At 36.8% G+C, this 1,153,433-nt stretch overlaps 2 protein-coding genes and 3 non-coding genes across 5 annotated transcripts; 1 reads left to right on the top strand and 4 right to left on the bottom strand.

Moving 5' to 3' along the window:
• Nucleotides 1-74,448: 74,448 nt before the first annotated feature.
• On the bottom strand, nt 74,449-74,610 carry LOC130027912 (U1 spliceosomal RNA). Its single transcript, XR_008793117.1, has one exon. It is a non-coding gene; the product is annotated as a U1 spliceosomal RNA (small nuclear RNA).
• A 431,572-nt stretch (nt 74,611-506,182) lies between these two features.
• ZNF804B (zinc finger protein 804B) lies at nt 506,183-1,084,803 on the bottom strand. Its single transcript, XM_056118379.1, has 4 exons — nt 1,084,696-1,084,803; nt 605,639-605,782; nt 517,451-517,581; nt 506,183-510,108 (listed from the first exon to the last, which is right to left on the bottom strand). The coding sequence occupies exons 1-4, from the start codon at nt 1,084,801-1,084,803 to the stop codon at nt 506,469-506,471; spliced, it is 4,023 nt and encodes a 1,340-aa protein (XP_055974354.1). The 3' UTR covers nt 506,183-506,468.
• Nucleotides 793,865-793,968, bottom strand: LOC130027907 (small nucleolar RNA U13). The gene has a single exon (XR_008793113.1). It is a non-coding gene; the product is annotated as a small nucleolar RNA U13 (small nucleolar RNA).
• LOC130027830 (U6 spliceosomal RNA) lies at nt 962,835-962,941 on the bottom strand. Its single transcript, XR_008793057.1, has one exon. It is a non-coding gene; the product is annotated as a U6 spliceosomal RNA (small nuclear RNA).
• Nucleotides 1,050,419-1,051,174, top strand: TEX47 (testis expressed 47). The gene has a single exon (XM_056118380.1). It carries the CDS (start codon nt 1,050,419-1,050,421, stop codon nt 1,051,172-1,051,174), a length of 756 nt encoding a protein of 251 aa, XP_055974355.1.
• Nucleotides 1,084,804-1,153,433: the final 68,630 nt, after the last annotated feature.

Genomic DNA, 1,153,433 nt, shown 5'->3' with positions numbered 1-1,153,433 from the left:
GCATCAATTAAAACATCATTTCTTTGTTGATTTGATGTTTTATATTAATTGATTTACACATGCTTAACCATCCTTGCACTCTGGGGATGAATTCCACTGGAATATGGTTTATGACATATAGTTGTATTTGGTTTACTAAAATTTTATTGAAGATCTTTTCACCTATGTTCACTAGGGATCTTAACCTGAATTTTTAAAAAAGTAATATCTCTATTTGCTTTTGCTTTTAATATGATGTTGTCTTCTTAGAAGACATTAGGAAGGATTCATATTTCTTTAATATTCTGGAAGATCTTGAGCAGTTTAGTAAGTATTCTTTAAATTTTTTTCTTTAAAGTCTTCTTTAGCGTCTTCTTTAGTCTTCTTTAAATTTTAGGTAGAACTCACTAGTGAACGTATCTGTACCAAAGCTTTTAGGGGTGGGGGTTTGGATGACTTTTAATTACTGTTTCAATTTTCTTCCTATTTAGGTTTTCTACTTTCTCCTGTTTCAATCTTGTAGAACTATATAGTTCTAAAAATGTGTTCATTTTTTCTAGGGTCCCTGGCCTCGCTGCATAAAGTTGTTCATAATAACCTCTTAGAATCTTTTGTATTTATAAGGTATCTGTTTTAGCTTATTCCTTTTCCTCTGTAAAGCTATTTATTTGGATTTTCTTTTTTTTTTCCCCCCTCATGAGTCTAGATAAGGGTTTGTCAATCCTTAAATTGTTTTCTGGATTTATATTTCATTGAATTTTTCTCTGACTTATATTATTTCCTCCAGGCTGTTGTTCAGTTACAAGTATAACTTTCCCAGCCTTTTATATTCCACCATTGACCTGTTTGATTGTTTTCCAGCCTTTCACTCTGTGCCTTTTTTGGTTTGTTTTGGATGCAGCAAATTAGGTTTTATTGAAACTTATTCAGGAAGATGTGAGAGGAAAGAAAGGGAGAATTACATGTTGGAGAGAAAACACAGGCTTCTCTTGAGTGGAAACAGGTGAGCAAAACACACACGAAGACACTTTCAAGGGAGTAAAACCTGCTAAACCACCATGAGAGCAAGCCTCTGAGCCTGTTTTTATTGTGAAACTGTCATTTGTAATCAACAGAAGGTTGGATTTTGCTTCCTGATCCTTATAGCCACTCTGTATCGTTTTATGGGAGGGATTAGTCCATTGACCTTTAGAGAAAGTATTGATATAAAGGAATTTGTGGCCATTCTTCTATGAGGAATCTTGCTGCTAATACTATTTGAGCTTTGCTTTTTGTATGACAGGGTGCAGTATCCGTAGTAGAGATGTTTTGATGCCACAAAAGTCCTCAGCTGCTGTTTGTCTGTTTTTATTATTTTTTCAAATGTGGGATAATCTTGCAGTACAGAGTATTCTTGGTTGAAGGTTCATTTTATTTGATACTTTGTGGATATCATTCCATTCTCTGTCTTTATCTCTATTTCTCCCTCCTTCCCCTCCCTCAGCCCCCCAGCAAGTGCTCAGATATTATTTCTGGCTCTCTTCCTAGGGAGCACTCCTCGCAGGGCTCAGGAGACCATGTTCAGCTCTGGGGATCAAACCTGAGTCTACTACATGCAAAGCAGTGGACTATTTTTTTCAACTCCTCTTTTCTCTTTTCTCTTGTAAGATTTCATTAGAGAAACGTTATGCGAATATTGTGTTATTTCCCTTGGATAAAAGGATTAGCTTCTCTCTTGCTGCTTTCAGGCATTTATCTAGGTCTTTGATTCTTACCTTTCTGAGTAGGACGTGTCCTGGTGGTCTGTTTGGGCTTGCTTCGTTTCACACTTTGAGTCTCCTGTGTCAGTGCACTGATCTCACGCTTCAGGTTAGGGACTTTTCTCACCTATTATTTCTTCAACTAGTTTATCTTCCTCTCTCTGTCTCTCTCTTTTTTTTCTCCATCTGGGATTCTCCTTCTGGGATTCTACAGAATCTAAGATTGTTCCTTCTAGCATTGTCAATAATAATTCTTATATTCTCTGTTTTAATTTTTCTGATGCTCTTATGTATTACATGTTCCTTATGAATGGTATTATGTACTTACTGAATCTTTGAGCTTGCTGATATGGTGTTCAGCATCATACAATCTGCTGGCATAATTTGGCTCTGTGTAGTTACTTTTATTTATACTTGAATAAGTTCTTTTATTCTTTTCATCAGACTGTCTTTAATTTTCTCCACCAAGCTGTATTGATTCTCAGTTCAATTTTTTTTCAAATCATTTAACATTGATAATATTGTTGTTCTCAAGTTGTCCTCGGGCATTTTAAAAAGGTTTGATGTGCTTAGGATTTTCCTGAACTTTTGCCACTCTTGATTGACATATTTGAATGCCTTCATTTCTGCATTGTCCCTGGTGCTCCATTGTGTGAGGGACAGGATTTGGGCAACTCATGACTGCAGGGTTTCTGTTTACAGTGGGTGTGGTTCAGCTCCCAGATCAGTGTAGCTGGAACTCCCTGAGGCTTACCTATATTGTCTGCACTGAGCATCTACAGCTCTTGTTCTCACTTGGGGCATCTCTCACACACCATGTTATCATTTACATACCCACCTGGGGAGTCTCTCACTTGTACCTTACTGTTTCTTATAACCCCAAGTGGTTTTGGAACTTTTTGTGGGCTACTTCTGACCTTGGTGAAAGTTGGCAAAGGGGCAAGATTCAATTGCCTGATCTGTAAATTTTATAAAATCTTCACTTTTACTGTTTCTTAAGCTAGATCCACACTTAGACCATAAATGGGTAACACATGCACTGAAATAGTGATCACTCCATCTGGGTGGGCTGACCATTAGGACCTGGGGCAGTCAGTACCATAACACTAAACTCCTGTGTTACCTCAGATATAGGTCTGATATTTTAAACATCATGATCTGACACAGGGAATCATTTAGAAAATATAATCCTTTTTTTCCATTTTTTTGCAATATTAGATGATGAAAATATAATGCCTCCTCCAATAAATTAATTGTATTTGTCTGTTGGCAAATACTCTTCAGAAAAATCTTTGATATTCTAGATCTTCTTCTTTGTATATGTATATATTTATTGCTGAAATGTTTAAATTGTTTTTTTCATTCTTGGTATTGCTAAAAATATATACATACAACATGTATTTGTGATGTCTTTTGTTTAACCAAGTCAGGATTCAATTTTATAACTGTAACATATTAAATTATGATGTTATTGTCCGTTGACAAGTAGTAATAGAACTATCCAAAGTACAGTACTTTTCCATGCATGACATTTTTTTGTGCACTGGAAAATGTCTTATTGCATTGCAGGGAAGAAATGATTGCCTTTAGAAAATATAATTTGGTAGATAATCACAATTTTTATTAAACAAATGTTCAGACAGTCCTGCATTCATCACCTTAATTTTATTTTAAAAGGTTTCTACAATTCCAGAATGCATGTATAACTTTTATGTTTAATATAGAAACTAATGTTGATGTCTCCCCTGATATCAAAATGAGAAGTCTAACTTTAACTTATAATTCTGTCAGTGTTATAAAATGACTTAAAAAGATCTAGTGCTGCTAGTTTATAATGAGTGTGTTACTCAGGGCTACTTTGGAGTGGAAAAGTGATAATTAGAGTAAGGAATCTTTTCTTCGTAACTTAAATGTTAATGTCATCATTTTTCCCCTAAATTTTCCAGTGAAGCTTTATATCAAAGAACAGCAAGCCAATTTTAGGTGGTTTATGTTTCAGAGCTAAAGGAGTCTAATACACTAGAAACTTGTTACAAGTATTAGGTAAAATATTTTATTGACAACTAAGTAACTTTGTATGATCATTGCTGGTAACTGACATGATCATAGTGACTGGTAACTGACAATGAGTCACTTTAATTTTAATGTTGCTAAAAATATGTAAGTTTTCTTTCCGAGACAATAAGAAAAATAGTGTTTCAACTTATATTCATATAGAAAAATATATGTCCAAAGGTAATAATGCTTCAAAATAATAATTGTGGAAAAGTTATCAAATAATGTAAGCAAATGAAGACTATGGAAGGACACCTTATACATTATATTTAAGAATGTGCCATTTTTGAGTTTTCTTCCTCTATAAAGATGATCACTGTCACCATGTAAAAAATTATCTGATTCACTCATGAAATATTTCCTAGCCCCAACTATGCATCATGAGAATAATATAAGAAGTAATTATAAAGAGGTCACCTAGAGTCCTTATGCTCAGAAATGCTTAGATAACCTACAGATTTGTGGAAGATAGAGACATTATTAGGCAATGAATGCAGAGGGATAAACGCTATGCCAAGAGGGGCACAGGGAGCCTGGGGAGCAACTTTATAGAAGTATTAAATGCTGACTGGTAGCATTACAAAAGTCTGGTTAAGAGGTCACAGAAATCTTTCCTGGGAAAGTGATGGCTAAGCTTAGTTCTTCTGTATAAATAGGAATTAATCAGGTGTATAAAGGAAGTCTCATATGTGGTAGCCTAAAGGCAAGAAAGCACACAGTTGTATTTTGGAAGCAAAATAGATTCACTGACGGTATTTTCCATTTCCAGAACACTGACAATGACTTTCATTTTATTTATATTTTTTTACTTTATTTTTTTAAATTTCATTGAATCACCGTGAGAAAGTTACAAGCTTTCATGTTTGGGTTACAATCATACAATGATCAAACACCCATACCTCCACCAGTGCACATTCCCCACTACCAATCTCCCCAGTATACCCCCCCCCTTCCCCACTCTCCCCTTGCCTCCATGGCAGACAATATTCCCTATACTTTCTCTCTACTTTTGGGCATTATGGTTTGCAATACAGACACTGAGAGGTCATCATGTTTGGTCCATTATTTGTTTTTGGCACAATACAAGGGCCAGGAGGATTGCCCCATAGCTGGAAGCCTGCCTCATGAGTGGATGGGAGAAGGTAGATGGAATAGAGAAGGGATCACCAAGAAAATGATGGCTGGAGGAATCAATTGGGATAGGAGATGTGTGCCGAAAGTAAATAATGGAGCAAACATGATGACCTCTCAGTGTCTGTATTGCAGACCATAATGGCTTTCATTTTTATCATGAATATATTTTCTCTTTGAACTTATACTGTCTTAAATATTTTTCTTTTCAGAAAAGATTCTGGGAAAGATTTTGCAGTTCTTAATTGTAGCTCTGGAGCTAAGAAATCAAGTATAGCTTTAGAGGGATTTTAAAGTTTTTGATTTTCCAAACTTATTTGGATGCTTGGAAATCTGCATAAAATATACAAATTACCTTTATTCTGGGAGAGAGACTTGGTCACCCAATGCATACTCCCTCCTCCTCTCTTCCTAACATTGTCTTGCTTTTTCAGATGTGTTCTCAGAATGATGGCTAAACTGAAAGAAGCACAGGAAAGAGATTTTAGTCTGAAACAATATAGGCATTAAAAAATTTACTATTGTGGTATTAGTTATTAAACCCATAGCCTTACATTCCCAGAACCTGAAGGTTCTCTTCCAACTTAATTATTTGACTTGAGCTTGAAATGAGATGTTGTCTTTTTTGTATGTTTGGGGGTCACACCCTGTGATACTCCTGATTCTGTGCTCAGGAATTACTCCTAGCCTGGTACAGGGGCCAGGGATGTCAGGCATGGAACCTGGGCCAGCTGTGTGCAGGTAAAATCTTACTTACTGTACTATCTTACCCTTGAGATAGTCTTTCTCAGAAGTGGTGAGTCAGACTGATTTCCAACACAGGAACTCAAGAGACAATCTAGGAGTCTGTAAAGAAGGAGCTCACTTCTTCAGGGTTTTGATTTCTTTCTTTCTTTCTTTCTTTCTTTCTTTCTTTCTTTCTTTCTTCCTTTCTTCCTTCCTTCCTTCCTTCCTTCCTTTCTTTCTCTCTTTCTCTCTTTCTCCCTCCCTCCCTCCCTTCCTCCCTCCCTCCTTCCTTCCTTCCTTCCTTCCTTCCTTCCTTCCTTCCTTCCTTCCTTCCTCCCTCCCTCCCTCCCTCCCTCCCTCCCTCCCTCCCTCCCTTCCTTCCTTCCTTCCTTCCTTCCTTCCTTCCTTCCGTATTCTTTTTTAAAAAATTTAACTTTATTAAGTCATCAGTTAAATTACAGACATTCAATATTCCAACACGAATCCCAACACCATTATTTTCAGTTTTCCCAACTACCCTTTAAGGCTGCCCCCATAGCAGACCCTCATCCATTTTGATTGATACCTCCCTGTAGTTGTTATAATCTAAACATTCTTGCTTCCATTGTCCATTGAACATTTGTGCTGAAGCTGTCTGTGCCCAGCTATGCTGTTTCTTACTGTGGCCAAAGTGACAGAAATATTGAGTTGTTATTTATAAAGGAGATATTACTTTATTATTCTTGAAGTGACATTAGGTGGTTTGATTACCCACTTAATTTAAAATTGGCATTTGTTGATTTAAGTCTTCCTTTAACATCCTCTTAGTGCTGTTACTAGTCCTAGCCTCACTGACATTTTGTGGGGATATTATTTCCCCAACAGATGTAGAGACTGCTTTTGAATCTTCATTTGATCTTGTTACATTTGGTTCAACATTCCAAGCCATTCACATATTTTTGAATTCTAAAATTAAATCAGTATCGGTGATAACCTTCAATTTTGTATCACATAAAAATTTCAAAATACGTTTTTTTGTTTTTATCCAGTTTATTTTTTAGCAGTATTGGTTCATAAACATAATAAATTTGGCAGTTTCAGTCCATAGATGAAACCCTGGACATGGTACCAGCTCATTCTTAATGGTCTGGTTTGGCTGGAAGCCAAGGCCATTTGTATCAAGTAAAACAGATAAGAAACGAAATGTAGATGAAACAGTTATTGGCTTTCACTAGTGCTCAGTAAGTGACAATTTGTTCTGTATCCACCACTTTGAAGACTTCAAAACACTCTTTACTCTAGTCTTTGCCTTGATTTTTTTCTTTATAACTTATAGCAAAAAGATATAATCTACTATAAGTCTTTACCTGGAAAAAGAAAGGACAAATCAACTTATTTTATAATCTTTTAATGATAGCTATACTCAGTGGTGCTAAGATGCTTTATGTCCCTAAAATGTATCAAGGTGAGTTATTTGTTCATTTTCTACAGCTGAGTGCAATGTGACCTCTGATTGAACTAGGGGAAATATATTCATAGATTTAATGTCTCATGGTCTGTTTTTCTGCGAGGTCTGACTTTTTCTTGCTTCATTGAGTATTTCTGATTTACTGTGGATTCTCTCATATGACATTTACTTAAATTGTACCTGGCATCATATTGGATTTTGGATGGAACATGGTTCTGAGATCCCCTATTTAATCCTCAAATGCCCTCTTCTGAGAATAGACTAAGAAACAATAGGAAGATGTTCAAATAAACTGTAACCAGGACTCTTTTTTTTTTCACTCATATCCCTAAAGTAGATAAAGCAGCTCACCTGGTATTCTCTCCATTTAGAAGGACTTTCCTCCACTTATAAGGCCTTCTCTAGAAGATATTACAGGATCCATGGGTACCCAGTGAAATGGTTTTTATTTACACAGTATAAATGTCTTTGGTTCTCATAGTTTAAAATGCTAATTCTAAAAATTTGAGATGAGAAGCTTGAGTTTTTTTTTAATTTTTATAATTTATTTATTTATTGAATCACTGTGGGAAAAGTTACAAAGCTTTCAGGTTTAGATCTCAGTCATGCAAATATCAAGCACCTTTCCCTTTACCATTACTTATTTTTTACCACGAAGAACCCCAATAAAACCCCACCCCCACCCCTCCCAATGCCTGCGAGGCAGATGAATTCTAGTTGACACTCTATCTGCTTTGATTAGATTCATTGTTGCAATAAAAGATGCACCACTATTATTTAGAGTTTACCCCCCCTCCTCCCCGAATCAGACATGCTGAGAAAGCATTGTGAAGTGATTCGCTTTCTACAGCTGGGTTCAAGAATTAAATGTTGGTTTTGGATTTCTCCTATTTTACTTATTAACCCTGGAAGTATTTCTACTGAAAGTCAGATAATTAAGAGATTGGTTTCTGTGCTCTGGAGTTGTGGCCGTGCCGGAGAGCCGCTCATGGGGGCAACTGGTGACCTCGTTAGGGCGTGAAGGACGGACCGGAACGCCCCGCTTCCCATGAGGTTTTAGTCGCCCCCACACCCCCGGCTCATACCTGCTGTCCACAAGGTTCCCATGCGGCCGCCATCTTTCTTTCCAGAGAGGAGAGGGCGAATGGGGCAACACCCTTTCCCCTCCGGGCAGACATGATGGCCTAGATTAACGCATAGTCCGTTCACTTTTCTGCTCCAAGCTGCTGGGTTCTGCATTAAGTCCTTGTGCTTCTAGGGCTGTGGCCGTGCTCCAAACTTAACTCTGATTTTCAGGGAGAAACGTTGGGTGATTTACTTCCCATTGATCATTGATCACTTTGCGGCCGTGCAGTTTGGAGGAAAAGTCCTAGTTCCCGCATACTTGAGCTATGCTTGTGGAGGCTTCTGGTCACCGGGGTTCCATCTGGGGGAGGTGGGATGCGGCACCTACCCCATCTGGGACTTCCCGGTGATCTCGGCTCTTTTTGGAAGCTGGTGCCTTCTCCGGGAGCTGTGGAGCCAGCCCTCCATGTGGCCCTTCTCTGCGGCTGTATCGAAGCTTGAATTTTTTTTTTTAAAGAAAAAAGGGAAAAAAAGCTTTCTTCTTGTCTGCATAATCAATCAACAGTTTGTCCCCAGTAGGTTATTTTTACATATCTTAGAGGTTCACACTGCAGATTACAATGCATTTCAGTGGCTCCTCTGCCACAATGAAAATTATTTATTTGTTCTCAAATTCAGTTACCCATCTAATTTCCAATCTCCAAACTCTGCTAATGTAACCCCACCTAGTACTGGGAATGGAAACTGAAACATCTTTAGGATATCCTTTCCAACTTGGGCTTTTTTTTATGGGGGTTTGGGAGTGTTGTGCTCTGGCAGTCTCAAGGCCCACCAGGGCTATACCATGTGGTGATGGGGATCAAATTTGATGACTCACATGACAGGCAAATGCTAAAGCTCTTTGAAATATTTTCCAGGGTATGGCTGTTTTCTTTTCTTCCACCCCCCACTTTATTTAAACATTGTGGTTTACAACATTGTTCATGATCATTTGTTATAGGCATTCAATATTTCAACACTAATCCCACTACCACTGTTAACTTCCTGCTACCATTGTTTCCATTTTCACTACCACCCCTCAAGCCTGCCCTCAAAGGAGGCCAATAATTCATTTTATTTCGCTTGTTACCACTAAGTGGCTAATGGAATTATCAAAAAATGCTTCAGTAAACAAAAATTTGTGCAGGCTTAATCTGTAACAACATAGTAGTAATCTCTTCTTTAAGGGCTTAATGGTTCCTTGGTGAGATAAAAACAATATCCACACACTTTCTTCTAAGGTAATATTTTTTGATTGTTTTTAGTAAATTATAACAAGCAATATAAAATAAACTATTCAGGACCTGCTATAAGGGCAGGCTTAAGGGGTAATTAGGATAGTTGGAAATAATGGTCGTGGGAAGGTGCAATGGTGGAGGGATTGGTGTTGGAATACTAAATGCAATAAATCATGTCATGGTCACGGTCCTCCCATTTTCATCGTTTTGCTTGAGTGGGTTCAGTAACGTCTCCATCATGAGACTTGTTGTTACTGTGTTTGGCATATCGAAAACGTCATGGCTAGCTTGCGAGGCTTTGCTGTGAGGGCGAGATACTCTCGGTAGCTTGCTGGGCTCGCTGAGAGAGAAAGAGGAATTGAACTGGCTCAGCCGGGCCAGCTGCATGCAAGGCAAACACCCTACTGCTGTGCTGTCGCTCCAGCCCTAATAAATCAGGAACAACTATAAAATAAATTTTCTTAAAAAAAGAAAATTTGTGGAAATTGTTGTAATAAGCATGGTGACAATAAGTCCTTGTCTGAGGACTTCACTACGCTGTTGTTGCAAGTTAAGTCTTCTGTGTTAATGTTTGTATTAGTCGAGATTAGTTGGCTTCTGCATTATATCCAACCAATCTGGTGTGCTACTATGTAATATCAGTATTACAGAGTTTGGAGATTTGGCTCCAGAAAATCTATAATACTTAGTTGGGCAAGCTGGCCGAGGCTTGGCTATGGCTGCCAGGACTTTGTTAGGGTAAAAGCTGACCTGCTCCCCTTTAAGATCATCTTGGAGATCTCTGGCTTTTTTCTTAAAAGGAGTTTTATCCTTCTTTCTACACGGGTTTATCTTTATGTCTTATAGTTCTTCATAAAACTATTGTGCAATTTTGTACTTAGTAATAGTTTAATAAATAACATTGAAGGTGTGCTGTTAAATAAGAAATTTTCTTTTTTGTTCCCTGTGCCTAAATATTATTATTCTAAATGTGTTTCAATGAAAAATCTTCATCCTCTATCATTTGATGTTTTAAATGTTGACTCTTACACAATGCTATCTTACATTTTTGCCTTTTCTTTTCTATTGCTTTTTTTTATTATTGTAGAGTAAATAGCATGTTTACAATTGTGTTAATGGTTTTGATGTTGGTGTATCCACACCTTACCAACAACAAAATGTCTAACAGACTCCACCACGTATGTTGCTTTTAGTCCACTTCTTCATTCCCTTCTATCATTCCCCCTATTTAGTAATCTCAATTTGGTAGTCTAACGCCAAGAGTTTTTCAGCATTCAATACAGTCTACTACATTGTTCTATTTCTCTAAATATCATAGATCAGTGATATCATTCAGTATTTGTCCTCTCTCAGAATAATTTTGCTTTACGTGAAATCTTCCAGTTCCATCCAAGTGGAGGAACTCTAATATTTCATTTTTTCTTATAATTGCATTGCATTTCATTGTGTATATATGCCAGTTTCTTTTCCCATCTATCTGGCATTGAATATTCAATTGATTGGCAATTCAAATTGTTTCCATACCCTGGCCATTATACTGTTTCAATGAACATAGGTTTGCATACTATTTATTTTACAAAGTTTTTCATGATAATTTATTACATTCAGTATTCTAACAGCAGTCCCATCACCATTACACATTCCCACCACCATTATTTCCTGTTTTCTCAACCACAACCCAACCCTGTCCCAATAGCAGGTCCTAAATAATTTATTTTGTATTCCTTGTCATGAATAATTTGCTAATAATCATAAAAAATGACTTTCTTAGAAGAAAGTGTGTGAAAATTGTTGTATCTCACCCTGGAGCAATTAAGTTCTTGTATAAGAGATTACTAACAAGTTGTTACAGGTTGATCCTTGTGTGTTAATATTTTCTTAGTTGAGATTAGTTGCCTTCTACTTTATAACCCATCCAATGTGGTATATCAGTGATGTAGAGTGTGAGATGTCACTCTAAGAATTCTAAAATTTTGGGTGGACAATACAGCTAAAGTTAAGAATTTAACTAGATGGTGACTTTGGGGTCTGGAAGTATCTCTAGAGCTTATTTACCTCGTTTTACATTTTTTTATGAATCTCTGGGTCATGGACTGTTAATAAGCTTATATGGTTCATGGGCATGACTGCCAGGCTCATGGAAGAATTGGGGTTCGGGAGGAGGTCATCCACCTCTGACTCCGTGATAGCCTGGAGATTTTGGTTACAAAACCCATGTACCTGAGTTTTTCAGCAGATTCATTCCTAGATGAGTCTCGTCCCCAGCCTGTGGAGTTCAGCCTTGAGCATAACTGCCATTGGGTTGTAGATGTTTTTGGCTGCTGGGAATCTGGGTGGGTGTTGGGCTTACCACCTACCTTCCAGGGTGCCCTGGATGATGAGACTTAGTCTTACCTGGGGTCTGGCAACATCTCTTCATGTATACTACTTTTTGAATGAAGGGTTTTGTATCTTGGGCTATCTATCAAGAAGTGGGATTGCTGAGTCATATGGAAGTTCTACTATTACTATTCTACTATTACCCATTGACAATGGGGTATGTTCTTTTTTTTCTATGTCCCTGCCAAGACTCTTTATAGTCTTTTTGTTATATACCTTTCTAACTGTAGTTTTGTCTTTCATTTTTATCATTTTAAGTGACAATGAAAACTTTTTCATATGTCAATTGACCATTTTAATTTTATTTTGGAAAAGTTTTAATTAGTCTTCCTTATTTATTGATGGGATAATTGTTTTGCTCTTGAACTTTGTTCATCCTTTATCTTAGTCTCTTAGATATTAAATCCTTATCTGATTGATTGCATTGTAAAGATTGTGTCCCACTCAGTAGGATGTCTTTTCAGCCTGAGTTTCTTTTGCTGTATTAAATTTTTTTAATTTGATGTAGACCCATTCATTTATTTTTTATTATCTTTGTTGTGAGAGTCAAATCACTAAAAGCACCTCTGAGGTCCATATTCTGACTTCTGCTCTTGTTTTCCTTAATATATTTTATGGATTCTGGTTCAATCTCAAGATCTGTTGTGTACTTTGCACTAACAAATTAACTTTGTATGGTGTGAGATAAGGATCTATTTTTATATTTCTGGATATCCAGTTTTCTAATACCATTTGTTAAGGAGACTTTTCTTACTCTACTTCATGCACCTATCTCCATTGTCATAAATTAACAGTAGTCCTTTTCCTTCTTTTGAGGTTAAATAAATAAGGGGACTCTTATGAGAAAAAATAGCATTCATAAAACTTATTTTTACTTTCTATTTGAACCAATTTATAGATAAGAATCTCAGAACCAGGGAGATAGTTCAGATACATTGAGTTAGATTCCCAACATCACAGTTGACACTTACCCCCTACCCGTATACCCCTGCCGAGTGCTGCCAAGATAGCAGTTATTAAAGAAATGAATAAATTAATAAAGATGTCTACTGGCGAAAGAATGAGTTTTTTTTCTTTTTTGGTCACACCTGGTGATGCACAGGAGTTACTCCTGGTTCATGCACTCAGGAATTACTCCTTGTCCTGCTCAGGGGACCATATTTGGTGCTGAGAATCGAACCTGGGTCAGGCCACATGCAAGGCAAATGCCCTACCTGCTGTGCTATCGCTCCAGCTCCAAAAGAATGAGTTTTGTGAGTTATCAAGTCCCTTTTTATTCCAATTGATAAAAATCAATTTAGTTTCATTCTGAGTTTATAATTTTAGATACATATCTTAAATAGAAACTTTCTTTAGCACTTATCATTTGGAATCCAAGAGAATTCCTAGAGACCACATGATAGAACACTGGATTTATCAATAACTCTGTTGCTTATATATTTTATATTTTCCATTAGAAAATCACGTAAAATAATATGATTTCACATCATAAGCTCTAAAATCACCTTGAAGAACATCAGATTTGCTATTTTTTTGTTTTAGTTTATTTTGAGCTACACATGGCAGTGCTTAGGGGTTACTCTTGACTCTGTGCAGAGGGAGCACACCTGCCAGTATTCAGGGGACCATATGGGAGCCTCAGGATGAACTCAGGTCAGCTGTATGCAAGGCAAATGCCTTACATGCCGTACTATAGCTTGGACCCAGTCTTCATTTTTAAACACAGTTAGTGGAATGCTAGCATATTTTAATCTGCTCAGTATTTCTTATGAATAAAATATTTGATGTGATTAGAATATTTTCTCTTTCTTTTACTTTTCTTTTATTTTTGAGAGTGGTAGAACACCAAGAGGCAGAAGTAATCACTCAAGGATCAGTCTTAGGGAAGAATATGTGATACTCAGGATCAAACCTGGTTGCTTACAAAGCAAATACGCTACCCACTGTACTGCTACTATTACTCAAGCCCAAGTATTTAACTCCTTTTGATATCTTTAATGAAATCTATTCTACATAAAAAACATTTTTTATCTCTTAGTTGATTGTTATAATACAAGATACTCTATTTGGTTCACTTTACAATAGAGAAATCACAAATTAGTCTCAGCTAGTAACTTCAAGAGCAGATAATTAGCATATAGAAGTAACAAAATACAGTGCTGGCTTCTCTATACTAGAAGGTAATACCAAAATTTATATGGTATATATTATACAGTAACATTCAGTCAATATTTGTGTCATATCAGCTCTGTGACTAAGAATATTAAAATTATCTGTGGAATAGTTTTATAACAGTTTTGAAAAATAATACATAATTTTCCCCAAATATTTTTTTTAATGTAGGAGTATTACTATTTATTCAGCCATTGATTAGGCTGATTAAATTGGGCATGAACTCCACCTTATTTTTTTCCCTTTTTTATAATTTTATTTATAAAATGAAAGCAGTTACCATGAAAGCAGTTACAAAACTTTCGGGTTTAAGTCTTTTTCATACAATAAAACACCCGTCTCTTCACCAATGCCCATTTTCCACCACGAAAAACCCCCATATATGCCCCATTCCACACTCTCCCCCTACCTGTGAGGCAGATAATTTCCACATTACTCTCTCTCTCTCTCTCTCTCTCTCTACTTTTCATTGCATTCAATATTTAGACACCAGACCCACCATTATTACTTGGGATTTTACCCCAATACTCAGATCTGCTGAAAAGTCAACAGTAGACAATTTTTTTTCTATTACTGTTATGAATAACATATGATGTTACTGTTATGAATAACATATGATGGTGGCAGTAGTGGCCGCACAATTTTGGAATTCCAAAATTTTAACACTTAAATCTGGAGGGATTTCTTCCAAAACCTGCTGGGTTCCGAGATTTGTTCCTGAGTCTCTTGGATGATGACCGTTAAGCAGCTTGATCAGGAGCTAGAGAGGCCATTCATGGGCAGCCACTCGGGATCTCATTGGGGAGGGGAGGAAAGGACAGGTTTCACCGCCATCCAGTGAGGCCCCACATGTCTCATCACTGCGGGTCCAAGACTGACTATCCAACGGCCTCTGAAATATGGCGGTCACTGTGCCACCAAGGGGGAGCAGGTTGAGGGACAATACCCTTTCCCCCCTGGGGTGGTTTGACACCAGAAACCCATTGCAGGGACCGGACACATCTCTGCCAAAAGCTGCTGGGTTCCGAGATTTGTTTCTGAGTCTCTGGGATCATGGCCATTAAGCAGTTCAATCAGGAATCAGAGAGACCTTGTCTCTAATTATATAGCTGAGACAGAGGTGGTTTGTGGGTGTGTTTCCCACATACCTAACTTTTGGCTGTTTATTTTCTTGGTAAACTTTGCCCCAAGTTTTTGGGGTCTGGTCAAAGGCAAAGCAGCAATTTTGGGGGTATCTGGAAGTCTGAAGGCTCCATCAGGCTGCTGATACACTCGCCTTACAAGTACAGATTGACCTGCTGGCGGCACCATATCCCTCCCCCCCCAAATAATTTTATCAAATACATTCTACGCATGAAGACATTTAGTATATTCTGAATTGGCCTCATGAGATCAACATAAACTATCTATACAGTAATGTTCTTTCATTATCATTTTAATACTCTAGAGGCAAATATAGTGCCATTCCTGTGTGAAATAGCAGATTATATTTAAGTATTAAGTATTAAGAAATAATCTCTTCCTATTTCTGCCCTTGAAATCAGTCTATGGGAATACCCTTTTAAATGGCCCTGGAAAATATTATTTGAATTTAAATTATGAATATTTTTAATTTACATTAATATAATACATTGAGAACAAAGTGAACTATAAGACAGATTTATAATGGAGACCCAGAGAGGAGAGGCAGAAAACAATGAAAAAATACAGGAAGGCATACACACCCTATAATATCAATTAAGTGACATTATAAACCTCAACATACATAATACACCTCCATTATATCTAGTCAGATAGTTTAATACAGTAACCTATGCTGAATAGATCTTAAACTTTTTTGATCAGCATAAAAACGAACAAATTCAAATAGATATGTTTGTATTTATTTCGTTTCTTTGTTCTTTGACACATCAAAAGCACTAAAATACTCTTGTACCACATTAACTTAAAAATGACAAAATTGACTCTAATCATCTTTGCTTCTGTGAACTAGATGATAATAATAAGTAAATTCTCTATCGTTATTTACACTGCATTGACTTCCAAATTAGAATGGAAGGGATGAAAAATACTATTATCCAAGTGGAAAAAGAGACCTAGTTGCATAATGTAATTTTCTGTTAAAAATTATAATCTTTGCATCTTCATGAAAATCTATTTCAGAGGTGTCATTACCTTTGAATCACCTGCCCTGTACCATCAGAGATGACAAGAACAGAGTCAGCTTAATTGTCACTTTTCTGCACAATGTGTTTATAAAACAGTAGAACATAGTTTTTTCCATTTCTTCTGCTACAGGAAGCTTTGGCATTTGGCAGAAAAGGCTGCGTGCTAAGGGGGCTGGGAACTTGATGTACTGCTTCCACCAGATGTGATGCTTGTTTGTGCTTGACTTTTCAGCCAAATCTGGAAGATTATTTGTAGGAAATTAGATTGTAAATGCAGATAGGATTTTTAATATTCCTGCTGTCTACATTTTTCCAATTGCATAATGGGATGATAACTAAGCTTGGGAAGGCTCAATCCTCACTCATCATCATATAGGCAATCTTGAAAATAAGAGGGGAAGAAATCAGTTCTGTCCTCTGTGCTTCCCTGAGGAGAGCAAGGTGGGTGCAAATGGATTTGCAAAATGGCTACCACTACCCCACACTGACAGCATAATTGCTTTGGTCTTGCAGAATTGTCTGTCTGCTGTAAGAGTGATATCTAGGAATCACATCCTTTCTTCTCAGTTTTTAAGTGTATTTTTTAGCTGTGTTACAATCTGGTAAGAAGTAATGCAGAAGTATGATGGTGACTACAGGATTGACTTCTATCTTGGTTTCTAGCCTGCCTACTTTTTCCTATCTCAGTCCTTCATTTTGGGCAAACATTTTTTTTTAATATCCAATTGGACTATATGTTAATTAAATAGTCTATCCTTGTTACCTGTGCTAATTTTTTTTGAAGAGATGTTACTTTTTAATTTCTGCTATCTTTGTTATAGAGTGGTATTGAATTACAATACTTTTGGTGTTGGGTTCAGTCTTGTGAGTTAAAGTGTGGGTATGTTCCGTGACCAAAACCATTTCCCCAGACCGGTTGACAGTAATGAGGAATGAAGGAAGAAAGGAATGGGGCCACTGGCTAGTTGGTAACCAATTACCCCTTATTCCAGTCTCATGTTAGGTATATCGCAATCTTGAAGGGTGGGAGTACACATAGGTGTGGTTGAACATTAACATAACAATAAACAGATATAAAGCCCTTCCTTGAGGGGAACTTCTTCTAGATTATCTCAAGGACAAAATCTCATCTGGTGGTCCAGCATTGTAGATTGATTACTAGGAGATCCACTCAAGGGTAGGACTCCATCTAAGGGCATATTGCTTTCTCCTTTCCTTAACTAGAAATCCACTTAAGTAATCATATAAATTTACTTCTTACTAATATTTCTAGTCATTTTTATATGAACACAGTATGAGATATATTAAGCTAAAAGGGTGGCTCTTTCTGGGGGACATCTCACTATATATTCTAGTAAATAACCCCCACATGTCCTTATTCAGTTACTTCTTTTAGGGTCATGACAGAGTTTATTCCATGATCATGCTCTTACTATTTTCTTATGGAGCTTAGCCTGCCCCTTTTCAATGCCAGGGTAACTTATAGCTTGCTCTGGTTCCATGGGGGTATTAGGAAGTAAGGGCAACTGATGCTTAAGTCAAATAAATATAATGGTTGCCCAGGAGTAAATATTATTTGGAGTCAATTAGTTTTCCTGTTACCAAAGAATATCATCAGCTGCCTTCCTTTATCTATACATAAAGGAAATTGCTAAACCATACAAAGGACATAAAGGAAAGGGAAAAGCAATATAGGATTAAGAGACTCTGATGGAATTGAGTGTGCTTTGAGAGGACTGTGATGGGTACAACTCAATAAACTTAAGCTCCCTATGGGATAAGAAAGGACAATCAAATGTTATCCAATAAGTCAACATTATATTACATTTTATAAACATCAAACTATTGTGATTGTGTGATGATTGTGACACTGTTTTTGGACTAGAAATATCTCTATAGTCAATATATCACACCATATAGAATTTCATTACTGAAATTTATTGTTATATTTTATATTTGTTTTTTCTATTTTTGGTTATTCTCAAAGTCTATTATTTTTTCTTCCGTATATTTAAAGGTTTAGAAATGTAATCTAGAGGTCATAGAAATAGTACAATGGGTAGTGCGCTTGCCTGACATGCCACTGACCTGAGCTCAGTCCCTGACATTGCATACAAACTCCCACTGCATACCAGGAGTAGGCCCTTTGCACCAGTGGGTGTGACCCATCTGAAAAGGAAGGAAAGAAAATGTTACCTATATCTGTTCTATGGCAAGAGTGCTAGTTGGTCCCGTACTGAATGCTGTTTCCAATTTAATAGATACCCTTATATTTAGATAGCTATATAATTGGAATAATTGGAATAAAGACTGTATTTACCATTCTAATTTTTATCTAGGTGTGAGCATGTAACTTAATTCTTATCAAGAAAGTGTAAGTAAAAGTGTCTAGTTGGGTTCCTTTTGCATTAGTTCTCCTTGATATTATGTAGTAATTTTCAATAGAAAAATCCATGTTACTTTTTACCTCTGAGAAATTCCCTTTTTATTTCCCCTATAATCGCACCAATTTTCTCTATTTCTTTTAAATATTCCTTTGGAATAGGAATTCCTTTTAAATTGTGCTCTTGTTATAGCAGTTAGTTAACTGAATTGATCTCATAAAAATGTGTGCCATTTTTATTCTCTTTTTTCTCATTTTACTGTTTGGTCTGAGACGTTCCTGAAATTATATTATCTAGTTCCATATGTTTTCAACAATAATTATATATGCTTATAGGCTTTTATTTGAAAGCTATTTTTATACTAAATTTATGTTTCCCCTAGTGTGGGATATTTTATTCTCTATTTATCATAGATTTGTCTCTATCATGGTGCTTTTATTCTTCATTATGTCATCACATACTATTTTTCTGTATAAGTGCATTTATTAGTCCATGTAGGAAGTGAGGTGCTATGTTTACTGGCAAGCTTCTTTTATTGGTGAGTATTAAGGTACTCGGTGCAATTAATCTGGGAAATCTCAAAAATATCTAAACAATGATGCCTTTTTTTCTATGTACTAAGGAAGAAACCTGCCTAGTTCTATCTAGGCAGTTAATTCAGTTTTTTTTGAAAATGAGCCCAAGGGCTGGAGAGTTAGTGGGTTGCTTGCCACCCATGCATCCTACTCTGGTTTAATTCCCTGCATCACATAAGGTTACCCAAGTCCAACTAGTAGTGATCCTGTAGCACAAAACTAGGAGAAGTCTCTAGCACTACTGGGTGCGGTTCAAAAATTTTTTAAAAAAATGAGTACAGCTTCATAAACACACACACTTTGTAGAATTCCTTTAAAAAGCTTTTTAAATAAACTACTAAAATTTGTTGAGATACTATGATTTAGAATATTGTTAATGTTGGTTTACCATGTATATAATTCCAACACCACATCAATCACCAGTGTACCCACCTCTCTTCCTCAAATTCTCAAATGTCCCTACCTGTTAGTCCCACCCCCAAATTTAATTATGTGAATTAGCTTTCTCATTGTGTTTATTGTAATCATTTACTGCTACTTTTACATACATCTTTAAGTCTCATATATGAGAAAGATCACTCTGTATCTCTCCCTTTCTTTCTGACTGATTCACTCAGCAAGAGATCTTCCAGTCCATTCCATGTTGTGGAAAATTGCATGATTTTATTCTTAGAGATGCATATTGTATTCTATTGTGTGTGTATATAGACACATAAACACAACATATATGTTTTATTCATGCATCACTGTATCACTGTATCACTGTCATCCTGTTGTTCATAGATTTCCTCAAGAAGGCACCAGTAACGTCTCCTTCGTCCTAGCCCTGAGATTTTAGAAAGTGCTACATCCAAGGCTCTTTCAGGGTCAGGAGAATGAGACCCATCATTGTTACTGGTTGTTGGCATATTGAATACACCACGGGGAGTTTGCCAGACTCTGCCGGGCGGGCAGGATAGTTTTAGTAGCCTGCCAGGTTCTCCAGAGTAAGAACTACTAAGAACTAGATTCATGGCCACGCACTTCTGGGACTGGATTTTATAGTCTCTGGGTCTTGGCCATTGATGGGATTACACATGCCAGGGGCAATTGGTGGGTTTCAGACTACATACTGGAAGATGGGGAATCTGGGTGGAGGAGGCCCAGTTCCTATCTGAGCAGGCTTGGAGATCTAAGTCCCGGGTCCCACACACCTGGGTTCCTCTGCTGGTTCCTTCATGCGTGATGCATGTTGGAACATGTGGGGAGTGGTTTTAAGCATGGCTGTGGCTGGAACTAGAGGTTTTCAGCTGCCTGGGCTCTTCTCGTGGCGGGGAGGGAGACTCAACCTGCCCTCTCCTCCAAGGGGCCCTGGTGAGGACAGCCAGGCACGGAGGCAGGAGACTCTGCGCTGTTCTCTTCCGGGAGCTAGGTTAATATATATATATATATATATATATATATATATATATATATACATATATATATATATATACACATACCACAAGTTATTGATTCATCTGTATTTGAGCATTTGTATTGTTTCTATATTTTGGCTGTTGTACAAAGTGCTGCATTGAACATAAGTAGAATATGTTTCTTTGAATTAATTTTTTGGGGATAGATGCCAACCAGTGGTGTCTCTGGGTCATATGGGAGACTATTCCCGTATCTTTGAAAGGTCTCCATATTGCTCTCCATGTAGCCTTAACAGACAACATTCCATCAACATTGACGAAGGGTTCCTTTATCACCACAACCCCGCTAAAAGTGAATCTTTCCATCATTTCTGATATGTGCCATTCTCATCTGTGTTGTTTTGATTTTCATTTCTCTAAATATGAGTGATTATGAGCACTTTTTTATCAGCCTGTTCACCATACATATATCTTCTCAGGGAAAGTGTTTGTTCATGTACTATCCCCATTTTGGATGAGGTCACTGAAATAAAAAAAAATTATTAAATGACCATGAGATAAACAGTTACAAAATTGTTCATGATTGGGTTTCAGTCATGCACTGTTCCAACACCCATCCCTTGACCATTTCCGGCAATAGCGATCCCAATTTACCTCCTTTCACTTCCTCTCCAAAACCCCAGTCTGCTTCTACAGCAGATCATCTTCTTCTTCTTCTTCTTCTTCTTCTCCTCCTCCTCCTCCTCCTCCTCCTCCTCCTCCTCCTCCTCCTCCTCCTCCTCCTCCTCCTCCTCCTCCTCCTCCTTCTTCTTCTTCTTCTTCTTCTTCTTCTTCTTCTTCTTCTTCTTCTTCTTCTTCTTCTTCTTCTTCTTCTTCTTCTTCTTCTTCTTCTCCTCCTTCTCCTCCTTCTCCTCCTTCTTCTCCTTCTTCTCCTTCTTCTCCTTCTTCTTCCTCTTCTTCCTCTTCTTCTTCTTCTTCTTCTTCTTCTTCTTCTTCTTCTTCTTCTTCTTCTTCTTCTTCTTCTTCTTCTTCTTCCTTCTCCTTCTTCTCCTCCTTCTCCTTCTCCTTCTCCTCCTCCTCCTCCTCCTCCTCCTTTCCTCCTCCTCCTTCCTTCTTCTTTTCTCTCTCTCTTATTGGATGTTTTTTATTGCTGAGTTTTGTAAGTGCTTTATAAACCTTGAATATTAGCACTTTATCTGATATATTATATGTAAATATTTTCTCCTCTAAGTAAAGTGTTCTTTTATTATAGACTGAGTATCTTTTGCTATACAAAAGTATTTTTTTTATTGTTTTTTTACTGGGCATCATGACACCTGGCGATTCCCAGAAGTTACTACTGACTCTGCACTGAGGGATTCTTCTGGTGGTACTCAGAGGACCATATGGAATACCAGGAATCAAAAACAGGTTGGCCACGTGCAAGGCAAATGCCCTAAACACTTACTATTGCTCCAGCTCTTGCAGGATTTTTCTGACAACTGTATTCTGTAGGTATCTCATTATTATTTTGCCTTTATTTGGTTTCCTTTGCCAAATCGTTTGACAATAAAATAAAAAATACTTTCTTACCCAGGTAGCAGTCCATTTGCAACAATTATTTTTCTCCAATAAACTTTCTTCTTTAAAACACAAAAGTTATTAACAATATACAAATTCTGTACAGAGTTTGACGATATTAAAGTGTTTTATTTAATTTATTTTTTAAATTTTTTTACAAAGTTGTTCATGATGATTTGCTATAGATATTCAATATATCAACACCAATTCCACCACCATTGGACCTTCCCACTACCATTATCTACAATTTTCCAAATCACCCTTTAATCCTGACCCCAAAGCAGGCCCTCAATAATTTATTTTATATTTATTGTTATAAAATATTTGCTAAAAGAATGATCAAAACATGTTTTCTTAGAAAAAAAGTTACTGAAGAATGTTGTATATCACCATGGAGACATTAAGCCCTTGTATAAGAGATAACTAAAATGTTATTACAGGTTTAGCCTTCTGGGTTGACTTTCTATTAATCAATTTTGGTTACCTTCTATATTACATCCCATCCAATCTGGGATGCTACTCGTGGTTTTTTGGTGTTGTAGAGTTTGGGGTATCACGTGGTCGTGCAGCTGTATTCTTCAGGAAGTTCAAAATTTGTAATGGGTAAAATAGCTGGAGTTAAATTTTTAACTGGGTGGTGGCTTTGGGGCATGTGCATGACTGTAGTAGCTTCCAGAAGTACAAGGGAGATAGGGGGGAGGTAGCCCATCCCCAGCTCCATGAAAGCCTGGAGATTTCTGTCACAAAACCCACATATCCGAGATTTTCAACAGATTAATTTCTGGGTGAGATTTGTATGAGCAGTGGAGTCTGGCAGGGATAATGGTGATGATTGTGGAGTGTGGAGGCTTTTGGCTGCCCAGATTTTGTTGCTGGGCACTGGGCTCACCCACCCTCATTTAGAGTGCCCCAGATAACTCAGCTTTTCATAGGGTCCAGAAGAATCTCTGCAACTTGTTTTTCTCTTTTGAGATTTATTTGAGTTTCTGGATCATGGCCTGTGAATAAGCTTTTTTTGAGAAAAAGTGACTTTTAATGGATGAATTAATCACCAATGAGTTAAACTAACATCCTGTACTTCCTCATAAAGTGCAATGAACGAGATGACCACACCATTGTTTTTGTATTATTTCCATAAAAATGTAATTTGAGTAATTCCTAACACACATGCTATGCAATTCGTGCAGTTTATTATTATAAATCTTTGTTCAGTAGCTTAATGCTTTTCTTATCATTAAAGGACATGGTCGAATGGGAAGCCTACTAGCATGAAGTGGAGAGTCAGCAGTTTTGGTATTGGTAAGTCAAGGCTGTGTTTGAGGGCTATAAGAGATGAAATATTTTATTCACAGTATAATTCAGCGTGTGTCTGAAGATTTCTTCTAAGAGTATGACTATCAGAAAAATGCTGAATGTATAGTATTAGCTAAAGGGAAGCAATTTTAGCTGCATGTATTTCTGCCAAAGTGAATTGGCTAGCATCCTGTAAAATATACTTTAAGCACATAGAAAACTTTTTTTTAAAAAAGAACAATAGAAATCTTCACCCGAAGTTAAAAGCTAAAGACTGAATTCTATACTTTGGAGTACCCAATTTTTACCCAAATTATAGGGTAGGGAATGTTTAGCCATCAGGTGATCTGATAGACTAGCTGCCTAAAATAATATTAAGTGCTTTGCAATAGCTCTGGCTTCAGTGTAAATCATATTCATTTTGAAGTCTAAAATATCTTTTCTTTCCACTTACATGAAAACTTTGGCTTGAACATTTCAATACTGTTATCTCTGTTATCAACTAAACTAGGGAATAATTTGCCCATATGGTTTTAAAGTGTATAAAATAAGAAAATAATTATTCTTTTTTGCCCTCAAGTACTGTTTACATAAGGACTCAAATATCAAGTTGTTTACAATGTATGGAATAGAGAAAGACATTTAAAATCTTATAAATAAATATAACCTCTGGGTTAGGAGTGTTTTCTTTGCACAGGGCTGACCAGGTTTCAAACCCTGACATCCATATGGTCCACTGAGTACCACCAGGGTGATTATTGATCATAGAGCCAACATTAAGCCCTGAGTACCACCAGGTGTGGTCTAAAACCAACAAATAATATTAAAAAATAAATGGTACTTCCTAGGGAACTAATTTTCTTCCTTAGGTTTATGCCTAAGGATTGAAACCTAGACTTAGTCTTTGCTGCACTTCGGCATCACTGAGCCCTAGAATATTCTGTGATATGGATCTTAGACTCATAATATCTGGATTTAATGTTCTGAGGTATGTCCTGAATATCTCTTGAATTATTATAAAAGGAAACCAAGACTCAGTTCTTGGTAACCTCTACAACTCTACAATTATGATTTTACTGCTTGTCATGACATATATGACACCCTGATTTTAAGGGTCAAGAAATGAAAATAATTACAGTAGTGATATAAATTGTTACTAATATCAACTTTTTATATAATTGTTTTAATTTTAATACTGGTTTACTAAGTTGTTAATAATACAGTTGTTTTAAGTCTTAAATATTCCAACACCAATCTCATGACCATTCACAACACCAATATCATCACCAGTGTGACCTTCCCTCCACAATATCCCTAGTTTCCCACCCACCACTCTAGCCTGCTCCCTTGCAGGCACAAGTGAATTTTCTTCATATTGCTTGTTACAACACAAAGACAAATGGAATTTCAAACCTTAGATCAATAAGAGGCAATTTGTGAGAATTGTTATATCTCACAATAATGTTACTAAAGTCACTGAAGATCTACAGTATTGGTTAGTGCTAGTTGAGCCCTTTTGTTATTGTTTAAGCTTATGGACTTGGTGGTCTTCTATGCAATGTTTCAGTCAGATTTGCTGTGATCCTACTAGGCTGATAGTACTATGAAATCCTGAGGTGTCACATATGTTGCTGCGTGTTCCAGGAGCAATAGATCTGAAACAATTTGGTGGCTTGCCAGTTTGATGAAGTTCAGTGGTGAAGTTGGTTGGGCTGTTTCTATGTCAGAGTGTTTGGGGTGTGGCTGTGGACAGCTATGCCTTCTGGCAGAAAGTGGAAGCTACCTGTTCCTATCCTAAGAAGACCCCAGAGTTCTCAGCCTACACCAGCCTATCTGGTAAGAAATGGCAGTATCATATTCTTTTGGAGATGGCATACAACTGTTTCTCTCTTGTCAAGGTGGAGGTTGTGGGTAGGGACTACTGGGTTTTCTGATGGCAGGGAGAGATTTGAAACTCCCCCATTACCTGCTCCTCATTCTTTTTGAGATTAGATGTGAAAGTGGGCCATTTCCAAGTCGGAGAGTGTAAGTTGTGGCTGTGGGTTGCTGGGCCTTCCGGGAGAAACAGGAATCTTCACATCCCTGTTTCAAGGAGATCCCAGAGTTCTCAGCCCAGACTAGTCTACATGGGAAGAATCTTTTTTTTTTTCCTTTTTAAGTCTTATTTAAACCATGCTACAGAAGCATAGTTTTATATCCATGGTTAATAATAGTTTTACATCCCAAGATAACAGTAAAATCTTTGAGAATCCTATATGCGAACAAAATTTATCTAGCAGTAAAATTCTTGGAGACATTTTTTCTATGCTTCTCTTATGTGCCTATACATCTCTAAAGGGTTCTTTATCTACACTATTTTTTTCTGAAATGTTTACATAATGAATAATCTTGCAAGACATAAATAGTAGATCACTCTTGAGGCTCCCTAAGATGAGGATTTCTCTCCTGCCATATCGTTTCAATTAGATTATTTCCATATTGTGACTATATCTTCATATTATTAACACAAATATCCAGAAGTGGAATTGTGCTACTGTAGTTTGTAATTGTAGTTTAATTTTTAATACTGTTATAAACATCTATAATTTTCCCATTGTGGATGATCCAATTAATATTCCCAATGCCCGGTGAATATTCCTTTTCTCCACATCCTCACCAATAGTTACTGTCTCTTGACTTTTTTTGTTTTTGTTTTGTTTTTCGGACCACACCAATTGATGCTCCGGGGATACTCCTGGCTCTGCACTCATGAATCACTTTTGTCAGATTGGGGAACCACATGGGATTCTGGGGATTGAACCTGGGTCAGCCATGTACAAGGCAAGTGCCTTATGTGCCATACTGTTGCTCCAGCCCAAGTATCTTGACTTTTCGATACATGTTTTAACTGTTTTCAGATGATAATTCATTGTGGTTTTGATTTGCTTTACCCTAATAGTGGTAAATATAAAAATCTTTGTATGTCTCTGTTGACCATCTGTATATTTCTGTATGTTTTCTGTGGTGATTTTCCCTTTTAAATCCTTTGCTCATTTTAGTTTCTATGTTTTCAGTGGTTAAATTATATGAATCTTTTACATTATTTAGAATTTTAACCTCTTGTCTGACATTGTCAAGTCTCTTCCCCATTATAAGTTTAACCATTCTTTCTTTTTCTCTGAAAAAGCTTTTAGTTTAATTAAGTCTAGTTTATGTTTTCTTTTATTTCTCTATCATTGGAGAGGAATACAAATAGACATCACTGAGGGTGTTTTTTCAGTGGCAGATGTCCCATGACATGGCAAGCCTATAAAACAAAACTGGATAGCCACATGTAAGAAAATTCAGCTGAATCCATATCTCACACCGTACAGGAAGGTAAATCAAAAGTGGATCAAAGACCTTCAGATTAGGCCAGAATCCATAAACTGCATTGAGGAAAATGTAGGCAGGATGCTCCAAGACTTGAGCCTCGCAGGTTATTTTAATGATATAACTCTACCAGAAAAGACAGTAGACATATAGGATATAATCATCAAACCATTTCCACACAACTAAGGAAACATGGGCTAAAATGAAAACTATTTACATTAAAACAAAATTAAGCTATGTACACTCAGCACATCAGATAAATGATTAATGTCCAAGACATATACAGTTACAAACAGCAACAACAACAACAAAATCCACAAACCCTATCAAAAATGGGAAGAGGAACTAAACAGATACTTCTCTGAAGAAGACAAATAGACACATGGAAAAAGTATTTATTAGCACTTATTATGAGGGAAATTCAAATGAAGACAACAATGAGACATTGTCTGACACCAGTAAAAATGGCACAAATAAAAAACTCTCGGTGTAATCCATGTTATCTGGATATGGTAAAAAAGCAACTCTCATTTACTTCTGGACTATTATCTGGTTCAACATCTATGGAATACTGTGTGGAGCTTTCTCAGAGAAGTGAAAATAGAGTTACCACACAATCTAGCAATCTACCCTTGGTATCTACCCTAATGACACAGAAACATTCATTCAAAAAGACAAATGCATACTAGCATCCATTGCAACATGGTCACGGTTCTCCCATTGTCCATCGATTTGCTCGAGTGGGCCCAGTAACGTCTCCATCATGAGACTTGTTGTTACTGTGTTTGGCATATTGAATACATCATGGGGAGCTTGCCAGGCTCTGCCGTGCGGGTGAGATACTCTCGGTAGCTTGCCGGGCTCTCCGAGAGGGGTGGAGGAATCGAAGTTGGGTCAGTCATGTTGGCCGCTTGTAAGGCAAACGCCCTACCGCTGTGCTATCGCTCCAGCCCCTATTGCAACAATTCATCACAATAGCTAGGATGTGAAATCAACTTAGGTGCACAACAACAGAAGATTAGGTAATCAAAGTATGGTGCATATACACAACAAAATTCTATGAAGCTGCAAAGAAGTATGAAATCATGTATTCTGCCACAGGGGTGGAGGGTTGGTATGGGGGGAGGAAAATAATTGAGAAGGAAACACTATAACAATGATAGAGTGAAGTGTTCACTGGGAAAAAGGAGTTGCTGAAAGGTAGAAAAGTGTTATGCATGAAACCCTCTCAGTTACAGTACTGTAAACCACAGTGCTAAAGGTTATTTAAGAAGTACCTCTTGGGCTAGAATGATAGCAAAGCGGATAGGCGCCTTGTACAAGGCCACCCTGGATTCAGTGCCCGGTAACACATATGGTCCCCCAAGCACTGCCAGGAGTGCTTGTGTCCTGAGCACTGAGCAAGGACTTCTTGGTGTGGCCCCAAAAGCAAAACCCACCCAACCTTCACTCTCCCCTAAAACAAACAAAAAAACCAAAAAATATCCTTGTAAAAAAATAGTTGATACTAGACAATTTTGATATTTCCAACTTTAAATTCCTTTCCCTCTCTTCCACTCTTCCCTCCTAGTCTTCCCTCTGCCTTTTCCTCTTAACCTCTTTGTTCTGTGAAAGCCAAGAGAACTTGAAGTTTGGAAGCTCCCAAATTAAAAGATAAGTGAATAGATTTATAACTTCAGATTTTTTATAACTTAGAGCCAAGTAAATTTTTCATTATAAATATTTTTACACATCTGTTTTTTTAACAAAACTATTGTTATATAAGTAAAGAGTACATTGTTACTTATAGAAACAGCATTTATTTGATGGAACCTCTGTGTATATCACAATCCAATTAAAAAAGTACAGGCAATAGACTATAGTTTACAACCTAAACTCTGTTTTACACAGTATGGCTCACTTGGAGAGCCAAAAAAATACATCTTTGTGCTCTAAACACTTTGAGTGCCACGTTTCAAATTTGTTTGCTTTAGCATGCTTAAAAAATGACTTTTGTTTCTGGTCACCCTATGGCACATCTATATTGAGTTTCAAATTGCATAGTCTACTAACATTGCATTCATATTAAACTGGGGTTTTAGAAAAGGCTAAAAATGGAGATTTGTTCTGTTGTAACAATCTTCCCACACTAGACTAATGAAAATAATTATGTCCCATGGCATGTTTTACATTCTATTACAAGTAGTGAAAATAGCTTATAATTGAAATCATGAAGATTTAATTTTTTGTAAGTTTTCTTTTTTTCCCTTTTATTCCATGGGCCATGTTCAAAATATACTATTCCAAATTGAATGGTCTAATAGGGGAATGAAGGAATTTTTTTATATTGTGATTTTTACTGTACTAAAGTATGTTTTAAATGTATGTAGAGTTTTATTAAAAACTGAAAAAACTTGTGTTTTTTTAACAAAGAAGGATCAGAGTCAGAGCCTTTGAATATATGTATACCATGCCACTGAAAAACTTCTGTTTATGTAATTGCTTTGTTCCTTTATTTGTGTGGTGTATTTTAGCCTTGTTATAGTTTATTTACCGCTAATAAATTATTTGACTTAAATTCCACTTATGTGTAATAAATTGTTAAATTTTCTTGTCCTATATGCTCTCGTGTATCTCTGATTTCTCTGCTAAACTAATGATTCTGTATGTGATTCTTTGTCTAACACACATTTGAATCATTTAAATAACATCGTAAGTTCTCTAGGAATGATTAGCTTTTGTTGAATGTGTTCATTCATGCTATATAATGAAGAGCATGTTATGAATGGCATCACTGAACTATGAGCAAAATTTCTTAATCCTGTAGAGAAATTTAGTGATTATAGTCTACCTGTGACATATTCAATATGCCAAATACAGTAACAACAAGTCTCACAATGGAGACGTTACTGGGCCTGCTCAAGCAAATTGATGAACAATGGGAGGACAGAGACAGTGACAGTGATAGTCTTATTAACGAAGTACCATATAGTAATTTCTGAGAAATTTAATTTTTGCTAAATTAATTTTTATATGTCATGCTACAGTTGAAAATGGCACTCAAACTTAACAAAGAAGGATCAGAACCAGAGGCCTTGAATTAGTGTATATCATGCCACTGAAAACCTGCTACTTATGGAATTGCTTCATTCCTTTACTTATTTATGCAGTATGTTTTAGCCATAAAGTAGTTTATTGACTCCTAATAAATTATTTGACTTAAATTTTATATATGTATAACAAATTGTTAAATTTTCTGTTCTATATGCTCTCACTATTTCTCTATTTTCTCTGTTAGACTGATGCTTCTTACTTAAAATGGGGTGGAATTGTGTATATTTTATCTATTCATAATATTTCAATGTAGAAATTGGAAAGTTTATCATTTAAAACTTCTGAGTAGAATACTTCTACATGCCTTTCTACCATGACTTCAAGAATATTTTAATTGGGAACAAAAGTAGTATGTAGGTAAGAAGCTTGCCTTGCATATGGCCAACTCTGGTTTAATCTCTAACACTGCATACGGCACACTGAGTACAGGTCTGGAAGTAAGCCCTGAGCACTTCCATATGTGGCACAGACTTCCCCTGCCTGCCACTCAAAATCTATGTAAGTACCTTTGGGGGGATATTTAGAGAAATATATAAAAGACAGCTATAAGAATTTTAGCACTGTCCTCCCATTGTTCATCGATTTGCTTGAGCAGGCACCAGTAACGTCTCCACTGTGAGTCTTGTTATTGTGTTTGGCATATTGAATATGTCACAGGTAGCTTGCCAGGCCTTTCTGTGTGGGCAAGATACTCTCGGTAGCTTGCCGGGCTCCCCGAGTGGGGCGGAGGAATCAAACTTGTGTCGGCCCGTTCTACTGCATTCAAGGCAAAAGTCCTAACTGCTGTGCTACTTGTGCGAGGCCCCAAACCTGATATTTCTATTTAATTCTTGCCTTATAAGCAGCTTTTGATAAGAAATGTTTATAAATAAGTGTTTTGATCTTCTGCTTCATTTCAAAATATATGTAGGCCAATGTATGGACTTGACTTAGGAGTTGATTAGGACATAGAGAAATTTTAATTTTATAAAACTATATAAAATATTTCAATAAGTCTTTTTGAAGTAAACACCCCAAATGTAAGGCAGAATATCTGATTTCATTTAACTTCACAGCCTAAAGCAAGCAACATTATTTATAAACTTGTAAAGCCTGGGCTGTTTAACTGCGATTTGATCCACTTAACTATCAAGGGAAATGTTAACAGCTTTTTAATGACTCTGCTAGCTGGGCAAATCATACATATTTAAGGTAAATAAAAAAATTTTCCTATCAATTATGTATTCTTTAAGAAACTTCTTTCACAGATAATTTGTATATTTGTATTTACAAATTCAAATAGAAGTTGAAAATTAATTTTGTTCTTAAGAAATTACCTAAAAATATTTTGCTTTCAATGTGGCAAACTGAGTAGCTAAAGAATGAGAATAAAAATTTTTTTCATTGTGTTCCATTTTTCATCCTTTTATATAATGTTCTATAAATGAAAACGTGTGTATATATGCAAACTAATAATGAACGTGTGAATAATTAGATTATGGTGACTCACCTACTAAAGGTTTATTAAGCCATGTAGTTCTTTTGGGAAATTATGTTATGAGTCCTTTTTTACAATCACGACCATCCTGTTATTCGTTGATTGCCTTGAGCAGGCCCCAGTAACGTCTCCTTCGTCCTAGCCCTGAGATTTTTTTTAAAAGTGCCATATTCAAGGCTATTTCAGGGTTAGGAGAATGAGACCCATCTTTGTTACTGGTATTTGGCATATTGGGTATACCACGGGGAGTTTGCCAGACTCTGTTGTGTGGGCAGGTTACATTCGGTAGCCTGCCAGTTTGTCCAAAGTAGGAACGAGATAATAAGATGCCACGCGGCTGCAAATGGGTTTTATAGTCTCTGAGTCTTGGCCATTGATGGGATTACACGGCGCCAGGGGGCCAGTTGGTGGGTGTGAGCCCTGCCTACTGGTGTGACCCCTCCTTTTTAAGTGTGATTTTTTTCTCTTCGCATAACATTTAAAATAATTTAAAAATATAATACCATAATTCACCAACATGTTCATAATACAGTTGTTTCAGGCTTTATATATATATGTGTGTATATATATATGTATATATATATATTTTTTTTTTTTTTGTGGGAGTGTTCAAGATTTACTTCTGGCTCCATGATCATGGATCACTCCTGGCAGTATTTGAGTTCATATGTAGTGCTAAGGATACAAATGGATTGAGCCACATGCACATAGTTCTGTGCTATCTTTTTAGCTCCTACAATTGAGTTATTAATTTGTGTCATCAAATTTTAAATTTACTTGGACTTCATAGTTTTTATGGCAATCTGAGGCTTGAATATGACCCTCCTCCCTATTTCTGCTGTTTGTGTGTGTGTGTAAATTCAGTCTGTGAAAATATTAGGCTGAATAGCATGTTTAATTGATATTCTACTCTCCTACTGATAACATTTTCATAGATAAGAGCAATGATTTTCTATTGCATCCACTTTCAGGAACTGCTGGTAACATTAGGGGACCCGAAGAGAGGGTAGAGGGTGGTGGTTTTCAACTTTAATTATAAAATGTGGAGTCAGAAAGAAGTTTCCAGGTAGCATATTTATTTTCAAGTTAGTCTTAACTAAGAGGGTCAAATTATTTATCTCAATATTACAGCACTTTTGCTAATAAAATCACTAAAGATTATTGGGGTGGAGTGATAGAACAGCAGGTAGGGTATTTGCCTTGTACGTGGTCAACCCGGGTTCAATCCCTCTGTCCTTCTCGGAGAGCCCAGAGATACCGAGAGTATCCCACCCGCATGGTAGAGCCTGGCAAGCTCCCTGTGGCGGATTTGATATGCAAAAAACAGTAACAAGTCTCACAATGGAGACATTACTGGTGCCTGCTTGAGCAAATCGATTAATAATGGGAGGACAGTGCTACAGTGCCACTACAGCACTTTTGAGATTTAATAGTCATGAGGGTAGCAAATGATACTGCTTACCTTACTAAAATGTATTTTGGGGTATACTAATGAAAATGCACTTTTTATTATCAATATCTTTAACAATAAGAGGTTGGAACGCTTTCCTGGAATAATCGATTGTTTATGATTATCTATATAGCAATTTTTATAATTGGATAAATTTGGTAATGTAAAAGATCAAGTCAAGGACAAGAAGGCACGGCTCTGGAATGTGCTTCTGGGTTTAGTGTTAGGAACAAATGTTAGAAAAGTTAGATTAGAAAAACTGGCTTTCACTGTTACTCTGGTTAAGAATACAGATTGTGAAGCCAGATTGCTTAAGTTTGAAATCTTTCCCTTGTAACCTTTTGATCATGTGAGTTTGAGTACATTGCTTAGCATCTCAGTGTTAGTTTATACAACTAAAAGTGGGCTTACTACGTCATTTAAACATTTAAACTCATAGTTTAACAATTTTATAGATTTATTATTACAATATCATATGAATTAATATAGAAAAGATTTAAAACAGTTCTCAACATGTCACATGTATTTTGTAAATATTTCCCATTACTAGTAACCTGATATTGGTAGTAATAATTTAGTGCTTTGATTAGAGGGTGTGATCTTTATGACTAAGCAGTCTAGGAAGCCACTGGTGTCACTTTGAGAAGTCTGTGTTGTTTATTGTACTATGAAGGAAAAGGAGTAGATTTCTTTTTTTTTTCATAATTTTATTTTTTCTTCTTCTTATATTTATCTATTGAATAACTGTGGGAAAAGTTACAAAGCTTTCAGGTTTAAGTCTCAGTCATACAATGATCAAACACCTTTCCCTTCACCAGTACTCATTTTTCACCACCAAGAACATCAGTATACCCCCCTCCCACCCCTCCCAATGCCTGTGAGGCAGATAATTTCCACTTAACTCTTCTCTATATTGATAACATCCATTATTTCGACAAAAGATGCACCATTATTGTTGAGAACCCCCCCCCAACAATCAGAATTGCTCAAAAGGGATTGTAAAATACTTTGTTTTCTATAGTTGGTTATGAGAATCATATAATGATTTTAGATTTCTGCGAAGAGCCAGATAATTATGAGATTGGTTTCTGTGCATCTGGTGTTATGGCTGTTCCGGAGAGCAGCTCGTGGGGGGCAACTCGTGACCTTGCTAGGGCGTGAAGGACGAGCTGGTACCGCCCCACTTCCCATGACTGCAGTTGCTCCATCACTGCCATACCTGGCTTTCCATACCGGTAAGCTCATACCTGGCTTTCCAATAGGCTCTGAGGCTGCCGGGGGCAGAGGGTGAAAGGCAGAAGGGAGAAACACCTTTTCCCTCCCGGAGAGGCATGGTGCCGTAGTTTAACACATGGTCCATTCACTTTTCTGCTGCAAGCTGCCGGGCTCTGGACTAAGTTCTTTTGCCTCTGGAGCCATGGCCATGCCAGAGAGCCGCTCGTGGGGGCAACTTGTGACCTCGGTAGGGCATGAAGGACAAGCTGGTACCACCCCACTTCCCATGAGACTGAAGTTGCTCCGTCACCGCTGGCTCATACCTGGCTTTTCAACAAGCTCTGAGGCTGTGGCCACCTTGCTGCCGGGGGAGAAAAAGATGGAAGGGAGCAACACCCTTTCCATCCGGGGAGGCATGGAGCTGTAGTTTAACGTATGGTCCATTCACTTTTATGCTGCAAGTTGACGGGCTTTGGATTAAGTTCTTTTGCCTCTGGAGCCATGGCCATGCTGGAGAGCTGCTCATGGGGGGAAACTTGTGACCTAGTAGAGCAAGAAGGATGAGCCGGTACCACCCCACTTCCCATGAAACTGCAGTTGCCCCGTCACTGCCAGCCATACCTGGCTTTCCAATAAGCTCTGAGGTGGTGGCCACCTTGTATGAGGTCCAGATGCATTTCTGCCAAAAGCTGCTGGGTTTCGAGATTTGTTTCTGAGTCTCTGGGATTATGGCTGTTAAGCAGCTTGATCAGGAGCCAGAGAGGCCGTTTGTAGGTGGCAAATCGGGGTCTCGTTAGGATGGGGAGAAAAGGGTCAGTTCCACCCCCATCTGGTGAGGCCCCACCTGTCTAATCACTGCAGGCCCAAACCTGACTGTACAGTGGTCTCTGGAGGATGGCAGTTACCGGACCACCATGGGTAACAGGCCAAGTCACGAAATCTATTCCCACCTGGAGTGGCCTAGCGCCAGTAACCTATTGCAGGAACAGGACGCATTTCTGCCAAAAGCCTTTGGGTTCTGAGATTCGTTTCTGAGTCTCTGGGATCATAGCCATTAAGCAGTTTGATCAGGAACCAGAGAGGCTATACCTCCAATTATATAGCTGGGCAAGAGGTGATTTGTGGGTGTGTCTCCCACATACCTAACTTTTGTCCATTTACTTTTTCGGTAAACTTTGCCCCAAGTGTTTGAGGTCTGGCCAAAGGCACACCACTCAAATTTAGGGGTATCTAAAAGTCTGCCAGTGCCATCAGGCTGCTGATGCATTTGCCTCACAGGTACAGATTGACCTGCTGGCGGCACCGTACCCCCCAGAAGAGGAGTAGATTTCTATTACCTGTCTCTATCACTGGCCTACAATGAGATTCTGTATATTTTAAATTTTTTTAGAAGTTTTCCCCTATTTTATTTTCAAAATAAGTCCTGGAAGAAAGAGTCTAAAAACTGTAGAAGGAACATTAAATTGGTAGGATTCCACATGAAATTTCTACTATGAAATTAACAGTATTTAAATTGAATCCCATAAAGTAAGAAATTAATTGATATTTTGAAGTCTAATTTCAAAGTATTAAAGTCTGAAGAACACTGAGTATACATATACATATACATATATATATTTTATTATTATTATTTCTTTTTAGTAGCATGCAGCTGAAACATTGTGAGATTATTGTGGCAAGCTATACAGGTAGGATAGCTCTAGATAATTTTCTGAAAAGGTCAAATGAGTTTTCTCCCTCTATAAGCATGTGCTGCTCTTTCCTATAGAAGAACTAGAAATTTTAGCTGTTTAAATAATATACCCATTTTGGGGAATATTTAGAAAGTGCACTAATAGTTATACCTAGGGGATAGAAGTTTATTATAATTTTTCCCTTAAAATGTTGAAGGTGTTAATGATAAGGAAAACCTATAAAATGTATTTTTGGGTATACTAATGAAAATAAACTTTTTTATTATCAATTTCTTTAACAATAAGAAGTTGGAACTCTTAGTTCTTTTTAGACATAGTGTTAAATGAGCCCACATCTAATTAGGCATTTGAGTGGGTATGGATTCAAATTTCAGTGTGAGATTTTTGTCACACTTCAGTAAGTGGCATATCTGAATTTAAAAGACTTGGATATTGAGCTGGGAATGTGACTTGAATTCTTTATGAGTGTTCTTTATTTGATAGGCAGTAAGTATATAATTGATAGTATTTTATGTTTAGCCTTTTAAGATTTTTGCTTGTTAGATGACTAGTGATGAACCTTGTCTTATAATTTTTAGAAGAATACTCAAATTTTAATGGGAGCCTGGAGAGATGCCAGTGGTAAAACACCTGCCTTGTAAGCATGAGACCCTTGTCTAGGCCAACAGTTCAATTCCTCACCACAGTCCCACGTGCCCAAGTACAATTACACAGCTCTGTTGTTTGGTATCTTCAAATCCATGGCAGAGTATGTGATATCTGGTACACCACATCTAAGTGTATGCAGCACCACACCTTTGGCAACTTCATCACCAGGTGTGCCACCAGTGCAAGCACCACAATAGATGTGCAAACTCTAGTCAAGTTTGTGCAACTCTTGTCATTGCAGAAACAACAAAAGGGCATTTCATTTTTATTAAGTATAAAAATGAGTAGGTAATATTTTTTATTTAATGAGTCTTCTTTTTTCTTCTCTTTCTTCTTTTTTAGCAAAGAAATCATCATTGGTTTCTTGATTTGTATTGTTGTTTGCTTGCTTGTTTTTGGGCCAACCCTTGATGTTCCTGGATATTACTCCTGACTCTGTGCTTGGGGCTCATCAGGGTTCATACTCAGTGGTGCTCAAAGACCCTGTGGTACTAGGGACTAAACCCAGGCCTCCTGCATGCAAAGTGTATACTCAGCCTGTGAGCTGTCTCTCCAGAACCTGTGATTTTTCATTTGTTTTTAAATTTTAAATGTAACAGTTTAGAGGGCAGAGAGACATCACAGCAGGTAAGGTGCTTGATCCAGGTTTGATGCCTGAAACCTCATATGGTCTCCTCCAGGAGTGAGCCCTGAATGCAAAGCCAGAAGTAAGCCCTGAGTATACCCAAATGTGGCCTACAAACCAGAATAAATAGTTTATTGCCACTTATGCTTTATAATGTCTGTGATCAGTCAGTAGTCTTCTAGTGTGATTTTCTGGGTGAAAAGGTTTTCAGTGTGTTGTATTTGACTGTGCCATCTATATTTGGTATAGGGACAAAGAAGAAAATTATGTTTTATCGTGTGAATATCTTATGAGTTTGATAAATTCTCCTTATGCAGAAGACTATGAAAAGGAAACTCAAATAAAACAATCTGAGAATCTTTTAAAACAAAACAAAAATATCCCAACTCTTTCCCTGGGTTGTGTGGTTAGGCAGATCATCTCCTGCGTAACTAGCATTTATCATAGACCTTGGCATTTGAAAAGTGATAAGTTCAGAGAAACAAAATTTCTTTTAAGGAAAAGATACCTATGTTGGCAACTGATTAGCACAACAATTCACTGAGAGACTGATCGAATTTACTGTTCAGATTTACTCATAAAATTTACAGTTAGCCTTTAAAAATAGCTACATTCTGGGAGCCAGGAATGTACCACAGTGTTAGAGTACTTGCTTTTCCTTAGGTTTGGTCTCTAGGAGCCCAATCCCAAAATTTAGATTACAGTGATAAATATTTTATGTAAATTTTAGGTGACCAAAGAGCTTTATTTCCTTTGCTTAAAATAATCGAATTAATATACAAGCATATATTATATACTAAAAATTTTGTTTCATTTTTGCAAACTAATAATGGCACATTGTAGAATTAGACTACTAGATACTATTGAGATGAAAACTCCTTTGTGATAACAAGTTGTAGTTGATTGTGAAAGCTTGAACTAAGAAGTTGGCAAATGTCACTTCAACTGTACTTTTTTGCCTCTCTGAGATATATTCCCAGGAGTGGTATTGCTGGGTCAACACAGAGGCAGGGTGGGCTGGGGGTAATGGGGGGTGGGAGGGATACTCGGACCCGTGGTAGTGGAGGATGGGCACTGGTGGAGGGATGGGTACTTGATCATTGTATAACTGAAACCTAAGCACAAAAATTTGTAAGTCTACAGCTGTACCTCATGGTGTTTCACTAATAAAAATTAAAAAAAAAAGTTGGCAGAGATTCTCTACTTAGTCAAACTTTAGTTTCCTTTGAGTCCTCTTTCTAACCACACCTTCTGTGTTATCTATGCATTGCCCATTTCTGCCACAAATCTTGCTGGCTAAGTTTTTCCAAACTCTTCTCTCACTCTCCTTCCACATCAGTAACTGACTGACTTCAAATTCTTCATGCTCCTTTCTTTTTAGCTGAATACTGTAAGCTGTTCTCTGCAAGAATTCTGTCAGATTGGCTGATCACAGTCCCACTGACCCTATTGTTTCCCCCATGCACTCACCCCTCCCACTTTTTTCCCTATACCTATAAATCTTGGCTTATTCATATTCTTGTATGTGGCATTAACCCAAGTTCCATGCTCAGATCTTTTCACCAATATTATAACAATAATGCCTGAATAAAAGCTGTTTCTAAATCTTTTAACTCCCACCCAACTCCGGTTTTATTTTTTTGTAAGAAATTTCAAGAATGACTCAAAAAATACTTGTCAGATATCATTCAGAGTGTCTTTAATCCTTGGAATTATAGACAATTAGTTAATAAGCTGACTCCTGCCATTGTTAACATCATAGTGTCATTACTCTCTTTTTTTTTTTTTGATACCCTTGGTACTAGGGAAGTATTAGGGAAGAAAGGAGATAATCTAGTTCCTTGATAAACACCATTTGGTACTTGGTAATGAGCCCCAACTGTTATTGCTTAAATTGGCAGGTATTAACACATGAGTCAGGAGGTATGTGTTTCCTATTTTTCTACTTCTGTCACCAGGGCTGGATTTAGACTGAGGGCTTGGCTAGCTTCATATTTGCCTCCAACTTTGTGGAGAACCAAAAACTACATGAGTTCAGAAAATGTCCCAGTTTAAGGTCTTGATAAAGAGATGGTCACATGTTTTCTTGACTGAATACACATGAGGGCTCACATTAAAAAAGCAATGGAAAATCTCAGTACAATGAAGGAAAAGACAGTAAAGCTGAAAATCCAATTGTGGAAATTCTAGCCAACCCATCTTTCCCCACCTTGTCACCATTATACCTGTTTATAATGTCTGGTAGTCAAAAAAGCAAAGATATGCGCTACCTACTCTGCTGCCTACCATCAATATAATGCACATATGTGTTTCTCTGCAACTCAGTTTTCACATATACAGACAGTAGCCTTATTCTTTAATAGCATGATTAAACACCTACAGTGTACCCACATAAGGCTAAGTTTGAAGTCCAGCTGAAAACAGAAAAAACAAATAACTAACATTAGCATATAGTATTTTTATAGCTATGAAGATTCAACAATGAATGCTGTTGATATTGACAGTAACTATGTTATCTCATAGAATAAGGCATTATGAGGTGGACCCACTTGTAAATTAAAAAAGAACGGTTAGAAATGACTTCTCACCCTTAAAGTCTTATCCTCTACCCTTTAGCATAAGGGAGTCTTTGACTACATAAATAATATCTTCAAGTTTGAGGACATTCAATAAAATGACAATGTCAGGGTCGGATTAGACAGGACCTTGTAGGTTAAGAAAGGGCATTTTAGATAAACTGAGTTAAGATTGCAGTGGCACTTGGTTAATATCAAACCTGCAGTAAAAGTGGTAATGATGATTATAATTTCACACTGACTTTTTTACAGAGTCACTTTACTTTTAAGAAGTAAAAGGTGGACTGGAGAGATAGTACAGTCACTCAGGCACTTTTCCTATATAAAATGGACCAGGGTTTGATCCCGAGCACTAAGCATTGTCTTTGGAGCTTCTCCCTGAGCATAGAGACAGGAGAAAGTTCTGAGCACCACTGGGTGTGGCCCTCCCCCCCCCCAAAAAAAAAGGAAAAGGAAAAAACAATCAATTTAAAAAAATTCCTGAATGAAATTTCACCAAATAACAATAGACCTATTAGCATTTTTGGCAACAATTTAGTTTGTCAGCTGTTTTCTTCAATTAAAATATAAAGTGGTATTTAACAAAACAGTGCCTCCACAGAGGTTATTTAAATTTTATTACCAACTGTTAATCTATTTCTTTAAGACAAAGGGGACCCTTTAAAATGTTGCTTATAACTACTTGGGGAAATGTGATGGTTATTGGAGTTGAAGTACAATTAGGTTAATCTCTCTTTAGATAATACACACACACACACACACACACACACAAATTTCCAGGCCTAAGGCAACCACCCCCTCTTATATCTACAATGAAATAAATGTCAAAATCACTTCTAAAGCTTATGAGAAAGAAAACTTAAGAAGAAAGATGTGTACACCTACATGGAGTATAGCATAGAAGAGTTGTAAAGCCCGAATTTTTCAAATTCAATTTTTTTTTATTGGTTTCCTATACATTTGTGACTCAACTCTCAGTATAAAAGTATAAGAAACATCTATGGTTCAAAGATTTAAAGGTAGGTCTATTCCTTTCTTTTATCTCAGTTAGCTTATTTGAAGTAGAATTTGACAGAAATACTTGATTTCAAACTCTTATGGATCCCTCCGCCCCTCTTGGACAGCTCGGCAAGCTACTGAGAGTATCGCGCCCGCACGGCAAAGTGGCAAGCTACCCATGACGTATTCGATATGCCAAAAAAAACCAGTTACAACAAGTCTCACAATGGAGACATTACTAGTGCCTGCTTGAGCAAATCAATGAACAACAGGAGGACAGTACTACAGTGCTATGGTTTCTCTATAGTAGTGCATTTTTTCCCTTTGTGTGTTTGTGTGTGTATGTGTGTGTGTGTGTGTGTGTGTGTGTGTGAGAGAGAGAGAGAGAGAGAGACAGAGAGAGACAGAGACAGAGACAGAGACAGAGAGACAGATACTGCTGAATAATATTTGAGGAAGAGAATGGCAATGTACAGTAGCAAGTCTCATTCATGTCCTTATACCGCCAATATATACAGGTCTTTAAGTATAAAGACCATCATATAACATTATACAGGAGATCCTGTAGGTAATTAAAAGCTCTGGATAATTTAGAAAAATTTCAGCAAGTAGTTTTGTCTTTGCCAAAACCATTTCCACATTTCAAACAATATATTTTTTTAAAAAGCATAACATTGATTACACAAATGAAACAGCAGAGAGTGATAAACAAAGATATCTACCAATATCCCATGATTAGAAAATTTCCTGAAGGACTCAACTGGAAAGAAAGGGCATTGTTGATTTTATTATTTTAAGGTTCCGTTAAGGTAGAAATACTGAATGCTGTCTTTTCTCTATAGTTTAATTTTCAAGGACCCAACTTTGATATCAGGGTCATATAATAGAAATTTGCAAAACTTGGCATCACACTGCTGTGAGAATGTGAAGGAGAAAAAGTTTTATTGTAGCAATCTGCCAGGAAAATTTATTCACATTTGACCCTTCATAGTGTGTAGGAACCTTGGAATTTAATTGTGACTCTTTTTTTAATAGCTAGTGTCTCCTTCACTTTGTTCCTTTATTCCTCAACAACATTCTTTTAGGGTTGGTGAGTAGTTTCTAAAATGCACAGTGAGCTAGAATGAGCTTCTGACATGCAGAGCTTTCAAAAAAAAAAAGGCATTACTTCAACAAATAAGACTGCTGTGATGAAGCTGTAGACAGTCACCTTTTAAAACCCCAAATCTGATTGTGTTACTTCCTTTTTAAAAACACCACAGAGAGCTTGCTATTAGTCTTTGAATGACAGCCACACTCAACACAATTTACTAGACACCACTCATCTCTTACTTATTTTCCCACATCATCTTTCTCCACTTAGCCTAGAGTTCTTCCTGCAAGAAACATAGCCTCCCTTCCTTTCTAGTATAATTTGGCCCTGTCCCTCTATCACTGTCACTGTCCTCCCATTGTTCATCGATTTGTTCGAGCAGGCCCAATAACATTGTGAGACTTGTTATTGTGTTTGGCATATCAAATACGTGACGGGTAGCTTGCCAGGCTTTGCCATGCAGGCAAGATACTTGCGGTAGCTTGCCGGGCTCTCCAAGAAGGGCAGAGGAATCAAACTCAGGTTGGCCATGTTGGCTGCGTGCAAGGCAAACTCCCTATCCTCTGAGCTATCGCTCCAGCTCCTCTCCCTCTATGTGACTGCAAATATGTGATTGGACTCCTCTTTTCCCTGTCTCTATTCCTGGATCTCACCTACTTTTGCTCAGGTTATAGATTGCATGCACCAGTTGTTTTCCTTGAACCCACTCCCATCCAAGAGGATGATATAGAAGCATTTCTTTTGTACCTAAAGGCTTGTATTTCCAATTTTACAGCACATTTCATACAGCTTTGTAATACCACTTTATCATCCTTGTGGCCTGTTAACTCTGAAATTGAGTGTATTTTTGTTTTGTCTTTCATTTATTCTGGCATCATTGTACCTACTTTAGTACTTAAAACAAATTAACACTCTTTGGCCATTGTTTCAGTGAGTATATACATAACTTACAAGTATACATTTCATCTATTCCAAAATACCCAGTAAGAAATTTAGTCCTGACTGAAGAGATAGTCAGGGGTTAAGGTACTTGCCTGTATCCCACTGATCCTGATTGCGATTCCCAGTACCATATATGGCCTCCTGAGTTCTGTCAGGGCTTACAGCTGAGCACAGAGCCAGGAACAGTCCTAGCTGAGCATCACCAGGTAAAATCTCAAAACAGAATGAAAAGAAATAAATGTATTCCTGTCAGAAATTTCTGCCTTTTAGGGGTAAATTATATAGACCAGAAAGATAGTACAGAGTGTCAGATGCTTTCTTTGTACTAGCTGACCTGGGTTTAGTCCCTGGCACCGAATTGGTCCATTGAACCCCACAAGGAGTAATCCTTGAGTAAAGAGATAGTAGTAAACCCTAAGTACCATTAAGTATGCCTCCTACCATCCAAATGCATAGTTTGCATGTGTAAGGCCCTGATTTTCATCGTAGCACTGAAAAATTTTTAGAAATGTTCTTGATTTCAAACATTCCTAATATCACTTAAATTTTTAATTTATAGGATTAAACAGATAAAAACACTATGATGTTTTATTGGTCCAATATCTGTGTTGCCAATAATAACCTGTCTTGATTTGTTAATTAACCAGCCAGGGCACATGGGATTGCGTAGAATGGTCAGGTTTTGAATCTGGCAGAGAGGGGGATCTTTATTAACTAAATAAATGTCATTCTTATAAAGTAACTTATTGACTGCATATTGGGGCAAGATCCTGGGCAGGGACTGAAATATAAAGTATCTTTCAGCATGAATCAAATGTCTCAGTAGATGTCTTTGAGAAGACCCAAATCACTGTCACTGTCACTGTCCTCCCATTGTTCATCGATTTACTCGAGCGCGCCCAGTAACGTCTCCATTGTGACAATTGTTATTGTGTTTGGCATATCTTGGCATATCAAATACGTCACGGGTAGCTTGCCAGGCTCGGCCATGTGGGCAAGATACTCTTGGTAGCTTGCCAGGCACTCCGAGAGGGTTGGAGGAATCAAACTAGGGTTGGCCATGTTGGCCGCTTGCAAGGCAAATGCCCTCCCCGCTGTGCTAACGCTCCAGCTCAAGACCCAAATAAATCAGGATATATTGGGTTAGAGTATTTGCCTCTGGAGATATTCTGAACGGGGTCAGATGTTGTGGAAGACACTTGAGAGACACTCGTAGGTCATTCTAATTTTCATTTGTAAGTTTTCTTTCTCAGAGTGTGAATTTCTGTCAACCAATTGATATCCTTTTTTGACTTTGCCAAATTTCTTAATAATTTCTCAGCAATTTGGCTTTTTTTACTGCCTGATCTAATAATCTATTAATAAGACACCCTTAATATTTAAGAAGTGATATTGTCTTTGAAGAAAAATAAAAGGCCTGCTCTCAATCTTAATTCATCTTCATCACGCAATAGGGGCAGCCTCCTTGTGTATTGTGAATTCAGCAGCTGCTTATTACTTGAAGGACAAAAATTGATAGTAGTACAAACTCTCAAGGCCTGAATGTCAGAAAGTCAACTTCAAAGTATTTATAATTAGTTACCTCCCATGATGATCTGTCTAGGGATGAGTTCAGGAAACTAAAATTTAAAACTTTTCCACCTACTTGCTCTTCCCTTCCTGTTCCATAGTCATCAAAGTGAATTCATTCTACACAGGGGGAAAAAAAGCAAAACAAACAAAAAATGCAAGGGGCATAAAAAGTCTGGTTATGCATGTGGGTGTTTGTTTTTGGGTTAGGGAGGTGGAGGGGAGAGAAAAATAGCCTTGAGGACAAGCTGCTGATCCCAAACATCCAGGCCCCAGAGTGTAGGAACACAAGTGAGTTCTAGCAGGAGTGGTGATTTGAGGAACAGCCTTCTTTGTATTTATGATCTAGCAAAATGTCTCTGGAAATGCACTCACTGCCTCCTATAATTACTTTTTTTGCTTATGTATTATGCACAATCCTTCCCCCAGATCACAGTTATCCTCTTTCCCCAAAGCTTCCCTTGGATGCTTATAGAGTTAAACCTGCTGCCTACTCATAAACAATGTTATATATCCATTTATATATCCATTGATCCTCTATCTACTGTCCTTTCTGATTTCCCTATTTTTTCTTTTTCTTCTCAAGGGGCATAAAAAGTCTAGTTTTGCATGTGGGTGTAAATAGCCATGTGTGGGGGAGGGAGGGAGGGGGAGAGAAGGAGAGGAGAGGAGAGGAGAGGAGAGGAGAGGAGAGGAGAGGAGAGGAGAGGAGAGGAGAGGAGAGGAGAGGAGAGGAGAGGAGAAGAGGGGAGAGGAGGGGAGGGAAGGGGAAGGGAGGGGAGGGGAGGGAAGGGGAGGGGCGGGGAGGGGCGGGGAGGGGAGGAGAGGGTATAAACTATATTTGTTGAAACAATATCTGGATCAGAACACTGTGTTGAACTGCACCTGTTGAATATTAACAGAAGTCTTGAAACTGAAGTGCAGTTACATAGGGCATAATTTTTTTAATTATATGCAGTTGATTGCTTTTTTATTAATATTTTAAAATTTGATAATTTATCCTCTTTTATCACTTTTTCACTCACTGCAATATCTTTATAACAGACATTGTGCTTTAAGGGTTATTTTTATATGTGAACAGAGCGATTAAAAATATGAGCATTCTAGGGGGTATGGTGCCACCAGCAGGTCAATCTGTACCTGTTAGGTGAGTGCATCAGCAGCCTGATGGTGCCTTCAGACTTCCAGATACCCCAAAATTGCTGCTGTGCCTTTGGCCAGACCCCCAAAATTTGGGGCAATGTTACCAAGAAAGTAAACAGCCAAAAGTTAGGTATGTGGGAAACACATCAACAAACCACCTCTGGCTCAGCTATATAACTGGAGGCATGGCCTCTCTGATTCCTGATTTAACTGCTTAATGGCCATGATCCCAGAGACTCAGAAACAAATCTCGAAAACCAGAGGCTTTTGGCAGAAATGTGTCCGGTCCCTGCAGTAGATTACCAACTCAAGTGGGAATAGGTTTCGTTCCTTGGCCTGTTCCCCCTGGCGGCCCAGTGGCCACCATCCTTCAGAGGCCACTGGACAGTCAGGTTTGGGCCCCCAGTGATGAGACACGCAGGGCCTCACGGGATGGGGGTGGAGCTGGTTCTATCCTCCCCACCCCAACGAGACCCCATGTCATTGCCCACGTACAGCCTCTCTGGCTCCTGATCAAGCTGCTTAATGGCCATGATCCCAGAGACTCAGAAACAAACCTCGAAACCCAGAGGCTTTTGGCAGAAATCCCTCCAGATTTAAGTGTTGTTATTTTGGAATTTCAAAATCACATGGCCCTACTGCAGCCACACGACATCATATGTTATTCATAACCAGCAATAGAACACAAATTGTCTACTGTTGCCTTTTCAGCAGATTTGAGTGTTGGGGTAAAAATCTCAATAATGATGTGTCTGGTGTCGAAATATTGAATGTGATCAAAGTAGAGAGAGTAATGTGGAAATCATCTGTAGGGGGAAGGTTTGTGATGGGGGATATACTGGGGTCGTTAGGGGTGGAGAATGGGCACTGGTGAAGGTACGGGTGTTTCATTGTATGACCGAGACTTAGACCCGAAAGCTTTGTAACTGCTCTCACAGTGATTCAATAAATAAAATTATAAAAAATGAAAAAAAATATGAGTGTCCTAACACAAGTGTTTCTACATAAAGTCAAACGTGACAGACTTTCTTCATGTTCCAGCTCATCCTTAAACAAGTAGTAGGTATGTAGAACATGGGCAGTGTTCCACTTCATGTCATTTTCATGCTTTTGTTGGTGAACTCATATTTAAATCTCCCCTAAGCCTAGTGATAAAATACCATCTTATGTTTCTGAGCACAAGAAGTCCTCAATGTACCTTTTGGAGAAAGTGCAAATGTTAGATGAGCTTTATTTAGGTCAGAGTTATGGTGCTGTTGGTTGGCATGTCCAATATTAATGAGTCAACAGTATTTATTAAATGGCTCTTTAATAATAAACATATTAAACAAGGTTATGTATTGATTGGTTGATAAAAAATGTGATCAGAACCTTGCAGAAATCAAACCCTGTTTTTTCCCTATTTAGCAATGACGCTACAATTGCTAATTTAGTATTCATGACTTTTTAGGACACACTACTGCCAATTTTGGGAACTGATCATATGTGTATTTTAAAATGACATCAATACTGAAATATGTACCTAAGAGACCATTTTCTTTGGTTTTATGCTTAAGAGTTAGTAGTTGTCAGTGATGCATGTGTTTACACAGTTTACATTTGGTTGAAGTTTATATGTATCTTGTTAAATGGCTTCATTTATCATTTCATATACCTTTAACTAAATTAGTGCTTGTGGATATGGGAAGGTAGTTTAAAAATATTTGCATACTTATAATCTATGTAAGTGAGCCAAACTAATTTAAAAAAGTGGCAGACCTTACAAACTGTTTTAGCATGAACCCTTAGTTACCTCCTTGTTAAGTTGTTGATGCATAGAAATCTTATGAGATTGGATATATTTGTTTTTCCTTTAACATTTTTCAGAATTATTACACAGCATTAAATAGGTTACATATGCATATATATTATGGCTTGGACTAAATTGACATTTTTGCCTTTCAACATTGGCTAATGATTGCTTGTGCATGTTAATCATCAACAAATTTGTAAAGAATTCATTAAGCAAGAACTTTAAGCTGATAAGTTAGTGACCATTTGAATACGATAATAGGAAGAGAAATATATAGTTGTTATATAATAACCAATACATGTAAATAATAACATACATTATCTTAGATTATTGAATGTATTTGAGTATAATATTTGAAAAAGGCCACAATATGAATGCCTTTTAACTATATAAGCATTGTTTGTAGTTTGCATTAAGTATATTTAGATGTGGAACTTATACCCATTTAAAAACTTTTATTCTTAAATTCTGGAAAATTTAATCCTCTTTTAGTGGCAGATCTTGGAAACATTTTTCTCTTATACTTGCTCATAATTTAGGTCCACTTCTTCAGTCCAAAATTCCGATTAGACCATAACTTTTTGTATCTGCCTGTATTTCTAAAGAAATAGAGGGGAAGCTTACCAAATTCCTTGAATTGAGTTCGATGCCTTTTAAAGTATTGGTCAGAACCAATCAATCAGGATAGGGGGAGATGGCTCAACCAAGAGAATTACTGATGTTAGGTATTTGCTTGACTATGCTGTATTGTGGATTTTATATTTTAAAGACAAAGGTAAAGTTGTAAGGATTGTGTGCTGTGTGATTATTTTGTTACATTACTTTTGACCACATGTTCTTTCTTGACTCATCTGAAAATTCAGCTGTTAACCATTCTGCTGATCTAACCTTCTACAAATTTTCCTTTACATGGCATTTTAACAAATAGAGAAAGACTGCTTTATCTTATTCTCCCTCTTATGTGGATAGAAGCTTAATTTATATCTCAACCCCAAACTAGATGAATTCAAATTGAAAAGTTCATTATCACAAAAGAATAGATTTTTCTGTTCTTACATTCTTGGTTTCCTATGAAAATTTAAAAAATTAATTTTGTTTAAGGAATTATTGGGCTGGAGCAATAGCACAGTGGGTAGGGCATTTGCTTTGTACACAGTCAACCCCGGTTCGATTCCTCTGCCCCTCTCGGAGAGCCCAGCAAGCTACTGAGAGTATCTCTCCCGTATGGCAAAGCCTGGCAAGCTATCCGTGATGTATTCAATATGCCAAAAGCAGTAACACATCTCACAATTTATTGTGAGATATTACTGGTGTCCGTTCGAGCAAATTGATGAACAATGGGAAGACAGTGCTACAGTGCTACAGTACTAAGGAATTATCAAGTAAAAAACCATCAGGGAGATAGAGGTTTTTAAGGGAGAGGCTAACTTTGTCTTGTAACAAGAAGTGTGAAATTTTCAGCCTGCAGTTATGATCACAGAGAATGACTTCGATTTCTCTGATACTGGTAGCACAGGATTAATTGGAGGTTTACCAGCAACCAAATCCTTTGGAAACGTTTTAAGAATGGTAGTATTTCAAAAGATAGCCTGCTGGTTACCAGCTGTCCTCATTATACATGCTGTGTTTTGCAAAGGTTCGGCTGCCATCTGGCCTCTAATTTAACTAATGAGAGGCCAGGTAGATGAGAGGATTGAAAGAGAAGTCAAAGTTTATTTCTCTGCCTCCCTCCTTTTCTAGACTTGTGTCCATGGCTGTGTCTGTGCTCTTCTACCACTGAAGCCCCATCTCAGACTTGGCTGTCATGTGATTCTCTCCCATACCACTTCATGCCCAGAATGGTATTGACTCCTTTCCTACTAGCCACTGGAAGCTTCGGCTTATTTTATAGCTTCCTTTAACCTTGGACATAAGTCTTTAAAAATTTCTTTAATTGAACAGTTTTTAAATTGAAGTATTTACCTGGGATTTTGTCTCCTTGGAGCTCTGTATGATTCTGGGTTGAGGTGATGAATCTTGATTCTTGAGTATGAGGCCCTGGAAACTGGATTGCTCCTTTGCAGACACTTGCCAATTATCTCAAGACAGCTATCTAATCCATGCATAAAAACATACCTGATATCATTAGATTTATTGTCCACATATCAAGAGTCCTTGGAAAACCTTGCAATTACAAAGAATAAAAAAGCTATAAAAATGACCAAGATTGAATTTATCACTTAACCCTAACTTGTGACATATTTTGCTACTCAAGTGTGAAGGAGCACTTTTAGCTCTGGTGTAGATGTAGTAATTTTAATGATATGACTCCTTTCCTATGGATAATTGAAGCTTTGTCATTTGAATTTTATGTATCTCATTATTCTTGGCTAATCTTGAGTTTTAATCTGGTCTGATTTTTAGAATCAGATTGGTCTCTGTTTCCATGGATCTTTCAAAGGAGAAAAAAAATATAAAACTTGTTGATTTGTTTTATTTACAGTTCTCCATAGGCATTCGAAATGTCACTTCTCTTTCTGTTGACTGATATATGTCTTTTGTATTGCAACAGGAGTCATAAAAAGGAATTGTAGTCTGTAGCTAGAAGGGAGGGATTATAATCCCTGGGGATTTGAGGTTAATGCACTCATTTGCCAGCTGGTTTAAACCCAGCTTCTACTCATACTGACAAAGTGATACTACATAAGCAATATTTCTGCACCTTGAAAACATTAATGCATATTGAGACTTAGAAAACTGCCTGAATTAGTAGATGCTCAAAAATGTTAACCCTGGTTATTATTTCACATTGGTAATAGCTTTGCTAGTTGTACTATTTAAGATAGTGTTCACCAGTCTTTCTACATCCATGGTCCTACTTTGGTAAGTGGACCAGTGGCTGAAAACTACTGATTTAAGAAATATGCCATGTCACATAGTAACTTTTAGAACTGTGTTTTTGGTGGAGAAACAATGAACACATGTCTTCTCTGGAGATTCCATTTGAATTTTCTGAGACCTGCTTTATGAATATGCAGGTACTTTGTATCACTCAATGGACTCATATTTACTTTAATGAGCATGGCTATTTGCTGACTTCAGAATGTTCATGTTTAAATACAAAGTGTGAAGTACTAGAACATAAAGGGAAATCAAAGTGATAGGTTTTAATAAAGTGAAATAAATAAATAGATAAAAGCTCTCTGAAAACTCTCCCTGCCCAACATTCTAACAAGCTATACAATGAACAATGAACAAATTACTTTACTATTGCAAAGTAATATTTTGCTCAGAACTTCAATTTATTTTAAATTTTCACAAATTATATTCATATATATATGGATATGAACATATTTTGAGTCTATGGCTATACCACCCTGAATTCATCCCATCTTGACTGATCTCAGAAGATAAGCAGGATCAGACCTGGTTAGTACTTGAATATATTTCTTGTAAATACCACCCCCCCACAAAAAGAGAATGCTTCTTAAACTCCAGTTTTACTCTTGAATATGAGTTACCAATTTTAATTAAAAAAAATAAAAACAACCTCATATCCTAATCCTCATATCCTCTGCATGCTAGCAGAGAGTCAGGAAACAACATAACCACTACTCCATTAATTGTGGAAATACCCCTTACCTTTTTTTCCAAATCTACCAGTATAATTTTTCTACTAATAAATATATACTTGTGACAAGTCACATTCATTGTTTGGGGCCAATCAAAGATTTATATTGAGTTTCTTCAACCAGTCATCTGTTCTCGGGCACTCAAGTTTTTTCCAGATTCTGGCTATTGTAAAGAGTGCTGCAATAAACAGACAATTGCAGATGTCACTTCGGCTATACTTTTTTGCCTCTCTGGGATATATTCCCAGGAGTGGTATTGCTGGGTCAAATGGGAGCTCAATTTCTAGTTTTTTGAGAATCATCCATACTGTTTTCCAGAAGGGCTGAACCAGTCGGCATTCCCACCAACAGTGAAGGAGTGTCCCTTTCTCACCACATCCGCGCCAGCACCGGTTGCTTTTGTTCTTGTGGATATAAACTCTGGCACATTTACACAATGGAGTACTATGTAGCTGTTAGAAAAGACAAAGTCATGAAGTTTACATACAAGTGGTACTACGTGGAAAGTATCATGTTAAGCGAAATGACTCAGAAAGAAAGGGATAGACATAGAAAGATTGCATTCATCTGGGGAACATAAAATAACAAAATAGGAAACTAACACCCAAGTATGGCAGAGATTAGTACCAGGAATTTTACTCAATGACCCGGAGAACATCCACACATGTTAGGGGACGGGGGAGCTCAGAAAGAGAAGGGAACACCAAATAAAGGGTGTTGAAAGGATCTGCCCATGATGGGAGAGCATGCTGAGGGTAGACTGTCGACCAAGCATGATTGCCACTCAACGCCTCTTTTGCCGACCATGGCACTCAAAAGGAGAGAGAGGGAAATGCCCTGCCACAGAGGCAGGGTGGGATAGGGGCTGGGGGGGGAGGGGATGCTGGGATCCGAGGTGGTGGGAAATGCGCACTGGTGGAGGGATGGGTGTTTGATCATTGTATAATCGAAACCCAAGCACAAAAATGTGTAAGTCTACAACTGTACCTCATGGTGCCTCACTATTAAAAAATTTTTTTAAATAAATAAATAAATAAATAAAAGATTTGGAAAAAAAAGATTTATATTGATTTTTGAAAAGTTGTTACTACTTGTTGGCTAGATAAGTACTCTTGTAAGAGTAAGATAAGGCAGACATTAACATTACTTTACAGAAAATGAAATGGAGATCTAAAAAAATAACCAGACCTGCCAGAGGATATAAAGCAATTGGCAAAGGGCGTGAGAACTTAAATTTTATGAACTCACTTGATTTTCTCTTTCATACACGGTTGCCTTATTCTTGCATTTGTGTGAGTTTTTGGATCTCTGTGTTTTTTTTGCTCAACAGTGAGTTGTATCCTTAGTCATAGAAGTTAAAAATAAGAAAACCATATGCAAATCAAACATTTATTTGTTGAATATTGCACACTAATGATTTATTGTGTTAGGTTTTGAGCAATAGAAAAGTAAGATAGATACCCAAGTGTTCTCAGTGTATGTACACAGTTATTAAAAAAGGAGAGTATTAAACTATATAGACTTGATATGAGACTGAGAACATTTATTTGTTATTTTCTTTTCTCCCTTCTGACTCTATCAATGTGGAGTTATTTTTAATAACACAAATTGAGCTTTAATATCATTTACAATATCTTACATAAGGACAAGGAATAAAATTTATATCAAATTACAATTAGGTGATTAATTAAACAGTTTCAGGATTTTTCTATTATAAAATCATTTGCTCTAATCATATTTAATATAGTGTGATTAATTAAATATTGGATACCTAGGAATTAATTTTTATCTACTATTTTATTAGGAAATCTTTAAAAAAACTATAAACCCTGAAGATTGTGTGTTTGTGGGCTCTCTGGACTGATGGCTCTATCTCACTGCTCCAGTTCCGTGCCCTAGAGCCACTGTGTGTGGCCTGGATCAGGATGACTGTTGGCCAAGGGAGACAAAGGAAGAGACGAGGGCCAGGCTTGTTGATCTTAGTAGCAGTTCATTACAAGGAAGTTTATCCCAAAGAATAAATTTATGTTATGGAGGGCCTAGGTTCTCTCAAGCACGTGTTCCCCTTGGTAGTTTCTCCTTGGTTCATCTTGCAGCCCTGCTCTATCCCTCTCCCTTGTCTCTCCAACTCCCTTGCAGTCTGGGCTGACACTCCACCCAGTCAGGTAGCCAAATCAACATAAGAAAGCCCTTCCTGAGGGCCCACCTAAAAGGTATTCTAAAGCCCTGCCTGACTGTTCCAGGCAAAATATCTCCTTAAGGTGTTTTTTCTCTTTTCCTCAGTCCAATAAACTATCAATAAACTATCAACTATTCCTGAGGCTATGCAGGAAAGACAGAACAGTGTTATCCTACAGAAATCTATATAAAATTTTAACACTGGAAAAGGAAAACAGAAGGCATTTAAAAATATAATATCAAGTCAAAAGAGGTATCAAGGCAGAAAAAGTGCAATTTTATTGACTAGGAATGTAGCACAATATTTGAGTATGTGCCCCACTTGTTTGAGGTTCTGGGTTTTATCTCTGACACTTAAAACATATTTATGTGTGTGTATGCACATATATATGTATATATATACACATCTATATTCTGTTTCTAATATCACCAAAAGAGATATAATGAAAATATGAGAAATCTTTTAACCATTTAATATTTTGAGGGAGAATTACTGTTGACTTGTAGAATAAAGAACATAAGACCAGCACAACTTTGGGGATATCTTCCTTTTCTGCTTCTACATTGTAATATCTCTGAAAAGAAATAGTAGCTCTCCACTTATAAAAATGTTTCAGACAATGTTGTGCTCCTCACATACATGAAGTAGTTGGTGTGCTATTTTCATACACATACTTTCTCAATGTGATTTACTCAGCAACCTTATAAATTAGAGTATTATTACCCCATTTTACAGAGAAGCAAATTGAGGCTCTCAGAGTTTTAATTATTTACGGTCACAGAACTTATAAACACATAAACAAGTTTCTATTTTCAAAGCTAGTTTTATTCACCACACCTTACAACTTTCTTGTGTAATGTTTTGTTATTTATACATTTTGTATTAATTTTTGACTAATACTTCTTATGCAGCGATCTGTTTAGCTCTTGATGTGATAATACCAAAAATTAAAGCAGATCATACTTGGAAATTATTGAAATTTCATAATCTTAGAATGTAGCAAGTGTGCTAGAAATTTTTACACATGTCTTAATCTAGGGAGCCAATCAGAGCTGAATATTTTAATGGACATGCTCTATTGAAATATATATTTAGATACTAGAGAGTGTGTTGAAAATAATACAAATATTACCTGAGTTATGATAGGATTAAAACAAATTAGGTTTAAGATGCATTTATTTCCCTAATTTACCAAACACCTTAGGTATATCAAATGCATCCAAACACATTAGTTCAGAGTTGGGAAGAATCATCTAGCAAAAGCAACAATAAGGTGTTGGATATCTTATATAATTTTTTGAAAACTGTACTGAAAGTGAAAGCTAGAATGATTATATTGTAAGGTCCCTAGGACCCGGAGAAAAATTCAAGAGCTAAACACTGCTAATTAGTAACTCTTCCTTACCTGTCCCCTCCCTGGTAAAGCCTTGAGATGTAAATTCTGTCTCCATTTGTTGACTCTTCATAATTGGGATGTACATTCTGTCTCCATTTGTTGACCCTTCTTTATTGGGATGTACATTCTGAAACCATTTGTTGGCCCTTCCTTATCTGTTACCTCTGTTAGGAACTTTACCCTTATCCCCTCCACCAGAATGCAGGAGCCATGAGTTGAGAATCAAAGGGAGCCAGGTGATAACCAAATGTCTGAGTTACCAGATACCCACTAGCCACAATGCCTATGTACGTAAATGCTGATCTTTGAATCTATAGGCTAAGGAGTAATGTGCTTTTAAATGGATTGGTTAAGAAAGTATATGTTGTTACAAATCTATTGGCTATGAAATGCGCGGGCTTTGCTGTAAAGGCCAGCGAAGGCCTATATAAGATCCCCTTTGAAGAAGTTTGGGGTCTTGCCTGATGGCTTGAACCTTGCTAGCCAGCTCAATAAACTACCTGCTTGCTGATTGCATTCCTGCGTGGTCCTTGCTTGTGGTCGGAGATCCAGAGTCATGCCCTAACAGTATGAATTTCCAACATTAGGGTACAGAGTTGAAAATAAACAGGACTTGCTAGTGGTTTATCATTTATACAACATGGAAAGTAAAATATTTTCAGTTCAAGCTATCATGACTGTCACCATCATAAAGAAGATTTGTATCATTAAGAATACAAATATTCTCATGATACAAATATCAGCACAATACAAAAACTAGAAAATTGAGTAATCTGTAACATATGACATTCCTTAGGAATTAATTTTCTGGTTTGTTTTTGTTTTGGGGACACACCCAGCTGTGCTCAGGGCTTTTCCCTGGTTCTGCACTCAAGGATCATTCCTGGTAGGCTCAGGGGATCAAATGATGTGCCGGGGATTGAAACTGGGTCAGTTGTGCACAAGACAAGCACCCTACTCACTGTACTATTATTGCTCTGGTCCTCCAAAAGATATTTAAAACAATAAATATATAGAGCATTCCTTAATTTCTTCATCTAGAGTTATCTATATGTAAGAGATCAAGACTTAGGAGACATAGCAGTGGGAATGAATATATGTATATATGTATAAATATATATATATACACACATATTTATAAGGCCCATGGCCTGGAGCGATAGCACAGTGGTAGAACGTTTGGCTTGCACACAGCCAACATGGCCGACCCGAGTTCAATTTCTCCGCCCCACTCAGAGAGCCCGGCAAGCTACCAAGAGTATCTCGCCTGCACAGCAGAGCCTGGCAAGCTACCCGTGGCATATTCAATATGCCAAACACAGTAACAACAAAATCTCACAATGGAGACGTTACTGGGCCCGCTGGAGAAAATCGATGAACAACGGGAGGACAGTGCCATAAGGCCCATGGTGATTAAATATAAATGTATTTTATTTTTCATATTTTCATATTTAGAATATTTTATATATTTAAATAATATTAAATTGAGAATATATTTAAAAATAGAATAAAGTAATGAAATAGAGAAGTATGATTAATTTAATAAAAGTTGTATAAATTTTTTTTTCACATATTTAGTGGCTTTGATGTTATTTATCTGGTCTAAATCAGTTATTCTGACAGCTTTATGAATCCATCCATTTCTTTCTATTTGGTAGTAATATGTACCATATTTTTCTTTCTATGTGGCTACTCTTATTATTCCAGTAGTAGATCAGTGTGTATTTTGCCCTGAGACTGAATTTGCTCAAGAAATCTATTTTTAGCCCCGGGTATAGTGTCTTTAATATCAACTAAAAAACAAACTCATCATACTAACACAATGTCTATTAAATGGATCATTAGGCATAAAAATTTTATATTGTGATTTCTATAAGGTGCTTTCTTTACATGCAGCTGGCCCAGATTCAGTCCTAGGTGCCATGTACGGTCCCCTGAGCACCACCTGAAGTGATCCCTAAGCACAGATTCAGGGGTAAGACCTGAGCACTCACTTCCTGGTGTGGCCCAAACCATGCCCTACAAGAAAACACCTTTACATTGTGGCTTTGAACAGACTATTGCACTGGTAGTTATGCAGTTCTATTTTAAGTGATTAAAAACATTGATAAGGTATATTGCCACATTTTAAAATGTAATGAAAATTTAACATAAGCTATATTTTTATGTAGTGTATTTCTTTTTATGGAGGAGGGACCTCCCAAGTCCCATGATGATTCCTGAAAATAACAACCTGTAGTTCAATACAGGGTACTAGGAGTTGATCCTCAGGGGACTATGTGGTGCCAGGGATCTAATTAGGTTGACTTCATGATGGGGTCAACCTTTATCCACTGCACTATCTCTCCAACCCCAAGCAGTGTATTTCTAAGCCAAACTACAGCCCTGTATTTAGCCTTTGTATTTTAAAAAAACCCAATTCTGAATTTATGCTGGAGCTGGAGGAGGATTGTATTGCATTGGCTTATCAGTACTAAGTTACTTATTATTATGGATAAGAAAATGTGTTCAGTGGAGCAGGAAAACAACACACATATCAGGACATATTATGCTTGTTAAATCAAAGATCTATGCCAGTAATTTTATTCTATTTCAAAATGCTAATTCCTTAGCAGTACAAGTTGACCCTGGAGTAGTTTTTTTTCCCTTACACTGTCATTCACTATCATTTATTACCTTATGAATCTAGAGTAGCTTTTCTGAAATAAATTGCCCTTTATTGTCTTTTTATTTATTTATTTTCTTTTTTTATTAGTGAAACACCATGAGGTACAGTTATAGGCTTACAAATTTTGTGCTTGGGTATCATTTATACAATGATCAAGTGCCCATCCCTCCACCAGTGCCCGTCATCCATCACCACGGGTCCCAGCATCCCCCCCCACCCCCCATCCCCCCGTCCCATCCTGCCTCTGTGGCAGGGTATTCCCCCTTGTTCTCTCTCTCTTCTTTTGGGTACTGTTTTTTGCAAGAGAGGCATTGAGTGGCAATCATGTTTGGTCTATAGACTACTTTTAGCATGCTTCTCCCACCCTGGGAGGGTCCTTACAACACCCTTCATTTGGTGCTCTCTTCTCTATCTGAGCTTCCTTTTCACCTAGAGCCTGTGGCTGGCCTTCCATTCATGGAGCAAAATTCCTGGTACTAATCTCAGCCATTCCTGGGTGTTACTCTCCCTTTTTATTGCTTTATGTTCCCCAGATGAATGCAATCTTTCTGTGTCTATCCCGCTCTTTCTGATTCATTTCGCTTAACATGATACTTTCCATGTAGTACCACTTGTATGTAAATTTCATAACTTCATCTTTTCTAACAGCTACATAGTACTCCATTGTGTCTTTTTAAAATGAAATAGTTTCTCTAAAGAAATATTTCCGTATACAAAAAAGGTAAATGATAGAAGATGGAGATTTATAGTAACAACCTCTGTACTATTCTCTCCAAAGTAACACCAAGATTTCACCCGCAGCCAGAGGCCTGGGCCAGAGAGAAGAAAAAGGAGATGTGTCCATGTAAAACTTGTGTTTTGTGGCTATGACTTATTAATCAAGTAATAAGGCATATATAGTACTTAAAATGAACAAGACTTTATTCTGTGCCTTGTGTATACACACTAATTTGTAGACTCCTCAAGAAAACTCTGTAAGAAAAATACAGTTTTTATCTCATTGTATAGAAGTTCAGAAACTTGTCCAGTTTCATAGGTTTCGTAGGCAGCTGCACTAACATTTAAATCCAAACTTTTGGGCTTTAGATTCTATACTTTCAATCACTATGCTCTTTGATCTACAGAAATCTGATTCTAATAATCTCTGGGAAAACAATGTTTATTGTACTACTGCTCTCTATTCCTTACCAAAGTTGTTTTTAAATTTTGGTTTTTGGAAATCCTTGTATGAGGTACTCTGAAACTCTCAAGTTTCATTTCCAAGTGAAGTGAAAAGTTCAGTTTGTGTCAAAAAATGGTTTTAAAATAGAGATGTCTGAAATTTTAGCATTTTTGAAAGCCATCAAAGTATTAGCCAGTTTTGTCAGATTCTCTTGTCACTATCCAAATCTTGGAATGATATTTCTCCTGCCATTTCTGTGCATCTAATTGAACTTCTTGTAAATGTGACATGAATGATCAGGGTTGTCACTTTACCTTGGTATTTTAAAGACATATGGTGTGTATATTTGGTTATGTTAGTATATGTCTATAACATTCAATGCAAGATAATGTTCAAGCACATTTACATCTGTTTTGTATCTATTAGAAATGAATAACGATTTTATTTCTTTTCTTCTTTTACTTGGCTTGGGGGCAACACTTAATGGTGCTCAGGGCTTACTCCTGGCTCTGTACTCAGGGGGTCATATGGGGTGCCGGGTCAGCCACATGCAAGACAAACACCTTACTCATTGTACTACTGCTCCGGTCCTATTTAATCATTTTTAAAAATGATTTAAAATAAAGCAAAGCTTTCCTTAAGATACATAAAACTCAGAAGGCGATATGTCCTTCATTCCATATTTTGGGATGCCAAAGAACATAGGTGAGCAGTGTAGACTTTCTTTTTTTTTTTTTTTTTTTTTTTTTTTTTTTGTTTATTCCATTTATTTATATCTTTACTTTTCTTTTTTTTTTATGTTATCTTCCTTCTTCTTTTTTTTTTTTTCCCCCTTTATTTTATTTTATTTTTTTTTAAAGTTGTAGATTTACAATTTTTTTGTGCTTTGGTTTCAATTATACAATGATCAGATACCCATCCCTCCACCAGTGCCCATTTTCCACCACCATGGATAATATCCCTCCCACCCCCATCCCCCCATCCCCCCGTCTCTGTGGCAGGGCAATCCCCTGTGTTCTCTCTCTCCTTTTGGGTGTTGTGGTCAAGCAGTGTAGACTTTCCTGATGATATGGAAAAGAAAGAAAAGGCTTAGGCCTTATGCCCACAGAAAATAGCTTGAAATCTTCGTTCAAACTTTTTTTGTTGCAAAATGCATTTTAACTCTTGCTCTATTCACTATAATCTAGCATATGTGGATGGAGGTAGCCCCAGTGTTTAGCTTTCAGTTCATTACTGCTGATTTTCATTGGGCCTTGGAACATGCTCTCTCAGTATAAAGAAAAATTTGGTTCCTCACTGACTTCTCCTCCAAAAATTTAGACCCAACCATACATTCAACAAATAAACTTTCAGTTATTAAGTTCCATTCTTCCTAAAGCTCTATAGGTTTATAAGAAATGTTTTCTCTTCATATTTCTCTCTTATTCTGTATTCTGTGCTTTTCACATATAACCAAAGTACCTGGTTATGATTATGCCTTAAATTTCTGATGTTTTTACCAAAATATATATACTATGTAATATAACCTAAAAATGTAAAATAACCCACATCCTTAAAAATAAACATTAGGGGATGGAGTGATAGTACAGCGGATATGGTGTCTGCCTTGCATGCTGCTGACCTGGGTTCGATTTCCAGCATCCCATATGGTCCCCTGAGCACCGTCAGGAGTAATTCCTGAATGCAAAGCCAGGAGTAACCCCTGAGCATCACCGGGTGTGACCCAAAAAGCAAAAAAAAAAAAATCATTAAATTGATTTTATTAAAATGCTTTGGACCCGTGTCAGTCATGTGCAGGCAAGTGTCTTCCCTGCGTAGTTCTCACCCCCTTCCAAGGTTTTAGAATTATCTGTTGAACCAGATGTTAGTAGGTTAGTAGTAGTGGTGAGAGAACAGGATTTTGTACAGCTGGAAGGTATTGTATTGTTCCCATTCGCAGATTATCCTCAAAGATTGAGCCACTTGTCATAAATTAGCTGGACAGATTAGAATCCTGAAGATACATTTCTCAGGACCACCCAGTGTTCACGTATGCCAGTACTTGACCACCATTGTGTTAATCCTCTCTCCAATTTGAACTCACTTGGATTCTGGTGCTCATAAATACCCAATCACTCTGCACCTCCAGCTGCCTTGGTATTCACCAAAATTCCTGTGTTTGTTGACATCTGTCTCTCAGGAATGATTTAACCTGGATAGACCTATGGCGCATTGTTTCCATATCTGATCAGGCCTGATCTCTGGCTCAACATTCAGCTGCTCAACTAGGATCAAAATGTGGGGGCACCACAGGCAGATTTGAGGGAGGACTGAGAATTATTGCACTCTCATCTTCCTCCCTGGAGTGTGCGTCTCAACTGGGTCCTTGGGGCATTAAGCCTAGATTCCATAACTAGAGATAATCACTGGTCTCTCTGGTTTATCTTCTCAGTGGGGTCCCATCCAAAATTCAGGGTCCAATTCTATCTTTTTTTCTTGCAATTCGGGGACATGGGGCCTCTCTTCCTTATCCATGCCTTTTAAATTGAGGATGATTTTCTTCCAGTTATCTTTGAAAATGTCCTTACTTTTTAGTCTTGCTCATTAATTTCTGTCTATTCCATTTCCCTTAAGTTGTCATCTCTTACTACAATGTGCATGCTTGTGTATACATGTGTGTATAGAAACCTAAAATGTACTCTGTAGCACTGCACTGCACTGTCCTGCCATTGTTTATCAAATTGCTCAAGCAGGCCCAGTAATGTCTCCATTGTGAGACTTATTGTTACTGTGTTTGGCATATTGAATATGTCACAGGTAGCTTGCCAGGCTTTGCCACGCAGGCTCTAAGGGAAATAAATTATAAGACTCAACAGAAGAATTTAAAGTACAGTTTTATGGTCAAAGTAGTGGGGCGAAAATGCATACTAAACTTATTTTAATATGAATCCACCCAGAGGCCTAGGATTGATGAATGCTTCCAAGGAATTAAAACAAACCACAAACAAACAAACAAAAAGGTTTATTTTGTTGCATTCCTATTATGTATATGCTCTCATTTCCAGTTTTTTTCTCTTTGGTATATGACTGAACTTAAAGTGAGTGATGATTCATAAAGTAATAAAAATCAGAAATTAGAATACATATCCTGTTTACTTCCCAATATTCTCAAACATATTATAAGCCAAACTAAAAATTTGTTCCTAATTTTAAAAATTTTATATTACTGTAATATGTTACTTTCCTCATTGTAATTTATTCAGTATTTTATGTATCTACTCATGTTTTAAATAATTACTGAGAATCATTTGGTAGAAAGTTCTTTAGATGGATGAATAAAATATAGCCTAACTCCTAAGGAAAGCTGAGTCTAGTTGGAAAACTGACAGTTTGTCTTTTTACAGGATCAGTCAGTACAACTGTTGGTTTGAAAATACTTAAAAAATGACATAATCTTAGTAAGCAGTGTTGAAAGTGACCACCAGCTTGTATGCATATTTGTTAATTTTTCATCAGAAGAATTTTTCAGGTTAAAAATAAAAATATTTTACACACAATTTATTTCTGATTTGGATTAAAATCTGGGACATCTATATATATCAGAAGTCAGATAATCACTAATTCCGGATCCTTTCCCATTTTGCTTCCTATTACAGCAAAAGTCAGTTTGTAGGCTGATCAGAGAGCTTTGGGAGAGGTTTGTGCTAAGATGCTTGTGTTGCATTGCGCTTAAAAGTTGGGTCAGAGTGTTCAATAAATTGATTTTTCTGTCTTTCCTATTACTCATTCTAGAACTCTGCCATAACCAGATATATGCAGCTTCCGTTCTGTAGTGGGGGAAAGCCTGGACCTTGAATGACAGCAGTAGACTTTTGAAGTTTTATGAAATGGTTGTGTTGATTTCTTCTTTGTTCTGTCTAGAGGGTAGGATGTGTCTGGCTCATCTAATTTAGACACTTAAAAGTCAGATCCCAGTTCTACTTTTCAAAACCATCTGGGCTGCTTTTTTGTTCTTCTGACCCAGAAGACCTAAGTAAAATCAATGGGGTTGGCAAAAAACATCTGAGGAGATAAGGTTAGCTTGTTGTTTCTAAGACATTTTTCTGAAAACTGAGCAAGTGAAAAGCATTTTCCTCAGGTGATACAAAGAAGGACATTTTGAGGGCTTTTGTGGTTGGTTAGAATCTTTTAGAAAGTACAGTATGTTACATAACCTCAAAAATTATATAAGATGTATATTAAAAACTTTCCCCTTATATTTTCTAGAATTAGGAACAATAATTTAAGACACAATTTCTGTTTTCTTTCAATACAAGAGAAATTGGGAGCAAATGTTCAGAGATAACTTTTCATTGTTTTCCAGTCTCAGAAAATAGGGATATATCAGAGCCTCATAGGGATAACACTGCAAAATCAGATATGCTATTGTTCTAAGATAGAATTTGAGTCTGTTTATAGTGAAAAAAATATAACTTCATGTATGGTCAATATACTGGGCATGGTGATAATATGAACATGGATCAATTGCTCTTCAAAGAGCCACAGCTGATTACACACACACACAAACACACACACACACACACACACACACACACACATATATATAGGTGTAATAGTTTTCCAGTCAATAATATATAAATGTATCTAGACACTGCACTGTACTGCACTATCAGGTAAATACTATTGCTCAGAATAAAATATCTCTTTGTAAGTGGTCTACTAAAGATCAAGATAATTTTCATTATTTCTTTATTTATCCTGGTAGTTATTTTATTATTATTTTACATTTATGATGTCAAACTGAATTTTAGGATTACCTATACAGTCAATAAAAAGCAAAGAACCCTATCTCTCTTCTTTGATAACTGTTGGAGGATTTATTGTGACACAAAAAGAGACTTTTATGTGTTGTTAAAATTTTGTCTTGTACATTTATTGTCATTGAAATAACATGATTTTTAAAAAATAACTTATTGAATCACCATGAGATACAGTTACAAAGTTTTCATGATTGAGTTTCAGTCATATAATGTTCGAACACCCATCCCTCCACCAGTGTACATTTCTTACCACCAATGTCCCCATTATTCCTTCCACCACCCCAACTCCACTCCACCCCTCATCTCTATGGAAGGCACTTTCCTTCTTACTCTCTCTCTCTCTTTGGGGGCATTATTGTTTAGAATACAGGTTCTGAGAGACCATCATGTTTGGTCTTCAGTCTACTTTCAGCACACATCTCCCATTCTGAGTGATCCCTCCAACCGTCATTGACCTAGTGGTTCATTCTCTATCCCAACTTATCCCCCAGCAGTTTAGGCAGGCTTACATCTGTTAACCAATACTCCTGACCCTTGTCTCTACTGTCCTTGGGTGTTAGTGTCATGTTATTTTATCTTCCACAAATGAGTGAAGTCATTCTATGTCTCTTCCTCTCAGAACTCATTTCACTTGGCATGATACTCTCCTATGTCCATCCAATTGAAAGCAAATTTCATGACTTCATTTTTTCTAACAGCTGCATAGTATTCCTTTGTGTAGATGTACCATAGTTTCTTTAACCAGTTGTCTGCTCTTGGGCACTCAGGTTGGAAATAGCATGGTTTTAATAGTGTTTGCATTCAGGTTTGTGGTGTACAACATCACTGCTATTCCACTATCAATCAAAGTGGCCAATATCATAAACCACTGGCATTAGGACAGTGGTGGACTGTCTTAATTTTAATGTCTCATCCTCTGCAAAACTTAAAACCACATGAGCTCAGCTGGTCTTTGACCAGCTGCACAAGCCTGATCCAAGAACAGTTAGATATACAAATTTGAGGCTTGACTTCTAACTGACTGAATTATAGACTATAATAAGGGGACTACTAGCACACTTAAATTTTAATAGTCCTCATTTTGAGGACTGTGAGGAAGGGAAAATGCAGGGTAAAGGAACCTTGGCAGGATTTCTTTTCTGCAAATCATCCTAGCCTTCCAGACATGGACATTTACATAATATAAAGAGAGGGAGCAAATTGCTTCTTCCAGAAATATTTCACTCTTCACATGCAATGAGAATTAGATCTATAAACATCTGCCTAGTTAATTGTTTGGTTCTCAAAAAGAATGATAACTTTTTTCCTATCATCCCAAGGAATAAATGGTAACAGCCTGAAGCATCTTTCTAATTTAAGCTCTATAACAGGGTGTGTGTGTGTGTGTGGGGGGGTGTTTTCTCTCTGTATATCCTTATGTGTGTGCATTTAAAGGGGATGAAGGTTTAGACCTTAGAATCATTTTGAGGGTTCAAAACCCAATTCACATGTGACTATTTGACTCCTGGAGACATCATGGGGTTAGTTAAGCATTCTCATTTTTGTCTCCCAAAAGCCCCATTTTGGTGGGAAAGGAGAAAACCTTCTCCTCTTTTAAATGCAGAGAAAAGAATTGCTTTCTTATCCCTCATGTCTGAAGTGCCTGTGTGCCCCATTAAGAGAACAAATCTGACTTTTGTGGTCCTATGTTAGGCATTTATTATTATTTACTGTGAGGTATTTTATACATCAGTATATAATCTATAATATTTATCATTATATGTGTAATAAAATTGATAGTAATGAAAACCCAACAATAACCCATGATTGAGTCACTTAAAAACATTCTAGAATTCTTCACCTTCACCTCATTTTTATGACTGAAAAAATTCTTGCCCTCTCTTATTTTCAAGTAAATTTCATTGTGATTTCAAGTAACATTAAGTATAGGTTGCTAGTTTTAAGCCACGACTTGGAAAAATTTCAGAAAATTTACTGTATGTAACTTATAAGCGAGGATATTTTAAAATCTACAAATGGGGCCATAAATAGAAGTGCATATCATGATACAGTAACGTTTTTGATTCACCAAATTCCTTAACTAAAACATATTACCAAATATTTTCTGGATGTTTCTGGAAACACTTAAAATATCTTAACCATAGTACATTATGTAGTTAGTTTATCTTCTATTTGCCCCTAGTGTTTAACAAATATTACTGCAATTTTAGAATATGAAAAGATACTTAACCTCTGGCTTGATGACATGTTGTAGGATTGCTCTATCATTCCCAGGATTAGGAACCCTCAGTATTGACATCTTTCTCCTAAGTAGCTAACCTCAGCTATCTTTGGTAGATAGCGTGGGTAGATAGATTGCTCCTTGCTTGAGATCCCTCAATATTCAGATTTAGTAAATCTTATAAAAATATATTTATTTTAAAATAGTAAATATTTGAAAATTAATACATAATTGGCACACAGTGGATATATTAATTTTAGGTATACAGCATAATAATGGGCTGGAGTGATAGCACAGCAGGTAGGTTGTTTGCCTTGCATGCAGCCAACATGGCCAACCCGAGTTCGATTCCTCCATCCCTCTCAGAGAGCCCGGTAAGCTACCAAGAGTACCTTGTCCTCATGGCAAAGCCTGGTAAGCTACCTGTGACGTATTAGATATACCAAACACAGTAACAACAAAGTCTCACACTGGAGACGTTACTGGGCCCGCTTGAGAATATTAATGAACAATGGGAGGACAGTGACATGTCAGTGACAATACAGCATAAATAAAAGTTTTCAGTGATCACAAAAAAATCTAGTTAATATTCATCATGTAGTTACTGATAATTTTAATTTTTAGTTTGGGGCCACACTCAGCAGAGCTCAGGGTTTACTCATGACTATGCTCAGGAATCATTTCTGGTGAGACTCAGGAAAGTGTCCTACCCACAGTGCATTCCGTCTGACCCCTAAAAGCATTTTTTTAAATTTTATTTTTATAAAGTTGTTCACAACAATTTATTCCATTCAATATTTCAACAGTAATCCAATGCTAACATTACACCTCCCACAACCATTATTTTGAATTTTTCAACACAACCCATGCCTGCCCTCAAAGCAGATCCTAAATAATTTAGTTTGTATTGTTTTTATGAATAAACCACTAAAATTGATCCAAAAAGTTTCCTTAGAGGAATGTGTGCAAAGATTGTTGTATCTAACTATTGAGCCTTTATGCTCTTGTATCAAAGATTACTAATGTTTTGTTACAGGTTAAACCTTGTGTGCTAATATACATATATATATATATATATATATTTGATCGAGATGAGATCCGTTGCCTTCTATTTTATACTCCATCAAAATGGTGTGCTACTCTTAGTACATCAGTGGTGTGGGATATGAGATGTTGTGTGGCTGCAAATGTGGCTGCATGCTACAGGAATTCTAAAATTTAAAATAAGGTAATATAGTTGGAGTTAAATTTTTAACTAGATGGTGACTTCGGGTTCTCAAGGCATCTCTGCAACTTGTTGTTCTCTTCTGAGATTTATATGAGTCTCTAGATAATGGCCATTAATGAGCTTATATGATGCCAGAGGCAGTTCATGGGCATCACTGCCAGGCTCCTAGAAGAACAGCGAGATGGGGAAAGGTCGCCCATTCCCAACTCCATGGGATCCTGGAGATTTTGGTCACAAAACCCTTATACCCCTAAAAGTATTTTTAAAGACAACTCTCTTTGCAGCTTTCAAATCTGTAATAAGGTAGTATTAACTGTAGTCACCATGTTTTACATTTTTAACCCAGAATTGTTTATCTAACAACTGGAAGTTTGTAAATTTTGACAACACTCTGACATTTCATCCACCCCCATGTATTACCTTTCTCAATCACCAATAAATTTTCAGTAGTTTGTATTTATGAATTAAGTTATTTTTAACAAATATTTGATGTGTTATTAATACAGCATTTTTCTTTATCTAATCTTTCACTTAACATTAAGTCCCTTAAATTCCATTCATGTTGTTACAAGTGGCAGGATTTCTTTTGAATAACTGGGTAGTATTTCAGAGTATGTGTGCCAATTTACCTTATCCACTCATCTGTAATGAACACTAGAGAGGTTATTTCTATAAGTTAGTCAATATAAATTATGCTATAATAAATACAGAATGCAGATATCTTTTAAAATTAGTGTTTATGATATTTTTAAAGATAATTATATAGAAATGGAATTGATGTGTATTGTGGCATTTCTCTCTATTTTTGCTATATCTGATGTTTGTCAGGGCTTATTGGTTCCTCTTAGTTTGGTATTCAGGATTCACTCCATGTGGTGCTCATGGGATTATATGCAGTGCCAGAAATCCAACTTGTGTCAGTCACATGCAAAAATGTACCTTAACCCTTATATTATCTCCTTGGCTCCTGTATATCAATTTCTTAAAATTATTTGAAGCATCTTCATGCTGGTTTTCCATATTAACTTCATCAATATATATTTCCATGAAAAGTATACAAGCCCTTTCTTTCTTCCACAATTTCACCATTTGTCAGTACTTGTCTCTTCATAATAGCCAAGCTAAAAGTCTTTCTTCTTATAATACATTCACAGATTTCAGGACAGGCTATAGATTTTCAGATGCTGTACCCTTTTCATAAAAAGAAAAAAATTTAGTATCTCTAGAAGTCTGTCTTCACTAAATAAACAAAAGGTCCCCCCAGTTGCATTTGGATGGTTACATTGCTACCACAGTAGTGGTATTACCCACTGGTAATACCATGGAAAGACTGCTATGTATGTCTCTCAGAAGAGACATTTATTTTCCTCTTTTATCATTGGAGTATTAGGGATATTGAATTATTTTCTTCAGTTACTAGGGCTTTACAAAAGCTTTAGCTGCTCACCTATGTCTTGTAAACATAGTACATTAACTTCACCTTTTGCTCCTGCTTTTATGTGAAGACTAAAAGAAGCATTAAAATTCTCTAGGCTCTCTTAATTCATGACTATTGGAAAACCAATATATTCACAGCAGTCATAGTCTGTTACTAGGTGCATATTGTATTTTTAGATATAATTCTATTTAAATTCATATACATAAAACAGAATTTTCATGTATGTAACTTACATTACTACACAGAACAGACTTAAAATCTCATTATGACTTAAAAATCTTTTCTCTAGTTAGCTACTACACTGGTTTAAATTTCCTAAAAAAATGGATAAGAAATTCCCTATAAATTATAGGCTTGATGAAAATTATGCAATTATTGATCTTCAGAGAAAGGGCAGGGAGAAGACAGATACCCCAGAGATTTAGTTTTACTCCAGGATGTGGGGATGGTGTTGAATCATTCCCCTTTGTAGGGCGTTCGCCTTACAAGCGGCCAACATGGCTGACCTGAGTTCGATTCCTCCTCCCCTCTCGGAGAGCCCGGCAAGCTACCGAGAGTATTCTATATGCCAGACACAGTAACAACAAAGTCTCCAATGGAGACGTTACTGGGCCCGCTCGAGCAAATCGACGATCAACGGGAGGGCCTTTACCTTACCTTATACTATTAAAATTTTATGAAAATGTCTCTCTCTTACATTAGAAAAACATAATGAGAGGTCTTACTTTTGCAAAAAGTAAGTATGATTAATACTCTCTAGAATATGTCCCTTTTGGTAGACATATAATCCAGAATTTTATAATCACATAGAGAATTTGAGAGCTGAAAAGACTTTAAAGGATGAATAATTCAGTACCATCCTTTTTACAGATGAAGGCTCCAAGACCCAAGGTAGCAAGTGAGTTTTCAAAGTTGTTGTGAGAAGTAACTACAAAGTTAATGATAGTCCCAGTTTTCTTGACTGTGCGTGGTGCTTTTCAATAAAGTAAATTGCCTGTATAAATGGAAAATCTCTTGTGAATTCCATTTATTCTACCTATTTATGTTTTCTGAACTAGGACTGTTGAACAAGGGCTCAGATCTTTCTTCCTAAAAAGTGATTTGGACTAACAGTCTCAGAAGGAACTTGTGGTGGTTGAATCCCCCTGCATATTTGTGTCTTTAAGACATATCTTTCAAGGGTTTGTTGTAGAATTTCTAATTACAGGTGTAGCTTCTATTTAAGAGGTTGTTGTCCTAAATATCTTTATTTTAAAAATAGGGACATATTTCTTAAGGTTTGATAAGTATTCATGAGACAGTACATCTAAGATCAAAAGAGTTCAATAAATTAGAATTCTACGGGTGTTCTAAGAATTTTTAGTGTTCTGAACAAATATTGTGTACTGAAAAACAGAGCAAATAAGTATATTTAATTTCCTTAAATTTGATATGACATTTTGGGTTCTACAAAGTACATACAGGTCAAAAGAAAAAAGATAAAATGAATAAAATATATAAAAGATTGAATAAAAATGTTAAGAAAGATTTTTTTGGAAGACAGACTTTTGGATCCATTTCTGTCATTTCATGGATTATAAACTTTTCTGATGATTTTCCATATTTAAAAATAATGTTAATTCTCAGTGTATCAGTAATATAAATGAAAAAGGAAAATACAAAGGTCCAAGAGTCACAAATAGCTCAAATAAAAATAAAATATTAAAAGATGAGAAAGTTGCAGAGTCAGGATCTCATGAAAAGGAAGTATTATTCCCTTTGCTGTAGCGTTTAAAAAAGTAAACAGTGACAGGCTTTTAAACCAAGTAGTATAACTTTAAGATGATTCAAGAACTATACTGTACATGAAACCAAAGATAAAGGCAGTAGAAGGAGCCACTCATTTTTCTCTATTCTAATTATCTTCGTTTCAGTGGATTAGAAAATGGTAAATGTAGAAGTCAAGTTGGAGATGGTCCTGAGCTCAATCGCCTGCCAAGTTAAGTCTGATAAATGGCAAGTGTGTATAATTAATACTGTCATTTTCCCCTAGACCAAAGGGCGACTGCAGTAACTATAGATTGTAATTGTCATCGTTGTCACATAAAATGTGCTATTATTAAGTTCAGGCTGAATTTTATTGCTGGGAATGCTCATAAATTGAGCGGTCAGTCATTTAAATTACCAAGTAGAGAGCTTTGTGGCTTGCTCTAAAACTACTTTCTAAGACAATGTATTTGACTTTGGACCTCCAGAAACTAATTGCATTTTTTGAACAGACATTAGACAGGCTGTAACCTATAAGTGAGCATATCCTGACAGATATGCCATGTACACTTATGAATGTTCACAGAAATCTTACATTTTTATTTCCAATATTTTGGGTTGTAGTGGCAAGAGAGGAATGAGGAATAGATGGGAAATGACATATGAGTGGGAGAGATCATTTTGAAAGCATATTCATTGCACTCTTGCAAGATGCCTATATTCCAGAAGGTGATGTTGATGAAAAATTAAAGAGTGGAGGATGAAAATTATGATGGATTTGTTGTTAGTGTCTTAGAAGATGATTGTGGGAGAGAAATTGAATAGAGTAGCAAGAAAATGGAATAAGCTAGAAATATATAAAATGATTGATAATGATGAATATAGTATTGATTAATAGTATTGATGAATCTATTATTGCTACAGTTTCTTTGCATATTTAAAATTGCTAATTAAAAATGTATTAAATGTTTGCCTAAATAGGTCAGATTATACCTAAAGCACTGGTTACACATTACATTGTGTTAGTTATGTTTTATACATAAATGACAAATCAATATTTTTTAATTAAAGCTCTAAACTTTAAATATACATAGGTAAGAACAGGTACACTTCACTTATATCAGTATCACTACTGCTGCCATTGAATATATTTCTTTTACAGATATAAGGTTGAATTTTTATAGTTGTAATAATGACTTATGCAAATTTATTTTGTCTTTTTTTTCTGTGAATTCTTCCTATAGTTTTCTTTGCATGGTATTCTGTAGACTATCATAGAGCTGTCTGCTCTTATCAAATTTTGAGGGGGTGAGTCACACATGGGGTTTCTCTGGGTTTATTCCTGGATCTGAAACGAGAAATTACTCTTGGCAGTGCTCAAGAGACTATGTGGATTCAGGGGATTTAACCCTTGTCAGCTTTCTGCAAGATAGGCACTCTACTCACTATAATATCACTCTAGACCCTATTCTTAACAAATTTTAAATAAAACATACCCCCATTACCAATTTTTTCAACATTCTAGCATACCATCCTTCACATTACTATATTCACAGTAACTCTTCTTACAGTGAATTACTGATTGGTCGACCCAGTTTTGATTCCTCTGCCCGTCTCGGAGAGCCAGGTAAGTTACCGAGAGAAATTATTTGACCATCACAGTTGCATAGTGAATCCCAACCAGAACTGTATGTCTAGATACCCAAATAAAAGTTTAATAAGTTTTACTATCTTCTAATTGTCTGAATTCCTACTAACTTCTCATTGAATTTGCTTTTCTATATATTAATAATAATAATAATAATAATTATATTCCCCTTAAACTTGTTTGCATTTGAAATTTACCAGATGCTACTTACTAACTCTAGTTATAGGAAACAGAAGTAAGTAAGAGCTAATAAAGTGTTAAGAACCAAACAAAACTGAATCCAACTGTATTCATTTGTTGGTTCATGTTTGGGCTCCAGTATTTTGGAGAAATAAACCTATGAGAAGTCGCATGTAGTTAATGGACTTGTTGTGTTTTTTTTGCTATCTTTTAATGTGTAGGTGGTGACACCTATACACATATGAATGAGTGAAGCTAAACTCTTGAAATTCCACTTGATCACTTGACATCCTCTTACTCATCGATTTGCTCAAGTGGGTGCCCGTAACATCTCCAGCCATCCCTTTCATGTGCTGGTGTAGCCCAATGCCATATGCTCGCTCCAGGAACACAAAGAGCATCAAACCTTTTGTTTGGGGTCTTGACGAATAAGTCTTAGGTGGGCGACCACGTGATCTTTTGATATCCTGTGGAATCCAATCGGTACTTGCTCTAGTTCAGCGGTCAGCTCCAAATCGCATTAAGTTTCAAGCCCATATGATTTTTGACACCTTGGCAAATGAGACAGTGTCCCTGAATCTCCATCTTTGATGGAGGTCGGAACTGTAGATTCTTTCTCTCACTTGAGTGAAGCGTGATATTCCAAGCATAGCTCTTTCAATTCCTCTTTGGGAGATACAAAGAGCATTCTCATCCTATTTTCATGGGACACAGATTTCTGAGGCATATGTTAATGCAGGAAGAACAGTGGAATCAAAGAGATGTGCCCAGAGCCAGAGGTTTTTTGTCCTCTTAGATATTTCTTCAACACTCTTGAAGGCGGTACAAGCTGCTCTCTTCCTCCTCCACAACGGCAGGTGCCAGGTTGAGTTCTCAACTTAGATACACATAACTGTTGCATTCGGAGATGTTTGTTCTGTTGAGAGCAAATGAAATGTCAGGAACAAGTCTTTTTGTCATAAACATTGTCTTCGTGATATTCAGCCGGAGTCCAACCTTTCCACACTCAAATGAATCAATGCATTCAAGTGAATCAATGCTCATGACCAATTTCATGTTGACAAGGACACCAACACCACCGACACCTCTTTTGTTGCATGTTCCGAGGAACTGGTCTTCTTCAGTGTCGAAAATGGTGTGATGTGGTTGATGCCTTCTCGTCTCGGTCATATCAATGATGTTGTATTTGATCTTTCATGCTTGCACCATCAGGTTCTCAGTGGATGCATCCGATGCCAGCATACGTGCCTTGAAAGTACAGTCAGTCATTTTTATCCTTCTTCATTTTGACAGCCTTGTTTGGTCTTGAGACTTTATCAACCTCTCCTTCCTCATCTCTCTTAACGCTGCCGTATTGGTAGCTCTTTCAGGGTCAGGGGATTGAGACCCATAGTATTTACTGTTTTTGGCATATCAAGTAAGCTGTGGATAGCTTGTGAGGCTCTGCTATGCGGGCAGGATACTCTTGGTAGCTTGCCAGGCTCTCTGGTTGGTACTGGTAGGGCTGTCCATGTTATTTGTGTTATTATTTTCACTCATTGAGCTCAGTGGGCTCCTGCCTGTCTTCCCCATTGTGTTTTCTGTGCAACTTCTGTGCTAAGGATGATCTCTGTAGTTAGCCCCCTTGGAGTTTCTGATGGATCATGGTGAGTATTTGTATATTTGGAAATAGCAGCCTTGAAGTCACTTTTAATAAAAAAGAAAAAGTAGAACGAGGCAAATCCCCAAGGGTCATCTTCAATTCTGCATAGATTATATAAGATATGTTCATAAAGATAAGGGAACTGAAAAGTTATTATCTGCAGAGTTGCAGGTTTAATTTATTTTGTTGAATAGAGCATTTATAATCAGTGAGTTATCAATATATAAAATGAAGTGTTATTGTAACTTCTGAAAACATGTCAAATATCAGTTTGAAAAGTTATTTCACTTTCCTGAAACAAGACTAAGTTGGTGTATAAACTTGAGCATTTGTCAAGGCTGAATCATGTCTGAAAGAGACGTCTCAAAATAATAATTTGCTTTATCTACAATGTCCTGAGTGCTCTACTGATAGTTTATGTTTATGATTCTTTTGCCATAGTGACTATACCCCAATTATTAAAATATTTTATTATATGCAATACAAAGCCATACAGAATTAAAATATTAGTATTTATTGATGAATATTAATTTCTCTTTCTAGAACAGTCATAATGTATTTTTGTTGTTGTTTTGGGGACATACTTGGTGATGCTCAAGGTTTATTCCTAGCCCTGTGCTCAGGGCTCTCTCCTGGTGGGCTTGCGTGACCATTTGGTGTTCTGGGGAGTGAATCTAGGTCAGAGCATGTAGGACAAGCAAGTTACTCATTGTACCATTGTTCTGGCCAGGTCATATAATATTTTGATAAAAATATTATTATAATAGGAATAGTTTATGTAAACGATTTGGCCTGTGAAATTTACATATAGAAAAAAGAGGAGGAAAATATTATTTATAAAAATATTAAATACTGAGATACCCAAAATAATCATGAGATTTTTAAGGAGTTGAAAACTTCCCTATATAATCAGTTCTCAGTTAATATAAATAAAACTTTACAAAATCAATTCTCAATTCAGACATCTCTTGTTTTAAAAAAAATCAGAAATTTGTATTATTTGCTAAAGTAAGAAGAATATTGAACTGAAACCCAGGTCATCTGAGTTCTAATGTTGTATGTTTGTCCTTGGGCAAATTTCATTCCATCCCGTGCTATCAATGCACTTTGTAACGAGGAAACAAAAAACCAATAAAGGAAAGCCTGTGGTATATTTGAGGAACTTGGAAGAGAGATGCAATAGATATTAGAAAACCTTCTACAGGCATGAAAATAAGCACTTTTATTATGCCTCCAAGAAATTTAATGATCTTACATCTTAGACCCCCATTATTATCTTTGTAATAATAAGAAATGTGAATTTAAGAAAACTGAGCAAAATATTGGCATAATCTGAATTGTAGGTTATCCAGAATTTTTATCTAGCTTGCTCATCAGATCCAAACATTCTGATTTGATTAGAAAAACAAACAAGCAAATAAACAAATGTAGTTCAAACAAATCATGAATTAGTCAAATATTTTTTACAGGTCTGAATGAACTAGATACATTTATTTAGTTAACAAATTATTTATTTCAGGAGAGAGCGTGAACGCAGTTCCCCCACTACCACAAATTATGCAGTTGAGTTTCATGTATTTTGGGAAATCGCAGGGGTCAGCACATCCGAAGTGCTATAGAAATGCCTTGTCCTGGGAAAACCACTTCCATGACATGGTATCTCCCTGCCAGGTAATATACAAATTGATTTTTAAACCTCAGTTATATACAAATTATGTGCCATGTGCACAAAATGAAACACATACTTTTTGCTTCAGGATTTCATGGATTATGTTGGTTCAATTAAAACTCAAGGTCACACCACACACAAACACCCTCCCGTTGATCGTCGATTTGCTCGAGCGGGCCCAGTAACGTCTCCATTGGAGACTTTGTTGTTACTGTGTTTGGCATATCGAATACTCTCGGTAGCTTGCCGGGCTCTCCAAGAGGGGTGGAGGAATCGAACTCGGGTTGGCCATGTTGGCCGCTTGTAAGGCGAATGCCCTACCCGCTCTGCTATCGCTCACACCCAGCAATGCTCAGGGCTTCCTCCTGGCTCTGCACTCAGGAATTACTCCTGGCGGTGCTTGGAGAACCACGTGGGATGTCGGGGATTGAACCCAGGTTGGCTGCGTGCAAGGCAAACATCCTATGCACTGTGCTCTCGCTCTGTCCCCCTTTCTGTTAATTGACTTGCTTTTAGAAAGACCTATCAGGACCCCTCAGCCTGTAAGTTCTGTGAGAGTAGGAATAACGATGTATATCGGTCACCATGAACATCCCCGATGGCTAACACCGTTCCTGGCATTGAAGTACCCTGTAAAACAGAGGGCTAGAGAGATACTACAGTGGGGAAGGTGCTTGTCCTTGCATGCAGCTGACCCAGGCTCTATCCCAAGCACCCTCTCCTCCAAGAATGACCGCTAAGTAGTGCATGGCTCAAGGTATTGAGTTAAATACTCAAGGTATTGAGTTAAATGCGATCCACATTGAATCTCTGGTAGGCAGATGCATAGTTCAGAAGGACGAATTGAGGAGTAGCAAGTTTGTGTCTAGAGCATAAGAAAAGAATGTATAGAAGATTATTCTTAGATAAGTGGTTAGGAAAAGATAATAAAGAATCACATTTCATATATTAGGATGAGGTGCTTAGTCAAGTTCTCATTTTCTGTCTTAGAATGTCAGTAATAACATTTAAAGTAGAACTTCTCTGTCTAGTCAAATATAAACTCCAAAGAAGAGATGGAACAGAAATTTGAATTTAGGGCTTGAGACTTTTCCTGTGATTCTTTATCTACCATAGGAAAGATTTTTAAATACCTTTATATTGCAATTTTGATATCCCCTCTATTATATTTTATATAAATAAGGATATATTTGAATGTATATATAATGCTACACTGAAATCTTATTATTCAATATGATTATCATTTTTCTACAATATGATTATAGAAGCGATTAAATTAAGACTATGTCTAAAGAGAGAGGCAGAGGCCATGTTCAAACTTCTCTGCAATTCCAGATTCTCTAATTCCAAGCTTCTCTAATTCACAGGTGTAATATCACCTTTATTCTGATCTTTGGATGGTGGTACCATTGGGAATTTGCAGGGTCAGCACTTAATCAAATGGCAAACTAATGGATTGTAATGGACCTAGTGAAATGAACAGAAAATACTCCCAGAAAGGCAAGGATACTCTAGTTTTGATTGTGGCAAAGTGAAAAATTTGCCTGGCCTCTAAAACAAGAAGAAATGGGACTGTGCAGTAATTTTAAAGCTGGTAGGGTACTTCCTTGTATGCAGCAGACCTGGGTTTGATCCCTGGCACTATCTCTGGTTTCCTGAACACTGCCAGGAGTGATACCTGAATGATGAGTCAGAAGTAACTTCTCCAATTATTTCTAAAAAGGACAAATGTAAATCTACAACTGTACCTCATGGTGTCTCACTAATAAAATTTTTTTTAAAAAGTACATGAAGACCAAAGTATATTGTACTGTTTTACAGTGTCACGTTTATATTATTTTACTTGAAAAGCTAGAGGAAATTACATTATTTATTATATTTTATTATTTTGTTTTAAATGCTTTCTAATTTAAAAATACATTTATTACAAATAAAATTCTGCATCTTCCACAAAAAATAAAAAAAAAAAGGACAAATGCTAATATTCAATTTTTTAATTCTCTCACTAGAATTTTTTAAAAAATTCTATTAAATTTTACTTGTTTTGCTTTGCTGGATTTTTTTTCTAACAAGATATTTATTATAATCTTTTATTAGCTCATATTCAAGTGTCTAAATTTACCTGCATTCAATATAACTTAGCTATTACTTGATATTGATATGATATCAATACCATAATCATCTGGATAGTCAAATGTATATAATTATGAATAAATGGTGGCATGGTAACTATCAAATTAATGTACAATAGTACATTATGTGTACATACGTTTGTACATATCCTAATGTGGGTTATAAAGGAGAATTGAATTGACAAAAAATGTTTCTTTTTTTTTCCTTTATTTAAGCACCATGATTTTCAAAGCCATTCATAATACATTTGTTTTGGACATTCATTGTTCCAATTCCTGTGTGGCCTTCCCTGCATCTCATCTTTAATTTCTGTTTATTAAGCTGTTTGTTGCTAGTTGAATCTTCTATGTTACTGCTTTGTTTATTGAGCTTGGTTGGCTTCTATGCTACTTTCTCATCTAATTTGGTGTGCCCCTACTGGGATGTCAGTATTGTGGAATTTGCCATGTGACCATGTACAAGGTTGTGCAGTCTAGGAGCTCCAGGATCTAAAGAACTAGGAGATGAGTTTTCGCAGTAGCTGTAGAATGTAGATGTGGCTGCTGGAGTTTCTGGAAGTACAGGGGTGGGAGATTTCCTGCCCTCACTCTGAGAAAACCCTGAAATTTTCAGTATGAAAACCAGTGTACCTGGAATTTTTGTCATTTTCGTATCTCTGCAGAGATTAGTTGTGAAGCAGTGAAGTTGGGCCCTTAGCAAGGCAGTAGCTGTGGGGGGTGGGTGCAGCTGCCCAGGCTTCAGTAGGGTAAGGACTAAGCCAAAGGTTCCCAGGAGTTTTCAGCTGGAAGACCATTGTTCCTGTGAATTTTAGTTTCTTGGCTTGCACCTCTTCCAAGAGTAGTAGAAGATGGGTCGATTAGTTTATGTGGGATGTCAGTTTATTTTCTCATTATGACTTTACCAATGGATGGCACTTGCTGATTCTGCTTTTACTATTTTAATTAGAATTTAATGAAAGAATTTCTAAAAGGGTTGAAGTTGTGTAGTCAATGTTTTATTTCTGAATGGGCTATCTACTTAATTTCTGTACTGTTTTTTGTTTGTTTTTGTTTTGGCACCACAGCTGCTGTGCTGGGCTTACTCCTGACTCTCTATTCAAGGGTCACTTCTGGGGGAATTCTGGTACCATGAGGTATGTAAGGGATTGAACCTGGGTCTGCTACGTGCGAGGCAAGTGCCCTCCCAGATGTATTAACTCTTCAGCCTCTGAACTTAATTTCTAATTGAATGTTTTTTAAAAAGACATTTTAAGTTAATTGAAAGAGCAAGATAGGAAAGAGATAGTGAATGACAAAGTTACACATATCATCATGATACTAATCATCTTGGCATTAGATCTGAATTTCAGTATTCCAGGAAAAGAGACTGATGGAGGTAGGAAAATAACAGGATAAATATGAGAAGAGGGGACTAAGGAAATAAAGGTTCTGATATCCTATAAATGGCTTCAAAGGAACAAATCCAAAGAAATTTAAGGATTCATTGTACTTAATTTCTTCTTAACTAAGCATTAAGATATTAAAAAGAAAATTATGTTGTATTAACTGATTAAATACTTAGTATAATTTACCTTTAAGGTTTACTCAGGCAGTGGTAGGTTATCAGAAGCTTTGAAAATTGATAGGTAAAGTTATAGATCAATATTTTGTACTAAATGGGGGCTAAGGAAGATTTTTATTCTTTTAAGGGTAAAGAAATAAGAGAGGGACTAGAGAAATGGAACAGGTTGTAAAATACTTGCCTTACACACAGCCTACCTTGGTTCAATCTCTGTTTCCTGTATATGGTTTTATGAGTACTGCCAGGGGTGATCCCGAAGTAAAATTCAGAAGTAAGCCCTAAGCATAGCTTGATGTAGCCTAAATACCAACCTATTCCCCCAAAGGAGAAAGATTTATTTTCATGTAGTAATAAAATGAAAATCAAAAGTCAGTGTCCTTATTGGAATACTATTTTTCTCTTAGTGAGTTTCTCTTCATTTTAAACATTTTGTCAGTGGCTGCTGTCCTGCTACTAATACTGAGTATAGTAATCAAGACAGTGTAATCTGCAGAATCTAACATGTTTCACTCTCAGAACCTTGTTAGAAAAAGTTTTTGAACCGTGGGACAAAATAAACACTTGTATCACTCTTCCTAAGTGTGGAATTTTAGGATCTCTCAGATTTTTATTTGATGACTACTGTGTATTTGGCTTTTGTCTTAAAACTTTACTTATCTCACTTAACCTTCCCAACATATTCATGAAACAGCCATCACTTTTAGTTCCTGTTTTCAAAAAAGAAATGAGGACAGAAATGTTTTTAAAAATTTCCCCTAAATCACATAGACGTTAGGTAATTGTATTGAGATTGAAACTTGGCCATCTGACTCCAAAAACTATGGTGTACATTTTACAGTTTATAATTTGTATCTGTAAATATATATGTACATAAACTAATGAATGTGAAACCTTTAGAAATGGCTGTTATTAATAATGAACTTACTCTATTATGTAAATCTTTAGAAAACAATTGAGAATTAATGATTAGTTTCACATTTCTGTCTATAATGTAGGCCATTTTTTCTAAGACTCTCTAATTTCACATACAGATTTGAGACTCTGGACTCAGACTCTGGGACAGAAACTGAAAATACACTTTATAAAAAAATATTCCTAATATATGTATTATGCCAATGCATGTGGTCACTGTCACATGTTGGGTAGTACTAGGTTATTAAGGATATGCACTGTAGCACTGTCCTGTTGTTCATCGATTTGCTTGAGTGGGCACCAGTAACATCTCCATTGTTAGAATTGTTGTTACTGTTTTTGGCATATCAAATACGCCATAGGGAGCTTGCCAGGCTCTATCATGTGGGTGGGATACTCTCGGTAGCTTGCCAGGCTCTACGAGAAGGACGAGGGAATCCAACCCGGGTCAGCTACATGCAAGGCAAACGTCCTACCTGCTATTAAAGATCTATAAAAGGAAAAAAATATGATTCTGTTGTTTGGAAATTCTGCTGTTTTGTGTGCTAGATATATAAGAATCATTATGGACAAAACCAGGGTTATAAGGTTTCAAAACCAAAACAAAGGTTATGAACAAACCTATGGAAATTCAGAAAAGGGAGAGTTTATTTGAAGAAACTAGAGTTAAAATCATGATTGAGTAATAGTAATAAACCATTGGGATAAGCAAGCAAGGGGTTTATTTTTCTTGTTTGGTTTATTTGTTTGTTTTTTTGTTTGCTTTTTTAGGCCCTAGCCTTACTGGTGGGAAAGGAAGATGAAACATAAAGGACATGAGATGCATGAATGATAAAGCATCATTAATGGAAAAGTTCATGGTGACATAAAAAAGCAATACATTTCTACTCAAAAATAACCTAATAGCTGAAAGGTTAGGCAATTGCTATGAAATATAACTACTTTGGTTTTTATTCTAATGGGTAATGTTACCTTGTAAGATACTATAATCTTGCTCATATTAGCAAACAGAGATTGTTCATAGTTATCAAATTCATTGTTTTTAGGGAACTTGTTGGTATGAATTAGAAGAATTCCAGAATGTTCCATTCTCAGCATTTGTTCAAAGATTTCTTATGATTCTCCATTCAAAATGAACTCAAAATCACATGTGATTCTTTTTTCAAATTGACACACTGTGATTTACCAAGTTATTCACGATTGAGTTTCGGGCATACATTATTTCAGCACCAATCCCTTTATAGTGTTCATTTTTCTTCACCAAAGTCCCTCATTTCTCTCCCATCTCTCAGTTGGCCTCTATGGCAGGCGACCTTTGTTTTCTTTTAGGCACGGTGGTTTATAATATGGTTACCAATGTGGTTTCAGGCATAATGCTTTGCCTAGGTCCAGCTCTCCCTCTTTCAGAGTGATTATTTCCTTTTCCCCTCACTCCACTGTATCCTATCCCTCCTTCTTAATATGATACTTTCTACTGAAGACCAGTTCTCGTTTTCTTTGTTTATATTGCCTTTAGACATTTGTTTCTCTCCTATTATTTCTTTATATCCTGCATATGATAGAGATTATTTTGTTTATATTCCTGAATTGTATCTAACTTCACTGAGTATGGCATTCTACACCATCTATATAGCAGAATATTAAATGATGCCATCTTTTCTATGGCCTTTTAGTATTCCATTTTGTATATATATTTTAGTTTCTTTGCCCAGTCATCTGTTCTAGGAGACTTCTAGATTTTTGTCTATGGTAAAAATGCTGCAATATACATAGAGTGCAAGTGTCTTTTTTGAATTTTGTTTTGGGGGCCTTGGGATGAATTCCAAGAAGTGGAATTGCTTGATCATATGGAAGTTAAATTCCTAGATTTATGAGGAGTATTGATTTCCAAAATGACTGGATTTGACATTCCCACCAACAGTGAATGAGGGTCCTTCCCACCACACACATCTATACCAGTACTGGTTTGCTTTTGTCCTACTTTTATTACATTAGTGTGGAATACACAATAACAAATAAATTATATATAAAAGTAACACAATTATTCACTTCAGTCAAATTACAGTTTCAAATTCATTTTTGCAAGTTTTATCCCTTCTGTTTTTTATTTTATATAATTCAAAGATACAGTAGAACTAAACACCTTCTTTATATGCCTCTCTAATCTTTTCCTCTTTATTCTTCCTTTATTATTCCTTTAGAACTAATCACCACTGTACCATACAATCTTGTAGTTTATCATTCTTCCAGGACAAACACTTAGTATACATTAACCAGCTTTAAATAGCATATTGTTGGTTATATATTTTAAGTGTTTCAATATTACCACATTTTCAATTCCAAATTATGCATTTTTACTTGGAACCAGTTTATCTTATTCATGCTAAATTATTTAACAATAGCTTGATAATTTTAACTGTTTTAATGTTTAACTGTATGATGTTTTCCTATTGTCAAAGTTGATTAATAAAGAACATTTGACTGTTTTTTTGTTTGCTTACTATGACAGATTATATTGTAATAATTTCCTATGATAACTAACAAATATCTCCTATGGTACCTTAATGGAATCTTTGATGGGACAATGATCTCAATAATGGATAGAGATAGCAATAACCCTTTTTTTGTATGAGTTTTCCCCCATAGAGAGTCATTCATTTGTCTTGAGACAGGGGCTAGGTACTAGTACTAAAAATAAAACAACACAGTACACAAACTTGGAAATAAGCAGAATATGAAACAGAATATTAGTTCAGTCTTTGAATTTGACAGTCAGTGAAGATATTGTGAAACACGATATTTGAGGAATATAATAGTTACGAATTTACACTTAGGTATTAAGTGTAAGGGAGTATGAAACGGTAAGCAAAAAGATACAATTGCACAATAAGTTAGGTGAATAAAAGTAGAGAAGGAGCAGAAGATTTTGGAAGATAGAACTCTTTGGTGTAAGGAAAATGAAGAAAAAGAAAGTGTTTAATTATAGATATCTCCATTTTAGGGGACTAGATATAAAACCTGTTACAAAATCCAGGGCCTGCATTTCATTTATGTTGTCATCTTGTTAGATGGCTCACTTAAAATGATGTGACAACAGTATGAAATAAAAGTCTGATCTTATTTTGGAAGCTATTGAGGGGTAATTTCTCACTGAAGATTGCTTTCACTAAATAGCAGATTACTTGCAGAGAGAGCTTATGTTCCTGTGGTGTCTTGGTTGTGTTGATTATCATCAAATGGATAAGTCATCTCACCAATCCTGCCAAAATAGTTTATGGTGGGGAACAGCAAATATATTCATGAGCCAAACATGGCCTATTTCCTCTGTATGTAAATAAAGTTTTATTGGAACATAGCCACTCTTATTTGTTTATGTACCACCCGTGGCATTCCTACTACATTGGCAGAGCCAAATGGTTGAGACAAAAAGTATGCTGTCCTCAGTGTCTAACACATATATTATCTGATTCTTTTCTGAAGTTTGACAACACTTGGTCCATAATATTGAGAACTTTTTTCTAAAGTTTTGTCATCTAGTTGGTAGAAAAGATGGATTAGGAGAAAGCCTTGGTAATTGCCAAGCTACTTCTGAAGGTCATGGAGAAATTGCAGGAGAAGTAACATTATTCATAAAAGTCAGGCTAAGTGACAGTCCTCATCTGTGTTTCCAGATTCAATAAATAAATTTAAATATAACATTGTTACATTTGAATAGTAGCTTAAAATATATTTTTACTGTGTGTGTTTATGTCCCATGAAATATCAAGAACATATTTATAAAATCCTGATTATTTTCCTTATACTAAACATTATATATTTTCTCTGACTTCTCAGTCTTGACACAGTAGAGTGATCATTTTGTGTGGAATATCTGGAGAAGAAGAGATAATTCAGTGGGTAAGGCACTTACTTGCACGTGACTGACTTAGTTTCTATTTCTGGTAACTCATATGGTCTCCAGAGCATAGGCAGAAGTAAACCCTGAACACAACTGGGTGTTCCCCCACAAAAACTGGTTTATCTAAACACGGAACACTTTATTCTTAAAATATGCATTTAAATCATCAAGCAGAAGCTATAAAGTTGTTATATAACAAGAAAATGAATAGAACATTTTATCTTAGTCAAGAAATTTTAGGCAGCTTACTTTTTCTTATTGGAATGATTCCAAATATTTATAATCATGAACCTTATTCAAAAGAGACTATTTATTGCATTTTTTTCAAAATATAATATGCTTTAGAAAAACAAAAAAACTATAATTCAAATAATATCTCCTACCTAATAAAATTTCTTATAATTTCAAAAAAATAGCTTCTATTTTATTTTTATGATTGCTTTTCCTCAAAGGCTTAAAAATAGGTCACAATGGGATCATTCAAAAAGTGACAGCAACATGGAAACAGAGGTCAGAGGTGTACTTGACCAAAATAATGAAAGTCATTTTGGAGCTTGATAAAATTCTTACATAAGTTAACAACAAAAGATAAAATAAGTTTTTAAAACTTTGGCCTCACCTTGTTAAGGTATTTTAAAAACAATATATCAAAAGATGTTTTGCATATACTTTTCTTCTCCTGTTACTCTAGTATATAATCTCTTATAAGTCAAGGATATTATTTTAAATTAGTTTTAAGATTTTTTTGTTTATAATTTTTTTACCTTAAACTCCAGTCATCTTTTACATAATCAATTATTTAATCCCAAGATGTACACACACAAAATTGATCTCATTTATTGTGAAATATACTATCCATCAATGTTATTTCAACTTTATACTTAATATTTTGGATTGAAATATTTTAGACTCAAATATTTCAATTTTAGACCTAAATATTGCTTTCTGGTGACAATATACTTGGGTCAGAGGCATCAACTTTCTCTTGGCATGTATTTCTTATACTTATGTCAACATAAAGCTCTGACTTGTGCCCTGACAATAATAGCCGGTGAATTTGGGTAAATACTAAGAAGTTGAGAAATAGATTCTACGAATGAATAATCCCCAAATAATACAACATACTTTAAATTGCAAAGCAATTCAAAAATCATCATGATGAGAAAAAATATTTTACAATTTTTAAGGATCAGTTTCTGTAGTCAAGAATTAGACTTTAGGGCTAGTGAGTTAATACCAACACATAATCTGTCTGTCTATCTATCATCTATCTAAGGAGATTTGTTATAGAAGGAATAAAGTAAATGAATAAATATAAAAAATACTTTAGGGAATAAAAGACTGTGAAAAGCTATAATATGTTTCTGCACCAACACACAATGTGGTTTGATACATGATCCTTTTATTTTACAGTTTTAAAATGCATCTCACAGACAAAACCATTCTTTACTCTCCTCCTTGGGGAAATAATGCAAAGGCATGCCGTTCCACACAGGTCTGCCCCACTGGAAGGTTTTTATTTCAATGTTATCAACTTCTATTCTCTCCAATCATTTTTCTTTTATTCTCAGTATCCATTGTTTCCAGTAATTCACTTGAGCGATCTGGGTACCATTGAGAAAAACGGTGAGAAATCTTCCTTCCTGCTGACTCTGTTGAGAAAGCCTTTTTGTGAGGCAGGTTACTTTTCAGTCTATAGACAATTAATAAATAGACTGAAATGAAATGATTAGTATCTAGCACAATCAAATGGTAAGAAGATACAAGTATCATTGTTGTTGTAAAGAAATGTCTTTAAAATATATGTGGTAACCTTGATTCCCAGTAGTCTGTGTATAATGGTATTTACTGATTTCCAGTGTGGAGAAGAGGAGAGGCATAAAGCAAGCCCTCATCTTCCTGGTTCACAGTCCCACATCTCTTTGCTCAGCAATCCTTCGATGGCCTCATTTTTAGTTGCTTTTTCAGAGGCTATTTCATTGTACAGAGCAATGCGTTCAATACAGTGTGTGAAGAACTTAATAGGAAAAAATGTTTCCTCAAGTTTTAAGGTTAATTTTGTTGTGCTAGCAGTGTCAAGTATACTAATGACACCTCTCAAATTGTCACTGTCATCATCACGAACATTAGTACCATAAACCACATCATTATTATGATGGTCAAATTTTATTATTTCTCTAAGCCCAGTTCCACAGTTATAGATCTAGTTAATCCAGTAATCCTAAATAAGTAATATAAACATTTTAAAATAATGTACCCTGTTCACAAGTACCTCATCATACATATGAGGGTACTCTTAAATTTCCTAATCACCTGCATTTTGGTTTTTCATGAAGTTATGTGGTTAAATGGTCATGTAACAAATATTATGTCTCTGACTTTGTGAAATGGAAAAGGATACATGTATTATGTAATCTAGCATGTAATAGTTTAGTGAGCATGATTTTGTATCATAATTAGTACCGTATCTCCTGGTCTAGGTTTATTTATGTATTTATTGAGGAATAGAATATTCAGAAACAAATGTTCCATTTTGCAAGGTCTTTTACTTCAATAATTTCAAAATAAGCTAGCATAGCCATTGATTTCCAATATGACTTATTATTCAATAGTGCAAATAAGGAAATGGTGCATGATTAAATACCTATAATTTAAAGAAATCATATTTTTCTGTGATAAGTATTAAGTTATTCTTGTGTTCTTATTAATGTTTTGCAGCTATATTTTATTATTTTACTTTTATAATTTACAAAAGAGTTTGCTTTGAGACAGAACCCAAGATAGGAGCTAAACGTACTGAAACCAAAATTTGAACACAACTGGTCTTGCTCCAAAGTTTAGGTCCATACCATTACACTATGTATGCATCTAACTTTCCCTTCTTTGAGAGTCTGCTCAAATGCAATGTGAGTTATTTTTATTGCTGTGGGAATAAATTTACATTTGTATCTTTCTTATAACTGCAGTATTGAAAAGTTGTGTGATTTGCATGGGGTGAATGATGTAAAGGGAAATTTAGCATGGGAGAATTTTTTGTTTTTGTTTTGGGGCCAGACCCAACAGTGCTCAGAGCTTATCCCTGTCTCTACACTCAGGGATCAATCCTGGAAGGGTAGGGGGTTTCTATAGGGTGCCAGAGATGAAATCTGTCTAACATATGCAAAGCAAATGACCTACCCACTGTACTATCTCTCTGGACCAAACATGATAGATGTTCTAATTTACAGCTTCCTTTTTATCATATAAAATATATTCGCTGGAGAATTGTCAGGTTAGAAAGCAATTATCCAGGAACTTTATTTTGGTGGAATTTCCTTTTAGATTATAATTATTTTATTTTTTACTATTGTAGTTAAGGTAACATATTTACACAAATATTAGCATTTATGGTCTTAATGTACAATTACTGCACCTCACCCTCATCAATGTGTCCAATACACTCCCACAATATCTTTACATACTTCTTATCTACCTTTTTACTTCAACCACCCCCTCCCTGGCCCTCCATCCAATTTGATAATTTCAATATTGAGGTTGTTATTGTTGATTACTGTCTATTTTTTTGCTTTGTATATCTATATACCGTAGATGAGTAAAATATCCTGGCACTTCTTCCCTTGACTTGTTTTTCATGGCAAGATATCCTCTCATTCTATCCACATTGATACACACTGCAAGATTTTACATTTTCTTATAGGTACATAATATTCCATTGTGTGTATACACACACACACACAGCCACACACCTTTATTCAAAGTCTGTCATTTGACATTTGGATTGCTTCCATATCCTAGCTATTATAATAAGCACCAAAATGAACATAAGTGTAAATACATCTTTTTGAATTACTAATTTTGTGTTCTTGAAATGGATGCAAAAGTGGAATCTCAGGGTCATATGGAACTCCAGTCTTGGTTTTGAAGAAGTCTATATTTTTTTTACACTCTGAATCATATGACATTCCTATTAATGTTTGAAGATTACATGATTTTATATGCAGACAATCGTAAAGACTGCTATAAAACTCTTAAAAACAATAACCCAATATAGTAAAGTAGTAGTCTACAAAATTAATACCAAAAAATTTGCATTTTTCTTGTTTGGTTTGGTTTTGATCACACATGGTGGTGCTCAGGCTTACTTCTAGTTCTGTACTAAGGAATTACTTCTGGCAGTCTTGGGGAACAGGTGAGGTACTGAAATTGAACCTGGGTTGGCCTCGTGCAAGGGAAGTGCCCTCCCTCTTGTACTATGGCCCCTAAACCTTTGCAAATATTAAACAAGAGGAGAAATTAAAAATTCAACCCCATTAAACAGGGTTCCTAAAATATCTAACATGGGGATTCTATTTAAGAAAATACATGAAATACACACCAAAAGGAATAGAAGCACAATTTAAATGGATTTCTGTTTTAATAGAGTACTATGGAAAGAAATAGAAAAGAGAATTAGGGAATGGAAAAACATTCCATGCTCATAGGTTAGAAGAACTGACCAAAATGCTCACTCTACCTACCAAAGCATTGTACAGATAAAATGCAGTTTCCATCAAAATCCCAAAGACTTTATTCAACTACCTTTAGTTTTTATGAAACCATCAAATTCCTGACATGAAGATATCCTTTTTTTGTACTTGGTGAAAGGGCACACTTGGCTGTATTCATGCTCACTCTGGCTCTTCTTTCAGGCCCCACTCCTGGTGAGACTCAGGAGACCATATATGATGCTGAGGATTGAACCAGGGTCGTCTCTTTACAAAGCAGTTGCTCACCTACTATCATATCAATCTGACCTAAATAGTTAAAGCTATTTTGAGAAAAAAAATAGGAGGGATTGCATTTCTTCATTATAGATTTACCATAATGCTATGGCAATCAAAACTATATGGTACTGGACTAAAGAGAGACTCTCAGATCAATAGAACAGAATTGAGAGTCAAGAGATAAACTTTCATATATATAGACAGATAATCCATGATAAAGGAGCTAGGCACATGAAATGAAACACCCCATAATCTCTTCAACAAAAGGTATTAGAAAATTAAATAAGGTAAAGGTAAAGGCCCTCCCGTTGATCGTCGATTTGCTCGAGCGGGCCCAGTAACGTCTCCATTGGAGACTTTGTTGTTACTGTGTCTGGCATATCGAATACTCTCGGTAGCTTGCCGGGCTCTCCGAGAGGGGTGGAGGAATCGAACTCGGGTCGGCCATGTTGGCCGCTTGTAAGGCGAACGCCCTACCCGCTGTGCTATCGCTCCAGCAACTGATATTTTTTGGCTTTTATTCTGAGGCAGAATAAAAATTAACTCCTTTTTAATTTCATATAAGGCATATTTATTTGGATATAATTGACCATAAAGTTATAAAAATAAACGTCTATTTGCAGTAATAGTATTGTTTGGTGGACCACCCACTTCTTACCTTTGGAAAAGCTCATGGTATGTTTGAAGAATTCATAATTTTTCTTTTGGGGACCAGTACCTTACTTCTGAATACTCAGGAGGTTAGAAAACCAAATAAAGAAAAAAGTGTACATGGGGGCCAGGAGACTTGAGTAAGAAAAGCTTTAGCCCTCTCATGGTAATTGGGGTGTGAATTGAAAGGCTCACTTGATGATGGGGCAATGGGATGGAGGTTGGGTCTTAGTGACTTTTACTTGATGGGTAAGGAAACTTAGGCTTGATTCAGCTAGTAGATTGGTAGATATTACCACAGGCAGGGTCTGATCTCCAGTCACCAAAAATTGAAAACAAGAGACAAACAAAAATGATTGAACTTAAGTAGATTTATTGAAAGGAAAGAAAAGCTCTTAAATAGGAGGGGCCCCAGAATCAGTTTACAGTGAGGAGAGGCTTTTTTCTACCTTTGTAATAAGGGAAGCAAGAAGGAATTACACACACACACACACACACACACACACACACACACCACATACACATAAATATGTATATGTATGTATTTATGTATCTCTATTTTGAGGGCAAGTTGGGATACACCCAGCAATGCTCTGGAGGGGAGCCAGGAGATCATAAAAGGTTCTGGGAATCAAATCCCTGGGCAACCTGCAAGGCAAACACTTTACCCACTGTAGTACCATTTTGTCTCCGAGAGGAAATTTTTTATCTTGTTGTTGAGTCTGAGGTGTGCAGGATATTAAAACAGAGACAGATAGGATATTTAAGAAGGCTACTGTTGTTGGTTGTTTATTAGGTCTGGTCCTATGACATTCCTATTCTCAGGGTACGTTTCTTCTTTTTCTATACTTCCTGTTTATTTTTTCTTATCTCTGATTAGTCCTTATATCATTGTGTCTGCAAAATCACACTGTTTTAGAGTGTAGTTTAGCTTATACTTTAGTATGCATTAATTTAGTCCTCATAGAAATTCTGTCTTATTAGTATTATGTCATTTCACCATTGTCCTTTGGTGAATCACCCACTATTTACTATCTATTTACTATAGTTCCAACAATCACTTTAAAAGGTAACTATTTTCAATCTTTACACCAAGGGCTGGAGCGATAGCACAGCGGTAGGGCGTTTGCCTTGCACGCAGCCAACATGGCTGACCCGAGTTCGATTCCTCCGCCCCTCTCGGAGAGCCCGGCAAGCTACCGAGAGTATCTCGCCCTCACGGCAGAGCCTGGCAAGCCACCTGTGATGTATTTGATATGCCAACACAGTAACAACAAAGTCTCCAATGGAGACGTTACTGGGCCTGCTCAAGCAAATCGATGATTGATGGGAGGACCTTTACCTTTACCTTTTTACACCAAGGAGCAATAGTACAGTGGTAGGGCATTTGCCTTGTGCGCAGCCAGCCCAGCAGAGCCAGGTTTGATTCCTTCGCCCCTCTCAGAGAAACCGGCAAGCTACTGAGAGTATCTCGCTCGCACGGAAAAGCCTGGCAAGCTACCCATGACGTATTCGATATGCCAAACACAGTGACAACAAGTCTCACAATGGAGACATTACCAGGCCCGCTCAAGAAAATAGATGAACAACGGGAGGACAGTGACAGCGATGCCAAGGAGAAGAGCACTGCAGACATGTTGAGTTGGGATAACAGCAGATTATAAAAGGCATGTTCCACATGAAGTCAGATGAGCTGAAGCAATTTGAAGCAGTGCCTTGTTAACATTTTGCTAAGAACCTAAACCCTGACATCTAATGGGATATAAAGCTGTCTTTAAAATTGATCCTAGGGCCAGAGTGATAATATAGTGGGTAGGACACTTGCCTTGTACTTGACAGACTCAGGTTTAATCACAGCAAGCCATATGGTCTCCCAAACCCACCCAGAGTGATCCTTGAGCACAGATCCAGGGGTAATCCCTGAGCATTACCGGATGTGGCCCCAAAATCAAAATAAATAAATTTGATCCTGATAGTCTGACATGGGTGAAATTTTAGTTAATATATATAAAATGATGGTTAGTACTAAAAGAGCCATACTTGTGCCAGAGAGATAGTATAGCATGAAGGACATTTGCCTCAAACAAAGCTGATGTGGGTTTGATTCCCAGCACACAATAAGGTGCTTGAGTACACAGCCAGGAGGAGAAATCCCTGAACACAGCAGGATGTCACCCCACAAAACAAAAAAGATCAAAAAATCACACTTACATGGTACTTTTTGGGGGGACTTTGGGGGGGTTACACACAGCAGTTTTCAGGGCTTACTCCTGACTCTGTGCTTAGGTATCACTCCTGGTGGATTTGGGAATGCTATGTGGAGTGCTGAGATTGAACCCAGGTTGATTGTCTGCTAGGTGAGCACACTACCCACTGTACTATAGCTATAGCTCCACACTCGAGTGATATTTTATTAGTGACAATAATGCACCTGAAGAAAGAATAATTCTGATGGAGAAAAGTAAAAAATCTAGAAAATTAAGATTAAGAACGTCATTAGGCAAATCTATCTTGTATGTTTGATAGGGGAGAATCGAGATTTGGTAAATAAAAGGCAAATGAATTCATTTAGTTGTATTAAGAATGAAATATAATATCACAACTGCCTTTTTCCCATTGCCCTGTGTTTTCTATATCATACCATAACTCTTGTGTTTAAAAAAAATGAGGGTTCTTAATAATCTTGCTAAATAGAAGCTTTAAGTCATTGACTATTACTATGTGCCAACATTCTGAGTGTTATATATGTGTTAGCTAATTTATTTATTACAAAGCTACTCTAAAGTGGAAGCTGATATAATCTCATTGTACAGAAGAAATACCTTGACTCCACAAAGAATACAAAACTTGCTCAATACAAAATTTAATAAGTGGCGGAACATAAATTAACACTTGAGTAATGACAACTCCACATCTGAGGTTTTTGCCTTGTTGAATGTGGAACAGGGTAAAAGCCTTGGAAGGACTGCAGGTACTTAGTTAACAGAACAATGTGACTGCTTTTAGAAATGAATGAATGTTCATCAAAGTATTATGGTCAGATGTACTAGAACAACCTATGTAGACTGGAAGAACTTTATCACAGAATAATCTGTCTAGATTATTAGTAAGAAATGGCTTTAGGATTTGAAAGACTAAGGATAGGAAGAGTAGGGATTATTCGTGGATGGTTTTTAGAATTCCCAACTGGATGAAGTCAATGTCTGAATTATTCCATCAACGGTACAACCTCCACTCTAGGGAACATCATTATAACTGTTGGCAAAATATGTTGTACAAATGTGATTTATACAGCGGATGATTTGTCATTTTCCAGATTTGAATATGTAAACTTCCTTTAAGTGAATTCATTGCTCATTTTGATTTCTGGATACCTTATTTGTTGAAATGCAAGGTTAATTCTTAATCAAGTTATTTTTAGAGTACTGTTGCAAAGAATCATTTCAGAGTGTTGTACAGTCATTTTTAGGACTCAAAACTATTTTTAAAAGTAAAATTGATATTTTGATAAACTTACTGTTGTGCCAGGCCAATTCTTCTCCCTGGGAAATCACTCCTGAGAATTAGCTTATATCAATTCCTACAGGCAGAAACAGCTGTTAAACTCTTTTCTTCTTGGTATTTACAAATATAAGTATCAAATTGCTGTCCTAGTCATTTTCAAAGTGGCATATTTTTTCTCTAGTCTCTTCTCTTTCTGAAGCGTTTCTCAGGTAGTCCTAGCACCATGGGACATGAGAATGTTTTCTTGGAGCCTTTCAAGTTCCTTGTGCTGCAGTGTCCTGTCTGTAGCACTGTCCTCCCATTGTTCATCGATTTGCTGAGTGCGCACCAATAATGTCGCTATTGTGAGACTTGTTGTTACTGTTTTTGACATGTCAAATATGTCACGTGTAGCTTGCCAGGCTCTGCCATGAGGGCACAATACTCTTGGTAGCTTGCTGGGCTCTCCAAGAGGGGCAGAGGAATTGAACCTGCAAAGCAGGTGCCCTACCCTCTCTACTATCGCTCCAGATCCCATAAATTCTTCAACCTCAACCAATCAGGTTGAAATCTCACTGGTTTCCCTCATTCTTTCATCTAGAGCTCCAACTGTCTCACAATCAAATATAGAAAGTTCTCACATTGAACAGAGCACTGTCCAAGAGATTTCCTTGATAATATTTTTCATCTAGCCATTTTAAATAAGTTGTTGAATACTTGCGTAATTGACATTTGCATTTTTGTGTTGCTTTTTCTAATCATTCGGATCAAACTGATCTCCTAGTTCTGGCTACTTCAACTTATTCCCATATGGGCAGCAAAATGACTACTTCTTTCTATCTTGTAGGTTAGGATTGGTAAGAATGGGCATCCTTGTCTTGTTGCTAATATTAGGAGGAAGGCTTTTAGTTTTTCCCCAATGAGAATAATACTTCCTGTGGGTTGTGGTAGTTGGCTTTGACTATGTTGAGGAATTTCCCTCAACTCCAATTTTGTTGAGAGATTTTTATCATGAATTGATGCTGGATCTTGTTGAATACTCTCTCTACATCTATCGATATGAGCATTGGTTTTTATTTTTTTTATTGATATGGTGTATTGATCGAATTGCTGGTGTTAAATTATCCTTGCACTCCCAAGATGAATCCTACTTAACCATTATGTATTTGTTGGATTTTATTTGCTAGAATTTGTTGAGGGTCTTTTATCTATGTTCATCAGGGATATTGCCCTATAATTCTCTTTTTATGTGTTGCTTCTGTCTGCTTTAGGTATCACGGTGATATTTGCCTCGTAGAAACTGTTTGGGTATGTTTATATTTATTCAATTTCCTGGAAAAAGCATGAAAATGACTGACAGTAGGTCCTCATTAAATGTTTGAAAAAGTTCACTAGTGAATCCATCTAGGCCTGGGATTTGGGTTTTAGGAAAGAATTGGATTTCCGTTTAAATTTCCTTGAAAGTAATAGGTCTTTCAGGTATTCCAAATCTACTTGGTTCAGCTTTGGGAAATTATATGAATTCAGGAATTTATCCATTTCTTCTAGGTTCACCTGTTTCATGGCATAAAAATTCTCAAAGTAATGTGTAATGGTCCTTTGAATTTCTGTGGTTTCTGTTGTGGTCCTCCTCTTTCATTTCTGATTGGGTTTGTTAGTGTTATTTTTCTCTCTTTGTGAGTCTTGTTAGTGGTTTATGAATATTATTTATTTTCTCAAAGAACCAGATCTTGATTTAATTGATCATTTGGATTGATTTTTTGGGATTCCAGTTCATTAATTTCTTCTCTAAATTTTAATATTTCCTTCCCCCTTCCTGCTCTGGGATCCTTTTATTGGTTATTTTCCAAGATATTAAGCTGAGAAGACAGATTATTTGTGTGGGTCCTTTCTGTCTTCCTGATGTATGCTTGCAAAACTACATAGTTTCCTCTTAACACTGCTATTGCTATGTCCCACAAGTTCTGGTGGCTCATATCCTCACTCTCATTTGTTTCCAGGAATCTTTTAATTTCCTCTTTGATTTTCTCTCTAATCCATTCACTGTTCAGTAGCAAGCTGAATTTCCAATTTTTTCATTTGATTCTTAATTTCTGTGTGTAATTCACTTCTATCTTCAGTGCCTCATGATCTGAAAAGATAGTTGATACAATTTCTAAATTCTTAATTTTATGTATGTATGTTTCATGGTCCAGCATTTAGTATCTTGGGGAATGTCCCATGTACACTGGAGAAGAATGTATATTCAGCATTTTGGGGGATAAAAAAAAACCCTGTATGTATCTCTCTTCCATTTTATCCTTCAAAGCCAGTATTTCTTTGCTGAATTTTATTCACATTGATCTATTGAGGGGTGACAAGACAGTATTGAAGTCTCCAACTACTATTGTGGTGCTACCAATGTCCTCATTGAAGTCTATTATCAGTTATATTATCAGTTAAGTATTTTGTTGGTTCCTCATTGATTGCATATACACTTAGAGTGTAATTTCTTCCTGATGTATATATCTCTTGATTATTAACAATTAAAGGTAAAGGTAAGGTAAAGGCCCTCCCGTTGATCGTCGAATCTTTGCTGTCTCTTGTAACATTTTTCAGCCTGAAATCTATGTTGGCCAATATTAGAATGGTCACCCCGGCCTTTTTGAAGGAGCTATTTGCTTGAAGAATTGTATTCCAACTTTACTATACTCAGTAAATAGGGAAGGATAAGAAAGGCAATGTAAGACTGACATCTATCAATTATTACCTTATCAAAAAATCAGCTGCTCTTTTAGGGGCCAGAGCAATAGTATAGTGGGTGAGCATTTGCCTTGCATGAATCCAACCTGGATTAGATCCCTGGCATTCCACCAGATCCCTGAGCACCACCAGAAGTGATCATTGAGTGCAAAGCCAGGAGTAAGTCCTGGGCATGGCCAGGTGTGACTCCCAATACAAACCCCTAAATTAACTGCTTTTCAAATCTTTCTTCTGTTTCAATACAGAAATAAAAGGCTACCTACTAATGCATACCACAGAAAATACCAATAATTTAATGAGCAATATTTTGTTCACTAATTTATTATTATTATATTTTATACTTTTGTTATCAGTTTACATTGTCTCTGAACAATTACCATCAACAAAGGAAATAAAATTATAGAACTTAAACATTTATATATAGATAGTGGAGTATTTAATTAATGATATTACCTTAATAAATATAAATGACTTTTATATTTAGTATTGAGTCAATGATAGTTCTTTTTGGTTCCTTCAGCTAGGTTATGATCAATGGTAATAGGTAGAAGTAAAGATAGAACAATAAAGTCTAGCAACATAATCTTCAGAAATTTAAAACTATTTAAAGGTAATATAAATTTTGTCTCCTGCCCCCGCGCCAGGCTGTCCTTGCCGGGACCCCTTGGAGGGGAGCAGTTTGTGCTTTCCTCCCCACCCCAACCAGGGCTCCGGCAGCCAAAGACCTCCAGAACCAGCTACCACCATGCTAAGACCACTCTCTGCACACATGAAGGTACTGGCAGAGGGACAAAGCCATGCGGGTTCCGGGGCCAAGATCTCCAAGCCTACTCGGATTGAGGCCGAGCATCCTCCACCCAGATCCTCCAAATTCCAGTAGGCGGGGGTCACACGCACCAACTGGCCCCCTGGCGCCATGTAATCCCATCAGCGGCCAAGACTCAGAGACATCTTATTATGACATCTTATTCCTACTTTGGACAAACTGGCAGGCTACTGAGTGTAGCCTGCCCACACAGCAGAGTCTGGCAAACTCCCCGTGGCGTACACAATATGCCAAATACCAGTAACAATGATGGGTCTCATTCTCCCAAAGAGCCTTGAATATAATCTCAGGGCTAGGATGAAGGAGACATTATGGGGCCTGCTCGAGGCAATCGAAGAATAACAGGATGATTTGTGATTTGTGATAAATTTTGTTATTTTACCACCTATACAAGAATAGGTATGACTAATTCTATTGTTTAATTTTAGAAATGGAATTTAAAAATCCTACTCTATAAATTAAAAAGTTTGAAAATCACTGTTAGAATTTGCTCTTCTATAAATATATGTTTCATCATTAATAGTTGCCATGCTTTGAAAGTTGAAATCTCGCAAGAAGTAATATTTTTGATTAAAGTTATTTTATCAAGGTATAAATGATTGCTAATATTATCCAAACTGATTGCCAGACTTTAAACTGTGGCCATCTGGGACCAGACTCCAGCTGACCTGCCAAGTGACTATAATTGCATAAGTAAGTCAGATCAACAGATCATAGAGCAAAGTTTCTCCAGTTGAGATCTGCCTTAATTGCCACTCCTTCAATTTATAAGTAGATGGATCGTTGTTATTTAAGTCACTAAGTTTGGATTGATTTGTTTCTCAGCACTAAATAACCAAGAAATGTTGAAAGTACATTTGTGCCAAGAATATAGTTCAACCAGCTGGAGTGCAGACTTTTCATGCAGGAGGCTTGGGATCAATCCCCAGCACTGCATGGTCTCCTGAGCACTTCCTGGGGCAAACCCTGAGTGTTACTCTTGGAGTATCTCTTAATCATACCAAGGTGTAGCCTCCTTCCAAAAAAGAAAAAAAAGAGAATATTTTTAAATTTTCCAGAACTGAGTTCATTTTGTTATATCTACAAAATAATGTTATGTGAGCAACAGTCTCTAATTAGCTAATGAACAACATATAAAGAGTATTCCAGCCCTGAGGTGTGAAAAGGTCCACACATGGTGGAAGGACAGTCAAGAAATGCTTCTTCCTAGAATTAGACAATTACATCTCCCCCCCTCACCACCACTAATTCTTGGAATCAGTATACTCATAATATGTGCATTGTGGTTAATCTGTGTGTTTAGTCTCAGGAGTTCTAGGAAACTGATGACTGGAGACTCAGCCCTTGTAAAACATGAAGCAGTAGATAATCAGCTGGGTCAGTACAGACAGTTATGAATGACTTACAGAAATGTGAACTAACAGATATACAGAAACCTCAAATGTAATAAGCAATTTGAATGCAAAAGATAAAGTAGAAACAGGAAGAGCCCTACATGGGCCCCGAGTTAGGAGAAGTATACTGTACCCACCATGATGACTAAAAATGGCCCTGTTTACATGATTAATGACAAAATATGGTATCTACCTCAGTGAATAGTACAAACAGTCCCTGATGAGCCTCTACCCTTAACCAGAGCACACAGCCTGGGACGTGTGTGTATGTGTGTGTGTGTGTGGGGGGGAAGGGCTTGCAGGGAGGAATTGGTATGTAGAAATAAATGGAAAGCATATAAAATATGACACATTGAAACTTTGGCAAAGAATAAGGTGCATGTGCCGTTGTGGTGTTTGTTAAATATAAAACAAAAGGTTGATCTTATGAGGCAGATTGGAACCTGGAATCCTTGGTGGGGAAAGAGCTGGTTCCAGTTTAATGAGGAAGAACAAAGGGACACAGATATCCTAATAGCCCTAATTGACCTAACAAAAGGCCCTAGGATTTGGAATGAAAGAGTTATTGAAGCAATGATTAGATATGAATTAATGTTTTACAAAAGTATTGTACTGCTCTGAAGCTGTTATGTTTTGAACCTTGCAGATTTGGTTTGTGCAATTTATATTTTTAAATACTGGATAATCACAACTGTCTGGGCCAAATCCAGGATGATGACCAAGCAAGACAGAAAGCTTCTTGCTTAATTTCCTGCTGTAATTAAATCTTAAGTTATATACATATCAAGAAAATAAATATATAAATATAGGCACAAAAATTGAATAAAGATGACCTCCTTCAGCATCTGAGAGAGTTTGTTCATGTCCTTCCACTGACTTAACCAGTCCACCTTCAGCGTCCTGAACCTTTGCCACAGCTGGACTGCAGCACCATTTTGTGTATATTTATTTATTTATTTAATTTCTAAGGTGTTTAGTTTATTTTCACACTTTAGATACAGATTATGTGGTTAAAACAGTTTAGTTTTAAATGCTATGGAATGGGATAAGAGGAGTATCATTCACAACACACCCCTAAGAATAAGAATTGACAATAAATTGTAGATATTAGTGAAAGGATTTATCAGAGGATAAAATGGAAGACTGAGAGGCTGGCCTGGTTCCAGGAAAACATGCTATTGCTAAAACTCCAATTAAGTCCAAATTCATACATTTAATTGCAATCAGCACTCTATTCTCTTGTTCAGAACTTGAGGAACTGACATCATTTGAAAGATGTATGCTCTTTAATAACCAAAAATAGTAGCTAGAAGACAGAAAACTGTAGGAAAGATAATAACATAAGAAAAATGCACTGTGGAGCTATTATAAGCAAAATAGTATGGGTCCATTATCCTTACTTGTAGTATCCTTCCTAGGTTAAAAAAAATAGTAGTAACTAGGGAAAAAAATCCCAATATACTCTTACCATTACATACTTGAACCTGTCTATAATGGTATGTAGATATTTTGTCTCCTGTCCTGTACTGTTATAAAGTTCCAAATTGTTACCCTTTTACTTTATAATGACTATTCTTTCCTTTTTCTTGTTTAAAGATTTTTGCTTTAACAACTGCTTTTTTTCTTTCATGACATCATTTTTTTCTTCTCCTCTGGCAAAGCCTGGCAAGCTACCTGTGACGTATTCGATATGCAAACACAGTAACAATTGTCACAATGGAGACATTACTGGGCCCGCTCGAGCAAATCAGTGAGCAACAGGAGGACAGTGACAGTGACAGTGAAGGGTCATCTGATACTTTCAATACTGATTTCTAGCAGAGCTTCCACAATTTTCCATAGTGACTACCAGTTTACATTTCCACACAACTCCCTTTTCTCTGCATTTCTTTCCAGTCTTTGTTACTTCTAGTCTTCTTGATAATAGACATCTTAGAAGGTGTGGGTGGTGATAAAACTTAATGTGATAATATATTGATTCCCTTTATATTAATGATGTCAAATACTTTGCAGGTAATTGTTCGCACTTTGAATGACTTACTGGCAAAGATATCTATTCCAGTCACTTGTACCTTTTATTTATTTATATATATATTTTTGCTATTGAATTTTGAGTTCCTAGTATATTTTGTAATAGCTTAGCACATACATGATTTGCAAGTATTTTCTCCCATTCTATAGATTGCCATTTGTTTTGTTGATGGTTCCTATATTCATATCTATATATTTAAATATATATATATATATATATTTTCTTTTTTGGTCACACTGGCAATGCTCAGGAGTTATTCCTGACTCTGCACTCAGGAATTGCTCCTGGTGGTGCTCAAGGGCCATATGGGATGCCAGGGATTGAACCCGGTTAGGGTGCATGCAAGGCAGACACCTCACCCACTGTACTATTGCTCTGGCCCCTTTTGTTTGTATTTTTTTTAGTTTGATTTAGTCTTCTTTTTGCCTTTTTAGCTTTGCTTTTTGTAATCCAGAAATTGCTGCCAAAGTTAAGGAACTATCCCTATTTCAGTTATGTATGGTAAAGATAAGGATGCAGTTTCATTTTACTTTGCAGTTGATGTACAGTTGCCTTACCTCTTCTCTTAAAAAGATTATTCTTTCTTATTTTATATCCTAAGCTCCCTTGTCAAAAATTAGTTGATCACATGTTCTTGGTTTTATTTTTACATTCTCTAGCTTTATTGATCTATATATCTATTTTTATGTCAGAACCTTAATGCTCAGAAGGGCTGGGGCTACTTCAGTAATACTAGCCACCCAGTCTAGTCGTCATTGTGATGGCCTGAGATGTGCTGCTTGGACCTTGCAGTACGGGAAAGGGGACGCTAGGGCCACATTAGTGATGCTAGAGGTGGGGAGATCATGCAGTGCCAGTGATCAAACTAGGGTCAGAACGTGGGTTACTGCCTCAGTCCCAAACCCATACTTCACAAGTAATTTGACTGCTGTAGCCTTGTGAAAAACAGTTTAGAATCAAAAAGACATACCACCAGCTTTGTTCTTTCTACTCAAGATTGCTTTGGTCAATCAGGATACTTTTTGTGGCCATATGGATTTCAGGGTTGTTTTTTCTGTTTCTGTAAAAAATAGAAAAACTTCTATTCTGTAATTTAAATTTTGATAAATATCATAGATTATATTTGGTTCATTTTAATGATACTTGTTGTTGAGTACTTACAGTGTATGAGAAGGAGAAATCTTCCACTACCTTGGTTAAATGTATTAGCAAGTATTTTTGATGCTTTTGTGAATGGAATTATTATCTTAGTTTCTCTTTCCAGTAGTTCTTTGTCAGTGTGTAGAACTTCATCAATTAAAATTGTATATTATGGCTGGAGCAATAGCACAGCAGTAGAGGGTTTGCCTGCGTGCAGCTGGCTAGGCCAAGCCAGGTTTGATTCCTCCACCCCTCTCAGAGAGCCTGACAAGCTACCAAGTGTATCTTGCCCACGTGGCTGAGCCTGGCAAGCTCCCCATGATGTATTCAATATGCCAAACACAGTAACAACCAGTCTCACAACGTATACATTACTGGGCCCTCTCGAGCAATTTGATGAACAATGGGAGAACAGTGCTACAGTGCTGGATTATATGTCAGAATATAATTATACTGCTATATTTATTGAAGATAAAAATAAAACTAAGTCCATCTCACTATTTTCTATCAATTTTATTTCATTTTTTATACAAAATACCTTCAAAGAAATTCTTGTAATAATTTAGTTCTCATTCTGTCTAGAGAGCATTTTCATCATTGGCACCTACTGCTCCATCAAAATAGTTTTGTGATAGGAAGGACTTCTTGATTGGGAAAAACAATGTTTTACTCCATGCCATTTAGTTACTCAATGAATCTTTAATACAGAGTATCACCCCCACATTTCTTTAAACATTTTATTTTGATTGAATTTTGAGAAATCACATTATTTTCATGATCTTCACCTGGTCTCCTAGCTTTAAACAACATATGCACATTTATGAACCTTAAGATATCTAGCTCAGACTTTTCATACAGACTTCAAACTTATGTATCATCCATTTATTCAAGACACTTGGTTTGATATGTAACAGACAACTCAAATTTAAAAAGCCATATCTAAGCTCCTGAATCATGGTATTCTAACATTGCTCTTACTCAACATTGCTTCACCAGCTAAACAAATGATAACTGATTTATTCTAATTTCTTAGTCCTAATTTTAAAGTATCATTTTCTCTCCTTTTTTCATTTTATCAACAGATTCTGTTATATTAATTTTTTCAAATATTTATAAAAACTCCTTTGTCACTATCAATCTCATCCAATTCATCTGTATTTCTCTCCTAGGTAAACTCTTAGCTATACTCTTAGCTAATCTTTTTAAGCTTTTCATTCAGGTAAACCTTGCCAAAGTAAAATTAAGCTACACTAAAAGAACCATAATTAAGATAGCTAATGTCACTTTGCTTGAGAAATAAAAAGAGGTATGACTCTGGAATCATTAGAAGGAGGTTGGATTCAGATTCCACCCTTTATTATTACTATGACTAGGTAAGTCATGAACAATTTAAATCACTGTTCTTGCTTTTATGAAACATATATACCATTTTCTCTCTACTATTAGAGGCTTCAGAAGATTAAACAAAATCATACCTATGCATGTGCTATATGTAAATTGCTACCCAAATATAAAAAAAGAATTGAAACTTATAATCACTATGTTACCTAGATAAATTAATGCATACTACATCATATTTCTTTAAGTGTTATGAAATGTGAACAATAATTTTAGATTAATAGAAAGCATAACATAATAACCACCTCATAGAATCTGTTGCACAAAATGTGTGGGGGAGTAGGAACAGAAGTGTATGTAGCACAGCCACTTTATATGGGTTTGTAAAGATTTATTGAGCCAAGGGAGCAATCTGCAGTCTAGTAAATTGGCATTTGAGGGGTGTCACAAATAATAATGTACAACATCTTGTACTATAATGCACAGGTGTCCAAAGGCTATTACGATCCCAGCATTCTCTAAAATTGTATGACGGTAATAGCATGGCTACTATGAGAAGATGCTCAGAAAAGAGCTTTTTAAAAAATCTATTTAGTACAATCACTCTACCTTTAGTCCAATAAAACCAAGAAATGAAATCAAGAAATTTAATTCTCTGCTTCCAATTCAGCCACTACTTCTTTAAGTAATAGCAGCAGGATAAAATAATTGAGTATCAGAAGGGTGTCTGAAACTTGAGGCCTATTAGATTTAACCCCCATGTGTGAGAGATGTTGAAATCTGACTAAGAATCTAGAGCAGCATTTCTTTTTCATTCTTCTTTTTTAAGCAAGAATGATTTATTTACTTGTAAATGTTTGTTTTATTTCAGTTTTACAAATTTAATGTAAAAAAAAGTCAAAACTGTCGATACAATTCTAGAATTAAAATTAATTAAATAACAAAGCTCCAATGTTAAAATCAGTAAGTATAAAAAAACTGATTTAGGTCAAAATTGTTATATCTTGAACTCACAGTTGTTAAGATCTTCTCTAAGAATTAAGTCATTTGTTGTTGCAGGACGTGTCACATGGCCATAGCTTAGCAGTCCAGAGACTTCAGAGTCTATGGTGTGGGCATGAGTGAACATGGTGGTGGCTGTGGCAGATTGGAGAGGCTGCAGGGGCTTCTGAAATTTTGGGGTTTGGGGGCAGTGTTCTCACTCAGAGTATGAGAAACATCAGAGTTCTCCGCCTGGGCACCAGGTAGCTGAAATTACTAGAAGACTGGAGTTTCTGCAGAGAATATTTGTGCAGCAGTGGGGTTGAACCCTTGGCATGGCTGTAGCGTGGGGTGTGGGCGAAGCTGACAGAACTTCATCTGAGCAGGTATTTGGCCGAACTGCCTACCGAGGGTACCCCAGAATTTTCATCTGTGGGGACCAGTGATTCCATAAATTTTAGTTGCTTGGTGTGTATTTTCTGGTAGATTTAACAGAAATTGTTAGTGTAGAGCCAGTCACTGTGTGTCAACACGGAGGTAGACGTGTGTGAGGTGGGCCTCTGGCAGGATTTCTTAGCCCCTAGCCCGTGGTCCTCTTGTGGGCTCCAGCGTATTCCATGCAGGCCACAAGTAAAAATCGCATAACTGGGGAGGAACGGCACCAATTACGAACTGTTTTGACTGGGGGCGGGATCACAGGAAGGAAACAAGTTTGGAAGGAGGCCAAGGTCAGTAAAGGGATGAGAAACACTTAACTATAGTATGGATCTTTTCCCTGTCAGGATGCTCTGAGAATTTTGGCAGGCAGTTTGCGTTTTGTTTTGCATACCTTTTAGGTCTAAAAGCAAAGGCTTGGGATATTTGATGCATCTCTTCTGTAAAATATGCCTCGTGTCAGTTCTAGAATGAAATTTCTCTCATGTTCAACTGATTAACTATTTAGCTGAAATTTCCCTCAAACATCAAACGAAGGTTGAGTTCTGAATACAAAGGAAATAATAAAGCTGTAATGCTTTTTTTAAAACCTCTATTCAATTAAATCTACCATCATACTTTAGACCTTATGAAAAATAGATTTTCTGAGTTTAAAAATCTTATTCAGATATTGAAATAGATTTGTGGGAGTGGGGGCAGAAGTTTAGGTAGCCAAAATATATTAATGATGATGGAAGGTCATCGAAATTGTAATTCTTATAAAGCATTTTAGTTTTTATCACAAATCAAATCACAAATCATTCTGTTATTCGTCAATTGCCTCGAGCAGGCCCCAGTAACGTCTCCTTCATCCTAGCCCTGAGATTATATTCAAGACTCTTTAGGAAAATGAGACCCATCGTTGTTACTGGTATTTGGCATATTGGGTGCGCCACGGGGAGTTTGCCAGACTCTGCCGTGTGGGCAGGCTACATTCAGAAACCTGCTAGTTTGTCCAAAGTAGGAATGAGATAATAAGATATTATAATAAGTTGTCGCGCGGCCGCATTTGTGGCCACGCGGTTCCGGGAGCTGGTTTTTATAGTCTCTGAGTCTTGGCCATTGATGGGATTACATGGCGCCAGGGGGCCAGTGGGTGGGTGTGACCCCCGCCTACTGGGTATAAAAATAAGTTTTTATACTTATTTTATATTTTCCTTTTTCTGATTTTTAATACTTATTTTAATATTTGCTAAAAATTATGTTAGGTTTTGGATACATTAGGATAAGCAGAAAGTAGTTCCCTATTACAGATTGATTGATTTTGTATAATATATGTGTAGCACTGTAGTACTGTCCTCACGATGTTCATCGATTTGCTCGAGCACGCACCAGTAACGTCTCACAACAAACTGTGATACTTGTTGTTACTGTTTTTGGAATATTGACTATGTCATAGGTAGTTTCCTAGGCTTTGACTTGAGGGCGAGATACTCTCCATAGCTTGCAGGGCTCTCTAAGAGGGGCAGAGGAATGGAACCCAAATTGGCCATGTTGGCCATGTGCAAGGAAATGCTTTACCCACTGTGATATGGCTCCAGTGATATATATGTTTAAATATATTATATATAATATACTAAATATTATATGTATATTATAATAGATAGCATATTATATTATATTATATAATAACCTCCAAATTTTTTTTAGATCTCTAGACTCTCTCTCCCACTTCTATATTTTTGGTCTTTATCTTTGCTTTTGAGGTCATGCTCAGTTTGGATTCTATTCCAAGCAGACTGTAGTATAGGAATTTAGTTTTGAGAGGACTTTTTACATTGTCACTATTGAAAACTAAGGGCAACCTGATGACTCCAAATCCACTGGACATTTCAATGAATATTTTGCAATTAATTTTGAACTTGTTTCAGTGGAGGTTCTGACATATCTTCAGTGTTCCCTTGTCTGATAGTTGAGGACCTCTTGCATCATCCCTTTGGTTCTTCTGGCACAACTACTGATTAATATCATAAGTCTTTTAGTTGATAGGCTTCAGTGATTCCTACTCATACTTGGGACTATATAAAGATACATTTTCCATCTCTCTCTCTTTTTGTGATATTGCCTGTAGCAATATTTTTAAATGCTAAATGCTAGATGCCTGCCGGCCCTTCCTCCCCCCACCTTCCTTGTGGCTATAGGTTAAGGTCTGTTCTCCGTATAGCACTTGATTTTGTTATACAGCACATGACTTCCTTCTTTCCTTCCTTCCTTCTTTCCTTCCTTCCTTCCTTCCTTCCTTCCTTCCTTCCTTCCTTCCTTCTTTCCTTCCTTTCTCTCTTTCTATGGTTCATGCAAGAATCAGACATTCAGCCACTATTTCCATCATCCCAGAATTTAAAACATATATCCTTGAACTTGTTTGGACAAGTAGAAAATTTCTGGAAGCTAAGATTTATATACAAGGCAGAGTTGTGACTAACAGCACAGCTGGTCTACACACAAACTAGAAACTGTGAATAGGCAGTTGTTTATCAATATCAGAATGTTCTTATTCTTGGAAAGTTTTCTTTCAGGCTGTTAAAACTATACTCACTAGTATTCTTTGAATATGTATATACAGACATAGGCTGCAGACAAACACATGCAATATTTTGGAATAAAGAACCAAAAAGTGAAGCTACATCACCACCTGGGTCGAATGAAATATTTGTGATAATTTAATGTAATTTAAAAATTAAACAACCATTTGGCACAGGTAAATATATCCTATTTCTACATCTGGTATCTACTTTATGTTCTCTGGTTGATTGTTTTAACTTGCTTTTGACGTTTACAGCTTCTGCTATGGTTTGTTTTAGCTTGTTAAATTTTATATTTAATGCTCCCTCTACTTGTATCTCTTTCCTTTACTCTTCATCCAGTTAGATTTTTTTCTTTCTAAGAACTTTGCTTGAAATTTTCTCAAAATTGTTTTTCCTAATCTAAATTCCATATATCCTAACCCCTATTAAGATCTGGTCTTTTTTAATTCCTTTTAATGATTAAGTAGGTTTAAAAAAAATTATAGTACCTAGGGTGGACTCAAATAAACAAACAGCAAAGCAATCTTCTCTTTAACATTTAATTATGTGATTTTTAAAAGTAAAACAGAATCAAAACCATTTTCCTTCCTTCCTTCCTTCTCCTTCCTTTCTCCTTCCTTCCTTCCTTCCTTCCTTCCTTCCTTCCTTCCTTCCTCTCTTCAAACAACCATTTCAGAGCAATGTCATATAATTTCTGGTATAATAATAACAATAATGATCATACTAAATGTTACTTGCCTATTTTAATGTGTTAAAATAACAATAATAGGGCCACACAGTTACTACAAGAGTCAAAGCGCTTGCTTTGCACGTGACTGACTCAGTTTGATCCCTGAAACTGGATGGTCTCCTGAGCACAACTTAGAGTGACTCCCAAAACATAGCCAAGAGTAGTGTCCAGCCCCACTGGATATGACCCCAACACCTCCAACAAATACATTAACAGCAATAATCACTTACTAACAATAAGCAGTCTGCACAATTGTTCTATTACTATACCTGGAACTATTGTTTCCAAATAGTAATGTTAAAATAACTTGACTCCAAGTAGGCTTAGAGCTGAGAAACTAAACTAGTTGGCTCTAATCAGAAATTCTCTGCAGGAATAGGAAGTCAGAATTACGTATAATTAGTCATTTCAACAGGGAATCTATAACATAACCCAGGAGATCATCAGCTCTGTTCTACAATGTGAATTTGCTATAAGGAAACGTGGCTAGGATTCTGACTAGAATCAAGAGCAGTTTGGCAGAGGAGAGATGTAGGTTGTATGATATTTGTATGTTTGGTTACAGTTTATTTCTGAGACTGAGTCTGGACACAAAGACATTTTTGGATTCCGAAAATACTTTATCTTCTAATATTTTTATGTGGCTTTTCTAGTTGCACTCTGTAGAAACTTAATAAAATATTAATTATTACCTATTGAGTAAGCAAATGATATAACATTTAAGTTATAAACTCATATAGTCTTTAGTTGATGAAATCAGCAGTCACTGTGGCTATAGATTAAGGTCTGTTCTCCGTATAGCACTTGATTTTGTTATACAGCATATGACTAACCAGAATTTTCTGCTCACTTGACAGTTAATATCGTAAGTGAACATGGGGTTCATTTAAGCCATTTAACCATGACTTGTCAACATCTTGCAGATGTATCATCCTTCCTGAATAAAGCCGAGATAAGTTCCTCAGTAATAGCTGAAAAGCTCATCTGAGAAGTGGCACTAATATGACCCAGACTCCAGGGCCCATCGTTAAATAATTAATGCAGCTGTTTAACTTCCTCTTGGCCTATCATGATTCCACTGAGAGAGGGGGTATGAAGAAAGAATTGGGTATAAATATCAAATAGTTATCTCTGCCTCTGGCATAGCAACCAGCTGGAGTGAAAGATAAACCTAACTGTATGCAGCTTCAAGGAATTCTTTTGCTCACAGTGTTATCACAGAAAATCCCTGTGGATGCTTTCTCAAGCCAAAGCTGCTGATGAAATATTTGAACCTGACTCTGTTATTGATTCTGTGATCTAATCCAAAGATTGCTTTCTATGCTATTTGCCTGTAACATACTGAATCTGAGTCAAAGACAGGAGAATTTTTAAAAAAAGTATTATTGAATTACAGTGAGATATACAATTACAAAGTTGTTCATGCTTGGGTTTCAGTCATATAATATTCCAACATCCATTGGCAGGAGAATTTTTAAACAAATATTTTATTTAAGTAAAATGACTTTCTTTACAATTCTTTTTTGTGGGGGCCAGAAAGCACAAAGGGTAATGCAGCTAATCTGGGTTCAATTTCTGGCATTCCTAAGCAGCGCAAGGAGTAATTCCTGAGTTCAGGGTGAGGTGTGGCCCACAAACCCACAAAAATAAATAAGATCTCTCCTTTTTTTCTGATCCTGGTGCACATGAGCCAGGAAGCAAATCCAGGCTTCATACATGCATGATATGTATTTGTTCTACCTATTCAGCTGCCACTCAGGAAGGATCCAGGAATAACTGTCAGTTCTAGGTAGATGAGAGGTATACATGAAGACTGTGGCCTTGGTAAGTAAGAATTATGCACATAAATCACAGCAAGTAAATAATGTGATAGACTTCCCCTTTACTCCCCAAAGTAAAAAGACTAAAGAGCAGATGTCAAATGAATAGATGTTTTCAATGTAAACCACACCTGTCTCTGCTGATTCAGAACAATTCAATTCTCAGGGTTATAGGATTGAATCACTCCTTTTTGTTTGAATTGTTTGATACTATAAGCAATATGTTCCTTTACTGTTTTTGCATGTTCACGTTAAAACATCAATACTAAATAAAAATAAGGAAGTGCCCATGTTTATAAGCTCATTTGTGGGCTAATTGCAACCAACTGATTAACATTTAAATCAGGATCTTGAGGAGCATGCCATAGCAATCTGCATCAGAACATTTGAAGTTAAGTGACTAAAAACTTCCAAATTAACCTGTTCCAAACAACAATTCCTTATATTTTCTGTCTTTGTGCGTACATCTGCATAGGCATTCAAATGTCTTTATCTCATTTTTTAGGCTACTGTTTAGTTTTCTTCTTATATTTTATATTGCATGCTTTCTTTGTGCTTGGTCATAAAACACGAAGCCCACATGGTTAAAATTGGAATTGCTATGATTTTTCAAGAGTTGTCCCTAATTGCTATTACTGTGGCTAATGACATCAAAGAAATAAGGATAATCACACACAGAAAAATAGCAAATTGGATATTCTCACCAGAATAGTGTAGATTAAAACAGAACTAACAAGCTTCCTATGAAGAGCCTATATTTAAATAAGAAATGTTTCCTTCTTTTGGAAATGAGATTTCCCTTTAAAGACATTGTTTGTGACTTTCTATAAGCATTCAATATCTATAGATCATAGCACTCAGCGTTCTGTTGGAACATAGGGCAACTTTGTCATAATGAAATGTCATTTCTCCCTAAAAGTCTTCCACATTTAAATCTTTGGAAGTAATGAAGCTGATATCATCAAAATATCTCTACTCTTGAAAATTAAATGTTTTATTGATTTTTATAAGTATGCTAAAGTCAGCATTTTATCATAATTTTGTATAGATTTTCCTCGACCCTTGACAATAAGACCTTTAACTCTATAAATTTGAGCTTTAGCTTTATTTCTTTTTTTTCAATTTGCTAAAATTTGTTTTATGTTGTTAGGATTTTTTGCCAGTTAGTAATTTTAAGCCCCTTTAAACACTTTATTGACCTATTTATCTTAGGTGCCGTATATAAAAACAAGATGGTAATCATAAAGGAATCTGCAGAATTAGAAATTTTTACTTTTAGGGATCTGTGTTTTCGCATATGAGGGAGGTAGGAATAAACTTAGTAAGCATGTTATTGAGCATACTGTGGACAGTTTCTTAATTTCTAATCAGTTACATCAGCTCTAGGTCCTGACCTATGTAGCTATGACAAAGTAAATCTCCTGAGCTTCTATTTGTCTATGTAGGAAATGTGGAGCAATAAAGAGCTCTACAAATCAATTCATCATGCAGAATTTAGAGGAAAAATAATAATTCACGTAAAGGAGTTTGGAAAATAATATAGCTAAACAAAGGTCAGGAGCTATTGTCATTTCCAACCAGAAAAAATTTCTATAGAATTTAACTTCATAGTCATTATACTAAATGCTTGATTTCATATGGCGTGCTTGGCTTCTGAGAATATATTCTTAGGTATCTAAGAACAAAAATATATTTGTAGAACTATGAGCCCTTTATACCATTTATTATACCATTTATACCATTTATACCCTCTAAATGGTTTGCCATTTAAAGCAGTATTCTTTAGCCTTTTACATATATGGGCCAGTCCCTGTCCTGGCCAGCAATCCACAGCTATAACCAAATGGTATAGTGGTTTTTAATCAGTTTTCACTTGCTTATCAATGGTAGAAATGTTTTTAACCTTTCTACATATTCAATTCATGTGTGTTTATAGACTACTACTTTAAATTAATATGATTTTATAACTAAGACACTTATAGATTAATTTTGTCTAATTATAGACAATAGTGATCAGGAGACAGAATATTACATTTGTATCGGAATAAATATATGAAAGCACACTTCATAGATTTTTTTATATTTGAATTATTTTTGAGATAAGTGAAATTTTAGTACTCATTTTTTGTGCTCTGGGTACTTTGGATGAAACCATAGATAATTCAATAGAATCTACTCATGAAAAGTAGAAAATTTGATGTTATTCTAGAGATGTTATTTGAGTAGCAGACCTATTGCTGTGGAAGAAAAGGTTTAAGTTTTTTTCTTCTTCATTTTTTTGTGGTGATATTTCTATACATTTCTTTGGATTTGTATATGTGTGTGTGTGTGTGTGAGAGAGAGAGAGACAGAAAGAGAGACAGAGAGTGAGAGAAAGAAAAAGAGTGGTGGAGGTAGAATCATAGGTAGGTGCTAGAGATCAAACCAAGAAACCTGTATACGTGAAATATGTGGTCTATTCTTGAGCTATAGTGTCTTCCTTATAATTGTAAGATATTTAACTTGTTCTTTCATTGGAGTCCAATTATTTTTTATAACTTTCAACAATCTAGAGTTACAATTAAATCAATCTCAGTCCGGTTATTGGCACTACTCTTGATCCCCTGAGCATTGATAAGAGTTATCCCTGAACACAGAACTAGGACTAATACATGAGTACCACCAGATATGGCCCCCATCTACCCCTTTCCCCAAGAGCTAAGAGGTAAAATGTTCATTGATTATTATAGAGTTGAATATTTTATATTATAGCATAGTATAATTTATTTTTTTTTTTCTCGAGTGGGCCCAGTAACGTCTCCATTGGAGACTTTGTTGTTACTGTGTTTGGCATATCGAATACTCTCGGTAGCTTGCCGGGCTCTCCGAGAGGGGCGGAGGAATCGAACTCGGTTCGGCCATGTTGGCCACTTGTAAGGCAAACGCCCTACCCGCTGTGCTATCGCTCCAGCCTAGCACAGCGAGTAGGGCGTCTGCCTTGCACGCGGCCAACATGGCCGACCCGAGTTCGATTCCTCCGCCCCTCTCGGAGAGCCCGGCAAGTTACCGAGAGTATCTGGCCCGCACGGCAGAGCCTGGCAAGCTCCCCGTGACGTATTCGATATGCCAAACACAGTAACAACAAAGTCTCCAATGGAGACGTTACTGGGCCCGCTCGAGCAAATCGACGATCAACGGGAGGGCCTTTATTTATTTTATAATTTATTACCATATTCATTAATAATGCTAAGAGCAGTTTTTAGCTTTTTATGTCTTAGAATACATAGGGGAAAGGCTGTCATCATGGCAACTCTTCTTTCATGCACATCTCCTGTCTTCTAATTATATATTTGTATGATGCACATAATTTGAGACTGTTCTCCTCTCAACACTAACTTCTACTTGTATCTTTATGTAAACCCTACAGGGCAGAGATGAAGATGAGAAATAGTCTGAACCAATTTTAGAGAGTAGCTTCAATGTCACTGTCCTCCCGTTGTTCATCGATTTGCTCGAGCGGGTCCAGTAACGACTCCATTGTGAGACTTCTTGTTACTGGGTTTGGAATTTTGAACACGTCACGGGGACCTTGCCAGGCTTTGCTGTGCGGGCGAGATACGCTCAGTAGCTTGCCGGGCTCTCTGAGAGAGGGCCCACCAGGTTGGCTGCTTGCAAGGCAAACACCCTACTGCTCTGCTATCGCTCCAGCCCAGAGAGTAGCTTATTCAACCTGTTTTTGCTTAATGGCTCATTTTAGCTTTGCTAAATGATGATATAAAAAGATATTAAAGGATACTCTATCATGTTTCGTTGGCAAATTTAAGATTGAATCTGATTGTTTACAGTTAATTGCAGAACTCTCTTGATTCTGGCTACTTTTCGTCTATGAGATAGGGACAGTATAATCTCATACTCACAAGCACTGATAATAAATGTTAATTTAGTATAAACTATATAAGTGATTCTTAGGAATGTCTAAACTGATAGAGTTAAGCAGAACTTACAGATAAGTGCTAAAAAACAAACAAACAAAAAGCCAGTTACTTCTAGCAGGGAAACAATGTAGTGAGAGATCTAATAAATAATAGAACTCTTAGTTTTTCTGTAGAACTTAGACTTTTAAAATAGATTTGATTATTACAGAAAATGTATTAAAAGAAAAATGGCTTAGGATAAGATATATAAATATTTTTGTGTTATAACATAAATATCTTATAAAATAAATGAGTAGAATAACCAAATTGTATGTCAACTTATTGTATTGAGTCTTGTTCTTCAAGTGTTTACTTACATGCTACATAAGGATTTATAATCCTAGAATGATTCATATCTAGACACAGTTTGAAATCAGCATTTTAAATATATTTATGAGCATGGAACCACCTTATATTTATGGAAATGAGGTTCTACTATCTCTATCCTCAGCATTCATGTTTTAATGCTAGTCTGGCTTTTCCTCTACACATCTATTGCACATAAGGGTTGCTATTTTCTTTTTGAGTCCTTCTATTCTTGTCATGAGAGCAGATTCATGCCTTAGCCAGCATTAAGGAGATATCAACATTTCCACCAGGCTTCAAACCAGAAAAATAGCAAATTCCATAGAGTTTTAAACATAAACTTTAGACTTTGCTATGTTTCAAAATCATCTTTAAAAGCACACCCAGGAGATGCTTCCTGAATATTCTATAGTGCTTGCTTCTTAGGTAGCATCTTTTAGGAGGGAGAGTGAGTAAGGAGCATCATTTTGGGAGTAAAAAGGAACAATACAGCAAAAAAAATTATTTTTGCTTACTTTTTTTCTGCTTAAATAATAAAATAATTATAACTTAAACCTAACCTAAAAATCAGTTTCTCACCATCAAAAGGCTTATATTTATGATCCAAATCAAAGCATTAAAAGAATTTATGTGTGTATTTTGTAAAACTATAAATGAGTAGCTCTCCTTTATATATCTAATAGAAGCAATTCAAGTCCTTTAGAATACAGGACATTTGTTCTCCTGCTACTCCACCCAGTTTTAAATAAATCACCAGGAGATTTGGGAGTTCCTTTGCATACTTTTCTATTGCATACTCTTTTACAGTGTAACTGCACAATTATTCAAGAAAATTTAGTGCAAAATAATTCACACTTTAGATGCAGATTAGCAAAAGTGTTGCCTGTTGCATGCTATCTTCCACACAGTTCACAGGTGTATGTATTTTAAATAAATTGTCCAATCAATCGAAGAAGAAGGTGCAAGCAGAGAAAAAACCATTATTAGTGATATGCTGATAGGTTAGAAGGTGGTGGATTAGTGTCTTGGAGGACACTATTGCCTGCATTGTTATAAGAAACAGTGAAATTTTAATTAAAGTCTCAACCTACATCTTTCTTAAATAGGTTTCAGGGGAAAGGGAAGAGAAAGGAGAGACTGTTTACCTTCTTAACAGCCCAAGTCCAGAGAATTTCCTGGTTTTAATTGAGTCCAGCTCTTGATTTCTTTAAGATGTTTCAATAAGATGTATATTAAGTCATTGTTTTGACATATTTTACATTGCAATGATCTATTCTAGTATTAGGAAGTGCTTCATACCCAGTGTCACAGAGCACAGTGACTTAAGGACATGAAACCACAGCATGAAGCAATTTTATACTTCATGTCCAAAGTGTAAAATTTTTGTAAAATATTTATGTTTACAGATTCGATGGTCAGACATTTCAACAAGACACTGTGGCACTAGAGTCATGTTTTGGGTCCCCACTGGGAAAATTGTAATAACTGGATTTACTGGTGGTTTGAATTATCTGAACGTTTAGTTAGAGATGTGAATCTCTGACTCCTAACTGGGATAATTCAAAGATTGGGTTCAGCTCAGACTCTTTACCAAAGTGCTTGTGGATAGCTTTTCTTCCTGACTTGAACTCACAATGGCAGCTGGGTTCTGAAAGGGAGTAACTTAAAGGAAACAGCTGCCAAATGAGTGTTCTGGGTGTCCTAGCTCACAAAAATGATATATAAATGACTAAATCATATTGGGTTCTGTTGAAGGCACTCGTTGGACCTAATTTTAGAAATCATTGGAATTGCTTCACTTTCATCCTGTTGGCTACTAGTAAATCAATACAGTTGGTTGAGATGCAGGGAAATTAAACTTCACCTATTAATAAGATAGTGCCAAGGTCATATTGCAGAAAAAGTGGGTAAAGTGTAAAATATTTTTGTAATGTTTTTTGTCACATAGAATATATTTTGTCACATAGAATATATTTCTGGTAGGACAAGATTAGAAATTTATAGATTAATTGCTTAGTTGAGCTGTGGAAATAAAGCTCCATTTGAGCCAGAGTGTTTCTACTCTTTAAAAATAAAATTCAGAAGTTAGAGGTCTAATTGACTTTATCAAAAAACTTAAAAATCATGGAGCATTCAGCATTCAGTAAACTAGGACTTACATTATGAGAATTTTTAGGCATAGAAACATGTTGAGATGGGCTTGTTAGCAAAAACCAGGAAAAATTATTTCTACTAAAGTCATATTCCCTTCTGGAAAGGCATGAGATATCTGCATGTGTTGGATGGGGGAATAGTGGGTTGGGGGATGCTGTTATGTAGATAACCTCACTGATACTAATAGATTGGAAGGGAAAAATTCCAGATAGGCTGCTTTATGCTTTTGGGAGAGGGTGATAATACAATTATATTATATAGTAATTCTAGTGACCCTGTATGTATTAGTCTGTGCTGTGTAATTTTTTTCCCTTTTTTTTTTTAGATGTATAAGACATTTTCCCCAGACCAAAGAGATAATAGGAGTTTAACTAGGTTCAGTGATCCGTCAGCAGGATGCAGATTATTTCTTTAGCTTTTTCACTCAAAACCTAGTAATTTTTGAGCAGTACCTTAGTGTTTGCTTTCCTTGTTTTGACTTGAGCCAGATCCCTTTTTAATGCTCAAATCTTTTTCCCAATTGTGAATATAAACATGTCCTGAAATCTATGCTTATAATCTCCCATATGCAACCTGCTGGCTAGAATTATGAAAAGTAGCTGATTTAATTGATTAAGTAAGCCATTTGGTTTTTCTTTTCTGAGTGAATATATGGATACATTCATCATTCCTTTAATAAATGCTTTCCAGTAGAGTTTATTGTTGATTTTTCTCTAAGTTCTTTATGAATAAAGGTATCACCCATGGTTTTAATGGATTTTAGGGAAAAGTGAGAAGACATTAAAATGCATTATCATAGTATATATAAAATAGCATTTATAAGGTGTTAGAAAAATGTGTTAAGAATGATTGCTTGAGGAAGGAGAAATAATCCATCTGACAAAAAATCATAAAAGTAAAGAATTTGAGATAGAATACAACCTCTAGGAAAAAGCTGTAATCAAGTACTGGAGAGAAAGGTTAGTTTAGTTTGACTGGAATTGAGAGTGACGAAAACATTGTGTAAGAGCTCAGTGGCATGAATTGTCAGGTCTCATAGGAGCCTGCTGGTAAATTATTTTAGCATAAAGTAAAATCATCAAGTGGTCTTAAGATGATGTGATTTGGTTATTTCTTTAAGAATTCTCAGAAAGAGCAGTAGGCATCAATTCAGCAATTTAGTTGAGAGATAATTATAGGGACAAAGCAGATGGGAAGAATTGGGAAACTTGAAGATGTTTCTTGAAGTTTTTGTAAGAGTATACGTAACTGAGTTGTGTGATTCCTTTCATGTACCTGTCATCTGTAGAGATAGACAAAGTCATAGAATGATCTATTACACTGTACCAGGCTAATGAGTGGTGGCAGGTCAGTGACTAGAGACGGCAGCTCGAGCATAGGAAAGAAGATTCCCCACTGCCAAAGATTAAATAGTACCAACTCCTTAAATGCTCCCAAAGGCTTTTGTGGCTTGATAAATGAAATCTAGGTGAGGAGTAGAAAGTGAGGTCAGAGAGGTAATAGGGGGCCACTTTGTGTCTGACTTGATAAGCCACAAAAAGGATTTTGGATTTCAGAAGTAAGATGGGAAGCTATTGGAAGGTTTTGTTCAGAAAATAGATTTGGCCTTAAAATCTTTCAAAAGAATTGCTCTGTGTTAAAGCCAAATTGCAGAAGAGCAGCAATTTAAGGGCATATGAGGAGTAAATGCAATAATTATAGAAAGAGATGTGGGTAATTTGTACCAAAATGTCGGTTTTGGTGGTGGAAAGCAGTAATAGAATACTAGAAAAAAATTGCAACTCATTTGCTTCACAAATAAAAGATAGTCTGATAGTCATAACTTTTGGTATTCCTTCAATAGACTGTTCTGAATTCTACTGAAACAAATGTACCTATCTGGAAAAGAGTTAGCATATTTTGTGTTAACCTGTCAAAGTCATATCAGTGGGAGATGTGGGAAGCAGGGAGGTATTAGCTCATTTGTGTTTTCGTAGTTTAAGCCTATTTTAGTTTATATTATAATTCATAATTGCCTTATCTTCTAGTTAATTTTTCTATTTGTAGCTGTAAATGGTGTGATACAATCACATTATTTTACTTTTTGTTTGCTTTGATTTGTGGACCACCCTGAAGGTGTTCAGCATCCCTTCCTGCTTCTGTTCTCAAGGATCACTCCTGGCAGTGCTTGGGGGAGGGTGATTGGGGAACCATAATTTAGTAGTGGGATGGAACCCAGGTCTACTTTGTGCAAGGCAAATGCTCTACCTGCTGTACTATTGCTCTAGCCCTGTATTTTACTGTATTGATATAATTCTTTTCTGTCCATTAATATGTGCCTAATGTTTTTGATGCTTTTTAATTTGGCACATACACATTAATAAGTGTAATATCTTCTTATTATGTTGAGACTTAATACTGCTCAAACACTGCTCATCCCTATCTCATTTTTAGGTAGATACCTATATTCTCTCATGGTCACAGTCCTCCCGTTATTCATTGATTTGCTCAAGCGGGCCCAGTAACATTGTGAGACTTGTTACTGTGTTTGGCAATATAGAATATGCTATGGGGAGCTTGCCAGGCTTTGCCGTGCGGGTGAGATACTCTCCGTAGCTTGCCGGGCTCTCCGAGAGGGCCAGAGGAATCGAACTCTGGTCGGCCAAATTGGCTGTGTGCAAGGCAAATGCCCTATCCGCTGTGCTATTGCTCCAGCCCACCTATATTCTCTACCTAAATATAAATATAGTTGTACATACCCTTTTAAAGTTACCATTTGCTTGTGGAATTATTTTCCAACTTTTAATTTTGAGCTCATGAAAGATTAAATGTTTTTTCTGTTGTTTTGTTTAGTTTGGTTTTATTTTTGAGGTCACGCTATTTATGTCTTTGTGCTCAGGAATCACTCCTCTGCTTAGGGTACCTACCATATGACGTGCCAAGGATCAAATCCAGTTTTGACACATGGAAGGCAAGTGCCCTCCTGTGTGACTTTAGGCAGATAAAAATCTGACTTTTGCTAGTTGATCCGCCTGAAACTCATTTTGACTGTTTATACTTCTTTAGCTCTTACGCATACTGCTTCTTTGAACATATTTACGTGCATTTGTCTAATACTTGTTTTCAGTTATTTTGGGCAAGTGGCTGAGAATAAAATTTATAGGTTATTCAGTAATTCTGTATTTAAATTTTTGAAAAATAAGAGTGACTTATTTTTATGCAGTTTTATAATATGCTTTATTAATTCAATATACATTAACTGCTTCTGGATAGTATACTAATGATAGCACAGAGGTAGGGCATTCGCCTTACAAGCGGCCAACATGGCTGACCCGAGTTCGATTCCTCTGCCCCTCTCGGAGAGTCCGGCAAGCTACTGAGAGTATCTCGCCCGCACGGCAGAGCCTGGCAAGCTCCCCATGACGTATTCGATATGCCAAACACAGAAACAACAAAGTCTCCAATGGAGACGTTACTGGGCCCGCTCGAGCAAATCGACGATCATCGGGAGGGCCTTTACCTTTACCTTTACTTTTAAGAAAAGTTCCTCAAATTTGATATATAGGTTCTTTTAATATCCATTTTTTTCTGTTTTGTTTTTGGGTCACATGCAGTATAGGAGATCAAACTCAGGTCAGCCACATGTAAGGCAAGACCCTATTTGCTGTATTGTTTGTCCATTCTCTGACATATAATTTTAATATGAAGATCTTTATAACAAAACTGGTATATAATTTATATCAATTATAATGAGGACATAATTTGTTCTATAGACTTTTTTTGTAAAGTTCTGTAGCAGAGTAAATAATTTGGAACTTAATTAAATTTTTTAAAACAAGCATTCAAAGAACTATGACTGTTAACTATATGATCAGATGAGAAAATAGTTATTGGGACCACTTTATGAATTTTCATCAATTTTAAGTGTTAAATGGAAAAATGCATAACAATTTTTTAATAGAGCAACTATTTTTCTCTGCTTCAACAAAAAGAATGGGTCAATGATTTTAATACTGCATCTTCAGATGTGTAATTAAAAAAACTCATCTGTTTCTTCAATTACCATGTTCAAGCATAACTATAAATTCAAACTCTAGAGAATTACAATTTGTATAGTTGTTTTTAAGAAAGTGCTTATGAATTTCATTTATTTAAACTGTTCTGGAATTAATAAATAGCCAACTTTGCTAGATACTTTTGATTTTATCAAGGTACAATTAGTGTCTAAAAGTAACAAACACAGTCTCTCAGTTTATTTAACACTTCTAGTTTTGTAATATATAGGCCATTACAACTATGAATATTTTTATATTCTAAACATATGAAGTTCAATTTTTTTAGAAAATTTATTTTCTTATCTAATGCAAATATTTGACTAGCAAAAATTTGACCTGAAAGTTAACAAATATTTGCTACATTTAAAATATCAGTAAAAATTTTAAATAATGTATCTAAAGGAAAAAAGGACAATTATATGATACAATTACCATGTTTATTTCAATTTTTTATTAAGTATTTTCATCTCTGAATTGGAAGGTATTGTGCAAAGTGAAGTGGACCAGGTAGTAAAAGATACATACCAGATGACTTTGCTCATATGTATAGTATAAAAAAAACAAAGGGACTAGACAGTCTCTAAGGAAAGCAAATCCTAAGATATGATCAATACAACTGAGAAGTGAGGGGGTGAAAGAAGGTGGAAGGAATCACAGGATAATAGTGGAATCATCTGGAATCACTTGTATAAGAGTTTATATAATACTATAAAATGTACTATAAAATAACATTTTAATATTATTATAAACTATTAATAACCTAATAGAAAACAAATTTAAAAATAAAAGAGGATGCTATAAACTTCAGAAAGTAAAAACACAAGCAAAAATCTTCTTATTGTTGTTTTCTTACATCAAAGAATGTCTGATTGTTCCTTATCATTTTTACTCTTAATCGACACACTCCTGAATTACACTTGTCTGCCTCCCTTGAAGTTACATTTGGCCATGAAATTGAGTGAACTATGTTTGATCAATTCAGTTCAAGTTCGTGTAGATACTTAGTGTAAAACCTTTATGATCTCTCCCATAATGTTGGATTGATATAAATGTACAAAGTAACTTTGAAGCCACATATTGAATATAGTGAAATCAAAATAGGAATGAAGCATGGGTGTTAATTTTCCATTTGGAGGCAATCTACCTGCTAATTAGATAAACCTGTTGTGGAATTTTTTGGAGACATTGTTTTCCTTTCAGTGTCTAGTCACTTTAACATGTAACACTTGTTAAGCATAGTAATGGTATGCACATGTGTAAATGATTAGGAAGAAAATATCAGTTTACATTATCCATAAAGAAAAAAGTTAGTTCCTCTAAATATCACTTTCATGGTCACGGTCCTCCCGTTGCTCATTGATTTGCTCGAGTGGGCCCAGTAACATTGTGAGACTTGTTACTGTGTTTGGCATCTAGAATATATTATGGGGAGCTTGCCAGGCTTTGCCGTGCAAGTGAGATACTCTCGGTAGCTTGCTGGGCTCTCCGAGAGGGGTGGAGGAATCGAATTCAGGTCAGCCATGTTGACTGCGTGTAAGGCAAATGCCCTACCCGCTGTGCTATCGCTCATTTACCAAAAATGGAAGAATCTCATTTTAGAATGAAAACTTAAAGTAGATGAATTTAGAAATTTCCCTTCTAAGTTTTACTTAAATTGAAAAACAAAATCTAAGCAGCCAATGATGAGAGGAGACATTGAGCAGAAAATGAAATAAGAATACTGGGGCCAGAGAAATAGTACAGATGGTAGGGAATATGCCTTGCATAAAGTAACCTGCGTTAGGTCCCTGGCATCCCATATGGTTCCTGAGTACCACCAAGGGTGATTCCTACGTATAGAGCAAGGAGTAACTCCTAAGCACTGCTGGATGTGGTCCCCAAACAGACAGATAAACAAGAATATTTTGTTTTATTTGTATGAAACTCAGAAATATTGAAAAAAATGTTTATAGTCAGTGTAATCAAGAATTAGACTATAATTTGTACCCAGGGCAGGCAGATATGGGTAGATCTTAAAATGAATTTTATATTAATAGGAAAACCAGTTGAGTGATAAATTATATATATATATATATTAACTTTTAGTATTAGGCTATGTGAGCCACTACAAAGGTAAGAACTAAGTGCAAATTGAATGAATACTATTTTTCAGCACTATGTAATATCCAGAAAAAATAATCTTGTATTTAGTTTTTGAGTCTTTGATTCTGTAAAATAGTAATTAATAAACATAGATAAAAGTGAAATTTCTAAACAAAATATATTCAGGGACATTCATCACTGTTATTTTTTTGTTCTAGGTAAAATGGGCATTTGATTTGGTATTTGAAATAACTAAAATGTGATAGAATCATAGAGATAAACAAATATAAGATTTTACTTATAGATGTAATCAAGTTTTAAGAGTTGAGTGATAAAGATTTCAGCATTGATTTATATTAAAACCTTAGAACAAATTGCTAAGTGAAGAGTTTAGTTAGAAGCAATTAATACTAGCTGTTCAATTAAGTTTGAGTTTTGCCAAATTAACCAGGCACTAGTGTTTTTTAAGGGGTAATTGAATTGACACATGAGGTAATTGAAAATCTTTTTATATCATAATGCAAGCATTTTCCAAAGATTGCTTATGCAAAAGAAATATAATCATTAGCTCCACAATATTATACTTAACATATTGACACTAGTGCATACCACCAATAGCTTGCACTTAAATGTGATATAGTTAACATAAACTGCAGCACCAAAGTTAAAGTGCTAAGTTGAATTGTTTGGTTTTTACGTGGAAGTGAAGGCAACTATACATATATATATATTTTTTTTTTCTTTTTAAATTTAGGTTTAGTCAGAGGGAAAAAATCTCACATCTCATCTTCAGTAGAAAATTAATTTTGTGTGTAAGATAAAAACACAATTCATGATTTAATATTACAAGATAATATTTAATTGGAAACTTACAGGATAAAAAAATATCTGAAAGATTTTACTTTGTAAGAAAACCAAATAATTCCAACCATGTAATCAAATAATAACAAAGCAAAATTATCACTAGTTTAAAATAAAAACTAACAGATGAAAATACTTACTACTAATACTTCCAGACAACACAACATTAATGCATAGTTAATGGATTATTTGTTTTGGTTTTCTTTGGTTTGGGTACTGTACTGGCAGTGCTTATGGAACCATGCAGTACTAGCAATGGAACTCTGTGTCCCACATGTAAAGCATTTCGCTCAATCTTCTTAACACTCTCAAGTCCTGGAATTTCCTCTTTTGGGCATTTGAGAATTTTCTATGTTCCTATACTTGAAATACTTTGATATCTATTACTGTCTGACAAATCACCTATATACTCATTTCCATTAAAAGAGTCATTTTATTACTTAGGCAGACTATCAAATTTGATCAGTCCTGTATTAGTGTCTTCATGCAACCATAACCAATTACCCAAAACATACTCAAGTAAGACTAATTCTCTACGTTTTGCTTTTGTTTGGAGTTCACATAAAATAAGTGTGCAGGGCTTATTCCCAAATTTACACTGAGAAATCACTCCTGGTGGCCTTGGGATACCAACTGGGGTTCCTGGGATCAAACCCCAGTTGGCCATGCACAAGACAAGCACTCTACCTACTATATTATTACTCCAATTCCTAGAAAGAGTGATTCTTAAAAGTTTGTGCCCAGTTATAATATTCTGCAATTCTCAAAATAGAATATAACACCAATACAGTGAACCCTTACCGAGCTGTAGCTATGAGCAAGATTTTTTTTTGTTGTTGAACAGATTAATTGAATGTAACCGTTAGTCAACCTAACTTACCGCTAACATTAGTAAAGCTAGTGATGAACCAGTTTTGCTAATGTTACTAAGTTACTAAGAGGAACTTTTCATTTTGGTGGGGCACACACCGTGGTGCTGAGGGCTACTCTTGTCTAGTACTTAGGGATCATTCCTAGGAATGCGTGTAGGATCATGTGTGGTCCCAGGAATTCAACTGGGTTCAGCTACACCCAAGACCAAGTACCTTACTCCCTGTATATATCTGAAACAGGAGGAACACGTCTTTATATAGGTCGGGGGAGTTTGATTTGCCCTTGAGTAAACAGGCATTTTTAGACCGTTTGTATATGTCTTATACTTCTAACCTCCTGCAAAGCAAAGATTGTGCAATATATGTATTTTTAATAAGCAAAAACATCCTTACACAAGTATATTCAATAACCCTGAATTTTATGATGTCAGTTCTACCCTGTTATATAGGTGGATTATGTAGATCATCAGTAACAATTGAGTAACATCAGATAGAGAAACCACTACTCTATGGGTAATTTACCCACAAGAAGCAGGAAGATTTAGTATCAGTGTGCTTCCCCATCTCCACTTCTATTTTTCTAAACAAATTAGACCATTAATAAATAGAGTAATTGTGATACTAGAAATGTTGGCAAAATAATACTCTATGGAAAAGAAATTTAACCCATAAATCAGTATTCTCTTCTTTTGCTAGTTTCAAACTAGTTTCAAGTCCAAATTTCAAGCATAGGCTTTGGACTCCAACATGACCTTAATGTCTATTTTATTTAAGCCATTGATACTGTGACCACTTATAAGACATGCAATTTATCTGTCTCAGTTTTCTCATTGATAAAAGGGAAACAGTAGTTCTTAAATATAAGGTAATGAAGATTAAATGATGTTGTCTCAGGTATTATAGATATAATAGATTGCATTGAGCAGACTCTCAGTACATGTAAATTCTATTGTTTCCTTAATACTAACTGATAATGGAAAATTTACTTGGTTTTGATTCACTGTACACCCAATGTTTATTGTATTTGTTTTTAAATTTCTACCATATTTTAACTTCTCAAATTGTACTGCTTATTTTAGTTTTATTTCATTACTATTTTTCTTTGAGCTCTCTGCTTTACAGTTATCTTTTTGCTTACAACTTTGCTTAATTCAATTCTCAAAAACACATAAAGAATACATAAAGGAAGCATTGATACAAAATATGCATTGATAAAATAAGCATTGATAAAAATATGATCTAATTTCTCTATAGGAAATTATTTTCATAATTTTAATAATGGAATAAATCTGCCTTCTGTACACATAATACTTTTAAAAGACTACTATAACTTCTTAAAAGTTCTAAGATTTATTTTGCAAGAATGTTTTGCTGATAAGGGAATAGTACTAGCTGAATACGTAGCAATATCTTTACATTTATTATTTTTAAAAGTCTACAATAACTTTTTAAAAGTTTTAAGACTTATTTTGCAAGAATGTTTTGCTGATCAGGGAATAGTACTAGCTGAGCATGTATCAATACCTTTACAGTTTTGCCATTTTTTCTGCATTTTTGTTTCAAAATCAGTAAAGAGTTATCCAGGTAAAACTTAATAAGTAAATCACTTAATCACTTAACTTACCATTAGTCGTCGATTTGCTCGAGCGGGCGCCAGTAACGTCTCCACTTATCCCTGTCGCGTGCTAGTGTAGCCCAATGGCATCTGTTCGCTCCGGGAACATGAAGGGCCTCAAACCGATCGTTCATGATCTTCACGAAGAAGTCTGACCATCTGGAAGGTGGGCGGCCACGCTGTCTTTTGACATCCCATGGAATCCAGTCGGTAACAGCTCTAGTCCAGCAGTCGTCTTTAAATCTCATTACGTGACCAGCCCATCTGATTTTCGACACCTTAGCAAATGAGACAGCATCCCTGATTCTTGATCGTCGACGGATGTCAGAACTCCGGATTTTTTTCTCTCATTTGAGTGAAACGTGATATTCCAAGCATAGCTCTTTCTATTCTTCTTTGGGAGACCTGAATAGCGTTCTCACCTTGTTTGCGTAGGGCCCAGGTCTCTGAGGCATATGTTAATGCAGGAAGAACAGTGGAATCAAAGAGATGTGCCCGGAGCTGGAGGTTCTTCGTCCTCTTAGCTATTTCTTTGACGTTCTTGAAGGCGTTCCAAGCCACTCTCTTCCTCCTGCGCAGCTCGGGTGCCAGGTCATTTGTCATGTTGACTTCTCGACCTAGGTACACATAGCTGTTGCATTCGGAGATGGTCGTTCCATTGAGAGCGATTGGGGCGTCAGGAACAAGGCTGTTTCTCATAACCATTGTCTTCGTAAGATTCAGCTGTAGTCCTACGTTTCCACACTCACGGTCAAAGTTGGCCAGCATTTGTGCCGCTTGGCTGATGTTTGGTGTTATTAAAACAATGAAAACAATGTCATCAGCAAAGCGGAGGTGGTGTAGTTGCCGACCATCTATCTTCACTCCCATTCCTTCCCATTCCAGTCGTCGCATGATGTTCTCGAGGGTGGCACTGAAGAGTTTTGGTGAAATGGTATCACCCTGCCGCACCCCTCTCTTGACATCAATGATCACTTCTTTATAGAATGGTGAGATCCTGGTAGTGAATCCGCAATACAGCTCACGGAGGATCCTGATGTATTGAGTTTGAAAGCCCTGATTGGCTAGGGCTTCAATGACCGCTTCCGTCTCAACAGAATCAAAGGCCTTCTTTAAATCAATGAACGTTAAACAGAGCGGCATCTTGAACTCCCGAGAAACCTCAATGAGCTTGGTTATTGTGTGGATATGGTCGATGGTGCTGAATCCTTTGCGGAACCCTGCTTGCTCGCATGGTTGTCCTTCATCTAGTGTTCTGCCAATCCTATTTAGGATGACTCGAGTGAACAACTTGTAGATGATAGACAATAGGCAGATCGGGCGATAATTGCCAATGTCATGGATGTCTCCCTTCTTGAACAGTAGTACGGTCCTGCTGGTTTTCCATTGGGATGGAAACTTGCATTCAGACAGGTAGCGAGTGAAGAGCCGAGCCAGTGTATTGATGAGTACTGATGGCAGGTTCTTCAGGTGTTCAGGTCTGACCTTGTCTGGACCGGGTGCTGTTTGTTTCTTTACCGACGAAATGGTGTGTCGGATTTCGGAAGGGAGAACATTGGGAACGACATATCCATCCTGTGGAATTTGGTATGTCAGCAAGTGGACATGGCTATCGAAAAGATTTGAGTAGAAGTCATGGATAATCTCCTCCATTACCGTTCTGGAGGATGTGATGGATCCATCAGGACGTCGGAGGACAGTCATCTTGGTCTTATAGTTGGTGAAAGACAGGCGGGCGTTACGAATACTTTTCCCGGCTTCTGCCGCATCTACCAGTACTTCTGCTCTTCTCTCTTTGAGGTCTTCCTTGATCGCATCTCTGCACTGCTTTGCGAGCTCCGATGTTAGCTTGCGGTTGCCTGAGGCATGCACCAAACCATGCTGGTGAATTAGCTCAAGAGTTTTCGAAGATAGGTGATTTTTTGTGGCTATCTCTCTCTTGGGGTTCCTCGCACACTCATGGAGGTGCTGAACCAGTCGATCGTATTCCTCGTCAATGTTGTCAACAATGGCATCTTCCCATGTTGCCGCCATAGTATCAAAGAGTTCCCAGTTGGTGGTCATTCTGGGAGATCTCTTTTTGAACTTTGCAGCTCTTTCTCCCCGCTCTGTGAAGTAGAATTTTGCACGAAGGAGACGGTGGTCCGATCCTGTTCGAAATTTTGGGACAACAGCGACATCAGTCAGGCAAAACCGTCGATTGAATATGATGTGGTCTATTTCGTTGTGGAATCATCCACCAGGAGACTCCCATGTCCAACGTTTAGATTCTGCCTTCTGGAACTGTGAGTTACCATGAATGGTCTTGGTCGACATGATGAACTCAGACAGTCTCTCACCCTGTTCGTTCCATTCTAGGCCATGGGTCCCGATGTGAAGTTCTTCACCTGATCTTCTCGGTCCTATCTTGGCATTAAAATCACCCACAATGATCTTGTAGAAGGTGTGGTCTTCTTTATAGAACTTCTCTAGCTCCATGTAGAACTTCTCGATTTCTCTTTCATCATAATGAGATGTTGGTGCGTAGACAACGAAGATAGAAACTGCAGGCAGTGAGCCACATCTATTCAAATGTAAACGTCCGATTTGGGTTGTTAGGCATTTGAATGAATCAATGCTCTTGGCCAAGTTTGTGTTGACAAGGACACCAACGCCTCCAACACCTCTTTTATCGCATGTTCCGAGGAACAATTCTTCTCCAGTGTCGAAAACGGCATGGTGAGATTCGTCCCTTCTTGTCTCGGTCAGACCAATGATGTCGTACTTGATCATTCACACTTGTACCATCAGGTCCTCGATGGATACATCTGATGCTAGCGTACGTGCATTGAAAGTACAGACGATCATTTTTGTCTTCCTTCGTTGTGGCAGCCTAGGTCGACCTTGAGATTTTGTCGGCCTCTCCTTTCTCATCCTTCTCAGTGCTGCCATGTCGGTGAAGCCTTCAGGGTGAGGTGAATGAGATCAGTTGTAATTACTGGTTTTGGCATATCGAATACACAGCGGATAGCTTGCCAGGCTCTTCCGTGCGGGCGGAATACTCTCGGTAGCTTTCCAGTCTTTCCGAGAGGGATAGAGGCTTTTGGAGTGACCTCTAATCACCCTTGTAGGTGTTACCATATTTGAACCCTATCAAATACGGTATGACAATTCGGGAAGATGGGTATTTAGTGCCTTATGATGTGTCGCGCGGCCACTTGCGGAAAGCATCCTGGAGTGTGGCGATGGCTGGGTAGTGGAAGTAGTGTCAGGTAAAACTTATATAAGTTTATACAAACTATATAAACTTTAGCATTAATATAAATAAATGTCTTGATTTATGTAGCTATTTAATCATTGTAGCTTATTATTTTGTAGAATTTACTCCTATTTTATATAAACAGATTATTTTATATATGAATAAATGTATAACACATTCAATAAAGTGCCAAATTAAGCTGAATATTGAATAGGTTTATATACAGGTAGAATCTTTAAAATATAAAAATTAGCTACGTAGGTCCATAAACTATTATTTTTATTGATTTAACACATATCCACTAATAATCTGAATTGAGAAATTGAAATTTTTGTTAGATATTAATATGTTTATTCTTACCATAAATATCACCAATATTCTCAAATACTCAAAAATATTACAACTCTAAAATGTAGTAAGTGTTTACAATGGAATAATTTTAAAATGTGATGAATTAAATTCTTGGTGCTTCATTTCTAAACATTAAATATAGTAATGAATGAAATATATGGCATATATTTTTAAAGAAATACCAAAGTGCATCATATGAGAAATACTTTAGATTTAAGAACTTATGTTACTTATAAGTTCAACATTATTCAAAAATCTTCAGGATAAAACCAATATATTGTAAGTACTTGTACTTCAGCAAATTTAACCCTTCACTGCTTGACTTAAGTATTTAGTCTATTACTACCAAATTTTATATTTATCACAAGTGCATTTGAACAGTTCATTTGTCTCTGATGAGGTCCTGTTATTATTCAAAAATGATATCTAAAAATATCAGAGCATCAGACCAGAAAAACAGTTGATCAATTAGAAATGTTAAATGTGTTTAGCTGAGTAACTACAGTAATGTCTGGGCTTCCTTATGCATCTTCATCCAACTGCATCCAACTGGCTGGAGTAAAATGGCTTTAATCCATTGGTTAACTCCTATACATTAATCCAATCTGATTTACACAGTCTCACTACAGTTGCATCAATTATGCAATTTACAAGGTGTTGGTTCTTTTCAAATCTCCACTGGCATCGTGATTTTTTGCTATATTCCATTGGCCAAAGCAAGTCATGTGACATACTCTGTTAGTCATTGTAAGATATCAAACTATGGCAAGGATATAGGATGGCATGAACAGCTTAGGGACCATACTGCAAAATTCTACTACAATAAGTTTCTATGAGGTGATTTACTCTATTTTGCTTTACAACAAAGTAGTTAAAACATAAAATAGCTCTTCCCCTTCGTCCCCAAGCTCAGCTGGTCTTCTCCCCCAGCCAGGTCAGTTTATCCACCACTTCTTGAACCCGGGACTTGGATTTCTCCCTGAAAGCCCGCCAGGAGTCCTATCGGACCTTGGGAGACAAAGCAGCCCTGAGCCTCTGCTTCTTCCTCTTCGTCCCCCAAGCTGAGCTGGTCTTCTCCCAGACCCAGGTCAGTTAATTTGCCACTTCTCAAACCCGGGACTTAGATTTCTCCCTTCAAGCCCCCTAGGCATCCTCTCAGATCTTAGGAGACAAAGCAGCCCTGGGCCTCTGCCTCTTCCTCTTCATCCCGTAAACTGAGCTGATCTTCTTCCCCACCCAGTCTTTACTTCCCCCACACACACCAGGTTCCCGTGGGGGGGGTGGGGTGGCCGCTTTAGAAGTGGGCGTGGCTTCTGTAAAAGTGGGCGTGGCTTAATTTTCAACTGATTAAGTCAGTTATTATTTTAGTCATACCAAGAAATCTAGTCCCCACAGCTTCACACCAACATGAAGAAACAACATAAATCCCCATCACAAGGGGATGTCGATGAAAACAGTCCAGAAGCCTCTGTAGGTGCTACTCACCTAAGGGAACTCTCTGACAAAGAATTCAGATATGAAGTCATAAAGATGTTCAATGAACTCAATGAAACAGACAGATATCCAGTAACATGACAGAAAAAATTGACAAATTATGGGAAGAAATGAAAGCAGAAATTGGAAACCTACATACAGAAACGTCACGAATTAAAGATTCTGTAGATTAACTAAAAAACTCAGTATGGGCCCTCAAAAGTAGAATGACCACAGCTGAGGAAAGAATCAGTGAGTTGGAAGATCAGCTGCACCAAGCCAACAGACAACAACAAACAATGGCAAAGGATGTCAAAATAGCTCTAGCGTGAATCAGAGTCCTAGGAGACGATTCCAAGAGGAACAACATTGGAATCATTGGACTACCAGAAGCTCAGGGAAACAATCCCAATGAAACAGCCACGGTTAAACAAATCATTGCTGAAAAATTCCCAGACCTTGACAATGCAGCCATTCAGATTCAAGGAGCCTGAAGGGTGCCAGCTGAAAGAGACCCTAACAAAAACATTCCAACATATCATAGTTAGAATGATGGATGCTTTCGTTAGAGACACAATACTGCAAGCAGCAAGGTCAAAGAATGAAATCACATACAAAGGAGCAACCCTTAGATTCACAGCAGACCTATCAGAGGAAACCCTCCAAGCCCGAAGACAGTGACAAGATATAGTGAAAAAACTCACTGAAATGAATGCTTCATCAAGAATACTCTATCCAGCTAAACTCTCACTCAAACTTGGAGGAATGGTACACTATTATCTAGATAAACAGCAGCTCAGGAACTTCATAGACTCAAAACCAAACCTGAAAGAAGGGCTAAAGGGGCTACTATAAGACAAGACAAACCCTACAACCACAGCAGACCCTTACAAAAAGATGACACAAAACCCCATAACAGTAATCTCTCTCAATGTCAGTGGTCTAAATTCATTTTAGAGACACAGAGTGGCAAAATGGATTCAGAGACAGAACCCAACATTCTGCTGCCTACAAGAAACTCATCTCAACAGTCAGAGAAAACACAGACTCAAAGTCAAAGGATGGAAAACAATCCTGCAAGCAAACAGCTCCCTCAAAAATTCTGGGGTGGCCATACTAGTATCCGACAACATTAATTTCAGGTTGAAAAAGATTAGAAGGGACAGCGAAGGCTATTTTCTCTTCATCAAGGAATACGTACAACAGGAAGAAATCACACTCTTAAATGTATACGCACCTAGTGAGGGAATAGCTAAATATATAAAACAACTGCTAACAGATTTTAAGGAGGACATTGCTAGCAACACAATAGTAGTTGGAGATTTCAACAGTGCCTTGTCACCTCTGGATAGATGTCAACAAGAACAAAACTCAGCAAGGAAACATTGACTTTGAAAGAAGAAATAGAAGAGAAAAGGCTTATAGACCAATACAGGGATTTACACCCCTCCCCAAAAAAAAGAATACACATTCTTCTCCAGTGTGCACAGAAAATTTTCCAAAATAGACCATGTGCTAGGCCACAAAACATACCTGAATAGAATCAGGAAGATAGAAATAGTATCATCAACCATCTTTTCAGACCACGATGCACTGAGAATAGAAGTGAATCACACACAGACACGGAAAACCAAATCAAACACTTGGAAATTAAACAACTCAATGCTGAACAATGAGTGGGTCAGAAATAAAGTCAAGAATGAAATCAAAAGATACCTGGAAACAAATGAGAATGAAGACACGAGCTACCAGAACTTATGGGATGCAGTGAAATCCGTATTAAGGGAAAATTTTATAGCTCTGAAAGCATTTCTCAGGACAGAAGAAAGGATGCACATAAACAACTTGACTTCACAGTCAAGACCTTAGAAAAGTATCAATAGAAAGAGCCCAAATCGGCCAGAAAGAAAGAGATCATATAAGTTAGAGCAGAAATCAATGACATGGAAACCAAAGAAACAATCTGAAAGATCAATGAAACCAAGAGCTGGTTCTTTGAGAAAATAAACAAGATAGATAAAACACTAGTAACACTCACAAAGAAACAGAGAGAGAGAGAGAGAACCCTAATAACCCGAATCAGAAATGAGAAGGGGGATATCACAACAGAAACCAAAGAAATTCAAAAGATCATCATAGACTACTTTGAAAGCCTTTATGCCATGAAACAAGAGAACCTAGAAGAAATGGATAAATTCCTGGATTCCTATCATCTCTTAAAGCTGAATTAAGAAGATCTAGAGTACCAGAATAGACCTATTAATATCAAGGAAATTGAAACTGTAATCAAAAGTCTTCCCAGAAACAAAAGTCCAGGTCCAGATGGATTCACTAGCGACTTTTTCCAAACATTTAAAGAGGACATATTAAAGTAACAAAATATGAGATTAATACCCAAGAATAGCTGAGATCAGCACCAGGAGAATTACTCCATAACTTAGAGGCCAGCCGGGTATTCTAGGGGAAAGGACAATTCAGATAGAAAGGGCAACACCAAGTGGAGGGTGTTTGGAGGATCCTCCCAGGAGGGGAGATGCAGGTTGAAAGTAGACTGGACTGAACATGTTCACCGCTCAATGCCTCTTTTGCTGATCACAACACCCAAAAGGAGAGAGAGAACAAGGGGGAGTGCCCTGCCACAGTGGCAGGGGGGGATGGGGGGATGGGCGGGGGGAGGGATGTTGTCCTGGTGGTGGAAAGTGGACACTGGTGGAGGGATGGGTATTTGATCGTGGTATGACCGAGATCCAAGCACAAAAATTTGTAAATCTACAACTGTACCTCATGGTGTTTCACTAATAAAATAAAAAAAAAAATAAATAAATAAAGAGGACATATTGCCAGTTTTTCTCAAGATTTTCCAGGAAATTGAAAAAACATAAACTCTCCCAAGCAGTTTCCATGAAGCCCATATCTCTCTAATATCAAAAGGAAACAAAGACTCCACAAGAAAAAAAAACCCAGTCCATTATCCCTGATGAACACGGATACGAAGATTCTCAACAAAATACTAGCAAATAGAATTCAACTACTCATCAAGAAAATCATACATCATGACCAAGTGGGATTCATCCCAGGGATGCAAGGATGGTTTAACACTCATAAATCAATCAACATAATCCATCATATCAACAAAAGAAAAGATAAAAATCATATGATTATATCAATAGATGTAGAGAAAGCATGTGACAAGATCCAGCACCCGTTTATGATGAAAACCTTTGCCAAAATGGGGATAGAGGGGACTTTCCTCAATATAGTTAAGCCATCTACCACAAGCACACAGCAAGCATTATACTCAATGGGGAAAAACTGAGAACCTTCCCCCTAAGATCAGGGATGAGACAAGGATGTCCACTCTCGCCACTGCTGTTCAATATGGTACTAGAAGTACTTGCAATAATGATTAGGCAAGAAAAAGATATTAAGTGCATCCAGGCAGGAAAGGAAGAAAACAAGCTCTCACTATTCGCAGTTGATATGATACTATACTTAAAGAACCCTAAAACCTCTATTAAGAAACTCCTAGAAGCAATGAACTTGTATAGTAAAGTGGCAGGCTATAAAATCAACACCCAAAAGTCCATGGCTTTCCTATCTGCAAATAGTGAAAGAGAAGAAAGAGACATGAAGAAAACAACCCCAGTCACAATTGTGCCCCAGAAAATCAAGTAACTAGGAATTAGCTTAACTAAGGAAGTAAAAGATCTGTACAAAGAAAACTACAAAACGCTACTTCGGGAAATAAAACAGGACATGAGGAAATGTAAAAATGTCCCTGTTCATGGATCAGGAGAATTAACATTGTCAAAATAGCAATAATTCCCAAAAGCATTGTACAAATTTAACATGATCCCTATTAGGATACCCATGACATTTTTCAAAGAAATGGAGCAAACACTCCTGAAATTTATATGGAACAATAAGCCCCCACGAATAGCTAAAGCAATTCTTGGGAAAATGAAAATGGGAGGAATCGACCTCCCTAACTTCAAACTCTACTAAAAAGCAGTAATAATTAAAACAGTATGGTACTGGAACCAAAGCAGAGCTGTAGAAGAATGGAAAAGGGTTGAATATACTGACATCTCCCCCCAAGCATATGATCATCTAATCTTTGATAAGGGGGCAAGAAAACTGAAGTGGAGCAAGGAAAGCCTCTTTAACAAATTGCGCTGGCAAAACTGGACAGCTACATGCAAAAAAGTGGGCTCAGATCTCTGCCTAACGCCATGTACAAAAGTAATATCAAAGTGGATTAAAGACCTCAACATCAGACAGGAATCCATAAGGTACATAGAAGACATAGTTGGCAAAACCCTCCGTGACATTGAAGTTAATGGTATCTTTGAAGATGTCACACCACTGGCCAAGCAAGTGAAAACAGAGATAGACAAATGGGACTATCTTAAACTAAGAAGCTTCTGCACCTCCAAAGAAACAGTGACCAAAATACAAAGACAGTCTACAGAATGGGAAAGGATATTCGCCGAATACACATCTGACAAGGGGTTGATATAAAGGATATACAAAGTACTGGTTGAACTCCACAAGAAGAAAACATTCAACCCCATCAAAAAATGGGGCAATGAAATGAATAGAAACTTTCTCAAAGAAGAAATCAGAATGGCTAAAAGGCACATGAGAAAATGTTCCACATTATTAATCATCAGGGAGATACAGATCAAAACAACAATGAGATATCATTTTACACCACAGAGACTGGCCCACATCCACAAGAATGAAAGCAACCAGTGCTGGTGTGGATGTAGCGAGAAAGGGACCCTCCTTCACTGCTGGTGGGAATGCCGACTGGTTCATCCCTTTTGGAAAACAGTATGGACGATTCTCAAAAAATCAGAAATTGAGCTCCCATTTGACCCAGCAAAACCACTCCTGGAAATATATCCCAGTCAGGCAAAAATGTATATTCAAAGTGACATCTGCACTTGTTTGTTCATTGCAGCACTCTTTACAATAGCCAGAATCTGGAAAAAAACTGAGTGCCCAAGAACAGATGACTGGTTAAAGAAACTTTGGTACATTTACACAGTGGAGTACTATATAGTGGTTAGAAAAGATGAAGTGATGAAATTTACGTACAAGTGGTACTACATGGAAAGTATCCTGTTAAGGGAAATGAGTCAGAAAGAGAGGGATAGACATAGAAAGATTGAATTCATCTGGGGAACATAAAGTAACAAAATAGGAGACTAACACCCAAGAATGGCTGAGATTAGTACCAGGAATTTTGCTCCATGGCTCAGAGGGCAGCCACACATGCTAGGGTAAAAGGCAGCTCAGATAGAGAAGGGAGCACCAAATAAAGGGTGTTGGGAGGATCCCCCCAAGATGGGAGAAACATACTGAAAGTAGACTATAGACCAAACATTTTTGCCACTCATTGCCTCTTTTGCAAACCACAACACCCAAAAGGAGAAAGAGAACAAAGGGGAATGCCCTGCCACAGAGGCAGGGTGGGATGGGGGTGATGTGAGGATGGGAGGGATACTGGGATCCGTGGTGGTGGGAAGTGGGCACTGGTGGAGTGATGGGTATTTGATCATTGTATAATTGAAACACAAGCACAAAAGTTGTAAGTCTACAACTGTACCTCATGGTGTTTCATAATAAAAATTAAAAAAGAATTAGTAAATGAAACAAAAAAAACACAAAATAAAAATACAGACTACTTCAAGTTGAATTTTATTAAATTGTTGGTTCAAGAGACTCTCTTGATAACTGCAAAGAAATAATAGATATCTCAAGATTTTCAGACTAAGTAAACTTACATGTGTTTTTAAGCAAAAGAAATGAGTCTCAAAATCTTTTGCATTAAAAGGTGTAATCATGGAAGGAGTTTACAGGGAGCATAGGTTTTATTGTTTTGGAAAATATAATAGTTATTTTCCTTTATAAAGGAGTGAAAGAGGCCATGAAAATATAGATACTTAAATGGGATTTTACAAGAGAGAAGATAGCAATTCAAAGAGATATGTAATATAAAAAGGAAAGGTATTTTTGTTTTTATTTTTAACATGATTAGATGTAGTATCATTTTCTTTAGATTTAAAGTCTAGCTCATTTCAGTTCATCTCATAGTATTTGAGCTTGTCTTATGTGATAAGATATTTGATAGGTATCAGTAATCCTGTGTTTGGCATATCGAATACGTCACGGGGAGCTTGCCAGGCTCTGCTGTGGGGGCAAGATACTCTCGGTAGCTTGCTGGGCTCTCTGAGAGGGACGGAGGAATCGAACTTGGGTCAGCCATGTTGGCTGCGTGCAAGGCAAACGCCCTACCACTGTGCTATCGCTCCAAGATGATTACTCTGTATTGAAGTGTTATACAATCAATTGAGAGACAGTCACATAAGTCCATCTAATATGACCAGAGGAGAAGAGAATACTGAAGCTCAGTTTTAAGGATTTACAGACATTTATGATAAAAAGAGAACAAACGGCAAATAGAAGGTGTAGTAATTACCCAAGTCAACCAAAATTGGATGACGAAAATATGCAATTATTTTCAATTTTTAAAGCCTTATTCCTTTGATGAATATGAAAAAAAAATTCCTGTCTTTTTTTTTTTTCAGAAATGCTGAGTTACCTCCACTAATGTCAAGCTAGTTTGCCTGTAAGAAATCTGGTATTCCTTGTGACTGCTTGAATAGATTGATCTGACATTGGGAATTATGTGCTGCTGTGTTCATTAGCAATTCTACAGGAGGTATGTACTAAAGACTGAGAGGTGATAGAATATAAATAGAAAGGGAGTAAAAGCTAAACTTAGCATGGTTCCTGCTTTTTACCTAGAGAACCATAGATGACTAGAAATGGTTCTGAGATAGTAAAACAAGGTTTCACAATTTTTCAACCAATTGAATTCAGATATAATTGCTAATGTGATACTAATTAGAATAAACAAACTCTTAAGGACCATATTCCCCAATTCCATAAAATGATTTATACTGATATTATTTTAATTTGCACTTAAGTGAAGTCCAGTAATTGCATTGGCATGATACTTTGTCATCCAAAACCAAAAAACCCAAGCCCATTTAGAAATTCATGGTAATTAAACAATCTTAGAATCTATTTGGATAATTCTTCAAGATTTCTCTAAAAGCTAACCTTTTAATGACACTCTGAATAGGGGAATAACCTAGCTTTGCTTAAAAACATTTATTAACAACATCAAATATTTAAGGTATTCCTTAATTATGAGTCTAAATGATATTTAGTTTTTTTTTTATTTGTGAAAAACCATGAGGTACAGTTATAGGCTTACAAATTTTGTGCTTGGGTTTCAGTTATACAATGATCAAGTCCCCATACCTCCACCAGTGCCCGTCATCCATCCCCATGGGTCCCAGCATCCCTCCCACCCTCATCCCCCCCCCCCCCCCCCCGTCCCATCCTGCCTCTGTGGCAGGGTATTCCCCCTTGTTCTCTCTCTCTTCTTTTGGGTACTGTGTTTTGCAAGAGAGGCTTTGAGTGGCAATCATGTTTGGTCTATCGACTACTTTTAGCATGCTTCTCCCACCCTGGGAGGGCCCTCACAACACCCTTCATTTGGTACTCTCTTCTCTATCTGAGCTTCCTTTTCACCTAGAGCCTGTGGCTGGCCTTCCATTCATGGAGCAAAATTCCTGGTACTAATCTCAGCCATTCCTGTGTGTCACTCTCCCTTTTTGTTGCTTTATGTTCCCCAGATGAATGCAATCTTTCTGTGTCTATCCCGCTCTTTCTGACTCATTTCGCTTAACATGATACTTTCCATGTAGTACCACTTGTATGTAAATTTCATAACTTCATCTTTTCTAACAGCTACATAGTACTCCATTGTGTAAATGTACCAAAGTTTCTTTAATCAGTCATCTGTTCTTGGGCACTCAGGTTTTTTCCAGATTCTGGCTATTGTAAAGAGTGCTGCAATGAACAAACAATTGCAGATGTCACTTCGACTATACCTTTTTGCCTCTCTGGGATATATTCCCAGGAGTGCTATAGCTGGGTCAAATGGCAGATCAAATTCTAATTTTTTGAGAGTCGTCCATACTGTTTTCCAAAAGGGTTAGACCAGCCGGCATTCCCACCAGCAGTGAAGGAGGGTCCCTTTCTCGCCACATCCACGCCAGCACCGGTTGCTTTTGTTCTTGTGGATGTGGGCCAGTCTCTGTGGTGTGAAATGATATCTCATTGTGGTTTTGATCTGCATCTCTCTGATGATTAGTGATGTAGAGCATTTTCTCATGTGCCTTTTTGCCATTCGAATTTCTTCTTTGCGAAAGTTTCTGTTCATTTCCTCACCCCATTTTTTGATGGGGTTGGGTGATTTCTTCTTGTGGAGTTTAACCAGTACCTTGTATATCCTTGATATCAACCCCTTGTCGGATGTGTACTTGGTGAATATCCTTTCCCATTCTGTAGGCTGTCTTTGTATTTTGGTCACTGTTTCTTTGGAGGTGCAGAAGCTTCTTAGTTTAAGATAGTCCCATTTGTCTATCTCTGTTTTCACTTGCTCGGCCATTGGCATGACATCTTTGAAGATACCATTAGCTTCAATATCATGGAGAGTTTTGCCGACTTTGTCTTCAATAAACATTATGGATTCTGGTCTGATGTTGAGGTCATAAATCCATTTTGATCTTACTTTTGTGCATGGTGTTAGGCAGAGATCTGAGCCCACTTTTTTGCATGTAGCCGTCCAATTTTGCCAGCACAGTTTGTTGAAGAGGCTTTCCTTGCTCCATTTCACTTTTCTTGCCCCCTTATCAAAAATTAGATGATTATATGTTTGGGAGGAAATGTCAGTATATTCAACTCTGTTCCATTGGTCTGCAGCTCTGCTTTTGTTCCAGTACCATGCTGTTTTAATTATTACTGCCTTGTAGTAGAGTTTGAAGTTAGGGAGGTTGATTCCTCCCATTTTATTTTTCCCAAGAATTGCTTTAGCTATTCGTGGGGGCTTATTGTTCCATATAAATTTCAGGAGTGTTTGCTCCATTTCTTTGAAGAATGTCATGGGTATCCTTATAGGGTTTGCATTGAATTTGTACAGTGCTTTGGGAAGTATTGCCATTTTGATGATGTTGATTCTCCCCATCCATGAACAGGGGATAATTTTCCATTTCCTCGTGTCCTCTTTTATTTCCTGAAGTAGCGTTTTGTAGTTTTCCTTGTACAGGTCCTTTACTTCCTTAGTTAAGCTGATTCCTAGATACTTGATTTTCTGGGGCACCATTGTGAATGGGATTGTTTTCTTGATGTCACTTGCTTCTCTTTCACTATTTACGTATAGGAATGCCATGGATTTTTGGGTATTGATTTTATAGCCTGCCACTTTACTATACAAGCCTATTGTTTCTAGGAGTTTCTTGGTAGAGGTTTTAGGGTTCTCTAAGTATAGTATCATGTCATCTGCGAATAGTGAGAGCTTAATTTCTTCTTTCCCTATCTGGATGCCCTTAATATCTTTTTCTTGCCTAATCGCTATTGCAAGTACTTCCAGTACTATATTGAACAGTAGTGGAGAGAGTGGGCATCCTTGTCTCGTCCCTGACCTTAGGGGGAAGGGTCTCAGTTTTTCCCCATTGAGGATGATGTTTGCTGTAGGTTTGTGGTAGATGGCTTTAACTATATTGAGGAAAGTCCCCTCTATCCCCATTTTGGCAAGGGTTTTCATCATGAATGGGTGCTGGATCTTGTCAAAAGCTTTCTCTGCGTCTATTGATATGATCATATGATTTTTATCTTTTCTTTTGTTGATATGATGGATTATGTTGATTGATTTCCGAATGTTGAACCATCCTTGCATCCCTGGGATGAATCCCACTTGGTCATGATGGTCATCTTTTTGATGAGTTGTTGTATTCTATTGGCTAGTATTTTGTTGAGAATCTTCGCATCCGTGTTCATCAGGGATATTGGCCTGTAGTTTTCTTTTCTTGTGGTGTCTTTGTTTCCTTTTGGTATTAGAGAGATATGGGCTTCATAGAAGCTGTTTGGGAGAGTTTCTGATTTTTCAATTTCCTGGAAAAGCTTGAGAAGAATTGGCAATAGGTCCTCTTTAAATGTTTGGAAAAATTCGCTAGTAAATCCGTCTGGGCCTGGGCTTTTGTTTTTGGGAAGACTTTTGATTACAGTTTCAATTTCCTTGATGTGAATGGGTCTATTCAGGTACTCTATATCTTCTTGATTCAGCTTTGGGAGATGGTAGAGATCCAGGAATTTATCCATTTCTTCTAGGTTCTCGTGTTTCGTGGCATAGAGACTTTCAAAGTAGTCTCTGATGATCTCTTGAATTTCTTTAGTTTCTGTTGTGATATCCCCATTCTTATTTCTGATTCGATTTATTAGGGTTCTCTCTCTCTGTTTCTTTGTGAGTGTTGCTAGTGGTTTATCTATCTTATTTATTTTCTCGAAGAACCAGCTCTTGGTTTCATTGATCTTTCGGATTGTTTCTTTGTTTTCCATGTCGTTGATTTCTGCTCTAAGTTTTATGATCTCTTTCCTTCTGCCTGATTTAGGCTCTTTCTGTTGATCCTTTTCTAAGGTCTTGAGCTGTGAGGTCAAATTGTTTATGTGCATCGTTTCTATCGACTTAAGATAGGCTTGCAGAGCTATAAATTTTCCCCTTAATACAGCTTTCGCTGCATCCCATAAGTTCTGGTAGTTTGTGTCTTCATTCTCATTTGTTTCCAGGTATCTTTTGATTTCATCCTTGACTTCGTTCCTGACCCACTCATTGTTCAGCATCGAGTTGTTTAATTTCCAGGTGTTTGATTTGGTTCTCTGTGTCTGTGTGTGATTCACTTCTATCCTCAGTGCATCATGGTCTGAAAAGATGGCTGATACTATTTCTATCTTCTTGATTCTGTTGAGGTATGTTTTGTGTCCTAGCACATGGTCTATTTTGGAAAATGTTCCGTGCGCACTGGAGAAGAATGTGTATTCTTTCTTTTTGGGGTGTAAAGCCCTGTATAAGTCCATAAGCCCTTTCTCTTCTATTACTTCTTTCAAAGCCAATAATTCCTTGCTGGGTTTTGTTCGTGTTGATCTATCCAGAGGTGATAAGGCGATGTTGAAGTCTCCAAGTACTATTGTGTTGGTAGTGATGTCCTCCTTAAAATCTGTTAGCAGTTGTTTTAAATATTTAGCTGTTCCCTCATTAGGTGCATATACATTTAAGAGTGTGATTTCTTCCTGTTGTACGTATCCCTTGATGAAGAGAAAATAGCCTTCACTGTCCCTTCTAATCTTTTTCAAGGTGAAATTAATGTTGTCAGATACTAGTATGGCCACCCCAGCTTTTTTGAGGGAGTTGTTTGCTTGCAGGATTGTATTCCATCCTTTGACTTTGAGTCTGTGTTTGCTCTGGCTGTTGAGGTGAGTTTCTTGTAGGCAGCAGAATGTTGGGTTCTGTCTCTGTATCCATTTTGCCACTCTGTGTCTCTTAACTGGTGAATTTAGACCGTTGACATTGAGAGAGAGAATGGTTATGGGGTTTTGTGTCATGTTTCTGTGCGGGTGTGTTGTGGTTGTAGGGTTTGTCTTTTCTTATAGTAGCCCCTTTAGGCCTTGCTTTAGGTTTGGTTTTGAGTCTATGAAGTTCCTGAGCTGCTGTTTATCTATAAAATAATGTACTGTTCCTTCGATTTTGAGGGAGAGTTTAGCCGGGTAGAGTATTCTTGGGGAAGCATTCATTTCCATGAGTTTTTTGACTATATCTCGCCACTGCCTTCGGGCTTGTAGGGTTTCCTCTGATAGGTCTGCTGTGAATCTAAGGGATGCTCCTTTGTATGTGATTTCCTTCTTTGCTCTTGCTGCTTGCAGTATTGTGTCTCTATCGGCAGTATCGATCATTCTAAGTATGATATGTCTTGGAGTGTTTTTGTTGGGGTCTCTTTTAGCTGGCACCCTTCGGGCTCCTTGAACCTGAATGGCTGCATTGTGCAGCTCTGGGAAGTTTTCAGCAATGATTTGTTTGACGGTGTTTTTTTCGTTGGGATTGTTTCCCTGAGGTTCAGGTAGTCCCATGATTCTAATATTGTTCCTCTTGGAGTCATCTGCTAGGACTCTGATTCTCTGTAGAGCCATTTTGAGGTCCCTTGCCAGTGTTTGTTGTTGCGTGTTGGCTTGTTGCAGCTGATCTTCCAGGTCACTGATTCTCTCTTCAGCTGCGGTCATTCTATTTTTAAGGGAAGAAACTGAATTTCTCATTTCATCTATGGAATCTTTTAATCGTGACATTTCTGCCCTCATTTCTTCTCGTAATTTGTCGATTTTTTCTGTGGTGTTACTGGCTGTCTGTCTTACTGTTTCATTGAGTTGATTGAACATCTTGATGACTTCGTACCTGAATTCTATGTCAGAGAGGTCCCTTAGGTGAGCTGTATTGACAGAATGGACTAGATTGTTTTCGTTGTTCTCCCCTTGTGTTGGAGATTTTCTTTGTTTCTTCATATTGCTGAGTAGGTTGGGTTACTAGATTCCTTGGGTACTAGGTTCCTTAGTGTGGGAAAACAACCTGCGGCCGCGTGAGCGTTGGCCCGCTGGAAATTAAGCCACGCCCACTTTTGAGGCCACGCCCACTTCGAGGAGGCCACGCCTCTACAGAACCCTGGGTTTGGGATGAGATGGGCGCCGCCTCAGGTCAGGAGTGAAGAGGGCAGGGCAGACGCTCAAAACTCGATATTTAGTTTTTTTATTTTTACATTTACAAATCTATTCTTAGTGCCTTTCAGCATATTTTATAGGAGTGCAAAACTGCACCAAATAACTCATGAAGCCACGTACAAATATCTCAAACTGAGAGATTTCAAAATGAAAACTAGCAAAATGGTTAGGCTAAGAAATTTTCTTTGGGGCTAGAACAATAGTACAATGAATAGGACTCTTGCTTTAGTACTTGAACTTTAAATTTAAATTCAGAAAAATCTAGATTTTTAGCTGAACTGTGGCAAATTTTCACTGTCTTATGCTTGCTTTCCTCCATGTTTTCCTTCACTCCATCTCTCCTTTCCTCCAACCATCAACTCCTTCACCTTCATCCCTTTTCCTTGCTTAGGTGCAAAATGGACTTTTTTTGTGGAGAAATAATAGACATTTGATCTGACTTTTAAGAATTAAAAACAGATAAACCACTTGAGGGAGTCACTTCTTTAGTACATTCTGACCATACTATGCCGTTTTCCAACTCCTTGTTTATAATTGCTTATATTGTCATCTATTACATGAGATTCAGCCAAAACTCTACCCATACCTTGAAATTTTTTCCACCAATGCAGAATACATTGTTCTTTGAATATATATCTAAATTTTCTGTACATCCTTTGTTTCTTAATTGAACTCACGGGCCACTATTGTTTGTTAATTTGTTTGTACATAAAATCTTTTTCCAATGAGATGCTAAGTTCCTAGCTAGATTATAAATTATATTAACAAAAGAAACACACACACACAAACACCATATACAAAATAAACTAGTTGACAACAAAGCAAAGATATTATCCATCAAAACAAATATCCCACCAAAATAATTTCAGAATGTATTTTTAGCTTTCAGATTGTTACAAAATGAATATTTAAATGACTCAAATTTATAGGAACATTGACTATATCTAAAATTAGTTTTTTTAAAAAGTTTTAAGCCAAAGCTTTGATTGGTGTAAAATTATGGGCAGCAGATCACAGTATGAAGGCAATTTTAACTTCCACCAAGTTTGGCGCTATATTTCGACCTTCTTAAAAAATTGTGGTGGAATCAGGATTGATATTATAGATAAGCTGAGACTGGTTTCTTTTGCTGGCTTGCCTCAGACCTCCTTTTATTATCTTTGGTTACCTAGCAACAGAAAATGTTGAGCAAAGGCCAGATGATACCATTTAGACTCCTGTTTTGTGATTTTCATTTACCATATTTCTTTGATGTTCACATAATGGCCCATATTAATGTTAAAAATAAGAAATGAAAAATTTGGCTAATGAAACAGCCATTTAGATAAAATAGAACGTGTTTGTTCTTAAAATATGCTATATAAACTTCTTTGATAATTACAAAAAATAGTGGTAATGTAATTTAAAAAGACCTGGGAGTGATTTATCTAGAGGTGACTTTTTTCAAATTGCAGGTTTATAGGTGACTGATCACAGTAAGAAGCTAATTGCCTATTCTTAACTAGGAACATTGCTATAAGTGATCTTGGAAATATTTTTCCTCCCAATGTTTATATCACCTTGAGATTCCTTTTAATGATGCTTTGCTCTTTTTAGTATTGAGTTTTAGTTCAACAGAAAATGAGAACTACTTTTTATTGTTTTTGTCAAAAAATTGTATACAAAATTTAAAGCTTCTAAAAAGAGATTATTATGATTTTAAAATTCTACAGAGGTAGAAGTTATTGCTTTCTGGTATAGTTAAACAATACTTTTTGACACTAATCAAGCTATGTAGTATTCTATAATATTTGTTTGTCCAAAAAAATTACCAGTGAAGTTAGAGTATTTTCATGTGATTGTATTTATGGAGAATCATGAGAATATAATGGAAAAATTCTTAAATTGTTTGTTAAATATATAATTTTATGATTATATGCATTTATAATTACATGAGGTTAGTTTTATAACTACATAAGATTTACATTTATAATTAATGTTTGAAATGTTTAATATTTTTAAAACAAAATGCTTCTAATAGTTTCTAACAACTCCTATAGTATTTGTGTCATGTTTATATGACTCAATAAGATATTTTAGGACTTGCAAATATAAAAAAGAACCTTTGTTTTCAAATAACTTATGATTTATGAAGAACACAATAAGCATGTAAGTAAATATAAAGTTGGGCAAAATGTAGTGGCAGACAAAAACCTATGCGGATGTAAATACATCTACTGAATCTGTTCATGAGACAATGAGTGAAAGTTTGTCTAACAAAATCATTCACAAATTTGCACACCAGAATAACACGTAGCTTCAATATCATCTGATAAATTTTTACAAATGCAGGTTCTGAGGCCTCATCTCAGAATATGACTCAGTAGCTCTGTAATGGAAATCATACGTCTGCTTCCATCTCCCAGATTACTTTGATGCATGACCTCCTGTCCAAAGTAATAAGCATTAGCCATATATTGAAACAATTTAAATTCAATTAAATCAGCATATATATTCCAGAAAATAGCTCCAAAGTTTGTTAATTACTATTTCAACAGTTTGTTGCTATTCTCCTTATCTACTATGTCTTAGAAAATCACTCTTAAAAAAGAAAGTTAACATTTCTCCTGATTATTATACTTTTTCAAAGATAAAGGCAAGATGAAAGAAATATTTTCTATTAATGCATCTGTCATACCAGTGCATTTGACCTGTCAAATGAATTGGTATGATAGATACATTAACAGAAAATTATGTTTTAAAAATTTTGTTTTCACTAGACAGAACTTTTAATGGGTGAAAGGGTTACAAAGAAATAAAGCTGGTTAGACATTCTATAAAACTTCAGTTTATTCAGATACCATCTAAACAGTATAGTTTCTTCTGTGACAAAATTGAAATAATAGAATTTTTTTAAAATAAGCACTTTTTTACTAGTACTCAGTGTATTGTGCGATAAAAATTTATATCAGTTTATATTTTTACACAGCAATGTACTTATATTGCATTATTATGAATTTTTATTTTTGTTTGGAAGTTTTTTTTTAAATCAAATAGGCTGCCACCATGTCAGAATGACTATATTTATTTTAGACTAATTCTTTATGGAGACAGCTTAGTTGGTATGATTTGAGAACTCATAGGTAAGGAACAGGGGGATATGCTTTTCTTTTTTTCTTTTTTTTAAATTAAATCACTCTGAAATACAGTTATAAAGCTTTCGTGTTTGAGTTTCAATGATACAATGATCAAACACTCATCCCTCCACCAGTACAGCTTCTCCACCACCAATGTCCTCAGTATATAACCTCTTTCCAACCCACAGGGGGAAATTCTTAAGCTATCTGAAACCCTGAGTTGTAGCTTTATTTTTAGGTTGCTGGATTACTGTCACTGCACTGTCCTCCCATTGTTTATCAAATTGCTCGAGAGGGCCCAGTAATGTATCCATTGTGAGACTTTGTTGTTACTGTGTTTGTCATATCGAATACATCACAGGTAGCTTGCCAGGCTTTGCCATGTGGGTGAGATACTCTTGGTAGCTTGCCGGGCTCTCCGAGAGGGGTGGAGGAATGGAACTCAGGTTGGCCATGTTGTCTGTGTGCAAGGCAAACGCCCTACCTGCTGTGCTATGGCTCCAGCCCAGGTTGCTGGATAAAGAGTGAAATTCTAAAGTTTTCTTATTTATGTAATGAGGAGCTTGGACAAAGCATGAAAACAAATAGTTGTTGGCAAATTGCTCATTATCTGCTGTTTTTCAGAGAACATGAATAGATGAATAGGAATTAGGTGCAGAGCCTGAAAGATAAGAAGAAGTCAAGAAAAACAAAATTTAGGATGATGTTGATCATATCAGAGTGAACAGTAAATGGAAGCAGAGACACATTGGGTACTTACTCTAGCCCCTATGGTAATGTCCACGAAAAAGGGATTAAGAGGCTGGAGAGATAATACAGGGATTCAAGTGCTGCTTTTTAAATTTTATTTATTTATTTTTTTATTCACACTTACTCTACTTTGATCCCTACTACCATAGATGGTCCTCCAATACAGCCAGGAGGTGCAGCCCTGATCATAAGGTGAGTGTGGCGCAGTGAACAAAAAATAGGAGAATAGCCTAAATAAATGTCATTTCTAATTAGAAAGGCCCTCCCGTTGATCATCGATTTGCTCGAGCGGGTCCAGTAACGTCTCCATTGGAGACTTTGTTGTTACTGTGTTTGGCATATCGAATACGTCATGGGGAGCTTGCCAGGCTCTGCCGTGCGGGCGAGATACTCTCGGTAGCTTGCCGGGCTCTCCGAGAGGGGCGGAGGAATCGAATTCGGGTAGGCCATTCTGGCTGCCTGCAAGGCAAACGCCCTACCGCTGTGCTATCACTCTAGCCTTTGTGTCGTAATAGAAAATGAAAGGTAATGTTATTTAGGTGTGGAAATAAAGTGAGACAAATGTTTTAGCAGATGAGCTTTTTTCTTTTTTTCTGTTTTGAGGCCATACTTGGCAGTGCTTAGTGTTTTGTCCTGGTTCTGTGCTCAAGAATTTTTCCTGTTGGTTCTCGTTGGGCCTTGTGTGATATCAGAAATCATATTCAGATTGACCGCATGCAAGACTAGCTAAGGCAAGCTGCACTATCTCTCTGTCCTATTATAAACTTTTCACAGAAGTGTGGTACTGTGCCATAAAACTACTTCTACCTTTTGCTTAAACTGTTAGCTATTCGTATTTGGCATTTATACACAAAGAAATAAATTTTTCACATGTAATTGCATATGTATATATGATGGAATAGAAAGGACACTGTAGGAGATCATAAGGCCACACTTGGGTGCTTGTTCTTCAACAAGATAATGGCATGTTATTGTACAAGTTTTTTTTTTTTTTTTGTATTGACAGCAATTCTATTTCAGCTACCCTCTAAAAAAACTTGATACTAAGGAATATCCAAACATCAGAGAGAGCAATCTAAGTAATTTAAATGTTCTAATTTCAGCCTATCTACCTCTTTGTTTTTGTTTGTTCTATTTTTTAAATTTTATTTTATTTTTATAAAGTAGTTCACAATATTTGATTACATTTGATATTTGAACACCAATACCACCACCATTACACCCTCCCATATTTTAGATGCTTTCATTCCAAACTCCAAGCCCTGCCCCAAAGCAGAACCGAAATAGTTTATTTTGTGTTGTTTGTTATGAAAAAACTGCTGAAAATCCCCCAAAAAAGTTTCCTTTGAAGGAAAGTGTGTGAAGATTGTTGTCTTTCACCCAGGGGCCATTAAGCCCTTCTATAAGAGATTATTAACATGCGGTTAAAGGTTGAGACTTGTGTGCTTATGTTTTATATATATATATATATATATATAATCTGTATTTTATATATACATATATATAAAATCTGTAAAAATATATTTCTCTCTAAGATCCCTCTACTTTAAACCTCATCAAATGTGATGGGCTTCTCTTGGAATATGAGTGGTGTGAGGTATGAGATGTCCATGGCCGCGGGGTCCAGGAATAGGTCAGCTCTTGGGTGAGGCTCGGCCTAGAGAGTGGAGAGCAGCCATGAACACGAGGGCAGTTGAGTTCTGGAGGTTTTTGGCTTCCAGGGCTGGGTTCCTTGGGGTGCAGAGAAGCCTCACCTACCCTCTTCAGTTTGCCCTGAATGAAACAACCTGGCACAACATTTATTGCAGTGCTTAGTACAATACCCAGGATATGAAAGCATCATAACTGCACAGTGACAAATGAATGGATAAAATGTCATGGTATATATGCACAACAGAATTTTATAGTTACAAAAATAATATGCAGTTATGCAATTTGCTGCACTGTGGGTTGAGTTGGAGAGAATCATACTATGCAAAGTCAATCAGAGAAAGAAGGACAAATACTGTATAATTTCAGTCATCTGCAGAGTATTGTGCCGTAGACAAAAGACAAAACAATATTGAACAATAACAACCCTTGACGTTGGATTACAATACTGATTACCAGTGGGCAATCAGTGGGGAAAAATTACTTGGAAATAATGATTATAATGACATTATGGAGAGTTTTTGGTTGTGATGGAGTACAATGTTTCTAATAATTTTTGTCCAGTATCACCATTTATAAATTTATATCTAGATATTTCCAAATGGAGCCATCTAATTGCAGTTCTCACTCCCAGAGTCTATTGAGTTAATTTATTGACCCAGGAGGGATATCTGTAATCATAGAACCAATTGAGTCTATGCTTTCATTGGTTAGACTTTATATTCTTTGCTTTATTCACTCCTTTGACTGAAAATTTTATAGTGACAACTTACTATTATCCTTTGTATTTTATGGACTGGAAAATTATTAGAGACAGTGAGAAAGTTTTATTTTTATTTCCTCAACAAAAAAATTAAAAATTTTCAAAATCCCTTACAAGATTTTCTATGACATTTGGTATTTTATAATTCTTAAAATTAATTATTATACTGATATACTTTCCTTAATATAACCATTATTCTCATTTTAATATAATGAAAATCCTTGCTTAATCATCTGTTCTCCCTGAAGCTTAATCTCTGGATTGTTTTTTTTTTTTTTTTTTGCATATAAAGGGATTTGGATTCAATGATCTTTAAAGTTCTTTCAAGCTCTTAAACTGTCTGAAAGCTAAAGAGGATAATAAGAGGATATTTCTAGTTTCTAAAGATTGAAGTCATAAAACGTATCTACTACTCTGCTTTCTGAAACATCCCTTAGATTCACTGAAGTGAATAGACCATTGCAATAGTCTGACACTGAATGCTACTTATCTTCTGATATTCCTCAAGTGGTTGCCTCTCGCTCTTCCATGCCATGATTTTGTTGGCATTCAGTATTTGAAGCAAGTGACATTTTTCTAATTTTAACTTAGGTCAATCAGTTGGGTATTGATAAACAAGTAATTGTTAAACTATGTCTCAAATAATATCAACCTGTATTGAATACGTGTTATGCCTAAGAGATTTCTTCATTAACCTATTGACACGTTCAATGGGAGTTCAATGTGTTTCATGACAGTTTCATAAACATGTGCCCCTTTGCTATTTTTACTACTTTCTTGCTGTTTCATTAATATTGTCTTTTTTATTATTAAAGCTAAATATAGAGATCATTTAAATGCATTATTTCAATTCTTTAAGATGCTGGTGACTCTGTGATGTATGATTACAGAGCTACAATGCCTTGAAATATAGGAATATCTTGGTCACAAAATAGGACCCAATAGCCATTTCTTTGAGTTTCCAGTTAGGTAAGATCTATTTGTTTTAGACATCTAAAAGTTGTTTATAGAATTTTGTTTTGAAGACGCCTAAAAGGTTTTGCCTAGCATTGCTACTATGGCTTTTACTCTGGGAGATTTGTGTGCACATTTAATTTTCTGCCAAATTTTGTTTGGATTTGTTTTTTTAAACACTAGGAAAAAGAAATATTTCACCAAAATAATTCTCTTTTATTGTGGATTAATTGGTTCATTAATTCAACAGAATCTTTAAAAACTGAATAATTTAAACATGTAAAGCATTTAAAATTCCCTAAAGTACCTTAATATTAAAGGCATAGCTTGATTTTTACATATTTCTAAAAACATTTGAAGATACACAAAATAATTAAGCTCCTTATGTTTTTCTCATGCTCCTATTGAAGCTTCTAATCCCCTCACATCTGTTGAGGTAACCACAGTTCTGATTTTTGAGATGGCATTTTGCAAGAATTTCTATTCAGATACAAAGCAGCCGAAGATAGTAGCTCTCTGCTTCAATAGCTCACAATATAATTGAAAGGGGAGGGAGAGATGAGTGATGGGAAGAAGTTACCAGAGTACGAAAGTTATTTCAGTGTCATGTGGTTATAAGACTAATAATGTCATCTCTGTTTTTGTGTTATTAAGTATATATAAATATGTATGCGCTTACAATCATGATTGGCCTTTACAATACTTCTGTATAATGAATGCCATTATATTTGTTTTAGAATTTATATAACCTAAGGTCATAAAGATTACCTAGCATGCCTAGATCAGTTTACCACGATTCAAATTTCCTTCCTTCCTTCCTTCCTTCTTTCCTTCCTTCCTTCCTTCCTTCCTTCCTTCCTTCCTTCCTTCCTTCCTTCCTCCCTCCCTCCCTCCCTCCCTCCCTGTGCAGAGAAATCAAGGGCTTCACACACATGCAAGGCAAGTGTTATATTACTGAGCTACATCCCTGATCCAAGTCACAGATTTACATCCATTTTATAGATATAGGAGTAAATACTTAGAAATTTTATATAAATGGTTTAAGATTACTAAACTTGAACATGAAAAAATCAGAATTTGAACTATTTCTTCCTAACTTTACATGTTTTTCCCACTGTGTTATAGGTCTGAAGAGAATATTTGAATTTTATTTTGAAAAATATTTGTGTTTTAAGAGTTTAAAAGATAATCACAAATTGCCAGTAACAAAAACATCAGTAAAAACAGAGACAGAGTTGGAAAAAGTGTGATAGTTTTTGCTTGAAATTTGGTATGATTCATGAATGTTAACAGCAATACTAAATTTTTTTTACCTTCCCTTAAAATACCAGAAGTTTCCCTTCACTTAGAGTAGCATTTTATTGGTTCATATTCAATTTTGTTACAATATACCAGTACAGCGATGATTGCTACACATGAAGCATCACACCACTCATATTTTTAAAAATGTAAACTTTATTGGAAAATATTGCTATAGTACTCTCTACTCTCTTGCCAATAATATATAGGATTTTAAAAAATAATGCTAACCTCTTCGAAAGAATTTATAGCTCTTGGTGTAAAAAGTATCTAAAGTAAAAAAAAAGCAAAGGAACTAGATTGAAAAATCTAGAATTCCATAAAAAAATGTTAGAATCCAGGAAGAAAGTTGGATAAAAGTGTACCAGCTAAAAGAAATACAAATGAAAGTACTCCAAGACACACCCTAATAAGAATGACAAAAAACATAGATAGAGACAGAATACTGAAAGGAAGATCTATGACAATAACTCTTTAAAAACCTAGGATTTTAAATTATCATTGATTTCTGGAAGCAGTCTTTTAAACATGCCTTATAATCATGTGAGTTTGAGAAGTGCTTTGTAATTTGGAAGAAGCAACCAAATATTTTTTCTAAATATTTTAATTGTATTGATAACTTTAAACTGTCCAAAAGATACTTATCATGATTTTTTAGAATTTTGTCATTATTGCCATAATCTTAGCTTTAATATAAATTTCTTAGAAGTAATTACAATCTCAGATCCATGACTGCTAGACCAGTTAATTAGTAATTTTGAAATTAAATGAAATTACTGATTAGTAATTTTAAAATTAAAAAAAAGAAAATTATGGGGGTATGTGCTGCCAGCAGGTCAATCTGTACTGTGAGGCGAGTGCATTGGCAGCCTGATGGTGACTTTAGACTTCTAGATACCCCCAAATTGCTGCTGTGCCTTTGGCCAGACCCCAGCAACTTGGGGCCAAGTTTACCAAGAAAGTAAACTGTCAAAAGTTAGGTGTGGGAGACACACCCACAAACCTTTTCCGGCTCAGCTATATAATTGGAGGCAAGGCCTCTCTGATTCCTGATCAAACTGCTTAATGGCCCTTTCTTCCCTGTTTCAAGGAGACCCTGAGACACAAACAGCCTCTCTGGCTCCTGATCAAGCTGCTTAATGGCCATGATCTCAGAGACTCAGAAACAAATCTTGAAACCCAGCGGTTCTTGGGAGAAATGTGTCTGGTCCCCACAGTAAGTTACCAGTGACAGGCAACCCCAGGGGGAAAATGGTGCTATCCCTCCACCTGCTCCCCCTTGGTGGCTCAGTGGCTGGTATCCTCGAGAGGCCATTGAACAGTCAGGTTTGGGCCCTCAGTGATGAGACATGTGGGGCATCATGGGAAGGGGGTGGAGCCAGCCCTTTCTTCCCCACCCTGAGTCACGGTCCATGAATGGCCTCTCTGGCTCCTGATCAAGCTGCTTTACCGCCATGATCCCAGAGACTCAGGAATGATTCTTGGAACCCAGCAAGTTTTGGTAGAAATCCCTCCAAATTTAATTGCTAAAATTTTGGCATTCCAAAATCATGCAGCCACTACTGCAGCTGCCCAACATCATATGTTATTTATAACCAGCAATAAATAGAAAACAGATTGTCTATGGTTGCCTTTTCAGCATATCTGAGTGTTGGGGTAAAATCACAAATAATAATGGTAGGTCTGGTGTTGAAATATTGGATGTATTCAAAGTAGATAGAAATTTGGAAATCATCTGCCGCCCCATGTATGGAGAGGGTGTGGGAGGGGGCCTATATTGGGGTTTTTGGTGGTGGAAAATGGGCACTGGTGAAGGGACAAGTGTTTAATCAGTGTATGATGGAGACTTAAACCCAAAAGCTTTGTAATTCAATAAATAAATTGAATTCAATAAATAAATTTATGAAAAGGAAAAAAGAAGTAAGGTAGAGTTTATGCCCAATTCAATCAGCCTAATAAATGGCTGAATAATTAGCAATACTTCTACCTTTAAAAAAAAAGAAAATGAAATAAGATAAAAGAAAAGCTGAAAAATAAAATATTTTAAAGTTATTTTTCATATGTTAAAAATGTTTTTTAGTCTGCTTAATCATAATATCTAAATGCAATCAATAGCCCTTAGTGAAATAATAATCTTTATATCAGCTATTCTCATTACAAAGAATTACTTCCTATCAACATGTGTATTTTCTTTTAAAGAATAGTCAGTTATTGTGATATTTTGAAGTTTTAATAGTTCTCTTCAAAACAAATATAACAATGAATGAATGTCAATTTTAGGGACTTACAGAAATCAAATTGAAAATGATAATATATTTTCAGTGACAAAATACTAGAATAAATGCTATGAAAGATAAGTGTATAGACTATGTTAACCTAGATAAAGCAAATAATTTGTTAGATAAGCTCTAATTGAAAAATTATGGTTCAAGACCAAGCAAAAGGAAGTTCATTAAAGAAAAAATATAGCCCATCAAAGGAAGAATTTAAGAATCAGTCCGATGGTAGCATTTTGATAATTTATTATTTATTTTAAGTCAATAATAAAAATTTCCATGCCACTTTCCGGACCACTTGGGCTGAGCCTCATACATGAGAGAAGCCCAACAAAACCAGGTAAAGTGGAACTTTGTGACCTTGGTCTCCAGACTCAATGGGAACAACTGGAAACAAATATCCTCTGCCTGCTTCCACCAATCTCCAGCAACCCAGGGATCAAACTGAGAAGACCCACCCTGCCGGAGCTAGATAAATAACTTGTCAGCTGAGCTCCACTACCTCACCTACCATGCCGCCACCATCTCTGGGCTGCTTTCTGGACTGGCCGGCCGTGGACACATCATAAGACACTTAATACCCATTTTTCATTAACACAGCACCATATTTGATGGGGTTCAAATATGGTTTGAACCATGGGAACACATGTAAGGGCGATTAGAGGCTATCCTAAAAGTTTCTATCCCTCTCAGAGAGCCCAACAAGCTATTGAGAGTGTCCAGCCTGCACAACAGAGCCTGGCAAGCTATCCACGGCGTATTTGATATGCCAAAACCAGTAAATGCAATGGGTCTCATTCTCCTGACCTTGAAAGGGCTCCTAATATTGCAGTGTTAAAAAGGATGAGCAAGGAGGGGCTGATAAAAATCTCATGGCTGGACTAGGCTGCTAAAACAAAGGAGGACAAAAATGACTGTCTGTACATTCAATGCACATACTCTGGCATCAGAAGTATCCATCAAGGACCTGATGGTGCAAGTGTGGAAGATCAAGTCAACATCATTGGTCTGACTGAGACGAGAAGGCATAAATCACATCACACTGTTTTTGACACTGGAGAAGAACTGTTCCTTGGAACATGCTACAAAAGAGGCATTTGTGGTATCAGTGTCCTTGTCAACACTAACTTGACCATGAGCATTGACTCATTTGAATGACTAACAACCCGAATTGTATGATTACACTTGAATAGATGTGGCTCACTGATGACAGTTTCTATCTTTGTTGTCTATGCACCAACATCTAATTATGATGAAGAAGAAATTGAGAAGTTCTACTTGGAGCTTGAGAAGTTCTATAAAGAAGACCACACCTTCTAGAAGATAATTGTCAGTGATTTTAATGCCAAGATAGGACCAAAAAGATCTGCCAAAGAACTGCACATTGGGATCCATGGCCTAGAATGGAACGAACAGGGTGAGAGACTGTCCGAGTTCATTATGTCGACCAAGACATCCATGACAAAGCACAGTTCCAGAAGGCTGAATCTAAACATTGGACATGGGAGTCTCGTGGTGAACAATTTCACAATGAAATTGACCACATCATATTCAATCAAAGATTTTGCCTGACAGATGTCATTGTTGTCCCAATATTCCAAACAGGATTGGAGCACTATCTTCTTTGTGGAAAAATTCTGCTACACAGAGTGAGGAGAAAGGTCTGCCAAGTTTAAGAAGAGAACTCCCAGAATGGCCACCAACTGGGAGCTCTTTGGCACTATTGTGGCAACATGGGAAGATGCTCTCTTTGAGGATATTGATGGAGAATACAATCGACTGGTTCAGCAACTCCATGATTGTGCAAGGAATGCCTAGAGAGAGAAAGCCACAAAAGATGACTGTCTTCAAAACATCTTGAGCTCATTCGCCAATGAGGATGGGCGCGAGCCTCAGGCAACCACAAGCTAACGGGAGATCTTGCAAAGCAGTGCAGAGAAGCAATAAAGAAAGACCTCAAAGAGAGAAGAGCAGCAGTGCTGGCAGATGTGTCAGAAGCTGGGAAAAGCATTTGAAATGCTCACCTGTCCTTTGCTAACTACAAGACCAAGATGACTACCCTCCAACATCCTGATGAATCTATCACATGTTCCAGAAGGGCAATGGAGAAGATTAACCATGTCTTCTACTCAGATCTCTTCGATAGCCAAGTCCACCTGCCCACATACCAAATTCCGCAGGATGGATATGTTGTTCCCAACATTCTCCCTTCTATAATCTGACACACCATTTCATCACTAAAGAAACAAATAGTACTCGGACCAGACAAGGTCAGACCCGAACACCTGAAGAACCTGCTGTCAGTTCTCATCAATACACTGGCTTGGCTCTTCACACGCTACCTGTCTGAATGCAAGGTTCCATCCCAGTGGAAAACCACCAGGAATGTTGAACTGTACAAGAAGGGAGACAACCATGACATTGACAACTATCACCCGATTTGCCTGTTGTCTGTGTCTACAGGGTGTTCACTCGAGTCATCCTGACTAGGATTGGCAGAACACTAGATGAAGACAACCATACAAGCAAACCGGGTTCCAAAAAGTATTCAGCATGATTGACCATATCCACATGGTAACCAAGCTCATTGAGGTTACTCAGGAGTTCAAGATGCCACTCTGTCTAACATTCATTGATTTAAAGAAGGCCTTTGATTCTGTTGAGACTGAAGCAGTCATCGAAGCCCTAGGCAAACAGGGCGTTCAAACTCAATACATCAGGATCCTCTGTGACCTGTATTACAGATTCACCACCAGGATCTCACCATTTTACAAGGAATTGATTATCAACGTCAAGAGAGGGGTTCAGCAGGGTAATACCATTTCACTGAAACTCTTCAGTGCCACCCACGAAAAGGTTATGAGACAACTGGAATGGGAAGAAATGGGAGTGAAGATAGGTGGTCGTCAACTACTCCACTTCGCTTTGCTGATGACATTGTTCTAATAACACCAAACATTAGCCATGCGACACATATGCTGGCTGACTTCGACTGCGAGTGTGGAAAGGTCGGACTACAGCTGAATCTCACTAAACAATGTTTATAAGAAACAGACTAGTTGCTGACGTTTCATTCACTCTCAACAGAACAAATATCTCCAAATGCAGCAGTTATGTGTACCTAAGTTGAGAACTCAACATGATGAAGGACCTGGCACCTGAGTTGCACAGGAGGAAGAGAGCGGCATGGAACACCTTCAAGAGCGTTGAAGAAATAGTTAAGAGGATGATGAACCTCTGGCTCTAGGCACATCCCTTCAACTCCACAGTTCTTCCTGCATTAACATACGCCTCAGAGACTGTTGGAGTACAAGGAGCTTAGGTTTATCAGGTCGCACCCATCACAGTGCTCCCGAGTCACTCCCATTACTTTATTTGTCTGTAACTACTTCTTTGTGCTCTTTTCCCCAACCAATTTGTAAGGTCTCATCCTTCTAGGACACTGAACTTGTACTGCAAGTTAATATTGCCTTTCTCCTCTCCTTATGTCTTTTGAATAGTTTAATGCAATGTCCTTTTTGTATGGATACAGGAAGACAATTAATATTAATATGCTTTATAACTTAGGAGTTAATTGGCTTTGAATATTATTCACTCCTGGACATCTGTTTTCTCAACTTAAGCCTCAGTTGCCCTCACTTCCTAGCACCCCAAGGGCAGGGTCCCGATGTGGGACTGGATGGAACCAGGGCAAGCCGGTAAGTTATGTGCTACCCTGGCATCGAGATGGGCCAGGCCAAGGTGCCATGATTCTTAACTATAGGTTAAGAGTTTGATCATAGGCAAATGCTGTGATGATCCAAAAGTACTAATGAGACCAGGACCCTGATGCTAGGAATAGGAAAGGTATCTGGCCTGAGCACTGCAGTCTGAGATCAAGATGGCCCTAGGAGAGCAATTCTATAAGCTTAAAGTATTTCTTACTGTGTCCATACAAAATGATTTATATTATGTATGCTTATATGTTGGTCGGACAAGGAGAGGAGAAACACATCCAGGGAAATCTGTTCTAGGGTAGGTTGATCTGCTAAATGAGAATCTGTCCTAGAAGCAGTTTTCCTGTGTGTCCTGACTAGCTTGGATGAGACTGAACTTTCTTCCCTTCAAACTGCCTTCAGAAAATGATTTCAGTATATTGAGGCAGTTTCCCTTTTCTCACAGAAACCTAGCTCATCTTAGATATGCAGATCTCAGGTGCTAGCCAGGCCAGATCTTTGGGATGTAGATTCCCAGCTTTAGCCAGGCTGGTCTTTGGGATGCAAATCCAAGTGTTTATAGCTTGTAAAAGGTGAGACCAGGATTACTGGCCTGTGGATGTAAGGAAACAATGTGGATGTAAAGAAACAATGTATGATTTGCTGCCTCAATGTTCTTTCTGTAACTCCTTTTGATGACATCACTATGTTGTGCCCTTCAGAGGTACTATGATCTATATAAGGGAGATTTCAAGGCTCTCTGGGGACACATGCATCAGAGAACCTGGGAAGTTGGGGCTGAGGACAGAAGCTGAGAGAACAAAGGCGCACGTGCTTGAGAGATCCTGGGGCCTCCATGACATACATCTCTTCCATGTAATAAACTGCTGCTAAAACCAACCAGCTTGGCCCTCGTTTCCTTCCTTCACCTGACCATCGCCATCAACCTCCCTGGAGTGGGGAAACGGCCTGACCGCCAGCCTTTTTATTTTTTGTGTGTTTACACAGAGACCTGGGCCCTACGGAAACAGGATGAAAATGCTATTATTCGGGTTGCCCAAAGAGGAATCAATAGAGCTATACTTGGAATATCACGCTTCACTCAAGTGAGAGAAAGAATCTGGAGTTCCATCCTTCCTCGACAATTGAGAATCAGGGATGCTGTCTCATTTGCCAAGGCATCAGAAATCAGATGGGTTGGGCACATAATGTGATTTGGAGATGACTGCTGGACTAGACCTGTTACTGATGTAGGCAGGTAGATAGGGAAAGGCTCTCTGCAATGAAACAAAGTCTCATAGAAGAATTCTAGGACCGACCCACCCTGTGGACACAGAGAATAAAGACTTGATAAGACCATCCCCAGACCCTGAAAATATGGGCCTCCTCCCCATGAAATTCCTCCTTTCCGAGAACCCCCCTTTCAATCCGGTTGACTCCAGCGACCCAGCCCCAAGGAGATTCCAGGACATTCCAAGTCAGATGATTCTCGAACCCCCTTTCAGTCTGGTTGACTCCAGCGACCCAGCCCCAAGGAGATTCCAGGACATTCCAAGTCAGATGATTCTCGAACCCCCTTTCAGTCCGGTTGACTCCAGTGACCCAGCCCCAAGGAGATTCCAGGACATTCCAAGTCAGATGATTCTCGAACCCCCTTTCAATCCGGTTGACTCCAGCAACCCAGCCCCAAGGAGACCCCAGGACATTCCAAGTCAGATGACTCTCGAACCCGCTTTCAATCCGGTTGACTCCAGTGACCCAGCCCCAAGGAGATTCCAGAACATTCTGAGTCGGAAGGATCTATAAGAGCCAGCTCAAGAGCCCAGTTGGGGCTCTCTCCACCCTCGGAGAAGCCCGCGTTCCCTCTGGACGTGTTACTCTCTCTCTCTCTCTCTCTCTCTCTCTCTCTCTGCTTATCCTTTTCTCTCCCTCTCCAAAAGCCTCCAAATAAAACCTGTTACTTCACTGCTCGTCTACTCCTGAAATTCTTTTCTGCGAGCGAGACAAGAACCCCAGAAACCTCGGGTACGGCTTGGGACTGGTCTCTCCTTTCCTGCGAAGAGCAAATTCTCGCCCCAGCTTGAGTCCGTGGCTCCCCGAGCAATCGGGTGGCGGGGATTAACTCCCGTGCCGAGAAGATCAAGCGGACTTCAGGTGTGGCTTGACGGCCACCTCGTGGGGCTGGCGGGGCTCAGGCCCGTGCTGAGCAGGTGCTCACTGCAGACTTTACCGGTCCTAGCCTACCCAGGGTTCCGGGTGGCAGAGGCGGGTGAGGAGAAAGTGGCTGTCTTTCTCCTCCCCACTTCACATAAGTCACCCGTGGAGCCCACCGACATCATTACTGACTAGATTCTGCGGGACATCAAAAGATCGTGTGGCCGCCCACCTATGAGATTGTCAGATTTCTTTGTCAAGATCCTATATGAACGGTTTCAGGCTCTTTGTGTTCCTGGAGAGAACAGACTCAATTGGGCCACACTATCACGAGACAGGGACGAATAGAGACGTTACTGGTGCCCACTCGAGCAAATTGATGAGTAAAGGGATTTCAAATGGTCAAGTAATCAAGTGATTATTTATTTTGGGACTGGGTTATCCATACCCAGTGGTGCACAGGGATTACTCCTGTCTTTATTCTCAGGATCACTCCTGGTAGGGTCAGGGGGGCATATGCACTGTTGCGGAGTAAACCTGGATCAGTCGCAGGCAAGGCAAGCACTTTAACCCCTTTACTATATCTCTAGCCCAGTGATAACAATAGTTCAGCTTTTTCAGTATATGCAATACATAACTATAGCATTCAGATTTAGATTAGATTTAGATTTAGATTCTAATTTAGATTAGAAATTAGTATAAAGGTCATTGAAGGTCTGGAGATATAGTAAGAAAGGATAAGCCTCTTGCCTGGCATGTGGCCAACCCAGATTCAATTCCTGAAACCACATATGATCCTCTGAGCACCACCAGGAGTGATCCCTGAGCACAGAGCCAGCGAATTCCCTTAGAACAGCAGGGTGTAGCCCCAAAAATAAAGAAGGAGGGTAAAACTCATTAATCATTGCAATATGCCTCCTCACTCTGATGCCATCGAGAAATGACTGCTTTAGAATCACTAATTTTGAGATTTTTAAGTGACCTCAATGTTTATTTTTATATTTTAAGTGATTTTCAATATGCTCAAAGGAAGAGATAAAGTGAATATAGTTCATAAAAATAATTTCATAATTTACTTTCTTTCCAATTGATTTAAGCTACAAAGTACAACTTAGAAATATTAGAAAACCTAATGATATCAACAAAGAATTATTTATCTCTAAATTAGTAGAAAAATCATTATATTCTTTTCAAATTATAGATTTCTGTTCAAGCTATTTAAATTAAAAAAACTATGGCTATGAATATATGTTAGGTATATGTAATAACCTATTTATCACTTGACACTTGACTTCCCATTACTCATCATTTTGCTCGAGCGGGCGCCAGTGAAGTCTCCATTCATCCCTGTCGTGTGCCAGTGTAGCCCAATGGTGTCTGTTTGTTCTAGGACCATGAAGAGCCTCACCAATAGTTCAGGGTCTTCACAAAGAAGTCTGACCATCTTGTAGGTGGGTGCGCACACAGTCTTTTGAACCTATACAAGGAAAATTACAAAACACTACTTCAAGAAATAAAAGATGACACTAGGAAATGGAGACACATCCCCTGCTCATGGATAGGGAAGATTAACATGATCAAAATGGTAATTCTCCCCATAGCACCATACAGATTTAATGCGGTCCTGATCAGGATACCCATGATATTTTTCAAAGAAATAGACAAAACACTTCTGAAATTCATATGGAACAATAACCCCCCATGAATGGCTAAAGCAATCCTTGGGAAAAAGAAGATGGGGTGGGGCATCACCTTTTCCAACTTCAAACTGTGCTACAAAACAGTAGTAATTAAAACAACATGGTATTGGGCTAGAAATAGACCTGCAGTCCAATGGAACAGAGTTGAATATTCTGTCACAGACTCTCAACTATATTATCACTTAATCTTTCACAAAGGAGCAAGAAATGTGAAGTGGAACAAGAAAAGCACAAACGGTGCTGGGAAAACTGGATAGCTACCTTCAAAAAAATGAACTGTGACCTCTGTCTAATGCCAGGCACAAAAAGTCAGATCAAAGTGGATTAAAGAAATCAATATCAGACATGAATCTATAAGGTATATAGAGGAAAATGTAGTTAGAACTCTCCACAACATTGAAGCTAAAAGCATCTTTAAGAATGAAACAGCACTGACCATGCAAGTGGAAGCAAACATAAACAAATGGGACTGCATCAAACTAAGAATTTTCTGCACTTCAACAGAAACAGTGACCAGCATACAGAAAGAGCCCACAGAATGGGAAAGAATATTTACCCAAATACCTATTTGATAAGGGATTAATATTCAGGATATACAAGAATTCTACAAGAAAAAACCTCCAACCCCATCAAAAAATGGGGAGAAGAAATGAACAGAAGTTTCCTCAAAAAAGAAATACAAATGGCCAAAAGGCACGTGAAAAACTGCTCCACATCGCTAGCCATCAGGGAGATGCAAATCAAAACAACAATGAGATATCACCTCATAGCACAGAGACTGGCACTCATTCAAAAGAACAAAATCAACCAGTGCTGGCGTGGATGTGGGGAAAAAGGGACACTCTTTCACTGTTGGTAGGAATACACACTAGTTCAGCCTTTCTGGAAAATGATATGGATATTTTTTCAAAAACTAGAAATTGAGCTTCCATATGACCCTGCAATACCACTTCTGGGAATATATCCTGAGGATGCAAAGAATCACAGTAGAAATGACATCTGTACCTATCTGTTCATTTCAGCACTGTTCACAATAGCCAAAATCTGGAAACGACCCAAGTGCCCTAGAACAGGTGACTGGTTAAAAAAACTTTGGTACATCTGAACAATGGAATACTATGCAGCTATCAGGAGAGATGAAGTCATGAGCTTTGCTTATAAATGGATAGACATGGAGAGTATTATGCTAAGTGAAATGAGTCAGAAAGAAAGGGACAGACATAGTAGGACTTCACTCATTTGTGGAGTATAAAACAACATAACCATAAGGTTGACCCCAAAGGATAGTAGATACACAGGACAGATAGATTGCTCCATAGTTGAAAGCCTGCCTCATGAGCAAAGGGGAGAAGGCAGCTGGAATAGAGATGGGATCACTAAGATAAAGATGGCTGGAGGAATCGGTCAGGACGGGAGGTATGTGAAGAAAGTAGATAAAGGACTAAACATGATAACCTCTCAGGGTCTGCATTGCAAACCATAATGCCCAAAATTAGACAGAGATTATGGGGAATCATATCTCCTATGAAGGCAGGGGGAAGGAGGGAAAGGGAAGGGGTATTCCAGGGATATTGGTGGTGGGGAATGTGCACTGGTGGAGGGATGGGTGTTTGATCATTGTGTGATTGTGACCCAAACATGAAAGCTTGTAACTATCTCATGGTGATTCAATACAATCTATATATATATATATATATATATATATATATATATATATATTTAAATAGTGTTTTTAATGGTCGTTTTAAATAATCATTAAAATGGCTTCATATTAACAGTGATATATAATAAAAGGAAAGGAAATAGGAAATATAGAAACTAGAGAGATAGAACAGCAGGTAGGATGCTTGCTTCTCATGCAGCTTATCTGGATTCCAACTTTGGCACTATGCATGGTCCCTCAAACCCATGAAAGGTAATCCCTGAGTGCAGGGTATATCAAGCATGCCCCCTCAAAACAAGCCATTCATCAAGAATAATAGTTTTCACAGGACACATGTCCAAAGTATAGATATCATCAATACTATTGGGATCAAGAAAATAAAACATGCTAAACTGATAAAATATTAGAATTCACTTGAATTAATAATATTTAGTCTGGGTTTGATTTTTCAGCCACACCCAGCTTTGTTCAGCACTTACTCCTGGCTCTGTACTCAGTAATTACCCTTGCAAGGCTTGAAGGACCTTATGTTGCGCCAAGATCAAACCAAGACCTGCTGTGTGCAAAGCAAGTACCCTACCTGCAGTACTTTCTCTGCCCCTCCCCCCCATGCCCCATGAACTAGTAATAATTGTATTAAATAAGGGTTGTGTGAAATATATTTAATTGAGATGGATAAAAACTTTAAGTAAAATTAGGTATTACTTCAAATGTCAATAGAATATTTGGAGCTGTTTATTTGGAAACAATTCAAGTTATCTCAATTTTTTGAAGCTATCATGCAATTATATAGATCATTTTCATCTTGTATATCTAGAATGAATAAAATATACCATCTTTTCAATTTTTTACTCTAAGATTTCATCATAAATGCTATGCAGGTAATTGTCCTCTTGTACCTCTGCCTATCTTGTGTCCCTTTTCTTAACTGGGATTTGTGTATTACACATAATAAAACTCTGTTGTCATGGATGGGATGAGTGAACTGGTTCACCAAACATTGATAAGAATCAAGCGGAGCAATACTATTCAGTTTTCATACTTAACTGTGCTTGGTTTTAGGCTATCATGGTTTTAGACTATAAAATCCAGCTCCCAGAAGTGCGTGGCCGCATTCGTGGCCCTGCGACATCTTATCATCTCATTCTTACTTTGGACATTCTGGCAGGCTATCAAATGTAACCTACCCAGATAGCAAAGTTTGGTAAACTCCCCGTGGCATATCCAATATACCAAATGCTAGTAACAATGATGGATCTCATTCTCCTATCCCTGAAAGAGCCTTGAATATGGCACTTTTTAAAATCTCAGGGCTAGGATGAAGGAGACATTACTGGTGCCTGCTCAAGGCAATCGACAAACAACAGGATGATTGTGATCCTGATCATGATCATGGCTTTAAAAGTATCAGCATTCAGACCTCGGGGATTTCCTAGTCCATTAGAAGAGTCAGGCTTGAAAAAAAATTCACAACAGTATATTATGATGATTAAAGTTTTTACAAAGTAATAAATGAGTATAGAATATCCAGATCTTGCCTTAATCGGTTGAGAAAGAGTTCCCAAGAAGGCAATTCTCTGTTTTCTCTTTCTGATTACCAGGGCCTGGTCTATGGAGGAAACAGTAGCACTGTAGCACTGTCCTTCTATTGTTCATTGATTTGCACAAGTGGGCATCAGTAATGTCTTCATTGTGAGACTTGTTGTTACTATTTTTGGCATACCGAATATGCCACAGGGAGCTTGCCAGGCTCTGCTGTGCGGGTAGGATACTCTCGTAGCTTGCTGGGGTCTCTGAGTGGGATGGAGGAATCGAACCTGGGTCAGCCATGTACAAAGGCAAACACCCACCTGCTGTGCTATGGCTCCAGCCTGGAGGAAATAGTTTTTTAATTTTGTTTTATGAGAGGCTCAGGTCTTCACACATGTGAGTCATGCAGTCCCCACTAAACAACATCCACAATCCTGGAGAAGGTTAATAAATTTCTGTTTTCTTGATGAAAGTTAGCTTGCAGTATCTGTTGGGTATTAATTTTATTTGACAAAATAGAACTCAAGTTGGCTAAAGCCTACCCCTTAACTACCTAAACTATTTATTCATCTTCCAACTATTTTCAACTACCTGTAGATGCTTGAGATATAGAAACAGATAAGACAACTTTCCTAAAATTTTTATGTATGTAAAAATATGCTTTAAATGTTCTCTATAAAGTATCTCAAGTGAAAGATAAGGCATATCTCAAAATCATAAGACATTTGAGATATGAACAAGTTTCCATCAAGGAGTTAATCTACTTTTGGAGAAAGTAATATAGGTTGGTTACAAAAGGATTATTAGATGAAATAACAACTGAAATAGACTAGAAGAATGAGTAAGAGTTTAGTAAATAGGTGAAATATGGAGAATAATCAAAGACAATTTCCTGAGAAGTGGGTTACTTAAAAGAGTAGGCATTAAAGCTCTCTGAATTCACAGAGCCCTGGTATATCGACATATTTGGATGGCAAATTGAGTTAATCTGTTTTTCCTTCTAATTCTGAAAGTGTTCAATTAATGAAGATTTTAAGTAAATCAAATCTTCATATTAAGGGGAGGACAATAAAAGGAAAATGTTTGGGTATACATCTATTTTCTTTAATAGGGGCTTTGAGAATTGCTTGAAGGAAGTTAGTGGTGATGTCACTTAAAAGAAATTACAAGTGTCTAAATCAGTGTAGTGTCAGTATGAATGAGAACATGGATAATTTGTAACTATTAGAAAAGAAAAAATCAGCAATTTATTTTGTTTTTTTTCTATGCTGCTTTTTTGTTTACAACATTTGAAATTTTATTTTATATTTTTTTTTGGTGCTCATATATCTTATTTTTAACTTCATTTAAACTCTTTGGTTTAAAAAGTAGTTCACAATACAGCTGTTATGGTGTTTTGATGTTCCAACACCAATGAAAAGCCTGAGTAACCTTCTCTCTACCCTTGTCCCTATTTTTCCAACTGCCTCACCGCCCCCACCCAACACACACATACACCTGCCCTTTTAGCAGGCTCATTGATAATTTGTTTTATATTACTTCTTACAACCAAAAGGCTAAAAGAATAATCAAAAATACTTTAGTAAAAGAAAATTTGTGAAAATTGTTATATCTCATCATGGGGTAATTAAGTCTGAGTATTTACTAAGATATAAAATTGTTATATCTCATCATGGGGTAATTGTCTGAGGATTTACTAAGATATTTGTCACTAGTTGAGCTTTTTGTGTTATTGTTTTTGTTTGTTGAGTTATTTGACATTTACATACTTTCTCATATAATTTGGTGTGCTTCTACTGGAATTTCCGAACAGTGGAAATTGGATGTGTCCCAAAACTTTAAGATCTGTAGAATTGGATGAATCTGTAGAGATTCTTAGTGAAACTGCAAAGTTAGATCACAGGCCATTGTCCTGGTGGCAGGAGGGGCATGTGGGTGTGGCCACTGGAGTTGCATCAGGGTGGGGATATGGTCTATTCACCTCCCAAGGGTGCCCCAGAGTTTTCAGCCAAGGGAACTGGTGTGTTTGTGAATTTAAGCTGCTTGGCTTGTATCTTCTCAAAGATTTAGGTCAGAAATCTGAAGGGTAACGTCAGTGGGTGAGTCAACATGGCTATGGGAGGTATATTCTGATTTTTGGACTAAAATATAAGGTATTTAAAAAGTATATATACATGCAACAGAAAAACATATTTGCTCATAGGATTACTTTATGACAGGGATTAGTGTTAAGTAAGCAACTAGGCTGAGAAGAGAGCTAAAAAGATAATGCATTGACTCATTTGTTGTATTATTATTTTTTATTTCATTTTGTTGGTCAGAGAACACAGGTTATGTGCTTTGGGATATTCCTGACTTGGTGCTTAGAGGTCACAAATATTCAGGGTCCAAGCAGTGGTGGGGATTAAACCTGGCTCTCCCACATGAGAAGCATGCACTTTAGTTCTTTGATTTAAATTCTTCATCCTGCCTTGGCTTTTTTGCTTCAAAATTAAATGCAATTCTTCAGACTGAAATAGGAAACAGCATAAGAACATTACTTTACTGTAGGATAACACTGTTCTGTTCTTCCTGCATAGCCTCAGGTAGTTTAGGTTTATTGGATTGCTCCCATTACAGTGCTCCCATTCCTCTGTGTTTATTTGTAACTTCTTTCTTTGTGCTCTGTTGACTTGAAAATATTGTTTTTCTCTTCTCCCTAAATCCTTTGCATGGTTTATTCAGAGCAATGTCCTTTTTGTATGGACACAAGAAGATATGCTTTTGTAGTGTGACTCTCAGTGATATTTCATTCCTGGGCATCTGCTTTCTCAACTTAAGCCTCAGTTGCCCTCACTTCCTAGCGCCCCTAAAAGCAGGGTCCCGATGAGGGACTGGATGGAAACAGGGCAAACCATAAGCTATGTGCTACCCTGGCATCGAGAAGTGCCATAATGCTTAACTATAAGTTAAGAGCTTGGTCATGGACAAATGCTGTCATGATCCAAAAAGTAATAACTAGATTTGGACCCTGCTAGGTTTAGGAAAGATTAATCTGGCCTGAGCAATGTAGTCTGAGTCTGTGGCAAGATGTTCCCAGGAGAGCTGCCCTACAAATCTCAATGTTATCTCTTACTGTGTCCATACAAAAACAGCTAGTAATTTTTCCTCTCTTTCAAATTTTGTGTTTTTTGTAAAAAGAAAAAGGGGAAGATGTAGGATAACACTGCTCTGTCCCTTCTGCAAAGCCTCAAGAATTGTTGATAGTTGATATTTTATTGATAGTTTATTGGACTGAGGAAAAGAGAAAAACACCTTAAGGAGATATTTTGCCTGGGGCAGTTAGGAAGGGCTTTAGAATACCTTTTAGGTGGGCCCTCAGGAAGGGCTTATGTTGATTTGGCTACCTGACTGGGTGGAGTGTCAGCCCAGACTGCAAGGGAGTTGGAGAGACAAGGGAGCTGGAGAGAGAGAGAGCAGGGCTGCAAGGTGAACCACGGAGTGACTAGCAAAGGGAACATGTGCTTGAGAAAAGCTAGGCCCTCCATAAATTTCTTCTATGGGATACACTTCCTTGTAATAAACTGCTACTAAGAGCAACCGGCCTGGCTCTCGTCTCTTCCTTCGTCTGCCCTTGGCCAACAACTGTCCCAATTCAGGCCACACACAGCGGCTCTAGGGCAACAAACGCAGGTGGTGAAATAGAGACCTCTGGAGAGCCCGCGAACACACAACCTTCAGCGTGCATAGTTTTTTAGAGTTTACCAGGCAAATGTAAGTTCATTTTGTGTATATTGAATTGAAGTGCTTATGACTCAAGCAGTTGGGATCACTAAAATAAGATTTGAATATTTCTGTTTAAAGTTCAGGATAGTCATTTGAGAGATGCAAACAGGTGGTAAAATATCAAATATTTGCTTCAGAACTCTGTTGGAAAACTATGCAAAATCTTGGATTTGTTTACAACCTTCAAATGCTTACTTTTTTGCTCCTTGATCTCTGATTGGATAAGGCTCTGCTGGACTAGGTGATACTCTTCAGACTGTACCTTGTCTCAGTCCTGTTTATGTATCCCCCTTGTCCTAAGACATGACAGTTCCCAGAGGTGTTTTTATGGTGAATGAGAAAGATGCAAGAGTTGCTAGCGAAAATTCATGAGGTCTCTGGACATCTCTGTGAAATGTAGCAAATTGGTCCCATGCTCTTATCATTGACCAAAATAGTCTACTTGGCCAATTTCCCTGTTAAAGAGAGTAGGAATTATGTTTCCAGAGGAAACTATAGAGAAAAGGCAGGGTGCATTATCAACACAATATATAATAGCCCACATGTAGTGTTTGTATTAATAGAGTTGGATGACATCTGGTAGTTGAAATAAATCAGTGGGAAAAATGAAAGAACTACGAGAAACCCAAATAATGGGAATAATGGAAATAATGTAATAACATCAGAGAAATAAAGTGTCCCCAAAGTTAAGAAAAGGGAATTTTATTAATTTGAATACAGGAGAGTTTATCTATCCTGCACATATCTTAAATCAGGTTTGAAAGTATCTTTTTCATAGTATTTTGGAAATCATTAATAATTTCTGGGAAATGTTGATGGCATAAATATTTTTAATAAATTGAGGGTTGATAAAAAGTAAGTATAGTCGAAGCAACATCTGTACTTGTTTGTTCATTGAAGCACTGTTTACAATAACTAGAATATAGAAAAAAAACCTGAGTGCCCGAGAATAGATGACTGGTTAAAGAAACCTTGGTACATCTACACAATGGAGTACTATGTAGCTGTTAGAAAGGATGAAGCCATGAAATTTACATACAAGTGGTACCACCTGGAGAGTATCACTGTCACTGTCACTGTCCTCCTGTTGTTCATCAATTTGCTCGAGCGGGCCCAGTTTCATCTCCATTGTGAGAAATGTTACTGTGTTTGGCATATCAAATACATCATGGGTAGCTTCCCAGGCTTTGCTGTGTGGGCGAGATATTCTCGGTAGCTTGCAAGGCTCTCCAAGAGGGGTGGAGGATTCGAACTCAGGTCAGCCATGTTGGCTGCTTGCAAGGCAAATGCCCTACCCTCTGTGCTATCGCTCCAGCCCATGGAAAGTATCATGCTAAGCAAAATGAGTCAGTAAGAGAGGGATACACATAGAAAGATTGCATTCATCTGGGGAACATAAAGTAACAAAATAGGAGACTGACATCCAAGAATAGTAAAGTAAGTAAAGTAAAGGCCCTCCCGTTGATCATCGATTTGCTCGAGTGGGCCCAGTAACGTCTCCATTGGAGACTTTGTTGTTACTGTGTTTGGCATAGTGAATACGTCATGGGGAGCTTGCCAGGCTCTGCTGTGCAGGCGAGATACTCTTGGTAGCTTGCTGGGCTCTCCAAGAGGGGCGGAGGAATCGGACTCGGGTTGGCCATTCTGGCTGCCTGCAAGGCAAATGCCCTACCGCTGTGCTATCGCTCCAGCCCGAGATAAATACCAGGAGGTTTACTCCATGGCTTGGAGGCCAGCTGCACACTCTAGAGGTAAAGGCAGCTCAGAGAGAGAAGGGAGCACCACATGAAGGTTTTGGGAGGATCCTCTCAAGATGGGAGATGCATGCTGAAAGTAGACTATAGACAAAACATGATTGCCACTCAATGCCTCTTTTGCAAACCACAGCACTCAAAAGGAGAGAGAGAACAAAAGGGAGTGCCCTACCACAGAGGCAGGGTGGGATGGGGGGATGGGGGATGTGGTAGGGATACTGGGATTAGTGGTGGTAGAGAATGGGCACTGGTGGAGGGATGGGTACTTGATCATTGTATAACTGAAATCCAAGCACAAAAAATTTGTAAGTCTACAACTGTACCTCATGGTGTTTAACTAATAAAAATTAAAAAAAATAATTGCAAAAATTGGAAAAAAGTAAGAATTGCCATAAATAATCACTCAAAAATTTGTAAGTTAAGATAAAAAATGAAGATGTAAAGTTGGTAGGCTATGTTTGAAAAAGTGATACTATAGCTCATAAAACAGCTCATAAAACAGCTCATACTACAGCTCATAAAACAACTCATAAAATTAGAACAATTGAAAGTTTTTTTTCTTATTAGAAAATGACAGTAAGTAAAACTATGGTTTAATGACTCTGCCTTGAAATATATTTTGAAAAGTTATGGTAAACTAAACTAATTTATAGTTATTACAAAAAATTAGTGAACTATATATATATACATATATATGCATACATATATGTATGTGTGTAGTATAAGTATATATTATGTGAATAAAACCTAGTTCTAAAATTTAAAGAACTTCCCACATGAAAAACTTACATACCCAACATACCCAAAAACTTATAAAAACCCAACAATTCCATAAAAAATTCTTCAAATATATGTGAACAAGGCTTAAAAATAAAGTGATTTTTTCCAAATATTCATTCCAGATTTATCCTAGGGCATGAAAATATGAATGGACCAATTTTGAGTATTTTCATCTCACATCTGATGTTTGCAACTATAAATATCAACACAGATTTTGTTTTTATTGGGACAGAAAACAAAAATAAGCAGCGTACTGTGTATGAAAAAAAGATTTTATTTTCAAATAAGATCTGAAGGAATGAATTGAAGATAATTATGTATAAAATGCTTAAAGGTATTTAGAATCATTAGTTAAAAAAATAGTAGGTAAATGTCTTTAGAGAAATTACTCATGCTTTAAATTTCATGCATTACTATTCATTATTCCTCAGAAGCATTTAACTAGGTTTTATGAAAAAACAAAACTTTCTCCCATACAACTGATTCTTGCAGAGAAAGAAGTAGATGTAGCTTAAATATATTTTAGCAGCTTATGCTCAATTTTCAACTGTTCCTATTTTTATCAGGTGTATTAAATAATTGGCAAACAAATTTTGGCATTTATTTATTTATTTATTCTTTTTGAGATATTTTATTTTATTATTAAAATTTTATTTAGTGAAACACCATGAGGTACAGTTGTATATTTACAAATTTTTGTGCTTGGGTTTCAGTTATACAGTGATCAAGTACCCATCCCTCCACCAGTACCCAATCTCCACCACCATTATCCCAGTAACCTTACAACCAACAGCCATCCCCCCCATCTCACCCCGCCTCTGTGGCAGGGCATTCCCTTTTGTTCTCTCTCTCCTTTTGAGTGCTGTGGTTTGCAAAAGAGGCATTGAGTGGCAATCATGTTTGGTCCATAGTCTACTTTCAGCATGCATCTCCCATATTGGGAGGATCCTCCCAACACTCTTTATTTGGTACTCCCATCTCTATCTGAGCTGCCTTTTGCCCTAGCATGTGCGGCTGGCCACCAAGCCATGGTTAAAACTCCTGGTACTTATCTCAGCTATTCTTGGGTAGTAGTCTTCTATTTTGTTACTTTGTATTTCCCAGATGAATGCGATCTTCCTATGTCTGTCCCTCTCTTTCTGACTCCTTTCGCTTAGCATGATACTTTCCAGGTAGAACCACTTGTATGTAAATTTCATGAATTCATCTTTTCTAACAGCTGCATAGTACTCCATTGTGTAGATGTACCAAAGTTTTTTTAACCAGTCATCTGTTCTTGAGCACTCAGGTTTTATCCAGATTCTGGCTATTGTAAACAGTGCTGCAATGAACAAACAAGTGTAGATGTCACTTCGACGGAACTTTTTTGCCTCCCTGGGATGTTTTCCCAGGAGTGCTATTGCTGGGTGAAATGGGAGCTCAATTTCTTATTTTTTGAGAATCTTCCATACTGTTTTCCCAAAGGGCTGAATCCATCAGCATTCCCAAGAGCAGTGAAGGAGGGTCCCTTTCTTGCCACATCCACGCCACACCAGTTGTTTTTTTTTTCTTTCAGATGTGCGCCAGTCTCTGTGGTGTGAGATGTTATCTCATTGTTGTTTTGATCAGCATCTCCATGATGATTAATTATGTAGAGCATTTTCTCATGTGCCTTTTTAAAATTTTTTTAATTTTTATTAGTGGAATATCATGAGGTACAGTTGTAGATTTACAAAGTTTTGTGCTTGGGTTTCAATTATACAATGATCAAGTACCCATCCCTCCAACAGTGCCCATTTTCCACCAATATGAATCCCAGTATCCCTCCAACACCCATCCCCCCATCCCACCCTTCCTCTGGGGCAGGCATTCCCTTTTGTTCTCTCTCTCCTTTTAGGTGTTGTGGTCTGCAAAAAGGCATTGAGTGGCAATCATGTTCAGTCCATAGTCTACTTTCATCATATATCTCCCCTTCTGGGCGGATCCTCCAAACACCCTTTATTTGGTGCTTCCTTCTCTATCTGAGCTGCCCTTTCCCCTAGAGTGCCCAGCTGACCTCGAAGCCATGGAGTAATCCTCCTGGTACTGATCGTGGCTATTCTTGGGTATTAATCTCCTATTTTGTTACTTTATGTCCCTCAGATGGATGCAATATTTTTATGTCTATCCCTCTATTTCTGACTCATTTCACTTAGCATGATACATGTGGTACATGGTACATGTGGTACCACTTGTATGTAAAATTCATGACTTCATCTTTTCTAACAGCTACATAGTACTTCATTGTGTAGATGTACCAAAGTTTCTTTAACCAGTCATCTGTTCTCGGGCACTCAGGTTTTTTCCAGATTCTGGCTATTGTAAACAGTGCTGCAATGAACAAACAATTGCAGATGTCACTTTGACCATACATTTTTGCCTCCCTGGGATATATTCCCAGGAGTGGTATTGCTGGGTCAAATGGGAGCTCAATTTCTAATTCCTTGAGAATGGTCCATACTGTTTTCCAAAAGGGCTGAACCAGTCGGCATTCCCACCAACAGTGAAGGAGTGTCCCTTTCTCACCACATCCTCAGAAGCATCAGTTGCTTTTGTTCTTTTGGATGTGGGCCAGTCTCTGAGGTGTGAGATGGTATCTCATTGTGGTTTTGATCTGCATCTCCCTGATAATTAATGATGTAGAGCATTTTCTCATGTGCTTTTTTGCCATTCGGATTTCTTCTTTGAGAAAGTTTCTGTTCATTTCATTGCCCCATTTTTGGATGGGGTTGGATGTTTTCTTCTTGTGGAGTTCAACCAGTACTTTATATATCCTTGATATCAACCCCTTGTCAGATGTGTATTCGGCAAATATTCTTTCACATTCTGTAGACTGTCTTTGTATTTTTGTCATTGTTTCTTTGTAGGTGCAGAAGCTTCTTAGTTTAAGATAGTCCCATTTATCTATCTCTGTTTTCACTTGCTCAGCCAGTGGTGTGACATCTTTGAAGATACCATTAGCTTCAACGTCATGGAGGGTTTTGCCAACTTTGTCTTCAATGTACCTTATGGTTTCTGGTCTGATGTTGAGGTTTTTAATCCATTTTGATCTTACTTTTGTACATGGTGTTAGGTAGAGTTCTGAGCCCATTTTTTTGCATGTAGCCATCCAGTTTTGCCAGCACCATTTGTTAAAGAGGCTTTTCTTACTCCACTTCACATTTCTTGCAACTTTATAAAAGATTAGATGATCAAATGATTGAGGGGAGATGTCAGTGTATTCAACCCTGTTCCATTGGTCTGCAACTCTGCCTTTGCTCCAGTTCCATGCTGTTTTAATTATTACTGTTTTGTAGTAGAGTTTGAAGTTAGGGAGGTTGATTCCTCCCATTTTCTTTTTCCCAAGAATTGCTTTAGGTATTCGTGGGGGCTTGTTGTGCCATATGAATTTCAGGAGTGTTTGCTCCCTTTCTTTGAAGAATATCATGGGTATCCTTATAGGGATTGCATTGAATTTGTACAATGCTTTGGGAAGTATTGCCATTTTGACAATGTTAAGTCTCCCGACCCATGAGCAGGGTATATCTTTCCATTTTCATCATGTCTTCTTTTATTTCCTGAAGTAGCGTTTTGTAGTTTTCTTTGTATAGGTCCTTTACTTCCTTAGTTAAGCTGATTCCTAGGTACTTGATTTTCTGGGGAACAATTGTGAACAAGATATTTTTATGTCATTTTCTTCTCTCTCACTGTTTGCGTATAGAAAAAGCCATGGACTTTTGGGTATTTATTTTATAGTCAGCAACTTTACTATACAAGTCTATTGTTTCTAGGAGTTTTTTGGTGGAGGTTATAGGGTTCTCTAAGTATGGTATCATATCTTCTGCGAATCGTGAGAGCTTGATTTATTCCTTTCCTACCTGAATGCCCTTAATATCTTTTTCTTGCCTAATTGCTATTGCATGTACTTCCAATACTATATTGAACAGCAGTGGAGAGAGTGGGCATCCTTGTCTCGTCCCTGATCTTAGAGGGAAGGCTCTCAGTTTTTCCCATTGAGGATGATGCTTGCTGTAGGCCTGTGGTAGATGGCTTTAACTATATTCAGGAAAGTGCCCTCTATCCCCATTTTGGCGAGGGTTTTAATCATAAATGTGTACTGGATGTTTTCAAATGCTTTCTCTGCATCTATTGATATGATCATATGTTTTTTATCTTTTCTTTTGTTGATATGATGGATTATATCGGTTGATTTCCGAATGTTAAACCATCCTTGCTTTCCCGGTATGACTCCCACTTGGCCATGGTGTATGATCTTTTTGATGAGTTGTTGAATTCTATTTTCTAGTATTTTGTTGAGGATCTTCACATCCATGCTCATCAGGGATATCAGACTGTACTTTTATTTCTGTGTGCAGTCTTTGTTTCCTTTTGGTATTAGAGAGATATGGGCTTCATAGGAACTGTTTGGTAGAGTTTTTGTTTGTTTAATTTCCTGGAAAAACTTGAGAAGAACTGGAAATAGGTTCTCTTTAAATGTTTGGAAAAATTCGCTAGTGAATCCATCTGGACCTGGGCTTTTGTTTTTGGGAAGAATTTTGATTAAAGTTTTAATTATTTTAATGTTAATAGGTCCATGACTTCTACTCAAATCTCTTCGATAGCCATGTCCACTTGCCGACATACCAAATTCCACAGGATGGATATGTCGTTCCCAAAATTCTCCCTTCCGAAATCCGACAGGCCATTTCGTCGGTAAAGAAACAAACAGCACCCGGCCCAGACAAGGTCAGACCTGAACACCTGAAGAACCTGCCGTCAGTACTCATCAATACACTGGCTCGGCTCTTCACTCGCTACCTGTCTGAATGCAAGTTTCCGTCCCAATGGAAAACCAGCAGGACTGTACTACTGTTCAAGAAGGGAGACATCCATGACATTGGCAACTATCGCCCGATCTGCCTATTGTCTGTCATCTACAAGTTGTTCACTCGAGTCATCCTAAATAGGATTGGCAGAACACTAGATGAAGGAAAACCATGCGAGCAAGCAGGGTTCCGCAAAGGATTCAGCACCATCGACCATATCCACATGATAACCAAGCTCATTGAGGTTTCTCAGGAGTTCAAGATGCCGCTCTGTTTAACGTTCATTGATTTAAAGAAGGCCCTTGATTCTGTTGAGATGGTAGCGGTCATTGAAGCCCTAGCCAATCAGGGTATTCAAGCCCAATACATCAGGTTCCTCCGTGAGCTGTATTGCGGATTCACTACCAGGATCTCACCATTCTACAAAGAAGTGATCGTTGATGTCAAAAGAGGGGTGCGGCAGGGTGATACCATTTCACCGAAACTCTTCAGTGCCACTCTCGAGAACATCATGCGATGACTGGAATTGGAAGGAATGGGAGTGAAGATAGATGGTTGGCAACTACACCACCTCCGCTTTGCTGATGACATTGTTTTAATAACACCAAACATCAGCCAAGCGGCACAAATGCTGGCCAACTTTGACCATGAGTGTGGAAAGGTAGGACTACAGCTGAATCTTACGAAGACAATATTTATGAGAAACAGCCTTGTTCCTGACGCCCCATTTGCTCTCAATAGAACGACCATCTCCGAATGTAACAGCTATGTGTACCTAGGTCGAGAGGTCAACATGACAAATGACCTGGCACCCGAGCTGCGCAGGAGGAAGAGAGCGGCTTGGAATGCCTTCAAGAACGTCGAAGAAATAGCTAAGAGGATGAAGAACCTCCGGCTCCAGGCACATCTCTTTGATTCCACTGTTCTTCCTGCATTAACTTATGCCTCAGAGACCTGGTCCCTAGGCAAACAGGATGAGAACGCTATTCAGGTCTCCCAAAGAAGAATAGAAAGAGCTATGCTTGGAATATCACGTTTCACTCAAATGAGAGAAAGAATCCGGAGTTCTGACATCCGTCGACGATCAAGAATCAGGGACGCTGTCTCATTTGCCAAGATGTCGAAAATCAGATGGGCTGGTCACGTAATGAGATTTAAAGACGACTGCTGGACTAGAGCTGTTACCGACTGGATTCCATGGGATGTCCAAGGACCGCCTGGCCGCCCACCTACCAGATGGTCAGACTTCGTCGTCAAGATCATGAACGATCAGTTTGAGGCCCTTCATGTTCTCGGAGCGAAGAGATGCCATTGGGCTACACTAGCACGTGACAGGGACAAATGGAGATGTTACTGGTGCCCGCTCGAGCAAATCGACGACTAACGGGAAGTTAAGTGAATAAGTGATTAAGTTAATAGGTCTATTCAGGTACTCTACATCTTATTGATTCAGCCTTGGGATATTATAGGAATCCAGGAATTTATCCATTTCTTCTAGGTTCTCTTGTTTTGTGCCATACAGTCTTTCAAAGTAGTCTCTGATATTTTGAGTTTCTTTGGTTTCTGTTGTGATATAGCCCTTCTCATTTTTGATTCGGTTTATTAGGGTTCTCTCTGTCTTTCTTTGTGAGTGTTGCTAGTGGTTTATCTATCTTGTTTATTTTCTCGAAGAACTAGCTCTTGGTTTCATTGATCTTTCGGATTTTTTTTTTGTTTTGTTTTCCATGTCATTGATTTCTGCTCTAAGTTTTATGATCTATTTCCTTCTGCCTTATTTGGGCTCCTTTTGTTGATCCTTTTCTAAGATCTTGAGCTGTGAATTCAAGTTGTTTATGTGGGCCCATTCTGCCTTCCTGAGAAATGCTTGCATAGCTATAAATTTTCCCCTTTACATGGCTTTAGCTGCATACCATAGGTTATGGTAGCTCATGTCTTCATTTTCATTTGTTTTCAGGTATCTTTTTTTTTAGTACTTGACTTCCTTCTGGACCCACTCTTTGTTCAATATTGAGTTGTTAAATTTCCAGGTGTTTGATTTGGTTCTCTGTGTCTGTGTATGATTCACTGTATGATTCACTTCTATTCTCAATGCATCGTGGTCTGAAAAGATTGTTAATAATATTTCTATCTTCCTGATTCTATTGAGGAATGTTTTGTGTCCTAATGCATGGTCTATTTTGGAAAATGTTCTGTGTGCACTGGAGAAGAATGTGTATTCTTTCTTTTTTGCAGTGTAAAATCCTGTGTAGGTCTACAAGCCCTCTCTCTTCTATTTCTTCCTTCAAAGTCAATGTTTCCTTGCGGAGTTTTGTTCTTGTTGATATACAGAGGTGATAAGGTGATGTTGAAGTCTTCCTCTACCATTGTGTTGATAGCAATGTCCTCCTTAAAATCTGTTAGCAATTGTTTTAAGTATTTAGCTGTTCCTTCATTAGGTGCATATACAATTAAGAGTGTGATTTCTTCCCGTTGTACATATCCCTTTATGAAGAGAAAATGGTCTTTGCTGTCCCTTCTAATTTTTTTCAACCTGAAATTTATGTTTTGACATGCTAGTATGGCCACTCCAGCTTTTTTGAGGGAGCTGTTTGCTTGCAGGATTGTTTTCCATCCTTTCACTTTGAGTCAGTGTTTGCTCTAACTGTTGAGATGAGTTTCTTGTAGGCAGCAGAATGTTGGGTTCTGTCTCTAAATCCATTTTTCTACTCTATGTCTCTTAATTGATGAATTTAGACTGTCAACATTGAGAGAGATTATTGTTATGGGGTTTTGTGTCATCTTTCTGTAAGGGTCTGTTGTGCTTGTAGGGTTTGTCTTGTCTTATAGTAATCCCTTTAGCCCTTCTTTTACGTTTGGTTTTGAGTCTATGAAGTTCCTGAGATGCTCTTTATCTAGAAAATAGTGTACCATTCCTTCAAGTTTGAGTGAGAGTTTAGCAGGTTAAAGTATTCTTGGTGAAGCTTTCATTTCAGTGAGTTTTTTACTATATCTTGCCACTGGCTTCGGGCTTGGAGGGTTTCCTCTAGGTCTGCTGTGACTCTAAGGTGTGCTCCTTTGTATGTGATTTCCTTCTTTGGCCTTGCTTCTTGCAGTATAGTGTCTCTGTGGGCAGCATTCATTATAGTAACTTTGATATATCTAGGAGTGTTTCTGTCAGTGCCATTCGTTTTAGAGGGCACACTTCAGGCTCCTTGAATCTGAATGGCTGCATTGTCGAGTTCTGGTACTTTTCAGCAATGATTTGTTTAACCGTGGCTTTTTCATTGGGATTGTTTCTTTGACCTTCTGGTACTCCGATGATTCTAATGTTGTTCCTCTTGGAATCATCTCCTAGGACTCTGATTTGCTCTATAGCTATTTTGAGGTCTCTTGCCATTGTTTGTAGTTGCCTGTTGGCTTGGTGCAGCTGATCTTCCAGCTCACTGAAGAAAACTGGCACATTGTTGGGGATGAATAGGAAGAGGCTAAGGGATGCTGGGTGGCCCAGGGTCCTAGAGGACGCCTGGGGTGCGTGCTTGGAGAAAGCCAAATTTTGACATTTAAATAACAAATAATTTGTCCTTACTTTTAATGCTGTATCTGTATAATATATTTTCAAGTCAACAAAATAATATAGGTATAAAGGTTCTTATTTAGGTTCACTTATCACTTATCACTCAATCCCCGTTATTCATCGATTTATTCGAGCGGGTGCCAGTAACGTCTCCATTCATCCCAGTTGCGTGCTAGCGTAGCCCAATGGTATCTGTTCATTTTAGGAACATGTAGAGCCTCAAACTGATCATTTAGGGTCTTGACGAAGAAGTCTGACCATCTTATAGGTGGGCGTCCACGTGATCTTTTGATGTCTCGTGGAATCCAATCAGTAATGGCTCTAGTCCAGCGGTTGTCTGTAAACCTCATTACGTGTCCAGCTCATCTGATTTTTGATGTCTTAGCAAATGAGACAGCGTCCCTGATTCTTGAGCGTTGACGAAGGTCAGAACTCCGGATTCTATCTCTCATTTGAGTGAATCGTGATATTCCAAGCATAGTTCTTTCGATTCCTCTTTGAGAGACCCGAATAGTGTTCTCATCCTGTTTTCGTAGGGTCCAGGTCTCTGAGGCATATGTTAATGCAAGAAGAATAGTGGAATCAAAGAGATGTGCTCGTAGCTGGAGGTTCTTTGTCCTTTTAGTTATTTCTTCAATGCTCTTGAAGGCATTCCAAGCCGCTCTCTTCCTCCTGCGCAACTCAGGTGCCAGGTCATTCATCATGTTGATTTCTCGACCTAGGTATATATAACTGTTGCATTCGGAGATGGTGGTTCCATTGAGAGCGAATGGAGCGTCAGGAACAAGGCTGTTTCTCATAAACATTGTCTTCGTAAGATTCAGCTGTAGTCCGACCTTTCCACATTCACGGTCAAAGTCGTTCAGCATTTGTGCCGCTTGGTTGATGTTTGGTGTTATTAGAATGATGTCATCAGCAAAGCGGAGGTGTTGTAGTTGCCGACCATCTATCTTCACTCCCATGTTTTCCCATTCCAGTCGTTGCATGATGTTCTCGAGGGTTTTGGTGAAATGGTATCACCCTGCCGAACCCCTCTCTTGATATGGATGATTACTTCTTTGTAGAATGGTGAGATCTTGGTAGTGAATCCACAATAGAACTCATGAAGGATCCTGATGTATTGAGTTTGTACGCCCTGATTGGCTAGGGCTTCCATGACCTTTTCCGTCTCAACAGAATCAAAGGCCTTCTTTAAATCAATGAACGTTAGACAGAGCGGCATCTTGAACTCCCGAGATACCACAATGAGTTTGGTTATTGTGTGGATATGGTCGATGGTACTGAATCCTTTTCGGAATCCAGCTTCTTCACATGGTTGTCCTTCATCTAGTGTTCTGCTAATCCTATTCAGGATGACTCGAGTGAATAGTTTGTAGATGACAGACAATAGGCAGATTGGGCGATAGTTGCCAATGTCGTGGATGTCTCCTTTCTTGTATAGTAGTACAGTCTTGCTGGTTTTCCATTGGGATGGAACCTTGCATTCAGACAGGTAGCGTGTGAAGAGTCGAGCCAATGTATTGATGAGTACTGATGGTAAGTTCTTCAGGTGTTCAGGTCTGATCTTGTCTGGGCCAGGTGCTCTTTGTTTCTTTACCGACGAGATGGCATGTTGGATTTCGGAAGGGAGAACATTGGGAACGACATATCCATAATGTGGTATGTGGTATGTGGGCAAGTGGATGTGGCTATTAAAGAGATCTGAGTAGAAGTCATGAATAATCTTCTCCATTGCCCTTCTGGAAGATGTGATAGATCCATCATGATGTCGGAGTGCAGTCATCTTGGTTTTGTAGTTGGTGAAGGACAGGCGGGCATTACGAATGTTTTTCCCAGCTTCTGCTGCATCTACCAGTACTGCTGCTCTCCTGTTTTTGAGGTCATCCTTGATGGCTTCTCTGCACTGTTTTGCCAGTTCGGACGTTCGCTTGTGTTGCCTGAGTCACGTGCCAAGCCACGTTGGCGAATAAGTTCAAGAGTGTTCGAAGAAAGATGATTTTTTGTGGTTATCTCTCTCTTGGCATTCCTTGCACAATCATGGAGGTGCTGAATCATTCGATCGTATTCCTCATCAATGTTGTCAATGACGGCATCTTCCCATGTTGCCGCAATAGAGCCAAAGAGCTCCCAGTTGGTGGTTGTTCTGGGAGTCCTCTTCTTAAACCTTGCATTCTTTTCTCCTCGTTCTGTGAGGTAGAATTTTGCACGAAGAAGATGGTGGTCTGATCCCATTTGGAAATTTGGGACAACAGCAACATCGGTTAGGCAAAACCACTGATTGAATATGATGTGGTCTATTTCATTGTGGAACCGTCCATCGGGAGACTCCCATGTCCAACGTTTAGATTCAGCCTTTTGGAATTGTGAGTTACCATCGAAGGTTTTGGTTGACATGATGAACTCAGACAGTCTGTCACCCTGTTCGTTCCATTCCAGGCCATGGGTTCCGATGTGGAGTTCATCGACTGATCTTCTTGGTCCTATCTTGGCATTAAAATCACCTACTATGATCTTGTAGAAGGTGTGATCTTCTTTATAGAACTTCTCAAGCTGCATGTAGAATTTCTCAGTTTCTCTTTCACCATAACTGGATGTTGGTACATAGACAACAAAGATAGAAACTGCCGGTAGTGAGCCACATTTATTCAAGTGTAATCGTCCGATTCGGGTTGTTAGGCATTCAAATGAATCAATGCTCGTGACTAAGTTTCTGTTGACAAGGATACCGACACCACCGACGCCTCTTTTATCACATGTTCCAAGGAACAGTTCTTCTCCAGTGTCAAAAACAGCTTGATGGGATTGATGTCTTCTCGTTTCGGTCAGACCAATGATGTCGTACTTGATCTTTCGTGCTTGTACCATAAGGTCTTCAATGGATGCAGCAGATGCCAGCGAACGAGCATTAAAAGTACAGACAATCATTTTTGTTTTTCTGCGTTTTGGCAGCCTATGTCTGCCTTGGTGTTTTATCAGCCTCTCCTTCCATATCCTTCTTGACTCTGCATATTCAGGGTTAGGGAAATGAGATCCATTTATTACTGGATTTGGCATATCAATTTGGTCTATTTGGCATAGACTACGGATAGCTTGCCAGGCTCTTCCGTGCGGGTTGGATATTTAAGGATATTTAAGGTACCCTGAAAACTTAGAGAAAAGTAAATAAATGGTTGCGCGGCCGCAAATGCGGCCGCGCGCTCCCGGGAGCTTGTTGTGATAATCTCTGGATCCTATTTAGGTTATTTATTTAACCTTATTTAGGTTATCTCATTAAAATATATGTATATATAGAGATAGAGAGACAGATATCACATATATACCTATTTTAACTCTGAATAAATTACAGTTGTTATTAATGTCTTTGGGGGGATACTTAGATTGAATATAGAGACAGATCTCAAGTATTTTTGGTTATTATTGTTCTAAGAGGTGATTGGGTTATTTGTCCATGACACTGATAATAGAGAAAATAGAAATATATATGAACATAATACCAGAAAGCTCCTAGTCAATTATTTTCCTGGTTTCTCTCATTTATTCTCTTACCTTTCTCTTCTCTGTGTCGTAGAAATGATACCTTGGTAACTATGTTTTATTTGGTGATAAATTTATTGCCTGGCTAGTGCCATTGTCATATGCCCAATCAGCCGGTAGCAGAATTCCAAACTAACTCACAAAGCGATGTTATTTTAAGAGGTGAAAAATTATAGTCTTTTAACCTGTGGATGATGGATGATTGGATATTTCCAATTTGTTCTTCAGTGAGGGTTATTCTCCTTGGAACATGCATATTGGTGTTCTAAGCCTCATTAACATCTATAAATCATGCATGATTTATAAAATATCTTATAAACTATTAGTATCCCACTTTATTTTGCTCATCACTAGTCTTATCACAGGTTTTAAAATCTAGAAGTATCTGCCTTTTAGAAATACAGAATAGTTCACGTATGAAGTATGGAGTATGGTTTGGAAGAAAATATCTTGAAGAGCTAAATATATTCTCATAGCTGTGATAATATGTTGATCAACACATCAGTCTATTATAGAATACAGAAAATTTTCAAGAATTGAGAGGGTAGAAGTAGTTGTGGCCTTTTCTTATTAGTGTCATTTAATAGAAATTTTGTCTTCTACCCTTATTAAAGTTTGTTCAGCAATCTTGATTTCCAAAAAAGAATGTTTGTCTGAGAGAACATATCAATACCAATGGTTTAATTGAGTTTGGACATTTAAAATAACATTTGAACTGTATATTGACCTCAGAAGGGAACCACATGGATTTTACATATAGGAGAATTCAACAGACTTAATAAAGGAGGGCCACATAGGAATCAGATAACTCACAAAAAGTTCTCAGAAGAAAAACTATTATCAATAATCAAAATGCTCTGAAATCATAGGAGACAATAATATGTATAACAGTATAACATAGGAAGTTGACAGTTTCTTTATTAGGAACTCTGAAATGCTATTACAAATACAAAAGGGGGTTTTCTTTTTATTTGTTTTATTTTGGGGCTGCATGCAGTGGTGCTCAGGGATTAGTCTCTACACTCAAGAATTACTCCTGGCAGTGCACAGGGAATATATGGGATGCCAGGAATTGAACCCATGGTAGCCTCATGCAAGTTAAATGCCCTATCTACTATACTATTGCTCCTGCCTCCCCCCAAAACTTTAAATAATAAACAAAAAATCCATACAAATTTTCATAATAGGGATGGAGTGATAACACAATGGGGAGGACACTTGCTTTGCATGCCAGAGAGTTCTGTCAGCCTACTCTCAGTTTCTATTGCTATAGTACCTTGAGCACTGCAAGGAGTGATCCATGAGCACAGAGCCAGGGGTTCACTTTGAGCACTGCTGGGTGTTGCCTCCCCCACCAAAAAAAAGAAAAGAAAAGAAAAGAAAAAGAATCAAAATAATAAATACTCTCTAAATGCAGGAATTCCCCAAATCTCAATATCCTAATAAATTTGAATTCATCATTTCAGATTTTTTGAAACTCTAGAGAAACTGGATATAAATTCTATAATTTAATGAATAAAAAGAAGTGATGAACTACTTTATTCAGAATACCCATTAAAATGAAAAAGAAAGCCAGAATCATTAAATAGAAGAAAAATAATGAGAAATATGATCACATACATATAAAACCCTAGTGTGCTGCAAAGTCACATTTTAATGAAGAAAAATACTTCTGTTTAAATGGATATAATATATGATTAAAAATCTATGATTAAATTTTCTCATGTTAAAAGAATAAATTAGAAAAATCAGGAAAAATGTACAGATCTCACCTTTTACTACTTCTAGTCAACATTACACCTATAGTACTACTTAGTAAATATGTTATGCGAGAAAGTAAAAGTTATATTTTGGAAATATGAAAGTAACATATTTATTTACAGACTGAACTATATATGGGCCATGAGTAGCATCCACTGAGACTTTTGAGAATAAAGTGCTAAAAATTTTAGTAAATACGTATTTTATATTTATTGATTGCTAACTACAATATTGCTGCGATATTCTCAAATCTACAGAGTCACTGAAATTAATTTATAATATTTTCAGGGAATTCCAAAATATTTTATATTATATTAGAATAATATATTTGAACCATGTGAACACTGGCAAGGGCGATTAGAGTCCACCTCAAAAGCATCTATCCTTCTCGGAGAGCCTGGCAAGCTACCAAGAGTATCCCACCCGCATGGCAGAACCTGGCAAGCTATCCGTGGTGTATTCAATATGCCAAAAACAATAAATACCAGGGGTCTCATTCCTCTGACCCTGAAAGAGCCACCAATATGGCAGCATTAAGAAGGTGAGAAAGGAGAGGCTGATAAAATCTCAAGGCCAAACTGGGCTGCCAAAATGAAGAAAGACAAAAATGACTGTCTGCACTTTCAATGCACGTACGCTGGCATCAGATGCATACATTGAGGACCTGATGGTACAAGTGCAAAAGATCAAGTACGACATCATAATTCTGACCCAGATGAGAAGGCATCAATTACATAACGCTGTTTTCGACCCTGGAGAAGAACTGTTCCTTGGAACATGCGACAAAAGATGCATCGGTTGTGTCGTTGTCCTTGTCAATATGAACTTGGCCATAGGCATTGATTCATTCGAATGACTAACAACCTGAATCAAATGATTACACTTGAATAGACGTGGCTAACTGACAGCAGTTTCTATCTTTGTTGTCTATGCACCAACATCCAATTATGATGAAGAAGAAATTGAGAAGTTTTACATGGAGCTGGAAAAGTTCTATAAAGAAGACCACACTTTCTACAAGATTCACTTGATCACGTGATACTTGATATCCCGTTATTCATCAATTTGCTCGAGCGGGCACCAGTAACATCCCCATTAGTTCCTGTGGCATGCTAGTGTAGCCCAGTGGCGTCTGCTCATTCTAGTAGCAAGAAGAGCCTAAAATCAATCATTCAGGGTCTTAACAAAGAAGTCTGACCTTCTTGTAGGTGGGCGGCCATGCAGTCTTTTGACGTCCCATGGAATCCAGTCTGTAACGGCTCTAGTCCAGTGGTCATCTCCAAACCTCATTATGTGTACAGCCCACCTGATATTTGACACCTTGGAATACGAGACAGTGTCCCTGATTCTTGACCATCAGCAGAGAACTCTGGAACTCAGAACTCTGGATTCTTTCATTTGAGTGAAAAGTGCTACTGTAAGCATAGCTCTTTTGATTCCTCTTTGGGAGACCCAAATAGTGTTCTCATCCTGCTTCATAGGGCTCAGGTCTCTGACACATATGTTAATGTAGGAAGAACAGTGGAATCAAAGAGATGTGCCTGGAGCCAGAGGTTCTTCGTCCTCTTAGCTATTTCTTCAAGGCTCTTGAAGGTGTTCCAAGCTGCTCTCTTCCTCCTGCGCAACTCCGGTGCCAGGTCATTTATCATGTGACTTCTTGACCTAGGTACACATAACTGTTACATTTGGAGATGTTCGATCTGTTGAGAGTGAATGGAACATCAGGAATGAGACTTTCTCATAAACATTGTCTTTGTGAGATTCAGCTGTAGTCCTACCTTTCCACACTCATGATTGAAGTCAGCCAGCATTTGTGCCACTTGGCTAATGTTTGGTGTTAGTAGAACAATGTCATCAGCAAAGCAGAGGTGGTGCAGTTGCCAACCATCTATCTTCACTCCCATTCCTTCCCATTCCAATTTTTGCATGATGTTCTCGAGGGTGGCACTGAAGAGTTTCCGTGAAATGGTATCAATCTGCTGAACCCCTCTCTTGACATCAATGATCACTTCTTTGTAGAATGGTGAGATCCTGGTAGTGAATCTATAATAGAGCTCATGGAGGATCCTGGTGTATTGATTTGAATGCCCTAATTGACTAGAACTTTGATGACTGCTTCCATCTCCACAGATCAAAGGCCTTCCTTAAATCAAAGAGTGGGATCTTGGACTCTTGAGATACTTCAATGAGATTGGTTATCATGTGAATATGGTTGATCATGCTGAATCCTTTGTGAAACGCTGCTTGCTCGCATGATTGTCCTTCATCTAGTGTTCTGCCAATCCTATTCAGGATGACTCGAGTGAACACCTTGTAGATGACAGACAATAGGCAGATCGGGCGACAGTTGCCAATGTCGTGGATGTCTCCCTACTTGTACAGTAGTACAGTTCTGCTGGTTTTCCAGTGGGATGGAACCTTGCATTCAGACAGGTAGCGTGTGAAGAGCCGAGCCAGTTTATTGATGAGTACTGATGGCAGGTTCTTCAGGTGTTCAGGTCTGACCTTGTCTGGGCCAGGTGCTGTTTATTTCTTCACCGATGAAATGGCTTGTTGGATTTTGGAAGGGAGAACATTGGGTATGACATATTCATCCTATGGAATTTGGTATGTGGGCAGGTGTACGTGGCTATCAAAGGTAAAAGTCATGGGTAATCTCCATTGCTCTTCTGGAAGATTTGATAGATCCATCAGGATGTTGGAGGGCAGTCATCTTGGTCTTGTAGTTGGTGAAGGACAGGCGGGATTGCGAATGCTTTTCCCGGAATCTGCTGCATCTACCAGCACTGCCACTCTTCTCTCTTTTAGGTCGTCCTTTGTCTCTTCTCTGCACTGCTTTGCTAGCTCGGACGTTCGATTGCGGTTGCCTGAGACATGTGCCAAGCCATGTTGGTGAATAATCTCAAGAGTTTTCGAAGACAGCCGTGTTTTTGTGGCTATCTCTCTGTTGACGTTTCCTCACACAATCATATTCTTTGTCAATGTTGTCAACAACAGCATCTTCCCATGTTGCCACAATATTGCCAAAGAGCTCCCATTTGGTGGTCATTCTGGGAGTTCTCTTCTTAAACTTTTCAGCCCTTTCTCCCTGCTCTGTGAAGTAGAATTTTGCACAAAGGAGATGGTGGTACAATCTCCTTTGGAGTTTTGGAACAATAGCGACATTGGTCAAGCAAAATAGTTGATTGAATATGACGTGGTCAGTTTTGTTGTGGAACTGTCCACCAGGAGACTCCCGTGTCCAATGTTTAGATTCGTCCTTGTGGAACTGTGAGTTACCATGGATGGTTTGGGTCGACATGATGAACTCAGACAGTCTCTCACCCTGTTCGTGTCATTCTAGTCCACGGGTCCCAATGTGGAGTTCTTCGGCTGATCCTAATGTTCTCCCTTCCAAAATCCTACACCCCATTTTGTCATTAAAGAAGCAAACAGAACCCAGCCCAGACAAGGTCAGACACAAACACCTGAAGAACCTGCAGTCAGTACTCCTCAATACACAGGCTTGGCTCTTCACACGCTACCTGTCGTCTACAAGCTGTTCACTCAAGGCATCCTGAATAGGATCAGCAAAACACTAGATAAAGGACAACCATGTGAGCAAGCCAGGTTCTGAAAAGGAATCAGCACGATTGGACCATATCTACATGGTAACCAAGCTCAGTGAGGTTTCTCAGGAGTTCAAGATGACGTGCTGTCTAGTGTTCCTTGATTTAAAGAAGGTCTTTGATTCTGTTGAGACTGAAGCAGTCATCAAAGCCCTAGCCTAACAGGATGTTCAAACTCAATACATCAGGATCTTCTGTGAGCTGTATTATGGATTCACTACTAGGATCTCACTATTCTACAAGGAAGTGATATCCATGTCAAGAGAGGGTTTTGGTAGGGTGATACCATTTCACCAAAACTCTCAGTGCCACCACAGAGAACATCATGTGACAAATGGGATGAGAAGGAATGGGAGTGAAGATAGATGGTCGGCAACTACACCACCTCCACTTTGCTGATATGTTTTGGTATTATTTGTTCTAATAACACCGAACTTTAGGCAAGAGGCACAAATGCTGGCCAACTTCAACCGTGAGTGTGGAAAAGTCAGACTCCAGCTAAATCTCACAAAGACAATATTAATGAGAAACGGACTAGTTCCAGATGTTCCATTTATTTTCAATGGAATGAGCATCACCAAATGCAACAGTTATGTGTACCTAGGTTGAGAAGTCAACATGATAAATGACCTGGCACCTCAGTTGTGCAGGAGGAAGAGAGCCGCTTGGAATGCTTCAAGATCTTTGAAGTAATAGCTAATAGGACAATGAACCTCCAGCTCCGGGTACATCTCTTCAATTCCACTGTTCTTCCTGCATTAGCATATGCCTCAGAGACCTGGGCCCTATGAAAACAGGATGAGAATGCTATTTTGCTCTCTCATAGAGGAATTAAAAGAGCTATGCTTGGGGTATCACGCTTCACTCTAGTAAGAGAAAGATTCCAGAGTTCCGATCTCCATTGACATTCAAGAATTGGGGGTCTGGAGAGAGCACAGCGGGTACAGTGCTTGCCTTGCATGAAGACTGACCCAGGTTTGATTCCCAGCATCCTATATGGTCCCCTGAGCACCGCAAAGAGTAACTCCTGAGTGCAGAGCCAGGAGTAACCCCTGTGCATTGCCAGGTGTGACTGAAAAAAAAAGAATCAGGGATGCTGCCTTGTTTGCTAGTGTCAAAAATAAGATGGGCTGGAGATATAATGAGATTTGGAGATGACCACTGGACTAGAGCCATTACAGACTGGATTCCATGGGATGTCAAAAGATTGTGTGGCCGCCCACCTACGAGATGGTCAGACTTCTTCATCAAGACCCTGAACGATTGATTTGAGTCTCTTCCTGTTCCTAGAATGGCAGAAGCCATTTGGCTACAGTATCACACGACAGGAAATAATGGAGATATTACTGATGCCTGGGGCTGGAGCGATAGCACAGCGGGTAGGGCGTTCGCCTTACAAGCGGCCAACATGGCCGACCCGAGTTCGATTCCTCCGCCCCTCTCGGAGAGCCCGGCAAGCTACCGAGAGTATTCAATATGCCAGACACAGTAACAACAAAGTCTCCAATGGAGACGTTACTGGGCCCGCTCGAGCAAATCGATGATCAACGGGAGGGACTTTACCTTTACCTTTATTACTGATGCCTGATCGAGCAAATCGATGAGTAACGTGATGTCATGGTATCAAGTGATTAGAATAAAAGAACATTTTTGATAAACTCAAGACTTTACTATTTCAAAACTGTATATACCTCAAGTAATTAAAATAGATTTTCTTATTTATTTAAGAACTGATAAAAAGATCAATGGAATTGAATAGTGGATCTAAAAGTTTATCCATAGGTACAAAATTATTGACAACATGTCAGACAGCTGAAACAATGATGTTTCTGGTAAAATTTTTCATCTACTGTGGGAATGGGATGAATCTGGGGTGAGTGGCCTAGCTACCCCAGCATTGAAATGGGACAGTCTAGAAAGCATCAAAGCAGGGTCTTGATGCAAGCCTTATGATTAAGAGACAGGATCCCCATACATTTTTTTTTTAATTTTTGTTAGTGAGACACCATGAGGTACAGTTGTAGACTTACAAATTTTTGTGCCTTGGTTTTAATTATACAATGATCAAATACCCATCCCTCCACCACTGCCCATTTCCCACCACCATGGATCCTAGTATCCCTCCATCCCCCATACCCCCATTCCACTCTGCCTCTGTGGCAGGGCATTCCCTTTTGTTCTCTCTCTCCTATTGGGTGTTGCGGTTAGAAAAAAAAGAGGCAATGAGTGGCAATCATGTTTGGTCTATAGTCTACTTTCAACATGCTTCTCCCATCCAGGGAGGATCCTCCCAACACCCTTTATTTGGTACTACATTCTCTATCTGAGCTGCCTTTTCCCCTTTTTCATCCTTTTCACAGATGTTCTCTGTGGCTGGCCTCCAATCCATGGAGCAAAATTCCTGGTACTAATCTCAGCCATTCTTGGGTGTTAGTCTCCTATTTTGTTACTTTATGTTCCCCAGATAAATGCAATCTTTCTATATCTGTCCCTCTCTTTCTGACTCATTTCACTTAGCATAATACTTTCCATGTAGTACCACTTGTATGTAAATTTCATGACTTCATCTTTTCTAACTGCTACATAGTACTCCATTGCGTAGATGTACCAGGGTTTCTTTAACCAGTCCTCTGATCTCAGGCACTCACGTTTTTTCCAGATTCTGGCTATTGTAAACAGTGCTGCAATGAACAAACAAGTGCAGATGTCACTTCGAATATACCTTTCTGCCTCTCTGGGATATATTCTTAGGAGTGGCATTGCTGGGTCAAATGGGAGCTTAATTTCTAATTTTTTGAGAATTGTCCATACTGTTTTCCACCCATACATTTTTAAGGACAAACTAAACTGTCAGTAGGACCTACTCTGGAATTTATAGTAGAAGCTCAGCAGCCTTGCCCTCAGAGTTCAAAATTTAGATAACTACGTTTTGGAATCTATATTTCTTTCTCTGTTTATCTAAATAACTGTAAGTATTATATGAAGTAAACCTAGTTGTTTAATATGTACAACTAAAGGCAAAGAGAAATGCAATATAGATGTTCCTAGGAGACCGAGTGTCTCCTTCAGTTAATTCCTCCAAGAGAATTGCCTCCACTGAAAATGATCAATCACACCTACATGCCGTCCTATACCTCAAACCCCTTCAGATGTTCTTTAAGTAAGCTAATAGCTTCGCATTAATTGGGCCATTTTGACCATCAGTTTGTAGTCCCCTGTCTCTTAGTTCCTCTGCTGAAGAGGCCTAGTGGGGCAGCTCTCAACCATCAAATGAATGAGTTGTACACCCCCACATCTACCAAAATGGCAAGTAATCTAAATGTCCATAACATAATAATTTGATGAATATACTTTGTGTATTGCATAGTGTGACACTACTTAGGAATACAAAAAATTCACAGGTATATAAACAAATTCATGAGTTAAGCAAAAGAAGCTAGGCATAAAAGAATAAAAAGAATATGTGTCATGAATTTAAATCAAGGTTTAAGAAGAAAACTAACCCATAATTACAGAAATTAGACAGGGAGTGCTTGAGAGATGAATGAGTTAAATAGTGCGAAAAGGACACTAAAAACACATGCTGAAATATTCTGTGTCACAGGGTTGGACACATGCAGTCCAGAGGTGCTCTAAAGCACTTGCCTTGCACATGGCTATCCTGAGTTCAGTCCCTGGCATCACACATGGTCCCTGGAGCACCACCAGGAATTATTACTGAGTGTGGAGCCAGGAATAACCCCTGACTATCTATGTGTGTGTGTCCCCAAAACCAAAAAAAGAAAAGAAAAGAAATATTCTGTTGCTTAGTCAGCTCTTCAACCATGCACTTAAACCAAACACTCCAATTGGGTGCATTTGACTAAATCATGTTATGAAATAAACATAATAGATTCAAGAGATAATCTACAATATAGTAAATTTGCGCTTCATGACTCAGGCAAATGCTTATTCATTTTATTTTTGTGTTCATTTTTAAATAATTTTTTAAATTATTCAATTTTTACGTAGGGACCATGGTTTACAATATTGTTCAGATAGTTTCATGAACAGAATATTTCATCACCAAACCTACCACCAGACAAAATGTAAGCCTCCATATACCTCTACTCCAAGGTCCCCATCCAAATTCCCAATCTTTGCCTTTCTAAACTCTGTTCTGTAGACTCTCAGATTCTATTGCCGTTATCCATTTGTTATTCCCTTACTATGTTTCTTTATATACTACATGTGACAGAAATCATTCTTAAATTCTTCTGTAATTGTCCCTCTCTTTCCCACTTACTTCACTCAGTATTATACCCAATAGTTACATCCATTTAGCAGCAAATTGGATGATTTTTGGATGATTAGTAGTAATATTAAATTGTGTATATATAATGATATATATTCTGTTGTATATGTATATAATATGTTATATGTTATTACATTGTATATATTATTATATAATAATATATTTTATATATCACTATTTTTTCACTCATTTTTGTTTGGAGGCACTTAGGTTGTTTCTAGATTTTCCTGTTCTATTAGTGCTGCAATGAATATAGAACCTTACCTCAATACTTCAAAAGTGTAGTCCGCTTTGTTCTCCCTGTATTTTGATAGTGTTATTTTACTTTTTGTTGTTAAAGTTTACAAGTGAATTCTGTATCTCTGATAAGAATTCTTTGAAAAATCAATGGTGAACAAATATATTCTCCAAGTCTCTTTGGTGTATTTTTATTCTAGTAATTGTTTTAGTGGGTAGAAGTTTCACTTTTGACATAACCCCTTTTGTTTACATTTGCTATAGTTTTGTCAGTCCTATTAAGTCATTGAAGATAACTCTAGAGTCAATATCATAAAGAGTTTTATCTATTTATGATAATTCATGATTATCACAATTTATGATTTATGATTCCAGTCTTATGGGTTTTTCATCAATTAGGAATTGACTTTGTTAATGATGGGATATAAGGTTCTGAGTCTTTTTATTTTTTTGATATATGGTCAACCATTTTTTTTCCATTATCTGTTGTTGAAAAAGCTTTTCTTGCTCTTCTTCATACACTTAGATCCTTTATCAAACTTTATCTGTTCATATATCTGAGGGTCTGTCTCATGACTCTGGAAGAATTCTATTGATGTAAGGATATGTCTTTATTCCAGTACCACATAGTCTTGATTACTATAATCTTATAGTATAATTTAAAGTTGGAGCAAAAAAAGCATCCCATCTTCTTTTTACCCAGGATTGCTTTGGCTATTTTATGGTTTTTATTACTCTATGTAATTTTTGTTTTTACTCCACCGAAATGTTAACAGGGAAATGCTTGTGTTCAATAATATGAAAAGTAAGAAAAAATGGTTTGTGACTAGGGATATTGATTAGTAATAGAACCATTGTCTTGCATTTGTGAGACCCTGGATTCAATCCCTGGTATCTTAAATAAAATCACTGTATCACTGTATCACTGTTCTCCCATTGTTCATTGATTTGCTCGAGCTGGCACCAGTGATGTCTCCATTGTGAGACTTGTTACTGTTTTTGGCATATCAAATATACCACAGGGAGCTTGCCAGGATACTCTCAGTAGCTGGGATGCAAGAATCGAACCCAGACCAGCTGCATGCAAGGCAAATGCCCTACCCTCTGTGTTATCACACCAGCAAAAAAAATGATCAAACTCAAGTTTCCTCAGCTATCATTAATAAAGATTAAAAATAACAGGGAAGCACCATTTCACAAAGCAAAATGGCAAGAATTGGGAGTTTTTAAGAACAATCTGATGTAGAGTGTTAACCTGTAAAATCTTTTGAAAGTGATAAAAATAGAAATATCTTACATTTTTCTACAACACAGAAAATTTTTGTTCTACAAAATAATCCTAAACATTGCTACATACCTTCAGGAATAATTATATAAGAATTATCATGACACTTCCCATAACTCAAAGTATTGGATGCAACCTAAATGTTAGTAATAAAACAGTGTTTAATAAACTATGATATGTGCTGGGAATATGTTCAATTGGTAGAGCACATTTCTGGCTTGTGTGAGGCCCTAAATATGAGCCCTATGTGGCATGGACCTTTAGCACCACCTGTGGCCCCTGAGGCCCCACAGCGCATGTCCTGGGGAGTGGCCCTCCCCACTCCCATAAGAACTACTATTGAGAAATACTTTATTTAAAACTGATAGTTTCAAATGTACTGTAAAGAATTGGTAATCTAGGATAAAACAGGTGAAAACATGTATAACAGAACGATATGTATATAATCCCACACTTTAAATATATTATTATAAACAAAAGCAAAAGTAACTTAAACAGCATAGCATTGGAATAAAGACAGACCATAAGATTAATGGAATCGGCTTGAATATCCTGAGACAGATTCTTATGTATATGATCAATTACTCTTTGGCAAAGGAGCAAAAAGTATGAAGTGGAGAAAGGAAAGTCTCTTCAAAAAGTGGTGCTGAGAACACTGGTCAGTTATACATACAAAATAAATACTTTATTTCAATCAAATAAGACATATATATATTTTTAATTTTTGGACCACACCTGGTGTGGATTTTTATTATCAATTAAATACAGTCAGGTGAAAAATGTACATTTAGTACTTTCTTAAAAACTTGTAAAAAGTTTCAGTTATATTATAGGCACATGCAGAACTAGAGTTCTTCTCAGGGGTCACTTTCAGTGGTGCTTGGGAGACCTGATGCAGTACCAGGGATTGAACCAGAATCTGGTAATGCAAGGAAAGTGTCTTTATCCCATGTTATCAACCTTGTCCAGAAGAAAAAATGTGTTGGGGCTGGAGGGACAGCACAGCAGGTATGGCATTTGCCTTGCATACAGCCGACCCAGATTTGATCCACAGCATCCCATATGGTCCCCCCAAGCACTGCTAGGAATAATTCCTGAGTGCAGAGCCAGGAGTAACCCCTGAACAAGGCTAGGTGTGACCCAAACAGCAAAAAAATACAAATAAATAAAAATAAAACACAAAAAAATTTTACAAAAAAGAATAAAAAACATTTTAAGAGTGACAGACAGGGAAGGGGTTAAAGCATTTTCTTTTCTTGCACATGACTGACTGCAGTTAGTATTCCCTGAGCACCATGGGAATAACCCTTAGCTACAAGGAGTAATCCCCAATACTGCTGGGTATGCCCCTGTTATTCTTAAGCTCTAATATTTAAACTATTAAAAACATATACTAAGGTAGGAAAATATATAAAATAATATATAAGTATGTTCAACTAATTTTTTCACTTGATCACTTGACTTCCCATTAATCGTCAATTTGCTCGAGCGGGAACCAGTAATGTCTCCATTTGTCCCTGTTGCGTGCTAGTGTAGCCCAATGGCGTCTGTTCGTTCTAGGAACACGAAGAGCCTGAAAACGATCATTCATGATCTTGATGAAGAAGTCTGACCATCTGGTAGGTGGGGGGCCACGTGGTCTTTTGACATCCCATGGAATCTAGTCGGTAACAGCTCTAGCATAGCGGTCATCTCTAAATCTCATTACGTGACCAGCCCATCTGATTTTTGACACCTTGGCAAATGAGACAGAGTCCCTGATTCTTGATCGTCCACAGAGGTCAGAACTCTTGATTCTTTCTCTCATTTGAGTGAAATGTGAAACTCCAAGCATAGCTCTTTCAATTCCTAATAGCATTCTCATCCTGTTTGCATAGGGCATAGGTCTCTGAGGCATATGTTAATGCAGAAAGAACAGTGGAATCAAAGAGATGTGCCCAAAGCCAGAGGTTCTTTGTTCTCTTAGCTATTTCTTTGATGCTCTTGAAGGCATTGCAAGCCGCTCTCTTCCTCCTGCACAGCTCAGGTGCCAGGTCATTTGTCATGTTGACTTCTCGACCTAGGTACACATAACTGTTGCATTCGGAGATGGTTGTTCCGTTGAGAGCGAATGGAGTGTCAGGGATGAGGCTGTTTTACATAAACATTGTCTTCGTAAGATTCAGCTGTAGTCCGACCTTTTCACACTCATGGTTGAAGTCGGCCAGCATTTGTGCTGCTTGACTAATATTTGGTGTTATTAAAACAATGTCATCAGCAAAGCAGAGGTGGTGTAGTTGCTGACCATCTATCTTCACTCCCATTCCTTCCCATTCCAGTCATGGCATGATGTTCTCGAGGGTGGCACTGAAGAGTTTCGGTGAAATGGTATCACCCTGCCGAACTGCTCTGTTGACATCCATGAACAGTTCTTTGTAGAATGGTGAGATACTGGTAGTGAATCCGTAATATAGCTCATGGAGGATCCTGATGTATTGAGTTTGGATGCCCTGATTGTCTAGGGCTTCAATGACCGCTTCCGTCTCAACAGAATCAAAGGCCTTCTTTAAATCAATGAACGTTAGACAGAACGGCATCTTGAACTCCCAAGAAACCTCAATGAGCTTGGTTATCATGTGGATATGGTCGATCATGCTGAATCCTTTGCGGAACCTGGCTTGCTCGCATGGTTGTCCTTCATCTAGTGTTCTGCCAATCCTATTCAGGATGACTCGAGTGAACAACTTGTAGATGACAGACAATAAGCAGATTGGGCGATAGTTGCCAATGTTGTGGATGTCTCCCTTCTTGTACAGTAGTACAGTCCTGCTGGTTTTTCATTGTGACGGAACCTTGCATTCAGACAGGTAGTGTGTGAAGAGCCGAGCCAGTTTATTGATGAGTACTGATGGCAGGTTCTTCAGGTTTTCAGGTCTGACCTTGTCTGGGCCGGGTGCTGTTCATTTCTTTACTGACAAAATGGCGTGTCGGATTTCGGAAGGGAGAACATTGGGAATGACATATCCATCCTGTGGAATTTGGTATCTCGGCAGGTGGACATGGTTATTGAATAGATTTGAGTAGAAGACATGGATAATCTTCTCCATTGCTCTTCTGGAAGATGTGATAGATCCATCAGGACGTTGGAGGGCAGTCATCTTGGTCTTGAAGTTGGCGAAGGATGGGTGGGTGTTAGGAATACTTTTCCCGGCTTCTGCCGCATCTACCAGCACTTCTGTTCTTCTCTCTTTGAGGTCTTCCTTGAGTGGAACAAACAGGGTGAGAGACCGCTGAGTTCATCATGTCGACCAAGACCATTCATGGTAACTCAAGGTTCCAGAAGGTCGAATCTAAATGTTGGACATGGGAGTCTCCCGGTGGATGGTTCCACAATGAAATAGACCACATCATATTCAATCAACGGTTTTGCCTGACCGATGTCGCTGTTGTCCCAAAATTTCAAATGGGATCGGACCACTGTCTCCTTCATGCAAAATTCTACTTCACAGAGCGGGGAGAAAGGGCAGCAAAGTTTAAGAAGAGAACTTGCAGAACGACCACCAACTGGGAGCTCTTGACACTATTACTGCAACATGGGAAGATGCCATTGTTGACAACATTGATGAGGAATATGATCGACTGGTTCAGCTCCTCCATGATTGTGTGAGGAACGCCAAGAGAGAGATAAAGGCAAAAGGTAAAGGCCCTCCCATTGATCGTCGATTTGCTCGAGTGGGCCCAGTAATGTCTCCATTGGAGACTTTGTTGTTACTGTGTCTGGCATATCGAATACTCTCGGTAGTTTGCTGGGCTCTCCGAGAGGGGCAGAGGAATCGAACTCGGGTCGGCCATGTTGGCCGCTTGTAAGGCGAACGCCCTACCCGCTGTGCTATCGCTTCAGCCCTCTAAAGGTAAAGGCCCTCCCGTTGATCGTCGATTTGCTCGAGCGGGCCCAGTAACGTCTCCATTGGAGACTTTGTTGTTACTGTGTTTGGCATATTGAATACTCTCGGCAGCTTGTCGGGCTCTCCGAGAGGGGCAGAGGAATCGAACTTGGGTCAGCCATGTTGGCCGCTTGTAAGGCGAACGCCCTACTGCTGTGCTATAAAATGCCTGTCTTCGAAAACTCTTGAGCTTATTCTCCAACGTGGTTTGGCACATTTCTCAGGCAACCACAAGTGAATGTCGGAGCTCGCAAAGCAACGCAGAGATGCGATCAAGGAAGACCTCAACTCATTTTATGGAAAATGTAAATTGCAAGAAAACGTTTTTCCTTAGACACTTTTTACACATCAAGTTAATTGAACTGTTGGTAACTAGAGAAAGGTATTTTTACATAATTTGTTTCATGACACTTTTAGTAAATTCTTTAAAAAGAGTCATAACTTGTTTGGGGAGATAGTAAGGAGGAATAAGTTATCCACTTTGCATGTAGCTGGTCCTGATTCAATCCCAGGACTTACAGGAGTTACCTTTAAGCACAGAGATCTGAGTAGCACCTGAGCAATGGATAGTGTGCCACCGTGCCACCCAAGAAAAAAACCTAGATGAATCATAATCTCTGATTTGGACATTATACATTTAATAACTTGTTCCCAATCAATTTACAATTGTCTGAGTTGAATCAACACACATATATTTAAGTTCATTTATGTAAAAGAATATTTATAGAGGTAAGGTAAAGGTAAAGGCCCTCCCGTTGTTCGTCGATTTGCTCGAGCGGGCCCAGTAACGTCTCCATTGGAGACTTTGTTGTTACTGTGTTTGGCATATCGAATACAACACGGGGAGCTTGCCAGGCTCTGCCGTGCGGGCGAGATACTCTCAGTAGTTGCCGGGCTCTCCGAGAGGGGCAGAGGAATCGAACTCGGGTCGGCCATGTTGGCCGCTTGTAAGGCAAACGCCCTACCGCTGTGCTATCGCTCCAGCCCATTTATAGAGGAGTCTATGTAAATATTCTTGTGAAGGTATTTTAAATTACATAAAACACATGTAGGCTAAATTATGTAAAATACACTTAAAAACCACAGAGACATTACAAGTAATAAAATCTTTTCTTTATGAAATAATAATTACTATATCCAGATATAAATGGCTCAGGGACAGGGTGTGGGACTACATAAGGACCATGCACAAATAAACTTAACTGTATGCTAAAAACAGTTAGTTTAGAGAGAAGATCTGTTTGCTGAATTTAAGTTATTGTTGTTTTGTTGTTGTTGCTTGGATCATAATGGCTATGCAGCTTTTTTTCAAGTGGTTTGAGATTAGGAAAAGCTTATTTCCAGAAAAATTTGTACTTTCATTCTTAAATTTTAGCACTCAATAATTTTTCCTGTTAATCCTGAGTATATGCACACCTGTCACTGTCCTCCCCTTGTTCATCGATTTATTTGAGTGGGCCCAGTAATGTCTCCACTGTGACAATTGTTACTGTGTTTGGCATATCAAATACGTCACGGGTAGCTTGCCAGGTTTTGCTTTGCGGTGGAGATACTCTCGGTAGCTTGCAGGGCATGCCAAGAGGGGCGGAGGAATCGAACTTGGGTCGGCCATGTTGGCTGCTTGCAAGGTAAACACCCTACCCGCTGTGCTATCACCCTAACCCATATGCACACTTATCAAAACTATATGATATAAATAAATATTATATAAGCTATCTCACATCACCACTATACAACATTTAGGGCATTTTCCCCAGATTTGCGTCCCTTTTAGTCTGTTTAGAGTCCAAAAGTCCAATGTTAAATCTCTACTTCAATTTGATTAAGTTTCAGATACTAAGAACAGAAGGCTGTTGTGTAAAAGTAGCATTGAGCATCTAATATATTTTGCATCTGAAAGATCTTCTGATCTTGCCAAATGAATAAATATTCTGCAAGTTACTGACTTTTAGAATAATATTTTAATATTAAGTGATATTTTAATTTTAAGTAGTGGGGTTTCTATAATGTCTGATAGTACAACATGCAAAATTCAAGAATACCTTTCTGATGTTTGTAGTTATATATTTGTACTAAGAACAAAAGGAAAGAACTAGTTAGAAAAACCTGAGAGTTTTAAGACATTATCAATTATATGTTTTCTATCTAATTTTTTTCTCCAGTTTGGATCAGATTTTTATAGATGAGTTACCTACAATAGTATGTAGAATAGATAAGGATTCTAGGTCCTCATTCTTGCCATAAAAAACTTGATTATGCAAAACTACATTTTGTTAAGTATCAAAGTAGGAAAGCTATTTTTTTCCTTTTTTTTGAGGCATAGGGGTATGGTGCTCATGAAGCAGGACAAAGGAAATTTGGAGATAAATTAACTATTAGAAGCCAGTAAATATTGATCAGAGATAGTTGAAAGAGTCAACAATGTCCCATTACATTTTACTAAAGAATCAGAGGACAGAAAGCTTTGAAAAATTTATATGCAGTTGCATCAGACATTTGCCTAAGGGATCAGCTCCTGAGTGAATTTATTGATCACTCTGAATTTAATGCCCAGAAGCCTGTAACCCAAACTTCATAAAAACCCCTGTAAGAGGGTTTTTTCTTTATAAAAAATTGCTTCTTGTGACTATTGAAGACAGGATGGTTGCTTTAAGGTCATGAGTCTGCCATCTCTGAACCTGCCTGTATGTTGCCAATAAAGCTCATCACAAATCACAAATCACAAATCATCCTGTTATTCGTCGACTGCCTCGAGCAGGCCCCAGTAATGTCTCCTTCATACTAGCCCTGAGATTATATTCAAGGCTCTTTAGGAGAATGAGATTCATCATTGTTACTGGTATTTGGCATATTGGGGAGTTTCCTAGACTCTGCCGTGTGGGCAGGCTACATTCGGTAGACTGCCAGTTTGTCCAAAGTAGGAATGAGATAATAAGATGTCATAATAAGATGTCTGGGTTCTGGGAGCTGGTTTTTATAGTCTCTGAGTCTTGGCCATTGATGGGATTACACGGCGCCAGGGGGCCAGTTGGTGGGTGTGACCCCCGCCTACTGGAATTTGGAGGATCTGGGTGGAGGATGCTCAGTCCCTATCCAAGTAGGCTTGAAGATCTCGGCCCTGGAACCCGCGTGACTTTGTCCCTCTGCCAGTACCTTCATGTGTGTGGAGAGTGGTCTCAGCATGGTGATGGCTGGTCCTGGAGGTCTTTGGCTGCTGGAGCCCTGGTCGGGGCGGGGAGGAAAGCTCAACCCGATAAAGCTCATAAAGCTCATATGTCTTTCTTTTGACCCTCCATTGGCAGTGGAATCAAACTTCTTCATTACACTCAAGAGAGGTCTGGGGTCAGAGGCAATTCTTGGAGAACCAGCTCAACACTACCCTAACAGTACTGGGGGCCTTGACACGTCTATACTTGGTGTCCATTGTGCTCTGGAACTGGAACTAGAATCAGAATAACTATGTATTATTTCCTGGCTCCCTAGGGAAATTTTTTCTTGGAATGACTATGAGATGATAGTCAAATGAAAAAGAAAAGTCATTTAATTTGGAAATTCTAAAAGAAAGCGTAATTAATGTATTTATCTAAAATTTATGATTGAAAGTGGAGCATTGGTCTAATAAGTACAATCAATATACATTATTTTCTTTGACTTTTATCATATAATTCCTTGAAGAGAGCATTATAGGCACAAATGAGGTAAAAAGCAAAGAAAATGTAACTTGGCATTAATGTGGGTGTTGGTAAAATTGCAGTAGACACTGACAAAAATTCTGTGAACAAAATTTAGAAGCTCACTCCTGAAATTAAAGAGGATGAATGGAGAGGGCTGGGTCTAAGGCGGAAAAAATTGGTGGAACAGTAATTATTACAAAAAAAGTGTTAGGCAAATTATTCTTGTCAACTATTTCCCTGAGGCTGTGACTTGAGGGTTTCTTTTCTACTTCTTATCTCTATTACTATTAAATACTTTCAGATTCCATTAACTCTTTAGCTCTAGTAGTTCTACAAGTGAAAGGGTTTTTTCTCTCTCTTTTTCTTTTTTTCTCTGACCTCTGGGCCTATGACTACATTAAATCTGACATAATGACTCCTGTATTTTACCTCCAGTTTAGAAACTCTTGTACTGCTCTCATTTACTATTTTTTAACATAAATTTAAGAATTTTTTTCTTTTTATATTATAAAGAACTTTCATTTAAGAAATATAATAGATTTGGAAAGGAAACTTACTTATATAAGGTCTTTGATATGTAATGGAAAGTATAATGAATGGATATATATGTATACATATACATATATATGAATCTTTAAAAAATTTAAATCACATTATTGGGTTAGAAAAGTAAGTTGGAGGGGGCTGGAGTAATAATACAGTGGGTAGGGCATTTGCCTCGGAGGCGGCGAACCCAGGTTCTGTTCTCAGCATCTCATATGGTCCCCCAAGCACCATCAGGAGTTATTCCTGATTGCACAGCCAGGAGTAACCCCTGAGTATCGCCAGGTGTGACCGCCCCTCTCCCCCCACAAAAGTAAATTGGGCTAAAAATGTTTTAGCAAAAATCAGCAGTCGTATTTTATCTTTTCTTAAATATCTTATAGGTGAATAGTATTCCATAATGTATACATTTGCACTAGTACATAGTGTTGTAGTAAAAATAGATGTGCATGTCTCTTCAAATGACTTTTTTCTATTCTTTGAATAAAAAACAGGGAGGGGAATTGATAAAACGTATGGTAGTTCTACTTTAGATTTTTTTTTTTTTTAGAATTCGCCATACTTTTTTCCCATAGAGACTGGTTTAGACCAGTTTATAATCCCTCCGACAGTGAGTGAGGGTTTATTTTTAGTCCATGCTCCAGCTAGCACTGCTGGCTCTGTCCTTTTTGATAAAGGTTATTCTCGTAGTATTGTCTGTTTTGTCTCTTTGGCCCCATTCAATAGGATGACTTTTTTGTTTAATTTTTCACAGTGTGGAAACTTTTTGGCTTGATAAAGCTCTGTTTATTTTTGCTTTTTTTACTTTGCTGCTAGAGTCAAACCATGGACAAATATCATGTGATGTTTTGTCTTTGTTTTCTTTGATGTATTTTGTGGATTATCATATGATATCTATGTCTTTAATACATTTTTACTTTACCTTTGTGCATGGTAGAAAATAGTAGTTCTGTTCTTTTGCTTGTAGCTATCCATTTCTCCAAGCATCATCGTAACCATTGTTTGAAGAGACTTTCTCCCTTCATTTTATCCTCTTGGCTCCTTTGCTGTAAATTAACTGTCCAAATATATATATAATATAATATATTATATATTATATATATTATATATATGAAGGCTTGTCAGAGATATTTGTCTATAGTTTCTTATGCTGTCCTTGTCTGGGTTTGGAACAAGAGTAACACTGCCTTTATAAAATATCTTTACAATAATTTCTTCTTCTTTTATTTTTGGAGGGATTAAATTGAGAAGTATAGGTATTATATCTTCTTTTAAAGTTTGACAAAATTTGCTATTGAAGCAATTGGTTCCTGGGTTTTTAATTTTATAGAGTTTTGTTTTGTTTTGCTTTTAATTGAACTGCAGTGAGATATATGGTTACAACATTGTTCATGATTGTGTTTCAGTCATATAATACTCTAACACCCATCCTTTAACAGTATACATTCCCCACAACCAATGCTTCCAGTTCCCTTCAACTCCCCCCCACACACCCCATTTTAGAGAATTTTAACATTTTGGTTTTTCTGATTGTGATATTTTCAAGTTTTCTCCTTCTCCTGGTTAAGTCCTGGGAAAATATGTGATCATAAGAATTTGAGGGGCAGGGAAAGGAAAAAAAGAATTTGAGAATTATTTTATTCTGTGCAATTCTTTGGAATATGGATGTTCAGAGAGACTCATTGCATTTCTGCAGTATCTTCTAATATTTCTTTTATTCTGAATATTTCACTAGGTCTTTCTCTCTTTTTTGGTTAATGATTGGAAAAGAGTTTAACAATTTTATTTATATTTTCAAAGAACAATTTCTTGAACTTATCTTTTGTAGTATCTTTTCAATTTATAATTCATTTATTTCCACTTAATATATTTGGGTTTTTTTTGCTGACTTTTTATTTCATTTTTTTATAGCTCATGCAAGATGGAGAATTTAATTTTTAATAATTTTCTTTACCTAAAATAGTAGATAATAGTAGAAAATTAATGGTCTTCAAATATAAAATCACAATAGAAAACAAGATGTATTTTGATCTGCCTTGCCTTTTACTTAGAAACATCATAATAGGTTCCTGTATCTATTTTTTGTATTTACAGTAATGAAGAACACTGACAACTTTAATGTTTATTGAACTTAGTTACAGTGGGAGAGAACAAAATTTAATAAGTCAACAGAAAGGCATTAAATTATAAATTATGATATATGGTTAAATTATTTGAGCTACAAGAGTAAAATAAATGTGTAAAATTGTTGGTTGCAGAGGACTTTATGAGAGATCTCTTGAGTAAAAAAAGGAGCTAGTGAAAGATATACAAGAAGGTAAAAGTGAATTTAAAAGGGCCTGAGAGATATTCCAAGGGACTGGATCATATGTTTCGCATGTGAAAGACCTGGTTCTATCTACTCTTACTGCATTGTTCCCTGAATATTGCCAGGAATAACCACAGCCTGGGATTATCCCTGAGAACTACTAGATGCAAATTCCACCAAAAAAATAGGAAAAAAAATATTTAGTTAATATAGGTTGTATCAAGGGCAAGCTAAGGCATTTGCAAATTTTCAAAGACAAAAAGAAATAATTGTTATTTTCAGTAATTGAAAGATGTATCAGGGAGAAAGGGAAATGCAGAAGTGACTGGAGTCAATTCTCTACCAGGCCCCTTAGTCATTGTCTGAGTCACTACCTCATGGTGGATAGAGCTCCCTGGTAGATAGAGCCAATGATTGTCCCCCAAGTCTATGGATGAAGGAACTGGTCCACAGGTTGGTAACTAGTGGCACTTTATTCAAATCTATCAATATTATTATAGAGAAATTGTGGTGGGTTGGGGAGCAGCAGTTACACATAGGTATGGTTGAACATTAACATAAACAATGAGCAGATATAAATCTCCTCCTTCAGGGTAAATTCCTCTAGAAGATCCAGCCAGTGAAAAAATTTCGTCTAGGGGCTCCAGCACTCTAGATTTCTTCTAGGTGATCCGCCCAATGGCGGAATTCCATTTAGGGGCATATTGCTTTCTACTTTCCTCTACTGGTAATCTATTTAAACAGTCATATTAAATTTATGATTGAATTTCAGCCATGTAGTATTCTAATACCCATTCCTTCCACCAGCCTATATTTCCCAGCACCAGTGTCCCGAGGCTCCCTCCCATCACTTCCCCTCCCCCCAAACACTGCCTGTCTTCTTGGCAGGCACTTTTCTTCTCTACCTCTCTTCCCCCCCCTCCCAACTCTCTCTTTCACTCTCCCTTTCTCTCTCCCTCTCCGCTTTTGGGCATTGTAGTTTGCAAGATTGATACTGAAAGGTTATCAAGAATATTCCTTACCTACTTTTATCCCTCAGATCTTGTCCAGCATTATCATTGCCAGCTATTATTATTATAGCAGTCTCTTCTCTCTTACCTACCTTCAGCACCCCCCGACACACACTTGTTGTTAGTTGTAGTTGTTAGTTTCAACGATTGACCAGTCCTCCTAACTCCTACTTATCCTGGCCATGGATATTATACTCTTTCACTCTCTCTCTCTCTTTCTCTCTCTCTCTGTCTCTCTCTCTCTCAGGTAGGTTCTATAGTACAGCCTGGGTAATGCTTGGGGGCCTCTGGGGATCATGAGATTCTAGGGATTGAACCAGGGTTGGCCACATGCAAAGAGTGTGCTTTAATCTTTACTATTTCACTGGCTATTGTTATATTCTTATCTATCTAAAGATTTTAATGCTGTTCTTTGTCTTTGATACCTCTCATCATGGGATTACTAAATAGTCATACACCTAAATTTATTATAGGTGCTTGATGTATGTTTATTTGTTCTTGTCTTTGTTTCTTGTGGCTATTTTAAAAAATTACAACAAACTCAGTAGCACAAAACAACACAGACTACAAGATAATGGTTCTAAAATTCATAAGTTTGAAATTAAGAATTTGGTAGAATTGCTTTCTTTCTTGATGCCTCAATGAGACTCAGTTTTCTTGTATTTTCCCATTAATAGAGATTACCTGCAGACATATATTTGTTTATGGCCCTTGATCATTGAAGCTCATTTGTTCCAGCAAACTATGGTCTTGCTTTCTGTGAGACTCATCTTCTCAAGGGTGTCAGGAAATCTTTGATGACCAGAGGAAGCCTCTTCTATTTTATTGGGTTTATTTATTTTTTCTAAGTTTGGGAGCAAAATTCAACAATTCTCCAGGATTTCTCCTGGTTCTGGGCTCAGTGAACACTTTTGGCAGGACTTCAGGACCATATGTGGTATCAGGGATCAAATTCAGGTCCACTGCATGCAGAATAAGCCTTATTCTCAGTACTTTCCTCTCTGGCCCAGCAGGTTTCATATAATAAGTGTTTTCTGTAATGGATGTAGGTCTCTGTGGGCCTTGGAAGAAACTTGTATATGCCAGTTATTCTTTTAATGAAATACTATGATTGGCAACAGTATTTATACTAATGCTTTAGGTACTGCGCCATCACCAGACTCTTACTATCCAACAACCTCCATCCCTATGTCCCTTCGCTTCTTTCCTCTTTCTTGGCTAACTCAATTCTTTTGGAATGCCATTTATTTCAAGTTAAAGGCAATGAAGGCTCTAGAGAATAAGAATAAAACACTGCTCTGTTTTATGTCATAAGAATGTAGTTGGGGAAGGGGCTATTATCCAGGTGTGGTAAATCAGTGACAAGGTCTCCTTTATCTGTGAAACCCATCTGTTTACTCTCAGAGTAACAGATGAGACTATCTCATGGAAATATTCCCTCTCTTTGATGCCCAGGTCACTTAATATACTATAAATATCTCATATTAACTCTATCACACATACCCCCAAAACAACTCCCCACCTTTAAATAAAAAGAATTTTCAACCATCTAAGTTTTCCATATGTATGTCATTAAATAGACATTTACTTTGCTTGACTGTGTGATGCTATTTTTATTGTTTGTTTTGTTGGAGAAAAAACGAAGAGGGATAGGAAATTTCTCTCTATGCTCTGACATTCATTTTTTTTCACAGTTTATCACTTCAACCTCATGTTCATGAACATATTCCATTTTCTTATTTTCAATTGGCCCTACCTACAAAATATGGAATAATCTTCCTACTCAAGCTCCATATCTTAAATCCTTAATGTGCCATTACTGCATAGTCACAGAATCCAGGGATTTGGACATGAACGTCTTTAATGTCTTTAACATCTTTTCATTTGGACGTGAAAGTCTTTAATTCAACCACTACAGTTCTGTAGATATTGTCAATACATGAGTTTTGAACTCTAGGTCCCCCAAAACAAATGGAGCATTTTAATCCCCTGCAAATGGGGGGGGGTAAAAGAAATTTTGAGTAGGAGACAAAATGGTACATGCTTTCTCTTTGTGTTTTCTAAGTAGTTGCAATTTGCTAAAGGTGAAGTTGTCCCACTGAAGGGAATAAGTGAGACTTTGAAAATCTGCCATCTGCAGGACCCTGTTACGCTGAGCTCCAGAGGAGCTTTCATTTCTGTCTTTCTTCTCCAGAAGGGAGTCTGTCTCTAGGCAGGGGGCCTCTTTAAAGCTGTCACAGCTTTGGGGTTGCTGAGTGCAGGGACTACTCAAAAAAACACTTCTCTTTTCGTTCCTTGTCAAGGAGAAGTTCAAGTTCCAAAGAATGTTCTGTGGATTTTTTTTTAAATATGTCTATTAATAGGGTAGTACTAAGGTTCTGACCAGTAGTTTATAGTGATTCATAAAACTAATGAGAATTAGATTACTATTTTTTCTTTTGTTTTGTGTTATAAAGTCACAATACGGATGTAGAATGGATGTAGAATGACCCTATACATTTTAGTAAAATCTTACTCTTGAGGGTACCAGAAAAAATTTAGGAGAAGTAAGCCACATACTTTAATTGCTAATAACTTCAGAAAATTGTTATTCATTTCAAACAATGAAGACAGCATCTATATATGTGACGAAATAAATGAATGTAAATATTTATTCCTTTTAAAAAAATGTTAGTATGAGTGAATATTTACTATCATCTCTGAAATACTTTTAAGCGAAGAGTGAGTCATTTAACTAGTTTAACCTGAGTTAACAAGTAATTGTGGTATAATTTATGGGAACCAGTCAGTATATCTGGTATCAATGAGAGCTGCCACTCTTGCAGAATGTGACAAAAGTTCAGGTTCAGAACAATTAGCAAATAGAAATACTCATATATTGTAAATATTGACTAAATAGAAAATATTTGGGACAAGTTTTGTGCCTAGATTTTAGAGTATAAATAATTTAGAGTAAATTACTTCTTTGTAATTCCTCGTAAAATTTGTTGGATTTTTTTCCTCTTTAGTATGGAGATTTTTGGGGAAAAATAAAACAGGTGGTTCTGTACTTGATCTATTTCAAAAGGCCAAATACCAGCTGTATTTATTAAGAGAAAAGGTCAGTTCAAAGTATATCTTAGGCCTATAGGAAAGTTAGTAAATTGATTTTCATATTTACTACTCATTAGTGATAATATGATTCACTTTATCTACAAATGCAAGTCAGCGAACTATCACATTAAAACCTATTGATTGATTTAGACCTGATCCGTGTCATAACCTCTGTCTTCCATATTAATGATCAGAGGAGTAAACCAAATGTCCCTCAATACTCAGATTCTAGTCATGTTCCTCCCCAGGAAAATTAAAACATATCTAGTGAATGCTATTAGTGAAAAAAGTTTCCCCTTTTTTCTTTTAATTATCTGTAAGATATTTGGAAACCAGAACACTTTTTACCCAGAAACATAATACATAAAGACTAAGGTAACTGAAACGATTTTTTTAAATAACACTTTGGTTCAACAGCAAGTCTTCTGAGTTCCTTGAGGCTTTTAGTTAGTGAAGTGTGTGAAACTGAAGTGTGAAGAGGGTTCTGGTGGAACTGGAGAGGGCACTAGAGTATAAAGGGTTTGGAAGTCAAGACGAACCTAGAAATAATATCTCATTCAATACTACTTTTATTTCTCTGGGAAATAAACTCAGAGATTCTATCATAAGTTGTGATAAATGAGTTTGCTCACCTTTTGATCGATGTTTTATAGGCCACAAGTATGCTGTTGGGTAACTCTACTATGTGTTGTGGGATTACTTTATATTTTGTAAATCATTCTTCTAAAGGAATACACCTTAGGTATTATACAGTTTTTCTAAAGAAAATATGTTTTCATTACATTCATTCTGGAAGATACTTTGGCAAAATATGTCAAAAGTGATAAAAAATGCACATAGTTTTTAAACTAGCAATTTATTGTCTAAGAATTTTTTCTTATTTTATTTTTATAAAGTTCACAATATTTGAGTACATTTAATATTTGAACACCATTATGCTTTCCCACCACCATATTCCCATCCTGAACCCTAAACCCTGACCACAAAGCAGAAGAAAATAATTTATTTTGTATTGCTTGTTACGAATAATCCACTAAAAATGAGACAAAAAATGTTTCTTAGAGGTAAGTGTGTGAAGACTGTTGTATTTCGCCCAGGAGCCGTTAAGTCCTTTTATAAGAGATTAGTAACATGTTGTTAAAGGTTGAGCCTTATATGCTTATATCTATAATTGCATAAATATACTTCCCCCTAAGATTGGTTGCCTTATACTTTTAACCCAATCAAATATTGTATCCTATTCTCAGTATATTGGTGATGTAAAGAATGAGATACCCAGGAATAGGTTTACTCCTGGGTGAGGGTCATGTGAACAGGTGGAGAGCGGCCCTGAGTGTGGAAGCAGTTCTGGAGGTTTTCGGCTGCTGGGGCTGTGTCCCTTGGGATAGGGAGGGGCCTCACCCACCCCCACCCCCTTCCAGATAGCCCCAGATGAAACAGCCTGGCGCAGGGTCTGGCAGTGATGGCATATCTCTAAGTATCTTTTCAAGAGAAATGCAAAGGTTTATAACAAAGATGCTTTTGTTTTTGAAATAATGGAAAAACATATATAAATTGGTTAAATACATTGTATCTCTCTGAATCCAATCAGTATAATAGGAAAGTTTTAACAGATTTACTGTAAAGACCTATTAAACTATATTAAAAATTAACATATAAAGTACATGTGCTTCTATGTATCACTTAATCACTTAATCACTTAATCCCCGTTATTCATCGATTTATTCGAGCGGGTGCCAGTAACGTCTCCATTCATCCCGGTTGCGTGCTAGCGTAGCCCAATGGTATCTGTTCGTTTTAGGAACATGTAGAGCCTCAAACCGATCATTTAGGGTCTTGACGAAGAAGTCTGACCATCTTATAGGTGGGCGTCCACGTGATCTTTTGATGTCTCGTGGAATCCAATCAGTAATGGCTCTAGTCCAGCGGTTGTCTGTAAACCTCATTACATGTCCAGCCCATCTGATTTTTGATGTCTTGGCAAATGAGACAGCGTCTCTGATTCTTGAGCGTTGACGAAGATCAGAACTCCGGATTCTATCTCTCATTTGAGTGAATCGTGATATTCCAAGCATAGTTCTTTCGATTCCTCTTTGAGAGACCCGAATAGTGTTCTCATCCTGTTTTCGTAGGGTCCAGGTCTCTGAGGCATATGTTAATGCAGGAAGAATAGTGGAATCAAAGAGATGTGCTCGTAGTTGGAGGTTCTTTGTCCTTTTAGTTATTTCTTCAATGCTCTTGAAGGCATTCCAAGCCGCTCTCTTCCTCCTGCGTAACTCAGGTGCCAGGTCATTCATCATGTTGATTTCTCGACCTAAGTATATATAACTGTTGCATTCGGAGATGGTGGTTCCGTTGAGAGCGAATGGAGCGTCAGGAACAAGGCTGTTTCTCATAAACATTGTCTTCGTAAGATTCAGCTGTAGTCCAACCTTTCCACACTCACGGTCAAATTCATGAATTCTACGCTTCTATGTATATTTCTAAAAAAGATTTTTTAAAAAAATTCGAGCTCGAGCAGGCCCAGTAACGGGTAGGGCGTTCGCCTTACAAGCGGCCAACATGGCCGACCCGAGTTCGATTCCTCCACCCCTCTCGGAGAGCCCGGCAAGCTACCGAGAGTATTCGATATGCCAGACACAGTAACAACAAAGTCTCCAATGGAGACGTTACTGGGCCCGCTCGAGCAAATCGACGATCAACGGGAGGGCCTTTACCTTTACCTTAAAAAATTCATTCGCAGTGAGATAAGAGTTACAAAGTTGTTCATGGTTGGGTTTCTCTCACATAATGTTTCAATACTCTTCCCTTCACCAGTGTATATTTTATACCACCAATGTTCCTAGTTTCCCAACATCCAGTCTGACCCCTCTCACAAACTCTTGTCTGCCTCTATGGAGACATTATCTTCTCTGAGAGAGATTATTGTTATGGCTTTTTCTGCTGCTGGAAAGATCCTTCTTTATGCAGAAGTTTTGCATGTTTGTAGGGCTTGTCTTGTCTTAAAATAACCCACTTCTTGCAACAATGATTTTGAGTCTACGAAGTTCCTGAGTTGTTTCTCTGTGAAGTTTTGTATTGTTCCTTCAAATATGAATGAAGTCTATGTATATATTCTAACTCACTGGCTAGCAATGATGGAGATAGATTGGAGCAAACAGGAAGCATTCTTCTAGAATGCAAGGCAGCAATTAGTGCAGGAAGTCATATAGGAAGGCATGGAAGAATCTGAGTATGTACAGAGTGTATAAACACCCACAGATAATTCTCTGGGACACTGGCATGCCATACAAGAGACTTGAGGAACAACAGAAACTGTGATATCATTCCTGGCTGTAGGCATATCATTCAGACACTTGGCATTCAGTGGGAGTCAGAGAGATGTGGGTGAGAGACATTTGGTAGCATAGTTTTCAGGGTGAGGTGAATCACTGACAGTTTATCTTCAGATCAAAACTGTAAGGTTCCCAAAGCTTCTCATGTTCCAGACCCTTAACAAATCCCAGATGAATCAATGTTTTCTCATTCATGTTGCTAAAACTCCCGCTTGGTGCCGCAGGTGGAATATGCAAGGCAGCAACTTTTTTTTTTTTTACCACTTCTTTCCTTTCCTCTCTACTGAGAAAACTTAAGATTATGCTCACAAGAAACGAAAAGTATTTAAAGAAATTATATTACCAAAGAATATACATTAGAAGGTGGATTTAGGGGCAAAAGGAGACAAATTAACAAACAGAAAATATATGATGGATGAACATTGGTAAAATTACATATAAAGTATGCAACTTTGGAATATATATATACACATATATATGCAAAAGTATATGTAATATATGTTTCAGGTGACTTAATGATCTTGAACTGTGGGAGTCTCAATAAAAGAATGCTATCGCCTCCCTGATCATCTTGCTTTGATCACCCAGGGAAGTGCCATGAGGTTAGCACTGGGAAAGTCTACCATAGTAACTGTGTGGCTGGATGCTAGAGCCTCCCAGATCTAAAGGCAACTGTTAGGCTTAAACTGTGATCCACTACATCTACCCAACAGTTCACAAGAACTATGGATTCAGGTTGGAGAAAGGAATTGCTTTTTGCAAGAAAAAAGGAGTCAGTTCCATCCTTTGCCCAGGTTTCCTGGGATCATCACCTTCCCTTGCAGAAAAGAATTTTAGGAGATAAATAGTAAAGAAAAATAATTTTATTTATGAAAATATAAAGGGGGGAGAAATATTGACTTAAATTCAAGAGAGAATCTAGGGTGTTCTGGGGTGAGGTGTGAGTGTGGTGGGTGGACCTGAGACTACACATCTCAGATTGAAATGCGGGAAACTCCTAAGATGAAGATTAGGCCTTAAAGTAAAAAATAAATTAGACTATATACTTCTTAGGTTGAAGCTTCTGCAAATCCCTGAGATGGAAAATACGAGCTGTTTGACTTTGTAAAGATAAATTTACAGAAGAACTTTCCCTAACCGGCCCTCTATTGTTTATCTTTAGGGTTTTGTCAAGAAAGAGAGTCTTGAACTCTTGAGGCTCCTTTTCACATTTTTACCAAGACCTTTAGTTTATTTTAAAGTTCCTTATTTTCTGATGGAGTCCACTCTTCCTGTTGTGCTTCTCAAAGCTTTTACATGTAGATGATGCATGATTTTTTTTTCCATTTAAATGATGCATGATTTTCTCCATCTCTAAACTCTTAGTATTTGCTTTTAGCTTTCCTGCTTCTGGGAAGATACATGTCAGATGACTAGGAAATTTCTTGGTTTTATTATTAAAGGAATAATGAATTATCAAAATACCCCCCCACTCCTGCAACATAATATTAAATACATATATACATACATATATACATATATACAGTAACATACAGTATCTTCTTTTGTAGTCAAGAGAAAATTTGCTTGATGTCTGTTATAATAGTTTCAAGTTTCCTAAGCTCAGGATTGTCCTCCTATAACAATTCAGCCTGTGATCAGGTTTTTTTTCCATTATGCTGTTTATGGGCCACATCCAGCAATGCTCAAGACTTCTCTTGACAGTGGTTGGGGAAAAATGCAGTTCTGGGGACAATTCTATGTCTGCAACATACAGGATACACTTCATTCTATTGTGCTTTCCTCAAGTTCTGTGCTTGTTTTTAATAACCCTCTTTGAATTACCCAAAATTGACTTGAGTACTAATGTACTTTAAAAAAAACATCTCTTGTCTTCTATGAGCAACTATATAGATATGTCAGGACAAATGTTCAGCTATAAATAAGGTTAAAAAAATCTCAGGTTTTTCTCTTTTCTTTAAACATATTAACTTACTAGCTATTAACTGAATAAAATAGAAAAAATTTTAAGATGAGAAGGTGCTATGACAAAGATAAGGTGGGAGCATAGCACAGAATGACTATATATTGATTTTATGATTTTATGAGACAGATAAATAAATCTGCATTAAAGAGCCAACTCAAAGAAGAAACATGAATAATGAGAAGAAAAAAATATTATGTCATATCTCAATGAAAAGAATGATGTAATATCCTTGGGGAACAGTGGCCTGAGAAAGGAATGAGGGATTTTTCTTTGAGAAAAGGCAAGTAGATACAGAATCCACCCAGGCTTTGTTGTCTACCAGGCAGAAAAGGATTTCATAGGGAGACAATTAGTGATATTAAATTGTTTTATTCAGGGAATATGTAGGGTGTCTATGGGTGTGAGAGATGAGTAACACACTTACAAATAAATAAGGGCCTTTTCATACTAGAGAGAGCTAAACATATCCCATAAAAGAAAGGAATTACACATCCCAGGTTGAGAAATGGGTGAAGCCAGAATGGGGATATGACCCTTGCTTTTACAAAGTTGTTTTTATGGGCGGTTCCCCCTAAATTACTGTCCTCATTGTTGCTTTCTTTATAGATAAGAGCCTGTTGCTAGGGCTATGTCAAGAGGAAGAACTTTGAACTTTTGGTGGTCTTCTTTCAAACTCATCATAGCCTTTTATTGCTCTTGAAGCTTTATCCTCTCTTCAGGGCATCCATCCAATGCCAATCCAGTTAGAGTTTATATATATGCCTGCACCAGTATTTGCTCGAGCGGGCCCAGTAACGTCTCCATTGGAGACTTTGTTGTTACTGTCTGGCATATCGAATATTGGCCCAAGAAAATTAAAATCTGGTAGTAAAAATCAGTTTTAAAAATGTGGCAAACTGAAAATGAGTAACTTTGTGACATTAACTCTGAAAAGTAAAAGCCAAGAAGAACAAGATTTTATCATGATTTTTCTGTGTTTAAAGGTGTTTCTTTCCCTCTCACTCCCCCCCCCCTTCTTTTCTTCCTGCCTTCCTGCCTTCCTGCAGGTAGGGAGCCCCATACTGCTACAGTCTTCCCTCTTAACCCACTACAGCCTCACCCTGCTGAGGCATTCTCCAGCAATAGGCTATGGGTGACACAGGCAGGATGGGGAGTACATATTTCTTGGGATATTTTCAAGCTACCCAGCAGTGGGGTCCATTGCTAGGGTGTTGTTAAAGAAAGATTGCTTAAAACTTAAAAGGCCCCGGATGGACTGACTTTTCAAAGCTCAGTGTGCCAGCTTCATTTTTATCCTATTATTATCTAGTCACATATACATGCATTCACTGAAATATTGTTTAGTTTTAGAAATAACCATGCTTGACAATATAAATAAATCGGTGGGACACTAGGTTAAATGCAATCAGCCAGACAGAGACAAATAATGCATCTGCTTATCAATATAAAAAAATCACACACAAAAGCCAAAATCATAACAGAGAATAGAATAATGAGTTACCAGAGGCTGGGGACAGGGTCAGAGTAAAGTAGATAAGTAATAAAAGGTACAAACATTCAGTTATAAGATGAATTAGTTCTAAAGGTTTAATGTAAAATATAGTGACTATAGTAAATTATACTATCTTGTATCCTGAGATTTGCTAGTAGAGAATAGATGTCAGATGTGTCATCTCACACACACACAAGATTACAATGTGATATAATATTTAGGTTGATTATGGTAATAACATTTTGCAAATACATTTGCGAAGCACTGCATATATGACCATTTTTCTTTGTCAGTAATACCTGCATAAGTGTTAAAAAAAAAGGTGCACTATCTGTAGCATTAACTTTCTCTAAGTTATAATTTTATAATCTGTACCTCTAGCAGTTACAAAAAGTTAAGTATTCTGCAGTGCTTTTCTTCTAAAATAAGACAAAGAATTGGACTATCTTACTAGCTCTTTTTATTTTCATTTCATTTTCCAATTTAGTTACAGAATGGATACTATGGAACAACTTTGAGTTATGTAGCCATGTGGGGACAACTCTAAAGGAAGGTACATTATTTTCTAGTTTCTTTGCTCTGTTCTCCAAAGGATGGGGTGAAATATTAAATCTTCTATAAAAGACAGTAAGATGACTTGTGCTCTCCCAGAGATTCATTACAATGATATGAATGCATTTTTAATTTGTAGTTGCCCTTATCACAAATATTCTCATAGCAGAATTAATCACTCTGACCTATGAAGAAATGGTCAGAGAAATAAGACTTTGGCATTTTATACTTATTATATGAAGCATTATATAGTTTTGGAAGATTAAAGCAGAGTAAGTTTATTTGTTAAAAAAATCTGATAAGTAATGAAAAAATAAAATTTTACAATTAATTGGATATTTGCAATTATATTTTCAAAACTTAGTATCTTGCCATCATATTTTAGTTTTTCGCAAGTTTCCATCTAAATATGTTTTACTGCTTGATTTATAAACTTTATAGAAGATTGTAAATCAGTATAGGGTCAAATCACAAGGGCTGTAGAGGGAGGAACAAATCCTAAATATATTCATGAATACTTCTTTAAAAAAGTTAAAAACAAGTTTGTAATTTACAGCTGCCCTGAGGCAGCAATAACTAATACACCAAAAATTTACCCATTTTATGCATCTATTTTGCTTGTTTTAGTACTGTGCTTTTCATAAGAAACACATCCATTTCAGCAACTGTCACTTCTTTTGACATTTATGTGATCTCTGAGCTCTGTGTGAAAATACACATATTTCTCCTTTCCAATTTTTATTGAAAAATTACTTCTTTTACAAATTTATATCAATATTTTTCTTCTATGCTAGAATTGTTCCCATTGTTCTTTTTTTATGTCACTTCAGAAAAAAATAAGTCTTATAGCTTATTTAGTTTTGTTAGGTCCCTAGGGACCCTAAGTGAGATTCCAGAGTTAAAACTCTATAAATTTTAACTCTCCCTTTCCTGCCCTCCTTATCTGTTACCTCCCTTAAGAACTATTCCCTTATCCACCTCCGGAATGTAGGGCTGAGAATCAGAGGAAGCAAGGTGATAACCAAATGTCCAAGTTACCTGATGCCCACTAGTCACAATGCCTATGTACGTAAATGCTGATCTTTGAATCTATAGGCTAAGGAGTGATGTACCCTTAATTGGATTGGTTAGGAAAGCATATGTTGTTACAAATCTATTGGCTATGAAATGCGTGGGCTTTGCTGTAACGGCCAGTGAAGGCCTATATAAGATCCCCTTTGAAGAGGTTCGGGGTCTTGCCTCACCTAACTGACCTGCGTGTCTGTGTAGGCGGCTTGACCCTGGCTAGCCAGTCTTACAATAAACCTTGCTTGCTGTTTGCAGTCTCTGGAGTTTCTTTGTCGTTAAAGGGAGATCACGATCCGTGCCCTAACATTTGGAGGCCCCAGTGAGATCTCCCGACGGCAAACGGGCCCAGAGAGCGGGTTTTGAAAAGGCCTTAAAAAAAAAAAAAAATTTCTGGGGAATATTCCGTCTGTTCTGTGGGGGGACAGTGTCCCCTTCTGGACCGCGGCAGGGAAGTAGCTAACCCTGTGAGGACTTGGGGGGACATAGGGTTTCCTCGGGTCCTCGTCTGTCTGTTCTGGAGGCCTCGTCTGTTCTGGACCGCGGCAGGGAAGTGGCCAACCCTGACTGGGAGGACTTGGGGGGACATAGGGTTTCCTCGGGTCCTCGTCTGTCTGTTCTGGAGGCCTCATCTGTTCTGGAAAATCCGGCGCCGGGAGAAGACCTGGAAGAGCTGAACCCTCCGGAGGTGAAAATCACGTGCACGCCCTTTGGGCATATTCGGGAGTCCCAGGGTGACTGGTGAGTGTGGTGCGCACCCGTGTGAGAGAGTGGACCGGTCCGAGCGAGTGCAGGAGTGTGATCTGTGCGTGTGTCCTTAATGTGTGTATTTGTCTTATTATCCTTCTCTTAGTTCTGTTTATTGAGATTGTTTCATATGGGTCAGAATCAATCGACCCCCAAAGCTTTAATTCTTGATCACTTCTCTGAGATCCACAGGAAAGCTCAGAATCTGGGCTTGATGATCAAGAAAGGTAAGTTTGCCAATTATTGTTCATCAGAATGGCCTTCCTTTGGTGTGGATTGGCCCCCAGGAGGTTCCTTCTCTCCAAACCTTGTGGCTCGGATAAAGGAGGCAATCTGTGGAAGATCTGCTGTGAAGGTATGCTCCCTTGGAAATCTCTAGGGGGACTGGGGGAGGAATGTGATAACCTCTGTGTGAATGTGTGTGTGTCTGAGCACCCTGATAGGTCCTCCTATCGGGCGTGATTTTGTAGCTCCACGACCTGGCACTCTTAAAGTCCCTCTAAAGTCACGGAGCTCGAGTGGGCTGCCTGCGACTCCACGGAGAACATACGGTCAATGGTGGCACTGGTATAGCTACCGGTCGCAAGTCACAACGCTGAACCACTAAGGCTAAGTTCTCCTCCGGCCAGGCAAGCATCTGAATGGTCTCTGCAAAGAGGCACCCCTCCTTTGTCTGTCTCGCATCACCGTCCACTATGGGAGGAGAGCCCACTAGTGAGAAGATCCTGGTAAACTAAGGCAGATCAATTTCTAGTTAGAAATCCCTTTCTTAAGCATTCTAACCAGCAGAATCAGCTAGAGGTCAATTCAAATGCTAATGGAGGCAGTCAGCAGGTTTAGCCCTAGGCAAAGTGAAGCAGAGAAAAAAAAAAGGTAAAAAGACAGACAAGAAGTTTGTGGAAGAAAGTGTCAGCAGGGAACATTGGAATATGTGGCAAGCTAAGAAAGGCAGAACTTTTCTCTTCTCCCCTTAATAGGCTTATTGGAAACCCATGGCACTCTAGGTATGGCTCCACACGTGTAAGCCATGGTTGTGTGGACGCTCGGGAGGCAGGACCCAGGGATTCCTAGGGTGACTCAGAAATCTCTAAAGGAGACATCCTTTAAAGAGAGATTTTTCTGATGGGCTGGCATGCAGTTGTGGTCGTGTCCGTGCTCTCTCTAGAACCACAACACTAGAAACTATTAGGAGGAGAGCATGCTAAGGACTTATCCTACCCTAGATTTTTCTTTTCCCTCCCTTTCATAGGTTATTGCTGACACTTAGGAGATATGGGAAATTCTACATCAGTACCTAAATATTCTCCTTTGGGTTGCTCTTAAAACACCGGAAGAGCTTCCAAGTAGATAGTTTAGATAAGGAATATCTTGTTGACCTCTGTAACACCACGTGGCCTGAGTATAAGTTAGAATATTGGGAAGGATATACAGTGAATGGCAGTTTGCATTACCAGATCATTCTGCAGTCAGATCTTCATAGGTAACAAAGAAATAGGATTATCAAAGCAGAGGAGGCAGGAAAATGCAAGATCATGATACTAGCTCCCTGCCTCAGATTTAGCCTTGGCCAAAATATGGTAACATCTTTGTCATAGTTTATTTTGCCGGCTTATATCAACAAAAGCGCTTTTTTGACCCATTTTTAACAAGCGGGAGACTGGGAAATGGGGAGCAGAGTTCCCAATCAGCGATAAGGTTTCTTCGCCCTGGGGACAGTCCCTTCCTTTCTCAGTCCATCAGTTTCTCCCTGCCATTTTTTTGAAGGGTCAGATTGATCGATCAACTACAGATATGTGCACATGTATGTGTGGTGTTTTAGTCAGTTCATTGTCTTGTTTGTCTGTCTGTCTGTCTGTGTCTGTCTATCTGTCTCTCTATGTGAAACGCTAGAGTGTTGGGACCAGGCTGAAATCAGAAGTAGAAATTCTAGAGAAGTCAGTGATATGCAACTCAGTGATTTAAGGAATGCAGTTGTTTTTGGAACTTGCTAGACAAGGTTTAAACGAAGATTTCTTATCAGAAGTTTGAGCCTACAGAGAAAGCAGAATTCTCAATCTTGATTTCTTATTAGAAGAACGTTAATGATTATGTGATTAACAGTTGAAATCCTTTTGAACTTAAGAATCTTGTACTATCTAGAAGAGCTATGGAACTAGAGCCTGAAACTTAAGTGAAATAAGAGTTCAGAGAAAGCAAGACCTTATCTTATAAGCCTCAGCTAACTTTAATGAAAAATTAGGCCGCTTTTACAAACTACAGAGGTACAGAAGCCATTAAAATGAAGTTTCCTTATTTTCCTAAACAGTGGCAATTTATAGGATAACAATTGGATCTGTCCATTCTCCCTTGACACAAGGAGCTAAGGATTATCATGTTACACCCATCACAGTGCTCCTGAGTCACTTCCATTCCTTTGTTTTTCTGTAACCACTTCTCTATGCTCTGCTCCCTAGCCAGTTAATCAGCTTTCTCCCTAGTCAGAATCTGTTAATTTGTGAGATCAGATCCTTCCAGGACACTGAACTTGTATTGTAAATTGTGAGTTGATCTGCTAAGTGAGAATCTGTCCTAGAAGAGTGTCCTGACTAATTTGGATGAGGTTAAACAATTTTCCCTTTCAATCTGCCTTCAGTAAATAATTTCAGTATACTGCAAGAGGCAGCTTCCCTTATCTCACAGAGCAGATCTCAGGTGCTAGCCAGGCCTGATTTTTGGGACATAGATTCCCAGCTCTAGCCAGGCTAGTCTTTGGTACTGGCCTGCAGATGTAAAGGAGCAATGTATGTTTTGCTGCCTCAATGTTCTTTCTCCTTTTTGCCCCTTTAGAAGTACCATGAGATTTTAGGGCTCTCTACTAGGTCTGAGAGAACAGGGGAAAACATGCTTGAGAGAACCTGAGTTTCTTTTATGGGATATAATGAGACTGTAAGAATGGGCGGCTAGGAGAGGCAGAAGAGATACGAGAGTGAATGGAGAGAGGATTGGAATAAACTGCAACTAAGATCAAGCAGCCTGGCCATAAGATTTCCTTCCTTTTCTTGCCCATCTCCATCTACCTCCCTGGAGTGGGGGAAACTACCGAACGCGGGCGGTGGGAAAGATAGATTGTCGCCATCCTTTTTGTGCTCACACAGCAATTCAAATATTTTCTTATGCTGATATCAAAGTTTGGTAAAAAAAAAAAATCCAAAGGGCTTTTTCTGTGTCTGAAAGCATGTTTGTATTTTTGTGGAATTGTTAAAAATGTCTGGTATAGAAAGCTCATGATTTTAAATAATTAAGGTACAAGAACTATTGAAATTAAGCCAAAGAAGGTTTTATCATGTTTTATAAAAATTGATTGTTTATAGGTCTTATGCTGTTATGTTAATGTACATATTTGTATCTGCATTGGATTAGAATATTTGACCTAGAAGGAGTTAAAATAACTATGACACATGAAAACAGGTTCAAAAAGTAATGGTTTAGTTTAAACTTGAGTTTCTAGAGTTATAAAATTGATTGCAAAGTTTGTCCTACCAGTGTTCTATATGATCTCTGAGACTCTTGGTAACTAAAATTTCTAGAACTACTAAGAGTTATAAAATGGGTTCACTTCAGATGTCAGCCTTCTGTAATAGTTTCTGAAAATGGAGAATTGCATGGAAAATGTGGGAAATTTTACTAACTATGCTGTTAATCAGCCTGTCTATTGCTTAAAAGTGCATGCTATTATTTTGATAATTTTATTTCATGCCAAGCTTTGTCTCCAGGTATCAACCTAGTACTGACATTCACAGAACTTTGTACCTAAATGTGAAATGCTTTCTGTTTCATGATAATCTATGAGTGTTTTAATCTTTTTGTATTTGTGTTTTCCTGTGAATCAGAATTTTAAGATGTCTCCTGGTTAATTTCTAATGTAAAGTGATCTTTTGCCCAGTGAATATACCTTGTAAGAGCTTTAATTGTGAGCATTTTAAAGGCTTTTTGAATATCTATAGAACTGATCTAATGCTTCTGAAATAGCAATGCAGAGTACAGCTTTGTCATGTTAAGTGAGATGGTTGGTAACTTGTGTCTAAATTTGGGAGATCACATTGTACATTGTACTACTACAGATGTATGTCATAAGTCAGAGAGATAATGGATGGAGATATCGTCAGTGGGAAAACAGGACAGAATGAATGTTAAGGAATGTGCAGAGGGTTTGAGGTTGTGTTTTAAGAAAAGGAACTGATCAAATTGTATTGTTATAAGAAACTTTAAATTACACCTGCAGAATTGTTCTGGTGCCTGTTTGGTAAGCTCTTATTGAAAAGATATTGGACAGATTGTCCAGACTCCTGGTACAGTGCTCTTAGAAAATGGGAAGTCAAGGTTTAAATGGTTAGTCAAGGTTTAAAAATGCTGCTAAATTGTACCCTTTATCGCTACAGATTTAAGCTTATTTTGACTAGGACCCACAGCAAATGGGTGTATTACACCTCACTGTGAGTAAGGTGAAAAGCTTGCTTTTCTCTTCTTTTGTACCTTCAGATGTTTTTGATGCTTTATGGCACTACGTTGGTTTGCATAAATACAGATAAGTCTTTCCTCTCTGTAATAGGGTCTACCCCTCATGCAGACAGGAAAAACCAGCCATGGGACCCCAAAGCCCTCTTTCAGGGAAACAGTCAGGGGATCTGTCTAAATGACAGGAGCAGGGACTAAACAGGTACTGTTTCAAGTACCCTATAAACCTCAGGGCGACCCTAGAGGCAGGCCGGCTCAAGAAAAGACTGGAAATTATCACTGCTATAGAGAATGAGGAATCTAGGACTCTGCAATGACTAACTCAGTCTGGGCCTACTCTCAGTGTCAAGGAAAAACCTGGAAACCTGGATTTCTCCCACCCCTGAAGAAGGGATGGGATGGACTCCTTTCTGCCAGGGCATCTCTGTAGAAAATGAGGCCCAGAGTCGTATCCAGCTCAACTTGAAGGCTCAAGGACATCCATCCAGTTCATCGGGGGACATCTTCTGGCCAGGCCTGGGTAGCTCTGACGTGCCAGATAAGATTAATGCCACTTTTGGTGTGTCTCCTGTCTTTAGCCAATTCCCAGGACTTCTCAGTAAATAATGGGGTATCCCAAATGGAGAGTTCTCTAATCTTACTGTGTTTATGCAAAAGAACAAGCCAGGTTTGTTAAGCTATCTTGCAAAGTTTTAAAATGAAGGTGGAGAGAAAACCATGTTTCTGTAACTTTCTTTTTGTAAGAATCAGATTCTAATTCTACAGAGATGATTGGGTAAATGTGTGAATTGGCCAATGTTGCTTTGGTTTCTGTTGCTTTAACTCTTTTTAAGACTGCATGGAGAAATCTCTAACATCCCTGCCCGAGATAGTCTTCCCAAAACCTGAGAGGACTCGACCTTCAACCTGTTGTTCCTCAAGAACAGAGGGTTCTGCACTGATCTGGTGGAAGAATGCGGTTTCTATGCAGACCACACTGAAGTTGTCAGAGACTCCATGGCCAAGCTACGGGAAGGCCTTGAACAACGTCGGAGAGAAAGGGAGGCCTGGGAGAATTGGTTTGAGTCTTGAAAATCCTCCTAATTCTGGGTAACAATACTGGACTCTGCCCACTGAGGAAATTACTCCTCTATATGAAGAGCCCACTGAGAAAGATTCCTCAATATGAAGTAGAGAAAGGGAGGAATGTTAGGTCCCTAGGGACCCTAAGTGAGATTCCAGAGTTAAAACTCTATAAATTTTAACTCTCCCTTTCCTGCCCTCCTTATCTGTTACCTCCCTTAAGAACTATTCCCTTATCCACCTCCGGAATGTAGGGCTGAGAATCAGAGGAAGCAAGGTGATAACCAAATGTCCAAGTTACCTGATGCCCACTAGTCACAATGCCTATGTACGTAAATGCTGATCTTTGAATCTATAGGCTAAGGAGTGATGTACCCTTAATTGGATTGGTTAGGAAAGCATATGTTGTTACAAATCTATTGGCTATGAAATGCGTGGGCTTTGCTGTAACGGCCAGTGAAGGCCTATATAAGATCCCCTTTGAAGAGGTTCGGGGTCTTGCCTCACCTAACTGACCTGCGTGTCTGTGTAGGCGGCTTGACCCTGGCTAGCCAGTCTTACAATAAACCTTGCTTGCTGTTTGCAGTCTCTGGAGTTTCTTTGTCGTTAAAGGGAGATCACGATCCGTGCCCTAACAGTTTAACATCTGTTTTAAATCTTTTCTCAATTATTATTTGAATGACATTTTATTATCAAATATAAAGTGGAACGAGTGGAAAATTTTCAGAACACAGGTCACACTAAAAATTATTCAATAAGAATAACACTGTAAATTACATTAAATGGTAATCCACTCATAAATACTCCATGAGATTCACAATTGTAACCTAATGAGTTTTCATGTTGTTCCTGGTAGTCACTATAGTAGTACAAAAAATGATTATTTTCAGATATATGATAGTAGTATAAAGATATAAAGTTGAGCTGCATGTATAGCAGATGGCCTTTCACCAACTTCCCAAGAGAATGGTCATGAAGTATCCAAGGCTTGAATCTTATATTTTTTTAAAAAATGTTTTTATTAAAACATTATTTACAAAGTTATTAATAGTTGAGTTTTTAGATATGTCTAAAGTATTTCAGCCACCCATCCCACAACCAGTGTCAACTTCCTTTCCACCAATGTTCTCAAATTACCTCTCCTACTCCCTCACCCCCAGGCATCTTGACAGGAGCTTTTTAAGCTCAGTTGTTAAAGTTTGGGTCTTATTATTTTCATGTTCTGACGCTGGCTTGGATATTTAGTTCTGTCATTACTTAAACACCACCAATGTACCTGAATCCCTTTGACCTTTACTCACCTGCCCCTGTTTCTTCTCATTTATATATTTTTCTCCAAGTTCACTCAATTTTGTTCCTTCCCTTTCCTATATTCTGGGACCAAAGGTGATCTAGGTTTCCCGATTAAACCATTGCCTTCCCTCATTCATTTTTCTTTGGGGGCTACATGCAGAAGTGCTCTGGACTTACTCCTAGTTCTGTGCTAAGGGACCACTCCTGTAGTGCTTGGGGAGCCATATGGGATTTTGGAAATCCAAATGGGGTTGGGCATCTACAAGGCAACTGCCCTACCTGTGGTACTATCACCCAGGTGTTTTAAAATCCATATATTAGTTATGTCATCCTATATTTATTCTTTTTCTTTTGCCTGTCTTCATTTAACATGATTCATTCAAGTTCCATCTGTTTTGCAACAAATTGCATTTCATCATGTCTTACAGGTGTAAAAAACTCTGAGGGCGGCCAGGGGGTGGCCCTGAAGGCTCTTCCCATGGCCGCCCAGGCACCCCCTGGCCGCCCAGGTTCTGAGGGGCCTGGACTGCCCCACCCCCACCCCAGTCGGGGCAGCCTGGGCCCTGGGGCAGATGGAGGAGGAAATGAAGGCCAAGCCAGTTGATTATCAGTTGTCATTTATGCCATTCTCCCCACCCACCCGTCTGCCCCAGTCTTCCTGAGCCTCCCATTCTCGTCGCACACTGGTCCTCATTTCTGTCTCCTCCTGTCTCTACCTGTCATCTCTCCACGTCATCTCTCCACACTCCATCTCGCAGCTTGGGCTCTCTCTCTCTCTCTCTCTCTCTCTCTCTCTCTCTCTCTCTCTCTCTCTCTCTCCATGTGCCTGCTCCTGTATTCTTCTTCTACATTCTTCTCTCTCTGTCCCCCTTGCTAACCTCCCCTCGGTCCATCTTGTCACCCTGCTCTCTCCTCTCTCCAGCCCTCTTGTCTCTCCAACTCCACAGCACTCTGGGCTGACACTTCCCCCAGTTAGGTAGCAAAATCAACACAACAAAGGCCTTCCTGAGGGCCCACCTAAAAGGTATTCTAAAGCCCTTCCTGACTGCCCAAAGGCAAAATACCTCCTAAGGTGTTTTTCTCTTTTTCTCAGTCCAGTAACTACCAACATATCAATACTAGCTATTTTTGTATGGACCCAGTAAGAGATAACATTGAGACTTGTAGGGCAGCTCTCTTGGGAACATCTTGCCACAGACTCAGACTACAGTGCTCAGGAAGATTAATAATTCCTAACCCTAGCAGGGTCCAAATCTAGTTATTACGTTTGGATCATGACAGCATTTGTCCATGTCCAAGCTCTTAACTTATAGTTAAGCATGATGGCGCTTTGGCCAGGCCTATCTCGATGCCAGGGTAGCACCTGGCTTATTGCTTGCCCTGGTTCCATCTAGTCCCTCACTGGGACCCTGCTTTTGGAGAACAGATGCCCAGGAGGGATCTGTCACCTTACTGAGAGTCACATTATAAAAGTATGTCTTCTTGTGTCTATACAAAAAGGACATTGCTTTGAATAAACTATGCAAAGGACTTAAGGAGAAGAGGAAAACAATATTTAAAAGTCAACAGAGCACAAAGAAAGAAGTTACACAATATTATTACACAATAAAAGAAATTAAGGTAAAGGTAAAAGGTAAAGGCTCTCCCGTTGATCCTCGATTTCCCTGAGCGGGCCCAGTAACGTCTCCATTGGAGACTTTGTTGTTACTGTGTCTGGCATATCGAATACTCTCGGTAGCTTGCCGGGCTCTCCGAGAGGGGTGGAGGAATCGAACTCGGGTCGGCCATGTTTGCCGCTTGTAAGGCGAACGCCCTACCCACTGTGCTATCGCTCCAGTGATATTGTTTAAAAGAAGTTAAACAATATTTAAAAGTCAACAGAGCACAAAGAAAGAAGTTACAAATAAACACAGAGGAATTGGAGCACTGTGATGGGAGCACTGTGATGGGAGCAACCCAATAAACCTAAACTACCTGAAGCTATGCAGGAAGGACAAAACAGTGTTATCCTACAACAGGTTTATAAAATTTCATTGTGAATATACACCATATCGTTTTTATCCACTTATCTGTCTTGGACATCTAAGTTGATTCTAAATCTTAGCTATTATATTGAGTGCTGCAATGAATAATGATGCATACATCGTTTGAGTGATTGTTTTTCTATCCTGGGGGTAGATACTCAAAAGTGAAATCCCTGGGTTAAATGGCAGCTCAATTCCAAGTTTGCTGAGAACCCTCCATACTGACTGATTTCCATGGGGTTTAATCAGATAACATTCCCTCCAGCAGTGTATGAGAATTCCTTTTTTGCCACATCCTGCCAACATAGACTGTTCCCAATACTTCTGATATGTGCTGCTCTCAATAGTGTAAGATGATAGCTCATTATTGTCTTGATTTAGACTTCCCTAATAACAAATTATGATGATAATAATAAATTATGATTCATGTGCCTGTTGGTCACCTATTGGTCATCATTATCCTTATTTTTTGTGAGGCTTATAATTTTGTTGTTGTTGTTGCTCATTGGGAGTATTTTATATATTCTCGATGTCAAGCATTCATCCAAGGGGTTGAAGACAAATATTTTCTTCCACTTAGCTGGCTTTCAGTTTTAGTTCATGTTTATTTTAATACAGAAACTTTAACTTGATGTAGTTTGATTTATTTAATCTTGAATCTGTATCCTTTGCAAGTGGCATACTATCATTGAAGACTCCTTTGAGGTCCAAGTCTTAGAACATTCTTCCTCTATTTCCTCAGTGTTCTTTATAGCTTCTGGTCTGGCTGCAATGAATTTGATCCACTTTTTTGTTGGCTTTTATGTAAGGTGTGAGCTATAGATCCAGCTTTAATTTCTTATATGCGGTTCTCAATTATCCCAACACCATTTGTTGAAGAGGCATTTAATAATAATATTAAATGTCATACATATAATCCTGTTGGGATAGTTACATTCTAGAGAAATTATTACTGTTCAAGAGTAACACATCTTAGAGAGTGCACCAACATTTGATAAGGTTAAGTTTACTAATTCTAGTAGGATTGAGAGATAAGACATTCATACTTTAAAACAAATTTAAGAAATCATATGTTAATCTTTAAACTAATAATAGCAATGGAGATTTTTCTTAATTATCACTTTCATACATGTCATATGCAGCTTAAACCGAACAGGTTTAACAGTCATAATACTTTCTTTATAGAAATTTTGTGTATTATTTAATTTCGCTCCATGTTTTCTCCAGAATTCATTTTTGTGATGTTGATAATGTTTTCCCTTATCTTTTACTTCTATTACTATACTGTAAAATAGCAAATGACCTTTAGCTTTGATATGGCCATTTTCTTAGATTGTATGAATGCATGTATTAGGTACTTTCTAATGTAACAAAAATTACACTGATTTGTTGTATCTTTTCTGCAAACATGTTAGTCTCTCACCTGTGACAAACCTATAGTGGAATTCATAAATTTATTATGAAGTCTTCCCTAACATGTACACAAGACGGTTTGTGTTTTCATAGAGTCCTCTCTTCGTTTCCTCTGCTATAATAGTTTTGCTTATTTGACAGGAAATAGCTGATAACCTCTGTGTCTTTACCTACTCTCTTAAAGTATATCCTGTTTTTCTTAATTTTTACATTTCCTGGTAATATTGATCAAGTATTGTAGTATTGTACAGAAAATATATCAGCCTGCTAGCAGAGAAATTCTATGTCAAGGACTTAAACACAAAATGAAACTGAAGAGATGAAGGTGAAATCATTATCATATAATACTATTTGGGTATAGATAATAACCTAAGAAAACTACTTTGCTGTAAGCCCATCAAGGGTAGACAACTTTAAATGTGAAAAAACATTAAGTAGTTTTTAAACCCCCACTCATAAAACTTCATCCATGTTGTTACAACATTGTTCAATAAAAAATTAATTTCCTTAAGATATATCTTTTTCATCAATTACTGGATGTTCATGCAATATAATTTAAAGTGATTTCTCAATTCCATTTAATTGAAGTTTATTATTTTCAAAGCATAATGCACACATGGGCTGGAGCGATAGCACAGCGGGTAGGGCGTCCGCCTTGCACGCAGCCAACATGGCCGACCCGAGTCAGATTCCTCCGCCCCTCTCGGAGAGCCCGGCAAGCTACCGAGAGTATCTCGCCCACACGGCTGAGCCTGGCAAGCTCCCCGTGACGTATTCGATATGCCAAACACAGTAACAACAAAGTCTCCAATGGAGACGTTACTGGGCCCGCTCGAGCAAATCGATCATCAACGGGAGGGCCTTTAATACACACATGTTCTGGAACTCTAAACCACCTTCCAAAGAAACTCAGTGGATTATTTCTCAACTTATGTTTCTAAGATTTGGTACAAATCAACGTAGGTAGTATTTTTATTCCTGCCACAAATGTTGAGTTTTATTTCTACATAATATGCTTTTTATTTTTCTGTTTGCTTGTACTCTTTCTCAGTCACATCTCTTTCATTTGAGAAAAATATGTGGAAAATACGTGTTTTCTATTTTTCATATACAATTGATTCTAAATAATTCAGATATATATGTATACACACATTGTAGTAAGTTCTTTTTGAGGTGGAGAACAAGTTGGACAAGGCAGGAAAGAAAAATATTGCAGAAGGGATAGAAGAGACAATTTTACAAGAAATTACAATTTACCTAGATTATCTGAAAGTGAGAAAGCATTTATTTTAATTTTTCCTTCTACAATTAATTAGAGTTAGCCGAGTAGAACACGGATGTGTTCATGTGTTATTATCTAGCAATTCTACCATAACCACTATGCTAGAATTGACATATATGGAGCTGTATGAAAATGTCGCCACCATGACTAGGTAGCAAACATGTTCTCTGTTTGTGTAACAATAAGATTAAATAATTCTCTTCTTCAGAGGCAATAAGAAAACTGAAAAAAATGGCATGTAAACATAGTGAGGTAAGGCACCATTTATTTTGGTTTGAGAGGGATTAGAGAAGCAGACAGAACCACAGAATAGTCCCATATTACTTGTGAGGCTATCAGAGCTGTATGCACTTTTCTCTATGTGGAAAACAAGAATTTTCCCCCTCATATTATGGTATTATGTGCTGAAAAATATATCCTGATGGCTAACTTTATGTTTTCTTACAGTAATTTAATGCATTGTATTTTCACTTCTCACTCATTTCTAGAGACACTTCACATTGTTGTTTGGTCTAAATTATATCTTCAACATGCCACCTTCCCCCCCCCCCCCCCCATAGTATAAGAAAGTAATTTCTGGAAAAAGTCAAATGATATCTTACTCAGTTTTGACTGCTATAGCATGATACAAAATAACTGGGGTCTTATGAAATCATATTGCTTCTCAGAGTTCTGCGGACAGGTTGTCAGCACAATTGGTATCAAGAAAGAATACTTTGTTGCTGCAGAGTTCTCATGCTCTGAATTTAGCCCAAAGAGAGCGGAACAAACTCACATTAGTCTATTCTTCAAAAGCACTAATCCTACTTCTGAGGTTTCCAAAACCTCAAAAACTTCTCTCCAAAAAAAATCAAAACGGAAGGTAGATTTCAACATACAAAATTTAGGGACATTTATACCATGAGAGATATCTGGAAACATATTTAGTCTAGCTCAGACTCTATCTTCCCACATCTGAGTTTATGAATGAAAGAGTATTTCCAGAGGAGGTGTTCCCAAGTTGTGCTCAGGGAGCAAAGCTGGGGTGAGCCGCGCAAGGAGATAATACAGCTCTGTATCATCTCTCTGGACCTTGAAAATACTTTAACAAAGTGCTTTGCAAATATATAAAGAACTTATAATTTGTACTCAGGATGCTCCCCCCAGACAGGAGTATAAAACGAGGTTCCCAGAACCATGCCACCTGACTCTGTGCCAGGCTGTAGGGTAGGTGAGAGCCCTCCCTGCCCCAAGGGACCCAATCCTGGCAACCAACCTCCACTACCCAACCACCACCACACTCCAGGCCACTTTCCGGACCGTGCAGCTGTGAAGCAGGGGCGCGACACATTATAAGACACTTCCTACCCATTTTTCACTATTACTACACCATATCTGATGGGGTAGTAGGCAACAAATCTTAGAGAAAAATATATAAATATATACCTCTTAGAAATCCCGGTAAGCTACCGAGAGTATCCCGCCTGCCCTGGGAAGAGCTGGCAAGCTTCCTGTGGCATATTCTATATGCCAAATACAGCAAATATAAAAGGTCTCATTCCCCTGACCCTGAAAGAGTCTCCAATTGTTGGCAAAAGATGAGTAGGAAGAGGCTGCTAAATCAGGGCTGGGAGGAAGAGATGTTACTGGAGACTGCTCAAGTAATTTGACAGTCAAGGGATGACAGTCATACAGTGACAGTGATAATTTGTAAGTCTGATGAAAAAAAATTTTTTTTGCTTTTTGGGTCATACCTGACGATGCACAGGGGTTACTCTGGTTCTGCACTCAGAAATCATCCCTGGCAGTGTTCAGGGGACCATATGGGATGCAGAGAATCGAACCCGGGTCAGCCGCATGCAAGGCAAACGCCCCACCCGCTGTGCTATTGCTCCAGCCCCCAATCTGATGAAAATTTAAAAGGTTTACATTTCTTTTAAAAATAGTTTGCTTCTATTAATATTTAAAAGAATGTTTTTAGTACATAAAACTCAGTAGAGGACTGGAGTGATGGAATAGTGGGTAGGGCTCTTGCCTTGCATACATTTGGCCCTTGGTTTGCTCCACAGTGGACCATATGCTCACTCAGCACCCCTGTATTGCTTGCTCCACCCCCACAAAAATCCCTCATTAGAAAGAAATATATCTTTTCCCATATCTTTTATGCCCTTAACCTGAACTCACATTTAAGCAAGTCTTAAACATTATTTTGAAGCAAATTTATTTGCACAAAAATTTATAAGTCTACAACTGTACCTCATGGTGTTTCACTAATAAAAATTAAAAAAAAAATTTTAAAATTTATTTGCAGTTTATCTGTAGTCAACTGTGACATATATTGATATGTTAAACACTGATTATTTAGGACAACAAAACGTTCAAATCAAATGATCTTTACTTTTTTTTTTTCAGGCATTTAGCTTGTGCTATAACGTATTCTTGCTTGTTCCATGTTTTACTTCGTTGGCACGTTCTGATGATAGGAGCAGAGTTGTTAGGTATGGCAATCACAGGCACTGTCGATGTACCCCTTTCAAAGCTGTTAGACCATTTCCTCATACTGATCATCAAGTTCTCTTATGTCTTTAAAGAAAGAAAGCGGTTTGCTCTGCCTGTTGAGCAAGTTCAATTTAAAACTGTGTGGAAAGAATTTCACAGCATGTAAGCAAAAAAGAGTTTTATTGCGTCTATTTTCAGAATCTCTTTTCAAATTACAATAATATGCCCAAGAAGCATATGAGAAAAGACAAACAGAACTTTTACCTTTTAAGCCCCCTCAAAACATACAAATAGAAGTCATTTTTGAATTTGAAATTCCATACTTAAGGAACTATTACATTCTTGTAGGAGTAGAAAAAGAAATGTTTATAATAAAAAAGCTGTGTTAAATTAGAAAAATTCTGTCAATCTACTATGTATATAATAAGCATATGATGAATTTTCATATATATATATATATTGCTTTTTGGGTCACACCCAGCAATACTCAGGGGTTACTTCTGGCTCTGCACTAAGGAATTACTTCTGGCGGTGCTGGGGGTTTGCCAGCGATCAAACCCGGGTGGGCTGCATGCAAGGAAAATGCCCTACCTGCTGTACTATCACTCATGCCCCTCCAATAATATTTTTAAGATAATGGAAAAGTAACTATTACATTGTCTATTGCTTGTTTTTATAATCATCATACTTAAAACCTATGAAAGAGGAAAGGTTTATTTCACTTCATAATCTCTTATTTTTATGTACATGCTTAAGGGAAATAGAAGCATTTTTATTTTGATTGACATAACTGAAGAATATTGTAATCCAAATGAGAAATGATGAAACATATTGCTTTAGATGATAACTTAGTCTGAGATATATGGAAATATCTATTAAAATTGGATGCATTTTGTTGAACTAGGGATATAACACCAAGTTTTTCCCCAGCATCAGGTATAACTGTTATGCAATAATTGTAATGAAAAATCTACAAATGAAACAAACCTAACAACTTTTCGATACCTAGTTTACAAAAATTAATAACTCAATTTATTTTGTATACAATACATTCCCTATGCAGTGTTTTAAAGAGTTTTTATATATTGCATATGCACATTGGATAGTAATGTATCTGACTTCAGTAGCAGTTGCTAAGATTTCAATAATATTTAAGTAATATATAATTTAATTTCCTGTTTAAATTTGCTCTAGCGGGGCCCAGTAACGTCTCCATTGGAGACTTTGTTGTTACTGTGTCTGGCATATCGAATACGTCACGGGGAGCTTGCCAGGCCCTGCCGTGTGGGCGAGATACTCTCGGTAGCTTGCCGGGCTCTCCGAGAGGGGCGGAGGAGCGATAGCACAGCGGGTAGGGTGGTCGCCTTACAAGCGGCCAACATGGCCGACCCGAGTTCGATTCCTCCGCCCCTCTCGGAGAGCCCGGCAAGCTACCGAGAGTATTGGATACGCCAGACACAGTAACAACAAAGTCTCCAATGGAGACGTTACTGGGCCCGCTCGAGCAAATCGACGATCAACGGGAGGGCCTTTACCTTTTACCTTTTAATAATATGTTAAGAAATACCTGTATAGTCATTGGAGTTTGGATGTGGTAATTCAGTAAGTTGGAGATTATGCAAATATGCCTTTAATAATTATATAATCTATAGTAAATTCAGTACTTCATAAAACAACTGACTTATTGTACCTATATGGGAGTTCATAAACTAATAGTATTTACAGCCACAGTTATTAAAAGAATGAGGCAAATTTTTTTTAAAATATTAATCTTTTTATATCTAATATATGGGTTTACAGTGGTGCTATTTCCTAGTCCATAGATGAGACCTCTCTAATACCAATTTAGCTCCCACTTGTTCTAGTAGGACTCTCATATGTCAACAGCATGGGAGCTGCTATTGATGAGAGACCTACTAAAACAAGTGGGAACGAGCTAAATTAATATTAGGGTGGTCTCATCTATGGACCAGGGGATGGTATCACTCTAAATCCATGTAGTAAATATAAAAGTCACTATTTTACATGTGATAATTGTTTCTGTCACCTAGTTTTTATGAATTATACTAACAACTAAGCTTCATATTACGTATGACTGATGTCAACAATAAATCTGAGGAGTGATGGCTCTAGAATAGTCTCTTGTTATGTGATGAAGTAAAAAGTATTGAAAATTAATGACTATAGCAGTAAATTCAGTTAAAGCTTCAAAGTTATCAAGAAGATTCTTAGGTTGTGTATAATCAATGATAAAACTTTCCTAGTAATATTGAAGGCTGGACAAATGATATGAAGTCTTGTTGGAGCAGTGCCAGGATAGTGTCTAGTCTCATGCGTGCCAGGCATGTGCTTTGCCAATGAAATATTAACCCTACCCTGAGATTGGTTAAAAACCTGTTTCTTATATTTTTTATTTTCAAAATCAGTGTCATTCACTTAAGGATAGTAGAGGCATAGGACAGGTAGATACCTACATAGCTGGAAGCCTTCCTCATGAGCAAAGGGGAGAAGGCAGCTGGAACAGTGAAGGGATCACTAAGAAAATGATGTCTTTTTTTAAAAAATTTATTTATTGAATCACCGGGAGAACAGTTACAAAGCTTTCAGGTTTCAGTCTCCATCATACAATGACCAAACACCCATCCCTTCACCAGTGCATATTTTCCACCACCAAGAACCCCAATATACACCCCTCCATCCCAAACTTCCCCATGTGTGTGAGACAGATGATTTCCACTTAACTCTCTCTCTACTTTGATTACATTCATTATTTTGACAAAAGATGCACCATTATAATTTGGAATTTTACTCCAACAATCAAACCTGCTGAAAAGGCATTAGTGAAATAATTTGTTTTCCATTGCTAGTTATGAAGACCATATGATGTCTTTATTTTGGATTTCTAATATTTCACTAATTAAGTCTGGAGAGATTTCTGCCAAAAGCTACATAGTTCTGAGATTGGTTCGTGTGCCTCTGGGGCCATGCCTGTGCCATTGAGCCGCTCATTGGGGGCAACTCATGGTTTTGGTGGGGTGGGAAGGACGTGCTGGTTCCACCCCATATCCCATGAGGCCGCAGTTTGCCTGTCACCACCTGCTCATACCTGCTGTCCAATAAGCTCTGAGGCAGTGACCACTGTGCTGCGGGGGGGTGGGAGGAAGGGGGAAGAGACAGATGCCGTTTCCATCGGGGGGGGGGGGAGGCATGGCTCCATAGCTTAATGCATAGTCCATTCATAATTCTGCCAAAGGCTGCTGCAGTTCGAATTAGGTCCGTGTGCCTCTGGGGCCATGGCTGTGCTGGAGAGCTGCTCATAGGGGTAACTCTTAGTTGTAATTTTTTATCTTTAACATGTGAGAGCCCTCCCCACCCTAAGTGACCCAGTCGGCAGCTGACCTCCACTGCCCAACCACCGCCAGGCTCTAGGCTGCTTTCCAGACACTCAGGCCAAGCCTCACGCATGAATAAAGTCCCACAGAACCCATATAATGCTGAACTTTGTGACCTTGGACTCTGGACTCTATGGGACCTGAGAACAGAGAGCCTCTGCCTTCTTCCCCCAGTCCCTGGTGACTCAGGGATCACACCCATAAACCACACACCGCTGGCACTAAATAATCTCCTCATTGGCAACCCTCCAGAACTCATAGCTGTTCCTTCCAGATGGGAGTATAAAATGAGGCTCCCAGAACCATGCCACCAGACTCTGTGCCAGGCTGTAGGGAGGGTGAGAGCCCTCCCCACTCCAAGAGACCCAGACCCAGCAGCCAGCCTCCACTACCCAACCACTGCCATGCTCCAGGCCGATTTCTGGATCGCAGGGCCTCTTTGTAGCCGCACCACGCAATAAGACACTTCCTACCCATTTTCCACAATTACTACACCATATCTGATGGGGTTCAGACAGTAGGCAGCAAATCATACAGATAAATATATAAATATATGCTTCTAGGAGAGCCCTCTGTGGCAGGACATTCCATTTTGTTCTCTCTCTCCTTTTGGGTGCTGTGGTTTGCAAAAGAGGCATTAAGTGGCAATCATGTTCGGGCAATAGTCTACTTTCAGCATGCTTCTCCCATCCTGGGAGGATCCTCCCAACACCCTTTATTTGGTGCTGCCCTCTCTATCTGAGCTGCCTTTTCCCCTATCATGTGTGGCTGTCCTCCAAGCCATGGAGTAAACCTCCTGGTACTAATCTCGGCCATTCTTGGGTGTTAGTCTCCTATTTTGTTACTTTATGTTCCCCAGATGAATGCAATCTTTCTATGTCTATCCCTTTCTTTCTGACTCATTTCGCTTAGCATGATACTTTTCATGTAGTACCACTTGTATGTAAATTTCATGACTTCATCTTTTCTAACTGCTACATAGTACTCCATTGTGTAGATGTACCAAAGTTTCTTTAATCAGTCATCTGATCTCAGACACTCACGTTTTTTTCCAGATTCTGGCTATTGTAAACAGTGCTGCAATGAACAAACAAATGCAGATGTCACTTTGACCATACATCTTTGCCTCTCTGAGATATATTCCCAGAAGTGGTATTGCTGGGTCAAATGGGAGCTCAATTTCTAATTTTTTGAGAATCGTCCATACTGTTTTCCAAAAGGGTTTAACCAGTCGGCATTCCCACCAGCAATGAAGGAGGGTCCCTTTCTCTCCACATCTTCACCAGCACTGGTTGCTTTTGTTCTTCTGTATGTGGGTCAGTCTCTGTATTGTGAGATGATATCTCATTGTTGTTTTGATCTGCATCTCCCTGATGATTAATGATGTAGAGCAAAAGAATGATGTGTTGAGGAACCGGTCAGGATGAGAGATGTGTGCAGAAAGTAGATAAAGGACCAAACATGATAACCTCTCATTTTCTGTATTGCAAACCATAATGCTCAAGAGTAGAGAGAGATTATGGGGAATATTGTCTGCTGTGGAGGCAGGGGGACGGTGGGAAAGGGGAGGTATACTGGGGATATTGGTGGCGGGGAATGTGCACTGGTGGAGGGATGGGTGCTTGATCATTATGTGATTGTAAGCCAAACATGAAAAGCTTGTAACTATTTCACATGATCCAATAAAATTTTAAAAAATGTAATAAATAAATAAATAAATAAATAAAATAATAGTGTAAGAGAAAAAAAATCAGTGTCATTATCTCAGTTAGAACAACTGAATTTCTATCACTTCAAAACGCTGTTCAGAGTATTTCACTAAACTTGATGATACAAGAATGAAGAGAATAATTTTATTAAGGAAAATTGTAAGAGAAAGTATTGGTTAGGGAGGTTTTGCAGTTTGAGAATGAAGTAACTCAAGTTGAGTTTTGTTGGGAAGCTGATCCTTACATCAGTCTCTTCCAAACTGCCTGATTTGGGGACTGTCCCTGCAAGCAAGATTCATTGCTAGGGTGTTTTTAAGGAAAAGGACACTGAACTAGTGGTATGTTCATTCACAGTTCTACCAGCAGCATTATTTCTACTGAATTATCTCCTGAAGCCAGAGGTTTGATCTGGCTTCTTAAGTCTGAGCTCTGGGCTGGCAGCTGAACACTCCTTTTCATATCATTTCTGTTTTAGGGATCCAAAAATCCATTGCTAAAGGGGTCCTTCTATTTCTTATCTTAAGTGGAAAGATTGCATATTCAAAAAGGAGAAAAAAGTACTAATAATGTGCTTATCTTGAAAAGATAAACTGACAGCTTCAGATATCTGAAATGAAGTATATATTGTAAGAAATGTCTTGAAAAAAATTTCTAAGTATGAAAATTTCTACATAATGCTGATTAAAATCAAATAGACAAGAGACCTATAAATGGAAAGGTTTATACATTAAGAAAAACACTAATTTGCACTAAATAGACAATGGCACCTCTAATGCTGTAGAACAGAACCTGGGCTTTTAAACAAAGCAGGATTTTAGCTTTTAAAATGTTAAACTGCCACATATCTTCTTTAGTTGTAATCCTAAAAATATGGAAGAAGAATTGTCGCCTCCTGGATAAATTCAGGGAGGAAGGAACAACACACAAATAGAGGGATAGGTGTCAATAACTTTGTAAATTACAGTTCTTTAAATTTAAAAATAGATACTTAGAGCTATATCAAAAATACATCCCTCTTCTCAATATAGAAACTTACTCCTTATGACCAGCATAAATTGGTATATTTAATACAAGTAATACTTTTATTCTTCATATTACTTAATGTGAATGGAAATGTTCATTGAATGTAGTTCTTTGTTCCACTAATGTGCAGTGATTGGTCTAGAAGAAAGTATCTGGGCAGGAAGATACCTAGAATGATTAGACTGAGTTAAAAATAAATAAATGGATGGAATGTTTACATGGTTTCTCTTGGGAAGCAAGTATTTGCTACACTCAAGAGCATAGTGGTAGATCCTGTTGCTGTTTCCTTATACAGTGGAAACTAATCACATTAACTTTCTTTTCTTGGGTGGGTGGGTGGGTGGGGAGAACTGTATAATAAGTGGCTGCACTCAGCGATTAGTTTTTGGGAAGCTCGGGGGACTATGTTGAGTGCTGGGGATCAAACCCAGGGCATCCATGTGCATAGAAGAGCCTTATTTGGTGTACTGACATTCCATCCCTGAAACTTTCTTTTCTTATAAAGGCCACAATTCACAACCTGCTTTGCTAAGGAATAGACATAGAACTAATAAATTCAGAATCTTTGTCATATGGAAATTAACATAGAAATATTTCCAACTGACCATTCATCAATTTACCTTTAATTAATAAGATTGAGTTTTTTATGCTGACTTTTCAAGAAAATGTATTAAAAAATATTAATGGTTTGAAGTCCCAGTGATAGCCCAATGGCCTGGAACATATGCATTGGCATTACATGCGTGAGGTTTTTAATTCCTTGGCACAGCACATTCCCCTAAGCACCACTGGGAAGAATATAAGAGCAGAGCCAGGAGTAGCCACAAAACACTGGTCAATCTAGGAAGTTTTTTTTAATCTTATAATTAAAGCTAAACTTTATGAAAATATTTTGCAAATGGATATTTAAATGCATCTGTTATATAATTTTAAAATGAATTCAGATGTAGATAATCACAAAGTTTTTAATAAAATTACAAATGTAGACATTCAGAAACACAATTTTCTAATATTAAAATATTTCATGTGAAGAGTATGTATTTTTTTTTTTGCTTTTTTGGGTCATACCTGGCAATGCACAAGGGTTCCTCCTGGCTCTGCGCTCAGGAATTATCCCTGGAGGTGCTCAGGGGACTATATGGGAAGCTGGGAATCGAACCTGGGTTGGCTGCGTGCAAGGCAAACGCCCTACCCACATGCTATTGCTCCAGCCCCGAGTATGTATTTTTGATCACACATTGAGTGTGTATCATCTCATTGTCTGGGAAGACTACTAATTATTTTTTAAATTTGAAATAGTTATTATTCTAAGCCTAATTTTCTTCATATTTACAAAATAAGAAAGGTTCACTAAGCAAATTAAGGTAGTAAAAGAGAAATGTGTGATCATATAGCTAGATATGTAAATAGTGTTTAAGAATAAGTTTGCATTAACTTAAAAATATATCTCTTAATCTTTTAAATGAAATAAAACTACTTGGAAACCATTATATTTAAAAAAGTAGACTCATGACTTTCCAGTTAGACTGTGAATAAGATAATAATTTGAGCTTATGTACATATATTAAACATGGTATTAAAGATATAAAAATTTTTACCAGACAAAAAATAAATTTATAAGAAAAAGATCTACATCTGTCATTATCACTTAGGTGGCATAGTTATAGAGGAATCAAGAATGAATGCATAAACTATTAAAGTGAACTTAGCAAGATCACTGTATAAAAGATAGTGTATAAAATTATGTTTTGTACGTATTATATATTTTTGTTTTATATATTAAAATTATTTTAGTATATGCATGCTGGGAGAAAAGGCAGCTCAGATAGAGAAGGAACCACCAAGTAAAGGGTGCTAGGAGGGCCTGCTCGGGATGGGAGATGCGGACTGAAAGTAGACTGTAGACCAAACATGATGGCCACTCAATACCTCTACTGCAAACCACAATACCCTAAAGGAGAGAGAGAACAAAAAGGAATTCCCTGCCACAGAATCGGGGTGGGGTGGAGGGGATGGGGTGGGGGTGGTGGGAGAGATGCTGGGACCATTGGTGGTGGAAAATGGGCACTGGTGGAGAGACAGGTACTCAACCATGGTATGACTGAAACGCAAGCATGAAAGTTTGTAAGTCTGTAACTGTGCCCCACGGTGATTCACTAATAAAAACCCTTTTAAAAAAAGGGACAAGTGTAAACATTTTCAGAAAACATCAAGTACATTACTGTATAGCTAGTAATTACTCATTATTTTATCATCACTAATCAATCTATGGCTACAGTCCTAAGATGACTGAATTTATTGTATTAGTTACTGCAATGCTATTTATCTGAATATAAAATTAAACTAATTTTGGAAAAGTAAAAAAAGTTAATTGTTTTTACTATACTTAAGTCTCCAATGGAGAAGTTACTGGGCCCGCTCGAGCAAATCGATGATCAACGGGAGGGCCTTTACTTACTTTACTTTATACTTAAGTAAACTATAAATAATTTTAAAACTTACTAAGTAGGAAAATATAATACACAAGACCCTATAAACTCAGAAATAAATGTCATAAAATATGTAAAATCATATGTACATATTTTAAAAAATTAAAATTTTTAAACATAACAAAATTGCAAGATTGAACCACTACTCTGTACCACCACAGTAACAGGGCATAGTAACAGGAAAACCTAAAATAGGCTAAAAAACATAAGGATTTATGAAGCTTAAAATAATCAATATCATAAAGATATCAGTATTACATAAATTGATATTATAATATCTCAATAGAATATCTATTTTTCTTATTTTGGAAATTAACACATTGGTTTTAAATTTTGTATGAAATTCAAAGAACATAAATTAAAGTAAAAGAAATATATTTCTTCCATGCTATATTTATTGTGTTCACTATAAAGTACTTTTCTTTCTTTGACAAAATGAGGAAAACATAAAATTTCCTTTGGCACTAAAGTTTGCACTTTAAAAATATTTTAATAAAATACTTTAAATATTTTAACTAAAATATTTTAAAAGTATTTTAAAAGTCACAACGTTTTTTAATCCTTTTCTTTAGAATGGTAAGAAATCACCTTTTTCTAAGTTTAGAAAACCTTCATTTGCTTCATTACTTATTGTAGGGAAGGTAGTATAGCTGAATTAAAGTTGCTTAATTTTTACTCATGTTGTTAAGAACCTATTTTCTTGAAGGTCAGACCTACTTGATCCTACAGGGCAAGAAAACCTGATTAATGGAATAATTAAACTTAATAAAAACTAAACACCCCCATGAGGGGCTAGAGAAATAACACAGGGGTTAAGGTGCTTGCCCTGTACTGGCAAACCCTAGTTCAATCACCAGCACCACATGGTTCCCCCAGGCACCATCAAGGTTTATCGCTGCTGGATGTGGACCTAAAATTCAAATGATGTTTAAAAAAAATCAAAAAGTGACATACTTTCAACCTGAAATTAATTTTTTGTGTTTCCTATTTTTGCAGGAGTGGTTATTGACCCAAGGTTGGCCCTGTGCAAGACAAGTTCCTTATCCCTGTAATATCTCTCTGGCCTCTTCATGTACATTTCTCAGAAGCTAAGTATTCTCTTATTTCTCTCATAGAATATCATACTATAAATTCGTATGAAATTTTAGGGTTTTAAGGGAGGCCCACCTGGCTATATTCAGAAATTGCTCCTGATGGTGCTCAGGAGAACAGGAAAATTTAAATTTAATACATTTGGATTCAGTTAGGACAAACTTCAGAGTCAAATAAACTCATATCAAAATTTCTGTAAAATACAAACTAGATGTTGGTCATTCTATGAAAGGTTCCTTTTGACTTGATGACATCAAAGGAAAGGCTCTTTATACAGTCTTGACAATATGCAAATGCATGCATCCTCTTCCCACAAGACATAATCCAAATGGCATATCCTTTATAAGTTTAAGTTTTCTCTTTCTTGGTATCAGTAATCTCTCCCTTTTCCCTTTTGCCTTCCATAAGACGTGATTGTTTTAATGCATCTATTATTGTGAAATTGTATCATAGGTATTTGTGACTTGTTTCTTTCCTATCAGCAAGGATAAGCTTTAAGATTCTTGACAGCAGTTAACATCTTAGCTTTTTGTGTCTCCAGTATCACTGTCACTGTATCACTGTCCTCCAGTTGTTCACTGATTTGCTTGAGTGGACCCAGTAACATTGTGAGACTTATTACTGTGTTTGGCATGTCGAATATGTCACAAGTACCTTGCCAGACTTTGCCCTGCGGTGGATACTCTCGGTAACTTGTCAGGCTCTCTGAGAGGGGCAGAGGAATCGAACTCGGGTTGGCCATGTTGGCTGTGTGCAAAGCAAGCACCCTACCCGCTGTGCTATCGCTCCAGCCCATATAAATTTCTGATACAATTGATCATAATTATCAATGTTCTATATAAGTTATACACATGTGCGGGGCTGGAGCAATAGTACAGCAGGTAAGGGGTTTGCCTTCCACGTAGCAGATCCAGGTTCAATCCCCAGCATCACATATGGTTCCCCGAGCACCGCCAGGAGTAATTCCTGAGTGTAGAGCCAGGAGTAAGCCCTGTGCATCGCTGGGTCAAAAAAAAAAAAAAAAAGAAAAAAGAAAAAAGAAAGAAATACCCATGTGTATTTTTTACATAATTGTTAAGAATAAAGTGTAGAAGTAGTTCTCAGTAATTAGATAATACTTTGTAAGTAAATGCAAAAATACAGTTCTAAAAATTAATATGTTAAATGTAGCAATCTAAGTGAATATTGTACAGTATCATCAATCAACTACTATAAGTGAATACTGCTTATCTATTGCTGAGTCAAAAGGCCTAAGACATGTGAACTTTGGTAATAATAATAATATTTATATGCACATATATTATTCAGGATATATTCTTTGTACCAAGAATGTTCTCTGTGATTATGACAGAGGGATAAGCACTATGAAAAATATATAGATGAGTCTAAATTTACTGTTATGTTAGAAAAACAGGCCTTTGAAAGTCAAGCTTGCAGAAATCTCTGTCCCAGCAACTCTGGATAGTATTACATTTGTTTGCTATGACTGAGACTAACAGGAAGTGTCAGTAGTTCAGATGCTTTAACACTGTCTGAAATTGTTTTCCATGAAGATGAATCATTTTTATATTTCCCAGTAGTAATTAGGGCCTCATAGCAGTACACTTTTCACCTCAGATAATTTTTCCCTTAGTCTCCAGGTTTATGGTCTAGATTTTGTTTTGGATTGCAACTTTTGACTTTAAAAAATCAAAGAAGATTTTGAATCTTCTGTTACTAAGCTTTCAATGACCCTTTGAAGTCACCTTTACCATCTGTTCTAGAAGGACTTATCCTTTGAGTAAGTTCATTTCCCCAGATTGACCTTATATATTTTCTGCTTTTCTCTCCCCTACTTGAGTGGAACCGGGTGTAAGTTTTTGAACCAGTTTTGATTATAGCTTCCAAAAAGCATTGTAAATTCTCTTAGGCCAGTGATTGAATTTCTGCATCATATTTCCTTTTTTTCAAGTCTACATATGCAAAAACACTTACTAGACTTCATTTTCTGTTTCTGTAACAGAAGTGAGCTACATGTCTGTGTCATTCTTTATATCATTAATTTGTAGCTAGTTTCTATATATTTCTGCACTTGGTAGGAGAACCAATGTAACTTATGTAAAGGCAATAGCACTAAAGTTAGATAATGAAGTTTTATCGTTGAATTTCAATTAAAAAATCTTGCTGTGTTTCCATAGGCAAAGTATCTACCTACTTAGTCTCAGATAGCTTGCTTATCTATAAAATGAGAATAACATAATTTGTTGTGAGAATTTTAAAAGACTCAAAATAATAGCAAATATTTGGGTGACTTAACAGTATTGTCACATAGGAAAACCCTTTATCAATGATCTGTAGATTCATGATGATTCAACAATTTTTCTTCACTTTTTCAGACCTCGTTACTGATATGTAGAGGGTGCTTATTTTCCCAGGTTTTAAAAAATGATCTGTTCCTATGACTTCCACTTTTAAGAGTAAGAAATTTTATGACACTTATAAAGTCTGAGTGTCAGTGTCTGTGGTAGAAAAATAGACATTTACAGAATGTTATGCCATAATCTAATGTTTTCACAGCCCATGTGAAGCTGGTATCTGTTCTATTTCATCTATTACTTTTACACCAGAGATTTTGGAACTACTTAATTCTTTATTTAAGCAATTTATATTTATATTAAGTATATAGCTATTAGTATTGATTCATAATATTCACAAAATTGTTCATAATTTGCAATTGTTATACTTTAAGTATATTCAAGTAAAAGGGATCTATGGTACCCTAACTGTTTTTGGTTTGGGGGTCATACCTGCTGGTTCTTAGGAGTTACTCCTGGAGAACTTGGGGAACCATATGATATCCTGGGGAGTGAATTTGGGTTGGCTGCATACAAGTCAAGTGCCCTACCTGCTGCAGTATCTTTATGTCCCTTACATTTTATAGCTTTTATTTGTTAGAAACTATACTACTGCTCTTCTATCATGATTTTTTTTATTTTTCAATCTTGGAGTTAATAAAGTACTTCAAAATCTTTGTTGATATTGTAGACAGGAATTTCTCATCTCTTACTAAAAATTCTATTTTATCTCTCACAAGAACATTGTGTGTTGATATTTTAGATTGTATCAACAGGATTGAAAATGTTATATCTGTAACAAATGTTTGGTCTATGACATTTCTCTAATTCACTTATTTTTCCCCTGATTCATTATTTCTTCTGGGCTGTATTTATTCTTGTTTCGATTAAATACACTTTTTTTACTTTTTAATTATTTCTAAACTTTTTGATATCTAAAAAAAATCATAGTTTAAAATGGTAGTTCATTTTTTATTTTACAACTTTATATAGTTCTAATTCTTCATAATATTTAATTAAATATAAACAGGTTTGACAGCTATAATAAAGTAACTCTAATATTAAGTTCATGCGTTGAATTTTCAGTGAAGTTTTTATGAATATGATACTTTTGTAATACAGAGATGATTTTCTTAAAGAACGTTTTGTGTTCAGACAACTGAGTTTCTGTGTATAATCTACATACCTAACATTCAGATACTCAGATTGTAGCAGGCAGAAGATTTATTCAACTATCTGGCATAAATCTTAATAACAATAAATCTTAAGCAGTATTATTCAATGTTTTTAAAAAGTAATATATATATACATATATATGCAAACAGGCCAGATTTTGTCAATATTTCATTAATCTACATAAATGAATATATATTTCAAGTGCTTTCAGATGATTAGACATCTATTCTTCCTCTTCACTAAACTTACACACTTTAATAGTGAAAAACTATCCTTCTGAAAACACATCATGTTCATCTAATTATACAGAAATTCATCCATGGGATTCCAATTTGTGAGATAATGAGAACATATGGAATCACAGGTGTTTGGTTCTTCATGACTGAATTATACCTACATCATTTGTTAATATCACAATGTAACTTTATAGCATAATAGAAACCTAGATTTAAAGAAATATTTAAAAAATCCTATATCCAGTGGCTCTACTTTTGTTTTATATACAGCAATTGTCTTCATTGTAAATATAATAGGAAAAATATATGTGGCTGTATCTGAAGGAAAAATAATTTTATGTTTTCAATGTCATGTACAATACTATTAAACAGTTCTGAAACTGTAGTCAACTTGTTACTCTTTTTCATATTGTCACAGGTTAATATTATGCTTTCAACAAGACAAAATCAGTTCTGAGGAAAAATGGAGAAGTCCAGCTTTCCTGTAACTCCAGAAAGATCAATGATTGGACAGCTAATCATGGACAAAAGTAGCTCCAGAAGACTTATGGATATTTTAGCAATGCTGTGGGACAAACAGCTAATAATGGAAGAGAAGGAAGACAACTCCTTTTTGCCATGTTATAGTAGAGGAGGCTTTTATCAGCAGACCCCCCAAAGCGTGTTTGTGGTTCTGAAAGAACTCCTCTGCAAACTCAGTTATTTCTACTACTGACGAAAAATTTCCACCATACCCATCACACCTCACCCTTTTCAGTTATAGGAAATTGCATTTACTGACATCATTCACCTCAGTTCTTCCCTACCTGACTCCAACCTAACTCCCATTACTATCCTTGAGAGCAGTGTAAACATCTAGGGGGAGGAAGTACACCAACATTAAGGGTCCCCAAATCTGCTTGTGAATTTGGATAAGGTTCTATCTTCTGCTTCTGGAAATCAACTTATACCAACCTACACATTAGGTATAGCCTATCCCCTCAATACCTTCCTGCCTCCAGCCTGACGCTTAACACAGGATGATGGACATGCATAGAACACTTGAGGACATAAACAGACAGGGCCTCTGAAACTGCTTGCAGTCCAGATCAGAAAATGTTTTCTGTCACTGGTTGGCATTAGCTCTTCCTATGGGTACCTCATCCCACCCTCTAGCCAATACCTGCCACTGAAATACATTATATTACGAATACCAGGGTGGGGGGTAGAGTGTGCACCTAGCATGTTAATGTCATGGTTTCTACAGCTGTATAAAGAAACATGGTCTCAACCTTGCTGACTGCACTGGTATCTATCACTGTGTCTATAACTCGCCACCACAGTTGTGTGCAAACCACCTGTTCTAGTCATTATTACTGCCTGTCCTGGTTCCCAGCTACTGTTTTCTAAGTGACACAAACAAATCCAACATCACTTGCTATTATGTGCACCTCCACCCCCTACAATGTTCTCTTAAGAACAGATAACACAGTTATTGTGGGATTCAGTGACCCATGTGTCACTATAATTCTTGCACAGATACAAAGTTACTATACTACACAGTTTTAGGGTGAGTTTGTTTACACAAGACTAGAGGAATGAAACCAGGAAGGCATGTTACCACTAACAAATGAATACAGCAACTCTCTTAACTGACCTAAAGAAACAGCAATTGAATAATTATTCTGCAAATACTCAGAGAGTTTTAAGAGAACAAAGGAAAGTAAAAGAAGAGGAGTCAAACACATTTTGGAGCTAAATAATACAATGAAAAAACCCCCCAAACAGCTCTTTAGATTTTGACCAAGTTCTGCTCAGGTTTTACTCCTCCCTCTGAGTTCAGGGAATACACCCTAGATGCTCCAGGGAATACATGAGCTATTAGGAGAGGGAATCAGACCGAACCTAGGTTAAAAGCATGCAAGGCAGGGACCCTACCAACTGTATTATCTCTCCAACCTTGTAAGCTATTTTTGAGGAGATAATAAAAACTTTTTAATATCATTAGTATCATTTCCATACTCATTCGCATTAGTTTTACTATTAATTACGTATCCTGTTCTTAACCCTACAACGTGTTGATTGATGAAATATGGTGTCCTATTATTTCTTATACATTTATTTTGGGATGTCACAAGCAGTGGTGCTCAGGGATCACTCCTGGTGGGTCTCAAGGTACCATATGGGATGCCAACAACTGAACCTGAATCAGATGCATGTAAGGCAAACACCCTATCAGCTGACTATTTCTTCAGTCCCTCTTATAGATGTATAAGTTATTTTCACACCGGGCACAACAGGGGAAAGAAAATATTTCCTTTTAATATTTTTATTTTATTTAATCTTTGGTCTGCTAATAATCAAGAAATGTTTTTCATATGGTATTCACTTTTACTTCTGGTTAAAAATTATTATGTTCCAAGAAATTCTGTTTGACTGTATAGAATATCTGGGTAATATACACATTAAAAATGCTTTTAGAATGAATTAGTAACCTAAGAACAAAAAGCAGTATGTTCAACTGAATTTTTCAAAGAAATATAACTCCATTAAGGTGTAGTAAATAAATAGCATTTTTATTAAACATAAGTAGTAAGCCACATAAAGGCCTCCAAGCCGTGGAGTGAAACTCTTGGTACTTATCTCAACTATTCCTGGGTGTTTGTCTCTATATTTGGAACCAGAGAGATAAGATTGACTCTTGTCTTGCCTGTTGACAATACAGGTTCAATGACCTGCACAACAGATAGTTCCCTGAGCTCCACTGGATGTGGCCAAAAATGAAACAAAAGTTGAGGCTTGAACGATAGTAAAGAAGGTAGGGTACTTGCCTTGCAAGAAGTTGATCTCGTGCGATACTCAGCACCCTGTACAGTCCATTAAGCCCACCAGAAGTGATACCTGAGTACACAGCCAGGAGTAATCCCTGAGTGTTCCCCCATCAATATTTTAAAATAAAATGAAAGTATACTGATTTAAGCACACACACAAACACAACAGTTGAACAGAGATTTCAAAAATGCCACATTATTGACAGTCTAATACACAGAATTGGTATCTGAGAAAGAAAAAAAGAGAAAAAGACAACAGGATAGGGGAACTATTTTAAGAGAACATAAATAACACAGCACTTAAAATCCATGAGATAATAAAGTACAAATCAAATAGGTTCCAAAACCCTGAAAAGTTATATAGTAATACGAAAATATACTTTGGCATATAATAGTCAAACGGCTAAGAAATAGAAGATAGAGAAAATTATGAGCAAATACTTCAAGTAAAAATAAAGCCAAAACTTCAACAATTACATGAGAGCTTGCAAGATGAAATGAACCCTGCCAGTTCAGAGTTATATACCAAGTGAAACTCTCTTTCAAAACTGAAGGATATATAGATAGTTTTAGACAGACAATTCCTAAAGAATTAGTTGTCAGAGAACCTGAGTAACAAGATATTTTGATTAGAATCCTAAATCAACACCAAAAATGAGTTGGGAAAGTAGATAAATATGGTATATTTTAAATGCATTATTTTTAATTATTAAATGGCATGAGCTAATTTTTTAAATAAAATGGTATCAATGTATTATAATGTTTACAGTCTATGGAGAAATAAAACTCACAACAATGATACTTAAATGAGTCAGGAAATAATACAAACAGTGTTTCAAGCTTTCTATACTGTTTATATATTGGCATATTACTTGATGGTAGAGTGTGAAGAAACTAGGTTTTTAATTTTTTTACCAATTATTAATAAAAGAGGGACATATTAAAATTTTAAAGAGGTAGAACATATTAACCAAAATGCTTCATGATAGACTGAAGAATATATAACAATTTACAAATAGAAAAGTTGAAATTTAAATTTTATCAATAACAATATTCATTAAACATGAATCAGCGAAACACTAATTCAAAATAATGATCATACTCAGTAAAATTAGTAAATACAGTATGTAAGTATATACTGTTGATAAAAACTCATTTTTAATAAAAGAAACATTAAATATTAAGTGATGGGAAATATACATCTAATAAATACTAATTATAGGGACTAGAGCAACCGTACAGCAGTAGGGAGCTTGGCTTGCATGAGGCAGACCTGGGTTTGATCCCAGGTATCTGTTATGATTCCCCAGAATTACCAGGAGTAATTCTTGAGTGTTAAGTCAGGAGTTTATTCTTTAGCACTGCTAGGTGCGCACCCAATGAAGAAGAAAGAAGGAGGAGGAGAAGGAAAGAAAAAGAAAGAAGAAAAAAAGACATTAATTATAAAAAAAAAAAGAATGGCTTTGTTGACATCAAAAAAAGTAAGCCTTGGAACTTGAAGTATATATGTTAGAAAATGAAAGGGCTTCCTAACCTTCTGCTACCTGCTCCACCATCCCAGGTGAGGCTTACCTCTGACTGATATTACTGGGCCTATTCTGAATGGGAGGTAGAGCTTCATCAAGAGGAAGAGCGCCTATCTCCTGGGTGGGTCCCAGCAGTCTCCAAACCTGACCTGTGTCATCTTAAGACCCCAACCACAGCTCCAGAAGTGCATGATTCACACAAAGATCTACTCAACAAATTACACAGTTATTCTTGCCATCACTCAATGAAGACAGAGAAAATAGAGAGCAATTTATAGCTAATCCCACAGCACATTCTTTTGGGGTTAACTACAAAACCTCAGGCCTAGCACAGGAATGCTAGAAAACCAGTGAAGAAAAGATGTAGAAAACCTCCAAGCTCAATGAGTGAAATCAACATCAACGATGACATAACAGCACCAGCAAATCCTCAGACAGTGTCTTTAATGATACTATGATGAGGATGTTCAATGAGTTCAAAGAAACAATAGCACAGATAATTAGCAAAGCACAAAAAGTATGAGAGTCAAATTGAAAAAGCTATTAATCAATAATCAGGAAGGACAGAAATGAATAACATGGTAGGTGATGGCCATTATCCAATGACACAACAAAGAGTTGTGAACAAAATTGAAGAGATCTAACAGCATATTCACATAATAATATTCAATCCTATGAAGGAGAAAAAGTATACTGAAAATAGAAATATATAATTCTCCATTTATAACTATGAATACAATATTTATCACTAATGTTATAGCAGAATTGTAAAATTTTGTAATACTTGAATATTTTGTTTAACATTATAACTGATATTTAGAAATAATCATATCAAATATTAGCAATGGCAAATTTTTTTACAAATGTATATGAAATAGTTATTATGATAGCTCATATTAAAATTACTTTATATCATCATTGATTCAGGCATCAGGAAGTTGAAGTTCAAAGTAGTTCAATATGTACCATATCAAGCTCATATAATAATGTTAGGATTCACATATTCCACATAGTTCTGCTTTTTTATTAAGATAGCTATAATAATCAACTTTTAGCATTAATGTTGTTATTGCAATAAATAGTCTGCTACATTTAATATGGTTTAAACATTACAAATTGCTCTCTTAGAATTTTCTTTAGTTATTTTCACAAAATTATTATGTCATTAGGCTATGATCATTTTGTCACTAAGGTCAAAGGAGTTTCTGACTATGATAAGCTATACTCAGTTGGAGAAGTGAAATTAAATTCTTAGTTTCAATCTCCTTGATTTTGATCTGAATTATGAAAGAAGCTGAAGGATTCTTTCTACCCAAATGCAGTATATTTGTACCACTCTAATTTTTTTATTCTATTCCTACAAGACTTTTTCTTTAGTATCCAGAGGAAAAGCAATTATAGTTATGGAAATTATGCAAATTCACTGAAGTATAAATAAAGACTTTTGAGAAATGATATGAAATACCAAGTTTCTGATATCTCCTCATCTCTATCCTAGACAATACTCTGACTTATATATAAAAGTTCAATCAATAGTTATAAAAGGATATAATAGGATTATGAAAATGTGCTAATGCAATCAATTTAGAAGAAATAATTATCAGGAATGTCACACATAGAAAGCATTATTGGTGGTAGTGTTTAGACTAAAGGAAAGGATTATGAATCTCTTCTTGATAGTATATTTGAGGTGAAGCAGTTATAGTTATGTCACAGTTTAATGTAATATTACAATTTGTTTTATAAGTAAATGTTATTCATGTTATTAAATTATTCTTTAGAAAACATTTGAGAAGCATTTTATTACTAAGGTACTTTAACTATAAAAAATAATATTGAGAACTCTACTTGAATTTTGAGTTTGTTCTTTTTTCTGAATGTTAGTAGCTTGTTAATCCAGTTCATTGGAGGCTGAGGAAACAGCTACTGCCATTTCAAATTCCCAAATCCTTTAAACCTCTTTTCTCCATTTTAGTAACATAAATAGCAAAACTCTAATCTGGCAGCAAAATGTTTGCATTTTTTTAAACCTCAAACTTGAGGTAAACATACTTCTCATACCAGTTTGAAAACTAAGATAATGTGTGTAGTAAAGTCAAATGTTAAAAGAAGCCATGCAAGACTGATTAGTTAGTCTAATATTGAGCTCAAGAGATTTACAAGCATTTAAAGAATCTTTATCCTTTAGCCTTTTCAATAATTCAGATTACTTAACCAATCCTTGTGGTTCCTCAGATGGAAATTGCCATTGAGAACTGAGGGAAAAAGTTGACAAAACTTTTCGCCCAAATACTTAGACATTTTAGAAATCATGATCAAAACAGCACTGCACTGTAGCACTGTCCTTGCATTGTTCATTGATTTGCTCAAGCGGGCACCAGTAACGCCTCCATTGTGAGACTTATTGTTACTGTTTTTGGTATATCAAATATGCCATGGGGGTGGGGGGGGGGTCTTGCCAGGCTCTGTCGTGCAGGTAGAATACTCAGCGTAGGTTGCCAGGCTCTTTGTGAGGAGGCTCTTCGTGAGGAGGAATCGAACTGGTTTGTCACGTGCAAGGCAAGCGCCCTACCCGCTGTGCTATCGCTCCAGCCCATGATCAAAATAATAGGGATAAAATATTTGATTTCTAAACAAAAGCATTATATCCTAGAAGTATCAGATCCTGTCATGTTTTCACTTTGTTGAATAAACATACACATTTAAAAAGTCTGCTGATGGCAGTTGTAAGAAAGATTGGTTATGATTTGATGGGCAGGAGGATAATGTAAACTAGATGTCCAAAAGAGCCTACTTTTGAAGGAGAAACCATGATGCTTTATTAGAATTTACTGAAAACTTGCCTATTTATTTGTTTGAAGATGCCACCCCAAATGTCAAAAGGAAAGAAGAGAAGGGAAATGAAAAAAATTTAATTTCCTACTAAAGGTTCACACAATATTTATTTTATGTGTGTGTGTGTGTGTGTGTGTGTGTGTGTGTGTGTGTGTGTGTTTTATGCCATTCCTAGGAATGCTTAGAGCTTACTCCTGGTGGTGTAAGGGGCCCAAATACAATTCTGTGTACTGAATAGAGGTCCACTACAAAGCAAGCACTTTATCTTTGCATTATCTCTCCAACCCCCACAAGCAACCCCTTATGAGATGTTTATTCTCATAGCTATGATTATACACACATGTTTACATTTAAATTCTATTCTAATGAAATATCAAAACTCACCACTCTTCTCCATAAACCATGTATTATACTTCTTGGTAACTTTGCTAACAAGTTTATTTTTTTCTATATTTCTCTCCTTTCCCTAGCAAATTTCATACTCATGGTTAAATTACCTTGAATTATGATTTTCAAACAAGAAAACAAATTCTTTTTAAATATAATGAATTTTGTAAAATTATCAATACATTTAAAATACAGTGCATAACTACAAAATTTTACTTATAATCCTCACAATCTGCATACACACAAATCCAAAACAGATTTTTTTGTGTGATACCACAGATTCATTATGTCTTTTCTAGAAGTCAATATATATAGAGAGATTTATTAAAGATATTTTACTCTTTTCTTTCAGGTTTCTCTTGCTCAGCACATTTGAAATTAATCCTTGTCACTGAATGTATCAATACAAGATTCGCTTCTACATCTTAAGCAGGATTTTCCCATTTTATATGATTTAATAATAATTCTGAGGTCCAGTAATGCCATAACTATAAACTCATCTGGAAAAATGAGCGCTCCTTCATTTAACCTTCAAAGTAGAAATAATCTAATTCTGGAAATAAGAGAAAATCTATATTTTTGTTGCTAGTTGTTGCTACATAATAACCATTCTACAGATTTTTTTTCTTTTTGGGTCACACCTGGTGATGCACAGGGGTTACTCCTGGCTCTGCACTATGTTACTTTTGGCGTGATCAGGGAACCATATGGGATGCTGGGAATCAAACCCAGGTGGTCCTCGTGCAAGGCAACTGCCCTACCCACTGTGCTATTGCTCCAGGTCCATTCTACAGATATTATCCACATATTTCACCTATTCACCTAATATTGGACGTTGATCTATTTCTAGTTTTAGGAAATAACTTGAACCTAGACATGCATGTGTAAATTCTTATAAGCAGTAGGTGCCTTCTTCTATTGCCTAAGAGTCTGAACCAAATGGTATACTTAAGCTATAAAGAAACTGTAGTCAGGGCCAGAGTGATAGCACAGCGGGTAGAGTGTGGCCAACCTGGGTTTGATCCCGGCATCCCATATGGTCCCCCAAGCATTACCAGGAATAATTTCTGAGTGCAGAGCCAGGAATAACGCCTGAGCATCGCTGAGTGTGACCCCAAAAAGCAAAAAAAAAAAAAAAAAGAAACTGTAGTCATTTCCCAAGCTCTTTGTACCACTGCAACTCCCACTTAAGCTATATAAAATTCTCAGTTACTACATGTGGTTGTACCAGCACTTGGTATAGTCTTTACTTAATATTGATAATAGATGCCCACTAGATGTGAATTTTTTTCACTTTATTGATAGGTAATAATGCTGAACCTCTTTGTGTGTGTTTTCAAAAACAATTTTTATGTCATTTTAGGTCTGTTAAAATAATTTAAATATTGTATTAAACTTATTCTGAATTTTTATGAATTCCTTAGCATTCTTATATATAAATACAGTTTTTTCCGTTCCTTTTCTATGAATTAGATATGTTTTCTCAAGTAATTTTATACTATCTACAGCCTCCAATATTATGTTAGATATCAATGTTTAGGGGACTTGGGAATTCAATGGCAGTTAAGATACTGCCTTGCAAAAAGTTGCCCTGATTCAATCCTCAGAGCCACTTACGGTCTCTTGAATACTGCCAGGAATGATTGGTGCGCACACAGCCAGAAATAAGCCCTGAGCACTCAGGGTTAGACCCCTAAACTTTCACTTTACCAAAAATAGAAATGTTTAGAGTGGAAATACTCTTGTAACATTAAATATAAATGCTAGCTAGTTATATGTTATTCTCTTATATATTGTTTAATATCAATGGTTTTTTTTCAAATTAGTCAATGTGTTTATAATCATATTTACATTTATAGTCTTGGTGTATACTAGTTACCTAGTTAACATCAAAGTGCCTAATAACCCCACCCATACACTATGCCACATTCTGTCTACACAATTCCCAAATCTGTATTTGCCTGTTTTCAAGTTTGTTATCAAGTAGTATTATTTGTTTCCCAATATAAAATATTGAGGGGCATAAGTGATATGCCGCTTATATGTGGTATAATAAGAAACAGAACAAAGCTATAGATCATTTGACAGAACAATTTTTGCATCCATTGAGATCGGTTTATAGTTGTGTTTTCTACTGTGAATTATACTGTTTACAATATTAAACTAGCCTTGTATTCGTAGTATTGTACATCATCAAAATATTTGAATGTAGAATATTTTTATATTGATATTGTGTGACTGTGTTCATAAAATGTAATGATCTATACTTTAATTTTTATCTAGTTTTAGAAAGGTATAATTGACATAAAATTTTACATTTAGTTTCTACAATTAACTAACATTCCCTACTAATTAATATATCCATTATTCTCATTAACTGTGAAAAAAATATTAATATACCTCTGATTTTATTATTATGGTAACCTAGCTTTATAGATTTAGTTGGAGAATCATATTTCCTTTCAGGTTTGGATAGAATTGAGTAGAATTAATTTTTCTCTTTATTTAATTGAATTAATCATTGGAGTAAAATGCATTTGAAATTTTATTGTTTGAGGGTATTATACCACCAATTAAATTAACTCAGTAGTTATAAATTAGTTGTCATACCAAGTTGGTGTTTTGGTAGTTTGAAATGTTCTTATTTCACTTATGTTGTGAATTTATTGATAATATTTCATTTGTACTCATTTTCTAGTATGCCTTCATTGATTTAACTTGTAGGAAAACTTTTCCTGAATTCTCTGTATAGGGATTTATCAATTTCCTTAAGTTTAATTCAAATTCAAATTCCTTTTAACTTTATTAATATCTAGTAGTTTAAAATCAATATTCCCTTTCTTCTGGTTACTTCAAGCCTAATTCATCATTTCTTTTCACATACAATACTATAAATTTTTTTACAGGTATTGAGTAAAATTTTATATTTGCATATGTTGTCTATTAAATTTAGTTTAATGTACTAATGTTTTTGTGAATTCTAATTCTAATATTGTGAATTCTAATACTAATATTGTTAATACTAATGTGTTTTGCTTTTTGGGTCACACTTGGAAGTGCTCCTGGCTCTGTGCTCAGAAACTACTCCCAGAAGCTCTTGGGGATGAGTGCATAAGCAGTGCCAGGGACAGGTCAAACATGTGTAAGGCAAGCACCTTATCTGCTCTCCTACCTCTCCAATCCCAGCATTAATTGCTAGAGCAGGCCCAGTAACATTGTGAGACTTGTTACTGTGTTTGACTTATTGAATATATCATGGGTAGGTTGCCAGGTGTGGCCATGCAGGCGAAATACTCTCAGTAGCTTGCCGGGCTCTCCAAGAGGGGCGAAGGAATCAAACTCGGGTCAGCCATGTTGGCTGGGTGCAAGGGAAGCACCCTACTCGCTGTGCATCACTCCAGCCCCCCAGCATTAATCTTCTTTTATTTATATTTTCTCAACAATCATTGGGTTATATGAAGTGCTAAGAGCAAAACAAATATTTGGAATTCATTCATAAGTGAAATAGGAACTCAATGAAAGTTAGTTTGAACTTGCTTAATTTTATGATGCTTCTGCTGGAAATTACATTAAAAGTTTCTGATCAGTATTTTGTAAATTATATAAGATATATATGAATATATGTATATGTATGGGTTTCTTTTGGTCAAGATATTTTATTTTTGTTTTAGGATCACACTCAGTGGTGCTCAGCCTTACTCCAGGCTCTGAGCTGAGGAACTGCTCCTGGAAGCTGCTAATGGTACCATATGTGGTGCTGAGAATTAACCTGGGTTGGTCACTATTAGGGTAACAGCCTTACCTGCAGTATTATATTTTAACTTCTGTTTCAGAACTTTAAAAAAAAATTTAATATATTCTGAAGCAAGGTCAATAAAAATCCCTCCTATGAATGAGAATTTATTCTAGTTTGGAAAATAAGACAAACTATTTATATCTGGTTGTGCTATACAATGGAAATATTTATTAAAATTTATATTGGGGCTGGAGCAATAGCTCAGCGGGTAGGGCATTTGCCTTGCACGAGGCCAACCCGGGTTCGATCCCCAGTGTCCGATATGGTCCCCTGAGCACCACCAGGAGTGGTTCCTGAGTGCAGAGGCAGGAGTAACCCCGGAGCATTGCTGGGTGAGACCGAAAAGGCAATAAATTAATTAATTAATTAATTAAAATTTATATTAATGGCATTTAAAAACAGTAAAATTAGGCTTGATAGTTTAATCATATATAGTATGTCAACTTGCAATCTATACAAGATCTCTGAGACATTCTATTTTGACATTGCTTTTTTTTTAAACTTTTCTTATTTTAATAACTGCATTATAGACCCTTACAAAGCTGTTGATGATTAGGTTTCAATCATACAGTATTCCAACACCCATCCCTTCACCAGTGTAGATTTCTCAGCACCAGTGTCCCCTGGTTCCCTCCCATTACTCTCCATCACCCCAGCCTGCCTCTATGGCAGGGGCTTTTCCTCTGTCTCTGTCTCTGTCTCAGTCTCTGTTTCTCTGTCTCTGTCTCTGTCTCTCTCTCTCTTTCTGTGTCTTCTTTTGGGCATTGCGGTTTGCAATATTGATACTTAAAGGTTCACTGTATCGCTGTATCATTGTTATCCTGTTGTTCATCGATTTACTTAAGCGGGTGCCAGTAACGTCTCTATTCGTCCCAACTCTGAGATTTTAGCAAACTCGGTAGCTCACCAGACTCTCCGAGAGGCATATATATATATATATATATATATATATATATATATATATATATTCTCTCTATGATTTGTTGCTACTATCTGAACTCCATCAAACATGGTGTGGTAATTGTGAAAAATGGGTAGGAAGTGTCTTATGATGTGTCACGCTGCTGCAATGCGGCCGTGCGGTCCAGAAACTGGCCTGGAGCATGGCGGCGGTAGGGTAGTGGAGATCGGCTGCTGGAGCTGGGTCCCTTGGGGTGGGGAGGGCTCTCGACTGCCCCCTCTGCGGTGCCCTGAGTGAAAACAGCCTGGTGCGGAGTCCATACTGAAAGGTTATCAAGAATATCCCTTTACCTACCTTTAACACTCAGATCTTGTTCAGTGTGATCATTCCCAGCTATTATTGTCATATTGGTTTCTTCTCTATCTTACTTACCCTCCGTCCCCCCACACACTTTTGGCTGTTTCCAACCATTGACCAGTTCTCCTAGTCCCTGTTTTTCCTGGCCATGGATATTGGTCTTCTACTATATATTTTTTAAATACCACAAATGAATTTCATTGCTTTCTAATGTTCAAGTTGCATTATATATGCATAGCATATTATAATTTAGACTAATTACAGTCTAAGCACTCAAGAGATGCAAATAGCTGGTGATAAAATCTCACAGTAATCTTTGGAAGTACCAAAATTACTAATTTATTCCTCACAGGAAAGTACCACCATCATTTTGGGAAAATTCTGTGCCCAAAATGTTCAAAAACCTGGTCTGTGATCTGGCAAATAAGTATAGGACATATGATTTGAACCAAAATGTTTCTACTTCCAATTTCTATGTTACTTTCATGATCCTTGATATTTCTGATAATTTCTAGTCTCCATGCATTCTACTAAGTCCTAAATTTTCAAAATTACTGAAATCATGTAATCAAAATTGATGTGCCAGTATAGACTCATAAGCAGAAAATTTTAAGAAATTACTCTTCTTGTAGGTGGGAATAAAAGCTGAGAACACTGGTATAATAATGTTTACCTTAATATGACTAGGATGTCAAGTTTTTGATTCATATTTTTAGATCATGCAAGAAGTGTCAAAATGTGTTGCAAAGTTATATGTGTGTGTGTTGGATATCCTAATCCTGAGTCTGATTTGTCATGTAGGATTTTAAGAACAATTGGGGGAATTCTGTTTGAAAAGCAGAGTAAAATAAAAGGGATTGTAATTAGTTAAATTATTTAAAATGGGCTTCTCTATAAAAAGTCAGAAGCTTTCTTTCTTTTTTGACAAAAAATATTATGGGCACATTTAAGGTCTTATTATCCAAGCAAAGTTACCTTAGAGAGTACTAGTATGGTAGATTAATTTTTAAGTCACTAGAACAATGTAATAATTGTGGATTGACTTTCTGATAGGCAAAATAGGTCTTACTAACTATGGGTACAATATGTCAAAAACCCATGCGAAAGAACAAATTGACTCATGAATACATTTAGATTCACTAATCCAATTAGTTGCCTACACATATCTGCATATTTATTAAGCATGAGTGACTTGGGTGCTAGAATTACTAACTAGAATTCTGGTTGCTAACATTGCCTCTTATAAATTGTCTTATTTGGGAACAGCTCTTAGCCTCTCAGTGCTACCTTCTATTACTATAGTCTAAAAACTATAAGCCTATAGCACATGTTTTATAGAGCAATAAGGAACAGGCAAGGCAATGTTTCTACTTTAATCTAATTCAGACCTATAGGTGTAAGTACTTGAGTTCCTATAAAAAAAAATTCCTGAAGATTTCTTACAAAGATTTCTGTTCACAGTCTTACCACATTCCTTCACCTTTTCACACTCCTGTATCTTATTTTAAATAGGTACTTATTGGGCATATCTTATTTGAGCACATTTTTTAATTTGAAAACTTTTTCCATGTTGTTTTAAAACTACATAGAATGATAAGATATATTATGAGAAATAGTCAATGTAGCTATAAAGTATTATACATATTATCACTGTATCACTGTCATCCTGTTGTTCATCAACTGCCTCAAGCAGGCCCCAGTAACGTATCCTTCACTCTAACCCTGAGATTTTAAAAAGTGCCACATTTGAGGCTCTTTCAGTGTCAGGAGAATGAGACCCATCACTGTTACTGGTTTTTGGCAAATTGAATACGCCACAGGGAGTTTGCCAGACTCTGCTGTGATTATACATATTAATAATAATTATACATATTAGATACATTTTTATATGAATTATTTCATATATAGTTTAATATATGTAAATGTTTAAATTGTAATTTAAATAGAATTCCAGTTAAAATTCTAGAATTTTTTTTCTGGGTTTCTTGTTAGCAATCTCTTATTTTCTTTAAAATTACTTTGTTTCAAGAATTTTGCGCATAGCATTAATATGTTGTGAGTTGTCCATCTTCATAAAATTGGCATTTAAATTTTAGTTCCATGTCAGAACAGAAATTCTGAAAGACTTATAGCATATGAAATGTATCCTTCATTCTTAGATACTAAAACAGCTTGTTTGAAACCTCAGTTGTTGAGTTCCTATTAATTAGACCAACCTCATTTGTTTTATCTCCAAGTTTACCAAAAAAAAGTCAGTAGGTATAAAGAGTAGATATAAGAATTAATAATTGATAAATAATTGGAAAAACAGGTAACTACATAAATTGGATCTTCAGCCTATAAAAAAATCATTCATCAAAACTGATTAAAGCTGGAGCCATAGTATAGCAGGTAAGGCATTTGTTTGCCTTGCACATAGTTTACCTGGATAAACCTGGGATACAGAGTACTCCCTATAGCCCCCGAGTCCCATTAGAAGTGATCCTTGAGCACAGAGCCAAGAGAAAGTGTACCTCCCAAAAATCAACTAAAAAGGAATGGTTAGGTAATGCAGGACACATTAAAAACTGTGTCTTTAGTTAAATTTTTACAGACTGTGTCTAAAGTTAAATTCTTACAGATGATCCAGGCAAAAAGGGCACTGGAGTTTGCTAATATATAGGAAAGAAATGCATGATTTGGTTCAGTGTTGCTGTTTGAGACAATAAAATAGTTGTGGGTCCTTGGGCAAATGTAGGTGAAATGAGGTATACCATGTGTCTACTAAAGTCATACCTAAGGAATATAATAAAGATATAAACATGAAATGGAGAGCATTAAGGAAGGCAAAGCTTATCAGAGCTGTTGATTCTAGATACAGATCAAGGAACTGCAAAATAGCATACACAGATAGCACTGAAGGCAATTTCACATAGCTGTATTCCTTCAGAATATAGCCAGAATTGGGTCTATATTTTATTTTATTACAAAGGTCGAAACCTCTGTTGGTCTAAAAGTGTGCCTAGTTGATTGAATTTGCTATTGTGAAGGGGCTGGCAACCAATCTAAAGTGAAATGTTAGTACTCTGGGAAATAGGAAAAAGAGAGGACTTCTACAGAGGTTTAAAGGTGGTAACCCTGAGTGGAGAATGTAGGGATCAAACATTAATTCAGTTTGCCTTTGAGCTAACAAAGGAGAAGAAAGGCTACTAGTTAAAACTCTCTTAAGTATCATACCTCCAAAAGAATTGCATTTCCTGATGACTGATTAAGGAAAATTTGGTACATTTACACAATAGGATACTATGTAGCTGTCAGAAAAGATGAAGTCATGAAATTTACATACAAGTGGTACTACATGGAAAGTATTCTGCTAAGCGAAAGGAGTCAGAAAGAGAGGGATAGACATAGAAAAATTGCATTAATCTGTGGAATACAAAGTAACAAAAGAGGAGACTACCGCACAAGAATAGCTGAGATAAGAACCAGGAATTTTACTCCATGGCTTGGCGGCCAGCTGCACATGCTAGAGGAAAAGGCAGCTCAGATAGAGAAGGGAGCACCAAATAAAGGGTGTTGGGAGGATCCTCCCAGGATAAGAGAAGCATGCTGAAAGTAGACTATAGAACAAACATGATTGCCACTCAACACCTCTTTTGCAAACCACAGCACCCAAAAGGAGAGAGAGAACAAAAGGGAATGCCCTGCCACAGAGGCAGGGTGGGATAGTGGGGATAGGGGGTGGGAGGGATACTGGGACCCGTGGTGGTGGGAAATGGACACTGGTGGAGGAATGGGTACTTGATCATTGTATAACTGAAACCCAAGCACAAAATTTGTAAGTCTACAACTGTACCTCATGATGTTTCACTAATAAAAATTAAAAAAATAAACAAACAAAACAAAACAAAGCATAAAACAACAAAAGAATTGCATTTCCTTTTACTATCAACTTCACAGCCTTCAAAAACTTACAGAGAACAAACTGTATTAGGCACTGTCCTAGTAGTTGAAGTTTCAAAAATGCATAAAATAATACTTTCTATTACCTAAAGAACCTTATTTACATCAGAGGAGACAAAAATTAAAATAATACATAAAATATATGTATGCTATACATATATATACACATATATGGAGAAGATTATCCATGACTTCTATTCAGATCTCTTCAATAGCCACGTCCACCTGCCCACATACCAAATTCCGTAGGACGGATATGTCGTTCCCAATGTTCTCCCTTCCATAATCTGACACACCATTTCATCGGTAAAGAAACGAATAGCAGCTGGCCCAGAGAATGTCAGACCTGAACAACTGAAGAACCTGCCATCAGTATTCATCAATATGCTGGCTCGGCTCTTCACATGCTACCTGTCTGAATGCAAGGTTCCGTCCCAGTGGAAAACCAGCAGTACTGTACTACTGTACAAGAAGGGAGGCATCCACAACATTGGCAACTATCGCCCGATCTGCCTATTGTCTGTCATCTACAAGGTGTTCACTCGAGTCATCCTGAATAGGATTGGCAGAACTCTAGATGAAGGACAACCATGTGAACAAGCCGAGTTCCTAAAAGGATTCAGCACCATCGACCATATCCACATGATAACCAAACTCAATGAGGTTTCTCGGGAGTTCAAGATGCCGCTCTAACGTTCATTGATTTAAATAAGGCCTTTGATTCTTTTGAGATGGAAGGGGTCATTGAAGCCCTAGCCAATCAGGGCATTCAAACTCAATACATCAGGATCCTTCATGAGTTATATTACAGATTCACTACCAGGATCTTACCATGCTACAAAGAAGTGATCATTGATGTTAAGAGAGTGGTTCGCAGGGCGATACCATTTCACCGAAACTCTTCACTGCCACCCTCGAGAACATCATGCAATGACTGGAATGGGAAGGACTGGAAGTGAAGATACATAGTCGGCAACTATACCACCTCTGCTTTGCTGATTACATCGTTCTAATAACACCAAACATTAGCCAAGCGGCACAAATACTGGCTGACTTCGACCATGAGTGTGGAAAGGTCGGACTACAGCTGAATCTCATGAAGACAATGTTCATGAGAAACAGTCTCATTCCTGATGCTCCATTCACTCTTAACAGAATGACCATCTTCAAATGCAACAGTTATGTGTACTTAGGTCAAGAAGTCAACATGATGAATGATCTGGCACCTGAGTTGAGCAGGAGGAAAAGAGCAGCTTGGATCGCCTTTAAAAGCAACGAAGAAATAGCTAAGAGGACAAAGAACCTTCGGCTCCGGGCACATCTCTTTAATTCCACTGTTCTTCCTGCATTAACATACGCCTCAGAGACCTGGGCCCTATGAAAACAGAATGAGAACGCTATTTGGGTCTCCCAAGAGGAATTGAAAGAGCTATGGGCTGGAGCGATAGCACAGTGGTAGGGCGTTTGCCTTGCATGCAACCAACATGGCCGACCCGAGTTCAATTCCTCTGCCCCTCTCGGAGAGCCCGGAAAGCTACCGAGAGTATCTCGCCCACACGGCGGAGCCTGGCAAGTCATCCGTGATGTATTGATATGCCAAACACAGTAACAAAAAAATCTCCAATGGAGACGTTACTGGGCCCGCTCGAGCAAATCGACGAACAACGGGAGGGCCTTTACCTTTACCTTATGCTTGGAGTATCACATTTCACTCAAATGAGAGAAAGAATCTGAAGTTCTGACCTCCATGGATGGTCAAGAATTAGGGACGATGTCTCTTTTGCCAGGGTGTCAAAAGTCAGATGGGCTGGACATGTAATGATATTTGGAGATGACCGCTGGACTAGCACTGTTACCAACTGGATTCCATGGGACGTCAAAAGACCTCGTGGCCGCCCACCTATCAGATGTTCAGCCTTCTTCGTCAAGATCCCAAATGATTGGTTTGAGGCTCTTTGTGTTCCTAGAACAAACAGATGCCATTGGGCTACACTAGCACGCGACAGGGACAAATGGAGACGTTACTGGCACCCGCTCGAGCAAATCAATGATTAACAGGAAGTCGAGTGATCAAGCGATGTATATGTGTGTGTGTATATATATATACATATATATGTGCTATACATATACATATATATATATATATATGCAATGGGTAATGTTTAAAATGACACAAAGAAAAAGCATGATACAAAAGTGTTTCATTGCAGAATATCACCAGGTCAGGAGTCTCCTTCTGGGAGTGTGATTATCTGACAGCTGAATGAAGTGAGGAATCAGACCGTAATGGACAAGGAATGTCACGCAGACAGAATACATATATCTAAATCTGCACATACGTTTGTCTATTTGTCTTTTTCTGCCAACTGGAGTTTACTCATATTTCAAAGCTGAGATTGTATATTGTTCCACTTTGGAGTCTTTCTCAATTGTGCTTAATCAAAAGTTGTCCCACCGCCAGTAAATGCATTTTTTTCTTCATATACTTATTCATAGTACATGTTTAATTGCCAGATAAAACAGTATGAGCTAACAGGAACAGGAGTACTGACCCTGTGAGATCACAGTTAAGTATTTTATACTGAATTTTAAGTTTATTTGTTCCACTATCCTAATTTTACTCTGAGCAATGTAACTGGGAGCCTGAGTCAAATACATAATACTATTACTGTAATTGTCACATGCTATGTTGCAAAAATGGTGTTTGATGTATATTGAAGTATATTAATAATTAGGGTAACATTTTAGACATAACTAACTGGAAAATGGTTCTTTCTGCAAAGGAAAATAAAATCATACTCTCTCTTTAAAACGAAGATGCAAGAATATGCTAAGGAAACAATGCTGGTGTGACAGAAATCCTGTGTAAAGCACAGCTCGAAAGACTTAGTATTCAGGGCACATTTAGAAGAGAACATCAAGGGGATCAAAGCGGCTGCAGAAATTAGGTGAAAAGGTTTGTTCTTAAAGTCAGCTTTGAACAACTATGAAAGCAAAGACCAGGAATATAAATCTAGTTACAGGAGTCAGATCTAGTGCAACTGATTGTAGAACAAGCTTTAAGGAAAAGGATCAGTAGCAAGGTTGCCTCTGCTACAAATGCAGACTGTGTTTGCTCTATAAGAAAGCGGGTTTAATGTAATGGTTCATAGCCTCTGCCAAGTAAATTGTACATTATGGCTTTGTGCCATGTAACAGCTAGTTTCCCTTTTTACCCAGCACAACCAAGAGACAACCCAGAAAAAAAGATGATCAATTCCTTTGTCATTGAGCTAAAGACTTCCCCCAATTTTATTGCCCACTTGTTAGTTGGATATAAAATTCTTCACTTAAGCTAATTTTTTTCAATGAGGTTATTATCAATGTATAGGATTTGGGTTTGTTGTTGTTGTTTTGTGGATATTTTTACTAAGTGTAGTATCAATATAGTATTACTCTGCTGTAACTGCTTCCTGGTTAGAGTGAAGACTATGTGTCACTAAGAAAAGAACCTGTTTGCTCATGGTGGTTCAGAAATGTAGAACACATTTCCAACAGAATGAGGTGTTTGTAGCTTATTTCTGCTCTGTGAAATCTATATTCTAGGCATTCAAGAATATTTCTAGGGGCTGGAAAGATAGCACAGCGGGTAGGGTGTTTGCCTTTCACGCAGTCAACCCGGGTTCAATTCCCAGCATCCCATGTGGTGCCCTGAGCACCACCAGGAGTAACTCCTGAGAGCAGAGACAGGAGTAACCCCTGTGCTTCGCCGGGTGTGACCCCTCTCAAAAAAAGAATATCTCTAAGTCATTGTTTTATTTGGGTTATAGCTTGTTTGTGGCCACTAAAAATGAATATATGCATTATCTTTGTTTTACGCTGTTATGGACCAACTTCTGGACCACTATAATACTTATTTACTTTAGCACCTGGCAATTCTCATGGTTTGTTCTTGTCTCTGCACTCTTGGAATTACTCATTACTCCTGGCGGTGCTCAGGGGGAGATATGGGATGCCGAGGATTGAACCTGGGTTGGCCATGTGCAAGGCAAATGCCCTACCCACTGTACTATCACTCCACCCGGCTATAATATTTAATTAGTAAAGAAAACTTCATTCACATACTGTTGGGCCAAGTAAGGGTTAAATGTCTGTCCCTCAGATTTATGAGCAACCATCTGTGCTAACTTTTCATAATTCTCTGCTGATTCTGTAACTCCTTGCTAACCCCTGGATTTTTCTAGATCATCTTTATGCACTCCCTGAAAGTTAAAGTGTGACCTGACCCTGAAGAAAAAAATAATATATTTTCTCCCTTTTTATCATATAACTAATAGCTATATATTGTTCCCCTTGCATCTTGTCAGTATTTTGAACAGTGCTTTGTTTAACTATAAATCACAGTTAATTTTGTATGTGCTTAATTGGCATACTATAATGTAGTTTTAGGGTATAAATATGATAGCAGCCTCCGAGTCACTGGCTGAGGATTTGAGGCCCCAATCTACTGCACAGTGAATAAGACAGACCAATACAGCTTCTTCTCCATCTCTTCTATTTGACTTGGGTAGCTCTAACTGAATTTGAGTGCGACAGCTTTTAGGTTTTCTGCCATTAAGACCTGCTTCCTTCTCTCTCAAAACCCAGTGGTAAAATTTGGAAACTTGTTCTTGCCTCCATTCAAAGTGTTTTGAAACTAAGCAGAATTTGCCATAGAATCAAGAAAGGTACATCTCCTTGTTGCTGCTCATGTCAACTTGTCTTAATGGTGTATTTTCACAGTACCGATTTTTTCCTTCGTTACTGACTCTATGCCTTTCTCTGTATGTCTGAGATTCATTCATTTCTGTAGAGTCACCAGGCTACCTTGAGTATCATTGACATCTGATGTTTTGCGTTCTCATGATTATATTTCAATTCTGAAACTTGTTGGGTGTTTGATCTGTAGACTCACATGCTTTATCTACATGCTGATTCAAAACAGTCTTTCATCATCTTCCTGATCAATTTCTTCTAGCTTTCTCTCCTGTTACCACTCTCCTGATACTGAACAATTTAGCTGTGGTCTTGCACTTATAAGACAATTATGATCTCAAATTGTCAAACATCTTTTTCTTGTCAGGATTGCCTAAAAGCTGAGACTTCTAGGTAGTTCAAAGCATACTGGTTTTGGAAGAGGTATATAATAAATTTCAGAAGTTTTAAATTTATCACGACAATCCATACTCTGAAATCAGATGAGAAAATGTCTTTGTAATACAATTTAGTAAGTAAAATTATAATCACCAACTTAAAAATATAAAAAAAATCTGATTATGGAAAGAATAATATTACATGCTGATTTTTTGTGTGTGAAAAACCCTTGTCTACTTAAGGGTCAAACGAAGAAAATAATCACTGAAATAACACCTATGTTTTCTATCATTTAATCTTTATAACGAAATTATTAGACACACTAATCAGGCCAATCATAGAAATAAAGAAAGTACAAGGGAAATTAACAACATCTAATTTAGAGAACTGCTAAGCAGTAAAAATATTGAAATTCATAAAAGTCTGGTGAAATGCATGCTATGGTATTAATATCAGATCACATTGCTCTTTTCATATTGTGCATGCATTTAAAAAATCAGAGTGGATACTTACCTGTGAAGTAGATCAGATCAGGAAGCACAGGAGAGAAAAGTTTTGGTATGCTTAACTATTATTTTTCATAATAATTTTATTCAAGGAAATATTTTTATAATAAGAAACATTCTGTGACATAATTTCTATAAACCACAATATACATTATTTATTTATTTATTTATTTTTGCTTGTGTAACAACTTTATTTACTGTTTTTTTCTTTTAATTTATTTTTTATTAGTGAAACACCATGAGGTACAGTTGTAGGTTTACAAATTTTTGTGCTTGGGTTTCGGTCATACCATGATCAAATACCCATCCCTCCACCAGTGCCCATCTTCCACCACCATGGATAATATCCCTCCCCCCCACCCCCCCATCCCTCACTGCCACTGTGGCAGGGCATTCCATTTTGTTCTCTCTCTGCTTTTGGGTGTTGTGGTCAGAAAAAGAGGCATTGAGTGACAAACATGTTCAGTCCATAGTCTACTTTCAACATGCATATCCCCTCCTGGGAGGATCCACCAAACATCCTCCATTTGGTGCTCCCTTCTCTATCTGAACTGCCCTTTCCCCTAGAATACCCGGCTGGCCTCTAAGCTGTAGAATAATCCTCCTGGTGTTGATCTCAGCTATTCTTGGGTATTAATCTCATATTTTGTTATTTTATATCCCCCAGATGAATGCAATCATTCTATGTCTATCCCTCTCTTTCTGACTCATTTCGCTTAGCATGATACTTTCCATATTGTACCACTTGTATGTAAATTTCATGACTTCATCTTTTCTAACAGCTACATAGTACTCCATTGTGTAGATGTACCAAAGTTTCTTTAACCAGTCATCTGTTCTTGGGCACTCAGGTTTCTTCCAGTTTCTGGCTACTGTGAAGAATGCTGCAATGAACAAACAAGTGCAAATGTCACTTCGACTATACATTTTTGCCTCTCTGGGATATATTCCCAGGAGTGGTATTGCTGGGTCAAATGGGAGCTCAATTTCTAATTTTTTGAGAAACATCCATACTACCACAATATACATTATTTATTTAATTTTTACAGAATTATGTGAATCTGAAAATCAAACTTGAAAAAAGTTGCAGATGCATGGCAAAGAGTTTCTCCCTTGTAGCTACTTGAAATCTGTTTTTGAACTGATATCCTAAACCCTTGACTATTTTAGTATATCTCATTTTCACAAACAAGACGTTTTCCTATATAACCACATATAACCAGTAAAATCAAGAAGTTATCATTGTACACGATTATCAGAGATGCCCTGGAGCTTCAGAAACCATAAATGTTTTATCACTCACTGATGCCCCTTTTAGAAGATAAAAGTTCAGATTCTTACAGTGCTTATAGATATTTTTTTTCTTTAGTTTCGTTTAATCTTGAACAGTTACTTGGTTTTTCCAATGCTTTTATGACTTTGACATGTTGTATTACTATTGGTCAGTTATTTGTAGTATATTTATTTGAAGTTGGCTTACTTTACTCAGAAAATAAATGGGTTACTATGTTCTTTCATTGAACCCTGTGTTAACTAATTTAAATATTGATGTTCAATTTGCAAGATTATATAAGTTTGGGTGTCTCCAACTTCTTTGCTGCAAAACTATCCATTTAAAAATCAGTATTTTTGAGAGGGAGTACTCTTACACTATAAAATACAGTTTCTGACAGAATCAGGAAAACCCAAATTCCCCAGGAGCTATGCAGACTAGGTGAGTGCTATAACTACTAGAGGGTACTCATAACTACAACCTCCAGTCACTACCTAAGCACTCTATATTTAAGAAACTCCAGCCACAGTTTAGCACTAGTAACTGGAAATGCAGACTTACAGAGTAGGCCTGTTATACGTTAGTATCATAGGTGCTATAAGGCACTTGTGGATTGAATTTAAACAACTTAATTTAAACAATATTGAATCACACATATTTTAAATATTTTAATTTCCCAGTGGGCATTAAGATCTACGCAGAGCCATACTCACTGTCTTTAACTTATGATTGTAAACACACAAGTGATACTCAGACTGGCTTGAACTCAACTCCTTCCCCTCAACCTCACATACAAAAGGCATAATAAACAAATGAAAGGATTTTCCCCATTGTTGGATAGAGTAAAACTCCTGGGCAGGATCTCAACACATTCTAACTTTCTAAGCTTGTGCATAAACACTTCAAAGCAATAATCCTAATGCTGCTCAATGAAATGAGAAAATTAATGGAAGATAATTTTAATAAGGAAAAAGTATGAGGGAAAAACAAACAAATAATTAAGCTAAAGAATATAATACTTAAGCAATAGCGGTTAGGCAAGAAAAAATATTAAGGGTATCCAGGTAGGTAAGGAAGAAATCAAGCTCTCACTATTCGCAGATGATATGATACTATATTTAGAGAACCCTAAAAACTCTACCAAGAAACTCCTAGAAACAATAAACTTGTATAGTAAAGTTGCAGGCTATAAAATCAATACCTAAAAGTCCATGGCTTTCCTATAGGCAAATAGTGAAAGAGAAAAAAGTGACATGAAGAAAACAATCCCGTTCACAATTGTGCCCCAGAAAATCAAGTACCTAGGAATCAGCTTAACTAAGGAAGTAAAGGACCCGTACAAAGAAAACTACAAAACGCTACTTCCGGAAATAAAAGAGAACATGAGGAAATGGAAAAACATCCCCTGTTTATGGATCGGGAGAATTAGCATTGTCAAAATGGTAAAACTTCACAAAGCACTGTACAAATTCAACGTGATCCCTATTAGGATACCCATGACATTCTTCAAAGAAATGGGGCAAACACTCCTGAAATTCATACGGAACAATAAGCCCCCATGAATAGCTAAAGCAATTCTTGGGAAAAAGAAAATAGGAGGAATCAACCTCCCTAGCTTCAAACTCTCCTACAAAGCAGTAATAATTAAAACAGCATAGTACTGGAACAAAATCAGAGCTGAAGACCAGTGGAACAGGGTTCAATATACTGTCAACTCCCCCCAAGCATATGATCATATAATCTCTGATAAGGGGGCATAAATATATCCCAGAGAAGCAAAAAAGTATAGTTGAAGTGACATCTTCACTTGTTTATTCATTGCAGCACTCTTTACAATAGCCAGAATCTGGAAAATATCTGAGTGCCCGAGAACAGATGACTGGTTAAAGAAACTTTGGTACATTTACACAATGGAGTACTATGTAGCGGTTAGAAAAGATGAAGTCATGAAATTTACATATAAGTGGCACTATATGGAAAGTATCATGTTAAGCAAAATGAGTCAGAAAGAGAGGGATAGACATAGAAAGATTGCATTCATCTGGGGAACATAAAGTAACAAAATAGGAGACTAACACCCAAGAATGGCCGAGATTAGTACCACGAATTTTGCTCCATGACTTGGAGACAAGCCACACATGTAAGAGAAAAGGTAGCTCAGAGAGAGAAGGGAGCACCAAATAAAGGGTGTTGGGAGGATCCTCCCAAGATGGGGGAAGCATGCTGAAAGTAGACTATAGACCAAACATGATTGCCACTCAATGCCTCTTTTGCAAACCACAACACCCAAACGGAGAGAGAGAACAAAGGGGAATTCCCTGTCCCAGAGTCAGTGTGGGATGGGGAGATGAGGGGTGGGAGGGATACTGGGACCCGTGTTGGTGGGAAATGGGCACTGGTGGAGTGATGGGTATTTGAAAATTGTATAATTGAAACTCAAGCACAAAATTTGTAAGTCTACAACTGTACCTCATGGTGTCTCACTAATAAAAATTAAAAAAAAAATTATTACTTAAAAAAAATCATCGATTTGCTTGAGCGGGCCCGGTAACATCTCCATTGGAGACTTTGTTGTTACTGTGTTTGGCATATAGAATACATCACAGGGAGTTTGCCAGGCCCTGCCGTGCGGGCGAGATACTCTCGGTAACTTGCCGGGCTCTCTGAGAGGGGCGGAGGAATCTAACTGGGGTCGGCCATGTTGGCTGCGTGCAAGGCAAACGCCCTACCGCTATGCTATTGCTCGGTGGGGGCTGGAGCAATAGCACAGCGGTAGGGCGTTTGCCTTGCACGCAGCCAACATGGCCGACCCCAGTTAGATTCCTCCGCCCCTCTCAGAGAGCCCGGCAAGCTACCGAGAGTATCTCGCCCGCACGGCAGGGCCTGGCAAGCTACCTATGATGTATTCGATATGCCAAACACAGTAACAACAAAGTCTCACAATGGAGACGTTACTGGGCCCGCTCGAGAAAATCGATGAACAACAGGAGACAGTGTCTCAGTGGACAGTGTCTCTCAGAAAAGAAAACAAAGAATATAATACTTAACTAAAAAAAATAGAGTGGTCCTCCAACAATAGTAAGGTGCTTGCTTTGCTTGTATCTGAGCCCAGTATTATCCTCAGCACTATATATGTTTTTCTGAGCACTGCTAAGGGTCACTACTGAGCACAGTTCAGATTAAATCCTGAGCTACACTGACTGTGGTTCCAAACTCCCCAAACAAAATAAAATTTAAATAATGATAATAACAATAATAAATACATTATACAGTCTCAAGCACAATTGGAGATCAGAATTGAATCAGTAAGCTCAAGGATAAGGTACAAGAAAATATTTCCAAAACAAAACATAAAACAAAAGAAATTTTAAAACGAAGAGAGCATAAAAGATATATGGAATATCATTAGGTGAAATAATGTCCACATCATGGAAGTTCCTAAAAAGGGCTGAAAAAATTGGGAAGTACTTCCCAACTTTAAACTATTCTAGTAAGCTGTAGTAATACTATAGCATAGTCAACAAAAATTATTGTAATCAAATATGGGTGGCACTGGACTAAAAGATATTCATAAGCAATAAAGTGGAATTAAAAACCCATAACTAAATGTTCTGAGAAATAACATGTATCTTAAAATAACAAAGGGGCCAAGACCCTGAAATGAGAAGAAAAAGTCTCTTTAACAAAAGGTGCTTGAAAAATTGGAATGCCATATGCAAAGAAATAAAATTGGAACACTATCATCAAGCATACAAAATAGTTCATTCAAAATGGAATAAAGACCTATATAATATATAAAAATCTAAACAAAGTCTTAAAAATCATAGACAAAATACTCCATGAGATGCTTTTAGGTGTCTTCAGTTATTCCACTCCATTGTCAAGGAAACCCAAAGGGAAAAGAAAGGATATATCAAACTTTGCAAAAGAAACTATCACATAAACAACTCATTCTACTGAATTGGCGAAAATATTTTCAAGAACATATATGACAAATAAACAATATCCTAGATAGTATAACTCACAAACCGCAACACAAATACAACTTTGTACAAAATAGGGAGAAGGGCTGAACAAACACTTCCACAACAAAGACATACTGGTTACCAACAGACACATATTTTAAATAGACTACCTTAAAGATATCCAAAAGAGTGTTGGCTGGGATATGAAGAAAAAAGGAACCCTCATTCACTCTTGGTGGAAAGATAAACTGCTCTAACCTCTATCTATGGAAAACATGGATGTGTCTCAAAAAATTAAATTTAGGATTATAAGGCCTAGCAATTCCACTTGTATCTATCTATCTATCTATCTATCTAACACAAAAATACTAATTTGAAAAACTAGGTTCATTGCTACATTATTTCCAATAGCCATGACATGTTAAAACCCAATGCCAAGAACAAATGAGTGTATAAGTAAATTATAGTATATAAACATATCTATGATATGTATACTAATACAGATACATATTTGCATTATATGCACATAGTAGAATACTTTCAACTACAATAACAAATGATGAAATGTTGCATTTTTCTTCAATGCGGTTGGAACTAGAAAGTACAGAAATGAATAGAAGAGGAAAGACAAAGTGGATGATATAATTCATATGTTGGTTATAAAGAAACAAATCAAGGAAATGTACAATGACCAATGTACAAAAATCCTGTAGACTCTGATCACAAAACTGAGGTCACTGAGATTGCATGGAGCAAAGAAAAGTTTTCATAAACAGTGGTATAAAAACATATTGCCACTTTAGTGGTGGATGTGGTGTGGCAGAAATGGAGATTTGCATATTTATATAAATAAAATTTGCATGTTTATAAATCATTGTTGCCTTAAATGTTTTTCTCAATAAACTATCAGTTTTTCCATGTATTTAAAATAACAGTGATTCACGGACTTAATGACTTTGACCAACAAATTTGTTTACTTTTATTTAAAACCATGTCACATTTGGTCTTTGGGAATAAACTCAAATGGATTCTTCTAGCCTCCGGACATCATTTCACCATTTTCGTGCACTCCTCTATTCACTAAGTTGTTCAGAGTTTATTTTTATCTCTTTACTCAAACCATTTTGCTTTCCATGGATAAAAAGTACTAGATGTACTCATTTCTTTTTGGATAAGTGATAGGAATTAGTTTTTAAAAATTCTGAAATTGTCTTCTAGAACTTAGTCTGAAATGAGCAAATATAGTGCAGTTTAAATTAGGTCTTCATTTCTCATATATTCCTTTCTGTAGAAGTTCTTTTCTTTTCCTCTTTATCGTGAATACTTTTGGTTCCTGAGGACTTGACCTATAACAACTGCTGTTCAAAATCTAAGATTCTCAGAGATGACTGTTGGGCTAAAAATTGTACATTAATAATATACAACTAAAATAAGTATTCACATATGTGAAGCTATAGCACATAGACATATTTAGTCATCAATCTATTCTTTGATAGAAATGAAGAAAACTGGATAACTCTTGACATCTTTAAATATAACCTTAAGGCAAAATTGCCCTGGTCAAAAAGTAGTTTTATTTTCCTTTTTTTGTGTTTGTCTAGCTACAAAATCAATAAATAATACTGAGTAACAATTCTCAGTTCAATAAAGAATTTCAACCTGAATTATGAATGAAGAAGTATTCATTGATTGCTTCCCTAAAATAGTGGTTATCAAATACCAAAAAATAAAACCAAAGCCCTTGGGTTAGGTCTGCTGATTCTGATGTAGCACTGTAGCACTGTCCTCTTATTGTTTATTGGTTTGTTCAAACGGGCCCAGTAAACTTCTCCATTGTGAGACTTGTTACTGTGTTTGGCATATCGAATACATCACGGGTAGCTTGCCAGGCTTTGCTGTGTGGGTGAGATACTCTTGGTAGCTTGCCAGTCTCTCCCAGAGGGGCAGAGGAATCGAATTGAGGTTGGCCAATTTGGCTGCATGCAAGGCAAACACCCTACTGCTGTGCTGTTGCTCCAGCCCAATCTGCAAAATATTATTTTATAAAATACAATATAATTATATGATTCTAGTGGGACATATATAGAATAATGTCATTCATTTGTGGTATATAAAAATACATATAGTGAAAGACTATATATACCCCACTATATCCTACTCTGATGCTGGGAAACGTACACCAGTGAAGGGATGATTGCTAGAGCACTGTGTGACTGAAACCTAATCACGAACAGCTTTGCATAGATCTATCTCACGGCAATTCAGTAATGACATTTTTAAAAATTCTATAGTCTGAGTAATAAAAAATCAAAGATTTTATAGCTGATGTTATATATTCATATCTTTCTCTTAGTCTACATGAACAACCTAGTAAGATAAGTATTAATCTCATTATCACAGATGTGATAGGGAATCTCAGGGTTTTAAGTGGTTTGGCCATGACTGCCAACATATTAATGAGTTAAGAAACATGTTTAATTCAGTATTCTTGGTTACCTTTGCTGTTGTTTTAGGACTACACCTTGCTGTGCTCAGGACTTATTCCAGGCTCTGTGCTCAGGAATCACCTTGGCTGGGTTCGAAAAACCATATGAGGTGCTGGGGACCAAACACGTGTTTGACTAACATGCAAGGCAAGTGTCCTATCTGCTATACTTTTGGTCTTCCCCCAATTCAGAATTCTTACTCGTCATCCCTAACTCTACCTAGACCCTACTCAGTCATTCACCATTACTTTATCAACACTTCTGAGACTGTTTTTAAAGCAATTTATTTTATAAGAAATTCAAGAGGAAGTTGAGGACTTCTCATATGCTCTCTGTTAACAACCGAATATTAAGAACATTAGTCTCCTCCATTAAAAATGTCATCTGTCAGAGCAATTTTTTTTCAAACCAAAGAAGAATCTACATTTACAACATCACAGTAATTCATATTCAACAGCTTATTTTAGGTTTCACTCCGGTGTTACAGATTCAATGGTTTTGGCAACCACTGATTTCTCCATATTTGTTTTATGTTTGTTTTCTTACGACTTTTGGTTTTGTGAGGGTTTTTTGTTGTTGTTTAGGAGTTGAGGTCCACTTGATGTTGCTTGCACATCATGCCCTGCCATACTTGGGAGACCATGCAGTGCCAGGAACAAAACCTGGGCATTATGTTTGCTTAAGCGTCTGCTTAGCACAATAAAAAATCTCTCCAGTTCCATAGCTTTATATTTTTCAAAATATTACATAAATATTATCAAATAGCTAGTTTTCTCAGATTGTCTTATTTCACTTAATGATGTATAATCATATGATGTACAATGATATCTCTCTGTTTCATTTTAATGATTTGATAGCTCATTTCTTTGTACTCAGTATTTCAGTGGTTGTATTTAACAAAGTTTAGCCATTCACCCATTGGAAGACATCACAGTTGCTTCAATTATGGTTAATACAGGTTTTACCTTTATAAATAAAACTAATATGACAATCTATGTTGAGACTTTAAAATTTGTGTGTGGACAAGTATTTAACTTCTTTGGGTAAAAAACTAGAAGGTAAGATTATATTTAGTTTTGTTAGAAACTATTAAACTGTCATCCAAAGTGGCTCTATTATTTTGCATTTTAAGCAACAGTGAATGAGTTTCCATTGCTACATTTCACTGTCAGCATTTAAAATTGTCAGTGTTTCAGACTTTGGCCATTCAAAAGGTGTACAATCACTTTCTAAAAATCACTTTAATCTTTTAGTTTCAGTTAGCCAGATTTGACATAAAAGTTACTTCGCTGTGATCCACAGTCATATTAAAACATTAAAAGGACTAAATTTGGGGCTGGAGCAATAGCACAGCGAGTAGGGTGTTTGCATAGCACATGGCAGACCCAGCATCCCACATGGTCCCCCAAGCACCGCCAAGAGTGATTCCTGAGTGCAAAGCCAGGAGTAACACCTTAGCATTGCCAGGTGTGACCCAAAAAGCAAAAACCAAAAAAAAAAAAAAAAGGACTAAATAAAAAAATACATTAAAAGGACTAAATTAAATAAAACCACATAAAGTCAGTGATATTTTTCCAAAATAGTAGACTTTTGGTTGTCTCATACATACTAAAAATTGTGTTTCATGTTGATGTATAATCATAAAAATTAAAAATAACTCTTCACTGCGGAGCTTTCAAAACATACAGTAGTTTGAATATCCAAGAAAAGTGGGGAAATGGCAATTATATAATAATTTCTATCAGATCATAATGGTAGATTCTACAGAAAGAGCAGGTGGATATTTAAATAATCACTAAATTGTTGACTATTAGAAGTTTTTCATCTTTGTAATGTTTAATCAATGTTACAGTTATTGCAAGAAAATGCTATTTAAAGCCAGGAACCAATAGAGAATGCAGGAGCCTTTTTTGTTGCTGCTGCTGTTTGTAAACTTTGACTTCATGGGCAGACAACACAAAATATATCTATCAAACAATGAGTTAAAATGTCATGCACCCTCTGTGGACATATTAGTCCTAAGACAAAAAGTTAAATAACCTTTGTAGCCTATGTTTATTTATGTGAATCTTCACAGCATTCTCAGCTCAGGAAGCTAAGAGTCGCACTTTTGGCATTTGCTCTTTCTCCAAATTATTTTCTGTAGAAGCAAGACAAATGAAAGACATGTTTCTTAACTACCACATGCTGCTCAGTGCATCACAGTTTGTGAATTTAAGTGAAAATGGAAATTGTTTTTATTTCCTTGATTTTTATTTGCAAGTTTCATGCCCTAAACCTGCACGCCTACTGATCAAAAGTGACAGCTAGAAGTAGCAAGCCACTTAAGAGTGACATATTGTGTTTCACTCAGCACATCTCTAGTTTAGTGAATTAAAGAAAAAATATGCAAGCAGGAAAGAAGACTACTATTTATCTTGATTTTCTCTCCCTTTACCTGCAAGTTAAAATACAGGTAAACCTATGTGCTGTGACTTCAAATATCATTCGGAATAATTTAACAGGGTTATGAGCACCTATATCCGTTCTCTTTGAACCTTTTCTACTCAATTTTCTCGAGCTTTTCCCCATAAAAAAAGAAAGTCAAAAAAAGATATTAAAATGTTAAAAAAATCAAAGAATAGCTGATTTGTATTTTCATCTATATAAACAAATTGCGTTTAAGTTTAATGTGTTTCCTCAAATCTACAGAGGCATCATTTAAGTAATTCAAAATCTTATCAAATATTGCTGACCAGCCCAGTTTATGGATAAGTTTGATTATATTTGATTTCTAAATCAATATTCAATATCTCAGTCCTAACATTTTTATGACAAAGAAGATTCTTTATTGCTTAATTTTGGTGATGCTTTACATTTGGTTTAGAGGGTATGTTTCTTCATAAATAAATTCATGCAGAAATAATCCTTCTTTGTTTTTATATTGGAACATTAGAATAATACAATTTTGTCTTGCACATTTAAAAAGTTTTAGTTGTGGTGTGTAGCAGTAGAACATTTACTTTGAATGTGTGAGGTCCTGAAAGAAGCCCCAGAACTGTAAAAACTAAAACCAACAGTTTTAATGGGTATTTTTCACTTGGTTCTCTTAAAGAAAGCCTGATACAAATATCTGAAGATGGGTGGTGTTTTGGATAGTAATTCCAGACAGCCAAGTTTATAAATAAGAGAGGAGTGTGTAATAAAGGGGAAAGTAAGCAAAAGATACATACATGATTAAATCATCAGTCTAGGCAAACTAGTACTTTCACATAGTTGCTTCTGAGAAGTCTTAAAATAAAATACATCTCAGAACAACTTGCCTAGATGGTAAAAATGAAAGCTTTTAATTGTCAAATCTTATATAGCTTGTAGTAAGGTTGTCTCTGGAATGTAAAAGTACTTAATTTCCTGAGTATACAAACAGGAGTATTCATTAATGCAGGCATGCAGGCATGTGGCTGGAAAAAATATGTAGAGAAGCGCATCCTCACAGTTCAGATTTTTGTTTAGAAAGGGTCAGCTGTTTTATTTTCTCAGTGGTATTTAGGTTAAAGGCAGTGTGATCTTGCTGAATGTGAGACTAGAGGCTACGTTAAAAATTGTACATTAGTAAACAAAGAGGTAAAAACACAATGCGTTCTGTTTAATATTTAACACCTGCCCAATTAATTATCCAACGTTCCAAAGTTACATATTTTCAATGCAAAATGTAATCAAAATCTGAAGACAAGTCAGAGAGATAGTACAGTGGATTGGGTACTTGCCTTGCATGTGACTGGGTTAGAGCCAGGTTTAAACACTGAACATTGCCAGGTATGGTCCGAAAGAAAAACAAAGAAAATCTGAGGGAATGGTGTTTTTCTTGCACATTTCCAACCCTGGTTCAATCCCAAGCACCACATACCTCTTAAGTACTGACAAGAGTGATCATTGAGTACAACTAGGTGTGTCTGTCCAATCAATCTTCACCCTGAAAAAAAAATAGAAAACTGAAAAAAATTATTTTTGATTACTGTGTTTTACAAAATAGTCTGTAATCCCTTTTTAAATAAACAAAAATGCTTAAGAATTTATCTACACAATCTTTCGATGTCTGTCCCTCTCTTTCTGACTCATTTCACTTAGCATGATACTTTCAATGTAGTATACCACTTGTATGTAAATTTCATGACTTCATCTTTTCTAACAGCTGCATAGTACTCCATTGTGTAGATGTACCAAAGTTTCTTTTATCGGAAAAATATAAAGTAACAAAATGGGAGATTAACACCCAAGAATAGCCAAGATAAGTACCAAGAAGTTCACTCCATGGCTTGGAGGCCAGCCTCACATGCTGGGGGAAAGGCAGCTCAGATAGATGAGAGATGCATGCTGAAAGTAGACTATAGATCGAACATGATTGCCACTCAAAACCTCTTTTTCAAAGCACAGTGCCCAAAAGGAGAGAGAGAAAAAAAGGCAACACCCTGCACAGAGGCAGGGTGGAATTGGGGGGATGGTGGGTGGAAGGGATACTGGGATCCGTGGTGGCGGAAGGTGGGCATTAGTGGAGGGATGGGTACTTGATCATTGTATAACTGAAACCCACGCACAAAAATTTGTAAGTCTACATCTGTACCTCATGGTGTTTCACTAATAAAAACTAAACTAAAATAAATAAAATAAAACTAAAATTAAAAAAAAAAGAATTTATGCAGTATCTTGGAGTACCTCTTTTTATTTTTAAGAAAAGTCTTTAATATTTAGAATAATAACAGCCTGAAGGATTCTTTTGCAGCTTTAATATAAAAAAGCTTAATTCAACATAGTTATAGTCATACTTATCTGAGAAAACAATATTGAATTCCATTTCTATAATTCTGAGCTGACAAAAATAATGCAAAGCCATATGTTTCTTGTTGTTTTGCATTATGGGTGTGGGAAAGAGTTGTGAAACTAAAAACTACTCAAATGATTCTCATATAAAGTTTTCACTTGAAGTGATTTGACGTTTTAACCAATTTTTTTTATCTCAACTATACTCTACAATGTTTTTAACCTTTATGTTGGTATCACTAACAGAACTCCCAAATTTCCATTATAAGTTCTAAATTTCTCCCTTCTTTTCCTTCTCTTCCTCCAAATCCAGCTGCATTAATGTTTAACCACCAATCACAAGTTTCCTCTACAAGTTTAACTTCTAAATTCATGTCCTGTGCACCATTATTAAAATCTTGCATTTGAAAAAAAATTAGTTACCTCAACATCCTCCCTAACCCCCACCCTTGTTTACCTGCCTGAAATGTAAATCTAGTATACCACACATTTCTTACACTATACCTATATTTGAAAAGATAAACTTGGGTGTAGAAAATTACACAGTCATGCTAAATTGACTCCCTCTCAATTCAAAACCACAAATTTCAAATTGCTTCTTCATACAATCCAAAGAGATTTGCTATATATTTCCATAAGTGAGAATTCTCATTCACAGGGACAGATTTTTCATATTTCTATTGTCCTCAAATCTCTATCTCCTAGCAACTAGCGACCTTACCTTGGTGGAAACAGAAAAGAACAATTTAATTTCCCTGCAAACAAACCTAACATTTAATTTTGTAGGTGTCTCCTTCTGACACTTATGAATTGTGCCTGTTCTTAAAAAGTCTGATTCTGTATCTCTGACCCAAATCCTAGGCCCTTATTGTCTTCCTAAGCACTTTAGTTTTGTTACATTCTCATAATTTCTTCTGCTATACTGAGTAAACTATATCCATGCAATATCATATTCATCTTATAAGACACATTCTTATTTAAAATTTCCGTAAATATTTCCAATATATTATGCGATATGTTCCATTTTAGCATCTCTGACTCACTCACTCTCTCAGTGGTTCACAGAATAATTTAAAAGTAAACTATAAAGAGGGAGGTGGGATTGATGACCTTTAGACTGTATTAGTTTAAGCAATGCTAGTCAACTGCTACAGGCCCTGAAAATTAAAACAATCCTGAACACCCCTTCTATCCCACAGAAAGTAAACTGTAGCTTTCTTTCAAATCCACTTTCATTGAGGTTTTTGATTTTCTACCTTTTGAAATTGTTCAGATTATGTTTGATATCTCTAGTCCTCATAGCGAATTCAACACATTTAACAATTACTCATTGTTGTGTGTGTATTATACCATACTTTATAACATTTGAGATAATTTATCTTACTCTAATATACTAGAACTTGGTTTTGTGTTCTTGATTTTAATTTTATTCCTGGTTTCAATTCAGAATAAATAGAACTTGATTTTTGTTCTATTAGCACAGCGGGTAGGGCGTTTGCCTTGCACAAGGCCAACCCGGGATGGATTCCTTCATCCCTCTCGGAAAGCCTGGCAGGCTACCGAGAATATCCTGCCCCCACGGCAGAGCCTGGTAAGCCCCCCATGGCATATTCAATATGCCAAAAAACAGTAACAACAAGTCTTACAATGGAGTGTTACTGGTGCCTGCTCGAGCAAATTGATGACAATGGGAGGAAGTGCAGTGCAGTGCTACTTCTCTAAGAAGTCTTTCTTTATTAATTTGCTCCTTTTCCTTGGTAGAAATACATTTGGAGCAATAAGTTACAAACATATATCTTTAGTTTAACTTTCCCCTTAAAGGTAAAAATTCAAAACTACTATTGTCACTTGATTGAGTTGTATATAAAATATATCTAAATACACTTTTTTATTTGGGCCTCTCTCCCGACAATATGATTTTTCCATCCATCTTTTCTAAGTAAAGCAAACTTCATTCACTCAATTGTTCATTCTGAAAAACTTTATAGTCATCTTATATTTGGTTTTGGGGGGAGCCACACCCAGATGTACTCAGTATTTGCTCATGACTGTGCTCTGATCACTCAAAACATATGTAGATTTCCAACTATGTAAGAATACAAGTAAGCCTTAAAAATATAATCTATAGTAATTAAAAGTGGGAAGTCGGGCTGCTGGCCAAAGATCAAGTGGGTTGAACTCAGAATTTAGGATATAGTTCTAGCAGCCAAAGCACCACAATATTCTCATCAGTTTGCCATTTGTTCCCATCTGTCAAAGCGTCATCCATGTGAAAACTAGAAATGAAGCAGGTCGTCAGTTTCACTTTTGATTGCTTCAAAGTGGAGAGTGACTGCAGGAAAGAATCCTCTTTCTGCCAAACTCTAGCAGTTGTTACCACACAGAAGAAAAATGTGAAATCAAAGGCAATGGATACCACAGAAGTCAACTTCTAGAGATGCTGAAAAAGCGTGCCTGCTCACTAACAGATACCTGTCACATTGTCTGCTATGTGAACAGATACCTGTCACATTGTCTGCTATGTGCTAAACGCTATATTCTGCCCACTTATCTTGTATATAGATCTGTCTTTTTGCACTGTAGTGCTCAGGTAGCATCAAGATGATAATCAGTAAATGTGAATCTTAGTAAATGCATACCTTTAAACCATGGTATGAAATCATTAATATTTAGTCACAGTATGATATATGACTAAATTTGATAAGTATCCTTCCTGTTTTAAATTTGGTATTTTACCTTTTCTTTTTCATAAAATGGAGCATATCTTACTTATATTCTGATCAATTCCCACTCTTGAAAATTTATTTATATTAATTTGACTGATTTCTAATACAACCTTACTGGGTTATTATTAGTATTCTTTCATTATACACAGAAAAACAAATGAAGCACTAGAAATACTACTTCAAAGATTCAAAGTTACTGGGTAAAAAGCATAAGGATTCACATCTGAATAGTCTGGATATCACTGTCCTTCTGTTGTTTATCGATCTGCTCGAGCGGCCCCAGCAACGTCTCCATTTGTTGTTACTGTGTTTGGCATATTGAATACATCACAGGTAGCTTGCCAGGCTTTGCCGCGCGGGCAAGATACTCTCGGTAGCTTGCCAGGCTCTCCGAGAGGGGCAGAGGAATCAAACCCAGCTCGGCTTGGCTTGGCTGCATGCAAGGCAAACGCCCTACTGTTGTGCTATTGCTCCAGTCTGGGTATATGTTAAAGAATTTAAGAATGACATCTGGCAGGAGTCTTAGAAAGTTTTAATGAAAGCACTGAAAATGGAATGATCTAAAGAAGAAAAGTTGTGATATGGAAGACTGATGGCAAAGAGATCAGTTGAGTGACTAAAAGCATAAAGTAAAAATTCTGAGCTAAGGCAATATAATTAGAGATAAGAAAAAAATGGCAACAGGGAAACATTTGGATACAATGACCCACTAATAATATCTTTGATGTATTCTGAAATTCTTGATGTCATAAGAATAAAAAAAGTCAAAATTTCTATCAAAATTCAAAGGATAATACTTCACTTGGTTTTCATAAATATTAAAAAATCTCATCACTCACATCCTCTAAGAAAGAATACATTACTATCTTTTTCCCAAGGTTTCATTTCTTTAAGTCTGATTAAATTCTTGAAAACGACATCTAAAATAGTCACAGATTTATGTTGAACTGAAATAAAATGCATGAACAGTAAATGGCATGGCATTTTGCAGTTGTCACTAATATATGTTTGATACTAGAATTATAAATTAACGTGGCATTTTCATGCTTGCTTGTTTTGATCTCTTTAAGATTCATATGTTTTAAAGGAGAAAAATTTATAGAATAAATTTTATTATCTTGTGAAAATCATGGCAAGAAAGTAAATTAGTCATGTTTACAGATTCTGTTATATGGCAACACAATTCTTGCGTGTCTCAGTAGTTAGAAATTTAATAATACTTGAATCTTAATTTCAATTATGATAACCTCTTTATCAAGTGCATTGATAGTAATGGTTAAGGAATACACAGAAGCGGCCAGAGAAATAGTACAGGGATTAAGGCACCGTCTAACCCTAGTCCCATGAGAGCAGCTAGCAGTAACTCCTGAGCCCAGAACCAGGAATAAGCCCTGACCAATGCCAGATATAACCCTAAAACTAAAAAAAATACTATCCAGGAAATTATTGATGAAATAAAATTTTAATTTTTAGTTGAAGTATAATTATTTAGATATATTAAATAAAATATGAGGAAAGTATTCTTAGATTATACTAGAGCATTATTTATATGTTATTAATATAGGCATATTTTAATTATTAAACCAACATAATTTCCTCAAGCTTTTATTGATTTCTTTCAAGGGTGTAGAACATTTAGTTTCTTCAAATAAAGTTATTATTCTAAGACAGAAATGTAAAAATAAATATCTTATAGAAAAGCACTTTCTAGATGTGTTAAATATATTTTAATGTTTTACATTAAATTTTCCATTTTATTTATAAAATTAAGTCTATTTTTCAAGTGAAGGTAATATGTTTATTATAAAATCTTATCAAAATCTTGATAAGGTAGGACTACAGCTGAATCTTACGAAGACAATGTTTATGAGAAATAGCTTTGTTCCTGACGCCCCATTCGCTCTCAATGGAACGACCATCTCCGAATGCAACAGCTATGTGTACCTAGGTCGAGAGGTCAACATGAGAAATGACCTGGCACCCGAGCTGCGCAGGAGGAAGAGAGCGGCTTGGAACGCCTTCAAGAACGTCGAAGAAATAGCTAAGAGGACGAAGAACCTCCGGCTCCGGGCACATCTCTTTGATTCCACTGTTCTTCCTGCATTAACATATGCCTCAGAGACCTGGGCCCTACGCAAACAAGATGAGAACGCCATTCAGGTCTCCCAAAGAAGAATAGAAAGAGCTATGCTTGGAATATCACGTTTCACTCAAATGAGAGAACGAATCCGGAGTTCTGACATCCGTCGACGATCAAGGATCAGGGACGCTGTCTCATTTGCCAAGGTGTCGAAAATCAGATGGGCTGGTCACGTAATGAGATTTAAAGACGACCGTTGGACTAGAGCTGTTACTGATTGGATTCCACGGGATGTCAAGAGACCGCGTGGCCGCCCACCTACCAGATGGTCAGACTTCTTTGTCAAGGTCATGAACGATCGGTTTGAGGCCCTCCATGTTCCCGGAGCGAAGAGATGCCATTGGGCTACACTAGCACGCGACAGGGACAAATGGAGACGTTACTGGCGCCCGCTCGAGCAAATCGACGACTAACGGGAAGTTAAGTGATTTTTTTTTAAGTGATCAAAATCTTGTTTTCTAGTTGTCCCACTTCATACTCTAATATCTTATCTAAGTTACTTAACTTTTCTATAATTCAGCTTTCTTATACTTAAAAATGCTTAAAGTACCTACCATAAAGGCTTATTTTGAAAGATTTTAGAGTAATTTCTGGGACACAGGTATTAAAGAGTGGTCTTAATTTATTATGGACTAGTTATATAATATAAAATACATTGCTCAAAACATGCTGTAGGAGATACAAAAATAGGATTTTAAAAGTATGTCTATATCAGAAACTAATTACATAAATGTATATTCATGTATTAAAGACAACTCATTGTATTGTTAAATTACAAACAGCTTTAATTTTTCTATTTATTTATTTGGGTTTTGAGCCACTATTTGTTGTACCCTGGCAGTGCACTCGTGAATCATTCCTGGTGGACTTGGAGAACCATAGGGGATATCAGAAATCATAGCTGGATAGGTCAAGCGAATTACAAATGCTTTATCTGCTATACTGCCTCTCTGGCCCCTATGAACACTTCAAGTTTTTATATGGTGCATTGATACTACTATGAGCATTTTGAAAAATACTCTGGGGCAAAGAACAAAAACAAATGTAAAATAATACAGAAAATGATCAAGAGTAATTTAAATTACTACAAAGTTTTCTATAGATAGTTCTTTAGTTCTTCAATGAAGCATCTGAGAAGCTGAGTAGGGGATCAGACAAATGAAATAGTGTGGTAACAAAATCAAAACTTCATCAGATTTCCTGATGAAATTTCTTGACCAAGATGAGAGACATAGAATCAAATTACCAGAAATAATTTTCATTCAATACAAAGAGGAAAATGGAGATAAATATAATTATATATAGACTGATTACAATTTATAATAAAGTCATAAAATGAATGTTTTGGTATACTATTATTGATATATTAGTAATATGGTCCCTTGTATCCCTGAGAGCAGAGGCAGAAGTAGGTCCTGAGCACTACTAGATGTAGCCCCCCCCAAAATCCAAAAAAATAAAACAATCAAACAAAAAGCATGTGAATTAAAATAAGGGCCTAGTCACGCAGGTACAGTGCCAACAGGTCTCTGTGTTCATTCATAGTACCCAGCTTCTTTAATATTTTCAAGCATTAAAATATTGAGTCTAAACTCTGGGGAAGAATTTACCCTCTTACTTGCCTTACTCAGGAAGAACCTGAGATTTTGCAGAAATATTTTAAGTATGGAATGGATACAGCAAAAATGGAGCTGCTCACAGCAGCTGGAAAGGGGAAACTGGCACTTTATATTTAACTAGTAGCACTGTCACTGTCCTCCCATCTTGTTCATCAATTTACTCAAGTGGGCCCAGTAACGTCTTAATTGTGACACTTGTTGTTACTGTGTTTGGCATATCGAGAACATCACGGGTAGCTTGTCAGGCTTTGCCATGTGGGCAGGATACTCTCGGTAGCTTGGTAGGCTCTCTGAGAGGGGCAGAGAAATCGAACCCAGGTCGGCCTGGTTGGCAGCATGTAAGGCAAACGTCCTACTTGCTGTGATATCACTCCATTGAATAAAAAATAAGACTAACGTAACACTAAGGGCTAAAAAAATGTTGAGAAACTTATCTATAGCACTATTTAAAGGAACTGCTGAAAACTCATTAAATATATATTTTTAAAACCCTTTTCAGTACAAAAATCACAGTAAAAATAAAGTAATAGATATGTCATTATTGGGGTTTTTGTTTGTTTGCTTGTTTTAGTTTGACGACACCTGGCAATGCTCAGAGGTTAATCCTGGCTCTTTGCTCAGGTTTCTCCTGGGGATTCCATATGGGTTGTCTGGCTTTGAACCTGGGTCAGGTGGTTGCAAGGCAAACATCGTATTCAAACTGGCACTGAGATCTTTATTATTTTATTTATTTATTTACTTACTTACTTATTTATTATTTAAGCAAGGGAGCTTCCCCAGTGGTGTTTGGGGCCACTAGGACCACATCCGCTAGTATCTGGTTGGGAGGCATATGGTGCTGGAGATTGAATTTGTTGTCTCCAGAATGGAAGCATTCTCTGCACCCATTTGAGCCATCTCCTTGATCCCACTGCAGCAATTTAAATCACAAAATCTGTAAAATTTAGCCAAACACAAATGTCCAGATTGATGCCTGATAGAAAAGCTTTTCTGGGCCAGAGTGATATAGTACAGCAGGTACGGTGTTGGCCTTGCACACGGCTGACCCTGGTTTGAACCCAGACGTCATATGGTCCCCCAAGCACTTCCAGGAGTAATTCCTGAGTGCAGAGCCATGAGTAATCTCTGAGCATTGTTGGGTGTGACCTAAAAAAGGGAAAGAAAAAGCTTTTCTGATTAATTGATCATGATTTGCTATCAATCTTTTCTGCTCTCATTATACAGTGTTGAGAACATCTTTTGAAAAAATGGCCATGTAAGCCAAGTAGCCATTGTCAACAAATAATCAACAGGATTAAAATAAAAGTGATCCTATGTTGAAAGCATCATTAAAGTCGTATGAAATCTCAATATTTCACAATGTCAATAGTTTTAGTAGAACAGATTGAAAACATTGGTATAGAAATACACAACTTCAGCATAGATTAAATGCACACAAAAGTCAAGTAAAAATAAAACAAAAATAAAGTATGAGCTTAATGATGAATAATCAAGAATCTTGAAAATTTATACTGGGGTTTGAGTGATAGTACAGTGGTAGGCCTTGCATGTGGCCAATCTGGGATTTATCCTTGGCATCCCATGTAGTTCCCTGAGTCCTGCCAAGAGTGACCTTTAATTGCAGAGCCATTAGTAAGCCCTGAGAGTATTGCTGGATGTGAGCCCCAAACAAGCAAACTAATTTTATTATGTATGGAGATCCAGAAGGAGATAATGGGGTAAAAAGTTTTTAAAAACCTTTTCAAAAACCATGTGAATCCAATATAAAATAATAAACAAACTTATAGAATGTTACCCCAGTGATAAAATATTATTTTGAAAATAAAGACAAAACAAAGACTTTTTAGGCAAATGAAAGCTAAGAAAATTTACTGTCAGAAAAATCTATTAATATTAGGGGCCTGGGGCAGTAGCGATAGCACAGTAGGCAGGGCATTTGCCTTTCATGTGCCTGACCCGGGTTCAATTCCTAGCATCCCAAATGATCCACCGAGCACCACCAGGTGTAATTCCTGAGTGCATGAGTCAAGAGTAAACCCTGTCCATTACCAAGTCTGACCCAAAAAAAGCAAAAAATAATTAAATAAATGTTAGGGGTCTATTAAATTTTATTTTTTGTTAATAGTTGGGGGTCTTTTAATTGTTATTAAATGTTAATCTATAAAATGTTATTCCTTCAGAATAAAAGAATAAAAAGAGCTCAGATGGAAAATGGATCTATCTAAACAGAAGAATATATAGAAATGATAAAATGAAAGCAAATACGTAACAAATTATTTAATTGATTTTAATCATATAATTAACCACCCTAAATAAAATTATAATACTGTCTTATGGCGTTTATAATAAATTGGCAAAATTCAAATGTATTATAAAAATATAGGTTTATATTAAGGAGAATATTTTAAAATATTAACAAAAATTTTATAATAGTGCTTAAATGTAGACAATGGTATAATGTTGCACAGTCTAAGTAGAATAAATTATAAATATAAAACTGAAAAGACAATGCTCAAATATGGAATATAAAATACCATTTTACTTTTCAAAACAAAAATAGGTATAAATAACAAATAAATAGTGTAGGAGCTGGAGCTATAGCACAGCAGGTAGGGCGTTTGCCTTTCACACAGCCAGCTCAGGTTCGATTCCCAGCATCCCCTATGGTCCCCCAGGACTTCCAGGAGTGATTCCTGAGTGCAGACCAAGGAGTAACCTCTGTGCATCACCAGATATGACCCAAAAAGCAAAAACCAAAAAAACCCCAAAAAACAAATAGTGGAGCAGACAGAAGATTTAAAATCATAAAAAGTTATAAAGCTATTTTACATCAATTCAGAGTTAATCAAATAATTATTATAAAAGTTCAAATAAAGCATATTAAATTTTGTAAGATCAGTGTCTCAAAAGAAATCTGTACTTTAAGTAAATGTAAATGAGTTAAAAGTGATAAAAAATGTGAGCAATGTAAAAATTAATTAGAACTAAGATGGATTGACAGACCATTAACAAGTCATTTAGATTTCTGAATAAGAAATTTGGGAAAAGGTGAATATTCATAATTATAAATAATTTATTTCATTAGGAAGGACTATTAATATGTGTGTATGCGTACACACATATATGTACTTCCTGCAAGTCCTGGTACAGACTTTACTTCTCTTCCAGGCACAGACTATTAATATACCCAAAATTTGAACTCTACTGCTAATGCTAACTCAACCTAACTGAATACCGACAATAGCAGAATACACATTATCTTTAAGTTCCAATGAAACATTCACCAAAAATTCCTACATTAAAAAAAATTCACCAAGGGACCATAATTTGTACATTAAAATAAACTTTACATTAATTAGCTGTAACACAATCCCTCCCATTGTTCACCAATTTGCTCAAGTGGGCACCAGTAACGCCTTCATTGTGAGACTTGTTGTTACTGTTTTTGGTGTATAGAACACGCTACAGGGAGCTTGCCAGGTTCTGCCGTGTGGGCGGGATACTCTCAGTATCTCTTGCTCAGTATACTCTCAAAATAATCCTGCTGGGCTCTGTGAGAGGGACAGAGGAATCGAACCTGGATCGGCCACAGGCCAGGCAAATACCCTCCCTGCTGTGCTATGATTCCAGTCCTGTACATTAATTAACAAGAAGAAAAAATAATAAAAACAGAAAAACTCCTAGATATTTGAATGTTAGAAATATAATTATAAATAATACTGAGTCAAAGATAAGGTCAGAAGGGAAATTTGTAACCTTTTAGAATTAAATAAAAAGCACCCATGCATTGAAATTATTAGTTTTTCATATGCTTACATTCGAAAAGCGGGCCCAGTAACGTCTCCATTGGAGACTTTGTTGTTACTGTGTTTGGCATATCGAATACTCTCGGTAGCTTGCCGGGCTCTCCGAGAGGGGCGGAGGAATCGAACTCGGGTCGGCCATGTTGGCCGCTTGTAAGGCAAATGCCCTACCGCTGTGCTATCACTCCAGCTCCCAGGGCTGGAGCGATAGCACAGCGGGTAGGGCGTTCGCCTTACAAGCGGCCAACATGGCCGACCCGAGTTCGATTCCTCCGCCCCTCTCGGAGAGCCCGGCAAGCTACCGAGAGTATTCGATATGCCAGACACAGTAACAACAAAGTCTCCAATGGAGACGTTACTGGGCCCGCTCGAGCAAATCGACGATCAACGGGAGGGCCTTTACCTTTTTACATTCGAAAAATCTCAAAGTATGAGGCTGGAATGATAGCACAGTGGGTAGGGATTTTGCCTTGCACATGTCCAACCTGGGTTCGATTCCCAGTATCTTATATGTTCCCCTGAGCATCGCCAGGAGTAATTCCTGAGTGCAGAACCAGGAGTAACTTCTGTGCATTGCCGGGTGTAACCCAAAAAGCAAAAATCAAAAAAAGAAAGAAAGAAAGAAAGAAAGAAAGAAAGAAAGAAAGAAAGAAAGAAAGATCTCAAAGTAAATATAATTCCCTTGAGTTAAAGTTTCTCTAGTCTAAGATTCTATTTATGCAGGGCAGTTGGGACAGAAAACGGATCACTTTGATGATGTCTGGAAGTGATCACAGCACACATATGATGGAAGATGTGTGCTGAAAGTGGGTAAATGTCCAAAAACGATCACCTCTTAATATTTGTATTTCAAACCATAATGCTGAAAAGTACAGAGAAAGAGAGAGGGAAATGGGGACACTGGTAGTGGGAAATGTACACTGGTAGAGGAACGGGTGTTGGAACATTAAATGACTGAAACCTGGTCATGAATAGCTTTGTAATGGTATATATCTTGCCGATTCAATTTTTTAAAATTACATGAATTCTAAATAAACAAGTTGTGTATTATTCAATAAATTTGTCATGAGAGGAACAGATTATGAATAATATTATATAATTATATAGTCATAATATTTAACATTTAAAATGTATCTAACTTGTGTTTTAAATTACATACTTTAATACATAATCCCTTTTACTGTAAACAAATTTTTAGTTGGTCTCAGTAAGATTGCATATATCTAAAGCACCTAGGACAACATCTGACACATATAAATATGTATGGAATTATATATAGAATTATTTAATATTGTAATTTCCAATTATTCTTGCCTTATCATAATTATACTGTTTGGCTGAATTTGTTAGAGAGCGATGTCAGGATCATTATTATCTTTATAACACAGAAAGCAATTTTCTATGCTTAAAAATTTCACAACTTACAAAGAATAGTGCATTCTAAATTCTGTGAGTTTAAATTGTGTTTCTTAACAGTCTTTCTACATATGAAGTTTTTTCTATAAATAAATATGTGAGATTTGAAATACAGGCTTTTCTTAATTTTCAGAGTATGCAGTAAGCTTGCCTGATAATGATAAACTCTTCAAGATGCCCCCACATTAAGTTAAGATAAAACCTCATAAACAATAAGATATTCTTCCCATTGTCCTACTAAAATATCAGAAGAATTACATTTTTAATTCTTTTGGTAAAGAATCACTTTTCTCTAACTGAAAACTTGGTTTACCATGGAATGTTTCACAAGGGAGAAAGACACCAAAGTCCAGAAGACACCAACTTTGACCACCGGAATTATTTAACCTGTTGTCCGTGTCACACACCATTGGGTTTTGGCAGCTGTGCAAAGCATTACTTGCCTCTCCAGCGAGATAACCCTTTTAATCTATATACAGAGAAATAATCTTTGGAGCCAGTTTTATAGCCTCTGTTGCTTTGGACCTACAAATAAATCACTTGTGAGATAGAAAATTTGGCAGAAAAATTTGGCCTCTAAAATAGTCTGCAAACTATTTAATTTAAAAAATTCAATAACTGCTATCAAATACACATGATGAAGATGAATGTATCTCCTGCAATTTTCACAGTTTGGCACACCAGAGAATACCTGAAAGACAAGGTCACCAGAGCTGGGATTGTGTTCACACTTCGGAATTTAAGTCCTTGATAAATAAAATATCTTCACTCAAAATTGAAACCTGCATCCATGACAAGAATCAACAAACAGTAAAGTATTGTTGACTCTGAACAATTCATAGATACATTCAATGCAAATCAATGTCAAAAAATCTGTTTCTCATTACAGGAAAATTGCTTCTGTTGTATAATTACATTCTTTTTTACACTTAGTATTTTTATTTGTTTGCTATTGTCACTCTACAGAATTGAAAGAAATATTTGAGAAAGCAAACAGTGAGTTATTGTCATTATTGTTATTTTGTTATTACCAGAAGTACACATGCAATAGCCTTTATTATAAAACTTCTAACTGCTTTGCATGTGATCATGAAAGGGATGCTTGCAAACAACGTATTTGGTTTCAGGGAAATTTTTTTCTTAAATTTTGGCAGCGTGGATAAATGGGATTTCTTTTCTAGAAAAAAGTATTTTGTAAAAAATGAAAATATCTGCCCTGTGCCTGTAGTGAACTTTAAATTCATTTGTTCATAAAGAAAGGTATTTATGGGATGAGAATTAAGTGGGTTTTCTTTTTTAAACATAGGAACTATTTGATTTTTTTTTCCTTATTACTCCAGACGCCCACCTATAAGATGGCCAGACTTCTTCGTCAAGACCCTAAATGATCGGTTTGAGGCTCTACATGTTCCTAAAACGAACAGATACCATTGGGCTACGCTAGCACACAACCGGGATGAATGGAGATGTTACTGGTACCCGCTCGAATAAATCGATGAATAACGGGGATTAAGTGATTAAGTGATAAGTGAAGTGATTACTCCAAATTGACATTTATTTCAAAGTAGTAAAGGTCAGCTGCCAAAAAGTCTTATTCAACCTGGGGTATAACTCTTCAATCCACCATCTAAATCTTATGTGCTTCCTGTGGTACAGAATTAGTTATAACATATAGCATATTTGTGGTGGGAAATGTACACTGGTGTAAGGATGGATGTTGGAATATTGTATGAATGAAATCTGATTATAACAGCTTTGTAATTGTGTATCTCACAGTGATTAATTAAAATATATATTATTACTCACATGTTTCAAGAAGAGGCAACCACATCGCTGCAAGCTACAAAAGAAGTATGGAGGGTCAGGTTGCTGAAGAGAGAGGGAGGAACTCTCAGCCAGGCTTTGATCATGGTTTTCCAGGGGAGAAACAGCTCATTCTGTTCAGAGTAAAGAAGAGGGAGGGTAAGAAAATTAAGGATTGGCTCATTTTAATAATTTCTTTGGCAGGTTAGGCAAAGTTGCTTTCATTAGTTAGTTATCTAATATTTGCCTTTAGGGGTCATTAGGACAGGCCGGTAGTGGTTTGGTGTGTGACAGCACATTTCATTGGGGAAGGGGACTCTGAATGAGTGGGATTGTGTATTTGAAAAATACAACTCTAGGATTCCTCCCAAGCAGTGAGAGGAGTTATAATGAACGCAGGAAGCCAAAACAGTGATTCAGCAAAGGTTGTTGGGTTCTCCAGAATGAGGCATATGTACCAAATACATGGATGCCAGATATTAAACCATTAAGCTAACCGAAGCTCTAAAAATTATTGATAGAAAAGAGATGACCTGTTATAATGTAATTGAGCTTTTAACAAAATATAATGGGTGCTGTTGTAGACAAACTCTGATTCACTTCATGGAGGCTGCTGAGCCAAGAATACTGTGAGTTTCAGCTGCTAACGGGCACATAACTTTCTTTCTCTGCAGAATTGCCCTCAGCCAACATTGTTTTTGAACTTAGAGTGCATCAGAATCACCTGAAGTCTCTGTTAAACTCACACTGCTTGACCCAACCTCTTGAGTTACTGATTTTGTTTGTCTGGGCTGAGGTCCAAGAAGCTATCATCTCTAATAAGGTCCCCAGTGATGCTGTAGGTATGGAGACAACACCTTGAGGACAATTGCTCTAAACTTACAAGGGTTCCTTCTCCCAGGGATTTCTGGGAAGTAATACCATCCAGAATCAATTACTGACATGAAACATAAAAGTTCAGTAACCTTGTTTCTACTCAAGACAATTTTCTGATGCCACTTCAGAGATCCACATTGAATTCAGCTGTGTCTTAAGGTTACTCCATATGTTTATTGAAGTATTTTGCTATACAGTGTTACATCTCTTGTTTCCTTACAGGTCTCCTTAGAAAACGTGCATAATACACCTTCAGTCTTTGATTTTTGTTGTTGTTTTAGTTTGAAATTTTAGAAAAGAGGATGGGAAAGCATAGTTTTATCTAAAATTTAAAAATCAAAGCTACGTCCACAAACATTTTAGAATTTTAGACCTTTGTTTACTTTTAATAATTCTGTCACTCCACAAAAATGAAAATGATTTTAAAAGTTTTCATTTTAGTTTTGATAATTTTAGTCATTAATGACTAAAATACTTAGAAATTATTAGTAGTTTTCAAAAACATAATTGAACCTGTTTATTAGGATGTAAAAATCAAAAGAGAACTTAGTTATCCTTGTCAAGTACAACCAATGACTGTTTGCTGTTGACATTGTTCTAACAGGGAAAATAAAAAAGAAATGACTGACTTCTAGCACTGAATATGATAAAGTATTGTCTGAAAAAATTTTATACTTTGGTACAGATGTATTCATGCAGTGAGTATCAAGGCAATATTTAGAAAACTAAAGTCACACCCCACAGCTGATTGTTTCAATTAATAAAATGTAATTAAATTATAAGCATGAATGAATAAATGAATTAATATACTTTAAATAATGTAAATGTGTCAGATATAAGGCTCATCACTTTTCAGATGCCATTAATTTCACCCCCATACACATGTTTCCAGAAAATAAATCCTATGTATTGTAAGGAGAAAAATACATAGTTAAAAAAATTAAACACTTTTGGTCTTGATAATTTTTGTCAGTACTATAACCTATTAAATTATATTAGTGAATTAATATATCATTGAAGAAAACTTTTGAGTCAGTCACTGGGTTTACAAAGTATAGTGTGGAGCTGACTCTCCCTCATCCCATTCCAGATATTAAAATAGAATTCATCACATTTAATTCCATCTCAGGAAAAGAAAGATAGTGTTGACTTGTTATTTCTATGTCAGAAGCCAGAACTTGTGGTAGATTGGGTAGAATTATGTGAAAATAATTAGTATTAAAATTTTCATTTTGAAAACTTAAGTAATGTATAAACACAATAAATGGACTGACTGTATAGCTCTATAGCTCTGCTTTAAGAGAGCTCGAGGTCTATAAGACTCTATATGGGACATTGTTTGATCTAAGTCAAGACAAGGGTTTTTTGTATCTCTGTCTTGAAATTAGTGTCAGTTTAATTGTCTCGTTAATTTTTATTAAAATTTATTTTTGTTATTTTCGGTTGGGGCCACACCTGGTGGTGCTCAGATAATTTAGAAAACATGTATATTTTTGTTATTTATAATTTTATTAAGATTTTATTGCAAGAATACTATTGTTAAGATTATAAATATATATGTATATATACATATATATAAATTTCCATACACCATGGGCAAAATGACACCGACTGATAAAGTATATTTCAATTATCTCCATTTTTACTTTTAATCAAGACATATTTTGTATTTCTCTCAAACTAAACTATCCTCCAGAAGAAACGTTCAATTTTCTAATTCTTGATCACTTAATCACTTGACATCACGTTACTCATTGATTTGCTTGAGCGGGTGCCAGTAATGTCTCCATTATTCCTTATCGCGTGCTAGTGTAGCCCAATGGCATCTCATTGCTCCAGGAACACTAAAAGTATGAAACCGATCATTCAAGATCTTGATGAAGAAGTCTGACCACCTCGTAGGTGGGCAGCCAGGCGATATTTTGACATCCCATGGAATCCAGTTGGAAACAACTCTAGTCCATCAGTCATCTCCAAATTGCATTACATGTCCAGCTCATCTAATTTTTGATGCCTTGGCAAATGAGACAGTGTCCCTGATTCTCGATCATCGACAGAAGTAGGAACTCAGGATTCTTTCTCTCATGTGAGTGAAGCGTGATACTCCAAGATTAGCTCTTTCGATTCCTCTTTGGGAGACTCAAATAGCATTCTCATTCTGTTTTTGTAGGTCCCAGGTCTCTGAGGCATATGTTAATGCAGGAAGAATGGTGGAGTCAATGAGATGTGCCTGGAGCCGGAGGTTCTTCGTCATCTTAGCTAATTCTTCGACACTCTTGAAGCGTTCCAAGATGCTCTCTTCCTCCTGCGCAACTCAGATGCCAGGTCATTTGTCATGTTGAGTTCTTGACCTACATACATATAACTGCAGCATTCGGAGATGTTTGTTCCATTGAGAGCAAATGGAATGTCAAGAACGAGTTTGTTTCTCATAAACATTGTCTTCGTAAGATTCAGCTGTAGTCCAACCTTTCCATACTCATTGTCGAAGTTGGCCAGCATTTGTGCTGCTTGGCTAAAGTTTGGTGTTATTAGAACGATGTCATCAGCAAAGCAGAGTTGGTGTCATTGCCGACTGTCTACCTTCATTCTCATTTCTTCACATTCCAGTTGTTGCATGACGTTCTTGAGGGTGACACTGAAGAGTTTCAGTAAAATGGTATCACTCTGCTGAACGCCTCTCTTGACCTGGATGATCACTTCCTTGTAGAATGGTGAGATCCTGGTAGTGAGCCCGTAATACAGCTCACTGAGGATCCTTATGTATTGAGTTTGAACGCCCTGTTTAGCTAGGGCTTTGATGACCACTTCAGTCTCAGCAGAATTAAAGGCCTTCCTTATATCAATGAATGTTAGAGAGAGCAGCTTCTTGAATTCCCGAGAAAACTCAATAAAATTGGTTATCATGCGGATATGGTCAATCATGCTGAATCCTTTTAGGAACCTGGCTTGCTCGTATGGTTGTCCTCCATCTAGTGTTCTGCTAATCCTATTCAGAATGACTCAAGTGAACAGACAACAGGCAGATCAGGCATTAGTTGCCCAATGTTGTGGATGTCTCCCTTCTTGTACAGTAGAACAGTCCTGCTGGTTTTCCTTTGGGACGGAAACTTGTATTCAGACAGGTAATGTGTGAAGAGCTGAGCTAGTGTATTGATGAGTACTGATGGCAGATTCTTCAGGTCTTCAGGTCTGACCTTGTCTGGGTCGGGTGCTGTTTGCTTCTTTAACGACGAAATGGCATGTCAGATTTCGGAAGGGAGAACATTGGGAAGGACATATGAGTCCTGCAGAACTTGGTATGTGCGCAGGTGGATGTGGCTATCAAAAGATCCGAGTAGAAGCCATGGATAATCTTCTCCATTGCCCTTCTGAAAGATGTGATAGATCCATCAGGATGTTGGAGGGCAGTCCTCTTGGTCTTGCAGTTGGTGAAGGTCAGGCAGGCATTGAGAATGCTTTTCCCGGCTTCTGCCACATCTGCCAGCACTGCTGCTTTTCTCTCTTTGAGGTCTTCCTTTATCGCTTCTCTGCACTGCTATGTGAGCTCGAACATTGGCTTATGTTTGCCTGAGGTTCACTCTCAATCACATTGGCAAATAACCTCGAGAGTTTTCCAAGACAGGTGCCTTTTTGTGGCTATCTCTCTCTGTGTGTTCCTTGAACAATCATGGAGGTGCTGAACCAGTCAATCCCGTTCTTCATGTTGTCAACAATGGCATCATCTCATATTACAGCTATAGTGCCAAACAGATCCCAGTTGGTGGTTGTTCTGGGAGTTCTCTTCTTAAACTTTGCAGCCCTTTCTCATGCTCTGTGAAGTAGAATTTTGCATGAAGGAGATGGTGATCCTATCCTATTTGGAATTTTGGGATAACAGCGACATTGGTCAGGTAAAACCCCTCGATTGAATATGATGTGCTCAATTTCATTGTGGAACTGTCCACCGGGAGACTTTCATGTCCAACGTTTAGATTTGGCCTTCTGGAACTTTGACTTACCATGGAGGGTCTTGGTCAACATTATGAACTCAGTCTATCATCCTGTTTGTTCCATTCTAGGCCATGGGTCCCAATGTGGAGTTCTTCACCTGATCCTCTTGGTCCTATCTTGGTATTAAAATCACTGACAATGATCCTGTAGAAGCTATGGTCTTCTTTATAGAACTTGTCCACCTCCATGTAGAAGTTCTCAATTTCTTCTTCATCGTAATTGGATGTTGGCATATAGACAACGAAAATAGAAACTGCTGGCATTGAGCTACATCTATGCAATCCCCCAATATGGCAGCGTTAAGAATGATGAGGAAGGAGAGGCTGATAAAATCTCAGAGCCAAACTAGGGTGCCCAAATGAAGGATTAAAATGACTGTCTTTACTTTCAATGCACATACGCTAGCATCGGATGCTTCTATCAAGGACCTGATGTTGTAAGCGTGAAAGATCAAGTACGACATCATTGATCTGACTGAGACAAGAAGGCATAAACCACATCACACCATTTTCCACACTGGAGAAGAACTGTTTCTCGGAACATGTGGCAAAAGAGGCGTTGGTGGTGTGGGTGTCCTTGTCAACACGAACTTGGCCATGAGCATTGATTCATTCTAATGCCTAACAACCCAAATTGGATGATTACACTTCTAATTCTTATACCTATTTATCAGATATTATCTTATTTTCATTTCACTTTGTCTTTATCTTAACTTCATGAATTTTTTACTATCTTCTCCTCTAATTAAATTAGATTTATTCCTCTATAAATACCCCAGGAAATATCTTCTTTTTTCATTCAGTCCATATGTAAATGTCCTTAAATACACATTATTTCTTCAATGTGAAATCAATATTCCATTCTACTTAAAAGCTGAAAATTTTTTCTGAAACTTTACACTGTATTAGCAGCTGTCTGCTTGCCTAGTACACTATTTTAATAAACTCTTATAAAACACTAAGCATTTTCTCTCTGTATATTCCATTCTCTGGAACTTTCCTCACTTCTTTCTAAATCTTCTATATCTATAGTCTATGTGACACTACACTTCCACTGGTATATAATACTCAATAAACGTTTGCAATAATGTGGATTTTTTTTGCTGTAAAAACATAAACAGCATCAAGTTCATTATTTATCCAACTCTTCAGTGGAAGTTTTATGTATTTCATGATTTGCTGCTCCAAACCAGAGTGACTAATAATCTAAAAAATGGGTATTAGAGAGCAATTCATCAGACAATGCTAGGAAGATTTATTATCCTTTATGTGATAACTAGACATAATTTATGGAGTCAAAGATTGGTTGGGCTGAAGGGTAGATTTCTACATAGAAGTTAAAAATCACAATCAGGTGGTATTAAAAGTAACCACTAGATATTTGAGTCAGATTTCCCAAGCACCTTCACTTTAATTGATGGCCCATTATCTTCCAATTGAATTTCCTCAACTTCCATAGCTGCCTCCAATAAGTTCTTTGTGAATCTATGAGAATACTAGTGTTTCTCTCTATGTCTTTGCTGTTCTCACTAGAATCTCCCAATTGCTTTATGTTTTACTCGAGAGTGAGACCACACTGCTGTTAAAAATCTCATGATACATTTGTCAGACTCTATCCCTTCTAGTAATGACCATATAGCTTGTCTGACTATTTAATTCTTCTAACTTTATAGCCACAGTGTGTTTTTTCTGTGAAAGTGACCCTCTAAGTATATGACAATAGATGTCTTCTCTCTTTCTCAGTGATAATGAAGCTATGCTGACTTATTCAAGTTTTATCTCGGTTTTCTAGTTCTGGTTATTTATTGTGTGTGCAATGTTGAGAACAGCTGAGAAACCCATTCATAGAAAAAACCTGAAACTGAAACTGTCTGGATACCAAGTATATCTTAGCATAAGTGAAATCTGAGAGAAATGTGTGTTAGTAAAATGAAATATAAGACATTTCAACACAAATACAGATTCCTGTAGACCTGGCATTGCACTGCTGGAAACTGTGAAAACAAATCTTCACAAGACTAAGTTTAGAGCTGAGGAAGGAAATAAGCAAAACAAAATTAAAGTGATATGTTGATGGGCGAACATGATCAGGTCAGGTGTAAGTCAAGATTAAGAATATGCCCATGAACAAAACATCAGGGATAAGGAAAATATCTGAGCAGAAAAAGGGAGTATTGTTAATTGTTATTAAATGGCATAATTTTTCCACAGAATAAATCTGGTTGTGCAAAGAAAATATTGTCAAATAGGACAAACTTAAACAGACACATACACACACACACAAACAACCTACCCTCAATACATTTTAATTTGGGACTATTTTATGAACATGGTCTCATGTTCTGGATGGTTTGCTTCCATTGATCTGCTTAGCATTTTCTTTGTAGACAAACCAGTCGAGGTCCCATTTAAACCTACAGTTCTTCTAATAAATATGTATACCCCAACCTTGAAATACAAATTGTTTTTGTGTACCTTGGGTAAACATAAACTTTTTTTATTTCACCTCATTAGAAACAATTCATTTTGTCTTTAGATATTAATATTATGTTTGAGTACAAAATAAGTAATCCAGAGAGATAAATACTTGTAAGATATACTTTTATTATGGACTTAATTCCATTTTCAGAGGAAAAGAAAGCTATCTAACTCTTCCAGGTAATATATTTTAACTGAGAATTTATGTGTTTTATGGACAAGTTTTTAATAATGCATGAAAACTAGACTTCACCATTTGTTTAAAATTTGAAATCAAGGTGCATTTTACTTTTATCTAAAGCATTAGTGAGGAGGCTAGAAATATCATTTTCTTAACTACAAAATACAATTGCATGGCCAATCAAGGTTGATTGATTGAAGCTGTCAAAAAGAGTGGCAGCCGATATCCTCCACTTTGCTGACCTTGCGTTTCAGGAGACAGATTATACCAGTCTGTCTCATTCTAAATTCAAACGGATTGGGGGAAAAAATCTTTGTGCCTTGATCCATTATGGGGTTTGTGCTTAATTGATCTTTGACTCATTACTGCAACTTATCAACGTAGTGTCACGACACACTTGTTTTCAAAATGGTACACCAGGAAAGTAGTTCATCTCTAACTTTGAAACATTGAATAACAACAGTGTATTAAACTAATGAAACAAACTATGAGAATTACAAAATAATGTATATTAAACAAAATATGATTTGATAATTATAACTTAAAAATGAATAGAACAGAGGAGTTGTATACATTTCTATACCCCTTATTCATTTACCAATTATTTTTTAATTTTTAAATTCATTATTATTTTCAATATATATCACCTTTCTAGAGTAAAAATATTTCCTATGTGGACACAGTGTATACACTGTACAATCACTACACTGTTAAAACAATGAGCTTGCTACTTTAAAGACCTTTTGCTAGTTATATAAACTTTCAATATCACTTTTCATTATGAAAAAGCAATTCTTAAATATTTAAAGATAATTTAAGTTGAAAATTATCATGAACAAAATTGTCACTTTCATTTTATGATTATAGATTTTTTCATGATGTGGTCTATTTCGTTGTGGAATCGTCCACCGGGAGACTCCCATGTCCATCGTTTAGATTCTGCCTTCTGGAACTGTGAGTTACCATGAATGGTCTTGGTCGACATGATGAACTCAGACAGTCTCTCACCCTGTTCGTTCCATTCTAGGCCATGGGTCCCGATGTGAAGTTCTTCAGCTGATCTTCTCAGTCCTATCTTGGCATTAAAATCACCCACAATGATCTTGTAGAAGGTGTGGTCTTCTTTATAGAACTTCTCTAGCTCCATGTAGAACTTCTCGATTTCTCTTTCATCATAATGAGATGTTGGTGCATAGACAACGAAGATAGAAACTGCAGGCAGTGAGCCACATCTATTCAAATGTAAACGTCCGATTTGGGTTGTTAGGCATTCGAATGAATCAATGCTCTTGGCCAAGTTTGTGTTGACAAGGACACCGACGCCTCCAACACCTCTTTTATCACATGTTCCGAGGAAAAATTCTTCTCCAGTGTCGAAAATGGCATGGTGAGATTCGTGCCTTCTTGTCTCGGTCAGACCAATGATGTCGTACTTGATCATTCGCGCTTGTACCATCAGGTCCTCGATGGATGCATCTGATGCTAGCGTACGTGCATTGAAAGTACAGACGATCATTTTTGTCTTCCTTCGTTGTGGCAGCCTAGGTCGGCCTTGAGATTTTGTCGGCCTCTCCTTTCTCATCCTTCTCAGTGCTGCCATGTCGGTGAAGCCTTCAGGGTCAGGTGAATGAGACCAGTTGTAGTGACTGGTTTTGGCATATCGAATACAGAGCGGATAGCTTGCCAGGCTCTTCCGTGCGGGCAGAATACTCTCGGTAGCTTGCCAGTCTTTCCGAGAGGTATAGAGGCTTTTGGGGTGACCTCTAATCACCCTTGTAGGTGTTACCATATTTGAACCCTATCAAATATGGTACGACAATTCCAGAAGATGGGTATTTAGTGTCTTATGATGTGTCGCACAAGCGGCCGCGCGGGTCCGGAAAGCATCCTGGAGTGTGGCGACGCTGGGTAGTGGAAGTAGTGTCGAGAGTGGAAATCTGCCAGTGGGGTATTTATCTGGATAGGGTGGGTCTCCTGTGCACAATTCGATCCCTGGGTGGTTGATGGAAGCAGACAGGGCAGGGTAGGGTGGGGCTCCTGATTAGAATCCCTTTGTCACCTGTGGTGGTGGGAGCAAGCAGAGAAGCTCTGTCCCTGGGTCCGCCGAGCCTGGAGTCCAAGGTCTCAGAGAGTTCCACTTATCTTGTTCTGTGGGTCTTCAGTTGTGCGTGGGTCTCGGCCGGAGCTGCCGCGCGGGTCCGGGAAGCGTCCTGGAGTGTGGCGACGGCTGGGTAGTGGAAGTAGTGTCAATCATATTCAATCGACGGTTTTGCCTGACTGATGTCGCTGTTGTCCCAAAATTTCGAACGGGATCGGACCACCGTCTCCTTCGTGCAAAATTCTACTTGACAGAGCGGGGAGAAAGGGCTGCAAAGTTCAAAAAGAGAACTCCCAGAATGACCACCAACTGGGAACTCTTTGGTACTATTGTGGCAACATGGGAAGATGCCATTGTTGACAACATTGACGAGGAATACGATCGACTGGTTCAGCACCTCCATGAATGTGCGAGGAACGCCAAGAGAGAGATAGCCACAAAAAGTCGCCTATCTTCGAAAACTCTTGAGCTAATTCGCCAGCGTGGTTTGGCGCATGCCTCAGGCAACCACAAGCTAACGTCCGAGCTTGCAAAGCAGTGCAGAGATGCGATCAAGGAAGACCTCAAAGAGAGAAGAGCAGAAGTACTGGTAGATGCGACAGAAGCCGGGAAAAGTATTCGTAAGGCCCGCCTGTCCTTCGCCAACTATAAGACCAAGATGACTGCCCTCCGACGTCCTGATGGATCATCACATCCTCCAGAACGGCAATGGAGAAGATTATCCATGACTTCTACTCAAATCTCTTCGATAGCCATGTCCACTTGCCGACATACCAAATTCCACAGGATGGGTATGTCGTTCCTAACGTTCTCCCTTCCGAAATCCGACACGCCATTTCATTGGTAAAGAAGCAAACAGCACCTGGCCCAGACAAGGTCAGACCTGAACACCTGAAGAACCTGCCGTCAGTACTCATCAATACACTGGCTCGGCTCTTCACTCGCTACCTGTCTGAATGCAAGGTTCCGTCCCAATGGAAAACCAGCAGGACCGTACTACTGTTCAAGAAGGGAGACATCCATGACATTGGCAACTATCGCCCGATCTGCCTATTGTCTGTCATCTACAAGCTGTTCACTCGAGTCATCCTGAATAGGATTGGCAGAACACTAGATGAAGGACAACCATGCGAGCAAGCCGGGTTCCGCAAAGGATTCAGCACCATCGACCATATCCACACGGTAACCAAGCTCATTGAGGTTTCTCGGGAGTTCAAGATGCCGCTCTGCTTAACGTTCATTGATTTAAAGAAGGCCTTTGATTCTGTTGAGACGGAAGCGGTCATTGAAGCCCTAGCCAATCAGGGCATTCAAGCCCAATACATCAGGATCCTCCGTGAGCTGTATTATGGATTCACTACCAGGATCTCACCATTCTACAAAGAAGTGATCGTTGATGTCAAGAGAGGGGTGCGGCAGGGTGATACCATTTCACCGAAACTCTTCAGTGCCACCCTCGAGAACATCATGCGACGATTGGAATGGGAAGGAATGGGAGTGAAGATAGATGGTCGGCAACTACACTACCTCCGCTTTGCTGATGACATTGTTTTAATAACACCAAACATCAGCCAAGCGGCACAAATGCTGGCCGACTTTGACTGTGAGTGTGGAAAGGTAGGACTACAGCTGAATCTTACGAAGACAATGTTTATGAGAAACAGCCTTGTTCCTGACGCCCCATTCGCTCTCAATGGTACGACCATCTCCGAATGCAACAGCTATGTGTACCTAGGTCGAGAGGTCAACATGAGAAATGACCTGGCACCCGAGCTGCGCAGGAGGAAGAGAGCGGCTTGGAACGCCTTCAAGAACGTCGAAGAAATAGCTAAGAGGACGAAGAACCTCCGGCTCCGGGCACATCTCTTTGATTCCACTGTTCTTCCTGCATTAACATATGCCTCAGAGACCTGGGCCCTACGCAAACAAGATGAGAACGCCATTCAGGTCTCCCAAAGAAGAATAGAAAGAGCTATGCTTGGAATATCACGTTTCACTCAAATGAGAGAACGAATCCGGAGTTCTGACATCCGTCGACGATCAAGGATCAGGGACGCTGTCTCATATGCCAAGGTGTCGAAAATCAGATGGGCTGGTCACGTAATGAGATTTAAAGACGACCGTTGGACTAGAGCTGTTACTGATTGGATTCCACGGGATGTCAAGAGACCGCGTGGCCGCCCACCTACCAGATGGTCAGACTTCTTTGTCAAGATCATGAACGATCGGTTTGAGGCCCTCCATGTTCCCGGAGCGAAGAGATGGCATTGGGCTACACTAGCACGCGACAGGGACAAATGGAGACGTTACTGGCGCCCGCTCGAGCAAATCGACGACTAACGGGAAGTTAAGTGATTAAGTGATTAAGATTTTTTCATTGGACATATTCAAATATTCAAATTGTAAATATACAGTAAATTTTCTGAGTTACATTTGTTATTAAATAAAAATTGTTTAAATGTACTAGATTTAGGACTGAGTTGTTATTTGATATATTTTTCTATGAGCAATAAAGGTAAAGGCCCTCCCGTTGTTCGTCGATTTGCTTGAGCGGGTTCAGTAACGTCTCCATTGGAGACTTTGTTGTTACTGTGTCTGGCATATCGAATACGTCACAGGGAGCTTGCCAGGCTCTGCCGTGCGGGCGAGATCCTCTCGGTAGCTTGCCGGGCTCTCCAAGAGGGGCGGAGGAATAGAACTCGGGTCGGCCATGTTGGCTGCGTGCAAGGCAAACGCCCTACCGCTGTGCTATTGCTCCAGCCCATGAGCAACACATGTTATTAAATTATAAAGTTTGTATATAAGAAACAGAATTATTGTAACTTATGGTTTCTCAATATTCAATTCAACAAATATATGTGGGAATTGATTACTTTGTTTCATATTATTTTATATAAAGAAAAATATTCTCCCTTGTTGCTATTTTTAAGAATACATAAGAAATAGCACTAATGGAGGAGGGAAAAATATTGGTGTTCTGAATCTATGTATGTACACATCATAATAAATTTCACTAGATCTAAAGTAGCGTCTATTGCAATATTTATTATTATTTATGTAGCAATTTTAAAGAAAATGTCCAACAATTAAGAAAAGTTTTTAGAACTTATAAAACCTTGTCCAAAGGTTTACAACTACATGATATGCACCTAAAGGGACAGGGCTATCTGACATTGATAAACTGCACTTTAAAAAAATCATAATCTTTCACATTCTATCTGGCAGAAAATTTTTTGCAGAAGCAGTAAATATGCTTCCAATGTTTCTTAGGAAGGACCAAGGATAAACTCTGATTCAGACAACCTTCCTGTTTGCCTGTTTGCCCTCAAAATAGTTAGAAAAATCTGATTCCTTGCAAGTTATGTTTTAGGAGGATATACACAGAAAGTACTCCATCATCCTGTTTAGTCTGAGATTTCCTATCTTTCCTCAAGGTCCCTATGCTGTTTGTCTCCCAAGGCACCTCCTGTTTTTTCAAGAAATAGACTAAGTGGCCATTTCAAAATCTTCCTTCCAACTGTACAATTGTACAGCTACTTCCTGAACAAAAGGACCAGGAGGAAGATTTGTGCATTGCTTGGGAGTCCACAGCATTTCAGACTTGCAATTAAAATCTTTCTTCTTGCAAAAGCTGGTGCAACCATGTTTGGCTTTCCACTGCTGAGAAGACACAGGAACACTGAGGAGACACAGGAATACACACACACACACAAGCACACACACACACACAAACACACACAAGCACACACACACAAACACACACACACACACACACACACACACACACACACACACACACCACGTCCACCCCTAGCAGTGTTCAGGGACAATTCCTAGCTTAGTGCTTGGGAGTCTGTTTCTGGACGTGCTCAGGAACCATGTAGGTGCTGGGAGGTACACCCAGACCTCCTGCAAGAGGAACATGTACTTTAGCTGGTGATCCTTTTCAATCCATATACATGTATTTTTATTAAAAATTTGTCTTGAAACTATAGGTGTTCTTTGGTCAGTATTGCTATCTATAGCAAAATGTTCATCTAGAATATTATATTCCTAAAAGTCCCTAGCTGACAATAAAAGCAAGGGATGCCAAATTGTAGCTACATTTCAAGTGACTGTTCCTCTTGTTTGTCAGTCTGGCAATTCTGAAGTTAATGATCTGCCACATATCAAGCTCGACGGTGGGGGGAGATGTCTACCAGACTGGCAGGCAGATTGCTGTCCCGAATACTGAAACTAAGGCTAGGAATTGGTGTCAAGGCTCCTCACTGCTGTGTGGCTATTAGGCTTGTGAGCAGCCCTCTAACTGTGGTTACTGAAATTCATCACAGAAACACTCTGTTCGAAACTTACACTGAGGCAGTCAGTGAAATCTGCCTCTCTGGGGCATACAGTCATCTGTCATTTTGAAAGAAGCCTGTGTGAGCTCTGGGGCTCTAAAGGGGTTTCTTTAATATGAAATATTTATGTGAAGATGGGGATTGTGTTTGAATTTGGGTCTGTGGACCAAATTATGGTACTAGATTTACTTGAAATCAGAATGTTCAGTAGGTAGAGGAAGCAGAGTGGGATTCGAAATCTGTTCCTGTCACGTGATTATACTGGTCTCTCTCATGTGTCCTTCCCCCATGACCATAATATTAAAGGCAGTGTTAGCAAATTAATGGTAAGGAGAAAAAGCAATTAAGAAGACTTTCTGTGACCAAATCACTATCTACATCTTTTGGTAGGAATTGTGTCTCTTTATGATTCTGTGATATTAAGCTGTTTTTACATTGAAAACTATAATACATTAAAGGACCATTTATCTTTTGTGGTTATGAGTATCCTAAAACCTTGAGATAGGTGGGACAAATAAACTTAACTAGGAGAACTGTACTGAACTTCTTTCGTCTTAGGATAGGCCAGTAAAATAAGGAGAACACTAACAGGTTACCTAAGCATTTTGTGAGTTATAAAGGATCCAAAGATAAGTATTAGCTGAGGAGTAAGTTCAACAGAAAAGACATGATCAGTAAGGATCACCTTCAAGAACTTACAAAAGGTAATTGGCTGAGACATGAATATTAAGAAATTATAACTCAAATTTTAACCTAAGAAGAAGTTATAACTCAAATTTTTGTTTGAAATGCAGAAGTAATAAGAGATAATTTACAAATTGTCTAAATAAGTTAAAAGAAAAAATACATAAAATTACCTGAAAAGTTATGATAGCAATGTAACATTCAAAATTATTTTTATTTTTATTGAGCAAAGAGAAAAAAATCATTTCAGCTTTCAGAATTGTGCTGAATTTTAATTTACAAAGAAATGGATAACTGATAGATAAATTCAAATTCACATTATCTCTATAATATTCAAACAAATTATATATATCTGCATTTAACACTCATCTGTTCCTGAGAAGATATACAGACTTTTATCTATTTTCTTCTTGAAAAAATAGTAAGAGGACTTAATAATTCAATCTTAAATTGTATTTGTAATAATATTCCAATAATGTAGGTAAATGTTTCTAGGAAGCCTTTAGCAATACCTTCCTACTATATTAGTTTTGCGGAACACATTTTAAAAAATGTTCATGACCCAAAGGAATAAGGAACATGGATTGTCACAGGTGGAGGCAAATGATTAGGTGATTAATGGCATCTAAATCCTCAAGGCAACCTAAAAGCTGAGGAGGTAAAATATTGAAACACTGATTACAGATCTGTGATTCTACAGTTGAAAATAATCAGATGCCAAGGCTTTCTCTCTTAAGTTAGCAAAGTCATCTAAACTCTGAGCCTTTATATATGTATATACTCAGGTAATGTTTTACTTGAGGTCAAACGGCATGGTCTGGCACGAGAGCAATAGTACTATGTGGTGGGCTGGGCACTTGAATGTGGATGTCCAACACCCTGTAGACTCCCCTGATCCCCACCAGCAGTGATCTCTTGCCACAGAGCCAGGGATAAGCCTGAGCACAGCTGAGCGTGGCCCAGAGACCAGTTGAAAAGGGAGGCATGTTCTGTGTGAACAAGTGAAAATAAATTGCAGTACAAAATTTTTTGACATCAATATAAACAGTAATTTGGGATTTACTTTATCAAAGTTTGGATGCAAGAGAGAAACTTACATCCTAGCTGACATAAAAGTTCTTAATGGAAAGTTATAACAGTGTATAAGACAGAAAGAAAATGAAAACATAATTTCATCTACATGTTAGTTAGGACCAGAGCTATTGCACAGCGGGTAGGGTGTTTGCCTGGCATACAGTCGACCTGGCTTTGATTCCTCCACCACTTTTGAAGAGTCTGGCAAGCTACGGAGAGTATTCCGCTCACTCAGCAGAGCCTGGCAAGCTCCCCGTAGCATATTCGATATGCCAAAAACAGTAACAAGTCTCACAATGGAGACATTACTGGTGCCCACTCGAGAAAATCCATGAACAACAGGAGGACAGTGACAGTGACAGTTAGTTATGGAAGTTTGAATGATCTGAGATGAGATCGCTTTTTTATTTTTTCAAACTCAGTAATGCTTAGGGTTAACATCTGGCTCTGCACTTGAGTCACTCCTGGTTGTATGGGGCAGTGGTGTGAATATGTATTCTCAGGGATTGAAGCCCAGTTGGTTGCAAGCAAGGCAAATACCTATCTGCTTCTCCAGCATCTTATCTAGATTTTTCTTTTTAAAATGAAAGAAAATTATTTCAACACATTTCCAAATACAAAAATTCAGCTCTTTTTATAAAATAAATTCTAATAATGTTTTTAAATAATAAAGAATATGTTGTCTAGAAATACTGGGACACTATATCAATAGTATCCTGTGTTCTCAGCAAGGATAACTGCTACATCTACAATTTAGTCAAATAATAATGTAAATTTTTCTTAAATATGCAGTGTTAAAAATAGATAAAATGCTGTTGAAGTTTATATGGAACAATAAGTCTATTGAATAGTTAATCAAACCAATCAAGAAAAATTAAGAAGGGAAACTTCTTTTCTCTTAACTTCTAACTATATTATAAAGCTACAGTAATCAAAACAGTGCAGTACTGGCACAAGATCAGATTCTCAGACCAATGAAAAAGAACTGAAATTCCAGAGACAAATACTTAAGTATATGGACAGATAATCTTTACAAATGAGAAAAAAAGTATGAAGTGAATCAAAGAAAGCTCTTCAACAAACGGTGCTAATAATAGGTCACATGTAAAAAAGCAAACTAAAAACCTCACACCACCTTATAACACCACGAGCAAAGGGAAATCAAAATGAAGACCTCAGGTGGGCTGGAGAGATAGTACAGCAGGCATTTGCCTTTCTCATGGCTGACCCAGGTTCAATCCCTGGTATCCTACATGGGCCTCTGAACTGTACCCAGAGTGATTCCTGAGTGTAGAGTTCAAAAGTAAGTCCTGAATACTACTTGAAGTGCACACTAGTCCCCAAAAGCAGACCTCAATATCAGACTTCAGCCTAGAAATTATATTGAAGAAAAAAGGTAGAACACTTCATGGCATTGAATCTACAAGTATTTTTAAATAATTCAATGCCTTTGAAAAACAAAAGTAAAAATAAACAAAATGGGAACATATCAAACTTTCTTTTGTATTTCTTCACTTCAAAGGAAATAAGTATCTTAAAGCAAAGACACCTCACAGACAAGGAGAAAATATTTGCCATCATTCATTTGTTAGTGATTAATAGCCAGGATATATAAAGCACTTGTAGCAAAGCCTGGCAAGCTACCCATTTTGTATTTAATATGCCAAACACAGTAACAACAAGTCTCAAAATGGAGATGTTACTGGGCCCGCTTGAGCAAATCAATGAACAATGGGAGGACAGTGACAGTAGAACTTAACAAGAAAAAAATATATACAACCCCATAAAAAATAAGGGGAAGAAGTGAACAGAAATTTTCTCAAAAAATAAATACAACTAATAGGAAAGTATATGAAAAATTTCTCTCTATCACTTATTATTAGGGAAATTCAAGTCAAGACAATAAGATATCTTCTCACCCCAGAGAGCCTGGCACACATCACAGCGAATAACAGCAAAAAGAAAAAGGAAAAGAAATAATGTTGGCGTGCATGTGGGGAAAATGGACATCTATTCACTGATTCTATAAATACAGGCTGGTACAACCATTTTGGAAAACAAAACAAAAACAATTTCTAGTCTCAAAAAACTAGGAATTGAATATTCATATGTCCCAGCAATTCAGCTTCTTGGCATCTACTCTAAGGGTCCAAAAAATCTAGGTAGGAAAGGAATTTGCACTCCTATGTTCAATGCATTGCTATTCACAATCACCAAAAATCTGTAAACAACCTGCATTCAGCAACAGATGACTGGATCAAAAAAATTATGGTATATATACAAAGTGGAATGTTAGTTGGCTTCAAGAACAGATGAAATCGTGCAATTTGCTATGATGTAAATGGATCTAGAGAGTATCTTGCTTAGTGGAGTTAGTCAGGAGTTGAAGGAGAGATACAAAAGTTTCTCTCCCATATGCAGGATATAAAGAATCATGGCAGGGGAATAAGAAATGTAACAGAAACTAAATATTGGTCTTCACTAAGAAGCTTCACATGGCAGATGAATGGGAGGAGATAGGATGTTGGACACTGACAGTGGTTGAGGGAAGAAGACACTGGTGGAGGCTGTGCTACTGGGATGTTTTATGCTTGAAACCCTGCCATTAACAGAATTATAAAACATGCCACCTAAAATAAATTTTTTAAAAAGTTATAGCTCACACATTAGTCTTTTATTATTAGTATTATAAGTTATATTCGTCAAAGCATTTCTTTTAATAAAGGGACTTTAGCTAAAAGATCTAATATTTAAATCCTCTCCCTGCTTTTTTTTCTAAGAGTGACAGAAAATAATTATGAATAGGAAAAAAAATGGAGAAAAATCTCCCTAACCTTCTCTCAATCTGGCCTAGCTGAAAATATCTAGCAGGGAATGGTCTAATGGTTAAGATTGATGAGCACTGTCTCCTTTGGCTCAAGAGCAAGTCCGTTTCATTCGTAATTTTCCTGGTACCCTTGGCTAAGGAAAAGGTGTCCTGAGGTTGAACACACCTGCTTCTACCCTTGAACTCAATTCAAATAACCTCAGTTCCATATAATACGATATTCTGTTTGCCAGGTGAGAATAGAGAACAAATTATACAGAAAAAAATAAAAGCTGCTTAGTGACACAGTTGAAAGAGCAGGAGCTGGAAAGAGATGGCATGCTTTTGTTATTTCTAACTTTACTGTGACTCATACTTTAATAAATGTACACTGTCATTACAATGTGAAAGATACTTTGGAGATAGAAGAAAACAATTTTACCAATAAAGCAATAAATTAATTGTTTTGTCAATGTCAAATTTTTAGCAGTTGTTTTTTCTTATTCAGCCTTGCCATATTACTTTTAGTTTGTTGTAATAGAAAAAAATTAACTGTGTAAACTCTACCTTAAATATATTACTGTTTTGGAATTGTTTGAAATAAGATGAATTATACTTCCACCAAACACAATTAAATAAAAGCCTCAGCTTTCTGGATAAATGACAAAATTGATTAAAATTAAGCTTTTCTAAAATGGAAATATATGTATATATATTTGTATATGTATATGTATAGATATATCCATAGTAATATATATTCACATAATTTTTATAATTTTATTTAATTTTTAAAAGTAGTTCACAATATTTTATTACATTTAATATTCAAACACCTATATCACTACCATTACACCTTCCCACTAGCATAGTTTGTATGTTTCCATCCAGAACCCCAAACCCTGCCCCAAAGCAGAACTGAAATAATTTATTTTATATTGTTTATTATGAATAAACTGCTGAAAATGCCCCAAAAATTTTTCCTAAGAGGAGAGTGTGAGAGTGTACGAAGATTGTTGTATTTCATGCAGGGCCCATTAAGCCTTTCTGTAAGAGATTACTAATATATTGTTAAGGGTTGAGCCTTGTGCGCACACACACACACATATATATATATTCATATTAAACATTGAATTGAAATTTCATACTTCACAACACCTATGATAGACATTGACAATATGTAAATTATGCATGGTATCAAATATTGAGTGTTAGAATCAGGAACTATAATGTTATTTTTTCATACTATTTTTAAAGAGAGATGAATTTAAAGAGTTTATTTATTTTGCCCACACCTGGAAGTACTTAGGAGCTATTTCTGGCTCTGTTTTCAGGGTCACTCCTTCACTGGGGAATTGAGTGGGTGTTGGTCACATGCAAGGCAAGCACCTTAACCTCTGTTCTATCTCCCTATCTCCTGTGTTTCTCTTTGTTGAATTGCTGGATTTTTGTTTTAAATCTGCTCTAGTATATCCCTTGCAAGTGATTAGAGCACAACTTAACTTTTTCATTTATACTTCTAACAAAATAGAAAGGATATCAAGTTATTATCTGATGCATAGACACTTGAATGCTTTCCAAAAACAACAGCATTTATTTCCAGTATGTGTGAAAAAGGTACACATAAGTTTCAGGAGCCTTATTTCACCAGTTGGGGCCTATCTGCTGAGAAAAGTTATTTGTTGTTGATTTCATTAATTTTATGAATTAAAAAAATTAATTGTTTTATGCATTGGTCAAACAGCTTCTGATGATATAAATTAAGAAACATTTCCAAAAACTATCCTTAATCTTGTATTATCTTTCTCTCCTTTAGACTCCATTTTCTTCCCTAATTATACCAGAAAGCATAGTTTTAGAAGAACTCTTAATGATGTGCCTGCTGGCTGTTAGGGTAAAAGAAGATGCATAAAGATCTTTGGAAACTCTAGAATAAGAATGAGAGGTAAGAAGGAAGAGAACAGGTATCCAGAATCAAAACAAAAGAGATCTGTCTGCTCTGACCAGTCAGGTCAAATGTTCGTGTTCAGGTGGAAGTGTATTTTCTTTTCTTCCTTCCTTTCTATTTTCACTGGGGTCAATATATACTGGGGAAATGAATATAGTTATTTAGTTTCATAAGAGAGATGTTCACTCTTGGAAAACTGTCAGACCAATCCAATATGAACTACACAGTTACCTGCCTTTGTGGAAAGCTGCTTTGTCCAAAGATAAAGCTTAGAGAAAGATAAGCAAACCCCCAGGCTTCCTGAAGAGTCTAATCAAGTAACTGACTGAGGTAACTTCAAAACTACCAAGGAAACTACTGAAAAGGCCTACTGGTGAGTCAGATTCTGTTACTCTCAAAAGGTCTTTCATCATCTGTCATGTGTGTCTTGTGATAGCCATTCAGAAAGGGACGTTGGACTTTTGTGGTTTATCACTTGTGATCAAGCACTTTGACAATTGCCAGGTATTTGGACTTTGAAGATGTTTTATGAGCAGTAAAAAAAAATCTGTCATGTGATTTCATTTCTGAATGAGGTTTTCTAAAATAGTTCTGCATTGACTTCTACATATATTTGCTTGATTTCTCTTTTACACAACCAAGAAAATATTAAAACTCAACTTTCATCACATTTGTGGCAGGCTAATACATCTCATAAAACAATGACTGTCATGTGCCGTCTTTTTAAAAATACTGTTTTGAGAAAGGTTTTTCATTGATGATGAATCTAATTTTTTGTTCTATTTTGTTTTGCCCTAAAATCTATTGAACTGGCTTTCACAAATCAACTAGCACCGTGCAACTACAATACACATTTTAAGTTGTACAAAGGCATTTTCATCTCCTGTTCCTGTTTGATAATCATACTTTCAAGCACATGCAATAGTTGTTGTGGTCTCTCACAAAGAGGGCTATTTTAGAAATGGAAATATTTATGCTGGTATTTTCAGCACCATCGACCATATCCACACAATAACCAAGCTAATTGAGATTTCTCTGGAGTTCAAGATGCAGCTCTGTTTAACGTTCATTGATTTAAAGAAGGTCTTTGATTCTGTTGAGATGGAAGTGGTCATTGAAGCCCTAGCCAATCAGGGCATTCAAGCCCAATACATCAGGATCCTCCGTGAGCTGTATTGCTGATTCACTACCAGGATCTCACCATTCTACAAAGAAGTGATCGTTGATGTCAAGAGAGGGGTGCGGCAGGGTGATACCATTTCACCGAAACTCTTCAGAGCCACCCTCGAGAACATCATGCGACGACTGGAATGGGAAGGAATGGGAGTGAAGATAGATGGTCGGCAACGACACCACCTCCGCTTTGCTGATGACGTTGTTTTAATAACACCAAACATCAGCCAAGCGGCACAAATGCTGGCCGACTTTGACTGTGAGTGTGGAAAGGTAGGACTATAGCTGAATCTTACGAAGACAATGTTTATGAGAAACAGCCTTGTTCCTGACGCCCCATTTGCTCTCATCTCCGAATGCAACAGCTATGTGTACCTAGGTCGAGAGGTCAACATGACAAATGACCTGGCACCCGAGCTGTGCAGGAGGAAGAGAACGGCTTGGAACGCCTTCAAGAACGTCGAAGAAATAGCTAAGAGGACGAAGAACCTCTGGCTCCGGGCACATCTCTTTGATTCCACTGTTCTTCCTGCATTAACATATGCCTCAGAGACCTGGGCCCTACGCGAACAAGATGAGAACGCTATTCAGGTCTCCCAAAGAAGAAAAGAAAGAGCTATGCTTGGAATATCACGTTTCACTCAAATGAGAGAAAGAATCCGGAGTTCTGACATCAGTCGACGATCAAGGATCAGGGACGCTGTCTCATTTGTCAAGGTGTCGAAAATCAGATGGGCTGGTCACGTAATGAGATTTAAAGACGACCGCTGGACTAGAGCTGTTACCGACTGGATTCCATGGGATGTCAAAAGACCGCGTGGCCGCCCACCTACCAGATGGTCAGAGTTCTTCGTCAAGATCATGAACAATCGGTTTGAGGCCCTTCATGTTTCCGGAACGAACAGATGCCATTGGGCTACACTAGCACGCGACAGGGACAAATGGAGACGTTATTGGCGCCTGCTCGAGCAAATCGACGACTAACGGGAAGTTAAGTGATAAGTGATAAGTGATTTTCTAAACGCTTTGCTATTGCTCTCTTTTTAATTGATTTATAAATGGTTTACTGCCCCCGCGCCTGGCTGTTCCTCGCCGGGGCCCCTTGGAGGGGAGCGGGTTGAGCTTTCCTCCCCGCCCCGACCAGGGCTCCGGCAGCCGAAGACCTCCAGGACCAGCCACCAACATGCTGAGACCACTCTCCGCACACATAAAGGTACTGGCAGAGGGATAAAGCCACGCGGGTTCCGGGGCCGAGATCTCCAAGCCTACTCGGACTGGAGTCGAGTATCTTCCACCCAGATCCTCCAAATCCCAGTAGGTGGGGGTCACACCCACCATCTGGCCCCCTGGCACCGTGTAATCCCATCAACGGCCAAGACTCAGAGACTATAAAATCCAACTCCCGGAACCGCGCGGCCGCATTCACAGCCGTGCGACGTCTTATCAGGACATCTTTTTATAACATCTTATTATCTCATTCCTACTTTGGACAAACTTGCAGGCTATCAAATGTAGCCTGCCCACAGGGCAGAGTCTGGCAAACTCCCCGTGGCATACCAAATATGCCAAATACCAGTAACAATGATGGGTCTCATTCTCCTAAAGAGCCTCGAATATAATCTCAGGGCTAGGATGAAAGAGACGTTACTGGGGCCTGCTCGAGGCAATCGACGAATAACAGGATGATGAAATGAAAAAATGAAAAAAAATGGTTTACAAAGTCATGGTGTTTCAGCAATATATTATCACCCCTCTAATCATATATAATTCTTATAAAACCTACTACTGTATAGGCTCTTCTGTTCATTCTTCCCATCCCTCCAATGTCTTTCCCCTGTAACCACTGTAGTTTCATCTAATCTTAGAGTTAAGATTTTTTTTGTTGGTTTTAATTGCCAGTTCTTTGATTTAGTTATTCATATTCAACATACAAATGAAGCCATTTGGTAATTGTTCATTTGCTTACTTATTTCACTTGGCATAATCACTTCTAAAATTCCATTCATTTTCCCTGGAAGATACAATTTTCTCTTTTCAAATGGCAGGCTAATGCACTATTCAGTGTATCTACCATAGTTTCTTTATTCAGTCACCTGTTGATAAGCATTTAGCTGATTTTAATTTTTGAGTATTGTGGATAATTTCATAGAGGTAAAATTGTACCAGATTCCATTTTCTCCATAGCCTTCCTAGCACTTGTTTCTAATCTTTTTGATACAGAATTCTCAGAGATATAAGGTGACATCTAATCGTTGTTTTGATTTCCATTTCTACAATAATAAATGACATTGAGCATTTTTTCAGATGTTGGACAAGATTCAGTTATATCTTCTGCATTGAAATATTTCTTTTGTGTTGTGGACTTGTGTGAATTTGCTCTATATTTTGGATTTAACCCCTTTCTCTGGTATATATTATGCAAATAGCATACAATAATTGTGGGGTTGCCTTTTGACCTTTGTGTTAGTTTTTTCCCCCATGTAAAAAAAGTTTAATTTAATCTATTCCTCTATTTCTTTATTCTTGGTTTTGTTCCTCTTGTCTTTGGAGATAATATGTCTCTGAGTATATTTCTCATGAGGTTGTAGAATGCATCAACTAAATTTTTTCTTTGTGTTTTATAGTTTTGCATTTGCATCTTGGTTTTTAATTCATCTTAACCACTCTTCTTGTATATGTGATCTGGTATATTTATCAATATATGAAGATACAGAATTATGCAATGGGTAATCTAAATATCATAGTAAAATAATTTCTCTTTAAAATTGTTTATCATGTAAGTGATATTTTGGCTCCTATTTGAAGGAAAAATAGGCCCAAGATGTGAATGCTTGGAATTCTTATAAAACCCTTCATATTTTGGCATCTGTAGTTTTCAAGCTAGTGTTATGACTGCTTATACCTGAGAGTAAAGTCTAATTGTGGACAAGCTCTACTTTACTTCAGAGTACATCTGGCTAAATTTACCATTTTTGTGTGTGGCTGATTAGGGAAACAGATTTACATACACAAAATGAACGATGAATACTTGCTATTTAGATTAAACTGATTTCTTATTCTTAAAACGTAAATGAATGATCAAGAATAATTAGACAAATGAGGAAAATAAACAGACTTGAGAAAAGACTAACAAAACACTGACCCACAAATGGGCTGGAGAGACGGCACAGCAAATAGAGCATTTGGTGCAATATTTATTTTGAAATTTTAACCTGTTGATGGCAGGGTTTCTTATTCCATTGTGAAGGATGGGGAACTATAGGAATTAGAAAAAAAGGCAAAGTGATTCTGAAGTGCTCTGAATTATGCTTGATATTAAAAAAAAATGTTTGACTCATACTATGGTTTCAAGGAATCCTCTTTTCACAATTACCCTGAGAAATGGAAGACTACAGAAATGAGAAGTGAAGGATCTGAAACTTGCAGTGTTCCAGTGAGTTTAAGATATAAATAACTATGAGTCTGATTACAAACATCAACGGTAATTATGACTCTTTACACTTGCATTTTCCAAATAAATATATTCAGAAAGTAAAAACTGTATGTGAAACAAAAAAAAGAAAAATATTTATAAAAATTTGCATAGATATTACAGCAGTAGGGTGTAGGATAACACTCTTTTGTCCTTCCTCAGGTAGCTTTGGTTTATCAGGTCACACCCATCCAAGGACACTGAACTTGTATTGTAAGCAATGTCCTTTCTGTGTGGACACAGGAAGGCAGTTAATATTATGCTTTGTAACTTGGGAGTTGATTGACTCCGAACAATATTTACTCCTGAGTATCTGATTTCTTGACTCAGTTGCCCTTAGTTCCTAGCACCCCAAAAGCAGGGTCCCGACGAGGGACTGAATGGACCCAGGTCAAGCTGTGAGCTACCCTGGCATCGAAATGGGCCAGGCCATAGAGCCATGATACTCAACTATAAGTTGAGGGCATGATCATGGACAAATGCTGTCATGATCCAAAAGTAAGTAACAATAAGACTAGGACCCTGCTGGAGCTAGGAAGATTAACCTGGCCTGAGGACTGCGAAATGTATAGTGAGATGTTCTCAGGAAGAACCAAACTAAATTTATATCTCTTACTGTGCTCATACAGAATGACATTGCTAGAAATATTAGAAGTAGATTTATTACAACTATTTAAGTAGATTACTAACTGAGGGAAGAACACACCCTTGTTGGGATCCCACCCTTGGGCGGATCTCCTAGTAATCTGACATAATCTCTGTAGATGAGATTTTATCCTTGAGTTAATCTCCTGTAGGAGTGGTCTTACTTCTCTTTGTTGATTCGTCAGTATTCAACCCACCTTTATATCACCACCTTATGTGACTGCTATATAAACTAAGACGTAAGCTCAGAGAGGAGAGTCAGAAGCCGTAAGCTTGGAGAGAGGAAAGAGTCAGAAGCGAGAGAGCTTGGGCTCCAGAGATCCAGAGTCAGAGCCAGAAGGAGAGAGGTTCCAAGATTGGGGCCCAGGAGAGAAGGAGGCAGAGAAAGACAGGAGTGAAGAGGATTGGAATAAACTACTATTATTATAGACCGGCCTGGCCCTCGTTTCTTCTTCCGTCTGCCCTTGGCCAACAGCCGTTCTGATCCAGGCCACACACAGCGGCTCAAGAGCACCGAACGCAGGCGGTGAGACAGTGCCATCCAGTGAGCCCGTGAACACACAACCTTCAGCGTGATAAGATTTTACAGTAGGGCATTTGCCTTGTGCGTGGCCAGCCCAGCCTAGTCGGATTCAATTCCTCCTCCCCTCTCGAAGAGCCCAGCAAGCTACTGAGACTATCTCAGCCACATGGCAAAGCCTGACAAGCTACCCATGACATATTCGATATGCCAAACACAGTAACAACAAGTCTCACAATGGAGACGTTACTGGGCCTGCTTGAGCAAATCAATGAACAATGGGAGGACAGTGCTACAGTGCTACATTGAAATGGGCAAACATGGCTATCATGATTTTTGCTTTCACATTCTTTAGGGGTTTTTTTCTAATTGATTTGGTTTCTTGGATAAATGAAAACTCTTGATAATTCCATGGACAAAAGTACTTAGACACTCTTCTGTGCTATCAAATATATTTTTGATTAATTTCAAGAGCAATTTTGGAGTGCATATTGAATACTGGCAGTGACATTGGTTAGTTTGCTTATTCAACTGTGAAATATATTTTTGTATATTTAAATATTTAGTGCAAATGGCAGATTTATTTATTAAAGTATTAATGCTAATTTTTAAAATTCTTTTTCTTTTCTAAGGACTAAACATACCTTGATCAGATTTTTTTTTACAGTTAAAAGATTTCATGTTTCCATTTCAGTCATACAGTGATTCAACCAGTGCACATTTTTCACCACCAATGTCCCCAGTATCCCTTCCCCCATATCTCAACCCTCCCTCTGTCTCTGTGGCAGACAATTTCCGTATATTCTCTGCCTACTTTTGGGCATTATGGTTTGCAATATAGATGCTGAGAGGCCATCACGTTTATCAGAAGTTTTAATATGAAAGTTCTTTTAAGTACTTGTACTTGTCCTGGATGTTTCTTTTTTTCCCTCTGTTTCTTTGAAGGGATGGATGATGCTAGTATGCAAAATGGCCCATGCCAGTTTCTTTATGATTATGAATTGAAGAAAGTTTTGGAGAGATTATTGTTCATTAAGAGTGTCTCTGATATATATTGCTTTATTAGAAGAATTTAATTTTAGTTTGGAAGTGTAAAATACCACTACTTTCCTTTGGTTGTTTGCTGTACAATACGGATTGCAGCAGAACGGCTGAATAGCATATATAATCTCTTTCATAATTGGAAAGTAACCAGAATAGACTTTATAGGCTTTAGCTATTATACACTGTCCACTGCTATGAATATTTTTGCATATAAATGATTTTTTCAAAGAGTGTCTATAGTTGCTTTACATAATTTTCCCAATTACCTTTTATTTAACTTTGTCTTTTGTGTTTCAGATTTCATGAGGAATGTGTATGTGTGTGTGTGTGTGTGTGTGTGTGTGTGTGTGTGTGCGCGCGTGTCCTTTGGAAGAGGAATCATATAACTTCTGGTTTCAGATGCAGAAATATCAAGATAATATTATCTTAGGTAAATTTTTATTCAATCTAGAGCAGTATTCTTTTTACAGATGGATACAGAAATCATATTCAAAGGGATACATTGTTTAGCTAGTAAAACAACTGGCTACAGGAAAAAGTTACAGTATATTGTCATCAACCATTTATTTTATTAGAGATCTTTGAAATGATGTCAAATAAATTTGTGTGCTTTCGTGCAGAATACACATCTATGATTGTTCTGCCTAATGGCTTCTTTTATTTAAAGAATATAAGTCTTTTAAGTATAACTTTCTTTACCTGTTCCTCATTATCTCTGTGTGACTGATAAGATTGTGTTATTTTTAATCTTAAAGACCTTTAGAAATAACTAAGCTCACATTAAAAAATTTCTTATAAATGTGCATGAGATAAGTAACTTTAAAGGAAGGTGACCTGTACATCTAATTGAATTTTTAAAAGTGGTTGTAAAAATAATATGTTTTTCTTCTTGATATATACAGTTAATTCCTTGTTTTCTTTAAACATACATGCTGTAAATTTCAGTGACACACAAGCAAAAAGAAATTCGGTAAGAGTTATAAACCAATATTATATATATATATTAATGTTTTATAGAAATGTTCTAAAATAGCTTGAATAGAACATATAAACATTAAAATTAGGCTACTCTGAGTCATCATAATATTACTAGTTTTACTTCTCCATAATTTATGCATTAAATTGATTAGTAACGAATCAATTTTAAGTGGATAATTTTTTTACATGCTGAAGGTATTTTATTCACATGTGTATTTATATCAATAAAATGATTTTACATGGAATTTTTACCTCATCCAGTTCTTTTATTATTTTTCTTTTTTTAATTGAATCACCATGAGATACAGTTACAAAGCTTTCATGTTTGCGTTTCCATCACACAATGATCAAACACCCATGTCTCCACCAGTGCACATTTTCCACCACCAATGTCCCCAGTATTATCCACCGCCCACCTCATCCCTCCCCCTGACTCTATGACAGAAAATTTCCCCCATATTCTCTCTCAAATTTTGGGCATTATGATTTGCAATACAGATACTGAGAGACAACCACATTTGGTCCTTTATCTACTTAAGTGAGTAATTTTTAATTTAAATAAATTATTTGAGAAAAAGTTTACCTAATCACTAATAAAAAATTAATCCTATGTCAAATACTCTCTCACTAATATATAAACTATAGCATATTACAATTATACCACAAAACATTTTTAATATAGAAATGGGTAGTGAGTCCCAAAAACGTTAAATGAATTTTCCAGTGTATTCAATTGCTGGATTTAGGATTCTTAACCTCTCAATAAGCAGGCTTATATAATAAAAATCTTCTTTTGATACTTTTAGGAATATGAGAACGTTGAAGAAATTGACTAATTTCATGTCTTACTCCTCATTTTCTTGTGCTTCTTGGTTTTTGTTCAAAAATAAAAAATCCATACTTGTCTTCATAACCAAGGATAGCATAGTAAATAGGGAAATCACAACAAATGATGCCAAAAGAACGTGGCTAGGTAACTTTACCGAGAGATGGATCTTCCAAACTACAAGACTTAGGTCAGTGGTTTTTTTTTTTTTTCCTTTTGTTACTCCAGAGAATTCAAATTTTGTGGGAGAGGGAAGAAGAGCAAAGTTACAAAGAATTTTGAGGACCAGGTTATATTTATTTGCTAAAATAATTTTCCAAGTTCCCACTATATACTATATATAAAGAAAAATAATACAGTGTTTAATGTTATTTAAAAGTAGATTGATATAAATTTTGGAACAGAGTTGTTCTGTGATTTTATTTGGTCACTGACTGAGGCTTCTTAATCCTGGAAGGGTGAAATTCTATCTTTTTTACCTTTTGAGTATGGCTTTCCAAGGAAGGAAGCCAATCCAGAAAGAGCAGTACTGGGTGTTTGAACCGGAGTCACATTCCTGGTAGCTTCATTTTATCACTTGAAGATGCGTTTAGAAGCTGCACATTCCTGGATTCTTTATTGACCAAAACTTTCATACCTAGGGTCATGGAAGATGATGGAGTTTGTTTCAATTTTTTAAAATGTCAACAGAGATAGAGATCTTATTGTCAGATCCTCTGCCACTTGAGTAGGGTTGCCAAAAGTATCACAAACTGGATGGTCTAAGTAACTGTGATGCTTTGTCTCACTGTTCTGGAAGGTGGAGTACAGAAACAAAGTATTGGCAGAGTTGGTTCCTCTAATAGCTGTGAGAAAGGATTTGTTCCATACCAAACTTCTATTGGTTTGCTATTAACCTCCCATATTCCTTGGCCCATAGAAAAGTATTATTTTTAAAAGAACAAAAAGCAGGAACCACATCCAGCTTCCAGCTTCGCTCAAGGCATCCAAAGTAACTTCCAGAGACTCTTAGCTCTGTGTTGTTGAACTCTGAGTTGGAAGGGTCAGAGTCACCAAGATGACACCTGTAGTCCTTAGGAGGCTATGGAATGGCAGAAATAAAATCCATATCTGAGTACCTGCCAGGTTTATGTTGTGTTATATACCTGGTTAAATTTTCAGTTTTAATATGGTCACCATCACAGTGTAGCCAAACCCACCCTAAAGACATTAACAACTTGAATTCCTATGTCAATAACATATCACCTCTTGTCAAAATCTGAAATAAGAGGAGTTAGGATTTCAATTCCTTAATTTTATATTAGAAGACCCTGAATCAACCCCATGTCAGCCTCTGACTAGGGACATACATGAACTGTGTTCTCTAATACTTCAGTCTTCAAAGAAGAGAATTCTAGAAATTAAGCATTTCCAAATCTAGATTTTGGAAATTTCTTTTTTTCTCTAAGACACATTCCTGAGAAAATGACTAAAGGTTACCTCCATAGCTTCTTTCTTATCTTCTCTGATTCACCTTTCCAGGTTGGCAACTTTCTGCCCTCTGCCTTCTGCCACTAAAATTTGGTTCTGTCATCAGTTCCAGGTAGGCGCACTGCGTATGAGTTTCAGGGACCAATGCCCATGAATTACTATCTTAGCCTACACAGCAACTATAAGACCCAGACATTGTTTTTGTTCTTGCTTTGTTTTGTGGGTTTTGTGGGTTTAATTTTTTTTTTGTTATTTTGTGATTTAAAAACATTTTAATTTTTTTTGAATCACAGTGAGATACACAGTTACAGAGTTGGTCATGAGAGGGTTTCAATCATATAATGCTCCAACACCCATCTTTTTACCAGTATACATTTCCCACCATCAATGTCCCCAGTTTCCCGGTTGTCCTCTCCCCTCCCCCTACCACCTTCCTCTATGGTAGACACTACCCCCCCCACCCAACCCCCTCCCATGTCTCTCTCTTTCTCCCTTCCTTTCTCTCCTTTTGACGGGCACTCCTATTGTGCCATTGAATCACATGAATTTGAAACATTAAATAAACTGACTTTGCTAAGGAGTCAATTTTGTAATATTTCAGTCTCTAGTAGATTCTGTTATTACTTTGGGAAATTGCGATAGTTTTACAATCTTTCATTTCTCTGCACTTTGAACATGGTCACATGGTACTTCTTTTTGTTGCACACTTCCTAGTTCCTGATGCTCCCATGTAAAGCAGTCTGCCACTTGATGAGCAGTTAGTAATTTCACAGCTTACCACACCAGCAAATTCTCAGGCACTCACCTAAGGAAATAACCTAGTGCAATTGATTTAATTGCCATTCATATTCGTGTTGCACAAACCATAACATAGTTGCTTGATAAAGCAAATACTTTTTTTCTTCACTGTTCAGTTTTGAGACTTTTACATTGATAAGATTCACCCAAGCTAAGCTATAAATACATAATCAAACCCTTTAGTAAGAATTCTGACATGGAATGCCAAGTAGATACCAGAGGTTCAGAAACACACTTCATAGATATTATTTCTTTAGTTTATAGGAATGCATTGTTACTAAGGTATGTTGAATAGATAAGTTGCTAACATTTGTTGAAGGTTTACTATAAACTGAGGATATTCCATACATTTCATAAATTGTAACTTATTTGAACCTTAATATTATGGAGCAACTATTAGTTGCGTCACGTTCTCTTCAGGAAAAGGATGGATATAAGAAATTGTACTAAGGAGCTCTGTCAAGAAAATATTATTAAATACCATATTTGAAAATATCACAAAAGAGAAAGAGAAACTTTTTTTATTGGTTTTGTCATTATCTTGTATGTCTGAAATGATCTCAAAATAAAAAATCAGAAATAGGAAAAGGGAACCTGTAATGTGGCACCCAAATGATCCTAAGAACTTAAGATTTCTTATTTCCAGGCAAACGGACTACTCAGGAGGTAAGTTGAACCCAGTGGACTGGGTGAATGACCTAGGATTCAGGTGGTAGGTATTGTAGTAATGTTGGTTGTTTTCCCAAAGCAAGAGGAAAGACAGGGCATCTTCTCTGCCAAAGAGCTGTTCTTTAAGTTGGAGTTGTAAAGACATAATTTCTGCCTATATCCTACTGACTTAGAATTAATGCCATGTCTAAATGTATAGGAGACTGGGGAATTTAAATTCCATTATTAATTCTGGACAGTCAGGTATTCTAAATTAAATCTGGACAGTAATGATAATAAAATACAAAGAAGAATTGGACCATGCTACTCATCCAAGACAATTGAGCTTAGTATTTGGCAGTGAGTATCAAGTTTGGGATTTATTAATGTGTGTGTGCGTGTGCGTGTGTGTGTGTGTGTGTGTGTGTGTGTGTGTGTGTGTCCGGTGTCTGTCTGTCTCTAAGGAGAAGAACAGAGAAGAAAAAAAATCTGGGGGGGGGGGGGAGTAAGAAGAAAAAGAAGAGGCGTAACAAGGAAGTAGAATTTAAAGGTCTCAGACACATCAGTAATGAGGGAGGTAGTATAGCCAGATATCCTAATCGCACAATCAACAACACTGAAAGAATGAGATCTAAACCACAACAACCAAAGTTGAAATATGCCTGTCAAGGTTTCAGGCTGGGTGTGGTGGTGGGAGGAAACTTGGGAACAGTAGAGAGAAGTTAACACTGATGGTGAGCTAGAACACTGTATACCTAATATTCAATGCTCACTAACCTTGTAATTCACTGTTCTTTAATGAAAAATTAAACAAATAAAACAACTATGATTCACCTTACAATGATGCTTGATAAAAGCCATCTGTAGCCTTAAAATATTTGTAGTAAAATCTAATTTTTGCAATAATAACTTATGCTAGTGAAGAATATCTTTAATGTTAGGAGCCCCTGCATTTTTCAGAAATAAATTTAGTAGTTCCTGTTGGTTATGGTGCCCAAATAATTTAGTTTGATGAGATTACATGCTAGATCAATATTGCAAATGAATTTCACAATATCTTTGTAGCATTAGGTGTTGGTTAAATTATCGAAGCAAAAACATATACTGCCCGGGTTCAATTGCTAACATTATTACCTATTTTAGACCTTTCAGGGGTGGTCTTCTGACTAGCAGATTTTGCAAATTCCATGCTATACCCTGTATACATGTTATATCAGACACTCAGGAGTTGGGTCCCAGTAAACTGTTTTAATAAACACTCAAGGTTATTCTTATGCATGCTAGGATTAAAAAATCACTGACCTAGATCAAGTTACTTAGCTTTACAGAAATTCAGTTCCACCATCTGTCAGAGACAATAACTATAATTACCATTTAAAGATGAATAATGTAACAGAGGTTAAGGCTTGGAAAATAAATTTTAGCAGCAGTTTTTTATTATAATTATTAGACTTCAGTTTATTTTTATTAAGCAATAGAAGTCTGCTCAGGTGGGAATTCAAGGTAGTTATTAAGGAAAGTGTTATCTACCATTGTTACCCCTTCAAGAAATAAACTTTGAAGGAGAAACATTTGGTATCTTAATTGATGTCAGTACATTTTGTTTGTAGGATAAACTCAATTTTTTTCTCTCTGATAATTTTTCAGTAACTGTTTTGTTCCATAACACCACCCCACTCTCCATTAAAAGAAAGAAAAGAAAGAAAAAGAACATGAATTTCGTTGCTTCCTTTCACAGGTAGCTCTGAAGCTCTGTCCACCTGTTGCTCATCAATTTGCTCAAGCGGGCCCAGAAATGGCTCCATTGTGAGACTTGTTACTGTGTTTGGAGTATCAAATACCTCATGGGTAGCTTGCCAGGCCCTGCCCTGCAGGCGAGACACTCTGGGTAGCTTGCTGAGCTCACCCAGAGGGGCAGAGGAATCCAACCTGGGTCAGCCACACCGGCCACATGCAATGCAAACACCCTACAGCTGTGCTATCGCTCCAGTCCTCAAACAAAAACCCTAAATTAAAAAAAGCAGAGAACCCTCCCTTATGAATCCCACGAGCCGGGGCTGCAGGACAAGGCCCAGTTATGTCCGTGCTGGCCACAGTTTCCGACAGAAACTTCCCAAGTGCAGACGGGAGGCGGCGGGCTTCATTCCCCCCCACCCCCCAGGAGCCTCCGTGCCCATCTGTCAGAGGTGCAAACTGAGGCAGGCTCCAGGGGGCCGGCCTGGCGCTCACAGAATCTGGCCGTTTCGTGGGGCGGTGTGCAGGGGGGCTTCTCGCCGCGTTCCCTGCTGCAGTGGAAAGCCGAGGGGCGCCCCAGCGGAGGGCGGGGCGCCCCCGACAGACCGACAAGCCAAGGAGGGCCTTCAAAATCTATATGTCGTGCATTTATTACTTTTGATTAATGCCTGGACATCTAACCTAGGTTAACTAAAGCTAAGAAAAGTTACATAAGACACCTTAAATCTTTGTAACTAACAATTAGTTTTCTTTACTCAATTTAAGAACTCAGAACAATAGACCTTTTCTAAATTTACTTAATTACCTTTCACTGGTAGTAGATACTTGCATGTAGGTATGAACTGGTTTTGTTGAAAAAATATTATATATAATGGTTTATAACTGCTTACAAAATGCTTTCCTAAAACCTGAAAGCCAATTTAGTATTTCATGTCACTTTCAAAGTTTTTCTCACTTCAACAAGAGCCACTCATGTTGTCTGGGATGTTTAGTAATTGAGTTTCTCAAGGAGTATGTGACACACTGTGATGTAGTGTAAAAGGATTTCAAAGTTAGCCATTCCCAGACCCTTTATAATCCACTAAAAATATATTTCAGTGTCCCCTATCTACACCTCAGGAGACCTTACCAGCATCGTATTTCTTAATCTGATCTTATTTTCTGGTCATCAATTTGATTTCTCAGAAACTGGCAGCACTTGGTCTTCTTTGAATAGCTTCATATCTATAAATCTTTGCCTCTACTTTATTTATCTATTTTTTTTTACAATTTTCCTTTCTGTCACTGCTGATCCTGGCCCCTAAATTTTTATCACTTGTGGTCTGAATTACACATGACCTTTTTATTGCTATCATTTCTACTTAATAAGCCCGGATTAGTCCTTGTCACTTAAAAAAGATAAATCAGTTCCTGAGCAAAATATGAAAGGGTCGGGGGAAGGGAGACAGGCAGATGCAGAGACACAGAGAGGAAAAAGAGAATGTAGCTTGCAAGTTTAGGGCTTGATTGCCTACATGTTTTCTTTCTAATTCACTCCATTTCCTGTTTTCCATAACTGGTTGTTCACCTTTTCTGGAAAGAAAAAAAAAAACCAGAAAAGCTGCATAAACTGAGTCCTGCAATAGAAAACTGTGAATGACCCAAATATTTTGTATGGAGAATGTACTGTCACTTGATGGGGAAAAAAATCTCAATGCTTCTAGTACTGACTTAAATGTAACTTTCATAATAATAAGAATTAATATTTATAATTTTATTTCTTCTTTGGAGTTTTTAAAGAGGCTGTGGAAAGAGGTTATCATTAAAGCATGTTTCAAGAAGGTTACCATCTGCACAAAGCATTTTCTATCAAATCCTCTGCAACCTACTTTCAAAAGAATAGATTTAATCCTGGAGTGCATTTGATAATTGCCATCTCCTATAAACAGTTAATATACTGTTCTGATTCTCTGATATGTCAGACTTTTAATTTTTTTTTATTCTATAAGCATAGAGAGACATGCTCTCCTTTCATATTACAGACATTTACAGTGAGTCTCTCTATGGAAACAGACAGATTCCATTATCAGCTCATGTGGACACCAAGGATATGGATACAGGGCTAAAGGGAAGTTCATCTGGGGATTATAACTCTTCATAACTAAGGAAACCAACAAGTTGTGCTCAAAGGCACCAACAATATGTATCTTTGCATGCTATCACCTAACGTATGTATCATTTATGAAAAGGAATGTCTGAAGAAAATTAATCTTTTATATGATTCAGAAATACTATTGAGACAAAAATAAAATTCCTGAGTTACAATAAGACCTTCTGTACAGTTTAATAGAAATCTGTACAATTTTAAGAGATTTTAATAGCTTTCTTTGCCTGCGTGTGAATTCAAGTGAATTTAGCAACTTAGATAGTCTCCTAACTAAATCATATATTCTTTTGAAAGTCTAATTTTGATACAAAGACAGGCTTGGGGTGGTTGTTCCCAATTAGTATCAGGAGCTACTCCTATGATAGTTGACATGAAGTTGTCAACATCAACACTTGTTGCAGAAATATAACCCCTTTAGGCTTGGCAATCTTTGGAAACCCCAGGTGGTTCTTGGAAACTCCCAGTTATTCTGTTATAACTCCCAGTTATTCCAGTTATTGGGGGACCGTGTGGTGTCAGGAATTGAATCTGGGGCCTCAACATGTAGGTTTATACTCCAACCATTCGAGGTGGCTTTCTGTCCTTAAGGAACAAATTTTAGTATATTTAAAAAGCAATACATATGGAAGAATGATATATAGTAATAAGTGTGAGAGCAGCAATTACCCTGCATTCTCCTTTTCCCCAAATTGTTGCAGACTACTTTTCTTGAAAATTTTAGAAATTAAGCTAATGTTATTCCATTCAATGGGCTCTTACTGTACAATTTCTATCTAGACTTAAGTTTAGAGGTTAATTAAAATACTTAAAATAGCACTTTTTTAAAAAAACATTTATTAAATCACCGTGAGAAAAGTTACAAAGCTTTCAGGTTTAAGTCTCGGTCATACAATGATCAAACACCCATCACTTCACCAGTGCATATTTTTCACCACCAAGAATCCCAATATACCCCCCATAACAGCCCCCCCCCAATGCCTGTGAGGTAGATGATTTCCACTTACCTTTCTCTCTACTTTGATTACATTCATTATTTCTACAAAAGATGCACCATTATTATTTGGAATTTTCCCCAAACAATCAAACCTGCTGAAAAGGCATCGTGAAATAATTTTTTTTTATTGCTGGTTATGAAGGCCATATGATGTTGATTTTGGATTTCTGATATTCTACTAATTAAGTCTGGAGGGATTTCTGCCAAAAGCTGCATAGTTTTGAGTTTGGTTTGTGTGCCTCTGGGTCCATGGCTGTGCCAAAGAGCCACTCGTGGGGGGCAACTCATGGTCTCGGTGGGATGGGAAGGACGTGCCTCCCATCCCATGAGGCCACAGTTGCCCAGTCACTGCCCGCTCATACCTGGCTGTCCAATAAGCTCTGAGGAGGAGACCACTGTGCCACAGGAGGGGAAAAAGGCAGAAGAGACAGACAGTCTTTCCCTGGGGTGGGGGCGGGGGAGCACGGCACCTAGTTTAATGCATAGTCCATTCACATTTCTGCCAAAAGCTGCTGGGTTCCAAATTAGGTCCTTTTGCCTCTGGGGCCATGGCTGTGCTGAAGAGCCGCTCATGGGCTGGGGGGGGGGGGCAACCAAAATAGCACTTTAATATCAGAAATAATGTATAGGCATTGCTGAGGAAAATGATGTATATTCAGAAAACTGTAAAGAAAGCTCACTAATTCTATTCAATTCCAAAGTTAGCTTAGAAATAATTTCTTATGATAGTACTTCTTCTCTGTCCCTCTCGGAGAGCTCGGCAAGCTACCAAGAGTATTTTTCCCTCACGGCAGAGCCTGGCAAGCTCCACATAGCGTATCTGATATGCCAAAAACAGTAACAAGTCTCACAATGGAGATGTTACTAGTGCCCGCTTGAGCAAATGGATGAACAACGGGAGGACAGTGCTACAGTACTTCAATATTTAAAGAAAGTTTGTGTCACTAATGGTTTCTCTCTTGGTTTGGGAATATACAAGCCCTTCTTTGCTACATATTTTGCCCATTTCATAGTCATTTAGCTATAGGATATAATGCAAGTTACAGTATCACAAGTCCAGATTGCACATGTTAATATCTGATAAGATCAGATAAGATGATCATAATTGTAGGATGTACTTGACTCCAGGAGATAATATATGGGAGACAAACACACATCAGAATTAATAAGGATATCATTCCTTTGAAAGCCCAATCACTGCCTTAGTTTAGGGGCATTTTGGCCCTCAGTAAAACCTTTTATAATCAACACATGTGCAATGGATTGATGAACAATTTCTTTTGTGAAATCAAACTCAATTTGAGATATGAATAGGAGATAATTTATAAGATAGACTGAATACTAAGAATGGTTTATTTAGCATATTTAAACATAATAATCTGTGTCATATGTGCTTAATACTCATATATAGGACTACCATTTACCTGAGAGGTAAAAAGAAAAAAAGTTTTTTTCACAGCAAAGTATTACAGTTTACTAATATTTTTCACTTATATGAATACAATTTATATCACCAGAAGTATTTAAATTAATATTTAAAATTTCTAAGATATTTTTGAATACATCTGGTTAAAAAGGGGGACTTCAAACAGAAAAAGAAATTTCAACATTTTATAAATCTATTTCCCAGAAATAAAAATGTGAACAATAAATTTGATGATCTCTGTTTTCAAGAGGATTCCATAGACACACGCTATTTTTAAAAGAGAATCCAGGAAGTTATATAAAAGTAATATTAATAAGACTAAAAGGCAAATAGTAGCAGATTGATTATCTAGACAGAAGGATGATGCATGTGTAGTTTGATTGATCATTTTAATACTCCTCAGAACAGTCTAGAAATGCCAATGGGTAACATGAAAGAAAAAAAGAGTTGCCTTTTCACATCTCAGGAACAGGCTAGTACAGATCAACAAAATGTAAAACTTTTCTTCAATAACCTCTCTATGTAAGCCATCAGTGCAGAACAATATGCTCTTACCCCTACAAAGACCAAGTGATCAAGTGGTTAATCTGTATTTTTAGCCTCATAAAAATGTAACAGTTGTGGGGCTGGAGCAATAGCACAGCAAGTAGGGCATTTGCAAGTAGGGCTGACCCGGGTTCGATTCCCAGCATCCCGTATGGTCTCCTGAGCACCGCCAGGGGTAACTCCTGAGTGCTGAGCCAGGAATAACCCCTCTGCATGGCCGGGTGTGACCCAAAAAGCAAAAAAAAAAAAAAAGTAAGGGCTGCTCCTATGTCCTGTAGTTGGTATGCTGAGATGATGATGAGATGTGTCTTTCTGTCACTTTCAGCCAACAAAGAGACTCCTATCACCATCATCTACAAAATTAGTTTTCATCATGTGGAGCTCTAAGAATCCACTTCCAGCTGTCAGCAAGGAGGGTAGGTAATGAGGAGGCCTTGTGGATCCCCTAACTTCCCACCATTTGCCTTTCATTCATAGCCACCATAAGTTTTCAAAGGTTGTCTGCTCTCTGCTCATCTTTTCACCTTGCCTCCTTCACGAGTCTCTAGTTTTGTAAAATCCCAAGGCCTTTTGGCTTTTCAGACAAATTTGACAAAGTTTTAGACAACTCTGATGTTGAACACAAACTTAGAAATATATGCTTTATCTCTTTCTGCCTATTTCTACTGAATTTTGGAAAGATTTGGTATGAAAATGGCATTTTACTATTGCAAATATTTGTATTTGGTTTAACTTCATTTTACAATTTTAAAACTTTTAAATAACTGGCCCATCTCCCACAGCTGCTGCCTTGTCAGCTTAGCCATGGGCTCTGCTCTTCAGATTCACATCCTAAACCTCGGAAGAGATGCAAGCCAAGCAGCAGAAATTCGTGGATGCACTGGTCCCCTTGCTAAAAACTTATAGGCACCCTTGGGAGAGGGCAGACTGTGCTATTGTCCTGCCCAAATCCTTGCAACTGCACCCACACACCACTTCTGCTTTCATGCCAATGGCCTACAGCCTAATATCAGTGCTTCACTAAGAATCTGCACACTTATTCAAGTTCTACAGATCCTGAAGGTTCTGGACTGTTTGACCTCTTCCAAATTCCACAGTACTTAAATTCCAGTAGGCAAACACTAAATTAGATGAGAAAGTAACATAGAAGCCAGTTGAACCCAACAAACAAAAACAGTAACACAGAAGGCTCAACTGGCAAAGAGACACTCAGTAAATCCTCAGACAAAGACTCAACAACCCAGTAGAGAAATTATAAGAATTTTCATAAATTTTCTTTTACCTAAGTATTTTTGATAATTTCTTTAATTTTTTGGTTGTAACAAATAATTTAAAATAAATTAGGTGTTTTTACTAGAAGGCCAGGCTTGGGGGTGTGGTTGGGAGAATGGGGACACGGGTGGAGGGAAAGTCACTCAGTTGATAGGGGATTGGTATTGGAACATCAAAAGCCCATAACAACCTTGTACTATGAACAACTTTGTAAACCATGGTTTTTAAATAAAGTTAAAAAATTAAATAACTTGGAAGAAAAATAATTGATAATGAAAGCAATGTACTAAGAAGACTAAGAAAAAAGTCTGAAGGTTATCAGATTTTAGTGTTTGAACAGTTCACTGTGAGTTTAAAATCTTAAATTTTTTTTTATTTTCTCACAATTTCCCAAAATTCTTAGGTTGTTTGTTTTTTTTAAACATTTCCTATAAAAATAGAATGATTAACAATCTGTTTCATATATTGTATTTTTTCCTTAATAGAGAGAAAGCACTGTATTCCTAATTGCCTGGGTAATATTTGGTTCAATAACTGTCACTCTTTGATATCACAAAAAATAATGTCCTTCATTTCTTCAGAGATGATTATAAATATCTACTAATGTACTTAGTATATGATTTTGCCAACTTGAATATTAGTTTTCAATATAATTGTTCATCCTGGATTCCCTAAATCTTAGCACCTAATAGGTTCAAGATGCATTTGTTGAATACATGAACAAAACACAACACACTGTCCTCCTGTTGTTCATCAAGTTGCTCGAGCAGGTCCAGTAACGTCTCCATTTTGAGACTTGTTGTTACTGTGTTTGGCATATCGAATACGTCACAGGTAGCTTGCCAGGCTTTGCTGCGCGGGCGAGATACTTGCTGGGCTCTCCGAGAGGGGCTGAGGAATCCAACATGGTTCGGCCGGTCAGGCTGTGCGCAAGGCAAATGACCTACCACTGTGCTATCGCTCTAGCCCACATCAACAAAGACAAGACATAAGTTACTAGGTAAAAGTGGAAGTCAGGATTTCTGTCATGCTCTTAATTTTAAAAATCTGGATAACTTTGGAATTATTATGAAATGACTTGAAAAATGACTAGTGATCCCGACTTCCCAGTAGTATAAAAGCTCACAGAATTCTTATTAGTCTAAGAAATGAAATGTTCCTGCTGAGTGACCACTGTAATCTTTTAATGTGCTTTTTAAAAAAATGTTTTAAATGGCTTAATACTACTTTCAATTCTTGAATATAATTTGAAAGAGCATATTAAGTTATCTGAATCCAGTCAAGAACAGAATGTTGTCATAATGGTTAAATTTATCTCAGTTGGAATTCTTTACTGCAAAGGTACATACACAAAGACACTGAAAGGACTACAAGTAGGTCAAGAAAACACTAGCTGACTCATTCTTTTTTTCCTCAAAACACCTGAAACCATAGATCTACCCTTTGAATGCATTCTTCAAATCCATCACGCAGCTTATTTGTTAAAAAAATAAATTTAGTGTCATTTGAAAACCTTTGGTATCTCTGACACATTACAAAGTAAAATAAATCTATTCAAACTTGAGTGGAAAAACCAAATATATACTAATATATATATACACATATGTTTTTGTATACATATGTACATATATATACACACATACATATGTGTATGTATGTATATGTATATATGTATATATATAATTAAAATTATTCTTCAGAGTTAGAAAAGTAATCTTCTTTTTTCCTATTCTTTTAAGATAACCCCTAACAGGATCCTCAGGTGGGTGATTTCGGATAGATCATTTTCCCATGCAGGGAACACAGATACTGTATTCCATATTAAAAAATTATTTTGCAAAACATCACATTATTTTTAATGGTATGCTAAACAATTTATCAAATATCTATATCTGTGAACCAGAGGTATAATACAAGGGTTAAGGCATATGCATTTGGTCCCTTAAGCACAGTCTTCTTAGCATAGAGTAGTTCCAAACAACAATGAATAGAATCCTAAAATCACCCCCAATCAAAACAAAAATGGAACTGACATATAACCATTTGGATGCTTTTGGATATTTATTAAATATTCTCAACTACAATAATTATTGAGTAAAATTTGAAAATTGTATGAAACCCAGCTGGGTTGTTGTTGTTGTTATTTATTTAATTGCAGTGGATATTGAATTCTCATATAGTGCTCAGAATAACATATAGTATTTTTTCATGAGGTGTTAAGTGCCTATGTATACGTAATACAATTTTTCTTGGATACCAACTAACATATATATATATAGTTTATTAATAGATATGAATTTGTGTCCTTAAAATCTATATTAAAAATGTGAGTAATAGTTTGTTTCCAGGTTTTCTGTTAAAATGGCTATTTTTAATTTAAAAAAGTAAAACCTATTAAATTAGTAGTTAGCAAATTTGGTCCACAGGCCAAATCAAACCAACTTTTTATTTCTGTACATAAATTTTCAATGCCTTTTCATTTCCCTATTGCCCGTGGCTGCTTTTGTGTTACATAGGCAGAATAGAGTAAGTGCAACAGAGACACTTTTCAGTTTAAAACTTAAAAATTTTCAGTTTAAAACTTTTCCGTTTAAAATTGAAAAGAAACTACTATCTAGCCTACTACAAAAATTCTTGCAAACTCTCTACTAAACTATTTACAACTAATACCATACTTAATGCTCATGGCATTCACTATATGCACTATATGTCACAATGTAGAGATGAAGGGAATCAAAAACATAAAGGTTATTATCTACTTAGATGGCTATGGATACTACAACTAGAAATCTTGGAGAGATATACATATACAAGTGTTATCTATTTCTTTGATAATGACTCTATATGTGTATATATAAATGACATATATGCATAAATGCCATTTTTCATATATAAAAATGAAATATATACATATACATATACATATATATGTCATTTTTTCTTAACAGCTGCTATAAGCTGTCATGTTAGAGGGTTAGTTTAAGGGACAGGTAGGGCACTTGAACACAGTCAACAATGGTCCAGTCACTCGTACCCTATATATTCCCTCAAGCATGTCAGGAGAAATTCCTGAATGCAGAGCCAGGAATAAGCCCTAAGCACCAGCATACAAAAATATCCTTCCCCCAAATAATTTTATGAATATTATAGAAATTATTCAACTATTACACATTGAATAATACAAAAGATCAATTTCCAAAATGCTTGAGAAGCAATCTAGCAATGGTTTGGGCTGGGGGAGAGAAGACATGGTCATTTTTATGGGAGGTAGAGTTTGGGCCTTACCTGATGGTGTGCAGGGATTACTCCTGGCTCTGAGCTCAGGAATCACCCCAGTGCACTCCGGGGACCATAAGAGATACTGGGGTTCATCTGTATGCAACATGGGCACTGTACTATCTTTTCAGCTCTGCAAGGTCACTTTTGAATTCATACTTTATACTGTATGTAAATCTTCTATACTTATTACACAATTTAAAAGTAAAATGAGGAAGAAGAGATTTGAAATCTATAATAGGGAACCAGATCAATTTCAGTTACTCAATTACTTTGCTAATAAGTACTACTAAAAAAAGATGAAGCTTAGAAAAATAAAAAAATAAAAACAAAAAAAACCCAAACTTAATGGTAGAGAAAAGTGGACACTCTGTGAAGGAATTTTGTGAACCAGAAACTCTTTCAAAAACAGAAGCTCTATCATAACAGTATCCACTACTTTCACTACCCAGCCGCGGCCACACTCCAGGATGCTTTCTCCACATTGGACCCATGGACTAGAATGGAATAAAGAGGGTGAGAGACTGTCTGATTTCATCATGTAGACCAAGACTATCCATGGTAACTTATAGTTCCAGAAGGAAAAATCTACTCATTGGACATGGGAGTCTCCTGGTGGATGGTTCCACAACAAAATTTACTACATCATATTCAATCGTCGGTTTTGTTTGTCTGATATCGCTGTTGTCCCAAAATTCCTAATGGGATCGACCAATGTCTACTTTGTGCAAAATTCTACTTCACGGAACCAGGAGAAAGAGATGCAAAGTTTAAGAAGAGAATTCCCAGAACAACCACCAACTGGGAGCTCGTTGGCACTATTGTGGCAACATGGGAAGATGTCGTCATTGACAACATTGATGAAGAATACGATTGCCTGGTTAAACACCTCCATGATTGTGCAAGGAACACCAAGAGAGAGAGCCAGAAAAAGATGCCTGTCTTTGAAAACTCTCAAGCTCATTCACCAACATGGCTTGGCGCAAGTCTCAGGTGACCTCAAGCAAATGTCCGAACTTGCAAAGCAGTGTAGAGAAACAATCAAGGAAGACCTCAAAGAGAGAAGAGCAACAGTGCTGGCAGATGTGGCAGAAGCTGGGAAAAGCATTTGCAATGCCTGCCTGTCCTTCACCAACTACAAAACCAAGATGACTGCCCTCCCATGTCCTGATGGATCTATCACATCTTCTAGAAGGGCAATGGTGAAGAGTATCCATGACTTCTATTCGGATCTCTTCAATAGCCATGTCCACCTTCCCACATACCAAATTCCACAAGATGGATCTGTTGTTCCCAGTGTTCTCCCTTCTGAAATCCAACACGCCATTTTGTCAGTAAAAAAGTGAACAGCTCCCGGCCCAGACATGGTCAGACCTGAACACCTGAAGAACCTGCCACCAGTACTCATAAATACATTAGCTTGGCTCTTCACACACTACCTGTCTGAATACAAGTTTCTGTCCCAATAGAAAACCAGCATGGCTGTTCTACTTTACAGGTGGAAGGAAGAAGGAAGACATTGTCAACTATCTCCTGATCTGCCTGTTGTCTGTCGTCTATAAGCTGTTCACTCGAGTCATCCTGAATAGGATTGGCAGAACACCAGATGAAGGACAACCATGCGAGCAAGCTGGGTTTTGCAAAGGATTCAGCACGGTTGACCATATCCACATGATAACCAAGCTCATTGAGGTTTCTCCAGAGTTCAAGATGCTGCCCTGTTGCCCTGTTTAACATTCATTGATTTAAAGAAGGCCTTTTATTCTGTTGAGACAGAAGCGGTCATCGAAGTCGTAGCAGAACAGGGCATTCAAACTCAATATATCAGGATCCTGTGTGAGCTGTATTACAGATTCACTACAAGGATCTCACCATTCTACAAGGAAGTGATCATTAATGTCAAAACGGGTTCGGCAGGATGGTACCATTTCATGGAAACTCTTCAGTGCCACTATTGGGAACATCATGCAATGACTGGAATGGGAAGGAATGGGAGTAAAGATCGACATTGGACAACTGTACCACCTCTGCTTCACTGATGACATCATTTTCATAACACCAAACATTAGTCAAGTGACACAAATGCAGGCTGACTTCAACCATGAGTGTGGAAAGGTCAGACTACAGCTGAATCTCATGAATGTTTATGAGAAACACACTCGTTCCTGATATTCCATTCACTCTTAATGGAACAAACATCTCCGAATGCAACAGTTATGTGTACCTAGGTCAAGAACTCAACATGACGAATCACCTGGCACCTGAGTTTCGCAGGAGTAAGAGAGTGACTTGGAATGCCTTCAAGAGCATCAAAGAAATAGCTAAAAGGAGAAAGAACCTCTGGCTCTGGGCACATTTCTTCGATTCCACTGTTCTTCCTGCATTAACATATGCCTTAGAGACCTGGCCCTACGAAAAAAGGATCAGAATGCTGTTTGGGTCTCCCAAAGAGAAATTGAAAGAGCTATGCTTGGAATATCATGCTTTACTAAATAAGAGAAAGAATCTGGAATTCTGATCTCCATCGATGATCAAGAATCAGGAATGTTGTCTTGTTTGCCAATCATTGAAAATCAGATGGGATGGACATGTAATGAGATTTGGAGACTACTGCTGGACTAGAGCCATTACCAACTGGATTCCATGGGATGTCAAAAGATCACATGGCCGACCACCTACAAGATGGTCAGACTTCTTTGTCAAGAACCTGAAGGATTGGTTTGAGGCTGTTCATATTCCTAGGATGAACAGATGCCATTGGGATGCACTAGCACACAACAGGGACTAATGAAGATGTTACTGGCACCTGCTCAAGCAAATCGATGAGTAATGGGGTGTCAAGTGATCAAGTGAACAGTAATAACAGATCCTGAGAGTCTCTTATAGCATCATGGTGCTTCAAGTAATGGGATGTCAAGTGATCAAGTGAACAATAATAACAGATCCTGAGAGTCTCTTATAGCATCATGGTGCTTCAAGTAAAAACCAATAAAACAAAACCCAGGCTAACCCAGGCTCATAAATATTAATTTGTAAAGATATTATCACTCCTATGTTTATTGTATCACTATTCATGATAGTAAATATCTGGAAATAGTACCAAGTTCCTCAGAATAAAAGAGTTGATAAAGATGTTTGTGTGTTCACAATCAAATTCTAACTGGATAAAAGAAAAATGAAATTCTGCAAGGTTTTGCTACTTTGTTGTATATGAATGGTATCAAAGTAAGTAAAGTGAATCAAAGAGAGGAGAAATTAAAAATTATCTCTCTCAAACGCAGAGTATGAATATCTGAACTTGATCCCTGTAACTAAATATGGTCCCCCAACCGCCTTCAGGAGTAATCACTGAACACAGAGCCTTGTGTAAGTCCTGATCATTGTTGATTGAGAAATGAAGGAAAAAAGGAGAAAAAAGGGAATAAACAATATCCAATAATAACAGATCCTGAGAGTCTCTTATAGAACTAAGTTCACTATATGGGAGCCAGGTGTGAGAGAAAAACTATTGACCTCGGTAAAGGGAAGGGGATCCTTTGGTAATGGGCTAGTGTAGCAAAATTTATTCCTGAAACATCAATATTAGTAGTACTATAAATCACAAAGTTTGAAAAGAGAGACAGATTCTTTAGTGACTTTCTGAGTAACCTTTAACTACTATGACTGTTTAAAAATTCTCTGATTATACATTCATTGCTATACATGAAAAGGTATAAAATATTTAAAGAGATACACTTGTTCTCAGGAAAACAAGAAACAAAAAAATGATTAATATTTTTTTAATTTAGTCACCATGAAATTAAAAAGTTATTCATGATTGGTTTTTAGGAATACTGTGTTTCAGTAAAGAGACCTTCACCAACATCCTATTCTCTCCACCAATGAACCTCCATTTGTCTCCTACCTATCAATCTACTTCTACAAGAGGCATAATATAAGAGTCAGAGAGAGTATAGGGGTTCAATATCTTCAAAAAAAGTATAGTCAAAATAACATCTGCACTTGTATGTTCATTGCTGCACTGTTCATAATAACCAAAATCTGGAAAAACTCCGAGTGCCCAAGAACAGATAACTGGTTAAAGAAACTTTGGTACATCTGCACAATAGAATACTATGCAACAGTTAGAAAGGATGAAGTCATGAAATTTGCAAACAAGTGGTTCTACATGGGAAGTATCATGCTAAGTTAAATGAGTCAGAAAGAGAGGGACAGACATAGAAAACTGCACTCATCTGGGGAATATAAAAAAACAGAATGGGAGACGAACACCTAAGTATAGTTGAAATAAGTACCAGGAGGTCTGCTCAATGGCCTGGAAGCCCGCAGCACATGCTGGGGGAAAACTCAGCTCAGAGAGAGAAGGGAACACCAAATAAAGAGTGTTTGGAGGACTCACTCGGGATGAGAGACACGCACTGAAAGAAGACTAAAGACTGAACACGATGGTCACTCAATACCTCTATTGCAAACCACAAGACCCTGAAGAAAAGAGAGAGCAAAAGGGAATGCCCTGCCAAAGAGGTGTGTGTGTGGGGGGGGGGGGGGCGGTTGGAGGGCTACTGGGTTCATTGGTGGTGGAGAATAGGCACTGGTGGAGGGATGGGTCATGGTCCTCCATTTGTTCATTGATTTGCTCAAGCGGGCCCAGTAATATCTCCATTGTGAGATTTGTTGTTACTGTGTTTGGCATATCGAATACATCATGGGGAGCTTGCCAAGCTTTGCTGTGCTGGTGAGATACTCTCGGTAGCTTGCCGGGATTTCCAAGAGGGGTGGAGGAATCGAACTCGGGTTGGCCATGTTGGCTGCGTGCAAGGCAAACGCCCAACCCGCTGTGCTATTGCTCCAGCCCGGAGGGATGGGCACTTGATCATTATATAACTGAAACCAAAATTAAAAAAAATATGTAAGTTTATAACTGTGCCTCATGGGGTTTCACTAATAAAAAAAAATTAAAAAAAGATTCTGCCTTTTTCATAGTGGCCCATGATTTGATCCCATATACCACTTATAGTCCTCTGAGCCCCAAAAGAAGTTTTCCCTGATCACAGAGCCAGAAGTAATCCCTAAGAAATGCTGGTATGCACCTGTAGGATGACATTGCTTTGTCCTTTCTCCCTTGCCACAAGGAACTTGGGTTTATCAGGTTACACCCATCTCAATGCTCTGGAGTCACTCCCATTCCTTGGTTTATCTGTAACCACTTCTCTATGCTCTCTTCCCCAACCAGTTAACCAGCTTTTCTCCCTAATCAGAATCTGTTAATTTGTAAGGTTAGATCCTTCTAGGACATTGAAATTGTAGTGTATGTTAATAGTGCCTTTCTCCTCTCCTTATGTCTTTTGAATAGTTCACTTTAAAGCAATGTCCATTTTGTATAGATACAGGAAGACCATAATATTCTGCTTTGTAATTTAGGATTTAATTGGTGTGAATATTATTCACTCCCCGGCATCTGCTTTCTCGACTTAAGCCTCAGTTGCCCTTGGTTCCTACCACCCCACAAGTGGGGTCCCAACGAGGGACTGAATGGACCCAGGGCAAGTGGTGAGCTACCCTGGCATCAAAATGGGCCAGGAAAAAGTGTCACGATTCTTAACTCTAAGTTAAGAGCTTGATCATAGGCATATGATGTCATGATCCAAAAGTAATGATGAGACTAGGACCCTGCTAGGGATAGAAAAGACTATCTGGCCTGAGCACTGTAGTCTGAGATCGAGATGGCCCTAGGAGAGCAATTCTATAAGCTTAAGTATTTCTTACTGTATTCATACTAAATGATTTAGATTATGCATACTTATATGTTTGTTGGACAAGGAGAGGAGAAACACACCCAGAGGATTCCGTTCTAGGACAATATAAAACAATAAGGTAGTCCCAAACAGTCATTCCTGAGTGAGAAGAAGCAAGTGGAACAATCACTGTATGTAGCCTTGCTTATTACAGAGAAGCTATTATTTTCTTTTTGGGTCATACCTGGTGATGCACAGAGGTTACTCCTGGCTCTGCACTCAGAAATTACCCTTGCCGTGCTCAGGGGACCATATGGGATGCTGGGAATTGAATCCAGGTCAGCCACATGCAAAGCAAATGCCCCAGCCCATTTCTTTTTCTTAAAGTAGGGGTCATTAAATAACTTTATAGGGTGACTGAAATAGTAAAGGGTTTGTATAGTTTAAACTTCAGCTGATGTTACTGAAAAGCTTTGCAAAAGGTTATACACAGTTACATACCCAACAGTGGTAGATAAAATTTGCAACCCTTGCTGAAAGAGGGTTACTATGCAGGGTAACACTGCATCTTATCATAACCTTGATTTGCATCTCCTTAATGACTAGTTTCTTTTTTTTTCCTTTTGAGTCACACCCGGCAATGCACAGGAGTTACTCCTAGCTCTGCACTCAGGAATTACCCTTGGCGGTGATCTGGGTACCATATGGGATGCTGGAAATTGAACCCCGGTCGGCCGCGTGCAAGGCAAATACTCTAACCGCTGTGCTACCACTCCAGACCCAGTGACTAGTTTCTTAAAGGAATACACGAAGTGTTCAATATATCTGTGTGTGTATGTGTGTGTGTGTGTGTGTGTGTGTGTGTGTGTGTGTGCTTGCGTGTGGTTGGGTTTTGATGCCACAACAGCATTTCTGAAGGCTAACTTATTCTGGCTAGGTGCTCAGGGATCACTTTCTGGTGGGGCTCAGAGGACTGTAAGTGGTAAAGGGAATCAAAACATGAGTCACTGTGTTGAAGGCAAGATCTTTAACCCCTACACTCTCTCTGACTCATAAAATCATTTATTTTTAAATTTTTATTAGTGAAACACCGTGAGGTACAGTGGTAGACTTACAAATTTTTGTGCTTGGGTTTCAGTTATACAATGATAGAGTACCCATCCCTCCACCAGTGCCCATTCTCCACCTCCAGTGCTTCCAGTATTCCTCCCATCCCCTCGTCCCCCCCCCATCCCATTCCACCCATATGGCGGGCATTCCCTTTTGTTTTCCCTCTTCTTTTGGGTGCTGTGGTTTGCAAAAGAGACATTGGGTGACAATCATGTTCCGACTATAGTCTACTTTCAGCATGGATCTAAAATCCTGGGAAGATCCTCCCAACACCCTTTATTTGGTGCTCCCTTCTCTATTTGAGCTGCATTTCCCCCTAGCATGTGTGGCTGGCCTCCAAGCCATGGAGTAAACTCCTGGTATTTATCTCAGCTATTCTTAGGTGTTAGTCCCCTATTTTGTTACTTTATGTTCCCCAGGTCTCCAAGTCTACTTAGATTGGGACTGGGCCTTCTCCACCTAGACCCTCCATCTTCCAGTAGGTAGGTGTCACACCCACCAGCTGCCGCCAGCGCCAGGTTGGTCCCATCAATGGCCAAGATGCAGATACTATAAAACCCAGCTCCTGGAGGAGAATAGCACAATGTCTCCTGGCCCCGCACCTGGCTGTCCTCACCGGGGTCCCTTGGAGTGGGGAGGGTTGAGTTTCTCTCCCCCCTGCCCCGAGCAGAGCACCAGCAGCCGAGGACCTCCGGTGCCAGCCACAACCATGCTGGGACCACTCTCCACATGTCTGGATAGGCCTCATGCATGAAAGAACTGGCAGAGGAACCCAGGCATGCGGGTCCCGGGTATGAGGTTTCAAAGCCTACTCAGATTGGCACTGGGCCTTCTCCACCTAGACCCTCCAACTTCCAGTAGGTAGGCGTCACACCCACCAACTGCCGCCAGTGCCAGGTTGGTCCCATCAACGGCCAAGATGCAGAGACTATAAAACCCAGCTCTCAGAAGCATGCGGCTGCATTTGTGGCCACGCAACATCTTATTATCCTTTTTTAATTTGGAGAACCTGGCAGGCTACCAAAAGTATCTTGCCCACATGGCAGAGTTTGGCAAACTTCCTGTGTCGTATTCAATATGCCAAATACCAGTAACAATGATGGGTCTCATTCTCCTAATCCTGAAAGAGCATTGAAATGGTTCTTTTAAAATCTCAGGGCTAGGAAGAAGGAGATGGTACTGTTGCCTGCTCGAGGAAATTGATGAACAACAGGATGATCATGATTGTGATGTTCCCCAGATGAATGCAATCTTTCTATATCTGCCCCTCTTTCTGACTCATGTCCCTTAGCATGATACTTTCTATGTAGTACCACTCGTATGTAAATTTCATGCGTCATTTTTCCTAACAGCTACATAGTACTCCATTGTGTATATGTACCAACGTTTCTTTAACAGTCATCTGTTCTCGGGCATTCGAGTTTTTTCCAGATTCTGGCTATTGTGAGTAGTACAACAATAAATATAGAAGTGCAGATGTCATTTCGACTGTACTCTTTTGCCTCTCTGGGATATATTCTCAGGAGTGGTATTGCTGTATCAAATGGGAGCTCAATTTCTAATTTTTTGAGAATTGTCCATACTGTTTTCCAAAAGGGATGAACCAGTCAACATTCCCAACAGCAGTGAAGGAGGGTCTCTTTCTTGCCACTTCCACACTAATACCTGTTGCTTTTGTTCCTTTGAATGTGGGCCAGTCTCTGTGATCTGAGATATCTTATTGTTGTTTTCATCTGCATCTCCCCAGTGATTAATGATGTAGAGCATTTTCCCATGTGCCTTTTTGCCATTCAGATTTCTTCTTTGAGAAAGTTTCTGTTAATTTCATCGCCTCATTTTTTGATGGGGTTGGATGTTTCCTTCTTGTGGATTTCAACCAGTACTTTGTATATCCTTGATATCAACCCCTTGTCAGATGTGTATTGGGCAAATATCCTTTCCCACTCTGTAGACTGTCTTTGTATTTTGGTCACTGTTTCTTTGGAGGTACACAAGCTTCTTAGTTTAAGATAGTCCCATTTGTTTGTCTCTGTTTTCACTTGCTTGGCCAGTGGCATGACATCTTTGAAGATACCATTAGCTTCAATGTCATGGAGGGTTTTGCCAACTTTATGTACCTTACGGATTACGGTCTGATGTTGATGTCCTTAATCCATTTAATCTTACTTTTGTACATGGTGTTAGGCAGAGATCTGAGCCCATTTTTTTTTTGCATGTAGTTGTCCAGTTTTGCCAGTACATTTTTTTAAGAAGGCTTTCCTTATTCCACTTCACATTTCTTGCTCCCTTATCAAAGATTAGATGATCATATATTTGGGGGTAGATGTCAGTATATTCAACCCTGATGCTAAGTTTCTCAGCAAAATACTAGCAAATATAACTCAACAACTCATCAAAAAGATCATATACCATGACCAAGTGGTATTCATCCCGGGGATGCAAGGATGGCTTATCATTCAGAAATCCATCAATATAATCCATCACATCAACAAAAAAGATAAAAACCATATGATCATGTCAATAGATGTAGAGAAAGCATTTGACAAGATCCAACACCCATTTATGATTAAAAGCCTTGCCAAAATAGGTATATAGGGGACTTTCAATATACTTAAAGCCATCTACCACAGGCATACAGCAAGCATCATCCTCAATGGGGAAAAACTGAGAGCCTTCCCTCTAAGATCAGGGATGAGACAAAGACGCCCACTCTCTCCACTGCTGTTCAATATAGTACTGGAAGTACTTGCAATAGCGATTAGGCATGAAAAGATATCAAGGGAATTCAGGTAGGAAAGGAAGAAATCAAGCTCTCACTCTTCACAGATGATATGATGCTACACTTAGAGTACCCTAAAACCTCTACCAAGAAACTCCTAGAAACAATAGACTTCTATAGTAAAGTTGCAGGCTATAAAATCAATACCCAAAAGTCCATGGCTTTCATATATGCATGTAGTGAGAAAGAAGAAGGTGACATTAAAAAAAATTCCATTCACAATTGTGCCCCAGAAAATCAAGTACCTAGGAATCAGCTTAAGTAAGAAAGTAAAGGATGTATACAAAGAAAACTACAAAACACTACTTCAGGAAATAAAAGAGGACACAAGAAAATGGAAAGATATCCCCTGCTCATGGATCGGGAGAATTAACATTGTCAAAATGGCAATACTTCCCAAAACATTGTACAAATTCAATACAATCCCTATAAAGATACTCATGACATTCTTCAAAGAATGGAGCAAACACTCCTAAAATTCATATGGAACAATAAGCCCCCACGAATAGCTAAAGCAAGTCTTGGGAAAAAGAAAATGGGAGGAATCAACCTCCTGAACTTCAAACTCTACTACAAAGCAGTAATGATTAAAACAGCATGGTACTGGAATAAAATTATTTTTAATTAAATATTTTATAAGAAAGTATATGTTTCTAAAATTAAAGAAATTAGGGAAAAAAGCACAAATTGGAAAGTATAAAATAACAAAACAGCTGTAAACGACTAAAAAAAGTTTTGGGTCTTTTGCAGGAATCCCTGGGATTGAGAACAATGGGATAAGCACAGTGTGTCCTGGTTGAGTGTAACTTCAAAGTGTAACTTATCATGCCTTCACTGAGCAGCCACAGCAGTTAGACACCTAATAGTTGCACACAGCATCAGCTGTCAGCCAAGATGAATGAGCAATAAAGAACAGTTTTATTTTTCTCTCAATTAAAAACTAAGTTTTTTAAGCAAAAGCTAAGCAATATGAAACAATAAGGTAGTCCCAAACTGTCATTCCTGAGTGAGAAGAAGCAAGAGGAACAATCACTATATGTAGCCTCGCTTAGTACAGAAGAAGCTTTTTTTTTTCTTTTTGGATCATACCCGATGATGCACAGGGGTTACTCCTGGTTCTGCACTCAGGAATTACCCCTGGCTGTGCTCCAGGGATCATATGGGATGCTGGGAATAGGACCCATGTCAGCTGCATGCAAAGCAAACTCTCCAGCCCATTTCTTTTTCTTAATGTCAGGGTCATTAAATAACTTTATAGGGTGACTAAAATAGTATAGGGTTTTTATAGTTTGAACTTGTTGATGTTATTGAAGAGTTTTGCAAAAGGTTATGCAAAGTTACATACCTGACAGTCGTAGATAAAATTTGCAACCCTTGCTGAAAGAGGGTTACTATGCATCTTATCATAACCTTGATGACTAGTTTCCTTAATGACTAGTTTCTTTTTTTTTTCTTTTTGGGTCACATCCGGCGATGTACAGGGGTTACTTCTAGCTCTGCATTCAGGAATTACCCTTGGCGGTACTTGGGATACCATATGGGATGCCTGGAATTGAACCCCGGTCAACTGTGTTCAAGGCAAATGCCCTACCAGCTGTGCTATTGCTCCAGCCCCAATGACTAGTTTCTTAAAGGAACTTTTAAAAAATGTTTGATTATTGTTTTATAAAAAAATTCAAAAAGACCTTTATATGTGTACTTTCTTATTTTATATTTGTTTTACTTAACTAAAACATTTATAGTTTTACTTTGATATGATTATTTTCTAATTGTTTTACAGAAATTTTTATTTATTCCAGCTCTGATTTATTTCTTTTTACAGTACTGTTTTACTGCTTCTCCCACTGGATCAGTTGTCCACTATGGTAATGGTATAAATTTAATTGACAAAGTTTTAAATTTTAATAATATTCTGTTTGTCAAATATGTTTTTTACTTAATGTTTTTAAGGTTCTGTTTAAAAAAATTGTTTCACTCAATGAAGAGTTTTAAAATAATCATCTCAGAAATAACTCAACTAGATAGAAATGAGTAATAGGATATGTAAGATTTCAACATGATGACTATCAAGTTGATATAAAATTTTAATGAATGTGGCTAAGTTAAAAAATGTATGGTAATCAAAATGTAAAAGAACAGCTTAATTTTTCTATAAAATCAGTTGTTTTTGTATGTGTATATGTGTGTGTGTGTGTGTGTGTGTGTGTGTGTGTGTGTGTTCTGTCTATATCTCCCCCCGCCCAGGTTCAGTAGTTTCACGCCAGTTCCTCCACCCAGGGGAGGTCGATGGTGATGGGAAGGTGAAGGAAGAAAGGAAACGGGGGCCAGGCTGGTTGGTCTTAGTTGCAATTTATTCCAATGCTTTCTCCATTCATTCCTGTCTCTCTCCTCCGCCTCCCCCATGCTACTTCATTCTCCTTCTCGATCCTCCTTCATTCTCCTTCTGGCTCTGGAATCCGGATTCCATTTCTCCTTCTCCTTCTGGGGTCTGGATCATGTTCTCCCAGCTCACTCTTACCATCTAGTTAAATCCCCAAGCATGAGGGGTTGGGGTAACAATTACACATAGGTGTGGTCAGAATCAATAGGGGTAAAGTTCTTTCCCTCGGGGAAAGCTGCTTCCAGGAGAGATACTCTCTCAGCAGGATGACCCACCCTAGAAGTGTCCAATATATTAATATTCATAAAATTAAAACTCAATTAAAACTAAAAATGCATGTATAAAAAATGAAACAATTGAGTTTCGGTGGAAATTAATTGAAAATTAATACTCATGAAAGTGGCAAAATTATAATATAGGTGAATGGGTTAAAAGTACATAAAATCAAGATCATGTATGGTATGTGTCATTATTCTCGAGTGAAAATCAAATTTTGGAAATGAATCGTGATCTTTTGCTTCTATTTTTTAAATCTTTTTATTTTATAAAGTAGTTCACAATATTTGATTACACTTAATATTCAAACAACAATTCCAACACCGTTATACCTTCCCACCACCATACTTCAGATGTTTCCATCCTAAACCCCAACCCCTGCCCCAAAGCAGAACCAAAATAATTTATTTTGTATTGTTTGTTATGAAAAACCGTTGAAAATGCTACAAAAAGTTTCCTTAGAGGAAAGTGTGTAAATATTGCTGTATTTCACTCAGTTGCCATTAAACCCTTCTATGTTAAAAGTTTAGCTTATATATATATATATATATATATATATATATATATATATATATGTGTGTGTGTGTGTGTGTGTGTGTGTGTAAAAAATATTTCCCTCTAAGATTGGTTGCCTTCTACTTTAAACCCCATCAAATGTGTGTGGTACTCTTGGAGTATGGGTGGTGTGAGGTGTGAAGTTGTCCATGGCTGCACCTTCCAGAGATAGGTTCACTTCTGGGTGAGGCTTGGCCCGAGTGTGTGAAGAGTAGCCATGAGCAGGGAAGCAGTTGAGTTCTGGAGGTTTTTGGCTGCCAGGGCTAGGTCCCTTGGAGCAGGGGGGGACCTCACCCATCCCCGTCTGGGGCACCCTGAATGAAATAGCCTAGTGCTGGGTCTGGCAGCATGGTTATGGTGTGTATCATGTTATGCTCCCTTCTGCTTCTACTTTATTATCTATTAAAAAGTAATGATGTAGTCAAAACCCTTATTAGCCATTATGTCAAGAGAAATGTTGTATGAAAAAGTAAAATTTTCTTGATAACTAAAAAAAAAAATGTATATGCTACCTGGAAATAGCCTGAAGCTACAAGTGAGGTAAGACAAAACAGAGTATCAGTTGTCAGAACTGTTTAATGTCATCAGGAAATATTTGAGCTGATCTGCTTTCAAGGGCAAGAGCAAAGCCTGGTAAGGTGACAGACCTCACAGGTAGATCTCCCACAGTTCTCCCAAGCACAGTATCTAATGTAAAGAGGCATCCTCCCTTCTTCACTCCCCACCCTAAATACATGCACCAGATACTAAAATAATATTTACCTTCACACAGGAAGAACGACTTTGATTTTCTGCCCACACTCTATTTAAATACCAGAAATTCCATACATATGCTTTAGTAGTTTCTACTGATATCTCCAGAGAATCTATAATGGAAGCAAACCCATCCTTTTAAAACAACAATTAAGAACTAAAATTAAATATCTTAAAATTTGAGATGTCTCAGAGATATTTTTTGTTATTTCAAGCCTACAAATTGCAAAAGCTAAAGAAACATCAATAAAATGTAATGGAGCTATGGAATTGATTTGATACAATCGCAAGTTTTAGTTCTAAGGAAGCCTTCCTCTTTTGTGTAAATTACCTTCAGCAGTAACGTGTCCATTGGAGACTTTGTTGTTACTGTGCTTGGCCTATCGAATACGTCACTGGGAGCTTGCCAGGCTCCGAGCAATAGCACAGCGGGTAGGGCGTTTGCCTTGCACGCAGCCAACATGGCCGACCTGAGTTCGATTCTTCTGCCCCTCTCGGAAAGCCCGGCAAGCTCCCGAGAGTATTCGATATGCCAGACACAGTAACAACAAAGTCTCCAATGGAGATGTTACTGGGCCCGCTGGAGCAAATCGATGATCAACGGGAGGGCCTTTACTTTACTTTACCTTCAGCAGAGCTCTTTATGAAATAGCATGCCATTTACTAAGATCTTGCCCTGATGTTCAGATCTGTTAGTGAATACCTTACATTAAGGTTGGACCAATTACAGAGCATGAATGCTGTTTAAAGATTTTTTTTCCCTGTCTGCACAAAGGTCAAATGTCTATCAGAGGAAACTTTGGGTGGAATGAGTTTCACTTTGTTCCAAAAGAGACTTTACCTCTGTTTCTTTGGATGCGTTGTTTTCTCCAAAAGGTTTTTGGTATTAATGACTTTAATCCTTATATCTTTTTTGTTTACTTTTTAATTTTATAGTATCATCGTTAGATAGAGTTACAAAGCTTTCATGTTTGAGATTCAGTCATACAATGATGAAACACCCTACCAGCGCACATTTTCCACCACCATTGTCTCAAGTATTACCCCTCGCCCCCTCACATACATACACATTGCAGTTCTTACCCTACCTCTATAGCAGACAATTTCTCCAATACTCTCTTATTAATTTGGGGCATTAATTTTGCTCAAATTTTCCCAATACCATTCAAGCCTACCTGCCAGGGGCAGACACTAGATAATATATTTTCCATAGCTCCTGTCGTATATCATGAGAGCTCACACAGGTACGATTGTAAATGTAAATTTCTAGATTGCAAATGGTTGGGTTTCAGAGACATCTCTGTATGGCACTAATCCATTTGGGGATTCAACTGGGAGCCTCTGGGCCAGGACTGTTGTGCTAAGATGGCATCTGGAGGCAAATTGTGGGCATGATAGTCAGTCTTCTGGGCAAGTGGTGACCTGGGGAGGAACAGCCGAGGTCTTCTGCCACCATGCGGCCTGGAGATTTAGTCCTGAACCCACATACCGAGTTTGAAAGCTTTGCTTTGAAAGCTCTTGGTCACTGGGATTCCATCTGGAGTTGGCGGGGAGACTGCACCTGCTCCATCTGGGGTGTCCCGGTGATATTGGCTTGGTATGAGGCCTGGAGAGATCTCCAGTGCTGTGGTGTCATCTGGGACTTGCTGCTGTGTCTCTTGGCCAGGGCTGTTGGTGTGCTAAGATGGCGCCTGGAGGCTAATTGTGGAGATGACAGCCAGTCTTTTGGGTGGGCGGGGACCCGGGGAGGGACAGCCACCCGTGTCCTCTGCCGTCCATGCGGCCTGGAGATGTAGTCCTGGAACTCGCATACCTGGGCTGCCCCCCAGAAGACTGGCTGTTATGCCCACAATTAGCTTCTGGGCACCATTTTAGCACACCAACAGCCCTGGCCCAGAGACACAGCAGCAAGCCCCAGATGACACCACAGCACCGGAGATCTCTCCGGACCCCATAACAAGCCAGCCTTATTCCTTAAAGTTTTCAGGCTACAGTTGAACAAACAATAAATTAATTACAAGTATTTTGGATCTTTTTTTTGGTGGGGGGGAAGGGGATGCATACTCAGCAATAATCAGTACTTACATTTGTCTCTGAGCTCAGGGATTAGCCCTGGTAGGGTTTGGGGAACCAAATCTGGTGCCAACCCAGATTGGCTGCATGCAAAACAAGTGCACTGCCAGCTGAAATCTCTCTACTCTATTTTAAATATTTTTTTTCATTTGTTCTAAGTATATGACACAGCAGCTTCTCTAATTACACATTGGGTTGTAACACAGGGAGCATACTAGGCAGAAATAGTTGGTTTTCATTCAATTTCCAAAACTAATTTAAAAGAAGAAATCATAGTCAATGTCAATCTCTTAGTACAGAGTTGACATGTTTATTGACAAATTTTTCATTATTATAATTGAATAAGATTATGTTGCTTTGACATCTTTTTGTCACTGTTTTTCTGACCAGATTATTTTATGATTATTCTGATGCTATTTGTACATGATTTCAAGCATTTCAGTGAAGACAAGATTTCTATTGCTATTAAGATACAAATGCTGACATTGTGAAATGATTGTTTTATACATGCTATTTTAGAGGAAACTAAGAAATCAATATGTAAAATTGTTAATATAATTAAATATTATGAATATTATTGATTATAAATTAACAACTTTATTGGGATGTGATTTTTAGGAGGCTAACTTTCCCATTTCCATAAATACAAAGAGCAAGGGTAGGGACATATTTTGCAAAATACTGCAGCTTGCTATTTCCATTTCTGGTTTCTTTCTTGTTAATTTGCATAATACAAACTCAAATGTTTCTGTCAGTAATGGATGGTTAGATACTTAATTATTAAATGAAGTTCCACTTTTGAGTTTAAATTAACATGATTGAGAGTTTCTAAAGAACATGTTGTAAGGGGTGGTATGGTGCCACCAGTAGGCCAATCTGTACCTGTGAGGCAAGGCGAGTGCATCAGCAGCCTGATGGTGCCTTCAGACTTCCAGATACCCCAAAATTGCTGCTGTACATTTGGCCAGAGCCCAAAAACTTGGGGCAAATTTACCAAGAAAGTAAGTAGAAAAAAATTAGGTATGTGGGAGACATACCCACTAACCACATCTGGCTTAGCTATATAATTGAGGCAAGGTCTCTCTGGTTCCTGATTGAACTGCTTAACTGCCATGATCCCAGAGACTCAGAAACAAATCTAGAAACCCAGCATCTTTTGGTAGAGATGCTCTCTGGTCCCCACAATGGGTTACCAACACCAAACCATCCCAGGGGGAAAGGGTGTTGTCCCTTCACCTGCTCACCCTTGACGGCTTGGTGACAGCCATCTTTCAGAGGCCATTGGACCATCAGATTTGGGCCCTCAGAGATGAAATACTCAGAGCCTCATGGGATGGGGTAGAGCCAGCCCTTTCATCCCGGTCCCAAAGAGACCCCAAGTCATCACCCAGGAACGGCTTCTCTGGCTCCTGATCAAGCTGCTTAATGCCAATGATCCCAGAGACTCAGAAACAAATCTTGGAACCCAGCGGCTTCTGGCAGAAATGCTTCTGGTCCCTGCAGTACGTTACCGGTGCCAGGCCACCCCAAGTAGGAATAGGATTCGTGCCTTGGCCTGTTCCCCTTGGCAGCCCAGTGGCCGCCATCCTCCAGAGGCCACTGTACAGTCAGGTTTGGGCTTGCAGTGACAGACACACAGGCCCTCAGAGGATGGGGATGGAGACAGCACTTTCCTACCTGCCCTAACGAGACCCAAGTCACCGTCCACAAATGACTCGACCAAGCTGCCTAACAGCCATGATCCAAGAGACTCGGGAACAGATCTTGGAACACAGCAGGTTTTAGCAGAAATCCCTCCATATTTAATTGTTAAAATTTTGGAATTTCAAAATCATGCAGCCACTACTGCAGCTGCGTGACAGTATATGTTATTCCTAACCAGCAATAGAAAACAAATTGTCTACTGTTGCCTTTTTGGCAGATCTGAGTGTTAGGGTAAAATCCCAAATAAAAATAATGGTGGGTCTGGTGTCGAAATACTGAATGTCATCAAAGCAAAGAGAGAGAGTAATGTGGAGATCATCTGCCCCACAGGTAGGGGGAGAGTATGGGATGGGGTATGCTGGTGTTTTCAGTGGTGGAAAATGGGCACTGGTGAAGGTACGGGTGTTTCATTGTAAGACTGAGACTTAAACCTGAAAGCTTTGTGACTGCTCTCATGGTGATTCAATAAATAAAACTATAAAAATAAATAAATAAAAAAGGGCTGGAGCAATAGCACAGCTGTATGGTCTTTGCCTTGCGCGCAGCCAGCCTGGCTGAGCCGGGTTCAATTCTTCTGTCCCCTCAGAGAGCTCGGCAAGTTACCGAGAGTATCTCACCCGCACAATAAAGCCTGGCAAGCTAACTGTGATGTATTTGATATGCCAAACAAAGAAACATCAAATCTCAAAATGGAGATGTTACTGGGCTTGCTCGAGCAAATCGATGAACAACAAGAGGACAGTGACAGTGAAATAAAAAATGTAAGGTGGAGTTCATGCCCAATTCAATTAGCCTAATCAGTGGCTGAATAAATAGCGGTACTCCTACATTAAAAAAAAATATGTTTTAAGGGTAAGATGTGATTTCATTCTACTCTGCTGTCCTATTGCTAATGCACTAGAGTGATTGCACAGTTAGTACTGAGCACAGAGAAGCTATACAGTGTGGACTTGTACACTGTTTTTAAAGCAGATTTACGTTTGTTGAGTCTTACTTGAGGCTAACATTCAAGGTGATGGTTTCTCTGTTAGAGCAGTGCTTGTTCTGTGCTGGCTATTAGGAAAAGTGAGCCTGACAATGCTGCATTTGTACCTTTCTGTCCGTAAATTGACTGGATGTGTTCCTAAATGTAAACAAACAATTTTAGTGTGGTTCTAAAGACCTTAGATGATATTAATTTTCATTAATCTGACTGTTCTTAGTACATTTTTTAGCACCTTCAAATGATCATAGTTAAACCTTTGAGAAATTGATGAGGCCTTAAATTTGACCATTTAAACAAAGATACTATTTAATATGAAAATTTAGGACACATGAATAACAATAAAATAATCCCTTTTTTATATATTCACGTGACTTTTTCCTGCAGAGTTATTCCAAGGATTATAGTAATAATGATTGTCAAATTACATGCTATTTTTTTAACATTTTATAGATTGCAAGCTTCATGTAATTTCCACCATGGAACTTTCAACACTCTATTTATCAGCTCCTGATTGTTTTATTAAATAAATGTAGGACTTTCTTTGTCAGATACCTATCTATCAAAGTCCTAAGAACATGATGATTTATTACTTATCATCTTAGTCTCCTACAAGAAAATAACAGATATGTGTAACCCAAAATAGTAACTACGTCTTTTGTTCTCTCACAGAGAAGCTCCATTTCTACAACTCTGCCATTCTGGAAGTTTATCAACTCCACCGTTTCTATGGCCACATCTCTTACTGCCTATGGACTGTACAGGACCACAATTAATTAACTCTTTAAGGGTTCTATGTCTTCTTTACGAAGGCATTTTTTATCACTTAATCACTTAACTTCCTGTTAATCGTTGATTTGCTCGAGCGGGCACCAGTAACGTCTCCATTTGTCCCTGTCGCGTGCTAGTGTAGCCCAATGGCGTCTGTTCGCTCTAAGAACATGAAGAGCCTCAAACCAATCATTCATGATCTAAAAATTTTTTATTAGATTAAGTGATAAGAGACACTACCTCTTATCACTTAATAGAAAATTTTAAAGTTTCTACTTCATAAAAATAGAAGTTTTTGTTCTAAGGCAAATAAGATAGTGATTTTATTCTATAATAATACTTTAAGGACCCTGAGTCTATCTTTTAATATTATACAAAAATATTTGGATCTCTACTCCATTTACTATTGAATGTCTTCATTTTTTGGATTTAGTTACTTTTATGAAGTAATTTCATAAAACAATAAGGCCTAGTTACAGATATTTTTGCAAACATTTTGAATGTGGAGTCATGGGCAAAAATCTTCACATTAATGAATTCTCTTTTATCGTTCTGTCTTTGAATCCTGCTTTAATATCTTCAAACCTTCTAGTTCAAAATTTCTAAGTCTTCTCCTCTTCAATTTAGAGAATTGATTTTCAGCCTATCTGGAATGTTAACCCAACTCTGATTATGGGCCCAGAGGTAATTAAAATTATTTGGGGATCAACAACTTTTCATAGTTGCTTCAGTAAAGATTTGTTCATGGTACCCTTGCAAAAGAGAAACTTAGTAAATGGTGAGGCTGGAGAGGTATGAGTAAATTAGAATGCAATAATCTTGAGATCATTCATTCAAATTTTCAATTTATTATCATTTTTAATCATATTACTACTAATATCAAAAATCCTTGGAGGCTGCTAATTTAGTATCTTATGAGGCCCATATGGACATAGATTGGCCCTACTTTAGTCATAAATCTCTCTATAACTAAATCAATCTCAATCATGGTAAATGAGCATTGTAGGGTATCCTTTAAACTATAGCAGATTACTAGCATTCACAGTCTCACTTGGGTCAGTGTTTTCAATATCTGGTCCACAGAAATTTTCTTTTGGTCAGCAGAAAAGTTATTGCTGCTTTACACATGATGTGCTCAGATAAAAATACTCATTTTATAATATAAGGTTAGAACATATACAAAGCATTATTATAAACAATGTGCTTTAGGAAAATCTGTCTTAGTGGTCTGTAAAATATTTATCTTAGTTTCACTAAGTCTGTAGGTGTTGAAAGGATGAAAACCACTGCACTAATCCTATAGTTTGACTTTTACAAAACTCTGATTTTATAAAAACAGACATCCTGAATTTGAATTTTCCGATTCTGAATGTCTTCCTAGGAACCGATTGACGCATACATTTCATCTCCTTAAGCCTTAGATTCTACTTGAATCTCATCAAGATTAGCCAACAGGTAAGCCTTTTTATTACTGTGATTCTGCTGAATTTCAGAATTATTATCATATAACTTATCAACAGAGGAACAATCAAGACTAAAATTTCACTCAGGTGACCTACAATTTATGAAATACTCCTAGTTCAGATTGTCACAGTCCAGGAAATCCTCAAGGATTCTGTTAACACGTGTAATCTGAGGTTAAGATTGTGGGACAGGTTTTAATTGGAAAAGCCATCCTGCAAAAGTAAAGGGGAAAAGTGGGGATATAGAGGAATGATACTGGGAAAAAAATCTAGTTGTATTATGCAGTTTTCTACCTCTTCTGAAATAGAGCAGATGCTCACTTTATAGCTTAGGATATCAACTTTCAGAGCAGATCTGTGACCCATATTCTCAAAAAATATTTTAGAATTGAGAAAAATTAGTTAGTACTCTTGTCTGTCTTTAGTGTACTAAAGCGGGGCATTCCCCCCCCCACCACCACCACCACCATCAACTTTAGGGTATATTACTCAGACCTCTGGGAAATAGAGGGGGAAAATCAGCTCCTGTACGTTGGCTTTTATCTGAGTTAGGAAGTATGAAGGAGAGCCAGAGCTTCTATGAGTTTGGTCACAGTCTTTTACAAGGGAGAGATGAGAAGAAATAAAAGCAATTTAAAAAAATTAATATCATTTATTAAGGATATTGGAAAGAGGGAGAGAGAGACAGAGAGAGAAAATTTTATAGAGTGGCCCTACAAACTCATTCCAGTTCATTCTTGATTTTTCCAGTCTTACATTCATTTTTGCCATCTCATTTTGTCTCTATATTATGCAAATCATCTAATTCATTTTAAAATGAAACAGGATATATAATACAAATTCAAGATGGTTTGAATTTGAAGCAAATTAATTATGAAGTACAGATAGAACATCTGATATATAAGATGAAAATTCAAAGCCTAAGATCGTTATGAAAGATTTATATTTAAAAGTACATGAATGGAGATATGGTGCTGAATGAAACTGATGAGGTAGCTATCACAGGGAGAGATTGTAAACTGCAAAAGACTGGAACTTTCTGTTACTGTATTTAGATGTACAGGTTTGAAGAAATAATTTTGAAGATTACATAGGCCTGGAGATTAGCAGTGAAATGAACAGCAGTGGAGGAAATATCACAAATAATATTTTATGTCATCCCTTAAAACTAAAATTTAAGTATGTGCAAATTACTATGCATTACCTCTGCCAATAGTTGTTCCTACTGCCTTCCAGGTTGAGAGGATAGAAACCTTAACATTTGCTTTCATAGTTTCCTTAATTTTGGCAAATGAATATAAATTGTTTTGTTAAGAGTTTAACAGCTCCAGGTACCCTAGAGTTCATTGTCCTGGTACTATGTTTGAATAAGAATGTAGACATATGGAGATTTGTAGATAATTATGGTTTAGATGTATTGAGTCAGCATATGGTGAGCTAAAATCTTGCCCAGAATATTTTCATTACCTCAGGATCCTTAATTTCTCATTCTTATAATTACAATCACTTCATGTTTTTTACTTCTATTTTATAACCCCTGGAAATATTAATATGTTATCCATTTCTGTAATTATATTTTGTCTGTCACAAAAAGATTATTGTATTGGTCAGGAACTGCCATAACATGGCACAATGGATCAAATAACTTACATTATAGAAATTTAGTTTTATTTAGTCTGGAAACTAGAAGTTCAAGATCAGGATGCTTATAGGTTTAATTTCTACTGAGAACAACATTTATTGGCCTGTTCATAGCTTCCTCTTATCTGCATGCTCACACATATTCCCTTTCTGTAGATATCCTATTATCATTGCCTTATATAGACTCTAGAAATACTGGATTAAGGTCCATCCCAATACAGCAAGTGTCCAAATACAGCCACATTCTGAAATTAGTCCACAGATTTTTTCCTCCTTTTTTGATAAGCATTATTCCCTGGCATGAATATATACTTTATGTGGGGTATGGGGTGTGGATTGGGCCATATCTGTGATGATCAGGGAACTATCCTGGCTGTGTTCAGGAATGATTCCTGGAAGTGCTCAGGAAAACTTTTGTGGTCCTAAAAATTCAAACCCGGGTTTATAGAAAGCAAGACAAGTGTTTAACAGCTATATTATTGCTATGGCCCTGGGATGTGCACTTTAAAAAACCCATTCTCTTTTTAGAGAAAATTATTTTATTTTTCCACACTTTTTGACTATTTTTAATATCACTGTCACTGTCCTCCTGTTGTTCATCGATTTGTTCGAGCGGGCCCAGTAACATCTCCATTGTGAGACTTGTTGTTACTGTGTTTGGCATATAGAATATGTCATGGGTAGCTTGCCAGGCTCTGCCTTGCGGGCGAGATACTCTCGGTAGCTTGCCGGGCTTTCTGAGAGGAGCGGGGGAATCGAACTTGGGTCGGCCATGTTGGCTGTGTGCAAGGCAGACACCCTACCTGCTGTGCTATCGCTCTAGCCCATTTTGAATATAACTGCTATAAATATTTATGTACATAATTTTGCATAAACATGGATATTTATTTCTAAATATAACTGTTAAAAACATTTATGTACATATTCTTATAAAAACATGAGTTTTTATTTCTATATAATGAGTGCACAAAAGGAAAACAGCTATATTGTAGTTTCATGTTAATTTTTTTTTCTTTTTGCTTCTTCTGATGTGTATGTCAATATTATTAAGAACAATATCAGGGTTAAGGTCAGCTAGATTATTGACATTTTTATAAGCAGCACTGGATTGATGGGTTTTCTGTTCAGTAGCATTGGTGGTAATTTCATTTTTGTAGTCACTCTGATAAAAATGGTGAATTTATTCTGTATTTCCATCTGCATTTCTTTATTAGCTAATGATATTAAACAAGTGCTCCTTTTCCATCTCTTCAGCAAAATTCTGTTAGTTAAATGCCTCTACATTTCTTTTTTCTATTTCTTACTTTTTTTTCTTGGTTCAATTTTAAGAGTTCTTATTTGTTTTAGATAGTAGGAATTTTGTTTAGGACAAGCAGATTGTAATGTTTTCCTCCAGGCTGTACCTTGTGTTTTATCCTCTTACCACTCTTACCATGTTACTTTTTTTTCAGAGCAAATTTTTTACATTTAAATTAAGTTTGATTTGCTATTTTTTCTTACTATGGGTAAACCTTTGTAGTTGAATCTAGGGATTTGATTTTTTGTCTAATTATTTATTCTGCAAATGTTGTCCATTTGCTATTTTATAAAAAATATTTGAAATCTTACATTAAAGTATGTAATCATTCTTAATTATATTTTGTACAAATGGTGAGAGTTTGGTCTGTTTTCTTTGTATTTTGACCTCTAGATGTCCGGTTGCTACAGCATTGTTGAAAAGGTTATCTTTATCATTGAACTGCTTTTATACCCTGTCAAAAATCAAAATTCAGTCAGGCTTGATTATGTAGGTCTACTTGTGAATTCTCTGTCCTGTTCTATTGATCTGTATCTACTCCTCTACCACTGAACTCTAGCTACAATGTTTAGTCTTGGAACCAGGGATTTCATACTTTAATTCTATTTCATAATTGTCTTAGTAATCATTATTCTGGTGCTTTCCCATATAATTTTAAGAAGAAGCTATATAGGAAAAAAATGGTAGAAAATTTTAGTAGAAAATTGAGGCAGAATAAGGTCATTAGAGTGGTCAGAATTTTGTTGTTGTGAAGATTTTGTTTTTATGGGATTATACTCAGTATTACCCTACTCAGGGGAACATGGAAGCTGGAGTTTAAACCCAGGTTTTTGGCATACTATGCATGCATTTGGACTTTTATTCTATCTCTCCAGGACTGGAAGTTTTTTATATCTTTATCAACCTGATGAGAATGAACATGTTTATTTTGTTTACCTTTCAAGTACATAAATACTGTTTATCTCTCCTTTCAAGAATATATATATATATATATATATATATATACATACATCCCCTTTAATATATATTTTACTGAACACAGTTATATATGTATACACATACACACACATATATATATATGTATATGTGTTGCATAGTTTCCAGAAATTGTCATGATAACTGTCTTATTTCATCTGCAATTAAATATTTCTTCCTTTATTATAGGGCCACATACCCAGAGATGCTAGACCTTGAAGGTTGGGACAAGAGTTCGGTACTCAAGCCCAGTGGTCACTAGGCTTATACCCTGCAGAACAGGGAAAAGGAAAGTGCATAAGGTGCCAGGAATTAAACTCGGGATCTTACATATGCAATGCATTTATTCTTACCATCTAGGCTCTCCCACTGGATACAGTATCTCTATTAAAAAGAGTATATTTATTTTGTTTTGGGGCCACACCTGGTGATGATCAGAGGCTACTCTGATTTGGTAGTTAGAGATTCCTTTGTTAGGGCTCAGAAGACTATCTGATACCAGAGGTTGAACTTGGGCTTCCTAAATGAACACCCTGTACACTAGCTCTCCGAACTATCTCCCTGGCTTTATTTAACTGACTATATGAAATAGTAATTTTGTCTATGGTATTTACGTGTTTACTGTCTGTATGTAGAAATAAAGTTTTTCTAGTCTTGCTTGTATCATGTTACCTGGCTAAACTTATGGGTTAATTCTTAGAATATATTAAGGATTCATTGGAATTATTCCATATGCAAGTAGTTTTCCTTCTTCCTTTTAAATCTACATCTTCTGTCCTTTTGTGCCATATTTCTCAAACACCAACTTTTAACACTGTGTTGAATTAGAGAGGTAATTAAACTGTTACATCATCTTTATTACAGAAATTAGGAGGAAGGACTCAAACCTTAATTACTGAGGAAAATGCTAGCTATAGAAATGTGTGATTCCATGAAACAGAGAGTGTCCCTTTCTGGAAGTGCTTTTCAAGATGGGTATTGAATTACGTCAAATTATACTTTAGTATCAATTGATATGTTCATGCTATTTTTTCTTATGTATCTAGTAAAGGTAGTTAATTGACAACTGAATCATAACCTAGTCTTATATCTTTGATAAATGTCACTTAATAATTAATCATACATTTTTATCATATGTTGTTATACTGGATTAATATTTTGTTGCAGATTTTTGCATTTATATTCATGAGACCCATTGTTCCATATAATTTTTATGATGTATTCTCTTATATGGCTATGGTTTTAACATAATGTTGAGTTTACAAGTAAATTACAATGTTTTTCCTTTTCTGCTTTCAGAAAAAAAATAGAGTATTTGTGTAGGATTAGTATCAAGCATTCCACGACAGATTATTATAACTCTCGGGTGAAACCATGTGGGACCTGAAGATATTTTTTAGGAGAATGAAGAGTCGCCATACAGATTGAATTTACCTAATAGCTACAGGCTACACAAATGATCTAGTTCATATAAAGTGAATTGTAGTAATTTGTGTTTTTTTAAGGAATGCTTCATTTCATGTACATTGTCAAATTTATATGTATAGAGTTTTTCATCTCATCTTGATAACTGCACAGGGCCATTTCTAGCATGAAAGGATCTGCACTTTCCTATTGGGAACCATTGAGCAGTGGACTATAACATAAATTTCATTTTAGAAAAATCATGGTAATAGTAATAAGAAGAATGGAAGCAACTTTGTAAAGAGGTAGCAAAGCTAGAGGTAAGAAATCATTCCGACAATGTTATGATAAGTCAAGAGATGACAGAAATGAAGTAAAGTATAGAAATGGAAAGCTGAAGAAAGGAACTGCTAAGAGTGATGTTAGGCAGATAATATGGAGAAAAAGAGGCTTACTATTTTAGATTCAAAGGCAAATTCTAGTATAATAATCATAAAAAAAGTTATGGAGATTTCAATTTGTGTAGAAATTGAACTAAGTACTTTGCATGAATTAATATATTTATGCTTTATCTTAGTTTGGTAATCAGGTAGATGGCATTTCCACTAATAATTCTAAATAGTTGGGATCAAAACAAATTTAAAGGAAGAAGCCTGCTTCTATCCCTTAGCAGCAAAGTTTTATAACTTTAATCCTTATTTTTATAAACTAGGAATGCTAGTTTACATTCCCCACACTATAAAATCATTATGACATTTAAAGGGAATTAGCACAGAATGCATCATGACACATAGAAGATATTAAAAGATGTTACTGCCTTTTTCCTTCCAATCATTTAAAGTGAAAGTATATCTAAAACAGAAAATATCTTATTGAAGAAAAGAAATCTATCTTAATCATATTAAAATTTCAAGATTATGATAATATCACATCACGTTTTTAAAATTTGTGATTCTTCTGGCAATTTCAGTCATTATGACTGACATTTTTAAAATGCTTTTTTACTAAAGTTGTATTAAAACAATAAATTAAAAAGTTAATTTTGTGCTTTTTGAGTTTGAATATAGCAGAGCTAATAATAATAGTATATCCCAAACAGTCATAGGACATATTTATTGGGGCTAGAATAGAGATTTTGTTCTTTATTTGAATGAAATTGTAATGCTGGATTAGTCTGAGTCACTATATAGTCTGCAGGTCTTAATTGAATTGTGTTTAATTATTTTTCCTCTTTTCCCTTTTCCTTTATTTTTTCATTATTCTTTTCTTATCCCCCTTCTTTCACATAACATCTATTACCCAAGCCAAGCTCTAAACTTCTCATTTAAATTTACCAAGTACTCAGTTTGTTATGAAAATATGAGACACCAAGAAGCATCCTCACTGGATGGGTAGCACTGCTTAATTGTGCAGAGCATAGATTCAATCTTCATGAAAGTGCTTCTGCCCTATTTGCAATAGCTTGCTATTATTGTCGAGTAAATTTTGTGTTTCTAACACATAGAAATGATAAGAATATAGTACTTCAATTCTGTGCACTTATTGCTTTAATGCTCATGACCTTGACTGAGGGCAATCTGATGATTTTTACAACTAATTTTTACTTCACCACTAAAGCACTGGAGAGAAGAGAAAGTGTCATGTAAACTTCCGGAGTGATATCAATTTACCAGTGAAATTTTTGTGATTCCTTTGCTGGTTTTCAGTTCTTCCTACATATCTGAACTCCCGTAGTATAGCAAATATTCCTAGGGGTTACAATCACTACTTTGGAGCCTATGCTAATGTTCTGACCACAATATGACTAAGAAGTACACTGATACAACTGACTAAATTAAACACATATCACACTGACTTTCTGGAAGTATCCAAATAATGGAAATTTACTGAAGGCAAACTGTATGTTAGTTACTTCATATTCTTGGGGCTGACAGTAGAAGATAATGGGAAATTTTCTTAAAAAAAATTGTATCGTATTACAAAAAAAAATCAATTAGTCCTAAAGACTTATGACTGACAAGGTTTTGTTTCATACTAACTGGAAAGTATGCAGCTAAACTATCATATCTATGTTTAAAATACAGGTCGCTGGAGAGACAGAACAAAAGGTAAAGCACATTCCTTACATGTGGCTGTGATTGTCATAACCCTGGTTTGAATCAATGCCAGCACATAAGGCTCCCTGAGAACAGAGAAAGGAGTAGCTCCAGGCACTGCCAGGTGGGGCCCAAGCCTCATCTATTCACTCCTTCATGTTGGAGATGGAGAAACAGTACAGAGACTAAAGCATCTGCCTTGTAACCAGTTGACCATGACTTAATTTTGTATGTAGAGCTATCAGTGATTCCAGAACATAAAGCCAGAGGAAGCAGTGAGCAGAACTAGGTTGGACTCCAAATCCAAAATGAATAAAATAATTAAATAAAAATTGAAGCACAGGCAGTCTTTTATTTATTTACATAGCTCAGACTTTTATAGATAGAGGCTAAACTCCTGACAAACAACTTTTATCTTTTCTGACTAGACTAACTTCATGATTTAACCTGTTCTGAGCACAGAGTTAAATTTATAACATTTTATTCCTAAATTTAAAAAAATCATCAGATATTATATAAACTTTTTGTGTTATTTTGGAGGAAAGTCATAAACTATGTTCATTTTAACTTATTATTATTAAAAATTATTATTAAATACATTTTATGAACATTTTATTTTATGTTGTATACTGTTGGTGGAATATTAACTGGTACCACCTCTATGAAAAGTATAGATGATGGAGTACAAGGAGCTTAGGTTTATCAGATCACACACATCACAGTGCTCCCGAGTCATTCCCATTACTACGTTTTTCTGTAACTACTTCCTTGTGCTCTTTTCCCCAACCAATTTGTAAGGTCTCATCCTTCTAGGACACTGAACTTGTACTGTAAGTTAATATTGCCTTTCTCCTCTCCTTATGTCTTTTGAATAGTTTGAAGCAATGCCCTTTTTGTATAGATTCAGAAAGATCGTTAATATTATTCTTTGTAACTTAGGAGTTGATTGGCTTTGAATATTATTCACTCCCGGACATCTGCTTTCTCAACTTAAGCCTCAGTTGCCCTTCCTAGCACCCCAAGGGCAGGGTCCCGATGTGGGACTGGATGAAACCAGGGCAAGCCAGTAAATTTTGTGCTACCCTGGCATCGCGATGGGCCAGGCCAATGTGCCACGATTCTTAACTATAGGTTCAGAGTTTGATCATAGGCAAATGCTGTCATGATCCAAAAATAATGACGAGTCTAGGACCCTGCTGCTAGGAATAGGAAAGATATCTGGCCTGAGCACTGCAGTCTGAGATCAAGATGGCCCTAGGAGAGCAATTCTATAAGCTCAAAGTATTTCTTACTGCGTCCATACAAAAATGACTTATATTATGTATGCTTATATGTTGGTCAGACAAGGAGAGGAGAAATACATCCAGGAAAATCTGTTCTAGGGTGGGTTGATCTGCTAAATGAGAATCTGTCTTAGAAGCAGTTTTCCTGGGTGTCCTGACTAGCTGGAATGAGACTGAACCTTTCTCCCCTTCAAACTACCTTCAGTAAATCATTTCAGTATATTGAGGCAGTTTCCCTTATCTCACAGGAACCTAGCTGGTCTTAGATATGCAGATCTCAGGTGCTAGCCAGGCCTGATCTTTGGGATGTAGATTCCCAGCTCTAGCCAGGCTAGTCTTTGGTATGCAAAGCTCAGATACTTGTCTTTGGGATATAGATTCCAAGCTCTAGCAGACTGGTCATTGGGATGCAAATCCAAGTGCTAGTAATTTGTGAAAGTACTTGTGAAAGGTTTCAGTTTGGTTTTGTATCTTCTTTCCAGAGGCCAAAATTACTGGCCTGTGGATATAAAGAAACAATGTATGATTTGCTGCCTCAATGTTCTTTCTGTAACCCCTTTTGATGACATCAGTGCATTGTGCCCTTTAGAGGCACTATGATGTATATAAGGAAGATTTCAGGGTTCTCTGGGGGACAGATGTGTCAGAGAACCTGGGACACAGAAGATGGGGCTGAGGACAGAAGCTGAGAGAACAAAGGTGCAAGTGCTTGAGAGATCCTGGGACCTCTGTGACATACACTTCTTCCATGTAATAAACTGCTGCTAGGACCAACCAGCATGGCCCTCATTTCCTTCCTTCGCCTGACCATCGCCATCGACCTCCCTGGAGTGGGGAAACGGCCTGAGACTACCATACGCGGGTGGTGGGAGAGATAGGCCACTGCCATCCCCTTCCCTGTCATTTTTTATGTATTTACACACAAAACATTAAAAGATAAAATGGAAATGAAATGTGATCCCAGCAACACCATTAATGGACATTTACCTAAAATATCTGAAAAATTCTAAACTGAAAAAATATTTACATCTCCACATTCATAAAAGCAATATTCAAAATGGTCAAAACATAAAGTCTATAGCGCTCAGTATAGCCACATGTTTCAAAGTTCTTGCTATCCCAAAAAAAAAAAAAAAGAGAGTCTACTTGTGCAGATTCAACTAGTTTAAATAATGTCTAGAAGTGCTTGTTGCTCGATGCTGTCTAGTTTGCTAAACAATGAAAATTTAGTCCCAATAACAAGAAGATTTATGTGCTCCTTTCAAAATTTTTTTTATCTGGGAAAGTGATGTACCCTGGTTACCATATTATACTTTTTGTTGATTTTTTTCATAAATTCTTAATAATCTGGCTGCAATGTGCCACCACGAAACAGCAGAGCCAATACTAATGTGTATTTGAGACAGAGCATGAATAGCACAAATACATATCTTTTGAACAAAACAATCAGTTTTATTTCCTTAATAAATTGACTAGTGAGAATTCTTAGAGTGGGAAGTGGGTTAACTGCACATTTATGACAAGTGCCCCCCAATAAACCATCGACTTCTCCCAACTTTTTAGCTTAGAATGAGAATAATGGCTACTAAGTCTATCCAGCATAACAATTCATTTTTTGGTTTTGAGAAGAGTTTTGATTTTGTTAAGAAGTCAATTCATTTACCATAATATGTCTTTTAGCATAATAAAAGTTTTTTGTTGTAGCTCTAAAATAAGCGCATTTAATTATACCACACTCTGGTTTATAAAAATATAAATAAAACATATAGCATACAGAGCATTTCAGAAATTAATTGGTTGAGATATAACAGAAACAGAATCAAAAGAATTTTATTCCACATGTTTCCAATTGTACGTTTCATAAAATTTTCCTACTTAAAAATAGTGTACAAGAATATTAAGGGATAGAAATGATGATACCATTGAAAATAGTCATACTATTGGCAGAACGGCAGCTAGCAGTGTTACATTATATGTACTTAATTGGCTAATAATGCTGATGTATTATTTTCTATAAAATAAAATTTAAAATATATATACATATACATGGATATTTACAGTTTTCCTTTCAAGCTATATCATTGTCATCAATGCTGTTATTTTAACAGGTATTTTGCAGCTCCATTATTTGTGAAGGATCTCTAGCACAGACATTCTCAGAAGTTCAGACAAACTACCTTCTAAAATTTAAGTGAAATTCTGATAACAAATTACATGTTTTAACTAAACAGTAATAACATGAAATGTGGTATGAGTGAATCTAGTTCATGAAGTTGTATGTGACTTATATAGACACATATCAGGATATGTGTTCAATTGCTGTTCATTAGTGGTAAGAGTGGCCTATGGCACAGTTTCATAAGAATCCTCCCTCTTAGCTTAAAATATTATTGAAGAACATCTAGTGGCCTAGAGGAAAAGAGGAGTTTTAACTTTTTTACTTGTTCAGATCAAACATACTTTTATTTAGGAATTTTGTTCAAGTACCTGCATAAAGGCAGAATCCAGAATGCTATCTCTTTACTCATCACCACGGTCTTTTTTCTCGAATTCAGTATTGCTGGAATCTTTCTCAAAAATCCCATATAATTTCCTTACCAATTGCACAATTCTAATGTATTTTTATGTTTATAGACCTAGGTACTTGTGTTCATAATTAAGGTAATAAAAACTTTACAGACAAAGAGCATCATTTTCAACTTGCAAAATAACCTGTACATAACCATGTGACTGACTAGGAAGCAATTTTTTTTCCTGAGCATTCTCTTTAAAGAATTTGTAAGTTAATTCCACTGGCCCTCATGAGAAACATTTGTGCTAGAGGAGTTATAATATACAACATAAGAGCAAAAAGTGATTTGATGACAGATTCCTAGATAATTATATGCATTAGTATATGCAATGTACTAATTTTGCAAAACAATGATGGAATTTGTATCAACATAGCTTATGGTCCATTCAGTTTTTTAAATGTGGGAATTTTTATTTTTATTTTTTTGATAGTTGGCTCTTCTCTCTTTGAGGTCTTTCTTGATCGCATCTCTGAACTGCTTTGCGAGCTCGGACTTCGCTTGTGGTTGCCTGAGGCATGCGCCAAACCATGTTGGCGAATAAGCTCAAGAGTTTTCGAAGACAGGCTTTTTTGTGTGTGTGTATGTGTGTGTGTGTGGCTATCTCTCTTGGCGTTCCTCGCACAATCATGGAGGTTCTGAACCAGTCAATCGTATTCCTCATCAATGTTGTCAACAATGGCATCTTGCCATGTTGCCGCAATAGTGCCAAAGAGCTCCCAGTTGGTGGTCGTTCTGGGAGTTCTCTTCTCAAACTTTGCAGCCCTTTCTCCCCATTCTGTGAAGTAGAAGTCAATATGACAAATGACCTGGCAGCCGAGCTGTGCAGGAGGAAGAGAGAAGCTTGGATTTCCTTCAAGAGCATCGAAGAAATAGCTAAGAAGATGAAGAACCTCTGACTCCAGGCACATCTCTTTGATTCCACTGTTCTTCCTGCATTAACATATGCCTCAGAGACCTGGGCCCTATGCAAACAGGATGAGAACACTATTGGGGTCTCCCAAAGAGGAATTGAAAGAGCTATGCTTGGAATATCATGTTTCATTCAAATGAGAGAAAGAATCCGGAGTTCTGACCTCCTTCCATGATCAAGAATCAGGGACACTGTCTTGTTTGCCAAGGAATGTGTCAAAAATCAGATGGGTTAGTCACGTAATGAGATTTAGAGACGACCGCTGGACTAGAGCTGTTACCGACTGGATTCCATGGGATGTCAAAACACTGCGTGGCCGCCCACCTACCAGATGGTCAGACTTCTTCATCAAGATAATGAACGATCGGTTTGAGGCTCTTCGTGTTCCTAGAGCGAACAAATGCCATTGGGCTACACTAGCACACAACAGGGACAAATGGAGACATTACTGGCACCTGCTCGAGCAACTCAACGATTAACGGGAAGTCAAGTGATCAAGTGATTTTTTTGATATTTGGGTCATACCACATGGTGCTGATGGTTTATGCTTGACTCTGCATTCTGGGATCAATCTTGCTGGTGCTCGGGGGACCACATGTGGTGCTGTAGATCAAACCCACACTAGCTGAGTGCAAGTGTCCACCCACTGTATTATTGCCTGAGCCACAAATGAAAACTTTTTAATAAATACAATGCTTCAAAAATTTTGTAATAATAAGATGAACTCAGGGTTATCAAAGAATGAAAGCATTTATATTTTGTTATTAAGCTACATAAGGTAGAAAAGAAGATGTAATTCCTAATGATTGAGAATCATGGCTAATTATAACACTTAGGGAATTATAAAAAAAAAATTTGTATTAAGACCAGATAGCTCAGGGGTCAGGGTGCAATGATTCAAGTTCACCTCCAGCATGGCATGGCTCCCCTGAGCACCACTGGTGTAACCAGAGGCCCATTGACATTGCTGCTCCCACTCTGAACTTCCCTAAACTCTAGCACTGAACCTTCTTGTCTTCCACACTGGGAGTGACTCTCAGGTCCCTGAACACTTCCTGGAATGCCACTCTATAATTTAAAAATATTGAAATTTTGATTTTCCTCCTCCCTTATAAGATTAGTTAGGGATGTAACTGGATTTAAGATCTCCAAGTAATCTCAGTATTAATTTCAGAACCTTATTTTGAGTCTGTTATATGTACTGAGAAATTTCACTTCACTTAATCACTTAATCCCCGTTATTCATCGATTTATTCGAGCGGGTGACAGTAACGTCTCCATTCATCCCGGTTGCGTGCTAGCGTAGCCCAATGGTATCTGTTCATTCTAGGAACATGCAGAGCCTCAAACCGATCATTTAGGGTCTTGACGAAGAAGTCTGACCATCTTATAGGTGGGCGTCCACGTGATCTTTTGATGTCTCGTGGAATCCAATCAGTAATGGCTCTAGTCCAGTGGTTGTCTGTAAACCTCATTACGTGTCCAGCCCATCTGATTTTTGATGTCTTGGCAAATGAGACAGCGTCCCTGATTCTTGAGCGTTGACGAAGATCAGAACTCCGGATTCTATCTCTCATTTGAGTGAATCGTGATATTCCAAGCATAGTTCTTTCGATTCCTCTTTGAGAGACCCGAATAGCGTTCTCATTCTGTTTTCGTAGGGTCCAGGTCTCTGAGGCATATGTTAATGCAGGAAGAATAGTGGAATCAAAGAGATGTGCTCGTAGCTGGAGGTTCTTTGTCCTTTTAGTTATTTCTTCAATGCTCTTGAAGGCATTCCAAGCTGCTCTCTTCCTCCTGCGCAACTCAGGTGCCAGGTCATTCATCATGTTGATTTCTCGACCTAGGTATATATAACTGTTGCATTCGGAGATGGTGGTTCCGTTGAGAGCGAATGGAGCGTCAGGAACAAGGCTGTTTCTCATAAACATTGTCTTCAGAAGATTCAGCTGTAGTCCGACCTTTCCACATTCACGGTCAAAGTCGTTCAGCAGTTGTGCCGCTTGGTTGATGTTTGGTGTTATTAGAATGATGTCATCAGCAAAGCGGAGGTGGTGTAGCTGCCGACCATCTATCTTCACTCCCATGTTTTCCCTTTCCAGTCGTCGCATGATGTTCTCGAGGGTGGCACTGAAGAGTTTTGGTGAAATGGTATCACCCTGCCGAACCCCTGAGAAATTTACTAATATTATTTCTAAAAGGATGATTGAAATTACTTTTTCTACTGAATGAAGTGTCTAAATATGAGAGCTTGAGGAAAAATTTCTCTTGGTTATAAAAATAAAACCAGGAATTGAACACAGTATATCAGTTTCTCCTTGGACTTGTTTTCTTGATAACTAAGTTTTTTAATTTTGGAGGTTTGGAGTCACACCCAACAGTGCTCAGAGACTGCTAGTTTGTGCTCAGGTATCACTCCTGACTATTCTTGATGAATTGTATGAGGTCCTAGGGGTCATCCGTGGTCAGCCGTGTGCAAGAGAAGTGCCCTTTGTCTATCTTTTCAGTCCCAGTAACATTTATTTTCAAAACTGAATAATAATTCATGAATGTAACATCTTTTTTTTTTTATCCATTTACTTACCGAAAGTAGAAAGCAACCTACCTGATGACTTCCAGGTTTTGGTAATTTTATCTAAAATTGTTGTTTTACTTAAAGTTGTTATTTATCTAAAGTTGACATACACACATACATATATATATATACACACACACATACACACAAATATTGTGTAGGCAATAGTTTTCAAATCCTTTGGCTAAATATCAAGGGACATAATTGAGACAGTTCTGGTAAAAGGATGTTTAGTCAGAATCTTTCAGGGACTAGCAAGATAGTACAGCAAAAAAGTACGACATACCCAAACCCTGTATGGAACCGCCAATCGCTTGTGCCTACCAGGGGTTATCCTGCTTGGAATGCCATGAGTACACCTTAAGCACTGCCTGATGTGGCCCAAAAACAAAAAAAATAAGCCAGAATTTTTAGCATATCTGTTCTATGTTGCATTTCCATTGGCATTTAATGAGTGTTTCTGTTCCACATCCAGAACTCTATTTGGTGTGATAATTGTTTTGTATTTTAGTCAGTCTTATGTGTAGTGGTATTTCATTGTTGTTTTAATTTGCATATTCATGGTAACATATACTTTTAAAGAGATATTTGACAGCTACATATCTTCTTTAGGGAAATAAGTTCATATAAAACATTTTTATTTAAATCGAACTTGAAAGTATTTTCAGATACAATAAATATCTGTAAGATATACCCTGATTCCAAAATCTACAATTAACTTTATCAGTTCTAAATTAAAAAATCTTAAGAGTGAATGAAATGATTACTTAATATGCCAGCTGTATCACACATGTTGCATGCAATTTGTTTCCTTAATCAGTTAATTTTATGTCGAATTAATCTGGAACTACTTCGTATAGTTTCAAAGGACTGCTAATATTGTTTTATCAAACATGTCAGATCTCCTCTAGTGGTAAGTGAAATAATTTCTCAGAGCATTTGGCAGGAAGAACTTCCTTCTAGGAAAAATAAGGTAATTTTCTCCTATTATATTAATTTGATAAAGAAAAATAGATGTGTATGTATATATAAATAGATCATCCAAAGCAAAAATCACTGTCTTCTTGCTCTCTCTCTTGCACATGCACGTGTGTGCGTGCACACGCACACACACACGTCCACCTTATCAAGTACATATTATACAATCGTGCATTTTTCTCATCCAAAGTTTTCTGAACACAGATTTTGAATAATATTGCTTCTACAAATCTGGATATGATATTTAGGGATGGTGAGAAATTGTAAAATCAGGGACAGTAAAGTCTAGTCCTTCACATTCATTGCACCTGGAAGACAGATTTGAATTAATCTTGTGCAGCCTGACTGATATGAAATAAATCTTCAGAATACAACTGAATTTTCTATGTCTGTGTTTTTTCAAATGTCTTTCTTAAATGAAATTTGACATTTTTTCTTTTCCCAGGGGTTCTAGTTTACTGCTGGTTATCTTTGCTGCTTAATGAAGCTTAGAGCTTTCAAATAGAAAAACTAATTATAATATAATTCGAAAAGATTTTCATTTTTCTCAGCATTTCCCTCTCCCTCTCCACATGCTACTAAATACCAAAAATGCAAGAAAATAGTATTAGTACATTTGTTTCTGTGGGTGAGAAATATATTTGGCAACAAAGTGTTTTCTTAAAGCTCAAGAATGAGAACTGTAGAAGAGACATGTTATCAGTTTTTCAAGAATGTAGGTTTGGGTCAAGCACAAGGAAGGAAGTAGACATGGTAGCCTGCCCTTTTGGATTACCACAAGAATCTTGAATTGGTAGAAACCAAAGGTATTCTGGGTTTCTTTGAACTGACAATTTAAATTCTAATTTTGGCTACTCATCTTTGAAAAAAACAGTAGTTTCCCTGTTTGGGCTCAGCATGTAATTAGAACCAATCCTGCTGCAACTAAAACCCAACTTCTTACACAAAGCCAACTTTTATCTCATATTTTATAAAATTTGCAGTTTGAGTAGTTTTGGCCCAGAATATCTGCTAATTAACAGCCTAGAAGGTTATTTGAGCAGTGATAGATTTACAGACTTTAGAGGAGAAAATCAAACACTAGGAATCATGAAACTGTCATCACGTGTCTCTGTCTCATTTAGAGGTGTGATCTACAAATCAATCTCTAACATGTTTATACCAAAAGTTGCAAGGCAAGATTCCTCTAAATGTACCTGAGATTTCTTTCCTTTTTTATTTTTCTTTATTTTGGGGGAAGTGGTACTCTCATGTAATTATCAGGAGGTTCAGGCACTACACTGATGAATCTCAGCCAACTGGTTTGTAGGTTCAGTGCAAGGGGCATAGGATGTGATGCTGCCCGGATTCTGCAATGCTGGGTTACCCTGAAAGTTCTGGGGACTTTGAGGGCCACCTGATGATGCTCCAGGGCCTCCAGGGTTGCCCTTGGTAATTCTTAGTAAATCATGTGGTGCTAGGAATCAAACCCAGGTGGGAGCATACCAGTCATTACACTATCCTCTGACTCTGTAGGGAATGGCAAAGGTGTCTGTAAGAATCCACTAATAATATTAAATGCCTTTCTGATATCTGTTCCTATGGGGATTATCTCAACAGCAGAGTCGCTGTAGCCAACAATGTGCTTCTTCCTGGGGAGATTCATATATAATGACTAAATAGCCTGGGTACATGACTAAACATGTGTATGTGAAAACATTGTCCATCACACAATCTCTGAAAGGGCCAATTAAACTCTAGACCTCTCTGAGCTAACAGTGCTATTAGGGCTGTATCATAGCTCCCCTTCTACTTTCTAATCCTTCTTTCTTCCCCTTTAGTAAGTTTTTAAGGATGCTGTAGGCATTCTTAACTCTACCCAGCCACTTTCTGGTGAAACGTGTCTGTGATAATATCTCACCATTGTTGTTCACCTCAATATCTTTGAGCTGGGAAGTACTTCTAAAAGAAAGACCACTATTCTCCAATTATATGTAGTCACAATAGTATGTGAAACTGAGTATACTAGTCTAAATTCAACTGGCCTTTACTCTGAAATAATCCAGTGTCCAACATAGTATAAAAAGAGAGAGAATATGTGCTATAAACTCCAGAGATTATTGGCAAATACAATACAGAAGTACAAGGAAGATTCAGTATTAAAAAATCTAACAATGCTAAAGTCATACTTCACTACATATTAACAGAGAAATGATGATTATATTACAATTACAGAAAAGTACAAATGTATTTCCGTATTGATTTTAATTTAATAAATTAGAAACAGAAAGAAACCTATAAGTCTGATAAAACATCTTTGCTAAGATTATAAAGAAAACTTCTTTAAAAATTGCCAAGTTTAGACACATTAAAATAAAATAATATAAAAATCATTTGTATTAGTTTTATATTACTGCATAACAAGTTGTCACAAATAAAAACGCCTAAAACAATGGTCATTTAGTATCATGGAGCTCTATAACTCACTAAGCATATAGAGTCAAATATCTAAATTGAAAAAATATACCTCATGCTTGTCTACCAATAATAATCAATTCAAAAATAGCACTGTAGCACTGTCCTCCCGTTGTTCATTGATTTGCTCGAGCAGGCCCAGTAACGTTTCCATTGTGAGACTTGTCGTTACTATGTTTGGCATATCGAATACTTCATGGGTATCTTGCCAGGCTTTGCCATGTGGGCGAGATACTCTCGATAACTTGCTGAGCTCTCCAAGAAGGGTGGAGGAATCGCTGAGGAATCGAGCTCTGCTGGCTGGCCACACACAAGGCAAATGCCCTACTGTTGAAAAAAAAAAGGCACGAAGGGTTGGAGTGATCGTACAGCAGGTAGGGTGCTTCTATTGCAGCAGATGGATTCAATTTCTGGTCCCCGAGCCTTCCAGGAATGGTCCCTGAGCATAGAGCCAGGGCTAATCCCTGAGTACTGCCAGGTTTTGCATCCCTCAGCAAAAGGCATGAGCTGCAATCGTAACACACATATGTGTGTACTTATATATATATATATATATATATATATACATATATACATATATACATATATATGATATAATGTTTATATATTACATAAAGACAGAATAGTTTTCAAAATTTTCATTATTTATTTTAAAAATCTATAATATGAAAGTTGTCATATATATTTTATTGATGTGAAAAGTCAATAATAAAAGAATGAATAACTATTGAAAGGATAATAATTAGTCTTTAATTATTTGAAACAGGTCAAATCTCAGATTTTTATGGAATGTGCAAGAATTATTTTAAAATTAATTTAGGGAATTCTACTTCAAGCATCCTAATGATTAGATTTAACCTAGCAGGGTCATTTTATTTAGGGAACCATAATATAATTGCTTTTGTTTTGTTTTCTTTTGGGCCACACCTGGTTGTGCTTAGGACTTACATCTGATTCTAAACTCAGTGATCTCTCTTGGCAGGCTCAGATAAGACATAAGAGGTGCCGGAGATCAAACCTTGGGCAGATTCCTGTAAGACAAGAGCCTTAACCACTATACTATCTCTCTAATCCTGATATAAAAGTTTCTTTAAAAATGAAATGCATTAGTAAATCAGAAATAACTTAATAGAAATACTCAGGTTCCAGTAAAAGAAGCATAACAGCATACCATTACAACCAATCAAGATATTACACATTTACACATGCAATTGCTTATGCAACATTTAAATTTTCTTAAGTAGGACTTCTATACATAAGTAACAGATAATAATAATAGACAGTACAGCAAGAAGGGTGCTTGCCTTACCTACCCATCATGATCTTGATCTCTAGCAATACCATGGTATCCTAAGACACACCAGGAGTTATCCCTGATAACAGAACCAAGAGTCAGCCCAGAGAACCACTAAGAATTTCCCCCAAATAAACCAAAAGATGTAATTTCAATATGACTCCTTTAAATATCAAAAAAGTACCTTCATATAGTTTAAGTATCATATGTAGTCTTATGGGGAACATCATATAGTTTTCAAATGCTATAAAAATAATCTGAAAATGGATACATTTTATGAAAAAGTGAACAGTAATTAAGAACATTACACTTTTAAAATTAATGCTACTATAATTGCAAATGTATAAAAAGTAAAATATGATCAATTATACAGATGACATAACAAATACCAGCAATATGGCATGGGGACCAAGATGCAAATTGTACATATGTGAGCACCTGAGTTTAGTCCCTGGTACTACATGGCCCCCAGCACTGACAGTTGTGGTCTTTGTGGTCCAAGTGCTGTTGCATCAGAACAATATTGCTGGGTCCTGGAGTTGATCCGTGGAGACTGCTGGGATTGTATTGCCATGAGAGAACCCTGGGTAACTGAGAAATGTTCAGGAATCCCCATACTACCTCCCCCGCCTCTATAAAGAAAATAACAAAGACAATTTTAAAATCCTCAAATTTAAAGCAGTAGAAAACTTGCTGAACTAAAATTGAATATTTACTTTAAAACTGTACTAAATAAATTTGTATAATGCAGGATTGGTAGAAGAGTATTGAAGAAAATATAATAATAAAAATAATCACAGTGTCACTGTCCTCCCGTTGTTCATTAATTAGCTCGAGCAGGCCGAATACATCATGGGTAGCTTGCCAGGCCTTACTGTGCAGCTGAGATACTCTCGGTAGCTTGCTGGGCTCTCCAAGAGGGGCAGAGGAATCTAAACTGGGTCAGCCATGTTGGATGTGTGTTAAGGCAAATGCCCTACCCGCTGTGCTATTTCTCCAACCCAAATCATGTGAACATACAATTGTAACTGTTACTGTCACTGTCCTCCCATTGTTCATTGATTTGCTCGAGCGGGCCCAGTAACATCTCCATTTTGAGACTTGTTATTACTGTGTTTGGCATATTGAATACGTCACAGGTAGCTCGCCAGGCTTTGTCATGCGAGCAAGATACTCTCGGTATCTTGCCAGGCTCTCCGAGAGGGGCAGAGGAATCGAACTCGGGTTGGCCATGTTGGCTGCATGCAAGGCCAATGCCCTGCCACTGTGCTATTGCTCCAGCCCATAATAATAATAATAATAATAATAATAATAATAATAATAATAATAATAATTTAGTATTGCACCTACAACACTTGGGCTGGAGTGATAGCACAGCAAGTAAGGCATTTGCCTTGCATGTGGCCAACCCGAGTTCAATTCCTCTGTATCTTGGTCATTGATGGGATTACAGGGCGCTTGGGGCAGTTGGTGGATGTAATGCCTACATAGTCTGCTGCCTCCATACCTGGCTGTCCTCACCAGGGCCCCTTGGAGGAGGGCGGATTGAGTTTCCCTCCCCACCCCAAGTAGAAGCCCAACAGCTGGGCTCTGGGCCTCCTCCACCCAGATCCCCCATCTTCCAGTATGTAGGCGTTAAACCCACCAACTGTCCCCTCCGCCATGTAATCCCATCAACGGTCAAGACCCAGAGACTATAAAATCCAGCTCCCGGGAAGAGAACAGCGCAGAGTTTCCTACCTCCACACCTGGCTGTCCTCACTGGGCCCCTTAGAGGAGGGCAGGTTGTGTTTCCCTCCCTGCCCCGAGCAGAGCCCAGGCAGCTGAAGACCTCCAGTTCCAGGCACAGCCAATGACTAATCACAAAATAAAAATTCCTGTTCCTTCAGACATAACAGTTAACATAAAATGTGAATGTAATTTTAACTCTAATTTATTAGGATATGTAATTCTATAAAAAAAAAGTACCATAAATAATCATTATAATTTTGTTTCCTTCTCTTATTGCTGACAAATGAACTGAGATTGAGGGTTGATGGATTTCCTTACGTCAAGCTAATTTCACTTATTTTTAGAGGCAGATGCTGCTCTAAAATCTTCATTTAAAATAAAATACACACAGATATATCTTCGTATGTATATATCTTCCCAGTCAAGATAGCGTAGTGTATTTCTCACAAAAGAAATATTTCTTAATTTAGGTGCTAATTCTTATATTGTAAAAGAAGAACTGACAGGCTTTAAAATTTTAAAAAGTGCTGGAGATACAGTGCAGTGGGCATTGTACTTACCTTGCATGTGCCAGACCTAGGTTCAATATGGCACCACCTACATTCTTCTTAGTACATCTCAGAAGGGTCCCTGAACACAGAGGCAGGAGTAAGCCCTGATAACCACCGGGTAGGCCATAAACCCCATCCCAAATGTCTAAAACAACTTAAAGTGTCCAGAATTAAATTTTTAAAAATAAGGTAAGCCTAAGTATAATTGTAGATCATATAAAATGACATGGTTTAAAGAGTTCTTAGAGTGAAAAACAGAACTATTTCCCTAGAAAAATAAGCTGGTAATTAAAAAAAATAAAATTATCTAATAAGTGTCTGTACAGTACATAAGAAATAAAAATTTGATCAATAATGAAATACTTATTCTATACCCACAGAACAATCTAGAAAGGATAAAACCGGAATTATTATACTTAGTCAAATTATACTTTTCCCAAAAGGCAGTTGCAGAAGCACAGATTAAAACAAATATTTGAATCTATTATGGAGAAATCTCCTCTGTATCATTCCAATTTTAGTATATGTGCTCCCGAGAAAAGGGTGTTCGCCTTACAAGCGGCCAACATGGCCGACCTGAGTTCGATTCCTCCTCCCTTCTCGGAGAGCCCGGCAAGCTACCGAGTATTCGATATGCCAGACACAGTAACAACAAAGTCTCCAATGGAGACGTTACTGGGCCCGCTCGAGCAAATCGACGATCAACGGGAGGGCCTTTACCTTTACCTTTACCTATTATGGAGAAAGATTTAAAATAACTATTAGCATTTAAATTAAATAACTATTAGTATTCATAAATTATTACTTAGGACAGTGGGTTCTTTCTATACATGTTTTTCCTATACTTGTATGTGCAACTGGTCTAAAGATTAGTGACTGAAATAATGAAGGAGGTGATAAAATCATATTTTTCATAATACATTGTAAGAACAATTTACATGAATAAAAGGTTTTGATTTAATTTTCTTCTAAATTAATTTGAGAATGAGTAATAAGACCTAAAGTAAACCAAAACTTTAAAGCTTCTGAAAGAAAAGATAAAGAACTATCTCATTGGCCTGGAAATATTACTCATAAACAATGTTTTATTTGAAAAACTAAAACTAAATTTAATAAATATTTAATTTTGACTAATTAAGATATTTATAAAATAAATAAAAAAGTCAAGGACTATATTTGTTTGCGTATATTTACTTTTTGGTTTTGGAGATTGAACCTGGATCAACTTTATGCAAGACAAGTACCTGCTCTACTATCTCTCCAGCCCCACATTTATGTTTTAAACAGAACTCTAAAATCTTCTAAAAATACTAAGGGAATGATAAAGAAGCCACTGAAAAAAAATTAGGGAAAAAAGCAAATAAATATTTTTCAGAGGAAGTTGTCCAAGTGATAAAAAGTAAATAGAAAAAGTTCTCAACATCATTAGTCATCAGGGAAATAAAAGGCAAAACATTAATGAGATTCCACATCACACAAATTAGAGTGATTAAAATTTCAAAACTGACAATACTCTTTGTTGTTGAGAATGTGAAGTAGCCAGAATTCATCCTTTGTTGAAGGAAGTACAAAAGAATAGAATAATTTGAGATATTTCTGGGCAATTTCTAAAAAGATAAAACATTTTTTTCTATATGACTCACAATTCCACTCCCAGGAATACATCTAAAATGCATAAAAGTAAGAAAAGTCTGATATGAAAATGTTGAGATATCTCTTGGTCTTTAGTTCTAGCAATTAATTCTAACAAGAGGATTTTAAGAATATTTACATCTACACTTCAAAAGATACAGTGACCAGAATACAAAGACAATCCACAGAATGGGAAAGGATATTTACCCAGTGCCCATCTGACAAGGGGTTGATATCAGGGATATACAAAGCACTGGATGAACTCTACAAGAAGAAAGCATCCAACTCCATCAAAAAATGAGGTAAAATGACAGAAATTTTCTCAAAGAAGAAATCCGAATGGCTAAAAGGCACATGAGAAAATGCTCTACATCACTAATCATCAGGGAGATGCAGATCTAAACAACAATGAGATATCTCACACCACAGAGACTGACCAACATCCAAAAGAACAAAAGCAACCGGTGTTGGTGTGGATGTGGCGAGAAAGGGACTCTCCTTCACTGCTGGTGGGAATACTGATTGGTTCAGCCCTTTTGGAAAGCAGTATGGACGATTCTCAAAAAATTAGAAATTGAGCTCCATTAGACCTAGCAATACCACTCCTGGGAGTATATTACGGAGAGGCAAAAAAGTACAGTCGAGATGATATATGTGCTTCTATGTTCATTGCTGCACTATTCACAATAGCCAAAATCTGAAAAAAACTCGAGTGCCCGAGAACAGATGATTGGTTAAAGAAACTTTGGTACATCTATACAATGGAGTACTATGTAGCTGTTAGAAAAGATGTAGCACTGTAGCACTGTCCTCCCATTGTAGAAAAGATGAAGTTATGAAATTTACATACAAGTGGTACTACATGGAAAGTATCATGCTAAATGAAATGAGTCAGAAAGAGAGGGACACAGATAGAAAGATTGCATTCATCTGGGAAATATAAAGTAACAAAATAGGAGACTAACACCCAAGAATAGCTGAGATAAGTACTAGGAGGTTCACTCCATGGCTTGGAGGCCAGCCGCACATGTTAAGGGAAATGGCAGCTCAGATAGAGAAGAGAGCACTAAATAATGGTGTTTGGGAGGATCTTACCAGGATGAGAGATGCATGCTGAAAGTAGACTATAGACCGGACATGATTGCTACTCAATGCCTATTTTGCAAACCACAGCACCCAAAAGGAGAGAGAAAACATAAGTGAATGGCCTGCCACATGGGTGGGGTGGGGTCGGGTAGGATGGGGTGTATGGGGGGAGGGGTGGAAGGAATACTGGGAGCACTGGAGGTGGAGAATGGGCACTGGTGGAGGGACGGGATTCAATCATTGTATAACTGAAACCCAAACACAAAAATTTGTAAGTCTACCACTGTACATCATGGTGTTTCACTAATAAAAATTAAAAAAATAATAAAGTTTGTTAAACAACAACAACAAAAAGAATATTTACATCTAGGGACCCCAAGCCTAGCCAAGAGTGAGCTCTGAGTACAGAGTAACTATTGGTGTAGCCCCAAAACCAAAATAAATTAAAAAAAATCAATTTTACATCTAATAGGGACTGAAAAACAATCCAGACAACTTCACAAAAAAACATGAGTAAAGTGAGTTTTTCATAACAATAATGGGGTCAATTCATCAGGAGGACAAAGCAGTCTTAAATATCTCAGTCTCACTTAACAGATTTTAAATACATTGATATTGTTATGGACTGAACTGAGTCCCTCCCACTGATTGGTTGATGTTGATATATTGGTGTTCTGCTGCCCAGTAATCGTACTTAGAGATAAGGCCCTTGAAAAGATAATTACTATGAGTGTTCTTAAATTTTTTTTTTATAAACACTTATTTCTTTTGCCTTTGGGTATTCTCTACTCCCCCATCTCCCTTATTATGTTACTTTAGATATTGCCTATGAGAGAGCATTCTGTGTTTGTGTCTCTCCTGACTGACTTTACTCAGCATGATACTTTCCAAGAGCCTCCGATATGGCAGCATTGGGAAAGAAGAGTAAGGAGAGGCTGCTAAAGTCTCAGGGCCGGGGTAAATGGAGACGTTACTGGTGCCCGCTCGAGTAAATCAATGAACAACAGAATGACAGTGATACTCTTAAAAAAAAAAAAAAGGATGTCCAAGGCACTTAGGCAGAAGCTTGTCAAATTTAGTCAATGTTGAATGACATTTTTTTAAAAAGATCTCGAGAGAAAAAGAGATGGACTATGTACCCAGGAGATAACACAAGCTTCTCCAGAGTGGAAAAAACAAGCAAAGAAACATAGACAAGCAAGCAAGATACTTGCTCAAAGGAGAACACAGGCTTGAAAACCTGAGATAGAACATTTTCTAAAAGTAAAGTTTGGGGCCTAAAGAGGTATCATAATAGTAAAGGAGCTCTCCTTACCCAGAGTCAACCCTGGTTTGATCCTATGGTTTCCTGAGCATTGCCAGGATTCATTCCAGACGTAGCCCAGCTATCTCTTGCCACATGAATTTATGAAAATAAAAGTAAAGCTTTTTTTTTATAAGCTACAGAATATTTTTAAAAGGTGAATGTTTTAAATAGTTGGCTGGAAACAATGACTTTCCATGTACTAAATGGCATATGCTAAAGGACATTTTTCATTACAGGTCATAGACAGAAGACTATGATCATAGACCTTGTTTATGAGAAAGTCACGGTACAGAGAAAAATTCCTCCACTCCTCTGGAATTTTTATGGGCTGAATAAACAAATAAGTCAACATCAGCATTAGTAGTAGAGAACACCAAGTAAATTATATGTATTTGGAAAACATATGGCTATAAATTCTTAAATAAATGGAAACAACTGGGAGATTTATATACTGATGTAGGGAATAGGACATTATGGGTTCTCACATGATAAGAAGGGGATGACTTCATATGGCAGTTTCCTTTAGATATTTGTGCTGCCTTTAGAAAGCTTACTGCTCTAAAAGTCATCTCTGAAGATGCCCCTAAATCTAGGTAATTGTAGGTCTAAGTGATAATCAGTTTCTCCCATATAATCTCAGCTGATCGTAATTCCACATACTTAGGTGACAAATTGAAAACCTTGCTCTGAACTTCTTAGAGGCAAAAAAAGGACCTTTCAAACATCTTGGGAGAGGTTTATCCTATAAGCACATTAAGTGGACTAATATCAGAAATTCATTGGCTAATTAAAAAATTAATTCTAAGATTTAATACAAATAGAATTACAAGTGGAGAGAAGAGAGACCAGATACAAATCAACAATTTTAAAATTGTATCAGGTAATGATATAGTTACTTTGAAGAAATGGAGTTACAATAATGAAAGATAAAGCTAGAGCAGGTATTATGAAAAAAGTCATCTTTTCTGTGGGCTGGGGGCAATAGTGAGGAGCACACCTGGCTTGCACAGAGCTTATTCCTGTCTCTGTGCTCAGGGATCACTCCTGATGAGGCTTGAAGGACCATATATAGGGTCTGGGCTGGAACCTGAGTTGGTCAAAGGCAAGACAAGGGTCTTGCCTGCTGATCTATCTCTCTGGCCTCTGAGGAAAAAAAGTAAGAATATAAAATTTGAGCTGATATTTGGAGCAATAGTGTGAAACTAGCTGATTTATCCAGAAGGAAAATGTACAAGTTGAAGTAGTTTAGCAAAAGCCCCTTAAAAAGATGTTTAGCTTAAGTCCCCATTTCAAAGGCCTGGTAGGCCAGTCCCCTCCTTGCATAAATAATAAGCTGCGCTCAAGAGGCGCTAGAGGCTTCACCATTACTCCATTTCTCTTCACAATTCCTAGAACTGTCCATAGGCACCACAACTTTATCAATTTGTCTGGAATGACATACATCCTATGTCACTGCCACCTATGATTTTCTAGATCGGCCACACTACTCCTTGCTTAGATAGGCTTTCTTATGTCTATTTTATAATCTTTATATGATTGACTTAGAACATTTCATAGCTGAAACAAATCATAATATATATATATATATATGTGTGCATGTATATATACATATATATTTATCCTTCTTATGTGATTGATTTAATATATTTTATATACAATCTATGTTCTCTCCCAAATTAGGTGCATGTCCCTCCCACTGACCCTCTTACAGGACTAATGAATAAAAAACAGAAGTTTCCTATCTGAAGCAACTCAGATGTAAAGTGTTGTCTAAGAATGCTTAGTGTGTCTCTTATTCTTGACACCTCCTCTGTGTCAGTATGACCAGTGACCAGGTTTCTGTTTTCCAGTAAACTAACTTTTCTCTGCCTAAACTGTCTTACTCCTGATAAATTCTGCTGTCAGCTCATGGCTTAGACCCTGTGAGATCAGGGTTTGATCTCTCCCCCTAACTCTTCAAAAATGCTCTGAGGGAAGAATGTACACAAAATTTAATGTGATAGAAAGTTTTTATTTATTGTAAAGCCAATAAACAGGGAAAAATGTGCTAAAGATAAGAAACAAAAATGAAGCAACATCTGTGGTCAGTAACTGTTCACTGATTTGGCTACCCTTTTCAGAATGTACCTTAAACTGAGAAAGAATGAAAGAATGAAAAAAAATCAGGGAATGGATCAAATAATCTTTTTTTAAGAAGGAAAATAGGGAGTTAAAACCAATGTAACAATACAAATAAGCAATAACAAAGTTACAATGAATATTCTTATATGCTAACAGAATATATGGGCAATGCAATGTTAGCAATATTAAGGGGACCAAAAGGATGAGAAATTGAAAATACTAGTTTTTTTTTAACTGAAAACTGTTGAGTAAAGGTATTGTGAAAGGTAGAGTTGATGATGGATTAGAAAAAATAAGTTGTGGGAAATACCATAAAAAAGAGCAATTTTACCACATAATTAGCCCTACCAGAATTATGCTGTTAGTAGACATCAAAAATTCTGTTTGAGGCAAGTTGAAGTTTGATGTTACTCATTAATTACTTTAATAAGCAAACTGAGAAGAAATCACATGAACCTAAAACTTATAAAGGGGATTAAAGGCCATCTGTACAGTTTCAAGTTTTCCTATGATATGATAACAGAAAAGTTCTATGCATGGTTGTCATATCTGCACAGTATTCTTTTAGTAAAATGAAATAAACTTTTTTGTATTTTATTACTTTCTTCTATAAGAATTTGAATGTGCACACAAACATATATAGAATGGGAATAATGGGAATATGAAAAAATTAGAAGTTTTTTTACTTTCCAATTTTTATTTAGGCAAGATTATTTACTGTATTATTAATAGAGTTACAGGCATACAATATTCCAACAACACACCCACCACCAACATTTTTGTATATCACAAACATCGTCCTGAGGTATTCTTACTATCCATACCCCTACCCCTACCTTGATAGACTAATTTCTATAGTCAGACTCTCAGATCCTGTTGTCATTGGCCATTTATTTTCATATTGTTTCTTTACAATTCACATATAAAAAGATCATTCTATATTTGTCACTATACTCACATTATTCAGTATGCTACTCTCTCATTCCATCAACAGAATGATGAATTGCATTTTTTTCTTTCCTGACAACTGAGAGTATTCCATTGTGCATCTATACCACACTTTATCCAGTTACCTGTTTAGGGGTATCTGGGTTGTTTTCAGATCTCTGCTATTATAAACAGTGCCGCAATAAGTATATGAACATAAATAAATGTCTTTTTGAAATTGTGTTTTTGGACCCTTGGGAGAGACACCAATCTGCCAGATTATATGGATTATATTATATTCCATATAATTGGCCAGATTATATGGAAACTCAATTTTTAATGAGGATGTAAAATATGTTTTGAAAGTATATAAATTACATGGGGTTGGAGTGACAGCACAGTGGGCAGAGTGCTTGCCTTCCATGTGGCCAACCTGGATTCTATCCCCTACCACAATGGTTACCACGCAAACTGCCAAGTTTCACACAAAAAGCAATAAATAAGTAAATACAAAGCAAGTGCTTTGAGTCTCATCTAAAACTTTTATTTTTCATACCCTACTCTCACTGTATCACTGTCATCCTGTTGTTCATCCTTGAGCAGGCACCAGTAATGTATCCTTTGTCCTAGCCCTGAGATTTTAGAAAGTTCCACATTTGAGGCTCTTTGAGGGTAAGGAGAATGAGACCCACCATTGTTACTGGTTTTTGGCTTATTGAATACGCCACGGGAAGTTTGCCAGACTCTGCTGTGTGGGCAGGATACTTTTGGTAGCCTGCCAGGTTCTCCAGAGTGAGAACTAGATAATAAGATATTGCATGGCCTCAAATGCAGCCATGTGCTTCCGGGAGCTGGGTTTTATAGTCTCTGGGTCTTGGCCATTGATGGGATTACACGGTGCCGGGGCAGTTGGTGGGTGTGACACATACATACTAGAAGATGGGGGACCTGGGTGTAGGAGGCCCTGTCCCGATCTGAGCAGGCTTGGAGATCTACTCAAGCATCAATTAATTATAATTTTTATTTCTAATTTTTAATGAATATGAAGTAGAACACGTTAAGTTATTTTCAAACATGAAGACTTAGGTTTTCAGTTTCATAAGGTACATATTCCTGAAATACAAGCATCAACTTTATTTCAAAAACAGATTAGATCTTGCCTCTGCATTATGAGGCAATCTTGAAAAAGATATGTTGGAAATGTATCTAAACATTCGGAAAAATTCTGATTAAATACTTAATAAAAGCTGTTCTTTTGATGCTGATCAATGCTCTGTATTGAATTACTGAGAAATATGAAACTATATTTTACAAGTTAATTAAAATTTGCTAGTATTTTGTTCTAGTGATTTTTTTCTCTGTAAACAACTCCAGAAATGTTTTCCTTGAAGGTAACTACCACTGGTTCTCTTTTTTCTAATGATAGACAGTAGACAGGTGTAAGGCATATTATATGAACAACAACCCTGTTTCCTTACCTTATGTTTTGTCAGTTAAGCCTTAAAAAAATCTAAAAATATTTTTATTAGGATGATGATTTGTGTCACTCTAGTCAAAGGTCTATTAGCATTTCTATTCAATGGTTAGAATTTATAAATTTAAATCTTACACATTTATAAATCTATTTATAAATTTAAGTCTTACACATATTGTAGCACATGTCTGAAAAAAGACTCTCATTGTCTTTAGAGGCTTAAGTGCCAAATGTAGTAAATAAGCTGTAATAGCCAGTTAGGTAAAATTCATTATCCAATTTTATTTTGAAACATTTAATGACAAAAGAACTCACTTTCTCAAATGATCTCACCACCTGCATTTTTCCTCCACAGAGCAGTGAACATACAAAGTGTGATAATAATGACAATTAGAGTTGATTCAGACCTAATGAATTTCAATGTGGATTCTCCATTGGCATTGCACTCTGCATTGATCCTGTATGAACCATCTTTAGAACTCCTGAGGCCAAGAAAGATATGGGTGTGTGGAACCAGTTGTGAATCAATCATAAAACATGGCTCACATTATCATTATCTTGTGTTTGCACATTTTCCCTTTTCCTTTTCTACCCTTTGGTTCTTCTCTTAGGTGATTTTCTTTCCCCTCCTTCCCAAATATAAAACTGCCTGTTTTTAGAGGCAATCATTACTCCTTTCTTCCACCTTGACTTGAAGTCCTGAGTTGTTAATGGTGTGAAGCATACAGACATATTTTTGTTTTAAAAGTGTTTATCATATGCTGCAGCCCACATGTGAAAATAGCATCCAGAAATGTTTTAATGGGAGAATGTTTTATCTGTATTCTAAGAAACTTTAGTAAGTTCCTTTCCTGTATTTCTTCAAGTTTGGGAAAAAGTTGTAAATTTTTTGTTTGACTAATGACACAAATTGTAGAAAAAAGTCAAAAGTTATTTTAACCTAAATTTCATATCACAATCACAATCATCCTGTTGTTCTTCGATTGCCTCGAGCAGGACCAGTAACATCTCCTTCTTCCTAGCCCTGAGATTTTAAAAGAGCCATATTCAATGCTCTTTCAGGGCTACGAGAATGAGACCTATCATTGTTACTGGTATTTGGCATATTGAGTACAACAAGGGAAGTTTGCCAGACTCTACCATGCGGGCAGGATACTTTTGGTAATCTGCAGGGTTCTCCAAAGTAAAAACGAGATAATAAGAATTTAAATTTAAATTTCATATAAGTGATTTGATTAGGGCCTAGGAGATAGCTCAATGCTGAATGTATCTTTGAATGTATAAGGCCCTGTGTTTTAATCCGGACACCACACACACACACACACACACACACACACACACACACACACACACACATACACACCAAGAAATTTAAGGAACATTAACTTATCAGTGGGCTGGAGTGATAGCACAGCGGTAGGGCGTTTGCCTTGCACACAGCCGGCTCTGCCGAGTCTGGTTCGATTCCTCCACCCTTCTTGGAGAGCCCAGCAAGCTACTGAGAGTATCTTGCCCACATGGCAAAGCCTGGCAAGCTATCCATGACGTATTCAATTTGCCAAATACAGTAACAACAAGTCTCACGATGGAGACATTACTGGGCCTGCTCGAGCAAAATCAATCAACAACGGGAGGACAATGACAGTGACAGTGAACTTATCAGTATAGAAGTCTCAGCAGAGTTGCAATTGTAGATCCTGTCTAGAAAAAAATTTGCATATGAAGCTAATAAAATCCAGGGAACTTTTTATAAAAATATTAAAAGTATTTTTTTAGAATTTATGATCTTTCAAAGTGTGCACTCTAGGTATGTCTGCTTCCTACACATTCCTAGAATAAGTTTCAAATTCTTTGTCACAGTTAGTAAATGGTGGGAGCAAGTAGTGAGATGATTTCTCAAATTTTAAAATACAATCTTTCACTCTTATAGTTCGATTTCCAGCTATCTCTTCTCTTGAAAATAGTCTGCATTATTATTTCTATAGAAAAGGCAGATTTTTGTATGCCCATACATGTCCATGTTTTTTCATTTGAGATTTACTTTTTGGCCTATCTCTTGACTTTTTCAGCCAAACTTTTTGAACCTGAAAAACTGTTTTTCCTCCTTAAATGTATATGATTAAAAATTAAAAATATTTGAACAATGGTACATTGTTATGCATTATAAGAAGTAGATAGTCTTAGCTAATTTTTTTAATTTTAACTGAATTATCCCTGGGGCAAGCATCTTCTTCCTAAAATGAAAATGATATTTAATTCAATAGATGGTACTTTGTGAAGGAAAGAAAAAAATCTAAAAGGACATATGGTGAACTCAGTATTTTTCACCCATCTTGTTAATGTGATCCTAGTATTTCAACTTGTATATACACATATATGTATGTGTGTACACATACATATTTTCAAGTACCCAACAGATAAATATCCAGCAGATAAATGAATAAAGAAACTGCAGTATATACAGCATAGTTTCTATATTCATTTATCTGTTAGGTGTTTGGATTGCTTTCAGATTTTGACTATTATGAATAGTGCTGCAACAGAGTCATGCATATCTATATTTGAATTATTTTGTATTCTTTGTAAAGATACCAATAAGTAGAATTGCTATCTCATACAAAAGTTCTATTTTTAATCTATTAAGAAGTCTTCCGAACTGTTTCCTATAGAGGCTGAAGCAGGTTTTATTCTCACCACAGTAAATGAGGGTTCATTTTCACCATATTATGAACAACACTGGTTCTGGACTTTTTGATGCAGGCCATTTTCACTGGTTGAAGGTGATTTCTCATTGTCATTTTAATTAGCACTGCTTTCATTATAAGTGATGCTTAATATCTTTTTATATGCCAATTAGTCTTATGTATGTTTTCTTTGAGGTTTTACTAATTAAGCTCCTCTTCCCACTTTCTGTTGGGGTTGATCATTTTTATTGGTTTTAAGCATTGTGGCTGCTTGATATATGTTTGATATTAGCCTGTTGTCAAATGTCTGGTATGCAAATATTTTCTTCTGTTCAAGGTATCTTTCATGTGGTGGCGGGGGGTGAGTGGGGGCGGGGGCGCACCCAGGAGTACTTAGGCCTTCCTCCTGGCTCTGGGCCCAAGGGTCACTCCTGGTGGGGTTCAGAGTAACTTTTTTACTGTTTGAAATTGAACCTAGATTAGCCACACACAAGGCAGGTTCCTTACCCACCGTGCAATCTTTCTGGTCTAGAGTGTCTTCATTTTAACCTGTTTCTTTTACAGTGTAGAGTTTTTCAATGTGATGTAACCTCCTTTGTTTATCTTCGACAAAGGAGCAAAATCACTGAAGATTCATTTGAGTAAAATATCCTGGCAAGATCTGCATGGTTTTCATATGTTTATAAATTTAGGTCTAATATCAAGCCATTGATCCCTTCAGAATTAACCTTTGTTTGTAGTGTGAAATAGGGGCTAAGTTTCACTATTTTGACATATGACTATCCAGTTACTAGTGCCATATTTTGAAGAGGGTTTTCTTCTTTCATGTAAAACACCTAGATTCTTTGTTGTTAATTAACTTTCAATACATCTCAAAGTTTACTTTAGAAATTTAAATTTTATTACATTGACCTAGAGTATTATTTAACCCATTTTCATTACTAAAGTTTTATAGTATAGTTTAAATTCAGGGGATGCCTTAAATTTTTGTCAGAGTATTTTTTGCTATTCATAGAATTTTATGGTACCATACACGTTTTAGTAGTATTTGTTTAGTGTCTTAGAAGATACCATTGGAATTTTGATAAGATTTATATTGGATCTTCATGAAAATAGGGGTAGGATGACCACTTTAATAATTCTTACAATACTTGAACATGACTTTTCCCCCACATTTATATTTGCCTTATTTTCTTTTAATAGTGGCTTAAAAGCATGTCTTTCATCTTCCTTGTTGATTCCTAAGTGCTTCATACTTTTGAGCACAATTTAATTTTAAATTCATTTTTTGTTTTAGTTCATTGCTTACATAATGTAAGATATTTTTATGCATTAATTTTGTAGCTTTAATTTAATGTATGGGTAAATTATTTTAAAGGTGTTTTATGTAGAGTCTTTAGGTTCTTCAATGCATATTACCATTTTATCTTTATATAGTGATCATTTTTAACTATTTTTCTAATCAGGATGACCTTAATTTCTTTTTCTCTGCTAATTGTTGTGGCTATTACTATGCTTAAAACTAAACACTAATCTCCAATAGTAAGCTCAACAATAAAGGAACATACATTATATATATATATATATATATATATATATATATATATGGACTGGAGCGAGAGCACAGCGGGTAGGGCGTTTGCCTTGCATGCAGTCAACATGGCCAACCCTAGTTCAATTCCTCCTCCCCTCTCGGAGAACCCGGCAAGTTACCAAGAGTATCTCGCCCACACGGCAAAGCCTGGCAAGCTACCTGTGACGTATTCGATATGCAAACACAGTGACAACAAAGTCTCACGATGGAGACATAACTGGGCCCGCTCTAGAAAATCGATGAACAACGGTAGGACAGTGACAGTGATATATATATATATATATATATATATGCATACATATATATAGGAGTATTGCTATTTATTAAACCATTGATTAGGCTGATTGAATTGGGCATGAACCTCACTTTTTTCGCTCGCTCTTTTTTATAATTTTATTTATTGAATCACCATGAGAGCAGTTACAAAGCTTTTGTGTTTAAGTCTAGGTCATACAATGAAACACCCATCCCTTCACTAGTGCCCATTTTCCACCACCAAAAGCCCAAGTAGACCCTCCCCATCCCACACCCTCCCTCTACCTGTGGGGCAGATGATTTCCACGTTACTCTCTACTTTGATTACATTCAATATTTCGACACCAGACACACCATTATTATTTGCGATTTTACCCCAACACTCAGATCTACTGAAAAGGCAACAGTAGACAAAATGTTTTGTATTACTGGTTATGAATAACATATTATGTGACGTGGCTGCAGTAGTCGCCACACAATTTTGGAATTCCAAAATTTTAACAATTAAATATGGAGGGATTTCAGCCAAAACCTGCTGGGTTCCGAGATTTGTTTATGAATCTCTGGGATCATGGCTGTTAAACAGCTTGATCAGGAGCCAGAGAGGCCATTCCTGGGTGGCAAATCTGGGTCTCGTTGGGGCGGGGAGGAAAGGGCCGACTCCACCCCCATCCCGTGAGGCCCAGCATGTCTCGTCACTGAGGGCCCAAACCTGACTGTGCAATGGCCTCGGAAGATGGCGGCCACCAAGCCGCCAAAAGGGAGCAGGCAGAGGGATAACACATTTCCCCTCCTGTGTGTTCCAGCGCCGTAGTCCATTGTGGGGATTGGACGCATCTCTGCCAAAAGATGCTGGGTTCTGAGATTTGTCTCTGAATCTCTGTGATCATGGCCGATAAGCAATTCGATCAAGAACCAGAGAGGCCTTGCCTCCGACTATATAGCTGAGACAGAGGTGGTTTGTGGCTATGTTTCCCACATACCTAATTTTTGGCTGCTTACTTTCTTGGTAAACTTTGTCACAAGTTTTTGGGGTTTGTCCAAAAAAGGCACAGCAGCAATTTTGGGGTATCTGGAAGTCTGAAGGCGCCATCAGGCTGCTGATGTACTCGCCTTACAGGTACAGATTGATCTGCTGGCAGCACCATATCCCCCAGGAAAATACCTTTTTAACAAGGCATTCTTCCTCCATATTCCTTCTAGTCGCATCTATTTCCTTTACGGACAATCGATTTAATTTTAATAAGATGCCATCTGATTTTCAATGTTTACAAAAAATGTTCATTTTCCTCATTAGCTATTATAGTACAGACTGACAAAGTCCTTTAGAGCTCTTTGCAATATTTAATTATCTGTTGAGGTTTCTATAAAGTCTTCTGAATGTTAATTAATGCATTTCCCATTTCCTATAATAAATAACTAATTTGATTTGTTACTTAGCTTATAAATTCTGATTCAATTTATACTTAACTTTTGTCAGATGTCATAGTTTAACACTTTGTCAAATATCATAGTTCACATTAGTTATTAGATACCGTAATCATAACAAACAACACCTGGTACTTGTAAATATGACAAATTAATTAAAATTTTAAAATTATTTTAACTAGCTAAATATGTGAGATGATATGAACATTTTTTATCTTTGCAACTTTTATTTTCTATGTTGCTTTCCATAGTTGGATTCATTTAGCACTCACAGATATTCATGTTTCGTTTATATAATTACTTTAAAAACCTCTCTTTTGTGACACTCGTAATGAGGTTACCTCCCATGGTGATGTACATTGCAATGAATCTGTATAAATAAAAATTATCAAAAAATTATAAGACTTATCTATTTTTAAGTATCTAACGATGTAAGTAGAACACTGAGCAGCAAACGTACTCAAAATTATATTATCCATGCCTTTTTTATATATTGACGCATAAGTGTATATGTATGAAATATACTCTATTCTATTAGTCTATTGTTCAATTGTAATTATTTTAACAATTACAAAGTAGTTATCAATCCAATTTTTTGATAATAAAATTGATGCTTTGGATATGAAAAATACATGTTCTTGTACAGAAATGCAACTTCTATCTGCATTTTCCTCATCTCAAAGCATACGATTTTTACACCAGAAATGAACTTTCTTTTTATATTTTTTCTTCTTTTAAGCTCCTCCTTCATTGTGCAATTACACATACTTATTTTTAGGTATGTGTAATTGCACAGTGTACACAGACTCTGCCTTTTCCCATTCTACTGTCCTATTTTGATTTTCATTCTTAGTTCTGAGTTTATTTAATCAATAAAATTTAATCAATAAAATTAAATTTTATTTAAGTCCTTCTGAAATTTTCTCTGATTCTTTCAGTGTATACGATGATGGAAATGATGGTGCCTACTTTTAGTGCTATCATTGAATACTTATTTGTAGGCTAAGAACTTTGTATGCATTGGATATGCAGACTTTGTGGATGATAGCAATCTTATCTTCAATTTAACAAGAGAAAACTGAGGCTTAAAGTGATTTTGTTAGTACTTAGAAAACCAACCTTAATCTCACTACAATTTATTTTTGAATCCTCCCTTTAAACTTGGTTGTTATATATTTGTTTTGTGTAATTTAAGTTTTGTTTTCAGAAATGTATTGCAATTTTTTTTTGGTTTACTTGTCCTAAGCATATAAGAGAACAGATATTGCACATTTAGGAAAAAATAGTTTAAATTTCTATTTATAGACACATTTGGTCACAGTACTATGCCAGTATAAATAATTGAAAGTCATCATTGTTGGTAGGTTATATTTAAAAATAAAATACAACTTTCAGTCCTAATAATATGAAAGCTTAATGCCAACATCAGTTTTAATTATTTAACAAAAAGCTAAAAGTGATGAAAAGCATGAAACCTTGAGTGACATTTTTCCTTTAAATCTGAAACTGTTTCAGTCTTGTCAAAGGTGGAATTCTGTGTATGTAACATCAAATGACATTTTTATTTGCTCAATCTGATCTTATTAAAGATAGTAGGAGCATATTTGTAAGAGGTCAATAGTGTGTCAACACTGAAGAATCTAGCTTCTCTTATAATCAATTGGAGACTTGATTTATTAGTATAAAATACATGAAGAACAGTTATATATTTTAAATATTATGAAAACTGGAGCAATAGCACAGCGGTAGGGTGTTTGCCTTGCACGCAGCCAACATGGCCGACCCGAGTTCGATTCCTCCGCCCCTCTCGGAGAGCCCGGCAAGCTACCGAGAGTGTCTCGCCCTCACGGCAGAGCCTGGCAAGCTCCCCGTGACGTATTCGATATGCCAGACACAGTAACAACAAAGTCTCCAATGGAGACGTTACTGGGCCCGCTCGAGCAAATCGACGAACAACGGGAGGGCCTTTACCTTACCTTTTACCTTATGAAAACTTTATGGAAATATTTATAAATACAGGCACCAGAGCTATAGTACGGGTAGAGTGTTTGCCTTGCACACAGCTAAACTGGGTTCCATCCCAGTCATCCCATATGTCCCCAGGAGAAGTACCCAAGTTTAAAGGCAGGAGTAGCCTCTGAACATTTCTCAGTGTGACCCCCAAACAAACAAATAAAATGTTTATGAACAAATAAGCTATGAAGCACAACAATTAACTTATAAAATGTAAGTGTATAAAAAGGCAGATTAGTGCAAGAGAATACAGAGCACTTGCTTTTTTTTTTTTATTAGTGAAACACCATGAGGTACAGTTGTAGATTTACAATTTTTTGTGCTTGGGTTTCGATTATACAATGATCAGATACCCATCCCTCCACCAGTGCCCATTTTCCACCACCATGAATAATATCCCCCCCACTCCCATCCCCCTATCACCCCCCCCCCCCCCCGCCTCTGTGGCAGGGCAATCCCATGTGTTCTCTCTCTCCTTTTGGGCACTTGCTTTGCTACCCTGTTCAAGTCCAGTCACTACCCATCATCCCCCAAGCCCAGGAGTTATCCCTGAGACAGAGCCACAAGTAAACCCCAAGTACCACCGAGTTGTTGCCCTTCTCCAAATTAAATAAATTTCAGGTTAATATCTTGTTTTTATTACCATTAATGTGGGTTGATTTACTCTTCTACATGTGCTGGCTCACTAATCCAAATCTCTCCCTTTGTATCTATGAATACAAAGATACAAAGGCAATAAAAGTCTTTGCAACAGAGAAAGAGAGCCGGAAGATGCCTCAAGGTGTTTTATACAACTAGATATTTAAATGGTTTAACATCCCCCACTCCATAAAATTGGTTATGAAAACTGGTGTGATATGACCCCCATACAACTTCTATTTTATAAGCATTCCCTATGGCCAGTTTTTTTATTGGTGTTATAATAAATCATTATAAACTCAATGGTTTAAACAACAGTAGTTTATTTTCTTATAATTACAAATGTCAAATGTATAAAATACATTTCAGTGGGAGTCACTGAATTTAAAATTTAGGAGTCAGTATAGTTGTGTTTGTTCCTATTAGATATTTTAGAGAAGAAACCATATCCTTTCATTTACAGTTTGTAGTGTTCTGGGCTAACTAAATTTTTTGACTTCAAATCCCATTCTTCTAACATATGGTAAAGCCCTTATCCTAATCTTTTTCTTTGTTGCCTTCTTTCTTTCAAACTTAATCGTCTTTGCAACTTATTCAAAAACTTTATTTTATAGCTCCATGTTTCAGGATATAGACATTGCTAGTGCCATTATTTTGCTTACCAAACATTATTATTTTACCTTAAATTTATAGTCTATTTGAATTAAATGGTAAAGATGGTCTTATTCTATTGAATAAGCAGCCTCAAAAACATGCTGCCTATAAAGTATTCACTTTAAATATAGCAGTATACAAAGGTTAAAAGTGGCTAAAGTTAAAAGGACTACATTAATATAGGACAAATAGTCTTCAAAATTGACTACTTCAAAAACCATAAGGAATCTGGGGAAATTCAAGTAGCAAAGCCATTGTAAAGCACATGATTAGAATGTCTAATGAGTTTGACCCTTATGACTATGATCCTTAGCACCGCATGCCCCCCCCCCCCCGCCCGCCCCGTACGTTCATGTAGGTCTCAGTGATGCACAAACACTGATGTACATGGCTCTTTAGAAAGAGATATAGAGGGGAGATAAGATGCTGGCAGTTCGGTGGCAGACACCAGAGCTGGCGACAGCAGCTCTCAGTGCTCTGAACAGTGGACCACTGTAGTTACATAATTTCTGCATGAATGAATGTAAGAGTCATTTAAATATTCTCTCTCAGAGAGAGTGACTTTCAAAACCAACGCTGTGACCTTCCATGGATCACCAGGTATGGAGTGGGACCCCTTAAGACAGTGGTGGCTTGGCTATGGGTCCCCAAACTGGCGGAGCTGTGACAGCTCTTGACCGGCACCATGAGCAGCAGGCCACTGCACTTGCAGGATTTCTGAGTGAATGGGTCCAACCTGGGCTCAATCTTGCACCATGGCCTGCCCTGGAGTTCAGAGTATGCCCTGGGTTCTCACCATAGGAGACCGGCCAGGTGCTAGCAGAGTGTCCCTGCTGCCATGGCTCCTCCTAATCAGCTTTGGCAGTCATTGCTGTGTGCGACATATCTTGGAGGAAAATTTTCCTGTGTTCCAACTGTCTGAAGAGCAGATCTCTGGATTTGGGCAAGTGACAGAGGTCAGGTTCACATTCCCAGAACGCTAGAGCTGTGCATGGTAGCTGCACTACCCTGGTCCCTGTCCCAGATGTGGCGGATACTGCTACTAACCCTGGGGCCTGGAGGGCAAAGTGCTTCTAATGGGTCAACCTGGCCAATGGCTGACAGCATTAGCAGCCTGATAGTGCCCTAGGGCTTTCTGACACCCTAAAACCATCAGTATGGTCCCAGTTGGACTCCATCCACTCAGGAGCAAGTTTTCTGAGAAATTAAACTGGCAAAATGTAGGCATGTGGAAGACATGTCCACAAATCACCTTGATCCAGAGACTCACAAATAAATCTAATATATATATATATATATATATATATATATATATATATATGGGCCCGATATATATATATGCCATAGTAAATCTTTGTGGACATCAATTTTAGCTGAATCACCCAGGGTAATCCAGAGACTGGTGGGTTAGCCCAGTGTCTGCCCAAAGAGCTGCTTGCTCTCACAATCTAAAATTGCTGCCATAGTCCTGGTCAGACTCCACTATCTCAGGACAGACCTCACTGAGATATGAATCTGCTGAAATTTTGGGTATGTGGGTTTTGTGACTTAATCTCGAGGATTTCTCAGAGTCAGGGTAAGCTACCTCCCACCGCTTGCCTGTAATTCCAGAAGCCCTGCTAGTCATATCTACACCGCAAAGCTGCAACCCAGTTTAAAAATGTACTCCATCTCTATCTTCCCAATAAAAATACTGAACTTCCTGACATCTCAAAAGCTTTGACCCTGATAAACCAATAGTAGCACACCAAATTGGAAAAAGCAACCTATCTCAATTAACAAAGCATAAACACAGAAGGCTTAACCTGTAGCACTGTTGCACCATCCTCCCACTGTTCACTGATTTTGCTCGAGCGGGCCCAGTAACGTCTCCATTGTGAAACTTGTTGTTACTGTGTTTGGCATGTCAAATACATCACAGGTAGCTGTCAGGCTTGGCTGTGCTGGTGAGAAACTCTCCGTAGTTTACCAGGCTCTCTGAGAGGGTTGGAGGAATTGAACCTGGATTGGCCGAGTCTGCCGCGTGCAAGGCAAACAACCCTATGTGCTGTGCTATCGCTCCAGTCCATTTACTAATCTCTCATACAAGGACTTAATGTCTCCATGATGAGACACAACAATTTATTGGTCCATGGTTAGAAACATGCCTCAAGTGCTAGGCGAAAGGCAGTTGAGATAGAGAAGGGACCATTAGAACAATGACAATGATAGTTAGAAATGATCACTATGATAAGATCTGTGTGATTATGACAGAGAGAGAGAGAGAGAGAGAGAGAGAGAGAGAGAGAGAGAGAGAGAGAGAGAAAGAGAGAGAGAGAAAAGAGAGAAGAGAAAAAAGGGAGAGGAGGAAAAAGGGAGAGGAGGAAAAAGGGAGAGGAGGAAAAAGGGAGAGGAGGGGAGGGGAGGGGAGGGGAGGGGAGAGGAGGGGAGGGGAGGGGAGGAAGGTGCCTGCCATAGAGACAGGCTGGGGATGGGTGAGAAGGAAACTGGGAATACTTGTGGTGTGAAATGTACACTGTTGCAGGGATGGATGTTGGAACATGGTATGACTGAAGCCCAATCATGAACAGCTTTGTAATGGTCTATTTCACAGTGATTCAATATTTTTTTAAACAAGAGAGAAATAGAGAAATGTTATGTAAGTGGTCTGTCGTAAGAGGACAAACATTAGTTATGCATAGAACTAATAAAATAGATAAAATGCATTTAAAATGTGATATAAAAAGGACAAACTGATAATTCCCTAGTTATATTTGAAAAATTCAAAACCCTTTTCATAGTAATTGGTAAGATAGAAAAAAAAAAGCAGAGAACCGCTAATATAGTATTGAAAACTTAATACCAACTTGTTTAAGTGCTATAGAAAATAATTTATAAAATCAAAATAAACATTATTTCTAAGAGCACATGGAAAATTAAAAAAAAGTGCATATTTGATATAAAATAAGTTTGGGGGTTCTAAATATGGGAATCACAGAAATACACAGAATTTATAGTACCTCAAAATTGACCATATTAAAAAAAAGAAATTAAATTTGGCTTTACAACAAATACTTATAGATAAAAATGCTTGACTATGTAGCAGTGCAAAGAGGTCTATATTATTAAATAAGTCTGAAGTTGCATCACCTTGATAGTACAAATAACAGTTACCATTTCAAAAATCTCAGGATGTATGCTTTTAACCTTACAGTATGCTGTGAAAATCAATACACAGGCAAAAAGCATATTCTGATTCTTACACTGGTAACAAATACAGTCAGGAAGGTAATTATGCTACTAAAAATCATAAGATGAATTTCCAAAGCAACAGCATTAAAAAATAGAGTGGGAGAAAGTTATAAAATATGCATGTATGTTTATGGAGTAGGAGGAGGTTGAAGACAAAGTGCTTTGATCATTATTTTCTTACACATTTTACCAAGCACGGAACATTATGGATTTTTCCTTGTGTATACAAATTTATTTTTCAAACACTTGCTTTCCTTTTCTGCTTCTCTCAAAGGACCAATAAGATGACATTATTTCCTTTGAAAATTTCTCTTAACTAGCACTTTACAATTTAATCTAATTTAAAAAAATTGTTTGTTTATAGGAAGGATCTAATTTTCTCTTTTGTTTTTAACCTGTTTTGTTTTAGTCTAGAGACTCTGGCTTAATGGACTTGGAAATCTAACAACTTCTAGCTCAACTCACTCATGGCAAATTGGAAGCCATTCTTGTTCTCATCAAATGATTGCTTGCACTCATAAGGGCCCTTATGATGTTTACTAAGAATGGAAAATAATTGTTTCTTGTAGATGGAGACTTGATGGTATGTGAAAACTACCTGCAATAGGAAGATCGTGCCATTCCATGGAGTAATTAGAGTCTTTGGGGAGCCAATGAGATGAAATATGTCAGCATTACAGTAGAAACTGACTTCCCAATCTTTTACCTTTGTTATCATTTGTCATGTATTCCTTCTGGACTTTTATATTATCATTATTATTATTTTAATTGAATCACTGTGAAATACACAGTTACCAGGTTGCTCATGATCGGGTTTCAGTCATACAATGTTCCAACACCCATCCTCCCACCAGTGTACATTTCCCACCACCAATGCTTCCCTTTTCCCTCTTGCCAGCCTCCACCCCAGCTTGTTTCTAAGGCAAGATCTCTTTCTCTCATTCTCTCTCTCTCTCTTTCTCATTTATGGTTAGCAGTACAGATACTGAGAGGTTATCATGTTTGTTCCTTTACCTACTTTCAGCACTCAGTTCTTATGCAGAGTGATATTTCCAACTATTTTTGTGATAGTGGCCCCTTCTCAGTCCTAGCTGCCTTTTCCCTCAAGCACTTAAAGCAGGCTTCCAACCATGGACCAATCCTCCTGGCTCTCGTTTCTACTGTCCTTGGTTATTAGTCACACATTATGTTTCCTTCTGTGCTATTTTTAAGCTGCTTTAAACTTTTTGTTCATTGGAAAAGTTATAATCTCCTTGTTATTTCAATGAGACTGCAGTGCCACTTAGAATCAAATAGAGGATTTATTTCTTGATTCCCTTTTTTTGGGAACTGATGAAATCTTACCCTCTCATTAGTCTTTCACACTTAACACTAGTGAAACTCCACATTAAAAAACTCAGTTTCAGTAATTAAGGTACAAGGATTTAAAAGAGATTTACAATTTAAAGTACATGCTTACACATAAGCACATAGTTTAGCACAATCACAAATAACAACCAGAAAGTTTGGGTTTTGAAAACTTAAATAGATTTGCTTATTTAATATTTGTGGTTTGTTTATATGAAGGTATTTTAAGCATGACTTTTTTTTTCTGTTCTCAATATTTCATTTTTAAAGTAAATAACACATTATAAACCCTTTCCAAAACAATTATAAATTGTTGCCAACTTATGAAATAAACTGTGAAAACATTATATATATGTATATTCAAACACTCATATTTTCTGTTGAGCTTTATATTGTTTTTGTAAGCATTTTAGAAAGCACGTATTTAAAAACAACAAAATAAACTATTTTATAGCTTATTATACGATGTCTACATTCAGTCTACTCAGTAACTCTGTACATTTAAAGGCCATTTGTTCACCACTTGAACACACCACACATAGATATTCAATTTTTCTCTTAAGATCTCTTTCCTAAGGAGTCTTATTATATCCCTATAGTATTCTAATAGTATTTCTTATCATATCCTTAACTCATAATTTCCTATTTTAAAATAAGACTTCTAATAGTAGCGTATCAGACAATAAAAATAAAAGAAAACACCAATAACTACTATCAGTCTTAAAGAGAACAAAATTTGATAGAAGACCTAAACATTCTGATTACTGGGTAGGTATAACTAACCTGTAGTAAAAGGAACAATGAAATAGAGTTCTAAAGAACCTGAAAATTAGCTCATTATTACCAATGATGTTCAAGATACAGATTTGTTGAGATATAAACAAAAATGTGAAGGTTACTTCCAGGCTGTTGAAAAGATTGAATAAAGTGTTTAACTCTCAGATTACATAAAATATGTTTAACTTTCATATTACTTAAAATATTTGGCTGTAGTTTATTTTTATCTTGTCTCTTTCTTCTCTTCTATTTCTATTCCTTTTTTATTGATGCCAGAAAGTTCAAGTTATCTAGAAGTATTTTCTCCACTTCAAATATAACATACAATACTTTAACTTTTAATATTTACGATAGTTTAGGTAGTTACAATATTTTAGTTTACGTATTGATGTACAAATTTATTTTATCCAACTACCATCTAAGGGCCAAACACTCTTTGCCACTGTATTTAGGTCACTTATAGACTGGTCTTTATTTCCACCTCCCCCTTGGCATTTTTTCAATTTTTAAGTCAAAATATGCTTGATAGATATATTCTAACATAATCAATGATGTAAGTTATTTGATAAAACCATTATATATGTATATATATGTATATATATTCAACAATCTTGCAGTAAAATCTCAGTAGTTTAGCCTTAGTAAATCCATTTTAGGAAAGGCAAACTTGGGTTGGTAGGGATTTTATGATTCACTGAAGTCATACAGCTAGAGAATGATTCAAATTTATGTGTCTTTGGGGTGGAGTGATAGCACAGCGGTAGGGTGTTTGCCTTGTGCACAGCCAGCCTGGCCGAGCCGGGTTTGATTCCTCCGCCCCTCTTGGAGAGCTTGGCAAGCTACTGAGAGTATTCAATATGCCAAACACAGTAACAAGAAGTCTTACAATGGATATGTTACTGGGTCCGCTCGAGCAAATCAATGAACAAAGGGAGGACAGTGTTTGTGTTTTTAATAAAACCATACCATTTGCCAATTTAAATTTTGAACTACTTTTTCACACCAAGTAGATAACTAGAGTTTTTCTTTTCTCTTCTAAAAATACATATTTTATTCAGAGTGTTAGCAGTGGTATTTCTTATTGTTGAAATTAGTGTTGTCAATGCTTGTTAAATTACAGCTGCTGGCAAAATCACCCTTATTCACAGATGTCCTTGTACTTTGGTATTCCTGAATTTAGTCTTCAGGTCAATGGACTGTTTAACTAGATAGGGGAAAATGAGGACAGCAAAGCCTTTCAGTTGAAGTTTGGTTTACTGAAGTAGTGATAAAAGTGTTTCACTTGAGAGAATGATCTTCTCTGACTGGAACAGGTGGTTCATGAAAGTTACTAAAGTGGTAAGGTAAAGGCCCTCCCGTTGATCGTCGATTTGCTCGAGCGGGCCCAGTAACGTCTCCATTGGAGACTTTGTTGTTACTGTGTCTGGCATATCGAATACTCTCGGTAGCTTGCCGGGCTCTCCGAGAGGGGCAGAGGAATCGAACTCGGGTCGGCCATGTTGGCGGCGTGCAAGGCAAACGCCCTACCCGCTGTGCTATCGCTCCAGGCTGGCTAAAGTGGTAAGCAAGAGATTTTTTCTCCGTTTTCTATATTAAAATAAATTACTGAGATTAATGTTATTGACTTTAACCAGTTTTGTACTTGATAAAATGTTATCTTTCAAAGCATTGTATATTATAAATAAGATTATATGGGGGGAGTAGGATTAAGAATACTAAATACTAGAAGAAGAAAAGCAATGACTATAATTATCTTGTTAACATTTTTTAACCTGAGGTTAATTAAAAATTATGTCATCACATGATTAGAGAGAGAGAGAGAGAGAGAGAGAGAGAGAGAGTGAGTGAGCACTGGTAACTCTGAGATTGTATTAAAATTTTGTTTAATTGTAAGAATGCTTTAGTGTTTATAGAGGGAAGGATTAATTCTAGGAGTGACTGAAAGTTAAGTTGGAAGATACCTGAAGTGTTAACTTCAGAAACCCTGATGTTCTGCCAATCTAACTTCCCAGATGCACCATATGGTAAGGAAATGTTCCCCTCACCCCCCATCCCCCCAAAAAAGAAAAAGAAGCAAATGGATTCTTAGCTTTTTCTAAGTTGGACCTAAATTCCCATTTCCTGTTCTCCAAGTCACATGTAGGAGATATGAAAAGGCTTTAGGGTACCTTTAGCCTGATCATAATGATGGCTGAACCTTGTATAGTTCTTGATGTTACAGGTAGCACTGTAGCACTGTCCTCCTGTTGATCATCGATTTGCTCGAGCGGGCATCAGTAATGTCCCCATTGTGAGACTTATTGTTACCATGTTTGGCATATCGAATACGTCATGGGTAGCTTGCCAGGATTTGCCATGCAGGTGAGATACTCTCGGTAGCTTGTTGGGCTCTCCAAGAGGGGCAGAGGAATCTAACCTGGTTTGGCCAGGCCGACGACTTGCAAGGCAAACGCCCTACTGCTGTGCTATGTTACAGCTGTGAATATTCCTAATTGATACAAGAATCACTTACTTGTCCTAAATCAATCTCCATGATATCTGTCAGTCAATTCATGAGAGATGATGGGTATCCTGAAAGACATAATTTACTTATCCACTGTGCTACAGTTATCAGGATGTTCTTTTCACTCACTCTTTCTTAGTTCACTCGGCATAACTAATACTGGGGGAGAGATATAATGCAACACCTTACAAATTATTGACTATGATTTTATATAATGGGAAAAAGTCTTTGTAGAAATTCTGGCATTTAATCATGTTCGAGAAGTTCCAGATCTCCCTCCCGAGATGAAAAATGTTATAAACCTCATAGTGTGGGACCAGGTAATACCTAGTCATGCTCCAAAAGTCGCTTTGGAGAGCATCAATGTAAAAAGAAACATAATGTATCCTTGCAGGCAATAATATTCCAGTAAGCCTGCAGCAAATAAAGGGCTACAGCCCCTACAAGAGAAATTTGTAAAATATGGACTACAGGTGTCCCTGCCAGTCACCAGGCAATAACCCCATCTATCCAGTAAAGAAAACAAATGATGAAAATAGACTAGTGCAAGGCATCAGAGCAGTTAATGAGGCAGCTGTTCCAATTCATTTCACTGTGCCTAACTCACACAACTCACCGACTGAAATCTCAGGCACTGCTATTTAGTTCACAGTATGAGACCTAGGAGGTACATTTTTATTGCATCCCTCTGCACTATGACTCCAGTTCTGTTTTGGTTTTGAATGGACCCATCTTTAATGAGACACAGAAACTTGTCTGGACTGTTCTTCCCCAGGGCTTTAGAGATAACTTCCATTTCCCCTAGTGCAAAGCATGAGGACAGAGAACTTGAAAAGTACAGTTTGAGAATAGAGCAATACTTCAATATGTGGATGCTGTTATTATTTGCAAACTGATATGACAAGATTCTATTTGCCACACTATTCGGTATTTTCTGAAGGAAAGAGAATAAAGGGATTCACATAATAAGATACAAATTGTCCAACGAAAAATTAATTTTTCATTATATATACTTAATCCTGAAGGCCAGCCAGTCACTGCCCAGTGAGCACAGGGAAGCCATTGTTTAACTCACAGCACCTCAAACAAAAAAAGAAAAAAAGGTTCTTTGGGGGAATGAAAAGATTCTGTCAAATTTGGATCTCTACCCATGGCATTATAGCCAAACCTCTATGAAGCAATAAAGGGCATTGATTTTGAGCTCCTATACTGCAATAAAAACTGCCAATGCATTTTCCAAAACCTTAAAAAACATTTAGTTTCAGCTCCAATTTTGGCAATACCTACCTAACCTAGAAAATCTTTGCATCTTATATGTCGCTTAGAAGCAAAGAGTAGTACTGAGAGTGCTAATCCAAAAACTGGGAAAGGTTCCCAGAATTGTGGCTTCCTTCCATTAACAACTTAACACCACACCTGAGGGGTAGCTTAGATGCCTCTGACCAGAGGTGGCCATTGTTTTCACAGTAGGGGAGTCCACAGCACTTACTCTAAGACAGTCAGTAAAAGTCTACGACTGTACCTCATGATGTCTCACTAATAAAAATTAAAAAAGAAAGTTCAGGGGTTCCATCCAGCTCAGCGTGGAATAATTAAAAGGCTGTCAATAACTTACAGGTGGGGGATAGACAAAAATATCATACTCTACTTCTAGACTCACCCAAAATGACTTTAAAGACTTGCTAGACTCTTAATCCAGCAACCCTTATTCACCCTCTGATTGAAATCTATAAAATCTACACAAAGATTACTATATAAATGTATTCTACTATGCATGATTTTAAAGATTTCTCCTTGGATAACTTAGATAAAACTTAGCTTACGAATAGTAACAGCGTAGTTTACAGAGGGATGTAAAGCTATGCGTGCTATTTTTTGATGACCAGGACAGCTAACACAGGTTTGCAAGAGAGACTTTACTCAAAGGCAAAATGAACTAACCTTACCCAACTGGTTGAAGGCCCTCAAGTAAATATCTATCCTGATTCTAAATATAACTTCTTAGTCCTACATGCCATCTATCTGAAAAAAATAATAAACAAAAATTAAAACAAACCCAAAACATGGAACTTCCAGTAGCTAACTCTTTGTACTGCATCAAATACTGCAGTGATCTATTTCTCTCCCCTCTCCACTTGAGCAACCAGGTAAGATTTGGAATGTTAATAGTGCTGGGTCAGGGGGACTCAATCCCAGAAACAATGAGGCCTCAGAATCTAGTTAGACAGGGTAAAGTCCCTTCAATATACCGAATTCATCTTTAATGCTATGCACTCCACAGCTCTGTGTTAGGCTCAGCAGGCAATCGTGATTATGTCCAATGTTGATTTGGACTCCAGAGATGCTTGGAATCTTTACATGTCAGGAATCACTGATGGCGGGTCTAAATGAATGTGTCTCTAATCAAGTTTCATGGGGTCAGGAGATGTGTTGAAGGCTTCTCTGCAAACTCTAGTGTAAGTGTCCCAGACAGAGGAACGTGATTACTTTTATTCTAAGAAGCATGACAGTCACTGTGAATACAAGAATCAAGTCCACTCTGACTTAACCAGATAGGCTTCAATTCTTATTAGGAGGAAGGCTAGGTTACTTCTAAAAACTTTAAGGGGCTTATGGCTCTCAAGATATAAATTCAAGGCCACCCAGAAAAAAAGAAAAATTAGGCTCCCCAATTTTCCTCCTGAGAATTAGACCAATTGCATCCAGAAGTTTCTTCTGCTACAAGAGTCACTTCCCCATTCTCAGAATATTTCCATTGAAAAACCTGAGAAATTTAGCCTCTTTCTTATATCTCCATCACAGATGAAGTCAGTTCAGTGACACACACATGCAGAATGACCTGCTACCGGTCCCAAACTGCTGGATTACTCCCTATAGGGAAGTTGTCATCTATGAAGGCAAGTATAGTGAGTCCACATAATCTTCTTAAAGAATGACCTTTATCTATGCAAGCAGAAATTACAAAGATTTTTGGAAGATCATTCAAAATTTATAGAGTAATTCCAGGTTCTAATACCCTTCTTTGAGTTAATCTAGTTGGATATGCAAATTGATTTATCTTGGTTAGCAGCCTTAATAATGCTCTTATCATCAATACTGAGTAAGTCATCATATGATTTCTCACTCTTCTTCTTTTTCCTCTGCTTTGGTCACCTTAATATGGGCTCTTTAATGGAACAGCTAAAAATCCTCAGAGGATAGTTATTATTTTGCCATCTGGACTTGTGGCTATTAGGATACATACTTTCTTCTTAGGGGTGCAGCAATTAGAATTAAGGAGAACATCACAGGAAAAGATGAAAATGAAGCCCTCTTTGAGGGAAGAATACCAGAAGCAGTGAGAAAAATATACAAACATGGAGCCTCAAAAAAGAAGCAGAGAGAGTCATAAGAGTCTTTTATTTTATTAAATTATTCCCCTGATGGACAGTGGAAAATTCAAAAGTCACTCAGACGCAAACCTCTCTGAGTCAACATGTAGCTCTTAGTATATTTAAAAATCAAATCTAGGAAAGACCAAAGGAATAGGTTCAATAGACAAGAACAGGCCTACATGATAGCACTTGCTGTCAGCATTGCACTACAACATTAAGGGAATCCTAAAGGCAGGTTACCAGCAGTAAAGTTATCCCGTACTCAGAGAATGCTTCATGTGAAACAGAAGTGTATTGAAACAGGAAATATTTAAGTCTGGTGATCACTACCTGGGTCCTGCCCTTAATGTAAAAAGAGAGGCAGGAGGGCTTGAGAGGTAGTACAGCAGGTAGGGCACCTTATATATGGTTGACAACAGTTTGATCTCCAGAACTTCATGAAGTCCCTGAGCCCTGCTGGGAGTGATCTCTGTGTGTTGAGCCAGCGATAAGCCCTAAGCAAAGCTAGGCGTGGCAAATGAAAAATAACAATAAAAAGAAAGGTCAGTGGGGAAGAGAATATTTCCAAATTCAGCTTGGAATGATATCAAATGCTACTTCATGCCATTTTTCACAAAAAATTAAATTGAATATAAAATGTTCATATGTCTTATCTGAGTATTGTTAATGAATGGCTGTGAATGAATGTGAGTTTTTGACTTTTTAAAAATTTGTTTCAGTTTTAATTATTTTTATTTATTTTTATTTATTTTTATTTTTATTAGTGAAACACCATGAGGTACAGTTGTAGACTTACAAATTTTTGTGCTTAGATTTCAATGAGTTTCTGACTTTTAAATATACTATCTATTACCAGTTGTGTAGACCCAGGATGTTTACTCTCCTTCTCTCTAGATTGGCCTTAGAGAGAACTTTTGCCATTAAACTAATGACAAACCTAGATTATTGACACTGAAATCACTGCTAAACAACCCACAAAGACTAAGGATTGAATCTCTTTCCAGCTCCTTCTCCCCGACACCACATACTTTAGAACAAACACAGTACTAAAAATGGGCTGGATCAAGACTCTGGAAGATCTCCTATTCTTCACAGTTATCCACTGAATCTCAGTGAAAGGACCTGTCATATAGTAGAGTTAACTCACGGGTGAGGTTTTGTCCAATAGGAAGCAAGTGGCAAAAACCAATCAATGGGATCAGGGCAATAATACAGTGGGTAGAGTGCTTGATGTGCATGTGGCAGACTCAACTTTGATCTTCAGCATCCCAAATGTTCCCCAAGAGTACTATCAGGAGAGATCCCAGAGTGTAGAGCTAGAATTACACTCTGAGCGCCTCAAGGTCTGACCCATAAATAAAATTAAACTTAAAAAAGAGAAAACAGATGCAATAGCCATGCTTCCGGATCCCACACCAGGATGTTTCATTCAGGGCAATCCAGAGGGAGCAAGGTGAGATCCCCTCCCCACCCCAAGGAGCCAGCCCCAGCAGCTGAAAACCTCCAGAACTCAACTGTCGCCATGCTCACTGCGTCTCTTCACACTCTTGGGCCGAACCTCACTCATAAGTAAACCTGTTCCTGGACATCTCATACTTTATACCACTAAGATTTCAAGAGTAGCACATCATATCTGATGGGGTTTAAAGTAGAATGCCTTCTACTTTAAAATCGATCTTGGGGGAAATATATTTTTACATGTGTGTGTGTGTGTGTGTGTGTGTGCTGGAGTGATAGCATAGCAGGTAGGGTGTTTGCCTTGCACATGGCCAACTAGGGTTTGATTCCTACATCCCTTTCAGAGAGCCCGGCAAGCTACTGAGACTATCCTGTCTGCATAGCAGAGCCTTGTAAGCTATCCTTGGTGTATTCAATATGCCAAAACCAGTAACAACAAATCTCACAATGGAGACGTTACTGGTGCCAGCTCTTGAGCAAATTGATGAGCAACGTGAGGACAATGCTACAGTGCTACATATATATGTATATATGTAAAAATATATATAAGCACTCAAGATTCAACCTTTAACAACATGTTACTAATATCTTATAAAAAGGGCTTACTGACTCCTGGTGAAATACAACAATCTTCATACTCTTTCTTCTAAGAAAACTTTTTTTGGAACATCTTTTATCAGATTATTCATATCAAACAATACAAAATAAATTATTTTGTTTCTGCTTTGGGGGCAGGATCTGGGGTTCAGGATGGAAATATGAAATGTGGTGGGAAGGTGTAGTAGTGGTGGGATTGGTGTTCGAATATTAAATGTAATCAAATATTGTGAACTACTTTATAAAGATAAAATAAAAAAATTTAAAACAGTGGTATTTCAGGAACCTTGTGCTCCTACTTTAATACCAAAAGATTTATCCCAGACAGAATTCCTCATTGCTTAAAAACAGTACAAACAAAACAAAAACAAAAATCTCACATAACAGAACTATTGACTATGCTTTTTTCCAAAAATAATTTCAACTGTTCTTTTCAATTAAAAATTCATTTCAACAATGTTGCTCTTGGAGTTAGTTTATATGGATACAAGCTAGCTTTATATCCCCCCTTTCATTATGTTTTCTAGCTTTTATTCACTTTTACTTCCAGAGACTGTTCCTTACTTCCATAGACCTATACCCACTAAAATATCACAGTATAAGTTTTTTTTTGCCTTAGGTTCTACTTTCTAGTTGTCTTAAGTCAACAAATTCTTCTAGTCTTACTCTGGAAAATTAAAGTCAGGCTTTCATTGAAAAAAGTGACATAGCTAGAACAATGCAAAGTTGTTAATATCAGTTTCTTTTTAATTTTATTTTCTTTTAGTTTTTGGGCCACACACAGCAGTGCTAAGGGCGTACTCCCGGATCTGTGCTGAAGGATCATGCCTGGCAGGGCTTGGGGGACCCTATTGGGTGGCAAGGATTGAACCAGAATGGCTGAGTGCCTGGCAAGTGCCTACCCACTGTGCTATTGCTCTGTTCCTTTAATTTATTTTAAAACAAGCAGTATTCTTGGTTTTATACAGTTTTCATATTTTAATATCAATATTTTTAAGGATGTTAATATCTATCAATATTAGTGCATTCCTTTATGTTCTCTGCTCAACTGTATCTCCTGACTTAATGATCTCAAAAAGGTTGATAAATTAATGTTCTGTTAATACCTATCTACAGATATAGATGTTATATGGTCATTTCTCTTAAATCTTTCAGTTCAAAAACATTTTTATAATTTTGGAATAGACTGATTTGAGTCATTGGAGTACAGATATTAACCTAGGTCAATATTGTATTTTCATGTCTGCATTATTTTGTTTGTTTTTGCTATGTTGTTGTTTCATTTTTTTTTTTTTGCTACACCTGGCAGATATCAGAGCTCTGAGCACCAGGATCTCTCCTAGCAGACCTTGGGGCATGATGTGGGGTGTCAGTCATAATCAAGGAAAGTACCCTGCCCACTGTATTACCAATTTGGCCTCATTAATTAATGGAATTCCTGTGAAGTAATAGAACCAATAGTCCCAAGGCTGCAAAAAGATCACCTTGTGAGCACAGGAATTAAGGAACTGTTAAGATCTTCACCTGGAGCCAGCACAGTCCTAGGGAAGATTGGACCCCTTCTCCAGGAGAAACTCCAGGAACAAAGACCTGGAAACAAATTTCAAAGGAGACTATTAACTAATCCCAAATGTACCTCTCAGCAACCACCCTAGCTAAAGAAAGACTCATACTTAGGTAGAAAGCCCCAAGTGGAAGAAATCCTACAAAAACCAATATGAACAAAAGAAGCACATTCATATGCTGCCTAATCCCGTGTGTTGCCTGTGGCCATATGTTGTGACCTAGAGTATATGTATGGGGTGTCTGATCACACATGTGTGTCACCCTGCATCTTCCCTGTTTAAATTTGTATTTTAAAACTTTTAAATCTAATAGTGACATGTGTACAGGGGCTCTCTCTGCCTTTGGAGAAGCCCAGGTCCTCTCAAAAGCTTTATTTACTTTCTCTCCATCTTCCTTGCCCTACCTCCCCTTCCTCAAAAACCTCCAAATAAAACATATTTCTAGTTCTTTGCTCGTGTCCTCATGAAATACTGGGGTTTTTATTTTATTTTATTTTTGTAAGAAAGGTGAAAGACCCAAAAGGAATGAGTAAGGCCTAGGACTACAAAGAGTAATCCTTCACTCCAGCCTGAGTTCATGGCTCCCTGAGAAATTGTATTGTGGGGATTAATTACCATGTCACACATAACATGGGCTAGAGCAATAGCACACTGTTGGCCTTGCATGAGGCTGACCCGGGTTTGATTCCTCCGTCCCCTTCAGAGAGCCCAGCAAGCTACGGAGAGTATCCCGCCCACACGGCAGAGACTGGCAAGCTGCCATATTCTATGTCAAAAACAGTAACAACAGGTCTCACAATGGAGACATTACTGGTGCCCACTCAAGCAAATCAGTGAATGGGAGGACAGTGCTATAGTGCCACACAAAACAAGTGGACTTCAGGTGTGGCTTGATGGCTCCCTAGTGGGACTGGCAGAACTTGATCTCTGTCATTCAGGGGCTCATTGAAGACTTTAATGGTCCTAGACTTCCCAGCCAGTCCCTGTGTGGCGGAGGTAGATCAGGAGAATGTAGCAGATTTCCTTCTCGCAATTGCCATCTCTCTTCTCTCTGCTTCACATAAGTCATCCAGGGCCCAGTGATAACACCTTGATTCAATTTAGATACTTAAATTTTGTTGCCATTTTTATATAAAAATAAGAGGAACAAGTGGCATCTTTTATGTCTCATGAATTGCTCTGATCTGTTCCATGGTGGTGATCTTATGTAATCTCTTCAGATATAGTGGACTATAAGGGTAGAGTCTGAATCAATACATTTTTTTGGTGACAACATTTTTTTAAGATATTCTAAATGTTGTAACAAAGATTCATAATACTGTGCAAATTTTAGATTAATAGCATTGAAATTCAGTATCTGGAAACCCTACATTACCAAAAGCCTAGTTCCTATCCAACACCACACACTTAACCCTTCATGCATTTTACCTGACTCCTAAGCTATTTTCTTATCTATTTTCTTATTTTTCTTATTTCCCACCAACCTGAATTTTTGTGTCTAAAAGTTAATCATTAGTTTCTTTTCTCTGTTCTTGATATTTAACTTAAAAGGAGGTTAGGGATATACTATAATGGGTAATTATTGGAAATATAAGAAATAAGAAGTTTTGGGTTAATACTTCAAATAGTCTTTATAGCTACGATGCACCAAAACTTATTTGACATTAGAATGTTTTTATTAATGAGAATTTACAAGAAATTCCCTTGTTTTCATTGGTCTGTGAATTTTGGATATTTCACCTGCCCTTCACCACCTTTCATATCGGAGGGAGCAGGGGGGAAGGATGGTTGGGCCACAGGGTTTATTCCTGGCTCTGTGTTCAGTGATAACTCTTGGTGATTCTCAGGGAACCGCATGTGGTGCTGGGGATTGAACTGAGATTGGTCACGTGTAAAACAAAAACCTTAATCCTTGCATTATCTCTCTGGCCCTTTCATTTACCTTCTTAAATAAATACCAACAGTAATATTCATTCATATTTGGCCCTCCCTGACTGCATAGGTAAGTTTTCCTTAGCCTAGTAAAATTAGGGGGTTATTTTAAACATTTTATTGTAATATAACATTCATGGAGCAAACACTATGTCAGACATTACTCAACTTGGAAAATTACAAAGCACACAGTTGCATACACCAAGAAAGGAAAGAACTGAGTTTCCTGCCTTTTCCATTACATCTAGACACTACACTTACCATGAGCGATGCTATCAAAATGGCAATGTGTTATGAAATTTATCCATTCTGCAAAAATGGAGAAACCAAGATGATTACCTGAATATGTTTAGAAAACACTATTAAAACAATTGCTTTATGCTTGCTGGGTCAACAAAGGCAAAAAACTGCCATAGCTATTCATTTTTCTTTACCTGAGGCCGTTTTCATTTTCTTCCTCAGCAAGAGAACTCTGCTACTATGGCACCAATCCTTGAAATGACAGTTATTTCTCCACTTTGGGGCTATAACCCTTTAGGAAAAAAGATGTTATCTAGTCTTGGGCCATTTGTAGCTCTACAAAGAAATTTCTGCTGATGAAAAAGTGAAATTGTTTTCAATAAATGTCTTAATGCCAGTAAGTTTCCAAATGCCAGAATACTGGCTGTACTTTCATCTAGTAGAACATTAGGCAGTTGCAATTATTGCCTAAGTCTGGACAAAACTAATTTCATTTCTTTCACTTACTTACATGGCCTTGGGAAATAGTATTAAGTCAACCAACTGCACTGTTTGCCCTTCAGTTTTTTACATGTGCTGCTGTTCCTGCTGCATATTTAATGAACTGAAATGGAGGATCGGCTGCTTTTTTCCAATCCAGACTCATGGGTTAACCCTAAATGAACACAAACTATGCTTTTCCCCAGCCAGTGTAAACAGAAAATATATTTAATTTACTCTATAAATTCAGAATCCAAAAACTATTTTGTAGTACTTGATCTAATGCAGGACAAGGAACTGAATCTAATACTCACATTCTCTTGGAGAGGAAGTATTCATGATTCTTAAATCCCAAGAACATTCATCAATTTAGCAACTATTCAGTGTCAGGACCTAAACCATTAGAGAGTTTGATTCAAAGAAAATAGGATCCAAATAAAGAGCCTGATACCCTGGTATAGGAAATATAAATTGGTATAGTCATTATGAAAAGCACTATGAACACCCTCAATAACTAAAAAATAGAAATTCCACATAAATGATCATTCCCTCTCTGAGTATTGAACTGAAGAATACAGAAAAGATATATGCACTCCTGTGAAAATTTCAGTATTGTTTACAACAGTTAAAAATTGGAAATAAGTTATATGCCCATCGAAGACTGAAAAAGATGATACATATGCACACTCTACTATTGCTTAGCTATAAAATTAAATCCTGCCATTTGCAACAAGATGGATAGAAAATGAGGGGATTATCCCTATTAAAATAAGGCAAAATCAAACACTGTATGATTATCTCCTACTTGATATATGAAGAAACAATGAACTAAATGAAATAAGTCTTTAGACAATAAAGCCTGTTTGTGGGTACCAGAAAGAAAGTGGGAAGAGGATGGTAATAGGGTAAAAATGAGTCAATTGTATGGTATTTATTTAGTCTTTTGTTTGTGAACTTAATGCAGAATATACAGAGGTTTACTTATGATTTACATCTGAAACATGTATGAAATTAAAATAAAAATGAAAACTAGTAGCTTTTAATATAAAAATAATGAGTGCTTGGCTATCCCACATCGTCCCCAAAGCTTTTCAGGAGTGATTCTTGAGCACAGAGCCAGGAATAAATCCTGTGCACTGTCAGTTGTGACCCAAAAACCAAACAACCAAGACTTGTTATATTGAGAGAGGTTTAGAGATATATGTATTTGATCATTGTGTATATATAAATATATATGTATATATATATATATGATACTTAAAAGAGGTACATAGTAACAATAATATCAATTTCCCAATAATACATGTTATTTCTGTTATTTTCTAGTTATTTATTAAAATATATTGGTTGGCTTTATGCATTATGATATAGAAATGATTACTTTTCACTTAATCACTTATCACTTAACTTCCCATTAGTCGTCGATTTGCTCGAGCGGGCGCCAGTAACATCTCCATTTGTCCCTGTCGCATGCTAGTGTAGCCCAATGGCATCTCTTCGCTCCGGGAAAATGAAGGGCCTCAAACCAATCGTTCATGATCTTGACGAAGAAGTCTGACCATCTGGTAGGTGGGCGGCCACGCGGTCTTTTGACATCCCGTGGAATCCAGTCGGTAACAGCTCTAGTCCAGCAGTCGTCTTTAAATCTCATTACGTGACCAGCCCATCTGATTTTCGACACCTTGGCAAATGAGACAGCGTCCCTGATTCTTGATCGTCGATGGATGTCAGAACTCCGGATTCTTTCTCTCATTTGAGTGAAACGTGATATTCCAAGCATAGCTCTATCTATTCTTCTTTAGGAGACCTGAATAGCGTTCTCATCTTGTTTGCGTAGGGCCCAGGTCTCTGAGGCATATGTTAATGCAGGAAGAACAGTGGAATCAAAGAGATGTGCCCGGAGCCGGAGGTTCTTCGTCCTCTTAGCTATTCTTCAACGTTCTTGAAGGCGTTCCAAGCCGCTCTCTTCCTCCTTCGCAGCTCGGGTGCCAGGTCATTTGTCATGTTGACCTCTCGACCTAGGTACACATAGCTGTTGCATTCGGAGATGGTTGTTCCGTTGAGAGTGAATGGGGCATCAGGAGTGAGGCTGTTTCTCATAAACATTGTCTTCGTAAGATTCAGCTATAGTCCTACCTTTCCACACTCACGGTCAAAGTCGGCCAGCATTTGTGCTGCTTGGCTGATGTTTGGTGTTATTAAAACAATGTCATCAGCAAAGATTACTTTTAGTGTAGGAAAAAAGTATGCCCGAGACTACATCAATGAGCAAAATAGAATTTGAGTATGTCCCTATCAAAATACCAATGTGCTGCAAATTATGTACTGTAACATAAGCTCATTATTTCACCTGATTAAATACAAATAAATTTGCCATACATGTTGGAGCATATATATATATATATATGTGTGTATATATACACATACATGTACTATATATGCATTATAATACAAACATTTATATAATACAAACCGTTTTCGACACTGGATAAGAACTATTCCTTGGAACATGTGATAAAAGAGGCGTCGGTGGTGTCGGTATCCTTGTCAACACAAACTTAGTCACGAGCATTGATTCATTCGAATGCCTAACAACACGAATCGGACAATTATACTTGAATAAATGTGGCTCACTACTGGCAGTTTCTATCTTTGTTGTCTATGCACCAACATCCAGTTATGGTGAAAGAGAAACTGAGAAATTCTACATGGAGCTGGAGAAGTTCTATAAAGAAGATCACACCTTCTACAAGATCATTGTCGGTGATTTTAATGCCAAGATAGGACCAAGAAGATCAGTAGATGAACTCCACATCGGGACCCATGGCATGGAATGGAACGAACAGGGTGACAGACTGTCTGAGTTCATCATGTCAACCAAAACCTTCCATGGTAACTCACAGTTCCAAAAGGCTGAATCTAAACGTTGGACATGGGAGTCTCCCAATGGACGGTTCCACAATGAAATAGAAAACATCATATTCAATCAGCGGTTTTGCCTAACCGATGTTGCTGTTGTCCCAAAATTCCAAATGGGATCAGACCACCGTCTTCTTCGTGCAAAATTCTACCTCACAGAATGAGGAGAAAAGAATGCAACGTTTAAGAAGAGGACTCCCAGAACAACCACCAACTGGGAGCTCTTTGGCTCTGTTGCGGCAACATGGGAAGATGCCGTCATTGACAACACTGATGAAGAATACGATCGAATGATTCAGCACCTCCATGATTGTGCAAGGAATGCCAAGAGAGAGATAATCACAAAAAAACCGCCTTTCTTCGAACACTCTTGAACTTATTTGCCAACGTGGCTTGCACATGCCTCAGGTAACCACAAGCGAACATCCGAACTGTCATAACAGTGCAGAGAAGCCATCAAGGATAACCTCAAAAACAGGAGAGCAGCAGTACTGGTAGATGTGGCAGAAGCTGGGAAAAGCATTAGTAATGCGCGCCTGTCCTTCACCAACTACAAAACCAAGATGACTGCCCTCCGACATCATGATGGATCTATCACATCTTCCAGAAGGGCAATGGAGAAGATTATTCATGACTTCTACTCAGATCTCTTTAATAGCCACGTCCACTTGCCCACATACCACATACCACATGATGTATATGTCATTCCCAATGTTCTCCCTTCTGAAATCCAACATGCCATCTCGTCGGTAAAGAAACAAAGAGCACCTGGCCCAGACAATATCAGACCTGAACACCTGCAAAACTTACCATCAGTACTCATCAATACATTGGCTCGGCTCTTCACACGCTACCTGTCTGAATGCAAGTTTCCATCCCAATGGAAAACCAGCAGGACTGTACTACTATACAAGAAAGGAGACATCCACGACATTGGCAACTATTGCCCAATCTGCCTATTGTCTGTCATCTACAAACTATTCACTCGAGTCATCCTGAATAGGATTAGCAGAACACTAGATGAAGGACAACCATGTGAACAAGCTGGATTCCAAAAAGGATTCAGTACCATCGACCATATCCACACGATTACTAAGCTCATTGAGGTTTCTCGGGAATTCAAGATGCCGCTCTGTCTAACGTTCATTGATTTAAAGAAGGCCTTTGATTCTGTTGAGACGGAAGCGGTCATGGAAGCCCTAGCCAATCAGGGCATCCAAACTCAGTACATCAGGATCCTTTGTGAGCTCTATTGCGAATTCACTACCAAGATCTCACCATTCTACAAAGAAGTAATCATCCATATCAAGACAGGGATTCAGCAGGGTGATACCATTTCACCAAAACTCTTCAGTGCCACCATCGAGAACATCATGCAACGACTGGAATGGGAAAGCATGGGAGTGAAGATAGATGGTCGGCAACTATACCACCTCCGCTTTGCTGATGACATCGTTCTAATAACACCAAATATCAGCCAAGCTGCACAAATGCTGAACGACTTTGACCGTGAATGTGGAAAGGTCGGACTACAGCTGAATCTTACGAAGACAATGTTTATGAGAAACAGCCTTGTTCCTGACGCTCCATTTGCTCTCAACGGAACCACCATCTCCGAATGCAACAATTATATATACCTAGGTCGAGAAATCAACATGATGAATGACCTGGCACCTGAGTTGCGCAGGAGGAAGAGAGCAGCTTGGAATGACTTCAAGAGCGTTGAAGAAATAACTAAAAGGACAAAGAACCTCCAGCTATGAGCACATCTCTTTGATTCCACTGTTCTTCCTGCATTAACATATGCCTCAGAGACCTGGACTCTACGAAAACAGGATGAGAACGCTATTCGGGTCTCTCAAAGAGGAATCGAAAGAACTATGCTTGGAATATCACGATTCACTCAAATGAGAGATAGAATCCGGAGTTCTGATCTTCGTCAACACTCAAGAATCAGGGACACTGTCTCATTTGCCAAGACATCAAAAATCAGATGGGCTGGACATGTAATGAGGTTTACAGACAACCGCTGGACTAGAGCCATTACTGATTGGATTCCACGGGACATCAAAAGATCACGTGGATGCCCACCTACAAGATGGTCAGACTTCTTCGTCAAGACCCTAAATGATCGGTTTGAGGCTCTGCATGTTCCTAGAATGAACAGATACCATTGGGCTACGCTAGCACGCAACCGGGATGAACGGAGACGTTACTGGCACCTGCTCGAATAAATCGATGAATAATGGGGATTAAGTGATTAAGTGATTAATACAAACATATACATTATTCAGACTTTTATTTGAAGTATAAATTATATTATAATTCATAACCCCAAATGTATCACCTACAATTATGTAATGCTTTGTTATACTAGAAAATTGTCTTTACAGCTTGAAGCCTTCAGGTTCATTAAAAATGTCCATGTTTTAATACTGGTGGAGGGAAGTTGACACTGGAGGTGGGATTAGTGTTGAAATAAATATTCACTATCAATAACTTTGTAAATCACAGTTCTTTAATAAAAAATATTTATTTTTAAAGTCCATGTGTTTCCTCGTCTTGTGCTAGTAATGAAATCAAAGCCCCACTGATCAGGGCCATCTGGAACTGGTTTGGACAAAAATAACAATTCTTTCACAAGTTGTATTTTATCTTGCTTGTTTTTAGAAATAATAAATCTATGATAAGTGTTTATGCAGCCATAACTGGTTAATAACTGTTGGAGATCCTATGGCTCTCAGTTTGTGGATACACAGAGACCAAACCAAAAGACCAAGAGTTGTCTCTTGGCACCACAAACCAAAACTTCCAGGTGGACTAGTTGTTAAACTCTTGGAATAGTCCATGTGGCTCATAAACAAGCATGGAGGACTGAGGAGGTAAGGACTCCATAAGTTCACTTAGGTCTCCCCTATCCCTGTCCCTTTAACCAGTACAGTTCAATTGTCCAGGTGATCCCACCTTCCTCAAATGACCTTTATAAAGGTCGAACCCATCTACAAAGGGATATGGAAGTGCAGATTTGAACTCACTTTATAATTCTCATGATATCTGGTTAATGAGTTTTTCCCACTTGCAAAAACTAGTCTGTCATATTATCAGATTTTTTGTGTATGCTTTGGACTCATGTGAAAATACAAATTCAAATACTTCACATGGGACTCTACAGTTCCTACTTGTTGGCATTCCAAGTCTTAGAATTATTTGCCTTGAATAGATGCCCACGTAGAACTTTCTGCCCACCTAGACTTTCTGTCTAGAAGGTTTTTTTTTTAATTCTTCAGTATTACTGCAAGAATATTAACCTTTGGCATGGTTCATTCTTTTGTAAAGGTAAATTAGAAGGGACTAGAAAATATCTTTGGGTAAGTAAACTAGGTACATGTGACTGAAGCTCATTTCCCTTTATTTTGACTTTTAATTATTTTTTAAGAATTGGGGGCAATCAGGTCTGATGGCTTGATGTTCATGCCTGGTTGGGGCAGTGCTGAGTGGTTTGGCTGATGCATGTTTTGTGGCCTGGGAGTACTCTGAGTCACCAGGGTTTAGCCAGCTGTTTCTCAAGTTTCTGTTAGGGCAGGATCAAACTTAGGGCATGTTTATTAGTACTTGAGCTGTCTCATCAGAGTTTGACTTTAATCTTAATTAAAACATCTCTGAAGAAAATCTGCAGTTTCCCTAGGGCTGTTTCCTTTGATTATGAGATATAGAACTTGCCACCTCAAGGTTTTATAGGACTTTGAGTTTTGAAAAATTATAATTAGCAGGGGAATAAGCAATATTGATCTCTATTTATTTTCTAATTTTGATTCAAGCTCACCTAAGATCAATTCAAAGACAAGATGGAAAATTCCAAAGTATGCTTCCTTGAAGTCTTCTCAGCTATCTTCCTCAGAATTGGCTTCGCCATACATAAGTATGAAACATAAAGATAATTTTTTCTATATAACACTTTTAAATGGTCTCAATATTTTTTTAAGTTTCTGGAGAATTAGACAACAATGACTGCGAATATTCCTCTCCCTTTCATCATTAGAACTCTGATTGGAAATGCTAACTTTGCATAACTGCCAAACTGAGTTTAATAGGGGTGTGTGTGTATGTGTGTGTGTGTGTGTGCGCATGTGTGTTTGCACACACATGTGCGCGTATGTGTATGTGTGTATGTGTGTGTGTCTGTGTCTGTGTAAACATGAGTTCAACTATTTTTTTCTTGTATTGGATGACCTGCAGTAAAGTACTTTACTTTCTTGAAAGTGTGTGTGTCATAATTTTGGGTTTTTGTGTATATTGCATGGTGAACATGTTAATTTCTTAACTGTGCTATTACATTTTATTCTTTTTACATTTTTATTGTAATCTCTTTTCTATATTATCATTGTAGATTCCTTAGGTTTCTAATTGCTGTGTTTTTATAATTGGTTTTAGTTGGTTCTAGTTCTTCATGGCTAACATATTCATGTATGTTTTCTAGTTTGTCTGGGGTATTATGTGACCTCCACATTAAGTTCTGAGCTTTTCCTTGATATTTTATAAAACATAAAACTATTTCTAAACTTATTTAACAGCTGTATTAAAATCCAGTATTAATAGTTAATTGGCACACTCTGTCTAGGTAAGGAAAGTGTGGTGATTTATTCCTACTAGCTTTTATATCTTCAGGTGCATTGAAGAGATAGGGGACACTAAAAAAGATGCTAAGTTCAAAACACTCAAAGCCTGGAAGTTTTATTAATAGACATAAAACTCTCCAGATATATTATGATGTGGAAACTCACTGAATGGTATCTATTAAATAACTCTTTTGTTTTTATTTTACACTAAAATTATTCTATGTATTTTTACCTTTTATCTTCTTTTGAGTTCAATAACTCATAACAAATGAGAAATTAACACTGTATCACTGTAGCACTGTCCTCCCGTTGTTCATTGATTTGCTCCAGCGGGCTGAGTAACATCTCCATTGTGAGACTTGTTGTTACTGTGTTTGGCACATTGAAGACATCACAGGTAGCTTTCCAGGCTTTGCCATGTGGGTGAGATACTCTCGGTAGCTTGCCGGGCTCTCCGAGAGGGGTGGAGGAATCAAACTCAGGTCAGCTAAGTTGGCCAAGTGCAAGGCAAATGCCCTACCGCTGTGCTAACGCTCCAGCCCTAAATGAGAAATTAAAAGAAAAAATATATATTGAAAAATTAGCATATGTCATTTTGCGATTTGTGGGTGACATCCCAAAGTGTTTCTGGTAGATTCTGCCTTCTATTTGTAAAATTTTATGCATTTTATCTCTGCTAATTTGTTTTTGTAGGGGTGGGGGTTTGACATGGTGATTCTCAGGGTTCTGCAATCAAGGCAAGCTCAAGGACTCACTTATATGGGGTTTCAGGGTTACAACTCCAGTAGAACATGTACAAGGTAAATGCTTTACCTGCTCTATTATCACTACTACAACAATCTCTTATAATTTTATAGAAAGAAAAATTAAAGTACTGATCATTAAAGTAGCTTGACTATGGTCACCTGAATAATAAATAGCAGAACAAAATTTGAATGCAGGATTGGATTGACTAATTTGAAAGTTCATATGCTTTCAAGTAACCACAGAATTTTAAAAAGACCAAATGAATATTTGTTGGGAAGCCCACACCCAAATATGATCAGGGATCACTTCTGGTTCTATATTGGGCTTGGGTGGTCATATAGAATTCCAAGGATTAAACCCATGTTGGCAGCTTGCAACACAAACGTCTATCTGCTGTACTAGCTCTCCAGCCTCAAGAGAATATTTTTAAGTATCCCTTTAATTCATATTTCAATTCAACCCTATGACTACATATTTCTTATCATAGTTATTAAATCATTAATCTTAAATCATTTGTGTTATACGTACATAAGTAAAACAAGATTTTAACGTGAAATGATTTCTTAAAAAGGGTGGGAATAATACTTTAAATTTAATTTAAATTGCCCATTTTCTTAAATTGTTTCTAGGGCCATGTTTATTTTTACTGTAGTTTAGGTAATGTTGTTACATTAGTTTTAATGTTTATGGTTGTGATGAAGAAACATACTGCACCTCCTCCACCACCAAAATGTCCAGTATTGTCCACCTCTTCCTTATGTCAAATTCTTTCCCTTCCACCAACCCCAAGTGTGATTCTACATCCACTGCATGGTAACCTCACTTTTATTATCCAAGATCAAGAGCTATCGTTCTTCAGTATTGTCTATCCGCTTCTTTTTATGTCTATAATTAACACAAATAGGTGAGGAAAAAATATACCCTTGACTTATTTCACTTTCCATAATGGATGGCCTCCAGTTTTATCCAAGTTGCAAAGAACTAGAAGATTTCATTTGTTTCCTCTTTTATTCTTTAGTCATTAACCTATCATTGTGAATTGGGATTTCTTCAATATCCTGGCTATTATCTCTAGGAGTTCAATAAACATAGGTTTTTTGTACATACATTTTTAAAAAAAATGTTTTAGTGTTTGGGGGGATAGATGGCAAGGAGTCATCTCTGGGTCTTCTGAGAATCCTAGTTTTGATTTGTTGAGAAGTTTCTATACTGTTTCCACAGAGTTTGAACCAGGTGAGACAGTCCCACCAATAATAAATGAGGATTTCTTTATTAAAATCCTCACCACTAGTTATTTCTAATCTTTTTGATGCATGCTATCTTCACTATGTAAAATTATATTTAATTTTGTTTATATTTTTATGTTATGACTTTTAAGTTCATGAAAAATTTGAATACTACTGTGAATTGTATTTCTGTATTTTAATATAAAACTATTTAAAATGCTATTAATTCATAACATGAAACTAACTGTTCTCACTTATCACATTGATTAAGCATTAATTTTATTCTAAGGACTTTGTAAAATAAGATGAATAAAAATTCAAATAGTATTCTTTCCTGATATATTCAGATATTTAGACTGAGCTCGTTAACAAGGTCTACAAAGACTTATTCTCTCTCAAACTTTGTTTCCTCTAAAACTCTTGATTCAATTCAGTCATATGACTTGCTTGCTATTCAACAATTTTAAAGTTTCCCCCACAACATTATTACATTTATGGTTTCTCTGTTTTATTTTCACATAATTTTTCCTGTCTCTTCAATTAAGTCTTACTTATTCTGATTCCCATCTCCTTTGGGAGTTCTACACTTACTCATACTTTCTAAAATAATAACCCCTATTCCTCTGCCCATGCTCTTCCTAAAAAAAGTCTTATATTTTATGCAGATAAGTTCAATGCAATGCATGTACACAGCACTGCTACATTTCCAACACAGTGGCAGATGCAACAGAAGCATTATATAATGGAACTTAAATGAACAAACATATCATGTTTCTGTACCTGGTAATGTTTTTTTTTGCTTTGATAGCACAAGATTTTGAAACTTGAATTAGTGCACAGTTGTGGAAATTTATAGTAACAGCTTCTACCTCTCCCTGTTTTAGAGATCCAAAGCACTGCCAATGAAGAGCAAAATATTATTTCAGGGCACAGGTTAGTAAATGCCACCTTAGGTGTTACATTCTTGCTGAATTCAAATGAACTGTGCTACATGTTAGCTGAAATACCTTTCACCAGTCAGTCAAGACAATCTTACATCTTATGGAAACCAAAGACTAAGTTATTTTAAGAATTGAGAGATGACTACTGATTCCTTTCTTTTAGTTTGTGGAGGCTTCTCAACCAGTCATAAAAGGGTCCCGAGGCCACACTCAGTGATACCTGATCTAATGGTATTAGATGATTCAAAGTTTATGCCTATGTGATATAACTTGGGCCCTGAGATCCTGGGGACGGGGGAGAGGAGGCAGGAAATGTCACCCAGGATCACATTAAGTAGTGCTCAGATGGTCATATGTTATCAAGGACTAAACCGAGATCCCTAAATATCCCCTTCTTATCTCCATAACTAATTTTACATTATTTGAACAAATACATTATTTTCTAAATCCTTTTCCAAGAGAGATGCTTTAAAATTCAGGATTTTTGGATACTAGAATATTAATAGTAAACACATAATAAATAGGTCTATATTTATATATATATATAATACCATACATACAATATATACTTACCTATATGTATATAATGTTTACTTTACAATCAAATGTGCTATTATTTTACATTGAAAGTTATCATAAACAATAAGATAAACACTATCATTTTCTCATATCTTTTTATATTACATTTTTTGCCTAAGTAAGTAATACAGCTATTTTGGTTTTCAGAAGATTTTACATCTTGATTTACAAGAGTATAGATATTATAAATTTATCAATTATCAATGAATGGAGACACTTGCAATTTTACTGTTGCTGTGATTAACATTTTATATTCAATAGTTAAATTTCTTTTCAGTCCTCCGATTTTAATTTTGCAATGAAATATTTACTTTTTTGCCTTTTGATAAAGGATCTGTAGCCTAGAAAATCAATGAATTATTTCCTGAACTTTTTTTTATCTCCACAAAATAGAAAATTGCTTTACTGAAGTGTCTAACAATATCCTATGGTTTTCAGTGTATATTCCTGGTTTACTTCACTAGCTTCTTGTGAATGCCTCGCTGACAATATCATTAACACATTCTTCAGACACAACTTTAAAATTATATTTATGCATTACTTTAATATTAGTTTTGAATTTATTAATACTTAATAACTAGTAAAGTTTTCAGTTAACACTAATGAGGTCGTTTTAAATATATATAGCATTACACCAAATAAAATAAGGTTTAAAATGCAGAGTTGAGGAGTATTCTTATACCTTATACTAAGAATGGAAGCAACTAATGATTGCACTGAGCCTTTAACAAGGATTTAAAAAGAAAAGAAAAAACTATAGAAATATATTAGTCTAATTGATTGTACAGGACCAATGAATAATTATCTCTAACTTTTATTAAGAAAAAATGGCACCTTAGAAGACATACATACTTTCAACTAGAACCAAATAACATTTGCAAAATCTCTTTATTCTGATATTATTTAGCAACAATTAATTGCATTCTATATAACAATTTTCAAGACTGATTCAACCCCCTTATATATGTGATAGAGCATTTGCCTTGCACGTGCCAACCCGGGTTCAATTACTTCATCCCTCTTGGAGAGCCTGGCAAGCTACCGAGATTATCCTGCCCGAACAGCAGAGCCTGGCAAGCTCCCCGTGGCATATTGGATATGCCAAAAACAGTAACAAGTCTCACAATGGAGACGTCACTGGTGCGCACTAGAGCAAATTGATGAACAATGGGAGGACAGTGCTACAGTGCTACATACATGTGGTTATACATTTTTTAGTGAAAATGATTTATCTTTTCTAAAATCACCTACAATTTCTAGCAACAAACAATGCTGATTTGTTTGCTTTTGTTTTGTTTTGTTTTCTACTGGTGCTGGGGCTCAAACCAGTCTCACACGTGCAAGGAAAGTACATTATCACTGAGGTCCATCTCCAGCCTCAATTAAAGGTCATTCAAAAAAGGATTTTAACATAATGGTGATTCTATAATATACTTTCAGATATGTTTGTTTTATTAAAGTTTATCTTTGCTAAAAGAAAAGGCTTTGGTTCTTAGTTTTACAATATTATAAGGGGTGGTGTCTTCATCAAAGAATTCTTAAATATATTCTGCATAAACCTTATATTTGACCTTAGTCAGCTATTTTTTTTTGACATACGATTTTCCTGATTTTGTTTATTTTAGTTGAAAACAAGATTCTAATATTCAGATTCCTATTGATATATTTTGAATAATATGATTTTTAAAAATGTGATCATCTAAATCACTTGATCACTTGACTTCCCGTTACTCATTGATTTGCTCAAGCAGGTGCCAGTAACATCTTCATTTGTCCCTGTTGTGTACTAGTGTAGCCCAATGGCATCTGTTCATTCTAGGAACACCAAGAGCCTCAAACCAATCATTCAGGGTCTTGACGAAGAAGTCTGACCATCTTGTAGGTGGGTGGCCACGCAGTCTTTTGACATCCCGTGGAATCTAGTCTGTAATGACTCTAGTCCAGTGGTCATCTCCAAATCTCATTACGTGACCAGCCCATCTGATTTTTGACACCTTGGCAAATGAGAGAGCATCCTTGATTCTTGGCTGTCAACAGAGGTCTGAACTTCAGATTCTTTCTCTCATTTGAATGAAGCATGATACTCCAAGCATAGCTCTTTTGGTTCCTCTTTGGGAGACCCGAATAGTGTTCTCATCCTGTTTCCATAGGACCCAGGTCTCTGAGGCGTATGTTAATGCAGGAAGAACAGTGGAATCGTAGAGATGTGCCCAGAGCTGGAGGTTCTTCATCCTTTTAGCTATTTCTTTGATGCTCTTGAAGGTGTTCCAAGCCACTCTCTTCCTCCTGCGCAACTCAGGTTCCAGGCCATTAGTCATGTTGACTTCTCGACCTAGATACACATAACTGTTGCATTCGGAGATGGTCTTTCTGTTGAGAGTGAATGGAACATCAGGAACGAGGCTGTTTCTCATAAACATTATCTTTATGAGATTCAGCTGGAGTCCGACCTTTCTGCACTCATGGTTGAAGTCGGCCAGCATTTGTGCCACTTGGCTAATGTTTGGTGTTATTAGAATGATGTCATCAGCAAAGGGGAGGTGGTGTGGTTGCCAACCGTCTATCTTCACTCCCATTCCTTCCCATTCCAGTCATCACATGATGTTCTTGAGGGCCATCTAAATACATTTTCTAATAATTTGTCCTTTGGAAAAAATTGTTGTCTATACATTAAGTTTATTTTTCCACAATGGAAATCATAATGTTTATAATGGTTCTGTTTTCTACTGCATACTAGCTAATGATCTTATGCATATATTTATTGGGCTTAAAATACCTTTTCCAGACTTAAGCAATTGAAAACTAAAGTGGCAGTTTGTTTCTTTGTATACATTTATAGACCTATTATATTTAACTAATGTTTAAATGTAAAAGTTCTTTTTAAATTATTAATGGGACACGGAAGGCCTAAATCTAAGAATATATAAAAATTAAAGTCTGTGCCATTGTGTTCATTATAACAATGGAGTTACTATGTACTTTTAAATATTTTTATAGTTGTCTTTCTGGGTTGTATTTTCCTAGAACACATATTTCAACCCTAACATCTTATTAGTATCATTAAGAGAGAATCAACAAAATACAAATACTTGAGCCATAGAACCAAGATTCTTTACTGTTTGTGACTAAGGGTGGGTGTGTTTGGGGGGTTATTTGAAGTGAAGTGTGTATTTAAGGAAAAAACAGAGTAGCTAAAACTTAGGTGTTTGTTTGTGAAGAGGCAGGTGATATACTGTCTTGAAAAGGCAAATTAGAGAAGTTCACCTTGGGAAAGTAGCAATGGGATCCAAATTAATTATAAATCAGGTCATTGTGATTCAGTTATCTGAAATCAAACTACTCTGATATTTCAAAATAAATATCAATGAGAAAGCTATTATTTAATAAGTGATTTTGAAAAAAATTAAATATATTAGAAAAATGTGACGTCTTATCATTAAATATCTTAAAAATCCAACTTAAGGAAAAAAATTAGAATAAAGCACAAGAAAATGGTATTAAAGTATATATATGTATATTACATTTGAATAGGAAATAAATTGAAACTAAAATTCCTAAAAAAGTCTTTAAAACTGGTGGAGGGATGGTTACTTGATCATTGTATAATCGAAATCCAAGCACAAAATTTGTAAGTCTACAACTGTACCTCATGGTGTTTCACTAATAAAAATATGAAAAAAAATAAAATTAAAGTTAATAAATGGAAATTTTAAAAAGTCTTTAAGTAAAAGATTTACATATTTGACAGCATTTCAATTATTCTATATGCCACCAACTTAGACGGTATCTTAAAAGTTTTATAAAACTGATCATTAACTGAAATCTATAAAATGTTTGCATAAAATGTATTAAAATTTGAAAAGAAACAAGAAAAATAAACACTTAATGTGGATAAAAAAAAGAAAAAATCACAGAGATTTTTCTTAAGAGTATGATTAATCAAAAATATAAAAAACTGCATACATAATTAATAAAAGAAAATAAATTTAATTCATATTAAGATGCCCCTTTATACCTATAAAACCTAAATAACTGCTTACTCTAAGTTTTGATTATGGTATCGGATACTGGGAACTTTTACTGTCATTGGTAAAAATATATGAGAAATTTTTAAACAATATAAGACATAGGTACTATATATTTCTTAATAAAAGTTAAAAATAATTGTTCACTGGTCCTGTACAATGAATTGACTTTATGTATTCTACAGTTTTTTTTATTATTTAATTATTGTTTAGCTCAATGCAATCATTAATTGCTTCCATTCTTAGTAGAAGGGGAACCATGAGCAAGAAAAGTTATTTAGGAAAGAAGTCTCAATTGTGTTGAAATGTCTAAGTAGGACTTTTCCAAGGAAGTGGAATTTATGTCAAGGCATGAAGGAAGTTTGGGGAAAATAGCTAGTGCAGATACTGAGGTAGCTGTGGATCAATTTCCTTTCCAAAAGGGCAAAATAATCAGTGTATCTGGAGGAGACAGAGGTAGAAGATGTTATATAATAGGGAGTCTTTGGGGTTTGAGCAGAGGGGTGTTCTATCTGGTACCTTCTATGCACAAGCTAGCCAGTTGCTCCTTTGGGCATATATTCTGGGGAAATCATAGTGAAAACTCTGATTATTTGGGGAATGTCTGATGCTAAGGATGCAGTCAAGGAACTAGTGAGAGGAGGTGCTCTATTCTGCGGACTGGTCTGGTATGTAGGAGAAAGAGAAAGTAAGAGCTATTCCAAGGTTTTTGTCTACATTAATTAAAAGCTAATCAAATGAGAACTGGTTATATAATGTCAACAATACATTTACTTTTAGCATTTCCTTCCATAGTGACACGTGGCTGGTGAGAGCCTAACACTATTTAGTAACTCAGAGATGATTTAAACATTCACTTTAATAACACAGCCAGTTAAATTATAAAATTTCTCTAAAATATGAGAAAATGTAGTATCATGGGTAACCACTGCTAAGTCTGCTGATAAACTTTTTATAAGTTTGAAGATATAACAAGCAGAGTTAGGAAGTTGAGAAAAATGTCTAGTTAGGTTTTGCTTTGAGATCTTCAAAAATTTCATTGAAAGTGGAGGACCAATATGGAAATTGGTGATATTAGCTGTGATAGGCAACAGTGACTTCCTTCACTTGTTTTGAAAAGGTTAAGAGACTGTAGGCAAGACCCAGCATGGCAACTGATATAATTAGGAGAGAAACTGCATGCACTCTACAAAATTCTACACCTCACTGGGTATTATATTCTATTATTTATGCCAAAAGTTTAAGACCAATATAGGGCATAAAACCACAGTAAAGAGGACATTTTGAGTTTGGGAGAATCTCCAATGGTTATACAACCAGACTCAACGGTTGTACCTTAGGCTAAGAATAATTTTAAATTAAGGATATATGAAAAAATATGATTGAATTGTTAGAGACTGTAGTTTTTAGTAGTCTATGGTTTTCACTATATGCACTTGTTTCCTGATCTACTTACTAGCAAACTGAATTAGAACTGGATACTGCATTACTTTTTAGAATCCTTTTTAAAATACATGTGAATTTGGTATTTAGACATGAACTGTACTGCAGTAGGTTGGTATTTTGCCAGAGACATTTTACTAAGTCATCATTGCTGATCAGTGCTGTTATGGGCCTCATTAAAAAAATGCAGCTTTCCAGGCCTTCTATAATTAGAGAAGCTTCATTCTTACATTTCACTGATGACTCTGCTTCCCTGAAATATTTTTCTGCCTGATCTTCCTTACTTTGTCAGCTCTGTCCTACCATTTTCTATTGTACATTAAATACTATTCATCTTTTTATTGTGTTTATAATTATATTGTGCATGAAAGTCTGTGTAAATGGTGTGTCAGTGAGAGCAAGAACAAGCTTGCTATACTACCATTTATACATGATTCATGTAAAATCATTCACGTAGGTTTTTTTAATTTTTTCACTTGATCACTTGACTTCCCGTTAATCGTAGATTTGCTCAAGCAGGCGCCAGTAACATTTCCATTTGTCCCTGTCGCATGCTAGTGTAGCCCAATGGTGTCTGTTCATTCTAGGAACACAAAGAGCCTCAAATTGATCATTCAGGATTTTGATGAAGAAGTCTGACCATCTGGTACGTGGGTGGCCACACGGTCTTTTGACATCCTGTGGAATCCAGTCAGTAATGGCTCTAGTCCAGTGGTCATCTCCAAATCTCATTACGTGTCCAACCCATCTGATTGTTGATGCCTTGGCAAACGAGACAGCGTCCCTGATTCTTGACCATCGACAACGGTCAAAACTTCGAATTATTTCTCTCATTTGAGTGAAATGTGATACTCCAATCATAGCTGTTTTGGTTCCTCTTTGGGAGACCCGAATAGTGTTCTCATCCTGTTTTAATAGGACCCAGGTCTCTGAGGCATATGTTAATGCAGGAAGAAAAGTGAAATCGTAGAGATGTGCCCAGAACCGGAGGTTCTTCATCTTAGCTATTTCTTCGACGCTCTTGAGGGCATTCCAAGCCATTTTCTTCCTCCTGTGCAACTCAGGTGCCAGGTCATTCATCATGTTGACTTCTTGACCTAGGTACACATAACTGTTGCAATTGGAGATGGTCGTTCCGTTGAGAGTGAATGGAGCATCAGGAACAAGGCTGTTTCTCATAAACATTGTCTTCGTAAGATTCAGCTGTAGTCCAACCTTTCCATACTCACGGTCAAAGTTGGCCAGCATTTGTGCTGCTTGGATAATGTTTGGTGTTATTAAGAACAATGTCATCAGCAAAGCGGAGATGGTATAGTTGCCAACCATCTATCTTCACTCCCATTCTTTCCCATTCCAGTCGTTGCATGATGTTCTCGAGGGTGGCACTGAAGAGTTTCAGTGAAATGTTTTCACTCTTGACATGGATGATCACTTCTTTGTAGCATGGTGAGATCCTGGTAGTGAATCCGTAATACAGATCACTGAGGATCCTTATGTATTGAGTTTGAATTCCCTGATTGGCTAGGGTTTCAATGACCTCTTCTGTCTCAACAGAATCAAAAGTCTTCTTTAATTCAATGAACGTTAGACAGAGCGGCATCTTGAACTCCCGAGAAACCTCAATAAGTTTGCTTATCGTGTGGATGTGGTCGATGGTGCTGAATCCTTTGCAGAACCCAGCTTGCTCGCATGGTTGTCTTTCATCTAGTGTTCTGGCCAATCCTATTCAGAATGACTCAAGTGAACATTTTATAGATGACCGACAATAGGCAGATTGGGCGATAGTTGCCAATGTCGTGGATGTCTCCCTTCTTGAACAGTGTACAGTTCTGCTGGTTTTCCACCATAACGGAACCTTGCATTCAGACAGGTAGCGTGTGAAGAACCAAGCCAGCATATTGATGAGTACTGACGGCAGGTTCTTCAGATATTCAGGTCTGACATTTTCTGGGCCGAGTGCTGTTCGTTTCTTTACTGACGAAATGGTATGTCAGATTATGGAAGGGATAACATTGGGAACGACATATCCATTCTGTGGAATTTGGTATGTGGGCAGGTGGACTTGGCTATCGAAGAGATCTGAGTAGAAGACATGGATAATCTTCTCCATTGCCCTTCTGGAAGATGTGATAGATCCATCATGTGTATTCGATATGCCAAAACCAGTAATTTTTTAATTTAAAAACTCATTTGGGAATACCCTGCCACAGAGGCAGGATGGGACGGGGGGATGGGGGGTGGGGGAGGATGCTGGGACCCGTGATGATGGATGACGGGCACTGGTGGAGGAATGGGCACTTGATCATTGTATAACTGAAACCCAAGCACAAAATTTGTAAGCCTATAACTGTACCTCATGGTGTTTCACTAATAAAAAAAAAAGATATACCAAGATCCTATTGTCTTATTAAAAAATAAATCTCTTAAGACTTCATTAGTTAAAAAAAAGACTCATTTAATAATCTTTTCTGGTTGAGAGTCTCTTTCTCCTTTTTCACTTTTTGAACAAATAACTACCTTTAGCCTTATTTTGTTTTCTTTCACTTTCTTGAGTAAAACAATACAAGTTTCTTTCCATGTGGTCAAGACTAAAACAATGGGAAAGTGAAGCTGGTGAAATACTCAGTAATCGGGTCTTCTGCTGTGGGCTGAAGAGATGAAATGGAAAAAGGGAATAAAATAATGGAAATTCTGAAAGAAAGGAAATGTCCTTTATCCTGCTTTGGTGGTGATCAGCTTTGAGCTTAATATTTAAAACTGGCATGCTTTAATAAAAATACATTTTGTTTCCTCTGTTCGAATTTCTGCCCTACCAATCCATATACTGACTTAACATAAGCACTTCTTCATGAATATCTTGTAACTGCTTCCTTTCCATACGTTCTCATACTTAATTACCTACTCTCTTCTTTTTTAGGGGGCTGGAGCGATAGCACAGCAGATAGGGCATTTGCCTTGCATGCGGCCATCCCGGCCACTCAAGTTCGATTTCTCTGCCCCTCTTGGAGAGCCCAGTAAGCTACCAAGAGTATCCTGCCCGCATGGCAAAGCCTGGCAAGCTACCCATGACATATTTTATATGCCAAACACAGTAACAACAAGTATTACAATGGAGATGTTACTGGGCCCACTCAAGCAAATCAATGACCAATGGGAGATCAGTGCTACAGTGATTCTTTTTAGAAAAAAAAACTTACTCTGTGGTGCTACAGTGCCTTTATTTAATTTATTTTCTTTTTGGGGGGGTCACATGAAGCGATGTACAGGGTTTACTCCTGGCTCATGCACTCAGGAATTACTCCTGACCGTGCTTGTGGGACTCTGTGGGATGCTGGGAATCGAACCTTGGTCAGCTGCATTCAAGGCAAATGCCCTACTACTGCACTATCGCTTCAGCCCCTACTCTCTACAATAATCACATAAAAATTTTTGAAAACATTTTTCAGTATCTAAGTAAACATGACCACACCTTGCTTGTAGAAACAAAACAAGTGCATAAGACCGAATGATCATAAGCCTTGTCCTTCAATTCCAAAATTCAGATTGACAGACGGGGGCTGAAGGGAGAAGGAGAATGAAGAGATTAACTAGAAAAATATAGGGACAGTGGTAGAGGGAGATGGGCACTTTGGTGGTGATCAGCTGCTATGAATGCATGTCAAAATTATAAATGTTAAAACTATCATGGCATATTATCTAAACTACAATTAAAAATAATAAACAAAATGTTAAGTTTCTTGTGTATCAGAAAAAAAAGTCTTCAAATTGCAACTTCAGAATGAAAAATCTTCATTTGTAGCTTACTGCATCTCAAGCTATATATGTATGTATATACATATCAATATACAAGTTGTAAAATTAAGACAAGTATAGAAAAAATATCAGAATTAAGTATCTGCAGTTTTAAATATAGGAGTGACTGACATGAACTGGAAGTTATGGTCAGTGAAGGAGAGAACATCAAACTGAGAACCCACATTATTCACAGTATATTCCAAAAGCATGTGGAACATATTCAAAAGAAAATACAACTACCTTTTACGATAAGGGCTTGGGTTATTAAGAAGTTATTCATCCCCTGTAACATATAAAATTTAACATTTTGTTTATAAATAAATATGAGTGTTAATAGCATTTTCTGTCAGTAATAACTAATTTTTTTGGATTGTATTTTAATGAGCCAAGAACAAAAATTACAGAGTAATGGTTATTAATTGATATCAATATCAAACTCAAGGTGGGTAGTCCAAATAAATAATGGGTGATCACCAAATAATGGAGATAGGGGGCAAAGAGAAATGAAGCCGACAACTATCTTTAGACCCAGTGAAAGATGTGAAAAATGGCCTTCATATGAAGAAACTTTCATGAAATATTATTTGCAGAAGATGACAAAGTTGCAACTCAAACAATATACCCTGAGAAATAGTCAGAAAAAGATGAAATAACACAGGAGTATGCTTATTATGGTCTCTAAGCACAAAGTGACTTAGAAGTATTAAGCATTTCAAGAAAATTTTGGAGTGAGGTGGTAAGTTTATATTAGAGGTCTATGAGGAAAGGGTTATTGAAAATATATAGGAATTTGAGGCTTCTTATGGAGCTGTGATAAGATTTAACACAGGAGACTCAATTTGAAAGGAGGTTTATACTGATCAATTTTTTTCTGTTTCTGTTGGCTTCATCCTATACTCAGCAGTGCTTAGGACTCACTCTAGCCTTTGTAGTCAAGAATCCCTTTCCATAGAGCCCTGGAGTCCATATGCAATGCTGGTGATGGAACCCGGTCAATGGTATGCAAAGATAAAGCCTTACCCACTGTACTCTCTCTCCAGCCCCAATATACAGAACAAATTTCAAGAGGATGTATATGACAATGATTATGCAATAGCAAAGTTAATATAAGTCTCAAATAAACAAAATAAATTACCAAGAAACATGGTTAGTTAATTCAATGATCATTCAATTGAAATGCAAAAACAATGAGTTCTTAGATTTTTGTAATGTCAAGTCCAGCTCTTCAAATCTATTCCATATAATGCCCACACTCTGTCACACACTGTGGCATCAATCACATAAATTGATTTCCAATGAAGAATATTATTTACCTCATGAAGCAGGAGGTATATCCATTTCTTACTTAGCTATGCAACCTATAATACATTTTCCAGAAAGCTATACCTTTTAATATATCAGTTTTGAACATTTACCACAAAAGAAATCCTAAATCAAAAATATCCTTACCATATCCTATATACAGGGACTTTCCTCTTAGTAAACATAAGAAGTCTATATGATTATAAAATCCATTATTAACATCACACTTATAAGGCAATTAGACTGGATCACCTGTGTTTCTCTTTCATCAGGGAACTTATTTTCAGTAATGGAAAAAAATTGATCATATATAGTCACCTGTAATAACTATTTTCTTGGTACTTTTTATTTTTACTTCAAATATGATCCCTATTTTCTCATGAAGAGAAAATATGAGGAAATATTTGAGTGGGAGTCTAATTATCTCTGTAAAATTCCCAAATGAGATCAATATGAAAGCATTACTTGGCAGCACCTGATTTAGAGACACAATGAATATGTCATCTATCCTTATACTTGCATTATCAAAATGATTTACATTGGAATATTGAAGAAATTAAAATTTTGTTTTCATACCGGTGGTTCCATTTAAGCTTTTTGAGAGTTTATTTAAAATAGCTTTTAAAGATATGCTGATTGACATATTTTTATAAAAGTACCTATAAAATGTAGGTAAGTACTATTTGTTTTTATTTGTAGAATTGATGAAAGATAGGTTTCAGCTACTAAACACAGATGAACAACATAATACAAATTGTTAAATGTGGTTGGAATAGTGGAGAGACTCAGAATTTGACTGTATTTTTGTAACTGATCTAATTTATGGTTATACTATCACTTCCCTCTTGGAGAGCCGGCAAGCTATCGAGACTATCCTGCCTGCATGGCAGAGCCTGGCAAGCTCCCTGTGGTGTATCTGATATACCAAAAACAGTAACAACGATTCTCACAAGGAGACGTTACTGGTGTCTGCTCAAGCAAATCGATGAACAATGGGAGGACAGTGCTACAGTGCTACAATCACTTAGTAGATACTATTGGTAAATATATACATATATATATACACTATTCATGCACACACATATAACCACTGTCCACTGTCTTCCTGTTGTTCATCGATTTGCTCGATTGGGCCCAATAACGTCTCCATTGTGAGACTTATTGTTACTGTGTTTGGTATATCGAATATGTCATGGGTAGTTTGCCAGGCTTTGCCATGCAGGCGAGATACTCTCCGTAGCTTGCCGGGCTCTCCAATGGGGTGGAGGAATTGAACCTGGGTTCGTCAGGTCAGCCACGTGCAAGGCAAATGCCCTACCACTGTGCTATTGTTTCAGCCCACACACACACACACACACACATATATATATATATATGTGTGTGTGTGTGTGTGTGTTTGTGTATTTATACAGGTATGCTATATTAAAGCAAGTCTAATAATAAATATGCTTATCTCATTTTATTACCATAGAATGGTTCAGTATACAAAGATACATTTTAATAATGTATATAGTACATCATGAAGTCGGCTAAATGCAAAATTCTGGGATATTTTATTGAGAAGCATAAAAAATAAAGGTCATTACCTTAAGGCACTAGTTTATTGCCTCTACTAAGTCAAACTCTATTTCCTATCATCAAAATATTGTCACGAAAATAATAACATGGACAAAGTTGCAGATTCACATTTTCTACTTTAAAATGTCCATGATTGCAAAAATTATTCAAATAATAATGAGCTATAATAATATCAAATATCAAAGGATGATGGAAAAAGTAAGTGAATGCTTTCTAGAATATAAACATGCGTGATTTGTGTTTCATTTTGAATTGACACTGGAGAGTTGCAGTCTGTGTCAATCAAGAGATGGCATCCTTTGGAATCTCCAGATTTTTTGCTGTTGCAGTTCCTCTGTTCTGTATCTTAATGAACAATTTGAAGGTCTTGAACAAGTTTGCTTTAATGCCCTAGAGCACTAATATTGTATAGTTTGAAATTTAGGAAATATTATACTGGCACACATGCACAAGCAGGATTGATCTGGGAGAATACTATATGCAGGTATATGAGAAATCCTGGTATGCAGATACTTGGAGGCTTATCAATAAATACCTAAAATAGTCTCTTGAGAGTCCATGATGACAGTAGAGACCCTAGGATTTCTGGACACTTACACCTCATATGATAAAATGAGCTGTAAGCCATTCTAGCCAGAAAAGCAGGAACAAAAATTTCCCCTCTGTGTGTCACAATCTTTATGAAGATTTCAGGGTTTTCTGCAACCTTAGCCAGACTAATCTAACTAAACTATTGTTCCTGGCTGTACTGTTGTAATTCTTTCTTTCTTTTTTCTTTTTCTTTTTTCTTTTTTTTGCCTTTTGGGTCACACCTGGTGATGCACAGGGATTACTCCTGGCTCATGCACTCAGAAATTACTTCTGGTGTTGCTCAGGGGACCATATGTGATGCTGGGAATTGAATCCAGGTTGGTTGCTTGCAAGGCAATCACCCTTCCCACTGTGCTATTGCTCAGCCCCTGTTGGAACTCTTTACACAAAAAGAGCCACAATTCAAGCTGTGAAATATAATACTATGGTGAAGATAGATGGTCTTTGTTGTTGTTGTTGTTGTTGTTATATTTATTTATTGAATCACTGTGGGAAAAGTTACACAGATTTCAGGTTTAAGCCTTGGTCATACAATGATCAAACACCCTTTCCTTCACCAGTACTTACTTTTCACCAACAAGAACCCCAATGTACCCCCACCCATCCCTCCCAATGCCTGTGAGGCAGATGATTTCTACTTAACTCTCTCTGTACTTTGACTACATTATTTTGACAGAAGATGCTCCATTGTTGTTTAGAATTTCTCCCCAACAATCAGAACTGCTGAAAAGGCATTGTGAAATAATTTGGTTTCTATCATGGCTGTGATTTTGGATTTCTGATATTTTACCAACTAAGTCTGGAGGGATTTCTGCAAGAGCCAGAGATTGGTTTTTGTGCCTCTGGAGCCATGGCCATGCTGGAGAGCTGCTCATGGGGGGGCAACTTGTGACCTCAGTAGGGCATGAAGGATGAGCTGGTACCGCCTCCCATCCCATGAGACTGCAGTTTCCCTGTCACCACTGGCTCATACCTGGCTTTCCAATAAGCTCTGAGGCGGTGGCCGGAGAGGAAAAGGCAGAAGGGAGCAACATCCTTTCCCTCCCGGGGGAGGCATGGCACTATAGTTTAACGCACAGTCCACTCACTTTTCTGCTGCAAGCTGCTGTGCTCTGGATTAAGTACTTGTGCCTCTGGTGCCATGGCCGTACTGGAGAGCCACTCATGGGGGGCAACTCGTGACCTCGGTAGGGTGTGAAGAAAGATAGATGGTCTTAAGGGTGGGAATCCCCAATATGTTCAAGAAAATGATAGTCTTGAAATTACTGAAATGTAAATATCTCTAAAAGGATGCCTGTATTTAGCAAGTTTATTTTTTTTAAAGCATAGATTATACTGATATTTGGAATTCTGGACAGCAGTTAGGCATAGTACCTTTTGTTCACACAGAATCTACTATGTGCTATCTGCTTTCAGTATGAATAATTGTTAATTTTTTCATCATACTCTAAAATGAAGAATCCAGCCATAGGTAATATATTAATATTATGATGTGCTGTACCCTGAAGATCTTGCTTTATGCAGATGATTTCTGCTATTTTATGCAGAACACAATGCATAGCAAAAATTTAACTGACTCGGCTCTCCTAATGGCAGAAAGCTAATGGGAGGAAAATGTTAAACTTATCAATATCTTTCAATTATGGTGAAAGAGTTGATATAAACTGCAGAGAGATAATTGAATTAAAATAGATTAATAAAAGCAATAAATTTGTTTGCAATATCTGATTGAGTTTTTCAATTTACTGAGAATTCATAAAATTGCAATTTAAAAGAAGTAAGCATATTTTTAAAATTATTTTTCTGGAAAAATTTGGAAACTCATTTTTAGCCTGCTGAGGAGTCTCTAGATAAATATCTCTAGGTAAGATGAGACCACAGAAAGGCCAGACATGTCACTTAATTTACTATCTTAGTTTAATGATATTATACAGCCTTACATTCCCAATATATCCTTAATCTCATCTTGATTAAATCAGTTTAAGGATTTATTTTGTGATATCCTGATAGAATATTTCATGTGACAAGAATTTCCCACCTTGCAAGCTGACACATATCACTTTTAGACTAAATTCAACAATTAGAAGCAGAGTTATAATCATGCAGATACTTAAAAATGTCAAAACAAAATGTACTTGAGATGTTTTCTTGCCGAGTCAAAACTTGTTCACTAGAATTAACCAAGGTAAGTTGTATTCTATATTTCATCCCTGTGAATAAGTCCCTCTCTTCTTAAACACACATTTCCATTTATTTCACAGGTGCACAGACTTTTCAGAACCTGATATTTCATACCTGGATTTCTCCAGACACCTGTATATTGCCTAAGTATCTTAAAAATCATAGTCTTTAGCAGAGCATTGTGCAGAGTAAAATTACATTTTTTCAAGTTTTCAAGTGAGTTTAAGACCATTATCTTAGGATACTTCTCAAACTATCTCTGTCCTCATATCAAAGTATCTTATAATTTTCCTTGATTTATATTGCCATCATCTTTCCATAAACCTTAATAGATAAAAAGGCTACGGAAAGGTCTTATTTCTGCTTATAAATGATATTCACATCTTTCAGCAATAGTTAGTTACTATACCCAAGCTGCTTTTTAAACTCCAGACCCCACTCATCCAAAATACTACAAGAGTACTGAACCAGAAAGCTCCAATCATAACTAAATTGGATATTGTCTTTGATCCTTTTATTGAAACCACATGACCTAGTTCACTTTAAGATCACTTCTATTTTGTGTGTGGGGGATGGGTGGGTAGAAAGAAGAGTTGATTCATTCCTGGTGGGTCTCAGGAATTTCTCCTGGGACTGCACTTAGGAATCACTCCTGGTGAGCTCTGGGAACCACATTAGTTTACTATCACTCTGGCACCAAGAATGCATCTATTGTGAAAAGTAATCTCAGAATCACAATCACAGAAATCCAGTTTGACAGTAATGCGGACATTTTAAAATATCACTTTAGCTTTTAATCATTTCTAGTCATATTATTATTTCTCTTTTTCTCCTGACCCGGGTTTGATTCCTCTGTCTCTCTCGGAGAGTCCGGTAAGCTACAGAGAGTATCCCGTCCACACAGCAGAGCCTGGCAAGCTCCCCATGGCATATTCGATATGCCAAAAACATTAACAAGTCTCACAATGGAGACGTTACTGGTGCCCGCTCAAGCAAATCAATGAACAATGGGAGGGCAGTGCTACAGTGCTAGAGTCCAGTCCATCCCCTAGAAATCTACGTCTCTTTTTACTTGAAGCTAATTGCATACAAAACTACTACTTCTTCCCTAGATATTCCATTTATTATAGAGGTGAGAGTAGCCCACTTTAGGAAACAGTGCTTTAAGCACTCCAGTGTTTCTGCACATAGTTCATTTCAATGTTATTTATATCCTGACAGGATCTTGACAGACAATCTCAATCACAGTTTTGTCTTATATGAAATGGGAATAATAATTGTCTTTATTTTATAACATTTCCCCCAAAGCTAGTGAAATATTAGTAAGAACATTTAGCACAAGGCCTGAACTGTGCAGTCAATTGTGAGATATTTATAATTTTACTATTGTTGAGAATAGTTTACTGAATATATAATGTAATCACAACCATGAAAATTTACTGGATAATCTGCATAACCCTTACCCTGTAATGATTTATTAGACATCTCTCTGTGATCCTTACTCAGCAGTTAAATTCTTAATATAAAAGCTAAATAAAGTATTTGGTGATTATTGTTAGTTATTTAAGCAATTAAGTGATTTCACCTCAATTAAGTTTTGAATAACAAATGATTTACTCTTTTTAGAAAAAATTAACATGAAGATTTAGGGAGTTTCATAGTCCTGTCTTTTAGAAACATAAGTGGTTAATAATGCTTCTACAAAAGTCTATATGCTTTTAAAAAATAAAAATTCAAGTCCATCATGGTCCATGTTTCCAAATAAACAGCTTAGGTAAACTGGTGCTATCACAAATCTAAGGATGTTATTGAGTGTAACATAGATAGTGTCACTGACTACAGCAAGACCAAGACCTGGGGCTCTTTGGATGAACTCTGGTCTTTCAAGTTTTTCTTCAATCGCTACAAAAATACTTTACCCTCCAACATTTTCTTCAAAGTATTAGTTATATGCTGTTTTTGTTAGTTTGGGATTGCTTTTCTACACAAAAGCCTTAATATCTTTGTTGTCTGTACTGTCAGTGCTTACACCACTGGCTGCATTCTCTTTTCTCAGTTCTGTGGAAATATGTTCTGCTCTCTTTGAGAAGAATAGCCGTTTGGTTATGTTTCCTGTCTGAATGCAGAAGGTTCTTTGTCAGGCACTGAAAACTTTTGGTGTAGCATCATTAAAATCCCCTAAGAAAAAGTAATTTAGGGACATTCCTACTTAGTCATCATGGCCACAGTTGTGTGAACTTTAATAGCTATTGACTGCATATTCCCTGTGTTGTCACTTGAATGCATAGTCATCATAATCACAAGAAAATATGAGTCTCAATAATACAAAGATCTAAGAAAAGTGAAAACTCTATTGATCTTTGAAATACCGGTTATTGTGTTAACTCTAATTTAGTGGGCATGGCCTATAAAAAGGCTGCTGTAAATGTAGTTTTTTGAAACATTAAAGCATGCACAAGAATTTCTGAATAGAAAATAGCTTAAAATTCTCTCCCAAATGATTCCCCAAGATTGATAGATAGAAGAGGATATGAATTGCTAAGATATTTTTGATATTTTGGTATTTCATCTCTTAGTTTCCATTCCAGTGTATTTTAAGCGGTATGCTGTCAGAAAGAATTCTTGAAAATCTGTATTCCTTGCTTCCTAAACTATATGTGTACTTTTATTACTTATCTTGAGAACAGTACCCAATAGAAGTTTTGCGTGCTATGAGAAGTATTTTTCATGTACTTGAGTGAAGTGAGTACCAGGGTCTTGATTACAAGACAAGTAGTGTAGATGTACTAATGAGTCATCTGTTGCAATGAGAATTGTTTATATGTAAATAAGAAGTCAGTTTTATTATAACAATGTAAGTAGATGTAAGTCATGGTCATTAAAAAGTAATCTTCTTTCCCCATAGCTCTCTTGGCATGATTTTTCAAAGTCTTATTCCTAGGGGTGTGGAGAGATAGTACAGGGATTAAGTCAACCAGCATGTGAGCAACTTAGATTCATTTCCCAGCAACACATATGGTCCTCTGAGTAACATCAGGAGTAACCTGAGCAGAGAGTCAAGAGTAAGTCCTGAGCACAGCAAAGTGTGGTCTCAAAATAATAATAATAATAAAAGATTTCTTCCTATTCCACACCATGCTGATTATGGTAATAAGGATATGGGCAGACCCTCTAGCCCAATAGTAACTAACACATGACTTAAAGTTCCACAAATTAAACCATTTAAGTTCTGAGAGTTTTTTTTTTTTTCAAATTAGCACTTGAAACAATAGGTACATCATGCATGTTATTGAAGGTAAGGTTGATCTGGATATAAAATTTAGTTTGGGAAAAATTAGAGAAGCAGAAAATTCTTATAGAAATTTTAATATTTTGTGCATAGAGTGCAATCATCTGATTTATATTTTAAAGTTACAAATAAAATATAAACATTTATTTATTTCTATGTTTTTCTTCAGTAAGAAAAATTTTCCCTGAGGGAAAGAAATAAAAACATTCTTTGGTAACCTTTTCTAAAAGGTTATACTATTTTATGTATATGCAAGCAAATAATTGCTTAGTTCTATTATATTTAATATGAAAGAGTATCTCTACTATGCACATAACTTTTTACTTTGCTTTTTTACATATCCCATCTTAGGTGCTATTGTATGCTGGTATGTAATGAACAACCCAACTTATTTTTTTCACTTCTTTTATTTTTTGATGTTTCTAGAAATCAAACTCCAGACTTCAACTAAGAAGCTCAAGTGCTCTACTATTAAGCATTATCCTATGTCATCCCCCATTCTTTGTTATGGCTGATGCACCCAAGGATGGATAAATTGGCAACCTGAATATTTAATTAAAATTGATTAATATGTTTCTCTTGCCTCAAGAGGTCTCCAGACCATGGGTTCATTAGAGGAACTTCAGTGCATTTTCAAAACCAAGGCTTAAGCTTAGGATCTTACATTGTTGTTGTGACTGTTGGACAAGTACTTTAAGCCATTAAGCATTTTCTATGACCTTGGTGAACATTTAGATTTATTTCATTCTTTGAAAATTACTAATGGTACTTCATATGTTCAGTTTATATTTATGCTATGCCTATTTATAATATTAACAGATATTCACAAAATACACTCCAAAGTAGGTTTGACACTGAATCCATAAGGAACATGGAGGAAAATGTAGGCAGGCCCCTCCATGACACTTAAGCTAAAAGCATCTTTATGGATGAAACACCACAGACCAAGCAACTGGAAACAAACATAAACAAATGGAACTACATTAAACTTAGAAGCTTCTGCACCTCAAAAGAAACAGTAACCAAAATACAGAGAGAGCCCATGGAATGGAAAGAATGTTTACCCAATACCCATTTGATAGGGGATTAATATCCAGGATATACAAGACACTAGTAGAATTGTACAAGAAAAAACCTCCAACCCCAGCAAAAAATGGGGAGAAGAAATGAACAAAAGCTTCCTCAAAAAAAGAAATACAAATGGTCAAAAGGCACATAAAAATGCTCTACATTGCTAATCATCAGGGAGATGCAAATCAAAACAACAACGAGATACCATCACACACCACAGAGACTGGCAAAATGAATAAGAATAACCAGTGCTGGTGCGGAAGTGGGGAGAAAGGGACTCTCTCTCATTGTTGGTAGGAATGCTGACTGATCCAGTTTTTTTTTTTTAAAAACAATATGGGCATTCCTTCAAAAACTATAAATTGAGCTTCCATATGACCCCATGATAACACTTCTGGGAATATATCCCGAGGGTACAAAAAAGCACAATAGAAATGACATCTGTACCTGTATGTTCATTGCAGAAGTGTTCACAATAGCCAGAATCTGGACACAACCCAAGTGCCTGAGAACAGACAATTGGTTGCAGAAACATTGGTATATCTACACAATGGAGTACTAAGCAGCTGTTAGGAGAGATGAAGTCATGAAATTTGCTTATAAGTGTATGGACACGGAGAGTATCATGATAAGTGATATTAGAGAGGGATAGACATAGAATAACTGTACTCATTTGTGGAATATAAAATATCATAATATAAGACTAACACCAAAGAACAGTAGAGATAAGGGCCAGGAAGATTGCTCCACAGTTGGAAGCCTGCCTTATGAGCTGGGAGAGAAGGCACCTGGGATAGAGAAGGAATCACTAAATCAATGATGGTTGGAGGGATCACTCGGGATTGGAGATGTGTGGCTGAAAGTAGATAAATGACCAAACATGATGGCCTCTCATTATCTCTATTGCAAACCATAATGCCCATAAGTAGAGAGAGAGTAAGAGGAACGTTGTCTGCCATAGAGAGAGGGGGAGGGGTGGGACAAGGTAGGGGAAGGATACTGAGGACACTTGGTGGCAGAAAATGTATACTGGTGAAGGGGTGGGTGTTTGATTACTGTATGACCGAAACTCAAACATGAAAGCTTTGTAACTGTAGCTCACAGTGGTTCAATAAAAAAATGGAAAAGAAATTTTAAAACTGAAATAAGTTTGACAGTTAACTATCTGATCATAGGATATGAGTGCGCCTCCTCCACTTACTAGTATAGCATTTATGTGTATATTAGTCAATTTATATTTTATATATTGCTAAATGTATTATTAAATTTTATTATAAACACATATATAATTCACTAATGTATTGGTTTATTTTTGCTAACATGAAGTAAAATTCTATACCTTACTAAAGTTTTTAATTAATTTGGGGACTAATATTATATATAATAAGTATTCAGTTCAATAAACTTTTTATGTATACATTTATATAGCTACTAACCCAAAGCATGACATAGCAGTACTCAAGAAATTTCATTCTTATTCACTGACAAATAAATATCCAAGTACTCCAAACACAAATGCCATTCTATCTACCATGATGGTATAGTTTGTTGTTTAGTAGAAAAATAAATTCCCCAGATCAAATAAAATATTATAGTATATTTTTCTATATTCATGACCTTTATTACCTTTATTATCTTTATCTCTTAGACAAAAAGTAGGACTACATAATCCCTTTTGAATTTTTTTTTTTACAAACTAGGCCAAAACTTTATAGTGTTCATTGTAGCGATAGTATCTGCTCTAGAAATATACGTTTCACCCTGAAAGATATTTTTTCTTGGTGTCCAAGCCAATTCTGACATTACTGACAGCAGTGATTTAAGGAATCAAAATCCCTCTTCACTCAGTGATGAATTGCTGAGCCCTTCTCTTATAACACAACACTATTCTCATTATTATTTATTCCAACAAACGTTTCAATTTTTTCAAAACAAATACAAGCAAAAGCTACTCGCCACTAGAGAAAAGTGATTTGGAATCAATGAAATCCCCAAAGAATTATGGAAGTAAAATAAAGGACTAATGATGTAAATCTGAAAGTGCAGCAGCATCACATTCATTGGTTAGTCAAATAGCATTTGGAATTAAATAGATATATTAATAATAAATATAAGTATTATTTTTGTGAAACTCTTATCTATGCCGTATTTAATTCAGATGTTTTTTGTAAATGTCTTACTTATATCAGCCTATGTCAAAATTGGCATTTGTCACTATTGCCAGTATGATCCATAGTGCACCGAATTAAAGGAAGAATTTATAATTTACAAAGAATCATTTGGAACATAGTTTGAAAGTGAAAAATAGTTCTTGGTCAGTTCTATAATATATTGCTTCGTTTCTCAAAGTAGATTAGCATTTTTACCATATTATCTCCTGCTGTTCAAACTATAGGAAAAATATTCTCCATTTGAAAAGTATATTAATATCAATCTTTGCTTGAAATTTCTCTTAGATATAATACAAAATTGCTTATATTACTTAAGATATTACTTTTAAATAAAATTATATTCAAAGTTTCTTATATTCCTGTTAAATTATATTACATTTCAGCATAATATTTTTATAGAACTAATGGTATCAGAAGCAAGTAAAGTGAAACCAAGCATTAAAAAAAATTGATGATTTAGAGTAAGTTTCTGATCTGGAACATCTTTCACATTTTTAATTACAGTATAGAAGAGACTATATTCTCTTATCAGGCAAATATATTTTTGTTTGTAGTATCCAGTTATGACTTTTTAAAAGGAAGTTAATAAAAATGCATGACAAAAGTCATACTGTTTTTCAATGAAGATTGATAACTTGTAAAATCAGTTATAGGTATATGCTAGTTAGGACTTCCAGGTGACATGAAATTGAGCTGATTCTGTGCCTAAAATATTGTAGTGCAGTATATAATGCAATTCATAAAATTAAATAGTTTTATCTTATTATGAGCACTATGGTTTAAAATTAATCCTAATAAAGTTCTGCTTGATTTTGAAAAAATAATTTGATTAAGTGTCACAATTTATACTTATTAAATTTAAGTATAAATTTATTTCACTTCAATGGATATTTTACAAAGAAATTAATATATTCTATGAAATGTGTAGACAATTTAAAATTTTATAAAACTTGCATTTTACAAGTACTATAGTGATTTCATACTTTCAGATAGTGAGTTCATGTTTAAATTTCTATTAACTCTATGTCAAAACAGGAAAGAAGAGAGAAATGCATGAAAATAGGAGAGGGTAGGGTCAAGGGATGGGATGAACCTGTGTCTACCTCTTCATGGCATTACAAAAAAATTCCTACAAATTTTCAATTAACATATGGAGAAATAAACTTCAAGCCCCAAATAAATGGAATCTTCAAAATAGAGGTAAAAAGGGAGCACACATTTTCTGTCGAAATAATGAATGTAATCAAAGTAGAGAGAGAGAGAGTTAAGTAGAAATCATCTGCCTCACAGGCATCGGGGGGGTGGGAAGGGGGGTATATTGCGGTTCTTGGTGATGAAAAATATGCACTGGTGAAGGCATGGGTGTTTGATCATTGTATGATTGAGACTTAAACCTGAAAGCTTTATAACTTTTCTCACAGTGATTCAATAAATAAAGAAATAAATAACACTATATCTGTACCATGGAGACCCATCTCCAGAAGCAAGCATCAAAAGGAATTGTGTTTATCACTGCCATTAATGTTGCACTATTTTTGTGATGTATGATCTATAGTTGGAATTATACAGTATATATCCTTTATGATTTATTCAATTGACAGAAAAAAGACTCCTATAAATTACATTCTTGAATTTGCAAGAGTTTTGTTTTTATTATTTGGCATTTCCTAATAAATACTTCCCCTCCTCTGAAAATTCATTCCAACCAACCAAGCTTATCTTGTACTTATAGATATTAGAAGATGTCCGTAAGAGAATGATAGAACAAGCCATTAACTGGAAAAATAACATTTTGTGAATTCTGGTTACCATCAAAGGATCAGTATGTAAAGATCTTTTGTGAAGAAAGAAGAAAAAATATAACAGAAAGTAGGCAAAAGAACAAACATATTGTCTAATACTAGACAAGGATTCCATTACATGAACCGAAGCTATATTATTTGAAATTTCCCCCCAACAATTAGAACTGCTGAAAAGGCATTGTGAAACAATTTGTTTTGTATTGCTGGTTATGAAGACTATATGATGTTGCGTGGCCTCGATAATGGCCACACAATTTTGAATTTCTGATATTTTACTAATTAAGTCTGGAGTGATTTCTGCCAAAAGCCAGATAATTACAAGATTTGTTTGTGTGCCTCTGGGGCCATAGCCATGCTGGAGAGCCACTCATGGGGGGAAACTCGTGGCCTCGACATCGCGGGAAGGGCAATATTGTGTTATTTCTTAAGCTTATTGATGCTTATTCATGTGATTTTTGGCTTCATAATTTTTTTGTATTTGTAAATAATAATTACTGAAAAATTAACAATCTTTTTTCAATACTTAGAATACAGTGAGTAAGGCAGGCCTTTGAATAAAAAAAAGTACCTCCCTAGTACCTCCCTAATACTTCACACCCAGTAAGGAAGCCTCTAGAGGTGACAATGCCTTCCACCTCTTCCTCATATTTGCCCCCAGAACAGACCACTCACAGTATGCTTCTCCCCCTGTCTCAGCTATTCCCAACCAAAAGCACCTTTTATCCAGCCAAATACTCCCCAGACAATTCACTCTAGCCATTTCCATTAATAAAACATTCCTCTTAGAAAATGCAAAAAAAAGGGGGGGGGACAAACAAAAGAGAAACCACACCACAGGGATTGAGCGACAATTGTGATAAAATCTCTGATGTGTGATGTGGCCAAGCATCCAACATCGCAAGCCCAAATCACCTCAATGGACCTGACCTTGGTGCTACAGAGTCAACTTCACTTTTGCTCACTACCCAAGCTTTAATGAACTCTCAAACTGAAGGTCCAGGCAATCCAGTAAGGTCCAGGTGCCGGTGCTTGTGAATTTCCCAGCTGATCCTCACTTGCTTAATTCAACTCCCAAACCTGAACTAAACTCTCAGGGAACACCAGATGAAATGGAGAGAAAGGAAAAACTCTACATAGATTACTACCAAACTCTGGATTTATCTCTTAATTCAACAGAACTATGCAAGCTACATGAAAACTTCAAAGAAACAATTCTAATGATACTGAAAGATATTAGATCAATAAAAGATAACTTTAACCAATAGCCAATAACTAAAATGTGTGACTTTGACAAAAGTTCAATAATTAGTCATAAAGTTAAATAAAAGGTAAAAGGTAAAGGCCCTCCCGTTGATCGTCGATTTGCTCGAGCGGGCCCAGTAACGTCTCCATTGGAGACTTTGTTGTTACTGTGTCTGGCATATCGAATACTCTCGGTAGCTTGCCGGGCTCTCCGAGAGGGGCGGAAGAATCGAACTCGGGTCGGCCATGTTGGCCACGTGCAAGGCGAACGCCCTACCCGCTGTGCTATCGCTCCAGCCCATAAAGTTAAATATTTTAGAAAAACTTAAAAAATAATAAATTGGATTAGAAAACAATGACTCTTTACAATGTTTTGCAGGAACTACCTTGTTAAATGTGAAAGTATCAGAAGAAAGAGTTTTAACTGTTCCCTAGGAAATACCAAAACTCATTTTACCTTAGCACAGAATGACCTCAAAGAGACAAATACAATAATTGCATAATGATAGCATCAAGATAAAGTTGAAAATCTATATACAACATTGTAGCACTTCAATATACAACCAAAAATTCAAAAAGAATGCAGAACATACAATTAATTTTTAAATGAAAAAAGTCCTGGAAGATTGACTGAGAGGTAGAAATAACTAGAACAGAAACATATTCTCATCCATACATTATATAGAAGAAATTATTCCACTATTTTCCATATTCAAGATTTATTTTCCTTGACTCTGATCTTTTAATTCCAAGATTTTATACTTTTTTGGCTTATGTTTCAGAAAAGAAATGGTTGATGGCAAGACTAAAGAGAGCATGGAGGAAATAGAAGCACTGAGTGGTTTTGTGAAAAAAAAAAGAAAGGAAAGGAAATAGAAGCAATTCTGAAGTCAAGAAACCAAAAAAAGTATAGACTCACAAAGTAGTATTTTACATAGCAAATATTAAATTTTCTTTGTATGATTTCTAAGGACTGTTCAGAGAATTTGGAGGCTGTTTCATGCAGTCACTTGGGCTGGAAGGGTTAGTGACTGAAACCAGCAAGGTAGTGCTACTCACTTGGGTCCAGCAGTGCTAAGAGAATCGTGTCCATACCTGGAGATCATCTGCACGTCCATTCTGTGCTGGAGAAGTAATTTAGGGCCTGAACAGGCAGGACGTGCACCCCTATACTATATACTGGCCCAATTATTATATTTTTATTTTTAAATGTTTTATCTGTCACTGTCACTGGCATCCCATTGTTCATCAATGCTTGAGAGGACCTAGTAACATCTCCATTGTAATATTTGTTGTTACTGTGTTTGGCATATCAAATATGCTATGGGTAGCTTGCCAGGCTTTGCCATGCGGGCGAGGTACTCTCAGTAGCTTGCTGGGCTCTCCAAGAGGGGCAAAGGAATTGGTCAGGTCGGCCGAGCACAAGGCAAACACCCTACTGCTGTGCTATCACTCCAGCCCGTTTTGTTTTATACCTATTCAAATATTGAAGACAGGCTACTAACATACCCATGAATAAATTTTAAGTACTTGATATATATAAGGGATCACATAGGCTGATAGTCCTTAAAAATCACACTCCTGGTAGGATTCCAATGAATACACAAAACTAAATGGTATGTGATGGCTATTAATTATTTTAATTTTTTCTCAAAATGTTTCTTTTTCAATGGTCTAACTTAAGGACTCACTCTCAAAAGATTTAACTGAGATAATTTTGAAAGTGCTATAAAATGTGCCATGAACAAAGGGATTAATGAAAATTGGTATTACTTAAGGAATTTGGGACCACACTGCAATAGTATACTTTCATTTAAGAAAATCTTAACAATAAGCAAGACTGATAAACTACTAGCAAGACTCACAAAGAAAAAGAGAAAGAACCCTAATAAACAGAATCAGAAATGAAAAAGGGAACATCACAACAGAAACCAATGAAATTCAAAAGATCATCAGAGACTACTTTTTGAAACTGTATGCCACAAAACTAGAGAACCTAGAAGAAATGGATAAATTCCTGGATTCCTATAATTTCCCAAGATTGAACCAATAAGACTTGGGATACCTGAATAGACCCATTCATATCAAGGAAACTGTAATCAAAAGTCTTCCCTAAAACAAAAGCCCAGGCCCAGATGGATTCACTGATGAATTCTTCCAAACATTTAAAGAAGATCTTTTGCCACTTCTCCTCAAGCTATTGCAGGAAATTGTAAAAACAGGAACTCTCCCAAACAGCTCCTATGAGGCACATATTTCCCTAATAACAAAAGCAAACAAAAACACCACCAACAAAGAAAACTATAGGCCAATATCCCTGACGAAAACGAATGTAAAGTTCCTCAACAAAATATTAGCAAATAGAATCCAACAACTCATCACAAATATCATACACCATGACCAAGTGGGATGCATCCCGGGAATGCAAGGATGGTTTAACATTTGGAAATCAATCAACATAATCCATCATATCAACAAAAGTAAAGATAAAAGCCATATGATCATATCAATAGATGCAGAGAAAGTTTTTGACAAGATCCAGCACCCGTTTCTGATGAAAAATCTCACCAAAATGGGTTTTGAAGGTACTTTACTAAGATAGTCAAAGCCATCTATGACAAACCCAAGGCAAGCATTATCCTCAATGTGGAAAAACTAATGGCCTTTCCTCTAAGTTCAGGGATAGAAAAAGCATGCCCATTATCTCCACTTCTATTCAACATAGTAGAAGTACTTGCAATAGTGATTAGGCAAGAAAAAGACATTAAAGGCTTCCAGATAGGAAAGGAAGAAATCAAGCTCTCATTGTTCACAGTTGATATAATACTATATCTTGAGAATCCTACATCCTCTACTAAGAAATTCCTAGAAACAATAGACTTGTACAGTAAAGTAACAGGCTATAAAATTAATGCCCCCAAACCCTTGGCCTTCCTATACAAAAATAACAAGACAGAGGAAAGTTACATGAAAAAACAATCCCATTCACAATCATGCCCCAGAAAATCAAATACATCAGAATCTGCTTAATTAAAGAGGTAAAGGACCTCTACAATGAAAATTACAAAATGCTACTAAATGAAATAAAAGAGGACATGAGGGAATGGAAACATATCCCGTGCTCATTGATAGGAAGAATTAACATTGTCAAAATGGCAATACTCCCCAAAGTATTATACAGATTCAAATTGATCACTATAAGAATACCCATAAAATTCTTCAAAGAAACCGATTAAGCACTCCTGAAATTCATATGGAACAACAAACACCCATGAATAGCTAAAGCAATTCTTTGGAAAAAGACTTGTGGAGGCATTACACTCCCCAACCTCAAACTCTACTACAAAGCCATAATAATTAAACTGCATAGTACTGGAGAAAAGGCAGGGTCAAAGACCAATGGAACAGGGTGGAATATCCGTGCACACAACCCAAAAAGTATGAACATCTAATCTTTTTGTAGGGAGCAAGAAATGTGAAGTGGAGCAAGAAAATCCTCTTCAACAAATGGTGCTGGCATACCTGGGCAACCACATGCAAAAAGAAATGGTCTTAGACCTCGACCTAACACCATGCACATAAGTCAGATCAAGATGGACTAAAGATCTTAACATCAGGCCAAAATTCATAAGGGGAGGCGAGGCTTCTGCAGAAGTGGGTGTGACCTCTGAAGAAATGGGCGTTGCCTAACTTTGGGTCAGTGGATGCTGGTCTTAGGTAGTTTACTCGTACCCAGAAATCTCGTGTAACTTCTCAGTCCACATACCTATACACCAAGATGAAGAAACAACGCAAATCCCCACCATGTGGGGTGGATGAAGAAAAGAGTCCAGAAGCCTCAGTAGGTGGTACTCACCTAAGTGACCTTTCTGAGAAAGAATTCAGATATGAAGTAATGAAGATGTTCAATGAACTCAATGAAACAGTTAGACAGATATCCAGTAAATTAAAGGAGGACATGAGAGAAACAATTGAGAAATTCCGGGAAGAAATGAGAACATAAATTGGAAAGCTACACACAGAAATGTCACGAATTATAGATTCTGTAGATGAAATAAAAAACTCAGTCTGTGCCCTAAACAGTAGAATGACCACAGCTGAAAACAGCATCAGTGAGCTGGAAGATCAGCTACACAATAGCAACAGGCAACAACAAACAATGACAAAAGACCTCAAAATAGCACTAGAGCAAATCAGAGTCCTAGGAGATGATTCCAAGAGGAAGATCATTATAATCTTTGGAATAGCAGAAGGTCAGGGAAACAATTCCAATGAAAAAGCCATGGTCAAACAAATTATTACTGAAAAATTTACAGAGCTGGACAATGCAGCCATTCAGATACAAGGAGCCTGAAGTGTGCCAGCTAAAAGAGACTCTAACAAAAGCACTCTAAGACATACCATAGTTAGAATGATGGATGCCACGGATAGAGACACAATACTGCAAGCCGCAAGGACAAAGAAGGAAATCACATACAAAGGAGTACCCCTTAGATTCACACAGTGTAAACACTCCAAACACGAGGGTAATGGTGGAATATAGAGAAAAAAATCACTGAAGTGAATGCTTCACCAAGAATTCTCTATTCGGCTAAACTCTCAATCAAACTCGAAGGAACTGTACACTATTTTCTGGATAAATAGCAGCTCAGGAACTTCAGAGACTCAAAACCAAACCTAAAAAAAGGCCTAAAGAGACTACTATAAGATAAGACAAACACTACAAGCACAATAGACCCTTACAGAAAGAGGACACAAAATCCAATACCAATAATCTCATTCAAAGTCAATGGTCTGAATTCACCAATTAAGAGACACAGAGGGGCGAAATGGACTCAAAGACAAAACTCAACATTCTGCTTCCTACAAGAAACTCATATGAACAGTCAGAGCAAACACAGACTGAAAGTTAAAGGATGGAAAACAATCCTGCAAGCAAACAGCTCCCTCAAAAAAGCTGTGGTGGCCATACTAGTACCCAACAACATTAATTTCAGGTTGAAAAAGATTAAAAGGGACAGCAAAGGCTATTTACTCTTCATCAAGGGATACGTACAATGGGAGGAAATCACTCTCTTAAATGTATATGCACCGATTGAGAAAACACCTAAATATGTAAAACAACTGCTAACAGATTTTAAGGAGGACATTGCTAGCAACACAATAGTAGCCAGAGACTTTAACATTGCTTTATCGCCTCTCAATATATCAACAAGAACAAAACTCAGCAAGGAAACAATGTCTCTGAAGGAAGAAATAGAAGAGAGAGGGCTTATAGACCTATAAAGGGCTTTACACTCCAAAGAGAAAGAATACACATTATTCTCCAGTGCACACAGAATATTTTCGAAAATAGATCATGTGCTAGGCCACAAAACATACCTCAATAGAATCAGGAAGATAGAAAAAATATCAGCAATCTTTTCAGACCACAATGCACTGAAGATAGAAGTGAATCAATCACACACAGTCACGAAGAATCAAATCAAACACCTGAAAATTAAACTACTCAATGTTGAACAACCAGTGGGTCCAGGAGGAAGTCAAGGACGAAATCAAATGGTACCTGGAAACAAATGAGAATGATGACACGAGCTACCAGAACTTATGGCATGCAGCTAAAGCCCTGTTAAGGGTAAAATTTATAGCTCTGCAAGCGTTTTCTCAGAAAAGAAGAAAAGGACCACATAAACAACTTGACTTCACAGCTCAAGAGCTTAGAAAAGGATCAACAAAAGAAACCCAAATCAGGCAGAAGAAAAGAGATCATAAAATTAGAGCAGAAAGCTACAATATGGAAACCAAAAAAAAATTCAAAAGATCAATGAAAACAAGAGCTGGTTCTTTGGGAAAATAAACAAGATAGATAAACCACTAGCAAGACTCACAAAGAAAGAGAGAGATAGAACCCTAATAAACCAAATCAGAAATGAGAAGGGGGTATCACAATATAAACCAAAGAAATTCAAAAGATCATCAGAGACTACTTTGAAACCAGAGAACCTAGAAGAAATGGATAAATTCCCTGGATTCCTTTTAATCTCCCAAGGCTGAATCAAGAAGATCGAGGGTACCTGAAGAGACCTATTAACATCAAGGAAATTGAAACTGTAATCAAAAGTCTTCCCCAAACTAAAAGCCCAAGTCCAGATGGATTCACTAGCGAATTTTTCCACACATTTTAAGAGGACCAATTGCCAGTTCTTCTCAAGCTTTTCCTGGAAATTGAAGAAACAGAAAGTCTCTCAAACATTTTCTATGAAGCCCATCTCTCTAATACCAAAAGTAAACAAAGACACCAAAGAAGAGAAAACTATAGGCTGATATCCCTGATGAACATGGATATAAAGATTCTCAATAAAGTACATGCAAATAGAATCTTTCACTGCTTCATGGGAATGCCGACTGGAAAACCGTAAGGACGATTCTCACAAAATTAGAAATTGAACTCCCATTTGACCTAGCAATACCACTCCAGGGGAATATATCCCGGAGAGGCAAAGAAGTATAGTCGAAATGACATCTGCACTTCTATGTTCATTGCTGCACTGTTCACAATAACCAAAATCTGGAAAAAACTCGAGTGCCCGAGAACAGATGACTGGTTAAAGAAACTTTGGTACATCTACACAAAGGAGACTATGCAGCTGTTAGAAAAGATGAAGTCATGAAATTTACATACAAGTGGTACTACATGGAAAGTATCATGCTAAGTGAAATGAGTCAGAAAGAGAGGTACAGACATAGAAAGATTGCATTCATCTGCTGAATATAAAGTAACAAAATAGGAGACTAATACCCAAGAATTGTAGAGATAGGTACCAGGAGGTTCACTCCATGGCTTGAAGGCAAGCCGCACATTCTAGGGGAAAAGAAAGCTCAGATAGAGAAGGAAGCACGAAGTAAAGGGTGTTGGGGGGATCCTCCCAGGATGGAGATGCATGCTTAAAGTAGACTACAGACTGAACATGATTGCCACTCAATGCTCTTTTGAAAACCACAGCACCAAAAAGGAGAGAGAAAACAAAAGGGAATGCCCTGCCACGGAGGCCGGGTGGGATGGGATGGGAGGGTTGGGTGGGTAGAGAGATACTTAGATCATTGGTGGTGGAGAATGTGCACTGATGGAGGAATGGGTACTCGATCATTGTATAACTGAAACCCAAGTACAAAAATTTGTAAATCTACAACTGTACCTCATGGTGTTTCGTAATAAAAGTTTCAAAAAAACATAAACCTAACAATTTTGTAGACAATAAGGCACAGATATGGCATCATTGCCAGTTTCATTTTTCTTGGCATACAACATAATTCAGGCTCTTCTCTTTAAGAAAAAAACCATCACATTGGAATGCTATCTTCAACTAAGATTAACCAAAAACAAAAATCTTTAGAAATACAAGACTCTTCAAGTCCCTCTGCTCAGAATTCACTCTGAAGTCTCTCTAGGGTTGCCAATGGTAGAAGAGAGTTGACTGAAGTCACGTTGTACCAATAGGACATACTTTAAATCATAAATACCTCTGAATGTCAATATTTAGAAATTGTCAAAAATTTTAACTCGAATGTAATATTTTCTTGAAAAATTTAGTATTGAATGATCCATAACTTACAGAAAACTTGGAGTTTGCAAACACAAAAATTAATGGAAATAGGCACGTACAACATTCAGTTACATGTGTCCTGTCCTTGCTTATGTTGAATGAAATAAAAATATTTATCTACTGAGAATCACATCCTAAGATAATTCTTTACATCTAACCTAAAATATTAAATGCCTCAATTCTTTTAGCTATTATTTTTTGTCTTCCTTCATAGGAATTGTGAAGAGCTGATCATTTCAAAATGCTGAAATGTATAAATTGAAATAAAATTCAAATATTCACTGGAATTCATCAAATTGCCATGTAAGACTGATCATAATATTATTGTATTATATTCTTTTTAAATTTTATTTTTATAAAGTTGTTCACAATAATTTATACTATAGGATAATATTGGTTTATCCTTTCTGCATTGCTACAGGGAGCTTAGGTTACTCCTATCATAGTGCTCCTCTGTGTTTATTTGTAACCTCTTTGTCCTCTACTTTCCCAACCAGTCTCACCTTTATCTCCTTGTTAGACTCTGTTAACTTGTAAATACTTCTTTTCTCTTCTCCTTAAGTTCTTTGTATAGTTAATTTAGAGCAATGACCTTTTTGTATAGACACGGGAAGACAGTTAATGCTATGCTTTTGTAACATGGGAGTTAATTGACTCCAAATGATATTCACTCCTGGGCATCTTTTCTCTTGACTTAAGCCCCAGTTGCCCTTACTTCCTAGCACCCCAAAAGCAGGATCCCGACGAGGGACTGGATGGACCCAGTGCAAGCCAGCCAGAGCATAGATCTTGAAGTCTCAGAATCATGGGGACACCTCCTACCCCCTCAATACTGAAATTCCAGTAGAAGGATGCCAAATTAAATGGAAAAGTAACATAGAATCCAACTAAACTCAGCAAACAAAAATAATACAGGATAACATAAAGTAACAAAATAGGAGAGTAACATCCAAGAATACCCGAGATAGGTACCAGGAGGTTTACTCCATGGCTTGGAGGCCAGCCACACACTCTAAGGGAAAAGGCAGCTCAGATAGAGAAGGGAGCTCCAAATAAAGGGTGTTGGGAGGATCCTCCCAGGATGAGAGATGCATACTGAAAGTAGACTATAGAACAAATATGATTGCCACTCAATGTCTCTTTTGAAAACCACAGCACCCAAAAGGAAAGAGAGAACAAAAGGGAATGCCCTGCCACAGAGGTAGGGTGGGATGGGGGGATGGGGGTGGGAGAGATACTGGGATCAGTGGTGGTAGAGAATGGGCACTGGTGTAGGGATGGGTATTCGATCACTGCATAACTGAAACTCAAGCACAAAAATTTGTAAGTCTACAGCTGTACCTCATGGTGTTTCACTAATAAAAATTAAAAAAAAATTAATACACAGGAGGTTCAACTAGCAAAAAACAGCTCAATAACTTCTTAGACAAGGACTAAACAATCCCATGTCAGATATAACAATTTTTATAAAAAGTTGATTTTCATACTAATTGATTTAAATATTTGAGCCTTATTATAAAATAAATTTCAGTTCTAGAATTGTACCAACAGTTGTGGTTTTTGTCTACAATAAAGTAAATAAAAATTTAAAAAAGAGAAATGCTATAGCAAGAGAGAACATCAAAAATAATAGAATTATACAATTAAATACAAAACTCCATAGCAATCTGTTACTAACAACTTGTCAATTCTGTGTTAAAATGGGATATTACCTAAGTTAACTACTTCTCTTCCTAAATTAATTTTACTAATTAGAGAACACCCAACCCAGCCATTTTGCTAAAAGGTCCCTTGGTTATATATTGTGCCACTAATGATAGGAGTTACTATGTCATTCAAAAAAATCATTGCAAATAAGCATTTGCTTGCTGGAAATGATAGCGGGATACACTGTTAAATGTTTTTATATCATGGGCTATAATAGTCAAGAATTGGAAGCATCCCTACAAAATGCAGGTATAAAATCTGATTTGGAGCAAGAAGAAAACTTTACATTTTCCCCAAATTCTCAGACATTTCGAATAAGAAGAAATACATGGAATAACATTTTTGTTCTGTAATTGTCCCAACTTTAATGGAAGATCCTAAAAGCAGAAAACCAATATGAGTTTTCAGTAAATGTCATGTAATTTCATAAAGTGCTCTGCTCAAGGAAATTTACACTGAAAGAGGAAGGCTTCCATAAAGCTACCATTTGGGATTGTGTAAAATAAAAATAATTCATATTCTATTACATTTTGTTATTTTTTAGCTTTGATATTTCATAGTATTAGAAAATAAAATATCCCTAAAATGTATTAAAATTCTTTTTAATCCTTAAGGAAAATTAAGATACCAATGAAATATTAATTTCTTAAAATAGTTTGCTTCCATGTTAGCTACTCTGAATTTAGCAATAAGAACTACTAAAGAATATTTGACAACTTTTGGTGTTTAATTGGAATGTGGCAGAAAGCTAAGAAATGTTATACCTGTGTGAAGGTGAAGATGATTATAATAATTGGCACATATTTAGGACTGGAAATGAAGAATAAAAGAGGCCTCTTGACATTATTTGTGGACCAACTGGATTAGAAGATTTCTAGCAAATGTTATAGTGGGATCTGTGACCTGACCTGATTCTGCTCTTGGCCTGGGGACCAGACCTGCTTTGTGGCTAAAAAAAATCCTTTTTAATCCTTAACATTACACAGTCCTTGCTCTGCAACATATATTCTACTCGTTTTCAGCTTTAAGGGTATTTCCAAGTAGTAATTACACTTCCAGTAGCAATAAAATAAGAACATTTTGCTTTGTCATAGTCTACCTAACCCAGTAATAGCTGATGAGAGCTTTGACTGCACCATTACTTAACTCTGAGAAAATAATATACAAAAAAATTGCAAAGTATCAGGGTTCAGTTCTAAAATTTTATGTGTTACTTCTCAATATAGCAGTACTTCTGAACTTAGTGGCCTTGGCAAGATACTATTTGTGTGTGTGTGTAGAAACTGAAAGGATTTGTGTTCAATTTCAGGAATCAGACATGTGCCATGCATGTTATGCTTTTAGACATTTGAAAAGGATTTATAGATGACTCTAGATGTTCATAATTTGTTAAAAGGTAGGAAGCTATAGAGGTATGACTTAGTTGAGGAAAGAGGAAGTTGAATTCAATGTATCAAGGTTTGTATGTAATTAAAGATCAGCTGTTATTTGCTTAAAATATATGATCTATGAAATATTTCAGGAAAGTTTCATGGTAAGTACAAAGAAAATATCAATAATATTTACACAAAAAAACTGTGAGAAGGAAATTAAAGCTTATTATACAAATAATAATTTACAAGATAGCAGTAGAAAGGCATCAAAATAGTCAGAAATCAGTAAACAAAAGGACAAAAACCTGACACAATTTAGCTATGAATAATCACTTTAAATATAAATGGCACCTACATTCTCTAAACAGGAGACAGAAAGTGATTTACAGTAGAATCCTACCAAGGGAAATAAGTCAAATGAAAAGAGATGAACACCATATGATTTTATCCATACATAAATGGAAAATCTACCAAACAGACTTAGTATAAAAAATTATTTGTCACTACAAGGAAAAGTAATAAACAGGACAGATATTTTGAGTAAAGGAGAACAGTTACATGGCCATAGATGGGAAACTAGATTTTTGGTGGCAGTCATAAGGTAGTACAGATGGATGTTAAATTATAATGCCATACACTAAAATGTATGCAATGTTTTAAATCAGTGTTTAAAACAAACCAAAGAAATTCAAACACAATGATTGAATCAAGAAAATGAAACACAACATTCTAGGAAATTCACTAACTTTAAGGATGCATAGGCAGAAAGTGAAGGGAATTTTGCTACATGAATGGAAGACCAGCCACACGTTCTAGGTGAAAAGGAAGCTCAGATAGAGAAGAGAGCACCAAATGAAGGGTGTTGTGAGGACCCTCCCAGGGTGGGAGAAGCATGCTAAAAGTAGTCTATAGACCAAACATGATTGCCACTCAATGCCTCTCTTGCAAAACACAGTACCCAAAAGAAGAGAGAGAGAGAACAAGGGGGAATACCCTGCCACAGAGGCAGGATGGGACGGGGGGATGGGGGTAGGGGGGAATCTGGGACCCGTGGTGATGGATGACGGGCACTGATGGAGGGATGGGCACTTGATCATTGTATAACTGAAACCCAAGCACAAAATTTGTAAGCCCTTAACTGTACCTCATGGTGTTTCACTAATAAAAAAAGAAAAAGAAAAAGAAAAAAAAAGAATTTTGTGACCATAAAAAAAAAACTAAAACAAATGGCTATATTATATTAGATAAAATAAAATTTGAAGTCTCTATCTATCTATTTAAAATCACTCTGGTAAAGAGGTAAAGGACTGGAAATTTTATTTCCAAAAGAGGAAACCAATTTGAGGCTGCTACTGTGTGTGTTTAACAAAAATAGTTTTCACCTTCTGGGTACATAGCTAAATAATACTGACTAGCGGGCCTTGAGTAAGTATGGCCATGTGATCAAATTCCAGCCATTAGAACATGGGTGTGTGTTTCTTCCATTAAAACCTCCCTCCTAGTTTTCCCCTTTTGGTAAGCCAGACGTAAAATATTCAGTACAAATTCCAAATACACAAAGAAAAATATTCTTAAAGTGGAGTAAATCAGACCAGAAAAAGGAAACTGCTTATATGAGGAAATTTTAAAAGCCAAACTAATAAAAAGAGATACTAAACAGTAACTGAGGGTTGGGGGACTATATAGATGTTAAGTCAGAGTATAAACACAAATTTAAGATGGAAACATCCTAAATAGGATCTAATATATCTGTTGTATTAGATTGTCACAGTATTGTTACACTGCAGTTGTACTGTATTGAAAGTTTGCAAAGATTGTATTGGAAAAGTTTTCAACAGAAACACACACAGAAACACAACTACAAACAAACACCCCACGAACATTGTGTGCATATGGACTGATAGTTTGCTGTTTGGGGAGGAGGAAGGCTCCCAAGCAGAGCTCTAAGTCCTGGGGACTACTTCCTTTGATAGTTGTTTGGCTAATAGCTTGAATGTCTCAATCCTAGGAGGCAGTGATCCTGGTACCTATGGGACTGGGGACTGGAATGTGGTCATAGGGTTTATATACTCAGATTCTTGTGAATGCAAAGCGTGTGTCCCTGGCCATAGAAATCTCCTAGTCCCAAGCTCATAGTTCTATTAATTAACTATATACTGTGGCTATCATTTCACAATATATACAAATATAAAATCATCACTTGAAGATAAGGTAAGGTAAAAAAAAAGGTAAAGGTCCTCCCGTTGTTCATCGATTTGCTCGAGCGGACCCAGTAAAGTCTCCATTGGAGACTTTGTTGTTACTGTGTTTGGCATATCGAATACATCATGGGGACCTTGCCAGACTCTGCCGTGCGGGCGAGATACTATCAGTAGCTTGCCGGGCTCTCCGAGAGGGGCGGAGGAATCGAACTCGGCAAATGCCCTGCCGCTGTGCTATCGCTCCAATCCCACTTGAAGATATTATACATAATTTTATATGTAAAGTATTTCTCAACAAAGCTGGGGAGAAATAATGCAATTTGGTATCGCAATTAAAATAGTTTCTGAAGAAAGGGATAGACATAGAAAGATTGCATTCATCTGAGGAACATAAAGAAACAAAATAGGAGACTAACACCCAAGAATGGCCGAGATTAGTACCAGGAATTTTACTCCAGGGCTTGGAGGCCAGCTACACATGCTAGGGGAAAAGGGAGCTCAGATAGAGAAGGGAGCACCAAATAAAGAGTGTTGGGAGGATCCTCCCAGGATGGGAGAAGCATGCAGAAAGTAGACTATAGACTAAACATGATTGTCTCCCATTGCCTCTTTTGCAAACCACAACACCCAATAGGAGAGAGAGAACAAAAGGGAATGCCCTGCCACAGAGGCAGGGTGGGATAGGGGGTATGGGGGGTGGGAGGGATACTGGGATCAGTGGTGGTGGGAAATGGGCACTGGTGGAGGGATGGGTATTTGATCATTGTATAATTGAAACCCAAGCACAAAAATTTGTAAGTCTACAACTGTACCTCATGGTGTCTCACTAATAAAAATTTAAAAAATAATAAAAATAAATAGTTTCTGAAATTACAACTGTTGGAGATGACATGGAACCCCATACTACTTGTGGGGATTTAAGTTAATATAACCAGTCTGAAAATATATCTCTACTAGTGCTAAATACATGCATATCACATGACTTAATTTCTACTCCAACAGAAAAATAAAGGTAAAGGTAAAGGTAAAGGCCCTCCCGTTGATCGTCGATTTGCTCGAGCGGGCCCAGTAACGTCTCCATTGGAGACTTTGTTGTTACTGTGTCTGGCATATCGAATACTCTTGGTAGCTTGCCGGGCTCTCCGAAAAATACTGAACAAAATATATTAACCATTGTTTTTGTTTTTCCTTGGCTTGTTGAATCACACCTAGCAATGCTCAGGGGTTATTTATGGGCCTGCACTCAGAAATTCAGGAATTACTTCTGGTGGTTCTTGGGGGAAGCATGTAGGATTCTTGGGATCAAACCCAAGATAGCTAATACAAGACAAAAACCCTCCTAGCTGGACTATCTCTCCAGCCCCTACAATCACCATTGTACCAGAAAACAACCACAAGAACTTTCATAGTCAAGTTCTTTTCTGTAACTGGAAAGATATCAAATCATCATCAAAGAAAATCTGATAAATTTATTTTGCATTTTATCTAAGAGAATTCTACTCAGCTATATAGTGTAGATTTCTAGATAGAATCCATTAATACATCTCACAAACCCAAATTTAAGGAAGATACTTCTCACCCAAATAGTTCAACTGATATGATTCCATTGATATAAAATTCAAGACCAAATAAAATTAGCTTTGGGCAGAAGTAAAACTTCTAGTATGGATAAATGAACAAAACAAAGAGATTCAGAATGCTTGAATAAAGGTCTGTATGTGTGTGCGTGTGAGTGTGTGAGTGTATGTGTGAGTGTGTGTGTGAGAGTGTGTGTGTGTGTATGTGTGTGAGATTACATGCAAGCGCCGACACTTTTGACAGTGTTTAGGGAACCTGTGATGTTTGCGGTATTGCAAGTACTGGGACTTGAGCTCAGGGCCTCACTCATGCAAGCATGTGCTATATAGAACTTGAACTACATCCATGACCTTCAAAATGAGTCATTTGTAAAACTGTAATTGTTCTCTATCTTTGTATTTTAATATATGTGATAATTGCATGAATATTTTAAAACTATGAGAAAATTATCATATTTATGATGTACAGAATATATGGATAGAAAACATTTTGTTTAAATTTAGGAAGTTCAACTGTATGAAATGTGCCAATAGTTAAGCAATACATAATAGTTAAGTGATGATTTCTATTTTTTATGAAACATGACCTTGGTTATAATTTCATGAATACTTTATTTAAAATAGTGAGAAGGATGTACTTTTAGGATGAAATTACAACATGTTACTAAGATTTAGCAATATTTAATTAGGTACTAGTAAGGACAACGAGTATATGATGCAGGAATCTGGGGTACAATTGAACTATAGATTAAAGGCAATTTGCTAAACTAAAGATACAGGGAAGCATCCTTGAGGAAATGATTTGTAAATCACATTTTGAAGGGTAAAGTTGGGAGGAAAAAGTAAGAACATGGGTGTTTTTTTGCAACATGGGCATAGGCCAGCAGCTGAGGTACTTATGAGCCTGTTGTTAAATGCAAGGTCAGGGTGTATGGAAACAGCTGAAGGGTAAGGCAAAGTCCTAACCATGGAGGAATTTTGTGACGTGTTTGGAGCATTGTGATTGCTTCTTATTGATTCAGAGTAGCTATTAATAGACTATTAGCAGGAAGGAGTTACAATCACATTTTTCTCTTAAACATTATAGCATTGAAAGGAATGTTTGATAGGTGTCTTAAAAGCACCTATCAAACACATATTGGGGCTAACTTACTCTTTTTCTTAAGATAATTAGAAGCAACATAAGAAAATAGATTGAATCAAGAGATATAAATAACACTCAGCACTTGAGCACTTGAAGAGTACAAGCCACTGGATCTGTCAGATTCCACCTTGTCTTACACTGAAACAGAGGCCACCGGCTCCATCATCACTGCTTTGGGCCACTCCCCAGGTGGGTGCGTCCTTAGGGCCTCTCCTGGTTCCCCGGTTGTCTTCCCTGTTCCTTGTGCTGTGGTCTTTGTGAATGAGACTGGGGTATCTCTGGTGACACTTGTGCTCTGCACCCTCCTTGTGCCTAGGTGTCCCTACCACCCCGCCACTGTCTGAGACTCATTTTGCCCTCCCACTGATGGTAGCAAACTGTTCATGTGTGCATATGTCCTGTGTTTGGGGGAGAACCAGGGAAGAATCACAGGGGTGGGGGAGGAGGGAACAAGGATGGGCTGAGGGTGTTGTGGCAGGCATTTTGCCAAGCTTCCCATTTATAGGTGAGCAGTAGCTGTGGGGCCCAGGAGAAACCCTGACTAGGATCCCCAGGGAAGTGTCAGTTCTGGGTCACCTCACACTCCTGGCAGTGTGCCCGTCACTTGCCCTCAGAGTGATAGGGGGCAGTGACTCGGGGGGTACCAGGAAGGACCCCGCTGCCGAGGTCTGTGGGGCAAGGGCGGGGGTGCTAGTTGACCTCTGTGGTTCGTGGTCTGGTTCTGAGCTGGGTGGGTCCACAGCCTCTGAGCTTCCCATCAGGTATGGCTGGACCTGCACCACTCCAGGGTCTCTCTCTGCATCGGCTCTTCGTCACCATAGTAACCGCAGCATCCAGTTGGGATGTCCTGGGCAGGGCAGCGACTCACTCAGCACCACCTTGCAGCTCAGATGTTGGCCACCATGCACTTGGGGGACACTGACCACTGGCTCCTTGAGGAACTCTGCCCACAAGTGCTCGGGGTCATTCTGTCCTCTCCCATACTCCACAGCAGCCTCGGGGGAGCCTTCCTGTGGCAGGTCTAGATACTGGAGAGCCGAGCAGGAGGGACAGCATCCTGTGCTGGACTCAAGGCCCCTTGCTGTGTTGTGTGTGCTTGCTTCTGGGGTCCCCGCTCAGGGACTCGCTTGCTTTTCTGCTATTGGGTCCAACTCATCAACAAGCTTTTGTATGTCTTTGGAGTGCTGGAGTGATAGCACAGCAAGTAGGGTGTTGGCCTTACATGCGCCGACCAGGGTTCTATTTTGCCACCACTCTCGGAGAGCCCATCAAGCTATGGAGAGTATCCCACCCACACATAGTGCTGGGTGCTTGTACTCTTCAAGTGCTGGGTAAGCCCCTCCGTGGAGTATTTGATATGCCAAAAACAGTAACAAGTGTCATAATAGAGACTTTACTGGGCCTGCTTGAGCAAATTGATGAACAATGGGAGGACAGTGCTACAGTACTTGAATAAATTAAAAGGAAATTTTACTTCAAATGGCTTCCCCCCATACCCTGACATTTCTTAGTAGTTATAATGTTTATAATAATTCATTCATAATTTATCTAGCTTCCAATTTGGTCAGTGACAATTGCAAATAGATTTCAACCAAGAGGACATAGTACATTATGAGCTCGATAATTATATTGTTGATTTATTGTGCTTGTGACACAGGTCTGAGAATAAGACATGGAATCATGAAATGGTTTTTTCTTCCCCTCTGTGTGAAGTTAATTAGACTATGTAGAAATTCAATTCTCAACGTGGCCTCAAAAAACCCTTTTTATCATCTCAGCAGGAAACTCATTTCAGACTTTTTAAACATACTTTCATGATTTTGATGAGATTATCATTATTATAATTATTATTATTATCTCTCATTAAGTTCCTGCAATACAATGACATACCATTTCTAGACCGGAAGCTTTTAAAATAGATTTTACCTATGTTTTTACTGTTATAATTATAGTGAATTCTGAATTCCAAGATTCTTTATATTGTCTGGGTTAAAATTCTTAGCTGCCTGGTAAATAGTTTTCCTAAGAATTTGTAGAGATGTGGCTTAATAAAAAAGAGGAAGAAACAATAAATATTTGGAAATATGTATAGTATTTAATGGTTAGCAGAACTTGAAGAATAGATTTCCTTTGGCTTATAATCCCTCTCTAATAATACAACTAGTATATCGTTTAAAGATATTTAACAGAACTATATTAGCTGCATTTATTAGCTACATTATGCCAATTTTTTTTAAAAAAAAGAACATCCTTATTGAACTCCTTGTGCCAAGTCTTCATTTCCAATTTACATTGTGTATTACCACGAGTGTAATTTCTCTGAGTCACTGTTCTAAACATGTACTCTTGTCATCACTGAAAAAATTCTAATTGTTTCCTTTTGTACAACCACCAAAAACATCTGACAGAGACCTTCACTATCTATCATTAGGTCATTACACAATTGCTTTCCACCCAGCACTATTTCAGTAATTAGGGAGATAGCTGTGCAGACAGGTGACCAGAAGTGTTTATGTAGTGGTTCAAAGGTTGTCAAACATAAAGGAACATAAATTATCATTCAGTGCTATAAAGACTCTAAAATAGGTTGATGTTGTCTCATGGCAGTGAGCTATTTATGCTGCACAGTTAAGGAAGTACAACTGAAGGGGAAAATGCTGAGTTGGATATTAAACTTGTAAAAGAAATTCATAAAATTATGTAAGCAAATAGCTTTGCAAATTGAAATGCAGCAGTAATCTTGATGTGGGAAGACTTCTCCATAGTTAAGAATAAAACATCATTCCCTCTTTCAATGAAAAACCAAAACCCCAAATTAAAATTTTTCTCAACATACTCTAAATATGTCATGCACTTTTCCCCCTTAGATTACATGTGACCATCATCTATATGGTAGAATGATCCTATAAGATAGGTCTGTTCAAATATGCTCAGATAGGCTTGTCCAAATTGCTCAGGAAAGGCTCTTATAATACACATCAACTTTTGTATGTGGAACTAAGGCAAATTGAATGTGACCCTTGAGGAAACTGTTCCTACTCATTACAAAGGGGACAAATGACCCAGATTTAGAACCACCTTTAGAAATATACTTTTTTCTGGAAAAAAACCCCTTAAATTAGGGGAGCACTTTTCCCCCCACTGAAGCAGTTTTGTCATATAAAGTCATCTCCTCTTCATTATGATAGAAGGCACTGCTCTGTTCATGATGTCTCAGGTTCCTATTTCGTTCATGGTCTATAAATCCTTCTTTTTTTTACTTCAGAAATAGGGTTTGTAAATTATTCATATATCCACTGATCCATGACTAATCTCTGCAGAGACATCAAAATGACAAAAATTCCAAATACTTAGGTTTTAAGGTTAAAATTTCTGGGATCTTCTCAAAGTGGGCATGGGAAGCCTCCCCCAACCTGCTGTACTCCTTGAAGTCCCAGAAGTCACCCTCACATCCCACAACAACCACTGTATAAATTCAGGGTTCAATTACACATGATGGAGTTTCTGGAGCATGTGGCATTTCAACACATCCAAATTCTACAATACTGACATCTCAGTAGGAGCACAATAAATTAGATAGCAAAGTAGCATAAAAGCCAACTAAGCTCAACAACAAAAAATAATAAATAAAAAACACAAAAGGCTCAACTACCAATAGTTGGACTTAGCAATAAGACAAGGACTTAATGACCCCATGGTGAGATATAGCAATTTTTACAAATTTTCTTTACTGAAGTGATTTTGATAATTTTATTAGTCATTTAATTGTAACAAGCAATATACAATAAATTATTTTGTTCATGTTTAGGGTGAAAGGCTAGTGAAGTGGTTGGAAAAAAGGGGAAAATGCCACAGGAAAGTCACACTGATGGTAGGACTGGTATTAGAACACTGAATATTGTGCAACTGTATTATAAATTTTTCGATTGCCTCTGGCAGGTCCCATTAAAATCTCCCCTTGTCCTAACCCTGAGATTTTTTAAAAGGTCCCATATTCAAGGCTCTTTCAGAGTTAGGAAAATGAGCCCCATCAATGTTACTGGTATTTGGCATATTGGGTACACCACGGGGAGTTTGCCAGACTCTGCTGTGTGAGCAGGTTACATTCGGTAGCCTGCCGGTTTGTCCAAAGTAGGAATGAGATAATAAGATGTCGCAAGGTGGTGAATGCGGCCACGCGCTTCCTGGAGCTGGGTTTTATAGTCTCTGGATCTTAGCCATTGATGGGATTACACGGCACCAAGGGGGCCAGTTGGTGGGTGTGACCCCTACCTACTGGAATTTGGAGGATCTGGGTGGAGGATGCTCAGCCCCGATCCGAGCAGGCTTGGAGATCTCAGCCCGGGGACCCGCATGCCTTTGTTCCTCTGCCGGTACCTTCATGCGTGTGGAGAGTGGTCTCAGCATGGTGGTGGCTGGTTCTGGAGGTCTTCGGCTGCTGGAGCCCTGGTCAGGGCAGGGAGGGAAACTCAACCCACTCCCTCTGAGGGGCTCCAGGGAGGACAGCCAGGTGTGGGGGCAGGAGACTCTGCACTGTTCTCTTCCGGGAGCTGGGTTCTATAGTCTCTGGGTCTTGGCCGTTGATGGGATTAAATGGTGCCAGGGGGCCAGTTGGTGGGTGTGACCCCTGCCTACTGGAATTTGGAGGATCTGGGTGGAGGATGCTCAGCCCCGATCCGAATAGGCTTGGAGATGTCAGCCCCGGGACCCGTATGCCTTTGTTCCTCTGCTGGTACCTTCGTGCCTTTATATTATAAATAACGGTGTTTAAATAAAAGGAAAAGGATTATATAAAAATCCATACATAGTTAATTAAACTTTAGTAGAATACTCAGTTTGAAGTTAATTTGTTTGAGAAATTGTTTTTTGTATCTCTAAAATTACCCTCTCTGTTCTGAGAATCCTTATTTTCAGAATTCAACGTGATTTGAAACTGACAGGATAAACTCAAGTACCTTCCTGTAGGATTTGAAATTAATCATAGGTATTAGAAAGAAAAGAAGATAGACCTGTGTAGAAGTAACAGAGTGGTAGACTCTTTCTTTCTAGATTATTTAAACGCTAAAACTATGCCCAACCTTCTAGGAAAAGTCTATCTATTAAGCAGAATACACTGAAAAGAACAAGATAATGTGTCCTAGAAATGGTTTTAGTAGAGTAGATACAAAACTAGAAATATTATAAGGGGGAAAAATTCACGACCATGTTTTTTTTCAGAGACTTTATAATAATGATTGTTTTTTAAATTAAGTGGAATGCAGGATTCTTAATATTATTATAGGATTATCAATATTACTGTACTGGAGCAATAGCACAGTGGTAGGGTGTTTGCCTTGCGCACAGCCAGCCCGGCCGAGCCGGGTTCGATTCCTCTGCCCCTCTTTGAGAGCCCGGCAAGCTACCAAGAGTATCTCACCTGCATGGCAAAGCCTGGCAAGCTACCTGTGATGTATTCAGTATGTCAAACATAGTAACAACAAGTCTCAAAAAAAAAAAAAAACAAATGGAGCCATTACTGGGGCCACTGGAGCAAATCAATGAACAATGGGAGGAGTACTACTGGTGAATCAATATTACTGTCTCCTATGGATTCTAGAACACATAGTCTGTTTAATTTTTTTAAAGAGGGAGTTCATCCAGCGATACTCAGGGGTTTCTCCTGGTTCTGCACTCAGGAATTACTATTGTTGGTGATTGAGAAAGCATGTGGGATACCAGGGTTTAAACCCAGATTTTCAACCTGCAATTCATGTGCCTTGAATTCTGTATTCTCTCTACATTATCTAGACTCATGAATCTTACTTTTTTTACAGTGATTAAAATTTTAAAAAAAACTTAAAAATCAGACTGATTCAGAAGTCTTTCCACTCACCTAAACTATACATTCTTCCTCATATGGCTAGATACCTTTTTTCTTACACTGTAATGACTTAATTACCTAAACAAGCACTACACTTTATATTTTGGGGAACAAATGATAAAAAAATCTATGCCTATACCCTATAAAATGTCATGAATGAAGCAAGAAAATGAATTTGGGTTTCCTCCTCAGGGCAATTCCTGGGTTGGAGTGTTCCAGATAACTAGTGATATCCTAGGTTGGCATTCTACATCAAGATGTCCCTGAGAAGCAGTTTGAAGAGTTTTAAAATCCCTTTACTGGGGGCATGGTGCCGACAGCAGGTCTATCTGTACCTGTGAGGCGAGTGCATCAGCAGCCTGATGGCACCTTCAGACTTCCAGATACCCAAAATTGCTGCTGTGCCTTTGGCCAGACCTGAAAACTTGGGGCAAAGTTTACTAAGAAAGTAAACAGCCAAAAGTTAGGTATGTGGGAAACACACCCACAAACCACTTCCGGCTCAGATATATAATTGGAGGCATGACCTCTCTGGTTCCTCATTGAACTGCTTAATGACCATGATCCCAGAGACTCAGAAAGAAATCTTGAAACCCAGCGGCTTTTGGCAGAAATATGTCCAGTCTCTGCAGTACATTATTGGTGCTGGGCCAACCCAGGTGGGAATAGGTTTCATGCCTTGGCCTGTTCACCCTGGCGGCCTGGTGGCCACCATCCTCCAGAAGCCACTGGACAGTCAGGTTTGAGCCCACAGTGACGAGACATGCAGGACCTCACCAGATTGGGGTGGTGCCAGTCCTGTCCTCCCCACCCCAAAGAGACCCCAAGTCATTGCCCATGAATGGCCTCAGGGACGGCCTCTCTGGCTCCTGATCAAGCTGCTTAATGGCCATGATCCCAGAGACTCAGAAACAAACCTCAAAACCCAGCGGCTTTTGGCAAAAATGCATCCGGACCATGCAGTAGGCTACTGTCGCTGGGCAACCCTAGGGGGAAAAGGGTGTTGTCCCTCCACCTGCTTCCCCTTGGCAGCTCGTTGGCCGTCATCTCCCAGAGGCCATTGGACAGTCAGGTTTGGGCCTGGAGTGACGAGACACGCAGGGCCTCATGGGATGGAGGTGGAGCTGGTCCTGTCCTCCCCACCCCAATGAGACCCCAAGTCATCGCCCATGAATGGCCTCTCTGGCTCCTGATCAAGCTACTTAACAGCCATGATCCCAGAGACTCAGAAACAAATCTCGAAACCCAGCAGCTTTTGGCAGAAATCCGTCCAGACCACTCAGTAGGTTACTGTCACCGGGCCACCCCAGGGGGAAGGAAAGGGTGTTGTCCCTCTGCCTGCTTCCCCATGGCATCTTGGTGGCTGTCATCCTCCAGAGGCCATTGGAAAGTCAGGTTTGGGCCCGCAGTGACGAGACATTTTGGGCCTCACGGGATGGGGGTGGAGCTGTTCCTGTACTCCCAAACCCAACGAGACCCCAAGTCATTGCCCACGAATGGCCATTCTGGCTCCTGATCTCTTGATCTCATGGCTGCTTAACAGCCATGATTCTAGAGACTCAGGAGCAAATCTCAGAACCCAGCAGGTTTTGGCAGAAATCCCTCCAGATTTAAGTGTTAAAATTTCAGAATTTCAAAATCGTGTGGCCACTACTGCAGCCACGCAACATCATATGTTATTCATACCCAGCAATAGAAAAAAAATTGTCTACTGTTACCTTTTCAGCAGATCTGAGTGTTGGGGTAAAATCTCAAATAATAATGGTGGGTCTGGTGTCAAAATATTGAATGTAATCAAAGTAGAGAGAGAGTAATGTGGAAATCATCTGCCCCACAGGTAGGGGGAGGATGTGGGATAGGGGTGAACTTGGGTTGTTGGGGGTGGAGAATGGGCACTGGTGAAGGGATGGGTGTTTCATTGTATGACCAAGACTTAGGCCCAAAAGCTTTGTAACTGCTCTCACAGTGATTCAATAAATAATATTATAAAAAATAAAAAAAGTATGGTGACGTTCATGCACAATTCAATCAGCTAAACAGTGGCTGAATAAACAGCAGTACTCCTACATAAAAAGAAATAAAACCCCTTTATTACTTTTAAAATCAAATACTCATGAAACACCCATAATGTGCTATAGAGTTCTAGATGAAAGAAAGAAGTGTTCTCAGCTGAGGAAACCAGGGTTATTGATACATCAGCTACAAATTTCGTCCAAATTTAGATGACAGAGAGAACAACAAGAGTGAAAGAATAAGGATTTATGATAGTAATGTGTAGCTAAATGTTCATAGTATCTCTAGATTTGCTACTGATAATTAATGCCATGACTCAATGTTGTTATAATCCCAAATTTATGTATACATTCAAATGGTTCTTTTCATCTTGGAAATTAAACTTGAATAAACCAATATGACACAAATTTTGGATTCCCAAGAGAATTAATAGAACCTAACTTTTATTTTAGAGCATAGTTCTTTATGATAAAATTAGACTACCTAGAAAATGTGTTCAGCATCGACTTAGCTCAAACAGGGAAAGATCATAGCAACCTCCTGACTGATGTTAAAAAAAAATCAATTGTTCAGGAGACAGATATAACATGGGAAGGTAGAAATACAGCATTTGTTTTGTAACAAAAGCCTGGGGAGATAGTTATATTTCATATCAAGCAATCAGTACTGAAGAATAGTTGTTCAATTAGACTCTTCTTTCTGATTACCATGATTCATGAGTCAGGGTGTAATGTCTTCAGGAGAGAGAGTATCATCCTCTATTATGAGAATTCCATCTGCTCTCAATTATTCCATTAGGTTCTGGGCCATAGAGAAAATTTAAGGATACAGAACTCTCTCAGGTAAAGATGAGGCAATCATACAAATTTATTTTGTTTTTGTTTATCTGAGTTTTTGAGAGACCACTCCCACCCCTGTGCTCAGGGGTTGTTTCCAGCAGCGCTCTAGTGGCATGATTTCAGGAAAATCAAAACCAGTGATATATTAAAATTGGTACTGCTGGCTACAACATACCCAAATGCTAGCTAAGAATTGAACCAGAACAAAATATTCCTTTATAATTCAGCTATCCAACCATGAAAGCCTTTCATGTGGAAATGTTTTCTTCAAAAGTCAGACCCAGTAATTTTAAGACTTACAGAGTCTTATAATTTTTATCCAAAGAATGAGGTTTATCCAAGGAATGTAATATGAGCTTTAAATTCAGGTAAAGAGCAGTTCAGAGTAATAAGGCTAAATCACTGGTGTCTGTGATGAGGTCCTGCTATTGTAAGATTTTAGTTCATAATGCATTTTCTTTTCATTTAAAAATTTTAGAGTAGAAGCCCACATATATCTTTAAATCTGTACACATTTTATCATAAAGAATAGTGCATCAAACTTCTGCATGAACATGACATCAAATCAGCTTTATCTTTAGATTCGTATCTTCCTCTCTGAAAGTTTTTGTATTACAAAATCTATAGAATTAAATAGGAAAAGCCTGTCTGAGCAACACAAATAATAGGTTACCAAGGTCTCTGAAATAAACTTCACCATAAGGGAGAGTGTATACTTGTGTTTAATACTACTACTAGTTGATCATTGGGGAAGAGATCACTTGGACTCAACATCATAAATATCTAGTGATATCACTGTGGGCATCATGCTGAAAAAACAACTCAGTATTTATGCTTGTGATTGGGTTTATTCATGTGCATGACAATCTGGTGAGAGGAATTGTTGTGTTTGGGTTTACTGGGTTTTGCCAAGGGATTTCACTGACTGATTGTGACCCTTTGGTCCTCACACAATCTTGGTAGAAGCAGCAGGGGTATTAATAAATCAAAAGGGGAAACAGACTGGCCCTGGGTCTAGTGATGTGTAATAAATGAAATATTGTTTTATTTTTTAATAGCCTAAACAATAAATTACCTAATATCTTCATTTGACCTTGATGGTATTGAAACAAAAATGAGCTAACTAGTAAAGTAATATTGCTGCAAATGACTCTTAGGAGTATCCCTGAACCACAATTTGATGCCACTAGCTCTCACTAACAAGGAGGAATGAAACACGGATATTTGTAAAGAGCCTTGTGGATCCATGTAGAATTTTCAAAGAGATTGCAGAAGACGATGCAGTTACCTGAAAGGCATTGTCATTTTACCATGCCAATATTTCTGTTTTATAGATTGAAATCTGACTATAAAGTTACTTTTGTTATGAACTAAATTTTTGTGACTAAATTTCATTCTAAATATCTGAATGATGATAAATCCCTACTCCCCAGGAATATAGATTTTGGACACAAAGACTTTGGGGGGTTATTAGATGAATGAGGTTAAAACATTGTGCTAAGATTAGTGTCCTCATAAAAAGAGACACTGAAGAGCTTGGTGGTAATCTCCACACACACATATGACATAAAAGCCATGTGAGCACCCAGAGACAACAATACCTATAAGTTCAAAGAGCCCCCAGAAACGAATCTACCTTGCTGGAGCTTGACTGTGGGAATCCTAGTCTTTTGTTGTGAGAAATTCATCTCTCCAAAGTTTAAAACGTTATTAATGTACTTATTAGTAAATGTACTGATTCTTTTGAGCAGTTTCACTCATTAATTAATTTCATTAATTCATTAATTACAGTTTTAGTTGCCAATTCGCTTTCATTTTCTTTGCTAATTTTTTTTTCATGAAAACATGCACTTGTTTGTTCATTGCAGCACTGTATAAACAGCTAGAATCTGGAAAATTCCTGAGTGCCTGAGAACCGACGACTGGTTAAGGAAACTTTGGTACATCATGGGGCACCTGCCTCCACTTCCGCAGCGAGCACCAGCCCAAATGGTCACTGCCCCTCGCCACCAGGTCTGTGTACCCGCCTGGTGCCCCCTCAACACCCAAATTCGGGACACCCAAAGCCAGCCACCGCCAGGATCCCGGCTTGAGGCACCTGCCTCCACTTCTGCACTAAGCTCCAACCCAACTAGTCTTGGCCCAACAGGTCTGTGGACTAACATCTGGACAGATTGGGGGTGTGGTTACACAAAAGTGGGCGTGGCCTCAAACGTGGGTGCAGCCTCTTCAAAAGTGGTCACAGCCTCCTCAAAAGTGGGTGTAGCCTCCTCAGAAGTGGGTGTGGCCTCCTCAAAAGTGTGTGCGGCCTCCTCAAAACTGGGCACGGCCTCCTCAAAAGTTGGTTTGGCCTTCTCCAGGGTGGCTTCCGTTATATTTCCTACTCCCAGCACTCTTGACTTCATTCCAGCCTTCATCATCTAATTCTGTGGAAAAATTCCTGGCCACCTCAACCACAATACAACAATAATCCACTGGCCTACTCCAATTCTAACAAAATACCGTACACAAAAAGCTGTACAAAGCCCAATATTAAAGAGCACCTCCTCCAAAGCTTCACTAGATGCCCATTATAAGCCAAAGAATAATGCCTGAGAGGAAGGTCAAACCCTAGAAAGAAAGAAGATTGACCACCATCGACCGATCTTATCCAGAATCCTTTCTCACGATAAGAGGGAACAGTGCTAGTGAATTGCAGGGGTTTTACCACTAGAAAAATAAAGCAACATGAGGAAACAGTGCAAATCTCCACTACAAGAAGAAGATGAAGAGTCCTGAAACCTCTACCAGGATTATCCACAAATATGCTCTCTCCAATAAAGAATTCCAAGACAAAATGTAGTGGATGGTTAAGGAACTACTCAAAGAAACAATAGAGGAGATATCCAGAAAACTAAAGGAAGAAATAAGAGAAATAGTAGAATGGATAGTAGAGAAAATATGGGAAGAAATGAGAGCAGACCTCATGGTGTTTCACTAATAAAAAAAAATAAAAAAAAAAAAGAAATGAGAGCAGAAATAAAAAAGCTGAGAGCATAAAAAATGAGAGCAGGAGTAAAAAAATAGAGCAGAAATAAAAATATGAGAGCAGAAATAAAAACCATTAGAATCATCTGAGTGCCTGAAGGACAGGGATGCACCCCAAATGAAAAAAACACAGTCAAATAAATCATTGCTGAAAAGTTCCCAGAGTTAAAGAATGCAGACATCCAGCTACAAGGAGCCAGAAAGGTGACAGCTAAAAGAGGTCTGGATAAAAATACTCCAAGGCATATCATAGATAGAATGATGGACGCTGTGGAGAGAGACACAATGCTGCAAGCAGCAAGGTCAAAAAAGGAAATAACATACAAAGGAGCACCCCTTAGATATACAGCAGACCTATCAGAGGAAACTCTCCAAGCACAAAGACAATGGCGCAATATAGTGAAAAAACTCAATGAACTGAACGCCTCACCAAGAATACTTTATCCAGCTAAACTCTCACTCAAACTCGATGGAACTGTACATCATTTTGTAGATAAACAACAGCTCAGGAACTTCATAGACTCAAAGCCAAATCTAAAATAAGGATTAAAGGGGCTCTGTAAGATAGGAAGGAAAGCACTTATAAACACAACTAACCCCTACAGAAAGATGGCACAAAATCACATGGCAATAATCTCTCTCAATGACAATGGTCTAAATGCACCAATCAAGAGACACAGAGTGGCAAAATAGATCCAGAAACTGAAACCAACATTCTGCTGTCTACAAGAAATTCATCTGAACAATCAGAGCAAACACAGACTCAAAGTGAAAGGATGGAAAACAATCCTACAAACAGCTCCAACAAAAAAGCTGGAGTGACCATACTAGTATCCAACAACATAAATTTAAGGGATAGCCAAGGTCATTTTCTATTTATCAAGGAATATGTACAACAGGATGAAATCACACTCTTAAATGTATACACACCTAATGAGGGACCAGCTGAATACTTAAAAAAAACTGCTAACAGATTTTTAAGGAGGACATCGCTAGCAACACAGCAGTAGTTGGAGACTTCGACATCACCTTATCACCTCTGGATAGATCAACAAGAACAAAACTCAAGAAGGAAATATTGGCTTTGAAGGAAGTAATAGAAGAGAGAGGGCTACAGACCTATACAGAGCATTACAAACCAAAAAAGAAAGAATACACATTCTTCTCCAGTGCACACATAACATTTTTCAAAATAGACCACATGCTAGGCCACAAAACATAACTCAATAGAATCAGGAAGATAGAAGTAGTATCAACAATCTTTTCAGACCATGATATGCTGAAGATAGAAGTGAACCACACAAAGACACCGAGAAACAAATCAAACACCTGGAAATTAAAGAACTCAATGTTGAACAATGAGTGGGTCAGGAAGGAAGTCAGATGAAATCAAAAGATAACTGGAAACAAATTAAAATGAATACACATGCTACCAGAATCTATGGGACACAGCTAAGGCCATAGCATTGCAAGCATTCTTAAGGAAAGAAGAAAGGGCTTACTTAGATAATCGAACCACACAGCTCAAGATCTTAGCAAAAGATCAACAAAAGGAACCGAAGCCCGGCCGAAGGAAAGAATAAAACTTAGAGCAGAAATTAACTACATGGAAGCCCAAAAAACAATCCAAAAGGTCAACACAACCAAGAGCTGGTTCTTTGAGAAATTAAATAAGATTGATAAACCACTAGCAAGACTGACAAAGAAAGAGAGAACCCTAATAAACAGAATCAGAAATGAAAAAAGGGACATCCCAACAGAAACCAATGAAATTCAAAAGATCATCAGAGACTACTTTGAGAGTCTGTATGCCATGAAACAAGAGAACCTAGAAGAAATGGATAAATTCCTGGATTACTATAATTTCCCAAGACTGAAACAGGAAGACTTGGGATACCTGAATAGACCCATTTATATCAACAAAACTGAAGTGGTAATCAAAAGTCTTCCAAAAAACAAAAGTCCAGGCCCAGACGGATTCACTAATGAATTCTTCCAAACATTTAAAGAAGATCTTTTGCCACTTCTCCTCAAGCTATTCCAGGAAATTAGAAAAAAAAACAGAAACTCTCCCAAACAGTTTCTATGAGGCACAAATCTCCCTAATACCAAAAGCAAACAAAGACACCACCAATAAAGAAAACTATAGGCCAATATCCCTGATGAACACGAATGCGAACATTCTCAACAAAATATTAGCAAATAGAATCTAACAACTCATCACAAGGATCATACACCACGACCAAGTGGGATGCATCCTGGGAATGCAAGGATGGTCTAACATTTGGACATCAATCAACATAATCCATCATATCAACAAAAGTATAGATAAAAGCCATATGATCATGTCAATAGTCGCAGAGAAAGCTTTTGACAAGATCCAGCAGCTGTTTCTGATGAAAAATCTCACCAAAATGGGTTTTGAAGGTACTTTCCTAAGATAGTCAAAGCCATCTATGACAAACCCAAGGCAAGCATTATCCTCAATGTGGAAAAACTAATGACCTTTCCTCTAAGCTCAGGGATAGAAAAAGGATGCCCACTATAACCACTTCTATTCAATATAGTAGAAGTACTTGCAATAACGATTAGGCTAGAAAGAGACATTAAAGCCTTCTGGATAGGAAAAGAAGAAATCAAGCTCTCACTGTTCGCAGATGATATGATACTATATCTCGAGAATCCTACATCTTCTACTAAGAAACTCCTAGAAAAAATAGACTTGTACAATAAAGTCACAGGCTATAAAATCAACGCCCAAAAATCCATGGCCTTTCTATATGCAAATAATGAGAGAGATGAAAGTGACATGAAAAAATAATCCCATTCACAATCGTGCCCCAGAAAATTAAATACCTCGGAATCAGCTTAACTACAGAGGTAAAGGAACTCTAAAATGAAAACTACAAAATGCTACTCCATGAAATAAAAGAGGACATGAGGAAATGGAAACATATCCCCTGCTCATTGATAGGAAGAATTAATGTTATCAAAATGGCAATACTCCCGAAAGCATAATATAGATTCAATGTGATCCCCATAAGGATACCCATAAAATTCTTTAAAAAATGGATAAAGCACTCCTGAAATCCATTTGGAACAAAAAACGCCCACAAATAGCTAAAGTGATTCTTTGGAAAAAGACTTGGGGAGGCATTATTTTCCCCACATCAAACTCTACTACAAAGTGAAGATAATTAAAACAGCATGATACTGGAACAAAGCCAGGGCCGCAATCCAATGGAATAGGGTGAAATATCCGTACACAGAACCCCAAATATATGAACATCTTATCTTTGATAAGGAGCAAGAAATGTAAAGTGGAACAAGCAAAGTCTCTACAACAAATAGTGCAGGCATAACTGAACAACCACATGCAAAAAAAATGGGCTTAGACCTTGACCTAACACCATGCACAAAAGTCAGATCAAAATAGATTAAAGATCTCAATATCAGGACAAAATCCATAAGGTACATTGAAGACAAGATCGACACAAAATTCCATGATATTGAGGCTAATGGTATCTTCAAAGATGACACTCCACTGACCAAACAAGTGAAAACAGAGATAAACAAATGGGACTATCTTAAATTAAGAAGCTTCTGCACCTCAAAAGATACAGACCAGAGTACAAGACAATATAAGAATGGGAAAGTATATTTACTAAATACGCATCTGACAAAGGGTTGATATCAAGGATATACAAGGCACTGGTTATACTCTACAAGAAGAAAACATCTAACCCCATCAAAAAATGGGGTGATGAAATGAACAAAAACTTTCCCGAAGAAGAAATCTGAATGGTTAAAAGGCACATGAGAAAATGCTCTACATCACTAAACATCAGAGAGATGCAGATAAAAACAACAATGATATATCATCTCACACCACAGAGACTGGCCCACATCCAAAAGAACAAAAGAAACCAGTGTGGCCGTGGATATGCCGAGAAAGGGACCCTCTTTCACTGCTGGTGGCAATGCCAACTGGTTCTGTCCTTTTGGAAAATAGTATGTACAATTCTCAAAAAATTAGAAATTGAGCTTCCATTTGACACAGCAATACCACTCCTGGGATTTATATCCTGGAGAGGCAAAAAAGTACAGTTAAAATCAGCACTTCTATGTTCATTGCTGCACTGTTCACAATAGCTAAAATCTGGGAAAAACCTGAGTACCCGAGAACAGATGACTGGTTAAAGAAACTTTGGTACATCTACACAATGGAGTACTATGCAGCTGTTAGAAAAGATGAAGTCATGAAATTTACATACAAGTGGTACTACATGGAAAGTATCATGCTAAGTGAAATGAATCAGAAAGAGAGGGACAGACATAGAAAGGTTGCACTTGTCTGGAGAATATAAAGTAACAAAATAGGAAACTAACACACAAGAATAGCTGAGATAAATACCAGGAGGTTCACTCCATGGCTTGAAGGCCAGTCACACATTCTATGGGAAAAGGCAGCTCAGATAGAGAAGGGAGCACTAAATAAAGGATGTTGGGAGGATCCTCCCAGGATGAGAGATGCATGCTGAAAGTGGTCTATAGAGCTAACATAAATGCTACTCAATGCCTCTTTTGTAAACCACAACACACAAAAGGAGAGAGAAAACAAAAGGGAATGTTATGCCACAGTGGTGGGGTGGGATGGGGGATTGGGGAATGAGATACTGGGAGTTTTGGAGGTGGAGAATGGACACTGGTGGAGGGATGGTTACTCAGTCATTGTATAACTGAAACCGAAGCACAAAAATTTGTATGTCTACAACTGTACCCCATGGTGTTTCACTAATCACTATTCTGTCACTGTTCTCCCGTTGTTCATCGATTTGCTTGAGTGAGCCCAGTAACGTCTCCATTGGAGACTTTGTTGTTACTGTGTTTGGCATATTGAATACATCACGGGTAGCTTGCCAGGCTCTGCCATGCGGGTGAGATACTCTTGGTAACTTGCTGGGCTCTCCAAGAGGGGTGGAGGAATCGAACTCGGGTCGGCCATGTTGGCTACATGCAAGGCAAACGCCCTACCGCTGTGCTATCACTCCAGCCCGTTTCACTAATAAAAATTAAAAAAAAAAAGAAACTTTGGTACATCTACACAATGGAGTACTATGTAGCTGTTAGAAAAGATGAAGTCATGAAATTTACATACAAGTGTTACTACATGGAAAGTATGCTAAGTAAAATGAGTCAGAAATAGAGGAACAGACATAGAAAGACTGCATTCGTCTGGGGAACATAAAGTAACAAAATAGGAGACTAATACCTAAGAATATTTGAGATAAGTACCAGGAGGTTTACTCCATAGCTTGGAGGCCAGATGCACACACTAGGGGAAAAGGCAGCTCAGATAGAGAAGGGAGGACCAAGTAAAGGGTGTTGGGAAGATCCTTCCAGGATGGGAGATGCATGCTGAAAGTAGACTATAGACCGAACATAATTGCCACTCAATGCCTCTTTTGCAAACCATAGCACCCAAAAGGAGAGAGAGAACACAAGGGAATGCCCTGCCACAGAGTCAGGGTGGGATGGGGGGCATGGGGGTGGGAGCGATACTGGGATCAGTAGTGCTGGAGAATGGGCACTGTTTGAGGGATGGGTATTTGATCATTGTATAACTGAACCCAAGCACAAACATTTGTAAGTCTACAACTGTACCTCATGGTGTTGGTGTTTCACTAATAATTTTTTTAAAAAAATAAATAAAATAAAATAAAAGGGCTGAGCACAAAAAAAAAAGAAAAAGAAAACATGAGCTCTTATACTAGAGAAACTTAAAGGTGAGTGTTTACTTTTGGGTTAGATAGTATTCATGAAACCAATTCTAAAGCTCTGTGAAATATGCTCTTGTCCTTTTTTTTTTTTTTTGCTCTGGGACTCTTTCTCTGGGTCTTTAGCCAGAGGCTGACTGACAACAAATTCTTATTTATATGTTATTAGTAATTTCTACAAAATTTCACTACAACTGGATGTTTTAATATGTTAATGAAAGAAGTCTGACCTTTGTACCTTTGGAATCTTGGTAGTTTGATAATCATCAATTTAAAGTTTAACATTCTGTTCTATGAAGCCAATTTTTTAATTGACTTTAATATTACTATTGTCCATTTTCATCACTGTCTAAATTCGTAAACACTGATAAAAGTAAAACAAAATGAAAGATAAATGATGTTGTTAGAGACTTTGAAAGACCTTAAGATAATTGGACGTTTGATTGTTTTTACAATCAGGTAATGAACAGCATTAATGACTCACACACGATATTAATACACTATGACCTATTTTCTGTTTTAGAACTTTGATCCGCCTTATTTAGTCAATAAAATTTCATGCAATTAGTCTTCTACCACAATTTATCAGTACTGGCAAAGATTAATATCTCCCAGAGTGTAAGTATGCTTGCTCTGGGAATTATTGTCTACATTCTTTATCTTTAGTTCTTGGCTAAGAGTCAACCCTATGCAAAATAATTTAAACACTGTAGTTCAGTTATCTTTCAATATTACTACAATATGGGTCTGGAGCGATAGAACAGCGGGTAGGGTGTTTGCTTTGCATGCAGTCGACCCGGCCAACTGGGTTCGATTCCTCCGCCCCTCTCAGAGAGCCCGGCAAGCTACCAAGAGTATCTCACCCATACAGCAAAGCCTGGCAAGCTACCCATGCTATATTCCACATGCCAAACACAGTAACAACAAATCTCACAATGGAGACATTACTGGACCCACTCGAGCAAATAGATGAACAATGGGAGGACTGTGCAGTGCTACAAAATATGAGCATAGACATAAGGAATATTCTGGAAACTATTTGAGATAAAAGGAAATGCAGCAAGAAAGAGCAAATTACAGGAGAAGGTTGCATAATGGGGAAGGAAACTGGTGTCTAAGTAGAGGAAGTGTTAGGATTGCACAATTGCAGGCAACAGATACTACGAAAGAAGAAAGAAGCAGCAGGTGATATGGTGATTGTGAAGTTTCCTCTCAAAAATTTGACTGTAAGGAGTAAAATTTGCAAATGGACTCCATTGATGAATTCTAAAATTCAGCAGTGCATTTGCATAGAGATCATGAGTTTTGGCAGGTGTTCACACATCCAATATCTAAATGCATTAAGGATGCTAAACAGAGATCTGAGATTCCCATGCTAGTGATTTAGGGTCAAGGAATTCTTGTTGGCTTTGCCAGAAGTTTCTTATAACTGCCCTATAGATTAAGAGTACTCCTACTCAACCTTCCTTACTTGTCACTCAGAGGAAACAGAACTGATTCTGGTCTAAAAATCCTTCCAATATAATTTTTTTCTTTTCTTTCACAATTATCAAATTTTCCCCTCCTGATTTTCTCAGAGACTTTCTCGCTAATAAATTGCTTATACAGAACATTCCAATTGAGGCATTTGCTTCTCAGAAGACTGTCTCCTCGTGGGGGAAATTTGAGATCAGTAATATATTTTAATAGCAGAATTCGTGGTTCTTTCTAAAGTCAATGATTTGAATAGCAGATTTATCCATATAGAAAAGTTCCCCAATTATTTAGATCTGAGCCTCCATAACATATCAGGATGTCATTTTATATAACTGAGGTATGGTTTAAATAAATAGTTGTAATTAGAGCCTGGTCAGTCAAGATGAATAAAGAAAACAGAAATTTTATGTTGTTTATCCTGAAGTTCATAGATAAGGTAATAGTCCAAAATATAAGAACAGATATGCTCATATAAGAGGTGAAAATATTGCAATTTCAGATAGAAAGAAAAATTATACCAATAGCTAGCACTTACTAAATCCTTATAGGTGCCAATTTTACTAAATGCTTTAAATCAGTGACTCAACCACTGGTCCATGAACTGTTATTGGTTCATTAAAAAGATATTGCTATAACCTATATTTAAGCTAAATATTTACATTTTGTAATATCGTATTAAAAACACACAAAATATTATAATATGCATATATATGCATATATAATAAATGGATATTATTATTTGATTTAAAAATGAGGTTGGGGCCAGAGTAATAGTACAGTGGGAAGGGACCAGTCTTGCACATGACCAATCCAGGTTTGACGTTCCATATGATATCTGAGCTCACCAGGAGTGATTCCCAAGCTCAGATTCAGCAGTAACCCTTGAGCATTTCCAGGTGTGGTCCCAAAACAAAACAAAATAAAAGAAACTTAGGTATAGTGAGGTTAAATAATCCAAATTTTCATAGACCATAAGAGACAGACCTAGATAGTGAACTTAGTATGAATTCAAAATTCAAGGTATTTTTTTCTTTTCTCCTTTTGGAGAGCCCGGCAAGCTACTGAGAGTTATCTCGCCCACACAGCAAAGCCTGGCAAGCTACCCATGATGTATTACATATGCCAAACACAGTAACAACAAGTCTCATAATGGAGACATTACTGGGCCTGCTTGAGCAAATCGATGAACAACGGAAGAGCAGTGCTACAGTGGGTAGAGGGAAAATACCTCCTCCTGGTTCTGTGCTCAAGAATCACTCCATGACAGGATCAGGAGACCATTTGCAGTGCCAGGGATGAAATCCAAATTAGCTTCTAACAAGTGCTGTAATCACTGTATTATCTTTCTGACCCAAGTAGGTATGTTTTTAATTGTTTTCAAATAATAATCACACAAATATCATAAACATTTAGAAATAAATAATAAGCAGTATAATAAATAACAAATATAATAATAAATACTTAGAGATAAATATTTAGAAATATTGATTCTAAACAGTAATCACACAGATATTATAACAAATTTGCCAAAATTCTTATTCTACATATATACATATATTTATATATATCATGCCTATTACAAGTTACACTTTTTAAAATGAAAACTTTGAGGGGGAAAAAGAACCTTAGAATTGCCAACAATTTCACACCAGTTTATTTTAATTATATATCACATAAAACATCAGAGACAAATTATTATTACCTATTGCTTCCTGTAGTATAAACCTACGGTTTCATGTGTGCTACAAATATTGTAGAGACATTTATCTGAGGAGAAATATCCACCTAACACAGATCACTCAACCTCAAAATAAGTGATAATTTGACCTTAATACCTATTCAATTTTCTTGTTAATATGCTATCAGCATATTGTGCTCATTTATATAGTTTTAACAGATGTTTTTCTCGTACGTGGCTCAAGTATTTTTCATTTTATTTTTAATACTAATCAAATGAACCATGATGAAGGAAAACAAAGCCAGATGTTTTATACAGGTGCTGATTGAAATATAACAAATATCAAAATATACTGTGAACTGATTTAAACGTATTTAACTAAAATTATTTTTAAAAAATCATTTTTTCACTTTAATCCTTAGATTTCTTTCCAAATTTAATTATGGTTGAAAACAAAGCTATTCTAAAAAAAACATCCTCTTAGAGAATACCTCTATCTTTATGTAGATATATTATCTTAAGTGGGAAATCCAAACAAATGCAAAAAAAAGTGGAAGATTTATTTTAGGATTATCTATTAGGATTAAGACAATTAAATTTATTCTCTTTCTTCTAAAATATTAATATAAAATGTTTTGTATTATATTTCTAATATGTGACATTTACATATGTCTGCTTATATTTAAATGATTGATAATTTCTAACCCACTATTTAACCTATGTACTGAAAAGGAAAAACTGACAGTATATACCTTTTGTTATCCAAGAAGGAAAGAAGCCACCCATGAGAAATAATTATCTCTTCTCTTCCTGCCCTTCCAAAGTAGCAATTAGAAACTAAAAGAGCAAACATCAGAAAAAAGAGGAGGGTGGCCATAAGCTACATAACTGAGCTGCTATAAAATGGGTCCCTGGGTCATGTCACACTATCAAAAATTCATAAGTTTTTCATCCACTGAACCCAGAGTTCTGCTAATAAACACACTTATACATATATATGCATATATATAGTTTCTAATTTTGTAGGAAAGTAAATGCAATCTATATATACTATCCCATCTCTCCCATCTTTTTGTCACAGGATTGAGCCAAGAGAAGAATAAAGGAAATATCAAATTTAGGACAAAAAAGCAGGAAAGTGAAAAAAAGTCAGATAAAATTTCTAAAAAATTGTTTCTTTTTCAACAGGATAAAAAAAAATTAAACTTTCTAAAGTCAGCACTGTTATTTCACTCCCTTTTGATAAGTAAGGCATCCAGTACACAGAATGGGGCATTTATAGATGAACCCCAGTTTGCAGTAGAAAGAGCTTCTAGATTAGACATAATGGAGTTTTTGCATTTACACAGCTCATGTTGTGACACGTCTATGTAGGTTTCTCTTCACTCCCACCCATTAAAATACTCTTTCAATGTAACAGAGCTAATTGAAGAGTTTCTGATAAATGCATTCTTTTCAGTGTATAGTTGATAATCTTTAATCTTGGTGAGATAATTTTCATTTTGATAAGGAGTTAGATCAGAACGCTCATGTTAAATACTTGACTATTATCAAACCCTGAAATTTGTATGGTATATTTTAGGAAATGAGGGAGAGATGGTCATAAACACAGACTTCTCTTTTTCAGTTCTACTTGGTAAGAAGAATATTTCACTGAACAGAGAAACTAGTGATATATCAATGGGTTTTTAAGTGTTATTGACTATTTTCTTCAAAGACTTGATGGGGTTGAAAAGTATATGAAAGATTAACAATGAAATAATAAAATGCTAGTATTGTATTGTCTCCTCTCCCTCTACAGCTATAGCTATTTCCCAGCTTCCCTTCAGTCAGATATGCTCATAGGAGATCTAGGACTGTGAACTGAAACTAATTCCATGCTTATACCATATAAACATTTTTCATTTCTCTCCACCTTTTACTTCTGTCTAGTTGAATTGAATATGACACTCAAGGAAGCTTTGGAAGCTAACACTTGAACACAAAAGAGACTCTTACTAGCTCTTTTTTTTTTAACGTGACAAGAAGGTAACCTGACAGGTGTACCTATATTATATCATAACAAAGCATAAATTTACACCACTACATTATTTTATGGGCTGGATTGATAGCAAAGCAATAGGGTCTTTTCCTTGCACACGGCCGACCTGACCGACCCGGGTTTAATTCCTCCACCCCTCTCAGAGAGCCCGGCAAGCTACCAAGAGTATCTCGCCCGCACAGCAAAGCCTGGCAAGCTACCTGTGACGTATTCAATGTGCCAAACACAGTAACAACAAATCTCACAATGGAGATGTTACTGGGCCCGCTCGAGCAAATCAATGAACAACGGGAGGACAGTGCTACAGTGCTACATTATTATATATTTAATTTTAAATAATTTAAATAATAGTCATATATAAGAATCTTATAGAATTATTCTTAAGGGTTAAATAAAATTTAATGTGTAATCAAGGACTAAAAAAGATTATTATTTGCCATTAAATTTATGCCCTGAGATCCTAAGCCTTTAAAAAAACACTTGTAAAGAATTTATCTCATATTCTTATTCTAAATATATTCAAAATCTTTTATATATATTCTAAATATATTTACATATATTCAACCATATAATTATAATATTAACATTATGAGATACAAAGACTTTGACAACAAATACCCAAAGTGTGGCAAACATCATGGATTAAGGACACAGTCCTTCATATCACTGCCCTTGCTTCAAACTCCATATTACCCTCACTTTAAACCTCTGAAATGGTTAATTCAGAGATTTTTATTACAATCTAAAGTTTACTGGAATGACTCAAAGACCAAAAGACCTAAAGCACTGTACTTATCATTTCACTTTAATTATAACCAAAGGGATACAAATCAATATCCTCCAAAAGAAGAAAGCATTGTCAGGGAGAATTGCAAATAAGAAGTGTCATAGTCTGTGAGTCACAAAATACTACCAACCAGGGAAGTTTAGCTTAGCTTGTGCATCCATAGTTTATACTGGAGCTTCATTATCTAGGAATGATTGAATTACTGACCATGTGACTCAATTATGAGTTCACTTCTCATTTCTGGAGATTGGGTTAATATCAAGTGACTTCAAAACCCAAATGCCCTAATCATATGGTTATTGTTTTCTTTTCCTTTTTTTTCCATGAAATTTCCCTCTTGAGCTAAAATATTCACATCATACAGATATAAACTGTTAGGACCCATCACAAATAGCAACAATTTAGAGAATATTTTTGAGGAACCTAGATTAAAGATAATCAAATTATTAATTTCAAGTATTTTGAGACTACCTCTTGGCCAAGTTTCTTATTACACAGTTGCTACCATTATTAACATCTTTTAAAATGAAGGAATGATTCTTTGTAAAGTGATTTGTATTTCTAGGACACACCTATAAAGCAGTTTATAAAATGTAAGCATGGACACCAGATTCATCCATTCATTCAAAAATTTTACTTCATGTTTACTTTATGTATAGCCATTGTCTAGAACCCAAATAAGTTGAAAGTATGTAGTAACTGCCCAATTATAAGATTATATTATTCACCAGTGTATAAGAAAAGTACTTTCTGGTTACGGATGCTCTCAAATGACTTTTTGGCACTTTTTAAGTATAATTTTCTTTATGACAAGAAATGTGGGAAATGAACTAGAAAGAAACATGATCTCAGTGAAGGATTTTTGATTGGTTGGCAATACAGACGATTTAAAAGTATACATATAAAACTCAAGGAATAAAATCATTAGCTATATGAATTAAGGCATGACTTATTTGTAATCTATAAAAAATAAGAACTTCAGGCTCTTATATGCATTCTCACTATATGTAAATTACCAAATTGTATATGTTTTATTATTTGTTTTTTTTGATGACTCACCTACCTGTGCTCTGCACTTACTTCTGAATCTATGTTTAGGTTTCATCCCTGGTGTGGATGAAGTGACCACATGGGATACTGGAGATCAAATCCAGGTAGGCCAAATGAAAAGCAAGCTCCTTACGTTATAATGTTTAGTACTCTCTCTATAGTCCTAAACACTGGCTGCTTCTTACTTTTCTCCCTTTAAGGGCTATTCTTGGATAAGACAGGACTGAGAGAATCCTAAAAATTGGGAATGAGGTTGAAGTATCACAAAGACAAAAGCAGATCCCATAAGAAGTGTATGAGGAATAGCTGCCCTCTAGCCACATTGCCCCTCACCCATGGCAAAGCAGAACCATTGAGAAATCTCCTAGGGACCTCTAGCTCCTCCAGAGACCAAAGGGTACAACTTAGCTCTCTCAACGTAATGGAGTTCCTCCTAGTAATTAACTACACACTAGTCTCACCCCTGTGAGAATTTTTGGGCACATCCACCACCGGAAATCTGCTGTGTTAAAAAAGGAAAAGGGGCTTGTGGCTGTGAGCACTCATTCCACGGCCAAACAAGGTCCCACCTGCAGAATGCCCAAGTAGTGTCTCCACTGGCAACTTTGGTCACACAGATGCCACATCTGACCAGAGGGTGGGAAGAGACTGTAGAGCAGCCTGGAGATTTGAGTCATGAAAGAACTTTGCCAGTCACTGGCCCAACCTGGCAGAAGAGCTACTCCAAACCTGACCCATAGTTAAATGTTGCACCTGGTTCCTGCCACACAGGAAGTTTGATTAGGAGCACCTGGAAGCTGCCTGCCAGAAAGACACTTGAGGAGAAGCTGGGAGCCCTCTATAACTTTCCATACAGCAAAGCCAGAGGCACCATTCAGTCAGGTGGGTTGAGGAAATATCTTGGGGGACAGAAATCAAAATCCTTATCTGGCTTAGTAAATCTCCCAAACTCTTATTTCACTCAGGCAGGAGTAATAGTTTTTAGCTACTCTGCTGAGTTATCTACTGATTTTTCTAGAGAGCCTGATTGGAGGCTGCTGGGAGCTGTTCTTCTTCTCTCACCAGGAAGGGGACCTGAAGTATTGACTGCTCAGAGTTGAGAGGAGCTTCCAAATTCACATTCCTAGAAATCCAGCAATACCATCTGCAAGTTGTGTAGTCCAGCAATGTGTGTGCAGTACAAAACAGATAGCACAGTGGGTAGGGTGTTTGACTTGCACGCGACAGACCCGGGTTTCATTTATTCGCCCTCTCGGAGAGCCCCGGAAGCAACCGAGAGTATCTCCACTGCACGGCAAAGCCTGGCAAGCTACCCATGATGTATTCGATATGACAAAAACAGTAACAACAAGTCTCACAATGGAGATGTTACTGGGCCTGCTAGAGCAAATCAATGAACAGAAGGACAGTGCTACCATGCTACAAAGCAGATAAAATGGTCATCTGCATTTCTAAGTCAGAGCTTCCTTTGACACAGACCTTGGGATATGGGTATAATTGAGATAAGAGCACAAAGAACCTTTCCTTCCTGAGACTGTTGACACTTCACTAGAAAGGGAAATTAACTTCAGCCCAATTTACCAGGGAAGCTAAGAGGAGGAACTGGAAAACTGGCTCCTATATCAGTTACAGAGATGCTGAAACAGAGAGGACCACACAAGTATCTCCCCAGTAACAGAAAATCCAGGGCATTTAGTTCAGAGTCATGACTGATTCTGATCCCAAAATAATAAGCTTGGCAGCTTCTGGACTTTCGTAGCTGCTACACTAGAGGATGGAAGAGAATCTGTATCATTGACTATTATTCTGATTAGTTCAGCATTAATCTAATATAAATGCCACATAAAGATATTATAAAGAGTCAAGAGTAAGCCCTGAACACTGCTAGGTGTGCCCCCACCCCCCAAATAAAAAATAAAAAGGAAATGTTATCAGAAAATAAAACAAGCATAATATAAGTCCCTGATGAACACAGATACTAAATCTCAAAACATAATAACAAGCCAAATTTAGTAACCCATTAAAAGGAACATTAGACATGATTTATCCCTGAGACACAAGGCTGTTTCAATATCTGCAAATCAATCATTACATCACATCAATAATTTGAAAGACAAAATTAAATAATTATCTCAATACAGTTAAAAACAACAAAATTAAGCATTAATTAAATAGCTTAAAAACTTAAATATATGGAGAATATACTTCAACACAATAAATCATATGTGTTACGTGAACAACTCTCATCGTACTCACTGAATAAAGACTGAAATTTTTTCTTTAAGATCAGGAAGAAAACACAATGTGCTCACACTGCTGCTCCTAATTTAGGAAGTCTAAGCCCAAGCAATTAAGTGAAATAGAAGAAAGATGTCAAAAACTAAAATTGGTTTATTTTGGGTTGGGGGATCACAGCTGATTGTGCTCAAGAGTGAGAACTGATAGTGCTGGAGGAAAACAACCTGGAATTAAGAAAGATATACAGTGTTGGGGCTACAACTAGGGTTCACTGCTTGGAAGCAAATGCCTTAAATCCCATTCTATTCCTCTGACTCCAACATCTAAATTGTAAAGGAAGCAATAAAATTGTTCATTCAAAGGTTACATGATTTGATGTACAGAAAATATTAAAGACTCCCTCAAAAATAAACTAATAGGACTAATTAAGAATTTGATAAAGTTTTGAGGCATAAATAATTAATAAGTATGTAAGTTTTTTACACCATACAACAGATTATATGAGTATAAAATAATGAAATGCTTCCATTGTAGACAGTTATGCTTAGGAATAAGTTTATTCAAGGAGGTAAAAGAATATGCTAAAAATGAAAAATCTATACTAACAATAAAAAAGAATAAAACATAATTGGAAAATAAACATAATTGGAAAGTATTTCCTGTTCATGAATTGCACTAATACTATTAAGATGAAATACTGCCCTAAAATATCTATAGATTTTGTCCCTATCAAGCTTACAGATTTTATATAAATAGAAAAAAATAACCCTCTGCACTGAATTATGGAAAAATCCTCCCAAATCTCAAAATTGATCCTGACAAAGAGAAAAAAATAAAAAACGTGAGGTCACTTGGGGCTGGAGCAATAGCACAGTGGGTAGGGCCTTGCATGCAGCCGACCCAGGTTCAATTCCTAGCATCCCATATAGTCCCCGAGCACCTCCTGGAGTAATCCCTGAGTTCATGAGCCAGGAATAACTCCTATGAATTGCCAGGTGTGACCCCCCCCCCAAAAAAAAAGGTGAGGTCACACTTCTTGATTATACGAAGATATAATTAAAACAATAGGTACTGGCATTAAGAGGGACATAGAAACAAAAGGCACAGAAAATAAACTCAAAATAAACTACTTATTGGTTGATATTTCACAGGGGTATGAAGAATATTAGTAGACAAAGATTGTTTATGCAATGATAATGATGGGAAAATTGGACATTCACAGGTTAAAAAAATAAATTAGATCCATATCTTTTACTACTCCCAAATTTTGAAACTAGAAGCCAGAGAAATATAGCTCAGGGAACAGAATACACAAAGTCCCAAGTTTGAATACTACTAGTGCATGATTCTTGAGCACTGCTGACTAAGACCAAGGTGTTCCCAATTTTCCTGCTGGACTCAAGCAGCATTGTGTCACTGGTTCCTAGCATTCTCTTGTCCAGTTGGTTTACGATAATTGGGAATTGTCCAAACCTCCCCTGAGCACTCTCAGGAGCACCCCCCACCCGAGTAAATAAAGACTTTATCAGATTAAAGACAAACATAAAATTGAAACTCATAAAATTCCTAGGACAAAAAGAATAAACCTTTTAATCATGTGTTTGGGGATGATTTCTAGATTTGTCACTTGAATCACAGGAAACAGAACTAAAAGATAAAAGTCATTCTATCAAATCAAAAAACTTGAACTTAATGATCACAAAATGAAGACAATATACAGAATAGGAAAGTATTTGTAAATAATAGTATCTTCGATGGAGCCAATATCCAAATGGCATAAAGAAAAAATGAAGTATAAAAGCAAAAATATAATCCAGTTACCAAATGTCAAAAGTTCCTGATTAGAAAATTTTCAAACAAGATGAATAAAAAGAACATAAAAAGTTTATAAAAAATAATAATTAGTAAGATTATAGCCACAATGACATTGATTCATGCATATTTCAATTGTCATTATTAAAAAAGATAACAGGATCAAAAAGAAAGTGTAGGTGTTATATGTTTGCCTTGCATGTAGCTGATCAATTTGAATCCCTATCACTGTAGATTGCTCAAGAGCACTGCCAGGACTGACCCCTGAGAACAGAGCAAGGAGCTGGGCGTAGCTATCCTCTTACTCCCAAACAAATTAAAAATAACAGAAGATTAGGACAATAGCTCACTGCACAAAATTTTCTGTGAAATTGAAAATAATGATAAGAAACAAGTTTTTTGAGGGAAATATTGTATAAATGAAGTCCACCACCCTGTATTAAAAATTCTGAGTACTGTTTCTCCAGAGCTTAACACGTTGGCTAATATACTTATTTATTTCAATGAATATTACCCTTGGCACAGTATCACAAATCAGGAATGATCCACATAAAGTAATTGTGTAAATCAAAAAAAATTAATTTATGAGAATTTCTTTTCAGGGCCACCGTCAGTTACAAAATTCTAATGTAAATACCACCTCCATGACTTCAGCAAACAGAATAAAATCCCCACTGGTTCAGGCATAGGGCACATTTGCTTCTTCAGTTTGACAAAATTGTGAAAATTCCACTCTGACAGTATTGGCAGCTGAGGAAAATTGATGAGGGCAGACTATCTAAAAAACAGAGGAAGCATGCCCCAAATGGCCATGTAAAGCTTCAAGCAAAATTCAGAAATCAGACCTCCCTCTTGCTGCTCTCAAGGTGGGGATAAGGAATCGGAAAAAAAAAAAAGGCTGATGAAGCAATTCAAGAAAAGACATTTTGTCTGGGTACCCTGTTGCCAAATTTCCTCATTTATATAAGGTACATGTTATGGACAGTACTGTTATCATCAAATTGCCTACCAGAAATCAGGAAGAGACCTTCCCCCAGGAGGCCAAATTTACATACAGACGGTGATACTGGCCATAAGAGCTGCTGGCCATAAGAAATATAAGAAAATGGTTGCACATCATATACTTAACAATCTGGTCTTGATAAATACATCCACTAGTTAAACTGAATGTCAGAACAACTTGGAATGCCTGTCCTGTTAATGAAATGAGATTTCCCAGGAGACACTGTCAAGAACTAGAGGTTTGCCTTATATAAAATTACCTTCTGGAAACACAACTCTCAGAAGACAACTTTACCTGTCATTCCTTGAAATCAGATTTGTTCCTTCATGGACATACATTACCTTCTGATGATTGTAGTGAAAATCTATCTATAGCTTAATCAAATTTATATGTGGCACAAATCGAACCACAACTTCCTAAATATCTATAAATATACCCTCAGCTATTCCATAGTATTTCTTCATTATATTTTTAATTAACCAACAGCAACAAACTTTGAAATAAATTTAATTATAATATTCGAACATTGGAGTTAAAATATGAATAACATGGGCAACAATAGAATAAACTAATTAAGATAATCGTTAATCATTCAAGAGATGTTTCTTCAACTTTTCATCCTTTTTGAAGGAAGAAACAAGCATAATTGATTAAGCAAATTGTAGTATCAATCTCATACTATTTTGTGAGCAGAAAAACACATTTGGGCAGACAAACAGAGACCTGATATAATCTACCATTAACTTCTCAGCACTTCCTACTATATATACTAAAACATAACTTGCTCTTATATTTTTATTTTTTTTTTGTTCTCCACTAAAATCAAGCTTTACAAGAGTATCTTAGACTGCTTTTATAATTGCTATATCTGTCCTGTATCTAGTAGGTACTTTTTATCTTAGGTATTATATGTGAGCCAGAGAAGCTGAATCGCACTGTAGCACTGTCCTCCAATTGTTCATCGTTTTGCTCCAGAAGACACCAGTACTGTCTCCATTTTGACACTTGTTACTGTTTTGGCATATCAAATACACCATGGGGTGCTTGTCAGGCTCTGCCGTGCAGGCGGGATACTCTTGGTATCCCAAAATACCAAGATACTTGCTTGGCTCTCCAAAAGGAATCAAATCCAGGTCGGCCACGTGCAAGGTAAATACCCTACCTGCTGTACTATCACTCCAGCCCTTATCAAGTAGGTACTTAGTAAGTATAAATTGAATGACTGAGAAGGTAATTCTCCAGAATTCCCAGATGTTTCCTATAATGCTCCTATGGTTCTCTCCAAGAAGAACAAGATCTGTAAAAGCAGTTGTTTCTATGTATATGGAGGAATAGAAATGTGTATCCAAATAATATTGTTTATAGATTCTGACCATAAGTATTAATTTATATAGGTTATATAATATATTCACCAATCAAGTTAAAGTTTAAAATATATATCAATAGTTTAGGCATATATTTAATTTTTGTTCAAGGCATTCATCACTACTGATAAAGTCACTGTCACTGACTGTCACTGATCTCCCGTTGTTCACCGATTTGCTCAAGAGGGCCCCAGTAACATTGTGGACATGTTGTTACTGTGTTTGGCAGATTGAACACATCACGGGTAGTCTTCCAGGCTTGCCGGGGTGGGCAAGATACTCTCATACTCTCGGTAGCTTGGAGGACTCTCCAAGAGGGACGGAGGAATCGAACTCGGGTTGACTGGGTTGGCCGCATGCAAGGCAAATGCCCTACCTGCTGTGGTTCAATTTTAATAATTTTTTGTTTTCCTTTTTGATTTTGGAACCATACTCTGGGATGCTCAGGGTTCTCTCCCGGTGGGCTTGGGGACCATATGGCATGCTCACAATTAAACATGGGTCGGCTGTGTGTAAAGCAATCTTCTTATCTACTGTATATAATTTTGTCCCCAACTCTTTTATCAATTAATTAAGAAGCTTTTGTCATATCTATTCTTTGATTTAAAATAAAGCCTTGAGTCAGAGAGACATTACAATGAGTAAGGTGCTTACCTTGCATACTGAAAGCCCAAGTTCAATTCCTGGAATTCTATATGGTCCCTCAAGACCTGCTAGGAGTTATCTGTATGTGTAGTGCCAGGAGAAATCCTTGAAGACCACTGGATGTGGTCCCCAAACAAAACAAAGCAAAACAAAACAAAGATAAAAGAAAACCTTAATAATTATGTCAAACATGGCACACTGACACTTGCTAAACAGCTCTTTAAGTCAGTCAACAAACTGAGATTCCTGTTCACATATTTTTTATTTAGTCAACAAATAGTTTTAATGTGTCTTTTGTGTTCTCACCAACTAACCCCACATTTTAAAGAAAATATTAGGTAAGGAGGATGAAAAATTTCTATTCTCAAGAAATTCCTTTTCTTAAGAAATATCTCAGAAGATAAATTTTACATAAATATAGATACAAATAATATAGAACAGCAGATGTTAATTGTTGAAGAATCATTTTGAGGTTATTAGTATGAATAATATAAATATATTATTTTAGGTTTAGTGGTTAATAAAGGAACATTTGAAAGAACACCTGGGTGAAAAGGAGGACCTAATCTTGAGCACTCCTAGAAAGAGGATCCTAGTCAGAGGGCAAATGTAAAGGCATTTTATAAAAAAAATTCTCCTTCTGCTAGAGATAAATATATAATATAAATATATACAGTAATAATAAACAAAATGCTAAATATATTTTAAATTCAGCAGTGTAAAATACAGAATAACCTCAAAATGAGATAATATTTAATGCATTATCATATTAGGATTTAGCAGATGAAGGTTCTGTAATGTTGTACTTAGAGGGTAAACAATTTAAAAATTAAAGGAATTAAGTTGAATCTTAATTCATATACTTACACATTTTGTTTTATTTGGGCTGGAGCGATAGCACAGCAGGTAAGGTGTTTGTCCTGCTCGTGGCCGACATGGTCAACCCGGGTTCGATTCCTCCGCCCCTCTCGGAGAGCTCGGCAAGCTACCAAGAGCATCTCGCCTGCACGGCAAAGCCTGGCGAGCTCCCCATGACATATTTAATATGCCAAAAACAGTAACAACAAGTCTCACAATTTGCGGTGAGGTGTTATTGGTGCCCGCTCGAGCAAATCGGTGAACAACGAGAGGACAGTGCAGTGCAGTTTGTTTTATTTGAATAAATATTATTTCTAGTGATTTGAAAACTTCAGTGAGTAAAACCTTAGGGATTATTAAAATATTTTCAGAGTTTACATGAAAGTTATTTTAAATGTTAAGAATTCATGTCAATTTATTTTGAAAATTAATTCTGTAAAATATAAAAGAGCATTAAATTAGATCATAAATTTTTAACTTAAAAAATAGAAACATAGAACTTTTAATGCCACGTTTATTTTTACTTTGAGGAAACAACTTTATTTTGTATGACTAATTTTTTAAGAAATAGTCTAAGAAACCCCAGCCTTTAAATATATAATATAAATATATACAGTAATAATAAACAAAATGCTAAATGTATTTTAAATTCAGCAGTGTAAAATACAGAATATGTCCACACTATTTGACTTTTGATTTTGTTCATATATTTTGGTATGCTTTTGGTTAGAATACATGACTAGCACTTTTATAACATTCAGCTTAATAAAAAAATATTATTGCATTGAACTACAGTCCAAATAACTTATTGAATAACCTAAAAAAGCTGCATATACAATAGTGCAATTAACTAACCACAATATCATTTTAAAAGTTTTATACAGAAAATATAAAATAAAATTATTGGATTATATATCATATTGCCAGACTATCCCATTTAGTTACATAGTAAATGCTTTAAGTAGAACCCAGTAAAGTGGGAATTTGTTTTAAACAGTTGCACAATCAATTTACATTACCAATTATGTTATAATCTCTCACACACAGAAAAAATGACAATTAGGACTGGAGGAAAAGCAATTTCTTCTGAAGTTAATTATTTCAATAGGTGAATATGTCTCAAAAAATACCACTTTGAACAAATAATGTCTACACCTAAAGACTAAAGAGTATAGCCAATAAAACCACAAACTCTCATACACACATGCACGTACATACGTATTTTGTTTATTCTCAAGTTGCCTGATTTCTGTCAAGATATTCTTGTCCTGAAAATTAAACAAAGGTGTGCATAACAAAAAAGCAAATTTGGGTAAGGATTTAAGGAAATGTTTGGGGACATCTCTCTCCAATACATTGGGCGTGGGGAAAGTCTTTTCACTTATTTTTCTAATGCTGTTTTATTCTAAAGCTGACCTGTAAAACCTGATAAATTTAGCCACCGCTTCCATTTTAATGCAGCTTAATCCAAAGTAATACAACAATCACCTTCACCTACCTACTTAGTAGAAGAATTGGATAATAGTCCACTGGCATTAAATGATAACCTTTGAAAAACCTGTAGACCCAGATTTGTGTGCAGGGAAACTCCTAACTTTAGTAGGAAGCTCCCATTATAATGAAGGATTTTATTTTATTTTATTTTATTGCTTTTTGGGTCAAACCCAGCAGTGCTCAGGGGTTACTCCTGGCTCGCACTCAGGAATCATTCCCAGTGGTGCTTGGGGGACCATATGGGATGCCGGAAGTCGAACCCAGGTCGGCCACGTGCAAGGCAAATGCCCTACCCACTGTGCTATCACTCCAGCCCCAAAATGAAGAATTTTAGTTTGAGACAGTTAGGACATTAAACTCTTTTCCTTACTACTATGTGGTACTAGTCATTTAACTTGCTTTTTAAGAATGTTTTATAAAGATTTTAATACATTTTTTTCTAATAGAGTACACTTCTGTCCAAGAGTTCATCTAATTTCATGAATCAAAATTAAACCACTTTGAATCCTGAGGAGTCAGAGATACTACCAAGTCAATTCTGCCCTTAACCACATCAGCAGCATGAAATAATGGGTTCTTTAAATTCTATTTGAAGACTGGATTTTATATTTATTTACTTTCTTCAAAATGTTTAACCATCTTTCTGAAAACACGTGCAGAATTTTTGATTGTGGTTTGCTTTGGGGAATCACATTTAGTGGTGCTGAGGCCTTACTCTTGGCTCTGAGCTCCATTAATGCTCCTGGCTCTGTGACACCATAGGTGGTGTCAAGGATCAAATCCCAGCTGACCCTGTTCAGGGCCGATGCTTTGTACCTGCCGTACTATCACTCTGGACCTGATGCAGAATTTTTTTAGGGAGGATAGAGAAGTGTGCAACTGGTTAGACGTGTTTTTGTTTTTGTTGCTTTTCTTTTACCTAGGCAATAAACTCTCCACTAAACCTGGAGAGGTACCCGGTTATTATTTTTTTTTCATATACAACAGTAAGATACTAAGCGGTACCTGAACAGGTAGAGCTAGCTTTATGTTTCCAATTATTGTGCCAAATATTAGGAAACAAGTGATGATTTTAGGTTAGTTTTAAGGTCCTATGGTGAAACATGCAAACACTATGCTGGAAACTTTGTAAATGAACTAGAACTTCAAATACCAAGAAGATAGCTATACCAGGCAATATGATCCTGAGTAATTTTACCAAATAAATACTCCATTTAATAGGAAAAAAAACTTTATAGAATTAGTTCACTTAGATATAGTCCTTTTCCATAATAACGTAGAGATTCTATCAAGTGTGGCAGAAAATGATGAAAAGGAGCCACTATCAAATCCATTTTCTGTAATTGAAATAAAAATTTCAGAGAATTATTTTGTAACTTACTCACCTGATGGGTGAGAGAAAGTTATAACTAGAAACCTTCAAAATTATTCCCCATTATCTAACCACTTCTTGTATTTTGTAACATTTTGGACTTTCATTTCTAATGATAGTTTGGACTTTCAGTAGTGAAGCTAAAGTAGTATATATACATGTTTATTTTTAATGATGCACTCCTGAAACAGATGTGACTATCCAGCTCTTCACAAAAAAAAAAAATGAAAAGAAAATGTCTTTATAAAGAAACTCTTAGGGAATATTAAAATATAATTTAGAAATTTTCGTTGTATCTTTTTCATGCTGAATTTGACAAGGGATGGTTAGTAAGATGGATCTTGGGGCCAGAGATGTAGCACAGGAGATAAATTACTTGCTTTGCACCTAGCTGATCCTCTTTCAATCCCTGGTTTCACATTTGGTTTCCCAAACATTACAGTAAGTGACACTGAGAACAGAGTCAGGTCTTAGCAGTCAGCACTTAGCACTGCTGAGTGGCATAAAACCAAACAGCAACAAGAACAAGATGAACTTTCCCAAATATCCAATTCCTTCTTTAAAGTAATTTGCTTAGCTACATTAGAATCTAGTGAAGCTATCTGATGGTAAATCATTCTAATTTTTTTCTTTTTTGGTGCTGGAGATTGAATGAGAGCATCACACATACAAAACATATGCTCTACCACTGGACCATACATCCCTTGCTGCTGTTGGCTCTTTAGATCTAAAAAAAGTGTGTAAAGATTTCACAGCTTTACTAAAAATATTTTCAATTTTTCATTAAGCATTTTATCGTAAGACACAAAAATGAGTTCAGTGAGACAATATGAGTTATTCTACAAAGAGTATTACTTCTCTTCTAATACAACAGACATAAAATAAGTTTAATGCTAAAAAACAACTATTAAATAATTGTGTGAATGGAAGAATAGTGTTAACATAATTCAACAGATGAAAATGCATTTTAATGGACCTAATTTGGAATTTTGCATATATTTAACATTTTTCTGTTTCATTTTCTTCCTTCTTAAGAATTTAATTGAAGGAAAATTACTCTTAAAATAAAACTTTTTGAGCTCAGAATCATTAATTTGGAAGAAGGTAAACTTGGAATGTTGTCAATTGCAAGAAAGGCATTTTGAGATGACAAGAAGAAAAATGTTAATCCCAAATTAATTCCTACGCAATAATGATTAAAAATTTGGATATAATTTTTAGAGGACAATTTAACTTTACATTTTACAAGGAAAATTTTAGGAAATTTAGATATTTTAGGAAAATATTGCCAATTTAAAATATTTGATCTTGAATGTTTCAGTATTTAACATTGTACTTTATACAAACAACTCAATTTGTCTAGTTTTTCTATTTGTTAAGTCAAAAACTTCCTTTTAATAGTATCTACTTTCTCTGCCCAGAAGAGGATGCATGTAATTGTGTTCTGTACAAGGCTACATGTTATTATTCATATATAATGAAATTTAGAGTTATCCTCATTTTTTATTTTCCTCTGCAAGTATTCTGTTTTCTAGTATACATATTTATTTATTTATTTTTACATGGAATTTTCTACTTTTTTCCCAAAGAATATTAGTTCTCTAAGAACATCTATAGGAAAAATAAAATCTATTAACCTTACTTTTTGAAATGCAATACATTCTAGAGCATCCTGGAAATGTCTAGTAGTTTTTGCTTGCAAGATGTTGATATATACTGAACAAAATAAGCCTACTTACTCCTCAAATTCCCTATATCTTTTTCAAATGAATTTTCCCATTAATTTTTATAAACTGACAGAACTGCCATTAATGATAAGTACTAGCATAAAAAGTGGTCTCGTGTATTGACAGACCACATTTACCTTTATGGATCATTCTAGTTCATAACTGTCTTAGTAGAAAAAAAAACAGTTGTACAAGTGGCTTAATTTTCCAAGTTAGAAGAGAAATCCTTTATTTAAAATGATGTAGAATTCATTTTGTACAATATAGTACTTCTAATCATTTTTGCCAATTTCTTATTACTTGGAGTTTGCTGTCTACAGGAATTGGGTTCAATCTCTCCAACAATCTACATGGGTAATGATTTTAAAATCAAAATATAAATGTAGAATTTTATTTTAATTCTTGCTGAATTTTACCTTTCAAATGTTCTATTTTTATGTGTGTGTGTGTGTGTGTGTGTGTTTTATTTACACATTGTAACTTCCCATTCACTGCATTTGCTTTCTCTGTGTTTGTGTTTTTATCAAGATAGATCTTTCCAGAATTTTGTTCATATTTTTATGTTACATTTACTACAATGCAATGCACACAAATCATTAGACTCAGTCTCTCCAACACTCCCTCTAATTTTATTTTCTTTTTATTTTTGGGTTTGGAACCATACCTGATAGAGGCCAAGGCTTATTCTTAGCTTCCTCCAATTTTAAATCTGTCTGGGACTCAATGTATATTAGGAACAGCTGTTTGGCTTTGAAAATATGTTAACCACACATGATCAACCATTGTCCATAAGAATAATCATGAAATGTCTATGCGATATGTTCCACATATTTTACATATGATTTTACATTTATATTTTGATACAATCACCCACTATATCCCTGATAAATGTAACAAGAAGCATTATACACTGAAGAAATATTTAGTTTTTCCATTAGTCTTCTTGTTTGACTCAGAAATTTACATCAGGGTTGATTATCGTCCATTGTCTAAATTACTTTTATTACTTGTACTATAGAGCACACATTGTTTTGCCCCTTTTCTACTAACTTGTACATTCACCACAGTCTTATTTCTTGGTCCTTCTATTCTTCTACTCTTAGGGCTTTGTCTCTAATGTGAACATCTTGACCAGACTTATCCCCAGGGCTACTGTGCAGACTGTCACTGTCACAGTCGCTGTCCTCCCATTGTTCATGGATTTGCTCAAGCGGGCCTAGTAACGTCTCCATTGTGACAATTGTTACTATGTTTGGCATATCAAATACGTAACAGGTAGCTTGCCAGGCTTTGCTGTGGGGGCGAGATACTCTCGGTAGCTTGCCAGGCTCTCTGAGAGGGGGGGAGGAAACGAACTAGGGTTGGCCATGTTGGCTGCTTAAAAGGCAAACGCCCTACCCACTGAGCTTTCACTCTACTTTAAATAATTTTTTATGAATAAATGTTTTAAAAAATCAAATGTCCTTTATTCAAACTCTATTCATAGTTAGAATTATCAATTCAATATTTCCACTCTAATATTTAACAGACATCTTATACAGAATTATAAACTTATCCTCCTCAACTAGCCCACTCCTCCCACACTATTCACATTTCAGTTGAACTAAATAGAACATTTAATTAGTTGTGCAAGAAACTATTGTTATTTACAACTTCCGTTTTGCTATCATACGCTACACTCAATGTGAAGCATTTATATGAAACATTTTTCTATCAACTAATTGGCCGTTCTATTCCTAACTTTACTTTATCTAGAGATTATTCGATTTGCTGGAGCGGGCCAGTAACATCTCCATTTTGAGACTTGTTACTGTGTTTGGCATATCGAATACGTCACGGATAGCTTGCCAGGTTTTGCCGTGCCGGCGAGATAGTCTCAATAGAGTGGCTTGCCGGGCTCTCCAAGAGAGGTGAAGGAATTGAACCCGACTCGGTCAGCAAGGAACACACCTTACCTGCTGTGCTATCGCTCCAGCTCAGAGATTATTTGCTGGAGCAATAGCACAGAGCTTATTCACATTATTTAAATAATTAGCTTCTCTAATTACTGAATAAAACTTGTAAAATCTAAGATGACATATATTGTCAGAATTAACTAATAGTTTCTTATGCACAATAAAGATCTTATAATGTTACTCCACAATTCCTTTTATAACATTACTTCCTATAATTCTTCCTCTGAAAATTTACCATATAAAGTGTGTTCAGAATATATTTTGACCACAGCAAATTACATCTGACTGTTACTCTTAGCTTAGCTTAGAATCCTCACTCCTTTGTTTGCTTCACAACTTTACTGAAACAACATATTTACAGCAAATCCTGTCCTCTCCAATTTATTTATTATTTTACTTTATCTGCTACATTCATAGAGTACATTTTCTGTGTTTTGTGTTTTTCCTCCCATAACATTTATCATTATCAAAGTGTATGTTTTACTTGGCTATTCTAGGATTTATCTGTATAACTCAACTTTTAAATTAACAGTAACTTTATGCAATGCTATTAACCTCATAAAAAGAAACATTTGATTTATCTTTTCTACTATTCTTTGTGGGCTGGAGCGATAGCACAGCAGGTAGGGCATTTGCCTTGCACACAGGCAACCCAGGCCAACCCAGGTTTGATTCTTCTGCCCCTCTCAGAGAACCCAGCAAACTACCGAGAGTATTGTGCCCACAGGGCAAAGCATGGCAAGCTACCTGTGGTGTATTCAATATGCCAAAAACAGTAACAACAAGTTTCACAATGGAGACGTTACTGGTGCTCACTTGAGCAAATCCAGCACAGTGCTACTATTCTGCGTGTTTTCTGAGGGACAAATGATGTCATGAAGACTATGTTAGATAATTCTCTGTGGTACAATTTAACATTTCTTAATTCTTTATGGTTTTACAATTTCCACTTGAAGAAATTTCTCCTTTATAGAGAAATTTGTGTAAAATCAATTAATTTAACACTAGTCCTCCTTTTCTTATTAGATTATCTGCTCCTACTAGTAAATAATAAGCATATGCAGAATATCCACTTCATTTTCTTTTCTCAATAAACAAGGTGTTTAAAAGACAATTACCTATTATGTGTTTATTTTAATCCATGACTATTGTGCTACTAATTAGACAAATGGCACTTTGAAGACTATTATTAAAGTTTTTTCCTTTAAGTTTATTAAGGATTATTTAAAAGACTACCTTTTTCCTTCTCAAGGGTAGATTTTTTAATATCTCCTATGATATCACAACTTTGACAATTTCTCACTTGCTCTACAAATTAACTTTTACTTACTGAAGTCTACTTTCCCGCTGTCCAAGATACTTTATCCAATAAAAATTTTTTATCGCTGATAACTTGAGATAGTCATTTCCATGTCATCAACTCATATCAATCTAATTTTGTTATTTAAAATTAAGTACTCAGTAGAGGTTCTGTGGTCTAGACTTCTGAGAGATTAAATTGTCTCCCAAGACAATTATAAAAATTAATCAGCTGCAGTCTATTTCATTATAAGATTTCTATTGAGTTCTCATAATTACTACATCTTGGCTCTACATAAGTTTTGCAATGTTTTAGAAAATAGTCAACAACATCATTCTTTTTTCCATTTGCTGGGTCTTTTAGATTAAAAAATCCTTCCATTTATTCTTTCATAATAATTTTTATGAAATTCCACACTAGTTTAGAATTTCTTCCTATTATATGACTTTTCTCTTTTCTCTCATCCTCCTTTTATATAAGTCCGACTTCACCACATCACATTCCAGTAAAAATTTCTTCCCTACATGTCTCTGGTGACACGTAGGATACTATGTAATTTATGTTGAAATTTTAAATCTAACCATTCTCTCCTCCCTCATTAGATCTTACCAAGCTCATTCTCTCATTTCATTGATTTTTTTTGTCAAGTATGAAGAATTTAACTTTTAAACTTCAATTTCTGCTTTGGAAAAGAGGAATGATAAACTGCTCTCAACATATAGCTGTGACAATTAAATGAGTTCATGACAGCCAAGTGCTTAATTTAGCCTACTGATACATAATAGGTTTTCAGTAAATACAGCCCTTTCTTACCTGAAAAGTCAAGATGAACAAGCTTTTCATCTTCTAGTGGTAGAGTTTATATTGTTTTTTAATACTTTCTGGTATTATGACTGATATTTCACTTCAAGATGTAAATTAACAAAGTGCCACTCATAACAAATTCCAGGACAATCATTGAAAATTTGAAAAAATGCATGTTTGGTGATTTATTCATTACCCTGTCTTAGAAATATCTAATACAATTAAATAAAACACAACAAATACTTTATAAGATTTTTGTCAATGAATATGATAAATATCTGTATTTCCTAACATTTATCACCCACTTATCCATGTTAATAAGTGGACACAGTAAGATTACTGAGTAAAAGAATAAAAAAATTGTAATTCCAAAAGTATTTGAAAGATTAACTAATATATTTACATTGTTTTATGATTATATTTTAGGTTTTTTTTTTTACCTTATAAAGTATTAATGACAGCATATGTATGCTTTCTAACACAAAACAAACATTGTTTATTTTGGTGATTCTTTACTTTCAAGTTTTTCTTGACATAGTTGTGTGTGAAAAGAATATAACCCAACTTTTTCATCGAAACTCCAAAACACAATCTATAAAAGATTGTTTTAATTGAAGACTCAACCTCCATTACACAGGAAAATTCTTACTATCTCTTATTTCCTATGATGATATTATTGTTTAATAAAACATTATATTAGGATCTTAGTCAATAACTAACCACAGTGATTATTTTAATATTTATTTCATTTCACTTTTGTTAACCTGATAAATAAAATAAAATATCCACCCATTCATTCATTCAGCAAACTCCTAGAACATATATTATGATTTACTTGAGCTTCTTTATAAATGACCTGCTAAATTTTACCTTTGTAAAATATTATGTGAGAAATCTTCCAAACAGATTTTAACACATATCTTCTATATTTCCATAAAATTAATTTTAATCTTCTCTATTACTTTCAAAAGTTAAACAAGATGTTTAAAATGATCCTTTTTTGATATTGACAGTTTGGTTTTTAATGATATATTGGTCAAATTTCAAATTGATATCAACATACTTAGTCTTATAATAATCATACCACTAAAATATATCATTTTGTAGGTAGTGACAATTTTATTTAGACACAAGAGGGGCTCTAATGCTTATTAGTTCAAATGTGCTGACACATTTAAGGCTTCTTTTACTCCATTTAACTGTTGCATCTGACTGGAGCAAGAACGATGGCAAAGATCCTGACTTTGAAAGACAGGTTGGATTAAAGGATTCAGATGGATGATTGAAGTTGTGGCCGGGCTTATGTGAGGACCAAACAAGGCAGGGAGAAAGGCTGTAGGAGACAGAGGTTGAAGAGTAATATGAGGTGTTTGGAAAGGGGTAGCTGTAACCAAATGTAGGGGATGACCAGCTAAGAAAGTGGGGTGTGTGGGGAGGATGGTTGGCATTAGAGGAGAAAATGTGAATGGGGAAAAATGAGACTGTGAAAGAGGATGCAACTGAGTTATTGGGAGGTGACTGCTTTGGGGGTTTATGGAAGTAGAAACAGCAAAATGCTGTAGAAATGTGTGGTGGATGGTGGTGATAGAAGCATGCTGGTGAAGTGGAACTGTATGGACAGTTGAGGCTGGAGAAAAGGCAGCTGGCCCTGCAGCAGGCAAAACTCGGAGATGTTTTGATCGGAGCTGTTTCTGCATGTGCTGCTGGGCTTGTAGTTGAAGGAGCTTATATTTATCTATTTCATCAGGAGAAAATGTTATTGGCTGTTGAATTAAAGGAGGAGAGAGAGATTTATGATATACTCCTAATTCATCTTCTACATTGTCATGCCTCTGCATATTTATGTCACAGTAAGAGTTTATATTTCCCTCTACATAATTCAAATGCATGCTTACATCCTGTAAGTCTACATTTATTTGGTTTTCTTTGGTCTCTGTTGAATCAGTCACACCAGTGTATCTGTCAGAAGGGAAAACACCAGGTACATTATTTAATACCGAATCACAGTTTTGAATAAATGGTTCACCAATTAGAGGTCTTGATTGTTCTTTTGTGGTTGTGTTCATTTTTATGTTTGGCAATTGATACTCTGCTCCCATGTGAATTATACCTTTAGAAGGATGGTTATCACAATTAGTGTCTACTAAAACTGTAAAATTATTTGTCTGTGAACTTTTAACTTTGTCCTTCTCAATAATTCTTTGAACTGTACTGCCTGTTTCAGTTCCTTGACTCCTGCTCTGTATCTGATCAGATAATGACAATGCTGGCCTATTACAGCCTGGAGCTGTAAATTGAATTGTACATTGAATTTGTGAATGTGCTTCTGATTCATTTTTGCACCTGTTTGATGAGACTCCAGAATCAGTTGACTGTTCCCTCTTGGCTTTTATTCTTTCTAGAAGATTTTTGGCTGTCAAGGGGGCTCTTTCGCTTTCTGTAATTGTCAACTCTGTTACTTCTGAAGGGCTGCTGGAACAAGTCCTAAGAAGGCAGTTGATATTGCTAGAGTTAGACTTAATGGAGTTCACTTTTTGAAGGTCACACATGTGAGGGCTCTCCAAATACTCTTGATTACTTTTGCTTTCATTTAAGTAATAAACTTTTTTCCTTGAGTAAGAACTTAATAGGCTGTGCTGAGGTCCTGGGCAATTTAGTGATTTTTCCTTGTTTCCAGCACAAGTAACCTGTGTGTTAATATCATAATGGAATATTCTCCTGGATGTGGGACTTGAAAATTGTTGACTTTTGCCTAGTTTATTTCTTTCTCTACAGTAGCCATATCTATGTTTTGAATATTTTTCATTTTTAAATGATGCCAATAATTTGAAGTTCTTTTCTCTCTGTGTGTCAGTAGGTAGACAGTCACCCTTTGCTCTCTCAGACCAATAGATGCAATTGTGCTTTTGGCGTTTCCGTATGTGCCTCTCAACTGAGTCCTGTGCTCCCTTAGAAAAGTAGAGCATATCACTGCCATCATTGCCATTGGATCTGTGATCCGAACAAGGACTTCTTAAGCTGGATGTGCTGGCAGGGGTTGTGTCTGAAGGACTAGACTCTCTGTTCAGAGATGACTTGGGAGAAATTCCCTTGAAACTTTGATTTCCACACCCAGAGACTGTGTTAGTCATGTTGATGTGGTTACTATTGAAAATTACACTGAAGTCCTTCTCATGGTCACCGTGGCCCTCCAGTGCATAAAGGCTAGAATTCCAGGTGAATTGAGTTCCATCTTCAAAATCTGAATTAGGATGACAGTGTATCAGTGTATGCTTTTTAGTTCTAGAGATGTAAGGAGAAAATGACAGGCCTTCATTTGAATCATTGAGAGCTACTCTCTGGCAGTTTTGCCAGTGAGTCCTTGAAGGCTTCTGAAATTCATCATCACTGTTCTTATCGTTCCCCACACAATTCTTTAGAGAGATATCAAGGTAAGCAGGCACTTCAGGATTTTTCATTGCCAAATCACTTGTACCAAAATAATGCTGACTCATATTTGGCTTAGAATCATCACAGTCCAAATTATATTTTCTCTGGTTATTCTCCCAATCTGGATTAGCTATCATCTTTGGTTTCAGAGGCTGATTATTTTCTTGGATCAATTTTTGTTGGCTTTTGATTAAACCTGAGTCTTGTCTCTCTCTTGTTTTCTTCACTTTCAATGGGTCCTTACTCAGTTCTGTTTTTAAGTCCTCCAGATCACCACCATCTTTTGTATTTCGAGAAAGCTTAAAATCAAAGTATAATGGGTTGCAGCCATAAGAGATACAGGGTTTAGTTTTCGTAAAAAGCAGAAGTTCTGTAGGCCATTGGAGAGTGGTCTGGCCATCCTTGCTTTGTACGTGGAGAAAAGGCAATGGTTTAGACTTCACTCCATGGGGGCATGCTTCTCTTACAAGCCTTTGCACATTTTTGCTACCTCTATCTGTTTCATCTTGAGATTTTTCTCCATTCTTCACTCTACATTTTGAATTCAGATGAACTGTGCTGTTTTGTTCACTTGGCTCTAGTGATGGAAACTCATCCAGACATTCAAATATCCTGGCATCACTCTGCTTATAAATGTTTGGTGGGCTGGAGAAAGTGTTCGCTTGGCATGAGTAATTAACGCAGTTTTCTGAAGTGTTCTTCAATATAGTTCTAGTTTCTGTCTCTCTGCTGGAAGGAGTAAAATCCACATCTGAAAGATGAATGTTTGATTTAGAGAATGAAGCATGGATGCCAAGTGAATCTTCCAGTGTTTCATCAGTAGAGTCATTTTTGTTTTGCAGAATTTGAGAGCTTATGGTGAAGGTATTGTGTAAAACACTTTCCAGATGGCTTGGTGAGATGTTTATATCTTTTTCTTTAGTGAAGTGTGTATTCTCATTTGCAAATCTGCGGCACTTGCATTTCTCTGCAGTTTGTTTAGTTTTATAGATTGGTGACTTGTTACAATCATGAGTTTCTTCTGTGTTCTCACTGAACACTGATGCTGAAGATTCTAATTTTAGATGCACTTTTTTGGAAAAAGAAAATGATACTCCTGTCCTATGATTTGCATTGCTAAGATCTGAAGATGTTTGTTGCACCTGATTTCCAAACAAATAACGTCTGTCTGTTTGTAATTGGTGTCGGTTTGGCACAGTGGTCCGCTGTTTATTGGAGATGCTTCTGGAGAGATTTTTTCCTTGAAGAGTATTCTTCATGCAGGATAGCTTTCTGCTGTTCTTAACTGGAAAAATTCCTTGCTGAAGTTGTTTTTCTAAAGCCACTCTGGGGGCTTTGTTTGCTGGTCCACTCCCAGAAACACTGCAAATAAAATACATATTTGAATGATTTAAAAATATAAGTTTTATCTTATGTGTAAGCATTATACTTTTTCTATGATTGGTTATGATTTTTTATTATTTATTTATTTTAGCTACTTCTGGCTTTGCTCAGGTCTTCCTCCTGGCTATGAGCCAAAGGAGCTTGCAGGAACAATATCAGGTGCCTGAGATCCAATCTGAGTTGGCCACAAGCAAGGAAAGTGCCCTGCCTGTTGTGTTAATTCTCTGAGCCCACATGCTATATTTTTAATTATGTAAAATGTAATAAAACTATGTTTCTGTGTTTACATAATTCAGCATATCTATGCTTAGAGTGACTAGTTATGATATGTGCCATTTAAATATATTCTTTGAAAATTAAATTAAAAAATTGGGAGGTGAATATTTTATGATAATGTTCATGAATGTCCTTCAAAAATGTTACAAAAATTGTTTCAATAGCACTATGCTTTTTCTGTACAAGTTTTAATATTTAGTAATTTTAGTTTTCTTAGTTTTAAATTTCCCTCATTGAAGGGAGAGGTGTTGGAACATTATATAACTGAAACTCAATCATGACCAATTTTGTTAACTGTGTATCTCATTGTGGTTCAATCAAAAAAAAATTCCCTCTTGTTTGCTTCCTTTTAAAATAAATGGCTAGTTCTTTATGACTTGTCAAAAATTTGATTATAATAAATTTATAATAAAGAATTATACATATATAAGCCATTTTAATATCTTCAATTATTTTAAAATGTTTCCTTCACTCATAATTTTTTTTGTCTTTTGTACAATTTTAAATTCTTTTAGCAGCTTAAAATATTAATTCCACTGAGCTTAATTAGCAATCAAATTGAAGCCCTGGAAACAGTAATATATAAGAGATGAAGTTCTTGGGATCAGAGTGATCATAGGGGGAAGGATGCTTGTCTGGTATGCAGCTGGCCTGAGATTGATTCCTGGCACCCGATATAGGCCCAGGAGCACCACCAGCAGTAATTGCTGATCTTGGAGCCAGGAATAACCCTGGGCACTTCAAGGTGTGACTCCAAAGCAAAAACAAAACAAAGAGCAGGGATAAAATTCATTAGATGGACATTGCTACTTTGATATTCCACCTCTAAATCTCTACTATAGGGACTGTAGCAATTGTATAGCAGGTAAGATGCTTTTCTTCAACACTGTTGAGCTAAATTAATCCTTTTGCATTCCATAAGTTCTCCTGAAAGTCAGGAATGAGGACTGAGCAATGCTGGTATGGCCCCTAAACAAAAGCGAAACACAGAGATCTACTATTAAAAAAAAAGTTTCTCATTGTTAAAGAATACAAATCATAACCTTTATCTGTTTCTTTGCTTTGATTTTTATAGGCTTCTGTTAATTTTTAAATTTTACATTTTTATTTTATTTTTATTCAATTATTTGTTATATGTGTATACAAAACTTGAGGCACTGATATTCTTTTCATACGTGACTTAAATTCTAATGAGAAGAAAAGCTTTCTCAGGCCTTGTTCTGAGAAATTCTTACTTGTTACCTTGATTTATGACAATTTTATGCCAATTAATGCAGAACTCAAGTGTCACAATACTTTGTATACTAAATTTCATTTTGTTTACTTCATTGACTTTATATACTTAATTTTACAGAAGACACATTTTGTCTCTTTTCATTCATCTTTTGAAATAAATATGCTCTGGTATTTGCTGGATTTTATATATTTCCTTTTTATAATAGCACTCTATACTATATCACAGTTTCTGTTTTATATATAGGTATAAATCTCTGTGTTATGTTGTACATATATAATATGCGTATGTGTAAAAACATATGCATGGTAAGTATACATGCTTAACATACATATTTATAGCATATATAACTGTGCTATACATATAAGTGTATATTCTGTAATCAGAACATAATTATAGATCGATTTCTTTATTTCCTTTGGTTAAATCTTACCAATACTTCTGGACACTTTCAATTCAATGTTTTTCAGTCCTGATATTTTTTTTGGTAAAGCAAAATATTTTTGTTGAAAGAAATTACTTATAAATATGTGAGGGGATGAAAAGAGAGGAATGAAGGAATGAACATGTGTTCAAAGCGAAAATGGGCTTCTCTAGGGTGGAAAAAGCAAAGGAAAAAAACAGATACGTTTTCAATGAGAACATAGTCTTGAAAAGCGAGTTTGCATTTTCTTCTCTGATTTTGTAGATGATTCCTTCTTTCCTGTCCTAGAATTATTTCTTGTCCTGAACATTGCGTGCTAAGTTTGTTGATTTTCCTGAATGTGTATGTTTAGAGCTTATTGCTGTGCTTCTTGTGCCTTTTAGACCAGGAAGTCTTAAGTCTTTGCCATGTGGTTTTCTCGTTTACCCAAACTTTTTTATACACAACCAAAGTATATAAAATGTTATTCAAATAAAATATTTACTACTAATAATACACAAATTTATCTTTAAACATCTTTTTATAACTCCTACATTCAGTTATGCAATAGCATATGAGATCACCATCCAATTTAATAAGTAAATTTCTAAACATTAGTATAGTCTAGGGGTATAAGTATCTTTTACTATAATTCATAGAGAACATCTTGTTTTCAACTTTGATTTAATTAATTCACTATTTACTTGTTTCAAATTTATGTTTATTCTGCTCATGAGAATTTGTGTGCTAAAATAATTATTATAGTTGTCATCCAGTTCTCAATGATTACAAGTTGTCCCCCTTTTATGAAAAAAAAATCCTTGTAGATTTATAGTTATAGTATCCTCTGGGAATAGAGAGACAATACAGAGATTAGACATTTGACTTGCACATGACTGACCTTGGTTTACTCCTTCACACTAGTATGGTACCCTGAGCACACTGTGAGGATTGGTTCCTGAGTACAGAGGCAGGAGTAACCCTAAACACCACTGGGTTTGGTACCCAAAACAAGTCGAACAAATAAAGTTGTAGCATTAACTTGATTCTTATGGAAAGTATATTTATAAACTTCTGAAATTGTGTAGTTCCCTATAATTATTTATAATGAACACATTCCTCTTGTTCATCACATTCAGCTCTATTTTTGTCACTCACTTTTTCATGTTTCAGAGAGGTATTTTAGTGTACACAATATGTGAAATGAAGAAAAGTCTAAAATAGTGTATAACTTATTAAATTTTTATTTTATACACACACAACGATAGGAAGCACAGAGTCATGCTAACATATTTGGGAGAAACATGTGCAGTAGTGAATGCCAGAAATTCTTTCTCATGACTGTATCTTATCTTTGGGTTAAATAGGAGTTTAAATTCTTTATTAAATAATCTTTTTCTAGGAATTTCAACCAGTCTACTATCACTGTGATCTCATTGTTCATCGAGTTGCTCAAGCGGGCCCAGTAACGTCTTCATTGTGAGACTTGTTGTTACTATGTTTGGCATATCAAATACATCACGGGCAGTTTGCCAGGCTTTGCCGTGAGGGCGAAATACTCATGGTAGCTTGCTGGGCTCTCCGAGAGGGGCAGAGGAATCAAACTCGGGTCGGCCATGTTGGCTGAGTGCAAGGCAAATGCCCTACCCACTGTGCTATCGTTCCAGCCCCAACCAATCTAATATGCCCTAAAGATAGTCTAGATTATTCCCCAATTTTAGATTACAGATCTTATTATCCCTGCTACATGCTTTGATTGTGATACAGACATTTTATTTGTTATCATTATGTCTGTTTATTTTTCTTAATAATGCTTTTGCAATTTTACTGTCACTGTTATGTGTATTCTCTGCTTCTATTTGTGTTAATTAAATCTTGTTTTCTCTATTGCTGTTTCATCATTTATGTCTTTAATATGCGATCTTTTTCCATTTATGGTTCCTTGTATACCTTGATGTTGCGTTATATTTTTCCTTCTTGTCCTTAATTTTATTCTCACTTTAATATCCAATCTATATTTGTAATAATATTTTTTCATAAGTTTAAACATTTTATTCTAATTTTAATATTTCCCCTTATTTTCATGCTTTAAACTTTCTATTTTTTTATTGCTTAATGTCCTTAAACTTAATTTCCTTTTATTAATTTAGAAAATGCTAAGTTTAAACCTTACAACATACTTAAGGTTTCATTTTTAGAGTTATTTCTCACAATTTCATGCCTTCTCTAATAATTTCCTTAGTTTATTTCTGCATTTTTTAATTGTTTATTTACTTTGCAGTTTTAAGCCATACTTGGTGGTGCTCATAGTTTACTCCTGGCTTTGTGCTCAGGGATCACGTTCAGCAGACTTGGAAGAACATATGGGATGCCAGAATCTAACCAAGGTTAGATCTAACCAAGGTGCCCTTGCAAGGCAAGCACTCAATCCATTGTACTATGGCCCTGGCCCCAATTTCTTCATATTTTACTTTTTTTTTTTTTGCTTTTTGGTCACACCCAGAGATGTTACTCCTACACTCGGGAATTAGTTCTGGTGGTGCTTGAGGGACCATATTGAATGCTGGAGATTGAACCCAGGTTGGCCATGTGCAAGGCAAACATCCTACCCACTGTACAATTGTCCCGGCCCTCTTCTACACATTTTTATATATAATGACTGGTAAGGTGATTATAACAGTAACTCATTCTTATTAATGAAATGTCTATTCCAGCAGTTCTTCAAATCTTTTAACCCTTGATACTTATTCTACACATAGTTTAATTCTCCTCTCAGTTAAAAATATGCTTTCTAAATAGAAAACAAAACAGAGAGAGAGAATGAGAGAGAAAAAGAGAGAGATGGTTTCTTTACATCATGTTCTTTCCTAATAACCATATTTCCTAGCTTCTGTTTTCAAATATTGGGGAGGAAAGTCTTTACCAAGATGCATTATGCTGCAACACAACCAGAGAGAGAAACACCCCTCAGAAATTACTGGCCTTGGGGCTGGGGCCATAGCACAGCAGGTAGGGTGTTTGCCTCGCATGCAGCCAACCAAGGTTCAGTTCCCAGCATGCCATATGTTCCCCTGAGCACTTTCAGGAGTAATTTCTGAGTGTATGAGCCAGGAATAACCCCTGTGCATCACCAGATGTGACCCCCCTGCCAAAGAATAGAGAAATAGGAACCAGATGAGGTTGAACCACATAAGAAATTTAAAGTTGATGGGTATTTATAAGATTTTTTAACAGTTTTATGCCATAGTTTTTCACCGGGTTGCTGAAATTATTCTTGCTCTCATTTAGTTCACTGCTTTTTCTAAAGGGGAAAGAATTTTCTCATTTTTAAAATATTTCAAGATGAGACTAAATGACAAATGAAGGTTATCCAGAGGGAGGGTAATACATATAAACAGTCTTACTTAAAAATATTTTTAGTTTTATTTTTTATTTTACTTTCTAAAATAAAAAGATATTACAATTATATTATGTGATTTCTCTTAGGTGATGCTTACAAAGAAAACAATTGAGAGCAGATTGTGGGTCGTAAATGATGATGAAATAAGTTTCCTAGTTTCAGGTTTTGTCTTGCAAAAAATAAACTCTTTTCATTTTCCTAGCAATATGAACATACTGGAACCTAGAAAGCCTGCCTACTGTATTATAGGACACCAACACAAAATAAGTAGTTTTAGTTAATATTTCCGGAGGAATAGTTTTAACCTAATAAAGTAGGCCTTTGAATATGTTTTTTTTTTGAAGGAGAATTAGTGGCCAGCTCTGCAAATTTAAAAGTTTTAACAAAAACTCATGCTGTCACTATCATCATCTTCATCCAGGCTCCTCAGATTCTCTAAAAGGAAAATATGGACCAGGTTAGAGGAATATAAAAAGATGACCACTTTCATGATAACAAAACAACTGTTGGCTTTAGGAATAAAGCTATTTATATTTGCTGATGTAGCCTTAAAGCGTCCATGAAAAAGCTGTCTCTCTCTATTGAGGCTTGTCCTACTTCTTAACAATCTGACCTATTAAATTCCATAATCAAACATCTAGGAATCAACATCATCCTTAGATTTTTTTGTTTTCACAAGATGCTAATATAACCATTAGGCTTTCTATGTCCATCTGGGCAGGCAGGGGTGAGGCCAGGGGTACTCTCAAGTGCTGCTCAGGAGACTCCAGAGACACCTGAGTAATTCTGGGGTAATAGACTATTAGTTTAATATATATTCACATCCTCAGGTCCTATGGTGTCAAGATTACGAGGACAATGCTGTATTACCTTCCAGCAGCTCGATGTCCTATTTTGACAAGTACTGCCCTACATCTTACTGAGAATTTTTTCAGAACATAACATAGACATTTGGGATATTGACTGGTAAAATGCTCAGTGCAAATTATGTTCTATTTGCATAATTATTTGGAACCTAAGACCAAGCATTTCTGTATAAACTTGTCTCTACAAAGTTTTCTAACTTGATATCAAATCATTCACGTTTCAATGCAATTATGGATGTATTCCACAGATTTATAAAATTATTCTATGGTAGTGTTGCAATTATATGAATATATGGAAGCATGAAACAAACTATAAATTTAATCATAATTGATTCTAAAAAAAGAATTATTTTCTTAAATTAAATTGTGAAGTCTAACATTTTATAGTACTATAATGGATGTATTGAATTTCAGGTTTAGTGTATGCTGTTTTTCATTAAAACAACAGGGATTTAAATTTGGGCATAGAACTACAAATTTCACAATTCATCAGTTTACTGTTACAGCATTAATTAGTTGCATTAGGGATCTACATTATAATTAATATGTACACAAATCACAATTTGAAAGTTTAATTGTGTTCCAGGTAACAATTTCATAACTCCAAAACATAAAGTGATTACAACGATATGTAAAACTATTTTTTAGCTACAGGAACATATTAATGTAATACTTGTTATAATTACAAATTTAAATGGCACTGTGTAATAAATTTAACTACATTACTTATATCTCATTTGTCATCTAGAAAATGATAAGGTTATTTATTCTAAATGTAGAGAAGATTTATTTTTCCACAAAATATATTGTTATTTATAGTTTAAAACTTGCTACTGAAGGACAACATAGTTACTAAAAAGCCATGTAGGTACCTTTAAGTAAACTAAATAGAACAAATACTTGTATATTATAATAATTTGTGGATCATACTATTAAAGAGTACATTAAATTAATAACATTAGGAAGAAAAATCAGATACAAAATAATAATGCAGAAACCTTTTAGCAATTAGATGCATTTGCCTTCAGACATATATATTACTTACAATTTATTTATATTAATATAGGAAACAAGGAAGTTCATCATTGAAATCTCCCCAGAAATTAAAGAGTTGAGTCATTCAAGATATCTATAACTCTTACCATTCAGACTGTTGTCTTAATTCAGCCAGCTGATGAAGTCGTTTAAGTGCTTTTTCTTGTTTTTTCTCATCTTTCCAAGACTTGGAAGCTACATTTCGAGCAAACTCCCGTTGTTTTAATTCTTTAAGTCTCTGTGGACAAATAAAAACAGAAGCATTCTATAAACAAGTGATAAATTCTTTCCAACCATAAGTAGCCTGATTAAAGTTTGTTATAGCAACTGTGGTTAACTCTTTGGAAAGGGAGAATGAAATATCTTCTCCATCAAATGATATTCTCGGTTCCAACATAAATCTAGCTTTCAATGAGGTTATTTATCAAAGCTTGTCACATTTACTACAGAAATGCAATGCAAAGTTGGACCTCGATACTTGCTGGGACTACCATAGTTACACAACTGTAATCATCTGTGTGGCCATGAAAATGCAAGTAAGACATGGATAATGTATGAATGGGCATGAAGGAACACCTTTAGTCCTTTATTCATTGTCCTATTTGGAAAGCATTCTTATTTGTGAAAACTGATATTAATTAAGTCAGATGAAATGAGTTTTGGTAAAGAGTATCTGTTAATCTTATTTGGTTTAAAGTTCTAAATGTGATTCTTAATTCCCTTTTGGGGGAGGGCATGGGAGGATTTACCTAAAGCAGAATTTTTATAATGTATTTAGGAAGATTAAAAAGGAAGGCAGGGATTTAAACTCCAGCTAGATGCTTAGACTTATTTGTTTCAAATTAACAAACTACTTATTTTAACTAAACTTTTTCCTAAAACAATTGGCTTATATACAAATAAATTGCTGTTCATTACCTGTTTGAATTTCTACTTCAGAATCTCTGCTAAGCATACCCAATGCAATTGAATAAATTGAGAGACAGTCAAAATCAAATGAATATTTTGAAGTTTGGACTTGATCCTGAATTGAAAGTGTATTTGAAGATTAACCTCACTTAACCTATACAAAGTGATTTTAAACTGCCTAAAACTGTATTCGTGTAATTTGTTTCCAATTTCCAACTCAAGTATAATAAAAGATGTTTCCTAGGATGTCAACAACAACATCTCTATCAATTGAGGTAGATTATTCCCCACCCATACAGACATGACCAAAATCTTAAGTGATTATTGCTTAATCTGGATGGAAAACATACACAGGAGATGGTGGCCATTATTACTGCATCTGGGCTAAGTGTTTGAGCTGTGAAGTAATTTTTAAAGAGAATACTCTAAACACAAACAAGTGTTTCACAGAACTAGATAAAATACAGGAAGAACTGTGAGGTTGATGCGAATTCAAGTTTGATAAAAATTTCAGAATATTTATATCTTGAAAAATGATGGCTCATATGTAATCAGGAGAACACAAGATCAACAATTCTTTCAAGCTCATAGACAGTGGAGAGTTAGGTATTTAAAGATCACCTTGATCCTAACACAGAGAGAAGCTTGTAAAATCGCCATTCCCACTTACCTTCTAACTCACTATTTCTTGCAGTGAAGGCTTACCTACTGTAAAGACCACTTGGAAATCATTAGCACAGTTTAGAGGCTCACATAAAATATAATTCAACTATGTCAAAAAGATACTACACTATACTATGTCAAAAAGATCCTCCAAATTCCAGCAGGCAGGGGTCACACCCACCACCTGGCCCCCTGGCGCCGTGTAATCCCATCAGCGGCCAAGACTCAGAGACTATAAAATCCCGATCCCGGACGAGAACAGTGCAGTCTTTTGCCCCCGCGCCTGGGTGTCCCTCGCCGGGACCCCTTGGAGGGGAGCGGGTTGAGCTTTCCTCCCCGCCCCGACCGGGGCTCCGGCAGCCGAAGACCTCCAGGACCAGCCACCACATGCTGAGACCACTCTCCGCACACATGAAGGTACTGGCAGAGGGACAAAGCCATGCGGGTTCCGGGGCCGAGACCTCCAAGCCTACTTGGATTGGAGTCGAGCATCTTCCATCCAGATCCTCCAAATTCTAGCAGGCGGGGGTCACACCCACCACCTTGCCCCCTAGCGCCGTGTAATCCCATCAGCGGCCAAGACTCAGAGACTATAAAATCCCGATCCTGGAACCACGCGGCCGCGCGACATCTTATCATAACTTTTTTTTATGACAACTTGTTGTCTCATTCCTACTTTGGACAAACTTGCAGGCTATCAAATGTAGCCTGCCCACAGGGCAGAGTCTGGCAAACTCCCCGTGGCGTACCAAATATGCCAAATACCAGTAACAATGATGGGTCTCATTCTCCTAAATAGCCTTGAATATAATCTCAGGGCCAGGATGAAAGAGACGTTACTGGGGCCTGCTCGAGGCAATCGACGATTAACAGGATGATGAAATGAAAATGAAAAAAAAATGTCAAAAAGATGAAGTTGCTTTTCTAAAGAAGAAAAAACTTTTTTTTTACTAACCATTTTGTTGCTTCTGAACATAAAATTCTCTACAGTATCTTTCTCTACTATATTATTAATAAGTAAAGTAAATAAAGGCCCTTCCGTTGTTCGTCGATTTGCTCGAGCGGGCCCAGTAACGTCTCCATTGGAGACTTTGTTGTTACTGTGTTTTGCATATCAAATACGTCACTGAGAGCTTGCCAGGCTCTGCCGTGCGGGCGAGATACTCTCGGTAGCTTGCCGGGCTCTCCGAGAGGGGCGGAGGAATCGAACTCGGGTCGGCCATGTTGGCTGTGTGCAAGGCAAATGCCCTACCGCTGTGCTATCGCTTTGCAAAATATAAGTAGCTTGGGAGAAATGGATTATTTTATTTACATTATCTGATACTTGACTCTCAAGACTGGGATTTTGTTTGAAATCCTCAGATGCATCTATTTTATTAGCATACTAGATTCCAGGGCAGTCATCCTATTTTTAAATTATAAACATGACTGAGAATTTGGGGCCAGAGTGATGGTTTGTTGGGTAGGGTGTTTGTTGTCTTGCACAGAGCAGACACGGATTCAACCCCTAACACCCTATGTGGTCCCCTAAGTACTGCCAGGAGTGATTCCTGAACACAGGAGTAGGTATAAGCCATGAGCAATGGGTACCCAAAACAAACAAGCAAAAATGACTGAGAATTCTGTCTCTTTCAACCAATAACAAACAACCACTAACTCTTACCTGTAACAGGAATATAGCAATATGAAAACCAATTATTTTTCAAGGAAGATAAAGAAATTAATGTTCTTTGAAAGTACTTGGAAAAAACAAAGCCAGAATGGAGGTGGAGAAGGAGAATTACTGTTATGAGGAAGTCAAAGGAAATAGTGTCTAGCATTCTTACAGGGCTAGAATTGGTATATGTTCTCACCAAAACTAACAGCTTCTACCAGCCAGAAAAACATAAGGTACTGAGTCTAAAATTCAGGGCAGTCTTGCTTTAGTGGAGACTAAGATTTGAGTCTTAGTTCAAATATAACAAAAAATAAATAATAAACAAAAGCATAAACAGGATTCCAAAGAATTTAACTGAAGTTAGAACCATATTCAAGCATATTTATAGAAATGCAAAAATAGAAAATCAAGAAAAAAGTAGCAACCTCTAATATCTAATCAATAAATATATAGCATGCAAAGAAGCAAGAAAATATGGCCAAAAAATTAGAAAAAAAATCAACTAATCAAGACCAATGTAGAATTGAAACAGATACCAGAATTGGCAGAAAAGCACATGCGTAGAGTGAAATATAAAGCTTCCCCCAAAGATTCAGATAGACTTTCTACAAGGTGTTCAAAGCAGGCTTTTTTGCTTTTAACTTCCAGTTTATGTCTCTTTGTCATGTAGATCTAAGGTTAACAGAGGCAGTGTGAGTCAACAAGAAACCATTACCATGAAGACTTCTAGTTTGAGTTATTTCCAGAAATAAAATCTTTTTAAATCAAAAAAGCTCTATCTTAAGTCAAAGATCTAGGACACCACTCATATTTAAAATTAACTATAAGAAACTCCAAATTTTGCTTATCCGTAGGGTGAAAATAGTTAGAGAAAGGAAGTTGTTTACCCAAACTGGAAGGACCTGGAGGAAAGAGAAAGAGTAGTAGTTAACAGCGGAGGGAGTTTTTGTTTGTAAGCATCTAATTTTCAGAGGTTTTGAATATAGACAATCTGGTTCAAAGAATTAAGAGGTTTTTGGGTTTTGTGTGTGTGTGTGTGTGTGTGTGTGTGTGTGTGTGTGTGTGTGTGTGTGTGGAGTAAGAGATTGTATATAGATTAAAGAACTTCTATTCAGAGGTTTTGAATATAGACAATCTGGTTCAAAGAATTAAGAGGTTTTTGGGTTTTTGTGTGTGTGTGTGTGTGTAGTAAGAGATTGTACATAGATTAAAGAACTTCCTTCCATACAACTGACCTTGATTCAACACCTAGCACCACACATGGTCCTCTTGAGCACTGCCAGGAGTGATCCTTGGGCACAGAGACAGAAGTAACCCCTGAGCACAGCCAGGTGTGCTCTCTCTACCCTTCAAAAAAAAAGGTTTTTGCAAGTCTTTGTTGTGTGTGTCTGTATTAACTAGATTTGAAATTCTTAGGAAATTACTCAATTTTCCTATATTTATTTAACATATTTGTAATTTTACAAATAATCAGCTCTTACCTTAAAAGTCTATGCAAATAATAATTGAGCTAGTGAAGATCATATATTAAACACTTATACCATGTAGATAGAAAATTTTCTATGATACCAAACCATTTCATTTTGGGGGGTTAAAAATATTCAGATTTTATGCAATTTTGAGAAGCATGAGGAACAAGAAATACTGATATTTCTTGGATAAATAATGAACGGTGAGGATATGATAAGAACATTCTTTATTCTTATTTGGAATAACTTAAATTTAAGTGAAGCGTCTATTATTTACTTAAGCCCAAGACCATATATGTACAATCGAAGAGACTGTAAATTTTGGATTACAGCATGTCTTGCTGTCAGATTTTTCTTATTATTTGATTTTTTTCTTCAAACTTATTGTACTAGGGGATAATAGTTCTAACAAGACCCTAATCAGAAGAGAGTGATAGACTGGACACCTAGACTTACTAGAGAAAATAAAGAAAACTGATTCATGCTCTTACTTTCTTCTTCTTTTTCTAAAAAAAAATTTTTTTAAAAGAAATGGCAAATAGTCTATCCTCAAAATGATCTGACCCAGATCTAAGCAACTCAACAGAACTGATGATGAGGTTTTAAGAAAGAAAAGCAGTTCTAATGTACCATCTCTGTCTTCCACAATGCATTTTCTCTTTCCTCTGCAATGAGTGAGTAAGGCTTATCAGATATATTTGATAAAACGCATTTATGTAATATTTGAAATTTAATTTTCTCCTCAGTTCATTTTCAAAAAGCAGAAACCCTGCAATATTCATTTCCCTACCTTCCATCAAGTATGCTTGGCACATGCATTGCAAGTTGAATTCAACTGTGAATAAATAAATGAGGAGGCAAATTGATCAGGTCAGTGAGTCTCTATGTGTTTCGAATAGCAATACTCCCAATATGATCGCTTACCAATTGGAACATGTGTGTGAACATCTGCCCAGTGCAGTAACCACTCTCCCTTCAACTGCACTGAAGCAGAACTCACATGTGAAACGAATTTGCTCAAGTGTGTCTATACTTTTCTCTAAGAAATAAAATAACTCCTTTCATCTTACTTCCATCTTTAGATCTCGGGGTACTATCTTCACAGTAGAGAAAAACCTCAGTGCAAAAAGGTCAATGTTATTAACCTTGTTTTATAGATGAAAAACAAACCTAGAAAGGTTAAATGACTTGATCTAAACCAAAAGAGAAACCAAAAAAATAATTTTGACGAGAATAAAGAGAACGGCTAATTCTCTTCAAAGAAATTACCAATAAGAAGAATCTATGTAAAACTATAGATGCTTATAAAGTTGCTATTAGTGAAATTAAAAGTTTATTTCAGGATTATTTTTCACTCTTCATAAATATTTTTATAAAAATAATACAGAATATCTTTAACAATCATTAGAACCAGAGATAATATACTTTGAGAAACAGTATGGTTAAGATATAAGTATTAGGGTCTAGAGAATGTCATAGTGAACAGGAGCTTGTGTTAATATGTCTGATCTGGGTTTAAACTTTCGGCACCACATATTGTACCCTGAACCCCAAGCCCTCAGCAGAGGCTCCTGAAGGAAGAGTCTGGAATAAGCCATGAGTACTGCTGGGTGTGACCCTGCATTCCTCCACCCCAAAAGAGATGTCAGAATTAAATTAAAAAGTTTTTATTATGTTTCACGTGTATTTCCATTAAAATGAAATGTACTAGTCTCATATTTTATGTTCCACAAATGAGTGCAGTCATTCTCTGTCTGTCCTTCCCTTTCTGATTCATGATACTCTCTACATCCATCCACTTAAAAGCAAATTTCATGACTTCATCTTTCCTAACAACCGCAAAGTATTCCATTGTGTAGCTATACCAAAGTTTCTTTAACCAGCCTTCTGTTCTCAGGCACCCAGGTTGTTTCCAGATTGTGGCTATTGTAAACGGTACTGCAATGAGACTAACATGCAAGGACAGTAGAGACAAGGACCAGGAAGATTGCTCCATGACTTCCTCATGAGATGGGGGAGAAGGCAACTGGGATAGAGAAGGGATCACTAAGTCAATGATGTTTGGAGGGATCACTCGAGATGGGAGATGTGAGCTGAAAGTAGATAAAGGACCAAACATGTTAGCCTCTCGGTGTCTATATTGCAAACCATAATGTCCAAAAGTAGGGAGAAAGAGGGAAGTTGTCTGCCATAAAGGCAGGGAGAGAGGTGGGACTGTGGGGAAGGATACTGGGGATATTGGTGGCCGAAAAAGTACACTGGTGGAGGGATCAGTGTTCTATCATTGTATGACTGAAACTCAATCATGAAAGGTTTGTAACTGTATCTCACAGTGATTCAATAAAAACAAAAAAAATAAAGTTCCTTCATTTTCCTTGGCGGGGGGGGGGGGGGGCGGGGTGTGCGAATTTCGTTATCTTTCATGTGATCTGGTAATTTTACTCAGAGAGTGAAATAAACTATTCTTTTAAAGTTTTCTATTTTAGGTACTGTGTTTTACAAATTGCTAGTAAGGTTTCATACATGAGCTATTCTAGCACCATACTCTCCAACCAGGTATCTGCTCCCCTCCACCATTGTTGCAGTGTCCCTACCTTCCACCTTGTGAAAAGTTTCTGTTGCCTTTGGACATTTGTTATTACCCTTTTTATTGTTTCTTCTTTTCTCACAGATGAGAGAGATTATTCTGTGTCTGTCCCTCTCCTAACTTCACTCAAAATACTCTCCAGCACCATCCACTTGGCAACAAATTTTATGCTTCCCTTTTTTCTTACAGCCAAGTAATTTTCCAAAAAGGTTGGACCAATTGACATTCCCATCTGCAGTGAACGAAGAGTTCCTTTTTCCCACTCCATGCCAACAATGTTTGTTTCTGTTCTTTGTGATATGTGGCAGCCTCCCTTGTGTGTTATGTTTCATCATTGTTGCTTTGATTTTCGTCTTCCTGATGATTGACAGCATTCTCAATGTTGTGATGCAGAGCATTTTTTCCAGATAACTTTTGACAATTTGCATATATTCTCTTCCTCTCCACTATTATATGGAGTTGGTTTATTTCTTTTTGTTTATTTATAGAGCTCTATTATTGCTTTAGATATCTTCACTATCAAATGATGAATGGTATACAAAGATTGCCTTCCAGTTTGGGGAGGTGTCTTTTTATTCTCACCATTGTTTTTTTTTTTTGCTATGCAGAAGCTTCTTAGTTTGATATACTCCCATTGTTTATCTTTGTATCAGTTTGCTTGGCCTATGATTTCAGATCATTGAGGGTACCTCTAGTTTCAAAGTCTCCATTTTCAGAAACTAGAGTTTGGTCTTAATCTGTATGAATCCCCACTGTGTTCAGAATGAATGCATCTGAACTTTCCCTCTGGTGAGATTTCCTGTTCCAGGGCCAATATGTAACAAACAAGCTAAAGAGGTGGGATGGGGGTGAGGGAAGAATAAATAAACCTGGGGTTGCTATTCTGTTTTCATTCTCCTCTTAACATATACTAAATTAAATTCTTGTTAACAAGAACTGGAGAATTCTTTCTATAATAAGAATAGCTGCAATTTTAACCAGGATAGCCCACTGTAGTTCCAACATCAATATAAGAAGATTTTTTAATCTTGTTACATTTCTGGACTGATTTCCAAGCTGGGCCTTATATTGAGGAAAGATAGAGCCAGGTCTGAAGATACTATTGTTTGTTTGGGGAATGTTTCTAGATCTAAGACAGCATGACATATAGTTCATGTGAAAGTGTGTTTGTAATCAAAAGTAACCAGGGAATACCTCCCTGTATTTGGGAAAGGCAAATACTACGATACTTAAAATAAAGGCCTTAACCAAATCCCAATGCCTTCTTCTTCAAACTCCAGGGTTTCCTGAGAATCCTCAAACGTCAAGTGGGAAATTATAGAGGATTTACCACTTCTCAGGAGATATCTCCACACTCTAGCTCTTATAATAATAGTTAAGATTAGCCTTATTTGGTTTTATCGAAAGGTTTATTTATTTTCTTCAACCTGACACAGCAAACGCCTATGAAATGCCTTTTTAAGCATTACTAAATCAGTTACAATGATAGGCAATACTCTATCACATAGGTATTTTTGGTGACTATTATATGAAATGATTAACAATATTACAAGGAAGTTATTTGGGATGAGAAATGGGACATGCTTTTCAAGCAAGTATGAAAGTAGAAGTTGCAGGGATTTTCATTTCTATCCCTCTCCATTTTCACTGGGTGATAATAACACACTTGTATATGAGTAATATATTCCCATGTACAATAGGGGATTATTAAAATTCAGAAAATAGGTTCAGGTTTGGAGAGATGCATTTTTTAAATAAGTAAGTGAAAAACATAGTTTTTACAAACATTTGATTATACTAATAGTTTTAGTAAGATCTCAAAATAATTGCATTCTTGTGCAGCATGGCCAGGTTTTTCTATATGTAATACTGCCACCCACACCCCAGAGATGGGGAGCTGGACAGGAGAGAATATCATGGGGATATCATATCAATATCATATCAATATCCCTATTTATAAGGATAAAAAGAATATATCATATTTATTACAGAAAAGTTTTAGAAAATTAATGTTTTTCCCCACTAAGCCATGATTTTAAAAAAAGAAATCTTAAGTGAATCCCATGGCCAAGGTCTGCCTTCCCAGGAGATTGTATGATGCAGTTATGATGCAGCATTTATTTGGTAAGTTATTATTTTCTTTGCAATCTTCCCTCCCAGTTGTGAATTGTATTCCCCCCCCACCACCACCACCACCATGTCCTCCTCTTTTAATTAGAAGAACTCCACCTATCACATTCTGACCTGGCTATTCAGCTATTTCTTTAAGAAAAAATTCTTGTATTCAGTATCTTGTGCAATCTAACATGTTATTAATTTTCCAAATTACTTTCAATTTCTACCTCTACTCTTTCCCCTTTTCATACTCAATTTAGGATCAGGAATGTCTCCTGAGAATGCCACAAGCAGAAGTATTTAATCTTAACATATCTGAAAACCACAACTTTCTTTCTTTCTTTCTTTCTTTCTTTCTTTCTTTCTTTCATTTATTTTTTCTTTTTTATTGAATCACTGTGAGAACAGTTAACAAAGCTTTCAGGCTTAAGTCTCGGTCATACAATGATCAAACACCCATCTATCTCTTCACCAGTGCACATATTCCACCATCAGGAATCTCAGCATATCCCCCATTCCACACCTCCCCCTGCCTGTGTGGCAGATGATTTCCACTTTACTCTCTCTCTACCTTGATTACATCCAATTTTTTGACAGAAGACCCACAATTATTTGGATTTTTCCCCCAACAATCAAACCTGCCGAAAAGGCATCATTAGATAAATTGTTTCCTATTGCTAATAATGAAGAGCATATGATGTCACGCGGTCACTGTTGTGGCCACACAATTTTGGATTTCTGATATTTTAGTAATCAAGTGTGGAGGTATTTCTGCCAAAAGCCACTGGGTCCCGAGATTGGGTTGTGTGCTTCTGGGAGCACAGCCGTTCTGGAGCCAGAGAAGCCGTTTGTGGGCAGCAACTCGGGGTCTCATCAGGGCAGGGGTAAGGCCGGTTTTATCCCCCATTCTGTGAGGCCCCGCACCTCTTGTCACTGCAAGCTCTTACCTCTCTGTCCAATAGGCTCTGAAAGATGGTGGTCACCATGCTGCTGCCAAGGGGAAAAGGTGGAAGTGAAACCATGACATTCTTAATGAAGGAAAAGTGTTATTTTTAAAAGATGTTTTAAATAATTTTTATCAATTTTTTACCTAAATGCTGTTCAGAAATAGAACTGTATTTGATAAGAGACTATTAAAGTAAAGTAAAAGTAAAGGCCCTCCCGTTGATCATCGATTTGCTCGAGCAGGCCTAGTAATGTCTCCATTGGAGACTTTGTTGTTACTGTGTTTGGCATATCGAATATGTCACGGGGAGCTTGCCAGGCTTTAAAATAGAGAAAAGGGCATAAATAAGAAATCAAAGAAATTAGACTCGTATAAACCTAAACTCGAATTCTATTATTTCTATAAAATAGCATTTTAGAATAAGTAGTAAATAGTATCTGGAGAAATCAGTCAGTAATGAGGTAGGCAATATGTATATTCACTAAGAAGTCTAAAATCTTATCTTCTTTCTGTTTTAAATTTCGTCTAAAATAGTATAATAGATTCAAAACTGGGACTTGAATTTCTCCGCATACATGACCCAGGCGTCCTCTAGAACCCTGGCACATTCACCATCCCTGAGGCTCTTCCTGTTCATCCCCAACACTGTGTCCAGTCTTCCTCCCCCAGGTCAGTCAGTATTCGAACCCACGACTTGGCTTTCTCCAAATATGTGCCCCAGTAGTCCTCTAGGACCCGTGATGTTCTTCCTCCCCCCCAGTCAGTCAGTATTCGAACCCGAGACTTGGCTTTCTCCACGTATGCGCCCCAGATGTCCTCTAGGATACTGGGACGCGCAACACCTTTGAGCCTCTTCCTGTTTGCCCCAACACTGTGTCCGGTCTTCTTCCTTCCCCAGGTTGTATCCCCCCACACTCACCAGGTACCTGCAGAGGCGTGGCCTCTTCAGAAGTGGGAGTGGCTTCTGTAGAAGTGGGTGTGGCCTAACTTTGGGACAGTGACCTAGGCAATTTACTCATACCCAGAAATATCATATAAGATCTCAGTCTCCATACATCCACACCAACATGAAGACACAACGCATATCCCCACCACAAGGGGAGGACAATGAAAAGAGTCCAGAAACCTACAGTAGGTGCTACAACCTAAGGGACCTCTCTGAGAAAGAATTCAGGTATGAAGTCATGAAGATGTTTAATAAATTCAATGAAACAGTCAGACAGATATCCAGTAAATTAAAGGAGTCCATGAAAGAAACAATGAAAATATGGGGAAAAATGAGAGGAACAAATGGAAAGCTACGAACAGAACTGTCATGAATAAAAGATTCCGTAGATGAATTAAATAAACTCAATCTGTGCCCTCAAGAGTAGAATGACCACAGCTGAAGACATAATCAGTGAGCTGGAAGATCAAATGCAAGAAGCCAACAGGCAACAAAGAATGGAAAGAGACCTCAAAATAGCTCCAGAGAGAATCAGAGTCCTAGGAGATGATTCCAAGAATAACAACATTAGAATTATTGGAGTAGCAGAAGGTCAGGGAAACAAACACAGTGAAAAAGCCATGGTTAAACAAATCATTACTGAAAAGTTCCCAGACCTGGACAATGCAGCCATTCAGATTCAAGGAGCCTGAAGCGTGCTAGCTAAAAGAGACATTAACAAAAACACTCCAAGACATATCATAGTTAGAATCATGGATGCTGCAGATAGAGACACAATACTGCAAGCAGGAAAGTCAGAGAAGGAAATCACATACAAAGGAGCAATCCTTAGATTCACAACAGAGCTATCAGAGGAAACACTCCAGCTCGAAGGCAATGGTGCGATATAGTGAAAAAATCACTGAAATGAATGCTTCACCAGGAATACTCTATCCGGCTAAACACTCACTCAGACTCGAAGGAAAGGTAAATTATTTTGTGGATAAACAGCAGCTCAGGAACTTCATAGATTCAACACCAAACCTAAAAGAAGGGATAAAGGATAAACTATAAAACAAGACAAACCCTATAAGCACAACAGACCCTTACAGAAAGAGGACACAAAACCCCATAAAAATAATATCTCTCAACATCAATAGTCTAAATTAACCAATTAAGAGTCACATTGGGGCAAAATGGATTCAGAGACAGAACTCAACATTCTGCTACCTACAAGAAACACATCTGAACAATCAGAATCAAGGGATAAGTACAACAGGAAGAAATCACACTCTTAAATGTATACGTACCTAATGAGGGAACAGCTAATATTTAAAACAACTGCTAACAGATTTTCAGGAGGACATTGCTAGCAACAGAACAGTAACCACAGACTTCATCATCGCCTTTCACCTGCGGATAGATGACCAAGAACAAAACTCAACAAGGAAACATTGGCTTTGAAGAAAGAAATAGAAGAGAGAGGACTTAAAGATCTGTACAGGGATTTACACCCCAAAGAGAAAGAATACACATTCTTCTCCAGAGCACATGGAACATTTTTGAAAATAGAGCATGTGCTAGGACACAAAACATACCTCAATAGAATCAGGAAGATAGAAATAGTATCAACAATCTTTTCAGACCATAATGTACTGAAGAGAGAAGCGAATCACACAGAGACACAGAGGACCAAATCAAGCACCTGGAAATTAAAGAACTCAATGCTGAACAACCAGTGGGTTTAGAAGGAAGTCAAGGACAAAATCAAATATATATACCTGGAAACAAATGAAGACACATGCTACCCGAAACTATGTGATGCAGCTATAGCCCTGTTAAGGGGGAAATTTATAGCTCTGCAAGCATTTCTAAGGAAGGAAGAAAGGGCTCACATAAACAACCTGACTTCACAGTTCAAGATCTTTGAAAAGGACTAACAAAAGGAGCCTAAATCAGCGAGAAGGAAAGAGATCATAAAACTTGGAGCAGAAATCACTACATGGATACCCAATAAAAAAAATCTGAAAGATCAATGAAACAAGACCTGGTTATTCGAGAAAATAAACAAAGTAGATAAACCACTATCGATACTCACAAAGAAAGAGAGAGAGAACCCTAATAAAAAGAATCAGAAATGAGAAGGAGGATATCACAACAGGAACCAAAGAAATTCAAAAGATCATCAGAGACTACTTTGAAAGTCTGTATGTCATGAAACAAGAGAACCTAGTAGAAATGGATAAATTTCTGGATTCCTATCATCTCCCAAAGCTGAATCAAGAAGATCTAGAGTACCTGAATGGACTTATTAACATCAAGGAAATTGAAACTGTAATCAAAAGTCTTCCCCCAAAAAAACAACCCACGTACAGATAGATTCACTAGTGAAATTTTCCAAATATTTAAAGAGGACCTAATGCCAGTTACAAACAGTTTCTATGAAGCCCATATCTCTCTAATACCTGAAGGAAACAAAGACATCACAAGAAGAGAAAACTACAGACCAATATCCCTGATGAACACAGATGCAAAGATTCTCAACAAGAGACTAGCAAGTAGAATTCAACAACTCAACAAAAAGATCATACACCATGACCAAGCGGGATTCATCCTGGGGATGCAAAGATGGTTTAACATTCGGGAAATCAATCAACATAACATGTCATATCAAAAAATAAAAGATAAAAAACATGACCATATCAATAGATGCAGAGAAAGCATTTGACAAGATCCAGCACCTGTTTATGATGAAAACCCTTGCCAAAATGGGGATAAAGGGGACTTTCCTCAATATAGTTAAAGCCATATACCACAAGCCTATCCTGAATGGGGGAAAGCTGAGAGCCTTCCCCCTAAGATCAGGGATGAGATAAGGATGCCCACTCTCTCCACTGCTGTTCAATATAGTACTAGAAATACTTGCAATAGCGGTTAGGCAAGAAAAAGATATGTATATGCACCTAATGTATATGCACCTAATGAGGGAACAGCTAAATATTTAAAATAACTGCTAACAGATTTTCATAAGTGCATTCAGTAGGAAAGGAAGAAATCAAGCTCTCACTATTTGCAAATCATATGATACTATACATAGAGAACCCTAAAACCCCTACCAAGAAACTCCTAGAAACAATAGACTTTTATAGTAATGTTGCAGGCTATAAAATTAATACCCAAAAGTTCATGGCTTTCCTATGTGCAAATAATGAGAGGAAAGTGACATGAAAAAAATAATCCCATTCACAATTGTGCCCCAGAAAGTGGAGTATCTAGAAATAAGCCTAACTTAAGAAGTAAAAGACCTGTATAAAGAAAACTACAAAATAATACTTCAGGAAATAAAAGAGCACAAGAGAAAATGGAAAGATATACCCTGCTCATGTATCGGAAGAATTAACATTGTGAAAATGGCAATACTCCCCAAAGCATTGTACAAATTCAATGTAATCCCTATAACGATACCCATGACACTCTTCAAAGAAATGGAGCAAACACTCCTGAAATTCATATGGAAAAATAAGCCCCCACGAATGGCTAAAACAATTCTTCGGAAAAAGAAAATGGGAGGAATCAACCTCCCTAACTTCAAACTCTACTACAAAGCAGTAATAATTAAAACAGCATGGTACTGGAAGAAAGACAAAGTTGCAGACCAATGGAACAGGTTTGAATTTAATAGCATCTCCCCCAAACATATGATCATCTAATCTCTGATAAGGGAGCAAGAAATGTGAAATGGTGCAAGGAAAGCCTATTTAACAAATTGTGCTGGCAAAACTGGACAGTTACATGCAAAAAATGGGCTTAGGTCTCTGCCTAACACCATGTATGAAAGTAAGTTCAAAATGGATTTAGGACCTCAACATCAGACTGAAGTCCATAAGGTACATTGAAGACAAGGTTGGCAAAATCTAAATGACATTGAAGCTAACGGTATTTTCAAAGATGTCACGCCATTGGCCAAGCATGTGAAAACACAAATAGACAAATGGGAATCTCTTAAACTAAGAAGCTTCTGCACCTCAACACAAACAGTGACCAAAATACAAAGACAGTATACAGAATGGGAAAAGTATATTCTCCAGATATGCATCTGATAAGGGGTGGATATCAAGGATATACAAAGTACTTGTTGAACTCCAAGAGAAGAAAACATTCAATCCCATCAAAAAATGAGGTGACAAAATGAACAGAAATTTTCTCAAAGAAGAAATCTGAATGGCTAAAAGGTACATGAGAAAATGCTCTACATCATTAATCATCAGGGAGGTGCAGATCAAAACGACAATGAGATATCATCTCACACCACAGAGACTGGCCCACATCCAAAAGAACAAAAGCAACCGGTGTTGCCGTGGATGTGGTGAAAGGGGACTCTCCTTCACTGCTGGTGGTTATGTCGACTGGTTTAGTCCTTTTGGAAAACAGTATGGATGATTGTCAAAAGATTAGAAATTGAGCTTCCATTCGAAACAGCAATACCACTCCTGGGAATATATCCCAGAGAGGCAAAAAAGTACAGTCGAAATGACATCTGCACTTCTATGTTCATTGCTGCACTGTTCACAATAGCCAAAATCTGAAAAAAAAAAACAACCGAGTGACTGAGAATGGATGGTTGGTTAAAGAAACATCTACACAATGGACTACTATGTAGCTGTTAGAAAAGATGAAGTTATGAAATTTACAGACAGGTGGTACTACATGGAAAATATCATGCTAAGTGAAATGAGTTAGAAAGAGAGGGAAATACATAGAAAGATTGCATTCATCTGGGGAATATAAAGTAACAAAATAGGAGACTAACACCCAAGAATAGCCAAGATAAGTATCAGAATATTCTCTCCATGGCTTGGAGGCCAGCCGCACATGCTAAGGGAAGAGGCAGCTCAGAGAGAGAAGGGAACACCAAGTAAAGGGTGTTGGGAGGATCCTCCCAGGATAGGAGATGCTTGCTGATAGTAGACTATAGACTAAACATGATTGCCACTCAATGCCTCTTTTGCATACCACAGCATACAAAAGTTGAGGGAGAACAAAAGGGAACGCCCTGGCACAGAGGTGGGGTTGGATGTGGGGGATGGGGTGTGGGAGGGATACTGGGATCAGTGGTGCTGGAGAATGGGCATGGTGGAGGGATGGATACTCCATCATTGCATAACTGAAACCCAAGCACAAAAATTTGTAAGTATACAACTGTACTTCATGGCGTTTCACTAATAATTTTTTTAAAAAAATAAAATATAGTACTAGTTTTGTTCTATTTTTGTAACAATCCTGAGAAATAATCAGCTATCAAAGCTTCATTCCTAGTGTGGAGAAAAGAACTAAGAGCAAAGCCTGTCTCTGTGCTTTTCACTTTGTTTTAAATTTTAAAACATCATCTGTTGCCACTGTTGTTGATGTTCTGGGCTCAGGGCTTACTCCTGGCTTTGCAGTCAGGAACTAGTGATGGTGTGCTCTGAGGCCATCTGGAGTGCTGGAGATTGAGCCTAGCTCAGCTGCATGCAAGGTAAGCCCCTTGCCTGCTGTATTATATCTCTGACCCCTAAATAAACGTAGCTTTTGTTACTGCATCAAGTAACCTTTGTAAAGAATGTGGGGAATTCAGTTTTTGCTTAGACTTACTCTCAAAACTGGTTTTGTCAGTAAGAGGAACTGGACAAATTGGACATTGGGTAATGGAAACTGGTAAATATTCGCCAGTGTCAGATTTACTAAAGTTGCTAAACGTTGCCAAAAGAAATGGCTGCAATTAGTGTTCAACCAAGTGCACTGCTGCTTTCAGATAGAAAATTTCCCTCTTCAAGCTCTAAGTCACAGGACTGCAAAGTAGGCTATGAAAGACTTTTCAGGTCATTATAGCCAACATCCACATAAAGATCTTGAGAAAAAATAATAATGCTCTTAAAAAATTGAAGATGGTATTCTCCTTAAAATATTGTTTAAGAAAAATTGTTAGCCAACTAAAGTACATGAGTCAAATGTGCCCTTCTGTGGATTTATGTTTAAAAAATGAAAACAAAACCAAAACAAAACAAACACCAACCAAAAGCTTAATTGAAACAGATCTGCCCCAAATTTATTTCTCATCAGTTTGCTTTCAGTTATAATAACAATGTTTATTTATTTTTTTATACAGATTATCTCACCACATTTGGTATCCTGCCCTTTTTGAGAATGTTCACCATATCCCTGTGAGAGAAACAACTGTGTTTTTGTTAGTTTAGGATAAGTAAGTAAGTAAATCATATCAGAGGATGTAATATGTACAACTCAAGGACTATTTTAATGTGGACCACCTGGGTGTTAGACATTGAACCAAGTTCAGCTGTATGCAAGGTAAGGTCAAAGGGAAATATTCAGAAAAGATAGAGGTGGGATAATGACAAAATACTATGTGGAGGGAGAAAAAATTGTATTTAACTAATAGCAATAAATGAAACTCCGACAGCATAGCTGCAATAACTTATTATTTCTATTATGATGCTGATTTTGCCGAAGCTTAACATATACAAATTCTTGCAGAAAGTTTGTCTAAATTGAACCTGACTTTGTTAAAACATAACTACAACAACGACAAAAAGTCCTGACTTGTTTTCTCAAAGAGGAGAATTTCATAGAATTATTAAATGCACAATATACTAACCATCCCTTAGTTCATGGTTATCACTGGCATTGCTCACGAAAACAACTACCATCACAAGAAGACCAACACTAAGCAAATATGAGATTCCTGCTCTTTACTACACTTTATTTGTCTTTGTATAGTCCTACTGCTAAGCAAAGACATTAGGAAAGTGAGATAGTTCAGTTGAAAGTGCACTGATAGTATAGTGAGGGAGGTGCTTGCTGGGGTCAATCTCCAGTATGCTGATAGTCTTCAGTGATCCCTGAGTGCAGAGCCAAGAGTAAGACCTGGCACGGAGTGTAGCCCCAAGACAAATTTAAAAGGACAAGCCTGGATGTGTGTTCCAAGAATAAGAAGTATAAAATGTGAAAAACCAAAAAAGTTCAGTTTTTAGGCTTTTTTGTTTTTATTAATAAGTAACTTTATTAATAAGACTAATAAGTAGTCTTAAAATTTTTTTCAACATGTTTTTTAATTTCAAAAGTATAAATTCATTCATTAAGTGCACTGTGGGAAGTTTGCATGCCTATTTGCTAATTGCTGGATTCTTAGAAGCTGAGAATTTAGTGAAATACACTTGAAAAACAATGAATTTAAGGCATAAATGTGTAACATTTTCAGTTTCAAGTTAACTCTTGATTTCTACACCATGTAAAATAAAATTTCTACACCAGGCTGAATAAATAAATTTTACAATTTATTTTTTGAAATAATTTATTTTTAAGTTTTTCATTTACTTCGATGCAAAATGTTTTTCCTATATGTTAACTTTATTTTCTCAATATTTTATGCTTCTATGAGAAGCAAAAATTTGATTGAACATATATTATAGCAAATTTTGAAATTTTTCTACTATATGACAAGACAAACCCTACAACCACAACAGACACTTACAGAAAGATGACACAAAACCCCGTAACAATAATATCTCTCAATGTCAACTGTCTAAATATACCAATTAAGAGACATAGAGTGGCAAAATGAATTCAGAGACAGAACCCAACATTCTGCTGCCTACAAGAAACTCATCTCAACAGCCAGAGCAAACACAGACTCAAAGTCAAAGGATGAAAAACAATCCTGCAAGAAAACAGCTCCCTCATAAAAGCTGGGGTGGCCATACTAGTACCCGACAACATTTATTTCAGGTTGAAAAAGATTAGAAGGGACAGCGAAGGCCATTTTCTCTTCATCAAGGGATACGTACAACAGGAAGAAATCACACTCTTAAATGTATATACACCTTAAGAGGGAACAGCTAAATATTTAAAAGAACTGCTAACAGATTTTAAGGAGGACATTGCTAGCAACACAATAGTAGCTGGAGACTTCAACAACGCCTTATCACCCCTGGATATATCAAGAAGAACAAAACTCAACAAGGAAACAATGGCTTTGAAAGAAGAAATAGAAGAGAAAAGGCTTATAGACCTATACAGGACTTTACACCCCCAAAAGAAAGAATAGACATTCTTCTCCAGTGCACACGGAACATTTTCAAAAATAGAACATGTCCTTGCCACAAAACATACCTAAATAGAATCAGGAAGATAGAAATAGTATCAACAATCTTTTCAGACCATGATGCACTGAGAATAGAAGTGAATCACACACAGACATGGAGAACCAAATCAAACACCTGGAAATTAACTCAATGCTGAACAATGAGTGGATCAGGAAGGAAGTCAAGGACAAAAATCAAAAGATACTTGGAAACAAATGAGAATGAATACACGAGCTACCAGAACTTATGGGATGCAGCAAAAGCGGTTTTAAAGGAAAATTTCAAGCATATCTCAGGACAGAAAAAAGAACGCACATAATCAACTTGACTTCACAGCTCAAGATCTTAGAAAAGGATCAACAGAAAGAGCCCAAACTGGGCAGAAGGAAAGAGATCATAAAACTTAGAGCAGAAATCAACAACATGGAAACCAAAGAAACAATTTGAAAGATTAGTAAAAACAAGAGATGGTTCTTCAAGAAACTAAATAAGATAGATAAACCACTAGCAACACTCACAAAGAAACAGAGAGAGAAAACCCTTATAAATTGAATCAGAAATAAGAATGGGAATATCACACCAAAAACCAAAGAAATTCAAAAGATCATCAAAGACTACTTTGAAAATCTGTATGTCATGAAACAAGAGAACCTAGAAGAAATGGATAAATTCCTGGATTCCTATCATCTCCCAAAGCTGAATCAAGAAGATCTAGAGTACCTGAACAGACCTATTAACATCAAGAAAATTGAAACTGTAATCAAAAGTCTTCCCAAAAACAAAAGCCCAAGTACAGATGGATTCACTAGTGAATTTTTCCAAAGATTTAAAGATGACCTATTGCCAGTTCTTCTCAAGCTTTTCCAGGAAATTGAAAAAAAAAAAAAAACAGAAACTCTCCCAAACATTTTCTATGAAGCCCATATCTCTCTAATACCAAAAGGAAACAAAGAAACTACAAGAAAAGAAAACGACTGGCCTATATCCCTGATTAACACGGATGCAAAGATTTTCAACAAAATACTAGCAAATAGAATTCAACAACTCATCAAAAAGATCATACACCATGACCAAGTAGGATTCATCCCAGGGATGCAAGGATGGTTCAACATTCGGAAATCAATCAACATAATCCACCATATCAACAAAAGAAAAGATAAAAAGCATATGATCATATCAATAGATGCAGAGAAAGCATTTGATAAGATCCAGCACCCCTTTATGATGAAAACCCTAGCCAAAATGGGTATAGAGGGGACCTTCCTCAACATAATTAAAGCCATCTACCACAAGCCTACAGCAAACATCATCCTCAATGGGGAAAACCTGAGAGCCTTCTACCTAAGATCAGGGACAAGACAAGGATGCCCACTCTCTCCACAACTGTTCAATATAGTACTGGAAGTACTTGCAATAGCGATTAGGCAAGAAAAAGATATTAAGGGCATCCAGGTAGGGGAGGAAGAAATCAAGCTCTCACTATTTGCAGATGATATGATACTATACTTAGAGAACCCTAAAACCTCTACCAAGAAACTCCTAGAAACAATAGACTTGTATAGTAAAGTGGTAGTCTATAAAATCAATACCCAAGAATTCATGGCTCTCCTATACGCAAATAGTGAAAGAGAAGAAAGTGACATGAAGAAAACAATCCCGTTCGCAATTGTGCCCCAGAAAATCAAGTACCTAGGAATCAGCTTCACTAAGGAAGTAAAGGACCTGTACAAAGAAAACTACAAAACGCTACTTCAGGAAATAAAAGAGGACATGAGGAAATGGAAAAATAGCCCCTGTTCATGAATCGGGAGAATTAACATTGTCAAAATGGCAATACTACCCAAAGCACTGTACAAATTCAATGTGATCCCTATAAGGATACCATGACACTCTTCAAAGAAATGGAGCAAAAACTCCTGAAATTTATATGGAACAATAAGCCCCCATGAATAGCTAAAGCAATTCTTGGGAAAAAGAAAATGGGAGGAATCAACCCCCCTAACTTCACGCTCTACTACAAAGCAGGAATAACTAAGACAGCATGGTACTGGAACAAAGGCAGAACTGTAGACCAATAGAACAGAGTTGAATATACTGACATCTCCTCCCAAGCATATGATCATATAATCTTCGATAAGGGGGCAAGAAAAGTGAAGTGGAGCACTGAAAACCTCTTTAATAAATTGTGCTGGCAATACTGCATCGCTACATGCAAAAAAGTGGGCTCAGATCTCTGCCTAATACCATGCACAAAAGTAAGATCAAAATGGATTAATGACCTCAACATCAGACCGGAATCCATAAAGTTCATTGAAGACAAAGTTGGCAAAACCCTCCATGATATTGAAGCTAATGGTATCTTCAAAGATGTCATGCCACTGGCCAAGCAAGTGAAAACAGAGAAAGATAAATGGGACTATCTTAAACTAAGAAGCACCTCAAAAGAAACAGTGACCAAATTACAAAGACAGTCTACAGAATTGGAAAGGATATTCGCCAAATACACATCCAAAAAGGGGTTGATATCAAGGATACACAAGGTACTGGTTTAACTCCACAGGAAGAAAACACCCAACCCCATCAAAAAATGGAGCTAGGAAATGAACAGAAACTTTCGCAAAGATATCCAAATGGCTAAAAGGCACATGAGAAAATGTTCTACATCACTAATCATCAGGGAGATATAGATCAAACCAACAATGACGACAGTAACTTACTGCGGGGTCCAGACACCTTTCTGCCAAAAGCTGCTGGGTTTCGAGATTTGTTTCTGAGTCTCTGGGATCAAGGCCGTTAAGCAGCTTGATCAGGAGCCAGAGAGTCCATTCATGGGTGATGACTTAGGGTCTCGTTGTGGTGGGGAGGACAGGCCTGGCTTTCCCCCATCCTGTGAGGCCCAACAAGTTTCGTCACTGCGGGCCCAATCCTGACTGTCCAATGGCCTCTGGAGTATTATGGCCACTGAGCTGCCAAGGGGGAGAATGCAGAGTGACAACACCCTTTCCTCCCTGGGCTTGTCAGGCGACAGTAACGTCCTGTGGGGTTCCGATGCATTTCTGCCAAAAGCCGCTGGGCTTCAAGATTTGTTTCTGAGTCTCTGGGATCATGGCTGCTAAGCAGCTTGATCAGGAGCCAGAAAGGCTGTTTGTGGGCGATGAGTTAGGGTCACATTGGGGTGGGGAGGACAGGTCTGGCTCCACCCCCTTCCCATGAGGCCCTGCGTGTCTCGTCAGTGGGGGCCCAAAACTTACTGTTCAGTGGCCTCTGAAGGATGGTGGCCACTGGGCCGCTGGGGGGAACAGGCCAAGGCACGAAACCTATTCCCACCTGGGTTGGCCCAGCACCAGTAACCTACTGCAGGGACCAGATGCATTTCTGCCAAAAGCCTCTGTGTTTCGAGATTTGTTTCTGAGTCTCAGGGATCATGGCCATTAAGCAGTTCCACCAGGAACCAGAAAGGCCATGCTTCCAATTATATAGCTGAGTCAGAGGTGGTTTGTGGGTGTGTCTCCCACATACCTAACTTTTGACCGTTTACTTTCTTGGTAAACTTTGCCCCAAGTTTTTGGGGTCTGGCCAAAGGCACAGCAGCAATTTTGGGATATCTGGAAGTCTGAAGGCGCCATCAGGCTGCTGATGCACTCACCTCACAGGTACAGATTGACCTGCTGGCTGGGTCAGGCCACCCCAGGGGGGAAAGGGTGTTGTCCCTCCACCTGCTCCCCCTTGGCGGCTCAGTGGCCATCATCCTCCAAAGGGTCTGGACCCGCAGTGACGAAACTTTTTGGGCCTCACAGGATGGGAGTGGAGCCGGTCCTGGTTTCCCCATCCTAACGAGACCCCAAGTCATCGCCCATGGATGGTCTCTCTGTCTACTGATCAAGCTGCTCAACGACCATGATCCCAGAGACTCAAGAGCAAATCTCGAAACCCAGTGGCTTTTGGCAGATATCCCTCCAGATTTAAGTGTTAAAATTTTGGGATTTCAAAATCACATGGCCCTAGTGCAGCCATGAAGCATCATATGTTTTTCATAACCAGCAATAGAACACAAATTGTCTACTGTTTCCTCTTCAGCAGATCTGAGTGTTAGGGTAAAATCTCAAATAATAATGGTGGGTCTGGTGTCAAAATATTGAATGTGATCAAAGTAGAGAGAGAGAGTAATCTGGAAATCATCTGCCCCACAGGTAGGGGGAGGATATGGGATGGGGTATACTGGGGTTTTTGGTGGTAGAGAATGGGCACTGTTGAAAGTACAGGTGTTTCATTGAATGACCTAGACTTAGACCCGAAAGCTTTGTGCTCTCACGGTGATGCAATAAATAAAATTATAAAAGATGAAAAAAATAAAGAGGACAAGTTATGAAGCTCAAAAAAAACCCCAACAATAAGATATCATTTCACACCACAGAGACTAGCCCACATCCAACAGAACAAAAGCAACCAGGGCTGGAGCGATAGCACAGCGGGTAGGGCGTTCGCCTTACAAGCGGCCAACATGGCCGACCCGAGTTCGATTCCTCCGCCCCTCTCGGAGAGCCCGGCAAGCTACCGAGAGTATTCGATATGCCAAAAACAGTAACAACAAAGTCTCCAATGGAGACGTTACTGGGCCCGCTTGAGCAAATCGACGATCAACAGGAGGGCCCCGCTCGAGCAAAATGAAAAGCTTATTATAACAAAGTTTATTTTTAGTTGTGGTCACATTTTTTCTAACATTGTATAGATTATTCACTGTATATTTTTCTATCTTCAAATAGTCTTTATAAATAAAACTCTTAGATTGCAATTCAGAAGCTCTTAGAAGGTTTAGTTTTAAATCTTATTTTTTAAAAAAGGATAATGTAACCATAAAAGAAACCCCTGGTTTTCACTATCAAACAAAGTGATAATGCATATTATAACAGTCCGTGGCATTTGAGTACATAAAAGAAATGCATACTTTTATTCACTCTTGGTGGGAATATAAGCTATTGGATTTCTTTCAGAGGATAATTTGGCAATAGCAATTACATTTCTATATGTACCATTCTCCTGACTCAGCAACTACACATCTAGAAATGCAGTCCTTAGATATAATTACACATTTTAAAACAGAGTTGCTCCTTGTAATATTGATGAAATTCAGTTTAGGAAAAGAAAATATATAGACCTATCTAATTCGTGAGTCTCTGCTCTTAACCAGTTTTCAATTTTGCTGTTGCTTCTTTTTTGGCAATGAAATCCTAACTAAGCCTGTTAGCTACATTAGTTTTTATTCCATTGTACATAACTATATTCCTCATCCTTAGTCATAAGGATGAATCAAAATAAAGAAGAGAATGTTTACAGCATTATTTATGCTGTTTTGTTGCCTCAGGAAATATTGGAATATATAAAATTTATCAAACTACCTAGATAATATGGGTTCAAAATGTTCCTTTCTCAAGTCCAGTATCATGTAATTTCATTGTCTTGAATATTGCTGGAATGAAACTCACATACATAAAACAACAGTATGCTGGGATGTTTTAAGCTACTAGACATTAAAATTCAACATTATAAGTCAAAGTGAAACTGTCCTGAAGAAATTAAAAACTGGTTTCAATTTTTTTTTGTCTTTGTGTTTGCTTGCTTTTTGTCTCAAATTTATGGGAAATTCTTTTCATTTGTATTGTTGAAAATGTAAAGAATGATTTTCTTAAATTGACCTATCAACAGAAGTTTATAGAATGAAGACAACAGTTGAACTGAATCCTTCTGTCATGGAGGAGTAGCATGCAAGGAAAATTCTTTTCTTTTCTTTTTTTTTTTTAAATTAAATCACTGTGAGATACAGTTGCAAAGCTTTCATGTTTGTGTTTTAGTCATGCAATGATTGAACACCCATCCCTCTGCCTGTGCACAATTTTCCACCACCAATGTCCCCAGTATCCCTCCAGCCCATCCCATCACTTCCCCTGCATCTATGGCATACAATTTCCCCCATACTCTTTCTCTAATTTGGGGAATTATGGTTTGCAAAACAGATGCAGAGAGGCTATCACGTTTGGTCCTTTATCTACTTTCAGCACACACCTCCCATCCTAAACTATCCCTCCAACCATCATTGACTTAGTGATCCCTTCTCTATCTCAGCTGCCTTCTCCCTCAAGGGAACTTCTCACCACATTGACATCCCCTCCCCTTCTGAAACTTGTCCTTTATAAAAATAGATTGACTTGTTTATTTACTATATGAATTTTTTCAGCACAATATGGGCAAGATGATTTCCTGAGTAGTGAGTCTTCTATATTCCAACCAACCAGTTGAGTTAATGAGGCTCTCATCAAGTCACTTTGTCTCTCTATTGATCCTTTTAGGCAATAGTAAAACTGGATCATAGAAGTCACAAGAGTGAAAAGAAGGTAAATATTGTAAGAGTTGGGCAGAATTGAAGAGTGAGATTCCAGAAAAGTCAAAGGAAAGGTTCTTGGCCTTTGTGAAAATACCAGAGAGTTTCTTCTGGGCCTTAGCTGCTGTCCCATTTAGATTTCTGAAGAAAATTAGGAAGGAACTACTATAAAGGAATAATATACTTGTATAATGTGATCATATAGTTAAGTGAAACTTGTAATTCAAGTAAAAATTTGTAATTCATCCCATTTGGCATCTAAATTGGTTGCTGATTGGAGATAGATTATGCCTGGGAATGAAATATGTTTAGATAATTCATCTATCACTATGACTTAACAATCATCTTTATTCACCTCTTATTTAATTTATCCCATTCTTAAGATAAATTTTTGAAACTTCTCAGTGTAAGGTCCCTAGGGACCCTGAGGGAGATTCCAGAGTTAAAACTCTACTAATTAGTAACTCTCCCTTTCCTGCCCCCTCCCTAGTAGAGCCTTAGCTGTGAAGCCCTTCCTTATTGGGATGTAAATTCTGAAACCATTTGTTGACTTTTCCCTGCTGGGATGTAAATTCAGAAACCATTTGTTGGCCTTTCCTGATCTGTTACCTCTGTTAGGAACTTTTCTCTTATCTGCTTCCACTGAATCAAAGGGAGCCAGGTGATAACCAAATGTCTGAGTTACCAGATGCCCACTAGACACAATGCCTATGTTCGTAAATGCTGATCTTTGAATATATAGGCTAAGGAGTGATGTACTTTCAAATGGATTGGTCAAGAAAGTATATGTTGTTACAAATCTATTGGCTATGAAATGCACGGGCTTTGCTGTATCAGTCAGTGAAGGCCTATATAAAATCCCCTTTGAAGAAGTTCAGGGTCTTGCCTCACCTATCTGACCTGCGTGTCTATGTAGGCGGCTTGATCCTGGCTAGCCAGTCTTACAATAAAACTTGCTTGCTGTTTGCAGTCTCTGGAGTCTTTTTGTCGTTAAAGGGAGATCACGATCCAGTCCTAACAGTCAGTTATAGTAATTCAAAATTTGAACCTAATATATTAACTCCATTAGAAGTGGTAACTTCAAAAAGTTATCTTTCAATTTTCCTAACCTAAGCTATCTAACCACTTATTGCTTTAAAGTGTTTTGTTTAGAAAATAAACATGTATTTAACCCCCAAAAGAAGACAACTTTGCTTGATTTAGAGTCTCAACAAACTCTGCCAATGCATACTCCTGGCCTGGCACTCATGGATTGCTCCCATAGGAACATCTCAGCACCAGGAATCAAATTTAGAGCCCCATATATACAAGGAAAGTAGTCTAACTGTCAGCAACATCCCTGGCCCAAATGTAATTCTTTGGCAAAATTAAATAGATATGAAATTGCCAGTAAATTTTATGTGATTTTCAAATTAATATGACAATTGAAAATATTTCCCTTCAAGCTCTTTCTCTTTGTCCCCCAAGGTGTGCTTCTTCCCCACCCAGGTCAGTTTATTCACCTGTATTCAAACCCTGGACTTGGGTTAGTCCATGCAAGCGCCCCAGGCATCCTCTAGACCTCGGGACAAAAGCAGCCCTGAGCGTCTGCCTCTTCCTCTTCATCTACCAAGCTGTGCTGGTCTTATTCCCCACCCAGGTCAGTTTATCTACTGGTATTCAAACCCAGGAGTTGGCTTTCTCCATGCAAGCGCCCCAGGCGTCCTCTCGGAACTTGGGACAAAAGCAGCTCTGAGCTTCTGCCTCTTCCTCTTCTCCCCCCAAGATGTGCTGGCCTTCTTCACCACCCAGTCTTTACCCCCAACCCCCACACACAAACCAGGTCTCCGTGGGGGCGTGGCCTCTTCAGAAGTGAGCTTGGCTTCTGTAGAAGTGGGCGTGATATAATTGTAGGCAGGCAGCCACTCATGCAGCTGCAGGTAGTTTAGTCATACCAAGAAGTCTAGTCAACATACCTACAAATCAACATGAAGAAACAACACAAATCCCCATCTCTTGGGGAGGGTGATGAAAAGAGTCCAGAATCCTCCATAGGTACTACTCACCTAAGCGACCTCTCTGACAAAGAATTCAGATATGAAGTCATGAAGATGTTCAATGAACTCAATGAAACAGTCACACAGATATCCAGTAACATGACATAAACTATTGACAAATTACAGGAAGAAATGGGAGCAGAAATGTCATGAATAAAAGATTCCATAGATGAATAAAAAACTCAATCTGTGCCCTCAACAGTAGAATGATTGCAGCTGAAGAAAGAATCAGTGAGCTGGAAGATCAGCTGCACCAAGCCAACAAGCAACAACAAACAATGGCAAGCGACCAAAAATAGCTCTAGAGAGAATCAGATTCCTAGGAGATTATTCCAAGAGGACAACATTAGAATCATTGGAGTACCAGAAGGTCAGGGAAACAATCCCAATGAAAAAACCACAGTTAAACAAATCATTGCTGAAAAATTTCTAGAGCTCGATAATGCAGCCATTCAGGTTCAAGGAGCACGAAGGGTGCCAGCTAAAAGAGACCCTAACAGAAACACTCCAAGACATAACATAGTTAGAATGATCAATGTTGTCGATAGAGACACAATATTGTAAGCAGCAAGGACAAAGAAGGAAATCACATACAAAGGAGCACCCCTTAGATTCACAGCAGACCTATCAGAGAAAACCCTCCAAACCCAAAGGCAATGGTGAGATATACTGAAAATACTCACTGAAATGAATGCTTCACCAAGAATACTCTATCTGGCTAAACTCTCACTCAAAATTGAAGGAAAGGTACACTATATTCTAGATAAACAGTAGCTCAGGAACTTAATAGACTCACAACCAAACCTAAAAGAAGGGCTAAAGGGGCTACAATAAGACAAGACAAACCCTACAAGCACAACACACTTACAGAAACATGACACAAAACGCCATAATAAAAATCTACCTCAACGTCAATGGTCTAAATTCACCAATTAAGAGACACAGAGTGGAAAAATGGATTTAAAGACAGAACCAAACATTCTGCTGCCTACAAGAAACTCATATGAACAGTCAGAGCAAACACAGACTGAAAGTTAAAGGATGGAAAACAATCCTGCAAGCAAACAGTTCCCTCATAAAAGCTGGGGTGGCCATACTAGTACCTGACAACATTAATTTCAGGTTGAAAAAGATTAGAAGGGACAGCAAAGGCTCTTTACTCTTCATCAAGGGATATGTACAAAAGGAAGAAATCACACTCTTAAATGTATATACACCTATTGAGGGAACACCTAAATATGTAAAACAACTGCTAACAGATTTTAAGGAGGACGTTGCTAGCAACACAATAGTAGTAAAAGACTTCAACATTGCTTTATCACCTCTCGATATATCAACAAGAACAAAACTCAACAAGGAAACATTGTCTCTGAAGGAAGAAATAGAAGAGAGCGGGCTTATAAACCTATAGAGGGCTTTACAGCCCCAAAAGAAAAAATACACATTATTCTCCAGTGCACACAAAACATTTTCAAAAATAGAGCATGTGCTAGGCCACAAAACATACCTCAATAGAATCAGGAAGATAGAAAAAATATCAACAATCTTTTCAGACCACAATGCACTGAAGATAGAAGTGAATCACACACAGACACAGAGAACCAAATCAAACACCTGGAAATTAAACAACTCAATGCTAAACAATGAGTGTTTGTCAGGAAGGAAGTCAAAGATGAAATTAAAAGATAACTGGAAACAAATGAGAATGAAGACACAAGCTACCAGAATTTATGGAATACAGCTAAAGCTGTGTTAAGGGGAAAATTTATAGTTCTGCAAGCATATCTCAGGACAGAAGAAAGAATGCATATAAACAACTTGACTTCACAGGTTAAGATCTTAGAAAAGTATCAACAGAAGGAGCCCAAATCAGACAGAAGGGAAGATATCATAAAACTTAGAGCAGAAATCAATGACATGGAAAACCAAAGAAACAATCCAAAAGATCAATGGAATCAAGAGCTGGTTCTTTGAGAAAATAAATAAGATAGATAAACCACTAGCAACACTCACAAAGAAACAGAGAGAGCGAACTCTAATAACCCGAGTCAGAAATGAGAAGGGGGATATCACAACAGAAACCAAAGAAATTCAAAAGATCATCAGAGACTACTTTGAAAATCTGTATGTCATGAAACAAGAGAACCTAGAAAAAATGGATAAATTCCTGGATTCCTATTATCTCCCAAAGCTGAATCAAGAAGATCTAGAGTACCTGAATAGACCTAATAACATCAAGGAAATTGAAACTGTAATCAAAAATCTTCCCAAAAACAAAAGCCCAGGTCCTGATGGATTCATTAGTGAATTTTTCCAAACATTTAAAGCGGACCTATTGCCAGTTCTTCTCAAGTTTTTCCGGACATTGAAGAAAGAGAAACTCTCCCAAACAGTTTCTATGAAGCCTATATCTCTCTAATACCAAAAGGAAACAAAGACAACACAGAAAAGAAAACTACAGGCCGATATCCCTGATGAACACGTATGCAAGAATTCTCAACAAAATACTAACAAATAGAATTCAACAACTTATCAAAAGATCATACACCATGACCAAGTGGGATTCATCCCGGAGATGCAAGGATGGTTTAACATTCGGAAATCAATCAACATAATCCATCATATCAACAAAAGATAAGAAAAAATCATATGATCATATCAATAGATGCAGAGATAGCATTTGACAAGATACAACACCGGGTTATGATGAAAACCCTCGCCAAAATGGGAATAGAGCGGTCTTTCCTCAATATAGTTAAAGCCGTCAACAGAAGCCTACAGCGAGCATCATCCTCAATGGGCAAAAACTGAGAGCCTTCCCCCTTAGTCCAGGGACATTACAAGGATTTCCACTTGTATTGCTCTCTCGACTGCTGTTCAATATATTAATAAACATACTTGCAATAGCGATTAGACAAGAAAATGATATTAAGAGCATCCAGGTAGGAAAGGAAGAAATCAAGCTCTCACTATTTGCAGATGATAAGATACTATACTTAGAGAACCCTAAAACCTCTACCAAGAAATTCCTAGAAACAATAGACTTGTATAGTAAATTGGAAAGCTATAAAATCAATACCCAAAAGTCCGTGACTTTCCTATACGCAAATAGTGAAAGAGAAGAAAGTGACATGAAGAAAACAATTCCGTTCACAATTGTGCCCCAGAAAATCAAGTACCTAGGAATCAGCTTAACTAAGGAAGTAAAGGACCTGTACAAAGAAAACTACAAAACGCTACTTTAGGAAATAAAATAGGACATGAGGAAATGGAAAAATAGCCCCTGTTCATGAATCGGGAGAATTAACATTGTCAAAATGGCAGTGATCCTTATAAGGATACCATGACATTCTTCAAAGAAATGGAGCAAAAACTCCTGAAATTTATATGGAACAATAAGCCCCCATGAAAAGCTAAAGGATTCTTGGGAAAAATAAAATGGAAGGAATCAACCTCCCTAACTTCAAACTCTACTACAAATCAGTAATGATTAAAACAGCATGGTACTGGAACAAAGGCAGAGCTACAGACCAATGGAACAGGGTTGAATATACTGACATCTCCCCCCAAGCATATGATCATTTAATCTTTGATAAGGGGGCAAGAAAAATCTAGTGGAGAACTGAAAGCCTCTTTAGCAAATTGTGCTGACAAAACTGGACGGCTACATGCAAAAAAGTGGGCTCACATCTCTGTCTAACACCATGTACAAACGTAAGATCAAAATGGATTAAAGACCTCAACATCAGAGCGGAATCCATAAGGTACATTGAAAACAAAGTTGGCAAAACCGTCCATGACGTTTAAGCTAATGGTATCTTCAAAGATGTCATGCCACTGGCCAAGGAAGTGAAAACAGAGAGAGACAAATGGGACTACCTTAAACTAAGAAGCTTCTGCACCTCAAAAGAAACATTGACCAAAGTACAAAGATAGTCTTCAGAATGGGAAATGATATTCGCCGAATACACATCAATCAAGGCATTGATCTCACAGATATACAAAGTACAGGTTGAATCCACAAGAAGAAAACATCCAACCCCATCAAAAAATGGGGGGACAAAATGAACAGAAACTTTCTCAAAGAAGAAATCCGAGTCGCAAAAAGGCACATGAGAAAATGCTCTACATCACTAATCATCAGAGAGATGTAGATCAAAACAACAATGAGATATCATTTCACACCACAGAGACTGACCCACATCCAAAAGAACAAAAGCAACTGGTGTTGGCATGGATGTGGTGAGAAAGGGACCCTCCTTCACTGCTGGTGGGAATGCCAATTGGTTCAGCACTTTTGGTAAACAGTATGGACGATTCTCAAAATTAGAAATAGAGCTTGCATTTGACCAGGAATACTACTCTTGGGAATATACCCTGGAGAGGCAAAAAAATATAGTTGAAGTGATATCTGCACTTGTTTGTTCATTGCAGCACTGTTTACAGTAGCTAGAATCTGAAAAAAATCTGAGTGCCCGAGAACAGATGACTGGTTAAAGAAACTTTGGTACATCTATACAAAGGAGTACTATGTAGCTGTTAGAAAGGATGTAGTCATGAAATTTACATACAAGTGGTACTACATGTAAAGTGCCATGCTAAGTGAAATGAGTCAGAAAGAAAGGAATACACATAGAAAGATTGCATTTATCTGGGAAACATAAAGCAACAAGATAGGAGACTAACACCCAAGACTGGCCGGGATTAGTACCAGGAGGTTTGCTCCATGGCTTGGAAGCCAGCCACCCATCCTAGGGGAAAAGGGAGCTCAGATACAGAAGGGAGCACCAGATAAAGGGTATTGCGAAGATCTGCCCAGGATGGGAGATGCATGCTGAAAGTAGACTATAGACCGAACATGATTGCCACTCAATTCCTCTTTTGCAAAACACAGCACCCAAAAGGAGAGAGAGAACAAAAGGGAATGCCCTGCCACGGAGGCAGGGTGGGATGAGGAGGCGGGGGGTCTGAGGGATTCTGGTATTAGTGGTGGTGGAGAATGGGCACTAGTGGAGAGATGGGTACTTGGTCATTGTATAACTGAAACCCAAGCACAAGATTTGTAATTCTACAACTTTATCCCATGGTGTTGCACTAATAAAATTTGAAAAAAAAATTAAAAAAATAAAAATTTTATTTTAAATAAGTAAGTAAAGTAAAGGCCCTCCTGTTGATCATCGATTTGTTCGACCGGGCCCAGTAACGTCTCCATTGGAGACTTTGTTGTTACTGTGTTTGGCATATCGAATGCGTCACAGGGAGCTTGCCAGGCTCTGCTGTGCGGGCGAGATACTCTCGGTAGCTTGCCGGGCTCTCCGAGAGGGGTGGAGGAATCGAACTCGGGTCGGCCATGTTGGCTGCGTGCAAGGCAAACGCCCTACCGCTGTGCTATGGCTCCAATATTTCCCTTCAAAATCTAATACCAGAAGCAAGAATAAAATGTGAGTATTTAATAGAATCTGCTAAAACCTGAGCATACCAGCAAAGTCTTTATTTCCCTTGGTGCTATATGATATTTATGTTTATCATATTAAATATTATGATAAAATTTTAAAATAATTTAGAAATCCAACCCTAAATTTTTAAACAAATTATGATCAGACATTTTTTTAAAACACAAGCCACTGCCAAAAAAATGAATACTAAAGAACACTTTATTACTTTGGACATGTAAATTGTGTTTATACACATTTAATACTGCAATTATAGTATTTATATAGTTTACTTAGATTTATATTCTGTCCTGCCTTCTTTTTGATAATACCACCTAATTTTGTAAGGCATCATATAATGATTCATTGACTTGAAATATTCATGTGGTCTTGCTATTATTAGAAAAAAACCTCCTACCATTTGGAAGAAAGGAAATTATAACAGACTGAGTTTCCATATTGAAAAAGAATTTCCTATTTTAACAATGTTCTCCCATTCAATGTATTAAAATATTTTTTAAAAAGTAGAATACTATGTCAAACATCAAAGAACAGATGACACCAAGTATTATGTGTTAGTTAAATGTACAAGAATTTAATTATAATAATTTCTTTAATATTAAAAATAATATATGATTTTTGTGCTATCATTCTCTGCAATTTACATATTAGATAAATACTAAAGGTAGTACTCAGTAACCATCCATTTTGGAGAATGACTACGCTGAAACATTATTAATTGCTAATACAAATATTTCCTATTTACCAATGGATTATAACTTTTCCTAAAACATCTTTCTTTTAAGTTTTTGTTTTATTTTGGTTTTGGTTCACACTCAGTTATTCTCTAAGGTTGGTCCTGCCTTTTCAGTCTGTACTTCTGGCGGTGATGAGGGACCCTATAGGATGCCAGGGATCCAACCTGGATCAGCTGTGTGAAAGGCAAACACCCTACCTGCTTGCATCACTCTGACCCATTCCTTTGAATTTTGAATATATTCAAGATATTTTTACATTTTTGCTTTTGTAAATAGGGAAATAAGATACAGACACTATGAAAACCATTGATTTTGCCCAATTCTAGTCAGGAAGTCAATAGAACTTGGACATAGACTAAAGATCTATATTTCTGAGCTGTAATTTCAACTCATCCCTAACGCTGAGTTTTAGAAATGAATAATACTTGCACATCGTTTAAATCTATTAAGAAACAAGTCTGAAAAAATACTTTAAAGAGATCATGCATTAATTGCTCTTTCTTTTTCAGTCAACATTTTCTTGAGAGTATGTATAGGTCCCAAGGCACATGTGCACATGCAAATACACATACCAAAGCACCCCTAGCATTTTCATGTTTACCATAAATAGTGTTTCTAATGTTAAAAGAAAACATAGACATGGAAAGAGATATTTTATTGAGACCATTGAAGTAATGAGAAAGGGAGGTTTTATTCAACACCATAGCAAAGAACTATTGCTGGAGAGAAATTTAACACCAAGACAAAGAAACAAAGTCAAGAGAAGTTTCAAAGTTTGGGGAAGAATTAATTAAAAAGAACTGAATGACAGTGAGGGGATAACTATCAATGTGATCAGCACTTGTATTTGATAACTGGTCTTCAAATGTTAGGCTCCTAGTCTTCACTGACTACATAATAAGGGGATGACTACCAGAACTTAAGACAAAAGTTTGTGGGTTGCACATTTATACCTCAAAAAGAAGAGAAAACATTTTCTACAGTTAATTTTCTAAGGGGCTGGAGCAATAGCACAGGTGTAGGGCATTTGCCTTGCACACAGCCAATGTGGCCGACCTGAGTTCGATTCCTCCGCCCCTCTCGAAGAGCCCGGCAAGCTACCGAGAGTATCTCGCCCGTGTGGCAAAGCCTGGCAAGCTATTTGTGATGTATTTGATATGTCAAACACAGTAACAAGTCTCACAATGTTACTGGGTCCGCTCGAGCAAATCGATGAACAATGGGAGGACCGTGACCGTGACTGTGAATTTTCTAAGGAAAGGGAGGTCAGGGGCCTACAGTCCAGAAATCTGTGTAAAATTAGATCAGCCTGAGAGAAACATAAAAGAATCAGGATTAATAGGATGTTTTGAAAATAGTGATACACTAGTAGAAAGTATTTAAAACATTTATTAACTTGTCAGAGATCCACGTTGATATTTTTGTGTTTGCTTTTTTGATCTTTAAGCAACATTCATTTATAAACATATTTTGACATACACTGGGCTTTACATTTTTTCCATTCAATTTTTATTGAATATACAAAACTAGTGAAATCAGAAGAAAATATGTTTATAATGACTGTAAGTTCACATAGGAGATTAAATTAAACCATTGCATAATATTATTTATGGTCAGAGATATCATAGTACAGTAGCTAAGGTGTTTGCCTTTTATGCAGTCAAACAGGGTTTGGTCTTTGGCACCACATATGGTCTCCTGAGCCCCCCTGGGAATGACCCCTGAGCACAGAGCCAAGAGTAAGTTGCAGGCACAGCTCAATGTAGCTTTCAGACACCCCACAAAATAGTCTGTTTAATATTTCCTCAATTATGAAATATCTGTATTTACTCCCATCTAACTTTTTTTAGATGATAAATTGAGGCTAATATATGTTGAGTAACATTGTCAGAATTATACAACTTACAGTTTTATAAAATTTATTGGTATTTCAACTTGTCCAACTCCCGAATTCTTCCTGGAACACACATATACTATTTTTCTCTGAGAGGTTTTTATGTATTTTACAACTTATCATTACTCTCCCTTTGAATCATGGAATCATGACAGTACCGTGAAATAATTTGTTTTATATTGCTGGTTATGAAGGACCAAAATTATATTATACATTTATATTTTTCATTGCACATATATTGTGGTTTTAAAAACATGTATCTACAAAGACTTTGAAATGTTCATTTGGGATTTAGAATCTCAAATTTAGAATGTCTCTCTGTCTACAACATAAAACCATCTGCTTTCTTTTTGGTTAACAAGTGAAACCTCTGGGATATAATTCAACTTCAGAGAAATCATTATTTACTAATATCAGATCCCAATACAGAGAGTATCTTTGCTTTTTCTAAATTTATATGCTTCATTATAAGAAAAGTCGATTATATTCCTTATGTTTTAGACTAATATAGCAATTCCAAGCTCAGGTTATCACAATTCAGTCTTAGATAAAATCATAAGAATTTTTATAAAATGCTAGCAATGTTATCAATAGTTTTAGATTAATTTTTGAATAAACATGATCCAGTGTGAGAAATACGATAGTGTTACTTTCAAGATCATTAAGGAATAAAATAATTAAGAGTTCTCTGTATAAGAAATGCTATTCTGAGGGGCAAAGTAAGAAGTTGTGGATAAAAGAAGATTAGAAAGGATGCTATGAACATGAAGGGGAAAAGGAAAGATGCACATGGTCATTAACAAGGGTTGTTTACTTGTGTGTACCAACATTCTTCTGAAACTGAAATGATTTCATGGAAAGTCACAGGGTTTCTCGCTGTATCTGGCAGAAGTGTGGCTAGAATACAACTCTACTGACACTGGGAATAACAAATCCATGAAGAAAGTTAATTTTTTTCTGTCAATAGAGGAGTACATGATCTCTTCTCTGAGCAAACAGATTTTTCTGTCTCTCTCTAGCACAGTGGGTAGGGCATTTGCCTTTGCATGCGGCCAACCTAGGTTCAATTCCTCCGTCCCTCTTGGACAGCCCGGCAAGCTACTGAGAGTATCCTACCCGCGTGGCAAAGCCTGGAAAGCTCCCTGTGGCATATTTGATATGCCAAAAACTGTCACTGTCACTGTCCTCCCGTTGTTCATTGATTTGCTCGAGCGGGCCCAGTAATGTCTCCATTGGAGACTTTGTTGTTACTGTGTTTGACATATCGAATACATCACAGGTAGCTTGCCAGGCTCTGCCGTGTGGGCGAGATACTCTCTGTAGCTTGCCAGGCTCTCTGAGAGAGGCGGAGGAATTGAACTCGGGCCGGTCATGTTGGCTGCGTGCAAGGCAAATGCCCTACCGCTTTGCTATCGCTCCAGCCCATGCCAAAAACTTTAACATCAAGTCTCATAATAGAGACGTTACTGGTGCCCGCTCAAGCAAATCGATGAACAATGGGAGGACAGTGCTACAGTGCTACAGTGCTGCCCGGCTTGCCTTTTTCTATTTTGTATTAATGTTATACCTGAACATGTCCTCTTCAAGATCCAGTTATAGTGAGTCTTATAGTGACAGATTCTCTAACTCTGATTTTTAAGTCATGGAGGGAAAATACTTGGCAAAATTAAGGTCAAGGATGCATCCAAGTCCCAATTACATATGACAGAATTGTTGAAAGTCCTGACCAACCTCTCATTTAGCAGAAGTTGCAGGTCCAAGCAATGAGAAAAAAATTACATCAGCAAGTTCTTTAAGAATTGTATCCTCAGAGAAAATTGTTCAGTACAGGAAATCATCATGTATTTGGTACAGGCATAATCTTAATGCGCATCAGAATGTAATAATTATTGAAGAAACATAAACACATTATTTTCATAGTGAAGTATGAGGTTAATTGAGTTTTAAAATTATATGTGCATGATACATTTTAAGTTATCTCTGATACATGTTTATCTTGTGATATGTATAATATACATATTACATTCAAGTTTATAGTTAAACAGTTTTTTAAAATTTATTTATTGAATCACTGTGAGAATAGTTACAAAGATTTCAGGTTTAAGTCTCAGTCATACAATGATAAAACACCCATCCCTTCACCAGTGCATATTTTCCATGATCAAGAACTCCAAAATACACCGCATCCCACCCCTCCCTCTGCCTGTGAGGCAGATGATTTGTACTTAACTCTCTCTGTCCTTTGATTACATTCATTATTTCGACAAAAGATGCACCATTATTATTTGGAATTTCCCCCCAACAATCAGACCTGCTAAAAATTCACTGTAGCACTGTAGCACTGTAGCACTGTAGCACTGTCCTCCCATTGTTCATCGATTTGCTTGAGTGTTCCCAGTAACAGCTCCATTGTGAGACTTGTTACTGTGTTTGGCATATCGAATATGTCACAGGTCGCTTGCCAGGTTTTGTTGTGCAAGTGAGATACTCTGGTAACTTGCTGGGCTTTCCAAGAGGGGCAGAGGAATCAAAACTGGCTTGGCCAGGCCGGCTGCTCACAAAGCAAATGCCCTACCACTGTGCTATCGCTCCAGCATCGTGAAGTAATTTGTTTTCTAGTGCTGGTTATGAGGAGCATATGATGTCGCAGCTACAGAGGTTTGGATTTCTGATATCTTACTAATTAAGTCTGGAGGGATTTCTGCCAAAAGCTGCGTAGATCCGAGATTGGTTTTTGTGCCTCTGGGTCCATGGCCATGCTAGACAGCCGCTCGTGGGGGGCAACTTGTGATCTCGATGGGGTGGGAAGGACATGTTGGGTCAGCCCCCCTATCACATGAGGCTGCAGTTGCTCTGTCACCGATGGCTCATACCTGGCTGTCCAATAGGCTTTGAGGCGGCCACTGAGCCGCAAGAGGGGGGGGAGGGGGAGGAGGCAGAAGAGACAGACACCCTTTCCCTCCCAGGGGAGGCATGGCATATCTTAATGCATAGTCCATTCACATTTCTGCCAAAAGCTGCTGTGTTCTGAATTAGGTTCGTGTGCCTCTGGGGTCATGGCCGTGCCCGGAGAGTTGCTTGTTGGGGGAAACTCATGGTCTCGGCAGGGTGGGAAGTAAACTGTCAAAATTTTTTCTGATGTAGCTAATGTAATTCTTAAAAATAAACTGATGACTATGATTAATTTGATATTTAACTTATGACAAATGTTATTGTGAAATGTGTTAATACAGTATGTCATTGATTTTTAGAAAAAATATAAAATAAATGTATTTAATTTTCCTTAAATAAAAAATGTTCCATAAAGAGGTGAGACATGCAGGAGGTCACACATTTAATAAGTAACATACGCAAGAATTGAACCCATGTTTCTTAAATTATGTTAGCTGCTAAGGAATAGCACAGCAGTAGGGTGTTTGCCTTGCACGCAGCCGACACTGCCAGCCCGAGTTCGAGTCCTCCACCCCTCTCGGAGAGCCTGGCAAGCTACTGAGAGTATCTTGCCTGCATGGCAAAGCCTGGCAAGCTACCTGTGATATATTTGAAATGCCAAACACAGTAACAAGTCTCACAATGGAGATATCACTGGGCCCGTTCGAGCAAATTGATGAACAACGGTAGGACAGTGCTACAGTGCTACAGTGCTATTTATTACTGTTATTTTAACTACTGATAATGATACATTTTGTTTAAGTTCTGATGATTGCAGAATTTTGTTAGAAATATGGGGTTCTATGACATACAGAAGAGTAAAAGATAAAGGCAAAAGTATAGTAAAATACACATAATAATGGAGAATTACTTTTAACAGAAGCAGTATCAAGTGAAGAGAAAAAGCAAACCTGTAGGATAAGTCAACTCTCCAGCATTAACTCATGAAAATTATGTTAAATAGAAGAGAAAATTAATTGAAATAATTCTTGATGACCCAAGTGTGATGGTAGCAGTAAGGTTTACAGGAAAAATGAGGTCTTACACATTCAGCAAGACAATTTCCCTTTACTGTCATAATCATTGACTGAAGTTCATTTTATTTAGATTATATAAATGATAAACATCTTGCAACCACAATAATGAACTTGGGTAGCCAAGACAGCAAATAAATTCTGATAAAGTGGAAATCTGTCAAAGTGAGTGCTAAGCTTAAAGCATTCATTACTGTCCTATATCAGTTGTTATCACTTCAGAAAAACAAGGAAAAAACTTTGTAGAAAAATACCAGTGTCTGAAATTGTCTACCTAAATTCAAGACAATTTTTCTCAACTACCTATCAATAAGTCCTATCTGACTCTATCTCTAAATTGTACACTATATTAAGACATTTCTTATCCAATATTATGAACCTATCCCAAGATGTCAGCATAACCTTCCTGGACACATAATAATTTCCAAGATAATCGCTCACATAACAATTTTATCCTTCCTCATTCCTATCTACTATTCAAGAAGCAAAAAGTATAATTTCAAAACATTTTCCAGAGTAAGCCACTTACATGATTAAAACTCCGGTGGTTTAGAAGTGCTCTGAGACTAAATCCCTGGTCAGATAAAGGGAACTTAATAGACTGTGATACTTTATGTAACTGCAATCTGTACTTCTTCAGTTTTATCTTGTCAGTTTGTCAAACCTGGCTCCCCCACGCCATTTTATTATTCTTCAACCATGCTGCTTTCTTTCCTATTACTAAAATATACCTTTTTTTTTTACCATATCAAAGAGTATGGCTTCTACCAGACCATTCACATTTCTCCTTTAGGCATTTTTTTCTCAGTTTAGAATATAGGATTGTTCACTTAGAGAAGCTTAATCACACCACTAATTAAAAATGACTTCCACTTCCTCTAGTGACAAGTAATCACACAAGAAGAGTATTCATTAACTGCTAAGGGGCAAAAGCTGCTGTAGAGAGTTCCAAATCAAAGAAAGAACAAAAAGATCAATATACAAGAAAACTGTAGATATAAGGTCAGAATATCATTGGAATGAAAAGTGGAGAATGGTAAGAGATGAGACTGAAAATAAAATATTTCCTTTTCAGCCAATGCTTGAAGTTTTGGCTTTATTTTGAACTCCACAGTAGTTTATGAGAAAGAAGGTGAAGAAATATTTTAAAAGAGAACTGGTGTGACCATAATTGCATTTTGTAATGATGAAATGTACCAGTTTAGATAAAGAGGAGCAAGAGTATACACAAGCAAAGTGAAAAAGCAGGACACGGTGTCCTAGCCTCCAATGAGAGACAGTATGAAAAGCGAAGAGCAAAAGGAAGTATTTAGACACCAGAATTAATTGATGAGAAATTACCCATCAATTAGAGATCTAGTTGCACTCTTGACACCACTATTACCAAAACAAATAATTTATTTTGTAAAAGGTTTTTTCTTTCGCCAAGGCCATCAGTGGTTTAATTAAACAAATAGCTCTATTCTTATCATAATGAGGAGATATTGCAAATAGAAAGATACATTTTATTTTTAAGAGCTAAATGGGAGAAAGCAGTTAACCCTCAGACCCTTAGGGAAAATAAAACAAAACATTATTTCAGGCTCTTGGGATTTTATAGCAGTGAGTCAGGTCAGAGTTACTTAAATCACATTGAAAACCAGATAGTCCTCAAATGAGCAAATTGCTGAAAGGCTCTTTTGAATTAGGTGGTTACATTTTGCCATTTCTATTGTCATTTTGTAATTTTTGTTTTTGTTTTTTATTGAGGTTTAAAATGCTTTCAGTTGTCATATATGAATAAAATTTAAAGTCTTAATAAATAGAATGATAGAAATACGAAGCATCAAACATCCCACAGTAAAGACAAACAACTAACTGTAGGTGACATCACCAATATGGCAAACTAGAAAACTTCCATTTCTGTATCCTGTTAAGATATACAATTAGACAGCTATATACCATCACAAACACAGCTTTGAAGTCCATTTAAGAACCTTCAGGAACTTGGAACAAGGACTTGCAAATAACTGTCCTAAATGAAAAGGAAGAAACTTTGATTTTGTCTAATTTATTCCACCGCCAAAACTAGCAAATCTCAGTGCCAAAAGGGAATGTCCAGGCTAGAAGTTTCCATAACTAGGAGTAGAACAGAGGGGTGAGTGACCAGTTTCCCCACTGCATCATGAAGACTTCAACTTCCTCCCTCTCCCCTACCACCACTGCCCACTGTTGCCAGACTGGCAAAGCTGAGGTATATAAGTACTGATTAGCATTAAAGAAGAAAAGAAGGGATGGTTAGTAGCAGTCATGTAGTGGGACTCAGTATGATTCCAGAATCCTGCACCACTAAAAACCTTCAGCTTTTTTTTTTTTTCAGAAGAAATCCCTGGTCAATTCAGGGGCATCATGCTGCTTTCAAAAGCTTTAGCTGTAGAGTAATCTACACTCTCATTCACCAGTTACTTGCATGCTTCCAAGCTACAAATTTGGCCCCCTCCAAGCCCAGCAAAGGAATCACACCCACCGTCAGTCAAGGTTGCAGTGAATATGTGAGCGAAAGATAAAAACCTAGATTTCTGCAATTCACCTTACTTCAAGCAACAGCTCAGAGAAGCCTGCTCCCTCCAGCTTTTTGCTACCGTGCAATTTGCTTAACACTTTTCACTGTGTTCCTTGTGTCCTGGTGCATGCTCAGGGAAAGACTGTGCAGGTATAAGATATCACCAAACATGATGTCCCTGTAATTGCATGTGGATCAAGATTAAATTTGTTTTATGATGCTGATCTATACCATATCTAGAAAGCTAGGCTCCTCAATGATGCAACTGTATCCTTTGGTGTGAATATTGTAATGGGCCTCTGCTGCCCTCTGCCCATAAAAAGACTCCATCCATGGTAGTTCATGCTGGCTAAGTTTCAGCAACTGCCAGTATGTTGTAATTGACCCTGGCCTTTGGTATATGTCCTGATTCTCACCAGTATTTATGTGTTTGTGACTAGTCCCAGCCACCACGTAGGCACTTACAACTCATATGGGGACCTATAGCTTTCCTTCAAAACCAAAACTGAACATATAAATGGCTCTAGTCATGACTTCTCTAAACAAAAAACATATAGTTGTTGATGTCGGGGACATAGAAGCCTGAGTCAGAAGCTATGATGACACTATCTTCCCTCCATTTATCTGAAAACATAACACCTTATACTTGGCACCCTCAACCACTAGACCAAGAGTTTCTACTTGCTCCTGCAACTGCAAGTTTTTGTAACTTCCTCCAGTCAATCCTTAAATTAGAGGACATGGAAGTATCATTTAAATATATCTGCAAAAGTCTAGAGGGATCACAAAGAATAGGGTAAACTTGACTCTACTAAAGGAATACAGCAAGCCCCTACGTACTGGCTTGCAGGAAATGACAAACATCAAGTGTGCTACAAAGAATCAAAAATTTTGTTCTAAATATAATCAGCGAGCTAAAAAATTATAAAGATTAATACCAATGACATTTAAAAATCAAATTTTTGAATGTCAGAAAAACAATAGAAGAATAAAGAGAGAAATTTACAAAAGACAAAGAAAACATACCACCCCCCAAAAAAAACTGGAGCTGAATAATACAATGACTGAACAAAAGAAGTCAATGAAAACTTTTAACAGCAGAATATTCAAAAGATAAGAAATACTAAATTTGAACACAAATTATTCAGCTTGAGAAAGAATTAAAAGGGAAAAAAGAATCCAATGTGTCTTATTATGGGACACTGTTAAGAGATAATAAGGCATTATTAGAGTTTCAGAAGAAGAAGAGAGAGAGAGAGAGGGATAAAAAGACTATTTACATAATAATGACAGAGAACTCCACACACCTGGGAGATTAGAACATCACATTCATCAAACTAATATGCAATCCATAAAATCCAATGCAAAATAATCTTCAAAGACGTGTTATAAAACCCCCAGAAATCAAAGACAAATATTTTTTAAAAATTGAGATAACAGTAATTTTAAGAAAAGTAAGGCAACAAAATTTTTCTCATACAAAAGAATCTGCCCACAGTTATCTGTAGATTGATTTGTCAGCAGAGACATTGCAAACCAGAAGAATTTCTAAAATCAAGTTTCTAAAGTCAAAAGCTGGATAAGATAGTGTAAACCAGGGAAAGAGGTATGGTAGGCAGTTAAGGGAGCTCTGCATGTAGCCAATTCCTGCTCAATCTCTAGCACCACAAGGGCTCTTGCTCCTGAGCATCACCAGAGGGCCCTGGATGCTGCTTGAGCACTGTTAGGCCCTGGTATTCTCCAACACCATGGGTCCTGAGGTACTCCCACTAAAGCCTCAGCCCAATTGGGCAGAAATTGTCAGTAACATCCTCTGTGCCTTCTGAGTACTGAAGTTCCCTAGACACCAAAATACACAAATTAATGTATTATACAGTGAAGTTGTACTTCTTAAATAAATATGAGAAAAATACTTAAACAAGAACTGAAGTTCTTCAGCACTAGACATAATAACTTATAAAAATTCTAAGAATTCTTTTATTTTCAAATTTATAATTTTTAGTTAACAGAAGGAGAGCAGTATTAGTCTGTTTTGGTTGCCTTTGTTTTATTTGGCACTGCCAGGGATCACACCTAGTCCCCGCAAGCATGTTAAGCATGCCCTTCATAACTGAGTGACATCCCTGGTCCAGAAAGAAGTTTCTGAAGCTGAAGTGAAATGGTGCTAAATTAGTAACAGAAAAACATATTAAAGAAGATGGCAGTGGTGCCAACACAGGTGCTGGGACAGATGGAGTGGTGGCGGTTCTAGGCAAAAAGGTATAGTCGAAGTGAATCTGCAATTGTTTGTTCATTGCAGCACTCTTTACAATAGCCAGAATCTGGAAAAAACCTGAGTGCCCAAGAACAGATGACTGGTTAAAGAAACTTTGGTACATTTACACAATGGAGTACTATGTAGCTGTTAGAAAAGATGAAGTTATGAAATTTACATACAAGTGGTACTACATGGAAAGTATCATGTTAAGCGAAATGAGTCAGAAAGAGCGGGATAGACACAGAAAGATTGCATTCATCTGGGGAACATAAAGCAACAAAAAGGGAGAGTGACACACAGGAATGGCTGAGATTAGTACCAGGAATTTTGCTCCATGAATGGTAGGCCAGCCACACGTTCTAGGTGAAAAGGAAGCTCAGATAGAGAAGAGAGCACCAAATGAACGGTGTTGTGAGGACCCTCCCAGGGTGGGAGAAGCATGTTAAAAGTAGTCTATAGACCAAACATGATTGCCACTCAATGCCTCTCTTGCAAAACACAGTACCCAAAAGAAGAGAGAGAGAACAAGGGGGAATACCCTGCCACAGAGGCAGGATGGGATGGGGTGGGGGGGGATGGGGGGGTGCTGGGACCCGTGGTGATGGATAACGGGCACTGGTGGAGGGATGGGCACTTGATCATTGTATAACTGAAACCCAAGCACAAAATTTGTAAGCCTATAACTGTACCTCATGGTGTTTCACTAATAAAAAAAAATTACAAAAAAAAAAAAGAACTCTGAACTTCGAAGCGCGGCAGCACAGAAACTCTCCATAATTTTGTTGAGACAAATGTAAGGGTCGATTATTTAAAAAGGCACCTTTCCTGGTGCCTGTAACTTCTGTGGTACCCCAGGGTTTCACCATGAGCAACTGGCTTGGGCAGCTGAGTGGTACCAGAATCTCGAAGACAGCTGGGCACCTGCTCTGGACCCAGAACCCCCACCAAGACTAAAACCTGCAGCTGCACACGTGGCTCAGCCACCTTACTGACATTTCTTCCCCAAACTATCCCACAGCACTTGCAGTATATTATGGAGGAAAATATCCCTGATCAGTGAATAGAGATGCAGAATAGGAACATATGCCCGTTTGGGTTCTGCTGGACTAGTGACTGCAGCATGCCCAGAGTGTCCCAACAACAAACAGTAGCTGTCCTGACTCCAGTCCAGGTTCCTGCTGGAAGGACCGCTGCTGCTCTCACCACTGTGACCAAGAGGCCTGCTGATGCCAGCAGTTCAACATGAGCCTACAGGGTGAGTTCTTCAGCAGCCTGATGTGGCCTTCAGACTTCAGGAAACCCCAAATTCACCACAGTGCCTCAGGCTGGACTCCAAATACTCAGGACCAAGTTTCCCAATAAATTATATGGCCAAAAGTTAGGTATGCAGGAGTCAGTTCCACAAACCACCTCTGGGTTACCCAAAAAACTCATTTATCAGCTTTTCTTCAGAGACCCATAAATAAATCTCGAAAGAGGTCCAAAGCACAGTTAATCTCAGGCCTGCACAAGGCTGAACAGACTGATGTAGATTGGAGGAGGGCAGGTCAGCCTAGTGCTCACCCAAACAGAGCCCCCAGCAGCTGCTTGCTCCCACAATCCAAAATCACTTTCATGCTTCCCACTGGACTCCACCATTTCTAGACAGACCTCACTGAGATATTAATTTGTTGAAAATTTGGATATGCAGGTTTTATGACTGAATTCTCCAGAGCTTTTCTGGGTCAAAATGGGCTACTCTCTCTACCTCCCTATACCTCTGTATGCTCTAGCAATCACACCCACACATAAAAGCTCACACCTAGTTCAAAAATAAAAAAAGCTACTCCAAGTGTGTCTTCTTGATAAAAATGCTGAACACCCTGATCAAACACAATGAACTTTTAGTAACTGTATTGCAAACTGTAATGCAGAAAGGAGGAAGGAGAGAGAGAGAGAGAGACAGACAGAAAGACAGAGAGAGAGAGAGAGAGAGAGAATAAAAGTGTCTGCCATAGTGACAGGTAGAAACCAGTGTGGTAGGGAGATAGTGGGAGGGAAACTGTGGACATTGGTAGTGGAACATGTAAATTGGTGGGGGGATGAGTCTTGGAACATTATATAACTAAAACCCATAATGAATAGCTTTGTAATGGACTATATCATGGTGATTCAATTAAAATCATTAAAAATAAAAAACATATTAAAATAAAAATAAACAGTTGATAAAGACAAGTATATGTTCCAATTTGCAATACTTTACTACTACTATAATATGCTGATAAGAAGCCACTTAACTCTAGTAAAAAGTTTGTAAGGAAAAAGAATAAAAGATAGCCATAGTTGACATAACTTGTTAGTGGATATAAACTATGAAAAAGATAGAAAGACTGATATCAAATATACTAAAATGATGGTAGGAAGTGAAAGGGTAGGTATTTTATGTGCACTTAAAATTAAATTATAAGCTTGAAACAGACTGCTACACAAAATACTTCATAAAGTTAACAGCAAAACAAAAACCTAAGTAATTACATACACGATATACAGAAGGAATCAAGGCATACCACTATGGGAAACCAATATACAAATGATGATAACAGGAAAGGAAGAAAGAAATATGAACTTACAAAACAACCAGAAAGCTATGAACAAGATATCAATTTTAAGTGTTTATCTATTAGTAATTACTTTGAAAAAAATTTGGGGGAGTGCAGTTAGGGATTCCACATTTTGCCATGCTCAGCACTTAATCCTGGAATTGTGCACAGGGATCGGTCTTGGTGGTGTTGTTTTATAAAAATAATTTATTTACTTTAAATGTAAGTGGATTATATGTTTCAATTTCATGGCACAAAGTTGAATAGAAATTTTTAAAAGATCCATTCATACACTGCCTATGAGATATCTTTATTTTAACTTCAAGGATATGCTTATGTCAAAGTGATAGAACAGAAAACTAAATTCATTATGAATATAAGCAAAAAGTGAGAAGAGTGCTTATACATTTATCATATAAAATAGAATAAATAAAAATTACAACAAAATAAAACAATAAAAAATCTATAACAAACAAGTGCAAGGAGACAAGTTCAAAGGAGACAAAGGTCAATATCTCAAGGTAGAAAAATTACAAGTATGTATTTATCCAATGACATAATACCTAGGTGTATTAATCAAATATTAACAGATATGGAAAGAATAATTTAAAATGCAGTACTAGTAGGGATCCTCAATATCAGTTTTAAAAAATGGATACATCATACAGACAGAAAACGAACTTCAGCTCTAATTAAGACCAAAGTGGTCTAACAAATATATTCAGAACATTCCATCCAATAGCAAAAGAACTCACATTCTTCTCAAGTGCACAGAGAATATTTTCTAAGTATGTTACATATTGGTTTACAACACAGGCCTTTGTAAGTGCAAAAAGAAAGAAAGAAAGAAAGAAAGAAAGAAAGAAAGAAAGAAAGAAAGAAAGAAAGAAGTATATATATATACACACACACACTGCACTGTAGTGCTGTCCTCCCATTGTTCATCGATTTGCTCGAGCGGGCCCAGTAATGTCTCCATTGTGAGACTTGCTGGACTTGTTGTTACTGTGTTTTGGCATATCGAATACATCATGGGTATCTTGTCATGGGTAACCTGCATGCTTTGCCGTGTGGGCGAGATACTCTCAGTAGCTTGCTGGGCTCTCTGAGAGGGGCAGAAGAATCGAACCCAGGTAATCCGGGTTAGCCGCATGCAAAGCAAACACCCTACCCAATGTGCTATCGCTCCAGCCCATATATATATATGTACATATTATATAAAATACTGACCACAATGGTATAAAATAAGAAATCAGTAAAAGAAAGAAGTCTATAAAAATAAATATGTGAAAAATAAATAACATACATCTTTTGGAGAAGGGACTGAAAAATAATACATTGTGTAAGGTGCTCATCTTAACCATGAGTCACCTGGGTTCAATCCCTGGCACTCAAACCAACCAGGAGTAATTCTGAGTGCAAAGCCAGGAATAAGAACTGAGCACCACTGATATGGCCCCAAAACAAAGCACAATCTTTAAACAAATAAACTGTCATTGTCACTGTTCTCCCGTTGTTCATTGATTTGCTCGAGCGGGCCCAATAACGTCTCCATCATGAGACTTGTTACTGTGTTTGACATCTTGAATACGTCACGGGTAACTTGCCAGGCTTTGCCTTGTGGGCAAGATACTCTTGGTAGCTTGCCAGGCTCTCTGAGAAGGGCGGAGAAATTGAACCCAGCTCAGCCGGGCTAGCTGCGCTCAAGGTAAACGCCCTTCCACTGTGTTATTGCTCCAGCCTGAAACAAATAAATATAACATAAATTCCTAAACATATAGCATTTATCAAGAGTGGTTTAAAAAAGAAAACCATTAGCAATGAATCAATTTACACTTGTTTCTAGAAATAATAAAGAGTAAACTAAACTCAAAGTAGACAGGACTGTGATAAGATCAGAGCCATATTTAAAAAATAGAAGAAATCAGAGAAGCATAAATTGATATCTGATCCTGAATTAGATCCTGAACTTAGAATCCCAGCACTCTAAAGTATATTAATAACATTTAATTTTATGAAATCTAAATGTTAAGGATAAGAAACAAGAGTTAACATAGTCTAATTACATGACAAAGTAATTCTTTTTTGGGGGGGGATCACACCCAGCGATGCAAAGGGGTTATTCTTGGCTCTGCACTCAGGAGTTACTCCTGGCGCTGCTCAGGGATCCATATGGGATGGTGGGAATCAAACCTGAGCCAGCTGCGTGCAAGGCAAATGCCCTACATGCTGTGCTACCTCTCCAGCCCCCAGCAAAGTAATTCTTCAATATTTATGTAAGATAATGATTTTACTCTTAGAAAATGCAAACTGAATTAATTAAAGCATTAAAGGGTTGTGCTGGAGAGATAGTACAATGGGCAAAGCACGTGCCTTATGGGTGACCAACTAAGATTCAGCCCCTGGTACCCCAGATGGTCTCCCAAGCCTTACTAGGAGTGATCCCTGAATAATCCCTTGCTCCCTTACAGCTGAGAGTATGCCCTGAGCACAGCCAGGTGTGTTCTAAGAAAATAAAGCATCTAGGGGTTCCCCAACTTATCCTTCAATGATTAGAAAAAATATGGCCATTTTTTCTATGGAAGAGATTATTATAGGAAAAATAGAATTAATTGCTAGTTATTAAATTTGTAACATATGAGAGCTCTCTGTATCATTCTTAACTGAAACTATATTAAAATAAGTTACTATCACACAAAAATAATAGTGATGAAGATACAATTGAACTGTGAAACTTTCTACATTCCATGGTGCCTAATCTATTTCAGATGCTATTCTATAATGTATCCACTATATATAGCTTGGTTGTACACATATTTCTGCAAACTTTGTTAAATACTACCTTTGGGTTTCTAGAGTTGTTTTAGTTGTTAGTCTTTTCGGAGGGGATGAGGGAGTCACACCTGCCAGTGCTCAGGGTTTATTCCTGGCTCTGTGACCAAGGAACAATGTGTGATACTGGGGATCAATCGGGGTGAGCTGCATACAAGACAATGGCCTTAACACATATACTATCTCTCTGGCCCCAAAATTGATGTATGAATTAATGAAATAGTTTTGTTTGAGAGAATAATTTTCAAGGTTGATAACTATAGCAATACAATTTAGACTAAGTCATTCTTATATATTTAGATACTAAAACTAGTTTTCTCTAGGAATGAGTCTAGTCAATATGGAGAGAACATTTCATCAATACAAAGAAACAGATGTATGTATAATTTTATTGCTCTAGGAAAGTCTGAGCCCAATTAACTTAGTAGGAAGTAATTAAAAATAAGCTATGAATAAAATAAATTAGAACATAATTCTAATATATGCTATTTGAAGTTGCAATTTGGCCAGCCAGATTTTTATTACTTGATCACTTGATCACTTGACTTCCCGTTAATTGTCGATTTGCTCAAGCGGGCGCCAATAATGTCTCCATTTGTCCCTGTCGCGTGCTAGTGTAGCCCAATGGCGTCTGTTCGCTCTAGGAACACAAAGAGCCTCAAACCGATTGTTCATGATCTTGATGAACAAGTCTGACCATCTGGTAGGTGGGTAGCCACGTGGTCTTTGACCTCCCGTGGAATCCAGTCAGTAACGGCTTTAGTCCAGCGGTCGTCTCTAAATCTCATTACGTGTCCAGCCCATCTGATTTTTGACGCCTTGGCAAACAAGACAGCGTCCCTGATTCTTGATCGTCCACGGAGGTCAGAACTAATTAATTATTTAAACTAATTAATGTGGTATAAGGTTTCAATATCATGAAAATATTAATAAATGAAGAATTATGTTAAATGTATATTATTTGGCTTAGTCTATTTCTGTATACATAGCTTTGGCTAATGGAAAGTAATAAAAGCTAACTGTCAATCTGACTGCTGACCTCTTAATAAAGTAAATAAAAAATCTATGTTAAAATACTTGTAACAGAACCAGGCTCTCCTCATATAAAGCAGCACACAGAAGATGCAAGCCAATAGCTTATTAAGGAGAAAGTTGTTTGACTCTAAAAAGTTTTTTTTTAAAAGCTTGTATTCATAAGCATTCCAGGAATAAAAGTGTATATCAAGTAAGTGTATCTTAAAATGTATTTAGGTCTTCACTATCACTAAACATAAAGAAACAAAAAGCTTCATAAGACAGAAAATGGTATGAAAATTTTTAAAAATCAGGAAACAACAGTGGAAATCAAGATAAATTGATAATTATTTCAAGTAGGTATAGAAATTTTATATCTAAAGTGCAATTTTATACAAAATTAAAATGTTATAATACTCTAAACAACTGAATTTTTATTATATTGTTTTAAACAACTTAAATTGATTCAAGTGTTTATTCTATTAACATTGTCTGTTTAATATATCTTTCCCAAAATGCAAAAAAGAACTGTCATTAAATAAAACATTCTGTAAAACATTAATTGTTGTTAACATTGGAAATCAAATATTAAAAAATCATTATTAAAATAGCTGTCATACAAAAGCAGTGGGAATGTATATCAGTACAACCATTTTGATAAATAGTATGTAATTTCTTTAAAAAATAAAAATTGGGGCTGGAAATATAGCACAGTGGGTAGGGCATTTGCCTTGCACGCAGCCAACCCGAGTTCAATTCCCAGCATCCCATGAAGTCCCCTGAGCACCGCCAGGAGTAACTCCTGAGTGCAGAGCCAGGAGTAACCCCTGCACATTGGTGGGTGTGACCCAAAAAGAAAAAAAAAGAATTAAAACTCCCATATGATCCAACAATTCTACTTCTGAATATCTATCTGAAAAATATGAAATTTGTAACTAAAAAAGATATAGAAACAACCTAAGTACCTACTTATAAAGGTTTTACTTAGAGAAGATATGGTATATCTATATAATGGAATACTAGGAAACTATAAAAAGATGAATGTTTGTCTTTTTCAGTTAAAATTGGAGAAACTCAAAAGATATGCTAAATAAAATAAATCTAATGAAGATAATTTCACTCATTTGTGTGACATAAGAAAGGAAATCTCATTAAAAAATAGATAAGCCAGGTAACATTAACAATTAAAATGAGGTTATAAGAGGGAAATAGTGTTATTAATTGGAAGAATGGTGGAGGAGTCTATGATGGTGATAGCATAAGATATTAAATTTTTTCAAAAATAAGATTATTTTTTTATCACCTCAAGAGCTGAGAAATCACTTGGTAGAGTGATTTCTATAAATCACTCTATATAGATATATATCTAGACATATATATTTATATAGAGATATATAGAAATATATAGATATCTATATATCTATATATATCTATCTAGATAGATATATATAGATATATAGATAGAGATATTTCTATAAATCACTCTATATAGATAGAGAGCACATCTATAAAAACATGACCTTCAAAACAAAAAAATATACAGGTAATATGCAAAATTACAATCAACAAGAGAGCTTTGGGCAGTATCAGGGTTGAGTCATCAAAAATTTACATTTTGAGCAACTGTATTATTCAGAATCTTAACTGAAGAGTGAATGTGCAGCTGTGGTACTGATTGTTACATCAAGGATAGGATATCAATGATGAGAGCAAAGAAAAGTCAAAATGAGCACAATCAGCAAGACAGTTTAGCTCTCAGGAGAAGCAAGAAAACATCACCTTCAAAACAAAACAAATAAAATTTCTCAAGTAATACTACTTCCTAATCTAATTACATTTTTCAGAGATAAGGCAGTGTCTATAATTTAATCCACAGACTTATATGAATATATTTATACAGAGATACAAAAGGGAATAGATATAGCAAACATTAAAACCCTGGGACTGGATTACATAACAGATTACTAACTAGAGGATGGAGAGGTAGGAAGAAATGATGATCTGACTGAAAGTGACAAAGACATAGTAGTGGAGGGTAATAGGTCCTTTCGTGGTGGGGGTACAGAAAATTTCCACAATAATATAATAAACTTTAATATCGGAGAGCCCGGCAAGCTACCGAGAGTATTCGATATGCCAGACACAGTAACAATAAAGTCTCCAATGGAGACGTTACTGGGCCCGCTCGAGCAAATCGACGATCAACGGGAGGGCCTTTACCTTTTACCTTTATCACTGTAACTATATTGCTTACAGTAATTAAAAATTATTTTTAAAAATGAAATAGCAGCTTAGTGAATAGGAAAACAAAATCCACTGGCAGTTCCTGTCTATGTACTCAGGAATGCACTCACTCCTGGTGGGCACTGGAACCGTATTCATTTCTTCCAGTGTTAATTTCTTAATATTATTTTAAAAATATATACATTATTTAAAGAAATATTATTTAAAAATATCAAATAGTATATTTTTTCAAAGCTTCTGAATATAGCTTTAGTAAATTTTTTAACTGATCAAATATTGATAAAATCCTAATGTTAACCCAAACCTGACAATTTGAATTATTTTTTAATTACAAATAACAAAAAAATACAACATTTAAGTGACAATCCCACCTAGCCTTTTGCACTTGCCTTTCATCTGTAACCCAGGAAACGCAGTTAGAAATCCTGATGAAAACATTATTTGAGAGAAAAAAAGAAATCAGTCCCTTTCTTTTATTAAGATCAGAATGATCTCCATTTTGATGGTTCTGTTACTTTATATTGCCATTTAGTTACGAGTAACATGGGTTTACAAACTCTCATCCTAGTAAAATATCTTCAAAATTACTCATGAAGCTGTGCATTCTGATGAAGGCACAGTAGCAAAAATTAATAAAAATTCATTAACTTTTTGGTAACAATCTCCTTAAGATATTTTAATCATTTAAAATATTTCTTTAGAATCATAAGAAAAAGTTGTTTTATTTCTTAAACCTGAAGCTATACAAGCATTTGAAATTCAATTTAATAGTATTTGTTCTTCTCTGCTTCACAAACACTATCAGAAAACATGAAAGCAGTAAAAATGCAATGTTTGTCCAAAAGCTGGGAAGTAGATAAACAGAACTAGAGTTGGCCTTTCCAATGTTCTGTCTGAGAGAGTTAATTAAATGCTTGTGTGGTTTCCTTGATCTGATGGTAGGTGGTGTACATGTTGTTTCTTTCTTAAAAAAAAATCACATAGAAATCTAAAAAAAGAAAAATAGGGAGAAGAAAGGTTTTTATTAGCTTTCTATAACTCTCAAAGTTTCTGTCTTACAAAAAATATTTAAAGGATTATTTTAAGTGAAAAAAAATTAAGGGACTGATACAAAAGTCAATAGTTATTTTGTATAAAGTATTTTAAAAATACAATCCTATTATTATAAATGGTTTTTCACTTTTTTAATTTTGTTTTTTTGGTTTTTTTTGTTTGTTTATTTTGTTTTGTTTTGGGGCCATACCTCGCATTGTTCAGGTCTTATTCATGGATCTGTGCTCAGGGATTGATCTTGATAGAGTTTGGAATCAGGATCAAATCCAAGCAGTCTGTAAAGCAAATGCCCTGTCTGCTATGCTATCTCTCCAGTACTATTAGTGGTGTTTTGAACCCTCTCTTCAATGTCAAATACCTTTATCTAGAATTATTAAAACCATACATATTCATGCTTTTATGAATAATAAAATAATTATTTACTTAGCTTTATTAGGAACATAAAAATTTTAATAATTAAAACATAAGTGTGTACATTGGCTTTTATGGTTTCTGTTTTATTTGTATTTAAGTTTACTAGAGAATAAGTTTACTTTGCTAAATATCACATTACAGTGTGACTAAGACATTAATACATCTTTTGAATTTTTAATTAATTTTTGTAATTTATCATTGGTTTACAATACTATGTCTCATGTGTATAGCCTCATACCTTCATATGTATAAATGTCACACTGTATCTACCAATTAATTACTAAAGGCATAAATTTTTATCAAAATCTAGAAAATATTAATTGGGCACAAGTTAAATGCCATCTAATTCATTCATACATTTATGTGTATTAATAAGGCATCTATTATTGTCAGCTATTGTCTAGGTCCAATGGCTTAAATGATTGTGAGGTCAATGAAGACGGATGTTTCTAGTAGAAATAATTGCAACAAAGACACAAAGTGCTAAAGGGTATGTCAATAGTAAGAATGTAAAATGCTTTAAAAAATCTGAAATTAAGAATGGGCTGGAGTGATAGCACAGCAGGTAGGGCATTTGCCTTGCACGCAGCCATCATGGCCGACCCAAGTTCAATTCCTCTGCCCCTCTCAGAGAGCCCAGCAAGCTACCGAGAGTATCTCGCCCGCACAGCAAGCCTGGCAAACTACCTATGACATATTTGATATGCCAAACACAGTAACAAGTCTCACAATGTTACTGGGCCCGCTTGAGCAAATCGATGAACAGCGGGAGGACAGTGACAGTGACAGTGATAGAAATTAAGAATATACCATTATAATATTATTTTAAGGAAATAAAAAGAATTTTAAGCTAAGGTGTTTAAAGAATCTCATATGATAACCAAAAGGGGCATATTGGAAGCTTTGAATTATCTTGTTTCCTAAAAGACATGTCTAGTAGAAAACTAAATCAGGTAGCAATATATATGCTACTTAGAGACCATAGATACATTAAGAAGCTATTAAAATTCTTTAAGAAAGTACGAGTGATGAAATTGTGTTGATAGAACATAGGAAATAGACTAAATAAATCTCCACTATATGTGCGATTTGCTGACATACTGCATGAGTAGATGAGAAAGAAACCGATATTAGTTCTAATTTCCATACGTGTTTTAACTATGAATTTGGTAAAGTTAACTAGGTAGTAACATAGAATTAGCTGATTCCTGTTGTCTGTACAATTTCATTTTAATTAAAAAAAAAGTCCTTTTATTAAGAAATGACCCTTTCCCCGCTACTATTTTACTGATTCTGGCAATAGTGTCAACTAACAGCACATTGATTCTAGGTAGCTTAATTTTATAGTCACTGACTGGTAAATGATCTGAAGTTATCTCTATGTATATCATATTCAATGCAGAACTATACCATATTTAATAGAAGCATGTATAGTGAATATGCAGCATAGAGTGAAGAAATGAAAGTTGGTCAGTTGAGTTCCTGAATGTAATCATGTCTAAGACTAGCTCCTTCTTATGTCTTTATAATTTTTGTAAAAGATATGCTTCTAAATATAATCCAAATAATCTGATTTATCATATACAACAAATAGAATCATGATGTTATAAACTGACATGAAGCTGATACTGTAAAGAAGGTAGAATGAATAAAACAGGAAAATTGCAGTAATGGAGTGAGGTTACAGAAGTGAAAAAGGGAAATGTCCTTCTTTTAACAAAGAGAAGGACATATAATCTAAAGGAACAAAATGAACCAAGTATCTATGTTAGCAAAATAAGAGAGAAGGAATAAAGGATATAAAATAGGATATTAAAAAAAAATCCCCCAAATGATGAAATAATCATTTAGCCAAATCACTCTAAGAGTGAAGTGCTCGCTTTTGGTAAAAATCCTTTTTAATAAGAAGTTTTACCAATTTAGTAGTACAAATATATTCTAATTTGTTAGATATTGAAAAACCTTTTATATACAGTTTCAGTCTAGCAATGTTGTTTCCTAAACTATACCTACTCCACCGCTTGAGTCAAGTAGTTTCTTTGTCTTTTGGGCCACATCCAGCAGTGCTCAGGGCTTACTCATGGTTTTGTACTGTGGGGTCAGTTCTGTTGTTTGGGCTTAGGGGATTATAGGGTTCTGGGGATCAAACAAGGTCAGCTGCATGCAATGCAAGTGTCCTTCTTGCTATACTATTTTTCTGGTCCACCACTTGAGTCAAATTTTACCCTTAGGAAACAACAAAGTAAAAAATAAGACCAATGTTTAATAATGTTTTTCACTTTATTTCCTGAAGGTAAAATGTTTTTGAGTGTGTTGTTTAGAGGATTAAACTCAGGGTCTCAGAGGGCTGGAGCAATAGCACAGCGAGTAGGGTGTTCGCCTTGCACGCGTCAGACCCGGATTCGATTCCCAGCATCCCATATGGTTCCCCCAAGTACCGCCAGGAGTGATTCCTGAGCACAGGACCGGGAGTAACCCCTGAACATTGCTGGGTGTGACCCAAAAAGCAAAAAAAAAAACCTCAGGGTCTCAAACACTAGAGACACAAAATGTACAACTAAACTCAATCTCTGGTGACTGGAAAATAAAACATTTTAAATGAAATACCCAATTAAAGCCATTAGTAAGAATAGTGAGTTTTAGATCAAATTAGGAAAATATGAGAAATAATGTGGGAACAAAGTGTCAATGAACTATAAAGTGTAAATTATCAGAGGAAAAATAAGGCTCACTGTGAAGTTAAATGACAGCTTTAACTGTTTGGGTAACATCTTTAAAAAGGTTATTCATGCAAGAGGAACTTTGGAATTATTTGGACTATACTTATCACTAGTTTTCAATGTAGAATTATATGTTAAAGAAGAAAATGCTGTCGGTTTTTAAATCTCCGTCCTTGTGACTAAGAAGGATTACTTATATGTGCCTTTTTCCAATGTTTAGTTTTAACTGAGGTATATTTACTTAGAGACTATGATAATTGACAATTTGGGGGTACGATAATATTTGTTATATATGTTTGCAGCTGGCCGTAAAGTCACTTCAAAATTCTGCAATGTAAATGTGACCTTTATCATGAAGAATATATTTTCCTACCTGTCTGTGGCTGGAGGAAAAAAGTCAACCTTGGTGCTAGGCTGGCAATATCATAAATAGCATAAACAGGCATGTAGGGCAGCTGTCCTGGTGGTTTTTGAAGGACAAGCAGGCAAGTTGTTCAGAAGAGGAATAGAAATGGCCCTATCCCAGAGGTAAGTAAAAAGTCCTGAATAACAGTTTCAAGAATCTTTGTGCAAACCTCAAATCCTTTGACAAATAGTGCAAGGAGAAAAAGATCTAAGCTCAGGGAGTAGTAGAATGCTTGCATCAATTTCTTATGTCTATGGCTGTATAGAGAATCCATAATACTATCACTTCTTCCATTAGCTGAGATGTCTGCTACGAAGTGGAGTGCCAGAGGTCTCCTCTAAAAGGATTGCAATATGGAGACTTACTTTGAGGTCTTAGTGAAAATTAATGTGGCTGCTCCCACTCCGGGGCTGGTTTCTGTCTCTACTTAGAATGACTGCCAAGGGTCAGGGACAAACAGATGGTAGGTGATGTTGGAGACAGAAAATGTATTACTCCTGCTACTTATATTCTTAATGAAGTGGAATAAAAACCTGTATTTTCACAAAATATTTCTATACCGTTAGCATAGTCACTTTCAATATATTTTTCTTCAATTCATCCTACAAGAAAAAAATATTTGCACTAAATTAAAAAAACAAATGTCAGCAATATTAAAAAGAAGGAATTTATTATTAACTTGCGATAAATGACCTAGACCAATTAAGGTCCAAATATAAAGAGAACTGTTTTCCATTAACCACATTTGAATACAAGTTTTGGATCCATGCAATATATATTTTAAAATTTTCCTAAAATTTATTTCCTTACTTCAGTTCCACCCCTTTCTGATTTTTCACCACTTCTTATAACATCAATTTTTGTACCCAGCTTTGTATTACTATAATAATTTATCATAAACATATTTATCTTTTTATAATCTAGAATCTTTAGAGCCAGATCCCTCCCATTCTCCAATTTTGTCAACGATCCCAGCAGTCTTTCTTCTGATTTTAGAGGTGAACTTATCCTTCACAACCCTGTCTTTAGTTGGTTCCTACAAATCAAAAGGGCAGTGTAGGATAACATTGGTTTGTTATTTCTCCCTGATCTCAGGGAGCTTAGGTTTATTGGGTTCCACCATTCACAGTACTCCTGAGGCACTGCCATTCCTCTGTGCTTACCTTTAACTTCTCTGTGCTCTGCTTCCCCAACCAGTTAATCACCATCTTTTCCTAACAGTACTTGTGACTTGTAAAGTCAAATTCCTCAGACATCTCTCATTTTGTATTTGTAAGTGAAATTTTTCTTTCCTCCTTCTCTTATGTTCTTTTGCATAGGTTACTTCAGAGCAATGTAATTTTTGTATAGACATAGGAAGACAGTTAATGCTATGCTTTTGTGACTTCAGGGTCAATTGGCACAGAATACTATTCACTCCTGGGCATCTGTTTTCTCAACTTAAGCTTCAGTTGCCCTTAGTTTCTAGCATCCCAAAAGCAGGGTCTCGACAAGGGACTGGATGGACCCAGAGCAAGCTGTGAGCTTAGTCTGAGATCTATAGTGAGATGCCCCCAGGAGAGCCACCATGCAAACTTAATAAACCTCTTGCTGTGTCCGTACAAAATGACTAGAAAGATTATTTAGAAATAAGTAAATCTAAGGTGGTTATTGAACTAAGGAATGGATGAACACACCCCTAGGTGGTATTTCGCCCTTGAGTGGATCTCCTGGCTGCAGGTAGCCTTTGTCTTATTGGAAGAAAGGATTGTCATATGTTGATTGTGCTACCTGACCTGGGTGTAGTCACTACCTGGAATGCTTGGAGATTGGGCACAAGACTAAAGCTATGAGATGAACATAGGGGACAGGAGGAGATGGGAACTAAGGGCAGTGTGAGACTGGAATGAGGCGCTTAAATGAGACTGGACCAGGTAGAGGGGAAAATGGAATAAGTGGTAACTGATCACCAACGCACCTGGCGGCCCTGTTCTTTCCTTTTGTGTTTTGTTGGCAGTGGCTGCAGGCAAGATTGGAGAAAGCAGCTCATTGCCACCAAATGCACCTGGCTGGTGAGAGAGAGTGCCACCATGGATCACTTATTTATTTTGCAATTACACAGGACAGGATATCTGAGCTCAAGATTTATGATTCAAGATACAATAATTTTGCATCCCATGAACTGGAATAAAATCATTGTTTAATGAGGTACAAGGGTATGATAGGCAAAGACACTTAAAGGGCTTCTGGATGCTTGAGATATTTTGCTTTTCAACTGCTTGAATGGAAAGTGTATTGACTAAAACTGGTTTAGTTTGGTTTTCTAAGACCAATTTCTGATGTGACATGGGTAGGTTTTCCTGCAGTGGCAAGTACTTCTCAGAAATTCTGCCCGTGATTGATAACTCATCTCAATTCTTAACTACATCAGATTGACACAATCCATCCTGATAAAGCACCAGATTCTACAGGTGAAGGACACAGTCCCTAAGAATAACGTTCACTTCACACACAATCCTAAGCCCCTTGCTTCTGGCCATATTAACAGACAAATTAATATTAACAGAGGAATTAACAGATCCAATCTGAGAATTAGCAAATCCGATTCTCAGAATTCAGGTGGCAGTTCAAAACCCAGATTCTTTTTTGTATCTCTCCCTGATTTGTTATTAATAAGAGTGTTTCTGGCATATCGAACACTCTCGGTAGCTTGCCGGGGTCTCCGAGAAGGGCGGAGGAATAGAACTCGGGTCGGCCATGTTGGCTGCATGCAAGGCAGACGCCCTACCCGCTGTGCTATTAAGGGCTGGAGCGATAGCACAGCGGGTAGGGCGTTTGCCTTACAAGCGGCCAACATGGCCGACCCGAGTTCGATTCCTCCGCCCCTCTCGGAGAGCCCGGCAATCTACCGAGAGTATTCGATATGCCAGACACAGTAACAACAAAGTCTCCAATGGAGACGTTACTGGGCCCGCTCGAGCAAAAGAGTGTTTCAGGACACCTTCAGGTTCAATTAATTTCTAGAGTCACATAAAACTCAGTAAACCCATTTACTCATTAGGCCACTGGTTTATTCAAAGGCTACTAGAAGTTATGGATCTCAACTATGAGATACATAGAACATGGTAGGGAGTCAGAGTGGCAGCCAGCTGAAGAGATTCCAGGCTCTCTCTGGGTGCCTTGTCCTCCTCATTGGTCCAATTCTCCTTAAGTTTCTTCTTTTGAGCTTTTTTAAGGTTTCATTCAAAGGGCATCACTGACAAATTCATAGCAAGTAACAATTTGATTCACTCTGAAGACTCAGTCAGGGGAGTGGGACTGAGTCTTGAGGAGGGACTGAGTTCTGTCCTCCATTCTTATTCCCTTTATGGTTGGCTTTCTTAAAGATGCATGCTCAGGAGTTAAAAATTCTCAAGTATATTCCAAAAGCATCTGCCCAGTCTGAAAACTCCCAAGTCTAGCACCAGGATTCTTTGCATCAGCTGCAGGAATTGTGCATATCCAGAAACTATGCATGACCTCTTAGGACTCCTGTAGGACTACAGAATAGCAGGGGACTTATCATAATGAAGATTATTACCACCAACTCAGGTTAGAGGAAAGGCTGTGCCAGGACCAGGGTGAGGGATTCTCTTCCTGACTTAAAGGCCTGATCAAAAGTTCAAAAGTCCTGATTACCTTGATCTAAAGAGTTGGTAAAGCAGACTGATATTTTGCCTTAAGGCATATTCTCTTAAATTATAGGCCGGGTTCCTTGATGGGATGAGGGCTCAAATCAAGTAGCTCTATTTCACTCAGAGCATTCTAATGTAGGTATTTCAGCATCTCTATGGTTGTTCAGAATTGAAGCACCAAACTCATGTTTTAGGTGGGAATATTTGGAAGTTCAAAATACAAAAAGTAAAGAAAAATCATGGGTGGAGCTGAGGCTACCCAGAAATCATGTAATATGAGAACACAAAAAGGAAAATCATGAAAAGTACTCCTAACATTTAGAAGGATAAAAAGAAAATACACCTGCATTTAAAATCAAGAAGGTACAATTTGCTAATCAGAAGAAAGAAAGAAGGAAAGAAAGAAAGAAAGAAAGAAAGAAAGAAAGAAAGAAAGAAAGAAAGAAAGAAAGAAAGGCGAGTAATTACTAATGATCAAACTGGGAGACAGAGTTCAAAATCATATGACAGAGTGGGGTCAATTGAAGTAAGAACCAGACATGCATGCAGGCTTTAGAAATATGAAGTGTGGTCATTGGCCCTGTTTGCTCACTGAGACATGGTGGGGTACAGGGAGAGATTGCAATAGGCTGAGATATATAATATAGAGAGGACAGTGAGTGCAGGTTACAAGATTTCTGAACCAAAATCAAAATATAGGGGCAAAATTATTAGAGGATTATGTATCAAGCCTTAAAACAATTTCATGTATGACAAAGTTTAGCAAGTTTATATGTAAATGGAACATCTCCAGTAGATTGTAAATAAGAGACACTGAAGTAGAGGGAGAAGTGGGATAGGGTGAGGAATTTAAAGTTACTTTTGACAAGTTAGGGGCACGTAGGAGATAGGAATGCCTCCAACTTTCTACAGATTTCTTTCTCCCAAGGTGTCTTTCATAAGAAGCACTACTATACATAGTGTTCATTCACATAAACATACACGATCCAATATGAAGATCCACATTCAATGATATTCACAATGACCCTCTTAGGAAAAGAGCTAAGATGAACAGAGTTAGTCAAAATTCAACTGCTGTAATCTATTATGAATTTTTCACAAAGGCAGATTCAAGTATATCACACAGTTGTCTTTTCCCATTTCAAATCAAGAAAAAAAAAAACAAATAGGCAGAGAGTAAACAACAAAAAAAAAAGATTAAATCAATACAATGATGTGGGACTGGAATGATAGTACAGGAAATGGGGTCCTTGCCTTTTCTGCAGCTGACCCACATTCAATCCCCAGATCCCATAATGGTCCCTTGAGCTCCAGCAGGAGTAGTTCCTGAGTACAGAGCCAGAAATGACCCCTGAGAGTTGTGTCCTCTCCTACTCCATAAAAAAGAAACATGATGTTTAATGCTTGGACAGTGTGAAGCTTACGAGTAAGAAAAAAAAAGTTTTTAGTTAAAGATCAGAGCAGAAACATTCAAATAGTGATTCTTAACAATCTCAAGATAGAAATGATTAAGTAAAATAGTTCAAAGGACAGTGCGACAGTGTGACAGTTCAAAGAAAGACAGGCATAACAAATAACTGAATGGCTAGCAATGGTATGGTGAATAGCACACTCAAGCAAATCACCTGGTGAGGTTAGCTCAGCAGTCACTGAGGAAAGAGAATAGGAACCTTTTTTAAACTATTAAAGACATTACTATTTAGAATAATTTCACATGCTATCATTTCACGTCAAAACATAAGAAGTTATAGGTATTATAGCACAAAATTAAAATGGAAAGATAAAGTATATGAAAAATAACGTTAAAATTATAATCCCTCTCCCACCATTCTTCTATTATATCTGAAATACAGTATTTGTTTAGGAACAACAAAAGTTATATAAAAAACTACTTTAAAATTAAACATTAATATTGAAAAGAATTCATGAAAAATTTTTGGTAATTTACTTTAGGGAAAAATTAAAATATTCCAGTAAGTAATTAAGGGACATTTTTCCTACTAGCAGAGAAAATCATGTCTTGAAGTTCAGGTTATTAACTTTTAATAATATGTGCTTTTAATTACACTGAACACAGTTGATGGTAAGTAAACATGCTGAAATTTGTTATTTAATGAACCGTTTAATAGGGTACTAACACCCCAGGTGCAGTAGCAACTTATCTAACTCAAGTCACTTGACCCATAATGGCATTTTACATTTTATATGCATATACTAGTTTTAAAACTAAATTCTGAGAGTCATAAAAAAATTCAAGCGAGTATTTAATTTTAACAATGCATAAACATCTACAGTTTAGAAAATCATAATTTTAAAACTACCCACCAGACTTGTGAATGTACAAGTAGCCTGCATGATAAATGCCTTTTACCCAACTGCCTTTCCCCTTCTTCAAGACAGTGTAAACCATTTACCTGGCTTATATTTTAATTTATCATCCCATCCTAGTAAGCCCTACATGCTAAGTCATATGGTGATATCAGTTCAGGACATTTTTCAGAATGTCTCCCACCATTAGCAACACACAATTATACTTGTGTTGTTTCCAATTTCTTGCTATCAAACATGATTCTGATAGGAATATTTTCATGAATATTTCTTGTGACAGATCTGCCAAAGTGACTTGAGTCTTCGTGTATGGGAAGGTTTTGTTTGCTGACAAAGAATTACTATAGCAAACTTTTGAGTAAAAATTATCAAGGTGCTTATCATTTATACTCATCCTACATTAATAATAGATGTATTTTTTTCAATATTTGGTGACATTATTTGGGAATTGGGTTATGTTTAAATTTCAAGTCTAAGTTTGTCAATTCCTAGTAAGTTTTAAATTTTTTTAAATAAAAATTTATCAGGCTATAGTGATAGTACAATGGGTAAATTTCTTGGATTGTACATTGTCGAGCTGGGTAAAATCCTCGATGCCCCATATGTTCCCTGAGCCCTCCTGTCAGGATTATTTCTTGAGTTGCAGAGCCAAGGAGTAAGCCCTGAACACTGCTAGATGTGGACCCAAACAACAACAATAACAACAATAACAATATATGTATTTATACACATGGGAAGTATCATGCTAAGTGAAATGAGTCATAAAGAGAGGGATAGACATAGAAAGATTGCATTCATCTGGGGAACATAAAGTAACAAAATAGGAGACTAACACCCAAGAATAGCTGAGATAAATACCAGGCTTGGAGGCCAGCTTCACACCCTAGTGGTAAAGGCAGCCAAGATGTAGAAGGGAGCACCAAATGGGGGTATTGGGAGGATCCCCCCAGGATGGGAGAAGCATGCTGAGACTAGACTCTAGACCGAACATGTTGCCACTTGACGCCTCTTTTGCAGGCCACAGCACCCAAAAGGAGAGAGAGAACAAAAGGGAGTGCCATGCCACAGAGAAAGCATGAGATGGGGGGATAAGGGGGGTGGGAGGGGTACTGGGATCAGTGGTGGTGGAAAATGGGTACTGGTGGAGGGATGGGTACTCGATCATTGTACAACGGAAACCCAAGCACAAAAATTTGTAAGTATACAACTGTACCTCATGGTGTTTCACTAATAAAAAAAATTTAAAAAATGTATATATACAAAAATATAGAAGATTTATATTCCTCCTCTAAAATGTGTACTTTATCCTTTGCTCATTTTCTATGAAATAGAAATAGAAATCTAAAGTTAAAAACAAAACCTACCCATGACCCATGACAACCCAACAACAAATGAGTTCCCCAGTTTAGATGAGTGTAAACATTATTGGATTCCAGAGTTCCTTGAAGAAATTCAGAAATATTTTTCCTGAGTAGGCTTCCATAATTGAAGAATAATTAAATTACTAAAATAATTAACTTAAAAATGTATACATCTTTTCATTTTTTTCAGGATTTATAACTTCTAGCTAAAACATAGAATGACTTATAGAACTTTAATTTATTGATTTTGAGAGGTGCCATACCCAGCAGTGCTTGGAAATTACTGCTGGTTCAGTGCTCAGTGGTCACTCCTGATGGTGTTTTAGAGACCATTTGTAAGGATATAATGGGTTCAGCCACATTCAAGAAAAGCACCATACTACCTGTAGTGTAACTCTGGCCAAACACTTGAATTTTAGAAAAATTATAAATTCATATGTTGAGTATGGCTGTGTCCCATGCAATATTTTGGACATTATATATCTTATTATCTCATTCCTAATTTGGTCAAACTGGCAGGCTACCAAATGTAACATGCCCACACGGCAGAGTCTGGCAAACTCACCGTGGTATACCCAATATGCCAAATACCAGTAACAATGATGGGTCTCATTCTCCTAACCCTGAAAAAGCCTTGAATATGGCACTTTAAAAAAAAAATCTCAGGGCTAGGACGAAGAAGACGTTACTGGCACCTGCTCGAGGCAATCGACGAACAACAGGGTGGTCGTGATCGTGATATATCAAAAGTATTTTTTTTCTGAAGTTTAAGGAGGGTGATCTGGCTGTGATATCTTCTATTTTTTTAAAAAAACATAATAAGTACTCCTGGAAAACTGGCCAAATAGTCATCTATTTCTTCTATAGTATAATAAATAAAGTCTACATATAATTCTTATCATTTTGCTCTTCCAAATTATTAATATTCTCATTTGTAATAGCTTGACCTTGTTTATGTTTTAGACACATTTAAGTTTATTAATAAAACACTATCTACAATGTCAAGAGTAATTAGAGAGTTTATTTTAATTAATTAACAAATACATATATAGAAGGCCAGGTGTTTACATTAGAAGATTAATGTCAAGTGTTGAAAAACTATCAAATTGCATGTTGTAATCATGCAAAACCAGCAAATAAGATTTTCATTCATTTATCTTAGCATCCATTTAAAAGATAAACTTTATTTCATATGCCTTTTTAAAACCTCTCATATCTTTAAACAAATATATATAATTAGAATATTGATAAGCCATAATATATACTATATTTATCAATCTATATATACATCGTATATTATGTATATATAATGTTGATAATCATCTTCATAAATTCAAGTTTGTATCTCAAGTAAGATATTTTTATATTGATACTGAAATATTTATGTTTTACCTATCATCATAGATTCATTAGATTCTGCAATAATGATAACGATAACAAACACCATATGAATTATCCATATATTGACTTAGCACAGCGGTAGGGCGTTTGCCTTGCATGCAGCCAACATGGCCGACCCGAGTTCGATTCCTCTGCCCCTCTCGGAGAGCCTGGCAAGCTGCCGAGAGTATCACGCCCACACGGCAGAGCCTGGCAAGCTACCCGTGACGTATTCGATATGCCAGACACAGTAACAACAAAGTCTCCAATGGAGATGTTACTGGGCCCGCTCGAGCAAATCGACGAACAATGGGAGGGCTTTTACCTTTTACCTTACATAGTACATTTAACATTTACAAATATGGATAACTTAAATTATTTTGCTTTATTTGCTTTGTTTGGGTTTTTGACCACACCTGGAAGTACCCAGGGCTTACTTCTAGCTCTCTTGTGATCTGGATTCCTCCTGGTGAACTTGGAGGGTATAGGGGACCAAATCTCGGTCTCCTGTGTGTAAAGCAAGCATCCTAGCATGACCTCCAGGAAACTTAAATTTTAGTAAGTCAATTCACGACATATTTTGACGTCAGAATCACAGCACTAGGATGAAGTACAACATTTTGTAGCAGATGTACATGTAAACACAATAACTTTTATCCTTTTCATTTTTTAAAGAGAAACTCAACAAAGAAGTTGAAATATTTGTAAATTGGGACTACAATTATTAAAAATTGGGAAGATTCCACATTAACAGATTAAATGAATTAACATTATTATAGTGGCCATCCTATCCAAAGCATTAGACATGTTCAATGTGATAGCCTATCAAAATCGGGAGTTCAATATGCTGCTCTGCTTAACGTTCATTGATTTAAAGAAGGCCTTTGATTCTGTTGAGACGGAAGTGGTCATTGAAGCCCTAGCCAATCAGGGCATTCAAGCCCAATACATCAGGATCCTCAGTGAGCTGTATTGTGGATTCACTACCAGGATCTCACCATTCTACAAAGAAGTGATCGTTGATGTCAAGAGAGGATTGCGGCAGGGTGATACCATTTCACCGAAACTCTTCAGTGCCACCCTCGAGAACATCATGCGACGACTGGAATGGGAAGGAATGGGAGTGAAGATAGATGGTCGGCAACTACACCACCTCCGCTTTGCTGATGACATTGTTTTAATAACACCAAACATCAGCCAAGCGGCACAAATGCTGGCCGACTTTGACCGTGAGTGTGGAAAGGTAGGACTACAGCTGAATCTTACGAAGACAATGTTTATGAGAAACAGCCTTGTTCCTGACGCCCCATTCGCTCTCAATGGAACGACCATCTCCGAATGCAACAGCTATGTGTACCTAGGTCGAGAGGTCAACATGACAAATGACCTGGCACCCGAGCTGCGCAGGAGGAAGAGAGCGGCTTGGAACGCCTTCAAGAACGTCGAAGAAATAGCTAAGAGGACGAAGAACCTCCGGCTCCGGGCACATCTCTTTGATTCCACTGTTCTTCCTGCATTAACATATGCCTCAGAGACCTGGGCCCTACGCAAACAAGATGGGAACGCCATTCAGGTCTCCCAAAGAAGAATAGAAAGAGCTATGCTTGGAATATCACGTTTCACTCAAATGAGAGAACGAATCCGGAGTTCTGACATCCGTTGACGATCAAGGATCAGGGACGCTGTCTCATATGCCAAGGTGTCGAAAATCAGATGGGCTGGTCACGTAATGAGATTTAAAGACGACCGTTGGACTAGAGCTGTTACTGATTGGATTCCACGGGATGTCAAGAGACCGCGTGGCCGCCCACCTACCAGATGGTCAGACTTCTTTGTCAAGATCATGAATGATCGGTTTGAGGCCCTCCATGTTCCCGGAGTGAAGAGATGCCATTGGGCTACACTAGCACGCCACAGGGACAAATGGAGACGTTACTGGCGCCCGCTCGAGCAAATCGATGACTAACGGGAAGTTAAGTGATTAAGTGATAAGTGATCAAAATCTCAAAGGTTTGTTTTTCAAGAATACAAAATAAACATTATAGAAATTTAAGTGTAATTACAAAAGACCAGAAGCACCAAAACAGACCTAAAAATAAAGGAAAATGGAAGCATCAGATTCTCTGACTTCAAAATTAACTACAAATATACAGCAATCAAATACAGATAAAACAGAATAGAGTCTAGAAGTAAATCTTCACCTAAATGGACAGTTAATTTATGAAAAACATCTTAAAATACAAAAATGGAAAAAGGAAATTCTCTAGTGTATGATTTAAAGTATCGGCTCAGAAACAAAATAATAAAACATTATTTGTCAGGTGAGATTGTCATTCACTCTATTATAAATACAAAAGTCTAACTGCATTTTTTCTGATTCCTTATATAATGAAATACAAAGAAATCATCTTCAATGATTTGGCCATTACTAACAGCTGTGAAATTAACTGTCCCAGGGGATTCTTCAAATTTAAGAAGAGTTAAATTGTCCATTTAAATGTTGATTAGCATTCACTTTAAAAAATGTATGTAATTCCTCTTTATCCAACATTTAATGACAAACTTATCTTAGCTAGCCATTAAATTTAAAGGGGTCACTGCTGTTTGCTACATATTTTTTAGATAGTGATGATTTAAATAAACTCATTATTCTAAGTATATTGCTTCCAAATATTACAACTACTTATTTATTTGCTTTCCTTGTCACTAAAGAGAAAATGTTCCCAGGGTGCCAGGTACAGCATTTCTTAATAAAGCCCACCTGTTTTCATATGTGTGTGTGCTTAAAATAAAGAATTGTATAAGCTGACATTTAAAACTGGGATTTGTTGCCGTAAGACAAAAGCAATCATTGGCCTGTGTTCAGTGGCATTTGATAATTTAAATTTTTTTCCTGCAGCACTGCGTTAGTACATAGGTATTTAATGAGCAAGTAAAGAACATTACTTAAGCCTTTGTTAGACTTATGAGCTCTTTCTCTGTTCCAATATTTATGTCAGCATATATGATAAATTAAGTGATACATTATATAATCAATGAAACAGATATAATTTTATGTCACAAATGCACAGGAAACTTCATTTTGAAATGAAGTTCTCTTTTCTTTTGCTTAAGCAAAAATTGTGTAAGATTCAAAAATATTATTTTATATTGTCTTTTTTATGGCTTCGGAGGTAATCAAAAGATGTGTTTGTAACTACAGTCAAAATTTCCACAAATTAAACATTAAGCAATTTCAGTGTTAGTCACACACTAAAAAGAGGGAAAAATTTTAATTACATAAACATACAGATGTAAAGACATAAAAATTAGAAGTCATGCGATTAATTGAGGCAGTATAACAGACATTGTTATTATATAGATTTATTTAAAACCACTTTCTGTAGCACTGTAGCAATGCCCTTCCATTGTTCATGGATTTGCTCGAGCGGGCACCAGTAATGTCTCCATTGTCAGACTTGTTGTTACTGTTTTTGGCATACCGAATATGCCACAGGGAGCTTGCCAGGCTCTGCTGTGCAGGCGGGACACTCTCAGTAGCTTGCCAGGCTCTCCGAGAGGGACAGAGGAATCGAACCTGGGTCGGCCACATGCAAGGCAAACACCCTACCTGCTGTGCTATTGCTTCAGCCCTGAAAGAGTGAGTGAGCTGAATAAATGGAGGTAAAAGTAATTCCTGTGTACAGGAGGCTACACTTTCAGAGTTAGCAATAGCTGCCTTATTTTCAACAATATTTGTAAATCTTATAGAAGGCCTTGAAACTGAGTTTTACACCAGAAAATAACCTAGTGAAGAGAAACTGGTAGAAAGTTTGAAAAGTCACAGACATATATTGTACCTTTGTGGGTGAATACTGCAAACAATGGAGATAGGCTCTACCCACATAGAGCGTTTCACTGACGGTTATCTCTCTCTATAGAGTTTTTGCCCTGTAGGAGTAAAAAAACTATTTTCACTGCATAAAAATGTTTGTCTGGTGATGGAATAAAGAGTACTTCTAACAGAATAATGTATCTACACTTTATATGTAATCCTCAATGCCACACTCGTGATCAATATCACAGTCCTGCATGTAGAATAATACACCCTATAGAGATGTAGAGAAAATAAAACTATATCTGGGAGAGAGTAATCAGAAGTAGACGGTAGTATTCATCTCCACTAGGTGCAAAACTATTAAAGTAACTAATTATGAGAACTTATTTCTCACAAAACATAGGTATTTTTACTCTATAAATTAAAAAGCTATAATTTCAAAATTACTATAATAACTGAAATTCCAAAGAATGATACCTATATCTCAGAATTCTCCTGTCTGGTTCATTAGCATATAATTTAGGAATTGTGTAAGATTTATGGTGGTAGTATTTTATTAACCCAGCTCTTAATCATTTTACAAAAGGCTAGAATTGTACTTCTGTCCTTCTAGAAAACAAAGATAAGTGAGTCACACAGACACGTAGGTTCTGACAGTCGAAAGGTCTGAATGATAAGGATTGGGCACTGTCAGCAACAGCTACATAAACTGTACTTCGGCATCATAATTAAGGCAGAAAAGAGAAAAAAGCATGACAAAGAATGGGCTAACCTGAGGTAAATCTATTTTTAAAAAAATATACTAGTGACATTTTGGAATACTGAAGTCTTATCTCAAAATTATTAGATAAAGCAATTACTGATTACAATAAAACAGGAAAATTAAGTGCTGAGCAAGGCATTTTGCTCTGCCTGCAAGGTTTGAGATTATGATCTAATTTTAAGCAAGGATTAGAGAACTGAAGAAGATAATATAAAAAATAAGTGTTTGAATATATCAAGTATAAAATGAAGATAGTAAGCAGGAATAAAGAAATTATGTCAATAATAATCAGTAATAAGGTTCAAATAATGACAAAGTTTCATAATTCCAAAAGAGTTTTATAGAATATCCCTTCTAAGAAAAATGGGCTGGAGTGATAGCACAGCGGGTAGGGTGTTTGCCTTGCACATAGCCAACCCAGAACACCCCGCCCCCCGCCCCCTGTTGTCTCCTCATCCCTCTCAGAGAGCCTGGCAAGCTATCATAAGTATAGCGCCCTAAAGGCAGAGCCTAGCAAGCTACCTGTAATGTATTTGATATGCCAAAAATAGTAACAAGAAGTCTCACAATAGAGAGTTTACTGGTGCCCACTTGAGCAACGGGACGACAGTGCTACTGTGCTACCCTTCTAAAAATAATTCAGAATTGATTCACTAAAAACTACATATAGCTAAAAAATATACTTAATCTAGAAATAATTGTTAGTGTCTGTCCTTCTAACTTAAAAAAATGATAAAAATGTATTAATAATCTCTAGATCTAAGTTTCTTATCTACAAAATGACTGTATGCATATGATAATTTTAAGGCTATTGTCTGGAGAAAAAAAGTGCTTCCTTTGGAAATCTGGGAGAGAGCTGTTAGACTCCATAATATTTTATTTAATAAATTTATAAATAATCATCCCATTTCTATTTAATGAACTACATATAGTTACAAGGATGAAGATATATTTATTTGCAAATTTAGATATAAATTACCTATATAAGAATGTTGATGCTCTATATTAAAATTATTGAATAAAAGACCATATGTAATAAAAACCATTCCAACAAAACTTTAAATAGTTTAAGCAAAACTTTCAAAACTGCTGAAAAAAAGATGTTAATTTGTTAAATACCATGTTTTTCAAGAAAAATCTACATTGCTGGGCTAGAGAGAGGGTGCATCAGAGTTAGTTACAGTGCATGCTTGGACAGCATCACTCTTGGTTTGATCAGCAGAGATAAGCCCTAACACCTCAAGTCCTAAGCAGCACTGCATCCAGGCCCTTGAACTGAACTACTGACCTGTGTTAGTATCATGACCAAGAGTGGCTACTGGACCATCTAAGGACAGAAAAAAATCTACATAGCTGAAAGTTTAGTGAAAGTTTGAATCTATACATACAAACACACACATATACACACATGCATGCAAGCATGTGCATGAAAGCATAGAATATGAAGCTCTTGAAAAAGTGTTTATTTTTTCGTTACCATGGCTACCCACAGAATCAGTAGCTAACATAATATTTTAAAAGAAGCTGATTAGAAATGTAATTGAATATCTTCAAATTCACTTGATTCTGCCTCGGATCAACTAACCCCTTACTTAGGCCTTCAAATAATTTCTTATACCCATCTTTTCCAGTTTCCAGACTTCAGAGGCTCTCTGATTATGTCTTTATATTTGGATGCAAATGTGAATCCTACATAAAATATCTTAATGCAGGTAAATTAATAGATTCATGGTGTGGCAAAGGGGACAGAAATGTAGGATAACATTGGTTTGTCCTTTGTGCCTCACCACAGGGAACTTAGGTTTATTGGGTTACTCCCATCACAGTGCTCCCATTCCTCTGTATTTACTTGTAACTTCTTTCTTTGTGCTCTGTTGACTTGTGAATATTGTTTTTCTCTCCTCTTTAAGTCCTTTGCATAGTTTATTCAGAGCAATGTCCTTTTCCTTTGGGCACAAGAAGACAGCTAATGCTATGCTTTTGTAACTTAGGAGTTAATTGACTCTGAATGATATTTTCCTACTGCACATCTGTTCTCTCAACTTAAGCCTCAGTTGCCCTTACTTCCTAGCACCTCAAAAGCAGGGTCCCGACGGGGGATTGGATGAACCCAGGGTAAGCTGTGAGCTATGTGCTACCCTGATATTGAAACAGGCCTGGCCAAAGCGCCATAATACTTAACTGTAAGTTAATAGCATGGTCATGGACAAATTCTGTCATGATTCAAACAGTAATAACCAGATTTGGACACTGCTAGGGTTAGGAATGATTAATCTGGCCTGAGCACTGTAGTCTGAGTCTGTGGTGAGATGACTCCAGGGAGTCACCCTACAAGCCTCAATGCATCTCTTACTGCATCCATACAAAATAACTAATATTAAGAAGCAGAATTAAGATGCTAATTAAGATGTTAATTGAGTTAATTGGACTAAGGAGAGGAGAAACACCCCTAGGTGGTATTTCACCCTTGAGCCTGATCAGCTATCAAGAAGGGCTTTCTTATGTTGATTTTGCTGCTGGATGGGGTGTGGTGATAACCTCCTATGTGGGGAGTTGGAGAGAGAAGAGAGAGACCAGGGCAGCAAGAAGGAGTGCAGAGAGACTAGAAAGGGGGCGGGGGAAGCAGAGGGAGAAGGATTTAGGGGAAGAATTCAGGAGCAGGCGCACAGAGAGACAAGAGATGCGGCTGGGAGATGGAGAGCCTAGAGAGGAGCAGGAGAGAGGAGGAGACGGGCATGAGGGGCAGGTGAGACTAGAATGGGGATCTTAAAGAGACTGCAACTGGCGTGTGGGGAGAATGGAATAAAGAACAACTGGTCACCAACCAGCCTGGCTCTCATTTCCTCCTTCATCACCCATGGCACGGGTGCCCGCAGGTGGGCAAGCGGCTGGAGTTCACCCAACCCGGGAAGCAAGAGGGAGAGCCGCCCAGGCTTCCCCTGGCCACCCCAGAGATTATACACAGAAACATACATTATAGGAAGATATTGCAAGAAGACTAATTTGAAGTTCAGTCAAGACATATTTCCAATAGGTAAATTGTTGAAAATAGATAACTATCCTATGTGTCTGAAAACTCATTCCTGTCATCTTAAATCTATCTTCAACAGCACCAGGACATCTTCACTAACCTAACTACTCTTCCTCCACTGGGTTCAATTTCAAACCTATTAACAACACTGCATCAGTCCTCAAATTGCACATTTGGCCTCAGGAGAATAAGTGGAGGAAGTGAGTGCATTGCATTGAGGATCACCATACAAATCTAAATCAGCAAACAGTGTCTTTCAGCTCTGTTTTCCTCCTGATAACATTTTGTTATCCACAGGGATTCTCTAGTTCTTTGGCTTTTACAGAGGCTTTTATTAATTCTCCTTGTGGATTGTAATTTTTTTTCTATTTGGGTCACACACCATAGTGATTAGGGGTTATTCCTGTCTCTGAACACAGGACTTTCTCCTGATGGTGTTTGGGGGACCACATGGGATGCTGAGGAATAAACCTGGGTCAACTGCGCATCTTTCTATACCATAGCTCTGGTCCCGGGATAGTAAATATCTTGAGAACAGCAATTCCTAAATCACATAGTATTGTTTTGAAGCTATCATTATGCACAAAATAAGTGGCCCAAAAGGAAGTTCCTATGATCCAATTTATTTGTAGCATATTTAACTCTGAGCCTAAAAATCTGCAGATATGATGATATTTTAGAAGTCATTATCTCACCTTAGCTTTTCTAAACTGTTTTTCACCCATGCAACTCTTGCCTAGAAATAGAATACTACACAAATAGATTTCCTTAGAAAGTCGAGATGCAAAACGTAAGGTTTTATTTATTTGGAAACTTAAGGAGTACTTGAAAATGCAATGTCTGAACTATTAGCACCAATCCACACATCACATGGATGATGGGGATGGTATGAACATCATTTCATATTTGAGAAAACAAAATAAAAATATTGTACCTGAAAGACTTGGTTTAAATCACAGAAATGGGACCCCTACAGATAATACAGGCTTAAGGCACTTGTCTTATGTTCAGCTGATGTGGTTCAAGGGGTTTATATACTACTTGATGTGATCAAAAAAACTCTACCACCAAATAACGTAAAATAGAATAGAATGACAAATCCGAGGTCCAGAGAGAGGTCCACTATGGGGATGCACAGCAGACCCAGATTCAATTCCCAGCATACCATATGGTCCACTGGGCATTTCTAGGAGTGGTCCCTAAGCCAAGATCCAGGAATAAGTCCTGACCATGCCAGCTGTAGCTCCCAAAACAAAACAGAACAAATAAAACTGAAAACACTATCATATCAAGCTCCAATCTAAGTCAATCTGTGAGAGTTTGGCTTTTTCACTATATCAGACTTCTTTTATAAACAAGAGTGAACTATAAGCATATTTTCTTCTAGTCAATAACACATATTTTGAAAACCAAAGGTCCATATATTTATTTAAAAATAGTGATATTAATCAGTTAAACATGTCTTATAGTTTAGATTCATTTTTAGTATTTTCATATTACCATTTCTCTACAGTATAAAGAGACTAACACGTATCATGGCTTCTACGTGAAGATTCAAAACAAAGAGAAACATGATGTTACAAAATTCTCACTGCTCACTGTGATGAAACCAGTTTTATAGTCATGTCTCACATTCTGTTCACTTTGAAAATGATCTTTATGACCTTAACAGTGTAAAATCCTTCTAATGCCTAGCATACAAATTCTGAAAAATTAATTTTAATTTTTCATAATTAAAATACAATACTTTAACTGAAAAAGAATGTAAGATGTAATACCTGACAAGGACATTTCAATGGAACTTCAAAAAACATATACTGTGAAATATAACTGCCAGCATGTTATTTGTATTCATTATCAAATATGTTATCACTAACTCTAAAAGTCAAGAAAAATATCAATAAATTTTGTTAATATATATTCTATTCTCATACAATGAATATAACTTTAATTCTCTTCATTTTGTAATTCTCAAAGTGTTTTATTCTGCCAAAAATTCATGTAACAATACGTAAATTTCTAATAATACTAAGTGGCTAATTGAATGTCACATATATTTCATATAAATTGTAAATTCATAATTAGCTTGAGAATCAATTTTTCCATATATGTATGAATGAAAGCTTACTGTGCATTAGTGAATTGCATATTGATCTTAATCTTAAGTCTTTCAATCAGCCTAGAAAACTTTGTAAACCTGGCATAATATATTAGAGTATTGTATATTTGACTTACATACTTCCCATTTCATTCTTGTAAGCACCTTCACAGTTTGCATAAAACTGTTTTCAAAATGAAAAAAATTGGTCACCAACCCTATGTTAGTTTGTTGGAGGTTAAAGACAGACTTTCCAATATACTCTAGAATCACTTGGGGCAATTTTTTTACTGTTTATTGTATATAGTGTCTGTAGAATTTATAAAATCTTGTAAACTAGTTTTTTAAAACAGAGAGTTGATTCCCAATTAAAATCTCAGGATCTAGGATCAAGCAGATTGTACAGACCTTAAAGCCTTTGGCTTGCATGTGCCCAATGGGAGTACCAGCATGACACATGGTTCTCTGAGTATTACCAGGGCTGATCCCTGAGCACAGAACCAGCTGTACCAGCCTTGAACAGAGCTAAAAATTGCTGTCCTCAGAAAAGATCCACATAATTCCAGGGTGGGAAAACTGTTATTGAAGTGTGCTTGCAATTTAAAATATTTATTACTTAATTTGTTTTTATTATTTTGGTTTTGGAACTATACTCAGCAGTGTGAAGTAGTAATTAACTCAATATCCTTTATACCAGCAGGCTTTTATTTATTAAAAATATAGAAGTTTATCATAATTAAAAATAAAATGGACATATACAAAATAGTAATCTCAACAAAAGAACAGTTTGGGGGAGGACCACCCTCAGATTCTCTTGGGGGACCAGGGATTGAACCTGGGCTAGGCTAGGAATGTGAAAGCAATGTACAGTCTCCAGCCCCACAAAAAGTACAATTTAAAGTCTCTATACTTATGCAATTATCTCATTTAATAATTTAGTTTTGAGAAAAAACTTATTATTTTATCTAGGCAGGTATTGTATATATATTTTGACCTGACAAGTTATAAATTGAGAGAAGATACTTGTAAATCCTACATCCATCACATCCCAAATATATAATTCTGAAAGTTAAAGGAATTTTGCTCCATGGCTTGGAGGCCAGCCACACATACTAGGGGAAAAGGCAGCTCAGATAGAGAAGGAAGCACCAAATAAAGGGTGTTGGGAGGATCCTCCCAGGATGGGAGAAGCATGCTGAAAGTAGACTATAGGCCAAACATGATTGCCACTCAATGCCTCTTTTGCAAACCACAACACCCAATAGGAGAGAGAAAACAGAGGGGAATGACCTGCCACAGAGGCAGGGTGGGATGGGGGGAAGGATACTGGGATCCGTGGTAGTGGGAAATGGGCACTGGTGGAGGGATGGGTATTTGATCATTGTATAGTTGAAACCCAAGCACAAAATTTGTAAGTCCACAACTGCACCTCATGGTGTTTCACTAATAAAAATTTTATAAAATGAAAATGACCCAATTAGAAAAAATGGTAGAATAATTGTATGGAGACTTTAGTAGGAATGGAAAATAAATAAATGGAAATATGCTCTCTATCATTAATCTTTAGCAGAGTCTAAATCAATCACAGAAGGTACCACATAGTATTCACTATGATTGGATGATGATATTAAACTTGCCTGGAGTTATTTTTTAGATGAGACCAGCTCCATAATAAGTGATAAGTAGTGAAAGGAGGTGGATCTAGTACAGACATAAAATTAGGTTCTATTTTTTAGAAAAAAAAAGATAAATCCGGCAATATATACAATGATTGTGAAACACGGAGATGGAAGGATAACGAATCATTTGGCACTCTTACTAGGTGCACTGTTAGATTAGTCAAAAATTAGATGAAATTTTACCAAATACCATTAACATTTTTAACAAAATAATTTTGTCAATAAAATTTACTATTTATGTTACAAACACTCCCATTACAAGTAACTACATCAAAAAAGACACAATACTGAGGAAATGGGTTGAGTTGGAGGGTGATTTATTTCATAATGCCCAATTCCTTAGTATTTCTAAAACTGCTCACTTTTTATTTTACTTCCATGCCCCAAAGTCCTTTTACCTCTTTTTTTCTTTTATCTCTTTGCAATCTTAGACTTCTTAAGTATTTTGTCTTACTTGCATAACTTAATTCTATATCTCCTTATGTAGTTATTATTACAAACTCTTCCTAGTGATTTCCTTTTGTTTAATTCTTAGCTCATAATTCACAATTAATTTAGAGTGACCTTTTTAAAAAGTCAAACCTACTCCATTTCCCACTTATGAAATCCTATAGTGACTTCCCCCCCCCCCCCGCCGAGGTTTCATAATAAAGATTTTTCAGCATATATCACCTTATCGCTCTAAATACACAATTTTGGTTATGCATGCAATATTTACTGCATTTTAACTTGCATATTTTCTTCCAGAGAGCAAGTACTGTGTTTTATGGTCAATATTTTATCTGAGGCAATAAAAGTAATAGGAAAAAAAGAAAAATAAAAGATCTCTAAATATCTAGTTTTTTGTGATTATTTTGTATTTGTGTAGATTACAGTACAAGTCTGTTTTTGAATGAGAATATGGAAGAGTAAATTACTGAATAAATGTCATATGCGACTTGCAGAATTACAGAAAATAAGGAATTAAAACTGATTTGCATTTGAAGAATTATTCTCCTTTCTATCCTCTGGTCTTATCATTAACATGTGTGGGCTGTGAGCTGAGGCTTGACCTACAGATCTGTAATATTTGGGCTACTTTACTACAATGGATATAATCTCATTATTCAAATTCACAGCAGTTAATTTAAATTGTTATATGAAAGAGCTCATCCAGTGTCAAATATTCAACAGATAGTAATATTTAATAGATAATGAGAATAATATTGCCATTTGTAAGTCTTGAACAATGAGATAATAGAAACTGTCATTAATATTGCAGGAATAATTTCATGCACAATTCATTCAGCAAGGAGCTTCCATAATACATTGAAATATTATGTTGAGGCCAGATTATAGGTTGAAAACACTGAAAAATAGGCTAGGAAAATTAAACCTATGGACCTTCAAATGCAAAAGTTTAAGTATAGTAAGGAAACAATGCTCTGTTGTAGTTTTTCCAGGTTTCTGACATCTGACATTCATCAAAGTCAAGTTGCTAAATGGTATTCAGAAAATAAAAAGCGAACTAGCCCTTAGGTCCCAGGGACCGAGTTCCAGCAATAAATTTCACTTTTTTTTCTCACTCCCTAGTCTAGTCCTAAGATTAAGTTGCATGAGAGAAAGTTGTATTCACCTATAATTTTTTACAGTCACAAATGTGTACACTTCATAAAAAGTATGTAAAATGTAAAAGACATCAGGAGCTGGAGAAATGGTATGGCAGGTAAGGAGCTTGCCTTTACACAAATCAGACACAACCCAAGTTTGATTCTCAGCAACCCTGAATACTCCCAGGAGTAATTGCTGAGCATAGCCAATAGTAACCCCTAAGCATTGCCAGGTGTGACTCAGAAACAAAGAAACCAAATAAAACATAAAATAAAGGTATAAAAAAATATCTTGGAGACCATTAAGCTTAGCCTTCCATAAGAGAAGCCTATCTCACACAATTTACTTTAAACATCCTTATACAGAAGCCCTTAGAATACATTTTATTGTTTTTCTAGAATATATAACAGATGGATTTTTTAAAAGTGTTCACATTCAAAGGGTTTTGCTAAACAACACGAAGTTGAACATGAAAAGATTGAGGCAGGGACCAGAGAGACAGTACAGCAAGTTTTTGTCTTGCAAATAGCCCAGCCTGTTTGATCCAAAGTACTGAATATGGTTCACCAAACATAGAGCACTACCAGGAATTATCCCGGAGCTTGGAGTCAGGAGTAATCAATGAGCACAGCTTGTATGAACCCCACCACCAAACTAGAAAAAAAAATATCCCTGGAAGCAGTATTTCACAGGGTACATTTTCATTTTTTGTTTTTTCTGGCTGTATCATTTTTTTTCTCACATTAGTAGCTTTTTACTTGTGTTTCAGGGCCAAACCTGTACTTAGGACTTTACGCTTGGCTTAGCGCTTAGGGGTCACTCATGGTGGGACCCAAGGGACCATCTAGGATACCAGAAGGTCAGTCATGTTCAAGGTAAGCACCATAAAAACTGTATCTTCTTTAAAGCCTCAAAAACTGTTTTCAAAACTCCAAATCTGTATTAAGTTGATCACTAGTAATATAAGTCAATATCAATTTTATTAGGGCTGGAGCGATAGCACAGTGGGTAGGGTGTTTGCCTTGAACGCGGCGGACACGGCTGACCCAGGTTTGATTCCTCCGCCCCCTCTAGGAGACTCTGGCAAGCTACGGAGAGTACAGCACAGCGCGTACCCAGAATGCCCCACGGCAAAGCCTGGCAAGCTACCCATGACATATTCGATATGCCAACGCAGTAAATAAGTGTCATAATGGAGACATTACTGGCCCGTTAGAGCAAATCGATAACAATGGGAGGACAGTGACAGTGATAATGATTGATTTTGTTAGTAACTGATAATCTTTGATTATACCCCTTTCCACTCATCTTCTTGACACTGTTACAAATATTAATATCATTCCTCTTAGTCTTCAGACTCCCAGCTGGCAACAGAGATCTTCCTTATATACAAACCCTGAAACTGCTTTCACGGTTAACTCCTTTCATAGTTAGTTTTCTGAGCCACAAATCTGATCAAATTATATTCTCACTTAGTAGCCCTGGAGACTGAGTACAAATTTTACAGAGAATAAGGTATTTTCTTAAAATAGGAAAAGTGTGGGGCTGGAGTGATACCACAGCAGGTAGGTCATTTGCCTTGCACGTGGCTGACCAAGTTCGATTCCCAGCATCCCATATGGTTCCCTGAGTACCACCAGGAGTGATTCCTGAGTGCAAAGCCAGTAATAACCCCTGTGTATTGCCGGATATGAGCCCCCCCCCCAAAAAAAAATAAGAAAAGTGTATTTTATGACAGTCTTTGTTAAGTACATAATAATTTGAGATTAGGGACTGTACCTATGATATTCACAATCCTCACACATAACAAATAATCAATGATAGTAAATATATTGATTAGGAGAAAGATGCAAACAAGTTCTAGAAAACTCTTCCTATTTTATTTAGTCATGATTCTATAAACTATTTGCTAATTTATTTTAAAATATGTATTGTTTTATTGGGCTGGAGCGATTGCACAGTGGGTAGGGCATTTGCCTTGCAAGTAGCCAATATGGCCAACCCGAGTTTGATTCCTCTGTCCCTCTTGAAGAGGCCGGCAAGCTACCAAGAGTATTTTGCCTGCACGGCAAAGCCGGAAAGCTACCCATGATGTATTCAATATGCCAAACACTGTAACAATTGTCACAATGGAGACGTTACTGGGCCCGCTTGAGCAAATCGATGAACAATGGGAGAACAGTGCCAGTGACAGTGACAGTGATTTTTTTATTGGTATTGGGATACAAAGTAAATAGAACCACTATTGTTCATTGTTTTTGTGGAGTTAATAGCAGGGAAGAGGGTGAGAAGTAAAAATAAAAGTCCATAATTAAAGAAAATAAGTTTGCACTGAGAAATTGGCAACCATGTTGCTTATCTTTCCAAAAAAATCCAATAACATGTAAGACTTCCTCCTTATAGAGTTTCTGGATCTCTCACTGTTGCTGATTTCAAGCTACCAGTAGAAACTGGTTGAGGGTTGGGGCAAGAGATATATTGTCTTGCACACCACCAACCTGGATTTGATCCCTGTCACCCAAAATGATCCCCCTGATCCCACCAGGAGTAATTCATGATGACAGTGTGATGAATAAGCACCGATCACCATGGGTGTTGCTCAAACTCCCTGAGCTTCCCTGCCTACCACCACCACAAAATAAATAAATAAATAAATAAATAGAAAGTGATTGGTTGAGGAATGCTGACACTGGTGGTGGTTGTGGTGTTGAAAGATTGTATGTTTGAACCGTTATCATGAGCAGTATTAAAAATCAAGATGCCTCCGTGGTGGTGGGAAATGGGCACCAGTGGAGGGATGGGTATTTGATCATTGTATAATTGAAACCCAAGCACAAAAATGTGTAAGTCTGCAACTGTACCTCATGATGTCTCACTATAAAAAAAAATCAAGATGCCTAAATAAAAATTGCAAAAAACATATGTATAGCAAAAGATATCTGAAAAGTTGAAAAACAAACAAAACAATCAGCTCACAGAATTCTCGAATATCAAACATTCTATGCTAGAGAGCCATACCAGTTGATTCCACCACTATGGATAGTGCTGAAAGTGTTTAGAAAAGTAGCAACTGACTACTTGAGTTAGGGAGCAATGGAAAGGCAACATAAAAGATGACACTGTGCTGAGGTACAAATGAAGGGAAGTTGAAAGTTGAAGGTCAGATGGAAGAACATCACAGAGAGCTCTTATAAGTAACCTAAAACAGAAAAGTCTTTGGAAAAACAAAAGACAAAAAATAAATAAAAAAAAAAGAAACTCAGAAAAGTGCTTGGCACATATGAGAGACAAAAAGAAGAGCAGGAATAAAGAATTTTAATTTTTTTTTCAATTGAAAGAAAATCTTGACATTGAAAAAGTTGAAACACTTTAGCCAGATTAAAGACAAAATTTTAGGAGAGTTGAATTTAATTATAAGCCTACTGCATGTTCTAATTATAACTCGTCAATTACAGGAGAAAAGACTTCTTATTTACTATTTATCAGGAATCTGGGTATCCAGAATGGAAGATAAAGCAAGAGAAAATTATTACTCATTCTTGTCCACCTATATGATTAGTTGAAAATATTTCAAACACTCAAAACTATTTCTTCAATCTTAATCTTGAAGATCATACGAACTTCATTATGCATGTTAAAAGAACAAATAACTTAAACATATTACACTGAAATATATAATTGGGTCAATTAAATAAGTGTTTGGATAAAATAAAAATTAAATCATACAAAGAGAGCAAGAGATATCTGGATGGAATTTAGTTGTTAAGATCCTTTTCCCCTAAGTCAAGAAAAGTAAGATAATTTTGTTGCTGATTTTTACCACCAGAGAGGTAAGAATGGGCTGAATTCAAAACAAAGTTTTAAGAATTAATCAGCTGGAGTTCCTCCTTTTTGAAAATAAATCTTATTGTGAAACAAATGAGGAATAAGAGGATTAAACTTCACTTATACTGGATATGATAGTAGATTTGGCTTTTATCATTGAAAATATTTTTATGGGTTAATTATATGGGGATCTAGCATATCTGTTTCTTCAAAATTTCGATGAATCAGAATGTGTCTGGGGAAGAAGATACTTCTTGTACCTGTACCTTGTAAGGATGTGTATTATTTGTTCCAGTATTATGCATTTGCAAATAATGTTCTAGAGAAAGGGATTATGATTTGTAGGTAGCCTCACAAGGAATTTATTGCTACTGACATGTTAATTATATTAATAGTTGAGGTACTATTTTTATCCAAGTAATTTTAATTTGTATACAAATTCAAATTGTTTCAGTATTAAGGCATAGCATTTACACAGAATTATAAGTGTGAAGTAATAGCTAAAACATTTGAGTTATTTCCAAATACATGAATTATGTAGAATAGATTGTCAAAATTAGAAATTGTTTTCCAGGTAAAGAAAGATAAAAATCTTCTTCTTAGCTCTCTACAAATAACACATAAGGAAAAATATTTACTTTTATGAAATTATAGAATGCTATTAATAAATGACTATGGAATTCATTTAAAGCAGTGAATCTCAACACCAGATTATTTTACTTTATTACTGTATTTCTTATTCGATATGCCAAAAACAGTAACAATAATGGGTCTCATTCCCCTGACCCTTAAAGAGCCCCAATATGACACTGGGCTACGCTAGCACATAACAGGGATGAATGGAGATGTTACTGGTGCCCACTCAAGCAAATCGATGAACAACAGGAGGACAAGTGATACAGTAATACTGTATTTCTATGGGAAGCATGCAGGCGTGCTGGAAGTATAGGGTTGTGTATGAGTAATATGGGGTAAACTTAGGAACTCAAACATACGAGGCTTGTGCTCTACCACTTGAATTATATACCTGATGCAATATTATTTTACTTTTTTAAAATTAGATGCTGATTTATTTCTCCTGGATTACAATTGATGTATGATATAATCATTGAAATAAAATAAGTTTAGTACATTATGCCAATTTAGGTAGAGGACAATAAAGAAACTTTAGAAATCAATCATTAAATCATTACCAGCAATTATAAATAAGATTTAGAAAAGAAGAGAGAGTTCATATTGCCCTGCTTTCTGTCCTAAATTGTTCATTAGTGAAAAAATCAATTCTTTGTGAATTTGAACACACTTCTAAGTATATCAAAATGACCATATTTTTGGAAATTCAACAAAAGAAGCCACATAATTTGACTGAATCTACATTGAAAATAAAATTAAGACAACTTGATATTACTTGAATAAAAAAATACCAGTCTTAGTTAAATCTTCACCACCATCATTACAATCATCATTATCATCATTAATGATCAATTAGACATATTTAGAACTTAGAAAAAATATTTTACATGTGTGACTTTAGTGTATATTTTCTTTCTGTATTTAAAACTTAATTTCAATTAAAGGTAAAATATGAACTGAGATTTATTTAAAATTCAGGCAATTTTCAAAATATTTTGGGCAGGAATTAATCTTCAGATGGAAATATCTTAACATAATTCAAGAAAGCCTTCTTGCAAGGCTTATAGCAAATATAATTGACTATTCCCCAAAGTGAGTAATATTAATAAAAAATCCTGTAACATATTAGCAGGTTTTAGTAAAAGGAATTTGAAAATAAATAATGCTGCAAAATAATTTTATCCAGAGTTGAAAGTGCTTTTCATATTCAAACAAATTGTCAATCTACACACATTACATATGCAGGACTACATGTAGAATTACAACCACAAGATGGGAGGGCACTGGAGGCAGAAGGAAGACTGTGAGCCAAAAGAGCAGGTGGGAAAGCATAAGGCATCCTTTGAGAAGCTGTAGGGGAATTCTGGAGTTGCAAGAGATAAATCTGGAAATGGATGGCAAGAGCCAAACTGTGGATGTTTTGAATGACAGACTAGTTCAATCTCTTTTAAAAGTTAGTTACTACCCATTGAGATTTCTGAGTAGGGAATAATAGTAGAAATATGATACTTTGGGAAGATAATCTGTCCATACTAGATTGCTTTGAAGCAGGAATAATATTTAGAGAACACAGTTAGAAATTCCTAGCAAAGATTTAAGTAAAATTGGTGAAAAGATAATGTACAATAAAGAATGAAAGAAAAATCTATTGAAAAGAAGACATGAGACACAGTTTCAAGGATTTTAAGAGATTCCCAGGGGTGATGATGGTGTTGGTGACCAGAAGAAACTTTTGAAGTATCTTTGTATATGGCTCATGTCTTTTACCCAACTCAAGCTTTCATAAATATTTCTACCATTCTTGATTACATGGCTTACTTATTCACTCTTTACGAATTCCAGCTATTTCACCATAGCCAGAATCTGGAAACAACCTGAGTGCCCAAAAATAGATGACTGCATAAAGAAACTATGGCACCTCTACACAATGGAACACTATGCAGCTCTCAGGAGAAATGCAGCCATGAAATTTGCCTATAACTGGACAGACATAGAGAGTATCATGCTGAGTGAAATGAGTAAGAAGGAAAAGGACATAAAATGACTGCATTCATTTAATAGGACGAATAGCCATGGCCATAAACAGGGCTTAGGAGGAGTGGTCAGTGGTTGGAACTAACCACAAGTAGTGCGGGACTGATGGTACATAAGAGAGAAGAGACTGCTATGACAATAATAGCTGGGAATAATGATCATGCTGGACAATATCTGAGGTTTAAATGTAGGTAAAGGGATATTCTATATAACCTTTTAGTATCAATATTGCAAACCTTAATGAACAAAAACAGAGATAGAGAGAAAGAGAGAGAGAGAGAGAGAGAGAGAGAGAGAGAGAGAGAGAGAGAGAGAGAGAGAGAGAAAGAGAGAAGTACCTGCCAAAGATGCAGGCAAAGGGTAGGAGTTGGAGGGAACCTGGGAATATGGGTGCTGGGAAATGTGCAACTGGTTGAGGGATGGGTATTGGAATATTGTTTGACTGAAATTCAATCAAACTGACTGAATGGCTCTAAAAATAATTTAAAACATTTTTAAAAAGGAGGGGCAGAGAAATAACACAAAAAGAATTCTAGCTAACTGTCATTTATTCTATCTAAAATTGAGTTTTGTGTGCTTTCTTAGTGTCCCGGATATACAATTCCGACACATGTAAAAATGTACTTTGAAAGTTTATTGAAGTATTTATCTCCCCAAATAGATTTTAAGACTTCTGAATATAGGGATCAAATATTTCCATTTTTTACAATTAGCACAGTATCACACAATACAAATGCAGTCACTGGTGAAGGACCATGTCTGGGAATGTAGAGTATGGATATGGCTAAAAGGAAGAAATGGGCATGTAAATGGGTTAAAAAATTGAGGAAAGGTCATTTTATTTTGGAAAAAACAAAAGAAAGAGAATGAAGAAAACAATAAAGTAAAAAATTGGCATGATTAAAAACTTCCAATGACTGTTACACAAACTTAATTCATGAATCAGGGTGCTAAATCATTCCATGGTTTTGGTCCTGTCAGAAATATAAGATATATGACATATCTTTAAAAATAAAAGTATATTGCATTTTCCAACTGCATATTTTATATGCACACATCAAAATTTATGTTTAGTCAAAAATGCACATTGTTTATTCTGAATAAGCACTTTAGGTTTAAATTAAATAAACTATTATATATTCCAGATACAACTTGGAAGGTACAACTGATGCTCTGCATATGGAATTTCTTAGGGATATTTAACACACCTAATTTCTATTTGCCAGTATTTCCTTACCTTCTGCAAGAAAGATAAACTCTCACAAGCCCTGGTAATGGGGCTCATTGATAAAATGATTTGCAGGTGTAAATCATGTTTGAATGCTGCCACCAACCCACTTGCCAAATTTAATTCCAATGGCACTGTCTTTGAAATGGCTATACTAAAACATATGTGATATCCTGATCACCATCACCACGTGCATGTGAGCACAATTTAAAACAGTCAGTTACCCAGTCATTGTTACTTTTTCAAAAAAAATGTGCATGAACCTTGTAAGCTCTTCCACAAAAGAGTGTGCAAACATCACAAGTGAAGTGTTTGACAGCTGGTGAGTACTTCAGTCAAGTGTGAACACCTTCAGTCATCACAGCAAACAAAAAGAAGAAAGAAGGGAATCTAAGAGGATGAGAATAAAGTCCTCCTAATTCACAGATAAATAGAAATCATGTGTACAATATTTGCTCTGATAACTTTGACACAAAATGAGCTTTTAAGAAAAAGAAATGTAGTATTTCCACCTATCATTACTTCTCAACTTTGCCTGACTTCCTATTTGTTTTCTATGGTTCATTTATTAACTTTGGATCTCCATAGATAGTATTTTCATGAAAACATAGATGTACATTCTCAATTGACAATCCTTTTCTCAAAGGCCTACCTACTATTCTTTGTGTCCTGGAACTTTAAAAGAGCTCTGTGCTTGTTTCTGTCCAGTGTTTATATACATATATAATCCTAAAATAAATGCAAATCTGCTCTTTGATCTGCTGTAAGCTTACCAGTGGTTTTATGCTACTTCTTTGGGGTTTGGGGGTGGGTGGAAGGAGCAACTAACAAACATAATCAAAATTTTAATGATATAAATAGCATCTATTTATAAGCCTAATGCACAAATTTTTTCTATAGAGAGACATTCAGGAATATAAAGAATTTTTTTCCATTTGACTTACCTGTTTATGGGCATGATCATAAGAATTAATATGATTATCAAACTCCTGGTGCTTATGATACTGCTTATCACATAATTCACAGTAAAAGTTTGCCTTTACATCTTCCAGGGCCTTTGCTGTGGACTTTTCTTTTTCTGAAAAATCCTTTAAAAAAAGACAAAAATATTGATTACTGGATCTCATTAAAATCAAATTGTGGTTAATTTTACTATGATGTAAATGTATGCTAACGAATTCCTTTTGTTTTTTTCTCTTACCCTAACTTCTTGAAACTATGAAAGTAACTTTCACCCCAACCTTATCTTAAAGTTATCAACTGGTCTATAGTGAAAATGCTCAAAGAAGCCCTAAGATGTAGCTTGTCATTAACCATCCTTCTTCTTGCCACTCATTTTTCTTAGGTAGGTTCTGCTAAGTCACCCAATGGGAATATTCAGCACCATTTCCTCTGCCCATCCAATAACCATCTCAAACACAAATCCTTTGTTTCCTTGAAGTATGTCACAGAATATATCTATCATAATATTTGATTAGGGTATTGATTCAATTATTTTATATCATTCTCTTAACTCTTCTAGTATATTTCTCTGACATGTCAGTACTGGAACTTGCCATTCTTTCTACTAAAAAAAAAGCTATTTGCCTACCAACTCGTTAACTGGTGTGTTCCTACTCTTTTCCAACATGTGATTCTGCTCAATTTCAGAAACATTTCCTTTGACTTTTGTTTTGGTTTATTATCTAATGCATGTATGGACATTCCAATTTTACTCCTTCAAGATATTTATATTTCTTGTCTTCCCAAATGGTAATGTGTACCACGTAACTTAATCTTTTGACAACTGATTTTTCACTTCCATCCTTCAATATAGAATCTCTGAATGAACAAGGGAACTACAAAATTAGTGCCTTATTTATCCATAACCTCTAATTGCAGCCTAAATTTCTTTCACATGCATCAGTTTCTGTTGGTTATAAAAAACAGGTTTATCACATATTTTTCAAAACTGCTATTCTTACTGCTCTGACTGTGCTCTACCTTGGAATCTATGTCACATCATTCCCCAGTTTAAAATCCTTTTGAAGAACCATGAAGACACTATAGGACTTAAGGCATTTTCCGTGCACACAATGAACTTTAACTCAATCATGGAACCACATATGGTCCCAAGAACAGCACCAGGAATGATCCCTGTGCATACAGCAAGGAGTAAGCCCTGAACATGTGGCCCCTTAATACTCCCCCTGTAAACAAATCCTCTTAAAATATTTCATTTTCTACTTAATAGCAACAGATATTTATGAAGCCATGAGCTTATATTAGGCTATGTGAATGTTCAAGTGCAACCCTATAAAAATAAGTTAAATGCATATATTACAGATGTTTCAATCAGTGCTTGAAATGACAGTAATCACTGGCTTAGTAAGCCTCAGTGATTTGAGTTAAAATTGCCCGTGCCTAGATCTCTTGTTAACAAAGAGCTATGCTTACTATTTCCATTTAAGACCAATTTCCTTAATACACTATTCAACTTCTAATTTTGTTAATGTCATCTTATATCAACCCAAGCTTTCACATTAGCCACCTTAATTCTATTATCAAACATGACATATGATATTAAAATATGCTTTGTGTCTATTGTTTCTATAAATCTCTTGAGAGTAGCAACTCTTTTATTCATATTTGGGTCCACAATGTCAAATATATTGTCTACCCCAGAACAAATACCTATTTAATATGGATTACATAAATTAGAGGGTAATGGGGAGGTGCATATTCATGTTTTCTTCTATTCTACAAGATTTTCTCTATTATTTCAGTGCCTAAACAAAAGAATGACTGGCAGTTTGAGGCCTTCAAGTAAATATGCATAATGAACTCATGAGGAAAATAAATGATGTATTTTAACTTAGTTCCTCCAAAAGATTAATACTGAATTTAAAAATCACAGGATTGGAGTTAGTACAGCAGGTAAGACAGTTGCCTTGCATGTGGCTGATCTGGGTTCTATCCCTGGCACCCCATATGGTTATCTGAACCCATTATATGTGATTCCTGAGTGCAATGCCAGGAGTAAGCCTTGAGCACAATTGGGTGTTTCCACTAGCCAAAATAAAGAAGAGAAAATTAAAAAAAATCATGCCAAAAACATTTCATAACGGCATCAATGTCAAACAATTTTGAATGCATAAGCAATTTTTGTAGCTTTTCATAGGTTAGATGAAGTAATCATGCAATTAATTCAGTGATGGTAAGATAATGAGTGAAGCACAACTATTAGTCTATCATGTAGTATAAAGCAGAAAGACCATGAGAATTATTAAAGAGCAAAGCTAGAAAAGCATCTGAAATATCACCTGAGAAATGAAGGAAGAATTTGGTTATGATCTAAGCTAATGGAAGATATTAAAGTGATTAGCCTGGATGTGTTCACTAATGAGAATGTAGACTCTGATTTCAGGGCAAAATTCCAGTTGCTAAAGGAACTGGGTTAATGCTCTGCTAATGTAGTAACATGAAAATTGTGGCAGAAGCATTGAAGAAGATGATCTAAATCTTTGGTTTAGTAGACTAAGAATCAGAAGAAAACATGATTTCTCCTGTTTTCCTTTTCTTAGCAGATTCTTTTATTTTATATCATAATTAGTGAAGCTGAAGTGAAACTAGAAACTAATATTTTTTCTTGCTTTACTGTGTAACTAGAACAGCCTTAGACAACTGACACAATATCTTTGTGCCTTGGATATTTAGCACCTCTGTCACAGAGCTAACAAATGCCTCACCTTTTATTAACTGCGGATGAAAAGTGAGGTGGAAACTGAGAATTAAGGTTAAACCTATGACTTACAAAAAGGATTTCTATATAATATGGAAATATTATATCAAGGGATCAAAAACTTAAAAAATAAAAATTGAGGGTAAAAATCTCAGGTATGGATCACTGCCGATCAAGAGCCCGGTAGGACCTGAGGAGTTATGGAAGAAAGAAAAAAAATAAAGTTAATAAGACTTTTTGGCAAAAAATTGTACATGGAGATTAGAGCTAGGACTGACTTTTAGTAAGAACCATAAACCAGTGAACCATGATTTACTCAGTAAGAGGTAGGGCGGTTCTCAAGTGTGAAATTGAACTATCTGGGGCAAAGAACTGAATTAGTCCAGCTGATTATTTCAGAAGGCTAAAGGGTAAGTCTCAGACTACTGGTATCTCATAGTTTAAATTACCAGTTAGCAGAAGAGACAACTGCTGTTGAGTAATTTCATGATTTATATAAAATCCAGTAATAAAAAAGGGGGCATAGCTTCTACTATGTCAAATAGAATCAATCTCATTTATCTAATCATTCCTCTATTCCTCTAAGTATGCAAATGCCCAGTTATCTATTAAGCATGAGACACTTAAGAATCTGTTTTCAAGCAACTTCTGAGTATTATTTTTTAAACAAAACTGAACCTCCAAAATTTATGGTATAATATGACAAAAGACAAGGTAAAAAAATTAAGATAGATTTGAGTGATAATGATAATTACTACAGAAGTTGCCTACTTAATATTAGTGAAGAGGGGCTGGAGCAATAGCACAGTGGGGAGGGCATTTGCCTTGCACACAGCCAACCCGAGTTTGATTCCCAGCATCCCATATATCCCAGCATCCCTGAGCACCGACAGGAGTAATTCCTGAGTGCAGAACCAAGAGTGACCCCTGAGCATCACTGTGACCCAAAAAGAAAAAAAAATTAAAATTAAAAAAAACTGCCACTGGAAACTCATGAATTTAAAAAAAAATAGTGAAGAATAACTGGAAGGAAATTCAGAATATTTCCCTTTCTCACATAGTGTTATAAGCGTCAGAATGTATTACCTTTTTCTGAATGATGAATTATTTTAATGGTCAAATAGACTTAAAGGCAACTTAAGGTGAGTTTTACTTTCTGAAGTATAGCATATTTAATTATAAAATCTTTAAATATATATTTAGAGATAGAATAGTTACCATACTCAGTATCAGTAATGTTAATAATTAAAAGAGTCATGAAATTCATAATAAAATAGTATAAATGTTGGACCAGAGGGATAGTACAAAGGGTTGGATGTTGCTTTGCAAGGCTGATCTAGATTCAATCATCTGAATCCCATATGGTGCCCAAGGTTGCCAGGAGTGATTTCTGAGCACAAAGTCAGGAGTAACCACTAAGCACTTCTGGGTGTGACCCCAAAACAAAACCAAACAAGCTCCACCAGGAGTGATCCTTTACTATAGAGCCAGTAGAAAGTCTTGTGTACAAACAAACAAAAAACACAGTGTAAATGCAATATTTTATGTATAACTCTACTAGTTTTCTATTTGCTCAATTTTATTTTCCTACAATATGCATAGAAAAGGAGGCTACAGAAGATTTATTTAATAACATTTATTAAATAATAGAAAAACACTTGTTAGACATTCTCAATGATTCATTAAAAGTTGAAAATGAATTATAAATTGAAAATGACAATTATCTTAACAAGAGCCATTTTTTAAGCATTAGGTATTGCCAGTGGGTATATAGTGTTGCAGTTCAGTAAGAATTCTGTAGTAATTAATTGCTTTTTATAATTAATATGTAGGTCAAAACAGAGAGAAATATTTTTCACACCAAGTATTGTATATTCATGCATGTAACAAGTGTCTATAAAGTGCAAATATTCCAAGTAGAGCAATATCCTTATTTAGAAACACCAGGTACTTGCTACCAATTTATTTTTGTTGTAATGACAGTTAAATGTTAATATTCACTGAGTTCTCACCATATACCAGTAGTACTCCAATCAATTTATACATGTTGACTGCTAATCTTATCAATTAAATGTATTTGTCTATCATTATTGCATAGATTTTATAAAAGTTATGAACATATTTTGAAAACTGCTTGATGTTGGAAAACAAAGACAAGGGGCTTAGAGAGACCATACATCATGTAGAGTGCTTGCTTTGCATGAGATCAACCTGAGTTTGATCCCTAGGACCTCACATGGTCTCCCAAGCTCCACCAGGAGTGATCCTTTACTATAGAGCCAGTAGAAAGTCTTGTGTACATCCTGATCTGACTCCCAACCACCACTACTCCAACCACCACTACAGGGAAGTCAAAAACTGAAAAAAAACAAAGACTAGATTTCTATTAAAATATTCCTGACTTCAAAGCTATTATTAATCACCATGCTTTCAAGCTACTCCAGCTACTTAGGCTTTAGCCAGATGCCGCATAATTCTGGAATGTTCTCTCTCTCTCTCTCGCTCGCTCGCTCTCGCTCTCTCTCTCTCTCACACACACACATATATGAATATATATGTAGATTTGGGATAACACAGGGCACCTAGATCCAGAAGAAAAAAACTAATTATAATTTTAAGTCTATGAAGCTCTTGAAGCTGAGACATGGGCACTGTGAAATACTAGGTTATGGTCCTATTTCTAGTGGTTGTGAATATGTGCACTGATTATTAAAACAGAAAAAGAAGAAATCAATTGCTGCTTTCTCTATCTGCTAGATGGTAATATCAGCTCAGAGCTTTGAGCATTGAATTCATATTCTTTGCATGAAAGCTCACATTTGACCTTTCACTGTTCTATGTTAGAGATTGCTTTAAGAATTCTAATATTCTCTAACCTGTTCTATTATATTGCTCCCAAATAAAAATCGCTTCAAAGAGAGTACATTTCCCCACTCCTCTGATCAAGTGGCTGTCACGGACTCAGAAAACTCTTTCAGTCCTCACCACCTTCCTGTAACTCTGTAGCCAACTTGGTAATGGAAAATGTCCGTTAAAGGGATTTATTCGTTTATCTTATTTTTGTGATGGGAGAAAAAAATTAGACCTTGAAGACTGACCATCATGAATCTCAGTCTCTTTGTTCACAGCAGTTCAAATGCAAAGGGTTTAGTAACATCAAAAATTAAGGGGAGAAATGAGCAGCTTGTGAGACTGTTGTAAGCATAAAGTAAAATCATATTAATGAAAGATCCTACTGTATTGAGAGCTAAGTATGTACTTGATGTTTGAATATTGTGTGAATAATTACTTGAAAATTATTTTAAAAGAATATTTTTCTCCTATTTGTTTGGCTCTCGGAGAGCCTGGCAAGCTACCGAGAGTATTCGGCCTGCATGGGCAGAGCCTGACAAGCTCCCCGTGGCACATTCAATATGCCAAATACAGTAACAACTACAGGTCTCATTCCCCTGACCCTCATTCCTCTGATGTCTTTTCCCAACTTTTTCAAATCGTTGGGAAAAGACGAGTAAGAAGAGACTGCTGAAATCCCAGGGCTGGGAGGAATAGAGATGTTACTGGCGCCCGCTCAAGTAAATTCACAATAAATGGGATGACAGTGTTACAGTGATACCTTTCTCCTATGAGTCTACAAAGCAACTATCATTTGCTGATAAAAATTTGAACAAAAGAAGTCTTATCTTTAGCCAACAATTTTGTAGAAAACCTTTCCTTTCCAGTAAATTAAAATTTGACTTACCTACTAGGATTTTCAGATGTTTTTATCTCACAACATAGTTTTAACTTTGAACTCCTTAGGAATTCTATACATAGGCAAGGAGCTAAGTATATGATTAATTAATATTATTATTACTAAATTGGTTTTCTTAAAGTTATGAATGACATCTTTTATTAAAAATGCTTTTCTATTTAGTACTAATTAAAATGGTACTAATTACTTAAGAAGAAAAAACTTTATATATATTTAATGAGAAAATAAAATTAAAGAATTAAAAAAGTAGAGAACACCTTTCCTATTATGTATCTTGCCCAACCTTAGCAATGTAAGGTCTTCCCTGGAAAATTAAATTGTTGAAATGATGACAATAAAAGTAGATGAGTATGAACCTAAACAGGTGGAACTTTTAGATTTTTAAGGACAGTCTTCTCTTTTTTGTTTGTTTGTTTGTTTGGGGGCCACATCCAAACTGCTCAGGGCTTATTTCTGGCTTTGTACTTAAAGATCACTCTGCCAGGGTTCAGAGAACCATATGGGATGCTGGAGATCAATCTTTGGCCGGCTGCATGCAAGACAGTAGACTTGCCTGCTGTACTCTAGCTCAAATAATTCTCCCTTTAAAAAATGTAGAACCTAATATCTAAGGATTTAATCTAAAAATAATCGAGACTCTTACATAGAGACTCACAATCAGACTACCAATTCTTCACTTTCAATATTTTCCAGCACAGCAGTAGGGCGTTTGCCTTGCACACAGCCGGGTTTAATTCCTCCGCCCCTCCCGGAGAGCCAGGAAAGCTACCAAGAGTATCTCACCTGTACAGCAAAGCATGACAAGATACCCGTGATATATTCGATATGCCAAACACAATAACAACAAGTCTCACGATGGAGATGTTATTGGGCCCGCTCGAGCAAATCGATGACCAATGGGAGGACAGGACAGTGCAATGCTAAATTAAAAATAGATTTTGGTTTCTCATTATTGAAAATATTAAAAACAAATACAATCAAAGTTAGAGTAGCCCATAAATATCTCAGTAGGTATTATATCAGCTCCTTTCTGGATTTGCAAAAGAGTTTTACCCTCTTATTAATGATTCAGTGAAACTGTGCAGGTTAGAAGATAAATACAGCTACATTAATTATGTGAATTTGACTCTGGATGGCATGCTTTAGGGACAGCTAAACATCATTTTTTAACTTGGAAAGGACAAATTTCTATCTTACTAGCAAGATGGGAGCATACTGATTACATTCCTGTTCATGAAGCAACAATTAAATATTTGAAGTTTGCTGTGTAATTGCTTATTTTGTAGAAGCTCCATAATTGTCTACATTTGAATAGAGATTATTTTTGAAAAACACATGCATTTTCATTAGAGCCACTGTGCATCAGCATTCTACACCACCAACTTCATTTTTCTTGGCATAAATTAATATACAGCTCTTCCAGAAAAACACGTTAAAAAGTGCATAAGGCAGTTGCAGTTGCACCCTAATGTAATCAAAACAGTAGCTATTTCTTTATTGCTTAATTATGCTTGTCTGCTATGAAGGAGAAAAGGGCCAGGTATAATTTTCAGATTGTTTATCGAATGGCTACAGATGCTGAATTGCACAAGCATGTAAAGGTTATGGATTAACCTGCCGGTTTTGTTGCTGGTGTTGTTAATAACTAATGAAATTGTAAAACACATGTAAGCTGATGAGATTATTGGACACAATACAGTGTTAGTACAATGATATATGCAAGAACTACATCTTTTTTAGAGAAAATCTAAACTCTCAAACTAGGCCTTTGGTAGGAAAGAACAAAAAGGGTGTATCAAAAAATAAGTAAATTTTCTCATGGTGAAGGGAATTACTAAAACCATTATATAACAATTCTGAGTCTACAGTTCATACCCAGTGAACTCTCATTAATAAATATAGAAATAAACTTTGGTATAGAAGAAATAAATATATTTAATTTGTTTTTAACTTTTTACCTGGTTATTTTTCATGCCATAGGGGAGAGACTTATAAAAGTTGAAGTATGAATGGGAGTATCAAAATTCATATAACCATATAACACGAAGAGAATCGTAATGTAAGTTATGTATGTTAGCTTAATAATAATGTTTTAACATTGATTTATCAATTGTAAGCACTTAGCCAGTGTTCTATTGCAAAATGTCAATAAGGGAAACTATACATAAGAGTGAAAAGAGAATATGAGAACACTATGTAGTCCCTGACCAATTTATTTTTTATAAGCCTAAAAATGCTCTTAAAAATAGGTGGCTATTTAGAAGAAGAAAAAATAGGTGGCTATTTAGAAAAACATATATACAACTAAATTACGTTTTAATAGTCCTATCTTTGAACTCAAAGGAAAACAATGTGTGGTGCAAGAATAATTTAATCCATTCTGTGCAATGTATATTGCTGAGCTCCAGGCAAGCCTAATGCCAAATGAAAAATGCTTTCATACAGAGTGACTGTGAGAATCTCTGCTCCCTTCTGTCATTTTCCACATGACAGAAAGCAAGTTGCAGTAACCCTAGAGAAAATCAGCAAATCCTGACATCGTATTTACAATCATTAGATCCACTGGATATTCAAAAAATTTTTTTCTATGTTTGAAAGAAAGATTTTAGACTGTGTGTGTGTGTTGTGTAGGTGTAAAAATACGATAAGAAAATGAGTTTTTTTTTTCCTGCAAACCGACAATACCTTTCATTTATAAAGGTAGTAATTACCACCCCATCAATTCAGCCCACAGATATGTTCAACTGTAACAAATATAGATATACTACATTCAACTAATTGAATATGCTTAAAGAAATATCTCCATTGTGCTTTAGACAGGAAGCACTTTCATTTAGCCATTACTCCTGCTGCAATGACTTATTGCAAAAATGCAATTAATAGTTTCTGACATTTCATTTTCTATAATAAGAGAAATCAATGAAAACTGTCATGTAACTAAGTTTTCTAGAACGTTGCTAGTGACACCCACTCAATTACAAACCATAATTTTTAATTCAACAGTTGTAATAGCTATTTGGTATAGAGAAATCATTAAGATATGCTGACCTAGACATTGCTTCACCTTTGCTTGGAACATAACTGCAAAAAATGTTTTCTTTTTCTTTTTTAATTCTTTAAAAGAAGGTGCAGTTGAAGATTGCTGGGTGAGTTATCTTTGTTGCGATTTTTAAGGTTGTTCTGGTACTGATCTGTAGAGTTCTTAGGAACCATACTTTGTGCATGTGCTAAAAACAGGCTTAGAAACTCTGAAAAGATATACTAAAATAGTTTAAAGCAAATGGCTTTGCTTTTGAGGACATGCAAACCAGATAAATGCCAAAACTCCAAGGGCATTCTCTCTGTTCTCCAGAATGTCTGCTATCGTGTCTGATAAAACTGCTTCATTTGGTTTACTTGTTCTATAACCAGAGATGTTTAAATGTGATTGTGCTCACAATGGCACTTCATTACTTCAAACTGGCTCTTCCAGGCTTCTATCTATTGAAATTCTAATAGGTAATTTACTTTCAAACTTAGAGAAAACTAGCAATTGTGAAAGAAGTATGCTACACAGAAGCTTTGTGTCACAAATCTTGAAATATTAACTTCAAGCTGGGAAAATGCGTCAAAGTACAGAAAATCTATTAAAATAGTAGTTAACTTTGAGAGAAAGATATTCAAATGGACTAAAAGAAATGCTATCAACTAAATTATGTTCATTTTAAAATCATGAAAAGAAGTACAACCTCTTTATTCCACTGTTACATAATTTTGAAGAAATATTTGTTACTTATATTTTGTATTATAATTATTGTTCCCAGGGAACTATGTAGAGCTTGGAATCATGATTTACAAAATCCTCACAAAGGGACAGAGAGATGGTACAATAGGTAAGGCACTTGTATTGCATGTAACTTAACTGATTCTCATTCCCAAAACTGAATATGATCTCCTGAGTAACTAGAGGTTACTCCATAGCACAGAGCCAAAATAGCCTTTTAGCATAGCAGGGTGTAGGTCACCCTCCCAATAATCCTGAGAAAGAGATATAATTGTATATAATTCTCATAGTATACATCTGCTTATTCAAGAATTTAGATCTGTTGAGGTCAGAAAGCTTGATTAACATAGAATGCAGTCAGAGCTAATATGCATAAGAGAGGCAGCATTAATAGTGCAGGCCACACACAGTAAAAAATTATCTACAGTTGTAGCATATTTTTACAGTGGTCTAAATAGCTGCAGGATTCATACTTATTTCTAACAGTGGAACTATAAACAACCAAAAGTTGTGGTTGCAAGAGAAATAGCACAGGAAAATTACAATTATCACACTGATGCATAATGAGAAAACAGCTCAGAAATTATTTCCTATAGGGGCCAGCGAGATAGTACAGTGGATAAGGCTGGCCTGTGTCAATCCCTGGTACCCAATATGGTCCTCCAGGCTTCACCTGGAGTGACCCCTGAGTTCAGAGCCTGAAGTAAGCCCTGAACACCATTGGCTGTTGCCCAGACACCTCCCCGACCCCACCCTCCAATGAAAATTTGTTTCTATATAACAAAATTTAATTCTAGAGTTCTTTATCTTTGCTTGACTAATATATAATGTTAAATAGTAGGTAAAGGGGAAAATTCAAGTCCTTTGAGACCAACTACAGGACAATTAATTCTGTCACTTACCTATGAGGAAAATGAAGTTGATGGGACTAAATTTTTCTACCTCTGAAACTAAACACATATAAACTAAAGTGTTTTGTCCCTGTTTGTTTGCTTGATTTTGTTTTGGGTTCATTCCTGCTAATGCCCGGGCTTACTCCTGACTCTGCTTGGGGTCACAGCTGGAGGAGATGGGGGACCTTGTATGTAGTGTGGAGGAATGAATCCAGGTGGTTGCAAGCAAGTCAAACACCCTACGGAATCTCGAGGATTTTATCTATCCAGGACTAAATTGGTGTCTTTAAACTGAAAAGTTCATAAATAAAATCAACATAATAACATGTTGACAAATTATACTATTACTCATTAATATTAGTTTAAAATTTAAAATAATTTTCTATCTTAGGGAATAGAATCATTCTGGATAGACATTCTCTTGCCCCCCCTTATTTTTTTAATTTTTATTAGTGAGACACCATGAGGTACAGTTGTAGACTTACAAATTTTTGTGCTTGGTTTTCAATTATACAATGATCAAATACCCATCCTTCCACCAGTGCTCATTTCCCGCCACCACGGTTCCCAGTATCCTCCCCCCCCCCTGCCCCATTCCACCCTGCCTCTGTGGCAGGGCATTCCCTTTTGTTCTCTCTCTCCTATTGGGTATTGTGGTTTGCAAAAGAGGCACTGAGTGGCAATCATGTTCGGTTAAGCATCTACTCTCAGCACACATCTCCCATCCTGGGAGGATCCTCCCAACACCCTTTATTTGGTGCTCCCTTCTCTATCTGAGCTCCCTTTCCCCCTAGCTTGTGTGGCTGGCCTCCAAGCCATGAAGTAAAATTCCTGGTACTAATCTCGGCCATGTTCCCCTTTTTTAAGTTGAAATTAAGAAAAACAATTTAGAAAAAGCTGGAGTGATAGGTACAGTAGGTACAGCACTAGACTTGCATGGGGCCAACCTGGGTTGGAACCCAGTATGACATATGGTACCCCATAATCCTGAGCATGGGCAGAAGTACTTCCTGTATGCAAAAGAAGAAGTAACTCCTAAACATCACTGGGTGTTGCCCCAAAACAAGCAAACAAACAAAAAGTAAAACAATTTTGTGCCTTAATAGTTTATGGATTGCTATAATTATAATGAATTGAATACCAAACTTAGCTTTCCTGCATATTATATTTAAGAAATAGTATGCTGTAAATTCTTTTTTTCTGATATTGGATGAAAGGAAAGAAAGAATTCATACTATAATCATTTTTTAAACTTTTGTTTGCTATTCTTGAAGGATTTTTAATAGGGTAGGGATTTAGACATATAATATGGATTTAGATTAATTACCATGTCGTTCTACTGTGTAAAATAATACAGCATACAACTTCTGTTTTCAAGAGACTCTCAGACTACCTGCTGGGACAGGATTAATTCATAAACTTCACACAACATTATAAAGTGATAATCATGTGGTGGGATTTAAAGTACCATGTGCCTTCACAGTACCGAAATAGCCATTATTCTCTATGATGTGCCTATACACATAAACAGAATAAAATATTAATTTTATAATGAAACTAAATTAACAGTCTTGTATTTTATTATTATATAAAAATGAATGGTGTGTGATAGAATCTTTAAATCAGAAGTTTAAGAAAGTGGTATAGTATATGACTGAGAACGAATAAACCTGCAGTTTGTAATCAAAAGAGAGATTTTATTGTATGTACTTATGAACAAGAAGCCTTACAAACTTTAGGGAGGATATGAGCCTATTCCCCATTCTCTTCCCTATTATCTGGCAATTCTGAGCAGTAAGATAGTTTGTGATTGTGTCCTTGATGTTGTCCTGCATACTTGTGATCATTTTCTAAGACTTCTGTCTTAGTTTCGGTGTACATACAAAAAGTCTGATTTCACTTCAAAAAGTCAAAGCATAGCTAGATAATCTTTAGAGTTCATTCCACTAGAAAATTTTCTTTCTCACCTTATGCCATATCATAACTGGCTGCTTGATATCTAAATACATTGCCATAAAGCTGAAATACAACCTGTATTATTAGTAGAGGTTGTGTTTCTTAGGCAAATCTCTCTTCTGGATTAATTGCAATGGTATTGCCATTCATACCCTATTTAGTGAGAGAAAAGTCTCTTCTATTGAATAAGAGGAAAAGAGAAACTTCATTGATAAGGAAAAATGATTCCTTTCAACCTCTAAAGAAACACCAGTGAGTATTCTGTAGGAGTAGCAGCAAAAGCTCCAAAGCTCAGACAGGAGCATCCCTCTTCATTTAGCACATGCCAAAACAGTGTGATAGCTCTCACTTAGGAGTTTATCTAGGGAGGAAAGTCAAGGGACAGAAAAGAAAATGAAGAGAAACCTAGACAAAGAATAAGAACAAAGTTTTAGAATTAAAAAGAGAAAGCAAGCACCTAGACTAGTAGAATTAAAGGATCTTTTTATTTCTTTTACAGAGCAACGGGATACAAGCTAATAATGAACCAAACAAAAATCAAGCTGCAATTATTGGAAAGGAGAATCTTTAAAATAATATGTTAGAGGGGAGATAATAGACAAATCATAAATATTTTTCTCAACTATGGCTAATATTGTAGCCAAATGCTATATTTGTCAGGGTATAGGGAAATATAGCTCTTTCTAAATTTCCAATAATTCGAAATTTGTTTGTGGAAACTTGAAAGTAGAAGATAATCAAAAATATTACATCTGCATGAAAAAACATTTCATTGGATTCAGTTTTCGCCTTTGAAATTCTTTGGGACTGACCAATTCATGTCAGAAGCTCTTAAACTATTGTGAGATCTTCCAGGGGAATCTGTACATTATGCACTAAATTTATAACTTTGTATTTTTTATTTCTGAGACATACCTGGAAATGCTCAGAGATCACACTAGAATAGGAAATGTTCAAGGTTAGTACTTTAGCCCTTATACAACCCCTGCTAGGTCCGAGGAAGCATTTCAGGTGTAACAAAGAATATTTGGGAGATACAGAGACCATGACTATGGTTTGAATTCTAGCTCAACTACTTGGGAACTACAGAATTATGAGTTTTACTTAAGTATCTTAAAGCCAAGATGACAGTAATTAATCATTGCAGTATGATTTCAATGATTAAATAAGCTCAAGCATTAAAATAATAAAACAGCTCACTGATTTACAGGCAAATCATCATACCACATAGCAGTTTGATATGTAGCACTGTAGCACTGTAGCACTGTCCTCCTGTTGTTCATTGATTTGCTGGAGTGGGTACCAGTAATGTCTCCATTGTGAGACTTGTTGTTACTGTTTTTGGCATATTGAATACATCATGGGTAGCTTGAAACAATCATGGAAACAATCACCTGAAATAGTAAGCTTAGTCCTGACCTCACGTTGCTAATCATTCTGTTACTTTGTTTAAATTTCCTAAGTTTTGTTCAGTTTGATTTTATATAATTTAACAACAAAATTGGATGTTAGTTTAAGAGCTCTGCACTGACAGCTGAGTGGGCAGGTTTGCAAGTAGCTGGGAATAGAGAATAGGGACAAGTACTTAAAAACTGCACTAAGAATAGTTGCCATCAATAGGGAAAGAGACTAGAGGTGGCCAGCCTCCACAACTGACACCCAAACAATGTAAGTAGATAAAGAATGGGCCCAAAAAGTCCAATAAAAAAGGATTTCTTCCCGCAGGGAAGAGATGTAGTTATCTGTAGCCAACTGAGAGATGTACTACACAGATGACAAGTTTTTCTTCCTATGGGACCTGCCTTTGTATTGTAAAATAAAGGGGAAAAGAATCCAATGCAAAAACAAGCAGAGCCTCAGTCAGACACTTAATCGTATCCTTGTAAAGACACGGTTGCCCTTTATTGCTGACTCTTTTATTTCTTAACTCCCCATGGTGCCATAGTCTAGATAAGTTACTTGTAGAAATAATGTTCCTTGCATTAAGTTATACATTTCCCTCTGTGTAAATAGGCTCTGCCTTAGACAACAAATGTGAGCTGAGCTGGCTAGCTGACCTAGCTTTTTGTGACCATGCCTTTTGAATTTTTACCTTTTACAACCAGACAAATTTATTTTAAGAATTTTTATTATTGTGACATTTTAGATATTTTCTTTTTAATATTAAAGACTGGAAAGCTCATTAATTTCATATAGGAAACTGTTTTGCACATTGACAATAAATAATAAAACAGCTCTGTGCACATTGCACAGACTAGCTAGTATTAATTACATATACATGAGAACAATCAGATGCCATGACACATAATCACAATGTCACCTTACTTTTTATTTGGTAGAAAACATGTACTACCTTATAAAATAAAATTTTCACTAATTGTTGTATGATTCAAATGATTCTATAATGCTTTTATGTAAGGGAAAAATGTATTATAACAAATGCTAGTAGTATTACTATTATTAACAATGTAATGTGCAAGAATAAGCACTTAGAGTGACCATGAACTTGGAAGGTGATCAGAAATGACATTGATCATTATACATTTTATTACTAATAACAACATTGCAAGAATAAATTTGAATGACTCTAACTAAAAAGCTTTTCAGAATCCTATTGATTATTTTTCCTTGCAAGTAAAACTTTTAAAATGACTTGTATGATGGCTTGTGAAATAGTACACCGGATATAGCACTCACCTTGCACCCAGGTTTATCCCCAGCAAATTCTATGACTCCCTGAGCCTTCCAGGAGTAATTCCTGAGTGCATGTGTACATGTAACAGCAGTTCCAATAAACTGTTTCAATTTTAACTTGTGTTTGAATCAACTAACTGATAGTATTGTGATCAAATACTAATTTGTAAGGACTTAATTATCATTTGATGTGTGTTCATTCTTCTCTTGTTCTCTTAGTTAATATTTTCCTGAAAACCTTGAACAGTCTAAGGCCAGTATTCACTCATCAATCTTTAATAACTGGATGTGAAACTGAAACACGCCAATAAAATATCATTATGCTAAAAGCCTCTTAGTAGCATCTAAGCATTCAATTGCTGATCAATTAAAGAATAATTTATTCATATAGAACTGAGGTCATGTTTTTTCAATATTTACCTCTGGAATATAGTCTTGTATTTCCATTTAATTAATTTTAGCTTCACTAATCTATGCATAAACTGTTTATTATTATCAAAAGGAAAAATACCAAATATTTAAATGTTTTTAAAAGCTAAATGTGATTTTTTTATGAGTAACCAAGCAATAAGTATATTAAATTGCATAAGATTTCTTCAGAAATAAAATTTCAAAATCATTCCTCCTTGATTTATTTTAGTAAATCAGAATTAATTTTAAAGACAATGTGTAAAAACCCTTATAACGTGTAAAATATAGATGCAACCTGAGAGCCAGTAAATTATAAAGGGAAATTAATAAAAGAGTGTTATGCAGAATATGTTTGGGTAAAAGACAACATGCAAAAAAGAAGAGAACCAACAAATGAAAAGCCAAGACAAGTCTAAAACTTTACCTTTATGCTCTACCTGCCAGGCTTTTTTTTTTCAGGATTGTATCAACACTAAAGGAATTCTTAAATTTGCAACAGATATAATGTCTTATTTTTATTATTTATTCACTGGGCTATACCAGTTGGTGCTCAGGCCAGTTCATGGCTCTGTGTTCAGGGATCTCTCCTGGTGGGTTCAGGAGACTGTATGAAATATCAGAGATAGAGCTAAGGTAGTTTGGTGCAAGGCAAGAGACCTAATAGTTGTGCTGTCCTGTTAGCCCTGATTTCTCTGTTCTATTTTGTTTAGTTTGAGCACTAGAAATGAAAGGCTATAAAACTATTTTCTTGTTATTTTGTTTGGGGTAGGGCACACCAGCAGAGTGCTCTGCTCCGTCTGCTAAGCTCTGCTCTCTTTAGCCTGACACTGTACTGAGAGGAAGGGGGACTTCATTCTTGGCTGTTCCCAGGAGACCAAGCAGGAGATAAACCTGGCTGGTTTTTGTATCAAAACATGCACACAGTCCATTGCGCTCTTCTCCAACCCAGAGAAAGAATTCTTAATTAAATAACTTATACAATTAAAAAAATGCTGATTTAATACTACTTTTGTTTTACTTTTGCCACTATGGAATTCTTTGTTCCTTATAAGATTAGAATTTTCCGGTATGTGCTCTTTATGCCTTTCACTAAGCATAATTATTTTTGAGTTTAAGCCAGGTTTTTGCATCACATAGTGAGTCATTTTTATGTTGGATGATATTCTATTGCCTGGATATGTCAGTAGTGTTTATTCATTTTCCTGTTGAAGGGTGTCTGGTTTTTGCCCAGTGCTTTTCTGCACTAATAGGGGAACAAAGGGATGAAAGAAGAGGCTACAAACATTTGATGTTAATGTAGGTATGAAATGATCTTGATTCTAGTGATTATTTTATTTTATAGACATATTTATATATATATATATATATTTGTCTGTAGTGCCCTCCTGTTGTTCATTGCTCTGCTTGAACAGGCATCAGTAACGTCTCCATTGTGAGACTTGTTACTGTTTCTGGCATATCAAATACATCACGGGTAGCTTGCCAGTCTTTGCCATGTGGATGAGATACTCTCGCTAGCTTGCTGGGCTCTCCGAGAGGGGCAGAGGAATCAAACCCAGATTGGCCACGTGCAAGGCAAACACCCTACCTGCTGTGCTATCACTCTAGTTCCTATATATATATGTATATACACATTAATATATGTATGTACACACTTATATATGTATACATGTATGCATATATATGTCATGACAGATCAAACTGTAGACTTTAAATTTTTGTACTGTATTTGGTGTCAATTCTACCATAATAAATTGTTAAACAATAATTTTTAGTTTACTAATTTATTTTCCAATTCTTATAAAATTATTTTTCCATTGTTTAAAAATTATTTGGACAGATATTATCTCAAAAATGAGCATCGATATACTGCTGCCAAATAAAATTTTATATATTAGCTTTCCTATGTGTAGGGTACAACTTAATGCTTGGCAGATGAATTTCCCAAATGTCCAGTTTAGATTTCTCTTTCTGTCCCTGGTTACTTTTAAAATTCTACTCCTACATAATGTCTTTGCCAATGATTTTTTTCTTTATATTGTTTGGCTTAGAATTAAATGGGTTATCTTAATTTTATTGAGATTATCAAAATGCTTAAACTTATGATGCAAATATTACTCTATGCCACTCAAATAAATTTTTAAATACAGATTTTATGACTTATTACGAAGAGAGAGCAAAATATTACTGCTGATAAATGGCTTAGTTGATTAGATAATTTATATCCTGCAGATAGAGCCCTAACAGCTGAGGAGTTATTCAAACTTTAATTGAAAACCAATTCAGAAATTTGGTGGGCTATTTCTCAGTCTTTGTCAGTGTTTAAAATGCATTGATGTAACTCAGGTGACAATTTTTCTGTTAAAAAGTTAGTTTCCTGTGCCTTATGTCCACTTGACAATGGTTCCTAAATATCTTGATTAATCACAATAAATTACATATTGAAATTATTCAGTAGGATATTTTATAGATTCATAATAAACTATTAGGTAATAAAATATTGATAAATATGTATTAACTTTAAAACTCAGACTGCATGATAATTTAATGTTAAAATTAAAATTTGCATATAATTTTATTTAATGTTATTCTTGAAATTTTGGTTTCAGTAGGCTGAATTTTTAAATTCTGTTCCTAGCAAATATTTATTACATATAAATTTATTACGTACAGCTTCAAAACTAACACCCAGTGCTTGTCTGGCACTCTGCCTACTATTCAAACTGTAGCACCACATAAAGACCACTGATCCTGGCTGAGGGTGACCTCTTAGTGCAGAGTTAAGAATAAACAGTACTGACCATGCAAGTGGAAACAAACATAAACAAATGGGACTACATCAAACTAAGAAGCTTCTGCACTTCAAAAGAAATAGTGACCAAAATAGAGAAAGAGCTTACAGAATGAGAAAGAATATTTACCCAATACCCATTTGATAAGGGATTAATATCGAGGATATACACAACAATAGTAGAATTGTAAAAGGAAAAAACCTCCAACACCATCAAAAATGGGGAGAAGAAATAAACAGAAGTTTCCTCAAAAAAGAAATGTGAATGGCCAAAAGGCAAATGAAAAAATTCTCCACATTGCTAGCCATCAGGGACATGCAAATCAAAACAACAATGAGATATCATCTCACACCACAGAGACTGGCACACATTCAAAAGAAAAAAAGCAACCAGTGCTGGCGTGGATGTGGGGAAAAAGGGACACTCACTGTTGGTGGGAATACCCACTAGTCCAGCCTTTCTGGAAGACAATATGGACAGTCCTTCAAAAACTAGAAATTGAGCTTCCATATGACCCTGCAACACCACTTCTGGGAATATATCCTGAGGATGCAAATAAGCACAGTAGAAATGACATCTGTACCTATATTTTCATTGCAGCACTGTTCACAATAGCCAAAGTCTGGAAACAACCCAAGGGCCCTACGACAGATGGCTGGTTAAAGAAACTTTGGTACATCTATACAATGAAATACTATGCAGTTATCAGGAGAGATGAAGTCATGAACTTTGCTTATAAATGGATAGACATGGAGAGTATCATGCTAAGTGAAATGAGTCAGAAAGAGAGGAACAGACATAGTAGGACTGCACTCCTTTGTATAAACAACATAACATGAGGCTGACACTTAAGGATAGTAGATACAAAGGACAGATAGATTGCTCCATAGCTGGAAGCCTGCCTCATGAGCAAAGGGAAGAAGGCAGCTGAAACAGAGAAGGGATCACTAAGAAAATGATGGCTGGAGGAATCGGTCGGGATGGGAGATGTGTGCAGAAAGTAGATAAAGGACAAAACATGATAACCTCTCATGTCTGTATTGTAAACCCCAAAGTAGAGAGAGATTATGGGGAATAAATGTCTGCCATGGAGGAAGGGAGAGGGTAGGTAGGGAGGTATACGGGGGATATTAGTGGCGGGAATGTGCACTGGTAGAGGTGTGGGTGTTTGATCATTGTGTGACTGTAATCCAAACATGAAAGCTTGTAACTATCTCACGCTGATTCAATAAAATTAAAAAAAGAAGAAAAAACCCCAAGCACAGCTGGGTGTGATCGCCAACCCAAAAACCAAAAGCAAAAACAATGTAAAAAATGAAACAGTTAAAAAGTTATTAACATGAAGGAAATGTAGGAGACAAGTAAGATGCAAGTCTGTACCTACCTTTACTGCCAACTAAGTTTATGTGAATTCTCTCATTTTCTGTTTCTTTTCTCATTTCATTTCATTTTCATTTCATCATCTTGTTATTCGTCGATTGCCTCGAGCAGGCCCCAGTAACATCTCTTTCATCCTAGCCCTGAGATTATATTCAAGGCTCTTTTATATTCAAGGCTCTTTAGGAGAATGAGACCCTTCATTGTTACTGGTATTTGGCATATTTGGTACGCCACGGGGAGTTTGCCATACTCTGCCCTGTGGGCAGGCTACATTCAATAGCCTGCAAGTTTGTCCAAAGTAGGAATGAGATAATAAGATGTCATTAAAAAATGTCCTGATAAGACATTGCACGGCTGCGAATGTGGCCGCGCAGTTCTGGAAGCTGGATTTTATAGTCTCTGGGTCTTGGCCGTTGATGGGATTACACGGTGCCAGGGGGCCAGGTGGTGGGTGTGACCTCCGCCTACTGGGATTTGGAGGATCTGGGTGGAAGATGCTCGACTCCAGTCCGAGTAGGCTTGGAGATCTCGGCCCCGGAACCCGCGTGGCTTTGTCCCTCTGCCAGTACCTTCATGTGTGCGGAGAGTGGTCTCAGCATGGTGGTGGCTGGTCCTTTTCTCAAACAGAGCTATTTGGTCAACTGACAATTTTCCTTTGAACACTAATACCATGCCATTAAATCTTGCCTATGTACAAAAGGACAAAATATGCTCCTAAACTACTTAACTGGATGTACAAGGGAAAATAATGTTTTTAAAATGTATGTATGGGTTAATATAATTATTTCTGGCATTAAAAATGAGAGTGAGGGAAAAGTTTGGGAAGAGAAACCTATATTATTCAGACTCACTGGTTTCTACCATGACATTCACTGACAAAAGAGACACTTCCTTGCCACTTGCAATCCATTGCCCAATTTGACAAAACACAAGGCACAAGATGCAGGGAGATGTAGATCAAAGCAACAATGAGATATGACCTTACTCTACTAAGACTGACACACATCAAAATGAGTAAGAACAACCAGTGCTGGCACGGATGTGAGGAGAAAGGGACACTCTTTGTGTCTCTTTCCCTTTCATTGTTGGTAGAAATGCTGACTATTCCAGCCTTTTTGGAAAAGAATAAAAGCATTCCTCAAAAATCTAGAAATTGAGCTTCCATATAACCCAGTAATATCACTTCTGGAAATATACCACCAAGTTGCAAAAACACACATAAGAAATAACATCTGTACATGTATGTTCATTTCAGCACTTTGAACAGGAGCCAGAATCTGAAAACAACCTGAGTGCGTGAGAAGGGAATACTATCCACCAGTGAGAAGAAACCAAGTCATGGAATTTGCTTATAAGTGGATGCACATGGAGACTATCATGATGAGTGAAAAAAGTCAGAAAGAGTGGGACAGACATAGAATGACTGCACTCATTTGTGGGTATAAAGAAAGCATAGTATGAGACAATACCCAAGGACAGTAGAAACAAGGAGCAGGACAAATGGTCCATGGTTGGAAGTGTGCCTCAAGAGCTGGGGGAGAGGGCTGTTGGGATAGATCAGGGACCATTATGACAATGATGTTTGGAAGGAATGGTTCTGGAAGGGAGATGTGTGCTGAAAGTGGAAAACGGATCAAACATGATGAACTCTCAGTATCTGTATTGCAAATCATAATGCCCAGAGAGAGATACACAGAGATAGAGAGAGTGAGAGGTTGGGGGTTGCAGGAAGGATACTGGGATACTGGGGATATTGGTGGTAGAGGGAAAATGTTGGGGCATTATATGACTGAAACTGATTTCAAAAGCTTTGTAACTGTATCTCACATCATTTCAATTAAAAAAATAAAGTCACCTGTTGCAAATTTAGAAGGCTTAATAACATACAACACATCAAATTCTACCAAATACTTTATATAAGATTTTTTTAAGGAGAGCACTCCCAACTTATTAATTAAATCAGCTCAAAAGCTCCAAAATGTAGTACATGTTGGGCCCATTAGATTAAGGGAATACCTGGGCTAGACAGTGCTATGATGTCTAGGGCTGTACCAATAATTCTTGGGTAATCTAGTACCTACCAGTAATCATATGCAGGTCAGGTATATACTAGGCATACACCCTAAATGCTGTACTATCTCCTGGGCCAAACTTGTTTTTTCAAAATGAAAGACATATCATTGTAAAATTACCATTTTAGTCAGACATTCCTGGTTTAAAAATTAGCTTTTTAAAAATCTTATTGAAATTTAATTTAGTTTGTTTGGAGTTCCTGTAGTTTCTTCTCAGTCAAGACAAATGACTAAAAAAAAATAATGTATTTCTTTTCTTTAAAGTACTTTTACATTTGTAATCCAGTGGGGGAAAAGAATATGATGGATTGGAAAGTGAATGTGAAAAATTTTTTGCTATCAGTTTCAGATCTCTATGTGAGAAAACAAAAGAAAAAATATAGGAAATTTATAAAATCAAGCTCAACCAGTAGGAGCTAAAGTTGATTATCTGCCACTGGTGGTAGAGGTAGTGATTAGGGATTTTTCTCTGATTATAAATGGGGAGCCCCACACCACAGAATTCCAAATCTAGCATGTTAAGTATTAAATCAGTCTCCAAAACCCAAAGGGCTATATACTATTTGCCCTTTTGCAAATAAAATGCTGAGAGTAACTTTGGAATTACATTCTAAGACAGTCATCAAAGTTGACAGAATCAATCAGATCTTAAGGGAAAGATTTAGATTAGAAAGCCAGGGACTAGAGAAGTTAGTTTGCTAAGTGAGGTCTTCAGAATGATTGTTTCCTCAGAGATTATACAGCAAAGCAAAGGACTCATTATTTAAAAAGTTAGTAGAAGAAAAATGATTTTCTTCATTGACAAAAGATACATTTATAAATGCAACACAACCACTACGCCATATCACTCAAGTCTATGTGGGTGAACAAATATATTGTTTTTTTCCCACTCAACATTGTTTTAATCAAGAAAAGATTACTATGGTGGGGCATTGAGGTGAGGGTGAATATTATTTATTTCAGAATCATAGGGCTGTCACAGTGCTTCCCAAGAACTGTTCCTCAGATATACACACAATTGTTTGCCTCTTCATGTACAAAAGGAGAATTTTATATGGGAAAGGGAAAGGTAAAATTTAAAACATTGATACAAATAGAAGCAAAATAAATTATGAAAACTATTATATTTTGATGCTTGCTCTTTTACTCTCAGCTACAGGATAAGAATAGTTTTATTTCTTCTTACTTCCACTTTATTTTCCCACAATAGTCTTTTTAACCTATATTTCATAAAAATCTTACAGTATCGTGGGACTAGGGCAATAATGAAGCGGCTAGAGTGTTTGCTTTGCCTGTTGCTGACATGGGTTAAATTCCTGGCACCCACTACCATCTTCCAAGTCAGCAAGAAATGATTACTGACACAGAGCAAGGAGTAAGCACTAAATTTAGCAGGTTGTGGCCCAAAAGCAAATACAAACAAAAAATCTAATATCAAAGAAGAGGTGTGTTTCTAAATAAGTCTTAAAATGTTATTTATAGTAGTGCTATCTCTTTAACTAGATTTAAAACTTTTTGGTGGCACAAAGGTAACTTTTTCTTTCATTTATTAACAGTATAAAAATTAGTCCATTTATAGCATGATGTATAAAATCTCTATGATATTATATTTCCTGTGACACAGGGGTGTTTGATTTTTATAAATATCTACTTTTTGATGTTTAATATTTGGTTATATATCTGTTTGCTATTTGTATGTATTATATTGACAATATTTATAAAACAAATAAAAGAGAACTTTATTTCTTACATATTTTGTATGCTGTAAATATAATTCATGTAGAGCTGGAGAGATAGTACAGTGGGAAGGCACCAGGTTCAGTCTCTGTCTCTGGCACCCCATATCCTCTTCTGAATTCCCCCCAACATGCACACACACACACACACACACACACACACACACACACAGAGAAAATTATTCCTGAGTGCAGAGTCAGGAGTAAGTCCTGAGCTTAGCTGGGTCTGGCACACAAAACATAACAAAACAAAAAATGTAATTCATGAAATAATGGATCAAGACTTAGCAAGCTTCTAAACTGGCAGTTTGTAGGCAAAGTAACTTATGCAGTGAAATATAGAAGAGCTATATACATAAGTTATAGAACTCAAGGACCAAATATCTCTGTATTATAATTAGAGGTAGCCATATTCTTTAAATGCCATAAAAATAGCAAACACTGAGAAATTATTTATAAATATTAACACATAAAAATATGAAAACAGATCTCAAAAATAATTTAACAAGAAACAGAGGTGACAGTTTAAATTAACTTTACATGTAAAGTTAGTATACTCTGTGTAACATATTATATAAACACCATATTATATCACCAATTATTTATTTTTCTCTAAGAGAAAGCTGAGAGATTAAAGACAAAGCATTTATCCTTTTCCAAACTGTTGTATCATGTATAAAATTAATAAACTGGTTTTCACAAAGTTGTGGAAAGGGCCTTCAGATCCCACTTATATTTATCAGAGGAAAGTCATCTATAAAGTAAACAAAATGAAGTGGACTTTGATGGAAGAGTGTGTGTCTGTGTACAATGTGTGGAAGGCTACTGAGTTGTGCAACTTCACTGACTTGTCTGGAGGAACCAAAGCATTTGGGCCCCACAAGGATGTTCAGCTAGGTCTTTTCTGAGAGTCCTCTGACTTACAAACTCAATTATTCCATCATCCCATTTCTGATCTTATTTTGAACTTTCCACCCTCATTTAATCCTAGAGCTGATCAGACTTTCCATGGACAGAACCAATAAGCTGTTTACTGAAATTTGCTTGATTCCACAATGACAGCAGCTCATCAAACGGCTAACTGAGTGAAAGACTGGAATTAAGAGTTCACAAAATAATTTGTTCTTGCCTTTTATTTCTGCTGGTTATGGAATGATTCAGCCCTCCCAAAAAAATCCTGAATTTGGAAGCTTCATTTTCAAATGCCAGAAGGATTTAGACATGAATGTGCAGATGGCTGTAGAAATAAAATGACTGTCACTGACTTCTTATTTTTATTCATAAAATGAGTGCTATGATTCTGGATAATATGTCACAGCCAATTTTTTGAAGACATTATTTGAAAATTAAAGGGATTGCTTTTTCCTATGAATCTGAAACTTGCTCTATCTGAGCTGGCAGATGTACTAGGGATACAATGTTTGGAGCTAATTTAAAAAAATGATTAAATAGAAGTAAAAACTGATATACATTTCATGCCTAGAGAAAAACATTTTTATGAAAAATAACTAGATATTTTTGTACCAGAATTTATCCTGACTTTTATCTTAGATATATTAGCAGATCAAGTTGAATTATTCCTTCGGAGATGGAGGTTCTTCTGATCCTCTATACATCTCACATACTATTGCCCAGTAAATAATATCCTTTTACTTTTGATTAATAAATATGATATATGTTTTAATTTTTTGTAGTCTATTATGAGCAGACTTTACAACTGCTCCTGCATGTCTTATTTTCCAAGGTAAGTCACACTAACCACTGATACCCTTCATTATTCTCTATTTTATCTTTATTCTGATTGTTCTTCTGGAAATATTCATGCATCTTTATGTTTATATTTTAGCTGAAATTCAAGTTTCAACTTATTTACTTTATCTATTCTAGGAAATAATTCTTAGTTATTCACCCCAACATTAAGATCTGCTATAAGCTCTATCACCCTTTATTTTTCTTTTTTCTTCATATATGATGTATATATGTACATATATATATACACATAAATGTCATTGTACATACATTAATGCCTTGTCTTTAATGTATAGGTAGTGAAAGAGTCAATACATACATTTCATATCTTAATGTATTTAACACTTTTTCTATCACAGAGCCGATATTGTACATTTCAAACAAATAAAATGGGATTTCTTTCTCTAACAAGTGTGCAGATAATCAGAATTCAATTATAATCCTAAATAGGATAAAGTAATTGTTAGATCAAATCAGAAAATAAGAATCAGGAATGAAAAATTAATTCCAGTTCATTTTCAGCTAAATTCAGAAAGTTTCCATCTTACTATCTATAGCTATTTCTTTCTATAGCTATTACACCACTGTACTCATCATTTTGAAAATAAAGTCAAGTTGTATCTCTTTGATGTTGGATGGAGGGGGATTAAGCTTCTTTTTAACAAAGTAACCAATAAAGGGCAGAGCGATAGTAGAGTGGGTAGAGTATTGCACTGCATGTGGGATTGATCTCCAGGATCCCCTAATTTTCTCCCACGCAATGACAAGAGTGATCCTGACATAGAAAAAACCCTGATTTCTACAAGGTATGACCCCAAAACAATCAAAGTAAAAATAATCAATAAAATATAATTTAATATTTCCTCCATTTCAGGTAGTATGTGCTTATTGTGGACTATAGTTGTAATTACATTAATTCTTTCTTACCATGTCTTGACATCTATTGCACTAAATCCTTCTACTGTCACTTGTAATTTTCATGAACATCATATAACACTGTCTGCAGAAATGGACTGCTGACAAGGACAAGTTCAATTAACTAAACCCTATTTTCTACAAAGTGTTTAAAAATACCACCATGACTTTTCACGTGTTGTCTAGATTTTCGATTTGTGAATGTAGACCACAATACTATACTTTTTATAAACAAAAATAAATAAAACCAACCTGTAGAGTATTTTTAATTAGGAAGCATACCCACTGTAATTGCATCTTTAAGAAAGGGCAATTTCCTATTCAGTTTTATTTGAATTAAATGTCATACGCTCAAAGTTAATTTGTTTCCGTTTTCATTTCAATTAATTCTGAATTCAGAAAGCTTACAGGTTGAAATATTAAGCATGCCTTCTATTGAATAGAGAATAATCTGGCATATAACAGGTCTCCCAGGAAGAGGCTCTTAGCAAGTATAATTTTTTAAATGCACCTTTTATTAAAACAGAAATTAGAGTAAGGGAATAAGCCATAAACTCAATGAGTCTTTTGCAAAATGAACACATCCTTTTAACCAACAGGAAAAGCAAGAAATAGAACATCATTATGGTGACCTAATATCTATTAAATCCTCTCCCAGCCTCTTCTCTTCAAAGATAATCATTACCCTGGCTTCTACTATATTGTAGTTCAATTTTTCCTGTGATAAAGGTTGCTATAACCAAAATATCACAGAATAGCTGACTTAAACAGCAAATATGTATGTCTCATAGTGCTAAAGGATGTGAAATGCAGAAACAATTCACCAACAGATTAAAGAGAGCTCATTTGCTGTTTCACAGAATGTATCATGATGTATTTGTTGTCATGTTGTGAAAGAAGCAATAGAGTTCTTAGAGTCTGTTTCACAAGGATGTAATACCAGTCATGGCTGCTAATCACCTTCAAAACCTAAAAATTTTTGAAAGGTGAGTTTTCAACTCTTGCCATTTGGGTTTTAAGATTTTAATATATGAATTTCGGGAAGGAGATACTATCAATCTATAGAAGTGAATATGTGTTGTGGTTGGTTTTCTTTTGCTTAAAGCTGTGGTTATATGATTTATATGATTATAAATCATTATATGATTATAAACCATTTATATGATTACCTGTCATGATACCATATTCATTTTTGTTGTGTCATATAGGCATTATAGGAATATGACAGCATTGTATGACAATGAGATATAGTGACGTATTACAATGAAATACATCATATCCATCATCGAATTCTCATTTCTATTCTAGAGGAAAAAAATTTTCATGACAGTTTGGAACTGAATTATAGAGTTAGGAGACAGAGAGATAATTCAATAGGCTGAACACAAGATTCGTATGCTCTAGGACTGGGTTTTATCCACAGTATTGCATGAAACCCCAATCAACACCAAGAGTACCAACACCTGAGCTCAAAGTTGTGAGTAGCTCTCAGTTCTGGTGGGAGTAGCCTAAAAACAATAGTAAAAGCAAACAAAATCAAAAAGATCTGTATATAAATAATTTTTAAACATTTACCTGGGTGGACTTGTCAGGACACAAGATACACATGCTACACTATTTTAAAAATATTTTATGTAAAGATTTAATGCACAATTTTTATATTTACTTAATGTTTAGTAGTCTTAATTACCTTATGTTGAATTACTCATGTATTGAAATTTAAAACTATATAAAGTAGTAAAGTAAAGTAAAGGCCCTCCCGTTGATCAACGATTTGCTCGAGCGGGCCCAGTAACGTCTCCATTGGAGACTTTTGTTGTTACTGTGTCTGGCATATCGAATACTCTCGGTAGCTTGCCGGGCTCTCCGAGAGGGGCGGAGGAATCGAACTCGGGTCGGCCATGTTGGCTACGTGCAAGGCAGACGCCCTACCCGCTGTGCTATCACAGCGGGTAGGGCGTTCGCCTTACACGCGGCCAACATGGCCGACCCGAGTTCGATTCCTCCGCCCCTCTCGGAGAGCCCGGCAAGCTACCGAGAGTATTCGATATGCCAGACACAGTAACAACAAAGTCTCCAATGGAGACGTTACTGGGCCCGCCCGAGCTTAAAACTATATGGGAAATTATAATATTTCTGTGTCAAAAACAAGAACACAGGTGATTTGTTTTTGTTTTGATTTGAGGTCGTATAACTCTAATGTAAAATTTCATAAATTTGATCCATAGTTTACAGAAACACGTGTCATTAAATCAGGGATAAAGGTTTGAAGTTAAAGTAGCAGTTCCATTGATTTTAGGTCATTATTTTATTGTTAAATAATGTTGAGCTCAAGGAATTAAGTGATGCTCTAGGAGACATCAAATAGCAGCTTCAAGTTGTAGTTCACTATCACTATCCTCACATTGTTCATCGATTTGCTCAAGCGGGCCCAGTAACATCGAATGCGTCATGGGTAGCTTGCCAGGTTTGCCATGAGCTAGGCTCTCTGAGAGGGGCGAAGGCATCGAACTTGGGTCAGCCATGTTGTCTGCGTGCAAAGCAAATTCCCTACCCGCTGTGCTATCACTCCAGCCTAAGTTGTAGTTAGTATATTAAATTGTTTTATCTAGATGCTCTGGGTCTCTTTGACACTTTTAGGATAACTCATTTTTTTCCACTTCAGGCATTTTTGGATAGGAGAGATAGTATAGGAGGATGGCACAAAGGTGCCACAAAGGTACACCTTGGAACTTCCAGTTTCAAACCTTGGGATGACCAAAAGGTTCTTTTTGGTCATCCATATGTCTTATATGGGAACTTCTCCATATGTCTATCAAAGGAAACTTATCCATATATCTATTAAAGGGAACTAATGAAAATGGAATGGATAGTGGCACAAAGAGAAAATGATAACTTGATAACTTGATAAAATGATAACTCTTAATTCAAACATATTTATTAGTATATCAGCAGAATTAAAATCCAGATTTGTGAATGACACACTTGCTCAAAATTAGTTGCCTAACTATAGGCAATATTTTTGAGTTTTCTTGGTATTTTTGACATATCATTTGTATATGACTATACCCATCCCCCTTTCATTTCTCTTCCTACACTAATTTGAAATATTAATGCCAGAACACCTCTATGTAGAAAATAAGACATTTTCCTTGGGGGAAAATAAATGATTGGAGATATAGATTTTTATGAAAAAAATCACATAGGCCATGATATAAACTTAAAGATATTGTAACAGTTAAAAAAACATAAAATCTTACTCTACTTTGAAATTAAAAATAGTATTCTGTGTTTCTTACTTCTCTGTTCAATTTGACCTTTTGTTAATACAAATCAAAGAAAAGAGTGATATCATTTTAAAATCAGTAAATGCAGTGCCTTCCAAATAACTACTGCACAGATCCACTCAGTTAGGTTCTAAGTACAAACAGAAGTTGGAGTATATTTGAAGTGCACTAAAAGTTGGTTTTTCATTTTATCTGGAGGTCTTTGAAATCTTTCAGTAAAAGCACTCTTAACTGATCTCTGAAGAACTAACTTGAAGTTTTATGGGTTGTTTCTTATACTCACCTAAATCAAATGATCTGAATCTTAAGGTAGTGTGAAAGCTTCTCCAGGTACACCACCCCTGGGCAATTGGTCTCTCACTACCTAACTGTGTGCTAATATTATTCATACTTCTTGTCTAGTTTTTCTTACTACAAAAATGAAATTGTTAATTAAATATTTTATATACTAATAGAGTCACGGTCCTCCCGTTGTTCATTGATTTGCTTGAGCGGGCTCAGTAACGTCTCCAGCATGAGACTTCGTTGTTATTGTGTTTGGCATATCGAATACATCACGGGTAGGTTGCCAGGCTCTGCCGATATACTAATAAATATATTTGAATTAAGAGAATTTTTATCTTACAAAAGCAGATTCAATGCTTTTTTAAAAGACTAGAGATTTGATGCTATTGAATTGCATATAAGGATTAAAATACCATAAAATGGCATAGATTGTTATACATTAGGGCTTCATATTCCTTTATATATGAATTATATATAATGATCATGATCCTCCCGTTGTTCATCGATTTGATCAATTTGTTCGAGTGGGCCCAGTAATGTCTCCATTGGAGACTTTGTTGTTACTGTGTTTGGCATATCAAATACGTCACGGGGAGCTTGCCAGGCTCTGCCGCGCGGGCGAGATACTCTCGGTAGCTTGCCGGGCTCTCCAAGAGGGGCGGAGGAATTGAACTCGGGTCAGCCATATTGGCTGCTTGCAAGGCAAATGCCCTACCACTGTGCTATCACTCCAGCCCTATGAATTATATAAATTCTACTCAATTTTCAACAACCAAAATATTTTGTGGATTATGAATTAGAATATGTGTGTGTGTGGTTGTGTGTGTGTGTTGGGGGAGGTTAGGGCCATACCAGCTGTATCTCTGTATCACTCTATTACTGTCATCCCCGTTGTTCGTCGATTTACTTGAGCGGTTCCAGAAATGTCTCTATTCCTCCCAGCCTGAGATTTTAGCAGCCTCTCTTTATTTGTCTTTACCAATGATTGGAGGGTCTTTCAGGGTCAGGGGAATGAGACCTGTTATTGTTACTATTTTTGGCATATCTAATATGCCACAGGGAGCTTGCCATGCTCTGCCAGTGCAGGCAGGAACTCTTGGAAGTTTGCCAGGCTCTCTCTCTCTCTCTCTCTGATTTTGTTTAAATATATGATCTCTCTCTATGATTTTGTTGCCTACTGTGCTCAGGGGATATCCCTGTCTATTGCTCAGGAGTGACATGTAGTGACGTTTTACAGGGGAATCACATGAAGTATTTGAGATTCAAATCAGGATAGGCAGGATACAAGGCAAACGCCTTAATTCCTATACTATCTCTTCACCCCAAATCAGACATGCTTTAATTAAAAAAGATATTGTAATTTTATTCCAAGTAGATCATTCTCAAAGGAAAGTAGTTAGTTTCACAAATAATGTAGAAATATTTTGTTTTGTCAACTTTGTATTTTAATTTTTCACTTAATGGGTAATATTTAAAAACCTACTGTAAGTCCCAATGACATTAGCCTAGCTTATGTCTGATTATTATGACGTTTTATTCAAAGAACAAAAAAATCAAAATTTGTTTAAAAGAAAAAGAAATTTAAAGACCTATTAGAACCAACATAGCTCAACTATCCTACCATTTTATCTCTAGGTAAAGTAAAAGAGTATGATACAATAGTTAGCACACATATTTAAAAACAAACTCTAAATTCAGATTCATGAGACCTTTGAATATTTATTTTCATGTCATTGGTTTTATTTTCTTTTTTTTTTTTTTTCCCCTTTATTTTATTTTATTTTTTTTAAAGTTGTAGATTTACAATTTTTTGTGCTTTGGTTTCAATTATACAATGATCAGATACCCATCCCTCCACCAGTGCCCATTTTCCACCACCATGGATAATATCCCTCCCACCCCCATCCCCCCATCCCCCCGTCTCTGTGGCAGGGCAATCCCCTGTGTTCTCTCTCTCCTTTTGGGTGTTGTGGTCTGCAAAAGAGCCATTGAGTGGCAAACATGTTCAGTCCATAGTCTACTTTCGACATGCATCTCCCCTCCTGGGAGGATCCTCCAAACATCCTTTATTTGGTGCTCCCTTCTCTATCTGAATAGCCCTTTCCTCTAGGATACCCGGCTGGCCTCTAAGTTATGGAGTAATCCTCCTGGTGCTGATCTCAGCTATTCTTGGGTATTAATCTCATACTTTGTTACTTTATATCCCCCAGATGAATGCAATCTTTCTATGTCTATCCCTCTCTTTCTGACTCATTTCGCTTAGCATGATACTTTCCATATTGTACCACTTGTATGTAAATTTCATGACTTCATCTTTTCTAAGAGCTACATAGTACTCCATTGTGTAGATGTACCAAAGTTTCTTTAACCAGTCATCTGTTCTTGGGCATTCAGGTTTCTTCCAGTTTCTGGCTATTGTAAAGAGGGCTGCAATGAACAAACAAGTGCAGATGTCACTTCGACTATACATTTTTGCCTCTCTGGGATATATTCCCAGGAGTGGTATTGCTGGGTCAAATGGGAGCTCAATTTCTAATTTTTTGAGAATCGTCCATACTGTTTTCCAGAAGGGCTGAACCAGTGGACATTCCCACCAACAGTGAAGGAGTGTCCCTTTCTCGCCACATCCACGCCAGCATCGGTTGCTTTTGTTCTTTTGAATTTGGGCCAGTCTCTGAGGTGTGAGATGGTATCTCATTGTGGTTTTGATCTGCATCTCCCTGATGATTAATGATGTAGAGCATTTTCTCATGTGCTTTTTTGCCATTCGGATTTCTTCTTTGAGAAAGTTTCTGTTCATTTCATTGCCCCATTTTTGGATGGGGTTGGATGTTTTCTTCTTGTGGAGTTTAACCAGTATTTTGTATATCCTGGATATCAACCCCTTGTCAGATGTGTATTCGGTGAATATCCTTTCCCATTCTGTAGACTGTCTTTGTATTTTGGTCACTGTTTCTTTGGAGGTGCAGAAGCTTCTTAGTTTAAGATAGTCCCATTTATCTATCTCTGTTTTCACTTGCTCGGCCAGTGGCGTGGCATCTTTGAAGATACCATTAGCTTCAATGTCATGGAGGGTTTTGCCAACTTTGTCTTCAATGTAACTTATGGTTTCTGGTCTGATGTTGAGGTCTTTAATCCATTTTGATCTTACTTTTGTACATGGTGTTAGGCAGAGTTCTGAGCCTATTTTTTTGCATGTAGCCGTCCAGTGATGCCAACACAATTTATTAAAGAGGCTTTCCTTACTCCACTTCACATTACTTGCACCTTTATCAAAGATTAGATGAGCATATGATTGAGGAGAAATGTCAGTGTATTCAACCCTGTTCCATTGGTCTGCAGTTCTGCCTTTGTTCCAGTACCATGCTGTTTTAATTATTACTGCTTTGTAGTACAGTTTGAAGTTCGGGAGGTTGATTCCTCCCATTTTCTTTTTCCCAAGAATTGCTTTAGCTATTCGTGGGGGCTTATTGTTCCATATAAATTTCAAGAGTGTTTGCTCCATTTCTTTGAAGAATGTCATGGGTATCCTTATAGGGATTGCATTGAATTTATACAATGCTTTCGGTAGTATTGCCATTTTGACAATGTTAAGTCTCCCGATCCATGAGCAGGGGATATCTTTCCATTTCCTCATGTCCTCTTTTATTTCCTGAAGTAGCGTTTTGTAGTTTTCTTTGTACAGGTCCTTTACTTCCTTAGTTAAGCTGATTCCTAGGTACTTGATTTTCTGGGGCACAATTGTGAATGGGATTGTTTTTTTCATGTTGCTTTCTTCTCTCTCACTGTTTGCGTATAGGAAAGCCATGGACTTTTGGGTATTGATTTTATAACCTGCAACTTTACTATACGAGTCTATTGTTTCTAAGAGTTTTTTGGTGGAAGTTATTGGGTTCTCTAAGTAGAGTATCATATCATCTGCGAATAGTGAGAGCTTGATTTCTTCCTTTCCTACCTGAATGCCCTTAATATCTTTTTCCTGCCTAATCGCTATTGCAAGTACTTCCAGTACTATATTGAACAGCAGTGGAGAGAGTGGGCATCCCTGTCTCGTCCCTGATCTTAGAGGGAAGGCTCTCAGTTTTTCCCCATTGAGGATGATGCTTGCTGTAGGCTTGTGGTAGATGGCTTTAATTATGTTGAGGAAGGTCCCCTCTATACCCATTTTGGCTAGGGTTTTCATCATAAAGGGGTGCTGGATCTTATCAAATGCTTTCTCTGCATCTATTGATATGATCATATGCTTTTTATCTTTTCTTTTGTTGATATGGTGGATTATGTTGATTGATTTCCGAATGTTGAACCATCCTTGCATCCCTGGGATGAATCCTACTTGGTCATGGTGTATGATCTTTTTGATGAGTAGTTGGATTCTATTTGCTAGTAGTTTGTTGAGGATCTTTGCATCTGTGTTCATCAGGGATATCGGCCTGTAATTCTCTTTCTTTGTGGTATCTCTGTCTGCTTTTGGTATCAGTGTGATATTTGCTTCGTAGAAACTGTTTGGAAGTGTTTTTGATATTTCAATTTCGTGGAAAAGCTTAAAGAGTATTGGGAGTAAGTCCTCTTTAAAGATCTGGAAGAATTCACTAGTGAATCCATCCGGGCCAGGACTTTTGTGCTTGGGGAGACTTTTTATTACCATTTCAATTTCCTTGATGGTGATAGGTCTGTTCAGGTATTCCAGGTCTTCTTGGTTCAGCCTTGGGAGTCTGTAGGAGTCTAGGAATTTATCCATTTCCTCGAGGTTTTGATGTTCCGTGGCATAAAGCTTCTCAAAGTACTCCCTGAGGATCCTCTGAATTTCTGTGGTTTCTGTTGTAATGACCCCCTTTTCATTTCTGATTCGGTTTATTAGGGTTTTCTCTCTCCCTTTCTTTGTGAGTTTTGCTAGAGGCTTATCGATCTTGTTAATTTTCTCAAAGAACCAGCTCTTGGTTTCATTGATCTTTCGGATTGTTTTTTGGGTTTCCATCTCATTAATCTCTGCTCTGAGTTTTATTATTTCCTTTCTCCTGTTCGGGTTGTGCTCCTTTTTTTGGTCCTTCTCCAAGCTCTTAAGCTGTGAGGTTAGGTTACTTATGTGTGCTCGCTCCTCCTTCCTGAGGAATGCTTGTAGAGCTATAAACTTTCCTCTTAACACAGCCTTTGCTGTGTCCCATAAGTTTTGGTAACTCGTGTTCTCATTTTCATTCGTTTCTAGGAATCTTTTGATTTCCTCTTTGATTTCCTGTCTAATCCACTCGTTGTTCAATAGTGCACTGTTTAATTTCCAGGTGTTTGATTTAGTTTTCTGTTTTTGTGTGTGATTTACTTCTAATTTCAGCGCATTATGATCTGAGAAGATTGTTGATACAATCTCTACCTTCTTAATTTTATGGAGGCATGTTTTGTGGCTCAGCATGTGGTCTATCTTGGAGAATGTTCCATGTACGCTTGAGAAGAATGTGTATTCAGCTTTTTGTGGATGAAGTGTCCTGTATATATCTACTAAGTCCCTTTCTTCCATTGTTTCCCTCAAATGAAGTATGTCCTTGCTAAGCTTGAGTCTGGTTGATCTATCAAGAGGTGACAAAGCAGTGTTGAAGTCTCCCACTAGTATTGTGTTGCTATTGATGTCTTTTTCCAAATCTATGAGTAGTTGTTTTAAGTACTTTGCTGGTCTCTCATTAGGTGCATATACATTTATTATTGTAAGTTCTTCCTGTTGTACAGATCCTCTGATCAATAAGTAATGGCCTTCACTGTCTCTTATGACCTTCCTCACTCTGAAATCAATGTGGTCTGATATAAGGATGGCTACCCCAGCTTTTTTATGGGAGCTGTTTGCCTGTAGGATTGTTTTCCAGCCTTTGACTCTGAGTCTGTGTTTGCTTTGACTATTGAGATGCGTTTCTTGCAGGCAGCAGAATGTTGGGTTCAATTTTCTAATCCATCCTGCCACTCTATGTCTTTTAATTGGTGCGTTTAGCCCATTGACATTGAGAGAGATTATTGTTATGGGATTTTGTCCCATTGTTATGTTAAAATTGGGTGTATTTGAGGGGCCTTTCTTGCCTTAAAGTAGCCCATTTAGTTGTTCTTGTAACCATGGTTTTGAGTCTATGAAGTTCCTGAGCTGTTGTTTGTCTGTGAAACTGTGTGTTGTTCCTTCTATTATGAATGAGAGTCTTGCTGGGAAAAGTATTTTGGGGGAGGCATTTATTTCATTGAGTTTTTTTACTATGTCCCACCACTGTTTTCGGGCCATGAGGGTTTCATCAGAAAAATCAGCTGTGAATTTTAAGGATGCTCCTTTGTAAGAGATTTCTTTCTTCGATCTTGCTGCTTTCAGAATTTTGTCTCTGTCTAAGGTTTTGGTCATTTTGATCAGAATGTGTCTTGGGGTATTTTTATTCGGATTTCTTCTAGCTGGTACCCTTCGGGCCTCCTGAATGTGGTCACAAGTTTTCTTCAGCTCTGGAAATGTTGTAGCAATGATGTCTTTGACAGTTTCTTCTTCATCGAGGTTTTCTTCCTGTCCCTCTGGGACTCCAATAATTCTTATGTTACCCCTCTTGGCTTCATCACGATCTTCTCTTGCCATCTGTTCCCGAATTGTGAGTCTCTTTTCCATTTTCTGCTCTTTTCTGGAGAGTCTCTGAGCTTCATCTTCGAGCTCACTGATTCTGTTCTCAGCCGCTGTTACTCTGCTGCTGAGGCCTTCCACTGAGCTTTTCAATTCGCCTACGAGATTTTTCAGGTCTGACATTTCTGATTGCATTTTCCTCATTTCTGCCTTCAGATCCTCTTGTCTTCTATTGGCATTGCTTTCCATTGTTTCTTTTAATTCCCTAAGCATCCTAAGTAGCTCCCTTCTGAATTCCTTGTCAGAGAGGTTGTCTAACACTACAGTACTGTTGGTGTCATCTGGGCTAGACTCTTCAATATGAATGTTTGGTGGGCTTTTGCGTTGCTTTACCATTGTGAGAGGTGTGGTTTAGTCCTTCACGTTCAGTGTTACTATTCTGCTTGATATGCAGTGTGAGTTAAGATAGGCTTATGAGTTATTGGCAACTGTATTTCTAGTGGCTGAGCTAAAATAGAGAAGTTTCCATCTAAGAAGTTAGCTTATGGTTCCTATGGCATATGTAGTCGGAAAATATTTCGCGGCCGCGTTAGCGGCCGCGGCTCCGGAAAGAGTCCCTGGCACTGGGCGAGGAGTTGGGAATGTCTCCTGTTTGGAATTGGAGCCGTTCAGCTTTGTTGCCCAGAGCTGGGCCTCTGTGCCCGTCCCACGCGGCTCAGGGGTTGAAAACCGGCTGTCTCGGGGCTGCTTCTAGCTGCGCGTGCCCAGAGAGGAACCCAGGCCCTTGGGGGCGGGCTGTACCTGTTGGAATTGGAGCCGTTCAGCTTTGTTGCCCAGAGCTGGGCCTCTGTGCCCGTCCCACGCGGCTCAGGGGTTGAAAACCGGCTGTCTCGGGGCTGCTTCTAGCTGCGCGTGCCCAGAGAGGAACCCAGGCCCTTGGGGGCGGGCTGTACCTGTTGGAATTGGAGCCGTTCAGCTTTGTTGCCCAGAGCTGGGCATCTGTGCCCGTCCCACGCGGCTCAGGGGTTGAAAACCGGCTGTCTCGGGGCTGTCTCTAGCTGCGCGTGCCCAGAGAGGAACCCAGGCCCTTGGGGGCGGGCTGTACCTGTTGGAATTGGAGCCGTTCAGCTTTGTTGCCCAGAGCTGGGCCTCTGTGCCCGTCCCACGCGGCTCAGGGGTTGAAAACCGGCTGTCTCGGGGCTGTTTCTAGCTGCGCGTGCCCAGAGAGGAACCCAGGCCCTTGGGGGCGGGCTGTACCTGTTGGAATTGGAGCCGTTCAGCTTTGTTGCCCAGGGCTGGGCCTCTGTGCCCGTCCCACGCGGCTCAGGGGTTGAAAACCGGCTGTCTCGGGGCTGCTTCTAGCTGCGCGTGCCCAGAGAGGAACCCAGGCCCTTGGGGGCGGGCTGTACCTGTTGGAATTGGAGCCGTTCAGCTTTGTTGCCCAGAGCTGGGCCTCTGTGCCCGTCCCACGCGGCTCAGGGGTTGAAAACCGGCTGTCTCGGGGCTGCTTCTAGCTGCGCGTGCCCAGAGAGGAACCCAGGCCCTTGGGGGCGGGCTGTACCTGTTGGAATTGGAGCCGTTCAGCTTTGTTGCCCAGAGCTGGGCCTCTGTGCCCGTCCCACGCGGCTCAGGGGTTGAAAACCGGCTGTCTCGGGGCTGCTTCTAGCTGCGCGTGCCCAGAGAGGAACCCAGGCCCTTGGGGGCGGGCTGTACCTGTTGGAATTGGAGCCGTTCAGCTTTGTTGCCCAGAGCTGGGCATCTGTGCCCGTCCCACGCGGCTCAGGGGTTGAAAACCGGCTGTCTCGGGGCTGTCTCTAGCTGCGCGTGCCCAGAGAGGAACCCAGGCCCTTGGGGGCGGGCTGTACCTGTTGGAATTGGAGCCGTTCAGCTTTGTTGCCCAGAGCTGGGCCTCTGTGCCCGTCCCACGCGGCTCAGGGGTTGAAAACCGGCTGTCTCGGGGCTGCTTCTAGCTGCGCGTGCCCAGAGAGGAACCCAGGCCCTTGGGGGCGGGCTGTACCTGTTGGAATTGGAGCCGTTCAGCTTTGTTGCCCAGAGCTGGGCATCTGTGCCCGTCCCACGCGGCTCAGGGGTTGAAAACCGGCTGTCTCGGGGCTGTCTCTAGCTGCGCGTGCCCAGAGAGGAACCCAGGCCCTTGGGGGCGGGCTGTACCTGTTGGAATTGGAGCCGTTCAGCTTTGTTGCCCAGAGCTGGGCCTCTGTGCCCGTCCCACGCGGCTCAGGGGTTGAAAACCGGCTGTCTCGGGGCTGTTTCTAGCTGCGCGTGCCCAGAGAGGAACCCAGGCCCTTGGGGGCGGGCTGTACCTGTTGGAATTGGAGCCGTTCAGCTTTGTTGCCCAGAGCTGGGCCTCTGTGCCCGTCCCACGCGGCTCAGGGGTTGAAAACCGGCTGTCTCGGGGCTGCTTCTAGCTGCGCGTGCCCAGAGAGGAACCCAGGCCCTTGGGGGCGGGCTGTACCTGTTGGAATTGGAGCCGTTCAGCTTTGTTGCCCAGAGCTGGGCCTCTGTGTCCGTCCCACGCGGCTCAGGGGTTGAAAACCGGCTGTCTCGGGGCTGTTTCTAGCTGCGCGTGCCCAGAGAGGAACCCAGGCCCTTGGGGGAGGGCTGTACCTGTTGGAATTGGAGCCGTTCAGCTTTGTTGCCCAGAGCTGGGCCTCTGTGCCCGTCCCACGCGGCTCAGGGGTTGAAAACCGGCTGTCTCGGGGCTGCTTCTAGCTGCGCGTGCCCAGAGAGGAACCCAGGCCCTTGGGGGCGGGCTGTACCTGTTGGAATTGGAGCCGTTCAGCTTTGTTGCCCAGAGCTGGGCATCTGTGCCCGTCCCACGCGGCTCAGGGGTTGAAAACCGGCTGTCTCGGGGCTGTCTCTAGCTGCGCGTGCCCAGAGAGGAACCCAGGCCCTTGGGGGCGGGCTGTACCTGTTGGAATTGGAGCCGTTCAGCTTTGTTGCCCAGAGCTGGGCATCTGTGCCCGTCCCACGCGGCTCAGGGGTTGAAAACCGGCTGTCTCGGGGCTGTCTCTAGCTGCGCGTGCCCAGAGAGGAACCCAGGCCCTTGGGGGCGGGCTGTACCTGTTGGAATTGGAGCCGTTCAGCTTTGTTGCCCAGAGCTGGGCCTCTGTGCCCGTCCCACGCGGCTCAGGGGTTGAAAACCGGCTGTCTCGGGGCTGTTTCTAGCTGCGCGTGCCCAGAGAGGAACCCAGGCCCTTGGGGGCGGGCTGTACCTGTTGGAATTGGAGCCGTTCAGCTTTGTTGCCCAGAGCTGGGCCTCTGTGCCCGTCCCACGCGGCTCAGGGGTTGAAAACCGGCTGTCTCGGGGCTGCTTCTAGCTGCGCGTGCCCAGAGAGGAACCCAGGCCCTTGGGGGCGGGCTGTACCTGTTGGAATTGGAGCCGTTCAGCTTTGTTGCCCAGAGCTGGGCCTCTGTGCCCGTCCCACGCGGCTCAGGGGTTGAAAACCGGCTGTCTCGGGGCTGTTTCTAGCTGCGCGTGCCCAGAGAGGAACCCAGGCCCTTGGGGGCGGGCTGTACCTGTTGGAATTCGGTTTTATTTTCTTAATAGGAGCCACTACTGAAAAATTTTGTGGTGATATGTATAGAACATTATGAAACATACAAAAAGAAGCAATAAAACATCCCAGTGAAGTTTTTTTTGAGATAGGAAAGCAGTTTAATTATTTTCTTATTTAAGAAGACTATATCTGTTAATAAGGTGATACATTTCTCTAGACATTTCAGTTAATAACAAGTTTGAATATGAATTACTTTTATACAAAGTACAAAAGAATTATTTTATTTGAAAATGCATTTTATTTTATTACTATATTTTTGACCTATATCTTAGTGACTATTATTTACTTGTCATTTATAAAAATGCATTTTTTCACAAAAAGTTTTCTTTTAGTTTGCATATAATATGTAATAAAATATAGTGCTAATAAGAATAATAAGAGTTCATGATAAGCTCTATAATTAAATATCCACTACTTGGACCCCTAATTTTGTTTGAACTTCCAGCCTAGTTTTATAATGAGTGCAATAATTTTAGTTCTATCTTAGCTGGAATGCGCATAGTTCATTGAACTGTAAAACATTTTTATAGCAGGGCTTTTCTTTTATTCTCCTCATAAAAGTCTTTCTTTGTCACAATCTTATGAAAGCACTAAAGAAGCAAGTACACTCTGCATATGTTCTAACTTCCCTTTTGAGAAATGAGCAACTTTTCTTAAAATACAACTTGGTGGTTACATTCAAAGCTTTCTGAATGCACTGAAATTTGTTTCGTATTTGAGTTCCAATATAAAAATCAATATTTAATAAAATAATATCTTACTAAACACTGTGCACTGAAATCATTGCATCTGTGGGAATCAAGGAGTTATATACGAATCCAGGACCTCTTTTTAAAAGAAATTATGAAATTATAGTGATGTTCTGAAATATACATTTTCTTTTCATTTGGCTTCTAGGCCACATCTGATATGCTTGATGACCACTCCAAGTTTTGCAATCAAGGGTCAATACCTCTGGTGCTCAGGGGAGCATGAGATGCTAAGATTAGAATTTATTCCTCTGTCATGCAAAGCATGTACTTAGTCCATTGAGCTATCACTATTGTTCAAATGAAATTTGTTTTTGCATATCTGGAAAGGGCAGGACTGGGAAAGAGATCAAACCTATGTCTCATACATGCAAGGCAGGTGCTTTACTGCTCAGCTACAATCCCAGGTCCTAAAACAACACTTTATGTTCTTTTGGATCTGGGCTAGTTTCTGTGGTATGAAATGATATCTCATTGTTGTTTTGATCTGCATCTCCCTGATGATTAATGATGTAGAGCATTTTCTCATGTGCCTTTTAGACATTCGGATTTCTTCTTTGCGAAAGTTTCTGTTCATTTCCTCGCCCCATTTTTTGATGGGGTTGGGTGTTTTCTTCTTGTGGAGTTCAACCAGTAACCAGTGCTGGCATGGATGTGGCGAGAAAGGGACCCTCCTTCACTGATGGTGGGAATGCGGACTGGACCAACCCTTTTGTAAAACAGTATGGATGATTCTCAAAAAATTAGAATTTGAGCTCCCATTTGACCCAGCAATACCACTCCTGGGATATCCCAGAGAGGCAAAAAAATATAGTCGAAGTGACATCTCTATTTGTTTGTTCATTGCAGCACTGCTTATAATAGCTAGAATCTGGAAAAAAACCTGAGTGCCCAAGAACAGATGACTGGTTAAAGAAACTTTGGTACATCTACACAATGGAGTACTATGTAGCTGTCAGAAAAGATGAGGTCATGAAATTTACATACAAGAGGTATTACATGGAAAGTATCATGTTAAGCGATATGAGTCAGAAAGAGCGGGATAGACACAGAAAGGTTGCATTCATCTGGGGAACATAAAGTAACATAATGGGAGACTAATACCCAGGAGTGACCAAGATTAGCACCAGGAATTTTGCTCTATGACTTGGAGGCCAGCCACACGTGCTAGGGGAAAAGGAAACTCAGATAGAGAAGGGAACACCAAATAAAGGGTATTGGGAGGATACTCCCAGGATGGGAGAAGCATGCTGAAAGTAGACTATAAACATGATTGTCACTAATGCCTCTCTTGCAGACCACAGAACCCAAAAGGAGAGAGAGAGAACAAAAGGGAATGCCCTGCCACAGAGGCAGGATGGGATGTGGGGGGATGGGGGGTGGGAGGGATGCTGGAACTTGTAGTGGTGGAGGATGGGCGCTGGTGTAGGGATGGGTACTTGATCATTGTATAACTGAAACCCTAGCACAAACATTTGTAAGTCTATAATTGTAACTCGTGGCGTTTCACTAATAAAAAAATAAAACAAAATAAAATAAAAATAAAACAACACTTTAACAAAAAATAACCACCAGTAATATGTAATTTTATCAAAAATCAGATGCGATTTTTAAGTCATAGTTAATTTTTAAAAAATTTACCCAAAACACATTCTAATGATAATCACATGAAATGAGAAAATTTTAATGTATCTTCTAAAACAATATAACAATATTGTGGTATATTTGAGCTTTCCAATTTCATAGCACCCTGAAAAGATAAATCAAGTTGAAGTCTCTGTTTAAATATTAATTCCTAGAATCTAAAGGAGGCATAGTTCTTCACAATCACACTTTCTAAACAAAAGCTGTTGCCCAAAGTTTAGAGTACAAAATTGAAAGATAAACAAATTAATTAACTAATTTGTTAATTAAAAATAATTAACATTTACTGCTTTTGTATTTATTTCAATGGAGCCTAGACTAATGTAAGACAACCACTGAAATATTTCTCTAAAGCTATTTCCAGATTCTGCTTTATAATATTTGCTGTAAATTCTGGTTAGGTTACCTTATTCTAAGTTGAATGCTAACATTCTGTCAAAAATTAGTCCTGAGCTACTGATCAGGGAGGTTTCTGACTTTCAAAAATTAATTAAAGCCACCATTATTGAAAAAATTATACTAAAAGTTCTTTATTTATGAATTAATTTATTGTAACCAGTGTTTATATTTTTCTCTTCTTGCATTTTTCCTAGTATTTTCTATCATGATTTTATTCATTTAGAGTTTAGCATCTATAAAATTCACTTGAATTATAGTTAGTGGGAAGTTCTGGTGTCTCTGATCACAACATAAAAGATACCACGAACATAGTGAACACTATTATTGAATATGCTGGCAAAAGGGTGAATAGAAGGGCAGGAACTTATTGATGAGGAAAAATGTTCTGCTTTATTGTCTACTTTATTATTGGTCAGGAGAAAAGTAGGGGAAAGAGAAGAAGAGAGGGAGGAATTAGTAAAGCTATTATTTAAGTACATAAAGTTTGAATTGAAGAAAATAGCTTCAACTCATGAACTGCTGAGTTTAATGTAGCCAATGGGCCAACATGAAATATTCCTCAAGATGATGACTGAGTTCCCCCACTTCTCAGTTTCTCTTTTGATTGTTAAGTTCTATGACCCTTGTTCAGGTTTTTAGGCGCAAGTAGGTATGACTACATTTTTTTCTTACTCTCATCTTCTTAAAAAAAATTTTATCAAGACACTGTGATTTGCAAAATTGTTCATAATAGAACTGTTTCAGGTATACAATATATCAATACCACTGCCATTACCAGTGTCTCTGCCCTCCACCAATGTCACAAGGATCCCTCCTACCTTCCTGCCTCCCCTCTTGGAACGCATATAACAGTTCATAGCTCCAATTGAACTTAAAAGAATAGAAAAGAGAATTATCAGTAAATAAAACAATGGAAATCAATTTGTTATGATTGCCTGCTAAGTGATTTTAACCAATATAAGTGTTACTTTATCTTTTAATATGCATTTAAAAAAATCCCTTAGCAAGCTCAGAGTAAACATAATTTCTTAATTTCATAGAGACCAACCATATGCACCATTAGTGAGTGACATACTCAATGTTACATATTAGGAAATTTGCCTGTCCTTTAGAGAAGCTCTTTTTTTTTTTTTAATTTTTAGTTGCTTACAGAGAGGGATAACATAATTTATTTTGTGACAAGCTATTCAGTTGTAGAGAAGCATCTTGTATCAAAACTTGTTAATATTTCTGCAGCAAAATATATTAGCATGCAATCAATATGGAGTAACGAATACAAATAGCTTAATCATTTAAGTCACATATTACCATGAAATTAATTTTAGGTAAGAGTTTTTTTTTTCTTTTTTTCTTTTTTTTATTAGTGAAAAACCATGAGGTACAGTTATAGGCTTACAAATTTTGTGCTTGGGTTTCAGTTATACAATGATCAAGTGCCCATCCCTCCACCAGTGCCCGTCATCCATCCCCATGGGTCCCAGCATCCCTCCCACCCTCATCCCCCCCCCCGTCCCATCCTGCCTCTGTGGCAGGGTATTCCCCCTTGTTCCCTCTCTCTTCTTTTGGGTACTGTGTTTTGCAAGAGAGGCTTTGAGTGGCAATCATGTTTGGTCTATCGACTACTTTTAGCATGCTTCTCCCACCCTGGGAGGGCCCTCACAACACCCTTCATTTGGTACTCTCTTCTCTATCTGAGCTTCCTTTTCACCTAGAGCATGTGGCTGGCCTTCCATTCATGGAGCAAAATTCCTGGTACTAATCTCAGCCATTCCTGTGTGTCACTCTCCCTTTTTGTTGCTTTATGTTCCCCAGATGAATGCAATCTTTCTGTGTCTATCCCGCTCTTTCTGACTCATTTCGCTTAACATGATACTTTCCATGTAGTACCACTTGTATGTAAATTTCATAACTTCATCTTTTCTAACAGCTACATAGTACTCCATTGTGTAAATGTACCAAAGTTTCTTTAACCAGTCATCTGTTCTTGGGCACTCAGGTTTTTTCCAGATTCTGGCTATTGTAAAGAGTGCTGCAATGAACAAACAATTGCAGATGTCACTTCGACTATACCTTTTTGCCTCTCTGGGATATATTCCCAGGAGTGCTATAGCTGGGTCAAATGGCAGATCAAATTCTAATTTTTTGAGAGTTGTCCATACTGTTTTCCAAAAGGGTTGGACCAGCCGGCATTCCCACCAGCAGTGAAGGAGGGTCCCTTTCTCGCCAAGCTCTTTAAAAGCCTCTTGAAAAATTAGTTTTAATGCTACAAATTCCCTAAGATGTGTCTGTCCATGTAGGTTTGGTTATTTCCTTAAAATGAGAATGAATATATAGCTGGATAGAGTAATTTGGGTGAGGTATTCATTTTTTGACTATTTGAGCTACATTCCTCCATAATCTTGTGGCTCACAGTTTCATAGATATGCTGTATATCTTATGGACTTTCCTCTGTCTATAGGTTACTTTTTTGATCCTGTAGCTTTACTTATTCTGAAATACATATATTTTGTCATTTTGAATAAATGTATCTTGCAATTTTTCCAGTTAAGTTCATTTCCCCTGGGAGTCAGACCAATAATGCAGCAGATTGGGCTTTTGTCTTACAAGTGACCAATGAGGTATGATTCTTAGCTACTGAATTCCTTCCCGAGCACGACCAGGAGCAATTTTCACTGGTATCCTTTAGGTCCTTGGATATTGCTTCATGTACCCCAATTTGGGGAAATTCTTATCAATGATTTCTTTAACTATTCTTTCTTTAACTATTGTTTCTTTAGTCATCCCATTTGCCTTCCTTTACTATAGGGACTCCAGTGATTCTTAAGTTGTTCCTGTACAACTCATCCCAAAGTTTCTTTTCATTACTTCTGCACTTTCTTTGCAAGCTTTTATTTTTGTAAAGTATAATTTCATCATTTTGTTAATTAAATTTAACTAACTCATGTTCTAAAATTATTTTTTATCTCTCAAACAGTAAATATATCTCAGATAATATATATGGGTAGGGCATTTGCCTCACACGTGGCCGACCCGGGTTCGATTCCTCCGCCCCTCTTGGAGAGCCCAGCAAGCTACTGAGAGTATCCCGCCACAGGACAAAGCCTGGAAAGCTACCCATGTCATATTCGATATGCCAAAAACAGTAACAACCAGTCTTACAATGAAGATGTTACTGGTGCCCGCTTGAGCAAATCGATGAAAACAGGAAGACAGTGTGGTGACAGTGCAGCACAGCCTATGTTTTATTAGAATACCTAAAATTCAAGAAGGTAAAATCCAAACTGTAGTTGTAATAGGAGGCAGAAGATTGTAAAACAAAAACTTTGAATCTCAGAATCTTGAATTATAATATTCAACATTCTACCAGTCAACTCTATAGTATTGAGAAATTATAATATTAGGAATATTAAGCTATTATTCATATTCAAAAATAAGGGTAAATACATGTCATATGTTATTAATATATTATACAGCATATAACATTTTATTCATAGAGTCAGATGCATAGAAGTTCTTTGTGAATGATTATTATTAAATTCTGCTCATGATTTAGCACAATGAAAAAGACAATTATTCATATGTGGAGAAGTAAATATTGATACAGTAATACAGGACATAGTATAGTATTTATTAAAAATGCTCTTTAGAAATTTTGAAAAGTTTTTTATCAAAATAAAATGAAGCTGAGTTGAATTCTAAGGAACACTTTTAAATACTCCTTTTCAGTATTGTTTAAAGACATGATGGAGAGAGTTCCTGGGAACATCAGCATCAGAAATGATAGAGAACATGACTTATGTACCCACTCCGGTCCTCTGGCATACACATCATTAAGCTCCTAGGGTCTTTGTGCTGGGAGTTTACATGTCAAGGTCTGACAAAAGGAACAGTAATGTTTAATACTTTGCTTCCTCTACAAAATATTTGCTCACAATTGTTCCATTGCAGCACGTATATTTTCTTTAGAAAAATAAATAGGACACTTATGAGAGTATATAGACATGCAACTATAACTGGTCCCATTCAGTTTCTAAAATTTCTGTTCATAAAAGAAACAAGAAAAGGGAAAAGGTATTTTATATTTACTTTCTGGATCATTTCTCTGCTAATGTCATTGAGCCATTTTCCTACTCTTCTACAGCAGCAGACCATAAACATTACGAAAATTTGATAACAAAGTTAATATTTTAAGTTATATATTTTAATTATACTTTTTCCAGTTGTACTGATATACAATTGAAAAACAACACTGTGTGAGTTGTAAAAGCACATGATGATATGGACTGTGAGTAGATTGTGAATTGTTTAGTTAACATCCATCACCTTATCTAGCTGCAATATTTTTATCACGAGGAGAAATTCTAGCATTGATTCTTTTAGCAAATATCAAATATAAGTACAGTATTTTTTCTTTTGAGTGACATATTTTAATGTTCGTGAAGAGTCCTTGAGGAAGTATTGTTTGAGAATTACTAGCTCGGTTTTAAGAAGTGATCCTTTGAAATCACAGTAATTCAGCATGGTCATTTATTTCTGTAGAAGTATTATTTTATGTTTGACATATCTAGAAGAGTAGTGAAGGAAAAGAGTAGAGGAGTAGAAAAGGAGAAGGCAAGGGAAGAAAGTAGGGGGAAAATAGGAAAGAAAAAGTAGGGAAAGAATGAAAAATTAAGATAGAGGAATTAAAAAGACCATATATACCCTCAGGATAGTCTCCTCTATTTTCAACTCGTGGTTTATATGAAAGTCTTTTCAAATTTTTCTACTGCCTACTCAAATCCAGACAATACATTTTACAACTATATATTATTCATTGAAATATCTTTATTCTTCCAACGGAATAACACTTTTAGTTTTAACTGCTTTTCATTAAGCAGATTCATTGCTGATAATTAATGAGTGATGAAAACAAACAATGAAAAATTATTATATGATATTGAAGAGTTAGTTAACTTACTTTCCTATTTTCACAAAAAGGCATAGTGCTGCTACATTAGCTAATTCTTTAATACTCTGTGCCTTAAAGGTAATAACAGATACACCCATTAACTTCACCACAAACACACACACACACACACACACACACACACACATACACACACACCACAAGCATAAAGAAGAAAGGAAAAAAAGAAAATAAGGGCTTCTTTTAAAGTGCCATACAGGGGCTGGAGTGATAGTACAGCAGGTAGGGTGTTTGCCGTGCACATGGCCGACCTGAGTTCGATTCCCAGAATCCCATATGGTCCCCTAATCACTGCCAGGAGTAATTCCTGAGTGCAGAGCTAGTAGTAAACCCTGTGCATTTCCGGGTGTGACCCAAAAAGCAAAAAAAAAAAAAATTGCTCCATACATTAAGCCAAATTAAGATACAAATTAAAAAAAATAGCTCCATACATTAAGCTTAACTATAATTTAGTTAAGAAATTCTGAGCTCCTATCTTTAGCTATAAAATCCTTTAAGCACAGATGTCTCTGATAGCAACTGTAATCTCACTATGAGAAAAAACAAAAGGTGAATTTAATTAAATGGGAGTTATTTTATTTTCTCAAAATAGAGGGAAATTACATATGAGCACTGAACCTATAATTGCACTATATGTTTTAGAATTATGTTTTTGGTTTGAAAGTCACTTAAGAGTTTGGGCATTGTTACAAAGCAGGTATCCAATAGATGACTTATTCAGTAATAAAAAAAATGATGTAAAAATGTTACCTTTGCATTACAAACCACAACACCCAAAAGGAGAGAGAGAGAGAGAGAGCAAAAGGGAATGATGGGGTGGGGGTGGTGAGAGGGATGCTGGGACCATTGGCGATGAAAATGGGCACTGGTGGAGTGATGGGTACTCGATCTTTGTATAACTGAAATGCAAGCACAAAAGCTTATAATTCTGTAACTGTACCTCATGCTGATTCACTAATAAAATATTAAAAAATAAATAAATAAAGTAAAAAAGTTACCTTTCCATCAGTCCCAAATTAACCCAATACATGTAGTTTAGACCTGGTTCTCAGAGTCAGGAACTGAGGCCTGATATGATTTGTAAAAGCTTTAACCCAGAGAGTGCTGGAATTCCTTAAGAAAGAAGTAACTTCAGCAAGAAAAGAGGTTCTAAAATAAGAATTGGAAAAAGATCACCAAAAGATCAAAGTCCTCTTCCTTTAGAACAATAGGTGTATCCTAGAAGAATACACCTATTGGGAGCAGTTTGGGAAAAGCAAAAGTGCTGCACAACCAACTTTTGTCCAAAAACAAGTAGAGCTCTCTCTCCCTTTGGAGAAGACATCATTCTTTTACTATTAAATATATTACCCTTCTCCCTTTTTCCCCTCTCTCTCCACCACCCCATCTTGCTTCTCATGTTTCCTAAACAATGTTATTATACAATTTTTCTCCTCCTAAAATTCTTCTGTATAGGACTGGAATGATAGCATAGTTGGTAGAGCACTTGCCTTGCACGCAGACCAGGGCTGACAGGAGTTTGATTCCTTCGCCCTTCTGGGGGAGCTGGACAAGCTGCCAAGAGTATCGCACCCATACAGATTGGCAAATGTCTTGTGGGTATGTGGAATCCTTAGTGTCCAAGCTGTGCCATTGCTTAAGTCAGAGTTGATCAGTTCTACCACAACTCATGACTCCTCCAGGGACTATAAATGTGCCACGCAGAAGGGTACAATAGCACTTACTCTATCTATCCTATTACCTCCCTTGCTTCCTGACTTCAGTTACACAGCTAAATTCATTTGAAATACTAAGGACTAAATTACATCTCTTTAATAGTCACTTCACATACAAAATATAAAGTCCTATGGATATTCAAAAAATGAATTTATAAAAAGGAATCAGAACTAATTGAGAATTGAATGCTCCAAAGGAAAAGGAAATGAACTATGAAAATACATATTGTTTCAAAATGGTAAGTAGTTGTAGCAATTCACATTTACACTGAACATAATTTCTCTTTTTCCCCACTAAGGATATTGTCCACTTGCTACAAGTTAAAAATACACAAATGCTAAGCTGATTCCAGTATAACATATTAGAATTTTAAAAATCATATAATGAATCAAAAACTTGAAATGATGACTTTTAGATTTATCTTATCTGAGTAGATATACTTTATATAATAAACTATCTATTCATTACCTGTGCACTCTATTTTAAATATGTTATTTATAAGTACTGATATTATAAACAATATTTGTATATAATTCAATATCTTGTAATGGCGAGAAATGAACAATAAGCTACTTATAATTACAACAGTATACTTACTAGCTAGGAAGTTACTGAAAAATAATGATGAATGTTTTCATGTCAATAACTCTTCAAACTGTAGTTATTGATATTAGCTTTTACATAAATATTAGTTTGTTTTATAAATTCTCTATTAAAAGGCAAGAATTCTTTACAAACTATTATATTGAGGGTTGCAGAAAATGTATGAGAGGTAAGACACTAGCCTTGTATACCGCAAACCCAGGTTCAATCCCTGACACTATCAGGAGTGATCTCTTAGCACAGAAACCAGAAGCAAACCCGGAGTACTTTTAGATATGGTCTCAAGACAAAAACCAACAAGTTATATGAGTAAAATAATATCCTTATGAAAAAAATCCCATTTCCTCAACAATTTTAATTCATTTACCACACCAAATAAATACTAAAAAGATAATGAATACTTTAGCGACTGTACCATAGACATTAGTTTATCCCAATTGATAATTTTTAAAATTAATATTATATTAGGTGACATGAACTCAGTACTGAGTTCATGTCACCTATGGAATGCTCTGTGGATTTTATTTCAAAGCCTAGCACTAAATTTAGTATGTATAAGCTCAAGTAGAGTGTTGACAGGCTTTCTCTAGATGAATCCTGCTGGGTTTTAGAAACGACATGATTTCAGAAGTCATGCTGTGCTACTAATCATAGCAGAATTGCACAATATGCTTTCTCAAGATACAAAGGTCTCTTCCCACAGCTGTAAGAGTCAGTCCTTAGCTATCAGCAGCAGTCACCAGCCCTCTTCCTCCTGGTGGATGGAATACTAACCACAAGACAATCTGTCTGGGCAGATGACTGCAGTGACATGAGGGAATGGCATTTTAGCAGCATCGTCAGCTTTGTCTAAAGAGGACAGGAAAGTGGCAGGACAACAAACTATATAGTATTTGGAAATAGCACAACATATCCATAATCTACTGTCAGTGTTGCTACTTTTTAGGTGTTATTGGACTTGTTAATCCTACTCTTTTAGCTTCAGTTTCTTCAACCAGAAAATAGGAACAATGATGCATGATGGTAGCAAAGAGCAGGTACTATAATGAAAATATTCATTTTATACTGTGGACTGTGACTGTCAGACACAACAACCCACAAGCCTGCAATTATAACCAACATGGTTCACCAGTGATTTTCAACCTTTTTATGCCTACATTGTGGTCCAGAGGCTGGTGTTTGAAGACCACTGCAACAATAAATTGAGTATCAAGAGCATGCATTCAAAGGCTCAGGGAGATAGTACAGAAGATAAGGCACTTGACTTGTATGTACCTGGCCCAAGTTTAATTACTGCTGGTCCCCTAGCCTCAACAGAAATGATACCTGAGAAATTTCTGAGCCAAGAGCAAGTCCTGAACACCACTGGTGTGTCCCAAAAGACTGAAGGAAAACAAAATAAAAAGACAGTATTCAATTCAAAAGCAAATTTATTAGCTATAAAAAACAGTGAATATTTTAGAAAAAAAAGTGAAAATGTATGTCCCCACCAGGCTTCCATAAAACCCCTGTAACATTACTTTCAACAGCTTGGAAGTACACATAAGGATTTGAAACTACAGCAGAACTTAATTTTCAAGCATTTTCCAAGATGTCACTACATATGGTTATTCATCATCACATCCCAAAGCATCTCAAATTTTATCAGCATGCCATGATAGAATGTGACAGGAGAAATGCCACTGAGGTTGATTTATTGCACACATGCACCGAGAAAGAGTGTAAACAAAGGTATCACATGAAGCACTGTCATCTCAACATGCATATGTCAAAATTATATGTTTTATGAACTGTACTTTTAAAAATGCACAAACTATCAGAATATATTATCAAGGAAACACTAGAATATGGTCAACAATAGGATAACCTAAATAAAGAACTGGTAAGCCCTGGAATTATCATTGTTCAAAGGTAACAAAGTAAATAAAAGTGATGAGCAAATATTAATGTTAGGGGGGAAATTCAGCTGCATAAACACTCATGTCATCACCAACTAAGTAGAGGAATCTCATATTTGGACACTCATTTTCTTTTAGTGCTCATAAAGTATTCCCAACAGTCCATTAAGAAGCATGGTTGCCTAAGTAAATTTTAAAATACTTGATATTCCTTAAATTGATTCTCATTTTTAAAGCTTTCTGAAACCAATGCAGGATTGTAGACAATAGATGGGTAGTTATTACTCTATTCTAGATGGATTCCCAAAGTATTATTGAACAGGAGTCATGTAAGCATTTCGTTTCAAGTGAGTATGCATAATTCTATGCCCACATCTTAAGGTTTCATGAGTTAGTATGAAACTAATATCCAAGAACAATGCAAAAAAGAGCCAGGAAGACTGCTCCACTGTTGGAAGCTTCCAAGTAGAGATGGGCAGTTAAGATAGAGAAGGAGTCACAAAAAGTTTTTCATGAGTTAAGTATTGAAATAAGAAAATATTTATGGCATATTAACAGATGTTGACTCTTGAAGCTAGTGGAGGTCACTGAGAGAATAAAAATAATAAGAACCACCAGTTAAAATACTCCACTTTGTTCTTCGCTAAATTGTATCATATATTAAGGTACATGAGTTTTGTAGTCATTCTTAGACAAGTTTCAGATGTATAATGTTTCAATATCAATCACACCAGAGTTAATTCCCCTCCACCAATTTTGGTTCCTTCCCACACCCCTCCCCCACTCTGCTGCCTTGACAGGCACATTTCAAAAGTTGGTTGTTATATTTTTATGTCATACTTATAGTATTTTTGACTCTGTAATTTAGATATACACATATATCTCATTTCTGTACTATTGATGTGCTCCTGGAATCCCTTGAACCTTACTCCCGTTATCCTTCATGTCTCTTTTATTACCCCATGTTTCTCTCTTTCTCTGTCTATGCCCACTCTATTCTCTGCTCTAGTCTCACTATCTCCTTGAATTCTCCCACTTTGAGGCTTTTAATTTCAAATTCATTTTAGATGAGAAGAAACCAAGGCTCACATCAACAGGATAACTAAGATCACAGAACTAGAAATGGAAAACTCAGGAGCGAATACAGCTACATATTCTTCCAAAATTCCTGCCCTATTCATTCTAACAAGTGCTCCTTGACACTACAAAGATTACCTTCAGTAGAAGCCTATCCACAGATTTAGATTAGAGATTAGGCATAGATAATTTGTAAAAATTTAAGGAATCAGAAAGGGTGGGAATAGGACAAAGGCATTGGTTAGAAGGCTATTACAACTTCAAAGTCAGAGAGGATTAAAGCAGGAATGACACTGTACAATGATCCTAAGAAAAAGAAATAGAAAACTAAAAGAGTTTTTTCAGATGAAGTTGACAGAACATGGCAACAGAATTACTGGGGGTGAACAAGTGGATATGCAGAAGTAACATTAGCAACAAGATTTTCAGCTGCGGTGATATAGAGGGTTATAACATTAACGTGAATGCTGAATGGTGACTTAATTTAGAAAAATATGGAACTCAGTGGAAAATATTTGAGTTAGAAAAAAACCTGAGGGACATTTAGTGGATATTTAATTCAAAGTCTGGAGTTTATGTAAGAGTTGTAAGGCAGAGACAAGAATGTGATTCAAAGAAGAATCATATTGAGTGTGCTCATACATATCCCTTTTTCAACCATAAGTGAGGGTTTGGTTTGTTGTCATAAGAATGCCCCTATGAAGCTTCTGAATTAGCACATATTTTCCATAGCACTGCAACATTAGGCTATTAGTTTACACCAATTTGACTTTATGTTGTTAGTCCTTAAGCTAAGTGCATTTGGCATATTTATTAAATTCACAATATGAACTTTGAGTGCATTTTCCACTTCATCTTCAATTGTTTATTCTCAGCATTTTTAAAAGATTTTTTCAAATCAAGCCAACTTTCCTGGCACAGAGTCAAATTCACACCTGACCTGCCTTTTACTTTTTCTATATGAGTGTTATCAAACAAAAGAGAAGATAGAAAAAATATTGAACCAGAACACTAGAGAAACATTTGGGCTCATGTACCTCCCATTGACTTTGGATTGAGTTTATTTTTCAAAGTAATGCACACCTGGGAAGTGTTGAAATACAGAATTATTAGGCTGGGAAATCTTGATGTTCATCTACACACCATCTATTGTGCAAACCCCCTGTGATTTGCACACATTGAAGGGTAAATGTCAATTCAATCATAGATATTGGATTGACCTCTTGAGGCTATAACATAATTATATGGTTGTGCTTATTTTGCTGCATACTGTCTTTCAAATACAGTATGTATTGTCCTTAAAAATTTATCTTTGCTCAACATTACTCCTATACTATTCCCCTTAACTCTATAAAAATCCCCTTCGATTAGTAATTCACAACTCAGAGAAAGATAAGTGCCAAAAATAATTACTTCACTCTGATTAATGAAACCTTCTTAAAATTGCAGTCACCATATTGGAAGACTGATAGCTTTTTTAACATCAGAGAATACTATCAGCAAAAGACTTTATTCTCTATCATTTTGGTGAAAAATCTCATGTCCCGTTACATTTCAGCAGGTGACAATATGTTCTTCAAAGACGGTTTTAGTACATGTTTTGTAGCTTATAAAAAATTAAAGACAGCTACAACAATCAAAAGCTTTCTCATTATTTGTGGGTGAAAAGTGATAGTTGTGAAAGATAAATCACTAATTAGTTTAGGAGATCTTGACATTTCCTTTTTATTAAATCAAATATGTTAATTTGTGATTCAGATAACACAATTTTGGTTTAAAAGTATTTGGAATAATAAGGTAAAATTTGTACTTAACAGTATTCAAACTAAGCATATCCCACATTTATAGGGATCAATTGCAGTTACTTGTTTGCAGCAAGCCGTAATTTTCATCCTTGGCCTAAATATAAATAGGAGGGAGCCTATTCCATGTAAGTTTTGTTAAGCATCTCCTACTACATCTATACCAGTTTCATGTGTATGAGATGAGTACCATGCATACAAGATGTAGTAGGAGATGCAAAAGGATGAAGTATAAATCCCATTACTACTTCTTCCTCCTTTGTTCTTGTTCACTGATTAACAGATTATAAAAAACTCTCACTGCAGCAGGTAAATGAACAAAAATGGTTATAGGAGAGTAAAGGTAAGGTGTAACAACTTGGACCTATTTTAGCCTTGACAGGTGGAAGTTTAGTCTTTTTTGCTTCTTTGATTTTAATAAAGACTAGACTCAGAGGTACTCAGGCCTCATGGTACTTGGATCTTCCAGACCTATATTATGTGGTGCTTCATGAAGTAAATATGTTGTCAAGAGATCAACTTCAGAGCCTTGCACGTTCTAGGCATGTCACTCATTGTGTCATGAGAGGTGTATTCCTGGGCTCAAATTTCAGTCTTTGTGTATGAGCAAAGACTTCTAAAACAGGATTTTCTCTTCACACTTAGAGATAATCTCAAAAGAAATAGCGGTTCGAAAATCTAAACTCAGTGATTAAAAGGTAATTGTTTCATAAAAGTACATCAAGAACAACAAAAATCTCTCTGGAGAAGTGAGGCTTTTACAAAATCCAAACCAAAAATAAGAAATATTGTATTTTTGAGTATCTGCTATATAGCTGACATTTATCCATGACTTATCTCATGCTACTCTCACTGATATTAAGAATTTTGCATTATTGTCTCATTCTATGACTGTGAAATGTATAACCAGAGAGGAATCCAGTATGACCCGCTTTTACAATTGGACAACATCTGCGAAAATTTTTAAAACCGGGTTTTCTCACAGATACCATCCTGCATTGTATCAAAGAAATTTGATTTCTCATTCATTCTCATATTTATTCACCTATTCTAAAATTATTTTAAGTAAATCTAGAACCAGATAAAGGATTTTTTAAACCAAAATTAAAAATATATATATATGATTCCTGTCTGCAAGGGGGCTCTAATCTGAAAAATAAGATAGAAAAAATGAAAAGACAAGTGTGATATGAAGTAAATGCTATAAAGAAACACAGCAGGGCAACATAAGCCAAGAAAATAAATACCTCCTGAGAAGAAGATCAGACAATTTCATATAAAAGATTATTTAAAGAAAATGTGTTTAAAGAAAATGTTGAGGAAAAATAAATAAAAGAACAAGTGTTCATGGTAAAAAGAAGGCATTGGGGCCAAGATCATAAAAAAGTAATGGCATGAAGAAATGAGAGATGCTTAGAAAGCTATAAAGAATTTGACATTGTTAAAGTTGCAAGTGCAAGAGGGGGCACAGTAAGAGAAAGACAGGAGATAAAACAGAGCCAGGTAATTCAAGGCCTGACATACTATGATACAGAGTAGATTCAGGAAAGTGGAGAGAAAGAGTTGCAGAGAACAAAACAATCAGGCTTCATTTCAGAAGCCATGCTGACAGTAGTGTGGAAAACAGAAATGAGAATATGACGCTTATTGTTGGGTGGCCAGGTAGAAGCCTACTGCAATTATCCAAGTAAGAAATGATGAGATATTCAGCTGAGACACTGATATGGATATTTTGGTGAGAGATGATATTTTAAAAATGTGAAGTTATAGCATTTGCAGAATTAGAGACTCTTTCAGTTTGAGACATTCAGCAAAGGAAGAAATCTGGGCTTATTCTCTATTCTGTTACTGTGGATGATCAAAAGGACATGTTGGAGTTATGCAGCATAAATGAACATGGACAGGCTAGTCAGAGCTATCAACCCAAATGTTGAATAACTTATTTTCCTTTCCTTTTTGTACCTTTATTATCTTAAAGCTTCAGAAACCCTGTCTCCTATCCTTGCTGTGATTTCCTCACCTCTATGAAATTCCTCATTCTACTAGAGTAGGATCTAGGTCACCTAGTGGGGGTCCGCTGAAGTTTTCAAGCAACCAGACAATGGACGATTATTTTCTTGCTGATTATGAGAAATTATAATATTCTATTTTGAAAAAAACATATGTTTTTGGATATTGGTTTTAATAATTATTTTTGTTATTTTATTTTTATTACCAAAAACCATGCAGAACATAAGATGTAACTATCCTAATCATTTTTAAAAGTACAGTTCAAATGTATTGAATACATTCATATTGCACAACAAACCCCAATATCCATCTACAGAACTCTTTTAATTTTGCAAAACTGGAACCTTTACCTATACTACATAGATCCTAAAAACTACCATTTACTTGTTTGCTTCTGTCTTATTTATAATTCTTCTTTATTCTCACACCCAAATTTCTGAAAACATTGAACTTGAAGGACATTATGTGAAAGAAGTCATACATGGAAAATCAGATGGTGAATAATTTTCTCCAGGTGAATACACAATCACATAGATGTTTACCAAAAATGTATTTAAATCATGATAATATCTACAAGAGAAAATGAGAGGAATAAAGCAAATGACTTAAAAAGTATATGTCCACTGTGAAGCATAGGAGAGCATAATTTTGGTTAAAGGTAAAGGTAAAGGTAAAGGCCCTCCCGTTGATCGTCGATTTGCTCGAGCGGGCCCAGTAACGTCTCCATTGGAGACTTTGTTGTTACTGTGTCTGGCATATCGAATACTCTCGGTAGCTTGCCGGGCTCTCCGAGAGGGGTGGAGGAATCGAACTCGGGTCGGCCATGTTGGCCGCTTGTAAGGCAAACGCCCTACCCGCTGTGCTATCGCTCCAGCCCTTAAAATATTGTTATAATCTATATTCCATATCAAAAATAAATATGACTTCACATAGTCACAGATGATAGTTAAAATGCTTATAACCTACAATGCTTATAATGGGCAAATTGCAATCAGGATCAATTAATCATTGATTCATCATCATCACGGTCCTCCCATTGTTCATTGATTTGCTCGAGCGGGCCCAGCAACGTCTCCATCGTGAAACTTGTTGTTACCGTGTTTGGCATATTGAATACGTCACAGGTAGCTTGCCAGGCTCTGCCATGCGGGCGAGATACTCTCGGTAGTTTGCCAGGCTCTCCGAGAGGGGCAGAGGAATCAAACTCGGGTCAGCCATCTTGGCCGCTTGTAAGGCAAACACCCTACCACTGTGCTATCACTCCAGCCCATTGATTAAATGGAACTAATTCTAGTCTTCATAACTCTTCTGTGCTTGGTATCTAAACATCTTCTGAGATAAGATCAGGATATATACAAATATGTCAGTTGCAGCAATAATTTATTCTAAATATTGAAAAATAAAATATCAAAGTAAAGTTAATTGTTTTATGTTATTATGTATAAAGAAAATAGTGCTTCTATTATATTTTTAAAATGTAAATAATGTAAATATTTGCACACAAAACATCAGATTTAAGACATACATTTGAGATCTAAAATGTACTAAAAAGTCCCAACAACAACAACAACAAAAATTCAACAATCCCATTTGAAAATGAGGAGAGAGATGAATAGATATTTCCCCAAATAAGAGAAACATAGGTGTCAATAGACAGAGAAAATGTGTTAATAGTCACTTATGATTAGGAAAATGCCAATTAATACAACAATGAGATGAGATGCCATCTCACACCAGTGAGAATGGGCATATATCAAAAATATCTGAAAACAACTAGTTTTGGAAAAGTTTTGGTGAGAAAGGAACACTTATTCATTGTTGATGGTAAAGTCTTCTGATTCGCCCTCTGCAAAGCAATATGGAGATCACTCAAAAAAGTAAGGAAAGAAACTTCCAAATACCCAATGAAACGACTTCTTGGCATCTAACCACCAAACTTGAAAGCATTAGCTTGTGGTTATATGGGGCTGGATCGATAGCACAGTGGGTAGAGCATTTGCCTTGCAAGCGGCCAACATGGCTGACCCGGGTTCGATTCCTCCGCCCCTCTCGGAGAGCCCAGCAAGCTACCAAGAGTATCTCGCCCGCACAGCAAAGCCTGGCAAGCTACTGTGAGGTATTCTAAATGCCAAACACAGTAACAAGTGTCACAATGGAGAAGTTACTGGGCCTGCTCGAGTAAATCAATGAACAATGGGAGGACAGTGACAGTGAGAGAGGTTATATACACATCAATATTCATTGCGGGGTTTAGTATAATAGTCAAGGTATGGAAACAATCCAAATACCCAGCTGTAGATGAATGGGTGAAAAAGGTGTGGCATATATACACAATTGAATACTATGCAGTGGTAAGAAAGTACAAAATCAAGCAATTTACTAACATTAATGGAATTAGATGGTACAATGCTGAGGAAAGTCAATCAGAAGGAAAAGGGTAGATACAAAATAATCTCTCTCATATATGGGTTTTAAAGATATACAGCAAAGGAGCAACAAATGGCCAAAGACAAGAAAAATAGTAAAGCACACAGAACTGCAATTGTGGGTTGGAGTTGAAAGGGTAGGTCCCTGAGAATCTTGGTGGAAAGAAGTGGGGGACATGGTGTGCTTATTAAGGTGTTGGAATAGTGTGAACATGACACCATCATAAATAATGTTGTAAATCACAGTACATCAATAAAGATTTAAAAACAAAAGCAAGTTTTTTGTTGAAAGAAATAACATTTATGAAAAACTCAAATAGAAAAGTTTGAAAATAGCGTTTTAATCATTCAAATCTCAGAAATAAAGTATATGAACATCATTTTAGACAAATATTTATATGCTCAGACAGAATGCAGAATGAATTGCAAAAGAGGTAATATATTTGAACTCCTATATTTTTGCAGTAGTATTTACAGTAGTTAAAAACTGGAAAGAACTTAAGGGTCATTCATCTAAAGATTAGGTAGTGAAAATATGGTATATGTACATGTTACATCTGATTTTAATGTAAAAAATATTCTTTCATTTGTAGCATTATGAATGACTCCAAAGTGTATTACATTTAGTGAGTATGATCAAGTGGAAAAAGATAAACTCAATATAATTTCATTCATGTTATGAATAAAATTAATATATGTTATAAATTCATAAATGTTATAAAGGAAATAAAGTACATAAAACAAAATAAAATGATCGAGGCAAATTGAGTCATAGGAAACAACTGTATGATTAAGGATAGAATTAGGCTTTTATTGGTAAATTTATATACTACTATATAATATAAGCTATTTTAATGTAGTTTAATAATAGTTTAGATAATAATTAGGTTCAGTTGAGTTATATATATATACATATATATCATACATATTTATTCATTTATCCAATCCCTCTATCTAGAATATCACTCCCCTGAGTATAAAATCATGTTTTTTTTTAATTTGGATAATACCTATCCACCTCTGTATACACATGTTGATTTTTAATTTCACACTCCTTATTTTTTGCATAATGTTCTAACGTAATGTTATTTCATTTAATATTTATGGGAATCTCACAATGTTCACTTAATCACTTAACTTCCCGTTAGTCGTCGATTTGCTCGGGCGGGCACCAGTAACGTCTCCATTTGTCCCTGTCGCGTGCTAGTGTAGCTCAATGGCATCTGTTCGCTCCGGGAACATGAAGGGACTCAAACCGATCATTCATAATCTTGACGAAGAAGTCTGACCATCTAGTAGGTGGGTGGCCATGCGGTCTTTTGACATCCCGTGGAATCCAGTCGGTAACAGCTCTAGTCCAGCGGTCGTCTTTAAATCTCATTACGTGACCAGCCCATCTGATTTTCGACACCTTGGCAAATAAGACAGCGTCCCTGATTCTTGATCGTCAAAGGATGTCAGAACTCCGGATTCTTTCTCTCATTTGAGTGAAACGGGATATTCCAAGCATAGCTCTTTCTATTCTTCTTTGGGAGACCTGAATAGCGTTCTCATCTTGTTTGCGTAGGGCCCAGGTCTCTGAGGCATATGTTAATGCAGGAAGAACAGTGGAATCAAAGAGATGTGCCTGGAGCCAGAGGTTCTTCATCCTCTTAGCAATTTCTTCAACGTTCTTGAAGGCGTTCCAAGCCACTTTCTTCCTCCTGCGCAGCTCGGGTGCCAGGTCATTTGTCATGTTGACTTCTCGACCTAGGTACACATAGCTGTTGCATTCAGAGATGGTCGTTCCGTTGAGAGCGAATGGGGCGTCAGGAACGAGGCTGTTTCTCATAAACATTGTCTTCGTAAGATTCAGCTGTAGTCCTACCTTTCCACACTCATGGTCAAAGTCGGCCAGCATTTGTGCCGCTTGGCTGATGTTTGGTGTTATTAAAACAATGTCATCAGCAAAGCGGAGGTGGTGTAGTTGCCGACCATCTATCTTCACTCCCATTCCTTCCCATTCCAGTCGTCGCATGATGTTCTCGAGGGTGGCACTGAAGAGTTTCGGTGAAATGGTATCACCCTGCCGCACCCCTCTCTTGACATCAACGATCACTTCTTTGTAGAATGGTGAGATCCTGGTAGTGAATCTGCAATACAGCTCACGGAGGATCCTGATGTATTGGGCTTGAATGCCCTGATTGGCTAGGGCTTCAATGACCGCTTCCGTCTCAACAGAATCAAAGGCCTTCTTTAAATCAATGAACGTTAAACAGAGCGGCATCTTGAACTCCTGAGAAACCTCAATGAGCTTGGTTATCGTGTGGATATGGTCGATGGTGCTGAATCCTTTGCGGAACCTGGCTTGCTCGCATGGTTGTCCTTCATCTAGTGTTCTGCCAATCCTATTTAGTATGACTCGAGTGAACAACTTGTAGATGACAGACAATAGGCAGATCGGGCGATAGTTGCCAATGTCATGGATGTCTCCCTTCTTGAACAGTAGTACGGTCCTGCTGATTTTCCACTGGCACGGAACCTTGCATTCAGACAGGTAGCGAGTGAAGAGCCGAGCCAGTGTATTGATGAGTACTGATGGCAGGTTCTTCAAGTGTTCAGGTCTGACCTTGTCTGGGCCGGGTGCTGTTTGTTTCTTTACCGACAAAATGGCGTGTCAGATTTCGGAAGGGAGAACGTTGGGAACGACATATCCATCCTGTGGAATTTGGTATGTTGGCAAGTGGACATGGCTATCGAAGAGATTTGAGTAGAAGTCATGAATAATCTTCTCCATTGCCGTTCTGGAGGATGTTATGGATCCATCAGGACGTAGGAGGGCAGTCATCTTGGTCTTGTAGGTGGCGAAGGACAGGCGGGCGTTACGAATACTTTTCCCGGCTTCTGCCGCATCTACCAGTACTTCTGCTCTTCTCTCTTTGAGGTCTTCCTTGATCGCATCTCTGCACTGCTTTGCGAGCTTGGACGTTAGCTTGCGGTTGCCTGAGGCATGCGCCAAACCACGCTGGCCAATTAGCTCAAGAGTTTTTGAAGATAGGCGATTTTTTGTGGCTATCTCTCTCTTGGCATTCCTCGCACATTCATGGAGGTGCTGAACCAGTCGACGAGAGGCCGACAAAATCTCAAGGCCGACGTAGGCTGCCACAACGAAGGAAGACAAAAATGATCGTCTGTACTTTCAATGCACGTACACTAGCATCAGATGCATCCATCGAGGATCTGATGGTACAAGCGCGAATGATCAAGTACGACATCATTGGTCTGACCGAGACAAGAAGGCACGAATCTCACCATGCCGTTTTTGACACTGGAGAAGAATTGTTCCTCGGAACATGCGATAAAAGAGGTGTTGGAGGCGTTGGTGTCCTTGTCAACACAAACTTGGCCAAGAGCATTGATTCATTCGAATGCCTAACAACCCGAATTGGACATTTACATTTCAATAGATATGGCTCACTGCCTGCAGTTTCTATCTTCGTTGTCTACGCACCAACATCTCATTATGATGAAAGAGAAATCGAGACATTCTACGTGGAGCTAGAGAAGCTCTATAAAGAAGACCACACCTTCTACAAGATCATTGTGGGTGATTTTAATGCCAAGATAGGACCGAGAAGATCAGCTGAAGAACTTCACATCAGGACCCATGGCCTAGAATGGAACGAACAGGGTGAGAGACAGTCTGAGTTCATCATGTCAACCAAGACCATTCATGGTAACTCACAGTTCCAGAAGGCAGAATCTAAACGATGGACATGGGAGTCTCCCGGTGGACGATTCCACAACGAAATAGACCACATTATATTCAATCGACGGTTTTGCCTGACCGATGTCGCTGTTGTCCCAAAATTTCGAACGGGATCAGACCACCGTCTCCTTCATGCAAAATTCTACTTCACAGAGCGGGGAGAAAGGGCTGCAAAGTTCAAAAAGAGAACTCCCAGAATGACCACCAACTGGGAACTCTTTGGTACTATTGCGGCAACATGGGAAGATGCCATTGTTGTCAACATTGACAAGGAATACGATTGACTGGTTCAGCACCTCACAATGTTAAAAAGGAAAATAATATCTTTTATGTGGAATTTTAAATAAAATGTTCTTAATTTTGTTTAATTTAATGAAAGAAAATAAGCTCTCTGAAGGTGATGAAACTAAACTTCAGATATTTCCTATAAACATGCGGATTTTGAAGATATATCACTGAAATAAATATATACTTGTTTTGAAAAAAATGGTGGTTTAAAGAAAACTGAGGTATAGTTTAGGTAAGCACTTTGATTTGAAAGATAAGGCTTTGTCTCCTTCATAAGTTAAAAGTATATAGAAAATTTCTACCAAAAATATAGTGAGTCAAGTATACATGTAAATATTAACAATATTTGATATTATCCAAATTGGGTTAATGCCAGTATTAAAAGGGTGGTTTAACACTGATGTATTAAGTAGCTTAGTTCACATGTTTACAGTTAAAAGAAGACAAAATAGCAATGGATTATCAAAATTGGTGGAAAAAATCCTTCAATATTTTACAATAAAGAGTACCTTCATAGAACTGAAACGTGAGCAAACAAAACCACACAGGAGTTTTGTTCCTTAATCCTTACTCAGCAAGCTTTTGGAATAGATCCTTAACTGTAGATAAGAAGCAGATTTCTGGGTTAGATCTTTGACAACAGAGATAACATAGAAGTATAGTCTCTCCCCTATCTCCATCTCCTCTGTGTACAAGTGCTCTGGGATTATAGATATAATCAAACTTCTTTGGACAGAACTCTTAGGGCTCTGCTACTTAGAGGGAAATTAGTTTTGCAGGAAGTCTGAAGATGTTTATTTTGATACTCATTTTTGAACACCTCTTTATCTATACTCCTGAAAACTTAGAATTTCAAATTTCATACTACTTTCATTTATCATCTGAGAATCAAAAACACTTTAGGGATGATGAAAATTAATAGTAGTAATCATAAAAAAATACTGTATTATATCTTCACAACAAAACAAGCAATCTTGGAGGCCTGGAACATTAATCAAGTGGTAGAGAACATTCCTAGTCTATGTTTGACCCTGAGTTCAATCCCAGACTGAACATCATTGGCAGTTGTCCTCCCCCAGCCAAAAATACTAGAATTGACCTACATAAAAATAAAAAAAATATTATCTTCTGAGGTCAGCTCTAATTGATGACTACAATTTTTATTTTTTGATAGACCATAGTATTTTAATGTTTTTTACTCTGTGTATATATTGCAGTTATGTGGCTTATAAGAATAGGTGAATTATCATCTGGGGGATATAAAGTAACAAAATATGAGATTAATACCCAAGAATAGCTGAGATCAGCACCAGGAGGATTGCTCCATAGCTTAGAGGCCAGCCGGGCATTCTGGGGGAAGGGGCAGCTCAGATAGAGAAGGGAGCACCAAATAAAGGGTGTTTGGAGGATCCTCCCAGGAGGGGAGATGCATGTTGAAAGTAGACTATGGACTGAACATGTTTGCCACTCAATGCCTCTTTTGCAGACCACAACACCCAAAAGGAGAGAGAGAACAAAAGGGAATGCCCTGCCACGGAGGCAGGGTGGGATGTGGGAGATGGGTATGGGAGGGATATTATCCATGGTGGTGGAAAATGGGCACTGGTGGAGGGATGGGTATTTGATCATTGTATAACCGAAACCCAAGCACAAAAAATTGTAAATCTACAACTGTACCTCATGGTGTTTCACTAATGAAAATAAAAAAAAAGAATAGGTGAATTAGTGAACTAGAGAGATATTATAGTATGTAGGGTACGTGCCTTGCATGCAGCATGCAGCAGATGGAGGTTCTATCCACAGAGATCAATGTGGTCTCCAGAGCACTGTCAGAAGTGATGACTAAGCACAGAGCCTGGAGTAAGCTTTAAGCACTGCCAAGTATGGTCCAAAAGCCAATAATAATAAAAATAATAATAACAGTAATAATAATAATAATAATAATATAATAATAATAATAATGGGATGAAGAGACCAAACAGCAGGAACAGTACTTGCTTTGCAAGCATCCAACCTAGGTTCAACCCTCAGAACTGCATATAGGGAGTCAGAGAAATAGTACACCAGGTATGACATTTGCATTGCAGGCGGCCTATCCAGGTTCTATCTCCGGCATCCCATAAGTTCCCTAGAAAACAGCCAGGAGTAACAAAGACAGGAGTAATCCCTGAGCATTGACAGATGTGACCAAACAACTAACCCCTCCACGAAAAAACAACTGCAAGAGGTCTGCTGAGCCACAGCAGGAGGTATCCCAAGTAGAGAGTCAGTTGTTAAGCCCTTATCACCACCAGGTGTGACCCAAAACAAGCAACAATGAAAGACTACTCCCCCCCAAAAAAAAAACAGAAAAATCAAATAATAAAATGTGAATAGGCAGAAGGAAAGATGATAATGGTAATCACAGATATGATCACTAAATAAACAAGTATCAATTAAATGAGCTTCTGATAACATAAAATCAATAAAATGTCAATTAAATCTTTCTAGAAATAAAGAATTTTCAGAGAACAAGAGATATTATACCCTGAACTTCAAAATTATCACCTGAATATCAAAAATAGTATTCCAAATTTTGTATTTGATGATGGCTGAGAAGAAATAGATTTAATCAAATTACATGATTTTAATGTTTAAAAAATGAAAAGAAACATGTTTTTTAAGTAATATAATAATTTGATTAACATATTTTTGTATCTCTCTAAAATGTCTACTCTAGGATTCAGAAACATAATTTAAGTAATAGAGGACTTGCCTAGTAAGCACAAAGGCTTGAGTTTGACTTGGGTACCACGTGGGCCCATCACCAGCACTTCCAGGCATGGACCTTGTTTTTTAAAAAAACATTTACTATAGTATGCACTGCACTGCACTGTCCTTCTGTTGTTCATGGATTTGGTCGAGCGGGCCCAGTAATGTCTTCATCATGAGACTTGTTGTTACTATGTTTTGCATATTGAATACGTCATGGGTAGCTTGCCAGGCTTTGCTGTGCCGGCGAGATACTCGGTTGCTTGCTGGGCTCTCAGAGAGGGGCGGAAGAATCCAGCCCGGCTCCGCGAAGCTGGCTGCATTCAAGACTAACGCCCTCCCCGCTTTGTTATTGATCCAACCCTACTATAGCATATTCTACAGCAATCCTAAAGAATTATTTGTACTAATTTCAACAAAATAATGGCCCCTCTTTCTTCGTATTAATACATTTTAATTACAGAGCCAAAATTTCTCAAGCACTAATGGATACAATATTTCCCTAAGCAGAAATGTAATATCTAAATGTTTCACAATATTTATCACAACAACTCCAAAATCTACTAATCCCTACTTTAGAAAGACTGGCCCTTCGGCAAGCCCAAGCCACTCTTCATTCCTTGTACCTCCTTAGGAATATTGCTCACTGTTCTCTTTTCTATGAATTTTCTAATCTCAGCACCATACTGGAACTATAACTTGTCAATGGCTCAATTTAAAAGTATAATTTTATAATGAAAGAGATATTATATCTATGACCTCTATAATTACTAATCATTTTGAACATCCTTTAAAATTACTTCTGTTTTTTTTTTGCTTTTTGAGTCACACCTGGCAATGCGCAGGGGTTACTTCTGGTTCTGCACTCAGGAGTTATTCCTGACGGTACTCAGGGGACCATATGAGATGCTGGGAATCGAACCCACGTCGGCCGCATGCAAGACAAACGCGCTACCCGCTGTACTATCTCTCCATCCCCTAAAATTACATTTTTAAAAGTTACAATGAGACACAGAAAGTAAAATGATTTACCTAAGCACAGAGATTTCAGGAACACGAAACAAAACCAGCAGTAAAAACCCTGCATTTCCTCTAACAAGAAAATATTTCTCTGATTACTGAATCAGTTCAGTAACAATCTCAGGATTGTAGATTACTCAGACTCACCACTGTCACTCCCACTGTCACTATCCTCCCGTTATTCATCATTTTGCTCAAGTGGGCCCAGCAATGTCTCCATTTTGAGACTTGTTGTTACTGTGTTCGGCATATTAAATATGTCAGGATTAAGTTTTTCAATGGGGCATCAATCTATTCACAATATTCAACAATCACCATTTCACAAATTTGGACCACTTAGAATGAAATGAAGTCTAGTCCAAAGGAATGCCAGCTGTCAGCAATGCTGACTGTTAATAGATTCACAAGACAAATATCAGAGCTAACTTCATATAATTTTAAGACTCTCTTTTTAAACCCTTTGCTCCTGACAATTTGGTGTTCCAAAATGGGGATCTACTAATTGCTTTCTTCTGCAAGGAATTCATGAATTTTCAGATGGGTAAAATCTCTGAGATATACTTATAGTAAAAATAGAGTTGAGAGTTTTTCTTACTTTGGGTTAGGTAATTAAACTCATTTTCTATTTTAGATCATGGCTATTTTGGCACTGAGATTCTAAGTTTGGGGACTGTAGAGATAATGCAGGTGTAAGGCACTTAACTAGTGCATGGTTGAACTTGGTGTTGTCCCTCAAGTATCACCTGGAGGGATTCCCTAAGCGCAATGTCATAATAACTGAATATCTAGTATGTCTCATGAGTAATAACTGAATGTCTCCAAGAGTGACCAAACAGCCTCACCCTCTAAAAATATGATTCAAGAAGTTTCAAGTAGTACCTTGAAACTATTGTAACAAATAGTTGATAAAACTTAAAAAGCTCTCTTTGTATATTTATTCAGTCAAGTAAATTATTACTAGATTCAAAATAATTTATCACTGATAATTAATGTATAATAAACATAATAACTTTTTACAGAATAGCACATGTTTGAATTTATAGTTTTAAAAGTTAAATTTATAGACCAACATTTTGTACTTTTATTTAGAATGGATTCACTCGCAAATATGGTAAGTTTATGACTGGCAGCTCAAATTGTATACTCTTAAACTTGTTTTCTCAGGAATCTCTTGGTAAACAAATTTAAAATCCTGAGTGGGAATACAGTGACTAGTCACTAAAAATTTACAATGGACAAATAAGATATAACCCATCCCAGGAAATGAAATGAAAGGTTCATGCATTGGGGTCAGTGGTTCTGACTTCAATTTTAGCTCAATGGTAACCTTCTGAAGCCTTCTTCTAGTGAGTGACAGGATAAAAAGCCAGAAGCAGATATTCGTGCTAAATCTCTACTGAAAAACCTCAGTGAGATTCCAATGAAGCCCTGGGGATGACAGAAAGAGCAACATAGTTCTTGTAGACATTTGTCAACTTGATTGTTTCTGTTTAGTGTTTTCCAACTCTTAAGGCAGGAACAGAAAGATAGTGAAAACCAAACTTTTTTTTTTAAATAGGAATATTTTTTCAGAAATTCGAAATGATTAAAGTGAATTTACATCAAAGACTATTCAACAAATTTAGTCAATGCAACACAATTTATTATAATCTATTGTCTGACATGGTGACATGTGGCATGTGTAATAATATGATTTATTAGAAATAATATTCATAAATCTATTGGGGCTGGAGCGATAGCACAGCGGTAGGGCGTTTGCCTTGCACACAGCCAACATGGCCGACCCGAGTTCGATTCCTCTGCCCCTCTCGGAGAGCCCGGCAAGCTACCGAGATTATCTCTCTCGCACGGCAGAGCCTGGCAAGCTACTCGTGATGTATTTGATATGCCAAACACAGTAACAACAAAGTCTCCAATGGAGACATTACTGGGCCCACTCAAGCAAATTGATGAACAACGGGAGGACAGTGACCCAGTGACCAGTGAATAGTCATAAACCTATTAAGTGCTTTAACTTCAGCAGCAGACATTTTCCTGGGCATATAATATTTTAAAATCTCATTATAGTAAATATGAACTTTTAAAATTAATCTTTATTGGATCTAAGATAGTACAACTGGTAAAGTGCTTGCCTGGCATATAACTGAGTTCAATCCCTAGTAATCCTTATGGTTCTCCAAACAACTCCAGGAGTTATCCCTTTGAACAGAGCCAGGAGTAAACTCTGAGCACTTCCAGGTGAAGCCTCAAAACCAATATAAAATAAAGCAGTATTAGTCTACTTTTTCAGCAGAATATAGGCACAAGTGTTTTAAATTAATACTATTATTTTGAAATTGATCCACATTCATATATGTTTATAGTAGAGAGACATAAGAGTAAAAGACAAAATATTAAATTTTCCAGGAGAATAGATATCTTGTCTGTATTTCTTTTCTTTCCTGCTTATATGCATTATTTGATGTTTCCATGATACGAGTATCTGGAATTACCCACCATCTCTTTAGCCTCCCACTCTATGAGAAACTTTTACTGGCAAGCAATGTGATCAAATATTATTTAATAAAAGTAGCCGACATATGCTGAAAAAGTGTGATGTGCTCTGCCAAGTATTTCACTAGAGTAAAATAAACAAAACAAACCTTAATCATGTGTAACAACCTTATCATTTATTTATACTGTCCCAACTCCCTAGATGAGCAAAATAAAATACAAAGAATGAAAAAAAAGAAATCCTTCAATTCAAAATAACAATTATTTTAAGAAGATGACGTTAAAATGGATTTTATCTCATCTGGTCATACTTCATAACTGGAAAACAAACAGGTGTGAGATAAGAAATGGGAAATTTTTTTGTAATTTATTCTTTGGGAAGTAAAGAATTCTTATTTTCCTACTGTCAAAAAATCAACAGAAAGCTGGTTTTTGTTCTCTAATACCTGGCTTAGAGATTTTGATAATGATTAATCAACAGCCAAGAACACACAAGTGGCAGGTCTATAATGTGATGGTATTTGGAGGAAGGGGGTGATCTCCTTGGGTGAGACCTTGAAGCAGTGCTGAGGGTTCCAGAAGACAATCTGGGGAATACTGCAGCAATATTCAGCCAATTAAGCCTGTGATTTCAATGTTGGGGTCCAAGAACCCTAAACTGCTTGATATTTACCTAGTATGGACTTCCAACTAACATCCTGGCATAAGAAAAACTGCCAAGCTAACTCCAATGCAGGAGTTTTCAATATAGTGCAGTTTGCAGAAACACTTTGTGGCCACTTTAAATATATAATTTATGTATTCATACAGAAATACTTTAATCAAACTTTTTATCATAACATTATCAAATCTCTGAGTTTATTCAAAAATAACTGTGCCACCCTCGAGAACATCATGCGACGACTGGAATGGGAAGGAATGGGAGTGAAGATAGATGGTCGGCAACTACACCACCTCTGCTTTGCTGATGACATTGTTTTAATAACACCAAACATCAGGCAAGCAGCACAAATGCTGGCTGACTTTGACCGTGAGTGTGGAAAGGTAGGACTACAGCTGAAACTTACAAAGACAATGAGAAACAGCCTCGTTCCTGACGCCCCATTCGCTCTCAAAGAAATGACCATCTCCGAATGCAACAGCTATGTGTACCTAGGTCGAGAAGTCAACATGACAAATGACCTGGCACCCGAGCTGCACAGGAGGAAGAGAGCGGCTTGGAACGCCTTCAAGAGCATCAAAGAAATAGCTAAGAGGACAAAGAACCTTTGGCTTCGGGCACATCTCTTTGATTCCACGGTTCTTCCTGCATTAACATATGCCTCAGAGACCTGGGCCCTACGCAAACAAGATGAGAACGCTATTCAGGTCTCCCAAAGAAGAATTGAAAGAGCTATTCTTGGAATATCACGTTTCACTCAAATGAAAGAAAGTATCCGGAGTTCGGACATCCGTCAACCATCAAGATTCAGGGATGCTGTCTCCTTTGCCAAGGTGTCAAAAATCAGATGGGCTGGTCATGTAATGAGATTTAAAGACGACCGCTGGACTAGAGCTGTTACCGACTGGATTCCACAGGATGTCAAAAGACCGCGTGGCCGCCCACCTACCAGATGGTCAGACTTCATCAAGATCATGAACGATGGGTTTGAGGCTCTTCACGTTCCTAGTTCCTAGAGCGAACAGATGCCATTGGGCTACACTAGCACGCGACAGGGACAAATGGAGACGTTACTCGCACCCGCTCGAGCAAATCGATGATTAACGGGAAGTTAAGTGATTAAGTGATTAACTGAAATAAGAGACGCCTCTATCAAATTATTATTATCTTAACTAATTTTATTTTCTTAGTTTCAAAAATAATCAAGATTGTGCCAGAGTGACAGTATAGGGGTAGAGTGCTTGCCCTGCACACAGACATCCTGGGTTCCGTTCCCAGCGCCACATACCCCAGTACCCTCAGCACTGCCAGGAATGAACTCTGAGCTCAGGATCAAAATTCTGAGAATTATAAGGTGTAGTCCAATTCAAACAAAAAAGCGTAGGATTTACATTGAGATATGTTAAAGTTATATTTTGAGGACTACTCAACTAGATGGAAGACTTTAAAAAGAAAATAATCTGTCAATTTCTAAGTGTTTTTTCCATATATGCACAGTATGTCTATAGGAAAGGTACTAATTATACTAATTATTCTAATTGTTGGATTTTACATTGGTTACAATTTAGAGGACTCATAATTTCAACAAAATTTCTCTTAGAAATTCTTGATTGACAATTTTATTGCCTTGTTTGTTATTGCCAAATGTAGATTAATGCTGCTTCCTAATATGTTCCTATGTAATTCTTCAGATCCAAGGACATATTATTACATCCTACAAAATGGGCTTAAGTCATAATATTCATTTTCCTGTCTCATTACTGATAAATTTTCAATGATTTTTCTTCATCATCTTTTGAGCATGCTTAAATTGACAAAAAAGCGAATCCCATCAATATATCTGACCATGTACTTATGTTTACAGATGTTTCATGGTAATAATACTTCTTGGGGATGTTGGCTTAATGTTTCCCCATTGGAGCATAATGAGTTTAAACATCATTTGAAAGCTCAATGAGCTCCTTATTTGGAGACTGATTCAAAGCATGCTGAAGATTCCAGTTCAGTTTGGTATTGTGCCAAAATCATTTTGAGAATGGTAAATGTTTCACAAAAACCAAGACACAGAGGAAATAGTTTCTAATTTTTGTGGATTAATATATAAAATCTTATATTTACATGCATTAAGAACTATGTTTTTTGAAATTCCCAATTCAAGCTTTAGAAAATTATGGAATATAATAAAAGAAGATTTACTTTGGATTAATGCTCTGATACAGAATCAATTACAATGGATGTCATTGAGCAAATTGGGGAAACACTGTATATTAATCATATTGTTCACTAACATGAAGCACATCATCTGGCCTACAATGAGAAATAAATACATGTTTGTAGGATTGATAAAATAATACAATTAATAGACTATAATCATATTTAAATATATACTAGTTTACAAAGCAGAAACTGCTCTTCAATTAAAATATGATGGCTTTGATCTTAATAGTAATGCAATTATAAAACCAATAAAAAATATGTTTCTGCCCCCATCTACACAGGAATAGATACACTGTACACATAAGGTCATTATTTAGTGTATCAATACAATAAACAAGATTAGATCAGGTCATCAAAGCAACCAGAATCTTAGTGGTTAAACAATCAATTTGAGCATATTAATCATGCCATTATTTATGAGTAAACCTCTCACTATTTAAGTAGCTGTGCTTTCAAAAATAACTCGTTTTATTCCTTACTACTGATATGTTTAATATATTTGAATAATAGATCTCTTTCCTTTATTATAGCTATCTGTATCTGTGATCACTATTGATAATTTTAGAAATATTGCATATATAATGGCATATTTTGTTCTTATAGCTGTATTATGTTAGACTGAAAGATCTCTAAAAAATAATGTGGAAGATTATGATTTTATTTTTAGAAGATAGGAACATATCAAATAACTTGTTAGGCTTTATTAACTTTAATCTTTTAATTGTTCTAACATTATTTTATAGAGTGAATCCCAATATTGCTAGTGGTGCAGGTTCTGAGCTTGTCCTATAGTGCTCAAGTTCTGCATTGTTGAAAATGACCAGGGAAATCCTACTTGGTGCTCATGGGCTTCTAAGGCTAAAGCATTTAGAGAGCACTGTGTGGAGGCTGCGTGGCATAAGGTTCAGGTAACTGTGGTTTTACTGGATTGGGACATGTTTTCATTTCATATCATTTCATCATCCTGTTAATCGTCGATTGCCTCGAGCAGGCCCCAGTAACGTCTCTTTCATCCTAGCCCTGAGATTATATTCACGGCTCTTTAGGAGAATGAGACCCATCATTGTTACTGGTATTTGGCATATTTGGTAGGCCACGGGGAGTTTGCCAGACTCTGCCCTGTGGGCAGGCTACATTCGATAGCCTGCAAGTTTGTCCAAAGTAGGAATGAGATAATAAGATGTCATAAAAAGATGTCCTGATAAGACGTTCTGGGAGCTTGATTTTATAGTCTCTGAGTCTTGGCCGCTGATGGGATTACACGGCGCCAGGGGGCCAGGTGGTGGGTGTGACCCCCGCCTACTGGAATTTGGAGGATCTGGGTGGAAGATGCTCGACTCCAATTCCAGTAGGCTTGGAGGTCTCGGCCCTGGAACCCGCGTGGCTTTGTCCCTCTGCCAGTACTATAAGAGACTATAAAATCCAGATCCCGGACGAGAACAGTGCAGTCTCTGCCCCCGCGCCTGGGTGTTCCTTCCCGGAGTCCCTTGGAGGGGAGCGGGTTGAGCTTTCCTCCCCGCCCCGACCAGGGCTACGGCAGCCGAAGACCTCCAGGACCAGCCACCACCATGCTGAGACCACTCTCCGCACACCTGAAGGTACTGGCAGAGGGACAAAGCCACGCGAGTTCCGGGGCCGAGACCTCCAAGCCTACTCGAATTGGAGTCGAGCATCTTCCACCCAGATCCTCCAAATTCCAGTAGGCGGGGATCACACCCACCACCTGGCCCCCTGGCGCCGTGTAATCCCATCAGTGGCCAAGACTCAGAGACTATAAAATCCAGATCCCGGACGAGAACAGTGCAGTCTCTGCCCCCGCGCCTGGGTGTTCCTTCCCGGAGTCCCTTGGATGGGAGCGGGTTGAGCTTTCCTCCCCGCCCCTACCAGGGCTACGGCAGCTGAAGACCTCCAGGACCAGCCACCACCATGCTGAGACCACTCTCCGCACACCTGAAGGGACATGTTAACTTCGGATATTTCAACTATCTTCCCATGCCCCATATATATTTCTTACTTTAAAATAAAAGAATGTATATGAATATTATATATATATATTTGCACACATATACAGAGACATATATATATAATGGAGTACTACTCAGCCATTATGGAAAAGTGGAAACTTTACCTAAATATATCATGGATGGAACTAGAATATTTATTGAAAAGTCAAAAGAAGAAAATTCAACAGCAGTTAATTTTCCCCATTTATGTTAATACAATAGAAAGGGAACAGGACAATGTACAATGAAACCAGACACTTAGACACATGACACTGAAATAGAACTGAAATAAACATGGATGGAATAGATATGGACTTCAGTGGTGGGACAAAATTGTACCCCTTAAATGTAAATATTAGCACTCAGATAAACCAATATTACTTCAATTTACGAAAGAAAGAAAATTTTACCCCAACCAGTTAAGTAAAGTTTCAATTGGAAATATTAGATACTTAAATTTGCAGATAATTGAATAAAGAAAACATTCAAATAGATATATAAGAGATGCATAATCTGAATTTGTGACAACATGAGTGAAGCATAAGGACAGAATAAAATGGTGGCTACTAGGAGTTAGGGGAAGGGAGAAATGTGTAATTACTAGTTAATGGAAAAAACTTTTCATATAAAAATATGCATAAGTTCTAGAGAACTACTGCATAGTACTGTGCCTATGAGCAACAATATTACATTGTAGTCTTTAAAATATGTTAAGTGATTCCACATTATACTAAATGTTAATGACAAAGTGGAAAAAGTTAAAGAATGATTAGATTAATTATGTATAATATGAGTACAAAAGAGATAATTTTAGAAAAATATTTAAAACACCCTAATGACAAATTTGTATTTATTTTAGAGCAGCAGCAACAATAAAAGGGCCAGAAGAAAAGAAAAGGAAAAAAAGTAATTCTTCATGATAAAATAAGTATTTGATTTTTTGTTTTGGTTTATTTGGGGGACACACCCAGCAGTTCTCAGGGCTTACTCCTAGCTCTGTGCTCAGGAATTACTCTATGGTATCTCAGGAATTGAAACCAGGTAAGCCATATGCAAGACAAGCAGCCTGTCCTCTGTAATATCTCTCTGATCTCTTTCCCCAAAATGAATGTTCTTTTAGTGAAATATTATTTAAATCATATAAATCACAAGAAGTACATAAAAATTACCTTTACCCAAAAGAAATAGCAAAATTTGTGAGGTTTTTTTTCCTAGTGGAAGAAAACAGAACTTAGATCCTGTGGTTATGTTGAAATTATGCAAATTCTAACACATATATGATATATTGTATTTATTTCAGGATATAATGTCAAGAAGAAGCAGCAGAACTTGCCACCCCCAAAATATGCCTCTTTGGTCTAAGTATCATTTTAGTCTTATTATGTTTTAGCAACAAACATAAGAAAATTTTTCAGAAACAAGTGGCCCTTTTGTACTATATGTACACACACACACACACACACACACACACACACACACACACATATATATATATATATGTATATATATATATCCAGCCATGGTCCAGGGTCATTACTGTCTCTGCACCCAGGAGTTACTCCTGGGGTGCTCAGGGATCATATGGGACACTAGAAATCAAACCTGGGTCCGTTACATGAAAGGCAAGTGTCCTACATTCTGTACTATTGCTCAGACTCTGAGACCTTTATATTTACAAGGAAAATCTCCACTCTGTATAATTTTCAACATATAAGAAGAATATAAACAAATCTATATAACTCTCAAGGGCAAAGACAAGGATTTAAATCTAAGTAACAATACTATGTTGCCTGAAAATGTTCCCCATGGTCTCTTCCTCAAAGTCTTTCAATTGGAAGGTATTAAGGTAGTGTCATGGACCATTTCTGGAAGTTATTCAAATTTTCTTGGAATCATCCATCTATAGAAGAGGTATAAATGTATGTTTTTCTCCTATTATTCTGCCCTATTTTATTTGGTTGTATTAGTCAAAGACCTAGAAGGGTACAAGGACAACTATACTTTCTCTACAAAATCAACATACCACCCATCAATTGAAGGCTCATATATTTTAAGAGTATAGTCGAAATGACAACTGTACTTGTTTGTTCATTGCAGCACTCTTTACAATAGCCAGAATCTGGAAAAAACCTGAGTGCCTGAGAACAGATGACTGGTTAAAGAAACTTTGGTACATTTACACAATGGAGTACTATGTAGCTGTCAGAAAAGATGAAGTCATGAAATTTACATACAAGTGGTACTACATGGAAAATATCATGTTAAGCGAAATGAGTCAGAAAGCGCGGGATAGACACAGAAAGATTGCATTCATCTGGGGAACAATCGTCGATTGCCTCGAGCAGGCCCCAGTAACGTTTCCTTCGTCCTAGCCCTGAGATTTTTTAAAAAGTGCCATATTCAAGGCTCTTTCAGAGTTAGGAAAATGAGATCCTTCATTGTTACTGGTATTTGGCATATTGGGTAAGCCACGGGGGTTTGCCAGACTCTGCCATGTGGGCAGGTTACATTCGGTAGCTTGCCAGTTTGTCCAAAGTAGGAATGAGATGATAAGATGTCCTGTGGCCACAAATGCGGCCGCTTGCTTCCGGGAGCTGGGTTTTATAGTCTCTGAGTCTTGGCCGTTGATGGGATTACACAGCGCCAGGGGCCAGTTGGTAGATGTGATCCCTGCCTACTGGAATTTGGAGGATCTGGATGGAGTCTCCTGCCCCCTGCGCCTGGCTGTCCTCACCGGGGCCCCTTGGAGGGGAGCAGGTTGAGTTTTCCTCCCTGCCCCGATCAGGGCTCCAGCAGCCGAAGACCTCCACAACCAGCCACCACCATGCTGAGACTACTCTACACATACATGAAGGTACATGCAGGGGATCAAAGGCACGCGGGTCCCGGGGCTGAGTTCTCCAAGCGTACTCGGATCGGGTCTGAGCATCCTCCACCCAGATCCTGGGGAACATAAAGTAACGTAATGGGAGACTAACACCCAGGAGTGGCCAAGACTAGTACCAGAAATTTTGCTCCATGACTTGGAGACCAGTCACACTTGCTAGGGGAAAAGAAAGCTCAGATAGAGAAGGGAGCACCAAATAAAGGGTGTTGGGAGGATCCTCCCAAGATGGGAGAAGCATGCTGAAAGTAGACTATAGACCAAACATGATTGCCACTCAATGCCTCTCTTTCAAACCACAGAACCCAAAAGGAGAGAGAGAGAAAACAAAAGGGAATGCCTTGCCACAGATGCAGGGTGGAATGGGGGGATGGGGGGTGGGAGGGATGCTGGGATCTGAGGTGGTGGAGGATGGGTGCTGCTGGAGGGATGGGTACTTGATCATTGTATAACTGAAACCCAAGCACAAACATTTGTAAGTCTATAACTGTACCTCGTGGTGGTACACTAATAAATAAATAAATTAATTAATTTAAAAAAGAATAACTAGCTAAGTGAAAACTTCATATTCTGCTGATTCATGCCAGTTTTAACTTATTTAGACTGCACAAAAATAACTGATATTGGGGGTAAAGCAATAGTACAAGGGGTAGAGTATTTTCCTTGCATTTGTCCTACTGGGATTTAATCCCTGTACCGAATATTGTCTCCCAAACCACATAGGAGTAAGCCCCAAGTACTGTAGACATAGTCCCAAAATAAAAACAAAAACATGACTAATCTCGTTATCTATGCTTTGGTAAACATATCTAAGATGATGAGATATTCAGACAAGTATATGTAAATATCATTTTTCTTAAAGTATAGTCACTGTCCTCCCGTTGTTCATCGATTTGCTTGAGTGGGCCCAACAACGTCTCCATTGTGAGACTTGTTGTTACTGTGTTTGGCATATCGAACACGTCACGGGTAGCTTGCCAGGCTTTGCCATGCGGGCGAGATACTCTCGGCAGCTTGCCGGGTGAGAGGGGTGGCGGAATCGAACGTGCCTCAGCCATGCTGGCCGCACGCAAGGCAAATGCCCTACCTGCTGTTCTATCGCTCCTAGCATTAAATAATAATGAATTAATAAAAAGCTGAAAGATATAAGAACATCCTTATGTCTAGTGACTCATAAAATAAAATGTCTGCAACCTAACAAAGATATTTGTAATGTGTGTCCTGACAGAGAATAACTGAGTTCATGAAAATGATATGCAGCTGTAAGTATTGGTAAAGTGGGGGGTTGGGTTACACTGGTAGTGCTCAGGGCTTACTCCTGGCTCTGCTCAGGGATGACTCCTGGTGGGTGCCAGGAAATCTTATTGGTATTGGAGGTTAAACCAGGTTGACACAAGCAAAGCAAGTGCCATGTCCACTATACTATTTTTCTGATCCTTTAACTGTAAGTTTCTAAGGTATTAATGTGATAAATTAAGTTATAACTTGACAGAGAGAAGAAAATTGTACTCTGCTCATGCTGAAAAGGATTGGGCTGGAGTGATAGCACAGCAGGTAGGGCGTTTGCCTTGCACACAACCGATCTGCGCACTTTGGTTTGATTCCTCTGCCCCTCTTGGAGAGCCTGGCAAGCTACAGAGAGTATCTCGCCTGCACGGCAAAGCCTGGCCAGCTACCTGTGACATATTCAATATGCCAAACACAGTAGCAACAAAATCTCACAAAGGAGACGTTCCTGGGCCCCTCAAGTAAATCAACGAACAATGGGAGGACAGGGTACAGTGCAGTGCTATGCTGAAAAGGATTAATTGAGTGTGCCTCTTTTGCAGACCACAACACCCAAAAGGAGAGAGAAAACACAGGGGATTGCCCTGCCACAGAGGCAGGGGTAATGGGAGGATGGGGGTGGGGGGATATTATCCATAAAGGTAAGGTAAAGGTAAAGGCCCTCCCGTTGATCGTCGATTTGCTCGAGCGGGCCCAGTAACGTCTCCATAGGAGACTTTGTTGTTACTGTGTCTGGCATATCCAATACTCTCGGTAGCTTGCCGGGCTCTCCGAGAGGGGCGGAGGAATCGAACTCGGGTCGGCCATGTTGGCCGCTTGTAAGGCGAACGCCCTACCCGCTGTGCTATCGCTCCAGCCAGTGGTGGAAAATGGGCACTGGTGGAGGGATGGGTATCTGATCATTGTATAATCAAACCCAAGCACAAAAAATTGTAAATCTACTACTGTACCTCATGGTGTTTCACTAATAAAAAAAGAAAAATTAAAAAAAAAATTTTAAAAAATTTGAAAAAAAAGGATTAATTGAGTGCTCACTTAGATAAAATAAAGTTGCACATATATCATTATTCAATATTTGGATAATATCTATGGAAGGGAAATATTTTATTTATATTCTTATGTTATACTTTTCATCTTTAATGAAAGTTCTGGAAAAACCATACTTTTAAATGTCATCTCAGAACTTAGTCTCAGATATATTTTTTCCTAGGTGAGTGCTCAAAGCATGTGATCCTGAGAGTCTTCTACCAGTTTTCTAGACTGCATGTGAATATGAGTGACTTATTATATGCCTTATTTTCCCCAAAGTACATCTAGGAATGGGCTGGAGTAATAGCGCAGCGGGTAGGGTGTTTGCCTTGCACGCAGCTGACCCAGGTTCGATTTCTCAGTCCCTCTCAGAGAGCATGGCAAGCTACTGAGAGTATCTCGCCCGCACGACAGAGCCTGCAAGCTCCCCATGGCATATTTGATATGCCAAAAACCGTAACAACAAGGTTCACAATGGAGACATTACTGGTGCCCGCTTGAGCAAATCGATGAGCAATGGGATTACAGTGCTACATATTCTTGTGTAATAGATGGTGACATATATTAGATAAATGCAAAATTTTTATAGACAATAAAAAGTGACCAACTTTCTAAAATATTTTGAATAGAAAAGCATATTTTGGAGAGTAACTTGTTCTATTAGGGATAAAGCAAGAATATAGTGGTGAAGTTTACTTAAATTCTGTCCTCATTTAATCTGTAATAATTTGTTAATTGCCGAATATAGTCAGTGATTTCTGGTCATTTCTAATTACTTTTAAAAGAATTATTTTTTATGAATTAGCCAGACTGTTAATGTGAGGTTTATAATTCAAGTATTCTTTACTCCATTACTAAAATAAGTATTTATAAAAATGTGACTGTTAGAAAATGTATTTAAAATAAATAAATTCTATTTTGTTTGTTTTGGGAGCCAAACCTGGTGTGCTCCGGGGTTATTACTGGCTCTGCACTCAAGAATCACTCCTAATGAGCTTGGGAAACCAAATTGGATGCTGGGGATTGAACCTGATTTGGCAGCAAGTACCGTACCTGCTGTCCTAGCTCTCCAGCCCTAAAATTTAATTATTGCTCCTAGATTTTCTTCCATAAAGAAATCCATGATTGGATAACTAAAAAAAAATACTTTTTCTTTGAAAGTATAATAACTAATGAATAGAATACACAACATTACGTGTGTTATATATAGAAGAAAAGATACAAATATACTGGATTAAATGGATACATACAGAATTTATCACTAAAAGATCACAAAGAAAGATAAGCAATAGAACTTCCCAGAATGATGCTCTGACTTGAAAGATTACAAATGGAGACAAACATTAGAAATTTGCCGAATGAGACTCTGACTTGAGCAAATCCTGAAACTGTATTTAAGACAATGCATCAAATGGGGACAAAGGAGAAATGGAGAAGGGAGTGGAAAAGATCTTGCAGAGAAACAGTTAGGTCAGACTTTCTAGCTGTGCCTTAGGTGAAAGCTGCTTAATTAAGCAGCATGTCTAAAAGAGTTGGGTTCAACTGCAATTTTCCTTAGGAATCCTAAGATAGCGATCTTTGTTTGACAAGTCTGGTTTCAAGACTGTTCAGATGAGGATGTCAGTTTGTCTTTGAGTAGAATTGGCTTCACTAAAATAGCAGAGACCACAAAAGGGCGGCTCAATTGCCCCTTTAAGCACATTTATCTGTAAACCTTAGTTTTTCTACAAATGTTTGCTTTAAAATTTCATCTTTATCACCAATAATTTTCAAGTAATAACTATGTGGTGAGTATTGTTCTAATTAACTCATTGGATAAATATAATCTGTAGTATAATTTATTACATTCAAACAGGTCTGTGAAGTGTTGTCAAATATGCATTTAAATATGTGAATAGTAGTCTTATTTGCCTACTTGGGGGTGGTTAGTTTTAGCTTTTTTTAATTGAGTGATTAATTTTATAGAACAATGTGCTAATTCACTGAAATAATAATCTCCATGAAAATCCATTTCTATTACTTTATAAGTCACATAAATTCTGTGTTAGTTAGATCCTTACACAGAATTAGAAGAAAATGATGTTTTTCACATATTTCCCAGAGGTACTCAAAATAGTAAATGAGGTAGTGTCTTTATAGCACTTGGAATTCCCTACAGAGTAGTACAATATAAACTCAAAGTACCACTCCATTATGATTTATTTATGCTTTGTATAAACAAGTCACTGTTAGCAGCATTTTCCTTGTAGAAACCTTTTTATTGCCAAAGTGCATTAGCCATGATGTTTATTTCCACTTCTTGCTCATAAAGAGGCTGAGGCTACAAAACAACTCTCAACTGCATTAGAAACAACTATTGTCTTTCAGGATCACTTTGTCGTTTGTTACATGACTTCTGTGCAGCAAGCTGCTCAGAAAATGTGAGCAGGACTCCCAAGGGGTAAGAGAAATGCAACCCAAGGTGACCGGAAAGCAAATTTCTAATCTCATGGAGGCAATGAATGTTGGGTCCGGCTAGCCTTGCAAAAGATACACAGGCAAATACTGCAGTCTCTTATCCCCAGCCTTATATGAAAGGAGCCTTTTGCGCCTTCTGTATCCACAACCCATGCCAGAGCTGACCAGAAAATACTATTGTACTAGTCTTGTGACACAAAAAAGCTCCATATTTCTTATTTCCATCACAAAAATAAAGTCATGTCCCTTTCTTTCTATTTATCGACACCAGTGCACTGGTTCTGTCTGCTCAGGTATCAGTATTGCCTCATCTTATCCAAAGAATTGCATCTGCCACCAACTAATATCACTTCTATTTTTCAAATCTTAACTCACTTTGAAAAGATGCAGCAAATGTGTGGTATGAGATACAATTCCTTTAAGTCTTAAGAACTTCTAAGATTTAAGTTAAGAGAAAATAATAGCAGCTTAAAATCCTGATGTGGAACCCCAAAGTTTCTATTGTTCTTTACTAGCTGCACATTTCTTGAGAAAAAATGTTTCAATTCTCAGTTCCCTCATCTGTAAAGTTAGCAAAGTGATAATTCTCCCTCTGGGGTCATTTTGAGGAATAAAAGAGAAACAGAGTCAGAAGTATTGACCACAGTGCCCATCAGTCTGTAAGCAGAGGTAGTTGATCTTGTTACCTTAGTCGGTCAGGTTTTGTTTTGCTCATGAAAATCATACTCACATTACTGCACAAATTTAAAAGTACATGGTGAACATTTGGTGAGTGCTTTGTAGATATTAGGAGCTAGTGTGAATACTTTAACTATATTTAACCATTAGTTCTTAAAATCATTCATTAAAATGGGCATGTTATTTAGTTCCATTTTACTTATAAGGAAAATGTGGCAGAGTGTGATGAATTTGTGATTAAACTATAAGATTACTAAGGTAAGTAGTAGCTGCTCAGGCAAATATGGCACCTAAGTCTGTTCACAGTTACTAAAACTCCACTTGTTCCTCAGTATAATCTCCTTATCACTCTTTTCCTTATCCTGTAGGTTGATATTTTTCTTTCTTCAAAACTCTCCGTTAATAGCTAGATAATACATTAGTCAAGTCCTACTTCAAGTTATCTCTTTTCCAAAAGCTATTCCACTTCTCATTGATTTTGTCTTTTTTTTGGGGGGGGGGGGCGAATTTCTATGATACTCCTATTTTATAATGTGGTACTTGGTTATGCTTTGCATTAGAATTAAAAACAAATTTTCTCAGGCATATGCTTTTTTACGTGCCTTTGACTACCTTGAAATCTAGACCTTTTCTAAAATCCATGATTAAACAAAGCACTGTGTTCCTTTCAGTAAGACATTGATGAATATAAGGTAATAATCACATGTAATAATCTTATAGTTTGTAACAACGTGTCTATACAGTGTTGGGTTATGCAAGTCTACACTACTTATCACTCATAAATATATATAATTACATATTTATTCAATTTGGTTTTATGTTTGAGCCATAACTGGTAGTGTTTTTCCTGTGTTTAGTCCTGTCTCTGAGTTGAAGAATCACTTCTGGTTGGAATCATATGGAGTGCTGGGTTCAAACCTTGATTTGCTGGAAGCAAGGCAAGATTTCTGCCTCCTGTACAATTGCTCTAACCCTATATTTGATTTTGATGGTTCTCAGCTTTATTTTTATGCCATCCAATACTGGGTAGTGTTATCTTTATGCTATCCAATATTGGGCTGGAGCGATAGCACAGCGGTATGGTGTTTGCCTTGCACGCAGTAGGCCCAGCCGAGCCAGGTTCGATTCCTACACCCCTCTCAGAGAGCCCGGCAAGCTACTCATATCTCACCTGCACAGCAAAGCCTGTCAAGCTACCCGTGACATATTCAATATGCCAAATGCAGTAACAACAAGTCTCAAAATGGAAATGTTACTGGGCCTGCTCAAGCAAATTGATCAACAATGGGAGGACCGTACCATACTGACTGTATCCAATATTAATGGAAAGTAACTTTAATATCACTCTGAAACCCTAACCACTCTAATTCAAACAAATTCTTTGTCTTTCCCAGAAAAATGAGTGGCAATGACAGGTGAAACAATTTCTTTAAAGTCTGCCAATAATAAGTTTGATAGAATGCTCTGTTATGTCCATTTTTTGAAAAATTTTCTGAGAAGACAATTCCCTTAAGAGTCATACATAGTAGAACTCTTACTACCAAACACTTTACTTTGACATTTTCTTCGTAATTTCCCATCATTTTGCATTTATACCTTGATTTTTTTTCCTAAAGCTTTTGATATTGTCCAGTGAACTTCTTTCACTCCTCCTCTCTGATTACAGCCTTCTAGCATGGCTAGAAATTTATAAAGTCTAATATTTAATCAACATTTTTCCATGTTAGGTGTTACCAGGTCTTTCACCTTGTCTACTACTTAATAGTGGTAATGAGCTGGAATAAGTATTGGCATTGTTTTATTACTTTCGATTAATATCTGTCCTCTAAATTTGATACAATTTAATGTTTGGATCATTATGACAGATTTCTTGGTTTCCAAATAAATTGCACAAAATACCAATCCATGATTACCTTCAGTTTTGAAGACATTTTGAATTATGCTTTAAATGAGAATAAAATAAGACCTTAATTTTGAATTTTCTTTTAAATATTTTCTACTAAAACCGAAACTTATATAAATTCAGTTCAATTGCAAAAGGTTTAATAGATTTTGTCTTTGTTTGTTGTAAGGATAATAGAGATGATTCCAAAGTATATGGCTTTGTGGCATTTGTGGCTCCTGTACTGCATTTATTAACTGTCCAAGAAGGAAAAACTTATTTTTTTATACATAGAAAATATAAATACAGGGACTGTAGAATATCACAGCAGGTAGGGCATTTGCCTTGAATGCTGATCCGGGTTTGTATTACAGTATACCATATGATTCCCCGAGTACCGCCAGGTGTAATTCCTGAGTGCAGAGCCAGGAGCAACCCCTGTGCATCGTTGGGTGTGACCCAAAAGGAAAAAAAATAAGAAAAAGAATAAAGCACATGATATTTCCAGATTCTGGCTACTATGAATAGTGAGGCAATGATCATAGAAATGCAGATAGCATTTCTGCTGTGTGTTTTTGGGCCCCCAGGGTATATTTCTAGAAGTGGCATTGTTGGGTTGGATGGAAGCTCAATTTCTAGCTTTTTGAGGAATGCACATATTGTCTTCCAAAAAGGCTAGACCCATCGGCATTCCCTCCTACAATAAAGAATAGTTCCTTTCTCCCCCATCTGTGCCAGCATTGGTTGCTCTCTTCTTTTTGATGTGTGCCTATCTCTGGTGTGAGATAATATATTGTTTTGATTTGCATTTTCCTGGGGGCTTGAGTGATAGCACAGTGGGTAAGGCATTTGCCTTGTAAGCAGCCAACATGGCCGACCCGAGTTTGATTCCTTTGCCCCTCTCGGAGAGCCTGGCAAGCTACCGAGAGTATCTCGCCCACACGGCAGAGCCTGGCAAGCTACCTGTGACATATTCAATATGCCAAACACAGTAACAACAAGTCTCACAATGGAGATGTTACTGGGCCTGCTCGAGCAAATCGATGAATAACGGGAGGACGGTGACCGTGCATTTTCCTGATGATAAGCTATACAGAACATGTTTTTCATATGTCTTATGGCCATTTGTATTTCTTCTTTGGGAAAGTTTTTGTTCATTTCTTCTCCCCATTATTTGATGGGATTGGAGACTTTTTGTTGCGAAGTTCTACCAGTGCCTGATACACAATGGCGTACTATACAGCTGTTGGGCAAAATGAAGTTATGAAATTTGCTTATAAATGTGAATATAATGCTGAGTGAAATGAATCAGAAGGGAACAGATAGACATAGTATAATTGGACTCATCTATGGGTTATTAAAAAAAATCATAATATGAGACCATACTCAAGGATCATAAAATTCCACATTACTGGTTCTGTGGGACTTCAATCATGCCTCCCACCTACAAGATGGTCGGACTTCTTCATCAAGATCCTGAACAAAAGGTTTGATGCTCTTCTAGTTCCTGGAGTGAGCAGATGCCATTAGCATGTGACTGGGTCAAATGGAGATGTTACTGGCACCCTCTTGAGCAAATTGACGAACAATGGGATGACAAGTGATTACAAGTGATTACCCAAGGATAGTAGAAACAAAGACAGGAGGATTGGTCCAAGGTTGGGAACCTACTTCAAATACTGGTAGAGAAGGCAGCTGGGATAGAGTAAGGATCACCATGACAGAGAAAGTTGGAAATGATCACTTCAGATAAGAACTGTGTGCTGAAAACAGCTAAAGAAACAAACATGATAAACTCTCAGTATCTGCACTGCAAACCATAATGCCCCAAATGCAAGAGAGATAGAGATAGAAACAGAGAAAGAAGTGCCTGACATGGAGACAGGCTAGCAGGAGGGTGTTGGAGGAAAACTGCGATGTTGTTGGTGGGAAATGTACTCTTGTGGAGGGATGGGTGTTGGGACACTGTATTACTGAGACCCAACTATGATCATCTTTTTATCTCACGGTGACTCAAAACATACAAAACTTAAAAAACAAACAACAAAAAAACTGTTACTATCAAGCAATCCAAAAGGATGGACTAGAAACAATGTAAGGGTATTGGTAGAGAATATTGTGATGGTGAGGTTTGGTCATTGTGCATCAAGGCTGTAGATGTTATTAACACTATTGTAAATATGTTACCTTAACTGCAATAATAATAAAACAAATGTAATTTAAATTTAAAATAAATGTATAAGTACTTACTGCTGAAATAAATAACTATGTAAAAACATTTGATACAATGGTCCTTCAAAACTACAGGTTACATTCAAGTTTCCAACTTGGTTGATAAAGAATTAAAAACAATTTCATTCCTGAATTTCTAAATTAAAGAAAATATAATAACTTTTTATTCCTTTAACAATAAACACACTATTTCTCTGAGAAAATCTGAATATTTATGACTATACTATATATAAAGCAGTAGGATACACATTTTTACATGTAATAACATGACTGTATTTTAAATATTTTGAAAAAATAAAAGCCGGCTCCAATGAAAGGAAAGTCATTGAATTCATAAATTTTAATATCAGGTTTTTTTAAGCAACTTCATAACTATATAACTTTTATGTGTGGCATAATTTGTGACACTAAATTTTTATAGTTGTTGTACTATGTTAAGGGGATTCAGAAAGGGACGGTTCATTCGCCTCTCTGCCTTTTCCATCTGCTCTGTAGATGATGATCATTATCCTGTAATGAGCATCACCTCCTTCATCTTGTTTCTTGTAACTCTTGGGAATAAATAATAGTTTTGTTTTTGACTTAACAACAAAAAAAAGAAAATCAGTAGTTATTTAAAATGTACAACATACTATTTATTTTATTTATTTTTAATTAGGGCTGGCGCAATATAGCACAGAGGTAGAGTATTTGCCTTGCATGCAGCAGGCCAGGCCGACCCAAGTTCGATTCCTCGCCCCTCTCGGAGAGCCCAGCAAGCTACTGAGAGTATCTCACCCGCACAACAAAGCCTAGCAAGCTACCCGTAACATATTCAATATGTCAAACACAACAAACACAACAACAAGTCTCACAATGGAGACATTACTGGGCCCGCTAGAGAAAATCAATGAACAATGGGAGGACAGACAGACAGACAGATTTTTAATTGAATCACAGTGAAAGCCACAGTTACAAAGTTGCTCATGATTGAGTTTTAGTTATATAGTGTTCCAACACCCTTTCCTTCACCAGTGTACATTTTCTAACACTAATGTCCCCAGTTTTCATCCTATCCCCATCCCCTGCCTGACTCTATGTCAACGACTTTCTTTCTCTCTCTCTCTCTCTCTCTCTCTCCCTCCCTCTCTCTCTCTCTCCCTTTTCCCTCTCCCTCTCTCTATATTCTCTCCCCTCTCCCCCCCCCCCCCCGCGCATCACCTCTCTCTCTCTCTCTCTCTCTCTCTCTCTCTCTCTCTCTCTCTCTCTCTCTCTCTCTCATTTTTCTTTGGGCTTTATGGTTTGCAGTACAGATTCTGAAAGGTTATCAGGTATATTCCTTTACCTACTTTCAATACAGTTCTTGTCCAAAATGATCATTTTCAATTACTACAATGTACTCTTCAAAGAGGTGTTTTTTCTTCCATTTTCCTTCTTGTCTCTTTATCACTGGTATTTGACATATTGGGTACGCCATGGGGAGTTTCCCAGACTCTGTCGTGTGTGCAGCTTATGTTCGGTAACCTGCCAGGTTGTCCAAAGTAAGATTGAGATAATATGATGTCCGGGAGCTGGGTTTTATAGTCTCTGGATTTGCCCATTGATGGGATTACATGGCACCAGGGTGTCAGTTGGTGGATGTGACCCTTGCCTACTGGAAGATGGAGGATCTGGGTGGAGGATGCTCAGGATGAGTCTCATTCTCCTAACCCTGAAAGAGCCTTGATTATGGCACCTTTTAAAATCTCAGGGCTAGGACGAAGGAGACGTTACTGGGGCTTGCCCAAGGCAATCGACAAACAACAGGATGATCGTGATCGTGATCGTGATCTTCTCTCTTTATCTTGGCCAGATCCAGGTTGCTAAATCTGTAATTGAAGATTTTTCTCTGTTACTTATTTTATATTTTTTATTCTTCATGATGCAGTCTTTTTTATCTTTAAGATTAGAAACTGGGAACAGATAAGATTCAGAACGTGCAGCCATGGCCTTTATTGCTAGCACAGTTGTCAGTTGCATCAAAACCTATCCATAGCAGGCGTCAGACTAGATTGGTCTTGAGTTTATTTGTGGTTTACTCAGAGTCTCTTCCTGTGAGCTGTATTCTGTTTGGTAATTTAGCATTATGGTCAAAGTCCTACCAGCACATCTTGGCTATTTGGTGATCCACCTTGGATATTTGGTGACCCTCCTTGGATATTTGGTGATCTCCATAGCCATGTAATATGTATGTGGCTCCCCAGGGATGCAACTCTTTAGAAAGATGGGTCATAGTCAGGGTCCTGATGAGCCCCATCTGTTGTAACTTTGCTACCTCTCAAAATGGGTCCAATACTTTCTTCACTCTGGTGATTGACTGTAGTTAGTCTTGGGCTTTTTAGATTCTTTTAGTGAGAATCAGATCGCAACCTCTGTAATCACTACTAGATGATATATTAAAGCCTCCAAGAGATTCTCTTGAAATACTCTTGTTTAAATTCTCTTAAGATGAAGGGGAAGCCTCATTTTCCATGAGCAACTGAAAGACACAGTGACTTTCCTCTAAATAATTTATGGTTAACCTTGTGAATCTCTGAACTTACTCAAGTGCATGTTTGTTCTCTCTGCTTGTGCTACTGAAACGGATTTTGAAATACCTCAGAATAAATTGACTGGTATGGTTTGATAGTTAAGAAAAATGCTTAGGGCTGGATCATCTCAGTTTAAATCCTTACTCTGATATCAACCTGATAAATAATAGTGATGAAGTTACTTAAACTTTTCATGCCTAATATCCTAACCTGTGAATTGGCATATTAATAGTTCATAGAATTTTGTTTCATGGGTAATATGCAGATTTATAAATATAAATGTTATAACACAGTTCCTGGCATATAATAAGGTCTAAGAAAGTAATTGTTTCATTATTACTCAGATAATAATCTGATACATACATAAGTAATGTCATTCTCATTGTGAAGCCTTGAGTATTTTAAGTCTAGCTATAAAGATACAATCTTATACCAAGATTCTGCCACAATACCATACTTAAGTTTAAGCACTGCACAAAGTCTCCAATGGAGACGTTACTGGGCCCGCTTGAGCAAATCGACTGTCCTCCCATTGTTCATTAATTTGCTTGAGCGGGCACCAGTAATGTCTCACAACAAATTGTAAGATTTGCTGCTACTGTTTTTTTTTTTTTTCTTGGCATATCGAATACGTCACAGGGAGCTTGCCAGGCTTTTCCATATGAGTGAGTTACTCTCGATAGCTTGCTGGGCTCTCCAAGAGGGGTGGAGAAATTGAACCCAGTTTGGCCATGTCCAAGGCAAATGCCCTCCCCGCTGTGCTATCACTCCAGCCCACTTAAGTTTAGCACATTTAATATTATCCCAATAGCCATAGGTAATATACAACATGGAGAGCTCATTGCAGTGGGTTAGAGTATATTTGAAAAGCCTAGATTACACCACCTCAGTTAATGTGATGATTTGCAAAATAAAAAAGAGGAATTAAAATAAGTTACATAATATAAAATAATAAAACAATAAATGAAAAGATATTTAGGAATTTTTTTAGTAAAATAATGACACAAACTTAATTATACTGTATTGAAAAATTGTGATGACTTAGTGAAAATAAATACATAGCTTTTAGTATATGTGTTATTCCTATAAGAAGAGAAATAGTACAAAAATAAAAAGCCACCACTCTCGATTATTTTTACTTTCATTGTCTTTTGAAGAACAGATTTCTGAATTGTAAAAGCTCCTAAAAGTCACTGTCAATATTTACTTATTTCTTCTCGTGTTTCCTCAGATGGGTTTTGGTCTGAAGTAAACATTTGCCTTCACACAATTTGTATTACAGCTAGAGAATGTTTTGTTTTGGGTTAGCTTATATGTTGTTATATATTCCAGAAAACATCAGGTACAATTGGGAATCATGATCATTATCATTATTGAAGTTCTTTCTTTGTCTGGTAGGCAGCTTTGAAATTTAGAAAACAACTTCACACATAATACATTATTTCCATTTTTATTTGTTAACATCCTTGTGAGAGAGAGACTGGTATCATTTTCCTATGAGAAATCTTAGTTACAAAAAGTAAAGCTATTTGTGTGAGGTTTATTTATCATGCTGCTATCTCAGTATACTAATGCTACATTAATAGTCTATAGGTATTCATGTAGGATCACATACTGTATAATTTATAGAAAATACAGAATAAGTATTCAAAAATTTTTGTTAAGTAAAAAATCCCTGGATTGTAAAAGGATATGAATTTGTATATTCAAAAATATGTTAGATCACCCAAACAAAAATAACACACCCCCTCCCCCTGCAAAACAAAGCTTAGTAGTAGAGTATCTTACATCTACTAATTGAATTTCTGAATTTTTTATCATCATTATAAAACCATAAAATTCTATTGATCGTAACACAAAGGCCACATTTTTCTGGATTGCGCCCAGCAATACTCCAGGGATTACTACTGGCAGGAGCTTGTGAGATCATATATGGTGCCAGGGATCACATTGAAAATGCTGTGTGCAAGGAAAGTGCATGAAGACTTGTGTTATCTCTCTGATCCCTGCCATTAAGTTTTGAAGAGCAGAGGTCTGGGTTATCTGAGAGAATGCACAAACTGTTAACTTAAATCTTGGCTTTGTCACATGTTCTATAATTTTCAAAACCTCTCTAAACTTTAGCCACTTTTCTTACAAGATAAAATAGAGAAAAGCTTATCCTAAATACTAAATGCAAACATTTTTGGACTGTATGTGCTACATAATTATGGGTCTATTTTTATTGCAAAAGTAAATTTCCAAAGTATCAGGCTCATTTTGTTGGTCACTGACATACTAAAACATTATCTTCAATTGATGTCTGCTTTTATTTGATTTTTTAAAAAATTGTTTTTGTTTTGGGTCCATACCCAGCAGTGCTCTAGGATTACTACTGGCTCATAGTGGTGCTTAGGGATCATACATACTGCCAGTGATTAAACCAGGGTCAGCTGTATGCAAGATAAGCACTCAAATCTTTGCACTCTCTCTTTGGAACAAGAAGGCTACAATTTTTTTCAGAAGCCTACTTTTAAATAATAATCAGTATTGACATATATTTTTCCTCTGTGAAATAAGTGAAGAGCTTTTTGCTATCTTCTGCCACACCAACAAAGTGGAAATGAAAAGTAAACATCTAAACTAAAATCCATCTTATCGAACAATAGGTGCTGATGACTAAAAGTTAATTTGTTTTTGTTGTTTTTTGATTGCCTTTTGAATTTTATTAACATTTTAAAAATTTTCTTTACAATTTCATTAACTTTTTTTTTGGTTAATTCTGTTGTTGGTGGTGGTGGTTAGAAGAATGGTGTTAGACTACATCCAGCAGTGCTCATACATGTCCTGACTCTGTGCTCAGTATTCCCTCCTGGCACTGTCTGGGGACCACAAGCAGTAAAGGGGAGCTTAGTGGGATTGGCAGTGAGTGAACTAAGTGTTTTAATCTCTACACTAGCTCCCCAGATCCACTCATCTTTATTTTTAAAGATAAATAAAAATGCTTCCCTGAAACTATATTATTATTATTATTATTATTTTTTATTGAATCACTGTGGGAAAGGTTACAAAGCTTTCAGGTTTAGGTCTCAGTCATGCAAATATCAAACACATTTCCCTTTACCAATACATATTTTTTACCATGAAGAACCCCAATAAAACCACACCCCCCACCCCTCCCAGTCCCTGTGAGGCAGATGAATTCTAGTTAACACTCTATCTGCTTTGATTAGATTCACTGTTTCAATAAAAGATTCACCACTATTATTTAGAGTTTACGCCCCCCCCCCCAAAATCAGACATGCTGAAAAAGCATTGTGAAGTGATTTGCTTTCTACAGCTGGGTTCAAGAATTAAATGTTGGTTTTGGATTTCTGCTATTTTACCTATTGACCCTGGAAGTATTTCTACTAAAAGTCAGATAGTTAAGAAATTGGTTTCTGTGTTCTGGAGTCATGGCCGTGTTGGAGAGCCGCTCGTGGGGGGCAACTGGTGGCCTCGGTAGGGCGTGAAGGACGGACCGAAACGCCCCCCTTCCCATGAGGTTTTAGTCGCCCCCACACCCCCGGCTCATACCTGCTGTCCACAAGGCTCCCATGCGGCCGCCATCTTTCTTTCCCGAGAGGAGAGGGCGAATGGGGCAACACCCTTTCCCCTCCGGACAGACATGATGGCCTGGATTAACGCATAGTCCTTTCACTTTTCTGCTCCAAGCTGCTGGGTTCTGCATTAGGTCCTTGTTCTTCTGGGGCTGTGGCCGTGCTGGAGAGCCGCTCGTGGGGGGCAACTGGTAGCCTCGGTAGGGCGTGAAGGATGGACCGGAACGCCCCCCTTACCATGAGGTTTTAGTCGCCCCCACACCCCCGGCTCATACCTGCTGTCCACAAGGCTCCCATGTGGCCGCCATCTTTCTTTCCAGAGAAGAGAGGGCGAATGGGACAACACCCTTTCCCTTCTGAGCAGACATGATGGCCTGGATTAACACATAGTCCATTCACTTTTCTGCTCCAAGCTGCTGGGTTCTGCATTAAGTCATTGTGTTTCTGGGGCTGTGGCTGTGCTCCAAACTTAACTCTGATTTTCAGGGAGAAAGGTTGGGTGGTTTACTTCTCATTGATCACTTGCCGCACGGTTTTGAGAAAAAGTCCTAGTTCCCACATACTCGAGCTGTGCTTGTAGAGGCTTCTGGTCACTGGGGTTCCATCTGGGGGAGGCGGGATGCGGTACCTACCCCATCTGGGACTTCCCGGTGATCTCGGCTCTTTTTGGAACCTGTTTTTTTTTTCCTCTGGGATCTGTGGTTCCCGCCCTCCATGTGGTCCTTGTCTTTGGCTGTATGTTGTAAAGATGGCGCTGGGGGGCGGGCTGTGGGCGTGACTTCCGGAATCAGAGGTTACCTGGGAGGTGTAGTCCCCGCAGATTTGAGAAAAAGTCCTAGTTCCCGCATACTCGAGCTGTGCTTATAGAGGCTTCTGGTCACCAGAGTTCCATCTGGGGGAGGTGGGATGCGGTACCTACCCCATCTGGGACTTCCCAGTGATCTTGGCTCTTTTTGGAACCTGTTTTTTTTTTTCCCCTCCGGGATCTGTGGTTCCCGCCCTCCATGTGGTCCTTCTCTTTGGCTGTATGTTGTAAAGATCGAAACTATATTATTTTAAAAACTGATTTTCTATTTGTAATTTCTCTTCTGTGCTTCAGGAAGGGCATTGTTGAAATTTACTAGAACTCCACATCTGAGCACATTTTTCCCTGTCATTACATTTTCCCATCATTTGATAGAAAAAGAAACTAGACAGGTCAAAGAAATCCACTCCTTTTGGGAATGAACGTCACTAGCAAAATTAAAACAGGTTGCATAAACAAGTTATAGAAAAAAGAGAAACATCCATAAAATTAATACCTTAAAATAATTGATTTTAATTGGTTTTTATGTATTAGTAGTTTCTCATGATAGGTTTATCAAATAAATCAGTCCTCTCTGATGATAAACCTGCTTGATTTAATTGAGCACAGCCATATGCTGTGTTTCAGAATCCCTGTTCTAAATTCAAGTTCTCCTCACTGCATTCCCCATACTAAGCACACGCTTTTGACTTCTAGAAGAAAAGGTATTTTGATACAGAGAAGACAAACTAAAGTGAATCTGGGATACAGCTGAGAGTCCACTGGGCAAGCAATTTTACTATTGTTTATTCATTTATGACTATGAGAAAGAAGGAAAATGAACTGAATTAATATTTCAGTAACTCATATTTCACAGAGGTACTTTATTGTCAGAAAAGTTGTTTAGTGAAGAAAAGTCTCCTGAATTTTACAAAGCTGGCCAAATACAGATAATATAGAATGATAGAAAAATATTTCTTACATTGAAAATGATGATATTTTCATTTTCCTGGATTCATATTTTAATCCTCCTGGGTAACTTTGAAAATAAATGCCGATGCTTATCTCAGACTGTGAAAAGATTCGGATGGGGGGGGCATCAAAAATTTTAAATGTCTCTAGATAATCTCAACATGCAGCCAGGAAAGGAAACACTATTAGCAATACTAAAGACTTCAGTGGCCATGTGAGATCAGGTATGCCAAGGTCCCATCTAACGCCTGGAGGATAAATACTTAATCTGCTGCATTCCTTTACTCTTTAGTTGAATTGAACCTAAATATTATACATTAACTAGTACATCTGACTTCTAAAATTTAAAAAGAGTGCATTTTTAAAAGAAAATCTGGATTTGACTTGAAAAGGACTGGGAATGAATCATAAAATCCTACATAAATTAAAACATTCATTGCATCATTGTTATCATAGTTACCTCTTCATCTTTACCTCTGACATCATCTGATATCTATAGACCCTTTCCTGCAGGGAACTCTATATGATAAATGGGGGCTGTTTTATGGTACCATGGTAAAGACAACTTTGAGTGTCTTAATTTGGGGTTTTATAACGTTTTGCCAAAACAAGTTTCAACCTTCTGCCTATATTGTAGTTAACAACTAAAATAATGCCCTAAATTGGTTTATTAGTGCATTGGGGGATATATTTTCTAGAATATGGGTCAAAAAAAAGAATTTAATTTTTTAACACTGAAAGTTTACAACTGGGGAGACTTTATGTTATTGATCTTTTTCTTTTGAAAAACTCATTATGCCACATTGTAAAGCTCAGGCGGAAACACTTTATCTTATCTTTAATCAACACTGGCTTTTCTTTCATTATTTGCTAAATGAAATTTTTTCCTGTAATTTTGAGAGATGATAAACTTGACAATTAGTCAGAATGTTGCTTCCTATTTGCAGATAAAGTTAAACGACCTAATACTTATGAAACTGAGAGGGGAGTGGTCAACACTGTAGGATTTGGGAGTTAATCCAGGCAGCTCTCTGGAGAATTTGTGGGCCAGGTCATGCAACACAAGCATCTTAATCCCTGTACTAGCTCTCTAGGATGCAATTATGAGATTACTGTAATAACTGACATAATGTCAGCATCATTAAGGTGATGTTGGATAAGGTATCAAAAAGATAGAAGGACTAGACTTCCATTAATCACTTAGTTCTATACAGAGTGGGCACTTAATTGTTATTAAAGCTAGCTATTTCAGCAATAAACTGAAAATATAAATACATCCTTCATACGATAGTTGCAATATTTAGCTCAATATATGAATTATATTTAAAAAGTTTGACAATCTTTAGAAATTTTTCAGACTCTATGTGGAAAAATAGTCTCTTTTTCTTTCTGGTATATATGAAGATGAGCTGTTCCTTGATTGCACTCTGCTAGTCTCAAATTCAGAAACCTTCATTCAGGCACAAAAAAAGTTTTCCTATTGTACATCAAGTCTACAGTACAATCAAAAGTAGACTGACAAATGGTACATTTCCCTTCATCTTTTAAAGATAGTTGAAAAGACAAGAAATCCATCATCAACCTTGAAAAAATGTCATAAAGCTCAAACTCTTAAAATATTACTGGAATCTTTTTTAAAGTTTTAAGTATGATTTAATATTTATGTGAAAACTATGAAAGAAAGCATCATGATTACAAGTTCTCTGAGCCTGTTTTTCTATTGTCACGTGGTCTATGAATATGTGAATTTGAATAGAAATCTTCTCACTGCCAAAAATATCATGTTTAATATACCTACAATTTAGTCAAGATAACCTCAACATTATGGTTAAAAATCATCACAATCTGAACCTTTTCAGACTTCTACCCATTTAACAAACTACCTGAATTTATTCAACTGGGTATCATACTGGATAATAACTATGTTTTGATTCATGACTAGAGAAAGTCTTCAAAAATACTTTTTAAACTTTTTAAAAGTAACAAGGAGTTAGTTGATTATAGAAAGTAAAATATAAGAATACAGAACATCGGTTTTCCAAATGAGACAAACTTGGAAAAACCTCAAATATAAGCAATATTTAATATGAAAGAAACATAATAATCATGTTAATCTAACATAACCTATTTGCTGCCACAACACATTTTTACCCCTGTGACTTCAAATTATTACAAATTTGGTGGGCAAATTGAGGAAACTTATTTTGTCACAGTTCAGGTGGTCAGAAGTCTGAAATCATTCTCTCTAAGTGAAGACAGTTTGACAACTGTTTATCACACACTCCTTCTGAAGGTTCTGCTGAAGACTACCAAATGCATCTTCCAACTTCTGATGGTTATCAGAATTTAATGTTTATAAAAATTATTTCAATGTTCCTCTAGTTTCTCGGACTTCCTTTTATAACATTACACATGATTTCATTTAGGGCCTACTTTGTTAATTCAGAATAATGCCACTATCTTAATTTCATTAATTTCATTGAATCTGCAAAGTCTTTACCATGTAAGGTAACATTTATAGGTTCTATGCAATATGATATGCCATCTTTGGAGTCATTATTTAATATAATATAATGTTTTAAGGTGATTTAATCCATAAAATGGTACTATTGCAACAGAGAAATAGTAGAGAGGTTAAAGTGTTCGATTTATACACAGCTGACCCTGTTCAACCTCTGGGATTACATATTGCCCCTGGGCATCTCAGGGAGTCATTTCTGAGCACAGAGCCAAGAATAAACCCTGAGCCCAACAACAACAGCAACAACAAACTCTTTAGATTTTAAGGAACTGGAAAATTATAGAGTGTAATGTACTTGTCTTAAATGTGGCCAATCCCAGCTAGATTCTTAGGACTGCTAGGAGTAGCACCTGAGCAGAGTCAGGAGATACTCTGAGAATAAAGACAGGAGTGTCTCCTGAAAACTACCAGGTGTAACTCCCATCCACCACCACCAAGTATACTCTTAAATAAACTTAAATTTCCTATAAGAAGAAGATAAGGAAACTCTAGTGGCAAACAAATCAGGAACAAAGACTAAGGGTAAAGCCCCTAGCTTTCATGAAAATGAAGTCACCATACTATTTGTAAGCATAATAGTTAAGAAGGCATTATTATTTCCAGATTTGTAGCTTAAACTTTAAACCCTTAAATATATTTCAGGCTCAATATATTTATTCCAATTTTCTTCAAAGTAATTAAGAAATAGTTTTAAATAATTTTATTTTAACCACAGAAATAATGAAGTCTGAAAATAGTTGGGGACTTTAAGTGAAAAATATAGAAACAGAGGTCTTCGGAGGTCTTTTTTATTGAGGTGGGAAGTACAGATTACTCTATTATAAACAAAGTACATTATGTTGTCAAGGTCTTTAATAAAAAGATGTTGGCAGTCTTTGGGTTGTAACATAAATTTTATTTGATTTTTTATTTGATTTTTTTTTGTAGTAATGCCAGTTTAGAGGCCTATGAGCTTATGAAAAGGTGATTCGGGGCTGGAGCGATAGCACAGCGGGTAGGGCGTTTGCCTTGCACACAGCCAACATGGCTGACACAGGTTCGATTCCCAGCATCCCATATGGTCCCCCGAGCACCGCCAGGAGTAATTCCTGAGTACATGAGCCAGGAGTAACCCCTGAGCATCGCCGGGTGTGACCCAAAAAAAAAAAAGCAAAAAAAAAAAAGCAAAAGAAAAGGTGATGGGTGAATGGGTGAATGTTATTTGCTACAGTAGATATAACAATTTTACTCATAATTTTGAAGCAATCAAGAACATGAAGAGATGAATGTTGGCATCTCTTCATATGATACAATATAAAATATTTTAAAAAAACCAAATTACAAAAAGCAAGAAGAAATCTTAAAAGCATAGGAATCTTCTTTTTTCCCCTTTGGCTTTGTTTTGCTTTCTAAGAAACTTCGGTAAGCCGAAGAAGGCATCTAAAAGACTACATGCTATACGATTCCAACTCTATTAAAAAAAGAAAAACATAATAGGAAGAGTAAAAAGAAATATATGTAGTTTCCTGATATTTTGTTAGGATAATAGATAAAAATGTGAAGCATATTTGGGTGTTATTTAGGGCAGAAAAACCGTTCTGTGTGACAGTATAATGGTAAGTACATTACATTTTATATTCCTGTGGATTCACATCCCAAAAAACTTTACAACACAAAAAGGTGGACTATAGTCAACAAAAGGTGGATCATTATGCCAATGATTGTTGGAAGGGATTGCTCCAGATGGGAGATGGGTGCTGAAATTGGGCAAAAACATGATGGCTTCTCAGTCTCTGTATTGCAAACTATAATGCCCAAAAGAGAGGGACAGGAAGAGTGATGGAGAGAAGGAAAGAGGGGGAGAAGGGAAGGGGGAGAGAAAGAGGGAGGGAAAGAGAGAGAGGGAGGGAAAGAGAGAGAACAGGAGGGGAAGAGAGAGAGGGAGGGAAAGAGAAAGGGAGAAAGGGATGGGGAGAGAAGGGGGGAGAGAGGGATATAGAGAGAAAGAAGAGAGAGGGTGGAGAGGGGGGAGACAGGGAAGAGGGAGAGGGAGGGGGAGGGGAGAGAGAAAGAGAGAGAGAAAGAAAAGGAGAGAGAGAGAAAGAAAAAAAAGAGAGAGAAAAAAAGTACCTGCCACAAGGGCAGGCTGGAGTGAGTGGGTGGGAGAGGGTGGCAGGACGGACACGGGGAATATTGGTGGTGGGAAACAGGGGTGGAGGGATGGGTGTTGGAACATTGTATGACTGAAACTCAATCATGAAAACTTTGTAACTATATTTCACAGTGATATGGTGATTTAATAAAAAGTATATATAGGTATATATGCATATATCCCAACTCTTAACTTTGACATGCAGTCTTTCATCGTTAAACATTTATGAATAAAATAGTTTTGTAAATCACTAAATTGCATAACAGTTTTCTTGTATTATCTTATGCTTTGTGCAGTCTCAGTCAGCTACCAACCTGTACCTTGCTCCTCATTCAGTGGTTAATTTTTTTCTAAAATATGAGATCATCCTCTCATTTCTGTACTTTGCTCCTGAATTCTATATTTAAAAGCACAAATATTTTCACTTGCTTGTCATGCTCTATGGGTGTGTTTTTTTTTTCAGTTTCATTTCATCTCAAAAATTACTAGAACCCAAAAAAGAATTTGATACAAATAGACATATAATACATTTAAACTTGCAAATTAGGTCTCTCACACCTGATAGGTATAAAAAAAGTCTTATTCAATGACAGGACATATAAATTCTCTTTAAGGAAGATTGGATGAATATTATTTTCATGTGAGAAGAGAAAAACAAAATAAAGGATAAAAAAGTTAAAAGTGCTAATAATTTTTTATGTGAGAATAAAAAATGAGAAATGTATTCCAAAAGGAGATAGTCTAAAGATTGGAGTGAAGGATAAAATAAAAGACATGGGACAGGAAAGATTTCCCCAACTTCAGCAATGTTTCAAAAACATGGCTGGAAGTAGATATGTAAATAAAGTTACAAGGTAATCACAATAATTATACTTATATCCTGAAAGAGTGTACTGGTTTTTCACAGATCAAGTACATGTACCAGGAACCATATTCTTCCAGGGAGATTAGCAAATAGCACAGCAGTACCAGGCAGTTTAAGAAGCTCTTGCAGAAAGTTATTCCCATCAGAGAGAGAAATTTACTTTTCAAAAGAAATTATTATGATTTATAATGTGAAGTTATTTTGAATTCACAACCTGAAGCATTTTGCCTATTATCACAATATTTAGATGAGTAGAAATTTCTTTAAAACTAACAGTATTCCAACTTCAATGTAATGTATCACCCATAGACAGTAAAATACATCATTAGCAGCATGTTTTCATTAAAAATAGGTAGGTGAATTAAATAGAATCATGTCATCAAATTATTTGCAATGATCCAAGTATTCTCACAGTAATTATATCTAATGCATGATTTATTCCAGGTTTATTAGGAGGTAAAAAATATTTTCTCCTTTATTGATGCTCTCTTACTAATTATACACAAACATGATTTACTTCATGCTTATGAATAGATTATAGCTATTACTTGGACTTCTCCACTATAATACTAATACACAAATTTGCAGGAAAGATTTTATCTATCTACAATTTAAACAGCAATTCTTGGACTACTTTTCTCACTCCCTCTAATTTTTTAAATAAAATCTCTCAATTAGCTTTTTCCATTGTAACCTATGTTGATATTCTTTTTAACTGCTTCCTTTAGTTAGCAAAATTTTTGGTCACATATCTTGTTCTTCAGACATTTCTTTCCTTCTATCCTCATTTCTCACTTAGCAAAATTTTTGGTCACATATCTTGTTCTTCAGACATTTCTTTCCTTCTATCCTCATTTCTCACTTATCCCCTAAGGACCTGTCTTTTGTCAACTCCTGCTACAGGGCAGAAGTGGTTTTCTAAAAGGTCAAACTGGACTTAGATCTTGCTACATGATAATTGTATAAGTCTCCTTGACTTTCTCCCAATGAATTTACCACTGATTGTGTCTACTGCATTATTTATATATTCACAAGTAACTATGAGCATGCAGAGAAAGTCTATCAAATTAAGAGAATAAAATGATGTGATATTAGGAAAAAAAATCCAAAATTAAGACCTACTTGACCCAAGGTATAGGAATTATTCTATAACATACTTTAAATACTTAAAAAAAACTTCTCTATGTTTTACTTTACCCTATTTGAGTAAATATGGCCTTCTGTCTATTTCTGAACTAATAACTCACCCTTCTTTAGACATGACTATCCCTTTTTCAATTTAATCCTCTTCTCTTTGACTAAGAATCCCCTAGGAAGAGCATGTAAGCCTCTATTCTTCTTTCCATGTACTGGCATCCATATAAGATATATTTTATCTAAGTCTATAGAAGGAAATACTAAAAACAAGTTCATAATATTGAAATGTATGTCTATGAATCAATGAAAAGGAGGTTACAGCAAGGCCATTTAAATTTAAAATTGCTTATATACTCAATGCCTTTTTTATATAGAAATATCTATCATTTTTTCCTTTCTATTCAGATAGATAGTTCCTGAAAGTCTTATCTCCCATCTGCTAATCAGGAAGTCCCCTTGACTTCATGGCTATGATGCTCCTTGAATATTAAGTTGTGCCCCGTTTTAAAAAGTATTATATATAGACTTATTTTCAATTGGATCACAGTGGGATATACAAATTCATGATTAGATTTCTGTCGATAACATTCCAACACTTGTCTCTTCACCTGTGTACATTTCCCACCACCAGTGTCCCCAGTCTCCCTCTTGTCCCCCTTGCTTCTATGACAGGCTCCTCTCCTCTCCTCTCCTCTCTTCTCCTCTCCTCTCCTCTCCTCTCCTCTCCTCTCCTCTCCTCTCCTCTCCTCTCCTCTCCTCTCCTCTCCTCCCCTCCCCTCCCCTCCCCTCCCCTCCCCTCCCCACCCTTCCCTTCCCCTCCCCTCCCCTCCCCTTCCTTCCCCTCCCCTCCCCTCCCTTCCCCTCCCCTCCCCTCCCCTCCCCTCCCCTCCACTCTCCTCCCCTCTCCCCTCCCCTCCCCTTCCATGCCCTCCTCTCCTCTCCCAGCCCTGCCCCTCCCAGCCCCACCCCTCCCCTCCCCTCCCTTCCCTTCCACTCCCCTTTTCCCTCTCCCCTCCCCCTCCTCTTTTTCCTCTCCCCTCTCCCCTCCCCTCCTCTCTCCTCTTTATCCGGTATTCTGTTCTCTCCTCTTCTCTCTACTTTTGGTCATTATGGTTTGAAATACAGATACAGAAAGTTTATCATTTATAACTCTTTATGTACATCCAACTTTCAGTTCTTGCCCAGAGTGATAATTTCCAACTATTATTGTCATACTGGTCCTTTCTCTATCCTATCTCCCTTCACCCTCCCTCCCCGACACACAGTTGTGGCCAGTTTTCAACCATTGACCATCCTCTTGGCCCTTATTTTCCCTGGCCTTAGATATTAGATATTTTTTATATCCCACAAATGAATGCAGTCATTCTGCATCTGTTCCTCTCCTTCTAACTCATTTCACTCAGCATGATATTCCATATCCATCCATTTATAAGCAAATTTCATAACTTAATGTTTTCCTCACTGCTGCATAGATAGCACAGCATGTAGGGTGTTTGCCTTGCATGTGGCCAACCTGGCCAACCTGAGTTCGATTCCTCCGCCCATCTTGGAGAGCCTGGCAAGCTACTGAGAGTATCTTGCCTGCACAGCAAAGCCTCACAAGCTATCCATGACGTATTCAATATGCCAAACAGAGTCACAACAATTCTCACAATGGAGACGTTACGAGGCCCATTGGAGCAAATTGAAAAAGTTCTGACACTTAACTATTTTTATTACAACATCTCCTGGAAAAGACCCATTGTCTTTCTTTCACATACTGGTGGTGTTCAGGGTTTACTCTGGCTCTCCACTCTGGGATCACTCCTGGAAGACTCAGGAGTACATATGGAGTGTTAGGGACTGGACCCAGGCCAGGCACATGGAAGGCAAGTACCCTACCTGCTACACTATTTGTCTGACTTAATTTTTGAGTGATTTTTTTCAATTTAAATATATTATAGATTTATTTTTCAATGTTTTAACAATTCTAGAGTTTAAAGTTATGACAACCAATCTCCAATATTAAAAATCAATAAATGTAAAATGTAGTTGTTTATGTGAAAATTGTTACAGCTCACCATGGAGTTGTTATGTCCTTGTATAAGGATTTACTAAACTTTTGGTTTCTAGGGTTATTGATTTCTAGTATACTGTGTTATTGATTTCATCATTCGACACCTCCAAATTCCTCACTACTGAAATTCCAGTAGGAACAAACCAAATTAGATGGGAAAGGAACATATAAGTCAACTAAACTCAACAAACAAAAAGAACAGAATCATATTTAATTGTAATGTAAGTTTTTTATGTAATGTAAGTTCTCCGAGGCAAGCCTCTGCTGCTAAAATCTACTTTTTTCATCTAATTCTCCAGATTCTCTCTTTAAGAAGCTTCTACCTCAGGCTATTCTCTAAAAGCATTCACTTTTATTTCCTTGTTCCCTTTCATAATTTGTAGTATGCATCCTGTCTTAAAAATCATTCTCTTACTTTTATTGACTTTACTACTATCCAGAGTGACTATCACTTTTCTAACTTAAAATACTCTAAATCCTAAATTGAGTTCTATAGAACTCATAGACAATGGGTAGCTTGCTTCATCATTTGATTTAAAACAAGGAGAACATAGTACATAATAATAAAATTCGCAAGTAATGCTGTACTATTGATACTGCTCCTCAATCTTTTATATAAGCACATATTTGTTATAAACTGTCACAGATTATTTCAGAATAATTATGTTTTTAATATCTCTGTCACTGTCACTGTCCTCCCATCCATCAGTCTACTCAAGCAGGCCCAGTCACGTCTCCATTGGAGACTTTGTTGTTACTGTGTTTGGCATATAAGTACATCACGGGTAGCTTGCCAGGCTCTGCTGTGCAGGTGAGATACTCTTGGTAGCTTGCCGGGCTCTCCGAGAGGGGCGGAGGAATCGAACTCGGGTCGGCCATGTTGGCTGCATGCAAGGCAAACGCCCTAACGCTGTGCTATCACTCCAGCCCTTAATATCTCTAAACAAAAATATTAAAACTACATGCTCAAATATACTCAATTTTATTTGAAATTATGTATGAAGCAAGTTCTTTATTTAAATCATAGTAATACTGTACATGTCAATATTCATCCACTATAGTCCACAGAACCCTTTCAGCACTCCTACCATCCTTTGGTAACCTCAATTCCATGGTCAGAGTCAAAGGATTTGTTTTTCAATTAGTCACAGGCCTTTCTACATATGAGTTCACTAATAAGTGTCATTTTCCTTCTGACATATTGCTTAGAACAGCGTCTTTCAGTCCCATTCACACAATACCAAAGAGCAAGATTTCATCTTTTCTTGTGATAAATTACAAGTCCACTGTGTTTTAATCCACAGTTTATCCTCTTTATCGTTTAAGCTCTTGTTTGTCACTTGGGTTGTTTCTAGATATTGACTATTAAACATAGCATTATAAAATAGATGTGCATATAACTTAAACTTAGTGTTTTTGTCTTTGTATAGACGTTCAATTGTGGATTTGCTAGAGTATATGAAAATTCTATTTTTAATATGAGAAATCTTTATACTGTTCCATAGAGGGTAAACCAGCTTACATTCCCACCAAACAGTGAGTGAAGGCTCTTCTCTCCCCTATATACCTCTCGAACTTGTACCTGGACATTTTTTCATGCAGATGATTTGCACTGGTGAGAATTAATTTCTCATTGCCATTTTTATTGCTGTTGTTTTGGGGTCACAACTAGTAATTCTCTGGGTCTATTCCTGAGCCTGCTCAGGAGGTTCCCTATTGGCAAGGTACTTAGTACTTAGTATAGTACTTACTATGCAGCACAGTAATTCAAACTAGAGTTCACAGCATGCAACAATCTTTGGCCATCTATCTCCTTGCCATTTTGACTGAATTTCTCTGATGATCAGTAATGCTGAGCATTTTTCTCATGTTCCTCTTGACTATCAGTATATATTCTGTACTTTTGTTCGGGTTTTTTCTCCACATTTTTTATAGCATTTTGTTGTTGAATTTGAGTAACTCTGTAGCACTGTCCTCCCATTGTTCATTGATTTGCTCGAGCGGGCACCAGTAACATCTCCATCGTGAGACTTGTTACTGTTTTTGGCATATCAAATACGCCACAGGGAGCTTATCAGTCTCTGCCATGAGGCCAGGATACTCTTGGTAGCTTGCCGGGATCTCCAAGAGGGATAGAGGAATAGAACCTAGGTCAGACATCTGGGTTTGAACTCAAGGCAAACCACCTTGGGTTTGAGTACTTTATATATTTCAGATGTTGTCCCTAGTGATGCATAATCTAAAAGAAGGTTTAGCTTATAGAATAGAAAATATTACTATCAGAAAATACCCTAACATATTACAAGTCTAGCGACATTATCACAAATAAACAGTTTAAATGATACAAAGTATTCACTTTTAAAATGTCTGCTTGAATGACAAGATTTTTTCAAATAGGTGATGTGAACATCACACAAATAGCCCGAGTCCAAATATGCCAACTAGAGGGCAGACATAAACAATGAACACATAGTGGCAAGTTTGCTGGACAAATTTTGTAAAAATAAAATTCTTTGAATCACAGTATATACACTGAAGCTGGTATATACTAAAATATTTATTTCTAATATTATATTCTCTATATTCTATTAGAAAATTCAAATTTAAAGATGATTAAAATTAGAAGAATGTATTCATTTATTTCTGAAGGTGAGTTGATATTATTACATTTAAATGTTCTGATAAAATATATTTAAAATATTATCATACTGAATAAGAGTATGAATCAGTACATGTATAATATATATGACTATAAATATGATAGTTTTATTTTGGGATTATCGTAAGGGAAATCTCTGTTAATAAAATACATGTGTTAAAAACAGTTTTAATTAATTAAAGGTTATACCAAGGTGCTTTGTTAACTTTAACTAGATTTTAGCTTCCAGAATTGAGTCCTGAAATAAACTTAGCATATGTGGACAACTAATTTATAACAAAGAAGTCAAGAGAAGTACAATAAAATGAGGAAAGATTCTTCAACAAATAGTGTAGAGAAAACTTGACAATCATACCCCCAAAATGATATTTTTCTATTAACATTATAAACAAAAATTAACTGAAACTTGATTATAGGCTCAAATATAAGGCTTTAAAAATGAGGATTTAAAAAAAATGAGGATTTGTAGAAGAACACATAAGCAATATGCTCCTTTATAGAGACATGGTTTGAGAACTTGAACTCATGTAACATATGAAGCAAATGTAGCATAAAACAAATGAACGAATGAATGAACGAATGAGGTATCAAAATGAAATGCTTCCATACATTAAAAGAAGTTATCCTAGAATGGGAAGACCCCCCTCCCCTGCCCAATTGAATCTGAGTACTCTCTGAGCACTCTTTAATCATCCAAAATGGTTAAGGATTGACCACTAAGGATCACTGATCCCTGAGTGTTTCCCGAAAAGAATATCCAAAATGGTTAGCAAGTCATCCCTGAGCACACATCTAGGAGTAAACCCTGAATACTGCTGGGTGTGGCAGCAAACTTAAATAAACTTGAAGTGCAATGTATACTCTCTATCTCAAAGATTTTATAAAGAATTGAACTAGATAATATTTGTAAAGTGACTTCAGTATTTAATCTAGTGCACTGTTATCTTAGACATAACTACAACATTAATACACAGCTTTTAAATGTGTCTTTTAAATGCTATCACAGAGACTGGAGTGATAGCACAGAGGGTAGGGCATTTGCCTTGCATGTGGTGGTATTGGGTTCGATTCCCAGCATCCCATATGGTCCGCTGAGCACCGCCAGGAGTAATTCCTGAGTAACCCCTGTGTATAGCTGGGTGATACCCCAAAAGAAAAAAAAATAAAATAAATGCTATCATAGCTTGGTAATATGATAAAGCAAGGACAATCTTATTAAAAGTAGATTATTTTGCTGGGATAGTTTATGATTAGTTTTTAGAAAAAGTAGGTAGTATATGTACTATGAAACAAAAGGAATTTCCTGAAAAAAATTAATTTTAAATTAAGTAAAAGTTTGTATGTTTGTAGGATTTCCAATTCAGTGAAACTTCTGATGACTACCTGTAATAAAAATATTTCTAGAGAGATAAAATTAGAATTCTGTGTTGTAATTTTTATTGTTTTGATAAACATTTTATCTCATTCAAACTATAAACCATTATTGTACTTCTACTGATTTCTTGTTGTATTTCATTTACATTGACAGCTTTTGTGATTTATTAAAATAATTTTAAAACCTACTGATTGGAATGTTGATTCATTTTTCTCTTTCAGAGTCTCTACCTTGGTTCTTTGACCCTGAATTATTTCATATTTGTCTTCCTTTAAGTTTATTTGGTGTCTCTTGGCACTCTTATTCAAACCTCACCTCCTAAAATCAGGTTTCATTGTCCTTCATTATTTTTTCTGTTTCCAATTCCAGCTTCATTTGCAGACTCAGAAATTATATTCCAATGCCTTCATCCAACTCATTTATGTATAGTGCAAATACACATGCTGCTGAAATTGATCTGTGGCCTAAGTATGTGAAAATTTAGTCTCCAAGTGAAAGGAGCTAGGAAGAATTCACCGAAAAAGAAAAGAAAAATAAAGGAAAAAAGCATGTGGTTTACTATGAAGCAGTCACAAGGGCTCCTAATTATACTTAAAAAGCAAATAGATAGCAATGAAGGGAGTCAGGAAGGGGAGGTCTACCCATACATGCAGCAGCACGTTTCCTATCAATTTCAGTTGAGTAGTCAGTCTGAACCTGAATACAGGATTTAGCCTGAAGCAATCTGTGAGGCTTTCAGAAATGTGACTGCTGCAACTGTAATGATGTTCATGATAGGGAAAGATGAAACAATAATAGATGAAAGATCAACAATGATAGGGATGATATTTAGACAGGGAATAATAATTCAAAATGCATGTGTGAGGATATCTAAGGCCTGACTATCTACTGGGAAGATCTATAGCTCACCAAAGTTCGAGGTTTATAGCTTCAATCGGAGTTTATTGGGGCTAGAGCAATAGCACAGCAGGTAGGGTGTTTGCCTTGCGTGCAGCCAACCTGGCCAACCCAAGTTTGATTCCTCCACCCCTCTTGGAGAGCCCAGCAAGCTACTGAGAGTATCTCGCCCACATGGCAAAGCCTGGCAAGCTACCTGTGAAGTATTCAATATGCTAAACACAGTAACAACAAGTCTCATGATGGAAACGTTACTGGCCCACTTGAGCAAATCAATGAATAATGGGAGGACAATGATACAGTGCTACAGCTTCTTAGGAAGAGCATTAATCAATCATTTAGATTAAAATTAAGTAAGCAATGTACATATTAAACAACACATACCTAATGAAAATTAGGGCTGGAGCAATAGCACAGCGGTGGGGTGTTTGCCTTGCACGCAGCCAACATGGCCGACCCGAGTTTGATTCCTCCGCCCCTCTCAGAGAGCCCGGCAAGCTACCGAGAGTATCTCGCCCGCACGGCAGAGCCCGGCAAGCTCCCTGTGACGTATTCGATATGCCAAACACAGTAACAACAAAGTCTCCAATGGAGATGTTACTGGGCCCGCTCGAGCAAATGAAAATTAATTTGAAGAAATAGATAGCCTACAGTAAAACATATGACTGGAAAAAACAATTAAAAAATTTTAAAGACCAAGAAAAAGAGATATATGTTACTGACAGTCAATATTCACCTTTGTGTATAACCAAATCATCACTTAATTAGGGTTGGAATAAAACACACTCCTTTAGAAAAACAGCTCTTGATAGCCAAAATAGTAATAACCAAATTTCATACTATAATGCTTATGTATAGATTTGAAATAACACACAAACAAACAAACAAAAAATATCAGCACAGGCTACTTTAAGCATTGGTAAGACAACCACAGACAAGAGCTGGAAAGATATTATCAGCTAAGGCACTTGCATGCAATCAACTCAGGTTCTATTTTTGGCACCAATCCTGGTCCCTCACACACTGACAGAACTGATCTCTAACTACAAAGTGAGAAGTAAACATGAACACTTCCAAGTGTGGCCCAAAAACAGAAATAAAAAATAAAACTATATGCAACATTTTCCTTACGTTCATTCTCCATTAATTACCCTTTCACCCTTGAACAACTGTTAGAACCTGGTTCCATTTTTACTACCAAACTTTCACTTATTCTTTCTCATCCTTGCCTAGCAACATTATAAATTTCCCAGTTCACAATTAATTTCTATCTGTAACATCAGGTATTTTTTGCATTATTCAGTTTTGACACTCCTTATTAGATAAACCCATTTCTCATTTGCTAGAATATAGATTTTCAAATGGAGTTCTGTAGAGTTGGAGTATTGATGGATTCTATATGAAAGTTCTAAGGAAGCTACATGATTTAATAGAATTTGTGCATATTTTAAGAGTCAAAAAACCTTTAAAAGAAACAAAGATAAATGGTTTGTATATCAAATTTTAACATGTTGAATTCTCATTAGCTAACTTTTATAGTTTTCTAAAAGAAACTGATAATTGAGTTTTATGCAAAACTTGTAACACTGTTTTTCTTGCTTTCTCACTGCATATATTTACACTTTTGCAAAAATTTGCCATTGATAAGAAGACAAATGATTTACATTAATCGTTCTTTTATTTCATGCTTATGTCCATGTATAATCCATGGTCCAAAAACAGACATGTCTCAGATATATTTTTCAACACATTCCCATTTTGGCAAAACAGTTTCCTTTCCTACTGTACAATTATAAACAGTAAAACACAATACTTTTGTCTAATCCCCAGGGCATAAAAGTACTCTCTCAAAAGAACTATTCATTGCTGCACTCAGTACACCACTTTTTCATTGCTTTACTCAGTACAATAGCTAAGATATGGAATCAACCTAGGTATCTAATGAAAGATGAATGGATCATGAGGATGGAATATATACACAATAGAATTAAAACTGCAAGGATCAATAAAATCTTGAAATTTTCTGTAACAATCTTGGAACTGGAAGATATGTTGAGTGAAGTAAGCCAGAAGAAGAAAGACAAACACAGAATGATCTCACTTATCTGTGGTATAAAGATGAGGAAAAATACTGCAGGAAAGGGCACATGCCTAGATTACCCTTGACCCAAGTATTTAGAGATGAGGATAGAGAAGGAAAGAAATCAAGGAGTAGGGAGAATAAAATAAAAAGAAATGAAACCTGCATTGGACTTTCAATTATATTGGTGATAATGGTGAGTGGTACAGCCATATACCCAAAACACAGACTCAACAACACTGAAAATATGAGATCTAAGCTGCAACTGATGGAACTTTGTAATGTCCTTGTCGAGTTGACAGGCAGAGATGGGGCAGGGGATAGGGGTGGGAAGGGAATATGTGAACACTGGTGGAGGAACATTGATACTGGTGGTAGAATTAGTGTTGAAACGTTATATGCCTTAAACTTAACTATCAACAAGTTTGTAAATCAGTGTTATTCAAATAAAATTAAAATATGATAATACTAAATTATACATATTTTCACATTTGATATTATTTTTAATATATGGAATATGTGTTTTTATGGAACATATATTGATCTAATTTATCATGACACTGCTATGGAAGGAACTTGAAACAAATATTTATTGCTACTCCTTTTTCAAGCTTGTTATTTAATTTATTTGAATCAGACCTTGAGACTGCAAAATAAACTTCCTTTTTAGGTCTTGGCTTTTTTAAGGGTATTCTTTTTTCCCCATTTATTACTGGATTTGGCATATCAATTTGGTCTATTTGGCATAGATCACAGATAGCTTACCAGGCTCTGCCGTGCGGGTTGGATATTTAAGGTACCCTGAAAACTTAGAGAAAAGTTAATAAATAGTCGTGCGGCCGCATTTGCGGCCGCACGCTCCCGGGAGCTTGTTGTGATAATCTCTGGATCCTGGCCGTTGTTGGGGTTACACGGCAGTTGGAGGGTGTAACTGTCTAGCTACTGACAGGTCCAGTCCCAAACTGTGCAGCTTGGAGATCTCAGTCCCAGGTCCCACACACCTGGGTTCCTCTGCCAGTTCTGTTATGTCTGAGGCTTATCCAAGTCTGTGGAGAGTGGCCCCAGTAAGGCCTTGGTAATAAATGGATCTCATTTCCCTAACCCTGAATATGCAGAGTCGAGAAGGATATAGAAGGAGAGGCTGATAAAACACCAAGGCAGACATAGACTGCCAAAACGCAGAAAAACAAAAATGATTGTCTGTACTTTAAATGCTAGTACGCTGGCATCTGCTGCATCCATTGAAGACCTTATGGTACAAGCGTGAAAGATCAAGTACGACATCATTGGTCTGACCGAAACGAGAAGACATCAATCCCATCATGCTGTTTTCGACACTGGAGAAGAACTGTTCCTTGGATCATGTGATAAAAGAGGCGTTGGTGGTGTCGGTATCCTTGTCAACACAAACTTAGTCACGAGCATTGATTCATTCGAATGCCTAACAACCCAAATCGGACGATTATACTTGAATAAATGTGGCTCACTACTGGCAGTTTCTATCTTTGTTATCTATGCACCAACATCCAGTTATGGTGAAAGAGAAACTGAGAAAATCTACATGGAGCTGGAGAAGTTCTATAAAGAAGATCACACCTTCTACAAGATCATTGTCGGTGATTTTAATGCCAAGATAGGACCAAGAAGATCAGTCGATGAACTCCACATCGGAACCCATGGCCTGGAATGGATCGAACAGGGTGACAGACTGTCTGAGTTCATCATGTCAACCAAAACCTTCCATGGTAACTCACAATTCCAAAAGGTTGAATCTAAACGTTGGACATGGGAGTCTCCCGATGGACGGTTCCACAATGAAATAGACCACATCATATTCAATTGGCGGTTTTGCCTAACCGATGTTGCTGTTGTCCCAAAATTCCAAACGGGATCAGACCACCATCTTCTTCGTGCAAAATTCTACCTCACAGAATTTTACCTCACGAGGAGAAAAGAATGCAAGGTTTAAGAAGAGGACTCCCAGATTCTGGCTATTGTAAAGAGTGCTGCAATGAACAAACAATTGCAGATGTCACTTCGACTATACCTTTTTGCCTCTCTGGGATATATTCCCAGGAGTGCTATAGCTGGGTCAAATGGCAGATCAAATTCTAATTTTTTGAGAGTCGTCCATACTGTTTTCCAAAAGGGTTGGACCAGCCGGCATTCCTACCAACAGTGAAGGAGGGTCCCTTTCTCGCCACATCCGCGCCAGCACCGGTTGCTTTTGTTCTTGTGGATGTGGGCCAGTCTCTGTGGTGTGAAATGGTATGAAGGGTGTTGTGAGGGCCCTCCCAGGGTGGGAGAAGCATGGTAAAAGTAGTCGATAGACCAAACATGATTGCCACTCAAAGCCTCTCTTGCAGAACACAGTACCCAAAAGAAGAGAGAGAGAACAAGGGGGAATACCCTGCCACAGAGGCAGGATGGGACCAGGGGGAGGGGATGAGGGGTGGGGGAGGGATGCTGGGACCCGTGGGGATGGATGACGGGCACTGGTGGAGGGATGGGCACTTGATCATTGTATAACTGAAACCCAAGCACAAAATTTGTAAGCCTATAACTGTACCTCATGGGTTTTCACTAATAAAAAAAGAAAAAAAAAGAAGAGGACTCCCAGAACAACCACCAACTGGGAGCTCTTTGGCTCTATTGCGGCAACATGGGAAGATGCCGTCATTGACAACATTGATGAGGAATACGATCGAATGATTCAGCACCTCCATGATTGTGCAAGGAATGCCAAGAGAGAGATAACCACAAAAAACCGTCTTTCTTCGAACACTCTTGAACTTATTCGCCAACGTGGCTTGGCACATGCCTCAGGCAACCACAAGCGAACATCTGAACTGGCAAAACAGTGCAGAGAAGCCATCAAGGATGACCTCAAAAACAGGAGAGCAGCAGTACTGGTAGATGCAGCAGAAGCTGGGAAAAACATTCGTAATGCCCGCCTGTCCTTCACCAACTACAAAACCAAGATGACTGCCCTCCGACATCATGATGGATCTATCACATCTTCCAGAAGGGCAATGGAGAAGATTATTCATGACTTCTACTCAGATCTCTTTAGTAGCCACATCCACTTGCCCACATACCACATACCACATGATGGATATGTCGTTCCCAATGTTCTCCCTTCCGAAATCCAACATGCCATCTCGTCGGTAAAGAAACAAAGAGCACCTGGCCCAGACAAGATCAGACCATCTGAAGAACTTACCATCAGTACTCATCAATACATTGGCTCGACTCTTCACATGCTACCTGTCTGAATGCAAGCTTCCATCCCAATGGAAAACCAGTAGGACTATACTACTATACAAGAAAGGAGACATCCACGACATTGGCAACTATCGCCCAATCTGCCTATTGTCTGTCATCTACAAACTATTCAGTCAAGTCATCCTGAATAGGATTAGCAGAACACTAGATGAAGGACAACCATGTGAACAAGCTGGATTCCGAAAAGAATTCAGCACCATCGACCATATCCTCACAATAACCAAGCTCATTGAGGTATCTTCGGAGTTCAAGATGCCGCTCTGTCTAACGTTCATTGATTTAAAGAAGGCCTTTGATTCTGTTGAGACGGAAGCGGTCATGGAAGCCCTAGCCAATCAGGGCGTACAAACTCAATACATCAGGATTCTTCGTGAGCTATATTGCGGATTCACTACCAAGATCTCACCATTCTACAAAGAAGTAATCATCCATATCAAGAGAGGGGTTCGGCAGGGTGATACCATTTCACCAAAACTCTTCAGTGCCACCCTCGAGAACATCATGCGACGACTGGAATGGGAAAACATGGGAGTGATGATAGATGGTCAGCAACTACACCACCTCCGCTTTGCTGATGACATCGTTCTAATAACACCAAACATCAGCCAAGCAGCACAAATGCTGAACGACTTTGACCGTGAATGTGGAAAGGTCGGACTACAGCTGAATTTTACGAAGACAATGTTTATGAGAAACAGCCTTGTTCCTGATGCTCCATTCGCTCTCAACGGAACCACCATCTCCGAATGCAACAGTTATATATACCTAGGTCGAGAAATCAACATGATGAATGACCTGGCACCTGAGTTGCGCAGGAGGAAGAGAGCGGCTTGGAATGCCTTCAAGAGCGTTGAAGAAATAACTAAAAGGACAAAGAATCTCCAGCTACGAGCACATCTCTTTGATTCCACTATTCTTCCTGCATTAACATATGCCTCAGAGACCTGGACCCTACGAAAACAGGATGAGAACGCTATTCCGGTCTCTCAAAGAGGAATCGAAAGAACTATGCTTGGAATAACACGATTCACTCAAATGAGAGATAGAATCCGGAGTTCTGATCTTCGTCAACGCTCAAGAATCAGGGACGCTGTCTCATTTGCCAAGGCATCAAAAATCAAATGGGCTGGACACGTAATGAGGTTTACAGACAACCGCTGGACTAGAGCCATTACTGATTGGATTCCACGGGACATCAAAAGATCACGTGGACGCCCACCTATAAGATGGTCAGACTTCTTCGTCAAGACCCTAAATGATCGGTTTGAGGCTCTGCATGTTCCTAGAACGAACAGATACCATTGGGCTACGCTAGCACGCAACCGGGATGAATGGAGACGTTACTGGCACCCGCTCGAATAAATTGATGAATAACGGGGATTAAGTGATTAAGTGATTAAGTGATTCTTTTTTCCCCAGATTGTGGGTGTGAGTGATATGTGGGCACCAAAACAGTACATTGAGGTCACTAGAGTTGATAATACCTGGTCATCTGAGCTAGGTGATCAAATATTCAGGCCCACTGGTGTTGTAGTCACTAACAACACATCAGGTGGTGCTTAAGAGGATTCAGGCATTGCAAGGAAGAGATTTCAGGACTTCCACAAGTAAAACATATTCCTGAGCCCTGAGCTATTGCTGAGGTTCAGGTCTTCACTTTCTAATATGACTGTTAGTCATCAATACCTGTATCAGCAAAATAAACAAATTAAACATAAATAAAATTGACATAAAAGTGTACTAATCATCTCGGTCAGAGATGCTTGCCTTACAAGCAGATAACTCAAGTTAGATCCCCTGCATCCACATAGTCCCTGGAGTACATACCCTCACATGTGATCCCTGAGCACTGAGCCAGGAATAAGCCCTAAACACAGTTGGATATGGCCAAAACCAATAAATAAATAAAATTTTAATATATTATGTGGAAAAAGACTATAGACTCACTATCACTGTCACTGTCCTGTTGTTCATCGATTTGCTCGAGTTGGCACAGTAACATTGTGAGACTTGTTACTGTTTTTGTCATATCGAATATGTCACAGTAGCTTGCCAGGATTTGCCATGCTGGCAAGATACTCTCGGTAGCTTACCGGGCTCTCCAAGAGGGGCGGAGAAATTGAAGGCAGAGGAATCAAACTCGGGTCAGCTGGGTTGGCCGAGTTCAAGGCAAATGCCCTACTCAAAAAAATATAAATAATGCTTTGTTGTTAAGTAAGAACTGCACATAAAAATGTATGGGGAAATCCACAGTATTAAGAGTCTGAGAACCACTGCACCTCATTTACAGATTCATTGACTTCTCTTGCTTCATTATTCAGTGTTTGAATATATTTTAGATTTTCTTCAAGTTGTTTTTTTTTTTAACCGACAACAGATATTAGTGAAGCTTTTCTCTTGGAACACTACATAGGGAAATGAATATACGTCAATAGAGGACATAAGAAAGATGACCTCATTCTTTAAAATCCTCAGAGAAAGGCTAGCAAGTTACTACAATGAGTAATGCTTTTGCCTTATTTGTGTCCAACCCGGGTTCAATCCCCAACAGCCCATAAAGTCCCTCAAGCACTGCCAGCAATAATCCATGAGCCAGGAATAAGCCCTGAGAACAGTAATCTGGCGTGATTCCTTTTGCTAAATACTTGAAATTGACAATTATAACTAGGTATTAACATGAACTATTAAATCTTTTTTTTTAGTTTTTGTTTGGGTGCCACTCCCTTCTATGCTTGAGGTTTACACAGGGCTCTGTCCTCAGGGATCACTTTGGCAATATTCAGAGGATCATATGTGATTCTGTGAAATGAACCAGGATCAACTGCACCCAAGGTAAATGTCTTAAATCCTGACCTATCTCTCTGACCTGATATGACATATTTCAAATGACATTAGCAGTACTGTAGCACTGTCCTCCCATTGTTCATCGATTTGCTCAAGCGTGCACCAGTAACATCTCCATTGTGAGACTTGTTGTTACTGTTTATGGCATATTGAATACGTCACAGGGAGCTTGCCAGGCTCTCCTATGGGGGCGAGATGCTCTTGGTAGCTTGCCAGCTCTCCAAGAGTGATAGAGGAATCAAACCCTGGTGGTGGGCCGCATGCAAGGCAAATGCCCTATCCACTGTGCTATCACTCCAGCTCTTAAATGAGATTACACTTATTTATTTTCCCACATGTATTAGTTATAACTAAAGCAGTATTGGTGAAAATTTAAGGTGGGCAATGTAATGTATTTATATATGCATATATATTATGAAATAATTAGAACATAAGTTTAATTACCATATCCACATATCCATCATTTCAAACAATTCTTAAAGTTCTAACTTACTAGCTTCTTTCAAGTATATAATTCAGAACTGTTTAGCCTAGAATGATAGGTCCATAAAACTTAATCTTGAAGTGTATATTATTCGACCAATATCTACACAGTTCACCTCTAGCTACATGCATTTATATGTAATATGTATGGAATTGTTCCCATTCTGTAGGTGGGATCACCATTTGTAAGAAAGCTACTAATTGTCAACCTGCCTTCTTGTTGGGGTCTCAATAGCCAGCCTGAAACTCTGACTAAATCTTCCGCCCCTGAAAGAAATAGCTGGCCCTGTTTACAGGGGCCCAAAGCCTTGCTCCAGCACTCCACACACGTAGGCACTTTGGTTGAAGATGAAGGCTGTAATAATTACCATCTACCTGAGCTGATACAACTGACCCTGAAAGCTGGAGATGTAAATCATTAACTATCATCTCTATTGAGCCTGACGTTGTAAATGTGATACACGTGGAATGCCTTCTGAAATATATGTATAAAATCCCCTGTGTCAGAGCTAATAAATGAATTGCTGCTTGACCAGCCTTTCCGCCCTCTGGGTGGTTCTTTCTCGCTGGCTGCAGGAGCGCCAGGGCAGAGGCCCCTCCCCTTGCCACTCCCTCTCCTATAGGGAGGATGTCCGGCGACCAGGGGGATCATACTCCAGAGTGCCGGGATCGACTGGCCAGAACCCCAACACCTTCTCAAAACCATTTCTTTCTATTTTACACTGCTTTACGGTTTTTTCATTTTCATAATATTTCACAATTTTCTGAATTTTAAGTTCCACAAAAGCATTCTGATTTATGAATGAAAGTCATATTATTGAGTTGGTGGTGTTGGTGGTGTTGTGAGGATGGGATTTCCCAGGGTTTTTATAATTTAGCCACTTTACCAATGTCACCATGTTTTTAAAGTAATGAAAGAAACAAAAGAAGATAATATTACTTCAGAAGAAAGGAATGCAATATAAAAATTGGTCATTTGTATTCGTTTTATGATCATGATTGAACAAAGAAAACCAATGTTTAAGAAATTCTAAAATATGACATCTGAATGACCTATAATATATCTGCAATTCAATAACTATTAATAAACATTAACCTTGTCATTTTTACCTTTTCTGCTTTCTAAACTTATCTGACAGCACTGCAGAGAGCTTACAAAGCTTTTGACTAAAATGTGTTTATAAATTCATGTAACTAATCAGCAACAGTAAGTCACCTAACCTGACATGCTTTAAAGTTCTATGAACTGGAATAAGCAGCCACTAGTACAAAAAGAAACTGTGCCTCAAATATCGAGTGGTTCCTTCAAGATCAAACTCAGTTCCTGAGAAATTGAAGTTTGTTTTACTGAGCGATTAGGTCTGTGATAAAAGATTTGTCAATATCTCAAGTAATGAAAATTATCTTTGGGCAACATGGATCTTCCTGTACCCACTGACAAGCATCCTTCCAGGAGTCCAGCACAACTCCAGGGTTCCATCAGCCATTACCTACACACTGTAAAAAGTTTATTGGTTCAATTTCTTTTTCACAGCTCAAGAAAGTACATGATTTTTTCCCACAAATTAGGGTTAAATTAACAAATACTATTCCCTAAATGAGTCTTAAGATCAGGGTGATGTGAATCTACACAGGGAGTACAGCTCTTCTGTCTGATATTGAAGGATATGCATGGAGCTATCTATTGGTCAATAAATATAGACCTTTAAAGTATGAAAAGGGCTGGAGAGATAGCACAGTGGGTAGGGCGTTTGCCTTGCATGGCAGCCGACCCGGGTTCGATTCCCAGCATCCCAGATGGTTCCCTGAGCACCGCCAGGAGTGACTCCTGAGTGCAGAGCCAGGAGTATGCCCTGTGCATCGTCGGGTGTGACCCAAAAAGCAAATAAAAATAATAATAATAATAAAGTATAAAAGGTAAATTAAAGTATATAGAAAACTAATACATGCACGGTATTTAGAAATTTGAGGAAATCCCTGAATTATATGTGAGTGGTGACAGAAGATTCTTGTTGGGTCACAAATTTTGAAATTTAAGGAGAAGGGCATTGGTTTACTGACTTAAAATAACTGGACATTAGAGAGTCTTCAAGACTAAAGATAAAAGGAACTTTGTGTATGATTGTGGACTGGTTCTGAAGAGCTAAAGGTAAGAGTTAAGAAGCGGTAGCACAGTGGTAGAGTGTTTTCCTTGTGCACAGCCAGCCTGGCCAAGTCAGGTTTGATTCCTCCACCACTCTCAGAGAGCCAGGCAAGCTACCAAGCATATCTCACCATCATGGCAAGGCCTGGCAAACTACCCGTGACGTATTCAATATGCCAAACACAGTAACAACAAGTCTCAAAATGGAGATGTTACTGGGTCCGCTCGAGCAAATCGAAGAACAATGGGAGGATGGTGTGTTAACACTAGAATTCAAAGAATAAGTAAATGACTGCAAGATGATTAATAGCTAGTTTTCTCACAATTATATAGAAAGTTACCAATAGATGAAGGGAAAGGTTAGAATAATCCATGTAGTAAAGGATTAGAGTTGGATTTAATTCATGCTTAATACAATACAAATATTGATACTATTATATATAAAATTTTCGTTTGTTTTAGGCCATACTTTGTAATGCTCAGGGCTTACTCCTGATTACTGGTAGATTCAGTCTCAGGGAAACACACGGGGTGCCAGGTATCTAACTCAGGTGGACTTCATACAAGGCAAGCACCCTACCTACTGTACTCTAACTCTTGCCCCTGTATAGAAATATTTTTTATATATTTAGATTTAAAAGTATTTATATTTATGGGCTGGAGCAATAGCACAGCAGGTAGAGCATTTGCCTTGCACATGGCCGATTTGGCCAACCCTGGTTCGATTGCTCCACCCCTCTCAGAGAGCCTGGCAAGCTACTGAGAGTATCTCGCCTGCACGGCAAAGCCTGGCAAGCTACCCGTGACATATTTAATATGCCAAACACAGTAACAATGAGTCTCACAATGGAGACGTTACTGGACCCGCTTGAGCAAATTGATGAACAACGGGTTGACAGTGCAGTGCTACAGTGCTACTTATGTTTATTCTCCTGCTATTTCAGCTGTAAGGGCTTTGAAGCAATGACCTTAGCACTAGTCATACATGTTGTTACTTATATATATCTTTCTAATAAAAATATCTAGGAATTCTTGGAAATATTAGATGAACTGTCATATTTCATCATGTAAGGATGTGATCTATAAAATAAAACTAGCAAAAATGATATGAAGAATTACTGAAAGATCTTCCAATAGTCAAAGCTGGACAATCTTAAGAAGCAAAATAAATATTGGAATGAAAAATAAATATCAATCAATCCATATTGATTTAAATTAATGATCATTTAAATGAAACATTGACATTGAAAGTGTTAATGTATAATAATAATTCTAGAAGATTTATGCAGATACTGCTCCCCCAAAAAACTGAGCATCAGATGCCAAATAGGTATATGCTGATATAGTCGAGGTAATTAAAATGCTTTACACATGTACTCAGATTCTAGGGGCTGGGGGAGGGAGGGGATTATTTGAACACACAGCATGTCATACATAAGAGGACACTCAATCCTAGTAGATGATTTCCAGGGCCAAGTAAATGGATCACAAGAGAAAAAATAAAGATATCAACAAAAGTATTTTCCAATCTGTTGTTCACTATGTTTTCAAAATTAATTTAAAAATATCCACAAATAAAATAACCGCTTACTTCCTTTTGATTATGACTGTATCATGTCATAATTTTCTTTTGTACATTTAAAATATTATTATTATTATTTATTGAATCACCATGATATACAGTTACAACTTCAGAAGAAAACTTTCAAATTGCCTATTGGATATTTAAATTTCAGAATCACCTTTGTGTGTATTTTCTTATTGTGCTTGAACTTTGTAATCACCAGAGATGTTTATTTTACATTCCCGTGTTGAACTGTCACTCTTAGAATCTGATTTTTAAAAAATGCTTAAATTTTTTTATTTCTAAAAAATTTAAATGCATATATATATGAAATGTCCCCCTTGCATATATTTGAGAAACCTTATCCTGAAATCCACCCTAATCCAGAACTGATTAGCTGAATACGATTCAGTATAATTTTTCCATAAGAATTACATGAATTGTTTTTAGAAAGTGAACAGAAAATATAACATCTGCATTTTGAATATGAACTTGCCACCTGCACATTTGCAAGTACTATTACATTAAAATATGTTGACCTGAGAATGAACTGAATTCCAGTTTAATTATATTAGAATATTTTTTATTCCTGCATATTTAGATATTTTGATTCATGGTATTTTTGACTTTGTGATAGATGACTGGACTATGTTTGAGTGTACAGATATGAACATATGTGTACTAGTGTGTTTTTACATATATTTAGTATGTGTAAAAAAAGGAGTTTCTCCTTTAAAGAACTGGGGGAATTTCCCAATATGTGGCACTGATTATGAGACTTGCTAATGGTGAATATGGTTGTCTTCTACTAAATTAAGATAGGTTAAAATGGTATCACAATTGCAACAAATCTGTATTTATTGATTAATTTTCTAATACTTTATTTCCCTTTTAAGTTTGTTAAGAGGAAATAATATGAAATAAAATTGTAATATGCTTGCCAGGGGAACAGGCTGGGGCTGGGTGGGAACTGAGGGACATTGGTAGAGGGTAGGGGACACTGGTGATGAGATTGATATTGAAACATTGTATTCCTGAAGCAATTTTATTTAAAGAATTTAGTAAATAACAGTGTCTTAATTTAAACAAATGAAATAAAAACTAAATAAAATAAACTCAGTGAACATATCAAAAACAAAACAAAGCAAAAAAGTAGTGTCTCCCTACCCCTTATGAATTTTAGATTACCACTCACTTTTATTTTAGAGTTATTAGACTTCCAAACTATTTACATAGCATAGCAGAATACATATTAAACATCATAAAATAGATATAAAGCATTATATACTTATCTATGTGATTATAGATGTGTGTGTGTGTGTGTGTGTTTGTACTCGAAGTAATGGGAGGTACTGAAGACAAAACACATTGGTAAGGGTTTGCATTGCATGTAGATAACCAAGGTTCAATCCCTGGCCCCTCGTATCATCCTAAATCTTCTCAGGAATGACCTTTGGTTGAAAGGTAAAAGCTAGAAATTGACCTTCGATAGAACCTGGCAATACTACTTCTGGGAGTATACGCTGGTGACCCAAAAACACATAGCAAAAATTTTCCCTGCACGTTTCTGTTCAATGCAGCACTGTTCATTGGAAAAAAGAAAAAAACAACAAATGCCTGAGAACATATCACTGGTTAAAGAAACTATGGTACATGTACACAATGAATTCTATGGAGCTGTTAGGAAAAATTAAGTTATGAAATTTGCTTGTAAATGGATGATAATGTAGAATATCATGCTAAGTGAAATGAGTCAGAAGGAGAGGTATAGACATTGGATGATTGGACTCATCTGTGGGATATTAAAAATAAACATATTATGAGGACAATCCCAGAAACAAGGGCCAGGAGGATTGGTCCACAGTTGGAACCTACCTGAAATGCTTGGGAAGAGGGCAGTTGGGATATTGAAAGGCCACTCGATAAAGATAGCTGAAAGTGATGACTCTGAATAAGAACTGTGCGCTGAAAACAGGTAAAGGAATAAACATGATAAACTCTCAGTACCTGTATTACAAACCATAATGCCTCGAAGAAGAGAGAGAGAGAGACAAAAGTAGACAGAGAAAGAGACAGAAACATAAAGAAATAAGGAAAGTTTCTTTCACAGAGACAGACCAGTGGGAGGGTGACAAGAGGAAAACAGGACATTGGTGGTCGAAAATTTATGCTGGTTAAGAGATGATTGTTGGAGCACTGTATGACTGAATCCTGACCATGTTCAGCTTTGTAACTCTGTGTCTCACAGTGATTAAAAATAATAAAAATTAAAGGAAAGAAATAGCAGTGAGCTGAGAAATATGGTTAACATGTGTAATATCTGTATTACACATGTTAATAAAAGGTGAGAAAAAATTTTGAACCAACGTGTATGCAGCTAAAATTCTGTGCTTTAATTCCCATATATTCACTAGAAAAGCAACATGAAAAAGGATTTCTATTATTTTATCCAGGGAATTAGGAAATAAAAACCAAGGGTAAAGTAGAATGATGTAGGGGATGAAAGTCAATGAAAATACAGAAAGAAATAATCGAAGAGCTGAGCACACCTCTCTAACAAACTATGCTGTCTTACCAGACACCATCAGTGAGGTATTATGTAACAGCCGCATCTTTTATAAACATTGCCAGGGAAAGGAAAAAGAAAACAGCTGCTATCTCTCTTTCTTCTATTATTCAAAGTTTTCCTCCACAAGGTACTAAATTCCATTTTATTCAGGTTGTATTAGCTTGTACAAGGCAAGGAATCCCTGGATTAGGAGGCATAGGCCCCACTGTAGGGCTTTTATCCTAAAGAACAGAAAGAGCATCAGAGGTGGCAGCTGTGACCCATCCCCAAGCTGAAGGAGTTAGAAGGATTATTACAAAGTCACTCGGGTACAGAGCAAGACAAGTGCAAGGATCGCAGTGAATTCAATTAAATATATGTTACCTGGGGCCTTTATTCACAGATATAAATTACAGTACAAATCTTTTCTCTAATTTTCAGAATTAAATAGAAATAAATATTTTATTTTTTTCAGTTTTTTTATGGGGGGGGGGGGGTGCCCAGGAAGTCCAGGAAACATACCTGGTGATTCTTGGCCAACTTAGTTGAAAGTTCAATTCAAGGGCCCAAAAATGTTGCTTGGACCTTGCAGTGCCAAGTACCACCTGGGCAACCCTAGTGGTGCTAATGAACATCTAGGACTGTACCCTTTGATGCTCCAGGACCATGTGGTGCCAGGGAACAAACCATGGTCAGTCATAAGCAAAGCATCTGCCTTAACCTCTCTATTATTCCTCTTATTACACATGGCCAACATGGCCGACCCGAGTTCGATTCCTCCTCCCCTCTCGGAGAGCCCGGCAAGCTACCGAGAGTATTCGATATGCCAGACACAGTAACAACAAAGTCTCCAATGGAGACGTTACTGGGCCCGCTCGAGCAAATCGACGATCAACGGGAGGGCCTTCACCTTTTACCTTTTAATAATAATAGTAATAGTAATAATAACAATAAAAATAACTCAATAATTTTATAATAAGAAAAACATGATATAAACAACAATTTCCAGTGCTTTTTATATAACTTCCATGGATTTTAGACTTTATTTGTCTAAAATTTGTTATTTACTACTATTTCTACTTTGTCATTTAATTTCCAGATTTTATGTATGAGGACGTATTTTTATTCATCTCTTCCTTTCTTCATTTATATGATTATCTAATTTCATTTATTATATCTTCACATTAATGAATATCAAACCATAGAATCATAGCATACAGTAGAGAATCAGCATAAGACCCTGGTATGCACACAAAAAATCTCAAGTTGGTTGATCCGAGTTGAAATGCTACATTTACTCTTAATAACTGATTCAGAGAAAATTATTTCCTCTTGTCTGTATAATTCATTTTGTGTTTCTTAAAGAATTATGTTGCAACAGGTCAACCTGTACTGCAGGACCTGATGGCAACTGATGGTGCCTTCAGGCTTCCTGACACTCCCAAATTGCTGATGTGCCCTTGGACAGACACCAACAACTTGGGACTATGTTTAGCAAGAAATTAAATGACCAAAAGTTAGGTATGTGGGAGCCATGCCCCCCATACCTCTGGCTAAATTATATAAGCTAATTTATTGGCCTTATTTCAGAGACCCATAGATAAATCTTGAAAGAGAACAAAAGCCACAGTTAAACTCGGCCCCTTGCATGGCTAAAGAGACTGGGGTAAGTTGGAAAGGGGTGGGTTGGCCTGTGCCTGCCCAAGCAAAGCCCTCAGCAGCCACTTGCTTCCACCATCCAAAATTGCCTCAATACCCTCAGCTTAACTCCATCATCTCAGTATGGACCTCACCAAGATATAGTCTGCTGAAAATTTTGGTATGCAGATTTTGTGACTGAAATCCCCAGGCTTTCTTGTGGTCCATATGGGCTATCTCCCCCACCCTTTCTGTACTTCTGGAAGCCTCAGCAGTCAAATCCACAGCCCAAAGCTGCCACCTAATTGAAAAGCTACTCCAGCCTTACTGTCCCGATAAAAATATCAAATACCCTGAACAAACACCATGACCTCTTAGCAGCTGTGTTGCAAACCATAATGCAGAAAAGGAAAAGAAGAGACAGAGAGCAAGAAGAAAAGTTACTGTCACTGTCACTGTCCTCCCGTTGTTCATCGATTTGTTCGAGCGGGCCCAGTAACGTTTCCATTGGAGACTTTGTTGTTACTGTGTTTGGCATATTGAATACATCACGGGTGGCTTGCCAGGCTCTGCGGTACGGGCGAGATACTCTCGGTAGCTTGACGGGCTCTCCGAGAGGGGCGGAGGAATCGAACTTGGGTCGGCCATGTTGGCTGCGTGCAAGGCAAACATCCTACAGCTGTGCTATCGCTATCTCACATATATCTAATTAAAACAATTTTAAAGTAATGTGGAGTTCATGCCCAGTTCAATCAGCTTAATCAATGACTGAATAAATCACAACACTCCTACATTTAAAAAAAAAGTTATGATGGGAAATAAGTTAATAAATTAAAGACATTATAAAAGGGCATGACACTCATTATGTGTCACATAAATCATTGTTAAATGTTTACAGATATGTATTGCTAGACATTTTCTAATTTAACATGATCATATTCTTTGTAATCTTTTTAATATGGCGTGGGCCAAGAATAGAGTCTATGTTTACAAATTTTCTTATAACAGAAAAAGGAATAATTATTTTTTCTTGTAAAGAGAGAAAGAAATAAAAACAAATAAAACAATTTGAAAGAGGAAAACATGGAAAACAGTTCTATTACCAAGTTTGTTCAGATATACCAAAAATGTTCAGATAGACTGTCTTCAAGATTACCATAGCAGAGCAGTCTTTTCCCAGTATGTATCACTTTAGTATATGGAACTAAGATTAGTCAAGAAGCAAGGAGAAAATGTTACTATAACCTTAAAGAATAAAGACTACACAGGTTTAGAGTTATCTTCAGGGAAAATTTTTTATCAGAGAAAACAGCGCAAGACAAACCTGCAGACATAGGGCTTTTGTCACATAAACTCCTCATCACATATACTCCTTTCTTCTTTCCTTCTGAAGTCATGCCCCTAGTATATTCCTTATCTCCAAATATCTACCTTAATTCATTTTGTCCTAATCAGATTTTAGTGCCATGCACATACTCTATAGTATGTAATTAAATTCGTTTTTTTTGACACTTTCGTGGAGGTGTGGTGCTGGAACATCATGTGTTAATAAAACTCTCTTATTCACAGATCTGGAGATGATGGTGGCTCAAATTAAATTAGATAAATAAATTTAGTGCCTCTATTAACCTGTATGATGCAAATTTGTTTGCTTTTGCCTCTTAAGAAGAACTCAAAGAGTGGGGAACTTAACACTACACTCTGCGACATTAAAAACAAACATAAATAAAACACTTAAGAGTAAATCCCTATTGCCATTAAATTCCGTGTATTAATAAGATTTTTGTTACCTAGCTAGTACTTAAAGATTAGAAGATTCAAAAATATGACATAAAATGCATACTTTATGTCATAAATATACAAATAAAAACTCAAAACACATCAGTACTATTTATGCAATTATCTGTGCTTAAATGTTAAATAATTATAATATTTTATATTGATTTCATAGATTATTTTATCATCGTTGGCATTCATTTGATTTTTCTGTATGTAATTACTGAAGATTTGAAGTAATTGGGGATTTAAATGATTTATTGTTATAAAATTACACAAATACACTGAAAACTAAAATTTAGATTGACTTATCTATAATTAGAAAATATTTTATTAACTATAATTGAGGTTAATATAATAACATAACTTTATAATTTAAATATAGAAAACATCAAGATTAAAAATAATTACTGTTTCCTTATCCATCTCACACATATGCATTAAACCTATTACATTATCAAAAATGCAATGCATTTAAACCTCTGAGCACACGTTAATTTTGTCTTGCCACTTCATGGATGCATTCTAAAAATCAATAAATACTCCAAGTTCTTTGAAAAGTGTACTTTCTTTCATTTTGAGAATCTACGATCTGAACACTGAAAGAAATAATTTGGCACAGATTCCATTTTGTACAGAGACAAATTTCTACTGTAACTATATTGACAAATTACTTATATACATGTTTCAGGCCAAATTAACTTGTAATAAAAAAACTATGACAAGAGTTTGCTTTAATAAACTCTGAAAAAGTACCCATAAAATTTTTCAGCCCATAATTCCACCATCTGCTGTATGGTTCAATATCAAATAACTTTTGCCAGTTATAATGCTAAATAACTTACCATATTTTTAACTAAAAAGGAATATTTTTTCACAAATTATTAATACTGAAAGCTTTGAATAATAAAGTTCTTATTATCAGATATTATACTTTATTTCATTTTTTAATTAGTCAACATGAAATTACAAAGTTATTCATGCTTGTGTTTCAGGCATACACTGTTTCAACATCAAGCTCTTCACCAATGCTCACTCCTCTCCACTGAATTTCCACTTTTGCCTCACACCCACCAGTGTGCCTCTACAAGGGCACTTTTTAAAAATATACAAATTTTTGCATTGTGGTTTATTGTACTGTTGCTAATAGGGTTTCATACATAACACTTTACCACGTATCAGTACTAACTCCTCTCATTTGCTCTTTCCTGTGATATAATCCTTGCCCTCCCCCTGTCCTATCTCTCAGCCCCTTAAGTTGCTATGGTTCCTTCTTACTATCAGTTCTTATCTTCTTTGCTTCTATTGCCTAGTCTTTGGGTACTCAGAAAATATATTTTTTAATTTATTTTATTGTTGTTGCTGTACTATGATTTAAACGTAGGAGTTCACTGTTGAGAATGTGCTCTCAATCCTTGGGAAAAAGAAGATGGGTGGCATCACTTCAAACTATAATACAAAGCAGTAGTAATTAAAACAGCATGGTTTGGGGCTAGAAACAGACCTGCAGAACCAGTGGAACAAAGTTGAATATTCTGTCACAGACCCCCCAATATATGGCTACTTAATCTTTGACAAAGGAGCAAGAAATGTGAAGAGGAACAAGGAAATCTTCAACAAGTGCTGCTGGGAAAACTGGAGAGCTACCTGCAAAAAATTGAACTGTGACCTCTGTCTAATGCCAGGCATAAAACTCAGATCAAAGTGTATTAAAGACGTCAATATAAGACATGAATTCATAAGGTACATAGAGGAAATGTAGGCAGAACTCTCCATGATATTGAAGCTAAAAGCATCTTTAGGGATGAAACAGCACTGACCATGCAAGTGGAAGCAAATATAAACAAATGGGACTACATCAAACTAAGAAGCTTCTGCACTTCAAAAGAAATAGTTACCAAAATACAGAAATAGCCCACAGAATGGGAAAGAATATTTACCCAATACTCATATGATAAGGGATTAATAACCAGGATATACAAGACACTACTAGATTGTACAAGAAAAAACCTCCAACCCCATCAAAAATGGAGAGAAGAAATGAAAAAATGTTTTCTCAAAAAAGAAATACGAATGGCCAAAAGACACATAAAAAATGCTCTACATCACTAGCCATAAGGGAGATGCAAATCAAAACAACAATGAGATATCATCTCACATCGCAGAGACTGGCACACATTCAAAATAACAAAAACAATCAGTGCTGGCGTGGATGTGGGGAAAGGGGGACACTCTTTCACTGTTGGTGGGAATGCTGACTGGTTCAGCCTTTCTGGAAAACAATATGGACAGTCCTTCAAAATCTAGAAATTGAGCTTCCATATGACCCCACAATACCACTTCTGGGAATATATCCTGAGGATGCAAAAAAGCACAGTAGAAATGACATCAGTACCTATATGCTCATTGCAGCACTGTTCACAATAGCCAAAGTCTGGAAACAACCCAAGGGACCGAGAACAGATGACTGGTTAAAGAAACTTTGGTATATCTACACAATGGAATAGTATGAAGCTGTTAGGAGAGATGAAGTCATGAAAATTGCTTATAAATGGATAGACATGGAGAGTATCATGCTAAGTGAAATGAGTCAAAAAGAGAGGGACAGACATAGAAGGACTGCACTCATTTGTGGAATATAGAATAATATAACATGAGGCTGACACCCAAGATACAAGGGCCAGGAGGATTGCTCCATGGCTGGAAGCCTGCCTCATGAGCATAAGGGAGAAGGTAGCTGTAATAAAGAATGGGTCACTAAGAAAATGATGGCTGGAGGAAACAGTCAGGATGGGAGATGTGTGCTGAAAGTAGATAATGGACCAAACATGATGATCTCTCAGTGTCTGTATTGCAAACCATGATGCCCAAAAGTAGAGAGAGAATATGGTAAATATTGTCTGCCATGGACTCTGGGGGAGGGTGGGGAATGAGGTGTATACTGGGGATATTGGTGGTGGGGAATGTGCACTGATGGAAGGATGGGTGTTTGATCATTGTGTGATTATAACCCAAATATGAAAGCTTGCAACTATCTCACAGTGATTCAATGACATTTAAAAAAAAAAGTGTTCTTGGCGGGGGGAGATACTGGGATCATTGGTAGTGGAGAATGGGCACTGGTGGAGGGATGGGTACTTTATCATTGTATAAGTGAAACCCAAGCACAAAAATTTATAAGTCTACAACTGTACCTCATGGTGTCTCACTAATAAAAATTTTCACGGTCACGGTCCTCCCATTGTTCATCGATTTGCTCGAGCGGGCCCAGAAACATCTCCATCCTGAGACTTGTTGTTACTGTGTTTCGCATAACGAAAACATCATGGGTAGCTTGCCAGGCTCTGCTGTGCGGGCGAGATACTCTCGGTAGCTTGCCAGGCTCTCCGAGAGGAGCGGAGGAATTGAACTCGGGTCAGCCATGTTGACCGCTTATAAGGCAAATGCGCTACCACTGTACTATTGCTCCAGCGATGAATTTTTAATAAATTTATAAATTTTTAATAAATTTTTTTTTAAATTTTAAATTTTAAAATTTTAATAAAAATTAAAAAAATAAAATAAATAAAATAAAATAAGAAGACTATAGCAAGAAAAGAAAAAAAAGAAAAGGGCTTCTTGTAAAAAAAAATTCCAAATAAAATTTCTTTTATTTCGCCGCCCCTGAGCTTATAGGAAAGCCAGGTATGAGCTGACGGTGACGGGGCAACTACAACCTCATGGGAAGGGGGATGTTCCCAGTGCGTCCTTCATGTTCTACCGAGGTCACAAGTTGCCCCCCACGAGCCATGGCTTCAGAGCCACAGAAACCAGTCTCGTAATTATCTGGCTCTTGGCAGAAATCCCTTCAGATTTAATAAGTAAGGTAAAGGCCCTCCCGTTGATCGTCGATTTACTCGAGCGGGCCCAGTAACGTCTCCATTGGAGACTCTGTTGTTACTGTGTTTGGCATATCAAATACTCTCGGTAGCTTGCTGGGCTCTCCGAGAGGGGCGGAGGAATCGAACTCGGGTCGGCCATGTTGGCTGCTTGTAAGGCGAACGCCCTACCGCTGTGCTATAAGTAAAATATCAGAAATCCAAAATCGCATAGCCACAACATCATATGGTTCTCATAACCAGCTGTAGAAAACAAATTATTTCACAATACCTTTTCAGCAATTCTGATTGTTGGGTGTAAACTCTAAACAATAATGTTGAATCTTTTGTTGAAATAATGAATGTAATCAAAGTAGATAGAGAGTTAAGTAGAATTCATCTGCCTCACAGGCATTGGGAGGGGTGGGAGGGGGGTATATTGGGGTTCTTGGTGGTGAAAAATAAGTACTGGTAAAGGGAAAGGTGTTTGATCATTGCATGACCGAGACTTAAACCCGAAAGCTTTGTAACTTTTCCCACAGTGATTCGATAAATAAATATAACAAAAAAAAATAAAATAAAAAAGAAAAAGAAAAAAATAATATCAATTAAAAGTTTTATGAAAGATAAAAAATTAAAAATTAAAAAAATGAGTTCTATATCTGAATTATATCCCCAACTCCCTTAGATTTTATATTTTTCATATTACTCTTAAATCAATAAGTTATTCCCGCCAACCAAACATCTTAACTGGTAAAATTCAGTGATTACAGTTTTTAGATTTTCCTTTTTTCTTCCATTCTTTCTTTATTTTTTTTTTCTTTGCTAGTTCGGGGAGCCAGACTTGGCTATGCTAAGAGCTTACTCCTGGCTCTGTGCTCAGGGAATCCTCCTGGCTGGCTGAGAGGACCATATGCCTGGCATCAAACCCTGGTCAGCTGAATGCAGGACAAATGCCCAACCTGAAGAACTACCACTGGTCCCACAGTATGCCTTTTAAAGGAGATATTTGATAAACTGTCTATAAGGACAATTCAAGAGTTGCTTTATACCTAAACTATAATTATTATTTTTGCACGTGGGGTGAGCAGTGAACCAAGGTCCGGAGTGTACAGGGAAAATTTCAGGAGAAGTAATCCCTAAGTGCAGAGACAGGAATAAGCCCTCAGTATTATCCAGTGTGGTCCAAAATGTATTCCACCACCACTACCAATGCCCCACCCCCCCAAAAATGGAAAGAATAACTGAGTATCACATTTTTGTACATCATCATATTCTTGAGCCATGAACACAGTATGAACTATTTTTTACAGATTAACTTCTTTTCTATTGCCAGACCCTAAAAAAGTTAACAATGTTTTTCTCACAACCTGAATCATCTCTTAGGAAACTGCAGAGTAAAGGCCTATTGCTTGTAAATTAACAAGAACAAAAAAAAAAAATCAAATCACAGCAGGCAAGCAGATCAGGAAATGATAACAGACTCTCCCTGCGCTGCCTAACAGAACTATCTCATGTTTAGTCAGTAGATTAAGTCATGGAAGATTAAAGCTGAAGCTTTCTTAGGGCATGTAGAAAATGTAAAGCACTTGGCTTGTTTTTAAAAAAATAAAGTGTAAAAGAGAAAAAATGGGTTGGAAAAGCAATCAAGTTTAAAAATTCCCTGCAGAATCTAAATATCACTCAATTATAAACCTGAAGTATTACCATAGTTTAGAGATACCTCATTAAACTTATAAAATCAACCAACAGGAGGGCAATCCAAAGAATAATGCTATTCTAATGAAATGCAGACAAAGATTAAAGAGAATTAAAAGTGACAAGTAAAATTCACTAGAGAACAGCCTTTAACTACTGTAATCAGAAGACTTTTACTTACCTTGTCAATTAACAGCTGTGTGCCTCCTTTACACATACACAAAAGATCCTGCAAAGTGTTACAGAGACACTTGTAAGGCATACAAAATATGGTCATATGAGTGGTACACAGAGTATTCATGCTTCCAAGTAAAACATCCAAAGATCATTAAATTTACCAAGCCCACAATTAACTAAGTCACAATGAGTTAAAACTCACTCTTGCAAAGTGAACATAACGGATTTGGTAAGTAATTACAAGTCAGAAAATAATTAAACTTTGATTCATCAACTCTGAAAATATTTCCCAAGAAGGATGTTTCTTACCTAAGCTCTACTTAACAGACATAAAAAAGATTCTACCCAAACTGTTTTGAAATTTGAACTACAGAGAAACGATAAATGAGATTTTCTATTTGGTTTTCTATAAAATGAAAATTCTATCATTCCCTCAAGCTAACTATTGTAAAATTTAATGTATGCATAAAAAGAAAAAGGAAGTAGAAGTTCTTAAACATAAAAAATTCAATTTATAAATGTTCACCAACAAAGATAGTAGTGATTTGTCAAGGATGCTTTGGTTTGGACAAGCGTATCCCAAACTTAGAGAAAAATGAATCCTCTACAGGGTTACTTGATTTTAAATTGTTAACCTAAGGAGAGTTAAAGGAAAATAAAATTATATACAAAATCAAATCAACCCCTTTAAAAGGAAAAATTCTACTATATATATATATTATATCACATATATTTCAAAACCCAAACTTTTTTATTAAAAAATAATATAAATATTTATTTACATGGTGGGGAATGGACACTGGTGGAGTGATGGGTACTTGATCATTGTATGACTGAAACATAAGCACAAAAGCTTGTAAGTCTGTAACTATATCTCATGGTGATTCATTAAAATTTTTTAAAAAAATTTAAAAAACATTTATTTATAGAATTAACATATTTCTGGTTATAGCTACCATGACTTTTTTGACTAAGAAACAACTAGTAAATAATATGTCTTGTAAGTATTAAAAAAATGGACTGAAAAAGAAAAACAATGTAAAATGGTGATCTAAGAAAACTAATTTTAGAGAAAATACTGTGTTGAATATAAATTCTAAATATGTATTTATAAATTGTAGAAAGATTTCAAGGCACTCTTAGAGATATTATAAAATCCTCCTCAGTAATATATACATCTTACCTAGTCTGCTAGATACAATACTTCGTCAGTTCCAGTAGTACTAAGTTAAATGATGGAAGACTTTATACTGATGTGAAAAAGCTTATTTCTAGTTTCATTATTACTGAAGTTTTTTGTGCTGTACCAAAGCCCTTGCTGTGGTAGGCAAACTTATTGGGTGTAGTCACCTGAAAGAGCAGGGACAGCCTTGTATTCAATGTGTCAAAGATGCAGGACCACTGCCTACAATCATATACTAAACAGATGGCACCATTAACACAAAACACCCAGCCTCCTTTTCAGTATCTCAATTCCATAAGAGTTAATTGTCTCATGATTTGCAATTTCTCTTAAAACCCAGTCATTTTACTAGGGTTCTTACAATTTACAATTCACATACTTAAACATTCTGAAATTCAGCAATAGATACTCAAAAGCTGTGGAAAAACTCCCAAATCATGTTCTTAGAATAACTGAGGCCACTTCTACAATCAAGTTTCTTCCTTTGTTAATTTTGGAAAAAAAGTATGTTCAAAGATTAAATGACTCAATGCATCATTTTGTTATTATTTTCAGATTAAGTTAGCAAAAACAGTATTTATATGGGTTGCAATTCTCAAGCTTTGTGAAGCTTTGAACATGTGAACAAAAAATAAAATTAGACACAACTATTCTCAAATGCAGGAATTTCTAGGTTTGTACCAGAATAACCAATTTGGGAATAAGTGGAAAAAAAGATTGTCTAGAATATAAAAATTAAAGTCAATTGTTCTAGTTTAGTCCTCTATTTCATTCCAAATCAACTGTCTAACATATAGTTTGTGTCCTGATGGCAAGAAATTTACACGGAAGAAAAATCATTTTAAAAAAGGAAGAGGCTGTTTCATCTTTTGTGTTATAGAACTTCTCAAGAAGTTCCAGAAAGAAGAAATTATAAAGCAACAAAACTGTCATCCCAAAATAAGACTTGGGTAAAATGTTACTTTCATGGATCTGAAAGATTGAACATAATTTACCTTAGTGGTCATATTTTTCATAGCAGGTCAGTTTGTTCTGTTCTGTCCTTACTCCCTATCAGATCCCTTGCAACAGGAAGTAACTAGATCTGAGTCAGCACTTCATTTCTTTTGAAAAACTGACAAAGAGGACTAAAAGAACTATCATGAAAGGAAAATAATTCATTGAAAAAAATTCTTCTTACATTAGTATCCCCAAAAATAAATAAAGGTCATTTCAGTTTTTTTTTTTCTTTTTTTTGGGTTACACCCGGCAATGCTCAGGGGTTACTCCTGACTTTACATTCAGGAATTACTCCTGGTGGTCCTTGGGGGACCATATGGGATGCTGGGAATCAATCCTGGGTGGACCACATGCAAGGCAAATGCCCTACCCGCTGTGGTATTGTTCCAGCCCCCAGGTCATTTCTGTTTTGACTTTAGGTTTCAATATCTGTAAATTGGAAAAACGGACAGTGGATACTGAAACTAGCCCAAAGATGGAGATTATACAAAACAGTTTCCTTGTACCCAAGCCTAAAGAGGCAGACAGTATATCCTGTTTAACCTTGCCCCAGTGCCTGACACTTTTCTTCGATTAGGTTTGCACATAAGATTGAGTTTACCTCAAGGGACCAGCCCATTCATTCTGCTGCCCACTAGTCTGAAGCCTACCCTTTTGTCCTTGTTCTTTGCCTTTAAAAAAAAAAAAAAGAAAAATCCTTCACCTGATCTTGCAGATAAAGTGGTTGCTTTCAGTTTATGAGTCCATCTTTTAACATGCCACCGGTAGCCAAAGAAGCTTTCTTAAGGCATAAAAAAAATTCTTTAAAAGGAGGTAAATAGTTTTTTTTAAAAAAATTGATATAAATACATATTTATTACTGAGTCACTATCTTTTAAAAGTGGAAATAATAGCATATATTCAGAAAAAAATAATATACAACTTTAATTGTGCATTGTATGCATATGCAAGCTTGTATATTACAAATAGATTTCCTGCTATGCAACAATATTTGCCATTGTCTAACCAATTAGTTTCAAATTATGGTGTGGATTAACAAATTTTTCTTTTAATAATCATCTGTATTATGAATAGAATCTTTATGTCAGGAGTGTACAAAAATTAAAGTATCTTGGAAAATCTATTTCAAATAATATTAAATAAACAAAAAAATCAAAGAAACTGCTGTTAAAACACTTTTTCTATCAATAATGGATATCAGTATAAGATATAAGTAAATGTGATTACATACAGATTAATATCAAGAAAGTTCTCAACAATTGCCAATTTAGTGAAAGAGTTTAAATATCTTAAGGGAATTACTTAACCAAAGAATTTTCATGTTTGTACTTTTTTAGATCAATGATTTTTATTCACTAATAGTATGAGATCCCTGAGTATCATGCTTTATTTTTCCAAATGAGAACTGCATATGAGTAGATTTCTTTTGTGTTTAATTACCTAGAGGCTTATTAACCATGAAGTTCCAAGTGAACTATAGATTTTAAAAGAATGCTATTAAATTTGGGCTGGAGCAATAGTACAGCAGGTAGGGCCTTGCACATGGCTGATCTGGGTTTGATTCCTCTGCCCCTTTCGGAGAGCCCAGCAATCTACTGAGAGTATCTCACCCCCATGGCAGAGCCTAGCAAGCTACCCAAGATGTATTCGATTTGTCAAACACAGTAACAGCAAGTCTCACAATGGAGACTTTACTGGGCCTGCTCAGCAAATCGATTAACAATGGGAGAACAGTGCTACAGTGCAGTGCTACATTAACACTGTAGGAAGGAAACTAATTGTAGGCATGGTAGGATTTTAGATAAAGTAACCTCAGTCCTATGTCCATCAAGATCCCTATTTAAAACTGAATGAATGTTGTTTCAAATGAATAGAACTATCATATCATTTTATTTTTTCATGTGAGTTACCATAATAAAGTATATATACATATATAAACTAAATATACATATGTGTATATTACATATATATAAAGTAGACGATTAGAGGATCAAGAATCAATAACAAATATTTCCTCATAAGTTTATGATGGTAATGTGATAAACATGCAGAATATAGTCTTCTGCCCTAGCATAAAAATGTTTAAAGCATGTATTATGTTTTGAAATTTCGATTTGAATGGAAAATTACTTCTTTACTTTGTGCCTCATTGAGAAATAATTACTAGAATCAGATTATGGTCAAGTTTCCAGAAAAATCTGAAATAACTTAATGAAATTCAGTCTTTAAGGGACATGACCATTTAAACTTGGATTGGAAGAAAAGACTAATCAATTTAAGATGTATTTTTGAAAATGAACTAAAATATAAATCATTTGCTTTTCAGAGTTCATTCACACAATGAAATATAACACTAAAATACAGTAAGATAATCAGGATTGTTAGAGATGAGAAAATAAAGATTGAATGCAGTTAGACTTTTTAAAATAGTAAAGGAATAGAAGAAACATTTATTTGCAAAGATATTTTTAGGGATCATATAAAACTCTATTTATACACCAGAATGGTGCTCAATTAACTTAAAATTAATTTGGCTTACTCACAATCCTCTGATGTTCTATTTTTCTTTATTTTCTCCAATACTGAGGGACTTAGTATTCATACCATATAAGATGCTGATTCAGAATGGTCAACAAATCATCCTTACAGAAATATATAGGCTTGGGAGAAATTGGAAGTTGGCAACATTGATAAAATCATTTAATACATGTAAATATATTACTTTGATAAGTAAATACACTACAAGTTATAAGAATGTGGAAGGAGGGGACTTTAATTGGGTAGGTTGGGAATATTTTTCTGAGGAATAGATCCTGTTCAGTAACTTCTGCGCCTAATAGCTAAGTGGAATCAATTCTTCAATTTTGTTTGTTACTTTCTATTCTACTAACAGTAAGTTTAAAATCTATCACCCTGAATTTCCTCCAAACATTAAGAGCAATCTTGGCTTGATTATATGCACAATAAGAAAACCTTTTGAGTAGGGCCTAGAACAATAGTACAGTGGGTAGAGATCTTGCTTTGAATACAGTCAACCTGAGTTCCATTCCTGGCATCTCAAAGTGTTTCCTGAACACCATAAAGAAAAGTAATCCCTGAGCACAGATTTAGAAGTAACCCCTGACCATAGCTATGTGTGACCCAAAAATCAAACAACAAAAAAAGAAAAAAGAGAAAAAGAAAAGAAAACCAGTCCCAGAGAGAGGAAAGCTTAGGCCATTGGTGGAAGGATGCTGACACTGGGGGGTGGATTTGGACTTGGGACTGCCTGAAATTCTTTCATAAAATCTTTATAAACTATGGTGCCAAAATTAATAAATACTAGACAATTCACATTGTGTTTATATCCTTTAATTATTCTCTGATTCTTAAAGTTTAGCTTTGTAAAGCAATTAGAGATGTCAACATTAAATTTTATGATTTAAACATTGAGGATACATCAAATGTGTTATTGAAAGAAAAAATACCAGTTTATTAATTTCTTACAGATTTATTTTTGTGGGTAATTTAATTATCTATTTAAAATTTTATTTACTTTTTGGTTTGTGGTCACACCAGGTAATGCTGAGGGGTAAATCCTGACTTGCACTTAGAAATCACCCTTGGTGGGCTTAGGGGACCATATGGGATACCAGGGATCAACCCTGGTCAGCTGTGTGTAAGACAAGTGCCCTTTCTTAGTGTACTATATATCTCTGGCCCTCTATGAAAAATTTAAAGACATTTTACCTGCAAGTTTAGGATACACACATAAAGATTTCTTATATAAAGCAAGAATTAAAAACAAGAAACCTCCACAATAATGTCTTGCTTTTATACTTGCTAAGAAGGTGTTTAAATTATATACAGGCAAAGAAGAGATAGTACAGAGGTTAAGACACATCCCTTACAAGCAGCTGACCCTGGTTTCATTTTCAACCCCATAGGGGCATATGAGCATCATTGCATGCTGCCCTGGAAGCCCCTTAGACTACTGGATATGACCCTGACGGACCTGGGAACTCTGAGAGGACCCAGTATTCTCCAGCACCAGGGGACTCGAGAAACACTGCATCCTAGTACCCTAGCATTGAACCTCCAGCCCAATTGTCTGAGAATTGTCCTTGAGCACCATTTGGGAGCCCCTTCCACCCTCACTACACAAAGGAAAAGATAGCTTTGTTACCAGATAGCAACATTCTGACTCCTGGGGATTTTGAGAATGAGCCCATTAGACACTGAGAGCCTTCCTCAGGAAATAAAAAGCATCATTTGGATCTATATAGACCAATATTCTTTTTAATCAAAATCTTAGCAAGTTTAAATGAAAGAAGAGTTATCTGGACATAAAGAGTTTGACACAGTTTTTCCTATGAACAAAGAAAAGAAATATTATTTCTTAAAAGAGATCTGATACTGTAACAGTACCCATTCAATGTTTGATGCAGTCTGTGTATAACTAATTCAAAGGGCACAAATAATACTAAGACTAATCCTTAAACAATGTGGTTTTGAACTGTTCAGATTACTGTAGTTATGTGGATATTTTTCAGTAAATCCATTTATGCCTCCTGCAACTGCAGACTTGAACTTCCAACACCCAAAACTTGTTGAATCTGTGGAAAAGTAAACTGTGGATGAAAATGCTAATTCTAACACATTTGTATAACCAGGAATTGTGGCATCACTGAGGAGTCTCAAACCAATTACCTGTTATTAAGTTAAGTTGTAGTTGTATTTAAATTCTAGAGGAAGGAAAAATTTTATTTGGATTTTCAAATTTAGTACCCCCAAATCTTTGTTGTCAAATACCCTCCTGCTACTTATTGGCTTTATCTATTTGTTTGAGTGTTTATTTGGGGCCACACCTGCGGGTGATCAAAGCTTGCTCTTGGCTCTATGATCAGTTGTGACTACTGATGATGCTGAGGAAACCATATGTGATGCTGGAGATTAAACCAAACTTAGCTGCATGCAAGGCAAGAACCTTAATCAGTGTACCACCTCCCCCGGCACTTCTTATTTCATTCTTAACAACTGTAGCACTGTAGCACTGTCCTCCCATTGTTTATGGCCTTCCATTGTTCATGGATTTGCTCGAGCAGGCACCAGTAATGTCTCCACTGTGAGACATTTTTTTACTGTTTTTGGCATATCAAACATGCCATGGGGAGCTTGAAAAGCTCTGCAGTGTGGGCAGCATACTTTCGGTAGCTTGCCAGGCTCTCCAAGAGGAATGGCGGAATCGAACCGGAGTGCAAGGCAAAAGCCCTATCCACTGGGGCCAGAGTGATAGTACAGCGGGTAGAACATTTGCCTTGCAGGCAACAGACCAGGGTTAGATCCCCAGCACCCCATATGGTTTCCAAGCACAGCCAGGTGTAAGTCCTGAGTGCAGAGCCAGGAGTAACCCCTGAGCATCACTGGGTGTGACCCCCAAAAAAGCAACAAAAGAAAAAAAAAGCCATCTTGACCAAAGGAAGGGTGTGCAGATGCTGCCCGAGTCCATGTGCTGCTTGTGCCCAGGTGGTCGACCACATGTGTCTCCCCAGCTCATGTGTCACTCACATCTCCCCTCCTGAGATGTGTTTCCCCAAATTACCGAGTTAAATTAACAAATACTATTCCCTAAATCAGTCTTAAGATCAGGGTAATGTGAATCTACACAGGGAATATAGCTCTTCTGTCTGATACTGCAGGATATGCATGGAGCTATCTATTGGTCAATAAATATAGACTTTTAAAGTATAAAGGGTAAATTAAAGTGTATAGAACATTAATATATACATAGTTTTATTATAAAGGTATATTAGTAACCACATATATGACTGATGCTGAGATCATTGCTTCAAAGCCCTTTCAGCTAACATAGCAGGAGAATAAATATAACTAGCACTGCACTCTAGCACTGTCCTCCCATTGATTTGCTCAAGCTGGCCCAGTAACGTCTCCATTGAGACTTGTGGTTACTGTGTTTGGCATATTGAATACATCATGAGGAGCTTGCCAGGCTTTGCTGTATGGGTGAGATACTCTTGGTAGCGTGCCGGACTCTCCAAGAGGGGTAGAAGAATCGAACCCCAGTTGGCTGAGCCAGCCACATGCAAGGTAAAAACCTACCGCTGTGCTATTGCTCCAGCCCATAAATATAAGTACAATTTTTAAATCTAAATATATCAAAAATATTTCTATATGGGGCAAGAGTTAGAGTATAGTAGGTAGGTGCTTGCCTTGAATGAAGTCCACACAAGTAAGATACCAGGCACCCCCTGTTTTCCCCTGAGTCTGAGTCTACCAGTAATGATCTCTGAGCAGAGTCAGGAGTAAGCTCTGAGCACTACAAAGTATGGCCTAAAACAAACAAATATTTCATATATAATAGTATCAATATTTATATTGTATTAAGCATGAATGAACTAATGCCTTAACTGTGTTCATCTTTCCCTTCATCTTTTGGTAACTTTCTATACAACTGTGAGAAAACTAGCTCTTAATCATTTTGCAGTCATTTACTTATTCTTTGAATTCTAGTGTACATGAAAAAATTTCTGAACTCCTACCTTTAGCTCTTCAGAACTAGTCCACTGTCGTGTATAAAGTTCCTTTTATCTTTAGACTTGAAGACTCTCTAATGTCCAGTTATTTTAAGCCAGTAAAGTGCTGCCCTTCTTCTTAACTTTCAAAATTTGTAATCCAACAAAAATCTTCTGTCACCTCTCACATTTAAGTCAGGGATTTCCTCAACAACACTTAAGAAAAACAATTCTTAACAACACTTTTTCTTTTTTTCACAGCAATCCCAACAAAGCAAAGTTTCTTTTTTTTAGATAAATGACTGAAACTACATTTATTCTTTTCATTCTCTCACATGCACAATAGATCATTCAGCAAATCTAACTAATTTTAACAGCAATTTATGGAGATACTTTCAAAACCCTGTCTAGTAGATATAAAGTAAGATCTTTGTCACAAGCAAGAGCTTTTAAATAAACATTTTCACTGTATAATTAATTGATCATAAGACATTTTGCTATAAAAGATAAAATAACTGTTTGGCAGTTTGATTTCAACTGACACAGTACTCCAATTTTCATATTATATAAATCTTAGCTCACCTAATGGACTATACAGAGATGAATAAACATGATAGACTTAAAAGACTGGAACATCACAAGTATGGATATAAACTTGATAGAAAACAAGATAAAACTTTCTGGAAGTGAGAAATACAAGAGCATAAAGCTAGATTGCATACTATACTAGAAAATGAGAATGAATGACATTTTTTCAGCATCCTCCACTAAAACACCAAGAAAAATTAAACAATCTTAGCTGGTGTTGGATAAATATCTATATTCAAAGATTTACATTTGTTTATATATTGTTTAGCTTAAAGTCATAGTTTCTAATAATCTCTGGAAATTAGGTGAAGATTTACTAAACTAAATGGCATATTTGTAATAAGATTTCTTTTGTATTTTGAAAATCTCCACATCCTTATTTGTTATTGGCATAATGTCAAATATTTATCAATGGTCATTACAAACAATCTTTGGAAAACAGTAAACTGCATCTTTTTCCTTTAATTAAGAGCTTTCAAAGAAACATTCTTATTCTTAGAGCAAATAATTTTTCTCCATTAACTCAATAAATTCATCAACAGCATTGTTAACCTGGAAACAAACTGCCAAACCAAATTGTGATTTATCAAGTATAAAAAATTTCTTCAGACCAATTAGCTAAATAGTAATAATACCCGTTCAAAAATGCTCATAACAAAGAGTTAGAGCAAATCTATGTAGAACTCTTGAAAAGATATCCAAACATGGCCTATTTCTTGGCAATACCACTACTGCTACCAAATTGGTTCAAGCCACCACTTTTTCCTTCAATTTTTTCAAAAGCTTCTGATCACATTCCCTGTTTCTGGTTATGCACTAGATCTTGTGTTAACTCCTAAAGTATAAAGAGACAGGGGCCAAGGAGGAATATAGTTCATAGGACTGAAGTGCATGCTTTGTATGAGGGAGACCTGAGTTTGATACCCACTCTTGTACTTTTGAAGCCACTCCCAAGAAAGGATGTGGGAGTAACATCACAACAGCATTGGCATAAAAAAAAAACCATAAACTATTGATGTAAGCTATATTCTTACAATACTTAAAACCTTCATTGGCCACCTAGAATTTGCACCCTCATCCACAGTCTAGTTACTAGCATTTATCATCTCTTCTCCTTTCCTATCCGCAATTTTGTTTATTATGTACTAGCCATAATAATTTTTCTTGCTGCTTCTTAGTCACTTTGGTACTAATTTCATGACAAAGTTACTATGCATTATTTCTCTTTGCACAAAGCTTTTCCTCTACATATCTGCATAGTTAGTCTACAAAACTATGAGTTGAGAAGGATCAATCCTTAGCCACACTAACTAAAATATGAGTGTCCCTATATCAGTTTTTTTCCGCTATCCATGAGTTTCCTGTCCTCCCCCTGTTAAAGGAATCAAACCCAGGCCTTGACATGCACAAGGCATATACTCTGCCACTGATTCATATACTTGACCCTATGTAGTTAAAAAAAAAATTAAAGGTTCAGAACAACAGTACAGAGTTAGGGCTCTTGCCTTGCCTGTGGCCATCTGAGTTCAATCCCTGGTACCCATATAGCCCTCCCTAACCTGCAAAGAGTAAACTCTGAATACAGTCAGGACTAATCCATGAGCACTGCTGGGTGTAGTTATATATGCGTGTATCTACATATATGTAGTTACATTTAATTCCCATATATTTTATTTTTCCATATTTTAATTGCTTGTCAAATCCAACTAAAAGCATAAGTTTTATAATATCAGAGTATGGTTTAGTTTTAATAATTACAGTTTTCTATAGCAGCCCTGGGTGGCAAAGACTGTTTTATAAGTATTAATTGTTAAATTCACTAAAGGTCATATGACTAATACTGAAGGATTCTGTGATTTTAAACTTGTTATCGCCTAGATATTAAACTGCTAAGACAACTTCTAAGTGTAAAACCTTTACTCTAGAGCCTGATTTGTAGATAAATGATCAGGAAAGTTTTAGTAACCCAGTAAACAAGAACATTTAATAGCTATATTCAAGGAACACAGTAAGATTTCTCTTTAATTCACTAATCCCCTGTTCTCTAATGGAATCTCTATCTTGAGGCCCTTAAAAATAATGTGCTCTTTGCTAAATGAGTATGTGTCTTTGTAAAAATAAAAGGAGATTTGATAAACTTGAATATTAAATTGGCCATTATATTTTAAGTCATAGAAAAAGGAAAGAGTAATTAAGAAAAACTTTGAATCTAATGAAAATGAACAAAAAGAACCAGTTACAACTTCATAATTACCACAACCAGTTGGTTTAGCACTGGTCTCCTGGTCTCCTAGTTGGGTCTCATGATATCTTACAAAATTATGACTGGTAGCTAATGGAAATTTTTAAGTATAAAGAATATGTAATATATATTTTAGATAAATATATATAATTTTAGAGTCAAATACAGTTTAAAAGACAATTTTTCTAGTTAATAAATTCTTTTTTTCTTTTGTGTTTTGGACCATACCCAACCATAATTAGGGCTGACTTACTCTCATCTCTGCGCTCAAGGATCTATCATAACTGGGCTAAGGGGAGCATAAGAGGTGCAGGGGTTTTAACTCAGGTCGACTGTGTGCAAGGCAAGTGCCTTGCCTGCCCTACTATCTCAAGACAATGGACCCTTAGGTATACTTTAGCAAACTGAAATACTTTTAAAGCTAATAATTTAATAAATTTTGTTTGGGGACCACAGCAGGTGATGCTTGGGGCAACAGAGTTTGTTGGGTTTCTTGGCATTGCTCAGGGGGACCATGAAGTGTCAGGGACTGAACTCAGACTCCTGGCCCCTGCAAAGCATGTGCTCCAGTTTTTTGAATTATCTCTTCAGCTCATGGAATACTTTTTTTAATAGTGACCTAATACATTATTTTATTAATCCGATTGCAAAACATTTAGATACCATAGGAGTAATAAATCCTTAGGGTATCATGTCATAATAAAATATCAATTATTACTGATATTAAAATGTCATGAAAATTTGTGCATTGGTAGAGAATAATGAGAAAAAAAAGTAAAACATCCAGCCATGATAAAAGCGATTTTATTTTCTCAACAACTATGAATTCCAAAGACCATTACATATTGCATACTGGTCTTTAGAGGATATAGCAAGTTAGAAGGATGATCAACAATTTCTAAAATTCTTAATTGAATATTTCTAGTGAGTTCATGCTACACTAAAAGAGAAAAAACTTGTAATTTGTTTTTTCCCAGTATAGAATTTACTGATTAAGCTTCATTTCCCTTAGTGATCAAGTCACTGAAGTGATAACATGCTGTAAGGTAATTTTAAACCTGAAAATATTAGTTTGTCTTTATGGTAAGATCAACCTTACTAATGGGAAATTATTTAGACACTTGAGATATTCTAACTCATTCTCCCATTACTAGATTTGTAAACATTAAAAACTTAATCAATTAAATCATGTTCTCTTGACTCCAAACAGTTACAGAAAGCTTTATTAAAAAGTAATACCTTCTGAATGTTGTTTGCTACGTAATGTTATCCTCATTTTTAAATATATTATTTTAGTACAAAATGATTCTGACAGGAGGCAGAGAGATGGTACAGTGAATAAGCCGACCTTGTTCTGTCCCTGACCACCCATATGATTCCCAGAGTCCAGCCAGACGTGATCTTTGAGTTCAGTGCTATGAACAAACATGGAGCACTGCTGGGTGTGTTCCCCAAACAAAACAAAGCAAAAAGTTCTCTGACAAATGAACAATTTGTTTGAATAAAAATATAAAGAATAATTATACTACATATCACACATTAAAGTTTTTCATGAATTTCCAGGAAACACTTGGATTTCCAGGAATCCTCTTGATTACAAACTTTAAAAAAAATTGGAGGGCTGAAGAGATAGCACAGCAGGTAGGGTGTTTGCCTTGCATGCAGCCGACCCGGGTTCGATTCCCAGCATCCCATTTGGTCCCCTGAGCACCGCCAGGACTAACTCCTGAGGCAGAGCCAGGAATAACCCTTGTACATCGCCAGGTGTGACCCAAAAAGCAAAAAAAAAAAAAATTGGAGAAAAGAACATAATATCTGTCATAAAAATGGTACTCATGATTATTAAGATGCAGAGTTTCCAATAGAAATGAAGAAACAACATTTTTTTCAGTGCCAACTTTCATTTTTAATTGATATGGTCCATACCCTTTATTTTTTTCTGTGTACCAAAAAAATAATTTTGAGACCTGCATAATCATTATTAAATTATAAAACATGACTTATAAAAGTAATTTTTTGTACTTACGCACAATATATTTGTATAGCCTATAAATCAGAGACTATTTCCTTTCTGTAATTTCAATTCTTACTCAAGAATAATCTATTTCATTCAATTGCAATTCTCAAAACAATTTCAGTAGAAACACATTATATAATTTTTTAAAAAAACTACTTTGATGACTGATTTTATAACTTAATTTTAGACACACACATACACATAAACACACATATTGATTTTTAGACCACACCCACAAGAGCTCAGTATTCACTCCTACTCTAACTGTGTGCTCAGGTGGTGACCAGGGGAACAAATGTGGTACCAGGGGATCAAATAGGTCAGCCATGTTCAAGGTATATGTTTAACCAATATCTCTCTGCCAAAGTCACTTTTATATCTAAAAGTAGAAAAGTCAGGGAACAAAACCACAATATGCTATCATCTAGACTTGCCGAAATGACTATTTTAAAAAGATGATATAAAAGATATTGTGCAGGATGTGACTAAACATTTTACACTTTTGGTGAGAGTTTAATTGGAACAAACTCTCTGGACAGCAGTATGAAGTTTTCTCAAAAAACTAAAACAAGAACTATCCTATGATCCAGCAGTCCCACATTTTGGTATACAAAGGAGACCAAATTATTTTGTCAAAGAGAGATTTCTATGCAAACATTATAAATGTCTAAAGATGAATGAATCAAGGAAATGTTAAGATAAATAGATACATATATACATACTTACATTTACATGTACGTCTGTATTCACATGCATACACAGAATTCTTTCCACCATGCCAGTTTGAAAACAAGTTAAGTTCCTCCAATTTTTTACAATGCTTTTCCTATTAGTATCATCTAGTGTGGGCTGGAGAGATAGCACAGCAGGTAGGGCGTTTGCCTTGCACACGGCGGACCCAGCCCACCCAGGTTCGATTTCTGCGCCCCTCTCGGAGAACCCAGCAAGCTACCAAAAGTATCTTGCCCAAACGACAAAGCCAGACAAGCTACCCATGAAGTATTCGATATGCCAAACACAGCAACAAGTCTCACAATGGAGAAATTACTGGACTCACTCAAGCGAATCAATGAACAGTGGGAGGACAGTGCTACAGTGCTACAGTGCTATCATCTAGTGAAGCACTGTATATTATTTTAGACAAATAATTCTTCTAAGACCAATTGTAATTACTGGTTTGGGCATATTGAATATGCCACGAAGAGCTTGCCAGGCTCTGCCGTGCAGGCGGGATACTCTCAGTAGATTGGCATGCTCTCTGAGAGGGATAAAGGCTTTTAGGGCGGCCTCTAATCACCCTTGCAGGTGTTCCCATGGTTTAAACCATAATTGAACCATAACAAATAGGGTGCTGCAAAACTGCAAGATGGGTATTAAGTGTCTTATGATATGTTCAGAAAGCATCCTGGAGAGTGGCGGCATCTAGGTAGTGAAGGTAGTGGAGGTAGTGGAGATCTGCTGGTGAGGTTTTTATCTGGTATCCATAGTGTGGGTCTTCTGTGTGGAATCCCTGGGTCATGGTTCGTAAAAGCAGACAAGGCAGGGTAGGGTGGGGCTCCTGATTTTAATCCCTTGATCACCTGATGTTGGAGGGAGCAGGCAGAGGATCTCTGTTCCCAGGTACGTCGAGCCTGGAGTCCAAGGTCTCTGAGTACCACTTGCCTGGTTTTGTAGGGCTTCACTCGTGCATGAGTCTTGACCTGAGGATCCAGAAAGAGTCCTGGAGCCTGGTGGTGGCTGGGTAGTGGAGATAGTGCCAAAACCAGTAATTACAATGGGTCTCATTCCCCTGACCCTGAAAGAGCTACCAATATGGCAGCATTAAGAAGGATGAGAAAGGAGAGGCTGATAAAATCTCAAGGCCAAACTAGGCTGCCAAAATGAAGAAAGACAAAAATGACTGTCTGTACTTTCAATGCAAGTATGCTGGCATCAGATACATCCATTGAGGACATGATGGTACAAGCGCAAAAGATCAAGTACAGCATCATTGGTCTGACCGAGACCAGAAGGCATCAATCACAGCACACCATTTTCAACACTGGAGAAGAACTGTTCCTCAAAACATGCAATAAAAGAGCATTGATGGTGTCGGTGTCCTAGTCAATATGAACTTGGCCATAAGCATTGATTTATTCGAATGCCTAACAACCCGAATTGGACGATTGCACTTGAATAGCTGTAACTCAGTGCCAGAAGTTTCTATCTTCATTGTCCATGTACCAATATCCAATTATGATGAAGGAGAAATTGAGAAGTTCCACATGGAGCTGGAGAAGTTCTATAAAGAAGACCACACCTTCTACTAGATCATTGTCAGTGATTTTAATACCAAGAGAGGACCGAGAAGATCAGCTGAAGAACTCCACATCAGGACCCATGGCCTAGAATGGAACAAAGAGGGTGAGAGACTGTCTGAGTTCATAATGTTGACCAAGACCATCCATGGTAACTCACAGTTCCAGAAGTCTGAATCTAAACGTTGGACTTGGGAGTATCCCGGTGGACGGTTCCACAACAAAATAGACCACATCATATTTAATCGACATTTTTGCCTGATTGATGTCTCTGTGGTCCCAAAATTCCAAACGGGATCAGGCCACTGTCTCCTTCGTGCGAAATTTTACTTCATGCAGAAAAAGGAAAAAGGGATGCAAAGTTTAAGAGTACTCCCAGAACGACTACTAACTGGAAGATCTTTGACATTATTGTGGCAACATGGGGAAGATGCCGTCATTGACGACATTGTCGAGAAATACGATCAACTGGTTCAGCACCTCCATGACTGTGTGAAGAACACCAAGAGAGAGATAGTCACAAAAAGATGACTGCCTTTGAAAACTCTTGAGCTTATTCATCAACATGGCTTGGCGCAAGCCTCAGGCAACCACAAGCAAACATCCGAGCTCACGGAACAGTGCAGAGAAGTGATAAAGGAAGACATCAAAGAGAGAAGAACATCAGTGCTAGCAGATGTAGCAGAAGATGGGAAAAACATTCACAACGCACGCCTGTCCTTTGCCAACTACAAGACCAAGGTGACTGCTCTCCGAAGTCCTGATCGATCTATCACATCTTCCAGAAGTCAATGGAGAATACTATTCATGGCTTCTACTTAGATCTTTTCGATAGCCAGGTCCACATGCTCACTTTCCAAATTCCGCAGGATGAATGTTGTTCCCAACACTCTCCCTTCCAAAATCCAACATGCCATCTCGTCAGTAAAGAAGCGAACAGCATCAGGCCCAGACAAGGTCAGACTCGAACACCTAAAGAATTTGTCATCGGTACTCATCAATACACTGGCTCAGCTCTTCACATGCTACCTGTCTGAATGCAAGATTCTGTCCCAACGGAAAACCAGCAGAACCGTACTAATGTACAAGAAGGGAGACATCCACGACATTGGCAACTACCGCCTGATCTGCCTATTTTCTGTCGTCTATAAGCTGTTCACTCCAGCCATCCTGAATAGGATTGGCAGAACAGTAGATGAAGGACAACCATGCGAGCAAGCAGGGTTCCCCCAAAGGATTCAGCAAAATCAACCATATCCACATGATAACCAAATTCATTGAGGTTTCTCAGCAGTTCAAGATGCTGCTCTATTTAACATTAATTGACTTAAAGGAGGCCTTCGATTCTGTTGAGACAGAAGCAGTCATCAAAGCCCTAGCAAAACAGGGCATTCAAACTCAATACATCAGGATGCTCTGTGAGCTGTATTATGGATTCACTACCAGGATCTCAACAATCAACAGGGAAGTGATCATGGACGTCAAGAGAGGGGTTCGGCAGGGCGATACCATTTCACCGAAACTCTACAGTGTCACTCTCGAAGATGTCATGTGACGACTGGAAAGGGAAGGAATGGGAGTTGAGATTGACGGTTGGCACCTACACCATCTCTGCTTTGCTATGACGTCGTTCTAATAACACCACACATTAGCCAAGCAGCACAAATGCTGGCCCACTTCAACCGTGAGTGTGGAAACGTTGTATTACAGCTGAATCTTACAAAGACAATGTTTATGAGAAACAGTTTCGTTTCTGACATTCCATTCGTTCTCAACAGAATGAACATCTCTGAATACAACAGTTAAGTGTACCTAGGCCGAGAAGTCAACATGATGAATGACCTGGCACCTGAGTTGCGCAGGAGGAAGAGAGCGGCTTGGAATGCCTTCAAGAGCGTCTAAGAAATAGCTAAGAAGTCATAGAACCTCCCGCTCCAGCACATCTCTTTGATTCCACTGTTATTCTGCATTTACATATACCACAGAGACCTAGGCCCTATGAAAACAGGATGAGAACACTATTCAGTCCTCCCAAAGAGGAATCCAAAGAGCTATGCTTGGAGTATCACGTTTCACTCAAATGAGAGAAAGAATCCAGAGTTCCAACCTCCATCGACGATCAAGAATCATGGACACTGTCTCATTTGCCAAGGCATCAAAAATCAGATGGGCTGGACACGTAATAAGATTTGGAGACAACAGCTGGACTAAAGTGGTTACCCACTGGATTCCACAGGACGTCAAAAGATTGCGTTACTGCCCACCTACGAGATGGTCAGACTTCTTCATCAAGACCTTGAATGATTGGTTGAGGCTCTTCATGTCCCCAGAACGAGCAGGCGCCATTGGGCTACACTAGCACGTGACAGGGACGAATGGAGACATTATTGGTGCCCGCTCGAGCAAATCGATGAGTAATCGGATTTCAAGTGATCAAGTGAGTTCTTCTAAAAATGTTTCAAAATGACTACAGTATATATCACAATCATATTATCAAAAGTTATTTGGACTATGTGTATTGTTCACCAGGAGTTCTTTTAATATGTTCAAGGATGCATCTTTATAACTTTCATTTCATATTCGTTTGGAGTATGTATTTTGTTTTCATCTTGAGGGTAGCACTGTAGCACTATTCTCCCATTGTTCATCGATTTGCTTGAATGGGTGCCAGTAATGTCTCCATTGTGAGACTTGTTACTGTTTTTGGCTTATTGAATATGCCATGGTAGCTTGCTAGGCTCTCCCGTGCTGGTGGCATACTCTTGTTAGCTTGCCGGGCTCTCCAAGAGGGACAGAGGAATCAAACTCTTGCTCGCTCTGTGCAAGGCAAATGCCCTACCACCTGTGCTATAGCTCACCCATATCTTGAAGGGTCATTGTCACTGTCACTGTCCTCCCGTTGTTCATCGATTTGCTCAAGCAGGCCCAGTAACGTCTCCATTGTGACAATTGCTACTGTGTTTGGCATATCGAATACGTCACGGGTAGCTTGCCAGGTTTTGTTGTCCAGGTGAGATACTCTCGGTAGCTTGCTGGGCTCTCTGAGAGGGGCAGAGGAATCAAACTTGGGTCGGCCATGTTGGATGCTTGCAAGGCAAACACCCTACCCGCTGTGCCATTGCTCCAGCCATCTTGGTGGGTAGTGCATTTTACTTTAGTTAAACTCTTTGGGTTCTAAGATATCATGCTCAAGAGTATTGTCTTATTTACGTGAACGTATCAGGAAATAATTGTTTGTTTATGTTTCTGATCTTTAATTTCTTGTTGCTTTTGTGTGTGTGTGTGTGTTGTTTTAATTTCTATAGATACTTAATTTGTGGTTTTCTGTGGCAGTCCTAAAAACTGAAAAATTCTGTTAGTACCAGGTAGAGACCTGAGATGATACAGAATATCTGAATGGGATTATGGAACCGTCTCAACATCAATCTCTATGAGAATGAATTCCAAGATCAGAACAATTTTAATTATTATATAAATTGCTACCAATAATGTAAAAAAATAGAAGATTACACTGCCTTTCTAAAATGGATTAAATTACTGTCCGATTTATGATTAAACATAGATCAATAAATGTGAAGTACTTAAAGATCTATAATCATGTTTCACTACTGATTTCTTTTAAGAACTTTTAAGAAAAGGTAATTTGTAAAATGCTATTTAAATATGAAGTTTATCGGTGGAAGAAATAGGGCAGTGGGTAGGGCACTTGCATTGCACAACGGCCAACGTGGGTTTCATAGGTAGGACACTTGCCTTATATATGATCAACCTGAGTTTGATTCCTGACACTCCATGTGGTCTCTGGAACCCACCAGAAGTGACCCCTGAGTACATATATCTAAGTAAGCTCTGACCACAATAGAGTGTGTCACTAAAAAAACCAAATAAATATACATGAAGTTTAATTATCAGCTCAATAAAATAGAGCAAAGATGAAAGTGTGTAAATAACAAAAACGGTTTCTATTACTAATGTGGCAAAGATATAAAACTATTAAAAACACGTAAAACAGGAATTTAAAAATGGTCTCACATAAGAAATGTAACACAATAAAGGGAATGGTCATATAACTATAACAAGTAATTATAAGAGCTATTAATAAAATTAAGTGGATTATTAAAATTAAAGTCTATATAAAATAGCAATAGAACAAATTATTTTTTCTTCTTAAAACCTATTTCAGTAAGCATGTTTTATCTTACTTAGTATATCAGAATACAATTCCCCTATGTATGGAATGATACACTTTATGAATCTATGCCTTTTCATGATACAAGCAGAAAAGATACTTTCAAAATATACTAATGGCTACTTTGCAGAATATATACATCATTTCTATAAATCAATAAGAAATTCAATCAAAAGTATTATGTTATTTTATTGTTAAATTTCATAGGCCATGATTTCACTTTAGTAATAATAAATTTAAAAATCAATTAACATGTCTTCATAACAAGTACTATAAAATTTCTGGAACTTATTATCTTATCAACTTAGAAATATTAATTTCTTTTCAAGCTTGTTTCTCTAAAATCTCTGATTGAGGACTTTTAACTTAATTTTAAAAATATTTCTTTCTTTTTAAATTTTCTTTAATTTTGTGGCCACACCTAGAGGTACTGAAGTCTTACTCTTGGTTCTGCAATCAAGGATTACTCCTGGTGGGGCACAGAGGGCTGTCTGTGGTGCAGAGGTCCAGATGAAGGCAAGTACCTGTGGTATGCCCTATAATTTCTTAAAGAAGTTCTGTGAAGACCTATACAGTATCCAAGAATCTATAATTTAATCCCCAGTGAATTTCTGAAGCTTCCATTTATTTTTCATGATAAACATTAGAATTTTGAAAAATAAAAAAAGAAAACAGTGGTTCCCAAGTAGTATTTTTTTATATTCTTAAAACAGAATTAAACATAAAAAATAAAACTAAAAGGATCTCTGGAGTTTAACATAACAGCTTTAATATAGCATAATATGCTGACTTCCCAATTTTGTTAACAGAGCCTCCTGCCATTCTTCCAATTTCATTTTTATTTTGGAGATTCCTTATTTATTGTATTGATTCTTTCCTTTAGACTAACATTTTATTTGCTAATTTGTATGTTTATTTTTTCAGGGTCTTTGAATCACTCTGGTGCTCAGGGTGCTTTGTTGTTTTCCACCAGGGATTATTCCTGGTGATGCTGAGAATGGAATTAGCATCTGTGGAATGTGAGGCAAGCCTCTTACTTCCCATACAAGCTCTCTGGCCCCCTATGTTCTATTTTGTATCACATTTTTTACATACTCAAAGAAAGAGTATGCTTATGTAATGTGGTCCTCTTTGTGTTGAAGTTCTGAAGTTCTACATGTCAGGTGATGGCACTGAAGAGATCAGAACAGATGAATTTAAATTCATACTAAGTCAGATATATGCTTATGTATCGAAAATATATTAAAAGTAACATCCAGTCCTCAACCTTTTATTGAAAATGTTTTTATTGCATAATTATATAGTGTGCTGAGCAGTACAAACTAAAAAAGGACAAAATGGTATGGTGATAATTTCTTCTAGTCCTAGCTCATAAAGTTTTCTATGTGATTACCCAATTTATTTCTAACCTTGGGAAAGGAAATGTCACCAGGATTTCAGAGAGAACCGTAATCAAGACAATACAAGACACATATTCTGTCTTTCTTTCATTTATGCGGCCATTTATTTCTTGCTGATTAATCTATGATTTTATTTTTTCCTATTTCAGATTAAATCATTTTACAGACTTGGTCACAAAAAAAAAAATCTTCTAAAGAGGCATATCTCTGCTTACAGTAGAGCCAGATATCAGTCATTCTCTTTCCAAATTTTCAACCTTGAAGAGAATCTACCTTTCTGCCTGCTGTAGTTTAAATTTTTTAGTACTGATACCAACCCCAATAAACCAGCCAGGCTTGAACAAACAGAATTTGCAAGAAACCCGAAGTTTTCTTTATGTAAAAAGAACTTCATTACTAATTACTAATGTGATAAAACCTCATTACTAATGTGACAGAAATAAGTATTTCATGGATGGCAGTATATAGAGAAAAATATAAATATATGTGTATTTGTGTACATGTGTATGCAGAGAAATTGCTTCTACATACCTGGAAATCCTGAAATAATTTCAAATGAATATGTAAATATAGGGAATAGTTCCTTTTGTTAAAATGTGGCAGTGTTAAACTATTTGAATTGCAACTTAAGCAAAATAAATCAGAATTTGAAATAAAGAAATTGTGAGTTAATGGAACAAAAAACAAACTACTAGTTGTTAACTTGCCATTTACTGATCATTGCTATGAATAATGTTAATTAACGTTTTCTGATATCACACAATTCCATTTACTCTATCTCTTAGATAATAATGTCTTTTTCTGAATCATCTGACCCTTTAATTACTTAAAATGACCCTATGAAAACATTCCTAAGTTGAAAAAATTTTTAGGAGACATAACTTTAAAAATTAATATTTCTAGCAAAGAATTACTAATTTATTTACTTTCTGATTAAGTCAGCCATCAAATATTCATAACTATAAATTGCAATAATGTATAATAAGATATTATAGATGTCACCTGGGAGCAACCATGTCATCATGGTGTTAATAGGCTATTAGTGCCTTAACAAATGCTGCACCTACAATTAGACATAGAGGCTAAATTGTACTAAATTCCTGTTAATTACCAGGCACACTGGTATTAGTACTATTAATTCTAAATATTATTTAATCCCAATAATAAGTAAACAAAGAAGGTAAATAAAGAAATTTTGGTTTAGAGAAGTTTGTCATCTTGCCTTCAACTCACACATCCAAGTACAACTGTTTCATTTGAAGGAGTTTTGCTCAAAGATGGTTAATACATGCTATGTTGGTTATAATAGACTCTTCATAGACTCTAGAAGTGCATTAGCCTACATATCCTAGTTTTGTGTTATAACACTCCATGGTATTCCACAACAAACTCACTTTACTTCTTTAAGAATGTCTGACTGAAATTGAAATGGGACTGTCCACTAACTGCCTAATTCTAATGTGTCACTTGCTGATTAGAATTTAAACCTACACACTCGCCTAATTAGAATTAGAATTAGGCAAGTGTGCAGGTTTAAATGAAACCTTGCAGTGACATTCCATCGACCTGAACAGCAGGTGCATAGCTCTGTGTCATAGCCTAGAGCACATCAATATCTTAAAGGGCTTTTCTGTAACATTTTAGTTCATTCTCCCTTAGTTTATCCAAACCACACATTATTCTTCTGTTTCTCAAACTTGCTAAGTTCATCCCAAAGCAAGATATTTAAAATTTGTTCTTCCTTTAAAAATGTAGTTTTCTTAAAGGGTGGGAGATAGTATAAAGGCTAGGTAGTACAGAATGTATCAAGTCTGATCCATAGCACCAGAAGGCTTTTCCCAGAATATTTGAGTGTAGATCCGGAGTTCCCCAATTAGCAAGTCCCTAGTCATGGTGGTCGACAGTACTGAAGGACCTAAAGAAAACAATGGACTCATAAACATTTTTTTCTACATTTGTGACCTAGATAATCTAAAATAATTTTTACCTGCCCCCTACCCATTCTCACTAGTATGATTGATGTCGAGCAAACCTTGCCATTTGATATTCTTCACAGCACACAGCACAATCTAAAATAGCACTGTAGCACTGTCCTCCCATTGTTCATCGCTTTGCTCGAGCGGGCCCAGTAATGTCTTAATTGTGAGACTTGTTGTTACTGTGTTTGGCATATAGAATACATCATGGGTAGCTTGCCAGGCTTTGCCACGCAGGCGAAATACTCTCAGTAGCTTGCCGAGCTCTCTGAGAGGGGCAGAGGAATCAAACTCGGATCAGCCATGTGGGCCATGTGCAAGGCAACGCCCTACCCGCTGTACTTTTGCTCTAGCCATACAATCTAAAATAACCTTGAAAATAAATTTGTTACTTGTTAATTGTATGTTTGGAAACAGACTTAGGCAATAGGTATAGAAAACAAGATATTCAAAGCCTCTAGAAATAACAGTTTCACTTTTAACCCAAGGAAACTAAATGATAATAGCTAACATTTGTAAATACAAAGTTTGTATCAGATGATTTGTTCATTGTTTTATGTTTCTTATGTCATTTAACTCACCCTAACCGAATCAAAATACAGTATTATTTAATTTTCAGAATGATACCAACATTATATAAGATAGAATAATTTCCAAAGAAATTCAAACAATAAGCATTTGAAAATTAAGTTTATCTAATTCTAGCATGCATGATTTTAAAGCACAATGCTAAATATTGGAGAAATGTTATAAATAGGATAAATGTCAATCATTATCTATTGCAAAAGGTAAACTGTAGTATATAGATCCAAATATAACAGTAGCGCAAAATGGAGTATTAAAATAACATAATACAGTTACTAAAATAACATGCAGTCTATGCTGGTGTCTTCTTCCCTTTTTGTTCCACCAGAAAGGGAAACAAAAGTGAAAATAAACAAATGGGATTATATCATACTTAAAAGGTTTCTGCACTGTGAAAGAAACTATCACTAAAATTAAAAAATCATCAAATTGAATGAGAGAAAATATTCACATGCCATGCATCTGATAATAAAAAGCATTTAATAAAAATCCTCATCTAAAAATGCTGAGATGAACAAATGCTTCTTCAAGGAAGATATCTAGATGGCCAACAGGTACAAGAAAATATATGTGCTCAGCATTGCTGAGAATTGCAATTACCAGAAAATTGCAACCAAAAATGAAAATTACATATCACTTTACATCACTGAAAATAAAGGTTAAAACAAGCACTGTGGAAATGTGGAGAAATGGAAACAAAACCTTCACTATTGGGTAGGAATGCAAAATCCTTTATGGAAAACAGGATGGTGTTTACTAAAAAAAATTTAAAACAGAACAAATAATTTATCAATTCCTAAATTAGGCATCTATGCAGAGAAAAAAGACACTAATTCGAAAAGTTCAATGCAAAGCATACTTATTTTCATTATAACAATATTTGTCATGGACAAAGTTTGGAAACAACCTAAGTAGTAGGGAATACCTGTCAACAAATTTCAAATGAACTTTGGAAAAAACTTTAAAGATCATTTCAAGATATGATCTGAAAAGGACTTTTAGCCCCCAGTTTCATACTGTGGATCCCAGTCCAAACCTTAGGTCCTGTAAGATCCATCCAGGAACTGTTTAGTAGAGCAACAGCCTGATAAAACTGAATAACAGCCATACCAAAGTGAGACTGTTACATCCCCTCAAGACTGGAGATGTTTCAGTAGAAAAAAAGACCCCCAAAAATCTAAATGAAGATCACATAAATGCAATGTTTTTCCTTGAAAATACCATAGTTTGGGACCCTTATATTCATAGAAAGTCCAAACCTGGATCATTGATGGATGTATCTAACATTCATTGATTGTTGGGATTTGGACTTGGAACATTGAATGCCTGAAACTTTGGTGTAAATAACCTTAGATAAAGTGTATAAAGAGAGACCAGAGACATAGCACAGTAGGCAGGGTGCTTACTCTGCACATGACTTCAATTACTGGCATCCCATACAGTTCCCTAAGCTTCACCAGGAGTGATTCCAAGTGCAGAGCCAGGTGTATCCACCACCACCAAATATATATATATAAAGCAATCAGAAAAATGAAAGTCCCAAACCAGGAAAGTTTGTGGGGAAAGCCAGTAAAACCAGCCTTGTTAAAAATAAGTGAATCCACTCCACCATGTAGTCATGCAATTGCTCTCTACTTTGGTTGTGTAAATCTTTCCCTTTTTCTCTGCAGTGTTATCTCATCTCTAGACAAGCACAGATTCCCTCTTTGAACATAGATCTTTTTTTTTTCTGCTCCTATCCTTTTTTAACTAAAAGTGTTCATTTTGTTATTAGTCTTCAGTCTCTTACCGAAATTCCTTTCTGTAAGTACAGGCAATGAATCTGGGAACCTGGTAGTGGTTAGGGCTGATTTTCTTTCACCTGCAAAGAGTATAACTTGGCCTCAATCTGAGAATAGTGGTTTCCAGACATGGGAGTCTTCACATTTGGGTGATAAGGACCACTTCCTTTGCTGTACAGATCAAGAAAGCTTTAGGTCTAGACTGACAGATGCCTTCATGGGGCTGACTGGACTACAATGTCGGTACCATGCAGGGCTTCCTGCAGCCTTTTCTGAGTCTGACCACCCTAAGGTACTTCCCCAGTAAGACTCTAGTGGGTGAATCAGGGATAAGTAGTACTCTCTCCAGATGGCTACCTCCCAACTCAGACGAACCTAAGTGCCCACAAAACCTAAGTCCCCACAGACAAACCTAAGTACCCAACATAAGAACTGTAGACTGTCCTCCCACTGTTCATCGATTTGCTCTAGTGGGCCCAGTAATGTCTCTATCATTGTGAGACTTGTTGCATATAGAATACATTATGGGTAGCCTGCTAGGCTCTGCCGTGTGGGTGAGATACTCTCGGTAGCTTGCCGGGAAGTCCAAGAGGGCCAGAGGAATCAAATTCAGCAGGCCTGGCCGGCCACGTGCAAGGCAAACGCCGTACCACTGTGCTATCGCTTCAGTCCCAACAGAAGATGAGTGCATAAAGAACTTGGGGTAATATTTACACAATGGAATACTACTTAGCTCTAAGAAAAGAAAGTCTTGCCTTTTGCTACTACATGGATGAAACTGAAAGGTATTATGCTAAAAAAAATTGTCAGAGTAGAAAGTCAGATGTTGTCACTCATAGGTAGTATATAAAGAAACTAAGGGAATAGATAACAACTCACACACACACATATCCTTAGAAACTGATGGCAGTACTGAGATTATCGAAGTTGGGGTCAGTGAAACAAAACAAGCTTATAAATAAAGGTAGAGGGATATTGGTGTTTTAGTGGTGGTCATGGAGTGAAACATTAAAGCTAACACATAAAAACATTTACGCTCTTGTGAACTGTTACATTGATAAACTGAAAATATACAGATTAATCATCATAATGCTTAAAAATCATAGAATTAGATTCAAAATGCTTATTAATATCAAGATGTAAAATGTATAAAATTTTATGTGGTATTATTACACAGATTTATAAAATTAGTTTCAAATTTAAAATTCTGAAGGGAATGAATCAAACTGTGATCGTGTTTGGATAACTGGTTTATGTGTACTATTACATTCTCTCTCCCCCCTCCCCCCACTTTTAGAAATTCCCTAAGATCCTAACTGAGCTCATAATACTTCTGTAAAGGTACGAATTTTCAGTTTTACAAACACACACATATTTAACACACTTAAACCTTAATGTTACATGATTTTCCTCCTGGGAGTAGCACCCTGCCCCTCAAATCCTCTCTACTCATTCAGACTATTAAACTGGGTCCTCCTTGAGATTTAGGGAAATCTCTTGTTTCCTTGCTTAGAGTCACTAGGGCATGCAGGCCTACAGTAGGCTTTCTGCTTTCATAACATAACCATACTATCATTTTAAATAAGCCAACCCTGGATACAATGTCTTTTGTCTTCTGCCTTCTGGGCATGGTAGGCTCTGGGAGGTTTTGTTAATGTTAGAATTTGCTTGCCCACCAGCTCTGATGTCTGAAATAAGTCCTGTTCTTTGAACCCCATTCGCCAGACTTTAGTATTAGACCTGAATGAGTTATTTCTGAGGTACTGGCATATTCCCTAGTGTCATAATTCAGCTCAGTGTCTAGCCATGAAGTCTTTTATAACAGGCACTGGGAGCCCTGTCTGCAGTGTTTTCTGTACACAGTGTCTCTTTCTTTTAAGTCTAGATTTCCTATCAGATACAATCGTTCTTTACTCAATTATACATTCTAAAATGAATAATTTGGGGTACTAATAAACATATCAGGGAAGTTATATCCTACCTTCTGGGGCAAATGGTTCAATGCTAGGGCCCAGTGATGTGGCTGGACTTAGGCCCCAAAGTGCTGGAATAACAGGGCAAGACCATACTTACCAGTGGGAGGTAGTGGGGCACGTGGTACCAGTTCTCAAAGTTGGGACACTACATATATAAGGCTTGGACCTCTGAGATATGTTCTAGTTACCTCGGGATTGGCTTTGGAATCATTATAGTCATACATAATTTAATAGTTAAACTTGTGGTTAAAATGCAGATTTTTATTTTTTTAAAAATATTTTTAAGTAAAAAATGTTGGGCGATACCTGGAGCTTCTCTGTGCTTACTCCTAGATATGTGCTCAGGGATTACTCTCAGAGGTCTTGGGGGGGCATATAGGATTCTGGGGAGACAATCCCAATTGGTCACGTGCAAGGCAAGTACACTACCAACTGAAACATAACTGTGCCCAAAAAAAAAAGTTTTTTGAAGGCCAATCACAAATTTTAAAAGGGTTACAAATAATTATATTCAGTGCATAACATAATTCCCAACAGATGTCACTGAAACCTCATGAGGGAGAATATTTAGAATAATTGCATGCTCAACTTTTTTCAAACCAATTATTCCCTTCTACTAATCTTTTAAAACTCCTTATACTCTCCTCACAGAAAGTGACAAGTGAAAGAAAGTATTTATATATCAGTAGTATCCCCAGGCAAACATTTGGCTTTTAGTGACATTGTTTCTACTTTATAAAATATTCATATAACACAATGAGGTAATTAATAAGGTAGAATATGGTAAAATTAGTATCAGAATATAGAAATATGTAAAATACTTTAAGTGCTATCTTTGGTAACATATAGGAAGTCACAGAATTGGGCAAATTGCTATAACTTTAAAACAACTTTTCCCACTTACCCTATATTGTCATTGAAGCTTTCTTTCAATGATTATAACAATTCATAAAGTTGTATACATAAAATAATCAAGTATGTGATCGGGTGTAAAACAGTGGTGTTAGGCTAGAAAGACAATACTGGTGTTAAGCTGCATTCCTTGAATGCAGCTGACCACAGCTTGATGTCTGACACCCCTATATTCCTATGAGCAGTGTTGAGAGTGGCCTCTGAGCACTGTTGGCTATAACCAAAGCCCCTCCTTCCCCCAAATTAACAAGAGTGGTATTATATGCCAGTGTTGCCAAAAGCCAGTTCTGTGGTTATATCAGTCCTTGGTGTTCTTACGAAGATTATAAGATGCCCTACAGCATAACCACCAGAAAACTTTGAATAGTAAAGAGGGTTTACTACTGATAGGTCCCGAAATGTATGCAAATTTTGGGATACTACAGTGAGATTCATGTTTGAGAGAGAGAGAGAGAGATAACAGCTGGTATTGCAGGTAGAAAAAAAAGCTTGACCTGGGGTTCTGCTCTAAATAGGGTAGAGGGTTGGGGCTTTAGATTTCATGGGTTTCCTATTTTTCCTCTTTATTAGTTTTATTAGATGAATTCAAAACATAAGAGTGCAAATTTAACACACAGGAAAATAAAAACATCCCACATCATCGGCTATTATAATAAACTAAGAACTCTAAAATGAAAGTCTGGGGTGGGTGAAAGATGATGTGCATTGAACATGGGGAAAGATTTTGGGTGGAGGACAGCAGGGGTTTGGTTGGATTTTATGCCACGCTGCAGTTTGTAGTCTGTTTATTGAAGAAGGACAATTTACTTCTCTTTGTACCCTGAGTGATAAGTTTTAGCAGGGTCAAATCTGGATTTGTGGGGCCTAGTGTCTGTATAGTTTGTTGTGTACTTGACTCTTCTTTAAGAGAGAAAAAAAAGTGTATTTAGGTATGAGGAATTTTAGATGAAAACAATTAGAACAATTTAATAAATTTAGGTCAGCCACACATGCTACGGGAAAAGGGAGCTCTGATAGAGAAGGGAGCACCAAATAAAGGGTGTTGGGAGGATCTTCCCAGGATGGGAGAAGCATACTGAAAGTATACTATAGACCAAACATGATTGCCACTCAGTATCTCTTTTGCAAACCACAACGCCCAATAAGAGAGAGAGAACAAAAGGGAATGCCCTGCCACAGAGGCAGGATGGGATGAGGGGGATGGGTGTGTGTAGGAGGGATACTGGGACCCGTGGTGGTGTAAGATGGACACTGGTGGAGGGATGGGTATTTGAATATTGTATAATTGAAACCCAAGCACAAAAATTTGTAAGTCTACAACTGTACCTAATGGTGTCTCACTAATAAAAATTAAAAAACATTAAATTTATTTGTCACTGTCACTGTCACTGTCCTCCCATTGTTCATTGATTTGCTCGAGCGGGCCCAGTAACATCTCCATTGGAGACTTTGTTGTTACTGTGTTTGGCATATCGAATACATCACGGGTAGCTTGCCAGGCTCTGCCGTGCGGGCAAGATACTCTCGGTAGCTTGCCGGGCTCTCCGAGAGGGGCGGAGAAATCGAACTCTGATCAGCCATGTTGGCTGCATGTAAGGCAAACACCCTACGGCTGTGCTATCACTCCAACCCATTAAATTTATTTAAAAGATTGTGTCAGCAAGAATCATATTCTTAATTTAGAATTTTAACCTGCTGATGGCTTTATTGGTGTACACGTATTTTGATTTCTAACTCTCCCTACTACTTATATACTTACAGTGCAGGGCACTGTAGCACTGTGGCACTGTCCTCCCATTGTTCATCTATTTGCTCGAGCAGGCCCAGTAATGTCTCTATTGTGAGACTTGTTGTTACTGTGTTTGGCATATCGAATACGTCACGGATATCTTGCCAGGCTTTGCGGTGCAGGCGAGATACTCTTGGTAGCTTGCCAGGTTCTCCAAGAGGGGTGGAGGAATTGAACTCGGGTTGGCCTGGTTGGCCGTGTGCAAGGTGAACGCCCTACCCGCTGTGCGTAATACCTTCGAATCATACTTTTGAGTGAGTTGACAGTACAGGCACACATATTCTTAGAAGGAATTCTTCAACCTGACAGACAACTCTACCTTACATATAAGTGTATATGATGACAAATTGAACAACCATTTCTGAAGACATCCATTTCTTGGACTTTAGCACTCTGAATCATCTTATACAACAAAAGAGACTGCTGATAATGCTAAGGTACATATTTTGAGATTAGGAGATAATTCTAGATTATGAGGAGGAGGGCAATATAAGAATAAGTGCCCTTATAAAAGGGATTAGGGAGAAGTAGCTCAAGTAACAAATCACTGCTCTACATGCTGCCCCTAGGCCCAACAAGCTGGATGTGGCCCTTGTGGCTCCTGAGCTCTACCATGGTGGTTTCAGTGGCTTTGAGTACTGACATGGGAGGCCTAAACTTCATGCTAAGAATCTGTGGGAGTGACCTGAGCACAGTTACGTGTGCATCCCTACAGAGAAAAGCAGGAGACTGAAAATCTGAGTAAGGGAAGGTGCTAGGGGTGAAGCCAAAGTTCAAATGATGAAGGGAAGTGGGCATAGGCTGAGCAAAAAGGAAGACCACAGAAGTCAGAAAAGGAAAGGAAATGGTTCCCAGGAGAAACCTCTAGAAATAGCTTTCCTGCCAACAGCTTCAGCTTCTGACCTCCACAACTTTAAGGGAATAAATCTGTGTTTCAACCTCTTGTGCTAGTGATGCGTTGTAGTAGCACCAGTAGGAAACTAAAACACAGGTCTATGTACTGCTGGGACACTTCCCTGGGCCTTAAAAAGAACTGATGCTGAAGCAGTTCTGAAAATTAAATTCAATGTATCATATCCAAACACACACATAAATATAAAATATCTGTATATGCTTCTGTGAAATAGCCCTAAGATCTGAAAAAGTCAGGTTAGAAAAATGCTGCCTTGAGCCTGCTAGAAATGCCTGATCCCTTTCAAGCAATGCATTTTTTTCAACAGTCACGTAAGAAGAAAGCTCAAGGTGAGCCCCAGCAGGGCTGCTTTCATGGCTGAGAAAAAAGGCAGATAGTGGTAATGCCACTCTGAACAATTTAGTTCTAACTCAATGTTCCTGCCCCATACCTCTAAGCATATGCTCAGTAATTAATTTACTGGAAAGCCTCAGAAGGCAGCTGCTCTAGCAAGTTCTCGTAGAGAGTTCCTTCTCTTGTCAAGTAGCATATAATCTCAATACAGAGAACCACCTCATACAAAATTAAGGACATCAGAGCAGACAATATCCTGGTACGAGCCTAAGGTTAGGTACACAGGAAGGGCGGAGTTTGAAAAAACAGAAATCTGTTACCATCTCTTCTTAACTCTAATCATGGCAAGATGTTACAAATCTACCATTTCATAAGTGAATTCTTAAAATAGCATAAAATAAAAAAGAGCACATAAACACACACATATATATGTAATTGCATGTCATTTGAATTATTATTGATTCCACTCACTTAAGTTAACCTGGAAAATATAGTTGTTTTATGTCCACTTGGTGGGAAATAATAGATGTGTTATAATGATGTTTTAACCACCTTAATTATCTCCAACTACACTGCCTTGTCTAGGTTATTTTATCCACTAATTACAGAAATAATTGAATCTGTAGTGTGTTCCAGGCACTACTTTGGGTTCTTTACAAAACAAATATTAGAAGATATATCCATGATCTTATAGGATAAATGTATATAATATTTAACATAAATAAGAAATTATGAAACAATAAGACAAATATCAGGCTAGAGGGATTGAAAGAAAAAGCAGCACAGAGTGAAATTCTCTTTTTTTTTCAACAAAGAGTAGATTGAGAACAGAAAAACCTTCAAATAGGCTTCATTTTAATTGTTGGGGGAATAAACTGGAAACAGGTATAAGGAAATGGTAGGAAATGAAGCATATTCTGGTAGGGAGTCCACAGTAAAACATAGAGGTCTGGGGGCTGGAGAGAGCACAGCGGGTAGGAAATTTGCCTTGCACACGGCCGGACACGCCTTTGATTCCCAGAATCCCATATGGTCCCCTGAGCACCGCCAGGAGTAACTCCTGAGTGCAGAGTCAGGAGTAACCCTGTGCTCCTGTGCATCGCCAGGTGTGACACAAAAAGCGAAAAGAAAAAAAAAGACACAGAAATCTGATATAGCCTAGAACACTTAATATTGTGAGAGATTCAATGTTGCTTAGGGGAAGAATACATGAGAGGATTGATAATGAGGAGGGGACAGGCAAAGGCTGTTAGAAAAGAAGCTACTGGGCTGACCCTGAGTGCCTTGTACTTCTCACTAACGCTCTATTTGAAAAGAATGGACACCGAGACAAGGACTTTTAAAGAGACAATGGCAAGAATGGCACTTTTTTGCTAAGTATTTAAAAAAGATCACTTCAGTGACTGCGTTAAAGTTGGAATAGAAGTGTCCTCAGTTCAGAAGCAGATTTTATCAAAGGATTCTTATGGTGACCCAGGTTAGACAGTTTAGTTAGCACAGCTGGGATGAAAAGGATGACACCTCAGTAATCATAGATCTAATTTGTGTACCTCAAAGTGAGTGAGTGGTTGTTTGGAGAAAACCAAAGTTAGTCACTCAGCAATACCTGATATTGCCTATCAAACATAGAGGACAATGCAAGAAAGAAGGGAAATGAGAAAACATACGAGTCTAGGCATTTATAGAACATTAGTAGAGATAGAATGGGAATAAGAAATAATATTACTGATAAAGTAAGTAACATTACATTATTTTCAGGTACTATTCTAGTATTTCACATTTATCAATCCTTCAAGAAAATATGCAATCTTATGAAAAGAAGTTAAATAACAAAGAGGTAACTCATACATGATTACACAGCTGGTATGTGACATAGATTAAACGATCAAATTCCAAAGTTTACACTTCATCAAGGGCTTTTGAAGGCTATTCAAAAGCTATGAACATTTTTAAGTAGGCCATGCTATATTCAGATTGCTTTCAAGAAACATTCTGTTTGCTCTGTGAGAAGAAGTAACTACAGAGCAGTATTAAAAGAGGGAAAAGTTATTGAAATGGGTCTTGTATCATCTGGCACAAAGAAGAAAACAAAATTTGAGAGGGACCAAACACAGAGCAAAGAGTCTGGCACAAAGTATGGACTTTATCTTAGTTTCTTCCAACCCATTTTTAATTTATATTTTTCCTCATGCCTGAAAAAAAGTCCTTTTTCTGTCTACTATACCACAGTTTCACAGAAATTGTCTTGAGTCTCAGGAAAAAGCATTGGGTATTTATATATTCATTTTAGAAACACCCCCCACACACCACACACATACACATGCCTACATTTGCAGGGGGGGGGGGGGGGGCAGATAAATCTTTCAAACACAAAAGCTTAAATTGTCTCTCTGATTTGTCCTTGCCCCTGCAACCTACATTCACACACCATCATGAAGAGAATGAGGAGGTGGATTCTTGAGCAAAAGCTCAATATATTTGAGCAGGGACAGATACATTTAGGAAAAATACTTTTTTAGTTTGAAGTGAACCATTTATGTAAGAGTTCCGAGGGATAATTTTGACTGTTCCCAGTGGGCAAAACCTTCCTTTGTTCCTTTCTTGCCAGAACTCCCTGTCCCTCATTTCATGTTGTCAAGGTAACCCTAGTGAAAATTAAAATTTTAAAGTGCATGCTTTAATAAAGGCATAATGCTTATGTACCATGAATGCTGCAACATGGTAGAGAATATGTAGTATATTATAGTAAAAATACTAATTATGTGTGTCAAAAGTAAAATCCATTAAGGTGATTTTTGTGAATCACTTTATAGTGGTAATAGCAATATAAAATTATGTTATAACATAAAGAAGAATTCTCCAGCTTGTGATAAATCTCCTCTTTTGATCTTTAATTAAAAAGCTATAAAGTTAGAAACATGGTGACGGTAATTGAGATAAAACTAAACTCATTAACCTCTACCACCATATCTAAGCACTTTTAAAATGTACCCATATTTCAACATATTTATTTACAGATATTTAATATAAATGTTGTTTTTCTAATAAATATATGGACAAAAATCTTATTATCAGGTAATAAGAACATGCATCCTGAAGAATGTCATGAAGTCAGTTAAATTTTGTGCTATATTTAGGCTGTTTGATGTTATTAAGCCTGAAAATTAAGATCCCTTGAAAACCCATGCAACATGTCTCTCCTTTTATGCGAAAGTTATTGATAAATGTCTCAAATGTTCCCTTCATTTGATCACATAATTTATGTAATATCTGGTATTAATTTTTAAAATTGATGAGTTTTCCTTTCCACAATTTCTCTATATAAAAATTTTTTTCTCTAAATTTCTCTTACATTCAGACATTTAAGAACCTCACTCTGGGAAGGAAATACAAAAGCTTAAAGCCAATGATTTCTCTACTACACTCACAAAACACAGGCTCAGTACTTCCACTCTTTAATTTGAGAAAAAAAAATTGTGCTTGCCTCTACTCAACCCATACCAATTTAATAGGCTCATGTGCATAAATTGTCTTTCTCACTGGCCATTCATCAGCCTCCTCTTTACACACACACACACACACACACACACACACACACACACTGCACCTCTATCCCAACTTCTTTTTCTCCATCCTGCCATATTCTCCTCTTACTGATATCATGGTGTGCACAAAAACAGGAATAATGTAAACCCTATTTATACTTTTGTGTGGCCAGAGTATACCCGGCAGCAAACAGTTTGGATTAGTTAATAGTTATTAAATATTAAATGTAGAGTTTATGTTTCTTTCAAGTTCTCGAAGACTCTGGGGTAGCAATCTATGGTAGGCTTATGAAACATATCTTGGCTATCATTTCTCTTTGAATGTTCTCTTCATCATCATCTAATTAAATATTGAGTTGATTCAGGGAATTCAGACATATCTGTGTAGATATAATGCCACATTTTCAGTTAACTAACCTTCCACTCTTTTTCCCTTAAATAAATTTGTAAGATATTCTATTATTTCTCTCAAATTTAGATGGTGCCTTGATTTCCTGCTAAAGTTTAGTTCTATTTCAGTATTATAGAAAAATTTTTTTTCATTCAGAATACATTTGGATTCAAGGCAAGAGGGATTTTCTTTGTTGTATTCATATATATATTCATATAGGTTGTTGCATAATTTCTGTAAAGCTCATCTCTTACTACCCCTTACATCATACCATCTAAGAATATATCTATAGTCTATTTTCCTATTCTACTAGTCCATTCACTTCAGTTCCATAACATACATAGTGTATAATTCCATGTTTCTTCGTATTTACTTTACCCGAGCATATAAAGTATTAACACCAGTTAACATATAAAGTGTTGACTTTATAGTTGAGCTTCCAGAAAAAATGTCCTTGGGCTACCAGTTTTCCTGGCCCCACTCATGGAATTAGTTCCAGCATCACTCTTCCTTACAGAGCAAGGAAATTTAGAGGGTTATTGTCCTCCCAATACACTCTCTGGACTATAAGATCACTTTAATAATATACTAATTTATATAATTAGTTTAAAATATATACAAAAATATATGTGCTTTTGAATAACTAGGGGCCCTTGACTACCTGGTTACTTGCATTGTGTGTGGATATTTTTAAGAGTAGGAGAGAATCCAGTGAAGGAATAGAAAAAATTATAAAACCAGACTTCTCTATATGTCCTCTTGTCACATATCCACAAATATTAGAGGTGGAATTTATCTTCTTTATTCCAATAATCAGCCATTTATCTTGCTTCCTAGCTAAAAATTTCTGCGAACACAGCTGTTCCCCCACAATACTGCCCTCAAACAGCAAGCAACAAAATTTCAAATCAGGTCTTTGCATTTCACAGAAATCTTAGAGCAATCCATCTGCTTCCCATTGAAGTTAAAGTAGCATTTAAGTTCTGGAATATCTGGGCCTATTCAATCTTCAACTTCTATTATCCTCTATTTTCCACATTCCATTCACAACAGCATCTTTCGGTTCAGTCTTTCATTAGAATTGTTTCCCCCACGAGATCATCACATAGATATCTTTTTCTTGTGCTTCAAATTCTGTTTTGAAACACACTGTCAGAGTTAGGTCTTCTAAGGTTAATAAATCAAACTTAACCCTTATGTACAGTCTATAACTCAGCATTCTTATTTTATAGCAGCAATTCCTATGTTAAATGTTTGCATTGAGGTCTCCTTTTTTATATTCATTTCCATGCTCTGAAATACAAGGCAACATGGTCCAAGGCCCATGGCGTGTGTGAACCTATATTAATGACTCAGGCTTTGTATAAAACATGATAGACAATCAATAGTTATTGAATGAAGAAGAAAAAAATTAATGTGAGGGAGTGAAAAAGAGACTAAAGACTTGCAGGGAGGAATGTCTGAGGATTTATAATAACAGTAGAAATGTAGAGACCAGGTTCCTAAAAAATAACTGTCAGGGCCAGTGAGATAGTACAGAGTATGACAGAGAGTTGGCTTCCCAGAACCCCTTATGATCCCCTTAGCACTGCCAGGAGTGATATCTGAGTGCAGAGCCGGGTATAAGCCCCGAGCGCCACTTACTATGACCCCAGAGCAAAGTAAAAAAATAAAAATAAATATCTGAAAAAAGTAACTGTTTACTCCAAACTCTTCCCTAAAAAACTAGGAGGGGGGAAATAATGTATAAGACTGACTTGTTAATTAACATACAAAATTTGTCTATTGGAAGACTCAACATTTGGTGATAAAAGTCACTTTTGCCAGTATCCCTCCCACCACCACCCCCCATGCTTCTCCCACCCTGGGAGGATCCTCCCAACACCTTTATTTGGTGTTCCCTTCTTTATCTGAGCTCCCTTTTCCCCTAGTATGTGTGGTTGGTCTCCAAGTCATGGAGTAAAATTCCTGGTACTAATCTCGGCCATTCTTGGGTGTTAGTCTCCTATTTTGTTACTTTATGTTGCCCAGATGAATGCGATCTTTCTATGTCTATCCCTCTCTTTCTGACTCATTTTGCTTAACATGATACTTTCCATGTAGTACCACTTGTATGTAAATTTCGTGACTTCATCTTTTCTAACAACTACATAGTACTCCATTGTGTAAATGTACCAAAATTTCTTTAACTAGTCATCTGTTCTCGGGCACTCAAGCTTTTTACAGATCCTGGCTATTGTAAAGAGTGTTGCAATAAACAGACAATTGCAGATGTCACTTCGACTATACTTTTTTGCCTCTCTGGGATATATTCCCAGGAGAGGGATACTGGGATCCGTGGTGGTGGGAAATGGGCAACGGTGGAGGGATGGGTATTTGATCATTGTATAATTGAAACCCAAGCACAAAAATGTGTAAGTCTGCAACTGTACCTCCTGATGTCTCACTATTAAAAAAAAGTCGCTTTTGCCTAGGACCCTTGGTTAATTAAAAAAAATAAAAGTGAAAAATTATTTACCCGACTCTTGATTATTCGTTCCTGGTGCTTAATTTCCTTCATTTATATCTAGGCCACAATCACTTCCTTATGAGTATAGTCCAGAAATTTCTGAAAAAATAGTCTTTTACAAAAAATCTATATTGCTATGATTCATACACTCACCAATCCATCAAATATTTATCACAACTGTACTATATGATAGACATTGTCATGCAATCCAATTCTTTTCTCCCCAGAGGGTCTTCATGATTTTATTATTACATAGTAAGCAGACACAAGATAGCAATGATTTTCTGGAAGACCATGTGAAATCAAGAAGAAAGAACACTGAGGGAGAAAAGAAACTAATAAGGACAACTCCCTAAGGAACTTCTACCTGCCAGGTGAGTCCACATCCCCTAGGAGACAGTGAGTGCAGGATCCTGACTGTATGTTGATGCAGCAAAATAGTCTCAAAATTAGCACAACATTTTAAATATATTTTTCGAAAATTTAACTATATAATGTACAAGGAAATTAAGGTAATATGTGAATGTTGAAATTTAACAGTGAATACTTAATAATACTTCAACAGAGAAAAAACTATGTTCCCTTTGTCCTTCTAAACAATAACAATGTTATTAAGAGCAGACCAGTAACCAGCTAACACCCAATTACATTGCAACTTCACCTTCATATGTCATGTTGCTTTAACATTAAAATTATTTCCCATACAAAATCTTCAATCTCAGATCAGCGCATGTTTTTTAATAAAAACAAGGTACACTAATTTTATTCAACAAAAGGGAATAAAACAGCCTGATCTGCGCGGGACGGGCACGGAGGCCCAGCTCTGGGCAACCAAGCTGAATGGCTCCTATTCCAACCAGGTACAGCCCGCCCCCAAGGGCCTGGGACCCTCTCTCCGCATGCACAGCTAGCTACATCTACGTTCCCAACTCCTCGCTCAGTGCCAGGGACTCTTTCCGGAGCCACGGCCGCAAATGTGGCCGCGAAATATTTTCCCACTACATATGCCATAGGAACCATAAGCTACCTTCTTCGATGGAAACTTCTCTAGTTTAGCTCAGTCACTAGAAACACAGTAGCCAATAACTCATAAGCCTATCTTAACTCACACTGCAGATCAAGCAGAATAGTAACAGTGAACACGAAGGACTAAACCACACTTTTCACAATGGTAAAGCAACGCAAAAGCCCACCAAACTTTCTTATTGAAAAGTCTAGCCCAGATGACACCAACAGTACTGCAGTGTTAGACAACCTCTCTGACAAGGAATTCTGGAGGGAGCTACTTAGGATGCTTAGGGAACTAAAAGAAACAATGTAAAGCAATGCCAATAGAAGACAAGAGGATTTGAAGGCAGAAATAAGGAAAATGCAATCAGAAATGTCAGACCTGAAAAATCTCATAGGCGAATTGAAAAACTCAGTGGAAGGCCTCAGCAGCAGAGTAACAGCTGCTGAGAACAGAATCAGTGAGCTCGAAGATGAAGTTCAGAGACTCTCCAGAAAAGAGCAGAAAATGGAAAAGAGACTCACAATTCGGGAACAGATGGCAAGAGAAGATCGTGATGAAGCCAAGAGGGGTAACATAAGAATTATTGGAGTCCCAGAGGGACAGGAAGAAAACCTTGATGAAGAAGAAACTGTCAAAGACATCATTGCTACAACGTTTCCAGAGCTGAAGAAAACTTGTGACCATTTTCAGGAGGCCCGAAGGGTACCAGCTAGAAGAAATCCTAATAAAAATACCCCAAGACACATTCTGATCAAAATGACCAAAACCTTACACAGAGACAAAATTCTGAAAGCAGCAATATCGAAGAAAGAAATCTCTTACAAAGGAGCATCCATAAATTCACAGCTGATTTTTCTGATGAACACCTTATGGCCCGAAAACAGTGGTGGGACCTAGTGAAAAAACTCAATGAAATAAATGCCTCCCCAAAAATACTTTACCCAGTGAGACTCTCATTCATAATAGAAGGAACAAGACACAGTTTCATAGACAAACAACAGCTCAGGAACTTCATAGACTCAAAACCGTGGTTACAAGAACAACTAAATGGGCTACTTTAAGGCAAGAAAGGCCCCTCAAATACACCAAATTTCAACAGAACAATGGGACAAAATCCCATAACAATAATCTCTCTCAATGTCAATGGGCTAAACGCACCAATTAAAAGACATAGAGTGGCAGGATGGATTAGAAAATTGAACCCAACATTCTGCTGCCTGCCAGAAACACATCTCAATAGTCAAAGCAAACACAGACTCAGAGTCAAAGACTGGAAAACAATCCTACAGGCAAACAGCTCCCATAAAAAAGCAGGGGTAGCCATCCTAATATCAGACCACATCGATTTCAGAGTGAGGAAGGTCATAAGAGACAGTGAAGGCCATTTCTTATTGATCAAAGGATCTGTACAACAGGAAGAACTTACAATAATAAATGTATATGCACCTAATGAGAGACCAGCAAAGTACTTAAAACAACTACTTATAGATTTGGAAAAAGACATCAATAGCAACACAATACTAGTGGGAGACTTCAACACTGCTTTGTCACCTCTTGATAGATCAACCAGACTCAAGCTTAGCAAGGACATACTTCATCTGAGGGAAACAATGGAAGAAAGGGACTTAGTAGATATATACAGGACACTTCATCCACAAAAAGCTGAATACACATTCTTCTCAAGCGTACATGGAACATTCTCCAAGATAGACCACATGCTGAGCCACAAAACATGCCTCCAAAAAATTAAGAAGATAGAGATTGTATCGACAATCTTCTCAGACCATAATGCGCTGAAATTAGAAGTAAATCACATACAAAAACAGAAAACTAAATCAAACACCTGGAAATTAAACAGTGCTCTATTGAACAACGAGTGGCTTAGACAGGAAATCAAAGAGGAAATCAAAAGATTCCTAGAAACGAATGAAAATGAGAACACGAGTTACCAAAACTTATGGGACACAGCAAAAGCTGTGTTAAGAGGAAAGTTTATAGCTCTACAAGCATTCCTCAGGAAGGAGGAGCGAGCACACATAAGTAACCTAACCTCACAGCTTAAAAGCTTGGAGAAGGACCAAAAAAAGGAGCACAACCCGGACAGGAGAAAGGAAATAATAAAACTCAGAGCAGAGATTAACGAGATGGAAACCCAAAAAACAATCCGAAAGATCAATGAAACCAAGACCTAGTTCTTGAGAAAATTAACAAGATTGATAAGCCTCTAGCAAAACTCACAAAGAAAGGGAGAGAGAAAACCCTAATAAACCAAATCAGAAATGAAAAGGGGGTCATTACAACAGAAACTACAGAAATTCAAAGGATCCTCAGGGAGTACTTTGAGAAACTGTATGCCAAGGAACATCAAAACCTCGAGGAAATGGATAAATTCCTAGACTCCTACAGACTCCCAAGGCTGAACCAAGAAGACCTGGAATACCTGAACAGACCTATCACCATCAAGGAAATTGAAATGGTAATAAAAAGTCTCCCCAAGCACAAAAGTCCTGGCCCGGATGGATTCACTAGTGAATTCTTCCAAATCTTTAAAGAGGACTTACTCCCAATCCTCTTTAAGCTTTTCCACGAAATTGAAATATCAAAAACACTTCCAAACAGTTTCTATGAAGCAAATATCACACTGATACCACAAAAAAAGAAAATTAAAGACCGATATCCCTGATGAACACAGATGCAAAGATCCTCAACAAACTACTAGCAAATAGAATCCAACTACTCATCAAAAAGATCATACACCATGACCAAGTAGGATTCATCCCAGGGATGCAAGGATGGTTCAACATTCGGAAATCAATCAACATAATCCGTCATATCAACAAAAGAAAAGATAAAAAGCATATGATTATATCAATAGATGCAGAGAAAGCATTTGACAAGATCCAGCACCCCTTTATGATGAAAACCCTAGCCAAAATGGGTATAGAGGGGACCTTCCTCAACTTAATTAAAGCCATCTACCACAAGCCTACAGCAAGCATCATCCTCACTGGGGAAAAACTGAGAGCCTTCCCTCTAAGATCAGGGACGAGACAAGGATGCCCACTATCTCCACTGCTGTTCAATATAGTACTGGAAGTACTTGCAATAGCGATTAGGCAAGAAAAAGATATTAAGGGCATTCGGGTAGGAAAGGAAGAAATCAAGCTCTCACTATCCGCAGATGATATGATACTATACGTAGAGAACCTAATAACCTCCACCAAAAAACTCCTAGAAACAATAGACTCACATAGTAAAGTTGCAGGCTATAAAATCAATACCCAAAAGTCCATGGCTTTCCTATACGCAAACAGTGAGAGAGAAGAAAGCAACATGAAAAAAAAATCCCGTTCACAATTGTGCCCCAGAAAATCAAGTACCTAGGAATCAGCTTAACTAAGGAAGTAAAGGACCTGTACAAAGAAAACTACAAAACGCTACTTCAGGAAATAAAAGAGGACATGAGGAAATGGAAAGATATCCCCTGCTCATGGGTCAGGAGACTTAACATTGTCAAAATGGCAATACTACCGAAAGCATTGTATAAATTCAATGCAATCCCTATAAGGATACCCATGACATTCTTCAAAGAAATGGAGCAAACACTCTTGAAATTTATATGGAACAATAAGCCCCCACGAATAGCTAAAGCAATTCTTGGGAAAAAGAAAATGGGAGGAATCAACCTCCCGAACTTCAAACTGTACTACAAAGCAGTAATAATTAAAACAGCATGGTACTGGAACAAAGGCAGAACTGCAGACCAATGGAACAGGGTTGAATACACTGACATCTCCCCTCAATCATATGATCATCTAATCTTTGATAAAGGTGCAAGTAATGTGAAGTGGAGTAAGGAAAGCCTCTTTAACAAATTGTGCTGGCATCACTGGATGGCTACATGCAAAAAAAATGGGCTCAGAACTCTGCCTAACACCATGTACAAAAGTAAGATCAAAATGGATTAAAGACCTCAACATCAGACCAGAAACCATAAGGTACATTGAAGACAAAGTTGGCAAAAACCCTCCATGACATTGAAGCTAATGGTATCTTCAAAGACGCCACGCCACTGGCCGAGCAAGTGAAAACAGAGATAGATAAATGGGACTATCTTAAACTAAGAAGCTTCTGCACCTCCAAAGAAACAGTGACCAAAATACAAAGACAGTCTACAGAATGGGAACGGATATTCACCAAATACACGTCTGACAAGGGGTTGATATCCAGGATATACAAAATACTGGTTAAACTCCACAAGAAGAAAACATCCAACCCCATCCAAAAATGGGGCAATGAAATGAACAGAAACTTTCTCAAAGAAGAAATCCGAATGGCAAAAAAGCACATGAGAAAATGCTCTACATCATTAATCATCAGGGAGATGCAGATCCAAACCATAATGAGATACCATCTCACACCTCAGAGACTGGCCCACATTCAAAAGAACAAAAGCAACCGATGCTGGCGCGGATGTGGCGAGAAAGGGACACTCCTTCACTGTTGGTGGGAATGTCGACTGGTTCAGCCCTTCTGGAAAACAGTATGGACGATTCTCAAAAAATTAGAAATTGAGCTCCCATTTGACCCAGCAATACCACTCCTGGGAATATATCCCAGAGAGGCAAAAATGTATAGTCGAAGTGACATCTGCACTTGTTTGTTCATTGCAGCACTCTTTACAATAGCCAGAAACTGGAAGAAACCTGAATGCCCAAGAACAGATGACTGGTTAAAGAAACTTTGGTACATCTACACAATGGAGTACTATGTAGCTCTTAGAAAAGATGAAGTCATGAAATTTACATACAAGTGGTACGACATGGAAGGTATCATGCTAAGCGAAATGAGTCAGAAAGAGAGGGATAGACATAGAAAGATTGCATTCATCTGGGGGACATAAAGTAACAAAATATGATATTAATACCCAAGAATAGCTGAGATCAGCACCAGGAGGATTACTCCATAGCTTAGTGGCCAGTCGGGCATTCTAGAGGAAAGGGCAGCTCAGATAGAGTAGGGAACACCAAATAAAGGATGTTTGGAGGATCCTCTCAGGAGGGGAGATGCATGTCGAAAGTGGACTGTGGACTGAACATGTTTGCCACTCAATGCCTCTTTTGCAGACCACAACACCCAAAAGGAGAGAGAGAACACAGGGGATTGCCCTTCCACAGAGGCAGGGGGGATGGGGGTATGGGGGTGGGGGAATATTATCCATGGTGGTGGAAAATGGGCACTGGTGGAGGGATGGGTATCTGATCATTGTATAATCAAACCCAAGCACAAAAAATTGTAAATCTACAACTGTACCTCATGGTGTTTCACTAATAAAAAAATTTTAAAAAAGTGAATAAAACAATAAAATGCATTGAGAAAGTCAATGATTGCTGTAACAAATAAAATATTAATTTAATTTAAAATAAGTTTTAAAAAAGATGTGCTGGAGCCATTATAAGGAGCTTTCCTTGTATGCAGTTGACCCGAGATCAATCCCTGGCATACTGTATAGGATCGAAAAAAACAAGTCTGCCAAGATATTCCAGTAGATACACATGAATGTAGTGCCAGGAGTCTGTACTAAGCACCACCATGTCTGGCCCCAACTAGCAAATAAGTGAATAGCAAGAAATTATAATATAATAATTACATAAAATTAGTTACATTTATATAATACTTCGCTAACCTCTGACAAATTTTAAACATAAATTAGTTTACCTTTAATATTTCTGTTATTCTTAATAGTGACCTTAGCAGTTCAAAAGAGTATTTTAAGAGAGTTTTCATGCAAATTAACGTTATTATTTAATATAACTTGATATTATGTATAGTGTGCTAGATAATGATGTCACAGAAAGAGAACAGCAACTGAACTAATGAAAATATGACAAGAAACAAAGCTGAGTTCAGCAAAGAGACTCCAAGTGTCTGTCAAATTAGACTTTATGATTACATACTAAAAAGATAACAAGGATGTCAATGGAATATGGGTATAGTTTGACTAAATTAATGTCCTTTTTTATTTGACAGAATATGTTTCTGACAACTAACATTATAGTAATTACAAAATGTCTTTTGCAAAGTACTCCAAGAAACAGGTTATATTCAATTTAAAATATATATATATATAGCTGTCACAGTTATGACAAACAATATAATTTTGATAAATTAATTTTTGGCCTTGCTTTTGAGTATAACTAGCAGTGCTCAGGATCACTCCTACCTCTGTGCTCAGGGTTCACTCCTTGCAGGCTCAGGGGTCCACACATGGTTCCAGGGATTAAACCCAGGTGAAACATATAAAAATATTTACAGAAGAAACCTACATTTTGTTAAATTTAATCTTAAATTAGTTATATATTTGAAAAAAATTGGATATGCATTCAAATTAAATGTGAAATAATAATAATTCTTTTGAGATTATTTTACTATAACAAAATGGTATACATATGCACACAAAAATCGCATACACATATGGATGTGTGAGGCAGAATTGCTTATACAGGAGAAAGACAAAAAGAAAACAGAGAATTTGTAAGCAAATTTTTTTAAAATAATATCTTCAGAGTATATTCCCAGGAGAGGTATTGCTGGGTCATATGGAAGCTTAATTTCTAGTTTTTTGAGGAATGTCCATATTGTTTTCCAGAAAGGCTGAACCAATAGGCATTCCCACCATCAGTGAATGAGAGTCCCTTTTTCACTGCATCCAACCTGCATTTCTGCATCTGCATTTGCACTGGTTGCTTTTCTTTTTGATATGCACCAGTTTCTGAGGCCTGAGATGATATCTCATTTGATTTCCATCTCCCTGATAATTAGAGATGTAGAACACTTTTTTACGTGCCTTTTTAAAAAAAATTTTATTACTGAGACACCATGAGGTACAGTTGTAGACCTTTTGACCATTTTTATTTCTTCGAAAAAGTTTCTGTTTATCTCTTATCCCCATTTTTTATGGGGTTGTAAAGTTCTGCCAGTACCTTTTATATATTGGATGTTAACACCTTATCAGGTAAGTAATTTTCCCTTTCTGTGGGCTGTCTTTGTTTTCAGGTCATCATTTTTATCGAAGTGCACAGATTTCTTAGTTTAGAGTAGTGCTATTTGTTTATCTTTGCTTCCACATATTTAGTCAGTGGTGTTTTACCCCTGAAAATGTCTTTAGCTTCAATGCCACTGAATATATCTGCCTATGTTTCCTCTATGTACGTTATGGATTCAGGACTGATATTGAGGTTTTTAATCCATTTTTATATTATTTTCAAAAACACAAACACAAAAGCTATCTGCACTCCTATGTTCATTGCAGCATGTTCACAATCATTAGAAAATGGAAACAACTCAAGAGCCTGAGAACAGATGAGTGGATAAAGAAACTATGGTACATACTCACAATAGAACATTCTGCAGCTATTAGGAAAAATGAAATAATGAAATTTCCCCATACATGGATGGAAACAGAAAGTATAGTGAAATCAGTCAGAGGGAGAGGATCAAACATAGAATGATTGCATTCATTTGAGGGATATTAACATTTAAAGCAGGGTATGTGAATAGAACCCAAAGATAGTAGAAACAAGGCTAGGAGGACTAGCACATGGTAGGAAGTTTGCCACAAAAGGGAGGGGAGAGTGCAGTTAGGACAGAGAAGGGACCACTATGACAAAGATACGTGGAAATGATCACTTTGGACTAAAACTGAGTCTTGAAAAGAGATAAAGTGAAATGCAGATACTCTTTCAGTAACAGTATTGCAAACCCATACCCAAAAGGAAAAATAAAAGAGGGAGAAAAGATAAGTGTCTGCCATAAGGGCAGACTGCAAGGGCAGGTTGAGGAGTGAGGGTGGTAGGAAGAAAGCAGAGAATTGGTGGCAGAAAATGTGCATTGGTGAAGGGTTGGGTGCTAGAATAGAGTATGACTGCAATGCAGTCATTAACAACTTTGTAGCTGTATATTTCACTGTGATTCAATTAAAATAAAAAAATAATAATACTGCTACAGTAGGAAGCATTATGTAACCATTAAAGAATGGAATCTATATTTGGTCAACAAGAAATTGATACATATAAATGTATTTTTTAGTAAAAAATAAAGTTGGATATTAAAATCCATGGTACTTTTACAATTTAGTAATATCTCTAACACATTAATAATAAATATATCTCTTATATTTATGAGATTGGATGTGAAGTTAAAGGGTATGAAATGTTATATACATTGTCTAAAGTTGTCACTATGAAAGATAAAAATTAAAAGAGGCTAAATATAAATTTTAATGTTTTTTTCATATTTATTATTTAAATATTATAATAAAATTTTAAATAAAACTTATTTTGGAAAAAAAGAAAGAAAAATAATATTATCTCATTCACTGAAATTTCTTTTAACAAGTATTATCCTAATAGATAAAGATATAGCTTTAAATTTAATACACCTTTAAATTTAATGCAGCTTTTTTTATTTAATACACCTTTAAAAAAACCATTTAAGGCATCTCAGGAAAACCAGGGCTTTTTGTTTTGTTTCTTTCACTTGGGGGTCTGTCTACACCTGACACTGCTCAGGACTTACTTTTGCTTCTGCTCAGGTATCACTCCTGTTGGGACTTGGGGGAATATATGGGTACCAGAGATCAAACCCAGATAGGCCACATTCAAGGCAAGAGCCCTACCTGTTTTTCTATCACTTCCGTTCCAGAATAAGTATTTCACATGAGTTCTAATGCATATATGAATTCATAGTCTGACTTTTGGATCATTAGGGACATAAATACAATTCTCACACACCTATGCTATAAAGAACTAGTTACAAAAGCATTAAGCATAGAACACACTTTGGAATTTTGCCAATTATTATCTGAATTTTATTATAGGTTGAAATTGGTGTGAGTTTAAAGCAGCAATTATTTTAGATCCCATGAATATTAACTAATTTTAGGATTCTAAATCCATGATTTCTTCTGTGATAATAAATTACAATTTCTTTTCAACTAGGGTTGGAAAAAAAGTCTTTCTGAAACAAAAATAAGTTATGATTATTTACGGATAAAATTTAATATGTCAATACTGGGTATGGATACTTAACTCATATTGGTTTTTGGTCATCTCCACTGAACTCTTCTAGAATTTAATCTATCTTCTGATAACAGAATTTAAGTGGAAAACATCACACTTTAAATGGGCAATAGCAAGGTTCTGAAAATTTTCTCATTATGTGCAACAAAACATAGTTTTTACCGGGTCTAGGATTTACTTTTGTTTTGCTTTGTTTTGTTTTTTGCCACTGTATTTCCTTTCTAGTATCCTGCATAGGAGTTAAACCCTCTAGCTACTGTCCTGTGCTTCTTTATTTCACTTAGGATGGGTGACCACTTCAAGTACCATTTATTTGGTCCTAAAGAACAATTGCATGTGAAAAATTCAACTGCTCAAACTAAGAGAATTCAGAGTATTGAAGTTTTGCCTTATTTTTTTTTCATTCTTGAAATGTATTCATTTGCTTCTTCTGGTAATTGCTCAATTAAACATGTCAATTCAATCAATTCATGATATCATCCCTACCCCATAGTCATTAAATTAAGGTTAAATAATATTTACCTTGTTTGAAAATTGAATTTATGGAAGCAAAGCTAGTATTTTAATAAATGTAGAACAAATGGGGCTCTGGGGGATAAAAAGAAAGAAAAAGCTCTTGACAATTTGTGTAATATTAATATTTACACTATGACTAATTTCAAGCAAACAGCTATAAAAAAACTTCCAACACTTTAAGTCATTTCTCAAAAACCAGTAATAGCAAGTTTCAACACATCACTAAAATGATCCATATGATCATCCCTACTATTCAATTGTGGATTAAGCTAAGAATCCAAATATTCTCCATTTGTGGAGCATTAGGCTTGGTGAGAAAATCAGTGCATTTCACATAATCTACTCAATTACCTACACTTACTAAAGTAATTCCACATCCTAATAATGCAAAATACCTCAGGAAGTCTCAGAAAGCCTATAGATAATCAGTGAAATATTCAAATGACATGATTAATAATGCTATAATGACTATAGACACTAAATATTTTGTACAACCAACAAAGGAGGCATTTAGGAGATACTACCATGATGTTTAGACATTTACTAATAATCTGAAAATGTGTTTTGATTTCATTAGCAAATATGTTATATGTAACCATTCCCCAAGGGGACAGGCTGGAGGGGTAGCAAGGAGCCTGGGTACACTTTCTTCCTGGTGGAAGGAAGGTGATGTTGGTGATAGGACTGGTGCTGGAACATTGTATGCCTGAAACTTAATCTATTGTCAAGATCTCAATAAACCGTGTGTCTTAATTCAAAAAATTTCCCTTAAATGGAAACAAATGGCAAGACAATTTGTTGTATTGATTCTCTACTTTAAAATTCTGTTTTTTTTTAATTCTCTAAAATTAATCCTTAAATCCATAAGTTACATTGAGGAAAAAGTTGGCAAAACCCTCCTTGACATAGAAGCTATTGGTATCTTCAAAGATGTCACGCCTCTGGCCAAGCAAGTGAAAACAGAGATAGACAAATGGAACTATCTTAAACTAAGAAGTTTCTTCACCTCAAAAGAAATAGTGATCAAAATACAAAGATAGTCTACAAAATGGGAAAGGATATTCACCAAATACACATCCAACAAGGGGTTTATATCAAGGATACACAAAGTACTGGTTGAACGCCACAAAACGAAAACACCCAACCCCATCAAAAATGGGGAGATGAAATGAATAGAAATTTTCACAAAGAATAAATCCGAATGGCTAAAAGGCACATGAGAAAATGTTCCACATCATTAATCATCATGGAGATGCAGATCAAAACCACAATGAGATATCATTTCATACCACAGAGACTGGCCCATATCCACAAGAACAAAAGCAACCGGTGCTGGCACAAATGTGGGGAGAAAGGGACACTCCTTCACTGTTGGTGGGAATGCCATCTGGTTCAGCCCATTTGGAAAACAGTATGGATGATTATCAAAGAATTAGAAATTGAGCCCCCATTTGACCCAGCAATACCACTCCTGGGAATATTTCCCAGAGAGGCAAAAATGTATAGTCGAAGAGACATATGCAATTGTTTGTTCATTGCAGCACTCGTTACATTAGCCAGAATCTTTTAACAACCTGAGTGCCTGAGAACAGATGACTGGTTAAAGAAACTTTGGTACATTTACACAATGGAGTACTATGTAGCTGTTAGAAAAGATGAAGTCATAAAATTTACATACAAGTGGTACAATATGGAAAGTCTCATGCTAAGCGAAATGAGTCAGAAAGAGAGGGATAGACATAGAAAGACTGCATTCATCTGGGGAACATAAAATAATAAAATAGGAGACTAACACCCAAGAATAGTTGAGATAAGTACCAGGAGGTTTACTCCATGACTTGGAGGCCAACCACACATGCTAGAGGAAAAGGGAGCTCAGATAGAGAAAGGAACACCAAATAAAGGTGTTGGGAAGATCCTCCCAGGATGGGAGAAGCATGCTGAAAGTAGACTATAGACCAAACATGATTGTTATCCATTGCCTCTTTTGCAAACCACAACACCCAATAAGAGAGAGAGAACAAAAGGGAATTCCGTGACGCAGAGGCAGGGTGGGATGGGTGATGGGGGGTGGGAGGGATACTGGGATCCGTGGTGGTGGGAAATGGGCACTGGTGGAAGGATGGGTATTTGATCATTGTGTAATTGAAACCCAAGCACAAAAATTTGTAAGTCTACAACTGTCCCTCATGATGTCTCACTAATAAAAAAAAAATAATTAAAAAAAAATAAATAATATGAATCCTTAGGGGACCGGAGCAATAGTACAGCAAGTAGGGCATTTGCCTTGCATGCAGCCGACCTGGGTTCAATCCCCTGCATCCCCCAAGCATCGCCAGGAGTAATTCCTGAGTGCAAAGCTAGAAGTAACCCCTGAGCATCACTGGGTGTGACCCAAAAAGCAAAAAATAAAAAAAAATAATAAATAAAATGAATCCTTAGTATATTTGAGCTAGGATATAACTTATCTCATTTAGTGAGAATATTATCTCATGTAATAAGATGTAAGAATTCCATTTGTTTATACAAAGAAATAAAGTAATAGCAGTACTTAAGAAACAGTCAGACAGATAATAAAGCCATTTAAATAAAGATGTTTTTATAATTAAAAATTCCTACTTTTAAGTTAAAGATTTTATAAAAGTTTCATATTTTCTAATGTGTATACATCTTTATAGCATACTGCCATTATAATTTCCTCTTTAAGACAATCTTCCAACCAAATAGAACCCATGTAATCTAATTATATTGCCTTCTTAATTAAAAAATTTATTAACATGTTTAATTATCATTTTTATCATGTCATAACAATTAAATCATAATATATAATAAATTCCAGTAAATATTTGCATCTTTTATTTCTAATATTTATTTTAAAGTAGCAGACAATTACCACTGTCCAAAAAGTAAGTGGGAAAAAATTTAGTAACACAGCGGATCGGGCGTTTGCCTTTTACGCCGCCAACCTGGGTTCAACCTGGGTTCCTCCGTCCCTCTCAAGAGCCCGGCAAGCTACAGAGAGTATTCTGCCCAAATGGCAGAGCCTGACAAGTTCCCTGTGGCGTATTCTATATGCCAAAAACAGTAACAAAAAAGTTTCACAGTGGAGATGTTACTGGTGCCTGCTCAAGCAAATCGCTGAACAGCGGGAGGACAGTGCTAGAACCGTGCTACAGTGTTTGATATTACGCAACTATTATATCACAACATGTCACTAGTAGAACCTAAATTAAGGTAAATTTTGATAGTCTTTATATCTTTTCTATTACAAACATTTTTTGTCTACAATACTAAGATTTGCCTTTGGCAAAGGCAATTAATTTTCTAAACACTCAAACAATTAACATCACCTCAGAGATACAACCAAGTTCAAGACATGAAGTTCTACAGTAATGTTTACTGTTGCTATGAAATTATGAATGCAGATTCTGATATTTGTCAACTATTAATTGAGTAGTACGAGTTATAATCCAAAACTTGGAAGAAATCACAGAAGTTTAACACAATTTAATGCCAAAGCAAAACATAAATTAGCTATTTCTAAAAAATATTTACCCTAGGACATAATCAGGATGTTAGTCTATTTTGTTACTTTATGTTCCCCAGATGAATGCAGTCTTTCTATGTCTATCCCTTTTTTTCTGACTCATTTCGCTTAGCATGATACTTTCCATGTAGTACCACTTGTATGTAAATTTCATGACTTCATCTTTTCTAACTGCTACATAGTACTCCATTGTGAAAATGTACCAAAGTTTCTTTAACCAGTCATCTGTTCTTGGGCACTCAGGTTTTTTCCAGATTCTGGCTATTGTAAAGAGTGTTGCAATGAACAAACAAATGCAGATGTCACTTCGACTATATATTTTTGCCTCTCTGGGATATATTCCCAGGAGTGGTATTGCTGGAACAAATGGGAGCTCAATTTCTAATTTTTTGAGAATCATCCATACTGTTTTCCAAAAGGGCTGAGCCAGTCGACATTCCCACCACCAGTGAAGGAATGTCCATTTCTCGCTACATCCGCACCAGCACCGCTTGCTTTTGTTCTTGTGGATGTGGGCCAGTCTCTGTGGTGTGAAATGATATCTCATTGTGGTTTTGATCTGCATCTCCCTGATGATTAATTGAAACCCAAGCACAAAATTTGTAAGTCTACACCTGTACCTCATGGTGTCTCACTAATAAAAATTTTTAAAAAATGGCTTTATGTGCAAATAAAATGTTTAGAAGAGGAAAAAAAAAGACATAATCAGGAGACGGAAAATAATACTTAAAATCTATGGTCTTAAATTACTCACTTAGGTATAATTAATAGGGCACATGAATAATTCATTAAGGTAGTCTCAAGAACATATAAATACATCCTCATATATATGATCCTAAAGCAAGTGGAGACAAATGGTTCTAAGAAATCAGTTATAATTGTTCATATTAAGCTGGACTGTGGTAGTTATTTAATTAGGAAATAAATTATTTTAGGAAATTTTTAGAAAAAAATATCATTTAATGATTGTATTTTAGTTCTGCAACTAGCAGTACTCAGGGGCTATTTCAGCCTCAATGCTAGGGGTTGATCCTTGGCAGTACCCAGGGGACCATGTGACCATGTGATAAACTGCCCATTCTCCAGCCATGCAAAGCACCATGCAGCTCTTGAGGCATCTTCCTGGTCCTGTAGTCTATTTTGTGGTCACACTTGCACTAGAATTATTATCTGTAAGGATTATTAATTATTATTATTATGTATTACTGCTGGCTCAGCTCTTCATGTGCTACCTGTCTGAATGCAAGTTTCCGTCCCAATGGAAAACCAGCAGGACTGTACTACTGTACAAGAAGGGAGCCATTCATGACATTGGCAACTATCGCCCGATCTGCCTATTGTCTTTCATCTACAAGTTGTTCACTCGAGTCATCCTGAATAGGATTGGCAGAACACTAGATGAAGGACAACCATGCAAGTAAGCCTGGTTCCGCAAAGGATTCAGCACCATCGACCATATCCACACGATAACCAAGCTCATTGAGGTTTCTTGGGAGTTCAAGATGCCGCTCTGTCTAATGTTCATTGATTTAAAGAAGGCCTTTGATTCTGTTGAGATGGAAGCGGTCATTGAAGCCCTAGCCAATCAGGGCATTCAAGCTCAATACATCTAGATCTTCTGTGAGCTGTATTACGGATTCACTACCAGGATCTCACCATTCTACAAAGAAGTAATCATTTATGTCAAGAGAGGGTTTCGGCAGGGTGATACCATTTCACCGAAACTCTTCAGTGCCACCCTTGAGAACATCATGTGACAACTGGAATGTGAAGGAATGGGAGTGAAGATAGATGGTCAGCAACTACACCACCTCCGCTATGCTGATGACACTGTTTTAATAACACCAAACATTAGCCAAGCGACACACATGCTGGCCGACTTTGACCATGAGTGTGGAAAGGTAGGACTACAGCTGAATCTTACGAACACAATGTTTATGAGAAAAAGCCTCGTTCCTGATGCCCCATTCACTCTCAAGAGAACAACCATCTCCGAATGCAACAGCTATGTGTACCTAGGTCGAGAAGTCAACATGACAAATAACCTGGCACCCAAGCTGCCCAGGAGGAAGAGAGCGGCTTGGAAGGCCTTCAAGAGCATCGAAGAAATAGTTAAGAGGACAAAGAATCTCCAGCTTCGGGCACATCTCTTTGATTCCACTGTTCTTCCTGCATTAACATATGCCTCAGAAACCTGGGCCCTACGCAAACAGGATGAGAACGCTATTCGAGTCTCCCAAAGAGGAATTGAAAGAGCTATGCTTGGAATATCATGTTTCACTCAAATGAGAGAAAGAATCCAGAGTTCCAAACTCCATCGATGATCAAGAATTAGGGATGCTGTCTCATTTGTCCAGATGTCAAAAATCAGATGGGCGAGTCACGTAATGAGATTTAAAGACGACCACTGGACTAGAGCTTTTACCGATTGGATTCCACGGGATGTCAAAAGACCGAGTGGCTGCCCACCTACCAGATGGTCAGACTTCTTCATCAAGATCATGAAAGATTGGTTTGAGGTTCTTCGTGTTTCTAGAGTGAACAGATGACATTGGGCTACACTAGCACACAACAGGGAGAAATGGAGACATTACTGGAGCCTGCTCAAGCAAATTGATGATTAACAGGAAGTCAAGTGATCAAGTGATCAAGGGAAATAAAAGTTGCAACAAGGAGGCTGTCTCCAATACTTGAAACAATATGAACAATTATTTCTTCTCTTATATTTCTAAAATAACTGATTAAACTTGAAATTTCACATTGATATTTACTTTTTTTTTCTTAATTTTACATCAGAAGGGTAATGTGTCAAGTGCATAACAAGTTTTAAGGGAGGCATATGTCACACAAGCATTTGAATACCCAGTTATCATGTTTATGAACTGGGAAAGGATTTTCACACTGACATTTCTAAGACCACAAACATTATTGTAAATAACTTACAATAGACTACCAATAGACTTACAATCTCAGAAAATGAGTGTTAGATGTTCTAGTGGGACATGTTAAGTGATTAACTATCCATTCCAACAGTCACCTATAAAGATGGATTTATAAAGATGGTAAAGATGGTAAAGATGGATTTGTAAAGCTGTATTTCAACCAATTAGAAGGTAGAATCTCTTGTTCAGTCCAAAAACCTCTGCCGTTTAGTTTTTCACCAGCGAAAATGATTTTAACAATGGTCCTGCCATATATAACTTTTATTATATTGAAATATCTTTACTCTATATTTAATTTTGTGAAAGGATGTTTAAATTTGAAAAGTGCTCCTTCTGTTTTTAATCAAATCATCATATGATTTTTAATTCTTCATTCTGGTAAGATGATATAATATATTTATTGATTTGCATATTATAAAATATCCCTGCATCTCTTGATTAATACTACTTGATCAAGGTGTGTGATTGTCTTACTCTTCCGCTGGATTCAGCTGGATTTTGTTCAAGATTTTTATATCTGTGTTGATTAGGAATACTACTCTGTGATTATTTCTTATAGTGTCTTTGTTTTGCTATCATAGTAATGTTAACTACATAAAAATAAGTTTGGAAGTCTTTGTGATTTTTGGAATGATTTAAAAATAATTGTCATTGGTTTTTGCTGTATGAGAAAATCATATAGAAAATAGCTTCCTTCTTTCTGTTTGATCAACCAGAGCCACATGAAGAAAGGTGTGGCATGAGTCAGGACTGGTAATTTCCATTTGGAGCATCAACATGTTTTCAAGAAAGGAAAGTCAGTCATAGCCTAGGCAAATACTAATTTTTTTTCTTTTTAGGTCACACCCTGAGATGCACAGGAGTTACTCCTGGTTCATACACTCAGGAATTACTCCTGGGGGTGCTCAGGGGACCATATGAGATTCTGGGAATCAAACCTAGGTCGGCTGTGCTCAAGGCAAATGCCCTACTCGCTGTACTATTGCTCCAGCCCCCACAAATACTAAAATTTAAGAGGAAATTGTCAAGCTCTGAAGTAGCCCAAAGTCTTGAGGACCACACTCTTTTGAGATGCAAACATAGAGCTCTTTGGAGATGGAGAAATAGTCATGATCCAGAGATGGGTGAACTTCTCAGAAAAGAAGAAGCTACAGGAGAATCTAAGGGTCCTGAAATAAAAGAGCTATTAAGAATGCAAAGCTTTCTCAAGGTTGACACCCAAATTAACATTTATGTATGTAGACAACTCCAGGTCAAGACAATCTGGAGAAATTGTGCATAAAGTCTCAAAAGTCATTCTCCTCTTTTACACTCTGCAGAAGGCAGTGTTCTCTCTTCAACATGTATCCTCTCTCAAATTTCTTTCACTAGAAACTATATTGCTTCACTGAAAGTAAATGATAAAACTCTACAAAAAAATCATCTGGCCCTGGAAATTTGTTTCTTGTGGAGTCTTTTATTTCCAATTTCATCTTCTTACATAGTTTCTTACTTATTTATTTACTGAGTGACTCACTTAAAATTTTGTCAATTTTATTAAAGAATTGCCTTTTAAAGTTCATTTATGCTAATCCTTTAAAATTCTATTTCACTTATTTATACTCTAATCAGTATTATGCTTTTCTTTTTTGTTAACTTGGGCTTAGTTGTGTCTTATTTTTCTAATTCCTTGATGTGAAAATTTAGGTTGAATATTTGAGACTTGTAATTGTCATTATGTATTTATCACTATGAAAATTCTCATCATTTTTAAACCTTATTTTATGTGATATAATTAATATACTATATTACTGTCAGGCATACAACATAAAGATTCTTTACTTTTATACATTATAAAATGATCTACTACTTACTTGCTTTTGCTAAATACCAGAAGTTTACTATATATTTTTTGAACTTTAGTTACTTCAACTTTAAATATTTATAGACACATGTACATAATTATCTCATAAAGTCTATTCAGATAAATTTGCCTATTCTTCAGAAAGTAAAAGTAAAATAAAAAAAAAAAGTAATCTCCAGAGGCACAAGGACTTAATGCAGAGCCCTGCAGCTTATGGAAGAAAAACGAATGGACTAAGCGTTAATCCACCATACCATGCCTCCCAGGGAGAGAAGGGGTGTAGCTCCCTTCTGCCTTTTTCCCCCTGGGCAGCAAGATGGTTGCTGCCTCAGAGCTTTTTGGAAAGCCAGGCATGAGCCAGCAGTGACGGGACAAATGCAACCTCATGGGAAGGGAGTCATTTCCGGCTTGTCCTTCACACCCTACCGAGGTCACGAGTTGCCCCCCAGGAGTGGCTCTCCGGCACGGCCATGGCTCCAGAATCACAAAACCAATCTCGTAATTATCTGGCTCTTGGCAGAAATCCCTCCAGGCTTAATAAATAAAATATTAGAAATCAGAAATCCAGACATCATATGGTTCTCATAACCAGCTGTAGAAAACAAATTATTTCACAATTCTTTTTCAATAGTTCTGATTGTTGATGTAAACTCTAAACAATAATGGTTCATCTTCTGTTAAAATAATGAATGTAATCAAAGTAAATAGAGAGTTAAGTAGAATTCATCTGCCTCACAGGCGTTGGGAGGGGTGGGAGGGTGGTATTTTGGGGTTCTTAGTGGTGAAAAATAAGTACTGGTGAAGGGAAAGCTGTTTGATCATTGCATGACCAAGACTTAAACCTGAAAGCTTTGTAACTTTTCCCACAGTGATTCAATAAATAAATAAATAATTTTAAAAAGTCATAAGAAATTCAGGCAAAACATGCCTTAGATTTCATAATAGTAAACATAAACATAACATTCAATATTTCATAGAAGATGAGAAGCAATTAAATGTATAATAGTGTGAGTTTAAGAGGCAAAGCTAAAATATTTTGTTAAATTATTCCTTATTTTTGGTAGCTTGCCAGGCTCTCCAAGAGAAGAGTGGAGGAATTGAACCAGGGTCAGCCACGTGTAAGACAAATGCCCTACCCGCTGTGCTATTGCTCTAGCCCGGCATACTACCAAGAGTATCCTGCCGACATGGCAAAGCCTGGCAAGCTCCCCATGGCGTATTCAATATGACAAAAACAATAACAAGTCTCACAATGGAGACATTACTGTTGCCAGATCAAGAAAATCGAGAAACAATGGGAGGACAGTGCTACAGACAGTACTAGTATTTATTTTCAAACCAGAATCCAAACTGTATCCCAGGAACAAAAATAATTGCAGGGGCTGGAGCGATAGCACAGCGGGTAGGGTGTTTGCCTTGCACGCGGCCAACCCGGGTTTGATTCTCTGCATCCCATATGGTCCCCTGAGCACCGTTAGGAGTAATTCCTGAGTGCAGAGTCAGGAGTAACCCCTGTGCATTGCTGGGTGTGACCCAAAAAATCAAAAAAAATTGCAAACCTATGTACATTGATCACATATAGTAAAAAATAAATTGCAACATGTTGGTTTTGCAATCAGATCTGATTTTAATCATACTAATTTTCTAAAGTGAACACACAAATTTTGCAAAAGAGCTGTATAACAGTTACTCCTCTTAATATTAGTCAATATCAATAATTTTTCCCTGAGTTTTGGTTCTAGTTCATATTTAAGATATAGTAAATTTTAAGAACTGCAAGACTCATAACCACTATTCAATTTATAGACACAGTAAAATTTAATATGCTGTTTAGATTCCAGGGTTAAAATTAGCATAAAGTCTGAATTGTAGTCTATACCTCCTAATTTCCACTAAATATCTCAGTCAATAAATGTATATTAAACAGTGAAAAATCTGAATTAGTATGTGAGATACAAAGTGGAATGAGTAACATATTATTTTTTTGAGTGTGTTAGAAAGCAAATCAATAAGTGATAACATAGTGGTGTGTTAGAAAGCAAATCAATAAGTGATAACATAGTGGAATAATTAATGCAAAAATATCATGTGAAAGGAGCTATGAATTACAGTAGGAAGAGATCAGGTAACCCTTTAAAGAGTAGTGTATGACAAGTATAACTTGAATTAATTTAAATAATGAATAAACTAGGCAGCAAAAGGAGGGATTTTTCAGGATGAACAAAAAATCTGGAAAAAAGAGAGCAACATACAGCTGGAATATTATGCAAAGGACCATTTGTAGCAGAAAGTAGATCTATAATATACACCGGGAACACTTTTTAAAAGGAACTTATACATAATTTTAAGAAATCTGAAATAACCCAAATGCTTAAAGAAATATTTGTATCAGTGTTTCTAGTATTCATTTAGGCTACAATATGAAGGACACACTTAGAGTCAGATAAATTAATGCAGGAAAGTCTTAAGCATATGAGAGCAAAAAGCTAAATTCAACTATTAGATATCTTTTGATATGGAAGATGAAGATGACAAAGGACATCAGAGTGATCTGAGTGTTTACTTGAACAACTGCATACAGCATGAGACCACTATCTGATTGTGTAAGAAAATAAAAGAATTATTTGTAAAGGACTGAGAAAGGGTGATATAATGAGTTATTCCTAGGTTGGAGACTTCCAGGAATACATATGAGAATATCCTAGTAAATATATCTAATAGAGAGTACTGCCACACTTTGATTTCTATCCTATTAATATATTTAGCCCCTATATCCATTATAATGCATTCAGTAAAATTAATCTTATTAGAAAGAGGCCTCTAACTCAGAGAAAGGTGGATGAGACTCTAAATTTAAACAGCAGTCTTTATTGTTCCTAATTGCATATTTTCCCCCTACCATAGAGTGAGTACCTCCTGCTTAACCAGAAGAGCAGATAAGTGAATCATAATTGCTTTTTACTATAAACTACACAGTGCTTTTAAATGTAAACCACAGTGCATTTGTTAAAATGTATTGCCATAAAGATTTACGAACTCAGAGAGTATATTTGCAAAAGTTAGCATAGAAGTCGTGTGAGTGACTTTAGTGAGATTTTTTTATCAACCATGACAGTTTATGACTGATAGTATATTATGCTTTTCAGTGACATCATTTCAGAAGACTAAATACTCTCTCTATCCCACTCAGAAATATTTCATTTAATTGAACATAAAAATACATTGTGCAATTAAAAGTAGAATTTAGCTTAATTTGGCAATATTTAAAATAATGAAGGTTGATTATATACAATGATATAAATACTACTAGGTTTAACTGTATAAAAATCACATTTAGTCAGTTTCTGCCACAGGCAGCAAATATCTGAGATGAAATAATATCGCTGGGGCATGCATATCTTTAGAATGAACCTCGCCTTATATAAAAAATTTCATTTTTTCCTTGTATATCTTATTAGTATGCTTGCAGGAATTAAGCATTAATCAGGAGGACAACCATGGGTTGATTTAGAAGTCATTTAGTTATTTTTTTTAGAAGAAGCATCTCAATTTTCTTCTCTTAGCAAACTGATGTTAATTTATTTTACAACTGTCCTTGACATACATATTAGTTTTGCACATACACACTGAGCAAACAAAATTAACATAAAGAATAGATTTTATATAAACAGTATATACATGAAATTGTTCTTTTTAATTTAAATTTTGATTTAAAATTTTCCTGTAAATATTTTGAAAAACATATGTTATCATTTCCTCCATACATTGATTGTTTTGGGGTCCAGACCCCTGGTGCTCAGGGACTATTTTTGGCTTTGTGCTCAAAAGTGAACACTGGTGGTGCTCTCTGCAACTCTGGATTGAACACCAAACCAAGGTCTACAGCATGGAAGGCAAGTGTCTTACCTCCTTAAATATCTCTGCTGCCATTTATCAATTTTTGAAATTTACCATGCCTCATAACCCCACATTACAAATATGTTGATCTATGAAAAATTGTTTTTATGATTTTTTTGTTCTTTGAGAAGTAAATGGGATAAAATTTAGAAACTCTTGGTGTTAACATGATTACTAACTTGGGAAATCTAAGAACAAAGAACTAAATCAGGTAAAATTTATCCCTAACCTATCCTCTATAGTGAGGGCGAGATCTGAATGCATCCCAAATTTTCATGGTTCAAATTAGAGCTTACTTCACATTTTTTTCCCCTAAGACTTAAGAGAAATGGAAATTTGGAGCTGGACAGATAGTACAGTGGGTAAGGAATGTGTCTTGCATATAGTCCCCTGAACACTGCCAGGAGAGATGCCTGAGCACAGATTTGAGAGTAAACCCTGAACACCAGTGAGTTTAGCTCACACAAACAAACAAGATTGATGATAATTTAACAATATAGGAAATGATTAGAAGGAATTTATGTCCTTAAATATGGCTTAATATCATGATAAATAATCAATATTAAGTAAAGAATTTAATGAGAAATTACTCTCACTAATAAAACCAATATCAAGAAACCATCATGTATTTTATCCAAAGAGAGTTAGCTTCCACAAAATTCTCTGTGAAAAATTCTCAAAAAGACAATAGAATTCTTTCATCTCTCCAACTTCAAGCAGAAGTTTTAGAAATGTTTTCTGTACTGCAAGCACTCAATCAGAAAATGCTGCAAGTATCTATACTGCAAGTACATAACCAGAGAAAACGATATCTGAGAATGCAACCTAGTTCCCTCTCTTTCTAAATCCAGAACCAGAAACTGAGTGCTTTACCAATACTTGCTACTACTTATAACTGAATTGAAGTTGAAAAAGTACATGTTTCTTAGACTTTTTTACTACACTTTGACTCCAAAGGAAGGATTAAAAAGTAAGCTATGAAACTTTAAGTCCTAAAATTTTTTACCTATATAATTTACCTATAATTTGATGTTTAATTGATTTTAATTGGTTTAACGTGTTAATTAATTTGGATACAATGATTATGACAAAGATTACCTAATGTTATGGCATCTATCCAGGTATAGTACTACTAAAAGTAATCTGGCATCATAGAACAATGTTAACATGAAAGTGATACTATTTAGATGATACTCTCAACAATTTAGGTACTTGTGTTAGTAATATCAAATGGTCATTATATTGACCATTTATTGACCATTATACTGACCGTATATTGATCTTCAGAAACGTACTGATGTGGAGAAGTATATTAAAAATCATAGTAGCACTGTAGCACTCTCCTCTGGTTGTTCATCTATTTGCTCGAGTTGGGCACCAGTAATGTCTCCATTGTAAGACTCATTGTTACTATGTTTGGCACAATAAATACACCATGGGGAGCTTGCCAGGCTCCGCAGTGTGTGCTTGATACTCTAAGTAGCTTTCTGGGCTCTCTGAGAGGGACAGAACAAGTGAACCCAGTTGGTCGCGTGCAAGGCCCTACCCGCTGTGCTATCACTCCAGCCCAAACATTATTTTGGGTTCCACATATTCTCACAATTGTGTCAACAGCCTCTGTTCTGGTAGCTAAACTTATACTATTTATTTTAGTCATAGAGACTATTTTTTAAACAGAATTCAGTTTAGAAGTAACTCCAGTTAAACATCAATTTCAAAAAAGAAATACCCACAGGTTTCATTTGATTTCTAGTAATATTAGTGGTAGCATGTGTTAATATCCAGGATCACAAAGCCTCACACATTTAAGTATTAAATAAGACTAACAGCAAACTAGGGGTCTACGTCATATTTTCAGTATATTGTCAGGGAAAGACCAGTTCTGTATTACGCACTGATGTCAAGGTCTCTATTTATTCAGAGAGTTGACAAAGTACTTTTGTAGAAGATAGTAATGTGTCAGTTGTCATATTTCAATAAGGGTTATATTTTAGTATAATTCATCTCTAGATTATCCTGTTGATAGATTCTTATTTGAAGTTATGTGCTAGAGAATGTAAAGAGCAGAAGAAACAATCTTCAGATAAATTGTTTCTTATTCAAAAAGCTATCTGATACTATTAATCTGATACTGTTATTCATTGTTGGTATTTATTGAGTGTCCTCTTGTTTCCTTGCTATATCCAGAAGTTCTTGGGGATTACTCCTGGTTCTGTGCCCAAGGATCACTCCTGGTAGGACTCATAATATTACATATGAGATGCTGGGGATCAAACCAGAGTCAGCTGTCATGTGCAAACTAAGTGCCCTAACTGTTTCATTGTCTCTCTAGCACCTCTTTTTACTTTGAGCTTTTGAAAGATACACAGAACTGTGTTGTCTATAGCAAAATCTTTAATTCCTATAACAGTTTCAGAGGTAGCTATTATTATGCTCCATTAACTTGATTTTCAAAAGAAATAGAAAAAGTAAACAGTTTTTCTATAGTTATTAAGTGGATGAGTCAGAATTTCAGAATTGGAAGTCTAGGTAATACATATCCCAAAAAGGGTCACTTATTGCTTTGATTCCAAGGAAATTCAGAGCTAAAATGGAATATCCAACTATAATAAGGATTGCAAATGCCTAATACTATGTGTGTTCCATTAGGTAAAATCCTGAGGTTATTTTTAAAATCCACATCAAACTAATGTAGAGAGGAGAGATTTAAATCTTGGGACGTTTCACAAGATCTCTATGTACTGCTTTGGAGGGTCAGTATTCTGTATCTGTATGCTTTAGGTGCAACAAAACATATTTTGAGTGTGTTCAGTATGCTGGAATCAGAATAGTCATTGATTATAGAATGTGTCAAACCTTCTTTCTGTCCATTACATTTTTCAAATAGAACCATGCTGGGTAAGCAATGTCTGTAAACCTAATTGATTGCTAATTGATTAAGAAATTGCCTCAGGAGAAGAAACACTAATCAAAAGTTTGTCACTTAAAACTTTACCCAGAATATACAATTTGAGCTCACATTTTAATTCTAAAGATTTATGTCTAATGCTGGAGCTGGAGCGATAGCACAGCGGTAGGGCGTTTGCCTTGCATGCAGCCAACATGGCCAACCCGAGTTCGATTCCTCCACCCCTCTCAGAGAGCCCGGCATGCTACCGAGAGTATCTTGCCCGCACGGCAGAGCCTGGCAAGCTCCCCGTGACGTATTCGATATGCCAAACTCAGTAACAACAAAGTCTCCGATGGAGACATTACTGGGCCCACTCGAGCAAATCGATGATCAACGGGAGGGCCTTTACTTTACTTTATGTCTAACGCAAACTCATCTTTTCTATCATATATGAATCACATACACAAACAAACACACACATACACACCACATTCTTCACTTATCATCAGAGTAAAAGTCAATGTAGATAACTTTTAAAATTCACCATCTTGTTGTTATAGTAATACAATTGGCTCCCCTGGAAGAAATTAGAATTATACTCCAGGGAGGCTTTTAAACTATAATAAAATGAAATTAAACTTTATTCATTGCTAGTGATAGGACCTACCAGAAGAGTTACTTTATTGAATGGTCCTTAATATTTCTGCTAACATACTATTCCATCTGAATGGATAATTACAAGAGTAATCAGGTTTTTTCTTTCTTTTTGAGCAGGCAGGTCTTTTGCATAGAGACTGTGTAATAAAAATTAAGTGATATTTGCTTTAGAACACATTGAAAATTTAGGTAAAATCCTGTTTTTAATGATTGCCACCACTGAACATAAGTCACCACCTGACACATGCACTGAGCAGTCTTGACAGCTCTGGTATCTGATCCCGTCAGATTTACCACTACTCTATTAATGCCCACCTACCACTACTCTGCTCTCTCTTAGGTTAAAAGCAGTGAATGTTGAACCCAGTGCAACAGAGAGACCAACATTTGAATCTCAATTTCTCTAACAATTAAAAACTGTATACTCTTGCTGGAGCAATAGCACAGTGGGTAGGGCATCTGCCTTGCACACAGCTGACCTGAGTTTGATTCCTCCGTCCGTCTTGGAGAGCCTGGAAAGCGTATTTGATATGCCAAACACAGTAAAAAAAAGTATTGCAATGAAGAAGTTACTGGTGCCCACTCGAGCAAATTGATGAACAATGGGAGGACAGTGCTAAAATAATGGGAGGACAGTGCTACAATGCATAGTTTATTTACATTCTTTTTTTGGATGGAGGGTCACAACCAGTGATGCACATGGGCTCTACACTCAGGAATTACCCCAAACTGTGCTCAGGAGACCATATGGGATAATGGGAATTGAACCCAGGTCGGCTACGTTCAAGGCAAATGCCCTACTAACTGTGCTATTGCTCCAGCCCCTTCATTTACATTCTTAAGCCAGTTTTTGAAACAAAAAACTGGTTTATATTTATATATTTATATTTACTTAATTACTTTGATTATGTTATATATTATATATTATTTATCAATTATATATGTTATATACCTAAGAGGTGTTTTTATTTGAAAAAAAGTAGTTATACTTTCTTTTATAAATATATATTTATATCTTAATCACATTTTTGTCTTCCTGTCTTTATATAACTGTGTGTATACAGTACATATATATATACATATATATATATATATATATATATAGTGTTCACTTAGATAAAAGGTTTTTATTTCCAGACTGGGAATTCAACAAAGAAAGTTAATGAATATGTACTATATAAATCATGTAAAACCAAAAGACTCATTAATCTAATTTCACATATATTAGTACCTAATATACTGGATTTACTTTGAAATTTATTTATTTCTTCCCCCAAAAATGTCTTTAACTTTTCCTCCTCCATTCACTTTATACTTGTCCACACCTTTCTCCCTTCCTCTCTCTCTTCAGTTTCAGGATCATATTATACAAATTTCAAGATATTTGATTCCCACAATTTAACTTACAAAAATTTTGAATCATCTGGATTTCCAGATACCTTGCAAATTTTTTTTATTGAATCACCGTGTGATACAGTTACAAGCTTTCATGATTGAGTTTCAATCATACATTGATCAAACACCCAGCGCTTCATCAGTACACATACTCCACCACCAATATCTCCAGTATACCCGCCCTTTCTAGCCCTCCCCCTGCCTCCATGGCAGACAGTTTCCCCATACTCTCTCTCTATTTTTGGGCATTGTGGTCTGCAATACAGATACTGAGAGCTTATCATGTTTTGTCCTTTATCTATTTTCAGCACACATCTTTCATCTCCAATGGTTCCTTCAACCCGGAAAACCAAGAACAGAATACTGGTTAAAGAAACCTTGGTACATCTTCACTTAATCACTTAATCACTTAACTTCCCGTTAGTCGTCGATTTGCTCGAGCGGGCGCCAGTAACATCTCCATTTGTCCCTGTCGCGTGCTAGTGTAGCCCAAAGGCATCTGTTCGCTCCAGGAAAATGAAGGGCCTCAAACCGATCGTTCATGATCTTGACGAAGAAGTCTGACCATCTGGTAGGTGGGCAGCCACGCGGTCTCTTGACATTCCGTGGAATCCAATCAGTAACAGCTCTAGTCCAACGGTCGTCTTTAAATCTCACTACGTGTCCAGCCCATCTGATTTTCGACACCTTGGCAAATGAGACAGCGTCCCTGATCCTTGATCATCAACAGATGTCAGAACTCCGGATTCATTCTCTCATTTGAGTGAAACATGATATTCCAAGCATAGCTCTTTCTATTCTTCTTTGGGAGACCTGAATGGCATTCTCATCTTGTTTGCGTAGGGCCCAGGTCTCTGAGGCATATGTTAATGCAGGAAGAACAGTGGAATCAAAGAGATGTGCCCGGAGCCGGAGGTTCTTGGTCCTCTTAGTTATTTCTTCGACATTCTTGAAGGCGTTCCAAGCCGCTCTCTTCCTCCTGCGCAGCTTGGGTGCCAGGTCATTTGTCATGTTGACCTCTCGACCTAGGTACACATAGCTGTTGCATTCGGAGATGGTCGTTCCATTGAGAGCGAATGGGGCGTCAGGAACAAGGCTGTTTCTCATAAACATTGTCTTCGTAAGATTCAGCTGTAGTCCTACCTTTCCACACTCACGGTCAAAGTCAGCCAGCATTTGTGCCACTTGGCTGATGTTTGGTGTTATTAAAACAATGTCATCAGCAAAGCAGAGGTGGTGTAGTTGCCGACCATCTATCTTCACTCCCATTCCTTCCCATTCCAGTCGTCGCATGATGTTCTCGAGGGTGGCACTGAAGAGTTTCGGTGAAATGGTGTCACCCTGCCGCACCCCTCTCTTGACATCAACGATCACTTCTTTGTAGAATGGTGAGATCCTGGTAGTGAATCTGCAATACAGCTCACGGAGGATCCTGATGTATTGGGCTTGAATGCCCTGATTGGCTAGGGCTTCAATGACCGCTTCCGTCTCAACAGAATCAAAGGCCTTCTTTAAATCAATGAACGTTAAGCAGAGCGGCATCTTGAACTCCCGAGAAACCTCAATGAGCTTGTTATCGTGTGGATATGGTCGATGGTGCTGAATCCTTTGCGGAACCCTGCTTGCTTGCATGGTTGTCCTTCATCTAGTGTTCTGCTAATCCTATTCAGGATGACTCGAGTGAACAACTTGTAGATGACAGACAATAGGCAGATCAGGGCGATAGTTGCCAATGCCATGGATGTCTCCCTTCTTGAACAGTAGTACGGTCCTGCTGGTTTTCCATTGGGATGGAACCTTGCATTCAGACAGGTAGCGAGTGAAGAGCCGAGCCAGTGTATTGATGAGTACTGACGGCAGGTTCTTCAGGTGTTCAGGTCTGACCTTGTCTGGGCCGGGTGCTGTTCGTTTCTTTACCAACGAAATGGCGTGTCAGATTTCGGAAGGGAGAACGTTGGGAACGACGTATCCATCCTGTGGAATTTGGTATGTTGGCAAGTGGACATGGCTATCGAAGAGATTTGAGTAGAAGTCATGGATAATCTTCTCCATTGCCGTTCTGGAGTAACTACAACTGGTCTCATTCACCTGACCCTGAAGGCTTCTTGGTACATCTACACAATGAAATGCTACGCAGCTGTTAGTTGAGATGAAGTCGTGAAATTTGCTTATAAGCAGATGGATATGAAGAGCATCATGCTAAGTGAAGTGAGTCAAAGAGAGAGGGACATACATAGAAGGACTGCATTAATTTGTGGAATATAAAACAACATAATATGAGACAGACACCCAAGGTCAGTAGGCACAAGGGCGCGGAATATTGCCCCATAGTTAGAAGCCTGTCTTAAGCCTGGGGAGAAGGCAGCTGGAATAAAGAAGGGATCACTAAGTCAATATCAGCTACTTCTATCATACTTAATAGCTAGGAATTTGTTTCAACCAAAAATAAAAATAGCTTGTGTGACCATGATCTGAAACTTGGCTAATATAATATTTACATTCCAGAAAAGAAAGTTTAGATAGTTAGATGAGACAACACAGTATTTACCTCCGAGCCACTGAAAAGGTTGTAGTCAAATAAACCAAAAATAAAACACTAGTGTATAAATATAAGAACGTGCCAATGTGAAATAAAAATCTAGCTATGCCAGACAAACCCATTCCCTTTTTATATTTCAGACTTGAGACCTCATTGATTTTTGTAAATGTTGCTTTATAATTTCACTTTCAACAGAACTTCCTGGGAAGTAACTGACCTCTGGAAATCAAACTTTATTATAAATTATTTGAAAAAATATGCTCAAGCTGCTATTTTTAAGAGGCATTAAAAGGAGTATTCAGTTTATTTAAGTGGTCTCAATATAGTGTTAAATCAAAAAGTATTTTAATGAAGGTATAAATAAAGTTTAACAAAATTTATTTTTTCTTTTATCCTTTGCCCATTCTTTTGGATATGAAAATAGGTAATATGATACTTAAAGAGCTCAGGGCATAGTCACAGATTTAGTTATATAAGCATGTCATGGTAAGAGAGTGAGTCCAGAGCAAGAGCAGGTTGCAGTAGTGAGTGATAGGGGAAGGGGTGACTGAACATAGGGAAGACATAGGGAGGGATTTATAGCTGAGCCAGGCTTTGAAAGAAGAAACAACATCTGACTAGTGAAGACCAGAGTAAGGAAATTCCAGAAAATGTACACAACACCCATAAGGGTTACTGCAAACCACAAATCACTGTCACTGAAGAAAGAATTAAGTCAGATTTGTTTAAAAGCCCTTTATTAAGAGTCATTTTGTTAATGAACCTGGAAACCAAATGAGTATTTAATTTGGAGTATTGAGAATGACATTTCTCATATACTGTGGAAAATAATTTAGGAAACAAAATGGAAATGTGAAACTTACCTTTTCTAACATTTAATTGGGAAAAGTTGTGACCAAATGGGACAGTCTATTAGTTGAGAATCATAGATTATAAGACTGAAGAGTGAGGGAAGATAAAAAGAAAAGGGCTCAAAGCAAGAAATCCTGAAGTTAGAAGAACAGTTAATGTACCTACTGATTTCTCATCTTGGTTTTTTGTCAAAATCAAGCATGCATGATATTCAGTTCATAAATCATAATTTCCTCTGAATTAATCATTTGATTCAAGATGGAACATTGACTTACTTAACCCATTCCTCTTCTCTCTGCCAGTATTCATGAATCTCAGTCTTTGTCATTTATTTGGTCATTAAAAATACAACATAAACATGAAAATTCAAATGATGTATTGTATAACTCTTAACTAGTTTTCTCTTGGCTTCCGATTGGTCAATGACTTTTTAGAGAAACCGACCTTGAAATACAGAACCCAGCAAGAAATCAGAACTTTTAGTCTTTGCTATTTCTTGTCTGATTAGTGACTCATTCAATCTCATCAGAAGATTGACTTCCTTCTGAACTGCCTTCACCCAAAGAATTTAATTTTATAACACAGTTTATGACTAATGCTTGCAGCTGGTAAGCTGGACATAACCCTGATATTTTTAGTTGTTTTGTTCTAAAAATAAGTCTCTTTATATATCTGATGTTTATTTAAACACTCAAGCCTTGTCTTTTTATAAAGACATCTTCTCCTGGTACTTTGGTAAACATTGCAATATAGCTAACAGTAAAACATTAAATTCCTAAACAGCATACCTTCTTCCAACTCATACTACTCACTGGAGATGAAGAATATAATTAAAATTAGCATTAACATTTTAGGAAGCAGAAAACTACTATTACTGAGATGCTGTATTTTATAATACAAAGTAAAAAGTGACCAGAGGATGACAATGGCCATCTCATAATGAAGGCAGTAGTGATGAATCTAATAGCCAAACATGTAATTGTGTAGTGAAAACTATGCGTGATCATTTCCATGCTCCATGAGTTGGATACTATTCCACTGATTTTTCAAATGAACAATTTGATGATGCTTATGGAAATTTAATAACTTCTCAAATAATCAGCTAAAAACCTATACTGATTCCAAAGTTATTGCACATTCTTTGTTTTTAACAAATATTATATGTCAAGATATCCTTTATCACTTGATATTAGATTCCTCACCCCAAATTAATCTATTATTTTACCCATTGTCATTATTTGGTCAACAAAAAGCAAGAACTACAACTCTATGTCAATTATATACTGTTTTTGAAAAATATAAACAACTTTGTAAGTATATGCAATTGAGTTACATATCAATTTAACTATAGTATGGAAATATAGTTAAATATAGTAATAATCGCAGTAGTGATAATATCATGACTAATAATTGAGCAATGAAGTTATGCCAGATTCTACTTTAGTTTTTTTTTTTTTGGCTTTTTTCGGTGGGCTCACACCCAGTGATGCACAGGGGTTACTCTTGGCTTTGCACTCAGGAATTACTTCTAGCGGTGCTTGGGGGACAGTATGGGATGCTGAGAATCAAACCCGGGTCGGCCACGTGCAAGGCAAACACCCTACCCACTGTACTATTGCTCTAGCCCCAAGTTTTTCTTTCAGTATACATGGATTTACATAATCCACAGAATAATTCTAGGAACAAGGCACTGTTATTAATCATGTTTGACAAGTATGGAAATAGAAGTTCAAGAGACATAAGAAAAGCACTCTAAAAGAGTCAGCAGAAAGTATGCATAATTTTAATCTTCCTAGCAAACACTTTTGGCACATGTCCTGTTCGGCATGCTTGATAATTAGGAAAGACCTTAGAATAGGATCTATGAGTTGATTTTTTTTATTATTTTAGATTAAGGACATGGTTACAAATATGTTAATTATTTTACTGATGATACACAGTAACTGCATTACCACCCATGCCAATTCACTGTCTTTTTAAATATAATCTAATTTTTTGGGGGGTGGAGTGATAGTACAGCGGGTAGGGCATTTGCCTTGCATGCAGCCAACCCGAATTCCATTCCCAGCATCCCATATCGTTCCCCAAGTACTGCCAGGAGTAATTTCTGAGTGCATGAGCCAGGAGTAACCCCTGTGCATTGCAGGGTGTGATGCAAAAAGCAAAAAGCAAAATAATAATAATAATAATCATCTAATTTTGTAGTTTGTTAATTGTTTACAATAGTGTCGATGCTAGTGGTTTTGATATATAAGGCTACCTCACCTTACCACAACTAAAGCATCCAAAACCATCCACCAATACCCTGTATTCAATTTCCCATCCACCTCAATATGAGTTGATTTTTAAAGGATCAATTAGTACATGAGGTATAAAATAATATTAAATGCTTTATAGAGAGAAACAAAAATGAATAAACAGCATTGCATTGTTAACAATCATCTAAATGATCATAAGATTTCAACTCTCAACTGGTTTTGAAGATGTCCAGTAATCTCCTTTCTTACGCTTGCTCCAGAATGTCATTTTGTGCTTTTCCACCATATTAAAGTTCCAAATATCCCACAACGACTTTGCATTCTATGTCATCAGAATTTATCAAACTAATGTTTTTAATCACCTCAATTCCTTCAAAAATTTAGTTATGATTCTTTGAAAATATTTCTAGGTATTATTTACTTTCTATGCTATATATCTTATTTTGTGTTTTAAAACTAAGTAACATAACATAGTAAACATTGTTTAATCATGTACCATCTTACTGTTGGAAAAGGCTCATGTTGGATGAACATGATGAGTCCAGGAATCAAAACTCAGGTAAATGTGTAATAAAGATCTTTGAAAATATTTGCCATACAAACAAGAACAAAACAACTACAGATTGAAGAGATTAAAGGATGAACAAATTGACAAGCTTGGTAACACCTACAATATCTACGGATAGCCAAATGATGAGCTGCTAATCAACTGCCAAATCTTACTATAAGGAGAGACTGAAGGTATATATTATTGTGGAAATGAGACCAATAGGACCCATGGCTTAGAGAATTAACCCCTTCAGAGTGGAAGGACATGTTTCCACTTGACATTAATTGCTCCATATATGAATGATTGTAGTGCTCTGACCAAAAATAAGAAAGTCCTATTTTGGGAAAACAGTTTGTATGAAAGTCTTTGATTTTGCATTTGCTCATAAATATTTCTAGTCTGTAGTTTTAGCAGCGGGATTTCAAAATTGCAAAATTTAATTATATTCATCTAAGATGGAAAGAAATGCTGAAAAATCTGAAATTGTTTTATCATTTTCAATTATAGGGTCTAAACCTACAAATCTACAACAGGAGAGACAGTATAAGGATTAAGGCACTTCCTTTGCATGTAATACTCTGAATAGATAACCTCCACTTCATATTGTCTTCATATTGTCCCCCTGAACACTGTCAGGAATGTCCCCTGAGAACAGACAAAAGTAATCCTTGAGCTTCTTCTGAGATCTAACCCCAAACCATTCCCTTACCCCACCACACCCCCCAAAAAAAAACCCAAACAAACCTACAATACTAATTGCATCCTTGCCTCTTCCTGCTTCTCTCAGTCTCCAGTGACTCAGGGATCACACCCATAAGACATACCCTGTGTACACCAGTTAATCTCCTCATCAGCCACCCTCCAAAACTCAGGATGCACCTCCCATAAGGGAGTATAAAATGAGGCTCCCAGAACCATGACACTGGATTCCACGCCTGGCTGTGGGGCCGGTGAGAGCTCTTCCCATCCCAAGGGACCCAGCCCCAGCAGCCAACCCCCACTACTCAAAGACCGCCATGTTCCAGGCCCCTTTCCAGACATTATAAAACACTTCCTACCCATTTTCCACAATTATTACACAATATCTGATGGGGTTCAGACAGTAGGAAACAAATCATAGAAAAAATACATAAATACATGCCTCTAGGAGAGCCCTGCAAGCTACCGAGAGTATCCAGCTCGCATGGGCAGAGCTTGGCAAGCTCCCCAGGGTGTATTCAATACGCCAAATACAGAACGATAGCAGATCTCATTCCCCTGACCCTGAAAGAGTTTCCAATCGTTGGGAAAAGACGAGTAAGAAGAGGCTGCTAAAATGTCAGGGTTGGGAGGAATAGAGACGTTACCAGCACCCACTCGAGTAATTTGATGATCAACAGGATGAAGTGACAGTTACAGTGAAAATCAGAAAAACCTCTCATGCTAAGGTCAATTCTCTGTCCTTGTGCAGAATGCTACCTTACCGAACTATCTCTCATAATCTAATTTACATATCCTCAAATATTCCTCTCTGACTCCTTTTCTCTGGCATTTCACATATTAGCTTCAATTATTATCTTATATTCAAATAGTGAGTTTTTCTTTTATACATCAATAGGCATTTTAATCAGCACTGTTTTATTTAATCTGCCACTCTCTGAAACTTTATTTTACAGGGTTTTTTTTGTGTGTTCTTATCACTTATTCCTGCATTTCTAAATGCCTATTTTAAAATTTCTTTTGCTAATATTTTATGTCTTAATAATGTCTCAAATATTGATAATCAGATGACATTGTTCTATATGCAACAATATCTGATATTCCATAAATATGTATACTGTCACTGTCACTGTCCTCCATTGTTCATCGATTTGCTCGAGCAGACCCAGTAACATTGTGAGACTTGTTACTGTGTTTGGCATATCTAATGTCATGGGTATCTTGCCAGGCTTTGCCGTGCAGGCGAGATATTCTTGATAGCTGGCCAGGCTCCCCGAGAGGGGCATAAAAATTGAACTCCGGCCGGCCATGTCGGCCATGTGCAAGGCAAATGCCCTACCCACTGAGCTAAATATTTATACACACCCCCCTATTAAAACTAATAAATACATGAAGCTGCAGGATTCAAAATCTACTATCAAACATAATTTATTTGAAATTTTATACATCCGAATAAACTCCATAAAAAATAAAATAACAAATCCATTTGTAATACAGGAAGAATAAAGTACTTATAAATATTCTCTAAAAAGGTTAAAGTTATATACACACTGACATCACTAATGAAATAAAATCACTGTTACGGCAGAGCCTGGCAAGCAACCCGTGACGTACTCAATATGCCAAACATAGTAACAACAAGTCTCATGATGGAGACGTTACTGGGCCCGCTTGAGCAAATCGATGAACAACGGGAGGACCGTGACCAGACTGTCACGGTCCTCCCGTTGTTCATCGATTTGCTCAAGTGGGTTCAGTAACATTGTGAGACTTGTTACTGTATTTGGCATATCAAATACGTGACAGGTAGCTTGTCAGGCTTTGCCAATGAAATAAAATAAAGCCACAATGAAAGTACATCATGCATTTTTGGATTGACAGAAAATATTGTTAATTTTAACAATTTTGTTTGTTTATACTAGCTAAAGAAACATAGAGAATATAGATCAATACAACCCTATAAAATTTCAGTGACATTTTTTATAGGTATAGATAAAAATACCCAGATGAATTTGTATAGTACTATAAAAGACCCTGGAGAGCTAAAGTGATATTAAGAACAAAACTAGAGAAATAAAGGTCTTACTCTCCTTATTTAAAATACATTGTAGAGTTAGAGCAATCTAAAAACTTGACAATTGTGGGCTGTTGAGAAAACACCTGTCTTTTATACAGCAGACCTAGGATCAATCCTCAGCACACCATATGTTTCCTCTGAGGTCCACCAGGAGTAATCCCTGAGTGCAGAACTAGAAGTAATCCCTGAGAATTTGTGGGTGTGCCCCCAAAGTATAGAAATTAGATAAAGATTAATACACACAAATGAACAGAACAAAATCCCCCCACCCCCTCAAAAAATCCCTAAATATTTATGGCCAAGTCATGTTCAGTGAATTCTTCAAGAGTGTCAAGAATACACACAGGGATAGGGCAGTTTACTTTTAACTTGGGTAGGGTGTGTACAAGATTAATGTACTACCCACTATACTAGCACTCCGGGCCTGGAAAAGACAGTTTCTTAAAGAACTGTAACAGCAAAATTTGAGAAATACAAAGCATATATATACATATATATATATATATATACATAGTTACTATCACTCTCACTATTACTATCATCCCGTTGTTCATTGATTTGCTAGAGCAGGAGCCAGTAACATCTCCATTTGTCCCTGTCATGTGCTAGTGTAGCCAGATGGCATACTGGGGGCTCTTTCAGGGTCAGAGGAATGAATTCCATCATTGTTACTGTTTCGGGCATATTGAGTACACCATGGGTATCTTGCCAGGTTCTGCCGTGCAGGCGGGATACTCTCAGTAGCTTGCTGGACTCTCCGAGAGGAATGAAGTTTTGGGGGGCAGCCTCTAATCACCTATACAGGTGTTCCCAGTCAAGTGTATACGCGGGCAGGATACTCTCAGTAGACAATAAGAGGTCTAGTTGTTTAGTATATAAGAAAATATATGGTAAAGAACCAAAATGCAATATATATCTTTATGCATATTTACATACATATATGTACATCCTGCAACAAAAGAAAAAATAATAACCTAATTTAAAAGTAAGCAAAGCAGTAGAATATTATTTTTCAAAGAAGATATGAAAAATGCTAATTGTAAAATGAAATGGTGCTCAATATCACTAATCATAAAGGGAATGGAAACCAAAATCACAATAAAGTATCACTTCACACATATAATTATGGTTGTCATTTAAAATATAAAACAGTAATAATAAGAAATGTAAAATAGTAAGCGTAGAGGACACATAGGTGTAGAAAAAATGGAAGTTTTGAGCAGTGCAGGTAGGATACTAAAATGATGCAGTCCGTAAGGAAGCACTGTAGAACTGTCCTCCCGTTGTTCATCGATTTACTTGAGCGGGCCCAGTAATGTCTCCATTTTGAGACTCATTGTTTCTGTGTTTGGCATATTGAATAGTCATGGGTAGCTTGCCGGGCTCTCTGAGAGCGGTGGAGGAATCGAACCTGGCTTGGCAGGGCAGGCTGCATGCAAGGCAAACCCCCTACCGCTGCACTATCACTCCAGCCTGTCCCTAAGGAAAAGAGTAAGAAAATTCTTAAAATAATTAAAAATAATCCAATATCATATCCAATAATACCACACTGAGGTTAATATACAAACGCAGAACCTCAAAGTAATATCTACACTACAAATCATTGCAAAAATATTTGCAAAATGAATTGAAAAGTTCATTGCTATTATGTATGATATAAGAAAATATAAATAAAGTATGATACATTCACAATCGTGCTTAATAGGTAAAAAAGTTGAGTTTAATTTTGACAAACTATGAGGAACCATATTTTGGTTCCATTCACTCTCAACAGGATGAACATCTCCGAATGCAACAGTTATGTGTACCTAGGTCGAGAAGTCAACATGACAAATGACCTGGCACCTGAGTTGCGCAGGAGGAAGAGAACGGCTTGAAACACCTTCAAGAGCATCGAAGAAATAGCTAAGAGGACAAACAACCTTCGGCTCCAGGCACACCTCTTCCATTCCACTGTCCTTCTGCATTAACATACGCCTCAGAGACCTGGGTGGGCCCTATGAAAACAGGATGAGAATGCTATCTGGGTCTCCCAAAGAGGAATTGAAAGAGCCATGCTTGGATTATCACACTTCATTCAACTGAGAGAAAGAATCCCGAGTTCCAACCTCTGTCAACAGTCAAGAATCAGGGACACTGTCTCGTTTGCCAAGAAGTCAAAATCAGATGTGCTGGACATGTAATGAGATTTGGAGACAACCGCTGGACTAGAGCCATTACAGACTGGATTCCATGGGACGTCAAAAGATCGTGTGGCCGCCCTCCTACGAGATGGTCAGACTTCTTCCTCAAGACCCTGAATGATCAGTTTGAGGCTGTTTCGTGTTTCTAGAATGAGCAGACGCCATTGGGCAACAGGGACAAATGGAAATGTTACTCGCGCCCGCTTGAGCAAATCAATGAGTAACGGGATGTCAAGTGATCAAGTGATGAGGAAACAGAACAATAAATATGATTACTATATTGCCAGGGTATTTTAAACTATTCTCAGATGTTATCTTACTAAAAATGCAAATAACTTCAAAGGAGCATGATTTCCATACAATTCATGAGAGAAAATTATATCTAACTCTGGAGAAATTATTCACAAATACTATCTTGAATACTCAAAAAAAGTACACGTACTTTTAGTATAATTTATTAAAAAGAAATTTTGCATTAAATACATTGTTGCTGTGTTTCTAAGATAGATAAGAGTTTCAAAGCATAATCTAATTACCAATAATAAGAACTGTTCATTCTGTAAGTATGATATTCTCCCACTTAAGTTCCACTTAAAATTAAACATTCTCTCTCTTCCATGACTGACCCAGATCCAGCTTTCAGACATGTGTTTGAGTTCAGACAGAAATTATTACTATTTAAGTATCAAGAAAAAAATAAATGTAATCATTAAGCAGTATGGTAAACACAGAAGAAAACTGAGAACAGCTGAGAAATACTATGATGTATGAAGGTATCATTCACTAGTATGGGACAATTTATGGGACAACTTTGACAGGCCTGCTATGCCAAGGAGTTTATCTCATCCAAGTATCTAAAGGGCACTGAAATGCATACCATGTCTGAATGCATACCTGTTTGGTTATATCAAGAGGTATAGATCCCAAGACCAATCACAACAAATCACAATGCATCTCAGTACTGAATAGCAATTTCTGAGTATGATAAAGGAACCTTCACCCACCAATATCTTCACAGATATTGCACCCATCTGCAGGACAACCCTAAAGACCAAAACCGTCCCTAAGTCTTCCTGCCACTGGTTTTTGATTGCTTTATTGAAAATATTTTATTAAAACTAAATGATTCACACAATGTGGAGGCCAAAGCCCACTGAGATTTAAGATAATTAAAGATACAAGAAAAAGCATATAGCCTGTTCATAATCCTGTCTATGGTCATGCTTCTGTTATTAGTATTTATTAAGATGTCCCAATTCGTTCAAACATTTCTTTGAAGCTAGATTTTATTTAGTTTACATTATAGTATTTATTAACTTTTTTTTGTAACTTGGCATGGTTTTTTTATTAAAATTTTAAATATATTTATCATAGTTTACAATAGTATTGAAGTCACTTTTTTATAGTTGCTTCTATATTTGATCTCAAATTGACAATAATTCAAATGCATGGAAATTTATTGTAACAACTGACTTGGGAAAGTATCAGCATATATATTTTGAAATAGAAACTGGGAAGAAATTCAAGGTAGCATAATTTAAGATTTCTAGGAATAATTATTGTATATATTTTTGCCAAATTACAATTGGCCAAGTTTTCATCCTGTAACCTACTGTCAAAGGAACAATGTAGTCTGAAATGTATTTCTAAATTCCTATTGGAGCTTGTTAGTTAAGAAAGAACAAAATAAAGTAAAATTGTAGATTAGAGTCATTTTTTACCTATTTTTCTCACCTGATTGTGTTATGATATGTTAAAAGGAAGGAAAAGTACCAAATTGGAGGCTTAAAACTGTTTATGCAAAATGGAGAAGCTAAAGTTTCATAATAAAAATTGGCAAGATAAAAACATGAAGGCATCCAAAAAGCTCATTGAAAGATAAAGAAATAATATACATGTATTCAGTGAAATCATCCTCAGTTATGAACTGATGCCTTTTGCAACAACATTGATAGAATTCACAGTGATTGTGTCTAGCAACTTAAGTTAGGGAGTAAAAGACATTTCCAGAATGGTTTTACTCACATGCAGGTTATAAATAATCAAAACAAACTGGAAATGCACAAGAAATGCAACCCTTCTGAAATATATGGTGGTTACAAGAGGAATATTGGAACAGGGGTTGGAAGAAGAAATGAGGTGTTCATTTTGATTGTCTGATGGCACCATAATAGAAATTTGCTGGTAGATGCAGTGACACTTATTTATCCGAGCATAAAGATATGATGTCACTCACCAAATCTTATAGTGTCATGAAAAATTGTTAAGTAAAAATCTATTTTAAAAAATTAAATGCAATATGAAAAAATGGCAAGAACTGAGCAACAGTACCTGGTTCTTCCTCCAGTAACACTAGTTTAAAAATAGACAGTTCTCTAATATTGTAAAATAAAATATGGTATGAACTTCTTCAAAATAATAACAAAAATCCTGCTCTCTTTCAATCACCAACAGTTATTCTCAGTCAAGTTTCATGGGGTCTGAGTTGTATATTATCTTCTCAATGAGATATTATTAGACTTGAGAGCTTTGCTAAATCACAGCTGTTTGGCAAGAATGTCCTCACTATTTTAATGTAAAACGTGAAGCATTTAAACATAGTCCTGGGGTGTAAGAAGACATGTGGTGAGGGCCAAAGTGCAGCTTCAGACACATTCTACTTAGCAGGGTGCTGCCCACAAATTAGCAAAGTTAGGAATTGTATGACTGCTCAGTTTCATTATAATTTATTCTCAGTTTAAAACTTCCTATTTTACAGAGGAAATGTGACATGATAAATGAGGCAAGTATAATGTGCTACAGCCAAGAAAAATCTAGGCACACAACATAAGGTTAGAAAGGAAGAACAGTTGAAAAGAGAATCGAGAATGGTAGACAAAGATTTAATGGAAAAAATCAAATGAATATATGCATGCATAAGCATGCACACACACACACACACACACACACACACACACACACACTCACACACACCCCAGTGTAAGGGACCTTACGTATCCATGAATTTCCCATGTGTTTCTCAAGCAGATCTGTGAGGATATTAAGTATGGTGTAAGCAAATTGACATCCCTTCAGAAAGACATTGAGAATACTTGTGACTTATCTAAGATCTCAAGTCTAAAAGGAATTATTAAATTTTGATATAAAATGTTCGCATTTGAAGCTAGAGAGAATGTACAGTTAGTGTTTGCCTAGCACACATTGATCCCCAGCTTTACATGTAGTCCACCAAGCAACAGCTGGAGTTCTGAGCACAGAGCCAGGAGTAAATCCTGAGCACCCCCACTGAGTGTGTTCCCAACTCAAAAAGTTCAAATATGTAGAATTAGAAGAGTACTAAAGATAAATTAACCAAATTGTATGGACCAAACTGTTGTCTTTACTAGAAACTAGTTTAGCAGAACTTTATTGATGACCCTCTTATTTCGACATTATCATTAAGCATGTCTTTGAGGCATTTTTCCTGAAGCAATGGACGATAATATGTTTTATATCAAGCCATGCTGCTAGTATATTCAGCAAGGGAAGACATCACTTGATTTAACAACTTTGCTAAATTAAACTCAAATTCAAACATAGGTCTCTAGTTTCCACAATTAGATACTTTAACAAACTGAGAAAGTCAATTTTACTAGTGAGAAAGATAGAACCATGGTGTGTGTGTGTATGGGGGGGGAGGGGCGTGTTGGGAATTGTGGTATACTGATAAATGTTGGAAATTATATTTGAAAAAAATTCAAAGTAGATATCATTGACCTATCTGAATATTAAAAAATATTAAAATATCACAGAAACTGTGATTAACCAGGTAAAAGTATTTCAATAAGTAAAGAAACAAATATTTTATTCTTTTTATCTTATGCATTTCTTACTTAAGGATTTTTAATTCAGAGGTGTGAGACAGAGCTGACAATGCCATTAATGACACATTATTAGTGTGAAAGTGATGTTTTTGAGTTGTTTATTTAACTGCTGGCTATTTTTAATCCCTTAAATTACATAAGATTTGTTTTTATAGGTAATTGTGGATTTCAGAAGATAATTACTTAAAATGCTAGATTCTTTCTTAGGGCTGGACTGATAGCACTGTGGGTAGGGCATTTGCCTTGCAAGCGGCCAACATGGCCGACACGAGTTCCATTCCTCCGCCCCTCTCGGAGAGCCCGGCAAGCTACCGAGAGTATCTCGCCCGCATGGCAGAGCCTGGCAAGCTGCCCGTGACGTATTCGATATGCAAAACACAGTAACAACAAGTCTCATGATGGAGATGTCACTGGGCCCGCTCGAGCAAATCAATGAATAACAGGAGGACCATGACCGTGAATTCTTTCTTAAAGTCTCTAAACTCTCTTTCCTTCAACTCAGTTTTGCTTTGCTTCACCCATACGTGGTTTTTTTTTTCCATGTTCTCCTTCACAAATGAAGAAAAAGTGGATGTTAACAATAGTTGAGTATTTCTGTGATTTTCAGAAAGTATTTTTTGGGGCATACCCAGCAGTACTTAGGGCTTCCTCCTGGTGTGCTCCAGGACCCATATGTGAGCCAAAGGTCAAACCCTGCTCAAACAAATGCAAGACAAACACATGTTCCCTGCTCTATCTCTCCAAGCCCTGATATTTTGCTCTTATCTAAGAGGCAGGAAAGCAATACACCAGCTTTCTTCCAACGAAAGCACTTTTGATCAAAGAATCTCTTTAGAAATTTACAGAAAACACTTGTTTCATAGCCCACAGACCTGAATGTCCTTCAGTATTTTTTTTTCACAGCAAAAGGAATTGTGCATAGTTAAACTTAATTTTTAAAATTGGGAATTTTAGAAAAGTAAATTAAAGCAAAACACAAGAATAACTTAGGGAAGATTGGACAATTAAGATTCAAAAATATTTTAATTGGAAGGGGAGAAAGGGTATTTTTATGTAAATAGGGCTCAAAGTGCATAGTGGTTAGCTTTCTAATCTGAAATTCAGAAATATTGCTGGTAGAGTTAATGCTTTGTGTTTAAGTAAACTATTCATCAGCTAAGAGAGTTTTAAATAATGAGCACTAACTTTCTAAATCCCATGTTTCTTTTCTCTTAATTGCTCTCAGGAGATGACTAATTGAAATTTACTTTTCTATGATAAAGTCATATTACTCTCATGATAGAATGCTAAAATATAGTCTTCTTTTCAGAAACTTTCCTCAACAATAAGTTTTGTCTGTACAACATCCTGGACTTTTCCTGTGAAGAAGCACAGCAATCAAAGCCTAACATTTTATAGAAGAATCATGCTCTAAAGTGGGATTTAAAAAGCTGTAAATTTTATATGACCTTTCAACATCCTTAGATGCTAGTTTGAAACACAATAATTTTAGCTCCCTAATGGTGAACTATAAATGCAGCTCTTAAAAGGGAGAATTTTGTCGATTTAACCCTTTATAACAAAGACATTTGCTCTTCTTACTTGGTTGGTAAAACAAACAAAAAAAAATAATGATAATAATTTTTTTCTGAATATAGTGGGAAAAACCTTATTAAATGCTTCTGTGAAGATTCATTTTCAGTTGCCAAGGTAGCCAGGCTAATGTAGAAATCCTCAAGTGTCCAAACCTTTTTATATACTAAGAACGCCCCCAACCACCACTCTGCCATTTTTTCCCAACCCAAATTGTATGCTGTCTGATTTTTAAAACTAAGGTAGCATTTCCATACTAAAATAAATTAATCTACATAAAACTTATCTTAGCAATTTAATTACATTTTTCTAGTTTATATTATTTTGGATATTAAGCAATTTGGTGAGTATTGCATTGAAGAATCACTGTAAACTTAGCTAACAAAACATTTTGCTCTTTGTCCCTAACAGTCCTTAACAGTGCTGTTTAACCTGTCTGAATTTCAGCTATCGGATTAAATTAGAAAACCAATGTTAGTATCATTTAAAAATTATTAGCATTTATAATACATAAATAATATTACTGTTTCATTATTTATTAGTCCCAAAAATTCAAGGAAAATTAAAGTGAAGGAATCCTTTTGCTCAGACAGCTTTCAATCTAGTTGGGAAATATAATGTGGATACACAAAAAAGAATTTAAAAACAATATATATAATCCTAATGTAATAATTCAGAACGAAAATAAATTTAAGAACTTATATGTAGTAATATTGTTTATAAGGAATTGAATAACAATTTCCCATGAGACTTGGAAAGATATGTCAATACTTGTTGGAATTTGTTTGCTTCAAAATTAATTCCATTTGAAAATAAATATAGTTTTTTTTTATTTGTGTTGTGTTGTTTGCCATGAGAAAATATGTGTCTTGTGAGAAATTAGAATTATGTGACAAGAAATTGAGAGGTTCTGCCTAGAGACAAAATGAGGTTCAAGAGTTGAAACAATTAAATAATGAGAATGATTCACATTAAGAGAATCACGAAGAATCAAAGTAGAGACTTAAATGCTATAGCAACTGAATATAATGATAACGAGAGGTAGAGAGACAGTAAATAGGAAAGTAAAAATAAATTTTAATAATATGGCTTTGAATTTCAACTTTAGAAGCTTAATATATAGTTTCATATCTTGTGTACCCCAGGATTTGTATTCCTGCAGTTCAGCAGGTATGTGTTATATAGTTGAGCTAGGTAAAAATGTGCACAATGACAGAAAATGAAAACACACCAAAAGGTTAAGAGGAAATAGTCATGGAAAGAAGAAAACTTAAACTACTTAATCAGTTGCTAAATTTGGAATATCCTGAAGGACACAAGAAAGGAAAAAATAAAGGATGAACTTGAAAGATAAAAATCTTTCTGCGAGTCTTGGAATTCTATGAGAAATGTTACAACTGTGAGGTGGGAATATTGGTAGGAAATAATGGCATATCCACATGGTCTCAATATTTGTTCTAAAGAAGAGAAAAAGGTAATCAGATAACAGCAATAATGTCAATAGCAAGAGGTTGGAAGCTAAAAAAAGAGTATCTCTTTACCACCTAAACAGATTGTGCTGGATTAATCAAACATTTAGGGGCATTTATTTATTTTTTTATTAGTGAGACACCATAAAGGGGCATTTATTTTTATGTGCACCAGAAAACACTTAGTGAGAAATTCATGTAAACAACCTGTATGTGGGGTCAGCATATCTATTTTTTCTCAGAATTGATAAGTTATTGAATAGATTTTATTATGAAGCTTACTTCAACTTTTATGACTGTCTTTATCCTTTAAAAAATTCTTTAAACTGTTTTTTCTTCATCTGTTTTGGGCACTTGGGTTTTTTGCAGATTCTGTTTATTGTGAATAGTGCATCAATGAACATAGACGTGCAGATGGCAATTCTGTTGTGTGTCTTGGAGCATCCTGGGTATATTCCAAGAAGTGTATTCCTGGGTCAAATGCAAGTTCAATTTCTAGTTTTTCAAGCAATGTCCACATCATATCCAAAAATGCTGGACCAGTCTACATTCCCAGCAACAACAAATGAGAGTCTCTTTCTCCCCGAATCCACGCCAACACTGATTGTTATTGTTCTATTAGATGTGCTAGTCTCTGTGGTGTGAGATAGTTCATTGTTGTTTTGATTAGTGATGTAGAGCTTTATCTCATGTGCTTTTTGACTGTCTGAATATCATCTTTGAGGAAGTTTCTTTCCATTCTTTCTCCCCTCCCTCCACTTTTTTTATGGGGTGGATTTTTTTTTCTTGTAAAGTTCTACCAGTGCCTTATATATCTTGGTTATTAACTCCTTATCAGATAGGTATTGAGAAAGTAACTTTTCCCATTCAGTGGGATATCTCTGTATCATTTCTTTTGAGGTTCAGAAGCTTCTTAGTTTAATGTAGTCCTATCTGTTTATATTTGCTTCCCCACTCATAGGTCAGTATTGTTTCATCTTTGAAGATACGGAGGGTTGCAGTCATGCAGTTTAATGGACACAGAGACTGGTGAGGGATTTTTTTTTCCCTTAGTAATGCATTGGGGATTTTTTAAGACAGGTCAGTAAATATTTTGAATGATGTGGCATAACTTTTGCCTTTTGGGAAATATTCCTTTGAACTTAATTCTGCTTTCAGATTAAATGAGTTGCAAAAGAGTTTAAGTACAGTTTGTGTACAAGGATTAAAGTATTTTATATCTGTAATAACTTATTTTTCATAATTATAACTTTTAACAAATGAAGGGTTTTTATTACTCTCCTGAGCATTTTACTGATATTATCTAAGAAAAATAAATTGACACACCAAAAATAAGAGTGATAATTTATTAGCAATTCAATCTACACATTCAGAATTTTCCAAAAATAGTTTAACTTTATAATTTTGCTTACAATGGAGTAAAATATAAACAAAAAAGAATAGAACTACAAATCCTCTATGTATCATGACATTCAGTGCTAGCACCAACCAATGGGAATTCCATTCAACCAACAATGCATGTTATGCACACCTAAGTCGTTAAATTCAAGATGATATCTACATTCTCTAAGACGAGAAGATATGGATATTTTTGGAAAAGTTTTGGATTCTTTGTTTTTTGATGATAGAAAAATTTTGCCTGAATGGTGTCAAGGCCAAAGTAAGTAAGAAGTAAGAAAGTCAATTATATTGTTAGAATTGTATAAAGGTCAGTCGGGGAGAATCTGTGAATCCCAGGTTTGGTAAATATATGAACAACACTGGTATTTGTGTAAGTGGGCTAGAAGGAAGGGTTTTAAAAATTTCATTTTAAAGAATAATAAGTGTATAAAGATTACAGTAAGACAACAGTCTAAAAAATTATGAGAAAAATGGAAGTTTTATAAAATGACCTTAAAAAATTAAATTTTAGAAGACACTACCCAGCTTAATTTTTTGGTATTTTATATCCAAGTATATGCAAGAGTATTTCTTTTCATAAGAAATTATGAAAAATATTTAAAAATATGAAAGATTTACAATTTAGTTTTCAAATTTTAAAAGAGCAAATCATATAATGGCTAAAAAATATTCATTATTGTATAAAGAAGGCAAAATTCATTAAACAATAGTAGTTGTTATGGTTACCTGCATGCTATCACATGATTATACAATTCATTTCTATAAATAACACACATAATCCAACATAAAATAATCTTATAACAAAACTATAAGACACCCAGTAAAATCTTTAAATCAACAAGACCTATAACTTAATAATATAACCCTGCATTCTCTTGAGTAATCTGACTTAATTTTATGATTATACTTCATATAAATAATTACTAAATTATTCATAGAAGTGTAAAGTTTAAAAAGTGCTATTCTGAAAACATGGTACCAAATTCAGAAAAGAAATTAAAATATCCATTGTTTCTAAATGCATACATTTTATAACACCTTCTTCTTAATGAGAGTTAAGTATTATTAATAGATAACTTAATTTTCATAAAGTTGTTTTCCTTAATGTATTTTAAAATCTCGGAACAGATGTTACCCATAACAAGTTCACCAATTTTGCCTATCATGGCAATGATTTGATTTGTTTTAATGTCCATCTTTTTTACCTTTTCAGTATTGTATTTTTATATTAAATTATAAAATTTCTTTTATATTATTACTCATTAAATTGAACAGACAAATGTATTCATGCAGCTACCTTAAAATGGCCACATACATTTCTCCTTTTTTAAGTAAAATATAAGTTTCCAATCCACCTGCTTGATAATGTTACTAAGAAACAAAACTACATAAGTTGAATAATCACATTAATTTTGTGGTGTAGCTTAGCATAACTGGAAGCTTGAAATAACCTAAGAGATTTATATTTTGAGTCTAAAAAGTTAAAATGCATTATTAGTTTGAAACCCTGTTGACTTTAGGAATTCACTCAAAATCTTTTAGCCTCAACATTTTTTATCAATAAAATGAGAGCATTTCTACTAGCTGATTCATTTTGGTACTAAAACATTATGATTAAAAGTAGTTCTGTATACTGATTACACAGCTCTTCATTTTCTAGGAATTGCTTGTAGGAGTTCTGCCAATATCTTCCATCTGCCAATCTGCCTCAGCTCAAACGAGTATTGGGATAGTTCCAGATCACAAATCATTTTCCCTCTGAGCAGTCTAACACTGGAAACCTGAAGCTGACTCTTCCTAAATAACTGTAAAATGTCCAGCAAAACAACAAAACATATTACTTAGACTTTCTAGAATTGAATGTGTATAGTCTAAATTTGCAATGACATATTCCCATATTCAACCACTACATTCTTTAAGAAGCCATTTTCTGATAATTATAAATGATCTTCCATATCTCTCATTTTCTGAGATGGTTACAGAATTCATTTTATGTAAAAAACTTGATTCATAGATGTTATCTGCAGGTGACCAAGGCAGAATATAACAGTCCATAGGGTTCCCTTAACATGCTATTAAGAGAATATAATCTTTATCTCATTCGCCTTCCTTTTCAATGGAGAGGTGGTAGAGTAGTACATCTGGTAGAACACTGAGCTTACTTCTGCTGTGCTCAGTGAACACACTTATCAATGATCAGTGAACCATATGCGGTGCTAGAGATTCACCTGGGCTGGACACTTGAAAGGCAACTGCCTTGCCCACTATACTTTTGCCCACTATACTTTTGTTCTGGTCCCACATTCACCTTCTTTTCACTGATTTAATAACTGTTTGAGTAGAACAAAATTGCTTATACTATATAATTTAATACATCAAAAGCAGGAAAGCTGTTGTGCAAGTTATATGTCACTTTCTTTATTTTTATGAAAAGTACATTTTATGTTCTCAACAAATATTCAATGAATAAATAACAAGTGTCTTTTGAAGTGGTAGCACTAAAGTAAATAGCCAATTTTGAGAAGATAGTAGTCCCCCAGTAAAAGTATCCTTCATCTTCCATTCCCTTCTCTTCCCTTCCCTCCCCTCCCCTCCCCTCTTCTCCCCTCCCCTCCTTCCCTTTTCTTTCTCTCCCCTTCCTCCACTCTACTCCCCTCCCTTTCTGATCCTTCCCTTCCCTTTCCTTGCCTTCCCTTCCCTTCCCTCCCCTCCCCTCCCTCCCTTTTCTTTCCCTCCCTTCCTCCACTCCCAACCTTCCTTTCCCTTTCCTTCCTTTCCCTTCCCTTCCCTTCCCTTCCCTTCCCTTCCCTTCCCCTCCCTTTCCTATACTTCCCTTCCTTTCCCTTCCCTTCCCTTCCCTTCCCTTCCCTTCCCTTCCCTTCCCTTCCCTTCCCTTCCCTTCCCTTCCCTTCCCTTCCCTTCCTTTGCTTTCCATTTCTTTTCCCTTCTTTTCCTTTCTTTTCTTGTTTTTGGGCTACACAGAGCTAAGGATTTTCTCATGTCTTGCAATTAGGAATTACTCCTGGTGTTGCTTAGGGTACCACATGGGATGCTAGGGATGCAGCCCAAGTCAGCTGTATAGAGACAAATGCCCTATCCACAGTACTATCACTACAGCCCCTCTTTGAGGTTTTCCTGTATCTAGCTCTTAGCAATTATTATGTCATATGTGGCTAATAGCACACAAAAACTCCATTCAGTTTATGTTACCATAGGAGAAAATAGGTCGCTGTGACTAAATATAACAAAAAATGGAATTGAATAGTGTTTATATACAACTCTTGAACTCAATTTACTTTTCCTATGTCATTCAATATGGATATCATTTAATGAAATCATTCATTTACTTATCCAAATCTTTTCAATATTATTGCCTGTTGGTACCCACTCCTGAATAACTAAGGAATTTGCAGTTGAGGAAGTAAGCATTGCCAAGCAAAGAAGTGGGCAAAGGATACCTCAATATAGTGTCCTGAAGGTATGGAATAAGGATTAGTTTTCATTGGCAATCTCAAGAGACTTCAGAAGAATGATTTAGCAGGGAAAATACATAAGTATCAGAAGAAAGTTTGAGAGTAATAAAGGGGTAATAAAAAGAAAAACAATAATACTAAGGAAAAAATATATTTTGAAATGTTATTCAATGGGAAAGGAAATCATAAAATATTGAGAAAATGGTTAGATGTTCAGCCAGTTTTGAATTTTATAATAAAATATTGATATGTATTAATTTCAATCAAGAAAAGATGGTAGGTGGGGAGGAAGATTTGTTTATAATATACCATACCCCACTCTTGTTTTGACCTCTATTTAAAATGCCCATTGATTTTTGCTTATACTCTTTTTTTTTCATTTTTATTAGTGAAACACCATGAGGTACAGTTGTAGACTTACAATTTTTTTGCTTGAGTTTCAGTTATACAATGATCAAATACCATCCCTCCACCAGTGCCCATTCTCCACCACCACTGATCCGAGTATCCCTCCCACACCCCATCCTCCCCATGCTACCCTGCCTCTGTGGCAGGGCATTCCCTTCGGTTCTCTCTCTCCTTTTGGGTGCTGAGGTTTGCAAAAGAGGCATTGAGTGGCAATCATGTTCAGTCTATAGTCTTCTCTCATCACTCATACCCCATCCTTGGAGGATCCTCCCAACACCTTTCATTTGGTGCTCTCTTCTCTATCTGAGCTGCCATTTCCCCTAGCGTGTGAGGCTGGCCTCCAAGTCATGGAGTAAACCTCCTGGTACTTATCTCAGCTGTTCCTGGGTGTTAGTCTCCTTTTTGTTACTTTATGTTTCCCCAGATGAATGCAATATGTCTATGTCTGTCCTTCTCTTTCTGACTCATTTCACTTAGCATGATACTTTCCATGTAGTACCACTTGTATATAAATTTCATGACTTCATCTTTTCTAATAGCTACATAGTACTCCATTGTGTAGATGAACCAAGTTTATTTAATCAGTCATCTGTTCTCAGGCAGTCAGGTTTTTTGCAGATTCTAGCTATTATAAACAGTGCTACAATGAACACACAAGTGCAGGCATCACTTTGACTAGACTTTCTTGCCTCTCTGGGATATATTCCTAGGAGTGGTATTTCTGGGTCAAATGGGAGCTCAATTTCTAATTTTTTGAGAATCGTCCATATGTTTTCCAAGAGGGCTGAACCATTTGGCATTACCACCAGCAATGAAGGAGGGTCCCTTCTCCCAAGGCTGAATCAAGAAGATCTAGAGTACCAGAATAGACCTATTAACAGCAAGGAAAATGAAACTGTAATCGAAAATATCCCCCCCCCCAAAAAAAACCCAGGTCCAGATGGATTCATTAGCAAATTTTTCCAAACATTTGAAGAGGACCTAGTGCCAGTTCTTTTCAAGCTTTTCCAGAAAATTGAAGAAACAGAAACTCTCCCAGTTTCTATGAAGCCCATAGCTCTCTAATACTAAAAGGAATAATACTAAGGAAAATAATAATATATTTTGAAATAAATTATTCAATGGGAAAGGAAATCATAAAATATTGAGAAAAGAAAAGAAAACTAAAGGCCTGATGAACAATATTCCTGATGATCATGTATGCAAAGATTCTCAAAAAAATACTAGCAAATACCATTCAACAACTCATCACAAAGATCATATAGCATGACCAACTGGGATTCATCCTGGGAATGCAAGGGTGTTTTAACATTTGGAAATCGATCAAGATAATCCATCATATCAACAAAAGAAAAGATAAAAACCATATGATCATATCAATAGATGAAGAGCAAGCATTGGACAAGATCCAGAACCCATTTATGATGAAAACTGTCGCCAAGCCTATAGCAAGCATCATCCTCAATGGGGAAAAACTGAGAGCCTTCCCCCTAAGACCAGGGATGAGACAAGGATGCCCACTCTCTCTACTGCTGTTCAGTATAGTACTGGAAGTACTTGGAATAGCAACTAGGCTAGAAAAAGATATTAAGGGCATCCATGTAGGAAAGGAAGAAATCAAGTGCTCACTATTCACAGATGATATGATACTATACTTAGAGAACCCTAAATCCTCTACCAAGAAACTCCTAGAAACAATAGACTTGTATAGTAAAGTTGCAGGCTATAAAATCAATAACCAAAAATCTATGGCTTTCCCATATGCAAATAGTGAGAGAGAATAAAGTGACATGAAAAAAACAATCCCTTCACAATTGTGCCCCAGAAAATCAACTACCTAGGAATTAGCTTAACTAAGGAAGTAAAGGACCTGTACAAAGAAAACTACAAAATGCTACTTCAGGAAATAAAAAAGACATGAGGAAATGGAAAGATATCCCCTGCTCATGCATTGGGAGAATTAACATTGTCAAAATGGCAATACTCCCCAAAGCATTGTACAAATTCAATGAGATCCATATAACTATACCCATGACATTCTTCAAAGAAATGGAGCAAACACTCCTGAAATTCATATAGAACAATAAGCCCCCACGAATAGCTAAACAATTCTTGGGAAAAAGAAAATGGGAGGAATCAACCTCCCTAACTTCAAACTGACTTTGTTTATACTCTTACTTTTAAGTTGAGATATATGGTGTTACAATTGACAAGAACTGATAACATATCTAGCATTCTGTTATGATAGGGGATCATGAAAGGTTATAGTATTTTTGGAGTACTTTGGGGATTTGGGTGCATGATAATGTCACTATAGAAATGAAATTTATTCAGAAGTAGATAAATTAGTGTGATACAGAATGAATAAAAACAAATATATTTAAACCATTGGTGAAACATATAAAGAGCATCTAGGATGTTCCTGGATGTTAATGAGATAACTAAAATGCAACAAAAAGTTTAGAATCTGCTAATGGAATTTTATGAGTCATTGGTATACACGGTGTGGCCTTTGTATGCTGCTATAACTGGAAACTTCCAGGCCACATTAGCAGCACTCATGCTGAACCTCTTGAGAGGCATCTAGATGAATCTTCATGATATAAAATATCATATTAATGTTAATTTTAATAAGCTTTTATAAACTCATCACAAAAGAATTATAAATTAGGGATAAAGGAGAATTTTAAGTGAAATTATGGGAGGTACTTAGCAAGAAAAATGCAATCAAAAGAACTAATAGTATTGTCTCAAAAAGGCCTGAGCTAACCAGGGCAATACTACAGAGGAAAAGAAAGATGAGAGAATGGGAGATCAAATAGATTTGAAAATTAGCGATAACATTTATCACCATCAAGACATATTTTTATATAGTGATGAGTTGAGGTACAATGAGTTAAGCAAAGGAAGGGAGAAAGTAAAAAACAAAAGTATTCCAAAAATGTCTGCCCACAAAAATGGATGCAGCATGGAGATAGTACAGCAGTTATTATCTAAGTATGTTAGGCATGCAACCTACTGTAATCTCTAGCACCATATGGTCACCTAGTGTTACCAGCTGCAGCCTTGCAGGTCCCATAGCACTGCTAGGGGTGGCCCAATCCCCAATCTTCCAAATAAAAAAATTTGAAGGGATTACTAGCAAGTATATGATGATGGATTTCTTTTCACAACATATATATTTATTTAGAATTTTATCAGAAAATTGAAAAATTGGCACTGATCTTTGGATCACTTTATAAGTAGGTAATTAAAGTGATGATCTACTAAAATAACCAAATTATTTTCATATTTTCCTTATACACTTTACTAATGATTTACCAATGCTGTATATAAAAAATGAATGAATTATAATTACAAAAGATTATCTCTTTTGGAAGTAAAATAAATAGTAAAATTGCATCTTCCCTCATCCCATATCTTTATGTGTCATAGTACATGAAATTAAACCTCTTAAAACTATCTTAATGAAACTATATTTTGAATTCAATTAATTTTTATCATTGCCGGAAAACTTTACATTCTTTTGTGTGTAATGTATATATAAAAATAACTTGAAGTAGATTAGAATTAGTAAAAGAATAATTAGTAATGATTATTGTATATCCAGATGCCTTTTTGCAATAAATATTTTAAATAACCAAAGTTATACCAAATGTCTTCCAGAGCCTTAAAAGTAAAAAGTATATTTTACTGAAGAATATCAGCGGTAGAGGAAATGAAGAATTTAGTCATCAACAAATTTTCAAAGATGAGAGATAGTACAATGGGTAGAGAGATTTCCTTACAAGCAGCCAACTTGGGTTCAGTCCCTGGCATCCCAGATGGTCCCCCAAACCTTGTCAAGAGTGATCCCTTAGGGCAGAGCCAGAAGAAAGCCCTGATCACTGCTGGAAGTGACCCTAAAAACAAATAAACAAAAAATCCAGAGGCTGTACTAAGTAGAAAATAAGTGCCTAAAAGATAATATCTGAAATATTTTATTTGATGACTGTCAGAATAAACATAACCAAAATTTCCTTCTGCTGGACCCTTTGTGATTCTTTGAATCAAACATTAAAAATTAAATATAAGGTAAAGGTAAAGGCCCTCCCGTTGATCGTCGATTTGCTCGAGCGGGCCCAGTAACGTCTCCATTGGAGACTTTGTTGTTACTGTGTCTGGCATATCGAATACTCTCGGTAGCTTGCCTGGCTCTCCGAGAGGGGCGGAGGAATCGAACTTGGGTCGGCCATGTTGGCCGCTTGTAAGGCGAACGCCCTTCCCGCTGTGCTATCGCTCCTTTCTATAAAATAGAAAAAACATTTGGAAATATTAGTTGACTAATTATTTTCCATAAAATTCAATTTTAAATTTTAGCTATTTATTTTTAATTAAGAAGTATCAACTATATGATGCATAGAGCAATAACATGGTTTGTTTATAATTTTATCTTGTGTGCTGAGCTGAGTGAGAAATAGAATAAAAGAAATAAGCAGGCAGGAGCCACTATTACAAAATAGGTTATGAAAATTTTCTTTTAACATGAAAAGCTTAGGGCTAGAGAGATAGTATAGTATGTAGGGCACTTGGCTTGCACATAGTCAACCAGAGCTCGATCCCTGACATCTCAAATGTTTCCCCAAGCCTGCCAGGAGTGATTCCTAAGTGAAAACCAGGAGAAAGTCCTGAGTACTGCTATGTGTGACCCAAGAAAGAAAACAAAAACAATATTTTAAAAATAAATAAACACGAAAAACCTCTCAGTTCAAGTTATAACTTAATTTTAAAAAGTCAAATTTCATAAAAAGTAAAAAAATATTATTTCTTCAAGAACTTATTTAAATACTACTCTTACTAATATTATGAAATCTGTAATATTTTATATATAACTTAGTCAATCTTCTGATCCGTAGTCAGACGCGTTATCCATTGGGCCATAGCACAGTGGTAGGGCGTTTACCTTTGCACGCAGCCAACATGACCGACCTGAGTTCGATTCCTCAGCCTCTCTCGGAGAGCCTGGCAAGCTACCGAGAGTATCTCGCCTGCAGGGCAGAGCCTGGCAAGCCACCCGCGATGTATTCTATATGCCAAACACAGTAACAACAAAATCTCCAATGGAGATGTGACTGGGCCCGCTCGAGCAAAACGATGAACAACGGGAGGGCCTTTACCTTACCTTACCTTAACTTAGTCAAATTGTGCTGGGTTTAAATTTTATCAGTAAGAGACAGTATAGTATGATTTGAACATAATCTGACAGTCTCCAAAGCAAATCCTACCGGTTTTATTGTAAAAATGATTGAAATCTTTTGCTTTTCCTATATCGTGTTACCCAAATAATGATTTCAAGTTCTCTGTGGTAGGATGAGAGATTAACACTAGAAAATACAGTAAATTAAATTTATGGATAAAAGTTACTAGCAAATGATAGTTTAGGATAAAGAAAACATTTCCCAGTTTTCTACATGTTTTATTTAATGATTAGATGTTACACTGAATCTTGGTAATCTCACTGTAAAAGCCTTTTTTCCTTTTTCACTGAGAAATATTTGCAGCCAGTAGGGTTAATGCAGACTCATTAGGGAAGCCAAAGCACTCTATGCATTAGGACTCTGCCCTGTGTCTTGGCTTTTAGCCCAATTATCTCATATTGTAGGATGAGGAAGGACATTGTTCCTCTGTTCTGGTTTTCTTGGCATTTATATCCCTGTGATGTTTCCATCAATTTTTCCAGGGCTTCTCAAAATAAACCAGTCATAAGAATCACTCTATTAGCTTCTTACAATCAGATTTTTAGGTCTCTCATTTGCTTAGATTAGGGAGGATCTCACAAATCTACAATTTAGTAAGTTGGTAAGGTACTTACTATGATGATATATATATTAGAAAGTAACATCCACAAACTCCTTTGCCCTTTTGTCCTGTGGATGATCTCATTCATCTTCTTGTGATACCTACCCTTAAAACATTCTTTCTAATATAGAATTCCATCCATAGGATCTTTCTTCAAATATTCTTCCCACTTATATATATTTAGTGCTGGAGCAACTGGTAAATCCCATTTCCTCATTTGTTTCCAAACCCTCTGAGTTAAAAGCAACTTTGCAAAAAAAAAAAAAAACTGGGTTTTGTAGAGAGCAAATGAATAGAGTATATTTGCGAGAATTATATTGACAGGTGTATTCTAGAAATAATAGGTGGACAAGTAGACAAGGGATTAGAAATATGGGACAGAATAAAAACATTAAGGAAAAACAAAAATAAACACAAGTTTACTAAGGAGGGGCAAACAGAAGCTTACAGTCAGTGATTTTAAATTAAGCGCAAATTTTCCTCTGCAGATAAGGCATCACAGTCATTTTCTTGCATTAGTCTAAAAGGGATTGAGACATATACAAAAACAACTGTCTTTTGTGGCAGATCATAAAAAATATGGAAAAATGAAAAAAGTTGCTAGCAATTCAAAGAGAGAAGCACCATAAATATTTGAGATTCAAATATACATATTTGAATCAAAAATGTCATTTAATTTAAATTCTGAAAGATGGATCAAATTTTGAGAAGCAAAAGCTAACTAGGAATGTTGTTTGGTAGAGGGAATTAATTAAACAATGACTGAATAAGTCAATCTAAATTTAAATAAATGAAGGCAAAAATTAGTGATTCAGATAAAATCCATCAGTTACTCTGGCTATGTGATTTGTTCCCATTTATTGGTGGCTGCTCCCACCAGGGTAAATGACACTCCTGAAGGCAATACAGATGTTGATGTCATAGAAAGATGATACTCAAAATTTCTAGGGATATATGTCACAAGTAATTATTTGGAAGTATCATGATTAAAAAAAAAACTTTAATAAATATCTTAAAACAAGGAAAAATTCTCCACAACCATCTTTATAAACACTGTTGTTTGGTTGCTTAAAAACATATAGTACCTTAAATAATACTCCATTTTAAAAGAAAGGCTATAACACTGGTCACTGGCTAAGATCTCCAGACAATGTTGGAACAGGGAGGTGGGTGAAGTTCCCACCCTCTCAAAACTCTGGCAGTTGCACTTACACCCCAACAACTGCTGCCATGCCTAGACCAGACTTGACCTGATGGTGGAGCTACACAGAGATGCCAAACAGACAAAAACATCAGGTACACTGGTTTTGTTGTGTTTTTTGGTTGTTTGTTGTTTTTGATATTTTTCTGAAAACTGCAGGGATTCTCAGAGTTGTGGTGGATGATCTCCCCATACCCATATTCTACCACTACAACCTTGTAAGCTCATTGCTCAGTTAAATACTCTGGACTTTCTGAAGCATGGCTACAACATCTCTAAACTCTATAATACTAACATCCCAATAGGAGCACACTGGTTTGGATGGGAACACAAGTGGGAATTGTAATGTAGAAGCCAACTAATCTTGACTAACAAAAACATTAACATAGAAGGCTTAACTTGGAACAACAGCTTAATAAATCCTCAGACACTAACTCTATGTCCCTCAAGTGTGATAAAACAATTTTCACTGATTGTTCTTTTACTGAAGTTTTTTTTGATCATTCCATTTTGCATTTAGTGATAACCAGCATTATAAAATAAATTATTGTATACAGCTGTGGGAGCAGGCTTGATGGGTGGTGGGGAAAATGGGGACAGTGGTGGAGGAAAGGACAGCGTGATGATGGGATTGGTGTGGAATATTGTTACAATGCATCATGAGCAAAGTTTAAATAAAATTGGGGTACAAATGAAGAAAGGCTATATGTTTTATGTCATTAAATGAGGTTGAGAGAGAAAAAGAATTCTGAAATTAATAGGTTTGTGAAAATCACATCCTCTATTAATATCACACATTGATAATCACTGTGATCCCTTACATAAAAGATAAAGTACAACATTATGCAAATTTTATTAATTAGAAGAAACTTATCTTGTCTCTCAAATCCAGCTAATTCTCACAAAAAATACCTCTGTGATTAGTTTACGAATATTTGGATAGTGGAACCCAATTCATATTTTAAGTATTCCAGTATCTATCAGTAAAGTACATTGCCTTAAAAAGATAGGGAAAACATTTCTAAGAATATGTTACAATATGTACAGATTATACATACATACACATTCACATACATACTTTTATCACACCACCTGTTATGTCAGATGAAGGGAAACTATAGATGTAGCTGTATTCAAGCACAGATGTTATGGTAGGAAGGGCTTCCATTCTGACCTGTGTAAACTCAAAAAGACAGCAGCAGTGGTGGCTCTGTCTCTCCCTCCGCCTGCATTCGGTAGTCTCACGCTGGTCCCCTCCCCACTCCCCGCCCCCAGGGGAGGTCGATGGCAATGGGCAGGCAAAGGAAGGAACAAGGGCCAGGCGGGTTGATGTCAGTTGCAGTTTATTCCAATCCTCTCTCCATCCACTCCTGTCTCCCTCCTCTGCCTCTCCTCTTGCTTCTTCCTCCCCAATGCTACTACATTCTCCTTCTCAATCCCCCCTCATCCTCCTTCTCTGGAGTCTAGATTCTGATTCCCCAGTCTTATAGTCTAGTTAAATCCCAAAGAGTGAGGGGTTGGGGTAACAATTATACATAGGTGTGGTTACAATCAATAGAGGTAGAATTCTTTGCTTTGGGGACATCCGCTCCTAGAACAGACCCTCATTATCAGATCAATCCACCCTGGAGCGGATTCCTCTGGGTGTGTTTCTTCTCTCCTTGTCTCGATCTCAGACTACAGTGCTCAGGCCAGATAATCTTTCCTACCCTTAGCAGGGTCCTTGTCTCGTCATTACTTTTGGATCATCACAGCATTTGTCTATGATCAAACTCTTAAGTTATAGTTAAGAATCGTGGCACTTTGGCCTGGCCCGTTTTGATGCCAGGGTAGCTAACCACTTGCCATGGGTCTATTCAGTCCCTTGTTGGGACCCTGCTTTTGGGATGTTAGGAACCAAGGGCAAGTGAGGCTTATGTCAAGAAAGCAGATGCCCAGGAGTTAATAATATTCAAAGCCAATTAAATCCTAAGTTATAAAAACATAATATTAACTGTCTTTCTGTACCTATACAAAAGGGACAGTGCATTAAAGTAAACTATTCAAAAGACATAAAGAGAGGGAAAAGGCAATATTTCACTCATACATATAAAATCATAGATTTCTGAGGAATCTAACCTTACACGTTAACAGACTCTGATTAGGGGAAAAGCTGATTAACTGGTTGGGGAGGAGAGCATAGGGAAGAATTTACAGATAAACACAATGAAATGGAAGTGCCTCAGGAGCACTGTGATGGGTGTAACCTGATAAATCTAAGTTCCTTCTGGAGAAACGGAGAAAAGAAAAAAGCAATATCATTCTACACTGACCCAATATCAGTCAATGGCTTCATAATTCACTATGTCATGAGTTTCAAGTTACCCCTTAATATCATTCACATGCAGTTACTACTCAGTGGAATATTCATTCATTTTTCTTCTTTGCAGTTATAATTTACTTTAAAAATGATAGATTGTCATCCATGGGTGGTCATGAACCAGTGACTTAAAATATTCAAGAAGATAAAGCATGAGGAGAAAGGGACTCTCCTTCACTGCTGGTGGGAATACTTACTGGTTCAGCCCTTTTGGAAAGCAGTATGGACGATTCTCAAAAAAGTAGAAACTGATCTCCCATTTGACCCGGCAATACCATTCCTGGGAATGTATCCCAGAGAGGCAAAAAAATATAGTCAAAATGACATCTGCACTTGTATGTTCACTGCTGCACTGTTCACAATAGCCAAAATCTGGAAAAAACCCTAGTGCCTGAGAACAAATGAGTGGTTAAAGAAACTTTGGTACAACTACATAATGAAATTACTATATAGCTGTTGATGAAGAAATGATGAAGTCATGAAATTTACAAACAAGTGGTTCTACATGGAAAGCATCATGCTAAGTGAAATGATTCAGAAAGACAGGGACAGACATAGGAAGACTGTACTCATCTGGGGAATATAAAGTAACAGAAGGGGAGATGAACACCCAAGTATAGTTGAGATAAGAACCAGGAGGTCTGCTCCATGGCTTGGAAGATGGCAGCTCAGATAGAGAAGGGGACACCAAGTAAAGGGTGTTTGGAGGACTCACCCCCCGGGATGCGAGATGTGTGCTGAAGGTAGACTATAGATGAACACAATGGCCACTCAATACCTCTATTGCAAACCACAACACCCTAAAGGAAAGAGAGAACAAAAGGGAATGCCCTGCCACAGAGGTGGGACAGGTTGTGGTAGGGGATGGATGAGGGTTAATAGGGCTACTGGGTTCATTGATGGTGAAGAATGGGCACTGGTGGAGGGATGGGTACTTGATTATTGTATAACTGAAACCCAAGTATGACAGTTTGTATGTCTACAACAGTACCTCATTGTATTTCACTAATAAAAAAAAAAGATAAAGCACTATCCTGGTTTTTAAGATAGATAAAAATGACAAAATATGATCCAGAGCAGAGTTCAAAAGATGTCAAGTTTAGATTGCTACGATTAGACTATATCATTTCAGAATCTCACCTTCAGAGTTATCCCTCAAACACACAACATTCTTTTTCAAGTAGGTGTGAGAAAGATGATTTAAAAAATCACTTTAATTGAAAACTCTAACTGTAGGCATATTCACCTAGATGTAACAGAAGAATAGGATTAAATACAAGGAAGAACTGTGGTCACTAAACACAATCAATAGAATGGTCTGTGTGTGAAAACTAGCAACAGTGTGGCCTCTGTCACGGTCACTGTCCTCCCGTTGTTCATCAATTTGCTCCAGCGGGCCCAGTAACGTCTCCATTGTGAGACTTGTTGTTACTGTGTTTGGCATATCGAATACGTCACGGGTAGCTTGCCAGGTTTTGCGGTGGGGGCAAGATCCTCTCAGTAGCTTGCCAGGCTCTGGCCTAAAAAACAGAAATTTAAATTTTTTGTAATGGATGAAAAGTTTAACCTTTAATGCTTTAGGTTCCATTAGGCAGAAAAATATAAATTACTATTTCTTTGTTAAACCCAAAAAATTGTGACATCTTTTATTTGATAATATACACTATTTGTGACTAGGGAGATTTTTAATATTTGTCCAATTGCTATATTAGTATGCTCATCTGCAAAAGTTAACTAATACATCTACTAAAAGTTAATTCATTATTTCCTTTTCCCCTTAATTTTTACATCCTATTGCATTCCAAGAATATACCTAGAATGTGACACCGCACTAATTCTTCTTAGTATTTTTTTAAATTATATATGCTCTAAAAGTATTTTATACCTTCCAAGTTTTGGCCAACAGAGGCCACACTGTTGCTAGTTTTCACACACAGACCATTCTATTGATTGTGTTTAGTGACCACAGTTCTTCCTTGTATTTAATCCTATTCTTCTGTTACATCTAGGTGAATATGCCTACAGTTAGAGTTTTCAATTAAAGGTATTTTATACCTTCCAGTTTCTCATATTGATAACATATTTTCAAGAATGTTTCTCAGTCGGGACTTGTATTTCCCATCATCAGGGTAGGATAATAGGTTCTTAGGGAGAAGACCACAAGGGAGAAAACCACAGAGGTAAAGAATCATCCTCATCACATTTTTAACAAGCTATCAGTATGACTCATCATGGATAATGTCAATCTTTCTAATTTAACTGAAAAAGCCTTTGTCAAATATTTTACTCTTAAGTCTTTGAGACTTTGTCATCAATATTGCACCGTTGGGAAGGATGAGTAAGGAGAGGCTGCTAAAATCTCAGGGCTGGGACGAATGGAGACGTTAATAGTGTCAGCTTGAGCAAACTGATGAACAATGGGATGACAGTGATACAGTGATACAGTGATACAGTGAAGTCTTTGAAAGGAATTCACTACACACAAGACCTTAGGAGTCGGCAGTTATGCTCACCCTCTTTGAAGTCTGAGTATCAATATACATTTTATTTAAGATTCTGTTGTACAAAAGATTTATCTGTTTTCTCCTTTTAGATTAATGCAAACTTTCATATAATTTGTTATTATTTCTTTATTTTAGATTTTGGGATATAGTATTACATTATTTCATGCATTTTGTTCAAATTATTTCACCTTTGGAATTTGGGGCTGTTTCAATTGGTACTGCATCTCTTTCGCATACTCCCACCAGAGTGGTACTTTTTAATTGCTTTCTGGCATAACAAATTGCTCCAGGATCAGCTTGACTAATTCCTGTCCAGCCCTCAAATCAGGCAATCAGGACTTTAATTAGCATTGATTTCATTTATTGGAAAATGATGGTAGGAACCACTGTAGGGATACAAAGTATACTCATTGCTACTGGTTATAATTGTGTTCTAGGCTCTCTTTTTATTGATAAATCAAGAAATATGTGTGTATATGCAAATATGTAGATATACAAGTAGAAATAAATAAAAGCATATTAACCTAAATATTCCTCTTCCTTGTTTATCTAAAATCTAACATTGTAAGAAATATGTCTCCCACAATCTTCCATTTATTATTTACATAATTGTTCAAATTCTTTTTAATTCCACTTAAAATTCAGAGAAAAATGCTGTTGTTTTAATAATTTTATGGATGCACTGCATTTACCATATAACTGAGCTTAATTACAAAATCCTTCTTTATTCTCTCATGACCTTATGACAAGCAACATATGTTTTAAAAGCCAAGCAAGTCTTGTGCTGAAATTTACTCTTGTCCTCATTTAGTTATATGACCAGTGAGACCAACATTACAATTGGGTTATGTACCAAATGTTTGCTTTCCAGTCAGTTATTCGGAACTTGAGCTCTGTTTTAATTAAAACAACTTTTAGCATAATCTAAGGTTTCTAGGCTAATCCACAAAGGCCTATTTAACCCAGAATATATTTTAACATTGTACCTTTGCAATTAAGATAATCGAAAGTAATATTAGTAAGTAAAAAGGGAGACATTAAGAAAATTAGATAATAAGTAGTGTTGTATTAATTGTAGATATAGATATTTCGGCAAAGGGAAGTGTTGAGAGTAAGAAGTCCATTTCATGCAGAGAATACATCTGTGAAGGAGCAAACCAGCATGATAACTTCTGAGAGAGCTGGAACACAGTACATGTGATGAAGAGTGGATTTTAATTAGCCTGGACAGGCAAGCAGAAACTTAATTATAGCAGACTTTATATTCTATGCTCAGAAAGTTAGATTTAAATATGGGGAAATGGAAAACTAATGAAAAATTATATGCCAAAATATGGCATGATATGAATCGTGTCTTAGAAACATGGGGGAGGGGTGGAAGTGAAGAAGCGGTAGGGAATAAATAGCGTAAGTACATTTATGGAGAGTACTGGGCACTTGATGATAGACGGGTGCAGTGACTTTGCATATCCATAAATGTTAGAACTATTAAAACCATGTTATCCAAACAACAATAAAATGTATTTTTAATTGTTCTGATGATAATCTTAAAGACAGAAAGTAGTGAGAATGGAAAACATGGCCATGTATATTGTGATCGAATGTTTATTCTCTTTCTCATTTCTTCAAGACACTTTGGTAGAAACTTAAACTATTTAAAAATTTTTTGAAATCTCAGTTGGCATATATTCCCCGTGACATGCCCTGTAGAGGAACACTACCACTTTTATTCCGTGCTCCTTTAGCCCATGATTGAGTCATGTTAAAATTCTACTTCAAAATGTTCTGTCCCATAAATAAATATTTAGAAATAACAACTTTTGGATAAGATAGCAGAAGACCTGTTGCTTTTAGGCATGCTTATACTGTCTAGGGTTTTGGTGACCAGTAAAATCACTAAATTGTTTTGCAAGAATTGCTCCATATTTGAAACTAACAACCCAGAATCAAATTTATTGTGAGAATTTAAAAAAAGTAGAAAAACACATTTTATATACATGTTTAATATCCCATAAGCACTAAAAATATATATATATTTTTACATTTAATGGATATGCAATAATACCTTGTATTTTATATTATAGTATTTTTTAAAATTTATTATTAGTGAATCACCATGAGGTACAGTTGCAGTCTTACAAAGTTTGGTGCTTGCGTTTCAGTTATAGAATTGTCGAGTACCCATCCCTCCACCAGTGCTCATTTTCCACCACCAATGGTCCCAGCATCCCTCCCACCACCCCCACCTCTTCCCCTCCACTCCACCCTGCCTCTGTGGTAGGGCATTCTCTTTTGCTCTCTTTCTCCTTTTTAGGTGTTGTGGTTTGCAGTAGAGGTATTAAGTGGCCATCATGTTCAGTCTATAGTCTACTTTCAGCCCGCATCTCCCACCCCGAGCGGGTCCTCCTACCACCCTTTACTTGGTGGTCCCTTCTCTATCTGAGCTGCCTTTTCCCCCAGCATGTGGGGCCAGTTTCTAAGCTGTGGAATAATCTTTCTGGTACTTATCTGTACTTTTCTTGGTGTTAGTTTCCCATTCTGTTATTTTATATTCCACAAATGAGTGCAATATTTCTATGTCTGTCTCTTTCTTTCTGACTCATGTCACTTAACATGATACTTTCCACGTTGATCCACCTATCTGCAATTTCATGACTTCACCTTTTCTAATTGCTGCATAGTATTTCATTTTATATCAAATATACCAAGTTTCTTTAACCATATTACAGGATTATTTTAGAAATGAATGTACTGGACAGAAGGCAATTGAGTAAATTAATGGAAAGAGGGAGTATATGATGGAAGAATGAAAACACATAAATAGATTAACTGAAATAGAAAAATTAAGATATTATTTACGATAAAATTCACATAAGATTAAAAAACACAAGCCACAGTGATAGTACACTTACTAGCCCATTTACCTTGTACAGGGTCTACCTGGCTCTGATTGCTGACACCCTCATATGGCCCCCTGAGCCTGCCAGGAATGCTCCACAAGCAAAGAGTCAGGAATAAGCACTTATCATCACTGGTTATAGCACAAAAACTAATAATAATAATAAATGAGGCAAACTTAAAAATTATCATAGCTTACAATATGGTATATAATAACTAAATCAGCCTACACATATTATATGATAAAAACTTTGAAAAATGTGCTTTAAAAGAAGGCCATTGATAAACATGTATACTATGATAAGTACAGTGAAACTATTGGGGAATTTTTTCAACCACATGTTTCTTTTAATATTTTCTTCAGTGCTCAGAATAAACATTAATAAGTTTTTTGATAGGAATGAAATCAAGTATATATATTTAAAGTAAATAAAGCAGAACCCTGCTCTGTAGTATCATTGTTTTGCTTAATAACCTCTAGTGAGAGTTTATATTTTTGTTTATTTATTATATAGATGTTGTACCATGTTTAGGAATTTTCACATATTTGAAATGAACAGATGCTATTTATGGTTGCTCTGTTAACGCTTTTAAAAGAGGATTTAGATAGTAAGCCTTGTAAGAATATTTGGGGCAGGAGAATAATTCTGTATATCTTTAGTGCAAATAGAAAACAACTCTTTTTGGATGAATCACTGAGCTTCTTTTATTCAGAAAAATGTTGTTAGTTAAAAGATAACATTAAAATGTATTGGTTTGAATTTAGTTAAATGTTCTTTTCATACACTTAACTCTGTTTTGTTCTTATCAAAGTTCAACCTCTTTTCATCCTGACTTTACAAAATACTAATTTGATCCACGAGAATTTAGCACTAACCTGGATGTATCCAAACCATACCATATAGTTCCCCAAGTCCTGCAGGAGTAATCCCTGATGATATAGCCATGAACAAAGCCAACTGTGGTCAAGAATACCATCCCCCTCAAAAAAAAAGCAAACAAAAACCCAACCTAGAAGGTGCTGCAAATAATTTTCATAATAATGAACAATTTTATGTGAATAAAATAGTATTACCTTTTTAATAACTTCTTCCTAATGGTAATAAAGAGGAATTCAATATAGTTTCTACATTTTGAAAACATTGGAATTAAACCTATTTCAAGATGAAAAGACCGATGCACAAAAACTACAAAAAGGTTTTATATATATAAACTAGTATTTGTAAATAGCTTCAGCATATCCTTTATATTTTTGTACCTCCAGTTAATAAATCGCGTGGCAGCAAATAAGTACAACAAATATATTCATTCCATTTAATAACAATTTTTCTGATCACAATGGCCTGAAGGCTACACATAATAAAAATAAAAGTGAAAAAAAAATCTTGTATTTGTGGAAATACTTCTGAAGTGAACAAAGAAATCAAAGAAGAAAAAAAATTACCTGTAGAACAATGAAAAATGAGATATGTGAGCTATCAGATCCTATGGGATGTAGTGAAAGCAGTATTAACAAGTAGGATCATGGATTTTTACTGAGAGTCTTAAAACAATCTAACCTTCCATAAGGAACAAGAAAAAGAGAAACAAAACTAAGTCAGTAAAAGTAATTAAATAATAAAATTTGAGTAGAAGTAAACATCAAACCAAATATATATATATGTATATAAATACATATATATATGTACACACATACACATAATCAAGAGCTCATTCTCTGAAAGGATATTAAAACTGACAATTCTTTCAGTAAGCTCACCAAAGGGAAAAAAAGAGAAAACTCTGATAAAGAATCAGTAATGAAAGAGGTCAAGTAGTCAATAACACTGCAGAAATACAAAATACCACAGAGAATATCATGATTACTTATAGTTGTGTTGGCCCAAATATACCTTGAAACACCTTGAGAGCAGCAAATGCAGCTCATAAAACCACCACCCTGCCCGAGGCATTTCTTATGGCCTGAATTTCTAGAACCAAGAACAAGAGACTACCTACCTTGGTGCTAATTAACTAACCCCAGAAGGCAGAAAAAGGACCTGTTAACTTCTAACTGTGCTTTTCTCCCTGCCCCAGGTCTCCTTTAATTCAATATAAATCCACCCTGAAACAAAGGCTAGTGTGATTTTCATTAGCCCCTCTAGGAACAATGTGAAATTCACCCATTAGAGCTCTCTTTCCAGCAAACCCAATAAACCCCCTTCAAACTAATTCTCTTCTTGGACTCTATTTCTTCCTTTCTGCAACTTTGTCCCTAGATCTTTAGGTTACAGGCAAACAAATTAGTAAGCCTAGAAGAATATAAAAAGCAAAAAGTTTAAATTAGACAACTTCCCAAGAATGAACAAACAAATAGTAGAATTGACTAGATCAACAATTAGAGAAAACAAAAACCTAGAATTATATTATTTCACCACTAAGTAGATCAAACTTCAAAAGAACAACAACAAAAAAATCCATCCTGCTCAAACCTCTCAAAAAAAGGAAAAAAGTAAAACTACTAAATTCATTCTCTTATTATCTTAAGATGGAAGATTCACTTAATCACTTAACTTCCCGTTAGTCGTCGATTTGCTCGAGCGGGCGCCAGTAACGTCTCCATTTGTCCCTGTCGCGTGCTAGTGTAGCCCAATGGCATCTGTTCGCTCTGGGAACATGAAGGGCCTCAAACCGATCGTTCATGATCTTCAGGAAGAAGTCTGACCATCTGGTAGGTGGGCGGCCACGCGGTCACTTGACATCCCGTGGAATCCAATCAGTAACAGCTCTAGTCCAACGGTCGTCTTTAAATCTCATTACGTGACCAGCCCATCTGATTTTCGACACCTTGGCAAATGAGACAGCGTCCCTTATCCTTGATCGTTGACGGATGTCAGAACTCCGGATTCTTTCTCTCATTTGAGTGAAACGTGATATTCCAAGCATAGCTCTTTCTATTAATCTTTGGGAGACCTGAATGGCGTTCTCATCTTGTTTGCGTAGGGCCCAGGTCTCTGAGGCATATGTTAATGCAGGAAGAACAGTGGAAGCAAAGAGATGTGCCCGGAGCCGGAGGTTCTTCGTCCTCTTAGCTATTTCTTCGACGTTCTTGAAGGCGTTCCAAGCCGCTCTCTTCCTCCTGCGCAGCTCGGGTGCCAGGTCATTTGTCATGTTGACCTCTCGACCTAGGTAGACATAGCTGTTGCATTCGGAGATGGTCGTTCCATTGAGAGCGAATGGGGCGTCAGGAACAAGGCTGTTTCTCATAAACATTGTCTTCGTAAGATTCAGTTGTAGTCCTACCTTTCCACACTCACGGTCAATACACTGGCTCGGCTCTTCACTCGCTACCTGTCTGAATGCAAGGTTCCGTCCCAATGGAAAACCAGCAGGACCGTACTACTGTTCAAGAAGGGAGACATCCATGACATTGGCAACTATCGCCCGATCTGCCTATTGTCTGTCATCTACAAGTTGTTCACTCGAGTCATCCTGAATAGGATTGGCAGAACACTAGATGAAGGACAACCATGCGAGCAAGCAGGGTTCCGCAAAGGATTCAGCACCATCGACCATATCCACACGATAACCAAGCTCATTGAGGTTTCTCGGGAGTTCAAGATGCCACTCTGTTTAACGTTCATTGATTTAAAGAAGGCCTTTGATTCTGTTGAGACGGAAGCGGTCATTGAAGCCCTAGCCAATCAGGGCATTCAAGCCCAATACATCAGGATCCTCCGTGAGCTGTATTGCGGATTCACTACCAGGATCTCACCATTCTACAAAGAAGTGATCGTTGATGTCAAGAGAGGGGTGCGGCAGGGTGATACCATTTCACCAAAACTCTTCAGCGCCACCCTCGAGAACATCATGCGACGACTGGAATGGGAAGGAATGGGAGTGAAGATAGATGGTCGGCAATTACACCACCTCCGCTTTGCTGATGATATTGTTTTAATAACACCAAACATCAGCCAAGCGACACAAATGCTGGCCGACTTTGACCGTGAGTGGAAGATTAAGCAGAGGGAAGAATGAGAGAAGATGACCTTTCAAGCAGAGTTTTAGATATTCCAAAGACTGTTTTGATCAAGTTTCCCATCTGAAAGATACTGATACTAATGACCCAGGATACTGATACTGGGTCATTAGTGAATGAAGTTTTTGCTGCTGCTACTTCTTCTTTATTTCTTCTTCTTTCTTCTTTCTTCTTTCTTCCCTCTTCCTCTTTCTCCTCCTCCTCCTCCTCCTCCTACTCCTCCTCCTCCTCCTCCTCCCCCTCCTCCTCCTCCTTCTTCTTCTTTTAACAATAGTTTGCATCAATGCTGCTTTGACTTCTCCACACTCTAGGGAAAAGTAGTAGGTTATCTCTACATAACACTAATCAATGGCTACTGGACCTCTGGCTATGTTTCTCAAAGTAGTGTAAAAACATCCTAGGAGGAAAGGAATTGCATTTCTCTTCATTCTTCTTGCAAAACCATTGTAAGCCTGAGCAGACTGCAGTGTTTGAGTGAATAGAACAAGCAGAATGTTCTTTGAGAGAAATCCATGTTTTTTCTTTTGTTTGTTTGTTTGTTTTGCTTTTTGAGTCACACCCTGTGATACACAGGGGTTACTCCTGGTTCTGCACTCAGGAATTACTCCTGGAGGTGACCATATGGGATGCTGGAAATCGAACCCAGTTCAGCCGCAAACAAGGCAAACTCCCTACCCACTCCAGCCCCAGAAATCCATTTATTTGGTGGAGCATTATAACTTTTCTCTGTGTCCAGTGGAAAAGCACTGATAAAAGCAGGCCATGAAGAATCCAGGACTGTTATCTTTATCCATAAGCACTGTGGTTAGAGTTACTACTCTTGATAAAAGTAAAGTTTCCTTTGAAATTACTTTGTGTAATGATTGGCTACTCTGGAGATACAACAAGACTTGGGGAACGTAAAACTTAAAGGATCTCTGACACAGAACCTAGAAAACAATCTTTTGCAAATATTTCCTGAGGCATTTTAAAGGGAAGTTCGAAGTTGAAAACTGATAAATCTTTTACAGAAGACCTATCTATATGTATGTGAAGAGAAAACAACATTAATCTTTGTTTGAACTATCGTTAAAGAGTTTTCCCTTAACTCCTCCAAGAGTCCTCTTAATATTTTTACGTCAAATTTCTTCCTATAGAGTTAATCTTTTGTAGCTCATGTCTACATAACTATTTTCCATAGTGACAAAAAATCATAATTTTAAGTAGGCTTAATCAACCAACAAATTTCTAATTCTTCACATTATCTTGTTGTTATTCCTAAAGAATACTGGGAGTGGAAATACAATAATTCCTTGGAATTGACATAATTCTTAGTGAATGATTAGCTCTGGACTTTTCTGTTCCCCTGATCTATTTTCTGCTACTTTAGTTAGTCTATACAGCTCTGAAATAACTATTGTTATCATTAAGCAATTATGCTATATGGACATCAGTGGATACACAAAGTTCTTTGCCTATATGACAATGGTATTTAAACTGTATGCACCCATATTAAGCATCATTTTATACAAAAGGGAGAAGCAAACCTGTCTTGTTGACAAATAATTCAGACAATAACTGTGAACAACCAAATCTTCACATTTTTACAAAAACAGATAAAGTTTTAATCTCTCCCAGGTGATATTTTATTTACATTCTTCATTCCACTTTTTTGTCATATGAAACTACACTTGATATAAGGAGTCTTTTCTTTTTCCTTTTGTGACTGGTAAGGCAGTTTTTGATGTATTCTTTCTCTTTAGATTACAAACAAATTTTGCTTGATACACTAATAAGTATATGTTCTCATAATAAAATTTAAGTATGGAAAGGGAAATTAGTACCTCTTTATAAGCTAGACTGTTGATGTTATGTTCCTATCAGGTGACTTCCAGAAATGTGTTAGGGATTTTTTCCCCTTTATTTCTTTTTCAAGCAATGAAAATGCCTATGGGTACAGTACAGTTGATTTCTTTCATCAGTTTGGAGTCCTGTTTGAAAATAAATCTTATATTTGAAAGCTTACCTTAAAACAGTGTAACAATATAAATTGTATACAAATCAAGCTCTACAAAGTAAACTCTAAATTGGGTGAGTCCAGATGGTCATTGTGATGAGGATATGCTTGACTGCTCTATGAAAAGAGTTGGAGTTGAAGAGTGTTTTGAAAGAACTATAGTTTATTGGTAAGAATGAAAATAGCATTCAAAAGTAATTGTCAAGTGTAAGAAAAATATGAGCAATCACCTTATGGAAAAAACTTGGTGAAATTAAACAGACTAAAGAGATGTGGTGTTGGTACATATGTGTATGTTTGTGTGTACACTCACTATTTTAAACATTGATTTATCTGAAAATACTGTTTTTCAACAAATTGTTAACAGTTTAATCAGTAGGTTAGCTTTGTTCAAGTCTGTTCAGCTTTGTATCCTCTCTCCTATATAAGGTTAAATATACCTCAGATGTAGTCTAAAATATCAGAAATAGGACTGGGGTTGAAGAGAAGATACATACTTAAAGGTTCAGAAATAGATCACAATAAGGAAAAGTATAAATTGGTAAATAAAGTGAGACAGAGGTGAATGTTGGGGGAGGTGCATTAAGTAAAAGATAACACAAGCAGACAAAAAAAGAGAAGCATTATAAAATGTAAAATGTCAGCATAGAGAAGGAAGCAATCTACATAACAGGACTAGATGAAAAATGGATGGAACGATATACTGGGATCTCTGGCATTTACTTTTTTTTTCTTTAACCTTATAAATGATTCTTAAGTGGTTTGTATTACATGAAATAAAATAATCTGTATTTGTAGGCAGTGAGACTTAAGCACTTTGGAAGGGCATTTAGTTCCTTTTTTGGATTAAAAACTAAATACAGTCAAAGTAAGAAAACAGAATGGGTTTATTTGTAACTTGGATGAGGAAGGAAGCCCTACAGATACTAAAAGAAAAGTAGTTAACAAATCTAATTAGTCATCAGTAGTTAGCAAATATAACTAAAGAAGTTGGAGGTTTTAAAAGGGAAAAAAGGAAAAGAGGATGTTGAAAAATCATTATTCTTGATAAATGACTAGGAAAACATAGGAGGAATGTAAAGAACTAGGCCTTATATCTTGGTTATACTTACTTGAATATTAATAAATGTTATGACTACCAGAGCCTTTATTATGGCCAGAAGAAGTATTCTTCATTTTTATTTCTTTTTCTTCTTTGTTTAAAAAATTGAGCTATATGGGCTGGAGCAATAGCACAGAGGGTAGGGCGTTTGCCTTGCATGCGGACGACCTGGGTTCAATTCTCAGCATCCTATATGGTCCCCTGAGCACCACCAGGAGTAATTCCCAATTGCAAAGCCAGGAATAAGTCGGGTGTGGCCCAAAAAACAAAGAAAGAAAGAAAGAAAGAAAGAAAGAAAGAAAGAAAGAAAGAAAGAAAGAAGAGAAAGAGAGGGACAGGTATAGAATGAATGACTGCATTCATTTGTGAGATTTTGAAAAAAAGTATGAAACTAATAACCAAGAACAGTGAAAACAGGACAGGAAAACTAATCAATGATGGGTCAATGGTATGGGAGATGGGGGCAGTTAAGATAGAGGAGGGTCCATTATGACAATACTAGTTGGAAATCATCACTCTGGACAAGAACTGAGTGCTGAAAGCACGTAAAGGGATATAGATGATAATCTTTCAACATCTGTATCATAAACCATAATGTCTAAAATGAGAGAAAGACAGACAGAGAGAGAGAGAGAGAGAGAGAGAGAGAGAGAGATAGGTGCCTGCCATTGAGGCAGACTGGGTAAGAGGCAGCTTTAAGGGGTGGGAGGGAAACTGGGAACACTGGTGCTGAGAAATTACACTGGTGGAGGAATGGGTGTTGGAAGATTGTATGACTGAAACACAACCATGAGCAATTTGCAATGCTCTGTCTCACGGTGTTTCAATAAAAGTAGATAAATAAAAATAAATAAAAAGAGATAAAAACTTAAACAAATATAGAAATTTAACAAGAGACATAGATTCTACCTGTTTCTGAAGACATCACAGAGAAGTATACTGACTTCTCTAACTTAAATCCAGGGAACAGAATTGGAATGTAAGAACCAAGAATTTTTCCATTGACAGTTTCTGTTTCTTTGCATTCTTACTTGGTTGTAAGTCAAAGAGGAAAAGAACTAGTCAGACGTTTTGCATAAATATAGGACATAGACAAAGTTAGATTCCAAGGATAGGGATAAGGTTTAGAGTTAAAGTGGATGCCTTGCCTACAATGAGATCTGGGATTGATCTTCAGAACTAAAAATAATTTTTAAGTAATAAAATTTTAAACTTAGATTACAGTTACACTGAATGTAGATACTTTTATTCAATATTAAATCTAAAAATATAGGTATGTAATGTAACCTATGGTTTGATAACAGAAATAAGGTGGCCTATCAGCAGTAGTTATCATTGTATTAAAACACAATTTTTGCAACCTGAACAGTTATAATTGTCTACTAAGAAGAAATTATAGTTTGTTAAGAATTATTTATAATAACTGAATTACATAAACCATCTTATGACAAGCGATGGAGGAATGGATAAAAATATGATCGATATGCATATGTATGTTCTCAGACATGGCAAAGAATGCCATCTTACTTTTTATAACAACATCGATGGATCTTGAAAGTATTAAATGAAGTAGTAAGCAAAATTCTGGATTACTTCACTTATATTTGCATTATAAAAATAAAAACAAAAAGACAAAAAAAAAAACAAATGAGAGAAAACAACTAAAATGTAGACAGAAAACAGATTTTTGCTTAACACAGAGTAATCTGGAATCAATCCGAATTTGGGGATGACTAAAATAGAGAAAAGACAATCAACCGGTACAAACTTCCAGCTATAAAAATACATAAGTCAAGGAAATTTAAGGCATAAAATTGTACTGATATAATGTATTATAGTATGGTAATTATAATATGGTACTGCAAATTTAATAATTGTTAAGAAAATATTGTAGATATTTTTTTAAAAAATACAACTAATGACTTTTCTGTCTCTGCATTCTAAAATGTGAAGGAAGAGTCCATAACAGCAGTTAGTAAGAAGGTAAGAAAAAGAACAGGGCTGGAATGCCATTTCAATGTCGAGATAAGGTAAAGGCCCTCCCGTTGATCGTCAATTTGCTCGAGCGGGCCCAGTAACGTCTCCATTGGAGACTTTGTTGTTACTGTGTCTGGCATATCGAATACTCTCGGTAGCTTGCCGGGCTCTCCGAGAGGGGCGGAGGAATCGAACTCGGGTCGGCCATGTTGGCCGCTTGTAAGGCGAACGCCCTACCCGCTGTGCTATCGCTCCAGCCCAATGTCCAGATATTCTGAAAAAAAGAGACAATATGATATTAATTACTTATCTTTGGTTTACTGCCATAAGTTGGACGAAAAAATTTCAGAATGGCCCTATTGTAACCTAAAGCAAATCCAAGCTTCATAATTTTGTAGAAAGAGAGAGCAATCATAAAGACATTAACACTGGTATTTTATAGTTTCAGGTAAAGGGACTGTGGGGAATTAAAGGAGAATTAAGAGGCTGTACACTTGTTTGGAGTATAACCAAGCCAAGTTTGATCCCGGGCAAAATGATCCCTGAACACAGAGCTAGGAATTAGCCCCTAGCACTAATGAGTGTGATCCACAAACAAACAAACAAACAAACAAGCAAACAATAAACAAGCAGATGGATAGCACTGTAGCACTGTCCTCCCGTTGTTCATCAATTTGCTGGAGCGGGCCCAGTAACGTCTTCATTTTGAGACTTGTTTTTACTGTGTTTGGCATATTGAGTATTCCACCCGCACGGCAGAGCCTTGCAAGCTATCCATTGTGTATTCGATATGCCAAAACCAGTAACTACAATGGGTCTCATTCCCCTGACCCTGAAGGCATCACCGATATGGCAGCATTGTGAAGGATGAGAAAGGAGAGGCCGATTAAATCTCAAGGCCGAGCTAGGCTGCCACAACGAAGGAAGACAAAAATGATCGTCTGTACTTTCAATGCATGTACGCTACCATCAGATGTATCCATCGAGGACCTGATGGTCCAAGCACAAAAGATCAAGACAACATCATTGGTCTGACCGAGACAAGAAGGCACCAATCTCATCACGCCGTTTTTCACACTGGAGAAGAATTGTTCCTAGGAACATGCGATAAAAGAGGTGTCGGAGGCATCAGTGTCCTTGTCAACATGAACTTGGCCATGAGCATTGAAATCGAACGTTTACATTTGAATAGATGTGGCTCACTGCCTGTAGTTTCTATCTTCCTTGTGTACGCACCAACATTCAATTATGATGAAGGAGAAATTGAGACGTTCTACATGGAGCTGGAAAAGTTCTATAAAGAAGACCACATTTTCTACAAGATCATTGTGGGTGGCTTTAATGCCAAGAGAGGACCGAGAAGATCAGCCGAAGAACTTCACATCGGGACCCATGGCCTAGAATGGAACGAATAGGGTGAGAGGCTGTCTGAGTTCATCATATCGACCAAGACCATCCATGGTAACTCAAGATTCCAGAAAGCCGAATCTAAACGTTGGACCTGGGAGTCTCCCGGTGGACGATTCCAAAAAGAAATAGACCACATCATATTCAATCAAGGGTTTTTCCTGACCATGTAACTGTTGTCCCAAAATTCCAAACGGGATGGGCCACCGTCTCCTTCGTGCAAAATTCTACTTTCCAGAGCGGGGAGAAAGAGCCGCAAAGTTTAAGAAAAGAACTCCCAGAACGACCACCAACTGGGAGCTCTTTGGCACTATTGCAGCAACATGGGAAGATGCCATTGTTGACAACATTGACGAGGAATACAATCAAATGGTTCAGCACCTCCATGATTGTGGGAGGAACACCAAGAGAGAGATAGCCACACAAAAAAATGCCTGTCTTGGAAAACTTTTGAGCTTATTCACCAATGTGGTTTAGTGCATGCCTCAGGCAACCGCAAGCGAATGTCCGAACTTGCAAAGCAGTGCAGAAATGCGATCAAGGAAGACCTCAAAGAGAAAAGAGCGGAAGTGCTGGTAGATGTAGCAGAAGCCGGGAAAAGTATTCGTAAGGACCACCTGTCCTTCGCCAACTACAAGACCAAGATGACTGCCCTCCGACATCCTGATGGATCTATCACATCTTCCAGAAGGGCAATGGAGAAGATTATCCATGACTTCTACTCAAATCTCTTCGATAGCCATGTCCACCTGCCGACAAATTCCACAGGATGGATATGTCGTTCCCAGTGTTCTCCCTTCCAAAATCCAACACGCCACTTCATTGGTAAAGATTGCCATCTGTACTCATCAATATGCTGGCTCAGCTCTTCACACGCTACCTGTCTGAATGCAAGTTTCCTTCCCAATAGAAAACCAGCAGGACTGTACTACTGTACAAGAAGGGAGACATCCATGACATTAGCAACTATTGCCCAATCTGCCTATTGTCTGTCATCTACAAGTTGTTCACTCGAGTCATCCTGAATAGGATTGGCAGAACAATAGATGAAGGACAACCATGCGAGCAAGCCAGGTTCTGCAAACGTTTCAGCACCATCGACTATATTCACACAGTAACCAAGCTCATCGAGGTTTCTCGGGAGTTCAAGATGCTGCTCTGTCTAATGTTCAATGATTTAAAGAAGGCCTTTGATTCTGTTGAGACGGAAGTGGTCATTGAAGCCCTAGCCAATCAGGGCATTCAAACTCAATACATCAGGATCTTCCATGAGCAGTATTACAGATTCACTACCAGGATCTCACCATTCTACAAAGAAGTAATCATTGATGTCAAGAGAGGGGTTTGGCAGGGTGATATCATTTCACCAAAACTCTTCAGTGCCACCCTCAAGAACATCATGCAACGACTGGAATGGGAAGGAATGGGAATGAAGATAGATGGTCAGCAATTACACCACCTCCGCTTTGCTTATGGCATTGTTTTAATAACATCAAACATTAGCCAAACAGCACAAATGCTGGCTGACTTTGACCGTGAGTGTGGAAAGGTCGGACTACAGCTGAATCTTATGAAGACAATGTTTATGAGAAACAGCCTCATTCCTGACGCTCCATTTGCTCTCAATGGAACGACCAGCTCCGAATGCAACAGTTATGTGTACCTAGGTCGAAAAGTCAACATGACAAATGACCTGGCACCTGAGCTGCACAGGAGGAAGAGAGTGGCTTGGAACGCCTTCAAGAGCGTCGAAGAAATAGCTAAGAGGACAAAGAATCTTCAGCTCTGGGCACATCTTTTTGATTCCACTGTTCTTCCTGCATTAACATATGCCTCAGAGACCTGGGCCCTACACAAACTGGATAACAACGCTATTTGTGTCTCCCAAAGAGGAATTGAAAGAGCTATGCACGTTTCACTCAAATGAGAGAAAGAATCCAGAGTTTCGACCTCCGTCGACCATCAAGAATCAGGGATGCTGTCTTGTTTGCCAAGGCATCAAAAATCACATGGGCTGGTCACGTAATGAGATTTAGAGATGACCAGTGGACTAGAGCCATTACCAATTGGATTCCACAGGATGTCCAATGACCGCGTGGCCGCCCACCTACCAGATGGTCAGACTTCTTCATCAAGACCATGAATGATCGGTTTGAGGCTCTTCGTTTTCCTAGAATGAACAGACGCCATTGTGCTACACTAGCACACGACAGGGACAAATGGAGACATTACTGGTGCCCGCTCGAGCAAATCGACGATTAACGGGAAGCGGTGATCAAGTGATCAAGTTGTTACTGTGTTTGGTATATTGAATATGTCACAGGTAAGCTTGCCAGGCTTTGCAGTAGCTTACCAGGCTCTCCGAGATGGACGGAGGAATCGAACCCAGCTTGGCCATGCTGGCTGCATGCAAGGCAAATGCCCTACCTCTGTGCTATCACTCCAGCCCTGAGCAAATGGATAAGAGACAATAATGTCAATATCCTGATGACATCTTGCAACTATTATTCTTCAACATAAAAACTGGTGTATAAATTTCCATATGTGCAATCTTTAACTTCTTTTCCTCATATAACATGGCAAGTGAAAAAAAATGAAACCATTATCAGTATGTTCATCACATACATAAAAACATTAATGTGGCATCATGCAGTCAGAGGAGCATACATTCCTCCTAAGAATGAGTTACCAGACCAAAGCTATAACATAGCAGGTAGGGCATTTGCCTTGCAGGTAGCTGATCCAGGTTCTCTCCCTGGCATTCAATATGGACTCCTGAACACCATCAGGATAATTCCTGAGTGCAGAGCCGGAAGTAATTCCTTAGCACCAGGTGTGTGTGTGTGTATGGGGGGGGGGGGGGGATCATGCCACTCCCCCCAAAAAAAGTATGAATTACTACAGTACACATGTTTATCAAAATTATTTAGTTGGAATGTCTTGTTATCATCATAGTTTTACATTATAAATTTGAGTCAACAACAACTTTTATGAAATGCACAATTCAGATTGCTCAAGAAAAGAATACTGCTTGCTTAGAAATTAAAAAACACAACTAAATGTGTTTGTGGGCCTTGAGGAATTTAAGTTTTTTATCATATACGTTATGTCAAAATTTTAAAATATGTACAAGTAAATATACATGCAAGGAATGACCGATTTTCTCTGGATGATGTTTGATTCCTATTACCTCTTACAAGTTCTGAAGTAAGCCAATCTAGATCATTCACTAAATCCTATTCTCATGGATTTTATAATCTTCCTGGAAAAGAATAGTTTACTTTGCATTGCTTAATACATTGACACTGGCTCATTCAACTAGTGCTCCAGATCTGGATGTGAATAATTGAATACAACTTATAGTAGTGCATGTGCAAACATTTTAAAGGACACAATGAATTCCACTCTATGTGAAGATGACATCATATGCAAAGTAAATGTTTTGGTAATAGAGTGGCAGAATTTATATCAGGTGAAATGCATTATGCTATCAAAAGTTATTTCAATTTTCACTCAATGATTTCTATTTATTATCACTTCCTGTAGGATATCTACATGTCAAGCTTTGTCTTTGGTAGATATTTACCTCATAAAAGACTTCCTGGAGGATATCTACATGTCAAGGTTTGTCTTTGGTAGATATTTACATAATAAAAAATATAAGTCTAGTAATAGTTTAAAATACAGTAAAAATGTTTTGATAAAGCTACAAATTCATAGAAGCTCAATCTCTCTCTGTCTCTATCTATCTATCTATCTAATTGATAGCACTGTATTTACTTACATTTCTTTTTCCCCAAAGTATCTTACACATTTTTTCAATTTAAGGAAAATCATAAAAGCCTTAGAGTTCTAATTTTTGGTCAGACTCAAAAGTCTCCAAATATTATTTACATTATTATTCCTTTATTTTAAATGAAAATAAGTACTAAAGATAATTTCACTTTTATGTAATATTTTCATCTTATTGAATTTCTATTATATTTCTCAAAACAATCTTATATTTTATGATTTACTATATCTTAGAAAACAGCATAAAGAATGTTTTAAAGTATACTCTTTAACAGAACAAATTTTTGCTAATATAAATAGTACCTATGTAATTTATTCACAAAATACCTATATTATGCTATTATAAATAGCAGAACTCACTACTGGCAATTTTCAATTTGCATCTATGACAAATAAATATATAATCAACAATAAAATGTTAGACATTGCTACCAAAAGATGAGTATTAGTTTATGTGATAAAGAAATACCCTTGGAACCAGAATAAGTAGGAAAATGGACTCAAACTTTGGTGCATTAAACATAATGAATTCAGAGGGTCATGCCAAGGCTTATCTCTGATCGCATACCCTCTCAGAATACTACAAACTATAAACCCTCTCCAGATGGCTACCTATAATTTAGAAATTACATACTAATACCATTTGTGGCTTGGATCAAAACACCAATCAATCATGGATCAGGTATTCTTTTTATATCATTTTCCCCACAGATTTGTAGTTTTTAACATTAAAGATTGTACCCGTCCCCTGCTAAGGCAGAGCACTTTGGAATTATACTTAAGAGACTGTAGTCCCTAGCTGCAAATTGTCTTCAATAAAGCCTTTCTCTTTATTTCAAATTTTCTCTTTTTTCAGCTATTGGGTAACAGGAGATTTTAACAAAGGGTGTGGAACAATTAATACTGCCTGGGAAATTTTTAAAAATTATAAAAATTATAAAAAATTTTAAAAGTTTTCCAGTATGGATGATTCTCAAAAAATTAGAAATTGAGCTCCATTTGACCCAGCAATACCACTCCTGGGAATATATTCCAGAAAGGCAAAAAACTAGTAGAAATGACATTTGCACTTCTATGTTTATTGATGCACTGTTCATAATAGCCAAAATCTGGAAAAAAGTGCCTGAGAACAGATGACTGGTTAAAGAAACTTTGGTATATCTACACAATGGAGTACTATGCAGCTGTTAAGAAAAGATGAAGTCATGAAATTTACATACAAGTGGTACTACATGGAAAGTGTCATGCTAAGTGAAATGAGTCAGAAAGAGAGGGACAAACATAGAAAGTTTGCATTCTTCTGGGGAATATAAAGTAACAAAATAGGAGACTAACATCCAAGAATAGATGGGATAAGTACCAGGAGGTTCACTCCATGACTTGAAGGCCAGCTGCATATGCTAGGGGAAAAGGCAGCTCAGATAGAGAAGGGAACACCAAGTAAAGGGTGTTGGGAGGATCCTCTCAGTATGGGAGATGTATGCTGAAACATGATTGCCACTCAATGCCTCTTTTGCAAACCTCAGCACCCAAAAGGAGAGAGAGAACAGTAGGGAATGCCCTATCCCAGAGGTGGGATGGAATGGGGGGGGTGCGGGATGGGAGGGATACTGGGATCATTGGTGGTGGAGAATGGGCACTGGTGGAAGGATGGGCACTCGAACATTGTATAACTGAAACCCAAGCACAAAAATTTGTAAGTCTACAACTGTACCTCATGGCTTTTCACTAATAAAAATTAAAAAAAAAAAACCATTTTTTTAAGTTCATAACAAAAAGTCCTCTTAAACTTAGAAGAAATGAGACTACAGGTCATTGGAGGACATTTGAGGTATCTGAATTATCAAAGTATGGAGAAAACACAATTAATGAATGAATCTAGAGGAAGGAGGACAAGAAAATGCTAATTCTTCACTTTTTTCCTTGTATCTACTTGCCAATATTGACTTCCTTAAGAAAAACCTATACTCTGCTTAACTAGGAAAGAGACAAAAGAAAAACAAAGTAAGACTTGGAGGAATTCCACATAAATTTCTCCACTTCACATTCTAGAATACTTTTTTAGAGTAATGCTGAGAGTGCTTCACAGACTCAACACTCATATACTAAAAAAAAAATTCTGAAGCAAATTATTTTAATCTGAAACTGAATAAAATAATGTCTAAAAAATTCCATGGTCAGCTTAATTCTAATGTTTGTGTATATATATATATATATATATATATATATATATTTAACAAAGGAACAAAGGGTGTGGAACAATTATTAATTTTTCCACACCTTTTGTTAAATCACCTGTTAACCATGGAATACACACACACACACAAACACCCATTCACACAAACACAAATTACACATGCCTCTCAGAGAGGCTGGCAAGCTACAGAGAGTATTCTGCCCACACGGGCAGAGCCTGGCAAGCTCCCTTTGGTATATTCGATATGCCAAAACCAATGACTATAACAGGTCTCATTCCCTTTACCCTGTAGCAGCCTCCAGTAGTTGGGAAAGACGAGTGAGGAGAGGCTGAAATATATAATTTCAGGGCTGGGAGGAATAGAGATGTTACTGGTTCCCACTTGAGTAAATTGATGAACAATGGGATTACAGTGATACAGTGACAGTGATATATATTTACACATCTATATATTTATATGTACATATGTATAGATGCGGTATTTTTTAATTAGAAAATAATTATGCCAGTAAGTTATAATGGTATGCTTTTATAGCTATGTAACTTGTTAGCTGTGAATATTCTCTCTAAATTCCCCCCAAAAGGTCAGAGAATAGGAATTATATATGTATAAGATAACTATTCTTCTCTTCAGAGGATTACTTAAAGAAACAAGAAGGTGATAATTATGAGCATAACTTTCATAGTATTCATTACAAACTCAAGACAAAATGAATGGTAAGATAGAATGAATGATTACCATCTCAATTAAAGACTGATTCATCCTATTAAAATTTACATCCATAGATTTCTTTATCACCAAGGGCTACATCATCAAATCTGTCTTCTCATCACCAGAAAATATATGGTATGCAAGAAAAATTTAAGAACCATTGAAAAAAAGGAATAAATGACTTAATGATAATGTATCTCATGTATTATAAGGTTTTGGCCTTCTAATGAAAGCCAAATAACATGCATGATAGCTCAATCTGGTTAATGAAGCTAAATATATGCTCTAGTGCAGGGGTTGGCAAGCATTTGCTATAAAAACTGGAATAAAAACATAGGTTTCTTAGAGCTATATGACAGCAGTTGCAACTATTCAATACTCTCACTGTTGTGTGCAAAGATTCAAAGCATAGGCAAATAAATAGACATGGTTGTGATCCAATAAAACTTTATTTATATAACATGCAGATGGTGGAATTCTTAACCTAACTTGTTACTATATAACTTTCTTAAAGAATGAGTAAAAAATCTTTTAAATAAATTTATATTAAAATCATTTATTTTAAAAAAATAAATCTTACCAATATATTGGTATTACATCAAAAAATTACTAATTTTTTCAAGAAAAATCCATTTTTTTGTATCTTTGTATTTTATTCACGAGTAAAGAATTTGAGAATGTCATTTTTACTACCGTAATTCAACAGATTTTATAATTTTGGGTTTTTTTCCTTGATTTTTTAAAAAATTTATTTATTTATTGAATCACTGTGGGAAAAAGTTACAAAGTTTTCAGGTTTAGATCTCGGTCATGCAAATATCAAACACATTTCCCTTTACCAATACTTATTTTTCACCACAAAGAACTCCAATAAACCCCCATCCCCCACCCCTCCCAATGCCTATGAGGCAGATGAATTCTAGTTAACACTCTATCTACTTTAACTAGATTCATTGTTTCGATAAAAGATGCACCATTATTATTTAGAGTTTACACCCCCCAAACCAGACATGCTGAAAAAGCATTGTGAAATGATTTGCTTTCTACAGCTGGGTTCAAAAATTAAATGATGTCGCGTGGCCACAATAGCGGCCATGTGGTTTTGGAAAAAGTCCATTGTTTTATTATGAGATATTTACAATTTTAAATTTTTGTTTTCCTAATTCTTTGATACAGAAGAGTTTATTTGAAAAGTACTATGTAACATACCACTAAGTTACTCTTCTTACAGATTTATTTTTATATAAAATAGCATAGGCTTTACACTTTTACTGTCATGTAGATAGTATAGAGAAGAGGAAAATGAAGAGAGAGAGAAGGATTTAGGGGAAAGGAACATAAAAATGACAGGAGAAAGAACCAGCTAAGTGTTATGCTTCTGGTTTTACATCCGAACCTAACTCCATTTGCAACTCAAAATTCACAATATCAGAGAAAATCTACTAAGTGTTTTATTACAATATTAAATCTAAACAACTTATACAACATTGAAAGTTTTGCAATTTATATAAAAAGTTTTTTCTAGTTACAAAAATTGTAAGAAAATACCCAATACTATGACACAAAACAGTTTTAGGAAAAATATCTTTCTTCTTTATAAGCAATTATATATATAGCACATAACTTAAACTAATAGACTAAAAATGTTTGGGGTTCAAAGTACAGACTGTGAGAGTTATTGGTTATTTCAGCTCTGTCAGTATAATGAGTTTGACTCACAAGGCACTACAACTTAATGTTAGGAACAAACAGTTTGCCCTCCTTTCTTCCCACCTCTTGTTTTTCCTAGATTTAACTTGGGTTAGAAGAAAAAATAAAGTCATTCTAATGACAGTAATTGTTGCCTAATGGCAAGCATGCTGTCAAATTAGCTTAAATGGCCATTTTAAAGCAAACTTTTATGTGGTTTACTAAAGTATTAAGGCTATTAGTTGAACATGGAATTGATTTATTTTACTCATTGCATTAACCTCATCTTGCATACTCATCATTTTCTTATACTGTGCAAAGTAAATGTACCTTGAATTTTTTTTTATAAAATTGAAAAGAACATCAAGCCATTCACTTTTTGAAACTACATTGTTAAAGTAATAAGAGGATTGAGACTACTGGAAATTTCATAACTAAATGAAGCTTCAACAGCAAAAGACTCTTGAAAAATGAATATCATGCAACTGTATACCAAATAAACTTAGCAGCAAAAATATCTTAATTTTAATGGAATTTTAAATTATTTCAACTATAAAACCAAGAGTCAGGGACATTGGGATCACTTCTGGCAGTGGTCTGGGGAACATAAGTAGCCCCAGGGTTTGAACACAGGTTGGTTGCATGCAAAGCAACCTCCCAACCCTTATACATCTCTCTGACCCCAGGTACTTTCTATTTTTATATTGTAATTCTCACTCCAATGTACTAAGGTAAGTACTGGTTATATTATTATCATTTATAAAACTAGAAATGCTGATTTTGTGAGTGGAAAGCTTCTCTATTACACATCAAATTTCAATTATATCACATATCTGGTGCAAGATCAGAAGAAAATTTAATCTTTGATGGAAGTTCCTTTAGAGCTATAAATACTTACATATGTCTAAAAATATTATCTGAATATAGAATATTTTCTGTGTGGGTGTCTCTATGTTAACAAGAAGTCTATTATTATTTGGAAATTACATTAGATGTCATGGAGATTACCCAAAACCACACATAGTTAAGAAAATACTAAAACTTTAGCTTGAGCTGAGAAAGATAAGAAGAGAAATGAAACTACTTTTCTTGTACTCACAGGTTACAAAAAATATTATGATGTTAAAAGGTAGCACTGTAGCACTGTCTGGATCACTGTCTTCCCATCATTTATCGATTCACTTGAGCAGGCACCAGTAATGTCTCCATTGTGAGACTTGTTGTTACTGTTTTTGGCATATCAAGTATGTCGCAGGTAGCTTGCCAGGCTCTGCTGTGCTGGCGGGATACTCTCGGTAGCTTGCCAGACTCTCTGAGAGGGTCGGAGGAGTCGAACCTGGGTCAACTGCATGCAAGGCAAACACCCTACCTGGTAACTACAAAATATAGACATCTGAAGTATCTTGTATATAAATAAATATTAACTGATTAAAGAAAATGAAAACTTCCAGGTTGAGAAAATATTTTTGGAGGGTGCACACCTGGTGGTTTTTAGGGCTTACTCCTGGCTCTGTGCTCAGGGATCACTGCTGGCACTGCTCACACAACTAAGTGTGATATTGGGGATAGAACCTGGTTTGGTCTTGTCCAAGGCAAGCACCTTAATCCCTATATTGTATCTCCAGTCCAAAGAATAGTTATTTTAAACATAGACATGATTCTTAGCTTAACCTCAAATATACCAAACCTGTTTCACAAAGGACATCTGAGCATTTTGGTCTCTTAAATGCTACTTTTATGATTTTGAAAATAATGCTGACTTATTATAGTAATATATTAAAATCACTTTATTTCCTCAGTGTCTCTTTATCACCTCCCATGAATGTCTTATTTACTACATATTATCATAAAATACATATCCAATAAATTTATATAGTAATATTTATATATAGGTGTGCTTATATGGAATTCATACACTTAAGTAACATAATAATTGTGATGTTGTGTAACAAGAAACTTCTAAAATACACGGTGGAGAGATGTGGGTTGTTGTATGTTTTATCCAAGCAAAATGTTTTCTGAAGGACTTTATGTATTTGCTATAACAAGTTTATGAAATATTTCTTAAATATAAGTTGTATGATGTTGGATATAAAAATACCATAAAATAGAGCAAATACACTCAGTATACTTCAAAAAGAAAAAGATATGACAGCAATTCACAAATGGATTGTAAGGACAAAAGTTATGGAATGGTAGAGTGCACCTAGATTGCAATTTCTATGATTGACATTTATTTCAAATGCTCCATAATCCTTATAGACAGAAACAGATGGCCCATCTGCTTCAAGTTTCTCATCTCTTTTTAGCACAAAAACATTTATGATAGTCAAACAAAAAGGGGGGAAATGGCAATTTCCATACATGTTTTCCCATCTTTTGTTGTATCCCTTTCGAGGTTAAACTTTCTTTCAGAGGAATATTCACACTAATAAGAGCAGGAAATTGTTTCATCCACAGACCCATTCTATGTGTGAACTTATAAAAGTTCATGTAGATATGTTTTCATTATTGTTGAAAAACTTCACCAATTGATGCTTCCAAAGTAGAGCAAGAAGTCATATAGACTCTCCTTTCTCTATAATATCTTCAAATTCTCTAAATACATGATTTTATATTCATTAAAATGTTTGTGGGGGATGGGGAAGTTATTCTTCAAGAAGGCAATGTGCCAAGTCAAGGTAAAGTTTGTGATGAAATAAAGGTAGAAGGAAGATATGATCTTATGAAGAAAATAATCTGTTATAGTGTTTCTACTCTTTAATATTTAACCATCTATTTGTTGAAATTCCAGATTCAAGACATAACAGGAATTAAGGTCCTTGCCTTGCAAATGACTAACCTGGGTTCTTATGGACTCCTGATCACAACTAAGAATGATCTCTAGACATACAATAAGGAATAAACTCCAAATACATTCAGATGTGGCCCATTACTTCCTCCCTAAAACAGAAAAAATATATTTAATTTCCATTTTAGGCTACTAAAATTATAATCCGATAGGTATTGATACCCTTAAGTTACAATTTTTCATTTCCTTGACTATGGAGTACTGCTTTCCTCAATTTTAAAATAAGTTTTTAAAAATATTTCTCTGTCTCATATTAGTACAAAAACAAAATAAAAGTTCAAAGATGATTTTTAGTAATACACAAATGTTTTCTTACATATGCCTAATTATTACTCTTTTTCTATAGTTTTTGTGGTAAACTAAACATAAAAGTTACCAATGTAGCTCTCCTAAAATCAAAATTCAGTATTAACAATAATGTTCTCATTTTTTGTGTGTGAAGCTATCACCTCTAGAACTTTTCTTCACCCCAACTGAAATAGTACACATATTAAACAATACCCTCCTATTTTACCTTGTAATTTGTCTCATGAATTTGAGTAATCTAGATCATTTAAAGAGAAATCATATAACCTTGTTTTAATGTCTAGCTTATTTTATGTTTTCAAGATTCATTGATATTATAGCATATATCAAAATTTATTCATTTTCACATTTTACTGAGGAATGGTGATTGAGAATACTATTTAAAAGTTTAATGAAGTTATCGTTCCAACAGTTCCCAAAGCACACCTAGTCCCTCTCATCTTCCCCCTACCATTGAACCCCTTCCACACTCTTTTCACCCCCAGGATAAGCTTAGAATTGTAGACCAACTCTGCAGTTCTGTTGCTTTGGGTCATTTGTTGTTCCATAAGTCCATATACATTTGGGTTATTTTTATTTGACTGTTGTGAATAAGTAAATCACAGATATTAGTATTCACATATATATTCTAGTCCTTTACTTTTCATCATTTGAAGTAAGTACCTATAAAAGTTATATCACTGGATAATAAATTCTATATTTAACTTTTGGTTATTGCAATGTATATTCTATGATAGTTACACATTTTACACATTTTACATTCCTGTCAGCAGATCAAAGTTTTAATTTCTCTGTATTCTTACCTGCCCTGTATAATTTTTAAAATGCATACATTACATATGTGTCATTGTTTAATATTATACATCCTCACATTTTTAATTATACATACCTCATTGCGGGTTTGATTTTCATTTACCTAAGAATTAGTGAAGTTAAGCATCTTTTCATGGGCTGGAGCAAAAGCACAGCAGGTAGGGCGTTTGCCTTGCACATGACCAACCCAGGTTCAATTCCTCCACCCCTCTTGGAGAGACTGGCAAGCTAGCGAGAGTCTCCCACCCACACGACAGAGCCTGGGAAGCTACCCATGACATATTCTATATGTCAAAAACAGTAACAAGTCTTACAATGCAGATGTTACTGGTGCCCACTGAAACAAATCGATGAAGAACGGGAGGACAGTGCTACATTTCAGTGCTATGCACCTTTTCATATCCATATTTACAATTTATCTCCTTAATAGAAATGTCTAAAACCATTTAATTGAGCATTTTATTTGTTTTGAATGACGTGAGTTCTTTTATAATCTACATGTAATTATACTGTCAGGAAGATGATTAAGAAGTATTGTCTATTTGATCACTTGATCATTTGACATCCTGTTCTTCATTGATTCGCACGAGCAGGCACCAGTAACGTCTCCATTCATCCCTGTCACGTGCTAATGTGGCCCAATGGCAAGGAACACGAAGAGCCTCAAATCGATTGTTCAGGGTCTTGATGAAGTCTAACCATCTCATAGATGGGCAGCCACGTGATCTTTTGATGTCCCGTGGAATCCAGTCGTTAACAGTTCTAGTCCAGTGGTCATCTCCAAATTTCATAACGTGTCCAGCCCATCTGATTTTCGACGCTTTGGCAAATGAGACAGTGTCCCTGATTCTTGACCGTCGACGAAGGTCAGAACTTCAGATTCTTTCTCTCATTTAAGTGAAGCGTGATACTCCAAGCATAGCTCTTTCGATTCCTCTTTGGGAGATTCGAATAGTGTCCTCATCATGTTTGTGTAGGGCCCAGGTCTCTGAGGTGTATGTTAATGCACGAAGAACAGTGGAATTGAAGAGATGTGCCCAGAGTCGGAGTTTCTTTGTCCTCTTAGCTATTTCTCCAACGTTATTAAAGGTGTTCGAAGCCGCTCTCTTTCTCCTGCTCAACTCAGCTGCCAGGTCATTCGTCATGTTGACTCCTCGACCTAGGTGCACATAACTGTTGCACTCGGAGATGTTCATCTCATTGAGAGTGAATGGAACGTCAGGAATGAGACCATTTCTCATAAACATTGTCTTTGTTAGATTCAGCTGTAGTCCGACCCTTCCACACTCATGATCCAAGTCGGCTAGCATTTGTGCCGCTTGGCTGATGTTTGGTGTTATAAGAATGATGTCATCAGCAAAGCGCAGATGGTGTACTTGCCAACCGTCTATCTTCACTCCCATTCCTTCCCATTCCAATTGTCGCATGACGTTCTCAAGGGTGGCACTGAAGAGTTTCGGTGAAATAGTATCACCCTGCCGAACCCCTCTCTTGACATCAACGATCACCTCCCTGTAGAATGGTGAGATCCTGGTAGTGAGTCCACAATACAGCTCACGAAGAATCCTGATGTATTGACTATGAACACCCTGTTTGACTAGGGCCTAGATGACCACTTCAGTCTCAACAGAATCGAAGGCCTTCTTTAAATCAATGAACGTTAGACAGAGCGGCAACCTGAACTCCCGTGAAACCTCAATGAGCTTAGTTTTCGTGTGGATATAGTCGATTGTGCTAAATCCTTTTCGGAAACCAGCTTGCTCACATGGTTGTTCTTCATCTAGTGTTCTACTAATCCTTTTCAGGATGACTCGAATGAACAGCTTATAGATGACAGACAACAGTCAGATCAGGTGATAGTTGCCAATGTCATGGATGTCTCCCTTCTTGTACAGTAGTACAGTCCTGCTGGTTTTCCATTGGGATGGAACCTTGCACTTAGACAGGTAGCATGTGAAGAGCTGAACCAGTGTATTGATGAGTACTGATAGCAGGTTCTTCAGGTGTTAGTGCCTGACCTTGTCTGGGCCAGGTGCTGTTTGATTCTTTACCAATGAAATGGTGTGTCGGATTTCAGAAGGGAGAACTTTGGGAATGACATATCCATCCTGCGGAATTTGGTATGAGGTCAGGTGGACGTGGCTATCAAAGAGATCCAAGTAGAAGTTATGGATAATCTTCTCCATTGCCTTTCTGGAAGATATGATTGATCCATCAGGACGTCAGAGGGCAGTCATCTTTGTCTTGTAGTTGGCAAAAGACAGGTGGGCATTGTGAATGCTTTTCCCAGCTTCTGCCACATCTGCCAGCACTACTGCTCTTCTCTCTTTGAAGTCTTCCTTTATTGATTCTCTGCACTGCTTTGCGAGCTCGGACGTGCGCTTGTGGTGGCCTAAGGCTTGCGCCAAGACACGTTGGCAAATGAGCTCGAGAGTTTTTGAAGACAGTCGTCTCTCTTGGCGTTCCTGGCACAATCACAGAGGTGCTGAACCACTCGATCGTATTCCTTGTCAATGTTGTGACCAACGGCATCTTCCCATGTTTCTGCAATAGTGTCAAAGAGCTCCCAGTTGGTGGACATTCTGGGAGTTCTCTTCTTAAACTTTGAAGCCCTTTCTCCCTGCTCTGTGAAGTAGAGTTTTGCACGAAGGAGATGGTGGTCTATTTTCTATTTAATGTGCTAAATTTTTACTAACTTGATAGTGTCCTTTGATATAAAAATATTTTATTTTTATGAAGTCTAATTTATTATTTTTTGCTTTGTGATTTTAGCATTATAAGAAATCTTTGAAAAATTAGATGTCATGAATATTCCCTCCTATATTTTCTGATTTTTATTATTTTATTTCCATTCAATTTAGATCAATCTTTTGCAATAACTCTTGATATGTTTTAAGTTAATTTGTCTATATGGTTCAAAGTAAGAATATGATGCTTTATTTTGTGTGTGAACTTATTAAGGACTATTTTCTTCATTGAATAATCTTCAAATTTTAACAAAATTTAATAACCATTTGTGACTTTGTTTCTGATATCTCTTTTCAATTATATTTATTTCTATCCTTATACCACTGCCACACTATTTGAACTATCATAGTTTTGTAATAAGTTTTAGTATGAGTAAATGCACTCCAAGTTTACTTCCATCACGCCCACTACCCCCACCCCCAAGTTTATTTTGACTATTCAGGTTCTTTTTAGTTTCTCTAGAAAGAGTTTTTTCTATTTGTGAATAGGTCACCATCTGAATTTTTATAGAAATTACATAGATAGGGTTTGGAGAGATAGTATAGCAGGTTAGGTGCTGCCTTATAAGTGTGTGATCCATGTTATAATCTCAGCATTATATACGGTGACCTGAGCCCCGGCAAGAGCAATTTCTGAGGACAGAGTCAGGAGTAAATTCTGAATCCCACTGAGTTTGACCCATTGCCCTCTCCACCTCCATCACCAAAATACATAGAGATTGCATAGAGAGACAGTTGAGATGTAAGAAACTTGTCTTGCATTAAGTCAACACTGGTTTAGTTTTATCATATGTTCTTTGGAGCAAGTGATCTCTGAATATAGGACAGAAGTAAAACCTGAGCACAGTTGTAGAGCCACCTTACCTATCCCCCCACACACACACACGCACACACACAATATATATATATATATATATAATATATATATGCATAGAATATGTACATATCTTTGGACAGTGTGACTATACTAACAATATGAACTTTTCCATTTCCTTAAAACTGAATTGCTTGAAATAATGTCTGTCATAGGGTTTTGAAAATAGTACAGGAGGTGGGGAACTTATCTTGCATGCGTTTAAATAGGATTCAATCCCTGCCACCGCATATAGTCCCCTGAAAATATCCAGGAGCCATCTCTGAGTACAGACTGATGAGTAAGCCCTGAGCATGGCTAGTTATGACTCTAAAACTAAAACCATAAAACATGATATCTGACAGTTTTCTACTTGAGGTACATTCATATGATTCCAGAACATAATAACTACCTGTTTTGGAGAGCTTTTATGCATGATATTTAAAAATTACTATATAAGTATCTGTACCTTATAAGTATATACTTTCATATTAACATTATATAAATTTCACTACTGCACAGAAAACTTGCAGGCAAGTATTCAGACAGGATATTTTCTCGCTAATGTTATTCAGAAATTGCTATAAATAACAATTAAAAACCAAAGTTTATAAGTAAAATTTGATATGTAATCAAGACAAATTTAGCTCTCTTTATATGTGGAATACATGTTATGCATTTTATATGTAATTACACAAAATTACAAAACTGAAAATAATTAAACAAGTTATATAAAACTATATTATAATTTTAAGAACATGCATCCTTTGTCTGGAGTGGTAGTACTTTTTAGGTGTACTATAAATAAAGGAAACATTCAAAATATTTATATGTATTCATAGCTAGCTAAAAAATGTAGTCTTATTAAAACAAAACTTCCTTGAATTTTTGATGTGAGTGTTCTCCTGGACAATGTTCCCTTTGTTTAAAAAAAATCAAAAAGAGCAATATTGATCTCAAAGAGAATAAAATCAGACCACATCTGACATTATTACTCCTTTCCAAGAACAGGAATAGTGAGGTCTAGCTATTTTAAGGCAGCTGTATCCCGATCTGGCTGTCTGCTTGTTACATAAACTGAAGCATTAGATGCTATTTGATATATTGAGTGGAAAGAAGAGCACTACATATACAATGTGAATAAGAGAGCTGACAATTTACTGGTAACAATACCCAATTCAAATTCCACAAAAAGCAGCATCCGGATCTTTAAAAAAGTAGATGCAGAGACTACACATGTCAGATCTATAAAACCTTAGGACTAACAGTTGTAACTACAAGTATCTTCAATACAATTAAAGCAATTGCAGTCAGATACCATTTTGACAAGTAAACTAGATGTTTTTTTTTCCCAGGCAGCAGAATATGTTTTAATCAAATTCTACACTACAATATTACATATCAAAGAGAAAATTCTAAAGTAAAATGTAAAAAGCAACCTTCTTTTGAAAAATTCACCATTTAGTATTCTCTGAGTGACTGTGAAGTTCCATTTCCATAGAAGATACTACTCAGAAAAGATTGATGAAATGTGGCAGGGCAGCATCAAAGCTTTCGGACCATTAATTTAAAACTCCTTTCCCTCTTCACATTCTGCTGTAAATTGCTGAGCAATCATCATTTTTCTTTACCTTTAGCTTGGTGATATAGTTTGTGTCATGCCAGGATCATAGTTCCCTGACATTAATTATGAATCATCGAGATATCTTTTTTTTAAAACTCACAACCATGAGGGGAAATTCTGTGAGGAAATATGGGACAAGATAAATACTGGAGTTCTTGAAAAATTTCATTTCAGTTCAGCACTTTACAAACTAGTGTTTGATTTTCTTTGTTTTTTTTTTTTTTCAATTTGAAAGCTATAAAGAGGTCACTGCTGCATTCAGGGCTACTTATTATTGGAAACTTGAAAAACAGAATAGTTATGTAGGGGAAAAAAAGACATCCACAGATGTTCCCTTGTGGTACCTCAAAGTCCACAAGGGACTTCAGGGCAATAATCAATCTCCTACTAGCAATCTAAAGAATCTTAATGCTCAATATATAAGATACAACCAAAGATCCAAAAGTAATCAATTAAAATCAGGGCCAACAAATTCAGACGAGCTTCACACATGAGTTAATTCTTCTGTAGAATTCCTGGAGTATGACATCTCATACTCAACTCCACTGATGTACCGAGAGTAGCACACCACATCTGATGGGGTTTAAAGTATTATCTATTTCAGTTCTGCTCTGGGGGCATAGTTTGGGATTTGGTGTGGAAACATTTGAAATATGGTGGTGGGAAGATGCAATGGTGGTGGGATTGGTGTTTGAATATTAAATGTAATGGATTATTGTGAACAACTTTATAAAAATAAAATAAAATCTAGAATTTTGAAAAAATCAGGGGCAGATGGATCCATACAGTTACAGGGACTATACCAAAGTCCTTTTAGACTGGGGTCTCTAGTAAGGATGTGATGAAAAAGAAACTCTCATTCACTCTTGGTGGTGGGATTGTTCCAAGGTGCAGCCTCTCTAGAAATAGTTTTAAGACTCTTCAACACCTGAAAAACAGAACTTTTATATGACCTCATGATCCCACTCCTGGAAACCTATACAAAGGACATGGACTTTTAATATAAATGGACTTATATATTTATTATGTTCATGGTCACAGTCACAGTCCTCCCGTTATTCATGGATTTGCTCGAGTGGGCCCAGTAACATCTCCATTGTGAGATTTGTTGTTACTGTGTTTGGCATATTGAATACATCACAGGTAGCTTGCCAGGCTTTACCATGAGGGCGAGATACTCTCAGTAGCTTGCTGGGCTCTTCGAGAGGGGCGGAGGAATCGAATCCTGCTTGGCCGGGCTGGTTGTGTGCAAGGCAAAAGTCCTACAGTTGTGCTATTGCTCTAGCCCTTAGTATGTTCACTGCAACATTAATTATAGAAACCAAAACCAGAATCAATAAAAAGTGCCTAACCACAGATGAGTGGAAAAGAATCATGTTATATATACATAATGGGCAAACACTCAGCTATGGGAAAAGATGAAATTTTGCAGTCTACTGCAACTTGGAATAAACTGGAGGATGACATAATGAATGAAGTAAGTCAGAAAGTAAAAGTTAAGTACCAATGGTCTTATGCATATGCTGAGTATGAAGAAACAAAGCAGGGTTGGAAGAGAACTAGTATAGGATTAAGGTGCTTGCATTCAGCCTATTCTGTTTTTATTCCCAGGACTGCAAATGACTTCTGAGGTAGTGCAAGGAGTGACTAATGATTATAGAATCAGGTGACAGTCCTGAGTGCTCTCAGAATGGCCCAAGAACCCTAAACCCCATAGGAAAAAAGTGAAGAAATAAGGAAAGATATTAGGTATTCCCCAATGGAAACCAACCCTGAGATATGATCAATAAAACGTGGAACTGAGTGGAGGTTAGAGAACAAGACCATGGGAAAATGGTGGAGGGATTTTGCAACACTGGGGAAGAGGGATTTGTGTAATGCAAAGCAACTATAAAATAATGACTTCAATACTACATTATTTATTTTTTAATTGAATCACCATCAGATACAGTTACAAGGCCATTTATGATCAAGTTTCAGTCATACAATGTTGCAACATCCATTCCTCCACCAGTGTACATTTCCCACAACCAATGTCACCAGTTTTCCCCTTGCCCACCACTCTTCCAACCAGCCTGTCTCTATAATAGGCACTTTTCTTCTTTCTCTCTCTCTCTCTCTCTCTCTCTCTCTCTCTCTCTCTCTATCTCCTTTTGGGCATTATAGTTTGCAATACAGAAACTTAGAGGTTATCATATTCATTTCAGCACATAGCTCTTATCCAAAGTGATCATTTCCAGCTATCTTCGGCACAGTGGTCCCTTTTATATCCTCATTTCCTTTACTCCCAGCATTTGAAGCAGTCTTCCAACCACGGGCCTGGCAAGCTACCGAGAGTATTCAATATGCCAAACACAGTAACAACAAAGTCTCCAATGGAGACGTTACTGGGCCCGCTCGAGCAAATCGACGATCAACGGGTGGGCCTTTACCTTTACCTTACCTTTACCTGTGTAAAGTTTGAAGTTGATGCCTCCTACCATCTGTTTCCCAAGGATTACTCTAGCTTTCTGTTGGGGGTTATTCTTACAAATAAATATCAGGAATTTTTGATCTCTTTCTTTGAAAAATATCATGGGTATTCTTATAGGGACTGTACTGAATCTGTATAATTCTTTGGGGAGTATTACCATTTTGAAAATGTTAATTCTGCCAAAGCAGGAGCAGGTGATGTGTTTGCATTTTCTCTCATACTCCTTTATTTCTTAAATTAGTGTTTTGTAGTTTTCCTTGTATAGTCCTTCACCTATTTACTTAACCTGATTCCAAGGTACTTGACTGTCAATAGGCTTGTTTTTCTAATAGCTCTCTCTTCTCTTTGTGTATAGGAAAGCTGTGGATTTGGGGTATTGACATTGTAAACTGCCACCTTACTATATAAATCTATTGTTCTAAGAGCATTTTGAGATTTTTTTGAAATGTTCTAAGTATAGTATCATGTCACCTGCAAATAGTGATAGCTTGATCTTCTTTTTCCTTTCTGCATGTCTTTTCCTGATTAATTGCTGTGGCAAGTAATACTGACTTGATAGTATATTGACTTGATTTGGAATATTAAAATTAAATAAAACCGGGGCCAGGGATATGACTCATATGTTAGAACATACTTCCTGCATGTGTAAAACACTGAGTTTTATGCCAGGCCCACTGAGCCTCCAACTTCCAGGAATGATTGAAACCACTCACTCTCTCTCACAGAAATCATCAATAAAAATATTCAGTGTCACATTATAAGCTCTCTGAAACAGAACTGGGTCTTTTTTTCAATATGGCACATATGGCAATGATTGGAAGGATAGGCTGCTTTACACTGAATATTTAAAATTATAATATATTTCACATGTCAAAATTCTCTGAAATTATTCTCTACTTAAGATAATATCTTGAATAAATATAATCATATAAGGCCATCTGTGAGTGACAAAATAATCAGTATAGAGAAGAAAAATATTGAACATTGTTTGCTCTTATCCATACAGAAATTAAACAATCAAATGAATAGTGTTGTTGCCTGTTTCCAAAAATCCTTTGTTACAAACAAAAGTGTGAGGGGAATGAGATTCTGCTCATGTATATAGAATATATTTTATAGGAAAACTATAAAATATTTTTTACAAAGTTCATGGGATTTATTACTGCATGCTAAAAATCAAAGGATATCACAATTTCCTGGGAATCATAGAAGACACTCAAGCATAGTAAAATCAGATACTATGTTAAATAATATGATAACTAAGAAAGCTAACAATTCTGTGTGTTTTAAAACAGCTCTTACTGAAAAATATCCTGAGAATTTTGCCTATCTTATTTCATCTCCATTTCTAATTTTTATATCATCCCCATTTTTAATTTTATCTTTGTATTCTCTTATTCTCCTTATCTCTCATTATCCTAGTATCTCAAATTATTTCCTTATGTAAGCAATTTTCAGGACTCTTTCACTTCTTTCCTTCCACCTCTTGGCATTGCTCAGGTTACAGTACAACATGCTTGTCTATTTATTTCTTCTTCCACTGACCAAAATCCATGAAAATTTTGAGTGCAAAATTGAGTCTATTTTTTAAGGTTGAGTCTTATTATGATGCTTTCTCCAAGAGTCTAGCAAAGATTATTTACCAAAATTTTAAAATAATTAAGTACAACAATTGAAAAAATAAGTGATGAACAAACTTCTAATAGAATAAATACATAACTAGTCCATGGTTACTAAAGGAGTCCATAAAATTTGAACAAATAAAACTTTTTATTAAAAAGAAAAAGAAATAGAATTCTACTAAGGAAGCACTGTAGCACTGTCATCCTGTTGTTCATCGATTTGCTCAAGCAGGCACTGGTAATGTCTCCATTGTGAGACTTATTATTACTGTTTTGGGTATATCGAAAATGCCATGGGGAGTAGCCAGGCTCTGCCATGCAGCGGGATACTATTGGTAGCTTTTAGGGCTCTCTAAGCGGGATAGAAGAATCGAACCCAAGTCAGTCGCATGCAAGGCCAACACCCTACCCACTGTTCTATCACTCCAGCCCCATTGTCAAGGTATTCATTTTTAATCATCTTCTAAAACTAGCAATACTGTATCTGAGAATAGCAACATTCTTTGAAAGATGGTTTATTCCCCCTAAAACTGTAAATGTTTTAAAGGGTATAGATAACAATGACTTGGATAAATGGAATAAGTATCAAGTGGAAAATTAATTTATAGGTAACTGAGAAAGCTGAGTGGAGAGAGTAATAGTTTGGAGCACTTGCTGAGGGCAATGAAACAGATGAAATGGCCATTGAAACCCACTACATTGGACTCTGAAACCCAGTCATGATAAAGGTTGGGAAAAAGTGGGACCAGAGTCTTCTGTCCCAGTGCTAGAGTAGTGCTTCTAGCATTCAGACCCTAAGACAAAAAAAAATTGCTAGAGAATTAAGAGCTGAACACAAAAAATTGCTGCATTCCTATATTAAGAGAAAGACAAAAAGCTTGCTTTCCAAGAACTGTTCTACAGAAAAGTCTTTTATTGTGCAAACTATCTCCTACACAGAATCTCAACTAGATTTTGAATACACAGGTATGTTACCATCAATAAAAACAACACATTTGAAGGCGATTTCTAATAAAAGAATAAAAATCAAGGAGGAAAATAGTCACAGGGCCTTAAAAGAGTGAGGTAATTCAGCTGATAACAGAATTAAGAAAATTCTTTAATTTTCAGAATTAAAAAAATCCAAGATATAACTTTAAAATCAGCATAATATGTTATTCAAAAAACACACAAATTACAGCCAAAATAATAATATTCCAGAGCTCAGGATAAGGCTCAGTGTCAGAATGAGGCTGTGCAGGAATCAGCTGGATCCAAGAAGTACAGCCACTACTGCTGCCACTGAGAACCCCAATCACAACAAGGTATGTGAAAGGCTGTGCAAGTAATACAATTAAAGTATGTGGCTTCCAGTCATGGCAACAGCAAAAGGAAGGGGGCGGGGGTAAGGGAAGTTCAATTGAAAGGTTAAAAAATAAGTTACTTAATCTCTCATGAAGTATCACAGAACAAAATAATAGTTTTCACTTAGAACAAGTTAAAGTCAGAATTTATATTATAATAAAGAAGTAAACTATTTTTTTGTGCATAATAAGCTATTGCAATATTTGATGTCACATTTGGAGGTAGAGAAGATACTAATAAACAGGGGTCTAAATTATGTATGTGGTATATGGTTTTTACCCAGACATGATTTTTTTTCCTTTTGTGGGCTTTTGGACTATACTTGGTGGTGCTGAAAGTGTACTTCTAACATTTTGCTTAGAGAAAACTCCTGAGACTGCTCTGGGGAAACATATGTGGTGCTGTATAGCCACATGCAAGGCAAGCACCTTAGACCCTCTGTTATCTCTCTAGCTTCAAGAATGGATAAAATTTTGATCAAAAAATGTTTTAACATTATATGGCACTTTAAGTGCTGCCCCTATTGTATAATACTATAAACAACTCCCATTACTTCAAATAATGACTAAATCTTTGAAAAGACAGCATCATATATTTGTGTCACAAAAGGTATGACATTATGTTGCCATAGGTATAGTACATTGATTTGGCTATTCAAGTAGTAGACAAAAAGACTAAATCTAAATACTGAGGAAATAGCATAAATAAAGTATCAGAAGTTTGAAAAAAGAAATGAGAGCTCTCAGAGAACTGTTGAAGACATCCTGAAGAATGCCCTCAAGTAAATAGACCGGAAATTTTAGCTTTTTCCCCTCCAACTATTAAAATCAAAAGTTCCCAGAAGGTTAAGATTTTGGGACAGCAAAGGTATCTTACAAATGTGTGGTCTTCTAGTTTGAGGAAAATGTACTAATAACAGATTATTCCTGCAAAGATATGTGTATTACATATATTTATTAAGAACTAAGTTGATATATAAGATGCAAAAATAAAGTGATGCAACAAAGCTGAATTGTTATCTTCCCAAAGAACATTTGAAAAGTTAAGCTTGCCATCAATGCTGATAACATGAAATATTATGTACTAGATAGCACAAAAAATCTATGAATCTTAACTTGGATAGAAGGAAAATACTTCAAAGAGAATGATCTTGCTATGTAAATGAGAAGTCAAGAAGTAAGCAATCTTTAGAGTGATAGAGTGCAAGAAACAATGGAAAACAAAAAATAGTTGAATACGTTAGACAAACTGGCACTTCTCATATAAGAGAGACAGAGCTCCTCTTTTGGTAGTAATAGATAAAATAAACCCTGATAGGACATTGTATGTCTAGCTAGAATCAAAATTTCACAGTCAGAGATTTGGTTTGAATCATAACTCTTCTGTGGGTAGATAATATGAAATGGAGAACATGCCTACCTCTCTATTTCTTAGACTAATAGGAAATAGAATGCATGCTTCACAATTCTTTCCATCACAATCATTAATCTGCATTTGTCTTGGGTAAGTGAAAGAAATATCATGAGAATCTGCATCTGAAATGGAAGAAGTCAATGTTGAATGTGACATTAAATTTAAAGCTCTGGGAGAAAGGTGAATTGAAGTTCATACTGTGTTTTTCTACTCTCAAATCAAAGTCAAAAATATAATTAGATGTATGGTAAATCAGAAAGTAGCCAGGCACTTTGAGTTCTAGACATATTAGGAGAGTGACCAGAAAGAAAAGAAAAGAACAGTTAAAATGTTATGAAGTCAGCACTAGTTCCTGCTGACATTGTGGATGGCTTGCTGTATCTCACATATGGCAATATTCTCATGTAAGAGCCAAATAGTTATATAAATAAAATTAATGATATTTTAAATAAGGCAAATCATGAGTATTGTAATTATCATTTAATAGTATATTTGGGCTTGCTCTTCAAGAACATATTCTTCCTTGCATGTCTCTATGTTTTTTTGTTTTTATCCACTCTGGAGAAATCTGTGTTCTCTCTTGAACGCATACTTCTCTGTTTCTCTACCCTCACTTCTTTCTAAATAAACAAAGACTACCTTGCTTCTCTCTCTCTCTCTCTCTCTCTCTCTCTCTCACACACACACACACATGTATATTTATCGTGTGATTAAGGTTGATAATTTTCATTAATAATTTTCTGGTAATAAGCCTTTATATTTTATGTGTTTAGATCCATCACTCCCTGGCATTGAGATGGGCCTGGCCAAAGTGCCTAATGCTTAACTGTAAGTTAAGAGCTTGGTCATGGACAAATGCTGTCATGATTCAAAAAGCAATAATTAGATTCAGACCCTGCTAAGGTTAGGAATGATTAATCTGGCCTGAACTCTTTAGTCTGAGTCTGTGACAAGATGTTCCCAGGAGAGCTGCCCTACAAGCCTCAATGTATCTCTAATTGTGTCCATACAATTAAGATGTTGATTGAGTTATTGGACTGAGGAAAGGAGAAAACACCTTTAGAGGCATTTTGCCTCTGGGCAGTCAGGAAGGGCTTTGGAATACCCCTAGGTGGTGTTTCAGCCCTTGAGCCTGGCAGTCTGGAAGGGCTTTCTATGTTGATTTTGCTACCTGACTGGCTTTAGCTTCGTCCAGAGTTCTGGAGTTGGAGTGAGACAAGAGAGTTGGAGAGAGCAGGGCAGCAAGATGGAGTGCAGAGAGACTAGCAAAGGGGATAGAGGGAGAAGGATGTAGAAGTAGAATACAGGAGCAGGAGCGTGGAGAAAGAGAACCCAGGCTGCAAGATGGAGCATGGAGAGATGAGCTAGAGAGACAGGAGGAGACGGGAATGAGGGGCAGTGTGAGGCTAGAATGGGAGGCTCAGAGAGACTGGAACAGGTGCATGGTGAGGATGGAATAAACGGCAGCTGATCAATCAACCGGCTTGGCCCTTGTTTCCTCCACCATCTGCCCCATGGCCTGGGTCGCCCTGGCTAGGCAAGTGGCCCACCCCCCCACACACCCAAGCGGTGAGGGGGAGAGCCTTCGGGGGACCCCCTGACCACCCAGAGAGCTTTTATAAAACGCGGTATGTCACTGCATCATTTACTTGGAACCATGTAGTATGTCACTTCTTTTACTCAGCTGTAGGCCTTTACTTTTCTGTCATGTCTTCCTACAGTTTAAAATTTTCTATAAAAAAAAACAACTTGCATGGCAGAGCCTGGCAAGCTCCCCGTTGTGTATTTGATATGCCAAAAACAGTAACAATAATGGGCTTCATCACCCTGACCCTGAAAGAGCCTCCAATATGGCACCATTGGGAAGGATGAGTAAGGAGAGGCTGCTAAAATCTCAGGGCTGGGATGGTGGAGACATTACTGGAGCCCACTAAAGCAAATTGATGAACTATGGAATGACAGTGATACAGTGATACAGATCCATTACATTTATAAAATATCATTTGAAAGAGAGAACATTACAAACTATCATTATTAATAGAGTTTCTAGGGGCAGGCTGGAACAATAGCACAGCGGGTAGGGTGTTTGCCTTGCAGGCGGCTGACCCAGGTTCTATTCCCAGCTCCCTATATGGTCCCCCGAGCACCGCCAGGAGTGATTCCTGAGTGCAAAGCCAGGAGTAACCCCTGTGCATGACAGGGTGTGACCCAAAAAGCAGAAACAACAACAAATTCACTTTAACCTATTCTTAAATTTTTTTAGGGTAAGGTGTTTGCCTTGGACGTAGCCAACATGGTTGACCCGGGTTCAATTCCACTTCCCCTCTCGGAGAGTCCGGCAAGCTACCAAGAGTATCTTGCCCGCACGGCAAAGCCTGGCAAGCTCCCCATGACGTATTCAATATGCCAAAAACAGTAACAACAAGTCTCACGATGGAGATGTTACTGGGTCCGCTCGAGCAAATCGATGAACAGTGGGAGGACAGTGCTACAGTGCCAATAGCACACTGAGATTGGTCTAAGTAATGTTATGAACAACTTTAGTTCAAAATATTAGATTTTACTTCTTAAATTTTCATATTATTAAAAATGAAATTTCATCAAATAATGAGAATGATCTAAAAGTCTTGAGCAGAATTGGACAAAGGTCTCTTTCATAAATGTTGCAAAAATAAACAGAAAAAACATTTTATCTCAATGATTATAAACCTTGAGTATTCCTTTTTAGAGGATGCAGTTTGGGTTGGGTTTGGGGGCCACAGCTGACAATGTTCACAGGTTACTCCTGACTCTGGGCTCAGGAATCACTCCTGGCAATGCTGTAGGGATCCCATGCAGTGTCAGGGGTCAAAACTGAACTGGTTACATGCAAGGCAAGCGACTTACATGCTATTCTCATTCTCTCCCTGTGGCCCAAGTAATTTTTGATATCATTTATATGATTGATAATTTCTGCATTAAAGACACCACATACATTACTTCTACAAAATGTTTTTAATAATAATGCTATTTATATCAGTATGTAATTGTACTGAGGGCTATGCATATGAATTCACCTTATCCTTTTTATTGTGTCTGATGAAAAATTCTTGGTCTCAAAGAAAATCATAATGAAGCATTGATAAAACATTTCTTACCTATCAAATTACAAAAAAAAATCAAATTTTTGGACAGCTTAATGAGTATTACTTTGACGATATGTTCTTACACAACACAAATTAGCTTTCTGAACCAAGAGTATTCTTAGAATAGACAGGAAACAAAGTGGCTGAGGGGCCAGAAGTTTCCTCCATTAAATGGACTTCTGTTCAAACACGTATTAGTAATGCTGTGTCACAGGCTGAGAAAGGACAAGGAGACATATTCAAAACACATTTATTCTGCTTTCAATTGTAAATAAACATTTTTAATGGAAAATACTCATCAATATAAGTTTCAAAATGCCCATTGTTTTAGAGAATATTCATGTACTAAAGAATAAAGGAAGTTGCTATAATTAATGCAGCAAGAATAAGATAATGCAGATAGTTTGATGCATCTGAAATTGGTCTTTCATGCTATGATGAATGTATAACAACAAAGCGCCAGTAGTATTTATAGATAATATCATCAGAACAATTAATGCATGGAGTTTTATATGATTTAAATTGTAAATAATGTGTAAATAACTTAATCAACTTCACAATAACGTGGTCATAATGAATTCCAGAGACTAGTGAAGTCAACTATATTTAATATTTCTCATCTACCTCTGTCAATTACATTAAAAACTAAATTGAGGGCTGGAGAGATAGCACAGCTGGTAGGGCATTTGCCTTGCACACGGCCAACTCGGGTTTGATTCCCAGTATCCCATATGGTCCCCTGAGCACTGCCAGGAGTAACTCCTGAGTGCAGAGTCAGGAGTAACCACTGTGCATTGCTGAGTGTAATCCAAAAAGCAAAATAAATAAATAAATAAATAAAAACTAAATTGAAATTATTGCATTAATGGAAGTTATAGTCTATGTGAGAACCAGTTTATCAGAATTTAGACAAATTTAAGTTGGAAATTTTAAAAAGTTAGATGGTAGAAATTTCTCTAGAACTTAAGGCATCATTTCTATCTTTATTTATAAAACCAAATTCATAACATGAAAATAATGAGTATAATGAACATTGCTATTGATACATTGCTAATTTTCACTTTACAGGCCAGGTGATTATAAAACGCCCATTGATTTTTTTTGAAACATACCAAAATACAGATTTAATCTAAAAAGTCATTAATAGCATGTAATAACTTTTCAGATATGCTTTTCAAGTAATATAGGCAGCCCAAATCCAAGAATACAGGGGTCTAGATAATATGTTCTCTAATACTTTTCAATCAGAACTCTGTCCATTAAAACTGTGCCACAGAAATACAAGTTCAAAGCAACTAACAAAAATATTGATTCCGACAATCACAATCATCTGAAGCTTTAATCCAGGACTCCAGAGACCAAGAAACAGCTTGACAGTGAGGAAATGATTGATCAATCATCTAATTGAGAAAGTCAATGATGGTTTGTAATATCAAACTGATGAAATGCTTTACTGAAAAAATATGTATTTGGAATAAGCTGTTATGGTGCAACAGAGAAGAGATAAATATAGAAGTAAAAACTCACATTTGAATCATTTTTTAATTTTAAATTTTACCCAAAAAAGGAGTAAATAGGACTGAAATATCCTAGATACTCCCCTTTCCCTGTACACAATTTCTCCAATAAGTAACATATTGCTTTAGTGTGGTGCTCTTTGTGTATTTGTTTATTTTATTTACCAAACAAATTTTAATGGCATACTGTCACTCCATGATTTATATCAAGTTTTATTCTTTGTGTTATTCAAGTCTACTTATTTTTAAAATGATATGATTCATTTATCAACCACTACACCCGCATGGCAAAGCCTGGCAAACTACCCATGATGTATTCGATATACCAAACACAGTAACAACAAGTGGAAGGAGACTTTACTGGGCCCACTCGAGCAAATCGATGAATGACAGGAGAACAGTGCTACACTATTATACAGAGTAATTTTATTTAAATAAAAATTACTTTGTGTTATACCTATTCACTTATCCCCTGCTCAATAAAATCTAGAGAAGTACTGATCTCTCTATAGTTTTTACTTTCTTAAAACATCATACAGCGGCTACCAAATAGCATGCAATGACTTTTCAGATAGGCTTTTTAAACCTAGTAACTTACACATATATACTATCCCCCCCTGTTTTTTTGCTACTTTAATTTTTCTTTTTATCAATAAATGTACTTACATGAATGTATGCAATTCATTTATTCACCTCTTAAACTGAAAGTCATCTTGGTTATTTTCTTATTTTAACAACTATTGAGTAGTTCTGTAATGTAATTCCTAAGTAGTTCTATGCAGATATGTTTTAAATTTAATGGGTAAATGTATAATGTGCACTTGCTAGATTATATAATAAGACTTTTTAATTATATTTAAAAATTACATAACTGTCCACTAAAGTAATTGTACTATCTTGTATTTCTCCTATCGACTCAGCATTATCAGAATTTTTGTTTAATTTTATTTTGTTTTAAGGAGCGATAGCACAGCAGTAGGGCGTTTGCCTTGCACGCAGCCAACATGGCCGACCCGAGATCAATTCCTCTGCCCCTCTCGGAGAGCCTGGCAAGCTACCGAGAGTATCTCGCCTGCACGGAGGAGCCTGGCAAGCTACCTGTGATGTACTCGATATGCCAAACACAGTAACAACAAAGTCTCCAATGGAGACGTTACTGGGCCCGCTTGAGCAAATCGATGATCAACGGGAGGGCCTTTACTTTACTTACTTTACTTAAGGTATCTTTAGAGCTCTCTAATGACTTCTTATCACTGCAGTTACTTAATAACTTAATATTTAACATTCTTCACGCACATAGTCTATATTTCCACATATCTGAAAACATTTGAACATTTAAAAATGTTGCATGATTGCTAAATTTAAGAGTTCTTTGTGTGTTTTTGGTAAAAATCCCATAATAGATATGCAATGTATGAATATATTTCATTGAATTCTCATTTTCTTAATTTTTAAATGCAAGATAGATGATCTAAACAGTAAAATATCGATTAACACAAAATACATTAAGTGGCTAAGTAATTATCATAGGATTATTTTAATAGAGATAAATAATAACTGAAAAAATACAACACTTAGTATAAAAACTCTCAAACAAGAAATAGAAACAGTCCAGAGAGCTACTAGAGTGAGTTTTTAAAAAATCTACCAAACTACAACTAGCATCTTATTTAATGGGGAAAATTATATGTATTTCCCTGTATGACCAAAAGTAAGGCAGAGAATTGAGTTGACAAGCACTTGTCTTGCAGGCAGCTGACCAGATTTGATACTTAGTATCCAGATTTGTTACTTAGTGTCCAGATGGACCCCTGACAGCAAGAGGAGTGATGGCTGATTGTAGAGCCAGGAGTAAGGCCTGAGAACCACTGGGTGTGGCCCTCAAAGCAAAATTAAAAAAGAAAAAGAAATGGGAGATTGGCCAGAAAGATTGTACTAGTTTTAAACCATGTGTCCAACATGTGACCAACTTTGACTTAATCTTCACTATGGCACTGCTATGGTCTCCAGACTACCACCAGGATAGATTTTTCAGCACAGCGCCAATAGTTTGCCCTAAGCATAAGGGATGTAATACAAACAAACAAACAAACAAACAAAATGAAGGCAGAGGTGTTTACCTGTACCAGTAATTTTCTAAACAATACTAGAAATTCTAACTGTTGCAATGATGTGAAATAGAAAATATATATTACACAATTGAAAGTAAGAAATATAACTGTTTTTGCTCCAAACAACAAAACTATCAAAATCTCAGAGTTGATAGAAAATATAAATCAAAATCTCCAACAGATAGTCAAAAAATAAAATATTTCCAACATAAGCTGGAACATATATTTTGCATATGGAATGCCAGGATTCAAATTTTGTGACTGCATGATCACCTGATCACTATTTGGAGTGACTCCTTAGCACTGATAGAATAGTCCTTGAGCATCGCTGAGTGTGTTTCCTAAAGATCAAACAAACACTCTACTGGAAGGAATAATCAAGTATAATATCCTTTATGATGCCATGTTTCTATAAAGAATCAATTATTTCCTTTATAAGTAGAATTGACAATTTTAATTTTGCATTCCACTAGCTAGTTAGTGGTAACAACCAATATAAAAGAAATTATTGTAGGTTGACTATGGTGGCAGGCTTGATGGGCATACGGTGATATGGATATAGTGGTAGAGGGAAGGTGATGGTGGGGGGATTGGTGTTGAGACTATTGAATGTATGTAACAAATCATCATGAGCAACTTTGTAAATTGTGATGTTTAAATAAAATGAGGAAAAATATGTGGAAATTGAAATTCACTTATGTATCATAAGTAAGGTCTCCATTGTGACAATTGTTAGTGTGTTTGATATGCTAAACACAGTAACAATTGTCACAATGGAGACGTTACTGGGCCTGCTCGAGCAAATCAATGAACTACGGGAGGACAGTGACAGTGACAGTGATCATAAGATTAAGTCTTAAATATTAGCATAACAAAATATGTATAAGATCAGGGTCAGAGTCAGAGCTCTTATAAGATCTGACTGAGGAAAATAACAAAATTCTGATGAAATAAATCAAATGCACTGTAGCACTGTACACTGTCCTCCCATTGTTCATCGATTTGCTCAAGCGAGCACCAGTAATGTCTCGGTTGTGAGACTTGTCATTACTGTTTTTGGCATATCAAATAGGTCATGGGGAGCTTGCCACGCTCTGTGGTGTGGATGGGTTACTTTTGGTAGCTTTCCGGTTCTCCAAGAGGGACAGAGGAATCAAACCTGGGTTGGCCGCATGCAAGGCAAATGACCTACCCACTGTGCTATCACTCCAGCCAAATCAAATGCAATTTTAATAAATATGAAGATGACATTCCATATTTACATGCAAAAGAGTAAATTCAGGGACCAGAGATACAGTGTAGGAGTTAAGGCACCTTTTCACTTGGCCAATTCTGGTTAGATCCACAGCACTATATGTGGTTTTCCAAGATCCATCAGGAGTGATCTCTGGTCAAAGAGTCAGGAATAAATTCTGAGAACTGTTGATGTTGTAATCCAAATTTCCAATCCCACCCACCCAACCCCCTAAAAAATTCAAATAAAGATATATTTAGTCAAAATGTAAACATTTTTCCCAATATGAGGTAAGGATTTAATGCAATTTCTTCAAATTTCAAATACAATATTTTATGTATATCAATGAACTGATTCTTAAATTCAGAAAGGAGAGGCAAGAGATCCAGAAACATTAACAATACTGAAGAACAAAGTTGCAAGACTGACATTACTCCACCTCAAATTTAACCAAGTTAAAGTAACTCAGAAAAAAATAGCATGGTGCAGAATAAAGATCACACAAATTTAGTCAAAAGATTTCAACAAAAGAGAAAAATCAAATGAGAACTTTTAGTTTCTCTATAAACAATGTTGGAAACACTAAACATTCACAATTACCAACAAAACAAAAATAATTAGATGCAAATTGTCCACAAAATTAATTTAAAAAAATCTGCAGTTTAACCTAAGCATCAAATCAAATTTATCAAATTTCTAAAAGATAACATAATAGAAAATCTAAGTGACCTTGTTTTGTATTACAAAATCTTACATAAAAGATAAAAATATGATCTATGTAAGAATAGATAATAGAACCTCATTAACCTTTAAAACTTGTTCTGATACAAGAACTTTTAAGAAACATTAAAGACAAAGTCACAGATTGGGAGAAAATATGATTCACATAACATAGGACATGTGTCCAAAATGCACAAATAACCCTATAACTTAACAATGTAAAAAAAAGTTAAAAATGTTCAAATGTCTGACACCTCATCAAAAACACATACTGAGCACATAAGGGAAGTTCAATATCAGGTCATTAGGATGATTCAAAACAATGCTACCAGAAAACCTAAAAAACTGAGTTGACAATACCAGTTGAGCATTAGACACTTCCATTAATAGCTATTAGAAATGCAAAATGTAGTAGAGCCACTTAGTATAGCATGATGTTATTGAAGGAGTCCAGATAAATGTGATTTAGGTTCAGTATATTATGTTGTTCAGTTCAATTATATCCTCACTGATTTTCTGCCTTCCAGATCCATCACTTGCTGACAGAAGGTGGCAAGATTTCTAAGTGTAATGGATTTATGTCTTTTACTTTGAGTTTCTATTAGTTTGTTCCTCACACATTTCAGCCCTCTGTTTTTATGTACATACATCTTAAGGATTGTTATTCTCTCTTGACCACATAATAACTGTGTAATAAAATATAACCATGATAATTTTCCTTGCTCCTGTTTTATGTGAAAATACAGTTACATCAGTTTTCTTCTGTTTATTGTTAACACAGTATGCGTTTTCTTCATTCTATTATTTCAAATGTTTTTCCATCTAAAAAGGATTTATATTTGATTTTATATTGAGGGGGGTTTTAATTTTTTTAGTATCTACCCTGGTGGTTTTTTTTGTCTCATTTTATCATTTTTTTCCATAATTTTATTTATTTATTTATTTTTCTTCTTATACTTATTTATTGAATCACTGTGGGAAAAGTTACTAAGCTTTCAGGTTTAAGTCTCAGTAATACAATGATCAAACACCTCTCCCTTCACCAGTACTCATTCTTCACCACCAAGAACCCCAATATACCCCCCTCCCAACCCTCCCAATGCCTGTGAGGCAGATGATTTCCACTTAACTCTTCTCTACATTGATTACATTCATTATTTTGACAAAAGATGCACCATTATTGTTTAGAATCCCCCCCCCCCCAACAATCAGAATTGCTGAAAAGGCATTGTGAAATACTTTGTTTTCTATAGCTGGTTATGAGAATTGTGTAATTTCGTGCGGCCGCAGTAGCGGTCATGCAATTTTGGATTTCTGCAAAGAGCCAGATAATTATGAGATTGGTTTCTGTGTGTCTGGTGTTATGGCTGTGCCGGAGAGCCGCTTATGAGGGGCAAGTCGTTACCTCGGTAGGGCGTGAAGGACGAACTGGTACCGCCCCCTTCCCATGAGACTGCAGTTATCCCATCACTGCCGGCTCATACCTGGCTTTCCAATAACTCTGAGGTGGCGGCCACCTTGCTGCCGGGGGGCGGGGGGAGGCAGAAGGGAGCAACACCCTTTCTCTCCCAGGGAGGCATGGTGCCATAGTTTAATGCATGGTCCATCCACTTTTCTGCCGCAAGCTGCCGGGCTCTAGATTAAGTCCTTTTGCCTCTGGAGCCATGGCTGTGCTGGAGAGCCACTCGTGGGGGGCAACTCGTGACCTTGGTAGGGCGTGAAGGACAAGCCAGTACCACCCCCCTTCCCATGAGACTGCAGTTTCCCCATCACCGCTGGCTCATACCTGGCTTTCCAATAAGCTCTGAGGCGGTGGACACCTTGTATGCAGTCCAGATGCATTTCTGCCAAAAGCTGCTGGGTTTAGAGATTTGTTTCTGAGTCTCTGGGATCATGGCCATTATTCAGTTTGATCAGGAGCTAGAGAGGCCGTTTGTAGGCAGCAACTCGTGGTCTTGCTGGGATGGGAAGGAAAGGGCCGGTTCCACCCCCATCTGGTGAGGCCCCACATGTCTCATCACTGCAGGCCATAACCTGACTGTCCAGTGGCCTCTGCGGAGGGTGGTCACCAGGCTGCCAAGGAGAACAGGCCAAGGCTCGAAACCTGTTCCTACCTGGAGTGGCCCAGTGCCAGTAACCTAATGCAGGAACAGGACACATTTTCGCCAAAAGCCTTTGGGTTTGGAGCTTCGTTTCTGAGTCTGTAAGATATGGCCGTTAAGCAATTATGATCAGGAACCAGAGAGGCCATGCCTCCAATTATATAGCTGAGCCAGAGGTGGTTTGTGAGTGTGTCTCCCACTTATCTAACTTTTGACTGTTGACTTTCTTGGTAAACTTTGCCCCAAGTTTTTGGGATCTGGCCAAAGGCACTGTAGCAATTTGAGGGTATCTGAAAGTCTGACAGTGCCATCAGGCTGCTGATGCACTCGCCTCCCAGGTACAGATTGACCTGCTGGCAGCACCATACCCCCTTATTATTTTCTTTTTTTGATCTTCCGTGACATTGTATTGCTTGCTTTACTTACACCATTTGTGTTCACAATGATTCTGACATAGTAGGTTGTGCTTGTGACTGTGTTTTAGTTTAAAAATTGTTAGTGTATTTTTTGTTTTACATTTAAAAATAAAATAATTTTAGGCACCATGCTTTAAAATACCAACAATGCTGGAGTTTCTTGCAAAAACAATTTAGGCACAAGACAAAATTGGACACTCTCATCATTAATATTCAATATAGAATTGGGAAGTCCTTGCCATAGCAATTAGGCAAGAGCAAGATATGAAAGGCATACAGATAGGAAAAGAAGTAAAACTCTAGCTATTTGCATATAAAATGATATTATATTTAGAAAACCTTGATCACTTGACTTCGCATTAATCATCAATTTGTCAAGCGGGTACCAGTAACATCTCCATTTATACTTGCCATGAGCTAGTGTAGCCCAAAGGTGTCTGTTTACTTTAGGAACACAAAGAGCCTCAAACCAATCTTTCAGGATCTTGATGAAGAAGTCTGACTATCTGGTATGTGTGCGGCCACACAGTCTTTTGATATCCCGTGGAATTCAGTTCGTAACAGCTCTAGTCCAGCAGTAATCTCCAAATCTCATTATGTGTCCAGCCCATCTTTTTTTGACGCCTTGGCAAATGAGACAGCATCCCTGATTCTTGATCGTCGACAGAGGTCAGAACTCTGGATTCTTTCTCTCATTTGTGTGACACATGATACTCCAAGCATAGCTCTTTCTATTCCTCTTTGGGAGACCCAAATAGCCTCCTCATCCTGTTTGCCCAGGTCTCTGAGGCGTATGTTAATGTAGGAAGAACAGTGGAATCAAAGAGATGTGCCCAGAGCCAGAGGTTCTTCGTCCTCTTAGCTATTTCTTCAACGCTCATGAAGGCATTCCAAGCAGCTCTCATCCTCCTGTGCAACTCAGGTGCCATGTCATTCATCATGTTGACTTCTCGACCTAGGTACACATAACTGTTGCATTTGGAGATGGTCATTCCGTTGAGAGTGAATGGAGCATCAGGAATGAGGCTGTTTCTCATAAACATTGTCTTCGTAAGATTCAGCTGTAGCAGCAGAGTAAGAGCGGCTGAGATCAGAATCAGTGAGCTCGAAGATGAAGTTCAGAGACTCTCCAGAAAAGAGCAGAAAATGGAAAAGAGACTCACAATTCGGGAACAGATGGCAAGAGAAGATCGTGATGAAGCCAAGAGGGGTAACATAAGAATTATTGGAGTCCCAGAGGGATAGGAAGAAAACCTCGATGAAGAAGAAACGGTCAAAGACATCATTGCTACAACATTTCCAGAGCTGAAGAAAACTTGTGACCACATTCAGGAGGCCCGAAGGGTACCAGCTAGAAGAAATCCGAATAAAAATACCCCAAGACACATTCTGATCAAAATCACCAAAACCTTAGACAGAGACAAAATTCTGAAAGCAGCAAGATCGAAGAAAGAAATCTCTTACAAAGGAGCATCCTTAAAATTCACAGCTGATTTTTCTGATGAAACCCTCATGGCCCGAAAACAGTGGTGGGACATAGTAAAAAAACTCAATGAAATAAATGCCTCCCCAAAAATACTTTTCCCAGCAAGACTCTCATTCATAATAGAAGGAACAACACACAGTTTCACAGACAAACAACAGCTCAGGAACTTCATAGACTCAAAACCATGGTTACAAGAACAACTAAATGGGCTACTTTAAGGCAAGAAAGACCCCTCAAATACACCAAATTTCAACAGAACAATGGGACAAAATCCCATAACAATAATCTCTCTCAATGTCAATGGGCTAAACGCACCAATTAAAAGACATAGAGTGGCAGGATGGATTAGAAAATTGAACCCAACATTCTGCTGCCTGCAAGAAACGCATCTCAATAGTCAAAGCAAACACAGACTCAGAGTCAAAGGCTGGAAAACAATCCTACAGGCAAACAGCTCCCATAAAAAAGCTGGGGTAGCCATCCTTATATCAGACCACATCGATTTCAGAGTGAGGAAGGTCATAAGAGACAGTGAAGGCCATTTCTTATTGATCAGAGGATCTGTACAACAGGAAGAACTTACAATAATAAATGTATATGCACCTAATGAGAGACCAGCAAAGTACTTAAAACAACTACTCATAGATTTGGAAAAAGACATCAATAGCAACACAATACTAGTGGGAGACTTCAACACTGCTTTGTCACCTCTTGATAGATCAACCAGACTCAAGCTTAGCAAGGACATACTTCATTTGAGGGAAACAATGGAAGAAAGGGACTTAGTAGATATATACAGGACACTTCATCCACAAAAAGCTGAATACACATTCTTCTCAAGCGTACATGGAACATTCTCCAAGATAGACCACATGCTGAGCCACAAAACATGCCTCCATAAAATTAAGAAGGTAGAGATTGTATCAACAATCTTCTCAGACCATAATGCGCTGAAATTAGAAGTAAATCACATACAAAAACAGAAAACTAAATCAAACACCTGGAAATTAAACAGTGCACTATTGAACAACGAGTGGATTAGACAGGAAATCAAAGAGGAAATCAAAAGATTCCTAGAAACGAACGAAAATGAGAACACGAGTTACCAAAACTTATGGGACACAGCAAAGGCTGTGTTAAGAGGAAAGTTTATAGCTCTACAAGCATTCCTCAGGAAGGAGGAGCGAGCACACATAAGTAACCTAACCTCACAGCTTAAGAGCTTGGAGAAGGACCAAAAAAAGGAGCACAACCCGAACAGGAGAAAGGAAATAATAAAACTCAGAGCAGAGATTAATGAGATGGAAACCCAAAAAACAATCCCAAAGATCAATGAAACCAAGAGCTGGTTCTTCGAGAAAATTAACAAGATCGATAAGCCTCTAGAAAAACTCACAAAGAAAGGGAGAGAGAAAACCCTAATAAACCGAATCAGAAATTAAAAGGGGGTCATTACAACAGAAACCACAGAAACTCAGAGGATCCTCAGGGAGTACTTTGAGAAGCTTTATGCCACGGAACATCAAAACCTCGAGGAAATGGATATATTCCTAGACTCCTACAGACTCCCAAGGCTGAACCAAGTGGAATACCTGAACAGACCTATCACCGTCAAGGAAATTGAAATGGTAATAAAAAGTCTCCCCAAGCACAAAAGTCCTGGCCCGGATGGATTCACTAGTGAATTCTTCCAAATCTTTAAAGAGGACTTACTCCCAATGCTCTTTAAGCTTTTCCACGAAATTGAAATATCAAAAACACTTCCAAACAGTTTCTACGAAGCAAATATCACACTGATACCAAAAGCAGACAGAGATACCACAAAGACAGAGAATTACAGGCCGATATCCCTGATGAACACAGATGCAAAGATCCTCAACAAACTACTAGCAAATAGAATCCAACTACTCATTAAAAAGATCATACACCGTGACCAAGTAGGATTCATCCCAGGGATGCAAGGATGGTTTAACATTAGGAAATCAGTCAACATAATCCACCATATCAACAAAAGAAAAGATAAAAAGCATATGATCATATCAATAGATGCAGAGAAAGCATTTGATAAGATCCAGCACCCCTTTATGATGAAAACCCTAGCCAAAATGGGTATAGAGGGGACCTTCCTCAACATAATTAAAGCCATCTACCACAAGCCTACAGCAAGCATCATCCTCAATGGGGAAAAACTGAGAGCCTTCCCTCTAAGATCAGGGACGAGACAGGGATGCCCACTCTCTCCACTGCTGTTCAATATAGTACTGGAAGTACTTGCAATAGCGATTAGGCAGGAAAAAGATATAAGGGCATTCAGGTAGGAAAGGAAGAAATCAAGCTCTCACTATTCGCAGATGATATGATACTCTACTTAGAGAACCCAATAACTTCCACCAAAAAACTCCTAGAAACAATAGACTCGTATAGTAAAGTTGCAGGTTATAAAATCAATACCCAAAAGTCCATGGCTTTCCTATACGCAAACAGTGAGAGAGAAGAAAGCAACATGAAAAAAACAATCCCGTTCACAATTGTGCCCCAGAAAATCAAGTACCTAGGAATCAGCTTAACTAAGGAAGTAAAGGACCTGTACAAAGAAAACTACAAAACGCTACTTCAGGAAATAAAAGAGGACATGAGGAAATGGAAAGATATCCCCTGCTCATGGGTCGGGAGACTTAACATTGTCAAAATGGCAATACTACCGAAAGCATTGTATAAATTCAATGCAATCCCTATAAGGATACCCATGACATTCTTCAAAGAAATGGAGCAAACACTCTTGAAATTTATATGGAACAATAAGCCCCCACGAATAGCTAAAGCAATTCTTGGGAAAAAGAAAATGGGAGGAATCAACCTCCCGAACTTCAAACTGTACTACAAAGCAGTAATAATTAAAACAGCATGGTACTGGAACAAAGGCAGAACTGCAGACCAATGGAACAGGGTTGAATACACTGACATCTCTCCTCAATCATATGCTCATCTAATGTTTGATAAAGGTGCAAGTAATGTGAAGTGGAGTAAGGAAAGTCTCTTTAATAAATTGTGTTGGCATCAGTGGACGGCTACATGCAAAAAAATAGGCTCAGAACTCTGCCTAACACCATGTACAAAAGTAAGATCAAAATGGATTAAAGACCTCAACATCAGACCAGAAACCATAAGGTACATTGAAGATAAAGTTGGCAAAACCCTCCATGACATTGAAGCTAATGGTATCTTCAAAGATGCCACGCCACTGGCCGAGCAAGTGAAAACAGAGATAGATAAATGGGACTATCTTAAACTAAGAAGCTTCTGCACCTCCAAAGAAACAGTGACCAAAATACAAAGACAGTCTACAGAATGGGAAAGGATATTCACCGAATACACATCTGACAAGGGGTTGATATCCAGGATATACAAAATACTGGTTAAACTCCACAAGAAGAAAACATCCAACCCCATCCAAAAATGGGGCAATGAAATGAACAGAAACTTTCTCAAAGAAGAAATCCGAATGGCAAAAAAGCACATGAGAAAATGCTCTACATCATTAATCATCAGGGAGATGCAGATCAAAACCACAATGAGATACCATCTCACACCTCAGAGACTGGCCCACATTCAAAAGAACAAAAGCAACCGATGCTGGCGTGGATGTGGCAAGAAAGGGACACTCCTTCACTGTTGGTGGGAATGTCCACTGGTTCAGCCCTTCTGGAAAACAGTATGGACGATTCTCAAAAAATTAGAAATTGAGCTCCCATTTGACCCAGCAATACCACTCCTGGGAATATATCCCAGAGAGGCAAAAATGTATAGTCGAAGTGACATCTGCACTTGTTTGTTCATTGCAACACTCTTTACAATAGCCAGAAACTGGAAGAAACCTGAATGCCGAAGAACAGATGATTGGTTAAAGAAACTTTGGTACATCTACACAATGGAGTATTATGTAGCTCTTAGAAAAGATGAAGTCATGAAATTTACATACAAGTGGTACAATATGGAAAGTATCATGCTAAGCGAAATGAGTCAGAAAGAGAGGGATAGACATAGAAAGATTGCATTCATCTGGGGGATATAAAGTAACAAAGTATGAGATTAATACCCAAGAATAGCTGAGATCAGCACCAGGAGGATTACTCCATAACTTAGAGGCCAGCCGGGTATCCTAGAGGAAAGGGCTGTTCAGATAGAGAAGGGAGCACCAAATAAAGGATGTTTGGAGGATCCTCCCAGGAGGGGAGATGCATGTTGAAAGTAGACTATGGACTGAACATGTTTGCCACTCAATGCCTCTTTTGCAGACCACAACACCCAAAAGGAGAGAGAGAACACAGGGGATTGCCCTGCCACAGAGACAGGGGGGATGGGGGGATGGGGGTGGGAGGGATATTATCCATGGTGGTGGAAAATGGGCACTGGTGGAGGGATGGGTATCTGATCATTGTATAATTGAAACCAAAGCACAAAAAATTGTAAATCTACAACGTTAAAAAAAATAAAATAAAATAAAGGGAAAAAAAAATTCAGCTGTAGTCCGACCTTTCCACACTCACGGTCAAAGTCGGCCAGCATTTGTGCAGCTTGGCTAATGTTTGGTGTTATTAGAACAATGTCATCAGCAAACCGGAGGTGGTGTAGTTGCTGACCATCTATCTTCACTCCCATTCCTTTGCATTACAGCTGTTGCATGATGTTCTCGAGGGTGGCACTGAAGAGTTTCAATGATATGGTTATCACCCTGCTTAACCCCTCTCTTGACATCGATGATTACTTCTTTGTAGAATGGTGAGATCGTGGTAGTGAATTCATAATACTGCTCACGAAGGATCCTGATGTATTGAGTTTGAATGCCCTGATTGGCTAGGGCTTCAATGACCGCTTCTGTCTCAACAGAATCAAAGACCTTCTTTAAATCAGTGAACATTAGACAGAGTGGCATCTTGAACTCCTGAGAAACCTCAATGAGCTTGCTTATCATGTGGATATGGCTGATGGTGCTGAATCCTTTTAGAAACTAGGCTTGCTCGCCATGGTTGTCCTTCATCTAGTGTTCTGCTACTCCTATTCAGGATGACTCGAGTGAACAGCTCGTAGATGACAGACAATAGGCAGATCAGGTGATAGTTGCCAATGTCGTGGATGTCTCCCATCTTGTATAGTAGTACAGTCCTACTGATTTTCCATTAGGACGGAACCTTGCATTCAGACAGGTAGCGTATAAAGAGCCAAGCCAGCGTATTGATGAGTTCTGACAGCAAGTTCTTCAGCTGTTCAGGTCTGACCTTGTCTGGGCTGGGTGCTGTTCGTTTCTTTAACAATGAAATAGCGTGTTGGATTTCAGAAGGGAGAACATTGCGAACGACATATCCATCCTGTGGAATTTGTATGTGGGCAGGTGGACGTGGCTATCAAAGAGATCTGAGTAGAAGTCATGAATTATCTTCTCCATTGCCCTTCTGGAACTTGTTATAGATTCATTAGAATGTTGGAGGGCAGTCATCTTGGTCTTGTGGTTGGCGAAGGACAGGCAGGCATTACGAATGCTTTTCCGCTTTTCCAGGCTTCTGCCGCATCTACTAGTACTTCTTCTCTCTTTGAGGTCTTCCTTGATTGCATCTCTGCACTGCTTTGCAAGCTCAGACGTTTGCTTGAGGTTGCCTGAGGCATGCGCCAAGGCACGTTGGTGAATAAGCTCAAGAGTTTTCACAGAGAGGCTTTTTTTGTGGCTACCTCTCTTTTGGCATTCCTCGCACAATCATGGAGGTGCTGAAATAGTCGATGGTATTCCTCCTCAATGTTGTCAACAATGGCATCTTCCCAGGTTTCAGCATAAGTGTCAATGAGCTCCCAGTTGGTGGTCATTGTGGGAGTTCTCTTCTTAAACTTTGCAGCCCTTTCTCCTCGCTCTGTGAAGTAGAAGTTTGCAGGAAGGAGATGGAAAGCTCCAGGATTCTTTCCGGACGCTCGGGCTGAGACTCAAGCACTACTGAAGCCCCACAGAACATGATAAGCGGAACTCTCAGACCTTGGATTCCAGGCTCAATGGACCCAGGGACAGAGATTCTCCACTTGCTCCCAAAAACCACAGGTGAGGAAGGGATTAAAATAAGGAGCCCCACCCTACCCTGCCCTGTCTTCTTCCACCAACCACCAGAGACCCAGGGATTGGATTGCGCACAGAAGACCCACCCTACCCCTACTTGTACCAGATAAATACATCACCGGCATACCCCCACTACCTCCACTACCTCCACTACCCAGTTGCCGCCATGCTCCAGGATGCTTTTTGAAACACGTGGCTGCTTTGCAGCCACACGACACATTATAAAGCGCTTAATATCCATCTTCCAGTATTGCCGTACCATATTTGATACCATATATGCCGTACCATACCATATTTGAACCATGGGAACACCTACAAGGGTGATTAGAGGCTGCCCCAAAAGCCTCTATCCCTCTCAGAGAGCCTGGCAAGCTACCGAGAGTATTCTGCCTGCACGGTAGAGCCTCGCAAGCTATCCATTGTGTATTCAATATGCCCAAACCAGTAATTTGTAGGCTGCCACTTTACTGTTAAAGTGTATTATTTCTAGAAGCTTTTTTTATAGTCATTAAGATTTTCTAAGAATTTTCAGTAATTACAAAATTCTTAGAAAACCTTAATGACTATAAAAAAAAGTTTCTAGAAATAATACACTTTAACAGTAAAGTGGCAGCCTATAAAACTCAATATTTAGAAATGCATGTCTTTGTCTATGCACAAATATTTTTTAAAGGATTAGAAAATAACCCACAGTTGCCTTCTATTTTAAATCAAACATTTTTGTTCTTACTCTAATTAAACCAATTTGAATGTTTTCTAATAATTTATTTTGACTTTCCTAGGGTTTTTAATTTATATCAATGCCCAATCTAAATAAATTCCTACTACTCTTCATGGATAGTGCACAAATCTTAATTTCCAGGGACTTACAATTCATCCTTCCCATTCTTAGAGCATTATTGTCATTTGTTACATTTTTAGGATACTGTAATCACCCAGGGCGGCAGTAGGGTGTTTGCCTTGCATGCAGCCGGCTCGGCCAAGCTGGGTTCGATTCCTCTGCCCCTCTTGGAGAGCCCAGCAAGCTACCGAGAGTATCTCGCCTGCATGGCAAAGCCTGGGAAGCTACCCGTGACGTATTCAATATGACAAATACAGTTAACAAGTCTCACGATGGAGATGTTAGTGGGCCTGCTCGAGAAAATCGATGAATAACGGGAGGACCGTGACCATGACAATTTATTGTTGACACTATTTGAACAAGCAGTTATTACTTTAGTCATTTAATTATCAAACATTTATTTCTTCTCTATTATTCCTCTATTTTGTAGATCTGAGTTTAGTACCTAACTAGTTTCCTTATTTCTGAATTTTTTTAAAGCTTTCTTTAAGACCTACCTTTGAAAAATTCCCACAGTTTTTTGTTTCTCTGAAATACTCTTGTTTCTTTCTTTGGGGGCCACATCTGGAAATGCTCAAAGGCCACTCTAGGCTTGTGAGTTGCTCCTGGTGGTTCGACCTATACATGAGGCATGGGACTGAAACTGAGCCTCCTGTTTGTAAAACATACATGCTAGCCTTTTGAGCAATCTCTAGCCACTTTCTGAAATATTCTTTCTTCTCTTCTTTTAAAGAATAATATTTCAGAATAAAGACATTTACACTGGTAGATTCTTTATATTGTTCCTGCTGCTTTTTGATAGAGTAGATCTTTCTGTTCTGTTGCTTATTTCAAAGTTTTCTTACAGTTTGAATATGACAGGTTACGGAAATATTTTTTTTGTAGGAGTACTGCTATTTATTAAGCCACTGATTAGCTGATTGAATTGGGCATGAACTTCACCTTAATTTTATTTATTTTTTATTTTTATATTTATTTATTGAATCACTGTGGGAAAAGTTACTAAGCTTTCAGGTTTAAGTCTCAGTCATACAATGATCAAATACCTTTCCCTTCACCAGTATTCATTCTTCACCATCAAGAACCCCAGTATACCACCCCTCCCACCCCTCTAAATGCCTGTGAGGCAGATGATTTCTACTTAACTCTTCTCTACATTGATTACATTCATTATTTCGACAAAAGATGCACCATTATTGTTTAGAATTTCCCCCCAAACAATCAGAATTGCTGAAAAGGCATTGTGAAATATTTTGTTTTCTATAGCTGGTTATGAGACTCATATAATGTCACGTGGCCACGATTTTGGATTTCTGCAAAGAGCCAGATAATTACGAGATTGGTTTCTGTGTGTCTGGTATTATGGCCGTGCCAGAGAGCCGCTTGTGGGGGGTAACTCGTGACCTCGGTAGGGTGTGAAGGACATGTCGTACCGTTCTCCTTCCTATGACACTGCAGTTGCTCATCACTGTCGGCTCATACCTGGCTTTCCTATAAGCACTGAAGCGGCGGCCACCTTGCTGCCGGGGTGGGCGGGGGGGTGGGGAGGCAGAAGGGAGCAACACCCTTTCCCTCCTGGGGAGGAATGGCGCCGCAGTTTAACTCATGGTCCATTCACTTTTCTGCCGCAAGCTTCCAGGTTCTGGATTAAGTCCTTTTGCTTCTAGAGCCATGGCCATGCCAGAAAGCCGCTTGTGGGGGATAACTTGTAATCTTGGTAGGGCGTGTTGGACGAGCTGGTACCGCCCTCCTTCCCATGAGACTGCAGATGCCCTGTCACCACCAGCTCATACCTGGCTTTCCAATATGCTCTGAGGTGGTGGCCACCTTGCTGCCGGGGGGGGGGGGGGGGAGGCGGAAGGGAGCAACATCCTTTCCCTCCGGGGAAGCATGGCGCCATAGTTTAATGCATGGTTCATTCACTTTTCTGCCGCAAGCTGCGGGGCTCTGGTTTAAGTGCTTTTGCCTCTGGAGCCATGGCCTTGCCAGAGAGCCGCTTGTGGGGGAAACTTGTGACCTCAGTAGGGCGTGAAGGACAAGCTGGTACTGCTCCGCTTCCCATGAGACTGCAGTTGCCCCATCACTGCCAGCTCATATCTGGCTTTGCAATAAGCTCTGTGCTGGTGGCCACCTTGTATGCAGTCCAGATGCATTTCTGCCAAAAGCTGCTGGGTTTCAAGATTTGTTTCTGAGTCTCCAGTATCATGGCTATTAATCACCTTGATCAGAAGCCAGAGAGGCTATTTGTAGGCAGCGACTCAGGGTCTTATTGGGAGGAGGAGAAAGAGTCGGCTCCACCCCCATGTGGTGAGACCCCATGTGTCTCGTCACTGCAGGCCCAAGTCTAACTGTCCAGAGGCCTCTGGAGGATGGCAGTCACCAGGCTGCCAGGGGGAACAGGTCAAGGCACGAAACTTATTCCCACCTGGAGTGGCCCAGCGCCAGTAACCTACTGCAGGAACAGGGTACATTTCTGCCAAAAGCCGCTGAGTTCCGAGATTTGTTTCTGAGACTCTGGGATCATGGCCATTAAACAGTTCGATCAGGAACCAGAGAGGTCATGCCTCCTATTATATATCTGAGCCGGAAGTGGTTTGTGGGTGTGTCTCCCACATAGCTAACTTTTGGCCATTTACTTTCTTGGTAAACTTTGCCCCAAGTTTTTGGGGTCTGGCCAAAGGCACAGCAGCAATTTTGGGGTATCTGAAAGTCTGACGTTGCCTTCAGGCTGCTGATGCACTCACCTCACAGGTACAGTTTGACCTGCTGGTAGCACCATACCCCTGGTTACAGAAATATTTTAAAATTTATCTTATTGATGCACTTTGAAGTTCCTGGATCCAGGGAATGGTATACATCATCAGTTTGGGAAACTCATTAATAATTATGATTGCAAATATTTCTTTAGATCCTTTTATTTCCATATTTTTTGTTTCTATGATCATCTAGGTATTTCTTTCATGAATATGAGTACTTCCTGATACAAGTCAGTTCAAAAATAAATAAAAGATTTTATTTAAAAAGTAATTAAACTCATTTCTTATGGAATTTTTTTCCTTTGCACTGAAAACTATAATTTTATAGAGCTAATACCATTATAAAGGAGTGTTTGTTCTACTGAGGACTTGGGCAGTGGAGTGCCGAGAAGATAATAGCATAGCATAGCAACAGGCGGTTATAATCAGCACAGCAGAAACATGGGCTCCTCAAACAATAGGGACCCTTATATGCATTTTTTGTCATTGTTTGTTATTTAAAGAAGAAAATCTTCTTTGTAATCACCCTAGGTTCACTCATTGTACTTATTTGTGTTGAAATCATCCTAGCTCAAAAAAAATTGCCAAATTAAAATGATCTCCTCAAGTATGCCTGATTTTGAAAATGACAAAATTGAAGAGTGAAAATAATAACTTGTTTACAATTTATAATCTACGCCCATCACCCACTGTTATTATACCTCTTCAAGGAGTCAGGCTAAAATTGTATTGGTGGTGGAAATGATTTTCTTGTCAGAAAATAAAGCTGGGAATAACTGAACCAGATGACCACTAAGGGCAATCACTTAATCCTTGTCTCATTTTTCAAGTCAGTCATTTCTGGCATATGAAAAGAGCATGTTTTTGCAGGGTAGCAATTATACCGTTTCTTTGTTCATGCCAAGAAGTTCTAAAAACAATAGCCATGCCATTAGGAAACTTCTCAGCATGGAACTGTCATTCTCTGAGAGAAAACAAAGTTCAACTATTTTTTTTAATTTTAGAATTTCTTTTTAACCACTATATTTATTTAAAGAACCATGATTTACAAAGTTATTGATAGTTGGATTTTAGGCATACAATATTTTGACATCAAATTCACCACCAATTACTGTTAACTTCCCTCCACCAGTGTTCCTGTGTTCCCTCCTGCTCCCATCAACTCCACCTGCCCACTTGATAGTCACATTTCAAAGTTCCATGGTTGTTGTTTAGATCTCATTTTTAATATGTTTTTGACTCTGTGCTTTTAAGAGATTTCTGGCTCTCTCAGTAAACTTGAAGGAATGGTTCTTTCATTAAAAAGAGGAATAAAGGCTACTATTTTAACTAAGGCTAGAATTTCCTACTTTTTGGATTTTAAGACTAATTTTCACTAGAAGTACTGCATGTATTTTTATGGTAACATGGTAAACAAGAGCAAGAAAGAGTGACAACTTGAAACAGTTTGCAATCCTATTCTGGCTGAAGTAGCTTTAAAGCAAGACAGACAAATTACTTTTCTCTGGCGCTTCTTCTGGAAAAAATCAATCTTTATTTGCTTTAATAATGCAGTGAAATTGAAATTAAGACTAGAAAGTTAAACAAGAGGATCCAAGAAATCTAAACTTTTCTGGAAAACTCTGGTTTTTCGTTAATGACTAAACCATAAATATTTTAGCAGTCATATTTTTAAATAAAAACTTCAAGATATTCAGAGGCATAGACATTTTAAAATAACAATTTCATTTTAAGAAATGTAGCCTAAGGAAATGATCAAAATTATACACAGATATGTATATAAGAATTTCCCCAACAAAATATATCTACTATTTTTCAAGATGAAAAAATAATAAATAAGGAGGTGGTGATTAAAAAATGCTATCTATGTAAAAATGATAGCCATTATGACACATTTCAATATTATATTTGCATTACAACAGATTTTTTTTAATTTCTTATTTTCGATGATTTTCGATAAGGAAAATGGTTAGTTTCTTTGTTGTTGAGAATGTTTGTCTTCCATTGTTCTAAGGGTTCATAGAAGGGCTGAGGTTAAATGATCTAAAAATTTTGTAATAAACACCCTCCTTCAATTGGATAACAAAGCTCTACTATTGAACGTTCAAGTATTACTGGGTACCTTGTATGTGTTTAATCAATCTCACCTATGAAAAAAGATGTAAACAAATGAGAAGTTCCCAAGTTACACAAAGCTAAAATTCTAGGGTGAGGATTCCTGAGGGAAGATAGAATCTAGAAAGGTAATCAAATATTAAAAAGCACAAATCAGTTTTTAATAATGTATTATTTTTTAAACTTTCATTGAGATTCGGTTTTTTTACAATGCTATTAATAGTGGCTTTTCATGTACATAATTCCAACACCGCACACGTAACCAGTGTACCCACTCCCTTTCCAGAGACTCCAGCCCCGCTCCCTCTGAATTCATGTACCTTTGTTGCTACTTTATTGTATATCCTTAAAAAGAAGGGTTCAGAAGGAGCCAGGGTGATAGAACAGCAGGAAAGCCCCTTGCCTTGCATGCCACCAAACCAGGTTCTATCCCTGGTATCCATTAAGGTCCCCAGAGCACAGTCAAGAATATTTTCTGAATACAAAGTGAGGAATAACCCCTGTGCATCACTTTCTGTTACCTCCAAACAAAACAACACACAAAAAAGTGGGGCCCAGGAGAGTGACAGTCGATTGAGTGGTTTTTAAAGAAGCTTCTCAGTGACGACTTATCTTAAGAGGACCTACCTAACATTTGGGTTGCCAATTGATAAAGAAAAAGGAAATAATTATTTTAATCTAAGATATCTGAGTCTATTAGGTGACCAAAGTGGATAAAAGAGGAGATCAGTGGTTGGAGAGGGACCCAATAAACTGTGATGGGCAATTATTCGTAAATTATTTGATGGTGGCATGATATGCAATATACATCTTAAAAAGTATGAAACAATGTCAAAAACATACAGATTGTTATTGTGAACTGTTACCTCAATATGAAATAAAAATTAAATCATAAAATGATGTGGGGGCGGAATAGAGTGACAGAAACTGAGTGAGGAATGATTATGATATGTTCAAGGAGCAGAAAGGAGGAATGCATGACTGACTTCTGTTGGATGATATAGTCTATCATGAAGATGACTGCAATGAAAGATTGGAGACAAATAAGATAGGATCCTGTCGGCATTTACAGCCTGACACAAGAATGTGGGGGAGATGCAGAATTTAGAACCTTAAATCTGCATGACTCAACTAGTGGTTCTGTGGAAGAAGTGTTCAAACCTGAGACCAGGGACTATGTTCCCAGAAGTACCAGAAGCATGTAAAAACAAGAGGACACATCGAAGAATTAGAGTCCAGGAATTAAGTGCCAACATTATACTGTATAACTTGACCAGGCCCCTTCTATTACCTATAGTCAGAAACCTCACCTGGAACTCAGTCATGAATATTATTCTTAACCTATATACCTCTTTTATTTATCCATTTATTCTGTGAAGACTAAGTCTAACAAAAACTTCTGAAGAGTTATCTTAATTCTTTTAAAGACCTAACTCAGTTTTCACAGTGTTCTCCATACTAGGAAAGAAAGATACAAAATATCAAAATATTTGTAGGGATGAGTGGTTATAGATAGTTTGTATTTGTGGCTTCACTGTCCACCATAGTTTATATCATGATGATAGTTCCTTTCAGTAATCACGAATAACATCTACATAAAATTAATTGAAGCACACTTAAAACATAATGTGATGCTGCGTGAAGAAAGTTCATCAATAAAAAGAAGTCTTTACCCATATGACACTTTTTATTATTAGACTTTTAGTAGTCCACAAAGGTCATAACCATTTATATAAAACCACTATAACATAAGAGATCATAGGCTGGGGAGGTAAATGGGATGGAGTGCATATTTTTCATGTGTAAGATCGAGGTCTAATCATGGGCACCTCATAGTCCTGTGACTATTGCCAATAATGAAAATAATAAGATATTGGAATATATGAAATCAGGAATATCACAAACCAAAATTACATATACACAAACCAAGTTAATCCCTTTCTGAACCACGTCACCTTAATATGGTCATTCTATTTCTTAACTTTGTCACAAGTTTGGTTATTAATAGAATGCTTTTGTTTGTAAAATATAAATGAATATTGGTATTACTTGAAGCCACACCCCATAAAATGGTTATCTACATCCAAAAAGACATAGAGAAAAACAAGGAGAATGGATGCATATTAATGACATTAATGACAATAATTTTGTCAGTGCAGATGTGGCATAAACTCAGTCAGATCATGTTGCAACATACAGCACAGTCAACAAAACCATCAGGACTTTATAAGACCCATCAATTTGGGAACTGAGCTTTAAAAAGTCTGGCAAAGTGCAGCCTCATTTATTTTTCCTGCACTCAGAGACTTTTCAAAATGACATTTCAGAGCTGGAAACACCATTGCTTGTAACTAAATGAATATTCTCCACAACATTTGATTTTCAATATATAAATTTCCAGGAATGAGATACCACCCACTGCCAGCTGGAAACAGATATAAATAAAGAGAAATTTACCCATGGATTATAAAATCAATTTTTTAGTGTTTATATATTTTAAAATCAGAGTTGTTGTTTTAAAAGTTATTTAGAAATGTGACAACAATAAAGAGCTTATCTACACTTTATTAATTAGTATTTTAAAAATACTATTTTAATCCAGTGTAGATGATGAATAGTCATTTGGCTTATGTCCAAATGACAAACTCCTGCAACCATTTATGTATAGTCCTATATTTCCTAAAAGTGATTTGTTGCATATGTTTATATGTGTTCATATGTACAGATGTATATATACACATGTGTATAAATAGAGATAAAAAAGTCCTGAATTTTTATGCAATTTTAGTCATAGAAAAAAATCATGATTACTGAAAAATATATTTACAGAAATTGTCAATAAAAGATATTGCTATTGGCTGGAGCGATAGCACAGTGGTTGGGCATTTGCCTTGCACGCAGCTGGCCAGGCGGAGCCGGGTTCGATTCCTCCGCCCCTCTCCAAGAGCCCAGCAAGCTACTGAGAGTATTTGCGCGGCAGAGTCTGGCAAGCTACTTGTGATGTATTCGATATGCCAAACACAGTAACAACAAGTCTCAAAATGGAGACATTACTGGGCCTGCTCAAGCAAATCGATGAACAACGGGAGGACAGTTTGTTTTTGTTTTACTATTGGCATTGAATAAATAGAAAAGAGGGTTGGGCACTTGCCTTTTATGCAGTTAATGAAGTTCCTAAGCCCAGCAACACATACAGTCCACTCTTCCCCAATAGGAGTGATCCCTGAGCACAAAGGAAACTCTGAGAATAGCCAGACCTTAAAACCAAAATGTTAAATAAATAAACTTCAGCTTTCATACCATTGAAAGGCTACATTAAATAAAAAAATTATTGGTATCACTCAAAACAGATATTAGTTATTATATATATGCATGCCAAGAATATAATGTGCTTATAAAATTGATTGCTTTGAGAAGCAATAATTATAACAATAGAGTTCAAATGTATTTCTATTTCAAGCTAGAATTAGTATGGTTATTGAATATGAATCTGAATAAATAAACATACCACCACAAATGCATATCTATTTGTTTTTTCTTAAATTTTCTATTCAAAAATTAATAATAAAATTTAAAGTTACCATAACAGACTAATGTAACACATGAAAGATAAGTTATCTTTCATGTAAATTACATTAGACAAAGATCCACTAATGTTTTGTGTCATATTACATTTCTCCAGATATTTCTATTTAACAGAATTTTCACAAATTCCCATGCAGTACTCACAGATGTTAAAATTAATACATTTTAGATAAATTATAGTATAGTCAAGAAAAAAATTGAGTATTCTAAGTGCAACACTTTCCTGTTATTTTCAAGGAGACTTCATGTAATGATAACAAAAATAAAAGCAGAGCAGAAAAATATATCACTTTCCTTTACTTCTCAAGATTCCATAGAAACTTTTTTCATCTCAAGAGGGAAGCCAATTTAAAAAGTACTTATACACTATACATCGCATGCATAAACAATATTACTAACATTTGTCTCTCACAGCTAAAATTGCAATTTAAAATACATAGTTTATTCATTATTAAAAACATAAGGTTTCAAAAATGGCTAGCATTTTCAAAAAATGCCTTTTTTACCAATTTTTTCCTAAATTACTAAGAGAAATGTTTTACTTTTGTGTATATATAACAAAATTCTCTGACTAGTTTGTCTGAATTTATATTGATAATAACAAAATGATAATTAATAATGGCAAAGAAAGTGATAATACATATTCTGATTTAACTTACATCAAAATTTTTAAGAACTTAAATGAATTGAACAAATTATTCATAATGAAAAACAGCAGATACAAAAGGAAGTTCTATTTTGCTTTTCAGAGTGCCACAGTATATGTCCTTCACTGGGAGACAGTAAAAAGCTTCTCGGAGTTTCCATAAAGTTGGCTCATTAAAAATTTTAGAACACATCACATTGTAACATAAAGACAGATTATATTTATAGAAACACACTTTGGGCACCTGTTTAAAAATCCCCATATAAGGAGATTCCTTTAGTTCTGGTGTTTTAATTTGTTTTGTTTTGGTTTGGTTTTCAGTGTGAAAATTACAGAACCACACATATGGAAGGTAGGTGCTTTACAACTAAGTAAAACTCATGGCCCTAGAAATATTACAAGAATATATTACTCATACCCCAACTATAAGTGAAAGAAAGATAATCTGAAATGTCATAATCTTTACTGAATTAATGAAAAAAAAGACCTGCAATTGCTAAACAGATATAATTGCTACCACACAAATAACTGTGTATGTTTCTCACATTGGAAATAAATTAAGTAGTAATCAATGATATGCCTCTAAATACAAATAAATCAAATGGAAATCAAACAGGAAATTAGATCATATGTAATTGAAACGACAACATAACTTATGCAATTTAAAAATGCTTAGCATATAAAGGAATTCTTAAAGGTTTATTAGCTCAAAAGGTTTATATTGTAAAATTTAGCTTCAAATTAATAATTAGATTACTTTTTGAGAAACTAGATAAAAATCAAACTGAAAGAGAGAGATAAGTATAAGGTTAAAGTGCTTAACTTGTACTAGCTGCTGGGTTTGATAGAAGCACTACATGTAGTTCCCTCAAATATAGTCGAGTGATCCCTGAGCTCAGAGTCATGAGCAAACCCTGAGCACCAACCACCGTACAAAAAAAGAGAGGAGAAAAGTAAATCCAAACGAACAGATTAAATAATAAGGAATTGAAATTTTTAAAAAATGCAGAAAAATCAATGAAAAGAAACACCATTTGTTCAAAACTTATCAATGAAATTGACAAATATCTAATTAAGCTGAGCAACAATAAATGAAAAACAAATCTAGAATAAAAAAGGAGTAATGGTAAATAAAAAGGACAATGACCATATATCTTAGGAGTGCATGTGTGCCAGAAACTTTGATGTTTCAATGAAATTATTGTAAAAGACAAAATGATAAAAGTTCACTAGGAGGAAATAAATAAGCTAAAAAGGCCCATATAGAATGAGAATTTTAGTGTCTTCTTATAAAGAAAGCTCCAATCCACAGAGCTGCATTCGTAAATTCTAAGGTAAATTCAAGAAAGAAATAATACAAATTCTATATTAGTACATTCTGAAATTTGAAGAGAAAGCAGCCAAAGACCTTCAGGACCAGCCACCACCATGCTGAGACCACTCTCCGCACACATGAAGGTACTGGCAGAGGGACAAAGTCACGCAGGTTCCGGGCCCGAGATCTCCAAGCCTACTCGGATTTGGGCCGAGCATCCTCCACCCAGATTCTCCAAATCCCAGTAGGCGGGGATCACACCCACCAACTGGCCCCCTGGCGCCGTGTAATCCCATCAGCGGCCAAGACTCAGAGACTATAAAAACCAGCTCCCAGACTAGATGTCTTATTATGACATTTTATTATCTCATTCCTACTTTGGACAAACTGGCAGGCTACCGAATGTAGCCTGCCCACATGGCAGAGTCTGGCAAACTCCCTGTGGTGTACCCAATATGCCAAATACCAGTAACAATGATGGGTCTCTTTCTCCTAAAGAGCCTTGAATATAATCTCAGGGCTAGGTTGAAGGAGACGTTACTGGGGCCTGCTCAAGGCAATCGACGATTAACAGGATGATTTGTGATTTGTGATTTGTGAAGAGAAAGCAATACTCAATTCAATACTTGATGCTGGTATTAATCTAATACCAAATTCTTACAAAGATTACAAGAAAGAAAACTCCAGAGCAGGGGCAAATAAATAAATAAATAAATAAATAAATAAATAAATAAAGCAGTACAGAGGATAAGGCATGTGCCTTGCATTCCAGCTGATCTGGGTTCAATCCTGTACCACAAAGGACATCTTGAGTCTCACCAAGAGTGACCCTAAATGCAGAGTCAGGAATAAGCCCTGAGTCTAGTTGGATATGGCTCAAAAAGCTAAAAAAAAAAAATCAAAATTAAAAATGCCAAGTGAACTAACTGTAAAGATATTTATATTAACAAATCCATTCTATCCCTATGTATCTATGTATATCACTGTCCTTTAGCACTGTCCTCCTTTTGTTTACTGATTTGCTTCAGCGGGCACCAGTAACATCTCCATTGTGAGACTTGTTGCTACTGTTTTTGACATCGAATATGCCATGGGGAACTTGCCAGGCTTTGCCTTGAGAGTTGGACATTCTTGGTAGCTTGCTGGGCTCTCTGAGAGAGACAGAGGAATCAAACCTGGGTTGGCCATGTGCTCGGCAAACACTCTAGCTACTGTGCTATCACTCCAGCCCATCTCTATGTATACATATTATAAATAATGAAGATATATAACAATACATAAATACCAAATTCTGCAATATATATAAAATATGCCTATATATATATATATATAATCCAAACATATACAGATTAACCAAAAGCACAACTTCTGATATAAGCAAATTATTATCATGCATATTCATAATATGTTAGTATCTATGAATACATATAGGCAATATTATATCAGAGACAAAAGGAAAAATGTAAATAATAGTACTAACAGTAAAAATCAATAAATTTAATTTATTAACAATCTAAAACGGGGTCAAAGAGATGGTTCAGTGAACTAAAGCACAATTTTCAATAAGCACATGTTTATTGAACACATTCCTGGGTTCAATATCTGGAATCAGATGGTGCAAAACTTATCTGTGTTACAAAAAGACATTTATCTTTAAAACTAAGCAGAACAGGAGTATGGTGCCAGCAGAAATCAACCTATACCTGTGAAGCAAAAGCATCAGCTTCCTTATGGTGCCTTCAGGCTTCCAAATACCCCAAATTGCCGCTGTGCCTTTGGCCGGACATCAATAACTTAGGACCAAGTTTCCCAAGAACTTAAATAGCCAAAAGTTAGCTATGTGGGAACCATGCTCACAAACCACCTCCAACTCAGCTATGCAAGCTCATTTATTTGCCTAATTTCAGAGACCCATAAATAAATCTCAAAACGATCTTGGATCCGATAGACCTGCATATGGCTAAACAGAAGGAGATATATCAGGAGGAGGTGGGTTTGCCTGGTGCCCACCCAAACAGAACACCTAGCAGCTGCTTGCTCCTATAATCCAAAATCACCATATGCCCCTGGCCAGACTCCACTGTTTCAGGACAGAGCTTATGGAGATATCAACCTGTTGAAAATTTGGGTATGTGGGTTTTGCAACTGAAATATTCAGGCTTTTTCAGGGTCTGGATGGGCTACCTCCCCTGACCTCCCTAAACTTCCAGAAGCCTCGGCAGTCACGTCCACATCGTAATGGTGCCACCCAGTTAAAATGCTACCCCAGCCTCACCATTGTCCTGATAAAAATACTGAATTCCCTGAATAAATAAGATGATGTCTTAGTACCTGTATTTCAAATCATAATACACAAGAGGAAAAGGAAAGATAGAGAATAAGAAAGAAAGTCCTCCCATACAAGGAGAGGCTGGAGGGTAGGGTGTTGGGGGATATTGGGAGGGAAATGGGACGTTGGTAGTGGGAAATGTATACTGGTGGAGGGATGGGTGCTGGATCATTGTATGACTTAAACTAATTAGAACAGTTTTGTAATGGCTTATCTCACTAATATTCAATTAAAAATATTAGAAAGTAATGTGGAATTCACTTCTGTCAGCTTAATCAGTGACTGAATAAATAGCAATATTCCTACATTAAAACAAAACAAAAAAATAGCCAAAAACAGACATTAGAAACAATAATTGTTGACTAAATATTTTTCTTCTTAAAACAAAAATTAAGATAGATGTGTTCATTCACTATTTCTGTTTTGTTTGGGGTCCACAACTAACTGTGCTCAGGGATCACTCCTGGTGGGAGTGGGGTACCACATGTCATGCTGGGAATTGGACCCAGACAGGTTTCAAGCTAGATAAACACCCTACCTGCTATATTAGCACTCCAGTCTCTCTCCATTTTCAGCTGATGCTATATTGGAAATCCTAGGTAGTACAATAAGATTTAAAAAATGAATGACATGGGGCCAATAACACAAATTAGTGCAAAAGTCTATGTTACTTTAGCACAGAATTTTGTATTGAAGGAGTCACACAGTACAAAAATTAACAAAATAACAAAAGAAAAAATAAAATATTAAATAGATTGAGGTAAGTTGTTTTTATTCACTGATGACAAGTTTATGTAGAAAATTGCTAGATATCTCCTAGAACAAGAGAGTTTAGCAAATTTGCAGGGTACACATTCAATATGCAATATACAACTGCATTTGTATATATTAGAAACAATAAAAAATTAATTTTAAAATATAATTTACAAGAACTCCAAACTGTAAGGTTTGAGGAAAGACTAACTAAATATCTATGAGCTCTAGAAATTAAAAGAGGATAAATATAGAAAGTGTAATTAAATGAAAGTGCATTCCATGATCAGGGATTATAATATTCACCAATATTATAGAGACATTTCTCCAAAAACTGATTTGATAACTTAAGGTAATCATAGCCCATAGTCAATAGAGGATTAGAAGTTAAACAAACTAGCTATTAAATAGATACATCCAAATACCTAATTTAATCAAATTGGTGAGGAAGAAGTAAAATTGTCACAATTTCCAGATAACATAATAATATACCTAGAAATCAGTGATTCTAGTATAAAGCTAATACAGAAATAATAAATACAGTAGAGTACATACAACCAATTTAACATAAAAATATGTTGTATATGAATAGGCAAATAAAGAACTATTTAGAAAGAGACAGAAGGAAAAAGTTCCTCTATAATAAATGTAAGAAAGAACTTCATAGTATGGAATAAACTTAGCAAAAACCTGCACATGGAAAAATCAACAGTGAGACAATGTTTAAATAGAGACAAAAAGAAATGGAAATTATATTCCATACCGATAAGAATAATAACCCAAGTACACAATGTGGACTCATGGAACTACTGCTTGCTTTGCTTATAGTGCTGATTCTATCTACATCTTAATTCATTGAAATGTACTCTCAGACGTGTGCTTAGACAAGCAAACAAAAAGCTAGGCTTTTCATTTCCTATAAAATTGAAGAATATGGATATACCAGAAATTAAAGTACAAAAGAGCTTCAGTTCATACTTAATTTCCTATTGTAAGACTTGAGGCTATGCATAAAAATTATTTTAAAAAGTATACTACTATAGAACATAAAAGTTACAAAATTATAGTTCAAATAATTACATTAAATCAGATGCTACATAGCATCACTTAAATCATGTTAGAATAGTTCTAATGAAAGAATAACCTTTGGTCAAAATTATATTGAAATCTTAGTGCCAACAATATTAAAACATTGTATTTCTTAATTTTATTTTAGGGTCTTTAACATGTGCATTAGAAAATTTCTGAAAGAGGCTAAAACATCACGCTTTGAAAGGTGGTTTCCTAAATGGTTAGATTAGGTATCCTATAAGATTGGCTTTTAATGTGAATGACAGGAAACTTTAAGATCTTCAGAAAGCGCCTCCTAGAGGCGTTTGCCTTTTTTATAAGTGCATTATTTCCATGTGAGTTATTTATTTATTTATTTATTTTAGATTTTTATTACTGAAACACCATGAGGTACAGTTGTAGATTTACAAATTTTGGTGCTTGGGTTTCAGTTATACAATGATCGAATACCACCAGTGCCCATTCTCCACCACCACTGATCCCAGTATCCCTCCCACCTCCCGTCCCTCCCATCCCACCCTGCCTCTATGGCAGGGCATTCCCCCTTGTTCTCTCTCTCCTTTTGGGTGCTGTGGTTTGCAAAAGAGGCATTAAGTGGCAATCATGTTCGGTCTAGCGTCTACTCTCAGTACACATCTCCCATCCTGGGAGGATCCTCCCAACACCCTTTATTTGGTGCTCCCTTCTCTATCTGAGCTGCCTTTTCCCCCAGCATATGTGGCTGGCCTCCAAGCCATGGAGTAAACCTCCTGGTACTTAAAACCTGATACTCTACTATTCTTTAGTGTTAGTCTCCTATTTTGTTATTTTATGTTCCCCAGATGAATACAATCTTTCTATGTCTGTCCTTCTCTTTCTGACTCATTTCACTTAGCATGATTCTTTCCATGTGGTACCACTTGTATATAAATTTCATGACTTTATCTTTTCTAATAGCTACATAGTACTCCATTGTGTAGATGTACCAAAGTTTCTTTAACAAGTCATCTGTTCTCGGGCATTCAGGTTTTTTCCAGATTCTAGCTATTGTAAACAGTGCTGCAATGAACAAACAAGTGCAGCCATCACTTTGATTATACTTTTTGGCCTCTCTGGGATAAATTCCCAGGAAGATATTGCTGGGTCAAATGCGAGCTGAATTTCTAATTTTTTGAGAATCGTCCATACTGTTTTCCAAAAGGGTTGAACCAGTCGGCACTCCCACCAGCAATGAAGGAGGGTCCCATTCTCGCCACATGCAAACTCCATGTGAGTTTAATGAAGGACCTGCAGACTAGAGAAATGTTAACCACTTATTAATCTAAAAGTATAAGAATTGGATGTTCTTAGTGAGAATTTGATCAGAAAATGATCAGAAAAAAATATTTCTGTCTGAAAAACTTATCTTTGAAAGATTGTCAAGAGTGCTGAAAAGATTGAATAAGTGCATGGTTCACATGCTAGAAGCCTAGGTCAGATTCCAGCAGGTACGCCATAGCACTGTAGGGAGAAGTGTACCACCAAAAAACAAAACAGAAAAAAATAAAAATAAACATTTCTGTGGCAGGGCAAATAGCTCATTCAGAGTACGGCTCTTCATCATATGAATCACTATGTCCTTGTCCTGGGAATACCCCTCCTCTTTTCTTGGACTTCCAATATTTATTCCATTACTTAGCTGAAGATATGTACCCCCTATTTTGGCTTATTGCTTTTGGAATCTATATATCTAAGCATATTGCCTGTATGTGTGAAATTGGATTTCTTTTCCCTCCTACAAATCTGTCTAATCAGATTTGAGTAGCCTAAGTAAACCTAGAGTTGTAGGTTTTAACACATGCCAAACATCTTTGCACTTTCATCTTAAAAAAAAGAAAGCAACATATTCAGAATGCTAGTCTATATAGCCTTTAAGTGAAGAATAATCATAAATATAAATCCTTAAAAGCAAGGAATTGTAAAAATTCACAATAATGTGAACGATGCAATTTTAGTGCTCTTTGTAATATAGTGAAACACAGTAAATAGTGGCTGATTTCAATATGAATAAAATTTCCATTATTGTAGAAACAAAGCAAATATTGTAACAATGTATATGGGAAAATGGTGTGATACATTTCTTATAAAAGTTGCTATTATATAATTGTGCACTTTCAGAATCAGTTTTAACTTTGAAAATATGAAAATTAAACCCATTGGCTTAGTCTGACACCTGGTTTATGGTAGAAAATAACATTACTTCTTGTGCTTTATAATCACAAGTCTACAGTTTACACAGCTCTATTGCCAGGTCCCAAAGAGAAGTAATGAATTCTCCTGCCTGATGATGTGTTCAAACTATGATTTTTTTCTAACACCAATCATAAAATAGAAAAATTTAGTTATCAAGTAAAACAAATTATTAAATAATTATAAATTATTTCTATATTAAGAATTTTAAAATATCAAGTTAAAGCACACTTTATCTGTTCCAAAATATAGTCTACCATTAAGGTAAGATTTTTTGGCAATTTTTCCTTTGCACTTGATAAGTAATTGCAGGATACAGTATCATACAGGACAAGTTACACACATACATTTATATATACACCCATAATACTGCACATTGGGGAAAATGCCATCAATGTAACTATTTGCATAAATATTATATGACTAAAAATAAATGCAAATTCATATCTGCCATATTCAGTGCCAAAAGATATTCAGCAGTTAAAATATTAAAAAACAATGAGAAATATACTTAAAGAAGAATAGAAATGTTTATTGAAAAAAAGACTGTCAAGAACTAATACACATGATGCAAATATTTTAGATTATTTAAATGCCCTTATTATAGGGACTAGAGAGAGACAGAGAAAGAGAGACAGAGAGACAGACAGAGAGAGATTGAGAGAGAGATAAAGAGTGAAAGAGAGAACAAGAGTATGTGTGTACAGGGATTAAAGTAGTAGTTACCGTATTCAAACAAAATCCAGTTCAACACCCAGCTCTCCATGTGCTCCCTCAAGCACTTAATTTATCCTAAATACCATTGACCTTTTGTGTTATACAGTATTTTATTAACCCAATCAAAATTGTTTACTGGTTATCTATTCTAGGTTGGTTTTTTCCCCATGGGTGACTAAGATAAAGATGCTAGAATAAAATACATATTTTCTTATGTGTGAACATTTGTACACAATATAATCTCTTCATTTTATTTATTCTAATTCACTTACCCTATTCAATCACACACGTTATAATAAAATCAAGTTAATTATTTTAAAGAAAACTCCTAGTTCATAAGTATTTGGAAAAAGTATCATAATCCTATTGGCTAAATTGTTTCCTGGTCTTCTGAGTACCAACTGTGCAGCTGGCAGAACATTATCTGGTTATAGTAGAATGAAGGATAAGACAAAAATGTTTACTAAGAGGCACAAACACACACACACACACACAAAGAGGCACAAACACAAATCATTTAAAATAGTGATGAGAAATTCATATAAGACTAAGAATTTCTACAGTGAAAGATGTGGAAATAGTATCAACTTATATATGAGACCTGAATATATAACTGCTGATTTAAATTTTGCATATAAATAATAATATTTAGTTAATTTCCATATTAAAATTATTGATAATGTATGCAAAAGAATATTTAATGTTTAATTTTGAACATTTACAAATTAAAGCTGAAATCTACTTGAATTTAGCAATCTTAACATTTTGTTCAATATATGCAGACAAATATTTTTAATCTAATCAAAGTACCTTTATGAGCTATCCAAACTACTACTATAATTTCTTCAATACTTCTTAAAAGAAATCCATGTTCTAATGTTCACGTATATATATCTACATGTGTAAATTGCTTTATATATACAGGTGTACACAAAAACATATTGTATGGTCAGATTTGAAATATGCACATACAAATAGCAATAAAAATTACTTAACAAATTTAACAAACAAATATTTAACAAATTAATTTTAACTTTACTTTATACTTGCAGTCATTGCCCCCGCGCCTGGGTGTTCCTTCCTGGAGTCCCTTGGAGGGGAGCGGGTTGAGCTTTCCTCCCCGCCCCGACCAGGGCTACGGCAGCCGAAGACCTCCAGGACCAGCCACCACCATGCTGAGACCACTCTCCGCACACCTGAAGGTACTGGCAGAGGGACAAAGCCACGCGGGTTCCGGGGCCGAGACCTCCAAGCCTACTCGATTTGGAGTCGAGCATCTTCCACCCAGATCCTCCAAATTCCAGTAGGCGGGGGTCACACCCACCACCTGGCCCCCTGGCGCCGTGTAATCCCATCAGCGGCCAAGACTCAGAGACTATAATATCCAGATACTGGAACCGCGCGGCCGCATTCGCGGCCGCGCCACATCTTATCAGAACTTTTCTTTATGACATCTTATTATCTCATTCCTACTTTAGTGGGCAGCACTGCAGGCTGTGGCTCTGTCCAGCGTCCAGATTCCCTGGGATGGTGAGATCAGCACATGGTGAAAACCCTAACCCTAACCTCCAAGCCTACTCGAATTGGAGTCGAGCATCTTCCACCCAGATCCTCCAAATTCCAGTAGGCGGGGGTCACACCCACCACCTGGTCCCCTGGCGCCGTGTAATCCCATCAGCGGCCAAGACTCAGAGACTATAAAATCCAGATCCCGGATCCGCGCGGCTGCATTTGCGGCCGCGCGACATCTTATTATCTCATTCCTACTTTGGACAAACTTGCAGGCTATCGAATGTAGCCTGCCCACAGGGCAGAGTCTGGCAAACTCCCCGTGGCCTACCAAATATGCCAAATACCAGTAACAATGATGGGTCTCATTCTCCTAAAGAGCCGTGAATATAATCTCAGGGCTAGGATGAAAGAGACGTTACTGGGGCCTGCTCGAGGCAATCGACGATTAACAGGATGATGAAATGAAATGAAATGAAATTATACTTGCATATTTCGGCTAATTTCAATTGTGCTATAGCAGGTGATTGCATGAATTTCCGAGATATTATTTACAACTACCACTTGCTGCAGAAATTGGTAACTATACTATTCACAATAGCAACTCAAGGGTCCGAGAATAGATGACTGCTTAAAAAAATAATGGTAATCTACTCAATGAAATAATATGCAGCTGTTAAATAAAGTGAAGTCATGAAATTCTTCATGACTTTTATAATAGATAGACATGGAAAGAATCATTCTTAGTGAAATGAGTCATAAGGAGAGGAACAGACATAGAATGATTGCACCCATTTGGGGGACATAAAAAAAAACATAGCATGAGACTAATACCCAGACGCAGTAGAAGCAAGGGCTAGGAGAATTGGTTCATGATTAGAAGACTGTCTCAAGTGCTGGGGGAAAGAGAGTTTGAACACAAAATAAGCCACTTTGGAAATGATAGTTGAATATGATCACTCTGAATAAAAACTGCTTGGTGAAAGGAGGTAAAGGAACAAACATGATATCTCAATATCTACATTGCAAGCCATAATGACTAAATGGGGAGGGGGGAAGAGTGAGAGAAAAAGAGAGAGAGAGAGAGAGAGAGAGAGAGGAGAGAGAGAAGTGCTGGCTGGGAGTGGGGTAAGGGTGTGGGTATGAAAACTAGGGTAATTGGTGGGTGGGAAATAGACAGTGGTAGAGGGATGGATACTGAAACATTTTATGACTGAAACCCAATCATGAATAGCTTTGTTACTGTGTATTTCAGTAATTCAAATAAATAATAATAATAATAATAATAATAATAATAATAAAATGGTAGCTGGAAAGAGAATCTGGGTCAAGAAAAGATTGAGAACAATACTTTAGTAGAAACTGTAGACTGGAAGGAAAATAGGTAAATAGTTTACAACAAAATGTCAGGAATTGAGAAGCAACCTTGTTTAGAAAAGTTTAGAAAGGATTTAATGTAAAGTTGTGCTAGGATATTAGAAAGGGCATTTAGTGTCTATCTAGACTAATATAGATAGACGGGGCTGGAGTGATAGCACAGCGGGTAGGGCGTTTGCCTTGCACGCAGCCAACATGGCCGACCCGAGTTTGATTCCTCCGCCCCTCTCGGAGAGCCCGGCAAGTTACCGAGAGTATCTTGCCCGCACGGCAGAGCCCGGCAAGCTCCCCGTGACGTATTCGATATGCCAGACACAGTAACAACAAAGTCTCCAATGGGGACGTTACTGGGCCCGCTCGAGCAAATCAATGAACAACGGGAGGGCCTTTACTTTTTACTTTTATAGATAGACGGACATTTTGTTGGAGTTGTAGAAGTTCTTTTCAAATTCCACTTTCTTGATAAAGTGGGAAACATGGTTATAAGAACATGCAAGGTTTTCCTTCTGTGAAATACAATTGATTTGTAGAAACCATAAATAAAAATAAGTGGAGACAGAGAGATTAAAAAAAACACAGGCTGACACAGACCCGAACAAGATGAGAGTGTATTTCCTGTATTCTCTTGGTGATGTACATATCCCAGTTTGATGCTGAGGAAGCTGGCAAGTCAGAAATGTCAATTCGCTTAAACAGGAAAAAAAAAAAAAGAGCAAACCAAAAGCCTGTTCTTTTTAGCCAGAACCCCAAAACACGTAGATCAGTATGATGGAAATCTTCTGCAAAATAATTGTCTATTGTGCAAGCCTCAAAAATAAAAAACCTAAAAAACAACAACAAAAAAAAACCCCTGTGATCCCATGCATACATGGGATATCTAACCCACAATACATCTAACCCCTAATATATCTAACCCCCAATATACCTCTTTCTATTATTTTTCTTCAACTGATTATTTTTAAGTAACAATAGACAGAAAGAAAAAAACGAAAAACCTCTGAAAACTGAGGCAGTTTTACAAAAGAAATTATCCTTTTGTATAAAAAGATCACTTTTGTAAGGGAAACCTAAATTTATTCTGAATATCTTCCATGTGTACTGGAGTTACACATATATTAGACAGACTTATTTTTTTTCTAATTTGTCTTCTTAGTATAGCAACATCTCAATCTAGAACTTGAAAGTTAATGGGAAACATTTTATCCCCCTATCAACTAATGAGGTGAAGATTATTTATTCCTCTGCTTGTGCTGCAGCAGTGTCAGTCAGCACCTACTGGAGAGGTTGAGTCCCATATTGGTCAACAGTAAGAAGGACTTTGTACTGGGAGACAAGGAGATCATACTGGATTTCTACGCCATGCCAGCAGTAATAATGTGGCATCTCCTCCTACCCCGCCAGAGTTGTCAGAGCATATTAGTTCAGAACACAAAGTTTTGTAACCATGAAGGTTCAATTTCACTGTCACCATATGGTCATTCAATCAATGATCGGTTAAGAAAGAAGTTTAGTGGGAACATTTGTCATGTGGAATTTTCTGGCCCCATACTTTATACTTTCATTTTCTACCATTTAGTTCTTGACTCTTACTATCTATCATCCCTCAGTTCTGTTGTAGAGTCTGATCAAACCAAGTTTGGATTCTTACTACTTTAATGGCAAATGTTAAAGTGGTAAGAGCCATGTTCTCAAAGTAACCCTCTGGCTTGCAAGTCACAAGAAGGTTTTTTTTTTTTAAATGGGAAAAGAAGAAGAAAGGGTGGATTAAAGATCAGAGTAAACAATAAAATCTCTTCCTGAAGTTAAATTCCCTCTTATCTGCAATCCTAAACAAAATAAAGATTTGGCTTCTGAGGGAAGGGCAAATTGATGATAAACTTCACTTAAATTCAGGCTTTTGGTCAAGGACACCTGTCTTTGTCTAACATTGACCTTTGTCTCAGTTTCACTAGCACTTCCATGAACCTGTTTTTTACTCACATGACTCTTGTCTCTTGGTTTGATCAGTGGGAATTTTTCATTTTTCCCACTGATGTTTTGCTGATGAATCTACTGATTTTGCTCTAGTTGCCATTCCTTCAAGGAAATTGGGTTTTTCTCTCAGAGATTTAAATTTCCTTATTTAAGGAATTCTATAGTTAAAAGTGTGACTTTCTAACTTTCTTGTTTTGGACTCACAGGGCTCAAAGAATCATGCAGAGCACAGCTGGAATTTGGATTGTTCCTGAATAACATAAGGGGTTGAATCGATACAGGAAATAAAATATATTCTTATATTTTAAGGGCAAAGGGCAGAATTTTCCTACTGAGAGCAGAAACAATTTCAGACATTTTGCTTAATGCACAGGTCAAAGTTCTAGTCCATTTTTTGAGATGAAGTTTCTTTTTGTATAGAAGCAGGCATTAGAATTCCAGTCCACCATCCTTGTTACTATATCTACTGAAAATATCAATGGGTCATCACAGAATTATCTTAAAATATTTTCTGTAATTGCTCTATTTTTGATCCATGGGAAATATTTCCTTCAGTCAAAATCAGTTATATAGGTACACTATGTTTTCTTATTATCATTATTACAATCTTTCCAGGATTTTAAGATATCTGTGATAAAAAAAAATGATTCAATGTAGTCTCCTGTTTTGTTTGAATTCTGTTGATCATTTTTAAATTTCTATCAACATGCATAAGGAGTCTCATTACTTCTATGTCATTTATTACTACTTTGTGGTTATCTTTTCCAGTCTAGCATAAATATAATGGACATGGATTAGGGATAGTTGACTATTTTCAAATTTTATTGTGATATTACAGTAATATTATAACACTAGAAACATTACTGTTGGACTTTTAATACTTCAGGGGATACAGATCCTTTCCAAAGTTGTTTTAGCAATAGTATTCCAAGAGTGGTGATGTTAGTAAACAAAATAATGAAGGACTAAACGAAGAAGACAAGGAAAAAGAAGGGAATGATGAAAGGAAAGAAAATTGATGTTCAGAAAAATTAGGTCTTGTATAATATCAGTTTAGTGAACTTCTAAATAAAAAGAAAAATATTCATTTTATATGGCTGGAGCAATAGCATAATGGGTAGGGTGTTTGCATTACACCTGGCCAACCCAGGTTCAATTTCTCCATCCCTCTCAGAGAGTCCAGCAAGCTACTGAGAGGATCCGGCCTGCATCGCTGAACCTGGCATGCTACCGTGGCATATTCAATATACCAAAAAGAGTAACAACAAGTCTCACAATAGAGATGTTACTACTGGTGCCTGCTCGAGCAAATGTATGAACAACTGGAGGATAGTGCTATATATAAATATACATCAATGCATATTTTATTTGACTAGACATTTTAAAATTTATGCAATACTGCATGAAAATATGGTTTCAGGCATACATTAGTTCAAATAAAGAAGTAAATATATGATACTAAGTTCATCATTGAGCAAAAAAATTTCAAGATATATTTCATAAAAATAACATGGCAGTTACTAAGAAAAAGGAGAACTGAGGGAACACATGTGTTCTACCTTTCTCCATTTCTTTAAAGAAGCATCAGTAATTCTCAAAATAAAATATATAATAGTATAACCTTTTCATGACAACTTTCCATTGATTAAGTATGATCAAGTATTGTATTTTTGTTTCTGTTATTAACTATTTTCTTCTATAAATATTCCAGGCAAGGTTATAATTTCAGGGATGAATCTGAGCAAAATTTACCCCATTTCTTGATTTGATAACATACTTGTTGATTTTTACAATCAGATATAAAACACAGACAATGGCATTAGCAAAAATACATATATATCTGTAAGGCAGAGAGAATAATAAATTTATGCCAAATTTCATGAGAGATACCTGCTATTATATGATATCATTTTTAGTAAGGAAAAGATACAGTGACAATTAATACAGTATTAATGATTCTGTAAATTGCTTTCTGTGGTGGGGTTGTCTTCTTTAATCCCTGTATCAGCATCTATGTAATAAAACAAACATCCTTTGCATGCTAGTCTTTCTCATATTCGCCTTTGCATCTGCAGACTCTAGTGAATTCAAGAAGCATTAACAACAATCGCACTTGATTCACTGACCTTACTTCAAATGAAAACACCAATTAATTGCTTCTAAATTATCATGCTTAAATTAAGTATGGATTTGTCTTTATGATCTTCATTCCTAAATTTAGATCTCCTATATTAAGATAAGAATTTCTTATTTATAATAAGTTTTAAGTCTAAATGAGAAGATTTTTCCACAGAAATATTATATTGTAATTCCTGCAACAAGTATATTGATAAATGTGACTTCATTGAAGTAAAACATACCAAATTCTACTGAGCTCATGAAAAAGCAGAAAGTTATGTAGAAGTCACTGATGGATTAATGTTTATTCCAGTACTGAAATTACTGATGTGAAAGGTATTTATGATGACTAGTAATGGCTGGCATGTACTATTTATTAATGTTAGAACATTTTCTTATATAAAAAGGCTCATTTCAGCATTCAAAGGATTATTTCATAGAGAGAATCACTAAATAGACAAAGGCCTCATGATTTTTTGAGGTTGAAAGAGAAAGATTCTCTAATTCTTAATTTATTTTCTGAATCATTAATAACTGAAGCATAAAAGTTGACTTTTTACTCATGAATGCTCTCTTAAACAATCTATTAAAGGTCAGTATGCTAGACAATTAACTGCCTCTCCTCCCCTAATCAACTACCTCAAAACATAGTGTCTTAATTCAGCCATACATATGCATCCTATAATTCTTATTAATAGTAATCAAAGGTCAATACATGTATCATGAAGGTAATTCAAGAAACATGAATTCAAGCACCTTTCTTATAAAATCTGGGCATTTTAGAACGCAAATTCAAATATATTCAGATACTTGTACAAGTAGGAAAAAAAAGGCTGGTGTTTTAAAATTATTTTTTTAAATATATTTTCTTGCCAATGCCTTTCTTTCTTATAGGTGAGCATGCAGGATCTCGTATAAACTGTCAGGTTTTATGGCTATTTGGGATAAAATCTGACATAGAAATCCTTTCCAATTCTCTCAGAGATGTTACAGATCACTTCTCAAATGTCATTATTACTGCGTTTCATAATTATTGTAACTATATCAAAGCAGACAGTCAAGCATATTTCTTTTCAGACTACAATTTTGAAAGTAACACAACTTGAGACATTTGTGACTTAATATTCAAACCAAAACAGAAAAAAATATGCAAGTAATATCAAATGTTACAACAAATTTATCTAGTGAATCCAGAAATCTAAGCCTCTGGCTTAAGGACACTTTTTATTGGGGGGAAGGGCACAATCAATGGTGTTTGAAGATTGAATCATGATCAGGATATGCAAGGCAAGAGCCTTACCACTGTACCATCTCTTTTGTGTTTAAGAACCTTTCAACATGTTTTATATAGAATAATATACAAGGGTACTGCCGTATAAGTACCGCGCGCTAACCGATTGCGCCACTGGAGCGATAGCACAGCGGGTAGGGCATTCGCCTTACAAGCGGCCAACATGGCCGACCCGAGTTCGATTCCTCCGCCCCTCTCGGAGAGCCCGGCAAGCTACCGAGAGTATTGGATATGCCAGACACAGTAACAACAAAGTCTCCAATGGAGACGTTACTGGGCCCACTCGAGCAAATCGACGATCAACGGAAGGGAAAATAAAATAAATAAATAAATAAATAAAATAAAAATAAATATACAAGGGTGAGAAATATAGTTCAGTAGGTAAGGCACTTGCATAGGGCCTACTCTGGTTAATGTCCAATAACAATTCCTGAATGCAGAACCAGAAATAACTCTTTGTACTTCCAGGTGTTGCCCCAAAACAAAAAACAAAAAGTATATATACATAAAAATTTGCTACTGAGATATTTAGCTTGAGTGTTCTACAACTACATTGAAATGAAGCCAAGCATATATTCTTCTGAAGTTTCTTTGAGGAGAATTCAAATTTGATTCATTTATGAGAAAACATATTTTACTATCAATATATTTAAATGTTTATAAGCATAAATATAAATATGGATTTATGGTATTTTAAACAATTTGAATAAACTAAAATCACCAGGAAATCACAAAATATAACACATTTTAAAATATTCTAAATTGCCATTGTAATTGGGATAGAATTGAAACAGAATATCCGAAACAGATTAGTTCCAAATCTGAGATTTTTTTTTTTTATCAAATAATAGAATAGAAAAGTAAGCAGTGGTGAATAATAAGCTATAGCAACTAGAGTCAGTAGATAACTGCTTCAAGATCTGTTGATGGTTAGGTCTCCTTTCGGCTGAAATAATTAACTAGTACACTTAACTTTAAAAAAACTTGACCCACAGTTATTTTTTTGTTTTAAAAACAATTAACACACAGTTACTTTTTGTTTATTTCTTAGAATTCTAAAGATATGGTAATAGAAAAAAAAAAGCAGGATTCATTGAGATTTCTTGACTGCCCTCTTTGCCTCTTACTATACCTCTATAATTGAGAATATTCTCGTCCTCCTAAGAGTATTACCAGTTCCTGTAGATGCAGAAGGTTTGGGGAATGAATTCGACAGATGAAACAGAAACTGCAATCCTATGCTTTGCATGTGCTAAAGCAACTTTACCTAGGATCTCAATATTATATTCAAGTCAAAACTTGAAATCAGGAAATATTCTGAGAATTGGCAATACCATATGTAGAACAAAAAGATAAAATATTTTTCCTTCAGTTTTGCTCTTTATTCTAATACTTATAATAATAAAGTTGGATACATTATACCAGATACCAAAATGCCTTAAGACATGTGTTTTAACATTCATAATAGAGTATTATGTATCATAAAATTTCTTCATTTTTTAAAAATTATTATTCAAGACTAAAGTCAGGTGCCATGACTATTTTAATTAGTAAGGGAGGGGCAAAACTTCAGAGATTACCTTATTCACTAATGGCATTTCTGTCAATCTTGTTTCTCTCCTCTCCCAAGGAAACACCCCTGGATCTCTGTAGAAACCAAATACAAGACTAAAAATAGGGCATCCTAAAAATGTGTGCCAGATGTATCATATCTAGGGCTTTTTCACCCTAGGGTATTTGCCAACTCCCACTTGACACATCCCAAATATTTTTAGCACTTCAAAGTCTCTTACTTATTGCTTGCACAGCTGGTAGCTAAAAATACTTACACAGTATAATGGTGCTTTATAAGTCAAAGATTGTTTTTCCAAGTGTCATTTACTCAGAATATGCTTTCTTAATTAGAGTTCAGGTAAAAGCAGGATAACTGAAAATGGAGCCAGTCAGAATATAGGAAAAAACTCACAGATCACTCATTTTAGGACCAGGAACAGACGAAAGCTAAATGAAGGGATCAACATTATAGAAGATATCTTAGTACAGAGGAGATTGATGGCATTCAGATTTCCAATAGAAACATTGACTAGGCTAATACAGCTTGAATTATCACAGCAACTTGTATACATGAGTACTGAGGACACTGACAAGGTTTGGGAGCAGGTAATTGGACATGAAGCCTTTGACAAACTGGTCTAGGTGGAAAGACGGAGAGCATGGAAAACTAGTCCACAAAATAATTCTATCATGAGAATTAAGAATGTACAGCAAAAGTGTTAATGCATAGCAATTTAAGAAAAAGGTGCAGTTTCAGGTATTATTGTCATTACAGTAAATGAGGCATCAATGAGGATTTTGATAGTAAAAGAGGGCAATGGTTACTAGAAAAAGTTTGTGATTGAAACATAAGTATTACTCAGGGAAAAGACAGAAAACCAATTACTGAAAACTCTGATAACTAAAACAGAAAAATAGGGAAGAAGAAAAACACATGGAGAAAAGGGAAAGACTGAGACTGAGAAATTATGTTGATTAATAAATTTTCACACTTGACTCAGATATTTTATATAAAGTAAGATTAATTTCCAGGCTGTCTAAGAGAGGAAGAGCTATAAAATCAAGGATTCAAACTGATCCCTTAGGATGCCTACAGAACAACTCAGAGTGACTGGTGCATTAGAGCCTCACTGTTCCTCCATGGTTAGTAGCACTGTAGCACTGCTCTCCCGTTGTTCATCAATTTGCTCAAGCCGGCACCAGTAACGTCTCCGTTCTGAAACTTGTTGTTACTGTTTTTGGCATATCAAATATGTCACAGGAATCTTGCCAGGCTTGCAGGCAGGATACTCTAGGTAACTTGCCAGGCTCTACTTTATTTAAAAGTAAACTTTTAAATTAATTATATAATTTCATAAATTAAAGGTAAAATTTTTAATTAATTTTAAATCTTAAATGTTCACACTGACCTGCAATCTACTCATGTGTCACTCAGTCTTAGAGACACTATCACCTCCCATATCTGTTTCTCCCAAATCAAAAACCGGTAGGTGTCCAAATGGCACAAAATTATACTGAAAGTTAACAGCTATTAGTAATAATATTATATTAAATCATATTAAATAATGTATCATATAGTTCCATTAATGCAAAATTATGTAACAATATACTTTATTTGCCTTCTGAGTAACAATATACTTTATAAATTAAATGAGGAATTTATTATTGAGGCGTATTTATTATTTACAATATTCTACAGTTTTAATAATTTAAAACTCATTTCACACTGTACTGATCCCCAGTACTTGAGATATTCTAGTGAAAAGGAGAACCAGAGAGATAATAAAGCAGATAAGATATTTGCCTTGCAAGTGGCAGGACAGGATTCAGTCCCCTCCACCCCATATGACATACCAAATTGTTCCCTGAGCACTATGAGGAGTTATCTCTGAATGCAGAGCCAAGAGTAAGCCCTGATCACAAGCAATTGTGGCCCCAAACAAAGATATTTCAGTGATAAATACCCTTTTAAAGTATGCTTGGATTTAATTTATCTAAAGTTCTTTACATATGTCGATAATTTTTTTTGTACACAAAGTTCTTTTTTATACCTTTATAATAAGTAGACTTTATGGGTACATAGGTTTTTCTCTTTGAAACTGTTTTGAAGGAAAGAACTTCACCTTTGGTGGTTCCTGTACTTAACACATGTCTGAGTACAAATTCAAGTACTTTTCTTCTCTACTGATCTGTGTAATGATTAGAATATAGGAGGTCATGACTGACATTTAGAATCAGACTTGTCTCAGGACTTAGGCTGTTAATCAGAATTATTACACTATAGAACTTATTATTTTTACAGCTTAAATATAGCTGTGAAATAAATATATCTGTATTATAAATTTCTGAAATTAGTCTAGGACCAGCTCTACGTAATCATGGAAAAGAGCCTATATTATTCAAAATGCAAATTTTGGAATCATAAATTTTAAGTAGCTAGTTTTAATATAACAAATATTTAAAAATATGTGAAACTCTTTCTCTTGCTATTTAGTGAGAACATAATTTTAAAATTTGTATTAACATAGAGTGCATCCTTTCAAAAGTGCCAATGAAAGTTTTACTCTCTTATTTTAAGAATACGGTCCTTTACAAGATATAAGCTATCAGGAATATTTTATTCCAGAATACATCATTCTTTCTGGTTAACTACTGAAATTGAATTACATGTTTTGTGGACTTTGTTTTGTTTTTTATTTTGGGGTAATACCCAGTGGGGCTCAGGGCTTCTTTCTAACTCTACATTCAGGGATTACCTCTGGTTAACTTGGGAACCATAGGTGGTACTGGGAATCGAGCCTAGGTCAATTGCATTCAAAGCAAGCATCTTATCCACCTAGAGCGCCAAGTGGCCCATCTCACTGCCCAACTGAATTCAATGTTCTAATGAATAAAATTATTTAAAGATTATTTTAATAAACAATGTATATCTTGTTGAAAAACTTTGGTTTAAAATTGGCAACTTCATAAGGGTAATATCTAACCAAGAATTTCAAATAAACAAGAAAGCTTTAGGACTAGAGTATGTAATGCTAACTCCATAATACAATATATTATATTATCAACATACAATACTAAACTGAAATTTGTTGACAGAAATTTTTGAAAATTTTATTACTGAAGTTTGAAAACTAAAATAATATATGTGAGGTACCCTAAAAAATTACTACCTTAACATGGTATCACTAACCCAACTTAAGAAAGTATTTGTCATACCTTCTATTTAACTTCTGCTGAGTCTTATATAATCCTTTGGATCTATTTAAAGAGTTATACATAAGAAATAGAATGAGAATGTTTACAATAATAAATGATGTGCTTACATGCATATTTCTGGGAATTGTTTCCCACAGAATTAGGAAGAATCTATATTTCCTCCCTAGGTCTTAGCTAGTCATAGAATTTTTAAACAATAAACACTTTATCTTGTTTTACCAATTTATGTCCAGCAAGTTTGTTTGGAAAGTGCTAATACAGAACAGTATAATTAGTTATATTATCATTCAATATGAAATGGCATGAATGATATTGTACAATTTATTTCTCATTATGAAATTTTAAAACTTATATGTTTGATGCAAATATTTAGAAAATATTTTTAGATGTCAAGTGAAATAAGGAACCTTTCTCAATCACCCAGAAGATAACTTATTCATACAATTATATGAACTCAATGTAATATCTGTCCCTTGAATAAATAAGCCATTGATGCTCCAGAATTTTGACTTAAGATAAGAGATGTAAAGTCTCCTAATAATAATGTAATTGAACCAAAAGAACACAAATACATGGTATCAGATAGATAGCACTGCAGGTAAGATGCTTCCCTAATCACATCTGACCTGTGTTTGATAGCCATCATCTCATATGGTCCCTTTATACCCTCTAGGAGTGAGCCCTAAGTGAAGAGCCATATGTAAGCAAGAGTACTGCCAAGTATGGCCCTAAAACAAAGCATTGTTTGCTTTTATATATAAGCAAAAATATATACAATAGTTTATATAATTTAAATAATTTGTATATCTTTAAAACACTTTCCAACAAATTCCTATGTTTTCGAAAAAGAATTTATTGAACTATGAAACTACAACTAAGATTTTCTAACTACATATCTTGTCCTTTCTGCACCATATTGGCATTACTGATAATGGTTTATCTTGCTGAGTTTCAAAATGCATTAAGTGAAGAGAAATTCTATTATCTTCCCATGAGAGATTATTCTCTTTTATTATGAAGCTTTCATTATTATTACGAGGTAATTTTGTTGATAAAACTGCCACATATTCTTTATCATAATTTATTTTTATTATTTCTGGATAAACCTCAAATTAATCACTTATTTAGTACTTTCCTCTAAGATATTGGCTAACCTTGAATTATATCATTTCCCGATTTGGTTCTGTTTTCTAACAAATCTCATCTTTTAAATCATCTATGAATTTCCTAGATTTGCTTACAGTCTTCTAATTAAGAAATAGAATGGAAATACAGCATATAATTTTCTAAGCAATCTTTTGGAAATAAACTACTTACCTAGTAAGTATTACACATAATATTACACATAATATCCTTATGTGTCATGTCATCTGAAATTAATATTTAGTCAATGCATTTAGCCAATTGAACCTGAAACAAAATGCAAGATTCCAGGAGAATATCTTTTAATATCATCTTAATAAAGAAATATTTGAAAAAGTATGAGCATAATAGGCATCTCTTTCTTCTGAAAACTGAATCTTGGTCCTTTGATTCCAAAGCTACATTGAAAAAGTACAAGCTGTTAATCTATTTTCACTTTTGCCAAATAAAATATCAGATAAAAATGTGCACAACTGGGGCTGGAACGTTAGCACAGTGGGTAGGGCGTTTTCCTTGCACGTGGCCAACCCGGGTTCGATTCCCAGCATCCCATATGGTCCCCTGAGCACCACAAGGAGTAATTCCTGAGTGCAGAGCCAGGAGTGACCCCTGTGCATTGCTAGGTGTGACCCAAAAAAGTAAAAAAACTGTGCACAACTATAAAAGACTTATAGCCAAAAGTGTTAAACTTTTTTTCCTAGCATTATTATGCTTTTTGTTAGTTCCTAAATGCACAACTGCAGTGAGCAAATATTAAGCTTTTTAAAAGTTCCAATAATAGAAATGATATTATTTTATTAAATATGCTCAAATTATTTAACTACTAATTTTAATTTTTACATTACATTCATCTAGTTTTTCAGCTGAAGAATTGGGATTTCATATGTAAACAAATCATATTTCACTAAAAATAGCAGAGAGAATATTATTAAAACACATAAATATACATATGGCCTTAATATATATAATACACTCCTTTCAAAATTATACTGTATAATTTTCTTAAGTTTGGGGTGAATGTTTTTTATTTATATAATATCTTTCTGAAAATACAACTTGTTTTATAATCTAATAGACGATATGTTACTAGATAGAAGAATTTATAATTATAACATTTCAATGCTATTATGATAGAAGTAAAACCACAGAGAGACATGACAATATAACCTGTATACATTGACTAGACATTCTTCTAGATTTATAGTTACAGTGAAAAAATCACCAACAAACAATGTACATATTTTATACTATAGAACCAAATGTGAAATTTCCATCAATCTTTATTTTATTTCTTGGTGAAAATAAGACTACCAAGATGCATAGAATTTTCAAAGCGTTTCAGTAGTGACACAATGCAAAAGGACAAGTGGGTTCCAACTTGGAACTATAGACAATTTATTCATTACTAATATTATTATACCATTTTAGAATGTAAAAGACTTTCAGATGATACTTATTATCTTCATTTTACCTACAGCAATTCTTGGGTATATATGTTAATGAGCATGATTCATAAATACTAATAAGGTGAATTTATGCAAACCTGAGCTATCTATATATTGATCCAATATTTGGTGCAACACACACAAACAACTATCTAGTTCTATATATTCAATTAAAATATTAAGATGACACATTTTTGTTTGGGGCTACACATAGCAGGGTTTGGTGGGTCCATGTGCTGCCAGGGATAATATCCATATCTTGTTCAGGCAAAGTATGTACTCAGCCTATTTAGCTGTATCTCCATACTCATATCCATATTTTTGATAATACACAAATTTATCAAGTACCTACTTATTTTTTGGTAAAGAATCTCAATTACTAACATTAAATAACTGCGTTACCATACACCTAATCTTCTCTATTTTAAAAATAACACTGTATTTCTAGTTTTATATTTTTGAGTCACACTGCCAAAATCAAACTATTAAAAACAAATCAATTTGCACTAGCTTTATGCCTAGAGGTTCATATTCTGTGAAATATTTTAAAATCAAAATGGAATATTTCTGAAAATAATCTATATAAATAATCTACGTATTTTCCTTTATCAATAGTCTATATGTTTTTTATTTTATCAATTTTACTTTCATTGTAGAAAATTAGGTCATCTCAGTTATTAAATTCAGTTTTGTAACTTGTTCATAATGTGTACTCATTTAAAATTTTCTGGTTACATAGAACAGAAACTCTATTGGGAACATCTGTCCAAGAGCATTTCATGCATGAACATAGAGAGTTTTAATATGTCACTGATTCTGTTGTGACAATATGTATCTTGGTAATTTTGAATTCATAAACCAACACTGCTAATCAGCAAGTAAAATTATTGGCAGTATTTAGTATAAGGATATGTATCAGGAATATGTTTGTTATCAAGAATTTATTATATTAAGAGATAACAGAAATTCCCATTTTTCATTTGATTTGTATTATCAAAAGGTATCCAGAAACCCCAAACTATAAACTAACATAATTTTTCTTAGGATATCAATAAAAATAACTTTTAAAATAGCATGGAAAGAATAGAATGTGCCATATGCCAGTCCAAATCTTTTTTTAAAAAATTGATTACATTAAATCTTACTCTAGATACAGTTGGAAATTGTTTCCCATTTAAAGATATTTTGTATTACATCGTGGAGTAAGTCCTTTTTTTTGTTGTTTGTTTGTTTGTTTTTTGGCTATGCCCTTAGGTGCTGAACACCCTGGCTCTGAGCTCAGGGATGGTTCCTGGTGGTGTTCAGTGGACAATGTGTGGTAGTGTCATAGCTTGACCCTTGGGTTGGCTCCATGCAAAGCAAAGGCCTTACCCACTATACTTTGTCTCCAACTCTGAATCCAAGTACCTTTAATGTAAAGGTAAGGTAAAGGTAAAGGCCCTCCCGTTGATCGTCGATTTGCTCGAGCGGGCCCAGTAACGTCTCCATTGGAGACTTTGTTGTTACTGTGTCTGGCATATCGAATACTCTCGGTAGCTTGCCGGGCTCTCCGAGAGGGGCGGAGGAATCGAACTCGGGTCGGCCATGTTGGCCGCTTGTAAGGCGAACGCCCTACCCGCTGTGCTATCGCTCCAGCCCCGAGCGATAGCACCTTTAATGTAAGAATGCAATACTGTGCATATTACTAAAACCTTGTATTTATCTTTTCTTCCTCAATTAAAATTTCTTGCTAAGTACATAAAAGGCGTAAACTGAAATTAAATAAAAGGCGTAAACTGAAATTAAAATATTTAGGTGAAAATAGAATTTCTTTTGGAAAAATATAGCCTAAATTTAATAAAATAAATTTAATAAAATAAATTTAATAAAATTTAATAAAATATAAAGAAGAATAGAAAGAGCTATGCTTGGAATATCACGTTTCACTCAAATGAGAGAAAGAATCCGGAGTTCTGACATGCGTCGATGATCAAGAATCAGGGACGCTGTCTCATTTGCCAAGGTGTCAAAAATCAGATGGGCTGGTCACGTAATGAGATTTAAAGACGACCACTGGACTAGAGCTGTTACCGACTAGTTTCCACGGGATGTCAAAAGACCGCGTGGCCGCCCACCTACCAGACGGTCAGACTTCTTCGTCAAGATCATGAACGATCGGTTTGAGGCCCTTCATGTTCCCGGAGCGAACAGATGCCATTGGGCTACACTAGCATGCGATAGGGACAAATGGAGACGTTACTGGCGCCCGCTCAAGCAAATCGATGACTAACGGGAAGTTAAGTGATTAAGTGATAATGAGTCTATTTTTATCTAGTAAATGGAACAAAATGGAATAGAACAAAGAATGATAATGAAGAAGTTGTGCAAGTATGAGCCTTTTCAGAAAAGACCTGTGAAGACATCATTTATATTGCTCCTTAATGGAATATAAAATGAGTCAAAGCTTGGGAAGAATTTTTTCATTTTCAAATTCCTCTTGAATTTCTACCACTGACTACTTGAAGTCTTTGTTTTAAAGAAAAACTGATAGACAGTAGAGAGAAAGAATCTCAGCCCACAAACCAGCAGAACAAACCTTTAGGAACATTCAGAGAGCATAGGTAAGATTCTTTCCCAGGACCCAGACCTCAACTACATTCAAAATTTTTGGCTCACTTAAAAATTTTTCAGAAAGTCTGCAAGTTTCCCCTGACAATTTTGTTCAATAGGATCTATTTACAATTTTCCATTTTAGCAATATAAGTACTATAATGCCTTAGCCTTTTAGAAATTCCTAGGATCACACAAAATAAAGCAGGGCTTCATTAAAGCAGGTTATCTTTTATTATTTTTGCTACGAATAATTACCACTTTGAAAACTATGTAATTTCATTAGTGAGTCCGTTTATGTCCTACAAATGGGAGAAAAATTCACCACTGAGAACAAATGAAGCTTAAAAATACACCAAAGTTCTTGATGAACAGAAATTGTGTGTCTAGACATAGACAAAACTAATGAATTTAAGTAACACATTTTCCTAAATGTATCTGCATTTTAATGCTAATTAAACTTTATTAATTTTTTGCATTTTTCAATGATGCAAATTAAAATGAAGTAAAATAAAATATGTGCAGTTATAGCACTGAGATAATGCCACCAAATACCACGATTTGTCTTTAATATTAGAAGATTACTATCTTCATTGGCAACGAAAAGTATCCACATTTTTTATACTGTGAAAACAGAGTCTGATGCATGCAAGGAAAGTAACTTAGGGAAAAAGAATCCTATGATACTTCTGACAGAAAATAAACTTCTGAGAGAAAGTATCAAATGAACACTGATCTTTATTCTTTTTATAATTTTCTCCCTTTGTTTCACTCAACAATCCTATTACATCTTTTATTAAAATAAATTTAGGCAAGGAAAACTAAAGACTAAAAGTTGAGTTAACATAATGATTCCATAAAAGCACATAATATGTACACTTTTCATTTAAAATCAAGTTTTATCTAAAAATTGTAAATCACTGTTTAAATGTAAAGCATGAAGATAAAAAGAAATATGAGGACAATAGCTGTGGTTCTTAGTAGACTTACATTCATGCCTAGAAAACAAGATTTCTCCATGGAATGTCCACTAACACAAGATTTAAAAATTTGATTTAAAAATGCAAGACTTAATAGTGATAAGTGAACTTTGGTCATCATCTTATTATATACATACACACAAACACACATAATTTGAGATTGAAGAAGAAAAAGTGTGAAACAAAAGACTATAAAGATACCTGAGGCTATATTTGTAGCTTTACTGTGAGAAAAGCTCCCTTAACTAAGATACATGAAATCGGATCCATAAAGAAAAAAGTAGTGGTAAATTATATTTCATCAAAATGAAAAACGTATGCTCATCATAAAAGTCCTATAACTTGAAAAGAATGAATGATAAATGTGTGATCTTAAAGAAATAAAATCACTCAATGATTGGGAGAAAAATAAATACCACAAAAGCATAAATCTTAAGAACCTAAGTAAATGGAACACCGAAAGAGAACTCAGAGGGCTATGTGTGAAGAGCACTATGTACCATTCTGCATCCATGGGCTCTGTGGCAATGTGGATCCTGAGCAAAGAGCCAGGGGGAGCCCACATCATGACAAGGTATGGCTCAAAAGTCAAAAATAAATAAATAAGTGTAAAAATAATTTAGAAAAAATGCTTTATGCCACAGATTAGGAAAATGTTATTTAGGTTTACATTCAAACGATATAAGGCATTTAAAAATCTCAGTAAAAGAAAATGCTCAAGACAAGTAAGTGCCCTCCAAGTTCTGTGCTCCATCTGAACAGAGTTGTGCCTACATGTATTTATATTGGGGAAATTCAGTGTCCATCTTATATTTTAAATTTCATTCCATTTCATACAATTTATTATTTAAAGTAATAAAGATACCGAGAGTATTTTACCCTCACGGCAGAGCCTGGCAAGCTCCCCGTGACGTATTCAATATGCCAAACACAGCAACAACAAGTCTCACGATGGAGACGTTACTGGGCCTGCTCGAGCAAATCAATGAACAATGGGAGGACTGTGACCGTGACCGTGACCGTGGCATAATATATGCAAAATAGAACACGTTTATACACATCTATCATGAGATACACTTTGTATTGGGTCTTTATAAAGTAAAATTTGAATATGAAGAGAAGATATTTTCAAAGGGGTAGATGGAATAAGAAATACTCATATTCAGGCACTAAAAAGATATTTATTATTTTTAAAAAGTTTCTTTTCACATTCTATTAATGTAAAATTCAATTTAGACTAACATACTATTTGCAAGTATCCTTTCACATTTACATAAATCCTCTATTTTAACTTTTCTACAGTTAAACAGTCATTCTCACATTTTTTGGTATTTCTATGTGTTCTATTTTTTTGTTCATTTGTTTGGGGGCCAAACCTGGTGATATTCAGGGCAAGATCCCTGCCCACTAGACTATCTCCTGAGCCACAGTTTTTACATATTTTTTTTTTTACCAAATCATAACTTTTTTTCAAAGCCAGATTAGGAGCACAAATTACATAGTCTAAAATTTTTATAATTATTTTAAGCTTAATACTCTTTTATAATTATCAAGGTAAAGAGGAAAATTTCTCGAACCAAATCTGGTTTCCTGTGAGACTAAATAAATTAATCAGACTTGTACGAGAAAAGACCAAAATTTCATTACATATGTATAGACAATTTATTGGCTGCACAATATTTTATTTTTTAATTTTTCCAAAGAAACAGTAATAAAGAATTATTCTTCTAGATGTAAAACTTTAAAATCTTATGCATTGAAAATATCAAGGCATTAGAAAATGGACTGCTGAAGGAGTAGTGTGTTCACACTGAGTTTTCATTGCTGAGAGGATGACCAGATGTAGAGAGATATTGAGTTCATTTTGCAGAATATATTTCCGTTTGAGTTTTCAATCGGCTGGAGTGATAGCACAGCAGTAGGGCATTTGCCTGGCATACAGCCAGCCTGGCCAAGCAGGGTCCGATTCCTCTGCCCCTCTTGGAGAGCCTGACAAGCTACTGAGAGTATTCAATATGCCAAACACAGTAACAACAATTCTTACAATGGAGACGTTACTGGGCCCGCTCAAACAAGTCGATGAACAACGGGAGGACAGACAGTTGAGTTTTTAATTGCACTCTATTGAATCTAGTCTCCGTAAATAAAGGGCAGAGTGGATGATTATATATACAACTTTAGTAGAGAGCAGAGGAAAGATACTCTCTCCTAAATACAGTGAAAAAACGTGTTACAGTTCACAGTTGAGTCTCTAAAACTGTAAGAGATATCAAAGAATTATTTCCCTGCAGTAAGGAAGTTATCTATTATTTCCTAGCTTTTTGTGAGTTAATTTTCTATGTTTTTAAGATATCATAGAGGCAGAGCTTTAAAATGTTTATTAACTTGGAACCCAGCAGGTTTTGGCAGAAATGCATCTGTTCCCCACAGTAGGTTACCAGCACTGGGCATCCCAGGGGGGAAAGGGTGCTGTCCCTCCACCTGCTCCCCCTGGCGCCTTGCTGGCCGCCATCCTCCAGAGGCCATTGGACAGTCAGGTTTGGGCTTGCAGTGACAGTGACGAGACATTTGGGGCCTCCAGGATGGGGGTGGAGCTGGCCCCTCCCTCCCTGTCCCAACATGACCCCAAGTTGCCACCCACGAATAGCCTCTCTGGCTCTTGATCAAACTGCTTAATGGTCATGATCTCAGAGACTCAGGAACAAATCTTGGAAACCAGCAGGTTTTGGCAGAAATCCCTCCAAAATTTTAACAAATTTTAATTGTCAAAATTTCTGAATTCCAAAATCACATCATATGTTATTCATAATCAGCAATAGAAAACAAATTGCCTTTTCAGCAGATCTAAATGTCGGGCTAAAATCTCAAATAATAATGGTGGGTCTGGTGTTGAAATATTGAATGGAATCAAAGTAGACAGAGAGTAATGTGGAAATCATCTGCCCCACAGGTAAGGGGAGGGTGTGGGATGAAGGATATTTTGGGGTTTTTGGTGGTGAAAAATGGGAACTGGTGAAGGGGCAGGTGTTTCATCATTGTATGATCGAGAGTTAGACCCGAAAACTTTGTAACTGTTTCATGGTGATTCAATAATTAAATTTATAAAAAGGAAAAAAAATAGTAAGGTGGAGTTTATGCTCAATTCAATCAGCCTAATCAATGGTTGAATAAATAGCAATACACCTATATTAAAATAAATAAATAAAATGTCAATTAAAATGAAATGAGTACGGCAGCTCATAAAATTAGATGAAAACAATTGTTTAATTTATCAGAGATAATAAAAAATTTGTCAGAGAACTATTGGAAATAAACACTCCCAAATAAGCTTATACTTGAAACGAAGCAATTTAAATTGAGCGATCTTTGTTTTAGACTTTTTGAAGTATTGAAGAGTTTATTCCATTTAACAGTGCTGTCTTCAGTTAGTTCCAGAAACAGAGAACATTTTTAGTGACCTACTTTATTTAAAAAGAGAATCAGAATAGTGAGAGATAAACCTGATGAGCAGGTTAAACCTGCTGTGTTCTAAGATAGCCTAAGGCTGTCTCCATAGCATATCTGTATCTACTGAGTGGGTTTTTCCCCTGGTTATGTTTTTTAATCTTGAGGGAATTTAAAAAATATATATAATAGCTATAATGTGTTCTGTCATCATATATTTTTTTATATTTGAAGCTAGAAATAAGATAATATAAATTCAAACCACTGTCTCCATTGACAGCAAATATATAAAAACTGCATTGAGGCAATCATTTACAAGAAGACATTTAATAGCATAAATGTAAAAATCTAAGTATGAAACCAAGTTTGCATGTGGACATGAAGGTAATTAGCACTCTTAAGCAATCCTGCACTATCAACAGGTCAGGAAGTAAATAGCAATCAAGTGAAATTAGTAGGAAGTAGAGGAAAAACTGCAAATGAAATTCAAGTGAAAGGAACTTACTAGGTTGCATAACAAATATCAATCAAACCAAATTGATTGCTAGGGAATAAGAACATTAGCAAGGCAATCAAGCAAACGCCAAGCCTGTGCAACATAAAATCTGAATTAAAGAAAGTTGAACAAGAGTATTGGTGAGTGATAAAATACACATTTACTGTTATATTGGAATATTTACTGAAAATAAAATGAAGTCAGTTTTGTAATTTTTAGGAGAGGGAGGAAAGCAGAGAAAATCACTTCCTTAATGTTCTGCCCTACTACTGTTGCCTTTTTCAATGCTTTTTAAGCAAACTAAATACACTCCCATAACTCTATGAAAGTTTAATTCTCTATGGACCTCACTATGTAGAAGAGAAAAGATACACTAAAACAAAAACAATAAAACAATGTTTTAAATAATGGTAATTTTAATTAATGACAAAAACAAGAAAATATAGGGAGATAATAATTTGATATGGGGTTTTTCAATTGTTTGGGAAGGTCTGGCTTTATTTTTAAACTAAAATTAACTTTTGTTTTTAAGTTTATTTTATTGTCTATGTTAGACATAGGAAGAGACAGTCTGTATCAGATAGTCACTTCTTAAAAAATAAATGTAGGTTAAATTTTCTCATCCAATTTTATTGAATGTGAAGTTTGTGAAGCCAGGATACTCGCCTTGGAAGTCTGAATTTCCCATATCTGCAATAGTATATGATTCAATAAATACTTCAAACATAATTTTTTACCTTATCTGACAAATCATGTCAATTTTTAGAAAAATTTAAGCATTCAGAGAGAAGAACCAACCCTTACGAAAGTGTAAGAGAATGACAGATCAAAGTAAGACAGAATCCTTCTTTCCAAGCCAACATGATGCTTATGTAGGTTAAGTCTTTCCAAATATATCTAGTCTATCTCCAATACATCCATAGCAACCTATTATCTGTATATCACCTTAATATGTAGAATTAAGGCCAACTGGGAGAAACTGTGGATCTCAGAAGTAACTGTTTCATAATGATAAAGATTGCAAAATATTTATCAATATCTCCAAAACTAGCTTTGGATAGGAAAAACTACCTTAAAGCAGTCCGTGTATTTAGTGGCAAGGATTTGCCACATAAAATCATTGCATCAACATATACTTTTCTCTCCTTAATGACCTGAGTCCTAATGCCATTCCTTAGCATACGATATAAGCCCAGGATATAGGCTCTTGGTTTGTCCCATTTATCTTAGCAATTATAGTAATTTTATATTATCTATATGTATTCCATTTTATTTTGTCTTTTCATCCATGAACCTGTTACCAATTTTGTTTGCTGAAGATTTAGTCTGGAAAGTACTCAAGGATGGGGAGAATTCTCCTCTGAGACTCAACACTCATCATGACATGCTACCTTGAATAATAGTTATTATCTTATATATATCATCACATGATATTCAAAATAAAAGTAATATCATTTTAAAAGTCCCCATACAATTAATTGAGGTAGCAGATATTGGCACATTTAATAAAGAAAAAGAAAGGAAGAGTTGTTCCAGATTTTTATAAGTGTTGAGTCGCTTGAATTCTAAGAGATATTCTTTGAAAACAGTGGATAAATACATCAACAAAGGTGTTATAGGTTTGAAACACATTATTAATATTTATTCAGATAATAAAATATATACATGCCAGAGTTTATTATTATTTCTAGTAATCTGGAGAGAAAAGCTGTTATGTGTTTTCTCAAATTATAGCACAAAAAGATTGTTTCCTTTGAAGAATAATTTTTTTTATAAAGGACCCCCCAAAAAATAAAATAAGCAGAGAATGACACATACCCAGTTTTTACCAGAATATTCTGATTATAAGAAAGGATATTTAAAAGTTGTCCTTTGCACTATATCATAAAAAATCTCCTAATCATATAACCAATCTACTGTCAATTTCAAAGGGTTGGAGATCAAGATTTTAAGTTTTCCAGAAGCCCATAATTACTTTAAACATCCAGCACCAAATGTCTTATATATATTTTTACCTTCCCAACCCCTCAGAGAGCATTCAGTAAATGTTATTGATTAGCTGACTAACTAACAAATCTCACCAAGATTGCTTATGGCCTAGCTTCTAATTCACAATAAAGCTGCTTTTGCATGTAGTCCCAGCCAATATAGTCAAATGGTCAATAGAGTTTAAAAAAATTAAACCGCTCTTTGACTAAGCAGACTCTTCTGACTGAATAAATTAAGTCAGTTAACATGGGTTTATTAAATAGGTAATTAAAATTTACCTTCTAGTCCATTAAGGGGTCTGGTAAGGAAGAATTGCAGTCTAAAATTCAAGCACATGGGATGTGGTTTCATGTTTTGTAAAAAGGTGATAGAACAATTATCTAAGAACAATATTTCTCAAGCAGGGGGTGATTCACAGTCCATCAGAGGTGAAAAATGCATAAATGGGGGTCATGATAGGACTCTAGTGAACCAAACAGAAGGACAGGGGAGTGAAGCACAAGAAAGAGACAAGGGTTGGAAGAGGCCAGTCTAAAAAAAAAAAAAAAACAGTCTGAAAATACTGGTTCAAAGCACAAACTCTGGAACCATATGCCCTCAAGTTAAAGGTAACCTCTCCCATTTACAAATTTTAAGTCCTTATAAGCTTGGATTAGTTAATTAATCAGTGAAACAATTTCATCATCAATAGTATGGATATTATTAATAGTACTTAAATCATTGGACTATATATGGATTAAATTAAATCCCTGGCACATAGCAATGATTTTGCTATCATACTTAATATAATGATGGACATTTACTGGTATGTAAATAAGAAGTTACTTTAAAAATCACAAGCTGGCATTTAATATTTGGAATAAAAATTTCAAATTTCAAATAAAAATTTCAAATTTTATTTCGATCGAATATCATCTTGGAATTTACTGCTTCTCCACTATACACCTCCCCTCCCCAACTAACTCTTATTTTGACTGAAACTCAGAAATATATATATATCCACAATTTAAAATATTGTAGCCACATTCTCATACATTTCATCAAATTTTTAATAATAGAAGAGTATTCAAAGATTTTTTACTTACAGATTTGATATATTTAAGGTAGGAAATAGTAGAAAATTTTATCTCTAATAAATATTTTAATTTGATACTTTGAAAAAGTGAATCAGCTTTCCATTAATGAATTTACAACATTAACTTTTACTCAACCCCTAAAAATCCCTACTTTAAAGAAATTCAATTTAAAATTAAAATATGTGGAGTAAAGTAAGTCATTCCATTCAAATGAAGTCATTGTACAACCCTCTAGATTCTTCAAAGTTTGGATAAAAAAACAAGAATCAGACAAATGGATAGAAAGAAAAAAATTGGAAAAGCTCTATTAAAAACATCCTGTTTGCAAGGGAGAAGCCCAGGAAGACTATCTCATCCTCATAGCATCAAATATCAGTTTAAAACCCTCAGCTCACTGTCCAAGAGATAGTACAGGAGATAAAGTGCTTTTCTGGACTGCTGCCAACTCTGTTTAATCCCTGACATCACACATGATACCACAAGCACTTGTGGTGGTCATTTCTGAGGAGAGAATCAGGAAATGTCCTTGATGCCACTGGGTGTGTGGCCCCTAAACCAAAATTAAAATAAAATGTTTATCGAAGACATGAGGATGTTCAGTTAGGGAGGTTACCAAAGTTATACAGCAAAACAAAAGTTTAAAGATTTAAATTTTAAATTCTCCCTTGAAAGGAGATTAGACGTTAAGGGCTTTGCAATATAATGAGGTACATTAATTTCTAAATATTGATTTTTATATTCTTTTAAAAGAAAAAAACTAACAAAAATTTAATATTATTCTTTCTTCTTTTGTTTTTTGGGTGACATCCATCAGTGCTCAAGGCTTAGTCCTGGTTCTGGGCATAGGGATCACTCCAGGTTGACCTGGGGAAGCTTATGGAGTTCTGAAGACTGAATCTGGCTCTGCTGTATTTAAGACAAGCGCCCTATCCACTGTTCTCTCTCTCAGTCCCCAACATCCATGAATTTTACACATTTCCACTTAATGTACCTCAAGTATCTGAAGATTAATCATTTGCAATAGTTTTTCATCTAAATATCAAATAAAGCAATCTAAATGAAAGTGCACACTAAACTAATGGCAAAGAAAGTGCTTGATTTTTTGATTTTTTACTATTCCACAGGCTTCGCACAAATCATGGATTATTTTGCACATACTTTTCTATTATCACTAGACATATTGGTTTTAATATCAGTAAAAGGTGCTTGCATATAAACTTTTAAAAATATTGTTCTCTGTGTTTGTAAGTTTATACTCTCATGGTTATTGGATGGACATAAATATTTATACTGCACAGATGCTCCTTATGTCTTCCAAGAAAGCTTGAAAAAGAATAGACAATCTTAGGATGCCAAGCTCATCCTTATTCCACTTCCACACCAAATATTTATGGAATTCAGAAGACTTACCAGACCCATTCTATGTAAGCATATTCTTTATAAGCATATAGCACTGAGCAAAGTACTTATTCAGAACTTACTCAGAACTTGGTGAGAGCAGACAGGTTGATTTTACATCAGAGGGTTTTACATACTATGGAAAGCAAATGAAGCTGACTTTTCTATTTCACATATTTAATCAGAAATAGCCCTAGTGTGTGAAGACAGAAGAGAGATATATTAGTCATGAAAATAAATGGGGAAAGTGGATTTTAGATTGAAGACACAATAATGAGGCAAACATTATATGTTTTAGAAGTTTTGAAAATATCAGTGGCAAAATCAGAATGAAAGGGATGGGACAGAAATTCAGGCCAGATTGATTTCAATCTGGCAAAATGATGTAAAAATGGGCACTTTTACTCTTATTGAAATAGGGAGTCACTGAGAAAGAACAATATGATTTAATGTTCACATTTTTTCATTGTTTTGCTTCTCTCTACACATATGGGAGTTTGTGGGCTACTCTGGGCTTTGTACTTTTCCTACAGGTTCTTGGGAAACAACGCAGTGTCAGGGATCAAATCCATGCCTTCCATATGCAAAGCATATATCTTGGCCCTTAAGATTATTTTTTAAAGGAACTCAGTTTCCATGTATATAGACTGTAAGTCGGGTGCCAACAATACAATTTGGATTGACCATGAGCCAAGAAAGTGTCCTACCTGTAGTATGAGCTCTCTCATCTTTTCTTTTCTCTTTTTTTATCTCTGTTTTCGAAAACCAACTTCTAGCTCTATATGAGTAAAATGAAAATACAGATTCTTCTTCATGTAGATGTGCATATGATTTTAATAAGAGACATTAACACCTAATACTTACAAATGGAAATAAAGGTGGTCAAATTTATTCATAGAAAACATTTTCTACTGCTTGATCTCTATGGGATCTATGGATCCCATAGATCTGACTCAGAGACTATAAAATCCAGCTCCCAGACGAGAACAGTGCAGTCTTCTGCCCCCGCACCTGGCTGTTCCTCGCCAGGGCCCCTTGGAGGGGAGCGGGTTGAGCTTTCCTCCCCGCCCCGACCAGGGCTCCGGCAGCCAAAGACCTCCAGGACCAGCCACCACCACTCTCCGCACACATGAAGGTACTGGCAGAGGGACAAAGCCACACAGGTTCTGGGGCCAAGATCTCCAAGCCTACTCGGATTAGAGTCGAGCATCTTATCAGGACATCTTTTTATGACATCTTATTATCTCATTCCTACTTTGGACAAACTTGCAGGCTATCGAATGTAGCCTGCCCACAGGGCAGAGTCTGGCAAACTCCCCGTGACATACCAAATATGCCAAATACCAGTAACAATGATGGGTCTCATTCTCCTAAAGAGCCTTGAATATAATCTCAGGGCTAGGATGAAAGAGACGTTACTGGGGCCTGCTCGAGGCAATCGACGAATAACAGGATGATGAAATGATTAAATGAAAAATTATCTCTATGGGATCAGTTAAAAAGTGATATACATTATAGATTAAAAATAATATACTATAAAAGAAATAATAGACTATATTATATAAAATAAAGTAGTAATGGTTTAAATAAGTAAAATTAAGCAATTTTTGTGAAATGTTTAATAACAATTAGTAGAATGATTAATTAGTGTACTAATTTTTAAACTGAAAGTATGGATATTCATGGAATCTAACCTTGATAAAATACAAAAACATGACACACATAATAAAATACTATATATCTTTTGAATTATTATTCAATTAATTAAAAATATTCTAAAAAGGGGAAGCAAACACTTTCTAGTTTGTTTTTAAAAAGCTGAATAGCACGAGATACTATTTACACTGTAAGGCATTGCATTCCTTTTTTTCTTTTTAAACTCTAGCCTGTTACCAGAAACTCTTAAATCAAGTTAGGAGTCCATTACAAGTGGTTAATTTTCTGTAGCACTGCACTGTTCTCCCGTTGTTCATCTATTTGCTTGAGTGGTCCCAGTAACATCTCCATTTTGAGACTTGTTGTTACTGTGTTTGGCATATTGAATACATCACAAGCAGTTTGCCAGGCTTTGCCCTGTGGGTGAGATACTCTCAGTAGCTTGCTGGGCTCTCCAAGAGGGGTGGAAGAATTGAACCCGGCTCGGCCAGGCTGGCCACTTGCAAGGCAAACGCCCTACTGCTGTGCTATCACTCCAGTTCAATTTTCTGTATTGCAATGTAATAAAAATACTTTTACATTAATTCTGACTTTATCATACACTGTAGCATTGTAGCACTGTCCTGCTGTTGTTCATCGATTTGCTCGAGCAGGCCCAGTAATGTCTCCTTGTGAGACTTGTTGTAACTGTGTTTGGCATAATGAATACGTTATGGGTAGCTTGCCAGGCTTTGCCATGCAGGCGAGATACTCATGATAGCTTGCTGGGCTCTCCGAGAGGGGCGGAGGAATCGTACTGGGGTTAGCCGGACCGGCCACATGTAAGGCAAATGCCATACTGCTGTGCTATCACTTTAGTTAAATATCATGTTTGTTTTAATCACATAGTATGTATATGTCCATAGGTATATAAATTGAAATAAAGAATGTATATATGCAGTAGTCTCAGACAAAAACTTCTATTGTGCTCTAAATATTCAGTATACTTTGTGTAATTTCTTAAGAATCACACATAATGATTGTTGGGGTAGCTTAATCACAAAAGAATCCCAACAATCATCATGTATAGTTCTATGAATAATGTTCTATGAATAAAGTTCTACCAAAATAAAGTTCTATCAATAACATCAAATATTGAGGATTAAACAACAGACAGAAGAGAGTAATGGGTAGACTGAAAAAGGACCAAAGTACATTGTTAAGCTAATATGTGTAAGATTATGCTTGGTGAGAGTTTCATGTGATCATGTATGTGAGGTGTTAGATAAAATGTTGTGTTGACAGAAAGATAGGGAATGGAGTCAAGAAAATCTGACTAGTTTCATGTCTGCAAGATAGAAGGAATAATAAGAGTGAAATAGGGGGAACATGGGAAAAGGGCAATAATTAAGATTCTGCGAAGGAAAAGCTGTTGTGAGATGAGTTTCTGCTACCTGGCATGTCATTTCTCCTGTGACATGGAGGTAACTAGAGTGAATGAGGCAGGTGCTCAGAGATCCACGCTGATGGCATCGTCCTCGTGCAGACACCTGTGTCAAGAAACGCCTCGGCTGAGAGACTGTGAGGCTCATTCTCCAGGAGGTTTCTGTCTACTAGCTTGTGTTGTTAGTGATTGTGGCCGCAATCTGTCACTCTTTTTGCTTCCTGCTGCTACCAGAGTAGATTCAGCATGTCCCAAGGGTGTGATAGAGAAAGGAAAACTTTTTTGCTATGTCTGATAAGCTTCTTCACATCCATCTTAGCTTACCACTGAGAGAACAGATTTTCTGTCCTTGTTTATCTTTAAGAATATTAATTTACTCCTGTATCTACCGATGCAACACAATTCAGAAACACGTTTCTTGAAGGCCTAAATGTGTTAAAGGTGCTAGGGATGTATAGATGAGCTCAACATTCTAACATACTATGTTAAAATACATATAGCATGTATTTTGACACAGATGCAGTGAAGACTTCCCTAGGGAGTTATGGGTGAGAGGTTGGATTAGTAATTTAGTTATTTATGAGAAAAATTAGATCAAACCAATGAGAAGTAGTAGCAAAGGCACAGAGCATGTGCAAATAAAAAATAGACAAAACAGAAACAAACCTGAAGAATCAGACCAATTAGAGCATGGTTTACAGAGGGACTGGGATAGGAAAACCATAAGAAAGTGCTTCAACCACAAACTGTGGAGGAGGAATACTGGAATATTGGTGTTGGTATACTGTGGTAACAGTCTTTCAAAGGGCCTGAGTTTGTACTGCTATAACATCTGCATTCATGTAAACCAATATCTCACTTTTTAAAGAAATTGTATGAAACATTAATAAAATAAAAGACATCCAAAAAACGTTCAGACTACTTACATGTTAATGCTTATATCTCACCATTTGGTATCCCAACAGAATCTCCTCATTATGAAATACACATTAAGGGGTTTTGACCAACATATCATAGCAGTGTTTAGGAACTATTTCTAGCTTTGTGCTGAAAAGTATCCCAAGGCAGAGATTGAGGAATCATATGTGGTACCAGGAATCAAACAGGGATCATCTTCTTGCAAGGGGTCTTAACCCACAAACTATCTCTCTAATCCCTTTATCAATATTTTTAGCTTAAGGCACTCATATTCAAGTAGATTGCATTTAATAGAAATAAAAATTTTCAGAGATATATGGATTGTAGGTTGGAGTGATAGCACAGCGGTAGGGCGTTTGCCTTGTACCCAGCCAACATGGCCAACCCAAGTTTGATTCCTCCATTCCTCCGCCCCTCTCAGAGAGCCCGGCAAGCTACCGAGAATATCTCACCCGGATGGCAGAGCCTGGCAAGCTACCTTTGATGTATTCGATATGCCAAACACAGTAACAACAAAGTCTCCAATGGAGACGTTACTGGGTCTGCTCGAGCAAATCGATGAACAATGGGAGGACAGTGATATTACAGTGATTACAGTGATATGGATTGTAATGAGATATTAATATTTCATGAGAGAATTCTCAATCACTGCCTCATTTACTCTAATAATATCCTTTTCTTTTAATTTATATTTCATAAAATTTATAAATTGTTTCTTTTCCCATTGAAAAATATGGCAACCAGTTATTTCAAACATGTTTTTTGTAATTAGGGTAAATATTAATTCCATAAGGAAGGAAATTTGCATTATTTACTAACTACCTTCAATTAAGAATAGATCGATCCAGAATTTATCTTTGTTTACTTACTACCTTGCTGTTCTATCATAAATATTAGAAACAAATACTAACTTTTGCATGTAAGGTGAGTGTTACAGTCAATATTTTAAATTTTTTTTAAAATTATATACATCATCTTGGGCTGGAGAGATAGCACATCGGGTAGGGCGTCTGCCTTGCACGCAGCCAACATGGCTGACCCGAATTCAATTCCTCCGCCCCTCTCAGAGAGCCCGGCCAGCTACCGAGAGTATCTCGCCCGTACGGCAAAGCCTGGCAAGCTCCCCGTGACGTATTCGATATGCCAGACACAGTAACAACAAAGTCTCCAATGGAGACGTTACTGGGCCCGCTCAATAAAATCGATGAACAAAGGGAGGACCTTACCCTTACATCATCTTACACATATAGATTACTACACACCCCTTCCCCATTGATGTTAAAAAATCCCCTTTTGGTACAGACCCTCTCCCTCTCTCTACCTACTTCAAAATCTGTATCATGTGCTTTCAAACAAAATTGGAACTCCCAACTTCCTCCCAACTCCTCTTAATGTTAAACAGTCCTAGAAAACAAAGACATGTAGTATTTATGAAATTTAAATTTTAAGTACATAGATTCATAACACTTTTAATCACATAAGATTCAACATTTTGCCCTGAATATACTTAATGCACATATGAAAGCCACATGTTAATTAAATCACATACTATGCAAACTGAAAATGCAGAAAATAGGCTTGCATTTTTTCTTTTTAAGAGCACTATTTATTAGAATATGCATATTTAAAATTTTATTTTTATATGTAGAAGTGGGTTTGGGAGCATGGTTGTTCAGATTGGATTATTAACAAGTAGTCCCTTTTTTCTAGAGAATTTCTCACTTAAATTTGTTGATACAGGTTGAAATCAATCCCATAAATAAGAATACAGTTTAAAAATCAATTAAGCAAAAGAGAAAATAGCTGATTGTTGTTTTTTAATTTTTGTGAGGTTGTTATTTGATTTTTCATTGCTAGGAATCAAACCTAAGACCTCACATACAAAAGCTCTACCACTGAGTTACAGCCCCATCCCTCCATTGTGTTTTGGGTGAGGAGGAAATCAGGCCAGAAGTTTAATGCAAGAACATGAGGATGTGATATTACTCAGGCACTTCATTGCTGTAAATTATCCTGGACATCCTGAGAGTGGGTGTGGGCCTCCAGAGCTCCACGCAATGACTCTCAGGTGACCATGTGGTGCCAGAAATAGACCAGTGGTTAGACCTTAACTCCTGTACTCCCCAGCTTGTTTTAAAGAGAAGCAGTCTAATGCAAGGAGATTGATGATACACTGAGGCAAGACTCAAAAGCAGTGCAAGTTTAAATGAAGGCTTTGACACTGAGGAGAAATAGGAGAAGTCAACCTATAAACCTATGTGGCCAGGTACGCAGACTGTCTAGGGATTATAGAAAGTTAGAAATGTGAGCTACCTTTTCCATATATAGAAAGGACTGCAACCTTGGAGAAGATTTTTCTTACTATGGGAGGTTATTTTAGGTGACTAAGTAATAATTATCCTCAGAGACTTTTGATAGGACCATAAACTTAACAGCTTCTTTCCAATATCTTGGTGTGCACAGAATTGGAAGGAAAAAGTTAAGAACCTAGATTTTTTTCTGGGCATAAAACTTGGCATGTTTTTAGAATGAAATATTAATCTCTTCCTCTTCTATGCTTGAATACCACAAGATGTATCACTGTGAGTCAGGAGAGTGTCTGGTGAAAAGGCACAAAAATGAAATTCACTATAAATTGGCGAGTTGTATTGGAAAGAGATGTATATTTGTCTTGGGTTCATAAGAAAAAAATTCAAGGGTTTTGTTGGTTTGGGAAAAATGATTTAAAATTTCAGGCATAACAGGACTAGAGATTAAGGTGCTTGCTCTGCATGCAGTCAACTCCCTGATACTGCATATGGAGTGGTCCAAGAACCAGGATTAAGCCATGAGCACCTCTGGATGTTGCCCAATTTCCTAGACGACCCCTCCCTGCCAGATAAAAGATTACAGGAATTTAGGAACCTGCTATCTTATTCTTTGTGTTCAGTTGTAAGTAAAATACCTCTGAGCAAGACAATATGAGCTGAGAGAATTATAACATGGGTCAGAACCACAACTAACTTGTGTCCTCTGCTGGAACCAAGACCAGGCCTAACTTCACAAAAGTCAATAGATTAGGGTATAAAGAAACCACATTTGATAATGGAAAAAAAAGTAGCACTGTAGCACTGTCCTCCCATTGTTCATCGATTTGCTCGGGCGGGCCCAGTAATGTCTCCATTGTGAGACTTGTTGTTACTGTATTTGGCATATCTAATACGTCATAGGTAGCTTGCCAGGCTTTGCTGTGCAGATGAGATACTCTCAGTAGCTTGCCAGGAACTCTGAGAGGGGCAAAGGAATCGAACATGGGTCTGCCATGTCGGCTACATGCAAGGCAAACGCCCTACCCATTGTGATATCGCTCCAGCCCGGGAAAAAAATTATAAGAATTAAATCAATTTTAATGATATTTTAATAATTTCTATGAAAAGGTAAGCACAAAGATGGAATTATTGGAAACATGTAATCAAAACAGGAGAGGCCTTAGACTGCAGCTAAAGAGGATTGTAAAATAAAATGGTCCAAAAGCTGATGGGGCCAGAGTGATAGTACAGCAGTTAGAGCATTTGCCTTGCGTGCAATCAACCCAGGTCTGATTCCTATTGCCTCATATGGTTCCTTAGCTGACCAGGAGTGATCCCTAAGCACAGAGCCAGGAGAAAGTCCTGAGCACAGTTGGGTGTGGCTTCAACCAAATCAAACCAAAACCAAACAAAAGGATGAGTTTTGGTGACCATAATTGAGTCCCAATTGGTCTCAAGTTTATACATGATCAATTAGATTCACCTCATGACTGTACGGTGATAGGAGAGGAAATCAATAATAACTAGGTCTCTAGATGAAAATTGGAAGAGAAAAAAAGTTACAGGAAATTTAAAATTAGAAACAATATAAAGGAAATAATGAAGTGGGAGAGACTTGAGGGTTTAGATACCAAAATCCTGGATTAAAGGGTCTTTAGGCAGCAGAGAAGTATATGAAGATGTGTTGATCAATTCTTTTTGTTTGGAATGTGGCATTCCCTGGTGATACTTATTCCTGCTTCTTCACTCAGGAATCACTCCTAGCAGTTTTTAGGGACCATACGGGATGCTGAGGATCAAACCAGTTCGGCCATGTACAAGGCAAGTACCCTACCAACTAAACTATCTCTCCAGTGCCCTGTGTTGCTCAATTCTTAAAGAATTCACTTTTCATGGTGGCGGGGGGTGGGGGGGATGAATCACTGATACTCTTATCTTTTGTTAATGAGAATTCTAAGAATCAAAGAGGTTAAGATTCCTTATAAATATATTTTAATAACTTTTCCTTTAAAATGGTAAGAGTCTTGGGGCTGGAGAGATAGCACAGCAGGTAGGGCCTTGCATGCGGCCTTGCATGCGGCCGAACCGGGTTCGATTGCCAGCATCCCATATGGTCCCCTGAGCATCGCCAGAAGTAACTCCTGAGTGCAGAGCAGAAGTAATCCCTGAGCATTGCCGGGTGTGACCCAAAATGAAAAATAAATAAATAAATAAATAAATAAATAAATAAAACGGTAAGAGTCCAAAAGGGCAGTTCAGCTCTGCGGTCAATATACTTGCAGGAGAGAAAAAATTATATAAACTGCAAGTGAAAGGACAGAGATAGTACAGCAAGTGAAGAGCATTCCTTGCATGTGGCTGTTCCAGGTTCAATCTCAGGCACCCTATATGGTCTGCAAGCAGCAACAGAATCTGAACACAGAACCAGGAGTAATCTCTAAACACCTCCAGGTGGCCATAAAACAAAAAAGTACTTAAACTAAAGATCATGATGAACTTCAATTCAAATATTAAGCCACAACTTTTCTGAGAAAAACCGAACACTGTCTTCAATTTTGATAAGACACTGAATCTTGATCTATTAAGGTATCTGAATCCCAATTAGAATCTTCTGTTGAGGTTTCATGTGACATAATACATTTGTGTTTTCACCACAAACTTGATATATAAGCGTGCATAAAAATATGCCTTAATTCTCTGTTTCCCCCCCTCTCTCTCTGTCTCTCTCTGTTTCTCTATATTTTGGACATATCCACTGGTACTCAGGGCTTCATCCTGGCTCTACACTGATGAATCACTCATGGCAGGATTCAGGACACCATATGTGGTGCCAGCGGTTGAAACTGAATTGGTTGTGTTCAAGACAAGAACCCTACCCTCTGTACCATCACTCATACCCTCCATTAACGTTCTGAAGGAGAAAAGTTTGAAATCATGGTTTTATTAAGGCTGCTCTATTCTGGAAGTTTTAAGAGAAAATCTATTGCTTCATTTTTTTTCTGGACAGTAGAAGCTATGTCTGTGTGTCTATATTAATGGACACTTCCTCTAACTTTAAAGTACCTCAATACACCTCTTGGATGCCTGTCACAAGTACTTTTCTGAGAATACAGGTGACTTCCTCAACCCCATTCAGATAATCCAGGCACCATTCCCAGCACATTCACAAAGCCCCTTCTGTCAGGAAACAAAATTTCCTCACGATTCTTTAGGATTGATCGATGAAAATCTTTAGAGGAGACTTTATCCAGCCTATCACAACAAACAGTGACTGGCAGAATATTAGTGTAATAATATTAATGCTAACAATAGAAATTAAAGTTTTTGGCTATCTTTCTCAATTATCAATTCTCTATGCACAGCTTTCAACAGAAGTTGGAAAGCAGTCAACTCATGATTGAGCTCTCATAATATGCATAAATGACTTGGAGCTATTCTTATCACTATGAACATTATTATTTGATTTTATGAGGAAGAGTAATCAGGATAATTCCCAGAGGTTACCCTTTCACATGCCCTGCCAAATAAATTTCTCACATCTGAAAGATGACCTTTCTAGCTTTCCTCTTATAAAAGCACTGTGCACAACACATAATTGCAGTTTCATACTCCATCTTCAAATCCAAATCAATTATAGCTATAGCATTCTAATTAAATTCATAGGCCAACTGAGTGAGTATAACATTCCCAGAAAAATCTCTATGATTAGCCTACCCTTTAAAAATTCTTCCATCTTCTTGCCATTTCTCTCTAGATAATTGATGCTTTCTTTAAATCTATAAAATATACATACAAAATGATATGTAAAGTATGCATGAATATTAAAATAATAAAAATAAAAATATTGCTCATTTAACAAAATATCACCAATCTTCATGAAATCCCTAGGAGCCTCATTTTTTTTTCTTCCTCCCTGCCAGAGGTAATTACAATCCTGAATAGTTTTTCAACATTCTCTTGGTTTTCTACAAAATTTTAATAAGTTTTTTTTTATTTTGGAAGAGTTGAAACAGAGAGAATTTGCACGAAAGTATTGAGCTCCATAGATAACACATCATTTCCCAGTGTGATTAACATATTACATAAGTATAATCTGTTTGACACAACTAATGAATCAATTTTGATTCTTATAATAAACATTTCTTCAGCTGTAATTCTCATGCCTAAACTAGGATACTGGGCTTTGGAGAAAAATACCACAGAGATAAAGTCATCTCAGCACATCAAAATGAATGATACTAGATATCAGCATGGCACACTACCCTATTAAAGTTAATCACCTTGCAAAGGGAGTCCTTTTCAAGTTTCCACACAGTACTTATTCTTTCGCTTCTGCACATTAAATACTTTATTCTTTGATATGAAGTAGCAATGTGATGTCCATGTAACGAGTGGGAAATTATGACTATTTTTAAGGAACAATAAAAAAGTTATTTGAATTTTTTTTCTGCATAAAAAAACTCTTCCCGGGGGGTGTTCCGGTCCGTCCTTCACGCCCTACCGAGGTCACCAGTTGCCCCCCACGAGCGGCTCTCCAGCACGGCCACGGCCCCAGAAGCACAAGTGTTTAACGCAGAAAATCAGCCGTTTGGAGCAGAAAAGTGAATGGACTATGTGCTAAACCGCGCCAGCATGCCTGCCCGGAGGGGAAAGGGTGTTGCCCCATTCGCCCTCTCCTCTCTGGAAAGAAAGATGGCGGCCTCACGGGAGCCTAGTGGACAGCAGGTTTGAGCCGGGGGTGGGGGCGGCAGGGACCTCATGGGAAGGGGGGCATTCAGGTCTGTCCTTCACGCCCTACCGAGGTCACCAGTTGCCCCCCACGAGCAGCTCTCCGGCACGGCCACGACTCCAGAGCACAGAAACCAATCTCTTAACTATCTAACTTTTAATAGAAATACTTCCAGGGTTAATAAGTAAAATAGCAGAAATCCAAAACCGACATCATTTAACTCTTAAACCCAGCTGTAGAAAGCAAATCATTTCACAACGCTTTTTCAGCATGTCTGATTTGGGGGGTGGTGGTGGTCGTAAACTCTAAATAAAAATGGTGCATCTTTTATCGAAACAATGAATCTAGTCAAAGTAGATAGAGTGTTAACTAGAACTCATCTGCCTCACAGGAATTGGGAGGGGTGGGAGGTGGGGTTCTATTGGGGTTTGCGGTTAAAAATAAGTATTGGTAAAGGGAAATGTGTTTGATATTTACATGACTGAGACCTAAACCTGAAAGCTCTGTAACTTTTCCCACAGTGATTCAATAAATAAATAAATTATAAAAAAAAAAGGAAGGATAGAACAGGGTAGAGAAGGATGGAGGGAAGGAAGGAGGAAGAGAAAAAAAGGTAAAATAAGAAATAAGAAAAAATAGAGTAGCACATTCTTATTTTACAGAGGGTAGAATTTAATATTAAAGCTGCATAAATATCAGCCAGAGGAAGAGGAGCAGATCTGGAAATTATTTCTCTAATATGTGGAATATAAAAAAGCTTTGTAGTAGAATATCAAATGCCCTGTGGAAAAGCAGGAGAACTGGTCTGCCATAGGAAGCTTTCCACTGGGGCAGGTGTAGATATGTTCGAGAGGATAACTCGATATTGGTGGAGGGTGTGGACACTAACGAAGGGACTGTTAGAACAATGTATGTCTGGAACTCAATCATAAAAGTCATTGTAACTTTGCAATTCGCAGTGATTTAGTTTAAAAAAATACAACCATATTCCAGAGCAAATAACTTGTAAACATGACCAAATAATTTCCAGTGTTTATGCTTAAAATCGTAATAAACCTTTAAGTAATAATGGAAAAAAAAACTCTTCCCTCCCTCATTTATCACCTATATAAGTATGGTTTCTATATATACATTCATAGTTTTTATTACAGTACAATTTACTTGGTTGTTCAGGTTGTTTCAAGGGAGTTTTTCAATTAGATTCTTTGACATACCAAAAATTCAGTTTTATTTAGTAATTTTGTCATTAATTTAGAGCACTGAAACATGTTCTCATTTCACTTAGGACATTCTAATTTTCTCTAGAATAAGGCATTTATCCAAGGAACTTTAGTTTCTCTCATTGGAGAATGATATTATATACTAAGATCTTGGGGAGGGGTTTAGGCCATACCCAGCAGTACTCAACACATACCCTTGATTACTTCTGCCAATTTCCAGTAACTATATATAGTGCCAGTGGTGGGAATAAAATTGGGATGGGCATATGCAATGAAATGCCTTAACCTCTGTAGTATTGATCCAGCCCATAAAAAGATTCAATACTAATAAGCTATCAACGTTTCTAAGCCTCCTTGATCCATAAATAGTAACATTTGTATATAAATATTTCTATTTGTAGGCATATATATCTGTATTTATGTAAGCATGAAGTCGTATCTAATCTATTATTGGAATTTTAGTTTAGCTTTTCCCTTGCCGATTATTAAGTTTTAGTTTAGCTTGCCACTTGCTGATCTGTAACTTCTACTTAGCAAGAAACCTGACTCCAATCTTCATCCTTTAATTTATTTGTTTAATCTGTATACACAGATCTAGTGATTTCAATCTGTTAACATAATCTGTAGAGAAACAATATTATCAACCAGGGTTTACTACTTACATACAGTTCTAGGAGTGTTCAGAGGACCATACGTGGTGCAATGGATTGAATAGGAATGCCACGTGTAAAGCAAATGCCTTAACCATTGTACTATCTCTTCTGTACAGTGGCTTCTTTTCTGAAACATAACTGTGTCACTTCATTTTAATAAAATCTGTAGCACTGTAGCACTGTCCTCCCATTGTTCATTGATTTGCTCAAGTGGGCACCATAACATTTCCATTGTGAGACTTGTTACTGATTTTGGCATATTGAATATGCCACAGGGAGCTTGCCGGACTCTGTCGTGCAGGAGGGATTCTCTTGATAGCTTGCCAGGCTGTCCGAGAGGGACAGAGGAATCGAACCTAGGTCTGCTGCATGCAAGGCAAATGTGTGCCTGGTGCGCTATTGCTCCAGTCCTTAATAAAATCATTGACTAATATTTTATCATATGGAATATAATTTATAGACTCACCACAGCTTACTGACTGACTTACTGAAGTTTATTTTGTTAGTTGACAGTTTAAAATGATTATAAATAGATAGCTCGTAGATATTTATGTGAAATATGCTCTCAAATCAATTGGGTAAATATTTAGGAGCATGGTAACTAGATAGTCAGTTATGTGTAGCTGTATAAGAAAAATCACCAACTGTCTTCAACATACAGATCCACCTAGTACCATCAGTTATAAGTGAGGGTTCATGCCATTTCACAGACTCATAACTGATTTGTTAGGTTTTTGAATTGAACAGACTTTTGTTATTTTAATAGTAATAAATAGATTTATGTTCATTTTAAAATGTAAGATGTGTAATTAGAAATGTAATTAGTTGCTTCTTTTCAAAATTGTACAAGTGGAGCAATGCAATATTCTATGACTATTTTTGCTTAAATATTTTGTAAAAGCACATACGCTAGTGCAAGTAACTATGTCCTCTCCTTTTACTCATATTTTTTCCATTGCATAAGATAATCATAAGAAAATACAAAACAATCTCTCTCTTCTTTTACTGAAGACATTTGAGTTATTTCCAATTTTTCTACTTATTTATAACACATATATCTCCATGTAAGCCATGCAGATGCATATTCCTAGATATAGTTATGTCTTTCTGTCAATGTAATTTATCTTTTATGCTTTTTACAACTTTTCAACTAACTTGTTTATATAGCACCAACCCACTATACATCTCCCAAAATCTGGGGATGTTGCCTGTTTTATGTTCCAGTGGCTCCCTAATTCTCACCACAGCATCTGACATTTAAGAGATCTTGAACAATATTTAACATAAACCATAAAATAATACCTTTTCACTTTAACCTTACGTGGTTAGTATGAAAACTTCTCTTAGATATATTCTCCCCACTGCTGGTAGATAAATTATCCTCTTTTACTTTAAGTACATATTAAGGTTAGTTTCTTAAGGCATAAAAGTTGGTTTTCATTAGGCACATATATATAATATATATTATATATATATTGCTTTATGTTTTGAGAATGGACAGAAGTTTTCAGTGATTACTTCTATCATTGTGCTCAGGTATCACTCTGGCAACATTCAGAGGATCATAAATGGTGTCAGGAATTGGAACCTGGTCAACCCTAAACCAGACAAGAAAGAGTCTTACATGTCCATTATCTCTCCAACACTTGAAGCATATACATTTGTAATTCTTATATATTTTCATTTAATTGGTTTTTGTGGTGATGGAGTATACCTGGTTATATACCCAGCCTGGTTCTTGGGAATCACTCTTGAAGGGTTCCAGGGAAACTTCTGTTGCTGAGGATCAAACTCAGGATTCCCACATGCAAAGCATGATCTCTAACCCTTTGATCTCTCTCCCAGTCCTGATATTTTAATCATTACATATTAGTTTCTGGCAAAGATTTTCACTTGTCCATTTAGCATGAATAATTGCAATACTGAGCTTACTTAATTATTTAACATTATAGGCTTTCCCATTCATTCATTTTAACTTTCCATATCCTTGTACATTATTTGTGGCTATCACAACATTCACGTAAGCCTTTTAATCCTATCTGCTAGTATATGACTTTTACATGAAGCTACAGTTTTTATCCTTTTTTGTCATACATTGTTTTTCTATGTTGAAGTTTCATCTTTTTTTGCCTGAAGTAATTTTAAAAGCTTTACGCATTTTCGTTTTGCGTTTTTACCTGCTAGTCTCATATTACATAATTTTCTACTTTTTGTGTGCATTAATGAATAAATTTGATGTTCAAATTCTACACTAACTCATAGATTTACTATATTTAACAATTAAGGATTCTTAAATAGTCTCTCCAGTCACTCTCCTCATAATGCTTAAGTTGTTGTTGCGGTTTGACACAGTTGTTTCATTATGTTTGCAAGAATTTTAAAGTTAATTAATTTATTGCTATTGAACCTAAATCTTCCTATCTGATAGTTTACTCTATTTTTTGAAACATAGACTTTACATAGTGCTTTATTGAAGGCCAGGGTGCTTCAGATTTATTAAGCTGCATGCCTCTATCTAAAAAGTCTTAACTTTATTTTCCTAAAAAGTAGCCGATATAATAGTTCTAGCTTAAGAGCAAACTTTTCTTATTCTACCCTCATCCACTTCCTATTATTTTTTGTTGGAAAGTCATTATCATTCTAAAGGTCAGTCTTTTGTATGTAACATCTTTCTTTTCTGACTCTTTTTGTAATTTCTATAATTTTACACTTATTTGTCTAACTGTGGACTTTAGAAAAACTCATCCTTCTTGGGGCGTAGAGGGTTTCCTATAAAGGCAAATGTAGATTATTCAGTAATTATAAAAATCTGAGCCATATCTTGCAATATTAAACTTTCTTTCACCTCCCTCTGAAATAGTATCTTGTTCCCCTATAAATCTCTTACTATTTTGTTTCTGGAAACACAAATCAGTATAATTAGATAAAGTAAAATAGAATTTCATATTGAGTTTTTGAACTGGAATGGCTTGAAGCTCCTAGACCCAAATTTATTTAAAGGACGTTTTCTAGCTAAAAATCCATAAGGGAAACTCCATTTCTACCACTTTCATTGTTCTCCTTGTCAGAGTATTTTTTTCAGAACCAGCTCACTTTCAGGGGACGTTGTGCTTTGTAGGACTTATATTGGGTTTTAATGGCGATTTCAGATTTGACATATTTGCTTAGGTTCCAGGTTTTGCTTCATATCCCTCAAGCACTTCGGTCATTACATTCCAGAATCTAGGTCAGCAGCTACCAAAAGTTACCTCCAGGGTTAATGCTAGTTTCAGTATTTGCTTACCATATGGATTACTATTTTATTCTAATTTCCGACCTCTGGGGAACATAATTGTTTCCTTACCAGTTAAGCCAGAAAATTTAAAAAAGTGTGTCAAAATGTCTTTTATTCATTTAGGACATGCTTATTTAGATGGATTAATTTGTCATCTATGTTGCTTTATTGTCTTTTTAAGTTTAATTTTGAAATGATCAGCTCATTGTTTTATGAAGAACTGATTTAAAATTAACTACAAGACATTAAGATACATCCTTGCCTAATTTAAGCTTGAAAATTATGTAAACAGCATAGTCATTATGTCTAAAAGATCAAAAATCATCTAGTACGAAGTAAATCATCATACTAGGGATTAAAGCAAAGAATATTAAAATAGTGTAAAATTTAACAGAACTTAGCACAGCTGCAGAGTGTGATCACCTCAGTATAATGGGGATTTTAAGAAACAAGTTAAAACATTCAAGTGAAATACTCTGTTTGACATTTAGCTATGCCATAGGGCTCTTTATATTAGAAGACGTTCTGAAGAATATAAGAGATAATAGCTTTCTATACCCTTAAATCTTAGCAAAAACAGTAACACTATCATTACTTCTGATCACTAACACTATCATTACTTCTGATTTACATTATCAATGACTATCGTATAATTTGAAATAAACATTCACTGAAGACATTCTTACCAAGCTTCACTATAATACTCTTTCAAAAGTAAAATCGTGACCATGCCTAAGAAACAAAATGTATTTCATAATAAAAATATTGAAAGAGCCCAGAAAGAGAAAAACTTGCCATTTTTTCATATGACATGTATAAATGAAAAGTGACTTATTTAAAACTGATACTTCATATATATATATATATTTATTCACAGTTTCTAACAAAATCATATTTCAAAACTAATTTATGGATATCATGTCTATGAATATAAGTAGCAAAGTATAAATTATCATCAGTACATGTATCACTCAGTAAGTCTATTAATTGATGATCTGCTAGTATGTGAAAATAATATGGATATATTTATTTATTCATTAGGAAGCAAAGAGACAGCTCAAATGATATAGCCCTTGCCTATCAAGTAGAAGGTCCTAAACTTGATCGCAGGCACTGCACCAGCTTTACAAAAACAACATTATAGAGATAATGAGGGAATCCTTCAATACAGATACCAAAACTGCTAAGGAAACTGTGATAGTGTATATGAACTTCTTTGAAATTTTCTATATTTTAAATGAAAATAGCAAATCTCAGATGATATATCTGTACCTGTTATATTTCCCAGGCTTCTTAAAGATTATGCATATGCATGTACATAAGAAACATAACATTAACAACACACTGTGTGGTGATTCAGTGAGGATCCAGGAGAAGACAGTATTTTGAAGGTAGCCCACATTTGTAAGCACAAATAAATTTAATTCTCTTTAATATATAAACATGATATGTTATACTTATAATCAGTGTTTATAATTGAGATTTGTGGAAAGGGCTCATGTTTCAGTCTTACCTGGCTGGTGATGAGACTTGAAGGTATCAGTGCTTGGGCTGCTGAGTGATGCCACACTGCTTGGGTCAGGGGGTGCTGTGCATCAGCAGGTGACACCTGGCAAAACTCAAGGGTCAAGGAATGCTGAATCTAAACCTCATGCATGCTAGGCACATGCTCCAGTCATCAGTCTGGGCTTGTTTTTCTTAAGGAGTGGTATAATGCAATAATTTTTTTGGTTGTTATATCTGGCAAGAATCCTAAGGAAAAAGCACTTTTGAATTGGGACCTGAAGAAGCTACAGGTCAGACCAATCTATAAGCATAAAGATACCAGGGAAAGACAGACTCGGGGCTATGGTGTCTGATTCAGGATATTCTCAACTTTCAGTTTTGCTATTTTCAGTGTTTAGATGCCCTTAGTAAGGAAAGTCTAAAATTTTTGTTTATTATCACATATTCACATACCATTAGCACATTGATTTATATATCAATTTAATGGCTGAAATAAAGAAATACATTAAAAATTATTAAGAGGGCCACAGAGATAATACAGTAGGCAAAGTGCTTTCTTTGACTCCTCTGACCTGGGTTCAATTACTGGTACCACATATGGGTCCCGAGCCTGTCAGGAGTGATCGTGAATGCAGAGCCAGGAGTAAGCCCTGAGCACAGCTGGGTGTGTCCAAACAAACGATATTAAGAGCCAGAGAGATAGTTTGGAGTGTGACGAACTTAACTTGCATGTGTCTAATTCTGGCTTATCTGCCATGGTTCTCCTGAACACTACAGGAGTTAACCCTGAACAAAGAGCTAGGAATAAGACCTGAGCGCTGCAGGATGTGGGCCAAGAACAAAACATTTTTTATTTAAAAATTATTAGACATAGTTGTTTTGATTTGCATCTTCCTGATGGCTAGCAATGTGGAACAGCCACAGAAACTGGCACACATTCAAAAGAACAAAAGCAACTAGTGCTGGTGTGGTGTGGGGAAAAAGGGACACTCTTCCACTATTGGTGGGAATGTCAACCAGTCCAGTCTTTCTGGAAAACAATATGGACAGTCCTTCAAAAACTAGAAATTGAGCTTCCATGTGACCCTGCAATACCACTTCTGGGAATATATCCAGAGGATGCAAATAAACACAGTAGAAATGACATTTGTACCTATATGTTCATTGCAGCACTGTTCACAATAGCCAAAATCTGGAAACAACTCATGTGCTCTACAACAGATGACTGGTTAAAGACACTTTCGTAAATCTACACAGTGGAATACTATGCAGCTGTTAGGAGAGATGAAGTCATGAAATTTGCTTATAAGTGGATAGACATGAAGAGTATCATGGTAAGTGAAATGAGTCAGAAAGAGAGGGACAGACATAGAAGGACTGCACTCACTTGTGGAGTATATAACATAGCTTGAGGCTGACACTCAAGGACAATAGATACAATGGCCTGGCGGATTGCCCCATAGCTGGAAGCCTGCCTCATGAGTGGAGGGGAGAAGGCAAATGGAATAGAGAAGGAATCACTAAGAAAATGATGGCTAGAGGAAACAGTCAGGATGGGAGATATGTGATGAAAGTAGATAATGGACCAAACATGATGACCTCTCAGTACCTGCATTGCAAACCATAATGCCCCAAAGTGGAGAGTATGGGGAATATTGTCTGCCATAGAGGAAGGGGGAGGGTAGAGAAGTGGGGGCATACTGGGGAGATTGGTGGTGGGGAATGTGCACTGGTGAAGGAATGGGTGTTTGATCATTGTGTAATTGTAACCCAAACATGAAAGCTTATAACTTCCTCATAATGATTCAATGAAATTTAAAAAAGAAAAAAAATAAAAATGATTAGACATAGGTAATTTTTTAAATTTAATTTTATTAGTGACAAACCATGAGGTACAGTTGTATACTTACAAATGTTTGTGCTTGGGTTTCAATTATACAATGATTAAGTACCCATCCCTACACCAGTGCCCATTTTCCACCACCACGAATTCCAGAATCCCTTCCACCCCCATCCCTCCATCCCACCCTGCCTCTGTGGCAGGGCATTCCCCTCTGTTCTCTCTGTCCTTTTGGGTGCTCTGGTTTGCAAAAGAAACATTGAGTGGCAATCATGTTCGGTCTAGAGTCCACTGTCAGCACGCTTCTCCCATACTGGGAGGATCCTCCCAACACCTTTATTTGGTGCTCCCTTCTCTATTTGAGTTGCCTTTTCCCCAGCATGTGTGGCTGGCCTCCAAGCCATGGAGTAAACCTCCTGGTACTTATCTCGGCTATTCTTGGGTGTTAGTCTATTATTTTATTACTTTATGTTCCCCAGATGAATGCAATCTTTCTATGTTTATCCCTCCCTTTCTGACTCATTTCACTTAGTATGATACTTTCCATGTAGTATCACTTGTATGTAAATTTTATGACTTAATCTTTTTCTAACAGCTACATAGTACTTCATTCCATAGATGTACCAAGTTTCTTTAACCAGTCATCTGTTCTCAGGCACTCATGCTTTTTCCAGATTCTGGCTATTGTAAAAAGTGCTGCAATGAGCAAACAAGTGCAGATGTCACTTTGACTATACATTTTTGCCTCTCCGGGATATATTCCCAGGAGTGGTATTGCTGGGTCAAATGGGAGCTCAATTTCTAATAAAAATATGGAATGCTTCATGAATTTGCGTGTCATCCTTGCACAGGGGCCATGCTAATCTCCTTTGTATTGTTCCAATTTTAGTATATGTGCTGCCGAAGCAAGCACAGACATAGGTAATTTTGTTGCTCATCTTATCACTCAATTTTATGATATGTACCTTATATTAAAAGTTTTTCTCACTTTCTAAAACATAAAGATGCTTCTTTTCTAATTTCTCCAGAAGAACAAGAGCTTCCAGTGCTGAGGTGGAGAAGCAATGGCAGAAGGAAGCAGAGTTATAAGAGCTAGGATTATTACTCAGCTCAGATCTGTGCTGTGTAGGGAATCATGAATCTATGTGGGGAAATCTACCTGCTGCATATTTAAATCATGATTTGCTGTTTGTCTCCATATTATATTACTAATAATGATATGGATAGTAGCAATATCTATGAATCTAAATACTCAATGTTATGAATCTATGAATTCGCAAAATATGAATCTAAAGACTTAATGCTATGCTAAGGAACTCACTAATGTGTTTTTCTTGCTTTACTATACCTGATATAAAAAGAGTAAGACAGATAAGTAAATAAAAAGCCCAAAACTAAGTAATTTAATAAAAAATTCTGGAAAATCAAACTAGCTTTCACATCTCCTTGCTATTAAATTCTAGAATTGCAAGGAATAATATTAATAGTAACTAGTAAAATAGGTAACAAGTTGGTGGCTAGATAAAGATAGGAAAGGCATAAACCAGAATCCAGAGATATAAAAATGAATGATGTATTTTGTTAGCATATTATGACTGCACAGTCAGTATTTAGAAGGAAAGAGATAAGTCAATGTGATGTAAAAAATAGGAAGCATGTATAAGGTATAGTTTAGTCTACACTAAGAAAATTGGACCCCATATTTATATATAATCACCTATGGTTTATATGCAAAGTAGAAAAACATGAGCACATGTAGTATATCCTTTTTCCTAGGGTACATGAATGTTTAGAAACACTTAATAGCAAAACAGAGGGCATAGAAGACAGATGAAAGGAAGGTTAAGGAAATAACAACATACGAAAGGGAAAGAGAAGACACTAACACTTACCAGACAATGTTAATCAGGGAAGCTGTATGGCCTCTTTGGAAATTATGCTCACTCAATTTGCACTTTCAAACCTTGAGTGCAGGGCCTAAGTGAAACTACAATGCGTAGGGTATTCGCTTTATACACAGCCAACCCAGGTTCAATCCCAAGCATCCCATATGCTTCCCACAAACAACTCCAGGAGTAATTCCTGAGTGCAGAACCAGGAATAACCCCTGAGCATTACTGGGTGTGATGCAAGAATAAAAAAACTTGGGTCAATGTAATGCCCATTCTATAAGTCAATTTAAATTTCAGAGAAGTAGAACTGAGTCACAATAAATAAATAAATAAATAAATAAATGACACCACTGTTTGACACAACTAATTAAAGTGATTTATTCCACTGAGGTATAGGCAGTATTTCTTTCCAGAATAAAATGACCTTTGTCTGGCAACTTATCTTTTATTAAGCAAAAATTATGATTTGTTAGATGAAAATAATAAAGTTATAAATCTCTGATTTGAATCAGAGAGAATGGTTGCGAAAAACAATGCAAGATAAGAGGTAGAAGAACATGATTTTTAGAGTGGATATGTGGAAGAAGAGGAATCAACTCTAAGCAAAAATGTTGATGTAGACTCTGATAGGAGCCCAAGCAATAGTAAGGCAGGTACAGCATTTGTGTTACACACAGCTAATCATAGTTTGATCACGAGCATACCTTATGGTCCCCTAAGCAATACCAGGAGTGATTCCTAAGTGCAGAGCCAGAAATAATCCCTAAGCATCACTGGGTGTTTCCATTCTTTCTCCCCACCCTCCCCCAAACAAGACTATGATGGCCTCAAACACTAAAAATATTTTTTAAGATTGACAATCAAAAGAATATCAGGTGTAAGTAGGTTAGGGGAACTCAAGAGTCATTTTAATTTCCTGAATATATAAGGAGCAGATACAAACTCATTATAAGAGTTTCAAGTTAAGTATGAAATAGGTAAGTGTAAGATAAAGAGAGAAATACCTACCCATCCAGAAAACCTGGAATCTAAGATTCTCAACATTCTGACTTATTTAAGAGAAAATGGTGCAGTCATCGCTAAATGCACTTCAGGACTACAAAGATAGTATAGGGTTAAGGCATCTATATACAACCAAGGTGGGTTTAATCCTAGCCTCAACCTGGTCACCCAGCACAAAGCTTGTAGTGGTAAAGTGGCCCCTGAACTGGTGGTTCAAAAGCATAGATGTAATTCAAGTTATATTTATTTTAGTATCAAAAAAAAACGTTTACTAATTAACACCAAGGCTTCAATAGGGAAGATATTGGGAATAGTCAGGTTGATTTGCCAAATAGCCAGAGCATAAGACAACCTCTAAATGGCATGGACACTCACCCATACTTGATCACATTTGCTTTCTCTCAGAACAAGGTAATTCATTAAGAAAGTATTAGTCCCAAGTCTTGCATTTTCATTAGAGAACCACCCAAAGTTTAGATGTATTTTCAATTTTTTTTCTCTTTTTTGAGAGTCATACCAGGTAGTCATCAGGAGTGAACTCTGGCAGTGCTCAGACCATATGCAATGGCTTAGCTAGCATTTTCAAATAAACACATACTGCAGCTACTTTATTTGTGTTAACAATACGATACAGATACATTCCATTATTTTTAATAACTCATCCACTGTGTATATTAACAATAAATTTAAATACTTTAAATTTATTGTTAATATACATATATCCATAACTAAATTGATTATTAGTGAAAATTAGTGAAATTAGTGAAAATATGACAAAGTTTTGCTTCAACTTCCAGAAAAGAAAAGATAAATTCAAAACTATTACATTTAGTCTTCCCATTTATATATGTTTTCCAGTAATGGATTTCAGACAAAGGGTGAATTTAAAAACTAAACAAAAAGCACTTTATTTTTGTAGTGATCTTAGTGCTAATATAATTATATATCCTTTTTTGGTATATAAAATATAGAAATTAGTTTATAATTTCTTTGTTCTCAAAGCCTGGCAAGTTACTTGTGACATTCGATACGCCAAAATCAGTAACAACAAGTCTCACAATGGAGACGTTACTGGTGCCCGCTCTAGCAAATCAATGAACAATGGGAGGACAGTGCTTATAATGTTGTATCAGGCACCTACAATATAGCATATGTTGCCAAGCATGTTACAAATTTTACTAAGAAACATTTAGATATCATATAACATCATTTTAATAAAGTATTGAGATAAATAAAAATCTAATTTCTGAAAAAGGAAAATCCCAGGATGTAGTTCCTAACAGAGTTATTCTTTTCAATAGATTTTTCCTGTTTAGTATATTCTAAAATTCTTCTTAGTTAGGAAGCAGTAGAGGCCCTCCCGTTTATCATCGATTTGCTCGAGCGGGCCCAGTAACGTCTCCATTGGAGACTTTGTTGTTACTGTGTCTGGCATATCGAATACTCTCGGTAGCTTGCCGGGCTCTCCGAGAGGGGCGGAGGAATCGAACTCGGGTCGGCCATGTTGGCTGCGTGCAAGGCAGACGCCCTACCCGCTGTGCTATCGCTCCAGCCCTAGTTAGGAAGCAGTAAACACTTATATTGAATTACTTGCTACAATGCTCTTTTGAGCCAGATTTCTAGCTCGAGTAAAATATTTTAGCAATACTGTTCAGTATCTCACTAAAAAATCAGAAGCTTCAGAGAAAAATTGTACAATTTTATAAGAAAAATTGAATAAGCATAGTAATTGCAAGGTAGTGATCTCATTTAGATATTGAACTCATACCATGAACAGTTCAATACTCCATTAAAGAAAAACCAAAGAATTTTTAAACTAAAATAGAGAATTCCCATGCTGAAAAGATGGCAGGTAATGTCATCTGATCCCCTTACCACTTGGACTATGGCGGTTGACTACTCAGTACATAAGTATCACATCTAGACTGCACTCAAAAAGAGAATTGCAAGCATGGGGTGACTTGAGATCTAGCACAGCACTGAAGTCAGGAGACAATTATATATGCATTGAAATGCTTTCTCTTTTGCAAAGATTGAAGGATTTAGTGTGGTAATATATTCAGGAGCACTCTGAACTCAAAGTGGAAAAGCATTAAGAGAAAATTGTTATTAGTTTCCTTCTAGGAAGCAAACGCATGTACCCTGATTCAATGGCTAAGACTAATAAACATAATTGTAGACTGCCACTATAGCAATTTTCACTCAATGCCAACAGCATGCTGATAAAAATTTATTTCAGAGTAAAATAAGAAATAGAGAGCAAGAAAGCTCTTAATTGTAAGGACTTTCTCACAATTTTTTGATTTTGTAGACACATGAACATAAAAGAATGTTAAACTGCATTGCAATTTGCTAGGTGAATGATATTAGGCAAGTAGATTATTGCCCTGTTTATTCATCTGTCATACATTATAAAACATAAATGACTATTTTAAATATTAAATGTATATGAAACACCAAGCTGTTTGCCTGAAATATAGTAATTTCTCAACATGCAAATAGGAAACTACAAAAGAGAAATACAGCCCACAAAAATATATAGTAACACAGGAGTTTTGAAACTTTAAAGTTAAAAAATTTGCAAAAATAAATCACTTAAATGAAGCATGGAAATGACTAAGGTGCATGCCCTTTACATATTACTTTGCTTTATAATTTATCAGGGTATTTCATTGGCACTCCTTATTTTTTAAAGGGGTAAAAAAGAGTGGAAAATTACAAAAAATAAAAAATTATAGAAATATAGAATATTACCGTAAGGAAATTGTAGATATGATTGATACTATCCATTTACTCGGGGGGTGAAAGTGGGGTTCCCAAGCAGTGTTCAGGAATGTGGTTCAATCCAAGGACCCAAACATGTGATGCTGATCAGATCATGTAGTGCTGGGGCAGGGATGTGGGTGGGGGGAGGATTGGTAGCAGGTGGGGAGAAGATTGGTAGCAGGTGGGGAAGTGGAAGACAGATGGGTCACAAACTCCAGAGCTGTACTGGGTGATACTCACAGGACCATGAGGTGTTGGGGACTGAATTAGGGTAAGCTGCGTGTGCCTTAAACTCTGTACCATCTCTCTGTTCCATGGTATTATTTAGTTAGAAATAATGTTACAAAAAATATTAGACTTCTTTCTTCATGGGATTTCAATTAAATGATTACTTAAGATTAAATTACTTGGGGCCAGAGAGACAGTTACAGTGGGTAAAACACTTGCCTTTATGAGTTTCTCAAAGTGTGTTGTTTGGTGAAATCCTTGAGGATTCCTAGATGCTGCCCTTACTGCATTAGCACTTTTTGACTATGAAGTCTGGAAATAACTATTTAAAAGACGATTCTCATGGTAGATGTATATGTTTATTCTGTAAATTGAGAATGACTTCTAGCTAGTGCTCTTTCTCTCTCCCACTTTCCACCCCTACACATTACTCGTTTTTCCTTCTGTCTTTCTAGAAACAGCAATTTAAAACATTTTATTGAGACATTTTATTGAGACATTTTATTGAAACATTTTAATGAAAAGTATATGAGGATTAACTCTTAAAATGTTCTTCACTAGGCATTCTGAAACCCAAGTGAAAAATGAAGTGCTCATGACCTAAAACTGATTAAGTTTTGGTTTTCAGACCACACATGGTGGTGCTCAGATCATTCCTGGTAGACTCAAGGGACTATATGATGGAACTCGGTTTGGCTGCATGCAAGGCAAGTGCTCTATCTTCTGTACTATCTCTCAGGCCACATAAGATTTGGATATGTTTCTTTGAACAGAGTCCTTGCTCTGTGTGACAGGAAGAATTGATCTAAAGGCCTTACTTCTGCACAGCTGTAGGGCGTTTGCCTTGCACGCAGCCAACATGGCCGACCAGAGTTCAATTCCTCTGCCCCTCTCGGAGAGCCCGGCAAGCTACCGAGAGTATCTCGCCCGCAGGGCAGAGCCTGGCAAGCTCCCCGTGACGTATTCGATATGCCAAACACAGTAACAACAAAGTCTCCAATGGAGACGTTACTGGGCCCGCTCAAGCAAATCAATGAACAACGGGAGGGCCTTTACTTACTTTACTATTTTTCCAATAGTTTTTCTACAATAGCTATTTTTTCCGCAAAAGAGCTATTTCAAAATAATTTTTAATAAGATATATGGATCTTTCTATGATAAGACACTTCCTAGTTTATTTACTTGCATATTCAACATATATTTGGTAAGCACCTATGAATCACTTGTCCCTTTGATATAAAATAATCTATTAATTTTATCCTTGTTAAGATCAGTATCTTAAGACCAATATCACCAGAAAAAATATTTAATGAAAAAATAAAAGGTAAAGGTAAAGGCCCTCCCATTGTTCATCGATTTGCTCGAGCAGGCCCAGTAATGTCTCCATTGGAGACTTTGTTGTTACTGTGTTTGGCATATCGAATGAATGAAAATGAATGATATGAAATGAATGAAATGAATGAAAAATACAAAACTGTTATATTAATCTGGGAAAAAAGAGTCTTTTCTCTTTTATTTACTGCTCTAATGTAAAATTTTCTTCAAATTAATTCCCCCAAATAACATCATGTATTAATAAAGAAAGCATTTATAAGCCTAAATCATATTAATTTTTTCTCAACCATTAATGAATATTCTAATATGTAAGCATATGGTTTGGACTCAAGTGCTTCCTTTCTGAAACAGTAATAGTTTGACTAAATTCAATGAACAAGTATTAATATCTACTATGTGTTGGACACCTGACAGAAAATGTATAGAAAAAACTGTTCCTATAGAACAAAACAGTCCATATAAACTTATGTGAATTCAAAATTAAAAACTGGGCTGGAGATTTGCCTCAAGTGGTATATTAAGTGTTTCACATGTGCAATAGTGCAATACTCTGGGTTTGTTCCCTCAATAAGCAACCATTTCCTCCTGATCTTACAAGTGTGACCCTAGAGTCCCTGGACAACTACTGGGAGTGGATGTCTCTCAAAAAAAAAAAAAAAGAAAGAAAAGAAAAAACCTATAGAGTGACAAGGCCAGAGTTATAGTACAGCAAGTACGGTGCTTGTTCTGCATGCAGCAGACCCAGATTCCAATCCTGGTATTCCAAATGGTACCCCCCCACCCCAGCACCGCCAATATTAATTTTTGAGCTCAAGAGTAAGGCCTGAGCACCACTTTTGTGGTTTTGTGGCAAAAATAAACAAAAAAATTAGATTGATATCTGTATTCACACTTAACTTTCTTTGTACAAAGTTGTTTGCATGACAAAAATATATAGAAAAATACCTTTATAAACTACCTTTTCAAATATAATCCACCCATCTCTTGTCAAAAATAACCTATAGATAATAAGAACAATATTTTGACTATATTACTGATATACACTATATTATACATTTACTATATATTTATTATATAATAATAGGTAATACTTTAATAATATGTTACTATGATTCTTTATTATGAATATTTTGTACTCATATATCATATGAGGTATAATATCATATCCAGAGTCTCACACAAAGCATGTACTTTACCACTGAGTCATATTCGCAGTCAAGATATTCTTTATTTCATTTTTAAAACACTACTCAAAAAGTGGAGAGGTTAACTTATTCATTTTACAATGAGAGTAAAAATTATTCTTTTATCAGCTTTCTACTTTTATAAAAATTTATAAAATTCATTAAATTTAGTGACCAAATCTTAGTGAGGGACTCATGCTTAAATAAAGGAAGTCTTGCTCATTGTTTCTCTTAAAAACAGAATTTCAACAAATAATTTCACACATCACAAGAATCTCTAAACAACACAAGATAGTAAAATCACTTTAAAAGTTGCTGAAATCCTTCTGGATTGGTAAACTGTTTCTATATGAGTTTGATCTCACCCTTGATTATATCTTATAAAATTTTCCCCCTACAATAGTATTTTCTTTTTTTCATAAATTTTAAAAATTTTATAAATTTTTCCAAAATAATTTTTTACATTCAATATTTCAACACCAATCCTAACAACATTATACCTTCCCACCACCATTATTTCAAATTTTACACACCACCACCTAAGCCTGTCACAAAGGCAGATAGTAAATAATTTATTTTGTATTGCTTGTAATGAATAATCAACTAAAAATTATCCAAAAAAGTTTCCTTGAAGAGTGGGACGGGCATAGAGGCGCAGCTCTAGGCAACAAAGCTGAACGACTCCAATTCCAACAGGTACAGCCTGCCCCCAAGGGCCTGGGTCCCTCTCTGGGCATGCTCAGCTAGAACCAGCCCTTAGAAAGCCGGTTTTCAACCCCTGATCTACGTGGGACGGGCACAGAGGCCCAGCTCTGGGCAACAAAGCTGAACGGCTCCAATTCCAAACAGGAGACATTCCCAACTCCTCGCCCAGTGCCAGGGACTCTTTCCGGAGGCGGCCGCGAAATATTTTCCCACTACGTATGCCATAGGAACCATAAGCTACCTTCCTAGATGGAAACTTCTCTATTTTAGCTCAGCCGCTAGAAACACAGTAGCCAATAACTCATAAGCCTATCTTAACTCACACTGCATATCAAGCAGAATAGTAACAGTGAACCTGAAGGACTAAACCACACCTCTCACAATGGTAAAGCAACACAAAAGCCCACCAAACTTTCATATTGAAGAGTCTAGCCCAGATGACACCAACAGTACTGTAGTGTTAGACAACCTCTCTGACAAGGAATTCAGAAGGGAGCTACTTAGGATGCTTAGGGAATTAAAAGAAACAATGGAAAGCAATGCCAATAGAAGACAAGAGGATCTGAAGGCAGAAATGAGGAAAATGCAATCAGAAATGTCAGACCTGAAAAATCTCATAGGCGAATTGAAAAGCTCAGTGGAAGGCCTCAGCAGCAGAGTAAGAGTGGCTGAGAACAGAATCAGTGAGCTTGAAGATGAAGTTCAGAGACTCTCCAGAAAAGAGCAGAAAATGGAAAAGAGACTCACAATTCGGGAACAGATGGCAAGAGAAGATCGTGATGAAGCCAAGAGGGGTAACATAAGAATTATTGGAGTCCCAGAGGTACAGGAAGAAAACCTCGATGAAGAAGAAACTGTCAAAGACATCATTGCTACAACATTTCCAGAGCTGAAGAAAACTTGTGACCACATTCAGGAGGCCCGAAGGGTACCAGCTAGAAGAAATCCGAACAAAAATACCCCAAGACACATTCTGATCAAAATGACCAAAACCTTAGACAGAGACAAAATTCTGAAAGCAGCAAGATCGAAGAAAGAAATCTCTTACAAAGGAGCATCCTTAAAATTCACAGCTGATTTTTCTGATGAAACCCTCATGGCCCGAAAACAGTGGTGGGACATAGTAAAAAAACTCAATGAAATAAATGCCTCCCCCAAAATACTTTTCCCAGCAAGACTCTCATTCATAATAGAAGGAACAACACACAGTTTCACAGACAAACAACAGCTCAGGAACTTCATAGACTCAAAACCATTGTTACAAGAACAACTAAATGGGCTACTTTAAGACAAGAAAGGCCCCTCAAATACACCAAATTTTAACAGAACAATGGGACAAAATCTCATAACAATAATCTCTCTCAATGTCAATGGGCTAAACACACCAATTAAAAGACATACAGTGGCAGGATGGATTAGAAAATTGAACCCAACATTCTGCTGCCTGCAAGAAACGCATCTCAATAGTCAAAGCAAACACAGACTCAGAGTCAAAGGCTGGAAAACAATCCTACAGGCAAACAGCTCCCATAAAAAAGCTGGGGTAGCCATCCTTATATCAGACCACATCAATTTCAGAGTGAGGAAGGTCATAAGAGACAGTGAAGGCCATTTCTTATTGATCAAAGGATCTGTACAACAGGAAGAACTTACAATAATAAATGTATATGCACCTAATGAGAGACCAGCAAAGTACTTAAAACAACTACTCATAGATTTGGAAAAAGACATCAATAGCAACACAATACTAGTGGGAGACTTTAACACTGCTTTGTCACCTCTTGATAGTCAACCAGACTCAAGCTTAGCAAGGACATACTTCATCTGAGGGAAACAATGGAAGAAAGGGACTTAGTAGATATATACAGGACACTTAATCCACAAAAAGCTGAATACACATTCTTCTCAAGCGTACATGGAACATTCTCCAAGATAGACCACATGCTGAGCCACAAAACATGCCTCCAAAAAATTAAGAAGATAGAGATTGTATTGACAATCTTCTCAGACCATAATGCGCTGAAATTAGAAGTAAATCACATACAAAAACAGAAAACTAAATCAAACACCTGGAAATTAAACAGTGCACTATTGAACAACGAGTGGATTAGACAGGAAATCAAAGAGGAAATCAAAAGATTCCTAGAAACGAATGAAAATGAGAACACGAGTTACCAAAACTTATGGGACACAGCAAAGGCTGTGTTAAGAGGAAAGTTTATAGCTCTACAAGCATTCCTCAGGAAGGAGGAGCAAGCACACATAAGTAACCTAACCTCACAGCTTAAGAGCTTGGAGAAGGACCAAAAAAAGGAGCACAACCCGAACAGGAGAAAGGAAATAATAAAACTCAGAGCAGAGGTTAACGAGATGGAAACCCAAAAAACAATCCGAAAGATCAATGAAACCAAAAGCTGGTTCTTTGAGAAAATTAACAAGATCGATAAGCCTCTAGAAAAACTCACAAAGAAAGGGAGAGAGAAAACCCTAATAAACCGAATCAGAAATGAAAAGGGGGTCATTACAACAGAAACCACAGAAATTCAGAGGATCCTCAGGGAGTACTTCGAGAAGCTTTATGCCACGGAACATCAAAACCTCGAGGAAATGGATAAATCCCTAGACTCCTACAGACTCCCAAGGCTGAACCAAGAAGACCTGGAATACCTGAACAGACCTATCACCATCAAGGAAATTGAAATGGTAATAAAAAGTCTCCCCAAGCACAAAAGTCCTGGCCTGGGTGGATTCACTAGTGAATTCTTCCAAATCTTTAAAGAGGACTTACTCCCAATGCTCTTTAAGCTTTTCCACGAAATTGAAATATCAAAAACACTTCCGAACAGTTTCTACGAAGCAAATATCACACTGATACCAAAAGCAGACAGAGATACCACAAAGAAAGAGAATTACAGGCCGATATCCCTGATGAACACAGATGCAAAGATCCTCAACAAACTACTAGCAAATAGAATCCAACTACTCATCAAAAAGATCATACACCATGACCAAGTAGGATTAATCCCAGGGATGCAAGGATGGTTTAACTTTCGGAAATCAATCAACATAATCCACCATATCAACAAAAGAAAAGATAAAAAGCATATGATCATATCAATAGATGCAGAGAAAGCATTTGATAAGATCCAGCACCCCTTTATGATGAAAACCCTAGCCAAAATGGGTATAGAGGGGACCTTCCTCAACATAATTAAAGCCATCTACCACAAGCCTACAGCAAGCATCATCCTCAATGGGGAAAAACTGAGAGCCTTCCCTCTAAGATCAGGGACGAGACAGGGATGCCCACTCTCTCCACTGCTGTTCAATATAGTACTGGAAGTACTTGCAATAGCGATTAGGCAGGAAAAAGATATTAAGGGCATTCAGGTAGGAAAGGAAGAAATCAAGCTCTCACTATTCGCAGATGATATGATACTCTACTTAGAGAACCCAATAACCTCCACCAAAAAACTCCTAGAAACAATAGACTCGTATAGTAAAGTTGCAGGTTATAAAATCAATACCCAAAAGTCCATGGCTTTCCTATACGCAAACAGTGAGAGAGAAGAAAGCAACATGAAAAAAACAATCCCGTTCACAATTGTGCCCCAGAAAATCAAGTACCTAGGAATCAGCTTAACTAAGGAAGTAAAGGACCTGTACAAAGAAAACTACAAAACACTACTTCAGGAAATAAAAGAGGACATGAGGAAATGGAAAGATATCCCCTGCTCATGGGTCAGGAGACTTAACATTGTCAAAATGGCAATACTACCGAAAGCATTGTATAAATTCAATGCAATCCCTATAAGGATACCCATGACATTCTTCAAAGAAATGGAGCAAACACTCCTGAAATTTATATGGAACAATAAGCCCCCACGAATAGCTAAAGCAATTCTTGGGAAAAAGAAAATGGGAGGAATCAACCTCCCGAACTTCAAACTGTACTACAAAGCAGTAATAATTAAAACAGCATGGTACTGGAACAAAGGCAGAACTGCAGACCAATGGAACAGGGTTGAATACACTGACATCTCCCCTCAATCATATGCTCATCTAATCTTTGATAAAGGTGCAAGTAATGTGAAGTGGAGTAAGGAAAGCCTCTTTAATAAATTGTGTTGGCATCACTGGATTGCTACATGCAAAAAAATAGGCTCAGAACTCTGCCTAACACCATGTACAAAAGTAAGATCAAAATGGATTAAAGACCTCAACATCAGACCAGAAACCATAAGGTACATTGAAGATAAAGTTGGCAAAACCCTCCATGACATTGAAGCTAATAGTATCTTCAAAGATGCCACGCCACTGGCCGAGCAAGTGAAAACAGAGATAGATAAATGGGACTATCTTAAACTAAGAAGCTTCTGCACCTCCAAAGAAACAGTGACCAAAATACAAAGACAGTCTACAGAATGGGAAAGGATATTCACCGAATACACATCTGACAAGGGGTTGATATCCAGGATATACAAAATACTGGTTAAAGTCCACAAGAAGAAAACATCCAACCCCATCCAAAAATGGGGCAATGAAATGAACAGAAACTTTCTCAAAGAAGAAATCCGAATGGCAAAAAAGCACATGAGAAAATGCTCTACATCATTAATCATCAGGGAGATGCAGATCAAAACCACAATGAGATACCATCTCACACCTCAGAGACTGGCCCACATTCAAAATAACAAAAGCAACCGATACTGGCATGGATGTGGCGAGAAAGGGACACTCCTTCACTGTTGGTGGGAATGTCCACTGCTTCAGCCCTTCTGGAAAACAGTATGGACGATTCTCAAAAAATTAGAAATTGAGCTCCCATTTGACCCAGCAATACCACTCCTGGGAATATATCCCAGAGAGGCAAAAATGTATAGTTGAAGTGACATCTGCACTTGTTTGTTCATTGCAACACTCTTTACAATAGCCAGAAACTTGAAGAAACCTGAATGCCGAAGAACAGATGACTTGTTAAAGAAACTCTGGTACATCTACACAATGGAGTACTATGTAGCTGTTAGAAAAGATGAAGTCATGAAATTTACATACAAGTGGTACAATATGGAAAGTATCATGCTAAGCGAAATGAGTCAGAAAGAGAGGGATAGACATAGAAAGATTGCATTCATCTGGGGGATATAAAGTAACAAAGTATGAGATTAATACCCAAGAATAGCTGAGATCAGCACCAGGAGGATTACTCCATAACTTAGAGGCCAGCCGGGTATCCTAGAGGAAAGGGCAGTTCAGATAGAGAAGGGAACACCAAATAAAGGATGTTTGGAGGATCCTCCCAGGAGGGGAGATGCATGTCGAAAGTAGACTATGGACTGAACATGTTTGCCACTCAATGCCTCTTTTGCAGACCACAACACCCAAAAGGAGAGAGAGAACACAGGGAATTGCCCTGCCACAGAGACAGGGGGGATGGAGGATGGGGGTGGGAGGGATATTATCCATGGTGGTGGAAAATGGGCACTGGTGGAGGGATGGGTATCTGATCATTGTATAATTGAAACCAAAGCAAAAAAAATTGTAAATCTACAACTGTAAAAAATAAAATAAAATAAAGGGGGGAAAAAAAGTTTCCTTGAAGAAAAGTGCATGAAAATGCAGTCTCATAAAACTTTGAGAAAAGTACAACTCTGAAAAAGTTTAAGAAGTCAATTGTCAATAAATATCAAAAGTTTAAATATCTTCAAACTTTTCATAGTCTCTCTCTCTCTCTCTCTCTCTCTCTCTATATATATATATATATATATATTTTAAATTTAGGCAAAGAACCTCAGAAATTTTAGCTACCTTTTTCTCAGCTTATTTGCCAGTTTCCATTTTTCTTTTACTTTTTCTTATTACTTTGGATCACATTTTTAAATAGCTTTCTTGAAATGGTTGGGATCAGTAAAATGTCAAGAAAATACTATTGTAGGGGCTGAAGTGATAGCACAATGCGTAGGGTGTTTGCTTTATGCAGCCAACCTGGGTTCGATTCCCAGTATCCCATGTGGTCCCCTATACACTGCCAGGAGTGATTCCTGAGTGCAAAGTCAGGAGTAACCCCTGAGCATTGCAAGGTGTGACTCAAAAAGCAAAAAAAAAAAAGGAAGAAAAATAAAATACTATTGTAGGGGGGAAATTTTATAGATATACTCAAGGGTGAGATCAAATTCATATAGAAACAGTTTATCAATCCAGAAGGATTTCAGCAACTTTTTAAAGTGATTTTACTTTCTTGTAATGTTTAGAGATTCTTGTGATGTGTGAAATTATTTGTTGAAATGCTATTTTTAAGAGAAACAATGAGCAAGACTTCCTTTATTTAAGCATGAGTCCCTCACTAAGATTTGGTCATTAAATTTAATGAAACTTCCTAGGCAATTGCAATCTGCTAAAGGATCGTCACATGGTCCTGGGAGAGAACAAGGCTCTAAAATCTACAACTTTATTTCCACTCTTAGTTTAATAACTTCTCTTAAAACAATTTAATCTCTCTGCTCCCAAATGTCCCTTCTCTTCTGAAGTCCTCCCTCCTCTTGCGTTCTAGCTGTCTGTAAATCAGTTCTCTCTGATCTATTCAATTCCCCTGCCAGATAGGAACTAAGATTTAGATGGAATATAAAGTTCCCAATTTCCCTGGTTCTGTCTTAAAAGAAACAATTACTAATTGTCTATTAGAATATTCCCTATAATTTATAATATGGAGTGTCTCAGCTCATAGAAGTTGCCTGATTTTTTTCTAAATTCAATTTCTCTTTAATCTAATCTGTTTTCAGTTCTCCATTTGCTTTACCAAAATAACTTTAAGGACACTAATTATTTCTATTTTGTTAAATACAATAACATTATTATGTCATTCTTAAAAATTTCAGCAAAACTTGGGGCTGAAGTGATAGCACAGTGGGTAGGGTGTTTGCCTTGCACGCAGCCCACCCGGGGATCAATTCCCAGCATCCCATATGGTCTCCTGAGCACTGCCAGGAGTGATTCCTGAGTGCAGAGCCAGGAGTCAGCCCTGAGCATCGCCGGGTGTGATCTAAAAAGAAAAAAAAAAAATTCAGCTAAACTCAAAATTCATACCTTTGTTGATGTCTATTTTGGGGGTATGAGAGCTAGGAAAACACTGTACTCTTGGTATTTTAAATTATTCTCTATATCAATATCTTTGAGAACTCAATAATAAGTTTATTCACCAAAATTACATTAATTGTGTATTTTTCCCCCAGATTAGTAGCTCATAGCCTTTGCTATATTTGTTTGGGGTGGGGGGGGGGAGATTCTCTTGTTTTTTGCTTGGCCCTGTTCTCAGAAATCACTCCTGAATAACTTGGGGGACCATATTGGGTGCCACGGATCAAACGTGGGTCAGCATATGCAAGAAAAGCACCCTACTAATGATCTCTCAGGCCCTCACTTTACCTACTCCTTAACTTAAAAACTTTAGAATGGAGTTTTTCATGGGTTATGTAGTCCAGTGGTGCAGTGTTTGCCCTCAGTATCTGAAGCCCTGGGTTCAATCCCTGATACCACAAACAAAGCATAAAAACAAACTAGCTCCTCACTACTGCCTTCCCACAGCCCTTAATAAACAATAAAAAAAAATATTTCAAATTGTTTCCATAGAATAGGATCCAGAAAGTTTTTACATTTCTTCAAATAACCTTAGTATGAAAACAGTATTAGAAATCACTGTCTAATGTTAATTATGAGTCATCTATATGTGTAGCTTCAAATCATTTTTGAAAATTAACTGATTCCTGTTTGATAACACATCTATAAAGATAAAGATGAGGTCTAACAGTGAGAGGAGTGAGAACAGTTCTGGGATACAGAATGAATCTGGATTATAGATACATATAATAAAGAAACAGATATCCCTGCCTCTTTCACATCTTGAAAAACTAAAACAATAATAATAATTTTAAAAAACACCTGGGACAAGTCACTCAGTTCTATTTCCTAAATATTTCCAAAATATACACCATTTATCCATCTTCCTTTTCACCATTCTAACCTACCATTGTCCACATCCACCTTTAATAATGAAGGCTTTATCAGAATAACAATTTTCAATGTTTTCTGTATTGTTTCACTTTCAACTAAAAAATTCCTATTATTTAAAGAATAATTAGTCACCTATTTTGTATAACAATGTGTATTATTTTAATTTCAATCCAAAGCATAAAAAAGGTATAAAGATATTGGCTCTGTTTTGCATGTATCACTGTATCACTGTATCACCGTCCTCCCATTGTTCATCGATTTTCTCGAGCAGGCCCAGTAATGTCTCCATTGTGAGACTTGTTGTTACTGTGTTTGGCATAAAGGAATAGTATATTTTAATATAATAACAATAAAAATGTTTACCTAATGTTTTTTGTCACTCAATTACTTTTCTCTGTTGTAATTAGTTATATTCTTTAATTTCTAGCAGATCTGTAAGGCAATTATTACAACTTTCCTCAGTTTATAGAGAAGAAACCTGAGAAGAGAGAAATTACTAGTCCAATATCATGTGCTAATTGAAAGAGTAAACAAGTTTTCAGCTCATATATGCCCAGATATTAATCCTGAATTCCTCACCACTGTTTTTGCATATATGTCCAGATATTAATCCTGTGTTCCTCAGCACTGTTTTGTACTTCTTTACTTTCCACTTAATCCTTAAAATAAGAGATTGAAATTCCCATTATAATAATGTCATCTATGATAAAGATGTTGAGCTTATTAATTTCAGAGTTCCGAAGCCAAGAGAGTGAGATTGAAAAATATCACATTGTTATTAATCTATATCAGTCGAGAATGTCATTGATTTTGCAGATTTATCCAAATATCCTTTATATAATTCCTGTACTATGTAAATTGGTTTAGTCAAGGTAAAAGTCATAGTAACATTTTTATTTTTAAATTTCGTATCTTTGGCAGCCTCCATAACCAGCATGAATTGTACTTTGCATTATAAATACTTAAATAATAAATTTTATTATTTAACAATAATGTTTGAGCCATACCAAATGGTGTTGAAGGGCTAAACCTTGCTCACTCAGAAGTGACCCCTGACAGTGCTCAGCAAACATTATGTGGTACCAGGTGACTAAATGAGTGTAGCCACCTCAGCCGCATGAAAGGTAATAGCTTTGCTGCCTATACTATTTCTTTTGCCTTTTATGTGTGTTTGAGTGGGGTGGAGAGTGGAAAATGTGCCAAGCCTGGCAGTGTTCAGAGCTTACTCCTGGCTTTGTGCTTAGTGGAGAGGTGAATTGGCTTTGTGCTTGTATATATATAGTGTGAAAAACAAGTTCTGTAGGACTACTGGGTAAATGAAGAGGGACATCAGTAGTATGTTCCTAGTCCAATATAGATTTTTAAAGTGTATTGTCTCTATGCTCGAGCGGGCCCAGTAACGTCTCCATTGGAGACTTTGTTGTTACTGTGTCTGGCATATCGAATACTCTCGGTAGCTTGCCGGGCTCTCCGAGAGGGATGGAGGAATCAAACTCGGGTCGGCCATGTTGGCCGCTTGTAAGGCGAACGCCCTACCACTGTGCTATCGCTCCAGCCCCCAATACCCTGCTACTTAAGCATTGTGAATCTCAATTAGAATTGTTTACACAAACTATATACAAACTATTTAGTTTTTAAATGTCTTCATTGAATCCACTGTGAAATAGACCCTTACAAAGCTGTTCATGATTGGATTTCAGTCATACAGTATTCCAAAACCCATCTCTTCACCAGTGTACATTTCCCAGCACCAGTGTTCCCAGGTCCCGACCATCACCCCCCATGCCTCAACCCCTGCCTTCCTTTATGGCAGGTGCTTTTATTATTCTTCATTTTCCTCAGATTGATTATTATATTTATAATTTTCTATTATCCACCATTCATGTATCCCATGCTTGCTACCTTTCTATAGCTATTGATTTAATGAAAATAAAATAATGAAAAAAATGTTGTTATCCGTCAATTGTTTTCAGATGTGGGATTGTTTGCTTATTTGTCTGGGGGCCACATCAAGAATTGCTCAGGGATTACTTCTAGCTCTGCACTTAGGAATCAGCTCTGTCAGGGTTAGGGGACCATATTGGGATATCAGGATCAAACCTGGGTTATTTATGTGCAAGGCAAGTGCCCTACTTGCTGTACTATCTCTCTGGTCCCTGTTTACAGAATTTTCTTATTACCTTCTTTTACTAAAGCAAAATTTGGGGTTTTTTGTTTCTAGAATAAAAATATATGCTTCACTTTTTTCACAAGTTGTATTGACTTAGGTGCATTCTCAGATGTTTCATAAACACTTCAGGTAAGATTCGGTTTAGATACATACTGATGTATGGTTCATTAGCGTCCACAAAAAGGGTTAAAAATAACGTGTTTAGTCCCCATTTAATCTCATCAGTGAGAATAAAAGTAAACATTCTATGTTTTGCACATTTCTTTACCTCTCTGTAGGAATGATTTCTATATCTGTATTTATTTCTTAAAATTAGCTGATTTTGTTTTCTGACATTCCATAAATTATCTAAATTATCAATATATAATAGAAAATACTGAAATATGGAATTTTTATAAGATACAAATGAGATTAAAACATCACATCATTAAGAAGTCTTATGAATAATTAATAAACTTCCTTATGACAAACACATTAGATGTTAATATCTAATTACCAGCATCATCAATAAATAAAAACACATAGAATAAATGTTAAAAATAGAGTAAATACCCCAAAATAATGTCTCAATTTACAACAAATAAATTAGGAATTCGTTGCTAGTATATGCAATAATGTCTCATATTATGTATAACTTTTTATCAGAAAACTTGAAAAATGAGGGGTTAGAGTGATAGTACAGGTAGTAGGGCATTTGCCATTCACACAGCTGACCTCGATTCAATCCCTGGCACCACCATATGGTTCCCATACATTGCCAAAAGTAATACCTGAGCATAGAGCCAGGAGTAAGCCCTGAACTCCAACTGGATGTGGCCCAGCAACAAAAAAAAAAAAACAAATAAAATGAATCTTGAGCTTTTGCATTTTGAACAAAACACTATTGATTTCCTTTGGCATTTTATTCTTATTCTGTAGTACAGACTGTAGGAAGCTAAAATCAGACAAAAGATGTGGTTCAGCATCAAAGTACATTCTTATATGCATGAGAGACATGATACCCCCCCCCACACACACAAATCACACTCACCAAGTCACATAATCAAGAAAGCTAGTCTATATTTTCAAGACTCCCTTGCTTGAGAAATCTGAAGTTGGTTTTGGGCTCTGGTAGTAATTTGTAAGATTCTTTTTTAGGGTTTAAATAAAAGTCCTGGAGAAAGGAGTAGCATGAACACATCCATTTTCAGATGTTGTAGTTCTATCAAGATGGCATGACATTTTCTCGATCTGAATCACCCTGGTACTATCCTCAAACCTAGGAAAGCCTCGATAACAGAAAATATATTGATAAATCCTGTGATTTGTATTTCACCTAGATATGGGAGATTTTGTTTTCCCTAAAACACTGCTCCAGTCTTAGTGTGGTAAACATTAGACTAAACCTGGGCGTCAGAAAGGAATTCCAGGGATCATGCATTTTCAAGCAACTCCCCATATATTTCAAATAAAATTATATTTAAGAGATGCTTTAATAAAGTGCCAAAATTAAAACTTAGAGAATTTAAACTACAAATTTTGGCAAAGTATGTACTTGGTTAAAGGCTATTTATTTTTGCTTGTGATTAGGCAGTGGATAATTAATTTATTTTCAATATTTGTTTGCCTTGCTATATGGAATTAAAGAGAGAGGGAAAACAAGAGTTTTTCTAACACAGGAAGAAATCACTGGGTATGCTGATTGTTGAAAAGTGTCATAAAGATCAAAGGAGAATTGATTAGTGATTTCTTTTGTTTTCACATAGTAAACAACTCTCACTGCTCATAAAAGTAATGGGTTATTACAAAGAGCTCAGAGACTGAGGGATATGCCTCAACAGGTTTAACTGGTAGGGAGTATAAAGAACTAAATAAAATGCGGGGGGGGGGGGACTGCATCAAAAATAAATGTTATATTTTATAGTTAAACTGATGTTAGCCCAATTCTCTAAGGAATCATGGGGAACTTTTAAGTCAACATTAAAACTATAATATGCTTTTGCTTCATAATTCTAGCTAAGAATTATTCTATTGCCAGAACTTATTCCAAGATGAAAATGTGGTTTTCACAATGCCTTGCTTCTCTAATATATAACAGGATAGAAATTAAAAAAGGTAGACTAAATATTTTTATATAGCAAAGCATTTCAGTATGTGATTCTTACTACACTGAGAAGAAAAAAGCATGCTACTTGTGATGGACTTAAATCATTAGATTGAGATTTCCTTCCTTATTTCTCCTTCAAGAAACTGACTTCTAAGAAGTCTTTTGAGTTCTTTTCAAACCAATATTTCAAAGTTATTGTGATGTCTGAGATCTAGATTTGGCTTAAGAAATTAAACCACTGAATTCAAAGATAGATCTAAATTTAGCCCAATATGTTTTCCTGGCTTTATATATGCCAAAAAACATCTGAGATTAATTGAGAACATGAAAGTAATGCCTGAGATCCTAAAATCATCAATACAGGTATCCAGTCCATTGAAGCAATGGTTAGTCATGGTGTAAGTCAAATAAATTGTTAGTACACTAAGTAATGGATGGAGGTATGTTGCTTAAGTTGGTATGATATGAAAAGTATAAAATATACTTTTTACATCCCTCTTATTCTGTTCCTGGAATGACTTCAAATGTTGACCCCAAGAGAGGTAACATAATGTTTGCTACTTGGAAATCAAGAAACAATGATAAATAACTATAGTAGTAGCCAAGAACAAATATTAAATATAAACCATCTCCAGAATATATATATATATATATATTAGGTTGACTATAAAGAGTATGATAATTAAATATTATAATACATTTAGCAAGATACAGAAAATATAGCATATTAAGTCAATTTGAGAAGTAGATAAGTAGAGTAAGGCTAAGATGCCACAATAATGAGGAGGAAAAGGATGACATTCAGATTGATTTTGTAGAGGAGGCAGCAAAGGATTTATAGCACAGATGCTTTCTGAGCTGAGTCAAAAAGAGGCTGGGAAAGGTAATATTTGAGGTAGAGGTGACAGCAGAATCAGAGATTCTGGAGACATCTAAGAGACTTAGCCATATAAGAACAAGGAACATGAGGATCTAAATAGAAGGGGAGTTGGCCTTGTGTAATATGTCAAATTTGAGAAACACTCTCTCATGTGTGTTGTATATAATTATATATATAATATATATGTAAAATTGAAGTAGTGCTTAAGATCATAAAAGTTTGATTTTATTATTTTTCTTTATTTAAATTTTGCTCACAATAGAGTTTCAGTTATTCAATGTTCAGTCACCATCTCCACTACCAGTGACCTTTCCTCCACCAATGTTCCCAGGTTCCTACCCACCATCCCAGTCTGCCGCCTTTGCAAGCAAAAAAACATTTACTTTATATTTCCTGTTACAACAAAATGAAAAATGGAATTATCAAAAAATAGATCAATGAGTAAATTTGTGATGATTTTTGTATCTCACAATGACATTACTAAAGCCATTGATGATTTACTGAGCTGTTTGGTTGTATTTTTGTTATTGTTTCCACTTATTGAGCTTGGTGAGGTTTTTTGACATTGTCCCATAAAATCTTCTGCAGTCCTACTGGGCTGTGAGTACTGTAAAATTTGGAGGAAGCATCACATGGCCATGTGACTGTGGAGGTGAACTATATATGTATACTGGAGGGGGTAGGATGTGGCTGTTGCTGAACCCATTTGAAAGGGAGGATCTACATGTTCACATTTCAAAAGGTCATAGAGTTTTCATCCATGACATTCATCTACCTGTGATGATTTGGCAGCTTATTGAGATTGTTTTTATATTTTTTAAATAAGAGTTATACCTAGCATATATTGGGATTACCAGAACAAACACTGGCAAAACTCTACCTAGAATGGATTAGCAGTAATTAGAAACAAAATCTAGTTCTGGCCTTAATGCACTCAGTAGGCTGTGGGGAAAGTATCAAGGTTATATCCAGAGATGCCCAGGGAAGGCACATAGTGCCTGGCATGAACCCAGGCATATCCTGTACTATTTGAATTAGCTTTCGCACCCAGTGTTATTTCTAAGTTGAGCAATTTTAGGGGCCGAGAAGAGGAAATCCAAGAGGAAGCAAAGTTTGAATTTAGTAACTTTTAAGCAAGCCTTCTCAGAATCTCTCAGTATATGTTACATATATCTCAATGTCATCAGTCATCTGAACTACAGCTACTCACTCCAGAGTGAATCCACAGGGGTCCATACTATGCAACCGTACCCAAAACTCTGGTTCTTCCCATCTCAGACAAAGCACAGGTATAGGGTATTGCACACTCAGAGGATGTCTAATAAGCCAGGGAACATCAGGTTGCTCACATCTTACATTAATGAATGGAAAACAGAACAAAGGAGGATGCCAAGAGACCACTTTTCTCTCCATTCCCTACTGTGATGGCTTCCCTGGGGTAGAATTTCTAGGAAGCTTTTCTGGAAGATATATTGCTTGGGTAAGCATCTTGACTGTCTCTCTAGGAGCCAGCCATGTAATATGACCTCGTATTTGCTTCTCATGTTATCTGGTCTTCCCACTTTCCAAGACGAGAGGATGCATGTCTATATCATTATAGTACCACTTAAGTCTTGACTCAGGTTCAATTTTCCAAGAAATCTCCTCCAAGAAAAAAGTAGAATCTACAGCAGAATGATCTAAATATTTCAGTCTAATTCATTGCAATTTATTTTGACTAAATGTTGCTCGAGGCCCCCGTTGATCGTCGATTTGCTCGAGCGGGCCCAGTAACGTCTCCATTGGAGACTTTGTTGTTACTGTGTTTGGCATATCGAATACTCTCGGTAGCTTGCCGAGCTCTCCGAGAGGGGCGGAGGAATCGAACTCGGGTCGGCCATGTTGGCCGCTTGCAAGGCAAACGCCCTACCGCTGTGCTATTGCTCCAGCCCGACTAAATGTTAATCATTATAAAAGAGACTCTACCTTCACAATACTGTTAGATGTGAAAGAGGTATAAAGGCAAATAGATCAAAGAAAGCATTCTTTGTGTTAGGAGTAAAAATAAAAATGCAGAAACAGGGAATACAAAGGAAAAACGGTCAATTCTCATTGTACATGAGTTGTAAGTGTGTGTCTTTGTGTAAAGATGGACAGGACCCAGAAAGTGACACAAACATTTTTGAAAAGAGTTAACTGCTGAGAAATGCTATACAATGTGATTCATGTGATTCAGAGATTGGTCCTCCAGATATTTGCAGCCTAGAGAAGGAGACAGATACATATTGTTCAATAATAATTAAATGTCACACGAGTCTTCCTCTCCTAACTACCAAGTCTTTTCCCATCTCAAAGCATTTGCCTTTCTCTGTGCTTGGAATTTGAGTATGATTGGTTTCCTGATCTACTTCATTTCACTTTTTACAAAATCACCTTTTATTTTAATGAATATCAACTTGGTAACCATATGAACATCTTAAATTTTTTCTTCCTAAATATTAAAATGTAAGTTTTAGGGGTAAAATAAAAGCTTATTTTATTCTTTGATATAATTTCTGCCACAGAGTGTTCAATAAATTCCAGTTGAATGAAAAAAACTAAATAACAAGATTATATAAATATAAATAACAAAATTGGAATAGAGCTATAAATGGGCATGTCAAAGACAATTAAGTAACCATATTTATATAAATAACAAAGAAATAGTCTGGAGCCATAGCTCAAGTTGACTGTGCACAAGGTTTGCATGCAGAATTCTGGGTTTAGTTTCTGGCAACACACAATTCCTGTAGTACTGCAGAGAAAGACCCCCCAACCAGAGACCTGAGAGTAGTCCCTGACTCCTGTCAGGTATACCCTCACTCTCAAATAAAGAAAACAAAAGAAAAAAAAGGTTATTTGAGAAAGAAATTTTTGGATGACATACAAAAATGAGAATTAAAGGAGCCAGGAATTTGAAGCAAAAGTGCACAGATGATAGACTATTCCCAGGAGAAGGAAGAACCTATGCACATGTGAAATCTGGAAGAGAGAGGAGCAAAGTGAGTTCTAAGATCTGAGGCACAATGAGCAGGGGGAGTTAGAGATCAAGCAGGAGAGAAAAGAAAATAAAATCAGGCCAATGAGGGAGCTAGTGTATATGGTTTTATATGACATCGGTTTATATGTTCATTGGTTCACATGTTATAGGTTTTTATCCTGTAAAACCACTTATGCATGTTATCAAGGGGAGTGATCTGATCATATTTAACCTTTCCCCCACAAAAGACTAGTGTCTTTTGTTTATTCCTGCAATGGAAAGATGAGGGGATAGTCAGAGCATTGTCTTTGTACATGTATGATCACATGTATGATCACTTGATCACTTGACATCCCGTTACTCATCAATTCACTCGAGCAGGCGCCAGTAAAGTCTCCATTCATCCCTGCTGTGTGCTAGTGTAGCCCAATGGCATCTGCCTGCTCCAGGAACAAGAAAAGCCTCAAACCATTTGTTCAGAGTCTTGATGAAGAAGTCTGACCATCTCATAGGTGGGAAGCCACGTGATCTTTTGACATTCCATGGAATCCATTCAGTAATGGCTCTAGTCCTCTGGTTGTCTCCAAATCGCATTACGTGTCAAGCCCACCTGATTTTAGATGCCTTGGCAAATGAGACAGCATCCTTGATTCTTGATCATCAACGGAAGTTGGAACTTCGGATTCCTTCTCTCAGTTGAGTGAAGCGTGATACTCCAAGCACAGCTCTTTCAATTCCTCTTTGGGAGACCCGTATAGCATTCTCATGCTATTTTCATAGGGCCTAGGTCTCTGAGGCATATGTTAATGCAGGAAGAACAGTGAAGTCGAAGAGATGTACCTGGAGCCAGAGGTTCTTCATCCTCTTAGCTATTTCTTCGACGCTCTTGAGGACACTCCACACTGTTCTCTTCCTCCTGCGCAACTCAGGTGCTAGGTCATTAGTCATGTTGAGTTCTTGACCTAGGTACACCTAACTGCTGCATTTAGAGATGTTAATTCCATTGAGAGCAAATAGAACATCAGGAAAGAGTCCGCTTCTCATGAACATTGTCTTTATGAGATTCAGCTGCAATCTGACCTTTCCACACTCACAGTTGAAGTCGGCTAGCATTTGTGCCACTTGGCTAATGTTTAGTGTTATTAGAACAATGTCATCAGCGAAGCAGAGGTGGAGTAGTTGCTGACCTTCTATCTTCACTCCCATCCCTCCCATTCCAGTTGTCGCAGGACATTCTTGAGGGTGGCACTAAAGAGTTTCAGTGAAATGGTATCACCCTGCCAAACCCCTCTCTTGACATCGATGATCTCTTCCTTGCGGAATGGTGAGATCCTGGTAATGAATCCGTAATACAGCTCATGGAGGATCCTGATGTATAGAGTTTGAACGTCCTGTTCAGCTAGGGCCTCGATGACCACTTCAGTCTCAGCAGAATCAAAGGCCTTCTTTAAATCAATGACCATTAGACAGAGCTGCATCTTGAACTCCTGAGAAACCTCAATGAGCATGGTTACTGTGTGGATACGGTCGATCATGCTGAATCCTTTTCAGAACCCGGCTTGTTCACATGGTTGTCCTTCATGTAGTGTTCTTCCAATCCTATTCAGGATGAATGACTCGAGTGATATATAGATTGTGGGCTGGAGCGATAGCACAGCGGTAGGGCGTTTGCCTTGCACGCGGCCAACATGGCCGACCCGAGTTCGATTCCTCCGCCCCTCTCGGAGAGCCCGGCAAGCTACCGAGAGTATCTCGCCCGCACGGCAGAGCCTGGCAAGCTCCCCATGACATATTCGATATGCCAAACACAGTAACAACAAGGTCTCCAATGGAGACGTTACTGGGCCCGCTCGAGCAAATCGATGATCAACAGGAGGGCCTTTACCTTTACCTTACCTTATTTATAAAAGAATATTTATGCATTAATATATAATACTATTGCTCCATGGTCCAAGTATACCATATGTCAAGCTGCATTAAGTTCTTTTCAAACTTACAGAAAGTTTTGCAAAATGTCACTGGTTCACAGACTGGTGATTGAAAATCAATGTTCTAGTCAATGTGCATAAAGATAAAATGTTAAGTTTGTGTTTCATAAAAATAATATAGTATAAAACCAATGAATATATAGTTTTAATATTCAAGGAGAAATCTTTCACCAGAACAATGTATTATTTTCAAAACTCTGTCCTTCACTGTGTTCTTAGATGCCCCATGATCAGTTTAATAGCTGCATCTTTGGTTCAAAGCTAAATTCCTGAAAGATCTTTTATCTTTGCATTCTTTGTATTCCCAATGTTAAATACAATGACTTAAATAAACAAAGCTTTAAGTGATTTATTTGAAAGCTAGCAAACCAATTGTGAAGATCATCTTTTGTGGAGGGCCTTGGGGCTACACCTTGGAATCCAGGGGTTACCCTTGATTTAGTGCTTGTGATCCACTCCTGGTACTGTTCAGGGGCCATGCAGTGCTGTGTCTTGAACACAGATCCCCAGAATGCAAAGCATGCATTCAACCCATTGAGCCATCTCTTCTGCACCTTGTAAATGTTGTCTTAGACAGATTTTGTGAAATATTCATTTTTAATCATGTCAGACAGTAACGTGCTCTAGAAGCAATGGAGAGTGTGTTTACGATGTGGGCGTCTGGGAGATGTCAATGTGACTATAGGTTGTTCTTATCGCTGACTGTCCTACTCTACCACACATTTAATTCTTCCATGGAATACCTGTTGTATCTTGTTCCAACAGCAAGAGTTATATTCCTTTCCTACTGACAGATATACAAAAATATCGGCAATATGGAGCACTTTATGCTATTCTATCTTTTTCCAACTACTCTATCTACCTCATATTTTTGTATAGAGTAAAATGAGATCTTTTACTTGAAGCATACTAAAAATAAAAATTTTAATAAATATTAAAATATAAGAATGATTAATCTCTGGAATTATAGAATATATGCAATAGAGTAGCTGTCAAAGATTTTAGAACAAACTATAAAAAAAGATTCTAGACAAATGCATCTCAGAGATTCGATAGTGCCCCTACCAAAAAAATATGTATTGATTCTCACCTCTGCTAAAAATAGAGCCCAAAATGATTATAATCATTTGCAATTAGTTATTAATTGGTATCTTTACTATTAAGGTTTATTCTCCATGACTTTTGACATGAGACTTAAATAAATACCTTCCCTCAGCAGGGAAGCTGGAAAAGTCCTCACTTAGGAATATGTAGCTCTTTCCTTTCTCAGATCTCTTTACCCTACCTTTTATTCAAATTCCAAGGTTCTCTTTACCCACATACACTATAGAAATGTTAATAGGGTTAATCAGTTATTAAAGGGTATGTGTTATATAAACCTTGCTAAAAATGATAACTATTCATTTGAAAAGTCTGATTTGAAAAGCCTGATATTTTTCCTGTACCCATCTCCTCTTTCAGCTGAATGTCATCTGCACACAGGTAGACACAACTCACTGATCCTTGCATTACTCTGGTGGTCTAACATATTTGCTGAAGATAAATACACACTGTCAACAAGGTAAAGCACACACTTATAAACAAGGTAGTTATGATGAAGGTGGGAAAGTGTTTGCCCTGCCTGAGGGAGAGAGGAAGTGAGAAAGGGAGGGAGGAAACGGAGAGAAAGGGAGGGAAGAAGGAAGGGAGAAAGGTGGGAAGGAGGGAAGGAGAGAGGGAAGGAGGGCAGAAGGGAAGGAAGCATAGATAGACTTCCGGGGCCAATAAGATGACTCAAAGGACTGGACCAAATGCTCTCTGTCACTGGCACTGCAAGTCTCAAGCAACATAGAGTTTTTCCCTCACCACCCCTCCCACCCCACAAATAATAAAGTAATGCTGTCAGAAATCTGGACAGGAATTTAGCCTAAATCTAACTAGTGTAAGATATGGGAGAGGTTCACCTAAATGTTCTTTCTTCCAAAAATGATCTTATATGGAATTAATTTGATCCCCATCATCCCATTGAGACTGCCCGGAGTAATTCCTGAGTTTAAAGCCAGGAGAAAGCCCCAAGTACAGCCAGGTGTGGCCCCAAATCCTAAATATGTAAATAATTAAAAATAATAGAGTTGACAACTAAAGATTTATTTAAAATTGAAGCACCATTATTTAATATAATACTCTAAATCTTTACATATCAAATTTAGGTGGCTGGAATGATAGTACAGTGGGTAGGGTGTTTGCCTTGCATGTGGCCAACCCGGGTTTGATTTCCAGGATCCCATATGGTTCCCTGAGCACCACCAGGAGTAATTCCCGAGTGCATGAGCCGGAGTAACCCCTGAGCGTCGCTGGGTGTGACCCAAAAAGAAAAAAAATCAAATTCAATACACTAACTCATCAATTCATAGATTAGAATCAAACTCACTTCCTCACACATACACACATACACACACATCTTCAATACTCTCTTTTTTGTTACTCCTAAATTTTGATTAGAGAGACTGCAGTATAATTTCTTACTTTCTTATCACTCAACAGGTATGTTCAATTTTCTGTCACAGAAAGATTCCAGAGGAGGGAAAATTTGTGTTTCAATGATAGCCAGGACTCCCAAAAGTCAAAAGCACTTCAATCAAAGCAAGAAAATAAGTTTCACCTTTTAAGAGACAAAAGGTGAAGCGCTTGACCTTAGAGTTGGTGAAGACAGACTACCTGGTTAAGAATTAGCTGTTAATGCAAAAACACTATCACTATCACTATTACCCCATTGTTCATCAATTTGCTTGAGCGGGCACCAGTAATGTCTCCATCTGTACCTGTCACGTGCTAGTGTAGCCCAATGGCATATTGGGGACTCTTTCAGAGTCAGGGGAATGTGGACCACCATTGTTACTGATTTTGAGTATGCTATGGTTAGCTTCCCAGGCTCTGCCGTTCAGGCGGGATACTCTCAGTAGATTGCCAGGCTCTCAGAGAGGGATAGAGGTTTTTGTGGAAGCCTCTAATCACCTTTACAGGTGTTCCCAGTCAGGCATATATACGGGCAGGATACTCTCAGTAGCCTGCCGGGTTCTCTGAGAGTTAGAACTAGAGAATAAGAGGTGGCCATGTGCTTCCAGGAGCTTGGTTTTATAGTCTCTGGATCCTGGCCATGATGGGGTTACACAGCAGTTGGTGGGTGTAACTGTCTAGCTACTAGAAGATGAGGGATCTGGGTGGAGGAGGCCCAGTCCCAAACCGAGCAGGCTTGGAGATCTCAGCTCTGGATCCCACATTCATGAGTAAGGCTTGTCCGTGCGTGTGGAGAGTGGTCTCAGCATGGCTGTGGCTGGGTCCTGGAGGTCTTCAGCTGCAGGGGATCTGCTGGGGTGGAGAGGGAAACTCAACCCGCCCTCTTCCGAGGGGCCCTGATGAGGACAGCCAGGCATGTGGGCAGGAAACTCTGTGTTGTTCTCTTCCGGGAGCTTTGTTTTATAGTCTTTGGATCCTGGCCATTGATGGGGTTACACGGCAGTTTAATGCAAAACACAAATTTTAAAAAAAATTAAACATAGTTAAAAGTTTGCTCGAGCGGGCCCAGTAACGTCTCCATTGGAGACTTTGTTGTTACTGTGTCTGGCATATCGAATACTCTCGGTAGCTTGCCGGGCTCTCTGAGAGGGGCGGAGGAATCGAACTCGGGTCGGCCATGTTGGTCGCGTGTAAGGCGAACGCCCTACCCGCTGTGCTATCGCTCCAGCTTAATCGTGTGCTATTTTTATTTCTAACAACTTGTTGCCTAAATTTAAATTGTGATGTCACAGTCAATTACAGCCACTTTATAGCCAATGTTAAGGCCTTTAACTCTTCTCAGATTCTTGGCTTTCAAAATATTTTGGGCAGATAATACACAGTAGGAAATATCTTTAACATTGCAAGAGATAGGGGGTCTTCTGATGCCTATATTTTTTGTGTGATTATACCTGCTCTCAGGGGTGCCACTCCTCAGCTCAGGCCCTCCATGCAATGACAAGAGGGTGACCTGGTCTTTCGCCATTTGCATTTCTTCTAAAATTGGCTTTTTTCCAAACATTTTTTTTCATCTTGGATCTCATATATTTCATAGTGTCTACCTTAGTGAATTCCCATGATATGCTAAGCATACTTGAAGGAACTATCAATATAAACAAAAGATGTTCATTTATTTACAGTAGACTTTTGTATCTCTGAGGTCTTTCATATCGAGTGTTCTAATTTGAAAGAACAGCATAGGCATTACCACTCTCGATGCTCCTGTCTTGATTATTTTCTATTATATCTCTGAAGAACTGTATATTGACAATTTAAAAGGATGTCAAGTAGATTCTCCCAGTAATTGAATACAAGAAGAAAACTATTTCCTTTGTATGTTTTTTTCATTATTTGACCTTTGCTTGTGTGCTTTCAGTTTTATAAATTCAAATATGTTCTGAAAAGTATGAACATGTATCTTTTCTAAACTTTTAATTCTTTTTTCTGATTCTATTTTATGGGCAGATGGCACATAAAATTATGCAGAAATTAACTAGTGGCCTTTGTACTCACAATTTAACACATTCCTCTTTATGTCTCTCTAAGGTATTTAGAAAGTGTTGGAAAAATGCAAAGTGATAGCATATTAGGACCAGTTATGAGATCCAGACAAGACTAGCACATGGGATCCTGGTGCTTTCCCATAGTCATTTACCCAATGGGGTTACACATAATGAAAGTACATTTATTATGTCATTTATTTCATAATCCAATCTTTACTTTAACCATATCTGTACCTTTACCTTTAAAAAAAAGGTTTCTAAGATATTATGCACAGTTCAGTTTTTTGTACTACTGAATAAAATAAGCATAACTTTTAATTTTATTTAATATAATTATTATTATGGAGCAATAGCACAGTGGGTAGAAAGTTTGCCTTGCACGCAGCCAACCAGGGTTCAATTCCTCTATGAGCAATGGGAGATAGTGCTACAGTGCTACATGATTTAAGTATACCAGCCTGTCATATTTTTTCTATTTGATTTAACTCTACCCACCTTGCTTCTTTTTCTAACTTTCATACTGAGCAATTTTTGTAATTCAATTTTATCTCCTCTGCTGCATTTCTATTTTTTTTTCAGGGGTTGGGGGGAATCTTCCTAATGATGCTCAGGAGGCTGGAATACCTGCTGTTGATTCACACTTAACTAGATCATTGGTTAATGCAAGGAACAAAGGAAGCATTGTGAGGGGCCTGCAATGACAGTGACTATGTGTGTCATTCCAATAATTCCTGGGGGAAGGGGAGGGTTCAGGGTCTTATCAGGCATGGCCTAGAGTCATTCAAGGACAAACCTAGAGATGTTCAGGGGACCATGTAGTGCTGGATACTGAAGTCAGCCAGCCCTCAACTTCAGTTCTTTTACTGTGTTATTTTGCTGATTGCTTTGTAGTTTATAGTACTTATACATAATTTAACATTCTCCCATCAAGAAGCATTATAAACCTTCATCAAAAAAAAAGTATACACAGTTTGCATGCATTTTTTCCCTCTAAAAACTCTGTATTGTTGTTTTTTACACATTTTACTTCTGATGTTATAAACTCCTTGCATGCATTATCATTAATGTTATTTCCATAATTATTTCCAAATGAACTAATTTGTTTTATATTTTCTAAAACTTTAAAGTATATTTACACAGTTAGCATTCTAGAGGTCTAAATTCCTTTGTATAAATTCAACTTTCCATTTGGTTATGTATTTCCATTCTTACAGTGTGTGTCTACTACTAATTCCTTAAGCTTTGGTGCATGTGGAAAAGTCTTTAACACATACTACTTTTTAAAATATGCTTCTGTAAGGTGAATAATTTTACGTTATGGGTTTAATATTTTAGTGGTTTATAGATATTTCCAGAGAAATTTTCTGTCCTAATTTTCTTTTCTCTGCCCAAACAAAGCAAATAATATAAAAGATATTGAAAATTCCACTTTAGACAATAAACAATTTAATTTCTCATCTAAAAGCAATCTATATGAAAGGCAAAATATTTAAACCAACATTCATGACATTTTATATCAACAAAGTGTTTTAAATCAGAAAATAACAAAATGAACAACAAATATTTTACTATCGATTAAATATCACCTATGTGTTCCTGTGTTTTGAGAAAAATATTTGCAGTAACTTACACACATTTTTGGGTGTATTTTCATTATCTTTATAATGAATAGCAGGAGAATGTTGGAATCTTTCTGCTAGTCAAGATTATAAAGAGATTTTTATCTCCAAAAAATGAAAATAAATTTGTTAATCACAATTATTCCTTCAAAATACTTTTTTTTTTTTTTTGCTTTTTGGGTCACACCCGGGGATGCTCAGGAATTAGTTACTCTTGGCTCATGCACTCAGGAATTACTCCTTGCGGTGCTCAGGGGACCATATGGGATACTGGGAATCGAACCCAGGTTGGCCATGTGTGCAAGGCAAACGTCCTACCCGCTGTGCTATCGCTCTAGCTCCTTCAAAATACTTTTATGTTTAGCAGAAAAATTCAGTGAAAATATCTTTGAAAAAAGAATATGACAACCTTGTAATTTTAAGAAATTATTTTGACATAGTGCTTTCCCTAGTATTTACATGTTAATCCATATATTTTACATAATACTACCTGCTTAGTGTCAATAAAAAGTATGAAATATTAAATCAAATCTACATTTTTAGGTTTATAATCATTCCTTCATGAAAAATATCCGACCACCAAATAGTGCATCACAAGATATTTTTTAAGAGATAAAAATCTTTTCTTTCTGATCATTTTTGAACTTTATTAGAATGCTTTGTTCAGTATGAATCATGGTAAATGAGGTGAGATATGAAAAAACAAATTTTGAGATGGTACACAGGCAAGAGCAAAATAAATCACTGAAGTGTTGGGAAATTGACCGATGAGGAAACACTAAAAAACTAAGTGTACATATCTAACAAAATTGAAAGGAAACTTAATAGCACGTTTCATGTATATGAAGGAATATTTTATGAGTGTCAGTGAGCAGCTATTTAGTTTGTAAATTGAGGACAGAAATTCAATAGTCTCTGAGCTGATCACCCTGTCACATGCCTCATTTTCATTATGTTTTGCTCTATCTAACATGGGTTGAAAAAAACAATATTACTCAAAAGCCATTTTCATCAATGTCTCTCCTGTTCAGGAACTTAGAAGAAACTAACATGCTACATCAAATCTAAACATACAACAAAGTCCTGCAACAAGTAATACTACATTTTGTTAGCATATATTAATAGTAAACATAGAGAAAATTGCTATATAGAATACTAATATTCTTATATATAGCATTCTATCTCATGGTTCAATACATTCCCCTATAAGTCCTTCATTAAGTCAGACATTTCTGTAACATAGTCCTTTTTTTCAATTTATAATGAGTAATCAAGTTTAAAATACTATGGAAGTCATTGATTTTAAGTTGTGCAGCTGCAATACCTCCAGCAGTGTTTGAAGATCCCTCTATAGTTACATAATTGTTTTTGGGGTTTTGTGTGTGTGTGTGTTTAGGCCACCCCCTTCAGTGTTCAGAGCTTACTTCTCATTCTGTGCTCAGGGATCACTTCTGGTGGTGCTCAGGGACGCATCTGTGTGCTGGGGAATAAACCCAGATAGACTACATGCAAGGCTAGTGACTTACTCACTGTACCATCACTCTGGTCCCATTGTGACACAGTTATTAACATTTCTTGTCTCCAAGACTCTTTTCTATTTATAACCTCTACATACCCTCTATAATATCTTAATAATCATGCATATAAGCTCTAAAATTAAACACAATCATTTTTTAAAAAACCTCTCATATTAACCATTATACAAATCTATCTTATCAGTATTTCATGCTTCAGAGTAGCTTCAATCTGTTCAATTACATCTTCAGTTCTTTTATTTCTTCCCTGTTATTTTCACATATAAAACTCCTGCTATTATAACCAAAGTTATCCCAATATTCTATAGTAAGCTCATTATCTGTCATGTCCATTACTTCCTTCTCTTTAGTCAGTTTCCATGCTTAGCTTAGGATTTCTCATTAGTGGCATTTTGTGATAGGTAATTTACTTTTGAGGGAATGTACTGTCAAAATTACAAAATGTTCAGTAGCATCTCTGACATTTCTCCACTAAATGCTCTTTCCCTACTAAATGCTCTAGCACCCCACATTTTATCAAAGTTGTGTTGAGTGATTGCCAAATGCCTGCATGGGGGCAAAATACTTCCTAACTGAGAAACACTGCTTTAGTCACTCCAAATTACTAAATAATAATAATCCCCTAAACACTGTATGTTGATCCAGGTTGTCTTGTCTCCATTAGAATGACTCATTCTCCCCTTTACAGTCTTTTTTATGTCAAAAGTTGAAGAACTTGTTTTCATACAGATAAAACAAAACCAACATTGAAACAAAAACACTACCAAAAGCAACCTCAATAAGAACTGATATATGACTCCAGTGTTACAGCATATGGATAGTATGTGAGTGGGCCTGAGTTCAAGCCCTGGCACTATGTTGCCACACCAGCACATTTGGACATGACTAAAACTCCCAAGCATTGCCGTCCCAAGTGCCAAAAACTACCCAAGCACCAAACTGTCAGGGCTCAAGTGCTGGGCTTAGCATCACTGGGTATGTCCTCTACTAAAACTATGTACCAATAATAACGACAAATAACCACAAATGACACAAATGGTGTCATTATCTTGAGAAATATAACAGGTCTCTAGGCATTTTACTTTTTTCTTCTCACTATTGTATATTTAGATCTCATTTATTTCTATAATTTCATTCAACATATTCCTTGGACTTTATTTTATTAAAATACATCTCATTTAATGAAATACATGGGCTTTGGAAATCAAATGAATAATGGTGCTCCCTTTTCTGCTTGAGCTGCCTTTTCCCCTAGCGTGTACAGCTGGCCTCCAAGCCATGGAGTAAACCTCCTGGTACTTATCTCGGCTATTCTTGGGTGTTAGTCTCCTACTTTGTTACTTTATGTTCCCAGATGAATGCAATCTTTCTGTCTTTTCCTTTCTTTCTGACTCATTTTGCTTTATGCTAATATTTTTAAATAATACATTTGCAATACTGAATAAAAGGGAATCAAAGGGAATAAAATTTTGCTAAAGATTTTTCTCTACTACCCTTTTGCACTTAATATACATGCCATTTTATTACATTTTCTAAAATATAGGCCATTTTGTTGAATTTAATAAACTATTTTAGGCTAAAAGTATCTTAATGTATCCATATGCCCTGTCAAATTAAAAATATTACTTTTGATATTTTTTCTGCCCCAAACCAGAGTTGTTTCAGCTGCTTTGCTGTCAAGCTCTATCTTTTGACAATTTTCTGGGGTAATATTTTTAGCTAGATGTTGTTAAATAATAGGTAAGGTAGATCAATCCACAGAGAGAATCCACATATAGACATATACTGAATATTCTTTTTTATCTTTCCATTGATCAGTCAAGAGACTAAGGGAGAAATCAGTCTTCATCCTTCCACTTTCTCCTTGGGAAGGAAGTGTTTTGAGTAATGGCCTCCAACCCAGGTCATTCTGCCTTTAATCTGACAGGCTCAACCTCCAAGGCATCCAAAAGAATTACATAAACAACTACCTTCACATTCTGAACAGCATATCCCTGAAGCAAATATCAGACTACACTTGTGTTTGGATGCCCTTCTGCCTTATTCCTTTGCAGAGGATCTATGTATTTTGACAAACAGAAAAATTTCTGGTCATTCTGAATATCCTCTTTTAACAATGATTTCTGTTCCATCTAATAAGCATGGCTGGTGTCTACTAGGAACTCCGAAAACAAAATGCATAAACTAAACTCCAATATCATACTCCAAAGGATGCCCCTTAGAGGACTTAAAACAATCAGAATTATTTGACATCAAATTATGGATATTGTTGTCATAAATGGGCTGGAGCGATAACAGAGCGGGTAGGGCACTTGCCTTGCTCTTAATCAACCTGGGCCTACATAGGTTCGATTCTTCCTCCCCTCTCAGAGAGCCCAGCAAGCTACAGAGAGTATCAAGCCTGCACGGCAAAGCCTGGCAAACTATTTGTGATGTATTCAATATGCCAAACACAGTAACAACAAGTCTCACAATGGAGATATTACTGGTGCCTGCTCTAGCAAATTGATGAACAACAGGATGACAGTGCTATACAGTTCTATTGTCAAAAATAGTTCATTCTTTTCAACATAGCAAAAAGTACTATGTAATGTCAATCTTTGACCACAAATGCCTTTTCATATTGAAACTAGTGATATATCAAAGCCAAGGATATTTAAATCAGATCTCAGACCACTTTATTGATTACTTCTCTCTTTCATATCTCTTTTATGTTCTTTTCCACTTTGCAAATGGATTCTATGGCTTTCTAATCCAAAAACTAAGCAAACGCTTATTGCTTCCAGGATTTGAGTAACTAAGAGAAATAAAACAGAAACAGGATCTCTTAAGTGTGTCTCAGTTTGAAGAGGAACTATTATACCTAAAGATCAATAACAAATGAGTTACTGTATATAAAACTGAGTACCTCAGGGAAGATTTAAAAGGAGATATGACTGTATACAAATTTTTCATGTTAACTGGGATTTCTGATCGCACAAAAATGAGAAGAGCAGTTTTGAGTGGGAGAGAATAAAAACTTGAATAAAATCCAGCACCTTGAAATATCCAGTCCTAGGTGGAAAATAGTAAAAATATTATGTGGACCATGCCAATGAGTTATGTTAGAAATTTTCATATAGCTCTTATCTTGAGAGCCATGGTTATTAGTATTGTCATATTCTTCAAGGGAAATGTCATGAATTTTAAGTTGATCTGCTCTGGATGAGAAAAATCATTTTCTAGATATTTTCCTACTGAATCATGATTACCTTGCTAAAGCTTCAAGTGTCTCTGTAAGTTTTATAAAAGCGAAACATGTTCTACCTTTTTTCCCTTGAATAGAAGGAAATAAGGAGTATACCAAAGTCTTTCAAAAATAAGGTTATAAGGGCTGGAAAGGTAGCATACTGAGTAAGCTTACTCATAGCTTGATTTACTAGGATTTGAGCATAGCTTACTTGGATTTGATTCCTAGCACCCCATAAGACCACAAAGCACCACCACAAGTGAAGCCAGAATGCAGAGCCAGTAGTAACCCCTGAACATCATCAGATGTGGCCCATAATTCAAAAATTAAAGAAGATTACTGTGAAATACTTCTATGATAACTATGCTTTACTATGGACTACCAGCTTGCAAATCACAACAATATAAGAAATTTCATGCCTTTAGAATAATATACTCAAATTAGAATATGGCCTCGTTTTAAAATTTATGGTTAGAATTGTGGCTCATGGTAGAATGCCTTCCTTATATATATGTGGTTTTAGTACTACAAAAACAAACAAAACTCCAAGACTAAAAAAGTACATATAGCCATGTACAATTGAGGAATAAGTTCCATTCTCCCTGTCATAAATATCAAGGCCCAATGTTATGCTGCAATACATAAAACTTGGAAAAATGGCATAAAACTCAAAAATAAAAATAATAAATAGACCCAGTTGCATTTTTCAAGCAATATCCAGATAGGCAATGGAAAAGCACAATCAACTAAAGGGGATCCAGGCTATCACCACCTGAGACTACATAGTGCTGTTTGCAAAATGAGTAACAGACTGTCAGACTGTGTTCATCCAAATAGAAGGTAAAATGTTTACAGCATCATTTGTGAAAGATTCCTCTAAACATCTTTAACCGTACAGCTAAATTTAACACATATCATATATAATAAAAGGGTTAGGAAAATAAGTTAGATAATATTATGAGGTAAAAGAAGCAATTGGATAAGTGATACCAATTCTAGTAAGTCAGACAAATATTGGAGAAGGGAAGGAAGGAAACAGTCTTAGAAGAATAGACACTTGAACAGAAATAGTGCCTTGCCTTAATGCATCATTTGTTTTAAAAAAAGCAATCATAAAAGACTGTTTTTGCTATTTGATAAGTTTTAAATACAAAAATTTGTAATCATCTGATTGTATACATGGGCTGGAGCTATAGCACAGTGAGTAGGGCATTTACCTTGCACTCCCCTCTCGGAGTGGCCAATTCCTCCATCCCTCTCAGAGAGCTTGGCAAGCTACCAAGAGTATTCCGCCCACACAGCAGAGCCTGGCAAGCTACCCATGGCATATTCGATATGCCAAAAACAGTAACAACAAGTCTTACAATGAAGACGTTACTGGTGTCCGCTCGAGCAAATCTATGAACAACAGAATGATAGTGCAGTGCTACAGTGCAATTGTCTACATATATAATATATCTATATCTTATTTACATATGTTTGGCATCAAGGTAATTGTTTCCTATAAAGATCGTCAATAATCTTTAATCAAGACAATTTTGATTACATATCTTTAACTGAAAATTATCCAGCAAAATATGATAAAAAGTAAATGCGACAAAATGTTAACATTGAATTTAGATAGTGGACATGTAGACTGTTAATTATTATTTAGCATATGCTAAACATCTTTCCACATAATTGAAAGTTCTAATAAAATAATGAAAACTTTAATTATGTGATATTAGCTCATATTTCTAGTTTATTGTTTATCTCTGAAAGAGTGGCATCAAAGAGAATTATCCTTAAGTAAGTTTAGATGTAAGATACAATATGTTTGATACTGAATTAATTATTCATGTATATTTACTTACTATCTTAATTCAATACTTAAGAGTTACACCACAAAAAATTACTTAAACATCAATGGAATTTTAATTCTAATGTCACATAGATTCTCACTCAAATTACCAAAAATGTTCAAGTTTTCTGCTTTGCCATCTATACAATGAAAATTTTAACAAAACTTTTATAATATTGTATGATTAATATATTAGCTTATAGTTATAAATCAGTGATAGCTATGGTAAAATAGTTATCAATATATAAATTTAGTGATAATTTATAATATATAAATTCGGGTAGAAATATACAAAAAGATCCTTTACTAGACTACAAAAGCTTCTTTCTTTCTGCTTTGAAGCATAGCTCATGTTAAGTTTAAGCAGTAACTATTTAAGAAGTCCTTGGAAAGAATAGCAGCAAATTTCATCACATATCTTTAAACATAATCAAAATACTAAATCCTACTTACAATTCAGACATGACAGAAATTATGTATAGACACGTTTCAATACAGTATTTTTATTTTCTATATTGTAGAATCATTACTACTGTTTATATTAGCAACTATGAAAATAAAATTATGCAATATAAAAGAATTTTTAGTCTATTTTCTGTGACTTTTTCTCTACAAACTCTATGGAGGTATCATATTTTGATGCAAAATAGTTTAGTTTCTTATATTCTTTTGAAACAACACAATCCTGGAGTATAGTACAGAAACTCTGGATTATACTTCTAAATAAAATGACATGGTATTTCAAGCTGTTTCCAGAAACATTTGATTTTAAATGGAGATTTCCTAAACAGATTATATATGGGGAGACTAGGTGACAACCTTAATTGATTTTTAATAATTCTTTAACTGTAATGCTACCATTTGTGCAGCTATAATTAAAGGCCAACTGCTTCAATTTCCACCTTTAATTTTCTGACCTGTTCATAAATGTCTGCTACATGATGTAGCCCACAGTGCAAGATTTCATTAATAATGGATTTGTGATATAACTGTGATAGAATTTCTATTCCCCAACAGAGTTGGCAGTGTTCCACTTCATGGGAGAGCTGGTTTCTGTAATCTCACTTCCCAGCAAATGACAATAGTTGGAGCAGAATGAGCAGGAGTTAATCAAATGGAACCAACTTACTTGACTGACTCCATTTATACAATTGACAGGGATATAGCATAATAATTAGTCTCACTCTTCTTAGGTCATTAGGACAACCACAAGAAAAATAATTTTTTTCTATTTTTTCAATGTCAAAAGGTGATAATTACGATGGATTGCAGTAAAATTTGATATTTACATTATTTATATTGAACTCTAAACTGAAATGAGAACATGGTTCTCACTCATTCAATGAATATTCAGTGAGATACTCTAATCACAAATGTTATCTGACATATATAAGGTGCTCAATAAATACTATATAGCTTGAATATTTATATCTTCCTAAGAAATAGAACATTCTCAAAATAATATTAAAACTGAAGAAAACACAACTACCGCTGAAAAAATTACAAAGATAATTTGGGTTTAACAATTCTACAATATTTGTTTAGAGTGTTCACAGTGAGCCACATTGTGAAATTTAATAACATAGTACCCAGTGCTGTCCTTCAGATATTAATTGTAAGTTCAGAAGGGTTGCCAAACTATTTCATGGTTCAGCAGTTTACAAGATGTATTCCTAGAATTCCCTATAAACTATTTTACTTGTAATTTCCATAAATTATACAGAAAGAACACAAATGCCAAAGAAATAAGGTAGGGCTAAATCTAGGTGAATACCAAAAATAAAGTTTCCATTATTTTTTCATACATAAAATAAACAATGTATCACGTACAGTCAATGAGGAACCTCATTCACTATTCTGAGTAGTTTTATTCACTATTATATTCTAGTCCTGAAAAGTCAATGAATATTTTCTTCATGTGATTGGTGTACAATCATTCCACAATTGGGATTTAAGAAATCATTTCAGTCAGTTAACTTTATTTACATATATGTCTATTGTGAGCTTTTTTATGGCTAACAAAGTTTTTCATTTTACCAAATACACTTTCTTCTACTTTCCCAAATACAATTCTAATTCTTGTTTTTTTCTCTGTAAAATACAATGACTTCTCAGTTAATATTTCTCTTTAATATCCTTTTAATATAATCCTTGCCAGGCCAAATAATTTATTCTGAATGAATAAATTTTGAATAGAATTTCTTCTAAAATTATCATTTCCATTATGTAAGAGTATCAAGTACCAATCTGTAAACAAATGACATTATTTTATAATTATTATATGAAATATTTCTGCATTCCACAAAGTTCTATTTTAATAATACTTATGTGCATGTGCATATGTTTATATATTATATATACAAGATGAAAAGTATTCATTTGTAGATAATTCAGCATTAGGGATGAATAAGCCACCATCAAGAAAATTTCATTTCTTATGACAAACAATTTAGATGAACAGATGATTGCAGAATTGGGTCCAGAGCAGTTTTTCCATGATTAGGGCTAAAAAGCATTTCTGTGTCTACAGAAGTCTATAGGGATACTGCTTACATGCCAGAGTTTAGCACTAGTGTAAAGGAATTACTACTAGCCTACAGGAATATGTTTACCTAGAGAGCATCTTGTTTGTGGACAACAATTCATATCATACTTCTATAAAATAGTACTAAATTTATTTGGAATTCAACCTGAAGAGTCCAATATAGGTAACAGAAACCTGGAGGGCAAGTGTCTCCTTTGGGAACTCTCTTATAATGGAAAATGGTGATGAACCAAGCAGTCAAACTAAAAATAGCCCAGGTGTAAGACGAATATTGAACATGATGTTCACATGTCATGTTGTATGTATAATTTACTCCATTCAAGTATCATCTTTTGCATTTTATGTTTAAGATGAGAAGTAGGTTGTGAAAGTATTGAAGAACCTTGTTTTGTCTAAATTATTAATGAGGTTGGTAGAGCTCTCAATTCCACATTCTATTACTCTGAAGGTTTACTTTTGCTACAATAAAATGAACAATTTAAATATTTCCTCAATTTCTCTAGGTTTATTACTGTGAGTATTCGAAATGATAATTTTGGCATATTCTCTAAAGTAATAAAGGTAAATATGTTAGCAGCTTACATGGAATGAGATGGTCAGTCTGGCTTCAAACTTATCTGTCACTAACTAGTTGCGTGGCCTTTAACATAAATATTTGATTCTCTGAATTGCATGCAGAACATAAACATCTTCATGTGTTCTGTATTGAATCAATGAGAAAAATTAACAAAAATACTTAGCATAGGTCTGGAGAGATAGTGCAATGGGCTGGAAAGCATGCTTTGCATAGAGGAGGCCTGGGTTTAATGACCAGCACCACATGACCCCTAAGAATTACCAAGAATAACCCCAGACACTGGGCCAGGAGTTGGCCCTAAGCACTGCTGCAGGGGCTGGAGCAATAGCACAGTGGGTAGGGCATTTGCCTTGCACACGGCCAACCCAGATTCGATTACCAGCATCGCATATGGTCCCCTGAGCACCGTCAGGAGTGATTCCTGAGTGCATGAACCAGGAATAACTCCTGTGCATCACCAGGTGTGACCCCCCCAAAACAAAAACGAACAAACAAACAAACAAACAAAAAATAAGCACTGCTGCATAGGCCCAAAAATCAACCAGATAAACAAAGTACCTGATATTAAGATGTGAGAAAGTTCAGTAGATAAAAAGGGTCTAAATGAAAGGAACCCTGAGTATAGAGAATCATCAGAAATTTTAATCTAGTTACATAGATTTGTTCCTTTTAAGCTCCTTAAATAGTAGGGTATAGCATCTATCATCTAAATATTTTTGAAAAGACAAAAGAGTTAAGTTGCAATTTCAGCAACACAGCCATCAGACACTAAAGAAAGAAGGCATGGTTTACTGAACATTTCAACCTGAAATGATGCAATGTCTAGTTCCTTTTAACTGAAATGCTAACCTTGAGGAGTAGAAGGTTTTGTTCTATTATAAGAACTGTTGTATACCAGAACTGGTAATACTAAAACATCCTAATATTAATTGGTTATTTATCAAAAATAAACCAATATATATACTATATGTTACCAGAAAGGTGTTATTACTTTTTTATTGTTTCACACTATTCTAACATGTTCCTTTCAAGACAACTTGTATTAGAATATCAGCTTTCCAAATTAGGAAACAATCATATAGAGATAAAATAGCTGAGTCAAGGATGAACCATGTCAGAATCCTGATCTTAATGATAAAATATATTGACTCTCTAGAACTAGGTGAAATATTATAATAAAAGATATGTAACATACTAACATCTACTTAATGGCATAGGTAAGGCATATCCTCTTTTTAGTGTAAAGATGAAATATTTTCTAGAAAAATTATTTTCAACCAACTTCACTGAGAAGAATTTCCATTATGTCTCAATCTGTCTTTAAGTACATAGTAAATTCTCAAATACATATATACATATATATAATTCTAAAAGTTAATAACACAAATAATAAAAATTTAAACTGTATTGTTTTTATTTTTTTAACCTATCATCACGCTGACAAAAGTGTGAAGAACCTCTGGCTCTGGGCATATCTTTTTGACTCCACCATTTTCCCTGCACTAACATACGGCTCAGAGACCTGGGTCCTACAAAAACAAGATGAGAACACTATTTGGGTCACCCAAAGAGGAATCAAAAGAGCTATGCTTGGAGTATCATGCTTCACTCAAGTGAGAGAAGGAATTTGGAGTTCAAACCTCTGTCGACAATTGAGAAACAGGGACGCTGTCCCGTTTGCTAAGGCGTCAAAAATCAGATGGGCCAGACACGTAATTCAATTTGGAGATGACTGCTGGACCAGAGCCGTTACTGACTGGGTTCCATGGATGTCAAAAGATCCCGTGACCAACCACCTACGAGATGGTAAGACTTCGTCAAGATTCTGAACGAACGGTTTGATGCTCTTTGTGTTCCTGGAGCGAGCAGACGCCATTGGACTACACTAGCACTTGACAGGGACAAATGGAGATGTTACTGGCGCCCACTCAAGCAAATTGATGAGCAATGGGATGAAAAGTGATACAAGTGATCCTATTATCACAATTCATTTTCCCATGCCCAAGATATGCTGCGAAATATTTTATAGACAAAATCAAAAATAATAGAGAAAAAATATAAACATTTCCTCTAGATTCATAAAAAGTACTATTTGTCTAAGTGAAACTAATTTCTCTCTTACACACAATACATGCATGATCACGATCACGATCACAACCACCCTGTTGTTTGTCGATTGCCTCGACCAGGTGCCAGTAACGTCTTCTTCGTCCTAGCCCTGAGATTTTTTTTTTTAAAGTGCCATATTCAAGGCTTTTTCAGGGTTAGGAGAATGAGACCCATCATTGTTACTGGTATTTGGCATATTGGGTATACCACAGGGAGTTTGCCAGACTCTGCCGTGTGGGCAGGTTATATTTGGTAGCCTGCCAGTTTGTCCAAAGTAGGAATGAGATGATAAGACGCGGCCACGCGCATCCGGGAGCTGAGTGTGATAATCTCTGGATCCTGGCCGTTGTTGGAGTTACACGGCAGTTGGTGGGTGTAAATGTCTAGTTACTGGCAGGTCCAATCCCAAACCGTGCAGGCTTGGAGATCTCAGCCCCGGGTCCCACACACCTGGGTTCCTCTGCCAGTTCTTTTAAGTGTGAGGCTCATCCAAGTGCCTAACATGCACATACAACATAAATATATGCACATCATACACACACACCAGATGTACTGATATTTTTAAGTTACGCTGCTTGGGTTAAAACTAAGCTGAGAACTTTATTTACTTGTGGATCTGTTGAGAACAGATAATAACTTGGATTTTTAAGAAAATCAATTGAAATAATGTTAATTTGATTTTCTGCATCTTCATCTTATGAGTCTAAAGTAAAGTAAAGTAAAGGCCCTCCCGTTGTTCATCAATTTGCTCAAGCGGGCCCAGTAACGTCTCCATTGGAGACTTTGTTGTTACTGTGTTTGGCATATCGAATACGTCATGGGGAGCTTGCCAGGCTCTGCCGTGCGGGCGAGATACTCTCGGTAGCTTGCTGGGCTCTCCGAGAGGGGTGGAGGAATCGAACTCGGGTCGGCCATGTTGGCTACGTGCAAGGCAAACGCCCTACCGCTGTGCTATCACTCCAGCCCAAGTTTCATAAATTTTGAAATGACCCTTGTCTACAATTGCTATAGAAAGTATCTAGGAGCCTTCAATAAGCTCACTTTTCTAGCCAAGTACTATTATCGTCCTCAAATAAAAAAGATGCACAAATCACAGGATTGCCATGAACTGAATTCAAGTATTGTTCAAAGTCCTTATATGACTTGTCATCATTTTTATAATAACGTCTGGTATCCAGAGCAATTGTCCCCAACACTTCAGCTTTTATAAATGGAAAGGAGTACATAATAGTCAATATTCACTTAATATTCAACAAGTTAATCTTAAAAAGTCAATAAACAATTAACACTGCTTAAAATTAAAGCATCAATATTTATCAGTGCTTACTTAAATGCCACACATACAAAAAATTTAAAAAATGCTTATTAGAAAAATTATCACAGCGGTAGGGTGTTCGCCTTACAAGCGACCAACATGGCCGACCCGAGTTCGATTCCTCCGCCCCTCTCAGAGAGCCCGGCAAGCTACCGAGAGTATTCGATATGCCAGACACAGTAACAACAAAAGTCTCCAATGGAGACGTTACTGGGCCCGCTCGAGCAAATCGACGATCAACGGGAGGGCCTTTACCTTTACCTTTACCTTTTTCTCCAACATTTAACATTGGTTGTAAAACTTAATAAAATATTAGATGTTATATTTAAAATATTTCCAATGAAGATTATTTTATTTTGGATGGAGAAGGGCATACCAAGTTGTACTCAAGGTTCCCTGAGACCACTCCTAGAATTCATGGGCAAGCAAGCTCTGGGTTTAGTCTCGTGCTAGAGGGATGTGCTGCTGTTTGGGCCCTACAATGCCAGCCACCAGAACCACATCAAGACAGTACTCAGGGACTCCAGCACTATACCAGGTGATATTTCAGAACCTTGTATTAATACGAATCGAATGTAAGTCAGCCACACGCGTTGTACCCTACAATACTTTATATCTTTAATATCTCCCATGTGCCTAAAGATTAACTTAAATACTGACAACACTCTTAAATCTACCAAAAACTTAGCAAAAACTATCACAAGTACAGACTATAGAGACTTACTCTCCATGTCTTTATTCTCATAAATGTGAAAGATGTGTGACATTGGAGAAATTGTGTCTAGTTTCCTGCATCTATGAAAAGAAGGTTATAATAATATTTATATGAGTGTTCTCTTGTTATATTTGTTATAAAACCTTTAATAATACCAGACATATGGTTAGGTGCTTGGAAAAATATTAGTTAAATCCATCATATCACTATACTATGATCAGCAGCTTTCACACTTTTCAGTTTTAGAATATTCTTACAAATCCCACAGTGTAAACAGGTTGCATATAATATCTTACTATGTAAAATCTTAAAAGTTGAAAAATAAATATTTATCAATTCATTCAAAATAACAATAATAATACAATATAATAAATATTTCAGTAGGAGGTAACTGCATTTTTCTCCCTTCAAAATAATGTGAAGAATATTTCTGCTTGTATTTTTGTACTGTCAGGTATTGACCCTTCTCACAGGGTCTCACACATGAGAAGCAAAGGTAATACTACTGAATTTTCTGGCTGGTTCCTATTTTTTTTTCTTTTCTTTTCCTTCCATCTCTTCCCTTTGTTTTCCCTTTATCTCTTTTCTTTTGGTGCTAAGGATCAAACTTAGGTGCTCACTGGAAAACAAATTTGACATCAACTAGCAGTTGTGGCTCCAAAGAATTCGGGGATGCCCTCTGCTTTCATTTGCAAGGACTCCAGACATTCTGAAAACTTCTCTTTAAGTTACGACAGGAACCCAGAACAACACCAAATGGATGCCTTTCTAAGCTCTGATACAAAATGTTGGAGCTTCACACCATCGACTGCTGGTACCAAAGCAGATATTTCTGAATGAAGAAACCCAGGGGGCAGAGATAAAGCACAGTAGTAAAGGCACATACCTAGCAGTACCATTGCATACCACAGAATGTGCCTCTGGAAACGCAGAAGTACTAACAGAACTCTGAGAAGTATGAAAACTGCTGGTCCTGGCATTGGAACACCCTTGAAGTAGACCAAGGATGAACAGACTGGTCCCCAGACCTCTTAATACATATTTATAAAAGATTACAAAATTTTTAAAGAAATTATCTATTAATATAATATAGGATATTAATACATAATTTCAACTGAAACCAATGTTTTATTAAATCTATATCACTGAGGTAAAATTTATACCTAATATACAATAAAATGCATTTTAAATAAAATTCATTTTAAATATATCATTAAATAAATTTTCACAAATACAAGAGTCCATATGTTCTAACAGCAATAAGGAGAATATATCAGCTACTAAATGAAGAGATGACACCAAAGGAGTTACAGTTTCATGTAAAATATTACCAGGCTCCAGAGCAATAGTACAGTGGGTAGGGCACTTGCCTTGTACATGGCCAATCCGGGTTTGATCCATGGCAACCCATGTGATCTGAGCACCACTAGTAGAGATATCTCAGCACAGAACCTGGAATAAGTCAGAGCACTGCTGGGTGTGACACACACACACTAAACCAGAAATAATGATTGTACTATTTAACTCAGACTAGAGTGATAGCACAGCAAGTAGGGTGTTTGCCTTGCATGTGGCCAACCTAGGTTCGATTCCTCCATCCCTCTCTGAGAGCCTGGAAAGCTACCAAGAGTATCCCGCCCACATGGCAGAGCCTGGCAAGCTCCCCATGGTGTAGTCCATATGTGAAAAACAGTAACAACAAGTCTCACAGTGGAGACTTTACTGGTGCCCACTCAAGCAAATCAATGAACAATGAGAGGACAGTGCTACAGTGCTACTATTTAACTGTCTTATATGCTTTTAATTCTGCATTCTCAAGTTTGTTGGAAACTAAAATAAAGTTAGTTGTGTATTTAAGATTGCAGTAAGGATGTAGAAGAATTGACATGACTGGTAAATATAAAAAATGAAAGGAATAAAAATGACAGATCTACTTTGGAAAAGTTCTGACACTCAATAAAGTTAAAATATGGGAGTCTGAGAGATAGTATACAGGTAAGGCACTTGTGTTGCACATGGCCAACTTAGATTTCATCACTGGCATCCTATATGGTCTCCCAAGTCCCACCAAGATTGATACCTGAGTAAAGCCAGGAGTAAACCCTGAGAACCACTTGGCATGACTCCAAAAAATGTTACCATATGATTCAGCAGTATTACTTGGAACAAAACCTGTATGTTGAAATGTTCACAGAAACATTCATAATGTCCTCCACAGTGGAAATAACCAAATCTCCATTGATTAACAAATCGGGAAAAAATGTGGTATAGCCATTCACTGGATTATAATTCACTGGATTATTATTCAGATTATTATTAACCAGCTCCTGGAACCGTGCGGCCACATTCACGGCCGCGCAACATCTTATTATGACATCTCATTCCTACTTTGACAAACTGGCAGGCTACTGAATATAGCCTGCCCACACGGCAGAGTCTGGCAAACTCCCCGTGGCGTACCCAATATGCCAAATACCAGTAACAATGATGGGTCTCATTCTCCTAAAGAGCCTTGAATATAATCTCAGGGCTAGGATGAAGGAGACATTACTGGGGCCTGCTCGAGACTTGTCTTATATTCAGTTAAATAGAACTTAATTCATTTTCCTCAAAGGACTGTTTTGTCCATCTGAAAGACCAAGTGATGCATGCAATAAGTCTGTTCTCTGAATACAATTCTCATCTTCAGCTAAATATTTGGGTTATAAAATCTACAATAGACAAAATTCAGGGAAAAAATCAAAATATAGACTACATTTCTCTGTCCTTTCTGTGACAATAAAATTATAATGGTATAAAATAATAATCCACAAAGAGATTAACATGTGCACAGTTTTTGTAAGGTCTTTCTTTACCATACTCCCCAAAATTCCTGTTATTTGTTTCCAAAATATCTTTATTTTCTAAGGTTTAAATTTACAGCTTCCTATTTAAACCTGGTTAGAAATGTCATGTAGCACACTACTGTATAAAAAAAAATAAATAAAGACTGAAAACTAGCCCCATTACCAGAGAAGCAATTGCTCTGTAATTTATGTAAACTATTATTTACCTTAAATTTTCACATTTCATTGTATCAATACTACTTCTAAGAGAAAAAATGTGAGCAATTTTAGTCTAAGTGTGAAAATCAACAAGTAATCTGGAACTACTCATTTTCTTGTCATTAAAATGCTGAAAAAGTCACCTCAAGTCTCTGGTCTTCAATTTTCTCACCATAAGTGAAATAAACTCACAGGTACAGGAACAATTTTTCTTAATCATTTTCTTTTTTTGGTTTTTGTTGTATAAATAGCACAGACTATTAGAAAAGACTGTCTTTTCACACTCAGCCACCAAATTTAAACCTATCTATTTATTAAGCACTGGAGCGATAGCACAGTGGTAGGGCGTTTGCCTTGCACGCAGCCAACATGGCCGACCCGAGTTTGATTCCTCCCCCCTCTCGGAGAGCCCGGCAAGCTACCGAGAGTATCTTGCCTGCACAGCAGAGCCTGGCAAGCTACCTGTGATGTATTCGATATGCCAAACACAGTATTACCAACGAAGTCTCCAATGGAGACGTTACTGGGCCCACTCGAGCAAATCGATGAACAACGGGAGGACAGTGACAGTGACTATTTATTAAGTTAAAGATGAAAAGAAACTTTCAAATGGAATGACAATGTGTTTCATTCCATTATATTATTAGCAGAAAAAAAACTAAAATTATAGTTACCCTAGAAGTATCTTTTTCTAAATGTTACTATCAATATCTTTATTTTTTCTTAAAAAATAATTCTTCAGAATTCATGCTTCTTCACTTTATGAATATAATAGCAGGGGCAAGGGATGTGGTTCATTGATAAAGCACCTAATTTGCAGACATGGGATCTTGTGTAATCCTCATGTGTCCATAACCTTTGGGATCCGTGGCACCATAGACTCCCACTCCTGGACACCAATACTAATTATAACAAAAAAAGGGAAGGGCAGGGGTGGGCGAAATGCTATGTTATCAGAGCAGTCAGGCATATTAATCACTTTTATAAAAAAAATCAATTGAAGTACCTCAAACTTCACTACATAAAAAAAAATATTTCTAGCTCTGCTTCTTATTAGATTAGGAAAATAAGGCCCTCAATGTATACTATTTCCACAAAATCCCACCAATTTTGAAAATCTGAAAATCTTGTGTAATCCTCATGTGTCCATGAGCTTTGGGATCCCTGGCACCACAGACTCCCACTCCTGGACACCAGTACTAATGATAACAAAAAAAGGAAGGGCAGGGGTGGGTGAAATTCTATGTGTTATCAGATTGCAAATTTTCTGCTTTTTCTTTTTCCTTATATTTTTTGCTTGGGGGTCACATCTTATAGTACTCAGACTTACTTCTGGATCTGAGCTCAGGGATCACACGTGGCAGGGCTTATGGACCATACTGGGAACTGGGGATTGACTGGATCAGTCATGTGTAAGACATATACCCTGCATGCTATACCATTGCTAATTCTCAAATTTCCTAAAATTAGAAACTGTGATAATTATAATTGTCTAGGAAATTATATTTTTCTTGAAATCACTGAAATGAATCCTTTTATGATCAACATGAAATATGACTTAAAAAGAAGATAGAAGATCAAAAGAGAAAATAAATATTAGAAGAGTTCAGAAATTTGAAATCTGCAAAGTTTATTACACAAGTATACATTCATATCCGGTTAAAATATATATGTTCTATGGGGGCTGGAGCAATAGTACAGCTGGTAGAGCATTTGCCTTCTACACGGCCACCATGGGTTCTATTCCCAGCATCCCATATGGTCCCCTGAGCACCGCTAGGAGTAATTTCTGAGTGCAAAGCCAGGAGTAACCCCTATGCATCACCAGGTATGACCCAAAAAATAAAAAATAAAATATGAAAGCTCTAAATAAAAATAAGTTTAACTCAAAACAATTCAAATTGGTTAGTCTAACTGTACCATAAGGTAAAGGTAAAGGCCCTCCCGTTGATCGTCGATTTGCTCGAGCGGGCCCAGTAACGTCTCCGTTGGAGACTTTGTTGTTACTGTGTCTAGCATATTGAACTGTACCATAATACTGATGTATTTTTAAAATACAATCAAGTCAAAATTCCTGAGTATGTGGTTGTGCACTAAAAATTTAAAAGGATTGATTTCATGTTAAATGCTAAAGCCACAATAATATAATTTGTTAGGGGCGGTGCGGGGGAGAAAACATTAGACCAGTTTTAGTGTAGCTGTTTCTTCAATCCAGGTATTTAATTTCTTTAATATTTCCTTTTAAGAAATTTTATTAAAAGAAGGAAAAGAAACTCAGTCAGCAAAGAATGTGGGCTTTTCTAAAGATAGAGAGCCTCATGAAGAAAAAAAAAGAAATTACATACCCTAAAGCAGTTAATTTCTTTGCCAATAATGTCTTGCTTTGCAGTCAACAGAGGATGTAAGTACTGGTTGGGTAGGGGAAGGAGGAGAGGTTTCCAACACCAGTGACTAATTCACTAATCCTTAAAAAGACTCTTTCCAAAAATGCCTTTTAACATTGTATTTAGTAATAATCATTTCTGTGATTTTTTGGTTAATGTGTTATTGGACTAAGTATTTTCCTTATTCTATTTTTTTTTGGCTTTTGGGGTCACAGTCAGTAATGCTTGGGGGTTACTCCTGGCTCTACACTCAGGAATTACTCCTGGCAGTTCTCAGAGGACCGTATGGGATGCTTGGGATTGAACCCAGGTCTGCCACATGCAAGGCAAATGCCCTACCCACTGTACCATCACTCTGGCCCTTCTTATTCTTATTACAGAAATGAAGTAGAAAAGAAACACAAACAAATTGGTGCTTTTGTGTTTATGGAGTGGGGTGGAGTTCTGAAAGAAAATATTTGGTTAAGGCCCTCAAGTTTTTTGTTTTACTTTGTTAGTTCTCCCCCAAAGTTAAGTACAAACTATGTTCATATTTTGAACAGAGTTTTAGCTCAATTTAAAATCATACGGAAACTCGTTCATAGTTTGCTATATATTTAAACTTTAAAAAATAGATATGGGATTAAAAATGGTAGCTAATATATGAGATCATAAAAGAACAAATATTTAGCAAATTACAATTTATATAATTAAATACATGATAAGTTTTTGTTCTTATAGGATGGGCAGATATTGAGTAATTTTCATTGGTGTTTTTACTGTAGAAAAATAATAAATGGTCTTTAATAATCTCTATAAAGTAAGTACACCAAAGAGATGAATTAGGGATAGAGTTCTACCTGATATTCAACTCAGTAATATTCATGTCACATATGTTCCCTGACACCACATGCTCAGAATACAAAAATCATTTAAAAATATTATTCTATAATGGACTAAAAATATAAAGAAAAATTTCTAGAGTAGGCAAGTTTATAATAACAGAAATTAAGATGGTAGCTGACTACAACTGAGAAATGTGGTTAAAAAATAGTAAAGGCTAATAACTAATGATTTGGGAAGTGAAATAAGTTAAATGTTAAAAATATTGTAGTATGATTACATAATTTCACAAATATACCGACTTTTTGATTATCACATTTTTATGATCTCTCTCTTACACACACACACACACACACACACACACACACACACACACGAAGTCCTAAGTCTCTCATGGAATCTACCATGGTTATCACTCTAAATGATGAATTATATGGTATGTGAACGACATTTCAATAAAACTGCTGCTTTTCTTCATAACTTCACCATAAATTTTAAAAAGACAATCTTTTTATACTTATGGCTCCAGTGACATGAATCTAGAAATGTGGCTCTAGTGATGAAGCACATGCCATGCTTGTGTAAGACCCTAACTTTGATCCCTGACATTCACCCACTTCTACTCCATCATAGCTGGGTCTAGCCCACAACGAGAAAAAACTAGTTATACTTACCTTTTTGAGACAAATTGAAAATGGACAAAATACTACATTGGTTTTAAATTTCTTTCCAGAGCTCTGTAACAAACCAACTTACATATCACTTTTAAACAGAACAGCTTCTATTGCTACTAGAATTTTGAGTATATCATATTTACTTTATAAAGTCAAATGTAACTGATTTTGATGCTCTATGTCCAAAACATTACTTCAGAGAAATCCCATTATGCTTCACATAATCTGACAAACCTTTATGAAAATATAAATTTTTATTCCTCTTTCATCCATTATGCTCTGGCTAATTTTATCAGTACAAACACTTTAATTACATAATTTCAGTTCCCTAATGTACACTGGAAACACAAAGCTCCAGCCTTATTCTTTTCTCTGTAATCAAGTATGATTTGGTTTGTAAGAAATTTTTCAGAAGTACCTGCAGTAGTTTTTTCTTTCGTTTTAGCCACATGAGAGCACATTCATTAAACTAATCAAACCAGTTCAGCATTGTGCCAAAATGTCAATAGACACATGAGAGATTACAGAAGCATAAATCACTGATGAAATAGCAGGTTAACTAACTTTCTTCAAACTGAAATGTCTTGTTTGCAGTTGATGTGTGGGGAAAAAAACTAAAGATGCAATGTCAATTAATATAATTACAATTAACAATATAATCAGGACTATTATAATCTTTAGCATAACAACATAGATTTAAAGTAAAATATAAATATCTTTTGTTAGTTTTTGTTTGGGTGCCACACCTGGCAATGCTCAGGGGTTACTCCTGGCTCCACACTTAGAAATTAGTACTGGTGGTGCTCAGGGGACCATATGAGAAGCCAGGAAATTAAACCTGAGTGAGCCACAAAGGCAAGTGCCCTGGTATGCTATTGTTCCAGCCCCAAAGCAATATATTTTAAACAGAGTTGAAAACTTAATTATGTGAAAGATCAGGCATATTTGTAGCACTAGATAATTTGAATTTATTTAAATAGGTTAAAATCATATAGCAATCAATTATCAATCATCACATGTTGACTTTTATTGATTTATTTTCTCACAATACCATTTACCATTCCTCTAAGTTTTGTTTGATCAATGAATATGAAGCAAATTTATTTGTATCTGCTAAGGGGTCAGCCTGGGAGATAAACTGTGGACATTTGTTGATGGAAAGTCACACTAGTGGTCGGATTGCTGTTGAAATATTATAGACCGGAAACAACTTTATTATCAACAAATTTATAAAAGTTGTTAAGCTGTACCTTGTATCTTAAACTTGAAGAATATTTTACGTTAAAAATATGATTTCTTTTTTGCTTTTTTTGATGTTTGTTCTTTTTTTATTTATTTACTTTTAATCTATTAGTGAAACACCATGAGAGACAGTTGTAGACAGTTGTAAAACTTACAAACTTTCATAATGTGGTTTCAGTTATACAATGATCGAGTACCTATCCCTCAACTAGTGCCCATTCTCCAAAACCAATGATCCCAGTAGCCCTCCCATCCCCACACCCTACCCCACCCCACCTATGTTGCTCACTCTTTCCTTTAGGGTGTTGTAGTTTGCAATAGAGATTTTGAGTGGTAATCGTGTTTGGTCTATAGTCTACTTTCAGCACACATCTCGCATCCCGAGCGTGTCCTCCAAACATCCTTTACTTGGAGTTCCCATCTCTATCTGAGCTGCTTTTTCCCCCAGCATGTGAGGCCGGCTTACAAGCCCTGGAACAGAACTCCTGGTCCTTATCTCAACTATTTTTGAGTCTTTGACTCCCATTCTGTTACTTTATATTCCCCAGATGAGTGCAGTCTTTCTATGTCTGTCCCACTCTTTCTGGCTCATTTCACTTTACATGTAGAACCACTGTATGTAAATTTCATGACTTCATCTTTTCTAACAACTGTGTAGTATTCCATTGTGTAGATGTACCAAAGATTCTTTAACGAGTCATCTGTTCTCAGGCACTCGGGTTTTTTTCAAATTTTGACTATTGTGAACAGTGCAGCAAAGAACATAGAAGTGCAGATGTCATTTTGACTGTACTTTTTTTGCCTCTCGGGGGCTATATTCCCAGGAGTGGTATTGCTGGGTCAAATGGGAGCTCAATTTCTAATTTTTTGAGAATCGTCCATACTATTTTCAAAATGGGCTGTAGCAGTCGGCATTCCCACCAGCAGTGAAAGAGGGTCCCTTTCTTGCCACAGATGTGCCAACACCAGTTACTTTTGTTCTTTTGTATGTGGGCCAGTCTCTGTGGTGTGAGATGATATCCCATTGATGTTTAGATCTGCATCTCCCTGATGACTAGTGATGTAGAGCACTTTCTAATGTGCCTTTTTTGCCATTCAGATTTGTTCTTTGAGAAAGTTTCTGTTCATTTTGTCGCCCCATTTTTTGATGGGGTTGGACGTTTTCTTTGTGTGGAGTTCAACCAGTACTTTGTATATCCTTAACACCAACCCTTTGTCGGATGGGTATTTTGTGAATAACCTTTTCCATTCACTAGACTGTCTTTGTATTTTGGTCATTGTTGCTTTTGAGGTGCAGAAGCTTCTTGGTTTAAGCTAGTTCCATTTGTCTATCTCTCTTTTCACTTGCTTGGCCAGTGGTGTGTCATCTTTGAAGAAACAGTTAGGTTCAATGTCGTGGAGGGTTTTGCCAACCTTGTCTTCAATGTCCTTATGGATTCCATTCTAATGTTTAGATCTTTAATCCACTTGGATCTTTTGTACATGGTGTTAGGTAGAGATCTGAGCCCATTATTTGGATATAGCTCTTCAGTTTTGGCAGAAAAATTTGTTAAAGAGGCTTTTTTGCTCTATTTCACATTCCTTCCTACCTTATCAAAGATTAGATGATCATATATTTGGGGGAAGATGTCAGTATATTCAACCTTCTTCCATTGGTCTATGACTTTACCTTTGTTTTAGTACCATGTTGTTTTAACTATCACTGCTTTTTAGTAGAAATTGATGAGTCAAGTTCTTTATGTGGTTTCTTTCTTCCTTCCTGAGAAATACTTGCAGAGCTATAAATTTTCCCTTTAACACAGCTTTAGCTGCATTCCATAGGTTCTGCTAGTTCTTGTCTTCATTCTTATTTGTTTCCAGGTATCTTTTGATTTCGTACTTGACTTCCTTCTTGACCCTGTAATTGTTCAACATTGAGCTGTTTAATTTCCAGGTGTTTGATTTGGTTCTCCATGTCTGTGTGTGATTCACTTCTATCTTCAGTGCATCATGGTCTGAATAGTTTGTTGATACTATTTCTATCTTCCTGATTCTATTGAGGTATGTTTTGTGGTCATGCACATGGTCTATTTTGGGAAATCTTCCACTGCAGAAAATGTTTATCCTTTCTATTTGGTGTATAAAGCCCTGTATAGGTCTATAAGCCCTCTCATAAGCCCTCTCTCTTCTACTTCTTCCTTCAAAGCCAATGTTCCCTTGCTGAGTTTTGTTCTTCTTGTTCTATCCATAGGTGATAAGTTAATGCTGAAGTCTCTGACTATTATTGTCTTGTTAGCAATGTCCTCCTTAAAATCTGTTAGCAGTTATTTTAAATATGTAGCTGTTCCCTCATTAGGTGCATATCCATTTAAGCATGTGATTTCTTACTGTTGTACATGTCCCTTGACGAGTAGAAAATGGCCTTTGCTGTCCCTTCTAATATTTTTTAACCTGAAATTTATGTCGTCAGATACTAGTATTGCCACCCCAGCTTTTTTGAGGGAGATTTTTGTTTGCAGTATTGTTTTTTATCCTTTAACTTTGAGTCTGTGTTTGCTCTGACTGTTCAGATTCTTGTAGGCAGCAGAATGTTGGGTTCTGTCTCTGAATTCATTTAGCCACTCTGCATCTCTTAATTGGTGAATTTGACCATTGATGTTGAGAGAAATTATTGATATGGGGTTTTGTTGTCATCTTTCTGTAAGGATTTATTTTGCTTGTAGGGTTTGTCTTGTCTTATGTAGCCCCTTAAGCCCTTCTTTTAGGTTTGATTTTTAGTCTATGAAGCTGCTGTTTATCCAGAAAATAATGTACCATTCCTTCGAGTTTGAGTGAGAGCTTAGCTGGATAGAGAATTCTTGATGAAGCATTAATTTCATTGAGTTTCTTCAATATATCCCACCATTGCTTTCGGGTTTGGAGAGTTTCCTCTTATAGGTCTGCTGTGAATCTAAGGGGTGCTCCCTTGTATGTGATTTCCTTCTTTGACCTTGCTTCCTGCAATATTGTGTCTCTATTTGTGGCATCCATCATTCTAACTATGATATGTCTTGGAGTGTTTTTGTTAGCGTCTCTTTTAGCTGGCACCCTTCAGGATCCTTGGATCTGAATAGCTGCATTGCCCAGCTCTGGGAACTTTTCAGCAATAATTTGTTTAACTGTGGCTTTTTCATTGTGATTGTTTTCCTGACCTAATGGTACTCCAATTATTCTAATGCTGTTCCTCTTGTGATCTCCTAGAAGTCTGATTCATTCTAGAGCTATTTTGAGGTCCTTTGCCATTGTTTGTTGTTGCCTGTAGGCTTCTTGCAGCTGATCTTCCTGCTCACTGATTCTGTTTTCAGCTGTGGCCATTCTACTGTTGAGGGCACAGACTGAGTTTTTTTATTTCATCGACTGAATCTTTTATTCTTGACATTTCTGTGTGTAGCTTTCCAATATCTGCTCTTATTTCTTCCTGTATTTTTCTCGATTGTTACTCTCATGTCCTCCTTTAGTTTACTGGATATCTGTCTCATTGTTTCATTGAGTTCATTGAACATCTTTATTACTTCATATCTGAATTCTTTCTCAGAGAGGTGAGTAGCACTTACTGAGGTTTCTGGATTCTTTTCATCATCCTTCCCTTGTGGTGGGGATTTGCGTTGTTTCTTCATGTTGGTGTGGAGGTATGGAGACTGAGATGTTACATGAGATAGCTGTGTATGAGTAAACTACCTGTGGCCCCAAATTAGACCACGCTTACTTCTCAAGAGGCCACACCCACTTCTGAATAGGCCATGCCCCCTATGGGTACCTGGTGTGTGTGAGGGTACAACCTCGGGAGGATGAAGACCAGGCACAGTTTTGGGGATGAACAGGAAGAGGTTCAGGGATGGTGAGCCTCCCAGGGTCCTAGAGGACACCTGGGGCTCGTTTGTGGGGAAAGCCAAGTCCAAAGTTCGAATGACTGACCTGGGTTCCGGGGAGAAGACCTGGCACAGCCACAGCGTTGGGGACAAGAGGAAGAGGCTCAGAGATGATGAGTGTCCCAGGGTCCTCGAGGATGCCTGGGGCTTGTATGTGGGGAAAGCCAACTCCTGAGTTCGAATGATTGACCTGGGGGAGGAAGAAAACTGGGCACAGAGTTGGGGACGAACAGTAAGAAGAGCTTGACTTTTATTCTTTGGGCCACACCTTGCTGTGTTCAGATCTTTCTCCCAGCTCTGCACTTTGGAATCACTCTTGAAGTTACTAAGGGACCATGTGGTGCCAGTGACTAAACCAGGGTTAGACATGTACAAGGTAAATGTCTTAATCCATCTAATATCTCTTCAGTTAGGAAAAAAATAAAACATGTATTATATCTTTAACATTTTAACAAAGAAATACTTTTTCCTGCTATGCATAGTCTTTGGGGAACTCACGAAAAAGTGCCAAATAAGTCATTACAGAAATATGGTACTTAGTTTACTTTCTTTGTTTTCTTTAAGTTGAAAGAAATTGTAGGATCTTAGTTTTATTATATGTCACTAGCTTAGATTTTATCAAAAAGCAAAATTATTTATTAAACTGCAAGAATTAATCTCAATTTCTCTTTACTTTCCCTTTATTAATACCATAAAGTTTCATAAATTAGCCTTTCTGCTGTCTTTTTTGAGCTTTCTGACCCATTACTGCTGGAAGGGATATCACACTAAGGAAGGAATCCAGAAATGATTGTTTTTAAATTAAAGAATGAGCCTGGGCCCCTGTGGTTTTTACAGATGGATTCAGTACTATGGTCTAGTTAACACAGTCTTCACAGTGAGCTTACAGATCATTTACAAATGAGAAGACAACAGATTTCAATAATAATAGTGAATCAGCCTAACAAAACAATTACATTCTTTCTCATTCCCTTCTCTTATCTGCATAGCAGTTTTTAGCAGTTGAGTAAAGATAGATTTAATGGGTGAGGCAATAAAGAGAACAAATCAGATAAAATATTGTAGGAGTTGTAGGATTTTCTTATCAGACAATCTTTCAAGGAAAATGTTATCTAATCAAGTGAAAATACTATACTTGTGTTTGACTACACACTTGTATTGTTAATGGTCATTGAAATGATAACAAGAAAAGTAACTTGGAAAATTACATTTGGGAAATAGTTCTTTAAGAAGATATTGATGTAGGCAGGTAGATAGGGAAAGGCCCTTTGCAATGAAACAAAGTTTCATGGAAGAAGAATTCTAGGAATGACCCACCTTGTGGATACAGAAAACAAAGGCCTGATAAGACCATCCAAGACCATCCACAGACCCTGAGGATATAGGCCTCCTCCCCATGAAATTCCTCTTTTTGGACCTCCCTGGGAACCTCCTTAGCAAAGGACTTTTACCTGGGAAGAAGCTTGGAGGGGGGTGGGGGGGCGCGGCAGGCTGGAGAAACCCTATAAAGGCCACCTTGAATAAAGGAAGGGTGCGCATATGCTGCCCGAGCCCATGTGCTGCTTATGCCCACGTGGCTGAGCACATGTGTCGCCCGCATCTCCCCTCTTGAGATGTGTACTTTCATGCTTTCGTCTCTGTCTGCTGTCTGTCTGTCTGTCTCTCTCTCTCTCTCTTTCTCTCTCTCTTTCTCTCTCTGTCTCTCTCTCTCTCTTTCTCTCTCTCTGCCCCTCCCTCTCCAAAAATCCTCCAAATAAAATCTATTTGTTTCACTGTTTGTCTACTCCTGAAATTCCTTTCTGCGAGGCGCGACAAGAACCCAGTAACCCTGGGTCCCGAGTGGCAGAGGCGGGTGGGGAGAAAGTGACTGGCTTTCTCCTTCTTCGCTTCACATAAGTCATCCATGGGGCCCACCGACATCAATATAATACTGTGTAAGTCAGTAACTACCTAAACTTATTGGCAATAGATATAAAAAGTATGAGATTTAAGAGAAGTTTTGAAAGTAAAACCAAAGGACTTGATGGTTAATTGGTGATAATAGTAGGGATAAATGATCCCCAAATTTCTGACATAAATGACAGAATGCATTACAGTACTATTTGTTTAGGCAGGATATATAGCTTAAGTACCTGCAGTACTTGAAAATATGTTTGCATCTCTCTATACATAAATTAGAATATAAATAATAATATAATTTTGTATATACTGATGAAGCAACAATCTTATGTCTTACAATCAGAACAAAAGGATAAAAAATGGGCAATAGAGAATTTAGATCAGTTAGTATTTAGTTTTAAATAGTGAGATAATTAAATTAATAAGAATCAGTTAAGAAGGAGGCCTTGAGCTCAGATGGAAGGAACAAACAAGACTAATTCTGGGTGAGAACATGGACATCATACAGGATCAAAATTATCACAAAACGAGTCCAATAATTGACTTAAAGATCATTTTAGAAATACATACACAAATATTTATAAATATTTCCACAAATAACGTAAAAATATGGATATTTCAAGATGCATTTTTATAACATAGTAGACCAGAATTTAAACATTAGTTTCTATGTGGTATTCAGGAGGTCTAGGAGCCCCGCCAGTGATTTTTGGCCAATCAGGAGGATTGCTCAGTATAAAAGCTGCTTAGATCCAGAAGTGCTGCAGATGCCTGTGCCCCCTCAACAGCACTGGGGGCCTCTAAGACCACACCCAGTTGCGTTTTGGGGCTCCCACAGCTGTCCCCAGTAATTCTCAGAGATCACATGGTGCTGGAAATAGAATCCAGGTGTGAGATCTTTCAGCCTCCAGAATTAAAAATTGTACACTATAATTATTAAATTATACTTTATCTGCAAAATATCTCTTACAAGATCAAAATCATAAACTTATTCTTAAAATGGGGGGCTGGAGCGATAGCACAGTGGGTAGGGCGTTCACCTTACAAACGGCCAACATGGCCGACCCGAGTTCAATTCCTCCGCCCCTCTCGGAGAGCCCGGCAAGCTACCGAGAGTATTCGATATGCCAGACACAGTAACAACAAAGTCTCCAATGGAGACGTTACTGGGCCCGCTCGAGCAAATCGACGATCAACGGGAGGGCCTTTACCTTTTACCTTTTTATTCTTAAAATCTATATGTAATATTCCTCTCTTAGAGATGTATAGTCTTATAAAATCTTATAGAAAATTAAGAATCCTAAAAATTTCATAGTTAAAATATAAATTAATGATTTATGAATCATAATTCTCAATTTTTTAAATACAAAATCTACTTTTGGGCAATGGATTCTGCCAATCTAATGTTCATACTGTTCATAGAATATGACATTTTAAGTATTTATATTATCACCAAAGTTATTTTCTGTTTCACTGCTTATTTCTCTACTTGACATCTTTTTTTTTCTTTTTTGGGTCACACCCGGCAATGCTCAGGGATTACTCCTGGTTTTGCACTCAGGAATCACTCCTGGCGGTGCTCGGGGGACCATATGGGATGCTGGGAATCGCACCCGGGTCAGCCGCGTGCAAGGTAAACACCCCACCCGCTGTGCTATTGCTCCAGTCCCTCTACTTGACATCTTGCAGGAGAAAAGGAAACAATCCACAAACATTTTCTGATAGAAAACTCTTCATTCAAAATATTCCTTTTATATTCAAATTCATATAATGCATTATTTTTAGCATCGTTCCTCTACCAGAAAGTTTGCACAAATTTTCTATGAGCTCCTCAGTTTCTAAAATAATCCAACCCTATGAAAAATACATTCATCGTTTACACTTTAACTAAGCCCCCACTGCATTTCTCATATTATGAATTTAAAAAAAATTAATACGAGTCTATTATAAAGCAAAAACACTGACACTGTAAAATAAAAATGCTTTAGAATTCACACAAGGTTAGTAATATTCCTTAAAGCCACGATCTAACATGACTCATGAGAATGACCTTAGCATAAATTGAGTTTATAGCTAAAAGCCCTAATTAGACCCCTGTTGAAACCATTATCATTAGGTTTTCTATTGTGCTTGACCACTAAAACAGTTGTTCTCACTGTGTACAATAAATGAGAAGCAACATCAAATCATAATATTTTTAAACTTGAAGGCACCTTAGAGATTAGCTAGTTTAATCTTTTCAATTTATGGATGCAGAAAAAGAGGTCTAGTGAGGTTAAGTGACATACTTAGATGCAGTTTTCAAATACAAAAAACTGTTACTGGTACTTTGAAGGCCTTGAAATGTTATAAATACACATGAATCAAATACAGATATTTAGTTGTAGAAAAGCAGAAGTGCTAAACTCCTTGCATTTAAGTCTGATGAGTGAGACAACATTTTTTTTTATCATACTACATCATTCATTCCCAAGTATTTTCCTTATCTACATACTCCATTTATGATTCCTTTAAGATCATTAAACCTAGCAGGAACGGAGTCGTCTCTGTTATGAGAAACCTAGCCATCTTATTAAAATAAGATGACTTATTCTCAAACTATTTCATGACTTTGCAGTTCAAAATTGAATTCTCTTGAAAGAAACACTTAAATGAAAGAATTTCTCTGCATCTTATTTTGTTCTGAAGAGGCAGAAATGGACAAGATCAGTGCATTTCAGAGAGGAAATGAGTCAAAACAGAAGAGGTCTGGAGAAACAGTAAAGCAGCTAGGGTGCTTGCCTGGAAAGAAAGTACGCAGCTCACTAAATTCAATCCCTGGAACCCCACATAGTCCTCTGAGACCTTCCAGAAGCAATCCCTAAGCACCTCAGTCCTGGATAAATGGATCAGAGATATAGTAAGGACTTGTGAGAAACATCATTTGTGCAGGGCTGAGTTTCCAAGATTCACTTAGCCTACCATATCCTTAAATAAATAAATAAATAAAATTAGCTTATGTCTCCTTGAAAAATCTTCCTTCTGTAAGTGAAAGACAGACAGAGACAGAGACAGAAACAGAGAGACATAAAAGAAAAGAAAGAAAAGAAAATATCCCCTAATTGTGAGACTGCTAATGCCCTCTCATGATCATTCCAACAAACTTTTCCCACCAGGGGGCAGCATCATCCACTTTGGGAAGTATAGGTAAGGTACAGCATGAAATTGGGCAACCAATTTTTAAAATGATTCAGAAAGTAAAAAATTCACAACACTGAGCAAAATGTGAGAGTTTATCTAGATCAGAGGTCCCCAAACATAATTTGATCTATGACCCCTCTTTTTTCAAGAAAAAAAAATGACATGACTTGTTGGAAATCTACCTTCTTTAAGTGGATAAATAGAAAATTCTCTTCAATTAATGGCACTAGGGTAACTAGCCACATATTGTTCCAGCATCCTTCTTGGGGACAGTATTGCATCCATTTTGAAAAACACTGATGCAGACTAATTTTCTTATCATTAAAAAAAGCTAGAGAATAGTGCGGGCCAAAGAGGGAAAGGGATTTATTTAGATTTAATAGTCAGCAAATGCCAGGTCTAGGGATAAATTCTCCTGAGTTCAAAGAGCACTGTGCTTCATCTGACCACACCGTGGAGACCAGAGGACACAGGTGTATGCAGATACTCCATGTATGAAGAAATCAGGGGGAAAAGAGCAGGCAAGAGAGTACTGGGCTAAATCTGAGAGTATCTCTGTAGACACACAGTATCTCAGTAGCACACATGTCTTTCCGTATACCAGATGCAGGGACTTTTGTCCAATAGTCTTGGGATTATTTCCCTTACAATCACCTCTTCTTGAATTGATTGCTTGAAATTCAAGATAGTCAACTGTAAAAAGATTTTAAACTGTCACCAAATTGAGGGCCTCTAACTCTGCCCATATAGCACCCCACATTCTGAAATTCTGCACAATGACAGTGTCTTCTGCTCTATACCACCACACTCAGTCAACCCACTGCAGAATCTAGCCTTCCATCTACCTTTATGAATATGCTATCTTTGGACATAAAACTAGGTGAAGGACAATATAGTACTAGAAAAATCTCTAACCTGTCATTCATTGCCTTTCAGCTTTCTAGGGCCTTAGTCTAAACAATGGATTTATATTTCTTAATATGGCTGTATATGAATAATCTCACCTTCACCACTAAAAACTTTCAATCCACTAACCATTTTTCCTAAAAATTATTTGACTATTCAGTCATAAAATTATTTGACTATTACCCAGAAAGCCCATTATAAAATCTCAAAAGTAACATGAAGGGAGCTTGAAAAGAAGTAGGTGAAAATGCAAAGAAAGGTCAGGAGCAGGTCGAGGAACGGTGTTTAAGCAATATTAATTTGAAGGTGCAAGATAAGGTTAAGTTCATACATTTGCTTAATTAGCAGTCTTCATGTACCATGTATCCAACCTTTCCACTTTGACATTTCAAACTCTGAGAAAAATGGGGTTTATCAAGAACATTACACTGCATAACATGAACCAATGTCAGAGTCTGCACAGCGCTCTCCTGCTTGGGGCTGCCTTACTCTCCTGTCCCTTCAAACCATGAGGACTGCTGAGCATTTCTTTCACAGTCACCACTGTATTAATCCTAGGTTTCTGTTGTTGCTTTCAGGATCTATGACTCTTCCAGCACTTTCTTTGCTTTAAAATCTTTCTTCTCACCATTATCTCTAACCACTCAGGAAAAAAATATTAATTAGCTCTTCTAGTGTCCCACAATCAGTAAGTGCATAGGTCTCCTTAACAAACTCTATCTTAGCCATCCTGCACTTTCAATTGGCCACAAGCTCATAGTTTCTGGGGACTAAAAAGGACTTTGGCCAACTGTATGAGCTCACTGCAGGAGAAACCACTGTCACAGCCACCATATGCTCTCCCAACACACATCCTGTCTATTCAAGCTCTGATCAGCCTGATGTTCTCCGCTTGACATTGCAATTTGTTGTTGACCTTCAAATGGCTGCATTCAGGGGATAATGAATTTGTCAAATAGGGCATTATACCTAAACCCCAAATTAATACAGATTTCACATTCTTACCCATTGCAATTATGTTATAATCGTGCAACAGTCATCATAATGATGGCTTTTGAGAGTTTTGAGTGGTCTGTACATTCTCATTTACCTCTCCTGTGGACATACTGTCTTGATCAAAATAGTTAAGTAAACATATTCTAACAACGTGACTTGTTATCTTTTATACAATTGTTACTACCAAGAAAATGCTGTATTAAATGACGCTAGATATAACTCTTGGTCCCTTAAAATAATGAACATCACTAAAGATGTTTGCTTATTTTATTTGCATTTACAAAAGGCCATGAACAGAGCTATTCTTGAAATTTGTCACTTCACAATTATGGTGCTCCTGTCAAGTCTCATATAGTTTGATCTTTTTCCACTCTACTTCTTTGTGAGATTGCCTGTTTTTCACTCTACAGTTATTGATTATGAAGATCAATTTTACAATTCAGGATAAACATCACACTACACAGAATTTTGTTTAGTTGTCTTTATGCTAAGGCTATCTTTCTGTCCATATTTTCTCTGGCTGAACAAAGTAATTAAACATTTAGACCATTCAGCAATGGTCTTCCCTTTCAGCACCAGCTGAACTGTGGACTGCATTCAACAATAACGATAAGCAGAGGTGGCAATATTAATGAACTTTAAGCAGATAAAATGTATAGAGAAACAAATCTAGATTAGTTGTAGATAAATGCCATAAGCCTATCTAATCAATGTCTAGTGTTCTGTTACTAATTTTTGTTCTTTAAAATAGAAATTTGCTTATTTATTAAAAAAACTTCATAATTTTTATAAATTTATAGTAATAAAACAGCCTTTGTTAATAGTTCTATTGTCTTGATAAGTTTGATTGAAGTAATTCTGATAGAAAACAAAGAATAAATATAATATTGACATCTTAGACTCTTATTGTGTTGGAACTTGACTTGGATGTCATTCATGACTGAAATACCATACTTATGGCATTATATCATAGAGAAAAGTTGTACTTTCAACTACTGCAAATTATTGCATTACAATAGAAGAATAAAATGCCCTTAGAAGCCAATGATTATTTTCAATTATATATTGCATTTATTTCTTAAGTTGGTGGTGGTCTAGATTTTCTTCTTTTAATTGAAAAACTATGAATCAAGCACAATGACATAGATTATGGCAGATTATTATCAGTAGAAAAATTATAATCTAAATGCTACTAATACATCCTTGTACATATGTCATATATAAATGTATATATGGGATCATATTATATTAACTAAAATATATTAATTTAGTTCCCCCAACTGGAAAAAATATAAATGACTTTATCTTAAGTATTGTTATTTCCTTTATTTTTTTTATTTTTGTTTTATTTATTGAATCGCTGTGGGAAAAGTTACAAAGCTTTCAGGTTTAAGTCTCGATCATGCAATCATCAAACACATTTCCCTTCACCAGTACTTATTTTTCACCACCAAGAACCCCAATAACTCCCCCCTTCCCAACCCTCCCAATGCCTGTGAGGCAGGTGAATTCTAGTTAACACTCTATCTACTTTGATTAGATTGTTTCAACAAAAGATGCACCATTATTATTTAGAGTTTACACCGCAAAATGAGACCTGCTGAAAAGGCATTGTGAAATAATTTGTTTTCTACAGCTGGTTACAAGAACCAAATGATGTCCAAATGATTTTAGATTTTGGGTATTTTACTTATTAAGCCTGGAAGGATTTCTGCCGAGAGTCAGATAATTATGAGATTGGTTTCTATGGCTCTGCAGCCATGGCTGTGCCGGAGAGCCACTCATGGGGGGCAACTCGTGACCTTGGTAGGGCGTAAAGGATGAGCCGGGAATGCACCCTTCCCATGAGGTTTCAGTTGCCTCGTCATGACGTCAGTTTGGCTTTCCAAAAAGCTCTGAGGCAGCTGCCATCTTTATGTCCAGAGGGAAAAAGGCGGAAGGGAGCAACACCCTTTCCCCTCCGGGCAGGCATGGTGGAGTGGATTAATGCATAGTCCATTCACTTTTCTGCTGCAAGCTGCCAGGCTCTGCATTAAGTCCTTGTGCTTCTGGAGCCATGGCCATGCCAGAGAGCCGCTTGCGGTGGAGCAACTCGTGACCTTGGTAGGGCGTGAAGGACGAGCTGGGAATGTCCCCCTTCCCATGAGGTTTCAGTTGCCCCATCATGACCAGTTCATACCTGGCTTTCCAAAAAGCTCTGAGGCAGCTGCCATCTTTATGTCCAGAGGGAAAAAGGCGGAAGGGAGCAACACCCTTTCCCATCCGACAGCCATGTCGGAGAGTCGCTTGTGGGGGGCAACTTGTGACCTCTGTAGGGCGTGAAGGACAAGCCGGGAATTCCTCCCTTCCCATGCGGTTTCAGTTGCCCGGTCCTTCCTTTAAATTTTTAAAGTAACTGTAGCATTGTTGGTAGTACTGCACTGTAGTACTGTCCTCCCACCGTTCATCGATTTGCTGAAGCTGGCAAGTCCATTGAGAGACTTGTTGTTACTGTTTTTGACATATTGAATATGTCACGGGGAGCTTGCCAGGCTCTGCCGTGTGGGCAGGATACTCTCAGTAGCTTGCCGGGCTCTCTGAGAGGGACAAAGGAATCTAACCCAGGTTGTCCACGTGCAAAGTAAACTCCCTACCGTTGTGTTATCTCTCTGCCCAGCATTTTGGTAAAAAATAACATTATACATCATGGGGATAATGGTGGAGGGCACCTGCCTTGCATGTGGCTGACCCAGGTTCTATCCCAGTATCCCACATGGTCCCCTGAGCAACTCCAGAACTAATTCCTAAGCATGGAGCCAGGAGCACTGCTGTGTGTATCCCTCAAACAAGCAAACAAACAAAAATATACAGCCAAAAAAAACATTGTTTTCCAGAAATAATGTTTAATTTTCACATTATTCTTCAGAATTATCCATGAAAATGTTATTAGGATGTCATTTTATAATTTCTAAAAGTTCATGATAACTTTACATATGACTAAAGCATATTGTTTAAAGTCACCACTCAGGAGTAATTTCTCTTTTATTTGAACTCTCTTAGAATCAGTTTTGGAAATACATTATTTTCTTCATCTCCATAGTGCTGCTTATATGAGACACAATAAAAAAGTTAATCTGTGTGTGAAATTTTAATGGAGAGAATTACACATAGATTATATTTAATTGAACCATTTGTTTAAATAATTATTTAATTTGAACTGTGTTTCAAATACAAATTGCTCTCTTGGGACAGGAAGCACTTAGCAATGCCCACTGTCCACTGGAACGGGACTTGACAATATGACTTGAGTTGGCACTCCTCTGAGTAGGGAATTATGTTTTACTGTCATTTATTTGTAAACTCGCTTTACCAAGAGGGCTCAAGGTATTTATACAATAATTTGATGTATTATAGATTGATGGTCTATGCCACTTTTCACAGATATATATCCACAACTTTGCACAGAATTGACTGACTGATTCAGAAAAAGTCATAGAGGTATTAGCAAGGGAAGAGAGATCAGTTTTCATGATCAGTTTTGAGTGACAGTAACAGTTATACACTATTATTTGTAGGCACATCAGCAAGCCATCAAAATGCTTTCTTGGCATGTTAATCACAGTACCACCATGGTCTTTTCTATCCTCTCGCTTTCTTCCATGTGGAGGAGTTGGATGCAGAATTCTAGGATGATAGGACAGCTCAAATTACTAGTTCATGCATTATCAGCATTCAAGGCTGATTTTCTTTCTGCTCTATACTAATTCCATTTCAACCTATAAGAGTAACAAGAAGAAGAGTTGTCAGTTGCCTTACTGTTGTGAGAGGTCCAGTGGAGTTTCATTATCCAGCTGGCCAAGTGCCTGCCAGCTGGGATATTTGTCCCACTCCTTCTTTTTTCTCTTTTGGGGTCACACCTGGCGATGCACAAGAGTTACTCCTGGCTTTGCACTCAGGATTTACTCCTGGCGGTGCTCAGGGTACCATATGGGATGCTGGGGATTGAACCTGGGGCAGCTGCGTGCAAGGCAAATGTCTTACTCACTCCAGCCCCTCTTCTTCTCTTCACCTTACACTAAAACATCATTTGCAAAGAGACTAGAGGGTTTAAACACTTAAAGCAGCTTGTCATTCAGATTAAGGTCCTGTGGAAGGGATCTAAGAGGGACCAATCCTATGAGAAAGAGAGGGAAGAACAGAGTTTGAAGTCTGTGGTTTCTAGGAGGGAGATGGCAAAATCCAGTCCAGCAGTTGGTTTACCTTGTACCTATAATGGTTCACATGCACCCACTGGTATGTCTATATTCTAGAAGGAGGAGATGGTGCAAGCCAGGATAGCTATCTAAATACATTACTAATATTTATCTTCTTTGAAATAGAATATCATACCAATGCCATTTTTGAAAGACAATTTTCCATTGTTCAAGTATTTTATTTATCATATGATTAGAAAATATATTATCAAATGAGTATAGACTATTCTTATTCTGAAAAAGCTGTAATCAATCATAAATCTATACCTATACATGCTTCATGGGTTTATTTTTACAGTGGTCAGGCTTTTCATACCTAGGGGTTCACATATGCAAGGCAAGTGCTCTATGATAAATTACATCCATAGTCCCTAATTAGAGTTATAGTTGGGGGGGTGGAAGTGGGCAATGCTTAGGAGCTAATCCTGGCTCTGCACTCAGGCATTACCTCTGGTGGCGCTCAGGGGACCATATGACACGCCAGGGATCAAACCAGGTTGGACTCATGCAAAACAAAAGCCCTACCCACTGTGATATCTCTTCAGCCCCGTTTGAGTTCTTAAGTTATTCTGCACCTTTAAATTAAAGTTTCTTTCATGTCATTCCTTGCCAAAACTGCAAAAATAAAACAACCGGCAATTATTTTGTCCTGCCAGAGAAATAAACATGAGAGTTTGATTAAGCTTTTAATATAACTTAATCATTCAGAAATTATATTTTAAAATATCGAGGATCTTCAATAGCAGTTTTTAAAATCTTAATAGGACAAACCATAGTTCCTGGACAAACCTGGATTAGTTTCTTGACCTTACCTAAATATATGGGTCAACCATTTTGAGCAATCTTCAATAAATGCCACAATGTCAATTAAGTGGGAGAATCAATTTCTTCTAGTCTTCAGAATAATTTTTGCTAACCTTATTGGAGAACAGGAATTTCAAAAAATTAAAGATTTTTTTCATGACTTTCTATTTAGCATCCCAAGTTCTTTATATAATTGTTCAGAGGAATTTTTAAATAGATTTTTAGATCGTCATAGATGTTTAAAACTGATGAGAAAGTGTTAGTCAAAGAACTATTTTGTTTTACACATATCTAAAGGAAAGTACATTCTAGATGAGGCTATATCCTGAATGGCAGTAGTCAGAATTTTGAATGCTGTATCAAGGAGTATCAGGTAAAGTGCCTCTGTTATCCCACTATTCTGTAGAACTAAGAATAAATCGAGGTGACACAGAAAGTAGGGTGTACTTTCATAGCTTGATCACAAAGGATACCGAAGAGCATGCGGCCAAGCCAATACCTGTTTATACAAACTGGATTTTTATAAATATTGGCATTAAAACATGGAAATGGGCAATAGATATATGAAAAAAATGCTCCTCATCACCTATCAGGAAATTCAAATCAAAGTTACTATGAGATATCACCTCATGCTACTCAGATTGCAAAACATGAAAATAACAGAAACAAAGGTCCCCACAGGGATCTATTGACATTTAGATCCCCATACCTAGGTCATATTTATCATAAAAGGTCTTCTAAGCTATAGAGATGGTACAGTATTGTGGCATTTGCCTTGTACATGACTGACCCAGGTTTAGTCCTCAGTACCTCATGTTCCCTCAAACAATATAAACACTTTCCAAAAAAACTATTGATCTTTCATACAACCCAGAAATTCTACTTCTTAGCATTTATCCCAAAGACTTCAAAATACAATTCTAAAAACATATTTGTGCCCAATGTTCATTGTAGCACTACTCACAATAACCAAAATCTATAAACAACCCAAGTACACAACAAAAGATGGTTGGATAAAGGAATTAATATATATTCATATATATATTTATATATATCAATAATAGAATACTACTAAATTGTAAAAAAAGATAAAAGTATGCAATTTTCTGCCATATGCATTGAACTAGAGGGGATAATGCTGAATAAAATTAGAAGGAGAACAGATGTAATCTGTCTCATGTGTGGGATTATAAAGACAAATAGTAAAGGGAACAACAAAAGGCCAAAGGCAACAGAATTAAAGATTTGGTCTACAGAACCAAGTTTACCTAGGGAATGGCAAGGGGAAAGAAATTGTGTCTGGGATATTGGTGAAACGAAGCAGTCACTCTGGTAGTGGAATTATGGATTCATGAAACTACCATTGAGACTATTGCAAATTATAAAACATCAAAAAATATGGGAAAATATTGAAATTAAAAACCATTTAAATAACCTAAAATGTTATAATTTTATGAGCCTTGTTTCTGACGCGTGTCTAAGATATATAAAAGTACTGATGATATGAATCATTATATGCAATATTATTGGAGATTTTTATGAATCTATATTTGTGTCCTTCAATCATTCTACATCTGCATACCAATAGCTGCCCTAAACACTGGCCAACATATAAGCAATCACATCCAAGGCAGAAGACTAGTGGTTCTCAGCCTTTCTACACCTGCAGACTCATAGTTGAAGACCACTGAGCTAAATGATTTTATAAGCATTACTTTGATGTAGGTCTCAGGTACAGTGGGTACCCCCCATTTTACAGAAGCTACACTAGAATGTGAAAATCAGACATTACAAAAACTCCTGCTATTTAAGATCAAGGCTCCTAAATAGAGGAAACTGTTAGCTAATGGTCCTGAACACAAATTTCTTCTCACTACATACTGTACTATAGAATTTCTTTTTAGAGAGTTAAAATCACTGTAACTCCTGCTGGATTTTTTTTGAAAGAGCACATTTCCTAATTATTCAACTCTCTGTTTCATCATAGAAATTATTCAAATGAAAATATTTGTTCAAACAGAGATAAACCAAAAGTTAAAATTCACTTACTATATGCTATGTAGGGATTTTTTATGGTTGCTACAAGTTTCATTCCAAATTAATTTTGGCCAAGAAAAATTAGACATAATTACTTTGGTCATTTTGCTTTTGAAAGTATTGGTTATAAGTTACGTGTTTAATTAAGCTGATCTCTAATGTTGCAGGAGTGGAGCAATAGCACAGCGGGTAGGGCGTTCGCCTTACAAGCGGCCAACATGGCCAACCTGAGTTTGATTCCTCCGCCCCTCTCGGAGAGCCCGGCAAGCTACCGAGAGTATTCGATATGCCAGACACAGTCAACAAAGTCTCCAATGGAGACGTTACTGGGCCCGCTCGAGCAAATCGACGATCAACGGGAGGGCCTTTACCTTTACCTTTATCTAATCTAAACACTGGTTTCAAATATATTTAAATATATATTTATGAATGTTAAATTTAACAACTTATGAAGTTGACATAACATTTTTATAGGCATTCAATGAAATGTTTTTCATTTATATTTTAACTACTTCCTTTAATGGTCTTCAGATAATTTTTTTTTTTTGGTCTCAGACTTGTTTCTGAGGGCCACTTGAAAATCTATAGCTCCCTAACTTGGATCCTCTGCTGCCTAATAAACAAAGTGATTGAGGGACTACGTGAGGACTTCATAGAACTTAACTCATAAGATGTTTGTCCAGTTAAAAACTCATGCTGAGTGACAGAAAACAGGTTGTGTAAAGCAAGAACCCAGAGGAAAAAAAAATCTATAAATAAGGAGATTGCCCAGAAAATTTCTATTACACCAGTGTTCTTTTATTTGAACAATCCTATTTTCTTTTTAAAAACTTACCACAAGTCTTAGCATAGTATAGAATATATTTGATCAAAATGTCCACAGGATAATTATTTGTGACAAATGCATCATACTAATATAAGAGCTTAATATGAGGTAAAATGTGTGGGTTTTAATGCTATAACCTTGAACTATTTCTGTAATTTTTCTGTAAACCTGAAACCATTCTGATATAAAATATCTATTTTAAGGACATTTATAAATGCTTTAAACTGTAACAAACTTCCAAAATATTTTTTACACTTTTCCTTTCTTTTCAAAGATGATTCAGTAATAAAACTATTTAGTGTTAGAGTGCTAAGCACTTTTGGAAAGGGAAGATTGTGGAACAATGGAGCTCATCAAATTAACACATCTACATGGGAGAAAACAGTCTTCTCTGCAGTAGAAGTTATGAATATGAAAGTGAGAAAACTAGATCACACCTTATGTTGATGCCACTGAGGCAGTTTTACCTCAGTAACAAAAGGTAGATCAGATATAATCTAAGTATAATTCTCAGAAAAGAGAATGGGGCTCTTGGAAGAAATATCTGATTAATAGGGATAGGACAGGGAAAATATAAGATTAAACAGATATCTTTTGTTTCAGAAAGCAACATTAGAGTACCAATCCCTTCACAGAAATGAAAGCATATATTTGCTTTTGTGACTATTATTTCATTTAGCATAATATCACCAAGATCCATCCACATTTTAGTGATAGGATTTCTTTCTTCTTTAAGGTCAAATGACATACAATTGTAGATACACACCTAATTTTGTTCATCTATTCAGCTGTTGATGGACATGTGGTTGCTTGTGTCTGTTGTGAATAAAATTAAAATAAATATGAGTGATCAAATATCTCTTCGAGAACTTTCAATTCTTTTATACACATTTACTCAGAAGTAAGATTGACAGTTCATATGAAATTTCTATTTTTAATACTCTAAGGATTCCTATATAATTTTGTATAGAAACTTTGTCATTTTAAATTCCACCAAAATGATAAAGTGTGCCCATCCTTTAAAAAATCTTCACCAACACTTCTACTATAATTTTTTTTTAATGCTGGTTGTTTTTTGTAAAAGTCATACTAAGGGATGTAAAGTGGACTCTCTTTTTATTGTGGGCAGTAGACACTATATTATAGTAAATTTTATAGAAAAAATGTTTTGGACTAACTGAAGGTCAATTGCCTCTTAAAATAAATGAAGGTCAAACTTTCTTAGATTCATTAGTATAGATTAATGGCTGGTTCCCAACTACCCAACTACTAAATACCATGTAATTAATCATTATTGAGTTAAGGGAGACTATCATTCCCACACAATTTCAATTATTCTAGTAGAAGTTCCTGTAACTGTGGCATTGAGAGGAAAAATATACACAAATGTTTAAGAAAGTCTCAAAGAGATATTGGTTATTGTTATTATGTTACCTAATCTATGATAAAACTATTTTTAAAAGAAAGATGATTATCTGGTATGTAATAATACAAATAATCTTAAAATATTATTTCTGATAGTTGCAATGAAAACTTTTAACCTCATAGCAAAGGCATTATTGAATCTGGTCTGTTAATAAAAATAAAAGCACATCATTCTTTAAAGTCAGCTCTTTAAAAATGACTTCAAATAATTGATTTTAATTTCAAAAAGTAAACAAAAAATCCTAATATGTGACTATGAACATAATTTTTATATATTATTTTTATTTAATTAGGTTATAAATGTCTGGGTTTGAGTTTTACAAACAGAATTTAACTATGAAGCAACATAAGGGCATTAACTGCTTCCTATTTCTGGAGAGTAACTTGAAAATATGAGTGCAAGTTCTTGCAAAATATTTTTTCCAGATATTTTAAACCTAGAATTATCTGAATAAACTTGAAATAAAATTAAATTCAAAAATTGTTTATATAGTTTTGCTTATTTAAACAAAAGATATTAAGGACATTTAAAATATTCAAGAGAAGAGAACTGGAAATCCTAGAATATAGCTCGGTGGTTGAGTATTCACATGTATGAAGCCCTGGGTTCAGTTCCCATTATTATAGGTTCCCTGAGAACTGTCAGGAGCAATTTACACTACAAAAATGATCCAGAAATAGCCAGTTCCTGAACACTACTATGTATGGGCCAAGATTAACCCTTAAAGACAAAAGAGAGAAAGAGTGGAGAACTGATTGATAAAGATGGTTGCTTTTTGAGCAACCGATGCTGGCGCTGATGTGGCGAGAAAGGGACACTCTTTCACTGTTGGTGGGAATGTCGACTGGTTCAGCCTTTCTGGAAAACAGTATGGACGATTCTCAAAAAATTAGAAATTGAGCTCCCATTTGACCCAGCAATACCACTCCTGGGAATATATCCCAGAGAGGCAAAAATGTATAGTTGAAGTGATATCTGCACTTGTTTGTTCATTGCAGCACGCTTTACAATAGCCAGAAACTGGAAGAAACCTGAATGTCCAAGAACAGATGACTGGTTAAAGAAACTTTGGTACATCTACACAATGGAGTACTATGTAGCTGTTAGAAAAGATGAAGTCATGAAATTTATATATAAGTGGTACAACATGAAAAGTATCATGCTAAGAGAAATGAGTCAGAAAGAGAGGGATAGACATAGAAAGATTGCATTCATCTGGGGAATATAAAGTAACAAAATATGAGATTAATACCCAAGAATAGCTGAGATCAACAAAAGGAGGATTACTCCATAGCTTAGAGGCCAGCCGGGCATTCTAGGGGAAAGGGCAGCTCAGATAGCGAAGGGAGCACCAAATAAAGAGTGTTTGGAGGATCCTCCCAGGAGGGGAGATGCATGTTGAAAGTAGACTATGGACTGAACATGTTTGCCACTCAAAGCCTCTTTTGCAGACCACAACACCCAAAAGGAGAGAGAGAACACAGGGGATTGCCCTGCCACAGAGGCAGGGTGAGATGGGAGGGATGGGGGTGGGAGGGATATTATCCATGGTGGTGGAAAATGGGCACTGGTGGAGGGATGGAGGGATGGATATTTGATCATTGTATAATCGAAACCCAAGCACAGAAAATTGTAAATCTACAACTGTACCTCATGGTGTTTCACTAAAAATAATAAAAAAAAAAGATGGTTGCTTTTTGAATGTGACAAAATGTAATTCTATCACTTTGTGTTTTATAAACACATTAAAAATTTTTGTATACTTGTACACAGAATTTTTTATTATTATTGAATTTTCTTCAGATACTGTTACAATCTTTTCATGATTCAGTTTTAGTCATACAATGATGGAACACCCATCCATTCACCAGTGTACACTTTTCACCACCAACATCCGCAGTATTCCTCCCGCCACCCCCACCCCACCCACTGTCTCTATGGTAGACAATTTCCTTCTTACTCTCTCTCTACTTTGGAGTCTTATGGTTTGCAGTATGAGAGACCATCTGAGAGGCCATCATGTTTGGTCCTTTATCTACTTCCAGCACACATCTCCCATCCTAAGCAATTTGTAAAGAGAATTTCTTTAAACACTCATGAAATATTACTCCTTAATTTTTATTAATACTAACAGACAATAATATGCTAAAGCAACAGAAAAAACAAGGTTGGTAACTATAATGGAGAACAAGGGGAAAAAGCATGTAACATTATCACTGAGGTATATTAAATAAAACTCATTACATGTAAGATAAAACACTTATACACAATTGTATTTGCAGAAAAGAACATCAGAATGTACAAAGTTGTTAATTATTCTCTGTTACAAGATTCAGGCAAGTGGCATCTGATCTCTCTAAGTTTTCTGTGAGAAATTTTCACCATCTGTGTCACATGAAATTGTATCAGGGTATAGAGACCTGGCCAGAATGCCTGTGATGTGGTTCTCAGACTACACAATACTATCTACCCTGAGAGCAGAAGGTTGGAAGTCATCCCTTATTGAAGAGAGAAATCTTCTGAGAAAACTGGGCAGTAGGCATTCACTTTAGTGATAATGTCCTCATGTTCTTATTAAATACATCAATGACATAAATTAAAAAGTTCTTCTGTGTTTTTGAGGGAAACTTTTAAGCATAGAAAAGACAATGAATATGTGTTCTTTAGTTAATGCTTAATATAAAATTTATAAAATCTCAAATTCAAAAACCAGAGCACTAAGGTCTTAGCCTCCATTTACAAGTAATTTATCAAGCATATTTCAATAATACTTTGTAAGGAGATTTCAATAGATCATTTCCCCAGATGTCCTTCCTTTAAAAAAATTTCTTTAAAAACTGTCTAACAAGCTAAACAACTAATTAGACAAATGTCATAAAAATAGATTCCTCCTTTTAAGAGGCTTATGTCTTAGACAATGACCTTATAAAATGTAAGTCTACCTTGGTTTTCCAATATTTCACTGCAGGCAAAATTCTAACAACTAAGTATGAGTTACTGAACACGTCACTCCACTGTCCTCTCCCATTAAATTGCCACATACCACAACCAAGTGAAGCTGGGATTCCAAATAAATCTTCAATAAAGAGTCAAGACTTGAAGGTGTATTATCTTTTTATTATGGTACTGTCTTCTTGTGAAAAGCTACATACACATGAGGTAGATAATGAACGTGGAATATAGGATTTTGTACAATATTTATTTAAGTATTTATTTATGCTTGTTTGGGGGCCACATCTGGCAGTGCTCAGGGCTTACTCATGACTCTTCATTCAAAGATCTCTCTTGGTGGTGCTCAAGAGACCATATGGGATGCCAGGGATTGAGCCAGGGTCAGCTGCATGCAAAACAAACACCTTACCTGCTGTACCTATCATTCCAGCCTCTAGTGTACAATATATTGAGACATAGAGTACAGCAATGAAGCATCATCAAATGATGAATAAGACAGACTATTTTTCCAGTTTGGAAGTATCCATAAACTGCCAGTCAGCATTACACTGTAATGTAAACCTAAGTTTACAGTAACAAAGCTTCCTTTCTCCATGCAACAACAATAAAAGCCATGATTTCCCTCAAAGCCTAACTATCTTAATGCAATATGTAAACATAAATTCATTACTATCCTTTATACAAATAATATCACTATGAGTTCACTCAACAATCAAGCTGTTCCATTAAAAAACAACAAATCTGAAAGCATCAGTGAGGTGTGGTGGATGTGTCTCAGCTGTAGAGCACATGCCTAAATGGATGTGGGCATGAGTCCCTAGATTCAATCTCTGGAACTTAAAAACAGATAAAAAAAATATTGAACATTGCTATAACTTGAAAGGAACTGGAGGATATGTCAAGCAACATAACTCAGAAGGAGATAGACAAATATTAGATATACACACTCATGTGTGGAATATAAAGTAAAAAGCAAGGGAACAGATATGAGTTAGCAAAAAGTCCTGCAATTCTGTCAATCAAACTGAGTTGGGCAAACTGTGCAGAGTGTGTGGGGGTGCAAGTGGGAGAGGGAAGGAAAGATTGACATGAAGGTCCTCCTATGGTCTGTGGTAGAAGAATATTGGCTTTTTTGTGTTTCAAGTGGTACAGTAACATTTTATGTCTAAAGCATAAATATTCATGATTCAAATGATCTAAAATATTTGACTCAGAAACTTGTATGATTCTGACAATTTTACATAATAATTATGGGTTTGTCCATATTTTATTTGTAGCTTGATATTTTGAATGTGTCAAAATAATAGCATAAATGGTTTAACCAAAATAAAATTAAAATGTTTTGCAAGAATATAAAATTACAACATAGATATCATAATTATTTCTACTAACCAGTGTTTTCGTTTGAATATATTCCAAAATGTGATACTAGGAACCTGTCAGGGCTCAACAAGTGACAAAATAATTATTTGCTCATATTTTAAAGCACACAAAACAAAGTTCAAGAGGGCTTTGCCAGAGATTCCTCATGGGGAAAAGTGCATGGGGTTAGGAGCAGCACATTTATGAGAACTCTTTGTTTCAAAAACAAGGAAACATAATGACAGATGACATTTGAACTAGGAAGGAATTCATGCATCTCCATCAGATGCCAACACTGAGAGATGATGAGAGAAAGCAGATGCCTATCAATCCCCTGGTGATGTTATTAGAGACTTAGCAATTTGTCTTCCCAAGTGAAGTAGTACTCTAACATACTTTAATTAAATACATAAAAGTGATTCACAAAAAATTACTGTATTTTATGATTACATATATTAACACAATAATATTTAGTATTTCATAAAATACAAGTGCTCAATCCCACAACTGCTCATATTAGTGGTTATAAATAATATGAAATTGTTCTTATTTGGAATGAGAAGAAGGACTTCAAGGTAGTTTAAGTTGTGAGATTATAGAATAATAAAGGGCTTGTGAATAAAGAAAAACTCTTGAGGTCAAGGAATGTAGCTTGGCGATAGAGTATATAACTCACATACATAATGACCTAGATTCAATTCCTGGCACCACAAAAACAAATACAAAATAACAGATATGTACCAGCTCCCCACTACTCCCTTCTCCAGCAACCGGTACACACACACAGTTACACACACACACACACACACACACACACACACACACACACACACACACACACAGAGCAAATATGCTGCTGGGGATGCCGCAACAACACAAGCTACCTGTGATAATATCACTCCAGGATCCAGTGTCTCCACTCTACAACACACTGACTGAAGTTAAGCCAAGAAATAGATTTTATCTTATTGATTATATGTTTTGAATGAGAGACTACTATATGGAACAGAGCAGATACTTGTACTGAAATAACAAAGATTCTATCATCAATACCATTGTATATGAGAGAAATTTTGCTTCTCAAAACTACTTAATTAGTGGAAAATCATATAGCGATTGCTTTGTCAATGACAACGTGAATACCATGTATGTTAATAAACTGTGCCTTTAGAACTCTTACCTTTAGAAAAAAAATTAAAAAGCAGACGAAAAATCTTATAAAAGAGGGAATTTTAGTGTTACCTGATATTTCCAAAATCCAGATATGAAAGTAACAGTCTAAAATTATTTTCAAAACATACAGTAAGGAATATCCATTTTTAGACTTTACATTTTTAACTGAACACAATGTTAGTTTACAGGGGGTGGGGGGAAACATGCAGCTTCTAATAGGAAAAAATCTAGGATCATTGTTGCATAATTACCCTATAATCTTCTTTCTCTATAATTTACCACCAGAGTGATTTCATTCTTCTTGCTTTAAAGTGTTTTGGAAGAGAAGTCTTTGACTACATTTCTCATTGACTCACCCAACTATTGCAACCTAGCTTTCCCTCAGTCAATTTACTGAGTATATTTCTTAAAAGTCTATAGGAAACTTCCAGGTACCAGTATTAGAAGCTCACATCAATTCTCAAGTTTTGGAACCCTTATATAGAATTTTACCACTACCACGTTTATACCTCTCTCCTGTATTGACCTCATGATCTTAAGTTTTCTTATTTCTCTAACTACTTCTGATGTTTTGCTGCCTCTTGTTCATTTGCCCACTTCTGGGCCCATTTTTTTGCCCACCTCTGAAATTTAACGTTCCACATGGTACTATTAAATACCTTTATTCCCTATATTATAACACAATCACACTTGTTCCCCATATTTCAACTTTTCTCGCTGTGTAGCTATCAATCTTGCATCTTAATCCAAACTTTTACGAACCTCTAGACAGTATACCAGATGCTCCTTTGATAAATCCGTTCCAACATAATGATTACAAGCTATTTTCTTCCTCAATCTGGACTTTTACCTCTACATGCCACCTGAAATGTTTTTAATCATATTCCTCAAAGTTACTGACATCCAAGGCAGTCATATTAAAATCATCACACATCTCATCTCCCACATCTAGTTGATGTGATACTAGTCATGTCTGTTTGGATGATGAGTTTTTCACCTCCCTCAGTTTTCAAAATCTGCTTAAAATTCAGACTCTAATTGTTCAAATGAACTAAAATGTTTAACTCTCTCTCCCTCAGTGGAATGCTTAAGCAGGTCACACAAGGACCTCATTTCATATTAGGTTTTTCTGAACTGATGATCCTAAAGCAGGTCATGACAGCATTCCATTTTTTATTTCCCATCATTTCTCCACTCTCAGTCAGTAGGCCCAAGCATATGTGTTGATTCTCCTTTTCCAACTTTGTCCAGAATACACCATTTCACTTCTCTATTTTAAAAGTTCATTTCAAGCCCGACTATCCCAGTTTCAGAAGCACAACAACATAGGTGAAATGTTTTAGACACTCATTACCTTAGGCACTGTTTTTATCACTTTTTTTTCCAACTAGAACTGTAACACAAAAATGCTGAGAAAATATAGAAAATGCAAAGTGAATTTCTCACCAAAGTCTACCAAATAATATCTAGTTAAGATTTGACTAGATATGATTTCAACTCTGGATTAGCCATAGTTTTAGTGAAACAAAGTAGTTTTTTGGGGTTTTTTTGGGTTGTTGTTTTTTGTTTGTTTGTTTGTTTGTTTTTGCTTTTTGGGTCACACCCGGCAACACGTAGGGGCTACTCCTGGCTCTGCACTCAAGAATTACCCATGGCAGTGTTCAGGGGACCATATGGGATGCTGGGAATCGATCGAACCCGGGTCGGCCGCATGCAAGGCAAATGCCCTACCTGCTATGCTATAGCTCCAGCCCCAGAAGCAAAGTAGTTTTTATTGAATAAAACTTGCTTAGAAAAATGTAAGAGGAGAGAAAGATGAAATGTGTTCAAGAAAGAACAGAAGTTCCTTCAGAGTGGAATTAGTAAAGAAACAGAGAGGAGCAAGTGAGATCTGTGTTTGGTGGAGAACATGGGCTTGAATAAACCTGGAACCTTTATATTTTTTTAACAAAATTGGGGTCACATATAATATATAATTCTGAACATTCTATTATTTACTTTAAAAATATTTTCTACCTACTTGAAATATTTAAAACTGTAGATTTCATCATACATCCAGAGCGATAGCACAGCGGGTAGGGCGTTCGCCTTACAAGCGGCCAACATGGCCAACCCGAGTTCGATTCCTCTGCCCCTTTCGGAGAGCCCGGCAAGCTACCGAGAGTATTGGATATGCCAGACACAGTAACAACAAAGTCTCCAATGGAGACGTTACTGGGCCCGCTCGAGCAAATCGACGATCAACGGGAGGGCCTTTACCTTTACCTTTTATTTGTATTATAATAAACTTTTTTTTTAAAAAATGAAGTGCTCACCAGAAATTATATTTTTTATGATTATGACTAGAAGAAGCTCTATTTATTCAAATGTCACAAACTTTTTTAGATGCTGATCCAAATTATCAAATTACTATTAGAAAACTGATAAGGGCACTCAGGTATCAATTACAGAATTCTTAACAGTATTTTGGCTGCTTTCTGTATATGCCATCTCTAAACCTTCAGTGTTTCATCAAAAACTTAATAAAACACTGTTGTAATTAGAGGTGCTAAAGATCCCCATGGTCTCTCTACTAATGAAGTAAATTTCAAGTCCCTTAGCATGATCTCAGAGTCCTCCACAAACTGTTTTTAAAATCCTTTTCTTCTTTTCTTCTCCTCTCTGCATTCTGTAGTTCAGTCCAGTGGATTTATTCTACTCGAGGCTGTACTTGGAATAACCTAGAGAGACTTTAACAAATATATCTTTTAAAAGTTCCATTCAACACTGATTAAATAAGAGGTGGAAGCTGGCTTTTAAAAAAAATGAATCTCTAGTAGATAATTCTGATAGCTAAGGCTTAAACCACCGCAAGCCTGACAATTTTAAAGTGAAACAGGGAGAGACATTAAAAAAATACTTTCCAAAAAATTTTTGGTAAAATTTGTATTTTTGGTAAAAATTGTCTATTATACCTTATTTTGAAGTGTACTAACTCACTATTTTTTAAGGCTAGAGATCCAAAATCTGAAATTTAGCAAATTTAGTTTCTATAGTTTGAGAACTACTAGTCAAGTCATACTATTACCATTTTCCAAATATTGTGCTCCATTTCTATATTTAATAATTCTGCTTTCCTGCTTTAAAAAGTACAAAATCCCTAAATTTTTATTGCCCCTTACAAAAAAAAAACTTTAAAAAAATCCCTGCTAAAATCCAGGTTCTTCCTGCCAGATTTAATTGTTCCAGATTTTTGTGCTTTCAGTGTTTCTTTATGTCTTTATTACAGTATTTATTCTATCCAGGCATATAATGCATAGTTACAGAGACCAAACTCCACTAGTAAAAATAAATTTTTCATTTTCAGATACAATTCCAGATTTACATGAATATTTCCACAGTGTCTGGCACATTTTTTTCCTACAAATAGTAGGCTTATGTTTGAATTGCATAACAAAAGTATTCCTGTGCTCTCTGTGACAATCATCCAATACTTCTCTATCATACTTTTGTCAAAGAAAAGCAGTGCTGGAGAAAAGCTAATCTAGTTTTCTCCTTTTGCAATTCTTCAAATATCTTGTGATGTTATCACTAAGTTCACTTGGCTTGCTCTGCTAAGTCAAATATACTTTAACTGAGTATTTCACCCAAATGGCAAAGCCTGGCAACTCCCCCTGACTTGACACAGTAACAAGTCTCACAATGTTACCGGGCCCACTCAAGCAAATTGATGAACAATGCAAGGACAGTGCTTCAGTGTTACTTAATACTTAATGTTTGGGCACTTAGTGAAAGGCTCTGCCAAAGTCATTATCCATTTCAGACCAATGTTTCTCAGTCAGAGGCCATATGACTCCCTGTAGGTACTCAGTATATTCCAAAAGAGTCACAAGTGAAAAATCCCATAAATGGTGGGGAGGGATCACAGGGTGAGATAAAGGGCCTTCTAGTAGGACTAAGAAGCCACAGGATGACAACAAGTTTGGAAAGCAGCCAAAATTAGTAAAAGGTTGAGAAACATTGATTTATACTAATAATTTTCTTATAGTGATTATTGTGAAACATAAAATGCTAATGGAGATGATCTAGAGTTTTCTTTCATTCTCTAGCCCATGAGTACAAGTAAAGGGTTAAAACTGGATCCATGTAGAACCCAAGCTCAGAAAAACCATATCCTTAACTTCGGATGGTATGAAAAAGGGTTTATTCAGATGATGGGAGAAACACTCCCAAAGTCACTCTCCCAGTCTGCTGCTGTGGCATCCATGCTCAAGTGAGAATAACCACATTAAAGCACCTTCTCTATCAAAGTGTTTCTAAATCTAAATGACTGAAATCATTCTGGCCCTGCCATGATTTATAGGCATTTCTGAATCCCTCTAAACTTCTACCATCCAAAATGAAAATGAGGGAAGAGTTCTTTTCCATGACTGGGATTTTTTCAGTGCCAAAGATTGTATCTAGCCTATACTAGAAGTGCAGATAAAGCTGAGATATACAAGATAATAGATAAATTGTGTTGCACCAAGGTAAAATGTAGCAGTTTTTCTTTCAACTACTTCATTTAAACCCTAACTTACTGTTCATTTCCAGAGAAATTGTCATGTAAGTGAGGAGCAAAAATGGTCCTGTGACAGAGGATAGGGAAATGTTATAAACAACCTTCTCTTTACCTGAGGTAGAAAGAGTACAGAAGATGTTGGGATTGTTAGATTGTGCACAAGGTAAATTAAGGATAAAATTTCTACCTTATATGGAATTTAAAAAGATTATTTAATGCATAAACAGCATCTAGTGTATGGCACAAGATCAATAATGGTATTGAATCTATTAGTCGTTCCATCTCCCTTTTAAAGATAAAAGAGCCCTAGATGTTTTATTTCACAGAAACTTTTGGGAATATTGAGCTACACTTTTGACATAAATTACAAGTATATATTATATGTTTATGTGAGATAAACTGAATAACCAAGGGGTAGATAGAATATAAAGATTTGTCAACAATGTGTTACCCAAAATGGACAATACTGCCCCCAGGGGATACTAGAATAATCAATGGGGCAATAGTACTGTAGTATTTTCTGAAGTGGAGAGTGTACTTCTTGTTTGCTTAAAGGAGGTAGCTTTTGAGGTGTGTGCTGACGGATTTTATTTTTCTGAATAGGGGTTGGTAGGCCAAAACACTTGTTAACCTCTGCTCTACATCATGTTTCAGTACAAGTCAGTTGTTTTAAACTTGGATATCTACTCTAAAAATGGTCACACTGGGAGGGAAAATACTGATGTCTGTATCCTATTATGGAAACAAAGTGGTCCTGTGCTTCTGTGGTCTCTGAGGATAAACAAATTTGATAAAATACAAAGGAATTCAAATGTGGAGTATCCTTTTGGGGAAAAAAAAAGTTAGTAAGATATCAATGACTATTATAGGTCCAGGAATATGGCTCAGTTGCAGAGAACTTGTATTGCATATGTAAGGCCCTGGAATCAATTCTCAGTACTGCACTGTACTGCACTGTCTTCCTGTTGTTCATCAATTTGCTCAAGCAGGCCCAGTAATGTCTCCATTGTGAGACTTGTTGTTACTGTGTTTGGCATATTAAATACATCATGGGGAGCTTGCCAGGCTTTGCCGTGCAGGGTAGATACTCTCGGTAGCTTGCCAGGCTCTCCATGTGATTGCTATTTTAAGAAGTGGGATAGTTTTGTTCTATAAATAAACTTTACATTAAATTGAGAAATCCAAACCCTATAGAACTTTCTTATTACAGCATTACCATTAAACAGAATTACATTTGTGTTTTTCTAGTCTTTAATTAGTTCATAAGTACCTCTTTACCATAGGAAGACCCAGCAGGAAGTTTGTTGAGCACACCGTTATATATTGTGCAAAGTATATAACTATACCATGCTAGGACTTTCTTTTTTCTTATCTATGGACAAAAAGTAAAAGCTCAAGGAATATATCTAGGAAGATGCCCGGGTCTAGCATCTGACTAAATATATTGAAAAATCATTTCAGAAAAGAAGCCCTTCCTATAATGTGATGTAAAGGAGAATATAGAGAAAAACTCTCCTGAAATTAAGAACAAGGAGAGAGGGAAAGTGTGACTTGGGAACAGGAAAAGGCGATCCATTAGAAGGTGGCTAAATAACAGTGGTGGATGTGGCAAGGTATATATATTATTTGAAGTGGGAGTTGTACACCTGAAACTAGTATAGTACTACTAATGATTATAACTATAATCTGAATAAACATAAAGAAATGGGGTGTGGTATGTCCTGGCCCTTTAACTCCACTAACTTTCTCATCACTAAGGCACTATGGCAACCATAACAGAACACAGCACAAAGGAGAGCAGCCAAGACAGTGGCAGTTGGAAAAGTGATGGAGGACGCACAACCTTAGAGCCAGGTAAGAAAAAGCAGTATTTGAAGAAAGAAATAGTTAAGTTGATCTGGAGGGAGAAAAATATAAGAAAAGTAAATTGAATGGAATGGCATTTTTAATTTGACTATTACAACAGCAATAAAATAGGAACAGGGCTATTTCTGAGCTTTGCTGAAAGACAAACCAAATAACAGACTTTTAGCACTTCAAAGGTTTCCTGTTATTATGCAAGCAACCCTATTCACAGTGAGTAAAGGAGTAAACTTTACATAAGTCAGTTAGAATGCAGAGATTTGAAAAATATTATTAACCAGTTAAATTTATAAAAAGAATTCATGGAATTACATAAAATACTTGTTTAATTTGTTAAATTGAGGACCATCTACAGATGTTACATAAATAAAAAGATTATTTGGTGTGATTCCAAAACTACTATCATGTGCATCACTCGATACATGTGTACTGTGCACTGGTTTTCAAATTACAAACCTAATAGCACTATTTCATAAAGATATATCTCTTTTGTGTGTTTCATGGATGAGAAAGAAAAGCTTAGCATAAATTGAAGAAAATAATTATATATAAAGAAGTCCTTATTCTAAATTCTCTTTCTTGAACACCTTAGTTTATTAAAATGAAGATTTCAGTTTGTATGGTAATTATTTCTCTGTAAATTTTTTTCAATCTGTAATTTGAGCCTAGTTTTAAACTATCCTCCTTAACACAGATCTTGTATAGTGATAACACAGGGAGAGGATTTTGTTATTCAGCAAAACTTGATAAATTCTTTTCTCATATTTTTTATCAGAAGAAATAATAATCAGTCTGATCCATCACTGAAGAAATAACCAGAAAACAAACATACAATGATAAACTAAAAACTAGAATCATTGAAGAGAATAAGACTCATCATGACCCTGACAGGCCATAAGCGAAATGTCATCAAAAATTTTCCATTAGAATCTCTCTTAATACCACAAGTACCACGGAACAATTACTTGCATCTGCTAGAAGAAAAGCACAGAATACAACTAAAGAAATTTCTTCTTCATAGGATGTTTCTGGTGGCTCGGATATCAGAAAACACAGAAACAAAAGACATTTCTGACTACTATGAACAACTCTTTCAGTCAATTTCAAAACGTCACCTTGGAGAAGCTGTGACAGGATTATTGCTAATCTATCCTACTACTCTTCTACACATATTAGAATCCTCCAATGATAATCTTCTACATATTCTTTCAGATTATGTTAACGTTAAAAAGAATAAAACAGATTATTTTATCCGAGGAATGAAAATTATAGTTGTGTCCCACAATATTCCAACAAGGATTTTTGTGCAATGGTATACTTCATTAATAAATGTACCGGTAATGTATCTCGATGATGTAACACAATCACAGTCTTTAGAGGAAGTTGTTACAGAGTTTCTTAAACAAATTCATAAACTGGCATTCTACATTTTTAACACCATTAAAGTGGGCAATAAAGTGCCAGATGACTTGCACAAAACTGTACCTGAATTACTCCTCCCAGAGCAAGTAATAATGTATTTGTACAAATCTAAAGATTTCATGGACCCAGAAACTTTCATAAACATGTATAATAAACCCATTCATATCATCTCAGATTCTGAGATTGTATGGCCTGCTCCTACCCGATTCTAGGAATGACAGCAATGATGCGGTCAACTCTCTTAAGAAATTAATGCTACTTAAACAAAAAGAAAATATTTCTACAGCTACTCAACACTGCAACATGTATACAGGCAATATACTCATTTTACAGAATATGTTACACTAACCTTGACTATTTGTGAATGCTTTGCTATTAAGTTGTATATATTATTTTAATAGGTGGAGGGGTTTAATGCATTTATAATAAATTCTCAATTATAATCTAATTTTGAGGGAACTGTAGGTTTTTAAAGAAAACTATGTATGAAAAATAAAACACTTGATTCATATTATCACTCTGGTACCATCGAAAAATATTTGCAATTTTTAAAGGGAGGAACCTAGATCACCTTTGGTCCCAGAATATAGAGAGGAAAAAGGAGAGAAAGAAAAGAAACTGAGGGGAGGTGAGAAGAAACAGATGACAGATGGGAAGCATCAGGGGTAGGAGAGGGAGCTGTCAAGGGTATTCGGGTACATTGGTGGTATAAAGGATTGGTATACACAAATATCCAAACCAAAGGGTAAACAGAAATCATGAGACTCCCTCTATAACAACCAAATCTCAAAAGGTGCCTATCAAGATGCATGGTGGGGGTGGGGGAGGGAGGATGGGAGAGGGAATCTGGAAACACTAGTGGGAGGAATTTGACACTGGTGGTGGATTAATGTTAGAACACTGCATGTCTAAAACACAACTATAAATAGCTTTGTAAATCATTGTGCTTTAATGAAAAATATTTTAAAAGCATGTAGATCACACACAGATCTGTGTACTGGTAGCAAAAATTTCAGGAGAGAAATATCATCCTTGGGCCTCTTGCAACCTATGAATAGAAATAACTTTCAAAAAGTAATATTATTTCATATGATCATTATCAAAATATTCCAGAAGTGTATGAAAGACTGAAAGCACAGAATGGGAATATCTTTACATGAGTCCTGATTTAAGAAAAAAATAACTTAAACTTAGAAAGTAGTTTCAAAGCTCATGTATTTTAAACTATGTAATCAAAAATACTGAAGACATTATAAAGTACAAAAACATGAGTCAGTAAACTTTAGGAAGATCATTAGGTAGTTCTTAGCCCAGTGAGTTATAAAATTCCTTAAAATACACTTTTGCATTAGAGTATAGATGCTAATTTAAACAAGAAAAAAACATTTTAACACTTAACATTTCTGTACTCATATAATATATATGCAATAAACATATAATATCTCTTTATGAGACCAACACCTTCCCACCATACCCCACTCTTTAGATATAGGTATTTATAAAACAGCTATATACCAATATTATATTTGTTTGACATAACTAAAGGCTTTCAGAAAGTATGGGTCAAAAAGCAAAAATTCTGAAGTGTTTATTTTAGGCAAAGAGCTATGGGAATTTATTTATTACAGGGAATTTATTTATTACAAATATTTTTAATAAAATTTTACAAATGCTTATACAAATAGATTCACTGACTTTATCATAACTTGCAACATGGAAGCATGCTTCAATTTAATTAAATCTATCTTCAGGAGTAAAATTCCTCACCAGAATCCATAAGGAATAGGTAAGGAAAACCTAGCACCAATTTCAGACAATCTGATACTGTAGAGAGTGACAATGTAGATTTAGAGATCTCTCCCTCTTATGGCCATTTATACAAATTTCCAGATACCTGCTGACAGTACTTACATAATAAATACAGATCCAGTATTTTAAAATAATATTGAGTTAGGACCATTCATGGTCTCAGAGAGAATGCATGAATACAGAATTGCTGGGTTTGAGTCCTAGCATCACGTTTCCCTGAGAATCACTGGGTATACCCTCCAGTCCAAATAAACAAATAAGTAAATAAATATAAAATGAACCCTAAAAGTATCTTTTATGTATATGTTATACTACCCTTATTTAAAGACAAATATTTGAATCCCAAAGACACTGAAGTTTAACAGTAAATCCAAGGGTTCATAATACTAGTCCCCTAGGTAAAATTTAACACTTCAAATAACCAAAAAGCATCACTTTAATTAGGTACTCTCTCCACTGCTTCACTGTCCTCCATTCCCCCCGCTGCCCTCTCCACCCCCAAACATGCTCAGGCACTAGCCTCACATTGTGTCTTCTTGGGAAGTCCCAATGAATTCCAACAAGCATATCCATCTCCACACTAGATCGAATGTGCTATTCCACCACTACTCCTTCAATGTGATCTCCATTCACTCTGTTCTAAACTAGAGCACTTGCTACAAAGCTGCAAATCCTGAACATTATCCTGTTCCTCCCTCCCATTTTACCATGGTAGTCAATCAATTGACTACACATTTCCCAAGGGGTACCCAAATTCCACCCATTTCCACTGTATCTGGTGTCTGGCCTTGTGTCTGTGCAAGGCTCTTGCTCCCCCCAATGTCTCTTCTGCGTTTCTCTCTCCCTAGTCTGAAGAATCTATGCATGTTTTTCCAATTTAAAGTTGATATAGCACAAGGTTTACAAGAGTTACCAATAACATTTGATTGCTGTCCTGAAATCTGGTTGTGCAACTCTGTAGGGTTGTGATCTTTTTACCCTTTTGCATGATCTTTCCACATTTACAAAATGAGTATAAAATGCATCACAATGTCTACAAGGTTGCTATTGGTGCTGCAGGAAACAAGCATATAAATATATTGTCAAAAGGAAAGTACTTAATGTTAATCCTATTCCACAATGATTACATGGCTGTTATTTCACCTCTCATATAAAAAGTAAATGTTATCAAGAGCTGTACAATCTTTATTCTCTAATCATGTTTTAGATATTAGCATCCCTTGCTTATATTGTGCCCAGCATTCTTTCTCAAAATATATTCTCAATAATTTCCAATCATTTACATATTCTTTGCCCTTAACTGCTTTCAGTTTCCTTAGGAAAATTCTTCTGATGATCAAATTTTATTTTCTCTGTGAGTACTGACTTGAGAAATCCTTTCCTGCCTTCATTGTACATATATCTAGTCAAATTATAGCAATTCTTCAGTCATATGCTGACTCATTTCCCTGCCAGCAACTTGTAAGCATTTGCTATGGAATATTCTGATATGTATATACACACATATATATGCATATATATAGTTCATCTAAAAATAAATAATTCAAATACAAATAAGGATATAAGTTCTTTCGTTAAAATGGATCTAGAATACCAATATTTTTAAATTTTCCTTTATGATTGATCATGTTTTGGTCATTTCACAAGTAACCAAAGCTCTTCGATTGTACTGTATCTGAAATTTTCAGTTTTACCCACATAATTTCTTTCAGTCTAATTTGGAAGAATACCAAGAATACATTCTGAAAGTGATTCAGCTGAACTTTTGTGTTTATATATTACTACTCACTGAGCCAAATTTAGGAGCTTATTCCCAATTCATTGCATTATAAATACTCTTTTCTGTGGGAGTATCTGACAAACTACTAGTGAGGTACATGACTTTCATCTGTAAAGACTCTTTTTTGTGTTTTCTTAAGTACTTGCTTCACTGGCCACACTTTTCTTTTGGATATATACTTAGTAAAATTAATACCTATATTCTCTATATTTATACACCTTATAATTAAACTTGATTCCATTTGTTATTTTAGTTATGTCATTCACATTCAGATGTTTTTAAAATACTAAGCCATTTTTAAGATACTACTTAAAACAGTGCATGTAATATAAAACCTTGATTATAGAGGAAAAAACATTTGTTTTGAGCACACTTTTATCTTGTCAAAATTATCTCCAATATAGTTTGCCTCTTAAGTGACTTTTGTGACTCAACTCTTACCTTCCTTCCCTTCCTATTCCCAGTTTATATTATTTTTATTTTTACAAAAACAAAATAAAATAATGTCTACAACCAGAAAAATTTTATTGTAGGTATAATCTATACACTTTATATTTAATTGTTCACTTTTCATTTTGTGCCCTACATTGACAGTTCTTAAGCACATATTTCTACCAACTAAAACCGAAGTGTAGTAAAGAAAACAGTGAAGCGAGATGAATGACTTCTGTAATATTCTCTAACTCATTGTGTGCCCTTGCACAAGAAATTCATTCCTTTTGAAGTTCTGCTCATTTACTTGCTAGAATATATGAGCATGATAAAGAGGTCCATGAAGCCCTTGACTACTATTGAAAAATGTTCCTAAAAGGACAGATTATGCTGTCTTACAATCAGGCAGGAAGAGGAATATGAATAAGTTATCTTTATTAAAACTTTGAATCCTAGAGTCTGATTTAATGACTAACTTGCAGTGTTTGAGAGTACCTCTAAGCAACACTAAAAATTTTTCTTAAAAAAACATCTATCCTAGTGTCATTACCTCTCATTCAAATATGGATGTAAAATATAAAAGCTAAAATCACACATCAGCTTATGTCATCTAAATAGCAAGTTTTGTAGTGCTCCTATAATTAGATGGAAAAATAAAGAGTGGCACATTTTCCTTTAAGAGTTATGGGAAACCATAGGTGATTTTAAGTGGAAATAATCATATTGGTCTGGCTGTTGAGTAAACAGTGATGTGGCAGAAGACATGTTGGTACAGATATTCTCCTTAGTAAATTGTTGCGACTCTTCTGGCAAGAGATGGTGAGAGTCTGAATTAGATTAATGATTGAAAAATGTGTCTAAGGGAACCAATTTGAAAGATTCAGGAGGTAAATAAATATAGGTCTCTAACAGGGAGGCAATTTTCAAATATGTTAGTGTTTCCAACAAAATGGTAACATTACTAAAATAGGAAATAGCAAGGAGCATTGGGTGTGTAGGGGAAGGCTGTTCTTTCAATTACTGACATAACTGCATTGTGCTGGAATAATTTTTAAGAGTTCCATTAATATCTTTGAAGGAGGTACAGAACTCTCACACATTATACTGAGTCTTGTAATTTACTGAAGTAATTAGGTACGAATATGTATTTCCTAACACATTAACCAACTTTTGGTAGCGAATGTAAATGAAAACAGTTTAATAAGTTATATATAAATGTAAAACTGTTCCAAAGATTACCATTTTTTATGACCAATAACCACAGCCTAGTTCCTTCTCTTAGTCAAATAACAGGAATTCAAATAATTTGATTGTCATATATATATATGCATATATATAGTCAAGTGATAAGGAGTAATATAATTGTTTTCATGGTGGATAAATTGCAATGGTTTCCTACATTTAGCTAGTTTGGTGGAGGACTAGGGAATATCTTTGAGGGAAGAAAGATGCAAGGAATTCTGAAAGCCAAATAGAACTGAGCCAAATATAGGAAATGAGTAGGAAGGAAAGAGATACTGGCAGTGTGTGTGTGTGTGTGTGTGTGTGTGTGTGTGTGTGTATGTGTGCTCATGAGTGCACACACGTGCATGAGCACACACATTTTATAACGTTATATATGTATATATATATACACATATATATGCACACAGTAGCAGAAGACTGTTTTAAAATTCAAAGAGCCATCAAACTGCCATACTGCCATTGAACTGAAATAACTAAAAGAAATTCAATAATGTAATACACAGGGGAAATAATAAGAGATCAGACTAAACAGATATGGAGTGAGAATATGCAGTCATTCAAATCTACAGAAGTACCATGATATTGTCTCGAGTGAACTAAAAAACACTTGTGTTTTAATCAAAGGACAGCCATGAATATATATGTATTACAAATGGAACACTTTGAGCTTGATGGAAGAGACTGGAAGAGAACTAAAATGGATAAACACAATTTTTAGGGCCTTATTAAAGTAATCAGAGAGAAAGAAAGAAATTATAGGAAGATAATTACAACACAAATATAAAGTAGTGGAAAAATCAATAGTATGTCAAATATCTTAGTATTTGAATATCAAGAATATGAAGAAGAAAAAAAGTTAAGGGCAAAAACTTGGTTTATGGTTTATCAAAACCAAACTTTGATATGGCCAATGCTCGAAAATCAAGATGCTGGGATCCTGAAAGGAGTGAAATTAAGTTTTCAGTTTTATAAATGCTGAGTTTGGACTTCCTGAGAAACATCTATACTGTGTTATCTAGTAAAGTTAGATAATAGACTTGAAATTCAGGAAATGAGTATGGTACAGAGTTCGTAATTTGAGAATGACCTTAAATGATGTCTACAAGTAGTGCAGGGCTAGAGAGATAGCACAGCAGGTAGGGCATTTACCTTGTATGCAACCAACCCGGGTTCGATTCCTCCATCCCTCTTGGAGAGCCTGGAAAGCTACCGAGAGTATCCTGCCCGCACAGCAGAGCCTGGCAAGCTCCCCGTGGCGTATTCAATATGCCAAAAACAGTACAACAAGTCTCACAATGGAGACATTACTGGTGCCTGCTCCAGAAAATTGATGAACAAAGGGAGGACAGTGCTACAGGACAGTGCTACAGTAGTGCAATCATCTTACACAAGTGTCCTGACTGAGTACAGAAGAAAGCCTACTTCCAAATCCCAAGAAATTCCAAGAAAAGAACAATAGTTTATAAAAAAAAATAGTCTGGAAGACATTTAAATTTTTCTAAAGATAAGAAAGAAGGAGACAGTGAGTAGGGAATGGGAGGAGGGCCGGGGAGAGTGTAGGACGAGTAAGGCACTTACTTGCTTTGCACTCAGCCAACTCAGGTTCAAACCTGTGTAGCCATCTAGTTGTGTAGCCAACCCTGCCAGGAGTAAGCCCTGAGCAGAGACACATGCGCCCTTTATGCAGAGTAGTGTCACAGAAACAAAATAAAAAGAGTATTTCCAACAGAAGAGAGTACTCAATAACATAAATTGCTGTTTCAAAGTCAAGAAAAAGAGGAAGCAGCTTTAATAACAATGAATTTATTGGTGCTATGGAAAGAACAACTTATGCAATACAGCATAGTGTAGGCAGAAGCAAGATGCATTAGGTTTAGAAGTGAGGGTTAGGTGATGAAAGAGAACAAGTACAAGTAATATTTCTATAATGCTGGCTGGGCTAGATATCAGTAAATTTGCAGTGTCTATTTTGGACAGCAAAGGTACCTCTTTCAAGATACTAAAAATGTTTTTACTAAAAGGAGAACTACCAATTTATTCTAGTTTTAAGTAAGGAATCTGTTCTTTCAAGATTAAATGTCTGGCCGTAGTTCCAAGGGAAAAACACTCTATCCAATTGCAAATGATAAAGATATTTTCTTGCACATTAAAGTTACTCACATAGACTATTTTTGCAGTCTTGGGAAAGAATGTTGCTAACAAATATTTGTTCATATAAATAATTGTACTATCTAGAAGAAAAGTAGCTATACAGAAAGTGAATTTAGAATATATATGAATTTTAAGTTACTGTTCAAACTTTGAGTTATTCCATGGTCAAACATTTATAGTTAATTGCAAATCTGTGGCATGTGCGTTATCTACTTTATAAATCAACTATGTTACATCTTAAAATTTTGCTCTGTCATCTAGACCTTTTTCAGATTTTTCTTTACCCATTGAATTTTGCTAGGAAATTGAAAATTATAGTCAAATCTTAATTTTCCAAACTAATGATTTTAAAGAGCAATAATGATTAATGCAACATGATGAGAAATTTATGATCCATTTATCTCTATAATGTATATCCTTTCAACTTGATGACTACTATATATGACATTCATAGTAAAATGATAAAGCATTTCAAATGAAAAAAATTCAAAGGGTTTTACAAGATTTTCCAGTTGCAAGTTTTTCATTATGCCATTTCTGTGCCTAATTAAAATAAACTAACATGTTTTTCAGGAGCAAAGAGATAGTTATGTTTCATTGATTCCTTTCAATAGATACTTCTTATTGTCATATTCTCTACAGCCAGGTTCCTGTTTCTTTGAAGTTTCATTTTCAAAAATTATATAGAATTGAGTATAATTGAGTATAATTACACCCACCAACTGCCGTGTAACTCCAACAACGGCCAGGATCCAGAGATCATCACACTCAGCTCCTGGGAGAGAACAAGACAGAGTCTCCTACCCTATGCCTGACTGTCTCCACCAGGGCCCAACAGCTGAAGACCACCGAGGCCCAGCCAAGGCCATGCTGGGAGCACTCTCCACACACTTGGATGAGCCTCACGCATAAAAGAACTGACAGAGGAACCCAGGTGTGTGGGACCCGGGGCTGAGATCTCCAAGCCTGTACAGTTTGGGACTGGACCTGCCAGTAACTAGACAGTTACACCCACCAACTGCCGTGTAACTCCAACAACGGCCAGGATCCAGAGATCATCACACTCAGCTCCTGGGAGAGTCTCCTACCCTATGCCTGACTGTCTCTACCAGGGCCCAACAGCTGAAGACCACCGAGGCCCAGCCAAGGCCATGCTGGGAGCACTCTCCACACACTTGGATGAGCCTCACGCATAAAAGAACTGACAGAGGAACCCAGGTGTGTGGGACCCGGGGCTGAGATCTCCAAGCCTGTACAGTTTGGGACTGGACCTGCCAGTAACTAGACAGTTACACCCACCAACTGCCGTGTAACTCCAACAACGGCCAGGATCCAGAGATCATCACACTCAGCTCCTGGGAGAGAACAAGACAGAGTCTCCTACCCTATGCCTGACTGTCTCCACCAGGGCCCAACAGCTGAAGACCACCGAGGCCCAGCCAAGGCCATGCTGGGAGCACTCTCCACACACTTGGATGAGCCTCACGCATAAAAGAACTGACAGAGGAACCCAGGTGTGTGGGACCCGGGGCTGAGATCTCCAAGCCTGTACAGTTTGGGACTGGACCTGCCAGTAACTAGACAGTTACACCCACCAACTGCCGTGTAACTCCAACAACGGCCAGGATCCAGAGATCATCACACTCAGCTCCTGGGAGAGTCTCCTACCCTATGCCTGACTGTCTCTACCAGGGCCCAACAGCTGAAGACCACCGAGGCCCAGCCAAGGCCATGCTGGGAGCACTCTCCACACACTTGGATGAGCCTCACGCATAAAAGAACTGACAGAGGAACCCAGGTGTGTGGGACCCGGGGCTGAGATCTCCAAGCCTATACAGTTTGGGACTGGACCTGCCAGTAACTAGACAGTTACACCCACCAACTGCCGTGTAACTCCAACAACGGCCAGGATCCAGAGATTATCACACTCAGCTCCCGGAAGCGCGCGGCCGCATTCGCGGCCTCGCAACATCTTGTCATCTCATTCCTAATTCAGTCAAACTGGCAGGCTACCAAATGTAACATGCCCACACGGCAGAGTCTGGCAAACTCCCCGTGGTATACCCAATATGCCAAATACCAGTAACAATGATGGGTCTCATTCTCCTAACCCTGAAAAAGCCTTGAATATGGCACTTTAAAAAAAAAAAATCTCAGGGCTAGGACGAAGAAGACGTTACTGGCACCTGCTCGAGGCAATCGACGAACAACAGGGTGGTCGTGATCGTGATATAGAATTGTGTAATGAAACTTTGACTTTCATCTACCTTCAAAATGATCAGCTTCACTTTTACTAGTTTATTCTTTACAACTCATAGAATCTAAGAAAGTATAGATTAAGAAATCACATGCACACTAGAATTAAGAGAATCTTTAATTACTGTTTGTTACAGTTTATTCATTAAGAAAAATAAAATAATATAGACTTAACAAAACCTGGTGGTAAAAGAAGGCAAGAACTAAACAGCCCACAATTTTTAAAATTCTTCTGGTAAAATGAAAGCTACAATTCTACTATCCAATTCTTGGCATGGAACAATTTTATAAGTTCAAATATTGCTAATATTCATCCTACAGTCATATAAAGTAAAACGTGAAGAAGTGAAAAATATGCAAAAAATTGTTTTTATAACTGAAAAATGTTTAGGACGTTAATATAATACTGTTAAAATAAGCATGATTTCCTGAAGAGTCCTGTTGCCTATTAAAAACCACTTTGTGGGATAATTCTTAGGAGGGCCACTTGCTCAAGTCTGGTACTGAAGATGTATTTTTTTTACTGTATTGCACATGTCAGTGCAGCTGGAAACACACTGTGCATAGCTAGGCATGTTCAAACAAAAGAAGTTCCACTTCTTATCTCTGGAAGTACCTGATTATTACTGCTAATATTAATCAAATGATATTTGTATAAGCACAGGTAATTAATTTACAGATGATAGTAAGACAATGATTTCTCCTCTATATTATAGGAGAGACATCAAAACATCTCTTTGATGAAAATGACTCCAAGTTGATTAACAGGAATAAAATGGTTGCATACACAGTAATAAATATGTGCATATTTAGAATATAATTAAAAAGTCCTTAACTGTTAGAATATGTGTGTATATCCATATGGAGGTGTTAACACAAACTTTTCAACCTAAAGAAACCAATTAAGATTCATCAGCCTGATCTCATGTAGGAGAAGCAGAAATGTAACTATCAAAATTTAACAAACAAACAGAAAACAACCTATGTATAAATACTCCATAGCACTCTTCTCTACCAAATAAGTAAATATCCTTCCCACATTCATCAAACTCCCAGCTTAAAAATTGTTCATGCATTTTTCTTCCCATATCATGGGTCTAAACTCTGTCCCACACTCACACTGTTCTCTCTCCCCCAGTTCAATTACACACACACACAGAGAGAGAGAGAGAGAGAGAGAAAGAAAGAAAGAGAGAGAGAGAGAGAGAGAGAGAGAGAGAGAGAGAGAGAGAGCACACAAAGTGTACTAGTTATCAGTTATCATTAGGATAGAGAAAGCTCACTTAAAGGCAATAATTTATAAAGCTAAAATAAGAAGCAGATTAGGCTAGCATAAAGACAATCAACCAAGCTCCTAATACATTCCCTAGCCTTATCTAAATCCTCCTGGAATTTTAGATCTCTTAATTCTTTGAACCAATTCTTCTTTTCTGCTAAAGTCTTTTAATGTAATTTTGTTTTTGTTTTCTCTCTTAAACCAAACAATTCCTTGTGGCATGGCAAGTAGAATTTAAAGCAACCTACTCCAAAAGATACATATTCAAACATCACACATCTTATTTTACTGTAACCCTGATAAAGCCATTTAACCTCTTTGGAGCTTAGTTTAATGACCTGTAAGTTAATTAAGCAACCAAAGAATAAGTAAAATTATATGTGTAAAAACAGTATATTTTGAATTAGAGTTAAGTATGTTTTGCAAGTGTAAAACTTCTATTATGCAACTATGAAAATAAGATTTTGGACATTTTTTGAGTTTGAATTTTGAGTTTTTTGACATTGTTTGAGTTCTTACCAGATGTCTAGAGACTCCTAAAAAAACGTTAAGTCACTTAGTTAAACTGCTGATAATTGAGGATTTTGAAACACTCTAAAGGTATTCTAGAAAATCCACACGCAGGGTAAAGTATAGGGTACATCCTTCTATAGGCTTTTGTTGCTGTTTTCCTCTGAGGAAAAATGAGATACCTTTTGATAAACGTTTAAATTCCAGTTCAGAAAATTGGATCTTGATCTATTAATTTTTGTTAGTACACATTGTATATATCCTACTTATATTCTTTAATACTAACATGAATATCAAATAATTACTCCACCACTATAATTAAATGTCTTAAGACTTACAAAGGATCTTCTTCTAACTATTTTAAATAACTAAAATTCTAATAATTGAATGAAAAGAGACTTATGTAGGCTTTATTTTTTAGTTTTGTTTCCATATGTTTCTAAGAAATTTGTTGTTTAATCACATGTGCCTAAAGTAATATGGCAATAACACCATTGTAACGTGGCACTTAACATATTGATTTTTAGTATTCGTACTATCAGCAGAATTAGTTTAAATCAAAGTCAGAAAAAGCAACTAATGATAGGGGAAGGAAAAACATTTTTTTATTTCCTTCTAGAAAGAGAGATAATTGGAATTTCCACTTTGAAAAATTCTAATTTGCAGCTTACATGTTAATAAAGCTTTTATAAAGTATTTGTTTTATTTTGACTCATTATGAATTCTTAGTATATTTAGGTTCTTTCAGAGTGTTTTATTTGTTTTATGGAATAAGTTTTTAGTATTTCTAACTAGTGTCTGAATATTTGCTATCCTTACACATTATTTTACATTATCTTTTCTCTTTTATCTTTTAATTGTTTTGTCTCTTTTAATTTTGCTACTTGTAGAGATATCCAAGTTTTATGTTTACTTTGATATTTTCACTGAATCAATTTAATGAACTCAGATGGAACTTCTACCAGCATGTCTAGGTCAGACTTATATTGTGCAGAACCTACAGTTTGCAGATGCTATCATATACCTGGATGAAGAACAGATCCTATTGCTGGAATTTTGAACAAAGGGGGAAACATAAGAACTAATAACTATAATGCTATTGCATTTTAGTAAAGCACTGTAGCACAGTCCTCCCGTTGTTCATCAGTTTGCTCAAGTGGGCACTAGTAATGTCTCCATTGTGAGACTTCTTGTTACTGTTTTTGACATATCGAATACGCCATGGGGAGCTTGCCAGGCTCTGCCATGGGGGCGGGATACTCAGTAGCTTGCCGGGCTCTCTGAGAGGGATGGAATCAAACCCAGGTCGGCATTTTAATAAAGAAACATGAAAATCATCATGGAACACAAGGTCATCTTTCAGTTCTGTGGTTTCACATCTTAAGGTATAAACTCTATCTAAAAGAGTCCTGGCTTTAACTCTGCTGCTTTGAGGTTGTGAAATGTTAAACCTTAGCTCAGCTGTAACATGAAAGATACTAGTGTCTACATCAAGAATCAAATAATGTGTTTGTGTTTGGGGGAGCCTCCAGATAGTGTCTAGGTACCCAGGAGTCAATCCTAGCAATAGTTTGCCAAGAAGACCAGACAGTTCACTGATAGGGACGAGTGACATCAGGAACATAATCCTGCTCAGAGGCCACTTGGTCTCCCCCTGGCAGTTCTGGGGGGTGAGGTGGTGCTGAACACTGAACCCAGAAGGGCCTTGTACATGCAAGACAGATTCTCCAGCCATTTACACTATCACCCTGGCCTCTAAGGTGCTCACTTTTACAAAGTGTGACTGGCACAAACAAGCACTTCCTATCTGCTACTCTAAGTGTCAGGGCTTTAGGAGTTGTTCAGAATGCCAGCGAAGCTTCACAGAGCATAATCACATAAGTTATCAGCGGAATAAAGAGAGGAAAGAAAATAAGTCATAAAAGCTTCCTTTACCTGAGTTTCTGTTATAAATTATTGGTCTGACACTTTTGTCATGGTAATTTGTACTCGGGGCTACCTACCATTCTGGATGCTCCAAGAGGGAAATCCATTTTCTGTTTTACCTTTTCTCTTCGAGCTTCAAAAATCTGCCTGTGATCCTTGGTCCATGGCTTCCCGGACTCTATTTTCAAAACCTGCAAGTTCTCCTCCTGCTGCCATAATTCTCTACAGCTGGGGGAAGCACTCTGCTTTAAAGAAATTTTTAATGAGTTTGGCCCACCAGGATTACTCTTGCATTGTCTCTTTGAGACAAAACACATTCACAGGTTCTAAAAATTAGATCCCTGGCTGATACGAGGACCACTGCTTTACTCTACCGCACTTTTTTAGGTATCTGTAGTTTTCATCTGTTACCAACCACAGACATCAGATAAACTAAATCTTCACTGAGTGTTTCTTCTTTAATTAGGGATATCATCTTTAACCACTACTCTGGGTTAGCAGCTTGATATTATTTTTGCTTCAATCCTTTATTTGTAAATATGCTTATTGTAATTCCTGTTTTCCAGTTTATTCTTACTTTGCGTATCTCCTAGCACTCCTACCTTCTTCAAATAAACACCTTTTTTATTTTTCTAAAAACAAAAATTGTATGTGGTATGCTAGCTAGTGGAACTACTGCTATGAGGCATGGTGTCATGTTATTTGTCCCACTGGAATTTTATGTCTATGATGGAAATCACATTGAATGAATAATCAAATCAAGTAACATATCCTGGAAGAGGCTATTTCTGATCTTCATAATTATGAACTAACTTTCAAAAATTTGGGATTGAAGTTTGATGAATGAGAAAAGGCCAACATGTTGAATAAGTTAAATGCAATCAGTGGCAAGTACTTTGTATGTTTGTATGTTACTTTCCCCTGATTCTAGAATAGAGAAGTAGAAAACAAGATGATTAAATTCATGTACTATGACAATTTACCTGTAGTAAAGTCAAGTTAGAATGGCCTTCTGAGTTCACTATCACCAACTGGTGTGTAAGTAAGTTAAAGTACAGATTTTACCTTTCCAAGTGATCTAAATATGATCCATGTTGTAGAATCTGAGATGTTTTAAAATAGCATTCAATGAGTTTGCTGTATTGTAGACTTTGATTTCAGCTTATTAAGATCTCCTTAGGAATTCTCACCTACAAAACTGAAAAACAGTAAGTTCATCTGTTTAAGTCCCTAAGCATATGGTACCACCCTATGACAGCAATAAGAACTAATATAAATAAGGTGTCTGAGTTTAACAAAAAATTATCCATCCTTTGTATAAAAGATATAAAATAATTTCTTTCATTAGTTAACTTTATCCCTATTAGTTTCTGCAGTTTGATGGAAGTGCAAGGTTTGGTGTTGACTTTTCAGTTCTCATCTTTCTTGCTTCCAGTTCCCTGGGAGTTATATAAAATGAATTGTACCAGCAGTCCTAATCAGTTCGTTTCTAGTTAGGCCTCCAATGAAAAGCACTGACGAAAGTGTGGGACTTTGGAGAAAAAAAGAAGCCAGTATTCAGTATTTTATTTCTTTTAGCTCTGGATAGAGCTGCCTCGGTTCATGGATCTCATGGGTTCCAATAGTGGTATTGGTGGTATCAGGCCTCTGTTGGCCTCTAAGGTGCAGAGAGCATCCAGAAACTGTAGGCAGCAACCACTCAAGCAGCAAATCTAGTCTAAACCAGTATCACCATGAGTTCTCAGATGCCTGCAGAGCAGTGATGGGGTCCTTCCAGAAGCAGCAGCAGCAGCAAGGCAACTGGAGTACAGGCTTATGGGACTCATAATCCCACTAATCCAACTTTTCCCTTTGATCCTCCAGCCCTGAGTGTGGAGTGGGATAGTATATTTATTCTTTGTTTTGGGGGCTACACCTGGTGATGATCAGGGGTTACTCCTGGCTCTGTACTTTGGAATTACTCCTGGTGGTGCTCAGGGGACCAGATGAGGTACTCAGGATCTAACCCAGGTCAGCCACATGAAAGGCAAATGCCCTGCCTACCAACCCAATATACTACTCTCTGGTCCCAGACCGTGTAGTTATTATTCTTTGCATTATCACTTCTCTTGCCATTTCTATCTTTTTGGCCATCCAATACATGAAAAAACAGTGGTAAGAGGAGGGTTTGAATCACAACTGGAGTGTTCAAGGTTTACTCGTAGTTCTGCACTCTGGGATCATTCTTGGCAGGCTCAAGGAACATGTGGAGTGCCAGAGATCAACCTAGACAGACCATGTGCAAGGCAAATGTCCAATCTTCAGTCCCTGAAATTTCTTCAATTGCGTTATTTTAAAAGTTTAAAACCGTTCTGTTATCCTGATTAAATAATAATAAATAATAAAAATATAATAATAAAACAATTTTTTGCAGATGAAGTAAAAATGACACATAGTGTACAAAAAAATCTTGAATCTACACATGGTCTTTTGTATTTGCTCATCTTGTTAACATATACAATCCCTAGATGCATAATATCCCTTCATTTCAAATATTTACTGCTAAAATGTTTTTCTTCGGGACAGAAAGCAAAATGAGGGAGGCCTGTGATTGGTTCATGAAAAATTCTAAAAGGCACTGAAAGGTACATAACCTCAATAATGAAGTTTGATACATCTCTGCACAGAGACAGCAGTTTTACACCAAATATCACTGTATAAAAATAGGAGGAAAATCACTTCCACATGATACTAAGATCATAAAAAATCATTTATTAACTCATTGTTTTGGCACAAACAAGAAAAATGGTGAAAAAAACACTAATATATATATATATATATATATATATATATATATATCATCTTGATTTAAAACTATACCAGAAAAGCAGGCCATGGTAAGCATTTTCATTATAAAAATGATGAAAATGTAAAGCTATTATTTCCACTTAAAAATGGTAACTGGTACTTATACCTATGCTGTTCTTCCCAAGAAAACAACTTATAGTGAAGAGAAACCTTATAGGGCTATACAAAAGAACAATAGTTCTCACAATTTGATATAAATATGCCAAGTTTCAGTCAGTGCTGAGAAAATTTCAAGAGGTCAAAGCACCTTTATTGACAGAATAAGGTGACTGCAGTCAAAGACCACCTTCCACTGAGTACTTACTCTGCTAGACACTGTGCTAAACACAGTCATTATTAGCTCAATCATTTCATCCCCTTGAAAGGGAAGTAATATCATCATTGAACAAGTTGATATTCCTAGTGGTGAATCAAACAAAAAGCTAGTTAGAGCTGGTATGGGAGGTCAAATCAGTGGAGTTCAACTTTAAAAGCATTCTGCTTAACTATTTATCCTACTGCAAGAAGAGAAAATACCCTACAGGAGCAGTGGAGGTACAGTAAAAGTACAAAACAAGGCAAAACATAGAAACCCATTTACAAAGAAAACCTTGCATGTGCTGTAGTTGGGTGTTAGATTTTAGATATATATACAGATATAGATATAATCTATCTACATAATAAATATATAAATAATATATTAATATCCACATACAAATATATGTATATATATTTAGAAGATCTCATTAAAATCACAGACTAAGGGAATTTTTAACTCTGGAGTAAGGTTAAAAGTCATAATTCTATAATAAACAATTTCTTTTCTTTCTTTCATTCTCTTTGTTTTGTTCCAGACTACAGAATCCTTCCTACGTGACCCTTTCCTGCCAAATCAATCCTGTCTTTCACGCATTTATCCCCACATCCACTCAGATCCTACCCGCCCTCGTGTTTCCTGGGGTCCTGCTATATAAAAATGTTCTATGCCAGGAAAGCATCTTCTCATTATTAATATAATTAGAAATCAGTCATTTACTCCAGGAAATCTTTTCTAATTCTAGAACTAAGTAGAAGCACCCTGTTGTTATGTCCTGCTTTAAAGTTAATTTTTCATGATAATTTGTAAGTCTGGTAGTATGAAATAGAAACCTGCTTATTGCTATTCTTAATTCCCTATCTGCAGTCTCTACTAAGAACAGACAGACTGTCTACTGTGTTCCCCTCTATCCTTAGTTCCTGATACAGATGCAGGTGCTGTAGTGATTTGTAAAGCTGAAGATCTAAACTAGCAACTTCACGACAAAAAAAACACAACTTTGCTGAAGATTTTTCACTGGAAACCTGAAGTGAAAAGTGTGTGCGTGTGTGTGTGTGTGTGTGTGTGTGTGTGCGCGCGCGCGCACGCACCAAGAAAGGTAGTTCAATTTTTTTCTATGAAAGGCTTCTTAAGTTGTTTTCTTAAGGATCCTACTGTACCTCTCAAGGGCAGATGCTATCAAGCTTTTCTTACTTGAATCTCCTGGAGAGTTTTTGAAAAGTCCTAGTGTCTTTCTACTATTCCTAACAACATGTAAAAGTGCCAGACATCAACCATCAAAGTATCTCAGAATCATCTCTGAGTCTACACTCCAGAAATCAGTAACTTTAAACCTGTTCCGGTGATTCTGTATCAGCTGAAACTACTGCTCTATAGCCCCTGCAACCTTCCCAAAGCAGAGCCTTAAATAGAAACTCATCTTCAGTTTGCTCAACACTTACTTATGTTATCTCTTCATAATTTCTCTTTTCCTTTTAAGGTATACCTAAGATCACTGTCACGGTCCTCCCATTGTTCATCAATTTGCTTGTGTGGGCCCAGTAACGTCTCCATTGTGACACTTGTTACTGTGTTTGGCAAATCGAATACATCACAGGTAGCTTGCCAGGCTTTGCCGTGCAGGTGAAATTCTCTCAGTAGCTTTCCAGGCTCTCAAGAGGGACTGAGGAATCGAACCTGGGTCAGCCAGGTCAGCTGTGTGGTATCTAAGAAAAATCTTACGCAAGAGCCTTCCTTTATTCACACTTAGGAGTAGATAGCTGGATGAAAGGTATTTTCTCTTCTTGCAGTAGGATAAATAGTTAAGCAGATTATGAATCTATTTGCATTTAGTAATAGCGAACCTGAATTACCTGGCATTTACCACAAAGAATGGAAAATTACTCCAGAGACTAAAGAGGCTAAACCTCTATGAAAGGTGGCCAACAAAGCTTCAGTCCCCCCACACACAGTTTTTCTCAAAGAAAATGAGGTCACAAAGACACTCAAATTGCATGGACCCCAGTATATTAATATCATACCATCTTTCCTAGAATCTAAAACTATAGGATTTCTTCAGTACTAGGCTAATGATACAATGGGTATCTAACTTTCCTAGAGTCTAAAACTATAGGATTTCTTCAATACTAAGCTAACACGATGGGTGCTGCTCTGTTGTCTACATTGATCAACGAGGTCAGTAAGATCATAGGGATTCTAGTCTTATTCCCTAAATTTGAATCAGGTGACTGAAGTTTCAAGTAAGAAAATTTCCATGAAATCTAAAAGAAAATAGAAAAATATAGAAAAATAGATGTCTACATATAAAAATTTAGAATTACCTAGGTATAAATATTAAATTTTGACCTACATGAACCTACTCAATACCTAAATAGTAGAGAAATATCTCAGTTCATCACTTTCAAATGTCTGTCTTGCCTTTTCCCCCTTTTTTTCAATCATAAAGAGATTGATTACTTACAAAAATTTGTAGGTAATACTACCTACCACCAAGATTATTTGGGTCATGAATGAGAAAAGATATATGCTTCATACTGTGTGATTTATTTTTCAATTCTGCTATATGATCAGGAAATGATAGCTTACCCTTAATAAGTATGTGACAGAATGCTTTCATAAGTGAGTTTGACTACCTAATAGAAGGGGATTTTATTATTGTTATTATTATCATTATTATTACAATGCTGGGCTGGAGCGATAGCACAGCGTTAAGGCATTTGCCTTGCAAGTGGCCGGCCTGGCCGAGCTGGGTTCGATTCCTCCACCCTTCTCGGAGAACCCGGAAAGCTACCAAGAGTATCTTGCCCTCATGGCAAAGCCTGGCAAGCTACCCGTGACGTATTTGATATGCCAAACACAGTAACAGGAAGTCTCACGATAGAGACATTACTGGGCCCGCTCAAGCAAATCGATGAACAATGGGAGAACAGTACTATTACAATGCTAGAAATCTTCTCTCAAACCAGACTTCTTTGTTTTGTTTTTTTTCTGTCAGGGAAGGGGGGTCACACTCAGCATTGCTCAGAAGTTACTCCTGGGGAGCTTATGGGATGCTGGAGATCGAACCCAGGTTGGCCGTGTGCAAGGCAAATGCCCTATGCACTGTACTATCACTCCAGCCCTCCATTTCCACCCACATTGCAGTGAATTGCATGATTTGGAAAATATAATCAAGTGTGTATATACTGTTACATATACATATATATACATATATATCACAACTTTTGTGGTACAAATTCATCTATATTTAAATATTTTGATGTTTCTCTATCCTATGTATTGTACTAAGTGCTGCAATGGACATCTATCCATATATTCTTTATAATTAATATCAGCAGGCCCAGTAACATCTCCATCATGAGATGTTACTGGGCCCGCTGGAGCAAATCGATGAACAACGGGAGGATCATGACCGTGAATTAATATCAGGGGTACATGCCAAGAAAGTTGAATTATTGGGTCATATGAAAGTTGAATTGCTGGAAATATGGAATAATAGATTTCAAAGAAATCTCCATACTGCTTTTCACAGAAATTGAATCATTTCCAATAGTGAACAAGGGTTTCTTTTCAATATTCTCTGACAACACTTGTTGTTTTCAGTATTTCTAATATATGTCATTCTCATGGGTCAGAGCAATAGCATAGCAGGTAGGGCATTTGCCTTGCACATGGTCAACCTGGATTTGGTTCCTCCACCCCTCTCAGGGAACCTGGCAAGCAACCAAGAGTATTCCGCCCGCACAGCAAAGCCTGGCAAGCTACCCGTGACATATTAGATATGTCAAAAACTGTAACAACAAGTCTCAAAATGGAGACATTACTGGTGTCCGCTCGAGCAAATAGATGAACAACAGAAAGACAGTGATACAGTGCAGTGCAGTGCCATTCTCATTGCTACAAAGTTCTTTTGATCTATATCTGCCTAATAATAAGTGACGACAGGCAGTTTTTCATATGTCTATTAGCAATACAGATGTCTTCTTTGGGGAAATGTCTTTTTATTTCCTCTCCCTAATTTTTATAGGGTTACTGGATTTTGTTGTTAAGCTTTGTGAGATATAGATTTATATATATTTGATATATTTCAATTTGATTTTTTGTGTGCAATTATTTTCTACCATTATGTAGAGTGTCTTTTTAATTCCACCAGGCAAAAACGTCCTAATTTGATGTAGTTCCTTTTGCTTATTTTTGTTTTTATTATCATTTCCTCTGTAAAAAAACACTAAAAGTAACTCCGAAGTCATTGAATCATAATCTAATTTCTCCAGATTTTAAACAGACACTGAAGCACTGTCCTCCCATTGTTCATCGATTTGCTCGAGCAGGCCTAGTAACGTCTCCGTTGTGAGACTTGTTATTGTGTTTGGCATATTGAATACGTCACGGGTAGCTTGCCAGGCTTTGCCATGTGGGCAAGATACTCTTGATAGCTTGCCGGGCTCTCCAAGAGGGGTGGAGGAATCGAACTCAGGTCAGCCAAGCTGGCTTCGTGCAAGGCAAACACCCTACTGCTGTGCTATCGTTCCACCCCTTAAACAGACACAATGCCATATTAATATACCCAAGGCCATTCCCTATTCCCTATAACTATATTCATGCCAATTATAATTTTACCAAGCCATGATTTTCAACTTTTATGTGCAGAACTTATTTTTTTTATCAATTTCAGTGGTATAATATATCCTAATAATTACAGAAATGAAAAAGCATGATTTAAAAGTAACAAATCTATAGCAAAATTCTACTAATGGAAGAATTACATAAAGAAGGTTTATTATACTTTTTTCTCTTATAAAGCAATTTTACAAATATTTCTTTTAATATGTTTTTTAAAAGCAAATTAGTGATATTAACCAAAAGTCCTTCCAACAAAATGGAACATCTGAACTCATATAATGTAACTTATAGATATTGGAATGAACAATGAACTTGACTAAAATAATATATGAATATAATCAAACTTATTTCCATCTGCAACTAATAAGGGTATGGACAGAATGGGAAGAAACACTGACTGAGTGATATTATTAGAATTTTAATTGTGGGTTCAATGGTGCTCATACATTTAAAGAAGTGTTAACCTTGTGTTCCAAAGATTTTATACTATTGTAAAACTTCAGTAAATCAATAAAATTTACTTCAAAAATAAAAAATTCTTGCAAATTAAGATTAATATAAGCATTTTTGGGGTTTATCTATAATCTTGGTAATAGTTTTGTTTCCATAGTAACACAAATGTGTACTTTATCATTGTGCATGTGTGTGAAATTATAACAACTTCTATAATAGAGTTTACACATTATTTGAACATAAATTTTATTTTTATGAGAAGCTCAAGCTAAAGATGTCTTTCCTTTAATCATTTGCTGTTGCTGTTATCTTGCTACTACATAATTCTCATGCCCTCTCAAATAATACAAACTCAATAGAGCTATTCCAAACCACTTGCACAGATTTTTAAAACTACACTATGGATAAATCTTTGGATTTTAATATTAAGGGAAAGATAATGAAATATTTCACAGATGTCATACTGGATATAATCCATGTGTTTTATTAGCATAAATCCATTCAGTCTTACCTAATCAGTATTCTTTTGTTCATTTGTTTCAAATAGCAAGTTAGCTTCAGTCAGCCAAAGAAAAGTAGAAAAGCAAAGCAGCTGAAACACTGTCATTACCTATTCCTACTCCCACCCCATCAAAAAGAGGTCCTATTCAGCACTTTGATGTCATTTGTGTTGCAAATGTTATTCTTCTAAAACATATTGAATATTGTTTAAAATAAAGTACTTTATAATCTGGCATTAGGGCATGGTGGCCATTTGAAGGTGAGTAGAACTTGGTAGAGGTCCACCTGGAAGTTCCAGAGAGTTGAACATTCTTTATGTACACCTGGGTCATTAGAAAAGTTGAGGCTGGCTCTTCAAGCCAGTGTTTCTCCTTTGAACACAGTCTCCTCTCCTCTCCTCTCCTCTCCTCTCCTCTCCTCTCCTCTCCTCTCCTCCCCTCCCCTCCCCTCCCCTCCCCTCCCCTCCCCTCGTTTCTTTTCCTTTCTCTTATTTACTTCCATTCTGGAGAAGTCTGTGTTCTCTCTTACACACATCTTTCTCTCCCTTCATATCTATCTAAATCAAATTCAATACAAGCAACCTTAATTTACACACACACACACACACACACGTAGGATAACGCCAATCAATTGGTTTGCCCTCCCTCCCCAGCTGCTGGGAATTAGTGTTTGTTGATTGCCCCCCAACCTATCAATTACCTTTGTCTCCTGATCAGACTCTGACTTGTCAATACTGTCTTTCTCTTCTACTGAACATCATTTGCATGGTTAGCTATTTCAGAGAAATTGTTTTTTGTATGGATACAGGAATACAGTAAAAAGACAAGCCTGTGGCTTGGGAGTTGATTGACTCCAGATAATATTACCTCCTGGAGATCTGCTCTCTAGACTTAAGCCTCAGTTGCCCTTACTTCCTAGATCCCAAAAGAAGCGTCCTGATGAGGGACTGGATGGACCCAGGGCAAGCAGTGAGCTGCGAGCTACCCTAGCATCAAAATGGGCCTGGCCGTAGTGCCATAATGCGTAACTATAAGTTAAGAGATTGGTCATGGACCAATTCTGTCATGATCCAAAAAGTAGTAACTAGATTTGGACTCTGCTGGGTTTAGGAATGATTAATCCGCCTGAGCACTGTCGTCTAAGTCTATAGCGAGATATCCCGAGAAGCGGCACCCTAGAAGCCTAAAAGTGTCTATTACTATGTACATACAGAATGGTAAATATGAAGAAGGAGAATTAAAGATGTTAACAAAGTTGCAGGTCTAAGAAGAGGAGAAACACGCCTTAAGGGCTGTTTTGCCCTATGGGCTGCAGGTGGTCTGAAAGATTGGAAAAACATTTCTGATCACAATTCCCGTGGGGAGGTGTGGTTGAAGAGACTGGTGAGAGGATAAGAAAGAGCGACTGTGGGGAGAAACATTGATTGATTGAAGGTTGCTGTGGGGGATGGACTGATTGAAGGAGGGGAGATTGAAGAAAAGACAGTTACAGAGACAGCAGAGAGACAGTGAAAGAGGAGATGCATGCAGCGGAAAGAAAGAATTGCTCAGTTAGAGAGAGAGACACACACATGCACAGAGAGAGAGAGGGTTGGAGAGAACTGGGAGAGACAAGATATTGAATAAATGGCAACTAATTAGCAACCAGCTTGGTCCTGGTTCTTTCTTCGGTATGTCCAAGGCAACAACCGTCCCGGGTGGAGAAGCAGCTGAAGAGCACCAAAAGTGGGCAGCGAGAAAGAGCTGCCCCGCGCGTGAGGGACTTACACAGTTTGAGCCATGTGGGATTTCACACACACACACACACACACACACACACACACACACACACACACACACACCTCTCAAGCTCATACTTGGGTCAGTTAGATTGAGAAGTAACTTTCCATTTAGATATCACTACGTCTCACATAGAAACGTTAGATATTTTCTAAGATTATAATTATTACTTTAATGAACCCCAACTGTTTCAATTAGAACTAATAACTGTCCACCCCAAAACACGCAAATATCTAAACCAAAGACTAAATAAGCGAAGATAGTTTTTAACCAAGTTGTCTAAAGCAGGGATGGGAATCTTTTTTTCTGCAGTTGTAAGGATTTTTATAACATTATTCAAAAGTCATACAATACAGGCAGATGGCTATTGCAGCCAAGAGAAGCATATGTGTTTGCTTCAGACTGTACCAAGGCCAGACAAAATGATTTTATGTGTCTTACATTACAGACAGGCTGGACACCCCACTTCTGCTTGAAATTATACTTTTTGAATTCTTGTTTATTTTCTGTATGTATATGGTGTATATAGGGCAAAGAAGGTACATTGACAAAAGTAGACACTATCTGAAATGTGAATGGAATTTGCTAAGTATCCAATTGTTTTCTTTAAACTATAGAAACAACTAGTATTTTATATTTCTAAATCTGTATTACATTTAAGAGGTTTAATAAAGTATATTGAGTTGTAGAAATTTCAATATATAAGATGGTAAAGCGGGTGATATTCCTAAAAGAATGTCAGCGATTATAATTTTCTCCTCTTTTACATGAGTTAATAACAAATTATTATCAGTTAATCCTAAACAGTGGGATATGTTTGAATTAGATTTTAAAGAAGATCGATCACTTTAGTGTGTGAACAGGACTAAAATGTTCAACATGCAATGGTGATTGTACTAGTTTCCAAAGGATGTGCTAACAAATGACTATAAATGTAGTAGATTAAAACACACAAGAATTGATTATCTTAATTGCTTTTTAAGTCAGTGACTAAAATCAAGATGTTAACAGAACTGTGATTTTTCTGGAGACTGAGGAGGGAGGAGGAAGGAGAGAGCTCCAAGAGGTCAACTGTACTCCTAGGCCTGTGGCTCTTTGCTCTTTTTCAAAGCCACATCACAGCATATTTATAGCTGCTTCTCTTTCACTCTACGACTGCCTACTTTTAAAAGCCCTTGTGATTAAACTGAACCCATCTACATAATTAGGATTATCTTCTCAACATCCTTAGTTTTATCTATAAAGTCTCTTTGCCCACATAAGATAACAGATCCATAGGTTTTGAAATTATAAAGTGGATACCACTGGGGAATCATTTAGTCTGTACTTAGTGATATATCGAATAATATCTATTGAGAGGGAGGCTAAAATAGATTGCAGTGTTTATAAGTGAGACAAAGAAATAAAATATATGCTAACAATGCTAACAAAAGTTTATCAACATTCAGCAATTGACCACATAATAAACGTGACACTTTCGACTCTGACGAATATTATAATCTCTCTCTATATCCCCCCTGGAGATGGTGTATATTTTCACTAAAATCCATTGTTTAGAAAAAGTTCAAGCTCCTTTTGTGCACAGTGTCCATATCCTGACTGATCCAAGAAAGGATAAGAAATAATAAACCTTGTTGGAAATAATTTTCAGACTCTTGGAAAGTTGGACAAAAGACTTACAGAGACTATTACTTCCCAGTATGGAGCTTTAATGACCACTGAGCATGATATAATTAAAGAGAGAAAGGAAAGAAGGATAAGAAGAGAGGAAAGGGAGGAAGAGTAAGGTATAAATACATTTCTTCCTTTCTACACATTCCTGCATAGGAGATAGGAATGAAATTATCAACTTTAAAATTGTAATTTATTTCTTGGAAGCTACTACTACATATACCTATGAAGAATATGAATAACTAAAATATGCACACATTGCATCCATTTGTAATATATCCAATATAAACAATTACTTCAGAATGATAGATATTCCAAAATAGTTATATAGAATAAAAGCATTCTAAAATTTGTATTAAACAGAAAGTATTAAGTTATGCTTGCAGCAATTGGTATTTAATATCTTGATAGATATTAAAATGACAAACCTCACCATGAAAATGTTGACCACTTAATCTATCTCTGGAATAGTTTGTATTCTAAAAGATATTTACGAAGAAGAAAATATTATATAAGGGAATTTTTCTTTATATAACTATCAGCAGGACCAAAGAAACATTTTTATAGCAATTAATTTCTATTACAATTACTAGTTTACTAGTGAAATCAATATAGACAAGAAGCTGTGTTCAACTCTTTTGGATAACCTCATGGTAAAATAGAGACTAAGGAACAAATACATTGGTAATCAAGACCAGAAATAGCTGTGATTGCTGGCCTTGATTATCAATCAATGGTTTCTTCAGAGAAGTATATAGAGAACACTTTACCCACAATACAAAACTCAGCATCAACTCATGAGATAGCATCAACTATTTAATCTAAAAAATAAAACGTAGAATACATGCGCAAATAAATGAAGGCAAATGAGAAGACTGTTGAATAGTATACACAGTGCCATAAAGATTTGTAAACACACAATAGTCAAGGACTCTGCAGTTTCGTTGACTGAAGCACAACATCAGGTAGGAAAATAGAGTTAAAATTGAAGATAAGGGTATAGGTAGGATATTGATCATAAAGATTTTTTTCATGACACCCAAGAATTTTGAATAGTATCATAAAATGTAAATATTATTAACATGATGATCCATCTTTTGAGTTAACATTCACATGAAACAGGAAGGCAAAGAGGAGTTTCTATCCTCTTCATTTAAATAGAATCCAGTAGTTAATTGATGCTTATAATATAGTTTTTATTCCATTTACAAAGAGGAAATGTGTATAGAATTTCCTTGCCAAGAAAGATGTTAAGGAATATAATTATTCATAGCAAAATGGATATCTGGAAAGGACATATGGGAGGGGGAGCTTACTGTATTTGTCTATTGCTGGGGAGGTACATAGGACAAAGGAAGTGCTGAGTAATTGCTGTAGGAAGGAGGGCAGGAGAAGAACACCAGTAGGTGGGTTCTGAATGAAGATATGAGGGAAGCTCTAAATACTCAACTTGAAGTGAATTATGAAGTGATGGGAAACAGAAAAGAAACCTGTACGCTAGGCTAGGGAAACAGAATGGAGTGATTCTCATGATTTCCAGAGGCTTATGCTTCTAGAGTTACAAGTATATGGCAATATTTACACATGAGCTAATATCTAAAAAGATATTAGAAAATGATAATCATGTTAAAGGAATAAGACTAATAGCAAGAACAACAGGGAGGTAGAAGATTGTTTAAAAAGAAAAGATAATTGGTGGTATCCATTTCAAAATAAACTATCTTCTGCCTCTTTCACCCACACAAAAGTGAAATAAAACTTGCCAATAAGTATTTGCCAATTGTCAAAGCAAAAATTTGGCAACCCTAATTATACTTGCTACAAATGAACAAAATGAATACTCTCGATGAATCATTTTCAGAGCTGCCCAGTACAAAATTTTGAGCAATATCACTATATTTAGACATTCTACATTTGATTATAGCCTGACAGCTCTAAAACAGATGAAATTCACCTGGGAAAATTGCATTAAACAATAAAATATATAAGTGAGGAATATATAGAATAAAATTAGTGCTATACTGGGAATAGATAAGCAGAGGTGAGGACATTATATTGTTTTGTAGGCCAGAATCAATCACAATTCCTTTGGTGAGTCACACATCTATTTCTGGGCTTCCTACTAAAGAAGAAGAGAAAGTTGACTACATCATGCCCTTATATGTAGTAAAAGTATATTATTAGTTTTCCAAGGATATATAATTAAATATTAAGTATCAAAACTTGATTGACTTTCTTTGTTTAACATGTGTTATCAACAGGTCATCTCAGAAAAATAAAGTATTAATGAATATTCTTTTAAAAAGCCCCTTTTCTCACTATGTCCTGTGTCCAATCCCCTAATCATAGAAAAAAGTTGTTAAAGGGCTGGCAAGATAGCTTAGAATCAGAATTTAGTCTCTGCATGCAAGAATCCCATGATGGATTCCTAATATCAAATGGTTCCCCTAGCACTATCAAGAGCAATCCATGGGCACTGAGCAGAAGTAGCCCCCAAATACCATTAGGTATGACACCTAAACAGAAAAATAAATTTTAAACACCTTTCCATTTGAAACACTATACAGAATTCTCTTACATATTTTAATTCAGTAAGCTAACAATGTTTTAGTACAACTGAGAAAGTTGAGCTTTTGCAACATATCTTTAAAGAATGTCTATTCAACTCTTGATAGATAATTCCTATCAAGTGCAACTAACTGTATTTCTTCATAAAAACATAGCAAACATTTCTATCTCTAGGCTCACTCAGATTCACTAAATAAATGAAATTACAAAATATTTCATAAAGGTTATTGCCCATCACAGAGAATAAATGAAAATGTCTATTTGCTTAAAACCAGACACATTTTCAAGCAAAGATCCTTTTTGTTTCAACTATGATCCAAATTATTTTCTTCAAATATGTGTGTGCATATATACTTATTAGTATCAATATGCATTTTATATAAATCAACTTTACACTGAACTGCATTTAACAAACTTTTAAAAAATCACTATTATTATTATTCTTGTTTCTTGCTCCCAGTAATACTTCAAACCTGTTGACATTTCAAGCTTTGTAAACACTTAACACAAGAAAAAAATGTATCTTACTACATTACATAATAAATATTTCACAATTATTGAAGATAAATTGTGTCCTACACTCTCCTCATTTAGACTGTAAATAATATCAATGTTTTATTTTTATGATCTTTCCAAATAATGGAGATGAAACCTATGATATAATTATGTTATAAATGTGTATGAAAGATGCAAAGGGATTTGACCCATCAACTTTCATTATAAAAGTAGCAAATATAATAGAGAACAAGTTTTAGCATTTAAATATTCATTTTGTTCCTAGCACAGAAAAATTCTTAAGTCAGAGAAACACAAATTTGTAAAAGTCCTAAAAAGTTGACATTTCTTTTCAAAATTATAAATGCCAACTACAAGTTTTTGAAGTCAGAGGAAGGAGAGAAGAAAAATCTAAAATCTAAAATGCCAAGAAGGACAGTTGCTCAATACAAAATTTGACATAACAAAGAAAAACAAGTATTATAAGAACTATAATAGTAGTCTTTATTGAAAACATCTGAAAGTTTTAATATGAAAGAAAGTATTATGTATTCATGAATTCAAGAGGAGACAGGTGACTTCTCTATGGGAGAGCATATCTTCATAATTATATTTGACAAATAAAAAGTACATCAGTTTGAGAGCATTTTTTCATATGTTTAACGTGTACTTATTAAGCATAATAAAAAAGCATACAACCAAAGGAATTTTAAAGGAAAAAGAACAAAGTTGTAATTGCACTAATTTCCTTATTTAATAATTTCTCTGAATTGATAAACTATTTAGGTAATTAATCTTCTCTAAAACTTCTCTTAATCATATATACGCAATTGCAGTTTTTTAAAGGGATATTTAAAGATTTTATTTTTGACTAATTTAAAATACTTGTTTGTTTATATGTCCTCTCCTCTTTGTAAATTAGTCATATGTAGCAAGACAAAAAAACTAACAAAATAATTCAAGGATTCTGATCAATTGCTTAGATGAAACGTTTTAGTAAAAGACAATATATATTTTCAGAAACATATTTAGATTGTTTTACTATGTTACTCTCAGAAATAAGCATTTCTTGAGCAGGCATCATCTATCTAAGCTCCAAAAGAGAAATAACAAACTAAATATAGAACATAGATAAAACAGAGACTATGATTAGCACTAACATTTAATCAATATATTCTAATTAGTAGTCATATTATTAACCACACACAGATTAAATAATCTATGTTACTCTCAAATCCAAATGAGATGTAATGATATATTAAGTAAAAACTCAAATATATAAGTATCATATTAAGTAAGGATGTCACTGGCTTTACTGAATTTAGACATGCTACTAGAATTAATTTAAGTTCAGGGAAAATATGAATTTGTGTATCTTTTATCTCTTAATAAAAACTAATCATAACAAAGTTTTATCATTAACATAATTTATGGTAGGAAATTTTATATGTAAACAGAGATAAATGTGCATATGTCTAGTGGATGTATAATATCAGTTTTTAAAGTCATAAGTTATATCATTATAGAACTGTATTAGAGTGGGGCATAAATATCCTATATCATGGAAGGATGAAAATATATTTTCTAAAATTAGACTTTTGCCATTAGACTTTTACCAATAAACTCTGAAATATTACATTTTTCTTTTTATTTGCATTAATCTATCCCTGATTTAAAGTAACATAAATGATCTCAAATCAATTATTCACATTATAACTAGAATGAATAAGTACTTTCCTTATATCAAGAATAAGTACTTTCCTTATATCAAGAAGGATCAAGAATAAGTACTTTCAAGAATAAGTACTTTCCTTATATCCTTATTTCCTTATATCAAGAATAAGTACTTTCCTTATATACTTTTCTTATATCAAGATCCCAAAATAAGGAAGCTGCAACAGATAAGACATTTGCATGTTTTCACTTTAAATAGGGTAAATTCAGTTGAATTTCACTCAAATTTTTAATTTTCGCATCTGTGGAAACTGTTTGTGGGTTAAATGCTTATTTTTTTCTCAAATATCCTGTTAAGAATTTATTACAAAAATTTCAAATATAATTTATTTAAGTATTCCTAAGTAAAACCTTTTGAAATAAATATATCTTAATATTTCGTTTTGTGCCATCATTTTTAATGTTACATATTCTGATTCTGCAGATGTTATCTGAACATGATAAATGTACACAATGACTTTACGCAAATGAATAATTATATCTATAAACAGTAAAATATTACACTTATATTATGCAGTTATATTTTTGTCAGAACTACTTAAGAAACTTATTACATCAAAAAGGAATGTTCTCTTTTCTATAACAAAATTATAAAAGTCATTAAGTGATATATTTTTTTAAACCACTCAAAAGAAAATTGGATTAAATAGAAAGGAAATACAGATTAAAAGAGTAGGAGCAAAATTTGATTACAATGACTTAAAGCAACTCCTGGTATCCCAATCCATAGAACAGAATAAAGTGAGTGGAAGTAATTCAAGTCATTCATACAGAGGTCAATTTGAGAACAACCTGGGTCTCAAATTTGAAAAAATGCATTTTTAAGAGTAAGTATATTTTCTCTTTTTTTAGGTAATTGTGGCTCATGGAACTGTGAGTTTAATACTCATACTGATGTAAAATCATAAATTTATGTCAACCTGAAAGTAACTGGGCTGTGTATTGCTAAATATAAAAATATAAAAATTTAATCATATATAAATACAGCTTTAAATTTCATGTTTCAGAACTCATTAACAAAGACACTCAAACAATCATATGGACCATGGAACTCTTATTTGAATTCTCCAGGGACTATGTCCAGAAGTTAGTGACCTATCATAATTTACCAGGGGAAAAAAACCTGTTTTATAATGGGAAAACACTTATAATTTGTCTTAAAAATCTGCTCATGTCAGAGGATGAGCCAACACCAAATGTTCATACTGCCCAATGCATGAGAGAAATTAATGGAATTCTGATAGAGTCGTTCAGATTACATAATAAAATGTTCAAGAAGACAAATCAAGTCTGGTTTAGAAGTACATATACAAATAAATTGCATTTAAATATTGCAAAAATTTAATTTTTGTACCCCTGAATGCATCGATATCAGAAAGGACAATGTATAATGCCTCTATAGCAGGCATGGGAATTAGTAATTCATATAATTACTAATTAGTAATTCACCAGTCCAGTTGTGAATTAGAATTTGAACATCTGGTCAGCCAGCAGAGCCATGTGGATCATGGGTTGTTTTCATCCACATTCACATGACTAGTCCCTGTGCAATAAGGATTCTGGGAAAAGAATGACTCTAATGAAGGTGGGGTAGGGAGAAGGGGGGAAGCATACTTTATTCATGGGTCAGAAATTCTCCTCAGATTTGTATAAGATTAACATGACTGTCTAGCCAAACTAAAAAGAACTCACCAATGTAGGAACTATGAAGTAGTTCTCCCTTTATCCTGCAAATTCAGGCATATATACTACAACTCACTATCTAATTCATCTTTCCATAAGCAAAGAGTTTTGAAAGACAGCATAAGATTACTAAAGGATTGAAAAATACCTAAAAGAAAGGTGAAACATTCTGTTTCCAAGGAAAAAATGAGATTAAAGGAGAATCTGGAGGATTTAAGTTTGCTGTAAACATGATTTTGATCCTGGTTTGGTTAATATTTAAGGTGGATTATTAATTCTAAGGAAATGCCAGTCAGGACAATTTTTCAAAACAGGAAAGATTCTGAGTAGATCCTCTGAAAGACTGAAGGTAAGCTTAATGACAATTCTCTAAGATTCTTTTAATCCTGTGAGTTTACTTTTAAGTGCCAATATAAACAGTATATTCTATCTTCCACTTCTGATTCAGCATGGCATTGTTTGGGGTGTTGCATGGACCCACTTTTTACAACACATAAAAGCATGTGAGGAATAATTTGTCATAATTAGGGATCCTGGTGTTTTGTCTGGGCATTTGCACTTTCTGATTTAGATTTCTCATGCAAGGCACATATGGTACTTAATGAAAGGTCTTTATAATACAGCACAGTTCGGAATAATTATGCTAATGATGCAAACTCATGATGGAAAGTATTAAATAAAAAAATAATACAACTAACTTCCCCTCTTATCATACAGATTTAAAATAATTACTTTTATATTAACTAGAAAGCTTGTTCGTTAAGTTTTTTTACACTTACCGCTAATCCGAATAATTACAATGTTAAGACATTCATATTCAAGAATATTCAATTCATATTTAAAAATGTTTACAAATCTACATCATGACTATTTGTTCCTTAAAACACTTAAATCTTTCATCTACAGTGTATAGCGAGGAATGGATTACTATATCAAAGGCATAAATTTTGCCCAAAATTTTTATTAAAAGGCTTGGATAAATCAAACTCTTAACTACACTCAATAGTATTCCAGGGTAAATATCAAGGTCTCAAACGATGACATGTCAGTGCATTTGTGTGTTGTACAACAAACTACAGAGTTCACCCTTCCTCAGAGAACTCTTTGCCTTTTCTTAGAGACCCTCGGTCAGTAAGCATTCAGCTTAATCACGTTCCAAGAGCCAATACTCTTCCTTCTTCAAGTACCCGATGCAAACGCTACAGAGTTTCTTTTCTTAAAAAAAAAAAAAAGTCACAGCAGCACTTGACAGCGAAGCCAAGAGAATGACTTCACAGAGCATAGCTCAAAAGTGCCACTCAAACTTTCTATACTGCCCAAATCAGCTGATTCACAACTTGACACAGAACACCTGAGCCACGTTAGAGGCCCTGCAGTTAACTGCTTTCGGTAAATATTTGCATCCAAAGCATCATCAACGCTAATAGCTGCCTTGAAAGGGGACACACACACACAATCACACAATCACACAATCACACATACACACACCTCGCTGGCCACCGTCTGTCCCGAAACTGTATAAATATACACAATAGACCTGCAGCTCTCCGCCAGCCCCCAGACCCCCTTCGTGGCAACCAGGACAGCAACTCTCCCGCTTTCCACTGCTGTTGACCGTGTGTCTGTGCGCGTGTGGGGTGTGTGTGCGCGAATGGGGTGTGTGCGCGCGTGTGGGGTGTGTGTGTGTGTGTGCAGGTTACCGGAGAAGGAGATCCGTTCTTGCAGAGGGGCCCCCTGAAGACGCCTTTAATGCCCCGGTAGTGCCCATTGCTGAGATGTCTCGAACTGATGACCAGGTAACAAGCCATGTGGGTCGGGTCGGGGCGGGAGGCGGAGAGTCTCAACTCCTCACCAGGCGACCGGCGGTGGAAATGCGGGCTGGCTTCTCCTCAGCAGCACCCGTGACTGCCACCTCCCGAGAAGAAGCGGCCGGCACTCAGCAGAGGAGGACGCGTTGGTCGCGCGTCCCCGCTCCTCTGCCCGCGCGGGGCTCCCGCAGCCGCTCGCGGCTGCTCTGACGGCGGCGGCGGCGGCGGCGGCGGAGGCGACAGTGACCGCGGCAGCCACAGAGCACTGGGGGGGTGGGAGGGAGCCGGGGAGCCAGTCCACATGCTGCTCTGACGAGGTGGCTGCTCGATCGCTCACCGAGGATTGACTGGGATTATTTTAAGGACAACTTCGCAGGCCCGCTAGGGACTCGGGGCGTAGAGCCCGGGGGAGGGGTGGGGGGGGGGGGAAGAGGAGGGGGACTTCCCCGCCCCCTTGGCTCGGCCCCTCCTCAGCAGCCGGTGCGGGTCCGGGAGTTCCTGGACGCGCATCGGCCCGTCTGCCCCGAGCGTCCGCAGGCTGCGACGCCGGGAAACCCGCCGCGGCGGCGGAGGAGGCTGCGGCGGCGGCGGAGGCGGCGCGCGCGGGGCGAGTGGCGGGGCGTCCTGGGAAAGACAACTCGCGGCCCGCGCTGCAGCGGCGGGGGAGGGCACCCGGGCGGCGGCGAGGGAGACCCGGGACCCGGGGGCGACACGACGGAGAGCTGGAGAGCCGCGAGCTGCTTCCCGGCTCCGGACGCGCCGCCGAGCAGGGGCGCCTGGAGGCTGGCCGGGCCCGGAGGCAGCTCTGCCACCGGCCTCCCGGCCCTCGGGAATCCCGGGGCGTCCCCCGCCTACACACACACACACACACCCGGCCGGGTCAGGCAGCAACTTTGGCGGGTGTTGGCGAGCTGAGCGCCGAGCGGGAGAGGGGCCGAAACGGCGCGTTCCCTCCAGCCAGCGCCGGCTCGCTGGCCGCCTTTCCACGGCGCCCGCGGGGCGGGCGGGAGGAGGAGGAGGAAGAGGAGGAGGAGGCGGCGGCCGCGGGAGGTCGCGGCCGGCTGCGCGGTTCCCGACGGCGCGGAGCAGAGGGCTGCGCTGCCCGAGTGCAGCTAAGTTGCGGCTCGGAAAAAAAAAAAAAAACTTGTCTCCAGCAAAGAGAAGGGAAACGGCGTCCCGGGGCTGGGGGGTGAGAACCGCGGTCGGTCTGGGACCCGTTTCAAACATTCACTTCCTGTCCTGCCTTCCCCTAGAAGAAGCTGATGCTGGGACTCGGGGTCTGCGAGACGTTTGTCTCTACGGTCCCCAGCGGACCACCGGCCAGAAGACTGTGTGTGTTCACTGACTAGATTGGCCTAGTCGCTTTAGGGAAAGTGAACCGAGAACAAACTGCACGGGGAATGGAAACGTAGCTGAGCCTAAGGAAGGTCCCGCCCTTCCCGCTGCACCTCAAAGGGGTCTGCGAGTGCCCTGGCCCCTCCTGCGGGGTCTACGTGCAGGACACAAAGACTGGGGGCTCCGCCTTTCGCCAGCCTGGAAATTCAAGGAAAGGAGGAACCTAGTGCTCCCAGTCATCACTCCAGTTTTCTCCGTTTCTGCCTCCCACCTTGGCCCGTTTGCTCCAAGGCTGACAAGGAGGAGCCCTCGCAAATGACCTGAGGGTAAAGAAAGCAGAAGTTTAATGTATCTAATTCAGGCACCTCGTAGAAACCCTAAGGCAAAAATCATTTCCATTATAACTACTCTAATGATCCAATACAGACTCTACTTTTGTTTACATTAACAGCTTTTTTTTTTCTTTACAAATTTTTAAGAAACAAGAGAGCTCCAGAGAAATGGTACTGGGACTGGGGCTCTTGCCTTAAACAGGACTGGCCCAGGTTAGTTCCCCGCACAGCAGTCTATGATCAGTCCCCCAGTACCGCCTGGAATGATCCCTGATCATTTACTACACCAAGTAATAAATAAATAACCACACAGATCTAAATCTCACTTTGAAGGTTTTAGACATCAGTTCCAAAGGTTTTTCAAGAGTGTTCATCACCCAGAAATTTTCTTGTAATATGTGATTAAAATGCCAATTCCTTGCTAACTCCAAACCGAACATGACTGAAAATGAGACAAGAAGATTCAATCCTATAGAACCGAGTTGATTATTTTATAGCTTTCTTGTTGACACTTTTGGAAAAAAATGTTAAAGCATCACAACAATAGATTAACCCACCCTCCTCCATTCTGCTTGGACATGATTTTTTTCTTTAGTTTTGAATTTTCTTTTTAAGATCATATTTTAATAATGTTGGTTAATTACATTCAGAGAGTAATATTCACATATACAAGCATGTGTATACATACATATGCATTAGCTATATTCTATACAAGAGAAACTATGTATTTACAACAGTGTTAATAGTGAAATTTTAAAAATAGATAAAAATTTCTCCCAAAATAAAGTGGAATTTTTATGGAAGTATAATTAACATTATATTAGTTTCAGGTGTACAAGATAATGTTTCAGTATTAGTATATATTGAAAAATAATCACCACAATAAATCTAACTCCCATTCTTGGTTTTATAAGGAAGATATTTTTTCTAACTCCAATAATTAAAAATTTTCAGAGAAAATGGAGAATTAAACACTTTAAACCCATAGCAAATAAATTTTGGACACGAGTCTAATTCTTTACAACAAACCTTGTGAAAAGCAAACATCAAGAGCAGTTTTACAAATCCCATTCACTGAAAGCATTATTCTATCTGATAAATTTCATTCTATGGAAAGGGGTATGAATGGTAAAAAAATGCATTTCGGTCTATAACCAACTTGACATTCCACTTATTTCCAGATTAATGGCTGTGTCTTGCTAATGGACATAGTAGAAGCCTATTTTCCATTGTATTTATCAACACACCCAGAATCAATCCCCTTTAAATATTCACTGCCCAACCTTAGTCCAAACTATCATTACCTCCTGCTTAGACCGTTACAATAACATCCTAACTACCCTCATTACCTCCAAATTTATCACCAGTACAAGAAATTACATATAAAGAAGTAATATTTTAAGACTGATCATGTGTAATAATTCCCTAGTAAGTGATTTACTGATGCAGTATACTCAGAATAAGATACAGATTATATGCAATTAAAAAAAATAATCCTGCTTACTTGGGTTTCGGCCCACTGTCTTCTATTGAATTTCCTTCTTCTTTCTGCTCCTGGTGATATTTTCAGACTCTCAGCCCCTCTCAACAAATGTTATTGGTGAACATTTGTTCCAGGTGTTCTTCTAATGGGCATGTTCTTATATGAGCCTCCCAAGAAAAGGCAGCTTTTTGCCATTAAGATCATATGTGAAGTTGTTTGTTAGGAAACTTCCTTCTGACCTCAAGCACTAATGTAGTTATTTGGACCCTCTCTACTGTAGGAAACTTTCATTTAAGTCTCTAAGTAAATCAATAGACTTAATTTTTTATTTGGTCCTGAGGTCAGATATGAAGGTGCTCAAGGATATGCCTGGTTCAATGATCAGGGATCACTCTTGGAAGTACTCAGGGACCCATAAGTGATGATCAGGATTAAACCTAGGCTTCCTGTATGAAAAATATGTAGTGCAGATACTGCTCTTCTCTCTCTCTCTCTCTCTCTCTCTCTCTCTCTCTCTCTCTCTCTCTCTCTCTCTCTCTCTCACCCTCCCAGCAACCTTTTTAAAACAAGATTTAGGTTTAGAGAAAACTTTAGCTAAAAGTACAGTATTTACTATCTTCTTACAATCACATCATCCTCCAAATACTTTGTCTTATTATTCGCATCTTTTACTTGGTAAATTTCTCAAAGTTGATGAATCAATATTGAAGTAATATTATCCCAGTTCCATAGTTTACATTATAGTTCTGTCCTCTGTGTAACAGAATCTATGGGTTTGAACAAATGGAAAATGATGTGTATCTACCATTATAATACTGAGCAGAATAGTTTCAGTTCTCTGAAAATCACCTTCGCTTTATTCCTCTCTCTTATACCACCCAAAGAAATACTTAGCAACCGCTGCTACTTTCACTGTCTCCTGTTTTTACCCTTTAAAGAATTCATTCAGAATGGTACAGTCTGCATGTTTTCCAGACTGGTCTCTCATCTATCTAGCAGCCTATTTGCTAATTGACTCTATCACTAGGCAACACACATATCTTTAAATGATTTGATAGCTTGTTGGGTTTTTTTGTTGTTGTTGGAATAATGAAATATACGAATAGTATTTCTTTAGGGATAGAACTGTGAAACTCCCCCTTGACTCAACCGCTTCACCAAAATGTTTAAGACTCCTGTAAATGAGACCTTACTTGCAAATAGGGTCTTTGTGAAGATTAAGTTAAGACAAGTCCTTTGGCACAGGTCCAAATCCAACATCATTGTCCTTATAAAAGGAAAGATTTCAACAAGAATCAGAGACACAGACAATAATGCCACAGAGAGTCAGTTGCACTGCCATAAGTCAAGAAATGCAGAATATTTTCAGCAAAGCACCAACTAGGGGAGAGAGAAGGCATAGTTTTTCTCTCACAACCCTAAGAAGTAACAAGTCCTGCTAACACTTTAATTTTAAACTTCTGGTCTCCTGGACCATGTGATGATTGATTTCTATTGTTGAAGCAACCAAATTTGTGGTACTTGTTTCAGCAACTGTAGTAAACTAATTATATGAGCTACTTCATTTGGTGTAACAGTTTACATGCTGAAGAACTTAGCAGTAGTTTCAAGCTTTGGCAATTATAAATAAAGTTACCGTAAACATTAATGAGCAGGTTTTGTCTAGACATAAGTTTTTAGTTCATTTGAATAAATATCCAAGAAATGTAATTCCTGGATCTACATTAAGTTTTATAAGAAACTGCCAGGCTGAATTCCAGAGTGTCTGTACCATCTAGCAATCCCACCAACAAAGAATGGTTCATTATTTTATTTTAGATCCTTATCAGCATTTGTTATTGTCAGTGTTTTAGATTTTAGTTAAAATTTATGATTTCTCATTATACTTTCAATTTGTAATTCCCTTGTGACATATGGTTGGTATCTTTTCATATGCTTATGTTCCATCTGCATATCTTCTTTGGTGGGGTACTTTGTTCACATAATGTTTCCATTTTTAATTGGGTTATTAATTTACTTATTGCCAAAGTTATCTGTTACTTAGACTTCCTTTGTTGAATATATTTAGCTGATATATATTTTTACAATATTTCTCCCATTGCATGACTTATCATTTTTGTTCAACATTTCTGTTTTAGAGAAGTTTGTGTTTTTTAAATATAATTGATCAAATTTTCCTTTCATGGAGAGTGTTTTCAGTATTGTACCTAAAAATCACCACCATACCTAAGATGACTGAGATTTTGCTTTGTGCTATGTCCTAAGAGTTTTATGCCTTTGTACATTATATTGGTTTCTGTGAATAAGCTCAATTAACTTTTGTGGAAGGTGAAAAGTTTGTGCCTACATTCATCTTTTACATGTCCTGTTGTTTTAGTACCTTTTATTGAAAAGACAATTGTAATTTTCAATTAAAGTATCTTTGGTTTTTTGTTTTAAGAACAAAATACTATACTGTAGAAGGTCTATTTCAGACTCTCTTTTCTGTCCTATTGATCTAGCCATTTATTCTACCAATACCACTTTTTATTGGTTACTAAGAGAGCCTATTTTTAGCACATTATTTTTATTTATTTATGTATTTTATTTTTTAATTATAAGATATCTTGACATTTTCTTATATAGTTATGTACTGGTTATTTCTAAGATGATGAAAAAAGCACACATTATTTTTATTTATTTATGTATTTTATCTTTTTAACTACAAGATATCTTAATATGTTCTTATATATGTATGTACTGGTTATTTCTAAGATGATGAAAAAAAAAGCACAGAATGTCATGATTGTATCCACTTCTCTGATCCAAATACCAAAAGCAACCCTTGCCACTGAAGAAGTACTTAATATTTGATAAGTAAATGAGTATTTTACATTTCAACTTACCAATAACACAATTAAATTATTTTTGTACAATTTTATGTGTATGTATATACTACATATATGGTAAATTTTTATTCGTAGTTGCAATTTTTTGAATCTGCATCCTAAGAAATATTCGGTCAAATTACATTAGTTCTTATATTCATTTTTAAATAATTCCTTAATTACTCAAGAGTTAATTAAATCTAATTTCTCATTCTAAACTCCATGCTTTATATCTTGAATATTAAAAAAAATATTACTGAAACCTTGTGAAACAGTAACACTGAAAATTTTATTAGTGATGAGTAAATATTTTGCAGGTTAAGTGACATTTGTTGTTTTATAAAGTGATTTATTCTATCAAGGATAAAACAAGATCTGATTAGCAGAATCAGACTGAAAAAAAAGAAGATATTAAAGCAGGGTTTCACATAGGGTGCCTTTAAAATCAGTTCAGTCATAAAACATTTAAATTCTAGGTGGCTAGGCAACACCAATGACCGTGACCATAGCAAAAAAAAAAAAATGTATAGATATCTACTATAGAATCACAGGTATATGAAATCTCAAACATGTTATTGTATGTAGACTACCTAATATTTTAAAAAGAAATTGTAAATTCCTATTTTATATAAAATCTTATTATCAAATACTAATAAGTATTAGTGTCCTTTATAATATAATGGGGATTTTCAGTAAAACACAATTTTATAAACGAAAAGGTAAGATGCTCTGGGAGAAGGTATAGACAACATGAAGATTTTATATACATAAATGTACAAATCAATACTAAAGAAAATTGAATTGAACTACAAATCAATACCAAAGAAAAAAATGAAAAAGGAAACTTCAAAGGAAGCTCACCAAAGCAGATACTGAAACTGTCAATGAAAAGAAAAGACAGAAAAGATGCTCAACATGATAATTTATCAGATGAATGCAAATTAAAATATTACTAGACAAAATGCATCACTAAATATCTCCAGAATGACAAAAATTTTAAAAATCTAGGCTAAAAATGATGTCAAGGCTCTAAAATATAAAGATAATACTGGTGTGATTTTAAAATTTAAAAATCCCTTAGGAAACTGAATCTACTTCTAAAGTAGAATTTGCATAAATGGCTGGCATGTATACATAGAAATTGTATTGCTAGGTAAATACCGAGATAAATGACAAATGAACAGTATTAAGACATCAAATACATGTACAAGAATATTTTAGTAGCTTAATTTCTAACAGTAAAAAAATTAAGCTTACAAATGTCCATCACCAAGGATGAATAAATAAAACATACTTGTTAAAAGGAGTATTAAATAGGCTGGTGAGTGTAAACTGAGGAGTGTGCTTGCCTTGCACACAGCTGACCCAAGTTTGAGCCCTGGCATTCCTGGACCCCTGTGCCTCACCGTGAATTAGAAATGAGCACAGAGTGAGGAGTAAACATTGAGCATGACCAGGTGAGACCCCTAATCAAAAGGAATGTTATACGACAATGTAAAAGGAAAGGTGACAGTGTACAATAGCATTAGTATCACAGCCAGATTAAAAAAAATAACAGAAGGACAGAAAAAAGTGACTAGTAACTGTATGTTTCAGTTTATACAAAATTTAAAAGCAGGTAAAATTAATTTATAATGATGAAAGAATAGCGTTTATTTCTTGGATAGTGTATGATTTTGACTGAGAGTGAATATAGGAGAATAATCTTGAGTGTTGTAAATGTTCTCTATTTTTGAAATAGAAGTCATATCCAGCAGCACTTATGAGAGCAAGGCACACACACAACACACACACATACACACACGCACAGAGTGAATGAGAAAGAATCTTTAAATACTTAAGATAGTAATGTGTCGCCCTGAAATGAACCCAGCTGAATTCAAAAGTAGTTTTAAAATAATAATAGTGAGTTAAGGATCGAATGATCACTAAGACAAAAGGTATAATATTTTGAGTACTTTTTCCTAGTAAATCAAGAAACAAAGACAGGGATGTCAAAATAAAGAAAAACAATTTAGCACAAGGTTTTTTTTTTCAAACTTAGATCCAATAACTAGTTTTGATGAAAGATGCCAGGATGTCAAACAGCTAATTTATACTATCAACAGGAATATGGGGAAAATGATGACAAATCAAACTAACCTCCTACATTTAATTTAGAAGTATTTTTCCAATATATGCTTTCAGATAGAAAGTAGATTTAGTTCAATGGCTTGCATTTAATTAAAACCATATCATGGAGAAAATATTGATATACTGTATTTCCTTTTGTACATAAGAGATGGTGCTTTCCCTCAATAATTGAGAAATATATAATTAATGACCAACCCACAAATGTTCAATTGTAAAGCACTCAATTCTATTATACACTTTTCCCTCTCCTTAAGGAAAAGTCCTAGATAACCAAAGAAGAAGTAAGACTCTAGAAGTAAAAATCTTCTAAAGGAGAAATTGAAATGTAAATTTATATAAAATCTTTACATAAATTGTATATTTAATTATATAAATATATGAATGTTTATATAATTGTTTTTATATAAACATTTATATAATATGTGTTTATATAAAATGTTTGATGTCCTCATTTCATTTTTCTAAAGCTACAGTAACAGCTTGACAAAATAGAAAGAAAGGCTTGAGAAAAGAAAAGAGTCTGACTATGATGGTCACTACCATGTCTAGTAGCTCTCACAACTGAGTGTGTAAAATCTAGAACAATGATAGAACAGTGATAGGATCACTATGGCTGAGAAAATCAGGCTTTTTTCCGAGAATCCATTCATGTTATATAAAAGACATGAGCCATTAATTTAAATATAAAGTCCCATTTCCATGCTTTGATGTTTTCTTTATTTTTGGGTGCTATGTTTTAAAAATATGACCTTATCATATATGATATTTAATTTAAAATTAGTATCAGTACACTTGAAGTACCACAAAATCTATTCTCAACACTCTGGAAAATAATACAAGACATACGACTCTTAAGACCAGCAGATGGAAAACATCTTTTCTTACCTTCATGTTTCATTTTGAAATAAGGGAGGAAACAAAAGTATTACAAAATTTCACTATGAGAAATAACTAAAGGAAGAATGAAAAGAGATAATATTTATTAAGTCACTTGATCACTTGATCACTTGACATCCCGTTACTCATCAATTTGCTTGAGCGGGCGCCAGTAGCGTCGCCATCCATCCCTGTCGCATGCTAGTGTAGCCCAATGGTGTCTGCTTGTTCTAGGAGCATGAAGAGTCTCAAACCGATCATCCAGGGTCTTGACGAAGAAGTCTGACCATCTTTTAGATGGGTGGCTACGCCGATCTTTTTATGTCCCGTGGAATCCAGTCGGTAACGGCTCTAGTCCAGCAGTTGTCTCCAAATCTCATTATGTGTCCAGCCCATCTGATTTTTGACGCCCTGGCAAATGAGGCAGCGTCTCTGATTCTTGATCGTTGACAGAAGTCAGAACTCCAGATTCTTTCTCTCATTTGAGTGAAGAGTGATACTTCAAGCATAGCTCTTTCGATTCCTCTTTGGGAGATTCAAATAGAGTTCTCATCCTGTTTTCGCAGGGCCCAGTTCTCTGAGGTGTATGTTAATGCAGGAAGAACAGTGGAATCGAAGAGATGTGCCCGGAGCTGGAGGTTCTTCGTCTTCTTAACTATTTCTTTGACGTTCTTGAAGGCATTCCAAGCCACTCTCTTCCTCCTGTGCAACTCAGGTGTCAGGTCTTTTGTCATATTGATTTCTTTACCTAGGTACACATAACTGTTGCATTCGGAGATGTTCGTTCCATTGAGAGTGAATGGAACATCAGGAACAAGATCGTTTCTCATAAACATTGTCTTTTTGAGATTCAGCTGTAGTCTGACCTTTCCACATTCATGGTCAAAGTCAGCCAGCATTTTGCCGCTTGGCTGATGTTTGGTGTTATAAGAATCGTGTCATAAGTGAAGCGGAAGTGGTGTAGTTGCCGACCATCTATCTTCACTCCCATTCCTTCCCATTCCCGTTGTCACATGACATTCTTGAGGGTGGCACTATTTATAAAGTATCATTCACATATCAGGTATTGACAGTCTCTTGGTCATTTTACCTCTATAAAAACTGCTTTTATATAGCTGTTATCAGTGGATTTGAAAAAAAGGAGATGAAAACTCAGAAAGCAAAAACAAAATAAAATATTGTGCAGCTAAATATTAGATGTAGGATTTACACATCTATGTCTAAAAGCTTGGAACCTTTACACTGTTTTTATCCTATATTATTCAGCTCATTTTTATGATCAAAGTAGAATAACCCACAGGAATGCCTATTTTTATTAAGCTTAAAATCTTCTGGAGGGAAAGTGACAATCATAGATATATATTAGGTTAAGATGTGAAAACCAAATATTCATGATTCTGGATAGGATCCTAGAAGTCTGTTTTTTATCAGGGCCACACCCAGAAGTCCTGACTTGGGTGTGAGGGCATTAAGGGGCACAGGACCACTCGCCATGATGCATCAGGACCATTAATGAGTGAGCAGAGGCTATGGGGCATGTCTGGTGATGTTCTGATATACATATTGGATTTTAAAAAATGAGTAGGGATAATTTTGAATTGGAAGAAAATTAGTATTACTATACAAAAATAGTATACTTTAAGTGGTAAAGGAGTTTGCAGGAAAACAAAGTTTGCACTATTTAAGAGATAAAATTGAAGAGTTCAGGAATGATATATCAAAATAACTGATTTTTAAATGATTGACAATACCTTTTCTACCTTAGACATACACACACAAACACACACATACACACATACACACACATATATACATATATATATATATATGTAGAGAGAGAGAGAGAAAGCATAAGTAACAAAATATTAACCACTAAAATTGTAGCACTGTAGCACTGTCCTCCTGTTATTCATCAATTTGCTCGAGCGGGCCCAGTAACATCTCCATTGTGAGGCTTGTTATTACTGTGTTTGGAAAATCGAATATGACACGGCTAGCCTGCCAGGTTTTGCCATGAGGCTGAGATATTCTCTGTAGCATTCCGGGTTCTCTGAGAGGGGGAGAGGAATCGAACCCAGGTCGTCCGGGCCAGCAACGTGGAAGGCAAATGCCCTACCACTCCAGCCTAACCACTAAAATTAGATAAAATAAATAAGAATACTTATATGTCTACTGTTGGTAGCAGAAAATACAAGGATTGCAGCAAGTAATAAAAGTATTCACTTATTTTCCAAAACATGATAAGGAACATCTAGCCCATAGTCTGTAGAGAGTTCAATAAATCATGTGGACTAACCCTGGTAATGATGGGACAGAAGTATGTCAGCTGTTGCGTTGTATCTGCCTATATCATATGGCCGACCAATGATGCAGTAAATATCTAAATGACCTCTGAAAGAAAAGAGTTTTCTCACTTCTGCTTGAAGAGGAAGAAAACTGTTAATGTTTTCATATAACAATATGACATAAACAAATGTCATGTGATGAGCAAAAAAAAAAACTATCCAAATTTTCCCTTTGCTGAATTTTTTAAATTAAAGAATGGAAAGATAGAGAAGAAGAGTATGCTATGTTTTTATGAAGGCCTGAATTTTGAGGCTAAAAGATAACTGATATTCTTAGCACAAAGGAATCTGGCACATAATATTTGGCTCCATCCAAATAATTTGCACTATATATTATAAAATTTAAAGGAGGTATTTCATCTTCAAATTTTTTAATATCAATAATTTCAGTTATATTATTGGTAAAATTTTCTTTAAAAAGTGAACAAACTCAACTCACTAATCAAAAAGGTGTGATAAGATTGATCAGATACATTCTGGTGCCTGTAGGAGACACACTTAAGATTCAAAGGTAAATATAGGCTCAAAATAAAAGGCTGAAAAACAATCAGATCAAGAAATTCTGGCTTTAATAAGACTAGGATAGATATATTTACCTAAGAGATAACTAGAACAGGGTTTTCCAAAGTGACACATATGACGAATAGGGCAAACTGATCCAGGGGGAGGTAGTAACCTCAAGGGATACTGGGGCACACTTTCTGTTTTTTTACTTAAAAATAAGGTAGATATCTTTAAAAATAAGGCAGGTTTTCAGGAAGACACTGAGTAATTTATTTTTTCCAAAAAGGGTTTGGAAGGCCAAATATATTTGGGGAAAAGTAACATGAGACAGGGTCAGACAATATATAATGATAATGGAATCAATTTATCAAAAGAACTTAACAATCACCATCATATTTGCACCAAATTAATGATCATCAAAGCTTTACAGAACTGTTGTTAACAGAATAGAGCAGACATATCATAGAATTCAAAGTCTTAGACAAAGAAATAAGGTCCACGGTCCTCCCGTTTTTCATCAATTTGCTCAAGCGGGCCCAGTAATGTCTCCATCGTGAGACTTCTTGTTACTGTGTTTGGCATATCGAATACATCACGGGGAGCTTGCCAGGCTTTGCCCTGCGGGCGAGATACTCTCAGTAGCTTGCCAGGCTCCCTGAGAGGGGCGGAGGAATCGATCTCGGGTCGGCCATGCTGGTTGCGTGCAAGGCAAATGCCCTAATCACTGTGCTATCGCTCCAGCCCAAGGAATTCATGGTCACGGTCCTCCCGTTGTTCATCGATTTGCTCGAGTGGGCCCAGTAATGTCTCCATTGGAGACTTTTGTTGTTACCGTGTTTGGCATGTCGAATATGTCACGGGCAACTTGCCAGGCTCTGCCGTGAGGGCAAAATACTCTCGGTAGCTTGCTAGGCTCTCCAAGAGGAGTGGAGGAATCGAACTCGGGTCGGCCATGTTGACTGCGTGCAAGGCAAATGCCCTACCGCTGTGCTATCGCTCCAGCCCAAGAAATAAGGTAAGAAAAATAAAAGGAATCTGACTGGAAGAGAAATTAACCTATCACTTTTTCAGATTACACAGTATCCCTATACTGGAGTGATTGCACTGAGGGTAGGGCGTTTGTTTGCTTTGCAGGCAGCTGACCTGGGTTCAATTTTTCTGTCCCTCTCAGAGAGCCCGGCGAGCTACTGAGAGTATCCCCCCCTGCACAGCAGAGCCTGGCAAGGTCCCCGTGGCAAATTCAATATGACAAAAACAGTAACAAGTCTAACAATGGAGACGTTACTGGTGCCTGCTCGAGCAAATCAATGAACAACAGAAGGACAGTGCTACAGTGCTACAGTATCCCTATCTATTTAAAAAATATTCCACCAAAAATTAATAGAATTAATCAATCAATACAGAAAGTGGCAGGTACAGCATACAATAATGTGTTGCAGTTCTACATACAAGCAATGAAATAGAAAAGAAAGAGGAAAAAATCATTTAAAATCAATAAGGATCAAGAAATGAATTGAAAAAGAAGATAAAAGATGTGCATGTTAAAAATGAAGACACAATTAATCAAAGATGATAAATAACATTAAAATATATCCCATGCTTATAGATTGGAAGGATTAGAATATGAAAACCGATAATCTTAGCCAAAGTATATAAATAAAAGTAATCAATCATATCAAAGTCATAATGACATCATTTAAGAAAGTAGTTAAACAAACATATGAAACCACAGAAAACTTTTCAATATCCAAAGAAGTTCTTAGATTAAAAGTACAGAGACATCATTATCTTCAACATTTAACTATGCTTAAACTGAAGTAATTATGAGTATTATAAGTATTATAAGGCCAAGCAGAGTGAAAATATAGCCTTGCATGCAGTTGACCCAAGTTTGATCTCTGTCATCCCATATGATTCCCTGAGCTTGTCAGAGGTGATCTTTGAGTGCAGAACCAGGAGAAAGCCCTGAGCCTTGTTGAGTATATCCCCCAAACCAACAACAACACCAGAACATTGCATTAGATTGAATTAGAAACACAGATCAATAGAGTATTAAAATTCCATCGATGCTCTATATTAGAAATACCATAACAGTTAGTTGACAGAAGCAGATTAGGGAAATGGGGGTGGGGTGTTTAGGAGGAATGAAAGGTAAAGAAATAATAACCCTCCTAAACTGTTGGTGGGAATATAAATTGTTCTAGCTTGTACCATAAACAGATTTGGTATCACTTTAAAGTATTAAAAATGAATCTACTGTATGACTCAGCAATTCAACTGTCCACAGCACAGAAAAACACTAAAAATTCGCAAATACATATGCACACATATGTTCACTGTAGTACTATATACTATATCTAAATTATGGAAACATAAGGATGACAGAAGGATAATGAAAATGTGTTACATATACACAATAGACTATCTTTCATTCCAGAAAAATGGAAGTGGTCATGTTCAAGGGAAATAAGTCAGAAGGACAGAAAGAAATAACATATGATCTCACTCATATATGAGGATTAAAGAAGTAAAGAACAGAAATAAGCAAACCCAATGGAAACAAACTAGTGTTAAGAGTACAGAATTGTGCTTACCAGAGACCGAGTTGGGAAAGGAAATAAAAGCAGGAGATATCATAGTCTGTGGTGGAGGGATACTTCATTGGTGGTTGCTCTGTGGTAACATAAACTTGACTAGTCACAAAATGGTAACCCTGTGAATGGAGAGATAGTATAGCCAGTAAGGTGCTTGTCTTGTACAAGGCCAACCCAGTTTCAATATTTGATATCCCATATGGTCCTCAGAGTACTGCCTAGAGTGATTCCTCAGAGCAGAAACAAGAGCAACCCTTGAGCACTGACAGGTATGTTCCAAAGAAACAAACTTGTCACTTGTATCACTTGTCATCCCGTTGTTCACTGATTTGCTCTAGTGGGAACCAATAACGTTTCCATTTGTCCCTGTCACATGCTAGCATAGCCTAATGGCATATCAGGGTCTCTTTCGGGGTCAGGGGAATGAGGCCCATTGTTGTTATTGGTTTTGGCATATTGAATACACCACAGATATTGTCAGGGTCTGCCATGTGGGCGGGATACTCTTGGTAGCTTGCCGGGCTCTCAGAGAGGGATGGAAGCTTGCTATTGATGAGATTACATGGCATGGGGGCAGTTTGTGGGTGTGACTGCCAAGCTACTAGAAAACTGGGGATCTGGGTGGGGAGGCCCAGTCCTGATCTGAGCAGGCTTGGATAACTCAGCCACAGGTCCCGCATATCTGGGTTCCTCTGACGGTTCCTTCATGGATGGAGGCTCATCCGAGCATGTGGAGAGTGGCCTTGAGCATGGCTATGACTGGGTTCTGGAGGTTTTCGGCTGCCAGCCTCTGCTTGGGGTGGGGAGGGAAACTCAACCCCCTCCCCTCCGAGGGGCCCCAGTGAAGACAGTCTGGTGCAGGGGCAGGAGATTCTGCAAAGAAACAAACTAACAGAAATAAAAAATGATAAGCCTAAATATGACTGTTATCACAATTTAAAATATCTTTAATGAAAAATTACTATTTCATGAATCATGTACCAAAATATTAAACCAAATGTGTGTTCCTACGATGGTGTCAGAGGAACACACATTTGATTTAATGTTTTTGTATTGAATTTGGGGTTCTATTAATTGCCACACAAGTTTCATGCCTATGGTTCCTACCCTTATTATAAGTAAAAATGTTGCTATTCCTCACCTTTCCTCTCATAATTATAAAATCAATAGCCACTCAACCACCTAAAGATTATATTGAACCACTATACCTATGTCAAGAATCATAATTAAAATAAATGAGCTCCCTAATGCATCCATTCTATAATTTTATTAACATTATTTTAGATTGCTGTGAATCATACTAAATTTGCATTTAAATATAAGCATATTAATTATTCATATCAAATTATCCAGGACATCTTACCTTTATCTTTCCTGTATGTATCCACTGGTGCAATAAAACGTCCTCTGTAACTTAGAAAATGGATCTGGATTTCAAATACTTTCAAATTAAAAAAAAACTGAAGATATAAATAGAAACAATAATAGTATACCAGAAAACGGAGTTTTATTTTCAGATTTTTATTCAGCTATTTGTAAATTAATTGGTTTTTAATATTTTCATTTGTGCTGCCAAACTTCACTGACCAGGTTATTTATCTCACGACCCACTTGATATTTGAATTATTTTTGTTTTTGTTTTTGCCCATACCCAATATTACTGAGTTCAGAGCCAAGCTTGGGGGATCATATGCAGCGTAGGAGATTGAATGCAGGCTGAACATGTGCAAGGCAAATGCCCTACCTGCTGTACTATCATTCCAATGTCACCCCTTAATTTAATTTTAGAAAGAATAGTAACTACAATATTTTGTCCTAGAAAACTCATGTCTGGGGTAAAGACATTAAACTGTAAACACTATATGTTATTATTATTTTACACTGTTGTTTAATGTAAAATTTTGATAAATTGTGTTTTGGGGGTAAGGGCCTGATGAAATATTTATCCCATAAATTGTTATTTTATTAGAATAATTTTTCATCTTCTTATATGTATTAGACAATTAATTTTTTTACCATTATTCATGCTTCATGCAAGTCAACTGCAGAGGCAGATTGCCAACACAAAATGGTCTTAATGAAAATTTAAATCTTTATTTCCTCATGAAATATGTCATTATTAATTAGATCATTAGATCATATTATAGACCTATCTAACTAATTTTCATTTCTTGAAAAATTTTTATTTCTTAAAAAAGTAAATAGAACTTTACTGCTTACAATATGGGGTATTTTATTTCAATCTATGAGATTTGCAAAGCATTCAATATGGTATTCTTCCATATGAATGGGAAATGAGTATTAACTAAAAGCAATTATTAGAGATGGTGAGTATCCACCTGGTGGTATTTTTGGACAAAATCCCTTTATAGATGTAATTTTAAAAATAAAGATATTCATTTATTAATATTTATTTAAATCTTATTCTTTTAGCTTCGAAACCTGATTTTTCCACCAATTTTTGTTGAAGCATCACGATTTATAATATTTTAATGGTAATGTTTCAATTTTAATGTTATGCAATTAAATGAATTGTATATTAATGTTAATTTTGGGGGGGCTTATTTAAATCCTATAAAAAAATTTTTTTATGGAATCAATGTGAGATAGACCCTTACAGAGCTGTCTAAGAATAAGTTTCAGTCATACGGTGTTCCAATACCTATCCTTCTACCAGTATACATTTCCCAGCACCAGTGTCCTAAAAATACCTTTTTAAATGTAGCACAGCACGGTGCTCCCGTTGTTCATCGATTTGCTTGAGCGGGCCCAGTAACATCGTGAGACTTGTTACTGTGTTTGGCATATTGAATACATCACAGGTAGCTTGCTAGGCTTTGTCATGTGGGCGAGATACTCTCGGTAGCTTGCCGGGCTCTCCGAGAGGGGTGGAGGAATCGAACCCGGCTGGCCGGGCCAGCTGCACACAAGGCAAATGCCCTACCCGCTGTGCTATTGCTCCAGCCCTTTTTAAATATGAAAACAAGATCCATTAATATTTTAGGATTCTTCCAATATGAAAATAGTGATCTGTTTACTCCCTAGCACTTCTACCATTTTTATTGAGAAACAATAATTTATAATATATTAATGATAATTTTATGCATGAAGGGTTTTTTTTTTGCTTTTTGGTTCACACCCAGAGTTGCACAGGGGTTACTCCTGGCTCAATGCTCTCAGGAATTACTCCTGAAGGTGCTCAGGGGACCATATAGGATGCTGGGAATCGAATCCGGGTTGGCCACGTGCAAGGCAAACACCTTACCCACTGTGTTATCGCTCCAACCCTGCATGCAGTATGCTAACATTAGACCCATGACTAGAATGTCTACTTTCCTCTACTCAATAGTTACTATCCATCCTTGGTAAGATTAGTTCTGTAGACAAACTCCCCAGTATTGTTTGGTTATTGTGTTATTTTCCCTTGCTACATTTCTTTCCCTCCCATATATGAGAGAGAACATTCTGTATCTCCCCTCTCCTTTTGACTAGCTTTAATCACTGTGATACCCTCCAAATGCATCCAAATATCAGTAAATTGCCTGATTTAATATTATTTTAGAACTGAGTTTGCACACAAACACACACACACACACACGCACGCACACAAATACACATGATTTCCAGATACTGGCTATTGTGATAGTGTTGCAGTGAACATAGAAGAATAAATAGACTCTTAAAAAACAGTGTTTCGGGGTACATAGAATAGATGGTGAGAAATGGAATCCCTGGGTCTTACAGGAATCCAAGCTTCAGTCTTTTAAGAAATGTCCATACTGTTTTCCAAAGAGGTTGAACCAGTCAACACCAATAGCAGATGAGGGTTTCTTTTTTACTTAACACTTCATTTAGGGTTCACACCTGGTGGTTCTCAGGCCTTACTCCTGGATCTGTGTTCAAGATTCACCCCTGGAGGACTAGGGAGATCATATAGGCTGCCAGGGATGGAGCGAACATCAGACACATGCAAGGCCAAAGCCCTACCTCTGTACTATTACTCTGGTTTTTACTTAAAATATTTTAAAAGTGACTTCTCCATGAGTTTTTCTGTGATGTTAGAATGTTGCAACTAAAATAGTTTCCAACTGTTTTTCTTAATTTAACTAAACTTGATTTAAATTAAAAACATAATAGGACTGACAATCAAAAGCATTTATATTTTCAGAAGGGCTATGTGTGAGGACTGCCTACTCAATCAGTTATCAAGCAAGCAACAATTTGAAACAGCAATAATCAAAATGATATGTTACTAGAACCCATATAAATGCTAAGATAAATACAACAGTGAATACCTAAAATCACTTGATCACTTGATCACTTGACATCCCGTTACTCATCAATTTGCTCAAGCAGGTGCCAGTAACGTCTCCATTCATCTCTGTCACGTGCTAGTGTGTCCAATGGCATCCGCTCGCTCCAGGAACACAAGAGCCTCAAACCTTTCATTCAGGGTCTTGGCAAAGAAGTCTGAACATCTTGTAGGTAGGCAGCCACCCGTTCTTTTGACTTCCTGTGGAATCCAGTCGGTAATGGCCCTAGTCCAGCGGTCATCTCCAAATCGCATTACACGTCCAGCTCATCTAATTTTCGATGCCTTGGCAAACTAGACACTGTCCCTGATTCTTGATTGCCGATGGAGGTCGGAACTCCAGATTCTTTCTCTCACTTGAGTGAAGCATGATACTCCAAGCATAGATCTTTCGATTCCTCTTTGGGAGACACGAATAGTGTTCTCATCCTGTTTTTGTAGGGCCCAGGTCTCTGAGGTGTATGTTAATGCAGGAAGAACAGTGGAATCGAAGAGATGTGCTCAGAGCCGGCGGTTCGTCGTCCTCTCAGCTATTTCTTCGACGCCCTTGAAGGCGTTCCACGCCACTCTCTTCCTCTTGCACAACTCAGATGCCAGGTTGTTCATCATATTGAGTTCTCGACTTAGGTACACATAACTGCAGCATTTAGAGATGTTTGTTCCATTGAGAGAGAATTGAACGTGAGGAATGAGTCCATTTCTCATAAACAAACATGAGCCTCTATCCCTCTTGGAGAGCTCAGCAAGCTACCGAGAGTATTCTGCCCATATACAGAGCCTGGCAAGCTATCTGTGGTGTATTCGATATGACAAAAACAGTAAATACAGTAACAAAGGACTATTAATTAGAAAATAGTGACATAATCAGAAAGTTATGGAAAATATAAAGACACCATTGGACATACTGTAACAATCTAAATTCCTAATGAATTTCAAATGTAGTCAAGATAATTATAAAAATTATAATTATAGATCACTGGAAGGATAGTACAAGGCTATAAATATCCAACTAAAATATTTTAATTTCCCAAATTATATATATATGTATATAATGTATATATGATATATGTATATATACACATATATAATTTGGAAAATTCCTATAAGGAAATAATTTAACTTGATAAATGTATACTGACAAGAGAACTTATCATAACAATTTAACAAATAATTAGAAGAATATATGAGCTTTAATAATAAAATAGTGTTAAAATTATTATTGTTGCATTAACTGAAGTCTTAGCTTTCTCCATTGTTTGACTAGGAAGATAATTCCACTAGAGAGTTAGATCTCTGTCACCGCATGGTCCCCCCAACCGGCTGGAGTAGCCTCCAAATCAAACCAATTCCAAATCAAAGCTTTTGGGATATCAGAAAAATACTTTTACTGATTTGTCAAAGTGTAAGATAAGGTAACTTATAGAATCTTTTAAGCATACTTTTCCTGGGAAACATTAAGTTATACTAAACCTGAGTAAAATCTTAATTAAAATGAATCAAGGATATATCCTCACTATTTAAGACTTTGAGAAATATAATTTAATAATTAATATCAAACTTCTATTAATGAGCTATTAGGACTAAATGATTTACTTAAAATTAAAATATCAGTATTTTATTTGTCAATAGATTGGCCTCTAAAAGAGATGTTTCCGATCAGTCAATGACAGCTTCATCCTCAAGGTGGTCCAAGGGGCACAGATTTCTTCTTTTTATTTAAGAAACTCCCACTTCACCATTCAACTGTTTCCAGATTGTCCAAGGAAAAGAAACATGTAAGGGAAGGGAGGAGTAGATCTCCTTAACAACCTTAATTTAGAGAAGTTGCAAAAGTCTCACCTTTCTCTTCCACTGACTAGAACTCAGACACATAGCTACATGCAAATAAAAGTTAGACTGAAAAACGAGCTTCCAGGAAGTTGAAAACAGTCTTTGATAGGCAGCTATTAATTTCTGCTACAACATATACATTATATGATACAGCAAATCTATGATTAAAAATTAACTCTAAGGAAATAACTGCAGACATCTGTAAATAAGTTTGCTAATAGTCATTATTTTTTATTAATTTTTATTAGTGAAACACCATGAGGTACAGTTGTAGACTTACAAATTTTTGTGCTTGGGTTTTAATTATACAATGATCAAATAACCATCCCTCCACCAGTGCCCATTTTCCACCACCATGGATCCCGGTATCCCTCCTCCCACCCACCCCCCATCCCCCCCTGCCTCTGTGGCAGGACATTCACTTTTGTTCTCTCTCTCCTTTTGGGTGCTGTGGTTTGCAAAAGAGGCATTGAGTGGCAATCATGTTCGGTCTATAGTCTACTTTCAGCATGCATCTTCCATCCTGGGCGGATCTTCCCAACACCCTTTATTTGGTGCTCCCTTCTCTATCTGAGCTGCCCTTTCCCCTAGATTGCGAATGCCCGGCTGGCCTCTAAGCCATGGAGTAATTCTGCTGGTACTGATCTCGGCTATTCTTGGGTATTAATCTCCTATTTTGTTACTTTATGTCCCCCAGATGAATGCAGTCTTTCTATGTCTATCCCTCTCTTTCTGACTCATTTCGCTTAGCATGATACTTTCCATGTTGTACTACTTGTATGTAAATTTCATGACTTCATCTTTTCTAACAGCTACATAGTACTCCATTGTGTAAATGTACCAAAGTTTCTTTAACCAGTCATCTGTTCTTGGGCACTCAGGTTTTTTCCAGATTCTGGCTATTGTAAAGTGCTGCAATGAACAAACAAGTGCAGATGTCACTTCGACTATACATTTTTGCCTCTCTGGGATATATTCCCAGGAGTGGTATTGCTGGGTCAAATGGGAGCTCAATTTCTAATTTTTTGAGAATTGCCCATACTGTTTTCCAAAAGGGCTGAACCAGTCAGCATTCCCACCAGCAGTGAAGGAGTGTCCCTTTCTCACCACATTTGTGCCAGCACTGGTTGCTTTTGTTCTTTTGGATGTGGGCCAGTCTCTGAGGTGTGAGATGGTATCTCATTGTCGTTTTGATCTGCATCTCCCTGATGATTAATGATGTAGAGCATTTTCTCATGTGCCTTTTGCCATTCGGATTTCTTCTTTGAGAAAGTTTCTGTTTATTTCATTGCCCTATTTTTATGGGGTTGGATGTTTTCTTCTTGTGGAGTTCAACCAGTACTTTATATATCCTTGATATCAACCCCTTGTCAGATGTATATTTGGTGAATATCCTTTCCCATTAACAGTCATTATTTTGATAGTGAGAATTATCTCAGTAAATAACTAACTCAGTACATCAAAACACATAAAAATAATTACATTTAAAGTACACATACTATTGACAAGAAAAAGTTTTAAAAAATCAACCACAAACTGTATGATCAGATTCAAGTTATACTGTAACCAAGGATACAAGCAAATGTATTTACAAGTATAGTTTCACATATGTGTACTTATATCTGTATATCTGTATATCTGTATGTATGTATATATATAATTACATAAGAAAAATAAGAATGCATGCAGCCCCAAATTTGTTTAGATTTTTCTTTGCCACACTTGGTAGTACTTAGGGCTTACTCCTGACTCAGGGATCACTCCTGGTTGTGCCTAAGGGAACCATATGTGGTGCCAGGGATAGAACTTTTGTGACCTAGTACAAGGCAAGCACCTACCCATGGTACTATCTCTCCAGTCCTTGGTTATATTTTTCATAGCAAAATTTCAGGTGACCAAATATTTTTGTTTGTATTTTCTTTAACGACAAATTAATTTCCTAATTAAATAAAAATATAAATAGGTAATAAAGTATGAAGATATTTAAACATTTTATGGAGTTGGAGAAATAAGGCAGGAAGTAGGGTGCTTGCCTTGCATGTACCTGACCTAGGTTTAATCTCTATTATCCCATATGATTCCCTGAGCATTCCAGGAGTAATCCCTGAGCCTAGAACAGGAGTAAGCCCTGACAACTGCTGCGTGAGGCCCCCAATCCAAATACACATATATGTATATATATTTTACATATATACACATGTATAAATATATATGTATATGGATATATAAATATACATTTATATATGGTAGAGCCTGGCAAGCTACTCGTGGCGTATTCGATATGACAAAAATAGTAACAAGTCTCACAATGGAAACGTTACTGGTACCCGCTTGAGCAAATTGATGAACAACAGGACAGCGCAGTGCATTATATAATTATAAGCAAAGCAGACAGTTGTACATTTAACACAATGAAAAATACTCATGAATACATGTACACGTACGTGTATAAATGCATATGTAGAAATTATAGAGATAATTGAAATAATATATATAATATACATTTATTTGTTTTTATATATATCATTTTTCCAGTTTAAAGCACTGTAGCACTGTCCTCCTGTTGTTCATCAATTTGGTCAAGCGGGGTACCAGTAACATCTCCATTGTGAGACTTGTTGTTACTGTATTTGACATATTGAATATGCCATGGGTAGCTTGCCAGCTCTGCCGTGGGAGCGAGATACTCTCGGTAGCTTGCTGGGCACTTCGAGAAGGGCAGAGGAATTGAACCCTGGTCAGCCGTGTGCAAGGCAAACGCCCGACCCGCTGTGCTATCACTCCAATTCCACATTAAAGTGTAACATTATTTTTTTTTATTTCATTTTTTTTAGACAAAACTTGGTAATGCTTGAGGGCCATACCTGGTTCTGTGTTTGGGGAACCATATTCAGTTCCAGGAATTTAGCCAGGGTCACAGTCAAGGCCGCATGTGACAAAAGTGCTTTTACCTTTATAATATCTTTCTGGCCTACAATGTTACAATATTTTAACTCTTTTCCATGGCTTATTAATGATAAATATTGTCTTATCATTAAGGTTACAAATTATAAGAAAAATGTTATTTTAGTTCTGGCCAAGATTCCTAAGATAAATTTGGAATTATTCTGAGGCAAGAAGTAATTTTTACTTCAAATTACAGAGCAATAATCCAGCAGTTACTTACCTTGCATGCGGCCATGCACATGGCTGACCTAGGTTCAATCCCTGGCATTCTGTATGGTTACCTGAGTCCTGCCAGGAATGACCCCTGAACACAGAGTCAAAAGTTCTGAGCACCACAGGGTATGACTCCCTAATCAAAATAAATGAATATATAAATAAAAATAAAATATTAAACTAGGAAAATAACTTCAGTATCTCATGAAAATTGAGTAAAACAGGTCTGCTGATAGCTTGTATAATGGGTTGAATGATGGTCCCTCAAAAAATATGTCCACACTATAAATCTCAGAACCTGACATTATTTGTGAAAAAAGTCTTCGCAGATATAATTAAGGTTCTTAAAATGAGATCAACCTGAATTACTCAAGTAAATCCCATATCAAATGGAAAATTGTCATTAGATTGAGAGGTGACAAAGAAAACTACAAGAAGAGAGACAAGAGATTAGAATTATGCAAACCTAAACCAAAGAATACTTAGAAAAAAGAAAGCAACAACTGAGGTGATCAATCTAAAGATCCCAGAATTTCAAAAAGGTAAAGTGAAGGTTGGATTACAGAAAGAGAGAACAGTTTAAGCTAGAGCTGAATTCCAAATTTCCTTTAAAATTTTTAACCATGTAAAATAATATGTAACTTACTTTTCCTTCTTTTTCCTCCATAGTTTCTATTATGATATAGATTTTTCTTATAGTGTGACCTAGTAGGAAGAATGAACATCAAGAACTTGCTAACACATATTGGCAAACAATTGTCAGACCCATGATCATGAGGCCCCAAAGTAAGGAAGAAACAATTAAGGAGGTATTTTTCACAACAAAGAAAGGCAAGATGAAAAAAAAAGAAAGGGATGCAAACAGAAGAAATCAGCTACAAAGACTTTTAAAAATGGGTAGAAAATGAAATGATAGATTAAAAAATAATAGAAGTTTTAAAAAATCTAATAAACAATGAAGAAAAGATGTATGAAGTGGGGAAGAGTTCAATGGGAATATAAAGTATAGAAGAGTAAGAAATATTTGAGTACAAAATACCAAATCATTGTAATATACCAGTTTACATAAAACATAAATACTTTTAGAGCCTGTATAAAACATTTAAACTTTAAAGTTGTAATGAGAAATACAGTCAATTTAAATTGTAATTTGAACAATGAAGACCATAACATTTGGACTAAAAATTTAGTAACTTTAGAAAAAGTGAGTAATTTTGGAAATGCATTATTTCCCTGGAGACATTTGTCTTTTGTCTTAGAAATTATCTATTGAATGACTCTATACCCTAACAGAGCTCATCACAGGGAGTAGGTTTCCTATAGAAAACTCCAGTTCATATTTTGTAGGGAAGGTGTGATGAGGAACAACAACTGCTTCTATTCTGCTTCTATTCTATTACTGCTTCTACCATCATTAAATGATCACTCTTTTCTAGTTTCAACTGAATTTTATTTATGTCAATTAATAGACTGGAAAACGAACTATCATGCTATGAAATTTGATAAATGTAAGTTCAGAAAACTCACGGTCATCCATTTTGTTTAATAGTAAAAAATTTCTTTTCAAAAAGATGATATGTGAAGGAGATGAATATGTAATAATGTTTTCATACACTTGCCAATTTAATGTGTTTGCATAAATATTTAATACATCAATCTTTACAAGAAGAACATGTTCTGCATTTCAATGTGTCTTTTCTGTTTTATTAGATTGACCTATTTCTAAAGTCCCCAAAGAAAATTTTATCATTTGTTGGACATTCCAACACAGTGATCAAAGCTTCCTAGTTTGTGTATAGGAAAATGTTATTTAGTTATTTAGTCTCTATGTAAAATCATACATACATGCACATGCACGAATATACATACATGATTTGTAATATTAAAACACTTAATTTGTTTTATCCAAAAAAAGCATAAACTTCTGAGCATAAAGTGTTAGTTATTTTGAATTTTAGTACAAAATAAGAATGTCTTTGATAAAACACTAACACCTCTTTTGTGCACATATTTCTTTCAGTTAGAAGGAAGGATAATTACATTAGAGATCCTCAGGAATGAAATAACAGAGGAAAAAATCTATGAGAAAAGAATTATATATAGATATGAAAGACACAGTCAATGAAAGTTTTGATAATAACCAACTATAATGTAAATTAATCAATCTAGAACTAACTTTCATAAAATGTTTCATGTATTTTGATTCATCATAACAGTTGAATTTTCCAGTTTCACTCTGGTTCTCATGAAGTGAATTTTTCAATAATTTTGGTTAAATGAGCTTTTGTGAAATAGGAAGAAGCTATCTACCAAGTACAATTGTAGTTAATACAGACAGAATGTATATCTTCCTACTACTTTCCTATGAAATAATCATTTTGAAGTTTTTAACATATATAAGTGAAATTATAATAGAACCACATTGTTTAATACTTGAAAATAAGTATATTTTTGACAAATATCTAATTATGGTACAATCTTGAAGAAGTTCAAAGATGTTTGTGTATAATTTTATTTAATAATCTATTCACATTTCTTTATTTCCCTGTATTTTTTGGTATTTATAAGAAAGAGTTGATTAGGAAGTGGGACCATAGAGATAGTACAGTGACTAGGGACTTGCCTGCTTTGCAGCCAACCAGGTTTGATCCCCAGCATCTCAAATTGCCCACTAAGCACTTCTAGGAGTGATTTCTGAGCGCAGAGCCAGGAGTAACCCCTGAGCATCACAGGTAATGGATACCCCCCCAAATAAATACCTATTAGTAAAAAGTAAATTTTTGAATGCTTTTTAAAACTAAATATGGGCTAGAAAGATGTACTGAAGGTAAGATGCTTGCTTTGCATGCAGCTGGCCCAAGTTCAATTCCTAAAACCATATATGGTCCTGCTATCACCACCAAGTTTGACTCCTAAGTGCAGAGATAATATGAGTGAGTCCTATTACACATTATACAGCTGGGTATGGTCCCAAAATAAACAAAAATTATATACCCAGAAATTGTGAGAGTCAAGTGAACCATTCCATATTTGCAAAGTGTTGATGTCCAAAGAGGAGTATACTCACTTCATTTGTATAAAGTGATAACTTGATCAATTGATCACTTGACATCCCATTACTCATCTATTTGCTTGAGCAGGCGCCAGTAATGTCTCCATTTGTCCCTGTCGTGTGCTAGTGTAGCCCAATGGCGTCTGCTCATTCTAGGAACACGAAGAGCCTCAAACCGATCCTTCTTGGTCTTGATGAAGAAGTCTGACTATCTTGTGGTGGGCGGCCATGCGATCTTTTGACATCCCGTGGAGTCCAGTTGGTAATGGCTCTAGTCCAGCAGTCGTCTCCAAATCTCATTACGTGTCCAACCCATCTGATTTTCGACGCCTTGGCAAATGAGACAACATCCCTGATTCTTGATCATCAATGGAGGTTGGAACTCTGGATTCTTTCTCTCACTTGCGTGAAGAGTGATACTCTAAGCACAGTTTTTGATTCCTCCTTGGGAGACCCGAATACCATTCTCATCCTGTTTTCATAGGGTCCAGGTCTCCGAGGTGTATGTTAATGCAGGAAGAACAGTGGAATCGAAGAGATGTGCTTGGAGTTGGAGGTTCTTAATCCTCTTAGTTATTTCTTTGATGCTTTTGAAGGTGTTCCATGCCGCTCTACTCCTCCTGCACAACTCAGGTGCCAGGTCATTAGTCATGTTGACTTCTCGACCTAGGTACACATAACTGTTAATTCAGAGATGTTCGTTCCATTGAGAGTGAATGGAACATCAGGAACGAGTCTCTTTCTCATACATTGTCTTCGTGAGATTCAGCTGCAGTCCAACCTTTCTACACTCATGGTCAACGTCGGCCAGCACTTGTGCCTCTTGACTAAATGTTTGGTGTTATTGGAACGATGTCATCAGTGAATGGGAGGTGGTGTAGTTCCCAACCGTCTAGTCAATCTTCACTCCCATTCCTTTCCATTCCAGTTAACACATGACGTTTTCAAGGGTGGCACAGAAGAGTTTCGGTGAAATGGTATCACCCTGCCTAACCCCTCTTGACATGGATCATCACTTCCTTGTAGAATGGTGAGATCCCAGTAGTGAATCCATAAAACAGCTCATGGAGGATCCTGATGTATTGAGTTTGAACACCCAGTTTGGCTAAAGCTTTGATGACCTGTCAGTCTCAACAGAATCAAAGGCTTTCTTTAAATCAATGAACGTTAGACAGAGTGGCATCTTGAACTCCGAGAAACCTCAATGAGCTTGGTTATCATGTGGATATGGTCGATCATGCTGAAACCTTTTATGAAGTGAAACAAAATATTAGAATATATACATATATATATGGGCTGGAGCGATAGCACAGCGGGTAGGGCGTCTGCCTTGCACGCAGCCAACATGGCCGACCCGAGTTTGATTCCTCCACCCCTCTCGGAGAGCCTGGCAAGCTACCAAGAGTATTCCATATGCCAGACACAGTAACAACAAAGTCTCCAATGGAGACGTTACTGGGCCTGCTCGAGCAAATCGATGATCAACTGGAGGGCCTTTTACTTTTACATATATATATATATATATATAGCTTTGGTTTTGTAACATTGTGTCCCTCTAATTATGACAATCTAATTTATAAACAATGCATGCTAAGGTTCTGACAGTGAAAGTGTGATGAAACAGAATACAAATTTTAATTACACCCAGTTCTAATACAGTGAGCACTGCAGCATTTCTGTCATCTTTGAAATGGTAACAGAATGGGGAAAAAAAGTTTTTGAAATATGAGCATGAAGGTAATGAGATCAATAAATGTCAGCTAGAAAAAGTAATCACAACTCCTGAGACTCACTGACCTTTCTTCAAATTCCAGAAATAATAGAGTAGCCTGGGATGAGGAATTCTTTAGCAATGAGAAACTGATACAATTATAAGAAGAAAGGGAAGCATAGATTGCCCTATGACATCAAAAACATTGCCTATAAAGCTAATTTTGACACAATAATTTATTCCCTTGATTTTTCTTCTAAGGTCACCACCAACATAGATCAGAAATCTTTTGGTCTTTATAGAGGCAAAATTCCCATTGAAGCTTTCTGCATACTGAATTACCTGCCTTATAAACTTACAGTTTGCTTTTTACAGATAAGTATCCAAGTACAGGTTAATCATATATTTGGTTAATCTAAATGACCCAAAATACAAATAGTCTTTTATATAGTTGTAAATAATTCCACAATTTTTTTTTAATGTAGGAGTACTGCCATTTATTCAGCCACTGATTAGCTGATTGAATTGGGCATGAAATCCACCTTACTTTTTTTTTCATTTTTTATAATTTTATTTATTGAATCACCATGAGAGCAGTTACAAAGCTTCTGGGTCTAAGTCTCAGTCATACAATGAAACACCCATACCTTCACCAGTACTCATTCTCCTCCCCTAACAACCCCAGTATACCCGCATCCCACACCCTCCCCCTACCTGTGGGGCAGATGATTCCACATTACTCTCTCTCTACTTTGGTTCCATTCAATATTTTGATGACAGACCCAGCATTATTATTTGAGATTTTACCCCAACACTCAGATCTGCTGAAAAGGCAATAGTAGACAATTTGTTTTCTAATGCTGGTTATGAATAACATATAATGTTGTGTGCCTGCAGTAGTAGCCGCACAATTTTGAAATTCCGAAATTTTAACACTTAATTCTGGAGGTATTTCTGCCAAAACCTGCTGGGTTCCGAGATTTGTTCCTGAGTCTCTGGGATCATGGCCGTTAAGCAGCTTGATTAGGAACCAGAAAGGGCGTTCATGGGCGGCGACTCGGGGTCTCCTTGGGACAGGGAGGAAAGGGCGGCTTCACCCCCAACCCGTGAGGCCCTGAGTGTCTTGTCACTGCGGGCCCAAACCTGACTGTCCAATGGCCTCTGGAGAATGACAGTCACCAAGCTTCCAAGGGGGAGCAGGTGGAGTGACAGCACCCTTTCCCATCTGGGGTTGCCCAGCGACAATAGCCAACTGTGAGGTCCAGATTTCTGCCTTTCTGCCAAAAGCCGCTGGGTTTCAAGATTTGTATCTGAGTCTCTGGGATCATGGCCGTTAAGCAGCTTAATCAGAAGCCAGAAAGGCTGTTCATGGGTGGCCACTCGGGGTCTCTTTGGGGTGGGGAGGAAAGCACCCGCTTCACCCCCATCCCATGAGGCCCCACATGTCTCATTACTGAGGGCCCAAACCTGACTGTCCAGTGGCCTCTGGAGGATGGCAGCCACCAGGCCGTCAGGGGGAACAGGCCAAGGCACAAAATCTATTCCCACCTGGGGTGGCCCAGCTCCGGTAACCTACTGCAGGGACTGGACACATTTCTGCCAAAAGCCGCTGGGTTTCGAGATTTGTTTCTGAGTCTCTGGGATCATGGTCATTAAGCAGTTCGATCAGGAACCAGAGAGGCCATGTCTCCAATATAGCTGAGGCGAAGGTGGTTTATGGGCGTGACTCCCACATACCTAACTTTTAGCCGTTTACTTTCTTGGTAAACTTTGCCCCAAGTTGTTGGGCTCTGGTCAATGGCACAGCAGCAATTTTGGGGTATCTGGAAGTCTAAAGGCGCCATCGGGTTGCTGAAGCACTTGCCTCACAGGTACAGATTGACCTGCTAGTGGTGGTACCATCCCCCCCTCCACAAATATTTTAATATAATTTGGGAAAATGTAGTTTTACAAATTGTTTTAAGGAGTATTTCAGAAGAGCTAATCATCCATTATGAAATATTTAGCATTTACATATAAAATAATTATAAAATTCTAAATTATGACATGAGATATTTTTAGAGTTCACAAAAACTTAGAAAACTGGTAAAACATGTCTATCAGCATGGCTGTTTCTATGGGACCAGAATGGGCCAAAAAACAGTAAGAATTTTGACTTATTATGATTTTTATTCTTAAGGATATCATCTAAGTTTGGAACCATCTAAGATCTAAAACTTCTATACAAAACCTACAATATTTATTTTTTTATTTACTTTTAGAATATCAGAGAAAAATTTCTGTATAAGGTCAGGTATTCAAAAGTAAAGGGCCAGAGTGGGTTGGGCACTTTCCTTGTACACAGCCAACCTGGTTAAATCCCTGGCACCCAATATGGTTCCTGAGTCCTGTCAGGAATGAATTCTGAGTGCAGAACTAGTAATAATCTCTGAGAACCTCTGAGTCTGAAAAAAAAAAGTAAACGCGAAGTCACATAAAATATGAATGGCAGAAGAGTGAGTGAAAATTGAGCTTATATGTCATGTCCATATATTTAGTTGATCCCTGAAGTACAAATACACTAGTAAAGTCAAAACAGCAAAAGTAATGTTAAAAGAACTAAACTAAGAAGCCAGTCAAAAGGCAGACAATTTTATCCAGCTAAATTAATTATTTGCCAGTATAAATATACCTTTGAGAAATTTAACAAAATTCAAGCTCTATGCAGCATAAAACTAACAATGTTTGGAACTGAAAATGATTTGAGTCATGAGGAATCAGGAAGGTATATATAAAATTCACTGAAAAATAGATGGTACAAAGCATGCTTGTATTATGAAAACAATGGTATAAAAATGTTAAAGTGGCTACATTAGATAAAACAGATCACAATATAATAAGTATTACCAAAAATAATCACAATTCCTAACAATAGGTCAACTTGTCATGAAGATCATCACCATTAATATTTGTGTTTTTAATAAAGAGTTTCAAAATAAAAAATTCAAAACTTTAAAAGTTTCAAATTTTTACAAAATGATGCATTATTAACCTGGAAGTTGACATGCTGAATTTGGTCATTTTCCAACTGATTTAGAATAAAGAGTTCACATTATTGCCCAGATTAGTTAATTCATCATAAAAATATAATACTGTTTTATCACCAAGATTTATTTCAATAATTGAGGACAGATGAAGATAAAAGACTAAGGAAAAAAAGGGGTGCTGATGTTTATGGTAGCACACTAGTCTTACATATATGAAGCCTGTTTTGATTCCTGCACCACCAGAAACAAACAAAAATGCCCCCAAAATAAGAATTTAGAGTCCTCTAAACCTAAAAAATTATTACTTTTTCTGAATTTTAATTATTTTATCTCACAAGTTCCTAAATAAAGGAGAGAAATAAACACTTTAAAACAGTTAATAGCACGTTAAATAATAACAATGGTAAAGTACTTTTTGCTAGGGAAGAGGTGATCTATGCTAGTAGTGTTCTAGAAACAATATGTCCCTGTGAAAGTATCTTCAGCTGAGATTATGTACAAAAAGAAATTTTTGTCCAAGAAAATCAATCTGCCTGATCACGTTTATCAATAAGGGAACCAACAATAGAACCCATATTTAATATTCAAGTGAAAGCAGAAAGTTAGGAACAAATTAACAAGAAACTAGCTATGGAATTTTTCCTGCTATATTTTAAGAATAATATTGAATACTTGTTTGTACAAGGACATGAGAGTTATTAGCAACAAAAATATAAATAATTAATATCACACATCATCAAAACATGGTATAAGAATGATCTGAGACAAATAAAAGTGGGAAATGAAAGAATAGCCAAAACATGAAAAGTTATTAAAAAATTAAGTTCATAGTTCTGGCAAAATAACTATATTTAAAGAGAGAATAACTATATTTAAAAGAGAATAACTATATTTAATGATGTTAGAGTGTGCTTATAATATTCTGCTAATTTGATATATTTGTATATGAAAAAGGCCCTCCCGTTGATCATCGATTTGCTCGAGCGGGCCCAGTAACGTCTCCATTGGAGACTTTGTTGTTACTGTGTTTGGCATATCGAATACGTCACGGGGAGCTTGCCAGGCTCTGCCATGCGGGTGAGATACTCTCGGTAGCTTGCCGGGCTCTCCGAGAGGGGCGGAGGAATCGAACTTGGGTCGGCCATGTTGGCTGCGTGTAAGGCAAACACCCTACAGCTGTGCTATCGCTTATGTTTCAGTAAATTTTAAAGGACTCATCATTTGACCCCTAAGAGCATACTCTCTCTTAGCTACTATTTTTATTCTTGAAAATTCCCAAATTAGTTCATGGAGAATATTGTTGATTTATTATTATCATATTTTATTGTTGAGTGGTCAAGAGAACACTTTCATAGGGTTGCATTCTTTCTGGAAACACTATACTGGCAACAGCATTTCACATAAAGAATGTTGCAAACCAAGACAGTATATTCCTATTCCAAAGTCATGCCTGACATTTTCCACTTGCATAAAATGATAAAATAAAATCAACATTAATGACAAGACACTAAAGTTTACACATCAACCACAATGTTCCGGGTTTTTGCAAAAACTTAAAAGTTTTTCATAAGGCAATATCTAGTTTTCTCTAGAAAAGATAATTACCTGACATGCATGCAACCTTTGAAAGACCTCAGGAAAGTAACACATACATCAACCTGTCATGATCTGATTACTTGATAGGTCAAATTCACTTCCAGTGGTTTGCAAAGTGCTGATAATATTACCACATTCTATTTAAGTGTAAAATAATATTAACTTCAGTAATAACTTAGACAATCTATAACTGTAGGAAATAAGGTCCATCACTATTTTATGAATGAGTTACTTCTTTTATGCTAATATTATTCTCTACTACAGATTACATAAATAGAACAATAATTAATTACTATGCAATTAATTAAAGTAACTGTAATATGTTTTACGATTAATGATATATATTTCAGTTAAATACATGCTTAAGTAAACAGTAATAGGCAAAATATGGCAGTTCTGTTTTAATTTCTTGATTATATGTCTGCTACATATCAGCAAATAAAAGTTGTATTCAAAAATAGTCAACAGCTTTAAATATGACATACATAGGCTGTTTTGCTTTACTTCTTTATACATAAATACTCATGTAAGCAAAAGGATGATAATGTGTTGCCATTCACCCGCTGCATGAAGATTAGAATATTATCCTGACAGTATCCAATGAAGAAAAGTATATTTTTGTTTTGGGTTTAAAACCCCCCAAAGGATCAATTTACCCTATTGTGGAAATTGAATAAAAAGAGACTAAAACACCACACTTGCAAACAACCATACAATGATTGGGTAACTTTGTAAAATATCAGAATCTGATACTTTTGATTATCAGAAAAATAAAAGGTGCAATAGTGTATCATAATAATATGGAATTTATAAGGATTATATTATAAGCAACAGAGTGAGTAGAAAGACTTTCAGGAACATCCATCAATCTAGAGACATTCTATATAAAACAGTATAGTATATTCATAAATTAAAATTCTATGGTGTTATATAATTACCTACATACCTACATGGAGGAATGAGATGGAAAGGGATTAAATGACTCCACTTTTGTACAGAAAGACAGGTATGAAGCACAAAACAGCCCACAGGAGAGAAAATTTATAGCTTTAAAATGTCTGAAATATATCTGATGTGGTGTATAGTAGCTGCTTCATGTTGAGCTGCTATTTTGTTCTTATTGTAGGGCAGTTAAAAAAAATCCACCAAATGCATTAGGCTTTTTTAAAGAACAGAACCATTGGAAATGTGTACTTCATCAATAAACATAGTACTTTTCTCCCTTGTTCCCACTGCTTTTGTTTTGAAGGAAAAAAAAGAAAAAGTACCCACACATTTGTACCAGAGATAATACTTTAAATGAAAGAAATTGCACATATTTTTCTTTGACACTTTAGTTCAAGTGGCATTAGGTATATAATTACTGAAAAAATATGCTGGTTTAGCACATTTTCCAGAAACTGCTCCCTTAAAATTTGCCAGGGAAACTAACATTTTGTATATCAAAAATGAAAGTTCTTCTAAAAAGAAGCAAACCAGTACAATATTTTGCTTATTGTGAAACTAGACAACCATCACATGTACATGCAGTGCAGAGTCATGGTACTTTAAATCCAATTTCTCATTTTGCTTTAACTTACTACATTAAAAATGGGCTTCATGTTCAAAAGAAATTATTTAAAATAGAAGTTTTGGGAGATCTCTGGGGCTTTGCTTGATGGTTTACAACTACATAGTGGAAAACTGCCGCCAGTCTTTGCAAAAGTAGATTCTGGTTGTATGGGTGTGGTGGTGCCCTGCAAGTAGAATATGAGACAACAATACCTAAGAGTATTGGAATTCACTTGACCTTTCATCACCAAGCAAATACCTATTTACTAGATAATGTTTGATTCATACTAAATGCATTTTACTGGAGAAAAAAGCTTGCAAAATTTATTTTTATAACTTTCATGACTGAAATTTTCTTAATTTTTACTATTACATTAGATTGATCGTTTTAGACTGGAAATAATTTTCATGACAGTTTTCTAGCTTGTAGCAATGCAAAAAACAAATCCCATCTCATTCTGAGTCTTAATCCCAGAGGGATAATATATCTCTTTTTTTCTGAAAACGTGTACAATCTCTTCACAGTTGAGGCACTTTCACTTGAACTGATGAAATAAGAACAATGTGATAGCAATGGTCTGTGTAGGCTCATGACTTAGCTGCTTTGACCTTCTCAAATTGCTTATATAACTAAGGGGAAAAGCTAAAGAAGTTTAATGCATGTCTCAAGCATCTCATAAACCGGAAAAGCAGTGATCTAAAAGTAAACAAACTTAGCTAGAATTTAGGTAGTATTTTCTCTAATTCTCTTTAAATAGCAAAATCATAGCTTTTCAGTGACTTTCTACTAGGTTGTTACATTAAGAGATCTCATGCTTATTGATTTATTAATTCTAAAATCCAACTAGAGAAATGTAAGTCTACTTGGTTTGGATTGAATATTTAATTTTTTTTGGAAGCATAAAGCTTAGTAGTACCAGAAGCTAACAATGAATTTAAATGGTCAGGTCTGGTAACCAATAAAAAGTAATCTCTATGTCATAATAAATAGAATACGCTGATCATGACCTTCACAGAGGAGAAAAAAGAGATAAATTATAAATAAATATGATCACCTAAAAAAGGCCCAGATTATTTATTTTATAATAATTTGTTTATATTTTGGGACTGGACGCAGCTGGTTTAGGAATTACTCCTGACTCTGTGCCCATGAATCACTCCTGGCAATACTGGGGGTAACAAATATGGTTCCAGGCATTGAACCAAGGTCAACTGCATATAAGACAAGGATACCCACTCTACTATCTCTCTAGTGCTAGAATATTTTTATACCACCCTTCTGTCAGTTCTATTTCAAAAAGATGATTTTTGCATACGATTAAAAAAGAAATAAAAATAATTAATGTTCAGAGTAATGAAATAGAAAATAAAGCTAGAGGGGCCAGGGAGATGGTACAGAAGACAGGGCACTTGACTTGCATAGGGCCTTATCCAAGTTCAATTCCCAGCCTCCCATATGATCCCCTGGGCCCCACCATAAGTGATTTCTGAGGGCAGAGCCAGGCAAAGTCCTGAGTACCTCCAAGTGTGACCCAAAACATAACAAAACAAAAAAAAAAACAAATTGCAATTAAAAATACACGTGTTTTGAGAGTCTATTTTTTTTTCTATATTGACAACATTCTTTTGAAATTTTCAGACTGGAACAGAGACAGTAAGAGAGATTAAGGACCTTACTCTGGCTTTAACCCTATCATCACATTTGGTCCCCCCAAGAATCAGCAAGAGTGACCCCTGAACTCAGTTGGGTGCACCACCCAAAAAAATCCTAGCAATAAAATAGAATAAAAATTTCAGACTAGCAATTTGAAATGTAGCTCAAATCTATTTTTTCCAGAGTGCTGAGTTTAGAATATTTATGAGCTTCATAAATGTGAACCACATACTCTACCTATGAGCCACATACCTGGGTTTATGTACCTTGAAACTTTTAACCATATGTTATCCTTATTACCTACACAACTTAGAAATACTAACCATAGTGTTTCTGTATATATTATCACAAGGCAAAGAATACTTTCTCTTAACAATATCTCTGAAATTTTGACTCAATTTTCCTTATATTTTGCTCATATTTTAAAATATGAATTAATCTAAAGGGGCTCAACTTTGAGATATTTTTGTAGACAACCAAAGAAGAGCTTTTTTGTTTTAGGAACTATAGATTTCAACTTTGTTTATCTACCTCATAATATTTTGTGCTCACTTGAGCATCTCAAGTAAATATTCTCATATACATTTTGATAATTTTTTAAACTGAAGCTTGAAAGATTTTCATCACTTAACTTGGATTCACTTTCCAAAGCTGTAAGTGGCACATCAAAATAACTTTTACTTTAACTCAAATTCTGTGCTTTCTCAGTTTTCATGAGTAGATTTAAATAGAATATGATGATGTTTGCTTGACTGCCACAAGGAGAACATTAAATGCTTAAGATATTTTCTTTCAGGGAGAAACTGACACAGGTTCTTAAAAGAGTCCTTTATTATTTTAAAATTTGTATCAAAGAATAGTTAACAAAATTATTCATAGTTGAATTTTAGACACAGTTTTCCAGCACCTATCCCACCACCAGTGGTGCTTCATCCATATTCCCAGGTTCTCCTCCCCCACCCCGAAGCCTGCATCTTGGTGGTTATATTTTGCTTCTTATGATTTTAGTTTCATGACTTTGGGTGTCTTTTGGTGTTGTTGACTATGTGGTTTTGGTATTTAGCCCTATCATACCTGTACACAGCCCATGTACCAGAATCCCCATAAACTTTCTCCAACCCCCAACACACACATACATACCCTGGTTGCTTAGAGTCTGTCTCATCTCACCCAACCTCAATTTCTTTCTTTCTCTGTCCTTGTCCTGTCTTCCTATACTCTGGGTCCAACAGTAACCTAGATATTCCTGCATGTAAAAGAACTGCATACCTACCACCACATATTCTAGATGCCACAAATAAGTAAGATATCCTGTTTGCTTGTCTTCTAGTTTATGTCTTTTAACAAGAAATCTAATTCCTTCCATGTTTCAATAAATTGTATGATAGAATGTTTTTTACAGTTGTGTAATATTCCAGTGTGTATATGTACCACATCTTCATTATCAACTTATCTATCATTGGACATCTAAGTTGATCCTAAACCTAACTATTGTACTATGAATAAGGTAATGAATAACAATGTTTGTATGTACTTTTGAACGAATGTTAAAAAGATGGAACTTTATAAATTATGAAAATATTAAGTCAGTAAAAAATTAAATAGCCTGATGTAATAAGTTTATGATATGACATTTGTTTCACATTATGCTTCTGTAACAGATGAACTAGATAATTCATATAAGACCTACTTCTAGAATGAAAATAAGCATCTATTTTCAGAAATTCTAATGATATATAAGCATAGAGGTAATTATAAGGAATATGGTCATGATGCATCACTGTAGTACAAGAAATTAAGCAAATGTCTATAAAATTGAAAGCATAGGCAAAATTTCTCTTGATAAAAGCAGGAGAAATATTTTTCAACAAAAAAGAACACCATATAGAAACCAGAGGTCTGAATTTTGTTCTTTTTTATTTTAGTTAAAACCCCAAAGACATAAAAATAATGAACTGTAGGGTGACTTATGGATCTTAAAATAGTGTAATTAAAGATCTTTATGCAGAAACAACTAGAGCAGATATTCCCTCATGCTTCTCCCCTAATACAATTTAGAACAGCTAACTCTAACCTTAAATCAGTCCTAAGTGACTCATGGCCAAAGAAATGGATTTTAAAATATGTAAATGTAAGCTTTACAAAATAAACTCCACATTATGACATTTCAGGGTCTGATGCCTGCTTCCTCAATTCCCTGTTTTTTATTCAATCTACTGAAAGTCTGTACAGAAAATAGAAACTACTTTTGTAAAAGTAAAAGTTGTCACTGTCACTGTCACTGTCCTCCTGTTATTCATCAATTTGCTCGAGTGGGCCGAGTAAATTGTGAGACTTGTTACTGTGTTTGGAATATCGAATGTGATACGTAATGTGTAGCTTGCTAGGCTTTGCCAAAGTGGCAGTAATAGTAATAGGTAGTGGTTATGGTAGTTGCTGTTGTTATTGTCGTTGCTTCATGTGAAGCCCCCAAATAATTTAATAAAAACAATTGGTGATTATAAAACCAGTGAAGTAGTAAAGCATCCAGATAGATGATCAACTTTCAGAAATGAATCCAGAATAGTATGTAAAACTGATCCTTAACAATAGTTTGTTCCCTCTTCAACAAGCAGAACTATGGGAGCTTCTGCAGTTATGAACATACACATCAGAATTCAGAAAAGGGCTGTTGGCTAAATCCTAACTATTGGAAAGGTGGACATTGGATACTGGGACACTCCTGCAGATGTGCATAACCAAAACCTTTGTCTAACAAAAAAAAAGCCCAAAGGTAGTAGGAATATTTTATTGTAATGAATCTTTGTTTCCTGCAAATCTAGGAAATTGCTTGCTCCCCGACCCATCTTCCCCCCCCAAAAAAAAGAGGAAGAAGAAGAAATCATAAGGAGGTAAATTCTGATGCTGTAAACATTATATCATATCCTCTAACTCCACTCCTGAGGCAAAACCTCACACATTGGCACTCCATGCCTTATTCTACAGAGTTGTCAGTTAGAATACCCATAAGGATACAGAGTAAGAAACACATCATTTACATGAAGCAAAGAAATTCTCACACCACATAATCATCACTTAACCCAATAATCATTGAGAAAACCAAAGATAACTAGGCATGATAGAATAAATAACATTAAGAATGAAAAATAATTACCAAAATAAAATAATTGGAAACTAAATGTCACTCAGGAAGCAAAACAGAAACTGTTAACACGACCAGAAAGATTGAATTATGTCAGGATTCTTGAGCAAAGTGTCATAAAGAGATCATGGAAGAATTCTTAGAGATTAATATTAAATACATTGCTTAAATTAAAGGGCATAAAGTGTTTTAAAGTACAATAAAAACATGGAAAGTATAAGATCAATGAAAGTGGCATATTACATATTAAAGTTCATTCTAACGATACAGCAGAAATTCCAAAAATAAAAGAACACACTAAAATGCTGTCAACCTAGAGAGCTTCTAGACCCAACTGGAATAGAGCAGAACACTTTTGGGAAGAGAAAACACTGGGATAAAGAGAACCACATGCTAGCTGTTAGAATGATATAGAATGTTAGAATTATATAGAATGTAAGAAACTCGAAATAATGATCAGAAAAGCAATGCAGGTGTTCTGAAACCGTTCCTATGAAAAAGAAAGCTAGTAATAATAGCATACAATTTGACAACGATCATAACAATATAAATTCTATTCACTGAGATCCTTAACTTTTGGAATCAACTAGAAATGTTTTAGTCTGAGAGTCAAGTCGAGGAGAAAAACATCTTAACAAAGTTGTAATTTTAGAAAAAGAAGAAACACATCAAATGGTGTCAATGAGATAAAAGAAAAGCTCTACTTGTTTTACAATACAAAGAGTGGGGAAGCAAAACGTGGGGAAGTGGATTAAGAGTAAGGATATTGAGGTTCTTATCCTGTGGATGGGGAACCAAGAGGGTTGTTTTTTTTTTGGTTTCTGAGAACATTCATAAAGTGGTATAGACCCAAGATTAGAATTACAGAGCTCAAAGAAGAATTTAAAGTAGTAATTAAACTACAAATATTTGAGAGGAAATGAAAGCCAAATCCTCATTTCTCAGAGAAGTCAATAACTATTTATCAAATGCCTACTGTGTACCAAGCACTATGCCAGGTGTTGAGGACACATTACTGCACATAAGAGAGAAAGAAGGGAGAAGTTGATATTTGAATGGATCTCATTGTTACTTACCCTCTCTCCTCTGCTTCAAATATTTTATTTTTATTTTCTTATAAGCATCTATTCCTCCCATACAAATCCATGTTCAGAAGTGTAAAATAGTACCATGACTGAACACAACTGAATCGATCTAAAATATAACAAAAAGTTTCAGGAGTAATCCCTAGAAATACCCAAACAGAGGGTCTGGTATATAGCAGGGTCAATCCCTGGCATCCTATCGGCTTCCTCGTGACCTCCAGGAGTGATCCCTAAGTGCAGAGCTAGAAATAAGTTCTGAGCATCACCAGGTGTGGCCCCAAAGTCAAAAAAAGAAAAAAAGTTTTAAAAATACACAAACAAAAACCACAGAATAATGCACTGCCTGTGGTGATAGAGGTATTGTTATTGCTGCTGTTGCTGAAACACTCTTTGTAGTACCTAACAGATCACCTTGGTGGAAACTAATGAGTGAGCCCATCAGTGACACACATTGCTCTGACTGCTAGAAGTGTTGTTGACTGCCTTTGGCTGTCAGTCCCTTCAGGAATTGTCTTAGTTGCTCCTCCAGGCAGCCCACTGACTAATCCCAAAGTGGGGCATGGTCATCTTAAAAACTAAATCAGGGCAGATAACACTTCAGGATCATTCTGGCTCCTGAGGTTCAGCAAACCTCCATTGACACTTTTGACTAGAAGTTTCTGTTACTGTATTGCCATCATAGCTTGGCTTCTGATTTACTCTCACTCACTTCCATAAGGGTTCACCCGGAGGTGCTTAATAACTGTTCCTACACTAAGCTATGCTATCAAATCTGCACATGTATTACATTGATAAAGATTAGTGTGGATGCTTGAAACTACCAGTGATGATTTAATAAAATTTACACTATGTTTCAGCATAATATACAACAAATGAATTATTTTCCAGTAAAACAGAATAAATTGCAACAGAATTAATTTTATTAAGTTTCTTTTATATTATTTCATAACATTCTCTTCTTATTTTTTCTATTTTTGACTACTCTATAACAAATATCTAGTTTTAAAAATATACATGAGTATTACTTTTAGATATGTAAATATTATTAACTGCTTCTTGTTAAGTTTTCTTTCTTATATATGTTAGATAGGAGAGGACAGGGAAGAATATGCTGGAGATGTTAACTCAGAGAGACAATCTCATTTCATTCCTTTGTGGGTCTAAATCAGATGGTCTAGTGTAAGGAACAGGTGCAGAACCCAGGATGTTCAAGGTCAAGGAACTTTTCAGAGCATATGTTGCAAACTCACAAAGGCACCTTCACTCATGCCAGCATCATTAACATATCATTATGCACTCATCTACATGGTAGTTTTGACACTCATTCCCTTTATAGTCTTTTGTGTTGCATTGTGGGAACAAATCCAAGATGGCATGCCAGACTTACATCCCCTGAGAACAACCCATCATACATAAACATGAAGGAGAGGAACAGGAACAAGAAATTCTGGGACCTTAAAAACTTATCACTCCTTAAATCTCAGGACTGATTGTACTTGCTGGGTAGGCCTCTCCTCCTCTTGGGAGTGTATGCTGCAGTAAATGTAGTAGGCTTTTGGCTTCTGCTTTACACAACACATACTGCCTCTTGCCTGAATTCTCTTCTTCATGCTGACAAGAATCAGGATATAACATTTTAGTCTGATCAATAAATACTTTTAACAGAGCAAGATATTACCAGCTGGGGAAAATAACGTATTGGAGTTACAAAATCTACTGACTCATAAATGTGCAACTTTACCACCAAATGTTAGTGAATTTTATTTACCTAATTTATCAAAAAGAGAATGACTTCTGGCATAAAAAATCATATAAAATAGTAAAATATACTGATGTAAAAGACATAATATGTCCTTATCTAGAATACTGATATAATGTCAACAAATTAAATGGAGTAAAATTGTTTCACTGTATTATCTCTATATCAGCTTAATAATCCTTATTTTTAGAAATTCCACCAATAATAGCAATGATTTCTCTATCTATACTTTCCAGAGCTCCCACTTGAAATATTGTGAGCATTTCTACAAGTGATCTCAAACCATTAAATCTCTTATTTCTAAAAAGTTTATATAAGATAGTCAACTTGTTTTTAAATAATAAATGAATGAATAAACTCACTTCATAAAAGATTTTATTTAGTCTTTCTCCATGCATCTATTGCCCTGTTTTGCTCTAAGTCCCTGTTATATCACTCTCGTTACAGTTACTAGACACTCCAAATCTCTAAATCTCAATCTTTAAATTAATAAGTATGTATTAAATACCTGGGCTGGAGTGATAGCACAGTGGTAGGGCGTTTGCCTTATAAGCGGCCAACATGGCTGACCCGAGTTCGATTCCTCCACCCCTCTCAGAGAGCCCGGAAAGCTACCGAGAGTATCTTGCCCGCACGGCAGAGCCTGGCAAGCTCCCCGTGATGTATTTGATATGCCAAACACAGTAACAACAAGTCTCATGATGGAGACATTACTGTGCCCACTCGAGCAAATCGATGAACAATGGGAGGACCGTATTAAATACCTACTTTGTTCCATGCAGTATGCCAGTTGTTGAGGATATAATAATGTATGAAGAAGAAAAACCAATTCATAAAATGCATTTTATTGTTGTTCATCCTCTTTGTACTAGGATTCTTTATCATTTTGATTTTCTGATGCACTTCTCTCCTTCCAACATAAGCCTACACTTAAGAACATAGATTCTGAACAAATAAATCCTTCATTCAAATCCTAGCTCCTTAATTACTATTATGTGACATTAAGCACAATAACTTTAAATCTTCAGTATATTCATATTAAAGATTTTAAAAATAATGCCATTTGTTCATGCAGCTGTTGAAAAGACTATATGATATAAAATATGTAAAGTTCTGGAGCAGATATGTAGTATAATGTGTGGGGTACTTGCCTTGCTCACTAGCTGACCATAGTTTGATCTTATGTACCATACATGGTCTCTAAGCACCGCCAGGAGTGATCCCTGATCAAAGAGCTAGGGATAACCTTTGGGCACTACAGGGTGTGGCCCAAAACCAAACAAAAAAAAATTAAAACAAACAAAAAGCCAAAGCAAAAGCTTAGTTTCTGACACATAATTTTTTATAAAATATTTCTTATTTGTCAATACTATTATGCCCTGATCCTCAGGATAAAAACATTTAAATTTCGACAACCATGACTAAAAAGTAACATCTCCCACCAAAGTAAAAAAAAAAAAACCCTTTAGAACAGTAATTATATTTGAATGGAAAATATTTTTAATTTTTCTAAATTTTTTTCTAAAAATTTATCACTGTATCACTGTCATCCTGTTGTTCATCAATTTGCTCGAGCAGGCGCCAATAATGTCTCCATTCGTCCCTGTCATGTGCTAGTGCAGCCCAGTGGCATATTGGGGGCTCTTTCAGGGTCAGGGGAATGAAAACAGTCATTGTTACTGTTTTTGGCATATTGAGTATGATACGGGTAGCTTGCCAACCTCTGCCATATGGTGGGATACTCTTGGTAGCTTGCCGGGCTCTCTGAGAGGAGAGTCTGCATTGATCTCTGAGAGGAGATTCTGCATTACTTTCTTCTGGGAGCTTTTTTTTATAGTCTCTCGAACTTGGCCATTGATGAGATTACATGGCGCTGGGGACAGTTTGTGGGTGTGACTGCTAAACTACTGGGAAACTGGGGATCTGGATGGAGGAGGCCCAGTCCTGATCTGAGCAGGCTTGGAAATTTCAGCCATGAGTCCCTCATTTTTTCCCCTCTAAAAATTTATAATCTATAAAAATTATAATGCATTTAAGCATTAATAATCAAGGTAATTTACCACATTATCTACTATCACTATAAGGTTTTGGAAGAAGTGAAATGGAAAGGTAGACCTGAAAGGAAATAAAGGGGGGGAAGGATAAATTATTCTAGGTTGAAGAAAGCAAACACTTCAAAGCACATGCATGATAGTTTATTTGATTTTATTTCACTCCTAAAAGATAAAACTTTCATAATGTCCTCATTCAAATTCGAAAGACACGCATTTTTATGATTTTCTTTCTTATTGATAAAAATCACTACCATAAATCATATTCTATTACCTCTTATCTAATTGTCTTACTGTAATGTAAAGTTCTTATGAGAATAGAAAGTTTTAGGTCAAATTATTTCAAAGTTCTTTCCTAGGTAAAGCTTATCTGATCTAGGTGGTCATTGTGAACATAAACATGAGTAGTCTATCTAGCAACAGCAGAGTTCAACAGACGGGTAATATGGAAAGATGTGTTATCCTAATAAGTATGAATACTACACCTTTTAGTCTCTTCTCCCAAGATAATCAGGCGATTGATGTACTAAGGAACAGTTAGGTACTTAGTGTGTAGTTTATCTGAGATAACACACGTGATCTTAATTTACCTGCTATTTGATTTATAATGCCCTGTTCTAAATAATGATAATGCTTCTTTTGCTTTGGGGTCTTACACTATTTATCTTTAATATGAAACCATGGCTCTCGAGGGAAAAGGCTATCTGACACTGATAAGTTGTGTTAGGCAAAAATAATATGTATTGAAAAATTCACAGGAATTGATTTGCAGATGCATAATGAACCCTACTCAATCACAGTTTATTATTGGTATTTTATCTTTTTAATAGCACTGTAGCATTGTACCACTGTCCTCCAGTTGTTCATCCACTTGCTCAAGCGGGCACCAGTAACGTCTCCATTGTGAGATTTGTTGTTAATGTTTTGGGCATATTGAATATGCCACAAGGAGCTTGCCAGGCTTTGCCATGCGGACGGGATACTCTCGGTAGCTTACCAGGCTCTCCAAGAAGGATGGAGGAATCAAACCCTGGTTGGTCGCCTGCAAGGCAAACACCCTAACCACTGTGCTATCAATCCTATCTTTTTAATATGGTGTTAAATTCAATTTGCTAAGATTTTGTCAAATATCCTTGCATTGATATTTATCAGGCATAATGGTCTATAATTTTCTTATTTTAGCGATTTCTCTATCTGATTTTGCTAATAATGTTGCCATCATTGAAGTTGTTGAAAGGATTCACATATCTTCAATATTTTGGGAAAGTTTAAGGAGTAAAGTCTACTTTGAAAGTTTGGTTGAATTTACTAATGAACCTTTGGCCTTAATTGTATTATAAGTTGTCACCAACATGGTGGCTGTATCCTCTAGAGTGTCTGGGGCTAAAAGTCATTCCATCTGCAGATGGATGGAAGGTTGTCATGCTGGTGGCCCTTGACAGCATACTGAGAGCAAACAGTGCCAATATAAGGAAAAAGAAATTGTTACATGCAGGATGAGAAACAGAAATAATATGGGAAATAATGCAGTAAATGAAAATAATGCAATAAGGGAAAGTAAGGCATAAAGGAGAAATTAATCATATGCACCAGATATAGGGACTGCCTTGGAAGCAGTGGGTGGTAACAATGGTTGCAAGATGATAGGCAATTCGATTAATATAAGCTCTCTGTGAGGCAGGAAGGAAGGATGGACCAAGGTCAAGCCTGAGCTGCTCCAAACTATGGAGGAAAAATGATTCTGAAAATTCTGTTAACAAAACTACAATAATTACAAATTTATGGGAAGATGATGCCCATTTTGGTGTTGTCCTTCCCCATCTCAGGAACGTTGTCTCTGATTCCCTCTAGCCTCAAGGATAATCCCCAGAGGATTTTTCAACAGGGTGGCACCTACCAGGCAGTTCAGAAAGTGTGAGCTGGGATTCCAATAAGCTATAGTCAGAACAATTCTGTGGTACTGAAGTAAAGAAATAGAATTGAGAGCCCAGAGATAAATATTTGGATCAAGGGACAGTTAATGTGTGACAAAGGACTTGTGTGTATAAAATAGAGCAAAGGAAGTCTCTTCACAAATTATAATTGGAAAATTGAATGGTCAAAAGGAAAAATATTTTTAAAAAACTTGATATCTAGTATTATACACAAAATCCTAACTTAAATGGATGAAAGACCTCAAGAATAGACCAGCATGTATAAAATATGTTGAGAAAAAACATAGGCAGAAGTATGTAGAATATCGACCTCAGAGGTAGCACTGTAGCACTGTCTTCCCGTTGTTCATCCATTTGCTTGAGCAGGCACCAGTAAAGTCTCCATTGTAAAACTTGTTGTTACTGTTTTTGTCATATTGAATATGCCACAGGGAGCTTGCCAGACTCTGCCATGTGGGCGGGATACTCTCTAGAGCTTGCTGGGCTCTCTGAGAGGAATGGAGGAATGGAATCCAGGTTAGCTGCATGCAAGGTCAACACCCTACCCGCTGTGCTATCGCTCCAGCCCTCAGAGGTATTTCAATGATAATTCCATTAATTGATAAAGACAAGAAAAATAAATTTGACTGCATAAAATTGAGTTTTTATCACAAGACAAAAAATGTTTATTCAAGTGGACATATGTATACTATTATTCATTATGCAGTACTCAGCATAATTGCTAGGATATAAAATCAATCTAGAGATCCAATGACAGATAAGTGGTCAATGAAGGTATGCTATATATACACAATGGAGTACTACACAGCTTCAAGGAATGATGAAATCATGCAGTTTGCTGAAATTTCGACAGAACTAGAGAATATCATGTTAAATAAAGTAAGCCAGAAGAAAGACAAATACCAGATGATCTTAACTATCTGTGCTATAAAGACTAACAGAACACGGGAATGCAAGGTATCTAATGGGAGAAACCTAGTTTACACTTGACCCTGGATTATTAAAATTAGGATAGTGAAGGAAAGAAATTGAGTGCAGGGAGTAAAAGAGGTGTCTGGGAGTTAATAGGGGCAGGGATAAGAGGTCTCAGGGACATTGATGGTGTTGAAGTATGGTATATGCATATCTCTAAACCATGGAACCAACAATACTTTAAGCATGAGACCCAAACTACAATAGCTAAACTTAAAAATGTACCTGTCAGAGATGCAGGCTGGGGAATAGGAAAGAATCTGAGTCATTGGAAAAGGGAAGTTGACACTGGTGGTGGGGTTGGTGTTGGAACATTTGTATTATAGAAACTCTGTTCAATGGAATAACTTTATAAATTATGTTGCTTTCATTAAAAAAGGTGTTTGCAAGGCAAATATAAAACGGGGCTAAAATAGAGAAATTTGAGCCTACTAAATGAGAGTTTTTGCATGCTAAATAATGAACTAATATCTAAGCTACATAAAGCAAATTTCGGTGACAAAGTTCAAAGTTCAGTTACAAAAACAATTAAAACTTTAAACAAAAGATGGGGAAAGGAGATAAACATTTTCCAAAGAGGACATTTAGACAAGTGGTAGGCATGTGAAAAAATGTTCAACGTCACTTATTTTTAGGGATTTGAAAATCAAAATGGCAATGACATATCATCTCACAGTAGTAAGAATGGCATATATCAGACCAGAAGCAACTGCTGGTAGGATGTAGCAAAATAGGAACATTCATTTAGTGTTGGTGGGAATATCATCCTAGATAGCCTCTATGAAAAATATGAAGACTTCATTTAAAAATAACACTAAGATAGAAATTTTATATGACCCAACAATCCTACTTCTTGACACCTACCCCAAGAAAACAATATTAATTTTAAAATATATTGCACTCAAATGTTTGTTGTCTAATTTAGTACAATAGCTAAGATATGGAAGTAACTCAAACTTGCAATGACAGGTAAATGGATATAAAAACTTTGACATATATGTTCAATGGAATATTATGCATCTGAAAGAAAACATAAAACCATGCTATTTGCTGCAAGTAGGATGGAACTAGCAGTTATCCCATTAATCAAAATACATTAGAGAGAACAAAACTGGCTGATCTCACTCACCTGAGGAATACAGTGAAACAAAACAAGAGAATAAATTGTAAGAAACTTGGCCTTTGCATTACAAAATTGAAAATACCAAATCGTTGGTGGTAGGGAAGCAAGATTTAGGGGAAAATTAAGAGGTGAACAATAAGAAACAAAAACTTTGGTGAAGGGTAACTTTGGTGTGTGAGGTGCAGTAACTCCTCATCAATTCAGTACCAGGAGACTTTAACTGAAACAATAATTCATATACGAGAAATTAAAATTTTTCAAGCTGAAACATGGATGCCTTTAAATTGTAATGTTAGGTGTCAAATATTTACCTATGTTTCCTGTCAATAATCAACTTAGACTGTATGCTAGGAGAAATGAATTTTTTTTTAAGTTTACTACTGAATTCACATCTACTATAATCTGTGTCTACTAGAAATTTCAGTCTATGAGTGAGATCTTCCTCTGTCACCTGGAAAAATTAAACAGCAAGAAGCACATGTATAAGAAATTATTAAATTTTTAGTAAGTTTTTTATTTCAAGAATGCTTATGCAAAAAATGTTTTTACAATTATTTAAAATTCTAAATTTTGGAAAATAAGACTTTAGCAATCAAGAATTCTATAAATTTAACTTAATGAAAACATAGAAAATAATACTAAATGCCAAAGAATTTTCTTTAAAATGGCGACATTTTCAGTAAAGACTGTATTGTTATTATGAAATTGTAAAATAGCACAGTTGAATCTAGAGTTCAGAATGGTAAATTTCTTGAAGGTATTTTCTTAAAATTTCTCATCACACATAGAATTACTCACCTAATTTCTTTTCCTATAATGTCAAGTTTGTTTTAATACTTTGGAGATTTTAAACTGTTTACAGAATACTTATGTCCAAAGTTGGGTTGTTTAGTTTAATTTTATACATTTGCTGAGAAGATAATGATATGTATATTTCTCTGCAACTATTTAAATCTAGGGCACATACAAAAGCAGTTGTAATTTCCTCTTGGGAAAGGTACCAAGTACTTGTAAGTTATAATCAAATTGTAGGGTTGATATTTCAGATTATTACAATATAGGATTGTTTTCAAACCAGTTACTTTTCCCCCCTGTGGTTTTAACATTTATCTCACTAGTTGTTGCTACTGAAAATATTATATGGTATTTGACATCAAGACTTATTTTTCAAGATGTGCTACTGCTTTTGTTTTGCTTAATATACATACTTTAAAAAATGCATGGAAAGGAATGCTGCAGATCAGGTACATTAAACAAAGGGTTTAAAACCTATGGTAAACATATCTAGTGTGCGTTTCTACTCTCTAGACAAGTTCATGTATATTTTACTTATGCATGAGTGAACTGGTGAAGACTATTTTTTGTCTATTTTAGAAGTAGCTCAATTATGGTACTACATTGATCACTTGTCTTAGGCCAGCAGCATGATGCTCTGCTGTCAAGAACTCTGTCTTCCACAGGAATAGAACAACTTTATTAATTTTTTGTTCTCTGCTTAACACTTAAGAGTGATTGTGCAAGAACTGGACTGAAGGAGCACATTGAGAACTGGACAAGATATATTTTCCCTTTTATTGGAGAAAAGCATCATCTATGGAAATAAATTATTTCCGAGGATTTTTGGACCCTAGAAGCAAATATTATATGTAATCTGTGAATAAGAATAATTCCTATATGCACTCTAGCCCTGTCTTTCTATTTTTCATCGATTTGCTCAAGTGGGCACCATAACATCTCCATTGTGGGATTTGTTGTTACTGTTTTTGGTATAGCGAATATGCCAGGGTAGCTTGCCAGGCTCTTCCGTGTGGGCGAAATACTCATGGTGGCTTCCTGGGCTTTCTTAGAGAGATAGAGGAATTGAACCTGGGTGGGTCTTGTTCAAGGCAAATGCCCTACCCGCTGTGCTATTGCTCCATTCATATATACATTAAAATAAATTTAAATACCTGTGTTTTCAATCATTATTAGGTATCTTTCCCTTGCCTACTTTGGTCCTAGCAATAAATAAAACCTTAAATTTTACTTCTTTAACATTTATTAAGCTATAATTCAATGTTTCAACAATTATATTATTCAACAATTAATTATATTCCTTCCTTCTTTTCTTTATTTCCTTTCTTTTTTTTCTTTCTTCCTTTCTTCATTCCTTTTCTTAAGAAAGTTAGTTGTTTAAGAAAGATGAGAAAGAAGAGAGAATCCCATAAAGTAAAAAAAAGGGGCTGGAGTGATAGCACAGAGGGTAGGTCATTTGCCTTGCACGCAGCTGACGCGTGTTCAATTCCCAGCATCCCATATGGTCCCCCAAGCACTGCCAGGAGTAATTCCTGAGTGCAGAGCCAGGAATAACCCCTGAGTGCAGAGCCAGGAATAACCCCTGAGCATTACTTGGTGTGACCCAAAAAGAAAAAAAAAGAATTAAATATCCCAAGTTAGGATGTGGGGAATTACAGGATGAGCATGTGCCTCTGATGTGACTTCAAATAATTTTAAATGTAAAAACTCTATATAAGAAAGCTCACGATTATATCATAAGTACACATAAGTACAGCTGTTTATACTTAATTTTATAAACTTTAATTCTTGAACTGCTTAAAGAATTACATAAATTTACAATATCTTCATAAATTAAATAATTGTCGTAGTAGAAATGCATTTTCCAAAATATTTTTAAAAGACAGTCAAATCCAATAGTTAATACATATAAACAAGAGACATTCAAAGCAATTCAGAGCAATTGTTTTTTGTATGAATATAGGAAGACAGTTAAAGAGACAAGCCTGTGGCTTGGGAGTTGATTGACCTCAGATAATATACCTCCTGAACATCTGCTCTCTCGACTTAAGCCTCAGTTGCCCTTACTTTTTAGATCCCCTATAGTAGGGTCCTGATGAGGGGCTGGGTGGACCCAGGGCAAGGAGTGAGTTATGAGCTACCCTGGCATTGAAATGGGTCTGGCCAAAGTGCCCTAATGCTTAACTATAAATTAAGAGCTTGGTTATGGACAAATTCTATAATGATTCAAAAGTAATAAGTATATTTGGACCCTGCTGGGGTTAGAAATGATTGATCTGGCCTGAGCACTTTAGTCTGAGTCTGTGGTAAAATGTCCCCAGTAGAGTCATCCTACAAGTCTAAAAGTGTCTATTACTGTGTTCATACAGAATGGTAAATATCAGAAGAACTAAAGATGCTAATTAAGTTGAAGGTTTAAGGAGAGGAAAAACACACCTAAAGGCTGTTTTGCCCTTATGGGCTGCAGGTTGTCAAGAAGTCTGGAAAAACATTTTTGGTCACGTTTCCCTTGGGGAGGCATGGTTGGGAAGCGTGGTGAGAGGATAAAAAGAGTGGCTGTGGGGAGAAAGGGGGACTGATGATTGGAGAAACGAATTGGTTGTTGGATTGTGGAAGAAACTGATTGAAGGTTGCTGCAGGGGGATTGAAGGAGAGACAGCAGAGAGATAGAGGAGGTGGATACAGCAGGAAGAAACAATTGCACGTTTAGAGAGAGATAGACACAGAGAGAGCGAGATGGGAGATGAAAAATTGAATAACTGGCAACTAATCAGCAACCATCTTGGCCCTCGTTCTTCCTTCGACGATCCCGGGTAGAGAAGCGGAGGGGGGGGGGGCGGGGAGAGAGAGAGAGAGAGAGAGAGAGAGAGAGAGAGAGAGAGAGAGAGAGAGAGCTGCCCACAGAACCTGCGAACATCCTTTCATGTGTAATCCCCAAGCACATGGGGGGCTTACACAGCCCTGTGGTGTGGGAAATTTCACAGCTCCTCTGGAGCGCGGAATTTTTTTTTATAATGAACTCCCTTAAGCAAAGTTGCCGGGTAAGACACTCAAAAATAGTTCTCAGTTACAGAGAATAGTTTTACTAGCATATAATACTAGTTGGTAATAGGACATAGTAGTAGGGAGATAATCAGGGCTTGTGGAGAAGTAAAATGACCTAGAGTTCTTTGTATTTCTATAAAACTCTGATGTTCTGAGACGTGGAAACATTAAACTTTTCATTTTTCCTAAAAATATTTTTTACTTTCCACATACCAGTAAGATTTGATCTTTACCTATTATGCACTGTACTGTAGCACTGTCCTCCCGTTGGTCATCGATTTGCTCAAGCAGGTCCAGTAACGTCTCCATCGTCAGACTTGTTGTTACCGTGTTTTGGCATATCAAATACGTCACAGGTAGCTTGCCAGGCTTTGCTGTGCAGGCAAGATACTCTCGGTATCTTGCCAGGCTCTTCGAGAGGGGTGGAAGAATTGAACTCAGGTCAGCCGTAGGAAAATATATGAGAAACCTCTCTGATATCCCCTAGAACGACTAATTGCAGTCTTCATTAGGTTCCTAGATTAAGCAGTCAAGGAAAAGTTGCCCAAAGATCATCTTTCTAGAAATTTATCATTCAAAGGAGTGGAGTCAAGTGCTTGAATAAATCATAGGACTTAGAAAATTTTATTCCCTGAAAAATAATCCATTCTATTCAAAAAGATTAGACACATGAAAAGATAGATAATTTTAATTCCATTCTAAAATTTCAAGTTTCCTCTCCTGCATAATAAAGATTAACATTTGTATTTTTCTTGAACAGTTCCATTGTTCTCCATCTCATCGCAAAAGAGTGAAAATAGTCACTGATCTTTAAAGTTTCCATAGGAACTCATTCTGTTGCTCACTCTCTAGCAGTTAGGCACCAATGTATGGACCAATATCCTGATGCTCCTAAAATATTTACACACAGATACACTTGAGGAATAGTAAATGAGAACCTGGTGGTTTTCTCCTGGAAATTCAAAAATTTTAATTTTAAAATAATTTATTTTATGCTGTCCTCCCCATGCCAACGAGACCCGGAATTTGCCACAGAGGAGCAGCCTTTCTAGCTCCTGATCAAGCTGTTTAATGACCATGACCCTGAAGACTCAGAAACAAATCTCAGAACCCAGTGACTTTTGGCAGAAATGCATCCAGACCCCGCAGTAGATTACTGTCGCGAGACCATCCCAGGGGGGAAAGGTTGTTGTCCCTCCACCTGCTCTCCTATCTGGCTCGGTGGCCACCATCCTCCAGAGGCCATTGAACAGTAAGGTTTGGGCCCTCACTGAAGAGACACACGGGGCCTCACGGGATGGGGGTGGAGCCGGCCTTTTCCTCCCTGTCCCAAGGAGACCCTGAGTCGCCACTCATGAACGGCCTTTCTGGCTCCTAATCAAGCTGCTTAATGGCCATGATCCCAGAGACTCAAGAACAAATCTCAGAACCCAGCAGGTTTTGGCAGAAATTCCTCCAGATTTAAGTGTTAAAATTTCAGAATTTCAAAATCACATGACCACTACTCCCGACACGCAACATCATATGTTATTCTTAACCAGCAATAGAAAACAAATTGTCTACTGTTGCCTTTTCAGCAGATCTGAGTGTTGGGGTAAAATCCCAAATTATAATGGTGGGTCTGGTGTCAAAATATTGAATGTAATCGAAGTAGAGAGAGAGTAATATGGAAATCATCTACCCCACAGGTAGAGGGAGGGTGTGGGATAGAGGTAGACTGGGGTTTTTGGTGGTGGAGAATGGGCACTGGTGAAGGTATGGGTGTTTCACTTATGACCGAGACTTAAACTTGAGAGCTTTGTAACTGCGGTCACGGTGATTCAATAAATAAAATTATAAAAAAGGAAAAAAATTAAAATAAAATCATTTATTGTATATTAATTACACCTCCTAAAAACATCAAGAATCGTTACCTTATCCCTGTAGATATAACATGTTTCTAGAATCATATAAGGTCAAGAGAATAGCAAATTTATAACATATTTCTGCACCAAAATAAAATATAGAAGTTAGTGAAAACCACAACAGAATTTAAAACTCAGAATATTTTAGTTTTTCAAGATTCAGTTACATACCATTTACCCTCCTCTTGAGATATGGCCAAAACTTGTGAAAAAAAATGTTTATCAAGAAATTCCTTCCAAGAGTCATTATTCGAACCCAGGACATGGTGTTCACTGCGTAGGTGCCCCAAGCGTCCTCTAGGACTCTGAGACACTCACCAGCCTGAGTTTCTTCCTGTTCATCCCCAACACTGTCCAGGTCTTCTTCCTCCCCCAGTTTGTACCCCCCTCCACAAACACAAGGTATGCGTAGGGGGCGTCAGATGTGGGCGTGGCATTTGTGGAAGTGGACATGGCCTACTTTTGGCCCACAGGTAATTTACTCATACCCAACAATCTCCTGTAACAACTCAATTTCCATACCTCTACATCAACATGAAGAAACAACATAAATCCACACCACGAGGGAAGGACGATGAAAAGACACCAGAAGCCTCAGTAGGTGCTACTCAGCAAAGGGACCTCTCTCAGAAAGAACTCAGATAAGAAGTAATGAAGATATTCAATGAACTCAATGAAACAGTAAGATAGATATCCAGTAAATTAAAGGAGGACTTGAGAGAAGCAATCAAAAATAATCCAGGAAGAAATGAGAGCAGAAATTGGAAAGCTAGGCACAGAAATGTCAAGAATAAAAAATTCGGCAGATGAAATAAAATCTCAGTCTGTGCCCTAAACAGTAGAATGGCCACAGCTGAAGGCAGAATCAGTGAGCTGGAAGATCAGCTGCAGGAAGCCTACAGGGAAAAACAAACAATGGCAAGAGACCTGAAAATAGCTCTAGAGCGAATCAGAGTCCTAGGAGATGATTCCAAGAGGAACAACATTAGAATCATTGGAGAATCAGAAGGTCAGGGAAACAATCCCAATGAAAAAGCCACGGTTAAACAAATCATTGCTGAAAAGTTCCCAGAACTGGACAATGCAGCCATTCAGATTCAAGAAGCCCAAAGAGTGCCAGCTAAAAGAGACCCTAAGAAAAACACTTCAAGACATATCATAGTTAGATTCATGGATGCCATGGATAGAGACACAATACTGCAAGCAGAAAGGTCAAAGAAGGAAATAACATACAAAGGTACAACCCTTATATTTACAGCAGTCCTATCAGAGGATACCCTCCAAGGCCAAAAGCAATGTTGGGCTATAGTGAAAAAACTCACTGAAATGAATGATTCACCAAGAATATCTGGCTAAAGTCTCACTCAAACTCGAAGGAATGGTACATTATTTTGTGGATAAACAGCAGCTCAGGAACTTCATAGACTCAAAACCAAACCTAAAAGAAGCGGTAAAGGGGCGACTATAAGACAAGACAAACCCTGCAAGCACAATAAACCCTTAAAGAAAGATGACACAAAACCCCATAACAATAATCTCTCTTAAAGCCAATGGTCTAAATTCACTAATTAAGAGAAACAGAGTGGCAAAATGGATTCATAGACAGAACCAAACATTCTACTGCCTACAAGAAACTCATCTCAACAGTCAGAGCAAACACAGTCTGAAAGTTAAAAGATGGAAAACAATCCCGCAAGCAAACAGCTCCCTAAAAAAAGGCTGGGGTGGCCTTACTAGTATCTGACAACATAAATACCAAGTTGAGAAAGATCAGAAGGGACAGCAAAGGCCATTTCATGCTTATCAAAGGATACTTACAACAGGAAAAAATCACACTCTTAAATGTATAAGCACCTAATGAGGGAACAACTAAATATTTAAAAGAACCGCTAACAGATCTCAAGGAGGAAATTGCTAGCAACACAAAAGTTGCTGGAGACTTCCACATCACCTTATTACCTCTGCATAGATCAACAAGAACAAAACTCAGCAAGGAAACAATGGCTTTGAAATAAGACATAGAAGAGAAAGTACTTATAGACCTATACAGAGCTTTACTCCAAAAAGAAAAAATCACATTCTTCTCCAGTGTACATGGAACATTTTTCAAAAATAGAACATGTTCTAGGCCACACAACATATCTCAATAAAATCAGAAAGATAGAAATAGTATCAACAAACGTTTCAGACTACAATGCACTGAAGATAGAGGTGACTCACAGAAAGACACAGAGAATCAAATCGATCACCTGGAAATTAAACAACTTCAATATTGAACAAGAAGTGGGTCAGGAAGGAAGTCAAGGATGAAATAAAAAGATACCTGGAAACAAATGAGAATGAAGACATGAGCTACTAAAACTCAAGGGATACAAATAAAGCCATATTAAGGGGAATACATATAGCTATGCAAGCATTTTTCAGGAAGGAAGAAAGGGTCTACATAAACAACTTGACTTTACAGCTCAAGATCTTAGGGAAAAAAATAACAAAAGGAGCCCAAACCTGGCAGAAGAAAAGAAATCATACATCTTAGAGCAGAAATCAACGACATGGAAAAACAATCTGAAAGTTCAATAAAACCAAGAGCTGTTCTTTGAGAAAATAAACAAGATAGATAAACCACTAGCAAGACTCACAAAGAAAGAGAGAGAATTCTAATAAACTGAATCTTAAATAAAAAAGGGGTTATCACAACAGAAACCAAAGTAATTCAAAAGATCATCAGAGACTACTTTGAAAGTCTGTATGCCACGAAACAAGAGAACCTGGAAGAAATGGATAATTTCCTTGATTCCTATAATCTCCCAAGTCTGATTCAGGAAGATCTAGAGTACCTGAATAGTCCAATTAACATCAAGGGAATTGAAACTATAATCAAAATTCTTCCCCAAAACAAAAGCCCATGTCCAGATGGATTTACTAGTGAATTTTACCAAACATTTAAAGACGACGTTTAGCCAGTCCTTCTCAACAATTTACAGGAAATTGAAGAAACAGAAACTCTCCCAAACAGTTTCTATGAAGCCCATATCTCTCTAATACCAAAAGGAAACAAAGGCAACACAACAAAAGAAAACTGCGGGCCAATATCACTGATGAACATAGATTCGAAGATTGTCGACAAAATACTAGCAAATAGAATTCAACAACTCATCCAAAACATCATACATCATGAGCAAGTGGAATTCATCCCAGGGATGCAAGGATGGTTCAACATTTGGATATCAATCAACATAATCCATTATATCAACAAAAGAAAAGACAAAAACATATGATTATATCAATAGATGCAGAGAAAGCATTTGACAAGATCCAGCACCCGTTTATGATAAAAACCCTCGCCAAAATGGGGATAGAGGGAACTTTCCTCAATATAGTTAGAGCCATCTATCACAAGCCTACAGCAAGAATCATACTCAATGAGGAAAAACTGAGAGCCTTCCTTTAAGATCAGGGATGAGTCAAAGATGCCCACTCTGTCCACTGCAGTTCAATATAGTACTAGAAGTACTTGCAATAGCGCTTATGCAAGTTAAAGATATTAAGGGAATTCAGATAGGAAAGAAAGAAATCAAGCTCTACTATGCGCAGATGATATGGTACTATACTTAGAGAACCCTAAAACCTCTACCAAGAAACTCCTAGAAACAATAGACTTTTATAGTAAAGTTGCAGGCTATAAAATCAATACCCAAAAGTCCATGGCTTTCCAATATGCATATAATGAGAAGAAAGTGACATGAAAAAAACAATCTTGTTCACAATTGTGACCCAAAAAATCAAGTTACCTGGAAATCAGCTTAACTATGGAAGTAAGAAACCTGTACAAAGAAAACTACAAAACGCTATTTCAGGTATTTAAAGAGGACACGAAAAGATGGAAAGATATCCTCTACTCATGGATTAGGACAATTAACATTGTCAAAATGGCAATACTCCCCAACCTATTGTACACATTCAATGTGATCCCTATAATGAGACCCATGACATTTTTCAAATAAATGGAGCAAACACTCCTGAAATTCATATGGAATAATAAGCCCCGACGAATAGCTAAAGCTTGGGAAAAAGAAAAATGGGAGGAATCAATCTCCCTAATATCAATCTCTACTACAATGCAGTAATAATTAAAACAGCTTGGCCTGAAACAAAGGTGGAGCCACAGACCAATGGAACAGGGTTGAATATACTGACATCTCCCCTCAAGCATATGATCATCTAATCTTTGATAAGGGGGCAAGAAAAGTGAAGTGGAGCAGGGAAACCCTCTTTAACAAATTGTGCTGGCAAAACTGGATGGCTACATGCAAAAAAGTGGGCTCAGATCTCTGCCTAACGCCATGCACAAAAGTAAGATCAAAATGGATTAAAGATCTCAACATCAGAGCGGAATCCATAAGGTACATTGAAGACAAAGTTGGCAAAACCGTCCACAACCTTTAAGCTAATGCTATCTTCAAAGATGTCATGCCACTGGCCAAGCAAGTGAAAACAGAGATAGACAAATGGGACTATCTTAAACTAAGAAGCTTCTGCACCTCCAAAGAAACAGTGAAAAAAAAAATACAAAGACAGTCTACAGAATGGAAAAGGATATTCGCCCAATATTCATCTGACAAGGTGTTGCTATCAAGGATATATAAAGAACTGGTTGAACAAGAAGAAAACATCCAACCCCATCAAAAAATGGGGCGACGAAATGAACAGAAACTTTCTCAAGGAAGAAATCCACATGGCTAAAAGGCACATGAAAAATGCTCCATATCACTAATCAACAGGGAGATACAGATCAAGACAACAATGACTTATCATCTCACACCAGAGACTGGCCCACATCCAAAAGAACAAAAGCAACTAGTGTTGGCACGGGTGCAGCAGAAAGGGACCCTGCTTCACTGCTGGTGGGAATGCTGACTGGTTCAGCCCTTTTGGAAAAGAGTATGGTCTATTGTAAAAAAATTAGAAATTGAGCTCCCATTTGACCCAGCAATACCACTCCTGGGAATATATTCCAGAGAGGCAAAAAAGTACATTTAAAAAGACATCTGCACTTCCATGTTAATTGCTGTACTGTTCGTAGTGGCAAAAATCTGGAAAAAACCTGAGTGCCCGAGAACAGATGACTGGTTAAAGAAACTTTGGTACATCTACACAATGGAATTCTACGCAGCTGTTAGAAAAGATGAAGTCATGAAATTTGCATCCAAGTGATTCTATTTGGAAAGTGAAATGAGCCAGAAAGAGAGGGACAGACATAGAAAGACTACATTCATGTGGGGAATATAAAGTAATAGTATGGGAATGGAACACCCAAGAGTAGTTGAGATATAATTACCAGGATATCTGCTCCAGGGCTTGAAAGCCATCCTCACATGTTGGGGGAAAATGAAGCTCAGATAGAGAATGGAACACCAAGTAAAGGATGTTTGGAGGACTCGCTACGGATGTGAGATTCATGCTGAATGTAGAGTATGAACCAAACACGATAGCCACTCAATTCCTCTACTGAAAACTACAACACGCAAATGGAAAGAGTGAGCAACAGGGAATGCCCTGCCACAGAGGCTGGGTGGGGTGGAGGGGATGGGCTGTGGGGGTGGGAGGGCTTCTGGGATCTTTGGTGGTGGAGAATGGGCACTGGTGGAGGGTTGTGTACTTGATCAATATGACTGAAACCCAAGCATGAAAGTTTGTAAGTCTACAACTGTACCTCATGGTTTTTCACAAATAAAAATAAATAAATAAATAAATAAAAAATACAAGAAAAATAAAAAAAGAAAAATTCCTTCCAAGAATTTATTTATTTCTGGTATGTAAAAATAAATACCTGAGAGCTACATAGTACTGATATTTTTAGCTTAGAAAATAGTGCTAAAGATATTTAGGAAGAAAAACTGTAATTGAAATAGAAAACTTATTTTCTAAAGGACCAATATTCAAAAATATTCACTTCTTTATCCAATACGCAATTAGTAATTTCATCATTGTCCAACTCTCTAAATTGACAAAATACTTCTATAGTAACTCTTTAAAATAACATATGTCAAGAAATATAAAAATAGAAAAATATGAATTAACTGTATTTTTTAACTTTTTTTCAAAGAATTATTGAAATTATCTTTTTCTCATTCAACATATTTATAACACATTGCTTTGGAGTGAGATAAGCTAAGGTTTGATACTGTCTCTCTGAAACAGTTTTCACTATAAAATAATTAGTCTATGAGTATAAAATGAAATACACCCAATAGACATTGTTCCTCATCTTCCTGAAACCCTTCTTCCCATGTATCTATAATTGTTAAAATGTTTTTGAAGCAAAATTTTGTACAATGGGTATGTCATCATACTTTGTAATAGTCTCTAGTCAGTAGTTTGTATGATCATAAAATTGTTCATTATTCTTACCTTTAGTCATCAATATAGAAAATGTCATACAGAAAACTTTTGAGAGAGGGAGAAAGAAATAGACTCCTTACAGTACTGTCAGCTGTGAAATCAGAGGAAGGATGAAAAGCAAGTATTTGTTTGAATTGTTTACCATTTAGGACAATATCAGCAATGACAGGTGTACAGGAAAGGAGACACATAACTTAATTTTTCATGTATCTATATTTATTGTTATAGAAAGTATATTTCTTTCATAAGGTAATCAAATAAAGAGAGGGGAGGAGAGGTAAAGGGAAAGCCTGGAAAGGGAAGGGTATTAATTTACTTTTTTGTATTTTTCATGACTTAAACTGATTTTCACTAAACTATAATATTATTTCAGAAAGAATAAATCCCGAATTTATTTAATACCTAAGAATGAAAGTTTTGTATTCTACTTTTTTTCTTCCTTTCCTTACGTCCTCACTTCTCTCTTTTTCTTTCCCTTTATTCCTTCCTTCAACAGTCAAATTGGAGATTCAGTTTTTATCTACCTGTTGACAGATTCTAATGATTCTTGTCTGTGATTATCGATTATCTATAGCTTTTGTTTGACAACAGAAGTCCTCAAGTTTGAGATTTTGTGTGTTTTAAATTGCAGAGTTCCATACCTTGAATGTTTTGCAATCATTTTTTTGGTATGGTTTGTCTTTATTTTTTTAACTTTGAATTTAGAACAGTCTATATTTTTAACTTTGATGATGTATGATTTATTAGCTTACTTTCCTTTAATGTATATATTTTTTGTGTTCCATTCAATGGTATTTGCCAAAACAAATTCACAGATTTTTTTCATCCTTTCTTTTGGAAATTTTAAAGCTTAATTTTACACGTAGTCATAAATTTTGTTTTCAATTATTTTGTTGCATATAGGTGAGAAAATATGTCAAGGTTTATTAATTTTCTAATGAATGTCAGATTGTCCCAGTGCCATTTAAGAAACATTATTTCTCAGATGAATTGTCTTGTATATTTTGTATATTTGTCAAAGCTAATTGACCAAAAATCTGTATCTTCTTCTGTATATTCTTCTATTATGCCTTTCATTTCTCTAATATGGTACTCTCTTTATTACTGTTGTTTTCTAATAGGTGTCAAGATAACATTTGTTCTAAATTTGTTCTTCTTGTTCTAATTTGTTCTTCTTCGAGTTGATCTATAGGTTAATTTGGAGAGAATTGAAATAGTGAGTTTTCTAGAACATCACTGTATCACTGCATCACTGTCATCCTGTTGATCTTGATTTACTTGAACGGGCACCAGTAACATCTCTATTCCTCCCAACCCTGAGATGTTAGCAGCCTCTTCTTACTCGTATTTTCCCAATGATTGGAGGCTCTTTCAGGGGCAGGGGAATGAGACCTGTTGTCGTTACTGTATTTGGGATATCGAATATGCCACGGGGATCTTGCCAGGCTCTGCCTGTGCAGGCAGGATACTCTCAGTAGCTTGACAGGCTCTCCGAGAGGCATATATTTATATATTTCTCTATAATTCTAGAACATGAAGACAATATATATTTATGTAAGTCTTTGATGTTTCTATTTTTACATTTAAATTATTTACTCATATACTTTAATGTTTGTAAATAATAGTTTACATTGCATTTTTCAACTTGCTCATGCCCATATAGTCATTTTGCAATTTGAGCTTACATATATAAAACTGTTCAAGTCACCAATTAGTTGAGGTGGCTCTTTGAACATTCTTGGTCATTTTTTAGCTCAATATACACACTGGCTACACATAGAGATAGTTTCACTTTTCTTTCTTTCCTGCTTGCTGCCTATTTCTCTACTTGTCTTAATACCCTGACTAAAATTCATGAGCTACTGGACAGAAATTGTTAAGTACATTGTTGAGTAAGTACATTTTTGTGTCACTCCCATGCTTGAAAGGAAAATGTTGAATTGAATATAAAGTTAGGCTCTTAAAAAAAACTAGGAGGACTGCTATTTATTCAACCACTGATTAAGCTTATTAAAATGGGCATGAACTCAACAGAAGATGGGCTCTTTTATGAGATTTTGTAGATGCTTGTTCTCAGTTTGAGGAATTTTCCTCCTAGTTATTTAATTCAATGTGGAATATATAATATACAATGACTCATAATATGGTCAATCTTATTGAATAATCCACTGTATATTCAAAAGAAAAAATATGCTAATGTAAGTTATTCTTTCAATATCGATTGGCATTGAAATGGCTCTTTTAAAATCTCGGGGCCAGGTAGAAAGAGACGTTACTGGTGCCTGCTCAAGACAATCAACGAACAACAGGATGATCGTGATCGTGATCAATTGGCACATGTTGATTAACTGTTCTATTGTTGATAGAGTTTATTGCATTTCATATAGAATCTATGTCCATTTATTCTACTGATTAGAAGAAGACGAAGTTCCTCTTTTGTATTTCACTGTCACTGTTACAGTCATCCCATTAATCATTGGTTTATATGAGCGGGCCCTACTAGCGTCTCCATTTGTCCTGGCCCTCAGATTTTAGCATCGTAAACTTTATGCACTCTCTCCACAGATATGGCATGCCAGCTGGATGTCCTTGGGCATAATGGTGACACACTCAGTGGGGAATGTGCAGAGGTTTGTGTCCTTGAAGAGCCCCACCAGGAAGACCTCGCATGCCTCCTGCAGTGCCATGACGGCCAAGCTTTGGGAGTAAAGGTTGGTCCTGAAGTCCTACGGGATCTTGTGCACCAGTTGCTGAAATGGCAGCTGGCGGATAGGCAGCTCGGTGGACTTCTGGTAGCAGAGGATCTTGCATTGTACCATGGTGTCATGCTCTTGTGGACCGTCTTGGTGGTCATCTGGTTGCGGAGCACCTACTACCCATTAACTTGTGCGCCATCTGCTTATTCTGAGCCCTCTCATTCTTCCCAACTCAGCTGGAGACTCCTTCAGGGTTAGGAAAATGAGACCCATTTTAGCTACAGTTGTTGGCATATTTAATACATCATGGGTGGCTTGCCAGGCTCTGCTGTGCAAGCTGGATACCCTTGGTAGCTTGCAGGGCGGGGAGGGGGGGGAAGGGGGGATGGAGGATTTTGTGGTGATCTGGAATCATTTGTATGTATGATTATGAATTTATTTTCTCAGTCAGTACTGTCAGGTTTTTCTTTACATAATTTGAAGTTTGTTGTGAGATGCAAACACATGTGATGTCAAGTCTTTTTTGTGAACTGATTCATTCAACAATATTATCTTTTATTTTTGGCAATATCTCTAGTTCTGAATTCTACTTTGCCTAATATAAGCACAGCCACTCCAGCTTTCTTTATATTAGAGTTTACATCATACAATTATTTTCCATATTACATGTATTTCTTATTTTGAAATATTTTTAAATTTTCAGAAGAGTTGTAAAGAGTGGAGAGAGTTTTTTTCCCTCCCTGGCTATAATTAATATGATACTAAATTGTAGAATGCTTACTAAATTGTAGAATACTTATGAAGAAACAGGAAATTAAAATTATAAAATACGATTAGTTACAGCTTTGTATTCTCTTTCTAAAAATTTTTCCTGTTAGTGTCCTTTTTCTGTCTCAGGATATAATTCAGGATTCTACATTTTATTTTATGTAGCCACATCTGTTTTTTTAGTCTTCAATCTGTGGTGTGTGTGTGTTTGTGTGTGTGTGTGTGTGTGTTTCCTGTGTGTGTGTGAGAGAGAGAGAAAGAGAAAGAGACAAAGAGAGATACAGAGAGGCAGGCAGAGAGAGACAAAGACAGAGAGATTGAAATTGATATTGATACTACAGAAATATAGTGTCAACTACTTTGTAAAATGCTGCTCAATTTTAACTTACAACCTTTTTTCAAGATTGGACTAAGATTATTTATTTTTGTAAAAATGAACCAATGGAAATACTATAGTATCATTATCTAACCATAAGGTAAAGGTAAAGGCTCTCCCATTGTTCATCGATTTGCTCAAGTGGGCCCAGTAATGTCTCCACTGGAGACTTTGTTGTTACTGTGTTTGGCATATCGAATACGTCACGGGGAGCTTGCCAGGCTCTGCCATGCGGGCAAGATACTCTCGGTAGCTTGCCGGGCTCTCCGAGAGTGGCGGAGGAATCGAACTCGGGTCGGCCATGTTAGCTGAGTGCAAGGCAAACACCCTACCGCTGTGCTATCGCTCCAACCATATCAAATCATAAATAATATTATAAAATTTATGTTAGCACCAATGACATTTGAGACAGTGACATTCATATTCTTTAACTGTTAAATTGCCCATTTTATCTTTGTATTTGATGAGGGGATGCAACGCTAAATGAACTTACTCCTGGCTCTGTACTCAGTGGTCACACCTAAGGTTTCTTAGTGACTGTATGGGGTCATGAATCAAACAGGGATTGATGCAAGACAAGTGTCTTGCCACCTATACTGTCTTTGTAGCCACAACCATTGTGATTTGTTATAGGGGCCACTACATGGTGACTAAGGGCTGAGTCAACTGGTGACAAATCCTGTCCTGGAAATGTGGTCCTGATGGTTTGGGGCTCAGAGGCATACTTCTCAGATCTACTCAGGGAGCACCAGAGTCACCCCAGTGATGCTTGAAGGACACCAGTGCTACACCTAATGATGCTCAGAGATCACCAAAGTTGTATGCTGCAGTGGTGTGTGTGTGTGTGTGTGTGTGTGTGTGTGTGTGTGTGTGTGTGGTGGGGGTCGGGGGGCAGGTATTATGGGGGAAGGGTATGTGGTGCCATGGGCTGACCTCAGAGCTATCTCCAGAGCCTTTACTTTGACTACATATAAATGGAAAAGTAAGAAATTGGAATGCTATATTGCATGTTTTTTCCTGTTATAAATGTATGCTATATTATTTTCTCTTTTTGCATATAAATCTCAAAATCAAAGATAATTTTTAAAAGATTAAAAATTACTAAAGCATTAGCCCCAGATGGAATTCCTCTGAGCATGCAGCCCTGTTTACATACTCATAAAGCCCTCTCAAGTCCCAAGTTGGCTTTCCCTTCATCCTACTCATAGAATGAAAAAGAATATTTCAAAATAACCAATGCTTCCAACTTTCATCACTGTCTAATGCTGTCATGTGTTATCAGATCATCTGAAGATGATACAACTCCTACTTCCAGAAAGAAACACCCATCACACAAGGAATCTTGTATGAGAAACTCCAGTTTAAGCTATTGCCCTGAAGCTGTTGTGCACTATTGGGCTTGGTTTTCCCCAAGTCACAGAAGACTGTCATGATGTGCACATGGTGTGGCTTACCAGTAACCATCCTGACACATTTTTCTCCATCCTTATGCCAACAACAGTACTGGAATCTCAATTTTTGTTTTCACCTTGAATGTCTGCCCCAAACTCAGGATGGTGGCCTAGATTTGTGATAAGAAATATTCTAATCTCTATGTCCTGCATTTACTACTTCATCCCATTTAAGGGTTATTGGAATAGGAATCCCATGCTGACTCGCAAAAATGTCCACCTACCCTGCCTTAGGAAGGACATTAAACTGTAAACTTCCTTTTGTTCCATATGACCACAATGGCTTTGCCTCACAAGTTTCTTTAGGTTGGCAAAACTCAGGCAAAGAGTAGAATTTATCTAAAGCTACTTTGAGAAGATAAAGGGAAATAGTGTTTTAGTAATGTTTGACAATAGTCTGTGGTAAAAATAAATCCTGAATTGCTTTTCAATTTTTTTGTTTTTCCAGTTTTTTTGTATGACACAAAACTCCCACTAGAACTGATTTCAAACTATAGAAGTGATGTCCATGAGAACACAAATTTTCAGAAAATAGAACAGTGCAGAATACCTCATAAATTCTGTGTTGGAAAACATTTAATGATTATAAATACTTATAAATCATTACCAAAATTGCATTATTACTAGAATAATAACTTGACATTTCCTCTGTATTTCTTTCATTTTGCAGAGTATTCCTAGAGGGGAAAAAAAGGAATTAACTTGAATAGTACCAGGTTTTCTCAGTTCAATGCACCATTCCTCCTCTATAATTAGCATTGATTTTACCTTTTTGTTTTGTTTTGCTTTGGTTACACTCAGCAGTGCTCAGGCTTTCTCCTGATTCTGCCCTCAGGGTTCATTCCTGGTGGGGTTGAGGAATCAAATCCAGGTTGGCCTAATGCAAGGCAAGTACCCTATCATTTTACCTATCTCTATTTAATCATCCATTGTTTCTTTTCTATCAGCTGTTCAAAATTCTTCCAAATCAATTCAAACTTTCTCTATAATTCAATTGCACTAGTTTGAAATGATGACCTTATCTCTTAAATAAAGGGTATTAAATTAATAAAAAATAAATCAGTAACATTAAATCTAAGGAAAGCTGATGTGTTAATATTGTTACTTCATATTGGATTTCAAATTTAGTATTTTAAATTTATTTTGCTCAGGTGACAGTGATAGCACAGTGGGTAAAAATAATTTCCTTTCATGCAACCAACCAAGGTTTGATCTCTAGTACCACAAACAGTCCCCTTAGCCCACTAGAAGTGATCTCTGATCATAGAGCCAGGAGCAAGCTCTCAGCAGTTTTTGAGGTCAAAGAACCAAAGCAAAAGTTTTTTTTAAAAAAAATTAGTAAAACATCACTCATTTACAATATTATAGAATTATAAGGGCTTAGTATAATACATACCATAGCTACTATCAAAATTCTAGTGCCATTATACCACCCAAATGCCATCTCTAGAAAGCAAGAGAACAGATCATGGTCAATGAAAACAAACCCTTGGTACTAGAACTGAATTTATCATGAAGCTTTCAGGATGTATTAGGTGGGTGGTGCAAGATGGAAGGGATCTAGGACATCTTTGGTGAGATACTTACAGTTTAGTGGTAGCTATGGGGAAATAGCATTGTTATAAGCAGAAACATTAATGCTATTGCAAACCATGTTGCCTCAGTAACAATAAAAGCAACAACCACCAAAAAAAGATTCATTCTTCCCACTCTTTTCTCCCTTTCTCTGTAGTAAACACCATATTTTTCATCAAGTTTTTAGTTTTAATGGTATTTTTTGTCAGTTTGTTTGCTTCAGTAATAGTCTAGGTATGAGTAAACATCCAGTAATTGTCTGTCACCTTTTTATTTATTTCACTTAGCATAAATACTTCAAGTTCCATCTGTTTTTCCCTCAAAGAAAGAATTTTATCATTTTAAATTTTAGGATATTTCATTGAGTGTACGTGCAACAGCTTCTTAATAAATCATTTAGGGTGATTCCAAATACTGGCTACTGTTAATGATGCTGCAATTAACTAAATTGAATACACTTTTGAATTACTGTTTTAGAATCTTTGGATAAATTATTTGGTATGGCATTGCTGGATCATATAGAATTTTAAGTTTTTTAATTTATCCCCATACTGTTTTTCATGGGCTGGAGCAATAGCACAGTGAGTAGGGCATTTGCCTTGCATGCAGCTGACCCGGGTTCAATTCCTCTGCCCCTCATGGAGAGCCCAGCAAGCTATTGAGAGTATCTCTCCCGCACAGTAAAGCCTGGCAAGCTACCCAAGACATACTCGATATGGCAAAAAACAGTAATAACAAGTCTCACAGTGAGACATTACTGGTGCCCGCTAGAGCAAATCGATGAACAACGGGAGGACAGTGCTACAGTGCAGTGCTACTGTTTTTCATAGAGGCTGCACCAATTTACATTCCTTTCAATAGAGCTACAGAATTCTTTTCTCACCACATCCCTACCAACACTCACTGCTTCTTTCTGACATGGACCTTGTCACTGGTGGGCTGTTTCTTACTGTAGTTTTTATGTAAATTTCCTAAATAATAGTGAGAGTCAGGACTTCTTATTTGAAAGTGAGTCATGTCTACTTAAGTCCCTTTCCCTTTCCCTCCTACAGTCCCCTGCCCAATTTTGGTTGGGTTGCTTTGAATATGAATTTTTCCCTTATCAAGTGTGCACTGAGAGAATATGTTCTCAAAATAGCTAGGTTGCATTTTGGGTTTTGTCTTGGTTTTGCTTTGTAAGGTTTTTGATTTT

The sequence above is a fragment of the Sorex fumeus genome, unplaced genomic scaffold (genome assembly GCF_029834395.1).
Source record: "Sorex fumeus unplaced genomic scaffold, SorFum_2.1 ptg000037l, whole genome shotgun sequence".
Lineage (NCBI taxonomy): Eukaryota > Metazoa > Chordata > Mammalia > Eulipotyphla > Soricidae > Sorex > Sorex fumeus.
This window is presented reverse-complemented; position numbering and strand designations above follow the sequence as displayed.

Excerpts from the sequence above, each read along its gene's own strand:
- TEX47 (XM_056118380.1), top strand. The coding sequence starts at position 1,050,419 with ATGACCCTGACAGGCCATAAGCGAAATGTCATCAAAAATTTTCCATTA.
- ZNF804B (XM_056118379.1), bottom strand. The coding sequence starts at position 1,084,803 with ATGGCTTGTTACCTGGTCATCAGTTCGAGACATCTCAGCAATGGGCAC. Across the intron at positions 605,783-1,084,695 it reads AGAACGGATCTCCTTCTCCG|GATTTTTCAGAAAAAGAAAA; the intron begins GTAACCTGCACA and ends CTTTTTTTAAAG. Across the intron at positions 517,582-605,638 it reads ATGATCATGCCCATAAACAG|AGACTTAAAGAATTAAAACA; the intron begins GTAAGTCAAATG and ends ATTTGTCCACAG.